We start from the raw sequence: 934,657 nt of genomic DNA on the forward strand, positions 1-934,657 counted from the left end.
AGCTCTTGGGGAAGGAGTCCAGAAGCATCGCCTCCGGAGAGGTTGAACTTGGCTTCGGAAAGCGACACGCCACCCCGCGGGGCTCCGGCGCCCTATCAACGTCGCTGCCAAGGGGTTCATATTATGCTTTGGAAGATTTTGGCTTGCCCTAATTTAAGACACACCACTCTTCTTCTAACTTTAAATATGAATATCCTTAGTCACTGTATCAGTCAAGTTCCCCATAAGAAGCAGATGGCACACTCAAATTGGGACTACTTAAGGAGATTTAATTTACAGAGGTACTATTTTCAAAGGTGTAGGCAGCCTGCAGGAAAACTGAACAGGATGTGAAAGAGCCCCAAGTGAGGAGCCGCGTAGCTGGAATCATCTCCAGGCAAGAGGGGGGAAGGGAGGGAACAGCCACGGGTTCCCAGGAGGAAGGGGGGCTGCTTAGTGAGGAGGGGTACTATGGAAGGACACTCCAGGCAGCTCAGGAAGGCGCCAGGACACAGACACGAAATGCCTTGACCTTATTTAACTTCTTCCCTCCAACCACCTGTGGGAACACCCCCTCCCCTCCCCACCCCAGGCAGGATTCAAACCTGCAACTGACATTGTCATCTATCAACTTCCTGGGAAGAGAGCAGGTGGGCACAAAAGTCAGGATAGTGCCCCCTCCATAGATGTCCACCCCCTAATCTCTGCAATCTGTGGAGAACTTGGTGAATTAATTAAGTGAACCGAGTTTGCACATTGAATTAAGGCTACTGCTGCTCAGCTGACCTGAAGATAGAAAGGATGTTCTGAATATGTGGGTGGGCTCCATGCCATCAGGAGAGTCCTCACAGGCAGGAGAGGGGGACAGAAGAGAGCCAGGAGCAGCACCGCTGGTCTGGAAGGGGGAGGAAGGGGCCACAAGTTGAGGAATATGGTTGGCCCCTAGAAGCTGGAAAAGGCAAGGGAAGGATTCACCCTAGAGCCTCCTGCGAGTCACGTAGCCCTGGGGACACCCTGAGTCTAGCCCAGTGAGGCCCGTGTTAGACCTCTGAACTATAGAACTTAGAAGGCACTAAGTTCGCAGTTATTGGTTATAGCAGCAACAGAACACTAATAGAGTGAAAAAAAGAAATGCCTTTGGAGAGACAACCGGAAGGCATCTGGCATCATCCGCCGTCAGCATCTTCTAATACTTTCGGGGGTCACGCTTTGTCCCCTCCACTGCAACCTGAGATCGAGGCTTCTCCCCAGACTAAGGGGAAGCAGCAGGATATAATTTTTAAACATAGGCTTTGGATTAGGCAGATCTGGATTTAAGTCTCAGCTGGAAAAAAAAAAAGTTCTGGCTTTGTCATTTATTAGGTGTGAGACCCAGGAGAGCTACAGTTTATCACCTAAGAAGGGGGTATGACAAATAGGAGAGTGACCTCACAGCATTAGTGTAAGGGTTCACAGATAACGGTCATAAAACACTACGATGGTGCCCAACACGGCCGCGGATGCCCTTCCAGTCCCACCATCACAGCGCTGGCGTGAAATGCGCCTATCAATCCTGGGGCAGTCTCCACCCTACCAGTGAAGTTCAACTCTCCCCTGACTGGAGGGTGGGCTGGGCTCACTCCTAACAAAAGAATAAGGCAGAAACAATGCAGTGTGGCTCTGAGAGGGGGTGCATACTGTATGCTGCCAATGACAGAATGTTCTGGAAAAGGCAAAACAGACTGACCAGGCGGTGGTGCAGTGGATAGAGCGTCGGACTGGGATGCAGAGGACCCAGGTTCGAGACCCCGAGGTTGCCAGCTTGAGCGCAGGCTCATCTGGTTTGAGCAAAGCTCACCAGCTTGGACCCAAGGATGCTGGCTTGAACAAAGGGTCACTCAGTCTGCTGAAAGCCTGCGGTCAAGGCACATATGAGAAAGCAATCAATGAACAACTAAGGTGTTGCAACAAAAAACTGATGATTGATGTTTCTCATCTCCATTCCTGTCCGTCTGTCCCTATCTATCCCTCTCTCTGACTCTCTCTCTCTGTCTCTGAAAAAAAAAATGGCAAAACAGTAAAAAGATCTGTGGTTTCCAGTGGTCAGTGGCTTGCTGGGGTCTGAGGGGGTGATAAAGCACAGGGATTTTTGTGGCAGTAGTTATCAAAATCAATGGAATTGTCACAATCGATAAAATGTAGAAGCAACTCAAGTGTCCATCCATTGATGAATGGATTAGAGTGGTACACACACACACACCATGGAATATTATCCGGCCATTTAAAAAAAAGAAAATAAATCTGACACGATACAACATGGATGAACCTTGAGGACATTCTGCTAAATGAAATAAGCCAGTCACAGAAAGGCAAACACTACAGGACTCCACTGACAAGAGGTGCACACAGCAGAGAGATTCATGGAGACGGACAGGGGCTGTGGGAGGCACAGCAGGGAGCTACTGCTTCATAGGATCCAGTTTTACATACAGCAGAGAGATTCATGGAGACGGACAGGGGCTGTGGGAGGCACAGCAGGGAGCTACTGCTTCATAGGATCCAGTTTTACATACAGCAGAGAGATTCATGGAGACGGACAGGGGCTGTGGGAGGCGGAGCGGGGAGCTACTGCTTCATAGGATCCAGTTTTACATACAGCAGAGAGATTTATGGAGATGGACAGGGGCTGTGGGAGGGGGAGCGGGGAGCTACTGTTTCATAGGGTCCAGTTTTACAAGATGAGAGGACCTAAGGGGATGGATGGTGGTGATGGCTGCACCATAGGAATGCACCTAATATTACCGAACTACACAACCCCAAATGGTTAGGACAGCAAGTTTAATGTTATGTACATCTTACCACAACTAAAAACTAGAAAAAAAAAAATCCCACAGAATTGCGCAACACAAAGAATGAAGTTTAATGTCAACCGTGGACTTCAGTTCACAAAAAATGTGCCCTCGATTGTAACAAACGTACCACATGAAGGCAAGAAGTTAATAATAGGGGAAACCAAAAACAAATTCTTTAGGAATCGCCTTCCTTCTCTCTCTCCCAACTCTTGCTCTAGGGGGAAAAGGTTGCCATGTTGTAAGAAACTCTACTGAGAAGATACATATGCCAAAATATTAAAGCCAACAGTCCCTGTCCGCTAGTCAGGGAAATAAAGCCTTCCACAAACACGTGAGTGGGCGTGGAAGCAGGTCCCTCCGCCCCAGTGGAGCCCTCAGCCAATGGCAGACCCTGCCGACATTTTGGCTAAAACCTCCTGAGAGTCCCCGAGTCAGAACCATTCAGCTAAGTCACTCCCAGATTCCCAAGCCGCAGAACCTGTATGTGACCTGCCGTGACAGTTGTTCTAAGCGGCTAAATTCTGGGTTAATCTGTTTGCAGCAACAGATAACTAATACATAAACACAAAAAGAAAAGAAAGAGACGTATAAACACTTTTAAATAGTTAGAGATGAGTGAATTTGAAAAGTGTGTAACTTTCCTCAAAATAACTGGACATGCCCGCTGTCAAACCCAGGGGCGAGGCATCATGGCTGCAGAACATGGAGGAAATAGATAATTATTCCATTGCGAAGAAAGGTTTCACTTTAAATGGGGGGTGGGGTACCCTTTCTTTGGGCTCTAAACTACCCAAATCATGTGCCCTCGTCACAGAAACTCACTCTCCAAGCTGGTGCTAACGCAGGGAAATATGGTTATTTCCTGTTCATCAGCATTTTACCCTTGGACCTTCTGTTTTGCTGGCGTGTTTTTGTTGTTGCTGCTGCTTTTAGCAAGCAGAAAAGTAGGAGCTTATCCTCAGATCTTCTGCCAGCTTCCCATCCAACTGCGATTTGTCCAAGTGTCCTATGAGCCAGACAGAGGTCTTGACATTGACGCCTCTTGTCCTGCTCAGAGCTCCAGGACCTGCCCCAACCAGGCTCTGAGGGAAGTGAAGGAGGAAATGCCCTCTCATGCAGCCCAGCTGGCTCTCTGCTGATTCAACCCACCGGCCATCTGGTCTCTTCTCCCTGCTATGCACACAGCTTGGTCTGCGAAGTGGAAACTTTCTGCAGGATTCAGCATTTTTTTTTTCTTCACATTGTTTTGCAAACCAGGATGCATGAAGAGAGTAGAGAACACTGGCTGGTGTGTGATAGTATGTTGCTGTCCACACATAGAAATTGATGCACAGAAAATTAACACGAGCGCTTGGCAAGGGTCCAGTAGAGCCTGGTTGTGCATATTGAAAATCCTAGCCGTTCAAATCTATGGGGGTTGTTGGGTGTGACTTTGACTATAGAGGATAACCAAAAATCCAACCAGAGTGGGATATAATTCTGCTGAGTTTTTTTTTGCAGAACTCATCCAAATCGAAAATCAAAGCTATAAAGCAAATGAAACGGGTTTCATTTAAACGAATTTATTTTGCTTAATAAAATAGTAGATCACAGAAATTCCTCTTCAGAGCCTCATAAATATATGTATATGTTGCTTAAAATGGACCTCTATCAAAACAGGTTGGCCGAGGAAAAGGTTCGGAAGGACCATTAAATTTCATTTAACAGCGGTATTTTAGAATTGGGACAGTTAGGGATATTGACATACACAATGACATGTATATATATAAATACAGATTTGAGTCCAACACACTCGCAAGTAAATATATCTGTGTATACTATGTCCTTATGTATGTATGTATGTATGTATGTATGTATATATGTATGTACATACGTATGTATGTATGTATGTGTGGGTGTAGCCTGTTGATAATTTATACAATTTAAAAAGTTTAAAAAATACAGATTTTAGAATCACCCTTTTGTATCGTATTTCCTCTCCTATGAAAGGAATTCCTAACTTGGGAACACCGGTGGGTTCGGATCACCCCAGTGTCTATGGGAGAGCTGCAGGATGAGGATGGCACGGGAGAGGCTCTGTGCCCACCTTCCCCAACCTCCCAGGGCAGGGGTTTATGAGGCCTCAGTATATAGACCCAGAGAGTGTTCATGACGGGCCATTGGCTGAAGCCCAGACACAAGTTTTCGCGTTAGGATGATGCATCACTGCAATGCGGTCTCCGAACTCACTTTTTAACAGAGGACCGATGAATAACCAATGGTAGCACTCTGTTCAGCACTACTGAAAAATAAACATAGGTTATTACTGGAGTTTACTAAGGACTATAATTCAAGCTCGTACAAAAAAATTCTAGCTACCAACAAACTTTACGGAAATGTGGCAAATCTCCTGCAAACACCCACCCACGGTCATGGCTGTAATTCCTGTAATTTCCAGAAAGGATTTTTTTGATTTCAAGTTATCATCAGAGCTGTTGAGTTCAGTGGCGTTCAATTCAATGTTTTATGACACTGTTATTGGGATTTGTATGGCTGGTTTTGGTTAAGACCTCAGCATTAACTGTATTTGGGGCTGATAATTTCTCAATAGTTGGACTTTAGGACATACAGGAGTTGTGGGTCAAATAAACACCATGTTACTACTGCGAAATCAGATGTATACATCCTTCTCTCCAAATACAGTTGGGCCATGACCCTTCCTCATTGCTGCGAAGCTCTCTGCCCCTTCCCAATTCCCCCACTCCAGCCATGAAGGTAAAATAAGGGAATGGAAGACTTCTTTTTTCCTGCCTGATCATATCATGGTAAAAGAATGTGACAGTTATTAGTCAATGGTGGCCTCCTAATTTTCTATGTCCCATAGCCATTGGAGAATCTAATTTAAAGGGGACAATAGAAATGGAATGTCTGCCCAGATGTTTTAAGCATCTGTTCCCATAATTTTTTATTTTTGTGACAGAGATAGAGAGAGAGACAGAGAGAGGGACAGACAGAGAGAGACAGACAGGAAGGGAGAGAGATGAGAAGCATCAATTCTTTGTTGTGGCACCTTAGTTGTTCACTGATTGCTTTCTTATACATGCCTTGACCTGGGGGGGGGGAGCTACAGCAGAGTGAGTGACCCCTTGCTCAAGCCAGCGACCTTGGGCTTCAAGCCAGTGACCTTTGAGCTGAAGCCAGCAACCATGGGGTCATGTCTATGATCCAACACTCAAGCCAGCAACCCTGTGCTCAAGCCTGATGAGCCCACGCTGAAGCCGGATGAGCCCATGCTCAAGCTGGTGACCTCGGGGTTTCAAACCTGGGTCTTCTGTGTCCCAGTCTGACACTCTATCCACTCGCCACCACCTGGTCAGGCTGTTCCTATAATTTTTAATACAAATTCAGTAAGCCTCAGGAATCCACAGGTGGCTCCCGACTTCAGAATTCCTTTCCTAGAAGAGGAAATATGAGACAATAATTTGTCTTACGTGTCTGTCTCATGGAGACAAAACCATCTGAAGGTGTCAACAGAAGGTGTCCCGACGAAGAAGACAGATGCCCTTGGACCAAAGGCTCTGCCTCCGAGATTATTTGTACCTGTTTTCCCAGGATCAGAAATAGGAAACTAGTTCAAAGCTATTTCAGTGTTGGGCATTTGCATGTAGGGTTATTCAAATTACTAAATCTATGCAATTATGAAGGAATTACCCATCTCCCCTCAAAAGCAGAGCGGACACTAAACATTATGCTACAATGGATGGTTATAAGGTATCACCTGAAGGCATTTTCCAATCTTAAACACGCTGCTCCTTTGTCAGAGCAACCTGGCCCAGTGCCTTTGTAATCAGACTCTACTTTTGGAAGTGTTGGATGGGCCAGTTCCTTTTCTCTTTAAAGCTCCCTCCCATGCCCCACGCTGAGAAGTGACACAGTTCCAGTGATACCCCACAGCTTCTGAATGTCCTTTGCTAAGGGAATTGTCTCGGTTTCCATTGTATACAAAGCATTCTGTTTCACACCCGGTTGGCTGCCTCATGGAGCGCTAAAGGGAGAGGGATTCTTTCTGGTGGGGGAGAGAAAGATGCTACAATGCCAGCAACGTTCTGCAAGAGGACAGCGTCTGCAAAACACCCGGGACGTAGATGCATTCCCAGGTGCCCAATTATTGGTATAAAATGGGATATTAATTCCAAATGCCTTAAGAATAGACATCTCTTCACATCTATCAAGTCTTTTTCTCTTGAGTAACTGAAAAATAAGCTAATAGCTCATGAAAAGACTCCCTCTTTGGAGGCGTAATCCTTCTCCTCGGCCAAAAAAAAAAAGGCACCGTGTAATAGGGGTGGCAAATAAATTTCATTTCACGTAGTCATTCCAATTGGCTGAGAGTATATGCTTAAAGTGATGCTAAGGCAGAGTCTCTGATGGGGGGTGAGGGGGATTGATTATCAATGTCTGGCACATGTACGGAGAGGGGGTGGGGTCACTTGGGCCTCCCGCTTGCCGTGCCGCTATAGAGCATTACCAAGCGCTCAATGAACATGCATGAATAGAAAGACTCCATAATACATAAGCTGGCTGTAGTGGAGAACATGATTTTTTATAAGTCTATTTTACAAGCCAATTTTTCATGGGCATTTCTAAACTGCATTTGCAAAGACAAAGTCGTGCTGGGAACAGGACTGTGATACAAACGGAGTACGGCAGTGGCTCGACCTGCCCTCGGTTTCTTCCTCCACTGGTGTCCACGGCGAGGGGCAGGCCACCTGCCCCAGCCTGGGGCCGCCCCTGAGGAGGGACACCTGAATGAAGGGTGCCCTGACCGCACCCTTAGCCTTCTCCAGTCCATGCCTCTGGTGCCGCAGGAAATACTCCGGAGCACACGTGCACCTTGTCAGAGTCAGTGGTTTCCAAATAGGGGCGACACCCACCCTGAGGACATTTGGCAATATCTGTCAACATCTTTGGTTGTCATAGCTACAGAAGGGGGATATGACAGGCATCTAGTAAGCAGAGACCAGGAATTCTGCTAAATATCCTCTAATGCAGTGGTCCCCAACCTTTTTTGGGCCACGGACCGGTTTAATGTCAGAAAATATTTTCACAGACCGGCCTTTAGGGTGGGATAGATAAATGTATCACGTGACCAAGATAAGCATCAAGAGTGAGTCTTAGACAGATGTAACAGAGGGAATCTGGTCATTTTTTAAAAAAATAAAACATTGTCAGACTTAAATATAAATAAAACGGAAATAAAGTAAGTTATTTATTCTTTCTCTGTGGACCGGTACCAAATGGCCCACGGATCGGTACCTGTCCACGGCCTAGAGTTTGGGGACCACTGCTCTAATGCACAAAAAAGCTCCCCCTCACACAATACCAGAAAATTATCTGATCCAATATGCCAATAATACACAAGTATCAGGCAGAATCCTGGTAATATGCCAACGATCTAGTCTCTGCTGTTCAAAACACATCGCAGCATTCAGATCGAAGGTTGAGCTCTGGGCTCCAAACCTGCATCCCCGCCTGACCACCAGCTATCAAGCACTTGACCTCTCTCAGCTCCCATGCTCCCATCTCTGAAACAGGGCTCCCAGCAGGGTCCGCTCTAAGGGATCAAATGTAAAAACGGAATGACGGCTCTCGGCAAAGGACCTGGCAGCCGGAAAGTGTCGGCAAAACACAAGAGTGGCAAAATCGGCAAACATTCCAGCCACACACCTGGCACCGTGGCCACCAAATCAGAACCAGAACCGTGATGTGTCTCCATCTAACCTTGGTTCACCCACCAGGACGTAAAGGTACTTTTCAGCCAAAGCATAAGGGGTGGCCTGACCGCGCACATGAAAGACGCATCTCCATTGACCCAGCAATGTCATCACTAGATTACCCTGCAGTCAAACGTCCACATGTAGCAAATGCTGGTGGCTCAGGATATGCAAAGTAGCACTTGAACAACAAAATGTTAGAGATAGAAGTCCACCAAAAGAGGATCAATTAAATAATATAAATATCTACAATGGAATATTACATATCCACTATCAAAAAAATGTATATAGACATGGAAAATTCCCTAAAATACACCTAACAAGGCAAAGGAACAGTGTGCATATCCCCTGGAACGGCATCAGCGTCGACACGGACGTGCCTCGTCGACCTGCGCAAGAACCCGGGAGAAGTCATCACAGTGGTTGTCCCAGGGAGGTGGGGGCCACGGGGGAAGATACGCTTGTCCCCACACATGCTGCATTTTTATAGTCTAGTTCCGTTTTCATCTCAACTCTTAAAATAAAGAGAAGCATCGAATACGCCCTGGCTTGAAAGGAGTCCGCTCCTTTAACACTTGACTTCTGAACACGCCGGCAAATCAATACCTCGCTTAAAATGAGTATGTTTTAAATACTGTGGTCAGATCTTTCTCTGGGCCCAATTCTTCCTCCAAATCTGATCTATCTGCAGAGGAGCCAACTAAAGCGCGCAGCGTTGTTGCGCCCAGAACAGCGAACACACGAGAGGCGCTCATGAAGACACAGGTGGCGCCCAGCCTTCCCCCATCGTCCTCTGCTACCCCCAGCTTCTGAATGAAGGGCTGTCTCACCTAGCAGAACCGGGGGTTCTCAGACACTGGGCCGGATCCTGGGCTATCATTCGTTTCTGAACAGTGGCTCAGAAAAAAAGGGGGGAGAAATAAATAAAATTTACACTGGGCTTTTGACACTGCTATTCTGGGAAAAGGAAAAAATTACTTGTATGTCTTTCCATTTCCTTCTTTGAACTTTTTAATGTTGCCAGTTTGTTTGAGTTTTTTGTTTCGTTTTGTTTTATTCTGCGGGAGAGAGAGAGAAAGACAGGAAAGGAGAGAGATGAGAAGCATCAACTTGTTTGTTGACTGCTTCTCATGTGTGCCTTGCTGGGGGAGGTGGTGAAGGTTCAGAGTTGAACCTATGACTGCTTGCTCAGGCCAGCAACCTTTGGGCTCAAGCCAGTGACCTTGGGCTTCAAGCCAGTGACCATGGAATCATATTAATGATCCTAGACTCAAGCCGGCAACCTCGGGGTTTCGAACCTGGGACCTCAGAGTCCCAGGTCGATGCCCTATTCACTGTGCCACCACTGGTCAAGCATGTTTCCAGTTTTCTACAATAAACATGTATTGCTTTTTTAACAAGAAAAAAACTATAATTTCAAAAATGGAACTAGAGGATGTTGTAAAACACTCATCACTATGATATCGGTGTGGATCAAATTTTTGTTTTTAATTCAGTTTTTTTTTTTTTTTTTTACCAAAATAGTGGATGGATGTTTCTTAATTCCATGAAGCCCCCTTCTCTCCACACTGCAGGTTCACAGGTAGAGAGCTGACTCCACCTTGACTTCCAAAGCCTGTATTTGTCCACATTCTCTGTGTGGAGGTATAACCCCAGGGAAGTCTGACCTCCTTGTCCCCAAACAGAAGTTTTCCAACCTTCAGGTACCAGCTTCTTTGCATAAAGACAACATACAAATGTAGCATCCCACGTCTGAATGGGAGAGAGCTTGGGAAGAGCACACTGGTTTCCAAAACCAGAGAGGTCAGCCCGATGGCGTCGCCATGCTGTGAGGTGACGTCCAGCCTGTAGGGTACTTTCCGACTGAAGCAGTCCTTCCCCCACTTCAAGAAGAAACTGTTGCACAGTTCAATTATTTAAAGGGTTCACCTTATGACATGAGCTCCTCCGTGCCCACTTCCCCGAAGTAGAAAAACATTACGTCACGGTCTCTTAATTGATAGTTGTGTGTGTGTGTGTGTGTGTTACTACTGAAAATAATTAATGCTGCTTTAGAAAAGTTAAAGGGAAAAAACTAAAATGGCAAGGGCACACTGACATCTGCTGGCATTGCATAAACTTTTTCTAAGACAAGCGTTCGTTCCACACAATGCCTCTATTTATTCTCACGCACCAAGGCACATGCGTGTGTCTCCCAGAATGATGATGCCCTGGATGTCCCTCCCCCCCCAAATGATGTATAGTGAGAATCACCAGGGAACAAATCCCAAGAGCCCCCTGCCTCTGGGGTGGATTCTCTCCCTTGTTTCAGTAAAGCCATCCGGAGCTCTGGGGAATGAATAATTTTACTTTCTTTCCCTAATAAGTACAAGCGTTGGGCTAGAGACAAATGAAATTCCGCGAGCTGTTTCCCCCGACCTGACTTCTGTTCGTGGTTATTGCACGAATCCTCGTCTGCGGACAGGGAACGAGGAGGAACAGGGGGGAGCACGCTCTGCCTGTGTCAGAGCAGGCAAAATAAAACCGAGCCTCCCCTTTCTGAGACTCAGAACCACAGAGGCGGCAGAACAAGCGTGTGGATAAAAGGGGAGGACACCCTAAAGTAGTGATTTCAGAGAAGAGGCAGCAGCCTCGCTGTCGTGCTAACAAAACACTTGGAAACACACTCCGAAATGCGGAAGTTCCCAAAGTGTTTCCTAAATTAAAAAAAAAAAATCTCTGATGGTGCCAGCCAGCCAGCCAATGAGGGCGGAGGGTAAGCGGCGGTCTGAAGTAAGGAAACAAACTCTGTTTTCTCTAAATTTTATGGGAATTATGCAGATATATTTGTTGAGGAGGAGTATGGTTCTACCTGCCAAGAAGTTGTTACTCCGCAAATGTGCCTCTAAGCACAAGGTCTACTCGGGTAGGAAGGACAGGAGCCTAACCAGAGTTCTGTCCTGAACACGGAATGAGCGGGATGTCCAGTGGCCGTGGCTTGTCCTTTAAGTCAGAGCAGAACGTCACACCATCATAGTGCCCTCCTCCGCTCCCTCTCTCCCTCCCGCTCACATACACACACACAGCACCTACATGCACTCACACCCACACACACACTCACGCCCATGCAAACATTCACACCCACGCACATGTGCACTCCATACACATGCATGTACTCATGCCCATGCACACACACACAGATACGCATGCACACTCATGCATGCGCACACACATACACTCGTCTTCAATACACTTATGAGTAATGGCATGAGCAAAGCTCTTAGTCATTTTAGAAAGAAAGAATATGGGGGCGGGAAGTCTCGACACCAGGCCACCCGTCTGGCCCGGGCAGCTTCTCCAGCTCCGTCAGCACACGTGACCACACTGCTCCAGGCACGGGCGCCAACCTGAAGCTCTCAGGATGTGCAGAGAGTACCCTCCTTCCTCAGGCTTCTGAGCACCACGACCTCCACCCCGCCCTCCATCTTCCTTTCTGCAGAACTTGGTTCCTCCTCATTCTCCAGGTCCCAGCTTAAATGTCACCCAAACGTCTCTCCTTAGAGAGACCTTCCCTGGTCCTTCTACCTAAGATGGCCATCAACTCTTTTATTAAGTTAGTGCCCGTTTTTGCTTTCATTTTATTACTTACCATCACAGGCCATTGGATTGTCCGTTTATTTCTTTCATGCCTGTGTGTTGGCCTCTCCCACTGGAGACCGGGTTTCATGAGGCAGAGATCCTGTTGGCCTTGGTCACCACCCAATGCATCATCCCAATGCCATGTCCCCAGTGCCTAGTGCAGCGTCTGACCCGAGGGCTTGAGCCTGAATGCGTTTACTGAACGCAGGAGGAAAGTAGTGAGTGACCCCATAAAATGGAACCCATATGTTATAAGTACTGCTCCTGGAAAAAGCAAATTTAAGAAAACAGGGGAGAATAATAAGAAAGACTGTCCAGTCAGGGCACAAAATATCAAGCACTGCACTACACGGTCCTACCGTCCGGGGGTTCCTTTAAGGCTGCAATTTTCTATGTGCACATTGCAAATTTCATGTATCTTCCATTTATGTTAGGTACCTTAAAAAGCCAAGTTCCCCCCCCCTAAAAAATGAACTAAGCAATATAAATTATAATAAAAAGTGAAAATGAATCAACTAAGGAGCTGCAACAAAGAACGGATGCTTCTCATCTCTCTCCCTTCCTGTTTGTCTGTCCCTATCTGTCCCTCTCTCTGACTCTCTGTCTCTATCTCTGTCAAAATAAATAAAGAAAGAAAGAAAAGTAAAATTGAAAATAAAGTCAGGGAGTCAAATGGAGAAGCAGTGAGGTTAGTACACTAAACCTCCAGTAGCAAATCCTGTGCATTGTCAAGATTGGACTGTCAGAGCAGCTCTGAGCTTCCCGGCAGGCTTTGTGAAAAGGGACCGTGATCAGCAGTTCCCCTTAGAGTGTCTGGTATGTGAAAACCAACCAACACCTTTTGGATCCCGACAGCAGGGATAACGCGGTGATAGCCAGCAGAGCCCTTGGCAATACCGCCGCCGCCGCCGATGCCGGCAGGAAGTGGGGCTGCCACAGCGCGCTGTCTTTCTTGGTCCCCCTCATTCGCTTTCAACAACATTTTGGTTCCTTTGCACGTCAAGTGTGAAGACTCAGCCATAACCACTCACACTTTAGTCCAAATGGTTATTCTTTTTTCTGTGTGTATATGTAATATCTATTTTTCAAAAATATGGGATCAAGTGGCTTTCTTAAAATATCATTAGAAGGTGGCCAGAGAGCAAAGCATAATTCAATAGAACTGAACTTATGGAGTTGGGGGTGAGTGATTCCTTGTCCTCCTTATGAACTTTCAAAGGTTACTCTAAAGTCACACAGACTAAAGCGATGCAAGCTTCACACGCAAAATGCACGGAATTCACTAGAAGACAAAATATCTTTCCTAGAACCATGGGCGTGTTAACTAAGCAACAAAACTGTTCTATCAAAGGGTGCTGGATGAGGAGCTCTCGTCTGAAGGTTAGAAGGTAAACAAATGGAGAAGCAGGGACATCTCTAAAAAGGGCATGTGACACCTGCTTAACATACCCCGCTCTGCAGCCTCCAGTCTTGCTGAGAGAGGCAGAATCATCTGCCCTTTGATAGATAGGGAAACAGAGGCTCAGAGAGGTATAGTCACTTGCCCAAGGTCACACAGCTAGAAAGCAACGGAATCTGGACTCCAAAGTCAGGTGGGCCTGGCTCCTCTCATACCTTCGCTCTCCAAGAGTCTGGTTTCTCAAAGCTTCTGTAGCTCCAAAATAACTCAGTTTTTTAGGTCAATGTGCCATCATCTACTTACTGAGCCAGCATCCATCCCACTTGCTGTAATTCAGAGTCACCAAACTTCCCAAATCAAAAATGAGAAATTCACCAATCAAGAGCCTGCCTCATGTTCTTCAAGAGAGAGATCAATTACCCTCTTTGTTTCTCCTTAAGGAAACCCCTGAGTTTTCCCAACCTGTGCCAACAAGAACTGTTGGCCTTCCCTGTGGGAGTTTCTCTCTCTCATCTTATCAGCCTTTGCAATCAGCAACAGCCGAAACTGGACTCACCTTTCTAAGGTTGCCGCAGGAAAAGAGGTGTCTCCCCGGGTCTATGACCATGGGCCATGACGGGGCCAGCCTTCCCTTCAGAAAGACCCGAGAAGGAGACCCCTCAATCCCAGAGCATCTGTCACAGACTCGCTCTAAACACCAGCAACGATCCCAGCACCAACATGGAGGCTTGTCCCCAGGGAAACAGACGCAGCTTGTACCCCTGGGATCTGGCCAGGGCCGCTGGTGCTGAATCAGCCTCTCGGTTCCCTGCTCTGTCACTTCTCATAACGAGTCTAATAAATTAGCGTTTCTCTCTGCCAATCAATCAGAGCCCGTGCATATGGCCGCTGTCAGCAGTCCTCTGCAGGCAGAACTCCATGGAGAGACTCGGGTCTGTCAGCTCCCTCCACTCCGCATTTGCAGCTATTATGGGTTCTTCCTCCTTCGCTCCCAATTCATCATCTTGGTTACAGTCAAGAGGAAAATGTAGGAATCACATTCCGGGGCCAATCTGCCAACTAGAGAGACTGTGAAATTCTAGCCAGCGACAACAACAACAACAACAACAACAACAATATTATTATTATTATTATTAAATAATAACAATAATTGTCATTATTACCATAGTAAATCCTACCACTGAACAACTGAGGTGCTAAATAAATTTAGATGGCAGATTAATCATCAAGCTGACCCTGCAATGTCAGAATAAGGATCATCTCCTTTTATACAGGAAGAACGGGGCTCAGAGAGGATAAATGGGAACGAAGATTGCGGAGCTAGAGTGTGACGGAGCTGGGATTTGGAGCCGGAGAGTCTGACTCTGAAATCCTAACCACCGCCCTGCACTGCCTCCTGCCTCCTGAGCGTCTCGTAAGGGCCCCTCCGCTGTTCTCCCCTCCACACGCAGACAGCCTCTCAGGGCAGAGCAGATCTGGAAGCCACTGTGGGAATGAATCTACAACTTAAGTCTCTGGGCCTCGGTCACCCTCTCTGTAAAATGGGGATAATAAAGGATCTACAATAAAGAGTCAATGAAGTGATGTGTGTAAAGCAGTCTCCCCTGGGCCCTAGCAAAGGACAGCTCTCACGGAGCTGATGATACAAAGACAGTGTCCAAAACCTTAGTCCGCACCGACATCTCTTGACTCTATTCTGAAATTCACAGAAAAGAGATATCTTAAGGAAAGACAAGGCCTACCCGACGAACAGGTGACTGTACAAATTGATCTACGATGCTGGCCGAGGTCTAGTCTTGCCCTCAAAAGAAATGAAAAGGGAGCTGGTTCAGGTGATGATGCTCCAATGAAGAGGCAGCCGTTTGCCAACTGCCCTGCGCGCGGTGAGCACAGCAGCGCTCGCCCTGCGTGTGTGACATCCGAGGACTGCCTGCGGCCAGATGGGTGGCAAGTGCACTCAGAGCGAGAGCCTGGAGTCACCGGCCCCGGAGCTCTGGGCAGCCAGGGGTGTGGGGCTCCGAGGAGAAAAACAGCAAGACCAGAGCCAGACTGCACCGCTGCGGAGACCGGTCCAGACCGGTCCAGGCCGGTCCGAGACAAGAAAGAGAGGCGTGGCATAGCCGTAGAGGAACGGTGCCCTGCTTTCTCGCTGTGCCTCTGATGGACTCCCCGCGTTATTTCTCAGAGCCGCTCAAGCTAAGCGGCGAAGCCCCTCTAACCACCCCACGGCACTGCCGCCTCCCCCCACCCCGCCCCATCATCTTACTGAGACAGAAGAGGCAGTGTGCGCGGTGATTCACACCACGGGCGCCCGACCCAGACCGCCCAAGGCCTGGCTGTACTGCTTACCTGCTGTCCTGAGACTCGCTGCTGAAGCCGCCCACACCTGGCCACCCACCGGCAGCATGGGGATGAGAGGAGTCTACCTCTCCGTGTGCCGGCAGGAGTGAACGGGACAATTTGTTATTCCCAGGCCAGGTGTTCACTCCATGCCCACCACGGCGCTAGATGCCAGGGGCACAGTGATTCCACGCCAGGTGCATCCACCGCCCACCTGAGTTTACCATCCAGGGAGTAAGAGGCAGAGAGAAGACACAGTCACTCCGCAAATGCAGAGCTGCCCTGGGACAGCTGTAAGGGAGGAGAGCCCACAGATGGCAAGAGGGCGGTTTCCTTGAGAAAGGGGCTTCTGCGTGGTGACCTGAAGGATGAGGAGGAGGCTGAACCAGGTGAACTGGGGGCGGGGGGAGAGGATCTCGTGTCAGGAGAGCTCGGCTCACTATGCAGGTAGAGTGCTTGACACAGCTTGTGTTGTGTGGAAAGTGTCAAAAAACCATATAAACTTACTATTATCATCACAGTGCATCTAACAGGCAAATGACAGAACTCCAGGGCTGTGGATCAAGAGACAGGTTTGGGGATCAAATGCGAGAGGAAAGTTGAACTACGGATGCGGCTGTCCAAGCCCTCCACCTTCCGAGGCCAGGGGGGGAGCCTCCCCAGACACACACTGCCAGGTGCACCCCGCACAGGGGACAGCTCCCTCCTTCCTGTCGGTATCCATCACCGTGCCTACCCGGGGGAGAAACACATGGCCACACTCTGACAGGGAACCTGCTGGAAGAGACGATCAATAAAGACCATCCGTGCAGGGGGGGCATGTCAGCCAAGCCACCGGAAGGAGAGTGTGTGGGTGTGGGGAGCAGGGGAGACCGGAAGTGTTGCTTCTCTGAAGGGACGCCTCTAGGGAAACAACCACTAAATAGGATATTCTACACAGATCCGTGCTCAAGGTTCCACCCACACACAGTGAGTATGACTGAGAAACTTGAGGTTCTTGTTCCCTATACACTAATCCCCCTTCTTGAACGGAAGATTTTGTTCTCAAATCCCCAAAGGTGGAAGGAAAGAACAAAGTTTAATTTCTTAGATGTTATAGGGCTTACCCTTCCAGACACCAGGAAGTCCACGGATTCAATTTGGTGACAAAGATGAATCAGAACTTGAGACCAAAGCTGGCTGGCTTGGAAGGCATGCTTGTTGATTGACTCTTCTCACAAACATCAGACAGTCTTTTCCCATAACGTTTAAGCCAAAAATATACCACGGCAACTCTCTGCATAAACCTTCCCATTGACATAGTATCCAGGCTCCTTAGCAGGCTTCAAAAGGCTTATGGGACCCAACTTCATCCACGCAATATTATCCTTGTTACCGCCTCAGGGCCTTGGCACTTGCTGTTCCCTCTCTCTGAAACTCTCCTCGGGCAGATAACCACCTTAGAATGGAAGTCCCCTCAGGGCAAAGATGCCTACCGGTAATGACCATTGTGTGTATTTCAGGTGTTTGAACACTGCTTGACACATAATAAATGCTCAATAAATACTCCCTGGACAGAATATCTATTGTAGCTTGAAACATACTGGTCGCTTTTTTTCCCCTTAGATCTCAGCTCAAATCTCTCCCCCATGGAAAGGGCTCCCAAATCATTCTCTATCATAGTATCACATTATCATTTCTTTGTAAGCCTTGTCATTGTCCTTATAAAAATATATCAATATTTCCATCCCTTGCTTAAAGTCTGGCTTCCCCCATGACATTAGAAGCTCCAAGCATAACGTCTGGGTGTGTGGTTTGCCCTAGATACACCTCTATTGCGTTATCCATTCCTTCCCCCTCCAAGGCAGACATACCCATCTGTAGTAGCAGGCAACAGTCGCCCATATTCTTCTGTCTGATGACCAGTGACAACGTCATGGGAATGATGGTGCTCAGAGCAACTACAAAGCATGAAGGTGTTTGTCTGTCCTGTTAATCCATGTGTCATTTTCATAAGAACCTGCAGTCTCTATCACCGAGTCTTAACCATGTTCTTTGCTGAAGTCCTCTGAAGGCGCTGGGTACCCCTCATTCTGAAGTTCCTTCACTGATCAATTCTTTCACTAAAGCTCTAATATTGACACTTGTGCCTTGGGGCAGCATGTTAACGAATGGGGGCGGGCACTGAGCAGAGCCTCACAGCGCCTCTAAAAACGTCATCTCCAAGTTGGAGGTCTCTGGCACAACAGAGTTCTGTCTTGTCCAATATGGGGGAAGGTGAATGTGACCAATTACTGGATGATTTTTAGAAAAGACAAGCGGTGCTGACTCGTGGAGCAGGCTTACTGTTCAGCTCCATAGTGAATGGCCAAGGTACCACTAGCTACACTGTGTCCTTCAGAGTAAACGCACTTGGATTCCAATAGCCTTCATATACGCCACTGGGAAATCTCCGCGTCCCCAAAGCACTTTCTGTGTCAGATCTGATTTCCCTCTTAGAATGTGTTCATGACTCCACACATCCGCGTAAAGCATGCAAATAAAATGGTCTAATTTTTGGAAAGGTGAACTATCAGACATATTTATACAGGGCAGATCCAATAGTCTAGATTTTTTTTTTTTTTTTTAAAAGAGAACCTACATAAAAAGAATTTTATAAATGTAATGATTTGGTGTGGCTTGAACTGAAAAGGCTAAACGTGTTTAAAAAAAAAAAAAAAAGTCATCAGAGACATGAGGATGTCTAAAATGCCTGCGCTCAGATCTGAGAGGAGCAGCTTAAAAAATAGCATCAATTATCAGGAAGAGAAAATAGGGCAGGGTGGGTCAGTTCCAGGAGGAGAGATCAAGTTTGACCTGCGTTTCGGCTCGTTGCTGAGTGGAAAACTCTGGGACCAGGGGGGTGACATTAAAGACAGTGTGTTCCGAGGAAAGTAACATTTACTAACACGACACTCTCATCCCAGGAGGCCGAGGACAAGCAGGACTTCCTGACGATTAGGAGAGAGGCACACTTGTGAAAACTTAATTTCAGGGTAAGAGTGCTTGTTGAGATGGTGTCAAATGCCACCAACCTACATTCCAGCCAGGGGGCGGCAGGCTGCTGATCCTTCTTAGAGCTGTGGAGAGGGGAAGCCGAGGGGTCAGGCCAGCCCTCAGCGGGAGAGACTGAGGTTCCTACAAGCATCCTCCCTTTTCTGTTTCCATTTCATCCGTTGGAGAAAGGGGGGGGAGGAGTGTGTGTGTGTGTGTGTGTGTGTGTGTGTATAAGGGAAACTGCCTGCCTTTCCTATTTCACTAGGTGTCATAAGGCTCAAAATAAAGATTAACCTATTTGATTTTTTTTTTTTAAGAAAACTAACATTATCCAGGTACTTACACTATGTGCCAGAACCCATTCTAGGAGTTTCTTATTTTATTTTAAACTTTTGAGCTCACTATCACCATTAAAACTCTCTCTTGACAGGTGAAGAAAGAAGCACAGAGATGTTAAAAACTTGCCCAAGGTCACACAGCTGGCAGGTGGCAGAGCCAGAGGCCCTGTGCTCTTCTCTGCCATCAAACTATTCTCTGAGCCCTTCAGGGGTCCGTGAAATTTGTAACAGGTGCTGTCCTTCTCTTCTTCCTGCCCCCAACTCAAGCAGGAGCTCATTTACGGGGAAACCCAGCGAATTCCTCTGAACCCAGTGCTTCCCAGATGAGCTCCAGAAGCAGGAAGGTCTGGAGTCAGTCCCATTGTTCGCGAATGCAGCCCCTGCCCGGCCACCTTTACCCTTCACGGACCCCAGGTCCTCTGCCGCTGAAGAAAAAAGACCTTGGCCAAAAATAAATCTGCCAATGGCTCCAGCCAGGCCCTCTGTGGTCACTTAAAAAATGAAAGGATCCAGGTCCTCTCATCTTTTTTTTTTTTTTTTCCTTTTGGAACAAAGATAACTGGGAAATGGAAGGTGAATGAACCAGGACAGGGGCAGGGCGGGACCAGCAGCCGGGGCGTGTCCTACACTTGGACCAACAAGACCACAAGGCCAAGCCTTCTTGCTGCACTGGGTTTTTTAAATATAAAATAAATAATCATCATTATTACAAAGAGAAACTCAAGGTATGTATGGTACATCGTATTCCAGCTCAGACAAAGCTATTCCAAGAAAAAATCTTCCCCCAATTTTTTCTAAGTTCAACTGAGAGGAGCTGCTGCTGGATGCCAATCGCCTGAACCGGCCTGCTATTTCCAAGTACATGAACAGCTCCACCCCAAATGCCGTTGGACAGGCAGGAGCACCCCCGGTCTTTGTGTGAGCAGTAGTGAAGAGACCCCCATTCCCTGGCGGCACCGAACGGATCTGGTGGCTCCCGGGCCCTTCCAGTGCCGGTCATCCTTCCTGCCCTCTGTTTCCTGTGGGCAGCTTCTGAGCTCTGAGTGGCATCTGGCTCCTGGAGCGGGTGTCCCTGAGGCGGCAGAAGCCTCCCAGCCAGGTGGCCTCCTCTCTCCCATCCCGGGGGCAGTGGGGAGATGGGAAGAGCAGCCCGCTAACTCCACCCCTGCCTCCATTCCTGGACAGGGGAAACTGGAGCAGACAGGAACGACCTGGCCACCGCTCCCAGGACTCCTTGCTGCGCAGAGATCTGCTGCCGCCTGGGTCTCCTCCCCCGGGGAATGCGTTTTAAAGCACAGAAGGAACCAAGGGGCTCAGCTGGAGTTTCCAAGTCCTGAGTTCCCAGGCTAGCCCCCTCTCCCTGGGGTCGAAAGCAGCATCTCAGGGCACCGATGCCAATAAACACAGCCGCTCTCCCTCCAGCTCAGCGACCGTCGGCTTTTCTTCACCCTCCTCCCACCAGGGGCTCACCCTCCCGGCCACCCGTGTCTGTGCCCCCTCCTTCAGATCTCGCAAAGGGCGGTCAGGAAGGCAGGGACCAGGGCGGCGCATGAGTGCCCGCTTCCAGCCGGCCGGGGAGACGAACCAAAGTGCGCAGGCAGGTTCCGGCTGCTCCTTGCACCTGGGACCCTCTCCCAGAGGGACGGACAAGGCAGGCCGGGTGCTCCTGAGGTGCTCTGGGACTCGCGAGGAAGAGCATGCATCTGGAAGCGACGCGGGGTTGAGGGACACATGGGGCTCAAGATCTCGGGACCCCGGGAGGACACGCAGGGAGCCCTCTCCACCACGCTGAAAAAGTTCCCAATCCAGCGTGCCCACCCTGGCATTAGGGGGAAGGCAGCCCTCAGACACCCAGCCCTGCCCTCCGTGGGACCCTACGGTCGGGGTCAGGGGAGCGCAGATGTGGTGACCCCGCTTGGACTTACCTAGAACTCCAGGCCAGACGGGCTCCAGTCGCCTTCCACTCGGCCCAACCCCGCCAAATCCCCTGCGCGTTCTGTACCCTCGGCCACACTCACCAGGAACTGGAGGCAGCGAGAGAGGGGGTGCTGGCTCCTACCACGCTGTCCTCAACTTCGCTGGCAGGTCAGCCCCGCCCTGGCGCCCCTGCCTGGGCGGCCGGCTGGGCGCAGCTGGGCGCGGCGAGGCGCGGAGCGGACCGGACCGCGCGAGCCTGACGGTCACGGCCGGGGACCCGAGCGCCAGGTGCCTGAGCCCTGGGCGCGCCGTCCGCTGGTGCGCGCTTCGCACGGCTGGAGGCTCGCAGTTCTCCTGCTCGGGATGCAGGGGCGGGGCGCACGGCTGTCCCCTCTAGACGCCTGGTGTCCTGCTCACTCTTTCCTCCTCCTGCCCCGAAGGCGGAGGCACACGCGTGGGTCCAGCTACCGCTGCCTCTGCCGTTCTGGGGCTGGCAGAGCGCCCCCACCCCGCCGCGGGCGCAGCCGGAGCTGGGGCGAAGCAGGAGGGATTCTCCTTTTGAGTTCGGGGTTCCCCACCCTGCGTGGCCCCCCGGGCTCGGTATGCGGCCGACGCTGCTGCGAGACCACTTCGGGCAGCTCAGCCTGTGCCACGGCTCCAGCTGGAGGCGGCGGCGGTGGCGCGGCTCGCACGGGGACTGGAAAGGAGGTGACCTTCAAACCCCGAGCTCGGGGAGACCGGGAGGAGGGCTGGGGTGACAGAGGGAAGCGGTGTGCGCCCGGCAGGCCCACGAGAGCACTGGCGGGCGGGCGGGAGAGAGTGAAGAGAAGATCTTCAAACAAAAATATAGATTAGAAAATAAACAAAGGAGAGCGCGAGAGAGCGAGCGCGAAAATGTGTGCATGTGTGTGCGCGCGTGTGCGCGTGTCTGTGTGTGTGTGAGGGTGTGTGCGTGCACGACAGGCGGTGAGCAGCCGGGGCTGCGGAGCCAAAAATAATCCGGTGCGCGAGGGAGCACCCCCTCCCCCTCCGCGTCGCCAGCAGCCGCCGCCACCGTCACGCAAGCAGCCCCGGATTCCAGCGGGCCGCCGCTGATGAGACCCGGAGCTCCAGCTTCTGGCCTCCAGGGTGAAGGGGCGAGAGCTGACATGGGATTAATGAGCCCCGGCCCTTCTCCTGCTGAAGACCTTGCCTCCTACAGCGGGCTGGGGGTCACTGAACACCGGCGACGCCCTCCATTCCCACCCTCACCCCCACCACTCCCCTAAGAGCAGACAAGTGCCCTGCAGAGATGGCGAGTAGAGGCCGTTCCTTGGCCCAAGCCAGCTCTGGTCTGGGGAAGTTGGCTGATGAATCTTGAAATCTACGGGAACTATATCCAAGATGCAAAAAGTTAATCCAGGCCCAGTGCGATGCTGGCAATGCTGGCAGGCCTGGGCCTCCCGGCCCTGGCCTCTGCCTGGCGCCTAATCCAGCACTGGGCCTGACTCTAGAGGGGTCCAGAGAGTGACCTCTTAATACTCGAAGTAGAGCCTGAAGCCCTGTGACTCCTGTATAAGCACGACCACTTCATAAGCACTTACTCTTCACCAGATGCTATTCAAAGCATTTACAATGAACTTTCTCAACAACTAGCTGAAGTAGGTACTGTGTGTTTCTCCAGTTCACAGATCACAAAGCGGATGCTGAGAGAGGTTAAAGCAACGTTTTTTCTTTCCCGAGTGCCCCCCCTGCCTCCCCCCCCTCACTGGGCTGGAATCTCGGCTTTCTGTCGATGACCCTGTTGCACAGGGAAGTTGGAGGTCCAGGGAGCTAAGATTTGCTCAAGGTCACACAACTGGCAAGGAACCCGGATTCCTGGGCAGGTCTTCCAAACTTACTGTGGTAGAGCGCTGCTCCACCTGCCTTCTGGGGGACAGACAGAGGCACTGGACAAGGCCGGATCAAATTACACAGTTGATCAGAGGATTATATGCCTTCTCCTGCTCTGTCCTCTTACTGTTTTCTCACTCTCTGCAGAGGTGGCAGCTCCTTGGCCCAAGCCAGCTCTGGTCCAAGGAGGACCGCTGATTTCCAAAAATAGGGAACATTGGACGTATAGGGCTTCATACCATGTGTATTGTCTGGTGTCCAACAGATAATAGGGTTTCTCCCAACATTAGAATAAAACAAAGAAAGAGAATTTCAATCAATCAACAACTGGATTTTTTTTTTTTTAATGTATGAATTTATCATCATTTCCGGAGTTTGAAAAATCCAGAAAAGCATCTTTTATCATTGGGCCCAGTAGGGGATTTTTCGATTGGGGTTGGTTTTTACCATATGCTCCCTTGGGACTCTCTTTGATAATAACATAGTTGTATGTAAACAACTTTTTTTTTTTCTTTCTACTAGTCTCTTATCCTTCAGTGATAGTACAATGAAGCCATAAATCTGGGTTAGTAACATCGTAATCATTTCCCCCAGAAACTGTTCACAATGGGGAAACCATCGAATTTAAATGTAATTGTCTAGCCGCACAGGGAGATGAGATGGGTTGTAAAAGAGGTATTCTCAATTTAAAAGCAAATTATCAATAATGAGAGAAGAAATAAATGACAGTTAATGGGAAGTTCTGTTGAAATATAATGTTTTGTGCAAATCCACCAACAGGAATTGTTTCTCTATGTTCCTTCCTTCCTTCCTTTCTATTTTTTTTTTATTCCGGAAGGGAAAAAAAATGAATGCAATTATTCAGGACAGAAACACTGGCTGTTGTTTCATTAAAATGGGTAATCTCTGGATGCTTTTACTATTTTTTTAATATATATTTTCCATTTGGAAATGAGATAAAACATATCTCAAAATCAAGGCCAGTCTGGTAGACTCTGACTTATTCTGGAATAGAAATAAACCTAGATTGATTAGCAATGAGTGTCGGGCAGGACTCACTGATACCTGTATTGCCATGTGGCTTCAGAACATTTAATATGACTGAGGGAGACATTCGTTACAATTTAAAACAGAATTAAAGGTCAATATAGCATGCTATTATGCTATTCATTTGGAAAGTATTAGTTTCATTTTCACAATAACCTTTCCGTTGTAGGCCGTTTTTCTCTTTACTTTATGCTGAGCCATTTGTAGGTAATGGGAGGTGCTGAAATAAATAGTCTCCAGGACAACCTAGGGCCCAGGAGCACCAGCGCTAGCTAGCGGTCAAGAACATGGAGACTTTGGCTCCTCCTACTGGACGGGAAAGATACTTCACAACTTGTGATTTAGGAAGATGTCAAAATGGTGTCTTCCGTCAAACTGTTAGGAAGGAATGACTTTGTGGTCTCATGCTAGGCTGAGAGTGTATGAACTCTGCTCAAAGTGCTCAAGCTCTATAGAGAGTATAAATTTTATCATCTCACTTTCCAACCAAAGATCACTCTATGGCTCCTCATTGCCCCCCAAGGTGAAGTCTAAAGTCTTCTACGTGGGTTAAGAGCTGCGGGACTAACTGGGTATCATTCTGCACTCCCCCTGTGAACCAGCGGTAATCTCCTGCTTGTCTCCCATCCTTTGCACATGTTCCTCCCACCTGGGACACTTCTACAGGCTCTTCTCCTGGATGGCTTCTCTTTATATTTTAGATCTCCATCAGGACATCACTTTCTGTCTGACAGCCCTACACAGAGATAAGGTCATTGTCTCTCTTTTGAACTCCCTGAGCACCTCAACTTAATTTGACCATATTGTTTATCTCTGCCTATAGTAAACATTGTTGTTCTCCATTAGACCAAAATGTCCTTGATGTCAAGGACTTTTCATTAGTGCATGAAGACAAACACATAATAAGTTTAATAAATGTTTGGTGACCTGTTCTTCCTTGATATCTCAATGGGCTGACCTCTTTGAGATGGATAGAGAGATCAACCCGCCCGCCTGTATTCATTTAATCTTTAATTTCTTTTCATCCATCCAACATATAACTTATTGAAGGCTAGTCTCTCATATAAACCATTGATTATAGAAACTAGGTAATCTCTGTACTGAAGAAGCTTATAGTCCAATATGATAGGTTTGCACATAAACATGTATCCCAATAATTTTGAAAGAATGGGAATGTATAGCCAAATGGGGTTGGGGGTAGAAGAAAGAAGGTTAGGCAAAGCTTTCTAGAGATCACATCTAAGCAGAGAAGCAGAAATTATCCAAAGAGTTTGGTGAAGGAAATTCCTGGAAAAGAACACAGCTTATGAGACTGTCTGAAGCTAAACACAGTATATAGCGCCTTCGAGGAATAGCAAGTCTGTTCGATAGACCATGCTGAATTCAAAGGGCTGGAAGGTGACGGGGGAGGCAGACAATGAACGCTGAGGACGTAGGCTGGGGAAGGGGCCCTGAACTGAAATGAAAGGCATGTCTGGTTTACCATAAGGCAGTTTTTGGTAGAATGACTCAATCTTGCCCAGACCCACCATCCGTAACCCAGTGCCCACAGCCCGGACATTTCTCTGCCTTCACTGATGCTTCAGTGGCCATTTTACATATTTTAAAGAACTCTTTCAGATTGTCGATGTGAATGTTTAGTGATTCTAGAGATGACTGGGCTACTCCGAAGTACTCCGGGAGTTTTAGGGACGACAGGTGGGATATTGGACAGGCTGCTAGGGGAAGGATGAAAAAAGCACGTTGAAAGGAGTTGAAGGAGTCAAGCATCCTTCTGTTTCTCTTCCCAAAGGAAACCCTTCGATAGCAGTCACTGCAGGGAGGATGCCAGTCTCAAATTTATTTATAAATGGCTCCGATTCAATAAAATTCCTCACACAAGTCCAGTGTTGTGGAAGACCTGCCTTGCCCTCACGTTCTCGTCATCAGGTTTATCTCAAAGCTTCGTCACAGTCAGGGGCAACCAATGAACTCATTAAAACTGTCTGAGGACCACGTGGGAATGGCTCACACCTTACATTCTCTGTTCCCCCCTCAGTCGCTGGGTATATGGCAGATACTCAATATATAGTTATCGATTGGTTCGACTAACTCACCATGTATCATGTACTACAGGTTTTTTTTTATATGAACCAAGGCATTTAGTATAACAATAAACCATTCAGTGTCCAGGAATGAGTTCCCTTTTCCTGAAAAGATAAACTTTCATTTTTTTTCTGTTCAAAAACGCCTTTGAAATATTGAACATGATGGTTTCTCCACTTCACCCTGGGCTCATCCCTTTTTCTCTTTTTCTCCCCTACCTCTATCTCCCAAACACTGATGGAGATAGCAATAACGTTAGCAAAACAAACAAACAAATATGCAGAAACCATTTTGAATAATTATGATAATAACAATAGCAATAAAGTCTGATCAGGAGATTGTACAGTGGATAGAGCTTTGGACTGGGACACAGAGGACCCAGGTTTGAAACCCCAAGGTCACTGGCTTGAGTGTGGGCTCACCAGCCTGAGTGCGGGGTCGCTGGCTTGAGCACAGGATCATAGACATGATCCCATGGTTGCTGGCTTCAGCTCAAAGGTCTCTGGCTTGAAGCCCAAAGTCATTGGCTTGAGCAAGGGGTTACTCACTCTGCTGTATCCCTCTGGTCAAGGCACATATAAGAAAGCAATCAATGAACAACTATGGTGCCACAACGAAGAATTGATGCTTCTCATCTCTCTCCCTTCCTGTCTGTCCCTATCTGCCCCCCCACCACAACAACAACAAAAAAAAGAATAGCAATAGAAATAACAAGCATGTGACAGTTATTGTGTAAGGGTGTTAGTTGTATTATCTCATTTAATATACCACAGTCCGACTCTAGGTGAAAGTACTAATTATCACTTTCTTTTTTAAAATGAGGAAAGCAAAGCTTAAAAGAAAGAGGAGGTTCATGACTTTCTTACCCCCACAGCACTGGTGAATGGTTAGGCCAGGACCCAGAAGTAGTCCATTTTGTGTCAGAGCTAGATTCTTGATCATGGTACATCTTGTCTTCCTGTTTACTGGAACTTATACTCCATGTAGGTAAGCTTAAGTCATATTAGTGATATGTGGTCATGGATGTATAAATTACTAATCTTTTGGTCTTAGAGTAAGAAAACTAGATGGAGGTTGTTATCTGCAGCACCAAAAGGAGCCTGCTTATATAAAAAGCATTCTGGAAACAAATAGTTTAAGTATGGTCAAAATAAGGGAACCAAGACTCTCCTGCTGTTTGGCCAATGATGAGCGGAGACTGCGCTGTATCTATGGTTTAAGATGATCTAGTTTATATGACATTTAGTATATCTTTAATAAATATACTATTGTACATCTTTAAAAAATACTTCTTTAAGAAATAAATGAATAGTACACTGGAGTAGTAGTTTTTTTTTTTTCATATCGTGAATCTACCACTTAATTGGAATGTGAGCTACACATTTTTTTAACTCAGCTAATCCTTCACTTCTCTGTGTGTAAAACGGGGATGACGGTGGTGATGATAACGTAATTAAAGTAATAATACTTACTACTAATACAGAGGACACTACTGTGGACACCATCCCAAGCATGATAACTCTAGCCTCCTTGCAAGTGATCGGTTCTGGGATTGTCACAGAGTCTCTGTTGTCTAATCCAGGGAAAGGTAGTTAACTTGCTTATAACCCAAGTGGAAATCATAGGAAAAGATTTTCTTCTTGTATCCTTCTAGGTATTTCCTTGTGTGGCTCTGGCCTCTGGACCTGCACACATACCTATGACCAGCAGGACAGGGAAGAATAAAGAACCGGTACCATCCATCTATGAAGTAATGGAGCTGCTAAGACAATCAACATTCAAAACCACCATAGCACTGCATTCCCTGGTCCCTGAGATTTACCCCTCATTGCATAAGCTGGTTTCTCAAACTTGGCACTATTGATACTGTGGGCTGGGTGATCCTTTGTTGGGGGCGGGGCGGGATTCCTGTGCCCTGTATGGTGTTAGCAGCATCCTTGGCCTCTACCCCACTTAATGCTGGTAGCACTCCCTGACTACCACCCATGTGGCGAGAACCAAAACTATATCCAGACATTGCCATATGCTCCCTGGAAGGGCAGAGTGACTCAGGTGAGAACCACTGGTCTAAAGCATCTTTTATCAATATGGTGATGACCATAGCATCAATGCTACTGGGAGTGTGGCAGAAACAGCAAGTAGCATTTATTCAGGCATTCTGTGTACCGGGCATCACGGTCTACACCTCTGCTCATATTCTCATTGATTCTTTATAACATCTCTACCAACGAAGTTTTGTGATGACCCTCATGTGACAGATAAGGAAACCGGGGTCTGGGGAAGTGAAGAAATTCGCTCACCGTCAGCAAGTTAGGAAGTAAATTGCTCACAAAAATTAGGGGATATATTTTACAACTTCATATTCATTTTTTAAATATCCCCTGATTTTTGTGAGCAGTATAGTTGGCTTAGGGCTCAAACTCAGCTCAGTAATGACTCCTCTCCAAAGCTGCCGTGAGAATTAAATGGCAGAATCCATGTGAGGTCCCTCGGCATCGTGCCTGGTACACTGACTGCCCAGATGCAGGGAGTGGTGACTTCTGCAGAGCATCTACAGAGCAGGGTCCTCATGAAGCATTGCAGTGTGGTCTTGGCAATCCTCTGGAAGCTTCCTGTTGAACTGAAGATTCCAGCCATGGCCCAGACTGCCTCAAACTGACAAAGAGGACAAAATCGCCCCAGTCCCTGCTAACCCGCCGAGGCAACCCATGCAAAGCTGACTGCCAGCTCCTTTATTCCAGCTTTGAAAGTAACGGTAAGTCCTGAGTCTGACTGGTCAGCGGCAATGAGCCTTTGCCTTTATTATTCACTCAGAACTGAATGTTGACTCAGGAGTTAGATGCCAGTTTTAGTCTCATGCTGGTGGTCATTAGGAAGTCATTACAAGCCTGCTTAGGATTTGAGGAAAATAAAAACAATTTGGAGAACTTTCCCTATGCTGAGCCTCAAGTAAGACATCTAACCTCAGAGAAGCCGAAAAGGTAAGTAGTATCATCATTCTCATCTTACAGATAAAGAAACTGAGGCTCTGAGAAAAAGAGCAAATTTTCAAAGATGACGACCTAATGAATGAGCTCTAGGTCTCATTTTTAAGTTCCTGACAGTCTGACCTCAGAGTGTGCCATGCTTTGTTGAATCTCCAAAGCCTCTCTTAGGTTTAGGGGGTCCAAGGGCCAAGGAGACAGAAACATTGTGTGCATATCCTCAAGTCCTACTAAAATATATATATTTTTTAAAAAAACCATAAATGCTACTTTCAGTGTTTCACGAAAGTCAACTGTGAAGGTTGAAAGTGCGACTTCTCAAGAAAAATAAAATAAAAGTTATGAGTCGATGAGGTGTAAATAGTTAATGAACTTATAAATATTTATAAATATAAATAGTTTTGCCTTAATGTATTAACACCCCAGGGAGGAAAAACAAATGTTCCATGTATTAGCAGCATTGAGTATTGACAATTTCCTTCAAATGCACTTACTTTATTTTAAGTCCTCGTCATTTTATTACAAATGGATAAGTAAAGATATTTAAGCCATTTAGGATGAAATATGCAACCTTCCAAGGAAGAATGTGCATTTGCAGTGGTTACTGGTGGGTTATAGATGCTCTAAGCAGTAAAATATCTGTAAATCATGGTCACAGTGTGCATTACAATGCTCTCTACTTATACATTTATTATTGCTATTTATTCCTCATACTTCTGTTAAGAGGCACAAACCTCTAAATTAAAAAGAAATCACCGGAAATATCTTTCAAGACCATGTAGTAGTTAATATGAGGAAACAGGGGTGAGTGGCTGAAATTTGGGAATATAAACAGCTAAAAAGACATTTGGGCACTTGGTCAAAAGTGACCTCTCTTCCACAAAGCACACTGGCATGCCTTCCCCGGGTCTTCCTTGTCCAAATTTCCCCCACACCATCACCTTCGGCTTGGCTCAAAACGTTCCGGGGCATTAATCTACAGACTCTCTCTTGGGTTCCCCCAGAAAAAGAGCCTGAGACAAGTATTTGAAAGCAAATACAGCTTAGGGAGGGAGGTGAGCCCACGAAACAATGGCCAGGCAGTGGGAGTCAGCTAGGAAAGGGAGAGGAGCCAACAAAAGTGTGTTGTCAAGCAAATTATCACTGTGGGTAACCACACATGCTGCCCACTAAAGAATTCTGGAAGCCAGGCTGGCACATGCCCCCCTAAATACCCCACCCAGGGTAAGGAAGCCTGAATAGGTATATACACTGATCCCCAACAGTCATTGGCTAAGGGTTAGGTTTTGTGGAGAGGGAGTGTTAATCCGAGGCCGCTTCCAGCCTTCTTCTGGCCTGGCTACAGTGGAATTTGTGATCAGAGAGTGTCCTCAGGCAATGGAACTAACAGGCGAAAGTCCAGAATGTGTCAATGGAAGGGCAAACAGGTAGGGAGAGGGGTCTGGGGGTGTGGAGCAGTGACAACATCTTTTGTGTTTGCAATGTTTCTGTGAAAAAAGAAAAGGAAGCCCTAGCCAGTGACTCAGTGGATAGAGCATTGGCCCGGCATATGACGTCCCTGATTTGATTCCTGATCAGAGCACATCTGCTTCTCCTCTTCCCTCTCCCACTACTCCCCCTCTTCGCACATCTGCTTCTCCTCTTCCCTCTCCCACTACTCCCCCTCTTCCTCTCTTGCAGCCAGTGGTTCGATGGCCCTGCATGCTGGCCCCAGGCACTGAGGATAGCTCGTTGATCCAAGCGTATCAGCTTCAGGCATTAAAAATAGCTTGGTACTTGAGCATTGGCCACAGACAGGGCTGCTGGGTGGATCCCGGTCGGGGCACATGTGTGAATCTGTTTCACTATCTCCCCTCCTCTCTCACTTAAAAAAAAGAAAAGAAAAAAGGAAATGTTGACTTTGCAGGAACAGTCTGTGATGTACCCTGTAGGAATGAAAAAGCCCAGTATCTCTCACCACCTATGACACTCCATAGATCTGTTCAAATGTCCTGTGGTTGTCAAACTGTCATATATATATATATATATATAAGTTGTCTCTAATGCTTACCAAAGCTCAGATTCTGGGCACCACCCTAGAGATTTCGATTCAGTAAGTCTGAGATGAAACCTAGGAACCTGAATTTTCAAATCCCCTACACACACACACACACACACACACACACACACACACACACACACCATGTATTCCTGTCACAGATGTTCCAAGTTCCTGGTGGAAAGAACCATGTATTTATTTAGTCCAACAGAAGAATGACTTATGGATAGGGGTGAGGTGAGGAAAGGGTGGGAGTTCAACATTTTATTATGATCTGAGGGCTTTGTGTATGGATATTTCAATTTTCTTTGAAAACACGGTGGCTTGCTGTGCTCTCCACCTGAGAGAAAGGAGATAATTGTTTGCAGAATTCTGAAGCACTGATTATGCCACGAATCTGCTACAACCCACAGGTATTTTGCAGGGAACTCAAGGGACCACTCAGGAAGTGCTGTTTTGGAGTCTCTGGAGCTGTAAGCAGGACTAAGAAACAGTGATGTAATGCATCGGTGAGAATAAACGACCCAGGCTTCGGGAGGCTCCAGTCCCCGTCCCAGGCCGGCGGCCGGCACACCTTGCTGAGCCATTGTCTTTGCATCAAAGCCCACCTGGCAACCAGGTGAAAATGCACTGGTGGTTTTAGGCAGCAGACCAAATAGAGGAGACCGTTATTCCTTTACCATATAGGTCATTTTCGGAGAGCACGACGTGGCAGTGATCCTCGAATCACTGTTGAGGAATGTTCTGGACCTGGCATTTGCACAAGACATTCTTTTATTAATGAAAAAGGCAGGGGGTGGGGGGTGGGGGGGGGAGCCAAGCATATACCGCACATGCCTCATGATAGCAGGTAGAAATTTTTTTTTTTTTTGCCTCCTTCTCTATTTTTAGCTTAAAAAGTATTTCGCAGATGTCAGCCACCATTAATAGACTGACAAAAGGAGGGGTGGCCGACGTGCGACTGTCAATGTAAAGGCCATCGGTCTATTTGATTTCTCTGCCTCTTCTTGCTTTGATTCGCCTCTGAACTCAAAAGCTCCAAGACTAGCCTGCCTGCCATTATTCCGTAAGGCAATTAAGCAACTTGGCAATAAAAGCAACCACATTTTTCTGGAGTCGTTCACAGAGAATACAGAACAGAACAGCACAGGACAGATGTTGAACCAAAATGTAAGTACTTATCTGAACACTCTCGTCGGCGCCAAGGCTAAATGCCCTGCCAGAGCGCTCTGCTTCCGTCTCCCCGCCCTGCCTCTGGGACTGTTCTCCACCCGTTCATCTCTCTGGGACTGTTCTCCACCCGTTCATCTCTCTGGGATTGTTCTCCACCCATTCATCTCTCTGGGACTGTTCTCCACCCGTTCATCTCTCTGGGATTGTTCTCCACCCATTCATCTCTCTGGGATTGTTCTCCACCCATTCATCTCTCTGGGACTGTTCTCCACCCGTTCATCTCTCTGGGACTGTTCTCCACCCGTTCATCTCTCTGGGATTGTTCTCCACCCATTCATCTCTCTGGGATTGTTCTCCACCCATTCATCTCTCTGGGATTGTTCTCCACCCATTCATCTCTCTGGGATTGTTCTCCACCCATTCATCTCTCTGGGATTGTTCTCCACCCGTTCATCTCTCTGGGATTGTTCTCCACCCGTTCATCTCTCTGGGATTGTTCTCCACCCATTCATCTCTCTGGGATTGTTCTCCACCCATTCATCTCTCTGGGATTGTTCTCCACCCGTTCATCTCTCTGGGACTGTTCTCCACCCGTTCATCTCTCTGGGATTGTTCTCCACCCATTCATCGCTCCCTCTGCTGTCCTCAGACTCCCCCAGCCGCCGGTCACTGGGATAGGAGGACACTGAGTCCCTCCTCTTAATCCCCCTCCTTCAACTCTTCTTCGACCTTCAGTGCACCACTTTGGGCTGCCATCCACCACCAAGCTTTCTGAAGACAGTAATCCAACTCCTGTTTCTCGCACCCATTTCTCCACCATCCAGTGACCTCCTGTCATTTGGTTTTCACCTTCACACCAGTCCACTTACGCTACTATCTTAGCATCTTCTTACTTGCTGACAACCCTCCTCCCCCACCCACGGCCACATTCAGTCCTTGATTTTGGTCACTGTCTCATTTGACAAGTGTTTATTGACTGCCTACTATCTGGATAAAACAAATGGGAACAAGACCCCAATTTAATAGTGATTTCTTGCTGCATAACTATTTTTTTTTAATTCAGTGACAGGAGGGGAGACTGGGAATCAGATTCCCACATGCACTCCAACTGGGATCCACCCGGCAAGCCCACAAGGGGGTGATACTCTGCCCATCTGGGGCATTGCTCCATAGCTCAGCAACCAAGCTCCTCTTAGCACACGAGGCAGAGGCCTTAGAGCCATCCTCAGCACCCAGGTACAACTTGCTCCAATCAAGCCATGGCTACAAGAGGAGAAGAGAGAAAGAAGTAAGAGGGGGAGAAATGGAGAAGCAGATGGTTGCTTCTCCTGTGTACCTTGACCAGGAATTGAACCTGGGACATCCACATGCCAGGCTGATGCTCTACCACTGAGCCAACCAGCTAGGGCCAAAGCTGCATAACTATTGACTCCAACATTTAGCAGCTCAAAACAGCAAACATTAACTCACAGTGTCTATCAGTCAGGATGCGGGCATGCCCGAGCAGGGTGCCTCTGCCTCCTGCCTCTGATGAGACTGCAATCTGACGTCTGTTGCAGCTGCAGTTTTAGCTCCAGACTCCGTGAGGGAAGGATCTGCTCCTATGCTCACTCACATGATTGTTGGAAGAAGTCGGTGCCTCACAGGCTCTTGGATTGAGGGTCTCAGTTCCTCACTGATTGTTAGCTGGTGTCCACCCTCAATTTCTTGCCACATGGACCTCTCCACTGAGCAGCTTACAACATGGCAGCTGGCTTCTCTCCCAGCAAGAAAGAAGCACCCAAAAGGGAAGCCATTGTTTTATTATGGCCTAGTCTTGGTAGCGATAGTTCATTATTTCTGCATATGCCACTCATTTGAAGTGAGTCAACAGACAAGCCCACAAGAAATTTACACAAGAGCGTGAATGCCAGGCTGCCTGACTAGGTGGTGGCACAGTGGATAGAGTGTCGACCTGGAATGCAGAGGTCCCAGGTTTGAAACCCCGAGGTCGCCAGCTTGAGTACAGGCTCATCCAGCTTGAGCACGGGGTCACCAGCTTGAACATGGGATCATAGATGTGACCATGACCCCATGGTCATTGGCTTGAGCCCAAGATCACTGGCTTGAACAAGGGGTCACTAGCTTGGCTTTAGCTCCCACTCCCAGTCAAGGCACATATGAAAAAGCAATCAATGAATGACTAAGGTGCCGCAACTATGAGCTGATGCTTCTCATCTCTCTCCCTAACTGTCTGTCTCTTGCTAAAACAAACAAACAAAAAAAGCAGGTAGATGCCCAGAGAGAGGAATTATTTAGTGCCATCTTAGAGGCTGATTGTCATTTCCCCAATCCCAGGGGGCTTGGCTCCAGTGAGCTAGAGTTCTGAATGGATGGTGGGGAGAGAGGGTGGATCGCTGGCATGGAGGGACTTGCGTGCCCTGCATGCAACTCAAGATGTCTATAAGTAACCTCTCACTCCGTTCTTCAGTTCCCGTAGTTCCCTTTATTTCCACTCAATGCATCTTATCATCGACTGTCTGCGCTGGTACAACAGCCTCTTAGCTGGTCTCCTTCTGAAAAACCTTTCCTGCCCCCGCTCCGTTCTCCAGACACCCACGAACAGTGATTTAAATACCGTGTTTGTCAGGTCTCTCTCTTCCCTTTCCCAGCGACGGAAACTCAACTCAGTTGTTATGTCAAGATGCTCCCTTACATCCACACACTTGAAGATGATATTCTACCAAACTTGTAGTCCCAGCAAAAAAGATAGTATTCTTTCTACGCCTAGAAGTTCTAGAAAATTCCCTACGCATTACCCCACTGACCCAGATGGGATCACTTGCCCACCACTGAGCCAGTCATAGGGCCAGGTGGACACAGGGCCTCAGCTGGCTAGATCTATGCCACCAGAGCATGCGTTCAACGCCGCCAGAACTACCCAGTCTCTCGAGATGATGGACAGGTAATTCCCCCAAAGGAAATTGGAGCAGTTACCAGGTCTGAAGAATCAAATACAACGTAAAATTAACACACCAATTAGCTAATCAATAACCTCATTGCCTCTCTATTGCCTCTGGGATAAAGTCCAAATGTCTTTTCTTGGCGTAACAAGAGCCCTCCAAGGACTGACCCAAGCCTGACCTTATAGCCTTACTTGCCACGCAGTCTAACTTCACCCACCAAGAACAACATACTGTGCTTGAAATAGCCTGTGTCTGTCACACCACCACATCCCTTGTGCCTGCAGTGTTGAGCTTCTATGTCAGCGCCTGTTGAACCAGAATTCTATCTTCAGACCCAGCTCAAAGGCCATAATCCTTTTGAAAAACCTACCCTACCTCCTCTGGCTGAATCCATTGCTCCTTTCCCAAGAAATTGTGTAAATATGTCTCTTTAACAGAGGGACGGTGTTGTTGACTGAGGGATGTTTGGCAATGTCTAGTGACATTTTTGGCTGTCATCATTAGAGGGGGATTCTTTTGGAATTCGATAGGTGGAAGCCAGGGATGATGTTCCACATCCGACAAGGCACAGGCAGCCCCCACAATGAAGAATGATCCAGCCCCACATGTCAACAGAGCCAATGTTCAATACCCTTGCTCTGTTGCAACATTTAATGCCTTGTGTCATAGTTATCAATGGGCATATCTCCCCAAGCTGATCACGAGCTCCTTGGGGACACGGCCACATGTGCCGATGCATCCCTTGTACTAGCAGGTGCCTGGCCCATAGCAGGTGCTCAGTAAACATTGGCAGAGCGGCTGAGGAAGGGAACGAGCGTCCAGATGGGCTTCTGAAACAGTAGCCAAGAAACTGAATTCCTGGAAGGCGTGATGGTTCCTTAAATGGCTATTGTATTAGAAAATTTCAGCTGCAGGGTGTGTGTCCTCCCCCTTTTCAAGAATAAATTGGTGACAAAGAGTTTCTGAATTCCAAGTCACATGCTCCTCTCGGTAGTGCAAGCTGTCTATTACTATCTGTCCTTTTCCTGTTACCAATTATAAAAAAAAAAAAATGAGCTCTTGGCTTTTAATAATTGCTAAAGACAGAGGAAATGGGTATTATCTCACTCAAATGTATACCTTTCCTGTATTTTAGAAGACATTTTTTTTCCCACCAAAACACAATTTCACAGTCTTTCCCCAATTGAATTTTTGTTTAAAACACAGCTGCGTGTGTGATGTCTCTATCGAAGCCGCTACATGCTTCACTCAGGGACGTGCAACGTCAGAGCTCGGCACCCTGAGAGGTCCGGCGTGTCCCTCAGAAAGGACACTCAAATGTCAGATGGAATGATTTACACCGCACGTCAATAGAAAGAACTCCAAGGTTCAGCGAGTCAATAAAGCTTATTAGAACAATCTTGGGGCTGAGTATCAGTGTACCCTGATGAGGACCTCTCAAGTCAGACGCTATCTCCAGGCAAGTGGCATTAAATAGACCGTTCTGGAGGGAGAAATGAAATTAAAAGCTTCCATTATTTTGAGAGTTCATGGTAACTTAATAATACACAAGAAGTTGGAGAAATTTGTCTTTATATTCCCGGAGTTAAAACCTTCTGGAAATTCATCTGCTGAAGCTCCCATACACTGAAAGTCTCTGATACGCCAGCATTATATCAGGCCTGTCACATTTACTCATTTTTATTTACCAACATTTACACAGTGCTGTCTGTGTACCAGTCTTCCAAACCTTGGCGAATATTAACTCCGTTAATCCCCATTACAACTCTGACATTGGTGTGACATTCTCCCTATGTTGCAGACAAAGAAACTGAGGCTCAGAGAAGGTAAGCAAAATGTCCAAGGTCACCCAGCTAGTAAGCCGCAGAGCCTTCTGTCGAAGTCAGGCAGTCAGGCGTTAGAGATGAAGTTCCTAACCATTGGGAGATATTGCCCCTTATGTATTCCCCCTAGTCAGCTCAATCAACTTTAAACCTGCATTCAGCCTGCCCAATAATTCAAAATTATTTGAATATCTAGTTGCCAATGTTTTGAAGTTAAGAGACTTCATAGAAGAGCTGGATTTCTGGATTCTCTCAACAAGACAAGACATCCGGCCACCCAGGCCTGCCTTCCTGCTTGGCCCTGGCGGGAACCGAGAGGAGGAGTCGGGCCCCACACACTCGCTGGAGACACTTGTTGGCCCCTGACACCCGAGTCTGAGACCCCGGCTCACCTCTTCCGCAGAGGAAGACACGGAGCCCCAGAGAGGTGAAGGAACTTGGCCAAGGCCCCAGATCTAGTGGATGGCCGAGGCTAGATGTGAACCTGACAGGGTCCCGGTGGAAAAGACACGGCACCCTCCAGTTGAGGTCATTCAGGGAAATATCCCTTCATCTAGAACAAACTATAGAAATGATCCCTGAAAGTATAGTCTTATCCCTTCATCTAGAAAAGGGACTAGTAACAAAGGCACGGCAGGTGTGGAACCACAGCCGGAGACCAACATCCACAAAGCCACGGTTAACCGCTGCATCTTAGAAAACAAGGGGAGGAAGTTGTTAGGACAGAAACAGAGAACTGTTCAGAGCAGGTGCTTTGAAAGAAGGGATAGTGACCTTTGGGTGAGGGGTACAGAAAATCCCATAGAAAGGGAGCCCAGGGAACAAACGCCCTGACCTCTTTCCCTCCGATCCTAGCCAGGGTGCTCCCCACTGGCCAGATCCAAAAGGCCAGCCGAGGACCCTGGACCTCACTGTTCTGGGACAGAGAGCAGGATGAGGAGGCTGGGGAGGGCGTACAACAGGCAACACACACCTAACTCACAACTCCCACTGGATCTCAAACACTTCACCTCCTCCACTTCACTCGATCTAACCATTCACTCAATTTACTATTCTAATAATACTGAAGATCACAGCAAACACCAATATGGTGCTTTAGACAGATATTCAGCTACTCTTCTAAGACCTTTATATGAATTAACTCCTTTTGCAAAATGTCTTACCATATGCTAAGAACGGTGTCCTCTCCAAAGACACAGAAAGCTATGGAAACAAAATCGTGACAGAAATCTCAGTGATCCTGTTCTCTCGAGTAGGGGGTGGATCACGCTATCACATTGCAACCTACGTCACCCTTTCATCAGACTCAAGAGCAAAGAAGGCTTCCGGTTTTAAAAGAAAGGGAACCAAAATGAGTTGAAAATGCAAAGGTGCACCCCATGCTGAATGTAAGTCCTGTTAAACTAGTACACCTATCTGTATGTTCTAGTTCTGGGCTCTGACTCTCATGTAAAGATTTCTTGCTTAGTTCTTAATGTGCCACTCCCTTAGTCTTTAATAGTGGGTTAGCCTACCAACCCAAGATGAAAGAGAAACTGCAGTGGGGGCACAGTGGATAGAGCAGCGACCTGGGGCACTGAGTTCCCTGGGTTCAAAACCCCGAGGTTGCTGACTTGAGCACAGGCTCATCTGGCTTGAGCACAGGATCATTGGCCTGAGCATGGGATTATAGACATGACTCTGTGGTTGCTGGCTTGAAGCCCAAGGTTGCTGACTAGAGGCCAAAGGTTGCCGTTGCCTTGTAGCCCAAAGGTTGCTGCTGGCTTGAGCCCAAATGTCGCTGGCTTGAGCACAGGGTCCCTGGCTCAGCTGGAGCTCCACAGTCAAGGCACATGAGAAGCAATCAATGTCTAAATAATGTGACGTAACTACAAGTTGATGCTTCTTGTCTCTCTCTCTTCCTGTCTTACCCTCTCTCTCTCCCTATTTCTCTCTCTCTCTCTTGCTTGCTTGTTCTTTAAAAGAGAGAGAGAGAGAGAAACATATAAAATGGACACAGCAGCTGACAATGGCTTAAAGGCTATGGACCGTTCACACTTGAAGGAAATCCTCAAACCTTACAAAAATGATGGCGCAAAGGATTGAGGGGAGGGCTTCCCTCTGATTCCATCGGGATAGTTCACTTGGCATATTGCAATATTTCCCAAACCTCAGTCGCCCATGGGCCACGGAGGCTTTGCCATAGTTATACCAGCTGCGCTATCGTATATTTAATATTTTTCTAAAGATTAGAATTTTCTTTATTTAAATTAATGTATTTTGAAATGTAAACATCACTATTCTAAATTCAAAACTAATATTTGTTCGGTATACATTTAAGCAGTGGTGGGATTCAAATAATTTAACAACCAGTTCTCTAACCTAATGACCATTTTAAGTATAAAAAAACGATAAACTGAAAGGTAGTTTATTATTTCGTGCATTTAATACTTAAGTAAGAATAAAAGAGGCATACAAAACTAGAGTATTATAAGAAAGAGTTTTAAAATGTTAATAAGAAATATTAAATAATACCTGACAGAAAACAATAAAACTGTTATTTAAGGTATTTCCATATTGCTTCTGGATTGGTGTCCTCATTTTCCTCATTTGCAATACTTTTCACCTATGGACGGAATGAACATTACTACGGGTGCTTAGAATACGCTGTTGCCCAGATGAATGTTAAAAAAGAGTAAGGAATGTAAAGTTCTGACTTCCACATTGGGTGGTTTCCCAGGCACCCACTTCAGGGAGAACCCTGATTACAAGTGTTATTTTTTTTAATTAAAGTTAATGCAGTGACATTGATAAATCAGGGTACATATGTTGAGAGAAAACATCTCTAGATTATTTTGACACTTGATTGTGCTGTATACCTCTCCCCCAAAGTTAAATTGTCCTCTGTCACCTTCTATCTGGTTTTCTTTGTTCCCCTCCCCTCCCCCAACCCCTGTCTCCTTCTTCACCCCATCCCCCCTCCCCCCACCTCCACCCCTGTTGCCATCACATTCTTGTTCATGTCTCTGAGTCTCATTTTTATGTCCCTTCTATGTATGGATTCATATAGTTCTTAGTTTTTTTCTGATTTACTTATTTCACTCCGTATAATGTTATCAAGGTCCATCCATGTTATTGTAAATGATCCAATGTCATCATTTCTTATGGCTGAGTAGTATTCCATAGTATATATGTACCAAAGCTTTTTAATCCACTCGTCCTCTGATGGATACAAGTGTTATTTTAACAACTGGTTCGCGAACTCAACAAAAAATTAGGTATCAGTTCTGCCAAACCAGTACAAACTGGCTGAATCTCACCATAGCACTTAAGCAAATAATAACCAGGAAAAGTAAGTCTTCTCTGTGTGGCATCTAAAACCCATATTATGTATTTTCAATAGCACACAAGTGCATATTTGGGGAAATGCCAGTGTACAGATTGAGAGCACAGACTCCAGAGTCAGAGAGAACTGGGTTTAGTCCCAATTCCATCACTCAGGACAGTTTGCCTTATACAACTTGGCCAGGGAGTAAATAAAATAACTTATACAGAGTACTTAACACCATGCCTGGCCCATGAAAGGCACTCAGAAAATATTACCTTTCAGAGCCACATCGTTGACGGCTTCCTAAATCGCTTAGACCCAAGCTTCCCTACACCAATAACAATCAAACCCTCAGAAGAAAGTGACAATCTAGAGAAAAAAGACCTCACTGTGCATTCTCAGGACTCCAGGAGCAGCTGAAGACTTTGACATCCAGGAGTCAGAGCATACCTAGATTTCCGTGACGTGCAAAGGTGGCTCAGTCAAACATTGCCGCCATTTACTCACTAACAGGAACTTCACTGATCTCTAAGAAGAGGCTAGGAGATTTCAATTACCATTGACATATTTATTCATCCATCTATCCATCACTCATCTGTCCGTCTATCGATCCAACCATCTACCCACCCAATCACCCAACAGATATTTGAGGAACTCCATTTCCAGGCACTGGGCTGAGGGGTGGGTATATAATACTGAGCAGAGTAAAACCTATGTCGTTCTAGCCCTCAGAATGCTCACAGGATAATGGAAGACACAGACGGGCGAGCCTGGGATTCCATCTGTATACTCCCCAGGTCTTTTCAGCCCCCACCCCCACCCCCAGACATGGCCCTTCTCCCAAAGGGAAGTCCTGCCGTCACTATAGTGCCCCACCTCCTCACAATCCCAGGATGCTATCGCCACCCCCAGGTGACGGTTGGACTTTGGCATGACCTTCACCATGCCTGCTACGTCTTCACAGCCCACATCCAACCCAACCGGACTCGTGAATGTTATAGTTCCTCCCACGTTCAGGTTCAGAAGAAGAATCACACTACGGAGCATGGGATCTGGCTTCCTCGGGGGCCGCCCTAGGGGCCAGGTATGACGTCTTGTAAATATAAATATATGTGTGCTCATTCTCCCATGGAGTGAATTTAACCAGTTGAAGGAGACAATGGCAGACATGTCATCTTCTCCCTTCCAACAAAATGTTCCAAGGCACGCTGGCCCCACACCAGCATGGGACCAGCCTGCCTGACTCCACACGAGGCTCATGCAGTAGAACAGCCACCGTCATTTCTCATACAGCTGTAGTCAGTTCCGTGACATACCATTTGTGTTATTTTTGCTTGGCTTCCTGCCCGGCCTCACTTTCCTTCCCCCTTTATCCGAGCTGCCCTGCTGATGTACCTACCTCTCTGCAAAAGGTTTGGCATGTGTAATCTCAGGCTCCACTTTCTAGGAAACTTGAACTTTAGAAAGTAAACCAAATAGTGACACAAATAAGTAAATATTTGATATTTGCAAGCTGCGATGAGAGCTTTCAAGGGAGAAGAGTTTGACCTGGACTAATTGTTAGGAGAAGTCTCATTTGCTGAAGTGATGCTTGAACTAAGGTAGATGAAAAGTCAAAATTGATTAGTTTGAGGAAGAGGCATGAAAGTGCATTCTAGGCAGTTAGAAAAGCATGGTCAAAGGCCCTGTGGTAGAGACAAAAATAGAAGGGAGGAGCTGAGTAGACAATGGAAGGGCAGTTCTGGCAGGAGGCGGGACAAGCCTAAGGAGTGAAGACAAAGAGGACCGTGCAGAACAATGGATCTAATGAATCGTCACTGATCACCGAGCCTCCCTCGTCACTGAAGAACTCTGTCCTGCTCCTTGGAGAGAGGGGTAGGATAGCTCGTGGCCAAATGAAAAGTGGAGATAAATCAGGGTCCATGTTTCCCATAAAATTTTGCTCAGATAGGTTTTCTGGACTGGGAACACAGACAGGCCAGCCTGTCCCATGGATAGAGAGCTATTTCATAGATCATTATGTCAGGAAAGTCTCAATGAACTCAAGGGACTGTCAACCAGAATTAGTCAAAATCTGACTACTATATGACATATGAATTTTGTGGGTACATTGTAACATCCAACATGGGTGCCAAGCAAGACACGGACAGGCTGAAAGGATTCTATGAAAAAAATATTTGCATAATAACTATGGAAAATCAGATATTTGATGAGGTTCATTGCTCTAAACCGAAAAGTCATTAGGATAAGGACATCCTTGCGCTTCAGGACAAGAAGTGGAGCAGGGTAAGAGGGGTGACTTTGTAGCCGCTCTCAGTGCTGACCCGTTTCACACGCTCAGTACCCACATCCATTGATTTCACTCAGTGAAAAAGAACTCCATCATCTCATTGAAAAGATACTTGGATAGGCTGAGGCCTGAACACTCAGAATGCAAGTTTGCCCACGTAGGTCCCCTGATAGCTACTCTCCCATCTGCTATCAAGTTTATACCATAGAGTATTTACTTTGGACAATTCCGCATTTTTTTCTCTTATTATTGACAATGCAAATGTAAATGTCAGTGAAGTCTACTTTGATCTCCCCTAAATTTAAAAAAACTACAGTGAGGTTCAACTGTTGATAATATTGGAGAGTTTCAAGGAGATCTGAGTCACTGCCGGAAGAAGCCTCCATATCAGCAAGTCCACGTCTGTGAGTTCTCAGAACAGAAGACAGCAGCAGGCTTGAGGCTGTGCCCCCTCTCCAGGGACTCAGGACTTTACAGAGACTGTATCTGCGTATACACATTCATAAGTGATGACCAGGAACAACCGAAAATGCACCAGTTAAAAACCCATTCTTGGACCTGGCTGGTTGGCTCAGTGGTAGAGTGTCGGCCTGGTGTGCAGGAGTCCCGGGTTCAATTCCAGGCCAGGGCACACAGGAGAAGCGCCCATCTGCTTCTCCACCCCTCCCCCTCTCCTTCCTCTCTGTCTCTCTCTTCCCCTCACGCAGCCAAGGCTTCATTGGAGTAAAGTTGGCCCGGGCGCTGAGGATGGCTCCGTGGCCTCTGCCTCTGGTGCTAGAATGACCCTGGTTGCAACAGAGCAACGCCCCAGATGGGCAGAGCATCGCCCCCTGGTGGGCATGCCGGGTGGATCCCAGTCGGGCGCATGCGGGAGTCTGTCTGACTGCCTCCCCATTTCCAACTTCAGAAAAATACAAAAACCAAAACAAAACAAAAAACCACTCTTGGCTTCACAATGTACGTAGAACATTGTCAAATTTTCACCTTTGTAGAAATCAGAATTCAGATCTCATATCCAATAACCAAACATTTCAAAAATTAGCAAATGATTCACAGTAAACAGAAAAAGGAAAAACAAACTAGATTAACAAACGACAACACAAAACTCTATGGGAACCCAAACAAAAGATAATATAGTTGACATTGACTCTGAGTGAGGACCCAGCACCTTCAGTTTGATTTAAGGGGGAAATGTCACGGAGATGAGGCTGATTTTGTTCTTTGGTGGCTTGCCTAGGGGTGAATGTAGAAACCATTCTGTCTTTAAATATGAAATCAATATTTTGTTTTCCTCGGCATAATTCACTTATTCTCTGGGGCCCAGGAGAATAGGATTTAGAAATGGGGCAATTCTTCCAGAAGCTCTTGAAGCAACCTAGAAGGAGTCTGTCCAAACAACCGTCCTTTCTCTACTCAGAAGCACAGCTTCCGCGGGCTCTCTATCCGACGGTGCGGTGGATGTTGTGGTGTGGTGTGGAGACAGCCCCCCCCCCTACTGCGGAGCTCCCTGAGCCCCTGGGAAAAAATCACGTTGCTGTGGTTCAGATCCTCTTTCCTTACAATGAAATGGTGAGACTGGCCAAGCCCCATTCCACTTGATTCCCACTGGGACCCTGCACAGACCACTTGGTTCTGGAAGCCCAAGGACCTCTACTGTCAGTGCAAAGACTGCCCACGCTGGAAAATCACCTGTGCTGGTAAAGAAACAAAGTTGACTTGGAACATCCAAGGGTCCTCCTACAGTGTATGTCCGTCAAGTCAGGGTGCACTTCTGACCGGTCACAGGAAAGCAACAAAAAGATGATAGAAATGTGAAATCTGCACCAAATAAAAGGAAAACCCTCCCAGTTTCTGTAGGATGATGTAGCAGCATGTGCGCATGCGCAGATGATGATGTAACACCGTGTATACAGCGGAGCAGCCCACGGCCATGTCAGTTGAGATGTGGATGGTACAGAGGAAAGTTCAGTGTGTTCTGTGGCTTGCTAAATTCAAATCCGTGACCAAAGTGCAACGTGAATATCGGCGCGTTTATAACGAAGCACCACCACATAGGAATAACATTACTCGGTGGGATAAGCAGTTGAAGGAAACCGGCAGTTTGGTGGAGAAACCCCGTTCTGGTAGGCCATCAGTCAGTGACGAGTCTGTAGAGGCTATTCGGGATAGCTCCCTAAGGAGCCCTAAAAAATCTGTGTGTGAGCCCACATCGAACTGCACTGAATAGGTATGAAACTGGAAGAGTTTTCCTTTTATTTGGTACAGATTTCACATTTCTATCGTCTTTTGTTGCTTTCCTGTGACTGGTCAAAAGTGCACCATGACTTTACGGACACACTGTATTTTAGAGAACTTCAATCTGAACTCAACACTCCAGGGCAACAGGTTTGCACAAGGATTTCTCTGTCATCCCCTCCCCTCACATTTGTGAATTCCATGTTCCACATGATCCCTAACAAGATTTTGTCTTTTTTTTTTCCTCAAATTGTCTTCTAAACTAAAAAAAAATTTTTTTTATAAAAGCAGGTACTATTATGCACTCTGATAAGAGTCTAAAACTCACGGAGAGCACTTTGTCTCAAGTTCGTATCAAAAACCTGAAAAAATGTGTCTGCCTTTCCTCAGAAAAATTTCCTATTCAGGATTTTATGATAGGACAATATGTGGATTTCGACTCTGAGCTCTATGTGCAACAATGTTTACCAGTTTGCCATTGAAACAAAGGAGACAGCAAAAATCTCTCCCCTAGATGATCATTCAATAAAGCGAAACATTTTACAATCCATAAAAACAATGGTGTAAGGAAACTTTAATAGCGTGGAAAGACGTTTTTAAAACATTGTCAAAATTTGCCTGACCTGTGGAGGCGCAGTGGATAAAGCCTCAACCTGGAATGCTGAGGTTGCCAGTTCAAAACCCTGGGCTTGCTTGGTCAAGGCACATATGGGAGTTGATGCTTCCTGCTCCTCCCCCCTTCTCTCTCTCTCTCTCTCTCTCTCTCTTTCTCTCCTCTCTATTATGAATAAAAAATAAAAATAAAAAATAAAATAAAAATAAAAAACATTGTCAAAATTCAAAAGGAGGTTATAATGCGATACGTGCAGCCATGATCCCATTTCTGTAAGTATAGAACATAGAAAGAGATGTCTAAGACCTTGAGGATAGACTTGGAACTCACATCAGCTCAACTGATGGTTGTGGAGGGGGCGTATCCTCTGCCTTCCTCTGCTCCCTGGCTCACAGCCAGGGAGAGCAGACAGGAGTCTGGGGCTTTTGGCTCTTGAATCAGTGGGTATAATTTACGCAGGGGGCCAGGCTGATGGGCTCTTGCCATCAAAGAGATGTGAAAACTGACCACTCAAATTTTTAGCTATTTTCTGCATTCTTCATCATCCACCCGGCACTTTGCTAGGCACTAAAACATAGCATAGAATAAAATATAGCCCTTCCCACATGGATCTTGTGGTTCAGAGCGGGGCCAGCGAATTCCTGCCCAAGGGCCAAATCCAGCCTGCCACCTGATTTTGTAAATAAGGTTCACAAAACACAGCCATGCCCTCTTGTACATACTGCGTAGGGCTATTTTCTCACTTTAGGGCAGAATTGAGTAGTTGTGACAGAGACCATTTGACCTGCAAAGCCAAAAATAGTTCCTTTCTGAACCTCTACAGAAAAGGGTGCTAACCCCTGCCCTAGAAATTTCCTAACTAAAATTGCGGTACCTGCACCAGCAGCCGCGACACCGCCTGGCAAAATGGCAACCATCTGTTCTCAGTCCGCCCTAAACCTTAGGAATATAATCTGTATTTGAGCACTACACCTACTACAACCGGACACATGCTCACGGGGAGCCCCCACAAAGCTCTGTTCCCACTTTGTATATTTACATGTGTGTGTCGCCATGATTTCTGGGTTAGAACAAGACCCCACAAGGTAACTTCGGGAGAATTTTCCTGCAAGGTCCAACATCCCCAGCAGCAAAGTGCTTCTGATGAACTGGCCCGAACACTGAGTCTCCCACCCAGCAGGGCCCACTTCCCTAAGTAAGAACGAGCACCCATCACCTGGCCAGACTCACCTATCCCGGATTAATTGCAAGCACGGCCTTGAACGTAAACGAGCTGTGCGGCCACGGGAGCAGCAATACCCGAGCTATCAATTTTATGGCGCTGCCTGGACAAATGCAGTGGTACATCATCCCACCCAAAATACAAAGGTCAGATGATATCAATTAATGCAGAGACACAACTCACTGCAGCTAAATGGGTCTTCTTGATTATGGCTCCTTGATTGAGAACGAATGCCTCATTAATCTTAAAGCTATCAACCTGAGCACATCAGCAAAGTCACGGAAAATAATGGCCAGCATCTACCAACACAGCCGCACGCCGGCTGGACAAGGAGGCGGCTGCCCCAGACCCGGCTGTGTTTCCTGTCTCCTCCCACCATGGGCTTCCTGAGAGCTTCATGAAGAAGTAGGCTGGAAATCCTCGCTCTCTCCCTCTCCCTCTTCTCTCTCTCTCTCTCTCTCACACACACACACACACACACACACACGCACAGCAGTTTCAGCCCGGTAGACAGACACTTTCTCTCTTGTGGTTTCCACTTACATGTTACAAAAAGAAAAAGGAATTGATGCGTTCATATGGCTCCAAGCCGGGAGAGTAATGTTCCCTCTGAGAGGTCTCTGTATCCACATACCCCTACTTATTTGTCATGTGGAAGTGGACAGGAGAAAGAGGCCAGAAGACAGAAGGTCACCGATTCAACCCTGTGGGCATGGCGGGTTCAGTCTCCATTTCAGTTCTGACAGGACAGCCCTTGTGGGTCTGAAAGTGCCTGGGGGTGAGAGGGAAGGGAACAGCCGGCTCAGACCCAGCGGTCCCTGCCTGGCACACAGTACGTCCTCGCGCTGACTCGGGTCGGGTCAGCTGAGCTCTGCGGGTGTCTGCTGCCAGCCGTCTTGAGAGTCTTCATAGTGTCACAGTGTCTCCTGAGAGTGACTTCCAGTTCCTCACTGAATTCCTAGAGAAACAACAGTAAAAACCCCAACACACACACACACACACACACACACACACACACACACGCACACTCAGTGATTCACACTAATTGCAGGAATGTCTTCAGTTGGGGGCTTCTCTTGTGTTCCAAGGCACTCAGACTTACACATTTTCATGTACACAGTCCTCAGATGATGAGGACTAAGAAAGGGTTACCCACTGGCAGGCTCACTTTAATGAACAGATAAAATCTGAGTCAATTACAGAAGTAGCTATTGTGGGAGAGCGCTGCCCAAGCCACGTGACCCTTTTCCCCCGCCCCACAGCGATCTACGCCGCTGTCCTGCTCGCAGACGCAGTCTTCTGAAATCGCTCCGTTCTTCCGAGAGGGATGTCATTCCCCTTGTTTCTCCCTCTCTCAATCTCTTCCTCTCTCTTTTACTTCTTGAAAGGGTTTTTACTGTTTTGTGTCAAGGTAAATTCCGCCTGGTCCTGTTTCCGAAGCTCACCATTGGGTGGAGAATTTTTACCCTTCATCTCTCCTTATATTTAAGCTCAGCCCTTTAGGTCTGATGTGCAGAATAGCTGTTTTGTGGATAATTCCTTTTTAGTGTTCTTTTTTTTTTAATCTCAGTATTTTTCCTCACTACCTGATTCATGCTAGCATGTGTGTGCTTGGCAAGCCATGTTAACATCTGTTTAAATCTATTTTAAATTGTGACAATAACAATGGTTGCTTTTAAATGCCTCTGGGACCTCACATGCTGAAGCTTCATATACATTGTATCTAATTTCCCAACTTGCCCCCAGATAAGCCCTAAGGCTCGAAGGCTTTAAGAGCCTTATTTACCTAATGCAACTGTTGCTTGTTGGCAGGGCTGCAATTCATCCAGCTCCTAAAATCTAAGAGTACCCTTCCCCAATAAGGTTACAGACCTTCCAAAGAAAAAGAAAAAGGAAAACCTAGAAATAACACAATAACTTCCCACACTGAACAGCAACATCTTTGGGATGACGAGAGAGGTCCCTGTGGGACAGATGCCGCGCCCAGAGCACTGAGTGCAGAACTCCCAACTCCTCTTGGGCTGTGTGTCCCTTATCAATAAATAATCCTTCAGTAAACATCTCCGGAGATATTAATCCAAACAAACTGGAGGCTAATTGCCATTCCCCAGGGCAGAGCTGCATGATGATGATTCTTTAATTCCTTCCCTGCGCTGCCAGCCCAGGGCACCCTGCCCTGCTAACTCGAGCCTCAGCTCACCAGCAGGCAGGGAGAGCGGCAGAGTGAGACTTCTCTGGAAGTCTGGGTTCATTCAAATCACGGGCATCTACATCCTGACTGTGTGGTCCTGGACCAGCTCCTTGGTACTATACTGAAATCAGAGGCATTCATGTCAACCTAGTAGGGTGATTGAGAGGGTCAACATACGACAATGCATTGTAATCCTACAGTCCAGTTCCCAATGATCCAAGCTCAGTAAGGCAGGAGAGGGATAGGTCAGTGACAAAGAGAATACTTTCAGAGTAAACTCACCATCTTCTTTCTGTTTCATGAGACGCTTGATGGAAGGCATAACCATAACCAGGACTTGTTCTACAAGCCCCCCTCCTACCCGATCCTTCATATACTATGAGTATTTCTATGCCTCTCTCCAAAAATGCTAAAGCCCACCTGCTCTCATTCTCTCTCCTCCTGATTCTGCCACCTAAAGGACCAGTCCGGCTGTAGGAGAAGTCTCTTGGGAGGGTGGGGAAAGGGATGAAGTCAAAATGGTCAAACCAGAATCAAGTGACTGGGAGTAGAAAGCTCTGATGATCCTTGATGTGGGCATGAAAGACTCCTGCCAATGCCCAACCTGTGGAGTGTATAGTATTCTGACTGTGGTCTAAGGTCAGCCGACTCCCTTCAGTGGTGGCCAGCGGGAACCTGGCACAGCTGGTCTGGGAAGATTCACCAAGGAAGAGTCAGTCACCAAATCCCACCAGCCTTCTCTGGGGTCAGCCAGGCTCATCCTGAGTGGCTCCATCTGTTCTAATGTGGGGGCATGGTGTGTGTGGGTGTGTGTGTGTGTGTGTGTGTGTGGTCACTTAGTTCCTCAGTTCTCATAAAAGAGCTGTGTCCTGTGGGTTCTAGCCTCTACTCGGATACTTAGCAACAGGATGACTATCATGACCAGCAGGAGCCCCGGATCCCAGAGCAAGGCAAGTGGATGGCATCGCTTTCTCCAGACCCAAAGAAACTGAAACCGTCTTCTATGGATTGGAGGTAAAGAGGTACAGAGAAGAATGTCTTCCGCCCATACTTCCTACCGCACCAGCACCTGCCCGAAGTCAATAAGTCTTTGTTGAACCAGAAGCCCACAGCCTCCCCTGCTTGTCCCCGAATACCACCTCTGACAGCAACAGTCGGAACAAAACCGTCCATGCGGTCTCCGTTTCCTATGACGTTCAACGTCTAGTGTTTGTTAAGCGCCATTTTTAATGCTAAATTCTTCATCTGTTTTCTCTCATTTCATGAGGGAGAAAAGAAAAGTCTGTAAGTTAAGTTTTCGTCTTCCCGTTTTAAGAAAAGTAAACTGAAAACCTGAAAGGGTGAGTAACTCACACAAGGTCACACAGCTGGTCTGAGGCAAGAGGCGGGATTTGCAAGCACAGCCCTTCAAAATCAGAGCCATGTCGTCTGGACTGGACCATGTCCTCCACCCCACTCAAGAGCTGTGCCAGACGATCGCTAAACCTCCGAGTTTTATAGAAAACACTTGGCAGAAGGCAGAGCAAGGAAACCTCTCTGAGCCACTCAGACAGCAACTCGACAAGGACGGCGCAGGACGGGGACGCCCTGAGATTCAGCGCTGTCATCTCCGCCAGGCCTCTCAGGCCAGGGTTCTGCTTGGGAAGGCGGGCAGGGAGGTGACAAAGGCTTGTGGTTCAGGGTCAAAATGACGCTGTCCTTCCTCCCAGGAGTACGGAGTGACTGGTAAACAAACCCAGGACGGGGAACCATCCCGGTCAGAGAGCACCTGCCTCCCCGAAGTAAATAAAATTACATTAAAGACAGAAATATTAGAGGCCCTGATAATGTAATCATAAAGTAATCACTTTGAATTAGGATAATGGCTGTGTCCAACTCCTTATTGCATTTATTTTGAATATCACATTCTTTCAACTCTCATTATTTTAATTATGTTCAATTACAGACATTTGCATATGTTTTATCATGGATATTAGTAGGGGGGGGAACTTCCCTGAGTTAAATGATGAACAGATAGTCCATATCATATTACACTTCCACCTCCTGAAAATTTGATGCAGCTACAGCCCAAAGACAGGTCCCGTGATAGGCACTGATTTAAAGGGAGTCCAAATTTTTTATCCTGATGCCGGGAACACAAGTGTAGAGACAGTCACTCAGACACCAAGCTAGGGGTGGTGAAGGGCTTTGTGCTGGCGTGAGGCAGAGATTTGAGGCTTGGTTCTGGCTGTGTGGTCTCCGGATAGTCAAACAACATCTCTGATGCTGTCTCTGCATTCATAAAACTTGGAATACAATTCCCACTTTGTAGGGTAATGGAGAGTGTTATATAAAATGATGTCTAAAACAATGCTTCACTCAGTGTCTCGCACACTGTAAAGATTCAGAAAAATAGCTACACTTGGCAATAAACGAGGCTAGAGCAATTGACCATCCCTAGGCAACAAACAAAGAAAAATTTCAACTTAAACATCATCATTCATATAAAAATTAACTTAAAATGAATCAGAAACTTATGTGCAAAAACTATGTTTTGGAAAATATGGTTAAAAATATCTGTGATCAGAGCAAGGCAAGGAAGTTCACAGACATGGAAACTCAGGCATGACCCACAGAAGGAAAACAGTGATATATCAGACCTCACCAGAAATAAAAACTTCTATTCTGCAAAAGACCCTGTGATGAGGATGAGAAGACAAGTTACAGACGGGGAGGAAACATCTGCAAAGCACACGGCTGACAGAGGAAGGCTAGCCAGGCATATAAAGAACCCTCAAAACTCAGCAGGAAAGAAAAAGCCAGACAGCCAGAAGATAGGCAGAAGACGCGAACAGACATTCCACCCGGGAGGTTATGAGGATGGCTAATGAGAACAGGAGAAGATGTTCACCCGCAGGAGCCACAGGGCAATGCAAGTGAAAACCATAACAAGATAGAGCCAGAACCCAGACGAACAGCAAAAAAATTTAAAGTTGTATTTGAATTAAAGGCAATACCAAATGCTGGGTTACTCCTCCATTGCCCCTGGGAACGGGCACGAGTACAAGCACGACAGAAACCAAGATGGCGTCCTCCAAACTAAACACACACCGTTACGGTACGGGCTGCAGCTGCACTCCCGGGCGTCTGTTCCAGAGAGGCCAATGTTCACACAGACAGCCTGTATGTGAACGTTCACAGCAGCTCTGCTCATAATGCCCTCCCCCCCCCACCACCAAACAGCCCCAGTGTCCTTCAACAGGTGACTGATCAAACACCTGCACCATGGAATCAAAGGGATAAACTATTCAGCAGCCAAAGGGATGAACTAATGGTACATACGACATGGGTAAGTCTGCAGGGAGTGACGCTGAGTGAAGCAGCCAATCCTGAAGGCTGCACACTACCGAACTCTGTTTACGTGACACTTTGAAATGACAGAATTTTAGAAATGGAGAACAGATGAGCGGTCAGAGGGGTTTTAGGGCGGAGTGGGGATGAGAGGGAGGTGAGTGTGGTTGTGAAAGAGATCCTTGCCTGACCTGTGGTGGCACAGTGGATAAAGCATCAATCTGGAAATGCTGAGGTCACCGGTTCAAAACCCTCGGCTTGCCTGGTCAAGGCACATATGGGAATTGATGCTTCCAGCTCTTCTGTCCTCTCTCTCTCTCTCTCCCTCTCTCTCCTCTATAAAATGAGTAAATAAAATAAAAAATAAAAAAGGAGATCCTTAAGGTGCTAGAACTGTTCCGTATCATCCCATAGTTTTGCAAAATGCTGATCATTGGAGGAAAGCGGGTCAAGTCCACACAGTACTTTCTCTCTCTCTCTCTCTCTCTCTGTCTCTCCCCCTCCATATAATATATATATATATATATATATATATATATATATATATATATATATTAAAACTGCATGAGAATCTACTACCATCTCAAAACACTTCAGTTGAAAATTGAGGGTCTTTTGGTGGGAAAAAGTTATTATTTTTATGAAAAGGAATGTCTCCCGGATTACATACTAGTAGACACCATCTTATTCTCATTTGCATGAAATTGTAGCACAGCTGGTTTGACCTCTTTCCTCCCAGAAATCAGTGCTACTGCTGAGCCATCCTGGTTCGAGGCATGGGGCATCTGGCCTTGTGAGTGTCCCCAGAGGGGGCCAGGTGTTTCCTCTCCCCAACAAACCATCACAGTGGCTGACTATGCACTGGGTTCTTGCCTTGGGGACCAGCTTGCCGTCAGGTGCCAGGTGTGCACAGCTGCCTACAAGTTACAGATAGCTTCCCCACTGGCGAGGCAGAGGGAGGGCACTAGTGAAAGTGCGGGCGAGGCAGCCCCCTCCGCTTCACCCGGGCGTTGGTGGGGTGGCCCTGCGCTCTGGCTCTGCAGCCAGGCTGCCTGGGTGACCCACCAGCCCGTGTGGCCTTGGGCACATCCCCTAACTCCACTGTGCCACATGTCCTCGGCAAGATGGGAATGACAATAGCAATGACCATACAGGATTATAGGGATATTAACTGAATGAATAGGGGCCAGGGGCTTACCCTGTGCTGATCCACCCTGAGATGATACAAGCGTGTGCTGCATTATTATCTCATAAGGTTGTCCCCAAGGGTTAAGCAAGTGATTCCTATGAATGTAGCCATTAGCACAGTGCCTACCCTGGAGTGAATGTTCAACACATACTGGGTCACTATTAACTGACGGTGGATAACACCTTGAAAAATTAATGGGCTCCTTCCTCGTCTTCCTACTGGCTTCCTTTCTTCTTTCCCTCCACTCAAACAGCTCGTTGTTCCAAGGGAGTTGAGATTACTACAAATATTTCCTTCTCTGTCTTTTGTCTCTAAAAGTATAAGGCCCAATACAGGGAGAGGCAAAGTATTGGAGGAGCAGGAAAGAAATGGGGCTTCCATTCTCTCCACAAGGAAGGTGTTCCTGCCTCGGTGTCTCTGGAGAAGGAGGAGGAGGAAGAGGGGAGGGAAGGAGGGAGGGAGGGAGGGAGAGAGGGAAGGAAGGAGGGGAGGAGTGGATAAGCCCGAGCACCCTAGAGCATCCAGACCCTGCCCCACCCCAAGACGGGCCACCCTTCAGAACATCCATGACTTCAGGAGTGCAAGAAACCATCGAATCCAACTGAATCCTGGACATTATGACCCCGTGGGGGTGAGGGAGGGAGGTTAAGGTTCCTTCGGCCCAGCAGAATGAGAGTGCAGGGCCTGAAGTGAAATTGGTTATAAAGAACAAAGAAGAAGATGTTTGCTGAGCACCTGAACTGAACCGTATCCATGCCTACGGTGCTGGCGTTCTCGCTCCAGCCGCGGAGGCCCCGCACTGGGCTGGAAATCTCGCCCCCCTCCTACCCCCTAGCCCTCCTCTCTCTACTCTAAGGCCCACGAGTCACTGCCAAGCCCCGGGCCATTCTCCCCTTCCCTTCCCCCGCCCCTTGGGAGACTGATAAAGCGCTGTTCGGTGACAAAGCCAGACACCCAGAACAAGCCTACCTCTAAGTGGATGTGCGGTAGCTGTCAAAGAACGGTTCTTCCTCCCACCCACTAAGCTTTTAAAACGACTCAAGTGCCACCCTCCCTAATTATCCAATTCAGTGGTTCGCACAATGGATCTGCCACTTTCTGAGGCTTTCTGACATCCCTAATTCCCTGAGGTCTTCAGCTCTGACAGAGGCCTCTGGGGTCCGGGGGCGGGGGCCGCTGGGAGGGTGCGTGCGGTTAACTGGGGAGACAGGGATGTGGTGGGGACCACAGTGGCACTCGCTCTGGAGTCACGCCCATAGACATCCGGGCTGGAGTGGACCTGAGGGTCATCTGCAACCTGCTCAGTGGACAGAGGAAGAAACTGAGGCAGAAAAGGAGGTGGCCTGTCTGGGACTCTAACCCAGGCACTCATTCATTCCTCCATTCATTCATTCACTCTGTTCCCTTAAAGTGTCCATCTGCCTGACGCTAACAAATAGTCAGAAAAGGCCTCAATGGGGAGATGAGGTCAGGATAAGGTCAGGGCAGAGGCTCATGTGAAGAAAATGACTGGAGCCATGTGGATGGGAGTTCTGGGCACAAGAGGGATTTAAAAAAGAAAGTCATGTGCAAAGGTCCTGCGGTGGGAACCCAGTGTGCAGGGGGGAAGGAATCACAATGTGATCAGGTTGGGGGTAGGATAGGTGGGATGCTGGGGGGCTTAGAGGCCACTGAAAGGCCCCCGGCATTTACGCTCATGAGATGAAAACTGGAGTCTTTAAAGCTAAGGTGTTTGTACCTGGCATTCCATTGATCTGAGTGCAGATATCTTGAATAACAAAAAAAATTCTTTTAGGTCAGAGATTCCCCATCCAAGGCCATATTGACATTGGAACTGGATATATCTTGTTGGGGAAAGGCTTTCCTGTGCACTGTGGGATGCTTAGCCACCTTCCTGGTCTCTATCCACGGGAGCCCAGTAGTGGCTCTCCAACAGTGATAACCAAAAATATCCTCACACACTACCAAGTGTCCCTTGCGAACCAAAGGACATTTGGACAGTTGAGACCACTGTATTAGAACAACACGTGACTTTCAGAGAGAAGAAGCAATCCTGTATTTTCATGCCATGTTGCAATTGTGGGGTAGAGGTTTCCGGGTTTTTTGTTCTAGGGGGTCTTCCCTCAAACACAGACCCAGATCCACAGACCTGATCTCTCCAGGGCACGGTGCCTCAGACTCTGTCTAGACCTCAGCTCGTCGGGTGTAGACTTCTCCAACCCCCATTTTCCCTGTTGCCCCTCCGCGTGGTTGCCGCACCTGCACTACCATTTAGTCAAATGTTTCCTTAAATGGACCCATGCCTTTTTACTGAACTGTTGATTGAAAAAGAGGAAACTGTATCAGAAGTTCTCACATGGAGATCCACGGCGCAGGACTACTGGGAGTCCTGAAACCACGTACGTCTGCAGCCCCGGAGGCGGGTCGGACTCACACCTCCAGCCGCGCCCCAGAATGCAATGCGGTGGGCTTGCCGACAGACTCGCACACCCGAAACTCACAGCACTTCCAGAAATGGGAACTCTCCTTGCTGAACATAGAAAGTAGTTTTAAAATGCAAGGACAAAGCCATGTTAAATTGCAGGGAGCTGCCGCTGCCTGCCAAGGCTCTGAGTCTGAGACCTGGCCCCTCTGGTGCTAAGAAGGGACATTAGCAAAAATTAAAGAGGCATTAAAGACACACGAGAATCCTACTGCTCTTCCCTCCTTGGGGCCAGCAGAGGAACCCAAAGGGAATGAAACTTTCTTATTATGTTCTTTAATGGGTAATCTTTGACCCATCAAAAAATATCCCAAATACCTTCTTAAAGTGCCTTGCAGACCTTCACACTCAGAAATGCTGATCTTGCCCAATTTTCCCCATTAAAGAGCAAGAACTACAGAGCGTCGCTGCTCATAGCTCCACGAGGAGCAGCTGAAAATTGTGACCAGCTCCCAAGGGTCTCCTAGCTGTCACTCCAAGACCAGAGTAGGTATGCCTCCTTCAGGATCCAGAGACCCCCTGAGGCTCCCTACCCCATCAATACTGGCTGCATTTGCAGACGCTGACAAAAGGGCCAGGTCCCTCTGGCTGGGAAGTTATTACCCGCCATCCCGCCCAGCGGAATCCTCTCTGCCAGCGGTGGCCTGGTCGCCAATCCTGCCTGAGGAAAGAAGTCAATTTTGATTTTGAGATGGCAATCACTTAGCCGGGGAGATGCAAACAGTGGTGGGAGGCATTAAAGCATTTGAACACTTGACCTTTATGTCCCAAGCTAAATAAACAGAATTGTTTACGATGGCTGAGACTGTACCTTCTCGCCTATCACAGAGGAATGTCTGTTGGAAGAAAGTGGTCACAGTTCCTAGACAGAGGGATATGGGTGGGGCTGATCAGACACTTTCCAGGAGTCCCTTGGTCAAATGCCCCATCTACAATCTGTGTTCAAGTCCCAGCTGCATCCACGACTGCTGCTGTGTCTGTGATCATGGGGTAAGCAAGCTTCACCTCCATGAAACTTCATCTCCTCATCGTGAAATTTGCCTGAAAGAAAGAGAGGGTTAAGCAGGCCCATACCTATAAGCCCCGTCGTATAGTAAGTGCTCAGTTAACCAGCTATTATGGTGTTAGCCTCTCCACAGTCACAAGCCACACTGAGTGAATGATTCCTCTCTTGGAATATAAAAAAGGAGGAAATAACAAAAGCGATGTTGACTGATGCTCTCCGGAAGGGTTACACTGAAACCCGAGGGTGGCCTGTGTCTACCTCCGCCCCCCTCGGCGGGAGGCCCTGCTGGACCCTCCGTGTCTTGGCTGGGGTGCTTTTCTCTAACTTTCTCTGCCATTCAGGACGGGCAGCCGGGACTGTTTCACAAGCAGCACCTGCTTTTCTCCTCTCCCTTGGCGTTCACCCCTCTCATAATAAAGCAGCAGCTTTGCAGTTGTTCCCAGAAGCTGGAGGCTGTTTCTAGGGCCAAAGGTGAGCTTCCAGTCACCTGGTCGCCATGGAAACCGGAGCATTGTCACGCTCTCTCCGGAGTGACTTGGCAGGGCCCTGAGTACGTGTCTCTCCATTTCAAACTAATCTCCCCCGCACACGTGTCCCCGGAGGAGCATTCCCAGCCGTCACAGGGACCAGCTCTCGCGCCCACCACCGCGGGGAATCTGGGGAAGCATCCGAACAGCGGGCTGGCCCGGGAAAGCCCCAGAGGCCTCCAAGGTTGTCCCGAGACACGGACCTTCTCCAGAGTCATGACGCCTGCTGTGGGGGGGGGGCAAGCCTGTGGGCCCAGACTCCAGATTACCGTGCAAACTGCCTGAGATCCTCGTGGCCACTCAGATTCCTGCGCTCTGCCAGGAGACACTGTGATTATAGGGCGGGGGGCGGGGGAGGGGGAGGGGGAGGGGGGGGAGGGGGCAATGGGACTCTGCACTCCTGGTCACCCCCCCAGGGGATTCTGACAGAGGTGATCACAGGTCACACTCTGAGCAGCACACGTGTAAGAGGAAGCAGCGAGGAACCTGAGCTTCAGCAGGCCGGAGTTTGGGTCCCATCCTGCTTTTTAATTTGCTTTGTCATCTTGACCATGACCTCACCAGCCTTCATAACAGAATTGGTCACATTCCATTTTCCCGATGGTGTTCAAGTGACATCAGTCGCCCTACTCTCCAAAAGGCGGTTCTGAAGCCACACAGTTTGGGAAGCCATGTTGACTCTGTCCCTCTCTAGGACACATTCAAATTGCTTGAGCCTACTAAAGGCTCTGATAAGTCCTGTAGTGGACCCAACCTTTTCCTAACTCAAGTGCCCGTACGCAGAGCACATGAGTTTACTCTTTTACACTACACTTGTTAATAACTGTCTCCGAGGATATCTAATTTGTTAAGTGGCGGGCTAGGAAATAGTAACAAAGCTAGTTCATCTTAACTGAGTTATTAGTATGGGTCATCTGCCTGACTTCCAATCCTCGACTCATATAACTGCTCTGCCCAACGCAACACAACGAGGCAATTGCAGAACCTGGACCCCCGACCTAAGCATTCTGACTGACATTGACCTGAAATCCCACTAGGAGCTGCTCGGACGCCATGGTGACGCTGGGGCTTCCTCTCCAGCGCTGGTCACAGACAGAGCAGCTTTCTGGGCTCGGGAAACAGGTGCGTACATCAGTTCGGGAAGAACAAACTTAGCAGAGGACGTAAAAACAGACTGCACGTGGGGGGAGATCCGGACGCTGAAGTTTCAAGGGCCTGAGCCTGAAACAACGAAACAAAAACCCCAACTTCGGAGCTATCAGCACGCGAGGTTTCTCCCTCCCCTATCACATTAGCTGTTGAGTAATGGAGCGGCCAGGCACCCAGCTCCGTGATGTATTACATTAATGCATTATCAGAACCAGCTGTTGCGCTAATGATATGGAAGAAGGATGAAGGGCCTGGGTGATGTATTGCCCCGGCACACCGCGGTGGAGGAACAGAGCGGATCCTGCAGGATAGCGACGCGGGGTGGAGGCGAGATTGATTTACCAGGGGCATCCCAAGCCGGCATCAGGAAAGAGGAGTCGGCGAGGCTGTTGGAATTGATCAACATAATTATGTGCCGTGATTTATTAAGTACTAAACAGCAAAGGCATCAGAGACACTGTTGTTGTTGTTGTTGTTGTTGTTTCAGCTTAACTTATTAAAGAAGAAGGAAAGAGAACTTTTTCTGTGTGGTGTCGGTTTTTCCTTTTGAATGACCCTCTACACCAGGTGTCCCCAAACTACGGCCCGCGGGCCACATGCGGCCCCCTGAGGCCATTTATCTGGCCCCTGCTGCATTTCTGGAAGGGGCACCTCTTTCATTGGTGGTCAGTGAGAGGAGCATAGTTCCCATTCAAATACTGGTCAGTTTGTTGATTTAAATTTACTTGTTCTTTATTTTAAATATTGTATTTGTTCCATTTTGTTTTTTTTACTTTAAAATAAGATATGTGTAGTGTGCATAGGGATTTGTTCATAGTTTTTTTTATAGTCCGGCCCTCCAATAGTCTGAGGGACAGTGAACTGGCCCCCTGTGTAAAAAGTTTGGGGACCCCTGCTCTATACAAACATTCGGGAATGATGGAGTCCTTTGGGTAAAGGAGGAGATGGGGGCTGAGGCGAGGCACTTTTAAATGAATCTGCCTCTCCCCGTAAACGGAAGTAAGCCCTTACCAAGTTACTCCTGACACCTACTAACACCCACCTGTGTGCTCTCTGCAGTTGCCGGTGCCTCAGGGACAAGTGATATTGTCCAGAGCCGATGGGAACTTAGCTAGCACGCCAGAGGGACAGGAACAGCCATCAAGACCAAATGAGGGAGCCATTGGAGCCACCGTCTCCTCCATTCCAGTCACTGGGCTCAGCCCTTCACGTCCAGTAACTCTGCGAGGTAGGCGCAAGTGTCAGCCCCACTTTACGAGGGAGGATGTGAGGCAGGAGAGGGTTAAACGAATTCAGGCCAAAGTTTCATAGTGAAGCTGTTGAGTTTATGATTAAAATACAAGTCCACGTGACTCCAGAGTCCATGCTCATCATTCATTCACTTGTATGTCTACTCAATAAGAATTTACTGAGCCCTACTAAGCACAAGGTATAGGAGACACATTGGGGACCGAGGCTGGGAAGGCCCTGTGTGCGTGGAACATGATTCCAGTGGGAACTCTGGCTAGAATACTTTCAGGAACTTATCCAGCGGCCTCAGCACTCCTGCGTTAGCAGCAGCGTCTGACTTATGATGCTATTTAAGTTCATTGCTCCCCTTAAAACACAATGATTCTATGTCATATTCAAGTCAACACGCAGAATGGCAGATAATTTGGCACCGGCAGGGGGGTAGGGGGTGGGTAGAACTGAGTCACATTTTTTCATCCTTGAAACGCCTGAGATGGGGGTCCCAGGCCTGTCTGTCCACCCTCATGGCTCTCTGTGAGAAGCCCAAGGCTTCCTTCTGTTGAGGACAACTTCCCAGCTGATGTCATTTCCTCTCGCAATGATGAGACCTACTGTGTGAGCCTTGACCACCTGGCTGGCTCAGAATCGGTTCAGAGATGTGTCATTGTTCTGAGGTCTCTAGCCTAGCCATTATTATGTAAATTTTTAAGAAAAGGTCTACAGTGTGCCTGACTCACTGCTCAACGCCTAGCCCATAGTAGGCCCTCAGGAAATGCGCTGACTGGTGGACAGCCGCGCAGTGGAGTCAAGAGGAACAGTACCTCAAGAGGAATGGCACATTACCCTGTCCTCTCATGCAGAGAACCTCCTTTGGCATTGACATTTAGGCCGCAAGGATAAATATGTCTCCTTGTGGGATGACAGTTTTAGGGAAAAAAAAAAACAAAAAAAGCTGGGTATAAACAAACCTGGACGAGTGAGTTAGGGTGCACTGGAAACATATACTTGGTGACAGTGCCTGTGCTCGCATGTTACAGTCCAACTAATTCTAAGAGAGAATGAAAAATGAATGGACATTGAGTTTTTGGTGCTATGGTTGTCATTTTAGTCAGTTTGGTGGGGTCCTTTCTCTACCACAAGGGAAGAGCTCTGTGAAAACCATGACTTTAAACGCATGATCCAGGTTCTAATCCTGCTTGTGTACAATCTTGTCGGTACTCATTTGACCTGGAGGGGGGGCTTCAGGTCTGTCTTCCCTGCAGGCTCTAAAATTACTCAGGGACAAGATTTCTATCTTATTTATACTTGGGCAGCTCATTGATCAAGGTTGGCATCGTGGTGAGTGGGCATAAGTGCCTGGGTTAAAGTCAAGAATGTTCATTATTCGTAGTAAGAATGTAACATGATAATTAAGCGAGCAATCTGCGTTGGTGTTAATCCCAGATGAGTGGCCACAAGCAGGCCACTTGCCCTCTAGAGTTTCAGATTCCCCGTCAGACACATGTTGACAGACATTATGTGGAATCCTGGGAGTCAGGTGACAGCACAGCAGCATAGTTTCTGACTTTCCAAATTCCCCACATTAAACATAGATGGAATAATGACTTAATGAAAGTACAACATAGGCAACCTTTGTAGCCAATAATAAAGTGGTGATGTGAATGTCAAAATGCAAGCAGGTGGGGACAGACTATCGACATCCCCAGCAGTTGTGCCCTACCAGCCTCTGTGGGGGAGGCAGCGGAAGGAAAACAAGTCATGTGACAGGTCATGTGACAGACTTGACCAAGAAGAACCCCACTGTGACCAGCAGGCTGGAGTACCAACTTGAGAACAACAGCAGACACCAGTGGGGGTGTTTCCCAGTAAAGAGTGTGTGGGTACAACACATTGCCTTGTGAACTGTACAGGGGCTGAATCGGTCTAGTCCTTGCCAACCCCCAAAAACTGATCACTCAGGGCTGTTTCTCGGACTGTCCCACCGAGGAGACATTGCTGAAAGAGAGCCAAGGAAGGGCCACAGAGATGAAGAGAAAGGAGAGTCCAGGTAAACATGAGAGAGGAGTCCTAGCCGGTTGGCTCAGTAGTAGAGCGTCGGCCTGGCGTGCAGGAGTCCTGGGTTTGATTCCTGGCCAGGGCACACAGGGGAAGTGCCCATCTGCTTCTCCACCCTTCCCCCTCTCCTTCCTCTCTGTCTCTGTCTTCCCCTCCCACAGCCAAGGCTCCATTGGAGCAAGGTTGGCCCGGGCGCTGAGGATGGCTCCATGGCCACCCCCTCAGGTGCTAGAATGGCTCTGGTTGCAATGGAGCGACACCCCAGATGGGCAGAGCATCGTCCCCTGGTGGGCGTGCTGGGTGGATCCCGGTCTGGCACATGCGGGAGTCTGTCTGACTGCCTCTCTGTTTCCAACTTCAGAAAAATACAAAAAATATAAAAACAACAACAACAAAAAAAAAAAAACAGTGAGAGAGGGGCAAACGAGGACATCACAGAGAGCAAGCCACAGTTTTTCAAAATGACATGGAGGATGAAAAAAGAAAAACAGCAGAAGAGGGAACTCAGTGAGGTTAGAAAAGCCTGAAACAGGGCTCTTTCTAAAATTTCATGAAATATAATCTCACATAAAAATGAACAACAGAAAAGAATCATAGTCATGTCACACACAAATGTACTAAAAGAAAAAAAATGGTGAGTTAAGGAGCAAAATACAATCCTTAAAGGTAACCAAAGCATTCAAGACAGATATTGTCAAAAATAAGATCAACATTGTGACATCCTATTTCAAAACATGCCCAGAGGCATTAAGAAAGTGACATCAGACACGGAAAACAACATAAATCGACGTGAGAAAAGTTCAGAAAAGAGGTGACAGAACTCAAGAATGATACAATTCATTTTCATAATGAAGAATAAGCTAGGAAAAAAAACATATTGGTAAATAAGCATGAAAATAATGCCTCGGGAAAAATAGATAAAATAAGAAAAACATGACTAGTACACCCACAGTGTGGGAATTTTATTGTGTGTAAAGAAAGAGATAGAAAAAGGGAATTCAAGAGAAAATGATGCGTTAAAGATAGGCAAAGATGATCCAAAATATGGATAATAGATCCCTGGAATAAAAAACAATCAAAAGAAAAGAGCAAATACTAAAAATCTTATTTCAAGAAAACTTTCCTAATATATATATATATATATAGTTATATATATATATATAGTTATATATAGTTATATATATATGAAGGCACACATTAAAAGAGTAAATAATGTACATGAAAATATTGTCTAGATAGCCAATATCAAGAAATAGTTTAGTAGAATTATTACACACTAAAGGAAAAGAAAAATAATCCTTTAGGCATCTATGCAGAAAGAACACATGATTTACAAGGGAAAGAAAATCAGATCAGTTTCACACAATTGATGAAATCGCTTTAGATCAGAAGAAATGGGGTAATAATACTTAAGATACTGAAGGAAGGAGACTGTGAACCAAGCCTTGTGTATCCAGCGCCAGTGACCTTCACGTAGAAAGGGGACAGGCAGACTGTGAGCTACCTGCAGTAACTCAGGGACCAGCACCCTCCCAACGGCATCTACTGGGGAGAGAGCTGCAGATCATCAGAGCCACCAGACAGATACGGACATAAGGACTGGTGGTGAGGGATAATTATAGAGTAACTTGCAGGACTAAGACTCAATGAGGGGGTTAAAGGGCAATGGTCTCATACCTAACACTACATGACCTGACAACGTAGATATGTATAGCAAAACCATGAAGAAGAGGGACAATACGGAGAGCATATACAAAACATTGTTTTAAAACCCTATTTTCAGATACCAAAATTGATGGTAGGATTAACAGTATTTTGCTCCTGAGACTGCAGTGTGTACCTTGTGGGACAAAGTAAATGGATATACTGTGGGGTCCTTTATGACCAGGACTCCTGATGAGGAGGGAAGGGTAGACAGGTGCAATGGAGACGAGATTATTTAAAATCCCTGCGGCATCCCTGCAGAATCGGGAGTATCAGTAAGGAATGAACCTATGAGGCAGTTGATCTTTCCAACTTTAAATTCTGTGTGTCACTGGCTTTATGCGCTGTAAAGACCTAGAAACAGTGGGTAACGCAGTAGCACTAACCATGCCCAGTGCTTAGATTACAGTCCTGCAATACCATTCTTCACTAAAAACAAAGCAAAACAAGGGCTTCTTGGAGAAATTGGGAAATTACTGATTCCAATAGTGAGTTAAGAAATACATACATTTAATGAGCCTGGAACGTCCTGTCCTATCAGCCAGGAAGCTATCAACGACTACCAGGGTCTTATCAAAAGGATTCAAGAGGCATGTGAATGTTATACAGTGCATACATTTTATAAAGAAATATTCACTGATTGGGATATGCTCATTTTTATGAGTTATTAAATTAAAAAAAAAAAGCTTTAAGACCTCTGGTTTAGGGCAGTAGCTGGCAAACTTTTTGTGTAAAGAGCCAAATGGTAAACATTTTTGGCTTTGTCAGCCTGACAGCCTCTGACACAGCCACCCAGCTCTGCTGTCTTAGCCTGAGGACATCACAGACAGTAAATAATGAGTGGGCAGGGCTGCGTTCCCATCGAACTTAATTCACAAACACGGGGGCAGCTGGATTGGTAGAAGGGCTGTAATTTGGCGAGTCCTGGTGTAGTGCAAGAGAAACAATTAGCCACGTAATTTCAATCAATATCACTGGAGAAAATGAAGCTTTAGTGATTAGTGTCAGAACTTTGGCTCCTTCTGGAGAGGAGATGGCGGTGGACGCATGAGCGGGGCTCCTACGCCACCTGATTATGCTCTATTTCCTGATCTGGTGGTAGTTTCATGGGCATTATTCACTTGTGAAAACTTACGGAGCTATGCACATCCAGTGCGTGCATATCTGTCACATATTAAATATCAGTAGAATAAAATAAATTTCAACAAACATAAAAATATAAATATCTTGTCAAATGTGAACTCACATATATTGCAATTAACAATCCATAATGCAATTGGAAATGAATAAAATACCATTCCTTCTTGTTAACACTTTCTAAATTGAGGAGCAGAGTGGAGACCATTACCTCCCAAGCATTAGAAGACCCACTGAGCTTGGATCCCTGGCTGGAGGCCCAAAGATAAACTCTGTGAAGTAAAGGAATTCCCAAAGGAACGTGGTCACCATCATCATTATCTGTGAAACCCTTTTGTTCTCAGATTTTAGGGTCTGGATGACTAAGAAAGAAATCACTCGATTCCTAATCTGGAAGTTAGGAAACAAGACGTGCACACCATCGCCACTTACAGTTACCGTTAGTAACAGTAGTCACCTCCTATTCTCTCTTAGCCATTATTCTGAGTGCTCTGTACATGGTGATGAATGAATGAATAAATGGATGGATGGATGAATGAATGAATGAATGAAATGGGATTTAAAAAGGGTATTAAAGGAACCATGGGATTTAGACCCATGTAGGAAAGGGTATAGACATAGCAGTCACAGGAAATGACGTAAATCGAAGAAAGGAGGTAGGAATATATATACATGCCACACAAAGGGGAAGTGAATAGGTATTTTTGGCATAAAATGGAACTCAGACTTAATCTTACAGATAGAGAGGACCCATGGGAAGCTCTGGACCAGGGCACTGGAATGACACAGCATAGTTCAAAGCAATTGTCCTAGCAGCAGAACACAATAGAAATTAGACCAGAAAGGAACTGGCCTCAGAGTTAACTATTGCGATAGCTCAGCCTTGGCAGCATGTGGGCCTCCACAAAGATGTAGGTGTGAAGCAAGGGCGAGACTAAGTCTGGCCAATGATCTATAAGTAGAAGTGTGATGTGAGACCTCTGTGAAGTCTTCTTAAAGGAGGAGGTGCATCCTTCTTTGTCCCTTTGTTCCTCTTACTACCTGGAACACAGAGGTGATGGGTGGATCCCCAGAGACTATTTTGCCCCATGAGGACAACAACCACACATAAGAGATTTTGAAGCAGAGAGCTGGACCCCAAATCATTCACAGGGCCAGCACACTAACCAAAAACTGCCTGCTTCTGCCTCTCTTTACCATCAGAGAAAAATGAAGATTTCCTTTTTTTGTTATTGTTACTCAACGTTTGTACTGGAAGTAACTAGTGCCCCCTGACCGACGTGTAGAAGACCTACATGCGAGAGGAGGTCGGAGCACAAGGGGAGATCTAACAAGCCAAGCAAACCCCGTCCGCAGTAGGAATTGAGGACCGACAGGACCTGAGTTTAGATGCTGGCTTTGCCACTCACGGACTTTGGAAACTCTGGAAGCAACAACCTTGGTTTCCACAAGGGTTTAATGTAGAATAATAATAAACAGGACCTTCCTAATGGGTTCTTGGTACCCTACCCAATGAAGAAATGCTAACGACTAGCATACAATGATCCTTGGTACAGGTTCTGTCACATGACACTAAAGAAAGCGGAATGTAACGTGCCGAAACTGAAGACACCAAACTCATGGGGGGAGAGGCGTGAGCAAGAACAGGATAACCACTTTGCCAGAAGGTTGGGAAACGAGCAAAGCCTCCTGGAAGATGCTTTCTCAAGCATCCTTGCCCCATCTCAGGACCACCCTGAGACTGTGAATGGGTAAAGCCCAGAGAAAGTGGCTTTCTCCACCCTGCTGGCTCCTGGCCACCTCGGGATGGGGCCTTTGACCACAAATCCAGTTTCACGTTCTGTTTAATGGGCTTATGGGCAACACTTTATCAACAGCCTCTCACCACCATTGATCTCCATGTTCCAGGAAACGCCGCGCTGTTGGGAAGAAGAGGCTCTTGGCTTCATTTCTGCATAAATGGGTCTGATTACATCAAAGGGATGTTTGGCTTTTCAACACATTTTGGGGTTGATGCACAGTGACAGGGCAGAGGAGGAGGTGGGGCTGGAGCTCTGTGAAGTTAAAACCTCTTTCAGGGAAACCAGGCCACTTCCACACTCCCCAAACACTTCCCGAGGAGCTTTGGAAGAATCTGAGCTGTGACTGCTCTATGCAAGCCACAAATCTCTTGATTAACACACAAAAAAATGGCAAGACCAAAAAAAAAAGGGGGGAGGGAGGGGGGAGGTTGGGAACACAAATAGTTTAATTGCAAAGGTAGTTATAGCGACATTTCAGGATGATGTTATCATCCTGAAGATGATATCATCACAGAACCATATTTGCCAAGCTGGGATGTGATGGTTGGGAGAAGGAAGAAGGGCATCTAGGAGAGGCATGGGGCTGAGGGTAATATGAACTCAGTAGAATTAAGTCACATTCCTCCACTCAGTATCAATGCATTTGCTGAAGAAAAAAAAAAAGGTGGTAGTAAAAATTAAATAAGACCATATCGATCAAAGGGCTTAGGACACCAAAGCCCGGGTCCTTCTTATCCTGAAACACATGTTGATGGCCTAAAGGAGCTGTAGAGAGAGACGAGGAGAGGAAGCTCCTGTGTCTCTCCATCTTTGCACCACATTTGCTATTCCTGGCACGTCCTTAAAGCTCAATCCAGACGCAGCTGGGCTTTCGGTTTAGGTTTTATCATGGGATTTCTGCCCCCCGTCCCCTTATCGTAAGTTTAAATAAAGAAACTCTGTTTTGGACTTTTTGAAAAACTTCCTATTTTCTTATCACCTATCCCCAAAATGAAGAATGTTTCCCTTGGAAAACATCTCTGTTATCATATCTGAGCAAAGGATGCCTGCAGAGAAATGGAAAGAGGTTTAGTTATGGACTTAAGGTTTGTGTCCCCCACCCTGCCGTTCATATGCTGAAGCCCTAACCCCCTTGGTGCTGGTGTTCGGAGATGGGCCCTTGGTAGATAACCAAGGTTAGATGAGGTCATAGGGTGGGTTGGTGGTATAAGTTCCAGTCTGAAAGCCACAGGCTTGAGACCCAAGGAGAGCTAATTTTTCAGTTCAAATTTAAAAAAAAGAAAAAAAAGACTGATGTCCCAGCTCAACCAAGCAAGCAAGAGGCATTCCCTCTTACTCAGCCTGTCTGTTCAATGCAGTCCTTCAACTGATTGAGTGAGGCCCACCCACATCAGGGAGGACAATCTGCTTCCCTCCATCCACCAATTCGAATGTTAATCTTATCCCAAAACTCCTCCCTGACCCATGCATCCAGAGGAATGTATGACTAAATGCCCAGGCCCCCAAAGGCCAGTCAAGCTATACATAAAATTACCCATGAGAGTGACCTATAAATGTATTCTAACCCTGTTTAGTAGGTAACAGGTGCTCACTTCACCTTGGTTGTTGATATTTTTATCATTATTCTCAAAAGGTTACTTCCTATTTCCTCCCCAGTTTCAATGTCTGGGAGAAGGCAGTTAGTTCTCAGGCACCAAAGAAAGACGGTTGGTCTCAGGTTGCTGCTTCATGAAGAACACACAGACCAAGTGTGTTTAGAAACAGCAAGTTCCTCCCTAAGTTGTCAAGTGAGTGAGCCCCGATCCCACCTTCCATCTGAGAACAACCTCTTCCTGCACAACTTTCTGGAAACCTTGGCTAAGAAGTGAAGAGGTCGCAGGAGGTGGACGAAGGAAGCATTTAAACTTGGCCACCGCAGATTGGCCGGGTTCCTGGTGGCGGAGATGAAATGACAGCTCACGGCTCAGTCAGGGGCTTGCCGAGAGGTAAGGGGTGCGACAGACTGCTCTGCTAACTTATCAGTCCTCATTATGTTTCTCAGAGCAGCAGAACTCTGCTTACCACCACAAAAAACCATGCCCTTTCTGGCCTGGCCTCTTGGAAGGTCATAAACCAGTTTAATTAAGAGTAGCTTTAATAATGGAAGACTCCAGATGCCACTCAAGGGCACCGCCAGCATCTATGAAATTAAGATGAAAAATCCCCCTATTTTGCACCTTCCCCAAGACCATTTTCTGCTAGGTTAAATGCTCCCCTCCCAGCCCGTCCAGCGGCGCTGAGGAGCCCTGGCGTCCCTGCTCACACCCTGCTGTTCCCTGCCACCCCCTGGCCCGTTAGACCAGATGATGCCCCACCAGAGGGAGCCCTACTCCTCTTTCTTCATGCCCGAAGGTTCAGCCCAAAGGAGGATGGGGGGGTTGTCTGTCCCAATCCCAGAAAGCCCCTTCCCTCCAATAGACCATGGCCAGAACAGGTGTGTCAAGTATTTCTCAAACAGAAGTATTCAATTAAAACAGATACACTCTGGAGTCTCACCCTTGGTGCTCCTGGCATTGGAGCGGAATGACACCTTGTTGTGAGGGGAGAGGGGGCTCTCTTGTGTGTTATAGGATATACATACAGCAGCTCCCTGGCCTCTCTCCCCACTAGAGGTTGGTAGCACTCACCACCCACTCCTGTGACAAGGAAAGAAGTTACCAGGCATTCCCAGCCATCCCCTAGGGGTATGGTTGCCAGATGTGACAAATAAAAATAGTTTGTTCAGTCAGATTTAAGTTTCAGATAAACAACAAAGCATTTTCAAGATACGCGTGCCCATGAAATCTTTAGGACGCACACTAAAAATACTATCATCTGAAACTCAGTATTCACGGGGCAGCCTGGGTTTTATCTGGTGACTCTACCTGAAGGGTAAGGGTACCCATCGGGTAAGAAACCATTGCCCCAGGCTTCTTGGTCTTAACTGCATGTTCCAGTCACCTGAAAAGCTTTTAAGATACGTCTATCCCCTGACCCATCAAACCACGATCTACATGGCCTGGGCCAGGTCACTGATCATTTCAGTTCTTCAGTCATCCTGAGACATGTTACTACGCAGCCAGGTTGAGAAGTGCTACTGCTGTTTTCCCCCAAATGCCCTGATGATGCTAATATCTAGAGCGCTTGTCAAAATAAAACCAAAGCAAACAAAGATTCCTGGTCTCCGCGCAGAAGAGTCATTCTCAGGGGCCAAGGCCTGACACCTTCTGTGTGTACTACGTGTTCCGGTTGATTCTAACCTTCAGGTAGATGCGGGAAACCTTGCCCTAGAGAGACTCTCACGCATCTAATGTCGGCCGAAGGCGACAAACAAATGTCCGTCTATGGGAAGCGGCTAAATGAAGTGTGGTCGGGTCACGCCACAGAACACTATTGTATGGCCAGTAGCCACGGCCACCATCACAGCCGCCTGGCCCGTGCAGGTTCGTATTGGATTCGGACAGACAATAATGAGACAACAGAGCCAAGAACTGATGGGCCATTAGCTTTAATCCTAGCTTGCACCCAGCGGGCAAGAAATACACACAGTGGGAAAACACTTCCCTTTCTATTCAGGGCTCCCAAAGCCATTGGCTTATCCGAGTTTCCTAGAATCAAAGGTTTCTACCTCACCAGCCTTATTCACCTCTGTTCCCCATCTCCTTCTCTCTGCACAAACTGGCTTCTCCTTCAGCACTCCACCATCTTGGCTGCCTCTCCTCTCCTCCATGTGGTCTTTCTTTGCTCTCCTTCAGCATGGGTTCCTCTGCCTCATTTTATAGTGTAGAAATCAAAACCTTTAATCCAATATACAAACAAGGAAGTCTCTGATACAAAGTCACTTATCTGAGGCATAATGGGATTCCTCATGTGAGGTCCCCACCCCACATCCTGCAACAGTCAAGGGTGTGGGGAGAAGCTTAATTTTGAGAAGATCTTCGTATTAAAAGGGCAGGAAAGGCTTAGTCTTAAAACTAAGCCTTAGGCTATAACGACCCTGCCTGCTTACAGCCTGTCCCCACACCCAATGCAAACTATAAGCGAGCAAACATTATACGTCATATTTGCAAACTTATTTGACCCACAGCTATGTCGCAGCGAGAAGGGGCCGCACACAGCTGCACGCATCCATGCCAACACCTGTAAGGAAAGTACTGCAGGAGGAAATAGAAACTGAAGAGACCTTCTTTGTAAAACTCAAAACAAGCAACTCCTGACGATATAATCCCTTGTATCCTTTAGAGATACACAAATGTGTACTCAGTCTATACGATGAGAAGGATAAAGTTAAAACCCAGGGGCACGGTGACCTGTGGAGAGTGTGGAGACAACTCTCAGGGCAGTGGGATCACGGAGGGCGGTCCAGCGGTGTTGGGAACGCCCCCTTCTTAAGTGAAATGGTGGGTTCTGGGAGGGTTATTTTAATACGAGGCGTCAAGGCTTACATATAACCAAGAAACTATTTTGTATGCACCCATATTGATCTAATTATGTTTTAATTAAGTGTGGAGTCCTCCCCTCTTCTGGCTCAAATTCTGCAGGTCTGAGCGAGGCACCGAGACTGGTTCGCTCAGCGCCGGGTGACGCTGACTCGGGTGGCCGCTGGGGGCCACCTCACCGTACACTGACGAGAAGGCAACTAGGCTGGCAGTGAGGATGCTTGAGCTACACAGCCCGCCTTACCTGTGGGGCGTGGAGTAAGTCGCTTGGTCCCTCTGACCAGTAGGATGATGGTCATTCTCCCATGGATCTGGCTTGGCTTGGATGCTCCTTCCGCCCACATCAGCCCAATCCTCTGCTTGCACTTGAAACGGGGGGGGGGGGGGGCAGGTATGTACCACATGGGAGTTTTCCTTGAGGGTGGGACCCTGTCTTAGGCACGCCTGTACCCTGAGTCCCAGCCCTGAGAGGAACTTCTGGTGGGTCACTCACAAATTGTTAGACTGAGCAGAAACACAGGTCGAAAAAGGCAAGGACAAAAAAAAAATGACCATTGAGAGGCTTCCACTGTCTAGACTTGGGACAATGTAAACATCAAAGAGAATGATGACTGCAATGACTAGAGCACATTAAATAATAAAAAAGAATCTACAAGCCCAGAGTGATTCTCAAAATTCAGGGTGTGTGTGAACAGGCTGTGTTCTGCTTGACAGAGGATGCTGGCTAACAAACACAGAAGGCAGGACAGAGTTTGAAAGCCTCCATTATGCAAGGACCAATGTTAAACTTAATTCAAGCAAGATCATCAGCGGGGGCTGAAGTCCACCCGTCAACAGAGAACAGGATGTTGAGACCGTCTCAATATCCCCATGTGGCAGGGCCAGCTTCGTGGGCGTTTAGTCTGGATGGCTGCATAGGGGGTCGTGCTCAGAAGGACTCCCTGCCCAGCCTAACGCTCTGCTGTTTTCTTGAGTTTTTTTAAAATCATTTCTGAACAAGAGGCCCACACTTATTTTACAGGTTTTGCAAATTATGTAACCACTCTTGCCCTTTACAGAAGGAAAGAACTTTACCATGGAGAGGTCTGGAGAACAGCGCCTTAACAAGGGATTAAATCTGTCATTGCTAATCACTGGAACCAACTGCAAGCATGCACCTGCAGACGTGATGTGCCAGGTGCCACCCATGTCACCAATGCAATGCTCTTGATAAAAATGTCTTAGCTGAATCTCACCGTGGGAGCCAATCAGAAGCCAGATTGTGAGACACTCTAGCTGTGGTCCTCCAGCCTTAGCCTGTGGCAGAACCCGCCAGGAAGGCCTGTTCCATCACAGAGTGCTGGTCGCCCTTCCAGGGTTTCTGATTCAGAGGGGTCTCAGGTGGGGGCCGAGAAAGCACACTTCTGCTGAGTGCCCAGGTGTCATGGTTAATTTCATGTGTCAATCTACGTAGTACCTGGTGAGCGGGGCCTGGGAAATGAGTGCCGGTGCTCATTGGCCAGAGCCCTGAGGGAGAAGGCGGGAGGCAAGTGGCCCCTGCAAATCCGTGGGCATCTTCTCAGCATCCAGGGCAGGGCTGGCCTTGGTACCCATCACCAGCACCAAGCCTTCCTCAGCGTGAAAACCCAGCCAGCCCAGCTTTGTGGGCTCAGTGTATCTTGAGAGGTGACCTCTCCCTCCCCTGTACAGCAACCCGAGGCTTCTCCCGGACGGCAGGTGCGGGAGAGAGGTGCTGCGCTGTCTGCCCACTGACGGACCCTCCCTTGGAAACGTGGGCGTTGCTGAGCCCACCCGCTCCTACCTGTCACCCTTCTACACCCTCCCCCTCCGAGTAGCAGTGGTTCTTGCCAAAGAGTTTCAGCCACGATGATGTATAAACATATGTCCTCAGTTTCATGGTCAAAAGGGAATTCAATCAAGAAATCTGGCATGTATTCGCAAATTAAAAATCCGTACCATAATGAGCAGAGCCATTCAAACTAATAATTACATAAACTCCCGTTATGGGTGGCATGGTAATTACAACAGGTACTTTCAGCAAATTTAAAAAGCAATGTAGGTTTCCATTTATTTCCTTTGCGAAAATTGAAATTAGCAGGTGCATCCCTGCACTGCCTGGTGGAGAAGGGCCTTTAGAATTGAGGGAGAAAAATGAGAGCAGAGATCCTCCTTCCCATTCTCCCAGGATGACAGGAAATTTGACATGCAGAAGAAAGATGGTGTGAGGAACAATAAAAATATCCAAAAGTGAGATGTATGGCGCATATCTGTAAGAGGGGTGTCCATGTGAGGGTATCTGACCTCAGCTTGTATCACCTTCCTCCTGGTCATGTTGCTCTGGCCTTCCTGGCCTCCCTTCTGCTTAAGAACCCCCCACATGATTTCCTGCCACAGGCCCTTTGCACTTGTTATGTCCCCCTCTTGGAATGAGCTACCCCACATCTTCCTCAGTGCAGGTGTTCCCTCCCTGGAGAGGCTCTCCGACCAACCCTGCCAGGTGCTATTCCCACACTCTGTTTCATCACCTTTCTGTCCCTTAGTACCCTCCAAACATGCCCGCTAATTCATGATTTCTTAATACTGCATTCATGGTCTGCCTCCCACATTAGCACATAAGTCCTTGGGAGTAGCGACATTGGCTGAGCTTTCATAGCTCTATCCTAAACCAAGGAGTGCATTTGGCACCTGGCTAGCACTCAATAAATGTCCACAAGTGAATAAAAACTATGAATGAAGGAGTAAGTCAATGAATACATACATCCATTATTTTTTTAATTTTTTTATTTATTTACTTTTTTAGATTTGATTTATTCATTTTTACTAGAGAGAGAGGGGAAAGAGAGAGGGAGAGATAGATAGAGAACAGGGGGAGGAGCAGGAAGCATCAACTCCCATATGTGCCTTGACCAGGCAAGCCCAGGGTTTTGAACCAGCGACCTCAGCATTCCAGGTCAACGCTTTATCCACTGTGCCACCATAGGTCAGGCCATACATCCATTATTTTACTTGGGCCTCATACAGTCCTGTGAGGTACCACTGTGACCTTCCTTTAGAGGGGAGAAAACCGAGCTATAGAGACATGCAGGCATTCACCAGAGGCACCAGTCTATGTGGCAGGTCCCAGGCCTCCAGCCTGGCTCCTCTGCGTGTGTTCCATTGCATGTGCCAGGCCAGGATTGAGGGCTGGGCTATTTCCAGTGTCTACGAAAAAGGAGGAGGGGAGCAGCTGATAACTAATTCAAACAGAGTCTGTCCCACATCCTACTGCAAACAAAACAGCTCTCTTCCTGTCCAACCCCAGTGTGGACAGTCTATTTTCCTGGGCTGAACTTGAAGCAGGATTACGGTATCTCTATCCTTATCTGACCCTCGGCACAGAGTGGCCTGCTGTCAGACACACCATCAGAGGGTCTCGGGAAGATTGAATCACAGGCTAGACTTTTCCCAGACTGGTGAGTGAGGATCTCTGACGTGTTGGAACCAGTATGTGAATGAGCCTCATTGGGTAGTCCCCTAACCCCAGCAGGATCTGGGAAAGCAGGGTGGCAGTGGGTAGCAGTGATGGCTCCACCCTTGATCTAGTGACCCAGGGGCGATCTGATCTTTCTGAACCTGTTTCTCCTCTATAAAGAGCGCAGCATAACCACACTCATTTCGAAGTGCACAGAGGACTCCTGTAAGTCAGTCAGACAAAGCTCTCAACCCAAAGCCTGGTACATGCTCAGAGCTCAACAAATGTCATCATCATGCGCTCCGGGCCAAACACAGACCTTGACGATCCCAGCCGATGCTCCACGAGGAGCAGAACTTCAGTCCTCAAAGCGCGTGGCTGTCCCATGTCCGGTGACCACCAACTCGCCCGTCATCCCCGATGTTGAAGACCCCATACACACACCAGTCACATTTGAGTCCTCGTCTCTGCTGGCCAAGGGTAAAATAAAGCCAGGACCCCTGAAAGAACCCTTTTATCTGATTCCTTTGCCTTCTGGCACGTGGTCAGCCTGCGACCATGTAACAACTCGGTCAGTACACCCCCACCCCAGAAACATCTCAGCCGAAAGGGCCAGCCGACCAGGGAGCACACCCCTCCGCAGCACTTGCATACACGTCAAGCTCGGGTCTCCCTACGCAAGAGTCCCAGAAACGGAGAGAAGTAGGGGAGGATGGCCTTCTCTCACGGGCTTTCTGGAGATGACAATGTTGGGGAAGGACGGATTTCCTCTTTGCCTCCGTCTGGCTTTACATGTGTTGACTCTGAGGCTTGGCTCACACAACCCCCAAGGGATCAATTCGAGATTTGAATCCAGATCTACCCGAATCTAAAGCCCTGCTTACTCCACTGAGAAATGCGGCTAAGGGGCACGGACATGCTTCCAAACCTGGAAAAATTGCTCTGACCTCAGATGGCTCCTCCCACCACTGCCTGGGCTGGAGCCCTGCCAACAGAGCAGGCTAACCAATGAGGGCACAAACCAAGATGGACCCCTTATTCTCTCTCTCTTTCCCCCCCAAAGTCCTCAAGCCCCAAGATTGTTCAGAACCCCCAACAGCTTCAGTCCCTGATGACCATGCATTTATTCCTACACACGAGCAAGTAACATGGAACATACAGTTCAAGGAGCACAGCCCATGCCAGCTGCTTCGTTATACATGATACTTCTGGGTCCGGTTCTTCCCTGCAGAACTCCAGCTCATAATCGTTCATGCATTGCTAGGATCATCTGATCAATAGCTATCTCGTACATCAGGATAAGGACTAAGTCTTATTTGCTATGATGTTCGTGTGTCTGGCATGGACTGGACCAATACATGCTGATGGGTAAATGGATAGAGGAAGGAAGGAAAGAAAGGAAGAAAGGAAGGAAGGAAGAGAGGGAGGGAGAGAGAGAGGGAAGAGGGAGGGAGGGAGGAGTGAAATCTGGCGATAACTGGGCCCTGTTCAGGCACAGTTTGTGATCTGTCTGGCCCACTGTTGCTGACACATTCAGCCTTACCAGGGTAACATCCTTGCAATCCTCCCCAGATTCCCGGGGATGCCTCATCAGCTCCACTTCACAGATAAATAAACCGAGATGCAGAGAAGTTAAGAGCCTTGGCCAAGGGAACCGAGAGGGTTAGTGACGGGAGAGCCAGGGACTCCCAGTGCTTGGTGTCAGCCTCTTCTTCTCTTTTCTTCTGGCCCCAGATAGCACAAGTCTCTGTGGCCAGATGGAGAAATTCTTTGTCTGTCTTTTGACAGGGAAATGTCTCCCGCCTTCTCTGTGCTCGAGCAAGCGCTGCGTTCTGCGTGCTGGGTGTGTGGACCCACGGTGAGTCCACCAGCCTCGGCACTGACCGTTTGGGGCCATAATTCCTGAACTCTGATGTGCAGAACAATCAACTTGGGCATCCATTGTGGATTCCTGGGCCAAATCCACAAACATTTTTATTTAATAGCTCTGCAGTGGGCGACAATGGGGGAAACTGTACTTTTAAATAATTATCCAGATGACTCTAAGGCAGGTGGTCCGTAAGCTCCATCCCGAAACCCTGGCTGGGGCTCACGGAGGTGCGGGTCTGGCTGTCTGTCCGAGGACAGCTGTGTTGGCACGGAGTTCCAGAGACGGCCCCCTGAGGGGAAGTGGACCTCTGACCAGGGGATAGGAATGGAGGCTGGAGAACAGGGGGCGGGGGGCGGGGGGCGGGGACCCACCCCATATTGAGCTTGTGGTCAGACCAGGGCCCTGAGGGGGAGCGGTCAAGCCCCCCAGGTGTAGAGGAACAGCGCAGTAAGGGACATTGGCTGCCGGAAGGAGCAACAGTCATGAGGGCAGCCATGGGGAATAGGGATCAGCCCCCCAAAGCTCCCCCCACGCCAGCTTCCTAGGCCCTTGGCTGGTCTAGGGTTCTCCAATAACCCGGTGGACTAGAGAAGGGAACCCTCCTAATGATTGATTTGGGGTTCTCCTCCACCCAGGTGGTTGAAGTTTCAGCATCCAATTTAATTTAGAAAAATGCCAAACTAAGGGTGTTCCTGGTTCTCTAGTATTGAGTAGAGAATGCATTCCAGTAGACTCACGACTTTCTGGAACCAGCCCAGGCCTGAATAACAGATCCTCTGTCGTTCCCAAACTAAAGCTCCTGCTCTGTCTCGTTCGGCACAAAGCGAGACCCACGGGAGACCCACTGAGAAGCTATGAGCTCCTGGTAAGGGTTCTTAGTCTCCGTGAGCTCTCGTTTCCACCCCTGGAAGGAAAGGGGGAATAATTTCTGCCTAGTTCAATTAAAATGAGTAAGCAGGAGGCCTCAGGAGGTCCTACTTCTGCCATTTTTAAATGAGTACATATTATGTGCTGGGCATTTTCCTGGAAACAATTCTGTGTATAAACACAATTTCAGGTCTCGTGGGACCGTTAGTAAATAGTCCCTTCTTAACCCAAAGCCCTTTGATTCTCTTAAACTACACTATTGTTCTGACTTTGCCCACACCACCCAGAAAGTCTTAATCAAATACCTGTTTGTTTATGCTATTTTATTGAGGATGGCCATACGCCAGGCCCTGGGCCCAAAGCTTTGCCTGCATAATCCCATTTAATTCCCACAGCAACCCACCTAGAGGTAAACATATTATTTCTCCTATTGTAAAGATAAGGAAATAGATTTGGAAGGTCACTCAGATAAATGGCAGAATTCAGAGTTAAACCCAGGCAGTATGACTCCAGATACAAACCCTTAGTCCCTTCAACAGTAAAAGCATATAAAGGCAGGGACAGGCCCCCAATCCTCTCGCTGGGATCTAAAGCTTAGCCGCCTGCCAAAGTCTGGCGCGTGCCAGCCCACCCGACTATGGCCTCAGCAAACAGTTTATTTCTCCGTCCCTCCACTTGACTGATTTCATTTTACCTCTGATTCCTGGCCTAGAAACCGCTCTGCTGAAATGTTGATTTATCACAGGGGTGCTCCCACTATGGGGCAGGCACTTTAATTGCTTCCTGAAGGGGCCTTTGGTGCTCTTCTGAGAGCCCTGATTGGAATTTTTAAAGAATTATAATTTCCCAAAGCAAGCCGTCATTAAAATTCCACAAACCTCACAGCTAGCATCTTAATCTCCCCACTGTTTTGGGCTGAGGCCGGCATCTCTCCATTGCTTTCCAAGGATTGACCTTGGAAGGGTCCCTTCAACTCTCTGAGCCCTCCCAGCTGCCCTGGAGGACTGTTAGCAGGCTCCCATGAGAAGGTGTACCCCAAGTTCTTAGGGCATGCCAGAAAAACTCGGGGCTTATGTTAAGCTAAATGAGGCCGAACACTGAATTTTAACTGCAATTCGGGAAGAGAAAGTGACTTGCCTAAGATTGCGCAACTAGAGACGACTTCTCAATGGTTATCCTGGTGTCTGCATAACTCCAATACTTCACAATGCTTCCTCCTGTTCCCCATGATCCCAGGTGACTCTAATCAGTGTGGGAAATGGGGGAGGCACGCAAAGCAGAAGAGGGAAAAAGAAAGGAATTTATGTTTAGGCAGCACACACTAGGTTCTGATATCATTGATTCAATAATCCTATGAGAAAAGGGCATCGGCCCCACTTGGCAAACAAATGAATTAAAGCTCAGAGAAGGTAGGTAACCTGCCCATGGTCACACAGCAACTAGGCTCTCAAATCAGGATTGCAAGGTAAGTCCGCCAGACTGTGAAGCCCACACTCCTTCAGCTCTCTGGAGTTGCGCCCTGTGTCCCTGGACTTGAGGTGTGGTTGGGACTCTTGAAGAAGTCTACTTAAACATCTAATTCTCAGCGAGGCTCTCTCAGCCAGTGTGGTGATTTTTAGTATCATATATATCCACAAGTTCTTTGACATTCCTTTCAAAAATAGAGCCAACCCCATACTCTCTTCTTGGAAACTGAGTAACAAACTATCTTTCTAACAGTGATTGTCTTCTGATCTGTTGGCCTTGCTATTCCTCAAATTTTCTGTGAACACACTACATTTTAACACACTTGAGTGAGTCATGGCCACACTGTAGGCCCCAGTCTCGTGATCTGGAGGTGAGTCACACCCTAGGTCAATATTTCTTGACATTCCTCTAACGCCTTTTGATTCTTGCCATACTTTCTGTCTTCCCTTAAATAGACTCGCTTTTTATTTTTTATTTCATTTTTCAATTACAGTTTACATTCAATATTATGTTATATTAGTTTCGGGTGTACAGCACAGCAGTCAGATAATTGTATACTTTACAAAGTGTTCCCCCTGATATTTCCAGTACTCACCTGGTAACATACATGGTTATTGCAATATTATTGACTATATTCTCCAGGTTCACATCCCTGGGACTATGTTGTAACTACCAATTCGTATTTCATAATCTCTTCATCTTTTTTTTACCTAGTCCCCTAACCCCCTCCCTTCTGGCAACCATTAGCCTGTTCTCTGTATTCATAGTCTGTTTCTATTTTGCTCATTTATTTTGTTCTTTAAAAGATATCACATATAAGTGAGATCATACAGTGCTTGTTTTTCGCTGACTTAGTTATCTCACTTAGCATAGTACCCTCTACATGCATCCACGTTATTGCAAATGGTAAGATATCACTCTTTTTTATGGCTGAGTAACATTCCATGGTATATATGTACCACTTCTTTATCCAATCACCTATTGATGGCTGCTTCCAAACCTTGGCTATTGTAAATAATGCTGCAGTGAACATAGGGCTGCATATAGTCTTTCATATTAGTGTTTTGAGTTTCTTCAGATATATTCCCAGAAGGGGAATCACTGGGTCATATGGCAGTTCCATTTGTAATCGTTTGAGGACCCTCTCTACTGTTTTCCATAGTGGTTGCACCAATGTGCATTCCCACCGACAGTGCACGGGGTTTCCTTTTCTCCACATTCTCCCAACACCACTGGTTCTTTGTTGATTTATTGATGATAGCCATTCTGAGAGGTCTGAGGAGATCTCTAACTGTGGTTTTGTGGGGGGGGGTTGTTGTTTTGTTTTTGTTTCTTGTTTTGAGAGAGAGAGAGAGAGAGAGAGAGAGAGAAAGGGACAGACAGGGACAGACAGACAGGAAGGGAGAGAGACGAGAAACGTCAATTATTGCAGCACCTTAGTTGTTCATTGATTGTTTTCTCATATGTGCCTTGACTGGGGGGCTACAAGCATAGCAAGTGACCCCTTGCTCAAGCCAGTGACCTTGGGCTCAAGCCAGCAACCTTGGGCTTCAAGTCAGTGACCATGGGGTCATGTCTATGATCCCACATTCAAGCCAGTGACCTCAGGGTTTCAAACCTGGGTCCTCAGAGTCACATGCTGACATTCTATCCACTGCGCCATTACCCAGTCAAGCCTAACTGTGGTTTTAATTTTCATTTCTCTGATGCTGAGCATCTTTTCATAGGTCTACTGGCCATCTATATGACCTTTTTGGAGAAGTGTCTATTGGGTCCTCTGCCCAGTTTATCATTGTTATTTGGGGGTTTTGTTTGTTTTTGTTTTTTTGGTGTTGAGTAGTGTTAGTTCTCTATAAATTTTGGATATTAACACATGCTCAGATGTATCATTGGAGAATGAATATCTTTTTCCATTCAGTAGGTTGTTTTTTCATTTTGCCAATGATTTCCTTTGCTGTGCAAAAAACATTTTAGTTTGATGTAGTCCTATTTGTTTACTTATCTTGTTTCTCTTGCCCTAAGAGCTATATCAGAAAAAATACTGCTAAGAAAAATGTCAGAGATTTTACTGCCTATGTTTTCTTCTAGGAGTTTTATGGTTTCAAGTCTTACATATAAGTCTTTAATCCATTTTGGTTTGTTTGTTTTTTTAAGCAAGAGAGAGAGAGAGAGAGAGAAAGTGAGAGCGATGAGAAGCATCATCTCATAACTGTGTCATTTTAATTGCATCTTGATTGCTTCTATACATGCCTTGACCAAGGGGCTCAAGCTGAGCCAGTGACTAGTTGCTCAAGCCAGTAATCTTGGGCTCAACCTGGTGTGACTGTACTCAAGCCATACGACCCCACACTCAAGCTCGCAACTTCAGGGTTTTGAACCTGGGACCTCAGAGTCCCAGATCAATACTCTCTCCCAGGGGTAGTCAACCTTTTTATACCTACCACCCACTTCTGTATCTCTGTTAGTAGTAAAATTTTCTAACCGCCCACCGGTTCCACAGTAATGGTGCTTTATAAAGTAGGGAAGTAACTTTACTTTATAAAATTTATAAAGCAGAGTTACAGCAAGTTAAAGCATATAATAATAATTACCAAGTACTTGATGTTGGATTTTCGCTAAGTTTGGCAGAATAAATCTTTATAAAACAACTTACTATAGTTAAATCTATCTTTTTATTTATACTTTGGTTGCTCCGTTACCGCCCACCATGAAAGCTGGAATGCCCACTAGTGGGCAGTAGGGACCAGGTTGACCACCACTGCTCTCCATTGTGTCACTACCAGTCATACATGAGTTTATTCTTGTATACGGAGTAAGAAGGTGGTGTAGTTTTATTTATTTATTTTTTTTGCATGCATTTGTCCAATTTTTCCAACATCATTTATTAAATAAACTGTCTTTACCCCATTGTATGTTCTTGCCTCCTCTGTCAAATTTTAATTCACCATATAGACATAGGTTGATTTCTAGCTCTCTACTTCATACCATTGATGTATATGTCTGCTTTTATGCCAATGTTTTGATCACTGTGGCCTTGTCGTATAGTATGATATCAGGTAATGTGATACCTCCAACTTCATTCTTCTTTTCCAAGATTTCTTTCTCTATCTGGGGTCTTTTGTGAGTTCATATAAATTTTTATTTATTTGTTCTATGCCATGGGTACTTTATAGGAATTACATTGATGCTATAGATTGTTTTGGGAAGTATGAACATTTTAATAATGTTAATTCTTCCAATCCATGAACATGGTACATGTTTCCACTTATTTGTATCTTTTTCAATTTCTTTCTTTAGTATGGTATAATCTTCTGAGTACAGGTCTTTTACCTCCTTGGTTAGATTTATTCCTAGGTATTTTTGATGCAATTGTGAATGGGACTGTTTTCTTAGTTTCCCTTTCTGATAACTCATCATTGGTGTATAGCAATACAAGTGATTTCTGAATATTTATTTTGTATCCTGCTACTTTACTGAATTTATCATTTCTAGTAGATCATTTTTTTTGTGTGTGGTAGGAATCTTTAGGGTTCTCTATATGCAGTATCATGTGATCTGCAAATAATGGCAGTTTTACTCTTTCCTTTCCAATGTATCGGATGCCTTTTATTTCTTTTTTCTTCTTGTCCGATTTCTGTGGCTAGGACTTAATGGACTCCCTTTTTAAAAAGTGAAGAAATGGTTTTAAAAGGAAGCTTTATGTAAATGCAAAATCAATATCACTTGCCATAAATAATAGGCAATCATAAAAATAAATATAGCAGATACAATAAATACAATGAGCCAGGCCTAGTTGTCTTTCCCAGGATCTGTGGCTTCTTTGTAATAAAGGGAGGTTGGTGAGCTCTGGGTGGGGGGAGGGGGAACACGGCAGCCACAGCTGCAGCAACCTGGTGCTTTCTCCCTGGTGGGGTTAGAGCCGCGGTAGGAAAATAGGATGGGAGTGTGTTGCTCACTGTGACTTCCCGTGTCATGTCAGGTCCACCTAAAACTGCTCTGTGGCCACCAGTGTTCCCAGACTTGATTCCTGGAAACACTGACCTCATGCCTCCTCTACCCACATGGCATTTCAGAAGAGGAAGGCCCAAAAGAGAACAATCAAAGCCTAACTATGCGTGTCTTAAAAATGCAAAAAAGGCAGCCCTAACACAGTGGCCTGGCCCCCTAAAGTGGTGAAGGCAATCTCTGTGAGTCTGTGTGCTTGTACCTAAGTCGTCAGCTTCTTCCCTTAGTTTGTCCATCAGAAAAATACCGGGCTCTGTTCCTGACAGCCACTGTTATCCCTCCTAACTGGCTGAGGATCAGCCTGAATTTCAGAGCTGCCCTTGCTCAGTTGCACACTCATGTAAACACACACACACACACACACACACACACACACCCTCCCCCACTGGCCTCCATTTGCCTCGGGGACAGGGAACAGGAATTGCATTTAGTAACCAGTTGACTCCCCTTGACTTGGTTTGGTGCCTTTTCTAAATAACAAGGGCCTGGCAACATCAGAACCTCGCAACAATCTTTATTAATGAAGCTCACTGGCACCGTGTGGAGAAGACACAGGCAGCATATGCAAACGTGCTAAGGAAATTATTTCCATCAGCTCCAGCTATTTGAAAGCAATTGAAAAGTTTCCATTTGAAGAAAAAGTAATTTTCCTGATGTGAGTTTTGAGAGCTGTTTGCCGGCCCCCACCTAACGCTGCCGCAGCTTCCCCAACTCCCAGCCTTCCACATTTTATTAAACCACAGCTAAGTGGCGTCATGCTGTTAAAATATTGTGTCGCTTTTTAAAGTGATATCATTACCTAATAATTTTAAGAGCTTTGCTTTTTTTTTTTTTCCTTTGTCAGTTAGGGAAATGGACCAAATGTCTTGGCAGCATCTAGGCGTCATGGAGATGAGGGTGTGTGTGTGTGGGGGGGGGTGTTTGGGGGATGGGAGCCAGAAAAGCATGAACTGAGCTTTGGGAGGTCAAGTGGGAAAGCATCAATCAATTCTTCCCTGTCTCGTGTTTATAGAGAACTGGAAAGAAACATGAAACATGGCCAAAGCCCCCCCACCCTGACCCCAAAGGAGGATTTTGCATGAAGCTAATAAAACTTAATTTCAGAACCCCCACACACGAATGGGCTCCTGTACCTAATTTCATAATCATCATTTGTCTTATTTAAAGAGCGTACTAGTTTTCTATTGCAGTGTAACAAATTACCGCAAACGTAGGTGCTAAAATCAACCCCCACGTGAGCTCACCGTCCTGTAGGCCAGGCAGGCGATTGGCCTGGTGTGACTGGGATCTCTGCTCAGGGCCTCACAGGGCTGACATCGAGGCGTCAGCCTGGCTGAGATCTTATATGGAAGCACTGGGGAGAAACTTGCTTGCAAACTCATTCTTGTTGGCAGAATGCAGTTCCTTGAGGCTGGAGGACTGAGGTCCCATTTCCTAGCTGGTTGTAAATTAGGGGTAGCTGTCAGTGCATTTCTACCATGTGGCCCTTCCATCTTCAAGCCAGTTGTGTGCATCAAATCCTTCTGGCTAAATCTGAGCTCCTCTCTTCTTCAACAAACTAGAGAAAAATTCTGCTTTTACTGGATTCAGAATTAAGTCAGATCCAGCTATATTATCTTTCTTTCTTAAGGTCAGCTGTACCATATAAAAATGTAATTATAGCAGGAAAATCCATCACAGTCGGTCCCCTGGAATACGCAGGGCATATCCTCTGTGGGCCCACTTAAATATCTGCCTACCCCAGAGAAAGGCAGCAGGCTGCATAATCTTTAGGCCCCACAGAACTTGGATCTACCTTTACCTCATCCCCTTGATCCTAGAAGCTCAGGTTGATCTTCAGACTAGTCTCTTTTTCAGATTCAGTGGCTCAAAAATTCACCATGCCCTTTCCGCCCAATAACCTACACAGAAAGTCAAGGGTGGAGTGAGCGTGCAAAGCCATACGTGGTCACCTGTTGGTTTTTCTGGAAATCACTCTCCTTCTCTGTTAATAGTCCTTGGGTTCCCTTTCCTGTCAAATTGTTCTCCCACTTGGAGCCTGTGTGGTTCAGGAAAGTGCTCATCTCCAGCTCCAACAATGAGCAAGTAATATTCATTTGGTCAATTGAAAACCACCCTTTCTTCCTTTTGATCTTAGTGCTTTGTGTCTGGATGGTTAAATGGCCGAGACAGCCCGAGGTAGATTGGTTTAAACTGCCAGAAAGCAGTTTTCATTTTTTCTTTCACACTGAGGCTATGAGGAATAAAGATGATATGCTGGGAATGAAGGGATAACCAGTGGAGCCTAATAGCAGAGACAGTCCAGTGGAGCAGCCCTGAGAGGAGAGAGAAATAGATCCTGATCGCATCCTTTGAGACTTTCGATCAGACTCAGCCTGAGGTTAGACTACCCTTGGACAAATCTATTTATTTATTTTGCAGTTAATTCATTTATTTATCCATCTACCCATCCATCCATCCATCTGTCTGTCCATCTTTTGTAGGGCCAATGTCCACTGTCATGACCATGCAGGTTCACATTGGATTCGAACAGACGGTAAAGGAACAGTGGAGCCAAAAAAGGGTGGGCCGTTCCTCTATTAAAGTCTCGCACCAGCCAATGAGCAAACACACAGGGAAGACCTCTTCCCTCTTGTTCAGTGGCTCCCTAAGCCCTTACTCATTCTCTGGTTCCACAACTAGGAGAATCTTCCCTGGTTCCTCCTAGAATCAAAGGCCCCACCAGTCTTAGTGAAGCTCGCAAAGCCCCTCAGCTCTGGTTCCCATCTGCGCACCTTCTCTCTTCTCTGCGAAACTGACTTCTTCTTCAGCACTCTGCATTCTCTGCTCTCCCTGCAAAACTGCCTGAGCCCACACAGACCCCCTCCTCCAGCAAACATTAGCAAAACAATGGCCCCTCTCAAGCAGAAATACAACCCGCAATTTGCAATCAACTGCCCTCCTCTGAGGGCAAGCACGCAGTGGCTGCCCAGCACCATTTTTTAAACAATAAAAGTGAGCAAACTCAGAAAATACAAATTTTACAAATTCATTTGCCCAACTAGTCGACCATCCGTCCATCCATCCAGGCATTCATTCATCCTTTCATTCATATATCTTTCTTTGAAGCTCTTTGGTATTTTCCTGTCCCTCATAATCAAAAGACTAATAATGTAGATGATCCCATAGCCAGTCTCGCTCTCACTCTTGCAGTAGACTCTCTCGCAAGTACAGCCCCCTCCTGCCCATTCTTCAGCTACACTGAAATACACGTCATTCCTGGCCTTTCACCTTCACTCACGATACTCCCATTCCCTGGCATATCTATCATTTTCTTCTTCTCATCCACGTGGCGCCCAGCTCAAATTACACTGTTCTTGACTTCTTACCACCCTCCCCTGCCTCAGTAAGGGTTCATTTTGTCCATCTCTTGACTCTCATGAAGACTTTGTTGGCACCCACCTACCTTCTTGTCCTACCCCCTTTTTCCTGCTTTTAGTTATTCCCATTCCTATCCCATCCCCGTGGGTGGCATACAATAAGTGACTGTGTGTGTGTGTGTGTGTGTGTGTGTGTGCGTGTGTGTGTGTGTGTGTCTGTTTGGGCGGGGGTAATCTACCATCATTTCCATTTTAAGATCAGAGAAATAGAGGTTCAGGGAGGTAAGTGAGATCAATCTGAAACCCAAATCTACACTGTTAACTGCTATAAAGTCTTTCACTTCTTTATAATATTACAATTAACATTATTAATATTAAAAATAATTAAATATTACCTTACACTAAGCTTTTGCCTGGCAATGTGGTAAGAAGTAATTTCAATAGGCCCTGGTTGGTTGCTAGTGGATAGAGCATTGGCCTGGCATGCAGATGTCCTGGGTTTGATCCCCATCCAGTCAGGGCACACATGAGAAGCAAACATCTGCTTCTCTCCCGCTCCCTCTTCCCCTTCTCTCTCTCTTTTCCTCTCACAAGCAGTGGCTCTATTGGTTTGAGCATTGACCCCAGGTGCTGAGGTCAGCTCAGTTAGTGCAAGCATCAGCCTCAGGTGTTGAGGGCAGCTTGGTTGATTCAAGCATCAGCCCCAGACTGAAGTTACCAGGTAGGTTCCAGTCGGGGAGCAGTCTGTCTATCTCCCCTCCTCTCACTTAAAAAAGAGGGAGAGAGAGAGGGAGAGAGAGAGAGAGAGAGAGAGAGAGAAGTAATTTAAATAAATTACCTCCTTTAATTTTCAAATCAATCGTCTAAGACATATGCTAATGCAATGCTGTTTTATAGGTGAGAAAACTGGGTCACAGAGAGGTTAAACGGTTGTCCAAGGTCACACAAATAGCATTTGAACCCAATTCTCCTTTCAGAAACATTGTTCTTGGCCACTACATTTGCAAATTCAGGGGGAGGGGGAGAGACACTGAACTTGAAACTTGAACATGCTGGTGAGACCTGAACGTTCAACCTCAGAGACCCCTCGGAATAATGCCAAGAAGGGCGCAGAGGGTGGGTGAAAGTGCCCAACCAGGGGCAGCACCCCTCCTCCAGCCCTTTCCCGAGAAGACCACTGTCCCTTCATCCAAAGCAATACTTGGGTCAAAAATCTTCTTTTGCAATCAACTAAGCTAGTCATTCTGTACTGTATGTTTAAACAGGACTTTCCTTTCCTTTTTTTTTTTTTTTTAATTGGAAGGAAGCTTTAAACACTTTGAAAGTGGCCTCAGGGACCAGATCACAGCAGGCTCTGCATCTCCTCCTTTTGAGGCAAGCGTTCCTGCAGCCTCGTTGCCAGCTCTGTTTTCAATTACAAAAGCTTGTTTGAACATGGGCTGTCACAGAGGCTGTTCAAACAGGCTTTTGTAATTGAAAAGGAGGAAAAACAAAAGATTCTAACCTTCCAAAGCCAGGGTGGGAAGTAGCTGGTCAGACCATTGTGGAGCCAACATGGCGAGCCTCGTGGGGGTACTGGGGCCGGCCAAGGAGGCCGCTGGGCTGTCGAGAGTGGGCTGAAGCCCAAATGGAGCAAGGGCGGAGAACCTGGTTCTGTGTCGGTTCTGATGGGAAAGTTAGACGACTGGGATCTCATAGCAACCGGGGACAGGAGTGGAGGCAGAAAAGTGCAGGGGGTCTCACCAATGGCACCTCAGGAAAGCATCATAGGATGAGATGATGTTTATAAATCGCATCAAAAGCCACCGGTGCCTAGAATAAGAAAATGACTTCATTTTTAATTGTTTTTTTTTTGTGGGGGTCAATATTTTGGAAGTCATCAAACAAAAACGTCTGTTGACTCTTAATACCTGCGCCCTGGGAACCCTCTAGGAATCTGTGTAGAGTTTCGTAACACTGTTTTGTTTTCACTGTATTTTAAGAGAAAAAAAAAAATCATAGCTTCAACTGTAAGTACTGAAATGTTAAAATTAAATCAATTTTAAAATAGGGCATGAAAAACAGAGCTATAGTATAAAAATACAGGGAGAAGTCATGCTGGTACCACCTGGATGCCACAAAAATAGAGGTTGAGGAAAAACCAAATTTGGAGATACTGGTTTGGCTGCGAAGGGTTGGAGGATGGAGCGCCGGGCACGCGGCCCCATGCCAGCTCACCGCGCATGCGTTTACCTACTTATGTTCCATCCACCTCCAATCCTCCTCTGCAAGATGGGGCTCCTGAAAAGCACCTAACTGAAGAAAGAGGTGGCTCTGAGGCTTTACAAAATAAGCAGTCACTCGGTAACTGTTTTTCTGTGATTGTTGTTAAAAATAAGATTACCATTTAGCTTAATCTTTCCCAGACTTAAATAATGCATGGACGCCCTTTAGAGAGGGGAAAAGCAATTCTCATGAATCTGCAAGATGGATGGAAATTTTTGCAGACCTCAAGCATATGGCTAAGGAAGGATCTAATCTGTAAACCAAGGACCCAGGCATTGCAAAAAATAAAAATAAATAAAGAGATAGAGGTTTAAGTGATTTTACTCAAGGTCACACAACTAAGCGGATGAATCGGAGATGTACTGGAATCCAAACCTCCTTTATGAAAGGGGCTACAGACAATTTGGGGTGGGTCCATCCTGCTCATTATAGTACTGTTAGCATCTCTATTTTCATCCCCCCTACACTAAATTCCAAAAGCAGCCCCAAGTCAAGGCAACAACCCCAAATTTCATCACATGTTCCCAAAGACCCCCCAGGGAGGGTGGCACCTTGCCCTGATTACAAATCTCCAAATGTCCTCGTCCCACTCCCAACCCTCCTCCACTCTACTGGCCATAAGTGTTCTAGAAATAAGATTTCTAGTGAAAAGTGTGGTGTTGGTGAGCCCAGGCAGCAGATCCGCATGTACCCGGGTCCTGCTGAAGTGTCCTGTGATTAATTAGACGCATATCTAATGTCAAATAGAATTAGATTTGGAAAGGATACCGGTCCTCCAGTTTTCACCTTCCCCCTTTCCCGGGGAAAGATCAGACAGTGGCTGAGAAAGACCTGCTGTTGTGTAATGGCTTTCTTCCTGCACGTCCCAGCTAGCTGAGGTAGAATACTACCCACAGTCTGAAGGCCCCTCTCCCCAGGTAAGCAGGACAACAGGTGGGAAAGGTAGACAACGCCTGATGCACATTCTCTGAATAACAAGGAAAGATGAGCTCAGGCTCATCAGACTCTTAGAATTTCGATCTGTGAAAGTGGGCACTGCCTGAGGCGGCTGACGGGGGAGGGGCAAAGAGCCACATAGGGGCCTGGGCCCCGATGCTGGGCAAAGAAAGGCCCTCTTTCAGGGAAGAGGGCATAGTAAGAGACCTGAGAGCTGATTTCATGTGCCTGGCTTCTCTCTCTCTCTCTCTCTCTCTCTCTCTCTGAATGTAAAATGCACCACTCTAACCATTTTAAAGTGTGCAATTCATTGGCATTTAGTACATGCGAACCGTTGAACATTTTCATCAGCCCAGAAGGAAACCCCATCCCACTCCCCAATCCCCCTTCTTCCCAGCCTCAGACAACCACTGATCTATTTTCTGTCTCTGTGAATTTTCCTATTCTCGACACTTTCTATACATGGAGTCATACAATCTGTGGCATTTCATGTCTGAAAGCTTTTCTACTCAGCACAATGATTTCAAGGCTCACCCACATTGTAGCAGGTGTCAGGTCTCATTCCTTTTTATGACTAAATAATATTTTACCATATGGCTAGCCCACGAGTTTGTTGATCTATCTGTTCATCAGTTGTTGGACACTTGGGCTGTTTCCCCCTGTTGGCTATTGTGAATAATGCTGCTGTGAACACTTCATGCGCGGGTGGTAGGGGCTATATGGAAACTCTGAACTCAGTGGGAGTTTGCCTCCAATGTGAGGGCTCTGGAGACGGGTACTTTGGACGGGCAAGTTTGGATGTAGAGCAGGATGGCATAACGAGCCAGCTTCAGTGGGAGTCAGCGCTGGAGGGCATCAGATAGCAGTAAGATCCCAGACTTCCAGCCGGAAGAGCCTAGAGTATGCAGGGAGAAAAGAAAAGCTTCCTGACACCAACTTCGGGTGTCAGAGCCTGAAGAAGACTCTTGTCTTTACTGTGCACCTACTCTCTGCAATGAAGACGCTTCAGCCAGACATTGCTCTGCCCGCCCCTGGGACCCATAGAACCATCGCAGTCCTGGGGAAGGAGGATAATAACTCAAGCTGTAAGCTGGGGGAAAGACCATGAAGAGAAATCCCCACGGTCAGGCTGTTCCTCGGATGGGGGAAAGCCAGGGAGGTCTCCGAGGGTCCCTGAGGGAAACACAGGAGGCTGGATGGTCAAGAACTGGCTCTGAAGGCAGGGTATCTGGGTCGGAATTCAGTCAGCCCCTTCAGGGCGGATGCTCCCGTTCCATGCGCCCCCAGCCCCATGGCCCTCTCTGCACATTGGCTGGAGCCAGGACCTATATATAGAAGGACCTTGCTAACCATCAGCAATCCATAGCTCCATTCTCACTTAACGGGGTCCCTCCCAGCCTTGTTCTGATTCCTCCAAAGCCCCCTCTTGAGCCCAACTTGAGGCTCTCAGACCAGCTTATTGACTTACAGAAGGCGAAGTTCAGGGAGGAGGACTCCCCCACCCTCGCCACACTACAGCCATAGCATTCTTCTCCTCCCTTTTTGTTAATTTAGAGGTTATTATTTTTCTTATTTAAATTGTAAATTTCCCTTCTCTGGAAGTCTCGCGGAAACTGCCCTATTACTGTAACATTAGCAGCCGTTTCCCCCCTGGTTACAGATTTTCTGATCGCTCCTATGCATCATTGGATACAGAGTGAAATTATCAGCCGCTCCAGCAATTGGCTAGAGAGGTTCATGTGGAAGCCTTCCCAGGCCTCCCCAGGGGGCCTCCAGGAAGAGGAGAAGGGGAGAGTGCTGGAGGAGCCTGTCGCTGTCCCTGCACACACACACACACACACACACCCATCCATAGAACCAGAGGAGAGAGAAGAGCCAATCTCTCCCACCCAGCCCGGGAGCACATCCAGAAGAGGAGGCAACAGTGCCGGCCGCTGCCAAGCCCAGTAGTTGCCATCTCTCAAAGGTTTGAATATTTTACACTCCCTCCTGTGGTCGGACCCACACGCAGAAGGGAGCACAATCGCCCCTGAATTCCAAAGTTACTTTAAATAATTAAACTCATTTATTTCCATCTGAATACACTATGGGGTTGGAGGTGTTTATGGCAATCTGGGTAAGGAGAATTCTGAACAGATCAATAAATTGCACAGGGGTGGGGGGGGATTACTGGCGGAAATGAGAAGAGATGGCCGAAGCCAGCAGTTGCTTTCTGTCAGGGCAAACTGATGGCTCTGTGAGGCGGACACCTCTCCCCTGGGTCCAGTGTCCAGCAAGGAGAGGGGGTGTGCTCTCAGAAGCACTTGTCAGGACTGGTGGTGGGAACCGCTCTACCCTGAGACAGGCAGAAACTTCAGGGTCATTCTCTTTGCTCAGGCAAGGCCAGGGAGTGGGCAGGGTCTCTCCTTAGCTTGAGTCCTCTCCCCCTGTTGTATCAACTTGTTTCCTTCCTTCTCTCCTTCTTTCCCTATTTCCTCATCCCCTTCAATACCCGGAATAACAGCAGCAGAAATAGCTGCCGTTATCAACAGTCTCATTGACATCAGTGATTGGCTCTATCTCAAATCCATTTCACACGGAGGCCGTCATTGGTCCTTCTAAGTCAAATAAGATTCTTTTCCCCTCAGAATGCTCTCCTTGTCCCCCTTCTCCTCTCTTCTCTCTCCCTGGATAGGCAAGTTGCTCTAAGGGCACAGGATCTGAACATCTGGGTCAGTAAAGATAGCTATTCTTCCAGGGAGAGTAGATGAGACCAGGAAAGATCCTGTCACATCAGAAGCCACCAGAAAGTCAATTAAGAACTGGACCAGGAGCAGAGCGCCTGCTTCTCAGTCGTCCCTCAACCCACTGCTTATTGTGACCTTTCCGCTCTCTGAGCTGGGTGGCACGACACCTGTATCCTAACAGGTGCTCAGCGGTATGTACAGCATCGCCTGAAACTTGGCAGGGTGAAGTTGCATTTCCTCAATCAGCATCGCAGATGGAGCATGGATCATAACGGATGATTCTTGTTATCCGTGGGGTTTCCTGCTCAACAGCACACAGGGAAAAGGACAAAGGATTCCTCGGGTACCTTCCCCCTTGCCTTGTACATGTGCACATGCACCATTACAAACACAAATATACGACTCCACTGGGCAGGAAACAGGTGTGCTTTGAAAATTCCAACGTTCAGCAGGTTTTCAAGCAAAGCTGTCCTGAAGGGCATTTTATTCCTGATCCCACAGTGACCTAATTATCCGGCATAGGTCTCTGTCTCAAGGACCAGGACCTGACCTGGGCATTGACCTGGTCTGCAGGATGACCTTATTCTCTGACAGGGGCTTTCAGTTATCCCTGGAGAGGTACTCCCAGGGCTGGGCACAGAGCCGCCTGTCTGGCCACGGTGATGAGGACAAGGGAGATAGGTCAAGGCCAGCATGGCAACCCTTTAAAAAGGCTCTGATTGGCTCCTTGAAAAGTTAAAGAATTCTATGACCCAGCAATACCCAAAAGAATTGAAATCCTGGACTCCCACACATACTGGGCACAAACGTTTCCAGCAGCAGTCTTCATGACAGCCGGAGAGCTAAGAACAAACAGCTCAAACGGCTCAAACGTTCATCCGCGGGTGAATGGATCAACAAAACGTGACCTGTCCCTATGATGGGGTATGATGTCACCATGAGCAAGGGTAAAGTGCAGGTCCACGCTACAACACGGATGACCCTGGAAAGCATGAGGCTCAGTGACAGATGCCAGACGCAAAAGGACAAATATTTTTGTGCGATTCCATTTAAAGGAGATATCCAGACTAGGGATTGACAGGGGCTGGGGGAGGGGAAAAAGGGAGCAACTCTTGAGCGGACATAGAGATTCCCTTTGGGCTGATGAGATGGATAATCTGGAACTAGAGAAAGGTGGTGGGTGAGTGTCTTAAGTACTGCTGAGTTGTGTACTTTTAACAGTTAATGTTATATTATGTGAATTTCATCTCAATTAAGAAGGAAAACTGTGCTCTTTGCCTTGGGTTTTCCTCAGGGTGACCACGTAATCTATGGTCCAGAGAGTTTTAATACTGAAACCAGGGCAACAGGCATCAACCAAATTTCACCGAAGTGTCAGCAATTTCTGTGTTATTTCTACAGATCCAGATGGCAAGTGTGGACATCTCAACTCATCTTCTAAGTACCTATGGGTATTAGATGAGAGACAATAGGTTTAAACTGCTCCAGCTCTCTGGCATTGGGAAATGAGAGGCATAGGTTTTTGCCTCCACTGTTTGCTGCCTGGAATCCCCGCCTCCCTGGGCACCTGTGGAAGCGCCATTCCTGGGCATCTGAACAAGAGAATCCCTGGGAAGTCTCCCTGATGTCCCAGGCAGGGCCAGGTGTTGCTTCTTACCTTATTCTCATTTATTACACTTCTTTATTATATGCGGCTTAACTGTCTGTTTGTCGCCGATAGCTTATTGGTTGCTTGTGTAACTGTACTAGCCAATGGGGTGAAGTTGCCACGGCATTCAAATAGTCCCGCCTTCTGGCATGCCACCTCACAAATTGAGGTTAAAGATTGGAGCAATTATTATGCTGTTAAGAAATCTTAACACCAGAAGGGGTCTTTGCAATGGTACAAGACTAGAGGTTCTCCAATTGAAAAATAATGTCATAATAGCTAAGTCTTTGGCTCTTCTAAAGGTGAAATACATGCCATTCCAAGAATTGATTTGGCTCCATCTCAAACAGGGTTGCCGTTTCAATTGAGATGTAGGCAATTTCCTGTAAAACTTGCCTTTGCTATGACCATCAATAGGTCTCAGGGCCAAACGCTTAAGCGTGTTGGCATTTTTTTACCTGAGCCTGCATTTGGACACGGTCAACTTTATGTTGCCTGTTCAAGAGTTCGTGAAAGAACAGACGTAAAATTAAAAATAATTGATGGTCCTCTGCAAGGCGAGCTTAAAAATGATGGAAAGATCTACACAAGAAATGTTGTGTACAAAGAGATCTTTGACATGTGAATTAACATTTTATTATTTAAATCACCTTTATTTATTGAGCTAGCGGTGGCTCTTAAGAAATGTACCGCCAGTGGTTTCCTTCATTGCACTCTACTTTAAGCAATTAAGCAAGTAGAAGGGGGAAACCCCGTGGGGCACTAAGCAAAGGGGCGTCCTCACCACCTGCCCTGGGTAATTCAGTTTGAATTAGCAGACACTTTTGCACAAATCATTTTAATTACAATTTATAATATCTAGAACAGTGGTCATTTCGTATGACCACCGGGCTTTCTAGTATTCCCATAAGTGCAATCTGCCGCAACCCCCCAACTGTCATCCAGGTGATGACAGAAGGGACATCTCATGTGATTTGCAGTCATCATGGCTACATTGACCCACTCAAGGAAATCCGGTAAACTGAATATATTCATCTTGGTTGAGACGCTGAGTGCACGTGGCCTGTTCATTCATTTATCTGGCTTTAGCTGACCACCTATTGTCTGCCAGGTGCCAGTTGTATTCTGTGTGGGACTAGGTGAGCATGGGCTCTGATTCAAGTTTCCCAGAGTCCTATGTTGGTGAAAAAAGGTAAGATTTCCATGTGATGACAGAGACCGAGACCCACAGCCTGCTGCTGTCTGTCCTGAGTGTGTAGGACGTGGGACTTGACCTGGCCACGGAGACAGAAGGCCTCCTTGATGGATGGTGACCAAGCTGAGCCCCGAGGCCTGAGGATGGGAACCTGGAAGGTGGGGAGTGTGATGAGCAGGAAGAATGAATCATGCAATTAACAGGGGCCTGTCTGGAAGAAGGAGGGAGAGAGAGAGAAAAGGGAAGTGTGAGGGTAGAGGGGGTGGGGGGGGGGAGGGGGAAGGGGAAGTCGGAGAGGATCAAGGGCTGGACCATGCAGGGGAGAAGTCATTTTAAATAAAGAAGTATTGCTCTAGATCAGTGGTCCCCAACCCTGGGCCATGGACCGGTACCGGTCCATGGGCCATTTGGTACCGGTCCTCAGAGAAAGAATAAATAACTTACATTATTTCCATTTTATTTATATTTAAGTCTGAACGATGTTTTATTTTTAAAAAATGACCAGATTCCCTCTGTTACATCCGTCTAAGACTCGCTCTTGACGCTTGTCTCGGTCACGTGATACATTTATCTGTCCCACCCTAAAGGCCGGTCCGTGAAAATATTTTCTGACATTAAACCTGTCCGTGGCCCAGAAAAGGTTGGGGACCACTGCTCTAGATCATTCTGGCTACACTTTCAAAACGGATTAGAAAATACATTCGAGGGGCCAGGCTGGAAAGCAAGGGGGAGGCTAGGGCAGGCGTCCAGGTGTGAAAAGATGGGGAGGTGGAGCAGGGGCACGGTTATTTCTGTCCCGACTCTACTCTCCCGCCCCCAGAAGAGCGACAGCAGGACCCACCCAACTGTGCCCCGGTGCCATCCAGAGGTTACCTTGGCCCTGCTCACCCCCTCCTGGCCCAGCGGAACCACGGCCCAGCGGGAGTTATCCAGGGGATGCTAAGCCGCCGTCCCCACCAACAGCAAGAGAGTTTTCTCTCTTGAATAAGAGGATGTCATTTCCCACCCTCTCCCGGCTAGGTCCGGGGAGCTGTGCCTTCCAGAAGTTAAGCTAATAAAGCAGCAGCCCCATGGAGGCAGCGATAAGCAGCTTAGCGCAGAGGGCTGGTGCTGACCCGGCCGTGGTCTCACCTGACAGCCACTTGTGGAGCCCCCGAGCAGGGAAAATGAGAATTATCTCCTCCTCGCGGGGGATCATCCTCGTGTTTCCACAGAAATTAGTTCCCAGGCCAGGAGGCAGCGGGGGGGGGGGGGGGATTCAGCACTTCTGAGTTATAAAGAGAAAGGGCTGGGGCGGCACCCCGGGCCCCCACAGAAGCAGAAGGCTGACGGTAAACAGTCTAATTTAGAGAGAAGTCATGGTCAAGCCGAGGCCTCTCCCCTAGGACTGTGCCCTGAGCGTATTCTTAGGAGTGAAGAGCTGGGGGGAAGGGAGGGAGAGAAAGAAAGGAGAGAGAAAATGCGCCTGGAACAGAGACACGGAGAGCCCAGCGTCCAGCACCAGTGGAAGGGGAAGGAGGCGTGATCAGGGCTGTGACAGACACAGTCACCTACCCTCCTGTGGTGACAAAGAAAAAGGGGCTCTTTCATCTGGGCTGATTGCCCCGTGATCAGAGAGCCAGTTCAGACAGGGCACAGATGATTAGACACCGCTTCCTGCTCCCAGCTGTCCCGGGGACTCCGTGTGTACTCGAGATAGAGCGTAAAACCCTTACCATGGACTGCCGGGACCTGCACAATCTAATCTCACATCTACCAGGGGCAGACGGTATCGGCTGCTCTGAAGGCTCGGGAGATAAGGAAGACAAGTCCTGCCTGGAGCGCAGTGCCCTGAACGGCTCTAAGGAAGCATTGTTCCTATTGTGGTTGGTCAGCGTGGATTTGAATATGGTGACAACTTTTAGGGCAGGGGTGTACGTGACAATAATATCTATTTGTTATCTTCCCAAAACTTCCCTGATCACTCACTAAATGTTATTATTCCTTGATTCCTGACCCACAAAAATTCTAGGATAATAAACACCCGTTGTTTCACACCACCCAACGTTGGGATAATTTGTTACAGAAGTGGACAACTAACACACATGAGAAGACATCTTCCAGCACGGCTAACGCAGAATGGAGACAGTTTCCCACATTCTTCTCGGATGTCTCAAGGCCATGACTTCCTTTCCTCCTGGCCACCGTGGCCAAGTGAGGAGACAACAGGGAGCACATTAAAATTGGGAGTTAATGAATGCCTCCGCCTCTGAGTCCTACAGACCCGCGTTTGAACCCTGCCCCTGCCAAAGCAAGGTCGGTTGCAAGGAACGACTAAATAAGTATTTTATCACCTCTTAGCCTTAGTTTCCTCATGAGCAGAGTGGGGGGAGAGAGACAGGCTCTACCTTGCTCACCTCTTTGCACTGGTGCAGAAATAGAGCTCACACACTCAGCGTGGTTAGCACAGTGCCTGACTCCTGGTAGGTGCTAACACAGCGTTAGGTGTTCTGTTTACCTTTCATCAGGCCATCAGTGAAGGTCTGATGTGGAATCCTTGGAATTTTGGCCGCGTTTTCAGAACATTAGGACAAGCCCTTGAGCAAGGACCTGAGCGCACACACCTGTGTAAATCCAGAAGGGGGTGGTGGATAACTAGCCGGATACACAGGGTGGGGAGCACAGGCACGTGTGTGCTTTTGGACGTAGCAAAGCCCGGTCCCTCTCATCCTCATCCTCCCTCCATGAAGCTCCGTCTCTCTAAGATGAAGAAAGGGAGGCCAACACACAGCGACTACATGTAGCTCAGACACGTTGAGGGACCTGAGGTCGCACACTGAGGACACCACGCAGAGCACTTTTCCTGGGGGGTTCAGTTCCTTCCCGGGGCTGGTCAGTGAGCCCGCGCCCTGCTTCCCCCTCCGTCTCGGAGTTCTGACACCGGAACTGGACAAGCCCCCTGCTGCTCTCCCCGTGGACTTTCCCTTTGTTCAACTTTTTCCTCATTAGAACTCGACTCTCCCTGCCAAGCCAGCTCTCCTGATCTCGTGTCAACTCCGCCGCCTCTAATTATTTCACTGTAATTATTTTTCCTTAACAAAGGAGATAAAACTAATCATAACATCTCTTTGTAAGCCTCCAAGTGTCATGCTTAAATTACTGTACTGATTTGAAAACCCCAGCAAGCAAATAGGAAATAATTATACTTTTATCTGGGTTGTGGCTGATATGTTGCCAGATACCTCCTAAGTTCTTGTACGGAAACAGGAGGTCACAAGCAGAAAAATGACTTTGTCATGAATATCCTTCAACTTGTGCTGAATCTTCCTCCTGCAACGTTGGAATGTGGAGGGGTCTGGAGCGAGCTAGGAGGAGCTGGAGAACCAGTGCTGTCTCCAGCATGTTCCCAAACCACACTCTTCTCAGGGCACGCTCCCGAATATGATCAGTGCAAAGCAGACGTCTGGCCAACTCCTCCCCAGGAGGGGCAAAATGTGTGGGCTTCAGTGTGGCGCAAAGAGAAAACGATGACTGATGTTGATTACGCAGGGGTCCTCAAACTACGGCCCGCGGGCCGCATGCAGCCCCCTGAGGCCATTTATCCGGCCCCCGCCGCACTTCCGGAAGGGGCACCTCTTTCATTGGTGGTCAGTGAGAGGACCTGTGCTCCTGGAGTACTGTATGTGGTGGCGCCACAAAGTGCGGCATCGCTCAGGTACAGTACTACTTCCATTGATGCAGGACGCACACTTCACAGCTCCGGAAGCACGTCATATCCCTTGTTACGGCTAGCAGTGACAAATATGGAACCAGACATTGACCATCTCATTAGCCAAAAGCAGGCCCATAGTTCCCACTGAAATACTGGTCAGTTTGTTGATTTAAATTTACTTGTTCTTTATTTTAAATATTGTATTTGTTCTTGTTTTGTTTTTTTTTTTTTTTACTTTAAAGTAAGATATGTGCAGTGTGCATAGGAATTTGTTCAAAGTATTTTTTATAGTCCGGCCCTCCAATGGTCTGAGGGACAGTGAACTGGCCCCCTGTGTAAAAAGTTTGGGGACCCCTGATCCTACCATTATGGGGCGAAAGCAGCCCATATATAAATGAATGTGCGTGACTGTGTTCCAATAAAACTTTATTTTTAAGAAAAGGGTTGAGTGCGATCTGATCCCAGGGCTGTAGTTTGCTGACCCCTGTGCTATAGGCTAAGCATTGTTCTAGGAAACTGATGTGCCCTGCCTTATTTAAACACAACAATAGCCTAAGAGGTAATTGTCAGCATGCCCATTACATAGATGAGAAAATTGAGGCTAGATAATTTTAGCCAAAGTCACAAAGTCAGCAAATGGCAGCGATGAAGCCTGGAGTTCTCACCCTAAAATGTTTATTCTTTCCACCGAACTCTACTCTAGGTGTAGCGCTTAACTGGGGATGTGAGGATGGAGGAGTCGGTGGGCCCTCACTTTAGAGGTTCTCCCTGCATTCAAGCCTCTCCCCGTGAGCATGCCTTTGTGCCTCCCTCAGAGGACCTAAGTGGGAGTAAGCACGCAGTGCAGTGACTGGTGCAGTGAAGGCTCGAGGAGCTCTCCAGCTCCCCTGCTGTCTGACCTTCTTAGGGGAGAAAATAAACACATGCTCAGGCTGTGGGCTGGAGAGGGAGAGACTAAGACGGTGCCCCAGGGAAGCCACGCTTATCGCAGCCGCAGAGGTCTCTGAAGATACGGCTGCCGCACAAGATAAGGGGAACGGGGAGCTGTAGGGCCTCAGAGCTTCCACAAGTATCCAGCAAAAATCCTCCTCACTGATAACTCTGGAGTCAACACAGAGGATGAAAGTACTTCTAGGGGGTGGAAACAGATAGCGGAGTCCAAGTGTGAGGCCTTGGAGAACAAGGAGGCTCCATCCAGTCCAAACGATAAGACCCCTTTCTGCCAACTACCTCAACACTAACCGTCAATGGAATGATCGGCTTTTTAGTTTTTGTTCTCCTAGAAGCAAATGCTGAGTCAAAGATATAAGCACAGTGGTTTATCTAGGAGGTGACTACAGGTACAGAGGTGGGGAAAGACCTGACTTGCATTCTTAGGCAGATGACCACCGTGGGTAATTGGAGCTTGACCCCCTGGGGAACTCTGGGAGTTAGAGTGATCCTACTACCCAAAGGGCAGGGGGCCTAGGATCTTTCTACATCAGCTGCTTTCATCCATCATGAGAAGGGGGGGGTGCCTACCAGAGGGAGTTAATCTGCCAGCACTTCCAGCTTGCTCTGCTCACAGAGGAACCCAAATGGCTTCAAAGGGGGAAAAAAGAAAAGAGAAAGAAAGAAAGGTCTTCTGAGGCAGAGATGTAGGTGCTGCTAGCTGAACGATGGGTCACTGTGTCCCCCCCCCCCCCTCCAGTGGCAAGGACAGGAGCAGGGCGCCGAGAGCGCGACAAGAATAGAGGCAGGCAATCCCTCTCCCCGTCGAACCAGGAAGGTACCTTGGACAGCTCCTCTCCTTCCTCTGCCAGCGCGGCCCTGATTCAAGGATGTCACCTTCCTGGATCCATCAGCCTGCCTCCAGGCCCCCTGAGCCAACCCTACAAGGTCCCTCTGCTCAGGGTGCTCAGAGAAGACTCTCCCAGTTGCCCTTCTCAAGACTTTCAATGGTCAGATTGACCCACAGTTAAGTGCTCTGAATCGGAGAGGGGGAGACTTCCAGTCAAGAAGACTTCGGCTCCTCCCCCGACCGTGTATCCTGGAGTCGGGAGGTCCTAGGTAGCCAGCCACGTAGTAAAAACGGGGCCCCACTCTATGAGTTGCTAAGTGAAACCTGGCCCTGGAGATTATTAAAGCCCAGGCTGAATGGAGGTTTCCATCACCTCTACTTCCTGTTAATTCCAAGTGCCTTTGGTGACCATTCCAGACTGCTGGTGGAAGGGGCTTCACGAATCCCCGGCGGTCAGGTTGCTTCTCAGAGAGTCAGTGGGGGATACAAACATGTCACAGATGGTTTCAACGCTCTAACATCTCACCAGGGCTGGATTTCCTCCCGACCTTTATCCCACCTTTGGTGAATGAGCCACCCTCCAGCAACTGAACTGCTACGCAGACCTCAGACAGCGGAGATGCCTGGGGTGGGGGTGGGGGGCTGCAGACCTGGGCTCCCTGGGAGTTTCACTCACGTACTAAGCAGCAGAGAAGTCCCTTCTCTTGGCAGGAAGGGACGCATCGGGCACCACCTTCCACAAACAGAGCATCTCTCCTTTTCTCTCTGTAATATTGAGCGTCTCTATGAGATTTTTTTTTTTTTTTTTTAAAGAAAGGAGCCCGCTAGTTTTCAATCATATACGCATCAAATTGAAACTAAAATTTTGCAATGTTCTGCCATCGTTTGGGGTCCTGGGAGGAAATATCATATAGTAACTAAGGATAAGTCCTCCTGAATTCAGACCTGAGTTAGGCACTTATCAGGTATGGCCTCATGCCCTTTCCCCGCTGGTAATGAGCCCCACCCTATTGCTGTGAGGACTAAATGTGTCCTCATGCACTGGACATGTGTGTGGTGCAGGATGAACACGGCAAGTTCCTATTCTCTGTGTGAGTCCTAGCTGACTGAAGGAGACAGTGTGGTCACATCCATTGTGCTATCATCGCAAACGTACAATGTACACTGAGGGGAAGCAGCGTGGCTCCCTGAGAACTGCTTCAGACCGATGGACAGAAACATGTGTCTCCTCTCCTGACACTCAGGGAGATGGAGACGTTCAATCTGGAAGATTCCGGCTCAAGGTCATGCACAGTGTGCCAGGCAGGAGGGGAACTCCTGTGTCTCAATTCCAAATCTTATCCTCTTTCAACTGTGTGCTATTTTCTCAGACAAATCCCTGGGTCTGTTCGTGTCATCCTGAAGCCACGGTAGGTCCATAATCTGCAAAGTTTCTATGTTTTGAGGGATTACAAAAGTTCTCCACCAACGACATGCAGCCCCCAGACCTTCTCACCTCCAAGATACCTCTGGGAAGCCATACAGCTTCTGTTCCAAGACCCCCAACTGATGAACTGCCCACCCTCTCCAAGTGACTCAACTCTCAAAATTGGGAAAGCATCCTTTGGCTAGCATGTAATTCAACAATGAGCCTCCCTGAATACCTATCAAGGCTTACCATTGGTAGTGGACAAAGAAGTTTTTCTTCCAGAGATCTGACCAAGATCAGACCTTATGGTGGGTGCTGGAGTGAGCCACCAGACCCGCTTCAGGAATCAAGGATTTGTCCCCCAATTCTGAGGGTGCGGGCAGCAGATGGCCCTGCCTCTCAGCCCTCTCAGGACTGCCTCGGCCGAAGGAAGGGAGCTAGCTGCCTCTCTGATGCTCATGCCTTCCTCCTGGGCAGCTCAGGTGTAAAGACCTGGCCCGTCCGCTCCCCACGTGGAGCCATTCTGAGTAGCTGTTCCACCTCCCAGCCTCCCCCTGGGCTCGGCTCAGGCTCCTGCTGGGATGGCATTGCAGCTCAACACCTCCGTCTGCCTCACTCCGGCCTCGTTCCCTTCCCTCCTGCAGGTGTCGGCCCCAGAGACCTTCTTCCTAACCCTCTCGTTTACGCCGGCCAGCTCAGAGCCCTCTTCCTCCGAAGCCCGACCTGTCACACACGCCCACCTGAGAGGCGGGGCGCAGACCAGAACCAAGGTCCCCTCTCCCAGTCCAGGGCCGCTCCCATGAGAAAGAGCGTCCAGCTTTGTGTTGGTGTCCTGCAGCTGCCCCAACACATTTCACAGACTGGAGGGCTCCAAACAACAGGCCAGATCACAGGCCTGGAGCTCAGAATGCTGAGGTTAAGATGTTGACAGGGTTGGTTCCTGAAGCTGGGAGAGAAGGGCCTGTCTGTCCCTCGGCCCGCTCCGAGATTCTATATTTGCCTGCGACCTTCAAAGCTCCTTAAGGAAGCAGCGCCCCGATCTCTGCCTTCATCATGGCGTTCTCCCGTGCGTGTCTGTATCTGTGTCCACATTTCCCCTTTTAGAAGGACATCGGCCATATTGAATTAGGGCCGACTCTACTCCAGTACCACTTTATCTTAACCAGTTACATCTGCAAAGACCCTATTCTCACACAAGGCCTTACGTTGAAGTACTGGAGGTTAGGGCTTCAACATGTGGACTTGGGTGGGACCTAATGCAACCCCTATCACTCGTCTTAAGGAAAATATTAATTTAGTGTGAGCTGCCAGTGAAGACACATCAAGCAGGGCCCATGAGCACGCTCTTTCCCCATGCAGAACTCAAGTGGGTTTGGCAGTATGCCCGGCTCTCCCCGCTGCCTGGCTTCAACCTGCGCTCATCGCAACGCGGGGCTTTGGGTGGCTACTGCCCATCAGAACAGCTGAGCCAAAGAGGAGGCATGTCTACCTTTGATTCAGGGGGTGGGGGGCTGATGAATGCCAAGCAGGAAAGCTAGGAAGGCTTCTGGAAGAAGCGTCTCAGGAACGTGTTCGTTTGCAGGGGTTGCCGTTCAAAGCGCCACACAGATGCGGAGGCTCAGACCCCGGACATTGGTTGTCTCACAGCTCTGGGGGTCTGGAGGCCCGAGATCAAAGCGCCATCAGGGTCAGTTCCCTCAGAGTCCTCTCTCCTTGGCTTGTCGATGACCATCTTATCCCTGAATCTGCACGTGGTCATCATCCCTGTGTGTGTGTGTCTGTGTCCTAATCTCCTCTTCGTATAAGGACACCAGTCATATTGGATTAGGGTCACCCTAATAGCCTTATTTTAAGTTAATTACCTCTTTAATGACCTTATCTCCAAATGCAGTTACATTCTAACATGCTGGGGTTAGAATTTCAACATAATGAGTCTGGGGGGAGGGGCACAGCTCGGTCTGCGACAGGACGGAGAGCATGCCTTCTCCACCCCCCCCCCGGACCCCCAGCATTCTGCTTGTTTCAGTCACTTCTCCGCACCATGGGCTTTCAGCTGGAGGAGTTCCCCCTAGGTCCTGCCCTGGGAACACGGTTGACAAATACACACGCCCTGAAACAAAACTAGCTCCTAAATACCTCTCCCCAAGCGGCGGAGAAGTCTCTGCTAGGAACACGCATCAAAGTCGAGGGGAATCTTTGTATTCCACTGGCCTGGCTTACAAGGTAAAGTGGCATGCAGATTTCTTATTTAATAAATTCCCCCAGAAAATTAGTTTTTCACAGTGGGAAGAATTTCAAGGCTTGCCGAGATGAGCGGGCAGGATCTAATCACTGTTGAGGCTTTGTACATACACCAGGCATTGCCGATCTCCGAATGATCCAATTACTCTGCAGAGGCCCATCTACCTTACCTGCATACTAATCGCGAGACAGGGGAGCAGGCAACACACTGGCCTTTTCGGGAAGCTCCAGATGCACATGGCTCCCTTGCTGACCTTCTGCCAATTACATCCATCTCAATTCTATTAGCTCATCTTTTGCCCGAAGGTGACATATGCCCGGCTTAGCGTGTAGCATGCCTCCCCCCAGCTACCCCCAGCGAGGGGAGAGGGTGGCAGCTCCGGGGAGCACATGAATGGCTTGCGCCACCCAAGGCCCCCCAGATCTGCTTTCCTACAGTCCCTGGCCATGAGGACTGGTGAATTCAAGAGGGTGCCTTCTTCCTGGGGGACGGAGCAATGTGTAAGCTGGCCTAGATCTGATAGGTGGTGGGTTTTCTGGGGGCTGGGAGATAAAGTGATGAAATGAGGTCAGATGCCTGAGTTTGAGAGCAAGCTTCACTAGCAGAAGGTGGCTGGGAACAGTCGGCTTTCCATTGGGAGCCTCCGAAGTCTTAGAGATGAAATGAGCAGAGATACACCTCTGGGGGAATAGACAGTGTTTAGGTCCGCCTGCCCACTGCTGCTCTCTGTCTGTTTATCCTTCACCTCCGTCCAGACGAGCTGGGGCTGTTTCACGGACTAGAGGAGACAGGATCATACCGCGCGTCTGATAAATGCCCCCTTGTGCAAAGAGCATCTCTATCCAGCCAGCCTTTGCGTGATGCAGGTTCTGAAACTCGAGGAAGGGCAGGTTAGGCAGGGGTGACTGCTCAGAGGAAGATCCAGCCATATTGGACCGTGAAGAAGGACGGGGGAGAAATAAAAGGCATCAGGAAATAATAAGAACAAAGACGTGGAGTGGAGATTATGATGTCATGTGTTGATGGGGGGAACTACTTAGGTAATATTGGATGGAGTTTGTCTATACTTTCTAGTAAAGAACCTACACACACCTCCTCCCCCCCCCCGTGCAAATACACACACTACATATATACACCCCTGATATAGGAAGTAAGTCAGCTCAGGCATGTCCAAGGGAAGGCCGGAGGCCCAAAGTCCAACCGTGGTAGGCTGGCAAAGGGTGCACACGTGTTGAGGCTGAGGACGTTTAGGATGCACCTGAGATGAGAACTCCGACAGCCAAGGGCCAGGTTCACAGTAGCATCAACCCCACAAGTTAAAAAGGTCGTGTGGGCACAACTTAAAGGTTATCACCAGGTCCCGGGGTCTCTTTGTGACTCGTAAGTTTGCCATTCAGTGTTTAAAAAGTAACAACTACATGCCAGATCGCAGGCTTGGGGTGGAAGGGAAAAGGGTAGGTAGGCAGAAGTGGGAGAGAGATTTTATGGAGACATTTTTCTCCTACAATAAAATGAAGGAAACTTGCTTCAAGAAAAGGCAGCATGTAGCATTACTCTGTGGGGAAACAGAGGGTGGACTTCGAGGAAAGGCAGCATGTAGCACTACTCTGTGGGGAAATAGAGGGTGGACTTCGAGGAAAGGCAGCATGTAGCACTACTCTGTGGGGAAACAGAGGGTGGACTTCGAGGAAAGGCAGCATGTAGCACTACTCTGTGGGGAAACAGAGGGTGGACTTCGAGGAAAGGCAGCATGTAGCATTACTCTGTGGGGAAACAGAGGGTGGACTTCGAGGAAAGGCAGCATGTAGCATTACTCTGTGGGGAGACAGAGGGTGGACTTCAAGGAAAGGCAGCATGTAGCATTACTCTGTGGGGAGACAGAGGGTGGACTTCGAGGAAAGGCAGCATGTAGCACTACTCTGTGGGGAAACAGAGGGTGGAGTCTTTCAGACTTGGGTTCACACTCTGGCTCGGCTATTTGTCAACTGTAGGCATTGGGATAGGGTGCTGAATGTCTGAGTCTCCCCTTACTCATCTGTAAAGTGGGGACATTAATACTTATTGCCTCTTTCTAAGGGTTAGTGATACTATGCACAATTTCCTAGAATGATGCCTGACTTGTGGTAGGTGAACAACAATGGGTATTTGTCAGTATTTGGAGTTTGTAGTGTAACAGAGAGAGTGTCCTTCCTTCCTTCCTTCCTTCCTTCCTTCCTTCCTTCCTTCCTTCCTTCCTTCCTTCCTTCCCTCCTTCCTTCCTTCCTTCAACAAACACCTACTGAGCCCTGCACATATCACAGCCACTGTGACATGTATAACTCTAAAGAACAATGAAAAGTTATAAGAACCATCACAAGTACTGTGGTCTATGAAAGTTCACGTGTAAGACAAGTCATTTCCAGGTGGAGAAGCAAGGCTCTTCCTAAAGGAAACTTGAAGAAGAAGAAGAAGAAGAAGAAGAAGAAGAAGAAGAAGAAGAAGAAGAGGAGGAGGAGGAGGAGGAGGAGGAGGAGGAGGAGGAGGAGGAGGAGGGGAGGAAGAAGGAAGAGGAGGAGGAGGAGAAGGAGAGGAGGAGGAAGAAGAAGAAGAAGAAGAAGAAGAAGAAGAAGAAGAAGAAGAAGAAGAAGAAGAAGAAGGAGGAGGAGGAGGAGAAGGAGGAGGAGAGGAAGAAGGAAGAGGAGGAGGAGGAGGAGGAGGAGAAGAAGAAAGAGGAGGAGGAGGAGAAGGAGAGGAAGAAGAAGAAGAAGAAGAAGAAGAAGAAGAAGAAGAAGAAGAAGAAGAAGAAGAAGAAGAAGAAGGAGAAGAAGGAGAAGAAGGAGGAGGAGAGGAAGAAGGAGGAGGAGGAGGAGAGGAAGAAGGAAGAGGAGGAGGAGGAGGAGGAGAAAAAGAAGAAGAGGAAGAAGAAGAAGAAGAAGAAGAAGAAGAAGAAGAAGAAGAAGAAGAAGAAGAAGAAGAAGAAGAAGAAGAAGAAGAAAGAGGAGGAGGAGGAAGAAGGAGAAAATGTGTGAGCATGGGGAGATGGAGGGAGGGCATTTGCAGGACAGGTGAGACCCTGAGCGGAAGCATGGAGGTGGGAAAGCCGAGGGTACGAACAAGGGCGACCACAAAGTCTCGTCTGGGTGGAGCTTGCAGTTTGTGAAATTGCTTAACAACAGTTTTTGTGATGATGGAAACACCCCACATCCTACTGTCCAACCGGCTGCCGTCAGCTCCATGTGGTCGTGGAGTCCTGGAGACGGGGCTCCTATGCCTGAGCAACTGAATTTCTAATTTAATTAAATTCTAATTAATTTAACCTTAAAGGTACGGGCCTCGGGTGGCTAATGGCTACCGTATAGGTCTGCCCAGGTGAGGTGGGTCATTAGCAATGAGCCATCTGAACAAAGAAACTGAGGTCAGGCTGTGGAGGGCCCCGAGTGCCATGCTAAGAGTCCCGTTTTGCCCTTGGACCCTAACCCATCACAGCCCGGCTCCGGCAGCCACTCCAGTGGCAGAGAACAAGAGGAATTCCAACAGGGGACCCCAGAGGGGAGAGAGCCAGATTGCCAGAGCCCAAAACTGATCAGAAGAGCCACAATCAGGAGAATGGAGAGGAGAGGACAGAGGTGAAAAACAGCCCCCATGTCCAGCCCTCAGAAGACAGCAGGTGGACAGGGTCACGGGAGACAAACATGACCGAGGAGACGCCGAGATGCGAAACTTAGTCGATGTGTGTCTCGGTGTCTTGCGACATCAGGCGCAGGAGACAGAAGGAGGCTTGTTATCTGGAATCAAGGCGAGGCGGCAGGTATTTCTGGAGCCAAAGGCAGGGATACTAAAGCTTCTCCGCATCCCCCACACCTCCCTGCAGAGCCACAGCGCTGGCCTCCTGTCCCACGGGGAAGATTCCTTGTCCCTTACTTTCCCCAGGCCATCCGAGCTACGTGGCCTTGGCTTTGGGAGTCTGGGGCCCCCAGGGGCTGGGACGGGGCTCCTGCAGCTTCCCGGAGGTCTTCCTGGTGGTTGTGACTTCTTCCAGGGAGAGGAGGCTGATTTGGCATTCCTGGCACTGCCCACGCCTCTCGTGTCCTTCTCAGAGCAGGTCCCCAAGAATCCTGCATGACTTGCTGGAGAGCGGTGATTTGTTTTTGTCTTATTAACTTCTTAAAAGGACAGAAATGGATTGCTGGGCTGGCAGGGTGGCCTGGGAAGCATACGGATGAGGAGCTGCTTTGTGAGGCCAGAGCGGGTGGGGGGGTGAGGAGGCGAAGGGGTGGGGGTGGGGGGAGAGTCTCCGTCTCCTTTCTCACACCCACCGAAACAAGTCTCTTCAGAAGGGCAGCTGCTCGGGGAGTTCTCTCTCTCTCTGCACCCAATCTCTCCCTTCCAACCTGGCACATAGGCTGTTCTCTCTGCCTGGGACACAGTCTAGCATCTCCTCCACCCTCTTCATCCATGACTGCATGCATTCCTTCACGAATCAATAGATGTATTGAACACCCACTATGCACCTATATCATTGCGGTTGAGTCGGAGTGCGCCACGCTGACAAAACAAGATAAAATTTCACCGCCATGCACAAAATCTGGAGAGCAGGGAGAAAGCTCAGATACTAATCAATGAGCTGCCCCCCCCCCAAAAAAGGGTATGATTATGAACTTAGATAATGTTGTTGAAAGAACTTTTGTCAAGCTGTAAGGACACTTAATCAGTCATTCCCATGGGATGACCTCTCTGTGCCTTAATTTATTTATCTGAAATGATGTTGAGAATAGGACCTACACGCACCGTGGAGCAGATGAAATACAGTTTAACGTGTAGGTGCCCAAAAAAGAACGTCTGCCCCTGTTGGCTGTTACTTTCGTCATTCCTTATAAAGGTCAACCAAGACAATGGACTCTGGCCCCAGGATCATTCTCTAGGCCAGTGATTTTCAACCTTTTTTGAGCCGCGGCACATTTTTTACATTTACAAAATCCTGGGGCACACCACCTACCAAAATGACACAAAATGACACTCTAACACAGTACATATTATACATAGAGTTAACAATATAGTTTCTAAATGTATTTATACTCACTTAGTGTGAAACCTGGGCCTGTTTCGATGAACACAAAAGGGATATCCTGGCAGGAATGGTAGAAAGACACACACGAAGCTCTTCCTCAACAGTTCTCAGTCTCTCTCTGTTTTTAGTTTTTATCGCAGTCAAGCTTGAGAAGCTCAGCTCACATAGATATGTGGTTGAAAACGGGAACAATGTCAAAATAGCTTTGTTGGCCAGAATGGGGAACTCCTTGGCAACAAATAACCCAAAACTGTCCAAAGGAAGATCAGCAAACTTTAGCTTTAAAGTTAGATAACATTGTGATGCATTGTATATCACCCTCTGTGGGAGCCTCTTTTAAAAAGAAAAAGGTCAAATATCTATATACACCATCAGGATAGACATAACCAGCTGAGGCTGAGGCTTCATCTAGCGGTGGCAACATTTACCTCCAGTCCTGACCAGGATTAGAAATCGGGACTATCGGGAGGAGTAGCAGCTTCAACTACTCACCTCGGCCACACAATGACAAGTGCGCGGCAGCCCGAGCGGGGACCTTCCTGGGTGTGGATGAGAGGCGGCCTACGATTGGTTCATCGCTAGTGGGCGGGATGAATCCTAGAAGGTGATTGGTCAGTGAGCGTTCCCTGTGCCTCCACTCTTCCTGTCGCTGATAGCTGGAGGGATTGTGAGGGGAATGTTTATGTTCGGATGGAGGTGGCTGGCAGCTGGCCGGATAAATAGCCTCTGTAGGCCATATTTGGCATGCAGGCCGTAGTTTGGGGACCCATGTTCAATTTCCCCACGGCACACCTGACCATGTCTCATGGCACACTGGTTGAAAAACACTGCTCTAGGCCACAGTGCATCAGTAGCTTGATTGGCTTTGTGTAGAAGCAGAAGGGATTCCAGATCTTTGAGGAACATGCCCGCCCTAAGTCCGCCTGCCCCTCCTCTCGGGTAGCGCAGTTAGTGCCTTGCTCTCTAGTACACAGACACTGTTTCCTAAATTCCTGCCCTCTGGGTAACTGTGAGAAAATCTTTGGAGCTACAAAGCTCAAGCCTGTAACATTCCCAAGCAAAACCAGTGCGCTCAAAGAGAGAGAAGGTAGACCCATTGCAATAAAGGGCATGCATGATTTATTGTCTGCCTGGTGATATGATCTCACCTGTGGCTCTACCTAGCCTGCAAAAAAAAAAAAAAAAAAAAAAAAAGTTGGGGGACACACATTGAGTCTTCCAGGCTGAACTGTTGTCTGAGAAACATGCAGGAGAAGCGGAAGGGTTTGTTCCCCATATGTCGGCCAAGAGAGGCCCACACTGAGGCTGGTCGCTTTGCTAGGGGCTGAAGCGTGTCCTTCTAACACCAAGTTTCTCCTTTAACTTAAGCAGAGCAAACCGTGAGGGTGGCAACTGTCTAATTCCCCATGTGCCCTTAGAGATTCAAGGCTGATTTTTGAGACTACCATTGATCCAACCCACATGTTTCCCAGGAGACACTAATGACAGAAATATGAAATATCATATTAACGTTCCCACATCTAAGAACCTTGAAGGAGACCAGATAAGGATGTGCAGGGAAGAAGCCAGAATGGAATAAGGGCCCTATGGTCAAAGGGGGTGGGCAGGTAGGTGTAAGTGGAGGACAAGGAGAGAAGAGACCTCAGACTTCAAGGAAAGGAGTAAGGTAGGTTGCAAAGGAGGAGAGTGGAGAGAAAGGAGACAGATTGGGGCAGCTAAGGGGAAGGACGGAAGACTGGGAACTGACAGGTGACATTTAGGAAGTGGAGTGGATGCTGTTGGTACCTTGGCCAGGCCGCCTTGACCACCCAGAGCGACAGCATCCAGCACAGAAGTTCTGGCTGACCATAACTCACGTGTCCTCCTTCTCCATATGGAAACCCCTTCACGGGGGAGTCTACACCCACTTTCCCCTGCTCCGGGAGGCAAACCTCAGCCAGTGGGGTTTGCACGGGGTACAAGAAGCTTAGCCTCCTTGCCTCAAGATGGGACAAAATTAGTGGTAAGACGCTTTAGAGTCTGTGGTGAAATTAGTCTGAGACTACATTCTGGCTGAACCCCCTGCCTGGCTTAGTCTTCCCTTTCCTTCTTCCACTCCCCTTGTCCAGGAAGCACTCTCCCAACAGTTCTCCTCACAAGAATGTCCTCTCGGGCTCTGCTTCTAGGGGCGAGACAGGAAGTTTCACTGTGCTCTATGATGCTATCCCCTTGGCCACGCCCCTTTTCCCCGTGAGCTCTCAGCAATACAGACTTAGTTCTCCCATTCTGTTTATGTAGAAATGCAACTCTTGAGCTGTGATAATATTCTGAGATTCAGCAAAACAGTGAAATCACTTTCAGTTTACAATTAAAATAGTAATATCTATAATGTCTTAAATCCCTCTGTTCTAAGCACTGTCTTAGGTACTGGACACCTGTTATAGCATTTAATGCTCCCAATCACCCAAGCAGATGCCCACTTTTACCCGATCTTAGAAATGAGGACCCCGAATGTGCAAGAAGCAAACCAGCTTGCCTCTACTCACACAGCCTGTTAGTGGCAGAAATGCCTTCAGACCAGCATGTTGTGATTCCAAGCCCTGCTTTCTATACAGTGGACTTCTCTCAAGTTCAGTAAGAATAAAGATCAAGCTGCCAGGTTCTCAGCTCAACATGGAGCTGCAGGCTCCCTGAGTCCTGGTATTTTGGGCACGTACATTTTCTGCTTCGGGCAATGGCACTGAGGCTGGCATTCACTAGAGTCCAGCCATGAGTTGACTGAAATCCAGCTCCTACTTCCAGAAGCTCATCTGAGAAATCTAATATCTGAGATAGATAATCTAATGGGCATATGAGTCATCCATTTCTTGGGATTCTCTAAGCTCTAGTGTTGAATTAAGTTAGAATGACAGGCACCTGGACCATATTATGTTATCTCCCCCCATGAAACTGCATCAACTAAGTTAAGATATAATACTATGATCTCAGCATTTATAGTAGATGAGGGGGAAAAAATCAATGTAAGCAGTCCTTTTGTAGGAGATATTGCTTGTCTATTATACCATGCCCCTTTAACAGGGATGCAGGTGACTGACTCCAGGTTCAGTGTCGGTGCCGTGTTCCTCTTGCTCATGAACTTGTGATAATATTCCTTCTCTCCATGCAGTGGGGATTCCACGACCCACTAGGTCGCTCATTCTGCCTTTGCTGCCAGGCAGCTCAGGGATCAGGGAGCGTTGGTGGCTAAGATCTATCTTGGATGTTTACTCTTACAATATGTTAAAATTACTTGTAAGTGTTTAATTTTTGTTATGTTTGGTGGTACCCATCTACCTCAAAGTTTAAATTATGTTATAATAAAAGACTAAAAGTAAATCAACGTGTTCTTACAAGAAACACCCAAACAGACTACTGAGGTTGCATTAAGATGTGGTGGCATATTTTTGAGAAATATCCCCTGTGTTCCCTACTCCACCACCACTGCACTGACTACATCCCAAGCCAATGTCACCTCCCACCCGGGGGACTGCGACGCCGCCCATCACTTCCGGACAGCCTGTTCACCAGGGCGATGGCTCCACTGGGGACCACTCGCCAGACCCTGGGCTGCATTCTACCCTGGATTGCGTCTCCTAACAAGTGTTCAGGGCCTTGCTGCTTCTCTCTCTCTTTAAAAAAATTTTTTTTTAATTTCTTCACTTCAGAGAGGAGAGACAGAGAGAGAGAGAGAGAGAAGGGGGGGAGGAGCTGGAAGCATCAACTCCCATATGTGCCTTAACCAGGCAAGCCCAGAGTTTTGAACCGGTGACCTCAGCATTCCAGGTTTACATTTAATCCACTGTGTCACCACAGGTCAGGCTCACTCTCTTCTTGATTTTCACTGGTTCATTAGTTCTTTTCTCTTCTTCCTCCTCTTCCCCTTCCTCCTCCTCCCCCTCCTCATCATCATCACCATCATCATTGCTCTCACTACAGGCCAGGCACTTTGCAAGCAGTAAATCACTTAACCATTGGAAGTACTCTCCTCCCCACTGCGGAGATGAAGACTCCGAGGAATAAAGAGGGAATTCCAACTCAGGTCTGTCCCAGCAACAGAGGCAAAGCTTTTAATCACTCCTAATCACATTTAATCACCAAGTCCTGCTTGGCTAATGCCCTCGACTCTCTCAGGTCTTTGCTCAGACCTCCCTTTCTCAGGGGAGAACCCGGGCCAGCCACGAGGACTGCAGCTGCACTCAGCATGCCCACCCCCCCCATCCTCTGATCCACTTTTTCTTTCCACGTATCAACTTTCCACCTCCCGTGTAATCCATTACTCTTCCCGTGTGCCGTCTGTTTACCCTGCTAGAATATAAGCTCCGAAGGACAGAGAACTTGTACGTTCCCTGATGTATCTAACAAGAATGCGATAAATATTTGTTGAATGGCTGCGCAAACGAACCTTGCCACGTGCCCTCTGGATCAGTTAGAACCCCTGAGCCTTGCGCATACCTAGCACAGTGGAGGAGGCAAGTACGGATCTGACGTTGGACGCTGGACGCAAGCGCCATGCATCCTCATCAGTCTCGCTGAGGGAGCGCGCTCCAGCCCTGGCGCAGCTGTCTTGCTGTTATTGTTGCTGCTGTCCTCCCAGAACCCCTCAGGACAGGGGGAGGGCCTCTGGGCTTCCACCCAACGTCAGAGGAATCATGCCCGGCTGTCTGAACTCCCTAGTCCCGTGCCGTGTCCCATTTGGCCGTGGGACCTGTGTCACCCCCACCCCCCACCCCCGTGTCCCTCCCAGGCCTCAGTCCTCCACACCCATTCGCCCCGCCACTAGTCCAGGCCTTCTCCTTCCCAGGCACACAGCCAGGGCTTGTGGGTTGCCTTGGAGCCTCACGGTGCCGCCCCCACCTGGCCGTTGGGTAGCAAAGACCCCTCTGCCATCTTGGCACCTCACACATCCAATTAGGCGGGCTCTCCGTGGTGGGAGAGCGCGCTGTCTCCTTGACAGCAAATACTCCAACTGACTGAAACAATTAGTTTGTCTATTTTAAAACTGAATTCCAACGCTTCCATGGCAACCAAAGTTATTAAAAGATGTAAATTAAAGTACTGTGCAGAAAACATGGCTTGGCATAGAAGGCGCTTGTTTTGGGGAACACGAAGAACTTCAAACCAAAGGCATCCCCGTCGCTGGAGCATGCTGCGGTCCGCCCGAGGGAGGCAGCTCTGGTGGCCCTCCCTGCCCTGGGCTCCTGTCACTGCCTCACAGGGGGCACACCCCGGTCTCTCCCACAGACAAGGGAATGAGGGACTCTGCACTTTCTGGAGCCCCTCGTGCCAACACAAAGACGCAGGACGGGCCGGAGAGAGCTGACGTGGGCACACGGCTACCATATGACACTGAGGACTGGTCCGCATGGCGTACTTTCCCGGCCCCGGCCCCGGCACTGAGCTAAGGGCTCTGCAGGCACGAACTCTCTGAGTGCTCCCACCAGATGAGAGAGAATCCCAGTTCGTCCCCAGGCTGCAGATGGGGACGTGGAAGCCCAGACCCAAGAAGCCGCAGAAAGAGTCACACAGCTAGAAAGAGATAAAACCGGGGTGACAGCCCACATCTGGTTATAACCAGATGGTGTTTCATTGAATCTGTGCCGGCCAAAACGCGCAAATCTGTGACAGGACTCCTTCCTTCATCTTCCCAATCATCTAAATTGGTGGTTTTCAACCTCCGTGCCGTGGACCGGTACTGGTCCGCCAGAAATTTTGTGCGGTGGTTGAAAAACACTGATCTAAATGGCAATATGTGTGGTGTAGGTAGAGTTTGCTGCCCCGGCTCCTGAGTCGGACAGATGTGGGGTGAACCCCAGCACCTCCACGGAGTGTGGCTCTAGGACCGCAAGGCGAGGGTGCTAACCCCGGCATCTCAGGTTGGTTGGCCGCACGAGGAGTCGAGGAGGAGTCCTGTGTGGCGAGGATAACTGAGCGGATGCAGGAGGGGCCCCCAGCCAGGTACCTAATAAACAGTGAGTATTATAAACGGTCATTGTATTATTATCATCATTATTATTTTTATTCTCTTTACAGCTGAGGAAGAGAGATTTGGAGAGGTAAAGCAGCTTGCTCGGTGACACACAGCAGGGATTTAGAGCGAGGTCTCCAAGCTTGTGTTCTCTTCCCCACAACCAAAGGGTCCACAGGGTTTTGCTCAAGAGCTCTCTGTGCGGTCTGGGCACCCAGGATCCCTGGTCCGCCGGCCTCCTGTCTCAGGTCCTGGGCAGCTAGCCTTGCTGCTTCTGAAAAGATGCGCAGAAAGGCGACGCTGGACCTGACATCATGATCATTGTATTCACCACTGTCTATCAGATCCTTGTTTTCCACCAGGTGCTCGCTGCGGGCAGTACCCAGTTCTCTGCTCCCTGCCCACTCTCAGATGGGTTCTGTTCCTATAAACCAACAAACAGCAAGTGTCGGCGGGAGTGGGGAGTAACGGGAACCCTCATGCTCGGTTGTAAATTGGTGCAGCCACTGTGGCAAGAAGTATGGGAGCTCCTCAAAAAAATTATAACTGGAACTGCCTTAGGACCCAGCAACCCCACTTCCACTTGTTTCTCTGAAGAAACGCAAATCACTAATTTGCAAAAAGGAACGCTCCCCTATGATCGTGGAAGCGTCATTTACAATAGCCGAGACTGGACATACGTCAGCTCTAACACAGGCTGCTGCTTCTGCCTTTGGCCAACACTGGTTGGTCTCTCGGGGTTCATTTGAAACATGAATTCCTCTGGGAAGCCTTCCCTCACCAGACCGGCAGGATCCCTCTAGGATCTGTCCCCTCCCCTGCGGCATCTGGGGCTCCTCTGTGGCTTTTCCTGCGCTGGCTGTCCACAGGGGCCTGCCCCTCTATGAGGACCTGCACGGAATCTGTCTGTACTGTTTCCTCTGTGCCCAGAATAGTGTCAGAGTAGGGACTTAATAAAAACTTGTGGAATGAACAAACGAATTCAAATGTGCATGATGGCATTTTTTTATTGCAGGGTGTGTGATGACCAATGTATTATTCAGCCAAATCTTGACCGATCCAAAGCCTTGGTTAGTACTCGCAGGAAATAAACATTCACAGCCCATCTAAGGACCCTCCCCTTAGACGGGAAGCATCACAACATTAGAACTCTCCACCGTGCCCAGTTTCTAGGCAAAGTTATATAAGTGCTGTGATTTTTTTTCACTTTCTATTAATTCATTTTTTAATTCAACAAAATAGTTATTAAGTGTTTACCGATGATGGGTCCAATGGTGGAGGCAGGAACACACGACATTCTCCACAGGACTTACACTTTCAGAGAACAGCTATGGAATCAAACAAGCTTGTAAGCAAATGGGAATGTAATAGTTATAAATTGTAATCAGCCAAATTTTTTTAAAGCTTCATATCTAAAATAATGGAAGGCCCTGATGTAGGAATGTAGTACTGGGAAAGGCATTTTAGAAAGGATGAGGAGAAGCTAACCAGGTAGAAGACCAGTTAGGGGTCATTCTTGGCAGAGAAAACAAACTGTGCAAAGGCCCTGAGGCAGGAAGAACTTGGTACAACAGAGGAGAGTCTAAGAAGGTCACTGAAGCTAGGAAATGAGTGAGCATGGAGTGGTCGCAGATGAGGCTGCTGAAGGCAGCAGACTTTGCAGGTATTCTGGGAGTGTGTGTGTGTGTGTGTGTGTGTGTGTGTGTGTGGTGTTTGCTCTGCTGTCCAAAAAACTAGAAATCTCAATGTCATAATTTTATTTGAGCTCATGTCACTGGACACATGCCCTCTAACTTAGCTCTAAGTAGCAGGTGTGCAAAAAAAAAAAAAATGTCTGCAGTGAGAAGAACAGGAAGCGCTGGGGCCGCACAGAATTCTGCCACAATCATTTGTTTTGGGGGTGGGGTGGACTCATTCCCTTCTCTGCCCTTATGCTCTCACATCTGCAAAAACAGGAGGTCATCTCTAAAGTCCTCTTAGGGTGCTAATGACCTATGAAGATGCTACTCACATCTGGTGGGGGAGGGGGAAGGCCCAGAATGCTGGTAAATATCCTATAATGCACAGGACAGCCCCCCAACTTCAGAATTATCTGGTTTCAAATGTCAACAGTGCCAAGGTTGAGAAACCCAGGAATAAAGAAAAGATGGATCAGATAAATGAATGAATGGATAGATGAATGGATGGTTTGAATAATGCAATACCCTGCAATTAAACCAGTGGTTTCATCAGATGAGGTGACCAAATAGTAGTAGTTTTAATTAAAACAGCCACCGGGAACCTGAACAGTCCATGGGAAAAAGGAGCTTCTCCCAAGTCCAGGAGCATATGTGATCCCAGCATCGTTTCTGGCTCTTTTTACAGAACGTCCTCCTGACAGGTAATAACCAATATGTGATAAGCCTTACTCTGCCAGGCACAGGGCTAAGAGCTTTATATGAATTAATTTGTTTAATCCTCAAAAAAACACCCGTCCTCCCAATTTTACAGAGGAGAAAAGAGATGCAGAGATATGTTAGCTCACTGAAGGTAACGCAGCCAGTACGAGGACAAGTAGGGGCTGGAACCCCGGGCACGATGGTCTGGGACCTCCACCCTTGATTGCCGCAGATGGTCCTGAGCAGGGCGGTGATATTGGGATTTATAGCAAGAAATTTATATTTGGTTTTCATCTGCATTCCTGGCACAGAGATCCTAAAATCCTTGGCATTTTCTAAGCATGGAGAGCTTAGAAAGGTGTATCTTTTGCTATGTGAATGAGGTGCCTTTCCGACTGCCCCTCTGTCATGGGAGGGTGGAGACTGGCTGTGGGTGGGTGGAGACTGGCTGTGGGTGGGTGGGGCTAACCCTGTCTTTAGAGGGTTAGAACTCAACTCCAATACCCTGACACACACTCTCTCTCTCTCTCTCTCTCTCTCCCCCCCCCCCCTCTCCTGGAGGAGAGGAGGACTGGAGACTGAATCAATCTCCAATGGCCAATGATTTTAGTCAACCGTGCCTACCTAAGGAAACTTCCACAAACACCAAAAAGGGCCGGGTTTGAAGAGCTTCCGGGTTGGTAAACATGGAAAGTTGAGGAGCACAGTTTGGAAGCTCCGCACCCCCTTACCCCACGCCTTGCCTTATGCATCTCTTCCGTCTGGCTGTTCCTGAGTTATCACCTCTCATCATCAACCTGTGATCCAGTAGGTAAAACGTTTCCCTGAATTGGGTGAGCTGCTCTAGCGAGTTCATCAAAACCAAAGAAGGGTCACGGGAACCTTTGATCTATAGTCAGCTGGTCAGAAGCACAGGGACAGCGTGAACTGGAGCCTGGCATTTGGCATTTGAATTGGGGCAGCCTTGGTGGACTGATTCCCTAACCCGTGGCATCTACTAGTTGGCAGTGTCAGAATCAAGTTGGATTGGAGGACACTCAGCCGGTATCAGAGAACTGTGCGGTGTGGGGGGAAACTTCCTGCATCGGAATCCTAGGAGCAGAACTGGAGGGTCACTCCCTCAGCTGGTGGGCTCCCAGCAGGCACTGTCCCCACAGGCGCTAGCACCTTTTCCTCCTGATTGCTTAAGCCCCACCCCCAGCAAGTGCCTTGAGAACCATGGTTCAGAGCAGAAGCCGCAGGACCCATCAGAGCACCTGGTACCAAGCAGACGCCTAGGAAATGTTTGTCAATGAGTGCATAAGTAAGAAAACCAGTTCCTGCCTCCAAATTCCATGAGAAAGTATACATTCGTGTTTTGTTTTGTTTTGTTTTGTTATTTTTATCTTAGCTTCAAAGCACAGTTCTCTGGGAAACATTAGCACCGCGGGGAAAATTCTAAAAGGGAACATAGAGTAGAGAACTCAAATCAAGCCGGGGCCTTCAGCGGACATTAGCTACATCCCAATCACTCTGTCCCTCTCTTGGAGGAGAGACAGGAGCTTCTGAAAAAGCACGATGTCTCTGTGTACCCCTCACTCCGCTCCCTAAACACAGGTTGCGAAAGTTCACATTTTTAAGCTAACATTTCGTGTGATGCTTTTCTTAACTTTTCAAGTTGCTATTTTACTAGCAGCTTCCTTTTGGGGCATCAGATGGCAGATTGAATGATTTAGGAAGAAAAAAAATGTGGTTGTATTTGAAGTTTGGTTTTTTGGTTTTTTTTTTTAAGCCTCCAGGAGTCTAATGTGACATTCTGGGTAAGAACACAGCATTATGTTGATGCATATGACATCTCTCTTAATGATGTATGAAATCTTTTTATGGCAGCAGATCACCAAGGGGGTGGAGAGGAGCTGGCAGGCGACTTACTTCAGCCTGGTAAACTGTGTCTGCCACCCCTGCCTTGGAAGAAGTGAGAAAGGTTAAGAGGTATGGAAGCATCTACATTTGGAAAATGCTCATCCACCAGGAAGCCACAGAACTTCTGGCCTCAGTGACCAGACTTTACAAAATAAGACGTCATTTCCATGCAGGCTGGCAAAGCGATGGTTCTCAGTTCCTCCCCTTCTGGGCCCAAGTGGGGAATCAGGCTCCCTGACAGAACGCCAGCTATTTGTGGGGAGGTTAAGGGACCTCTGGAGCATCGGAGCACAGGGAATGGGAGAGAGGCTTTCTCCCCAAGCCAATGCCACACTTTGCCACCCAGGCACCAAAGTCACCTCACAGAGCTTCTTGTAAGCACCATCTGGACCTCATTGAACATACACCAAGATTTGTCATGATTACTATTTGTTCTTCTGACCAAATTTATAGATCAGGCAACTGAGACCAGTGAGGTTAAGAAACTTGCCTTGTGCTCACTTCGGCAGCACATATACTAAAATTGGAACGATACAGAGAAGATTAGCATGGCCCCTGCGCAAGGATGACACGCAAATTCGTGAAGCGTTCCATATTAAAAAAAAAAAAAAAGAAAAGAAACTTGCCTTGAAGTCAGCTTCATTCAGCTCAAAGATGGAACAAGAGAGAGCACAGATGATCAATCCATGGGAAGTTTCATGGGCTGTATGTGAAAAAGTCATACATCACTACCACCCACCCTCCATTGGCCAGAACTTAGTCACATGGTCCCCTTGAACTGCAATGGAAACTGGGAAATGTAGTCTAGCAATAAACCCCAGAGGAAGAAGGAAAGTGGTTCTGATGAACTCAGAACTGCCCGTACTGCAGGTGCTAAGCCTAGAGGGCTCAAGTTAGTCTCAGAAGCCAGATTTGAAGACACACTCTATAAAACCTTTCAATTACCTACCTTGCCCACATTCAGAGTTACAAGGAAAGCTTTGGAACATATCACTGGACAGCCCTCAGTGGTTGAGGGGCAGACATGAAATTTATCTATGCTCTGGGGTCATCTGGGATGCTAATTTAATGTAAAACCGAGGCGTTATTTACTGACAACTTGTTGTGTGCCAGGCACTGAACCCCCTGCTGTCACTGTGTTGTCTTATTGAATCTTTACCCTGATAGTGTTAGCATAGGTAGCTGCATAGTAAAATGGAAGGGCGCAAAGGGAATTCAGACATAAGGAAGCCTAATCATCAAGGGAGCTGAATCATACAATAAGCCTCTTTCACTAGGAAGTGACAACTTCACACACTCCCTAGAGGATGGCTGCATGCATCCATTGCCCTGGGGACCTAATCCCCAAAGCAGGTAGGATCTGTTACTGACCATTAGCCAGGATTACCAAGGGAAAGATAAGATAAAAGGGAAACTTCTCTGCTGGGCACATGCCCACTAGAAGCCAAGTTTGCACAGAGGAAGGTAAGCACATGTGCAGGAGGAGCTAAGATGGCGACCATAAGGGGCGGAGCCTCGCCTGGGAAAATTATCAGATTGGACAAGAGACACGGAACCCTGGAAGATTCAGGAAATGGGTTGGTTAGGGGAAGGACCCAAAACAAGCCTGTGAAGGATTGGGCAGTTGATGGGTCAGTTTGGAAAAGTGTCTGGTCCTTCCCAAGACAGAGATAACATAATCCAAGTTCTCTCTCTGTCTCCCTCCGGACCAGGTAACACAGGTTTGTTCCTGCACTGGTGTGTTCTCTCTCCAGAGAAGCTGCCTGGGGCCTGGCAGTCACCCAGGCTCCAAGTGCAAGCCTAGATGTGGCAATGCAGTGCCAGCCGGAGTACAGCTGGGAACAAAGACTGTGCTAGCTGGACAGGGACAAACACTCAACCAGACTAAGCTCTGATATGCCTGAGCCAACAGCACAGAATTTTTGGACACGGGCCCTATTTCTGGGCCTGATGAAGACAAGGCTGGACTTTTTCCATAGCACGAGGGATGGAGATGAGACATTGGGAACCTGGGGGGAGGGCAGCCTTCCATTTCTATTTCAATAAATCTTACCACAACACCTCAACCTCCCATGCATGGGTCCCCAGAAACACTCTCCTCATGATTCCACAAAAGGACCCATTTCCACCGGCAACACTGGTGTTAGGTAGTGACAATGATTGTCTCCAACTCACAGGTGAGAAGTTGAAATGCGGAGCAGTGGCACGGTCATTAGAGAACTGGAAATCACACCCACGTTAGTCTGATCCCAGAGTTCAAGTGCTTCACCCAATGGGCTCTTTCCTACCCGTGCTTATTTCTCCCCATCAATAAGAGTGTGTGCTGCGTCTCAAGGGAGAAACATCAGGGTTTCTACCTTCCAGCCCTATTATTTAAACCACAGCATTAACTCACTGGGAAAGAGAAACATTTTCATAAAATATTCAGAACGTGAAATATGAAAGAAAAGAAATATGTCCACAGGAAAGTCACTAATCAAAGTGATTTTCTTATCCAGCTGCCTCACGTGACTGGTGTTCTCTACTCAGACAAGGAGGAAATGGAAAGTGGATGGCCAAAATAACAAGGCTGATTGGACAAGCTGCGTGGCATGCTCTCTGCCTCGAGGTGACGGGCTTCCGATCCCAGCAGCAGAGGGACAGGTGTGGTCAAAGCCCTCACATTGGGACCGTGGGTATCTGGCCTCCACCTCGGGGCTGCATGTCCTCTGAGGCAGTCTAGGGACCCGATGTAATAAGATGGAAGGCTACGAGTCGGATACTTATTAAGTGGCCTTGTTTCCACACTTGAAGAATGTGAAGAAGAGAATCTTCCTGCACAAAGTTATATTGTTGTTATTGTTGTTTACTGGTCTCATTTCTCCTTGGGGGTGTGGGGAGATTTTTTCCAATTTTAATATGCACAGAACTTTGTAAACATATCTGCCATTCGAATGTGTTTTTGAATCAATGGTGTATTGTTTCTATTCCTCATTGGCTTCCCTCCCTCCAGAAAAAGGACCCGTTATGAAAGTCAGGCTGCAATGTAGAAGCCATGGCATCTGAGAGTAGAGGGAACGGCCCTGTACCTCGTACTCAACGGTACAGGGCTGAAGTGTCCATTTCTCTTGCCTGCCCGGTGGGTCTGACCATGAGACAATAAACTGGCCACATGTGGAGGCTTTGAGCAGAAGATTCTAAGGGCTGGGGCTGACTCATTCAAATTAAAAACACAAACTGAACCAAAGGGGGAAAAGTTAACAACCATTTTCCTTAAAAAAATAAGACCACATTTTAAATAGTCATTTAAATGTAGAGTAATAAACTATTATACATTTTAATCTGTTTCCTATTTGACAATACTTCATTTGCAAACTCTTCATAGCTTTTAAAAATAGACCCAGAGTCCAAATCTGCACAGCATGAAAATGTGCACGTTCTCTAATTTGCAGTAATGTATTTGTATCGGATTCAGCACCGGCAGCAAGCAGGCGGAAGGTGGTCCAGGCGCCATCGGGCTGTGCACAGGCATGGGGCTCTGGCTGCACGCCGCGCCCTAATCCTGCTTCTGCTGTGGATGGCCTTCCCCTCGAGGTGTGAGCGCTCAGACTTTCCTTAGTGCCGATGGTAGAGACAGAGATGGCTCCGGGTCCAGCAAAATCCATTCCTCCCCCCCGCCCGGGCTCTCAGCTCAAGGACATTTCTCAGCCTCCTCCGCTGTTTGGTGGGACCACGTGATTGAGTCCCGACCCATGGAAGGTGGGCAGAAGTGATGTGTGACATTTCCCAAGCATAGCCCATAACAAGTTTCCTGACTTGGCACCCACCCAGGCTCTCCCTAGTTCTATTTTTAAGCTGAAGGAAGTTGACTCAAAGGCAAGTTTCTTAACCTCTCTGTTCCTTAACTGCCTGACCTATGAAATGGGGCAAACAGAACTTCCGTCTCTGGAGTGGTCCTGAAGAACGCCCGATGCGGTAACAGCAAGGCAGTAGGACTCCGTGTTTAACCTCATGGGCTGTGAGTCAGAATGTCAGAGTTGAAGGCTTTGATTCATAGTTCTGTGACTTCAGGCAAGTTTTTTTTTTTTTTTTTAACTTCTCTGCACATATTTTTCATTCTGTAAAATGGGAATAACTAATACCTACTTGATAGGAATATGATGGGATAGAATTGAAATTAAATACATCAAATGTTTAGAACATCAGAAGCCTGGTGTCCAGTGAGTGCTACATAAATCTTACCTGCTACTACATATTACTACTGCTGTCCCTGTGGCTATTGCTGCTATTTTAACAACTATTGTTGTTCTGGTATATAAAGTGTGCTCAGAAGACTACCTGGTGCTTAGGAGTATTCATAAAGGTTAATATCACTATGACTGTAAAATAAATGTAACAATAGAATCTATCAGAATTAAGTGAATTAATGGATACCAAGTCTTACCATAGTATTTTGTACTGAAAAAAAAAAAAATGTAAGCCCTGAATAGTCTCTTGTCCTATTGAATGCCACATGTGCTCTGGTGGGAAGGAAGGATCTGAGGGCTCAGGCCAGGCACTGGGGTGAACAGTATGGCAGAAGTAGAAGGAAACCAGTGGCTGAATCCACCGCAGTCTAACGTCACGTTTCCGTAACACGACGACCTTGAGCCATCCTGTCCTAGGCTCCGCCTCCGGAATCAGAAGGCAGTTCAGAGCCAGGGCCCAGCTAGACTGTTAACACTGGACCTAAGCCCCTTCCAGAATCCCTCGGTAGAAATCAGTGGGTCCGTGAACTTGGATAGGAAAAATAAAACTTCATTTCCCCTAGCTTCTAACTGTAATTGAGTACTCGGTTTAATTATAAATATAAGCAACAAATCACAGTACTATGACCGTACTTGTGCCTTTGTCACCAACAAAAATCAAAGAATTTTTAGTCACATTACATTATAGTAGTCACAGATATCTCAAAATATCCTAAGGCTTGTCGCTTTTTCCAAATAACAGTAATTACTAGGCTTGGTATTTAATGCGTTAATTAAAAAAAGCCACAATTTCACTAGATCAAATGTATTATGTTAGTAGATGCCTTTCAATATAAATGGTTTCTTAGTAATCATATTTTATGTTATGTATTTTAAGTCTTTATTCTACAAAAAGGCCCATATTTCTCCCCGAATGCCAAAAGGGCTCATGCATGCGACAGGAAAGGTAAGAGGCCCCTAGAACTGTGGTCTGGAGGACTCTCAGTCTTCTATACACAGGGGGGCCGGGGCAGGACTCCAGGAACCTGTTGGTGGTTCTGTAGGTGTCTTCTGGCAGGGGTTCTCCTGGGTCCTCTGTTGCTGCATATATAATGATGAGCTAATAGTATTCTCCCCAGATCTTTAATAGGATTATTAGGAGTCAACTGTGATGCAGAAAGAGAATCTATTGGCTAAGAGCAATAGGTTCTGCACACGCTTGCGCATCAATCATTCTGAGCCTCGAAAACCTACCAGATGCTGATCCTGACTCCTCCTGGTGCTCTGACTGCTGGTCCCAGCTCCCCCTCCTCCAATGCCGCAAAAGGAAAGTCACCAAAAACGTTGGGTGAGAAAGACCATCAGAGACTCTCCAGTCTGGATTGGGGCAGAATCCTGGCTGTGCCCTTTACTAACTCTACGACTGTGGATAAACAGGTTCACCCCTCTGAGCCTCTCTGCCTCCTCTTCTATAATGATGAAAAGAATAAGGTCAAAACAAGACAAACTATCCAAGGTGCATGATAGCGTGCCTGGCAAGTAACCACAGTGTAGGGCTCAGGGAAGCACAGTGGTCTAGATGACAACAGAGGTGAATGTCATCATCAGCATGATGTTTGTCATTCTCACACTGCAGCAGGTACTTGATGTTCACGGGATATCCTGTGCTCCTCACATTGCCCATACCCTTTGCAGTGGGTGCCATGGGACAAGTTGTAGCTGGAGGACTGTGGATGAAAGTGATGTATGTCGTTTCTGTGCCGAGACAATAAAAAACAAAAGCCAGATTCCCTGTTCTGTTTCCTCTCCCAGCATTTGGATGGCAGAGGCAGGTGTTGGTACAATGGGGATACCAGACAGAAGCACCTGTGTTGAGGGACCACTGCCGGAAGAGAACTACCCTGGAGAGTCCCCCCTTCCCATGAGATATGCAGCACGGCTAGGAAGTAAACCTCTGCCAGGTGAGCCATTGAGATGTTACGGTTAGTGTATTACTTCTGCACAGCCTACCCTCTCCTGACTGAGAAAATGCAGCAAATGTTTCTTTCTTTTAAGCCAGAGAGACACAGACAGGAAAGGAGAGAGATGAGAAGCATCAACTCATAGCTGCGACACTTGAGTTATTCATTGATTGCTTCTCATACCTGCCTTGACTAGGGGGCTCCAGCTGATCCAGTGATCCCTTGCCCAAGCTAGCGACCTTGGGTTCAAGCCGGTGAACATGGGGTTATGTCTGTGATCCCACGCTCAAGCCGGCAAACCCACACTCAAGCTGGCAAGCTGGCATTCAAGCCAGATGAGTCCGTGCTCAAGCTTGGCAACCTTAAGGTTTCGAACCTAGGTCTTCAGTGACCCAGGTCAACGCTCTATCCACTGTGCCACCACCTGGTCAGGCAACATAAGAAGACCACTAAGAAGCAGATGACTTCCCGTAATGATAACAGCTCAGTCTGTCGTGAGACACACCTAGACTTCAGCACCTTCCTCTAGGACTTGCGTGCGCAATCCACTGGCAAGATCTGCGCAGAATCTAGTCCAAACTGAATGCAGTCCAAGGAAAGACACTGGATGGTCACTCACTGCAGCTTCTACCGACCGTCTGAAAACCCTGCTGGCCGAGCGCAGCAGTAACTCACTGGAACTCGGGCGGTCTTCCTGTGATCCTGTTCGCAGTCCACAGCTACGTTAGCTGAAACCGCTAAAAGGCTATTTCCCTACCACAGTCACTCTGCTTCTCTTCGAAGGGGCGGGTCATGCCGGGGCGCGGCACAGAGCTCTCAGTATCTACGGGCTGCCAGGCTGCGAGGAAGAGGAGGAGGGGGCCGTACACGCTGCTGCAGAGGACGGTAGCAGGGCAAAGTAGAAAATGTAATTAACATGTTCCAAATCAACACATAAAACCTGTCAGATGTTTGAGTATTAATTAATATTTTCACAAACTAATTACATTAGAATGACAAGGCCAAGAAGAGACTCATAAGAGTTTACTAATTTTATTCTCCTCTTATTTAAATGGCCGCCTGGATTACCCCTTGATTCAATTTTACTTTTTTTAATTTACCAGAAACGATCTAAATACGACACTATTTCACAGTTATCATCATTTATTCATAGCTCAATAGAGGAAACTGGAAGAGCAATAACTCTCCCCCCCTCCCACCAATTGTCATTCTGGTGAGATAAGTGGGATAGCGTCCCTGAGTCAAGCTACATTAGTGCCGAGAACCAGGCACAGTCACGAAGTTTCTCCAAAGGATGTGAGCGTCATTTGTCATGAGGGGTTTGTGCTAAGCAATGCAGATTTTAACCAGAGGGTTCTCAGGCCTGCTCCCCCCCCCCCATCCTAGTTGGGCTGCTGGTTCAAAAAGCAAATGACCTAGAATCAAATATTAACTGCCTCCTAGCCCTGTGGCCTTGGATGGATCCCATCAAGTCTTCTGAGCCTTGATTTTCTCACGCATTAAATGAAGGTTATAGTAACACTCACCTGCCCAGGTCTATCAGAACGAATAAAAGAGGCAGTCCATATTAAATGCTTAACACTGTGCCTAGCATACAGTGAGCACTCAATAAATGCTGCTGCTCTCACTACCCCCCCATGACCACCACCAGCAGCAGCAGCACCACCACCACCATCACTGCCATCATCAAGAGTCACCTTCAGTGCCGTCAACTATCAGGTGCCAATCTACACTTTCCCTCCTCTTCATCCCTCACCCACACACACAGTCCAGCCAAAGCAGTCTCTTTGCTGATTGTCAGACTTGTTCCAGACTATTAAAAATGTCACGGGCCCTGGCCGGTTGGCTCAGCGGTAGAGCGTCGGCCTGGCGTGCAGGAGTCCTGGGTTCGATTCCCGGCCAGGGCACACAGGAGAAGCGCCCATCTGCTTCTCTACCCCTCCCCCCCTTCTTCCTCTCTGTCTCTCTCTTCCCCTCCCGCAGCCGAGGCTCCATTGGAGCAAAGATGGCCCAGGCACTGAGGATGGCTCTCTGGCCTCTGCCTCAGGCGCTAGAATGGCTCTGGATGCAACAGAGCAATGCCCCAGAGGGGCAGAGCATCACCCCCTGGTGGGCATGCCGGGTAGATCCCGGTTGGGCGCATGCGGGAGTCTATCTGACTGCCTCCACATTTCTAGCTTCGGAAAAATGAAAAAAAAAATGTTACAGAATGTAGTATCCAGGTATATGGCCCCCAGTGCATCCTACTGATCTTAGAGCCCGGGCACATGGGTGCCTGGGGAAAAAAGACTCACATCATCCGGGAAGCCTTGGGAGACTTCCCAGGGGACATGACCACCCCCTCTAGGTGCTCACTCTCCCCCTCAAACCCATTTCTACTTTAGAACTTGGTTAAAAGTATCTCCTCACCCTCCTGCATATTTCACTAGAATCTAGATCACAGGCTTCTTGAAAGCATGTGTCTTATGCATTTTAAGTGACCAGGATCTAAAAGAGTAGCTATTGAGTAGTAGATGCTCTTTAAGTTCATTGAATCAATTCATGCCTCCCCCCCCCCGCTCCCCCCACCCCCGCCAAAGAGTTCCATCTGCTAATATATATGTGGCTTGCTGGGTTCCTGAACCCCTGCGCCCAGCCTGGATCCCAGCCACAGCCCTCTCCTTTGCTCCTCCCTAGACCCAGTATTGCCAGGATCCTCTCTGGGGCACCACAGCTTCTTGTGCGGACCTCCTCCTCATTGTCTGACCTCTTACAAATCTTTGCCCTTGACCCTGGTTTCCACAAATCAACCAATTTATGCCCACCCCCTAGGCTGATTCTGAACATCCCAAATCTCTTCTTCAATCACCACCTCCCTGAACCTTCTCCCGTCACCTCTGTGGGAAGCCCTACCACTGTGGGGGAGTCCATTTCTCCTCTGCCATTGATAAAACATGCTGAATCCTTGTAATTATGCAACGTTACCGACTATGACAGGCTAGAGCCTCCACTGTTCTGTCTAATTTGGTGCATGGAGTCTGAGAGCTGAAGTGAAATATGAGCCCAGAGCACATCTTTTGATCTTAAACAGTCAGAAGGCTGGAATGTATAACGCTATGGAAATAAATGGTGTCAAAACTGTAGGAAATAATTTATGGTGCGGGAATGGGGTTTTGTGATCACAGAACAGTCACAAAATTTTAAAAGAGTGAGTCAATGAGGTTGGTTGAGCCGTGGCGGGGGAAGGCTGGGAAGAAGAAAGGACCTAGAGAAAAGACTAGATTTTTCCATCGAGGGTGAAAGGCCCAGCTGGGAGGTGACGCCTGGCATCACTATCTCATCACCTAAGCTGGATACGAGTCCCGATTCCCCTCCCATTACTCGTTTAATCAGCTACCTTGAGCCTCAGTTTACTCATCTGTAAAACAGGACCTTTTTAGGAAATAGTGCTTGTTTCATAGGGTTCTTGTTATGGTGAAATCAAATAAGATAAGGTATATAGAACAACTTATAGAGTGCTTGGCATATAGTCAGATGTTAATTAAACATTACCCTTTTCTGTTGTTGTTGTTTTTGGTTACTTTTAACCCCATTGCAACCTATAAATGGTGAGATTCTTCTAACATTTTCAAAGCCTCATAGTAACAGACACACATTTTTTTTTCTTATAGAAGCAGTAGAAAGAGAGATTTTTAAACTGCTCACCATTTCTGGGGACCCTTAATTAATTTCCATGGGGTGTGGAGCTTCTGGAAGACGGTAGGACCGATGCTTCTATATGGTTTAGAGGCGATGAACGGGTACTCGTTGGCATCTCTGCAGTTTCGTGCGTAGCTGTGAGTGAGTCCCCAGTGATTCTAACAATGCCTAGCATGTATTAAGGCAGGGGTCCCCAAACTTTTTACACAGGGGGCCAGTTCACTGTCCCTCAGACCATTGAAGGGCTGGACTATAATAAAAAAAGCTATGACTAAATCCCTATGAATACTGCACATACCTTATTTTAAAGTAAAAAAACAAAACAGGAACAAATACAATATTTAAAATAAAGAACAAGTAAATTTAAATCAACAAACTGACCAGTATTTCAATGGGAACTATGCTCCTCTCACTGACCGCCAATGAAAGAGGTGCCCCTTCCAGAACTGCGGCGGGGGCCGGAAAAATGGCCTCAGGGGGCCGTAGTTTAGGGACCCCTGTATTAAGGGCTATTTATGCACCAGATAATATTCTAACTGCCTTCCATACCTCCTTATATCATGCCTTTCTATTTTTGCAAAAGAAATAAAAATAAAGAAAATGTATAAGGTTCATTCTTTAATTATTCTCATTCTATGGAGGAGACAAATGCAACACACAAAGGTGAAAAGTAACTTGTCAGCATTTCAGTGCAAGAAGGGGCTGGAGACAGGAAGTGATGAGCAGAAGGCGGGCACTGGGCTCCAAGGCCGGTGCTCACGATGGTATGGTTCGTCGTGGAAGGAGTCCCAGGGCTGCAAGTCAAGCACACGGATTCATACACTGGTCCTGCTGTTTAATTCTTAAGTAAGTTTGGTCCATCTCTGTCGCCCCTCAGAGTCCTGGCTTCCTGCTCTGTAAAGTATGCACAGTGATGTTCACTCTCAAGGACTCGGTAAGGACAATATAATGCTCGGTGGTGGGAAGCACACGGTGAATGGTCGCCATGGCGTTCACTGCGGCTGCGCATCAGGCCCCTGCTCGCTTCCCTCCCCACCTGCACGCGGGTGTCAGCCTGTTGGACAGGTGTGTGATCCGCCAGCGTCCCGCCCAGATCTCAGGCCGGCGGATCCCTCTCTCTGCTGTTGCTCCCCTCTCGCCCCCAGTTCTACCTCTGCTGCCTTATCCTCAGCACCAGCTGTTCCCTCTGCTACTGGCTGGGAAGAGGAGGCCCCCCAAGCCCAACGTCTTCCAATTTCTCTTCCCTCGCTTTCCATGTTATCCACTCGCGCTCTCCACCCTTTCTTTCTCAGTGTCACAGAGGAAAAATGTCCTATCTCAGTCCAGTCAATGCCTTGGCTCTCCGGCACAGTGCCAGGCCCCGGTGACACAATGCTGGGCAGAGCACAGTCCCCGCAGGGAGGCCCTGGGCGACATTGAGAGGGTAAAGCCCATCTGCACTCCGATGCCCACTCCCACCCTCTGAGGACTGTCCTCCCCGCCCACCGCACACCCAAATTTGCCACCTGGCTAAGCCTCCCATCGCCATCTTCAAAATTTCTTCCAGCCAGGGACCAAAATCCCCGTGGCTCAACTCCGTGATAGGCTGGTCTGAGTTGTGCTTTTGTGTCTTCTCTTTCCATTTGCCCCTTAAGCCACCACATCTACCCTTGGCTTCTGTCACCTCCATTGGAAAGTCAGTTGTTGGGGACATTAATGACTGTAGACTCAATAAACCCGGTGCCATCAACACGGTGCTCACTCTCCTTGACCCAGTTGAACCATTTCATACCCTCCCCTCTCTCTCGTAACCCTCTTGCTCTTTGCGTCCTATGAGGACACGTGGCCTGGGTTTCCTTCTCCATGGTGTTCATTCGCGTTTTCTTCTGTGTTCCTCGCTGCTTCACGCCCTCATTACTTTTTCCCTGGACGTGCGAGTCGTCTCTCATCTCTGCCTCGTATCACGGTCTCCACTTTTCTTTCCTTGATGCCGACCTAACTCACCCCTCAGGGCTCCCGTCATCCTATCGCCTCCTCTGGGAAGGCGTCGCAGACACCCCACTTCAATCTTAGGCTCAGTTATATTTGAACCCGGATCCAAAACTTACTGAATATGGAGCAGGACTTGTGGAGAGGGCTTTGCTCTTAAGAGAATGCTGGCCCTCATGAAACAAATGTTATGACAGTGTTTATGATATAATTCCCCCCCAACACTGGCCCATCTAGTCTTTGAGAGTGTGATTGTTCAAACTGACATATGTATTCCAGTGCCTAGTGCTTTGCCCAGAATATAATAGCTGTCTCTTAGATGCCCATCAGATTTAAAAAATAACAACCATATCTCTAACTGAGAATTCTGGGCCCTTGAATTAAGACCTCATGATTGTTTAAGTTTCTTTAAATATTCTTTTCAGTTGGCTCCAAAGACAAAGAAGACTATCGAAGTGGGTTGGGGTGAAATAAGACAAAAGGCCAAGACTGCCCCTCAGAAAGTATTGCTGATCTTCAGGTAGATCTTGCCCTTGGGAGGATCAAAGAGGGCTATTAATTCCACGGGGCATTAGTCATGTCAGTAAACTTCTGCCTGGGTTTGGGTTCGGGTCAGCCATGCTGCAAAATTATTGGAGCAAGTGTTCAAAGCCACGGGTCTCAAAATAAGCTAATTTGGTTATGTATTGTCTTACTTTACATAAGAGACAAAGGATGAGGGTTGTTCAAGGGAAGCGAAAGAATTGTCAAACGTCTGCCCGGTACTATCCTGGGTATTGCATATCGGTCCTCAAATTTAAAATTCAAACCAATCTTTTGGGGGTCTCATCACTCCCATTTGACTGATAAGAGGCTGTACAGCAGTTAAGTGACTTGCCTGCAGGCACACGACTTGTACTGGGTGGACCCAGGAGTCACCTTGTCTATAAGACGCCAAAGCTCACCCTCTTTCCTCTGTAACCCTTCGGTGCGAGAGCTCTGCTGTGCCCTGTAGAATGTTCTGGCTTCCCAAGGGACTCAAAATGGCCAGCTCTGGTCTTTTGTTCACAGCAAAAGAAACTCAGTCCCTTCTCAAAGGCACCCGTTTCTCTCCAAATGGCCAGACTTCTAAGAGGCCCTGCAGTCCTGGATCTGCTGTTCTGAGGATCAAGCTTGAGACAGGAGGAAAAAAAATGATTGCTTGGCCTGGGATAACATTTCCTCCCGGCAGAAGAAATGGATGGGTGGGAGGGGGACTCCACCTCTGTTTCCCGAGGGCCACTGGGCTCTGCCACCTGCATGGTTTGCCACTGCAATTATTTGGGATAGCAAAACCATACAATCAATCCATCTCGGTTCGACAGCTTTGCCATGAAGTAGGAGCAGGCCAATTCATCAAAACGGAGGCTCTCCACTGGGTTTGTATCGCCATTAAACTATCAACAGGAAATCATTAAGGTGAGGCAAGAAACCAACCGGTAACTGAAAAGAAATGATTTTCTTTTTCAACATCCCGGCCTGCAACCTTCTTTTGTTTGGCTGTCAGCGTAGCCAACATGGGGCTGGGTCTCAGATCTTTGTGTTAATGGGCAGTTGGTGGCAGAGAGAACTCAGATGTCGGCATTTGCAATCCAATGGCTGTGCCCAGGTTACTTGGTTCTCTCTCAGCAGGGCAAGCGGCATGACAATAAACTGGGGTGGGGGGTGGGGAATGTGCATGTATTTGTGCGATAAAACGGGCTTAATGATTCTGAAGGGGAAACAGTCCACGAGACATACAGTAGCAACTTAGGAACAAAATGGAACCATGCAGGGCCAATTAATGTGCAAATATGTGTGTGCTGAACTTGCATTCCATTCATCATGTGGACATAGAAATTGGGCCATTTATCTGTTATATTATGTATGTGACATCTTAGTTTGGTTCTTACAGGCTGCTCGGGGACAAAGGGCCATGTGCTTTGCGGCTAGCAGAGGGAATTTAAGATAAATTCTTCAGCTGTCAGAAACATCGCTGGGCAGAATTTGGTCAAAGATAAAGCTCTCTCCTCTGCAGGATTTTAACATTTCTCAATCGTCCACATGCCATCTTATTAAAACTGTGTGTGATGCGGGGAGGTGGGGGGCGGTGGTGGCATATGCCATGAGAAATTATTGGCACAAACAGCTTGCTGTCATGTTTTCAAAGTCCAGATTTAGCACACGGTGTTCACATATTCGCTGTCAATCTGCAGAGAGAAAGGGAACTGGCGAAGCCATTCATTCTCACCGATTCTGTGGGCTTGTAATTCGTCTTGTCTTATCCCTCTCGCCAGTGTTTTCTCCACAGGTGGGTTTTGTTCTGCTTAAATTACAACTGCCTGTCTGTACTTAGGGCAAAAAAGAGAAGGAACAGGACCTCACAGAAACATTTTTCCAGAGCCACTGTCATTTACCTAACAGGACAGGCCATGAATATGGATTGCGCATTAAATAATGGTGATCGCTTGCTTTGATGGATTGCCATTAGAAATTCAATTAATAAAATGTTACCTCCCTGCAGTAGTGCAAAAAAAAATTGTGTGTGTGTATGTATGTATGTGTATGTATGTGTGTGTATATATATACATACACACATACATACATATACACACACAATATGGCCTGGCTGCAGCATTAGAAACAGTGGTTAGAGAAAGAAAAAGTTGTTTTGTTTTTAAATTTTTTCATCTGGGAAATGGGAGTCTGGAGTAAAAATGAAAGAAAGAAAGAAAGAATGAATGAATGAATATTATTATTTTTGATCTGCAGTTTTGTCTGTATATGCTGAGCATTACTACACTTCCTCATTTCCTCCTTCCCATTTCCCCTGCTGATGATCATCTTCTTTTTTTTCATTCTGTTTCATACATTTTATATTTGTGTTTTCTTTTTATGCCAAGCAGCTTCATTTTTTTCTTGTATATAAGTTGCATAATATAAAGTACACCCATCTTAAGTGAAGAGCACTATACATGTAACACATGATGGTTACTTATGTAACCACATCCAGATGAAGGTATTGCATATTCCCCGCCATCCAATAGGTTCTCTTGTGCCCTACTCAGAGGTAACCACCTCTTCCATCATCAGAGGTGAGTGTTGTTAGCATATGTATGTAAAGAAAGCCATACAGGGCGTATTCTGATATTTTTTTCACTCACATTTTATTTATTTATTTATTTATTTTTGTGGACAGATAGGGACAGACAGACAAGAAGGGAGAGAGATGAGAAACATCAATTCTTCGTTGTGGTTCCTTAGTTGTTCATTGATAGATTTCTCATATGTGCCTTGACCGGGGGAGCTACAGAAGACTGAGTGACCCCTTGCTCGAGCCAGTGACCTTGGGCTAAAGCTGGTGAGCCTTGCTCAAACCAGGTGAACTCGCGCTCAAACTGGTGATCTCGGGGTCTTGAACCTGAGTTCTCAGTGTCCCAGTCCAGTGCTCTATCCACTGCGTCACCTCCTGGTCAAGCTTCACTCCACATTTTAACTCTGAGATTCACACAGCTTGTTTCACATTTCTTTTTGATTATTGTCTTGTATTGTATGAATACACTACAATTTATTTTTCTATTATCCCCTTAATGGACATTTGGCTTATTTCTAGTTTGGGGCTGTGATAAATAAAGCTTCTATAAAAATTCTTGCATATATTTTCTTTTCCTTTCTTTTTTTTCGGTAGCTATAAGCATTCATTTCTCCTGGGCACACAAATCGGAGTGGAATTGCTAGATTATTAAGCATCATTTCACCAGTGTTTACAGTAGTTCCATTCTACAAAAGCCCATTTTAAAAAATCTGTAAAATGGTGATAGCAAATATCCTGCCATATGTGGTTTCTCTGAAATTGCTGAGGGGGAACATATGAGAAGGTGTTTAGTTGTTGATCGATTGTTTTAAACTGCCCAATGTGACACAAGTATTAGACTGTGCCTAGGGGGGAAGGAAGACCGCAGAAGCCGGCATCTGTCCATGGTGCTGACTACACGGGCCTGAGACCTATTCAGGCATGGCCTAAAAAGCACAATCAGCCTTCAAGGGGTAGCAGTGCTAACATCTATTGCACACCAACTATGCACCAGACAATGATAAGGGTGGTTTATGTGAAGCTGTACACGGACTGTTGAAATCCTAACCCCTGATGTGATGGTGTTAGGAGGCGGGGCCTTTGGGAAGTAATTAGATCAGGAGAGTGGAGCTCTGATGAATGGGACTAGTGCCTTTCATGGGAAGAAACAGGAAAGCCTGCTTTCTCTCTCTGCTTTCTTCTCAGGTAAGGACACAGTGAGAAGAAGGCTACTGATAATCTAGGAGTAGAGTCCTCACCAGACACCAGATCTGCCAGCACTTTGATCTTGGACTTCCCAACCTTCACAAAAAAAAGTTCCTGTTGCTTAACCCACCTGGTCTATGCTACTTTGTTAGAGCAACCTTAGTGAAGATATATGGGATGGCAGTTCATAGCCAGCACTTTTTGCCCAACTAGACATGGTATGAATCCCAGCTCTATCGCTCATTAGTTAGAAAAATATTGGTCTTTCTGAGCCTCAGTTTATTCTTTTGTAAAGTGAGGATTATAATAGCCCCTACATCACAAGACTTTTCTGAGACTATTATAGAATGATTCATACAAAGCCATTTATTTCATCATCAATGGTCTGTAATAGGTGTTGATGAATATATAGAAACCCATATTCTGGTTATAGCAAACCAAGAAAGTAAACACTGCCATTACCATTTTAATGTTCCCCATAGCCTCAGGTGATGGGTATTGTCATTCTCATTTTGGAAATGAGGGAACTATGTTTAGGTGGATAACTGACTGATTCAAGCAATTGGTCACTGGGAAGTAGGTGACAGCAGTGTCCACTTACCTGCACCTCATCCTTCCTCTTCCAGTCTCCCTCTCAGCCCACTGACCTCCTTCCCAAATACCTGCCTCTGTATTTAAAATAACATTGACACCATTTACACCCTTAATGCATCACAGTTCTGGAAAACTTTTGCAACAAAGCTGTTATATGTCTACCAAGCATGTAAACATTCGAACTCAAGTTTACACTTTTGATGGTGACCTCCCCTTACGTTATGTAGAAGGCTGCCTCAATCTGCCTCTATATCCTGCATTTCACGTTACCTTCCCAGCAACCAAGTGGTGGGTCAGAAAGAAAGAGGTGTAATTGAGAAAAGCGAGACTCAGCCGTGAAGACGTTGCGTGATGTCACGTGAAACCCAGGGCAGCCGAGGCCCAGGTCCGTGATCCTGGCTCCGCCCACTCATGTTGTAACTCGGGAGTAGGGCAGGGACTGGCTCCATGGCATGGGATCTATCTGGGAGAGATGCCCGTAAGTGACATCCTGTACCATTCCCAATGGATGGTCACCTTGCTGATGACCTCTGGCCAACACCTTTTTTTTTTCCTAATTCTTTCCTGGTGTTGCGAACCTGAGCCGCAGTTTCCTCCGTGCCCCAGAGGGTCGGGGAGAGGGAACGAAGAGAGGGAATGAAACGCCACAGAGACAGAGGGAGGGTCACTGCCCAAGCACAGGCTTGGCTCAGTGGGGCAGGAACCACACGTGTGTACGCAGAGGGGGACCCTGAGGTGAGCCAGTGGTCCAGCCTCAAAACCGCTCACCGTCTCTACCAGGCTACTCAGCGCCCCTTCAGGAGGACCAGCGGGGTGACCGGGTTAGCCCCAGACCCGGCACCAAAGAAGCCACCAAATGACAGCACGTCCTCCAAACTGCGGCAGGCGGTTAGACAGACATGAGCAGAGCAAGGACGATGGGCCAGGTACAGATGGTCACCAAAGCGAGGACGACAGCCCAGGCCTCAGTTGTGTTTCAGCTCCAAGCCCAGAAAAGCAGCAAAACCAGACTAGTGGCCCCACAGCTGAACATCAGGACCAGCTGTATTGACTAAGGACCCCTGGCCGGCACTGGCCAATCAGTGGAGGTCATGACCCCAAAAAGACACATCGGGAGAGCTGATGAATATTCTATTGAGATCCTCCCCTGGGGCCTCCCCTAGAGTCTACAGCTTTAAGAGCCCTAAGCCCTGAAGACCCAGTGCTCCCCCTCCTGGGAGCACACGCAGTCTTTCCTCTCCTCCTCCCCTCACCCCTAGGCAGGTCCCTCTCTTTCTCCTGAGCGCCCCTTCTTCTGCCTCTGTACCTCGTCTCTTAACACCCATTTCTTCTACCTCTATGACTTTCTAAATAAACTTTCTCTTACAGTTTGAGTCTCGGCTCTGAATCCTGTCCTAGCCAGAACTCACGTCCCGAGGTGGCGGAACCCAGGTCCAGTCTGACCCCACCGGTCTAACCTCTGGTGCCCTGTTCACTCCCACCATCGCCCACAGCACCCCAGGGGCCCACACAGAACGGAGTCGCAGCTAGACTTGATCTTACTCAGAAGGCCACCGAGTGATGGGCATCACACCTAGAATACCCAAGCCACCGCTTCGCAAAACAAACCCGTTTGCAGCTGCCCCCCCACCCCACCCCGGGGACAGTAGGCCCACACACTCCCTACCTCGGACTCGCTGGCAGCCAGGCTCCCCGAAACCTGCAAGGCAAAGAAAATAAAAAAGACGTTAGTATCGATTCAACAATAAGATAATTGGATTAATTGTCTTTTTAAAGAAACTGGCATCAATAATTTGTTTTGACCTGAGGGACGATGGGTACAACACACACACACACACACACACAAAGGCACTTTTTCTTCCACCAAGCACAGCAACACTATTTGTTTGTCCCAGGCCCACATTTAAGGTAAAGAGGATAATTAATATTTTTAACACATTATCACAATCTTGCCAGCCAAAAAAAAACAAACAAGGGGGAGGGCCGTGTGCAGTGCCCGGGCGCTGATGATGATTAAGTGAGCACAGCCGAAGCAAAGGCATTGGAGACACTGGTGGGGTTTTTTTGTCTCCTCCTGAAAGATTTGAGTCAGTGCTACGAGAAGGCAGAACCGCCGGCTACACGGACAACAGCCTTCTGTTTCGGGGCGCCTCAATATTTTGGGGCAGTAAAGGCTGTGCCAGGCATGGTGCCAAGTTGTTTACATTTATGGCCTCCTCCAGTCCGTGCAACAACTTTTAGTATCCCCGTTTCGCAGACCAGAGCATTGGCCTTAGAGAATTTAAATCATTTTTCAAAACCCACAAAGTTATTAGAGGAGCTGAGTCTTAAGCCCCTGATAAAGACATGTGGAAACTGCAGGTTCCCTCTCAGAGCCCAGCCTGTGCTGAGGGCCTGGTGTGGACACCACTCCTATCATATGCATAGAAGGGGTTGCCTGTCTGGGGGCAGGAAAGCTTTTGTCTTGCAACCTTCTATCGTATTCCTGTGGTTGACCTGGCCAACCTCAGCCACATTTTCCTACCAGACTATTATACATTGAATTCACCCCCCCCCCGAATTTATGAAACCCTACCTCCACCCATGTGTAGGTATTTAGAGATGGGACCTTTGGGAGGTAATTAGGCTCAGAAGAGGTCAAAAGTGTAGGGCCCTCATGATGGGATGACTGCCGGCAGAGGAGACACCAAAGAGCGCTTCATTGCCCTCTTGCTCTCCCTCCGGCCCTTCTTCTCTCTCCCTCTCTCCCCCTGAGCACACTGAGGAAAGGTCACATGAGGACACAGTGGGGAGAAGGCCACCCGCAACCAAGGAGAGAGCTCTCAGCAAACACCAACCCTGCGGGCCAGCTCCCTGATTTGGACTTCCAGTCCCCAGAACCAAGAGAAGCAAACTCCTTTTGTTGAATCCACCAGACCCTGGCGCTTTGCTATGGCAGCCCAAGCCGACGGCGACGCAGACCAGCACCCGCTCACCGCTGTGTACCCCACGGGGGGGCTCCCCGAACTCCCTGGCCCGCGGCGCCCACGCCCGATCTCAGCACCACCTCTGCCGTGCTCACTCCGAGGGATCAGGCCCGCCCTCCTCTATGCCATTAGCCCCAGAAGTGGCTCCGAGGGAGCTTGTCACCCAACAGGCAGCTTTCACGCACCATTAGCCTCCTAAACAGGAGGCCAGCCTTCAGACTGACCTTGGCTAAGGAAGTCTATTAGCGGTGGCCCGAGGCTGGCCAAGCCATGAATTCACAAGCCAGCCCTGGAGAAACGCTCCAAGGCAGGCGTGATGGATGGCAGAGTCCAGAGCTTCACCCCTCCTCCCTCTCTCCCTCTCTTCCCTGGAGCCCTTTCAGAGCTGGGGTGGGGAGTGCAAGCAGCTGATCCTCAAGCAATCCTTTGTGGGGGAGCACTGCCCTGCTGAGAACCTACAGGAACAGGGGAGGGACAGTGCTATTCAACAGCTACGGGTCTTAAGCAGCGGGCGACAGTTCTCAGCTGACTTCCCTGATTTCCTTCACTTCATCATCTTAGTGGACGTCTCCTAAGCCCGTGCATTTTCGATTGTGTGACCCCTTCCTTCCCCCTCTATCAAGCAAACCCAATTCTCGCATGCACCATAGATAAATGCAAACGGAGAGGCATAGACGTGGCTAGTCATTGCGGCATTGTTCACGATAACAATACATTTCTTAAAAAAAAAAAGATTTAATATCTACAGAAAAAATCAAAGAATAGCTCAAATACAGGGTTTGAACACTCACGTGCCGACAGGGGCCAGGAAAGTACTAAAAGTGTAAAAAGTAGGCTGGCTGTATGACAATACGGAGTGGCCCACCCGAGTCCCTACTCTAGCCAAAGCCCTCTGCACTCAGGTTCCAGCAGACGACATCTGGCTCTAGCCAAACAGAGCACACGCATAGTCCAGATGTGGCGGCTGGACTTTCCGTTTATGAGTCCCCAAGCCAAACAGATTATGGTAAATCATATTATAAACTTAATTAGAATGAATGGAGTGGATCTCAGTGTTCTGACATGGAAAACTCTCTAACAGATGCTGCTAATGGGAAAGAGGAGATGCAGACCAGTACTCACAGAACGGTACCAGTCTCTAAGATCCACTGGAGTATATCTACACGACACATTCCTCCTCCCTCTCTGCCCAGCACACACACGGGTACGTGTCTGAAAAGAGTCCGGGAGGACTTGCACCAAGCTTACTAATAAAAGATTGGCCTCTGAGGAAGAAATTGGAATTCTACTGGGACGTAATGGATTAAGAAAAGTCATGAGGAGCTCTCTTTTTCTGAATTATTTGAGAACATATCCATGTATTCTTAGTCAAATTAAACATACATTTTAAAATGTGATTTTTTTAAAAAAAAATGTTTATTGTATTGATTTTGAGAGGGGGGAGGGAGAGAGAGAGAGAGGGAGAGAGAGAGGGAGGAAGGGAGAGAGACAGGAACATTGATCTGCTCCTGTATGTGCCCTGACTGAGGATTGAACCAGCAACCTCTTCACTTCGGGATGATGCTCTAACCAACCAAGCTATCCAGCCACGGCTAAAATGTGATTTAAATAAAGTTTACAAGCCTCAATGTTAATAAGGGACTTTATAGAAATGTTGGCTTTTTTTTTTCTCATTGAAGAGGAGGCTGCAAATGACGCTTCCCCCTTCATCAGCATAGAATGTGCCACAGACCCTGTGATCAGTAGAGGGGGGTGGGGCTTGTGGCCAACTGGAGATAAACCGTATTTCACTTCTGCTCGACAGTTCTATGTAGTAGATAAATATATGAAAAGCAAACTGCCAAAGTTGTCGGACCTTCTATCCACTGCACTTGGGATTGATTTTATAGTCATAATTATGTTAGATCCACTTTCAATCAGCTCAGGGCTTATTCAGGAACGCGGTGCCCACAGACATCAGGGCCCACCCGTAACCCGCTGCGGCATGCCGGGCAGCTAGCGGGGACTGCAGAGGCCAGCTGCCGGAGTGAGGGCTCTTTAAGGCCTGCCAGTGCCAGGCTGAGGTGCTGGGCTTTCATCTCGTCAGCAGCGGCGGCCATCAGAGGGTTTCCAGCGGGGGCTGATATGATTAGAGCCGCGTTTGAGGTGGGCCGTTCTGTGGGCCAGTGCAAGGCACAGAGGGACGCAGGGTACTCCTGGGAGGACGTTCCTCAGTGCTTTGTTCCGGTGTGTTCCCAGCCCTTTAATCATTTCCTTCCCCTTTCTCTACCTTTGTTTGAAACGGCAAAGGCCGACATTAAGGGTTTCCTCCTCGCTTGTGCCGGGAACTTGACATACGTGATTCCCTTTCAGTTCTGGCCGCGACCCCGGAGCCGACTCTCCTGACACGTTTTCAGGTGGGGACACTGAGCTTAGAATGCTGAGTTCCTCTCCTAAGGCCACGTGAGACAGTGTGAGGCGCGGGGTGTAAACCCAGGCCGGACTCCGAAATGGCCCACCCAGAGACCTTGCCCGCGCCGCGGAGAGACGGGCTCCCTCCTGAGAGTTCCCACAAATAAATGTCCATCTGGACTGCGCTCATTGCTAGTGGGGTGATCACTGGCCAAGCCAACCCACTCGGTTTTCTCTACGTCTCCGTCGGAGACGCTTAAACACCATCTGGGGCTCTGTTGCTCTAATCCAGCCAACCTTCTGTGCTGAACATTTTGGGGGACCGCTCTATTACTTCTGCAGGGGTAGGGGTCAGACAGGTCTGTTTTTGTTCACCTGGGCTAGAAACAACTCAGAATAGCGAAAGGACACAACAGAATTTACTAGCTCATTCAATTGACAGAGCTCACTTTAAATGGATCTGGATAAGGGTCGAAGAGATTAAATTACTTCTCTGACAAGTGGGAGGGCAGGGAACTGAACCCAGGCCTCTCTGATTCGATGCAGCTCTGTGCAAGGCCCCGCAGCACTTCCAAGCAGAAGTCCAGGGACACAGCATCATTCCCTGTTCCCTGGCCGGATGTTACCCAATTCCGATCTCACTGAATGATGCATGTTCTCTACCTTCCACCAGCTCACCCCCTCCCTTTCTCCAGGATTCAGGCAGGGTGCCCCCAGGGCTGGGCTAATGAGGCCGTAGCAGCCGGCCAGGCAGGAAGGTGGAATAGTCCTATTCCTCCTGGCACACAGGTGTGTCCACATCAACAAACGGCCCCACTGTCATTTGGTGTCAGTGTGTCACTTACACAGGCATTCCAGGTAGAGAGGCCCATGAGGCTATTATTCATGAGTTCTGGAGATTTCTTCTAGTGACAGTCTTTCAAATGATGGTGTTAAATCTTCACGCCCAGTAGTCGACCATCGCATGGTCTTTGCCAGGCTGCCAGGTTGTCCGGGGTCAGGCGAAATTTTTACTGGAAATTTCCAAACCAGAAGAGCGCCAGCATGAAGACTGGCTCTTTCCGCCCACCATCCTTCCCTCTTGTCTCCGTGTTTAGGGCTCTAGGACCTCTCAGGAAGACCTGGAGCTTCCCGGTCACCCTCGGGCATGAGAATCCCGCTCTGGCTCAGTGTGAAACTTTAGTCTCATAGGCAATGTGTCCCTCTCCCCCATCCCCCACTCCTGCAACTGCGCCAGGCAGGCTTGGACCAGAGGGATTCACTGGGGAGCATGAACACCCTCTTCTCCCGCTGGTTCTCTGGTTTGAACGGCTGTCCCTGGGTCTGAGCAGAGGGATTAGAGGACAAGGGGCAAACATTCCTGTCCACTTTAACATACAACGGATGAGTTCATCTGTTGTCGAAGCTGATTATCTGGCCAATACAGATGGCCATAGGTGCCCTCTGCATGAAAGGTGTCTGAAGGCTGCTGCCTTCAGGGGGCTCAGGTGGGACTTTGAGAGCCTTGTGGGTGCAGGCCTCCTGTATTTGTCAGGAACATCGAAGCTGTGGTAACAAACAGAAGCAGATGTGTAATGGCTGAACACAATGGATATTCATCTCTTGCTCACGTAACAGTCCTAGACGAGAGAACACATCAGAGGCCAGCTCTCCTCCCCGTGATCATTCGGGGACCCAGGCTGACAGAGGCCCCACCCTCTTTAATAAGTGGCTCCCGAAGTCACCATGGCCATCTCCATCCCAGCCCACCAGGAAGAGGAGAACACATGGAGGGATGTGTGCGGGTGGTTTTTATGGACCAGAACCAGGAGCGGCATGCATCACTTCAGCTCATATTCTGTTGGCTGGAGCTTAGTCACATGGCCACGTATAATGGCAAGGGGGCTTGGACATGGAGTCAAGCTGCACATCAAAGACAAAATGGTTTCAGAGAACAGAGCTCGCAGTCCCGGCCACAGCTCCTCACAGCGGCGCTGCCTTGCCTGAGATCCTTCTCCATGGTTTCCTGATAGAATCCACTTCTCCCCCTCTTCCAGCTCCTCCCAGGAATATGATTCTGGTGGTATGATGCACCATCTCTCGATGCCAGGGTCCCCCACCTTGCATCTGGCCCTCCTGGGTGCATCAGCCGTTTGTCTTCAACCCAGCTCTTCCGTGGTATCCTCTTGGCCCTCAGGAAACTAACATGTCCTTTGGCAAGAGCAAAGCACAGACTCCATGCCCCCTCTCTCCTGTTTTCTTCCCCCCTCCCTGCTCAGATAGGCAGAAAGGACGCTCAGCAAAGACGCTGCATGAGCAGACGGAATCCTCTCCTTACTCGCTTCCCAGTGTCTACAGGAGGCCTCCTGGGAGCTCAGTCTGTCTTCAGGTTGACACTGGTAATGCTCTCTCTCCTCGAATCCTGTCTAATCTCCTGCTTATATGTCTAGTCAACATTGGTAACAGCAGTGTTGGCTTGTCCATTCTCAAAGAGCCCTGAGGAGGTATTTGAACCCCGTGGTGTTTGGCCCTGTTTCAAGTAGAAGAGATGTTCTGAATACCTTTGTCTTCAGTGTGGCTCCTGGTGATCTATTCTGGGATCACGAGAAACAGTTTACAGTCACCTTGACCCAAGGGGCCAGCAAAGCGTTGTGCACCCTTCACCAAACGGAGTCAACACTTTACCTGAACTGTCTGAATCTCTGGGTCACTCTCACGGGGACACAGCATCATAAAGACAGGTAAAGCAGGAAATGAGTTAGGGTTGTGGAATAAGACAAATGGGATTCCTGCGTCTCAGTAAGTACGGGGCTTTGGGGTCGCTTCCCTTCTCCGACAGAGTCGAATGCCCTGTAAACTGGGAATGGGGAAACCCTTCCCCAGGGTGGCGTCGATTCCATGTTATCTCCTGACTGGAAAATACCAGCACCTCCAGCGAGGTATTCCTCCCTGGGATATCTCATTCCCTTCCCACTGGGGCCTCCCAGCACAGCTGTCCAGTTATGTCCCGGGTTCAAAACCTGCTTCTGCCACTTTCTATCAATACATACATACATCATCTTGGGCACCTGTGGTCATTAAAAGTGGCCATATGTTCTTCTGGTATTTCTCCCACTGAGAGGTAAAGTCTGTGTTCCCAGCCCTTGAATCGGGGTGGGTTCTAAAGCCACCCGCCCAATGGATGACAGAAGGGACACTGTGCCAGGTTGGGGTCCAGCATTAAAACACTAGCAGCTTCCACTACTGTCCAGTGGGACCCCGTCTGGGCACCCTCAGCTGCCACATCGGGGATCCGACTATCGTGAGACCACCATGCTGGACAGGCCACACTGTGGTACTTTGTTGGATAGTCCCAACTAAACCCAAACTTCCAGCCTCTCTGGCCAGTGTGCCCTCTTCGACCCTCCAGGCGGTCCATCTGCCTGCTGAATGCCACCAAGAAACCTCACTCACCCTGTGTCCAGCACGCCCTGCCTGGATTCTTGACCCACAAAATCCTGAGCTATAATAAACGATCGCTATTTTGAGCCACTACGTTTTATGCTTGGCAATAGATAATCGCAACAAAAGGTACTTATCCTCTCTCAGCCTGGGAGTGTATAGTTATCAGATGAAAATAGAATTCATTTCTACAAGACTGTTCTAAGAATTAGAAAACAATATGTTCAAAGTGCTTGACACGGTCCCTGACACAGTGAGCAGCGCGCCTTCACAAAACCGTCGGCACACACACTGTTCTTGTGCGCGTCCGCGTGCTACGGTAGTCCTGATCTACTTGTCAGGGGACGGTTTTCAGAGCCCTGCATTTGAATTCCAGCCGGTAAAGTGTGTATGGGCTGCTCAGGAGTCCGAGACAGCCGGGCTTTACAAACTCTGCCGGACCACAAACACGCCGTGCCCACGGCCAGGGGAAAGTGACCTGGTCTCTCTGAGCCTCGGTTCCCTTGTTTGGAAAACACACAAAGACCTTCCTTGCTGCCTGTCTGGCCTGGGTTCTACAGGCGTGTCCGGCCTTGCACGGGAGCTGGAGAATGAGTCGCTGTCACTTGGTTAGCTTGGGGTGTCCTAACCAACAGTGGCAGCAGTCCTACCACCCGATATTTGGGGTTCCCCTGCATCTAATAGAGTCGCTTGTGAACAAAGCACCCACCCACAGGGCTGTTCCTGAAAGCAGGCGGCTCCCCACTCCCCACCGCCCAGCTGCTCCATTCTAGCCCAGGACTTGGCTCCAGCCGCAGAGCAGAGCAGAGCAGCCGGGACTCAGCCCAGATTTATTCATGTGAGTGTAAAAAAGGAAAGAGCCCATTCACAGAGGATATTCATCCTCACCAGCACCCCTACTCCCAAATTCCAAAGGCTCCAGACATGGCCAATACATAAATCTCTCCAAATTCTTCTAGAAAACGCACAAGGTTTTCTCTTCATAAGTCTCACTGTCAGAAACGCAATATTTATATGCACTTGCTTCAAAACCCTGGCAGCTTGTAACCTAAGAATAGTCTCAGGTCTGGCGTTGGCACAACTGCCTCAGGTCTACCTAACAGATGAGCAAAGGTAAAGCCTGCCCGTGGGAGGGGGGAGGAGGGGAGGCAGAGCAGGGAGGGGCAGACGAATCCCTGCCCTTGGCTTGCCCTTGAAGTGTGTGTATTAGGAAGGTTAAAGTAGTTACAGCCCCGGGTTGATGGGTGTCTGAGCTGTGACGAGCCCATCAGTCACCCTGACATGTGCTGGGAAACACGGCGAGATTGCAAACATTATCTGAAGCTTAATTAGGAGCCAGACAGGAGGCAGGGCTGGGGGGAGCCAGGAGCGCTAGGCGGCTGGGGGGGCCCCTCCCTCCGTGCCCTGTAATCTCTGGGAGAAGTCGCTGCCTCTCGCTAGCAGACTCCTTCCGAGGGGCCGCGTGTTGCTTTGTGAGGCCGGGCCACGAGATGAAAGGAGGCTCCCGGATGGCTGTGCTTCAGCCTTCACTCAGCAGTCCCGGGCTGTCCGTGGAGATCTTTGACAGCCCTCCTTTCCTCTGGCCCATGAATGAATTCGGCTCGGGGAAACCTCTCCTTAAGGACATATTGGACTGACGGCAAAAGCGTGCAGCACAAAACTGTTCTGTGACATGCATACACGTCATTATATACGGAAAAAATAATAATAAGTTAGAAACAACCTGGTTGTCCAACAATGAGGGATGGTCTCAGTGAGCTTGGTCACCCCTTTTCATGGACTGCTACGTGACTGGCTACTAAGCAAATGGCGGAGCCAATTGTGAAAGAACAGGAGAAATGCTAATATGAAGGGGGGGGGGAGACAGGATGTAATTGCCACAGACTACACAATCTCAGCTATGCTAAAACAGGAATAGGAGAAACCAGGGGAAAGAAACTTTAAATAGTGTTTTTCTATGGGAGGCAACCCTGGGTATCTCATTTTCTGCTGCCTTCTGTACTTTCTAAGTTTTCTCTCGTCAGCACATGTGCAGAAAGCCATTATTCAGGCAGCACCTCGTTCCTGCCAGTCCTTCTGGATAGTCCACCCACCTCCCCACTGCTACCTTCTCCCAGGACGGGACGGGGACCGGTGCGCAAAGCCCCGGAGCAACGCCATGCGGCACAGAGCAAGGGGTGAGGGGACCGAGGTCAGTTCTGCGCGCTCCCCCTGCCGACCCCGTGCTGTGCGTTTATTTGCACTGGCTCAGTCCCCAAAGCCTGCCCAGTTAGGCGTTATCATCACCATTGCATCCCTGCCGTGGGCACTGAGAGGCCCGAGAGGTTAGAGGAGTCTCTAGGACAGCACAGCAGCGAGGAGTCAAGGTGGGGATGTCGGCCCAGTCGGCCACCTCCAACCGCTGTTCCCTTCGCTCCTTCGCCATCAGCCGCGGGGGGGGGGGGGGGGAGGACGACAGACAGGGGCAGAAACCCGGCGGCGCCCTGGCTGTACCAGTCCTTCCTCTGCAAAGCCCGCGTGGTAAAACTTGAATTGCTGGGTACCGTCCCTCCTTCCCCAGTGTCTCCCCTCTTCATGGTCACAGTCCCGGGGATCCCCAATTCAAAGATGATGAGCTAGAAGCCATAACTCTGGCCTCTGCACGTGAGGCCGGGAGAGGGGACATGGAAACGAGGCCCGGTCGAGAGGAGGGCGGAGGGTCGGGAAGCACACCCGCAGGGAGGCTCTGCTTCAGCCACCACCTCTTTGCTTAGAGGCCTCCCCACGTGGTGGCAGGTCCCCCTACGCACAGGCCTTCGCCTCGGGGCTCATCTGCACAAGGGTCACATCTCATCGCTGCCAGGGAGGACTGATCTGCAGTGGGAGGGAGGGCCTTCCCGGCAGAAGGAACCAACTGCACGGGAAAAGGCTTGAGGCGCGCACTGACATGGTTTTGGAAGCTCAGGAAGCTTACTATGCAATATTATTAATAATAACAACAACAAAACAAAAGAGTTCAAATTAACTAAGGATTACCCTGCGGGCTCTGAATAAAACTCTGCTCTCAGAATCTTTAAACATCCTCACAGCTCTATGCTGTGAAGTCTCATTGCCCGCAGTGGTAAAAGCAGTCGGTCAGAGCGGTGATGTATTTATTTATCCCCGAAGGGTCTGGCTAATAAGCGGCGGAATGAGAACCTTGAATTCGGGTGGGTCTGGTTAGAGGGCCCTGCCGTCCAAACACTATTTGGAAACAGTCACAAACTTGCTACAGCTCACCCAGACACCCGCCTCCTTGACCTCCTCGACTCACCAGCCTCCCCGGCAACAGGCAGTGCCGTTGAAACACCCGCACACAGAACCCTAAGCCCGTGGTTCCTCTGTCAGCTTTGAACGCCCACGTTCCATGACCGACGAAGCCAGAATGAGAAGGACTGCCTGCTCAGAACCTCCGACGGCACGGAGATGGCATCGTCTTTGCTCTGACACAGCCAGTCTCCGGGCAGAGGGGAGACTCGGTGGTAGCCACAGCTGGGCCCCGCCTGCTGCTGACCGCCTGCCTTGCTTATCGCCCTGTCCTGCTGGGGGACGCCTGAGCACTTTCCCGGCAGGGCTGCCAGGCTTCAGGATTTCCCCTGCAGAGTGGGGAGTGCCTCCCAAAACACACAGAGAAAAACAAGGGGGGGCGAGGCCCGGGCAGCAGGGGGCAGGGGGAGTTCTCAGAAAAGGTCCGCAGGTAACATACACGTGCCAGGTGGGCGCCTCCACTGCTGGCGCTTGAAGGTTAAAGGGAAAGTGCCCACGGAGTGCCCTGGACAAGGAGCTCATTCCCAGTTAGGTGGTGATCTGTAGAACAGCTCTGAGTGGACGCTGACAGTCCCCTTGCCTGGTGTGGGACACAATCTGGAATCTTAGTAATGACTATCACGAGAGGTATCATCGTAACCTCTGGCACGGCAGTCCCTTCTCACGGAGCTAACTTCCGAAGGTAGGCCCACAAGCACAGTGTGCGACAAGGAGGGAAGCAGAGAGGGGGAGGTGGGCTGGAGTGCACCTTGCATAGGAAAACCGGAATGGACAGACACGGGAAGGTGTCGGGTGGCCACAGCTCGGCTGGGTTCAGGGGATACACCAATATCATTCTGCAGCCGGGTTGCACACCTGCTGTGCCAGTCTCTGAGAAGTCATCCTTTGCCACACTCTCTCCCACGCTGAGCTGGCTGTCTCCCGGCCTGGGGGCTCCAGTCTGCACTCGCACCTGGTCTGGGGCCCTTGGGAGGTGGTGCGTGAAGACAAAGAGAGATCGGGCATTGGACAGCCCCGCTCACGTTCAACCTCAGCCCTGCCCCTGCCCACCTGGGTGAGCTGAGGCAAGTCGCTTCTCTCCTCTGTGAGCCTCAGTTTCCCTATCAGTTAAATAACGACCACAGAGGGTTCTCTAAAAGAGGAAATGTGGTAACGCATGCAAAGCATTTAGGACAGTTCTTGGTGCCAAGTAAAGACCAGTGAGTGCTGTCTGCTGTCACCGTGTATTAGCATTACTGTGAGTATCGCTTCCTCTGCCGCCGTTTTGTTAGAGAACCTAGCACAGTACTTCGCACACAGGATACCAGCAATTGATGATTTTTGTTCATTTCTTTCTCCTCCCTTCTCTAAATAATGCCAAAGAACAGAGGGCTATGGACATGAGTGTGAAAGAGAGAGTGTGAGAGTGTGAGAGAGTGTGTGTGTGTGTGTGTGTGTACTCACGTGTTCTAATACAGTGGTTTTCAACCTTTTTACACTTGGGGACCAGTGAAAATAAGAGGATTATTTCAGGGACCACTAAGATCATCGGGTCTATACTCTTCATTGAATATCAGGGTGATTAACTCTTTCGCCGACTGGCACGAAATTTCTAGCAGACCAGCCTGCGGACCAGGTGTTGGAAAACACGGCTCTCCTAGACGCAGTATTGGCACTGTGGTTTTGGCAGGTAATTAATTCTCACTCCTGACTCTTCTCTTTCCTCCATTCCACTCATTCCCTCGAAGAGCGATCTCAGATTCACTGACTTTCCTCCGTCCCGCCCGCTCAGCCCGTGCATCACCCTCCCTGTCCGGATGAGAGGGGATAGGGCCACTTACCCAGTTAATTGGAAGTCCCCATCCCCTCGCAGCCACAGAGACCGCAGAGCAGTGGAGAGCCTCCCCCCCCCCCCCGCCTGAGTTCAGAGGAAATGGGATTACCTGAGGTGGCGGGAACTGGCGGAGACAGAAGGTGTTTCAAAACTTAATCAAAAATTAATTAGAAAAAGAAACAAGCCAAAGGACAAACATCTGTGAGCAGACGATGTGCAGAGGCGAACACGTCCGACAGACAACATTCTGTGTGAGTGAGGAGCCGGGTCCCGCTGGGCGGCGCTGGGAGGGGCTGGAAACGCTTGGAGGGGAACAGAAAGCCCCCATGTTTACTTCTCAGGAACGAATGACAGTGCCACTCCACGTTCCAAAGACACACGGGCGCAGAGGGGTCGCTGCCCCCAGAATCACACAGGAGCTGCAGGGAGGCCGCACGCTGGGAGACGCTAATAGTATTCATCTGAACCACGCTAGCCGACGCCTCCGGGTGAGGGGGCCGTGTGCACAAGAAAAGCCCCCCACAGGTCATCAGAACTGGGGACTCACCTGCCTCCCACCTCTGCCTGTCTTCCAGGCGGGGCCAGGGGACACTAGTGGTGACGGCTTTTCCAGGGCCCAGAGAAACCAAGCCCGGGAGCCATGCAGGAGGGAAAGCCGAGGGGCTGTGGGCACCGCTGTGAGTTTGGGAGGCCTTCCTGGGAGACACGGGCACCTGGAAGGGCACCGCTGTGCGTTTGGGAGGCCTTCCTGGGAGACACGGGCACCTGGAAGGGCACCGCTGTGAGTTTGGGAGGCCTTCCTGGGAGACACGGGCACCTGGAAGGGCACCGCTGTGCGTTTGGGAGGCCTTCCCAGGAGACACGGGCACCTGGAAGGGCACCGCTGTGAGTTTGGGAGGCCTTCCCGGGAGACACGGGCACCTGGAAGTGAGTTTGAATGGAAGACCGCAGCCCAGGGCGTGGGGGTCTCCCACGTGTCTCCTCGCCATTGCCGCCCCAAGGCCGTCTGCGGCAGCCCCCGTCGTGGTGTGCTTCTCCGTGCCCAGCAGGCTGGAGGACTGCTGGCACTAGCGTCCCAGGAGGGTCCCTCCACCAACGAGACGCCTGTGCCCCTGGGTGACGCAGCTCTGAGACACGCCCACAGCACCCCCACAGCTCCCGTTGGGACTGGGACCCAGCTGTCCGCCTGGCGACTTTCTCCTCAGCACCCCTGCCCTGGCCTCCCCAGCGCCTCGTCTCACCCTTCCCTTCCCGGGCTGCTTTGTGGACCAGCTCTCAAATGAGCCACGAGAGCTCAAAGCCTCCTCCCGGTGTCTGCTTCCTGGGAGTCACCTGAGGATGAGGACGGCGTTGGTGGGGAGGGGATGGGGGTCGGCGACTTGACCGAGCAAGGGGCTGCTGTGCACAGACACGTCTCCCATCTGGGTCAGCCACCCAGAGACCCGGTCACTGCCATTCCCAAGATCCACGCAACCCTAAAATCAGGACGCGGCGTTGCTCTTCAAGTCAGGAGCCTCTTCTGGGCAGGAAGTGCAAGTTCGGAAACGTAAGTGAGGTGTCGTCACATCTGTCTGACCTTCAGGGGACTAGGCTGGACCCTGCAGTCCTCTGTCTGATGGGGGACCAAGGACACAATGTTCTCACGTGAGGCTCCTGCTCCGTTCGCCTTGCCCGCTGCGGTCGCTCCTGCCTGGAGCCCCGGCCCTGCCTGCCCGCCCCCGACCAGTCTAGTCAATCTGTTCCTGCTTCTACTGTCGCCCAGCGTCACCGGCTCTGAACATTCCCCGCCCTCGCTCCCAACTCCAACAGCAACCAGTCCCTGCCTGTGACGACAGATTTCTTTTAAAAATCTATTTTGTACCTTGTCGCACAGGGTACAAACATTGCTTTATCCACCATCCCCAAACTAGACTAATCTTTTCATCTGCAAACCTGAAGTTAATGGGCTTTTGGTGGTTCCTGACTCAGAATCACGTGTGCGCGTGTGTGTGCGCGTGTGTGTAATCATGTGTGTGTGCGTGTGTGTCTGTGTCTGTGTGTCTGTGTGTGTGTGTAATCACGTGTGTGTGTGTGTGCGTGCACGTGCGTGTGTGTAATCATGTGTGTGTGCGTGTGTGTCTGTGTCTGTGTCTGTGTGTATGTGTGTGTGTAATCACGTGTGTGTGTGTGTGTGCACGTTGTGGGGTGGGGGGGGTGTTTCTGGGGAGAAGATCCATTTTATCTGATTCTCAAAAGGTTTCCCAAGCCCAGAAATTGTCACAGCCACTGAGCTGGCCTGCTAACTCCTCGCAGACAGATAACGGCCCCCTTAGTCTAGTGTCCCTGGAGGGCAGCCCGGGGCCTGGTCCATCACCGGCACATGACTGTCAATGCCAGTGGCTAACATCATTCGGTGTTTATTCTGATGTAAGCACGGACCCCATCCCCTGCCTGACAGCCCTCAGAGGTGGTGGCTGCCTCCTTGGTGGGGGGTGGGGGGACAACACAGAGAGGCAGTGACGGAGGAGCTGGCCCCAGGCCACCACTGGGAGGCTTGGGGTGGGAGCGGGAGGCCGGCCAACCAGCTTCCGAGCACCGGCCAGCCTTACTGAAAGCATCAAGTGAGAACAAGCCGCGGCGTGAGCACCGTGCAGCTCCCACTCACGTTGTCCCCCCAGCTCTTAGGCGGCACCGTGACACACCTAGCCGTGATACACCCGCCTCCACCTTCGGTGAGACCCTGAAACTCCCGCCAGCGTCTGCCTCACTTTCTTTACCAAGAGCACGGGAGCTCCTATCATCTGGAAACGGACCTGCCTTCTGTAACATCTGTGAACACACTTCAGTCCTGCGGGGCAAGCAGCATCCATCGTCAGAGCTTCTCCATCTCTCCTTCCTCCACGCAGGGATACTGGGGCCCGGCCGGTGAGGCGGCCTGCCCGAGGCCGTGCAGCACAGCGGCTGCAGAGCCGGACGCGGAATCCAGCCCCTGCCCGTCCCGGTGAAGCGCCCGCCCACCCTCCTCCCAGGGGCGCATCTGCGCCAGGACAATGCTCCTGTGTCTCCCACCTGAGAGCCGAGTGCCACGTACTCCAACGAGGCGCCCCACACCCGCAGGACATTGAATCTCACCCCTCTAATGACTTGCGGAGAACAACCTGAGCCTCGCACCGCCGCCATTTTGAGACTCCCCTATTCCAAGCTCTCGGGGGGCTCCCGAGGTCATCACTCTCCTGGAGGCCACTGTCTCTTCTCCTCTTTCTTTGGAATCTAAAGGCGCTGGGTAAGGGGATGAGACAGACTGATGACCATCTGTCCGGGCTGCTCTGTGCAGCCTGAACCCCAATGCACTGACTGATTTTTCAGCTAATAATGCAGTTCGTGTGTTCCGCTGGGCTGTTTGCAAAAAAGCATGCTTTTCCCACAGCTGCTCTGAAGGAAATTCCCAGCCCCCACCGAAGCAGACGATGAGGGGCTGGACCCTCTCAGGGACTGAGTGGCTCTTCACATCTATCCATCATTGAGGGGGGACACCCCTGGCCACCTGGCAAGGACCATCAGGGGGGACACCCCTGGTCACCTGGCAAAGACCGTCAGGGGGGACACCCCTGGCCACCTGGCAAGGACCGTGAGGGGGGACACCCCTGGCCACCTGGCAAGGACCATCAGGGGGGACACCCCTGGCCACCTGGCAAGGACCATCAGGGGGGACACCCCTAGCCACCTGGCAAGGACCATCAGGGGGGACACCCCTGGCCACCTGGCAAGGACCATCAGGGGGGACACCCCTGGCCACCTGGCAAGGACCATCAGGGGGGACACCCCTGGCCACCTGGCAAGGACCGTCAGGGGGGACACCCCTGGCCACCTGGCAAGGACCGTCAGGGGGGACACCCCTGGCCACCTGGCAAAGACCGTCAGGGGGGACACCCCTGGCCACCTGGCAAGGACCATCAAGGGGGACACCCCTGGCCACCTGGCAAGGACCATGAGGGGGTACACCCCTGGCCACCTGGGGCACTGGTACCCAGTCCTCACATTCGTAAGACCCAGCTGGAACTGTGCCGACAGAGACAGCGAAGGGGGTGGGGAGGAGGAGGCCTGCCCACCCTCAGGACAGGGCACTCCCTGCTCCGCTGTCACTGGCTCTGCAACCCAGGGCACACCGTGTCACCTGACCGAGCCCCCATTTCTGCACCCACGTGTCCAGTCAGGGATGGAAAACCTTCCTCATTAGCTTATTGTGAGAAGCCTATGAGATGGTTGACACTAAATAAAGACTTGAATGATAACACGGAGACATATACGTAATATGCTCAATGGAAGTCTCCTTCCTTTCCATCTCTCTCCCCACCCCCATTATTCTTTACATTGTGTCAAGACTCAGAAGGGAAAGGGGGTGAGTACGGGGGTGCCCCTGCTTCTGCTCCCCCCGACGCTATTACTAAGCATCTGCCTTTAGCCACAGGCGTCATGCACACGTTCTCACTATTCTCACGTCGCCCTCAAAGGGTGAGCGGGCTGGGCTCCCGTGTCACACACAGATCAGCGCTGTCCAGGAACTCTGTGACGACGGAAAGGCTCCACATCTGTGCTGTCCTCGGGTGGCTGCTGAGCCCGCGAAGCGGGCCGACTGTCACCCAGAAACTGGATTTTAAATTTCACTTTAATTAATTTACATTTAAGTAGCTCTATGTGGCCCTGGCTGGGTGGCTCAGTTGGTTGGAGCGTCGTTCCTGTATGTCAGCGTTACGGGTTCAATCCCCAGTCAGGGCACACTCACAAGGCAACCAACGGACCCATGAATGAGTGGAAGAACAAACTGAAGTTTCCCTTTCTCTCTCTCTCTCTCTCTCTCTCTCTCTCACACAAATCAATACATAAATTAAAAAAAAAAATTAAGTAGCCCCATGTGGCCATGGTCATCCAGTTGTACAGAATATTATAGATGTGGGTGAAAAAAAACAAACCAGACGGTGTCTGAGGAAGTTCACCAGCTTGCCCGTCCTGGCGGAAGGAGCCGGAGACCTGAACCTGCCCCCGCGAGTGTCCGGGGCGCAGCTCGGGGGGGGGAGGGCCCAGCTGCCCTAGGGCTCCCCCCACACGCAAACCCAGATCTGAATGAAACTCAAAAGAGACTGGGGAGAAGTCACCCCAGTCCCCGGGGAATTGGAGAATTGGCCCAGAAGTAGAAGGAAATGAATATTCAAAGCAGAGAATGGTGGTGGAAACGCTTTGTAAACTGTGAAGCGCGGTCTCAGGGTGGAGGTTATTAATAATACCCTTTGGCAGTGGCTCCCTGGCAAAGCTTCCCCGTACCTCTCCACATCCTGCTGCTCTGTTAATCGTTAATTAAAGCTTAAGGGATTTGGGAATGCAGGTCACTGAAATTTGGACTAAACCCTCCATGTTACTGGAAAAGAAAGAAAAAAAAAAAAAAAAGAAAAGAAATCTTGGATAATTAGCTTTTCTTTCCCTAAATGCTTTTTTGGGTCTCATTACAGAGGAAGTGCCGGGCTAATATACCTCGTGTTGTGCATGCCTCACAATTCCTGCTAATTGAATTAAACCCAGTTCCCCGCAAATAAACGCTTGGTGTTCCTAATGGCGAATAAGGAACAGAGCTGTTTCTTTTTGGAACGGGTCGTTGCGAGGCCCCAATTCCCAGGATCTCCATGTGTAGCGCAGACTGTCTTTGTGCCGGCTTCTGACAACGACGAGGGCTCTGTTCAGATCAAAGTTGCAGTGTGCCCTTGGAATCTTCTCCCTCTTTTTATTCCACTTCAAAATGTTTAATAATGACTAATCCAATTTCCAAGACGGCAGCGGAAGGACAAGAGCGCCAAAGTCCCGCTTTTTTTAAATTCAGGACAAATATTCCGAAACCGACGCAATGCTAACCCCCCCCTCCTCCTCCCCCTCCTCTTCTCCCTCCTCCCCATCCTCCCCCTCCTCCCCCTCCTCCTCCCCCTCCTGCTCCCCCTCCTCCCCCTCCTGCTCCCCTTTTCCCTTGGACACAGCACGTTTTGAAGTTGACAGTGAATCAAGGAATCGGTGCCGCCCGACTTGCCCGCATGCCCAAGGTGAGTGAGCGGAGGGGCCGCGTGGAGTAGCCATGTGTTGGGGAGGAAGACGATGCCGTTATTTCCGCATGGTCCGACGCCTCTATCAACGATGCAGTGCCAGTTACTCTGGGGACCAGCCTAGACTCTAGTGAGATGGGACACTTTATCCCAGGGGGCTCTTTAAACAGCACAGGAACCAGCCCCTCCAACCAGCATGTGAAATGCATCCTTTCCTACCGGCAATGCCGCCCTGACGTGCGGGCAGAGGTACCAAGTTTGAGATTCCAAGGTGAAGTTGGATGGAGAACTGTAACACTGATGGTGACTGTCCTCTGTGGACACTTAAGGTTTCAGGGCGGGTGATGGCAGAAGTTCCTGGTTCTCTAAAATTGAGGCGCTCCTCTTAGGGAGGGGCACAGACGTTCATCTATCTCTTCACCGCACCAGACAGAGCAACCCCAGGTCCTCGGGGCAGCGCAGCAATTACGCCCTCCAATGTTTCTCACTCATCTCCCCCAAGGCTCAAGCATCGCATTCTTTCAAGGTCTCCTGTTTGCCTCCCTAGGAAAGCAACCCTGGTCTTTTCCAGAGGCAGCACTCTTCCCTCCTGCCTCCAGTGCCCACCGCGGACGCCCTCATCGGTTGGAGTGTGTGGCCGGTTTCTATAGGTTCCCCAGTGCGTTGTTCTCTCTCATCTGTTCCTGAGGCAACACGGGGGAGTGGGAGCTCCGCCCTGGTTTGAACCTTGATTCTGTTCCTTAGAGCTGCGTAGTGTGGGGCAGGGTCTTTCGCCTCTCAGAACCCCTCTTTTCTCACCCACAGATCAAGGATACGAACATGTTCAAGATAATGCTTTAACACGTTCAAGAGAATAACGTGTATAAGGTGACTGCTGCACAGTAGATGCTCAATAAATGCACTCCAACCATGTTCTTACTATAAGACCAGCCCATCGTGGTTCCATTACTGGCCTAGATATCCACTTCCCCCACTGAGCAGAAGCTCTGAAGGAAAAGCATGAACCTCCTCAACTCCTTTCTTTAAATATGCCCAACACGTAGCACGGAGCTGGTCATGCACTTGACTTGAAAAATGCTTGCTTAATAAATGAATGAAGACATGGACAAATGAATGTACACCTGCAGCAAGCATTTAGGAAGTGAAACGAAACAGTGCCTGGTATGTAGAAGGTGCTCCATAAGTGTTTGTAAATGCATGCATGAATGGTGGATTCATGAATGGTGGATGCATGAATGGTGGATGAAGGAATGGTGGATGAATGAATGGTGGATGAAGGAATGATGCATGAATGAATGATGCATGAATGAATGATGCAAGAACGAATGATGCACAAATGGATGGTGGATGAATGGATGATGCATGAATGGATGATGCGTGAATGAATGATGCATAAACGAATGATGCATGAATAGATGGATGAATGAATGAGCACCTGCAACCAAACATTCAGGGATTTAAATAAAAATCAAATTGAAGGGCTTTGTGATTTCCCACAGAGAGAATAAAATACCCCCCCCAAACCCTCCCGCCAGAGGAGCTCACACCAGCTTAGGGTGGAACAACCATGTTAAATTATTTCTTAACTACTTCTCGTGTGAGGAGGATCTCCCGAATCTCGCCGGGAAAGCCATGGTCGTTCTCTTGGTGCCAGCACAGCTGCAGGGAATGGCCTGGGCGCCTTTGAAATGGGGTCCCCTCTCACAGGTCTGGGCTTGACGTCAGCGGCTGCCTCTCCCCTTCACTCTGCGAGAACCAGACCCAGGAACCGGACACGAGAGGTCCGTGGCTCAGAGAAGAGATTCACCAGCCCAAGGAAAGGAAGAGGAGGGTGGCGCCTGGGTGACTCTGGTGATGAGGGCACCTCCCGTCTCCCCAGGGGAAGGACATAGCCGTGGTTTATTGTCACATCAGACCCAAGGCCCTTGCCTCTTGGTGGAGACAGCCATGAGGATGCTGTGGTGTCTTCTAAACAGGCCCATCTAGTTCTGTTTGTTCCGTCTGTGGATAGAAGGTAGTTCTGGGTCCTGGATGAATGACAACTGGGCTGCTTCTGACCTGTTCCACTGGGGGGGGGGGGGGGCTGGGCATCAGGCCCCGAGGCCCCGAAGTCTGGGGGTTTGGGTTGCCAGATAAAATACAGGACTCCCACTTAGTTCTGATTTCCAGATAAACAATAAACATAGGCTTTTTAAAAAAAAACATGTAAGTATGTGAAAATACTGTCTGGAACATGTTTATGCTAAACAAATATTTTGTTGTTTATCTGCATTTCAAATGCTACCTGGGCATGCTGCATTTTTGCTTCCCGTGTCTGGCCACACTGTGCGGGAGGCGCAAGGGAGAAAGTCATCCTCTCAGACCCTTCCCCTCTCTCTGGAAAAGAGCACCATGGAGAGAGAGAGGAAGGAGGTAGACAGGTGAGTTACACAGTGTCCGAAGTCACTTGAGTGGCAACACAGCGCTGTGGTTGAAGGGCACAGCCTCGAGATCCAGCTCCATGGGTTCAAGTCCGGGCTCTGCTGCTTTTTAGCTGTTGAATCTGGACAAGTTACTTCACCTCCTCACGTCTCCATTTCTCCATCCATTAAATTGGACTGTGCTGTAATGTTACCTACTTTATACAGGGTATGGGGTAGTTAAGCGGGACCATCGGTGTGAAGTTCTGGATGCCATGCTTGGACATCACTCAACCCGTCGTTATCTACCACTCTTATTGTGAAGGCCCCATCCTCCAACCCAGGGGCCAGCAAACTCCAGCCACTGTCCATTTGTAAATAAAGTTTTATTAGAACACAGCCACACCCATTTATTTGCATATTCTTCGTGGCCCCTGTCATGCTAAAAGGGCAGAGCTGAGTAGCTGCCACAGAGACTGTGAGGCTAAGAGCCTAACACACTTAGTAGCTGGCCCAAGACAAAGTTTGTTGAGTTCTGGTCTAACCACTGGCTTCAGTTTCCTGTCGCTGCTGTAACACGTGACCATGAACGCAGTGGCTGAAAGCAACACGGATTTCCTCTCTTCTAGGTCTGGAGGGCAGAAGTCCAAAGTCAGTCTCGCTGAACTGAGGTCAACATGTCAGCAGGGCTGTGCTCAATCTGGGGGCTCTAGGGGGGAATCATTTTCCTCGCCTCTCCCAGCTTCTAGAAGTTGTCATCTACCTTCCCCAGCTTGTTGGCCCCACCTTCCACCTTCAAAGTACATCACTCTAATCTCTGTTCCCAACATCAGCTCACCTCCTCCCCCGACTCCTCCCGCCTTCCCTTTATAAGGACCCCTGTGATTACACTGGGTTCACCTGGATATCCCAGGAGAATCCCCCATCTCAAAATCTCTAACTTACTCCCATCTGCAAAGTCCCTTTGCCCTGTAAGGTAACATTCATAGCTTCTCAGGCCATGGACATGTTTGGAGGCATAATTATTCAAGACTGCCACACACACACACACACACATACACACACACACACACACACACACACAGCATCACAGAGAAGGACGATGCCACGCCACCACACTAACACGCTCTCCTCCCAGCCCCCGGCCTGGGAGTGAACAAAAAACCCCTCTTAACCTGCAGAGCGTGGCAGGGCTTGGGGTCCCCTCTGGGCTCTCACATCCAGCAGGTGAGAGATTCTGGGCTGGGGCATAGCAGAGGCTGCGCCCACCTGGCCTAAGCATCCACGGCACGGATCAGCCCCCCCGGGTGCACCCGGAGGCGGAGGGAGACGGGGAGGTGTGCTGCCTGTCCTCCATGCACCGAGCCTTCTGCTCTCTTCCCTCTCCTACAAGTGCTTTTGACCCAGACGGAGACGACACTCATTACAGGACACATTCTCGCCGTGCCTCACCCGCCGGTGAAGTGCTCCTGCCTGCAGCCTCGAGCAGCAGTGGGCGGCTTCAGGAGCACTCCCAAGGGCAGGGACCTCACTGCCCACAGTGGCCAAGGTGCTTGGAAGAGAGCAGGACATGTAGAAGCAGAGGGGCATAGCGTCTCGTGCACAGAGCGGCCTCTGACCGCCCAGGCTCTCCCCTGAGCAACCCCGAGAGGCGCTTCTCCAGGTTCTGCCAGCTTGTTTCCCGTGACGGGGAGCCCAGCACCTCCCCAGGCCGATGGCCTGGTCCATGCTGGAGCCCAGTCACCAGGAGAGGGTTCTTCCCCTCTGCCGTGCCCACACACACCTCCAGGTAACCTGGACCCCTGGCTGCACTTCTCACCAACCTGGGTCCTCATCCCTTCCCTCTGACATCCCCTCACCTGGGCGAGCCCACACTCATCGCGGTAGCCCTTCCTTCACCCACGCCTTTTCCTCTGGAGCTCTGTGTTTACGTAAAAACCGTGATGACTGGGGGAGAGCTGTGTTCCAGGTGTTCTGGAGGTGCAGGTGAGAGGAGATGCAAAGCCAGGTCACCTTCCGCCCAGTCTGGAGGTGGAGGTGGCTTTCCACCCAGCAGAGCGGAGCGTCATCCTGGGCCGGATGACAGCGGGGAGAGGGGGCGGCCGCTCTGGTAGCGACTTTGTTCTCCCGGGCTCTTTAGAAGAGCGGTCTGATTCACTGCTGTGCAGATGTGCTGCCTCGGGTTCAAGTGAGGACAGAGCCGCAGGGAGGGTGGGGTTGGCGAGAGGGAGCTGGGACGGAGACGCCAGAAAACTGTCCTATATTTGTCACCTGGTTCATGACACAGTGCCTAGGTTAGCTCCTGAAGTACAGCGACTCTTCGCTGACTTGGGGTGTGGGGAGGAGTTGCTGAGTTAGATATCAGATGGACTGTAGACAACGGAACACAAGTCGTTGGTTACTGTTCTTGGGGTCTAGCAGAGTCTCTGGCACATGGTAGGGGCACATGTCTCTTGTCACAGACACTGTTGGCTGTTTACCTAACAGCGCTCTTAACCACCTCTTCCTTGTCTACCTTAATTTCCCAGTCTTGATTGCCCTTAGTTAGGGGTTACCGCAAGACTGATTCTAGCCCATGAGCTGCAAGAGGACTGCCAGGGAGGGTGCCTTCTCAGAAAGTAACTCTTCAGATAAAAAGAGCCTGAAGGAGAAAACGCTTCCTATCCAGTCATCCACTTTCCTTGCCTTGAAACACAGTGGGAGGTCATGATGTCCGGAGCTGTGGCAGCCCTTTTGTGATGATGAGACCATGACCGTGAGGATCAAAGTATCCGTGGCTGAGGGCGGTGAAGCAAGATCGTAAAGCAGAGTTTGGCTTTTTTTGATGCTGTTGAACTAGACCTGAGACCACCTGACTCATCTTCTTGTTGAATGAAACAGCGCCGTATTGACAAGTTTTTGTTGGCCAGGCGTGTTGCTTACAGCCCAGAACACTCCTGTTGCTACAGCCCCTGATAAACATTTTCTGAGTTGTACTGGGGGCACTTAGAGGCAATCTTCATCTGGTGAATCAGGACCAGATACTGCCAATAGGGCACTTAATGGTTGGGCACTAAAAGAATTATGGCTATAAACTGAGAAAACGGCTTTCGACAGAAAGTGGGTCCTGCAACAAAACTCTGAGTTTCCTTCCAGGTAGAGACATTAGACTTCTGGTTCTGATTTTCTGTGGCTTCTACAAAGACTCTGCCTCTCTGGTAAGTATTGAGCTGAGGGTAGAGAAACGCACCTGGGGTCTGAGTCGGTTGAAGTGCGGCGGCCCTGGAACGGGCTAAGGTGAGGGGAAGGCGCGTCTAGTTCTAAGTCAGGGTTTTCCACCTCAGCGCCATTGACACTGGGCCAGAGAAGTCCTTGCCGTGGGGGCTCCCAGCCACTAGAGAACGTTTATCCACAGCAATATCAGATGCCAGGAGAGATTCCTCACTCTAAAGTTTGAAGCCAAAAAAAATGTTTCCAGACATTATGAAATGTTCCTTGGGGTTCACATTCCCTTGGGATTTATGCCTCTCTCACTGGTCGTTGAGTAAGGAGACTGACTCCTCTGGGCTTCCTTTCCCTTACCTGTAAAGTGGGTATAATGAGAGGATGACTTCACAGGGCTGGTAGGAGCGTTCCCTGAGGTAGACTCAGCAAAAGGTGCTAAGTCCCTGTTAACCATTATGGTGATGACTGTCCCACAGGCAGACTTGGCTGTGCCTGCTTTGTGACGTGGCACTCACCAATATTAGACCTGATTAAAAAAAAAAAAATGTTAGAAATTCATCGATCCAAGTTCCCATTTTCCAGAAGAGGAAACAGAGCCAGAGAGAGAAAAGGGTGATCTGGCCAGTGTCACATAATAAGCCTCAGCTCGGGACCCAGAGTCAGGATATCTCGGATGCTGGAACTGTGTTGCCTCTTTCTGAAACAGAGATCTGAGCCAGCTTTCTCCAAGAGCCCTCTCTCTGCCTCCAACGGGATCACCAGTCGACTGACGGGGGTGCATTGGAAACATACTTCACACCAGGCTCCACGACAGCTACCAGGGATGTGGTGATCAGTGAGATAAGCATGGTCCACCCTACCTCGTGGAGGTCTGACTGGTAGAGCCAGTGTAAATAATGACCGATAAGCCGGACTGGAAGTCACTGGGGGCCCTGAAATTTAACCAGGAATCAAAGTAGTCCCAGAAAACTCCAACTCCGCCCCCGGGTCCTTCCCAGTGAGGACCAGAAAACCTGCCAGGGCAGAGGAGGAGGCTGGCATTGCCAGCCAGCGGCTTCCCAGAAAAGAACATTCTTCCACCTCTTCCTTCCCCCAACAAGAGTGTGTGGGTGGTAGCTGATGGGGTTGGGAGCAGGGAGATGTTGCGGTGGTGATGACAGTCATTGTGGTTCTGAGGCTTGTGTGATTTCTGCGAAAGCCGTCTCCCGTCAGGTCTGAGGACAAGATATCAAACCCACGTGGACAATAAGATCACGTAGTATCCTGGTAGGAGGACAAACTCCCGTCTTAATTCACGGTGTTCCAGACCCCCCCGGGGCTACGTCTTTGAGGGTTGTTTCAGGCAGAGGAGGCCGTGTGTGTGTATTTAAAGGCCTCAGGAAAGTCGAGCCGGCCTGGAAGAGGATGATCATGAAGACTCCGTGGGAGAAGTGGGGGTGAGAGGCCGTCAAAAAAATAATAGACTCCAGAGGGGTGAAAGCAGAGTGGGTGAGGGGGACAGAGGTGGACGACGAGGCTAGACGTGAAGATGGGGCTCTTACCATGAGAGACCTCCAGGCACATTAGGTGACACAGACCCTTCTGCGGGTGCCCAAGGCCACCAGGGTGTTGTAGTAAGAGCATCGCATGGTCCAGTCTCCTTTAGGGACACATCCCTTTGGAGACGGCACTGGGGGAACCAAGGGGAGAGATGGAGACATGAAACAAGTCAGGAAGGTGCAGCGGAAATCTCTGGAGAGGGAGAGAGGGCCAGCAGCGGGCTCTCAGCCAGGTGTGTCTGTCCCTGGGGGACGCTTGGCAGTGCCTGGAGACACTGCAGGTCATCACAGCTGGGGGTAAGTGCTACTGGCACCTCGTGGTTGGAGGCCAGAGGTGCAGCTGCACAGCCTGCAGTGCACAGTACGGCCCCCACAGCAAATGTCCCAGCCCCAGATGTGCCCAAGGCTGAGAAGTCCCGGCGCAGAGCAGTGGAGAGGTGGGCTTGAGTTGTGTCGAGAAGGGGGAATTGGATGTGGAGGGTGAAGAATTAGAAAGTGTCAAGGGTGGGTCCTAGGTAACCGGGCGGATCGGGGTTCCCTCCACGGCAACGGGGAGCCCAGAGGATAAACAACTCACTTTGGGACACGCCGAGGAGGCCGCCTGGATGTGTGCAGAGGAAAACTGCCTTGGCGCTCCCCAGCGGTTGAGACAAAGGGTCTCAGTGGCCCCCTGGGCCTCCTACTGAGCTCTGAGTCCCCATGGTCCCCCTGGGCTGCCGTATCCCAGAGCCCCGGCCCTGCCCCTGCGTTCGCTTCCCGCTGACGGGCTCCCCAGGTGCGCCCGGCACTCCGGGCCCAGGCTTGCCCCGCGCAGCAGAGCTCCTGGCCCAGCCTTGCCCCGCGCTGCAGAGCTCCCGGCCCCCTTGTGGGCGGCGGCGACAGCAGATGAGCTGCCCTCCCACTCCTCGGGCTCCAGTCATCCCGCAGCCTCACGACTAATTAAACATCTGCTGCAAGCCACAATTTGCTAAATTGCCTCACACTCTAACTTCTGGCAGGGACTAATCTGAGTTCTCGACTTGGAACCCAGAGCCTTCCTCCAGACAGCCCCAGCGCCCCCCCCCCCGCAATGTCCCTTGTCTTCCCCAGATGTCTCTGTGTCCCCACCGTCCAAATGGGCATGCAGAGAGGCCAGGTGAGGGGTCCGGGATGGGGCCGAGACAGGGCCGAGACGGGGCCACAGGAGGACAGGAGCCCCCCTCCCCCGGGAGCTCGTCTTCATTGTCCCCCACAGAAAGACTCCGAGGATGAATAAGTAATCAGATGCGAAGACTTGCCAGATTGAGTTTAATCAAGGACTAAAATGGATGAGACAGGAAACAGGTTTTTATGGGGGCTGCAGATGAGACTCATTTCCTCATAAGACCTTGAGAAAGAAGGGTCCTTGGGGACCATCTCGTGCACCATTTCTCAAAGGGCCACCTGCTTCCGAATCCCCTGGGGTGCGGGGAATGCAGAGTCCTGGGCCCTGTCTCTGAAGGGGCGGATTCAGCAGATCCAAGGGTGGGGGCGGGAATCTAAACTCTTCCACAGGCTGAGTTTTCCACACCTTACAGTCTGGCCGGGCTCGGACGGAGGGACGCACATCCCCTTTTCTCTGCTAAGCTTTCTCCAATCCCCGTCGTCAGAATTAATCAGAACAAGATGCATGATGATACCATTTCCTACCAAGCCGATCGATGCATCTGAAGGTTCCTGAAGCTGCTTGCGGTGCCGGTGTGCCCCGCTCTGCCCGCCCACAGCCTTGCCCGCCTGGACTGCCACCCGCCCGCGGCCTCGCTCACTCGCAGGTACTCTCTGCACTCAGCTCCGCTGTCCTATCTTGAGGTCAGCCAAGCCCATGCCAGGAACCTGATTGCAAGAGGACGTATTTCCTGTCCCAGAGGGGACACTGGGTCCCTCACATTTTATGTGCATTTGCAGGACGGCTGGATCAATAATGTGAAGGAAAGAGAGCTTCAACCACAGGGGTTGGGACGGGAGAGGAGCATAGGCATGAATGAGTAGGTACATAACAGACAACAATCTTTCCAACATCGTAACAAAATAATTTGGACAGGGCTGGACTGAAGAAAGGGATAACTAAGCTGAAAGGCAAAAGAAAGAAAGCATCTCTCTTTTTCTCTCCCTTACCTACCTCTCTCTGAAACAGAGAGAGAGAGAAAGAGAGAGAGAGAGAGAGAGAGAGAGATTTTGCCAACATAAAATATTTTATGGACCAACACGCATGTCAGTTCTTAATTTACTGCTCACGAATAATCTTTATCTTTCAATTTAAAAAAAAAAGATCCTCTAAGAGTGTCTTAATAGGAAACATTGTATCGGCCAAGTTACCTTTATAAGGAAAGAATACAAGTGGGTGGCCTCCTTTCTTTTACCATTCTGCAAATTTCTTACAGATATTTGCTGAATTAGTAAATCATGGTGACCTTTCCCCTTCCTTTTGTCCCTCACTTGGGTGACCTGGCAAAGGCAGTGAGGCTTATTAACGACTAAAATTCTTAATGGGATTCGTACTCAGACCCCTGCTGTGCACCCCACTTGACTTGGCTTCTAGAGGTCTCTGGATGCACTGAAATTGAATGTAAAAATTATGCTTATGGTTTTGGGGCAGGTCATTCCTTTCAGAGACATTGTGGCCCAAAAGGGATAAAAGCCCCACTGGAGAAGGTTTCCCTGTTACTGGATTTTTCCAGCAGGGGGATGACCAAGATTATTACCTCTGGGAAACTTGTCCCCATATCATTTGTAACAAGTTTCCGGTTCCTCTGAGAGACACCCCCCCTCCCCAGGACCCTGTGGAGTCCACGGGAGGGATGTGTCTGGAGCGCCCACTCTTCCTGTCTTTTCCTCAGACCCAGAGCCCAGCTCTCTCCCTCTGCGGAGTCCACAATGCCCTCTCTAAGAAGCCACCGGACCTTGGCTAGGTTTGCACAGAATGCCCCATGAGCGTGCACCTGCCCTCATGGGCAGAGACCTATCGATAGGAGGGAATCACAGTGCAATCAGAAACAGAACAATGGTTGATGACATGTACTCTGTCCTTTGAAGCACTGCGTGCCAGGCTATGAGCGGAGCATTTCATACACAATAGCCCCAAGAACAGGACCTTTTAGAAAACTAAGGCACAGAGATGCCAAGAAGCCAGCCCAAGGTCACACAGCTAGGAAGTGACAGGACAGCGCGCCCCTGCCTGCGTGCCTCCATCTTCTTCCATGCAGTCACCCTTGCGGTCCATTAGCCAGTGCAGTTCAGAACTAGCCGGAGACGGGATCCAGTCTCACCGCCTTTGCCCCGGGTCCGGGAGGGCCTGGGGCAGACTCTGACCTCCCCAGCATCCACTGAGCTTCAGCCTCCCTCAGGCCGCTCAGGTTACACCTGACCCAGGGGATCTGCCTTTCTGCCCACCTGCCTAGTCCTGTTCCTCTCCCAGAGTCCAGCTCTGCCCTGTGCCCTTATCTGGGTCCTGCCTCTTCCATGCTGGGTCCTGGACCATGGCCCGTTGCTGGCTGGGGTCTTCCTTCAACCAAACAGATAGGCCTTCCCTCTAGAATTCAGATACTGAATACACAATGTTTGAAAGATGACCACGTCCTAGACCCCATTGTGGGCAGCGAAATATGGGGTGAACAAGACTGAATTCTTGACCTAGAAGAGCTTACACATTTTCTTTTATTAAAAATTCATTTAGGCCCTGGCCGGTTGGCTCAGCGGTAGAGTATCAGCCTGGCAGTTCGATTCCTGGCCGGGGCACACAGGAGAAGCGCCCATCTGCTTCTCCACCCCTCCCCCTCTCCTTCCTCTCTGTCTCTCTCTTCCCCTCCCGCAGCCAAGGCTCCATTGGAGCAAAGTTGGCCCGGGCCCTGGGGATGGCTCCGTGACCTCCACCTCAGGCACTAGAGTGCCTCTGGTTGCAACAGAGCAACAGCCCAGATGGGCAGAGCATCGCCCCCTGGTGGGCATGCGAGTGGATCTCAGATAGGCGCAATACGGAAATCTATCTGACCGCTTCACCACTTCTCACTTCGGAAAAATACAAAAAAAAAAAATTCATTTATCTCCCCAAATATTTAGTGCACAGTTACAATGTGACAATAAGTGTCATAGACATTTCTATTACATGGGGGAGGGGAACGTGTCCACCTAGCCAGCAAATACACTAGCAGATTATGTCACGTGGTGTAAGGGCCACAGTGGAACAGAGGTGGGGAGCATGACAGAGTGGTAAGTGGGAGCCTCATTTAGAGGGGACGGTCTAGTTGAGGAGGTGGCATGGGGAAGTGGCCCTCGGTGCCCAGAAGCAGTGGTCACCCTGTGCGCTGGGGGCCGAGGGGGTAGCTGGGAAGTGGCCTGAAGGCAGGACTGACCTCGGGCAGTGGAAGAAAATGGCCAGTGTTGTCAGAGCCGTGGGCATTCGTTAGAGCCACGGGCAGTGGTGGGAGACAGGCACCGTGCAGCAGCAGCAAGGATGCGGGCGTCATTCTCTGGGTGGGGGGTGGCACGCAGAGAAGACATCAGTGCGACCTGATTTGGGCTCAGGGGTCATCACAGCTGCCATTGGTCATCTTCACAGGAGCCTCCCCTCCCCTCCCAGACCAGACCCACCAACGCCCACCAGAACGGAGCCGGAAGCCACCGCCGCGCCGGCTGGGACCCGCTTCCCATCCTCCTGAGGGCCGTGCAGACCTGCCCAAGCCCCTGCGCTCCTGGCCCGTGGAACCCTCTTCCCCTCAGCTGCCAGTCTCTGACAGACACTGCACTCTCACTGAGTCCCATTCACTTCGATAGAAAAAATAATGAAGAGCAAATGATTGGAAATCCAATGATTCTTTTATGTTCCACAGTGCCCGTTAGACAGCTGGACCACCTTGGTGGGGTGGAAGCAGTGCCCACCTCCCCCATCATCATAAAGTACCCGGGGAGGCTGGACATGGACCGTGGATAATGAGCTCTTCCCGACTCCGTCCAACTGCCAAGCACACGGTCTCCAGCCCAGCACTCGGCCAGGCGACAGCAGAGCCAGAGATGCCGCTGGGTCAGGGACATTTCACAAGTGGACTTTGCAGATGTGGATGCTGGGCCAGCCTCGCCTGAGGGGGTTTGGCAGTTTGGTGTTTGTAGAAACCCTGCAATGAAATGTCAGGGTCATTGGGATACACTGAGCAGAAGAAGGAGCCAGAATCCAGAGAAAGGGGACAGCAAGCACCCTGCGGTCCTGCTCTTGAGGAGGAGGGGGTCCTCCCTGAGTCTGGCCATCCAGGCCAGTAAGTTACCCAAGGAAAACAAACAAACAAACACCTCTTTATCTATTTGTTTCCCCTTTGAACAACTTGAGGGTTTTCCCAAAAGGCTCCAGTTTCTCTTTGATCCTGTAGTTGCTGCTGTTGATAGCATTCGGAGGCCTTGGGGGTAACAGGTGCATTTCAAATGAGTGGGAATAACAAATAAATTAGATCCCGGATTTACAGCATTAGCGATGTCTTTGTTGTCTTGAGTCGTCAATGCCTGGCTTGTGGCCAGCAGACCCGCACAGCCCACAGCAGCGTGGGGCGGTGGTGCAGGCAGGGGCGCTGCTGAGGGGAGACGGAGGTGATGGAGGCAGAGGGGGACCCCTGAGTCCTCCCTCACAGGTCTTCAGAACACATTCCAGGCTCTATCTCCAAATTATGGCCGACACCCCTCCTCCTCCCCCTGCCCACACCCTGACCCGAGTCCCCATGATTTCTCCCCAGACAACCTCAGCCGCCTGCCGGGTCCCCTCACCTGTCTCTTTGCCCCTTCAGCCCACTCTCCACACAGCAGTCAAAGCGATCTTTTCAAAACACACAGCTGATCGTGGGACTCCTGGCTTAAAACCCTTCTAGAGCGCCCTGTGGTGCTCAGGACCGTCTCTGAGTTCTGGCTGAAGCCTGGAAGTCTCTGCAGGAGGCCCCCCGCCTCACCCTGCCCACTGCCCGGCTCGCTCCAGTGCGGCCGGCAGCTTCTAAGGTGGTCCCTGTGATTCCCGCTTCCCCGCACCCACGCCTTTCCGTGGTCCCCTCTCCTCGACTGTGAGCCACACCTGGGGACGTGCTCGTAATGAACAGACAGCACAGATGAGACAGCTGGAAAGCAGACCCTTCCTCGGCCGAGCCTTCAGATGGCCGTAGCCCCAGGTAACACACCCTGACCACAGCTTGTGAGACACCCTGAAACAGAGGCTCCAGGTGAGCTGCATCTGGATTTCTAGCCCAAAGAAACCGGGGGATAGTAGACATTGTTATATGAAGTCACTGAATGTTGGCATACTTTGTTGTTACACAGCAGTGCCTAGCTATCACCACCAGCCACCTTTTCCCCATGTCAGCCCGCAGACACACACTCTGCCTTGCCCTGGGCCCCCACCCCCAGCCCATTATGTGGATGGAGGTTTCTCCTCCTTTTTTTCTGGGCTTAGCTGTCACTTTCTCAGAGAAGTGACCTCATCATACCATCTAAGTAGTCATCCTGCCTACCATTATTCTTTAATACCCTGTCTATTTCTTTTGTAGTTCTTACCATGGTTAATTATTATAAATGATGTATATATGAGGTCAATAACTATGTATATGGTGGATAGATAAATGGATGGGTGGATGAATGAATGGATAGCTGAAAGAATGAGGAGAAAGGCACATGAGTGTGTGTTCAGCGAAAGGTGGCCACCACAGCAAGAGGACTTGGAAGCAGTGAGGTCTGAACTAAAGTTTGATTTGTACACGCTACACCCATTTTTTTATTTTGCATAATTTTGTGGAAGTCTATGGTGGCTTCTACACAACAGAGGAGTTAAGTAGCATGACCCAACAGCTTAAACTAGTGACTATCTGGCCCTTTGCAGAAGAAGTTCTCTGACTCTTAATTGAGGGAGGGGATTTGGGGCATATGTGAGCACTGTCTTCAGCTATTGTGTAGAAGTGAAATATAAGTTGTATTTCTATTTATACGTAGCTTCCAAAGGATAGAAAACAGGACCCGTATGTGAACAAGAGGCTGATGTGGACTCAACAGGAAGAATATTATTAGAGTCAGAGTTTCGCCTCCAAAGAAACAAGCTTCTCTGGGAAGTAGTGAGCACTCTGTCATTGGAGGTGTGCAAGGAGAAACAAGAAAACCATTTTCTGGAGCACTGGAAAGATATTCTAGCATTGCCTAGGCCCTAGGTGACTGGTCAAGGATTTAGGTCTTCTTAGCTCCTTTGTGTCATGGACCCCTTTAGAAGTGAGGGGAAACCAAACCTCCAAACACCGTTTCTCAGAATGTTGTTTGTACAAAGCACAAGTAACATATTATAGAATGACAAAGGACATGTATGTTAACATAGGGATATCAAAAGTTTGTAATAGAGCAATACGGACGTGCTTTGTAACTGACACATCAAACAACAATATCCAGTGGCGGTCTAATAACTAAAGTAGCTTGAAGTAGACGTGAGCACAAAGGAGGGGCCAGCACACGATGGCTCACAGATCAAGTCTGGCCCACCACTTGTTTTGGTAAATAAAGTTTTATTGAAACATAGCCAGTTCCACTGGTGGCTGTCTGCTTTCACGCTAACGAGCATACTCGAATAGTTGAGACCTTAACCTTGTGGGCCACAACACCAAAAACATTTGCCATCAGGCCCTTTACAGAGAAGGTCTGCCAACTCCCAACATAAAGGGCCTGCGAGATACTTGTAACATTGTAATGTGGTGTGAAAATATTTCAGTTCGGGATGGAGTCATAGGTACTGCTAATGCTATTGTGGTTTGTTTTGAAATTCACACTCGAGAGGCACAGTACATTTCAGGTAAAAGTGAGGTAAAGGGTGCTAGGAGGAGGGGGTGGGGGGTGAGGGCTTAATGGGTGTGGGGTTTCCCTGTGGGGTCACGGAGCGGTTCTGGAAGCAGACCACCATGCAAGCTGCGCGGCACTGTGAAGGCACGTAATGGCCCTGAATTGTACACTTCAAATTACTTAAAATGGTAGAGTTCGTGTTATGTGTTTTCTACCCTAAATAATGCACTCAGAGAAAGATAATGATATACTTTTTCTTTTTCCCATCCAGGTTCATGGACCTGCTGCAGTCCATCCAAGGACTCTAAGTAACAGACCAAATGCAATCCAGGAGTCTAAGCGGGCCCGTCCCCACCTCGTCTTTGGGAATCAGAGGCCGTGGACCAGAAAGTGCAGCGACGTTGCCTGCCGTGCAAGGGAGGGGATGCGAACTGGACAGCGTCCCATCCAAGTCCCTTCGGCACATGAGCCAGGACAGGGCACATCGTCATGCCACTGGGGTGCCCCGGGGAAGTACACAAAAGGAGAAATCTCCTAGCCACCCCTGGAACCCAGAGCCAGAGACGGAGGCCCCGAGGGGCCCTCTGAGTGAATCTCTGGGTTTGTCTGCTACTCCCACGCAGCTGCCCTGAGACCCGCAAAGCCGCCGGGCTCCCCGTGTGCAGGGATCCTGTGAGGAGCCGCCTCGGCGCCCCCAGCCCGGGGACACGGAGGCCTCAGATGCCCTGCTGCACCGGGATGTCTAATTGTGGAACTCAATTTTGTTTTCATAGGAATCAATTTGGAGGGATTTTCATTTTCAATTATTCAGCAACATCCAATTTTCCCTTCACACCTCGGCCAGACAGGAGGAGAGAAATTGCATATGTCAATCACCCCCCTGAAAGCCGCTGACCAGCCTGAAGTCACCCCCGCATGGAGGGAGCATTAGCAGGGGCCCTGGGAATGTGCCCTGGCTTTTCTGAGACAAATGGAAACACCAGATGGCCTTCTGCCCCAGACTCTGGGGCACTGGCTGGTACCTGCTTTCCCCGTCAAGGAGAGAGACATCTCCATGCCAGTGAAAATGACATGCTTGGGGACCAGAAGAGGGAAGCAGCCCCTGATCCCTTCCTTCTCGGCAGTCTTTCTGTCCCTATTCATCCAGCGGGCCCATCTCTAATCTTTAGAAATCTCAGGAAATATGTATCGGTTCAGACTTCAGAGCCCCTTCTCCCGCGGCCGTGACCCTGAAATAATGAATTCACTCATTCGAACGTGGGCTTCTTACTCCTTAACATGGACATGGGCCCTTCCGGCTCCCAGGAACAGACAGATGAAGCCAGTCACCCATTTCCACAACTAGTTCATGGCAGAACCTGGAGGCAAAACCAGAGTCCGGTGGCTGGACCTTAGCTCCTCTCCCACAGAGGACGGCACCTAGCACACACACGGCTCTCCTAAAACAAGACCTACTGCCACCTCTGGTGGAACTGTGTCATGCCGTGCATGATGACTCCGTGAGCCGGTTAGTCCCCTGATGCCAAAAGCTGCCTCTTACTCCGCCTACTCACCACCTGGTATTCAACTACGCATTTGTCAGTTCATCTAAACTGGCCTTCAGCTCACTCCCAACATGGTCATAAGGCGCCTGCTCTGTGCCAGGCCTGAGATATTCATCTGTGTGGAGCCCCGACTCTGATGGCCCTCCATGTGCCAGGATTCCCTCTACCCTCCCGGACCCATGGTGATAGGGGAGGCGGGCGTGCCAGACAACAGGGTGCCAGGGGTTAAGTGTGCTGAGAGGGGGGAGCTCTGAGTCCGGTGCAGTGTGGGCTTCGCTGGTAGTAATAGTAACAAAAACAATATGGTGGAGTCACCAACACTTTTTCGGATCTGTCCTCCATGCCAACTATGGCTCTAAGTCAGGGGTCGGGAACCTATGGCTCGCGAGCCAGATGTGGCTCTTTTGATGCCTGCATCTGGCTTGCAGACAAATCTTTGATAAAAAAAAAATAACGTTAAAAATATAAAACATTCTCATGTATTACAATCCGTTCATTTCCTACCACTCATGTTCATGGTTGTGAGTGGCTGGAGCCAGTCACAGCTGTCCTCCGGGACAACACTAAGTTTTTATTGGATAATGCTTAACATACACGGGTCGTTGTATGGCTTTCACGAAATTACATTTTAAAATATGGCCCTGGCCGGTTGGCTCAGTGGTAGAGCGTCGGCCTGGCGTGCAGAAGTCCTGGGTTTGATTCCTGGCCAGGGCACACAGGAGAGGTGCCCATCTGCTTCTCCACCCCTCCCCCTCTCCTTCCTCTCTGTCTCTCTCTTCCCCTCCCGCAGCCGAGGCTCCATTGGAGCAAAGATGGCCCGGGCGCTGGGGATGGCTCCTTGGCCTCTGCCCCAAGCTCTAGAGTGGCTCTGGTCGCAACAGGGTGACGCCCCGGAGGGGCAGAGCATCGCCCCTGGTGGGCAGAGCCTTGCCCCTGGTGGGTGTGCCGGGTGGATCCCGGTCAGGCGCATGCGGGAGTCTGTCTGACTGTCTCTCCCCGTTTCCAGCTTCGGAAAAATACAAAAAAAATAAAAAATAAATAAAATAAAATATGTGGCATTCATGGCTCTCTCAGCCAAAAAGCTTCCCGACCCCTGCTCTAAGTGCTTTAACGCTTTGTACCGAAACCTCGCAGCTTCTGTTGACCGGAAACCTATTTTGGGCCAAATTTTGCAGAAGAAAGTCCTGGGAACAAAGAGGCTAAGTCACTTGCCTGAGGTCTCACAAATTATAAGAGGTAGAGCCAGAATTTCCAGCCTGAGCATCTGGTTTCAGAGAACATACTCTTAACCGATTTATTATACTGTGACCTCCCTCCGCCCAGTGTCTCTGTGTTAGACTGCTTGGGCCTGGCCAGGTCTGGCCAGGAGGGCAGAGCAGTCTGGCAGCAACGAGGCCAAAAAATGATGGGGAGCCCGCACCCCATGCAGGCTGGAGTGGGTGGTGTCCAGACTGGCCGTGGCCTTGAGGTCCAGCATGTGACACGGCTCCCATGGTATCTCTCGGGCCAGGTGAGCAGGAAATGACAGCAGTCAGCTGCACGGATATTCGTCCTGTCTGAGCCATGACTTTGTCCTGATGGAGGAGGGCTGCAGTCTGGGGGGCAGAGCATCTCTGGGCAGTGGGTCTACAGGAGAGGGAGGGAGGGGAGGACCAGCCTCTGTGGAGCTAAGGGGAGACGGGCTCATGGGGGGGTGCTGTGACGATGGACCACCTTAGCCATATGGGACTTTGGTGCAAAGGTTAGGAACACCATCCAGCAGAGAGAGGACAGCACTCTGAAATTGAGATCAAGGTCCCCTGATCAGGAAATTGCCATCAAAGAGAAGGCTGGACGCAGATGGGCGTGTGTGACCGTCTGACCCACTTACAACCCCATGAGGCTGGGAAAGCCCAGAGACCCATGCTGTCACCAGGAGGCCACCAGAGCCACAGGCCACGGTTCCGAACGATGCCGCAATGGCCTTCAGAGGAAAGATATTACTTCTCTTTCTCGCAGGGAGGATACCACTCCTCACAAAGCTCATTTTCTGACCACTGCCCGACAAGCACACCATTGGAGCCAAGGGAAAAGTCTGTGGCCCGAATTAAAAAAATTTTGGGATGACTCCCAGTGGGGACATGGCTTCTGAACAAGGCATTGCAACAGAGTGGAAGGTACTGGGAGAGGCAAACAGAAAGGTCACCCTCTCTGAAGGAGGTGAACCTTGAATAAAATGTGAGGTAATCGTTAAGGGAGAGAGTCAGCTCCTCACGGCCGAGAGAACTTTGATTGGTCATCACCGTGGCCCCGGGCCTGCCTAGGGCCAGATCTAGCACCATGTGCTCCAGGAACCTGCTGACCGAGTGACGGAAGGCAGAGCTCCTGTGTTGGGTATAGATCCCCCAAGAACAGGAATCAGTCCCCACTGGTGTCTCCTGACATAGGGAACTTGAGAGCCATACGATGCGGACACTTGCAGGGCATCACTTACAAGGGATCCCAAGCTCTCTTCTTTGGGCACATCACTTGCCCTCTCGGAGCCTCAGTTTCCCCACCTGCAGAGTGACGACGGTCAGGGTTGCTTGACAGCATCCCTGAGTCCGATGTGGACACCACACGGCACAAAGCCTGGCTCGGCAGCGGTTCCATATATAATCGGCCACAATGCTAATAGTGGCGACAATCCCAATGATCTCCTGCTACTTTTGATCTGGATGGTGAGGAAGATTATTTAATACCTTCGTCCATCAGTCCCCTGCTTAAAACCCTTCCCAGATCCCACTGCTCCCATGATAAAGGCAAAGGTATTGATGTGGCCCACAGGACTCCTCCCCAGTCTGACTCCTGTCATACCCCCTGCCCCATCTTGATGAGCCCTCCTCCTCACTTCCTTCCCTCCCCACCTCCCTCCCTCCTCTCCAGCCTGGCTTCTCTCAACAAGGGGCTCGGTGACTTGCCATCCTGCCAAGTAACAGCAGGACTTTCTCTTGGACCCCGAGCTGTGAGATTTTTCTGGCTCACTCACTTGTTCTCCCATTAATTTCTCACCCTCTTACTCATTTAAAAGACATTTATCCATTACCTACTTTGTGCCAGGCACTGTAAAAATCGAAGTGCCTGATGTTCCAGCCACGAATGGGATATCACTTAGCAGTTCATTATCCATCCACACCTTCTTGTCAGCAAGCTCAGTTTAAAAAGAAATGTGAGGGCAATGAGCTAGGATAGAAGGACACAGATCCCCTAGACTCACGCTGCTCGCCACTCCTGTTTAATTATAGTAATAGAAATATGGCCGCTCCCAGAAACACCTACCCCCCCCACACACACACATGTGCACACATGTCCTAGCAAGAGGACCCCAGGAGGATTATAAATTAGGGAGGAAGTTCGGGAAAGGGATGTCCTCAGCTGAACCCCGAATGGAACTTGGAGTCTGTGTATGTGTGGGATACACTGATAGGCGGATGTAGTTCCAGCCCAGGGTGTTTACGTGCATAAGAAGAAGAGAGACCTGAAGAAGAAATATTTTTTCTTAGGTTCCCAGGAAAGAAGACAAAACAGAGAGAATGAAACGGCCTCTTTCTTAGCCTGGATCTTGGGATTAAAAAAAAATAATAGAGAAAGGAGCTTCAGACAGGAGGTGAAGGAGCTGGTTTGTCTCCAAGATCACAGAATTTGGGGTTCAGGTGGCATGTTTTAGGGATGCAGTTGACCCAGCTGCTGAAGGAGAGAAGTTGGTCTTGTTTCTTCTGCAGAAAAAAACCCATGTGGCTTCAGCCAGTGAGATTCGAAGGTATCTGCAAGGTTTTATAACTTGGAGGACCTGGAAGTCAGGGGGTCTTCCTCGATGAGGTAGGGATGGAGCTGAGAGGAAGAGGTAGCATACGGTCCAGGAGGTCCAGAGGACCCCACCTGCTTCCGACACCCTCGTGCACGGAGCCCAAGGGGCCAGCAAGGGACACACAGGCAGCACTGCGGGGCCAACGGCCGGTGCCGGCCTGCCAAGCAGAACAGCACTTCCGTCTCTCCGGAGCACCCACATCAGGAACCAGAGGCTCACACCAACCCAGGCAGTGACAGGTGGGGTGTGTAGAAACATAGAAATTTCTAGCAAGTACAGAGATACAGCTGTTCCCCAAAACACCATAGCAAGAGCTGCTGTCCCACCTGCTGGGCCCTGCCCAACCCAGAGGTACCAAGAACCACATACCTGGGACCCGTGAGACCCAGCTCACCCCAATAGATATTCACCGATTGCGATACCCACGCAATACTTGTGGCGCCGGCAGGTTTCAAGCGGGGGCCCCCTCCCGTCCCCACCCAAGTTCATTACCGAGCTCAGCATCCTGCTCACAGCAGCACGGTTTCTCCGGGCTGCACGGTTCCCGAGGAGGGATAATAAATGTGTTCGGCAGCGTGGGGTGATTTATTAAAGTGCATTGTATTGCGATGGTTTTACAAGAAGATTAATTTTTAATAAAGAAACCTATTACCTCACTCTTTGAGGACCTTCACATACCTAAGAAAAATGATTCTCTTTGCCTCTGTGGAAACTGCTGGGGCTTCCTTCCTGGAACAGGGGCCACTTTGTTCTTCTCGGCCTTGTCCCCGGCGGTGCCAACGGGCTTTCTGAGCGGGGTCCAAACAGAATGGGGCCCCTTCTTGGTCCATTAGTGACCGAATGCCCACTTTTCAGGCTCTTTCCTTAGTCGTGTTGGCTCTGGTTTCTGATCAGACGGGCTGCTCCTGTCTAGTGCTTCCGAGCGGATGAGGGACCAGACCCTTGGATGCCGGAGGCCCAGGCAGGGGCCGACTGCTGAGTCCTCCCATCAGGGGCTTGCAGGGCAGAAGGAAATTTAAAGGAGACCACCCGTGACGAAGACATCAGAAAGTCAGCCAAGAATAAAAGTCAAAAGAAGTACACATTGTTAGTGGACGAGACGGTAGGTTTGGCATGCATACACCCTACCATTCACTACAGGGGTGACCTTGCTCAAGTTACAGGACCTCTGGGCCTGAATTTCCTCATCTGTGACATGGGCCTTGATGCCACTTTTAACTACAACGAGTGAAGTGTTTGGTGCGGAACCGACGATCGTTGTCGCTGCTGCTGCTATTGATAGCACCGAGAAGGGAGAGCAAAACAGGCCAGCGAGGCCGGGATTTGGGGCGAGGGGGTGATCTTTGCATAAATTAAAAACTTTTTAGGGAATGAAACCCCTTTTTCTCTGCGTCATTAGGAATAGCATACGGGGGGGGGGGGGTGTGAGTGTACAATTTGCCAGAGACTCCAGCTAATGCCGGGAAAGAAGGTGAGTCATGAGATGAGGTCCAGGGGGCGAGGGCCCCGCCGGACAGACTCAGGCAGCTGAGGAGGGGACCAGAGTGATTCCCACCGGAGGGTTCCAAACCCAGGAAGGTGCCCGCTGGCCAAGGTAACGGCAGGTTAGTTAACTTCGAGACAGGTTATTTTGAAACTGGTTATTATTCTTATCATTACCACACCACTTTATTCAAAAATTAGCTGAGAACTTATGTACCATGTGACAATCCTGGAATTGCATCTACCATAATCCCCAGGATCCATCCCAGCAGTGGGTGCCTTTAATTATACACAGATGGCTTTGCACTAAGCTCGGGGTCAGACGACATCACTGAAATTCCCAACGGGACTCAATCCAAACACTGAAATACCAATAATAACTAATATATATTAAGCACTTGGTCGATGCCAGGCACTATACTAAGTACTTGATATATTAGCTCATTTAATCTTCAAACAACTTTGTAACCTATAGCATGGAGACACTATTTGCAAATCAGATAGCTGATAAAGGATTGATATTACATAAAAAACAGTGAAAACTCAATAATAAGGTTTGTCTGTTCTGATATTTAATAATAAATAGAGTCCTATAGTACCTGGCTTTTCATGTCTGGTTTCTGCGATTTAGCACGTGTGTTCAGAGTGTGTTCAGAGTTCACTCGTATTGTACCATGTGTCAGGATTCTATTCCTTAATATGGCTAGATAATATTCCACTGTATGAATATACCATGTAGAGACAGAAAGCAGATTAGTGCTGGTGGCTGGGGGAAGGAGTGAATGGGAGTAAGTGAGTGCTTAATGGCTACAGAGTTTCTTTTATTATTATTATTGTTATTATTATTATTAAAGTGAGAGGCAGGGAGGCAGAGACAGACTCCCACATGTGCCTCAACCAGTATCCAACCAGCAAAGCCCCTACCAGGTAATGCTCTGGTGTCTAGGCAGCTGCTCCGTTGCTCAGCAACTGAGCTATTTTAGCACCTAAGGTAAAGCCATGGAGCTGTTCTCAGCTCCTGGGGCCAATTCTGCTCCAACCATTTGAGTCATGGCTGCAGGAGGGGAAAAGAGAGAGAGAGATAGGGAGGGTGGATAGGGAGGGATGAAGAAGCAGATGGGAGCTTCTCCTGTGTGTCCTGACTGGGAATCGAACCCAGGACTTCCATATGCCAGACTGATGCTCTACCACTGAGCCAACTGGCCAGGGCCCTCAGAGTTTCTGTTTGGAGTGTGAAAAGTTCCAAAACCATAGTAGTAAATGGCTGCATCACACTGTGGATGTGCTTAATACCACTGAAGTGCATGCTTTAAAATGGTTAAAATGGTAACTTTTATATTTCATATATTTTACCACCATAAAGTACCTCAACGATAAGAAAATAAACAACCCAAATAAAAATGGGCAAAGGAGAGAGAGAGAAGATGGCAGCAGAGTAGGCGGATGCACAGACACCCAGCTCTCAACACCAAACTGGAATACAAATCAATTTAGAAAAAATCAGCATGAAAAACCAACACTGAACTGCAAGAACAGCTCTCAAAAACCAAGGAGCAAAGAGGAAGCCACAATAATCCTGGTAAGGAGTGCCTGAATCTCCTCTGCTTACAGGAAGGGAAGGAGGGGGGTGAGGCTGAGAGCCCAGAGAGGATTTCACAGAGGAAAAAGAGCAGAAACTACTGCTCACAGCCACTTACCTGGCGACCAGGGAGCAAGGTGGGTTGAAAAGACCAGCTTATCTCCCAAGTGGAAAAGACAGGGAGAGGGACAGACTGTGAGGGGCTAAGGTATGCAAGAAACAAAATAAAAAAGCTGACTCATTCGTGCTGGAGGCGGCCATAGCTGGGGGAGGGACTGAACCTTTCACAAAACAGAGCTGAAGTGCTTCCGGATCAGAGATCTCGGGACATCTATCCAGCTCCAATCAGCACAACAAGACACAGCTGAAAACAAGAAGTGGGGAGGAGGGGCAGTAACTCAGGTCTCCATGGAGATCTGAGATACACCTCCCCCTACTGAAGCTGAGAGAAAAAACCCTGCCCCCAGTGAGATTAGTTGGAGGAAGAGACCTTCAGCGTCTCAGGTTACACCCACAGCATTCCTGGATACAGTTTCAAGGAAGCCCCCTGCTGAGATCAGTTAACAAGACTATCACCTGTTAAGAAAACAAACAAATCAAGACTTCAAAGCTGCCCAAATCCGAAAGTGGATTACAAATAATAGCTGATACCAACCCACGAAGACCTAAAAATAACACAACTGAAAACTGGAGGCAGACAACACGAAGCCTAGACTCAATCAACTCTACAAATAAAAAAAAGAAGAAGAAAAAGATGAGAAAACAAAGGAGTGCAATCCAAATGAAACCACAAGAGACACTTTCGAGAGATGAACTGAGTGATATGGAAATAATCAAACTTCCAGATGCGGAGTTCAAAATAATGATTGTAAGGATGCTTAGGGATCTTAGAACAACAATGGAGGGGGAGTTTGAAAACCTAAATAAAGAAATAGCAAGTATAAAAAAGAATCAGTTGGAGACGACAAATACAATATCAGAAATAAAGACCACAATGGAAGGAATTAAAAACAGGATAGATAGAGCAGAGGATCGAATCAGCGAGTTAGAAGACAACTGGAATGAAGGCATGAAAGCAGAGAAGAAAAGAGAAAAAAGACTCAAAAAGTCAGAGGAAACTCTTAGAGAGCTCTGTGACAACATGAAGAGAAATAACATCCGCATCATAGGGGTTCCTGAAGAAGAAGAAAAAGAACAAGGGATAGAGACTTTGTTCAATCATATCATAGCTGAAAACTTCCCTAAATTAATGCAAGAGAAACTCTCACAAATCCAAGAAGCACAGAGGACTCCATTAAAGAGAAACCCAAAGAAACCTACACCAAGACACATCATAATTAAAATACCAAAGCTAAGCGATAAAGAGAAAATATTAAAAGCTGCAAGAGAAAAAAAAGTTATCACCTACAAAGGAGCCCCCATAAGGATGACATCTGACTTCTCAACAGAAACACTTGAGGCCAGAAGGGAATGGCAAGAAATATTCAAAGTAATGCAGAACAAGAACCTACAACCAAGACTACTTTATCCAGCAAGGCTATCGTTTAAAATTGAAGGAGAAATAAAAAGCTTCCCAGACAAAAAACAACTCAAGGAATTCATTACAACCAAACCAACGCTGCAGGAAATATTAAGGGGCCTGGTGTAAACAGATAAAGTGGGAAAAGAATACAGAAAAAAAAAAAGAAAAAGGAATACACCTTTAAAGAAGAAAATGGCAATAAACAACTACATATCAATAATAACCTTAAATGTAAATGGATTAAATGATCCAATCAAAAGACATAGGGTAGCTGCGTGGATAAGAAAACAGGACCCATACATATGTTGTCTACAAGAGACACACCTTAGAACAAAAGACACACACAGATTGAAGGTAAAAGGATGGAAAAAAATGTTTCATGCAAACGGAAATGAAAAAAAAGCTGGGGTAGCAATACTTATATCAGACAAATTGGACTTTAAAACAAAGGATATAGTAAGAGATAAAGAAGGCCACTACATAATGATAAAGGGAGTAATCCAACAGGAAGATATAACTATTATAAATATCTATGCACCTAATATAGGAGCACCCAAATATATAAAACAGACTTTGATGGATTTAAAGGGCAAGATCAACAGCAATACTATAATAGTAGGGGATTTCAATACCCCACTAACATCACTAGATAGATCCTCAAGAAAGAAAATTAACAAAGAAACAGCAGACTTATTGGAAACACTAGATCAACTCGATTTAATAGATATCTTCAGAACCTTTCACCCTAAAGCAGCAGAATATACATTCTTTTCAAGTGCTCATGGTACATTCTCTAGGATAGACCACATGTTAGGGCACAAAAGTGCTCTCAACAAATTTAAGAAGACTGAAATCATATCAAGCACTTTCTCCGATCACAACGGCATGAAACTAGAAATGAATCACAGCAGAAAAGCTCAAAAATTCTCAAACACATGGAAACTAAATAGCAGGGTGTTAAATAATGAATGGATTAAGAATGAGATCAAAGAAGAAATAAAGAAATTCCTAGAAACGAATGACAATGAGCATACAACAACTCAAAATTTATGGGACACAGCGAAAGCAGTGCTGAGAGGGAAGTTCATAGCACTACAGGCACACTTTCAGAAGCTAGAAAAAGCTCAAATAAACAACTTAACCCTGCATCTAAAAGAATTAGAAAAAGAACAGCAAGTAAAGCCCAAATGTAGTAGAAGGAAGGAAATAATAAAGATCAGAGCAGAAATAAATGACATAGAGGCTAAAGAAACAATACAGAGGATCAATGAAACTAGGAGCTGGTTCTTTGAAAAGGTAAACAAGATTGATGCACCTTTAAGTAGACTCACCAAGAAAAAGAGAGAGAGGACTCAAATAAATAAAATTAGAAATGAGAGAGGAGAAATAACAACTGACACAACAGAAATACAAAATATTGTAAGAAAATACTATGAAGAACTGTATGCCAAAAAACTAGACAACCTAGATGAAATGGACAAATTCCTTGAAACGTACAATCTTCCAAAAATCAATCTGGAAGAATCAGAAAACTTAAACAGACCAATTACACCAAAGGAGATCGAAACAGTTATCAAAAAACTCCCAACAAAGAAAAGTCCGGGGCCCGATGGCTTCATAACGGAATTCTACCAAATATTCAAAGAAGAACTAATTCCTATCCTTCTCAAACTATTTCAAAAAATTCAAGAGGAAGGAAGACTTCCAAACTCCTTTTATGAGGCGAGCATAATTCTGATTCCAAAACCAGGCAAAGACCACACAAAGAAAGAAAATTATAGGCCAATATCTCTGATGAATATAGATGCTAAAATCCTCAACAAAATATTAGCAAACCGGATCCAACAATATATGGAAAAAATCATACACCATGATCAAGTGGGATTTATTCTGGGGAGGCAAGGCTGGTACAATATTCGTAAATCAATCAATGTGATTCATCACATAAACAAAAAGAAGGAGAAAAACCATATGATAATTTCAATAGATGCAGAAAAAGCATTTGATAAAATCCAGCACCCATTCATGATCAAAACTCTCAGCAAAGTGGGAATACAGGGAACATACCTCAACATGATAAAAGCCATCTATGAGAAACCCACAGCCAACATCATACTCAATGGGCAAAAATTAAAAGCAATACCCTTAAGATCAGGAACAAGGCAGGGGTGCCCCCTTTCACCACTCTTATTTAACATAGTCCTGGAAGTCCTAGCCACAGCAATCAGACAAGAAGAAGAAATAAAAGGCATTCAAGTTGGAAAAGAAGAAGTAAAACTATCATTATTTGCAGATGATATGATATTGTATATAGAAAACCCTAAAGTCTCAGTCAAAAAACTACTGGACCTGATAAATAAATTCAGCAAAGTGGCAGGATATAAAATCAATACTCAGAAATCAGAAGCATTTTTATACACCAACAATGAACAGTCAGAAAGAGAAATTAAGGAAACAATCCCCTTCACAATTACAACCAAAAAAATAAAGTACCTAGGAGTAAACTTAACCAAGGAGACTAAAGACTTGTACTCGGAAAATTACAAAACATTGATAAAAGAAATCAAGGAAGATACTAACAAGTGGAAGCATATACCGTGCTCATGGTTAGGAAGAATAAACATCATTAAAATGTCTATATTACCCAAAGCAATTTATAAATTCAATGCAATACCAATTAAAATACCAATGACATACTTCAAAGATATAGAACACATATTCCAAAAATTTATATGGAACCAAAAAAGGACACGAATAGCCTCAGCAATCTTAAAAAAGAAGAATAAAGTGGGAGGTATCACACTTCCTGATATCAAGTTATACTACAAGGCCATTGTACTCAAAACAGCCTGGTACTGGCATAAGAACAGGCATATAGATGAATGGAATAGAACAGAGAACCCAGAAATAAACCCACAGTTCTATGGACAACTGATATTTGACAAAGGAGGTAAGGAAATACAATGGAGTAAAGACAGCCTCTTTAACAAATGGTGTTGGGAAAATTGGACAGCTACCTGCAAAAAAATGAAACTAGATCACCAGCTTACACCACTCACAAAAATAAACTCAAAATGGATAAAAGACTTGAATGTAGGCCGTGAAACCATAAGCATCTTAGAAGAAAACATAGGCAGTAAGCTCTCCAACATCTCTCGGAGCAATATATTTGCTGATTTATCTCCACGGGGAAGTGAAATAAAAGACAGGATAAACAAATGGGACTATATCAAACTAAAAAGCTTTTGCACAGCTAAAGACAACAAGAACAGAATAAAAAGACAAACTACACAATGAGAGAACATATTTGACAATACGTCTGATAAGGGGTTAATAACCAAAATTTATAAAGAACTTGTAAAACTCAACACCAGGAAGACAAACAACCCAATCCAAAAATGGGCAAAAGAGATGAATAGACACTTCTCCAAAGAGGACATACAGATGGCCAATAGGCATATGAAAAAATGCTCAACATCACTAATCATTAGAGAAATGCAAATTAAAACCACAATGAGATATCACCTTACACCAGTCAGAATGGCGCTTATCAACAAAACAACACAGAATAAGTGCTGGCGAGGATGTGGAGGAAAGGGGACCCTCCTGCACTGCTGGTGGGAATGCAGACTGGTGCAGCCACTGTGGAAAACAGTATGGAGATTCCTCAAAAAACTGAAAATCGAACCGCCTTTTGACCCAGCTATCCCACTTTTAGGAATATACCCCAAGGACACCATAGAACGGCTCGAAAAGGAGAAATGCACCCGCATGTTTGTGGCAGCATTGTTCACAATAGCGAAGATCTGGAAACAGCCCAAGTGTCCGTCAGAGGACGAGTGGATTAAAAAACTTTGGTACATATATACTATGGAATACTACTCAGCCATAAGAAATGATGACATCGGATCATTTACAATAACATGGATGGACCTTGATAACATTATACGGAGTGAAATAAGTAAATCAGAAAAAAAACTGAGATGAATCCATACATAGAAGGGACATAAAAATGAGACTCAGAGACATGAACAAGAATGTGATGGCAACAGGGGCGGGGGGGTTGGGGGAGGGGGGAGGGGGTGAAGAAGGAGAGAGGGGTTAGGGGAGGGGAGGGGCACAAAGAAAACCAGATAGAAGGTGACAGAAGACAATTTAACTTTGCGGGAGGGGTATACAGCACAATCAAATGTCAAAATAATCTAGAGATATTTTCTCTCAACATATGTACCCTGATTTATCAATGTCACTGCATTAAATTTAATAAAAAAATATTAATATTAAAAAAAAGGAAAAAAAAAAATGGGCAAAGGATTTGAAGAGAAACTTCACCAAAGGCAATATGCAGATGACAAGCCAATGAAAGAGGCTCAATATCATTAGTCATCAGGGAAATTAAAAACACAAAACCGCAGTGAGATCCCACCACATAACTATTAGAATGTCTCAGATGAAAAAGACTCGTCATACTGAATGTCAGCGAGGATGCGAGAAACTGCAGCCCCACGCCCGACTGGGGGCAGGTAAATGGTACAACCACTTTGGAGAATAGGTTGGCAGTTTCTAAAAAAGTGAAGCACTCTGCCCTGGCCGGTTGGCTCAGTGGTAGAGCGTCGGCCTGGTGTGTAGAAGTCTCGGGTTCGATTCCCGGCCAGGGCACACAGGTGAAGCGCCCATCCTCTTCTCCACCCCTCCCCCTCTCCTTCCTCTCTGTCTCTCTCTTCCCCTCCCACAGCCAAGGCTCCATTGGAGCAAAGATGGCCCGGGCGCTGGGGATGGCTCCTTGGCTTCTGCCCCAGGCGCTGGGGTAGCTCTGGTCGCAACAGAGTGACACCCCAGAGGGGCAGAGCATCGCCCCCCTGGTGGGCAGAGCATCGCCCCTGGTGGGCGTGCGGGGTGGATCCCGGTCGGGCGCATGCGGGAGTCTGTCTGACTGTCTCTCCCGGTTTCTAGCTTCAGAAAAATACAAAAAAATAAAATAAATAAATAAATAAGTGAAGCATTCACCTACACGCGATCCAGCCGTTTCACGTCCAGGAATTCACACCAAGAGAAACGAAAGCATATATCCACACAAAGATGTGTACACAAATGTTCGGCGTTATTCGTAATGCTCCCAGGCTGGAAACCAACCAAGCGTCTATCAGTCGGTGAACGGATAACAAACGCGGAAGAGTCAAGTACGACTCCTCAATGAAAATAAGAAAATACTGCTATTGGCGACAACATGGATGAACCCAAAAACCATGACAGTAAGTGAGAAAAGCCAGTAAGGTGCAAAACACACAACATACTTTTTATTCAATTTATATAGAAACACCCGGAGAAGGCAAAGTCGTAGAGATAGAAGTCAGACCCGGAGTCCCGTGGAGCTACCGGAGCTGCCTGGAGTTGGAGACGGGGGAACGGGGATTTGACTACAAATGCAGTATGTTGGGGGTGAAGGAGAAGCGTGAGAACTGGTTTGGGGTGATGACTGTACAGCTGTGTGGACTTACTAAAGATGGTATCCCACATGAACAAAAGGGAAATACTACAGTATGTCAATTATATTTCAATAATGCTTTAAACCAGTGTATACTATATGAGTCTATTTATAGAAAATTCTAGAAAATGCAAACCACTCTATAGATGCAGAAAGCAGACCGTGGTTTTCTGAGGAGGTCGGGGCAGAGAGTGGCAGGATGAGAGGCTATCGAGGGGCGGGAAAGCCTCGGTAGCAGGTGGATATTTTCATGGTCTTGTGACAAGGTTTTACAGGGATATGCAAATGTAAATACTCATCAAAATTTACTTTTGAAATTTATGCAGTTTCTGGGTGTCGATTATATCTTTAATTTTTTGTTTGTTTCTTTTTAAGGAGGAAAGGCTCTCAGTGGAAGGCGGCCTGGTTCGTGGTGACCGTTGCCTTTTGCGTACAAACCCACGTCTCAGAGGGAGGTGTCAGGAGTGAGGCTCGGAATTAAACAGGGTTAACTACGAACCCTCAGTTCCAAGGGGGATGGAAGCTTGGGTTCATTTTATGCAGACTCTGCCCTCGAGGTCCAGCACAGGGAAGGGAGAATAGTATAGCTTCAGGGTTTTAGAATTGAATCAGGAGCTGCACCAATGAGTGCAGGTCAACATAATTCCCTCTTTAAAGATGCTGTCTGGGCCTGGCCAGTGGTGGCGCAGTGGATAAAGCGTCGACCTGGAACGCTGAGGTCGCCAGTTTGAAACCCTGGGCTTGCCCGGTCAAGGCACATATGGGAGTTGATGCTTCCTGCTCCTCCCCCCTTCTCTCTCTCTCTCTCTCTCTAAAATGAATAAATAAAATCTTTTTTTTAATTTAAAAAAAAAAAAGATGCTGTCTGCAAATATAGTCACATTCAGAGGCATGGGGGGCTGCGATTTCCACATATGAATTTTGGGGGACACAACTCAGTCTATACCAGCCTGGGAGAATATCGATGTAGAACCAGCAAGCCTGGTAGGTATGCAGGAGCCACAGCAAGAAGGAAGGAGAACACTGAACGCGGAGGTTGAAGAAAGCGCAGACAGGGCGCCTCCATAGGTAAGGCTCATGATGTGGAATGTCCTTGACTGACTGTGCTGCCTTGGGCAGATGGAGCTCCCAGAAGTGTGGAGTGCTCTCGTTCCTCACACTGTGGGTCTGACCAGCAGCATTAGCATCACTTGGGAGTTCTTTAAAATGTAGCATCTCTAGCTCTTCCCAGACCCACTAACCCAGCCTGTGCCGTAGCAAGATTCCCAGGTGCTTTCTGGGCCCATTCGGGTTTGAGAAGTACTGGCCTAGACTCCAGACTTCTTCCAACCCCCTCCCCCCACAGAAGCCAGAATTTCCAGAACGGATTCCCCGTTCAGACAGTTCTCTGTTCAGACCGCCTACTCCGTTCCATCGCTGTGTGCACACTAGTGTGGTTACCTTGGCAATTAAGTAACGGAGAGACTCTAAGGAGTCCTATTAGCAAACTGGTTTGCAGTTGATGCCCTGGTTGCACCAACGTGCTCGGTAATGACCCATTTTAGTGGTCTGGAAATTAGCGCAGAAACCCAGCTCCACCTTTCTTCGCCAGGCAGCTTAGAGATGACCTGGGAGGGAGATGGTTTGCAAAGGGTCCTGGCCTGGTGGCCTGCTCAGGATCCTGTAAAACGGGCAAGGAAACGCCGGGACAGGTGCTCCCAACGGAGGACCAGAGGACACGCAGCTGAGGTCACACGCCCAGTGAAGGGAAAGGGGTGTCCCACAATTACTGTCCCAACATCCACAACATTGCTGGAGGTTGGTCCGTGCCCCCCCCACCACCCCACCTTTCACAGGAGGAGAAGGAGGCTCAGAACGGTTATGTCATCATGCCCTCATCACCCAGCGAATTACATGGAAGAGCCAGGATGGGAACCCAGATGTCTAACACCAATGGATGAGCACCTCACTTTGACCCTGGGCCAGTCTCAGCTGTTGGTGGTGTCAGGGGCAACCTCAGCTTCTCCCTGAGGTCTTGCATAGACATTTTTTATTTCTGCCAGGCTGTCCCATCTCTTCCTGGAGGTCCCGCCCTTCCCTTGGGTAAGGGGCTCGGAGAGGCTTGGGAAGAGCCTGTGGTAGATTAGTGGGCTGAGGAGACAGAAGCGCTCCTGATGTGTCTGCTCCCGGAGGGCTGAGCCGGGCAGAGCGTCCGTGCTCTGGCAGCCACCTCCGCTAATTAGGAAAGCTCGTCCTGGGGCAGCGTCAGGTTTGTTTCGCTTTCCGGTCCAGCCTCTCCCACGGACTGCAGTGCCTGGCAAGAACCCAGTTTTCTAATGAACTCCGAATAGTTGGTTTCACTCTAAGGGCCTGATTTTAACCCTTGGAAAGCAAAGTAGACTTGCCCCCCTGCTGACCTCTCTCTGGTGGCCAATAAAGAAGAGGAAGAATACGAGAATGCAAGGTGATGAGGACGGCAGGTCTGCTAGCCAAGACTGGGGACCATCCTGTCTTCGTTAGCTTCAGTGTCAGGCGGAAGTAAACCCGTGGGATGTTAGCGCCTCGTCCCCGTGGTCATGATTATTGGTTAACTGACTGAGAGCCCAGCTGTGCTGGTGTTTGTGCTGGATGGAAAGCCCTCCTTGGTCCCCGTGGACCCACTTTCTACCCCAGGGAGATCGGAGCATTTGTCCTCCTAACCCGCTCCGCTGGAATGTCTCCTGGCAATGGCTCGACCCTCTAGTGAAGGTCACAGACATGTCAGGCAGCCTCTCCTACAGCCTCTGGGTTCTGACAAACTCCCTCTTCCCCTGCTCCTTGAGGCCCAGGGTGGTGACAGCCCCCCACCCCTGATGCTTGTCCCAGGGTGCTGCACTTTTTCTATCTGCTGCCCTGAGCCCAGCCCACTCATCGACAAGTAATTCCGATACTAAACCCTTCTCAAATACCCCATGACTGATGTCATCTGTTCCAGGCAGAAATCCTGGCCCTCAGAGCACCGAACTTACTTGATCTCTAAACCTCAAATACAATTCTAAAGTATAGGCATTGTACACTGTATGTTGCAGATGAGGAAACTGAGGTTCAGGCTTCAGAGCTGCATAAATAGCCCCAGACCATAAACTGTTCATAGAATTTTGAACGTACGAAGTCTAATTTATATTTGTGCTGCATGAGTTGGAACTTGTTAAATAAATGGGTGGAGGGAAGGAAGGAAGGAAGGAAGGAAGGAAGGAAGGAAGGAAGGAAGGAAGGAAGGAAGGAAGGAAGGAAGGAAAAAGAAAAAAGGGTGGGTGGGTAGATAGATGGATGGATGAGCCCATCCTGTCTGACTCTCTCTAACCCAGTGTTTAAATGCAGGCTTCATCCACACGAATCTTCTCTCAGTGCCACCTATATATAACCCAGGCCTCCTGAGAGACCCCCCCGGTCAAACTGACCCCTGCCCAGCTTCCAGCCCAGCCCGACACCAGAACAGCTTCTCCGAGCAGCATCATGACTGAAGGAGCTCAGTGTTTCCCAAACTGTATTTTTCCACTCCAGAGCCTCTGAGTCACAGCAGCGCCTTGCACTTCATCTACAAAATTTTCCAATATACTGCGGTTTTAGTGGGACTATTAAAAACCTGTCACAGAAATGCTGGTAATGGCAAAAACATTCCTCGGAGGCCATCGGTTCCCCCACATATCCATCAGCGCTGCCCTGCACAACAAGGAGGTCCTCATTTAGGATATGTCAATTCTGATTATTAATGTGGGGAAAACACCTGCTAAGTATGTTTTGTCTGGGAGGTGAGCTTGGCAGGAAGCAAGGACCGAAGCGCCGTAGCTGCAGATAAAACCCTGGTGTCCAGGCCCAGCTTGCTGAAAGGCCACCATAATTAATTAGGACTTGGCCATCACGGCCCATGTGGAGAGGGCGGGAGCACGAAGCAGGTGGAGAGGGACAAGTCCGCACTCGGAGGGCAGGCACCCCCTCGGCTGCGTGGAATGCAATTCGTGCTCGGAGTCCACAGCACAGTGACATGTCCCTTTTCTCTAAGATTTGTTTGCTCAGGAAATACCTGGAAACTCCCTACAAAGTTGTCCTTGGAGTGCAAATCTTATCTGCGAACGGGAGGGCTGTGCTCTGGTGTTTCACTAACCAGAGCCCGTCTTAGATGAGAGATGAAGACGCCACCGCTGCCACCATTAAACAAGTTCACGTGGTCGCTAGTGCATTGATTCCCTCCACCCATGCACCCACGGACAAATGTTCGCACGCCTCTGACCCTCTCTCTCACTTTCTCCATCCATCCATCTAACCGTCCATCCAGTAACTCGTGCATTTATTTCTTCGCTCAACTGGCATTTACTGAACAATTTCTCAGTGTCAGACAATATGGTGGTCGTGATGAATTGGACAGAGGTCCTTGGTCACAAGTTCTCGGGATGGAAAGAAAAACAGACATACCCTTGGGTTCTGCGACCCCAGAAAGAGAGGACGAAGCCGCAGACCCCCTGCAAATCCTGGCTTGCAAAGCAGAGTAAATCTCTGTGCTGGGTTCTGGAGGACGAGCAGGAAGGTGACGCCTAGGGAACGGCCTGAGTCGGGATGAGCAAACCCATTCCAGGCAGAGAACGTTGCCTATGCGAAAGCATGGCAGTTTGATGACTGGTGGGGATCGTAAGAGGTGGGAGGCAGGAGACCGAGGGAAAAAGTAAAATAGCTTTCTGAAGTCTTAAAACAGGTAACTGAAGCAACATAACCATGGTAGAACGCAAGGTCCAGGTAAGAATTCAATAACTACTTGCAGAATTCTATCCTTGTATTAACTCAGCCCCGTTTCATCAAGTGCTGAATGAACGCCCACCACACACGCCCAAGGGTGCAGGGTGCATGGTGGGAACTCATCAACCACCGAACATCAGGGCACAGTACAGCAGTGCCTGGCCCAGAGAAGACCCTCCTCAAAGATTTGTTGAGTGAGAGAATGAATGTCAGGAACCAGCCCGTGCTTCACGTTCATGATGTCAGTGATATCAGGGGGATGCGTACTACAAACTCTCAAAGAGAGTGGTATTGTTCTCAAAGGCAGGGGAGGGAGCTGAGGTTGGGGGGAGTGACATAACTTGCTGAAGGGCCCACATCTGGTGGGGGGAACGCTGGGATCGGAGTCCAGGGCTTTTGTCTGCCCCTCTTCCAACATCCCTGCAGAAGTCAATAGAAGGAGGACCATAAAATAAGACAAAGCATCCCCTGGGTCGAGTTTGTCAGAGGAGAACCAAGCCTAGGGCCAGAAGGGTGACAGGAGCCTTGCTTGATACCAAGGTGGCCAGGGGTTGTTGCAGAGCGGAAAGGAAAGCACAGGAGATATTTTGTTGTGGTGTTGGGTGGGGGCGGGAGGGGGCACGACTGTGGACATATTCCCATCTGTTGACGCCTGCCATTGGCTGGGTTGTCATGGAAAAGAAACCCACAGGGTCTAGCTTCAATTTAGCATCTGGTCATCCACATGGGTGCTGACACGCTCCCCCCCCCCCCCGAGAGAAAGATATCGACACTTCCCATTGATTAGCACGTAGTTCTATCAGTAGTGTATATCCTGCGTGCATTGATGGTGATGGAGGCTTGGAGGATGGAGGGGCAGAGAACCGCGTTACCCTAGTGAAGACCCCCAAGCTGGGAGATCCCTGAACACCAAGGGCCCCATCCCCTGCACTTGTCTGGCATCCTACCGCTAACCATCGTTGGGGGAAGATGGTGGAAAACCAGAACCCACCATGGCTTCCATATCAGAGTAGACAAGATTGATTCCCTGAATGCAAGTAGAAGGGTTCCTTAGCCTCAAAAAGGGAAGAAAAAAAAAAAAAGAGTTAAAGGGCTTTCTAAATCTTCTCCTTGCTCAAGCTCAAGAACTGCAATTTGGGGAATTATTGTAGGCCTTCTTAGGATGGGGAGCTTAAAGGGCAAAGTTGGGGCTGCGAATAAAATTGAGTGCACTGAGCACAGGGGAGTTACACCAACCTGGGAGCGCTTTAAGGAGCTTATACGCAGCTCCAGAGAACAGCTTATTACACCTCTGCTTCTGGGGAACCTGCGGATCAGATTTAATCTGCAAAGAGGTCCCGTCGGGGTCTCCTCCGCAGCGAACACAGCCTCCAGCAGACCGGGGCGGAAAGGCGGTCATCTCCCCGGCAGACCAGCACACGCGTGGCCGACCGTTGGGGGGGGGGGGGGAGAGTGTCCGGAGCAGCCACTGGCTCTCCTTAATGCTCCTTTTCCCCACCTAATAGATAGCTGCTCTGCATATGTAAACACCCGAGCCAGCAACACCGAACGACCTGATTCTTAATAACGCTAGGCAGTCATTTCATCACCCGGATCACTCTCTCTGCCTGGCAGCGCGGGTGGGGGCGGAGGGAGCCCTGCGACGCTGGATAAACTCACCAGATGGTCCGTCTCTATCAACTGTACTCCAGGACGCCTGCCGTCGCTTCCCACTCTTTTGTAAATCTCAACTGTTTAGCGACCATCACGTCAGTATTTTTTGCCTAGTTAGCCTTTCAACCTCATTCCCCAAAGTAACCCAACCACACTCAGTGCCCCCACGGACCCTGTTCCCGCGCCTGCATCCAGACACATATGTCTTCTGTTTTATGAGTCACTGCTTGGTGCCAGCGACGTATATTACTGCCTGGAAAATTAACTCGCACACTGAGAATAATCACAGAAAAGAAATTTGTTTTCCTACAAGGTTGTTTTCCAGCTGTTTTAATGCAGACAATTTTACCCTGAAACCCAAATTGAAAAAGAGAGAGAGAGAGAGAGTGAGAGAGAGACTTTAAAATCTGCATAATTTGAAAGTGCTTAATGTAAATTAGATAGATCAGCCTAATTTTATTTCAGTACTTTTTAATTGCATTTATAATTAGTAAAATACATTAATGTGCTACACAGAAGGTCAGGAGTTCTGGTAAAGGGATCTAATTAAAATGCCCCACTGTATTTCTGTCACACGTGTGCCCGGGAACCTGGGGGCCGCCTCTGTCCGCACCCTGGACCCGGACCAGTTTTAACTGGTTTGCGTCTTCATCAGAGTGGGCGGTGCCACGTTCAGGCGGCTTCTGGTGTGGGGCCGCTGCACGCCTGTCACTCACAGGCCTTTCAGCCTCCTTCCTCCAGGATCCCACCGAGCCGACCGCAAAGCTCAAGAGCCAGATTCCACTGTTTCTCACGGGGCAGGAATTTTTCAACAATAACTCACTTTCCTCTGGACTTTCCCTCCCGTGCCCGTCCATCCGTTCCAGCAGAGAGGCCTCGTCTACACTTTCGTCTCAGGACGGGGGTGCAATGGCAGCAGTCAGCCAACAGCAGTGACAGCCAATCTCCTTGCTCGGCCTCTCCTGTGGCCCCGCACGCCATTTGAGGAGCCTCCACCGAGGACAGAAATTCTGGCCACTCCTGCCTGATGATGATGATGGTGATGATGATGATGCAGTAGTAATAGCAGTAGAATTGGTACTTTTTTCCTCCTCCAATGTGTCCCCAAAGTCACCCTGAAACTAGGGAATAAGGCCCTGACACACTGGTCACATCTATCTCACCGTCGTCTCTCCTGATTGCATGAACCATGGGTCAGGGCAGACGAGACGGCCGCTTCATTTGCTCTCTGGAAGTCTGGCCCCGCGCCGCAAAGAAGCCTGCTCCACGCCTACCAGGCCAAGGCTCAGGGGCATGTGACCAGGCTGGGAGCCACCTGCCTGCAGAGGCCCAGCCTCCACCTCCCTCTACTCCACGCCCATCAAGTCCTGGCGACAGAATGTCCTACCCCTGTCTGCTCCTTACTTCCTTCTACCTTGTTAACCTTCCGTTTCAACAGTCACTGTTAACCAGGAGAGACGGGATGAACTCTCGGAACAGCTCTCCCCTAGCTCTCTTGGCTAATGCAAAATTAAGCAACAGAGTTTTGGATTCATTAGACCACATCATTATGGGGTTAATCTGGCCCTCCTGTCCTCAGCATGCTTCTCACTATTTCTAGAACAATCCAGATTATTCTACAGTTCCCTATATCTACTCTCTGTATTTATTTATTTCTCATAGTATATAAGTGAGATATATATTTATATACTTATATATTTCTATACGCATATATATACACACACATTCATAATAGTCATACGGATATATAATACTTAATAGGAGAAATGAAACATGCATAAACATGCATATATGTCTTTGGAGAAATGTATATTCATTTTCTGAGGACAGATATATTTAGCATATGAAACAGAATGCCCACATATAGCAACACTTCCCCCACTTATTTTTAAAGTTAATTTAAAAAAATTAAACATGCCACATTATATTCTGGGAACTAACATTTGTTGAATATGTAGATGCACTGAGTTATATATATATATATATATTGATTGATTTTTTTTTTCCAATGATCCTGTCCACAGCCCAGTGGGGTAGCTCTTCCAAGAGGCTCGCCCAAGGTCTCATGGGAGGTTAAGTGGCAGAACTGGACTGGAACCCAGGTCTGTCTGAGGCAGGCAGTTGGACTGTACCCCCAGGCTGCACCCAAGCTGACCCTGAAGGCACGTAGGAAGTGCATAAAAAGAGCAAAATAGCTCGGGCCCCTGATCATGATTTTTGATTGTGGCAATACTTGAAAGTTTTCCTTCTATTTCCATCTGACAAAAGAAAATATCTAGCAAAAGTAAAAAGGGAAACAGAACAGTCATCTTTATAAGTAACTTTTGATCTGCGTACCTTTCATGGAGAAAAGCATAATGGGAGGGATAGGAGCATCCTAACCAGCTTCCAATTCCTGTTGCCTGATAATAACCTAAAGGAGGTGCCTCTGTCCTACAAGGCCAAACTATTTAAAGTTACACAAACTGCCAGCTTATTCAAACCGTTGTGCCTTTGCTTATGCTGTGCCATCTCCCTGGAAGTCTTATACCTCTCTGGTCCACTTGGAAAACAAACCATTTCAACCCCTTGAAATTGAGCTCAAACACCTACTTCTCATCAAAGACTTCTCTGACCCTAGCTAGCATTTATGTGGCTCATGGGGGGGGGGATCAACCCTGTTTGTAGGGTTTCTGTATTGTAATTTGTTGTTTGAATTCTCTGAGGGGAATATATGTCATTTATATTACTAAGGACAATCATAATCGTAGCAAAATCTATGTGCCAGCACTGTGATTAGCACGGCGCACACATCATTTCCATGACTTAGTCACAGCAACCCTGTTTCTCAGATGAGGAAATGGAGATTCAGAGAGGTTAAGGAACATGTCCACAGTCACACAGCTAAGAAGTTGTTCTGTTCAAACCAGGCCACGGACTAGCACGCAGTAGGTGCCCAATAAATAAATGCTGATTGAAAAATAAAGAAAAGGTACGCATATACCAAAAGCCACTCGTACTGTGTCCCACCTAATTAATCTCGCTCAGATGGAGCAAGGACATCCTTCTAGAACTTGTCCTGCTTGTCCTAAGGCCCCATGACTTACCTAGAAGTCAATATTTCATTATGAGCTCATCATGCAGGTCAGTGTAATAATTAATGACTATCTGCTGGTCTGACTGCTGATCGTATTTTAGCTTAATTCCAATAAAATCTAAATGGTCTATTAATTTTCCTAATAAATTTAGATATGGCCTCTGACCGCAATCTGGCTTTGATTAGCTGACAAAATATTTGAAGATGGGCCAAGCTGGCTTTTTCAAATATTTCAAGCAAATAACACTTAACTGGATTTCGGGTTTTCAGCTTATGGCTGCAGTCAGCATTGACTAAGAGGAGAGGACAGCTTCATAATTGGTCCCCAGTGACCTAGAGTTGAGCTGCCTTCAGGAGCCCTCCGGATAAGGGTTTGGAAGACAAATATAAGCAAGACAACAAGAAATAATACATCTTCAGTTATAGGAAGAGCAGAAGAGGAAGGAGCAGCAGGGAGTAACTTGCAGAATCAGTTACAGGAGGGGTCCCGCTCAGTACATGTACACAGCCACCTTGTTTAGAATGGCCATCCCCAAAGTGTCCTGAAGGTCTACATCATGGATGAAAACCCAACACATTGTTTTTAGCCCTCAAGACCCAAAAGACAATGAAGAGAGATGGGAAAATGAGAATGTTCTTCCAAAGGCATCTTGCATGATTGATTGGTTCCTCTTATCCTTCAAGTGTCAGTGTAAATGTTGCCTCTGCAGAATTCCCCTGACCTCTCCCCATAAAGATGACTCTTCTGTCCCTCTCAATCAGTGCTTTATCACAGAACCCCACTTCATTTTCTTTGTGGTAGTAATTAGGTTCTGTACCCTTATAGTTATTGTACATGTGTGTGCTAAATTGTCCCTTCTCCCTCTCCACAGGAGTATCAGCTCTAGGAGGGCAGAGAACTTGCACAGTGTCTGCACATAGTACCTACTCAATAAACATTGGTTGAATGAGTGAATAGTAGATGAATGAACAATGATGGGTGATGAGAGGGCCACACAGAGGTTAACATGGAAACAAGAAGCAAAAGATAACAGAGATGGAGTCAAACAGAGCTGGGTTTACATCTTGACATAGTCTCTTACTAGATGGACAACCACAAACGAATTCTTTAACTTCTCTGTTCTTCAGTTCATCTGCAAAATAGGGTTAATATTAGTGCCTCCCCTGTAGAGTAAGAGTATCAAATAAGAGCTGATATGTAAAACATTTAGTATAGTAGCTGGAAGATAATTAGTGCTCATTAAGGGTTAGCAGTTATTGTTATTGTCATCATCATCATCATCACCTCATCATCAATATCATCATCATCATCATCATCATCATCACCACCCACCATCATTATCATCATCACCATCACCTTCATCATCCTGACTCACTCCTTGGGTCCACCTCTTTAGCTTCATTCCAGCTCATCTTTGAAAACTAACCTGTGGGAGCATCACTCCTTCCTTCTCTTCCTGTCTCTGATTCCATGTGACACTCTCTGAGGCCACTGATCAGATCACACATCCCCCTACTGTCCCAGCACCTAAAGGGAAATGGACACGCACTCAGTGTGGGTTGACTAAGGTTCTCATGCTGGATTGACCGAGGCTACCCTAATCCCTTATACTGGGCTTGCCAAAGCCTTCTTCCCCTGACAAGTTGGTCTCGTTCACATCCCAGAATCTACTCCATGTGGGCTTCATCCACTTTCTTCCCGATCCAAAGCTTTGCATTTCAGAATCCAACTCCAGATCGTGCTGGGTTCCTTGGTGGTGAGGCACACCATTTCTGACACCAGCCTATGAGCAGATTATGACCTTCCACAATCGCTCACCAAAGCCCAACCATATCCTCACCAAGAGACAGAACACTCTTCCCTCCCAGTCGGCAAGCTGAGCTACAGTCCCTTCCTGTGACCACCTTGGAATGCATCGCTCGGCCCCATGCAAATGTGAAAAGCCAGCTGCAGCGCCAGTGTCTCTGAACAGGGGGAATTATTGATGCAAGTGGTGAGTGTTGTCAGACTTGTCACCTAGCGAGTAAACAAAATAACTAACTCATTTGAGGATGCAAGAGAGATTGTGGGGCTGTAATGGCTTTGGACAGCCACAAAAGGAAGCAGACATAAGCATAAGGGAGGAATGGAATCAGATCTCTTCCTGGCTTCAAGTCAGATGTGATGAGGAAGGTGTGGACATATAGAATAAGGGAAGCTGATCTATCGAGGAGGCCAGTAAAGGCTTTTTGAAGAAGCTGAGACTTGCAAGAGAAATGGTCAAGGGTTGAGAAGAAAGAGAATTCCAGGCCAAGGGAACAACATGTTGGAAACAGGATAGGCTGGATCTTGGCCCTTAGTAGGAACCAAGAAGCTCAGTGTAGTTGGGACTAGTGTTAAGAGACGAGGGGAACGAGTTTGAAGCAGAAGCATAACTTGCTGTTTATGCATAGCTCAGTCACTCTGGGCCGGGTGGCCTACACAGCAGCCGTTCACTAACCACCGTGCTGGAAGCTGGGAAGTCCAGGATCAAGGTGCTGGTGGATCTGGTACCATAGGGACCTGCTTCCTGGGTTCACAGACAGCCATCCTCTTGCTGTGTCCTCACGAGGGGAGAGAAGAGAGGGGTAAGGAACTCTAGTTCCTTTCTCTTCGTTTTCTCTCTCTCTCTCTCTTTTTTAAATTTATTGATTGGTTTTAGTAAGAGAGAGGAAGAAATAGGGAGAGAGAGAGAGAGAGGGAGAGAGAGAGAGAGAGAGAGAGAGAGAGAGAGAGAGAGAGAGAGAAAGAGACATTGATTTGTTTCTGTATGGTGCCTTGACCAGAAATCGAACTGGCAACCTCTGGACTTGAGGATTATGCAACCAAGCTAGCCCACCAGAGCCCCTTTCTCTTCTTATAAGGATATTAATTCCATCATCAGGGGTCTACGTTCATGATCTTTTCTAAATCCAAATGCCTCCTGAAGGTCACATCTCCTAATACTATCCCATTAGTGTTTAGAGCTTCAGTATATGAATTCGGGGAGGGGACACAAACTTGCAGTCCACAGGTCCTTTGTTATGTTTCTTAGCCATTGCCACCGATCTATGGAGACAACATGACAAGGTAGGAATCATTCTTTCCATGTTCTGGGTGAGACACCGAGATCAGATCATTTGAGGAGCTTGACCATACTCATACAAATAGGGAGAGGTAGAACTGGAAGAAAAAATTGTTGATTTGCATGTGATTCCTCTTCTCCTCCCAAGAACCAGCTAGATGATGAGAAAGGATATGTTCCCCAAGGAGTGCACAGTGAGTGTGCAGACCAGGATCCCACAGGACAGGACCTTCCCTCTTACTGTGTGTGGTCATGATGGCATGGCAGTCCCTTGTAAGAGATGCCCCCAGCCTCTGCAGAGATTTAATATTGGCTTAGCAGTCAGGAGTTAATTAAATGTTAATGTTCCATCACGTGAAATTAAACACTGGGAATCTCAGCTTTGTTTGCAAGTTTCTTAGGCCATTATTGAGGTGTGCTGCTCGGCCCCCTGCCCCGCTGGGCGCTCCTCTGGCTGGACGCCTCATCTACAGGCACACTCAGTTCTCTTACCACAAGCCTCGACACACAATGTCGGACCTGCCTGGCAGCCCTGCCCCGCCACTGAGCAAGTATAAAAGACTGAACACACACACATACATGCTGACATCGAGTTTCACACAACCGAGTCTATCCCTAAGGTCAGAGTTGTTTCAGTATTTTTAATGCTTTCAAAATGACATAGCACTTTCAGGTACGTAATTGGATTTGACCTCAGTGAGACAGTGGCAATGACAGTGATGATAATGATGTTGAAAGAGGAGGAGAAATACGTAAAGGAGAAGGAAGAAAGGAGGTGAAGGCAAAGGTGGAAGGGAAGGGAAGAAAGAAAAGAAGGAAAAGGAGAGAGCAAGGGGAAGAAGGACCATTTCTTAAGAGTTTGTACATTTCCATGCAATGTCCCAATAATTCCACAAGGTAGAGATTGTTATCATTCTCATTTTATATAGAAACTGAAGCCCAGGAAGACTAAATTATATGCCAAAGACCACATATGTGCTTAGATGTCAAGGTTGATCGTTAAAACACTCATTCCCTTAACTACAAATGATTATATATGTGAGAAAAAGTGAATGGCAGAGAAGTTGAGAGGTTTGGCCAAGAACTGAAAGCTTTATGATCTTACCCATATGCGAGGAAATAAAGCTCAGAAGTGCTAAATGGCTCAGCCAGTGTCACACAGCTTTATGGGGCATCAGGGCTAGAATCCTGGATCCCCGTCTCCTGGAAGTCTGCACGTGTACACACATGCACACACACACACAGACCCAGGCTCCCGTGTACACACATGCACACACACACACACACACACAGACCCAGGCTCCCGTGTACATACATGCACACACACACACAGACCCAGGCTCACGTGTACACACATGCACACACACACACACAGACCCAGGCTCCCGTGTACACACATGCACACACACACACAGACCCAGGCTCCCGTGTACACACATGCACACACACACACACAGACCCAGGCTCCCGTGTACACACACGCACACACACACACAGACCCAGGCTCCCGTGTACACACACGCACACACACACACAGACCCAGGCTCCCGTGTACACACACGCACACACACACACAGACCCAGACTCCCGTGTACACACACGCACACACACACACACAGACCCAGGCTCCCATGTACACACACGCACACACACACACAGACCCAGGCTCCCGTGTACACACATGCACACACACACACACACACAGACCCAGGCTCCCGTGTACATACATGCACACACACACACAACCCAGGCTCACGTGTACACACATGCACACACACACACACACAGACCCAGGCTCCCGTGTACACACATGCACACACACACACAGACCCAGGCTCCCGTGTACACACATGCACACACACACACACACAGACCCAGGCTCCCGTGTACACACATGCACACACACACACACAGACCCAGGCTCCCGTGTACACACATGCACACACACACACAGACCCAGGCTCCCATGTACACATATGCACACACACACACAGACCCAGGCTCCCGTGTACACACACGCACACACACACACAGACCCAGACTCCCGTGTACACACACGCACACACACACACAGACCCAGGCTCCTGTGTACACACATGCACACACACACACACACAGACCCAGGCTCCCATGTACACACACGCACACACACACACAGACCCAGGCTCCCGTGTACACACATGCACACACACACACACAGACCCAGGCTCCCGTGTACACACATGCACACACACACACAGACCCAGGCTCCCATGTACACATATGCACACACACGCACAGACCCAGGCTCCCGTGTACACACACGCACACACACGCACAGACCCAGACTCCCGTGTACACACACGCACACACACACAGACCCAGGCTCCCGTGTACACACATGCACACACACACACACAGACCCAGGCTCCCGTGTACACACATGTACACACACACACACACAGACCCAGGCTCCCGTGTACACACATGCACACACACACACAGACCCAGACTCCCGTGTACACACATGCACACACACACAGACCCAGGCTCCCGTGTACACACATGCACACACAGACCCAGGCTCCCGTGTACACACATGCACACACACACACACACCCAGGCTCCCTCCCCACCCAAAACTCCTCCTGCTGAGAAGGGCTGGGACCTCCAGCAGCCTGGGGAGTTTGCAGAGGTCCCTGTTACATTTCAGCCTTGAGCCCTGCTCCTGAGTAGCTGAGGAGTTGGAAATGTCGGGGTGGAGAGGGAGGGCCACCCCACCTCTTCCTTAGAAAGGCAGCACCTCAGCCCTGCATGCCACTGTCCACACTCTGGCCAGTGCCTCCTGGCTCCCAGGACCTCAGGCTGGCGGGAACCCTGTGCCCCAGCACCTACGCCAACGTGCTGAATCGGAAATCAGGGGAAATCTGCACCGAGGGAGATGTCTAATCAAGGCGCAGGTTTGCACTTCCTTCTCAATGGCATGTTGACAAAACAAGAAGAGACAGAAACAAACACGGTTAAGCTGACTTTGGGAGACCCGCCAGCAGGATGTGGGGAGCAGCAGGGCTGCCTCTGGCCCATGGCGGGGGCGGGGGGAGCCACAGGGAACAGTCGGCACCAGAGGCCTCACCCGGGCGGGGCTCTGGCCCTTCTCAGCATTCCCCAGGGGTGAACTGTAAGGTTGGAGAGAACTGAGGTCAGCCCAACAGAGAGGAGTCTGTGGGGGAAATGTGGCCTCTACAGACCCCCAGACATAGCTTACAGCTCCGAAAACAGGATGTATACACCGCCATGCTGCCCTCTCTCCAGTGTAGTCCAAAACACCTAGGAAGGGACTACAGAGGGTCAGGCAGCGAGAGTAACAACGCGGACTGTTTATGGAGAAACCACTTGGTGCCAGGAGTCCACACACGCCATTCCTTCGGAAATGGTCTTGCCTCCATGGCCTATGAGATTGGGGTCCCAAGATTTTAAATTGCTTGTCCAAGATCATCAGCTGTAAGGGGCTCAGAAGGCATCCCTCCCAAGTTGCTGGTTTTATGGAAGAGGAAACAAGTTTCAGGACAGAGCCTCACTGAGGTCATCCTGAGAGTCCCCGCCGCACTGGGAACCTCTAAGCCCCAGAGACATCTGCACGAAATGCAGGTGGTGGGCTCAGCCCTCTGGCTGGCCATTTTCAAAGTCTCCATTTGGGCCACAGGAACCATCATCCTTTTCTCCGCCTCTTCATTTCTGGAGGAAAGAGTCCCTTTTCATGAAAACCAAGCAAAGAGTATCCATAGCAATCAAACGTCACGGCGCCTTGGGATTATTCCCGTTTGAACGCAGGAGGCCCAACCTTGGCTAACTCTTTTTTATTCTGCAGATTGCAGTCTGAGGCCAGACAGACCTGGGTTGGGTCCAGCTTTCCTGGTTACTGCCACGTGACTTCGGACAAGCCACGTAATCTAGCTAAGCCTTGTTGTTCCTGCGAAATGGGAGAGTGATCAGCTCACCCACAAGTTGTCTGCAGGCACTCTCCTAGGTGCTGAACGTGGGGTCGCGAACAAGACATTTTAAAAACTCGGCGCTCTCGGCTATGTAATTTCTGAGTGGGGGTTATAATAGGACCCAGCTCGTAGGTTTGTTGTGAACATTAAAGATATATCTATCACATAGAGAAGTCTAAGAACAGTGCCTCCAGTGAGCTATCCCTTAACAAACGTCTGTTAAAATAATAGAATTATTCATTGTATCATTTTTCTCATAACATCATTCTACTGATCATTTTTTAAAAAATCAAGCTGAGCGACGTATTTTTAAAGCAATAGAAGACAAAAGAAAGAGAAGAAGAACTGGTCATATAGTTTGGGGCGAGTGTAAACATGGGCTATTCACCGATCTGGGTAACTGGGTATTGTGAGAAATTGGAAGAAAGACCCAGCACCTGCTTCCCCAGCAGTAGCGCAGGGTCCCGGGAGAAGCTCCCGAGAGTGTGGACCAGCCCGCTGCTGCTACAACGGGAAAAGTCAGGGATCTGGGAGCACAAAATGCACCAGGCTTTCCACATCCTTTCCTGTCTTCTTGCATTTGCACGGCAGTCCCTCTGTAGCAATTGTCTCCATGCCATCGAGGAGGGCAGTGAGCGAGGCACGGGCTGGGGGGGAGGGGTAAAAAGTGTCTTCTTCCGTGTGGGGCCGGGATGGGAACCATAACCCCTGACAACTTCGGGGGCTCAGTTCTTCTCACTGTGCATGCTACATTTTTAAATGTTGTGAATCGTTTAATCTTCTTTTCATCGTTTTTTAAGTACTGGGCTCACCATGTCCAGAGGGGAAGGAGATAAAGATGAAGCTATTCAGACAGTTCTGCTTGCTCTGTGCAGCCTCTGCACCTTTGACGTTGGAAAATGCAAGGGTTTCTCCCCCTTTCCAGCCTTTCCCACATACCCCACTTTCTCTCCTCCTTCCCGGGACACAGCGCACCTCCGTTTCTCCGCTCCCTTGCAGTCAGGCGTGGCCACGTGACGCAGTTACGGTGGGTGGAGTGTGAAGGGCCTGCTCGCCCCTCCCAGGTCTCCGTGCAAATTCTCCTCAGGAGACCCTCACCCTCTTCTCCACTGGCAGCCAACGGGAAGGTGGAGGAGTCACAGAGCTGCGGGGGCCTGGGTCCTGAATAACAGCAAGGGGGCAGAGTGACCACTCCCTGCACGTGGCCGCACATCCCACCAAGCAGAAATACGCTTTTCCTGCAGTAAGCCCCTGAGAAGTGGAGGTTTATCTGTGATAGCAGCAAACCTTAGCTAACCTTAGCGAGTACATCCGATTCAATGGCGGGCTCTTTTCCTTAAGGGTAGGAATCATTCTTATTAAATTCTACAACCTGGGCACCCGGCACAGGGCTGGTACCTAGCAAACTCAGGAAGGAGGTCCTGATGGCTGAAAGAAGGGGTTCTGGAACCTGGCCAGCCTGGATTTGAGGACCGGTCTGCCACCTGGGACCTGCGGGAGACTGGGAACATTAGTTAGCCCTTCTGAGCTTTTATCTCCTCACTGGTAAAAAAGAGAGCTACTAACTAGACAGATGATGGAGTCTGGCATCTTAAGATATAGCAGGGGAAATGCTTAGCCCGTAGAAAGCACATAAGGGGCTCTCAGTAGCTGGTAACATACTACTAATAATAACAATCATTAAACAGATACTGTCAAATGCCCAATCATCAGAGTTTAATACTTGACCCTGAATATACTCTCATGTCCACACACATACACACACACTCACTCCTATAAAATATACAAATATGCAGGCTTGCAAACTTCCCAGAGTGGCTTCTTATTCTAAATAAAAAGAACGATGACTCTGTCCCTTTCTCACAAGCATTAATTGTCACCATTCACAGCCTCTCCTTCTCCGCCCCTCCCTCCTCGACGCTGCTGGCTCCCTGGGTTTTTAGAAATTATAATTAATTCATACTTTGGACTCTCAGGATTATAAGGTATTATAGGATGGCAGAGCTAAGACAAATGCTTTAATTCACCAGCTGCCATGTATTTAATTAGAGATTTTGATGAATCCTCCTTACACAGATATGTCTTCCTACTTCATGTCGCGTGAGAGGGAGGGAAGGAGGGAGGGGAGAGGGGAAAGGATTTATGCACAAGGACTCCGGAACTCTCAAACTTTTTGCCAGCATGGACTGCTTGTCTGTCACAGCAGAATCGGCTGGAAGCAGAGCAATGTTGGCTGCCAGCCCTCTGCCATGTGTGGTGGGCAAGGGTCGATGTCCTGAAAGAGGCTTCTGTTTTTCTAGGACACAGGGGAAGCTCTACCCAAGGAGGTCAGGTGGGGTAGGGGAATCTTCACGGATCAGAATTGCTTCTGGGACCTCTCAGGCTCCTTCTGTATGATTTTTTTAAACATTTTTAAAATGTTTATTTTATTGATTTTAGAGAGAGGAAGGGGGGAGAGAGAGAGAGAGAGAGAGAGAGAGAGGGAGAGAAACATTGATCTGTTCCTGTATAACATTAATCTATTCCTGTATGTGCCCTTACCAGGAATCGAACTGGTGACCTCTGTGCTTTGGGATGGTGTTCTAGCCAACTGAGCTATCTCGCCAGGGCTATTTTTTCTTATAATTTGGGAGGTGGGTAATGGAACAAAAATCACTTGACTCTCATCAAAAACATCATTCCTCCCCCCCTCAGGGATACTTGTGGGGTGAGGTGGGGTTGGGGGAGGTAGGTCTCACAATCACTGATGAAGTTGGCAGTTTGGTAAATAAGGCTTTGTTTGCTTTTCTTGGGGGTGCAATTATTCTTTTAAATAATGCTTTTGTTTCACTAAATGTCTCTGATGAGGACAGGAGTTAATAAAATTAAAAGGTAAATAATGAACCAAAGGGTTGACAGACTCAGTTATTTTTTTCTTTCCAGTCAGGGCAAACACAAATTACTGGCAAACAGTGAAGACTCACGGTGCAGCCCCGGAAATGACCTCCAGGGTGGTCAAAGGCTACATTCTGGGTATCCATCCTGTTTTGAGCACCTGAGAGATGGGTTTCCGGACAATCTTGCCACATTCCTGCAAGTCAATCATCAGATGAGCCCCACACTACAGACTAAGGTAGAGTGGTCTCCTTCCCAGACCTCCTGGCAGGGAAGGAGAGAGTCTTCTCTTCAGAAGCTCGGAGTTGGCAAGTATTGGGGCTGAGCCTAGCACTGCCTCCATCTGGTCTCTGCCCAATTCGTTTAGCAAAACCCAACATCCTACCGCTGAATAGCTAAGATCCCCAGATGAACGCTCTACAATCACAGTATATTCATCCCTTCCGACATTGTTCACCGGCTCTTGCCAATGTGTATCAGATATCCTCAGGGAGCTATCTTTGCTGAGCCTTAAAGACCCCAGGCTCACTCCTCCCGCATCCTTTTGCTAGTGGCCCCCTCCTGAGCTGCCTTCCCCATTCCCTCCATTTTTGCCAAAACCCATGCGCCAAGATCCCATTCTTTGCCACCTCCTCTGCAAAGCTCTCAGGGACCTTCCTCTTCTTCAGCACAAACATATAATGACTTTATTATTTTATATTTTCTCTGCTGTGTTTCCTGCTTTCCCACCTAAACCATAAAGTCTTTGAAGATAAGTCACATTTAAGCCATGCCAGCCCCTCATGGATAAGTGAAAGGTGAGCCGACCAGAAACCCAATAACCTTATTATTGTTCTGCTGAGCAATTCATAGAAAAAATTACATTGGGACTCCTAGGGCATAAACTCCTTGTTCAGAACACTGTCCGGAAATACCATTGATCTTCCATCTCACTTGCTGTGAGAAGCTTCTGTGTGTGTTGGAGAACATCTCTGATGTTAATTAGAACCAGGTCCCCAAAGAACAGGATCCCTGAGAGCTGTGCCCTTGGTGTGGATATTTGCTTCTTTTTCCCCAACAGAGGGCCCTGTACAGTCACTATGAGGTCTTCTTCAGAAAGAGGAAGGTTGCTAGCTCCTCTTGTTTCATCATGAAGCTGGTCAGATGTGGAGCGGGTGCAATGAGGAGTCTAGTGAGGAGGAAGAGCACCATCATCAAGAATGGTGTCCACATTTGGAGCCTGGGCAATGGGCATGCTGATGAATTTCACATAAGGCCAAGATGTTTGAGGAGATCATGAAGAAAATGAAGGAATCATCCATGGGGCCCTTTGATTCTCGTGAATGGACAAAGGAACCCCTGGAATCAAGTTCTGCTCTCAATATAAGGGTAGCCCAGAGTCTTCTCAGGCCTGAAACAAGCACCAGTGTATTGCCAATCTCTTGATCACGAGGCCCATTACCCTCTCTCTCTTTTTTTTTTTTTTTTGTATTTTTCTGAAGCCGGAAATGGGGAGAGACAGTCAGACAGACTCCTGCATGTGCCCGACCAGGATCCACCCGGCACGCCCACCAGGGGCACGCTCTGCCCACCAGGGGGCGATGCTCTGCCCCTCCAGGGGGTCGCTCTGTTGTGACCAGAGCCACTCTAGTGCCTGGGGCAGAGGCCAAGGAGCCATCCCCAGCGCCCGGGCCATCTTTTGCTCCAAAGGAGCCTTGGCTGCGGGAGGGGAAGAGAGAGACAGAGAGGAAGGAGAGGGGGAGGGGTGGAGAAGCAGATGGGCACTTCTCCTGTATGCCCTGGCCGGGAATCGAACCCAGGACTTCTGCACGCCAGGCCGACGCTCTACCACTGAGCCAACTGGCCAGGGCCCCATTACCCTCTCTTGCTGTTATATAATCACACGCCTGACTTCCTCACTTGACTGTGACTTCCCCATGGGAAGGAGGTTGTCTCTCTCACCCCAAATCCTGAGCACACAACCCGGAACTGTGTAGCTTTGATGAATAACAGATAAGCAAGTGAGTGAAGTAGGTAAGGTTACTCTGAGCCTCGTCTCAGACTTCTCCTTTTTAACTTTTGGTCACCTTCTTTGAAAAGAATTTATGACTTGTTAATAAATGAATAAATGCAAATTAAAATAATCTGGAGGCGTCATTTTGGACTAATGGAATTAATGAAAGCATTTCTGAAGCAACAGCAGCCAAAGCTGTCAAGCCCACAGGTGAAATAACATCTGCATGCCACTGATGCTTAGTAAGTTGGTGCCGCTCCCTTGACATCAATAAATCCCTCATTTATTCATTTAACAACTGATTACCTACTATCTGATAGGGACTGGACTAAGTGTAAGGGATTCGGGAGGGTAAAAAGCCAGGTGCCTTCTAGTGGTAGAGACACACAATAAACAAGTGATCCTAAAAGTGCTGAATGACTAAGAGAAGTGTAGAGGTCTCAAGGGACAGCTGAAAGGGACCCCACATGTGGACTTGGGAGGTCAGAGATGGGTTTCCCTAAGAGCGTGAAGCCAAGATGAAACCTCAAGACTGAGCTTCAGTTTGCTGAGAAGGATGAGAAGAGTGGTCCATGAAGGTGAGGAAGATGATGCTTCACTTGAGAGACAGAGAGAAGGATAGAGAGGAGGCCATGTTGGGTCAGAAGGTTGAGCAATAAAAGCAGAGTCCAAATCAACAAGGGCTCTGGAAAGCCTATTAACAACTTTGGATCATCCTGAGTGGTGGGATCTTTAATGGTGAGGGAGATGATCAGGCGAACCTTTTGGCAGGACAGGAAGAGATGAGCATGAAGGGGGAAGTGAAAACTGGAGTGGGGTTCAGTAATCCCAAAGCAAGGTGAGGTGGTCACCTGGGCCATTATCTTGGTAATATATACCAGGTTATGGCAGTGGAAATGAAAGGAAGCAAGTTCATTCAATAAATTGGGGACATTATCCAGAGAACCTGATAACTTCCAGGGTGTGAGAAGTAACGGAGAAGGTTCATCACAGATGAGGAGTTAGGGGGCTTCCATCAGCTGAAAAGGGAACAGAAGTTGGACAATGCCCAGCACGGGCCCGGGGGTATCCCATCTCTTCAACTCTTCTCTTGGGCATTTATCTTAGGAAGATTCGGCGAAAGGTACAAGCTGTAAGCCCTTAAGTCACTATGACAACGTGGTCTATAAAAAAAAAACTTGACCACAGTCTAGATACCCAATAATGATAGTGCTTATTATGTGCCAGGCATTGTTCTGAACGCTTGATCTAGTGGGACTCATGGAATCCTCAGCACAACCCTGTGAAATAGATCTCATCATGATGTCTGCTTCGCAGATGAGCCACCAGGGCACGGAGCCAGGACGTGGACCAGGTCAGCCTCCTCAGAGTGCACCTGGATAGGACCACTTCTCCCCATGACACACATGAACACACCATGACACACATGAACACACCTCTGTCGTGCACCCATCTCTAGGAGGGGGGGAGGGGGATTGTTGGGTAACTCAGAGCACATCAGCCAGGCCGGAATTTTAGATAGCCGCTAAACAATCATTAAAGTAATTTCATGGAAACAAGGGAAATGTGGCTGGTGTATCATTAAATTAAAACATCAGGGGAAATGATGTGCAAAGGCTGGAAAAAAAAAAAGTTAAAATATGTGCACACATGGGTCAGAGCTGGAGGAGAATTTACCAGGATGAAAACGGAAATGCTCTTCAGGTGATGAGATTAGGTTGATTTTTACAATCAATTTTTCCTATATTATCTTTTATACCCTCCTTTTATCTAATAAAAAAGTCAAAGCCGAACACAAAAATGTATAAGCCTTGCACTCCCGATATATGAAGTACAAAAGCGGAGACAGATACCTGACCCATCAAGATAGGAATCAGAATGGTAGTCTCCTCGGCGTGGGGTCTCCTCAACTAGCCCGTGGCAGGAGGCATTTTCTGGGGGGGAGAAATAGGCCCTAGATATACAACAAGATGATGGTCACATGGGTATGTTTCTGTCAAAACTCACTGAACTGTGTTTTTGAGATCTGTGCATTTTATAAATTGTATGTATGTATTATATGTTTATTATATGTAAATGTACCTCAATTAAAAAAATATATAAGTCTAGGGCCCTGTGACAGTTAACTGTCAACTTGACTGACTCAGGGGATGCCCAACTATCTGGTTAAAGTCTATTTCTGGGTATGTGTCTTTAAGGGTGTTGTCAGATGAGATTAGCATTTGAATCAGTGGACCCAGAAGACTGCCTTCCCTGATGTGGGTGGGCATCATCCACACTGCTGGGGGCCTGCATAGAACAAAAGGAGGAAGGAGGGAGTCACCCTTTCTTTTCTGCCTCAGTTCCTTATACCAGTGGTAGTCAACCTGGTCCCTACCACCCACTAGTGAGCATTCCAGCTTTCATGGTGAGTGGTAGCAGAGCAACCAAAGTATAAATAAAAAGATGGATTTAACTATAGTAAGTTGTTTTATAAAGATTTATTCTGCCAAACTTAGCAAAAATCCAACATAAAGTATTTGGTAAGTGATTATTATTATATGCTTTAACTTGCTGTAACCCTGCTTTATAAATTTTATAAAGTAAAGTTACTTCCCTACTTTATAAATCACCATTACTGTGGAACCAGTGGGCAGTTAGAAAATTTTACTACTAACAGAGATACAAAAGTGAGCAGTAGGTATAAAAAGGTTGACTATCCCTACCTTATACTAAATCCATCTATCTGTCTGTCTGTCTGTCTAGCTATCTATCTATCGGCTGTGTTTCACAGGAAAACCCTCACTAACTCAAGGGGACAGTCAAAATAAAATCTCCCTTAATGTTATTATTAACCAATGTTACCCCAATAAATTTAACTTAATAAAAAACCTCATTTTGGTATTTCCTTCTTCTCTCTCTGCCTCTCTGAGGAAGCCATCATTTTCTAATTATCAGTGCCACACAGGTAACTGGCCCATTTCTCTGCACTGCTTTCTCCTTGCATAGAAAAAAGAATCTTGGCCCTGGCTGGTTGGCTCGTGGTAGAGTGTGGGCCCAGCGTGTGAGTGCCTTGGGTTCGATTGCCGGTCAGGGCACACAGGAGAAACACCCATCTGCTTCTCCACCCCTCTCCCTCTCGCTTCTCTCTCTCTCTCTCTCTCTCTCTCTCTCTCTCTCTCTCTCTCTCTCTCTCTCTCTCTCTCCACCCATCCTGCAGCCATGGCTTGATTGGAGTGAGTTGGCCCCAGGTGCTGAGGATGGCTTCATGGCCTCTGCCTCAGGTGCTAAGAAGAACTCGGTTACTGAGCAATAGAGCAATGCCACAGATGGACAGAGCATCGCCCCCTAGTGGGCTTGTTGGGTGGATCCCAGTCAGAGCACATGCAGGAGTCTGTCTCTCTGCTTCCCCTCCTCTCCCTGAATAAAAAATAAAAGAAAGAAAGAAAGAAAGAAAGAAAGAAAGAAAGAAAGAAAGAAAGAAAGAAAGAAAGAAAGAAAGAAAGAAAAGAGAGAAAGAAAGAAAGAAAGAAAGAAAGAAAGAAAGAAAGAAAGAAAGAAAGAAAGAAAGAAAGAGAAAAAAGGAAAGAAAAAGGAATCTAGCCTGACCTGTGGTGGTGCAGTGGGTAAAAGCATTGACCTGGAATGCTGAAAAAAAGGAATCTGAATGGGGTGACACAATCCCCCAGAACAGTGATCCTCAAAGGAAGACCACAGGCTGATTCCAGCCTTCCACCAGATCTTATAAATAAAACTTTATTGGAACACAGCCACATCCAGTGGTTGATGTGGCCCTGGCTATTTTCACACTACAAAGCAGTGTGGAGTTGTTGTGACAGAGGCCAAATGGCTGGCAAAACCCAAAATACTGGTTATCTGGATCTTTACAGGTGAAGTTTGCCAACTTCATCCCTAGAGAACATCTGGAAAAGTGTGTGTGTGTTTCGGTTTTCACAGTGACTAAGTTGGGGCATTTATTGGACATTGGTACCTCACTGCAGAATGAAGAACCGCCCTGCACAGCCCTGTAATAGTGAGAAACTCATTGTCCAAGTAGGTTGAGAACCTAGAGGAGGCAGCCACAGACCAGACCCAGGCTTCCGAGAACATGAAGACCGCACAATTCCATTTCCCCGGCTCAGAGAGGTGCACTCCCCCCACCCCTCTAGCTTTAGGCAAGAAGCATCAGAAAAGCACCCACCTTTCAGCTTCCTTAACTTTCACTTTTCAGTTATTGTTTGACAGCTTGTCTCACGAGCTCCCTTAGGATCTCACTTTAGAATCAAGGAGGAGAATTTTAAAAGTTGTCAAAGCCAAGTTGAACAGAAGGAGACAGAAATACCCACCAGGTTCTAACTGGCTTTATTACACACCCTCCACCTCTCCCGGTGGGACCCAGAGAGGGTGCTCTGCCTCTCATGTCGTCACTGTCACTTTGGAGTGACAAAGTACTTTCCAGATATAGTACAACACACTTTGTTCTGCGGGGTAGACTGTGCAGCTCATGTTAACCCCTGGTTATAAAGAGGAGACTGTGAAGAAGTGAGAAAGCTCAAGGTTAAGTGGGCAACTTGCACTTCTACTGGGCCTGTGGACTTCTAGTCTGGGGGCCCCTCTCAGGAGCTGCCTATTAATATTGTTCTCAAGCAATTTAATGGTGGAATTCCAGAAGCCAAGCAGCCTCTCGAGAGCGTGTCAGTTCACGGACTGGCATGAGGAATAGAACAGAATTCAGCATGTTTTGCCTGTAAAGCTTAAATGCCTGTCTCCACAGTAAACTCAACATTTTGGGCACTGAGGTTATGTCTTATTCATCTTTTTCTTTTCTTTTTTAGCGAGAGACACAGAGGCAGACAGAAGGACAGATAGGGACAGATAGACAGACAGACAGGGAGAGAGATGAGAAGCATCAATTATTTGTTGAGGCACCTTAGTTGTTCATTGATTACTTCTCCTATGTGCCTTGACGGGGGGCTCCAGCCGAGGCAGTGACCCTTGCTCAAACCAGCAACCTTGGGTTTCAAGCCAACGACCTTGGGATCAAGATCATACACAGTGACCATGGGTCACTGTGTATGATCCCATGCTCAAACCAGAAACCCTGTGCTCAAGCTGGTGAGCCCACGCTCAAGCCAGGGAACTCGGGGCTTTGAACCTGGGTCCTCTGAGTCCCAGGCTGACTGACACGCTATCCACTGCCACCACCTGACCAGGCTCTTATTCATATAATCTCTTTGCATCTACAGATGCCAGAGATAGTACATGATACACAGTAGGTATATAATAAATGCTGGGTGAATGAACAAATGGATAAATGCATAAAATTCACTTCATCCTATCTTTAATTCTACCCTGAAGGGATTAGAAACTGACAGTAAGTTAGGACAGAAAACAACAAATGATGGCTAATATACTTATAAGACTAATGCTCTTGCAGAGGAATGTATTCTATCTTGTTTACTCATTTTAAGAAGTCTCAAATTTGGTACTATCGTCATTGCCATTTATATTACAAATGAGGAGTCTGAAGATCAGGCAGTTTAAAAGAGCCGACCAATGTGACAGGGTGGGAAAGCGGAAGAGGTGGGATTTGAACTCGGCTCTGGCAGTCTCCTGTATCAGGACCTATAATGGATCCACCATTCTGTACCCAGCGCTGAATTCTAGGGAAACATAATCCAATCATTCCACTTGGGGAGGTCCTTTTATAAGATGCATATATTTCCTATGGAATCCACACTGAGCCCAGTGGAGCGAGAAGACTGCTTAGCTTGTCAACATTCATAAGAAGCAACTCTCTCCAGACAAGGACCTGCAGAGATGTAGGGATGTGTGAATACAAGAATATTTGATTCTGTGGTTTCAATAAAACAGAGTTTGGGCCCCACACTATGTGATAAATGGCTCAATAAGTAGGGCAATATAATGCAGTCGGAAAGAAATACATTTTTATGTGCCAAGTGAAATTGTAGGACACCAGCTACAGCTTGGGTGATCACCTAATGAAAACACTTCTGTGCTGGGTTGGAAACGCAGGGGCCAGCGAAGCTCAGGCTTGGAAGTTTAACCACTATGCATGTCTTAACTTGTCACAATTTAAATTTGAGATACATTGCATGGTTAAGAGGGAGATATTGGCAGAGATAATATATCCAGAGGGTTCTGTGCAAGGGAAGGGGGAGAAAGGAAAGCTGCAACACTGTCATGTATGTCACACAAAAAGAAGCCATGTGATTTGTTTTGCAAATTCACTCAGAATTTGTCATTAAAATATTTTGAGTTCATGTCCAGGTCGTCAATGATGATAGCATGGTCAGCTACACTCATAATTTAGCGTCTGGATTTTTCTGATAATAATTTGTTTCATCCTCATAAATCAGTGAGGTTTGAATGTACATTTGTTGAAGAAGTTAATGAATGATGAATGAATGAATAAGTTGTTGGATTTATTTTTATTAAGCAAGAGGCAGGGAGGCAGATAGACAGACTCCTGCATGCCCCCCAACCAGGATCTACCCAGAAAGCCCCCTACAGGGTGATGCTTTGCCCATCTGAGGCCACTGCTTCATTGCTCAGGCAACTGAGTTATTTCAGTGCTTGAGGTGAGGCCATGGAGCCATCCTCAGTGCCCAGGACCAACTTGCTCAAACCATTTGAGCCGTGACTATGGGAGGGGAAGAGAGAGAGAGAGAGAGAGAGAGAAAAGGGAGAGGGGTAGGGTGGAGAAGCAGATGGTCACTTCTCTTGTGTGCCCTGACCCAGAATTGAACCTGGGACTTTCACATGCCAGGCTGACACTCTACCACTGAGCCAGCTGGCCAGGGCCAGTTGTTGAATGTTGTATATGCCAGACACATAAACATTTATTTAGTTTAACTTTCCCATGAATTATGCCACATGGACACCAATAATCACCCCATTTATGAGACAAACAAACAGAGGCACTGAGAGGGCTCAAGATTGCCTAGTGACTGAGTGCATGGAGGTAGAATTCACTCAGCTCCGATCTCCTATTTACCCCCTTGTGAACAGTATGAAATGGCTGAACTCACAACACTCGACAGTGAACAGATGAGATCAACATGGCTTATCAGTCAAGTACAACATAGCCCGGAAGAGCTAAGATACCACACAGCACACAGGGCTACACAGAGTCTGCACTCAAAGCAGAGTGACCCATCAGGAGCTGGGGAGGCAGGCTTTGTAGTGAGAGGACAGCATGGCCCCTTGTTCCCAAAGGGAGATGTGATTGGTGTGTTGGAATGATTCTGAGGGCTGGCAGGAAGGTAAAGCCTGTTAGGTTGAGGACCAGGTGGGGGACACATAGTTCAACTAATAGGAAAACTGGAGCCTTTCTTGCTAAGTAGGGGGCATATCTGGTGAGAGCAGGCAACTCATGATTCAATCTATGAGGCCTTGAGAGGTTCAAAGACGTCAAGGGAGCACATGAAATTTCAGGTATCTCGGTGAATGGATGTCTCTGGACTAGTAACTCTTAATAAACATGTGATTATCATTCCTCCCCACCTTTCTTGATTCATCCTTCTATACCAGGGGTCGGGAACCTTTTTGGCTGAGAGAGCCATGAACGCCACATATTTTAAAATGTAATTCCATGAGAGCCATACAACGACCCGTGTACCTTACACATTATCCAATAAAAATTTGCTGTTGTCCCAGAGGACAGCTGTGATTGGCTCCAGCCACCCGCAACCATGAACATGAGCGGTAGGAAATGAATGGATTATAATACATGAGAATGTTTTATATTTTTAACGTTATTATTTTTATTAAAGATTTGTCTGAGAGCCAGATGCAGCCATCAAAAGAGCCAGCCACATCTGGTTCTCGAGCCATAGGTTCCCGACCCCTGTTCTATACCATGTGCAAACCCAGAGACCGGTCTCCTTCTCTATTTCACTATAGACGAGAAGGCAGGTGTGTAAAGGTGAGTGAGCAGTAACCTTGGGACCATGTAGGTACAAGTTTGGGTTCTAGCTTGGCTGTCCAGGAGCCCTAGAGTTCTGAGCAAGTACCTGCACCCTACTGAACCTTTGTTTTCCTCTATGCAGAATGAGGGTGTTACCACCTACTCCAAACAGTGGTGATAAAGATGAAAGGAAACAAAAGTCCATTAAAAAGCACTTTAAATGAAAGATTACTACTTATGATCATGATTCTCATCATCTCTATGTTTCTTTGACCCCATGAATATTTTTTTAAAAGAGCTAAGGAAAAAAGTAAGGGTGCGACATTGTATGAAATAATAGCAGAAACTAAATAAAAGGAGTAGCATTAAACAACTTGAGTGTTTATTATGTGTCTCCCTCTGAGCTAAGCATTTTTCATTTAATCTCATTTAATTTTTATAGCGACCTTACCAGGTTGGTATTAGCATTAATCCCCTTTCAAAGGACAGCTCACTGAGACGCAGAAAGGCTCTGTCACCTGCTCAAAGCCTGGCTACACAGGGAGTAACTGACAAGGGGGATTTGCCCCTAGGTCAGTTCAACTTCAGGGTCCTCAGCTTTAACTTCCAAATGATATTCCCACGCAAAAATTCCGGGTGATATTAAAAGCTTAGTAATATACCCCCAAAGATGTCCTGGTCCTAATCCCCAGAACACATGAATATGTCACACAGGTAACATAGGCAAAAAGGAGTTTGCAAATGTGATTAAGTTCTCTTGAAATGAAGAGATTATATTGAATTATCCAGGTGAGCCAATAATATCACAGGGGTCCTTATAAGAAGAAGGCAGGAGGGTCAGAATCATAGAGATATTTGAAGATGCTTAGCTGTTGACTTTGAAGATGGAGGAAGGGGCCACAAGCCAAGGAATGCAGGGGAGCTCTAGACGCTGCAAAGGACAAGGAAACAGGTTCTCTCCCAGAAGGAACACAGCCTTGCCAATACCTTGATTTTAGGAACCTCGACTTCCACAACTGTAAGGTAATAAATCTGTGGGGGTTTTTTCACCCTGGCTGGATAGCTCAGTTGGTTAGAACATCATCCTGGAGTGCAGAGGTTGCCAGCTCGATCCCCAGTCAGGGCACATATAGAAACATGTTCCCATCTCTCTCTTGCTCTCTACCCTTCCTCTCTCTAAAGTCAATAAAATAAACATTTAAAAAAAAAACATTTAAAAACTTTGTGTTTTCTCAGCCCAAAAGTTTGAGTAGTTTGTAACAGCAGCAATAGATAGGGGCAGAGTATGACTGCATAAGAGCAAGCATTTTTCTCTGTCCAGTATCTGTGTTTTGTCCAATAGGCCAGCCAGTAACCACACATGGCTCTTCAAAGATGAGGTCATTACATTTAAATTTTAAATTCAGTTCTACAGTCACACTAGCCATATTTCAGGTGCTCAGGAGCCAATCATGAGTAGCGGTCTCTATGTCAGACAAAACTAATACAGAACATTCCCCATTCCCACTATCACAGAAAGTCTCTAGAGGGGGAAGGTGCACACATCTCCACACCGGCAAATATTTCCACAGAGATGGCACGAGGTGTTGACCGGGCATCGCTGGGTGCGGGAGGCAGACCGCCAGGTGGATAGCTCCACCTCCGCCACTTCCCAGCTGGGCATAGACTGGGGAGGACCACACTCGCACCTAGCCTGTCGGTTTATTATAAAGACGGAAGGTGGACAATGCAGGCGAAATGTTTTAGCATGGTTCGTGGCACGTATTCGTGGGCATTTAATGACTATCAACCCTGGTTATTATTACTGTTGCCCTTTTAGATGGGAAGGCTGAGCCCAGCCCGGTGTCAGGAGGTCCACTGACATTCTGTCTCACTCAGGCCAGCCATTTCACACCGGGAAACGCAGGTGAAAGAGGTGGCCATTGTCCCGTGCTGCAGCATTCTGAACATGACTCTGTGCCCCAAAAGCAAGCACAGCATGCAAGCGTTGCCTGTGGGGAAACGTTACATAAGACACTTCCCCAGAATGCAGTGTCACGGCGTGCGAATGCAAATCACTGACGTGCAAACGCTCCTCAGAAATATTTATGATGGAACTTCAGCACCAGCCCCAGCAGCCTTCACAGAGTGAAACGAAACCATAAATTATTTCCAAGAACATTGTAATGCCAAGGGAACTCACTTAATTATCCATTATCCCTGAAATGTAGACATAATGTTAATTAAAACGAAGGGGGAAAGCCATTTCCATTTTTTATTAAGATTCATTGAGCTCTTGAAGAGCTCTTTGCCCCGAAGGCTGGGCCAGGTGATAGAGAGCTCATCCTGGGGAGCCAGAAACAGGAGCCCAGACAGAGCAGGAGCACCTCAAGGTCAGGAAACATCCATTCCAGAAAGGAAGAAGCATCACCCGGCCTTCCCTCCCCAAGCCTGTTCTTTCTTCCACAGCCCCAGGTTTCCGGACCGGACCACGCAGCACAATGTGTCTCCGTCTCCAGTATTTCAGTAGGCTTTAAGAACGCAGAATAGCAGACTCCTGGTTTCATCCTTTGTTTGCCGGAGCCCCGGGGCTGCACAGAGGCCACACCAAGGCCGGTTCCTGTGGCTGGCTAGCGGGGATATGTGGATGGATTGGTGGGCAACAAACAGGCCTGGTGAGAGTTGGACAAGCCCAGTGGGCGTGGTGTTAGAAAAGCTCGCCTCTGGCTCTCCAAGGCAACTTTGTTTTTTATAGCTGGCCACGCTGATGGAACATAACATCGCAACACACATCTGCTTCCAGAGTATTTTTGTTGCTTATTCTTCCCTGCCTTCTGAACGATTCCAGCCTGGCCTGCATCAGACCCTCTGACGCAGTGCCCCTCACAGCCCCATCCGCCTTCCCCTCTTCAGGAAAGACCTGAGGATGGCAGTGGGCCTGGAGAATCGAGAGAAAAGCGAGCAAAGGGCAGGGATGCAGGCCGCAGAGGGGGAGGCTTGTTGAGGACAAGCTCTGGTGAGCGAGAGGGGAGGCGGGAGCAGGGGGGAAGTGTTCTCTGCAGGGCGCTCAGAAAGGATGTGTTACTTTGAGCTGATCCGATGTGGGCTCCGTTCCTCTGCCCACACCACCACACAGAGATCAAGCCGCGGGCACCGTGACTTGTTAAGCACTTTGTACATTTTTCCAATCTCGTGGGAGACTGGGCTGGAGAAAATGGTGTGGGGGCCATTGTTATCCCTAAAATAAATTATAAATTTTCTGGCACAGGGGAAAGGACACTCCACTGGAGTTCTGAAGCCCTGACTCACGGTGGCGCTCTCGTGAATGGGTATGCAATGGTGGCCACTAAACGGACGATTAAACAAGTCAGTGGCCGAGTTTCTGATGTCTACCGCCCACCCTGGGGAAGTCAGGGACTTCTTTCTGTAGAAGGAGGTCAAAAAGAGCCAGAGAAGAGCTGACATTTGTTGAACGTTCTTGAACATTTATTGAACATTTGTAGATATTGTGTATGTTTATATTTATAATACCACCTCTATGAGAATAATTTCTAAAAAAACATCTATATGACACACCTATTAGAACAGCCAAAACGCAGAACACTGATGACACCAAATGCTGGCGAGGATGTGGAGCCACGAGAACTCTCATACCTGGCTGGTGGGAGCGCAACACGGTGCGGCCACTTTGAAAGACTGTGCAGTGGTTTCTCACACAGCTGTACACGCTCTCCCCACACCATCCAGCACACACCCCTGGGGATTTACACAGGTAATTGAAAATTAACGTTTAAACAAAAACCTGCACGTGGGTATTTTCGCAGCTCTTTCCATAACTGCCAAATGTTGGAGGCAACCCAGATGTCCTTTAGGAGGTGAACGGGTAAAGAAACTGTGGAGTTATATCCAGACAATGGAATTCTACTCTCAGCTCTAAAGAGACAGGAGTGATCAGTCGTGAAAAGAAGCCACTCTGAGGAGGCTACGCGTGGTATGATTCCACTCTGTGACATTCTGGAAAAGGTGAAACCATGGAGAGAGTAAAGTATCAGTGGTTGCCAGAGAAGGGTTTATTTTTGGGGGGAAGTGGGTTGGGGAGGGCATAGTTTGAGCTCAGAGGATTTTTTAGGGCAGTGGAAATACTCTGTGTGATACTGTAATGATGGACTTATATCATTATCCATTTGTCCAAACCCACAGAACCTGCAACACCAAGAGTGAATCCTAAAGTCACCTGTGGGCTCAGGGTGATAATGACATGTCAGTGCAGGCTCATCAGTCATACCAAAGGCACGGCTCTGGTGGGGTGTTGACAGTGGGGGAGACTAGGCATGTTGGGGGGGCAGGGTGTGGACAGCAAATCTCTGCATCTTCCTCTCAATTTGGCTGTGAACCTAAAACTCCTCCAAAACCACACAATACGTTGTTAAATCTGTAGGAAACTACAAAGCCGACTCATATACCATAGTGAATTATATACTCGAGTATTTTTAAATCAGTGATGTTGCCTGTGAGTCCGTCCGTGTGTCTGCGATGGAGCCTTTCTCCTCCCATCTCCCCGGGCACTGGCCTGGTGCCTCGGTCTCCTCATCTGCGCTATGGAGATAAGCCTACTCCTCCCCTCCCTCCTATCATCAGGTCCACTGACGACGCAGCGAAGGGGCCCTTGCAAGCTGGAACGCCACATGAAAAGCAAGCAGACCACACACTCCTGGTGGGGGTGTACATTACTGCAGCCCACTTAGAAGGCAACGTGGCAGTATCTAGTATCACTTAAAACGCATATGACCTTCAACCTAGCAATTCTATCTCTGAGAAATCATTCCACACACGCCGATGCTCAGGCGCACAAAACTAGACATTATACAAATGATCACCATCGCACTGCCCACAATGAGAAAAAAACTGAGAACATCCTAAACATTCACGTTGTGGAAAGTTATGCAACTCTTAGAAAAGGATAGGACACAGCCAAATATGACTGATATATTGAATAAAAAAAAGTAAATTATAGAGTATTGTGATAGTATGATCTCATTTATGTAAAAAAAAAATGTTGTGTGTGTGTGTGACCATAGACAGAAGCGGGGAGGCTGCTTATGAAAATGTAAGCAGCCTTGGCTGGTTGGCTCAGCGGTAGAGCGTCGGCCTGGCGTGCGAGGGACCGGGGTTCGATTCCCGGCCAGGGCACATAGGAGACGCGCCCATCTGCTTCTCCACCCCCCCCTCCTTCCTCTCTGTCTCTCTCTTCCCCTCCCGCAGCCAAGGCTCCATTGGAGCAAAGATGGCCCGGGCACTGGGGATGGCTCCTTGGCCTCTGCCCCAGGTGCTAGAGTGGCTCTGGTTGCGGCAGAGCAATGCCCCGGAGGGGCATGGTGGGCAGAGCGTCGCTCCCCCGGTGGGTGTGCCCGGTGGATCCCGGTCGGGCGCATGCGGGAGTCTGTCTGACTGTCTCTCCCCGTTTCCAGCTTCAGAAAAATACAAAAAAAAAAAAAAAAAAGAAAATGTAAGCAATACTTACCTGTGGGGAGCGAGCTATAATAGGATAAGAGAAAATGCCACTGCCTTCTTTATATGTTTTATAAGTTTATCCAGTTAATTGTTGAATAATTCTAAACTCACCCCCTGCTTCTGCTTAGAGAAGATGGAGCCATACTGCTGGAACCTAAGCCAGATCATACCCCCCCTGGGCTCAGAAGCCTCCCATGACTCCCCATGTCACTCATGGTAATGTCGAAGTCCTTGCCATGGTCCCCAGAAGGCCTATGCGTCCTGCCTCCCACTCTGACAGCATCGCCTGCTTCTACCCTTGTGCACTTCTCTCCAGCCAACTGGCTTCCTTGAACACACCAAGTATGTTCAAGCCTCAGGACCTTTGCACAGGCTGCTCCCTCTGCCTGGAACATTCTTCCTCCAGGTCTCTATAAACATAACTCCCTCCGCTAATGGCCTGCTCTTGTCCTCTTATGTAAAATGGTAGCCGACAGTCCTTTATTCTGCTCTCCCCGCCATACTCATCCCTTCTGCCATGCCACCGTTTGCTGTGTCTGCCCCAATCATTATGAAAGCTCCTTGAGGGGAGGGCACTTGTTTATCACTCCAGCTTTGCCCTTTCCGTCAGTCTCCCTTGGTCCAAAGTGTCCTTGCCCTTATCTCCTTCTTAGCTGCCTATGTCTTCCAGAATAGACCTGCAACCAGCATCCTTCCTACTCAATTGCCCATATCATCATTAATAAATATTTACAGCTATACCAATTCATAGTGTTGTATAAATCGTTCATTATTTACTCTCTCGCAAGGTTCCCCGTCATGTAATTGTGGTAAATCTTCACGCCAGCCCCATGGAGAAGTGAGCCTCAGACTCGAGGGGCATGGGAATCCCCTGAGGATGGCGCTCAGCATAAAGATTCTTGGGCCTTAAATCGCATCGTGGTTTGGGGGTGGAGCCCAGGAATCTGGATTCTTGGAAGCCCAGGAATCTGGATTCTCAGAAGCCCAGGGGGAGAGGCTGTGGAAGGTGGTCGAGGAAGCCCACTTTTAGGCGGCCTGCCAGTGAGTCCAGCTGATTTCCTCTGAGCACAGCAGAGTTCCTCCTTGTGGCACCAGGTGCGCATGTGTCTCTGCCCCACGAATTCACTCATCTTATTCTACAAACTGGACTTTCTAAAAAGCACCGTACCGATTGAACTGACACTGTGATGCATATAATACAGGAGCTAGAACAGAGAAAGAATCAAATTGGCACATTGAACATCTTCATTTGCCTGACCCCAAACTGAAGTGCTTTCTTCTGAGACGTACAACAGTTTCTGCCTATTGGGTCAATCAGGATGGGCTGTACTATTGGGTCAATCAGGATGGGCTGTACTATTGGGTCAATCAGGATGGGCTGTATTGCTCGGGCATACATAGAGCTCGCCCTGACTCCCTTCTCAGTAGGAAAATCCCTCCAGGTCAGAGCTTCTCAAACCTTATTTACCACCTGGGGATCCTAATAAAAAAAATGCAGATTCCGATTCAGTAGGTCTGGGAGGGACCCCAGATTCTGTATTTCCCCCAACCTGTTCAGCAATGCTGTCACTACTGGCCCATAGATATATCACCTTCAGTAGAAAGTGTCTTGACCAGGGACAGGAAATAGGTTTCATTTCACATGCCTGTCAGGATGATTGGTTGTGCCATGTCTGGTTCACCAGTTGGGAAAGATTTGGAGGCAAGACAGCTCAGATAGAAAAAGTACTATGATCGATTGGTGATGTCTGTCACAGGCATGGAGTAGAGTCCTATGAGCTACATGCTACTTTATTCTAGGCTGTGTGCATCCTGTCAGTTCATTGGATATTCAACGTTTAAACAGTGCCACAAGTCAGTCCAACATGAGCGCTTCTTACTTAAACTCATGTCATTACCTCAAACATTAACACACACACAAGACATGCAGGCAACAGGCTGTCTGCTGATGGAACTATTTGAGACTCCTTCATGGGGCCTAAGACACATGCACATATTCATACAACATAACTCTGGCTAAAACCTTACCTCTTGGAATTTCCAGAGACCCCAAGTTCCTGTACTTTTCCCACAGGGAATCTCTCCCACACCTCAGCTTCTTCCTGTAATCTCTGTAATCTCTCCCGCGGCCAGAGGAGAACAAATAGCCAGGACTTACATATACTTTCCTGATTTTCTTCCAAAACATCTTGTTGCTTACATCCGGCATCAGTTGGTTGGACTGCCATAATAAAGTACCACGAGTTGAGTGATTTAAACAACTGAAATTCATTGCCCACTCTGCTGGAGACTTCAAGTCCAAGATCAAGGTGTTGGCAAGGTTGGTTCCTGCCGAGGACCGTGAGGGAGGACCCGTCCCATGCCTCTCTCTCCTCGGCTTCGAGAGGGCCGTCTTCCCCTGCGTTTCCACACGGTCTTCCCACTGTTCGTGTCTGAGTCCTAACTTCCCCTTCTTACAGGGACACCAGTCATGCTGGATTAGGTCCGCTCTAATTACTCCATCTTCACTCGATTCCCTCCGCAAGTCCCTGTCTCCAAACCAGGTCAGATTCTGAGTTAGAACTTCAACACGTGAACTCGGAGGGATCCAAATTCAACCCGTAAACACATCGACAAGGTGTTTCCTCCTGAAAAGGTCCGATTTAGAATTCAGTCCTTCGTGGCTCTTCTACTTTAAGCAATATTCAATTGACTTGGATCGGTTTTTTTTGTTTTGTTTTTTGTTTTGTTTTAGCTTATGATAATTGATAGGCTCTCCAACCGGCTTCCTGCTGACATCACTATTTGAGACTCCTCCCCACAGGGCCGAAGGCACGCTGCCCTCAGTGTGTCTCAATCCCACCCTCGGCTTCTCTAACTTTCTGTTCCTTTGAAAATGGAAAATGCTCGGGTACAATAGGTTGGAACAAAGAACAGGGGTGGTCAGCGTGATTTAGCTCTTCCTCTGGGCGTCTTATACCTGGGCCCCCCTGGAGATTGGCTCCATTTGGACGCGACGAAAGTCATTTTCTGATAAAGCACCCCCCCACCCCGGAAGCAGCCGAGCTGGCCTGACCTCCTGTTTCAGCGGCGCCCGCCCGTGGGGGCTGAGCTGGGAACAGCTGCTTCCTCCGAAGCAGGCGGACTCCACACTGCACAAGAGCAAAGCACCGGGGAGCGGATTTTGGCGACAATGCACAGTTTCAGCCAAAATAAATGCCGCCACCTGGGAGCTCTCGAGCAGGACCCATGCTGATATTTCATTCGGGCTGAAAACACTAAAAACTTTGTGTTTTCCGTGTGGCGCCCATAGCCAGGGTCCCTGTCAGTCAGATATCATGTCCAAATCATACCACGAGGAAGGTGGCGAAAGTGGTATCGTCAAGGGATCTGAACAGAGAGGGCATGTTGGACTCAGAGTTTCTAATAAGAAGTGAAGGTGGAAAAACAAAAAACAAAACAGAAGGCTATAGTAGCCTAGGAAATTTTAGCAGCCATTTTTAGAGGCTTAGATAGCTTAGCAACCCCCATTGGATGTACATTGTAGCATTTCCTTTGTTCAATCAATGGTATCTCTGCCAAAAACACATTCAGTTATCTCATTACAGTTTAGCTTCTCTTGTGTTCCCAGGACTAAGCGTGTAGGTGAGTGCTCTGTGCGGCACACAGGCGCACACGCACTCATTAGGCATGCACACGCCAGAGAAGTCTGACTCAATGGAAGTTTATTTGAAGAGAATGCTTATTTAAATGCAGTCTGCTCTTGCAAATGGAAATGGGTTATTTTGGGATAATTGCAGAGCTGGGTGAGCGGCACATTTCACTCCGCTGGGCGGCCTGTTTCTTAACCTTTTCTAACTGGAAAATATATCTGTATATATGTATTTTTATCCGCAGAGAGGAACTAATGGGGCTTCATTAGGTCAAGAGTATGGTCGTGAGGCTTAAGGACTGGAGAGAAATACAAACAGGAAGGCTCGGAGAATGACGTTCGGGGAGGGGCAGGGGCGACGAAGCAGAAAGCCTCTCGTTTCGATACTGCTGAGTATGAGGTCCAGCACAGGCGACTGATGAGGGTCTTTAAACATCTAATTACAGTAAACAAGGCTTCCCCTTTCAAATAGAAAGCTTCACTTATGCCATTTCGGGAGTCCAGAGGAAGGCCACCCTATAAATATCGTGGGGACAATGTTGAGACTGCCCCCCCAGCAGTCCCTGCTGTGTCCTTGGAGGGCTGATCCCGAGACCAAGGATCTGGAGACGCGTGTGATGTGCGTGACCGTGGGAGCCCACGCAGGCTGAGACTGGGACGGTCCCCGCTCCGTGTGACGTCGGGAAGGGGTCCCCGAACTGCTGAGCCCTGTGCTCTATTCCTCTCTGTCAACAGGAGCTTCCTGTCCTCACCCACGCCTCCCCAGTTGACAGACAATTCAGGAACTCGGCTGCCAGCTCTCACTCTCATAGCAGGGCTTTTCTCGGCTTGGGGTTTCCGTGAATGGCCTCTGGGAGGCATCCCATCTGGACCTACCTAAATTGAGAGAATCCTCCTCCTTCTGGGAGTCCCAAAGCTCCAAGCAGCTCCTCACCTCATCTATCCTGAAGTCAGGGAAAAAGCACAGGCCATCAGAATACCAGATGAGCTGCTGTCTTGCAGTATCCACGTTATGTTCGGAGTCTTTCTACCAGCCTACCACCTGCCCTCCCACCGGTGGTCAGAACTGAATGCCCAGCCCTAGGCCAGAGGCTCTAGAGAAAACTGCTAAGGTGTGCAAGACACAGACCCTGTCTTAAGGCTGAGAGTCACCTTGCACAACTGTTTCTGCAACTTAAAAACAACCACCACCAGAAGCAAACAAACAAACAAACAAAACCCGACAGTAAGATCATGGCCACCAAGTGAGGAAGACTCATGATCGGCAAGACGTACTACAGACCGAACTATCAGTAGCTGTTTAAGGACTGGATGGGATCGGAGACAGTGGCTCCCTACGGAGAAATGAAAGGAAATGAGTTGGGACTTGGTGGAAAGAGACATAGAGAGTAGAGGTAGAGTCTCTAAGACAGAAGAAGGAAGGACACAGCCTGCGCTCCTGTGATTTCCCGAAGACAGAAGGGCCAGGGGGAGCTGCGGAGAGGCCGGGGGTTCGAGCTATCCTTGCATGCTGATGCACACAGCCTGGGACCCGGTGGGAAGGCCAGGCAGGGCCAGCACATAAGGCATACATCTTGGGCAAGGTGACCTGGATTTAGTACTGCCACACCTGTACACTTGGACTGGCCAAATAAAAACCTCCCTGAGCTCCAATGCCCTTCATTCCTCAAGTAAGGCACCTACCTTTCATTGTAAACACCGTCACGCTTTTACTGTTAACATGCACCGAACACTTGGTAGGTGCCAGTCACAGAAGCTAACACTCTGCATATGGAGTTCATTCGGTTCCCGCGGAGCCTCGTGAATAAACATCATGCCGCCCGTTTGGTAGATGAGGAAAGGCCAAGTCGCTCACCAGCCCATTCAGCTGCAGGTGTCAAGGCAAGATCCAGAGGGCCCTTGGTAAATATTTCGTGAGCCAGGAAGTACCAGCAAATGTTGTAGGTATCCTTCGGAAGTTGCCCAGAAGTGTTTGCCAGTGTCTTTTCTAACTATAGAGAAGCCCTGAGTGGGAGCTAAGAGGCACTTCTCAGCATGAGAGCAAAGCAGGGGGCTCAAAGAATCCGTGTCCACAGCCCAAGAACGTTCTGAGCTGCGGTCACTGGAGTGCCGACCAAACTAGGGGAGGGGCAGGGCACCTAGCATCAGAGCAGTCCCCCAACCAAAGCAGGAGAATGTGGTTTTATCAAGAGCCATGTCCAGCCAGTCCACCAGCTGTTCTCTGGGGAAGCGGGTTGGAGTCGACTGTCAATACTCATATCCTTGAAGAAGAAAAATAACATTAAAAACTTCTATCAGCATATAATAATTGTAGAGTGGTGGGGAAGGGGAAAGGGTGAGACACCAGACCCTGGAACTTGGCTAGGACCACCCACAACCAGGCGCGCCAAAAGAAACTTCCCAGGAGCCCTTTGGAAAAAAGTGACTGTCTGTCAGCCAGTGAGATTTCACCACGTCATATTAGCTCAACCACCCTTTAAATATCCCCCATGGGGTCACCCTACGTGACTTCCCTGGCCTCTGTGTCCCTGGGACCAGGGAATATCGTCGAGTGGGATGTGCTCTGTACTCAATAAAGTTTTTACTATTCCACACTTTGTGGCTAAACCCTTCCTTCTTCCTCAGTGGGGAAAAATACCTTACATTTGGTGCCGAAAACCCGGGAGGAGTCAGAAGCCCACTGGGGCCGCTCCTCACCCCTTCCCCTCTGAGAAAGAACCAGGACCTCCAACCTTCCACTCACTTATGCACACAGTGCAGTAAGTCCCCTGCCTCCAGCCTCCCCTCAGTTCTTTCTGCTGAGACTCCCTGTCCGAAACCGCAGCTGCATCAGGGACCTCTTTTCCATTCCATTCCGAGTGCATGTGTGCCCGTGGAGATGTCCCAAGCACATCCACTTTACAATCTGTCTGGTGGCCAGAAATTGAGTTGCAAGATGCCAATTCTCAACTCTGACCACTCTGAGGACTGAGGGTGGCCATGGGGGCACAGGAATCTCCCTCCCTAAAGAAGAAGAAACTGTTCTTCTTCTCCGCTGTGGCCAGGCCATAGCACCCACTGGATAATTGGACTAGGTAGCCTCCTGAAGGGAATTTCGGTTTTAACACTCTCACCAATTTAACTATTGCCAAAAGAACTGGGAACTGGTTGGAGATCCCTTTCATTCAGAGCTTCTAGTTATTTGTGCTCCCATCCTAATCTCTGTGCCACCTGTTCTACGTTTAGGCCCTTTTTTTTGGCCAGAGAAATATCACCTAAATCCTCTGCTCCTAATCTTTCCTCCTTCGCCTGACCCTGAACTCTCTCCCCCTCCTGCCTGACCCCCAGGGGCACCCCTCTCTTGGGACCCCTCTCTGGTGCCTCTGTGGACCTCTTTTGCTCGGGTCTCTTCCTTCCAAGAGCCCCCTACCCTCCCTTCGCAGGATCCTGTTTCTCATTCACCTGCAAATACCAGTCTCTCTTTCTTCTCCTCCTCTGCTGACCAGGGGCCCCTCCCTTCTCCACTGTGTTCTTAAGCCCCTCCTCCATCAGGCCATTCTCAGCCTGCCATTGGCCCTTACACTGGTTTACAGGACACCCAACCCCAATCTGCTTGCAGGAAGTTCTGGCCTTGTCCTGCCTCTGGCTCCAGTGTTTCCTGCCGGATCTGGGTGCCGGGCTCCCCAGGAGCCCCCCTCCTTTTATTCTAACCTCCAAACCCCTATCCGAGGCCTGTGAACAGGCATTTAAAGTTTTTAATGGCCACAGCTAGTAGAAAAGGCCGAGGCTGTTTGCCAGGCCCGCATGCAGCAGAAGGTAACGCTCTAAACCCAGGTTCTTGTGGCAACCCTGAGGCCAGCAGAGCAACAGGGGCAAGGCACAGGAAGTGCCCGACCCAAGTCCAAGCTGTAAAGAGGAATCCAACCAGCAGCTTGCTTAGTGTGGCAAGCAAGGTCACTGGTCCCAGTAGGGCCCCTGCCCATGGCTGCCCACTGAGCCCTGCCCTGACTGCAAGCAGCCCGGTCACTGGTGGAGCTATTGCCCCTTTGGGCAGCAGGCTCATCCTCAGCGCCTCTACGTGGAGGACGAGCCACTCAGATGGGAGGCCAAGCTAGCCAGATGGGCCCACCGCTCGAACTTCTAGACCTCATGGACGGTTGACACGGCCTGGACTCAGAGACCCCCATCATCCTCATCAAACCCAGGGTCATAGTGCAGGTAGTGGGTAAGTCCATCTCATTTCTTGTGGACATGGGAGTTGCCTTCTCTGTTTTGCCATCACACTCTGGACCTCTAGTTCCCTCACAGGTCTCTGTTATGGGAGTGGATGGGACCTCTTCTTTTCCCCTTTGTACACCACTCCTGGCATACAGTTTTGCCTCAAGTTTGCTGGCCCCTACCCATCTCTGGCTCACCAAAAGACTGGACCCTGCAGATCCCCCTATTACTCCTCCTCTTTTTTTTTTTTTTTAAATCTTTACAGAACCACATCCGCGAAGTTTCTCCAGTCACGGTCTAACAGATGTTCCTCTCAACTCCCCTCAAAGCCACCACCTTCCAATATCCCCCTCCCCACGATGCCCCTAATCAGCAGGAAGTAGCCAGACAAATAAGCGGCACCCCTAATTAACACAAAAGGTTGGAATGTAGGTGGTGGGCAAGGGGACGATCACGTGAGGAACCAGACCCAGAAACTTGGCTAGAACTGCCCACATCCAGGCGCGCTAAAAGAAACTTCTCAGGAGCCCTTTGGAAAAAAGCAACTATCCGTCAGCCAGTGAGATTTCACCACGTCATATTAGCTCGACCACCCTAGAGACCCTTTAAATATCTCCGACGTGGGTCACCGTATGCGACTTCCCTGACCTCTGTGTCCCCGGGACCAGGGAACATCGTCGGGCGGGATGCGCTCCGTACTCAATAAAGCTTTTACTATTCCACACTTCGTGGCTCTGGCCCCTTCCTTCTTCCTCGGCAGGGAAAAATACCTTACAATAATTAATTAGGTTGGCCTGACCTGTGGTGGCGCAGTGGATAAATTGTCGACCTGGAAATGCTGAGGTTGCCGGTTCGAAACCCTGGGCTTGCCTGGTCAAGGCACATATGGGAGTTGATGCTTCCAGCTTCTCCCCTCTTCTCTCTCTCTGTCTCTCCTCTCTCTCTGTCTCTCCCTCTCTCCTGTCTAAAATGAATAAATAAAAAATAAAGAAAAAATTTAAAAAAATAAAAAATAAAAAATAATTAATTAGGTCTGAAATGGACTTTTGACTCTTCTTCTTTCCCAAACTCACTCATCCACCGTCACCCTTAGGAACAGGAAGGCATTCCACGAGGAGGGCAGGGACTCTGTCTAGCTCGCGGCTGCATACCCAGTGCCTGGCACAGTGCAGGCGCTTAATGAGCGCACACACCCAAGGAGTGGCTCTCTAGCAGGTGGCTATTGTGACTGCTTTGCAAAAACATGGAGCAACATGGTACTTTCCAGCAGAACACCAAGCAGCAGGACAGGACTTGCCCCAGGGGAAGAGGAAAGCCTTGTGTTTCCAGAATCAGCCAGCGAGACAATCCAGCCTGCTGCCGGAACCCGCAGCCCCGTGTGTATAGCTCTGGCTCTGCTGCGCATCCGGGTGGCCCGCCCCCAGAGCTCCAGGTGCCAATGAGAAGGCTAAGGAAGGGAGAGGGGCTGTGTTGCAGGGAGCGGACATGCCAGCTCCTCGGCGGGCGCCTACTCTCCTCAAGGGGTCCCAGTCCCATAGGTTACTGCTGTCACTATCTTCACTTCTGGAGGTACTCAGGCTGGTCTGCAGCACCAGAGAGCTCAGCCCAGTAGGACGGTGGAAGCCAACTTGGCAGCCCATCAGTAACACGTGACCAATAGCCTAGAGAGCCCTGTCCTTCCACTCAAGGTGAATCAAGGTCAATTGGAGCCTCCTAGCATGGAGACCGGACTCCATTCTAACCGCCACCAGTGTTCTGGGAGCCAGAGGAGCTCAGGGACAGTCAGTCCCCCAGTGACACAGGGCCTGATGACATGGGTGGTCCGCTGGGGGATGTTAGAGGCCCACGCACAACTCTCCTGCCCCGTATCTTCCTGCCTGCCTACATCTTCCCGTTTGCAAAAGACTTTCCCATCCTGCTCGCCTATTCATTCCGTCAGGTGTTTATTGGACATCTACTGTGCACCTGTCCCGGTTCTAGGCACAAAGGAGACTGCAGTGAACAAGATGCCCTCTGGGCGCATGCATTCTGCTGGGGGAGATCTATAGTAAACAAGTGAGAGAGAAATAACCAAATGCCAGGGTGGGGAGAAGGGCCCAAAAAAGCCAACAAATTCAAGACAGCCATCAGAGGGGGGGGGGTGCGCTATGTTAGACAGCGGGGTCAGAGGCGTGCTCTCTCTGGAGGTAGCGTGTAAGCGGACACCTAAGGGAACGGAAGCCAGGGACTCTGACTCTCTGGGCCTGAAGTGTGGCCAAGTTTCTGCGGTCTGCCGAACCTGATCGTTAGGGGGAAATCGCTTTTCAAACCCAAGTTTTAAAAATACTCCTTTGGAGTAACTGTTCTCGGATTTGTGCTGACTTCAGGAGGCAAGCAGACTGCCTTGACAGCAATTTTTAAAAATAAAATGAAAAGCAATTATGTTCCATTGCAGCAATTTACTCAGCAAAAAATCTGGGGAGCGAAAAAGGTGACCGCATCCCCTTCATCCCGGGGCCTCCTGGGGCGGGCGGGCTGGGGGCTTTCCTCCAGGCCAGAGCCCCGCTGCTCGCTGGCTCGCTGGCTCTCCCTCCAGGACGTGGGCCCAGGGGCGGGGCGCGCTCTCTGGTTCCTGGGCACGCACCAGCCTCGCCAGCTGGGAGTGTGTCACCCCCAGCACAACCAATGAGCAGCGGAGACAAAGGAGAGGGCTGGGGTGCTTCCCAGACATGACACATCCTCAGCCAAATCGAGCCTCCCCAGGTCTTAAGAGTGTTGACCTGTAGTCAAAAAAGCTTAAAATGGCAAACGGAGGGGAGGGCCGGCTGCCCACACTGTGCTGCTGCACTTTTCACCCAGCCGGACGCCCCGCGTTCTCCCGCCTGGCGCATGCGCGTTCCACATTCTTAGCTGGATCTCCAGCCACTCGCCCTGTTTTAACAGCACATTTTAAAAAAATATGTAGAAATAGTCCACGCTCCGAAAATGCAAAAAAAAAAAAAAAAAACAACCCAAAAAAACCAAAAAATTATTCACGGGGCGCACCACTCAGCAACCACCGTGTTTCATGTTTTGCCATCTATCCTTCAAGAGTTCTTCTCTCCTGTCTTCTTTATGGATACAGATTTTTAAACAGGCTGAAACCATATACTGAGTGGTTCGACAGGATTTTTTCACTTGAGGAATCAGAACTAGCCTCCTTCCTATAGGCCTATGTCAGGGAAGAGCTAACCAAGAGGTGGATCAGATCAGTTTTAATGGCTGGAATGTAGGAATCTATTTCATGGCCAGGCCGTCATTTATTGGATTTCTTTTTCTATTGTTGAAACTGTCATTGTTATAAACAATGCAATGATGAGCGTCACTCACTCCTGTATTTAACAACTGTTTGCAAGAGTGCCTTCTGTGGCTGAGTTTGCAAGTACATCCTTAATTATTCCCGGGGGGGGGGGGGGGTAACTTTCTCGAAGTGGAATCACCAGGTACAAACAAAGATGTGCATTTGAGACTCTGAAACAAGCACATTAGCCCCATCGCCAAATCGACCTCCCCCCCCCCCTGCACACACACATTGTCCGAAACCGGACTCCTACCAGCCTGGAGTGAGAGTGTGGCTCCCACACTCATCACCAACATCTTTTCTTTCACTTCATTTTTGTTTGTTTGTTTGTTTGTTTTTTGAGGGGGGGCAGCTTTACAGAAGAAAAATAAGGTCTTGTTTCACTTTCCAATCTTTTGTTGCTACCTAGCCTGTGCATTTTCTGTGTGCATGTGCCATTTGGACTTCCCTTCCCATGAATTGTTTATTCATAGCTTCAGCGACATGTCTGAATTAAACCTAGGATGAAGAGGAAAGAATGGAGAAAATTAATAATTGCTGAGTGTTTGTTATTTGCCAGACCGTCGGCTTCACGGAGAAACACTAATCCTTGCAACGGGTCTCTTCTTTCCCCCCTTTCGTGGGGGATGATAGTCAACTCTGGGTGTCTACCTGCCTGAGGGTGCCGCGCAACGGGCTTGAGCTCTGTGTCCAAGTTCGTTTCCATCACTGCGACCCAGGGGCTGTTTAAACATCCTTTGGTTCTGGGTCACTCGGGAGAAGCTGTGCAAGGACCAGACTAAGACGCCTTGGTCCCTGCTAGGGGGTCTGCCTGGCACCAGTCACTTTGTAACAATCAGTGGCTCCCTCAGAGAACCTGCTCTGTCTGACTTTATATATATATATATATATATATATATATATATATATATATATAATCCCAAGAGCCTCTAGGAATTTGTTCCTCAGGAAATAGTTGGGAAGAATAATGACCACCTGGCGCGGACGGATCTTTCCCACGGCCGCTGAGCGGCTAAGGATGTGTTTTAGAAGCTGGGACGTCCTGTGCCAGCATCACAGCTTCCAGAGTCTGGGACGCTCCTCAAAGCAGCCACAACCTGCTCAAAGGTGCATCATTGCATCACTTCACAAACAGCATGTCCAGTGTCTCCGGATTGCCCCTCAGGGTAAGCCTTTGCCCTCGTGGTGAGAACACTGCTCCTCATCTCTCCTCCGGCCCCCTTCCTGCAGGCGGCTCACCAGCTCCCCCTCTGCTTCCGTTCTTTCTGCCCCAGCTCTCTCTGCAGGCGGCTCACCGGCTCCCCCTCTGCTTCCGTTCTGCCCCAGCTCTCTCTGCAGGCGGCTCACCAGCTCCCCCTCTGCTTCCATTCTTTCTGCCCCAGCTCTCTCTGCAGGCGGCTCACCAGCTCCCCCTCTGCTTCCGTTCTTTCTGCCCCAGCTCTCTCTGCAGGCGGCTCACCGGCTCCCCCTCTGCTTCCGTTCTGCTCCCAGCTCTTCCGTTCTGCCCCAGCTCTCTCTGCAGGCGGCTCACCAGCTCCCCCTCTGCTTCCGTTCTGCTCCCAGCTCTTCCGTTCTGCCCCCAGCTCTCTCTGCAGGCAGCTCACCAGCTCCCCCTCTGCTTCCGTTCTGCCCCCAGCTCTCCCTACGGCAGTCGTCATATCAGTGACCGCCCCTCCCTTCTCTGTTCCTTTCCATGTTCGTAAAACTCCCATAACACAAAATGAACCATTTGAAAGTGAATTCAATGGCACTTCGTACATTCACAGTGTTGGACAACCACAACCTCTATCTAATTCCAAAATAACTTCCTCAACCCGCAGGAAACCCTCCGCACCGGGTAGCAGCCGCGCCCTCCCAGGCTCTCTGCCCAGCTCCCAGCAACCACAACCCAGTTTCTGTCTCTATTGATTTATCGACTCTGAATATTTCATATACATTTATCACAACGTATGGGCTCCTTTCACTAAGCATATGTTTCCCAAGGCTATCAGTGTCGTAGCGTATGTCAGTAATTCATACATTTTTGTGGCTGAATAAAATTCTGTTCTATGGATAGACCTCACCTTGAGTATCCAGTCACCTGTTGTGAAGATCGGGTTGTTTTCATCATTTGGTTGTTGTAAATTATGTTGCTACAAACACTGGAGGACATGCATTTGTTACAGTACCTGTTTCCAGTTCCTTAGGGTGCACACCTGGTAGTGCAATTGCTGGGGTGTTTTTATTCGAGGGTTTGTTAGATGGTCAGGTCCTTGCGGATGGAGGTTTCATCTTGTTTTCCAATTTATCCCTAGTACCTAAGGCAACCGACTGTCCCATTTGCCTGGGCCTGAGGGGTTCCCCTGGACCGGGGTCTTTCAGAAATGAACACAGGAAAGCCCCAGCACATCTGGACTAGTTGGTCACTCTACCAATACCCAGTACATTATATGACATGAAACAGCTTCTCAATTAATATTTGTTAGGTAAAAAAAATTCTTGCCATCAACATGTTTCAGCATATTGAGACTCAGATCATTTTTTTAAAAAATCAATGGGGGTATTTACAGCAATTTATAAGATTATAGAAACCTGCCCCCTCAGTGTAGTGGAAGCAGTCACGGAGAAGTTCGGGCAGGGAAGCTGAGGAGGTTGCAGCGTTAAGGCCATTTGATGAAGATGTCCAAGCACATCGAAGGCTTCCTTCCCCCATGCGGTGAGAGAGAGCTGCTCTCCGCGCCAGACACCAGAATATGTCTCCCTCTTACCTGATGACATTGGGCAGATCAGAAAAACATCACCCACCCCAGAGTGGCAACTGCTCTCTTTTTAGAAAAAAGCAGAGGCCCGTGGGAGGCATTCGTCGGGGATGGAGGCAGTGTGAGCGCTCCAGGTCGACCCAAATAGAGAGCCAGTGGACACTTGGCATTCGAAGTGAAGGGAACCTTCTTCAGGTCTGTGCCGTTAAGAGCAGCAATGAGATACCACCTCACTCAGATCGGTCGTTATTTTCAAAAAGGAAGATGACATTTGTTGGTGAAGATATACAGAAAAGGAAACCGTTGTTCACCGTTGGTGGGAACGTAAATTGGTGTCGCCACCACAGAAAACAGTGGGGAGGTTGCTCAAGAAATGAAAAATAAGAGTAGCCATATGATCCGGCCATCCCACCCCTGGGTATTGATCACAAGGAGATGGAATGAGGGTCTGAAAGAGATACCTGCCCTCCCATGTACATTGCTGTGTTATTCACAAGAGCCAAAACATGGGAACAACTGACTAAACGTTTGTCCACGGGCAAATGAATGTACAAAGAACGTGTGGCAGTGCAGCCAATGGAGTATTATTCAGCCTTAGAAAAGAAAGAGGCCCTGGCTGGTTGGCTCAGTGGTAGAGCATCAGCCTGGCGTGCAGGAGTCCCAGGTTCGATTCCCAGCCAGGGCACACAGGAGAAGCACCCATCTGTTTCTCCACCCCTCCCCCTCTCCTTCCTCTCTGTCTCTCTCTTCCCCTCCCGCAGCTGAGGCTCCATTGGAGCAAAGATGGCCCGGGCACTGGGGATGGCTCTGTGGCCTCTGCCTCAGGCGCTAGAATGGCTCTGGATGCAACAGAGTGATGCCCCAGATGGGCAGAACATCGCCCCCTGGTGGGCATGCCGGGTGGATCCCGGTAGGGCGCATGCGGGAGTCTGACTGCCTCCCCGTTTCCAACTTCGGAAAAATGAAAAAAAAAAAAAAAAAAAGAAAAAGAAAAGAAGGAAATCCTGTCATGTGTGACACTATGGATAAACCTGGAGGACATTATGCTAAGTGAATAGCCAGGGAAAATACTGCATGATTCCTCTTATCTGAGGAATCTAAACTATTCAGAGCCATAGAAACAGAGCAGATGCCGGTTGCCGGGGCTGGGGGGGGGGGGGGCGGGAAATGGGGAGATATTAACTGAAGGATACTTAGTTCCAGTTAAACCAGATGAGTAAGTCCTAGACATCTACACACAGCATAGAACCTCCAGTTAATACTACTGTAATACAACGTACTTAAAATTTTGCTGAGTAAAACTTATGTAACTGTTCTTATCATCATCATCATAAAAATAATTACTGTTATTATTATTTTAAAAAGGGAACAAGGAAACCTTTGGAGGCAAGGAATACATCTATGGCGTAGATTGTAGTGAGAGTTTCACGGGGGGGGGGGGTATAATTACCCCCAAACTCATCAAGCTGTACTCATTAAATATGTACAGTCCTATCTACGTCAGTCATACTACCCTAAAGTAGTTTTAATTTTTTTTTTTAATGCAAAATGTAAGAAAGCAGAGACAGGAAGAGCTGCAGAAATTGCTGACAAGACTCTAACCTTACAGTGATTGCAGAAGGAGAGCCCGGAGTTTTCTACATTTGAATGTCCTGACAGAATTGGATGGCATTTCAGAAAACGTGTAAGAAGAGGTGGGTGGAGGGAGGCGATTATCCAGGCGCCGTGAGAGACGTCGAGTGGAGCCACGGGAGACGTGGCGGCGTCAGAACGGAGCTGCACCTGACTAGGGACCCCGCCAGTTCCTACCACGAACAGAAAGCATTTGGACTCTGAGATGGCCTTCCTGTTTCCACCCACTGTTCCGTCAGCTGTACACAGATCACGTGCCACGGGGCGGGATTTTAAACTCTACCTTGTCTGCATGCAAAGGGAGTCAGGGTGACGAACCTCGACTGGTACCGCTAAAAATAAAGACCCAGCGCCGAGTGAGGAAGGGAACTGTGTACACAGACAGACGCACAGGTACGAATGCGTCCCGTTCCCACAGCGCTGCAGAAAGGTCCACGCTGTTAGCACCCCCGTTTTACAGAAGTGAACGCAGAGGTTCAGCAAGCTGAAGGAATGTGCTCCAAGGCAGGAGACGGTAAATGGAGTCACTGGAACTTGACCCCGTTCTTTCCATGGTATCACTGCCTCCTTCGCGTCCCACTAACTTCCTCCCTCGTTGACCTCAACAGGAAAGGGAAGCCAAGGTTCCATTTCCGTGCGGGGTGCGCAGCTCCTTTCCCACCACGGGGTATGGACGAGCCTACTTCTGTCCGACAGACCACACATCACCCAGGAGAGGAGTGCATTCATTATCTTTCCCCACCAGGTCCAAAAAGTGGAAGTTATTGAATGAAGTTGTCAATTTTTTTTTATCACTCCCTATCTCTTCTGATATCCAACACCTTGTACTTGCGACATGTCGTTTCTTTTTTTTTTTTCTTTTTGAATTTTTAGGAGTATTTATTTGAGCCAAACTGATGACATATGCCAGAGAGCAAGGTCTCAAATGCTCCCAAAACATCATTTCTTTATTAGTGATCTGTGCTTATAGAAGCTTTCCTATTCTGGGTCTTAATTTTGTACATTTCCAGTTTCCATGGAGACACTACATTCTTGCACTCTAAGGGTGTCACTGTGAAACAATGTAAAAACAAAGCAACTTCAGAGAAATGGCTCACTCTGGACATTACCAAGCAATGTTCTCATCAAGTACATAGGACCACTGGACTGATTTGGGGGGTTAATTGCTGAAGCCAAGCTCCCTTCTCTCTCCCTTCTCTCCCCCTCCCCACCTAAGAGATGCTTTTCATGCCCATCCTGGGGACCAAGCTCACAGTTATGAGAGCATCTTCAGTTCTCCCTGCTTCAATTATTGCACTACTGTTATAATAAAGTCGAGGGGTAACTATGGCAACATTATTCCAAGGATAAATACCACAATCTCGCCTTCAACTTTCCCCCCCCACAAACAAATGAAAAACTGAGAACATGTCAGATTAATAGTATCACTTGTTAAAAAAAAAACAAAAACCCAATGGACAGCAGAGTTCAGAAAAGCTTTAATTAGTGCAGTCTTTTCTGGCTCAGTTTAACACTTACCCTGTGCCTCCCACAGAGAAAGCATACGTGGGTGGTCAGCCTCAGAATTCAGTAGCACTGAGCGGGAGCATCATCAGGCATCCAGTTCTGGCTTTCTGTAAGTTCACAAGATGTCCCGGTTCTGCTCTCACTAGGAGACTCGGGGCTATAGGAAAGGGTAACAGCATACCTCCGAAGCAGAGAGCTTCATGGAGGGTCACGTTCAGCAAAAGTAGTGGTGACCAGAGCATAGGAAGGGGGCAGGAGTCATCTTCAGAGCTCCCCCTGGCTTAGGATCTGATAGGAGCTGTCTAGCATAGTGGTTGAAAGCATGGACTTGGGAATCAGACAGATGACTTGAGTTGAAGACTCTGCTCCTCCACTTACTCGCTCTTGACCTTAAACAAGTTACTTAACTTCTCCAAGCCTCAGTTTCCTCATCTGTAAAGTGGGAAGGATGGCCGACCGGAGCATCATTGTTAAGGATTAAATGAAATCATGTATGTGGCCATCTGTCCAATAAGACCCATTTTCTCCTGAGTCATATCTGTATTACGTTTCCCAGTCTCCCTGTGGCTGAGTGATGGCCAAGACAATAGGAGTTGAAATGATGTGTTTTTGACCTAATCCATTAAAAAACCACCCACTTCTGCTCCTTCATGCTCTGTCCACCCTCTGCTGACTGAATGCCAAACCCAAGGGCAAATTAGAAGCTATTCTGTGATGATGGCAGAATGCCAACCAACTGGCTCTTATTTGGGAGTCCCAATCAACCGGAGTGACTTATATGGAACAAAGCTCCCCCACCCCTCCCCAAATTGTTAGTGATAAAGAAAGAAAGAAATGTCCATTGTGGTAAGCTAACCAAGTTAGAGTTTTCTCTATTTTACCATCTAACACAGCCCTTAGTTATACAGATGGAATATGCATAGCCCAGTTCCTGACACGCAGGAAACACTCAGTACCCGTTAGGTGTATTATTGAGAACGGGCCACTTTTCCTGCAAAGCTGGCCAAAGAACTCTGGCAAGTAACATTTCCGTTGATTTCGTGAAGTCTATTTGATTCATAGAGTTAGGTGCAAGCTTTTCTGCTGCAATAAGTAATGAAGTACAAATTGAGGAAATTAGTTATCAATTAGTCATTCGATGGTTGGGAAGGCAGGCAGCAGGCATAAATGGTGCCAGATTAGTTAAGCCATGATGAATTTTATTGCTCTACAAGGACTGGGTCTTTATCCATTACTTCTCAAATTTATCTTTATTATCGGCCCCAGGACACGAGATGGAGCCTAGATGTGGGAGGAAGTAAGAAACCAGCCTGGGCATTTTGGGAGATATGACAAACGTCACAGCAAAGATGGTCCCCAGTGAGGCCATTCTGAATAGCTGAAAGGGGAAGAGGTCCTATGAAAGTTATGCTCATCTTATCGCATCCCCTCTCTGTAGCGTTTCCAATTTTCCTAGGGAAGTCCTACAGTCTGCATGCCCTTCCCCTATATTTACCATAGGCTACAATCCCACAGCCTTCCACGTGTCTCTCCACTGCAGGAAGGAAAAAGGATTATTTCCAGTCACCTGGAAGATGTAAGAACTGAACTCTCAGAGATTGAATAACATCTGATACAGGAGACCCTACTAGTCTGGGAGTCCCTGTGACCACCTACATTGCTGTGTCTCTCCCAGTGCCTAGCGCAGTCAAATCCCCTGCCTAATTTGTTTCATAGCTTTCTATTACACAATATGAAATCTGAGCTTTCACCACGAGCTCTGAGGCTCTCGAGGTCCATGGCCTGCCTGTTCCCTCCCTCCATCTCCTACTGCTCTCTCCTTATTTATCATCACGCCCTCCAGCTCAGGAATGAACTAGGTGAAGTTGGTAAAACAGATAACTGGAAAAATGGTCTTCTCATTGGTTATGGTCAACCAAGGCCCTTTAGTTATAGCTTAAGTTTCAGAAAAAGCCACGGGCTTAGGCTATGGAATGCCCAACAGCCAAGTGACATCAACCATCCATTCAATAGGGGCAGGGTGGGTGAAAGCAATGGGCTCCTGACTGAGACTCCCTGAGTCTTGACCAATCCAAGTTCACCCCCGTTCTGCTGCCAGTCATCAATTAAAACACTCCCCTACTTCATAATAACAACAGCTAACATGCATCTAGCACTGACGAGGTATAAGGAATAATACTAAACATGTTTACATATATTAACACATTTAGTAAGAACTTTAGAGGTAAGGTACCATTATTATGCTCATTTCATTGATGAAGAAATTGAACCTTAGAGAGGGTAAATGGCATGTGGGTGGCAGAGCCTGAATTTAAAACCAGGTGTTCTGGCTGTTAACTACCATATTCACCAACTCCAGCAAAATACGTACTCATATGGCCCAAGCTACCCTCAGTTCCCCCTAGTGCTCCCATAAAGAGGCATACAGATGACTTTGCATTATCAGTACTTGTATGTTAACTCATATTCACTAAAGCTTGAGAACCATTAAGCTAGATGAGAAAAAGGAACAAAAAGAAAGGCTATATGCTGACGTTAGATAATTACCAAGTGCCTAGAGGTGACCGGGTAATGAGTAGAGAACCCTGGATTGGTCGACTTTCTTGCAGAGTTTAGGTCTTTGGTTTTCCTATTAAGACTGTGACCTCAACACAGTTGTCTACTTGTTCTCTGGTATAATAATTAAACGAGAATGAACGACACAGTGGAGTGGTACCTTGTATAGAGAACAGCAGCAGCGTGCTAGTAAATGCTTAACAACCAGCTCTCTGGGGGAAGCATTTTCTAGTTTCTATGATGTAAATGCCCCTACTATGGCCAGTTTCAGCTGCCAATAGAAGATCAACCAACTGGCAGATTTCCTTAAAATTTAACAGTTGGCTCTTGGCAGCTAGTACGAGCTGGTTCCGGCACAGCGTTGGAGAGGAGGTCCGGTAGGCAGGTCTTGAAAAGAGAAGCAACGCCGCTCTACACATTGGAGAGATCCACTCTGCCGTCTGGAGATAGACTTGTAGTTCTCATGTGAAAAGTGCAGTCAAAATCCTATACAATTATATTTTACCATATTTTTCGCTCCATAAAACGCACCTGACCATAAGACATGCCTAGGGTTTTAAGAAGGAAAATAAGAATAAAAATATTCTGAACCAAGCTGTGTGTTAAAATATTTAATAAAGCCCTGACCGGTTGGCTCAGCGGTAGAGCGTCGGCCTGGCGTGCGGGGGATCCGGGTTCGATTCCCAGCCAGGGCACATAGGAGAAGCACCCATTTGCTTCTCCACCCCCCCTCCTCCTTCCTCTCTGTCTCTCTCTTCCCCTCCCGCAGCGGAGGCTCCATTGGAGCAAAGATGGCCCGGGCGCTGGGGATGGCTCCTTGGCCTCTGCCCCAGGCACTAGAGTGGCTCTGGTCGCAACAGAGCGACACCCCGGAGGGGCAGAGCATCGCCCCTGGTGGGCGTGCCGGGTGGATCCCGGTCGGGTGCATGCGGGAGTCTGTCTGACTGTCTCTCCCCGTTTCCAGCTTCAGAAAAATACAAAAAAAAAATATTTAATAAAATACCATATTTTTTGCTCCATAAGACGCATGGGCATTTTCCCGTCCCCTTTTTTGGGGGGGAAAAAGTGTGTCTAATGGAGCAAAAAATATGGTCAATATTGAGAACAGTAACAAAAATAATAATAATAACTAGTATGCAAAGTATAGAATTTGTAGACAGTTGACACCAACCAAGATTTTTTCACTGAAATGTTCTACATAATGGCACAAAAATCTTCCTTTCTAGAATTATTATAAGCATGTTATGAGAACAGAGGCACACCAAAGGAGCACCATTACTAAAGTTTAACTCACACCACACAAGCGCGTACCCACACAGAGACGTGCACTCTTTATGGACAATAATCTTTGCAAGTTTTCCTTTCCTCTCAATTTACTTCTGTGTCTACTTGGAAAGACATTATACTTCTCAAAGTTGTATGGATCCAAGTAAAGGGGTGAGTAAAATTCTATATTCAGGTTTGTTTCAATGGCTCGGTATTTTTATGAAATCCAATTTTCCTCCTCCTTAGCCTCCTAAACGGAGGTTCTCACGTCACTGGTAACTCAAAGAGCTGAGGTACCAACCTTTTGTGAATCCTCTGTAAAAGCCTGCTCATCTTTGACTCATCGGATCACTCTCTGGAGGGGAAAGGAAGGATTCTGTGACCCATGAAGCAAACTACCTCCTACAAAGCACAGCGCCATGATTAGGAGGGTCTCACAGCTCTGTGGGCAATGAAAATGGAAGGGAGCCCTACAAATCATTTGAATATTCAGAGGTTCGGTGTCAAAGACACACCCTCTCAATGTTGAGTCAGTGTGGTCTTTTTCTTCTATTAGAATAGTTGCTATTATATGGAACAGGCTATTTTTCAGTTCTTCCTGCCACTACCCACACCATACATTCATCTTGAACGCTGTCCTGGGGCTGGTAGGCTCAGTGCGCCCATGTCTGTGGGGCTTTCAGTAAGCGTCTTGCTCCCTCTGATGCTCAGAGTTTACCCTGCCTGGACCGAGAACATCATGGTCCACCTTCACCCTGCGGCCCCCACCCCCTTCTCAGACCAAGGACAATTATCTGCAAAATTATTTGACTTTTAAGCAAAAGTCCATGCTGGACTTATTAATTTCTCTATTCAGTGGAGAAGCCAACTTGCTTCACAGGGTGTCAAATGACATAATGGATATGAAAGCTCTGTGGGAAAAGAGAAAGATAAGGGCTCCACAAATGTAGGGCACTATTCATGTTAATTACTTGTGAGTGATACGTGTAATGCCCAGAATTGGTGGATTTCAGAGCTGGGAAGGAACTTTGATAATCACTCAGTCTAATCCATCATCTCTCGACCAGAGCATAAAGATGACAGCCTGCAGAGAGGCTCCTTAAACTGTCTGGATCAGAGAGAAAGTGACAGTTCTTCACCTAATCCCCCCCAAATTACCACCACTTTCTGAGGCTGATTCAGATGACAAAAGCCTTTTATTTTATTTGACTTCAGAGCAGTGCGAACCGATACATGCTTAAGGACTGGCTCTCTACTTGTCACACTCCATGAAAAATCTTGATTTACATTGTTTGCCCATTTCTGTGGTGTAAATACTCCACAATGGCAAATTTCAAGTTATCAACATGAAGCTACTAAATGTAGAGGTGGGAAGACGGCCTTTTAAGTGGTTCCATTTAATCAGATTATAAACCGGCACCAGCCCACACTACCTTTCATGAACTTAAAATTACTGAGTCCCGGATCTCACGGGATTCTATGAGCAGCTACAGACAGATTTGTGGACAGATTACTTAACACACAAGGTGATCAGAGCAGTAGTAGAGAAAGCAAGTTCAAGGTGCTGTGAAAGCCCAGAGAACAGAGCAATTAAATATAGAGCAGCTACAAGAAGGAGGGAGTGTTTGAGATGGGGTTTACAGCATGAACTGGAGTTTGCCAAGTGAGCTAGGTGAGAGGGGTAACAGGAAAGAATTCCAGAGGAAGAACATGGCACAAGGAAAGGCAGAGAGGTAGAGATGATTGTTTTAGGGGACATGGTAACCAGGTAGATGTGGTTGAAAGTTTTATACTAAAGCAGCCTAGCCCAGAAGTTGGTGGCGTAATTCATCAAGAAGGAGCCCACCAGATGCCTTTCATTGGATATGTCCTTTCTACTGAAAGGAGGCAAACTCTCTAAGTAAGCACCATCTGATAAAAACAGACTGCAGCTGTTGCTGGTGGAAATGGGGTCCTTTCATGGAGTGGTGAGAAAAGCATTTCCAGGGACCCATGCATGAGAAGTTGAGGTGTTGTGGTAAGATTTATTGGGATAGAAATGGAAGGCTGTCCCCTGGTTCCCAATCTCTCATCTCTGTCTGTCCTTCTGTGGAAAAAGTCCAGCCTTATCTTCGTCAGGCCCAGAAATAGGATCGCCGTCTAGAAAGTCTGTGCCATTGGCTCAGTCTATACCAAAGCTTAGTTCGGTTCAGCAGAGGATAGCGTCATCTCTATTCCCGGCTGCCCTCAGCTGGTGCTGCTTTGCCATTCCCAGGCTCGTGCTTGAGCCTGTACTTGGAGTCCACCTGGCTGCTGGCGGTGAGGCTGCTAGGCCTGCATGGCTGCTATGGAGACAGAACAGATGCAAGTGCAGGGGGAAGTGCCTATTACAGGACAAGAGAGAGCAAAATCTTTATTACGCTTGGATTGTATTACTTTGTGTTTGGGAAGGACCAAGCACTTTTCAAACTAACCAGTCAACTTCCCAATCTTTCCTGGGCTTGCAGTTGGGCCCTTTCCCTAACCAATCTATTTCCTATATCTTCTGGGGTTCCATGTCCCTTATCCAATCCGGTCCTTTTCTCCAGGCTAGGCTCCGCCCATTATGGTCGCCATCTTAGACCCTACTGTACATGTGCTTACCTCCTGCTGTGCTATCTTGGCTCTTACTTGGGCATATGCCCAGCAGAGGAATTTCCCCTTCATTGTTTTATCTTTCCCCCAGTAATCCGGGATAATGGCTGGTTGTATCCTGGGGAGATTGGAAAGTTGGTTCTTTGTCCTTACACCAGGGGGAAGGAAGAGTGTTAATCCCCTTGGTGGGGCAATGCTGCGATCCCTTGGGGAGCCTGTGAATGCTGCGACCTTCTAGTGAAGCAGGCTTATCGTCCGTTTCGGCTCCCTAGTTGACTATGTTTAATGACGTCTGATTCCCTTTGCTCCTTCCTTTAGTAATACCTAGCTACCTATGCGAACAGAACCACACCTGTGCTTCTAAATTTTTCCAGTAGCCACATTAAAACAAGCAAAAAATAAAGAGGTAAAATTATTTTTAAATGTTTGATTTAACTTAATATGTAGCATTAAATATGTTAGCATTTTAATATGTGGCTCAAGCCATGTGTCAGGTGCTGTGTAGGCAGGTGGCTCAGGGCTCTGGTATGGGATAGCACAGTTCTAGGGCGTCAAGATCCCCCTGTGAGAACGTAAAGAACTCCTCTCTGCCCAGGCCCTGCTTTCCAGGGGAGCTATCTCGTTTAGGAGAGCTCTGCTTTGTTGGATCTCCCTGTCATTGCCTCTGACGACACTTGATGGCAAGCCACAACCTGTGGCATCAGTTGGTAAAAAGAGAACAGAAGTTACCCACTCAATACCCCCAATTAAATTGACTCCTGGAGCATGCGTATTCCAGGTTCCATTCCTTCATGTGATCAGAGACACCCTTGGAGAGAAATAGAGATTGTGTCTATAACCTGCATATCCACTCCTCCCTGTCTCCCTTCTCTCCAGCCAGAATATAGCAGAATATCCACCCTTAGGTTGGTTGTGAGAATTAAAATGAGTTCATCTGAGAAAAGCCTGCCAGGCTAACAGGAGGTGGAAATAACCCTTTGCCATCTTTACGGGCCGTCTTTGTTGTTATGCATAGCATGCATCCTGTCTGACAGAACACAGGCTCAATGAGTGTTTGCTGCCCTTGTTGTTATACAGATGGTGATGCTGAGTAAACTCAACTTCACCTTAACCCCTCCCTCAGCCAGCTGGCCCTTCTCCACAGGAAGTCCCTAAAGTTGCTCTTACTCAGCCCACCTGGTTCTTTCAGCCCAGACTACCCCTTGTCCTGCTTGTGGAGGGTCAAGTCACACCCACCTGACCCCTTCCTCTTCCGTGAACCCTTCTCAAGTTCACATAGCCCTCACTTCTCTTTCTTTGTGGTCATATGAGATATGCCCAGTTAGGCACTGACTGCCCCGTGTTTTCCACATGGATGCCTTGCCCATCAGTCCCAATGCGTTGAATGCAGGGTGTTAGTGGGTACGTGTACTGTGTGTCAGATGTTCTTAGGGCCCCCGAGGATGCAGAGCACCCCAGTATAAAGGTCCCTTCAGAACAAAAACTAGACCCTCACTTTACAAATCATCTGTAAAAACACCTCCCAAAAGCTGCCCTGATACCTTCTGGTGAAGAGAGAGAGAAAGAGAGGGGGTGGTCTCATGTTTCTCAGAAGAAGCACACAGCATCTTGGATCAAACGATGGAAAACAATAGGCCCTCAGCTTATCATCCCCTGGAAACTCTTACGGTCCAGATTCAGAAAACCTCTCACTGTATGGACACTGCAGCGTTTAGAAGTCTGATTTAATATTTGTATTTACTTCTGAAATCCTCCCAGGTCTGAGGATGCTGAAGGTCTAGGCAGGAGGAAGGATTTCTCATCCATGATAGCATGACCGTGTGATTCCCGTTAATCTCCAAATACCGGCAACAGCACAGTATTTAGCTGAAGTCTGGCTTCTTACCACACTAGATATTAGTGTAGCCATTATGTGTTTCAAAGAGCGGGAAAACCTTAGACCCCTCTCCTGCCCTACACAGTTTTTTTTTTTTCCTTTAACAAAAGTTTCTTCTCAAAGTTTCACTTTACATATAAAATATGTCCTTGTGGAAGCTGTTACAAATGTCACCACTTTAACCGGCCCAAATTTATGGTGGCATTGAATTTTAATGGAGCCATAAATGTCTGATGTAATGGTGATATATGCATCGCAATAAATTGTTATAGAGAAATATAAAAATAAGTGTAAGATAAAAGATTGTGTATAAAATATGTTTTTACATCTCCTTTAATGATTAAAAATCATACAAACTTGATATTCTAAATCACTCGGAATTGCCACTGTGGCTCAGAGAACATTCTCTCCCCCGGAAAGTCTTTCGCGGGCTGAGTCCATGATTCTGTGGTCAGAAATTACCTCTGCTTTAATGAGGACATTTAAGATGATTTTTATGTTGACATGGGGAAAAAAAAGTAATTAGCATTAAAGAAGATGGAGATGATGCTATCAGTGACCCTTTGCCTTGGGAACGGTCCTCTGGAAATGACAGGATTGATGGGCCTGTGGCCTCGTGACAACTCCTGCTGTCTTCGGGTCGACCCTAAGGCTCACCTCGTATCTTGGTAGGTTGACTTGCAGCTCCAAGGACAGACCAGGGAAGAGGGAGGGGCCGGGAGCAAGCAGCAGGAGGCGAGGTGCTGGCTGTGCGGAGAGAGGGACTGACAGTGGCCACAGAGGATGTCGGCTGCCGCTTCAGCTCTCCCACAGACTTGCCTGGACAAGGGCCTTCACCTTTCCGAGCCTCAGTTTCTCCATCTACAAAGTGGAGCTGATCATAGCACCGTGGTATGGGCATTTTTATTTTTTACCACCTGTCGTCGCTGTGTCCAAACACCACCCTTCACGCCCATTTGAGCATCCACATCAAACACTCAATTCCTTATGAGATCGTGTCCACCCCTCACTCCAGAGAAGCACATACAGGCAGAGACGTCCCTTCCGCCACTGTCACCCTGGTTTTCAAAGATGGGCGCGTGACCCCGATACAAGCCAATGGGAAGCCAAGGATGGGCTCGTGATCCTCATCTGAGCGGATGAGAAGCCATGAGACTTACTGGAACTTTGGGGACAGGAAATGATATTGTTTTCCCTGCTGGGCTTCCCCTTGAAAGAATGTGCGGCTTGAATGTGCGCTGCCGCCTGTTAGCGCCGTGACAACCTGTCCGGGCACTGTGCCGGGCAACGGGAAGACCTGTCAAGAGATCAGGACAAAGACCGGCCTCTGCGACATTGTTGCAGTCCCTGGATCCGGTCCTGCCTGGGGCCAGCGACACCTGGCTTTTTCAGCTGCCTGAGCCGACACGTTTCCTTTCTGCCTCTCACCATTTCAGGTGTGGTTTTTGGTCACTTGTTGAAAATGAGTCATAATTCACAGAATGATTCGCGGTTTCGCTGTGAGGATGAGTGGGCTCACCCGTGTGTGTGTGTGTGTGTGTGTGTGTGTGTGTGTGTTGTGCAGTGTCCGATGAGCAAGTCCTCGGCAAGCCCTGGCTACTGCTGTTCTCCTCCCAGTCGCGGTCGGTGGGGACCAGCTGCGGCGGCATCTCCGTGTCTGCACCGGTCACGCGCTTGGCAAGGCCCCCTTCTGGATCTCCAGGGACCGTGCCACGCTCGTGACCTGCTGCCTGGCTCTTCCCTCACTTCCCGTGATTGATTGCCGGGGCACCCGGTGAATATTAACTCTGGCCCTGACTCTCCGGGGAGCCCCTGGAATGTGAAGGCCGGAAAATCTGCCTCCGCCCCCTGTGTTTGCTTCCTCCCAGCCTGGCTGTCCACAGCCGGCCGCTGTGCCCTCTGCACCCTCCGGATGTGGCTCCACTGCCAACAAGCTCGGGGCTTCTGTTTGCTGTGGAAAAACACCCAGTGCAAAGAGAGCAACGGGGCGCAGAGACCCCTCCCGCACGGGCCACGAGCACTCTCCCCTCCCCCGCCCTGGGGCCTGGGGTCAGCGCGGCCTCGTCCCACCTCCTCTGTCCAGCTGCGCTTTGCGCCCATTTGTTGTTCTTTCTCTGTTTACCTTTTCATCGTGCCCAGGCTCGTGCTCACAAGCCTGGAATGCAATGAGCGCCAGTTTAGGCCCTGGCGCCCCGGCGCTGACCCTCCGATCCCACAGCAAGGAGGCGGTCCGCCCCCGCCCCTCGCACCTTCTTTCCGGCCCCTGGACCTCCCAGGGTCTTAGTGAAACACCAACGCACAGCACGGTCGCGGTATTTGTCCTGCGCAGAGTTCTGCTGTCCCCTCTCCGGGCACACGCAGCCTCCGTTCCCCTGCCGCCGTCAGCCAGGTGGAGGGGGAACAATACCTTCCTGACGGTCACAGCACTATCCTACTCTTTGTTCCTCCAAGACCTGTGTCACTTTCTCATAGACCACAGGTTACTGGCTTGTTTGTGTCACCTGTGTCTCTCCCCCGCTGGAGGGCAGGCTCCCTGACGCCCGGGGTTCTTGCCTGTGTTGTCACTGCCCGGCTCCCTGCGCCCAGTGGCGCCGTGAGGGACACCGTCTCACATTGTATGCCGGCGCTGGGCAAATACGGTCAGATGTTGAAGATTTGATCCGGATCAGCTTGATGCCCAGACTGGACACCAAGTCCCTCTTAGTTATTTGTTCATTCATCTCTTTTTCCCCTCCTTTCTTTCAGCTCCCCTTGCCCAGTTATTTCACCTACTAAGTGCAAAGCAGACCTAATTCCCATATTCAAGGAGCTGACGTAAGAAAGCCCAGTGGAGAAGGCATGGTTGTAAACGAAGGACAATACAGCATGGCAATTGAAGACAAATTTCAGGGCGTGTGGGGAGCACAGCTGAAAAAAAAAAGAAAAAAAGGATCTTTCTCTAAACTTGAGGTTCAGACGAAGGCTTTCCAGAGGGAGAGTATTTGCGCCGAGCCCCGGGGAGAAGTAGGAATTAGCCCGTCTCCATCAGAGAGAAGAAATCCCACGGAGAGCCGAGCCTACTATGAGTTCATCCATCTTCCCTTGTTTTCTGCTTCAGCTCTGACATTCACGAGACCCCTCCAGCGAGGGTTTAGATTAGCCAGCTGATTTCAGCAGAAGCGAACGCTGGTATTTCACTGGGATGCATTTACCCAGAGTCATCAATAAATGCCGGCTCCTGTGCTGTGCCCCCCCACTCCCCCACCCCTCCTCCCAGATGCAGATTTCCCGAGGTGGGGGGGGGGGGACTAAAGCTGAACCAAAAACAATGGGACGTGCTTTATACCTTCCATAGGGTTACTTTCCTAAAAAGCCCCGTTGAGAGGTAATTCACGCACCACGTGCGTCACCCCGTTAAAGCGCACAAGCCAGCGGGTTTTAGTTTATTCACAGAGTTCTGCAGCCCTCATCACAAGGTTGAGCTCTCTCTATAGTGGAAGTTGTTGACAGCAGGAAAAGCCCCCAGTGCCCTTCACTTAGCGAGATGCGCAGATTGACCGACGTACGAGGCCGGGGAGAAACAGTTCGCCGGCTTAGGGGCAGGGTGACGTGGAAATTGTAGAGCCCGGGTGGGACTCAGCAATGCGAAGCCAAAGTACTGTTTCCCCAGAGTCATTTTGTTTAATGGTACAGAGCTCGTGCGATGACACTGCTCGCTGCAAAGGGGCCTGTTCCGGAGCCCAGGTAAAATGCAAGATGCCCATTCCTGTCCGCCCGTTTCACTAGGGCAGGGGTCCCCAAACTTTTTACACAGGGGGCCAGTTCACTGTCCCTCAGACTGTTGGAGGGCCGTACTGTAAAAAAAAAAACTATGAACAAATCACTATGCACATTGCACATATCATATTTTAAAGTATCAATAAAAAAACAAAACGGGAACAAATACAATATTTAAAATAAAAACAAGTAAATTTAAATCAACAAACTGACCAGTATTTCAATGGGAACTATGCTCCTCTCACTGACCACCAATGAAAGAGGTGCCCCTTCCAGAAGTGCAGCGGGGGGCCGGATAAATGGCCTCAGGGGGCCGCATGCGGCCTGCGGGCTGTAGTTTGGGGACCCCTGCACTAGGGGGTTGCCTGAGAAAAAGAGTGGTGGTGGTGGGGGGGACTAAGACAGAGTCAGAGAAAGAAATATGGGGAGAGACAGAAATTGAGGAAGAGACAGAGGACAGAGTGGGGAAGGGTCGGGTGGGGAGAGAGGAAGACATATTCACAGACAGAAGGAGAGAAAAGCAGAGATACAAAGAGACAGACACATGCAGATGGAGAGAGGGGCGGGGCCAGAATGAGGCAGAAAGACACAGAGACAGCCCCTCCGGGAGACACTGGGACAGGAAAATGCCAAGAGATACAGAGAGAATGCTTAAAAAGATTTTTTTCAATCTCTACAGCCTCCGCGCTGGACTTTTCACAGAGGGCTAAAGTGCACCCCTGCTCCCTGCAGGGTTCTGGGTGCCACTGTCCTCTCCCTGGGAAGTGGCGAGGGGGTGTGGGAAAGGAGGAGACAGACGCTGGGACGAGGAGCGGCCCATATGGTCGTGGGAGGCTGCCTCCCACCTCCCCCCAGTGCAATGCTGGTGCGCTTTTCAGAAAGTGGAAAGGATTGCGGGGAGTGTAGCTATAGATAGTGACGTGTCTGATTCTGCAACAAAGGAGAGAGCTGAGAATTCTAAAGCCCTGTAGCCTTAACTTCCCCAAACACAGATCCCAGAGTCTCTCCAGGATGCTGAGGTCACGTCATCCCTGAGTGAAGTATGTACGGGTAGTGGGGTCCTGGGTGACCAGGCTTATGGCAAAGGGACGAGGAGCCGCTGCACTGGATTACAGGTGATCACACAACCCGTCCCCAGCATCATAACTGGTGATCAAGGGAAATGAATGAATGAGATCACGGATGTCAAAATCCCTCTACAGGCAGTACCTCTGAGCATGCTATTATCACTGTACCTTCTGTACACAGCAAAATCACCACGACATCCCAGCTGCAGAGAGTACACGCATGCATGCCCGCACTTTTCATCCATCAAGTGCACACGACGACACACGGGTGAACACAATTCCCTGAACGAGGTTCACGCACGTCCCCATTGATCTCACTGAGTCTTCCTGGACCCAAGTAGCAGGTGCTGATGTGCTCAGTAATTGCAGCAAAGGAAAGACTAAGGTTGGGAAGAAAGAAAAAGAAAAAATCACCAAAGGGCAGGCGGGAAAGATGTCCTTGGGTGGCCCTGGAGAGAGAAAGCTGCTTAAAGACAAGAAAGATGCTTCCTCAGTGCCAAGTCCGTGAGGCACCTCTGCTCTCTGCTCAAAGGGAGCGGAGATGTGTCTGAGAAAACCGGGGCCCGGGAGCAGTCCTGCTCTCCTCCGCGGTTTCAGGACTCACGTCCTGACGTTGAGTAAGAGCTATGAAAACCATGACACGTGGAGAGGTTTGAAGGCATCTTCTTATCACCTGTGGACTGTCCTGACCCTTTAGTTAAAGTGACATAGGGATGGCCCCTTAACATTTTCTAGGCAAAGCCAGTATCTCTGTGACCACAGGACCTTCAGGTGTGAAAACCCAAGAACTAAGGACAACTGGACAGGCTCGATTATTGCAAGGAATGGCCGCCGCCATTCTCACCACCATGGACCATGCCTGCTTCTCATGGTCTACCTTCTTGGGGGATGTTCTTCTTCTTTCCTCATTCTCTGTGGTCAGTTTAGTTCAACTGCACAGTGATTAGATGCCAAGCCCTACACTAAGTCCTGGGCCGGCGAGCACAGTGCATCATCCTTGCCTTGCATGAGGTCGCTGTTCAGGTGGAAGTTAGAATATAAAGTCATCTCAGCACTGCCCACATACAAGTTTGGACACTTGGCCTCAAAGAGGAAAATGTGCATGCTGGTTCTGAGCTCAGTGGTTCTGAGCTCAGTGGACGTAAGCAAGATGGTCAGTTGGGCTGAACAGCAAAAGCTGGGGCTGCCTTATTTCCTCATCGAGCATTCTCTTTGCGGTGGCGAGGCTCCGTGGGGCTCAGGAGAAGTGGGGTGTCAGTGGGGATGAAAGCAGATGCCCTTTGACTGGAGACAATACTGCCATGGCGCCCAGCAGGCAAGGAGAAGGCCACTGAATCAGGCAGGGGTGGAGGGAGCGAGCGTTCCTTCCAGCTGTAAGCAGCTGCCCCAGGGAAGTGCCGGGCCGATGAATGCAGGGAGAGGAGGGAAGGCAGGGTAGTACTGGGAAAGAGGAGAGAGGAGGGGGTAAGAGGCGGAGAGGGAGGAAGAAAAGGGGGAAGGAGGGAGCAGGAAGGAGGGAAGGGCATTTGAGAGAAGTCTATGCAGTTGGACAAGGGTAACAGCATGACAGATGACCTTGGGCATTAAGTGACCTGTTGAGTTAAAGCACCTTCTGGACACTGAAGCCCGAGGTTCTTGCCCCGGCCAAGGGGAGGTAAATGAATGAGGCAAGACCACCGCCACCTTGCTGTGCTAGTGCAGGACCAGCATTGATGTGGAAAGGCATTCCAGGGCTGGGGACAACAGACCTCATTCGTGCATTGGGGTCGATATTTAGATTAGCTGAAGATGTGAATAATTATGCCAACTGGCTTCCCCAGTGGCCTTTCTTGTCTCTATTTCCAACAGTCCAGGGTAGGGCCCACCCCCAGCCCCACTCCCACCCAGAACGCAGACTCTGAGCTCTTTGTTGGTGGCTGTGCAAATGTCTGTATGTGCTCGCTTACCGAAGTGCAAGGTTAGACCTGTTAGTCCTGGTCACCGGTTTCAAATCCAGATTTCCTGATTGGTGATATCTTTAGGTCTAGCAACCACTGCAGTATGTCATACTGCCTGTTTAATTTCTAAAAAGGGCATTTTTTTTGTTTATTTGTTTGTTTTTTGACAGAGACAGAGAGTCAGAGAGAGGGACAGACAGACAGAAAGGGAGAGAGATGAGAAGCATCAATTCTTTGTTGTGGCTCTTTAGTTGTTCAATGACTGCTTTCTCATATGAGTCTTGACTGGGGGCTGGGGGTTCACAGCAGAGCAAGTGACCCCTTATTCAAGCCAGCGACCTTGGGCTCGAGCCAGTGACCATGGAGTCATGTCTATGATCCCGTGCTCAAGCAAGTAACCCCGCACTCAAGCTAGTGAGCCCGTGCTCAAGCCAGTGACCTCGGGATTTCAAACCTGGGTCCTCCAAGTCCCAGTCCAATGCTCTATCCACTGCACCACTACCTGGTCAGGCTTGTTTGTTCATTTTAAAAGTCAGGTGTCTCAAGCTATAAATTACAAAAAGTATAATATACCCTTTCTTAAGCATATGGTTTGATGAGTTTTGACAAGCATATACAGTCATATAAATCATCATCACAATCAGAAGATGGAATAGTTTGGCCCTGGCCCACTATAGATTATCGTTCCCATATGCCAAGTTGGCGGGTTCAATCCCCGGTCAGGGCACCACATATAAGAGTCAACCAACGAATGCACAAAGAAATGGAGCAACAGGTCGATATGTCTCTCTTTCTCTCTCTCCCTCTCTCTCTCTCTATCTCTCTCTCTAAAAAATGGATTATTTCCATCATTTCAAAAAGTTCCACCCATTCGACATTTTGGGGACTAACAGCAGACAGTCATTCCCGTCAATCACCGGGAACGGTACCATTGGTTTCTTTTCCTTGCTGGACCTTCACATTTATTCAGCATCAATGACGACCTTGCTGAAGACATAAAACTCCATCTTTTGTGAATAGCATCCATGGGGTCAGAGAATAAACCTGGTTTTGCTCCCCCCCCGCTGTGCCCCCCGCCCATCCCGGCACAGAGCCTGCCCACACACCAGTGATCGGCAGTCCATTGTTCTTAAGCGAATAGACGAGCAATGTATAGACCTGGTCTTAGATTCACTTCAAGGTTAGATAGAAAGTAGGTATTCGTTGCTAAAAAGGACATTTTTTCCTTTTCAAGTCACCAGCACAGAAAAGGAGGCTCAGAGTGGCCTCCCGTCACACCCAGCTAGAGTTCCAGCCGTGATCTGCCTGACCCCAGCGCCTGTGCCTTTTACTCTGTGACTTGCTGCCATCTCTCATTTCTTGCAGATTCCGACAAGCGCCCCACAGCCAGCCAGCGCCTGTTCTGCCGGATTGAGCCTCCTGGATAATCACGTTACCAAGAGGCTTCCCCGCTCCCTCCCGGGTCGCCTGAGCCTTCATGGGCCAACAAGACAGCGCTTGGTCCCCAGTCAACGTCTTTTCCATAATCTCAGTGAGGGAGGGCTGCTCCCCGAGGCTCCAGGTCTTTACACTCCTGCATTTTAACAACCAACCCCACCAGTGATTTGCACATTTCAAGGCAGGAATTAGCAGAAAATTCCATATTTCATAGATGCTGAATTGGGCTATTATCTCCAGGCACCAGGTGCCAATTTCCTATCAAACGGTGAAATGCCGTAATTATCAGTAGAATTCCATTCAAATTCTAAAAGTAGATAAATAACCAATGGGAATATCATTTACTCATTAGAATATGAAGAGAGAGGGGGAAATATTACCCTGCTCGTGGCTGCGAGGAGGCCGCCTTGCGAGGGGCCGCCCAGATCACTGATGCGGGCTGCCGGAGCCTGGATTCATTGCGCTCCCAGGTCGGCACGAGAGAGGAGCTTCCATTAAACACCTGAACAGACGAGATAATGGGCCACTGATTGAGAGGCTAATGTGTGAGACGTGGTGATGCCTTATTATTTTTCTTGTGGTGGATAGAAAGACGTATTCGGGCACACCTTGGAGATATGGTGGGCTCGGTTCCAGACCACTGCAATACAGTGGGCATTGCGATAAAGCAAGTCACCATCTTTTTGCTGGGTGATGGTCTAGCCCTGACTTCATTTAAAAAAAAAAATGCAATAGCCATTGAGGCACAATAAAGCGAGATCTGCCTGTATTAGGAATCACTGGGAAATTACCAAAGACTTCCTAATTCCTATTCTCTATGCATCTCCACAGAAAGTACTAGTGTCTCCAACAAACTGAAACCCAGAAAGCCTAAGTCACTTGCCCAAGGACACACAGCTTGCAAGTGACAGATTTATAGGTCGGCCAGTCTCCACAGTCTGTGTTCAGTTGGTTCCCGTACTCAGCCACAGTGTGCTTTCAATCTACGCCATTGCCTCCCTCTGCCCGACAGGGGGGTCCTGAGAGTCCTGGGGTGATTTCGGGGTTCTCACCTGTCAGCGGGCAGGCTGGATATGAGCCAGGACTAGGCAGATAAGGTTCACCCTACCACTGTCTGCCACCATCAGTTTAAGGGGAAAGATAGAATCGTGTCTGGGTACCCTCAGGAAGGGGCCCTTGAGGTACAGAATTTTGGCTGGATGGGCAGACGGAAGGTGATCTTGGACCCCCACCCAGTGTGGATGCTTTCCCTTGGGCTAAAGTGCCAATGAATCCCTTCAAATATGCAAATATCCTCTTAAGGTCCCCTCGGGTCCCATTCTTTTGCTCACAGGAGTTTCCACTTAGGAATTTTAAAATGTAAGCGCTCCTAACTTGTATAAATAAAAAAAGCAAAGCCGGGCTTCACATCTAAGTCTGAATTCAAGGCTGGGGCGAGTTCCCACTCGTGGGTCCTTGGGAAAGTTATAAAACCTTTCTGAGCCTCAGTTTCCTTAACCATATTGATGGTAAAGATGGTAGAGGGTTCTCGGCAGACATAAGTGACTCAGTGCCTGGATTACTGGGACAAGTAAATAAAATCTGCAGACACCTGGAACACATACAAGGCTCCAGCATCTCATCCTCATCATTATTGTCTGCTATTGTTGCTGATGTTGTTACAATGGCACCTGAGTCACAGTTACAGAGGAGTGAGAGGCTCCGTGCATAAAGGGCACAGCTCCGTGGTGCACAGCACATGCTCTTGTTACTGTTGTGGATAATACTGAAATATTTGTAATGACTGTGCCACACAATATGAGCAATGATATTATATTATTGATCATCATACCTATAACTAATAGTATTGCTAATAATATACTGTAGTTATAAGCCTTATAATAATACAGAGATGCTAGTGTCCAGGTCAAGAGCAAAGCAGACAGGGGGGTATGATGTGGCAGTCCTTGCTCTTGGGCCTCCATTTCCTGGGGCCCAGGATGCGGACAAAGATCTGCCCAACTGACCTCACGGCCTGGGGCCGACCTGACAAGCAGGGCCATGGCAGCGGGAGGAGAGTGAGCCGAAGCAGGCCGAGGGCCTCGCGTGCTGGTGGCTTTCTAAGCAATGGGAGGGCTGTTGACTAAGGCCAGATGGGGGAAACATCCAAGGCCGCTCAGCGATATTTAGTTTAGAAAGGGCCCGTCATAGCACCGTTCCTGAACTATTTGTCAGGCCTGACAAATCTGCTCGAATTCTCTGACGATATCCCAGGATTGGGAGACAGTGGTTCCACAGCGGGCAGCTTATCTGCATTTCAGGGAGGCACTGGATCTGGCATGACAAAGCTGATTGACTCGCAAAGGCCAGTACGGCATGTTAGGGAAGAAAGATTCAACTGGGACAGGAAGAGTTCATGTCAGAGAAGCCTATTCCCTGAAAAAAAAAAAAAAAAAAAAAAAAGGTGAGGGGCTTCTTTTATTTATTTATTTATTTTTTATTTATTTATTTATTTACAGTGACAGAGAGAGAGTCAGAGAGAGGGATAGTTAGGGACAGACAGACAGGAATGGAGAGAGATGAGAAGCATCAATCATTAGTTTTTCATTGCAACACCTTAGTTGTTCATTGATTGCTTTCTCATATGTGCCTTGATCATGGGGCTTCAGCAGACCAAGTGACCCCTTGCTCGAGCCAGCGACCTTGGGTCCAAGCTGGTGAGCTTTGCTCAAACCAGATGAGCCCGCGCTCGAGCTGGTGACCTCGGGGTCTCGAACCTGGGTCCTCTGCATCCCAGTCTGACGCTCTATCCACTGTGCCACTGCCTGGTTAGGCGGTAGGGGGCTTCTTTTAAAAAAACAAGGTGGAGAAAATAAAAAGGAGGTGGGGAGAAGCAGAATGGGTTCAGGTTTGGTTAGAAGACAATGGAATGAAATGTTTCACCTGTTAAGGAGGGACCCTCTTTTGGTGACCAGCCGCAGGAATGCAGTTTTGTGCACGGATGGAGGCCGCTGAGCCGGTGCTGAGAATCAACTCCTAGCTGAAGTTAAGCTGCGAAATCCAGCAGCCTCCTCAGGCCAGGTGCCAGCCGAGAGGCCGAGGACCTCGAGCCCTGGCATCTGGACCAGCCCTGATGGGGGGAGAAAGCAGCTGGCGGTGCCACCCTTAGAAAGCACAGGCTCCAAGCCAGGTGGGAATGGCAGCCGGTCCCAGCGTTGGTCCTGACACGTGAGCATGCCGTGAGCTGCTCCGGTGGTTCTGCCACGCGCCAGCTCTATGACTCTGGACCTCACACTGCCTCTCCAAGCCTCCTCGGCTGGAAAATGGAGACCATGTGGTCATTCCTGGGGCTCAAGGGAGAGACCTACAGGTGATGGGATTTATCTTTTTTTTTTTAATTTCTCAATTACAGCTGACACACAATATTTTATGAGTTTCGGGTGTACGCCCCAGTGACTAGACATTCTATCTCTTATTAAGTGATCATCTGATAAAGCTTGTGTGCGTCTGCCCCCACACACAGTTACTAGAACATCGCTGACCACATTCCCTGGGCTGCACTTTCCATGCCCGTGACGATTCTGCAACAACCGATTTGGACTTCTCAGTCCCTTCACCCTTTCCAGCCATTCCCCCAACCCCCTCCCCTCTGGTGACTGACAACATGTTCTCTGTCCACGAGTCTGTTTCTGTTCTGCTTGTTTGTTTATTTTGTTTTTTAGATTCACTTGTGGGTAGATATGTATTTATTGCCATTTTATTATTCATTTTTTTTTTATATCTTTTTTTCCTCCTTCTTCTTAAAGAAGACCCTGTCACATTTTGTGTAATACTGGTTTGGTGGTGATCAGAGAAGCTCTTTATCTGTTCTTTGATTCTAAATGATAGCCTGGCTCGATGAAGTAATCTTGGTTGTGGGTCCTTGCTTTTCATCACTTTGAATATTTCATGCCACTCCCTGCTGGCCTGCAAAGTTTCTGATAAGAAATCAGCTGACAGTCTTCTGGGAGTTCCCTTGTAGGTAACTAACTGCTTTTCTTTTACTGCTTTTAAGATTCTCTCTTTGCCTTTCATCTTTTGCATTTTAATTATGATGTGTCTTGGTGTGGGTCTCTTTGGGTTCATCTTGTTTGGGACTCTCTATGCTTCCTGGACTTGTATGTTTATTTTTTCGCCAGGTTAGGGAAGTTTTCTGTCATATTTTTTTTTCAGATAGGTTTTTAATTTCTTGCTCTTTCTCTTTTCCTTCTGGCACCTTTGTGATGCGAATATTGTTATGTTTGAAGTTGTCCCAGAGGCTCCTTACATTATCCTCATTTTCTTGAATTCTTTTTTCTTTTTTGCTGTTCTGATTGAGTGTTTTTTGTTTCCTTATATTCCAAATTGCTGATTTGATTCTTTGCTTTATCTGCTGTTTATTCCCTGTAAATTATCCTCTGTTTCAGCTAGTGTATCATTCATTGACGACTGGTTCTATTTTATATTGATAGTTTCCATGTACGTTTTCATGCTGCTGAAGTTCTCATTAAGTTTGCGAAACCTTCTTAGAGCCAGCGTTTTGAACTCTGTATCTAGTACATCGCTCATCTCTATTTTGTTTAGTTCTTTTTCTAAGTTTTGTTCTGTTTTTCATTTGGGTCATGTTTCTTTGTCTCCTTATTTTGCCAGCCTCCCTGTGTGTGCTTCTATGTATTAGGTGGAGCTGCTACATCTTGCAGGCTTGGTAGAGTAGCCTAAGGTAGTAAATGTGTTCTGTAGGATCCAGTGACACCACCTCCCCAATCACTGAAGCTGGGCACTCCAGGTGTGCTCCTCCATGTGGGCTGTGCACACCTGCCTGTTGTGGTTGAGACTTGTTGCTGCTGATACATCGATGGGAGGGATTTGCCCTCAAGCCAATTGCTGGCAAGGACTGGCTGTGACCACTGACCGCCAACCATGGTGAAGGATCAGCAGTTCAGGGACCCACTGTAGGAAGCAGTACTTATTCTGGCAGGGTTCTGGTGCCCACTGAGTCTGCTCCTTGAGTGTGCTGCTTGAGGCAGTGGCTGGGTTGTACTTCAATGTGGTCTGAAGCTATCCACTGGGTGCACTGGCTCTGGGACCTCTTCAGAGGTACAAGCCAAGGTCAGCCATCACCTATGTTTTGTCTGGGAGCCACCCAGCATGAGCAATAAAGCAATCTGTAGATGACTGCTATTTGTGCTGGGCTTGGTGGTGCCCAGGTGAGCCAAACTACAAGCCAAGACTGGCTGTTGCTGGTGCCAGACCTGGGGCCACTTACAGTGAAGTATGAGGCAGGCTGAGGCCAGATGCTGCTTTTCTGAGAGCTTTTAAGAAAGTTTGAAGCAGGAGCCAAGATAGGCCATTTGTATGAAAAGGCCACTGGAAGCAGCTCGGGTGGGCCTGCAGGCTGGGTGGGGTGGGGTCTCCGGGAATCACCAGGGTGAGGGGAACAGTGTGAGCCTGGTTGATGGAGACTCAGATATGGCACCTGCCTGCCAGCTCGAGGGGGCCTGTCTCAGAGAAAAAGGAAGATGGCCTCTGCCAGCACTTCTGTCTGGGAGAAAGCTGCCTCCAGCTCTCATCCCGATGCCGGACAATTCAGTTCCTCCCTTTCAAGCTGCTGCCCCAGCACTGGAGCTCAGAGGGAGTGGGTCAGAGTGAGTCTGTGTGGGGGCCCTTTAGGAGGAACTGCCTGGGACGCCAGTAGCCCTCGGTCTCCCCCCGTCTCCCTGCTGGTGTGTATAGCTGGAAGCTATGGGGACTTCTCCTCCTGTTACTGGAACCCTGAGCCAGAAGGCCTGGTGTGGGGCCGGAACCCCTCACTCCCCAGGGTGACCTCCACAGCCAAGGTCACTCCTAATACAGAATATCCACCACACACGGGCATGGAACCAGTTCCCTCCTTGTCTCCGCCCCTCCTACCAGTCTCCATGTGGCTTCTTCTTTAATCCCCTGGTTGTAGACGTTTCCGTTCAGCTAGATTGCAGGTGATCCCGAGCGATGGCTGTTCTGTATCTTAGTTGTAATTTTGATGTGGTTGTGGGAGGATGCGAGTACCTTACGACGGGGATTTATCTCAAGACATCTCAGGTAAGGGAGGTGAAACACAAGGAGCTGTTTGGGCCTGCTCACTAACCAACGTACTATCCTCCCCTATCAGATTGGGCCTTGCCAATCCGATATGGAACACACTTACTGGGCAGAGTTTGAGCGAGGACACCTCCCACGCAGGGGCCTCTCCCAGACCCACCGGGTCCGTGTTTCGCTCCCCATGCCGTGTTCACTGTGCAGATTTCACCTCGTGTCCGTGGTGAAGAGCATGGTGACTCCGTGTGGAATCCGATGGACCTGACTTCCCCCAGAGAGAACCACGGGCAAGACGAGCACTTGACAACTTTTATTTCCTCCAGGAAAGGGGGTGATCTCACCCACCTCAGTGGCCTGAATATTCCACAAGGTAAAGAACACGAAGCATCCAGTAGGCTGCCATGCACTTAGTAGGTGCTCACAACTGGCCAGACCCCTTCCTCGCCCCTCGCTGTCTGTCATTTCACCCGATGCTCTGTGTGCTGGTGGGCGGGGGCAACAACCCCATCAGCTTTGCACTTGAGGGAACTGAAGCTCAGAGAATTCCAATGCCTTCCCCATCTCTCACAGCTCGGAGGGAGTAGATCCAGGATTCACACACCTGCAGTTGGCTCCGGGGTTCCTGCTTTAACCACCAGTCAACCCTGCCTCCCTGAAGATGAAGGCATGGGGGCTCAGGGAAGGTCCCAGTTTGCCCCTACAGTGACGCCCCACTCCTGCACCTCAGCATGACCTCCCCGAACTGCAATGACAGCCAGCTTTGGGCCTTAATCCCACTGGGTCCTTTCGGTGGGCAAGGACCCCAGTCCACCCTCTCTGACAACTTCTTCCTGTCTCTGGGGACTTTGCTTAGGTCATTGTTCCAAAGAATGGCTTTTATCCAAATTACACCAACCCCTTTGGAAAAGGACTTCATATGCCTAGGAACGCTATGAAAAGCAGAGATTTCTGTCCATCCACAACAGGGTGGGGGAGAGAAGTAAGTTCACGCGGTGGGCAGTCTACATGCATGCACATGCACAACACACACACACACACACACGCACACACGCCTGTGCACACATATGATTCTGCTTACATTGGGAGCAACCAACCCGCACGCCCCTCTGAATCTGGCCACTTCAGAACACTTACAGCAGCAATAATTTTTACGAATGGAAATCATTGTGAAATATCTTACATGTTTTGTTTCTCTGAAGAGGCGCCCAGGTAAAACCCGCTTTGCCTTCGAGAAACCGACGGGTCAAGGCCCCCAGTCTAGTGCCAAACTTCTTGACTTGGGCGATCTAACCGCTGCCAAAGCTACTGTCTCTTCTGTAGCTTCCTGTGGGTCACGTGTTCAGTCTCAGACCGAGGGTCTTAGAAGTCAGACCTCAGGCACCATCGAGGCCAAGTCCCTCCTATTGCAGACCCAGGAGAAAGCGGCCCTTGGTGAATGTCTGCCTGTGGTGGTCCCTGTGCCGTCTCGGGACACGCCCTGTGAGGAGGATCCCGTGTGCTGCTTCTCCCATGCAGCAGGTGAGTGAACGGAGGCAGGAAAGGGGGAGGTGAGGAGCGGCATCCAGACAGGCAGCGTGGGTGGAAACGGAGTGTAAAGAAGAGACGCGGACGGAGGCTGGCTCCCTCGCCAGCTGGGCTGTCAGAGGTTAGCCAGCCAGCCCCCGATCCGCCCCTTTAGCCATCACACCTGAGAGTCTCCATGTGTGCCGTGCGCTTGTGAAGCGGGCAGTGAGCAAACAGAGCCGCTGCCTTGCGCGGAGGGAAACATTAAACAGATAGTCAAACAAAGACGTGCAATTACACAAGGTGATGAGTTCCACACAGGAAAACACGGGGCAAAACGAGAGCAGATAACAGGAGGAGCGGATAGGGGGAGGAGGGAGAGGCGGATCCTGGGAGACTCTTCGGAAGGAGTGATATATTTAAGCTGAGATTGGATAAGTGACCAGAACTAAGCCAAGAAAGGGATACTCTAACCATGAAAACGGTGTCCATAAGCCTCAAGGTGAGGAAGAGCTAGGTGTGTTTGAGAAAGCTCACAGGTGGGGCCAGGCCACCTAAAGGCCCACTTTGGATGCTGACCCACAGACCTACTGCCATCTTGGGGACTTTCCCCAAAGAGTCCACTGACACAGATTCCTGGCTGGAACCAGACTGAGGCCCAAAGCAGGTCACATGCACCATCTGTCAGTGATTCCTCCTCAATGCCCCAGGGGCACCTGGACATAGGGATGGATGGCCATAATGAGTCTAATTGTATCTGGATTTCTCCATAGCAAGCGTGTGCAGAACAGCTCAGCAGAGCCCTTGACTAATGACTTTCAAATATAATTAAAAACATATTTCAATAGATAGCGCATTGCCAAGTCTATACCAGCAAAGTGAAATTAACCTTCAAACGATACTGAAACAACAGTGAATTGCAAAGGTTTGTAAGAGATTAGATACACTGTAGCCTAATTATGTTACAATAACTCACCTCATTAATCTCCAAGGAAACAATAAAGACAACAGTTAAATACTGTAATTAACAAACCCTATTTCAATCTTGATTTTAATTTTATAGGACTTGTTTATATTATCCAATGTAACTCTGGAAACGACAGAATGTCAGTAGAACAACCTGGTCCTATAAGGGCTCTTGGCTAACAGAGCTCAATACCCTCAGGTTTGTGAGTCCAGCAAGCTAAGCCTCTGCTTAGAACCCAACCCATGCAGAAAGAAGCCAAGATATATACTGTTAAGACCTCCTAGCTGCCCCCCTCCAAAAAGCAGGAAATCATATCTGTTTTTGTCATTCTGTATTTCAAAGCAGTCTTCTGTTTGGGACTTGTTTAGTGTTGGGTTATTCCAGCTGTAGGCCCTTTGCAAAGGTCTCATGGGCATGATTGGGACAGGTTAGATTACCAAGGGTATAACAATTAAGAGTGGACAGATAACAAGATAAAGAACAAAAATGGCATGATCATCTCCATAGATGGAAAAAATTTTTTGATAAAACCCAACAACTTTTCATGACAAAAACTCTCAACAGTCTAGGAAAAGAAGGGAAATTTCTCACACTGATAAAAAGAAATCTATGAAAATCCCACAGCTAACATTTCATGAAAGACTGAATGCCTTCTCTCTAAGGTCAGGAATAAGACAAGATATCTGTCTACTCTAGCTGCTTCTACTCAGCATACATTGTAGCTTCTAGCCAGAGCAATGAGGCAAGAAAAAAATAAAGGTATTCAGATTGGAAAGGAAGGAGTAGCACTATCTCTGTTTGCAAATGACAAGATTATATATTAATAAAGCCTGAGGAATACACACACACACACACACATTATTAGAACTAATGAGCAAGTTCGGCAAGGTTGCACGACATGAGATAAATATGCAACAAGCAATTGTATTTCTTCACAATGAACAACCTGAAAATGTTATTAAGAAATACTTCCATTTACAATAGCATCAAAAAGAATAAAACGCTTAGAAATAAACTTGAAGAGAAGGGCAAAATGTTTACACTGAAAGATGCAAAACAATATTGAAAGAAATTTGAGGACTAAATGCATGAAAAGGTATTCTACATTTATAGATTGGAAAACTGAGCACTGTGGAGACAAAACTACCCTCCACATTCATCTACAGACTCAACACAATCCCTGTTAAACTTCCAGCTGCCTTTGTCTTTTCAGAAGTTGACAAGCTGATTCTAAAACTCATAGATAAATACAAGGGACCCAGAATAGCCCAAACAATCATGAAAATAAAGAACAAAAACGCCCAATTCAAATTTTCTACAAAGCTACAGTAATTAAGACAGCGTGGTGCTGGCAGAAGGATCGACACACAGAGATCAATGGACTATAATGGAGAATCCATAAATGAACCCTTATGTTTATAATCAATTGATTCTGACAACAGTGTCAACAGCAGTCATTGGGGAGAGCATAGTGTTTTCAACCAACGATGTTAAAACAACTGGATATTCAGACACAAAAGAATAAAGTTGGACCTCATTTCACATACATAAAAATTAACTCAAAATGGGTCACTGACATAAATGTAAATGCTAAAGTTATACAAACCTTTTAGAGGAAAATTCAGGAGTAAATCTCCATGATCTCGAGTAAGGCAAAGCAGTGTTAGATGTGATAATAAAAGCACAAGCTACAAAACAAAAAATACATAAACTAAAATCCATAGAAGCGTAAAATACCATGCTGGAAATCATACCATCATGAAAGCTAAAAGACGCCCCACAGAATGGGAAAAATATTTTAAAAATTATAAGCTGATGAAGAACTGGGGTCCATAGCATAAAAAACTCTCACAACTCAATATTCAAAACATAAATAACTCAATTAAATAACTGACAAATTAATAAACATTCTTCAAAGGAGATCTACAAATGACCAACAGCACATAAAAAGATGTTAAAAATCATTAGTCATTCAGAAATGCAAATCAAAACCACAACCTGTTGTCCAGGTTGCTCAGGAAATAGAGTGTCATCCCGCACACAGAGGTCATGGATTTGATCCCCAATCAGTGCATATACGAGAAGCAGCCAGTAAGTACACAATTAAGTGGAAGAACGAGCTGATGCTTCTCTTTCTCTCTCACTCTCTCTCTCAAATTAATGGGAAACATTTTTTTTTTAATGAAAAGAAAACACAACAGGCTACTACTTCATATCCACTAGTATAGATAGAATTTTAAAACATCATAACAAATGTTGGCAAAGATGTGGAAAAACTGGAACCTCCGTTGATTGTGAGAGGGAATGAGAATGCACAGGGGTGAGCAAAGGTAGGTTTACAGTTGTGAGTGTGCAAAACACAGAGTTCATGCTTGCATTTCTATCAGCACAACCTGCATGTCCTTTTCCACACAAAGAACTGTGGACCTACTTTTGTCCACCCTTGTATAACGGTGCAGCCACTTCGGAAAGTGGTTTGGCAACTCTCGAAATTGTTAAATATATATATATATATATATATATATATATATATATATATATATATATATATTTGCCATATGACCTAGCAATTTCACTCCTAAATATAATATATACTCAAGAGGAATGAGAGCACATGTGTGAAAAACTCTGTACACAAACATTTAGAGCAGGATAATTCATAAGAGCCAAAAAGTAAAAGCAATTTAAACATGTATCAACTGGCAAATGGATAAAAACTGTCACCAATAAAAAGGAGTGAAGTGCCGATGTACGCTACAACATGGCAGAGTGCTGAAAACGTGCGCTAAGTGAAAGAAGCCAGTCATCAGAGACTACTATTATATCACTCCATTCACGTGAAATGTCCAGAACAGGCCACTCTATGGAGTCAGAGAGTAGATGAGTCATTCCCAGGGCTGAGAGGAGGTCAAAGTAAGGAGTTACTGCTTAATGGGTATGGGGTTTCTATTGGGGGTGATAATGATAAAAAGTTTCTAAAACTAATTAAAGTGATGGCTGTCTAACCATGTGGATATACTGAAAACTACTGAATTGTATACTTTAAATAGGTAAAAATATTTATTCTATCACTGAACATAATGGTTGGGGGGATTGAATAAAATACTGATAGTAGAAGGATCTTTAAGTAGAAAATGTCTTCGCAGACATGAAGAACTATTATGAGTAGTTACCAAAGACCTTCAAATTATTGGAAAGCTCATCCTGTGGACCTGTTCAAGCAGAAGTGGGTGTCATAGATAATATATAGAATGCCTAGGGTCTAGTTCGCAGAGAATCCCTTTGGAAAACAATCACATCAAGCAGTTAAGAGATATTTTAAATTATTAATATTTTGAATTTCTGCTAGACTCCCCAAAGTCCCAGAAAATTGGGTTCTTTTAATTGACTCTCTGACCTCCTCAGAGAGAATAGCATCTCTAGGAATTTCTAATTTTTAATGGCCAAACAAGAAAATGAAGGTGATGCCCTGGCCAGTTGGCTCAGTGGTAGAGCATTGGCCTGGCATGCAGGAGTCCCAGGTTCGATTCCCGGCCAGGGCACACAGGAGAAGTGCCCATCTGCTTCTCCACCCCTCCCCCTCTCCTTACTCTCTGTCTCTCTCTTCCCCTCCTGCAGCCAAGGCTCCATTGGAGCAAAGTTGGCCTGGGCGCTGTGGATGGCTCCATGGCCTCTGCCTCAGGCACTAGAATGGCTCCTGTGGCAACAGAGCAATGCCCCAGATGGGCAGAGCATCGGCCCCTGGTGGGCGTGCCGGGTGGATCCCGGTCAGGCGCATGCGGGAGTCTGTCTGACTGCCTCCCCGTTTCCAACTTCAGAAAAATACCAAAGAAAAATAAATAAAAAGAAAGAAAGAAAGAAAGAAAGAAAGAAAGAAAGAAAGAAAGAAAGAGAAAATGAAGGTGACGCCTGAGGAGTTCAGAGTTTTCTGCTGCTACTTCAGCTCCTGATGCCAGATAAGTCCCCAAGAGCCTTCTGTTGTCAAGGGAAGAGCCCTATTGGGAGCAAACCCAAGCGACAGTGCTGGGAGGCAGGGCTCCTCAGGAGTCCCTCAGGCATGGACGCCTGGGAGACAGAGAGCCCCAGGTTTGAATCCAAGATCGGCCACTTAATAGTAATACAATCTCGGACAAGTCATCAAGCCTCCTTGAGTCTCAGTTTCTTTGTATGTGTATGAACACACACACATATACACATATACATGCCCTATCATATGACCCATGTCAAAGAACCCATTTGTGCTGTGTTTAATGAAATCCCTAGTATATAATAATTGCTAAATTCATGCCCGACATTACCACTGGCAATCCAAACATACCATGATTATTCCTGCCCTGCCTACTTCATAAGATTTTTATGGGGAGCAAATGAGAGAATTATTCGAAAGCTGCTTTATAAGCTGTGAAGAACTAGACAAACACAGCTATGTTGTTACAGTTCTTAAGTGGTCGGGGCACACTGCACCACTCAAAAAATATTTGTTGAAAAGACCATGAGTCAACGAATGGAATCAAACCCCCTTCCCTGCTGTTTGCCTTCGGCCAGTGAAAGGAAGCCCTGGGAACCTGCCCCTCCTGCTCGCAGCTGAAATTTCTAAGGCAGGCACGGGCATCTCAGAGACTCTCCACCTCAGCACATCGCCTGCTTCCCTGAGAAACTCATCACAGAGGAGGCAAGGCCTTCGGCCTGCACGCTCTGACCTAGAAGAGACAGCATGGAGATTATTTCTGTGGAAAGCAAGAAAGGTCACATTTCATAACTCTGTGTTCCAACACCTGAGCACCAGCAAGAGAAAAAAAAAGAGCGATTCGTCAAGTGGGCTTTTCCACTTAGAGAAGCATAATACTCGTAAGAGTTTGCATGATGCATTGGTATCCCCTTGAAGAAGATATTCCGAGTCTGAGATGCACCATAAATCTGCTTCACTGTGGCTCATGCCAGCCAGAATGCTCCCATCCTTGAGCAGGCATGGACAACAGACAATAGGGACACAGAGGTAAGTTATGGCAGGGAACATATTTAGTAATCTAATCGCCCAGATGACACCCACAATTTACAGTTTAATCGCCCACAAGGTATAGTTTCTCTGTAATTGAATTAGATTTCGAAATAAGGCCATCCTGATTTATAGTGCTGTTAAAAAACACACCTACAACAGGTTATATTTCTTTGTTTGTAACAATCAGCCAATGGTTAGTGTTAGTGTATTACCGAGGAATGAAACAAAACGGATAAATGTTAGGTAGTTAGGGTTTACTGCACAAAGAGCTACATACGCTAAAGATTAAAGAAGCAGGAAAAGTTATCCTTCTCATTTATGTTCACTTAAGGCAGATGGACAATTCTACTTTAATCTGCTTCAGGCTTATTCAGCTAAACACAATTTGAAGTATAGTTTCTCGTTCAGCCGACAGACATTTGAGAATTGATTCTGTGCTTACTGCTGTTTGGTTCTCAAGGCACTGAAATGTGTAATAGTTCTATGACCTTGGGCTCATTACTCACCGATCTCTAAGTCTCAGTTTCCAAGCCTGTGAAGTGGAGACAATAACAGTTTCCGTCTTGTGTGGCTGCCATGATGATTGTGATAGACCACTTAGTGTGGTACATATGATATATCATCATCCTCACCATCGTCACCACCGCCATCATCATCACCGCCATCAATATATCATCAAAACCATATTCATCACCATCACCATCATCATCAACATCAGCAGCAGCAGCAGGAATTTTTTTTTTTCTCCATGTCTGCAAAGAGTTGTAGTTTTGCAGAGGTAACAAACTAAAACTGTTTCTAAACAGTGTAATAAAGGCTGACATATCTTGTGTCTGTTCTTTGTTACTATGGTAGTGCTATGCAATAAAAACCAAAACCTCAGTGGCATTCAACTGGAAGGGTTCATTGCTCACACATCTGAGGTCTACTGGGGGTTGACCAGAAGGCTTTGCCTTCTCACTTGGGTTGATTCATATGCCTGAGGTTGGTCAATTTGGGGTCAGTCTGTGCTGGCTCAGCTGGGTGTGTTCTTATTCCACACCCTTTGTATTCACTTCCTATAACCAGTCATTGGTCCAGGCATGTTTTTATGGTGGTGGCAGCATTTCAAAGAGAACAAGTGAACAGGCAGGATCTTTTGAAGTCTAGTCTAGGCTCAGAATCGGGACATTGTTACTTCTGCCTTGTGCTGTTAGCCAAAGCCAGAACGTGGCTGTGCCCAGATTCAGGGTGAGGGGGGCAGCAAGGTTAAATGGCGGAAGGCGTGGAGGCAGAGAAGGGTGACAGATTAGGTTTTTCAGTGCAATATAGTCTACATGTGCCTCTACAGAGATGCCGTGAATAAGGACGGCTTCTCACGCTGCTGTAGAGAGAGGGCTCAAGGAAGGCTGGTGGCTGAGACTCACAGCAAGCACCAGGGTTCCCAGACTACACCGGTCCATTCCAGGGCCCATAGAGAGGCATTTGGTTGTCTTTCTCTACCAAAAAGTAAGTGTCCTAAAGCTTTGAAAACGTCCACAGATCTGAGCTCTGTCAGAATATCTCCCATATCCCCCAGAAAGAAGTCACAGAAGGACACACTAATCCCTCATTGCATGGACACATTGGGCTTTCTCCTGACTTCCAACAAAAAGGTCAGCACAGATCAAGCCTCTAAAATAGATACAAATCACCCTTAGACCACAGTCCAAGGGGTTGAGCCCTCCGAGGTCTAGCCCGTAATGACTTGGGGGAAACTGCGTCATTTTCCCGGATGGCGGGATCAGAATGTACACCGAGTCTCTCTGGGATGCTCTGTCTCTGTGATGCTTGTGTCTTCAGTGACCATGAGAAACACAGCGAGGGTTTACCTATAAATTCTTACCCTGCTGAGTGGATGGCGTACTGCACAGCCCCTTATAGAATATGCCTTTAAAAAAAAAAATCAAAGATCTGGACACTTCTAGATCAGCTGATGTCAACGTTTAGAACCTTCAAAGAGGCATCCTTTAGAGAGACGGGCATTTTCCCTAGGAACACAGAGGGAGTGAGCTGGGGAGTTCAGGGGGCCAAAGCCCAAATTGTCTCAGGCAGCGAAAGGACTGTTCTATTTCAAAAATAGCAGGAGTGAAACAAGGACAAGTTCCACCAATTCCGGCAGCTTAGAGGGCACAGAGAACTCTTACACCCCCTCCATCTTGTCTGATCATAAGTTCCTGGCTCACTTCCTCCCTTCCCCGTCTTGCTCCTTTCTCTCCTCCCTCCCTCAAGGTGACTGAAGATTAATCCCAAAGGGACTGTGTGTCATTTAGGATACTTTTGGCCTCCAATAACGATAGAATTAACCCCATATGGCTTAAGTTTATTAAAAAATACCCACCACAACTTATTAAGACATGAAACAAGAAACCCAAAGACAGGCTGGTTCAGGGTTGGTTAATCCAACGAGAGACAAGCTTTTGAGTTCTTCCCTAAAACTAGGGAAGGCTTTCCCCACACTTTGCACCCAACAGACTTTTCCTAACCTCTCATTGGCCAGAATGAAGTCACACCCACCATTCTTAATAATTAATACCTGTATGTATTACAAGGATTACCCTAGAGACTAATCAATATAAATCAAGATACAACGTGTGGGGTGAGGCAAGGTCCTGCCTCCACTGAAGAATGCGCCTGCTCAATACTTTAAAACTAGAATTTTGCAGCACAGACAAGGTGGCAGGGTGGGGGGGAAGGGGCAGAGTAGCAGTTGGGTAGACAGCCAAATGCATCTGCCAAAGAGAGTAGCATTAAAGTCTAGGAATTCAGACCAGAGGGAGTCAGGGAAATTTTTTTAGATAAATAACTACTGGTTTTCTTAAAACCAGATGACCAGGGCTAAAATCCAGACTCTGAACTGTGTGACCCTGGCAATTTATCTGATCTTCCATTTCTTAATTTATGAAATGGGACCATGATGTCTAGCTTACCTGGTTGTTATGAGAATTAAATGAGATAGTAGTATGTGATGAAAAGCCCCTAGGACGTTGGCACCGGACTACTGATCATTAGTAGATGATCAGTAGATGCCCCACGTGTTCCTCCTCCTCTCTTCTCCTAGGACAAAAAGTCACTATTCTAGGTAAAAGCCAGCCATCTGGGGCCACATAGGTCTGGTTCCAATGATTGGTCCCGCCGGGTACCAGCAACATAACTCCAACCAACTGCCGAACTTCTCTAACCTTCAGAGCACCCATCTGTAAAATGGGTGTGATACTATTCCTAATCGTGTAGAAGGGGGTTCTAAGAACTGAGTGATGTATTCCTAATAAATGATGTAGCTGGTCCCTGCTCTTGGAGAAGCATTTAATAAATAATACTTACTACACTGCTCAAAAAAATTAGGGGATGTTTTATCGCTTCATATTCATTTTGAAATATCCCTAATTTTTGTGAGCAGTATATTACTATTGTTTCTATCATCCCTACCGGTATAGTCCTTGTCATTATCGTCCCTCTAAAACTCTCCAACCTGCCAGGTACTAGGACTTCTGGATTCACAGCAATATTTTGCAAAAAAACAAATCAGATTGTTTGCCACCTTTAGATGTATTCCCATTTTCCTGAGGGTAGAGACCAAAAACATCCTCAGTGTGGCCTTCAGTGCCCTGTAACGTCCAGGTCCAGCTTACCTCCTGGTCTCCTCTCCCACCAAGCTTCACTGGCCACTGCCTAGTCTCACTTGCCATTCTTCAACTAGCCACAGGGGCTCTGCCCAAGCTGTTCCTTCCACTGGAAATGCTCTTTCCCCATTCGTTCGCTAACATGTCCTCTTCCTCCTTCCAATCTCACCCCAAATGTCACTTTGCAAGGAACACCGGACAGAGACCGCTTCCTCTGGAATACAGTCTCAGCAGAGAGGGGGCACCTTCAGGGGTGAAGATAACCATCTCTGAAGCAGGACTGCACGGCTGCATACCTCAGCTGCACCCCCTCCCTGCTGTCTGACCCTGGGCCACCTCACCTCTCTGCGCCTCAGTTTCCTCATCTGTACAGAACAATACCAGTAATAGTGATGCCTACCTCCTAGGGTTTATTTGTGCAGATTAAATGGGTTATTATTATTAAAGTATTTCAAATAATGTCAGGCACCGAGTAAGTGCTATATAAGTGTTTACTAAATCAAATTAATAAACTATCCCATGCCTCCAGAGGATCTCTCTAAGTCTGCAATTATGCACTCATTACCATGATAATTTGATTACTCACTGTTTCCCCTTTCAGATCAAACGCCCCGGGGGTCCAGGGGCGTGCTCCTCACTGCCACCCTGTTCCAGGCACAAGATGGGGTGCGGCATGGCTCCTCAATAAATACTCATTAGACTAATGAAGGAGAACTTAACACATAGCATAGATCAACATTTTCCTTGCTTCTGCCAGGAGAGTGAAGCCTCTCCAACCCCTTCTGACCCCCACCCCCACCCCGTCTTATAAGCATCAGCTTTACAAGCAACCGTTGCCAATAGCCAAGCAAACACCGGGGCTCTCCAGGGACACAGAGCCGGTAATGGGCTCCATATTGTTTCAGATGTTCCGGACCACAGACCGATCATGTCTGAGATAATGTCAGCCTGGTTAACCCCAAATTCCTCCACTCACTCCATCGCACGAAGCTCTTGCAAACATCCCGCACACCCACCTTCCAACCACAGCAGACACAGGACGTGAGCCTTAATCAGAGAGGAAAAGATTAATTGGAGAACTGCTTTGAGAGCCCCCGCGTGCCTGGCCTGCCATGCTTACGATACAGGCAATCAGGGCGCTATTGTGACTTGCGTTATCACAGCGGCCGCAGCCCCGGCCACGCGGCTTCTCACGTCTTCGAGGCCCGCACCCTGGAAGGAGAGGAAGCACACAGATGAAAGGGACCTATCGAGGACGCTAGCAGCAGGAGGAGGACAGCCCCACATCCAACAGAGAAGGCAGTGGAAGCAACAGCAAAAAGCATGCTGCCGGCCCTGGCCGGTTGGCTCAGCGGTAGAGCGTCGGCCTGGCGTGCAGAGGACCTGGGTTCGATTCCCGGCCAGGGCACATAGGAGAAGCACCCATTTGCTTCTCCACCCCCCCCCTTTCCTCTCTGTCTCTCTCTTCCCCTCCTGCAGCCAAGGCTCCATTGGAGCAAAGATGGCCCGGGTGCTGGGGATGGCTCCTTGGCCTCTGCCCCAGGCGCTAGAGTGGCTCTGGTCGCAGCAGAGCAATGCCCCGGAGGGGCAGAGCATCGCCCCCTGGTAGGCAGAGCGTCGCCCTTGGTGGGCGTGCCAGGTGGATCCTGGTCGGGCGCATGCAGGAGTCTGTCTAACTGTCTCTCCCCGTTTCCAGCTTCAGAAAAATACAAAATTAAAAAAAAAAAAAGCATGCTGCCAAGCCTTGCATCCTGTCCACCGCTGGGGCCTCGGTTTCCTCATCGGTAAAGTGGCAGAGTAGGATCGTATCAGCTACGACATAACCCTTAACTCTAAACTCACGTGTCTCGGAGCAGACATTTCCTGGGAGTTTACCCTCTGTCATATGCCTCTTCAGATACCTGGACGTTCCAGCCATCTGGGACCTAGTTCCTCAAAAGCCAACCATGTGCCAGGAACTGCCCCAGGCTCTGAAAATTCACTGTTGGCCAACCAAGATCACTGCCTTCCAGCCCACGGGCTGCGGATTCAAACAGCTCCGAGTCAGAGACCAAAAGCATCTTGGACAAGTGCCTCAACCAAGTCTTGGGTGTTCCTCTGCAACACAAGACAATAACACCTACTTCACAGGGCCATTATAAGAAATAAAAGAGATGAGGTAGGTTATCTAAGGACACCAGCACAGAACTCAATGCATTGTAGGGGCTCCGTACAATGGGAGCTATCCATTTCAGGGTCTCACCGTGCGGCTGTTATATGTGTGCAGTAGGGTATCAGGTGTCAGATGAATTTCGGTTCCTGAAGAGAAGAGACAACATTTTCCTTCGGGAGAAGGCAGCAGCGAAGGTGCCTGACACACCAGCTAATGAGTCCTGCTGTTAAACAGGAAGAGTCAGGAGGAAGCCTGCAGGACGGGAGATGGATTAGCGCCGTGATCGACATGCACAGGCCCGGAGCTGCCATTTGTCTTACCGAAGACACACCCTAGGACGCTTTGGGAGGTGAGAGGGACTGAATGATAAAGCCTGCCACCGTGAGAATCTGTTTTAAATTCTCATTACTCTGCCAGTTGACCAAGCCAGGTAAGTTCGTCTCCATGAGGTCATACGCACGCACTCTCTCTCATCAAAGAACAGTGGCCCCAGTCCCGACTCTTCCCCAGAAATGACACGGCGGAACCCCTCTGCAGGGGCCTCTCGAGGACGCGCCCGTTCTCTATGCTGCCGGGGCATCCTGTGCCCTCTCTTCTCATGATGGATTCCAACAAAGCTGCAAAAATCATGTTTTCTGATCTGTCTCCCACTGGAGCCCCGAGACTGATCCACAGATGCAATATTCATCAAGGGCTATTAGGTTGTAAGTGACAGAAACTCAACTTGAACAAGGTTAAGCAATAGTCGATTGGGATGACTCCTGAAATCCATTATTGGGTTGAATATTCAAATTGTGGGCAGGGGGCAGAATTCAGCTGGGTCACAGGAAGAAATTAAACAAGAGGCTCAAAGATGGCCACGGTGCATCTGCTGTCCCCATTCTCTCTGTCTCTGTTTCTCTCTCTGTCTCTCTGTCCCTCCCTTTCTCTCTGTCTCATATCTACTCTCCTGGAAAAGCTAGACTCATTCACAATAATGAAATACTTGTTTCTTCCAAAGGTCGGAAGCGCGTTGAAGAATGCTTCTCATCTTCTTCCAGGGAGACTGGTCCTCTCTCGGGCCTGGTTTGAACACACCTCAAATCGATTCTCATTGGCCAAGCCTGTGTCATATACCCCGATGGGCCGAGCACTGGAGGGCAGTCTGTTTGTGGGTGAAATGTGTCTGTTTGTACGCTGGTAGGGTGTTCATGATATATGCCGATGCCTGGAAACTAGAAAAGATACACTTGCGAGGGGGGCGGGAGGGTCATCTTCTGAAATAAATGGGATGCTATTTCCATAGGAATGTCAGATCCAAGGAAATCAGCAAGGTACAAGATGCAGATCGGTGGGTCTGTTAATGGCCTGAGACTACAAACCGTAAGTCTGTGAAGATTCTTCTCTCCTGCCCAACTGCCTGAGATACATCCTTTTATTAGACTCTCAAAAGAATTTCTATTTATGGACGTTTAAGACATCGTTCCAGACTCGAGAGGAGGGACTGTATCCTTCTGCCTTTTATCTCCAATACCTAGGGCAGTGCCTGCCACTCCATCTGCTCAATACATATTTTTGAATGAGTGAAACTAATGAATACATGAATAAAGTCAGTTGAATAACTGAAGTCAGTCAAGTTCAAGTCCAAGAGAGAATGCGTTTCTCTCTCCACCTACCAGTTCCCACCTGATTCCTCTGGGTTTTCAGGAGAGAAAAGGATGCAGGGGAAGCCCAGAGAAGAGGAAACAAATGGTTTAGTAAACACGGACCACAACCAACCTCCTTTATCCATTCCCTCTTTGACCGACAACAAAAACAATTTTCCACGTGGCACTTTGAATATATGGCCACATTTAATCCTTAAAAATTCCTCTGAGGGGGGCATTAGTACCTCCACCCAAGACTATAAAACTAAAGCTTAGCTGTAGGGTTCCCAAGGTCACAAATTGCAGTAAGTGGCCAGGCTAGAATTTGAACCCAAGTCCTTCTGGTTCCAACAACATTATTAAATGCTACTACACCTCCTTTCTAAGACATCTTCACTGAGTGTCTTCTTATTATCAAGTATTAAGTCATGTCCTCTACATAGGCCTTCTGCACCCTCACAGGAACCCAATACATTGCAAATATTCTTTTTTTTTTTTTTTTTGACAAAGACAGAGAGAGGAACAGGTAGGAAGGGAGAGAAATGAGAAGCATCAATTCTTCGCTGCAGCTTCTTAGTTGTTCATTGATTGCTTTCTCATATGTGCCTTGACTAGGGGGCTACAGCAGAGAGAGTGACCCCTTGCTCAAGCCAGCGACCTTGGGCTCAAGCCAGTGACCTTGTTCTTTAAGACAATGACCTTTGGGCTCAAGCCAGCAACCATGGGGTCATGTCTATGATCCCACGCTCAAGCCAGTGACCCCGTGCTCAAGCTGGTGAGCCCACACTCAAGCTAGCGACCTTGGGGTATCAAACCTGGGTCCTCCGCATCCCAGTCTGACTGACTCTATCCACTGATCCACTGCCTGGTCAGGGACAAATATTGTTCTTAATAGATGAGGCTACTGACACTCATAGAAATTAAGGTTTCCACTCTAGGAAGCACTGCTACTAAACCACAGAGCTGTGCTGAATGCCTGTTGCACCTTCCCCGACTGTGTCAACACTGTGCTGGGCAAACACTGCATCTGGAGCCAGAGTGTTGAGGGGAGGCACGGTACTGCCCCTCTCACTGACCATCTGGGGTTCTTGCAGACGGCAGGCAGAGGTGCTAGCTGTCCAGGTGCAACCAGCACCTCCTGTGCTTCCTGGGCACACCCAAGGCCACTGCCTTTCTTTTCTTTTTTTTTTTTTTTTTTTAGTATTTTTCTGAAGTTGGAAACAGGTAAGCAGTCAGATAGACTCCCGCATGTGCCCGACCGGGATCCACCCGGCATGCCCACCAGGGGGCGATGCTCTGCCCATCTGGGGCATCGTTCTGTTACAACCAGAGCCATTCTAGTGCCTGAGGCAGAGGCCACAGAGCCATCCTCAGCGCCCAGGCCAACTTTGCTCCAATGGAGCCTTGGCTGCGGGAGGGGAAGAGAGAGACAGAGAGGAAGGACAGAGGGATGGGGTGGGGGAGAAGCAGATGGGCGCTTCTCCTGTGTGCCCTGGCCGGGAATCGAACCCAGGACTCCTGCATGCCAGGCCGATGCTCTACCACTGAGCCAACCGGCTAGGGCTGGCCACTGCCTTTCTGAGCAGGGCACTCACGTGCACCATTTGAGGCGGGAGATGCCCCTGCTTTGTGAGAATGCACTCCCCTCCTCGGGGCCAGTAAAGAACAACTGACTTGGAAAGCCAAACACAGCAGATGCTGCAATTACAGAAGCTATTCTTCGCCTGGAGCAGCTGCAGCAGAGCTGAGAACTTCCAATCGCACGCAGGACAGAGCTGTCTGGTTCCCTCTCCCCCCCCCCATTCCTCTTTTGGCTTAAAGGAGAATCAGCTGAAATGGAGAAATGGAGATAGTGACAGGTGTGGGTCCCACAGGTGGGGGCTGGAAGGAAAAATGCCCAGTGATGAGGTTCACGTTGCCTGGGAAGGAAAGGATCTTAAAGACCCAAATTCCGTCTCAGTATGCTGAGTCTGTTTCCCATTTCACGTCTGGACACTCGCGTATGGGCGGGCCGGTGGAGGTGGGAAGGGAAGGTCGCCCAAAGCACTCAGACAAATCAATAATTTTGTACAGGACGCCAGTCCCCTGCTCCCTGCTGAAATAGGCGGGGTGTGGAGTGAGCGAGACGAAGGAAAGATGCCGGCCACCCTCAGGGTGGGATTGGGTTGGGGTGCAGGACGCTACATCCATAGCCCCCTGAACCAAGAACACCCACAGCCCTTGGCCCTGTTTCATGATTCTTCCCCACTTTCAGGGAACAGTAAACCCTTCCAGCAAATGTAAAAGGGAGCCCTCTGGAGACAAATCAACCATCGAGGTGGAAAAAAAATAGCAAACGCGTTTCATGCGGCCACCGGTGCTTTAGGAAAGACATAAATATTAGATTTGCGACTTTATTTTCCTCCAGAGAGACACTCCGAAGAAAATTAAAACAATGCAAGATTTAATTATTAAAAGCCAAATATTCCTGTACATATTTTCTGGCCCAAAGTTTTAAAAACAAACTCCCAGAGAAAATACATTTTTAATGACCAGCTCCCTCCTGCTCAGGTTATATTTTAAATTGTCTCTGATAACACCTCGTCCAGCCCAAGGGGAAGGAGGGGCACCAGGGAATCAGAGGGTGGGTATTCTGCTCAAAGAGAGGTGTGAAGACTTGGGGAAATGGGCACCCTGACATTACCTTGGTTTGGGGTGTATTTCCACCCTCATTACTGCAGGCATACTACGTTAGGAGATATGTTTAAACTGACACTATGGCTCACCTGTATGCATTTTCTAAGCTTGATATGAATATAAAGAAAAGAGGCAAGACGATCAGTTCTTCATTCAACAAACATCTGTTGGGTGTCTACTATGTTCCCACTAAACCAGTGGCAGTGGTTCTCAGAGTATGCGCCAGGGTGCACTGGTGTGCCCTAGAAGATTTCCAGGTGCGCCCTATGGTATTCCAGAGAAATATGTGCCTTTTGGGGACCAAAAAACCAACACAGTTTTTAGAGTTTATATTTTGGGGTGACAGAGGTGTGGGAAATTGGCTGTAAGCTGACAGTCTGCCCAACCCCCCACCTCACTTGCCTGATTAGGTTGCAAAAGGCTGTTAAGCTGTGGTGCTGAATTGTTTACACTACCCTCCATGTTCCCGGGAAAGACTGGAGGCAAGTTTCTTCTATCCTTTGTTTGGTGTAAAGTTAAGATGATATGTATGGTGGGGGTTTTCTGCACTCAACAATGCAAGATTTGAGAGTAAAAAGAGAGTGAAAAGAGAGGAATTCTTCAATGTATTGACAAGGAAATGAGAGTTTGTCTTTCAGATATATGCCCAAACATTGAAGAAATCGCTAGGGGATCACAAGAATGAAAAAAACTTAACATATTTGTGCCGGGACCTGCTGAATTTACTAAATCTTACTAAGAATTTATCTATATATATATAAAGATAATTTTTTGTCGGTTTTTTTTATTTTTTAACCCCTCTTTTTTTACGAATTCTAAAAAGCATAACAAAAAATGTAACATAAAAAAATGTTTTTTTAATGTTAGAATAAATTTCATTTTGTCGTATTTATTTCATTTAATTACCATCAAAGCACGCTTGGACTTTATTTTGTTTTCTTTAATATTTGACTTAATGATTATAACATATTTCTCAGAAATTTGTATATAGTGCGCCTACAATTATTTGTAGGATCTTAAATGTGCCCTGACTTCAAAACGTCTGAGAACCACTGCACTACACTGTTCCAGGCACTTCGAATATGTTGCTTTCAAAGCAAAAGGGGACTCACTCATTGTGTTCTAGGAGAACACGAAAGTGACGATGTCTGTCCCTAAAAGCCCCCCCCCCATGCTGCTGGGGTTCCTCCACCCCTTTGTTAAGATGGCCAAGCCTCATCTTCCTCTCTCCCCATTGCTCAGTCACTTAATGACCCCGTACTGGTGATTGCTGCCTCTCCATTTGACTTTGAATGATTTCACCTGGCTGCTAGTAAAAAAAAACAAAAAACAACAACAAAAAAACAAACGTAAGTGCTGACGTCAAGTGTTTGTTAATCACGAAGGTTGTCAAGCACTGAGACATTCACTGAGACACGAAGTTCCTGGTTTGGATGATTACAGGACAGATACAATGCAATATGAAAGACAGGCTTCTTCCAGGACAAAGCTCAACAATTGCAGGAACCAAGTTCTTATTCTGTCTTATTATCTGTGCCGATGAAATTTCAGCACCTCCTCAAGGACATGTGACGTGGGTAGTGACATCTTTGGTTTGCAAAGTGGATCTAGGTTTGCAATGAGGGCAAAAAATAAACGAGCTAGGGAAGAGGTTCCCGGAGGGAGAGAGATGATGGTCCACATATGCTCCCTTTCAGACGGGAGCAGGCGCCCCCACTGCCGCACCTGGGGCCCACGCTCGAATCAACAGAGCTATCCTTAGCGCCTGAGGCTGAAGCTCAGACCAGTTGAGCCACTGGCTGTGGGAGGAGAAATGAGAGAGAAAAGAGGGAGAGGGAGGGGGAGAGAAACAGATGGCCGCTTCTCAGGTGTGCCCTGACCAGGGGGTCAAACCCGGGACATCCACAGCCTGGGCCGAGGCTCTACCCACTGAGCCGATCAGCCAGGGCCCCGTGACGTGTGGTGGAAGGAGAGTAACGGTTCTATCAAGGAGTAAGGAACTAATTAGTCTCAGTCCTGATTCAAATAACCCCAGGGTGTCAAAAGTTCCCCACCAGCTGTGTAGTTGTTCAGGGGGCCCTGGCCCCGCCCCAGCTCGCCCGCCCGGCCATTACATGTGCTTGCGCAAGCACATCTGATCACCAGGCCAGGCTGCCAAAGGAGGGGAGGGTGCCGGGGCCGGCAGGGCCCCTTGGAAATGTAGATGGAACCCAATGGAAGCCTCTCCACCGAAGGATGTCTTAAAAACTGAAGTAGTTGATAATTCCACTCAACTTGAGATGTGGTGCATTAAAGGCAACTTAAAATAACTCGAGGGAAGAAGGGTAAATAAACCAGGGATGATTTATCTCCGAGGAGTAACGGTGTGACTGCTGAATAATTACATGCACCAATCTTTATTAGTATGCAAAGCAGCTGGGCTTGGTTGGCTCCCAGCACTGCTCAAAGGACGAAAAGCCAAGAGAGCTGTGCACGTGCTAATAAATCACACCCTGCCCCCCCGTGCCCCGTGGTGACCCCAGGCCTGGGGGCCTCGCGGTGTGCCGCTCTTCTTGGGGAGATAAGCAGAGTGTTCCGTTTCTACCTTCTCGTGATGGATGAGCCTCGGGAGCTCCTCAGAGGAGCACGGGAATGACTTGGACTTCTCCTTGCACGAGTTTGATCCAAATTGTTACTGTTCTGTCCAGCAGCTTCTGTAACTAAGCACGGTTCCTGCCCTCCTCCGGCTGGAGAGCCAAACACCTTCGTCTGAGTCAGGGTTTAGCCACCTCCCTTAGCGGCTTCCATCAGATGACCTCGGGAGATGGTCCCGGCTCTTCTCTCCTCCGGACCCGAAGAGCTGTTCCAGCTGCTCATGAGAATGCACCTGCAGGGCTAGCTTCCCCCCTCCTGAAAACTCCGTCCTGGCAAACCCAAGAGCACGACTTGGCCGCTTTTTAAATCTCTGAAGTTGGGATAGATCTGAGCTCCCACATAAGGATTTCAGGGGATTTAACCTGGGCAACACAACAGCAACGATTGTCCAAATAGTGAGTTTAAATATCTGTAGAAGTTCAAGTCCGCCCGGTACATAAGCCATATGCACACGCACACGCACACGCACCGTGCACAAAATAGGAATGATTGCTGCCCTCTTGTCATAGTGCTGTTGTAGTAAGTGCACACACAAATATCTACCCAGCTGACTCTTCCACATGGCTTTGCTCTGTGGGAGTCCATTGACATGCAGATTTTTTTCAATGAAAATGGCCAGCCTGACTGGGCGGTGGCGCAGTGGATAGAGCATCGAACTGGGATGCGGAAGGACCGAGGTACGAGACCCTGAGGTCACCAGCTTGAGCGAGGGCTCATCATCTGGTTTGAGCAAAAGATCACCAGCTTGGACCCAAGGTCGCTGGCTTGAGCAAGGGGTTACTCGGTCTGCTGAAGGCCCACGGTCAAGGCATATATGAGAAGGCAATCAATGAACAATTAAGGTGTTGCAATGTGCAATGAAAAACTAATGATTGATGTTTCTCATCTCTCCATTCCTGTCTGTCTGTCCCTGTCTATCCCTCTCTCTGACTCTCTCTCTGTCTCTGTACAGAAAAAAAAAAAAATGGCCAGCCTGTCATATCCGCACGTTTCACTTCAGTGGATTCAACCAATCGCAGAAACTATTTTGCATTCCCAACAGTGGTTCCCCCAATGTGTAGATAAAAAAATACTGTTTGGGATCCACAGTTGGGTGAATCTGCAGATGCAAAGGGCTGACTGTATAGTCAAAACGTATGTGCTGGGGGTTTTTACTGCAGGACTGGGGAGAGTGCCAGGTTAGGGCCCCTAACGCCTTCATTGTGCAAGGATCAACCACACACACATATATATGGACGCCTCTCCACCTAAGGATGTCTTATATAGATCCAAACACATATATACATTCCTGTACATATTGTATAGATAGAGTATATACATTTATTTGCTACAACAACCCTATGATATAAGGACTCTAATTATCCCATTATATGAATGAAAAAACTGAGGCTCAGAGAGTTAAATATCTTACTCAGTAGCTAAGATGGAATTCAAATTCAAGCATTCTGACTTTAGAGCATATGTTCTTTTTTTTTTAAGATTTTTTATTTATTCATTATAGAAAGGGGAGAGAGAGAGAGAGAGAGAGAAGGGGGGAGGAGCAGAAAGCATCAACTCCCATATGTGCCTTGACCAGGCAAGCCCAGAGTTTTGAACCAGCAACCTCAGCGTTTCCAGGTTGACGCTTTATCCACTGCGCCACCACAGGTCAGGCAAGCATATGTTCTTAACAACGGTACTAAACTATCTGCATCGTTACTACACTTAAAATCTTTGGATAGCTTTCTAGGACTCACGGGATAAAAACCAAATTCCTGACAGGGTATATGAGGATGGCCTGGAAATCTGGCCCCTGGCTTTTCACCTCATGCATTCCCCCTCCTCCTTGTTCTCTGGGCTCCAGCCACCCTGTGCTGCTACTGACCCTCCAATGAAACACACTGTCTGGTCAGGGGTTGTGGTCCTCTCCCCGGGCAGCTCTTCACTGCCCTCTTTGCTCAGCCAACTCCTATACATCTTTCAAAAAGATCTGGCTTAATGTTACATCTTTCAGAAAGCCTTTCCCAATGTCCCCCTGTCCCCTGCTCAGCTAGTTTCTCCATCTGTCTTCAGAGCATCCTGGAATCTTCTTTCATAAGCCAAACAGTTGTAATTAAGTAATTATAGGTCTGACTATGTGTCCCTTATCTCTCCCCCACCCCAGACTGTCAGTGTCACGACGGGTGGGGGTGGGGGACAAGGACTGGGTGTATCTTTTTTATCACTGTCTCCCTAGTGCCTCGCACTGGTCCTGGTGCACAGGAAACAGAATAACTATCCCCCTGAATGACCTAACAGAAAATCAACTTTCATATACATCACGATGCATACTGAAGAGTTTGTCAAACTACAATAGACACGAGAGAATGAAAATATCCTCGCTTTTCCCATCTTTGCAACCAGCAAGGCCGCTGATGTGGACACGGGGAATGTTACCTTAAATGAGAGCATTTGCTAAGCTTCGCCCCACAAGACAGGGGCAAAGCTCACTACATGCCAGGCCCCATGCAGCATTTTCATCCATCATCTCATCCTACCCTCCAAGTCCTTATGAGGTCAACATCATTATTATCCCCATTTTTACAGATGGGTTGACTGGTCCCCCCCCCTAGTCTCACTATTAACATTAATTGAGGTTGTAGAAGTTTATTGTTAAAATAGACCTCAACAAAGTACAAAAGCAAGCAAGGAGGTTTAGAACCCTCTCCCAACCCCTGTTCCATTCCAGGAATATCAGGGCAAAATCATTCGAATGCTCAGACACCTACACACCAAGCATCCTTTTGTTTCCTCATTAGTCGAGTTAAGTGCTTAAGACTTTCTGCTAATTCCCCACATCCCTCTCATGATAGCTACTCAGGACCTTGCCAGGAACCTAGATTTCTGTTCACCGAGTCACGCATAGCTATATGACACGCCTGCTCTTTGCCAGGCATCGTTCTAGAGGAGGAAGCAACAGCCTCGAACGAGAGAGGTTTTCACTCTCCTGTAGTTTATGTTGTTTGAAGGACCTTACAGGCCTCCCTGGTACATAAAAATTAGAAAGCTGAGACTATTCAGAATTGGCATTCAGACTCAAGCTCCAGGAAAGCTTGGAATGGCCAGAGAAACCTCCAGATCACCTATTTTTCAAGGATGTTGCAGATAATAGATAGTTCTGAAAGGATGGTCATCCCGAGATTATCCACCCACTTGTCCCCGCAGGAAAGTGGGTGTCTGTGCTCTCTACAAACCTGGCTACAGAGTAGTCTTTTTGAGTCCAGCTTGAGCATGCTGATATTTCCCCCCAGGACGTCCCATACTTTGCAAACATAATAAACTTGCGCATGATCTCCTTTTGCATTGGTTTGAATGACTTGGGAGCCCAAGTTCTTTCCGTCCTATTTCAGCCCTGAGTGTGGAGAAGACCTAGTATCTGATGCTGCCAGCAGCACACGGTCTGGCAGAGGAGACAGACAATTAGCCGGTAATGCAGTGCGAGAGACAGATTACACGGAGCCAGGATGGACTCATTAGGCTCTCCTACAATAAACAGAGTTTGCTGGGCTCATTAGGAGAAATGGAGATGAGAGAGAGGCCTATTTCCAGTGAACATCTCCTATTTTCCCCCGCCCAATGGCATTCTTTTTTTTTTTTTTTTTTTTTTTGTACTTTTCTGAAGCTGGAAACGGGGAGAGACAGTCAGACAGACTCCCGCATGCGCCTGACCGGGATCCACCCGGCACGCCCACCAGGGGCGACGCTCTGCCCACCAGGGGGCGATGCTCTGCCCCTCCGGGGTGTCACTCTGCCGCGACCAGAGTCACTCTAGCGCCTGGGGCAGAGGCCAAGGAGCCATCCCCAGCACCCGGGCCATCTTTGCTCCAATGGAGCCTTGGCTGTGGGAAGGGAAGAGAGAGACAGAGAGGAAGGAGGGCGGGGGGGTGGGGGGTGGAGAAGCAAATGGGCGCTTCTCCTATGTGCCCTGGCCGGGAATCGAACCCGGGTCTCCCACACGCCAGGCCGATGCTCTACCACTGAGCCAACCGGCCAGGGCCCAATGTCATTCTTTTTAAAAAGAGTTAGCATTCTTTTATGCTTCTTTGAAGAACTATACTTCCCTGGTCTTCTCTCAGCCTCTGTGGGTTCGAGCGGACGTGTGATCTATGTCGGGCCAGCCCCTGATTGGTTTACGCGTGGGAATGGGAGCCAAACTGGGATCATAGGAAGGATAACTCTGAAGAATTTACCCAGAGTGCACTAAAGAGAGATGAGGAGATAACAAGGAAGAGATAAGAAGGACTAACTGAAAGTCTTGGAGTTCCAGAAGTGACGGAAGACAGTCGTGCAGGAGGAGCAATGGAAAAAAATCATCGTGCAGAATTTTCCGAAGTTGAAGTAACATGAATGCCCCGACAATTCTAATTAGAATAAATAAAAGGTATACTTAGATACATCATACTGACACCGCATAACATCAGAAATAAAGAAAAATCTTAGTTGACACAGAAAAAGGATTACTGCCTACAAAGAAATGACATTTAGAATTGACAGAAGACTTTGGTGAGGAGCGCACGTCAAGGGGAATGACAGGAGAAGTTACTCTGAATCTAATGTTTTAGACTCACCTGACTGTGATTCAGGAGTGAAGGTAACACATTTTCAGACGTAAATAGGCCAAGAGAGTTTACCATCCGCCAACTCTCGCCAAAATAATAGTCAAAGTGGGCTTCCGAATAAAGATTAAAGACAGAGAGGAACGGACTAAAGAAACTAAGTTGACCCCAGAAATGGGTAACACGTGTTAGCAGTCTACTTTAAATGTTAACTACAAATAACTATTTTTAAATAGATTATTTTTAAACTAAAATTTCCGTTAATATAAACAGAGTAAACAGACACTGCCCGGTCACATCCATACCATGGTACCACTGAGGGTTTCTCAGCGTTGCTTCTGCTGATATTTGGACTGGAGAATTCTGTTGGTGGAGGGTTGTCTTGTCCACTGAAGGGTGACCTAGCAGCACCCTGGGCCTCTACCTACAAGAGCCTGGTGGAACACTCCACCCCTTAGTTGACAACCAAAATGTCTCCCAGACATCACCAAATGTCCCCTTGGGGGCAAACATGCCCCCCCATTGAGAACCAGTACACTAGAACTGACACAATGTATTGTTTCTAAACCATTGTAGAGGAAGTAAAGGAAACTTGATTGATCCAAGAGAAAGAGACGAAAGAGAACAAAAGAGAAAAGTAAAGGGAAAATACAGTGAACAAAAAATAATAATAAAATAAAATGAGACAGTTTATTACAATCTAAATGGCTCTGTATCACTATATATATATATATATATATATATATATATATATATATTCACCTTTTAAAAGGATTGAAAGATGTAATATTGTTACAATATCCATACCACCCAAGTGATGTACAGAGTCAACGCAGTCCGTATCAAAATCCTCATGACATTTCTTGCTTTCGGTTTCTATGAATTTGCCTATGTTCGACATTTTATGTGAATGGAACCATATGTTATGTCTCCTTTAGTGTCTAGCTTCTTTCACTTAGCTTCATCCATTCATTTATTTTCACGGAGAAATAATTTTTTACTGTATGGATATGGCATATCTTGGCTAGTCATTTATCAATTGATGAATATTTGGGTTTTTTCCCCCACAATTTGGCTATTCTGAACAGAGCTTCTTTGAATATCTGTGTGCAAGTTTTTATTTGAATATCAGTTTTCAAATATATATACACTATATACCTGGGATCAGAATTTATGGGCCCTATTGTATTTCTGTTAGATATATATTTTTAAATCAAAAGAGTAAACTACAAGCAACTACAAACTAAAAACAAAACAAGTACATTACATGTATAGTTTTGTAGAAAAACATAAATTAACTCAAGAAAACAATACGGAAACTACGATAAGCCAATAACCAAAAAAGAAACAGAATTGGTAATCAAAATTGCCTGTCCTGTCTAAGATGCCCACTCTTTTTTTTTTTTTCTTTTTGTATTTCTCTGAAGTTGGAAACAGGGAGGCAGTCAGACAGACTCCCGCATGTGCCCGACCGGGATCCACCCAGCATGCCCACCACGGGGTGATGCTCTGACCATCTTGGGGCGTCACTCTGCCGCAATCAGAGTCATTCCAGTGCCTGAGGCAGAGGCCACAGAGCCATCCTCAGCGCCCGGGCAATCGCTGCTCCAATGGAGCCTTGGCTGAGGGAGGGGAAGAGAGAGACAGAGAGGAAGGAGAGGGGGAAGGGATGGAGAAGCAGATGGGTGCTTCTCCTGTGTGCCCTGGCCGGGAATCGAACCCGGGACTCCTGCACGCCGGGCCGACGCTCTACCGCTGAGCCAACCGGCCAGGGCCCCCACTCTGAAGGTAAAAAAGAAAATATACAGACAAAATTTATCAAATTTTCAAAAAACAAGTAGTTTTCTGCTCTACATAATTTTTTAAGAAAACATAAAAAGAAAGTAATGACTCACTTAAGGAGGGTAGTATCACCTTAGTAACAAAATCAAACAAAGACAGTAGTATAAGAAGAGAAAATTCTAAACCATTCTCACTTATCAACATAGATGTAAAAATCTCAAATACAGTGCTATATAATTGGATTCGTCAAGGTCTATAAATAATAATACATCATGATCAAATAGGGCTTATTGCAAGAATGCAATAACAATTCAAAATTGGAGCTCCTATTAAGGTAATGCACTACATTCAAAGATCAAGGAGAAAGCATATAATCATAACAACTCATGCAGAACAGGCATTTTATAATATTTAATAAAAAAATCTTAACAAACTAACTATAGTAAGGAACTTTTTTTAACCCAGTAAGGCTATTTTTTTAACGTATTGGTTCTAGAGAGACAGAGAGAGAAAGGGAGAGAGAGAAACATTCATTAGTTGTGCATTCAGGTTGCTTCACGTATGTGCCTTGACTGGGGATCGAACCCACAACTTTGGCATTTCTGGTCAATGATCTAACCAACTGAGCTAACCAGCCAGGGCCAACTTTTTTAACCTAATAAGGTTATTTATCAAAATCTGCTGCAGGCCCAGGCTGGTTTGCTCAGTGGATAGAGTGTCAGCCTGACATGCAGACGTCCTGGGTTTAATCCCCAGTCAGAGCACACGTGAGAAACGACCATCTGCTTCTCTTCCCCTACCTGACCCCCTTCTCTGTCTCCCCCACTCTCACAGCCAATGGCTTGACTGATTCAAGCATTGCCCCGGGTGCTGAGGATAGCTCGGTTGGTCTGAACATCGGCCCGAGACAGAGGTTGCTGGGTAGATCCCAGTTGGGGTGTATGCAGGAGTCTGTCACTCGATCTCCCCTCCTCTCACTTTAAAGAAGAAAAAAAAAGTCTACTGCTATGATCATGCTTAAAGGTGAAACTATAGGTGGATCCCTACTACTGCCAGGGACAGGAAAAGAATACCTGCCCTCCCTGCTTTTATTCACCGTTGCCCCCTTGGTCTTCCAGCTAACGCAATAGACAATAAGTATAGTGTCAATAAGTGAATATAAATAACACTATATTAATTAATATAATGCAATTAATTGATTATATATCAATAAATATACTTGATTAAGATATATGATTATATCCTGTCCCTTTAGAGACATATGTTTTATTTCTTTATTTATTTACCTATTTATTTAGATTGGAAAGGTAGAGACAAAACAGTCTTGGCAAATGATATGGATAATATAACTACAACCAAGTTATTCCATTAGTAAGAATTTAGCAATACTACTCGATAAAGATCAATATATAAAATTCAACAACATTATTATATTCAGAAATAAATAGTTCAAAATTATATAAGAAAAAAAAATCTCATTTGCATAGTAAAAAACTTATAAGGCACCAAGAAATAAATTTTAATATTGCTTAAGTTAAATATAAATACATATTTTATACATAATTATAGGTAGAGAGAGATTATTTATATAAAAATAATTTCATTGTAAATTATATATATTATACATGTAATATGTATAATTGACAGCTATAAAGGAAGTTCTCAAAAATGGTGAGACATACCATAAATTTTGATCGGAGAACAATATGTAAAAATGTATGGACTCTTCTCAGGTAAATCTTTAAATTTACTGCACTTCATATCAAAACGGTAAAAATTTTCATTACACTTTAACACACTGATTTTTAAATTCACATACTGGCATGAAACTTTGTGTAAACTTTGGAGCATTTGGAGATAGATTTAGAAACAGGTGGTAAACCTGTGTGTGCTCATACCCTCTGACCGTGCAATTTCGCATCCACATATTTAATCCAAGCACAAAGATGTAAATTCACAAATCTTCATTGTACCGCTGTTTTAAAAAATACGAAATAACTTCAATGTCCCTCAGTATAAAAATGGATAACAAATTGTGGTACTGTCATGCAGAAAAATATTACAGAAGACAAATTGAATAAACAAGAGTTAAATGTAAAAATGTAGATTTAAAAAATTAAAACAATGCTGAGTTGAAAAGATTCATGGTCTTCCAGATTTTGTCTGTAGGCTCAAAAATAGTTCAAGTATCTATGAGAATAAAAATTCAGGCACCAAAGGAAGACACTGGGAATGGGGAACAGATCAGGGCAACACAAAAGGGGCATCTTTACAAATTCTGAAGCAAATATAAAATAATGTTAAGATGTGAGAAAGCAAGAAGGAGGGTATTGGAGGTTCATTAGATTATGCCCTAATTTTCCGCTAGGATTTCCGCTTTCTGGATTTTGTCATTTTGTCCAAATCTAAAATCATGTTAAACATTCTCCTCTCACCCTGATATTTCTTATAACTGTCAATTAGACCCAAAAGCTTCATTGGATTCAGGGTTGATTTACGTCTTTTCTTTAGAAGAAGGCCGCATCCTGGGTGGGACTGGGCATGTCCTAGCACATCAGATAAGAAAGAAAATAACCTCTGAGATTCATTCCCACCTCTAGTGAGAAAATTCTCAGACTGAATGTTGGATTCAGGTGCTGTCATCCTGATCCATCCGTCTTTTTCGAATTCCTCGTCATCCTGTCACCTGATGGTTTTAGCAGTTATTGATCATTATTGCCTACCTTTATTATTTCACTAGGGGCCGTGAAATGGTGATTTGCCCGTGACTGCCAGGGATTTCCAGCTGACTTCCCACCCTGCCGGCTCTTACTGCTGTGCCTTTCCTTGCTGACTCACTGTTTGCCCTTTCATATGGGAACTTAATGACTGCTGGATGGGTGATGGGTGCAGGACAACTACTTTTTACACTCTCCTCTCTCCTTTTCAGTGCTTGAAAATACCTATCACAAAATTAAAAATACAATAAAAGCAGCCGGACCTGTGGTGGCGCAGTGGATAAAGCGTTGACCTGGAAACACTGAGGTCACCGGTTTGAAACCCCGGGCCTTCCTGGTCAAGGCACATAAGGGACTTGATGCTTTCTGCTCCTCCCTCCCTTCTCTCTCTCTCTCTCTCTCTCTCTCTCTCTCTGTCTCTCTTCCTCTCCTCTCTCTCTAAAAATGAATAAAATCTAGAAAATAAAATAAAAGCAAAGTAAAAAATAAAAATCTAAATGCATAGGAAAAACACTGAAGGAAATACTGCAAATATGTTATCATCATTCATGCCAAGGTGGTAGGATTACTACCGGTGACTTTTCTACACTACTGTATTTCTAAACTTAATAAAAGGCATATATTACATATAGAATTAGATCAAACACAAGAGCAAAGTGAAGCGATAATAATGGCGGGGGAGGGGCAACAGGGGAGGTGAGTGGTCTAATTTAAGTCAGGAGTCAGAACTGCCATCTCTAACAGCTATCCTTTGAAAGAATTGGTTTGGCAAGGCTCTTGGGAAAAAGTGCATCAGGCAGAGCAATCTGGAACCTCCCCGAATCCCAGAGCAGTGATGATCTTAGAGGGTTTGCAGAACAGGAAAAGTACGAGAGCAGTGAGGAGTGGATGAGTGTCATTAAGCTCTCAGTAAAAAATGGAACCCAGCCGATGCTCCAAATCACCCCCCAAATGCCTGCTGATTCCGCTCAGAAGTCTGTGCTCATGAAGTTGCAGAACCGAGGTCTCAAAGGAAATTTCAACTTCTGCCCCCGTGGAGGGGGGGTGGGAAGGCAGAAAACCTGGAAACCTAACTAATGGATCACAGTGGCTCCATAATGACAAGGCAAAATAGTGATAATTAAATGATTTTAATAGTGTGTCAAGATGAAGGATAACGGCCTTGGAAAATGAGGTTGGTAAATCATTACCCTCAGGCTTGCATGCACACCCCAGTTAGGGAGTGAAAAATGCAGAATGCAAAACCCCTGGCCACGCATTTCAGTTCGGCACAATGTGCGCCCCCACCCTTTTCAGGGTTACTTCTGAGCCAAGCACAGCTGGGCTCTGCTTCCACCTCGGAGGCAGCGTGAGAGCGGAGCTCAAATTTATCTCACTTACTGAACGCTTTACTCTGTGCCCTCAAGCTCTACGCTAGATCCTGGCAGTAGATACCAAAGATGTCAGCGCCAACTGGGGTAAACAGGCAACACCGGGTCCATAACAACATCTCGAGGCCCGGGGGAGTAGAGGCGGCACTGGGGAGGGGCCCCTATGGGAACCCCAGCCTCCTCTGGATGAGGGGACCTGTCAGAGAAGCGACAGGAGAGCCGGGCTTTCAAAGGGAGAAGCTTCTGCTCCCAGGAAGGGCAGAGAGGGCGCTCTGGGCAACGGAACTCAACCCATGGGTCTCAGCTTGGCCAGAGCAGGCAAGAGGGAGTGTCACTGAAGGTGACGTCTAAGATTCATTTCACAAAAGGTACTCCCTTTTGCGACCGCATGGACGGACCTGGAGATTATTACGCTAAAGTGAAATAAGCCAGGCAGAGAAAGACAAGCACCATAGGACTTCACTTATATGTGGAATCTAATGAACAAAATAAATTAAAAAAAAAAAAGGAACAGACTCACAGATACATAAAACAGACTGACAGCTATCGGAGGGGGGGGGTTGGGGGCTTGGGTGAAGGAGGTGAAGGGATTAGGCGAAGAAAACCCCCCGACACAGACAGACAACAGTAGGTGATCGCCAGAGGGGAGGAGGGTGAGGGGAGGTGGAGGAAGACAGAAGAGGGTCAACAGTGGTGGAGAGAGACGTAGGTCACTTCGGGTAAGGAGCCTGCACGGCAGTATGCGGACGATGCGTTCTAGAGTTGTGCTACCTGAAGCCTGTACGGTTCTGTGAACCAGTATCAGCCCAATAAATTCAATGAAAAGATCATTTAATTTCACTGGCACCAAAAGTTCTGAAACAAAATGCGTAATGGCATCCTTGTCAAACGCCTACGCTTGACTCCATTGGCACCATCGTCCACGGCCCCGAACTGAAAGTCAGGCCTGACGTCGCAGAAAGAATCTTCTCTTTTTCCCCCCAATACATAATGAGTTCTTTTAAGCTTTCGCCGTTCCGCAAGTATGTGTGCAGGACCAGAAGGAATAAGGAAAAAGGAAAAAAGTAAGTCAAATCCATGTCAACACCCTCCGCGTGGGCACCGTGCTGTAATGCTTCCGTGCAGCTTCAGATTTTGTTTTTCAGATTTTGTTTTTCCTCCCTGTGTTTAGTACATGTAGAGTTTGGAAATAAATTAGAATCACACTAATTGCAAACTGGAAATCATTTTCTTTTAATGCGAAAGTCTACCGTTTGGCTGGTTTCCAAGTCTCATTACCCACAGCTGTCATCTCCTACTTATAAAATTAGTGTCAGGAAAGAGTTAAAGTGCCCATTAACAGGAGGGGGGGGGAGATTTATCATCTAAGGGAGCTGCTAGCGAGAGAAGGTTGATGTGCTTAACAATTCACACCAGGATGCCTCACACCCACGTCTGTCCACTCAGCTCTCTTCCATGGCAACCAGAACACAGCCTTCACAGGGATCTAAAAACTTGCCGACACTTAAAACACCCTAACATGACATCCCAGGGTTGGGGCGTCTGGGAAGAGAGTGAATCACGGAGTGAATATAGACATTTGCAAAACTGAATAAACGCTTCATTCTCAGAACCTGCCTGCTTCCGTCCCCTCGGCTGATAGATAGCTTGCATTGTATCTTTCGCCTCAGCATCTCTATTGTTCACCTGGTCTGCCAGGTGCGGCCTCACTTCTTTACTTCTCAGCGGCCAGATGACCAGATCTCTGTGGCCTGGCCTCAGTTCTCTCTTGTCTTTGGTGGGCCATGTCCTGAGGGCCCCACCATCCCCGCTTGGCTTGGATCCTCTCAGCAACCAGGTAATCATACCAGAATCACTAGAAAAAGAGCAAAGCTCCAAAACTGGGGATCAATCCCCTGGTCTCCATTTAGGAATGTGTAAGTGCTCACCTCCCGCATTACCTTTCTACAAGCCCCCACAAACTCAGAGCCTTCAAACAACGCCCACGGATTAGTTTATATATAGGATCTCCGGATCCGGAGTCCAGGCACAGCCTGGCTGGGTCCTATGCTCAGGGTCTGTGCCGGGTGGCAATCCAGGTGTCTGTTGGAACTGTGACCCATCAGAGACTCCACTGGGGAAAAATCCACTCCAGGCTCCCTCAGGTCATTAGTACAACTCACCCCCGTGCACCTGTGGGATCAAGGGCCCTTTTTGTCTCGGGCTGCTGGTCAGAGACTGCTCTCAGCTCCTGGGGGCTGCCTGCAGTTCCTACCAAGTGGCCCTTTGCAGGAGGGAGAGTGTCTCAGTGCATCTACTAGTAGTAACACACAAGCACACACATACACACACACACACACCCTGAGTCAACTGTCATTATTTGTGGGTTCTGGATTTGTAACCTAGCCTACTTGTTAAAATTTATTTGTAACCCCCAAATCAATACCTGAAGCGCTTTTGGTGACATCTGTATGAAAATGCACCCAGCGGGGAGATCGGAGCAGCCAGCTGTGGTGGCACAGGTGGTGCCTTCCCTCCTGTCTCAGCTCCCCCACAGGGGTGACCAGAGGTGACCACAACGGGAGGGGGCAGGGGGCCGTGCCGGGTAGTGCAGACAGCTCTGGCTCTCAGGCCAGTTGGATGAGACTTGAATCCCAACTCAGGCACCTGTTAGTGTGGCAGCCTCAGGCAAGTCACATACTGTGTCTCAATGCCAAGCTCTCTTTTGTAAAATAGAGAAAATGAAATCAACCAGATGAGCTGTTTTTTAAAATTTAAGACTGTAGACTATGTGAGACAAAGATATTTTATATATATATTTTTTTCACTTGGGAATGCAGAAATAGTGACTGCTGGACCATTGTATGTATGTATGTATGTACATATATGTATGGATGTACATATATATTTATAAAGTATGCCAACTATACAGAACATATCTATCATAAATAATGAGAATCAAATGTATATACATCTATATGTATATATACATACACACCTGTGCATCTCTATTATCATATATATTATATATACATATATAATAATAGTATTATAAGTATATATAATACTATATATAAATATAATAGCATATATAAGTATTATATAATACATACTTGTGGTATATATTTATACATATATAAGTATAGATATAAAAATAATACATATATAAAGGCAATTTAGGGAGTGACAGCTTTTCCTATTACCTTTGTTATATTCTACTAGTTGGAATCAAATCACTGGTCGTACCCAGAGTCAAGAGGAGGAGTTTAGACAAAGACATAAATAATGTTGGTCATCTCAGAATCTTTTCATTGTAACTCCTGTTCAGCCAAAGTCTTTCTACCTCTGCACAGTGGCTAGCATGGAGAACATACCATAAATGGTTGAATTTATAGGAAATTCTGTCCAATACCAAGTGTGTCCAGATCTCAGCCTTGGAACTTCCGTCCAGAGATACCCCAGCAGGTCGGAACACCTGCTGCGAGTGCCTTTTTGAGTGTGGCCAGCCACTGCAGGCCTGTGAGGTCAATATGTTGCAATATATACCCACAGAAGCACAACTCCTGTTGAAAAAAATTTTGTGATCAGACAATTGGAGTTTCATTTTACTAGTTACAAAGAGCTTGATTTGACATGGTCATTGGAGAGCATTACATAACATCCTGCCATCTGCTGTCTATTTTAAAATTCACTAAAGCATGTTTTCCTCTTTCCAGAGACAAATTAATGTTCTCACGACCACAGTCTGCTTGGCTGGCCTCTGACTGGGGCAGAACCATTCCAATTGTGCATGTCTAATAGGCGAGAGCTGGTCTGTCAACCACACGGCCCAGCCCGGTACCCTGACACGTCCTCCACCAACACAGACCCTGAAGGGGGGATGGCCAGTGTCCCAGAGCCCGGGTGCTGCCGGCAGCGTTTCCGCTTCATGACTTGGATCCAGTCTTCTGTCATTGCTCAGAGTGCTTGGGTTGTAGGCAACACAAGCCAACTACGGAGATCATGCAAAATAAGGTGATTGATTAGTGGGATATTGGGGAGCTGAGAAAAACTGAAGGAAACGTTTAGTGCCAGCTCTGGGAATCCAGGCAGTTGGTGCTAGTGGAGGGCTTCCTCTGAAGAGCCACAGCCAGGGAAAACAGCTCATACTACTTCCCGTCATTTGTGCCGCTCCACTCAAGTTTTCTCTGGGACAAAGCACGGGATGGACCTCTATTGGGTCACTTGTTCCCTTATTTGGAAGCATGAGGCTACTTTACAGCCGCCTGTAAAGCTGCCACCTGCTGGGAACAAGTGGTGCCCCAAAGCAAAGCCAGGGGTCCCTTGCCATAAGGAAAAAGGAACCCTAGACATCCAAAAACAGAAGTGTACTGTGACAGCCAACATCATACTCAAAGGACAAAAATGAAGAGCAATCCCCTTCACATCAGGAACAAGACAGGGGTGTTCCCTTTCACCACTCTTTTTCAACATAGTCCTGGAAGTCCTAGCCACAGCACACTCAGACAACAAGAAGAAATAAAAGGCGTCCAAATTGGAAAAGAAGAAGTAAAACTGTCATTATTTGCTGACAACATGGTACTGTACATAGAAAACCCTAAAGTTTCCGCCAAAAAACTACTAGACCCGATAAATGAATTTGGCAAGGTGGCAGGATATAAAAATTAATATTCAGAAATCAGTGGCATTTTTACACACCAATAATGAACTGTCAGAAAGAAAAATTAAGGAAACAATCCCATTAACTATTACAAAAAAAATAAATAAATAAGGTGCCTAGGAATAAATTTAACCAAGGAGGTAAAAGACTTGTACTCAGAAAATTATAAGACATTGAAAAAAGAAATTGAGGAAAATACAAACAAGTGGGAGCATCTACTGTGTTTATGAATAGGAAGAGTAACATTATTATGGCCCTGGCCAGTTGGCTCAGTGGGTAGATTCTTGGCCTGGTATATGGATGTCCCTGGTTCAATTCCCAGTTGGGGCACACAGGAGAAGAGACCATCTGCTTCTCTTCTCCTCCCTCTCCCCCTTCTCTGAGGATAGCTAGTTGGTCCAAGCATCGGCCTCAGGTGCTAAGAATAACCTGGTTGATTCAAACATTGGCCCCAGATAGGGATTACAGGGGGATTCGGGTCAGGCTGCATACAGGAGTCTGTCTCACTATCTCTCCTCCTCCCACTTAAAAATAAAATAAAATAAAATAAAATAAATAAAATATCCATACTACCCAAAGCAACCTATAGAGTCAATGCAATTTTTATTAAAATATCAATGGCATACTTCACAGATCTAGAACAAATATTCCAAAAATTTATTTGGAACCAAAAAAGAACCCAAATAGCCTCAGCTATCTTGAAAATGAAGAACAAAGTGGGAGCTATCACACTTCCTGATATCAAGCTATACTACAAGGCCGCTGTAATCAAAACAACCTGGTACGGGCAGAAGAACACGCATGCAAATCAATGGAACAGAACAGAGAACACAGAAATAAACCCACGCCCTTACGTTCAATTACTACTTGACGAAGGAGACAAGAGTATTCAACGGAGTCAAGACAGTCTATTTATTATAATAAACGGTATTGGGAAAATTGGACAGGTACATGTAAAAAAATGAAATTAGACTATCAACTTATACCATTCACAATAATAAACTCAAAGTGGATAAAAGACTGAAAGGTAAGTCGTGAAACCAGAAGTATACTGTGGACCTACCAGGAAACCTCAGCCTAGACCTGGTCAGCGGCTGCTGTCAGTTCAAGGTAACAAGACTCCTGAGAGAAAGAGATGACTTTCTAAAAACCAGTTTTCTTTATCTACTTACTCATTCAAAACAGTTATTGAATAACCAGTTGTTTACTAGGCCTTCTTCTAACCTTCAGGGAAAAAAGAGAAGTATAATCAAGTCATTGCCCTCAAATTCTTCGAAGTCTAATGGAGAGGTAAAAATAAACAAAATAGAAACAGACTCGTAGATGCAGAGAACAGACTGACAGCTGTCAGAGGGGAGGGGCCGGGGGGACTGGGTGAAAAAGTGAAGGGATTGAGCAGCAGAGACCAGACAACAGTATGGTGATCACCAGAGGGAAAGGAGGGTGGGGCAGAAGAGGGTAAAATCGGCAATAAATGGGGAGGGAAGGAGACTCGACTTGGGGTGGTGAGCGCACATACAATATACACAATACACAGATGGTGTGTTATAGAACTGTACAGCTGAAACCTGTGTAAATGTGTAAATCAATGTCATCCCAATATATCAAATAAATAAAAAATAAAGCCAGTTGTCACGGCTGTAGTGATGATAGTTGTATTTACTAAGCGCATTCTTCATGTCAGGCCCTGTGCCAGGGGGTTTGCATTCGTTACATTAGCCAATTCTCACAGCCTTTTGTGACCCGCTGCCCTACTGCCCAGTGCTGGAGAGCTGTACAAGATTTGCTTGAGCCCCACCAGCTGGGCAGACAGCGCTCCAAGCCCTTCTCAGGGACGTCACTGGCTGCTGGGCGTTCTACACTGAGGAGTTCCTTCCGGCACAGTGTTCCTTCTTGAATCTAGAAGAACTTATTGGTGATGCAGTGATGGCAAAAAGATGCAGTCATTGGGTGGAGTCATTGCGTGGGCGGAGTCATTGCGTGGCTGTGTTCTATATTCGCCTGATAGCCGGTTCGATAGGTGAGACCAACAGCTGAACACTAAGTGCTTTTCAGAAACAGTCCAACCCGGGCGTAGTCTTACGGGGCAGACCCCAGTGACCACTCAGACCACGCTGCTCCCTCTCACCGCTGTCCTTCTCTCCATTCGCTCCTCTGGCTGTCACTGTCCCCTCAGCCAGGAACGGTTCAGAGAGGCCTCCCTTGACCATCCCAACCCATCGTTCCCACATCAGCCAGCTTACGTTCCTCCTTGTGGTTATAATAATACAGAACTGACTGACTGAATTTTTTCCCTCCTTTGTTTATAACCCCCACCGCAGTGATTGTTGCAAAATAAAACAGACCTTGTCTGCATTGTGAAAATGTTCCCAGGAAATGACTGTTTTATATATATATTTTAATGTAAGAATGAATGAATGAATGTGACCATCACACAGAAATTCCACAAGAAATCTTGTCCTGACAGGTCTCTGTCTGGTCTTTGCAGAGGAAAAACAGAAATATCCCAAGGCCCAAAGAACTTTCCTGATGTGTTAAACAGTCTCCTGAGAGCCCTGTTCAACTCAGCACGACATGTTCTGTGTGCCAGACCGGCTTTCAGAGCCTGCAGGAGTTTGAGTGGCAGGGAACCCTACCTCCCGCTCTCCTGTCACCAAATCTACTCTAGTGGAATCATGGTTACTATTTACCAGCTGCCTCCTGTATAGCAGGCATTAGGCGAAGCCCTGAATGTGTATTATTTAACTATTTATAACAACCTTGTAAGGCGGGTATCATGATACCCACATTACCAGTAGGTAACTGGTAAACAGGTTGCTCAAAGCCTTGCATTAGGTGGTGGCATTGAGATGAAGGACACAGAACACTGTAGTTAACACGGGCCAGAACAGCTGCCCTTCCACAATCCCAGATCCTTACATGCAAGGTGGGACCCCCAGCCTCGTGTCTATGGTACAAAATCACACCTTCCAGACCTTACAGGATTTATACAAAGTGGGGTGCTTGACCCAAGATGGTCCCAATAAAATCCTGCCTTTGAGTGTTTGGAAGAGATGGGATCCATCTTTGGTAGGCGGAACCATGAGGTTTGAGCCTCTAGAGTTGGGGGCCACATTCCCATGGCTGGTCTCTGGGAAGAGACAGTGAAACTCTTGAGAAAAAGAAAATAAAGGGAGTTCTGGAAACTGCTGAGTCTCTAGTTGTAGTTTTCTTTGAAACTCAGATGCTCCACTTCACTTCCATGGATTCCTTAGAATGTCCTAATATTTCTCCAGTCAAGTTCCCTCTTGTCCAAGTGACCTTTAATTTAGTCTTCACCAGTTTGTAGCTTAACATGTCTCACTGGTTTCATGTGAGGCAGTGGGTAGACTGTGAATTTTTACTTAGTGTCACCCACAGACACCAGTTCAGGCCACGATCCACACAGCTCGTGTTTGGGCCAGTCCAACCACAATGTCTCTGAGCAGGAGAGGAATGCACGAACCATCTGTCTGCATCTTCCCATTCGAGGAAAGTCATGGTTCAAGAAGTCAAAACGTATTCAAGAATTCTTCCTGGCAAAGCGAGGGCAACCAGCCTTCCACCCAATATAAATGATCCCTTGCTATGGAAAATGAGTAGCCTTTAAACCAAAATGGCACTTGCTGATATGAAATTCTTGTTTCAATGCAGAAAGCTTTTTTCCCCCCCTGAAGTATTCATTCCTGACAAACAAAACAAATTGTCATGCCAAACACATACGAAGATTGCAGAGATGCACCGCCATTAAATTCTACTTAGCAGCAGAGCGTCTCAGGTGTTGTCTAAATTTAGCCCTCTGAGCTCCCTTTCTTTCCAACCTAAACACCATTTCTTGCAGCTTTTGCTTTGACTTACAAGGGTTTGATAAATAGAAATATTTTACACAATGCATTAAGATTAGGTCAGCAGGGGAGGCTGACCTGGTTGGATCAAATCTTGTATTGATTCCTCAAAGTATCTTTTTATTTTTTACTAAAACTTGGACCCTTGCAGAGAAATACTGCTCCAAGTGTAAAATAAAGAAGGGAAGTCACTAGTTCCAAGGCAAAGAGAGAACAGGAAAGCATTGGACGGATGGGTTGTCCTCTTGGAAGCCTCGTGCATTCTTAGTCCGAGACACCAGAGAAAACATCAAAAGCAGCATGAGGTGCACCCTGCCCTGCAGTCTGCACACCAGCACGGGCCCCAGCAGCCCTTCATTCCACGCCTGTGAGTGAAGTCACCATCACAGCATGCCTCCTCGACCAAGCGCTGAGTAGATGTCCAGGTGCCAGAAGGAATGCCAGTTGGACTTTCTGACCCTGGAGACTAAAATCTTTATGTCACCTCATCAGGAGGAACAGCCCCTGCCTTCCCTCTCATGGCCCCGTTTCAGGAGTCGGATGTCCATCCCGGGATGACTGTGGGCTGGGGGCAGAAGAGGGAGCATGCCGAGAAGTCCAGGGAGTTGATCCAACAGCAAATGGGACCTTACTTTCAAGTGACATAGACTTTTTTTTCCTTGTTGTCACAGGTATGGTTTCATTAAAATTACTGAATTGTCTTGAGTTGATGCACCAAGTAGTTGAAACGGGGAGCTTTGAACAAATCTACATATGGACAAAAGTCAACTTATATGGCCGCTAGGAAAGGCAATCAGTCAAATACTAAGACCAAGATCCTCAGTGAATAGTCAGAAGTCAAGAAAGGAGACGCATCGTTGAGTGGAAAGCTCTCAGAAGCCTCCTGAACAGGCGCAGAGTCCAGGTTTGGCTCTGACAGCACACCCCTGCTCCTGCCCAGAGAGCCCACCCTCTAGCCTCCTTTGAGGACTTTAAAAAGTACAAAATTTCAATGGCATAAACACTCACATTCTTACTATACCAAAATACGAATATTTATATTTTGTCATAATTATTTCCAGTCTTTAAAGCAAATAAACAAACAAAATTACAGATAATACAAAGCCATGTGCCCATCACAGATAATACAAAGCCATGTGCCCAGTTCCGTTTCCCACCCCACCCCCCACCCCCACACACTCCCTCCCCTGGCAGCCACGGGCAAAAGCTTAATGTGGATCCTTTGGTCGATATGTCTCAATATCTGGTATTGTTCTGTATGTAGGGTCAAAAACTCACACCAGTAGCTTTCCCCCTCCTCTTGCTTTCTTCACTCCACGCTGTGTCTGAGCCTGTCCATATCGACACAAGGCATCAGAGAGCAGCATCACATTGAAAAGAGAACTACCGGTCTCCCTAACTGATACATTGCAGTCCCTCTCGTAAATGCACTGCGCTTTCCTCATCCGGGTCTCCACTGACAGGCATGCGGGTTATTTGCTAACATCTGCCCTTCCAGGCACTGCTGCGCTGCACATCCTTGTACCAGGCACTGCTGCACTGCACCTCCTTGTACCAGGCACTGCTGCACTGCACCTCCTTGTACCAGGCACTGCTGCACTGCACGTCCTTGTACCAGGCACTGCGCACTGCACATCCTTGTACCAGGCACTGCTGCGCTGCACGTCCTTGTACCAGGCACTGCTGCACTGCACCTCCTTGTACCAGGCACTGCTGCACTGCACCTCCTTGTACCAGGCACTGCTGCACTGCACGTCCTTGTACCAGGCACTGCTGCGCTGCACGTCCTTGTACCAGGCACTGCGCACTGCATGTCCTTGTACCAGGCACTGCTGCGCTTCACGTCCTTGTACCAGGCACTGCGCACTGCACCTCCTTGTACCAGGCACTGCTGCACTGCACCTCCTTGTACCAGGCACTGCTGCACTGCACATCCTTGTACCAGGCACTGCTGTGCTGCACGTCCTTATACCAGGCACTGCTGCACTGCACCTCCTTGTACCAGGCACTGCTGCACTGCACGTCCTTGTACCAGGCACTGCTGCACTGCACCTCCTTGTACCAGGCACTGCTGCGCTGCACGTCCTTATACCAGGCACTGCTGCGCTGCACATCCTTGTACCAGGCACTGCTGCGCTGCACGTCCTTGTACCAGGCACTGCTGCACTGCACCTCCTTGTACCAGGCACTGCTGCGCTGCACGTCCTTATACCAGGCACTGCTGCGCTGCACGTCCTTGTACCAGGCACTGCTGCGCTGCACGTCCTTGTACCAGGCACTGCTGCGCTGCACGTCCTTGTACCAGGCACTGCTGCGCTGCACCTCCTTGTACCAGGCACTGCGCACTGCACGTCCTTGTACCAGGCACTGCTGCGCTGCACATCCTTGTACCAGGCACTGCTGCGCTGCACGTCCTTGTACCAGGCACTGCTGCGCTGCACCTCCTTGTACCAGGCACTGCACACTGCACGTCCTTGTACCAGGCACTGCTGCACTGCACATCCTTGTACCAGGCACTGCTGCGCTGCACATCCTTGTACCAGGCACTGCTGCGCTGCACATCCTTGTACCAGGCACTGCGCACTGCACGTCCTTGTACCAGGCACTGCTGCACTGCACATCCTTGTACCAGGCACTGCTGCGCTGCACATCCTTGTACCAGGCACTGCGCACTGCACATCCTTGTACCAGGCACTGCGCACTGCACATCCTTGTACCAGGCACTGCTGCGCTGCACATCCTTGTACCAGGCACTGCGCACTGCACGTCCTTGTACCAGGCACTGCTGCGCTGCACGTCCTTGTACCAGGCACTGCTGCGCTGCACGTCCTTGTACCAGGCACTGCTGCGCTGCACGTCCTTGTACCAGGCACTGCTGCACTGCACGTCCTTGTACCAGGCACTGCGCACTGCACGTCCTTGTACCAGGCACTGCTGCGCTGCACCTCCTTGTACCAGGCACTGCTGCACTGCACATCTTTGTACCAGGCACTGCTGCACTGCACATCTTTGTACACATCTCTTGGCACAATTACAAAAGCGTCTGTCCAATGCACGTGCTTAAAGGTAGAATTGGTAAGTCCTAGGAATGTGTATTTTCAGGTGTTTGTAGATTCTTCCAATTTGTTTCTCGACGAGGCCGCGCCAATCTACAGTCCCCTCAGCCCTTGAGGAACATGCCGTCTCCCCAACCCTATGAGGAATATCTTTAGATTTAGGCTGAGACAGCCTCAGCTTGGGCCAAGAACTTGACCTTCCACAAAAGAGAATGGATTAACTTAAATGTAAAAAAAAAAAAAAAAAAAAAAAAAAACCCACGAAAACCTGAAGTTTAATTTAATTCTCTTTTAATCACCAGTTGCATCCTTTGAAAAGCTAATAACGCATCTGCATTCCCCCACCTTGTGATAAGTTAATGAATTAGCCACTTGCCCATCAGAAAATAACCCCTTGGGATAGTGTGTCAAAACTGAGTAAGGCGCTCAAGCTCGTATTGAGTTGATGGATTTAAGCGAGGTTTTAGGCAACAGTAATGTTGTTTAGAAGATGAATCTACTCATAAGAGCCCCTCCATGACAAATGACTTACTTGGAGGCTAACTATTTATGAGGTCCAGGTGGGAGAGGTACAAACTTAATTAAAGTTTGAAAACATAATAGAATCCAAAGCAGTGCATCAATTTCTCGGTGCCCAATCAAAAAGCCAAGGATGTCCTTAATAGGTGGGCGACATCCGCCTCTGGGTGCTGCAATATATAGTTATCTAATGTATATGGGGCCAATTGCTGCTGATCTTGCTGAAGTCACGCCCTACACACACACACACACACACACACACACACACACTTCTTCTCTCCTCTCCCCATGTCCGCTTATGAGACCAATTCATCTCAGCTGGAGAGAGAATCATGACTGTTTCTATCACACACACTTTACACTGGATTCTAATAAAATCAAGCTCAGGCGGGCTGCCCACCCTCGTCCTTTAACGACTTGTTCCCTCCATATCTGGGAAATCACTCGGACTGTCACTGCCCGATGCTCCGGAGCTCCCTGATGCCGGAATGCAAGGGCAGCGTCACATAAAAATATTTTAAAGACTCACTTGAATCACAATCCGGGGAACCCAATACTCCTGCACAATCTTAAAAATATAAATAAATATAAACAACGCAGGACAGGACCCAGATACACCAGCCAAGCATCCATTTTGCTACACTTCATTACAGCGTTGGGCGATGTATCTGAAATATAGCTTGATAGCTTCAGTGGCTCCCTGCTGAGGAAAGAGCTGATTGAAAAGACTGAATCAATCCCAACTCTGTGTCTATATAAAACACATTTGGAAGACACTTCGCTAAGCAGTGGGGTCCTTGGAAGGCTGCAGAAAACCGAGAGAAATGTCCGAGGCTAGTCCTGGAATGAGCAGACACGCGGGCAGCAATTGAGGGCAGTAAGAGAGGAACGTTGTTGTCATGTCAGAGGTATAGCCCACCGTGGGGGTCATCCATCTGTCCCAGCAAGATCAAGGCTGGCGAAGCAGACGGACGCATCCCCGGGACCTTGGGACTCCACGGGCTGCTTTATATGATGTCACTGTCCAGGGTCCAGCCCAGAGCAACTGAGTCAGAACCTCTAGGGAGGGACGCTGGTAATTTTTTTCAAAACCTCCCCAAGGGATTTAACGTTGCATCTAAGGTTGAGACACTCAGGCTCAAGGAATCTGAAACTTCAGCGATATTTTCTAGACTTTAGCAAAACCAAAACAATCATTGCCTTTGCCTCTTCCTCCAACAAAACCAGTGGCGGTTAACATTGCACTTGCAACTACGAATTTTGCTTTCTCCACATTACCTCCTTCAAATCTCCCCGGGAAGAGGAAAATAATAGGTAACTGGTAGTGAGAGCTTATTATACACCAGGTATGGTGCTAAGCAATCTCCATGCTTCATCTCGGTAAATCCTTACAATAACCCCCAGAGGTAGGCACTCTCCTTATCCCCACCTTCTAAGTGAATGCGCAGAGAGGGTAAATACTCCATCCTTTAAGCATGGGGCCGCCTCAGGGGCTCACACCCACCTCTGTGAGCTGCAAGGCTCTGTATTTTCCCTAGTGGTTTGCCTCACACAGAGACTGTACCAGTTTTTGAAATGTGAAGTTCTCACTTTTAAAGAAAGAACAGTAATAGATTTCATGTACCCGGTTGTCAGTCCTGGTGAGGAAAACTCAAGCACCTCTCCAGCTCTTCCATCAGCTCAATGTGTGGCTGCCAAGGGTATAGACATCTCTCTTTCAGTGTAGGGTTGTTAGTCACACAATCTTGGATAAAAACTTGAGCTCTTCCTGTTCCCAGCTGTGAGATTCGGGGCCAAATTTTTATCTACTATGAAACTCAGTTGCATGAGCTATTAGATGGGAATAACACCTGCCTCCCAGAGTTATCAGGATTAAAAGTAACTACATTTATGAAAGCTCGTGACACAGTCAGGGTGACCTCTTCCACCATGTGTCAGAAGTACCTAGACTGTGGCTGTCAGCTCATATCACTCTTACCTCTAGAACCACCTGATTATCTCATCTTAACAAGGTTATAGCAAATACTAGTTGCAGCAGCTGTGTGATGTTATATTTTATTCTTAGACCCTCCAAAGGGAACCAATGGTGCCCCTACAATGGTAAAGTTTTTAATGGATGCAGATTTGAAAGGCATGATGCATTTATTAATCTTTCATTGGAGTAAACAGTAACAAAGCCAGCAGGAGAGATCATTAATTTACATTAATAGCTTTCAGTATCGTATACACCAGCGCCTGACATGAAACAGTAATCTGAAACCAAACTATGACTGTGTCCTACATGAGCTAATGTATCACAACCCTCTAGACCTAGTGCTCATGCATTTCAACAAGGAGAAGATGTGTGCATGCATCTCAATGCGCACAGGAAAATAGTCCAACTCCTTACCATGGTTTTCAAGGTCCTATCTCCTCCAGACTCCTCTCAGACCACACATACTCACTCTGGTGGCCAAATTAGCCTTGCTATGGTGTATTTCTCAGACACTTAGGCTTAATGCCACCTCAGGGCCTTTGCACATGTTGATAACACTACTTGGAACATTCCCCACCCTACCCCAGCTCTTTGTAGGACTGGATCTTTTTAATACTACAGGTCTCAGCTTTCCCTATTCCTGTCTGTCTGTTCCTGTCTGTCTGTCTCTCTCATTAAAAAGTCCTAGTTCTGAAAAAAGGTCAATTCCAGTCTATAGAGGAGTCCTTCACTCAGATTTGTGCCTGTCTTAGCAGCCTCTACCATGGTTCAATGTCTGGGTCCTAGGACAGAGTGGGGGCTATAAAATTAAATAGGAGGAGAAGGCTCACTAGAATATAAAAATACGATCTTGGCTGCAAAAGGAAGATATTTTTATATGGGGCTTCTTTGTTCTTCCATCAAGCAAAACAAATAGAACTGCAGCCAACTAAGGCCCTATTTTCATTAAGCATCTCCTCCCCAAATAATAACAGTTTCCTTGATGGTGTTCTGCATCCATACCTCTCATCCATGGCTATGCCCCTTACACCTCATGTTGTTCCTGGCCAGTTTCAGGAAGTCCCTTTACGTTTTGGAGTCTTTGTGGATACATCTCTATTAAATCAATTATCTTCTTACTCTAATTTCCCCTTCAGTTCTTGGGTCTGATGCCACAAACATATGAGAGAGCTATTTCCTTATTCTTCCTTAAACAACAACAACAACAACAAACTATTTCCAGGGGAAAGATAATAGTAAGATCTGCTTTTGATTGAATACATAACCCTTACACCAGGCACTGTGCTAGAAAATTAGTTCTCATTATGAAATGTACTCTATCATGAACTGTGCTCTCATTATGAAATGTAATCCTCATTACAACATGCTTGAGATAGGTACAACTGAAACAGAGACTCAGAGGAGAGATTATCTTGTCCGATGTCACACAGGGAATCTTCGGTGGGGTCCCCCTCCAATTTGGAAGGCTCTGCTGCTGGAACCCATTACTTTTATCACCACATAAAAAAGTTCATTACCAGGTAGTAATCAGACAGAGGACTGTGTGAAACAGGATTGATGGCCAGCAGAACTATTTGGGATGTAGAAGCACAACTTCACCAGGTTCTTTAGTGTCTACTGGAGAAAAAACATGAAGCCCAGGCTAATAGGCAACTCCCGACTAGCTTAAATGGAAATGTGCACTCACAGAAAATATGACAGTGTCTTCAATAGCCTTGCCCTTTCTGGGGTACACTGTCTGGCTCCTGTTTACCAATTAGCTGAACAGCTCTGTATTATAACAAGGCATAAATGGAGTAATGAATTGAGATGCAGGTTTCATAAAAGTGATTAACTGCTAAATTCCAGTTCAGCTAACAGTTCAATTATCCCATTTTGCATCTCAGCCCTCCATCTAATTCTGCATTCACAGAGCCCCAATCACCGAGGCACCCGCATCCTTCGCATTACCATTAATTAAGCCATTGCTCTTTCCCGGGAGTCTGTCCACCCTTCCTCGCGAGCTGGACTTGCAAATAAAAATAGGAAGAGAGAGTTTTTAGAAACAGATATATCCAGGTAGACACAGGGGGCTGACCCAAAGTGGATTTTAATCATCGCCACCCTGTACATATAGCTACCACCTTCTTCTGAGAATACAAATATAGACAAATTTCACGTAGTATTTGTCCAGCGACATGGGAAATAATAGTACTGGAGGAAGAGCAGAGACCTCAGCTGAGGTTTTTACCTGTCTGTGGTGGCAAATAGGTTCCTGGGGGGAAATATGCAGCATCAGAAGGAGGCAATAATTAACAAAAGGAACGCGTTCAGGACCATGGACAGGGCTCTCTGATCGCCCTTATTTTATTATTGAGCACAATTTGACTTAAAATGTCAAAAAGATCATCAGGAGGCCCTCATCCCCATCACCTCATTCCTACCCCAGTACACACATAGACCTGTTTACTTCTTGTATTGATCAGGGCTCTTGGTTACAAATGATAAGACACTATCAGGTATTGGTTTAAATAGAAAAAGAAGTTCTTAAAAAGGATATTGGATCTCTCACCAACTTGCTGTGAAGGCTGAAGAGTAAGATCAGCTACCATAGCCAGGACAATACCACAGAACAGGTGGATTTGAACCACACAGGTGTCTCCAAAGGTCACTGACTGCCTGGTGCTGCCATTAGAACGGTTTCTAAGCTCTCCCTCCAGAGCCAACATCCCAGGAGGAAGCAGCAGATTTCTCCACACTCACAATTCCTGCAGCAAACTGCCAGGAGAGAGGAGGGATGAGCTATATGATCCTTTTAGCTTCCTGACTCCCATTAACACCCACCAACAATAATTCCCTAAATGCATGAAGGGAGCTCAGATGCTGAGCAGTCAACAGGTACACACCTATATGCCTCCACCATGCATGCCCTTCTCTCGCCCACTTCAGCGAATGGTTCTTAGGATAGAGTTCCTTGAGGACGTTGGTCTTAAAGACCTTCTGCCTCCCTTGTCCCATCTGTCACTTTGTGCCCTTCCCATCTGTAGTGCATCTTCACGGGTCCTTTCCTCCAGAACACAGCGTTCCCTTTACCACCTCCTCTGTCCAGAATGCTCCTCCCCTAGTGAGCTGCCACTCAGCCTCTGATCTCAGAGAAATGCCTGCTCCAGACTTGACTGAGAATCCATGTTACAGCTCTCTCTGCATTGCATGTTTATTCCATGAATGCTGACAATACACCAATGTGATTCTCTGCTGCGTCTACAGCAGCTAACATAGTGGCTGGCTGACGGTTGATGCTCAGCACAATTAATTTCTCAACCCTGGCTTCAAATAAAAATACCACAGAGGAAGCAGGTGAATAGTAGGTGAGTATTACGCCTTAGCCCATTTATCCATGTGGATCATTTACACTATCTCTGTCCTGGACTCCATGCCCTGCAGTGTCCCCTGTCAACATGGGCCTTTGGAAAGTCAGTTTTCCCAAGTTTGGGAAAGTGACCATTTCCCAAGAGGCTTTGGCAGCCTCTTAGTAGCCCTTACTACTCAAAAACAAAACTCAGTTTTACTAAAACCTGAACATGCAGGTGAATCTTACGCCAGACCCTTGGCTTCCTGTGTGAGAATATTCTGTGTGCGACTCTCTTCTTTCTCTTAAGAGGTGCCCATTCAACACCCTGAAAGAAATTAGCACTTCTATCCTTTCAGAATGCAGGAAGCACCAAACGCTTGACTGCTAACTTATCCAAGAGAATTTATAGTAACGTGCAAAATGCGAGGCCTGGGTTCAACATCTGACTGTCCCTCCTGCTAGCCATTTGACCCTGCTTTCAAGAGTCCCCTTAACTCTTGACAACTCATTAAATTATATGTGCAATATATGTTTAGTGACAGATACACGCTAATTGTTTAACAAATGCAATTTTTAATAAATAAGGGATGGATGGATGGGTGGATGGATGGGAGGATAGGTGGGTGGGTGGGTGAGTGAGTGGATAAATGAGTGGGTTGGTAGGAAGGCTAATACTTTTAGCCTTTAAATGATCTCCATCAAGGCCTGCATTGTAGACAAGGCTTAGCCCCTGGAGGCATCAGTTGTAGAAGATGATGTTCCCAGAAACGGGCATCTGTCTCCTAAAACTGCACCCAACAGGAGCTCTGCACCCCACCCCCTTTATTTCCAGGCAATGTCTGCACCTGCCAGGGGCTCCTCGAGCAGAAGCAAAGAGGGGCGAGTGTCTCTAAACACCCCGACGCCGAGGAGCGAGGATGTCTGGAGCGAGGACGTCTGGAGCGAGGACGTCTGGAGCAGGTGCCGTGGATCCCCCACCCATCTCTCCCTGAGGGATGAGCCTCAGCACCGTGTTGAAAAGCCCTGGGCTGGGCCCTGCAGCCGCGTGGGCTGTGAGATGACATGACACCCGGTGACATACAAGAAGGCTCAGTGTCGAGGTCCGATTGCCGTGTTTAAACATAAACAGCTCGTTTTCCCATGCCTTGTTTTCTGTGTTTCCATTATCTGGCAAAGTTGGGTCCAATTGAGAAGGAGGCAGCTGTGTTTGGGGAGCTATTGTCTTCTTCCCATTGGGCACGTGAGCTGCGTTCTCTGTTGTCCACATCTGTGGCTGCCGGCCTGGAATCCCGAGAGCGGCTCCTCTCTTCCCCGGCAGAAGCACGTTTATCTCAAAGCCCAGAAAGGATTCTGTAGCCAATGGCCTCTTACAAACAGGAGAACCTCCTGGACTGATCATACCCTCTCCTCCTTCCTTAAGACCCGGAGATGTGCTATTTTAAAATGCCTACCATGCGCCACATTACATCTTTTCATGATAAGTTTTGACCATAGGGTTGAAGAAATGGCTTGCCTGAAATTACAGATTTATAAATGTCACCATCCAGGATCTGAATTCAAAATTTTCTCCAAAGCTTAAGGTTTTGACACTGTAGTATGTTTTATGCAAACTACGAGCTGCTTCCAGTTCTCAGCCTAAGGACTGTCAGAAAGCTCCTCCCCCACCTTTGCTCTCTCAATCCCTTTGTCAAGACTCTTTGACACATGACTGACGGGAAAGCCCCAGGAGAACCAGCATCTGGTGGGAGACAGATGGATTCTAGAGTCAAACACACCTGAGCTCCAGTCCTGGATCCATCACTGTCAACATGTATCTGGGTATGATACCACATATCACTGCACTTCAGTTCTCCCCCTTGAAAAAGAGATGTGCGTATTTTATCCATTTGAGAAGGAAGTGGAAATTACACAAGAAAAACAACTTATTCGGCCCTGGCCTGTTAGCTCAGCAGTAGAGAGTCGGCCTGGCATGTGGATGTCCTGGTCAGGACACACAGAATTGACCATCTGCTTCTCCAACCCTTCCCCTTTCCCCTTTCTCTCCCCCTGCCACAGCCGTAGCTCGAATGGTTCAAGCAAGCTGGCCCCAGATGCTGAGGATGGCTCCATGGCTTCTCCTCAGGTGCTGAAATAGCTCAGTCGCTGAGCAACAGAGCAATGGCCCCACGTGGGCAGAGCACCGCCCTGTAGGCGACTGGCCAGGTGGCTCTCAGTCGGGACACATGTGGGAGTCTGTCTTTATAGGGTTCTGTCCTTGCTCACACCCTGCCTTTCACTTAATAAAAAATAAAAATTAAAAAATAAATTAAAAAAAAAAAGAAAAACATTCAAATCTGAGCATAAATATCAGTTACTCAGAAATACTTTCTCTGGTCCCTAAATCAGGTTAAAACCAGTCGCTTTTAGAGAGATTCACAAAACCTTATGCTCCTCCTCGTGTAACACTTGTTATGTTTGCAATTCCTTCTTAACCACATGCCTCCCTCCAAGGCTCAGAGCGACGATAACAGACTATATCTGCCTGGTCTTCCACTGTAGAACCACCTTACCTAGAGTGCTAGACACATGACGGACAAGCAAGAAATAATTACGGAGTCGCAACGGATCGTGTTTATAAAGCAACTAGCACAACGCCTTGCGCACGACGACAGGCCTTCAAAAAGCCCGAGTTCTTCTTCCTCTTCCCTCGGCTGCCCTGAGAGCCGCGAGCCTTCCTCGTCTTCCCTGCCCTCTCGTGACCAGCCTTGATGGCGCAGAGGAAGGCTGTCGGCTGAGGCTAACGCAGGCAACACGCTAGACGGGGCAGTGCCAGCAGGCCTCAGGCAGCACTGGCCAAGGTTGCCAGCCCTGGAACGTGGCCGTGAACGACCGTGAGTCACTTGGTCACGTTCGCATATATGGTAGAGGAGGAGCGAGCGGGGCGGAGACAGATGGCTGGCAGGCCGGCACAGCAGGGAGCGAGCGAAAGAGTAAAGAAATGTAAGTCAAAGATGGGAAAGCCCCATGGCTGGGACCTTCCACCCAGAGGTAGACGTGAACTCCGCCAGGTTGGGACAGTTGCCTCCGGGCCCCCCCCCCTTCCATTTGACAGGACAACTCGCCGTGGCCTCAGTGACAGCAGTGCCAGGATGTGCACAGCAAACGGAGGCCTCCCTGGAGCTGGGACGTGGAGACTCACTGTGCGCTGCCCTGTGCTGGGAGCCAGGGAGAGCAGGGCCCGGCTAGAAAGCAGCTCGGGATCGGGTCTTCAGGACAGGCTCACTTTGGGAGAAGGCAAGCCCCGGCACCTTCCCTGACTGATTCTCGACTTTGATATTGACCCTGTCGCCCTTCCTGCCTGGCGTCTGAGTGCCAGGCGCATGCTTCCTCCTGACCCTGTAATGTGAGCTGTTTCTCATTGACTGGCTACGTCCTTGCCCCTTCTCTGTGACTCCTGCTTGAATAATGAGCTTTAAATATATTTTCGTGTCCTAAACCATTTTTCTTTTCTAATGCTAAATTATAAGGCTTGTGTGTGTGTCAGCAGGAAAACGTGCCCTGCTTTTCCAAAGGATGCAGCTTTGCTGCCAGACATTCTTCTAAAACAACTGGAAGGGGGAGGTGGCGTTTCCACCAACGTACCAGTCCAAGAGCGGAGTCTTCGCCACGGCTAGCACATCTTCCAGCAATTACTGGCCCAACCCCAAGCTACCCAATTATTTCTGAAAAAGTTCAGGATGAAGAAGGACCTGCTATTAATTATTAAAAAACAAAACCCCCATGGACACAAATATACCGTGAAGGCCCTCTCATCATCTCTCCTTCATTTCTCACGTCCAGCTAGAACGATCAGATGCCACTGAACTTCTCCGGGCTTCTTGCAAATCACACGCAAATTACAGGCAAACCAAAAACAGCTAGACGTTTCTCATCTTGACATCATTATCTCTAGCTAATGGAGATGGTGACTATGAAAGAAAAAAAAATCATAGATGGATTATTCTCCTATGGCTGTGTTCTTTCTTGACTTACTCTTTGAGCCCTGTTTGACTTTTTTTTTTTTTTAAATCAAATGAAATTTCAGTCTTTTAAGGGACATGGCACATGTAGCCTTTCCTACAAGCTGGGTTCTTTCTAGGGACTAGAGAGGAGTACGTGTCCTTTAAGAAATAAGTATGCTGACAACCAGACTAAAGAGGTTCAGCGCAACAGACATATATCACAGAATGTGCAAAGGCCCTGGGGCATGTCCAGAAATGGCAGGAAGCAGTTGAGTGAAGTGCAGATAACACCAGGCATGGAGTCAGGAGCCCTCCTGATACTGAGCATCTAAATAACCTTGGGCAAGTTTCTTGATCTCTACAACTGAATTTCCCCATCAGGTGGTCTAAGACCTGACCAGACAGTCTTAAATAGCTATTCTAAGGCTCATAAAAGTAAGACAAGAAATTAGGATACTAAAAATGGAATCCTTACATCCCTGTGGCTCCATCTGGTCCATTCCCTGCCCCTAAGTTGATAAGACTACTCCAAAAACAAATCAAGAAACATAAACTCCTGATCAGAAACCTGAGAAAATTCAGGTAAGTAGCACCTCTTTTATTTCAGTTCTCAAAAATTCAAATCTCCCCGTCTACTTAACTGGGCTATCCAAAGAACATAGGATGGGCTTTTATTATTCATCACTTTGAGAGAAACTGATTATAGGTATGACTTTCCCTAGGAAAAGGCAGTGGCTGTGACTTAAATCTGAATATCCTGCCAGGCCAGGAAGTGGTGTCATTTACCACCACACACACACACACACACACACACACACACACACAACTTGTGTGGAGATACTAAAAAAAAAAATCCAGCAGTAATTTTAAATTATAAAAAGACAAGGGGCCTTATATTCACTAGCTGGTCTCTCTCTGGGCAGCTCTGAATTAGCAAAAGCATCAAGTCCTAAAAATAACAGGGTGGAAGAGGCACCCTTTTCACAAGGGTTTGCATTAGCACTTTGATCACTTGCCCATCAAACTGTGCATTTTTTTTTATAGGAAATGAAGAACAGCTTGTCTCCACAGTCTATTATAATTACCACTAAATGCTCCAGAAACTTGGCAGTTTTGAATTTCATAACACCCATGACTGACATTCCTAATTAATACTATTGTTTTTCTCCTCTGGCTGAATTTCCTGAATGCCAACATGCATCGCATACACTAAAAACAGACATTAAAGAAAATAACATCAGTGTTAATCTCCAGCATAAATATATCAAATGCCTCAGTGAAGTGTATAGAAAAGAGCTGGATTCCTATAAATAATGGAGCATCCCTGCCTGATCATCTCTATCCTCCTACGCTAATAAGATGATAATCTCTCTCCTCCGGTGTCCTTGCTCTCAGATTCCAGAACAGCTTTTGGGGACGTGCACTCCCAGCTCTTTTCCTCCCTTGCTTTGCTTTTAAGTTGCAGATTGAAACTGTCAAAGGAAACCTTCCAACTTAAGTCAGAAATAGTATCCACTGGGCACTCTATAAATGAGGGCTCCACAGACAAGAGCAAGATGGTCTAATATGTGCATCCTAATGGATGTTTCTCTGGTTTGCATGGAGCTAAGAGCACTCAGCATTGGCTGATGTCCTCATTTACTATGCTGGGTGGTTTAGAGTGGGAATTCTGACATCAGTGGGCTCTGTTTCGAATCCTGCTTCTTGCCACCTAGCAGCTGGACCATTTCCTTAAGTTCTCTGAGCCTCAGTCTTGTCATCTGTAAAGTGGGAATTATAACAGTACCTATCTCAAAAAGCTGTTGTGAGAACCCGAGGAGAAAATGAGTAATGTCTTTAGCAGAGACTCTGGAATGTAGGAAGCACTAATTAAACTTAACTACTAGATTTGCCATGAATACACACCCAGGTTTGGATGACATATCTCAGAAAAGCATCATAATAGGAATTCCATAAACTCGTATAGTGGTACCGATGAGAAAGACTTCCCTGTGAGGTACCCAGGACTTTAGATTACATTAAAAAAAAAAAAAAAAGGAACACATATGAGTCTAGGATCACCCTTGTAAAGAATGACAGCTGCCTCTTCTGCTGACCCCCGGGACCTCAGACAGTATCAAAAAGTACAAATGGACAAATGAAAATTAAGTCTGTGGTTTGAGAGGTATATGCATAGATGTTCTCACAATTTCCATATCTTACCCCATAACCACTTATTTAATTGGTTTTGGTTTTAATCTCCATGAGTTTCCTATGGACACGGGCTATAGAGTGATTTTGTCTACTCAGCATTCCTATCTTGCTTTCTCTAGCATTTTTTTAATTCAAGATGAATACATATTTATATAATATTTCATTGTGGTAAATACACATAACATAAAATTTTATTATTAGTGACAGTACATTCACAATGTCATACAAACATCCCATCTACCTAGTTCCAGAACATATTTATTTCTCCAAACGGAAACCCCATCTCCATTAAGCAGTCACTCCTCAACCTCCCCTCCTCCAGTCCCTAGCCACCAACATATCTGCTTTGTGTCTCTAGGAATTTGCTTATTCTAGATACTTAGCATAAGTAAAATCGTACATTTGACCTTTGGTGTCTGGCTCCTTTCATACAAGTATAACATTTTCAAGGTTCATCTATTTCATAGCATCAATACTTCATTCCTTTTCATGGCTGAGTAATATTCCACTGCATGGATGAACCCCATTCTGTTGATGGACATTCGAGTTATTTCCGTCTTTGGCGTATTGTGAGCAGCGTTGCTATGAACATTCCTGGTCTTTGTCTGGACCTATGAATTTAGAAATGGAATTGCTGGCTCCTATGGTAATTCTATGCTTAACTTCTAGCGTTGATATCCTAAGTTTCCCTTCATACTCCACCCTTCATCATGCTCTTTCCCTGTGATTTGATCTCAGAAATTCAGCTTATTCTTACCCTCTTCTTCAGGACTGGTTTAGAGATGGGTGCCTGACCCAGGTTAACCCAAGGAACAGAAAGAAGCTTGGGACTTTGTAGAAACTCAACTCCTGCTTACTGCTGGGTGGACAAAGGTGGTAAAACCCCCAAGTGTGGAGCTTCCGGGGCCACCATCCCACCAAGAGCAGACAACCTGCCCGAGAAGGGAGCCAGGACAGAGGAAAGGGGGAGGCATGGGTTTTTTGTGGCATCAGCAGAGGGTCCAGATTCCAGCATGCCGAACCAAAAAAACCTACTCTCGGAAATTTTCAGTTTTGTAAAGTAACTTTGTTTTTTTCTAACTTAGTTTTTGAGTTCAGACTTTTGTTGTTGTCGTCCAACTATCATATATGGGTGCTCAGACCATCCTGATGGGTTCAGTGGGCAAGGCCTGTTTTAATTTAAATTTTGTATTGTATCATGAATACTACTACATAGGCAGCCGTAATGGATAACTTTATGTGTCAACTTGGCTGGGCCACAGAGTGCCCAGATACTGCTTAAACATTGTTCTGGGTGTGCCTACGTGGGTGCTACTGAATGAGATACACATCTGAATCAGGAGACTGTGTAGAACAGATCGCCCTCCCCAGTGAGGACTGGCTTCCCTCCGTCAGCTGCGAACCTTGTCAAACTAAAAGGCTGAGTAAGGGAGGATGTGCTATCTCTCTACCTCAGCCTTGAAGAGTGAGTGCTCTTCTTCTTCTTTAGGACTGGAACTTGTACCATCAGCTCTCTTGGTTCTTGGGTCTTCTGACATGGACTAAAGTGACACCCTGGGGCTTTCACTTGTCAATGGCAGATCTTGGGAATTCTCAGCTTCCATAATCACATGAGCCAATTCCTTATAATAAATATGGGGGGTGGGGAGTGCGTGCGTGTGCGTGTGCGTGTGCGTGTGCGTGTGTGTGTGTGTGTGTGTGTGTGTGTGTGGAGAGAGAGAGAGAGAGAGAGAGAGAGAGAGAGAGATCTATATACCTGTATCTAAATCTATCCTACTGGTTCTGCTTTCTGCTTCCCTGGAGAACCCGGACTAGTAAGAGCATCTCAGCACAGGAATGCTTCCCCTACCCAAACCCTGGGCAACCAGTCTGAGAGCAACTGAATGAAATAAACAAGTCATAGAGAAGCTACACCACAGGACTCAGAAGTGCGTTCCATCTGCTACCAGTCCGGTGACTTCAGACTACACACACACACACACACACACACACACACAATTCCAAGTTCATGGTGAACAACCACACATGTTAAAAACAGGTACATGAGACAGAAGTGGAGGAGAGGCAGGGAGCAGCCTGCTGGCAAAAGCTTTGTCACACACCAAAGAAGAATAGTAACATCTTGATGACAGCAGAGAGGGGAGGGAGAAGCCGTTGGTTTGGTTAAGTGAAGAGTTGTTACGCACACCCAACTCCCTGTCACTTCCCCAAAGGCAACAGTTGAATCTGGAAAGGAAAGCAACATAGAGCCTGTTTATGCTGCCACAAGGGACTGTGGAGACATCTGGAACTGTGTGACTGTGTCACTGATCACTCTAGAAGTACTTCCCAGCAGCCCCGGGAGCTATTAGAACCACCTCTGGTGCTTTATGATACCAATCGAGCCTTACGTTTGAAGTGCTGTTCTCTCTCACAGATATCTGAAACTCTGTGTTAAGCTTTGGGAAAAGATACAATTTTTGCTTCAAAGTTTATTCAGTTCAGCCAAAGACCTCAAAGATGACCTTAATTCTATATGTTTGTGAGCCCTTTTTAAAAGTGTGCTGGTTGATAATATGGTTGCTAGAAGATTCCCCCACACACACCCATGGAGGAAGTGCTGTATTTTTTAAAAATGTCTCAGTAAATAAACCAACCAAAACAGCCACTGCCATCCCTTAAAAGTGGTCCAGAGGCAGACCCTTCAGTGTTTGTATAGACATTCTTGCTGTGGGAAGTTTTACCACATCAATAAGCTCAGCCTCATTTTACTATAAAGCAAGGGTCAGGAACCTCTGGCTCATGAGCCGGATGTAGCTCTTTTGAAGGCTGCATCTGGCTCGCAGACAAATCTTTAATAATAAAAATAATAATAATGTTAAAAATATAAAACATTCTCATGTATTACAGTCCATTTATTTCCTACCGCTCGCGTTCATGGTTGCGGGTGGCTGGAGCCAATCACATCTGTCCTCTGGGACAACACCAAATTTTTATTGGATAATGCGTAACATACACAGGTCGTTGTATGGCTCTCAGGGAATTACATTTTAAAATATGTGGCGTTCATGGCTCTCTCAGCCAAAAAGATTCCCGACCCCTGTTATAGAGTCTCATCAGTAGCCATTTCCCTTGACTGACTGATGAAAGACTTTTTTTCTTTTAGTTCTTGTTTCTTTGGAATTTCTGACTTGGTGCTAGAGCTAAGCAAGACAAAAAAAACAAAGAACTCTAAAATGCTCCCCCACAGAAACACCAGCTAGACAGGATAAATGAAAATAAAGCCATAGATAAAGCAGAAAAATAAGAAAAGGTATAGAGCATTTGATCAACCCAGTAATCTTCGAGTATACATTTTTTAATTGACTATGTACCAGACCACAAAGAGAATCTCAAGATTTTTGTTTGAGTTGATAATTAATGAACCACATTCTATCCTATAAAATTAGAATTAAAAAACAAAAACAAAATTGGTCCCCCAAACTATATGTATAGTTGATAATTTAAAACTATATACCTTTAAAGAGAAAATCAAAATGAAAATTACAAACTATATAGAACCAAATAACAAGGTTTGGTTGAGCAAAAGTGACAGGATAAGGCCAAAGTAGTTCTCAGAGGAAAATGAATAGCCTTAAATATATGTATTAGAAAACAAGAAAGAGTAAAAAACCAAACCAAGCTTTTAACTCAAGAATCAAGGCAAGAGTATAAAATAAACTCAAAGAAAATGTAATAAAATAACTACTTAAATTAAAAGCAACTGTTAATGAACCAAATAAGAAAAGCAAGCAACAACAACCACAAAAATAATGGGGTGTATCAATAAAGCTAAAAGCTTTTACTTTGTAAACATTACCAAAATAGGTACTGATTTGTCCTGAAAGTAGATGGAGGCATCTCTATCAACTTGAATTGAATTTGGGGTAGATTCTGAACAGCCCTCCCAAGAACAAGCTAAACCCTTAAGGCAGGGGTCCCCAAACTTCTTACACAGGGGGCCAGTTCACTGTCCCTCAGACCGTTGGAGGGCCGGACTATAAAAAAAAACTATGAACAAATCCCTATGCATACTGCGCATATCTTATTTTAAAGTAAAAAAAAAAAAAAAACAGGAACAAATACAATATTTAAAATAAAGAACAAGTAAATTTAAATCAACAAACTGACCAGTATTTCAATGGGAACTATGGGCCTGCTTTTGGCTAATGAGATGGTCAATGTGCTCCTCTCACTGACCGCCAATGAAAGAGGTGCCCATTCCGGAAGTGCGGCAGGGGCCGGATAAATGGCCTCAGGGGGCCACATGTGGCCCGCAGGCCATAGTTTGGGGACTCCTGCCTTAGAGCCACACATTTGTAGGCTTTTACCCATTTTGTCCATAGATGTTTGATTAGGAGAAAGAATGAAACATGTAGGATAGTCCACATCGCTAAGAGATGTTTACTCCATCAAACTGAGTGCTGGTGAGATTAAGACTGGTCCTCCTGGGGCTCAATAAAAAATCTTGGATTAGCTCACAAATCACACCTCTACCACCATGAAGTTTCAAATAACAATTTCTCTTTGACTCTTTGAACAGGAAAAATAGAGATCGATTCTCTTTGCAGAAAAAAGAAAAAGTGAGGGGTGGGGGGAGTATGTGATTTATAACTCATCTTCCTCCTGCAGATTTCCGGCTCCATCATTTCCTCATCTACCTAGGTAGACGCCTCCCCTCACCCCACCTTCAGGCCACTCCCTGTCACATCACCTGCTTCCTTCTTCTGTGGCATTCATCACAGTCTGTAAGCATCTTGTTTACTTGTGTCTTTAACAGCCGTCTGTGTATCTCTGTGAGAATGCAGGGGCCAAGGGGCTGGACCCGATCTGCTCTGTCTGCTACTCTCTCCCCAGACTCTGTAATACCTGGAGGTCCAGGGGAGGATATTAACTTACTGAATGGAGCAATGCACCTTGTTGTGGGCATAACCTGTGGGATCACTAAAGACTCTCCTTAGCTCTTTGTTGTGCCGAAGGACTGCAAGGCCTTCGCTTAGCTTCACGAGCACCCACGTGGAAGAAATGAGAAGGGAAACAAAAATGGGACAATGAGGCTCTATCTGGGCATTTATTTCCCACCCTGGGAACTCAACCGGACACCCCACACCCCGAATGCATTTCCGTTCCTCTGCAGCCTCCGCCTCCCGGACAGACCCACGTTGGATTTCTCCCGGTCGGAGCCTGAGAAGGCTCCGTTCGGCACCGGCCCCCGGGCCTCCCTTGTGCATCCTTTTCTCTGCCATTAGACATGTGAAGGAGCTGGCATGTCTGGACGATTTCTCTTGTAGAGTCTGACAGGCTTGAGTGCGTGGCAGTCTTGACGGCTGGGGCCCGATTATCCTATTCACCCTCTGACATTTCCTCAGCTCTTCTCTCCCCCAACACACACGCCAACAACTGCTTCCGGCAGAGGCCTCTGCGAAGCTGACACGGCCCCCACTCCCGGGGGCTCTGAGGGCATGGCAGGCCTGTGGCTGCGAGGCCTCTAAACACAGTCAGGTTGAGGACCCGCCGGAAAGATCCGAGGGGGCCAACCTGTCCTTCCTCCCGGCTCAAGTTTTCTGGGGTCTGCTCTCTGAGATCAGTGGCTCTTGGCAAATACAGGAAAAGAGGGAGAAAGTCCAGCCACGCACCCATCCATTCAGTCCTTCATTCTTCCACTGAATAGTCACTGAGTGCATGACATGCCAAACACGGAACCAGGTTCTGGGCCCACAACAATGACCCAAGGCCCCCTCCCAGGTCCTAGCTGGTTGGTGAGACAGCAAATATACAGTCCCGTATGCTTTGTCAGTTGTGGCTATCGCTAGAGATGGAAGGAAGGGGTGGCAGGTGAGGTCATGGGGGACGGGGACTGCTCCAGCTGTTAAGGGGCCAGGACGGCCTGTCTGCGGGGACAGCCTGGGCACTGACCCTGAAGGACAAGGAGCCACCTGCCCAGAAAGCAAGAGGCAGGAAGATACTGACGGCAGAGGGGACTGTTCGTGGGTGCGGAGGTTCTGAGATAGGACACAACTTGCTCAGGGAGCTGAGCGGGGGCCGATGGAGCCCAAGCAGAGTGGTGGAGGGAGGGGGCCACCCGGGAGCGCGAGAGGGGTGGGCACCGAGCTGAGCATGTCTGGGAAGGACCATGAGCATTTTATTCTGAAGACAGTGAGAAGCCAGAGCAGGATTCTAAACTGTTCTCTTTCAATGGCATCCAGGAATTAGGAAAAGAGAATAAAGACCTTGGCCCTTAAGAACCCAGGACCAGCCTTTCCAGTCGTGGGGTTCTCTTTTTCTGGCACGTACAGCACATTTCCATAGGCTTGGCACCCCGCCCGCAAGAATCCCCGGCGGGGGGGGGGGGGGGGGGCCTCTCAGCCCGATTCCTGGACCGGCAGCAGAGCGTCTGGGCGGAGCAACCGGGCTCTGGGCTTCCATCCGGATCACAGGGACGCGGTCCGCGCTGGGCTGGAGGCCCCCCGAGCCAACAGACTCCGTTCCTTGGAGGTGGTACCACTTAGAAATCAGCCACTCAAGGAAACAAAGCACGGACAAAACAGACAGGGGAGCCACAGCGAGAGGCAGCCAAGGAGATGAGGACGAGAAGGGCAGCATCCGTGGGAGAAGACGGGGTACCTTCCATACGCACCTGTCTGCTCAGTGTAAGGGGTCCCGGGGCAGCTCTGACGCCCACACACTGGGGAACTTCAGGCACTCGGACCATCTGGGTCCTGGACGGTCCCTGAACAGAGGGCTACTGTCCCATGTGTGACTATCTGCTTCGCTTTGAACAAAAATCGATGATTCCCACACAGCGTCCTCAGCACGTTTCTGCTACCAACTTTGAGACCCACGGTTGCCTCCCGAGTGTCTGTGATGAGGGAAGGTGAGTGGCCCGGACCGGGGCGCTGCCCCGTCAGTTTCCGCAGGGATCCCGCGCAGAGATCCTCCCCCATCAGTTTCCGCAGGGATCCCGCGCAGAGATCCTCCCCCATCAGTTTCCGCAGGGATCCCGCGCAGAGATCCTCCCCCATCAGTTTCCGCAGGGATCCCGCGCAGAGATCCTCCCCCATCAGTTTCCGCAGGGATCCCGCGCAGAGATCCTCCCCCATCAGTTTCCGCAGGGATCCCACGCAGAGATCCTCCCCGTCAGTTTCCGCAGGGATCCCACGCAGAGATCCTCCCCCGTCAGTTTCCGCAGGGATCCCGCGCAGAGATCCTCCCCCGTCAGTTTCCGCAGGGATCCCGCGCAGAGATCCTCCCCCGTCAGTTTTCACAGGAATCCCACGCAGAGATCCTGGGCAGCTGCATGCCCTAGAGCGCCTAGTGCTGTGCCTCGCGCTGAGTGGGGGCTTTGCAAGTGTTGGCTACAATCAGTCCCTGATCGACCTTAGGAAGAGGCTGACATTACACATTAGATTGCACCTCCTGAGCTCAACTAACGATTAACTTGATTACAGCCATTTTAGGCGGCCGTAGATGGGGATTTCTCAACCTCGGCACTATTGGCTGCATGATTTTCTGCTGTGGAGGGCTGTCCTGTGCACTGTAGGGTGTCTGACAGCATCCCTGGTATGATGGACTGAATGCTTGTGCCCCACCCACCCCAAATTCATCTGCGAAACCTAAACCCATGTGATGGGGCCTTTGGGAAGTAATTAGGTCATGAGGGTGGGGCCCCCATCAATGGGGTTAGCACCCTTATAAAAGGGACCCCACAGAGCTCCCCCACCTCTGCTGCCATGTGAGCACACAGAGAAGACAGCGTCTGTGTACCAGGAAGCAGATGCCGAATCAGCCGGCACCTTGATCTTGGACTTCCCAGCTTCCGAAACTGTGAGAAGTATGGTATTTTGTTATAAAATCCCAAATGTATGATGATATCGTTGCTGAAGCAGAAAATGGCATATGTGGTCATGTTTTCCTGCATTTTGAAAAGTTCTTAGTGTCCACTTCTAACAGTTAATACAGACAGATACAGCCTATACAAACAAAAGTTCCTCAACATTTTTATGAGTTGTAAAGAGATCTTGAAAGCAAAAATACTGAGGATGTTTGCTATAGTCTTAAAGGTTAATAGTCAGATGGAACGTGTAAATCTTGATGGGATTCTGGTTTTTAAAGGGGGATTTAAAGGAATATTTCAAGGAACAACTGGGGAAATCTATTTACTGTGTATTAGGTAGCGTTAGGGAATGGTGATTAGTCTCTTCTCAGATGCCTGGAAATTGTGATTGTGAAAGATAATGTTGTTATCCTTAGAAGATGCAGGCTGAAGGATTTTCGGGTCGATGCCTGAAATTGTACTGTGGTTCATGCACCCACACACACACACACACGTGCATGTGCACATATCTTTTTCGTATTTATTTTAATACATACTGTAATAAATGTAGACAACACAAAAGCAGCACAACATTAGCAGTTGTTGGACCTGGATGGTGGGTTTATAGCATACATTATGTGATTCATTCATAAAATTCTTTTACGTCCTACAAATGTTTCAGAACAGGTGAGAAAAATAGATTCCACTTTGAGTCACAAAGAGATAGAGTACAAATATTGATCTACTTATGACCTATGCAACTTACAACCATTCGACTTTATGACCACAATCGCTAGCCACGACTGCTCCGCGTCTGGCAGCACAAGCGTTGTCCAGCTGGGCCTACGACAATGCGGACCAGCTTCCGGCAGCACTACCATCTCCACGTGCACCATTTCAACTGTTATCCCAGACTCAGTACAGCAATTTGTGTTTTGTGTCTTGGATATTTTTCATCAAACCCCTCCCAAGATGTCTACCAAGAGGAAATTGTCTTTGCAAATATTAAACCAGTTGTACTGGTAATGCAGTGTTTTACTTAAACCTGACGCATATAAAAATAAGAAACAAAATGGTGTAGAGATGATACAAATGGCATAAAATGAATAAAGAAAATTAGGATATATACCAATAATGAAAGAAAATTATGATAAAATATGACTTAAAGATTTTTATAACATCATTTCACAGTACTGTACATATAGCCTACTCAACTTATGACCAAATCACGTTACGACCAGTCTGTCGGAACCAATTATGGTCGTAAGTCGAGCACTAGCTATAAAGCAGTGGTCCCTAACCCCCGGGCCATGGACCAGTAGCAGTCCGTGGGCCATTTGGTACCAGTTCACAGAGAAAGAATAAATAACTTACATTATTTCCATTTTATTTATGTTTAAGTCTGAACAATGTTTTATTTTTAAAAAATGACCAGCCCTGGCCGGTTGGCTCAGAGGTAGAGCGTCAGCCTGGCATGCGGGGGACGCGGGTTCGATTCCCGGCCAGGGCACATAGGAGAAGCGCCCATTTGCTTCTCCACTCCCCGCCCCTCCTTCCTCTCTGTCTCTCTCTTCCCCTCCCGCAGCCAAGGCTCCATCGGAGCAAAGATGGCCTGGGCGCTGGGGATGGCTCCTTGGCCTCTGCCCCAGGTGCTGGAGTGGCTCTGGTTGCAACAGAGTGACACCCCAGAGGGGCAGAGCATCGCCCCCTGGTGGGCAGAGTGTCGCCCCTGGTGGGCATGCCGGGTGGATCCCAGGCGGGCGCATGCAGGAGTCTGTCTGACTGTCTCTCCCCATTTCCAGCTTCAGAAAAATACAAAAAAAATAAAAATAAAAAATGACCAGATTCCCTCTGTTACATCCATCTAAGATTCACTCTTGACGCTTGTCTCGGTCACGTGATACATTTATGCGTCCCACCCTAAAGGCCAGTTCGTGAAAATATTTTCTGACATTAAACCAGTCCATGGCCCAAAAAAGGTTGGGGACCACTGCTGTAAAGGAAAACAGGAGACCTTTGAGTTTCTCCTCTCTTCTAAATCCCACAAGGAAAATGGCAGGGGCGTTGGGAGTGGATGATTGGTGGACATGCCATGGGGCCAGGGCTCCCGACCATGTCAGAATAAAGCTTGGGGGCCAATTTAACATGGCATGTGCCCCCTCAACCCTATCTCTAGCCATTCTTGGAGGGCCAGGGCCCCCTCCTGGGTACTCTGAGGCTTCGGTTTCCATCAGCACACAGAGCAGCTGCAGTCGTCACTGGCACGCCGGGCTCTCGTCCCCCTTGACCCCTGTCTCGTCTGCCACCTGGTCTGCTTCAGCTCCCCTCTCAGGCACAGCGGGTATCTTAAAGGGTCATTCGTGGCCCAATTTAGAGATCTGTTAGCTTGATCAGCTTAGCTCTGGACTAGTTATTTTAAGCACTTTACTTCCATGGAAAATTCAAAAATAAACAAATAAATAAATAAATACTTGTACAGAGGGAGGGGAGGGGAGGGGAGGGGAGGGGAAGGGGGACTGTCAAAATTATCTAACTAGAGTGAACTGCAACCATAAATTCCCTGTCTCTTTGAGAGATGATGAAAAAACTCAATCGGAATAGCATCCGGGTGATTGAATAAGCCTAAAAGAATACATCGCACCACGCACAGCATTTGTTAGGTTGAAATGATAATAAATTTGAAAGTCTGGCACAAGCACCTGGAGAGGAATTTCTCCCTCCATGTTCTAGTCATGAAATGATCAGCTGAAGTTTCTTTCCTAGTCAATGGACTTGGTCCGGGAAGCCCATCAAGGGGCAGTGAGGGAGACCTAGTGAGATTTTCTTGCTCAGACACAATCCTAGTCACCAGAACTCAACCAGGAGTCAATGGACCTGGCCCAGGAAGCCCATCAAGGGGCAGTGAGGGAAATCGGGTGAGATTTTCCTGCTCAGACACAATCCTAGTCCCAAGAACTCAGCCAGGAGTCAATGGACCTGGCCCGGGAAGCCCATCAAGGGGTAGTGAGGGAGACCTGGTGAGATTTCCTGCTCAGACACAATCCTAGTCACCAGAACTCAACCAGGAGTCAATGCACTTGGCCCGGGAAGCCCATCAAGGGGCAGTGAGGGAAACCGGGTGAGATTTTTCTGCTCAGACACAATCCTAGTCACCAGAACTCAACCAGGAGTCAATGGACTTGGTCCGGGAAGCCCATCAAGGGGCAGTGAGGGAGATCTGGTGAGATTTTCCTGCTCAGACACAATTCTAGTCACCAGAACTCAACCAGGAGTCAATGGACCTGGCCCGGGAAGCCCATCAAGGGGCAGTGAGGGAAATCAGGTGATATTTTCCTGCTCAGACACAATCCTAGTCCCAAGAACTCAACCAGGAGTCAATGGACCTGGCCCGGGAAGCCCATCAAGGGGCAGTGAGGGAGACCTGGTGAGATTTTCCTGCTCAGACACAATCCTAGTCCCAAGAACTCAACCAGGAGTCGATGGACCTGGCCCGGGAAGCCCATCAAGGGGCAGTGAGGGAGATCTGGTGAGATTTTCCTGCTCAGACACAATCCTAGTCACCAGAACTCAACCAGGAGTCAATGCACTTGGCCCGGGAAGCCCATCAAGGGGCAGTGAGGGAAACCGGGTGAGATTTTCCTGCTCAGACACAATCCTAGTCACAAAAACTCAACCAGGAGGCAGGAGCTTGCACGTAATACCCCCTCTCAATGGGGCAGTTGGGAATACCATTCAACACCAGCCAGCCAACCAAGCCACCTTGGCTCTAAACATCCTTTTTCTTCACCTCAGTCCTCTAGCACCTGCAACTGACCTGAGACTCAACTGACCTGAAACTCACTCCCTCTGAACAAAGCAGCGTTTGATTCTAAACCAGAGAGTCTAAACTTTTTGTGTGTACCTTGAACCCCTTTGGTCTAATGAGGCTTTGAAAATGTTTTTAAATTCATGTAATTGGGACGCAAAGGATTACAAAGGACACCAATGATACTGCAACAGAGTTATCAAAATGTTTTTAAATCAGACTTGTGATTTGGCAAGACATCAATTCCTTTATTAATGCATTAAATAAAAAGATCAAGCAGCAGACTTAATGACTATCATAATTTCAAACTAGTGAATGATGGGCATAAATAATATTTTGGGATATCGGCAACTGTGATGTGAAATGAAAAGATCTATAATTCGACTGATGACAGTCACTAGATTCTGTGTGTTGCCTACATTCATAATTGAAGGAAATGCTAACTTTGCAGTTAGAGTGAATGCAAATAAAGATGTCATTTTTTTTTTACATCCTAATTTACAGAATCCTTGAATTCTATCTATGGACCCCAGGTTAAAAATGCCTGGTCTAGAACCTCCAACAATCTTGGCAGCGGTTAATCTGCAAGCTACATCAGTTGGAGGAAGATGGTGTTTCTGGCCTGGGACTCACCATCTGAACTTGTCTCAGCCTTCCTAGCCCACCTGGCTTCTGGCTCTAAACTGTTCCTTCCCCCTCCCTAGCCTCAGGTCCAGCATCCCTAACTGGGCTGGGCTTTCTCTTCACCTGACTTCACATTCTTTTAACACTGTCCATGTGGTTTTCTCCCAAGATTTCCTAAAGAGGCACTTACACCAATTTTTGCATCATTAAATATTTAAATAAAAAACCGAGGTGAATTATGGGACAAAAAGGCATTTATAAAACACGTGTTTGGGCACAATGCAGCACCAAGTTTCAGACTTAGGGAGCAAGTAGAACATTTGGTCCTGGTAGACCAGAATTAGAGTAACGAACGGCTCAGAGAAGAATTTTGAAGGAAGAGAATGTTGGTTCCAAGAGAGAAAGCCATTATAGAAACCCCCAATTTTACTTTCATTCCCTTGTCCAGCAGCCACAAAGACACAGAACACCATCAGGAACCAGGAAGTTAGCAAAACCAAACAGCCGGGCCGCCAACCTCAAGTCCCAAAGCCCATGCCTGTTTTGTAACATCATGGAAAAGTTACTGAGTTCAAGTCACCCAAAATACCTGTGGTACAAAAGAAAATACGTGGTTTAAATTCAAAACACTTTATTTATAAAATCAGGTGATTTTTTAAATAATTTTTATTGGTAAACATTTATTGGACACAGAAATTATGCCAAGAGGGTGTAAATAATGTATTAAATGGTTCCAGCCCATAGAAGTTTGCATTTTCTGTAAGATGTGAACCTGGAAGTTGGGAAACCTGGAAAATACTAGATGAAAATGGATCACAGTGGTATTGGGGTGTACATGCCAAGTAGTATTCACCCATCCAGCATACATTTCTTGGATACCTTTTATGTAACATGGAGGGTTTCAAGCCTAGAAAGAAAACAAACAAACAAACAAAGAATGTAGTTACCAACAACTAGAACTACTGAAAAGAGAAGTTCTTCAGTACAGAAGAAGGAAGTTCCTCCTTCCCTTGGACTGTGAACTTTCTGAGGTGAGGGGATCATGTCTTTGATGTTCCCTCTATACTCCCAGTGCTCAGCATGGTGACTATGCATAAACACTTAATATATATTTGTTGGATGGGTGGGTATTTGTATGGAATGATGGGTAGGTGGGTGAATCAGTGAATGGGTAAATGAATGGATGATGGACAGATGGATGGATGGATGGACAGATCATTCTTTGTCTTTTTGATATTCACTATTGCAGGTGCACCTTTGCCCTTTCAGTTAAAATGCTTGGTTGACTTTCTCAGTCTGGTCCTGAGGCTCTGAATCTCCCCCCAGGCAGTCTCCATGGTAAAACTCTGTTCTGGTGAAGGAAGGGAACAGAATGAATGGTCCATGACCAGAGCCAACTGAATTGGAAACTCACTGCAATTTCCCCAAAGTCAAGAAGCACCACTCTTAGTTTCATCAAATAAATTAAGTGTCCCAATCTGATAAAGTTAGATGATGAACCTAGAAGGTAGTCATTCAAGGTCACGTTCCAGTAGTACAGCCTGGTTCCCCTGGGCCTGTTTAAGCCTCAACTTGGATGGCAATGAGAATTTTACTCTGTTTGTGTCAGGATACCATCCCAACCCTAACTGATGCCTTAGTCATGGAGTCTAGGCTTCCTAGAAGCCCATTTGCCTAAGTTCTCAAACAGCAGAAGAGAATAAACATGCCAGGTCTGCGGGAAGTTCTTCAGCCCCTCTCACCAGCCCCCTTGCTGGGTTTATCTTGGCATTGCTTCTGTGCACAGCTGACTTGTAGTCCCATAGCAGCCACCACCACCCCCAACCCTCTCATACAGTCTAGATTGTAAAACAGGATCAAAGATCTGCAAGTCTCGATCTATCCCCCCCTTTATTCAACAAGTAAATACTGAGTGCCTCTGTATAGGAGATGGACTGTAGTATACTGGCCAATATTTCAGGCTCTGGAGTCAGACTGTCTGGGTTCCTATTCTTATTCCACCACCACCTATTGGACTTGTGATTGAAAGTATTTTATTTATCCCAGTCTCAATTTCCTCTGCTATAAAATGGTGAGAGTAGGAGCCACCTCACTGTTTGCTACACAGATGAAATATGAGAAAGACTGAAATGTGTTGGCTGTATAAAGAATTTATATGTTACTTCTTATTAGTGTAGTTGTTGCTGTTTGGAAGAAAGTTTAGAGTTCTAAGACAATTAGAGTTTGCTTTGAAATTGGTAAAATCAGAGGTCTACAACTCATCTGGTTCATTCCCAAAGAACATTAGTCAACAGGTCCCCAATTAAGAGACAAAAACTATACATATTTACAGTAGGTCTACTTAAAAGAAACTTTGGGGCACTGGCCAGTTGGTCTAGTGGTAGAGTGTTGGCCTGGCATGTGGAAGTCCTGGGTTCAATTCCCAGTCAGGGCACACAGGAGAAGCAACCATCTGCTTCTCTATTCCTTTCTCTCTCTCTCTCTCTCTCTCTCTCTCTCTCTCTCTCTCTCTCTCTCTCTCTCTCATTTTCCCTCACACAGCCATCACTTGATTGGTTCAAGCTCATTGGCCCTGGGCACTTAGGATAGCTCTGTGGAGCCTCTGCCTCAGGCACTAAAAATAGTTTGACTGTGATCATGGCCCCAGATGGACAGAGCATCAGACCCAGATGGGGATTGCCAGGTGGATCCCAGTTTGGGTGTATGCCAGAGTCTGTCTCTCTATCTCCCCTCCTCTCATTTGGAAAAGAAGAAAAAAATGAAAGAAAAAAAAGAGACTTTGGGTGTAGCTATAGGAGCTATATATCTTATGTGCTCTTATCATCATCATCAAAACAAATAAGGGCAGGAGGTGATGGATAGATTGATGGTGTAGATTGTCGTGAAGGTTTCACAGTGTATACTTATCTCCCAACTTGTCAAGCTGTATACATCACATATGTACAGCTTTTCGTATGCCGATCGTACCTCAGTAAAGTGGTTTAAAACAGAATAATGCAGCCTTCTCCCAACCACCACTCTTACATCTCTTACAGAAATAAGAGAGTTTTAAGACACACTAATAATAATGATTATATTGACAACAAATAACCATTTTAACTGTATCTAGCCATTGTGCTAAGTGCTTGAGGTGCATTATTTCTTTCGGCTTTCACAACAGCCCTTGAAGGCAGGCATTATTGTTCATATTGTATATGATAAAATAAGATACTTCTGAGTCAGCGTGCTTTGCCCAAGGACATACATCTAAGAAGCAGAGAAGCAAAGATCTGAACCCATTTTTTTCCTGATCCCCAAATCATTCCTGTTATTAATATGAATATTTTTGTTATTGTAATTGATGTTGATGTTATTACTCTAGAAACTGATATTCAGATGGTCACTTGATAAACATTTATTGAACACCTACTACAAGCTTGCCACTGAAAATGCTGATGGCATAATGGTGAATGAGACAGACATGGGGACATCATCCTTCTCCTCCCAGAGCTCACAATCTAGAGATACAGAAGAGAGATGCTTAGTCAATAATTACATATACCCTTATAAATAGTCCCCAGGGTGCAAAGAAGTTCGGAGGAGGGATACGGAAAAGTATGGGGACTTCAAGCCACCTCCTGCCAGTTTAAGCTTCTTGCAAGACTGAGACTGAGGTGTATTCTCAAGTTCCTGTTAGATGTTAATTCCCAGCCCTTTCAGGGACTGTGCTGTACCAATGAGATACGGGGAAAGTACAAATGCACACCCATTTCATCTGTCTGCAAAGCTTGAACAACGAAACACAAATACTCCTCTCTGCAAAAGATGAACATGGCGGCTCCTCACCCAGTTATTCCCTCTGTGGGAATAATAAGACTCACTTTGGAAAATCCTGGGAAGAAATTGAAAGCACCATTGATTATGGAAGCTAGCCCCACTCATCCTCAGTCTTTTTCCAGCCAGCTGTGGCTACAGATGTGAGTTCCTGCCAGATGTGTTCATAAAAAGCCTCAATCAACCTCCAATCCTGAGCAGCAGGGGAACATTTGTGACTGTTGGGGTCTTTCTTCTCTGAGGCAATGGACTCATGACTAGCTTTTCCACACCAATCTTAGACAATGAAATAAGTAAAAACTATCATGAAGTCAATATTGAAAAGATTTATGGAACATGTTTTCCCATCAACTGTCCTTGACCCCACACTTGTATCACAAACAGTATTTTTTTTTACAGAGACAGAGAAAGAGTCAGAGAGAGGGATAGGGACAGACAGACAGGAATGAAGAGATATGAGAAGCATCAATCATTAGCATTTTGCTGCGACACCTTAGTTGTTCATTGATTGCTTTCTCATATGTGCCTTGACCGCGGGCCTTCAGCAGACCGAGTAACCCCTTGCTCGAGCCAGTGACCTTGGGTCCAAGCTGGTGAGCTTTTGCTTAAACCAGAAGTGCAGGCACACTACTGCACTTCTCCACTCCAAGCTGGAGACCTTGGTGTCTCGAACCTGGGTCTTCTGCATCCTAGTTCAATGCTCTATCCACTGTGCCACCGCCAGGTCAGGCGCAAATAGTAATTTTTATAATTCTAGAAGCCATACCATTTTGGTAGCACAGAGTTCTTATTAGTCATGATTTCTATCTAATTCTGGGGGCTGGAAAAATTCAAGACCTGAATTTCCCCCACTTTTTATCAAATGCAGAGCAGGCAGGCCCCAAGTTTCAAGGGCACTCAAGCCCTGTTATCTGAGGAGCACTAAAATGATTAATGAGATACATGAGTTGACATCCTGACTCAGCTGTTGTGTCCTCTTGAGTAACTCACACAGACTCTCAATGCACCGAGTTCCTCGCCTGCCAAACAGGAATCATCACACAACCTATCTCACTGAGGTCCTGGAAGGAGGAGATGAAATAACACGTACACGCACAGCGGTTAACACATCTGGAATATAGAAAGTACTTCATCTATTACCATCCTCCTCCCCCCACCACCACCACCCCTCCAAACACAAAATAACAGCTAAGGAAAGAGTCTCTCGTTAAAGATATGATTCCTGGTTCAACATACTGAAAGGACTGGCATACGGAAGAGACTGGATTTGTTCTGGGCTTCCAGAGTAGTTCTGGGAGCATTCATCATCCACAAATATTTTTTGAGCACCTGATGTGAGCCAGGCCCTGTATCAGGTGCTGGAGAAACAGTGCAGAGCAAGGCAGACATGGTGTGGTCTATTGCGGAGCTCCGAGCCTGGGAACCGGTGGACGGGGTGACAGGAGAGGCCTTGAGACACAGCCTGGGGAAGGCCTTTCTTTTTTTTTTTTTTTTTTTTTTTAATTCTTTTTTTTTTTTTTTTCCATTTTTCTGAAGCTGGAAACAGGGAGAGACAGTCAGACAGACTCCCGCATGCGCCCGACCGGGATCCACCCGGCACGCCCACCAGGGGCGACGCTCTGCCCACCAGGGGGCGATGCTCTGCCCATCCTGGGCGTCGCCATGTTGCGACCAGAGCCACTCTAGCGCCTGAGGCAGAGGCCACAGGGCCATCCCCAGCGCCCGGGCCATCTTTGCTCCAATGGAGCCTTGGCTGCGGGAGGGGAAGAGAGAGACAGAGAGGAAAGCGCGGCGGAGGGGTGGAGAAGCAAATGGGCGCTTCTCCTGTGTGCCCTGGCCGGGAATCGAACCCGGGTCCTCCGCACGCTAGGCCGACGCTCTACCGCTGAGCCAACCGGCCAGGGCAAGGGAAGGCCTTTCTAATAACTAAAGTCGTCCAAAAAAAGAAAGGAACATAGAGTTTCCCATCACACAGGTTAGCCACCTGGAGACTTTGGACCTTGCAGGGTATTCTGCATGAGACTGAGGTTTGGAATTCTGCAATCTCTTTCAACCTGACGGTGCTTTCACAAACAAGAGCCCAGCGTTCCTTTTCTGGAGTTCATGTAAACTAAATTCTCTGCCCTTCTATCCACACAGCCAGTGTTTATTAACTCACTTAAATGCCTAACCCGTGGCAGCAATTAAATACATATTCAATCCATTATACCTAGTTCCACTGATGTAATGCCTATTTGCCTATTTCACACATTATTTACCATACTGCATTTCTTTTCAAACTAGTGCATATTTTATCCCTTCCCAGGAGCAGGCAGTTTAAGAATATTCATATAAAAAAGTACAAAAAATAGTGAGAATCAACCTACGCCTTGATAAATACACTGGCTCTGACTCTCGCCAGCTATAGAATCTTGGATGAGTCACTTACACTCTAAGAGCATCTATTTTCCGCCTGGATAATGGGCAAAGTAGTCCTTAACATATAATACTGTAGGGACAATTAAATGAGACAACAGGATGTCCTAGTGCCCAGTTTGGTGCCTAGTGCACAATGTGGGTGCTCGGTTAATGTGCTTCTGCCCAGACACAGGAGTGAGGGCTGGGCAAGAACATACAGGTGGCAGTGCCGGTTAACCAGGCTGTCTACAGTTTATTGGTAATGTCTTTGAGATGCCAAGGGAAAATAAAAAGGCAAGTTATCCTAATAGTTAAACAGCCAGGCTCTCGCTTAAGGTTAAGTGTGCACAGATGTGGGCTGTTTCTCCTCAGCTAAAGGACCTTAGCTAAAGAAGCTCACTCTTCTCTGGACTTCTCTGGACCTTGGCTTCCCAAGGTGTAAAAGGGACAGGAAGGGGAGGTCTCTGAGCTCCAGAGAAAGGACTTCTTGGGGTCTTATCATTTTTTCTGAAAAATTCCATTAAAGTCTGAGTATCTGGATCTTTGTGGCTGAGCATGAGGCTGATCATAGAAAAGGAAGTCCTGGCCTGACCAGGTGGTGGCGCAGTGGATAGAGCGTCGGACTGGGATGCAGAGGACCCGGGTTCGAGACCCCAAGCTCGCTGGCTTGAGAGCGGGCTCATCTGGTTTGAGCAAAAAAGCCCGCCAGCTTGAACCCAAGGTCGCTGGCTCCAGGAAGGGGTCACTCAGTCTGCTGAAGGCCCACGGTCAAGGCGCATATGAGAAAGCAATCAATGAACAACTAAGGTGTTGCAATACGCAATGAAAAACTAATGATTGATGCTTCTCATCTCTCTCCATTCCTGTCTGTCCCTCTCTCTGACTCACTCTCTGTCTCTGTAAAAAAATAAATAAATAAATAATCTTAAAAAAAAAAAGGAAGTCCTGTGACCTACTGAAGGTTCCAGGCACACTACTGCACTTCTCCACTCCAAGTAGGGTATATTTTTGTTTTCTTTCCAAAGGTTATGATGACAAAGGAGTTACAGATTATTATTCATTAATTCAAACATTTATGAGAGCCAAACATTGTTCTAGCCATCACTCTAGGCATTGTGCTGGACCTGGAGTTAAGATGGTGTGCCGTTGCTACCCTCGTGGAATCTAAATTCCACATATTAATCAAACAGGTCCTATCTGAATATGGCACCACCTGTCAGCCCCGCCCTTAGATTGTTCTCCGAGCAGTGGAAATGGATGAGACTCGGTGAATGCATTCTCGCTTGGAACAGAAAAGTTTGGTCTGGACCCACAGTGCAGTGCAATGCAGTAGTAGGTAAGGCACAGCAGGAGAGAGGCTAGGAGCTGGGGAGAGCTGTCCGAGGTGCTGAACTGGTGCCAAGATGTGGGAGAGACCCACTGGGGGTTTATAAAGGTAGGATGTAGTAGAAGTCAGAGAGAAGGAGGAAGAGGGAGAGAAAGAAGGGGAGCAAGGGAGGGAGGGAGGAAGGAAGAGAGGGGGAGGACAACAAGAAGACAAGGACCTCAGGGGCTGCAGGAGGGAAGGGCACGTCCCATTAGGCAGCAGGATCCGTGGAGGCCCAGAGTGTCAGCCCCAGGCTGTCGTGCCAAGTTTGAGAGAGCTGTGAAAGAACCTGGCGCTCTAAAGGCTCCATGGGGCTGGGTGGGAAAGGAACAGTGTGTTTTCACATCCAGTACAGGCCAGGCTGGCCCAGAAATGTCTGTGCTTTGAGTCTTGGGGGATGGTGCTGAATTGGAAAAGAGAACATAGCCAACAGGGAGAAAGGAAAGGAACAAACATAGGCAGCAACCTCCATGTTCAGCCATGTGGGCTCCAGGGAGGGGCGGGCGGGCGAGCTCTGATCGGTAATGTTTGCTGATTTCAATGGTGTAAATAGTCCTGCTTCGCATGGCCAATTTCAAGCTTGCAAGTTTCCTAAAAATGTAACAATTGGTTCTCAGAAGCTGACATAGGCAGACTTTAGTATCTGATCACTGATTAAGAACACCCTGAAGCATGTCCATGGATCATCCCAATGAACCGCCACAGTCCTAGGAAGCTGTAATTGTGAGTCCACTTTACAGATGAGAGAGTCAAAGTCCAGGAATAAATGGACTTGTTCAGGGTGACACAGCAAGAGCAGCTAGGATCGCCTCACATGTGTCTGATTGCAAAGCATATGCACTTTCCACTGCAGGTGTCGAACTCCTGACATCAGGCTCATCAACCAAAAGCTCCTACCAGCTGGGCACCCCCCGCCCACCCTGCTGGGTGAGTGACCGACCAGATGGGATTTCAGAACATCCACGCAGTGAGAGGAAGATGGACGAGCTGACACTGGATTTATCCCCTCGTCCTTCCAGAGCCGAGAGAAGCCCCCTGCGAGCTGGCCTTGGCTGAGCGCTGCATTGTCCCCTACACTCTGCCTCCTTTCCAAGAGGGCACATATGGTCTGGATTGAGTGGCCGCAGGTGAACCACCTGGCCTTGAGCCACCCCAGCCGTGACCTGTAGAAATGAGCAGCTCTAAGCAGTTTTGGAAAATGAATAATATCTCCCATAGCCGCTGTTTGCCTCTGAAGTCCAGCATTCCAAACAGAGAAGGGCATCTCCTTCCGAGGCAGAAAAGGCTGTTCTAGTAGGAGAGGTCTAGACAAAGAAGGCAGGCAGAGGGCTGTCTCCAAGCCCAACACATGGCTCCGGACCCTCCGCCCGGCTGCCCAGGTGAGCTCGTGTGCACGCACAGGATGGGGCACAGCCCCCCGACTTGAGAAAGTATAGGGGTGATGCTTACCACCGATATGCCGGAGACCACACACGTCGTAACCCACCAGTCCTTGCAGCTAGCCTGGACTTGGAAACCTTTCGTAAATGAGGTCGTTGAGCCAGGAAAAGGAGATCTGACATCTACCCAAGGCCCTGTAGGAAGTGGCAGGTCAGGAATCCAGGTGCTGGTCTGTCTGATTCCTAATCCTATGTTCTCTCACCTCTGCCTCCCTGAAAGGGACACAGTAGCCCTCCACATCTCTGTGCTTCCACATCCCCAGTGCTCAGTTAAGGCAGGGCTGGGCGCGGGCCAGGAGCAGGACACACAAACACTTCTGGAACAGAGGTCAGGGTGGTACGGTCTTGGCAAAACACAAAAAGATTGCACGAGTATGATCTTGCCACCATTTCCGCTGAGTGAAGACTCTGCTAAAAAATAGTAACTTATTCTTAGCATTGTGTAACACCTGACTCCTGCCCGGTTCCTACAATGCCAGAGGTGGTAGGCCAGGACTCTGCCGGTAATAAGGAGCTCAGGCTTTGGGGTCAAGCAAAGCTGCACTCATCTCCCAGCTCAGGGCCTCGAGGAGACTTACTCAATCTCACTGAGCCTCGGTGTTCCCATCTGTAAAATGGGAGTTGATAGCAGCTACCTTATGAGGTTGTTGCAAAAAAAGTAAATGAGATCAAATATGTCAAGTGCTGCAATGTGTCTGATGCCTTTTAATCTCTCAGGTTATGTTAGCTCTGTAAATATCATCATCATCATCATCATCATCATCATAAAAAATATTTTGTTGTTGCCTGACCTGTGGTGGCGCAGCGGATAAAGCGTCAACCTGGAAACGCTGAGGTTGCCTGTTCAAAACCCTGGGTTTGCCTGGTCAAGGCACATATGGGAGTTGATGCTTCCTGCTCCTCCCCTGCCCTCTTTCCTCTCTATGAATAAATAAAATCTTAAAAAAATATATTTTGTTGTTATCATTACACCCTTTCACTGAAATGCAAGTGACACTTACGTTTGGGCAAGATTGGTTAGAAGAAATTATGTAACAAGCACTTTTCCCATGCATTTGCAGAGAGCAAAGCATAAAACATGGAGGAAGAGACGGGGACCAGTGTGCACACAGGTGGGCTGACTGACTCAAGGGGGAATGCTGGGAGCCTCATGCTGTAGACAGAGGACCCGGGTGCGAGTGGAGGTGAACAAGGTCACACGCAGGACAGAACAAAGGGTGCTCTTTCCCCCAAAGAAATGCTGACTCCTGACAGTCCTGGGAGGGCAGAAGTGGACACAGGTGTTAAGAGAAGCTATGCGTTGGGTGCTGCTGCAGTTCTGGGAGTGGCCAGCAGGCAGGATTCTGTGAATCCCTACCTGGGCTGAACCGCAGGGGGCTCACCTTCTGCTTCCTTCGCAGGTCGTTTGGGGATGGCTCTCAAGGTGCTAGGGTCCTCCCGGGAATGATGGGGAGAGGAAGGGAAGAGAAGGGGAGATGGAGAAGGGGTCACAAAGGAAAGCAGCGGCGGGAAGAGAAGGGAGAAACGGAGCAGAGGGAAGGGGGGAGGTAAAAAATAAGAAAGAGGCCCTGGCCGGTTGGCTCAGCAGTAGAGCGTTGGCCTAGCGTGCAGAGGACCCGGGTTCGATTCCCGGCCAGGGCACACAGGAGAAGCGCCCATTTGCTTCTCGACCCCTCCGCCGCGCTTTCCTCTCTGTCTCTCTCTTCCCCTCCCGCAGCCAAGGCTCCATTGGAACAAAGATGGCCCCGGGCGCTGGGGATGGCTCTGTGGCCTCTGCCTCAGGTGCTAGAATGGCTCTGGTCGCAACATGGCGACGCCCCGGATGGGCAGAGCATCGCCCCCTGGTGGGCAGAGCGTCGCCCCTGGTGGGCGTGCCGGGTGGATCCCGGTCGGGCGCATGCGGGAGTCTGTCTGACTGTCTCTCCCTGTTTCCAGCTTCAGAAAAATGAAAAAAAATAATAAGAAGAAAGAAGTGGAGAGGGGAGAGACGTGGATGGCACTCAACCCTGCCCGAAGGTGTTCTCGTTCTCTAAATGCCATCCACTCACTGAGTTTCCGTCTTCGCCACCACCCTCCCTGCTGCCCCACCGTCCCCGAGGACGGGGCTGTTTCTGTCTGCTGCTAAGACACATAGTGAACTCTCAGTGAATGTGGGAGGGAGGGGAGGAGGGAGGGAGAAAGATGGGAAGAAGGAAGGGAGGGAGAAAAGAAAGGAAGGAGGGAGAAGGGAGGAAAGGAGATTTCTCTGGAACCTCTGCGAGATGGAGAGAAAAGCTGTCCCTTCCCCGCTGGTGTTTATCTAAGCAGCTGGCAGAACTAAGGCAGTTTTGCTTAAAAATCATTTCCCAGGGGATTAGCATCCCCTTTCACACTTAAAAGCTTTCCCCCAAAGCCAAAGAATGAATTGATTTTCCTATAACTAATCACACTCCCGTTTAATAGCAGGAAGCCGCTGCTTTCTTTTCCCTCTCTTTCTCTAAGAAATGCAGACTGGGCAGTCACCTCCCCTCTCCCCCACCCGGCTGCAGGATGATGAAGGGGCCATTCAGCAGGGTGCCTCCCTCTCCCCAAAACCACCGTGGCCAAGGCTGCCTGTGAGGAGAATGACAAGAGTGGCCAGAAAGCCCAGAAAGGGCACTTCACGTCTCCCGGCGCTGTCTGCGTCAACCTCTCTGGCCCGAGCATTGATCTGTTTGCACAGGGGAGATGGAGAGGCTCATCTTGAGACCGCCTCAGCAGGAGCGCAGGGCTGGAGGCTGACGAGTCCCTGTCCAAACCACAGGGGTTGTTGAGAGGAAAAATGGTGTGGCAGCTCATCCTCAAGGACCCCGACTTGCCTTCAAAGCCTGTGTTTGCTTAAGCAGCCCAGACGGCTGACCCCGAACATGGGGAGAGACATGATATTTGCATGACATCCACTTCCGCCTCTGCTCACGGGCTCTCTCCCCCCCCCCCCCCACTGGGTACCGAATTAGAGACCATTCCAGGCACACGAGGGCCACAAACTCTGATGAAGCAATTCACTTTGCTCTATAATCTGCACAGCACGGAGGACTAATAAGTTCAACTTGGCCAATCAATCAGACTGAAAAGACCCAGATCAAATCCACCCCCCCGCCTGCATGTGGTCAACATGAGTAACTGTTTTGTGGAAAAGCAAGTCGCATGTAATACTCTTCCATTTGAGTTCAGTGGAAAAAAAATTAAAATATATATATATATATATATGCTTGGCATGATTTCAATCTTCTTAAATAATCTTCTTAAATTTGTTACGGCTTGTCTTGTTCCCCAACATGTAGTCTATCCTTGAGAATGTTCCCTGTATACTAGAGAAGAATGTCTAATCTGGTGTTCTGGGGTGAGAAGCTTTGTCATTGTGATTATGTCCATTTGGTCTAATGTGTCACGTTAGGCCAATATTTCCTTATTGATTTTCTGTTTAGATGATCTATCCATAGCTGTCAATGGGGTATTTAGGTCCCCAATTATAATTGTGTTTTTGTCAGTTTCTCCCTTTGGTTCTGTTAGTAGTTGCTTTACATTTTTTAGAGCTCCCCACCCTTATTCATAAAGATATATGAACCCTTATGTTCATTGCATTATTCCTGGTAGCCAAGACATGGAAACAATCAACGTGTCCTTCAGTGGAGGATTGGATGAAGAAGATGTGGTGTATATATATATATATATATATATATATATATATATATACACACACACACACACACACACACACACACACACACACACAATGGAATACTACTCAGCCATAAGGAAAGGATGAAATACTGCCATTTGTAACAACAGGGATGGATCTGGAGAAGATCATGCAAAGCAAAGAAGGTCAGATGGAAAAAGTCAAGAACCATATGATTTCACTTATATGTGTGACATAAAACTGAAAGCAACAAATGAACAAACAAGACAAACAAAGATAAACTTGTGGACACAGACACCAGGATGGTGGTTAACAGCAGGAAGGGGCAGTTGGGAGGAAATAAAAGAGTAAAAGGGGACAAATACATGAGATGGAAGATTTACTCTGGGTGGTAAACACACAATACACAGATGACGTATTATGGAATTCTACATTTGAAACCTATACAATTCTATTAACCAATATCACCCCAATAAATTTAATCAATTTTTTAGAAAGAGAAAAAATCTGGAAATCTACTCAGTGCTTTGTATGTGGATATCATTTGTAAAGTACAAAGAAATGGACCACAGAAGAGAAAAATTCATGAGTAGAGGCTGCATCTCCAGAGGATGAAAGGGAAACAAGAAAAAGAGATGATGAGGTCGCTTATCTGTGACTTTCTGTATTTTATTTAAAATATTAGGAAAGACAGACAACAGCTGCCAAGATTGAGTAGTAAGAACATAGTTCATTTGCTGTTGTTTTTTAAATGATTTTAGAGAGAAAGAGGGAGAGGGAGAGAGAGAGAAAAAAAAACATTGATTTGTTATTTCACTTATTTATTGCATTCATTTATTCATTCTTGTATGTGCCCTGACCAGGGATTGAACTTGCAGCCTCGGCATAGCAGGATGACACTCTAACTAACTGAGCTACCTGGCCAGGGTGACCTTTTTTTTTTTTTTAACATTATCTGTACTTTCCTTTACCTTTAAACTACATCTGATTCTTTGATGTGCAAAAAAGGGGTGTAGACAAAAGGAAGTCTATCTCCATGTCTGCAATCATTTCCCGTCCTGCCAGAATCCATGTATTATCTTCTCCCTTCCAGACCCAAGTTTCTCCGCGTCGGCACAGCTGACATTTTGGGCAGGATAATCACACACACGCGGGCTGCTCTGGGATGCTTGAGCAGCACCCCTGGCCTCCACCCACTAGACAGCAACGGCATGTCGCCCACAGCTGTGGCAACCACAATGCCTGTGCATGCTCCCAAGTGTCCTCTGGGGGGCAGAACTCGCCCTCAGATGACCACGGGCCCAGAGAAACCCTCCAGCTCACACCGCCTCCTCCTCTGCCAGTGTGGAAGCCGCACGGACACTGAACTTGGCTGTTTTCTGAGGGCATTTGGATTCATTTCCATTTGGGGTTCTGACCTATACCTGAACCTGTTGCCTCGATGTGGAGACTGAGGCTCAGAGAAGCCAGCCACTTGTCCCAGGCCCCATAGCTGAGTAGGAGCAGGATGCGGTCTTGAACCTGGAACTGCAGGTTCTAGCTGCTGGGCCACGGCGCGGCCCTTCTCACCCTGGCAACCAGGGCACCTGCCTGGCTCCTGGGATCTGTTACTTCCCTCTTCCTTCCTTCGTCCCCTGCAGGAGAAGTGGGGGTGGGCGGAGGGGAGCAGGACAGGGTGGCAGGGGGAGAGACTGACACTGGCTGAGTACCTACTGTGTGCCATGAGCTCCCAGCAATCCATCTCTGCTCACCTCATCGCAACTCTGCACCGTGGGCAACGGTATTCATTTGCTACAGATGAATGAATGTCGTTACAGAAATGACATGAAACCAGAGAATCCTATTTAATCATGGGAACTGCTGGGCACATTTGAGAGTAAAAGGGGACTCCTGGTATTACTAAAATCCACTTTCATCAGAGACGGTATAATACGATTACATCCTGACTGTGCGCTTACAGAGCTGAATGATCCTGGTGAATGACCTAACCCACCTACACACCCCACTGTTTTCATAAACCCAGGTGTCATACTCAGTGAAAGGAGGTACATGTCACCCATTTATAATTGAGCTGCCTTGAAGCCCAATTCTGTCCACTGATACATTACACACACACACACACACACACACACACACACACACACACACACGCAGGTCCCATAAGCATTGAAGAGCAATGAAGGTGTTCGTGGACGGGGAGCATGGGTTTACATGGTGTAGCACATGGGAACAGCATTCACGCCTGCATCCTCCCCTCAGAGCCCCGACAGCAGTGCTATATCCTTGCCCCATCTCCCCCAGGCCCCGGCCAGCCCCGCCCCTATACCATGCCACCTCCTGGAGCGCTCTGGCAAAGCAGGTCTTCTCCCCGCCCCCCACCGCATGCTTCTCTCTTATTAAACAAAGCCCGCCCTCAGAAACTAGGAACTAGGAGGTCAGGCCCTCCCATCTCCTCACTCTTATAAAGGGGACTGGTCCAGTGTCCAGCGTGTCCCAAGTACTTAATGCAATGTAACCATTGTTGTGGTCGGTGTCATTCACCAAGAGACCATGGTTGCCGGGAACCAGAGATTTCAAAATAAGGCAAACATGGAATCTGTCCCAAAAAACTCAACAACACATGACTAGGCCAACTTGTATAGCCTGTTCCTATTTCATCAATGAGGGTAAAAATCACATAACAGTAACCATTTTAAAGTGAAGAATTCAGTGACATTTAGTGATTTAAGTATGGTGTAAGCATCACCTCTATTGAATTCCAAAACATTTCCGTCATATTAAAAAGAAACCCCATACCATTGCTAGTCACTCCCCAGTGCCCCAACCCTCCAGCCCCCGGGAGCCACGAGTCTACTTCCTGTCTCTGTAGATTTGCCTGTTCTAGACATTCGCAGAAATGGAATCCTATCATATGTGACCTTTTATGTCTGGGCTCTTCAACTCAGCATAATATTTCTAAGTTTCATTCATGTAGCGGCACATATCCGTACTTCTTTATTCCTAGGTATACACACCAAACAGTTGAAAACAGGTATTCAAACTTGCTCATGAATTTTCAAAGCAGCATTAGTCACAAAAACCACAAGATAGAAGCAACCCAAATGTCCACCAGCCGATGAATGGGTAAACCAAATATGGTATAAACGCACGGTAGGGCTTTCAACCTACCTAAGTATGGGGCTTCCCATGTAAACAATTTCAGCTGACGATCAAAACGAGGATGTGGAAAGCAGAGTGCTTTACGCGTCGCCCACCAATCTTTTGTAAGAAAAGACGGAGACTCGGAAACATTGCCAGTCTCCTGTCTCCCAGCCAGCCCTTCCTGCTTCAAAATTATCTGTGTCCCGGAAAATGTATCTTGGGTTGGCTCCTTGGCTCATATCTCACAAGGATGCCCCATATGTAGTAATGGAGGGCAAGGTGAGGCTATTCCCAGCCTCACCTGCAGCCCAAGAGCCTTTTGCTGGCCTTACCAAATTCTCCCTTCCTCCACCACCACCACTACCTTGGGTGAGTCCTTCACACAGTAGCCAAAATCACTCATTCACGTGGGGTAAGGTTACTATGTCCTCAATCAAGGATCTCTGACTTCTTACGAATCACTAATTCACTTCCCTGCACATAAAACTGCGTTCTCTTTCATATATAGCTTTAACCTATTTAATTAGCATTCTAATTTACTTTTTTTAAGGAGGGGGGGGAGACACACTTTAACTCTACAATGGGCTAAAATTATACCTTATGAAAAGACGTGATTGTTTCCTGACCATGAACTTTCGCTTTTATGAATTGCTAATTTGGTTAATGGGCTCATTCTGCTCTGAAATTTGCATCATGAAAATTACTAGCTTTGAAGAGTCCTCTGTGTACAACACAGTTTGCACGTTTTGTTGTAAAGGTCACATTTGACATCGTAAAACAGCGGGCCCTTTTGAAAAGGTACAAATGTAAGAAATTAAGTGGGCCCACCGGTATAGGGCCATTGAGAAGGAGGGAGGAAAGATTTTTAAGTTAATTTTTATTCACATTGTTTACGTGCGTGCAACCTGAGCTTGGTTCCAGGTGAATCCCTTCTCGTCACTGGCACGTTAGTGGCTTAACTTGCGAATCAGGGACACTCGTGGCTGGAAAGGTTCTGCCACAGACATTGGTGGATTAGCTAGTCTCAAATCAGGGACAGAAGCAATAAAAAATAGAGGGTGCATCATCTACATCCCAGGAGACTCGGGCTGCGGACAAAGCAGGCGTGGGGATGCCAACTTTTCATTTAGGTGCTATCAGGGGACACTATACCTAAATATCGTGCTGCAATGCATCAGTGTTTGACAATAATAAATGAAGAAACATTCACTGCTCCAGTAGATGGAGGTTTTACTTCTGAGCTTCTGAGGCTGGATTTGTGAAGTCGGATTCACGGTATTTCTACACCTCCAGGCAGAGCAACCCTACTTGGTGCTTTTAGGAAGTTGGTTTGTGCTCCAGGGTGGTCACAGGGCCAAGGCCACATGCATGGAGGCATCGAGGAAACATTGACGTATAAAGCTCAGCCACCTTCCCAAGAGCCCAAGGAAATGTGCAGAGGTCCACAGCGCCCCGGCAAAAGGATGACTCCGGCGGCCAAGAAAGCACAGCCATTTTTATGAAGAGGAAGGCTAGCTTACCGACAGGGCTCCCCCACACAGGTACCCCCCACAGGTACCCCCCACATGGGTGACCCCCACAGGTACCCCCCACACACAAGTGCCCCCCCACACAGGTGCCCCCCCACACACAGGTGCCTCCACACACATAGGTACCCCACACACACAAGTGCCCCCCACACACAGGTGCCCCCACACACACAGGTGCCCCCACACACAAGTGCCCCCACACACAGGTGCCCCCACACACACAAAGGTGCCCCCCACACAGGTGCCCCCCACACATACAGGGGCCCCCCACACACAGGTGCCCCCCTCACACACAGGTGCCCCCCCACACAGGTGCCCCCACACACACAGGTGCCCCCCCACACACACAGGTGTCCCCCCACACACACAGGTGCCCCCCACACACAGGTGCCCCCCCACACACACAGGTGCCCCCACACACACAGGTGCCCCCCCACACACACAGGTGCCCCCCCACACACAGGTGCCCCCCACACACAGGTGCCCCCACACACACACAGGTGCCCCCACACACACAGGTGCCCCCCCACACACAGGTGCCCCCCACACACAGGTGCCTCCCCACACACAGGTGCCTCCCCCCACACACAGGTGCCTCCCCACACACAGGTGCCTCCCCACACACAGGTGCCCCCACACACACAGGTGCCTCCCCACACACACAGGTGCCTCCCCACACACAGGTGCCCCCACACACACAGGTGCCTCCCCACACACACAGGTGCCTCCCCATACACAGGCGCCCCCCACACACACAGGCGCCCCCCACACACAGGTGCCTCCCACACACACACAGGTGCCCCCCACACACAGGTGCCCCCCCCACACACACAGGTGCCCCCCCACACACAGGTGCCCCACACACACAGGTGCCCCCACACACACACAGGTGCCCCCCACACACAGGTGCCCCCCCACACACACAGGTGCCTCCCCACACACAGGTGCCCCCACACACACACAGGTGCCCCCCACACACAGGTGCCCCCACACACACAGGTGCCCCCACACACACAGGTGCCCCCCACACACAGGTGCCTCCCCACACACAGGTGCCTCCCCACAGACACAGGTGCCTCCCCACACACAGGTGCCTCCCCACACACAGGTGCCCCCACACACACAGGTGCCTCCCCACACACACAGGTGCCTCCCCATACACAGGCGCCCCCCACACACACAGGTGCCCCCCCACACACAGGTGCCCCCACACAGGTGCCCCCCCCACACACAGGTGCCCTCCCACACACAGGTGCCCCCCACACATGTGCCCCACACACACACAAGTGCCCCCACACACACAGGTGCCCCCACACACACAGGTGCCCCCCACACAGGTGCCCCCCACACACACAGGTGCCTCCCCATACACAGGCGCCCCCCACACACACAGGTGCCCCCACACACACAGGTGCCCCCACACAGGTGCCCCCCACACACACAGGTGCCCTCCCACACACAGGTGCCCCCCACACATGTGCCCCACACACACACAAGTGCCCCCACACACACAGGTGCCCCCACACACACAGGTGCCCCCCACACAGGTGCCCCACACACACACAAGTGCCCCCACACACACAGGTGCCCCCACACACACACAGGTGCCCCCCACACACAGGTGCCCCCACACACAGGTCTTCCCCCTACACACACAGGTGCCCCCCTTCAAGCGCCCCCCCACAGAGGTGCCATAGAACTTGAAGCAAGTTTTCTTGCTATCCTGTTCCTGGTTTCATTTGTTTCTGATTTTTGTTTTATTTGTTTGTTTGGTTTTTAGAGGTCACAGCGAGCTCCTGCCCCTGCCACATGACCTTGGAGCAGGAAACAGATCAAATGCTAATGGAAGACAGAACCTTCTCATGTCCTGCGGGGGGGGGGGGGCTCCAAGGGGGTGGTGGCTCCCTGCCCCAGAGGTCAGGTGCGGGTGGGTCCCAGCAGGTAAGAAGGAAGCCCACGGGGCAGCACAGGAACCCACCCCTGCACTTCTGTTCACATTGCTCCTGGGATTGAGACCCCAGCAGGAACTGAAAATGAAGAGCAGGTGGGCCCACGGGTGAGGGCAGGTGAGATGGGCAAACAGCCTGCGCTTCTGACGAGAGACCCCCTCCTGGGAGCCGCACTTGGCACCAAGACGTCCTTTCCCTCCAGCACATTCTCCTCCCTGAGTCCTGGGGGAACAAAGGCTCCAATAACACCATCAGGGGAAACAGTCCTTTGTGACAAGGACAAAGAAGGACCCCTCCCCTCCTGGGAACACATGGGTCCTCCCTCTCTCCCTCCTTCTGTAATTACCTCTAGTAAATTCCCCATTCATCTGCATGCGGGTTTCTATTCAGGGAAAACTCGAGGCTGTGCCGCTGGGGAGGGGGTGGCCCCGGCACATTTATACTCGCACAATCTCCAATCACCGCACCTGATGGGGACCAGCGCCTGCTTATGTGAAATGTTCATTTCAATCCTGGCCTCAGATTACACGAATTCACAGCCACGCTCCTGAGCACTCCGCAGAAGGCTTTTCATCCTCCCAGTCCCGCACAAGTGTTACCTAATTAATGTTCAACAATGTTACCAAACCACCCTCTTTTAAGATGTATCAACCTGGAAAGGTCTGGAATTAAGGATTTTGATCTCGAATGGATTGCTTTCATGTATTTTGGATAATTCACACAGCTGCTTAAAGACAGATATTCATCGACTATAAATAGCCCCAAGTTCGAGTAGCTACACAAATAAAGCTCCCCTTATCTCTCCCTGCAGCTTCCCTTTGCTTGCTTGGGCAGTGGAGGGATCAAAAATGCTCCCTCCCAGCCTGATTCGATGAGCACTTGGATTCCAAAGTGAATGATTCTTCAGCCAGGCAGAGAATAAACTACCAGTTCGTGACCCTCCAGTGACTTTCCCTAAGTCTGGGCCGGGAGCCTCCGCATCATGTGGGAGCTCATTGGGGACACAGAACAGAGAGCCCCATCTCAAGCCGACGGGACCAGGACCTGCATCTTAGCCACATCCCTACAAGATCTATGGGCAGAGTCAAGTGTGAGATGTGCTAGTCTTTAAGACCCTTCATGAACTGACTCTTGACCATATCTGTGGCACAAGACCCACCCCCAGCTCTGTGTCACCTGCCTTCTTGCTATTCATCAAACACACTGTGCATGCCCCGGTCTCCACAGGTTTGCCCTGGCTGAGCTCTCTGCCCATGGCCGTTTCCCCGGGCCAGTGCAGGGACCACCTCCAGGGTGCCAGGGACATAAATGACACTCCTTGTGGCCCCCCAAGAGTTGGGCAGCACAGCGCCCTGAGAAAGCTCCTACGTAAGTGCCACCTTGGGAGAAGCCTTCCTCACCACTGTCCCAAACAGCCTCTCGTGACTCTGGCTTCTCACCCCCTCTACTGTTCTTCATGGCGCCCATCACACCTGACATCACACCATGTATCCACCTTTTTGTTTAGTGTCTTACCTGTCTGTCCTCATTGGAATTCATTCTCCATAAAATCAGGGACTTTGTCTCCCCCCCACACACACACACACACGCTATATTTTCCACACTTAGGACAGAGCCCATCTAATAATGGGTACATGATTTGTGCATGCATGTATGTGCATTGCATGAACATGTATGTGCACATGTTCCTGTGCATGTGTGCCTGTATGAGGTGAAATAGCCTCTCACCCCTGGTTCACAATAGCATGGGACTAATGGATAAATGAAACTTTTCTGCAAAGTAACCCTTTTCTCTCTGCAGATTCTTCCGAGAGTGATGCTGCCCAGCTTAATGAGAGGAGTGGGCCTCCACACCTGGGAAGTGGCCACGTCTGCTCCCTGGCAGCTGCAGAAGCCCCCTTTTACATCCTTCCTACTTCTCTGCGGTGTGCACACTGCAAAGGTGAGCCACAGAATGGCCATCGGTGTGACCCCAGCATCACAGAAAGACATAGTCAAATGCCCAGTGAACACTACTGATTGAGAAGCAATGCACTTTGCAGGAAGGAGCAAAAGAGATGCTTCATTTGTCTGGTTAGAAAAATACTCCTTACGTTAGCAGAAAACAGCTCTCATCCAATACTGTGTGGGTTTGAAGGCAACAAGACGAAGGAATCAACAATCTTAACAAGGAGAGCAGAATGACATCAACCCAGGCAACTGAAAACCGGGCCTACACTCTGCCAAGCACCCCAGTAATTACAGTCATCTGGCTCCACTTAAGTCCTGATCAGGCCCCTGCCTCAGACGACTACAGCCTGAAGGGTCACGTGTCTGAGTGAAGCAGGGCAGTTAGAGAAAGACTGCAGCAACAGCGATGGTAAGTGAAAACTGAGCCAGAGGCCTGGTGTAGGGGAGGCAACGTGGAGGGGTGGGGACCGCAGGAAAGAGTTCATGCTCCTTCTAAAGGAAGCAGCTGCTACTCAACTCCAGTTGACTAGTGTCATGTTGGGATATAGACTTCGTGTTACCAGAACTCTGGCTTTCCAAGAGGAGCTATGAATTAAGACTCTTGTTTAAACCTCCTGATTTTGAAGCATTGACAAGGAAATCCAAAATTTTACCAACTCTACAAGCAAATAAAACACGTCTACTGGGTGAGACACATCCCTAAAGTCATACTTGTGAGACGAGCATCTAGCCTTCACACAGCTTGCAGTCCGCACAACCGTTCCTTTAATGAGGGCACTTCCCGCACGCACATGCATGAATACGCACACATACAATTCTAGGGCATCTTCTGTGATAGGAAGCTGAGGGAAGGACCCAGTGGGTACAGGAAGCCCATCCTGCCTCAGGATTACAAACACCCCGAACTCAGTCCCTAGTCTAGAGAGATATGGGGATCTCACAGATTGAGACAAGGAGCAGTAGGGGGAGAGGGAGGGGGCATACAGGTCTCCGCATCCTTAGGAGATCAAATTCTTCTAAGCAAGTAAGCTATTCCTTCCTCCTACAATGACCTGCTATAGAAGGGAATGTCATTCTCTGTAGGAATCAAGGATGGCACCATAAAGGAAGGGCCATTGGGATTGGGTTTTACAGGATATGTAGAAGTTTCTTGCAGAGGAATGATACGGCGCAGAAGAAACACAAGTACCAAAGCACCTTCCCTTCGTGCTTCCTCTGAGCCCACTCAACCCAGAGCCTCATTCTGCTCGTTACCCTCCTCAGATGCCTCTGAAGCTAGCAGTCTCCCGCTGAAGCTTTACAACCGAGAGAGCCAGTATCCACGTGACAGACAGCAAGTGGAGAATCTGTTCCCTTCTTTATCTCATTCTAAACTTCCTCATCTAGAGTCTATAGGAAATAAGAAAATTATTAATATCTAATGTTAATGGGGGGGGGGGGATGAGACACAATCCCATTCCTACAATCGCAGGTTCTCATACCTCTTGTAGATCCCAAATACTCCATTCTGGATCACTTTCAGGGGACCAGTACGTGTACCTTGAGGATTAGGGGGTGTGGCCGGGAGGTTGGTCCAGGCGGCAGCAGGTAAAGGCAAAGAAAGATGAAAGGGAAGCCCCTGGGAGCCGCAGTCTACAACATCAGGACGGCTGTGCGCCAGGCAGCCACCCCGTGCCTGGGCTGTGTGCATACAAACCACGCTGATCAAACTACCTTTATAGCATCTTTAGTGCCCAGCCATGCCATGGGGCAGGGTAGGATAGTGGCAAGAGAATCAGAACGTCTGGACTAGACTCTAGGTGCTTCCACCCCCTCCCTAGGCTTTTGGGGGCAAGTTACAGTGCTTCTCCATACCCCACACCCTTGAATTATAAAATAGGAGTAGTAATCGCACCCCTCTATAGGACTATAGTGGGTATTAAATAACCATCTACGGACCACACTTATCACTGTGTATAGGAACGATAATCCTCTGTGACCATCCCTATCGTTAATTCCTTGTTGCTTTCAGTTATTTAGAAAAGGAGCTCCCACGTGGGGGGAGGGGGAATGGGAGTGGGGGGACTGTCCATTCTACCCAAAGGATATACTAGCAGTGGGAATTCTGTCACTCTAGCACATGTTTCAGAGCAGACACATTGCAGAAGACTGGCTCCTAGATGCTTCCCCAAAGGGGCAGGTTATTTAGCCAAAGGAATGGTCGCATTTCCTCCAGGGGACAGCAGCTGGCCGTGGCGAAGGGGGAAGAGATGTCCCTGGAGTCCAGAGCGGGTCTAAACCCAGCTCCTCTCCTTCCTCGCCGCTCAGGCAGGGACAGAAGGTCCTCGCCGTGGACCCGCACCTTCTCCGCTCGCTGCCTGGGTGTGTGACCCTTCCTCCCCGCTCAGGGCTTCTTCCCCCTCACCTTCCCCAGTGAACCGATGGACTGACCAGCAGTGGACAGTGGTCACATGATGTCAGTGCCTTTGTACAGTGCAGGGCACAAAGGCATCATCACCCCCGGAACAGTTCATAAATGAATGAAAAAAAATAATATAAACTAGGATTATGGAGCACACACTAGGTGCTCAACATACTAGGTATATCATATCAAACACATTTTATAGGCCCTGGCCGGTTGGCTCAGTGGTAGAGCGTCGGCCTGGCGTGCAGAAGTCCCGGGTTCGATTCCCGGCCAGGGCACACAGGAGAAGCGCCCATCTGCTTCTCCACCCCTCCCCCTCTCCTTCCTCTCTGTCTCTCTCTTCCCCTCCCGCAGTGAGGCTCCATTTGGAGCAAAGATGGCCCAGGCGCTGGGGATGGCTCCTTGGCCTCTGCCCCAGGCGCTGGAGTGGCTCTGGTCGCGACAGAGCGACGCCCCGGAGGGGCAGAGCGTCGCCCACTGGTGGGCAGAGCGTCGCCCCCTGGTGGGCGTGCCGGGTGGATCTCTGTCAGGCGCATGCGGGAGTCTGTCTGACTGTCTATCCCTGTTTCCAGCTTCAGAAAAATACAAAAAAAAAAAAAAAAAAAAAAAACATTTTAAACACGCTCAGGCAGCCCACACAACCCTGTGGGTAGACATTGTTTTCTCATCTGAAGCTCAGAGACATTATTTCACAAGTGTCACCTATGGAAAATAGCAGAGCAGCCATGAGACCCCAGAAACATGGCTCTAGAAATCCCTTCTGCAACTACGAAGGCATGACTAAATAAATTGGGGTTGGAGGCATGGGTTGCCTGGAAACTTGCCACATTCCTCCACCCTGAATTAGGATACAAAGCTTAATTGTCGGAGACTGTTTGAAAGCCCGTTTTAGGTTGATTTGCTTCTTTCTCAGCGCGTGTCAGCTGCTGCCCGGCATGATAGCTTATTTAAAATACCGGGTAGAAATAAGATTCACTGTGAAATTAGTTGTAGACAAGCTCAGAAACTGCTAATGATGCAGAGATAATAAGGGGATTTGCAGAAAACACTGATATTGCATTATGATTAGTGAGCAGAGTGTCACCCCTTGATGCCCGGGGCCCCCCGCTCCCACAAGAACAAATGCATATGCATCAGCAGCGCACTCCAGCAGATCCGGGCTCCGGAGGCCAGCGGGCTCGGGCCTCCTGGTTGGAGGCTCAGAGCTCAGCTCTGATTTGCAAAAAATGATTAATTTGTGGGTTTTGAGAATGAGAAATGTTTACTTCCAAGATCTGGGAGAAACCAAAAGCCAGTCCTGAATCAAATTCCCATTTTAAAACGAAACAAGCAAGCCCTGGCCGGTTGGCTCAGCGGTAGAGCGTCGGCTTGGCGTGCGGGGGACCTGGGTTCGATTCCCGGCCAGGGCACATAGGAGAAGCGCCCGTTTGCTTCTCCACCTCCCCCCTCCTTCCTCTCTGTCTCTCTCTTCCCCTCCCGCAGCCAAGGCTCCATTGGAGCAAAGATGGCCCGGGTGTTGGGGATGGTTCCTTGGCCTCTGCCCTAGGCGCTAGAGTGGCTCTGGTCTCGGCATAGCGACGCCCAGGAGGGACAGAGCATCGCCCCTGGTGGGTGTGCCGGGTGGATCCCAGTCGGGTGCATGCGGGAGTCTATCTGTCTCTCCCCGTTTCCAGCTTCAGAAAAATACAAAAAAATAAAAAATATAAATAAATAAATAAATAAAACGAAACAAGCAGGAGTGGCTCTGGAAAGGCAGCCTTGCTGTCGCCCCCACCTCGCTGCCCAGGGCTCTGGGGGTGGCTCTCTCAGGGTACGAGCTCAGGTCTACCAAGAACTCGGCTGGTTCCATAGGCCCACACGTCCGCAAGAATTGGTTGTCAGCCTTATGCACGACGGTGGCAAGGCCAGTTGCTACACCGCTGACATCTTGCCGTGCTGGCTACTGAGTAATGGCCGCCACAACCTGGCTTGCCAAGTGGCCATGGGATCACCTTCCTAACCCTCTCCTTGAGCCAAGCCAGCAGCTGATGGGTCAATGCCTGGCACTGGGAAGGGCCTCAGATCCCAATTCTAGCACTTTGGCCAGCAGTCGTTCTCATCTCTGGGGTCCGTCCCTGATTGGTTGTTAAATATTTTTAATATCACCCCCCATACCTAGCCCCAGATATGCCTAGCTGAAGTATCTATATATAACATGAGGAACGGACTACATGCTAGCAATCAGATAGGATAGAATCCTCTAGAAAAGCCTAATGCTACAAATCATCAGGACCCATGTCCTACTCTACCTGGATAGAGCCCTGGGTGTTTACAAATGCGCCCAAGATGGCTGCCTGTTCGTGCACCCAGGAAGTGTAATTTGGTCAAGTTACAGTCTCTGAACTTTTGGCAAGAATGGGGCGAATGCAAATTGTCTGCATGTCAATGACTAAGTCACCTGCATAATGAGATGCCAGAAAGTTTGAGGCTAAAACTCTTATTTACATGAAAAATAAATCTGTATGGGATACATATTTCTCTCCTTCATATCTCAACACATTTGTCACTCAAAGCCAGGGAACTTGACTCAACAAAGTCCCTCCGGTCCCTGGCCCTACTTTCATTCTCTTTAGCTTTCAGCTTAACTCCTTGAGGGATGGAGGCCACCAGGTGTTCAGAACAGATGCTGCTTCTTTGCTGCCCAGAGAACCAGGTTCAGAAAGAGGAATGGGCTGGGAGGACCCAAATCCCCACCGTGCCAGAATTATTTGTATGATCCTAGTACAGAACGTAAATTATTTATTCAATTTATGCAGCAAGGTTGACATAGCTGAATAGTTCGACAGTCTATCAGATGGCTGACCACTGATAAAGTCAGAGCTTTTTTTTTCAATGTGAGAAAGCTGGGCACATAAGCCAAAAAAAAATGATATATTAAAGAAAGATGGAGAAGGAGTGTGGCTCAGTGATGGGTATGATGGCTGCTATTTGGGCTGCCCTGTATATGTCTCCTCCAATTCTTTCCTTCCAACAGACTATGGGCCTTCCTGAGTGTGTGAATAATCATGTGACCCAGTCCTGACCAATCATGTTAACTCTCTTCATCTGGACACAGGGACTGATGGGAGGGGAGGGGTATGTTGGCCAAGAAGAACCAATCAGAATCCATCCTGGGAGGGATATATAAATGTCATGAGTAGAAGATTCTCTTTCCTCTGTGGTTGCTAAATCTGAGGTCAGAAAGCCAGGGAGCTGGTAAATATTTTCCCTACTATCTGTGCCATCTGGACAGTCTGTCTGCAAAATAAAGCCAACCGGAAATGACAGATAGGTGGAGGGAGCATGGTGTCACTGACTCATGGCTCTCTACTCCCTGGGTCCTGTAATTCTTCCTTCACTCTCTGGGTGACCAGAATTCTTTCCAAATACGTAAGCCAATAGATTCCCCTTGGCTTAGACCCTCTGAACTAGGTGCTATTCCTCAAAACATCCTGACTTGGACTCACTTATACAAAAAAATAGATAAATATCTTGAATCACACTTAGGTTTTTGATAAAAAAAAATATATTTAGCACTCTGTACAAGTTCTTCAATTTTGTTTTTCCCCTTTGCAATTTAAAATGATTAATTAGTTTAAACCTAGTAAGTTGCCAATTAGAGCTAAACGGTCTCTATTTTTGTCTCAATTGCATTTGAGACCCTGATTTTTATCACTCACGTATTTTAATTGGCCTGTTTTCCACTCGTTGTAAAATATTAAGGACAAAAGTGGAATAAAATAATCAAAAAACTACAGTGTGAAAAAATTGCAGACCTTGCTAAAACCAAACCAGTAGCTAGCGGGCAACACCAACATCAAATATCCCAGAATATTAATCTGCTGAAAAGTAATGAAAGAGATATTTGAAAATTGGACCTGAGAAACTGCACAAAAACTGAGTCATTTATTTAAGCTCCAACCCGTAGGTGGCAGTAGAGGGAACACACATCATTACAATTCTGGAGGGATTTGCTAATGATAAGGAATCTGCTATCAAGAGTGCGTCGACCTATGCTTTAGGATGCAAACAGAAACCACAGCTGTACGGTTTCAGAGAGAGGAGTGGTAGTTTTGAGACATTTTAATTTACATCAGTCTACAGTTGTTAAGATTGCAGGTCCTACTGACCTGTGGTGGCGCAGTGGATAAAGCGTCGACCTGGAAATGCTGAGGTCGCCGGTTCGAAACCCTGGGCTTTCCTGGTCAAGGCACATATGGGAGTTGATGCTTCCAGCTCCTCCCCCCTTCTCTCTCTCTGTCTCTCTCTCTCCCTCTCTCTCTCCTCTCTAAAAATGAGTAAAGAAAAAAAGAAAAAAAAATCCAAGATTGCAGGTCCTAGAAGTCGGTGAATTGGGTTGGTTTTCCCACCCTGTGTTTTCCTAGATATGTTTGAGAAAGTTACTTAACTCCAATGCACTTCAATGTCCTCACCTGTTAAAGAAGGATGATAATGGCACCGACCTCACAGGGATGGAATGAAGGCTAATTCAAGATCTTCATCTCTGTCAAGTGTTAGCGGGGCGTCTGCCGTGTGGTAAGCGCTCACTAATTCACAGTTACGGTGCTTACTGTCCTCACCCCTCCCACTGCCTCCTGACAAGCTCTGAAAGCAGAGGACAAAATAAACACAGGCAGGATTAGGTGGCTTGTGGGAAGAGACAGAAGGCAGCGGTTATTTCTGGATGGATCATCACTAATATGACGTATAACGTCAAAATTCAATTTTTCCTAAAAAGACACTGCAGCCCTTGCCTTGCTGAACAACAGTAATAACAAAAGTGATGGCGCTCATTTACTGAGTCGTTACTATGCTAGGCACTTGTCATCTACTCAGTTTGACCCTCTTCACAGACTACAAGGGCAGTACAGCTATTTCCATCTCATGGGATGGGGCAGGGCTGTGGGTAAAGAAGCAATGACCGGGAAACAGCCCAGAGAGGTAAAACAACTTACCCAGGGGGTATAGTTAATGATGTAGACTATGAACCCAGGAAGTCCAGCTCCCAAATTCATCCCTGCTCTCATATACCAGACCATGGCTCGTTGAGTTAGTTGTCTCATGATGTCTTCCCTAATGTAAAATAACAGTAATCATGATGATATTAATAATGCATTGAATGTGTACATGTGACAGGTACCAAGTGAAATAGCTGATCTGCAGCTCTCTGTGACCTTTATGAAGAGACTGCTGGGTACACACAGCCTGGCCCTTCCTCGGGCACCTCCATGCCCTCTCTGGCTCCCTACCTAACTCAGGTAGGATTGGAACAAAAATCTCAGGCATCAAATTCCCCCTTTGAGACCTCTGGACAGAAGCTTACAGACAGAAGACATTGCTTAGCCCTCCTTTGCAATGAACGATGCATTTCATCTGTGTGCCGTGTTATCGTCGACCAGGCCCTGGTAGACCACCCCGGTGTCCATCCCAGGAAATGACCCTGCACCGGGAGATGCCTTGGGCAGAACTCTGGCTCCTCCAGAGAACAGCTCACCAGGCAACAGTTTCCTTTCCCCAAATGCTGAATATTTATTTCATTCAAGAAATATTCAGTAAGCCCCATACCAGGTACAAAGAATGAAAAAAGAGAAGGGAGATCATAAGTAGCTACACCCTAGGGGATGAGTAACATAAAAGCAATGGGCACAATAGTGTGTTATAAATTATATATAATAGAAATGAGGTAAAAAAAATAAATGATACATGGAAGACAGACCTTTAAATGCATCTGGAGGAATCCAACAGAGCCTCAGAAAGCCTAACCAGAATATACATCACCAACCTCATCATCGCCACCAGAGCAAATGCTGACAGACAGCGAATGACCAGTTTTCTTTTTTGCTTTTTTGTTCAAGCAGAGATGGCAGTACCTCCAAATGTCTGCAGTCACAGTTTTGGAAACTGGTTTGGCCATTTGTCATGGACAACCTCCAGATGCAAGTGTGACCTTTCCAAGGGAAATAACTTCACCACCCTATTTTCCCCTTCTTAAATGTCAGTTCTTGCCATTCTGTAGCTGTTTTGCAATAGATGGGGGGGGGGGGGATATGAGAAACCATTTAAAAAACCATATTTGATGGTTAAACATCAGCATCCAAAAAAACTTCAAAATCTCAAATTGCTCCTCCCTGAAACGACCCCCTCATCCACACACCCTATCTCCCTTGTTGTCATTATTCCAACAACGAAAGCCCCAGGTGAGGCTTGTGGGACAGATCCTGCCCCAGATCCTGCCGAGGTTTGCATGACGAGCCGGTATCCTTCATCAGGATGGAAAAAGCAATCAGAAATGGGTTTGTCTCTGGGAAATGCTGGCTGATGAGGGCACTGGCACCAACCATTGAAGACCCAAGTTTTTTCCATGAAGAATATTGTGCAAGTCACCCACCAATGCTCAGAAGTTCCCTGTGTGATCTGTGAACAGAGCCTGAAAACCTTCTGCTAACGTAAAAATTATTCATCAGAATATGGGGGAGCAATGTCTAAAGTCCCCATGCCTCCTTGCTCTCTCCTCCTTCAGAAGCACCACATCCCTGAGCCCCTGAGCCCCAAATGACCTCTGTGCAATAGATGGAGACAAATTAGAGAAAACAAGGTCCTGGGATGTATCTTCACTGATCTCCTCCAAGAGATACCCTCAGAACACAGAGAGAGATCTTATCCCAACCAAGTAGGAAGAGTTAGCAAGCGCTGAGAGCTGCTAGTAAGTGCTAGACGGGCTCATCTGGTTTGAGCAAGGCTCACCAGCTTGAGCCCAAGGTCGCTGGCTTAAGCAAGGGATCACTCAGTCTGCTGTAGCCCCCCCATCAAGGTACATATGAGAAAGCAATCAATGAACAACTAAGGAGCCACAATGAAGAACTGATGTTTCTCATCTCTCTCCCTTCCTGTCTGTCTTCCCTCTCTCGGATTCTCTCTGTCTCTGTCACCACACACACACACACACACAAAAAAAAAAAAAAAAAAAAAAAAGAGGTAAGGGCTAGATAAGCATTAGCTCATTGAATCCCCCTACAATACCATAAAAACTTGGGGAACCAGTGTCATACCAGGACCCCAGGTGGGTGCCAAGGGCAAGATCATTTGCATGAACAAGAAGGGCATCTGTGGCCTTGGCCTCACCCAGACCAGCTTCTCAGACTTGTTCTGACCTTGGCCACATTCTTCTCATTACTGAGCGTGCCAGTGCTTACATCGCCCATGCCTCTTGCTTTGGGCAGTGGCTTGGAGTCTGTGGGGACTGTCTGAGAACCTGCAGACAGAGTCTTAGAGATACAACGGAGGGTGCGGTACCACTGCTCATCTGCTGGTGCACCATGGCACAGCTAGACCGGATTTATAGCTACATCTGTTTTTGTTAGTAGCTGCATTAATTCAGACTGATTGGCTTCCGAGCCCTATGGGTTATTAAACATTGACTATCACCCTGGTATGCCCTTAAAATCTGAGAAGTGGGGACAGAGGGAGGATTTTCCAGTATCACTTTCGGGTTGAATTTAGATCCTGGTGGCACCCCTCCCCCCAGTCTAAGTCCTCTAGCCTAACTCATACCTCCAGTATGTTACGAGCGGAGAATGAAGAGTAGCATGTTCCTCTTGGAGCATCAACATGTCTTTTTTTTTTTTTTTGTATTAATTGCTGCTCCAGTGCATCTGTTCACTCTATGATGGGTGCTTGAGGCTTGGATAGCCTCATTAGAAAGATATTCAATCACACAGTTTACTCTAATGATATTTGGCATCAGCCATAACTTGCTATCCATACAAAGCTACAAGACTCCTTTGTGCATGATCTGACTTAGCTGAACACTAACTGGTCTGATGCCACAGGACTCATTACGGCACACAAAGAACAGGCATTTGGACAAAGAATGGACATGAGTCCCATGGGACCTCACTTTAGTGATAGGCTGCTTATATTTGGCATGTCTTGGGGATATGAAATGCCCTCATCAGAACTTGGCAGGTGAGAAATGGGAGACTGCTCTGCCGGCCCTGGCTGGCTATCAAAGACTATAATAGCAAGGTTTCCTCCATCACTTATCCCAGCTGTCTCAGCCGAAAGTTCTTGGAGTGTCTCCACTCTCGCCGGGGATTAAGACAGAGCAATAACACCAGGAGAATTCAGCCTCAGGTTGAGGATCTTTTCTAGAGTTAAATACTACTTAGCTGACCTCAAGGGTTCCTTCCCCAGCCCAGATCCTAGAAACCTAAACTATTCCAATGGTTCCTTGTCCCCAGAAGTCAAGAGCTCCTTCTGATTCGCTTATCAATGAAGAATGTGCTTACAATCCAGAAGGGTCAATAAAGAGCAGAAATAAAGGAGAAGAGAGGGAGGGGATGTAGTCTACAAAAAAATGTGCATGGTAGAGAGAAACTTCAGTTGTTGGGTTCCTTCATCCTTCCTAGTCATTCATTTAGACACTGGGCTGCACTACATTTCTCAATAAATTATGATGTGGCAGTTATCCGGTGTTAGATACTGAATTGTTATAAGCACTTAAACACGAACTCTGCAAAGTTCTTGCTGATTGGAATGAGGGCTGCAGAGGTAGAATGACCATCACTCTTACTCAGTACTCAAAATGTAAGGAATTCCTCTCTCAGATGACAGAAGAGATAGTAAAACCTAAAGCTATGAGAATGCCTCTAAGTACTGCTTTGGCCACTTTTCACAAGTTTTAATCATATTAATCTCTTATAGAATATTAATTGCCTTCTTAATTTTGTTATTTATAAGCTTGTTGGTTTACTCCTGAAAGTTTAGAATTCTTTGTATAAACAAAATTATTTATTTTTAGATCTATTGCTTTTTGCTGTAAAATATATAGCATTTTCTGTTCTTTACAATTCATTTTTTCCTTAGAGCTACACACATACACACAAACACTTATATGATGATCATTATAGTTAAAGGTGTAATTCCTCTCTCTGGGGTATCCAGTTGTTTTTTGTTTTACAATTCTACCTGATTCACTATGTTATTAATTACCTCTTTATTTATTTGTTTACTAAGCCTTGCATACCAATAATATGAGACAATTTTTAAGGGAAAATGCTAATTTGGTGCCACTATATGGGATGTGATAGAATCATTTTCAGCTCAAATTATTTAAAATTACAGAGCCATGGAGATGAACTTTAAAAAACTAAATTATTTCTAATAGCGGAATTTTTCAGCATCTTAATTTGAGTAAAAGAAAAGGTTTAAATAGATTTGAGGGCTTAAATACTTCTGAGGAAATCAGGTACTGCAAAGCTGGGATGTCTAATTCACCTAAAAGTAATTAACGAAAAGTAAGTTAGATCATTATTTCCTCCAAGATCATAATTTTAAAAGAAGCTGATTTATCTGAACTGATTGGGGCTTTCAATCCCAACAGAAATGCAGACACTTGGTTGTTAAGGGGAGAACAGAAATGAGATCCAATTAAGCAAAATTCTTTCTTATGAAAAATAAAACGATTGCTCAAATGTGCTCATAAGGGAGCTGAATAAAAACAGGATATCTGAGGCATTTAAAAAAAAAAAAAAAACCCAATTGAAACCTCTGTCCAATTCACAAGTAAGTTCCACCATGAGAAAATACGAAAACTCATTTCCATCTAAGCAGTTTGATGAAACCAGCTGTTTTCAAGTGGTGAGTAGGCGATGGTTCATGTCAACACTTGACATCTGATTCCCACGGGGTTGCCCAGGGGCTAAAGGCAGAAACGGTGCTGGAGGAGTCAGCGGGAGGATACTTGACCCTTTGTAGTTAGGATCTGTTGTGGGCTGAACTGTGTCACCCCCAAATTCATACGGTGAAGTTCTAACCTCCAGTCCTTTGGAATGTTACCGTACTTGGAGATAGGGCCTTTGAGGAGGTAACTGAGATAAAATGAGGTCATTAGGATGGGCCCTAACCCAGTATGACCCATGCCCTTATAAGAAAAGGAGATTAGGGCCCTGGCCGGTTGGCTCAGCGGTAGAGTGTCGGCCTGGCATGCGGGGGACCCGGGTTTGATTCCTGGCCAGGGCACATAGGAGAAGCACCCATTTGCTTCTCCACCCCCCCTCCCCCTCCTTCCTCTCTGTCTCTCTCTTCCCCTCCCGCAGCCAAGGCTCCATCGGAGCAAAGATGGCCCGGGCGCTGGGGATGGCTCCTTGGCCTCTGCCCCAGGCGCTAGAGTGGCTCTGGTTGTGGCAGAGCGACGCCCCGGAGGGGCAGAGCATGGCCCCCTGGTGGGCAGAGCGTCGCCCCTGGTGGGCGTGCCGGGTGGATCCCGGTCGGGCGCATGCGGGAGTCTGTCTGACTGTCTCTCCCCGTTTCCAGCTTCAGAAAAAAAAGAAAAGAAAAGAAAAGGAGATTAGGAAGCAGGTATGCTCAGAGTAAAGACCATGTGAGGACACGGTGAGAAGACGGCCAACCACAAGCCAGAAAGAGAAGCCTGAGAAGGAACCAGTCGACCCTGCCGACACCTTGATCTCCAAGATTGTGAGAAATTAAACTTCTGCCGTTTAAGCCACCCAATCTATGATTCTTTGTTATGGCTGCTGAGCTGACTATTACAAGGTCTTCGATATCCTGGCTCAGCTGCAGCTCTGTCTCTCCTCCTCCCGTTACACTCTAACTGCAAGGGGCCAGAGCCTCCTGGGTCAGTGGTGAGTAAAGCAGATGTCGGAACTGACTCATTCTTCACCCAGAGGGTAGATTGGAGGAAATGAGAAATTGCAAAAGTAAATCCAAACCAGTCCTGACAACTCGGCTGGTTAGGAAGGACTGCACAGCGACTAGTCTTCGGACTGCCCGGGTTCACGCCCCCAGCCAGACCGCTTGTGGTGAGCGGCGTGACCTAGGGCCAGTTCTCTGACCTCTCTGTAACGGTCTCCTCGTCTGAGAGCTGCGGTGGGGACCAGAATCGAGTGGCACCTGACACAGGGGACTGCTCAGCAAAATCATCGTCTCAGTCATTGCACGAACGTGTCCTGAGCCCACATGGTGTCCAGGAACTGCTCTCGATACGGAGGTACTGACACAACATCCTGCCTAGTAGTGGGGCTGTCGTCTGGGGGAGGTTAGTTAATAATGATAATGCGAGCCCTTTAGCAAGAAATGGAAGAACGGCTTAACTGCAAAATTCTAATGCTTGCTCCATTTCTGTGCACTGTATGGAGTGTCCCAGAATCCCCTTTTCTTTCCTTTCTTTCCTTCCTTTCTTTCTTTTCTTTTTTTTTTTTTTTTTTATCCATCTGCTGACAAGGTGCCATGTAGAAGAAAACCAGAATCTCATTTTAAAATACAACCCACAGTAGTCCGTGGCAGCTGACTGCTAATAGTTCCTCCTGCCAGGCTCTCGGGCACCACAGTCGCCCTTGTTTGCACTGCCCCAAGCCAGGGTGGGGTCCCTGCAGACAGAAGCACCTTTTACTGTTTGACTCCAGACAAACCTATCAGTTGGTCTCCAAGTCATCAGAAAGCACATCTCCTCTACTGGAGACTCCTTCTGTCTCTATCTCCCATCTGACAGTCATTCCTCTCTGCCTTGTCACCTGGCACTCAGTGCATGCGGTCCCCGAAGGGTCCCTGAGGCAAGCCCCAGGCCTGTCACCCTGCAATTGGCGGCTCTGTCCAAGCCAGCCCTCCTGATGAATATGCATGATGGCACAGAGCCGGCTCTTCGGGGAGTGGCCGGCAGCCTGAATCCCTTACCCAGGCGTCTCCACCACTGGCCTTGTGCCTCCCAGGCGGAAGGTGAGGAACAGGAGCCTCTGCTTATGAAACCCTGGGAACCCGGAGACTCTAATTCCTTGTTTTGGGGACTCCCTGGCACCTGCTAGTGCCTTAAAGGACCTGAACTTATACCCTAAGCTTCCTTTGCAAATCTCTAAACTCTCCAAGCCTTCATTTGCCCCCCTGTACAAATGGGGCGAAGCAGTCTGGCCTCCTCTTTTCATGGGGGTCTACGCAAGAACCTTTGTGTGGGCTTTCTCTGTGGAGATGACGAAAATGTTCTGGAGTTAACTGTGGTGATGATTACGTAACTCTATAAATGCACTAATAAAGCCCTGCACTGCACACACGGCATAGGTGCAGTGTGTAATGTGTGCGCTGCGTTCCGACAAGGCTGGCTGGAGAGCCGTTACACTGAAGGGGCGCACCGTCATCCCTCCACTTCAGTCGGAAGCCCCCCCACTGTGGAGCGTCGAGGCCAGAAGAAATTAGTGAGCTAGAAAAGGCTGAACTTTGGTGGAGAAAACTGGTTTTGCATATAGTACTATTTTTTTTTTTAGAAATATATTTTTCAGGAATAAAAAAAAAATTATGTGAGAAATTGGGATCTGTGTGTTTCTGGAAATAGTCTCAGATAACCCAGATAATTCTCTTGCCCCACAGCCATCTTACCCTTGAACATGTGGCCAGTCTTAGCTGTTTGCAAGAACCCCACCCTTCCCAGGAGACACGAGGCGGGGGGTGCCGGCAGCCACTGTGAGTCCTGAGAGAACCGTCAATGGTATGCACCTCTCTACCTGACCCATAGCACTAAGACTAGACCCCTTGGGTGCATTGCTATGCACCTGGATATAGTCACGTCTGCATAAAATCCTAACACAATAACCTGGACGGTAGCCTCACTGAGGTCTTAGGGTTAGTGACCAAACCTTTTGGGGTGGTGGGGGTGGTTGGAGAATGCCCTTCGCCTGGAGAGAAGCCTCCATCCCGACGTTTTTCAGATCCTCTTCTGGCTCAGTCGCCCTGGGTCACACTGGGCTGAATGGGCTGGCACTGAGAATGTCACATTCAGCACTGGAACAGGGGAAGTCAGCACTGTGCCCACCTGAAGCCTATGCACCCTCTTCTTTGTCAACGTGCAGCTTCCTTAACAATGTTATCTAGTCCACAAGGTGTTGTCAGAATTAAACACGCGCAAAGTCCTTCCTAAGGACTGAACTGTGTCCCTCCAGAATGCATCCTGAAGCCCTAACCCCCCAGGCCCTCAGAAGGTGACTGCATTTGGAGATAGTGTCTTTGAAGAAATAAGCTAAAACAAGGTCTTTCGGGTGGACCTAATCCAATCTGAATGGTGCCCTGGGACAGACTAGGACACAGACAGGACAGAGGGCAGGTGATGTGGTGATGCAGGGAGGAGGTGGGCATGTACAGGGGCCTGGGAAGACAGCGGCCTTGCAGACACCTTGACCTCAGACTTCCGCCTTCTGGCACTGAGAGAGAATAAACTGTCTGTGGTTGCAGCCGCTCAGGCTGTGGTACTGGTTATGGCCACCCTAGCAAACTAACACAGCTCTCGGAAGCCGGAGTCCTCCGTAGATGTTAGCGATCGCCATCCTGCAGAAAAGGAACACCGTGAAGGGAATTAAGGAAACACGTTGAGAAATCAGGCAGACCTGAATACAGGTGGGGCACGTCAGATCTCTCTGGGGCTCACCCTCTGCAGCCACCCAATGGTGGTAATACGGAGACTGGCGGTCCGAGGATAAGGGGAGAGAGATCACACAGGAAAGAGCACAGAGGACCCCCAGCCCCTGGCCTGGGCCACGGTGACTGCTCAGGAAACGCAAGTCTTGGCAGAACGTGCGGGCTGCGTGGCCAGACCATCTGGGCGCATAAAATCCAGCTGGGATCTCCCTGAGTCCGCGAGGTCCAAGAGGCGGATCCTGAGCCTCGTGCCCTGGACTGAGCCGTTGCTACTTTTCACTAGCCCGGAAGAGCAGACCAGGCCAGGGAGAGCATGGGCACCAACCCAGGGGTTGTCATCAGCTCCAGTCTGGGCGGAGTTTAGGGGATTCCTGTACTTCAGGAATCCGCGACCCTGCACAGAGACTTGGTCAAGAGCAGAATGAGCACAGTGAACATGTGGCTGCGGCAGAGCAGGCGTCCTTTCCCCTTTCCTGCCGGCCCTGCGGCAGCTGGAGGGGGGTGTGAACCTCGTGGCCCCAGCTGACTTGCCCAGGTATGACTGTCTTCAAAGAGACCCTGTTAAGATAGACACACCTGTAACAGGTGATTCCAGACAAAGAGAGGGGAAGCGACTTGCCCAGGTCCGGCCGTGGGTCTGGCAGCAAGCACCCTGGTGGGGACTCCTCTCCCAGAGTTCCGGACAGCGGCCAGGTAGACGAGGACAGCCCCGCCCTCTGCCACCTGCAAATGGTGTGTCAGGGAGAGAAGCTCTCCCCGCCGGAGGGTCATTCACAGCCGATGGAACGCTCTGTCCGGCGGCAGTCTGGCAAGATTTTCAATCCAATTTCTCTCGAGCGAGAGGCTAACAGGATAAGATCTCTCCGTGTTAACAAGTCGGATTGTGAGTGAAGTCTCAGGGCTGGGGTGAGAGATGAGGTCACGAAATCAAGAGCTCACCTCGCAAAGCAATCTAGTCCAAACCCCGGGCCCCGAGCCCCCCCCCCCCCCCCCCCCCCGCCCAGAGCCTGCTAATCTTGTGTTGAACGTGGCCCTCCATGGGCACTTCTGTCCCGAAATTCAGGCCACCTGTCCCAGGGTGGCAGTCTCACCCCGGTGCTTGCAGCGGGAGTCCAGAAGGCCTGTCACTGGGCACCCTGCAGACTCCTCAGTGGGGACAGGGTGGGGCCAACACTCTTTACCAGGAACAAACGCAGCCTCAGAAATGGGGCCTCAAGGGGACCCCTTGGGGCGGCTAGTAAACCTGCCCACTGCCTTGTGAGGCTCCAGCGCTAATGCCGACGAGCCCCGGACGACAGCAGCTGAGTTCCTCAGACTTTGTGTCCTGGGCTCCCTGAAACCACGTGGAGCAAACATCTGGGAGGAGTCTGTGTCCACCAGTGACTCGATGTCTCACACCCGACATGGGGTCCCTCTGATCCTAGGAACCTGCCTGAGCACAGGGGCCACCGGGCCACAGAGCCGACACACACAGGTGTGGGCGCTCAGCGAAGGCCACAGTACAGGCAAGGAGGAACAAAAGCACTTGAACTGAAAGTCACCCAGGGCCCTGGCTGGTTGGCTCAGTGGTAGAGCGTCGGCCTGGTGTGTGGGAGACCTGGGTTCGATTCCCGGCCAGGGCACGTAGGAGAAGCGCCCATTTGCTTCTCCACCCCCCCCCCTCCTTCCTCTCTGTCTCTCTCTTCCCCTCCCGCAGCGAGGCTCCATTGGAGCAAGGATGGCCCGGGCACTGGGGATGGCTCCTTGGCCTCTGCCCCAGGCGCTGGAGTGGCTCTGGTCGCGGCGGAGTGACGCCCCGGAGGGGCAGAACATCGCCCCTGGTGGGCGTGCGGGTGGATCCCGGTTGGGCGCATGCGGGAGTCTGTCTGACTGTCTCTTCCCGTTTCCAGCTTCAGAAAAATACAAAAAAAAAAGAAAGTCACCCAGGCTCCTGAGCTGGCTTCCCCTCTGCCCAACATGAGACGTCCGAAGTGCAGGCATTAATCAGCAAGCGAGTTCACAGCCATTGGCAACACGGGTGGGTGGTGCCCGCGGCCATAGTGTTGAGTAAAATGAGGCAGGGCTGTACTCATAGGAAGCTCAAAAGCAGACAAAACTGCTCCAAAGAGGAAGTGAGTGGAGTAGTGGGGCTCGGGGTGGGGGCTCGGAGGTGGTCTGACTGGGAGGGGCCCAGGGAACCTTCCAGGTGAGAAAGTGTTTTATTTTTTTACGTAGGTAGGGTGTTTCAGGGGAAGGCATATGCAAAAATTCACAAAGCTGTGCTTTGTGGTATGTAACTTTCACCTCAATGTTTTAAATTGCCAACCCTTATGGAGTGTGTGCGGATAGCAGCCCTTCAACACTGGAAGTTTGGACATTTGTTTTTCAGGTGAGGGCGGTATCTCTCACGAGGCCACAGATGAACCTGCGAGATGTGGCCGAGGGGACGTGCAGACCCTCTCATCAGGCCTCCCCTCACGTTTTATAATTTATACCTAACCCGTGCGCTGTGATAAATAACAAATATAACTGCACACCGACTCTCCCCAATTCCTGCATGGACTGGAAATACAGAGGAAGAGAAAAAAGCTAAACCAAAACAGGACAGAAGATAAAAGTCCTCAGAAACAACTCATTTTCACTAAGACCCTAGAAATAAAACCAACCAACAAGCAACAGAACAAACCCAGGCAAGATTGGCAAACGCCCGAGGCTGCAGAAGACATTCCCTCTGCCTGCCCACACTCGGTGCCGAGATTCGGGGCTTCTTAGGGGTGCTGTCCTGTCCAGAGTGCCCTTGGGATGAGGAAGCAGCATCACCACTAGAGAGCACAGAGTCTTGGGCAGACCAAAACCAGGTTTGGGGAGTTCAGACTAAACGCGAGACTGGCTCTGGCTGCTGCACCCCTGACCTGGGTTCAGAAGCAAGAACTCCAAACCCAGAGGCAGAAAACCCTCCGGAGACCTCAGGGCTAGTGGGGGGGGGGGCGGGGGGACGGAGTGCTCAGAGCTTGTCTGTAGGGTGATGTCTGACCAGGTCCTGAGAGTGAGCGGGAGCTCTTCAGGCAGAGAAGAGAGAGGAACGGCTTGTGCCCAAGACCCAGGGGGTCAAAGCCAAAGAGTGGGGTCAGAGTCCAGCACCATGCCTGACACATTGTTGGCCTCAAAATGTATTCACTGAGCCTGTGCGGTGCTCGTGAGTTAAGTGAATGCTTCAGGCATGCACAAGTGAAGAATGAATGAATTAATGAATGAATGAACGAGGGAAATCTCAGTTCCTCAGCAGTCACAGCTGGGGCTTGTGGCCTAGCCTCTAACTCAGTGACTGATCCCCCCCCCCATTCCATATGGGCCAAATAACAGAAATGCCAAGAATACCTATTTAGTTACAGGAAGACTGACTGAGCCATGAAGAGGGGGAGGAAGAAGAAAGGAGGAGAAAGAGTCAGAGGACAGGACAGGGAAGACTAGAAACGAGAGGACAGGGTCAGGGAGGATGAGGCCTGGGGCTCGGGGAAGGGGGAGAATGGGCCGGGGAACCAGGTAGGTTGGAGCAGAAGGAAGAGGGAAGAAGGAGGGAATGGGGAGGGAGAGGGGAGGAGGACCAGAGGACCAAGGTGCTGAAGGGAGAACAGGGAGGGAGGTAGCACTTCTCTGGGAGCCCATGTTCACAGTGGCAGAGTCTCCATGGGAGAATCATGGAAAATCTGACACAAGTCACTCCTGCTTTAATGCAACAAGGTATTAATCTGAGCCACGCCTTCTCAAACAGCAGCATCAGGACCTTGGTGACCAGCATCCTTCCCCCTGATTCATCCTTGCCAGGAGTTAAGTAAGAGTCCTCCCAGAGGTCGTGCAGGGAGTGGCAGCTACTGGAAATGGTCACTAGGTGGCGTGTGTTCCTCACCGTCCCTTCCCCAGGTTCTCAGCTGCAGGGAAACTGAAGCTCTGACCTCCGGAAAGTCGGAGGTCCCTGTCACTGATGGATGCCTAAAGCCAGCCCCACGGACTGCAGAGCAGCCCGCAGTGGCAAGGACCGACACCCAGGGCTGCCCGTCAAGTGGGTCCACATTGCCCCTCTCAAGGCCGGCTTTGTCTTAGCGATGCTCTCAAGCAAAACATTCTAAATGGGGACCGGAGAGGAGGGCTGAGCTCAGAGCCTAACTCTGCCCGAAGAGCAGTCACAGGAGATGTTTCTCCAAGTCACCTCAGAGCCTCGTCTCGGGGGGGGGGGGGGGGGGGGGGGGGGGGGGGGGGGGGGGGGAGAAAGAACTCCCCATCACAGAAGCTCCGTCACTATCTGCTGTACGCACCAGGTATCCAAGGAGTAAACAGTTCCGGAGGAGAACGAGTCAGTGCTTAAAGAGCATAGGAGACCCGAGTGCTGACCCAGGTGGGCTCCAGCATGGGGCAGAAACCCAGCCAGACACGTAATTGGAGGTTCTTTTTCTTAAAGACTCCCCCCCCCCCCAAAAAAAAAAACCAACTAAGCTTCAGGACCGACAAAACGAGGATCTACCAGTCTGGCACAATCCACGTGGTAAGTGCTCAGTGCTAAGCGCTCAGTCCACAGTGGCTAGCCAACAAGACAGGATGTGCTCCATTTTACAGATAAGAACGCGAAGGCTCAGAAACGTCAAGCGGCAAGCTCGAGACCCGTGAGAAGGGAACTCAGTGGAGACTCCTACCGCATCAGGACCACAGCCAGCTGCCTTGTCAAATGAACCATCACTGCAGAGATCTGAACACAAAACTCTGACCCCACCCATCTCTTACCCGTCTCCTCTTCCAAGTATCCTTTGCAGCTCAGGAAGCAAAGCCCCCACCACGGGCTCCCTGTGTTCTGTCTCCCCTGCCGTGTCCCATGGGTCTGTGTGCCTGTGTTAACCTTTTGTCTGGGTGAAAAGAATGCCATTAGAAGCCATGTGTTTGTTGAATTTAATCTGTGTATCTCTTGAGTCTGTATCACTCCGCCAGAGTGTCTAGGACCTGGATGAGCCTTCAGGGAGCACTCCGCACACGTGTCTCCTCCTTGTCAGCACGGAAGTGCGTGCTGGGGGTAGCGGCGGCGTGGTGACAACTGGAAAATGAGTAGTGCAGAAGTATGGAGCAAATGAACGGGGAAATGTATCGTCTATGATAAATATATCTCCGAAGAGCCTTAAAAGAAATCAATGAAGCACAACATCAAAGTCTCGGGGACTTATAAATCAGCAGACGGATAGACAAAAGTGCATCTGAAATCATTCAAAGTGCACCAGAAATCATTTATGTCTGAGTAATTAGAACACATTGGAACAACTCCGTGCCATTGAACTGAAATTGAGCAACATAATGTTTATGAAATCCCTGTGGACTCGGGGAGGAACACAAGAAAGATGGAAGCTGCATTGAAAATCCCCCCCACCGGCCCAGGGCCCTCCTGCACCAACCCCAGAGGAGCGCAGCTGGGGGGGGGGGGGGGAGGAGATGGGGTTTGTTTTGATCTATGCCCAAATTCGCTTTGTTCTTCCAGTTTAAAAATGTCTGCAGTCCCGGTCACTGAAAGAAACATGCAAATCCCAGGCTGCAAGTAGCAAAACAGGATCCCCTATTCAAGCCCCACTTTCCAACCTAGAGGGGGTATTAGATTAGACAGAAAAGAGACATGGGAGCGTGAGGACACACGAGAGTTTCCCAAAAGAGGCGGTCAGTCTCTAATTTAAAAAAAAAAAAAATAGGGTAGACTTGCTTCTCAGGGCTCCTACAGGATCTGACCTTCCCTCCTGTAGCCCCCGTTGAGAGGAGAGGTGATGGGACATTGAGACCCTGGAGAAGGAGAAAGGAAGGTGACGTAGAACGGAAACAGAAACTGCAGACCCCCATCTGCAATCCCATGCATTCTGACTCTGGCTGCAAAAATGACCCCACCCATCCCCTTTGATTTGGGGACTAAAATAAGGACCAGGCTAGAATTCAAACATGGAGGCGCACAAAGGCGCACCGGGGTATCCAGTACTCAACTCAACAGTAGAACCGGCCCCGTAAACACGGCCCCAGTGTGGCCCCGGTACCAGATGGCTTCCTCCCCCACAGCGATCTGAACTTGTCCTGTGAGCTGGACCTGACATATTCTGGCTATCACCCGGCTCCATGTTGGGCAGATATGGTGGAAGCAGAAGAGCCCTGTGTGCATGGGGTGGGGGGCGGGGGGCACACGCTGCAGCCTACATACAGAGATGTCTTCTTATGCTCCCTCTGCCGAGAACCAGAAGGTTTCTGTTTGGAAATCCATCTTCAGCTGTGCAAATGCAAACAGACTGCAGGCACACGTGTGTTCTGAGACCCCTGAAGGAGGCCCACCGGGACAGCAGGTGGGCATCCTGCTCACGCCTGAAGGAGACCAACGACTGCTGTCCACCGGCGGTTCTCCATCTCGTGGGCTCTGTGACTCGCCCCCATTCCAGCTAAGGCCCCTCAAAGGAGTCAGACAGGATCTTCACAAAATGCAAACTGGATCACTTCCTGCAAAAACTTGCAAGACATTTCATTGTTTTGGGACAAAGGCCACTGTCCTCCCATGACCTGGGAGCCCTGTGTGGGCTGGCCCCTGTCCTGTCAATTCCTTTGTCGTCATTGAGGATGCAGTCACTCGAGCTGACCTCTGACAGTGCCTGGAAGTGACCACACCCCTCTGGCCTCAGGGCCTTTGCACATATTGTCTCCCTGTCTAAAATACTCTCCTCCCTGACTTTGCCCTGAGCCTGAACTCTTTTTTTTTTTTAAGTGAGAAAACAGGAGATAGACAGACAGACTCCCATGTGTACCCCGGCCAGGATCCACCCAGCTACGCCCATCTGGGGCCAATGCACAAATCAATCAAGCTATTTTTAGCACCTGAGGCTGACATGCTCAGACCAGCTGAGCTATCCTCAGCACCCAGGGCCAACACTTGAACCAATGGAGCCACTGGCTGCAGGAGGAGAATAGGGAAAGAAGAGGGGGCAGGAGGAGAAGCAGATGATCACTTCCCCTATGTGCCCTGACCAGGAATCAAACCTGGGATGTCCATATGCTGGGCCAATACTCTATCCACTGAACCAGCCAGCCAGGGCCCTGTACTCTTTCTTGAGAGCTCAGCTCATGCGTCCCCTAGTGGGGAATCCCAGACATACCCCACTTCTGGGCCAGGTGTCATTGCAATAGGCCATCCTACAGCCACGTTCCTCCTTTGGAGCATTTGTTTCTGTAGATCCTCTTCAGTGAGATCATCTGCTTAACGTGTCTCTGGCACTGGACTGCAGTCTCAGATGTGTCATGGCTCACCTCTAAAACCTCGGCGGCCACACAGGGCCTGACACATGGCTGGTGCCCACTGCTGGGTGGATGGAAGGCTGGGCAAATGGATGGGTAGGTAGGTGGTAGGGTAGGTAGATAAATGGATGAAAGAATAAACTTTTGTTGACATTGGTTTCTGAGATCAATTATTTTTATCAGAAGAAGTTGAGGACATCAAAATACAAAGCAAAAGACTACGAAGGTTAAGAAAAGCCAACGTCAGAGCTTAAGGAGACAGCAGCAATGATGCTAATGGGGAGACAGGCCCCCGAATTAGAACATGCTGTGCTCCGACCCGGCGCAGGACCTGGGTGGTGTGGGGCTTGCAGCGAGCCGCTGGGGGGGATGCCGGGTGGGTGAGGGTTTGGATTCAGGTCGTGAGGACTCACTTGATTTGTCCAAGCTCTGGCCTGGAGTAGTCCACCTGGGCCAAACATCTCTAAATGGCTGTCACCTGCCAGTATTCCAGGATTATCCCGCCCGTTGTCCCCACATGAGGAAAATAAAACCTTGGTGGACAGAAGCCTGGAGAACGGCCTCCCCTTGGCCTCCAGCAGGATGACGTGCCTCTAACGCAGGGAACGCAGGCACCCACAGTCCTCTGCCATCTCAGACAAGCCAGCGAGGACAGGCCTTGGCTCAGTGTGGTTTGCTGGTAATAGTAGAGACTGATGGCATATTGCAAATTCACATTTAGAATACATCTGTCCCCTCTGTAAAATGAGATGGCATCTAGCAATCCAGGTAATGAGCATCCAACGTAGATCCAAGCCTCGGGCTGGGAGCCAGGGGCCAGGCATGGTCCAGCATGTCCAGGTGGTCTGGCCCATTTCGATGCACATCACAGAGCCCTCTCCCCTCCCTCCAGTCATTTTATTTCTTAGCAAAATCATTACCGAGAATATTGAACTCCCTTACAGAGACGTATTTACTCCCCTATCTTCCCTCCGTCTCTCTTGATTAAAAGCTATGTGTGATATTTGTAGTTATCAAACATCAATATTTGGCATGGATTTGTGGAATGGAGATGCGGGGGAGTGAAAGGAATCCGGCCATTTCTATAAAGGGTGAAACCTTGAGCAAACAGACTGCATTTCTTATTAGGGGCACCAAAGAGCAGAGGCTCATTTCAGAAGGGACGAGCCGGACTGCACCCCAGCGGGCTCTGAGAAACCAGCGCTCAGGGCTCAAAATTAGATTCCTGATTTCATCAGGGAAGGCAGCTAGCTACCTTCGGAGGGGACACCAGGGGGTGAGACTTACGCTGCCTGCCCGACAATGGTGAGAGCCGGCTGAGGCTGCAGCCCGTGTCCGGAGGAGCAGAGATAACGCCAGCACTCAAATGGGGCGCAGCTGAAACAATAGTAATAGGAAGAGTTTCGCTTCCCGGTACCCACCCTCAAACCTTCACCCGTATGGACTCATTTAATCCCCACAACGGCCTGATCTATCCACTCCGTTTCACAGGCATGAAAAGTGCGCACAGGGTGCTCAACCAGCTGCCTGCCCAGGCTCCCACAAGGTGTAACCGGCAGAGCTGGGCGTCAGTGTCTGCAGATGTGCCCAGGGCGGTGCGTGTGACCACTGCACCACACTGCTCTCCATCATGAGGTCGCTCCCGGACACCGGCGTCTGCGCAGCAGGGCTGGGTGCTCAGGATCCACGGGACACTGTGGTGGCTTCAGACCTGCTGTCACGCTGATGGCAGCCCACCGTCACAAGCGAGTTAATGGCCTTCACCGGGTTGACAGAGACTCGGTGTGCCCCTCTGTGAACGGGCGTGGGGATAACCACCCCTGCCCCTCTGGGCTGCTGTGCCAATTCACAACCTACGCTCTCAGGTGGCACTGACTGTCGTTGCCGCTTTGTACAACCACTTTGGAAGACTTTCGGGCAGTATCTGTGAAAACAACACACGGGTCTATTCCATGACCAATCAGATCCATCCCTCAGTATCTGCCTAAGAGAAATGGGTGCACCTGTCCACCAAATAACAGGTGCCTGAGCGTGCACAGCCCCAAACTAAAAAACAACGCAAATGCTCATCGGGTGGGAGAGAATGGATGAATCAATCATGGTACAATGACACAATGAAATACCACTGGACAATTTAAAGTAGAACAACACTCCCACAGTCAGTACCAGGGCTGACTCCCTTAGGGACGCTGTTAAGAGGAAAGAGAACGGGGCATGTGTGCTGTAAGGGGCCCGCCCGCATGTTCACGAACAAGCAGAATCAATCTCTGGTGGTAAGAATTCGGAGAGCAGTCAGAAAGAGGTCGTATCGACAGGGAAGAGACATGGGGGAGCTTTGTGGGGTGCCCCGAAATCAATAAGACGGCTTCTTTCACCACCTCATTCATTTCAGCAATAAGCATGTACTGAGCGCCCCCTCCCCACAGGAGATGGGGAGAAGACGAGACCTTCCCACCACCCAAGTTCAGCGCTAACATTGGAAACCTGTCAGTGTCACCGTGTCCCCAGGGGGCCCAATCACCCTTAGGGATTTGGGGGAAATCACTAAAAAGAGTCCCCCTTTGTCAGGCAGAGAGCAGTGGGGACAAGCGGCAGGGATGCTCGTCAGAGCAGCAGACCTCTGCCCTCGCTGTGCCCGAGGTCACGGGGGCCACTCAGCATTTCATCCTGGCGAGCCCGGCTTGCTTTGATCAGGATCACGTGGGCAGAACCATGTGCAACACTTTGAAGGGAAAGAATTTAAGCCTCCGTGTCTCACTGCCCCGAGTATCAGCTTTGTCCTTCTGCTCCTAATGCTGTTATCTCGTCCGCACACTCGGTTTTCTGCCGAGCAGACGCTATAGAAAGGCGTATTAGCAAGGAGAAGCCGAGCGTGCAGAGAAACCTGGGTGTTGAGCCGGTGACCCTGCTGCTCCCGAGGCCTGCTCCAGGGCGGCGGCGACCTGAAAAGCGCCCGAGAGGAACTGAGGCTTCCTCCGGTCGCTCAGCCTCCCGAGTCAGGTCCCAGGGAGCTCTTTCTAAAATGCAAATCGGATCAAGATAATCACTAGCTTAAAACCCTCCAGTGGTCCCACACCGATCTCTCGAGCATAAACCCCACTCCTTGCCTCTCCTGCCCATCTCCCATCTCCCCTCCTCCAGAACCTCAGCCATGGCCATGCTGCTCCTTCTACCTGGACCCCCAGCCCTCACAAGCAGTGTGAACACTCCCCTCCTTGTCCTTTAAGTCTCTAAGTGTCACCTCCTCCATGAAGCCTTCTCTGACCACCTATTTGTGTCACCACCAAATTTTCCCTTCTGTCTCCACTACCAAGCAGTCGGTCTTGCGCCTCAGTGACAGGTGTCCTTTTACTCATTTTTTTGTCTTTCCCCGTAGACTGTAAGGCCTTTGAAGGCAGGGTCTGGGTCTAACTCATCTTTGTACGTTCTAATCCTTAGTAGGGAAGACAACACGGTTTGAATAATGGGCCGAGGGCGAGAGGGAGGGGTAGGTGAGAAAGGGAAGTGAGGAAGGAAGGAAGGGAGGGACGGAAGGCAGAGGGTATCTAGTGGCCAGGGAAACTCATGCAACCAGTGGGATTGAGGAAGAATTTTTGCACAAGGCTTTTCTGATGGATCTTGATGGGCAATTAGGAATCTGGACGGTTAGATCTGAGGGGAGAACTCGAGCAGAGGTCCCGGTCAGAGAGCATGGCTCATGGGGTCTGGAGGACGAGGGTTGGTGGACCGGCGAGGTGGGGACTGGGACCATTTGCCAACATGGGATCAGAGGACAGCACACTGTGCTCTCACCACTAGTGATATGTGCTCGAAAGGAGAGAGTCAGCTCAAGCAGGTGAGAGGGGCCAACTGCTAGAGGTGGATGACTGGTTAGAGCCGGTTAGATAATCCAGAAGCCCTGTAATGAGAACACGGACCAGCGAGGGAATTGCAAAGGGACATGTGAGGACAGCAGTGCCCTTGGCCACAAAGAGAGGGAAGTAACAGAAGAGGTGGGCTTGCCAGGCAGTTCTGTGTTGGCTGCCATGAGTCTCCATGAGACACCTGGCGTTGGGATGGCACCTGCCCACCCTGGCCCCCTCTGTGCCCAGGTAGACGTTACTAATCAATGGTGCCACTCCTTCCTGCTAAGGACAGCAATGGCCAGAGCACTGCACCTATTTGACTGGCATCTCCAAAGGGTGTCACCTGTTTCCCGTGCCTGGTCACAGGCGTCATAGCCTGGGGTCAGGGGGTGGAGAGCTAAAAGAGCCCGGCTGACCTTCATTTTCCAGATGCGGAAGCTGAGGTCACTGGAGAGCTGGTGGCAGAGGCGGGGACGGACCCCCACTGCCCCGCAGCTCCCGCTCACACGCTCTGCCACCTCTTGGGCTGTCAATCAGGGCACTGCAGCACCCACAGTAATTAGGAGCCTGTAAAAAAGACCAACGGACCTGCCTCAAAAAGAACCTGGCTCCTTCTGTTTTTTCTTTTAGCAGCTGGCAGCAGATCTTCATCAGTTCCCAGCGGAAGTGAAGGCTGGGTGAGTGGTGCGGGGTGTGCGTGCGCAGGGGTGTGCAGGAGGGAACGGGACCACACTTCCTTCCTCAGGCTTCACATCCCTCCCTCTAAACAGCATGGACCACTTTCGCTCCATTCCAAAAGGTGGCAGCATTCCATTAAATATTCATTTGCTGCTGAGGCTGCTGCAGGGAGCGTCCCACAGAACTGACATGGGGAGGAAGTTAAGACGCCCAGATGGTGGGAGGTCAGGACGGCTGGACAGCCCGTCCTGATGGGGGCGCTGTGAGCGCGGTGAGCCCTCTGCTGGGGGATGAAGGGAGGGTGCTGGATGGAAGACGCTGGAGAGGTGCCTGCGGCCCCAAGACGCACCTCAGTACTGTGCCGGCACAGCAGCTGGGGGGCACGTCTCCACCCGACGCCAGGTATCAGCCCCTCCTCCAGCGTGTAAGACCTGTGACCCGCTTCTCCCCTCCAGAGAAGGGGACGAGGATGCCACCCCATGATTATGTTAGAACGTAAACACAGAAGACACCGTCTGGCTAGCGTGCCCTCGGGAGACCCTGGGACTGGCCCTGAGGAAGTAAGCTGCCATCATGGGAACTGCCCCTAAGGGGGCCACGTAGCAGGGAGCTGTGGGCCGCCTCTGGGAGCCAAGGGCCTCTGTCCTACAACTGCAAGAAACTGAAATCATCCAACAACCAGTGAGCTCAGAAGGGGACCCCATGCTGCAGAGGAGCCCCCCAAACCCCGCTGGTCCTTGATCACAGCCTGTTAGACACCGGGCAGAGGGCCGGCGCCTGCACGCGTGGGTGATCAATGGGTGTTGTTTTAAGCGACATTTCTGGTGATTTTTTATTCGGCAAAAGAAAATGAATACAGTCAATTTCTGTTACAGAAGAGCGTGGAGGTTATAAAATACGGCTCTGAAATGAGGCAGAGCAGAATGGAAATCTGGGCTCGGCCACTTAACTGCACTATGTCTCCAGGATAATTGAGGAGGAGAAGAAATGAGAGCGGTAATGTTCTTCCGGCTGGGGCAGCGAGCGGCCCCTCCGCCCGGTGTAGGACGCGTCCGCTCCAGAGCCAAGGCCAGGACGGAGGGGACCTCTGCACGCTCGGGCCTCACTTCCCAAACGCCTCTCATCATGTGAACATCTGACCCCCGATGACCCCAACATTTAAAGACAGTTGTATATCATGTGTCCAGGAGATCACCTCCACACAACCACCGCTTCGTCTGGTACCTAAGCAAAACTCCGGCCCGTTCTAATATCCGAGGAGTGCGTGGCTGCCTTGGCTGAATCGAGGAGCAGAAAGGTTGGTCTGCAGCCTGGCACCCTCCGGGGGGGGGGGGGTGTCTTTAACAGGTACCTGACCAGCTGTGATTTTTCACCTCACCTGCTGACTCCAGAATCAGTCCCACATCTACGGTGTTCCCAGAAATGTCGCTAGCACCACGGAACAGAACCAGGTGGCTGCACCCTCCGCTGAGCTCAGCTCAGGAGACGGTCTAATCCGGGTGGAGTCCCAGACCCACCACCGACCAGCTGGAAGACTCCGAACTGGCCGCTCTCCCTAGAGCATGCTCCCTTACCTGTGAAAACGGGGGAGGGGGAGTTCCCCCCTCATCGGGCTGCTCCACGGCACAGGAAGAGCGTGCATTTGGGAACACTGAGCACGGGCCAGGTCCTTCCTAGATGTCCAGTAATGCTAGCCGTCGTCCTTATTATCACGTCCGTATTCTGGACGCAAGTGCATGGCCCCTGCGGTATCCGGGGAAGGACCTTCCCAGGAGGGGCCACTAAAGTGGGACACTGGCGGTCAGAAAGTGCAGAGCTGGCTGGCACCACAGGCCAGTGCAGAGAAAGGGTGGTGAGGTGCCAAGGCCGGAGGCATCCTGCCTCCTAGGGCAGCCAAGGCCCAAAGTGTGTCTCCAGGCCCTGCTTCAGGGTTGTAAGCCTCCTTTCCCTCCCCTAAAAGGACCACAGCATCTCTGTAACAACTGAGAAGGAAACTCTAACTAATGCCATCAGGTGTCCTGGAAACCTCCCTTTCATCTTATAAATAATCATTGTAAATATTATTATTATTACTACTTTTACTAATGAAGAAGATAACCAATCATATATATATTTATATATATATATTTATATATATATAAATATATATATATATACTAAAATCAGAAGAGTCAAAAGAAAAAATGCAAAACCCAACAATTTAGCTTAATTTCCCATCTGCCTTTGGGACATCTCTGCGCATTCCGAGAAAGGGAGACGTCTGAAGGGAACTGCACGAATTGGGATCGTATGATATATGCTGTATTTCTCACTCAACATTATGTCACGAGCATCTTTCCAAGTCAATAAACAGAAGTCCTCGCCATGGAAGTCAAGCAGCACCTTGCCATTGGACCTCACAGATGTACAGAATTTATTTAAATAATCCCTTATTGATGGATCCAGAGGGTGTATACCTTTTAGGTCATTATTTTTGCTAATGCAATCATCCTTCCAAAACTACACAAACACTGCGCTCACGTGTGTACACTTTCACATGGGTAAACACCTCCAAGTGTGATTACTGGGTCAAATAGTGAGCTCCTTTTATGCTGCAAACACAGGAGATACACTGCCATCCAGAACGGTTGGTCACATACATGACTGCTACTCCGCTGACCCCTGGATTCCAGCCAGGAGGACCCAGAGCAGCAGGCCCTGGGAGGATCAGGGCTGGGGAAAAAGAAGAGGGTTATTCACAGCATGGATCTTAAAATTCTGCAGCCTCCAGTGATGAAACAAGCAGAACAGAATCTTGGTTTCCAGTCGAGAGAACCCATCAGTCAGCCTTACTGAAGTGGCGCTGGGAGCCAGGAAGACCTGCCCAGAAAATCTAAAACTCCAGGGGGCGCTCTTCTAAACTCCTGGAAAATGCAGCTCCCAGCCACCTTCAGTCCTATTGGGGGCAGCCACATTTAAAGTGGGGAAGTCCTCTCCCTACTTTTCAGTTATTTTTCCCTTTAAAAGCTTCTTCACGGCGCCTCCAACTTCAAGACTCTCTGGTGAGTCACGTTCCTGTTCCAGGCTTCATTTTTCCATCTGCAAAATGGGTTTAGTATCTTTAGGCTTTCTTTTCACAGACTGGGTATGAGGTTACAAGAGTCTTGTATGGAATTATAACACATAGCTATTTTAAGACTGTGGAAAGTATGGTAGGCAACCTCCAAAGTGGCCCCAGTGGTCCTCGGGGTATTTACGTCAGTGCGTGGTCCCCTTCCACACTTTCATCAGGGTTGGTTGGCCTGAGGGATAGAATGTAGCAGAGTTGGCAGCAGGTGACTTCTGAGGACAGGTCATAAAAGGTTCTGCCTCCCTCTCTCTCCCCCTCCTGCTCTGCTTTCTTACCCCAGAGGAAGCGAGCTGCCAAGTCATTAGGACATTGAAGCAACTTTATGTCCACACCTGCATGGGAGGAGCTGAAGCCACCCGACAGTAACATTACCCATGAGCCATCCTGGAAGTACATCCTGTAGCCCCAGTCCAGCCTTCAGGTGACAGCAGCCCCAGCTCATGAGGGACCTGGAGCCACAACCATCCATCCGAGCCACTCCCAGATTCCTGACCCACAGAAACTGTGAGATCATGTTTGTCCTTTTAAAAAACCACTAAGGTCCAGGGTACGTCTTGATGTTGTAAGAGATAACTGAGACAGTTTCTTGCTCCATGGATCATTTTGACTCTACAAAGTAGGGAGAGTGTCTCACAGAACTGGCGTGAAGCTGCAAGACCGTTCTCCGAAGACAGACAGGGCCAGAGGGTGCGCCCAGCCTGTGTGACTCTGGGCTCATTACCTCACCCCCCACCCCCGGAGTCTTGGTTTCCCCATCCATCAGACGAACATGAAAACAGCACTAATGGGGCCACTGAGGGAACTTAATGAGATCAGAGATGAAATATTTAGTCAACCTCAAAGTGGGACAAAAAAACTCAGTTGTACGGCTGTCATTTGTGGTCCTCTTTCCTCCTCCTCCTCCCCCTCCTTCCCTCAGCATCACAGATGAACGCTTCCTTCAGGCGAGCCAGCAATCCGTTTATCATAGAAACCCAGCCCCAGAAGTCACTTTGGGGAAACACAGGCCAAGAGATGTGTTCTCAGAGAGTCCGGTTTGCACCACGTATCAGCACAGATGGGGCAGGGAGTAGGGAGTGCGCCAGATAGGGAGCTCACGCGCGCGCGCGCGCACACACACACACACACCCACACACGACCACGGCCCACGGCCGTGCCAGCGTCTTTGGATGAAGGACTTGACTCTCTGCCATTCACTCATCATCATCACGGTGTCTTTCCAGATCTACGTTATTATCAGTTCCAAACTCGCCTTCCCATACTCTTTCTTTCTTTAAATCATCTCACTGTCTTTCCTTAAATATTTTCAAAAGAAGTTTCGTATCACCACTCTACAGGGAAAGCCCGTATCACTTGCTGTGGAGACCATCATAAAACCAAGGGCATAATGATTAGCACAGACCTACAACACCGGAAGTCTGCCTGCCCTTGCAAATCTCCGCACGGCCACCAGCAATGCACACACACACCGCCCTTTGGGAACGGATCACACAGTCGCCACACCTGACGGCCCGGGGCAGGGAGCACCTCTGGGGCTGTCATCTCTGCCTGGATGACAGATGGAAACACCCAGTATCCGCATCTAGCACCACCCAGCCACGTGCCCCTGAGGACCTCCAGTCCAAGGCCACGATGTGGGGCCCCAACACCCTCAGGAAGCATCCCTGTCTTTTCCGTGGGGACACTCAAATGATGTTAAACTTCCTCCCCATTTCCCAGCAGCTGGGGGTTCATCCCCACATCCGAGAAGTACAGAGACTAGCCCGTGGCCCCCGCCAAACCCATCACTGCTCCCCCAGGTCTGTTCCCAAACGACCTGGCCTTCCTGGAAAGGGTGGTGCTGGGCTTTCCTGTCAGACACCACCCGGGCTGAGACTCCAGCCGGCCGGGGTGTCTCCTAATAGAAATTCTGTGAGCACGCGGGAGCCTTGATTCCCCTCAAACCCGGTTTCTGCTCCAGCAAGATTGGTTTCAGGTAGAAACCGCTCCCGGTGATTGATGATGGAGACCGAGGAGGCTGAAAACGATGCAAAGGCAAGTCTCAAAATCTAATGTGGTCAGCGAAACGCCTCTACTTACCAAGTCCTGCGGGCTGTCCCCGGCGCTGCAGAGGGGGGCTGGATTTTCAGAGGTGTAGTCCTGGCAAAAACAAAGCAGACACAAATAGGTGGGGGAACCGAAGTTGGGAAAGTAGTTCCAATTCGAAGTAACCCTGAGTCTCTCGCCACCTTTAGCCACAATACATTCATTAGTAGTCTCCCTTTCTCTCTCCCTCCCTCCTTCTCTCTCTCTCTCTCTCTCTCTCTCCCCACCCCTTACACCTGTACCACCCAATGTCCAATACAGCAGCCAGTGGCCACACACGGCTTGTCTAAATTCAAATGTGCGAGAAGTATAAATTACACACTGAATGCTGAAGACGGTATGGGAGGAAGAAAAGGAATGTAAAATACCTCATTAATATTAATATCTCATTAATATTTTTATATCAATTACGTTAGAATGATAATATTTAATAATATATAAAAATAAAGTGTGTTATTATATTTAAATATATAAAAATATTATGAATATTTTAAATAAAATGTATTGTTACAATTAATTTTATCCGTTTCTCTTTACTTTTTAATGTGGCGACTAGAAAAATTGTAAATTGCCTCTGTGGCTCCGGTGACGTTTCTGGTAGGCAGCACTGGTCTAGACTTTCCTCTGAACGTGGGCAGCCCCCAGCCTGGGGACACAGCGGTCCTCAGAGAGCCACACACATGCCACCCGCTTCCTGGGTGTGGGGGCTGACGTTCTGCTGTTTAACCCCAGCGGCAGCTGGTGTGCACCGGGCGCTTCTGATGCTGTCTGCTCGGTACCCTGGGCATCTTCTTCTCTGACCCTCGCTGGGAGGTGAGAAGGAGGTCTAGTCCCATTTTACAGGCAGGGAAGCACAGAGAGGCTGAGACCTCGGCCACAGTAACTCAGCAGAGCTGCAGCAGAGCCAGAGCCTGGGCCAACAAGATGCTAACGGGGCCCTGGCCGGTTGGCTCAGCGGTAGAGCATCGGCCTGGCGTGCAGGGGACCCGGGTTCGATTCCCGGCCAGGGCACATAGGAGAAGCACCCATTTGCTTCTCCACCACCCCCTCCTTTCTCTCTGTCTCTCTCTTCCCCTCCCGCAGCCAAGGCTCTATTGGAGCAAAGATGGCCCGGGCGCTGGGGATGGCTCCTTGGCCTCTGCCCCAGGCGCTAGAGTGGCTCTGGTTGCTGCAGAGTGACGCCCCGGAGGGGCAGAGCATCGCCCCCTGGTGGGCAGAGCGTTGTACCCTGGTGGGCGTGCCGGGTGGATCCTGGTCCGGCGCATGCGGGAGTCTGTCTGACTGTCTCTCCTGTTTCCAGCTTCAGGAAAAAAAAAAAAGATGCTAACGGGTAGATGTCAATCATCGGGATCACGTTCCCCGTCGGGGGCCTCCTCTGCCTCTCCGTGAAGCACAGGACACAGGACCCTGTTACAGTCAGTCACCATCCAGCTTGGGGAGGCGGCCCCTGCCTCTAAAGGGCCAGCAGTGCCGAAGTTCTGAATTTCTTTCCTCTCTCTGGCCGGGGGCCTCCCCTCTCTGCATCCCCGAGCCGAAGGTCCCCAGAAGCCCGCTCTCCTGCTTAGCCAGCTGTCCCTCGTGGTGCCACACTTCCATGTCATGTTAGTGAGGAGGGACAAGGACAGCCTTCACCCCTAGGGACGGAGATGGCACAACTCAGTTTGCGCTCCTGGGAAGACTTTCTCCGCCCTCCCCGTCACCTTTCCACCTTTCCGTGCCCTGAATTCTGCATGCACCCACCTGGGTTGGCCGCCCCCCACCCCGTTAGCGCAGTCCCTGTGTTATCCTGAACAGAGCAGCTGACTCTGCGCCCAATCGCCGGTGCCCACTTCCCTTCTTACCCCGAACACAGCAAGCAGCACATAGGTTCTCAGTCAGATTTGGGGAGGACACCAACGAGACAAGAGATGATGTCTCTCAAAGAGAAACTGTCACCCATCACCCTCTGAGGGTTTGTCACCAACTGGTGTGAGCTCCCAGAGAGCAGTGGCAGGTGGCATTGGAATGTGGCATTCTTCGCATAAAGATGATCTTTAAAGGGTTTATCTTTCAGGTTAATGGAAGGCCAAGACCAGGCTAATTAAAGCCTCCTGAGCAATGGGCAGAAGGGGAGTGGGTCTGGGGCTAGAGCCAGTGAGACCTGCCGGGACCCGGCCTGTGAAAGACAGGTGGGATCAGCACTCTAAAGGTCTGCCAGGCCACCGGGGCCCACTGCACTCCACAATGTCCTCACCACACGGGTGTGAGGCCCCTCACACAGTCTAGATTCTGAGAGGAGGGCAGGCTGAGGAGCCCACAAGGCCAGATCAGGGCCCCGAGGTGACCCCAGAAGACATGCATTTCCACCCCGCCACGGAGAGTCCATTTTCCAAAGCCAATAACCAAACTAACTCCTTGATGCATGGATCGGTTAGGATGCAATAGAGTCAATCAGGTCATGTAGAGCAGTGGTCCCCAACCTTTTTTGGGCCACGGACCAGTTTAATGTCAGAAAATATTTTCACGAACCGGCCTTTAGGGTGGGACAGATAAATGTATCACGTGACCGAGACAAGCCTCAGGAGTGAGTCTTAGACAGATGTAACAGAGGGAATCTGGTCATTTTTTAAAAATAAAACATCGTTCAGACCTAAATATAAATAAAACAGAAATAATGTAAGTTATTATTTATTTTTTCTCTGCGGATAGGTACCAAATGGCCCACGGACCGGTACCAGTCCGCGGCCCCGGGGTTGGGGACCACTGATGTAGATGACAAGTCAGCTCAGAGTAGCGGTGATGAAGACCTTTCTAATTTTGACCCAAAGCCCATACAGCAAGTGATTCAAATTTTTTGAATAATAATGTTTTCTGCACAAAAAAAATAAAACCTTAAACAAAGTATGACACAAGAAAATATGAAAAAAATTATAACTTACTGAACAAAGGGTAATTTCCTACATTTATAAAGAGCTCCCCAAGTCAATAAGAAAAATGTCAATGGAAATCAAATAGGAAAAATAAGCCAAGGAGACACACAATTCACAAAGGAGACACATTAAGAGATCCTCTACTCCACCCATAATAAGAAAAATGCAAATTAAGATAATATATACTTTATTTTATTTTATTATTTTTTTTACTGAGACTGGCAAAGAGGAAAGTTAGGCAAAGCACTGAGGTGGTAGGAGCACAGAGGAACATGCATTCTGACCCAGAGTGGAATCATGCCTTGGCCAACGTTGGAGAAGTTGATAACATTCGAACTAAGCAAGTTCATTTCTTGAAATGTCTGCTATAGGTTTGCACATGTGGAAAATGATCGATGCCAAAGATAGTCATTAAAGAGTTTTTCTTTTTAATCACAAAATACGGGGAGAAACACATATTTCCATTACTCAGAGACCGTGTAAATAAGTTAGGGTGCATCCAGACACCCTCGGTAAAATAACAAGGCAGCTCAGTATGAAAAGAAAGGGACAAACAGCAAAATGCAGAGTGGTATGTCTAGCATGCCACAATCTGTTTGCTGTTTTAGGGGAATGTTCATATATAGCATATGCACTGACATCTCCAGAAGATTGTTGTTTTTTTTCATGCTTTTAAAAATAGCATATTTGGGAGAGAGGAACTGGCTGAGCAGGATAAGGTAGTAAGAAAATTCATTTCATTCTTCTGACTCTTAATTGTGCACTCTGGGTATGTATTTTCAATTGAAAATATTTTTTTCAGGCCCTGGCCAGTTTGCTCACTGGATAGAGCCTGGCATATGGACATCTCAGGGCACATAAGAGAAGTAACCATCTGCTTCTCTCCCCTTCTGTCTCTCCCTTCTCTTTCTCCTCCCCTCCTGCAGCCAGTGGCTTGATTGTTTCAAGCGTTGGCCCAGGTGCTGAGGATAGCATGGTTGGTCCAAGCATCAGCTTCAGGTGCTAAAAATAGCTTGGTTGATTCAAGCATAACACCAAAAATGGGGGTGGCTGGGTGGATCCTGGTTGGGGCACATGTAGGATTCTGTCTCACTATCTTCTCATTTAAGAAAGAAAGAAAGAAAGAAAGAAAGAAAGAAAGAAAGAAAGAAAGAAAGAAAGAAAGAAGGAAGGAAGGAAGGAAGGAAGGAAGGAAGGAAGGAAGGAAGGAAGGAAGGAAGGAAGGAAGGAAGGAAAGAAAGAAGGAAGGAAGGGGAAAAAAGAAAGATTTATTTCCCTGGTTGGGGCACATGTAGGATTCTGTCTCACTATCTTTCATTTAAGAAAGAAAGAAAGAAAGAAAGAAAGAAAGAAAGAAAGAAAGAAAGAAAGAAAGAAAGAAAGAAAGAAGGAAGGGAAAAAAAAGAAAGATTTATTTTACCTTAAAATTTTTTTATTTTAAAAAGAAAACTAATTTAAGAAAATAACACATTAGCAATACTAGCAGAGAGCCCTTTGGGTATGAAATTCATTTCTTAACATTTTACAGAAAAAAATTGAGCTCACACAATGTGGCAAATGATTTGAGATTTCTTTGAAGGGCAAAAGCCCTGTCACTGTGGTCTGAATACAGAAACATTACCATTAATGGTTTTTACCCAGAAACGGAAATATGTGGCATACAAGCTATATTTGCCTTTTCAGTTCCCAGGGCAGACAGCACTAATCAAGTGCTGAGCCCAGATGCAATAAACAGGATCCAATCCAACATACTCAGATATACCACCCATCCACACACATTGACAAGTCAGCTGAAATCAAATCCTGCCCCTAGGTAGGGTGAGGAAGCCACAGGGCAAATCCAGGAAGATGGTCTCCATTCACACAATCCCTCAGCAACCCAACCAGGGCCTGGGCACAGGTTTCTGTCACCAGCTTCTCACTGCCCCCACCAGAGCCTACTTTCTCACAGCAGCCTACTTCCCAAGGCCCAGCTTCTGAAAATGTCAGCGGGGCCCCACCTGCCATCCCCAGATCAAACCACCCAGAGCCCTTCTGAGGAAACGCCAGTTAACCTTCAGCAACGAATTCAGGCTCCCTCGTTTCCCCCAACTTAGAAAATTCTGTGTAAATGTCAGATTAAGCTCTTCATTCCTCTGCTTTTAAAATGAGAGATAAAATTTAGCTCCCTATTCCCAGATGTTAAAAATCTCTGCTTCTCCCCAGGGCAAAGAAATCAATGTGAGTAAGCTCTGTATTTTTTTTTCTTTTTTTTTTTTTTGCCTTGGAACACGACCACTTCCAGCAATTTATTTGACTGACTATGCCTTCTATTACCATGTAAATTGTTTCAGACTGCAGGGGAAAAAAAAAAGTATTAATCTCCTCTCAGTAAGTCATAAAATAAAGAAATCAATTTCAAGGTCAATTTAGCCCAAATAACACCTGCTGCCCTTTTTTGTAACATGCAGACTCCTCTGAAATGCTAGGCTGTTGTCTAAGGCGTCAATATGCAGCTACAGAAAAACGCGTTTCGCATCAGTCAGGGAAGCCGCAGGGGAGGCTCTGCCCTGTGGCCCAATGGCTCTGGGCGTGAGTTTGGGGAGGACAGGATTAACAGGACTCAGCACTGACCCTCTGCAGACCGGGTCAGGGAAGTAGAAGGAGAACAGCAACAGGGTCCGAGTTGGGTTCCAGAAAGGAGTCTGGCTGACTTGCTGTGTGACTCTGGGAAAGTTACTTAACCTCTCTCTGAACTTCAGAGTATGTAGCTGTAAAATTACTTAAAATTAGATGAGGGGTAGGTGATCTTACAGGACCCTTTCAGCTCAGTCCTTTGTGGATTTTGTCAAAGGTTAGACACCCAGGAGAACTAGTCTAGACGGCCACGTTCATGCAGTTACCCTTCATCAAGAGGCGGGTAGTGAGCTGGTTAAGGGAACAGGCTCTGGAGTCTGACTGCTGGTATCTAAACCGTCTTTCTGCTACTTGTGAGCTGCATGACTTTGGACAAAATACTTACCTCCTAGTCCCTGAGTTTATTTTTCTGGAAAATGGAAGTAAAGACATGACCTGTTTCTTCAAAGAGAGAACTATCATACTCACTCAGTTGGGTGAGTAAACTGGACTCAGGGAAGTGGCGTGACTTGCCAAGGTTTCATAACGTAGGCAGCTCCAGGTCTGAACCCTGGTACCTATGCATCCAAAGCCATTGTGCCATCCCCTAGGCAACGCTGTTTTCCGGTTTCCCAGGTCCCGTGGTGGAGAGGGTGCCACAAACCCCAGAACCCCAGGCAGGTGATCATAGCACACACAGGACTTACTCCTGCAAACCCTATGGGTAAGCAAGATATTTCCATAGCACACTCCTATTTCCTCCGCCAACATCCCACAAACCCACCTGTGAGAGGTCGCAGAATGGGGCCAGCATCTCCCCATGGGTGGAACCTCTCCCATCAGGAGATGCTTTCTCCCTAACTCACTCCACACACACCACCCCAACCCTGGCCGTAGATAGCCTCACATAATATTTGATTTTTTCCCCCTTCTTTGCCAAGTGAGAGGAGGGGCAATAGAGAGACAGACTCCCACATGCACCCTGACCGGGATCCAGCTGGCAACCCCCATCTGGGACCAATGCTTTGCATATCTGGGGCCATGCTTGCAACAAAGCTATTTTTAGCACCTGAGGTGGAGGCTCCATGGAGCCATCCTCAGCACCCAGAGCTGATGTGCTCAAACCAATCGAGCCATGGCTGCAAGACAGAGAGAGCAGATGGGTGCTTCTCCTGTGTGCCCTCACCAGGAATTGAACCTGGGACACTCATATGCAGGGCTGATGCTCTACCACTGACCCAACCGACCAGGACAGTATTTGATTTTTCAACCATCTAGCAGATTGGCCAGGTGCCCCTTGGAGCCACAATATCCAGGTGGTCCCAAACCATCCTCTCTTCATTTCAGCAAAAGCCAGCCCTGTATTTCTGCCTGCCCATCCAATCCGTTACCAAGACTTACTGCCCCACCAGTGAAATGTCTCCACCTGCAAACTGCCTGTCCCACTTTGGCATCCCAGTGCTCCTGCTCAACCTCAGATCACTCTCACTGCGGTGGTTTCCGCCCAGGGCTCCCTGACCCCGCCCTCTCTCCCCCACAGTTCATTCTCTACTCTACAGCCAGAGGAGTCATCTTCCAGTATGAATTGGTTCATGTCATTCCCACTTAAACACCTTTCCACTCCCCGCCCCCATGTCCCTGGAACTTTGCAGTGCTGCCCATCATTTATGCGGGGGCTGCAACGAGGACTGCAGTCCTTGAATATGTCACTCGGTCATGGAGACACTGCACAGACCGCATCTGACGATGCTCACTCTGACGCAGCAACAGTGGAAGCGCCCAGCCCTCCTGGGATGCGATGTTAGAAAAGCAAAGCCACAATTAACTGAGCACGTACTAAGTGCTCTAATGTACGATCACACAGCGAGGTCAGTGGCAGAAGCTGGAAGGGGGACTGGGCTCTGGGCCACAGTTGTCAGTCACTTTCTCTAAAAACAGCTTTATTGAGATAAAATTTGCGTAACATGCAATCCACTCATTTAAAGTGTATAATTCAGTGGTCTTTAATATATTCACAGATGCATCCAACTACTACCACCCTCATTTTTAGACTATTTCATCACCTCCAAAAGAAACCCTCTACGTTTTCATTGGCACCCCCTTTCTCTTCAGACCCCCACCCTCACTACCCAATAATCTACTGCAGGGGTCCCCAAACTTTTTACACAGGGGCCAGTTCACTGTCCCTCAGACCGTTGGAGGACCAGACTATAAAAAAACTATGAACAAATCCCTATGCACACTGCACATATCTTATTTTAAAGTAAAAAAACAAAACGGGAACAAATACAATATTTAAAATAAAGAACAAGTAAATTTAAATCAACAAACTGACCAGTATTTCAATGGGAACTATGCTCCTCTCACTGACCACCAATAAAAGAGGTGCCCCTTCCGGAAGTGTGGCGGGGCCGAATAAATGGCCTCAGGGGGCCGCATGTGGCCCACGGGCCCTAATTTGGGGACCCCTGATCTACTGTCTGTCGATTTGCCTATTGTGGGTCTTCATACAAATGGAGTCACGTGACATGTTGTGTTTTGTGACTGGCGTAATGTCGCTAAGGTTTAGTCAAGCTGTAGCATGATCAGAACTGCATTCCTTTTTTTAATGGCTGAAGAACATTCCATTTTATGGATAGACCACATTTTGTTTATCTACTAATCTGTTGATAGGCATTTGAGTTGTTTCCTCCACTTTTTAGCTGTTATGAATAATGCTGCAGAAAACATTTGTGTAGATGTTTTAACGTGGACATATGTTTTCAATTCTTTTGGGTGCACACGGAGGAGTGGGGTGGCTGGGTCATATGGTAACCCTGTTTAATTGTTTGAGGAACTGCCACACTGTTTTCCAAAGTGGCTGCATCATTTCACGAGCCCTCTCGAGAGTACGAAGGCTCCAGTTTCTCTATGCTCTCATCAACACTTGTTATTAGCTGTGGTCTTGATTCTAGCCATCCGTGTGGGTGTGAAGTGATATCTGGCTGTGGCTTTGATTTGCATTTCCCTGATGGCTAATGATGTTGATCATCTTTTCATGCGCTCGTTGGCTGTTTGTGTATCTTCTTTGGAGAATTGTCTATTCAGACCCTTTGCCCATTTTTAAATTGAGTTGTCTTTTTACAAGTGAGTTTTAAGAGTTCCTTATATATTCTAGATACAAGTCCCTTATCAGATGTATCATTTGCAATTATTTTCACCTGTTCTTTGGGCTGTACGGTTACTTTTAAACAATGCATTATATGAACGCAGCCTAGTTATGCCTGTTGCCTATAAACAATCAATGTGGCATGCCACAGCACTTCTTCGGAGCTTTCTATGCTGGTACCCCCTGGGGGTTAGGACTTGGAATGTTTTGGGGGTCACTATTCATCCCACTCAACACACAAATAAAAAATGCCAAGACTTGACCCCACATATATCAAGTCAGATTCTGGTGGTGATGCAAGAGTTTGGGGAATTTTTTTTTAAGTGAGAGGAGGGGAGATAGTGAAACAGACTCCTGCATGCATCCCAACTAGGATCCACCTAGCAACCCCCATCTGGGGCTGATGCTTGAGTCAATCAAGCTATTTTTAGTGTCTGAGACTGATGCTCAGAGCAAATGAGCTATCCTCAGCTCCTGGACTGATGCTTGAAACAATCAAGCCACCGGCTGTGGGAGAGGAAGAGGGAGAGAAGGGGGCGTGGGAAAGGGAGAGAAGCATATGGCGGCTTCTCCTGTGTGCCCTAACCAGGAAATTGATCCCGGGACATCCATAAGCTAGGCTGATGCTCTATCCACTGAGCCAGCCAACCAAGGCCAGTTTGGGTAAATCTTAGATCTCCCCAGGTGACAACAGTGTGCAGCCAGGTTGTGAATCACTATTCTAAGCCCCAAGTAAATGCTGTGGTGGTCCGGGAAGGGGCTGTCTTTTGAGGAGTCAAGGTCACCCCATGGGTGGCAGGACACTGGCCAGTAACAGTGCCAGATTTTCCATTGTATGATCCTATGATTCTCACTTACCATGGCAGCTCCTAACCATGCTCTCTCTGCTCTCTCCAAAGAGAGGCGAGCTGAGATACAGGATATTCACAAATTAAAAATAGCCAAGTGCTGAGGGTGGCCATGGATCTGGGACAAAGTCTGCCAAATTTAAAAAGCCAACCAATTCGAAAGGTGGAGACAACCCAAGTACCCACCGACCAATGACTGGATAAACTATAAATGTGGTTTAGTCATTCAGTGGAAGGATATTATTCAGCCATAAAAAGGAATAGAGTTCTGATAGATGCTACCTTGGGTGAACCTTGCAAACATTGTGCTGAGGGAAATAAGCCAGACACAAAAGGCCACATACTATATGACTCCGCTGGTGTGAAATACCCAGACTGGACAAATCTGTAGAGGCGGAAAGATTACTAGTGGTTTCAAGTGGTCGAGGGAGAGAGGGGAAGATGGGATAAAACTGCTTCATGGCCCACAGGGTTTTATTTTGGGAAGATGAGTATGTTTGGAACTAGGCAGAGGTGATGGTTACACTATACCAGGGGTCCCCAAACTACGCCCCGCGGGCCACATGCGGCCCCCTGAAGCCATTTATCTGGCCCCCGCTGCACTTCTGGAAGGGGCACCTCTTTCATTGGTGGATGCATCCTGTGCTCCGGAGTACTGTATGTGGTGGCACCGCAAAGCGGCATCGCTCACGTACAGTACTACTTCCAGTGACGCGAGACGCACCAGTCACGGCTCCGGAAGTGCGTCATATCACTTGTTATGGCTAGTAGTGACAAATATGGAACCGGACATTGACCATCTCATTAGCCAAAAGCAGGCCCATAGTTCCCATTGAAATACTGGTCAGTTTGTTGATTTAAATTTACTTGTTCTTTATTTTAAATATTGTATTTGTTCCCGTTTTGTTTTTTTACTTTAAAATAAGATGTGCAGTGTGCATAGGGATTTGTTCATAGTTTTTTTATAGTCTGGCCCTCCAACGGTCTGAGGGACAGTGAACTAGCCCCCTATGTAAAAAGTTTGGGGACCCCTGCACTATACTATGAATGCACTAAATGCACTAGATTGTTACCTTCCAAATAGCTCTGGTTATGTTATGTTAATTTTACCTCAATTTAAAAGTGAAAAAAAAAAAATCCCAAGAGACCCAGACTACTATCGCTCTTTTGGTGACCCAATCGTATTTTTTTTTTAAATAAAAAGAAATATATAAAACCACAGGCTTCTACATATATCTGTACAATTAAGAGAAGTTTCTTTTTTTTTCTCTCTCTCCTATTCATCTCAAAAGCCATTAAAATGAATAGGGACTGTATCAGTAATGCCTAATAGAGTTACCGATTCACTGAATCAAGAAACAGGCATGAGCGACAGCAGAACTGCTGTCCTCCCAACACCAAGAGAATTTCAATGTCCTGTCAGTGGGTGAGGTGCGGGTAACCATGCCCCCCTGGTCCCTCCACGGTGCGCGAACAGCATCCGACACCTGGGAGGGTGAGGGACACTCAGGAGGTAAGAGCCCCCTTCTTGTGCTGCCAGGCAAGGGGAGATGTTTGAGAAGACAAGCTGGAGAGGGAGGATAAAAGCCAGTCTGGGACAAAACACTTTGCGGCCACGCCCTTGCAAGGCAGCTCGGGGCGTGAACAATGTCCGTGTGCACGTGGGCAGCAACGTCTGAAACGGACGTAATGAGTCGAGGGAAGACGGGGCACACAGGATGCTGGGAGACGCCGCCCGGAGAATGAAGGAGGGCATTAGTGATGCAAGATGAAGCTCGGACATATTTCTGGCTGAACATAGCCGTTGAGTTTTCCCAAAGATGGGGACAGCAGGGGGGCTGGGGAAGAAGCCAGGGGTTATTACCGAGGCTTTTTGCAAAATGAAGTCGGGAGAATGGCAAAACAAGTGAAGTGTTAAATAAATACTTCCTGAATGGGCTCACAAGGGAGAACACTAAAATTAGGATGTCTGACAAGGGCTTTTTATCCAATCTGCCCAGGATTTCTTCAGGGTTCCTGGGAGAGAAGTTGTCTGTAACCCGTGTGACATCACGGGCCATTTGTGCAGAAATGGGCTAGTTGGAGCACGGGGTACTGAGCTGGCTCATTAGAGGGACAAGGACCGGGCTCCGTGGAACCAGGAATGCCTGGGGCAGCCTTGAGCTTCCTGGGTCAATCTGGAGAGAAGTATTTGCAAGGAAGAGGCCACCGGCCAGAGAGTGACTACACCGCAGGGTTAAGAGCACGGGCTCTGAATTCAGGCTGGCCAGTGCTGGAGATCCTGCTCTCTCTCGCTCTACACATGACCTTGAACAACTCGCTCCTTTTCCCCAAGCCTCAACTTTCCCATCTGTAGAATGAGGATAACAGCCTTCATCATAGGAGACTATTAAATGAGCCGATTATAAACATTCAATAAATTCAAGCTGTTATCCCAGTTTACAGAGGTAACTGAAGCTTATCCGAGGGTTTCTCTGACCTATGGCTTTTGCTGTGTGTGTGGCATTCTGTGGGAAGATTTTCATATGAACCATATCATTTGATCTCTATCCATGAGGCTCAAGAGCCAGACTGGATCTCTCCCGAGTTGTGAGACCTTGGGCAGGTTATTAACCTCTCTGTGCCTCAGTTTCCTCCTCTGGTTAAATGGAGAGAGTAACAGTACCTTTCCCACAGGGCTGTTATGAAGCTAAATGAGTTAGGATGTGTGAAGGTCTGAGAATAGAGCCTGGTCCTGGCTCAATAAATGTGACTATCAGTGTCACCACTGACATTAGCTCATCTTACAAGCAGGGCCCAGGGAGGGCAAGCAAGCTGCCCAAGGACACAAAGCGGGTGATCGAGTCTGTCTCACTGTAGCTCCCACTCTCCTCTCCTGTGCGCCACTCAGTAGGCACTCAGGGCTTAACAACAACCTCGTCTTCCGGGAAATTCCCAGGCCCGGCTGAGACCCAGCACAGTGCTTTGGAATCAGAGGAGTCTGGGTACGAGTCCCAGCTCTGCTCTCACTTTGACCCGTGACTGTGGAGGGCTGTGTAACCTCTCTGCCTTGAAAGAGGCAAATCATAATAGCGCATCCGTTCCTCAGTACATGGTCAGGAATCCTTGCTCTCGAGGTTTTCTGCTGGCCCCAGGCCAGTGCCCAGTGTGGAAGGTGAGACCCTGACATTGCCCTCTGTCACTCAGCTGCTCCAGGGGTCCTTGATGAGCTACCCTTCCTCCTCTTCAGCCCATCTCTACCCCGTGCCCCGTGCCCCATCTGTCTCCACGCCCACCAACAGAACAGCTCCCTGGGAATGTGGTTGGATACTCACAGGCCCCGGGTGTAAGCCAAGTCCCAGTGATTAGGGCTCCCTGGAGACTGCCTCCCTGCAGAAGAGCGAGCTGTCAGCTATTTTAACAGTGAAATAATTGCAAGTTTGAATGTGGATTCGATGCCGAACAACTGCAATTAGAAGCCACCTTCTGTTCGGAACAACTGCTGCTCAAGTGTAATCCCTGCGTCGCGCATAAGCCCCAAATGAGTTTCTCAGCTTTGCTTTCAACTACACTGATTTGGCTATGTCACAGTGTCCTCCACTGCTTTCCTAGAGCTCATGCTGCTCCCAGCGTCTCGGTGGCTTCCCTCTGTTCCTAGCTAGCCTCCAAAGGGCTGATGGGGCCAACAAAACAAGGCTTTGCATATGGTCACACACACCCCACTCACTTCCCCACTCTCTTATTTTGCCCTCTCACTCTCTGAGCTCTAGTTGTACCTGCTGTCACCCTGGCTTGGAAAACTCTCTAGGTCTATTCTGCTGTTGAACTCCTATACATCCTGTAGGTCACAATGCAAACATCACCTCCTCCAGGAAGCCTCCTGTAATGCATCACAGTAGATATAAAACCCCATTGACATACCCTTGCCATCTCACATACATTGTGGCACTTCTTAAAGCTTGCAATTAATTTACATTAGGTATTTGCACTATTTGCATAACAGTCCTGGGTGTTCCATCCGTGTCCCTTGGATGCGGCTTTGTTCCAACCCCCAGCACAGCCCCCACCGGCACACCGCAGGTCCTCGTTACATGTGTGTTAAATGAAGGAATGTTTAATCATGCGAACAGCTCTTCTTCCTAATGAATGCAACCTGCCGAGGTGGGGCCCGTTCCTTAGCCAGATTTGCTCCTTCAGAGAGCCTAGCAGAGTCTCTGGAACATGAACGTGCCTGGGCTAAAATGGCAGAGTTCTAGAGCACACTCAGGCTTGGGCTTCTACTCTTCTTCTGTCAGAAAAATGCAAATACGGGTCCAGGGCAGCCCTTCCCTGTCCTCCTCTGGGTCCAGTCAAGCACAGCCTCTGAGGGTTGCTGATGTGGGTGTTTGCACTTACCAGGGAGACAGGCAGCCCCTCCCACCTCTCTAAGACTCACGCAGACATCCCTTGAATCATGGGCACAGCCTGCCGACCTCCTCCTTGGAAATGCCCGTGGCTTGGCCTGTCCCCGAAGAGCTCTGGCCTTTTCTCACCCGCTGAGAGACTGGAAAGGGACAGGGAAGGTCCTGCCCTGATGTATATACTGTACCAGGCTCCGCCGTTCGAGGACTGGGATCAAGACAGGTTATGACAGAAGTGTAATGCCATCTGCCGAACAGTCGCCTGCATCTGGGTTGCCCTAGGCTGGAATCCCACCGGCTTGCCTTTAATTAAACCTGATTGTAGGAGCCCCCACCCCCTGGCTGGCAGTGGGATCAGGAGGCACCACCCCATAAGCAAAGCCAGGGCAGCATCAGGCACCAAGATGGCCCGCGCGGGGAGCTCAAAATCTACACAGAGCAGATGTTTGGAAGCTGGAAGCCTCCAGAGGACAATGACAGTGTTGAAGCAGGACCAGCTGGAGGTGGCAAACCAGCCAAGCTGCCCTGGCCTTGGTCTAACGACCGCCGTGCAGACGGCCCGGTGCTGGGCAGCCTCCGAGTCACTGGTGGTGGAGTGGGGTGGTCTGTACCTCCACGGGGTGGGTGGGGACCACTCCTCCGAGTCCTCGGGAAGATCTGCAAGCTCAGTCAGTCGGCACTCGTCCCAAGGGACCAGAGCCGTGAGAGGCTGAAACCCACACAGCTGGGGATGTTCTCCCACAGCTCCAACACCAATCAGTCTCTGCAGCTGCTTCCGGATCAGAACCGGTGCTCCCGGAGACCCGGAAGAGCAAGACGCCATTCACCGCCACCTCTGCAGGTGCAGCCCTCGTCCACCGGCTCCACGCTGGGGTCCTGGCACGCCCATCACTGTGCTGGTTCCACGCTGGGGTCCTGACACGCCCGTCACTGTGCTGGGCCCAGGGAGCCCTCGGGGGCAGCTCCGGAAAGAGAGGCAGGCTCGCTGCCCTCGGGGCTTGCGCGCTGTGGGAGGTGCTAAGCAGGAACGCGCAGAACTAATGGCTAGCCAGGTGGGGTAAGCGCCATGAGAGGAGTCAGGGTGCTGTGAGATCTCCCTGGTGCAACCAGACCCAAAGAAGGACAGGAGTAGGCAGCAGAAGCGGGGCTAGCAGCAGCGCTGGCGAGGGCCGCCGGGCCAAGGCCCTGGGCTGGTATTTTACAGACCAACCTACTGTCGCCGGAGGACGGCAGCAGGGAGGGCGGGAAACGGGCAGGACAGCGGATTTGAGGTCTGGAAGGCTGTGTGTTTGAAAAGATCGCTCTGGCTTTAGGGGGGGGGGGGGGGGTGCAGGAGTAAATGGGAGGAACACAGCAGAAAGCGGCAAGGGGAACCGGAGAATCCAAGATGCAAGGGAGGTGGGTGTTAGGAAGGAGCTGGGGGCGGGGAGGTGTTTGGGGCGTGGCTTTCCCAGGACGGGAGAATTCAAAGGGGCGTGGGGGAGTGCGGGAGGGGAGGACAGGGTAACTCTGGGTCTCTGTGTGAGCACCTGGGTGGCCTCTTGTGCTCTCCTAAACCCGAGTCCCCATGGAAATGCCAGTTGGGGAGAAGATGGCGGGCTCGATTTTGACCTGGTTGCAGCATCAGGGGTGTGCATGCTGCATGCACTCGGACCTCTGGGGTAAAGGGGTGGAAACCACTCTGCCCTGTGGAGATTTCATCCTCACTTGACCTCCTTTTCCTACATGGTTCATTATTGGTACTTCACAGAGGGGTTCCTGAGGATTCTTTTAATGTCTGCTGAGAACCTCGAAGGCTTCAGCACCAACAGCTGTCAGAACTAAATTAATAAAACAACAAGGCAGCTTTTCTTTCTTTTTTTCCCCGTGCCAGGAGTCACTGGGCAAGAATATTTGCAGAAAGCACCTGATCTCCCTGTGGCTTTTCACATTCTGAAATTGACAATTCTTTCATTCCAGTCAATAAACTTCTAAATGTCAGACCATGGATGGGGTGTTCCTAGCGGAGTTTGGGGTCTAAGGTCCTTTTTGAAATTGAGGAAGGATGAAGGAAAGGAAACATCTCTCTCTCGCCCATCTTTTACACTTACACACACATGCACACACATGCATGCACACACACACACACACACCATCCATCCATCAAGTAAAACTGGGTTACCAGAAAGATATACCTTCTGACAAAAGAGGGCAAGTAAGCAGAACGCCAGGTCACCCACCAGAAATTCCGGAACCCGGAATCTCTCCATAAACTGAAGGTTTCTGCTTAAATCTAACTTAGATTTATCTGGTGGCAAAGTCGCCCCAGGCCTCCCATGAGACTCGTTATATATACTGGGGAGCAAAAGCAGGCTTCCAGTTGCATTGTGACATTCTTTTGAGTTAATAAAGGGATAATCATAAACTGCTTGTCTTTTTCCATATGAACCACTCCACTATAAGCCTACTTTTACCCACCCCTCTATTAGGTTGAACAAAAACAAATCTCCAACATTCATTCGACTGGACTCTTTTTGACCTAAAAAATAACCATTTGTCAGCCTAATGATATTAATTTATCCCACTTAGTGTGATAGTGGCTTTTTTGCAGAAATATGAATGCGTTTGATTACAGCGTGGTGCCCAGAACCCCGCTCCAAGCCCCGGAGGCATGATGTCACGTACAACACAGGAACCTCGGAGCCTTTCTGAAACCTGAAAAATGATAAATTCCAAATCACACCTGGCCACAGGGGTGTGCAAACCTGCAGTCCTGGAACCGTCCTCAAAATCACATGTGGGGCCCTTTCCATGTACAAGATTCTGTTCATCAGATGATTCACTTGGGAGGGAGGATGGGGAAGGGGTCCATGCATGCCGATTACGTGAGTACATACAAGGCACCATTTCCCCCATTACAATTCTAATTGATGAGGTCGCTTCCTGTTTAACATAGCAATGTTGGGGTGAGCCTACCCCTGAAACCTGTTCATGCCTGCCTGACACCCCCAATCTAAAGGAAAACCCTGACTTATCCACAAAGAGGGGAAGCTGTTCGTTACAGAGCCAATCGGCCTAAGAGGATTCTCATTACACCCCAAATCTGCTTGTTCTCAGATCCACACGACATAATGACAATGTCCTTTTCTCTTGGAAAATGGTTTGCGTGAACTTGGGTAAATGTGTGTGTGATTCAATAAAGACATCCCACGCAGGGCTCCCAGAGGTGTTCAATTAAGAGCGATAAACCAACTTGGAAAGCGTCCTGACAGCACCGTCTATCCAAACAACCTGGAGGGGGGAGGAAGCGGGAGATTGGGGGGAGAGGAGCGAGATGGGCACGGACAGGGCATCAGCAGAGGACTCTAAACTGTAGAAATGGCTCCCGATGGATATCTGTGGCTTAACTCCTCTTAATCTTGGCCCAAGTGGTGTAATAAGCCATTCTTAGAACTTAATAACTCCTCAGCACCCAATCAATACCAGCTCTGAAAAATCCTGCCCTGTATTTATTTAGCTCTACGGCACTCAGACACTTCAGCTTCTTAGTCCCCATGATACCCGCGGCTGCACCTCACTTCCTTTATGATCGGGGCGGCTTATTGACGTATCAACCCAGAAGGTGTGCGTTTAAGAACTGGGCTTTGATGGCGGCTCCCCAAGGTGGGCACTCAGGAGGGGCCAGAGAGATAAATGAGTCAGCGTGTGTGCCATCTCTCCAAAAGCAGCCCCAGATTGACTTTGGCACTTCCCCTAGTACCTGTTAATGCAAAATATCATCTGGATGTCTGGGAGAAAGGGGCCGGGATGCAATCCTCAAAGTGTTCATCTGGGAAATGCTCACTCCTCAGTTAAGCAACTTGCAGTTACTGACGGATGAACAAAATTTTGAGTTCCTCTCTTAGGTGGGTGAGTGGGAGCTATTTGTTTTGAATTTTTCAATGACTTTTCTTGGTGGAGCTGGACGTAGGAACCCACAAGAAAGATGAGCAGAGAAGGAGCAAAGGAGAGGTGGAAGGAAGCAAGTGAAGTCCCTATTGACTCCATCATGAGGAAACATGGCTGCAAAGCCTCCAGCCCCAGGAGATCAGCCCAAATAAGCAAGCAGCTCATTTGGTGGCTCATTTGCTGCAAACTTCATATAAAGCCAGGCTTTGTTTTTTTTTTTTTAAATGAGGGAAAATTGGGCATACTGGCACCAGACCCTCTGGGCGTGAATTCCAGCTCCAGAAGAGGTGACCTGCCGTAACCAATAGAGATGGAGTCATATTTTCTTCCTATTTTGACAGGGAGGTGGTCGGCCCAATTCTATCCATCAAGATTAACTAACTACTTATTGGTTAGAATCTACACAAGGTAGCACTTCTGACTGTTCTATGTGCCTCTGGAAGCTTTATCTCTGCGATGGATCGCTCCAGCCCTGACATGAGACGTGTGCTCCACCCCCATCAGACAGGAGTAGTTGCCAGGAATCTGGTGCCAGATGTTGCCATGTTCTAGAGATACTTTTTTTTTTTTTTTGACAGAGACAGAGAGAGAGTCAGACAGAGAGAGAGATAGGGACATACAGGAAGGGAGAGAGATGAGAAGCATCAACTCATAGTTGCAGCACCTGAGTTGTTTGTTCATTGATTGCTTTCTCATATGTGCCTTGACCAGGGGGTTACAGCAGAGTGAGTGACCCCTTGCTCAAGCCAGCAACCTAGGACTTCAAGTTGGTGACCTTTGGGCTCAAGCTAGCGACCATGGGGTCATGTCTATGATCCCACACTCAAGCCAACAACCCCGCAGTCAAGCTGGTGAACCCACGGTCAAGCCGATGAGCCTGCACTCAAGCCAGCAATCTCGGGGTTTCGAACCTGGATCCTCCAAGTCCGCAGTTCGATGCTCTATCCACTGCTCCACCGCCTGATCAGGCCTCGAGAGACTTTGATGGTTTGGTACAAGAAAGTCCACTTTATCGAGCTCTGGGTATATCAGCCATCAAATGAGAAAAGTCAGACCTGACCTAACACTTTCAGGATGGTCATCTGGGTTAGACAACATGAAGGACACGTTAGCTCAATAAACAGTAGCTGAGCTGATGATGACAATGATGTGGTGACAGTGAGGGTCATGTAATCGTGATGATGATCCTGATGATGGTGACGACAATGATAAAACCAATGATGTGACGATGATGGCAGTGAGGATGCTGACGGTGATGCTAAGGCTGGTGATGATGACAGTGAAGTCCAGGGGTCCCCAAACTACGGCCCGCGGGCCGCATGCGGCCCCCGGAGGCCATTTATCCGGCCCCCGTCGCACTTCCGGAAGGGGCACCTCTTTCATTGGTGGTCAGTGAGAGGAGCACATTGACCATCTCATTAGCCAAAAGCAGGCCCATAGTTCCTATTGAAATACTGGTCAGTTTGTTGATTTAAATTTACTTGTTCTTTATTTTAAATATTGTATTTGTTCCCATTTTGTTTTTTTACTTTAAAATAAGATACGTGTAGTGTGCACAGGGATTTGTTCATAGTTTTTTTTATAGTCCAGCCCTCCAATGATCTGAGGAACAGCGAACTGGCCCCCTGTGTAAAAAGTTTGGGGACCCCTGGTGAAGACGGTGACAACGCCAACAGTGCTGATGACAAATGACTTACTTTGCCTTTATTTCACCCATTCCGCGGTACTTGACTTCTCAGAATTAGAGTGAAGAGGCTGACTATTCAGAGGGAGCAAGTGGGATGTTTCTAAGGGTAAAGGTAGCTTCACCATTGTGGTAAAAATATGTTCTCTTTGTAAAGCTAATGGGCTTCCGTGGTAATGAAATAATCCCAACGTGAAAGCCCTCAGCAGAGGCTGTAGTAACACAAGGTGAGTGCCCCTTATTATCACAAAGTTATTAACGTATCCATTTGTTATCTGGTTAGTCAGGGGGGCAGGGCCAAAGCCCACTGCGCACAGTATTTATCAAGCAGCGGGATTTGAAAAGCCAGTCAAGCCGCTCCGCAGTGGGGCTGCTCCCACCCCTGCCGCTCACCACCCTGCGCCTTTGTGACGCTTCCCCTTCCGGGGCTGACGCTCTGTTGCAAAATGAGAAAACAAAATAATGACTTTCAAGAGTTTCCTTAAACCTCCCCCCACCCCCCTCCCCCGATTTCCCTAAAACAGAGCTCAGAGGGGCAGGGACCAAAACAAAATACGTTTATCGAAGTCTCGTCACACCCGATACAAAAGCACACCACAATTTCCTTAAGTTAAAAACCAAAAGTAGCTATTACGATGTGGCGAGCCAGGCTGGCGGGGGCCCGGCAGCCTTCAGAGAGGGCTGGGAGGCTGGAGATTCGGCTGCAACACGACCAGATCTTCCGCTTTCCAGGCAGCGGCACCTCACAGCGTTACTGTTGGGTCAAAACGCACGAAATGACTTCCTCCTGAGCCTTCGTTTCCTCACCTGGAAAAAATGGACCTGATGCCCTCGCAGGTCCCTTGGGGGTGCAAAATTCTACCGCTCGAAGAGGATCAATCTGCCTGTTGTTCAAGTCACTCAGCTTGCCACCAGAAACAATAGCTTAAAACCTGCAGATCTCATTAAAAAGGATGTCACCGGGCTGAGGGAGGGGAGAGACAATGTGATGAAGAAGCTAAAAGATAAACACAAGATGGCCTAGGGCAGGCCTAATCCGCCTCTGGAGGCCAGACAGGGAAGGACAAACACAGGGGCCAGCGGCTGGGCCCAGGGAGACAGCCCGACAGAGGCGACCTCCTCTAGAGGAGGTGAAGAGCTACACGTCCCCTGAGCTGGCGCTATCAAAGCGAGCAGCAGCGTAGGAATCACCAGAGCAGGGCTTTCCAACCTGTTGACACCTGGGGACCAGTGAAAATAGGAGAACTGTTTCGGGGACCGCTAAGGCAGAAGTCACCCTGAGCGTAAGTGAATTCGGCTAAGATCCTTGGGCCTATGCTCATCTCCAGACAACATCAGGGCGGACCAACATGAAATTTCTACCCTAGAGCTTATCCTAAAATGCAGTTTCCCCAGCTTCACCCAGTAACTGATTCAGTATACGTAGGTGGGGCCCAGGAATCTGCATTTTAGCGAGCACCCCCGAGTGATCACGATACAGGTGGAGGAAGGGGGTGGAACAGCGCAGGCCAGAGCAGTGATGAGAAAGCCAGAGAGGAACCACATTACTGGCCTCCACCGCCTCACCTGAGGCTGGCCACAAGGGCCAGCATCTCCAACAGCAGTCTGGGAAACCCTGACACCCCTTTCTTCCACTGCTCACTGCAAATGCCCCAGAGTCACCCCGATGCCTCCCTTCCTATCCCACCCCACTGCCAACCCCTTAGTCAACCGGCCAGCTTGACTCTTAGAGCGTGACCAGCACACCCACACGCTGCCCTCGTCATCTCCACCACTCCGGTCTGGACCGCCACCATTATGAATACCTCCTAAACAATCTCCCCCCACTCCGCCGGCACCTGCCCTTGCCCCGTGGAGCCGGGCACCCTTCACCAAAGGAAGTCAGGTCATGCTCCTCTTCTTCATAAAGGCTTCAGTGTTCCCCGTCTCCCTCAGAAGAAGAGCCTCCCACGGTCATCTGCCCCCCAGCCCTGCCACTACCGCCTGCCTGGCCTCACACCCAGAGCCCTGTCCCCTCGCTCACTCCGTTCCAGACACGTTCTCCTGCACTTGTCCTCCTCCTGTCCCCCTCCCCCGCTGGGGGTCCACAGGCTCAGATGTCTCCTCAGTGAAGCTTTGCTTTGCACCGTCTGTAAAACAGCCCACCCCACCCCACCCCAGGGATCCATCTCTCTCCCCTGAGTAGTTTTTCTCAATGGCACTGTTTGACAGGTCACTACTCTCCCCCATGGAAGAATGATTCTCAGTCACGGGTGGCTGCCCCCCCCCACCACAGGGCATTTGGCAATGCCTACAGAGGTTTGGGTTGTCAGGACTGAGGAAGGAGGCCATACTAGTGGCGCCTCATGGGTAGAAAGCAAAGACGCTGTCAACACCCTCAGATGCTCAAGACTGTTTCCCGTCGCAGAAAATTATCTGGCCCAAATATTAAAACTGCCTGGAGTGAGCAACCCCGCGGGGAAGCTCAGGAAAGCCTGGAGGAGCCCTCGACCATGTTTGGGTCTCCCGCATCTGGTGCAGGACGGACGGACGGACGGGATAGAACTCTAGGCTCCATGGACCACCTGGAGCATGTCCTTTCATTCCCAATCGGTTATTTAAGTTACCTCCTGGGAAGGAGCGCACATCTGGGGTGTGCGGAAAGGCTTGCTCTGCACCAGGAGAGGTGCATGGTTTGCTCTGTAACAGATCTGCATTTCTATGAGACACAGAAAGACAAAAGGGTCTACAATCTTCGTTATAAAAGTTAAAAGATGCATCAGCTCACCCTCGGGCCACAAAGAATAAAACACCCTCCTAGATATCTCGGAGTTCTGGGCTCAATGTGTTATTTTTTAAAAGGTCTCCGTGTATAATAAATGAAATGCTCTTAATGTCCAACATTAGTTGCCCACCAGGGGCTAGCCTAGCCTGCCAGTGATTAAGCGCTCAGAATGGTCACATGGCAGACGTTGTTCCTGGGGACCAGGAAGTCTTCTCAGGCCTTGGCATGTACTAACTCATGCTTAGCCCTGGCTGGACGGTTCAGTTGGTTAGAGCATCATCCCGAAGCACAGAGGTTGCCAGTTCAATATCCAATCAGGGCACATACAGGAGCAGATCGATGTTCCTGTCTCTCTCTCCCTTCCTTTCTCTCTAAAAGCAATACAATAAACATTAAAAAAAAGAAAACCTCATGACAATGATTATTATTCCCATGTCACAGATAAAAAGAAACGGATGTTCAGCCTGACCTGTGGTGGCACAGTGGGTAAGGTGTTGACCTGAAATGCTGAGGTTGCCGGTTCAAGACCCCAGGCTTGCCTGGTCAAGGCACACATGAGAAGCAACTGCAAGTTGGTGCTTCCCGTTCCTCCCTCTCCCCTGCCTTTCTCTTTCTTTCTCTCTCTCTCTCTCTCTCTCTCTCTCTTCTCTCTAAAATAAAAAAATAAAGTCTAAGAAAAGAAATGGAGTTCAAAGCCAACAGCCAGTAAGGGACAAAGTCAGGATTGGAACCCAGACTATCGGTTCAAGCCCATCATGTATGCTGTACACGAACCCAGCTGGTAGAAGAAAGGGTTGGGAGGAAGGAAAGAGAACAGATGTGGGGGGGGAGGGGGGAGGCAAACAACACAGTGGAAGCCTCCTGTGCTGGCTCATGAAGTCTGGCAGGTAAGGAGCACACGCCCAGTGCCTGGCCATGTGTTGTGTTCCGTGCCCAATCACATGCCCCTCTGTCAAAACCACTGTGTGTTGGAGCTATGAAAAGACTGGTAAAGTTTAAGCCCCACTCCTAATGTGGAAGTTTGTGCTTAGCTGCTGAGTTTCCCCTCACTCTGAGTTTTTAATCTTTATGATATCTGCAATATGACTGAAATGATGTCTTTTTCTCTTACTAGGATACTCTTATGTAGGAGACAGAACAGGATGAACCCCAAACTGCTCTATCAGAAAGACCCATGTCAAGAAAGGAAGAGGAAAAAAATAATCCTTATTACTCAACCTCACGGCAATGGGCGTAGAAAAGGTCACACAGAGGGGATATCATGAAGGAATAAAGGAGACTCATTAATTGTATACCTGACCCACTCTGTCATGCTGAGCAGTTAGGAGAAGTGGCTTTGGAGTCATACAGACTCCCAGTCCCATCATTTTATTGACTGTGGGAGGTTAATTTAATCTCTCCAAACCTCAGTTTCCTCATATGTGAAATAGGGATGATAAAGTACCTGCTCCTTGGAGCTGTTCTGAGCATCCAACCAGATAGTGAATGTAAGTTCCTAGCACAGTAGCTGGAATATAGACAGTACTCAAACAAAAGTCAAACTCTTATCATGAACCCTTACCAATATTTTCTGAAGAGAGCATCATTCATTCCATTGTCCAGAGAATCAGACAGTAACTCTGAACTATGTTCAGAGAGTCGGAACCAAGTTTCAAATGTATCTGATTTAAAAGCTCATTCCAAGGACACCCCCACTGGGGCAGTCAATCCTCATCATATATTCTATGCCTGACCAATGCCTTAATCAGGAGAGAGGTTTCAACCTCTCGTGAGGACACATGAAGAAGAGTTGTTATGACTTTCCAAACTCGGCTGAGTTATTTGGAAGGACGTGTAAAATACAGACATCTTAAGTATTGACCTCAAAATATGAGTCCTAAGGTTATCACTGGGCGAAGCTGACAACACAAGAAGAGTCTGGATGAGAGAGAAAGAACAGGAGAGGAGACATTCATACTGAAGGTGGGCAGAGAAAAAACTATAGGAAAACATAAAATTTATCCAAATTATGCCAACTCACTGCGGTTGACAAAAGTTGACAAAATGCCAACCCTTACCCATTCCTATATCACTATGTGCCTCGCTCTCAAATTCCAAAGTACTACGTATGCACTTATCCCCATGAACTCTGAGCTGCTATGTGTCCCATCTCACCAACACTGATGATGAATTTACCGACAACGTATAGCAATAGTATCGGGCCTGATGGTGGTGGTGGTTTTTAATGGAGATTTCACCTAAATGTCCACAGAGCCCTTCCATCCAGAGGCTCTCTCGCTGTCCATCTGAATATTCCACTGCTATGGTTTGAACTGGTTTCCCCTCCACCCATAGAAATAGATCTTAGCCCCATTCTTTATAGAAAGCCTCGTATTGAAGCCTCGATCCACGATGACCTCACTGAAACCATGGGCAGATGACTTCCTCTCTGGTGACTCATTTTCCCTGTGTCTAACGTGGAGACTATAGCGCTACCTACCTTATGGGGTGGTTATAAAGATGAACAGAGTTACTAACTGTAATGCGCTTAGAAGAATGCTTCACACATCTGAAGGCTCAGTGTATGTTAGCTATTAATATCAGTATTTAACCTGACAACTGTGCTATAACTCACAACTGCTCCAAAGGATTGCACCCTGGGGTCTGGACATACGTGTGGATATATACAGACAGCCCTGGAAGTATTTCTGCCCATATACCCACAAGGTACAGGACAGACGTCCCAGCCTTTCTCTCCCGGGTAAGGGTTCCATCCAATTTCCCCCAGGAGACTCACAAGGCCTTTCTGTTCTGGGGGAGCCAATCCATCTGAGGGACCTTTGTTTGGCATTTCCAGTCCCACTAATTGTGAAGTTTACCATCTGAGGCAGAAAACCAAATGTCTTTTGCTGGTTAAAGTGAAAGCGAGAACAGAAACGTGTTAGAGAATTTGGACTCCCAGCTGTGAAGCCACTTCCTTCTGATGAATTGCGACATGTGGAAATCAATCCAGGTCACTTTGGAGAACAACTTGGTATTTGGTGTCCAAACGAATTGCTGTTAATTTATTACGCGGCTATTTGATTAAATACACGAGAAGGGTGTGAGTCGATGTGGAGTGTCTGCAGGTGAATTGTCTTGTGGCTCATTTGTGACTGTCTCCCTGTCTAATACTCAACAAAAAATAAACAGTTTTAAAGCGCTCTAAAGGTATCCAGGCCGTTTATCCACACTGTAGTTGATTTTTGTTTTATTCTTGCATTTCTGCCATCTTTAGGAAATGGAGCAAGTTACAAAAAAAAAAAAATCAGCCAAATTCAGGAAGTCAGCCAGAAACAAAATATAATATCCAGAAGGCATAGGTCAGTGCATATGAAATTCTATCTCCAAAAATCTTCATTTTTAACCACTCCATCTAAAGTAAATGCCACCATACGCCTGACACTTAAATATTCTTGACATACTGCACAATTATTTGGAAGTAGATATTTATGTGTTTGATTGTTTGTCTACTACTGTCTATCTTCCTGATGTTTGGAAGACAACTGGAGAGCCGAAAAAGTCAGTCTACATAGGCCGACATCTATTAACCTTCATATAAAAACTAAGCCTGACCAGGCGGTGGCGCAGTGAATAGAGCATTGGACTGGGATGCAGAAGACCCAGGTTCAAGACCCCGAGGTCACCAGCTTGAGCACGGGCTCATCTGGTTTGAGCAAGGTTCACCAGCTTGGACCCAGGTTGCTGGCTTGAGCAAGGGGTTACTTGGTCTGCCGTAGCCCCAAGGTCAAGGCACATATGAGAAAGCAATCAATGAACAACTAAGGTGTTGCAACGAAAAACTAATGATTGATGCTTCTCATCTCTCTCCATTCCTGTCTGTCCCTATCTATCCCTCTCTCTGACTCTCTCTGTCTCTGTAAAAAAACAAACAAACAAACAAAGAACAACTGGGGAGGATTCAAGACTATGTTTGGTGGGAGTAAGACCCCCACCCCAAGGAGCCTCTCCTAGCTCCATTTTTACACAACGCCAGCCCAAGCAGACTAGCTGTTGGAAAATATCACAGGACAGCTTACAGAAAAGATTCCAGGCTACTTCTATTCTACTGTCTTTACAGATTGTCATGAAGAAGGAAAAGTCACTTCCAAATTCTAATGCCGAGTGCTTGATACACACACACACACACTTTTCCTTCCGAGTCCCAGAATATCATGGAGGTAGCTCAGCAAAATATCAGGAAGTTCCTGTTTGTTCTGAGCCCTGTTTATTTGATAAAGTTGCAGCCCTGTAACGAACCCCAGAGGTGCCTGTGTTGGTGACAAGTGGAATGAGGGCCTGGGAAGAATAAAATGGGGTGGGCTCACCTTCCTCAACAGATGTGACACACGTGGGAGACAGGGATTCTCATCAACCCGAGACTCGTAACTCTACACTTCAGCGATAAAAGAAATGAAGACCATGGTCCTCAAGTAATTTCCATTAAAACACGTGCGAGTAGAACAAGTGACCCTCCCACCCCCAAAGCAGGGAGCAGACAGTCCAACAGAGACGACTGAGGACCCTCACAGAGATGCAAGGATCAAGAGCATCCTTAGGGCAAAGAGCGTGGAGGCATATTCTCGGCCATCATAATCACACAAAGGTCTCACATTAAAGTAGAACTGGAAATACTTTCGGAAGCTTAAATTGTCACCCTTTCCCTGGTGCCTCACAGGGCCTGACATTTGCATAATGGTGTTCTTTTGTACTTTTTCTTCCCAACTAATTAATTTAAACTACCTCTGTTAAACAGATTTGCTTCCAGAAATGTCTATATGGCAGGAAGGGAGGAAAATGTCTGTTTCCCACTCTCTGGGATTCAAAACACACAATTAAGAATTTTTGAGATTTGACCGCCGGCCAGAGAGGAGAATGCTCATGACCTCTCGGGAATATTAATGTGGACATCCCTTCCCCAGCCAAGGATCAGGCAGCTAACCGCTCCTGCTCGGGTCCCCGCCCTTCCCGCCCTGCGGATGTGGACGGTTACAGGGTTGTATCGAAAGGAGGACAGAATTAATAGAAGTAATATAATTGATATAATTTATAAACCCCCAACCTATAATAAAGGCTTTATAAAAAGCCCTTTCTCTGCAGGAGGTGAAGTCTCCATATTACCCAGTTCTCCTGCGACAGGGGTTTGTCAGTCAGCCACGGGAATCTCTTGGGACCTGCAAGCCAAGATGCCGCATGGTGCACAGCGCACGGCAGCAGGACCTGGCGCCATGGCGCCCAGTACAGGCAGAAAGAAGGTCCAGGAGGACTGGTGGGCGTGTTCAATGCCACAGGGACGACCAATCAGGTAAGGGCTAGGGAGTGTCTGCTGGGTTTGGCAGCATGTATTATAATTCACAAGAGTCTTGCTCACAAAAGTCCAACAGCAGGTCCAAGAGTCAACTTGCAATAGATTGACACTGAGCACAGACAACTCTTGAGATGTTGGTTTATTTATTTATTGATTTGTATTTTTCCGAAGTGAGAAGTGGGGGGGGGGGGGCGAGCAAACAGACAGACTCCCTCATGCACCCGACCATTACCCACCCGGCATGCCCACCAGGGGGTGATGTTCGGCTCAACTGCAATCGGAGCCATACTAGCGCCTGAGGCAGAGGCCATGGAGCCATCCTCAGCGCCCAGGACAACTTTGCTCCAATGGAGCCTTGGCTGTGGGAGGGGAAGAGAGAAACAGAGAGAAAGGAGAGAGGGAGGGGTGGAGAAGCAGATGGGTGCTTCTCCTGTGAGCCCTGGCGGGTAATCGAACCCAGGACTTTCACACGCCGGGCCGACGCTCTACAGCTGAGCCAACCAGCCAGGGCCCTCTTGAGATGTTTAGACACAAATTAGAGAAGAGGGACAGAGGGATAAAAACCTGTTATTCAATAAATATTCACTGCATATATCCACCAGGCACAGCCACAATATTAGCACTTGTGGGAGGGAGGCTAAGATTCAAAGGTACACACAGTCCAGGACCCCTGCACCCCTAAAGTGTACAGTCTACCAAAGAATAAAACAAACAAACAGGAAGTTGTACTGAAGTGGGATAAGGACTCTGGGAGCAAACAGGAGAAATCCATCCCAAACTAAAGAAGTCAGGTCATCCTCTCTGGAGGAAGTGACAGGGTGCTGCTTCCTGGGAAACGTGACATTTGAGCTGAGAATTTAAGGATGTGCAAGAGTTAGCAGGCACAGTGCGTGTACAGGGAGGGGGAGAAGTGGGAGACTCCCAAGCAAATGAAACGACACAGTCCAAGACCCGGAAGAGAATGAATGTATTCATTTAAATAATAAATATTTATCGCTCATTTAAATAAGTGCTGTTTTAGACACTTGAAATAGAGCAGGGAACCAGGACAGACAAGATTCCTAAACTCACTAGTCTCTCACTCTAGTTAGGAAGAGGCAGACAATAAACAAACATGATCATCCAGACACAAATAGATCCTGCTGAGAAAATCATGGCGGAGGTGGGGGTTGGGTGGGTAGAACGGAAGGATTTCAGGACATCTGGTGCACAGCAAGCAGGGGAGCTAGGGGTGAAATGCCAGCTTGGAGGGGCAGGCAGCCCTGGAAACCGTATTCAGGAGCCGGGCCTAACGCTAACAGCAATAGGAGGAGGGTGGCCGTCCCTGAAGAGTTTTAGATTTGTGCGAGGAAGCGTGATCAGTAGCAAGAAAGACAGTCAGGGACAAGGGAGAATTTTCCTTCCTCAGATGAGAAAGGCTGGAGTTTATATCCTAAAAGGAGGGCAAAAGGACAAAGCTGATAGAGAAACATCTGAGAGAAGAGAGGGGGTCCCTGTAGAACAGGGAATCAGACCGGGTTTAAGGACAGGGCTGTGGGCCACCCTCCTCAGTCCCCAGTGACCGAGCCCCAAGCCTGATGGGTGTGGGTTTCATTTACCTGTGGAAACTCTACAGCCTTGTTTTTCTCATTTTAAGAGAACATAAATAAGTCTGTTTCCTGACTTACTATTCCACCAACTGTCCTATTTCAGACTTGGGGACCACAGCCACGCTGGATTGCAAAGGAATGGCTTCTAAATCAAGGTTTACGGTGGCCTGTAAGATGTCCCTGAGAGTTGATAGATCAGAACATACACAAACGGTGGCTAAGCAAGCCCAGAGCCAGAACCGGGTGTGTGCCGCGGGCCTACTCAGCAAGTCTTGGGTCGGGTGGGTGAAGCATCCCGGACGGGTCCGAGGGGGAAGGGGAGGGGCCAAGGGAGGGGCCTGTGGACCGTGCGTTCTACAAAGCCTCCAGGTGACTCTTCCGCACACTGGTGCTTGAGAACCCCCGAGCTCGGTTTCTAACCCCTTTGCACTCTCACTGTTGTACCTCGAATGAGCCCAAAATGCAAAACTTGACATGAAATGGGGGCTTTGGCCAGAGAGCTACAAAGACACAGCCCCCCCACTCTGGGGGGGCTAACAGTCTCAGAGCCCCACCCCACACACCGCTGAGCAGGTCTGAGATGAGGCAGGAACAGAGTCACGGGGCTTGTCCAAGGCCAAGACCTTTCCTGATGGCCATGGTCAAAATCCCCTTCACAAGGGAAGGAAGGGCACTGATTCTTTTTTTTTAAGTGAGAAGAGGGGAGATAGAGACAATCCCACATATGCCCCAACCAGGTTCCACCCAGCAACCCCCATCTGGGGCCGATGCTCAAATCAACTGAGCTATCCTCAGCACCCAGAGTCATCACTCGAACCAACTGAGCCACTGGCTGAGAGAGGGGAAGAGAGAGAGAAGGGGGACAGGGAGAGGGAGAGGGAGAGAGGCAGATGGTTGCTTCTCATATGTGCCCTAACTAGGAATCCAACCCAGGATGTCCGTATGCCAGGCTGATGCTCTATCCACTGAGCCAACCAGCAAGGGCCAAAGGGACCAATACTATTCAGATTGCATACTTTGTACCAAGCCCTTTGTAAATATCTTAGGAGCTGCTCTGGTCACAGGGCAGTTTACACAGGCTTCAGAGCTTCACATGGTGTTTCTTAGACCCAGGATACCTCAGGGCCTTTGCACATGCTTCCCCATCTCTTTCTCCCATATTTCACATGACTACCTCCTTTACATGCTTTATCTCTCAGCTACAAGGTGCCTTCTTGGAGTGCCCCTCCCTGTCCTCCAATAGATCTACCCCTTCTATTATTTCTTACTGATGCACCTGCTTGTTTACTCACATCATGTATCACCAGGGTAGTTATTTATTGTTTTGTCTGTTTATTTGTGTATTCTCTATCGATAAGCTCCAGAAAGCCACATTAGGTCCACCTGCCTTATTCACCATTGAATCTCTCATCTCAGTGCCTTATAAAGTGCCAGACACATAACAGAAACTAAAAAGTCTCCTTTTTTTTTTTAATTAAAAAAATTCAAATAAATTTGGGAAATTCTACCTTAAGCAAAGCTTAACAAGTCTCTTGCCTATAGGAATCCTCAGAGTCTTAAAATACTAACATGAACTGTGTGTCAACAGAAGGGAGATCAAGAGAGCGTGCAGTCTTTCCTTGGACTCATTTAGCCACAGAAACACTTTCATTTTTTTTCACGGCATCTTCCTTTCCTTGGAGCATCGTGTATAACTAATGTCCCAAGGAACACCCTTCGGGAAGCATTGCTTTAAAGACGGCCAGTATGCGACTTGCTTATTAAGGGCTGATGCTTGGAACATGGTGCCCGGTACTCAGCTGGCATCTCCGAACTCCCACCAGCCAGCCTGCTAAACGTCTCCCCTCAAACATGCAGGAAGCTGTCCTGGAGACCTGTCACTTCCGACTTACCAATAAGCAGAAAACATTTTTTTCCCCCTAAGTTTTAGGGAAAAAAAAAAAAGATAAATACTTTCCTATCCTCTGATCTAAAGTCAAGTGACCTGGAAACGTTGCCTCTGGGAGCTCAAGCCATAGAACAAAGTAACATTTCATCTTCCTCGTCTGACAGCTCAATTTCAGCAGCTGCTGGGGAGGGTGGGCAAGCCCCCACTGCAGCCAATCCCGAATGTCACCATTTACGCTGAGATCCCTTTGATAACCCGCTCTGTAGATGGCAGGATCAGAATTATTCTTTAGGCAAAGCAAAACCAGCATTAATATGACAAGGACCCTCTGTAGACTCTCCCAACATAACCACAAGAGGGAAATGTGCTCTTTAACTAGCGTGTGTTCATATTTCCCCAACATAAATTCTAACAGTATGGCTTAAGCATAAATCATAATAGCAGAATAAAGGGAGGAGCGTTTCTAAGGAATATGTCCACACTTTGTCAAAAATTTCCTGACCCTCAACTTTCACTTCAAAAGAGTTACAACCAGGAGCTTATCTCCATAGCACTAAAAAAAATGCAAAGTTTTAAAATAATAATTTCTTATAAAAATTTAATGCATTAACTGTTTTAGCTTAATGTGCAGCTTTAAAATATTCAGACATATGGCATGCACATTGCCTATGAGCTCCTGCTCCAAGCTGAGGATGGAGATGAAAATGGAAAGGTCTTGACCTTCCCTCCTTTCCTTTGTTTACAAACCCCTGCAATGACTCTAAGGCCTGGGGGGGGGGGTTGTTTGTTTAGCAGCATTAACTTCATTGTCTGGCCATTACATCCAGCCACAGAATCCACCTGCTTGGAAGCACTGTGGAAGGAAGACTGGCATTTTAGGGGGGGGGGTGAGTAAATTTCCAGTTTTTTTTAATAGTCAACCTCTCTGTGATTAAATAATATGTAGCACACCCTGATCTGAGCTCTCTGAGAGTTTGCAATGCAACGTTTGGGTGGAGAGAAGAGTCTGGCTTCTAACCACTGCTCTGCACTTAACTAGCTGTGTGGCTTTGGGCAAGTTACTCAGCTTCCCTGATCTGCAGTTTCCTTATTTGGAAAATGGAATAATAATGCCCTACCTCTTTGAATTGATGTAAGGATTAAACACAGTAACATTTGGAGAGTATCTGGTTCAACATCTGTCATTGCAGAGCTCAATAAACTGACAGCAAATATTATGGGGAAATCAGGCACTTCACCATGAATGCTAAACTCCATAGGAGGCAACGTATGATTAAATGCCCAAGGAGAGATGGATAATAAACTGTTCCAGCCCAGAGGGAGAGACTCATTGTCATGGGCTGGCAGTCACCAAGAGAGGTATCTCAGAGGAGCTGCAATAAATTGTTGGCAGAAGCTGTGGGTGCCAAGTTCTTACCATGTGCTAGAGTGTGCTAATTACACCATCTTATTTAGGCTTAACCCTAACACTATGCTGTCTGTTCTATCGTTATCCTTATCCTTAGATGAGAAAACCCAAGCTTAGAGAAGCTACTGATGCAACGATAGCTGACAGGACAAGGAGCTGAGCCTTGAACCCAGACCCAGTGAGCCCTGAGACATGCAGGCTTCATCACCCTGCTGACAGCAAACTGCCCGAGGGCCACATGGCATAGACCAGGGTCCCAAAGCAGGCTGTGCGGGGAGGAATTTTTGGTTCTCAATATCATAAGAAAACTGGAACTTTCTGGCCCTGGCTGGTTGGCTCAGTGGTAGAGCGTCGGCCTGGCGTGCAGGAGTCCTGGGTTCGATTCCCAGCCAGGGCACACAGGAGAAGCGCCCATCTGCTTCTCCACCCCTCCCCCTCTCCTTCCTCTCTGTCTCTCTCTTCCCCTCCCGCAGCCAGGGCTCCATTGGAGCAGAATTGGCCCGGGTGCTGGGGATGGCTCTGTGGTCTCTGCCTCGGGCTCTGGAGTGGTTCTGGATGCAACAGAGCAATGCCCCAGATGGGCAGAGCATCGCCCCCTGGTGGGCATGCCGGGTGGATCCCGGTTGGGCGCATGTGGGAGTCTGTCTGACTGCTTCCCCGTTTCCAGCTTCAGAAAAAAAAAAAAAGAAAAAGAAAACACAGATGACTTCTTTTTTCTTTTTTTTTCTTTTTTTAGTGAAAGCGTGAGTTTTTAATGCTATTGCTAATTTTTTAATTATTTATGTTCTTATTGGGAAAACAATGAGCATCATTCATCTGACTCTCCTACCAGGATATAAACTCTAGAAGGGCACGTATTTTTTATCTGTATCTGAAGTGCCTGGAATGCTACCTGGCGCATTGTAGGTGCTCAGTAAGTCAACAAATATTTGTTGATTGAATTGTCAACATTAGACCAGTGACTTCTGCTTTTCGTTTTGTTTTTTAAATGTTACAGTTCTAGAGCACATCTGGGAACCATGTTTGTGCACAACTCTCTCAGTTTTCAGTCAAAAAGCTCCCATTGCTCTGGGTAGCCTTCATCCTCTCTGGCGGCAAACGGGGCCGACAGACCAGTAACTAAAACCCGGGTCAACTCACAACAGCCACCGGCAGACTGAGCTGCCCCTCCTGCCCCTCCCGTGTAGCAGCAGTGGCAGGGCACAGGCTCGTGGACTCCCGGCTTAATACCAGTAACAAAAGAAAGGGCAGGGGTCCCTATTCAGTTCTCTTGAGATCTTACAGCTAGAGCCTTCCCACAGTACCTCAGCCACTGTCCCTACTAACGCTCCATTCCAGTGCTCCTGCAAACGGCCCCTCTCTCTCTATGACACAGTTTCTGCAGTAACGCTTGTTTTGAACATGTGAATTTGTTCCAATACGCCTGATACATTAGGGAACAATTTGAGCATAACACATATTTTGCGTTTGTTTATGCATGAGTTTGTCTGCCAGAAACACAAAGTGAATGTGGAATGCTATATATAACCCAGGGATGGGGAAAATTTGGGGCTGAGAGAGCCATGAACGCCACATATTTTAAAATGTAATTCCATGAGAGCCATACAACGACCCGTGTACATTACGCATTATCCAGTAAAAATTTGGTGTTGTCCCGGAGGACAGCTGGGATTGGCTCCAGCCACCCGCAACCATGAACATGAGCGGTAGGAAATGAATGGCTTGTAATACATAAGAATGTTTTATATTTTTAACGTTTTTTTTTTTTTATTGAAGATTTGTCTGCGAGCCAGATGCAGCCATCAAAAGAGCCACATCTGGCTCGTGAGCCATAGGTTCCCGACCCCTGCTATAACCAGCTGAACTGAGGCACTTAGAAGTGTGCAAAACACAAGCGTGAGTACACATACACATCCTCCATAGTTATTCACAAACTATATTCCTTCCTATACTCACTTTCACACAGACCTTCATGTTTTTTCTAAGGTTAAATGTGATACTTATTGTAGTATGTGTGTATTGCTTAACCATTTAAGTATAAAACTGTACTATCATTTTTTATTAGATTTCTTTTTTTAATATTTATTAATTTTAATTTATTGTGTTAACATGGATTCAAGTGCCCCACTCAATATAACACCCTCACCCCCCTCCCGTGTTCCCCATTATACCTCCTTTGCCCCCCTCTGTTTTTTTAGCAAGACAGAGACAGAGACAGGAAGGGAGACAGATGAGAAGCATGAACTTGTAGTTGCATCACTTTAGTTGTTCATTGATTGCTTCTCATATGCACCTTGGTGGGAGTGGGGGGTTAGGGAGGCTAGAGCTGAGCCAGTGACCCCTTGCTCAAGCCAACAACCTTTGGGCTCAAGCCAGTGACCATGGGGTCATGTCTATGATCCCAAGCTCAAGCCAGCAACCCCGTGCTCAAGCTGGTGAGCGCACACTCAAGCCAGTGACCTCGGGGTTTTGAACCTGGGTCCTCAGCGTCCCAGGTTGACGCTCTATCCACTGCACCACTGCCAGTCAAGCGAGGTTTCTACCTCTTTTGAATGTCTCACTGATGAAGTTTTTGAACAATGTGCTCCAATCCATGCAGTTTCACTGTGCCACTCTGCACAGAGCAGTGACTCTTAGGGGCACACATGCCTCGTCATAGCAGAACTGATTCTCTCATCTCCCCTTTTACATTTGCATCTCTAAGCCTCGTGCTGGCTAAGCCGTTCCTTTTACCAAACTGTTTCCCAGAACTTGTAACCAACAAGGAAAACTTTAACAAACAGAATCACCTACAAGATACATTTCCTACACCCATTACCTACCTGAATGCTAATAGAGTGAAATTCCTTCTGATCAGCATCGCCCCTCACACTGTGGTTTTCGGTGGCAACCCTATGCCGACCCATCGCCGGTAGGGAACGCGGCGGGGAGCCCAGAGTCCACCCCAGAATGGTCAAGCTCAGGCAGTGGGATAGTGAGATAAAGGGGCCAGCGGGCTGGAAAGAGGGGGCTCCCCGGCTTTCCCAAATGCTGATTGCATTTCAGGTCCTTCTCCATTTTCCCAGTTGCTTACCTCAGGGACAATCGCCTGGGTGGCGGCGGCGAGGGGCTGCTGGGGACCTAACCCTCAAATTCTGGCTCCTCCAGGAGCACCTCCCTTTGCAAGACAGAGTCTGCAGTCTGCACCCCTCTGCTTTGAAGCCAGCCTCTATTGTTAGGAGCCGTTTCAGAACCCGGTTTTAGTGGAATCACCCTCCAATCAAAGAACATTTTCAGAAAGAGCAAAGAGAAATGTGCAATGTGGGGGGCGTTTCATTTGGCAGAAGCTCCCGTGTGGTCCCTCCGTCTTCTTCCTGGACGGGTCTTTCCTGACCCGCGTTTTCCACAGATCCGGTGTTTTCCCTGAGAAGGTTAAATTTAGTGCTCAGGGGTACGGCTTGATAAGTAGCCATGATGTAGATTATATACCCATGAAGCTACCAACACACTGAAGCCAGTGAAATATCACATCTAGCAGCCCCAAAGGTTTCCTTGTGGGCCATTGTAGCCCCTCCCCCACCCTTCCCCTCTCCCTCCCCCTACTTCTGTCTCCAGGCAACCCGTGACCACTTTCTGTCACTATAGATTAGTTTGCATTTTTTAAAAATTCATATAAATAGGATCAGATAGTACATGGCATTTTCACTCAGTATAAAGCTTTTGAGATTCATCAGTGTCACTGTACACATAAATAGTTCATTCCTCTTTATTGTGGAACAGTATTCCAGAAGGTGCAAGTGCACACATGGTTTCTTCATCCACCTGTTGTTTTCAGACTCGGGCACTTACAAGCAAAATCACCACAAACATGCATGTCTACGTCTTTGAGCTTTATGCTTTCCTTTCTCTCAGGTAAAAACCTAGGAGTGGAACGGCTAGATCACAACACAGGTGTGTGCTTAACCACCTAAGAAACTGCCAAACATCTTAAAAAGCAGTTTCAAGAGCGGTTACACCACTTCACGCCCCTACCAGCAGCATACGTCAGTTCCAGGTCCTTCCCGTCCTTGTCAACACTTGGTGTGGTTAATCTTAATCTTATTAATTTTAGTCATTCTAGATGTTTGGTATCACATGGTGGTTTTAATTTGTTATTTTCCTAATGACTGGTGATGTTGAATATCTTTTCATGTGATTATTTGCCATGTATATCCAACTTGGAGAAGTGCCTGTTTAAATATTTTTCAGTTTTATTACATGTTTTCTTTTTTTTTTTTTTTCTGAAGTTGGAAATGGGGAGGCAGTCAGACAGACTCCCACATGTGCCCGACCGGGATCCACCCGGCACGCCCACCAGGGGGCGATGCTCTGCCCATCTGGGGCATTGCTCCGTTGCATCCAGAGCCATTCTAGCGCCTGAGGCAGAGGCCATAGAGCCATCCTCAGCTCCCGGGCTATCTTTGCTCCAATGGAGCCTTGGCTGCAGGAGGGGAAGAGAGAGACAGAGAGGAAGGAGAGGGGGAGGGGTGGAGAAGCAGATGGGCACTTCTCCTGTGTGCCCTGGCCGGGAATTGAACCCGGTACTTCTGCACGCCAGGCCCATGCTCTACCACTGAGCCAACCAGCCAGGGCCCATGTTTTCTTATTACTGAGTTCTGAGAGTCCTTCATAGATTCTAGATGAAAGTTATTAGATATGCAATTTGCCAAACATTTCCTCCCAGTTTGTGGCTTTTCATTTTCTAAACACTATTTTTCAAAGTGCAGAATGTTCTCTTTGAAAACTATATAGTTTTTAGTTTTGGTGAAGTTAAATTTATCAATCTTTATGGCTCATATATTTTTGTGTCATATCTGAGATATGTTTGCCTAACCCAAAGTCATAGAGATTTTTCTCTTTATGATGTTTTCTAGAAGATTTATAGATTTGGATTTCACATGTGACTATGTGATATGTTGTCAGTTAATTTTTTTTATATGCTACAAGGTATATATAGTTTGGACTTCATTTATTTGGATATGGATATCCAATTTTTCAGCACCATTTACTGAGAAGACTATTCCCCACTGAACTCTCTTTAGTATTACATCGATATAACTATCTATCTTGGTGCCAATATTACACTGTCTTGATTACCATAGCTTCACAATAAATCTTGAAATCAGGTCGTGTTAGCCCTCCTACCTTATGCCTCTTTCTCAAAGTTATTTTGGCTATTCCATCATTCTATGATACATCTGATTTCATAACCAGCTTGTTGAATGTTACCCAAAAAAAGCCCCGTTAAAATTGCGATGAGCCCAGTTCTGTAACACATCATCTGTATATTGTATTGTGTGTTCACCACCCCAAGTGAAGTCTCATCCATCACCATGTATCCCCTTTCTCCTCTTCTGTCTTCTCCCACCCCACCGTCCCTCTTGTGATCACCATACTGCTGTCTGTGTCTATGAGTCTTTTTCTTTGCTTAATCCCTTTACGTTTTCCACCCAGCCCCCAACCCTCTTCCCCTCCAATACATTCAATTAAGAAGAAAGAAAAAAAAAAAAAAGACTGTGATTTGTATACTGCATCGAATCGGTAGATTAATGTGGGAGAAATGACATCTCAACAATATTCAGTCCCCTCTGATTTGTAAACATCCCTTCATTTATTTAGGTCTTCATCGATTTCTCTCCTCAATGTTTTATTGTTTTCAGTGTACAGATCTTGTACAACTTTAGTCAAATCTATAACTAAGTAGTCCATATTCTTTGATGCTATTGTAGATGGTATTTTTTTTTCTTCAATTTCCAATTTTCCGTTGCTAGTATATAGAAACACAATTGCTTTTAATATAACGATCTCGTCGTGAAACCTTGCTAAACTCTACACGTTCTGGTAGATCTTTTTGTAGTTCTCATAGGATTTTCAACATAGATCACCATTTCATCTGCAAATAACGACAGGTTTATTTCTTCCTTTCCAATATATGTGTTTTTTATTTATATCTATTGGCTTATTAGAGTGATTTATTCCACCATAGTGTTGAAAAGAAATGAAAACAGGCATCCTTATTTTGTTCCTGATCTTAAGGGAAAAGCATTCAGTTTTTTGCTATTAAGCATGATGTTAACTGACTATTTCTCATAGATGCCTTTTATCAGGTTGAAGAAATTGCCTTCTAGTCCTCATTTGTTGAGAATTTATAAAGTCTGAAAAGGATGTTAGATCCTGGTAAATATATTTTCTGTGTCCACTGAGATATGTTTTTAACTTTTTGTTTTTTAATATTGTAAATTATATTGATTGACGATTTTTTAATATTAAACCAACCTAGCATAAATGACTCTTGAATATCATGCATTCTTTTTTATATACTATTGGACTCTTTTTTATATACTGTTGGTAAAATTTTGTTTAGAATATTTACATCTATATTCATATGGGACATTAGTTTTTAGTTTTCATTTCTGTCAGTCTTGGTATCAGGGTAATGACCTCATTAAACAAATTAGAAAGTATTCTATCCTCTCCAGTTTTCTGAAAGAGTTTGTATCAAACTGGTGTTATTTCTGCCTTAAATATTTGTTAGAATTAATAGAAAAGCGATCTGAAGGGTTTTTTTTGTGTGTGGGAAAATTTTTAACTACAAATTCAATTTTTAAAAAATAGACATAGGATTATTCAGGTTACCTAGTTCTTCCTGAGTGAGCTTTGGTAGTCTGTGTCTTTCAAAGAAATTGTCCATTTTATCTAGATTGTCAAATATATGAGCATAATGTTGTTAATAATATTCCCTTATTATTCTTTTAATATCTATAGACTCTATAGTAATGTCACCTCTCTCATTCTGATATTAATTGAGGTTCTTTTGTTCTGACCACTGTGGCTGATTGTGTCTTTAATTGCCCATTTCATCAAAGAACCAGCTTCTGATTTCATTAATTTTCTCTACTGTTCTTCTTATTTTCCATTTCATTGATTTCTGCTCTGATCTTTCTTCTTTCTTTGGGTTTAATTTGCTCTTCTCTTTCTAGTTTCTTATGGTGGAATTTGACAAAGGCATTTAGTATGATAAATTCAGTTGTCTTGCTTTTTAATCTAATTTTAGAAACTGCCTTTTAATTGGGGTGTTTGGTCATTTACATTTATTGTGGTTATTGATACAGCTAAGTATCAGTTTGCCACTTGTTTTCTAGTTATCGTATCTGCTTTTTGCTCTCTTTTCCTTCTTTTTCTGCCTTCTTTTGGATTAGTTGAATATTTTTAATGATTCTAGTTTATCTTCTTTGTTGGTCTATCTACTATAACTCTTTGATTTTTTTTTTTATTTTACCGGTTGAGAGTTCATGATATACTTCTTTATTGATACACCTTCAAGTGACATTATAGCACTTCATATAGACTATGAAAACTTTACACTAGCATATGTCCATTTCTGTCTTCTCCGTCTTTGTGTTATTGTTGCTATATATTTATATTACACTATTACATATATTATAATCACCACACCACCTTGTTGTTATGTTTATAAAACAGTGGCCCTGGCCGGTTGGCTCAGCGGTAGAGCATCGGCCTGGCGTGCAGGAGTCCCAGGTTTGATTCCCGGCCAGGGCACACAGGAGAAGCACCCATCTGCTTCTCCACCCCTCCTCCTCTCCTTCCTCTCTGTCTCTCTCTTCCCCTCCTGCAGCCGAGGCTCCATTGGAGCAAAGATGGCCCGGGCGCTGGGGATGGCTCTGTGGCCTCTGCCTCAGGCGCTAGAATGGCTCTGGATGCAACAGAGTGACGCCCCAGAGGGGCAGAACATCGCCCCCTGGTGGGCATGCCGGGTGGATCCCGGTCGGGCACATGTGGGAGTCTGTCTGACTGCCTCCCCATTTCCAGCTTCGAAAAAATGAAAAAAAATAAATAAATAAAATAAAAAATAAAAAATAAAAAAATAAAAGTCTATCATTTTTTAAGTGGTTTGTGTATGATCCACATAGTTGCCAATTCTGGTGTTTTCATTTATTTGTGTAGATTCTCTATTTCCATCTGGTATCATTTTCCTTCTGCCCAAAGGACTTCAACATCTCTTATAGTGTGTGTGTGCTGGTGATAAATCCTTTCAGCATTCTTACGAGCAAAAAAAAATATTTGTTTTGCTTCATTCAAAGAAGATGTGGGGGGCGGGGGGAGGGAAGGAGGGAGAAGGGGAGGGGGGGAGGAAAACTAGATAGAAGAAAACTAGATAGAAGGTGATGGAGGACAATCTGACTTTGGGTGATGGGTATGCAACAGAATTGAATGACAAGATAACCCGGACATGTTTTCTTTGAATATATGTACCCTGATTTATTGATGTCACCCCATTAAAATTAATAAAAAGTTATTTATTAAAAAAATAAAAATTAAAAAAATAATAAAAAAAAGAAGATGTGTTTGCTAGGTATAAGATTTTATATTGGCAGCTGATTTTTTATTTTGTTTTTGTTTTCACTTCAGCACTTTAAATATTTTGCTCTAGTGTCTTTTTCATTTTCATTGTTTCAAACAAAAAAAAAAAGATTGTATCTTTTTTTCATATCTTTGGTCCTCTGTAAGTAAACCATCCTTTTTTCCTATGGGTCCTTTTAAATCTTGATGTTGATGAATGGGTTTGAGCCCTTGATCCTGATGTGTCTTAGTGTAGTTTTCTTAATGTTTCTTCTGGCTGGTATTCACTGAACTTCTTTGCATATGGGTTTATGGTTTCCATCAAACTTAAAAAAAATTTGGCCACTGTCTCCAAATACATTTTTCTCTATCCCTTCCTCTCATTGATTCTCTTTAAGATTCCAATTACACATAAATTAGATTGCTTGAAGTTGTCCCAGAGGCCACTGGTTCTGTGCTCATTTTTTTCCCATTATTATTCCTGTTTTTCCTCTATATCATCATGTTCACTAATCTCTGTGTGTGTGTGTGTGTGTGTGCAATGTTAACCTGCTGTTGATCCCATCCAGTGTATTTTTTACATATCAGATATTATAGATTTCTATCTCTGGAGTTTTGATTTAGGTCTTCTTTATGTCTTCCAAGTCTCTCCTTAATTTTTTAACACATTCTTCTCTACTAATTCTAACATCTGTGTCAGTTCTGTATTATTTTCAATCGGTTGTTTTTTCTCTATATTTAATTTATATTTTCAATATTCTTTTTTTTTTTGTCTTAATGATTTTGAATCATTTTCAATTGTGTCTTTTTTTTTTTTTTTTTTTGTATTTTTTCTGAAGCTGGAAATGGGATAGACAGTCAGACAGACTCCCACATGCGCCCGACCGGGATCCACTCGGCACGCCCACCAGGGGGCGACGCTCTGCCCCTCCGGGGCGTCGCGACCAGAGCCACTCTAGCGCCTGGGGCAGAGGCCAAGGAGCCATCCCCAGCGCCCGGGCCATCTTTGCTCCAATGGAGCCTCGCTGTGGGAGGGGAAGAGAGAGATAGAGAGGAAGGAGTGGGGGGTGGAGAAGCAGATAGGCGCTTCTCCTGTGTGCCCTGGCCGGGAATCAAACCCAGGACTTCTGCACACCAGGCCGACGCTCTACCGCTGAGCCAACCAGCCAGGGCCTATATTTTCAATATTCTTTACAACTTGGTTGGGCTGGGTGTTTTTGTATTCTTATAAATATTCTTGAGCTTTGTTCTGAGATGCAGGTAAGTTACTTGGAAATGGTTTGATCCTCCAGATAACGCTTTCAAGAGTTGTTAGACAGAACGAGAGCCATGTTTAGTCCAGAGGTAATTATTCGCTACGGTGGGGGCAAGAATCATCTGAGCACCCAATGTCTCATGAAATATGAGGTTTTCTATTCTGGCTGGTGGAATGGGCATTGCTCTCAGCCATGGGTGAACCAGGCATAGTTCCCTGTAATCCTTATGGATGGCTATTTCAATAATTTTTAACTGCTAAATTATGTTTCCTAGAATGGGTCACTGAGCAGACACTGAACCTTCTTGGACCCTGCCTTATCATTGATTAATATGAAGGGTCAAGTATCAAATCATAGAACCTACAAAGAAATAAAGCATAACTGTGGCCTGCTTACTCTAAACCTCACGAAACTCCTATTTCAAATGGACAGTTTGGCCCTTCTTGCTAAAAAATCAATGCAACAGTGGAAGTGTTGGGTGGTCTTTCTGTCCACTCAAAATTTGTTCTTTCATTGTTTTCCAAGACTGAAATGCAAGGCAGTCAGTAAAATCAATATCTAGGTTATTAAACTGAGATGACTACAAGCATTTCATGGATGGTACAGAAGGGGGGGGGGTAGAATTAAGCTGTGCAGAGTCAATTACTCCTGACAGATATTCCACACTCTAGATCTGACAGTTATCATCATGTCCATAAATTTGGAATAAGATCAGCCTTTCAGAAGGCTATTTTCTTCCAGCAGTTTGAATAAAGTCATTATACACTGATAGCAACTGAACAATGGTTTATTAAATAGGTCCCTAATCTGAACATCAATGCTTGCTTGCCACAGTAAACTGACAAGAGAGCTCACCAAGGCTACCCCTTCAATCATGATTTTGTTTAAAACTAAAATAGAACTTTTTATTCAAATCGCTTTTTAAACAGAATACATCATTAGATCAAGATATAATGAATATAAAACACCTAAGTAAAATGATATGCTTTCTTCCCTAACCCACAGCATTTTACTTTCAACGTACAAACCCGGTCACCTAAGGATCGTCTTGAAAATGCGGATTCAGGTTCAATAGGATGGGGATGCATTTGAGATTCTGCCTTCTAACAAGATTCCAGGCAGTGAAGACCTAGGGTGTTTTTTACATTTTTCAGAGCCCAGGACATGAGCCCGAGAGAGTTTCATACAGTAGAGCTAGCTGGCACCAGACCCAGGCCTCTGAATCTTTAATAAACCCTTCAGGCGATTCCGATCCAGGTGGTTCCTGAGTCACAATGTGGAAAAATGCTGCCCCAGCACAATTTGGATTTCTCCAGTTTTTACTTAAGGATTCCTTTCAACTTCAACCAAATTTCTCCACAGAGAAATGTGTTGTATTCCTTCAACTTAGATTTGGAACACTAAGCGTAAACCAACGCTGCATACAGACAAATAAATAAAAACCAACAGACAAATAAATAAAAGTTGGTGGTCAACTAAGGTTGGGAAATTTTGCCTACTTTGTCCTGCTCTTGACGTTTCATAAGGCACATCCTCTCTGAAAAGTTTTGTATTATAAAATCAGTTTAACTGATTTATGCCAATTTTTCCCAAACTTGTTTGAACAAGGGCTCTTCAACCTGCTTCTCCTGTGCTTGAGTGTTAACAGCCTGTGGCCTACAGACAGTTGCTTGGAGAATCCTAGGCTCAGGGACATAAACAAACTGATATTTCAGCAGTTCCAAATGGTGCCTAAGGCTCTCAGCCCTTTTCACTTAAAAAAAAAAAATAAGCCTTCTGTAATGCAAATTAAAACTACATTGAGATATGGCCTCATTCTTGTTAAAATGGCTGACATCAATAAATCAACAAATAAGTGTTGGTGAGGATGTAGAAAAAAGGAAATCCTATTACACTGTAGGTGGGACTGTAAATTACTGCAGACACAATGGAAAACAATATAGAGATTCCTCAAAAAAAAATGTAAAAATCGAACTACTTATGACCTAGCAATTCCACTTCTGGAAATATTATCTGAAGAAATCTAACACACTAATTCAAAAGACACATGCACCCTTATCTCCACTGCAGCATTATTTACAACAGCTGAGATATGGGATCAACTTAAATGTCCATAGACAGATGACTACATAAAGAAGAGGTGACATATATTGAAGTGGAATAGTATTCAGTCATAAAAAAAATGAAATGTTGCTATTTGTCACAACATGGATGGACTTGGAGGGTAAGGCACTAAGTGAAATAAGTCAGACAGAGAAAGACAAATGCCACATGATTTCACTTATATGTGGAATCTTAAAAACAAAACAAGCAAGCAAAACAGAAACAACCTCAAAGATACAGAGAACAAATTGGTGGTCACCGATGGGAGGGGGGTTGGGAAGGTGGTGAAAAAGGTGAAAGATATTAAGAAGTACAAATTTCCAGTTATTAAAACAATTCCAGGGATGTAAAGTACAGCACAGGGATTATAGTTAATAACACTGTAATAACTGTGAATGGTGCCAGGTAGGGATTAGACTTACTGTAGTGATCACTTCATAAGATATATAAATGTCTCATCACTGTGTCATACACTTGAAACTAATACAATAATGTATGTCAACTCGAATTGAAAAATAAAAAAAGGTAAAATTAAAAAGAAAACATTAAAGGCTTCTACTTCCTTTGTTTTCCTGCTCACCACCTTGCTTTTCATCTTTATCTGTTTCTTAGCTTTGGAAAAAGAACTGTCCTCCATTCAAGAAAATTGGCAGGAAACAGAACAGAAAAAATATCTGTGAAAGAATGTAACATGCTGATCTTGGTTAAATGCTAAATTGTACTTTTCCTAGACAAAAATAATTGTACCCTATTAAGTAAAAATTCTTCTTAAAATATGCAGAAAATGTATGTTTAGCTCTCTTTCTAAATTTTTCCATTGATTTCAGAGAGAGAGGGAGGGGGAGAGAGAGAGAGAAGCATCTCTCGGTGTTTCACTTAGTTGTACACTTATTGATTGCTTCCTGTATGTGCCCTGACTGGAGATGCAACAGCAACCTCGGTGCACCCAGATGATACTTTATCCACTGAGCCACCCAGCCAGGGCTACATGCTTAGCTCTTCAGTGTTAATTTCCTAAATTCCCTTGTCATCAAAAATAAAGTCCATGTAAAGATTTTATATCATTTGTCCAATTATAAATCCAACTTGCAAGATCATAATGCTTAAAATGTGCATCTAAGCAAAGTTCAAAGTTTGGTTTTGGTTTCTTTATTATTGCCCAACATAAGAGCATAATTTGGAGGAGAAAATGGGGGAAAAAATATATTTCATAATAGCCTCATGCTTGCAAATCAATTGTTTCCACCACTCCCTTAGAACAAGATTTAAAAACAAGTAGAGACATAAAGTGATTCCTCCACATTCTCCCTGGGAAATAAAGCCCAGATCCCTGTGCACTTTGCAGCATCCCCGAGGCCTCTCCTAGATGCCTTCTCTCCCATCATTCCCTGCTGTCCCTCTGAGCCAAGGGCCTAGAACTACAATGGTGTTTTAGGGTTATGACCTCACCCCCTCAGTCAGGGCCAAGGAAGGCTGAAAGGCGTCATCTTATCTGTCCTAGGAGCATTTAAAAAATCAGCATATACAGTGTGTCCGTAAAGTCATGGTGCACTTTTGACCGGTCACAGGAAAGCAACAAAAGACGATAGAAATGTGAAATCTGCACCAAGTAAAAGGAAAACCCTCCCAGTTTCTGTAGGATGATGTGGCAGCACGAGCGCATGCGCAGATGATGACGTAACACCGCATATACAGCGGAGCAGCCCACGGCCATGTCAGTCGAGATGTGGATGGTACAGAGGAAAGTTCACTGTGTTCTGTGGCTTGCTAAATTCGAATCCGTGACCAAAGTGCAACGTGAATATCGGCACATTTATAACGAAGCGCCACCACATAGGAATAACATTACTGGGTGGGATAAGCAGTTGAAGGAAACCGGCAGTTTGGTGGAGAAACCCCGTTCTGGTAGGCCATCAGTCAGTGATGAGTCTGTAGAGGCTATACGGGATAGCTACCTAAGGAGCCCTAAAAACTCTGTGCGTGAGCCCACATCGAACTGCACTGAATAGGTATGAAACTGGGAGAGTTTTCCTTTTATTTGGTGCAGATTTCACATTTCTATCGTCTTTTGTTGCTTTCCTGTGACCGGTCAAAAGTGCACCATGACTTTACGGACACACTGTATAGCTCCCAAATTCTTTTTGAAGGCCCTTGAGAAAGACATGTGTGTACAGTAGATGGGTAGTGAGGGCTTTATATGGCTTGCTCAGCTGAATCCTCTTCCAACATTTACCCTTGATATACATATTTGCATCATCCCCATTTTACAGATTAGAAGGGCTCAAAGTTAATTCAAAGTCAAGTGGACAAATTGGCATTTGAATCCAGACCTATCTGACAAGTTCAGGCTCTTTGTCTCTATGCTTTATACCTTTATCCCCTCCTAGAGCATAGACTTTCTGATCATTGATGTCTCCATAAACGACCCTGCCCCAGTCAACCACTGCTTTGTGTCTGTGGGGTCAGGATGTGCCTGCCTCAGAGCCCTTGGAGACTGATTAAATCAAGCCCAGTTAAGACTAAGGGCTGATTAGATTAAGGGCTGATTAGCTCAAGTGCCAATTAGATTAAGGGGTGATTAGATCAAGTTTTGGCTATCAGTGGTAGTCAACCTGGTCCCTACCGCCCTGGGAAAGCGTTCCAGCTTTCATGGTGGGCGGTAGCGGAGCAACCAAAGTATAAATAAAAAGATAGATTTAACTATAGTAAGTTGTTTTATAAAGATTTATTCTACCAAAGTTAGTGAAAATCCAACATAAAGTACTTGGTAAGTAATTATTATTATATGCTTTAACTTGCTGTATCTCTGCTTTATAAATTTTATAAAGTAAAGTTACTTCCTTACTTTATAAATCACCATTACTGTGGAACCAGTGGGCGGTTAGAAAATTTTACTACTAACAGATAAAAAAAAAAGTGGGCGGTAGGTATAAAAAGGTTGACTACCCCTGGGCTAGATCAGATTCTGATTAAATCAGAGATTGGTTAAATCAGAAAATGATTTGATTAACAGATGATTAGATGAGATGCTGATTGGATCAACCTCTGATTCTAGATCAAGTGCTGATCTAATCAGATTTTGCTGATCTGCTCTGTGCTTGATCTAATCACCTTTCTTGGTGTAACGCAGAGGTCCCCAAACTTTTTACACAGGGGGTCAGTTCACTGTACCTCAGACCGTTAGAGGGCTGGACTATAAAAAAAAACTATGAACAAATCCCTATGCATACTGCACATATCTTATTTTAAAGTAAAAAAAAAAACAAGAACAAATACAATATTTAAAATAAAGAACAAGAAAATTTAAATCAACAAACTGACCAGTATTTCAATGGGAACTATGGGCCTGCTTTTGGCTAATGAGGTGGTCAATGTCCGGTTCTATATTTGTCACTGCTAGCTGTAACAAGTGATATGACGCACTTTCGGAGCCGTGATGCGTGCATCCCATGTCACCGGAAGTAGTACTGTAGGTGAGCAACGCTGTGCTTTGCGACGCCTCTCACTGATTACCAATGAAAGAGGTGCCCCTTCCGGAAGTGCGGTGAGGGCCGGATAAATGGCCTCAGGGGGCCGCATGCGGCCCGCGGGCCGTAGTTTGGGGACCCCTGGTGTAACGGCACTTGACCTAATCAGCCCTTGATCTAATAGGCCTTGAACCAATCATTTTTTATCTAAATCAGGGATCTAATCAACATTTTGATCTCATCAGGCTCTGATCAAAATCAGTCTCTGATATAATCAACCTAATTTTTGCTCCTTTTGCTTGATCTAATCAGTCTCTGATCTAATTAGTCTCCAGAAAGCTCTTAAAATGGAAAGGATCTGTGGGCATATTTTTGATGGCAACAAAGAAAAGAGCAATGAGGTGACTATTCTTGCTAAGTTGGAGAGGAACCTAAGAGTGGACAGTGGGGCTGTAGCATCCTGCAGGCCACGTCTCCGGAGTCAAGAGCCGATTCTATCATGGTGGGTATAGTTCTCAGTGAGTGTGGGAAAATTCTGGACACCTCATGGCAGGCAGAATAACAATCCTGAAAGATGACCACACAAATGCCCAGAACTTGTGAATGCATTACCTTATGTGGCAAAACGACTGTAAAGCCAGGAGCCAAGGCCAGGGCCACTATCAGAGGAGCCCAGCCCATGCAGGTTTGCATTGGATTCGGACAGTCGGTAAAGAAACCATGGAGCCAAAAACTGGTGGGCCATAGTCTTTAATCTAGCTTGCACTTGGCGGGCAAGTAAAAATACACACTGGGCTCCAAAACCCAGTCACATTCAGTGCTCACAAAGCTACTGATTTATCCGAGTTTCCTAGAATCAAAGGTTTCTAGCTCAACAGCCTTATTCTCCTCAGTTCCCCATTTCCTTCCTTATCCCAGATACAAACTCTGTACAAACTGGCATCTCACTCAGTACTCCGCCATCTTGGCCTTCTCCACGTGGCCTTCTCCACGTGGCCTCCTCCCGCTGCTGGCTCTATTCTCTCTGCTCTCTCATGCTAACCTCAGGAACCAAGAGAGCAAACTCCCGCTCCGTTCCCATTTTATAGTGTAGAAATCCAAACCCTTAATCCAATATACATAATGGGGAAGTCTCTAATACAAAATCACTTCTATGAGGCATGATAGGATTGTACCACCTCACACCAAAAAGGGTGGGACAGGCTTAATCCCAAAACCAAGCCTCAGGCTACAACAATTCTCAACACACATTAATATCACCTGGGCAACGGCCTCTTTAACAAAGTGAGCATAATACATTTTATCTGCCCAACAACGACTTTGCAAATGTCATTCATAGCATGGAGTTTGAGAGAAAGAGATTATCCTGGATTACCCAAGTGACCTCAGTCTAGTCACACAAATCCTTAAAAGCAGAGAACATCTTTCCCAGCCGGGCCTGAGAACAGTTAGGCAGGTAGAAAATGAGAAGGGCTCAACCCAACCCACCATTGTCGGCTCTGAAGAAAGGAGGAGGCCACAGACCATGAAATGTGGTGGCTTCTAGAGTCTGGGAACAAGCTTTGGTACAGCAATCAAGAAAATAAGGACCTCAGTCTTACAACCACAAGAGACTACATTTTACAAACAACAAAATGAGCAAAGAAAGAGATACCTACCCAGGAGTCACCGCTATGAAAGGAAGTCCTGTCACCACCTTGATTTCAACCCAGTAAGACCCAAGCCAGACTTCTGACCTACAGAATTGTAATATTAAAAAAAAAAAGTGGCCCTGGCCAGTTGGCTCAGTGGTAGAGTGTTGGCCTGGCGTGCAGAAGTCCTGGGTTTGATTCCCGGCCAGGGCACACAGGAGAAGCGCCCATTTGCTTCTCCACCCCTCCCCCCTCCTTCCTCTCTGTCTCTCTCTTCCCCTCCCGCAGCCGAGGCTCCATTGGAGCAAAGATGGCCCGGACGCTGGGGATGGCTCCTTGGCCTTTGCCCCAGGTGCTAGAGTGGCTCTGGTTGCAACAGAGCGACAGCCCAGAGGGGTAGAGCATCGCCCCCTGGTGGGCAGAGTGTCACCCCTGGTGGGCGTGCCGGGTGGATCCCGGTCGGGCGCATGCGGGAGTCTGTCTGACTGTCTCTCCCTGTTTCCAGCTTCAGAAAAAATACAAAAAAAAAAAAAAAAGTGTGTTTACTATGCTAATCTACTAAATGTGAGGTAATTTGTTACAGTAGCAATAGACAAATATGTGTAATACAGACTTTGGTACCTTGATGTGAAGTGTTACTGTGATTGTCGGGGACAGAACAGAGACATAGTCCTAACACATTAGTCTTACACTCTGTACTGTAGAATTGTCTTGAGTAGTTTTTTTCTCAGGCAGAGGGATGCCAGCTGGACTGCTTCCCTAGCCCGATATCAGGCCTTGAAAACAATACCAGATCCAGAAGTCCAAAGCCCGGACCACGGAGTTCTCAGACCCGATCCACATCCTTGAGAAAAACTACAAAGCCAGAAACCTCTTCCCAAGGATGAGAGCATACCAAGGCCTAATGAAGAACGGGGTCAGAATCTGAGAAAGGACATGCAGCCACCTTCCTTTCCTATCCCTGACTAGCCCTGATCACCCTATATAAGAGGCCTGCAAACTGAGGTTGTGAAGGCAGGCTCTGGAGGCATAGATGCCCTCTGTCTTCTCATTTGGCTGACCCTCTGAATAAAGTGCGTTTAAAGAGTCAGTCTTGGCCCTGGCCGGTTGGCTCACAGGACAGAGCGTCGGCCCGAGATGCGAACATTCTGGGTTCAGTCCCCAGTCAGGGCACACAGGAGAAGTGACCATCTGCTTCTCTTCCCCTTCCTCTCTCCTTCTCTCTCTCTTCTTCTCCTGCAGCCAGTGGCTTGGCTCAAGTATGGCCCTGGGCACTGGGGATAGCTCAGTTGGTTGGAGCATTGGCCTCAGGCATTGAGGATAGCTTGGTTGATTCGAGCATCGGCCCCAGATGGGGGTTGCTGGGTGGATCTTGGTCTTGGCACATGTCGAAGTCTGTCTCTCCATCTCCTCTCCTCTCACTTTAAAAAAAAAAAAAATGGAAAAGAGTCTATCTCTCTCTGCTTTATTGGAAGTGCTGGTGACAGGCAGCACAAGCCACATTTTTGGTTATCTAACAAGTATTTAAACATGAATGTGGCTTTGGAATTGGGCAATGAGTACAGTCTGGAAGAATTATGAGGAGCATGATAGAAGTAACTTAGACCACCTTGAACAGACTGTAGCACAATATGGATGTTAAGATTCCACTGGTGAGGGCTCAGAACGAAATGAAAAGCATTACAGAGAAACCTATTGCCTTACAGAATACAGAAATCAACAGGAACAGACTGTTAATAGAAACACGGGCATTAAGGACCCTGCCAGTGAGGACTCAGAAGGAAGTGTGAATAGGATACTGAAAACCGGGCTAAGACGACCCTTGCTATACGTTGACAGAAAGTTTAGCATAATGTATTCTGCAATTCGGTGGAAAGTAGAACTTGTAGGTGATGACCTTGGATATTTAACTTTGAATATTTCCAAGAAAATATTGAGAGTACAACTATTTTTTTTTCTTGATAGTTATTGTAAAATATGAAAGGAAGAAGAATAAATTGAGGAAAGAACTCTTAAGCAAAAAAAAATAAAATAAAAATAAGTAAAATAAATCAAGACTGGATACTCTGGGACTATAAGCCCACCCAAGCGGCAAAAGATGCCAAAATGAAGAGATTTACCGTTAGGAAAGGGCGCTCTGCAGAAAATCCAAGGGTGTGGTTATATGACCTTTTCTTATTTATCAGGAAGATCAAAATTTCAGATTATTCAATCATTAGAAATGTTCTTCACAGAGATTAAAGTATGGTGTATGGACCCCTTCCTCAGCGATCTCAGCAGAAGCCCAAATTAAAGATGATCTCAAATATCTACGGACAATCCTCCTGTCTAAGGTAGTGAATCCTGGTGATGTGCATGAGAGAGCCACACTATTCTTGAGAAACTTACATCAGCAAAACGCTGCCAGCTTGGACTTAAAGAAAGAGCACACAGTGAAAGAAGGCTGTCCGCCCCTCACATTCTCTAGTCAGGGAACAGACTGGGGAAGCTACTCAACTGCAAAACACGGGCTTCCTTTCATGAAGGGCTAGAGAGCCCAGAAGGCAGAGCTGTGAATCCAGAGGGTGGAGCTACAAAGCAGAGGATTATTCCCAGGGCTTGAAACTTGATGGAATTTTCTTCGCTGGTTTTATAAATTGTTTAGGACTGGTGACACCTTTTGACCTTCCATTTTTCTCCTGTTTTGAACCAGGATAACTACAGCTGTAATTCCATGCCTGTGCCACCGCGGTATTTTGAGAGAGAGAATTTTCTCACTTTTATAGGTCCAAAGATGGAAAGGAATTGTGCACCAGGATAGTTCATACTCATAGCCTCCCCTGTACTGAATTTGAATAATTTAGACAAGCTAATGAGATTTAGACAAGATTTTGGACTTCGAGTTCATGAGTTGTTCAATACGGTAGCCACTAGTCACATGTGGCTATTGAGCATTTAAAATGTGGCTCTTGTGAAGAAGGAACTGGGTGTTTAATTTTATTTAATTTCAATTAATAGTTTAAATTTTAGTTGTATAGGGCTAGTGGCTACCATAGTGGTCAACACAGCCCTATAATATTTCTAATTTTGTCTCTTCCCAACAGAATATAAGTCCAATGAAGGTAATTATTTTGGCCTGTTTTGTTCATCATGAGTTGCCAGGCACAGAGAGAGTATTGGCACATAGTAAACCCCCACAAATATATATTTTCTGAGTGAATGAATGTCTATTCTACTATACTGAAAGTGTGTCATTTCCTGTGGCCTCCTTCTTGTGTTTAAGAAATTCCCTTCTGTGTGTGACTAGTTCAATGGTGTGACTTCGGAGCAACCATCCTAGCTATAGCGCCTCTGATTGTGTGGCTTCCTCATGGCCAGCTCAGGGACTCCTGTTTTCCTTAAACCACCCGAGTCACCTTCTGTCACTTGCCTCTCAGGGCTCTGATGAAAATCCCAGCCTACCTACTGCACCTTGGGAGCAGGTAACTCAGCTCCCTCTCCAAGCCACCCTGGAAACCAAATCAGACACACCAGCAGCACAGACCACAACACGCTCCGTGTTCTGACGGGCTCAGAATCTTCCCCAGTCACCTTGAAACACATTCCACACTGTCGTTTTACAAGGCCGATTAATCTAATTGATTTCCAGAATAAGGATCTTCGAGAACCCAGTTATTTTAAAATCAATCTTCATCACGAGTTGATAATACTTCATCCATGCTGAGATGACGGCTGGGGCCCAGGAGGGATTTCTGCCAAGCCCCTATTTGAAGTTGTCAGGAGTCTGCTCAGACTGTAAATGCGCGTGCCTCTCCGGACACACACGCATTCCGCCCACGTTTTTAAACAGGGAGTCTCTCTCGGTCTACCTGCAGCTCATCACCTCTTCCCCCATTATTATCCACACCGCAGGCTAATTCTCATCGCTACCATCAAAAGTATTTATTAAGGCACATTTCCTTTTGCAATTGGCTCAGCAGATTTCATAAACACCATTAAAACCTGATGCTTGTTTCTCAAAGCATTATGTCTAATCTCTGCAATTTGGCTTGACATTTCAGACTGCAGGCTTGCAAAGAGGGCTGTGTGGATTGCCTTTCAGCACCAATTCACAGTCGCCAGCACCCTGGCCCGTGTTGCAGAGTATTTCCCAACATTCTAAAGGCATCCATTCTGCTCTTAGACTCCCTCTCCTCTCTGCCATTAGAAGCACTGCCTTCCCTTGCTCCCTTCACCTTGACGGCACTTGTAGGAGCAAAACAAGAAAAATTCTGAAGCTACTGTACTGGAAACTTCTTTTAATGTTCTCTTACAAACTCACTGCAGCACAAACTTCAAAAACGTTACAGGATATAATGTATCACATTTATATGCCTTCTCTCCTCACTGTCATGACCTGAGAAGCGTTTGAAAGCACTGCTTCCAGGTGCCCAACCCAGATGTCGGTATCCAGGTTTCCACATGGAGCAGGAGTGGACAGACCCCACTCAGAGGCTGGGAGCATGTCGTAAAGACTTCCCAGCTCTGCCCACAGCTGCTTCTGCCTGCTCCACTCCCCCCCCCCCACTCTAATTCCCCTTCATCTGGGAGGGCCTGGATGAATTGAGATTCCTAGATAAAGCCACTTTTGATAAAGTATTGATCTCAGGCCTGTGTCTGAGCCAGCAAGCTCAGAGCATGGCAGTGGAAATGTGGGTGACTGTTAGAATCTTAAGAGAACAACTTTTATCTTTGCCACCATTTACTTACCCGTTAATTCTTGCAACTAACCCAGTGCCAGCTCTGGGCCATACCCAGAATGCCTGCTCCCTAAAGCCCTGCGCCTTGAGCCTCCCTATGCACCTGACTCGCCTGGGGATCTGGCTGAAATGCATGTTCTGACCAGTTAGCTTGGGTCAGAGCCTGAGAATCTGAATTTCTAACAAGCTCCCAGGTAATGCCGATACTGAGTAGGGAAGTCTAAAGCAGCATATAAACTAGAAAAGTGGTTTTCACTAAGGATGATTTTGCCCCCAAGAATATTTGGCAATGTCCAGAGACATCTTTGGTTGTCACAACTAGAGGAAGTGCAAAACAGCTCAACTGTGACTCAGCAGGACTGTGATACAGCACAGCTGCAAGGCAGCCCTGGGGCCAGGCCCCTGGCCGGCTCTGCTTCTCAGTCAGGGAAACACGTTCTCTGGTCCTCCACTGAAAAGGAAGGCGTGATCTCAGAGTCAGAGGGGAGCTGACTTATATACACAGAAGTCCCCACCTCTGGTCCCTGATTGGCCTGGCCTCATGTAAATCAGGACTCTAAATCCTCACAGTTTGATTGGTCCAAAAGGCACTGTCCTGACTGATTTGAATAGAGCCACTGGGATTGGTCAGTGAAGAAGCTGATGGAGATATAACTCTGCAATATCAGGTGAATAGGGAAAGCCTCAGCCCTATTGGTTGAAATAGGATCCCAGGAACTTCTTTATAAGGGCTGGCTCAGGTGGCAGAAACACAGTGCAGGCATGCAGTTCAACGCCGGCTTCTTCTGATGTCCGATTTTCTTGAGAGGCCGATTTCTGTGAAACAGCCACTTCATATAGAAATGGCTGCTAAACTGTGGTGGTGGTGGGGGGGGGGGCAGTTTGTTTTGTTTTATTTTTCATTTGAGCCCCGTTAGCCACCAGGATCCCTTTTTAGTAGGTATCTTCTTTCCCAGGGTCCACACCTATTAGTAACAGAGCCAGGACTCAAGCACAGCTCTTAAAGATCCTCGTCCTTGTCCCACTTCAAAAGTTACTTAAGAGGTAAATAGTGAGCTAAAGAAATTCATTCTATTTCCCATTCCTGGGTCTACATGAGTTCCCAAGTCTCCCCCTCCACAATTTACAGCATGGACAAAAGGGTCACAAAGGTTGGCCATCACCTCCAGCCTTCCCCTCCTCTGCCTCTTTACTGGAGCCACAACTTGCCCCTGAAGGCCCACAGTGTGCAGACGAACAGGCTTCTGCCCACCCGACGGACCGCAAGTGTTACGCACAGAGGGGAAGCCCTCCTCCGAGACATTCTGAAATGCCCAATGCACCTAATAGCCCTTTTCCTGGACCACTAAGCCTCTGATCTAAAAAAAAAATACATCCCTTACAACCAAGGTTCTCAATCCAGGCACTGTTTCCCCTCAAGGGACATTTAGCATCGCTTAGAGACATTTTTGGTTGTCACAGTTGGGCACAAGAGGGTTTGTCATTGGCATCTAGTAGCTAGAGGCCAAGGATGCTGCTAAACATTCTACAATGCACAGGGCAGCCACCCCCGCCCCCAACGCAAAGAATTATTGGGACTGAAATATCAAGAGTGTTGGTGTTAAGAAACTCTGCCTTAGAGAGTAATGCCTACTGAATACCAATAGTTACAGTAGAGTGTGGAGGCTTAATAAGGTAGTGATTAAAGCCATGCCTTAGAGTCAGGTAATCTGGGCTCACATCCTGATTCTCCTGCTTATTAGCTGCTTGACCTTGAGCAAGTCACGTCATGACTCTGAACCTCAATTCCAGACCATTGAAATGGGACTCTCAAGGCTTACTTCCCAGGGTCAATAAGACAGTAAGTAAGAGAAGCACCAGGCACAGTAAAAGCAGTCAATAAATGGTGAGTGGGTATCATAACCATCTTCATCTTCTCTTCATCAAGCTATAGACCTTTTGCTATAGACCTCAGTATGGTGTTATTTTGCTATAGACCTCAACACAGGGCCCGTCCCTTCGACGGCTGGGAATAAGGCCCTTACAACTGTGCTCAAGAATCAGCGACCTCAGGTTCAAAGGGGGTTGATGTGGCAAAGTGCCACAAACTGGGTGCCCTAACATATTTATTGTCTCACAGTTTGGAAGCCAGAAGCCTGTTATTAAGGTGTCAGGAGAGTTAGTTCCTTCCATAGGCTGAGAAGGAGGGGTCTATATTCCACACCTCTCTCCTAGCTTCTCTGCTGGCAGTCTTTGCTGCTTCTTGGCTTGTGGCCAGAGAACTCCAAGCTTTTTTTTCCTTCCTTCCTTCCTTCCTTCCTTCCTTCCTTCCTTCCTTCCTTCCTTCCTTCCTTCCTTCCTTCCTCCCTCCCTCCCTCCCTCCCTCCCTCCCTCCCCCCATTCCCACCCTCCCTCCCTCCCTCTCTCCCTTCCTTCCTTCCTTTCAATTTTTAAAGAAGTTTATCTGAGCCTGACCAGGCGGTGGCGCAGTGGATAGAGCGTTGGACTGGGATGCAGAGGACCCAGGTTTGGGACCTCAAGGTCACCAGCTTGAGTGTGAGCTCATGTGGTTTGAGCAAGGCTCACCAGCTTGGATCCAAGATTGCTGGCTCGAGCAAGGGGTTACTCTGTCTGCTGTAACCCCATGGTCAAGGCACATATGAGAAAGCAATCAATGAACAACTAAGATGTTGCAACGAAAAACTAATGCTTGATGCTTCCCATCTCTCTCCGTTCCTGTCTGTTTGTTCCTATCTATCCCTCTCTCTGACTCTCTCTGTCTCTGTAAAAAAAAGAAAAAAGAAAAAATGTTTATCTGAGGCCCTGGCTGGTTAGTGCAGTAGGTTAAGAGCATCATCCCAAAACAACAAGTTTGTGAGTTCGATCCCCAGTCAAAGCACACGTGGGAAGCAACCAAAAAATGCACGACTGAGTGGAGCAACAAATGAATGCTTCCCTTCCTCCTCCTCATCTTTCTAAAAGTCAATAAAAACTAAGCCCTGGCTGGATAGCTCAGTTGGTTGGAGCATCGTCCCAGAGCACAGAGGTTGCCAGTTCAGTTCCCCAGTCAGGGCACATACAGGAGCAGCTCAGTGTTCCTGGCTCTCTCCATGTCTCTCGAAAGAAAGAAAGAAAGAAAGAAAGAAAGAAAGAAAGAAAGAAAGAAAGAAAGAAAGAAAGAAAGAAAGAAAGAGAGAGAGAGGGGGGGGGAGGGAGGGAGGGAGGGGGGGAGGGAGGGAGGGAGGGGGGGAGGGAGGGAGGGAGGGAAAGTTTATCTGAGCTGAACTGACAATACATGCCAGGGAGTAAGATCTCAAACACTCTGGCTGATAACTCCAATCTTCACATGGCTTTTTCCCTGTGCCTCTGTGTTCGAATCTTCCTCAAAGACACAGTCAGACTGGACTGGGGGTCCACCCTGCCCCAGCACAGCCCCTTTTAATTAATTATCTCTGAAATGACCCTATTTACAAATAAGATCATGTTCTGAGGTTCTAGGGATTAAAACTTCAACATACAACATACAAACATGGGGGGTAGAATTCCAACCATATCAAAGGGTGTCTTGAGGTCACCCTTGGGCAAGTAAGTTATGATCATCTCCATTTCAAAGATAAGCCAAGTGAGGCTTCAAAAGAGTAAACACTTTGCACCTAGCAGCACAGCCTAAGGGAGTCTTCTGTCCACGTGACTGGCTCTAAGGAGGAAAATTCTGCAAGGACTGATGGGAGAGAAAGGGAGTCTTTGGCACAAGCAAGCCATCGAAAGCAGGAGGAAGGGAGCCACAGCTACTCTGCAGCATGCTACTAGACTGCAAAGGGTTTCAGGGTAACTGTTGGAAAATGAGAGAATTAGGGATCAGGCAGGGTAAAGCCAAAGAAGAAACAAAGAACTTTGTGGGGAATATGCAAGACCACAAATTGCTTTGCCCTCTAATTCCACCGCCTTTAGACAGTAAACTCCATGCAGACAGCAATCTGGTCTGCTCTGTTCTCAGTTGCAGTTCTGGTTCTGAGCACAGAACCTGACACGAGGTGAGGTAAGCATACCATAAATATTTATGGAGTGAATGAATCACCTTTTCTTTTTTTTTTTAGTGAGAGGAGAGGAGATAGAGAGACAGACTTCCACATGCACCCAGACGATATCCACTTGGCAACCCCCATCTGGGGCTGATGCTTGAATCAAACAAGCTATTTTTAGCACCTAAGGGTAATGCTTGGACCAACCGAACTATCCTCAGCACCTGGCCTGATGCTTGAACCAATTAAGCCACTGGCTGTGGGAGGAGGAGAGGGATAGAAGGGGGAGAAAAGCAGATGGTCACTTCTCTTATGTGCCCCAACCAGGAATAGAACCTAGACATCCATGCACCAGGCTGATGCTCTATCCAATGAGCCAACCAGCCAGGGCTGGTTATGCTTCTTAAAAATGCAGACTCCACATCCTATACTTACTTAGACTCTCTAGGGTAGGGCCCAGACCTCTGCTGTTCCTACACTCCCGCAAGGAAAACTGATAGACACTGCAGCTTCCAGCCCTGGCAAAGAGGAAGCTCTCTGTGGGTCCCCGTCAAGGAAGCTCAGGAGAACGTCTGTAGCTGGAGAACCTTAGGACCCAGAAGCGCAGCCCTGGGCACATACACTGTACTCAGACACTTTGAAGTCATGTATTATTTAATCAGAAGTAAGTCCGCCAGGAGGACTAAATCCACACAGTAAATAGGTGTTTAGAAAGCTCAGCACCCATTAGTGGTGTGTAATGACTATGAGGGCACTATTAGACGCTCTGAGGGGCTGTTTAAACATCCTGACGGGCAATTCAAAGCCATAAAATTTCTCATAAAGGTAGAAGTCGCTGTGCAGGCTCTCAGGGGAGCCTCTATGCGTTACAATTAAACTGATACCTAATATTTTCTTAGATGATCCCACTTTGTTTCCTGCGGTATCAGAGACAAAACCCAAAGGCTCATTCATGGTGACGGGTTGTCATTTGGGGGCCCCCTTGAAGCTCTCTTGAACACAGAGTGTGAGGATTCCAGGAGAGGCCAGAAGCTACTGAGAGGACCAAGTCTTCCACGGCCCTCTCCAACTCTGCCACTCAGACACAGGTCCTAAGAAACTCCCTAACCTCCGCCCGGCCCTCTGGCGGGAAGAAGCGGGAAAGGGAGGTGAGGAGGCACTGTGTTCACTAGCTGCTGAGACAAACAAGCCCCTACACAGACAATGGCTCAAGCATAAGAGGAAAAATGTCTTGCTCACATAAAGTCCAAAACAACCTTTCCAGATCAGAGAGAAGCCCTCCTCCAGCAATGATCTGGGGGCCTGGCTTCTTACCATCTTGTTTCCATCTTCCTATCACCACTTCCAACATGTGGCTCCTAAGAGCACCATACTCATCTGCATCCAGCCAGCAGAAGAGAAAAGAGCAGGGAGGATGCTGTGTGGGAGGGTTTCATGGACTCCAGTTCCCAGCTTCCCTTGCAGTTAGGTATGATCATGTGACTAAGTCCTAGCCAATGGGATGTGAACAATGGATTTGATAAATAATGACTGTTTTCTTCCACACTCAATCACGGGGCTATTTAACCCAACCCAGGTTATCATGGGGAGCTGAACAACAAAGGTGATGATAATAATAACAGCAATAATGATGAACGGGTGTGGGGGTGTCAAGTGGACAGTCTCAACCCCTCACCCAGTATCCATTCATCCTGATTTGGGGGTTAATCCTCCCTTTTCTCCACCAATTGGTTCCGAAGTGGTTGTCTCCCCTTGGACTCAGTAGATGGAGTCATGTGACCCATACCTGAACAAAGTGCCCAGCTTCCCTGACAGGTAACGGTTCAGAAACGGGCACGCCATCTGAAGTAGGATGATCAGAAATAACGAGCCCCAGCGCAGGGCCTCCGTCTGGCCACCCCGACAGCATGGCCCGCACTGCCCAGGACCCACCGTGGGCTGACGGTTGGGTTAACCTGACAGAACTCCGAGTGAGAAGAGGAAGGAAGTTCTGAGCCCAGCCAAGCCTCGAGCCTTAGCTCACCACAGGCCTTTCCAGGGAACGGGACACCTAATTCTTTTTAAAAACTGATGAGAGCCAATTTCTTTGTCCCAGTTACTGAAAGAGCCCCCACTGGCAAGATGGCAGTGTCCCAGGTGCTGTGTGAGGTATTCATGAACTCCTCTAACCCTCCCAGGAGCCCTATGAACGACTACTGCTGTTATTATTCCCATTTCTCAGATGGGAAAAGCAAGGCTGGGGAGACCAGCAAACACGCCCAAATGGTAAAGCCAATCAGCTTTGAGTTCCCATCCATGCAGTCTGACTTCAAAGTCCACACTCTTACACACGCCTGCTGCATGGATGCTTAGCACACACCAAGCACTTGGCCATGTGCTATATAAAATACAGGTTCATCCTGAGAGACAGAGGCTGCAGAAGGGGTGAGGTATTCAGACTCTGCGAGTAAAATGACACAGATTGGATGACAGCTCTCCTCCATGGTCTTGGGGAAATTACTTAACCTCTCTGAGCTCATAAAAGGAAGAGGACACAAGTCCTATTTTTTAAGGTTGATACCAGGGCATGGGAAACACTGGAAACTAAGGGAAACAAAAGCTTCCTTCTGTAAGTTTAATTCTAGAGCTCACTACACAAATATCAGGACAGAAAGACAGACAAAGTCACCCCTGAGACAGAGCAGCTTCCAAACCATGTGGCTTAGTTGGATCCAGATGGAGGCTTCAGCCCCCTGAAGGTAGAAAGTGACCTGAGCGGCTAAGGAGGTTGAGAAGGTGGAAACTGAGGGGCTCACAGTGTCCGCCCACATGCTGTCCAGGGGTCAGTGTGCTTCACCTGGGACTCACCCACATCTCACATCACATCTCACATCTCATCTTGAGACTGTCACAATCATACGGTCCCCAAATATCAGTCTTGACACAAGCGGTCCTTTGTGGTCACACTCCCTAAGCAGTTTCCGCATGGCAGCGTGGTTCACAATGAGGCTTGCCTTCAAGGGAAGAAGCACTAGCCTTGAACCTTTTATGGCTTATTGTAGATTAGTATTAAAAAGTTGGCCCTGGTGTACGCATCAGGCAGGGGGCTCTGTAGCATGAGTCGCCGTGTTGAGAGCGTGGGCCGTGGAGCCGGCCCGTGTGGGGCGTGAACCTGAGCTCCGCTCTTCCTGCGTCGCCCCTCTGTGCCGTTTCCTCCGCTGTCAAGTCAGCGCCATAACAGCACCCATCTCCTAGGGCTGCCGGCGAAGGAAGTGATATAGTCCAGGTAAAGGGCTCGGAAGTGTGCTTGATAAACGTTAGATTTAGTTATTCATCCCCATGTCTGCTCAACTGGAGGACAGTGATCAAATCAGGTGCCTGACCCCGCAAGGAGAAGGTCAAGTCCTGGGCTACCTTGAGGGTTTTTCCCAACAAGCCATTCTTCCCCCGGGAGCCTTCCAACCCTCTTTCTGCTTACCCAGCCAGCCCATCTATTGAGGCACCGGGGCAGCTGTGTTGAGAAAAAACAAATGTCTTGCCCTGATTAATGTTCAGCATTGTTGAGGAAAACAGCCATTAATCAAATAATCACACAAACAAATGTAAAATTACGACTAAGATAAGTTTCCTGATAGAAATGCACCTGCTGGGCAGGAGGAGCTATGGTCAGGCAGAGAAAGCAGAGAACGCTTCCCTGAGGAAATGACGAAAGGGAGGAAATCAGAACTCTGAACCGGAATTAATGAAGTAAAAAGGAGGAAGGATGATTATGCCAAGCAAGTGGAACCATACGTGCAAAGATCCTGGGGTATAAGGAAGGATGGCAAGTATAATGGACCAAAAGAAGAGCAGTTTCAAGCAAGCAAATTTTTATGGACGGAGAAGAAGCTTTGCTGAAGTGAGAACATCCTTTGTTCCCTTTAGCCCCCTCCAAGGCTCCTGAACCCCCAGATACCCCAAGAATTCCTAGCAGGCCACCACTTCAATTAAAAAAGAAATTCACAGGTTTTTAAGGGACTTCCTAGGGTTGACCTAGAGAATTTTAAAAGAAGAGCTTATTGAGCATGTCGGAAGTTCCAGCATGTGGCTCCCTCCAATCGCACCCTTGGGAGAGGTCCACTCTCTGCTCGGGTAATCCCATGCGGACGGGACTCAGATGCCCAATAAGCTGGAAAGCTCGGCTTTGTTTCGGCTCTTAAGCATTGCCCACCTCACATTTAGCGTTCTTTAAATAGCTTCTCCCAGAGTGTGTCTTTGCTGCATCCTGTGTGCTGGCAGAATGAATTTGGCATTTTTTTCAACCACAAACCCTTTAAACTACAGACAAAACAGTTTATAAGGTTTCTGTGGATCATCTAGCTTTAAATAGGCAGCACACTCAAAAGACCACTTGTCTTGTCCTGGGCCAGCAGGAGGCAAGGGGGTGCTGATAACTTTACCCCTCTCTTGGTTTGCTGCTCAGTGGGGCCAGGGTGGCTGCAGTAGCCCCTCAGTGAGACTCCAAGGGACCCTCTGTTCTGTCTTCCCAGGAGCTCTGCAGCCTGCCCCTCCGCCCACCACCAAGAAAGGAAAGCACTATGTCTTGAGAGCATTCTGTGTTTGTAAAGTGCATTGTGCACATTATGACGTTGAAATAGGATCTAATATGAGCCCCATTTTATAGATGAACAAACAGAGACTCGCAGAGATATATCAACCTCCTCAAGGTCACACACCAAAAAAGTAGAGGAGTCAAGATTTGAACTCCTTCAAAGACAGAGAGGAGCTGGGGGGATGAAGCAGGATGATCACTCCCGAGTTTGGCTGCCTGCGGCACGTATACATACATTCACTCAACAAACATTTCCTGAACCACCCGCTAAAGCCTGGGTGCCAGGAACACAGAGGTGAGTAAGTCACTGCCCTTGTGTGTCTTACAACCTAGACAGTGTTTCCTCTCTCCAGCCTCTCCACTGCCTGACACCTCCAACAAGTCACCATCTCCATTCAGCCATCTCAGCATGCACTGGGCACTGCTCTCTGCCAGGGTGGATGAGTTCTGGGGACAGAGCAGGATGTGAACTTCCTAGAGTGACAGACACATTAGTACATGATAGATGGAGGTCCAGTATGAAATCTGATGGGCTCCGGTGGGTAGTGTGAGAACAGGGACAGATGCCCCTAACTCACCTCAGAGCCAGAACTGGCCCCCAGCTGAAACCTGTAGCAGACAATTGCTTGTCCGTCCAGAGTCCACGCTGGCAGAGCCCACAACTGTTTTCTGATTCCACTTGTCCCCGGGGAACTCTGCAAAACTCTAATCTGCATGGACCAATCATGGCGGTCTCACTTACCAACCTAAGCGATAGGTTTAGGGATGGGCATGTCAACCTGTCCAGGTCAATGAGATATTGTGGTAGAAGGGGGCTGGGAGGGAGGGAGATGTCTTCTGGGAGCTTCTAAGAAATGATTTTGGATAATAAAAACAGATGCGCGTGGCCAGGATGATCTTTTCTTTTCTCCAGCAGAATGATGACTAGGGATTAATGAAGTCGAAGGAGGAGGGATGATCATGCCAGGCGGGCAGAACATACGTGCAAAGGTCCTGCAGTCTAAGGAAGGATGCTGAGTATCATGGACCAAAAGAAGAGCAGCTTCAAGCAAGCACATTTTTAGGGAGGGATGAAAGGCTGCGTGGATTTGTGAGTCTGCGTGGATTTTCTGGACCTGAGGCAGTAACTGCACAGATTCACAGCCTCAGATGGGCTTAGCTGGAGAACGCACTGGGCACGGCAGACGGAAAGACGGAAGGAGCTTGAGGCTCTGGTGATTCCGCTGACCTTTGAGTCAACCAACCCTGAAACTCATCTCAGTTGGAAATGCTCTCAGCTGCTAGAGTCAGAACACCCAACGACAGCAGCTTAAACAAATAAGGGGTTCTCTCAATAAATACGAATTCCAGAAATCAGAGGCCACTTAGTGTATTCATCCCCATGGCCTCTACTAATCAGCTCTGTTAAAGGGACAGATGACCCCCAAAATCTCAGTGGCCTTCAAAAACAATAGGCATGACTCACTCAGGGGACATACAGGTTGCAATTGGCCCCCCGTGACTTCATTCCAGGACCCAGACTGAAGGACCATATCCCACGTGTGCAATCCCCCTTCTTCTGACAGAAGGGATCAGAGAGGCTGAGTCTGACTCATTGAGGGCGTCTGTTCAGACCATCAGCTGTCACATCTGCACACGGGCTTCTGCCCAGAGTTCCACGGCCATGTCTGACAATGAAGAGTGGATATGTGTGTCTCCTCGAGGGAGACTTTACAAGCCACACAGCAAGAACAGGGGTTATAATATTCTTATAGGGGATGGAGCAAACAGATGTGATCAGGAACATAATCTGTCACGTGGCTTTTTTCCCTCAAGACCACAAGATGGCTGCTGTACTCTGGCCATCATGTCCCTATCCACACAAACAGAAACAGGAAGGGAGAGAGTCGTACAGTTTTCCCAGGAACTCCAAAGCAGTTTCATTTTTAGCTCATTGACCAGAACTGGATCACATGACCACTCCTGTCTGGAAGGTAGCGAAGAGAATGGTGGTTGAGTTAGCCATCCAACGGAGTTAGCTGACTGCCCTGCCTCCAAATTGCTTGTTATTGAGAAAGTATTCATCACCTTAATTGTTTAAGACAGTGGTCCCCAACCCCCGGGCCACGGACCGGTACCGGTTTGTGGGCCATTTGGTACCGGTCTGCAGAGAAAGAATAAATAACTTACATTATTTCCATTTTATTTATATTTAAGTCTGAATGATGTTTTATTTTTTAAAAATGACCAGATTCCCTCTGTTACATCCGTCTAAGACTCACTCTTGATGCTTGTCTCGGTCACGTGATACATTTATCCGTCCCACTCTAAAGGCTGGTTCGTGAAAATATTTTCTGACATTAAACTGGTTCGTGGCCCAAAATAGGTTGGGGACCACTGGTTTAAGACATTTAAAGTTAAGATTTCTGCTACTTTAAGCTGAAAAAAAAAATCTAATGGATAAGAAATCCAAAATCTTTAGCCCAGCCTACAAGATCTCAGGTGAATCCGTCTCATACCTGCCTTTCCTACCGACTCCCCTTCACACCCCACTCTCCAGCCACATGGACCACCACTCCTCCTTGTACACAGGCTTGGTCCAAAACGCTGCCCTCCACATTCCTCAATGCCTGTATCATAGCCTCTACCCTTGCCTCAGGGCACAGCCCACACTGTGTGATTGTTTCTTCCTTTACCCTTTAATGTCTGCTTCCAGTAGAGCGCAGGTTCCGTGCAGACAGGAGCTATATCTACCACTATAACTCCAGCTCGTATTCATTGCAGTGCCCGGCGCAGAGGAGGCAGGAGACAATGAAGTATATATGAATGAGCACACCTCCTTCTACTGCACATGCCCATAACGATGAGAGAGAGAGAGAGCACCTATCGAGCTCCACGTCTCAGAGAGAGTAAACCAGGGTAAGAAAGTAACTGCCCCCAGCATGGAAAACACCACGTTAGCTCCAGAACCCGGGTAATCTGCTCACCCACGTGCCAGCACTTCCTACCAGCCAGCTTTGCCTCTGTCTGCGTTTCCTAAGACCGCCACAACGGAGCCCCACACGCTGGGGGGCTTGAACAGCCCGACTTCATTTTCTCACAGCTCCGAAGGCTGGAAATCTGAGATCAAAGTGTCAGCAGCACTGATTTCCTTTGAAGCTTCTCTTCCCGGCTTGTCTTCTCCTCCCTGTGTCTTCGCGTGGCTTTCCCTCCAAGCGTGTCTATGTCCTTAATCTCTTCTGATGAAGACATCAGTCCTACTGAATCGGTCCGTATGACTTCAGATGACCTTAATTACCTCTTTAAAGGGCCTATCTATAAATACACCCACACTCTGAGGCATGAGGGGTTAGGACTTCAATAGATAAATTTGGGGGACGGGGAGAACACAGCTCAACCCCATGACCACCACCACTTGAATTTGTGATTTTTTCAATGCAATTTCAGATACTCCATTTTGTGTTTTCCTGATATCAGGCTTGTGCCTCATGCAGGCCAGGAAGCCTCGCGTCCAGGCGAGTCAATCAGAAGGAAAACAGACTCTCCCCCTCCCCCCCGGGGCTGTATCCCTGGTTGAACCCACTAGTCTAAACCCTAATTCCAAGTCCTGTCCTGGAGTCCTAGCAGGGACACATCCTGGTGGATTTAATGAGTTTTCTCCGATGTTTTAAACTTTCATTATCTTAAAATTTAAATCCCAGGATAATCTAATCAGACTGGACAGGTGCAGTTTCGGTATCACCTGCTTGGCTCCCTTAGTCAGCAAATCCTACCACATGCACGAGCACTTGTGGTTTGTCTTTACGAGGCCCTGGGCGCCAGCTCGTACGACTTGAACTGGCTGGTGCTGATGAGAGAGAGGAGAGGTGACCTTAACGCCTCCACGCTGAAGGTCGACTAGTCGAGGTCAAACACTGTCATTCTGGAGAGAGCAGTGGCGAAGAGTCGTTAGTCCAGGCACTTCTAACCCAAAAGAAAGCTGCACACCAGCCATCAGTCCCCAATGCGCCCTGTGAGAAGTAATTTAGTTTCAGCCTGGGAACATCATCTATCACATTTAAATTAATGCTGCTAATTTGGATTTTATTGGTTTTGTAGTTTGTTTGTGTTTCATTTATAAATTTGTTTTAGCTTTACAGCTATCTAAGAGCCGTAACCATCAGGCATTTATAGGTATTTTTATGTTTGTACTATCTAAAAAATGTTCATTTAACTTTAGCAGGAATAGAAGATAATTTATGTTGACACTGGGGCTCCCTGAGGAAAATATTCCCATTCCAGGCCAAGTCTCTAACGCCCGAGCCTGAGGACTGCTGCAGCGCACGGCCCTGTCCCCCCGGCGAGCCCTGGGAGGGAACTGCCCAGTGAGCTGAATGCAAGTCAGCGGGAGAGGGCAGTCCTTCCTGCTCTGCTTCTGATCTGGTTGGGGCCTCGTCCCCTTGATAGTTTTCTGAAAGTCCAACACACTGGAGATGCCTGATGTGACCTCCCCAGTCACACGTCTTAAAGAGTTCACCTCGTCCAAACCCTGATAGAGGCAGAACCATCATCCACAGCTCACTGGGCCAGGGTTGGACAACTGTTCAGATATGGACCCATCAGATTCTCTCTTCTGGGGTCACTGGACTCAGTATATTGAGAGATTGGGAGAATGAGTTATTAGAAGCCAAGCTGAAGGGTCCTGCAGACTCAGAGCAGAGGCCACCATTTGGGAAAGCTACCAGGGGCTGGGCACAGATGGATAAAAGAGTGGAGGACGCTGGTCCATGGTGAGACAGAAATGACACAGACAGATAAAGGAGGGGAGGACACCCGTCCATGGTGAGACAACCATGCAGTGGGTGGGAAGAGAGAGGCAGGCATGGCAGCCCACACAGCCTCTGAGAAGGGCCCGGGGTGACCTGAGCACCCTGCTGACCTCCCAGATCCCAGCTCAGGCCAGGCTACGTGTTGTGATGTGCACCAATCCCCTTCCCACAAACTCCTCTGACTTGAGCTGGCCTGAGTGGGTTTCTGTCCCTGGCGACCAAAGTGTCCTTTCTGTGGCCGTCGGCTTGTCTCACAGATCTTCATTTCATTCCCTGCCCCTCCACACCAGCTTTCCCAGGAGACTTTTGAGGGCAAGAGCCACAAAAGAGGAAGGTCGGGAGAGGAATCGATATTCCTGAGTGCTTGAAAGGTAATCACCATCTTGAGTATTCAGTTCAATAACATGGTGTTATTACATTTATTAAACAGTCCAAGAACCAGGACTCAGGGTGATCAAGGAACTTATCCAAAGCCAATAGCAAGGAAGGGGCAGGAGATAAGAAATGATGGATGATAGGAAGTGATAGGAGGTAAGAAGTGATGGGAGACAGGAAGTGATGGGAACTAGGAGGTGATGGGAGACAGGAAGTGATGGGAACTAGGAGGTGATGGGAGACAGGAAGTGATGAGAGACAGGAAGTGATGAGAACTAGGAGGTGATGGGAGTCGGGAAGTGATGGGAGACAGGAAGTGATGGGAGACAGGAAGTGATGGGAGACGGGAAGTGATGGGAGACGGGAAGTGATGGGAACTAGGAGGTGATGGGAGACAGAAAGTGATGAGAGATAGGAAGTGATAGGAACTAGGAGGTGATGGGAGACAGGAAGTGATGAGAACTAGGAGGTGATGGGAGACGGGAAGTGATGGGAGACGGGAAGTGATGGGAGATGGGAAGTGATGGGAGATGGGAAGTGATGGGAGACGGGAAGTGATGGGAGACGGGAAGTGATGGGAGATAGGAAGTCACAGGAAACAGAAAGTAATGGGAGACTGGAAATGATGGGAGACAGTCTATCTGATCTCACAGATTATTCATTTACCATAACATTTAACTTCCTTTAGAGGGGAGGAATTAGGGGCCAGATACAAAACTCTGAATGCCACCCATGCTTAATCAGTGTTCTTTGCTGACCATCCCCGGACAGAGGTGGGAATGTGCCCTCAACTGGCACCAGCCACCTTGGGAAATAGTTAAGACGGAGGCAATAGAGTGGTAAAGATCCTGGGCTCAAATCCTGACTCTATTACTTACTGTTTCAGCGACACTATCCTGGGCCCCAGTTTCTTCATATATAAACTGGAACTAAGAATAGACTATTGCCCTGGGCTGTTGGGAAGAGTAAGTAAGGGGATGTGTGCAGAAGTGCCGGACCTGTGTCTGAGAAGCCAGTAAGGAGTGCCCAGAGCTCCTCACCGACTTCTCAGAAGGCTGACACTGGCACTGAACGTGAATCTGAGGTCCCTCCAGTCTCACTCGTTCCCAAAACTTCTCCTGCAGCAGAATTTCCCCAAATTATCAGAGACTGGTTTTTAACATGAATAACCTGAGATGAACTTTCTTTACAGCAGCAACTGCTTCAAACCGGCCCAAACTGACCAGGCCTGAGGATTTTCCATTAGCCAGAAGTTAAGGCAGTGCATCTTCCAATATCTCAATGAAAAGGGCATCTGTTTTGCAAAAGTAGGAGCTGTTGACTTGATTCTAGTGAACAAGTCCATAAGACAGAGCGTCCCTGGGGGACAGCACCCCTCTCTGCATATCTGCTGGGGTCTGGTTCCTTCCCTGGACTTGAGCCTGCCACCCAAAGCTGGCAGTGAAGCGGGCACTCTGCACCCCTCAAGGTGCTGACTGCCACAGAGGACAGCATGGCAAACCACTCACAAGTCCACGTGGAGCTGATGGCCTCCATGGGCCTGAGAGACAGGGAACTCGCCTGCCCATCCTCATCACCGTCATCGCTGTCATCACCTCCACTACCGCATGGAGCTCCAAAGGGCAGAGACTTGGGTCTGTCCACCGATGCCTTCCCAGCACCTACGACAGTGCCTGGCGGGTAGACTGATGCATGGATGGTCCCATTCATTGCCCCACCCTGTACCCACACCGTATCCTTTGTCACACAACTAAAGAGGCAGATCTCACTGCCCCTTCCCCGGGAACCTGGGCCTGCTTGGTGCCGTGCTTGTTTCAGCAGGATGGAGCAGAAAGGACGGTGCTCCATTCTGAATCTGGACCTCAAAGGGCTTTACGTGTTTCCATTTCTCTTCCTCTCTGCCGTCACCATGACAAGGACGCGTGTCTGCTTATCTCAGAATAAAGATGAGAGCTGTGGGGGCAATGCCCAGCTGCCTTGGCTCGTCCAGCTGAGGTCATTCAAGGTCAGCCAACAGACTGACAGTTGACCCAGAGACACACACGTGAACCCAGGCATGCTGCATGACCCCCAGCCGACCCACAGGCCCGGGAGCCACACTACTACCGCTGACTGTTTTAAGCCACCAAGTTTCGGGGTCATTTGTTACACAACATTAAGAAAGAAATCACTGATATACTGGGATATCCGCATAAATTGATGGAAATAATCCATCAAGTGCTATTAAATATGGAATAAATACTAAGCACCTGGTTAAATAATTTACATACATTATGGCTCCTGGCTCGATTTGAAATGTTGATATTTTGTTCATTATGAAGTTTGTTTTATGAATTTTTATTTGTTTTAAGTATTGCATTAATATATAAATATTATTTATCTTGATTACTGAGTGGTTGTTTTTGGGGGTTGGTTTTTTTTTTTTGGTGCCTTCTTAAATTTTGTGCCACTCAATCACCTCACCATATTCTCAGCCCTGATTATCCCATTTATTGTTTATAAAAATAAATCTATAAAAAAAATGTGCGGGCCAGATGAAGCTGGAATAATTTGAACAACACAATAAATAATGCAGAATTGGATTATAACTCAAAGCACAAAGTAAATACCCATGAGTCCATAATGATGTGAATAAATAATTGAATAAATAAATAGCATGGGAAATGGACAGATACCCCATACAGAAGAACTCCACATAATTTATTTAGAGACTCCCCATCAAGGAAGGGGCACATCAACCCCCACTCCTTAAATGTGCGCTGACAAAGTGACTTCCTTCCGCAGACTACAGCAGAGAGGAAGGGAGGAAGAAACGGAATTTAAACAATGGAGAAGCCTGAGACAAACACACCTCGGCCAGATGATGAAGGTCAACATGAGCAGTGACAGTCATGCTGATAGCTGGCACCCCGGATGTGATGAGAACAAGGCTCCTCCCCAAACCCCGACCTCAGTCTAACCACAAGAAACACATCGGACAAACCCCAGCTGAGGGACAGTCTGTGAGATACCTGACCAGCCCCCCCCACCCCCAGAACTGTCCAGGTCATGAAAAACAAGGAGAGTCTGAAAAAACATCACGGTGAGGACTAAGGGGACACGAGGAGTAAGTGCAATGCGGCGTCCTGGCAGGAATCCTGGAACAGAAAATGGGCACGCAGTAAAAAGGAAGGAAACTCTAACAAAGCACGGGCTTTCGTCGGGAACACGCATCGATATCGGTACATTAACTGTGACAAATGGGCCGCAGGGATGCAAAATGTCCACATCGGGGAAAGCTGGGTGCAGGGTGAATGGGAGCTCGCTGTACCGTCTTTGCAACTTTTCCGTAAATCTAAAAATTAGTCTAAATAAAACAAATGGTTTGCTAAAAGCGAGTCAATAAATAATCCGAGGCCTTAGAGAGATTAAGTCAACTGCCAGAGGTCATGGAGCTAATAAATGACAAAGCTGAGATTCCAATCCAGGACCCCGTTTAAACCAGCACCCTACAGCTCACCTACTCACACCGTGACGCCGGTCCACAGGACAGAACTAACAAAGGGAGGGACAGAGAGGGAAGGAAGGGAGGAAGAAGGGAGGAAGAAATGAGAAGAGAAGAAATGCGGGAAGGACAGCGAGAGTGGAGAGGGGGGGGGAGAGAGAGACCAGTGCCGTATATTTGCCAGCGTTTCGCCTTTGACGAGACTGGCCATCCGACATGCCTCTTCTCCTCTCCTCCTAGATGCATATTCAGCAGCTTTCAGCCTCGCTGCGGGCTCCTCCGCCAGCTGTGCTCGCCCTCCCGCACACCACCGTGAAATCAATAGCACACATCCATCATTCTATCCCCACCACTTAGCAGGAGCGAAAAAAATAAACTTTGCCAAAGTACCCTCCGCCGGACGAGACGCGTCACCCCATTGCCCCCCGCACATCCATCTCACATACGATTGTTTAAGTGGTTTGGGGTCCTGTGAAATTGGAGATTTATTCCTGCCTCCCTTACGTTTTATTAGGGAAGGTTTATCATCAATATGAAACTTTAATTCCCCCAAAGCCGTGGATTAATAGACTCATAAACTCTAATACCTGGTGCTTTGTGCCCTTCATGCAAGACGTAGTCCACACAGTTGGGGGGAGGGACAACTCGGTTCAGTGTTCTGGTCTCCCCCACCCTGCAGCTCTGAGGCCTCTGGGGACACCATTACATTCACCTTGATAAAGCATCATAATGTAGTTAGGAAGATCAACACTGGAATCAGACCAATAAGGGTTCGAATCCTAGCTGCCTCCCTTACTAGCTGTGCAACTCTAGGCTCGTCGCTTTACCTCTCTGAGCTTCAGCTTCTTCATCTATAAAATGGGGATAAAATTGGAACCTATCTCACGTGCTTAAGGTGTGTGGGTGCATGTGCATGTGTGCGTGTGCATGTGTGTGTGTGTGTAAGTGAGAGACAGAGAGAATGAGAGAGGACCAAATGAAAACAAAAACCTTTTACATGGCAAGGAAAATAAAGGTTCTCCGCAGAGAAAACAGAGCGAAGAGACCAGAAGCCCCCCCCTCCTCTCCGCTTCACACACGTCCTCAAGCCGGAGGGCCGAAGCTACAACAGCGTGTTTGTGTTCAGTCTGTGCCATCGTTTAAAATGCCGCTCCTGCTGCTTCTGGTGACAAGAACTGCCTGTCTTTTCTTCCCAAGAAAACTTAGGAGGCCAGGGCTTAGTCTGAGCTCTCTGTGACTTTCTAATTCCCTGGAGGACAATTCGGGACACCGACCCGCACTGTTTTTCCCACTGCAGACTGCGGCGTGCGGAGGCTCTCTCGCCTTCCACAGACCTCCTCTTTTATAGCAATGACTTAAGTGAGACCGCCAAGGAAAGTCGTATGGATCATACAACCTGCGTGGCTCAGACAGCAGTAATGACAACTAACCTTCTCAACCAGGGGCATGGCAATGTCTGGAGACATTTTTGGTTGTCAAGACTAGGGGTGCTACTGCCACCTAGTGGGTGGAGGCCATAAATGCTGTGCAGCTTCCTGCAGAATGCAGGATAGACACCCCCCCACACACACACACACACACACACACAAGAAAGAATTATTTAGCCAGAGATGTCAGTAGTGCCGAGGTTGATAGACTCTGATTTACGTAGATTATGTATTATGGGCCAGGCTGGGTTCTAAGAGCTTTGCATGTAGTAGCTCCTTGCCCACTGTATTAAGGTTCTCCAGAGAAACAGAACCAATGAGAGCTAGACAGACAGACAGACAGACACAGACAGGGAGACAGAGAAAGAGAGAGGGATTTATAAGAGTTGGCGCCATGTAATTATGGAGGCTGCTAAGTCCAAAATCTGCAGGTTGGCGTGTAGCACAGGAGACCCAGGGAGAGCTGAGCTGATGCTCCCGTCCAGAGGCCAGCAGGCAGGGGGAGCCACCTGCTGCAGATTAAGTTACTCAAGGAAGGCTGGGCTTTTGTTCTATTCAGGCCTTCAGCTGATTGGGTGAGGCCCACCACCAATGGAGGGCAACCTGCTTTACTCGAGTCTGCCGACTTAAATGTCAATCTCATTCCAAGACACCCTTGCCAAAAAACGCAGAATAGTGTTTGACTGACTGTATAGGAACCGGATGGCCCAGCCAAGCTGACACATAAAATTAACCACCACACTCACCTGCGAAGGAGATCACCACTATCATCAACTTCAGCAGCTTGAATTGCCCGCCCCAATTATTCACCTTCACCCTGGCTTCACTTTGGGCAGACTGTTATTCACTGTCCCGTGAGTCTGGACTTAACCACAGCACTGGTTTGGGCTAATGGCACCTGGTCCAGAGTGACAACACGCTGGTTCCAAGGCTAGACCCTGAGAGGCCCCACAGGTTTCTGCTTCCCCTTAGCCCCCTGCCAGCTCCATAAGAACTAGGAGGCCCCGTCTATCCCACTGACCCCAGAAGAATGAGACACAAGGCACGGGTCCATCCCGCTGACTCAGACCTGCAGTACGAGGCAGTCATCCCAGCCAAACCTAGCCAAGATCAGCTGAGCCCCAGGAAACCCACAGCTGTGTGCAACAGTGAGTAACTGTCATGTAAATACACCGAGCTCTGGGACGGTCTGTTCTGCTGCAACCCCTGAACAACGGGACTCACTTTGGCAATGAGGAAACTGAGGAACAGAGGGTTTCACAGCCCGTTGGTTCCCCCTCCACCCACTCTGTGCCAGACCATGATCTGGGCACTTCCATTCGTTTGGTTATCATGCAACTTTACAATGATCCTGACAAGCGGGTATTTTAGGCCCATTCTGCAGAGAAGACAATGGAACATCAGAAGTTTCAAGGGGTCCACCCTGGAAAGTGTGGAGCTGAGCTTTGAACACAGGTGTACCTGTGCCCTGACACCATGTGGCCACCTGCTAACAGAAAAGGAACTAAATGACTGACAACCTTCTGATTCAAGAGACACTCGACGAGGCTATGACCCAGGCTTCTGGGTGCACCAGGGACACCTCCCGCCCACTCACTTACCCCCTCTGCCGAGCCCCGTCAACCTTCCCCTAAAACCCTCTCTCGGGTTTTCCATCCCGAGATGCAGGCATCCACCTGGCCCTGAACTCACAGCAGCTACCGTGTCTGCCCTCCTGGCATCCCCACTTGCCCCTTCAACACATGGAGTGGGCAAGAGTGACAGCCACAGTGATTATTGAAGGCACGGTGATTATTAGTGATGCCCGTCCCCTGGAGACTGGGAGAACTCCCGAGGGCCCCACTGGTCTTACAGCCACTGGAGTGGAATCCTGCCCAGCCGTGCCTCAGATGAGACCTCCGTCGTAACCAATACCGTGCTGACAGTCTGTTCCATTCAGAAGCAGAGGACCCAGCTAAGCCCCGCCCAGACTCGGGACCCACAGACACTGTAAGATGCTAAATGTGTATGTATTAAGGTGCTAAGTTTGTGCACTGTTATTATGTAGCAACAGGGCTACATACTGAGCCGGGCTGCCACCCCCACTTCTCTCCCACCCTGGTGGGAGCCGTGCTCATAGAAATACGTTGTTACTTTCCTGGCGCTGCATGACAAAAACGCCGCAAACCAGATGGCCTAAAACGTCAGAAGTTCACGCTCTTACAGTTCTGCGTGGCAGAAGGTGTCGGCAAGGCCACACCTTCTCCAGGAAAGACTCTTTCTCGCCTCTCCTGTCTCCTGGCGGCTCCCAGCAACCCTTAGAGTTCCTTGGCTTGTGGATGCGTCACTCCGCTCTCTGCCTTCATTTCCATGTGGCTCTTTCCTGTGTGTGTGTCTGGGTCCAAATTTCCTCTTCTTCTAAGGACACCGGTCATGGGCTGAGGGCCCACTCTAAGGCTGTATGACTTCATCTGAAGTTGATTATACCGGCAGTGACCTTATTTCCAGATAAGTCACATTCACAGATATCGAGGATTAGGACTTCAATATATCATTTGGGGGGGGGGATGGGAGGACAAAACTCAACCCACAGCGGATGCTGTCTTCACACCTGGCACACACCATTGTGTGGCTCTCTCTGCCAGCTCCTACACATGCTGTTCACTCTGATTCCTGCCCATTCTAGGCTCAGCCACACGTTTGCTGAGCACCCACAGATGCTGCCACCGATAGACAAACTGAGGGGACCAGAACCAGGAAAACCGCTGCTGGGACAGAGCTCATGTTCTGCCTGGGGCGGGGGAGGGGAGCCACGACAGTCAATGCCAGCATTGTCAAAGCGACCATTTCTAACCACGGCAAACAGTACGAATAACAACACAGCTGCTGTGGTACCAACGGTCACAGGGACAGTGGCGGCAGCCGACGGTGCTTCCTGTGTGCCCGGAGTCATTCTAAACACTGCGTGTGAATCCACACTCTCCATCCTCACTGCGACCTTATGGCATCGCCGCTTAAAAATCTCATTTCAGAGGTGGGAAAACTGAGGCACAGAGAATTTGCACACAACAAAAGGCAAAGCCAGGATCTAAACCCAGGTGGTTGAGCTTCAGGGACCCAAACAAAGAAAACGAGCAGGAGAAGAAACGCACAGGACTTCAGACGGGGCCGTCTCTGAGAGGGGACTCTGGAGTCAGGGTGGATGCCAGGTGGCTGTGGCAGGTCACGGGGGGTGGGGGGGGGCTGTAAATGGAAGATGTGATGATGGTAAAGTGATCCTTCGTGGGGGAAGGGCTTAGAGCTGCCCCCCTCCCGAGGCCAGCAGCTCTGGAATACCCAGTGGCCAGCACACTAAGAAAGAGGGGTCCTAGCGCTCAGCGCTGCCTCGGCCCAGGGACGCTGAACGCACCCCAGCTTCCTTCTGCAGCAGCTTCTCCGTCCTATAGCACACCCGCCCCGTGCACGCTCAGGCCGGCCCCACTGCCCGGGGTGATTAATAGTTTTAATTTATCATTAACTTCCAGGGAGCTGCGCGGGGCTGGCGACGCCTCCGGAGCAGCGTGTGAGTAATCAGTGGCGGAGCAGAAGCCTCTGCAGACTTATTTATATTCATGTTGCACTGGGGACACTCCTAATTTGTTTGTTTTTCTCTGGTCTGGCTTCACCTACTTGGACTTGGATGACTGGACTTGGATGGTTCAGGGACCGGAGGGGGAGGGAGGAAAAGCAGAGTCCAGGGGGGCAGAGGACAGACTGGATATGCTGGACAGGGGCTCTGTGAGAAGCGTGTGTCCACTCTAACTCCCCCTGCCTACCGACCGCCGGCATCTTATCCACCTGCATACGCCCCAAGTGCATCGTCGATGTAGGCGCCATGCTGAGCTATGGGGGCTCTGTGAGAAGCGTGTGTCCACTCTAACTCCCCCTGCCTACCGACCGCCGGCATCTTATCCACCTGGATACGCCCCAAGTGCATCGTCGATGTAGGCGCCATGCTGAGCCCTGGGCGCTGGAGCCAAGAGGGCTTCGGGGGCCCCTGCCTTCAGAGGGTCCCCAGCACGCTGGGGGACATGGTGCATTAATGGTTCAAAGCCAGGTCGACAGACAAGTGGCACATGAAACCGTCTGGGCTCAAAGACAAGGCAGGGCTCCTCCTTCTCATTCTTCTTGGGGGTTTCGGGATTCGGGACTCCCAGAGCCAGTCTGAAGTTCAGTCAACATCTCCCCCCTTCCCCAGCTGGAACAGGGGAGGGTTCAGAGCTGGGAGGGTAGGAAGAGGTCTCCAGCACACAGAAGGTGATGCCGTGCTTGGGTGTACTGGCAGAGTGAGGCTCCTGCCCTTCCAGATACATACTCAGACCCTGGACTGCATTCCGAGAAGAACGCACCAGACGCCTCCATAAGGAACCTCCACCTGGTCCCCTAGAAGCTGGGCCTTCAAACGTGTGCTAGGGTGGGTTTTTCTTCCCTTTCACGCTTCCTATAAGAAGGCCTTTTGTCCTTAAACACAGGGCTGTAAAGGAGGCAGGTACCATTCCTGCAGAAGTAGATGCAGGAGCCTGTGCCAGGGGGGTGACGTGTAGCACAGTCCCTAGGTCCTGTTGTGTGTTGACTTTTCCCAAAAGCTAGACCACTGTGAGGGCCAGAGGGGCGGCAGGAGACCTCTCTCCCAGGTCAGGGTCTGCCCACCCACAGAGATTACCCCGACAATCTGAAATGAGAGACAGAACATTCCCTGAATCCTATGAGTGGCAATGCAGGGGGGAAAGACCCCAGGCTCTGAACAAGGCACAACAAGGCTAAGGTCAACGGCTTCTGCCACTGAGAGTCAGAATTATTCCAATGACCCCTGGCTTAAATGTGAAGCTGATAAATTCCAGGTTCTTATTACGGGATGGTGAAGGGTGAAGGGGGACACAATGTTTATACAATCTACAAGGTCAATTCCTCATTTCTTCTCTATCTGTAACAGCTTGGTTGAGACATAATTCACACACCACGCAATCTACCCATTTACATGTATGCCTCAATGGTTTTTAGTATATTCATAGAGTTGTGGAACCAACAACACAAATCAATCTTAGATCACTGTCATCATCCCCAAAAGAAACCCTGTACCCTTAGCTGTCACCTCCCCCGTGCCCCATCATCCCCAGCCCCTGGCAGCCACTAATTTACTTGCTGTCTCTATTGATTTGTCCAGCCTGGACATTTCATAGAAATGGCCTCCATTCTCCTCTGCTGGGGGGTCAGCGTGAGCCCTGCAGCCAGAACGTGGGCTGTGCCCCAGCTCCAACCTTGTCGTCAATCCTTCCTCCTAAGCGTCAGCATCCTCGTTGGACCATGGGGCCAATCATTGTTCTTTACCCACGTAACAGGGAGGGTAAAACAAGTTAACACCTCCCACGACGTCTGCACTCAGGAACACTCAGCATTGGGAGATGGTGCACCCGCTGTGTTCACACGCCTGGCGCACCCGCCCTGTGCGCGCCTGGCGCACCCACCATGAGCGCATGTGCGCGCCTGGCGCACCCGCCCTGTGCGCGCCTGGTGCACCCGCCATGAGCGCATGTGCGCGCCTGACGCACCCGCCCTGTGCGCGCTTGGCTGGCCTGGCGGAGGCTGCGCAGCGCCCTCCCTCTCGAAGATAACAGATACGACTCTGGGGTTCCGGGCAGATAAACGGTGACCATGCACATGGAGGGCTTAACCCAGACTCTGTTCAACAAATGGGAGCATCTACAGGATCACTGAGGTGAACAGTGAGTCTGGCCAAACTTGCAGTCATAATGGTCAGGACCGTTGGCCTCGCAGCAGGAAACTGGCTCTCAGTGTCCCGAAGACAAAAGCCGAGGGCGACCCGTCCTCTGGGAGCTGGGGCCAGGCGGGGCGGGCACTTCTGAGCAGAGTCAGAGGCCTCGCAGGCAGGCTGGTGACAGGCTGGGTGGCTGTCAATCCTGGGAGGCTTCACGCTGTGTGCTCCAGGCTTCGGCCCCGGGCCCCGGGCCAGGATGGGAGTAATCTGGTTCCATGCTCCAGGGATGCTGCTGCTCTTGGCAGGGCCGCAAATTGAGTTTGAGATGAGTTATCCAGAGCCAAGCCGCTTGTGCTGTGAGCGCGAGGCCTGCTGGCAGGGCTGCTCCAACGCCGCCCCCTCTGGACCGGAGGGAGGGACAGGGGAGGCAGCTCCAACCCAGCCCCCGGGGGGAAGGAGCAAGCCAGCTTCTCACGCCATGACGGGGAGGGGACATGGCTGACCCCCTCCAGAAAAGGAAGGAGGTCATTTCTATGGCCATCCAGAAGCGGCAAACCCAGAGACAGAAAGCAGATTATTATTCTTACGAATGTACGCGATAACACTAAGCAGACTCACGTGCACCGTGTAGGGATTGGGGGGTTGATAGCCACAAGGTACGTGTTTCTTCAGGGGGTGATGGTCACACAGCTTGAATATACTTCAAGCCATTGACTTGTCCACTTTAAGTGGGTGAATTGTATGGTATGTGAATTATATCTCAACAAAGTTGTTACCGAAAAAAAGAGAGGGGGGGGGGGGGAGTTGGTGGGGAAACAGTGACTTCGCATGGGCATGACTCTCCACAGAGCCAGAGGTCTTCTCAGATCCCCGTGTAAGAACAGAAAGCAGGTAAGATGTAGGAGAGGAAACTGCAGCGCAGAGAGATTAATTCTCCTGCCCAAAATCACACAGCGGCAAACGGCAGCCCTCCCCAGCCTGTCTGGGTCCACGGCCTGCCCTCTTCACCGCTGGGCTGCATCCTCCCCAACTAATAAGCCACTTGTACACTTGCTTCGGGCACCAGGAAAGAAGGAGAAACATTTTAGGAGAGATGTGTGTATTTGGCGCCACTAAATGGAACCATCGAAGCCAGCGTCGTGGGCAAGAACAGAACTTCGGGGCCCGCTCCGTGGCGGGGACTCCATCTTTCCCGGGTCCAGGTTTCTCCAGGCCTTACTCCGGCTCAGCATCTGTGCCCTGGTTTCTCGAGGTCCCCCTCGAGGCAGGAGAGTCTGGAGCTGACAGAAGGGTGTCTGATAAAGATCGGGCCCGCAGGGACAGGCTCTGGCGCGCTGCCGTCCCCACGACGTCTGCAGAAAGGCTATAACTCAATAGAGAATTCTCTTAATGTGGTTGCTGCCTGCTCGGGCCGCCTCAGCTCCCCGTCTAACCGTCTAACCGCTGTGGAAATAACCAGGGGCTGGAGGCTACTGGGTCTGATTGCATTCTCTCCCCTCCCGCTGCCCGGGAGACGTGGGCTTCGCCCGGCCTCTGCTGCCACCTACAGCAGCTGCGACAAAAGGCAGGTCTCCAGCCAGCCCTGGAGAAACAGAGCGGGGTGCTTCGGGGGAGAAACGGGGCTCCAGGGGCCAGAGTGCAGCTTCTCCCCAGCCCCTCAGGGCCGGCTGGGGACGAATACTCAGGGCCTCCTCCCCACGCACCCCCCCATGGAGTGGCCCCATCTACTGGGACACCCCAAAGGGAAGGGAGGACCAGCTCTTATTCCCATGGGCTGAAGGGCACCCAGACCTGTCCTCTTGCCCTGAGGATGTCTGACCCCTCTGCCCACACCTGCTGCCTTTTATGTAGCATCTCCTTCACCCCCCCTGCCCCCCTAGAGGCCCCCCTCCATGCCCTCCCCGGGCTTACCTAAGCCCACAGCCCACTCTGCTGACCTCACGGCTCAGCCTGCACTGCAGCTGCTCGCCGGCCTGTCTCCCCCGGTAACAACAGCAACCAGACTCCCGTGCACTGGGTGCACTGTGTTCAGAGCCCTGCGTGCACTGTCTCAGTTGCTATCTCAGCAACGTGGGAGGGCGGCGCTACGGTCGCCCTCCGTTCACAGATGAGAAACTGAGGCTCTGAGGGGTTAGGGGCTCAGCCAAAGCCAGCTGCAGCTTGGATTCAGCCCCATCTGCCTCCAGAGAGAAATCTCTAAACCCAGGATTCGCCTTGCCTCCCCTCCACCCCTCGCTTGATAAATGGGGTGACCCTATAGTTCATGGGCTATTGACTGATTTAGAAACTTGGGGCCCTTTACGGCCGGGAAATGGATAATCATGTTTTCTCTTATGAGGCTCATGAAAGGTTGAAAGCGATTGTTGCAAACAACATTAAAAATTATGATGTCTGGTCATGGACAAACACCGCCGGGCTGTAATTCCTCTTAGTCATCCACTCCTTGTCCTTACCATCTGTTTCTCGGGGAGCCGGGGAGAATGAGGGGTAAAGTGGGCACACATCACAATCCTAAGGGCAGCTTCTAAGCACAGAGTGAAGGTTGACAGTAGGGAGACCAGGAAGCCTGTAAGTCACCTGCGTGAGGAAGCCACCATCCCGGGAGCGTGTGGAGGCAGAGGCAACAGGGTCAGATGCTGGCAGGACCAGCCTGCCCTGCTGGGACCGGGCCCAAGGTGCCCAGAACCGAGGCCCACATGTGAAAGACGCGAGCCAAGGAGATTGTGTCTGGGGCGAGGGTCGGAAGAACCAGGGGGAAGCTGCAGATCCGCCTACAAACATCTGCAGAGTGGATACTAGCGATAGAGCAGACCTAGTCTTTCTCCCGGAGGGCGGATTCAGGATGAATTTGAGCAAGGGTCGGGAACCTATGGCTCGCGAGCCAGATGTGGCTCTTTTGATGGCTGCCTCTGGCTCGCAGACAAATCTTTAATAAAAAAAAAATAACATTAAAAATATAAAACATTCTCACGTATTACAATCCATTCATTTCCTACCGCTCATGTTCATGGTTGCGGGTGGCTGGAGACAATCACAGCTGTCCTCCGGGACAACACCAAATTTTTATTGGATAATGCCTAACGTACACGGGTCGTTGTATGGCTCTCGCGGAATTACGTTTTAAAATATGTGGTGTTCATGGCTCTCTCAGCCAAAAAGGTTCCCGACCCCTGAATTGGAGGATAGGAAGAGGAATAAGGGAGACAGCAAAAGAAGGAGGCCTGGCACGATGTAGGCACACAATATTTTCTGAATGAAGGGATGAAATGGTGAGTGGCCATTTGGAGCACAGATTTTGAAGTCAGAAACCCTGGTTCAAATCTTTGTCTCGCCTTTTATAACTATGGAGCCTTGGTCAAGTGATCTAGTCTCTCTTAGCCTCCGTGTGTCCCTCTGTAAAATGGGGGCGAAAGGGACAATGAAGAGTTAACTTTCTAATCGGGGCCTGAATGAGTGGCAGGTTACGTTAGCGAGCAATGTGGGGTGAGAATCCGAGACCTGGGCAGGGAGAGTCCAGCAAGGGGGCAGCAGGGCGCTGCCATTGGTGACCGAGGCTGGCCACTTCTCTGGGGTTTTCTACCAAAGTAGGGTGAAGATTTGAGCCTCTCCTCCATGCACAGCACTGGACCCAGGCCCTGGGGGGTTACATACAAACATGAAACGTGGCCTGATTCTGCCCTCGGAGGGCATATGGTCCTAGAACAGAAGCTGAAACAAAACCGCAGTGGCAGGAGACAGAACAGACTGGGCTGCCAGCATCAGGACCAGTTGGGATGCTGTGGCAAGTCCGAGCCCCGGGCCCCCGCAAAGACCCCATGAACCAGGGGGTCAGAACTCAGAAGGTGAGTTCTGAAAACTGCATTACATCAAGATGCCCAGGAGCCAATTACACACACCGCCACTGGGAACCACTGACACAGCACTTCTGAGAAAGACGCATCAGCAGACCCACAGTGGCCAGAGGCTTCGTGGAAGAGGGACTCTGGAGCCAAGCTTACGAACACATAGGTGACAACAGGTGGTAGAAAGCAATGAACAACGCAGAGGGTGAGGAACATGAGACCCAGAGGCAAAGTCCCATCTCCCGCTAGAATAAAGTGCATCACACATGGGATCACTTGTCAGAGATTACTGTTGGCGGGAAAGAGAATACTAGGTTGAATGTGTGACTGCCCACCTCCCACATGCACCCACTTCTCCCCAGCCCCACCGCCGACAGCCTGGACCAAGGTACCATCATCTCTGGCTTGAACAACAGTCCCCGTTCCTAAACAATCTCCCGGCCCTTTTGTGTCCTCACAACAGCCACTGTGATCTCTAAAAACACACGTTAAACAAACTGAGCAATGACCAACACTCACCCATTACCACCACCGATTAAATTTTCCCGACCTCTGTTCTTAGAATGAAATCCAATCCCCCCAACAAGACCTTTAGCGTCCTCCAGGGCCTGGCCCTTGTCCGTGCTCACTCACTCCAGCTACTCTGCGCTCCTCTCTAGTCTTCAAAAATGTCACCTCCCCAGGGACATCTTCCTCAATAACCAGCCTACCTAAGGCACCTTCCCCCCTGACCTTCTGTTACATCACCCTATTGCTCTTGGGGCAATTATCAGAATCCGTCAACTCTCTCTCTCGCCTACAGTTGCTTCTTTACGTCTCCCCATCCATATTGTAAGTCCTGGGAGAGCGGGAGGACAGGCAATGTCTCGGTCACCAGTAAACTCCAGGCACCTGGAGTACACGGTGCATCGGTGAGGCTCAACAAACACTTTTTGAATCCATTAAAAAAAAACTGCATCAGTTGCAGGAAGCCTTGAATGCCGAGCAAAAGTGTAGGAAGATTTGCCGAGAACTTCACAGCGAGGGCAAAGCCCGGCGCACGGTGAAGGAGGCGTCTGTGTTATCTGAGAAAAGTCCCCGGAAGGACTTCAAAGATAATAATAGCAAAGTAAATTTCAAGAGTGGCTCTAAATTCACCAACCCCCCGTGCAAGCTGAAAATTACCATCCCAGCTGGTGGAAATGTCAATTCAAACCTCATTTATAAAACCATTTCAGGCTCTGATTGCCAAATTATTATTTCATATGAGAAAGAGCATTGTCTGGATAAAAAGTGATGGCAAAAGTGAAAAATTCAATTTACTCAACATCCCGCTCCACCTCCCCCCCAAAAAAAATATAATTTAACATTAAAAGTTACTCCAGATAATTGCAGATATAAATATCACTTAGTGCAGATGTTGTGTATAAAATGTAATTATTACTCATGGAAAATCAATGGTGGCAAATGATAAAATCCATGATCTGGGTCTTTCTACTGAGCAGAAATGTCTGAACTCCTCGCTGTGGTTTATGCACTTTTTAATTGAAAATGATCTCCGACTAAAAATGAGTCACAATGTGGGGATGGAGCGGCCAGTTGCAAATACAGATGTAATAACCACCAAACTCTCTGGCAACGCAGAGAGCTCCAAGCAGGAACCATTCCTCCTCCCGAAAAAGTCATCCCCTGTTACCTCCCACCCGATTACTGAACGCCTGCCCTGCGCAGACCCTGCGCTCAACAGCTGTAAACGTGAGAGACACGGTTCTTCCTGACCAACACGGGCGAAGGAACGAGTCAACGAGATAATGACAGATCGATCGTGACACCTAAGATGACGGAAGTAAACATGATGCTGGAGTGCAGTGTGAACAGAGAGGCCACGTAGGTGGGGAGACCTTGCAAAGGCAGGGACATCGAAGACCAGGCCGGACGGTGAGAAGGAGCTGAACATGGGGAGGCGGGGAAAACTGAGTGAGCAAAGGCAACTGAGGGAGCCAGGAGACGATCAGGACGGTTGGGGCAGAACGAACAAGGGGTGGACACAGCAGGCATCAGTCTGGGATCACAGTTGTTATCTGGGGTTTTCCATCACCTTGAGTCGCCATCTTCATCTGTGGGGCTCCTCAGTTGGTCTGCCCAAGACGCCCACTGAGCCAAAGCTACTGGGTACCCACAATGAAATGAATGTTTGTGGTCCCCCAAAATTCGTGTGTTGGAAACCTAACCCCGATGGTGATGGTATTAGGAGGCGGGGCCTTCGAGAAGTGACTAGGTCATGTAGGTGGAGCCCTCAGGAACGGGATTGGAGCCCCACTGACAGAGAGACCCAGAGAGCTCCCTTGCCCCTTCCTCCCTGTGAGGACACAGCAAGAAGACGCCGTCTGGGGACCAGGAAGTGGGGCCTCACCAGACACTGAAGCCGCCAGCGCCATGGTCTTGGACTTCCCAGCCTCCAGAACTGTGAGAAGGAATCTTCTGCTGGTTAAACTATCCAATCTCTGCTATTTTTTGCTGTGACAACCCAAAGACTAAGAAAATATGACCCCAAAGGAACCACCAGGGAAGTCACCTTTCCTCTTGTTCCTTCTCCGTCCCATTCCCACTATTCAGTACCCCATAACACAAATCCTAGCATGCCCAGTGACTGCCAAGTGGGCATGGCTCTCCTGCCATCGGCCCATGGGCCCAGGAACACAGTGCCTCCGAGGGACCCTAGGGGAGCAGAGGGACACGTGGGAACACCTCCCGACTTCCGCTTCCCTCGCGTCACCGACCGCAGCACGTGGCGCCAGCTCTCCTGTGCCCTCCACAGCCTGGCACCCTCTACAGGCTCTCAGGTCAGATCTTGGGCACCTACCCAAGACCCCTCGATGCCCCCAGAGTCACTTGTCCCTGTCACATTCTGTGTATGCGCTAGAAAGCGATGGCACATCCAGAACTCAGTTCTCTCGCACGTTCCTGGACACAGTCTGATGAGCGCCTTTGACACACAAGTCAAGCGTCTGCTCAAGGTCACACGTCCTGCAGATTCTAGTGGCAAGACTGGAGTCTAAACGTCTGGATTCAGGGAACACGGTATTCCGTTAGGACGGGGTCCACCAGTGCGATGGCGTAGAACCGTTTGGGAAGAAAGCGTATGGAGTTCAGCCTCCGCTTCCTTTCGGAGCTCTGACAAGGACTCGGCACCCAGGCTTAGGACAGCAAAGCACAGGAGCAAGAATAAAAGGCAACAGAATGCACGGTCATTGCCGGAGGGCCCCCTCTCCTGCGTCAGGAAGCCGATCGCCTCACTCGAAAGTCTTCACAGAGCCCCGTGCGAAGGCTGTTCGTCTCTGCCTCCCCCCCAAGTCCCCTCCTATTTTCTTCCCTTTGTCTCTCTTTCCTCTTCCCCTATCGCTTTCGGGACAGTCGCAAAATAAGACAGGTTGATTAATTTCACATTTTGGCTGTAGTTGCAGAAACACCTTCCCTCAAACGCCGGTGGAAAAAAGTAAAGCTTTAATCAGTCTCTGGCGTCGTTCCCTCGCACGCTCGAGAACATCTCTGATGGGAGGCGAAGGAGAAGTTTTCCAACAGTAAACTTTAATGAGCAGAGCAGGCAAACATATTGCTGCATCAACACCGGGCTCGGCCTCACTAGGGAGAAGCCCCGGCTAGTCCATCAATCTCCCCAGATCGGTAGTGTCATCCCTTCCGGCTCTTATTTCATTTGCCCAACCTGGGTGTGCAGGGAAAATATTATGTTAAATCAATCAGCACCGAGGAAGCCAGTGAGGGTGGGAGCTTGGTAAGGTTTTGCTAGGCTGACGGAGGCAACGGGGTTGTTGTGCTTAAAGAGGGAAGTTCATTCTCCCTACTTCTAAGTCATCACCCCTGAGACTGCAGATAGTTCTTATTTCAGGAGGAGAAAAACACCCCAGACGGAGGAGACAGTTTGTCTTGTGGAAGACGATCAGGTCACAGTGAAAGCCAGACCTTACGGGTCTGAGCTTCAGGAATCGGATGGGCTGGGAGTCAGCACACTTTTTCTGAAAAGAGCTATGCAGTCCTGGTCACATCTTTCAGTTCTGCTACTGTACCATGAAAGCTGTACCACAGACAATATATCATTGAATGGGCCTGGTGGGATTGCAGCAAAACTTTATCTTCAAAAGCAGGGAGTCGATCAGATTTGGCCCTTGGGCCGTAGTTTACCAATCCCTGATCTAGGCTCCAGGGTCAAAACAAGTAAACAGGATCCCACAGGAAATGGAGAAAGTCAAGATCAGCTCTCTCCTCCCACACAGGTCAGTGCTGGGCAAGCAGAAGACCTCATTTTAATGGCTGATGATTTAGTGGGAGAAGGTTCAGTCATTTCATCCAAACGGCTCACCCATTAGACCAAAAAAGCATAAGTGTGTATCAGTGGCTACAGGACCTTTGCACATGCTCTGCTCTCTTTGCTTAAAATGTTCTTTGTTTCACTTTTATTCAATTAAATCCTCTTCATCTCCTGGTCTCAGCTGAGATTGCACCCTTCAGAGAAGACCTGCCTGGTGCGGCCCACTCCTGCCAAGCACTCCTGGCATAGGTGCTTAGCTCTTACTGCAGGTGTGTTGCAATGTGATGGTCTCTCTTCCCTCACGAGACCGCAAACTCCACGAGGCCACACCTGCCCACCTGCCACTGAGCACACAGCAGGGGAGCCGGCGTGAAGGACGTTCTCGGTGAACAGGTATTAAATAAGTGGGCACTGAAGACTCTAGTCAGAATTGGAAAACATGGTTAACCTGTGACCTTTGAGTTTCCGCTCAGCCAACAGAGCCATACAGAAGCCTTACCTGCAGTGGTTCTCCCGCCAGCCCACATGCGCAAGGGCCCTCGCGGAGGGCTTGCTGAGGCCGGGTCAGGCCCTACACCCTACAGCGTTTGTTAGTCAGTGGGTCTGGGATGGAGCCTAGAATTTGTCATTCCAACCAACTCCCAGTGATGCTGTTCTGTTGCTGCTGGTCCAGGGACCACACTTTGCAAACCTCAGCTCTGATGTGGGTAAAACTGCACGGGAGAATCACCCGGGAAGCTTCAAAAGCATACCAGGGTCAGGACTCTATCCCAGACCAATTCGATCAGAATCTCAGAGGCTGGGATGTGGACGTTGTGGTTTGTTTTTGTTTTGTTTCTAAAAAGCCCCGTGGTGATTCCAATGTGCAGCTAAGCTTAAGAACAGCCGGCTACGGGATGTTTATAGTACAAGAGCTGTCCTCGGGGGCTGGGCTCCCACACTGGCTGTGGCCGGGCTGCAGCGGCAGTTTGAGACACTGCTGGGGCGTTCCCCTCAGGGTCCAGCTCACGGCTGCCTGCCGGGACAGCTCCTGGGGCACATCTGAAAGCCACATGCATGCAAGCAAAACTCAGAGAAGGTCCCTCAGAGCTTCTGTGCCTAGTGGCTGTTTACCTACTTCTATTACCATAAGAATTCTATTGTATAAAAATACTACGATGTTTTTATTTACTCACTGTCGAGGATTTGGGGACTATTACCAATAGCACTGCTATACACATTCTAGTACATATCATTTGGTGAACGTACGTATGCATTTCTTGTGGGGGGGGGGGGGAAGAAGCCAGATACAAAACAATGAATACTGTGTGAATCTGTTTATACGAAGTTCAAGACAGGCAGAGTTAACCTACGTTCAGGTAGCCAGGCAGTGCTGAGGAGGGTGGGTGTTGGGCAGACGGTGGCACTGGGGTCCTGATGTCCCAGATACATTAACTCTGTGATAACTCAGCACGCTGCATTCTTAATACCAGTTGTTTTTCTGTATATATATTATATTCCAAATTTTTGAATATTTCTTTAAAATAAAGTCACAGTGCAGAGGTGTGTGCACCGCCTGCCTGTGGCCTGCAGGGGGCGCGGGAGTCTCATGAACTCTGTTCTCCCAACTCCAGCTCCGTGTGCAATCTGGCTGGCCAGGTCTCCTTGAAGTTTCAGGGTTGCCTGGAGAGCAGCAGATGCTCCGAGCTCACAGGAGAGAGTGCCCGGAGGAGCCAGGGCAAAGCCGGGCCGCACTCTCCTTCCCTGGCCCTGAGCTCTGCACCACAGCTGGCTGGAGCTTCCATCCTCAAAGCTCACAGCATCCCCAAGCAAGTAACCTGAAAGAGCTCTCAGGATAGCAACGCTGTACTCCTGGGGCCCTTCTCACCCCTGCCTCCCCAAGTCCCTGCACACACAGAGACAGGGCATGTGGCTAAGAGTCTGGGAGACCTGGGTTCAAGTCCTGGTGCTGTCATTGCCCGCAGGGTAGCCTTGAACAAAACACTGAACCTCTGTTTCTTGCTCTATGAAAGGAGGGGATAGCACCCACCTCATGGGGCTGTGCTGTCTGGCTCAGAATGTAATCAGCAGCTACTATTTCTACCAAACTGAAGTAGACAATGCTGGCTCAGAGGGCCCCTCCCCTAGGCAGTACTAATGCTGGCTCAGAGTACTCCCTCCCCTAGGCAGTACTAAGTGATCACAGAGGGGCATTAGGAGTCATCTCCTTACATCCAGCCAGCTCTGCCACACAAGGAAGCTGAGGACAAGTTCATGCCAGACCAGTGGTACAGTTCGTGGCCCTCTGCTCCGTGAGAGGGTGGCCGAGGTCAGCCTGCTGGCAGCACCGTAGTCGACAGCAGCTGGAAACAGCAGTCCAGGCCTGGGTCTGATCTCCTTCCAGATGCTCTGGGCTGTGCGATGTCCTAGGATTCAGCATTTATGGTGCCAAGAAGGTTGGCAGCTACTCGGAACAGCCGGGTCTGGCAGAGGGAAGAAGATGGCTGAAGAACTAAGACTGGGTTCCACATCCCAGCTCTGGCACCCAATCTGACCCTGAAAAAGCCACTTGCCCTCTCAGAGCCATCTGTTTCATAGGGAAGTCACCTGTCTTATAAGGGATAAGAGCCACGTGAGGTCATTGCATCAGGCACCTCGCATATAGCAGCTCAGAGTGGCTCCGAGCTCATGAAAAATAATGATAGCAACAATAATAATACCAGCTACTAAGTGAGGACGTACTAGATGGCATGACAGCCCTGTGGGTGAGCACCATGGTCTCTATTTTACAGACAAAGAAAATTACTCCTAAAATAAGTAAAGGCAAGAACTCATCTTGCCCAAGGTCACACAGCCAGTTAGGGCTAAAAGTTGGATTTGAACCCAAGCCTGTCTAGTTTTAGAACTGTGCTTTTAACCTACCTGGCTGTATTAGAACTTAAGTCACTGTCTCAGATTTCAGACCTCAGGGGCAAACCCTGGACATTAAGGTTGTTTATGTCCAATTCCTTGTCCTCTATTTTCCCTCCAAGAAGACTAACAACTCTCAACTCAGCCCCTGGTCCCTGACTCTTTATTTTAAGCACAGAGTTGAGCACAGTCAAGAGAGAGAAGAAAGGAGGTCAGAGAGGAACACTGGACGAAGCTGCCAGTGACCCAGGACTCCTATAATGCAGAAATGTCTGCCCACAGAGTCAGCCAGAGCTGGAGACCAGGCCTGACTCTGCCACTTGGTAGCAGTGTGACATCAGGAGAATTAAGTGACCCCCTGGAATGTGGTATCTTCATTGATGAAAAGACAAATAATGCCAGAAAATGTTCTTGCATGGACTAAATGAGATAGTGTGTTTGACATGCTTGGGCAAGTACTGACATGCAAACCAGCACTCCACATTTAGCTATTATAGCATCACCACCAGCATCCACCATCACCACCACCATCTGCCATCACCACCACATCCGCCATCACCACCACCATCCGCCATCATCACCACCATCATCACCACCATCCGCCATCACCATCACATCCACCATCACCACCACCATCCGCCATCACCACCACCGTCCGCCATCACCACCACCGTCCGCCATCATCACCACCATCCGCCATCACCATCACATCCGCCATCACCACCACCATCTGCCATCACCACCACATCAGCCATCACCACCACCATCCGCCATCACCATCACATCCACCATCACCACCAGCATCCGCCATCACCACCACATCTGCCATCACCACCACCGTCCGCCATCACCACCACCGTCCGCCATCATCACCACCATCATCACCACCATCCGCCATCACCATCACATCCGCCATCACCACCACCATCTGCCATCACCACCACCGTCCGTCATCACCACCACCATCCGCCATCATCACCATCATCATCACCACCATCATCACCACCATCCGCCATCACCACCATCCGCCATCACCATCACATCCGCCATCACCACCACCATCCGCCATCACCACCACATCCGCCATCACCACCACCATCCGCCATCACCATCACATCCACCATCACCACCACCGTCCACCATCATCACCACCGTCCGCCATCACCACCACATCCACCATCACCACCACCGTCCACCATCACCACCACCACCCGCCATCACCACCACATCCACCATCACCACCACCGTCCACCATCACCACCACCACCCGCCATCACCACCACATCCACCATCACCACCACCGTCCGCCATCACCACCACCGTCCGCCATCACCACCACCACCCGCCATCACCACCACATCCACCATCACCACCACCGTCCACCATCATCACCACCGTCCGCCATCACCATCACATCCACCATCACCACCACCATCCGCCATCACCACCACCATCCACCATCACCACCACCATCCGCCATCACCACCACATCCGCCATCACCACCACCATCCGCCATCATCACCACCATCCGCCATCACCACCATCATCCGCCATCACCACAACCATCCGCCATCATCACCATCCGCCATCACCACCACCATCTGCCATCACCACCACATCCGACATCATCACCATCCGCCATCACCACCAGCATCTGCCATCATCACCACCATCCACCATCACCACCACCATTTGCCACCATCACCATCATCACCACCATCTGCCACTACCACCATCATCCCCGTCACCCTCCATTAGCACCACCAACACCATCCATTATCATCAACAACACGATCATGATTCCGAGGAGATAGTGTCTACCAAAGGTGCAGTGCATGAAAGACAAGGAGATGTTTGGTAAAGCGGCCCTTCCCTGCAAGGCAGACATGAGCTCCAGCACTTCAGGAGACAATATTATCCCTGTCTTGCTCCTTAGACTCTATATGCCATTGTCTTAAGCACACAAGTGAATCCCAGGGGTAGTAACAAAGGTTCTAGTGCCTCCATTTCCCCCAGAACACAGCCTCTGGACCTCCCAGGACCAGGCCCAGTCCCCCCAGACCTGAGTGCCCAGGAGAGGGAAAAGGGGCCAAAGGCACCTCACCCATAAGTCCCACCCCACAATCGAGAGCAGCCCAGAGCCACCCATACTGCCAGCTCCTGCAGGGTGACCCTCGTACCATCTTTGGTGCCTTCCTCTCTCCTGTTTCTCCACATCATTCTCTTGTTCATTAAAAATTTTAATAAATGGCCTGACCTGTGGTGGCGCAGTGGATAAAGCGTCAACCTGGAAACACTGAGGTTGCTGGTTCAAAAACCCTGGCTTGCCTGGTCAAGGCACATATGGGAGTTGATGCTTCCTGCTCCTCCCCCTTTTCTCTCTCTCTCTCTCTCTCTCTCTCCTCTCCTCTCCTCTCCTCTCTAAAATAAAAAATAAAAAAAAAGCTAAAGAACAACCACATTTAAGAACAGAAATGATCAAAAAAAAAAAATTTAATAAATGAGCATCTTCTCATTCCCAGGCACTGTGCTAGCAACTCAAGAAACAGTATAGAACAAGATGGTCCTTATCCTTACCCTCAATAAGCTTTTAGTGAATGGGACAGTTGGACACTTGACAGGTCATTAGAGCTATACTGACAGCTACAATGGGTTCCGGGCGGTGGCGGGGGGGGGGGGGGGGGGGGGGGGGACAGGGACACAGGGAGCTTTTCTAGCATGTAATGCGAAGTCTGACCTACTTGGGGAACTCCAGAAAGGCTTTCCTGAGGAAGCGGCACATGAGCTGAGCCCTGAACACTGAGTACGAACTGTCACAGTGAAGGGAGGGTAGAGCTAGGGAAAGGCACTGTGAGAACAAGCTTGTACAAGGCCTGGAGGTCTTGGGGGGGGGGGGGGCGTGAATCTCCACCCAGGCAGGAAGTGTTTGAGGAATAAAGAGAGAGAGACCAGGCTGACAACATAAAGGGGGCTCTGACTTTGCTGGGTCTATTTTAAGCCACGTAAAGGAGACAGGGATTTTACTCTTAAATCCCTGGAAGCCATGAAAGAAATTTTAAGTTAAAAGAAAAACAAAGACGCCTGAGTCTTACCAGTGCTTGCTTTGTGCTCTGAAATGAGAAGGGCACTGAGTCTTGATCAGCGTCCTCTATCCCCCGGCACTGATCCAAGCAGAGCCAAAAGCGGACTCGGAACGGGAGACAGGGAGAGACTGACTGGTCAAGCTGACCAGGGGACACAGGGACACTCCGGGCACTTCCCTGAGAAAGCGTTGTTTCCTCCAAATCCAGAGTCTTGACACATAAGGGACAGTCTGGCGTTCCAAGCACCTGCTGCCACCTGCCCAGACCTGCTTTCCCCAGCTTCCCCGTCTGCCCGTGCCAGGGCGTCCACTTAACACGGGTCACTCCAAACAGTGAGGGAGTTTAATACTGGTGTCTGCAGGCAACGGCCCCTCGGCCCCTGTCACCTGGCTCAGAAAGCAGGAAATCCAGGATAGAGGTCCGATGGAGAACGAGACATTTCACAGGGCCCCGTTGGTCCATCTCTCTGGATGCTCTCTCCATCCCGGGGTCGGTTCAGGGAGTCAGCTGACCCTGGGCGGGCGGAGGTCAAAGTTAGCCTCAATCACTCTGCCAGCCCCACCCTCACGGCTCATCATCGCTGAGACCTCCTAGGGGAGGCGGTTTGCATTGCAGAACATTTTTATAGGGTCTTAAGTGTTATTACTTTAGAGAATGGCTGGAATAAAGCAATTCTTGGAGGAAGCACTTCAGGGGAGAGAGAAGAATTGTCAAAATTAGAATAAATTATTGGGAAACCAGCTCAGATTGAACTCCTGCTTTGAGCCGGGAACTTCGCCTGTGCTGCTGCCTTCAATGCTCACAGTCATCCTACAACGTAACTACCATCACCTCCGTTCTGCAGATGAAAACATGTAGGTCCAAGATGAAAATATCCTTGAGGTCACAGTGTTGTTAAGTGAGAGAGAAGGAACCAGAACACAAATTCGAACTCTGTCCCCAACCCACGCTCATCCTTGTGTTCCCACGCACCTCTGACATTGTTGACAGTGTTTAAAACAACTGTTGGGCAGATAAAATGTATTATGCTCACTTTGTTAAAGATGGCGCTGCCCACACAGAGGCCATCGCCCAGGTGATATTAATGTGTGTTGGGGGTGGGCTAAAGGCAGGCAGAATCCTTGTAGCCTGGGGCTTGGTTTTAGAATTAAGCCTTTCCCACCCGTTTTGATGTAGGGAGGTACAATCCTATCATGCCTCAGAAAGTGACTTTGTATTAGAGACTTCCCTATTCTGTATATTGGATTAAAGGTTGTGAAGCTACACTATAAAGTGGGGGCAGAACGGGAACTTGCGCTCTTGGTTCCTGAGATTAGCATTAGAGGAGAGAGCAGAGCAGAGAGCAGAAGAAGGGCCACGTGGAGGAGGCCAGAAGAGGCAGCCAAGATGGCAGAGTGTTGAGTGAGAGGCCAGTTTATACAGAGTTCGTGCGGGGAGAAGGAAGGAGATGGGGAACAGAGGTGAATAAGTCTGGTGAGCTAGAAACCTTTGATTCTAGAAAACTCGGATAAAGTCAGTAGCTTTGTGAGCACTGAATGTGAGTGTGTGTTTTTACTTGCCCGTCGGTTGCAAGCTAGAATTAAAGATGACAGCCCATCAGTTTTTGGCTCCGTTGTTTCTTTACCGACTGTCCGAATCCAATGTGAACCTGCATGGGCCAGGCGGCTGCTACGATAGTGGCCCTGGCTGCTGGCTTTACAACAACTTCTTAAAGTAGTTCAAGTGTCATGGAGACCCATGGTTAAAATCCTGGGCTCCGGAGTCGGATGCCTGGGCAAGCGCCACAGCCTCTGCATGTCTTCATCTCTTCAGTCTGTACAATGGGGACAGTGGCATCTCTCTCTTTGACTTACAATGAGGAATACATGTTTAAATCCATGTAAGTCCTTGACATTTGGCAAGTGCTTACTATCTGTAGTATTGCCATTATTACTAAGCACATCACCATGTGCTTTAACTGTGGTCAGCAGCCTCCACGATGGTCCCGATGATCCCCACCTCCTGCTACCCACACGTTTGTCTAATCCCCTCCACGTAAGTGTGGGCAGAAGGTATGGATTTGCTTTGAATGAAGGGAATAAAGCGGAAGCAATGGGATGTCACTTCCAAGATTAGGTTACAAAAAACCGCAGCTTCTCTTGGGGGGGGGGTGCCCCCTCTCACTTATTTGCTTTCACTAAGGGAAGCCAGTACCCTATGAACTGCCCAATGGAGAGGCCAGTGAAGACCTGAGGCTCCCGGTCCAACCAGCGTCCTGCGTGTGTTCAGAAATGGCTCCTCCCCAGGCAAACGACTGGGACTGCAGGTCCGGCTGAGTTCTCGGTCGCAGTCTGGGAGGGGTCTCGAGACAGATCGCCTGCTGAGCCGCTGCACAGAAATCGTGGCATAATAAATGGTTGTTGTTTTAAGCTGCAAAGTTCTGGGGTAATTTGTTACACGGCCATAGATAACTGATTCGCTCATTCGTATCTGTATTCACTCAACAAGCCTCTGCTTTATCAGCAGACCAGACGGCGAATTTCAGCCCTGATCCCGTCTGGAGCTTGATGGGGGACAAATTGGCACAGCCAGAGGTGGTGAGGTTCCCACAGTTCCCACTTCCAAACTTGGGCCTGAGAGCCAGGATAGCCATACATCTGTCTGTCTACAAGATGAAATCGGAAGGGTGTGGAAACTGGAGACAAGCAGATCTGAAGGAGCCCTAAAATCTGAAACAACTCCACTGTGTTCCCAGTGGGGGGGGCTTAGGATTACTCAAGCAAGGCTTCCTCTCCGGGCGACGTGGGCCCAGACCTGGGAAAGAGCGGTGGTCACACATCAGCAGAGACCAAGTGCGTCCTGATGGACTAATGACGTCTGCCAAGAGCATCTGGTGGCACGTACCTCACATTTGCCACTCGACTTCTGGTGCTTCTAGAATGACTCCAGCAGAAAAGGTGACTCTACCCCATTATCAAGCACCAGGTCATAAAGGATTCCTCCGGCCGGTCTCAGACAGTGAGAATATTCACATCGCTGCCCCCAGTTCACGCAGGACGCCCCCAGTTCACGCAGGACGCCCCCAGTTCACGCAGGATGCCCCCAGTTCATGCAGGATGCCCCCAGTTCATGCAGGACGCCCCCAGTTCATGCAGGACGCCCCCAGTTCACGCAGGACACCCCCTGCAGTCATGACTCCAGGCAGGATGCTGTGGACACGGGCTAGCAACACAAGGGCTCCTCCTGGAGTCGGAACTGTGGGACGCTGGTGTGGGACCGGTCTCGTGGACCGTGATGGACGATAGGTTGTATCTGCCTTACGGGGCCACCTCTCTGAGAAAATTCAAAAGCAAGGGATTGGAAAAGGGTCTTCCGACCCACATGCTGCCTCCAGTCTCCAGAGAACAATGATTCTCGCCTTACTGTTCGCCCTTCAGGACCTGGAGGATGTCCCTTGTCCAGGGGGCAAACTAAACCCAAAGGTACACTCCTTGCTCCCCACACAAGCCGTTTGTCCAGAGGCCTCCCGGAGGGTAGTAAGTGCTGGGGTGGCCTGCTTTCTACACAACGGTGGCACACGTAGAAGCAAGAATGGCACAAATGCCCACATACTCTGCCCCGTACCCTGGACAGACACCCTTCACTGAGCAGAACATTCTTTCTCAATGGGCCTGGGAGTGGTTTCAGAATCTGGGTATAAGCGGAACTTAAGCACTGCCTATGATCCCTCCGCGTTAGCACAGAAAATTAGATTGGAATCAAGTGCCCACTTTGTCTTCCTTCCCGGCTCGCACACCGCCTCCTGCCAGCAGCCCTGGCTCTCTTCCTGTGCGGGCTTTGCCTGCAGAAAGTTGCACCTCCCCAGCCAGCCCTGGCTGGGCTCCAAGAGGCAGGAGAAACAGCCAGCACACATCTGCCCATCTCCGTCTCGGCCTGGGAGGCAAACTCCTCGCTTCTAAGTAGAGAACGGCAGGTCAGACTCCTTCCGCGAGCAGGAGTGAGGGCATAGGAAAGTCATCCGTGTCCACAGCCTGAGAACTAATCAGGCCCCAGGTCCCCCAGGCCCAGACACTGGGTAGCTCTCCTGGACCAAGGGGTGTACAAGTCCTAGGTATCCGAACGAGACTGGAAAAGGCATCGTCATGGTGGAAGGGGATGTCCCATGGGTTTATCATGTGACTCAGCACAGTGAAAGTTGCTAATGTAGGATCCTTACTGGGACAAGGGTCCCTGTCATTGCTATCTAAGAGGATGGCTACGATGAGCTGAGTTGTGCCCCTCCAAAAACCATCCACTGAAGCCTTAGACCCTAGTATCTTGGGATGTGACAGTATTGGGCAATAGGGTTTTTAAAGAGGTAATTAAGGTAAAATTAGATCATTAGAGTGAGCCCTAATCCAATGTGCCTGGTGTCCTGATAAGAAAAGAAGATTAGGCCACCAGTAACCCAGAGGGAAGACCATGTCCAGGACACAGGGAGAAGGCGGCCATCTACAAGCCAAGGAGAGAGTCGCAGTCGGGACCAACCCTGCTATACTGTGATCTGGAACTTCCAGCCTCCAGAACTGTGAGATGCATTTCTGTTATTTAAACCACCCACCCGGCCTGTGGCTAATTGGTTACGGCAGCCTGAGCAAAGTAGTACGAAGGCTGAAGGAGAAATTTTAGCCGAGGTGAGACACACAGTGTCTCCTTTTCCAGGACCCTGCAAATGGCCTTGATCGAGAAGACAGGCGCACAGCTGGGTGGCAATCGCAGCCCCGAGAGTTGAGACCATGTTTCCATGGCGTTGTCATCCGGAACAGAGCAGCTGAGAGATTCAAGCCAGCACGCGTGGACGTCAGCTGGAAGGTAGCTGCTGGGTTGAGTAAGAATGCTGAACTGAAGACCCCCATCCTGCCTGAGACGACGACATCAGTGTAGGGCAAGGGGGCAGACATGATGAGAAAAGTCAACTCCATGTGAAACATGCCGCCACAGAGGTTGTACGGACCAACGTGAATGTAAAGAAAAAGCACAGACTGCCCTGGCCGGTTGGCTCAGTGGTAGAGCATCGGCCTGGCATGCAGGAGTCCCAGGTTCGACTCCTGGCCAGGGCACAAAGGAGAGGCGCCCATCTGCTTCTCCACCCCTCCCTCTCCTTCCTCTCTGTCTCTCTCTTCCCCTCCCGCAGCCAAGGCTCCATTGGAGCAAAGCTGGCCCGGGCACTGAGGATGGCTCTGTTGCCTCTGCCTCAGGCACTAGAATGGCTCTGGTTGCGACAGAGCGACGCCCCAGATGGGCAGAGCATCGCCCCCTGATGGGCATGCCAGGCGGATCCCGGTCGGGCACATGCAGGAGTCTGTCTGACTGCCTCCCCGTTTCCAGCTTCAGAAAAAATAAAAGAAAAAGAAAAAGCACAAACTAACTCCTTTACTTCCAGTAGTGGGTGTGTGAGTTCTTTTAGAATTAACATACTTGTGTGGAATACAGACACTCGTGTTAAATGACATGACCACGTATGTGGCTGTAACCAGCAGGAAAGGTAAGTTAGCCATATCGACTGAAGTTCAAACTGCTCTGACCTATGACTGGGCAGTCCTCACCTGCAGGGATGTATCCTGCATTGCAAAATCTGCGTAGGTAGATGCATGAGGATGCTCACTGACATACTGTTTCCAAGAGAAAACTGGTGGAAACAACTCGTCAAGATCAAACAAGTCACGTGCATCCATATGATAATAATGTATTATGCAGTCACGGCAAGAAAAAGAAAACCAGAACTGTTTGTGCCACGTGGACAGAAGTCCAAGGTACAAGAAGAAAAGGGTCAAGTCACAAAAGAGTGCATTACACGTGACCACATTGGTACCGATATTTAAGGCTGCATACGCACATTCATGTATACATTAGCTTAGCCGTAGATGATTTTTCTAGAAGAAATTCAGGAAGCCACAAAACAGGAGGACAGGCTGGGCTGGGGGCTCGGGAGACAGGGCATTTGGTACCTCTCTGTCTCACCTGAATTGCCTAACCACGTGCATTGTTAATGTCAGCAGGGGTTACTAGGTGATGGATCAGGAAACACATCTTGGTTTTCTTCTTTATACATGTCTACGGTTTAGAGAAACAAAACCACAGAAGCCGCTTTTCATCTGCAGATGATGTATAGATGGGTGAGGTGTTTCTGGACGTGTAACAGGCATGCATGTGCTTTTATCTCAGCCTCCTTGGGTCCTTTGAGGAAGATTAGATGAGCCCTCCCCCCCCCCCTTCTCCATCAGCTTTCATTTGTGGTCAGACATTTTAACACGTATCTTTAGATTCTACAGGGAATGTCTGGGATTTCCTTTGCGTGTCTCCCATTGAAAGGAAGCCCAGATCACAAGTCTCTCTGAGAACCTGAGACAGCTCCCATCTCCTGGGAGAACCCTGCCACCTGAGCCTCTGAGCGCCCCGCGTTCCCAAAGGCCTGGGCATGAAAACCACCTCCTGACTGGAGGAGGAAGGGCCTGAGGACAGGGGTCCAGCTCCTGACCTCCCGGAGACTGGGCAGGAGGATGGGGAGAGGGACACAGAGGAAGGGAAGGACCCTCAATACTGAGAACCAGTCACTGCCTCTGCATGGTGGCAAACGCCTGGTAGAAAAGAGGAGGCAACTTCAGGCTCAAGGAGTGTTTTAGGAAACCCACACTTTCTTTGTTCACCATGACTACAGATAACAGAGGTGGAGTGATTCTAAGGAACGGGTGCCCCAGCTGCAGCTAGGTGTTCTGGGCGTGGCTATGGGTGTGGCTATGGGCGAGGCTGTGAGCGTGGCTATGGGAGGAGCGGGCTTTGTAATTAGAGAGCATCTCCACCTCCTCCTGGCTGTGTGGCCTTGGACAAGTCATTTTACTTCTTTGTGCTGATCGTCCTTGGTCTAAGGGAGGAGATAAGCAACAAACACCCCAACAAGCCAGTCCAATGACAGCACCAAGATGGGATGAGGGCCATAAAGGAAATCAAACGGATGCTGTCCTAGAGAGTGATGGGGCTCAGGGAGGTCTCTCGGAAAAGCTGGCATTTAAACTGTGACCCATTTTGATTTAGTGGAATAAGCCATGTCTGGTCCATTATATGAGCCTGGGTCCCAGGAGGGAAGAGACAGCACACTCAAATTAGGATAATCTGAGAGGAATTTAATAAAGGGACTATTTATCAAGGTGGTGGCTGGGGGTAGGGAAACCACACAGGATAATAAGACAGTGCTCTGGTCTAGTAACGGTGGGGCTGCAGGCTCTGCCGTCGTCCTTGAGCCTGAATCCAGACAGAGAGGGATGCCTGAGGTCTTAGGTTCGGAATGCAGCAGCCCGCTGCAGGGAGCAATGTCTATAAACAGCCTGCCCGCCCTGGCCGGTTGGCTCAGTGGTAGAGCGTCGGCCTAGCGTGTGGAGGACCCGGGTTCGATTCCCGGCCAGGGCACATAGGAGAAGCGCCCATTTGCTTCTCCACCCCTCCTCCGTGCCTTCCTCTCTGTCTCTCTCTTCCCCTCCCGCAGCCGAGGCTCCATTGGAGCAAAGATGGCCCGGGCACTGGGGATGGCTCCTTGGCCTCTGCCCCAGGCGCTAGAGTGGCTCTGGTCGCAACATGGCGACGCCCAGGATGGGCAGAGCATCACCCCCTGGTGGGCAGAGCATCGCCCCTGGTGGGCGTGCCGGGTGGATCCCGGTCGGGCGCATGCGGGAGTCTGTCTGACTGTCTCTCCCTGTTTCCAGCTTCAGAAAAATGAAAAAAAATAATAATAATAAAATATAAATAGCCTGCCCACTTCTGCCTTCCCCTAAACCCTGCTGTGGCTCCCTACTGCTGCTCAAACTCAACCAGCAACCAGTGGACAAGGGAGCCTGGCACTGTGGTCTGCAGAGAGAAGCCTCCCAAGGCACGGCGCAGGGTAGAGAAGGGCAGAAAGTGGATCTGGAGACACGAGCAGAAGTTATCCACCCATCCATCCATCTTTCTGCATATCTGCATGCTGGGCTGGTATCTCAGAGTTCACCAGCAATGCTAATCCCACTCTCATGAGGCCAATGAGAATGACCTCATGTATGTTTTATCAGTGTGTGTTTAATTTTAAATGCTCAATGATTTGCTACAGACGCGCCTCACGCAAGGAGATTTCACCGTCCAGAGCGCGAGAGGTCCAGACAATCCATAATGCCGCCGCGCTGACTCCAAATTAAATAACTGCACATTTATTACCCATTACTGGAAGGCACCCCGGGAACTCCGCCGCCAGCCTCCGCTCTCTCCGGGGGCCCCCTCTCGCTCTCTGTCTGCTTGGATCAGGCGGTGTGAGTCCTGTCCCACTTTTAGAAATCAAACTCCCTTTGCTGGTCTAACCTCAATTGGGATGAAAAATGCCAAGGCTCTGAAATTTACTTCACCAAGCTGAGCCCCCAGGGAGGAGGTAACATTTGGCTGTGGAATAAGGAATGTTTGGTTGCTTTTTCTGTCACCTGCCTCTGCAGGGGAGGTGTAGGGGGGGGGGGCGCAGACTTTCAGTTCTGTGGTTTGTGGATTTCTTCCTCCCTCTCTCCTGAGCTGCTGAAGAAGAAAAGAATGGTCGCCTACGAGTGGGGTGCGTCTGGGTGGCCCCCAGGATGGGAAAGGAGAACCGCCTTCTATCTCGTTCCTTCTGCCGGAGCTGATGAAAAATGTCACACTAAGTGGCTGAGGAAGAACAATAGTGCCCGAGCCAGGAATTTCCTTCAGTGACACAGCACACCTTCAGGAGGCTGGCTCTCTAGGGGACCCTTTGTGCAATCAGAAAGCTGTGGTGCATCCACATAAGAGAAGTAGCCATCAGGGACCCACCCTGACGTCCAGGCCCGTCAAAAGAGGGGAGGGTTCGGTATCACACGCACCCAAGCGCCCAATATGGAGTTTGCAATTAGGCTGAGCAATAAGGCAGTGACTGCGGATCAAAACCAATCTAGAGAAAATCAGAATTAACACCATTAGCCGCCCCATCCCTACTCAGCATCTTGCAGATTAAGAGAAGCAGCCAGTGCAATTATTTCAATCACTTATGCAAAATAAGACTGTTTCCCAAATTGGAAATGACAGTCCGGGCCACCTGGAAGGGAAGACAGCCTGTCCCGGAGCAGGGGAGGAGATGGTGGGCACTGAGCCTTTGGCTCCTGGTCCTTTGAGTCTTTGCGGGGTCATGAGACAATCATAATCAAAATCACTTCCTCCTTCACCAGTACTGTCATCACCATCACATCCACCGATGGAAAGGTCTCGGTGGAAACTGGCCTTAGGGCCCTCAGCTAAAGAGCAGGCACCAAGTACGCACGTGATGGTAAGAGATATCCCTCAGAATGATGGAGTGGTCGAGGATACCATCAGTGTATTAAAGGTGCTGGTAAAGCCCTGGCCGGTTGGCTCAGCGGTAGAGCATCGGCCTGGCGTGCGGGGGACCCAGGTTCGATTCCTGGCCAGGGCACATAGGAGAAGTGCCCATTTGCTTCTCCACCCCCCCCTCCTTCCTCTCTGTCTCTCTCTTCCCCTCCCGCAGCCAAGGCTCCATTGGAGCAAAGATGGCCCGGGTCCTGGGGATGGCTCCTTGGCCTCTGCCCCAGGCGCTAGAGTGGCTCTGGTCGCGGCAGAGCGACGCCCCGGAGGGGCAGAGCATCGCCCCCTGGTGGGCAGAGCATCGCCCCCTGGTGGGCGTGCCGGGTGGATCCCGGTCGGGTGCATGCGGGAGTCTGTCTGACTGTCTCTCCCCGTTTCCAGCTTCAGAAAAATACAAAAAAAATAAAATAAAATAAAATAAATAAAGGTGCTGGTAAGCCCTGCAGTGAAGAAACCTAAGGAGCTTTGTTTCCCAAACTCACCTGACCACAGAAACAAGACCACCTCCATTTTGAAAAGTTTCTCTTGGGAACTTAACACTATGAACACCCTACACAACAGATGTGGGGGTACATGGCTCGAAGACCCCAACCTTAGCTGGATACCAGAATCATCTGGGGAAGTTTCCCAAAATACTAACACCTGAGTCCCACCTAACTGTGGACGAGCTGACAATGTGTCAGCTTGACCCCGGCCGTGCCCCCACCTTGAGACCGCGCCTAGCATTTCATCATCATCCCCCCAAAAAAGAACCAACACCACAAAACACTGACAGGAAAGGGACATTTTGCTGAACAGTTCATGGGTCGAACTTCCCAACAATTCCCTTTAAAAATCTCTGATCTGTCTCCACAAAGTTTCCTTCCACATGGTAGCTGCTTCTCATCTCTTTCTCCTCTGCTTCCATTGCTCACCCCGCCCACTAGGCTCACACCTCTATTATCCTGATCAGTTCCCTTTCGAGTCTGAGCTTGTAAAACTGATGCGGGAAGAGCCGTCCTGCAGTAGTTCCACAGCACTCCGTTCTTACTCAGCTAGTGTCCTGAGGCCTTACCCCTGGTCCAGACAGCTTGTCCAAGTGTGTTTTCCCAAATTGGCACACACAGAAATGCCAGTTACCAAAGCTCAATATGTACTCTTGGCAGCTAGATGGAGAGGTAGACATCGTTATAAGACTAACTGGAGAACTAGACTGAGAAAGGTTCACCAGAGGGCTGCATGGAAGAGGTGATGAAAGGATTCATGGAGAGGAAGCAGGGAGGACCTGGGGGCGAAGGGCAGGGTGAGCCCAAAGGCTGGGAACGGAGCTGAGAGAAGCAGCGAAGGTTCGCGTAATAAAAAATTGGAGGGCTTCGATGGAGCAAATAACAGCACCCAGCACGTGCCTTGCCCTCGGCATGTGCCAGACACCATTCTAAACACTTCGTTTCTCTTCCTTTGCCTAAAGCCACAACAGCCAGTGAGATGGGTGCTGTCATCCTAGCAAGTGAGAAGCAGAGCTTGGATTTGAATCCAAGCAGTTGTCTTCAGGGTCCGTTTGCTTAACCGCGGCATTAAAGAGCAATGCGCTACAGCACCAAGTGAAACGAGGTTCCGGAGCCGGCCAGACTCCCGCGGTCGCAGAAAGGCATCCGGACCAGCAGCAGCAGCAGCAGCGCTGGCCTGGAGCTTCTGAGAAAGGCAGGGTCTCAGGCCTCCTGCACACCTGCTGGACCAGATTCTGCATTTTAACAAGAGCCCCAGAGGGGGTGGCTTCTGCCACACACTGAAATGTGAGTGAAGCTGCTCCAGAGGTCCGGGGTCGATGGCAAATCTAATCCACGAAGGGAGCCGGGTGGGTGGGGACAGAGCAGGTGAGAGCCACAGTGAGCTGCTCAGTGGGAACACATTTCCAGAGCCACGGCTGGCAGCAGCCATTTCTCAGAGTGAACATAACCATCGTGGTTAGAAACGGGAGCCAGGTCCAGGTAGTAATATAGTGGCTCTGCCACCACCTCAAATGTGTGAGCTCAGGCAAGTTACCAAACCTCCAGAGACTCGCGCTATTTAAAAGTGGAGGTGAAGGATAGTTCCTCATTGGGCTGTTGTGAAGATTGGGTGAGAAATTTATTTTGGGGGACTTAGCACAGTGGCTGTTACATATTAACCCCTCCACAAGCACCGCTATTACTATGACTGTGTCCGAATCATAGCTGGTGGACAATAAGCTGGCCCTGCAGGTCCCGACTGTAGTAACAAAGCCTGCAAAGAGGGAAGAAGGCGTAAAGAAATGCAAAGTGCGGGTGAATTCAATTTCCCCATCTTGCCTGGACGGAGTTCAAAGATGCCATTTCTTTCTTGACTTTGGCTATTAGAGGAGCGAGCGTTACAGCATCCTTTTCAAAGAAGTGGAAGGCAACCACGTGTGGAATTAATAACAGGATGCCTACCTTCCAAATCAGCAGGTAATATATCATAAAAGCAAATCAAACAATCTACAGAGTCCAGAAGAGAGAAGACAAATGAAGCAGCGAGAAAGTTCTTTCACAGAAATAACTTTTTAAATGACAGGTGAGCAAACACACCTATTGTTATGAAGGTACTTATAGTGAACTCCTTTATTAAAAGGCAAGGATTCCAAGACTAAGTGAATACAAGACTCATCCATAGGCCACTTCCAAGAGACATGGGCAACAAAAGGAAATGAAAAAAGAAGAATAACAATGAGAGGGTGTGTGCAGGCTCATAGGAACCAGAGAAAGAGGGAAAGCAACATTGATTTCAGAAAAATCCTGAGCAGAAAGCATCATCCGAGCTCAAGATGGTTATTTGATATTAATGAAACGGTCGATCCATACCAGTGCTAGCTGATAAATAGCCTTTGCGAATCAATTGACATCAACTGAAAAAATATATATAAAGCACAAATTTTGACCAAAAACCCCACAAAATTGACAGACATATAGTAACTCTTGGAGACCCTAAACAACTCATTTTAGATAAAATGAAATAAATGACCCGGGGCTCCCGAAGTGTAAAATTAATAAAGTTTGTCAGATAGAGAGCATACCTTTACAAGGGCCCTAGGGGTATTTCAGGAAAATTCAGCCACATTTGCCCATTTAACCATCCACCCACTCACCCATTCATCCATCCATTCATCCACCCCTCCACCCTTCCACCCATCCACCCACCCAGCCCTCCACTCATCCACCCACCCATCTACCCACTCATCCACCCACTCATCCATCCACCCACTCATCCAGCCAGCCAGCCAGCCAGCCAGCCATCCAATACATGTTAAGAATCTTCTCCACACAAACTACCACATAAAGGTGCTGGGGGAGATGGAATAATACCAAGGTAAAGTGCCCCTTATTAGATATTTTGTAGATTTCCTCCACACACAAAAAGGGGGTAGGTAACTAGACAAAGTAATTATAAACAGAGGCATGATGATGAACAATAGGACGTGATAGAGTGTGACAGGAATAATAAGGTGCAGCTGAGGTCTCAGGTTTTCATTCAACAAGACATGTGAAGACAAGTGAACAAGAAATGGTTCTCTTACATGTTTGAGGAAGAGCGTCAGTCAATAAACATGAGAATGGAAAAGAATGTCATTGCAGATAGTGCAGTACAGTGGCAAGAGCATGGAGGGGCAGGAGGGATGCTGACACTTGCGGCCAGTCATCACAGACTCCCAAAGCAGGTGGCCCTGGCTCCAAGGGCCTCCGGGATCCAGGGGGTGGTAGAGGCAAGGTCGGCAAGGGGCCTGGGAGCCATGCATGCCAGGGTGTCTGGGCATTTCCCTGAGAACCACGAGAAACCTCTGGGTCTGCCTGGGTACCTACAGCAGGTAATTCCGCTTGGTCCTGCCAAGGCCCTGAGGATACTATGGGCTCCTTGGGGAGCCAGACACCCTTCTAAGCCAGAGCCACCTAGACAGGCAGTCTGGTGGCATCCACAGAGGCTCAGATGGTAAATCCTGCTCTAATTACACTGGTAATTATGAACCGACACTTGCTGAGTAGGAAAGAACCCCCCTTCTGCTAGAAAATGATCTCTGGAAAGCCAGTGCCAGCTTCTGAGAGGGTGCTATGCATTTACAAACAGCTGATGAAAGCAGGTGAGCCCCAGCCCCGAGGCATCTGAGAACTAAGTGAGGAGCCCAGACCTCGGGCAGGAGACTCCCTGGAGCGTCCACACACCTCTCCCTGTTCTTCAGGCAACAGCAGAAAGGGCACATCCTCCGACGACGTCAGGATTTTAATTTCCATCCTGCCTCCAGTGAGCTGGGGGAACTGGGCTAGTTATCTGCCTCTCTTGAGCAGGAGATTCCGGACCTGCAAACGGTTTAATACTAACCTTTCTGGAGGGGTCCACCTGGCACACAGTAGGTGCCTAAGAAATGTCAGACCCTTCTCCCTGGGTTCTTCCACACCTCTTGGTCAGAAGAAGGTCTGAAACAAGGAGGAAGGGAAGGAGAATAAAAGGAAGGGGACCGCCCACCATGCAGTTACTATGCTCCATGGAGCTGCTGGAGGGGAGTTTAAGAACCGGTGATAATAAGATTCTCTCCCTGTGTTCCCTGCGAATAACAGAGACAGGAGAACAGAGCATCCATCAGCGCTCGGAGAGGAGGCAGACGAAGGCAGGTGATCAAAGGAATAAATCCGTTGAAATCTGAAAAACAGCCTGACTGCTTTCATCCATCCGGAAGGTGACGCAAGGACTCCCACTCCAGCCAAAACATACTTTTTTTTTTTTTCTACCCAAACCAGGCTGACTGGGGTCGTAGGCGTGGCGGGGTTCCGGGGTTCATCAATCTCCGCCTCGGTGTGGCCGTATCTCCCAGGGCCTCGGCTAAGCACGCCGAGCTCAGCTTGAGAAATAGGCCCCTGTCGAGGAGAGTTATCCATTTTAAAAGGTCAGAGAATTACTGCCATTGAAACTGGTGCACAGAGCGGGTGTAAATATGCTCCCACTCCCCTATGCGCTTTGTCATGCTCAGGAGAGGGGACCCAGAGAAGTGCAGCCTCCCAGAACTCACTCTCGACAACACAAAGCATTTGCATTTAACTGATGGCACCTGGAGAACCAGGGACTCCCTGGGGGAAGGACCTACCTGTTCCTGTCACCTGTATCACCCTCTTCTCCCTCAACTGAGACGCATCCTGCCTCCAGCTACCTGGGCTGTCAGCAGCAATAGGGACCCAGACCCCACCCCCCACCCCCAGTCCAGTTTTGTGGAGCTGCCCCGCAGGAGAAGAAGGATGAATAGCTCCCAACCCCAGTTACCAAGGTAATGAGAGGCAGGATGCAAAGTCAGTCAAACAATAACAATCGCCTTGACCGCAGACACCAGATCATCTGTTCTGCAATACGCTGGTCACTAAACCACCAGGAGGAGGGAAGAATTGAATGCCATCCCCCTCCCCCCCCCAGTGGGAATTCTCATATCTTCACCACCGACTTGGAACTTTGTATCATCTCAGGATGGGAGGATGGGGAGGTCCAGGAAAACCAAAACTGTAATGAGGTTTAAAAGTAATAATAAACCACACTCGTGTGGAAAACGCTGATGCCCGGGGGGAGTCTGGAGAAGCTGCAGACACAGCGGGAAGAATCGAGACTGCGGAGATGCACAGACCTGGGTCAAATCTCAGTCCTACCGCTTATAAGCTGTGTGACTGTGGGCAAGTTACTTCGCCTCTCTGGGCTTCTGCCCCCCCCCATCATGGAAAAAGGTGGAGGATGAGACCTAGTCGGCCTATGTGCTGTGGAGATTTAGGCAAATGCAAGTGTTATCTGATGGCTCACAGCTGATACCAAGTGAATTGTTATTATTTTATCACATTGACTTTGTCAGCCCTGAGACAAAGGAAGTGAGAAAGAGGTTGAGTAACTGGGTCAACCAACCTATCAACAAACCAACTCAACCAAGTGATCCCCAGCAACCTCGTAGACTCCCCTAAGTTTAGAGGTCACGATGCCAACGGGGAAAAGAGGGCAGTTCAGGGGCCAGGAAGCCCCTGGAGAGGACGGCCAGAGTCAGGCACTGGGTCCCCTTAGAGGAGGAAAGCTTGTCCCTTCTCCGCTCTGCTCCCCACCCCTGTGTTCCCCGGTACAGCACAAAGACTAGAGCACGTTAACCAAGACTGACACCCCCCGAATACAGGCCAGAACGGCTGGGAACCCGGGCCCCAGAGCCAGGATGCCAGGCTGCCAACCCCAGCAGGCATCGCAGAGGCGGTGCTGAGGCCCAGTTTCCTCGCGTGATGGGAGGGAACCGTTCGGCTGTCCCTCCGAAAGTTAAACCCAGCGTTGCTGTCCATCTGACCCTGCCGTTCCGCTCCTCACCGTGTCCTCAGAAGACGGGTGTTCGAACAAGTATTTGTACACATGTGTCCACAGCAGCACTATTATCCAAGAGATTAATGGATATAGAAATGTCATCTATTCACACGATGGAATATTACTCAGCTATCGAAGGAATGAAGGACTGATGCCTGCTACAACTTCGGGTGAAACTCACAAACATGACGTAAAGGAGAGGAACCGGTCACAAAAGGCCACATATTGTACGATTGCATTTCTGAGAAATGTCCAGCGCGGGTAAATCCACAGAGACAGACAGAGGTTAGCGGTTGCCGTGGGAAGGGAGAAGGGAGAGGGGAAAGGGGAAGTGACTACTAGTTGGTTTACCTTTTGGGGTGATGGCAATGTCTAGAGCTGGTGGTAGCACGACATTGTGAGTGTACTAAAAACCACTCAGTCACTTTAAAACGGCTAATTTTGTTATGTGAATTGCACCTTAATTAATTAGTTTTTTTAAAAAAAAATGTAGTTGCTCAAATTTCTTCTGCCCATCACCGGCAGCAAACAGCAGAAGCGGGGAGGGGAGTTCTCCAAGGCGCAGGGACACCCACAGGAAGAGAGGGTCCCCGGGAGCACAGAGCACTCTAATCCCCACTCCGGTGACAGAGGCATAGATCCGGCCTCCCCGCAAAGCTGCCTCTGCCACTTAAACCACCTCCCGGCCGCTCAAGGGCCGACCACGTGCCCCTGCAATCCCATCACACAGGAAATTTACATGTGTAATAAAAGGCTTTGGCCTTGACACTAATCTTAGAAAAAAGAATTTTCTTACATTTGTATTAATTCTCCTTCCCGGGTTTTAATTGAAGAGAGGATACAGCATCACGAGGGAAATAAAACCTTACTTCATCTATCCGAGGGCCATGTGGCTTCATTAGAAATTACATTAGTTCCTCATTAAGCAATAATAATCATGTGGAGCTGGAATCAATAAAAAAAAAAATGCATTGCCCCAAGGTATAGATCCGTTTGGTGCAATTATATTCTTACACGGCCAAGCTCTGGTGGCTTCAACACTAATGTAAATATGACATAATGCTAGAAGGTGTGGGCTCCCTTCATTCGCCTCCAAAGCTGATGGATGGACTGGCGGCGAGGGCATAATTTGCATCCTCCCAGCCACTTTCGTCATTCCTAATAAGAAGCCGTGTAACCACCCACCCACACACCCAAACACTGGCAAAACTGACTTCTCACATCAACGGTGCCAAGTAGGTGTCTCTCACCAGTCTTCCCTGATCAATTAGTAGTGACTATTTTTGTGTAAGGGTTGAATGGTGCTGTGGTTGATTGTAGATGTCTGCCTCGGGCACGGGATTGGAGTGCTGTACTTGGTGGTGAGTATGTGCCTGCTCTGCTCAGTGCCCCTCCATCTGAGAAAGCAGGTTAAAAAAAGGAACTATCGGTTATTAGCACCGGTGATGTTCACCCCTCTCCTTACTCACGCCCCTAAGTGGACAGGCTGGGTTTGCATAGCAATCGAGTACATGAGATTATTTTAACTCCTTCATTTCCACCAGACTTAACAAAAATCCTAAATTAGGACACAGTGAGTATTTACCTGACCCTTGACCAGGCTGTATGTCAGGAACAGTAGATCCTGCATGAAAGAATGAACAAAGACAAGAAATGTTGAGTTTCACATTGAAACAACTGCTTGTCCTTTGTTTTTTCTCTTAGACAAAACAGCTATGTGCCTTAGAAAGAAGTGTTAGACACATTCATTCCAAATATGTTCACTGAGTGTCTAACACGTGACGGGGGGTAGTCAGACACCAGGGAGGTGGTCAGGGACCAGAGCAGGTTTCTCCTTGAAGGTCAACATTTAGAGTTTGGCTGTTTCTCTAAGCAGGTTGGAAGGACACAGGAAGATTTTTTTTTTAGCGTGTTTTCACAGAACCATAAGCCACACCCTGTCCAGCTCAATAACCGCAGCTGGCCCCACGCTCCTGCGCCCCTCGTTCTCAGAGCACCCAGCACAGACAGGGACCTGCTGAGTTGCACAGACACCTGGGGAAATGCGACTCTCAGAGGCAGCCTGCCTCGGAGCCCAGGACATCATTCTCCAAGCCAAGAAAACCTTCTCTTCCTTCCTCTCTCTCTCTCTCTTTCTCTCTCTCTCTCTCTCTCTCTCTCTCTCTCTGGCTGTACTTCTACCGTATTTCCTATTGGCCAAGATGGTTTCCCACCTAAAGCAAGAAAAGATGCCATAAGCTCCCCCTTTTTCCTTCCAGAAGCTCAGATCGAGCCGCTTTATCATGTTCCTTTGGGATCCACCAGCTCCTCAGACTCCAAGGCAGAGAAGCATAGGCTAGGGCCAGCCAGCACAGTCCGTCCACCTGAAGAGAAATCATATGACGCTGACAACCCGCCAGGTAGATGCTGGGTAAACACCGGATGGCTAAGCCGCTGCTCCTCCTACCCTGGCCCAAAAGCTGTTACACCGGGCAGGCGCCCTCAGCATTTCTCTCCAGTTCGCAAGGTGTGAACAAGAGAGCCTGCCCTGCCTGCCTGTGTTGAAATGCACAGAGAGGGTAAAGCGCCTGTCTTCTCCTCCCATGTCAGCTTCCAGAACACTGTGCTGCTGGCCCAGGTGGGCCAGTGGCCTCGGGCTTGAAAGGGAGGCACACACCGAGAGTGAGTGCACAACACAGAGCCCGGGGGTCTCCATGCGGGGCAGGGGGTGAACCTGTTCTTTTCGCCCACGGTCTTAGAACCAAGGCCTGTGCCTCCCGGCCTCTCCTCCAGCCATCACTCTTCCCTTCCTTACCTTCAACCCCTGCTCCTGGGCCCAGAAACCTCTTTCCCTGGGCCCAGAAGCCTAGCTCCTCTCTGTCTTGCTCCTTCACCCCATTTAGCAACTGTAGCCACCCTGTTCTCTTTGCTTCTTCCATCCACCCTGCAGAACCGTGCTTACCATGGGGGACACGAGGAGGAGCTCAGGGTCCCTGGTGGCACTTACAGTCTGGGGCGGGGAGCAGGCCGTGAGGAGGGAATCACAGAGCGCGTGTAAGGCTACAGCTCAGGAGAAGAGGGGTGCGGGCCCTTCACCTCTCTCATTTGCTCTCAACGCCCGGGGCTCCACCAGCCCAGACAGCGTCACAGCACAACCAGGACCCCTTCTCTCTTCTCACCTTTCCTGGAGCCCTCTGCAGGGACTCTCCACTCCCTTCTGAGAGTTCTGTCTGTCCCCTTTCTGGCTTTTTTTTCCAAAGCACTTCCTGCTTTGGGGTCCTTTTCCTAGGCCTATTGCAGGACACCAGCCTCCTTTAGGAACCTGCCTCTGTGTGCATCTAATTCACCCTTCGAACCACTGACTGCCCCAGCCCGACCTCCACACACCACCTCCTTTAGGACCCTGACGGTGTGCATCCAGTCCTGATGACCTTGTCCTGCTGATATTTCAACTCCACATGGCCCCCCGCCGCCCCTCTGTCCTCTTTCTGTCCTCTTTCCACCGGCCGCCCCTCCTCCATCTCCTGGGCCAGGGAAAAGCCTCCCAGAGCTCCCAGCCCCGGAGCCTGCAGCCCGGGCAGCACCTCTCACTGCTCCCGTGTCCAGTCCCTGTTGATCCCCCCTCAGCCCTGTCTCCTACACTGGGCTCTCCTCCCCGGCCTGGGGCCTGGTTTAGCATAAGAATTGCATAGCACCAGACTCTTCAAAGGCTTCTGGACGGGTCTTCTTTCTGCCGCTGAAAACACTTTGGCTAAAAGCAAGAGGACCCAGAACAATTTGGTCAAAATGAATATTCCACGGTGATTATTTTTCAGAGCGTTGGTCATCTTGATGTGCCGTGACGTGGTTTTTAAAGAATTTTCACGCACCTTTCACCACTTGGATCCATTTTTCACCCAGGGTAGAAGTTTCATTTTATTTCTTAAAGGGATCAAGACCTGGTATTACCAGGCTCTACTATAATCAAAGGCAGACACAGAACAACAAGTAGTCTCCTATAGAAATCTGGTTTACTGCCCCAGCTGGGTAGCTCAGTTGGTTAGAGCATTGTCCCCATAAGCCAAGATTGAGGGTTCAATCCCCAGTTAGGGCACATACTAGAATGAGTGCATAAATACATAGAACTACTAATCTCTCTCTCTCTCCTTTACTCTCTCTAAAATGAATCATTTTTTTTAATCTGGTTTACAGCATCCATCTAGATAGTGTCACACAACTGTCCCTTGGAAAGCAATGCATATGCTTTATGCCAATGTGCTGCCCTGTGAAAATCCATTTTGTAATATCTGCGATCCTGGAAAGGTAGGTTGTCAACTGAATTTATATAAATCAAAAGTTCTGAATTTTGAATGAAGAAAGTCCTTACTATTCACCAAATTCACCCACGAAAACAACATCAACATACGAGTTTGACATGTATTCTTCTAGCCTTCTTCCTAAACATACCTGCCTGTATATTCATACATATATACAAATATACTTTACATTTTAAGAAATGGATCAGAGCTGGCCCTGGCCGGTTGGCTCAGCGGTAGAGCATCGGCCTGGCGTGCGGGGGACCCAGGTTCGATTCCCGGCCGGGGCACATAGGAGAAGCACCCATTTGCTTCTCCACCACCCCCCTCCTTCCTCTCTGTCTCTCTCTTCCCCTCCCGCAGCCAAGGCTCCATTGGAACAAAAGATGGCCCGGGCGCTGGGGATGGCTCCTTGGCCTCTGCCCCAGGCACTGGCGTGGCTCTGGTCGCGGCAGAGCGACACCCCGGAGGGGCAGAGCATCGCCCCCTGGTGGGCAGAGCATCGCCCCTGGTGGGCGCGCCGGGTGGATCCCGGTCAGGCGCATGCGGGAGTCTGTCTGACTGTCTCTCCCTGTTTCCAGCTTCAGAAAAATACAAAAAAAAATAAATAAATAAAAGGAAAAAATAAAAAGAAATGGATCAGAGCTATAGCTATTGATCTGCACCCTTGGATTTTATAAACTTTTCAATGGAGTGTAAATACCTTTTCCAGGTAATTCAACTCTCAATGCTAGCACTGTAGAACATTTGGATAAGCCTTTGTTGTGGGGGCTGTCCTGTGCATGTAGGACATTTAATAGCATCTCTGGCCTCTACTCAGCAGATGCTAGCAGCATATCCCCTCCCCAAATTGTGACAACCAAAATTGGCTTCAGACATGGCCAAAGGTCCCCCGAGAGGATCCCTCAATGGGAACCACTGAGGTGGAGCCATCTTTTTCTAACAGCTGCTGAGAATTCCATACTATGGATGTACCATCATTTATTTAACTATTCCCCTACTCAGCAATACTCAAAATCTATTTTAAGTGCATCTGAGGAATTCAACGGTTAAACATACACACAATAGATATATATATTTTTTTACTTTATCCTTCTTGTAAAATTTGAATTACTGTGCTCCTCATTTGATTAAAACAGATACTCTTGTGTGCATTAGGCAGTGCTATGCGCTTTTTGGTGTTTGTTTATATGGCGCGGGCATTGACAGAATTTCACCTTGTGCCAAGAAGAGGTGGGTGATCTTTAGCACTGGTGACCGCGTAGAACAGTGGCACTCTCCTGTGCTGCTGATGGGGCGGCAGTGGGGCAGCCTTTCTGGCGGGCGGGGAGGCCCATCGCCCTATGTAATGCTCTGCTTCTTGTTCAGTAAAATGAGCTAGACCAGAGAGCTCCATTTGTCCCTTCCCTTCTCCTTAATCTGCATGAAATCAGTGCGACTAGATGGCTGTCCAAGATAAATGCCTGGCCCTTCTCAGAAAGACAATTAATGTGCTCAGAGACTGCTTAAACACAGATGAATGTGAGATTAACAGACACAGGGCCATCTATCCACCCTGCCAACGAGCCAGCTCCTCCTTGCCTGCTTTCTCATTAGACACCACCAAGGAAACCCGCACCGTGCAACGCGGCTGTCGGCTCTATTTTTTGAGATAATTACAAGGCTCACGCTTGGATCCACGTAAAGACAGAAACAGGGGACAGAGAAGGTTTAAGACGAACTCCACCCCTTTCTCCTCTGCTGAAACTATCCCGACGGGCTTTAAAGGGAAGAGAAAGCCGCATGAAACTTTCATCAGAGCCGGAACGGCTGCTGCAGGAGCTGCGGAGCCCGAAGTTCTAATTCTGGACAGTGCCCAGTACAATAATTACTCACCTTCCCTCCCGGCGGCTGCTGCTCTCCTCCCCGCCCCCTCTGCTCTCCGTATCTGGGAAAACGAGTGCCTTAAGGGGAAGGAATGAGGGGCGAGAAAGGAAGAGAAGGCGGGAGACAGTTCAGAGCAGAACCCATCGTGTCTCTAACTGCAAACTAATTACCAAACCACTGCACTCCGTGGAAGTTCAGATGGTACTACTACTCCATACCCCAGTCTTGAAAACGGACTTTCTGCTCAGGTAAACTTGCAAATAGGAAGACCGCCACGGGGTGGGGTTCAGTCACCTCCAGGATGACTCTCTCTGTTCCTTCCCAGCAATGCAATCACCAAGAGCGCAAAACTGCAGGAGTCCCCGGGAAATGGCTGGGCTTGCCAGCAGCTTCTCTGCTGTCCGTCTTCCTGGTAGAGAAAGGGTGGCAAAGGTAGCGTTTCACAGATACACCTGCCCTTGACATTCATTTCATGAGCAGAAGGTCGCCCTTGGTATCTGAACCTGTCCCTCCACCCCCACCCTGATGACAAGTACAAAAACTACAATAACGTTGGGAGATGAAGCAACAATATTCACAACAGAGGCTGCGTGCTGCCCCAGCAGGTGACACGCTCTGCTCTTGTGATGGGATTGGAACTTGGACTCGTTGTGGCGCTTTTCCTTGGTGCCCCTGCTTATATAAGACTTTTAATCGGTCAGAGGCCTCCTGCTGGCTTCCAGGAGGATGAGGATTACTAAAAAGTACAGTGCTCAGTCTTTTCAATATCCAAAGGCAGCTGTCAACCCAACGCCGACAGAGCATCGTCACCCTTGGAGGGAGATCGTGTCACCCAGGGCAAGGAGCCCAGTCAGTTGTGTCCCACCACTGCATGGAAGGAATCATTACCTGCCCCATCACCAAGCTGCCTGGTTTGTTCATTCAGCCGCTCCCCTACTATTTTCTGGGGGCTGCTGTGTCTCAGCGCTGCACTTGGTGAACTGGCATTACAGGCTGAGCCCAGAGTGGCCCATACCCCCTGAGGCTTGCATTCCAGCTGAGGGGACAGAGCAAGCTAGAAGGTGACCATAAAGTGAGGATCGAGGGACGGGGGGGGGGGATAGAATCAGAGGAGCCTTAGTATTCAGGACAAGTCGGGAGCCTGTAGTATTTCCAAGTACATAGGGGAGTCAATGTGCATGATAGCAGAAAGGGACTGAATTCCTCTCATTCGCACATGGAGAATGATTTGGATGGAGAAGCAGCAAACCATAACCCTTCAGCACCACGCCCCGTCCTGCTCTTCAGACATGGGATGCAGGGTACACTAGTGGTTTTCAACCTTTTTACATTTGGAGACCAGTGAAAATAGGAGAATTATTACCGGGACCACTAAGGCAGAAATCACCCTGTGCATAAATGAATTCGACTAAGATCATTGGGTCTATAATCTTCATGAAAGATCAGGGTGGTTACCTCTTTCAAAGGCTGGCACAAAATTTTTAGAGGAGTGGTCTACAGACCAATTATATGAATAAATTATATGAGATACACCATAATTTATGAGATACACACATAATTTATGAATAAATTACATGAGACACACCAGATTATGTGAGATACACCATATAGACAAAGAGTGGCTCACTACAGAAGCATCTCAGTGGAGGAGAAAGAGCCTAGGATGTTAAAAGCCAGGTGGTCCTGGCTTCTGCCACTAGACAACAAAATCCATTAGCATAGGGATTATATTTTGTTCTCCACTATATTCCCAAACCTGGCCATTCCTGGTACCTGTCAGGAGCTCAACAACCAGTAGGCTGGATGAATGGATGGGTGGGTGGATGGGTGGATGGGTGGGTGAATGGGTAAATAGGTCTAAATTCTACTATGTTCCCCTGTTATTAAGAATAAAAATAATCAAAATTTAAAATTCCTTACAACCTATGTGTCCATTTCTAATCATAGCAACCTTAAAGCACCTCCTTCAAGAAGCAATAGCTAATCCTAGCTCTGAATGTGAGTCCGACTGCCTGCAATAATAGTCTCCAGGCTCTGACACCTTGCTCACATCTCCTAACCTCTTTGAAACTCAGTTTTCACCTTTGTAAGGCAGAAAAATAACCACTCCGGTTTCACTGGTCTCTAATGAGAATTAAATGAGATATTCCTGGTAAATTGCTTAGGACAGCGTATATGGCAAATATAATAAGTGCACGGTAAATTATATACTCCCCCTCCTCCTCTCCTTTCCAGTTTTCCCGACCTCTGACATTAGCTCTGACCGTGCTGGGCGGCCCTCCAGGCCACACCACCCATCTCCAGGGCCCCACAGCCTCTTACCTTTTCCCTCATTCCCGGGGGGCTCTAATCAGTCATCAATGACAGAACAACCAACCGTACACAGTTAGCACATGCTGGGCTGAATGTGCTGAAGTCTTCATAACCCAACGCCGAGGAAGAGAATCTAGTAATTAATTTTTTAAATGTAATATATATTTAATGCAATATGAATATTTAACTCACTCGATGCAATATTTAATTTGTTATCTAATGCAAATAAAAGCAGTAAACAGATTTATTAATGATTTACACAAGCACTCGCCTATTCTGTTTTAAAGAGTTTCTCTGCCTAGACGATGATTTTCTACCCCACAGAGAGCAAATATAGGCAGGCTGTGAGCCGGTTCTTGTCAGTGGATCAGAGTTATTATCTTGTGAGTGGACTGGGCCAGGAAGCAGCGGCCACGATTTCATTTATTCAGATAGTTAATGAGGGCACACTATGTGCTGGCCACTAGGCTGAGACCTGGTGGAAGGAGAGGAGGGGTCCTGTTCTCACAGAGCTCACGATCTGGTGGGAAGTAACATAAAACACTGGGACAGCTAAAGGAAGTACTAGGAAGGGAACCCTGCAGATAGTCACACACCGAGCACTCACAGGACACCTAACCCACACGTGGGAGTGGTCGGGGGAGTACGGACAAGGAAGGCTTCCTGGAGGAAGCAATATCTGAACTCACATCCTTGGGGGAAAAGCTAGAGTGCTCCAAGCAGAGGGAAGAGTTGGGTCAAAGGCTGCCAGTGACTGAATGTTTGTGTGCCCCCAAAATTCACATTAGGTGAAAATCCTAACCCTCAGTGTGATGGTATTAGGAGGTGGGTCCTTTGGAAGGTAATTAGGTAATAAAAGTAGAGCTCTCCTGTGTGAGATTTGTGCCCTTATAAGAAGAGACACAGGGCCCTGGCCGGTTGGCTCAGTGTTAGAGCATTGGCCTGGCATGTGGATGTCCCAGGTTCCTGAAGATTTGACTTGCCATACTCCATAATTATGTGAGCCAATTCCTTACAATAAATGTCTTTCTACATGCACACACATTGGATTGGTTGTGTGCAGTTCAAGCCCAAAGGTCTTCTGCTACGGAATTCTCTCTTGCCCGGGAAAGGCCTTTTGTTCTATTTAGGTCTTCAACTGATTAGATGGGGCCCACCCACATTATGGAGGGCAGTCTGCTTTACTCCAAGTCCACAATTCAAATACAAGTATCATCCAAAAACAGCCGCACAAGAACACTCAGAGTGCTCTCAGAAAATGAAAAGCAAATGCATAGATGATGAGAATGCCCCTTCCTGCCTGCCTGCTCTTCAGAAGCCAGATGCTTTTTTTAAAAACATTTGTCATGTTAACTAAGAAATAGAAGAACCAGAGACAAACAAATGGAGGCTCCTCTTAGTGACCCATGGACAAGGTAGAACATCTCAGTGGTCATTTATTCCACTTAGTTGAATAGCTCACATTCTACATTTGTCTTTGGGTTGATGACTTTCGCATTTACATTTTCATTCTGACTGCTCACCAGAGTTTTAGTCCGATTGTACCACTTGGTACGTCCCAATGTCACATGGAACTCAACAGACTTAGAATTAAACTCAGTTTCATTTCCCCATGTCAAAAAAAAAAACAAAAACAAAACACTCAGAGTAATGTTTGACCACATATCTGGGCACTGTGTGGGTCAGCCAAGTAGACACAAAATTTACCATCACACCAGTCCAAAATTCTAACTCAAATAATTAAAGGGTTGTTGTTTTATGCCTTTAATTTAAGAGTGGATTGTTATGCAGTGATACGACATTAGGACACGCTTGACAGAGACTCCTGCAAAAAAAGATGTGGAGGACTCGGGCCAGGCGCCCCCACATCTGAGTCACCGCGAGTGCTGTTCCCTCAGTGAGAAACTGCGTTTCACCTTGAGACAGCAAGGACAAGAATTAAAGTCCAAACTTCAAATAAAACCCCAGTTCCTCACCTGGGCGGGCATCACTTGGCCTCAGCACCCCCTCCGGCCTACCTCCGATGGCTCTCCCTAATGCTCCCGTTCCTTCACTCACCCTCGTGGGTCACACCGAACTCCTACTCTCTCCCCCTACAATCCCCTTCTCCCCTCTTTTCCCTCGCTTGGTAACTAAGCTTTAACATTATTTTTCCCGACCACCACTCTATCTAAGGAAACCCCAAATGGGCAAAGGGGTAACTAACCCCTTCTCGCTCCTGCCTGAGAACTGAGCCACCAGTCAACATCCTAGCACTGTCTCCCCGGTAACCTCAGTAGAGAGGATGTCTATTGTATCGCTAGGCAACATTGCCCAGGGTGTAAGTGATCTCTCACGGGCACTTTGCACCCAGCCTGGGAAGAACTGCAAATGGACTATAAGTACCTGACAGAACGCCACACTTCGGACCTCATTACTCAGTAATAAGATGCTCCACGCAGAGACCCTGAGAGCTCTGCCTGTAGGGTTGTGACAAGAGAGACTGGCCGATGCTAAGCCAGGGCAGACAGACCCACGCCTGCCCAGTGTGGGGCCATCTCCTCGTCCCGGAGCTACACTGTGTGGACCTCTGATGAGGAGGGACACCTGGCACTGCCCTGGTGGCCAGTTGGGTTCCCCATCCTCTATCCTCCCCAAGCTTATGATGCCGAGAGTGAACTATGGCGTTCTGGAGAGCCTGAATGCTTAGTTGAGTCGAGAAAGAATCTTCGTGCACCTGCCTAGTTCCACTGTCTCTCGCTTCACCCTGGCTTCCCCTCGGGGCACCTTACACACTTAGCTTATTCGCTACCTGTGTGTTTACTGTTGGTCTGTCCCCTCGACTGTGACCTTGAGGAAGACAAGAGCCGCGTCTGTTCTGTTCACCCCTGTAAACACAGAACTTATCCTGGTGCCTGTCATAGAGCAGGAGCTTGATAAATATCAGATGGATGGAAGGATGGACAAATAAGATTAGAGGAAGAAGTTGCAAGAGACAAAGTAAGAGGCGGACAGAATCCAGATTGCAGAAGGCCTTATTGAAATGCACATCAGCAGAGAGTCACCTAAGGACCTTGAAGAGATACCCGAGAGTGTCGAGGAAAAGAGGTGCGAGCAGCCATTTTGTGGTTCAGAAAGGTCGTGCAGGCTGCAGTCGGGAGAGGGGGGACTGGGGCAGGAGAGATGAGAGGCAGGGGAACGATTAGAGGACCATCTAATCACCCCGCTGGAAGGCAGTGGGGATGCAGAAGATAAAACAGTCCTAAGAGATGTTTCAAGAGCAACATCTTTGCACTCAGTGACCAATTTAGACCCGGGCGGCGGATAAAGGGAGGAGCCCAGAGTGACCGCAGACGGCAGATAAAGGGAGGAGCCTAGAGTGACCGCAGAATTGGCACTTGGGGGACTGGGCGGACGGTGGGGATGTTCACCTGGGGAGAGTGAGTTTGATTTTGGGCCTCCCGGAGGAGGTGTCAACCAGAGGGCTGGAGCCTGGAGATGGGGAGGCAGGGTGTTGGCACACCTAGGGGGTAGTCAGGAGCCGCGGATATGACTGAGCCCGTGTGGAGAGTAAGTACGCAGAGTGAGAGGAAAGGGGCCAAAGAGAAAACTCAGCCAGTCCGGTGCAGAAAGTAGAGCTGGCGAGAGGCCCTGAGAGGGACCCTACACAAGCCGAAACCTCAGGACACTGCTGCTGGTACCTCGGTGGGGGAACCGGTTTCTCTTTTAAATAACAGTCATTTCAATTTGCATTTAATCTCTCTCAGGTAGAGTAAGATTACTTCCCACCTTTGAGTCCTCTGAAGCCCTGCACGTAGTAGGTCCTTAATAACCTCCCCCTAATCTGAACCATCTGAGGACGGGGCAGAAAATCACTAATTAGTTTCAATCCAGACTAATTGCTTTTTTTAAACTCCCACCTTAAATCTGACTCTTAATAAGTTCTGAGAATCGATGTTTCATTATTTTCTGCCACAGCGGAGTTTATCCCTGTTGCTGGGTCATTACAAGTCACTCTCCGAGAGGTCCCCTTACTGTCTCTCATTTCCGGATCTCTCCGCAGGATATCTTGGTTCTTGAAAGCGAAAGAAAAAATATATATATTAAATGGATCTTTGAAATTAACCAGCGGGACCCACCAGACCAGGGGAAGAGGTGTTCTGGTTCTCTCCGAGCCCACTGCAGGCAGAATCCATACTGCTCAAGAGGAATAAATGGAAGGCTTTATTCGGGCCTCGATCAAATGGGGTATTTTTCGTGTATCACGGCCATTCATTGAGCGCCCACTGTACGCCAGGCACCAGCCAAGCAGCCTCCGCGTGACCCCATTTAATCATCACAGCCACGCTGAGAGGTTTGGACGATGATCAGCCCTGTTTTCCAGGTGGAGAGTCCTGAGCCTGAGAGAGGTGAAGGAGCCTGCTCAGCTCATGGAGCTATTAGGACGCATCGGTCTGCTTTGAAACCTATTCACGTTTCCCCGGAGCAGCCTGACACGCATACCTGGTCTGAGTGTCCAGCTCCGAGTCACTCGGGCCCCAGAGGAGCCCGCTTAGGAGGCACAGAGCTGCCCGGGTCTGAAGCCCCAAAGTCACCGCGGAGGGACAACAGGGGCGAGTTTCCTCCTGCCTCCGGCTGCCCGCAGGCAGCGATCCCTCCCTTCCGCCCCCGCACGGAGATTCCTGCACAGAAGGCTTTGTGTACAGCTGAGCAGAGCAGCACAGGCCCTGAGAGCAAAGAAGGAAAGCGCCGTGGCCCAGGCTCTCCAAGCAGTGTCTTTGTCTTCTGATGACACAGAGCACCGCCCACCCGGCCCCTCTGGTCCCCCCCCCCCCCCCCGCAGTGGGTCTGAGCATGAAGGAAGCCCATCTGAAGGGGCTCTCCAAGCCAGCTCACGATCTCTCAGCAGGAGAAATCCAAGAACAACACACTTGTGAATCATCCACCCCCTGCCCCCGCCCTGCACCACCAGATCCCTTTGTAAATCTCGGGAGCTGTTGAGCTTACCCCTTCATCACCCCACTTCCATTCTCATCCAGGAGTGAGAGTGTCCAAAGGGAGACAGCGAGGAGCTGCTACAGCTGGGAGCCCAGCAGGATGGGCTGCAGACCCTGCCTGTGAGACCCTGAGTGTATCCGGTCCTCTCCCCAAGCCTTACTTTCCTCGTCTGTGCAATGGGATTAATTACATTTCCTGCCTCCTCAGACACAAGGAGGGCACTTATTTACCCCAGAACCAAGCGAACAGTGAGACCTTAGCAAATGTTAAATGTTAGCTCTTCTTATTATCTGTACACAGCCGACTGCAAGTGAAGAGCTCTGCAGAGGTGCAGGTGACTTGAGAGGGCAGATGTTCGAAAGCCCGGGGTGGCGCAAGTACCTCCATGTTGCCAGTTCGGTGTGAGACCGGGGAAGGAGTGTGGAGCAGGGTGGGCTCAAAGCCTGGCCACATCCTTTTGGATCTTGGGCCAGTTATTCAACCTCTCTGAGCCTCGTGTAGTTTAGGGTCTAATGTGAGAGAAAGGGAGTCAAATAAACGCATAAACAGAAACTGCTACTTGTCTTTCTATATAAAAGAAAGAAGAATGGTTCCAAGAGAGCAAAACAACAAAGCAGCCTACAGCATACGGCAGGGGAGAAGGTAGCCTGGGGGATGTCTCTCCGAGGACGCTAAGAGGAGCAGGGGTCAGTCAGTAAGGAGGGCAGTGGAGCGTCCTAGAGAGAGGAACAGAAGGAACAGCACGTGCAGAGGCCCCGTAATGGGAAGGAAGCGGTCTAGTGAAGACAGCCAGGGGGCTGCAGCAAGAGACGGAGGAGACGAGGACTCCAAACTGGAGGGGCAGGCGGCAGGCAGACCCCGCCTTCTTCGGGAATAAACGTCTTAGCTAGAGGACAGAGCTTTCCATCGGCTCTGCTCCTTGATTTATCCCAGATGCCCGGAGCAATGCTAGGCTCATAGTTGGTGCTCAAAATATATTTGCTGAACTTATAAAAGGTGAGCTCGTATAACTTATTAGCAAGGCAGTCACTTAGGGGTGAATGCACCTTGCACTGAGCTCTGGTCCTTGGTGAGCAACGCCAGAGGGGGAGTCCAGGGTTCTAGACTGTCAACAGCTATGAGAGGCTGCTGTCCTCAAGCACCTGCCCGCAGCACTTCCCCAGGGTCTGAAACCCACCCACCCACCCCCCACCCCACCACCCCAGAAGTACACAGAAAACTTGGGTGTGCTACCGCAGGGCTTGGAAAGTGAGTGGTTTTATCTGCGCAGCAATTTTTAGGGAAATTCTATGCTTAACAGCCCACATAGGAGAGGTTTATTTCCCAGCTGTTCATTTTATTTCAATAAACAGCCCCATTTTGTGGTGAAGTGTCCCAAACACACAACACACCTAATTCAGGTTCTTTGTCTCTGGAACGCACACAGCACCTCCCTCCTTTCTGCTCCCCAGGTAGGAGAGTGGGGTTCAGGCGGGACTTGAGACCCTAAATGGGGGTGCGGTGAAGGTGGAAGGCATGGGGTTTGTGCCTAATACAATAATGCTAAAAGGTGAAGAAACGGAGGTATTGTTCTCAGATTCTCAAAAAAAAAAAAAAAAATGGGCTGCCCCCTCCTGGCAACCTGAACACCTCCGAACTGAGGAACCTGATGTCAAAAGGCATATCCAGTCCAGTGTCTAGGAACTGACCTCCACCACACAATCACTTCCCGCCCTGCCATGTGGTCCCCTGTGACCTCACCACCAACCTCAACTGATTGGATGGAGGTGATCCGACCCAGAGGGAACCGATCCATTGGCTGATGGGCAACCAGTCAGATTCACTCTGCACAGAGTAAGTGGGAAGAGGCCATCGTCGGAGCCACAGGCACATGAACTGAGAAGTCCCCTAGCGAAAGGTGGTGGCAGCCACCTGAGCCTGTGTGCCCAGGCAGTTCCAGACGAAAGAGACTGAGCAGTGATGTTGGGCAAATGAATTTGTAAAATTTGTGTTTTTTGAGTTTGCTCACTTTTATCGTTACAAAATGGCGCTGGGCAGCGCCAAGTATATGTGGTCTGTGAGATTGCAAATTACCTTCCTGCTTGGGAAGGGCCGTTGTTTTGCTGACGTTTGCTGGGGGAGAGGTTTTCCGTGCCCGAGAGTTTTGAAAAGGAGAGAAGAAGGAGAAGAGGCAGGAAAGAAGCCGTGTTGGCCGAATGAGAGAGAGGAGAGAATGCAGGGTGCTGAGGAAGAAGCCATGTTGGCAGGGAGGGAGACGGTGTGCAGATGGGGAACCGGAGGTGAGGGGCTTTTGTGAGCTCCCCTGAGACTGGTGGGCTTTTGTTTCCAGGAAGAACTGGAGAAGATTCTCCCGGTTGTGGAACCAGGTAATGTGTCAGGGCTTTGGGAGCTCTGAGTGAAAGGAAAGCATTTTCCCTGTGTGTTTGCTGGTCGGCCCCGGTGTGAGACTTTAATAAAAGGATGGCCCACTATTTTTTGGCTCCACTGTTTTTTTTACCATCTACCTGAATCCAACAAGAACCTGCATGTGCATGACCGTGACTACGGTGACACCTGGCTCTACAAGTGAGCAAAGCCAGGTCACCATGGGCTGCAGAGAGATCGGGGAGGGAGACGATACTTACTGAGAGAGTGTGCTGGGAGGCTGCACGGCCCAGAGAGAGAAAGCAGGCCAGACGCAGGGTAAGTAACAGAGCGAAGGCCACGCAGCTTGTAAGAGCCTGAGCCAGGATTTGAGCCCCAGCCTAACTCCAGGCTCTGAGTTCTTGGGACAGCGCACGCTGCTTTTTGCAGGAGGGTGACAGGTAGAATGCTTTGCGGGGAAGATATTCAAAGGAGGAGAGGGGTCTGCAGAGTAAGAGCAGAAGACGCTGGCAGCAGAGACCAGCCCCGGGGCTGGTGTTGCAGTTCTGGCGTGGTCTTCTGTTGCTGAGGTCAGGTTAGGGAGTGGGAGTGGAGGGGAGGCGTTTAGCCTTTATTGAGTGCTTATATGTACCAGAAGCTCATATCACTTATCCCACGGACCACACCACAAGAGGTCTATGCAGGAGTTTTTATTAATCCACATTACGGATGATAAAGTCAACTTTTTGGTGGAGCCAGGTCTATGTGCCACCCAAGGCCACATGGCTGTGTGGCATGTGACTTTTCCACCATGCTGAGCACAGCAGAGAGAGAGGCCAGAGAAGCATCTTGGTCATGGGGGATGGAGAGTAGGGCCCAAAGGATATTTCAGGGGATGAAGTGTCAGCCAGACGACACCCAGGGAAAAGTCAGTAGGGACACCCAACAGCTAAAAAGGTGGAACCTTCCACAATTCTTAAGAGAGATGCAGACAAAAAAGGAAGTCACACTTCCAGGATCGCTGCTGATTCCGAGCCTGTCCTGGATTTCTGCGCAGTGGTGACCGCTGCCTCTGCTTCCATCCACGCTCCCTTTAAGGTTTTCTGAGTGCCCCGAGGCCGCCGGATTCTCTCTGATCCCTTGCCAGCAAAAACCAGCCACCAGATCATTGTCGCTTTTACCTGACAAATATCTCCACTCAAGTGTCAGTTACTCAACTTCTATTGTCCCCCTGACGCAATTCATCAATTGGAATTGTTACTTCCGTGGCGAAATTTGTCTTCCTTCATTTCCCATTAATGTCTTATAAGGGCACACAGTACAATCTGGGCATATCCACGTGGGTCTTGCCCAGGGTAAGAAATTCACTTTCAGAACCCTTTATATCCATCAGCAAAAATCAATGTGATTGTTAAAGGGTCTTTTACTTGTTAGGGCAATAAAGATTCTTCAATCTAAGGGTTCTTTTTATTCTGCACCCTACTCAAAGCATACTTGGTTTAAAATAAAAAAAATTAAAAAAAAAAAAAAAAAGAAATCAGAGGAAAGACGTTTTATTGTGCAGGTGATAAAACTTCCCCTATTTAAAAGCAATTCAGCATTCAGTACTGGTCAGACTGTTCCTTATTAAATAGTCCAGAAAAAAAAAATTTAATGGAAATGGTCCAAACTAGCTGAGTGACATGGATAAAGGCATGTCGCCCTGTAGATGCGGACACTGAAGAGCCGGCTGTGGACCTCAGCGCAGTCCCACCTGGGTGGCGGAGACGATGCCGCAGAAATCACAGAGGAGAGCAGAAATCACAGGGAAGATCGCAGACAGTGTTTCTCCGGCCCCGACAGCCTCCTGTCAGGGAACCCAGGATTCGAGGAAATGGAGAGTGACAGCTGCAGGAAGGATTCGAGATGGTTGGAATTGATTGCTTGCTCTGAATTCTTTCATTTAATCCAACAAATACTGATTGCCTACTAAGTATTAGACAAGATGATGGGTCTAGGGACAGCCATAAATAAGAGACAGGATTGCCACCCTCGGGGAGCTTACATCCGTGGAGATCCCTGTAGCAAAGGGAAGGTATGAGATGTTACCAACACAGGTAACGCAGAGACCCAGGAGCTGGGAGAGGAGGGGCCAGAGGGATGGGGCACAGCCGTCAATCACCATGTCCTGTTGACTGTCACTCCTCAGTATTCCTCAGGTGAGTCTCCTTCTCCCCACCTCCCCTGCTGTCGCTTTAGCCTAAGCCACCAAGTGACTCTGCAAGGACTATTTTTAAAGAGATTCCAGGAATCCATCCTGGTCCCCTGCCGCACACACCCCACACGCTGCCAGAGTGGCCCAGAGCGGTGTTTGAAGTCTAACCACCCACCTCCCTGATAAAGCCCCCCGCCCAGAAGAGAAAGGGGAGGAGGGGTAAGACAGGAGGGGAGGGAGGTGGAGGGGGGAAGAGGAGGAGAGAGAGGAGGGGAAGGAGCTGTGGCTTCCCTGAGAAGCCGTGACTTTCCTAGCAAGTTGACCTTGGGCAATTGTCTTCAACATCTCCTTTCCTCGGCTACAAATGGGAGCTGATCATGGCACAGGCTGAACGAAACGTAACTGCCGATATTCAGCTCTTTTTGGCCTACAAGAACGGCGATTCCATATGGTTCAACTCGATGCCTTCCTCACGAGGCTGTCGTAAGATGAGATGGGATTAGCACAGCGCCGGGCATGCGGGGACGCTCCATGAATGGTGGCTGTTGTTCACCTGACTCCTCCCTCTGCTCGTCCTACCTCTGTCTTTGTACAAACCCACTCAGGCCATTCTGTGCGTCCAGGCTGTGAGTCCCAGGGGCGTTTGCCCTGAGACCCTGAAATATCTGGGTTGGGAAGGAGGCACCCTCTTTTTCCCTGTGGTACATACAGTCCATCACTGGAGCCATCTTTATTTCCGGCCACCTCTGCAGAGCTGATGTCTGCCTAGCACAGAGGAAAATTGCTTCTGCCACATCCTCCAATAAGAATGATTTTCTTCATGCTCCGTTTGTCTACAACTGTCTTCCCGATCATTCTTGCTGTTAGCACATGGTCTACACGCTTGAAATTCAGCCAGAGGAACTGGGTGAAATTTATGACCCGCTGACTACTGAAGCTCTGAGCTATCAGATTTGAATATAAATGTGGGAATGAGGTCATCAGACGCAACAGGTAGCCAGACAGTCAATCTGCAAATCCGCCATGCTGGAAATCCATTCTTTAATCTGCTACCGATTAAAAACATTGATCAGACAACCTACGTTAATTAATAGAACACAGGAATTTTCCCAGCCTTTTATTTTGAGATTATAATTTTTGATGGAGTTTCAACTGCCTCCGTGTCATTATTAATGTCAGCGTTTTGCCAATAATGCTCTGCTCAAACAGAACAGTTCATTAGTGCTAAAACCAATTTACTGGAAGGGGCTGAAAATCGCCTCGGTTTTCTCTATTAATGTATTACAAGATGAAATATTTCATGAGCTGCTGGTTGACATGCTAGACACTTTGTCTCATACTGCTTAGCTCGCTCAAGATGGAAAAAAAAATCTCCATTTGGCAAATGAGATGCCAGGGACAAGCTAAAAAGTAAATCCGGGGTCCTTAAAAAATGGTTTACTGCCCTTCAAATATAGACAAGCCTCATCTATATTTTCCTAAGGAACTTATCTCTTACAAGATGACCTTCAAGATGACTGAAATCATCAAAGCACAATGCTTAAGATGGTACCTGGTGCAGAGTCAGCACTAAATAAATATTAGCTCTTATGAGAGGGGGAGGGGAGCACAAAGACTAGAGAGGTTAGGATCACGGACTGCAAGTCACAAGATGAAGTCAAAATCCATCTCTGCCATTTCTTAGTTTGGGTGACCGCAAGCTTACAGCCAACCTCTCTGAGCATTAGTTTGCTTTTTTCCCCAGCTCTAAAAAGGGCATTACTATATTAGTTTCCTGGGGCTGCCCTGAAAAGTAACCCCAGACTTGGAGGTTTATAACAATAGGTTACTCTTGCACAGTTCTGGAGGCCAGAGATCCAAATCAGGGCTTCGGCAGAGCCACGCTTCCTCCAGAGTTCTAGGGGAGAACCCTTTCTGCCTCTTCCAGTTTCTGGGGGCTCCCGGTATCCCTTGGCTTGTGGCAGCATCCCTCCAATCTCTGCCTCTCTGTGTATGTCCTCTCCTCGTCTAGGATTTGGGTAATTCATAAATCCAGGATGATTTCATCTCAAAGTCCTTAACTAACATCTTCCAAATAAGGTCACATTGTAAGGTGCCAAGTGGATATGAATTGGGGGCAGTGCTATTCAACCCACTACAGGGGGTAATGATAGAACCTGCTTCCTAGGATGTTGAGTGAGGTCAAGTGGGAAAATTGCACATAAGCTGCTTGGTCAAGAGCTGGCACCTAGTAGGGCTCGGTAGGAGCTATAGGTAGAAACAACTATGCTAATTTACACTCCCCAAAGCCAGCTGGTTTTAAAGAGCTGCACGTTTCCCTGGAAGCACAGCTGTCCTCACTTCCCTTGGTTACCTGGTTTTTCTGTCCGCATTGCCATGCCCAGTCTGGGTTATTAAATTACATCAACAGTTTGTTGAGTCATCACCTCTGAGTGCCCTTCGATTCTCCCCACAGCCACCAGAGGGGGCTTTCTTACATACAGAAAAGACAAAGAGCTCCGTAGAGCCTCTATTCTTCTTGACTTCCCAGACCTCTCGGGACAGAGTCCAAACTCTCCTGACCCCATGGTCTGGCCCTGCTTCCTTGTCCAGCTCCAGCTTCGACTCCGACTCCAACTCGAGCTCCAGCTGTGGCTTTAACCATGCAGAATGGCTTGCAGTTCCTTTAACATGCTGCATTCTTTTGCAATGTTAAACGGGCTGGACAGAACATCCTTTCACACCATCCTTCTTGAATGTGACCCCATGAAGTCATGCTCTACTTTCAAGTCTCAGATAAGTCACTGACTCCTCCAGGAAGCCTTCCTAGTTTGAGCCGCCAGTTCTGAGGTAAGTGCCTTATTGTTTATTCCCTGACTACCTTGATCAAAGTACTTCTCTCTCTCTCTGCAGTATAGGTGCTAATCACCTGTCTATCTCCTTGGCCATGTGAAGAGTTTTTTTTAGGTCAAGGATGGTGTCTTACTCACCACTGTATCCCCAACACCAAACCTAGAGCCTGGCCCGTGTAGAAAACCCAATGAACAAAGGAATCAATGAATGAATCCTCACAGCTCTCCCAACAGGAATCTGATAAATATGAGATCGAAATTGCGCATGTCATTTAACTAGAGTCCCCCTACCAGAATAATCCAAACAACAATATTCTAGGCCAGAACAATGGCCTTAATCAAGACACCATGGTCTTGGAGACAAACCTTAATTTACACATCAATTTGTCCTTGGAAATCTACATCCATATATGTGCACACGCCTACATGAGGAGTGAAGAGGAGCCTGGTACTTGGGCGGCATATGACAAGGTAAGTCAGAGAAATGTGGCTCAACCAGCTTTGTGACCTTTGAAAAATCTCTGAACTTCTTCGGGGCCCCAGCAGCTTCCACTATTTAACAAGTGAGTGAGTCTGGAAGACCAACTCATGAGAATCTCATTTTTGTTTCTTTGAAATTCAAATAACTGCCCTTGAATTCATCACCCCCCCCCCCCTGCCGCGACAACCCCCAACCAACTAAATTTTATCAAACGTACACTCACCTCCTTGAAAGGAGATCCTTTGTCATGTGATTCCTGGCCAGGTAGAGCACAGCCTCCCGCCAGTCCTGCTGTGAAACCATGACCTCCAGCACTTCGCAGGAATAACATATTGACTGTTTACCCAGAGCCACGGAGAGGTCCCTGGCCTCAGCCAAAAGGCCCCTGGAAAAACTGAACATTGTACATTTCTCTAAACTCCCGTGCGAGTCAAAATACCCTAGACACCCTAGTCCGTTTAGATTGAGGCTAAAATAACTCAGTGGAAATTTTCAACTAAACAAAAGATAATTTTATCTCCATGGCTTTATCTCTGTTCTCCAATACTCCCAATATTTAGCAAGAATTCCTTCTAAAGCACTGGCCTAGGCTGAAGGGCAGGCGCCCTCTAAGGAACATGGGTGGGGTATACAGTGGAGAAGGGATTTTGTGCCTGAAACAGTAGAGCGCCAAAGACCCCAGAATTGCGAGGGCTGTGCAGGGCCGGAGTACTACGTACGGCCGTGGGAGGAGGTGTTACGATTGCACTGCACTTCATAGTCTCCACGTGGTCTTATACATTATTCCACTGATGGGATTAAAACATATCTAACATGACATTTGTTCTAGAAGGATAAATCAGTCTAATTTTTTTTTATCATCTCCCCATATTATTCAACCAATTTAAATACTATCAAATGGCGGTAATAGCCACACTAATATCTTTGCCTCTGGCATTTACCCTGAGCTACATAATAGTACTTCCCGCTGCCAGCCTCATGTCGCCACATGAATACTTACTTGGACAGAACAAAATCTAAATCAGGCTTTCAATACCAACTGACCCTGTTCCGAGTTCATCTTCTCCCCGCCTTCCTCATCTCGTCAACGGCATCACGACCCACCCACCCACCCACCCACTCAAACCGAAAACCTCAGAGACATCCTCCTGTCCGTTTCCTCGTTCCCTCCACGTCCAACACATCGGCAGGATTCACGGGTCCCCACCTCCAGGGCCTGTAGCCTGATTCTGTCCATTCTCTCTGTCCCCCTGACCCAAAACCACTGTCATCTCTCTCTCCCACTGCGGTGACGACGTGGTCTTCTTGCTTCCTCACCATCCATTTTCTACCCAGCTTCCAAAATAACCCTTTAAAACAAACACCATATCACATCCCTTCCCTGCTTAAAAGACTTCAGTGATGGCCTATGACATGGAAAATCGAGCCCAATTCCTTCAAGGTTTCTGAAGCCACGCATGTCTGGTCAAATCACATCAGATCACTCTCCTCCGGACAAGCGAGGAGCTGGCCACACTGGTCAAGACCTAGCCCACCTTGTTTGCTGACCCCTGCCTGTCCCCAAGGCTGGCTCCTTCTCACCTGCAAGTTGAGTTCAATGTTATCTCCTCCTGCTCACCTACCCAGAGCGGAATTACCCCGTGTCCCCATCATTCTCTACCACATCACGCCGTGACTTTCTTGGTATTAGGAGAATTGGAAATCCACACACTCATTTATTCACTACTTTCTCATGATCTCCCATTCCATACCCCGAGAAGAGTAGCCGCTCCGAAGCAAGGAGACCTTGCCTCTCTTGCTATTCTGATCACCTGCTACTCACCCCTTTGGTGAAGGAGAGGTCCTGACCCTCAACAGGAGGAGATGGTCGAGCTCATGACACCCGGCACTGGGCAGATGAGATCAACATCAATCATGAGCCACATGTACCCACAGTCTGAGGAGAGGACACTGCACACCAGGCCAGACCGCACAGCATGGCGCTTGGGAATGCAGTGAACCAGCAGGGACTGTGAGCAGCAGGTTTTCTCATGACAAGAGGGTGAGGTGCCCTCTGGTTCCCATGGGAAGGTGTGATTGGCTTATTTGAATAATTTCACCTCTCTGTTAAGCACCAGGTGGAGTGCAGCTGGTCTGGCTGGGTGGGGGCCACTCCAATGAGAGTAAGGGGGCTCATGGCTAGGCCTTTAGGGCCCTGTGAGGCCCACAGCTGTCAGGGCAATCAAACCTGTAGGCCCTGCCATACACTTGTCCACTGGTTTATGTCCAGTGCCTGCAACATAGCAGATCCTCAATAAACACTTACTGCCCGGAGGAATGAGACCAAGTAATAGATCCCCCCCCTCTTTCTACCTTCAGTCTGACCATCTAGACACTTCCAGAACTTGGGGTAACCCGGGTGACCTGGTGGGGAATGAGTGCGGCTCAGAGTTCCCGAGGGTTGCTGCTGTACGGGGGTCTCCCCTCAGTTTCACCCCCTAACCAGCTTTGTTTCATCGGTACGGTACTGTCCCTTTATCCACAGCCTTGCTCTCTGTGGTTTCAGCTCCATGAGCCAAAAAATACTAAATGAAATCTTCCAGAAATAAACAATTCATACGTTTTGTATGGTGCGGCGTTCTGAGCCACGTGATGAAACCTGGTGCCGTCCCCCCTCCCCCGTCCTGCTCGGGATGTGAATCGCCCCTTTGTCCACACTGCGTCCATCTGTCACTTAGTAGCCAGATCATCAGAAGGTCAGTAAGTAGCCTGACCGTGTCACAACACCTACCTCATTCACCTCACTTCCTCTCACCACGTGGGCTTTGGATCACCTCACGTCATCACAAGAAGAAGGGAGAGTGCGCGACAGTAAGATATTTTGAGAGAGAAAGACCACCTTCACGCAGCTTTTATTACAGAATAGTATTAAAATTGTTCCAGTTTATTAGTTGTTGTTCCTCTCTTACTGCACCTAATTTATTAAACTTTACCATAGGCAAGCATGTATAGGAAAAAATCGTAATGTCTATAGGAGGCAGTACTATCTGGGGTTTCAGGCATCCACGGGGGTCTTGGGACAATATCTCCCATGGAAAAGGGGGCCCCACATGTGGAGTGGAAATGTAACATTCACCGAGAAGATCAATGCAACGTTTTGTTTCAGCTCCAAAAGAACAAATGTTATGGATAAAGAATGGTCTTCTAGGCCCTGGCCGGTTGGCTCAGCAGTAGAGTGTCGGCCTGGCATGCGGGGGACCCAGGTTCGATTCCCGGCCAGGGCACATAGGAGAAGCGCCTATTTGCTTCTCCACCCCTCCCCCTCCTTCCTCTCTGTCTCTCTCTTCCCCTCCCGCAGCCAAGGCTCCATTGGAGCAAAGATGGGCCGGGCGCTGGGGATGGCTCCTTGGCCTCTGCCCCAGGCGCTAGAGTGGCTCTGGTTGCAACAGAGCGATGCCCCGAAGGGGCAGAGCATCGGCCCCTGGTGGGCAGGGCGTCGCCCCTGGTGGGCGTGCCGGGTGGATCCCGGTCGGGTGCATGCGGGAGTCTGTCTGATTGTCTCTCCCCGTTTCCAGCTTCAGAAAAAAATTTAAAAAAAGAATAAAATAAAATAAAAATTAAAAAAAAAAGAATGGTCTTCTATACTAGTACCTGTCAGCTCCTTCATTTACTCTTTTATCCAGACTGTTGGACTCAGAGGGGTCTCTTTACCACATGGTGACATGGTCAGAGCCTTTCTTTCTGAATAGTCACCATTTGCACTAGAAGGAAAATGAAAATGTCATATTCAACAGCCAATGAACAATGACATGCCTTAATTAGAGCTACTAATGGATATTACAATGGCTCTCCTAATATTTATTTTTAATATGAAAGAGGGGTGTTCTCATTAAAAAAGATCTGAAATAGACAGAGCATGAGAAAGAACAGAATAATTACTCATAGCCCCATCATCCAAACACAGCCATTGGGGGATTCTGACATCTTTTTCTGGGTCCAACTGTTTTTTAACAGAGCTAGATTTATGCTACGTAAATACTACAACAGAGTGCCTTATGGTTTGGTTAACATCATAGTACCGCTCTTTCTGCTCTTATATCATAATCCTTAAAAACAGAATTGTTAACAACTACATAAAATTACATCAACTGGATGAACCTTAAGTTTCTCAGCTGTTCACCTACAGTCAGATAGTTAGGTTGCTTGCAACATTTTAACAGCACTGAGCACATTTTTATCCTTAAAGCTTTTATGGCACTTAGGGTGATTTTCTTAGAAGAAATGTTCAAAATCTCTGGACTCATGTTAAAGATATGTTTAAGGTTTTTTATCTATATTATCAAATTGTTTCCCAAAAGAGACACGGCAAATTACCTTTTTTTTAGAAAAAAAGAAAAATGGTTTGCTTTTAAGCAGAGTGACTTTGACTTTGGCTTTCTCTCTTCTGTGCCTAAGTATTTCCTGACATAATTCAAGAGTGCCTCTCAGCGCTTGCCTTTCATTTCTTTCCTATGATATTCCCACCCATGAATTTCCATTAGTCACCGCAGAACTCTAAGTCAATGCATTTTCCCACAACCATCTCTAAAAAAGTTCACCGTCTGGTCATACAATATGGCCATAGTTCAGTCCACAACTCTGGATATCAGTATTAACCGATCAGAAGGCCAATCCCCTCAGCCTCTGGACACGTCACGGTAAGTCACGGCCCTTCCTGCCCGCACAGGGGCCGGTATACGTCAAGGGCAAGAAAGTCAACGTGGAAGAAATGACTCTGAGGGTTGACTTGCACGGGGATAAAATTAAAAACTCAGTTCAAAGAATGTAAGTGATCTGAAAGAACGATCGTCTCCTGGCACGTCAAATAGAGCCCTGTCTCGATGCAAAAAGGATGAGTTCTAAGGATCTTTCATCTCCTCAAAAGAAGCACTGCTTAATAACGTGGCCTGAAAGCGATGAGCTTAGAGAAGAACTCCGCATGAGTGTAACTCACTCAGCTACGCAGAGTGATGGGGATTTCTGTCGCTGGGTCCTCGGTGGTCCCTGATCCAATCCACCGAAACCAGTGGTTTCTGCCTGCGTTTCAAAACCAAGGTCACTAAATGGCTTCATTGTTGAAGAAAAATGGCACGTGTCAGCCTAAGTCACCAGCCACTGCCTGAGCGGTCCCAGGCAGGACCCGGAGGCTTAAGCAGCCCCCTCCCCTCCAGATAAAGGAGTGAGGGAAACGGCAGGGTCTCCTCATACTCTGCTCATCCTGACCCTGGCCCTCCCCCCCCACCCTCCCATGACTGCTTCTACTGGGACACTGAGTCTGAAAATGAGCTTTTACAGTTTGTTTCTCCACTTAGATGTGAGCCTTTAAAAGCTTCCCTAAGAAGGGCAGGCTAGAGCTGGGTGCCAAATATCTTTAAAGAGCTCAAATTTCTAAGGAACTGAGGCAGGTACCCAGTTTGAAGCATCAGGGCTAGGGCTATTCATGGCAACGCTACTCAGAGTGGAAAACCACAGGGTCAACCAGAAGTGGGGAGCTGATGGAATAAATTATGTACATCCATATTGCAGTAGAATGCCCCGTGATCTCTAAAATTCAGGTGACAGAGAATATGTAGTGATATTTTTGAAAAGCAGCTCACAAAGCAATTATGTAACTGCTTTGCCCATAGAAAAAGACAACATTCAATATGGCGGCTTGGGGGACACAGGTTTACCTTCACTCGGCCCCCAGATCTTATAGAAATGATAACAAACATGATGATACTGCCAAGACTGGAAAGAGTAAGTGGCCCTCCTGCATCCTACCTGTGTGCCAACTGTTAGCAACGGAGATCACCTGAACGTGGAACTAGGCAGGTATTTGCTAAGGAAATGGATCCACCCTTCTAAGGGAGCTCAAGCACTTCTAGGACAGTGTCCCTGTCCCTCAAGATGGCACTAGTTGTGTTGGCACTGGGGAAAGCATGACCAGTCTACCTGCCAGCTTCATCCACTCCCTCACTCCCCAAAACAAAGCCTACCAAATCTCTCTCTCTCTCTCTCTTTCTCTCTCTATCACACACACACACACACACTCTCTCTCTCTCTCTCTCTCACACACACACACACACAATCAGCACTCCAGTTCGGAGGTGAGGCCTGATGGGAAAACAGATCCACACTCAACAGAGGAAACCCACCCCAGTATCTGTAAAGAGACCTTTCCTTGTCATGAAATCAATCGTGTTATCTGTTCTATAATGAATATCAATAACTGCTTTTACATCTTTATTTAAAAAAAAAAATCCATCAACAGACAAAGCCTGGATGACAAGGACAGTTACCGAGGAAAACGGAAATGTTATAGACCTTGACAATGTAAAACGAATGGCAGGAGCAGAGATGGAGCTAAGTGCCAGGGCCCTAATCACTTTTTCATCTTCTTTAATGGGCTATCAAGAGACACTATGTAAAGGAGATAAAAAATAGAGGCTTAAGATCATTATTGAAAGGTGTAAAGGGAACCAGCAAAATAACTAGAACCACCGAATTTCAGGAGAAGGGGAGAAGGCAGTGCCAATGAGCTGAATTCCTTTTATGTCAATAAGTAGATATTTCTCTATTAGAATCCATATTGAGGCCCTGGCCGGTTGGCTCAGTGGTAGAGCGTTGGCCTGGCATACAGGAGTCCCGGGTTCGATTCCCGACCAGGGCACACAGGAGAAGTGCCCACCTGCTTCTCCACCCCTCCCCCTCTCCTTCCTCTCTGTCTCTCTCTTCCCCTCCCGCAGCCAAGGCTCCATTGGAGCAAAGTTGGCCTGGCCGCAGAGGATGGCTCTGTGGCCTCTGCCTCAGGCACTAGAATGGCTCTGGTTGCAACAGAGCGACACCCCAGATGGGAAGAGCATCGCCCCCTGGTGGGTGTGCCAGGTGGATCCTGGTCGGGCACATGCGGGAGTCTGTCTGACTGCCTCCTCGTTTCCAACTTCAGAAAAATACCAAAAAAAAAAAGAATCCATATTGATAGAGTTGATATATATGGCATTTAAAATTGATAACCAAGAAATAAGGATACTGGCACACCATTTGGAGGTTGGGGAGGGGAGTCATTGGAAGAGCTTAACACACAAATGGCTCCAAGTTCTTGCCTCTGATGTGTGGGTTTGAGAATGGGGGCGCAAAAAAGTTTTGATTCTCTATTCCCTGATTTGCATAGCACATGCATGTTTTAGTTATGCAATAATAACACCATTTTAAAACAAAATGGAGTGCCCTAGCCAGGTGGCTCAGTTGGTTAGAGCGTCACCCCAATACACCAAGGTTGTGGGTTCAATTCCCAGTCAGGGCACATGCAAGAGGCAAACAATGGATGCATGAATAACTAGAATGACAAATTGATGTTTCTTTCTCTCTCTGTCTCTCTCTTCTCTCTCTCTCTCTTCCCCCACCCACCCCCCACCCATCTCTAAAATCAATAAGTAAAAAAAATTTTTAATGGAACTATGGCAGGATATACATCAGAAGTTCTCTGCCTGCCTACAAATTGGAGTCAGCTGGGAGTTTTTCAACGTTCTGGTATCCGAACCGTACCCTCCAGCTCAGATTTCATACGGATCGGTCTGGCGCGGGCTCAGGAACGGTTAGATGAAGGCACCCCTGGTAACTTCAATGCGCTGCGAGGACCGAGAAGCACCGGCTCCCTCTGCATGGTGGACGTGCAGAGTATGATCTTTCTAACGGCTTCTGTCTCCTAAACTTCCCCCAGCTATTTACTGAGCACCTACTGTGCTTGATGCGAGGCATCGGGTGGTGAACAAGACAGCTCGACACACGGGGGAACTCACTGTGGGGAGAGTGGGGAGAGGCAGTTATTCAGCAAACAACTCATTCGTTAATTCATTGCAACGACTCATTCAATAATCACTGCAAATGCTAAACAAAAAAGGAAGGGGTGCTGTCAAACTATGCGCTATTTTTGTAATTGGGAGGAAATAAATAGATGATATTTTTAAAATCCATTCTCTCTCTTTTTTTTTTAATCACTCTGCCCCTCCCTTTTCCCAGAGACTGGAGGTCAGCAACGTTGTCCTTCCCGAAGACACCAGCCATTAGGAGCTATAATTCTATCTCCAAGGAAGGGCTGGAAACCTGCCCCTCAAGCCATCATAAGCTACAACCATAAAATCTGTGTCCTGAGACCCTGGCAAGTGGCCAGAATGATTGCATACAGCAGGCACGCGGCTTAAAACTGTCACTGCCAGCAAGGAGTGGGAAGGGTGGGCAGAGGGCATGGAGGAGGAGACCTTCCAAACACGCGTGCAGCGTGGTTCTGACGGGGCCCGGGCCTGCAGTCAGGGGTTCTTTTTGATGTTTCCATGGACTCCTTTCCGACCGTAACTATCCAAGAGAACTAAGAAAGCAATGAAAAATATAGGTCCTGCCCTGGCCAGGCAGCTCAGTAGGTTAGAGCATTGTCCCGATTCACCAAGGATGCGGGTTTGATTCCCAGTCAGGGCACATACAAGAATCAACCAATGAATGCTTAAATTAAGTGGAACAACAAATCGATGTTTCTCTCCCTTTCAAATCAATTAATAAATAAAAAATTTTTAATATATAGATGTCATTAACCCAGGATGGCAGAGGTCGTCGCCTGATAGCCGAGAGGGGCTGCCCATAAACATGGGCTCTTGGCATCCACAGTCACCACCCTCTGAGCTTTTGTGCTCTCTCTGATAACAGAAAAAAAAAAAAAAGTGATTCTTCTCGTTTTGCCAGTTCATGTTTGCTAGAGGGGGAAAAGAGCGAAAACAAACAAAAAAAGATCTTCCTAGTTGTAAGCTAAGGCTATAAAATGAAAAATTATAGAAAATCAGAGCCCTTAACTTAATCCCGCACCAATAAAGACCAATAGACAAGGCTAAGGGTGGACAGTAAACACAGGTGCGTCCTGTAGTTAAATCACAGGGGCCGGCAGAGGCCTGCGGCTGAGAGCCTCGCGCCGGGGCCATTACAGACGCCTAATCTGATTAGCGGCCACCAGGGCTCCGTGCAGAGAGCGCCCGCCTTTCCCCGGCTCATCTCACTGTTGCTGTAACCACGTTTTCATTTTTATAGGCCAATGTGATGCTGTCCCACGCTTGCAGAATTGAGTTTTTCAGATTGATGGCACAAAGGCTTTCAAATGGTAGGGACAACCAGGCCTCCCCATGCAAATTCGCACTGCCCTCCTCTCTGCTCGGGACCCCAAGGGCCTACGCGGGGGGGGGGGGGGGGGGGGGGGGGGGGGGGGGGGGGGGCTCCAGGCCACTCAGTCTCCAAAAGAGACATCTTCGTTACCTCCAAGAAGGAAAGAACTGTAAGCCACAACTTACCTCATTCTCTGCCCACTCAGTCAACCAACTGTGTCTGAAAACTTCCCCCAAAGTCCTTTTATATCTAATACATCCAGGGCATGAGTGAGCCCTGTTGGAGCAATGGTTCTCCATGGGGAACGTGCTTCCCCCCAGAGGGAGCTCTGAGAATTTGTGGGCATGGTTGGGGGTTGTCAGGTTGATTCTGGGGGCACAACTGGCATGTGGTGAGCAGAAAGGGTCGGCGTCCTGCCTTGGGAAGGACAGACTACACACTTTCCCGGGTGCCACATGGCTCTGAATTGGCCTGCCAGACGTTCTCAGCAGCAAACAATACGAATAAATAAGCCAATTTAGAATGATCTCACCCTTACCGTCCACTTCACATGTAAATACAAAGTGTGTTTGCACGGTTGAAATAAACAGTGTTTGGACATATAAAAATGGAAGAAAGATTATACCTGGTGCCATTCGAACTTGACTAAGACCGGTTTAGCATTTTGGGAAGTTGAGTCACCAAGAACAGCACACCTCATGGTTTTCAAGTCAGCAGGACAACAGACCAGCCTCAGTAGATGTCACACTCAGAGCCACTCTGCTGCATACCTATGCATTTTTAAATGCCTACAAGCATCCTGAAGTGGCCCCCATCCCCAAATGTCACTCTAAAAAAAAGAGCATCAGTAACACCCAGCAGGATGCTGACATCCTTCTCTAAAAATCCCAAAATCCATTAGCATTAGATTCGAGAGCTGTTACTTCATATCATGTACTCCAGCATAATTGAGCATTTACATACTGAAGTACGTATTATTATAAATTGCCTCCTTTTATTTCTCCTTTATATATTTGGAAAAGATTTCTCCTGATGCCGTGGGTAAATGTGGGTTGTGTTATCTGTAGGTTTGTTGAAAAGGGGCTGTTGCAAAGTATCTGTCAGGCCATTCGGTCTGATTGTGTCTGCCTCACACGTAGGCTCTAGGGTGTTGCTCATGTGTCAACAGCAGGCGGGGCTGGCCCTGAGCTCCCACTTGTGGGTGCCTGGAGTTCCGCTACCCGACAGTCCGTATTTCACAGCCTCGGCCACCGGGTTGGCCTTAGAGCTCTGGGCAGGACCTTGGCATCCCCGCCCACTCCTGGATGCTCTGCTGCCTCCAGCCCCTGCCCAGCCCACCCCTCCAACCTCACTTTGCCTCCTGGTGTCACGGCCACCTCTTCTTCTCACTGCCGCTCAAACACCGCGCTCCTCCCTACCTCAGAACCTGTGCTGTGCACACCTCCTCCTGGACTGTTCCTGCCCCCCTCCCTCTGTTTATTCTCCAGGTGACATATTCTCGGAGAAGCTCCCCTGACTCCCAAGACCCGGTCAGGCCTCGCCACCTGCTACTGTTTCCCACACAACAGTGGTCAAAATTGTAATAGACTACGTGATTATCTGCTGGGCATCTGCCTTCCTTGCTAACTCAATGGTCCATAAGGAGAGGGGGCTTCTTCCTCTGTCCTTCCTCACTATATCCCCCCACCTAAAAGGTGACAACTCCAGAGCTGCTGCTTAATTAATACTTACTGATGAGCGAGTGAATGTGAACAGAAAACCCACGCTCGTGTTGCAAAGTTCTTGAGACAGTTAACAGCCTTCCCTGCGCCTCCCTGTGTGATCAGCACAGTGGGAATCGGCACCAGACGTCCTCGGGGGAAGCATTTCTAGGAAAATCTTCACCAGGTATGTCGGCTTCCTGGGGCACGGATGTGGGTCTGTTTCATTCACCGATGTCGCCCCAGCACCTGACACAGCACGTGGCCCAATAGATGCTCAGTGAACCAACCCACCAGTCCACCACAGCCGGCCAGACACTGGCACTGGTTTCTTATTGCTAACAGCAGAATGATGGTGCAGTGACACTGGCACTGGTTTCTTATTGCTAACAGCAGAATGATGGTGCAGTGGCACTGGCACTGGTTTCTTATTGCTAACAGCAGAATGATGGTGCAGTGGCACTGGCACTGGTTTCTTATTGCTAACAGCAGAATGATGGTGCAGTGGCCCATTCGGGATGGTTTGGAAGGGGGGGAAACGGTCCAGCCGGGGGAGAGTGAATTTTCCAGGCCTTTGCGGCCACCCATACCTCATCCCAGCGGGCCCAGTGTCGACCCACGCACTGCACACACCCTCATCAGAGGCTGTACCTGCCTCAGCCACACTTCAAATCACCCTCCCAGGACCCCATGCCACACACCCACCCACCCCAATTCTCCTGGAAATCCCCAGGTGGCTGAGATTAATGTACTTTACCACTTCAGAGCTATGCCTTCAGTAAATGTCAAGTCAATGAGAAACTGGCTATCCACCAAGTCCAGCCCGGGACCAGAGCATCTGAGCAGCCCCGAGACTCATGGGGCAAAGTGACCCCCGCACCGATGAACCTCAGCAAACCACTCAACACAGACTCACCGGGGACCAGGAGCCGCAGAGGCTCCATACCAACCCACCCCTGCTTCCAGACTCATTGCCCTGAGCGAAGAGATCCCTGTGGGGAAAGCGTTATGGAAGGGCTCCTGCTGGGGAGGATGAGAGGAGATGGGGCTCCAGCGGCGAGTCGGCCAGACGGGCAGCAGGGACACAGCCCCGTGCAGGCTGCTTCTACGGCTCCCTCTCCACTCGGAAAGCCAGGCAAGCTAACACCTTCAAGGTTGAGTAAAACCCTTCCCAAGGCTTCTTTCTCATTTAAAATCCTCAGACTGGAGGGCTGTCCTGGAGCCCAGGAAACTCAGGTCCTCACAGAGACAGCCATCCAAGTGACCTTGTCAAATGACTACAGGGGGGTCCTCGGGTTACGACACAGTTCCGTTCCTATGACAGTGACGCAACCTGAATTTTGGTGTAAGTCAAAAATCACTTACCTAGCCTAACACAGTTGTAAATTCGTAATCTAGAACATAAAAACACAACTAAGCCACAGATAAAGGAAAAGGACCTAAATACACTGTACTGTAGTAACAGGAAAAAGTGAGTGTAAAACAAAATCCCTTACCTTGATTCCTGTGGTTGGCTTGCACACTGGATGAGGCATTGCCAGGCGGGAGAGAGCGACCTATTGGGAGGAGGAAGCTGGAGAGGCAGGGGAACCTGCAGCAGGTGCTGGAGATACTGGGTCAGGAACATGCAGGAGACACTAGAGATGATTCTACCTGTACTACAGGTATTTCATCTCCAGAAGGGTACAGGACCTGTTGCAGGCCTCTCTAGCTTCTTAAAGAATTGTTCCAGGCTAGTCTGGAAGGTTGATGACTTCTTCTCTTCAAAAATCTACCTATAGCATTGCTAGGCCTCCATAAGAGCTCTGTAGACCTTATTGAATCTGTTATCACTGGGGTCTTCAGCCTGAACCTTGCAAACCCATCCTCTTACCAGAGAAAAACCTGTCAAACCCTTGGTAGTAAATCTCTTGGATTCTGAGGTTTCTCTCTTTTCCTCTTCAATCAGCTCCTTCTCCAGCTGAATGAGGTCCTTAGCAGACAGCATCTCTCCATGGGATGCCAGTAGCTCTGACTTTCATTTAGGAGCCATGATAAGGGCCAAAAAGTCACTAAAGAAAGCAATACAAACGGAACACTTGTGCTTTTAACAGTCCAAAATGGCATAGGTAAGCGTCTGGGGGACGTCAACTCCCTCACTCATACACCGCGTTACTGTGTATTCTTCTGCCGCGGCCAAACTAGTCGCCCACGTCGTCCGTAAGTACGTTACTAACAGCGTAAGTACGTTACTAACAGTGTAAGTCAAAACATCACGTCAGTTTTTTTAAGTTTTTATGGCAGAGTGTCGTAAACTCGAAACATTGTATGTCAAGACTGTCATAAGCCAAGGACCCCCCCTGTACATGAACAAAACAGTAACTGTCCAGCAAGAGAGGCTTCCATGGGACTCTGGGCACCTAGTCCCTGTGGACAAAAAAGAAAAAAGACAGGGCCACACACTAAACCTGACAAGCTCAGGTGAGCCCTGCATGGTGGCCTTGAAGACTCCGAATCCTAAAGTAAACACACAGGATGGTCTGAAATGAAAACTTTCTAATTACAAGCAGTTCATGGTGGGTGGTCCTGTCCTAGGGAGGTTTTTCACTCTAACAAAGGTCAGTACTTACCTTAATCAAGCCTGTCTGTTGTCTTTTGTATGGGGAATAACCTACTTGATGACATGCCTTTGAAATGTAAGGTCTTTTCCTGCCCCCCTCAGGGCAGGCACCCCCACCAGAGCAAGAACCAACAAACCACTGCAATTTGTATCTGGTTCATTGTTAACTATCTTATTCTTGCTTAGGTAAAAGAAGTTTCAGTATACAGCTAGTGCTCGACTTACAACCACGATTGGTCCCAACAAACAGGTCGTAACACGATTTGGTTGTAAGTTGAGTAGCCTATCTGTACAGTACTGTGAAATGATGTTATAAAAATCTTAAGTCATATTTTATCATAATTTTCTTTCATTATTGTTATATATCATAATTTTCTTTGTCATTTGTTATCATCTCTACACCATTTTGTTTCTTATTTTTACATTCGTCGGATTTAAGTAAAACACTGCATTACCAGTACAACTGGTTTAATATTTGCAAAACATACAAAATTACAAAATACAGGTGCATACAAAAATACAAAATACAGGTGTAAAAAATACCATAGGAAACATTTTCCCAATTGCAAAACATATCAAAATATATAAACATGTACGAAACATTTTATTGGCCAGCACTGTTGTACGCCCAGCTGGGCAACGCTTGCGCTGCCAGACGCAGAGCAGTGGTGGCTAGCGATTGTGGTCGTTAAGTTGAATGGTCATAAGTTGCATAGGTCGTACGTAAGTCGATAGATACCTGTATACATTTTTTTATCCAATGCCAGAGATGCCTGCCTTTTGGTGCTCCCGTCTCCTTAATCCATCACCAATCAATTTCATGTAACCCCCCCTGTCTTTCCCTTTGATTCTGATGTATAAAGTACCTGGTAAAACCTCTATTTTCCAGACCATTTTCTCAATCTGTTGAGACTTTGCTTCCCAGAAACTGTGGACACTTTGGCTCAAATAAACTCATAATAAATTCTTACCAGTTTAGAAGTTTCTTACGTTGACATTCCCGACTTTGCCTGCGTGCCCCAAAATATCATGTCATTACAAATTGTTACACATTGAAATTACAGTATATTCAATTTCTTGAATCCACCAAGCTCTTGGTTTCCTCTGCACCTGATCTCCCATCTGTCTAGAGCAGTGGTTCTCAACCTATGGGTCGCGACCCTGGCGGGGGTCGAACGACCAAAACACAGGGGTCGCCTAAAGCCCCGCCAGGGTCGTGACCCACAGATTGAGAACCGCTGGTCTAGAGCACTCTTCTCCAGGTTTCAGCTTAAAAGTCACCTCCTCCGAGAAGCCTTCCCTGGCAAAGTTCAGACGCTCCTGGCCCCTCATGTTTGTTTGTTTGTTAACGGTGTTCATGATAATGTGAAAGTTTATTACTTATTTGCCTGACGACTTCTTTTGCTGCATTTTTCCCATAGAATGCAGCCAGCACAAGGGCAGAAACCACGTTTCTCGGTCCCTGCGGAGTCTCCCTGCTTAGCTCAGCTCAGCACTTGGCACTCGGCAGGTGCCCACTCAATTGTTGTTGAACAGATGACTGAAACTCTGTTGGGGACACTTGCTACTGAACCAACCATCCACTCACTCAACCATATATGAGTAACCACTACATGCCAGGACTGTACTGGATGCTTGAGATGCATCGTGTACCGTTCCATAAAGCAAACAATGGCAGGCTTGCATCTCTCTGGCTTTGCGAGGCATGGCTGGGGTGTATTTCTGAAATGGGGAAGGTTCAGGGAAGGTCTCCCACTGCGTGTACCATGCACCAGGCATGCAGACATGCACGCACGCACACACAGAAAGCCTCTTGTAGTCCCTAGGGCTTCCCTGCTCTCTATCGCTCTGGGAGACAGGTTCTGCATGGCAAAGCCACCCATGCAGCATAGCAATCCACACTGCAGCCTCCAAACTTCACAGTGTTGGCATGGATGGCAGCAGCTTCAGGGTCAAGCATTTCCAGCTTGACCTGACTCTACTTAAGATGGCTAATTTTTGTATCCACTTGGCTGGGTCACAGTGCACAGATATTTGGACAGATGTTATTCTTGTTGTTTCCTTGACAATGTTTTTGAGTGAGATCAATATTTAAATTGTTCAACTTGGAGGAAAGCAGATTGCTCTCCCTTGTATGGAGGGGCCTCACTCAATCAGTTGAAGGTCTGAGTAGCACATAAGGCTGACCTCCCCAGAGCAAGAGAAAATTCTGCAACAGGTGACCTTTGGACCTGAGCTGCAGCATTGGCCCTCTGGGGCTCCAGCCTGAAAGTCTACCCTGCAGATTTTGGACTTGTCAGCCTCCATATTCATTGAGCTGGCTCCTTAAAATCAATCTCTTTCTGTATACAGAGATAGCAGCATGGAGAAAGAGAAGGGAGCAGCGGCACACACCCACACGTCTTACTGGTTCTGCTTCTCTGGAGAAGCCTCAGACACCACTAAAGGCTCTCATCCTCCAGGTCACAGCCAGCCCCAGGCACATCAGAAAGACCAGCCCCAGTGCTCTAGACCAGCTGGTTCTCAACCTGTGGGTCGTGACCCCAGTGGGGGTCGAAACTCTGTGGAAAGGGGAGAGAAGATGGCTGGGGCCCCAGGTCTGCTGTCGGGGAGACACCCTGAGGTTAGAGCCAAGAAAACACAGGTTGCACCGTGAACAGAGTTGGGGTACTGAGGGGCCCTGGGATGGACTGAGCCAGACAGCAACGTGGATTTGAATCCACTTACTCAGGCGTAATTTTGGGCAAGTGGCCATTCTTCTCCGAGCGCCGGTTTTCTCGTTTGTAAAACTGGAATGGTTGCTGCTTCTAGGTCATCGAGTCATTTGTTCACCACCTGGCGGGGTCCTCACCCGACCCTCCAACAAGACCGTTTAACGGGAACCCAGCCAGAGTGGACAGGTCTGCGCAAACAAGGAACAGTTAGCTAGTGAGCAGCCGCTCCCCTGGGGTCAGTCAAAAGCCTCCCTGCCTTCCTCCCTGGAGCAAGAGCAGGAAGAAGTCTCCAGGGGCAGCTCTTTGCTCTCCAGAGAGTCCATTTTAGTAGCAAACAGGTTTGGTGAGAAGCCATCTCAGGACTCAGTGCTGAGCAGGTAACAGCCACTTCCTCCAGCAAAGAATTCAATAACACGAAAGGGAGGGGGGGGGAGTGTTTTTGCACCATCTGCAGCGTCCCTGGAGAGAAGCCAGCAGGAGACTCTGTGCTGACCCCAGGAGCACCTCCTCCAGCCTTTCCATTATTGACAGCTACCCTGGCAGCGGCTGTAAACACTGGGTACCGTGTGGGTCTTTCAGGTTCAATGGAACTGGTACTTTTATCTGCTGGTTTTAAATTATTCATTCCTTTCGAAAATAAAAATAAAAATCAGCCGCCCTCTCGCTTAGAGATGTCCCGAGTCAGATCAGGAATGAAGGCATGCTGCACACGCCCCGTGGAGGGGCGGGTCCCTGCACGTTCCCGCCGACACACAGCCATCCAACTCGGGTGGGGCCAGGTCCACGCAGGCCCAGCAATGGAATGGGTGGGTTTGCAGTTATTATTTCTTCATCTGTTACGAGCGAATTCACTTTAGGGAAAACCATGTCTTTGAATTCCACTTGAATGTTAAACCGGCTTTAAGGCAGCACGAAGGCTCCAAGGGCTTTACTTTGGACGTTTGTTTTAGGTTTCAGACTTCCGCCAGCACCACCTCCGCTCCAGCCTCAACTCGACTCCCGCTTGCCCTCTTCTTCCGGGGGTGAGACGGACCCAGGTGGCCGTGTGGTGAGCGACAGGGGTGAACGCCAGACCCGGGGTGGGGGGGGGGGGCACACACTGCTGAGCCAGGGACAGGCTGTCGACACAGTTGCAGGGTTTAGGATTCTACTGGCAGCGAAAAGCAGAGTTCTAGGAGCTGGGGGAAGCTGACAAGACTTCCCAAGTCCCCCTTTAGGCACACAGGAGGGTCCCGACCAGCTGGGCGGGGCGAGCACCTGACGGTGTCAGCGTGTGCGTGTGTGCGAGCGTGCACATGCTTGCGAGCACGCCCCGTTTGGCTCTGTTCTGCACGGATGTGCTGCGGGCGCCCTCCCCTCTCCTGCCCTGCCCCGCCTAGCCAGGTCCACTTCCCATGGAGAAAGGAAATGGCCTCTCATTCTGCGGTGTGGGGACCACAGTGAAGGAGGGGAAACCTCACAGTTGACTTTGTATCGTGCCCATTTTGAGAAGACATCATTTAATAGGAGGTTAAGTCACTGTATCCTCTTCTCTTTCCTGAGAGGTCTTCAGTGCAAAGAGAGATTTGGGGGCTCTGGCCAGGAAAGGACCCCCCATCACTCAGCAGGTTTGGGGGCCCCGTGTAGTAAACATAGAGGCTGTGGCCCTGGCCCCCTCTCCTCTGGGAGCCCAGCTGCAGATCCTGACGGGGACAGGCAGCCCAATTGCAGCCATGAGAAAGAAGAATGGCGTTCTGTGAAAGTATCAACTCCACCCCCAGAAAAGCTTGCAACTGGAAGCGCTTTCTGTCAAGAGCCAAGGGAGAGAACATTTTGCTTGATATTCTGAGAGGCAACTTCGGAAAGACACGTGCAATCCAACCACAGCATCTTTTGAAAGACTCTGATGACCCTTTGCTCATAAACAATACGTCATCCTGCACGCACAGATCTGGTGACTGCAGGAGGAAGTATGCAAGACAAAATGCATACAAAGAGAGACTTAATTTCTTTACCCACTCGACCACGACTCGCAGAGCGTGTCCTGTGCGCACGACCCTGTGTGAGGAATCAGGGTGGATCAGATGGATCCTCACGGAAGTGACACTCTCTCCGCAGACAGAGGACATGAATAGATCATTTCAAAACATCCTTTCATAGGAGGCGAAGTCACCGGAAGGGAGAACAAGATGTTTCATGCCATCTTCTCACGGGAGGAAAAGGCACAAAAGCCCGATCTGGGGAAAGTCTGTCCAAACCCTCACCTGCTTGACATGGGCACCAGCAAACCCAACGACATCCTGAACCTCCGTGAAATGGCATTGCGCACAGTCTGTATTTTTAGAAACTTCTCATTGCTTTTGGCAGTCCCGATTTTGCACAGAGAGATGGACACCTCTTACTCTCAGGATGAAAAAAAAAGCACAATCAGAACTTTAAATATATAGTCGGTGCCCGAGTCAGGGACCACAGAGACTTCCTGTGACCATGGGCCTTAAATGCAAAATGTAATGTACACACACACCAGGAAGAGAAGGGCAGTCCAGGGCATGACCATTCCCATCACCCCCAGAATTGCTGACAGTGGTCCTCGGCGTACGCCTGGGGACATGGCTGGCCCACGCTTGCAGCCAAGGCTGCCCCTCGACAAAGGTACATTTTCACTGCAGGTCACTTTCGGAGGGATCTCTCCAAGGTTCTTTCAGCTCTGTTCTTGGGAAGTGGGTATAATCAGGGATGATCACCCCACTCTCTGTCCTCATTTCCTACATGGCAGAGAGTAACGTGCATTGGTTGGAAGGGCATACTCTGTCCTGACACTGCCTGAGTTCAACTCCCAGCCCCACCACTTACTAGCTGGGGGGTACTGGGCAGGTTGCGTGACCTACCCCCCCCTTCCTGACCCATAGAATTGCTAAAACAGTAAACGTCTGGCAATGGTGAAGGCTCTGCGTAAATGTCAGCTATTTCTACCTACCAAATAGGTTGAAGGGGCTTTCCAAAACCACGCAACCAGTGCGTGGCAGGCTTAGAAAACAGTCCAAGTTTCATAGCAACTGATTAATTCTCTGGACTTTTGACTAAATTTTGTTGCTTCTTTTCCATCCTTTTTTAAAAGAATTTGGTAACCCTCCTTCTCTCCCAGGCACGAGATCAGCCATACTTGTACAACATAAAACCACTTTCCTGGCCATGGTTGTTCAGTCACCTGAGCCAACCAGAGTCCTTGCCTAGGAATTGAAACGAGAGTCCAGTTTTTCCGGCTGGTGTGTCGAGCAGAGACCATGTGAACGTGAGAGCTGTCAGAGGCTGCCATGTCCTGTCACGTAGACAGGGAAATACAGCGAGGCAGCCTCCAATGGGAGAGGAAAAGGTGCCCAACGAGCAGAGAGGCAGAGCGGAGGAAGAGAGCAGCTCCACTGGTCCCAGGAGCTCCGAGGCCCCAGTACTCCCTGACCTCAGAGCTCCTGAGACGCCCCTGCGGTCACAGCAAATCCTGATCTTGCTTTAGGCTACATGATCTGGCATTTATAACAACCAAAGAGTCCTGAGGCATCAAGGAGATGCCTGATCACCTATTGCGTAGGCACAGCTCAGACACAAGGATCAGGAAATGAGAATTTGGACATCAAATAGTAGCATTTGCTGGGGAACTTCTCTGGATATCCGTCTCTTATTCCCCTTCCTTGTGGAGTAATTAGAAAAACCCTAAGAATCCTGGAAGGTATGTTAGCATAGTTAAAGAACATGAAAATAAAAAAGTCTGAGAGGCCCCAAGGAGGCAGTGTGACCTAGTACAAAGGCCATGACCACTGGAATAAAAAAAAACATCTGCTGTGTGAGCTCCAGAAGGTTGCCTAACCTCTCTGGGCTTCAATTTTCCCTTTTGGTAAATGAGATAAGGTGTTATGAGTTAAGGGATATAAATTGTCTGCATGTATTAGGCATATATTAATTAGTAACTATTATTACAGGCTATAACTATTTATTAATTATCTTAATAGATCATAAATAAAATGAACACCGCCAAATGTTATTTCATTATGTAAAACATACCACTGCATAATGAGTCATTGTTGCTGATATAGTGTGGAACACTCAACTAACATTTAGGAAAAGCAAAAGCATTGCTCAGGGAGTATTTTCACCGTCTGTGGAAAAATTAAGCAGCAGGACACTGGTAGCCTGAGCAGGCGCCAAGTGCTACTGAATCTCCTTGAATAACATTCAAAGATTTCGGAGCCTTGGATGGAGAAGAAGAGAGGAAAATAGATTGGAAAGTATAAAACCCCCTTCTCCAGCAGCTTTCTGTAGAGCTGCTTTGAGGTTCCTAAAAAATGTGGTGATTCAAGAAGCACTAGCCCAGGGTAGCATGCCTACTAGCTCTTCCGAGTCCTGCGCTTTGGCAGACATTACTAATCAACCATGATGCCTTTCCTGCTAAACCCAGACAGTAGCACAGAATCCTTCACACCGCGATTCGTGCAACTATGAGCAATTGGCTTGAACTGGCGAGCTCTATTAAACTGACTTGCTATCCCTCCCCAGAGAGTCAAGAACCATCCTGAAGCCATCTGCCTTCAGGAGCCAGGAAATCAGCGCAGAGGTCAAAAGGCTATTTTTCTGTCACCCTGAGGCTCTATAACCAAAACCTAGATAGAGTCCTACCTAAAGCACCCTTTTATGTCAGCAATTCTGTCTTCACCAAAAACAGCTTCAGAAGCACCCTGCAAATTGCCTCACTGACAGCCTAAGGAATCAGTGCCTCCCCCTCTCTCACCGCCAAAGTCTGGTGGATGTTGGGATGCACCCCCAGATCGAGCATCTTACTCCCAGAGCTGCTGGCAGAGATGCCAGCAGAAGCCCCTTACCGTCACCCTGCCAGGGATCGCCTCAGCAGGGGGACCTGGCTTGCTGTAGGTCTGGGCAGCCCGCCATCCAGTGACTGAGGTTACAGGTTATAAGCACCAGGCTTCCGGCGCCCCTGGGGGACGCCTCTCAAGCGCCATCCCCGCTTCAGAACACCCCACAGAAGCCATGGTCCAGACTGCATTGCAGCCCACCCGCTCCATCTGCCCAGATGGGTGTGGGCTCCCCCTCCACAGGTGTTGATCCTAATAACAAGAATCTCCTCCACCTGCAACAGGACCGGCACCAGGAGGCAAAAGAAGTAACAGGACAGCCGAATGCCCAAATCCTCCCTGAGTGCTGGGTACTTGGTTAATCTTACCCTTTGCCCTACAGACCGGTAGCATCCTCATTCCACAGATGGGCTCAGAAGGATGAAGTAAATTGCCCGAGGCTACACAGCCAGCCCAGTCTTGTTCCAACACCCAACACTGAGAAACGACACAGCGGACAAGTCATAATACATATAATTTGGCCAAAATTAAGTGGTGCTTTTGATACAATTCAGCAGGTATTCATTGAGCCCGTATCAGTGTGCTAAGAAATTCAACAAACTAGAAAGAGAGAGAGAGAAAGAGAGAGGGGTCCTAGTTGTTTGAAAATTCATTGAGTACCTACTTAAGTAAGAGGCTCACAGGAAGGGAAGTGAGACCAAAGGACAAGAAATAGCATAAAGCTGAACAGTGACCAGTGGACCAGGGCCAGAGAAAGGGCAAGGAGGCATAGGGGTCCCCAGGAGACTGAGGGTTAGTTGATTTCTCCTTTTTCCCTAAATTGCCTGAGTAATGGGAGCTATAAAGCCCTGAGTTCTGAGTAATGACACCCAGGACACTTCTCAGGGTTGTCAGGGAAAGGCATTGTATTCTCTAAACAACTGTGAGATGCTTGAACAAAAGACGCTGCCCCGTCTGCAGGAGCCAGGCCATTGTAGTTGCAGAAGAGGACAAGAGCCCTTCCTGCTGGAGTCAGGCCAGACCCCACCTGGAGCAAGGCAGGGACCATTTATGAAAAGAGTCAATTTCACAGGATGAGTCTAGGAGCTGCTCAAAGCCACCCTCGTCGAGGAAAAGGGGCAGAGCAAACAGCAGAATGGACTTGTAGAAGAAGGTATCATATCAAAAGGACAGCAGCACAGAGCAGGATGAGCCACCTCTGGGCACAGAGAGGCAGCAAAGCCACAAGGATGGGCACAGAAGGGACATGGAGCCAGCGCCCATAGTGTGCCCGGTGCCCGGGAAACCTTCACTAGGGGAAAGTGGGGAAAGCTGGGGGCTCTGCTCCCATGATGCTCCCTCTGGGACATGTGAGGACAAGAATAAGGGGCAGCCCCTTTGTAGTGAGAAGGATGGAGGGGAAGGAAGAAGAGAGAGAGGGATGGATGATAGATAGATAGATGATAGATAGATAGATAGATAGATAGATAGATAGATAGATAGATAGATAGATAGATGATGGATAGATGATAGAACGTGAAGGAAGAAAACAAGGTAATGATCACTTATAAGGGAATGGTTGAATTAAAGAATTACATACTTAGGGAAACTTTCCTGCCATTGAAAGGAATGAATTGGAGCAATAGCAGCTGTGTTGGAGGGATATCTGTGAAGTGTTGTTGAGTCAAGTAAGATGCTGAGAGGTACATGCACGTACAGTCTCACTCACTCTGTCTCCCTTCTTCTCTCCCTCTCTCTCCCTCCCTGCCGTCCTCCTTCTCTGCCTCTACAAACAAAGCCACATCAAACATCCTTTCTCATCTATTCTTGCTTCTTCATGCTTTCGGTTCCAAGGGCTAGAGCTGTTTCCAGAAGCTAGACAACTCAGCTGAGAGATTTGTGTATTTTAATTTTAATGGATAACTGCCACCTGATTCCTTTCCAAGAAAACCCTTCCCTTCCTACCAGCAGTGTGTGGACAACTCCCCCGTATTCCCACCAGCAGCAGCAGCCATTAGGAGGATTCTTTTTATATTCCGGACATTTGGAAAACTAAAAACTGATACAGGGTTTGGGGTTTCACGCCACTAATGCAAACGTGTTTTCCTGAGTTTGCCAGCCATCTGAACTGCTCATCTGTCGACTGCCTCTGCCCAAACCATTTTTCTGTTCGGTTTCTTCAGCTCATCTGGATGACTCGTAAGATTTCTTCACATATTTATTGCATAATATTTTTTTTGAGTCTATCATTCATCTATTGACATTATGATAGTTTGCCATTCAAACATCATTTTTAATAAAGAGCCAATTCTGTCTGGTTCTTCTTTTATGCTGTGGCTTTGCTGCCTCTCTGTGCCCAGAGGTGGCTCATCCTGCTCTGTGCTGCTGTCCTTTTGATACGATACCTTCTTCTACAAGTCCATTCTGCTGTTTGCTCTGCCCCTTTTCCTCGACGAGGGTGGCTTTGAGCAGCTCCTAGACTCATCCTGTGAAATTGACTCTTTTCATAAATGGTCCCTGCCTTGCTCCAGGTGGGGTCTGGCCTGACTCCGGCAGGAAGGGCTCTTGTCCTCTTCTGCAACTACAATGGCCTGGCTCCTGCAGACGGGGCAGCGTCTTTTGTTCAAGCATCTCACAGTTGTTTAGAGAATACAATGCCTTTCCCTGACAACCCTGAGAAGTGTTCTGCATCCCCAGGCTCTCTTAGATGGGTGGGTGTTTTCCTTCTGAGACCACAGAGGCAAAGACCTCACTTGGCTTTCCCCTCAGGACTTCGCTCCACCCACAGGGCCCACTCTGTTCTGCAACCCCTCCTGGGACTCACGGCCGGCTGGCCGAGGTCCACACTTGCATCTGCCATCCCGGCCCAGCTGATTGCATCTGCCATCCCGGCCCAGCTGAGGGACTAGAGTCGATAGTGCAGAAGTGAGAAGCCCAATCCAGGCTGCCCTCTATGCCGAATTCTATTCTTTTTAATATAAGAAAGTAGACACAGCATCTGTTTGAGCTAGGTGTGCATATAAAATGATTTTATATTCATAAAAATCTTCAGTGTCATTTTTAAACGTCTCAACAGAATGGAAACGTGCATATGGAGTTGTTTCTATTTCTCTTACTATTCCCTGGTTACCTAAGGCAACCAAGCCATGCTAACCAGAGGCAGAACATAAACCCACCTTGTTATTTAAACCTACCTTGTCAGCCCTCTGTATGATGCAGCCTTAGAATGACCCTGGCCAAATAAGACCCAGTGTATTAGTTTGCTATTAGTGCGTAACAAATTACCCCAATCTTGGCAGCTTAAGTAGCACTCATTTATCACCCCCCCCCCCCAGTCTGGCAGTGTAGGACACTCCGCTGGGCTCTCTGCTCAGGGCCTCCCAGGCCAAAGTCACAATGTCAGCTGACCTGGGCTCCTGTCTGGAGGAACTGGAAAAGATTCTGCCCCCCAGCGCATGCAGGCTGTTACCGCTTGTGGCTGTAAACCGAGGTCCCCACTTCCATGGTAGCTGTTGGCCAGAGGTCCCTCTCTGTTCCCAGAGGCCGCTCATTAATTCTGGGGGCCCCTCTCCATCTTCAAACCAACAGCAGCAGCCTTGAGCCCTTCTCCTGCTCAGTCTCTCTCACTTCCCTTCCCGCCCCTAGCCAGAGAGAGTGCTCGGCCTCTAAGGGCTCACTGGATTTGCTTAGACCCACTGGGAACTGTGTCACAGAACAGAACACAGTCACGGGAGTTGACAAATCAGCACATTGGCGGGTTCCAGGGATCAGGGGTGTGGAGTCCTGAGGCCGCTGCCTACCACACCCAGAATGTGACACACCCTGAGCAATCCGCGGGGCTCTGCTGAGCTGGTTCTTCAGGACCCCGGGCTGGTCTCTCCGCGAGGTGTCTTCCCTAAACCTCGCTCGCTCGCTCTGGCCCAGGCTGGCCCTGCAGTGCACCGGGCCTGACTCAGACCTCAGCCAGACGCGCCCGTCCGCCGCACCCATTCTGTCTGCTCAGGATGCTGTGTAACCAACAGTGGTGCATCTCTTCCCCAGACGGGGCTCTTTCTTTTTGCTAAAGACACAGCGCTACTGTGAGTTCTCCATAAATATATAGTGTGTGAGGAGGGAAACAGGCATGCTGGGAGAAAGGGTGGAAGGAAAGGCCAAAAGAAAGGGAGAGGAAAAAGAGATGGGGGGGGGTAGAAACCCATCCTTATCCTATACGATCTGATGCAGATTCCTACGCACAGGCAAGGCCGAAGCACCTTCTGATGGTCTCTCTCGCTCCCACCCTCCGCCGCCTCCTCCAAGCCCCCTCTTCCCCTCTCTCTCCATTTCAACAGAAGCAGAAATTCCTGAGTTCATCTCCTGGCCCCTGTTCTGCCCCCAGGGATTTGGTGTTTCCTGGCCTCACTTAGTCATTACCTTTTTGGCTTGACCACATTGGACCTGATGCTCACACTGAGCCCCTGGGTCCCCAGCTTCTGGTTTGGTTCCTTGCTTTGTGCCACACCGATACCTGAGAGCCCACCTGCCCTTCTCCCAGACATCATCAGGGGCCAGGGCCCACCCACCCACATACCCCACGCCACCTGCCTTCCCATAATCTCCCAATCAGCACCATAAACAGATAACACCTAATATGTTTGCCCATAAATCAACTAGTGACCATTATCTCTCTTTGCATTTTTAAATAGGCCTAAGGAACTATGGTTTCAATACAGTGAGAACATGTGACACATTTGAGGGCACTTCTGCAGATTTTACTTATCGCAGTGAAGGGAAACCTAATACTCTCTGAAGGCACATTCATCTCTGTGGACCTATCCACTCCACAGACGTTTATTAAGTGCCCGCTGCACGGCCAACCAGGCGGACCTCCTGCAAACGGCAGTCCTCACCAGACCCAACCTGAAAACACCTTGCCAACGAGCATCCCACCACTACCGGCCCACGCGCGTCCACCTCTGCTCTGTCCTGCTCGTTTTCCTTGTCTCGAGCCAGGAGTGCAAATTCCACGATAGACGAGCCTTGTCCGGACGCCACACACAAGGTGGTGAGTGGGCACTTCATCAGCTCCTTTCTTAATTCTCACCGTGTTCTTTCACCACCAAAATCTTAATGCACTGTCATAAATGTGCTTTCTCCCCCTTGGTGGAAGAAATAATGACTTTGTCAATCACTCCCCTTTCGCCGGACTTACTGAATTACCTAAAATGTCAAGATAATGTCTCCCCAGCCTGTTTTCACTCCGGTACCAGCTTCTTATTAAATTACGTTGGGATACATTGATTTCCTTCAACGGGGAGTAATGGAACCCTGCCAAGAGTTAACACTAATCTTCTAATTCAGTAAGAATAAAATATGCGACTGATTAAATCTTAATTAACAGTTCACAAAAGGCTGCTTAATGTCAGGTGGCATATGCATCTTAATTACCCAGCAGTGCTATTGCTGTTTGCAAGATGAGGTGGGGGTCTGCGGGATTTCTATAGGATGGGCTGTGTGGGGTTCTTTTTCTTCTGTTCTACGGGATCTTCCTCCTGGCTTCTCCCTCCATCTTTGTGGTTGTCAGGGGGTGGGGGTTAGAAATGAGAACTTTTTTATTACTGGGTTCTCTCCCACAAACCATCCCCTTGATTTCATCTGAAGGAAACCTGATGTAGTCTGTCAGACAGGGTAGGCTGGCTTCTGCCGCAATAACAAACATTCCTCAAACCTTAGCGGCCGTAAAAATTTATTTACTGCATGCTACACGTTCACGGTGGGTCAGCTGGAGGCATCAGTCCACTCTGTCCTCGCAGCAGAGGCGGATCTGCAGAGCCACAGCTATGGCACACATGGCTGCCGCTTGCCACGGCATCGGGAAAGAGAAGACCGTGAACTAGGTAAAGTCTCTTGAACTTTCTGTTTGTATTCCATTGGCCAAAGCACGTTTCTTAGCCCTACCTACCTGCTAATGGGAGGAGGGGAGTTCAAGCCCACCATGGCTCAGAGGAGAAGAAAAAAATAAAATCTTGAAGCCAACAAGAAGAAACTGACACATTACATGCAGGAGAGCAATGATAAGCATTACAGGAGACTTCTTATAAAAAAAAAAAAAAAAAAAAAAACAAAAAAAAAAACAAGCAATCCAGAAGACAATGAAGTGACATTCATTTAAAAGTGCTGAAAGAAAAAAGAACTGTCAACTCAAAATTCTATGCCCCGTGAAAATATTGTTCAAAAATGAAGGTTTCGCCTGACCTGTGGTGGCGCAGTGGATAAAGCGTTGACCTGGAAATGCTAAGGTCGCCGGTTCGAAACCCTGGGCTTGCCTGGTCAAGGCACATACGGGAGTTGATGCTTCCAGCTCCTCCCCCCGTCTCTGTCTCTCTCTCCCTCTCTCTCTCCTCTCTAAAATGAATAAATAAAATAAAAATTAAAAAAAAATAAATAAAATTTTTAAAAAATTAAAAAAAAAAAAAATGAAGGTTTCTATCTAGTCCAGCATGGAGGGAGCTTAGAAGGCTTCACACCAATCCAAATAAGGGGGGGGGGGAATAAATTAAAAATCAATAACTCTTCTTCAATCCATCAGAGAACTGAGGTCAAAAGAAGAGAAACGAAGTATGTCTACGTAGCTTGCATGATTAACCATCACACAGAGGTTAAGGGCAGGGGCTCTGGAGTCAGGTTCCCTGAGTGTTAATCCTGGCTCCATCACCCATAATTGTGTGACTTAGCCTCATGACTCACCTTTCCAGAGCCTCGGAGTTCTCATCTGCAAAACAGGAGCCCCAAGGGTCCAGGGGATTGTTTCAAGGGTCCAATGAGATGATGAACACGAAGTGGCTGGCACAGAGTGAAGGCCTCATGTCAACTCTCCTTAAAGGAAGTGTACAAGTGCTTCCCAGCAAGAGGTCAAATTCAGCCCTGCCCTGCTTTGCCACAATCAAGCCTCCCTTTTATAAGATGTTTCAGAGAAACCCCCTGTCTGCCACCATCAAATGCATTCCAACTCTCAGCTCTGCCTCAGTGGTCTCTACACACAGACAGACAGACACACACACACACACACACAGGAGCACTTAGCATTGTGCTTTCTGAATGTCCAGAAGGCCCCTCTATGACGCCCTTCGCCCTTGTGACGAACGATGACCCCGTGACTCAGCCCTAATGAAAGGCGTGGACATGCTCGTGCCGCTGTCACTGCTTTTGCCACATTTACAATTACTTCATATTTTTATTTAAATGGGATCACTCTTTTTTTTTTTACATAAAATACATTGACATTTAGAGGAAATTTTTATCACTGCTGTACCTAGGAAACCAATGTCGTTTCAAGTAAAAATAAAAGCAATAAAAACAGTGATATTAAATTCTGGCTAGGTGCGACCGTCTGCCAATACTTTGAGCTAAAGCCTCGGTGCTTAAGTGTTTTCTGTTGAAGACATTCCGCCCCAGTTAGGGAGCTGGTTCCGGAGCTGGATTCCAAGATGGGAATTCCAGCTCTGTGGCTCAGTCACTGGGTAGAGTGGACATTATCTCAAACGGCTGACCTTTGGTTCACTCGTTTGTATAACAGGTGTGGTGAATGGGGCCAACCTGACAGGGTTGTTACGAAGATTGAGACATACCACCTGCCATATGGTCAACACAAAACCGAACAATGTTATGAGATGTAGAGAATAAAACTTTCCCCCCAAGGATGAAGAACAGGCATGAATTATTAGCCTAGACCCGTATTCTTTGGCTGACCCATACATCCTCAGCCCCCACTGGCTCTGTAATTCCCTCCAGCCGAATGCTACCCTGGATTACGATTGCAACAGGCTACCCCAAACTTCTCCTGCTGCATTATATCCAGGCCTTTGCCCGTTCCATCCTTGAGATCCAAGCAGGAACTCTCCATCTGGACCAGTGGTGAATAAGCAGCTAGAGGCTCTTTCAAATTTCAGTATTCTTAGACTGAGACACAATCAAATGGACTCTAATGGAAGTACTGGGTGAAGCTGGGGGGGGGGGGAGTCCACCTGTCACCTCTCACCAACATCTCTGGAAGTTGGGCACCAATCCATGAAACAATCAATGGTGGGAGACACCATGCCTGGAGCGGCCCCAATAATTGCCCAGGACCCTACCCGTAGCGGATGCCAACAGATTTTCACCATAGCCCAGCTCTCTGTTGGTTAGAGGTAACAAATCTTCTCTCATCTAGACAAGTCACTAGTATCACCACTTTTTGCTTAAGGCAAGCCCACAAAGATGAAAACATCAATCCTCAGTGTCAGAGGGTTGTAAGTAGGTCAAGTATGAAGCTGGACCCTAATTCCTTAGCAACTGAGTAGTAACTGAGAGAGGAGCCTGTGCTTTGGAATAGAGATCCCTTCATGGCAACAATATCTCTTCCCTCCACCCCAAGGTAAAAAGCCTGACACCCTGCCTTTCCCAGCCTGTCGTCAGTCAAACGATCGTCCTTGTTTGCTCCACAGTGCGTCTGCATTGGGGAGTGCAGCAGGAAGTTCTCCTTATCTCATCACAAGACATTGCCCAACCCCACACGGAGAAGAGACAGCCATTCTGGGGGTGCCTTTTTACACTCCCCTGCATCTGAACAGGCACCATCCAGCTGAAGGATTCGGAGTGAGCTGAAGTAATGAGCTCATAGGGACCTGGGGCAGAAGGGGAGTGGAGAGCCAATACCAACACTCACCTCGTGTTTGCCTTCCCCCGTGACTATCTGACCCTCCCACTCACCATCACCCTCCATCAGTTCACTTTTTCTGGTCTCCTTCTGGACTCTTTCCACATCCTGCAACTATTTTCCTGATGACTGTCTCACCCACCACGTAAGTCACTCCAGAAGGGCGGACATTTGCTTTTCTAGTTGACTGCTTCTTTTCCAGAATCTGGAATGGTGTCTGGCACATAGCAGGTGCTCAGTCAATAAGAGCTGAATGAGTGAATAAACGAATGCCTTAGACCAGGGCTACCCGACAGAACTTACTGCAAGGATGGACATGTTCTGTATCTGTGCGATCCAACATGGTGGCCACAAGCTATGTGTGCTGCGTTTAGCTGCAGTGCCAAATGACTATCTGAGATGTGGCTCCTGCAACAGAGAAGCTGAATTTTTATTTTATTTTATTTTCATTAATTTAAATTTAAATAGCCTCACAGATGTTGTGGATACTATATTGGATGCCTCAGCACCCCTACCAATGCTGAAAGCCAAGAAGATAATGTCCCCTTGATAGTCAGGAAAGAGGCAAGGAAGAACAAAGCCCTTTCTGGGAAAGGAAAGAAAGAAAAAGAAGCATGTTGTTCTCTGGGGAATGCTGTGGAAGCCTTGTTAATATTATAAGAAGCTGTAACAGTTGGAGCTGTTGGTAGAAAATGCCTGTTTTTTTTTCCCCTTATTTAAAAGGCACCCCACTTTCTGGAGCATGAAGCAATTTGGCAGCTGCACTGAGGAGTCCTGAGGCTCAGGGACCAGAGATGGAGAAACTGTAAGTGTCGTGATGGGAAACATCAATAACGCAGCCTTTCTTCTCCACCCCCCCCCCCAGGGCAGCCTCTCCTCAAAACACGCCTGAGTGGCTTTATCCAGAGCGTCGCCAGGAAGCCACTGCCGGTGCCACTCCACCTTCCTGCTCAGCCAGTGGGCTGTGTTACTTCAACTGCAAAGCTCTTGGAAATTTGTTCTGTATGGGTCACACCGCTCCTTAGGGCAATCCAGCCTCTATGGGCTCATGGTGGGGCTGTAGGACTCCGAGCTCCCTCCCAGGAACGTGAAGCTCAGGAGACGAGGCTGGGTAGGTATGGGTTAGGAGCTACACCTGGTCGGGCTGCTTGGCTTCCTTGGTCTGGAATCTCTTCTCTCTCACGTGAAGTCAGTCATCAATTCCCACGCTCTGAACTGTCAGAAGCAGTGAATCCGCAAATCCACGTGAAGCCCTTAGCAAGCGGCAGCACATGGTAAGGACTCCGTGTTAAGCAGTACATCTGACCGCCTTACTGTCCTACTCTAAAATCTCTTGGGCATCATCTTACCCATCCCGCTGTAATTGCTTTAGCAGCACACAAGCTAAAATTGGGATCTCTTCCTCCATAACAAATCCACCCGCATACGTGCTCAGTCATCCATGAGCAGCGGTGTTTGGGATTCTTAAGACTACAGCATCCACAGCCCCTAGACACCCAGGAATTACCCTATAACACTCCCAAGCCCATAACACATACGAGTTAACAATAATGATTAATGGCAATAATAACACTAACCACTAATATATTGTTGAGTATTTACAAAGTGCCACTCATGGTGCTGAGAGTTTTACATCATTTCCTACGCTCTTAGGATAGCGCTGAGTTCGTGTCGCTATTTCATAGATGGGTACACTAAAGACTAGAGAACGGGAGTCACTTCCCTCAGTTATCATAGCAGTTGCCCAGGATTCGGACCCAGGTCTAGGTGGACCCAGAGCTCAGTCCTTGACCTCGGGGCTGTATCAGGTTGTCAGGATGTGACAACCCTATAGTGAATGCAGACTACCTTCAATATAGGGTGAAAAAAAAAATCCCGTGCATGCAGGTGGCAGACGGTGCCTAAGGAAAGTGTCTGTGGCTTTCCTGCTAACCAGAAATATTGAACGGATAGTAATAACCTCAGCGGACTCTTTCAAGTGTACCAAAGGAAGAGCATGAATCACTGAAGATGGCTGCGTATTAGTTTTCTATTACTGCTGTAACAAATTACCACAAACTCGGTGTCTTTAAACAGTACAAGTTGCCTACAGCATATTCACACTTTCCAAGAATTAGGATGTTGACATCTTTGGGGCAATTATTCTACCTATCACTGTCTGCCCTTTGGCCCCAAAAGGTTCATATTCACCTCACATGCAAAATATATTCACCCCAAAAGTCTTAACCCATCACAGGGGTAAATAATGACCATTCAGCCCTGGCTGGATACTCAGTTGGTTAGAGCATCATCCCAATAGGCAAAGACTTTGAGTTAGTCCCTAGTCAGTGCAGATACAGGAACAGATGGATGTTTCTGTCTCTCTCTAAAATCAATCAATAAATTAAAAATAAATAAATAAAAATACATTAAAAATAAATAATGAGTCCCTTAGCCAGTTGGTTCAGCAGTAGAGCATCAGCCCGGCATGTGGAAGTCCCGGGTTTGATTCCCGGCCAGGGCACACAGGAGAAGCACCCATCTGCTTCTCCACCCTCCCCCTCTCCTTCCTCTCTGTCTCTCTCTTCCCCTCCCGCAGCTAAGGCTCCATTGGAGCAAAGTTGGCTCGGGCACTGAGGATGGCTCCATAGCCTCCGCCTCAGGCACTAGAATGGCTCTAGCCGCATCAGAGCAATGCCCCAGATGGGCAGAGCATCACCCTCTGGTGGGCGTGCAGGGTGAATTCCAGTCAGGCGCATGTGGAAGTCAGTCTGTCTGACCCCGCCCCCCACTTCTTACTTTGGAAAAACACATAAATAAATAAATAAATAAATAAATAAACAAATAATGACCATTCACATTGAATGAGTGCTTGCCATTTGATAAGTAAGCACTTTGCTGTGTTAGCTCACTTACTCTTCATACCAACCCAGTTTTTTGTTTTGTTTTGTTTTTTGAGAGAAAGAGGAAGAGAGAGGGAGAAGCACTGACTTGCTGTGTCACATATTTGTGCCATTGATTGCTTCTCATAAGTGCCCTGACCAGGGCTCAAACCGGAGACCTCTGGATCAAGCTGGCCTCCTCAGGATCAAGCCAGTGCCCTAACCGGAGACCCTGGGCTGCAGCTGGTGACCCCAGAGTCAAACCAATGACCTCGGCACTCTGAAATGACGCTCCACCCACTGCACCACCAGCCGGGGCCCGACCCAGTTGAGAGATAAGAAAATCAAGGTTCCGAGGGGTCGAGTGATTGTCCCGTGCTTGTGGCTGAGCCAGGAGTTGAAATCAGGTGTATCTAACTCATTCTGCACTAGGTTCAAGTACTTCCAATAGGGTTTTGAAAAGTGGAGTGAATTTAGAACGTCTAAAAAGAGAGCAGAGGGCATTCTGGACAGGGAGATGGCTGGAGCCAAGGCCCAGAGGAAGGAAGGCATGCTCCACAGGCAGAGGTCCGTGGACAGGCTGGACTGACAGGGACACAGAGCTCGTGACGGGAAGGAGTGGGGAAGAGGCTTGGACATGCAAGTGGAAGTGATACCGAAGACCATGAGTGACAAGAGTCAGAAACTGACCTTTCTTTCTCCTGGAGGAACGTGCAAGAAGTGGATTTCAGACCAGGCCATTCCAGTTGCTTTCCAAGAAATACTCCACTAGAGTGAAGGGAGATGGTATCACGGACCAGTCCTATCTGTACCTTTCTTTCTTTTTTTTTTTTTTTTTTTTTTTTTTTTTGTATTTTTCTGAAGTTGGAAACGGGGAGGCAGTCAGACAGACTCCCGCATGTGCCCGACCGGGATCCACCTGGCATGCCCACCAGGGGGCGATGCTCTGCCACAATCAGAGCCACTCTAGCGCCTGGGGCAGAGGCCAAGGAGCCATTCCCAGTGCCCGGGCAAACTTTGCTCCAATGGAGCCTTGGCTGCGGGAGGGGAAGAGAGAGACAGAGAGGAAGGAGGGGAGGGGGTGGAGAAGCAAATGGGCGCTTTTCCTGTGTGCCCTGGCCGGGAATCGAACCCGGGACTCCTGCACGCCAGGCCGATGCTCTACCACTGAGCTAACCGGCCAGGGCCATATCTGTGCCTTTCTGTCCCACCTCTCCTCGCTGGGGGACCTTGCCCTGGTCGGGGGACCACGCACGCTTTCCTTCCACCTCTGATGGGAAGGTGAGCTTGACAAGGACAGAGGGGTCTGTTTTGTTTCCTGCTGTGTCCCTGGCAGCTAGAACACGCCTGACACATAATAAGCGCTCAATAAATATTTGTTGGATGACTACAGGGAGGGAAAAAAAAAAGTTCTTTTTTTTTTTTTAACTTTTAAAGAATGCTCCTGATGCTACATCAGAATCAATCATTTGGAAGCTCCAAACTTGATTTGTAAGAGAGCTTTTATTTTATTTTGAGAAAGGTAAAGCCTCTTGAGTCATGAAAGTCCATAGAAACAAATCGGAGAGGGTCACTAAGGTCAGAAGAGATGAGAGGGGATGAGACATCGCCTAGAAAGAGGTCAGTGAGGTGTCTGAGGGGACCAGACCTGGGTGAGGGGCCACATGAAGAGACGTCTGTGTGATGAGGCAGCCGAACTCTGTCCCTCTGGCCCGAACGATGCACAGAAAGGCCAGGGCGGTGCTTCCTGTCCAGCAGTAGCCGCTTAAATGGGCTGGCCACACTTCTCAATGCTGAAACCCCTCCAGCTGTCGCACACACTGTGCAGAGGGCACTCTTCCTGCTGCCTCCTGCTGGCTGCCTGTGGACTGACTGCCCAGACGCAATGTGGTCCACCCCACCTCGACACTTGGCACAGCTCTATCCAAGGTCCCCACAGTGCAGGGCATTCACAGGGTTCACCTGCCCACCTCAAGCGGTAAGCAGAGTCCTGGATGCCCAGAGGAGCGGTCCATGAGGGAGAGAAATCCCTGAGAAGCCAGACTTGAGTGGGATGGGACGGGACCTAACCTGTTCCCATCACAGAGTGCAGGCTGCAATTTTAAGGCTTTGGAATATTCTGGATTCTCCCACACCTCACACTGCCCACGGCCCACCTTACTGTCAGAACATGCGTTCAAACACGGAGCAGCAGAAAAGATGCCCTGCTCTCCTTGGACGGAAGCTGTGGCGGCGAAGCCAGGAGAGAGAGAGGAGCCTGTGTCAAACCCAACGTGATTCACTGCAGCCGAGTGAGGCACACCTGCCCCCGGAGCTGCAGTCACCGCCACGCGGGGGAGAGAAAAGGGCTCGGCCCCCAGCTGTGATTTCAGAACGGTCACCACTCTGCAAAACTGGTGACAGCTTTTCCACCCAAATGGAGTCCAGTGCAGTGATCTTCCCCAAACACAAATCTCCTCCCATTGTCCGCTGCTTAAACGACCACCACAGGTCCTGGGATAAAGACCAAAGGCCTTGTTATGGCACCCAGGACCCCCCGGGGGCCAGCCCAGGCTGACCTCCCCTCCACTGTCCCTCTGGGATGGTTGATTTTATGTGTCAATTTGATGGGCTAAAGCCAGGGGTCGGGAACCTTTTTGGCTGAGACAGCCATGAAAGCCACATATTTTAAAATGTAATTCTGTGAGAGCCATACAACAACCCGTGTACGTTAAGCATTATCCAATAAAAATTTGGTGTTGTCCCGGAGGACAGCTGTGATTGGCTCCAGCCACCCGCAACCATGAACATGAGTGGTAGGAAATGAATGGATTATAATACATGAGAATGTTTTATATTTTTAATGTTATTATTTTTTTTATTTGTCTGCAAGCCAGATGCAGCCATCTAAAGAGCCACATCTGGCTCGCGAGCCATAGGTTCCCGACCCCTGGGCTAAACAATGCCCAGATACCTGGTCAAACGCTTCTGGGTGTGTCTGCAAGGGAGACAGCATTTGAATCAGTAGACTGTGTAAAGAAGTTCACCCTCAACAATGCGTGTGGGCATCATCAATCCACTGAGGACCCAAGTGAAACAAACAGGGAAAGGCAAGCGAATTCACTCTTTTACTTCAACCGGGACACCCATCAGCTCCTGTCCTCAGTCATCAGTGAGCCTGAGACCCATCCCCTCCTCCCCTCCCTATTGAACAAACACCTCCTCTTCTCTCAGCCCTCACCTCAGAGCTGACTTCCTTGGGGAAACCCGTCTGATCTCCTCATGAGACCCATCCCCCCACATCACGCAGCTTGAAGGTATCCTCCCCCTTCACAGCAGTATCACGGTGGTGACTACCGTTGATACTGGATTCTCACCTGCCTCCCACCACAGGAAGCTCTATTTCTCCTACTCACGACTGAATTCAGTATGGAATCGCCATCCCTTAGTGCAGGACCCATCATGTATTATGTGCACAATAAATTGTTCCTGGATGCATAGTGAATGAATAGGAGGAAATGAATTTCAAATACAAGTTCTAAGTTAGAATGCTTTTAGTTGCAAGTAAAAGGATTCCCAAATTATCCGATAAGATTCCGTGCCCCCAGAGAGGGCTCACTCACTCTAAGTCCTATGATAGATGGGGTTGCTTTTGGAATAACAGCCTCGATGACCTCATCACTTTGGGGTTCCTGATCTTCTGCCCTGACCATTTGTGGTGGGCAGAATCCTCGGAAGGCCTCCAAGATTCTGGCCATCCCTGAGTGTATATGCCCTTATATAATCCTCTCCCCTTGAGGTTATTAATCAGTTGACTCTGAGTTCATCAAAAGAGAGATCATCCTGGTTGTGTCTGAACTGATCAGGTGAAGACTTTAAAATAAGAAGTCAGGGTTCATCAAAAAGGAGAGCATCCTGGGTGGGCCCTACCTAATCAGGTTAATGTTTAAAAGCAAGGAAGTCAGCTGGATTCCCCCCCCACTGGCCCAGAAGAGAGCAAACAGCTAAGTGTGAATTATGTGGCAGCTATGTGGCAAGGAGCCGTGGGTTACCCGAGGAGCTGAGCAGTATCTCCAACCAATACCAAACAAGGAAATTAGATCCTCAGTCTAATTGGCCCACAAAGAATTGAGTTCCGCCAGCAACCTGGAGGAGCTTCGAAGAGGACTCAGAGTCCCCCATGAGAATCATAACCCAGGCCGACACAAAGACTTCAGCCCAGTGAGACCCTGAGCAGACCACCCACTTGACTCATACTCAGACTTCCGACCCATAGGAGATACTGTGACACCACAATGAAGTACTTAATCTGTGATGTTTCAAGCTGCTAAGTTTGTGGTAATGTGTCATGCAGCCATAGAAAACTAATACATCATTTGTTGAGAGTTTATAAATGCAAGCAACATCTACATATGTATATACAGACTCCTCGCCCCTCCCACCAAAGCCCTCTGCCCCACCAGCTTCACCTCTCCTCGGGTCCCTCTCCCTCTCTCCGTCTCCACAGTAACGCCCCAGCCTCTCTGGCCATCTGCCTGTTACCCAAGCCAGACCAGCGCGTTTCCGTCTGCTCTTTCCCCTGTGCGACCCACCCCACACCCAACCCTAATCATCACACAGTTAGGCTGCCTTGTTATTAGGGGTCCTTCCTCGGAGGTATCCTCCCAGCCCACCCGACTGAAGCCGCCACCCTGTTCCTCCCTCCCCGTTTACTTCTCCGTTTACTTCCCTACATTTCATTGACCCAGTGTTCCTGAAACTGCACGCCAGCAGCGAGCAACGGGGCATGAAATCGTTTGAGTGAAAACCAAACCAGCAGGCTTTTTTCTCTTTCCTTTCTTTCTCTATAAATAAAGTGAATTGGAATAGAAAACATCACAGTACATTTAATGCATTGCATTGCATGTAATAGGGCTCAATGAAACTTTTGTTCCAGTGCATGCATGCTCATGTGCATGCGTGTGCATGTGCGTGTGCGTATGCGTGTGTGTGTGCGTATATGCTGGGACACAATGTCACATTAAACTCTTACTGGGGGATGAGTTCAGAAAGTTTGAGAAATGCTGCTCTGTTATTTTTATTGTTCATTTTGTTTATCTGCTTACTGTCTCTCTGAATTGCCCGCTGCTTGAATGTGGTTAGCACTTTATATATATATATATTGGACAAAAGGTTGGAGAAAGAGGGACAGGGGGAAGAGGAAGTAGAGAGACTAACCCACAGATTTCTCATGACTCTCAAGAGCTGATATTAAGGCTTTTAAAAGGGCCTCTTAAAAACCACATAGAGTTTTATGGCAGGCTTGGCTCCTGCAATAGGAACAGGAAATAAAATAAGAGACACAACCATTGGAAGCAGGAAGACAAAATAATTACTTGATCATATGTCTATACACTTGAAATATCCAAGGGAATCAACTGGAAAATTCTTAGAAAATCCTTAGCAAAAGAACAAGTATTCAGAAAAACGTTTGGAAAGTAGAATAGAGACATAAGCATCAATTGTCCCTGGACTGTTGACAAATACCAGATGGCATTACAATGGGGAAGAAGACAGTGAGACAGGGTCGCTGGGTGAGTATCTTCTGTCTGTCTCCCCCGCCTCCTCTCCCGTCTGCTCCGCCCATCCACAAGGCTGATCTGTGAGGATGGCATCTGGGCCCCCTGGCTCTCAGCTTCCACGTGGGTTTAGCTGAGGAAGAACACCAGCAGGATACCAGGGAGGAAGGAGAGCCTGGGGCGTTTATTCCCCAACTCCCTTCCCTCCCATTCCTCTGGTAGGCGAGGGTCGCAAACAAAGATTCCACTTCCTGCCCAGGAGGCCCTCTCTGCACCCCTCTTCTGGGTTCTGGTCTCTGCTCCCTGTTCTTGCCTCTTCAGCCTTGGGGTGCTGACTGGCCCCCCGTTATTAGCACAGGAGGGCTCTGCAATGCCTTATGATTTTCCTACAGTCTCCCTCTCCCTCTTCTTAGTAAATAGTCCAGTTATAGGCTCTCTTTAAATAACCCAATTTGAGTATATCTTTTGTATCCAGCCAGAACATGAACCTATATTGGGTGTATAAGGATTCCATTCCCAAGAGCAACCAAAATGGGGGGAGGGAGAGAGAGAGAGAGAGAGGGAGGAACAAAACCCCAACAAAAACTGATGGGGCCTATACCAGCTTGCCTGAATGGGAAGATCATTCCTTTCCAAATTAGCTTATAAGTTTAAAGAGAGTCCCAATCAAAATTCCAAGTGTTTTTAGGGGAGGAGCGACAAAATTATTCCCAACCTCCCTGGATGAAGAAATAGCCAAGAAGGCTTAATAAACACACTGTGAAATGGGACTAATAGCAGGAAGAGATGTTCTGTCATCAGCTGCTGCCATCCAAGCACAGAAGAGTGAGTTCAAGACTTGATGGATAGAGTCACAGAGCGGACATCCGAACCACCCCAGATCGTACATAGAAACATTTACCATAAGCTGAAGGAGGCCTCCTAAACCAGTGGAATAAGAAAAACTGCTCCCAGACTGGTTTCTAGAAAATTGTTTATTTGTAGGACTATAATCAAGTTAGAGCCTCACACATACATACATCAGCATGAGTCTCGCGTGTATTTAGCATTTAAAGTGTAAAAAAAACTGACCATAAAAGTTTGCACAAAGTCTAGATAAACTGTTAGCTGATGTTAAGATGGGGAAGGCTTTTCCAAGCACAAAATCAATGGGGAGCAAATCACCAAGAAGAAGACTGAGTAAACTGATTACCTAAAAGTGAAAAAGAAAAAAATCTCTATTTTAAAATCATCATAAACCAAATTGAAAGGCAAATGGCCAACCTGGAAAATATCTTCAACAACTAGGACAGATCAGGACTGCTTGCTTCAATGTGCAGAGAGCTCTTTCGAAATCAGTAAGAAGAGCATTAATGTCCCAATTATAAAAAAAAAAATGGGCTATGAATCTAAATGGAGAATCCACAGAAAAAAATATATAAGTAGGCAATAAACACATGAAAATATGTTTAATACCACTTTACCCATATCAAATTGGCAACATTTTTTAAAAGACTTGTTGAGGGTGAGGAACCGAGGGGTAGGCAGGGAGTAAATTTTTTTACATCTTTCTTAAAAGCAATTTAATAAAGTACCCTGAGAATCCTTCATAAGTTGATACAGCATTATTTGCAATAAAAAAAAAACAATCAAAAACGCCCAACTGGAAGGGAAAATTATAAATAAATCATGGTCCAGGCAAAATATGGAATATTATGCAAGCAATACATTTTATATTTCCAGAGACTTATTTTATTTAAATTTTTTTTTATTTTTCAATTACAGTTGACATGAAATATTATATTAATTTCAGGTGTACACCCTAAACATTATATAATTTACTAAGTGATCATCCCGATAAATCTCACACCCATCTGACACCATATGAAGTTATTAGAATATTACTGACTACATTCCCTATGCTGTACTTTACATCCTCGTGACTACTGCGTAACAACCCATTTGTACTTATTAATCCCTTCACCTGTTTCACCCAGTCCTCCCAAGCCCCCTCCCATCTGCCAACCATCAAAATGTCCTCTGTATCCGGGTCTGTTCCTGTTCAGCTTGTTCATTTAGGGGATATGTTCAAGAGATAATATTTTTTCATCAGGACAAAAAAAGCTATATATGGCATGATTGCAATTTTGTTTTTGAAGAGAATTATATATGTGCATAGATAAAACTGAGAAAAATATATATGCTTTATAGAAATAATATAGATCTTTAAAAAATAAAATAAAATAAAATAAAGCCATAGAATGGTGAACATTAGGTCCCAGGTGACAAGTACCTGGTCAGGAAGGGCACAGAAGATGGGATGGGGGGAGAGTCACATATAATTAAATAGAGGTTGTTGTCAAGGACATGGCTTTTGTTCGGGGGGTGGGTGGGTTCACGGTTCTTATTACCTAATCAAAAATAAAATAAATATGATGATAAATCATGTACAATTGCTAATAATCAACTTCTTTTGATCCTTAAAAATAGCGATTTCAATAGTTCGCTTTAATAAATAGCGACAGATGACAGATGGACAAGACTGGCCACGACTGAAGCAGTGCTAAAATCATGTCATGACTAAGGGTTGTGTTTAATTCAGTGTTAAAAAGAGAAAGATTCGGGAGTCAATTTGCTACAATGTTCGTGCGGCTCGTCTCCTGGTGAGATGATTAAGCACAATTATTCTTTCCCCCTCTGTCTTCTACTTCCCAGATTTTCTACAAGGAAAATGGCATGTTTTATAGGCTTCAAAAGGCACATCAGTTTCCTTGCCTTCCTATCCTACTCTAATATCTGGTCGGCTCGAGACATAACTCAAGATCAAGCCCTTGACCCCACCTATGGCTGAGATCCATGTTGGATAACGACTATTAGTAATAACAGAGTATTACTGGCAATAAAAAGTCTTGATTACTGGGCACATCATGTGCCCTGTTCATCTCATCAACTCCTCCCAACCACAAATGAGGAAAGCCAGGCTCCAAATGGTCAGATAACCTGTCCAAGGTCGCCGAGGGAGTAAAAGGCAGAGCTGGGAGCTGAACCCCCTGCCTCCGGAAACCAATCTCCTCTGGCAGAGATCTGCTAGTCCTCTGGGATGAAATAAAACCCAAGAGAAGTTGACTCTCACACACTAAAGTAAGAAGAGGCTTTGAGGAAGGGGCCTACCTCCACCACCACCACCACCCCCCGGATTACAGCCGTCGCTGAGCCCAGAACACCGCGGAGAAGGAGAAAGCGGGAACCGAGGGGTGGTCGCCGCGTCCAGCACCGAGCCGGCTGCCTTTCTGGTTCAGAACCTCGGCGGCTCAAATGAAGCGTATAATAGGGTCTCTGGGCAGTGTGACTCATGCCTGAAACATTTAACTTACATCAGACTCAAATTCAATTGCTCGGAAATATGCCCAGCCTTCCCAAGGTGCTGCTAGTCGCCGGAGCTGTCCCTGGTACCTTCCCCCTGACCCTGGTGCCATGACTCATGCCACTCAGCAGGCTCAGAGCCCTCAGCCCCCTCCCCCACCACCTCCTGCGCCCCTTCTCCTGATCGCCCCAGCTCTGGGTGTGCCTCCCACCTTTGCACAGCTGTTACTCTGTCTCCTCCTCCTTCCCAACACATCAAGCGCACATGTACACATGTGTGCACACACACTCACACACATGCATGGACATTCACATATGTACACGCACCAACATCCACATACACTTGTCCAAGCCACCACCCGTCAAGTCTCAGTTTAAATGTCATGGAAAACAGGGAAGCCTTTGTGACACTATTTGTCCAGCTCTGGGGTCCAATCTCCCCAGTATAAGCTCTCCCAGCATGCTGTGGCTTTCCTTTACAATACTGACCACACTTGAATTAAATGCATTTCTGGGCCAATGTCTATTTAACATCTGCCTCTCCCATCAGTCCATGAGCTCCGTGGGGGCGGGGACTTTCAGACTTGTGTACAAGCACACAGCACACAGAGTAATGGTACATGGAAGTCAATGAATAGCTCTTGGGAGGGAAGGAGTCACTGCAACCATTTTAAAGATTGATCCCACCATGGACCAGCAGTCACCAGGACCTAAGAGGTGACAGACGTTGAATATGTTAACATTTATTATAGGCATTTTCAAATACACACACTGAAGAGTAAACATGACCAGACCAGCAGGCAGCCACCATCCAGCCTCCACTGCCACCAGGCCTGCATCCTTATTTCATCTGCCCGGGCTTCCCACTTTGACTGGTTGGTCGGGTGGTTGGGGGCTTGGTTTTCTCTGAGTATTATAAAGCAAATCCCAAACATTATGTTCTTTACCCATAAATACTTCAATGTGTAATCCTAACAAATAAGGGCTTCCCCCCACCCTTTTCTGAAGTTGGAAACGGGGAGGCAGACAGACTCCCGCATGCGCCCGACCGGGATCCACCCGGCATGCCCACCAGGGGGCGATGCTCTGCCCATCTGGGGCGTCGCTCTGTTGCAAACAGAGCCATTCTAGCGCCTGAGGCAGAGGCCACAGAGCCCTCCTCAGCGCCCGGGCAAACTGCTCCAATGGAGCCTTGGCTGTGGGAGAGGAAGAGAGAGACAGAGAGGAAGGAGAGGGGGAGAGGTGGAGAAGCAGATGGGTGCTTCTCCTGTGTGCCCTGGCTGGGAATCGAACCCGGGACTCCCGCACGCCAGGCCGACACTCTACCACTGAGCCAACTGGCCAGGGCCAAATAAGGGCTTTTGAAAACAACTATGATACCATTGTCACCCCAATATTATCAACAATGATTCTTTTTTTTTTTTTTTTTTTTCTGAAGCTGGAAACAGGGAGAGACAGTCAGACAGACTCCCGCATGCGCCCGACCGGGATCCACCCGGCACGCCCACCAGGGGAGACGCTCTGCCCACCAGGGGGCGATGCTCTGCCCATCCTGGGCGTCGCCATGTTGCGACCAGAGCCACTCTAGTGCCTGGGGCAGAGGCCACAGAGCCATCCCCAGCGCCCGGGCCATCTTTGCTCCAATGGAGCCTTGGCTGCGGGAGGGGAAGAGAGAGACAGAGAGGAAAGCGCAGCGGAGGGGTGGAGAAGCAAATGGGCGCTTCTCCTGTGTGCCCTGGCCGGGAATTGAACCCGGGTCCTCCGCACGCTAGGCCGACGCTCTACCGCTGAGCCAACCGGCCAGGGCCAACAATGATTCTTAATAAAATCAAATGCCAGACGACCTTCAATGAGTTCAGACCTTGGAAACATCCTTTGATAGTTGTTTTGTATAAATCAAGATCCTAGAAAAGTCCACGCATTACATTTGGGTGAGGTGCCCTTTAAGTCTCTTTTAAACCGTAACAGAGTTTCTCCTTCTCTTCACGCCTCTATTTTGTTGGAGGATTTCGTCCTTTGTCCTCCTGTACTTAATTTTCAGGAAGGACTCCCTGTCTTGTCCCCAGCGATGTCTCTAGCAGGGCTCTGTGACGGGGGTTAATGACGTGGCATGCTCCCTGTGCCAGGACTCCCAGCATGACACCCTGTCCTCTAGACTGCAGGCATCACAGACTTCATATCCGCTCATCGCAGGGGACACTGGACAGATGCCTGCTGGGTCCTGTTCTGGTAAAATGGATCCCAACACCAACACTCAGAGCTGGGGAACTGTCCAGAGCTGGGGACCAGGAGGGGCTGCTGCTCCAGAAGGAGGCAGTGTGGAGCACCTGGGTTATATAGGACACCATAAAACCAGAGGGGGTACAGCGCCTCAAGAAGTCCTTGAGAATTCTCCCCCTTTCTCTGCTACGGATTGGAGAGGTTCCTCCAGGGAGGTCTAAGTGACCAGACAGCTGCAGTTTGACTTTGTCCTCACACCTGTCTTTGAATGAGCAGACTGTTCTCGGACATTCCTACGCATCCTCAAGATGCTCTTGCCTAGAGCCTGTTGTGGCCGTTGGGATGGATGACCCAGAAAAGCCAGACAACTTGAGATCTTCAAAGGCAAGAAGCTGGTACTGGCTACAGAAAGGCCGGGAAGTGGGCCCTTACCCAGAGGTGATGGACAGGTCTCTGGACAAGAAGCTACCCAAACTCCCTTCTAGCAGAGAATCTCTGCAAATCATGGTAGTTTACCTCTTTGCAAAGGCACATTTAAGAAATCAATCTGCTCTCTCCACTGCAGTCTCCCGACTTCAAGGAGATAATAAAATGTTCCAGCTAAATAGAAATCACATTTATCTTTGGTTTTTCCAAGATCCAGATGAGCCCTTGACTACAGGGCTGGGTTCCTGAATCTAGCACTGGGTGGGGGATATTTATTCATTCATCCATTCAGCCAGCTGCCAGTTCTTCCGGTTGTGTACCAGTTCTTCTGGTTGGGTTAAGGTCTGGTGGATGTAAGGATAATGGCAATCACAATAACACTAACATTTACCATGTGGTATTATTGTTCTAGATGCTTTGTTTCATTCACCCATCATGATGAGGGTTGTCCACTTAGGGCAGATACTGAAAAATGCCCATTGTATTAGTTATCTATTGCCACCTAACAGATTCTCATAAACTTGGACACGGAAAACAACACACATTATTATATTACAGTTTCTATTGACCAGGAGTCTGGGCACAGCTTAGCTGGGTTCTCTTCTCTGGGGTCTCACCAGGCTGCAATGCAGATGTTGGTGGGGTTGGGGTCTCATCAGAGATTTGACTAGGAAAAGATCTTCTCCCCAGTCTCTCAGGTTGTGCACAGGATATATTTCCATATGACTTCAGGACCAAGGACTTCTCGCTGGCGGCCACCATCAGCTCCCTACCCATCCTCGAGGCTGCCCGCAGTTCCTGGCCACGTGGGCTTCTCCAACCTGGCCACCGACTCCATAGCAACCTGCTTCTTCCAGGCCAGCCATGGAGAGAGAGCAAGTTCGCTGGCCAGATGGAGTTTTACAGAACAGAGAATATCAAGGGAGTGGTACCCCATCATCTTTGTTACAGTCTACTAGTGTAACTACCCAGGTGAGTCCTGGGTCCCACCCACATTCAAGAGGAGATCATCTCACAGTCGTGAACCAGGAGGCAGGAATCATAAGGGCCACCTCAAAGTTTAACCAGCACATGCATTAGACAGATAAAAAAAAAAAATTAAGGCTTGAACCACCAACCACCCCCCCACGCCCCCACGCCAGCATACAGCCAGGTGGAGGACCTGGAATTTGAGGTCGAGAATGAAGAACTCCACGGCCCATGATGTCACCCGTAAGTGCACTACTCGGAGAAGCCCCGCTGCCCTCACGTCATCATAGTCTCCCTTACCTACCGCAGAGACAGCAACAAGTCAATTGACCTCCTGGTCAATCCGTCAAGAATCCAATAGACGAGTAAACACGTAGCCTGGGCTGGGAGGTGGGTGTGCCCTGCTGGGGGCCCTTGGTGCCTGGCCTGAGGGTGAGTTCGCTAGATGGAGAAAAGAAAAGAAGCCAAAGAATGCCAAGGGGGTGTGGCTACAAATACAGATGTGGAGCCCCCAGGATGCTGGTACGTTCCAGCATCAGCAGGTGGTTTCATGCGGCTGAAGCCTGAAGGCAACGAGGGAGGCTCGGTGGGGCGCAGCCTGGAAACAGGCTGTGAAGGGTGTCGAACACTTGGCTTGGGACCTGGAGCTAGTGAGCAAGGGGAGCCAATGAGAGGGTGGACCAGGTCAGCACCATCGGATGACAGACAAGCCTGAGTGGACACAAAGGGGCCAGTTAGGACATTATGACATTGGTCCAAGCAAGAGATGAAGTAGAGATGCGGTGACCAGAAGGAAAGACAGATTGGAGATAGGTTTCAGGGGGAAAAAAAATCAGAAAGGGATCATTTTAATAGAAATTGAGAGCCAGGTCCCATGACAGGAGGGGAGCCCAGTGGTTTGCATGGGGGCAGGGGTGTCAGGGAGTCAAAGGAGGGCAGGGAATAGAGTGGCACGGGCTCTCTGGGAAAGACATTGTTCAACTCCTATGCGAACGGACTAAGCCTGAGCCAAAAAGACAAATACTGCAAGATTCTGTTTAGACGAAGCCCGAGAGTGGGCGGCACACAGAGACAGAAAGCAGAGCTGGGGGAGGGGGTGGGGATTAGTGTTTGATGGGGACACGTTCTCTGTTTGGGAAGCTGAGAGAGTTCTGGAAATGGATGGCGACGGTGGTTGCACAACACTGTGGATGGCATGAATGCCCCTGAATTGGACATTTATAAAAGATGGTTAAAATGATAAGTTTTATGTTATGCATATATTACCAAAACTATTAGAAAAGAAGCTTTCTTTGGAAAAGGCGTCAGGGAGCCACCGGAAGTCGCGGCACCACTGAGCACGGTCCAGACACCGGCCCCTGGGCTGCTCCTCTCCCGCGGAAGCCATGTTTGCTAGAAGAAACCCCCAGATGCCAACCCTCAGAAAGAGCCATTTATCAAAAGTGACAGTCTAATGAATGTCCCTGTTCATCAGCTCCCTACCCCATCCTCTTTAACTTGCTCAAAATCAAAATTGAGATTTGCTTAATGACTTAAGGGGCAGGAAGAAAAGCAGAGGGGGAGATTAGCTCCTCACAGGCTGTTCTAGCAGGGCTCCCGGGTCCCAGCAGCTCCTGGGTCCCATCAGACACTCCCAGGTGGCCATATAACAGCCCCGCTCTTTGAGGGAGTCAGGCCTTGCTCCTCAGTATTCATCTGATTCATTCATTCATTCATTCATTCAGCGAATCTCTCTGGGGTTTCCAGGTGGCACCTGTATCCAATGTTGGGGGCCAAGAACTCAGAAGAGCCATGACCCAGGGGTGGGAAGACAGGAGCAGAGCTAGAGGCCATCTGCACCCCTCTGGGAGCCATCTCCACGCTGAGGCCTCGGGCCCAGGGCCCCTCCATGACCACCCTCCTGGATCCTGGGCTCACACTCTCAGCCGACTTTCTGCCATCTCTCCTGGAAGGTCTAACCTGCACCTCAGGGTTACAGTATCCCACTTGGCACTGAGGGTGTGGCAAGTGACCATTTGATAAGGAGATCAGTGCAGAGCAGACATCTCAATAGAAATCAGGAGCTACTGCTCAAGACAATGGAAAGACGACCCCAAAGGCAATTAAAATGTCATCAGAACTGCCATCACCATCACCATCACAAGCCCAAAGTGCAAGGGCAGTAGGAGGAGGCAACGGGTGGGGTGTTTCAAAGGGTAGGCCCTCCTCTCTGGTTTGAGTGGGCCAGGAAGCCCCTGCCCATACCTCAGGGGTGGGACCCCCACAGAGAGCTGCAGCTCGGCTTCACCCAGCAGCGCCATGGGGGTCTTTGAGAGGCAATCAGGTCAGGAGAGTGGGGCCCACGTGAATGAAGTTAGTGCCCTCACAAGAGACTCCAGAGAGTTCCTTCATCCCTTCCGCCATGTGCGGACACAGTGAGAAGACTGACATCTGTGAACCAGGAAGTGGCTCCTCACAGACACTGAATCTTCTAGCATCTTGATCTTGGACTGCCCAGCCTGCAGAACTGTGAGAAATAAATTCCAGTTGTCTATAAGCCACCTGAATAGACTAAGACTCTCCCTTAAAACCTCCAAAGAAAAACACAGTCCTGCCAATGCCTGGACTGATTTTAGTTCCCATGACACCCATTATGAACTCTTGACTTCCAGAGATTAAATTTGTGTTGGTTTAAGCCACTACGTTTGAGGTCATTTGCAACAGCAGCAACCCAAAACTAATGCACTAAGTTTCTTTAAAACTTCAAGCAAAGTGGTTTTCCTAAGGGGAAAAAAAAAACCCAAACAATAAAAAAAAGTGTGTGTGTTTCATTGTAACTCTAGGAAAAGTTCCTGCAGCCTGATTGGGAAAGCATAATGTATGAAAGAATGAAAAATAAAAAGACATCACACCGTTGGCTGAGCGTCTCACCTGCCAGGATGCTAGATTGATCACCGCAGGGCAAGTCTAGCTTCAGGTATGGCTTAATTAGGCCTCAAAAGATGTCACCCAGGATCCAGTCTTCGCTCTCCATGTCTTGCTTCTGTTTCCTCCAGGTGGGCCCTAGTGTGCCCTTATAGTGACAAGTTGGCTGCCTAAGCTCCAGCATCACATGTACTCTCCTTTAAGCCCAGTGAGAAAGAGTAAGCACCTCTTTCCTGACTCTCTGGCTTTGTTTGAGACATGGGTCTATTCTGGAACAAATTATTTGGTCTGAGGAGTGCAGTGTGGTGATTGGCTTCTGCTCAGGTCGTCCCTAGGGGAGTGGAGAGGGGACCCCACTCCAGCCATCTTGAAGCAAAGATGAGGGAGATTTACACATGGTGATATACAAAGGCAGCCACCATATAGCGTTACACTTTTGTATATAAATAATATATAAAATACATATTTTGTAATATTTACAATCATATCTTATATACATCTATATTTTATTAAATAATGTTATACCCATAAAAATACATGATAAATAAAGTTGATGAGAGGTAACTTTTTAAAATCTGAGTGCTAGCTCATACATGTAACTAGGTTGTTAAAATTCATAACCCACCCCCTTTTCTGTGCACTTTTATGTATATATCTGTGTCAAACTTCAATGGGGTTTTTTTTTTAAGTAAGTTGCAGAATAAAACTGTAGAGTAGGGTGTTATTTTTAAAAAGAAGGGGAGGAGAAGGAGAAAAAGGATGAGGATGGGAGGGAATGTAGAAGGAATTATAACTAAACAAAGAGACAGAGTCAGAAAGAGAGATGCCCAAAAGGATAGTTCTGACTGCTAGACGGAGGCAGGGTGGCTCTGCACTGGGGTGATGCTGCCTTCTAGGGAGATACTTCAGGTCGTCGCAACTCAGGTGGCAGGAAAGTGCTCCTGACACCCAGTGGGTGGAGCCCAGGGAGTGCTGCTAAATGTCCCACAGCACACAGGACAGCCCCACAACAAAGACTGACCCAGCCCAACGTGCCAACACTGCTGAGGCTGAGACTCCTGTTACACAGGTAAAATGTGAGGGAGGCGAGTCGTAAGAGGGGATTTCCACTTTTTTCTCCTCTTTTATATTTCATTCTTTGAAATTTTTACCAAAAGAAATCTTACCTTTATAGATAGATAGATAGATAGATAGATAGATAGATAGATAGATGATAGATAGATAGATAAGTAGAAACATCCCTCATGGGGACGACATAGGCCAGGGGCCAGAAAACCACAGCCCACCAGCCCCATCCGGGCCACCGCTGAGTTTTGGGCAGCCCGTCATCTGAACGGGGTCTTTACATGCTGAAATGCTTGCATTTCTATTTTTTTTATTTTTTTTTAATTTATTTATTATTATTATTTTTTTTTAGAGAAGAGAGGGAGAGACAGAGAGAGAGAGAGAGGAGAGACAGAGAGAGAGAAGGGGGGGAGGAGCTGGAAGCATCAACTCCCATATGTGCCTTGACCAGGCAAGGCCAGGGTTTCGAACCGGCAACCTCAGCATTTCCAGGTCGACGCTTTATTCACTGCGCCACCACAGGTCAGGCTGCTTGCATTTTTTAACTGCTTCTCGAAGCACCTGCACAACAGCCTTGGTGTTGCCTGTGGGCCCACAAAGCCTAAAATATTTACTCTCCGGACTTTGACAGAAAAAGCTGGCTGACATAAATCATCGTTTGTTTTCTAAAGTCTCCCACTGAAAAGCTCCCCTCCACCCCACCCCCTGCCCAAACTAACCAAAGTCCCACCTTCTCTGACGCGCCCTGGAAAGAGAGGGGTGCAGCGGAAACCACCGACCGCCTAGGCACATGCGTGAGGTGGGGGGGGGGGGATGATGAGACACTCAGTGAGTCAATAGTCCAATGGACAGAGTGCTGAAAACAGGGGAGGTCATTTGGGGGCGGGGGCAGTAGAAAAGGTGAGCTGTGTGAAACTGAAGAAGTGCGCTTACATGCTGGGGCCGCCAGGAGAAGCCAGCCGGGTGGTTGAGCAGGGGCAGAGACAGATGTCAAGTGCCTGAGCCTCTTCTCCTGTTCCCATGAGCGGTGTGATGCAGATGCCCTCGGAACCCTTCCCCACGCTTCTCTCCCCACGCAGATCGCTGGATGAAGCAGGAAGACACAACTAGCCTCGGGCTTCCAGAACCTAATTCCTGTCTCCACCTTCCACATTACAGCTGCTAATTTCATTTCCTATTTAACTTTCCTGTTGTTAGCTTTGACCCCTCAGCTGCCGACTGTTAATAAAGCTGGATGAAGTAAACCCCCCTCATCCACCCTCAAAAAAGTGGCAAAAATCTCAAAGTTCAAACTGGGATCTATAAATTATCCTGGCTTGGCAAACTCTGTCCCTCCCCTAGGCAACGTGAGCTGTTGGCAGGAGCTTGAAAATAAGCATTCATTTCCTCCTTTCTATACATCTGTGGTTTAGATGTGCAAAAATATGGTTCAGCATTTTTACTCTAATGTGGATCTATGCAGCCTCCAGCCCCTCCTGCCTCCCCAGAACAGAACAAGACCCATCAGGCATTGTATCAGTTGGGCTTGCCTCTTGACAATTTCAATAGTGGCAGTGATTGAAGGATTCACAGAAAACAATCAAAGTCACTGCTAAAGTACAGGGTCAAGGGTGGCCCTACAATAGCCCATTAAATCCGACAGCGCTCACCTCTCCTCCCTGAGCAGAGGATGCAAAACCCAGAGAGAGCTGCAGCCACACAGATAATGAGATGGAGTGGGGAAGGACCTCCAGCAAATTCTGTCATGTCTGTGTCCTTTTGCTTACACAGGACACTGGCAGCCCATTAGGCAGCTGGTCCAGGTAATTTAAAGGGGAAACAGCAGTGAGCCCTTTGAGGGGAATGTTCTCTGAATTACTCTTTCTTCTTTCTTCACGTCACTTTATCAACCAAGACCTTCTTCTCATCACTACTTGCCATTGTGATTGTTTAGGCACTCTCTATTCAGAGGCTGTTTTCAGATCTCAGAACATACGCTGGGGCTGGGAGAGGTTTTATTCAATATCCTTGGGATACATTGTATATTCTCTCCACCTGGAAACTGGAAATTTTCAGGGCACAGGTAAACATAAAGGCTCTGAGAAGGCCTGCAGAAAAGCAATCAGTGTAGCATCAGGAGTAAGAGCTCCGTCTCTGGAGTGAGACTTTTAATTCCAGCCTTACCACTTCCTATGGTGTAACCCTGGAGGGTAGTTGTGAGAATTAAATTAAGAGGGGGAAAAAATGCAAAGTACAGTGTGTATGTAATACATGGTAAGCACTTAAAACTTATTTTACAAAATAATAATTATTAATCTTGAGCAAAGTTTTTTTTAAAACACATTAAACTATTCCACCCTTCTTTTCGTACCAACATCTGTTATAGCCTATGAAGCTGGTTTCCCTCCAAACACTATTTGTGAAAGACTTCAGTAAATGGTTTTGCTCTAGTTCAATAGTTGTTTACGCCACCTTACGAGCCAAGGACAGATATAACTGCTTTACAGGAATGAATTCACTTAATCCTCACAACCACCCCATATGGCGGGGGGCAGGTATGATAAATATGCACATTTATAGATGAGGCCCAGAGAGATTAAGCATCTTGCCCAAGGTCACACAGCTAGTGAGTGACTCACCTCAAAGTCTTAACCCGTGTGTTTTCTGTGGAGGCCAAACAGGCTCACCCCCCCCCCCCCCCCGGGAAGCTCCTGAAGCTATTTCCCTGGGACCCATCTTCTCTTCTCCCCCAAGTGTCCTAAAACCTCACTTTTATCAAGTCCCTCTTCTGCTCCAAAGCCTGAATGCCTCTCATCACCTCTAGCACAAAATTGAAATTCATTCTAATTCCAGGTTCTCAGTCTGCCCTTCCTTGATTATCCCTCTGCATGGCCCACCCTTTCTCTTCTGGGAAAATTCAAATTCACCCTTCAAATCCCAGCGTAAAACCCACTGCCTCGGGAGGAACTCTCTGAATACCTCTACCTGGGACAGAGTGATGCCCCAACCTTACACCCCCTCTCACCTTTGAAAAAAATCTCTATTGGTTGGCATTTGCCAGATTTTATTGCCTGTTGTACCCACTGTAGTAGACAGAGACACCCCCTCCTTCTTCTAGCATGAGCCCTGAACTTTCCTCCCCACAGTCCTTGCAGTGGGTGAACTGATTCCACCCCAACCCCTGGAATGAGCCTGTGACCCATGTGTCGCCAGTCAGAGCAATACACCATCCCAGGCGATAGGGATTCCTTAGCGGCAATAATGTGACCCAGTCAAAGCCAATGAGACTGAATCCCAAGACGCCTGATGCACACATGCACTTGCTTACCTGAGAGCAGATTCAGAGCCGGGAAACTAAAGCCTGGTGCCAGCAGACCACCTCGGGGAGAGGTACTTTCTGAGCACGGAGCCAGAGTGGAGGAGAATGAAGAACAGGAGAGGAAGGGAATCGAACACAAACCTGAGTCATTGCTCAAGCTCCTGGATCAAGCCTTACCTGACGTAGTTCTATTCTTTGACTTCTCAATTATATGAACCAATAAATTTCCTTTTTGAATAAAGAGAGTTAGAATCGAGGTTCCATCACTTGTAACCTAAGGAGCCGTGACCAGAACAATCTCCAGACCTTGACTGAGGTCCTCTAAGACCAACGTAATCTAACTCATCTTCCCGGGGCCTGACTCATGGTCTGAAACATCCTTCCATCCTGTGCTGCAATAGAATTCGAGTTGGAAGCCTCCAATGTCTCCTTGAACAGCAGCTCAGTTGATTCTGGAGACTGCGTATGCAGTCCTATCCCCATTTCACAGATGGGAAAGTGAGGCTCAGAAAGTTTAAGAAACTTGTTCCGAATAAGCAGAGCGGCCATCTAGTCTAAGTATTTGTTCATTCTCCCAACGTTTTTCACAGTTCACACACAGTGGTGCTTAATCAGTGCCAGCTGACCAGGCCTGACTGGCCTGAAGCCCCTGAGCTGGCATCCTGAGCCCTGGGATGGAGGAGACTGTCTGAGACCAGGCAGGGAAAAAAGCTAATGGCCCCGGTCTGAACGGCCGTCATCTGTCAGCCTGAGCACCTCTTCCTTCCATCTCACCCTCCTGGCAGGCCTATAACCTGACTGCTTCAACACAGTTCACTTTTACCCCCAAGACATCGCCGCCACCCCCCACCCCCCACCCCCGCTCCTCAGCCCACTTGAGAAAGATTCACATCCACGTTAGACGGGTGCCGCTTACATATTCATGAATTTCAGATTCCACCAGGCCCTCAGGGGTGCCTTGCGATCCCTCCATCCCTCCGTTTCCCTGAGAATGAATGAAGACTCGTTGACGTGTCTCCATGGCTTTGGAAATCCAGCTATTTCTCAGCAGCTGGAGTGTGAAATTGGGCAGACGGCACATCCAGATAACGGGCTACGCTACATCTGGAAACCGTGGCACCTACCAGACAGGCGGAGCTGGGTGCTTTACAGCGTGGGGGCAAAGAAAGCCTTAATTCCAGTCCTTCTTGATCGGTAAATGCACCCTAGCAAAGCAGGAAAAGACGTGAGCCCTGTGGTCTCTGGGTTCAAATACCACCCCCTTCCACTTACTCTCCGTGTCATCCTACCTGGAGATTTAAGATCTGAGTTTTCCAATCGATATGCTGGACATAAAATACCTCCAAGAAATGTTTGGGGGATTCAGAGAAATAAACCGCAGAAGCACATCAGAAGCACCCAATAAATTATCTGATGCTTGCTCTTTAATTTCCTTAAACATAAAAAAAGACACCCACAACCTTGCCAAGTGAATTGGAACATGGGTTTTACAAATAATTAAATGAGGTCAATGCAATTTCATTGAGGCTGCTCAGGCAGCGCCAGTGATAAATAAGGGAACTTTTCACAAGCGCCTCTATTAGCACCTTCAATTAGTCAGACGTAAGGAAGCACACAAGAAAAACACCAACTAGGGGGTGAATCCTGTTTGCAAATCAGAACGCCACAGAAATGTCCACAGATTGCAAATCATAAGTTCCACTTTCCAGAAGCTCTGGTACATGTAGATACCAGAAGGCAAAGAAAAGGATACTTAAAGACAGAGTTGGCAATGTCTATCTCAAAAGAGAGAGATGAAAATGGCATGATTTCACAGCAACATATTCAGACAAGGGGTAATATGTAATATCAGACCCAAAGTGTTTCAGAGCTGAATAATGGTTTAATAACAACTCAATTGGAGCTTTCCACGCATTTAAAAAAAAAAAAAGACCTGACCTCTGACTTCTTCAGTCACTGCATTACTGCATTAGAGATCATTCTCTCAAATACTTGGGTCTCAGTTAACTCTTAGATGGCCGGAAGGACAACACTATGTCTCAACTATGCCTTTGGAACAGCCTGAACCTTCAGAGGGCCACCATTCACGGTCCAGAGCAGGCGTTCCCGAGTGAGGCTGAATTTGCCATCCCAGGGACATTGGCAATATCAGGAGACATTTTTGGTTGTCACTAACTGGGGAGATGACAATGCCACTGGCAAGAAACCAAGGATGAGGCTAAACTTCCAACAGGCACAAGACAGTCCCCACAACCGAAAATGATCGGCCCCGAATGTCTGTCATGCCAAGGTGGGGAAACCCTGCCCAGGAGTTAGCCAGGCTGCTGTTAACTGCATGGAACTGAGGGGTCAGCTCCCCTTCCCGAGCCTCAATTCCCTCGTTTGTCAAGGAAGGGATATCATAAGAACTGCGTTTCAGGGTTGTTGAAGAATTTGATGAGATATTAATAATAATAATAATAGCTGCTATTCAGCAAGCTCTCTCTCTGCACCAGGCATGCTGCCAAGAGCCTGAATGTACATTATTGGATTCCATATTTATAACAACCCTTTGAAATAAGTAACGGGCGCGGTTTTCAAATCCTACCGGCCGATGTCTTGACCTCTTCATTCTTTATACTCACACTGTGGTCCAAGCATCGCCAGGAATTTGCTCGAGAGGCAGAATCCCAGTCCCGCCTCTGACCAGCTGACTCTGAGCCTGCATTTTAGCCATTTCCCCAAGGGATTCATGTGCACATTAAAATTTGAGAAACAACAAGCGAAGGACAGGGCCTGGCCCCTAAGTAAATAGTAAATAAATATTAATTATTGTCATCACTGTCTGTAGCCTACAGAGAGATTCCCTAGAGTAAAATTCGGACTCTGAGACATTACACGCATGGATCTGGCAAAGATCTCATGAAGGAATGAAAGAACCTTGTCCATACCAAACACCCTAAGGGTATCAGGTCTGCCCTGATTTTTAGGAAGTCTCAATATGGATAAAGACGAGCTGTCAAAAGGGGAAGAGCTGTCAGTCCAGCCCAGTTCTGATTCCTCAGCTCCTATTCCTCCTTCAACATCCTGAGCCTTCTCTCCCTGGCTTATCTATTTCACACTATGGCGTGAATGACTTAGGGCCGGGCTGCCTCTCCCAGAGATATTTGCAAGCTGCCGCCATCTTTTCTACCTCTGATAGAAGAACCCAGATCTATGCTGCCAAACCTCAAGTCCTGGGCAGTGTTCTCTTCACATTAGCGACTCCAGGGGCGCATGAGGGTGATGTCGCAAAGCATACACTGTCTCTCTAGTGTTTCCTACTTTTTATATGTAAATAACGCACGAATACATCCTCAACATGAACTACTGAAATTCTACACAGGTGTACAGAGTGCAAAGAGAACGCCCCTACCGCAGAGAAACCGCTGAGGATTCAAATCAGGCTCTAGCCCCAGACTGCCCAGGTTTGAATCCCAGCTCCACTCCTTACCAGCCGGGTGTTCTTGGACAACTTCCTAATCTTCCTGTGACTCAGTTTCCTGTCTGGGTCTCAAGGGTCTGCCTGAGAAATGCTCAGTTCATATGAAGTGTTAGTGTTTCCTGTCACTCCTATTTTTTTCCTCAAAGATAAATAAGCAAGTTAGCCTCCTAGACCCTCTGCTATGTGTTGACCAATATGTGCCCCCCACAAACACAAGTGCACCTTCAGCATAAAGATGGCCACACCGGACCTGGGTTCTGAACCTGCTGTACAGCTGACCCAGCCCTGGGGATAGTTTAATACTAGGGGCACAGACATCGCCCGCATTGTTTTTTAACAGCTCTGTGTGTGGGTCCTTTGGATGAATGCACCAGGGTGTGGGAAGCAGTCCCTCGCGAGTGGGCACTGAGATTGGTCCCGCTTTCTCCCCACTAGAAGTGAATTGGACGTGCAGAGGCAGCTGAGCGCCAAGCATCTCGGGCTGGGGAAGCGGAGCAGCCAGGAAGCGGAGCCAGGCGGAAGACGGTCTCGTCCAAGTCTCTGCCAAGGACGGGAAGGATGACGACATTCTGGGGCACGCTCAAAATAAATAGCTGTCCTTAACCCTCTCAAAATTGGGAAGCACATCATTAGTCACTACTTCCGGCCGCCGCTGGCTGCCATGCCCGGCGCCCTCATACCGCCTGGCCCCGTGCGTGCGAGGCCACGCCCAGACTCCCAGGTTCACAATAAACAGAGGCACCTGCTCCGCGATCACTTCTCCCTCCTACGGCGCCCCAAGTGCTCATTCTCCTTCCACCAGGCCAAGTATGATAAAAGGAGCTTCCTCTGGCCAGCAGAGACGGGAAAGATGACCAGTACAGTGATTTTATGATTTAGTAGCCAAACCCTGAAATCCTATTCAGAATCCTGATTTACAAAGCAGATAAAAGGTTGAACAAAGCTAGGTGGTTAAAGGGGTACAGCCTCATCTCCCCTGAGACACCCACTGTCCTCTACAGTTTATAGATCACTCATCTGGTCCAGTTTGTTTTTTCAGATGTGATGGCTAGAGCCCATGGAGGGGAAGTCATTCACCCAAAGCCACACAAAAGTAAGTAGCAGAGTCCAGGTCTCCCGACACCCAGACCACCATGCTTTCTACCAACTTCTGCAATGCCTGTGCTTGTTTAGACTAAAGTGTGAACGTTTATCTCATTCAGAGATTATGCTCCTTCCAGGGACGTTTTCCATTAGAGCCAGACTTCTCAACCCTATAGCCCAAGTCTAACCCACAAAATAAAAAAGCAGGACTCTCGCATCAGAGATTTCACTTAAGAGGCCTGGGTGTGGACAAGTTAAATAACAACTAACAAAAAATTATAAACACTGCTTTTATGTTTAAAAATTTGACAGAAATCAGAACAAAATGTGAAATTCACCTAAACTTTTATAATTAAACTAGAGACTTCAAATCAAGGTTGCCCCTGCAGTCAGTGCCTTCAGACGAATCCACCGTATCACCCTCCAGCCCTGGCTCCAAAATGAACTCACTCTCCTCTGCCTCGAAGATACTTTGGTGGAGGCCCTGGCCGGTTGGCTCAGCGGTAGAGCGTCGGCCTGGCGTGCGGGGGACCCGGGTTTGATTCCCGGCCAGGGCACATAGGAGAAGCGCCCATTTGCTTCTCCACCCCACCCCCCTCCTTCCTTCCTCTCTGTCTCTCTCTTCCCCTCCCGCAGCCAAGGCTCCATTGGAGCAAAGATGGCCCGGGCGCTGGGGATGGCTCCTTGGCCTCTGCCCCAGGCGCTAGAGTGGCTCTGGTCGCAGCAGAGCGACCCCCCAGAGGGGCAGAGCATCGCCCCCTGGTGGGCAGAGCGTCGCCCCTGGTGGGCATGCCGGGTGGATCCCGGTCGGGCGCATGCGGGAGTCTGTCTGACTGTCTCTCCCCATTTCCAGCTTCAGAAAAATACAAAAAAAAAAAAAAGATACTTTGGTGGAAAAATCTGAGAAGTCCAGAGCTAAAGGAATGACTCTGTGATGGCAAAGTTACAGGCAACAGAGTAACAAAAAGATTTTCAATGGAGAAAGTTCATCTCAGGCTCCTGAAATCTCTCCCATGTATAAAGTCTGCTCTGCCTAACCCACAATTATTATAGCAGCACACATTTATTGAGCACTTACCGTAAGCCCAGCACGACACTAAACACTTTATAAGGATGAGACCCATTTTTACAGATGACAAAACTTAGACTCTAGAAACATAAGTCACCCAAATCTCACAGTTCAACTCTGTGGTAGGAAGGGGATCCAGAAACTCTTCCTTCCCGACAGGGTGACAGACTGTCCCAATTGACCTAGGACAGTTCAGGTTTTAGCACTGAAAGCCTCCATGTCCCAGAAACCTGCATTCCTGGGCAAAACTGGGATGACTGGGCACCCTAGTGGAGAGTCCGCTGAGGCTACTCAGAGAGCAGAAATATTTCATATGAATGTTTACGTTCTTGGCAGTGGGGGTGCCGTTAGCAAAGTCACATGGTTAACTAGAACTTAGAGGAGGTGCTGAGTCCTGCCTTGGCCTAGGGGGCGGGGAGATAAAAATAAAGACAGCAAATGTAGATGTGAGTGTTGGAGAACGAGCATCCAGCCAGGAGACCTGCACAGAGGGCGCCACCTGATGCATTCCTCCGCGCTGCTTTCCTGGGGTGACCAGCTAGTCTGTTCTGCCAGGGGCTTCCCTGGTTTAAGCTCTGAACGTCCCAGGGACTCCCTGAGTCCCAGGTAACCAGGACAAGTGGTCACCTTACTTCCCTATAGAAGCTGTGGCTGAATATTCTAGAAAGCGCACACCATATCAGCAACAGCATGCTCTATGTCTCTGTCGACTTAACTTTATTTTTTTTTCTTTTAGATATCTTTTTTTATTTTTTCCACTCAAACTGGCAGGCGACGTGACACTGTGTCCTGTTGCCTCCCTCTCACTGGGAACGACTATAGAAAGAAAAAAACATAAAGGTCCTTGTACTTTACAACGAGTCTTTAAAAATAAATGAAAGACAGAAAAGAAAATTGCCTGAATGGGTTCCTAATAGTGGGAAGTAAGAAAACATTCCAAGTGGATAATGTTCTCAAGAGAAAGAATGTTGACCCTGCTATTGTGTTTCCAACTTGTGTTTAAATGTTCCCTGAATGTTTCAAAAGTCTTTCTGCTGTATTTCTTTTCCTTCCTCTGCTAAGAATCAGAGGGAGGAGCACTTGTTGACACGTGGAGAAACAGAAGGCTGGAGCACTGAGTCCTCCCTGGGGCTGCAAGCCTCGCCTGGGCCCCCGGCCTGGAGAGACCTCACCACTAAGAGCTCCCTCTCTGTTCCTATTCCACCCAGGCATCTCCCTCCCGCCTCTCTCCCTTCTTCTTCTCAGTCTCTTCTCCTCTCACTCTGCTTCTCCCTCTGCCACCCCTCTCCCTCTCTCTTCCTCCCTCCCTCCCTCAACACTCTGCAGCTTCCTTTGGGCTTCACTCCTTGTAGCTGGATCGTGGGTGTGACGTGCAGTCTCCATCGCGCCCACTGTTCTGTGGTTCCCACGAGAATGTTTGCTCGGTGAAGGCAGGCGTCCTGTCCCTCTGTTCCCGCTCATATCTCCGGGGCCTCTCCCGGGGCCTGGCAGGTGCAATAGGTGCTCAGTTCATATTCGTGCCTGCAGGATCAAGTGGTTGATCCCAGCCTCTTTACTGACCTGCTCCCTGGACCGTTAGTGGTTCCTTGGGGTGGGCTCCCCCACGAGCAGACCTCTAGACAAAGATACAAGTGCAGGGAGTTTATTTAGGAGGTGATCCCGGAGTGCGGACGGGTGTCAGGGGAGGGAGGGGGAGCCAGTACAGGGTGTGCTATCAGGCAGGCGACCAGTGTGGGCAACTAGAGTTCAACTGGGGGATTCAGGGAGAGAATGAAGAACATGCCACGGAGTTCCCCGTCCCCTGCTGAGGTGCTCGTCACCGTCTGAGGGCTGCCGCCGGGGGGCATTGTCCCTGACACTGCTGGTCTACCGGGCTTGCGATGAAAGAAGGCCCCTTGGCAGAGTCCTCAGCGCCACCAGAGAACCCCATTAGAATGGCAAAAGTGGTGGGTACCAAGGGGATAAGAGTGGGTGCCTGCAGCACCTGCCACAACTGGAGACCCAGTCAGCACACGCCCCCCCCCCCCAGTGTCTCAGAGAGCCTCGTCGTGCTGAAAATGCATTTCTGCAGCATTTGGCGGGGGGGGGGGGGGGGGGGTTCCTTTCCTTCTTAGAACTCCTGCTCCCTTTGCCTTCCCAATTCCCAATTCTCCCATCACCACCCACCTGCACAGCGGAGGTCTCCATCCCGACTCCTCTCCTACCACCGTCATCAACGGAGATGGCCCCGCCCCCGGCCCCATCCTCTGAGAAAGGCAGCAAATTGTGCAGCCAGGCAGGTCACTCCCGAGCCCGGACTTCTTCCCCTGAGCTTCAGCAGCAGCAGTGGGGCAGATCTGGGGGAGGTGTGGGGCAGCGCAGCGTGTGCGTGCGGAGAACGCTCTCGGGATAACCCTGCCCGGGCTCAAACGCTGCCTGCACTCCTCGCCTGCTCTGACCTTGGTCAGTCCACCAACCCTCTCTAAAAGGCTGGTAAAGTTCCACCCCCAGGGCTGTTGAGTTCAGCGGTAGCACATTAAAGTGCTCAGCACCATGCAAGGGTGGGCGAACTCCAGCTGGCAGAGTCGATGCGGCCACTGCCTGCTTCTGTAAATCAGGTTTTATAACAACAGCCATGCCCCTTGGGTTAGCTTGTCTGCGGTCGCCTCCAAGTTGCAATGACAGACTTGAGTAGCTACAACAGAGACCATTTGGCCCTCAAAGCCAAAGATATTTACTATCTCGGCCTTTACAGGAAAAGTTTGCCAACTCCTAGCACAGTGCCTGGCACGTGGTGGGTGCTTAATAAATGTTGGATGTCACAGTATCAGTAGTTGCCAGACGCATTAAACACGTCACACGTGCTCTCTTATTTCTAGCCCTCCCTGTCTGTTGGTAACTCCTGTTATCCCATTTTACAGGTGAGTACAGAGGCCAGGAGTCCCTGCACACGTGCCTCACACTGTCCTCTCCCCCTCCCTCCCCCTGGCTCTCCTTCAAGAGCACCCCGTCCCCATCCCTGTCACTGTCAGCAGCCCCTGAACCTCAGGCTGGAAGCTTGGGGTCCTTCTGGCCTTCCTCTCCTCCCGCCAATCCTGGGGATGCATCCCCCACACTCCTCTGCCACATCCCCCCTTTTTGTCATTCTCCTTTCCTCTTCACTCTCCGTCCCTAGACCAACATTTCTCAAGGTGGGTTCCCAAGAACACTGGTCCTCGGAAAGGGAGGGCGTTGCACAGTTCATTGATGTTGGGAAATGCTGCATGTCATGTGATCTTCTCAAAGAGTCACAATGAACATGAACGTGGTAAAGGTTCTGAGAAGTCCTGCAAAAAGATCTGTTTAATTCTATGTAACTCAGTACTTAGCAAACACATATGGCTACAAAACCCTTTCTTCCCACCTAATAGCTGTTTCCACCACGAAACAGATTGAGAGCCACTGTCCGGGTCTCTCACGTGGCCATGCCTCCGAGATTCCTGATCCAGGTCCCTCCCCTGCCCACTGTCCCACGAAGTCACAAACTTCTGCAAAGGCCAGGCAGTAAATATTGTAGGTTCTCACAGGCATTGCAAGGGTATTTATGTAACAAGAGAGAAAACATATTTCTATAACCATTTATTGGCAGAACTCAGAATTCATTTATGGGCACCAAGATTTGAATTTCATTATGATTTTCACATGTCGCGAAGTATTAACTCTTCTTTCGTATTTTTACTCAACTCTTTAAAAATGTAGAAGTTCTTCGCTTGCACACTGAGCACAGACAAACAGGCGGTGGGCGGCTCTGAAGGGCAGACTGCAGTTGCCAAGCCCTGTTCTCCTGCAAGGCACCCGTCCCCCACAGCTCCTAGAATCCAGCTCCTACCATCCCTGTGTTAAAACGCATTCAGAGACTCCCCTTTTCCTTCTAGAGCAAACACTAGCTTATCGCCCCCGCATTCAAAACCTCTTAGCCTGGCACCAAACTCAGAACAAACTCTTAGATACAGAGAACAGGCTGGTGTTTGCCAGGCGATGGGAGTCGGGGCTGGGGAGATGGGTGGAAAGGGTGAAGGGGTTATGAAGTACAAACTGCCAGCTATAAAATTAGTCACGGGCATGTCAAGTACAGCAGTGGTCCCCAACCTTTTCTGGGCCACGGACCGGTTTAAAAGTCAGAAAATATTTTCACAGACCGGCCTTTAGGGTTGGGACGGATAAATGCACAAAATAAAATTATGTAACTGGCGTAAAAACTGTGGTATTTTTAAATATAATTGTCGAACTTACGAAACGAGCGTCAAGAGTGAGTCTTAGGCCCTGGCCGGTTGGCTCAGCGGTAGAGCATCGGCCTGGCATGCGGAAGTCCCAGGTTCGATTTCCGGCCAGGGCACACAGGAGAAGCACCCATCTGCTTCTCCACCCCTCCCCCTCTCCTTCCTCTCTGTCTCTCTCTTCCCCTCCCGCAGCCCAGGCTCCATTGGAGCAAAAGATGGCCCGGGTGCTGGGGATGGCTCCTTGGCCTCTGCCCCAGGCGCTAGAGTGGCTCTGGTCACGACAGAGCGATGCCCGGGATGGGCAGAGCATCGCCCCCTGGTGGGCGTGCCAGGTGGATCCCGGTCGGGCGCATGCGGGAGTCTGTCTGACTGCCTCCCCGTTTCCAGCTTCAGAAAAATACAAAAAAAAAAAAAAAAGAGTGAGTCTTAGATGGATGTGACAGAGGGAATCTGGTCATTTTTTAAAAATAAAACATCGTTCAGACTTAAATGTAAATAAAACGGAAATAATGTAAGTTATTTATTCTTTCTCTGCAGACTGGTACCAAATGGCCCATGGACCAGTACCGGGTCCACGGCCCGGGGGGTTGGGGACCACTAAAGTACAGCATAGGGAACACAGTCAATAATACTGTAATACCTACGTAAGGTGTGTCGTGAGTACCAAACTTATTAGGGTGATTACTTCATAAGGTACACAAATGTCTAATCACTGTGTTAAACACCTGAAACTAATATAATGCCATATGTCAACTGTAATTGAAAAATAAAAAATTATTTTTTAAAAAAAACAGAGGCCTGGCATGAAGCATTTCAGTACGGTGCCTGGCACAAAGTGGGTCCTCTGTAAAGGCTAGTGATCCGGGGAGGCGCGTCCGTCAGCTGCCTGTCCCTGGTCATTCCAAGGGTCCTAACCTCATGAGAATGAGGAAGGCTGGAAGAGCAGGGGGAGCATTGTTGGAAAATCTTTAAGCCCTGTGTTCTTTTCCTCTTCAATGCTCTTGAGAATAATGCAAGGAAAGCGAGCTCAAGCAACAGCAGCCAGACTCGAGGGAGGAAGCCAAGCACACCCACGTGTCTCCTATTCTGTAAAAACCGAAAGGTAGTAGCAAAGGCTGGCCTTTTTGGACGAGAGGCTGTGTGCTTGCCGGTCTAGGAATGGTCAAGAAGATCCTGGATTAGATTTAAAAGAATCAACTAAGACCTCCTGCTTACAGAGGTCACAGCCATGGCACCCAGGGTCCACCTCTTCCTGCTCCCTGGCAGGGCCAGGTATTTAAAGGATGGCATTTGGGGTTTTGTTTCTCGAACAGAGTTCAGAAAATGTGCATGAATGGTGGTGAGACTCGTTAAAAAACGCGTACATACTGCAGCTTATTAAATCATTGGAAGTAAAAGCTACGTGAGAGTTACTCAATTAGATTACCCAATATGAAACAAGCATATTTTCATCTAAAGTTCCTCTAAACAGATGTTATTTCCCCTTGCTATAAAGGTAGGCCATTTTCTTTATTACTCTTTACTCAAGAAAAATAAACAAGGGAGGAGGGTGATGCAAACCTACCCGGGTCAGCTGCCTGGGCATTGCGAAGCAATTCTCATCAGCATTAATACGGCAATACACAAGGAAAAGAAATGCGAGCTTTTCCTGGTACCAGAATAGAACTGATGGATGAAAATGCAGTCGCAAGCGCAGAAAAAGGTATTATGAAATCTGCTCAAGCCTCGTGTTTCTCCAGTGATTCAAGATAATCACATTAGCAGCTTCAAACATTATGCAGTGACATCATTCAAACAGATAGCTCCCAGAGGTTGGATATGAGACCAGGGAATGAGCATCCATCACACTTTTATGACAAATCTAATGGTCTGACCTGATTTGTTACTAGTTGGAGCTGATGTGGGTCTCTCTGACTGTGGCCACCTTTCTCACTTAATGATCCTCCCTGCTTCATAGGACCCACATGGAGTGCAGAGCATCTCATTGGAATAGAAAATGGAAAACTCTTGATAACTCCAGGTCAAATGAGCAAAGCCTGGATCTTCCATTGTCCAGGGTTCTGTCAAAGAGTGAGTGAAAAAAAAGAAAATCTCTCCTTGTTTTAAAGATTGGTTTAAACCTCACTAGCCTGGAAGTCAAGTATTGCAACTTTGGAAACGAACCGATCCAGGTTTCAGAGCCTACTCCGCCACATTCTGGAGGCGGGACCCTGCTCATCTGCAACGGCAAGATAATAACGGTCTCTGAGTCTTGGGGTGGTTGTGAGAATTCAGTGAAATAAATACATACTGGGTGGGGCAAAAGTAGGTTGACCGCTGTTCACATGGAAAATAATACAATAATTAATAAATAATTATATAAAAACAAGCTCTATGCTTCTTGTACTCACAACTGTGAACCTCCTCTTGCCCCACCCTGTAGATAAAGTATTAAGCACAATGTTTGGCACAGAGCTAGCATTTAAGAAATGGTAGCTAGGGCTGTGATTATTTCTAGGATGGGCAGGATTTGAAATATTGCCAGAGTATCCATCAGGCAGGGTTTGTAAGAATCTAACACTCCAGTGACATTATGGATGTGACTTCAGTTCTTTCTTCCCTATGGTCCCTGTAGCGGATGCCCATACGCTCTCAGGCCAAGTCGGTGGCCACCAGCAACTTCAGGAGACAGTCGCATCCAGACTGAGGGGTCTCTACCCCACGCGCCCGCATCTCTGCCTAGGAGCGCCCTCCCTCCACAGGAGCCTGTGTTCTGGGCAGGCTGGAGGCTTCAGAGAGTGATGACCCCTGGAATGACATGCAACCGGGGGAGGGGGGTAAGAATCGGTGGGCCTCGGCTGGGAAAACCCTAAGCAGGGTGTGCGCCCTCCCCAGAGCGCCCCCGCAGGATGGAACGCCGGCTGCCCACGGTAAGCTGCTCGCTGGCTCACGCGCCACTGGCTTCCTTCTTTCTGTCTCTCTCCTCCACACCCCATGATGGGGTCACCCCCAAATAAACCTTTGCATTCAGATTGTCATCTCAGGGTCCGCTTTGGGGGGAAACCCAAATTAAGACCGTCTAAAGGAGGTTCCTTCCTCCTCGGCATCTCCCCCGGCTTCCCGTGCAACCCCCTCGGTCAGCGTGCCAGAACGGAGGGAGCTCAGGCAGTGGCCCTGGATGGACTGGGTTCAAGTCCCAACTCTGCTACTATTCGTGTGAACAAGTTAATTCCCCCTCTCTGGACCTCCACTCCCCGGCTGAAGAGCAATCCCTACCTCATCAGGTTTTTAGGGAGGATCCTGGGACAGAGTGAGCTCAATCTTTGGGGCTTTCTATTAGCCCATTGGGGCTTGCTAAAAAAGCAGTAGGTACCCAAGGTTTCCAGTGGTGCCGGGAGAGAACTTGAGCCATCAACACAAAGAAATGAGCTCAAAAGAGTTAGATTTCAAGAGTTATTGGGGAGATGTTTTTACATAGAGCAATTATGATCAAGGGGAGTAAAACCTCTAGGAACATAAAAAGCTGGTTCTGTGACCAGACCATGGGCACTGGGGGCCAATGAAGCTGGCTCCCTGGCCCAGGTCATACTTGCCATTGGCAACCTCTAATTGGAGCCTGGGTATTGCCAAGGTGATTAGGGCCTGGCTTATGTTTCTAGAAAAATGAGTGACAGCTGCATAACTACTTTTAAATTGTCAAGAGATTCGATTCCCGGCCAGGGCACATAGGAGAAGCGCCCATTTGCTTCTCCACCCCTCCGCCGCGCTTTCCTCTCTGTCTCTCTCTTCCCCTCCCGCAGCCAAGGCTCCATTGGAGCCAAGATGGCCCGGGCGCTGGGCATGGCTCTGTGGCCTCTGCCTCAGGCGCTAGAGTGGCTCTGGTCGCAATATGGCGACGCCCAGGATGGGCAGAGCATCGCCCCCTGGGGGGCAGAGCACCGCCCCTGGTGGGCGTGCCGGGTGGATCCCGGTCGGGCGCATGCGGGAGTCTTCTGACTGTCTCTCCCTGTTTCCAGCTTCAGAAAAATGAAAAAAAATAAATAAATAATAAATAAATAAATAAATAAATAAATTGTCAAGAGAGGGGAGTGGGAGAGCTCAGCCCAGGACAGAGCTCTCCCTGTCCCCCGCCCCTCAGGAGACTGCTGCTGCAGTCCCATCTCAAACCAGCACGGATCCAAGTGAGAACCTCGCACCTGGCTGGAACTTCTAGTTGTTCCTGGCTGGAACAACTTATGTGGAGTTGTCCCACAGAAATGTGAAGGCGACTTAAAAATTAATGAAGTGATGGGCAACCTGAGCTGTGACATTTTTCAAAACATCCTCCAACGCTTTCCTCATTAGGGGACCCGGCGCCGGTCTCTGTTTCTGGTGGCCCGCAGGGGGAATTCCTCAGGGAGGGAAGGGAGAGTGACCCGCGTGAAGTCGGCTTTTCCTTCTCTTGGAAAAACCAACAATTCGATTGTGAAGTGAGCTGCGGACGCTCTGAAGCTCTGCCCCGGATGACAACGGAGACGGGCGGGAGCTGTGATTCAGGGGAGAGCTCTGCCGGCGTGTCTGGCTCACCTGGGCACAAGTATTGGCAGAAAGATGAGCGGACAGAATCATCCAAGCAACCCAGAAATGAAGTCCCCTGGAAGCCCCTAGCGGCCCAAGGTGGACACCTCTGCCTCTTCCGGTCCCCACAAAACAACAATTACACAGGCAGGGTCCCTGCCCCCAAGACACAGACACGAGAGGGAGAAGGACCAGCAAATAATTCCACACGTGATCTCCTGTTATGTACAAGATGAGCCACCATTCTGAAGTCTAAGGTGCTTCCCAATCTTGAGGGTTGGGGCAGCTCCGAGCACCTGAGACCTATAGGGGGGAGGAGTTCTCCAGACAACAGAGAACAGCAAAGAATGTTCCCAACGGAGGAAAGAGCCTAAATCAGGGGTCCCCAAACTACGGCCCTCGGGCCACATGCGGCCCCCTGAGGCCATTTATCCGGCCCCCGCTGCACTTCCAGAAGGGGCACCTCTTTCATTGGTGGTCAATGAAAGGAGCACATTGACCATCTCATTAGCCAAAAGCAGGCCCATAGTTCCCATTGAAATACTGGTCAGTTTCTTGATTTAAATTTACTTGTTTTTTATTTTAAATATTGTATTTGTTCCCGTTTTGTTTTTTTACTTTAAAATAAGATATGTGCAGTGTGCATAGGGATTTGTTCATAGTTTTTTTTATAGTCCGGCCCTCCAATGGTCTGAGGGACAGTGAATTGGCCCCCTGTGTAAAAAGTTTGGGGACCCCTGGCCTACATGGAGCCCTGAAGTCCAGGGCACTTAGAGGAACTGAAAGAAAGCTCTCATGACTGAAGCGAGAGAGGGGAGAGCGACATTAAACACGGTAACTCATGCAATGCGCCTGGCACATAGTAGGTGTTCATTCATTGAGATGTTGATTGCGGCACTGTCTTTCCTAGCTGTGTGAATGAAGTGCTATTTTGGCGTTATCCTGCTGTCAGAACTGTTCTCAGAACGGACAGACGATTTCTGTGGTCACCCATCGCCTGTGTTGTCAAGAGGCCTCGCCCTGCAGCCCCAGAAGTGTCCTCCCTGCACTGTCAGCCTCCCAGGCCTCACGTGGGGCATGCGGGCTCACCTGCGTGTGGCTCACCTGTGCTGGGCCAAGCAAGAAGCCTGGCCCAAAGCAGGGAGGCCCTGAAGGTAATGAGGATCACACTTCCCAGTCGAGATTCAGCAACCATCTACTTCATTCCGAGCCCAGGGCTGCCTCACGGGCGTGCAGGGAGCACGGGCTGTGCGGGGTGCGCGGGGTGCGCAGGCAGGCACACGGGACCCCACACGCCAGGCTCTGCTGACGCCATCTTAAAATCCTTCATTTTTTTAAACCGGGGGCCTCACGATTTTATTCTGCACTGGACCCTGCAAATTAATGCAACTGCCTCTCTGTCTCCCCACCCAGCTGACCAGAGCACACCTGTTCTAGTCCCTGACGGCCCCTTTTACAAGCAGAATAATGGTCAAAAGAACAAAGCTGCTTCCTTCTAACAAAAACCCCCGCAGCTCTTTTTGAACCTGGCCCTCTGGGCAGCTACCCAGTTGGCCCACTCCTTCACCTATTTCCGGGGCCAAAAACTGCTGGGATCCCTGGGCAGCAATTGTACCAATGTTTACAGTTCTTCCCTTCACCATGGGGGACAAGTTGGCAGCGACAGGAGACAGGAGCACATCACCAGTAAGAGCAGTAATGCCGGACCCAAACAGACTTGGGTTCAAATCCCAACTCTGCCTTTGACCCACTGGGTGACCCTGGGTAAAACACTAAACCTCTCCCGAGCCCCTATTTCCTCTAACTCTCTAAACCTGAAAAGTAAATAGAATGGCAGGATTGTCATGGAGATTAAGTGAGTCTGTGGATGTAGAGTATGCTGCACCTGGTAAGCACTCTATGTTAGCAACCAGCCTTTCTGGAGCCGCCGTCTCTGTGGATGTAGAGTGTGCTGCACCTGGTAAGCACTCTATGTTAGCAACCAGCCTTTCTGGAGCCGCCATCTCTGTGGATGTAGAGTGTGCTGCCCATGGTAAGCACTCTATGTTAGCAACCAGCCTTTCTGCAGCCGCCGTCTCTGTGGATGTAGAGTGTGCTGCTCATGGTAAGCACTCTATGTTAGCAACCAGCCTCTCTGGAGCCGCCGTCTCTGTGGATGTAGAGTGTGCTGCCCATGGTAAGCACTCTATGTTAGCAACCAGCCTTTCTGCAGCCGCCGTCTCTGTGGATGTAGAGTGTGCTGCACACGGTAAGCACTCTATGTTAGCAACCAGCCTCTCTGGAGCCGCCGTCTCTGTGGATGTAGAGTGTGCTGCACATGGTAAGCACTCTATGTTAGCAACCAGCCTTTCTGGAGCCGCCGTCTCTGTGGATGTAGAGTGTGCTGCACACGGTAAGCACTCTATGTTAGCAACCAGCCTCTCTGGAGCCGCCGTCTCTGTGGATGTAGAGTGTGCTGCACACGGTAAGCACTCTATGTTAGCAACCAGCCTTTCTGGAGCCGCCGTCTCTGTGGATGTAGAAGAGTGTGCTGCACATGGTAAGCACTCTATGTTAGCAACCAGCCTTTCTGGAGCCGCCGTCTCTGTGGATGTAGAAGAGTGTGCTGCACATGGTAAGCACTCTATGTTAGCAACCAGCCTTTCTGGAGCCGCCGTCTCTGTGGATGTAGAGTGTGCTGCACATGGTAAGCACTCTATGTTAGCAACCAGCCTTTCTGGAGCCGCCGTCTCTGTGGATGTAGAAGAGTGTGCTGCACATGGTAAGCACTCTATGTTAGCAACCAGCCTCTCTGGAGCCGCCGTCTCTGTGGATGTAGAAGAGTGTGCTGCACATGGTAAGCACTCTATGTTAGCAACCAGCCTTTCTGCAGCCGCCGTCTCTGTGGATGTAGAGTGTGCTGCCCATGGTAAGCACTCTATGTTAGCAACCAGCCTTTCTGCAGCCGCCGTCTCTGTGGATGTAGAGTGTGCTGCACACGGTAAGCACTCTATGTTAGCAACCAGCCTCTCTGGAGCCGCCGTCTCTGTGGATGTAGAGTGTGCTGCACATGGTAAGCACTCTATGTTAGCAACCAGCCTTTCTGGAGCCGCCGTCTCTGTGGATGTAGAGTGTGCTGCACACGGTAAGCACTCTATGTTAGCAACCAGCCTCTCTGGAGCCGCCGTCTCTGTGGATGTAGAGTGTGCTGCACACGGTAAGCACTCTATGTTAGCAACCAGCCTTTCTGGAGCCGCCGTCTCTGTGGATGTAGAAGAGTGTGCTGCACATGGTAAGCACTCTATGTTAGCAACCAGCCTTTCTGGAGCCGCCGTCTCTGTGGATGTAGAAGAGTGTGCTGCACATGGTAAGCACTCTATGTTAGCAACCAGCCTTTCTGGAGCCACCGTCTCTGTGGATGTAGAGTGTGCTGCACATGGTAAGCACTCTATGTTAGCAACCAGCCTTTCTGGAGCCGCCGTCTCTGTGGATGTAGAAGAGTGTGCTGCACATGGTAAGCACTCTATGTTAGCAACCAGCCTCTCTGGAGCCGCCGTCTCTGTGGATGTAGAAGAGTGTGCTGCACATGGTAAGCACTCTATGTTAGCAACCAGCCTTTCTGCAGCCGCCGTCTCTGTGGATGTAGAGTGTGCTGCACACGGTAAGCACTCTATGTTAGCAACCAGCCTTTCTGCAGCCGCCGTCTCTGTGGATGTAGAAGAGTGTGCTGCACATGGTAAGCACTCTATGTTAGCAACCAGCCTCTCTGGAGCCGCCGTCTCTGTGGATGTAGAAGAGTGTGCTGCACATGGTAAGCACTCTATGTTAGCAACCAGCCTTTCTGCAGCCGCCGTCTCTGTGGATGTAGAGTGTGCTGCACACGGTAAGCACTCTATGTTAGCAACCAGCCTTTCTGGAGCCGCCGTCTCTGTGGATGTAGAAGAGTGTGCTGCACATGGTAAGCACTCTATGTTAGCAACCAGCCTCTCTGGAGCCGCCGTCTCTGTGGATGTAGAGTGTGCTGCACATGGTAAGCACTCTATGTTAGCAACCAGCCTTTCTGGAGCCGCCGTCTCTGTGGATGTAGAAGAGTGTGCTGCACATGGTAAGCACTCTATGTTAGCAACCAGCCTTTCTGGAGCCGCCGTCTCTGTGGATGTAGAAGAGTGTGCTGCACACGGTAAGCACTCTATGTTAGCAACCAGCCTCTCTGGAGCCGCCGTCCTCTCTCCCTGCCCCGGGCACAGTCCTGGTGCGGACTCCAGTCAGGGCACTCGGCTCCTCACCACAGAAGACAAAGATGGGTGCTCTTCCCACTAGAGCCACCTCTTCTGGTGCTTGTGCTGCTGGTGAAACAAGCTCATAATATTAACTCCATCATCATACTCTTCCCTAAACTGAACTGGAGCACCAAAGATGCCAAACCCTGTGCCATGTGTTCAGTGATTCCTCCGTCGATGGTCCAGACAGTACCAGTGGGCAATGCCAGCTGTAGAGACTCTCTGGAGCTGTCTAGCTGTCCAACCTTCCATTCAACACCGGAAGTTTCCCACGCCCTTCCCACAAGCGCCCCTTCTTGCTTACATTAGTCACAGTGGTTTCTGTTGTTTGCCACCCAAGGTTCTAACTTAGACACCATTCTGAGGGAGCGTGGGCTGACACCCAGATTTTTAACTCACTGGGTCTGGGCTAGCATAAAGCTGATCACTATGAGAAAGTGGGGTGCAGTCTCTCCTAGTAGCTGTGAAGGTGGGGGACATGCCTATGCCCCCAGGAAGCCTCCAAGCAAGCAGCCAGCCCAGCATCTTTCCTCCCACTTGCACATTCAGTCTCAAGCTACAGAACACAGAAAGCATCCAGCTCCGATATGCTGACATGCTCCAAAGCAGAGAGGCCCGGAGCACTTATCTCAGAAGGAGCCTGCCCGTTAATTATCCCTCGCCCTCCAGCCTTCCCACAGCAGGTCAGCAGTGCACGGAGCTGGCCAGGCGCCCCTCCCTAGCCTGCCACATCTGCAGATGGAGAAGGTGGCTGCAGGTATGGGATGATTAGCAGACAATAGAGCAATGTCCACAATGGCCTGTGCCCTAAAAGGAGTGGTTTCATCTGCAGGACAACAGTGACTCTGCCCTTACAGTCTGAACAAGCAGACGCCCACGAGGGATCATTTTACTAAACTTGACTGTGAAATTATTTTTTAGAGTGCTTTCCCACTGGAACAACGCCTCTGGAATGAGAACAGGGAAAAAGAATCACCGAGAAACATCAGATGGGAGGACTGGAAAGTCCCCTAGGGACCATTCGGTCCAGCATCCCCACTTTATAAGTGAGAACACTGAGGCCCATAGAGGAAGCTATTCACTCAAAATCTGTTCTAAGTTGAATTGTGTCCCCACCAAAAAAAAAAAAAATCATGTGTTGAAGTCCTAATCCCCAAGACCTCAGGATGTGACCTTATTTGAAAATAGGGTCATCCACGGCCAGTTGGCTTAGTGGACACAGCATCGGCTCAGCATGCGGACGGACATCCCGGTTTCAACTCCCACTCAGGGCACACATGAGAAGCAACCATCTGCTTCTCATCCCCTCCCACTCCCCCTTTTCTCTCTCTTCCCCTCTCATAGCCAGTGGCTCAAATGGTTCAAGAGTCAGGTACTGAGAATAGCTCGGCTGATTTGAACATCAGCCCCAGACAGGGGTTGCCAGGCGCATGCAGGATTCTCACTCTCTCCCCTCCTCTCACTTAAAAAAAAAAGAGAGAGAGAGAGAGGAAAAGAATAGAAAATAGGGTCATTGCAGACATATTTACATTTACGTTAAATTTAGGTAAGGTTATCATGGAGTAGGGTGAGCCCTAATCCAATAGGAGAAACTTAGCCTAACCTGTGGTGACACAGGAGATATAGCGTCAACTTGGAGTGTTGAGGTCACCAGTTCAAAACCCTGGGCTTGCCCAGTCAAGGCACATACGAGAAGCAACTATGAGTTGATGCTCCCTGCTCTTTCCCCCACTTCTCTCTCTCTCTCCTCTTTCTGAAAAGGAAAAACTTGAAGACAGACATGCACACAGGGAAAACGCCACATGAAGATGAAGGTAGAGATCAGGGTGATACACCTACAAGCCAAAGAATGTCAAAGAATGCCAGCAAACAGCCAGAAGCTGGGGGAAAGACATGGAACAGACTTTCCCTCACAGGGCTCAGAGGAAACCAACCCTGCCAGCGTCTTGATCTTGGATTTCCAGCCTCCAGAACTCTGAAACAACAAACTTCTGGCGACTAAGCCCCGCACTGTGTGGTACTTTGTCTGACAGTCTTATGGAACTAATAAAGTCACCTAGCAGTTTTTAATGTATTCAAACTCATTGTTATTATTATTATTACTTGTTTTTACTTTACATGGTTTATATCCCATTTCAGTATATCAAGGATTTTGAACAGCACTTAAAGAACAGATGAAAAATATACATATGTAAATAACAAGCACCAGGAAAAATTAAACAATAAAATAAGTTAAGAATAGAGGGTAAAATGTGACCCATGAATTCCTACTCAATTACTGATTAAACGACAAATTGGTCTGTAAGCTTCCCATTAGGCAAAGCCAAAATAGAAATGTGATCAAGCAAAAAAAAGATTTAAAAATCTTTCTCAGTGCTTAACAATAAAACAATAGAATGCTGAGAAAATTCACAGGTGATCGTTTCAACAGCACACCTACAGCAAACGGAATAACAATTTTATAAAGTAAGAGATTTAACCAGAAAGTCATTGCTAGAACTTGGGACTTCTGCATCCCATGTGATAGTCTTTCTTTCATTCATTCAACAAACGTTCCTTGAAAGCCACCTATGTGCCAGGAGAAGGGGACAGATGATGAACAAAATACAAAGTGCCAGCAAGAAGCCTATTAGCCGGTTTACGGAATCTAGTGGAGGAGGCAGACATGTAAACATTTCTCAGGCCCTGACACAGGGACACTGGCAGACCTTAGGGCTGGGCTGGAACCAAAGCCTGGGCTACAGTCCATGGACGGACAACATCAGCATCACCTGGGAGCTTGTTGGAAATGCAGGTTCTCAGGCCCACCCCAGACCTACTGAATCAGACCTGCATTTTTATAAGATCTCAGGGGTTCGTATGCACATTAAAGCTTCAGATGCACAGTTCTAAGAAATCCAGAGTATTCTCCTTTCCTTCTCCCCCTCCTGCTCCTCCTCATCCTTTCCTCCTCTTTCTTCTCTCTCTCTCTCTCTCTCTCTCTCTCTCTTTCTCTCTCTCTCTCTCTCCCTGTCTCTCTCTCACATCTGAGCATGTGCCTCATTCTTCTTTCCCTGTGGACTGATTCTCCCCTCATCTAGAAGCCAGAACCCATGGCTACTTTGCACCTGCCTACATCCCAGGGTGAGCGATGGCTCCCTGTTCCTCAGTCCCAATTGTAAATTCTAAGCAGAGGGCTCTGATTGGTGCAGACTTGGTCATGTGCTCATCCCCGGCCCAATCAGCTACAGCCAAGGAGCCTGACCACACAGAACAGACCGGCTGCAGTGTATCATACCGCTGGGGGTAGGAGGTGCAGTTCCCAAAACAGGGACAGGCTCCGACAGCCAACCCAAGAGGTGCACTCAGTAAATGCTCATGGGACTCCGGCTTGAGTGGTGGCAGAACATGGTGTGAAGAGCACAGGCTCTGATCAGGCTACCTGTGTGCCACTCTGAGCACCACGGCTTTGAATTGGATGGCTGTGGGCATGCTGCTTAAACTGTAGTCTCAGTTTCCTCATATATCTGATGGAAAAAGTAATAGGACATAACTTCCTTGGGTACCTGTGAAGCTTGAACAAAATAACGTATGTCTAGCCCTTAACTTAATGCCTCGTAACAAAGCAAATGCTCAGTAAAGATCAGCTATCACCATTAGTACTGCTAATGAAGATGACAATAATGACATCAGACAATATCAGTGTAATCAAACCAACCAATTTGCCCCTCAAGTCTAGTGACGTCTAAGGAAATCCAGACCACAGTCTCTGAATTCACCTTATAGTACTTGTTAAATTTATTATTTTCAGCGTATCTGTTTTAAAATTTTTTGCATGTAAAAATTATGATAGCCTGACCAGGCGGTGGCACAGTAGATAGAGCGTCAGACTGGGATGTAAAGAACCCAGGTTCAAGACCCCGAGGTCGCCAGTTTAAGCGGGGGCTCATCTGGTTTGAGCAAAAGCTCACCAGCTTGGACCCAAGGTTGCTGGCTCGAGCAAGGGGTTACTCGGTCTGCTGAAGGCCCATGGTCAAGGCACATATGAGAAAGCAATCAATGAACAACTAAGGTCTCGCAACGAAAAAACTGATGATTGATGCTTCTCATCTCTCTCCGTTTCTGTCTGTCTGTCCCTGTCTATCCCTCTCTCTGACTCTCTCTCTCTGTCTCTGTAAAAAAAAAAAAATTATGATAAAGATTCGTGCTATTTTGTTTTTTATTGAATTTATTGGAGTGACATTGGTTAATAAAATTATATAGGCTTCTGGCATATAGTTCTTTAAAAAATTTTTTTTGTCACAAACTCATTGACTTGAAACAACAGAAATATAGCCTCTCACAAATGTGGAGGTCAGAAGTCCAAGATCAAGGTGTTGAAAGGGTTGGTTCCTCTTGCAGGATCTGAGGGAGACTCCACCTCATGCCTCCCCTCCAGCTGCTGGCAATTCTTGGCGTCCTTGGCTGGCGGACACCTCCCTCCAGTCTCTGCCTCCAGCCTCTCCATGGCCTTTCTCTCTGTGTGACCCTGCTCTCAAATCTCCCTCTCCTTTCTGAGGACACCAATCATCAGATTCAAGCCCCACTCTAAATCCAAGATGATCTCATCCTGATATCTTTAACTTAATTACATCTACAAAGACCTTATTTCCAAGTCAAGTCACATTCCCAGGTGCTGGGGAGGGGGGGAGCTGGGACTTGAACATAACTTTTGGGGGACACTATTTAATCTAGTATAGTCCCATTCCAACTCTCCTTCAGTTTTTCGTTCCATCAAGGAGAAAGTCTGCCTGTGAATGCAATGTCCTCAATACCTCTTCAAAGCTGGCTCTGAGCCTCAAGATAGCAAGGCAGCCAGGCAGGATTACATACAGCTTTGTAATCCTAACAGGGTACCTTTGCCAGCTCATGTGCACACTGCTGTAGCTCCACCACACAGGAGAACACGGGACCTTGGCAAGGTGAAACAACTTAGCCTAAGGTCACACGGCCCCCAAGCGACACAGGCAGGGCTGCCCCGTACACACCCTCATTTTCAGCACTTATCTCTGTGCTCTGGGATGTGGCATCCTGCCGCCCCTCCCTCCAGACACCAGCCCTTGTAGAGCGAAGACTCTGTCCATCCTTTTGCCTTAGTGCCCCAGCTTTCTGTGCAGCCACGCAGGAGCGGGCAGAGCAAGTGCACGGCACCCCTGAATGTCCTAAAGGGGGCGCTCAGCGGTCCACAGGACAGAGCACGGCATCTTGTTCCAGTCGGGGTGTCAAGCAGGAGGTGACTCTTCTTCTCATCAAAGTGACTTTAAACTGTGTCTCCGTTTACATCACCAATGTCGGCACGTGATGACATCATGTGCCTCCTGACATGATGCACCGAGAAGGATGCAGCATCATTTACGCAGTAAGCCTGCCAGAATGGCTCACCTCAATATAATCAGGAGGCAGCAATCAGATAAATTCATCCTGCACTTGCAAATGGGATGTTCTGCCAACGTCTGACCCAAAGTGTTTAAAAACATGGATAGTTGCCTGACCTGTGGTGGCGCAGTGGACAAAGCGTCGACCTGGAAATGCTGAGGTCGCCGGTTCAAAACCCTGGGCTTGCCTGGTCAAGGCACATATGGGAGTTGATGCTTCCAGCTCCTCCCCCCTTCTCTCTCTCTATCTCTCTCTCCTCTCTCTCCCTCTCTGTCTCTCTCTCCTCTCTAAAAATGAATAAATAAATAAATAAATAAATAAAGTAAAAACATGGATAGCATCACATGCACACACATACATATACACACATATACACCTACACATGCAAACACATACTACATGCCTACCCACACATGCATACATGCATACATGCATACACAGGTGCATTCACACAGTCAGACAAATACACAAGTATATATACACCCACTCAGACACATACATGCACACTCACACATACATACAGGCATACACACATACACACTCACAAGCAAAAGCTAGGGAATTTCTCCAGAGCAAAGAATTTTTAAAAATGTGCAAACTAAATGCAATGTATTGTCCTTGACTGGGTGCTAGAATGTTTTAAAAGCAGCCATAAAGAATATTATTAGGACTTGACTATGGAATATATATTAAGTAAGGGTATTATATCATCATTAAATTTCTCGAGTGTGATCATTGCATTGTAGTCATGTAGAAGAATGCCCTTGATCTCAGGTCATACGTGATCAAGTGTTTAAAAGTGAAGTGTCATAATATCTACTTACCCTTGATTGAGTCTAATAAAAAGTATATATGTGTGTGTACGAAGAGAGAGAAAGGAACAGAGAGAGAAAGATTCAATGAAGGAAAATACTTAACAACTGGCAAAAGGTATGTAGATATTCAGTGTACTGTGTTTGCCTCTTTTCCTTAGAGTTGAAATTTTTTGAGCTATAAAGTTCGGAGAAAGATATCTAAGAATGGGACTGCTGGGTTATATGATGCATGTACGCCAAACTTGTTTTCAAAACACCAAACTGTTTTCCACAGCAACTGTGCTGTTTTCCATTCCCACAAGCCACGTATGAGGGTTTCAATTTCTCCAAATCCCACCCAGAACGTGTTCCTGTCTGTCTTCATCACAGTACCCTGGTAGTGTCTCAGTGTGCTTTGGATTTGCATTTGCCTAACAGACTAATGGTGTTGAGCATCTTTCTTCTTTTTTTTTTTTTTTTTTTTTTGTATTTTTCTGAAGCTGGAAACGGGGAGAGACAGTCAGACAGACTCCCGCATGCGCCCGACCGGGATCCACCCGGCACGCCCACCAGGGGCAACGCTCTGCCCACCAGGGGGCGATGCTCTGCCCATCCGGGGCGTCGCTCTGCCGCGACCAGAGCCACTCTAGCGCCTGGGGCAGAGGCCAAGGAGCCATCCCCAGCGCCTGGGCCATCTTTGCTCCAATGGAGCCTTGGCGGTGGGAGGGGAAGAGAGAGACAGAGAGGAAGGAGGGGGGGGTAGAGAAGCAAATGGGCGCTTCTCCTATGTGCCCTGGCTGGGAATCAAACCCGGGTCCCCCACATGCCAGGCCAACGCTCTACCGCTGAGCCAACTGGCCAGGGCCTGAGCATCTTTTCATGTGCTTGTTGGCCATCTTGATGGAAGTGTTTCAAAACAAGTTCACGGTAATGGGCACAAAACTCTGTAAATTTACTAAACATCATTTAATTGTGTGAGTACATCAAGCGGGTTTTGTGGTATGTAAAGTATACTTCGATAAACCTGCAGGGGGGTTTTAAGGAGAGGGAAATAAATCAGTCAACACCATGCCCATCTTGGGAGAAGACAGAGCACTAGTGACGTGTGATCATGGCCAAGTTCTCACAGACACCATCGATGCCACCAAGAGAAACAGTGAGAGTCGCACAGCAGTGTCCCCAGGCCTCCCACATAAAGGGGTCCTAGCTGACTTCCTCCCTCAGCCACATTAGAGGGTCTTATCAGTTCCTAAGGTCACAGGCCTACAGTACATTGCACACAAGTCTCCATGGAAGGGGAAGGCTCAACCATTTTCAACAAAACCTTTTATCATCATCTTAACACCTGAACTGTGCTATTACAGGTAAATCCAGGGACTCTGAGACCTGCCCTGAGCACCATCGTGGACAGCAGTTTGGCAAGATGGTTAAAACTCCGGTGTCAGAGAGCCCAATTTCCAGTCCTGCCTCTCCCTCCCACTAGCCATGTGACCCTCATCTCTTAACTTCCCTAAACCTCACTCTCCTTATCTCTCAGGGGGTAGCTACCTTATGGGGTAGTTGGAAGATGAAATGACATCACGCATATGAAAGGTCTGGCACGGGGCTCAACAGATAACACTTACCACTAATTTAACTAGTACCATAAAGGGCTTGGAGCAGGGCCTGGACACAGTCAGGTGAACTAAATCAATAAAATTAGAGACGCAGTCAGGATCCTGACTCCAATTGTGGGCAGACTCGGGGCAGCAGGCTCCCCTTAGGGACTCTCGTCTTAACAAAGCTTAGACCTCTCTGAAAGCACCCTGTGCCACCGACTTGGTACCTGGCTCATGGCTGTCGTTTAATCAATGCTGGGCGGGTGAGCAATGGCTTTGCTACACACATGAGCAGCAGCTAATGTTTCTGTGACACTTGCTAAGTTCATTTCTTTCCCAACCACCGCCTTGCCAGGTGGTATGTTTTCCACACATAGCACTGAGGTTCCAGGAGACAGAGCACCGTGCAGAAAGACATGCACGTCTAGCAAACAGCAAAGGTGACACAGGAACCAGAGCGTTCGGGATCAAAACCACATCCTGAACCATCACCCGGTCCCGGGGACCCCTCATCTGCCAGCCCTAGAGTGGGTCAGCCCGACACACCCCATGTGTCACCAGGACATCCCCACGGAGGAAAGAGCCCACGTTCTGGCCACCAGGCAGTCCACAGTGTGCTTCATGCCCCATTTGTCTCCAAAGTTATGAGCTTCCTGTCAACACTCGGAGTTGGTCGGAGTTCCTCGTTACAGAAGGGTTCCCAAGGTATTCTCCTTACCAGACAGCTGCTGTTTCCCAGTTAATTCTGTCAGCAAGTGCATACATTATGCACATGCAGGGAACCGAACCCCCTCCCCCGAAAAAGTAATTTTTCTTGAAAGTTAAAAGATCCACTTTTACCCGGGGCTTTCTTTTTTCTTTTTTCTTTTCTTTTTTTCCGCGCGCAAGCAGCAGTTCTATTAAAGCCAAATTACACCACAGAAACGACTGTGGAGTGTACATCAGCAGATCAATTTATTTAATTAGTCTGGGTAATTATAGAGGAGTGAAAAATGGCTGGTGGTGGGGACGCACACGGGCGAGTGGGGCCTGGAGGACGGCGCAAGGGTGCTCCTGGCCAGGCGGAGGCTCCGTGGGGGCGGGGCTGGGCCCCCTGCAGCCTCCCAGCCTTCCGCACAGCGCTGCGGGGCACGGGCCACCATAGTCCTGGCCCAGCTCCGCTTCCTCCCGGGCTCCCTCCCTCTTCTCAGGTCGACAGCAGTCGTTTCCAAGCCATTCAGAGGCAGGGAGGTTTTCTTTCTGTATGTGTGTGATAAGCATTCTACATAACATGAGCTCTACCCTTTTAAAATTTTAAGTGTGCTATGCAGTATTGTTTACTGTAGGCACAGTGTTATACCTCTCTAGAACATTCGTCTTGCATAACTGAAACTTGATGCCCATTACACAGCAGCTCCCCCTTTTCTCCTCCCCTCCGCCCTGGCAACCACCCTTCCAGCCTTCCTTGTCCATGAGATTGCCGATTTTAGATTCCACATATAAGTGAGCTCTGCACCTTTGTCCTTCTGTGACTGACTTATTTCAGTGAGCACAACGGCTCCTGGTTTCATCCATGTTGATGCAAACGGCAGGAATCCCTTCTTTTTTTAGGGCTGAAGAATATTCCATTGTAACTATGAAGTGTCACCAAGGATGTGGAGAAATTGGAACCCTTGTACACTACTAGTGGGACTATAAAACGGTCCAGCCACTTGGAGGTTGGGGTATATAGCCAAAAGAATTGAAATAAGGATCTCAGAAAGAGCTATCTGCTCTCCCATGCTCATTGCAGGACTACTCATAATAGCCAAGACATGGGATCTGCCGAAGTGTCCGTGCACAAATGACGGGAGAAAGAAAGGTTAAGAGGTTTTCAAATCAGCACCGGGGGTGGGAATTTCCACAAACTGGCCCTCTCCCTAGGAAAGGAATCCTCATTCTTAACTAACATACAAAGAGCGCATATCCACTAAATACATTTATTGAGTGCCTACTGTTTGCGTAATTACTTGTTCCACGCCTATCTTTATAGTCAGACTGTGAAGTCCTTGAGGGGGTTCAGGATAACTGTGATGGAGCCAGCCAACTGAATTTGAAGCCAAACTCTACCACTTCGCGGACGTGAAATCTCGGGCAAGTCGCTTAACCTTTCAATGCCTTAGTTTCTTCATCTATAAACAGGAGGTGTGATACTAGTGCCTGCTTCATATGGCTACTGAAATAAAATCTTCTTTGCAAAATGAATCACACAGGGTGTGGCATGTATTAAGTTCTCAGCAAATTTTACCTAGTAATATTAGTCATTAATGTTATTCCAATGCTTAATAATCAATACACATCCAATAAATATTTGTTGGATGTATAGATGGATGGATGGGGGGGTGGGATGAGATGAGATGGAATGAAATAGATGGGTGAGCCAATGGACAGGTGAATGAATGGATGGACGGATGGGTGACTGGAAGATGGGTGGATGGATGAATGAATAGTAATTTTCTAGATATATGGTGTCAATAGAAGACATATGACATAATCCTTGCCTTCAATGATAATTATTACTTCTTCTATATATCTAGTGCTTTGTTGTTTATAAAGAGGCATCTTGTACTCTCTCTGACATAGGCTAATATTTCCATTTTACGGAGGATGAAAGGATGGATCAAAAAGCTGAGTTCATTCATTCATTCAACTAGCCTTTGTTGAGCACCTACTATGTATCAGATACAGCACCAGACAAAACAAACAGAAATCTCTGCCTCCGTGAAGCTTATACTCCAGTTGGGAAAGACAGACAATAACAGGCAAATAGGGAACATATATTTGAAGAGACATGGAGCAGGAAGAGGGCATAAATAGTTGCCTGGAGGTGGACAGAATTGCAATTTTTAATAGGTTAGCCAGGTAAGGTCTCACTGCAAATGTGTTGCTATTGCAAAAGCCTGAAGGAGTTGAGAGCCAACTGGGGTCCAGGAGAAGAGCTTTCTGGGGAGAGGGAGCAGCTAGTATTAAAAAACAGTTATCTACCTAAAGTGACAGGTACTACCATGTGCCAGGTCCTGTTTTATTAAACCCTCACATCAGCTCCTGAGGGAGGTGCTGTTATCCCCACTGTGCAGATGGGAAAACTGAGGAGCAGAAAGACAAAGTCACTTGAGGAATGGGGCTGAGCTAAGGCAACTCAACTCGAGGCCACACTCCTAACTGGCCATGCCTTAGACAACAGCAAAGCCAGGACCTGCTCTAACTCCTCTCCCAGGTCACGTTCTGCCCCGCTATGCTGCAGTTAAAACCCCTTAGAGAAGGTAAGACGTGCACACAGCAGGAAGCAGATGACTTAATGCAAGGGCCAAGCAGGAACTCCAGACGAAGCATGAGGTCGGGCGCACTTTGGTGCAGAAACGGGAGGAGTCTGCTCCTGCTCTCGCCTCTTTGCAGAGCACCCTCTCCTTGGCCGTCGTGCAAAACGCGAGGCATCCCTTAAGACGTGGTGAAAATATCACCACTTCTCCATAGTTTCTACAAAGTATTGAAATAATTCCTTCCTCACTTTTACTCCCATGACAATTTATCCAACAATAATGACTGAAATCAGACAGCTGAGTGCCCACGATGTGCCAGACGCGTGCGTTCTGACTCTCCTCAGGGCACTATCGGAGGGGCGGTGTCTGCTCTCATCTGCTGGCTGGTTACACTGAGAGCAGAGGCACGGGCCGCACCAGCCCATACAGATAGGAGGGTCCCAATGCAGGATGTGAACCTCCGGAGCCCAGGAGCTCCGCAGAGCGACCGCAGTTGGTCAGGGTTGTCCCTGGGCTTGTCTGTTTCCTGTATGCTGCCGGCTACTGGAAGGCAAAGAGCCTTTGAGTTTCCAAGTCCCAGCACAGATCTGGAAAGGCACGAAGCAAGCATTTGGGGACTGTCCTCTACACCATGCTGTTCCACAGGTCTCCAGGGAAGCAAGGTAGATTCACACGGGCATAATTAGCAGGTTTCTGCACGCAGCATGGCTGGGGAGCTTCTGGAAGGTCAACCAATCCTGAAACATCTCCCCCACCAAAGTGCCATTAGCATCGTTCCTTGAAGTCTGGACATCGTGTCCGGAAGGCCCCTTGTTAAAATGGAAACCCGGAGGGAAGGGGTGTATGCACTACATTAGCCCATCGGCTCCCATCACGCCCTCCGTGGATTAGCAGGAAACTCCCAGGCTGAGCGAGAGGCACCTGGGTGCCCAGGAAGCCCCACAGGCAGGGCCAAATGCAGACTCGGTAATTAAATCTTAACGCTGCCGCGTCACATGAACAGAGCTCGTCTGCTGAGAGGCAGCGGTTGGGGAGCCACTGAACCCGAGCTCACAGTTCGGCTGTTGGTGGAAGTGGAGGGTGGCTGATCCCACGGGCACGGGTCGGCACACAGGATCGAAGCGGAGCTTCACCTAACGTCTAGATGGGGTGTTTTGTGCTTTCTTGTTTCAAGGGGCACCTTGGGGAGGGAGGAAATGAGACTAGAGGAGCCTGGCCTGGTCTTGGGGAGACTCCGGGCCCCAGGGGAGCCACTGCGGGGTCCGGGTGACACAGTGCAACAGGAACTGGAGACGAACTAGCCCCTCTCGCTACAGAACACAGCCCTGCCTCTCACTTCAAGGGCGGGACGTCTGAGGAGGGCCAAGAGGCAGCCCCCATGGGCGTGGACAGAACTGTCTTCGTGATGGTGACTGCAACACGTATAGAGGTGAATGGGCATTTATAAAGCTCAGGTACTGGGAGAAAGACGGGTGTTACAGAGTTGGACCTGGATGACCCGTATATATAGATCGAGGCAAAAACATGAACATGGGCTCCTGATATTAACATGCCTCCCTCGGTATCATCGGAGGCAAGGCCCGGAGGTACTAGGATGACACCCCTATCCCCTTAAAGCCTGAGCACGCATGTGCTTTTTAAATAAAGTTGGATAATTTTAGTAAAGCTATATTTCACTAACCAAAAAACAAAAACAAAAAGTCTGTGAAGTTTTAATGGATATAATCTGGAACGCAGATAAAATCCATGTTGAAGGTGAGAGTTCCAACCAGGTGTCCCTAACATGGACGGCTGTCGGGGTGTCCTCGTGGCCAAGAAAAGCTCCCCAGGAGGGAATACAGCCTTTTGAGTGCGAGATCTGCAAACCGTCGTGGAGAAAGAAACATCACAGGACGGTGAACGGGTGAGTTCTGAACTGGAAAGGGCTGGAGGCAGTTAAGGGGGAGCCACGCGGGCAACAGCCAGGGACCGTGACTCAGTTGGGCACGCGCAGCATTACGGGAAGAGACTGTTTTTAGCTTGCCCTCCAATCAGGTCACTCTGGCTGCCAAAAGGAATCGGCCTACAGCTCCCTACCAATGACACGGACGATGGAGAACACGGAACCGACCAAAGGCCGGAGGCACGTGGGTGACCGAGGGAGGAAGCTACGGGCAAGGACACAGAGAACCCAGACCCCGTTAACGAGGTGAAAGCAGCAGGTGTTCACAGAGGGCGCTAGGGGGAATTCCCACAGAAATACTGAAGGTGAGAGCTCAGCTCTTCATATGAACCTTTGGACAACCAAGAACAGTAATAGACAGGTGATAGAAACGTGAGCACTCCACCCCAGCATAGACCAGCAAGGGAGAGAGGGGGCTGGACTGTACAAGGCGTCAGTCAGCAGGGAGAGCCAGACCAGCAAATGAGAGAGGGGGCCGGACTGTACAAGGCATCAGTCAGCAGGGAGAGCCAGACCAGCAAGGTAGAGAGGGGGCCGGACTGTACAGGGCGTCAGTCAGCAGGGAGAGCCAGTCCAGCAAGGTAGAGAGGGGGCCGGACTGTACAGGGCGTCAGTCAGCAGGGAGAGCCAGACCAGCAAGGGACAGAGGGGGCTGGACTGTACAAGGCGTCAGTCAGCAGGGAGAGCCAGACCAGCAAATGAGAGAGGGGGCTGGACTGTACAAGGTGTTAGTCAGCAGGGAGAGCCAGACCAGCAAGGGAGAGAGGGGGCTGGACTGTACAAGGTGTCAGTCAGCAGGGAGAGCCAGACCAGCAAATGAGAGAGGGGGCTGGACTGTACAAGGTGTTAGTCAGCAGGGAGAGCCAGACCAGCAAGGGAGAGAGGGGGCTGGACTGTACAAGGTGTCAGTCAGCAGGGAGAGCCAGACCAGCAAGGGAGAGAGGGGGCTGGACTGTACAAGGCGTCAGTCAGCAGGGAGAGCCAGACCAGCAAGGGAGAGAGGGGGCTGGGCTGGACTGTACAAGGCGTCAGTCAGCAGGGAGAGCCAGACCAGCAAGGGAGAGAGGGGGCTGGGCTGGACTGTACAAGGCGTCAGTCAGCAGGGAGAGCCAGACCAGCAAGGGAGAGAGGGGGCCGGACTGTACGAGGTGTCAGTCAGCAGGGAGAGCCAGACCAGCAAGGGACAGAGGGGGCCGGACTGTACAAGGTGTCAGTCAGCAGGGAGAGCCAGACCAGCAAGGGAGAGAGGGGGCTGGACTGTACAAGGCGTCAGTCAGCAGGGAGAGCCAGACCAGCAAGGGACAGAGGGGGCCGGACTGTACAAGGCGTCAGTCAGCAGGGAGAGCCAGACCAGCAAGGGAGAGAGGGGGCCGGACTGTACAAGGCGTCAGTCAGCAGGGAGAGCCAGACCAGCAAGGGAAAGAGGGGGCTGGACTGTACAAAGCGTCAGTCAGCAGGGAGAGCCAGACCAGCAAGGGAAAGAGGGGGCTGGACTGTACAAGGTATCAGTCAGCAGGGAGAGCCAGACCAGCAAGGGACAGAGGGGGCTGGACTGTACAAGGTGTCAGCAGGGAGAGCCAGACCAGCAAGGGAGAGAGGGGGCCGGACTGTACAAGGCGTCAGTCAGCAGGGAGAGCCAGACCAGCAAGGGAGAGAGGGGGCTGGACTGTACAAGGTGTCAGTCAGCAGGGAGAGCCAGACCAGCAAGGGAGAGAGGGGGCTGGACTGTACAAGGCGTCAGTCAGCAGGGAGAGCCAGACCAGCAAGGGAAAGAGGGGGCCGGACTGTACAAGGTGTCAGTCAGCAGGGAGAGCCAGACCAGCAAGGGACAGAGGGGGCCGGACTGTACAAGGTGTCAGTCAGCAGGGAGAGCCAGACCAGCAAGGGACAGGGGGGCCGGACTGTACAAGGCGTCAGTCAGCAGGGAGAGCCAGACCAGCAAGGGAGAGAGGGGGCCGGACTGTACAAGGTGTCAGTCAGCAGGGAGAGCCAGACCAGCAAGGGACAGAGGGGGCCGGACTGTACAAGGCGTCAGTCAGCAGGGAGAGCCAGACCAGCAAGGGAGAGAGGGGGCCGGACTGTACAAGGCGTCAGTCAGCAGGGAGAGCCAGACCAGCAAGGGAGAGAGGGGGCCGGACTGTACAAGGCGTCAGTCAGCAGGGAGAGCCAGACCAGCAAGGGAGAGAGGGGGCCGGACTGTACAAGGCGTCAGTCAGCAGGGAGAGCCAGACCAGCAAGGGAGAAAGGGGGCTGGACTGTACAAGGCGTCAGTCAGCAGGGAGAGCCAGACCAGCAAGGGAGAGAGGGGGCCGGACTGTACAAGGTGTCAGTCAGCAGGGAGAGCCAGACCAGCAAGGGACAGAGGGGGCCGGACTGTACAAGGTGTCAGTCAGCAGGGAGAGCCAGACCAGCAAGGGAGAGAGGGGGCTGGACTGTACAAGGCGTCAGTCAGCAGGGAGAGCCAGACCAGCAAGGGAGAGAGGGGGCTGGACTCTACAAGGCGTCAGTCAGCAGGGAGAGCCAGACCAGCAAGGGACAGAGGGGGCTGGACTGTACAAGGTGTCAGTCAGCAGGGAGAGCCAGACCAGCAAGGCAGAGAGGGGGCTGGACTGTACAAGGTGTCAGTCAGCAGGGAGAGCCAGACCAGCAAGGGAGAGAGGGGGCCGGACTGTACAAGGTGTCAGTCAGCAGGGAGAGCCAGACCAGCAAGGGAGAGAGGGGGCTGGACTGTACAAGGTGTCAGTCAGCAGGGAGAGCCAGACCAGCAAGGGACAGAGGGGGCCGGACTATACAAGGCGTCAGTCAGCAGGGAGAGCCAGACCAGCAAGGGACAGAGGGGGCCGGACTGTACAAGGTGTCAGTCAGCAGGGAGAGCCAGACCAGCAAGGGAGAGAGGGGGCTGGACTGTACAAGGCGTCAGTCAGCAGGGAGAGCCAGACCAGCAAGGGAGAGAGGGGGCTGGACTGTACAAGGCGTCAGTCAGCAGGGAGAGCCAGACCAGCAAGGGACAGAGGGGGCTGGACTGTACAAGGTGTCAGTCAGCAGGGAGAGCCAGACCAGCAAGGCAGAGAGGGGGCTGGACTGTACAAGGTGTCAGTCAGCAGGGAGAGCCAGACCAGCAAGGGAGAGAGGGGGCCGGACTGTACAAGGTGTCAGTCAGCAGGGAGAGCCAGACCAGCAAGGGACAGAGGGGGCCGGACTGTACAAGGCGTCAGTCAGCAGGGAGAGCCAGACCAGCAAGGGACAGAGGGGGCCGGACTGTACAAGTGACAGTCAGCAGGGAGAGCCAGACCAGCAAGGGACAGAGGGGGCTGGACTGTACAAGGTGTCAGTCAGCAGGGAGAGCCAGACCAGCAAGGGACAGAGGGGGCTGGACTGTACAAGGCGTCAGTCAGCAGGGAGAGCCAGACCAGCAAGGGAGAGAGGGGGCTGGACTGTACAAGGCGTCAGTCAGCAGGGAGAGCCCGACCAGCAAGGGAGAGAGGGGGCCGGACTGTACAAGGCGTCAGTCAGCAGGGAGAGCCAGACCAGCAAGGGAGAGAGGGGGCCGGACTGTACAAGGCGTCAGTCAGCAGGGAGAGCCAGACCAGCAAGGGAGAGAGGGGGCTGGACTGTACAAGGCGTCAGTCAGCAGGGAGAGCCCGACCAGCAAGGGAGAGAGGGGGCCGGACTGTACAAGGCGTCAGTCAGCAGGGAGAGCCAGACCAGCAAGGGAGAGAGGGGGCTGGACTGTACAAGTGACAGTCAGCAGGGAGAGCCAGACCAGCAAGGGACAGAGGGGGCTGGACTGTACAAGTGACAGTCAGCAGGGAGAGCGAGACCAGCAAGGGAGAGAGGGGGCTGGACTGTACAAGGCGTCAGTCAGCAGGGAGAGCCAGACCAGCAAGGGAGAGAGGGGGCTGGACTGTACAAGGTGTCAGTCAGCAGGGAGAGCCAGACCAGCAAGGGAGAGAGGGGGCTGGACTGTACAAGGCGTCAGTCAGCAGGGAGAGCCAGACCAGCAAGGGAGAGAGGGGGCCGGACTGTACAAGGTGTCAGTCAGCAGGGAGAGCCAGACCAGCAAAGGAGAGAGGGGGCTGGACTGTACAAGGTGTCAGTCAGCAGGGAGAGCCAGACCAGCAAGGGAGAGAGGGGGCTGACTGTACAAGGTGTGAGTCAGCAGGGAGAGCCAGACCAGACCCAGAGAGAGACTAGTCTCTCCGGAACATGTGCCCAAGGGATTTACCATTTCCTTAGAGAGAAACAAGCACATATTTATACCAGAAATCCCCTGCATAGACTGCATTCTACCAAAATCAGTACCTCTAAGGAAAATGTTTAGTAAAATATGTAGGTTATCACTCCAAAATGTGAGTGTCATTGTTCTCAAATAATCCTTTGCTGTATTCGAAAGTCCTGAGTTGAATAATCCTCCATAAATTCTTAGATACAAATATAGGAACCATGTAAACCTTGTCTCGCTATTTGAGGAATTGGCACCCGATCATTGAGAAACAAAAGTCTTGAGCCTCGGTCTTATTGGAACATTCACTCTTGATCAATCAATGTGGTCATGCAATGCCAGTCAGTGGTATGCTTAACCCTGAATGAATCACTGGGGGATAGGAGGAGGGATTACCTGTATTTCTTTGATCAAATCAGGACCCTTCACTGGATATGGGGTTGAGGTCACTCCCCACCCCTCACACACACACACACACACACACACACACACACACACACACACAAACTGCATGGCTCTGCTTCATGATAGGGGAGTAGTAGGTGTTGGAAAAACAGCGACATGCTCATAATAAGGAAAACCAAATAAGTGCTTCCTGCACTGGCAGTTGCTTCACCAATCCTAACTAGGGTCTGGTGTGTCAAGGGGGCCCCAAAGAGAAGAAAGAAGCTTTGAGATGCAAGTTAGTGACTGTCCAAGTCCTTCATGATGCAATCGAGGAGCAGCTCTGCTTCCCCAGAGCAGAAAGAAGAACTGTTTCCAGAGAGGTAGGAGCATCTAGCATCTTCGAGTCATTTTCCTGTTCCTGGGTCTGCATTGCCTCATTCATACCTTACAAGAATGTAATAAAGCAGGAAATGTTATTATCGTCCCTTTACACATAGAGAGAAAGGTCCATGGAGGGTGGATGAAGTTCCCAAGCTCTGGGAGCAGGAAGGGAGGAAGGCCCCCTGCATGAAGAGACTGAAGTGTTAGCCACAAACCCCACTGCCTGCAGGGACCCTCCTTGGTAGCCCTTCATTTTTTTTTTTTTTTCTGAAGCTGGAAACGGGGAGAGACAGTCAGACAGACTCCCGCATGCACCTGACCGGGATCCACCCGGCACGTCCACCAGGGGGCGACGCTCTGTTGCGACCAGAGCCACTCTAGCGCCTGGGGCAGAGGCCAAGGAGCCATCCCCAGCGCCCGGGCCATCTTTGCTCCAATGGAGCCTCGCTGCGGGAGGGGAAGAGAGAGACAGAGAGGAAGGAGAGGGGAAGGGGTGGAGAGGCAGATGGGCGCCTCTGCTGTGTGCCCTGGCCGGCAATCGAACCCGGGACTTCTTCATGCCAGGCTGACGCTCTACCACTGAGCCAACTGGCCAGGGCCGGTAGCCCTTGATTTTTGACAGAGTCACTCAGCCCCTTGACTTTGACAGGGTCACTCAAAGCCTGGGACTTGTCACCATGATGGATCCAAATTTCTAAAGCCAAGGTTGCTGAGTCTCCTCAAAACTCAACAGATGGCTGAAGAGTTCTCCTTTGGAGCTGGCGGTCACCCCAGACCCTGTGTGAGGGGAAGGGGGAAATATTAACATAGCAATCAGGAGGTGAAAAATTATGGCTGTCCAGTTAGTCAACATGTACCATCTATCTGGCCCAAGCTCTGGAATAAAAATTAAGACAAAGGCAGCACTGAATGACATAACCAGCACCGTGCCCACCACCGAACCCTGTTCCATGTGGCGGGGGGGGGGGGGGCAGGACTTGGCACCTGCTCTCCCTAAAAGGCCAGTTCAAACCTCACCTCCTTCGAAACGTCCTCCGGAACTCCAATCCCCCCCACTTTGAAAATTCTGTTAGAGAACTCACCCAGCAGCTCCCCTGGGGTGTCAAACAGGCCTCTCAAACAGAACATGGTCCAAAGAGAACTCTCCCAAAAAATGACCCTCTTCCAATCTCTTCCATTTCCACAAATGGGGCGACCATTCGCCCAATAACTCAGGCAAGGTCAGCTGCATAATGTGCGGGACCCAGTGAAAAATGAAAGGCAGGGGCCCCTGTCCCAAAGTTATTATGAATTTCAAAATGTCAACAACAGAGCGTGACCCCAAGCACTGGGCCCTTCAGAGTGCTGGGTGCCGTCCCCCTGCATGGGTGGCATGTCTATGGGGCATGAGATATCCCTGAAACCTATGAGATATCTCTACATCGAATCTATCAGCAAGTCCTGTCAGCTCCAACTCTAAACACATCCTGAGTCCAACCACTTTTCACTAGCCCCATCCTGGCCCCCTCATTCTAACCACCCTAATCTCTCTTTTAGACTGTGTTGAAACAGCCTCCTAAAAGGGCATGTGTGATCTGGCCCTTTCCCATCTCACCAACCTCACTCCCTCTGCTCTTCTTTTACTCCTGCTGCTCCAGCTACACTGGCCTCTTTGTTGGACCTCAAACACACTGAGCTTGTTCCTGCCTCAGGGCCTTTGCACTTGAGGTTCCCTATGTGTGGAACACTCTTTCCTCAGAGATTCACATGTATTTTAATTATCTGGCTCCCTTGTATCACATAGGTCTCTGCTCAACCATAATCTCCTCAGAGAAGATTCTCTAAAACCTTTTCTAAAATAGCCACATGCCTCCCTCACTTTCTTCCCACCTCCTCAGTTTTGTTTTTCTCCTGAATACTTATCACCACCTGGAACGCTGTGGCTGTTTGTTGTGCTGGTTTGCTCTTTTGTCTCCCGTGCTAGAGCAGGTATTTGATCAGCCTTGCATATCCAGCCCTTGTGCAGAACTGTAGAGAGTGCTTGGTATATGAATTCATTGAATTAATTATGTACTGCTTTAAATCATCCGTTGCTGATCCATGTCTATATGTCTTGATTTATATTAACTGTAGTGAAAGTTTCTTAGGGGCAAGGGCCAATTCATATTTCTAAAATCTTCAAAATGCTAAACTCAATTCCCATAAACCAAGTGCTTCATGAATAGGTTCATTAACTATCACCGAAAAATACTCTGCTAGTTCAGAATGACAGATGTCACCAGGCCTCATTATATGCCTATGCCAGGCATTACTAATAAAACAGAATTCTTTCCCACTAAGACAGGACACAGTCTCCGAATCAGTCTCAAAATACCCTTCCAGGAAACCATAACTAATGATGAAAGTTACACTTGAAGCAATATCATTTTTGGCATCTCTATACTAACTTAACAATATGATGAAACATCTCAAAATCACTGCCTCTCCCAACCATTTTTAATACATGATCTTATTAATAGGCAGAGAACATTACATTAATGCATCCACAACAGCCCCAGAATGTGGAAAATGGCCTTTTATCATACTTCAACTTCTGTGAAGAACTTCACTTAAAATAAAATGTCAGGAAAACAATGAGTGGATGGATTACAAAGCTCAGATTCCTTACCCTAAGGTAATTCAAATCTAATTTCACCTTGATTTTACTGGCACTGCTTACTGGGAAAACAGACCACTTACCTTTCTTTACTTATTTCTAAACAGCTCTGCATATAAACAGGGCACCAATCTAAGGTCTAATGGGATTCCCAGAGTCATTTGAAATATTGGATGTAGGTCCTTGCCTTCAGCCTCCTGTCATCCTGCAGCTACCTGGGGTCCTGTAGCTCCTCAGTCCCCAAGCGAGAAAAGCTCTTCCACTTAGTTCCCAAACCACCCTTGCCAGTCAGTTCTCAGTGCCCCATCCTGGAAGGTTTGTGTTCCCTGACCCAGCCACCCCATCTGTTTTTTTCTCTGAGGACTCACTGTCAAGGCTGGCTCTAACTTTTGGTGAACTCTAAAACCTTCACCATAAACTAACACGATCCTGGTCTCTTAATGACCACTGCCTTTGTTAGGAACATTTTAGTTGAAATTAACAAATCTACCTTAACTGCTTTAAATTAGCATTTTGTAATAATAGCACAATTAAAACACACTAAATATTACAGCAACAGTAAGATCCATGCGCCCTGAGGACAAGAGAGGCAGACTGATTCCCAGGAGGACCTGGAAGAAGAAGCTGGAAAGCAATCACGTTATCTCTCTGGGATCAGATGATCTTAGTGTCTGCTTCTTTCTCCAGGTCTCCTTCATTTTCTTTCTTCAAATCATCTGTCCTGCCTTCTCCTTCGCAAGAAATGGCCAACTCACAGATCTCAAGTTCACATGGAGAAGCAATGGCAGAAATTAACAAGCATCTCTACTTCCCAACTATAAATTCCCAGGACAGCCAATGTGATTGGTCCAGCTTGCGTCATGTGCCCATGTCTTGACCAATCATCTATGGCCATGAAATAAAAACATGGTTAGCCAGGCATATCATGGGAGGATTTGTTCTCATAGAAAAGGAGCTACGGCCTGAGCAGACTCTTCAAAAAGAATTAGTAACAACCACCGTGGCCAGCATCATCGTTCCAGGACCCTCTCTTCCTTGTGTCACCCTCTATTCTTAGAAGAAGGCTATAAATTATATTCCAAAATTCCAGTCCCCTTCTTGCCTTATCAAAGTTTCTATATTAAGTCAGCAGCAGGCCATTTTTTTTCTAGTTTCAACTACTTGGTCAGCTACAGACCTCATGAGCCTGGAGAAGAATCCATCTCTTCCATAATAATGTTTTAAATTCATTCCATTAACTTACATAGCCCAGAGGTAAGATGATCATGGTTTCCAAACCATACATTCAACAATATTTATTAAGAAGATATTTATTGAGCACCTACTCTTCTTCTAGGAACTATAAAACTAAGAGAAATATTAGGTCACTTGGTATGATGAAGGGCTATTTTTAATTTCTGCATTTACTTATGCAAAAAAAAAAAAAACCCTTTAAAGGATCTATAAATTAATTCATTCTCTTAGCAAATCACCTTGTCTGAATATATATTATGAAATCAGAATGAATTGGTTAAATTTGACACATGTGCTCACCAATACCCAGGTGATGCCCCCCAATAAAGGAAAATGGTCTTTGAGAAGACTCACCATTACACGTCTACAAAATCAAAAATGCCTTAGATACGTTCCAACAGGCCACCCTGCCTGCATGGTAAAAGGAGTTTGTCATGGACCCGGTTGACAGCCCAAAAGACCACCCTCCCTGCATGGTAAAAGGAGTCTGTCATGGGCCCAGCCGACAGCCCAACAGGCCGAAGCCCCAGTTAAAGGAAGTCCGCTCGTCACCTGGACCATATGCACAGGCTTAGCCCAGGCTGTTGAGCCCACTGTTCGTGGGCTGGCCATCTCCTCGGCTCCACAAAGTGCTCCTCTGCTCTCCACCCACTTGGAGAGCAAATACCAAGAGTTTGGTTTCTTTTCTCCAGCTGGGCTTGGAAAGCAATTAATTTGGTGCCTCTTAAATCTCCCTGAGCTCCAGTAAGGAAGGTACTTATGGCTGTAGGATGCAGCCAGTGAGAAAAGAGAAGGCATCTCGTATGTCCCCAATGGCAGGAGGAATCCATAAATCCATTAGCTCTGGCATCTGGGAAGATGAAGAAGTCTTTTAAAAAGCCATGAACACCATTTAAAGTCCACCTGAGAGTCGTGAACTGAGCACGAGGCAGAAGGAGAGGGGGCCAGCTCCCCCCCCCAGGCCCTCGGCTTCTGGAGGCAGCTATGCCCAGAGGAGGGTTATGCTCCTCTTTCAGCTTCCTGAGTGAGCCATCACTACCCGTCTCCCAAGGCAGCCAAGCAGACATGCTTCACAGAGGAAGGGAGAGAGGGAGGTTGCCTGGCACAGGCCAGGAGGGAAGTCCAAGTGGGCACAGAGGTAAGCTACCCTCTGCCCCTACCCAAGAGGGTGCATGCCCAGGATCAAGCTGTCCGCAGTCTTGACCACTGACAAGGCTAACTCTGAGCCTGGGGGAGGGGCAGCACCGCGTGGATGCTCCCCTGCAATCCCCGGAACAAGCTCGCACAAGAAGTCCTGTATAATCCCCAGAACTCAGAGAGGGGCGCTAGCTTGCCCAACGCCGTATGGATAATAGGGAATAGACTCCAGAGCCTGTCTGAATTGAGAACCTGTGCCCTGAATCACTATCACCAAAGAGGGAAAAGACCCAGCCTCCACTCTCCCTAGTCCTTGCTCATTTCTCTAAGGTCTCTGTGCTGCCCCCTTCCGTTAGAAAGCAACAGGACAGGCATTCTGTTGGTCTTTCCAGCCCCCAAGATGGGAAAAAGGCCATGTATCTTAAGGAACAGGTGATTTGCAACCCACAAAAGTGCAGCAATGAAGATTTCAGATTCTGGGACCTCACCTCCTAGGGTTAAATCCTCACTGTGGTGCCTTGGGAAAGTCACTTAACCTCTCTGAATCTCAGTCTTCTCACCTGTAGAACTGGGCTAAATGATAACGTGTACATCAAGTCTGGCTGGGAAGATTAAATAAAACAAGGAATGCCAAGGCAGAGTGCCTGGCTCAAAGAAAGAGTCCAAAGATGGCAGATAATATCACCTTCACCGTGACCGTGACCAACACCCAAAGTTTCAACAGTCTCAGAACAGCCTAGGGTGGGCTCCATTCACTCACGCGTGCAACAGGTATTTCCTAAACAGTACTAAGTGCCAGGCAGCATTCTCATGGACACAGCAGTGAGTAGAAACAGATGCGGTCCCCACCCTCATCAAGCTAGTGAAAGAGACAAAAAAAAAAGCCACTAATATTTTTCCATTTTGTCTCCTAATTTGGTCACTCATGAGCAATAAAGAAATTGGAGTAGACAACAAAGCCACTGCCCCCCAAGGCCTGGAAGGAGGGGAAACCGCCAGCCCCCACCTCTCTCCCTCCCAATGTGAACCCCCAATACCCAGGACCCCCATAGCTTCCCCTCTGTCCCACACCAGCAAGCCTCAGGGTGCCCTCAATCCATTCAGTACACAATTTACCCAACAAATAAACCAAAAGGCTAATATCTGTCATAAATCATGAATTCCTTTGGACCTGTGCGAAAAAGACAAAGAATCCAATCTGTTTAAATTGCAAAAAAAAAAAAAAAAAGTGTGAATCGGCCATTCAAGAAGAAAAACACAACCAAAGCAGTAAGAAATTTATATTACCTGCTCTTGGCAAGGTTGTGAGGGAGGAGACACCCCGAAAACAGAGAGAGCAGAAGCGGAAACAATGATTTGGGGAGGGCGCTCTGGCAGGGTTTGTCAGCGCTGAAACTGTGCAAACCCACTGAGTCAGCGAAGGAAGTCCAGTGGCATCTGTCCTATAGGAACACGCAGACAAACAAGTGAACAAAACTATCCTGTCAGCGCTATTCATTAGAACATCATTTACAGTAGCAACGAGAAAATGGGGAGCAGGCTAAGTATCCACCAACAGAGAACTGGGAAAAGAAACTTGAATACGGTGGTTCATACAATGCGATGCGATGCAGCTGTTTTCACAAAGGAGTTAACTGTATGGAAGGAAGTCTACAATGTACTGTAAAGTGGGGAGAGCAATCGTCAAAACAATCTCGGTATTAGCCCGCTTTCGTAATTGTGTGCCGGGGCATTCTGCTGGCAAAGAAAAAAAATCTAGACGTTCCACACTGACTTGTTAGAAATGGCTACCCTTGAGGAGTGGAACTTGGTGTAAAACAGAGAAAGCTTCAAGTTTTTACCTTCTAGATTGATGATTTCCTTTTTAATTTTAAATTTTTGCAGAGCTCCTATAGTTTGAAAACATTATGTGTTAAATCGACTAAAAAAAAACCATTGAATTGAACTTAAAATGGGTGAATTTTATGGTATATAAATTATGCCTCAGTAAAGATGTTTAAAAGAAAAAGAAGTTAAGCCTTCGCCAGGTGGCTCAGTGGATAAAGTGTTGTCCTGGTATGCCAAGATCACAGGTTAGATATCTGGTCAAGGCACATGCAAGAAGCAATCAATAAGTGCACAACTAAGTGGAACAACTAAGTAGAACTAGTTGATGCATCTCTCTCTCTCTCTCTCTCTCTTTCTCTCTCTCTCTCTCTCTCTCTCTCTCTCTTTGCCTCTCCCACCCCCTCCCTCTGTCTCACTCTCAAATCAATAAAAGAAAAAAAAGTTACATATTTGCTCAATATTCAACAGTATTTGTTGAGCAACGACTATATGCTACCCATTCTTCAAGGCATCGAGGGAAGAATAATAAACAAGACACAATTCTGGTCCTCATGAAGCTTACATTCTAATAGGAAATTTTTTTTCAATTATGTTATATTTGAATTATCCTGAAAAGAAATCCTGTGCCCCTTAGCCATCAACCCTTTTCTCCCTTTCCCCGGGACCCTGGCAACCACTGCTCTCCTTTCTGCCACTGGATAATAGAAAACATTTTATTGTGGTAAAATTATGTTTATCTGCGGTCTCAGATACATAAGCTATATAATAGAAAATAAATACATATGTTTAAGCATATGACCATGCTTGGCATACCAGGACATAAGAAGACAAAAAGAATAACAATAATAATATCTTAATCCTGAAAAGGAGTTCTCAGTGTCCCAGTGTTCTCCTGTCCAGCCCCTGACCACCTCAGTGAGAACCCAGCAAGACCTCACCCTGCTCCCGGCCTGAGGAGACAGATGCATCAAAGGTCATGCAGCTGAGACATGAATAAAACCTTGTTCTAATTAGATGTCACCAGCACCACGGGGTGAAATACCAAGTGTGTAATCCAGAAAGTAGGCCTCAGAAAGGTCACCATGGATGGGAATGTCCCGGGAAGCTACAGAGGAAGGTGGTCAGGGGCTGAGAGGGGTCTGTCCCAGAGGGAGCCAAAAAGGACATCTGCCCTGAGCTAAAACACATGAAGGGCCTCACTTTTCAACGTTTGTTACTATCTCCAAGTTAGATGACAGGGGAGCGCGACGACCCTCAGGCAGAATGGAGACAAAGCGTGTTTACTGTCCAACTCTAGCTCGTTCTGGATAGCCAGACCTCATTGCTCACGGCACACTATGCCCTTATTCCTGTAAGTCCAATGTGATAAACAGAACAGCTGGATCACACTTAGTGTGTGTGAGTGTGACAGAAGTTTAATTTGTCAAACATACACTTATAAATCTTACCATTGCTTTTTAATCCTATTTTTTCTCCTCCCCCCTTCCTTCTTTCTTCCCTCCCTCCCTTCTTCCCTTCTTCTCTACCTCTCTTCCTTCCTTTCTTCCTTCTTTCCTTCCTTCCTTCCTTCCTTCCTTCCTTCCTTCCTTCCTCCCTTACTTCTTCCCTCCCTCCTTCTCTCCCTCCCTCCCTTTCTTTCTTCCTTCCTTCCTTCCTTCCTTCCTCCCTTACTTCTTCCCTCCCTCCTTCTCTCCCTCCCTCCCTTTCTTTCTTCCTTCCTTCCTTCCTTCCTTCCTTCCTTCCTTCCTTCCTTCCTCCCTTACTTCTTCCCTCCCTCCTTCTCTCCCTCCCTCCCTTTCTTTCTTCCTTCCTTCTTTCCTTCCATTTTTTCTTCCTTCCTTCCTTTTCCCTCCCTCCTTCCTTCTCTCCCTCCCTCCTTCTTTCCCTCCCTTTCTTCCTTCCTTCCTTCCCTCTTTCCTTCCTTCCTTCCTTTCTTCCCTCTTTCCTTCCTTCCTTCCTTCCTTCATCCCTTACTTCTTCCCTCCCTCCTCCCTCTCTTTCTCCCTTCCTTCATTCCTTCCTTTCTTCCTTCCTTTTCCCTCCCTCCTTTCCTCTCTCCCTCCATCCCTCCCTTTCTTCCTTCTTTCCTTCCTTCCTTCCTTCCTTTTCCCTTCCTCCCTCCTTCTCTCCCTCCCTCCCTCTCTTTATCTTTCTAATGTAGTTTGATTAAAGTAAACTTGTTCCTACCTGACGACTTAGAAACTAGAAATAATGGGGCCAGTTTCTTACATATCATAAGATATGTCAGGCCATACCTGCAAAGAAGGTGATACTCATAATAGAGTGAAAATCTGGATGGTCTTGGTGGTACAGTAATGGCATCTGACATCAGTTTGATTAAATTGTTACAGTTTAATGCTTCCTCCTGTTGATAGTCTTAATTGTTGAATTTCATTACAACTAAGATACCATCAGTTCTAAAATACAGCATTATTTTAGGAACCCCTAAGAAAGATAAGACATATGATATGTCACCCTAATTTGAGATATATGTATATCGTATTTGAGGGGAAAAGGGGAGAGTATATCTTAGAACCACTGAAATATGGTGGGTTCTCCTTTGACTAACACAAATTTAGTGACCTAGGATTATATTTCCTTTTGAAAACAGCTTTACTGAAATATTTATACAATGCACATACCAGAAAATTCACCCATTTAAAGTGTACAATACAATGGCTTTTAGTAGTCACAGATTTATACAACCATCACCACAATTAGTTTTAGGATATTTTCATTACCCCCAAAAGAAACTCCACACCCCCACCCTCACCCTCCAATCCCATGGGCCCCCAGCTGTAAGCAACCACTAATATACTTTCTATCTCCCAACTGACGAGTGAGTAAATAAATGTGGTATATCAAGATGATGGAATATTATTCAGGACTGAAAAGACATAAAATACTGACACATGCTATAGCATGAGTGAACCTTGAAAACTTAATTGCAAATGAAAGAAGCCAGACACAAAAAGTCACATAACAGGCCTTGGCCAGTTGGCTCAGAGGTAGAGTGTCCACCCAGCTTGTGAAAGTCCCGGGTTTGATTCCTGGCCAGGGCACATGGGAGAAGTGCCCGCCTGCTTCTCTACCCTTCCCCCTCTCCTTCCTCTCTGTCTCTCTCTTCTCCTCCTGCAGCCAAGGCTCCACTGGAGCAAAGTTGACCCGGGCGCTGAGGATGGCTCCATGGCCTCTGCCTCAGGTGCTAGAATGGCTCTTAATGCAGTGAAGCACCACCTCCAGAGGGGCCGAGCATCGCCCCCGGGTGGGCATGCCAGGTGGATCCTGGTTGGGCGCATGCAGGAGTCTGTCTGTCTGCCTCCCTGCTGCTTCTCACTTCAGAAAAATAAACACACAAAAAAAGTCACATAATGTACTATTTCATTTACATAAAATGTCCAGAATGCATTGTCTTTTTATGGCCCCGATCCCAACTCAATTCTGCAGTGAATAATAGTTGTAGAGTTATAATATTCTGTATGCCAGTTACTGGTGTTCAATGTTCAGAATCAATCTATAGACAGAAAAGAGAGAAGACAAATGCTACAAGAAACCTTGACAACGTGAAAGTAATAGGAAGCAGGCTGGGGAGGCGCAAGTGGGATGGAAGGAAATGTAGAAATAATTTCCTAGTGTTGTCTATGACAGAGTCAAGAAATACTGCCTCACATTGATTAATACAGAGTGCATTCTCTCAAGCTATAAAATTAATCATTAGAAGAGAGAGGGGTAAAAGTGGGGATGGGAGAAAAAGAATAGGAAGACAGCATGAGCTAAAGTCTACACCTTTCATTCATTTATTTCTATTCATTTCTTTCATTCCACAAGGTCACGGGGGTCGATAGCTCCTCCCTGCCAAGTGGATGTCTCTTGAGAGACTCCAGACAGGCTGCTCTGCTGACAGCCTGTGGTGGATTGCAGTAGCAGCCCCACCTCTCCGTCCCACCCTGCAGCCTGACCCTTTGGCCAGATGACTTTGTCCTTTCTCCCACTAAAGAGGTGGAGCCTGTTTCCCCACCCCTTGACTTGTGTTTGGCCACGTGACTGACTTCGCTGTTACCAAAGGCTGGAAAAGAGTTTATGTGGCTAGGCTCTGCCATTGCCTTAACGACATACCCAGGCTAGCCCACCAGTCTCAAAATAGATGGGGAGATAGACAAAAGGTGTCGAACAAAACCAACCACCCAGCCGAGACACACCTAAATTATCCCACCATGTTTTGATCCTTGGACACGTGAAAGAAGAACTGGGTGGAACCCGGAATCCAGACAGGGTCTGGTTCTTTCTCTTTCTGAAACCACGGGGTCTCATCTCCATGTGGATTTCACACCTCCTTCTCTGATCCCTGGATGTGAAAAATCTGATTGGCCCAGGTTGAATTCGGTGGCCACCCTTGAGCCAATCAGCTGTGGCCAAGGGGTGGGCGTAAGTGACAAGCTGGCAGCTCAGCATGAGCATGAGAACAGCCAGGACTGGGCAAAGATGGATATTTCTGCATTACTGTATATCTATCATGTGTAGACCTGGGCTTGGTGAACCTCAAAAACTGTGTGTTTAGTTGAATAAAATAGCCTAGGAAGAGCTCTCTGGTCTGGGTTTGAGGGTATTAGCAATTCTTTGCCACCAAGACTGCATTTTCCTTGAAGGCATTGTATTAATTTGCTGGGGCTGCCACAACAAAACTCCACAGGCTGGGCGGCTTAAACAACAGAAGCGCTTGTTTTTTTCCCTCACAGTTTCGGAGGCTGGAAGTCCAGGACCAGGGTGCCAGCAAAGCTGGTTTCTGGTGAGGCCTCTCTCCTTGGCTTGCAGATCCCTGCTTCTTGCTGTGTCCTCACACGGTCTTCCCTCTGTGTGTGTCCCCATGTGTGTCCAATTCCCTCTTCTAAGAAGGACACCAGTCAGATTGAACTAGTCACCTAACAACCTCATTCTAACTTAATCGCCCCTGTAAAGGTCCTATCCCCAAATTCAGACACATTGGGACTCTGGCGCAGGGTTCCGAGCTTAAACATCAAAATTGGGGGAAGCGCACAATTAAACCTGCACGGGCACAAGGGGCTTTGCGTGAACCCGAGCAATCACCGGCCCCGGTGCCTGCCTCCTGAGCAGCACGGGGCCCCGTGGGGTTTAGATCTTCCTGGTCCCCTTAACGGGACCTTCAACTCTCCTGTGATCTCTCTCCCTCTCCCGGAAGACGGGCCTCATTCTTAGAAATAACCACGATCAGAAAGACGTAAAAGCGGAGACAGATGAAACCATTTCTAAGCTTTACCTCTGAGCATTCCCAGACCAAAGACCCCAAAAGCTGGATAATATGAGATGCTTTAACTATGGATGAGGCTGCCGGTGGCTTTATGAGGGGTGCCAAGAAGAAAATTATCTTCTTGGATTTCATTTTCATTTTGGCTTAATGAGGTGAGAGACTCTCGTTTTGCAAAGTAGGGCAGCTGGCTGCCGAGACCGGGGACTTGGGTGGTGGGGACATACGGCTCCTCCGCTGTTTCCAAAGTGAGGAAGTGGGGAGGTGGGGGGAGGGTGCTTGCCAATCAAGGGCCCGGGAACCGATTTGGAAGTCTGGGGCCTTTCCCTCTCAGAAGGCTAAAATTAAGCGGTGGCAGCTGCAAGGTTAAAATTTGCGAATTTCAAAGGCAGGCAGTGTCAAGATTTGAATTAATCCAGTGAATGCTCTTTTAATTGGACCCAGCTTGAGATGATTGTGATCATTTCTCGGGATGAGAGGATTATGTCCTATTTTAATCTTGGATTCTTCAGAGAGCGGTCCTCACACTTTGAGGTGCTTGGGAATGCCCGCGGAGCTGTGGGGCACGCAGACTCCCCAGGGCCTCCCCCCCCCATGTGTGCAGATTCTGCAGACTGGGGCAGGGTCCAGGGCACGGTCCGATCAGCGATGCACGAAGGGTCGGGCTCACTGCACACGTCCCAGAGCATTTTGATACGGGGTGTCTATAACCCAGACTTTTTGGAATCTGTGGGTGGAAATTTATTCCATGATCCCTCGGAAACCGCTGTTCCCGGTTCTTTCCTCTGTAACGGTAAACACTCGTCTCCTGGATCTGCACTCTGGCTCCTTGCCCCAGTCTACCTGTCCCAAAGCACTTCTTCACTTTTTAACTCCAACCACCAATACCTCCCCAAACCAGAACAGCAGCCCCTGCAAGGCAGGGATTTTCCTGTCTGTTCACTGCGATATCCCCAGGTCCTAGCCCGGGGCCTGGTGTGCAGTACGTAATACATATTACAGAATTAATTCGTTACTATCTGGAGCCCGTGCTGTGCTTTCTGTTGAGATGTTATATTACTTATTTGGATGTCTGATGTTAAAATGGAATTAGCAGATAGTGTCTAACGGGCAGAAAACTTTTGTATATTTTTCCCTCCCCCATTCACGGCCAGACACAATCATCAGGGCTGCCCAGAGTCAAATTAACAGTCTTTGCTTCAAAATGTTTCTCTTGTTTTCAGAAACCGATTACCTCTGCTAAACAAACATGCTACGGCCCTCGGAGGAGTCACAGCCGTCTACAGTCTAGCTAGGAAGAGTGAAGACTGTCTGCTGTCCATGTGCTGTGATAGAAAGTCTAGAATGAGATACAGGACGTGGACATCAGGGGCTCTGTCTGCTCACAGCCCATCAGGAATGTCAGAGGATGAGGAAGTCCTTGTTGGACAAATAATTACAACAGAAAAGCTGAGCTCCTAAGTAGTTTCTTCCTGTAACTTCCTGTGTCCTTCATATAATTTCTCCATATCCTCAAGTATGTGGGTGGGGCCAAAGCGGTGAGAAGGACTTGGTTGTTAATTGGTGCTAAACTGTGGATATCTCTGAGTCTCTTTGGTGGGAGAATGATGTCTGTGCTAGGGCTGATAAAGTTTGAGACTCTGCTAGTCACATTCTCTCTCTGAATCTTCTTTACTGCAGGAGCCCAGGAGCCCAGCCACAACATCAGGGTGAGTCTTGGAAATAGAAAAAGGTTAAAGGGGTTCAGAGATGCTATTACACACCTATTAGAATAGCTAAAACAAAAAATACTGACAAAACCAAGTGTTGACAAGGATGCAGAGCAACTAGAATGCTCATACATTGTGATGAAAATGTAAAATGACACAGCCACTCTGGAAAACACTTTAGCATTTCTCATAAAGTCAAAAACTGGAAACAAACCCAATGACCCTCACGGGGTGAATGGATAAACAAACTGTGGTACATCCGTACAATGGACTATGACTCCGCAGTAAAAAGGAACTATTGATAACCACACAACTTGTATGATTCTCGAATGCCTTATGGTAAGGGAAAGAAGCTCTTCTGAAAAGGTTCACAGATTGCATAATTTCATTTATAGGGCATTCTTGAAAAGACGACTACAGGGACAAAGAAGAGGTCACTTGTTGCCAGAGGTCGGGGTGGCAGGAGGATGTGATTCGAAAGGTTTGAGGGTGGTAGACTGTTTTGTATCCTGACTGTAGTAGTGGGTACATGAATCTATGCATAGAGCTGTACACCTCCCAAAAAGTCCATCTTACTGTCCATTTAACTTAAAAATTAAATAAAAAATAAACATCATAGAAAATCTGCTGGATTGGGCTAAATTTAGTTTTCACACTACTGTGCAGGAATAGGAGCCTGTCAAATAAAAGTAAGTGCAGATACAAAGAACCAAGTGAGTCCTGTGTTCCCACATGTCAGAGCCATGATCCTAACTTGTACCTTTTACAAGGAGTTGGGGAAAGGCGACAGAGGGGAGAGAGGGGTGAGAGAGAAGGGGAAAGGTATGAGGGAGGAAGAAAAAGAGATGATATGTAGAAACTCAGTGCTCCTCAGACTCCAGGGATCCTGAAAGCCACCTGAGGGTGTTGCTAAGATGTGGGTTCTGATAAGAAAGTCTGGGGGGCCTGACCAGGAGGTGGCGCAGTGGATAGAGCATCAGACTGGGATGTGGAGGACCCAGGTTCGAGACCCCGAGGTCGCCAGCTTGAGCGTGGGCTCATCTGGTTTGAGCAAAAGCTCACCAGCTTGGACCCAAGGTCGCTGGCTCGAGCAAGGGGTTACTCAGTCTGCTGAAGGCCCGTGGTCAAGGCACATATGAGAAAGCAATCAGTGAACTAAGATGTCGCAATGAAAAACTGATGATTGATGCTTCTCATCTCTCTTCATTCCTATCTGTCCCTGTCTATCCCTCTCTCTGACTCTCTCTCTCTGTCCCTGTAAAAAAAAAAAAAAAAAAAAAAAAAAAAGAAGGTCTGGGGGGATGCGGAAAGTCTGACTTCCTAAGGACCTCCCACATGAGGCTGCTGCCACTGGTTCATGACCCTGGGGTGAGGAGCGAGGCACTGGCCAGAGGAACTTTGCACTTAGAAATGGGACTCAACAATAAAAGCGGTATGCATGTGTGGGTCTGCCTGGGTTCATCTCACCTGAGAGTATAAGAAAGCACTTTAAAAACTGTTGGCCTTGGCCAGTTGGCTCAGTAATAGAGCATTAGCCCAGCATGTGGATGTCCCAGGTTCAATTCCCAATCAGGGCACACATGAGAAGTGCTCATTTGCTTCTCCACCCTCCCCTTCTTGCTCTTCTCTCTCTCTCTCTCTCTCTCTCCCTCTCCTGCATCCATGGCTCGATTGGAATGAGATGGCCCCAGGCACCGAGGATGGCTCTATGACCTCCACTTCAGGCGCTAAGAAGAGTTCTGTTACTGAGCAATAGAGCAACACCCCAGATGAGCAGAGCATCACCCCCTAGTGGACTTGCCAGGTGTATCCCAGTTGGGGCACATGTGGGAGTCTGTCTCTCTCTGCCTCCCTCCTCTCACTAAATTTAAAAAAAGAAAAAGAAAACTGTTGAGTGGCGTACAAATGTAATATGACAAGGTCCATAAAAATAACACCGTTATCTATCAGCATCCCAAAAACAAACTCAGTGCCTAATGAAGGGGTGAAAACTAAACCCAGCCCAAGCTCAGATCCCAGGTGCCTGAGATAAACTACAGGTTTATCCCCAATTGATGTCATAGGGACCCTGGTGATAGGCAGATTTTCACAGCTCTATCAGCAAGGCTGAGCGTGAGTCGCTAAGCCAGGTGAGGTCCCTGGAGGAAAGTCGAAGCTTATCCACTGGCATTGGAAGCCGGGTTGGCTTATTAACATACAGAGAACTGAGTTTCACTTTTCAGAGCTTCCAGCACAGCAATGCTAATGAAGCTATTGCTTTAAAAGTCCATCTCCTCTAAAATGTCTAATTAATCTGAGGCTTGCGAAGGTGCGCAGAACAAAGCGTCTGCCGAGCTGCGGGGCGTAGAGAAGGAGGCAAGGCTGCAGATGTGGGGCAGATGGCTGGGATGCCGGGGACCCAGATAATCAGCGTGAGCGAGCTGAGAGGGCAAAGCCGGTCTGGTGGTGTTTTGTGAACTGCCGGCCATGACCCATTTGTGGGTCATGAAATCAATTCAGTGGGTCATGACTGGCAGCTTTTTTAACCAAATGGGGGGAAAAAAAGAAGGGGAAAAGAAAGGAAGGGAAGACCGTGCATTGCAGATAGTAAAGGCAAGTCTATGTGAAGTCATGTACATACAGTGTGTCCATAAAGTCATGGTGCACTTTTGACCGGTCACAGGAAAGCAACAAAGATGATAGAAATGTGAAATCTGCACCAAATAAAAGGAAAACTCTCCCATACCTATTCACTGCAGTTCGACGTGGGCTCACACACAGATTTTTTAGGGCTCCTTAGGTAGCTATCCCGTATAGCCTCTACAGACTCATCACTGACTGATGGCCTACCAGAACGGGGTTTCTCCACCAAACTGCTGGTTTCCTTCAACTGCTTATCCCACCGAGTAATGTTATTCTTATGTGGTAGTGCTTCGTTATCAACGCGCCCATATTCACGTTGCACTTTGGTCACAGATAAGAATTTAGCGAGCCACAGAACACACTGAACTTTCCTCTGTACCGTCCACATCTCGACTGGCATGGCCGTGGGCTGCTCTGCTGTATACACGGTGTTACGTCATCATCTGCGCATGCGCACATGCTGCCACATCATCCTACAGAAACTGGGAGGGTTTTCCTTTTATTTGGTGCAGATTTCACATTTCTATCATCTTTAGTTGCTTTCCTGTGACCGGTCAAAAGTGCACCATGACTTTACGGACACACTGTATATATTTCACATATGTCTATAGGCTGAGTCACCAAGAAAATACAGCAAGCACATATATCACATTGTGTCACGTGCCAAGTTTGCTCTAAGTGTTTTGAGAACATTAAACCCTTTGATCCTTATAAGGTATATATTCCTATTGCTTTTATGGTGGAGGAAACTGAGGCACCGAGAGGTAGAGAAGCTTGCCCAAGGGCACAGCTAGCTGATGGGGAGTCAAGTGGTCTGACTTGAGAGCCCACAATTTCAACCAAACTCTAGGTCCCAAGGACTTCAGACTCCAAGGACAAAGGTTCAGGAGAGAGAGGCACCATGAGTGTTAGCATAATGAAAGCTGCTAACCACCACTGCCATGGGGGCGTGAGCCCTACTCTGCTGAGTGCTCTACGTTCATTATCACATCTAACCCTCAAACGAAATAAAGTGAGGCAGGCACTATGACCATCCTCGTTGTTCAGATCACAAAATGAGGGTCAGAGAAAGAAAGCAGTTCAGGCTCTGACCGGTTGGTTCAGTGGTAGAGCGTCGGCCTGGCGTGCAGGAGTCCCGGGTTCGATTCCCGGCCAGGGCACACAGGAGAAATGCCCACCTGCTTCTCCACCCCTCCCCCTCTCCTTCCTCTCTGTCTCTCTCTTCCCCTCCCGCAGCCAAGGCTCCATTGGAGCAAAGTTGGCCTGGATGCTGGGACGGCTCCATGGCCTCTGCCCCAGGCACTAGAATGGCTCCAGCCACAACAGAGCAACGCCCCAGACAGATGGGCAGAGCATCGCCCCCTGGTGGGCATGACGGGGGGGGGGGGGGGATCCCAGTCAGGCACATATGGGAGTCTGTCTGACTGCCTCCTGCCTCCCTGCTTCTAACTTCGGGGAAAAAAATACAAAAAAAAAAAAAAAAGAAAAGAAAGAAAGCAGTTCACCCAAGGCCACCGAGCTAGTAAGTGGAACAGTCAGGGAAGGTGGCGCCACAGACAGGATCTGAGCTGATCCCTGAAGGATGAGGAAGATCTGGAGGCTCAAGTGTCCCACTGCACATAAATAAGCTCTAAGAGGACAAAAGGCCTTGAGCAAGGGGGTTTCCGACCACTGGGAGCCCTTTGGCCCGAGAGGGACAGATCAGTTTAGGCTGCCTTCCAGACTAGCCTCCCTGGGGGTGCACAGGGTGCCTCCCAGGCCAGGAGTGATGCCGTGGTGAGAACCGCTCAGCACAGGTTCTGAAAGTGAGCGTCTCCCCACTCTCAGGGAGCCCAGCCCAGCACCCAGATTGTGCGTGCAGTTAGGTTGCATTTGTATCCGCTGGGCAATCTGAGAGATCCTTCAACCATCTACCTTTCCAGGGCCACTTCCTGACAACCCGTCACTCCAGGAGAGTCCCTGACTATATCTGCCCGGGAACATCACTCCTACAGCCCCGCCAGTCAGACCCTACATTCAGGAGTGTTAAGATCACCTCTCTCTCGCTCTCTCAAGGCACATTTTGCAGACTCTGCAGCAAAAAAACAAACAAAAAAAAAACCCAGTAGCTCTGATGTCTGAGATGGAATGATTTTAGGGAACCCTTGAGCTCTCTAACAGACATAGAAGAAAAAGAAAAGAGAGTCTTTGGAGGGCGTTGTTCTGGACCTATTGTTTTCTGTTCCAGGCTTTCTGTAAACTAGCAAACCACTAAACTTGCTCAACATAATTCCTCCTGCTCTCTACCTAAACAGTGGAAGTTCCCTTTTACGCCAATACACTTCCCAGCTCTGTCTTTCCCTAGAATGACATCCCCACCCAGTTTTAGCTCACTAAGGCGTACGTATTCTTCGAGACACAGTTCAGGCACAATCTTCTCCAGAACCCTTCTCTGACCCACCAGAATGAGCTAAATGATTTTTCTTCTGTGATCCCAGAACCCCTGTGTACATTGGTGGCAGAGAGAAAACACAGCCATATGTTCACCAAGCCCCGGTTCCTTTTCCTCCTGGGCACAGAGCTAAACTACATTTCCCAGCCACCCTTGCAGTAAAGCCAGGTGACCATATTATGGCCAAAGGAAGGTGGTGAAAAGAACTGATGTCAACCCTTGCAGAGGTGACCTAGGTAAACCTCCTGTGATATCTTCCAGGCTTTCTCTTTCCTTATCTGCTGGGTGGATACAGAGAATTCAGCAGAGAACACCAAAGCCCAAAGGATGATTGAAGCACAGAATGAAAGAAACCTAGATCCCTGAGTGACTGTGTGGAAAGCTGTCCGCCAACATCACCATGAACTGCCATGTGGGCAACAGACTTCCATTGCGCAAGGTGCCGAGATTTTAGAGTGATTCCAGCAGCTAGTGTGACTTTCCCTAGCTAATACAATACCTCTCTCTCTCTCTTTGAACTTAATATATGACACTGAAATGGTCGTTCTCCCCCACTAGAGTGGGAACTCACTAAGGACAAGGTTCACCTAGCTTTGATTCTCCTTCTGTCGCCAGCACCCAGAGAAGGAAGATAAAGCAGACATCCAGCAAGAGGCAGAGAGGAGAGACAGAAGAGGAAGATGCCAAGACCCCGAGCACTTTCTAAGCCTCAGTTTAGTCTCTTCCAGAGGCCCAGCTGCATTCCTGCCCTGGATTCCAGGAGTGTGTGCTTTCATTGCCGCATAACAAGTTACCACAAATGCAGCGGCTCAAAACAACACCCGGGTATTAGCTCTCAGTCCCATAGGCCAGAAGGCTGGCATAGTACGACGGGGCTCTCTGCTCTAGGCTAAAATCAAGGTGTCTGCCAGGCTGAATTCTTGTCTAGAAGCTCTAAGGGAAAAATCCACTGCTGAGCTCATTCTTGTTTACAAAGTTCAGTTTCCTGTTCACTGTCATCCAGGGGCCACTCTGAGCTCCTGTAGGTCACTCTCATTCCTTGCCATGGGGCCACCTCCATCTCAAGCCAGCAACAGGGAGCCAAGTCCTTGTCATGCTGCAAACCTCTGGCTGCCCTTCTGCAAGCAGAGGACACTCTCTGCCTCGAAGGCTCCGTGTAGGTCAGGCCCACCTGGAGAACCTCTCTAGCTTAAGGTCAGCTGACTTGGGACCTTTGATGCGTCTGCAAAGCCTCTCTGCCGCAGCGGCTGGCTTCATGTTTGGGTAACGGGGAGAAGGTGCCCGTACAGCAGGGGCCGGAATCCTGAGGGACCACCTTGGAATTCTACCACACTGAGGAACCTCAGTCTCCCCAGGATAAAGTCTCCTTTTTGGCTGAAGTCAACAAAAAAGAGGTTTCTATTACTTCCAACTAAATAATCTCAAACGATCCACAAAGTAATGGGGGGTGGGAGAGGGGAGGGCTTGCTCACTCTGAGTGGGAACGTGTCAGAGACCAAATCGAGGAGTGCCGGCTAGGTTTAATATCAGTCAGTGCGAACGACCTACTTCAAACATCTTAGCCCGAATCCAGACCTGCAGAGATCCACGAGCATTTCCCAGAACACGACTCTGCTCTTTATATCAGAGGCCCAGGGCGGCCTTCATTGACCAGCTTTCTCCTGCCTCTTCAAAAGCAGTTTCTAGAGACAGAAAGTCGGAGTGCGGGTTACCGAGCCCTGAGGGGAGAACGGAAAGGACAGTTATTGCTTAACGGGGAGAGAGCTTCCATTTGAGATTATAAAATCAAAGTTGGGAATAAATAAATAAATAGTGCCAATGTTCGCACAACAGTGTAAACGCACCTCGTGCTACTGGACACTTAAAATGGTGCAAATGGCACATTTTATATGATATATCTTTTAACTTTTTTGAAGTTTTTATTTTTTTAAAGAAAAAAGCAATACGATGCCTGAAAAAAAGAGGAGAGGTGGAGAAAGCGTCCTGAAGGAAGTTATCCCTGACCTGAGAGGAAAGAACGCATAGGAGTTGACGGGAAGGGAGGGCATTCTTTGCAAAGGGCAGCGTGTGCCAGGGGGCTGGGGGAGGGGCGGCACTTTCAGTCTGGGAGCGGGTGACAGCCAGTGAGGGTGGAACAGAGAGGGCAAGGACAACAGTGGGGCATCTCTGGTGGCTAGAGAACATGAAGAGGGTGGGGCTAGAGAACGTAGGGGCCACATGGCAACTGTCACAAAATTCTGCCTTGTCCAACAGAATCTCCAAATCCAGACCCGTAACTATGCATGAAGGGTCTTCTTCCTGCTCTGGCTTCAGGGTGCTTCTGAAGGTCCTAGACGGTGTGAGGGCGTAGACTGTCGGACACCCCAGTGTGGCCACCCTATGCGGTCTCAGGGGGAAGGCAGAAGGTCCGCCCTCTGCCCAGCTACCAGAAAAAAACAATGCAGGTCTGCAGTCATGCAGTTACCTCCTTGGTGTGCTTGAAGAACGAGCTCTCCCCAGCAAAGCAAATTTAAAAGGCCTTAAATGAACTGCAAAAGCACTCGCTGCACTTAACAAATGAAGTTCCTGCTAAACAGATATCAGGCTTAATTGGGACCCTTGCCCCCTGTCACCCACCACCCAGCCCCCGAAGTGTAGGGAAACTATTCCGGCACAAAACACCTGCAGAGGCAGCGCTGGGCCCAGCATCACACCGCCACCCCCAGCACTGCTCGAGACCCGTCATTTCACCTGCAGGAACTGAGAAGAATCAGGACAGGGCCCTTTAACGCTGCTGATGTAGACCCTGGCCGACAGGAATTCTAGGCACACCCCTCTGTCTCCATTCAGTCACCAGTGATTATGCAACCCATGGGGTGATAATGGTGAAATTAAACATGGAAATGACTTAAGACATTTCACCTGGACAGATGGGTGGCCTTCATCCTCTTCCCTTAGCCGATGGGCCACAGTGAGAGTTCATATCAAGAACCTCCCCATGCCTCTCGCACCATCAGCCCCCGCTCCACAGACAGACAGCTCGATCTGTACGCTGCGTTTTACACATGTTCCAAGTGCTTCCATCATGACTCACGAGGCTCAAGAGCCCAAATAAATTTCTCCAGCCGATAAGCCAGCTTCTGATACAAGCTGGCCCGCCCCTCGGAATGGCTGGCAGGCAGGCACGAGAGAGGGCATACAGCAGTGTATCCACCCAGGGCTGCTCTCCTCCGGGGCCGGCAGGACCCACATTCTGCAGTCAGAGCGCCTGAGCTTGCAGCCCAGCCGCGTCGAGCACCTGCCGCGCCACCTCGGCCAGTGACCTTGCTTCTCCAGCCACCATGTCCCCACGTGTAAGTGGGGAGGGTACAGCACCTGCCTCACTGACTGCCAGGAGGATTTATTTGATGAGATAAAACATGGAAGGTGCTCCATCAGTGGCAGATGGCTTTGTGTAATTGTGGTGGTGGTGATGTCCCCAGGTCACAGACCCCTCTTGAGAATCTGATGGGAGTTATTACCTTACCCAGAGAAAGAAAGTCCAAAATGTCCCATCCATTTCCGGGGAGCTGAGACCCTCACCACCTACTCCCAGTGTCTAAAACCTACTTACCCAACCTTGGGTCACCTTGGAAACTATGGGCCCATATTTAGACAACTCTGTTGGTTCTGTAAGGAAAGCCCTGGTGAGTAAGATGAGGACAGACTAACCTCCCCCCCAAACAAGAATGGTGCTAATGCTAAGATTCCCAGTGCTGTGGGGACACAGCCATCCCTAGGGCAGCCTTGTCACCTGGTTCTTGCTCCCCCTGTCAACTGCCACAACTTGGGGCCACCCAGGAAAACTTCAGGGAGGAGAAGGCAGTCTCATGCATTGAGTGGATGGAGTAAGAGGCCCATGTCCGAATCATGCCACTTGGCAGGGCATGGTTTGGAGCAGTCGGCATCACCACCCCCGCCTTCATTCCCTCGTCTCTAAAGCAGCGGCAACAGCATCTGCCTTCCAGGGTGGCTTCCCAGCTCAGCGCCTGGCACAACACAGAGGCGGACACATCTCCTCCCGGGGCCGGCCACGCTCCCTGACGCGCTTGGGGGAAAGGTCACTAAACATCATTAAGCAAATAAATGCCTGCTGCTCCTCCTGCTGGAGCAGGCTAACTGGAGTTGCTCATGTGAGCAGTGGCAGGATTGCAAAGGCGATCCTGCAATCAGCCGCGTCTGTTCTTATACCGCCCTGCTCTGGCCTTGTACCTGGAAATACTCTTTCGTTTGCTGTGTCCGGAGGATAGTTCAAAACATCTTAGCTGGCCCATACGGGTTCCTCCTTGAAGCTCAGTGTTAGCCACTGTCACAGACGACAGGTTTCTCTATGGGGAACCCCCAGAGCCTTCTATATCAATCTAATGTATCCCATGCCATTTACAATTTAAGGCAGGTCTTTCCAATCTGGAGAAAATCCACCCTACGTTTCAACAGCCCTGGAAGATGACTGCCTATATGTTCTGAAATGTGCCTCAGAGAACTTCTCCCACCCAAAGTAAGTTCCACTTAGAATATACGGCCTATACTATTTAACAGAATATCCTAAACGTGCTTTCCATGTTGGTAAAATGTACCTGGCTTTTTTTTTTTTTTTTTTATGAAATGAAATAACAAACTGACCCTTTCTGTGATTCATATGGGGTTTCATTCACGTAGCTCCTCAAACACTTACTGTGTGTCTTCCAGAAGGCCACGATATGGCCCCAGCCCTTACAGGGCTCCTGGTTTCCTGGGGGGACAGACCCATCCACAAGTCATTACAGCACTATGGTAAGGAGCACGTGACTATGGGAGTCTAGAGAGGGAACCGCATCGGAACGACTTCCCGTGAACAATGGCGGCTTGCTGAAGCTGGACTGACAACAAGGAGGGACCAGGGTCTCTATAATAACCCCCCCCCCCCCCCAGCGGTGTAGTTTTTCTGTGTAAGCTCCTTCTGAAAAATAATGCAACACCAAAGAGTATACAGAAATGGTTTTCACAGTCCCATCGCCGTGCAGGAAAGTTCCAACTGCTCCACGTCCTCACCAACACTTGGTCTCGGCACTATTTTTCTTTGCTCCACTGTGGCGTACGCGGGGTAGCAACTCGTGGTGGTTTTCCTTCGCCTTTTCCTAATGAGGAATCACGAGGAGCACCTTTTCATACACACTGATTTTGATGTGGTTATCTTTTCTGCGAAGCACCTCCTCAAACCTGTGCCAGTCTTTTTCCTCTGGATTAGCCATCTTTTTTGCAAATGATTTATGGGAGTTAGTTACATATCTTAAATGTAAGTCTTCTGTCAGATATTAGACAGGGCAAATGCTTATCCTCTCTCTGTGCCTGCCTTTTTTTTACTCTCTTAAAGGTATCTTTTGATAAACTGAACTTCTTTCATTCCAGTAAGACCCTAGTGGTCAATATTTTTTTGATGGTTACTATACTTTGTTCTAAGAAATCTTTGCCTACCCCAAGGCCATGAACATATTCTGTGTTATCTATTAGCAATGTTACTGGTTTAAACTTTCACATTTAACTCTAAAATCCAGCTGGAACTTGTCTTTGGTTTCTGGTGTGAGATAGAGTCAAGATGAGTATTTTTCCAACATTAATCAGTGGACCTCAGGTATTTACTGAAAAGTATCCTCTCCCACTGCTCTAAACAATACTTCTTCAATATAAATAAAATGTTTGTGTGTAGAAAAATAATAATAATACGAACCCTGGATATTAAAAAAAGAAAGAAAAGATTGGTGATGGCATGAGAAATTAATTTCTCAGGTCTAGTAATATTCTATTGTACACAGTGTCACCTCAACTGAGCACCAACCCCTGTTCAAGTTTCTCAAAAATTGAGGATTGATTCTAACCTCTGTGGGCAACAAATTTCTAGCCCAGCTAAATGACAGTGACAGGTACAATTTGCCCCCCTTGTTATACTCTAAGGCCGGGGTCTCCAAACTTTTTACACAGGGGGCCAGTTCACTGTCCCTCAGACCATTGGAGGGCTGCCAAATACAGTGGTCCTCTCACTGACCACCAATGAAAGAGGTGCCCCTTCCAGAAGTGCAGTAGGGGCTGGATAAATGGCCTCAGGGGGCCGCATTGCAGCCCGCAGGCCGTAGTTTGGGGACGCCTGCGTCTAAGGAAACAGAGACCTGAAGATGCTGAATGATGTTCACTGTCCCTGGAAAGTGTTGACCTGGAGGTTCTAACACAAGTCTGTCTAACCCCAAAGTCCACACCTTCACCTCTACGCTCTGCTACCTAGGCCTGGGCAGGCCGGAAAAGATCTGGAGAGGAGCCGAATCGTAAGAGAAAAATAGGAACAGCACACCTATGGCTCAGGCTCCCTCTCTGCTCAAAGTAAGCAGAGAGGAACCAGCAGCTCACCTGAAACCACAGGACCAGGAGAAGCTCTGGTTCCGGTATAAATTCAGAAATGGCTCAAAGACAGATGCCCATGACACATCTAAAAAGGTCAGGCAGGTAAACAAAGTCTTTAGGAATCAGATGAACTGTAGTTGTATGTCTGTGAATATCTAGGCAGATATCATATCATTTAATAAAATTGATCTTCTTATATTTCATCACATGACAAAGTCTCGCTCCTAGAGATAGTCATTAAAAAATACTGAATGTCATTACCAAGTTTTAGATGGCTCAGACACATGACAAAGCAATAAGAACCCCTAGGTAAATTTCAGGATGAATTAACTTTGATGTCACTCACTGGAGTGCAAGCACTCAGTTCTGTCTAGTTCTGTCTGAGAGTATTGTCATCAGTCATTACATATACAGTATCCTACTGCAAATAATAACAGAGAGAGAGAGACAGAGAAACAAGTTGAGAGAGACTTTTCTATGAAACCCTAAGTGGGACTTCTGGTTCAAATTCAAGACTGTGTATGTACATTTCTCTTCTAAAAACCCATTACAATGATGTAAAGGAATTTTTTTTTTTATTTTATTTTATTTATTCATTTTAGAGAGGAGAGAGAGAGAGGAGAGAGAGAGAGAGAAGGGGGGAGGAGCTGGAAGCATTAACTCCCATATGTGCCTTGACCAGGCAAGTCCAGGGTTTCGAACTGGCAACCTCAGCATTTCCAGGTCGACACTTTATCCACTGTGCCACCACAGGTCAGGCGTAAAGGAATTTTTAAAGCCTTGAAGAGACATGCAAGATTTACAAGAAAAGGTGGGAAATCGTCTGTTAAAACAGATTTTTAATAAATCCCTGGATCATAGTTGAGGGAGGGGTAACAGGAAGCTGGACAGAGGAAACTCCAGCCAAGACAATCTGAAAAAGGAGAAGGGTCGGCCAAGGAAGAAGCCAGTTTGCCTTTAAGAAGAGAGCCTGGAGACCCGGAAATAACCTGGAGAAACCCCTGCCACCAGCAGGGAGGTCCCAGGATTACAGCCGGGCCATGTAGATGGGGTCAGCGAGGATCGAGAGGGTGTCTCCAGAAAAAAATAAAAGAGGAAAGTGTTAACCATCAACATAACATAAGGAAAATCCTGAAAAAAATTAAGACACAAGAAAAGCAAATAGTTCAAAGGAGAGACAAAGAGGCAACTCTATACTCCAGAATAATAAGAAAGAAAATAAAACAAACAAGAGCTAAAATGTCATCTTAGTACTATTGACTCTGAAAAGAACATTATTCACATAGCCCAAACAATGTAAGTGCTATTTATTTAATATCCTAAATACAGTAAAATAATAATAATAATAATAATAATAATAATAATAAATCTGTTGAGGTTGAGGTTGAGGTGAGGGAAGGGGGAGTATAGGATGGAAATAAAGTTAAATCTTGCTCATCACAGCCAGAAATGTGAATTAATAATGACTGAAGTTGATCAATTAAAAACCACTGAGATATACCTTTTTTTTTTTTTTTTTTAGCTACGGTGGTAACCACCACCAGGAACTTAAAGCTGATAGAATTTAAAGTTGAATTTCCTGTCAAGATGGTGGCATAGGTAAACATGGTACCGGAATGCTCCCATAACCATAACCACATCAAAATTTCAACTAACAGACCAAAAATTACAGCTACACAGAACAACCATCATTCAAAACCACCTGAAACCTGGCTGATTGGAAGCCAGCAACTAGGGATTTAAAGAAGCCACATCGAGATGGGTAGGAAGGGTGGAGATGCAGAACAGCTGGCCCCACACCCAGGTGTGGTGGTTTAAAATCAGGAGGGGTGTCTTGGCCATGGAGGGTCCCCCTAAGGAGCAAGGGGTCCCGGCCCCACCTCAGGCCTTCCAGCCCAGGATTGCAGTGCTAGGAAGAGAAGTCCCCATAACTTCTGACTATAAAAACCAGCAGGGATTAAGGACGACAGACCCAGGGCTGCCTGAATCCCAGGCATACGAGAGGAACTGAATTGTCTGGCATCAGAGCAAGAAATACAGGGGCGGCGGGGGCAGCTTTCTGACAGACAAGAGTGCTGGCAGAGGCCACTGTTCCTTTTCTGACACCACACACACTCACACACACACACACACACACACAGCCAGCAGGCTGGTGCCATATCACAGTTGCCATCAATCTGGCTCACACTGTTTGCCCTGCTTAGGTGATTCCCTGAGACCCTGCCTGTAAGGAAAACAGCTGTGCTAGGCTAGCTCTCTTGCACTTTACATGATTAGTGCGGGAGCACGTGGCAGAATGCCACATGAGCGTAGCCTATATAAGGCTACAGGTATTTTCCCTTTGGGCAGTTTTGTGGATCACTTGCCCGCCACCACGAGGGGCGTTATTTCTGTTTGCTTGCCCACCACTGTGAGAAGAGGTTTTCCCTGCCTGTTTGCTCACCCACTGTTGCAAGAATCTAATAAACAGAAATGGCCCAACGCTTTCTGGCTCTGCCGTTCCTCTACCATCTGTCCGAATCCAGCATGAACCCGCCTGGCCTCGGCCACAGCATTGCACCACCCCACCAACTTGCAGGCCCACCCAACACATTTCCAGTGGCTTCTCCATACGAATGGCTTCTCTTGCCTCATGCTTTGGACTTTCCTAAAATCTCTCAAACAAGTAGTCTGTGGCCCCTGTATACCTTGTTCCTTTTGCTAAGGGGCCCCAGGCCTGACACTAGCAGCAGCCAAACTTGGTTCACAACTGGGTCATTTCTGGGCACCTCCAAGCCGAGCAGAAGTAGCAGCCATCCGCACATCACTCTGTAGCTCATGCCAGGTAGTCCCAGGCAGGGCACAGGTGGTGGCTGACCTTGCACCTCCTGGGAGGCCCCAAAGCCAGGGCACCCAGGAGACAGCTTCAGACCAAGCGGGATTACAACCCCACCACCTCCGCACACCACACTCTCAAGGAGCAAACTCTGTGAGCACCTAAGCCCACTGAAGCAAGTCCTGTTCCACAGGGTTGATTGCTGCACAGCAGCTCCACTGCTCTAGTCACAGCTGGTCCGCACAGCTGGATGGCCTGGGGGTCAACCCCTCCCAGTGCTGCCAACAGCAATCGAAGCTCAACTACAACAGGATGGTGCACATAGTCCACACAGGAGGCACACCTGGTGCACCCAGCTCAGGTGACTGTGGAGGCTATGCCACTGGCCCCTACAGAACACCTACTACATGAGGGCACTCTACCAAGTCTGGGAAATGTAACAGCTCTACCTAATATATAGAAACAAACAAAGGGAATCAACCAAAATGCAGAGACAAAGAAACAGGTCCCAAATGAAAGAACAAGAGAAATCTCCAGAAAAAGAGCTAAACAAAAAGGAGGCCATCAAAATACTGGATACGAAGTTCAAAACAGTGGTTGTAAGGACGCTCAAGGAACTTAGATTTCAAAAGCATGAAAAAAGGACATAGAAACCATAAAAAGGAACCAGTCAAAAAATGAAGGATACACTAACTGAAATGAAGAATAATTTTCAGGGAATCAACAGTAGCATAGATGATGCCAAGGATCAAACCAGTAACCTGGAATATAAGAAAGCAAAAACACCCACCCAGAACAGGAAAAAAAAAAAAAAGAATCCCAAAGAATGAAGCTAGTGTAAGGAGCCTCTGGGACAATCTCAAATGTACCAACATTCACATCGTGGGGGTGCCACGAGGAGAAGAGACAGAGCAAGAAATTGAAAATGTATCTGAAAAAAAAAAAATGACAGAAAACTTCCCTAACCTGATGAAGGAAATAGATATACAAGTCCAGGAAGCACAGAGTCTCAAACAAGATAAACTCAAAAAGACACATCATAATGAAAATGCAAAAGGTTAAAGACAAAGAGAGAATCTTAAAAGCATTAAGAGAAAAGCAGTCAGTTACTTACAAGGGAGCTCCCATAAGACGGTCAGGTGATTTCTCAACAGAAACTTTTCAGGCCAGAAGGGAATGGCAAGAAATATGCAAAGTGATAAAAAGCAAGGATGGTGCCTGACCTGTGGTGGCGCAGTGGATAAAGCGTCGACCTGGAAATGCTGAGGTCGCCGGTTTGAAACCCTGGGCTTGCCTGGTCAAGGCACATATGGGAGTTGATGCTTCCAGCTCCTCCCCCTTTTCTCTCTCTCTGTCTCTCTCTTCTCTCTCTCCCTCTCTGTCTCTCTCTTCCCCTCTCTCTCTCTCCTCTCTAAAAATGAATAAATAAAATTTAAAAAATTTAAAAAAAAAGCAAGGACGCGCAAGAAGATGACTCCACCCTGCCAAGCTATCACTTAGAATGGAAAGACATATAGAGATTTTCCCAGACAAGGAAAAGTTAAAGGAGTTCATCACCACCAAACCAGTGTTACATAAAATGTACAAAGGTCTCCTTTAAGAAGAAAAAGAAAATGAACAATAACATAGCAATAAATACATGTCTATCAACAATTGAATCTAAAAAACAAAATAAACAAACAAGCAGAACAGAAAGAGAATCATAGACACAGAGAACATATGGACGGTTGCCGGATGGGAGGGGGGTTAGAGGGAGGGATGAAACAGGTGGAGGGATTAAGAAGTATGAGTTGGTGGTTACAGAACAGCCATGGGGATGTAAAGTATGGCACAGGGAATACAGTCAACAATATTCTAATGACTATGTATGGCGTCAGATGGATGTGAGACTTATCAGGATGATCACTTAGTAAGTTATATAATGTCTAATCCAGGGGTTCCCAAACTACGGCCCACGGGCCGCATGCGGCCCCCTGAGGCCATTTATCCGGCCCCCGCCGCACTTCCGGAAGGGGCACCTCTTTCTTTGGTGGTCAGTGAGAGGAGCATAGTTCCCATTGAAATACTGGTCAGTTTGTTGATTTAAATTTACTTGTTCTTTATTTTAAATATTGTATTTGTTCCCGTTTTGTTTTTTTACTTTAAGATATGTGCAGTGTGCATAGGGATTTATTCATAGTTGTTTTTTTTTGTAGTCCGGCCCTCCAACGGTCTGAGGGACAGTGAACTGGCCCCTTGTGTAAAAAGTTTGGGGACCCCTGGTCTAATCTCTGAGTTGTACACATAAAAGTAATATAATATTGTACGTCAACTGTAATTGCAAATAAAAAATATTTTAAAAAAATAAAAGAATTCAAAGTTATGGCCTCTGGGGAGTGAACAAATGTAGAAAGTGATTTTTTTTTCCATTACATGCTTTTCCATACTACTTTATTTTTAACTACAAGAATCATCATTTTAAATTAAATGTATTTTAAGACTCGCAAGCACATGTGTATGTGTACACGTACGCATGACTCTCTGGGTCTGAGATCAGATACGTATTAGTAGTAAAAGCATCAAAAAGCCTGGAATAAAACACTCCCCTCTATGAACAGGGGCAAGGAGGAAGCGCCCTCAGAGAAAGTGGGCCAAGGAGATATGGGAGCATTCATCTTCTTTCACAAACTTCTCTGCTGTTCGGTTTTACCACCAGCGTGTGTTACTTCTGTGATTGTTTTAAAATGTGCGGTGGGGAGGGTGGCAGGGAGAGAACCCAGGGTGTGGACCATGCTGGGAGGGGACGTGGACAGAGTAAACACAGAGAGGAACGGCCTGCACACCTGAGTGCCCAGAAACATCTCCCGATCTGAGAGCGGAAGGCGACCCGCCAAATGCCACACTCACCCCTGCCGGGCAGGGAACGCAAGCGCAGTAATGGCATGCCTGGGGACCCAGCAACTGAAATTTAATAAGCGAGTCACCATTATGACTCGCCAAGCCCCAGAAAGAGCCTTTTTTTTTTTTTTTCACTGAGAAGCTTAAGTGGAAGTGAAAATACTAATTTCATATTTTCGCCCAACCAGCCAATCGAAATTACCGAAGTTTTTGCTGAGATGCCAACCGCGGGAGAGGCCAAATAAGCCTCCCCCCTCCCCACCCCCCCACCCCCGTGGCTGCTGCTTCTAGAAACGAGTCTTCCCTCTTTACACCAAATTATTCCTGCAAACCCTGATAATAACAAAGAACATGGAGGGGATGAAACTAGTCGTGTCGTTGTGTCACTCGTCCGTCTGTCCCCATCCCCCACCCCCACCCCCATCCCCAGCAGTATCTGATACTTTGCCCCGAGGTCCTGCAGAGAGCAGAGCAGACAGGTGAGGGTTGCAGCGGATACAGAGCACAGAGCGTAAAAGAATCCCCGTGGCGCAAGGCGGTGCATCTAACTTAATCTTTTATGATAAATCTCTGATGGTCAGAATTCTACAAGATCCCTGCCCTTAAAGAGGGAGTGTCTGGGACACTGGTAGGAGCTGCTATCCACGTCAGCAAAAGTTCTAAATCTCCTTTACATTCATCATCCTAAAATGTAAGTATAACTCTCTGTTTAAAACCTCAGATGGATGCCCATCACCAAAACGTAGCTCCTGAGCCGGAGTTGTACATACAGTAACAGCAGCAGCAGCAGCAGCGAACATTCACTGCGTGCCAGGGGTCTTTCTAGGCACTCTGCATACCCTGAATCAATTATACTTCCTAAGAGCCCTACGCGGGGACTATCATTTCATTTTATAGATGAATTTAGGTCACACAGCTAAAAAGCGGAAGGGCCAGGATGCAAAACCAAGCAGTTTGACTTCAGAGTCTGCCTCTCAACACCTCCTCCCCACTCGCGTGTTTAATCGGCACCTCAAACTTCACGTGTCATGGATGAATTCTTCACATCCTCCCAATCCTATCCTCTCCCTCCACAGCCCAGAAAACAAAAAACGTACTTCTTCCCTAAATTTTCCTTAATTCCTCAGCGCCGGTAATAACAACTGTGTCCTCAATTGCTCAGGCCGAAACCCCGCAGGCACCTGTGATGCCTCTGTTATTAACATACTATTTCACAACCACTCTGTCAGGAAACCCCACGTCCAACATACATTCAGCACTCCACAGCTGCTCACCATCCCCACCGGCCTACGACCCTCACCTTTTTTCCTGGATTGCCGCAATAGCTTCCTCGCTGAGTTACCTGTCAACCCTGCTACCTCTGAACCCTTCTGAACCCTCAAGCGGAAGTCGAATCATGCCGCTTCTGTGTTCAAACCCACCAAGCCGAAGTTTGTTCAATGGCTTACAAGCCCCTCTACAGCAGGGGTCTCAAACTCGCAGCCCGCGGGCCGCATGCGGCCCGCCCACCAATTTTGTGTGGCCTGCAGACTAGTCAAACTTCATGGATTAGTCTGCGGGCCAGTCTGCGGGCCGCACAAAATTGGTGGGCCCGAGTTTGAGACCCCTGCTCTACAGCCTTCCAACCCTCCTCACCTACCGGCATACTCTCCCCTACCCTATTCTTTCCGCTGAAGCCACACTAGCCCCGTTGCTCTTCTTGAACCCAACCAAACTGCTCCTGTCTCAGGGCTTTTGCACCTGCCATCCTCTCTGTGCAGCATGTCTTTCCGTGTTATCAACATATCTCACTCCCTCATATCCTCCGTGTTCGGACATCGTTCTTTCATCCCTGTCCACCTTACTGACATTGAAACACCCCCCCCCCCGGCAACCTACTATCCACCTTCTCTGCTTTGTTCTTTTCTAAAGTACCTATCATCTAGAAGATTTAGCACAGAGTAAGTACCCAATAAATATCTCTTTAATTGGTGAATAAATAGAACACCATTTCTGATAGCAAACTCCATGTTTCTTAGGATGGCGATGGGCACTATTTTTTTCCATTGATTTGAGAGAGAGAGAGAAAGAAAGTAAGAGAAGGGGAGAAGAGAAAGAAAGACAGAGAAGCATCAACTCATTGTTCCACTTAGTTGTTCCATTTAGTTGTGCATTCATTGGTTGTTTCTCATATGTTCCCTGACTGGGTATCAAACCTGTGACCTTGGCTCATGGGGATGACACTGTATTCACTAAACCACCTGGCCAGGGCCAGTAGGCGCTATGTTTTAAAGATTAACCAAATTATGCACTCTGCTTCTCTCCAGTGATGTAGAGATCCTTCACTGATCTCAGTGTGTAGCATTTCCCAAATTTATTTGACCTCAAAACTCTTTTGTCAGATTAGTGTTTCTTGGAAAATTCTAGACTAAAGAGATTCAAGGGGATCTAGCTGTAGTGGGAAAGTGCCAGAGAAAGAATTCTAGTGAGGGAAAGCCAGGATATTTCCATTTACGTGCCAGCTCCAGCTCATCGACAGTGACTTCCTGGAGTGCAGCATAGACAAGGATCCTGACGATTTCACCACACGGGGGCTGGGCTCAATTAGTGATGTCTGCACGGTGCCCAGTGGTGGGGGGTAGAGAGCATCACAGGTGTTTGCCTTTCCTGCACAGAGTGTTTCTTACAAATCCAGGAGAAATGATGAAATGGGTTTTCCATTTCTTTCTTCTCTGGCCTTTATTCTCACAAGAAGTTTCCTACAAGGACAAGCAATATGAGGAAGAGAAATGTAATAAAAATTCAGATTCAACACCGGGCTTCTGAGAGCTGCTTTGTCTTGCTAATTAAGGGAATAAAGCATGGTCTTTAAAGAATACACAGGAAACAGAGTTGAGGAGAAAAGCAGCACCCTAGTGTTTACTACCAGCCACCCACTAGTTACCCTCCCAGAAGTAAGGAGGGTAACTATGAAAGACAGAAGTCAGGTATTGCAGGGACTCCGTGGGAAGAATCCCCACCAGGCTTTTGCTGATCACAATAGAAGTCCATGCAGTGCAGGCCTCAGAATAGGGAAGCTTGACTTCTTTTCAATACAAGTCCCAGCTTCTGTAATTCAGTGTAGCAGGAAAAGCAAGCCCCAAAAAGCAGACTCCAAAACACATCGCTCTCACTTGGTCCCAGACAGATCCGACCAAACCAGCATTCTGTGAGGCCACCTGCTCAGACTTCTCCACGCAGGGCACTTATCGCTGAGCCCCAGCCCCCTTGCGAGCCCACCTGGAGAACAGCACACACACTGCATGTGGATTAAAACCTCCCTGTGAAAAGCAAGTCCTCCAAATCAATAAGCAAAAGGCAAAAGAACATGAAGAGGCCGATTTCATGAAACCAGATCCAAGCTTCCAAGAACCCATGAAGAGATTAAAAATAAAAAATAAGTAAACAAATAATCATTGGGACTAGAGACAATACAAATAAAAAAAATCCTTGGTCTGGCTAACTTCCACTCATCCTCTGAGTCTAAGCTGAAATCTATCTTCCACAGAGGTGCTAATTTCTTCCTAGCTCTCATCACCAGTTACAATGGATTTATGTGCTTTTAATTTCTGCGTTCCCTGCTCGCCCATGTGCTCCATGAGAGATCAATAATGTCTGATTTACTCTCCACTATGTCCCCAAGACTTAGAAGAGTGTCTGGCAATAGTAGGCGCTTAACCAATATTGGTTTGATGAATGAATGAATAAATAATGAATGAATGAATGAATGAATGAATGAACCAACGAAGCACAATTAAATCTCTGCAGCAGCCCCGGGATGGGGTTTTGCACTCATGTTTACATCACCAAGGCAGTCTGCTCTCCCTTGGGAAAGCACATTGGACAGAAGGGCACAGCGGCTGCCTTCCACTCACCCAATCCGGTTAAAAGAGTGAGAAAAAGAAGGGCTGTTCTAAGCCCCACAAACCTATCTAGAGATAAATGCCAGAGGATTCCCTAGCCTAACACCTTTCCATGGGCGTATCACTGGGGAGCCCACTGATTTAATGTTCCTAAAAGGTGTAGTGGAGGATGCTCCCAATGTGTAAATTCTCCCAAAACCTAAGCCTTTAAATTCTACTGCACAGGGACTGTCAGAAAGCAATATTTCGTGAGCTACGGATTCCAATAAAACTCACTCTGAGAGGACGAAGCCTTCGTTGGTCGCCGAAGGGCTAAGATATGAATAATCTGCCAGCATTATGCCGTGCCACTTAAACATTCCTTTGGAGATTTGTCAGGAGAAAATTTAAGTAAAATTAAAGTTCAAAGGGAAAGGGAAAAATTAAGTTATGATCAAATCTCTAATCTCATATTGGATTTTTTTTTAAACTGTAGAGAAAAATCCCATTTAAGTTTTCCTGTTTTATATTTATGGATCCAAACTGAAGTGTCCCCACTGTGCCTTGTTTAAAAGGCTAATATGCAGGGTTTGGACTCCCCTCCTTATTTAGATGCTGAACCTAGCTCCGGGGGAAAAACGGCATCTCAGTTTCTATGAGCAATCCAATTTTAATCATTTTTGCTTTATTGGAATTTTCATAGGCATCCAGGTACAAGAGATTCAGAATTAATTTAAGTCATAAACAAAGCAAAAATGAAAAAAAAATGGAATGAATGATAATTCAATACCTGTAAGGCATAGCTCCTTTTTCGTAAAATATGCACCATGGTGTGGGATAGGGGAGGAGACTAAAGCATTGTTTGGAATCAAATCCCTCAAAATCAGAAGCATGTCTAAAGTTTATCGAAAAAGTGCTAGTATCTGTGACTGCCACAAACAGCTTTTCTCCGAGGTTTCAGAATGTTCCCTGTCACTTATCAAAGTGAGAGAAGCAGCTGTGATGGAGAGAGAGGTGACAGCAGGCCAAAGTCTAGAGGCCTCCAAAGAGAAACATAGCTTAACCGTGGAACTGAAATGCACATTCCACCAGACTAGCATTTACCACACAGACTGAGCCCTGTGCGTGGCCTGTCTGCATATAATCCTCTGCCAGTCTGGCTTATGTACTGCAGCCTGACAGCAAATCCCAGAGAGAGCAAGAATGATATCCAACGTGCCATGTGCTATGGGGATCCATCAACACCATGATGCTTGGATTAATGAAACTAGTGAAGCATTCTCTCTGGTCTAGATCAGCCATGTCTCTGAGTCTAAGTTATTTTTTTCCTGAAACAAAAATAATAAAGATTATTATCTTAAGTTAAAGTTTTCTATATCAACCACAAGAACAGTTCAAAAAGCACACATAGAGCCTGACCTGTGGTGGTACAGTGGATAAAGTGTCAACCTGGAATTCTGAGGTTGCTGGTTTGAAACCCCAGGCTTGCTCAGTCAAGGCACATAAGAGAAGCAATTACTATGAGTTGATGCTTCCTACTCCTGACCCTGCCTTTGTCTCTCTCTCTCTCTATGCTCTCTCTAAAATCAATAAAATCTTTAAAAGAAAAAAAAAGAATACTTAAAAAATTTTATTAAGCCAATAGAAAGGTGAGAAAGAAGAAATTGAGGAACAAAATACAGAGACTACAAATAGAAAATAAAACCTAAGATGGTAGACTTAAACCCAACTATACCAGTAATTACATTAACTGTAAATGTCCTAAACACTCCATGTAAAAGGCACAGATTGATAGTTTAAACAAAAATGCAAGATTAAACTACATGCTATTTATAAGAAATATCAATATAAGCAAGGGAGAAAAAAAGAATGTGCAAGATAAAATCTAGGGTTGTTTTGTAACATCCCCTCATTTTTTTCATATTCTAGTCATTAAAAGCGATTCACTCAAGTGGAGGGAATTACACAAGGGTGTGAACATCAAGAAGCAGAGAAAATTGGAAGCCATATTAGAGACTGTCTCCCACAGACAAATCTAACAAAAATAATCAAGAAAAAGAGAAGAAAAAAAACACAAATTACTAATATCAGAAATTAAAGAGGCCATATCAGTACAGATCATATAGAACAGATACTATAAAAATAATGAGATAAAATGACCAACATTGTGTCAATAAATTCAACAACTAGATGAAATGGATATATTCCTTGAAAGTTATAAATACCAAAACTAAAAAAAAAAAAAGATAAAAAATATAAATAACTCTATAGCTGTTAAACAAATTGAATCCATAATTTAATATTTTCCCACAAAGAAAAGCCCAGTCCCAGATGTCTTCACTGTTGAAGTCTGTCAAACATTTAAGAGAGAAATAATATAAATATTATACACTCTTTCAGAAAATATTATAGAAATAATACTTTCAACTCATTTTATAAGGCTAGCCACACATCACACAAAAATAGTTGCACACCAATATTCTTCATGAATATTGATGCAAAAATACTAAATAAAATATTTGCAAATTAAATTCAGCATTATATAAAAAGGATAGATAATACAACATGACCAAATGAGGTTTACCTGAGGAATGCAAAATTAGTTCAACATTCAAAAAGCAATTAGTGTAATTCATCCTCACATTTAAAAAAACCTGAGAATAATCATATGAATACAAGCATCATGGTGTTGATAGATCCCCACAGCACGTAAAAATCATGATTGCTCTCAAAGGATGAAGAAAAACATTTGACAAAATTTAACACCCATTCATGATTATTTTAAAAACTCTCATCCATCTAGAAATAGAAGGAAACCTCTTCAATTTGATAAAAAGCATCTTTTTTTTTCTTTTTTTCTTTTTTTTTTGGTATTTTTCTGAAGTTGGAAACGGGGAGGCAGTCAGACAGACTCCCGCATGCGCCCAACCGGGATCCACCCCGCATACCCACCAGGGGGCGATGCTCTGCCGATCTGGGGCATCGCTCTGTTGCAACCAGAGCCATTCTAGCGCCTGAGGCAGAGACCACAGAGCCATCCCCAGCGCCCAGGCCAACTTTGCTCCAATGGAGCCTCGGCTATGGGAGGGCAAGAGAGAGACAGAGAGGAAGGAGAGGGGGAGGGGTGGAGAAGCAGATGGGCGCTACTCCTGTGTGCCCTGGCAGGGAATAGAACCCGGGACTCCTGCACGCCAGACCGATGCTCTACCACTGAGCCAACCGGCCAGGGCCAAAAAGCATCTATTTATATTTAAAAACCTCCAACCAACGTCATATTTAATGGTAAAATAGTAAATACTTGTCTTTTATGATAAGGAATAAGGCAAAAATGTCCACTATCACCATTTCTATTCAATATTTTACTAGAAGTCCTAGTTAGTTCTATAAGGCAAGAAAAATAAAGTCATAAAGATGATAAGGAAAAGAAGTAAAACTGTCATTATTTGCAAATGACATGATTGTGTGTACACAGTAAAACCTCTAAAAGCCATAGAAAGCTAACCAGAATTAATGAGTTTAGCAATATTTCTAGATACCAGGTTAATAAATAGAAGTCAAACTTTATATACTAGCAGTAAACAACTGGAAAATACACTTTTAAATATATATTATTTAAAATAGTATGAAAAGACATTAAATAACTAGGAATAAATCTGAAAGATTTATAAAACTTCTATACTGAAAGTTACTTAAAGAAGACCCAAATAAATGGGTTTCAATGGGAGAACATAAAGTGTTTATGATATATTAGCACCTGTTAGAGTTAGTTCTTAACATAGTCATAAAGATAAGAGGGAACCAAAAATGGGGATGACTTTATCACATTGTAACTGAACTATTCGTTAATGCTAACTCTGTGTATCACCAACAGTCAGGTGCTTGATACACCTAAATTCTCTTTGCACGCAGCCAGCAATATTCTGTCTCAAAGTGAGAAACACTGGCCTCAAGTCCAGATATCTCCACTTGAGCTCCCTGAAGACCAGGGAATGTGCATTATTGCTTTTTTTTTTTTTGTATTTTTCTGAAGCTGGAAACAAGGAGAGACAGTCAGACAGACTCCCGCATGCGCCCGACCGGGATCCACCTGGCACGCCCACCAGGGGCAACGCTCTGCCCACCAGGGGGTGATGCTCTGCCCCTCCGGGGAGTCGTTCTGCCGCGACCAGAGCCACTCTAGCGCCTGGGGCAGAGGTCAAGGAGCCATCCCCAGCGCCCAGGCCATCTTTGCTCCAATGGAGCCTTGGCTGCGGGAGGGGAAGAGAGAGACAGAGAGGAAGGAGGGGGGGTGGAGAAGCAAATGGGCACTTCTCCTGTGTGCCCTGGCCGAGAATCGAACCCAGGTCCCCAGCATGACAGCCCAACGCTCTGCTCTACCACTGAGCCAACTGGCCAGGGCGCATTATTGCTTTCTACATCATTCCTGAAACCAAAAACAATATCGGGATGAAAGCATTAACATGTTTTTCATTAAATGGACTTGATGTGTACTGGAAATACAAACATCTCTCAAGTGGGAGACTGGGATGCAGTGAAGGTGCAGACTTTTTAAACAGGAAGGGAAGCTGTCTCTTCTGGTAAAGAACTCTAAGAGACCAAAGTTAACAGAGGCCACCAGGAACATAGTCCCTCAAGGATATCACAAACTTGGGTAAAAACACTGTTTGTGTTTTTTTTAATGTCCCACCCAACTTTAACACCCAGCTGATTTAGTGCATGCTTCAGGTGAGTCAAACTAGAAAAGGACACAGAGCCTAGGTAGGGTTAGATCTTCCAGGTGGGGTGAAGCAGGTGTCTGTGAGATAGTATTGGAAGATCTTAGGAGGGACTCTGGGACCATAGAGGGGGGTGCCTGTCATAGCCAGGAGACCAACGGCCCGTGGTGACCTGATAATAATATTGGCAATGGTAATAGTGATGATAATAATAAGTGACAATGAAATTAATATTTATTAAGTTTTTGCTGTACCATGTGCCTTTCATGCATCCCCTTATATAATGTTTACCATAATTTTATAAGGTAGGAAACAGTTACCTCCATTTTATAGATGAAAAACTATGGTAGACTCCCACCTGCTGGTGTTCATGCATTTTGTATAATCCCCCACCACAAGTGTGATGAGACCAGTGACTCATTCCTAACCAATAGAATATGGCAAAGGGGATGGGGTGTTTGTGATTGTTAGACAAGACTGGAAACCTGCCTTACTAAGAGACTCTTTCTCTGGCTGCTTTGAAGAAGCCAGCTGCCATCCTGTGAGCTACCATAATGGAGAGGCCCCTGTGACAAGGAGCTGTGAAAAGCCTCCAGCCAACAGCCACCAGGAAACCAAGGCCCTGAGTCTGGAAGCATACAGGAACCGAACGCATACAAGGAACCGAACACTGCCAACAGCCACCTGAGCTCAGAAACAGGCCCATCACCACTTGAGCCTCAGAATGAGAACACAGCCCAGCCAATACCTTGAATGGCAGCCTCGTGAAACCATGAGCAGAGGACCCAGTGAAGCCGTGCATGGAGTCCTGACCCACAAAAACTATGACCTAATGAAAGTGTGTCATTCCCTAAGTCTGTGATAATATTGATACAAAACAATAGACAGGCCTTGGCCAGTTGGCTCAGTGGTAGAGCGTCGGCCTGACATGCAGGAGTCCCAGGTTCGATTCCCGGCCAGGGCACACAGGAGAAGTAACATCTGCTTCTCCACCCCTCCCCCTCTCCTTCCTCTCGTCTCTCTCTTCCCGTCCTGCAGCCAAGGCTCCATTGGAGCAAAGATGGCCCAGGCGCTGAGGATGGCTCCATGGCTTCTGCCTCAGGCGCTGGAATGGCTCTGGTTGCAACAGAGCAACGCCCCAGATGGGCAGAGCATCGCCCCCTGGTGGGCGTGCCGGGTGGATCCTGGTCGGGCACATGCGGGAGTCTGTCTGACTGCCTCCCCGTTTCCAACTTCAGAAAAATACGAAAAAAAATAGACAATTCGTGTCAAAACTGAGGCTTCCATAACTGACATACCTAAGGAAGATATAAAACTGGAATTTTAACTTGATTTCAGGGGAAGCACGTCCCGAGAAAGTGGTATGCAGGGCTGTGATGACTCTCCCCTTTCTGCCTAGGAGTCTCCTATACATACGCCAAACACGTGACCCTCACTACATGTGCCAAGTGCATTTCTGAGGAATGAAGGAACATCGTGTGCTCTCCCCCTTCCCTGAGAGCTTACGGAAAGAACCCTTTCTGTCTCCTTCATGCTACATGCGCAGGGCAACAGCTTAGTGCCTAATACAGGGAGGGGCCTAACCGTGAAACAAAAGACAGGGCAAGCAGTGGGAAACCTAAGAGTTGGTGGAAGTTCTCAGATCGTTGTGCACTTCATAATCACCTGGGATGATTATTACATATGCACAGTCCCGCACCCGACCCATGGGATTCTGAGTTGCAGATAGAGACGCCACACAGTTAACAGGAATCCCAGAGCATCTGATGTAGCTGATCCTTAGATTGCATTATAGGTATTACCCCCAAAAAAATGTGAAGAAAAAAGGAAAGGCAGAGCCATGCTAGAGGCTAGAAGTGAACACAAGCAAAACATGGAAGGGTCACTTCCAGGAGGAGAGTCTTAGGCAGGAGTGCTCAGCCCCGCTGCACTTAGAATCACCTGAGAACTCGCCCTGGCCAGTGGCTCAGTGGTTGAGTGTCGGCCCGGCATGTGGATGTCCCAGGTTCGATTCCCAATTGGGGCACACAGAAGAAGCAACCATTTGCTTCTCCATTCCTCCCCCTCCCTTCTCTCTCTCTCTTTCTCTCTCTCTCTCTCTCTCTCTCTCTCCCCCTGCTCTCCCCCCACCCCCTACAGTCACAGCTTGATTGATTTGAGTGTGTTGGCCCCAGGTGCTGAGGATGGTTCTGTGGAGCCTCCACCTCAGGTGCTAAAAATAGCTTCTTTGCAAGCATGGCCCCAGATGGACAGAGCATCGCCCCCTAGTGGGCTTGCCGGGTGGATCCTGGTCAGGATGCATGCAGGAGTCTGTCTCTCTATCTCCCCTCCTCTCACTTGGAAAAAAAAGAAGAAGAAAAAAAAAAAAAGAATCACCTGAGAGCTTTTAAAGCCCCAGGATCTGAGCTCCACCCCCAAATTACTTCAGAATCTCTAGGGATGAACACGGACATCCATATTTTTTATTAATTTAGGTGAAAGGCACATAACATAAGTCACCATTTTAGAGTGTACATACAATTCAGTATTATTTAGTATATGCACACTCAATATAGCTCCAAGACATCTGCCCCATGCCGAACGGAAACCTCACATCCATGAAGCAGTCACACCCACTCCGGCCAACCACTGAGCCGCTTTCTGTCTCATTGGAGCTGCCTACACTGGATATTTCATATGGATGGAATCCTATCACACAAGATACACAATAACCAAAAGGTGGAAACAACCCCAATGCCCATCCATGGATGAAAGGGTAAACAGAATGTTACCTCTGCCTATGATGAAATACTATGCAGCCTCGAACAGGAATGAAGTACCAATGCATGCTGTGACCTGGGTGAGCCACAGAAACACTACCGGGTGAAAGAGACATCGGTATTTTTTACTCTCCTGGGGGATTCCAGGGTGCAGCAAAGGTCGAGACCCACTGATCTAAGCAACGGATATAGTTCAGGCTGAATGAAATAGGTCAGTCAGGGGAGGCAGGGACGTTTCATTGAGGAGGACCATGCGTGGAACACCCAACAGCTAAATAGATGGGGGTGAGGTGTCACCACGGCAACCCCCGTCTCAGAGCATGGGTACACATTTCAGCTCCTCCTGGTCCTCAGACAGTTGACATGGTTCATGGGTTCGCCAGGTCCAGGCTACAAGGAGGCCAAGGAAACCAGTGAGGGGTCATTTGCAAAGAAAAATTGTGCCATTTTTTTTCCTTGAGGTATAAAGAGATCAGCCTTGATCTCAGCCATAACCCAACCTGACTTTCCAAATTCCTTCTGAAACTTGAATCGCCACTTCTAGAAAACAAAGCTCTGCCCTCAAGTCAGAGTGGGACACCCCCGAGTTCACTTAAGAGGAATGAGCTTTCGCAAACAACTCTGGTGAGCGTACCAAACTAGAATCACCCCGGCTGACTTCTCTTCCCAATCGGGGGCAGTGACAGTGTCGGCCTCCCAGAGTCTGTCTGCATCAGGCTTTAATGGAAAACATGGTCCCGTCACTCACAGGGAAACAAATCACAGCCCACGCTGGACCTGAGGCTTAATCACAGGGACTCGTGTGCGTGCAGGCTTGCCACGGAGATCTTAAACCAGAGAAAATCAGCGGTGAAGCTCCCAGCGACATTTCTGCCACATGATTTGGGGGGAAACCAACAGAGGACCTTCACGTTGCTGTGCACAACAACGGGGTTCGGCCGCAACGCCCAACGTGCTCACTGACTGCAGGGGTCTCGCAAGGCAGAGCCAGCGGAGCGCTGACTGTCCTTCCACTGCTGGCCAGAGCGGATTTAAACCAAAATAATAACAACTGGCACAAATCTGAATGAATGTGACTCCCCCACGGCAATCAGATTATTTTAATATGCTTTCTCAGTAGCGTTCTGTATTTCTCACAAAAGCAAATGAACATCCCTCTGCGATAAATTAAAACAAAGAATTAATAAGTTCGGGACATGGGTGGGGGTGGAAGCTGCTGTCTGCACAAGAACATACTGCAAATGGCATTTTGAAGTCTAGACAGCTTCATCATCCACGCCAACACTCCTGTTCACAGAGAGACCTCGAGCGTCTCAGACTGGGGGACCCACCTGGCAGTTGGCTTCAAGCTTTTGGTTCCTGTCTGCCTCTCCAGACCTCCAGCCCCACCCCACCCACATTCGATGGCCAAGTCCTATTCATTTTACCTCCTGAATCTCTCCGGAATCCATTCACTGCCCTGCTGCGCTTCTGACACCATTATTAACCGGTTGTTTGTGAACATCTCTACCGAGCATGAATTATTCCATTTCATCCTTTACTTCACCGCTGGGCGGTTAAGTGGGATGCCCACAGTGACACAGCTAGCGTGAAGTTTCCGCACCTTGACGCAAGACTTCGGGGGCCCCACACCTCCCTTCTCCAGCCTCCCTTCCTGACTTGCCCCTGCCTTCCAGGCTCCAGCCACCAGACCTCTTTGAAGCCCCTCAAATCTACTACATTCCTTTCAACCTCAGGACCCTCACGTGTGCTGTCCTTTGCCCTGGAAAGCTGTTCTGACAGTTCTTCAGTGTCATTTCATCAAGGAAGACTTTATTGTTTAGCATCTGTTAAAATATAATGCACAAAGCAGTTTACCTGTTTAAAGTATACAATTCAATGGTCTTTAGTACACGCACCGAGTTGGGTAACCACCACCACAATCAATTTTAGCACGTATTTATCATCTCCACCACCCCCAAAAGAAACCCATATGCACTAGCAGGCACCTCCCATTTTCTTCCCCTGGCCCCTGGCAATGACTCATCTTTCTGTCCCCAAGCATTTGCCTATTATGGACATTACACATAAATGGAACCATACAACACGTGGCCCTTTGTGTCTGGCTCCTTTCACTAACCATAATGTTATTAAGGTTTTTCCACGTTGTTGCATGTACCAATGTTTCGTTCCTTTCTATGAAATGGGTAATATCCCATTGTATGGATAGACCTCCTTCTATTATCCACTCATCAGCTGACAAACATTTGGGCTGCTTCCACTTTTTGACTATTATGAATTGTGCTGATATAGCATGTGCTTAAATATTTTGTATAGACACATTTTCATTTCTCTTAAGAGTGGAATTTCTGGATCATATGTCAATGCGATATTTAACCTTTTAAGGAACTGCCAGCCTATTTAAGGAAGCCCTTCCTGGCCCTCTGACACTGAGGTTCCCTCTCCTCATCGGTATCTTTTCTTTACACCCTGTACTTCTCTTTTGGAGCAGTTGTGACAAACATATAACGACCTGGATAACTCTCAATGTATGCCCATACCCTCTCTCGACTATCCACATCCAATAGAAATATGACGCCCTCACATTCAATTTTATATCTTATAGTATTCACATTTCTGTAGATAGTCAAAACAAAGCAGGTGAGCCTGACCAGGCGGTGGCACAGTGGATAGAGCGTCGGACTGGGATGCCAAGGACTCACATTCGAGACCCCAAGGTTGCCAGCTTGAGTGCGGGCTCGTCTGGCTTGAGCAAAAAGCTCGCCAGCTTAGACCCAAGGTCACTGGTTCGAGCAAGGGGTTACTCCTTCTGCTGAAGGCCCGCAGTCAAGGCACATATGAGAAAGCAATCAATGAACAACTAAGGTGTCACAAAGAAAAACTGATGATTGATGCTTCTCATCTCTCTCCGTTTCTGTCTGTCTGTCCCTATCTATCCCTCTCTCTGACTCTCTCTCTGTCCTTGTTAAAAAAAAAAAAAAAGAAAAGAAAAGAAAAGCAGGTGAAAGTAATTTTAAGAACATCATTTATTTAAGCAAATAATTTCAGCATGTGTTATTTTTTAAATATTAATGAAACATTTTACATTCTTTTTTTATATTAAGTGTTCAAAATCCAGTGTGGACCACCCGTCAAGATGGAGGCATTGGTGAACACAGTACTCACTTCTAAACTACGGAACAACCATCATTCACAACTGCCTGAAATCTAGCTGAACAGAAGTCCTACAGCTAGGGAATTAAAGAAGCCACACCGAGACTGGTAGGAAAAGCAGAGATGCAGATCGGGCTGGTCCCATACCCACATGTGGCAGTTTAAAATCGGGAGGGATAGCTCCGCTGCAGAGGTGCCCCCTGAGAAGCGAGGGGTCACAGCGCACACCAGGCCCCCCAGCCCAGGGTTCCAATGCCAGGAAGAGAAGTCTCCATAACTCTGGCTGTAAAAACCGGTGGGGGTGGAGGCTGAGTGAGACAGGGGGCTGAGGGAGTCCCGGGTGTTCCTCTCAAAGGGTCTGCACACAGACTTAACCAGACTTACTCACTCTGAGCTCCAGCATTGGGGCAGCAGTTTAAAAGGAACTGAGGACATATGGGGAGGAACTAAACCAGGGGTCTCAAACTCAACTCAGCATGTGGGCCGCAGAGCAAGATCACAGCCGTTCGGCGGGCCGCACTAGGTCTACAAAAGGCAACTGTTACGCAACACTTTTCTCACTGCAGTTGAAAACAAAAAAAAAAGTCAGTACAACAAGCACAATCGGCCCTGGCCGGTTGGCTCAGCGGTAGAGCGTCGGCCTAGCGTGCGGAGGACCCGGGTTCGATTCCTGGCCAGGGCACACAGGAGAAGCGCCCATTTGCTTCTCCACCCCTCCGCCGCGCTTTCCTCTCTGTCTCTCTCTTCCCCTCCCGCAGCCAAGGCTCCATTGGAGCAAAGATGGCCCGGGCGCTGGGGATGGCTCTGTGGCCTCTGCCTCAGGCGCTAGAGTGGCTCTGATCGCAATATGGCGACGCCCAGGATGGGCAGAGCATCGCCCCCTGGTGGGCAGAGCGTGGCCCCTGGTGGGCGTGCCGGGTGGATCCCGGTCGGGCGCATGCGGGAGTCTGTCTGACTGTCTCTCCCTGTTTCCAGCTTCAGGAAAATGGAAAAAAAAAAAAGAAAAAAAACAAAAAAAAACAAGCACAATCGTACATGCAGTTTACTCAGTGTCACAAAACGACCAGAAACTGTAGTTCACATCACAACTGCTGTTAACTAAGCTAATATCTAGCTAGGATGCTAGAGAAATGAAAAATACAAGTAGGCCCCTAGGCTTACTTAATTTTATCCAAAATATTTTGAACTTCGTGGATTAGTCTGCGGGCTGCACAAAATTGTTCGGCGGGCTGCAAGTTTGAGACCCCTGAACTAAATTGTCTGGCATCAGGACAAGAGTTGGGGGGTCAGCTTTCTGCCAGACAAAAGTACTGGCAGAAGCCATTGTTCTTTTTCTGAGACACCCCCTCAGAGCCAACAGGTGGGTGCCATATCAGAGTCTCCATCAAACTGGCTCAGACTGTCTGCACTGCCCTCTTGATTCCCTGAGACCCCACCCCACTCAAATGGCAGGCCCATTCAATCTTTTCCAGTGGCTTTTCCATACAATTGGCTTCTCTTGCTTCATGCATTGGACTTTCCTAAAATCCCTCAAACAAGCAGCATCTGGCCTCTGTATAACCCATAACACTTGCTAAGTGGCCCCACGCCAAGCACTAGCAGCAACCCACCTTGGTTTACAGCTTGGCCTTTCCTGGATACCCCCAAGCCCAGCACAAGTAGCAGCCATCTGCACATCACCCCATAGCTCATGCCAGATGGCCCCAGGCAGGGTACAATCACTGGCTGACCTTATACCTCCCAGAAGGCTCTAAAATCAGTATACCCAGAGGACAACTTCAGACCAAGCCAGATTACAACCCCACCACTTCCATAAAAGACACACTCAAGGGGCAAACTCGGTGAGCACCAAAGCTCCACAGAAGCAAGTCCTGCTCCATAGGGTTGATCCCTGCACAGCAGCTGCTCTGCTGTCTTCCTAGCTGGTCCTCACAGCCAGTTCCTGGGGGCCAAACCCTCCCAGTGATGCCAACAGCAATCAATGCTCAACTACAACAGGACAGTGCACACAGCCCACACAGGGGTGCACCTGGAGCATGCAGCACTGGTGACTGCAGAAACTGTGCCACTGGGCCCTATAGGACACGTCTACAAGGCCACTCTACCAAATCTGGGAGATACAGCAGCTCTACCCAGCATATAGAAATAAACATAGGGAAGCAGCCAAAATGCAGTGATAAAGCAACATGTCCCAAGTGAAAGTACAGGAGAAATCAACAGAAAAAGAACTAAATGAAATGGAGGCAAGCAAACTACCAGATACAGAATTCAAAACAATGGTTATAAGGATGCTCAAAGAACTTGGTAAGAACTAACAGCATGAAAAACTACATAGAAACCATGAAAAGAAAAAGTCAGTCAGAAATGAAAGATACACTAACTGAAATGAAGAAGGAATCAAGAGCAGAGTAGATGACACTAAGAATCAAATCAGTGATCGGAATATAAGGAAGCAAAAACACCCAATCCGAACAGCAAGAAGAAAGAAGAATCCAAAACAAATGAGGATCGTGTAGGACGGAGTCTCTGTGACAACTTCAAGTGTGCCAACATTTGCATCATGGGGGTGCCAGAAGGAGAAGAGAGGAAGCAAGACATTTAACACTTATTTGAAAAAAAATAATGACAGAAATTTCCTTAACCTGGTGAAGAAAATACACATACAAGTCCAGGCAGCACAGAGAGTCCCAAACAAGATGAACCCAAAAAGGTCCATACCAAGACACATCATAATTAAAATGCAAAAGGTTAAAGACAGAGAGAGAATCTTAAAAGTATCAAGAGAATCAAAGGAGGTGGTGGGTGATGCATTGGATAAAGCATCAACCTCAAATGCTGAGGTCACTGGTTCAAAGAGTATCAAGAGAAAAGCAGTTAGTTACCTAGAAGGGAGCTCCCATAAGACTGTCAGCTGATTTCTCAACAGAAACTTTGCAGGCCAGAAGGGAGTGGCAAGAAATACTCAGAGTAATGAAAACCAAGATTACTCTGCACAGCAAAGCTATCATTAGAATCAAAGGACATATAAAGATTTTTCCAAACAAGAAAAAGCTAAAGAAGTTCATCATCACCAAACCAATATTACATGAAATGTTCAAGGGTCTTCTTTAAGAAGAAGGAGGAAAAATAGATCAAAAAGATGAACAATAACATGGCAATAAATACACGTCTATCAACAGTTGAATCTAAAAATTTTAAAAAGCCTGACCAGGTGGTGGCGCAGTGGATAGAAACTGGGACACTGAGGACCCGGGTTCGAAACCCTGAGGCTTGAGCGCAGGCTCACCAGCTTGAGCACAGAGTGGACGGCTTCAGCATGGGATCATAAACATGACTCCATGGTGTCTGGCTAGAGCCCAAGGTTGCTGGCTTGAGCAGGTGGTCACTGGCCCAGCTGGAGGCTCCCCTACCCCATCAAGGCACATATGAGAAAGCAATCAATGAACAACTAGAGCACTGTAATGACTAGTTGATGCTTCTCATCTCTCTTCCTTCCTGTCTGTCTGGTCTCTCTCTCTCTTTTTTTCTCTCTCAAATAAAGAAATAAAAATTAAAATAAACGAACAAGCAGAACAGAAACAAACTCATGGATACAGAGAACATTTTGACAGTTGCCAGATGGAAGGAAGCAGGGTTGGAAGGGTGGGTGAGAAAGGTGACAGGATTAAGAAGCACAAATTGGTTTTCCAGAACAGTCGTGGGGAGGTAAAGTACAGCATAGGGAATAGAGTCAACAATATTCTAATAACTATGTGTGGTGTCAGATGGGTATGAAATTTATTGAGATGATCACTTAGTAAGTTAGATCATGTCTAATCACTGGGGTGTACACCTGAAACTAATATAATATTGTACATCAACTATAATTGAAAAATAAAAAATGATTTAAAAAAAAATCTAGTGTGTACTGTACATTTCCAGCAAATCTCGATTCATACGCACCACAATTCACATGCCCAACAACTACCGTGTTTAGTTGCCACCTTATTGCAAGGGGCAGCTCTGAACTGCTCACTCCCTGAGGACAGGAACCCCGCTTGCTTCTGCTCATTATCTACTGTCTTCTCAGCCCCTAGTACAGCGCCCAGGACACAACAGGCATCCCCTGAATGTTTGCTGAAAACGGATCAATGAATCTATTCCAACCTCCACTCCAAAAATAATTTCAAAACTTGAACAGTCACATACATCCAGCCGGTCTTTTCAGCAACTTGAATTCATTAAGAAAAGGGAACAGAATAAAACCACATATATATAGTCAAATAATTTTTGATAAAGGGGCCAACAACACACAATGGAGAAAAGAAAGCCTCTTCAATAAATGGTGCTGGGAAAACTGGAAAGCCACATGCAAAAGAATGAAACTGGACTACAGTCCCTCCCCCTGTACAAAAATTAACTCAAAATGGATCAAAGATCTAAACATAAGACCTGAAACAATTAAGTACATAGAAGAAGACATAGGTACTCAACTCATGGACCTGGGTTTTAAAGAGCATTTTATGAATTTGACTCCACAGGCAAGAGAAGTGAAGGCAAAAATTAATGAATGGGACTACATCAGACTAAGAAGTTTTTGCTCAGCAAGAGAAACTGATAACAAAATAAACAGAAAGCCAACTAAATGGGAAATGATATTTTCAAACAACAGCTCAGATAAGGGCCTAATATCCAAAATATACAAAGAACTCATAAAACTCAACAACAAACAAACAAACAATCCAATAAAAAAATGGGAAGAGGATATGAATAGACACTTCTCCCAGGAAGAAATACAAATGGCCAACAGATATATGAAAAGATGCTCATCTTCTTTAGCTATTAGAGAAATGCAAATCAAAACGGCAATGAGATACCACCTCACACCTGTTCGATTAGCTGTCATTAGCAAGACAGGTAATAGCAAATATTGGAGAGGCTGTGGAGAAAAAGGAACCCTCATACACTGTTGGTGGGACTGTAAAGTAGTACAACCATTATGGAAGAAAGTATGGTGGTTCCTCAAAAAACTGAAAATAGAACTACCTTATGACCCAGCAATCCCTCTACTGGGTATATACCCCAAAAACTCAGAAACATTGATACGTAAAGACACATGCAGCCCCATGTTTATTGCAGCATTGTTCACAGTGGCCAGGACATGGAAACAACCAAAAAGCCCATCAATAGATGACTGGATAAAGAAGATGTGGCACATATACACTATGGAATACTACTCAGCCATAAGAAATGATGACATCGGAACATTTACAGCAAAATGGTGGGATCTTGATAACATGATACGAAGCGAAATAAGTAAATCAGAAAAAACCAGGAACTGTATTATTCCATAGGTAGGTGGGACATAAAAGTGAAACTAAGAGACATTGATAAGAGTGTGGTGGTTACAGGGGGGGAGGGGGAAATGGAAGAGGGAAAGGGGGTGGGGAGGGGCACAAAGAAAACAAGATAGAAGGTGACAGAGGACAATCTGACTTTGGGTGGTGGGTATGCAACATAATTGAATGACAAGATAACCTGGACTTGTTATCTTTGAATATATGTATCCTGATTTATTGATGTCACCCCATTAAAAAAATAAAATTATTAAAAGAAAAAAAAAGAAAAGGGAACAGAGTGTGGGACTGCTGTATGCAATAATGTAGGGTTACAAGGAACTTCCACTGTTCAGGCAAATAGTGTCTTTGTTGAAGCTAGAACCAATTTAACACAGAGTCTTTTAAAATGTGACTGTGTTTTATGTTATTATGGGTGATCCACTTTGACAGGGCAGAGTGTCTGTGGAAGAAGCCTATTTCATTTTCTCCCTTTATTTAGATGTTGGTACATGCTATTATAAAAGGAAGTAGCTCCAACAAGTGGGTGTTCACACACACACACACACACACACACATGCATATACACCCAGAGAGAGCTCATGGGGCAAATGAATCTAACAGCAGCTTCCTAATAACCAGCCTTCTTTGTGGTGAGGAAACAATTACCAGCGTGTAAAAGCCTGTATATAATTCAACCATTCTCACTCCCTGCAAAATTCAATTGATTTACTTCCTGCGCTCTTGAAACCAACTTTGTCAAAATTACTCAGGAATGAATTGAAGCCAAGCATTACCCCTCGGGGACTCAGGACAAGGCCAGTCAGCCATGGTCAGTGCAGAGATAGCCGTGCCCGATTCTACCCAGACTCTGAAATAGGAGTACCTCTGCTATGGTCTCTCCCCCGCCAGGTCCCCATTGCCTGGGCTGCAGCCAGGAGCATTCAGACACAGATGCATTAGAAAAATATTTCTTAAATTTTGCTGGTGGTTAGGGAGTTATAGTTGATGATGGTGTATTAATGGACCAAATTCCTCACAATGCCCTATATCCAGGCCCTCTGCCATATGTCTTTGCCATTCTTCCCAGTAAAGAGAAAGAGTGTATTTCTCTAGCCCTTGATGATGGGTTTAATCATGTGTCTTGCTTTGGCCAATGGAATGTTGGTCTATGTTTTATGACCTAAAGCTTGAAGAGTAGATACTCAATCCTTTTCTTTCTCCCTATGCTTATGCCAGGCTAACCCGCTGGTCCCAGGGGAAGATAAGAGACACTAGAGCACAGCTTCTCAGATGTGAGTACCCTAGATCAACCAACCACCAGCTGACGTGCAGAGCCAAGACAGCTGTTGTGTTAAGCCACTGATTTGGAGTGGCATGCTATGCAGCACTTTTGTGACGATAGATAACTGATACAAGGGTCACTATCCCTTACCTCTATATGTTTCAACCAAATTTTAACAAGCGGCTGGACAAGGGCCCTCTAATGGCCTTTATTTTAACAAGGTGGGTTTGAGAGCTAGTTTGGCCCTGACATTCTCAGTTGCCTATCCAGAAACTGGCTATTCCTTTCTTGTTAGCAGAACTCCTATTTTACTTAGGTACTGGCTGTCCTATTTCCTAGGAAATGTTGACCCAGCCCCAGGGAATAAATAATAATTGACTTAAGCAGGGTTTGGCAAACTACAGCCCAAGGGCAAAATCTGGCCCACTATTTTTGTAAATAAACTTATATTGGCACAAAGCCATGCCTATTCGTTTATGCATTGTCTATGGTTCTGATGGCAGAGTTGAGTAGTTGCAACAGAGGTTGTCTGGACCAAAAAGCCTAAAATATTACCACTTTTTACAGAAAAGTTTGCTGTCCCCTAATCTAAGGCTTACATTCTAGAGCAGTGGTGTCAACCTGGTCCTTACCGCCCACTAGTGGGTGTTCCAGCTTTCATGGTGGGTGGTAGTGGAGCAACCAAAGTATAAATAAAAAGATAAATTTAACTATAGTAAATTGTGTTATAAAGATTTATTCTGCCAAACTTAGCAAACATTTGACATAAAGCACTTGGTAAGTAATTATTATTATATGCTTTAACTTGCTGTAACTCTGCTTTATAAATTTTATAAAGTCAAGTTACTTCCCTACTTTATAAATCACCATTACTGTGGAACCAGTGGGCAGTTAGAAAATGTTATTACTAACAGAGATACAAAAGTGGGCGGTAGGTATAAAAAAGTTGACTACCTCTGTTCTAGATTAACCATGCTAATCAAACCCTCCTTTGCCTGTAATTGGTTTGGGACTGGTCCCAAGATCCCATTCTGGTCTTTCTATTGAGAGACTCCACACTTCCTGTCAGCCCAGCATGATGTAGCTGGGGTATGGGAAGTCTGCTGGGGTTTTTCCGGGTGGGACTTTAATATAGAAATACACAGGGAGATACTGTGCCCCTTCCTTCTTGCCTTTTTGTGATGTCATGTGTGGGCCTCATATTCAGATTGAGGCAGCCTCTGTGACCACAAGGAGAAAGGCAAGAGCATCGTGAAAAAGTCAAACCAGCAACTCGTTGTCTCAAGCTCTTCATTTAGCAAAACCTGAAATCGGCGCCTGACCTGTGGTGGCGCAGTGGGATAAAGCGTCGACCTGGAACACTGAGGTCGCCGGTTCGAAACCTTGGGCTTGCCTGGTCAAGGCACATATGGGAGTTGATGCTTCCTGCTCCTCCCCCTTCTCTCTCTCTCTCTCTGTCTCTCTCTCTCACTCCTGTCTCTCTAAAAAAAAATCAATAAATAAAATATTTAAAAAAAAAAAAACCTGAAATCGGCTATCTCTGGTCTTAATACATGAAACTATGATAAATCCCCATTGTTCAAAATGAGTGGTAGGTCCCTGGCTGGCTGGCTCTGCCAGAGATGGCTCTTACACGTCCCACTTGACCCAAAAAGCCTGGGTCCTGTGCAAGGGAACAAGGTGGGGATCCCACCGCCACAGTTTCGACAAACCAACCCATCCACTAATAAACAAACGTGGCTTGATGGAATTAGCATTTCCTCAACCTGGCCAACCAGATCAACTTGTCCTTTCACAAAAACATACAGAAAAACATGGAGACTCCCGCCCCAGCTCAGCCCTGAGGGGACAGAAGTGATGCCTGTACTTCCTTCCTCTATGGCAGTGGTCCCCAACCTTTTTTGGACCACGGACTGGTTTAATGTCAGAAAATATTTTCACAGACCCGTCCTTTAGGGTGGGACGGATAAATGTATCACGTGGCCAAGACAAGCGTCAAGAGTGAGTCTTAGATGGATGTAACAGAGGGAATCTGGTCATTTTTAAAAAATAAAACATCGTTCAGACTTAAATATAAATAAAACGGAAATAATGTAAGTTATTTATTCTTTCTCTGCGAACCGGTACCAAATGGGCCACGGATCAGTACTGGTCCGCAGCCCAGGGGTTGGGGACCACTGCTCTATGGGACAGATAGGGGAAGCTGGGGACAGGGCCAGGTGCAGACATGCAGCCCTGGCTGTGGTGCTTCTGGAGCTTTGGTCTGTGGACCCAGTAGAAGCTGCATGTCTAGACGTTCAGCTTAAGGATGGAAACTTGAGTTGTGTCTCCTAGCGTTCTTCCCTCCAAACCAGAGGGAGTACATTCCGTTCCGCCACATCCAGGTGTAAGAAATGTCACATTCCTATTTCTGTAACTGCAGTTAAATCTGTCGCAAGCCCCCGTACGCCTGGCAGGTGGGGAATTCGATCTTGTGACGATCGGGGCTTCTTTCTCTTCTCCGTGAGTTTACAGCAGAACTGTGGGCTCAATGTTGCTGGGAAGCCAGGCAGGAATTAGGTCCTTGGAGGTCACCACTATTGCAGCTGCTCCCAACTGTTAACCTTGTGGAGCTGTCTGCTACAGGAAGACCCTCATGTGATCCTTCCATTGCCACAGGCCACAGGTTTAGCCACAAGAGCCCTCCATTATGTAACAGGTCTTCACTATACCTGAAAATTCCAGACAGCCTTCTCTTACTCTCAGCTTCCTCTCAGACCACAACCCTCCTGCTTCCCACCTCTAAACACAGGTGCCAGCTCCTGCCATCAGTCCAAACCTTGGCGATGACCCAGCTAAACCTTCCCCAGTGGGCCTCAGACCGCAAAGCTCTTCCCTTTCCCTCTTGAGGGAGACAATGCAGGGGTGTCTTCAGAAGACCCATGATGGCCTCTCTTTTTCTGAGAGGCTGAGAGTGGGAACTACACTCTCCTGTTCGAGGGCTGTGTGTATCTTGCTCACCACGGTATCCCCAGTGCCTGGCACATGGGAGGCACTATTAAGTCAGCACATCGTAGGTGCTGTTAGTGTCTGTTAAACTGAACTCTTAAGGTTAAAGTTATTCACAGAAACGTGCCATGCAACAGGATGGAAAACCAACCAAAGGAAAAATAATTCAAGCAACTATGGCTGTGAGCTCTGAACACACCGGCATCAGCTCACATCTGGGCAACGTTAATACAAAAAACCATTTGCCTCCAAACAACCTGGCATCAGCTCTGGAAGCCTTCCTCTGCCTTAAAGAGAGCCCGTTTCCCTCTCTCTAAGTACGCAGCATTCCTTCCCAGGTCACAGAGGAAGATTATCCACTCCAGCACCGCCAGCCAAGGACAGCAGCCAGGTGCCATGGCTTGATCACTAACTAGTACATTTTATAGGGGAAACAAAATAACCCCCACATCAGTCTGTAACTACTACCACTTTCCAGAGGGCGGAGCTCGTGCGGAATCCTTTGCACATTGAGCGTTGACGTGGGCTCGACTACACCCTTTTGGGATTCATTGCAGAGAAGAGTAAAGGGCATCTGCAAGATAGAGGGACAAGAATCAGAATTCCCAGAGCAATCCAGAAGGGAGGAGGTGAGTAGAAAATGGAGGGGTGATGCAAAGTGAGAGAAGTCAAGATATTAGCCAAGATCAAGTGGGGGGTGACGTGACCCTCCTCATGGCCCCCAATCTCAACAAGTCAACAAAATCCATCAGTGCTTGGTGTCCATGGCTTCTGCTTGTGGAAATCAAAGCAGGGACCGAATTTCTGGTCATCAGCGTGTGGGATAGAGGCAGCAGACATTGACTGAAGTGCCCAGGAGGCGGGGGTGGTTCTGAGATATTGAGCCTCCGACTCAGTCTCAGCAGAAACCTCAGTCAGGACATCAGATATTTACGGATCGTGAAAGTTGTGGGCTTGAGGGCACTGGCTCCCAAGCAAATGTCTCCATGATATCTTCCAACTCCACCAGTTCCTACTGGGGCTTTGAACGAGTTACTTAAACTCCTCTATGACCCCAGTTCCTCCCCTCTAAAGCAGAACCCCATAAGGAAGTTACTGTGAAAATAACAGAAGATGATGAGAGGAAGGTGATGGGCACATCGACGAAAATACGATGAGCTGTCCCCAAACATGAGCAGTCATCCACCGTGACTCTAGACTTCAGAGGAAAGAGGGTTCCCTAAGAACGCAATGGGCCCCAAACCAGGCCAAACAGCAGAATCCCTCAGGATACCCAAGCCCTTCCCCAGACCCAATGGGTCAGAATCACTGCAGGTGGGTCTCAAAAATCTGCATTCCGTCAAAAGGACCAACAGAATTGCAGCTTGGGCTCCTTTCCTATTTTCACACGTCACTATTTTTTAATATAGTCACCAATATGTAAAACCATTACCACAGTCGATTTTAGAACACCTCAAACAAAAATCCTATACCCACCTTCCTGCCCTCACCAGCACTAGGCAACCACTAATTTCTATCTGTATAGACTTCCCTGTTATTGACTTTCATATGAATGAAATCCTCTATGTGACTTCTTGTGTCTGGCTTCTTTCACTCAGCACCCTGTTCTCAAGTTTCATCCATGGAGAAGCAGGTATCAGAACGTCACTCCTTTTTCTATCCATTCTGTGGATATGCCACATTGGGTTTATCTCGTCATCCGTTGCTATTGGGGTTACTCCCACCTTTTGGCTTTGACTATTATGAATGATGCTACTATAAGTGTTCATATATAAGTTTTTTGTGTGGACCTATGTTTTTATCTCTGGAGAGACATATCTCCATGAAAGATATACCAAGTGGCCAATAAGTACCTAAAAAGATGCTCAACATCATTGCCCATGGAAGAAATGCAAGTCTATACCACAAGGAGATACCACGTCACACCCACTAGGCCAACTATAATAAAAAAGACAGACAGTATCAAGTGTTGGTGAGAATGTGGAGAAATCCGAACCCTCATACGCTGCTGCTGGGGATGTAAAATGGTGCAGCCTCTTTGAAAAAACAGTCTGGCAGTTCTTCAAACGTTTCAATACAGAGTTACCATATGACGCAGCAAATTCACTCCTCAGCATAGACCAACATGGGCTCTTTTAATCAGTAGAAAATGAACTGTCAGTACTTGGCAAGAACAAAGAGAAGGGGAGAGAGAGAAAGGGGAGTTGCAAACAACAGGCGCTTGTCACTATTTGCCTTTCCCAGTATGAACATCTCACTTTGATGAATGATTCTCGGGTTGAAGACAAGTCTTCATAAATCGTGGCCCCCTCGATGACTTCATCAGCTACCCACGGAAGGAACCACGCTTTATTCCAGCCCTGTAGGAGGACATGCTGGGTTGGACCTGGTGAGTGTGGACTTTATGAAAGATGGAGAGAATTTAATGTTGACTGTACTAAATTTATTTTTGCTTTACCCAGAGACTTTAGAACCTGCTGCATAAGGCCTGACTTTCCTGTACCTTTTATTGGTTCTGAGTAAATTTCCAGTGTAACGTATCCTAGGGACGATTTGCAGAGAAACAAACCTCTCTTAAAACCAAATGGTAAGAATATGGGCATCGTCCCACTGTAGAGTTAACACAGATTTGCATTTGTATATATGAACCATGATACATTTTTATGTGTAATGAAAAAAAAAAGCATCCTTTACTCTTAAATGGGCTACAGGATGAGGTCTATCAAAGCGCTTGCCCAGCAAGACCTTGTGTTTTATCTCATCTGTCTTAGGATAGAGGCACCTCTGATGGCTTCCGTTTCACAACTATCTTTTTAACCACCTATCCTGGCAAGTTCTAGGAACACAGTGGTTCCAGACATGTTTTTTTTAAAGATTTTATTTATTGAGTTTACAGAGAGAGGAGGAGATGGAGCAAGAAGTATTATATCAACTCATGATTGCCTCGCTTCAGCTGTTCACGGATTGCTTGCTGTGTGTGCCTTGACCGGGCAAGCCCAGAGCTTCAAACTGGTGACCTCAGTGTTCCGGGTCAACACTTTATCCACTGTGCCAGCACAGGCCAGGCCATAAATGTTTCTGATTCCAGAAACTGTGGATATCTCCAAGAAACCGTGGCCAAATTCCCCAGTCTCGCTGTGCTTTCTCCATCTCCACTCAGACCCCGCGCGTGGCCCGGGCTGCAGAACTCCTGTTTATATGGACTCCAGGATGGGGCTGGAAGCCCGTGCTGCATGCAAGCTCTTAGCAGGTCCATCGAGGAAGCTCTGTGCTTTGGTTTTTCACTTGTGTCACTGCTCTGGCCTCAAGAGGAGGTCTCATCCTTCTGTGTACCTAGCGGACCCGGTCACGTGGGCCCGTACAAGTGCACACACACCCCTCCCTCCCCTTGGCCAACCCTCTGACCGGCTCATCTGGGCGGCCCCCCATGTTCATAGGACAGCAGTTCAAATTAAGGTGATCGGCCTTCCTGCCAATCATTTGAGTTTGCAAATCATTCCTCTATGGCTGATTGGTTAGAAATGCTTTGCTGAATTACAGCCTACGTGTGGAAATGAACACACACAAGAGGCCGACTCAACAGATTTCCTACAAACTGGACACACTCGTATAACCGGCGCCTAAATCCAGAAACGGAGCACTCCAGCCCCCTTCCAGTGGGGTAGGGGTACCCCACTTTCAGTTGCTACTCAACCTTCACCGCCAACCTCAACTCCTTACACCTGATTCTGTGCTTTATGTTAAACAGTAGTTCTCAGTCAGGGGCAATTCTGCTCCCCGGGAACCATTCGCCAAGGTCTGGAGATATTTCTGGTTGTCAGAACTTGGGGGGAAGGACGTTCCTGGAAGCTGCTGGGTAGACTCCAGAGATGTTGCTGAACATCCCACAGTGCCCAGGGCAGCCCCACAACGGGGGGGGGGAGGGTGCCAACCTAAGATGTCAACGGTTTCTCGGTTGAAAAGCCCTGATGCAAAGAGAATCATACACTAGCTACACTTTTGTGCTTGTGATCAATTTCAACCCTGTGATGTGATCACTTCATAGGAAGCAGACGTATCATTTGGAGGCAGGTAAAATCCCAAACAAAGAAATCCTAGTGCTGCCCATAAGCCTTGTGCCTTTAGAGCTGGGATTTTTATTTCAATTCTGTCTCGTTTTTCAAGCAATTTTTCTTGACCCCCATCCCCTGGGGTCAAGGCCCTAAGATTCCCTACAGAGCTGAGGCCCACCTGGGAATTCCTCCAACACCCACTCAGGTATACACTGTTGTTTATACCCAGACATCCACCCACAGACACACACACACACACCATCAAAGGCGGAGAGCAAACTTCATAATAGCAATTTTCTCTTAGTTGAACTGGGGAAAAATATGATCTAATTACGTCCTTAGTTGGGAACCTGTCGCACTAAATCCAACTGGGTGTGTTTGGGTGATTGAGCTGTTTAATTTAGGGGGACCACGAAACACAGAGGCTTTGGCCGTGCTTGAATGTAATTCGTACAGAACAAACACCTCTGAAGGGTTGAGACAGACGCCACAGCAGCACAAAGCTCCCTCTAAGGCGAGAGAGGCACCGCGGAAGAACTCAGTCGGAGTGCTGGGGCTGCGTGCGCCCCCTCCGCCGCAGCGCTTTGGCAACGGCCCCTCCAGATCCATGGAGTGGGGACTGGGGGAGGATGAAATACTCCAAGCCTTGGCCAAGCCTCTGGAACGGGAAATAGCCTGACCTTGTAAACATCGCACGCTGCGGTTCTTTAAGCTGCTGATTCCGGGGTTTTCCTATTCCTTAAACCAATTTTGCATGCAGTGGGGGGGACACCGATGAGTTGTGTGGAGGGTGTTATATTAAATGGGACACTTGAAACCGTGTCAACACAATAAATTTAAATATATATATATTTTTTTTCTTTTTCTTTTTTTTTTTTCTGAAGTTGGAAACGGGGAAGCAGTCAGACTCCCGCATGCGCCCGACGGGGATCCACCCGGCATGCCCACCAGGGGGCGATGCTCTGCCCATCCGGGGCGTCGCTCTGTTGCAACCAGAGCCACTCTAGCGCCTGAGGCAGAGGCCACAGAGCCATCCTCAGCGCCCAGGCCAACTTTGCTCCAATGGAGCCTTGGCTACGGGAGGGGAAGAGAGAGACAGAGAGGAAGGAGAGGGGGAGGGGTGGAGAAGCAGATGGGCGCTTCTCCTGTGTGCCCTGGCTGGGAATCAAACCCGGGACTCCTGCACGCCAGGCCGACGCTCTACCGCTGAGCCAACCAGCCAGGGCCTAAAAATATTTTTTTAATTAAAATATTTTTTAAAAAACACCTTTTGGGGAATGTGGTAAGAAAGAACTTCCTTAAATGACCTATTTCACCCTCAGTCCATAAAAAGGAAAAAAAAAAACTGTCAAACTAGATCAGGTTTTGCCACTACGTCTACCAAAGCCTAAGTCCCAGGGACTTAAAACAGCAGGACTTGTTTTCCTCACTCGTGCTACATGTCACCGCAGGTCAAGGAGCAGAGGCGCGGGGGGGAGCTCCGTTTCCACATTGTCCTTACCCTGGGGCTCAGGCTAGGCGAGGTTCTGTCAGCTGTCAGGGCAGTGAGGGAAGGTGCTGGAAGACCAGGTACTAGGAATTCAGTGCTCCAGCCCAGAAGTGACACACCTCACTTCCGTCCCTGTGGGTCCAATGCCCCCGCTGGCCATTGGCCAGGATGTCCCATCCCCCACCACTGAATTGGGGGGGGGGGGTCCTCCCACTGCCAACAAGAGGAGGAGCACTGCATATAAATATTAGACATTCCTACCCTGTAGCGTTTTATAAAAGAAGACAATCTGAATATACCCCCCCCCAAAATAATAAAATAGAAAAGAGGTGATTTCAGAGTAAAGAACAACCCGCAAAGAAGAACAACCAGCAAGCTTTCCTTCAGCACTGTGCGCATTCCCACCACATCTTCCCGGTTTGGGTTTGGGGTTTTTCATGTCACCCTTGACCCGTGAACATTTTATAGAAAACGGCCATGGTACAAGGAACGTGCAGAAGGCCCAGGCACAGGGCACAGAGTCCTCCACAGCAAAGGTCAGGCGGGGCCAGGATGCCCACCCCCTCGCCCCTACGCATGGACTGCGTGGCGAGCGTCTACACACCCCAGCCTTGCACAGGGGGCCTTGACAGCTTTGTCCTAAAGCCCTCTCTTCACCTTTATCGTCGCTGGGACACGAGAGGGACTCAGGCATGGTTTGAGAGGTGAGGACCTAAAAGGAGGCTCTCCTCTCAGATGCCAAGTCCCCCCTCACTCACGGGGGGTCATCGAGGTTGACACCTATTCTTCCAGCTTCAGTGTCCCAAACTTTCTGTTCAGTCCAAGTGCCTCCGTCCCCAAACCCAGGCCCCAGGCACCTTCACACGCTTTTCCAGTGGGTACTCTGCTAGGAGCCACTCTGCCGGAGAAATCAGAATGGGTTCCACGCAGTGTGTACAGTAAGCGAAACCTTGAGTTCAGCGAGCTGAGGATGACACTGGAGTGTTGCCCAGGAAAGCCCTCGGCAGCTCTGCCCGCCCACAACCCACCCCATTGCGAGGCGAGACCTCCGCTCAAGCCGCGCTGGCTCCCCCTGGAGTGAATCGCACTGACTCACGGCAAACGCAGAGATTCGCTTTCAACAAAGATTCTTTTAACACAGATTCTTTTAACAAAGAACCATGCCTCTGACACACACGTGTGCGCACGCGCGCCTCCCTAGAGCCTGACCCCACTCGGCGAGCGAATCCGCTCCGTCGAGCAGCCAGGTCAAGCTTGGTGCACTGAGGCCAACGTGAGTGGGCGGTGACCCTGACGTCCAGGAGCTCACCTTCCCGAGGGGGAAGCTGACTTGAGCACAAGTAGTGGCCGTACGAGAAGGAGTAGAAGAGCCAAACTTGAAATTTAAGCAAAGCCGCACTGAGGACTGGCTCCCAAACTGGTTCCCCAGCCAGAGCCAGGCCAGCTCCATGAGACTCACCTGGGAGCTTTTTGTAAACAGATTCAAACAGAACCCCTGAGCCTCGGGATTTCTGGAAGCAAGCCCCAGGAATTGGTATATTTAATAAAAACCCTCCCTACACATGATTCTGATGTTCTTAAGGGCTGGAGAAATATGGAACTATGCAAACCACCAAAGAAGGCACTAAAATAAACCTGTAGGCCCTGGCCGGTTGGCTCAGTGGTAGAGCATCGGCCTGGCGTGCGGGAGTCCCGGGTTCGATTCCCGGCCAGGGCACACAGGAGAAAGCGCCCATCTGCTTCTCCACCCCTCCCCCTCTCCTTCCTCTCTGTCTCTCTCTTTCCTCTCCTGCAGCCAAGGGTCCACTGGAGCAAAGTTGGCCCCCGGGCGCTGAGGATGGCTCTGTGGCCTCTGCCTCAGGCGCTAGAATGGCTCTGGTTGCAACAGAGCGACGCCCCAGATGGGCAGAGCATCGCCCCCTGGTGGGCATGCCGGGTGGATCCCGGTCAGGCACATGCAGGAATCTGTCTGACTGCCTCCCCATTTCCAACCTTAGAAAAAAATAAAAAATAATAAAATAAATAAATAAAATAAAATAAACCTGTACATGGTGACTACTGTGCCAGACATTGTCAACATCTTGTGTGCATGATCCCCAGTACAAGAAGAACCCCGCAAGGGAAGCAGCTGTGGGAACGACCACGGCTCTGTTAACACCAGAGCCAGCACCAGAGACACCTGAACTCTGCCAGGTGGGAGTTCCGCTACAAGCTATGGTACAACGTGTCCTATCTTCCAAGGTCACCGGGGCCCAGAGATGTTAAACAACCTACCTCAGTTCTCAAAGGTTATAACTGTAAAAATCTGGGGTTCAGACCCAAATCTGTGACTCCAAAGATGTTTCCATTTGCTCCAACCCGGAGCCGTCCTGGTTGTAGAAATGACTGAATCCACCCAACATCTGCTTTTGTCTGTAGATACTAAGATCCCGCTGTGAATATTAGAGGAGGACTGTTTCCTACAGAGCAAACTGGCAGGGAGACCTCCAAGTGGTTCCCCTGTAGACCCTATGTAGCCAGAGAGTCGGGGCCCGGGGTCCCAGCCCTGCCTTTGCTCCTTCCTTAGATCCTCTGTGTATAAAACAACAATCTTTGACAAAGTCCCTCCTCCAGCAGAGACATGGGGAATAGGTCAACTCCATTCACTTTGTTGTACAGACTGTTTCAGGGTCTACAATGATTTCACAGGATAGAAAAATATCACAGGTCCTGGCTGGTTGGCTCAGCAGTAGAGCATCGGCCCGGTGAGTGGAAGTCCCAGATTCGATTCCCGGCCAGGGCACATAGGAGAAGCGCCCATCTGCTTCTCCACCCTCCCCATCTCCTTCCTCTTTGTCTCTCTCTTCCCCTCCCACAGCCAAAGCTCCATTGGAGCAAAGTTGGCCCCGGGCTCTGAGGATGGCTCCATGGCCTTGGCCTCAGGCGCTAGAATGGCTCCGGTTGCAACAGAGCAACGCCCCAGATGGGCAGAGCATCGCCCCCTGGTGGGCATGCCAGGTGGATCCCAGTTGGGCGCATGCAGGAGTCTGTCTACAGCCCTCTGCTTCTCTTCTGGAAAAAGACAAAAATAAATAAATAAACAAACAAAAGAAAAATATCACAGTCACAAAACACTTTGCATTCAAATAGAATGTTTTCATTTTCAAAGGACCCTCACTTGTCATCTAATCTTCTCTTCTCAGCTGTCCTGGGAGAGCAGCAGGCTTGGCATTCCTAAACCCAGGCTCCAGGCAGGAGACGGAGGCACAGACTTGCCAGATGCCACATGGGGAGGGTGTTGACAGGTGACAGCCATCACCATTGCCAGCCCCCTAAGCCCAACTAGCCAGATCCAACTCTGGTAGACCTCCAGCCAAGGGGATGGGGGGAGGCTGTCGTCCACCTCTGCCAGTGAGGACCAGAGCCCCAGCCTGCAAGGCCGTGGTTCCTCGACACCCCCTGTCTGGGATCTCCAAGGGAGATGCCAACCGCTACCCCACCCTGCACGTCTCAGCGGATGCAACATAGAGGAGTTGCAAAGAAACTGAGACCCTCTCGGTAAGGAGTTCAGCAAGTGACGAAGTAGTCATTTCTCCTAACAACACAGGACCAGCTTCCGGAGTGGCATTTCCCATGAAGCCCTTGTCATGGGCACTGAGCCCAAGTTCAATGTCTTCCCTGACTGCCACCCAGGCAGCTGGACACAAAAGTCCCCTGGAGCTTGGGATCCTTGGGCCAGGGCCCCGGATGATCTGAGTGATGATCAAATATCAAGAGCCACAGAGAACCTGCCAGAGAGAAAGAAGCAGCTTTCTTCCAAACCTGTGGCTGGTTGCAGCTGGGGTTCTTTCAGATGGAAATTAAGCAGGTCCTCACAGGGTCTGGGAATAGAGCCTCTCACCCACAGGAGCGGGAGCAGTTGAGCCAGGCACTCCGGTGGGTCAAGCTCATGTGTGCCCGAACAAGTTCATGGTGGAAATAAAGGACTTCGTTTGTCTGGCAAAGCACAGGGTGGTTTAATCGCTGGGAGGGAAGTGTCCAAAGCAGCAACATGGTGGCTGTTGGCCCAGGTTCTCTGGAGGGAGTGTGGGTGAGGACAAGGGCTTCCTTTCCATCCGCGGGCCCCTTGCAGAGGGAGCAGGGGAAGCTTTGCAACCATCTGCGTGCTATTTGCATCTCGTGTGCCTGGGCGGCTCTGCTCCAACCAAGGGCAGATGGGGCAGCTCTTGCCCCTGTGATTGGAGAGAGACAGGAGGGAAGCCAAGGAAGGTGGTGGGAGAGGCAGAGCTGGGAGCACAGCCCAGGCCGGGGAGCATGGCCCAGGCCGGGGGATGAAGCATCCAATCCCGCAGCCTCTGAGCCGCTAAAGCAGCCCAGGAGGGTCTTCCCAATCCATCCCCATCCTGGCACCTACAGACACACAGAGCGGCCCTCGTGTACAGAACACCAGCACACTGCCAGCCCCCGCACAGGATTGCCAGATACAGCAGGGAGGAAGCACAGGGTGACAGTTACACCGAAGTTTCAGACAAATGACAAATCATTGTGACTGCAGGTCCCAAATACTGCACTGGGATATACTTATACTAAAAACGCTTGTTAACTTGAAAGTCAAGTTTTAACTGCACTCCTTCCTGTATTGAATCTGGCAGCCCTGATCCCACACAAACACAACCTAATCTGGAAAACTCACAGAGAAAGCACACCCACACAAGAACACAAACATACACGAGCACATGTACACACACACACACACACACACACACACACACACTGCCTTGCAGTGTCGAAAGCAAGAGCCCAAATGAGGGTCCCACCCCTCCATGTTTCGCTGTCTGCTGTCTCTGGACTCAGAAGAAGCCGAGCCCCTGCCCCCTGGGGGCCACTCTGCATCCAAGTCCCAGATGGAGAGGGAGTCGCCCCAATTCAGCAGGAGAGTGAGTGGCCAGCTCCTGCCCGGACACAGCTTCTTGCGCTCCCGCCTGGAAGACACTGCAGAGCCCTGGGGACCTTGGCATGTGCCACCAAGGCACAGGGGCTCTAGGGCTGGAGGTTCGTCCTGGAGCCCACCAGCAGGGGACCCACGGAGGACCTGTTTCCTTTCATCTGCTGCCCCTGCCTCAGCCCCAATCTCCCTCTCACTGGGCACTTACTGGGCAGCACTCAGGGCCTGGTGCTCAGCTCGGTACCAAAGACACAGCTCCTGTCAAAGCCACAGCCCAGCACGCCGAAAACTCAGCAATGACCTGCCCGGCACTTGCTGAAGGTGCATGAGCCACGCGCGTGGAAGTGGTGGTGGTTTCGTTGAATCCTCCCTGCAACCCCAGGAGGCGGTCGTTATCGCTATTATTATATGTATTATGGCATTGCTCAAGGACACACATGTGGGAAGCGGCCAGGCCCGAAGGAGGCAAATGCCAACCTTGGAACTTGCAGTCACATCACCAAGGATGTTTGGGAAAGCAAACTTTCCCTGTGGGGCGAGGCCCCCTGCCAGAGTCCGAAGCCAGGGTCCTGCCAGGAGGGAGTGGTGGGGGTGGCGGGGGGCCCAGGGCACAAGGGTGTGCACGGATCTAAGTGGAAGCCAGGTGGGCAACAGCATGCTGAACGGTGCCCTTGGGGAGGGTGACCCTTGCAGAGGAGGGTGCCACCCAGAGCCTGACGGGGCGAGGAGGCAGGGGGATATTTAACCTGCACATGAATTCAGCACAGACCGCCCTCTGATCCGGCTGTCCTGCTGCTAGGAACACCTTACAGAAACGCAGGCATGGAGCACACCGTCTGTATTAGGGGAAGAGCAGAGACCACTCAACAACCTACAGGTATCGGGCTGGCTAAACAAAGCGCAGTGCAGAATAACTCCCTTAAGAGGAAGGCGGAGCAGGTTCCAGTGTGAGATGATGTCAGACATACATCATTGGGTGAAAAGGGGGCTTTTCCAAACAACAACGATAGCATTACCCTATTGTTATTTTTAAAAGATTAAAACCAAACTATGCATGTACAAATAAGAGTGCTTGCGCACACACAGAGAAAGGGCCAGAAGACTATATCTCCACCCTCCCCGGTGTCACCTCTGAGAAGCAAGATTGAGGAGAACCAGATTCAGGAGGACTTTAGCTTTTTGTTTTATATATACAGCGCTGTTTAAATTCTTCACAATGAGCAAATCATAACTTGTATTGCTAATAAGCAGAACAAAAGCAAGAAATTCTTCTCAGACCTTGTAGACTCTCACCCAGCCCAACTCCTAGCGACTGCGGCTTACAAGTCCGCCAGGACAACACAGAACACGGGGTCAAGAAGGACACTGAAGAGGGCGGTGGTTGCTCCTTCTCAGGCACCGTGCGTCTCCCAACTTAAGCTAACAAGTGTCCAGGTCGCAGTCTTCCTCTTCCAGACACGCAAGACACAAACCCCAGAGCAAAGAAACCTCGCCCGGGTTTCACCAGGACGCAGGTCTGAGAGGAGACCCGGCAAGGGCAGTCCCCGCATGGGCAGGGCTGGAGGGACTGGACAGGAGGGGCACAGAGGTGAGGAAGCCCCAGGGGCGGCCCCTGCAGTCCATGGGAATGCAAAGCGGCCCGGAGCCCCCGCCACGCTGTTTCTGTGCCCCCCTGAACACAGCAAGAGAAGCCAGGGAGAAGGAGAACCGGCAGATTCATCACGCCCGGCCGCAGCCAGAGCACACTGACGGAGTCTGCCCTGCTCTGTCCTTTTTTTTTTTTTTTTGTATTTTTCTGAAGTTGGAAACAGGCAGTCAGACAGACTCCCGCATGCGCCCAACCGGGATCCACCTGGCACGCCCACCAGGGGGCGATGCTCTGCCCATCTGGGGTGTTGCTCTGTCGCAACCAGGGCCATTCTAGCGCCTGAGGCAGAGGCCATGGAGCCATCCTCAGCGCCCGGGCCAACTTTGCTCCAATGGAGCCTTGGCTGCGGGAGGGGAAGAGAGAGACAGAGAGGAAGGAGAGGGGGAGGGGTGAAGAAGCAGATGGGCATTTCTCCTGTGTGCCCTGGCCAGGAATCAAACCCGGGACTCCTGCACTCCAGGCCGATGCTCTACCACTGAGCCAACCGGCCAGGGCCTGCCCTGCTCTGTTCTTGAAATTCCCTCTTCTTCCTTTGGGTCTTCGAGGTCCTTGCTCTGCGTGCCCGTTCTGCCTTCCCCCACTCTGCTTCTACCTTCCTGCTGGAACGCCCTCGCCAGCAGCTTCTCCCAGGCCCCCGCCCGTGTAGGTCTGCCCTCTCAGACCCCAGCCTGCCTGGGATCCCGGCTTCCCAGCTGGTGAGGTCCAGGGGGTCAGATGCAGCCAAGACTCTTTGGAGAAGCAAAGGAGGAGCCCTGTGGGCTGTGAGTAACCTGCCAACTCCCGGCTGGGGCTGAAAGGAAGGGAACAGGCCTGCTCCTCAGCAGAACAGCCCCACAAAGACAGGGCTCTCCCGTGGCCTCCCACGGATCTGTGCTGGTGGTCAGAAGTCCTGTCACCTCCACACGCAGTTGTCTGCAAGGAGGGTCACGCAGGAAGCCTTGTGTTGCTCAGAGAACAAAAAGAGGAAATTAAATGTACCATCTGCTTATTAGCGAGAGGTTTTGAGGCAGATGCTTAAATATGCATGCCCAGACATTATAAAACTTCGGGGGGAAATGCTAATTTCAATTACCCGAGTACTTGTGCTTGCAAAAACCATCTTTCTTTTCTCTTTCTTCTTTGATGTTTTGGTGCCTCAGAGTCGCAGCACCCTGAAGGGTGATCTCACCAGATTTCGGTAACTCTCCACACTAGAACCCCAGTCCCATCTTAGGAAGATGCTTCGGAAGGGGTCAGCGAGTCACCCTTCGTTTCCTCCTTTCTATCCCCCCATCCAGAAACCGATGGCGCTAGTCTGAGGCCCTGCCGCAGGGGTGAGAAGAGACCAGTCAGAGTCCCTTGACACCCAAGAACCACGAAGTTGAGAGTAGGATACCTGTCACCCTCTCTTCCGCGCAGTCCTGCAATTAAGCACTTGCTACAACCCCGCCCCAGAGCTGTATGCATTTCGAAAGCAGCTGTCCTCCTGCCCCCACCCCCGTGGGACCCCATGGGTGCAAAGCCCCTTAACCTGAGACTCTGAGAGTAAGTACTTTTGGCATTGTGGGCCATACAGTCTCTGTCCCAAGTACTCAGTTCTCTCATTGCAGCAGTCAAGCAACCACAGACAATACAATATGAGTGGGTGGGGGAGGGGAGGGGCACAAAGAAAACCAGATAGAGCAGTGGTTCTCAACCTTTCTAATGCCGTGACCCCGCAATACAGTTCCTCATGTTGCGGTGACCCCAAACCAAAAAATAATTTTGGTGGCTACTTCATAACTGTAATTTTGCTACAGTTATGATTCGGAATGTAAATACCTGATATGCATTATGTATTTTTCCGATGGCTTTAGGCGACCCCGCCGGGGTTGCGACCCACAGGTTGAGAACCGCTGAGATAGAAGGTGACGGAAGACAATTTGATTTTGGGTGATGGGTATGCAACATAATCAAATGTCAAAATAACCTGGAGGTGTTTTCTCTGAACATATGTACCCCGATTTATCAAGGTCACCCCATTAAAATTAATAATAATAAAAAATCTTCTTTAAAAAAAGTATTAAACTAATACTATGCAGCAAAGTGTATAAGGTAAAATCAGAGCAGAGTAGTGCTGGGAGTGAGAACATGATTTCAGGTCCTGTTTTGCAACCAAGTGACTAGTGATTCTGGGTCAGTCATGGAAATATTTTGCATCTCAAGTTCTTTATAGATGGAACAGGATTAAAATCTGCATTTCCCAATTACAAGATGACCCAGGAACATAAGTGAAATAAATATGTATTAGTCTATACTGACATAAAGGACTTATTATACAAATAATTCAAAGGAAAAAAAATGCATATCAGAACTATTCCTACTAAGAGACATGGACAAGAGTGTGGTGGTTACGGGGGGGCGGGGGGAAGGAAGGAAGGAGAAGGGGAGGGGGAGAGGGAGGGGTACAAAGAAAACTAGATAGAAGGTGACGGAGGACAATCTCTCTTTGGGTGATGGGTATGCAACAGAACTGAATAACAAGATAACCTGAACATGTTTTCTTTGAATATATGTACCCTGATTTATTGATGTCACCCCATTAAAATAAAAATTTATTTATAAAAATAAAAATAAAAAAAGAACTATTCCTAAAATAAATGAATTAGGCAAATAAAATTGTCACTAGATAAATATTGCAGGCAAAGATCCATAGGTAAATGCTAAAAGCAGTGTTTGAAACTTGAAGAAGAAAGACTATTTGCACACCCTCAAAATATCTCCCCCAAATAGGAATTAAATATGGCAGTGCAGCCACAGCCAGGGCTTCTGTTGCCAGGACATGTCTAAGTGCTAGTACGTCGTCATGGAGGTGTTGGGCTCCAGCTGGCCTCCCATGTTGTCTGTGACTCCACAGCACCCTGGCCTCGCTTCTGCTCTCTCCTTCCGGACAGGCCCCTTCAGCAGGCCACCCTGAGAACTCAGCAGGGGAGGCCAAGGAATGAGCCTAAAATTGGTCCTAGACCAGTATTACTTCTTAGGTGACTGACGTAAACAAAGTAAAAATGACCCCACGGGGAAATATCCTCAGTTCACATCACAGAGGAGCTCTACAGAAAAATACCCGCTGAAACAGGCTTAAATTTCCTTTTACAGAGTTGGAGGCTCTCCTCCAACAAGCTTTCAAAGTAAGTAAATCACAGTGCAGTTTTCTAACACAGTGTTAATAGCTAGGCTAAGATAGCATTTCCTTGTGTGCTCTTCTTCCCAGATGTTTTCTAAAGATTCTGGCTTTGCTTTGAACATCTGCTGTTGAAGACAAGTCTCAGACAACATAAACATAGGATTAGGGCTTCTACTCCTGCCTCCATCTATGACATATGTTCAGAGGCATATCTGGCCAGTTTTTCTAGTCTATTGGCTTCTTTCATTACTGTGATAAATGGCCAGATCAATCACGATGACCTTCTGGTCAGTACTGGGCTCATTCTAAACGCCTCAATAAGTTGGATGCAGGACGAAAGGATGTGATAACCAGTAGTTACCAGTGAAAGTGCTTACCCAAAACCCCCACAGCTCTATGAAATCTTTTCTAATGGTAAGAAAGAGGAAGAGGACAAAAAAGATCAACTTCAGAATAGCCATTTGTGAAGCAATAAAAGACGGATTTGGCAACAACAACAACAACAAAAACACAACTTTATTCATAGACACAGGCAGGGGGCCAGCACTGGCCCTTAGACCAGAGTCTGTCTCCTCCACGAGAGCAAGGTCTCCAGTAAAACAGAGACTCGTCCACCTTGTAGCCCAGCCCCTAGCATGTTGGAGCTGCTTAATTACTTGGAGAAGGAAAGAGAAGGGCAAGCGGCCCTCAGTGTAGAGAGGTGAGGGTCTCCCGTGGGCATCATCTTGTGGGAAGAAACACAGCCAGGGCAGGGCTCTCCACCAAGGCCGGATCCAAGGTAATACGGAAGAGTGACAGCCAAGCATTGTGGAGAGCACAGAGGCTTTGGAGTCATACATACAAACTACAGTTTTGCAAGAAAGTCAAGACCGTGAGCATTGCACACACCCTGGTTGGGTGCTGGGGTGCCCAGACTCAAGGTGAATCTTTGTACCTCTCACGGTTGACCTCCATTAAAATTCCAACAATAGCTAATGAGCATGATATAGTAAACCAGCAGGCTCTCTTCAATACAAGTGACCTCAGTCCTCCTCCCTCCCCCGTCTGTGGAGCCACATGTCCTCTGCCTACTGCTCCTCTGACCCTTCTCACGGAGTCTTCTCCTCTCATCATTAAGACTCCCCTAGGTTCATATCAAAACCCCCGCTTACGCCATTCTACTCTCTCCCCAGACAATCTCGGGTGTTCCCATCACCGAACTACATCTACACTCATGACTCCGGCCCCAGACTCATCTACAAGGTTAGACACTGTCACGTGGGTCTCAGAGCGACCTCGGCCAGAGTCCAAAATCAAAGTCGTGGTCTCCCCTGCCATTCTGGGTATCAACTGGATGCCATCTCCTTCTCACTCCCAATACCCAGTAGATGCTTACATCCTTAAGTATCTCACAGGCTTTCCTCGGCTCAGGCACACAACTGCACCACCACCACCATCACCATTGTCCAAGCTCCCAGCAAGCCCAGCAGAGACCCCTGTCCCAGGCCCCAGATTGGTCTCCTTCCTGCTCCTTGAGCACCAAGTCCTATTCCAGAGGACACAGAGGGACAACAAACATCTTACTGAAATTTTAAGAATTAGAAGGGCATCGGCCAGCAGTTCAAGTCTTTCTAGCTGAAGAGCCCAAATCGATCTCCAGTATACTGCTGCAGGCACGGACACGCTCACCTCCCCGAAGAGGTCGGAACCGTCCAGTATGCGACCCGTGCCTCTTTGTTCTAACTGCCTTCTCCCTCCTCCAAGGACCCCACCACCAACCTGCACCTCATTCTTGGCCCTTGGAGGATGAGGAAACCCTCTCCTGCACCCCACTCACGCACTGCCGTCCTCAGAAGCTAGCCTCACCAATTACAGGAGCGCCGAGGCAGACACTCCACATTCCAGTGGGCGGCCCTGTCTTCGTGTCAGTTTGAGAGATGGTTGCCAGGGAAATATCTGTGTCTTGGCAGAGAAGAGCTTCAGCCCTGTGGAGTCCAGCTGTGCTCAAATGGGAATCCTCAAATGCAGATGTTGCTCCAGAAGCCCTGTCTCTGTGAGCCAGCCCTGGCATTCTCCAACGTGAGAGTGAACCTCGAGGGTGCACTGCCTGCCCACACCCCTGCCCCCTGGAGTCCTGGGCCTGAGCAGGGCGAGGAAACTGGGTGGGGGGAGATCAGTGAGTTCCACGGGGGAATCTGAGGCGCTACCCGAATCCAATCTGCCTTTCAGCTGGGCTGAACGCTCTCTTCCCCTCGCACTTGACCAGTGGATAGGCAATGAAGAATGGAATCTGATTCACCCAAATTATTAAAAAACTAAATTGGCCATTCGTTTTATGCTTTTTCAGTATCTAAATGCTATAAGCATATTCCAGTTACAATCTTGTCATTTTACTGAGTGCCCGCATCAACCTGAATTGAGATTGTATCTTATTATCTCCATTTTACAGATGAGGAAACTGAGGCCCATTGAAGTGGTACAAATTCCCCGAGGCCTCACAGCTTATAAGTGGTACAGCGGAGACCCAAACTCAACTATTCTCTGAAACATTTTTACAAGTGTGGACAAGTGGCTCTCCGCCCAGGTGATTTCACTTGCCTTTTCCCCCAGCCCCAGACATTGGGCGTGTCTGGGGACATTGTGGTCACCACACTGGCGCGGAGGGACACCGCTACCAGCATCCATGCAGTGCGCAGAGTCCGCAGATGTTGCTAAGTATTCTATAGTGCAGTAGTCCCCAGCCCCGGGGCTGCGGACCGGTACCGGTTCGTGGGCCATTTGGTACCGGTCCGCAGAGAAAGAATAAATAACTTACATTATTTCTGTTTTATTTATACTTAAGTCTGAACAATGTTTTATTTTTTTTAAATGACCAGATTCTCTCTGTTACATCGTCTAAGACTCACTCTTGACGCTTGTCTCGGTCACGTGATACATTTATCCGTCCCACCCTAAAGGCCGGTCTGTGAAAATATTTTCCGACATTAAACCGGTCTGTGGCCCAAAAAAGGTTGAGGACCACTGCTATAGTGCGCAGGACAGGCCCACAACAGAATTATCTGGCCCAAATGTCAGCAGTGCCGAAGCGGAGCAGCCAGGTACGGACCGTCACCAGCAAGAAGGGAGAGACCTGCAGTCTGGACCCACCCCTCCCGGGACCCACCCCCCAGGGAACCCCCCTGCAGTCTGGACCCACCCTCCCAGGACCCACCCCCCCGGGAATCCCCTGCAGTCTGGACCCACCCCTCCCGGGACCCACCCTCCCGGGACCCACCCCCCCGGGGGCCCCCCTGCAGTCTGGACCCACCCCTCCCGGGACCCACCCTCCCGGGAACCCCCCTGCAGTCTGGACCCACCCCTCCCGGGACCCACCCCCCCGGGACCCACCCCCCCGGGGGCCCCCCTGCAGTCTGGACCCACCCCTCCCGGGACCCACCCCTCCCGGGACCCACCCACCCCCGGGAACCCCCCTGCAGTCTGGACCCACCCCTCCCGGGACCCACCCTCCCGGGAACCCCCCTGCAGTCTGGACCCACCCCTCCCAGGACCCACCCCCCCGGGAATTCCCCTGCAGTCTGGACCCACCCCTCCCGGGACCCACCCCCCCCCCGGGACCCACCCTCTCGGGACCCACCCCCCCCTCCGGGACCCACCCCCGCGGGACCCACCCCTCCCGGGACCCACCCACCCCCGGGAACCCCCCTGCAGTCTGGACCCACCCCTCCCGGGACCCACCCCCCCCCCCCGGGGGCCCCATGCGGAGGGTAACCTCCCACTCCGGACTCAACCCCAGGGACTCTTGAGTGGAGAGTCCTTCTGGGCAGATCAGGAATTCCGATGAGTTGCTACCCTTGAAAACTCTGTTCTGCCCAACACAACCCAGAAATCTATGCCAAGCTGCCTGGTCTTGGGTCAAACTGCACAATGACTGAGGTTGGTAACCAGTTAGCTGGGAGAAAGTCTTCTCTCCTTCTGGGAAGAGCTGGGGGTAGAACTCCCCCTGACCTTGCTCTAAAAGAACCAATAAAGGCTTTGGGAGGACCAGTTTTTCATACCAGCTCAACAGCAGTGGTCCTGAGGGGGTTGAAGGAATCTGTGAAACTTCTGACTCCTGCTGGAGGATCAGCCCTCACCAGACACGCCTCTCCTCCCACCGCACTTCCAGCAGGACTCGGCCCAAGAGGGCTCCTGGGCTCCAGGTGACGGCCTACAGGCATCCCCTAGCAATCACCAGAAAAGGTGGTCCCCTCCTTAAAGACGAGAGATGAGCCCAGGAGCTACTCTGAGGGACACCTGTCCCATGGAAACCTCTGCCATCCAGAGTGACAGATCTGGTGATGCAAGAGGGTGTTTTATCCTTAAAATCATCCGCAGAGAAAAGCCCAAAATGATCCACATCTAAAAATAAGCACTTATTAAAGAACAAGGATGTTTTTGACATTTCAGCCGAGTAATGGTCCACACAGAAAACAAAACCTCATGAGAAAGCCTGCTGTTCTTGTGGGTCCATTTGGATGTGGTCTGTGAGTGAAGAAATGGGCTCTGCTCAGAGCAATAGCTGCTGTTCCTGGCTCCAGCCTGAAACCACTTCCTCGTTCCTTAAAGAAAATATTCCTACAGAAACTAGAAAGGGGGGGGGGAATCTATCTGATGGGCTTTGTGGGCAGCCCAGCCTGTAGCCAACCTTTAAACTTGAAAACGAAGATGCCATGTCCATGAGGTGCCACTGCCCCCCCCCCCCAGGACAGCCAAGTGTCCCCAGAGAGAGAGAGTTATATTTCAGGCTCGGGAAGCAAGAACTGTTACTGTCCAGGTATGACATAATCCCTCAAACTATGGGATCCCCGTTTCCAGATGCAAACCAAAATTTCAATGGGGTTTCTGCCTTTTAAAAATGTTATCCTCAAAGTGTCGACCTGGAAATGCTGAGGTCGCCGGTTCGAAACCCTGGGCTTGCCTGGTCAAGGCACATATGGGAGTTGATGCTTCTAGCTCCTCCCCCACCTTCTCTCTCTATCTCTCTCTCCTCTGTCTCCCTCTCTCCCTTTCTCTCTCCTCTCTAAAATGAATAAATAAAATTTAAAAAAAATGTTATCCTCCACCCATGGTTCCTTTGACCTCCAGAAAGCATTTCACGCGGAGATTCTGGCCTAAGACCCTTGTCTCTTGTCATGAGTCCCAGAGCCAAACACGGCAGCCAGCAAGCCGCCCAGAGTGGATTTCAGAACTGCATCAGTTATCGAGTACATGCTACGTGTCAGATGCCATGCTAAGTGGTTAATCTTTATTTAATAACCCTATGAAACGAGGCCTGTTAACATATCCAGGTCACCAAGGAGGACACTAAGGCTCAGAGAGGTTAAATAACTGGTACCAGGTAACCCAGCTAAGGAGAGCCAGAGCTGGGATTCAAACACGAGTGGTCTGGCTCCAGATCCCCACCGCTAAGCATGCCCCTGCGCTTGGTCACTTCATGCTGGTATCCTGGTCTTTGGCAAAATTCCATGTAAAAGAGGGAGGTGACAGCAGGAGGGAGAGGCTACTAACAGTGAAGGTGTCATAGCATTGCATCGCCCCCCCCCCAAAAAAAAAGATTGTGTTTCAGACACAGGACCTCTCTTCCCATCACACTGTGACACTACTCCCTTCTCAGCTTTTCCGTGATGGGTCCCAGGAAGCTTTCCAAAAGCACCATCCTTCTCCTGGGATCTCAGAGAGAAAGCCATCTGATTTGGGTGTCCAGGTGGCCCAGGACCTGGACACAATGACAGCCACCGGGAGGCACGCGGGGTCAGCCTGGCTGTGATGCAGCCTAACCTTCAGGAGGAGGCTGCTGCTACCTGCAGGGACTGGGGAGAAAGAAGGAGAACTCTCGCTGAGGTCCACCGGTCACTAAGCTAATGTTTCAGACATGCTTAGCCAAGCAAATGGTCAAAAATAAAAACATGTGGAAAAAAACAAAAAGGTCAATCCCATTATCTATTAAAACCTCTCAAGGTGGCAGCCCTCACTGTGGGGACAGCTTGTTCAGCCAACCCTCGTCTGTCCTCCAGACACTTGTGCTCCCCAAAGTAAGGTCAGCCGGGTCACAAAGGGAAGATTCAGGAGAGAAAGCCGAAAGCGGGGGCTGGAGGTGGGGTGGGGTCAAGCTGGCCACGGAGACCCGTCCCACACACGTCCAGTGACTCATATACCCACGAACACACGCACAAATCACCCTCACATAAACCCTCAGCCAGCAGGGACCTGAGGCAGGCAGCAGTGGGGTTTGCCCAGAACTTTGCCTCTGTCCCTTCTGAAGGGAGGGGGAGAGGGGAGTGATTTGGGGGGTGGAAGACACCTGCCTTCCCCCTGAACTCTCACTGTCCAGCCAGGACGGGAGCAGTGACAGGAAGACGCGGGGCAGGGAGGCTGGGTGAGCGGCGGTGCACAGGCTGACAGGGCTGGGTTCGGCATAGCTGGTGCCCAGGCACTCCCCACCCCAGCCCTCGCCGGGGGAGAGGCACACACAGCCAGCGAAGTCCCACGGAGACGCCCTGCGGACGGGCTGTCCGGGACAGGGCGCAGGGTGAGAGCCGCTCAGAGCAACCCCCTCCCCGGGGGGTGGGGGGGCAGAACGCGGAGATCCCCCTCCCCTTCCATCCAACCGCACATCCCAGGTGTCCCCCAGCAGCAGCGACGGCAGGGAGAACCAGCAAGTCCGGGCTACATAAACAAGAAGGGAGTTGCCATCAACACGGAACGTCTAGTTTCCCAGAAGGTCCCCCCGAGCTGTCACGCCGCGCCCGCCCGCAGGAGTTGCTGCCCAGTGACCAACTTGGACCCGGCGGCGGACAGAAGGGAAGCGCCCCTGCCACCCCCTCCCCAGCCACGTCCCTTCCGCGCCCCTGCTCACTTACTCCTCTGCCGTCAACACCCGTCTGGGTGCCCGTCTCCTCCCTGCCCGGGCGCGCAGCGTCTTCGCTCTCCTCCTGCGCGGCGCTTCCTCCGGGCAGCCCCAGCCTCAACCTCTTCTCCTCCGGAGGGGCGTCCTCCTCCTCCCGCCTCTGCCGGCCGTCCCTGCCTCGGAGCCGGCCCGCGTCCTCGGGGCTGCCGCAAGGGCTGGCCATGGCTCCCGGGGGCTCTGCCCGCACTTGAGGAAGAGCAAGGACCCAGCAGCCTCCCGAGCCCGGCGGCCTGTCTGTGGGAGACGGGGCTTCTGAGCGCGGCCTCGGCGGGTTCGCACCGCGCCGCTCAGAGCTGGACTCCTCCGTGGCCCACTCCTGTCTCTCTGCCGCCCCCTGCTGGCCACTCGCGGGCACCGCGGGCACGCCTGGAAGAGGCCTGCGCGGGTCTCACCTGCCGGGACAGTCCGCGCGCTGTCCCCTGCCTGGGGCCAGGGCCAGGCCCACTCTAGCAAAGCCCTGCCCCCCCCAGATGCACCTAGTGGTCTCCCTGCCCACGGAAGGGACGAATGAAGGGACAGATAGACGTCTGCTTCTCCAACGCCCTGCCAGGATGGACGTTGTGCATTGTGAATGATTTGGAGGTGACCGGGAAAAGGAGGCTGTTTAAAACGCATTGAGAATTTGGCCTGAAGGGTGACATGCTTAATGTACAGGCATCATCCATCAAAGATGTTTATCAAGCGTCTATGGGCCCAGCATGGCCATGCAGGAGGGGGTTATAAGGATGATCGTGACAGGTATTTCCTCTGCTCCTGTGGAGCCCAGTGCCTGGTGGGGACGGTGGTGATTGATTGACATTGTCAACAGGGCGAAGGGCTGCAGAGAAGTGCTGGGAACTGGGAACCGAAAAGAAGAGGGACTTTTCACAGGTCTGGGCCAGCAGAGGGGCAGAGGACTGACCACTGAACGGTGATTCTAAGATGAGTAGTTCTCAGCTCCGTGAAGAGTGTTCAGGCCGAGGGGATAACACGGGCCACAGCCCAGAGGCCGGGGGGAAGGCTTCCGCTGCGGGGCTGCAGCAAGGTGGTGGAGGGGTAAGCAGCGAGGTGGGCGGAGCGGTGACGGGAGACCAGGCCTGTGAGACCAGACCAGCTAGAGCACCACTGCAGGGCTCAGCACAGCAGCAGTGCCGATGGACAGACGTGAACCGGGAGTTGTTTGGACACGGAGACATTTTGCCCAGTGCCCAGTGCAGGCTGAGTGAGCGCCAGGCTCCTCTGTTCCCTAAGCTTCCCCAACCAAGCGTTCAGACCGTATTATTACTTGTTTCATTGTTGCCCCTACCTCTCCAACTGCATCTGCCTTGTCCATGATTTTACTTTTAAAAGTAGGTGGCACATAGTAGGTGCTCAAGGAACATTTGCTGGGTGAGTAAATGGATCCACTCCCCGCAAGGGTTCTCCGCATCCCACAGCTTCCCCTCCTTGCTCCAGCCCCTTCCTCCCTCCTCCATCTCTTCCTCCCCTATAACAAACAATTCTAATAACCACAGAGAGGCTTTGAGACTTTCGTCTATTACTTTCCACAAATTAATTCATCTAAATGCCACAATAATCCTGTTATTACCCCCACTATACAGAGAAAGAGACTGAGGCATAAAAAGGGTGACAGGCCCAAGGCACACTATAGGGGGGACTGCTGCCCCTGAACTGGAAACCGAAATGCAACAAGAGTCACTGGGACCCAGGGGGACAGGGGCCACGTGGAGGCACTCAGGCACCAAAGGCGAGTTGGTGTGGTTATTGTACAAAATGGCAGAGTCAACGTGGCAATCAGACGAGTCTGGCTCTTGCTGACCTATGGCGTTGGTTAGTCGATCACGATGTTCCTAGAAGTGAAATAGATAGGAAGCCTACTATATTCTCACTTGATCTGTATAAGCAGAAGTGTTCTGGGTCAAGTGAACAAAATGTCCAAATGTAATCACAAACAATAGACAGTCATGGCTCCCCCGGTAAGTTCCAAGACTTGAGCCAGTTTACAGACCCTGAACCCCCGAAGGAAGAGGTGTCCGGGTCTCCTTGAGGGAAGACCCTAGCACGCTGCCAGAATGTGTACCGTGAATCTTCCTCCCAGCATTGCCTAAAGGAATCCACAGCCTTTCACCAGAGAGTCTGCAGTGGAGGAAAGCAAATCAGACCTTTCCAAGGTCAATGGACACCGGCCACAATCTGTACTGACACCAATTCTGGGAGACCCAAAAGGTCACTGGGGATCCGCCAGTCAGAGTAGAGCTGATGGAGGTGACCAGTGGAGTTTTAGCTCAAGTCCATTTCCCAATGTGTGCAGGGGGTCTCCACCCCCATCCTATGGCTATTACACAGCAGCCGAGCTGGGTCTAAACCCAGGGTCTCCAACTTCGAGCCTACTATGCTCTTAACCATGACAAAGCCTGACATCACTAGGAAGAAAGTATAATTCAGGGTTCCAGTCCCCACACCCCCAGTCTGGCTGAAAGTCAAAGTGTCAACCACATTTCTGCAGAATTTGAAACTAGGCAGAGAAATCTGAGATAACCAGTCATAGGGTCTGACGTCAAAAGAAAGGGCACACGTTTACCTAGCCAGTAGGACTAGATGCCCTAGAGACCACTCCTCAGCTTCCCAGAAGCATGACTGGGAAGGTGAGGGGAAGGTCAGACCAGGTAAGCCCTGTTACCCTCACCTTGGAAAATGTCAATAAATTCTTCAGGATGCTACCTCAGGTATAGAAAAAAAAATAAGTAAAACAACAAGCTAAAGTGATGGAAACAGTGAAAGAGGTTATGGGCTGTTTGAAAAAACACATACCGTCTGCATGGGCAGGGTCTCTGGACTGCCATCCTAACCCACACAGCCACTGAGAAGGTGCACTTGACCCCAAAGACAGCCTTGGGCCCCCCCAAAGTATTCAAATGTAAGCAGTTTATTTTGGAAGTGGTTTTGGGAAACTCGGGTGATAGACTGGGGACATGGGATGGAGAAGGGAGGGCAGCTTACAAAGGGTTTGTTGTTAACCAAGTAGCCCCTGTGAACACCTAGAGCTAAGCCAACGGGGAGAAAGTGTAGACAGTGCCCCTCGGAGTCATGCCACCTCAGGTCCAGGAGCTGGGGTGTTCATCCACCAAGTATCAACATCTAGACTGGCAGCTTACTCTCTAGAGGGTCTTTTTTTATTGATTTTAGAGAAAAAGAGAAAGAGAGAGAGAGAGAGAGAAACATCATTTTGTTCTTTTACTTATTTGTGTATTTATTGGTTGATTCTTGTATGTGCCATGACCAGGGATTGAACCCACAACCTTGGGATGACACTCTAGCCAACTGAGCTACCTGGCCAGAGCATCCTAGAGGGTCTTAATTCCCAAGTACTTGCGGCAAGTGGGAGTTGGTAGCCATAGAGAGCCTCAGGCAAAGGTAAGTTAGCATGTGCAGAAGTGGTGAGAGCAAGTGGGTAAAGGTGGGTAAAGGTCCCAACAACATCTGCTACGGAGCCCGACCCGGCAGCGGCCAGGCTGGCTCCAGGCAGAAAGAGGTAAGCAGAGCGGAATCAGGAGAACTTGGGAGGGGAGCTCCTTTGCCCGGTCATCCTTCCACAGTGGGCTTAGAGAGCAGGTTAGCTCAGCTGGGGACAGAGCGCGACTGGGCTTCCAGCTTCACGCTGAGCTCCATAACCTCAAATGGGGAACCTGAACTTGGGCAGCTTCAGTTCCCTCTTTGGAAAATGGCGCCACAGTACCTCGTGGGATTATTGTGAGAACTGAACAAAATTCTGCACAGAAAGCTCTTAGCCTGGCATACCATAAAGGCTCAAAAAGAAAGTGTATCTATTTTTTTTAAATAACATTAACCCATGTTTTCTTATCAGGAAAGCGTGTCTGGTCCTGAAATTAGAGTCCTAAGGCTTCCAGATGTGAGGGGAGAAGGAGGGAGACTGAATAAAGATGAGACTGACAGCCAAAGGCAGGAAGTCAGAGGCCAGGGCTGGGGGCGGGGCGGGGGGCGGGGCAGGCAGCTGCGTCCTTCGCTGGAGCCAGGTCTGCCACAAGACCCTGAGTCTGACATCGTGAGCTGGTCGTGAATTAGGGCATGCTGAGTGGAAAACCCACAGCTTCCCCCCTGAAATCCCTCTTGCAAACTTCTAGCCATTTGGGAGGTAGAGGGAGGAATTCAGCAGTTAGGACAACCCTCTTCCCACTAATGCCCACCTTAGGGTGTTGGCTGAGGGCCAGGGCACCATCAAGATGAGACGAGCACTCTCCCCGTCCCCGCTATCTGGGCACTGGCCCCCATAAGGGAAGACCCCCAGTCCCAAGGTATTGATGCTTCCTCTCCAAAGAGAAATCACAACACAGAGTACTGACCCTTCCAAACCCATAACTTCTTCGGGCAACTGCCCTGCAAGTCATGTAGCATCTGGTGCCTACACACCACATACAGCATCTTCATCGGCTGTCAGCCATGACTCCCAAGGCCAGCTATAATCTTCAAGGTCAGCCAAGACTTCCAATGACAACCATGACTCCCAATGTCGGCCATGACCCCCAATATACTGAACAGGAAAAATAGGATTTGTGTTGCTCTATATTGCTGAGAGAACTCCATAAATCCTACCATACTTTCCATCTGTGGTCACTGGGGACAGGGTGGCTGTCTCCCCCCCAAACTATCTGCCCAAGTGTCATGTAGCCCTGCTGATAGTCTCCCTGCTTCACTTCATTTGGAACACATGTGTATCAGTATGTCCTGAACCTGCACATTTCTTGGGGACCCCATAGTTCCTACCAGGGCCATCACAAGCTTTCCATCAGCCCTACTATAAGGACATAAACCTGTGGGTGGCTTATTCCTAATTTAAATTTTTCTTGTTATATTATCAAGATGCAAATGACATTCCAACAAATCATCAGATTCCAGGTTCAAACATGTCACTTTTTCCCTCTTGTCTTTAATTCTGGGATGTGACTAGATCCTTGTGTTTTTCTCCTTCTCCTCCCAAGTATCATTCAATCCAGCTCTTCATCTACTTACCCAATTCATGAACAGAGTGTCTGAGGGCCTCTTCCATGCCCCCCCCCCAGCACCCAAAGTTTTCTCTCCTTGGCTCCGAACCAAGTTGATGAGATAGCATCTGCCAGGACAAGAACACAAACATCAGACATTCGTATTTGCCTAACCCATTCCTGCCAGCCCTCCCTAGAGGCATCCTGGGTGCGTGGATATTTATCTTGACTATCCAGATCTCCCCCCCTCTTGCTCTTACTAAATGGGTATGTGCTGTGTCCCAGTGTTTTCTGCCATGGGATGTTGATTGCTCCAATTGCCTTTTAATACAAGTACAACACTCACAACGAAGATGAATCCCTGCCTTCACCCTGGCACAACTGCACCATAAATTGCAGTTTATTGAAGAGAGAGTAAAAGGCAGCGCCCACGCAGCCTGCGTGCACGAGAGACAGCACCGGGGGAGAAGGAAGACAGCACCCCTCCAATACCCAACGCCATCATCTTGAGCCGTGAGATGGCCCCAGACAGGGGTGTGGGGCGGACTCATTGATCGCAATGGGTCCCGAAGCAGGCAGGGGTCCTGAGCTCAGAAGCCTCTCCACAGACTCACAGCCAAGCCTCCTGGGGCCCTCAGACCCCTAACATCTCACCATCACCAGAGCTGGACGCTTAAAGGCAGGTTTTTATGCATCACATTCTTTTTTTTCTAGGCAAGTCTATGTAATTCATTGTGTGAAGGGGAGATTAAAATTATTTTGGGGGCCATAAGATAAAAACCCGTAATAATAATAACTCGTGAACGACTGGACCACTGAAATGATATGTGCATATTTCTTTTTTTTCTCAAAAGATCTGACTCTGCATTTAAATTTGCAACAAGTTCTGTGACCCCCCAAAAAAGGAAGAAACAGCAAACTGCGTTCACTCCAATATTTACTACACCTTGATTTTGAACATGACCAAGGAAAGAAGGAAGTGCCTTTGGGTACCACCACTGCCTGAGGCACTTTAAATTTTATTTTTATTTTATTTATTCATTTTTAGAGAGGAGAGAGAGAGACAGAGACAGAGAGGGAGAGAGAGGAGAGAGAGACAGAGAGAGAGAAGGGGGGAGGAGCTGGAAGCATCAACTCCCATATGTGCCTTGACCAGGCAAGCCCAGGGTTTCGAACCGGCAACCTCAGCATTTCCAGGTCAACGCTTTATCCACTGCGCCACCACAGGTCAGGCAGCCTGAGGCACTTTATATGATCCCGTTGCTTTCTCATCTTAACTCTGTGAGGTAGTTATTACCAACAGCCCCATTTTTCAGATAAAGAAACTGAGGACAGAGTACAAGTTATTCCACATGCCATCCGGTTGATAAGAAAAATGGTAATAATATTAGCCAAAAAAAAATAGCTGGTGTTTCTGAGAGCTTAGTATTATATGTGCCATGCACTGTTCTAAACACTTTATGTGTGTTCGCTCATTAGATCTTCACTACAACCCATTGGGGCGATATTATTGTTGTTGTTGTCACTAATATCCTCATTTTACAGATGAGGAAGCTGGGACTCTGAGAAGTTAACTGATCCAAGGTCTCCCAACTCGTAAGGGGTGGAGCTTGGACTTGAAACTCATATGTCTGCATCGAGCCAAGACTCTTAACCTCTCAGACCTTTCTGGCGATCACTTTAATATCAGATTGACTTGACTGTTTAGGACCAGCAAAGATCACAGTATGTTCTATTCTAATTCCAGGGTTCACATTTGCAAGAGCCTCATCTTTATCTCTTTCTTGTGTTCAACCACAACTCACCACCCAAGAGCCTCTGCATCCATATTTGTAACAAAATAAGAGGTGAACAAAGCTCACGCAGACCTCAGGAAGTGAAGGGAATCAGGTCTGAACCCAAGTACAGCTGTCTGCCAAGTCTGAGCGCTGGGCCATGATGCAGCCACCTGCCCAACATCTCATCCTCCTGCATGGAAAGCCCTGGGCTTAGTGGGGAGCAGCGAGTCCCCGGAGGGTTCGTGTGAGGCACAGAGGGCAGACGGCTAGCCCTGGTTACCTCCAGAAGATTGCTCCAGAGACAACCAAAAATCAACCACATGGGTTGAGAGAGGCCCTTGGTTATCCAGATAGAGTAGGAGATTCCCCATCCCTCTGGCCAAGCAAGGAGTCAAAGATTCCTAAGACAAAACAGAAGTATCTTTCATCTCTCCTCCCACAGAGCTGCCAGTCCTCAGCAAGTCCCAGTGGGCAAGGGCACCTGTGTTTGTGCCCCAGCTCTGCTACTATACTGTTTCATGAGCATGAGTAAAATAGTTCTCCGAGCAATGGCTCCAATGCTGAGCAGCATTCATATAGTAATAATAACTCCTGTTCTTACACACATGCTCTTGCTCGCTCTCTCCCCCCCCCACCCCTCAGGGAGGTGAATGAAAATGCTTACCAAAAAAAAAAAAAAAAGTATGTGTTGTCTTCCGATTGTGAGTCTGTGACATTTGACCCCTTATCCAGGCAGAAGCCTTCCCACTACTATCTCTTGGCAAACATCTTTTTCCTCTCTTAACTCTCTTATCTCTTTTTCTTTATCTCTCTCTCTCTCTCTCTCTCTCTCTCTCACTTTCTCTGTTCTTTCTGGGCTTTCTCCTCTTTTGTCAATACATAATCCCTGATGACCCTCACCACACATCCCTTTTCTTGCTGGTTGGCTCACTTCTTTAAGGTTCCTAGCAGCTAGACTTGTACTTCAGCACCACGGCCAGAGCAAATCTCCCCCTTTCCTTAGGACAGTGGATGACTGGATTTCTGAGTCCTCCTCTCTCCTCGTCCATCCCTCTCACACCCCTTCTTTCTCCCCCTCCTCCTCTCCTTCTCTTATCCTTCCTCTTTCCCTTTCCTTTTCTTCCCCTCTACCTAATCCTATTTGAGCACACCTGTGGTGATGTCAAAATTGTGCCCATGGAGGGAAGTGTCTATGACAGATACAGGGACACAGTCCAGCTGGCCAAGAAAACATAGTTTGTGTGGGTACCAGGCACAAGCACCACCTGGAGATGCCTTGTCTTGGCTCTGACATCTGATTGATTTGGGCACTGAGCCCCTGTAGAAGGGATAAGGGATCAAAGGGGTTAAATACTGGGTGGACATTGCACTTACTGGTCCCAGGATGCACTAACTCCAAATGTGACATTTTCCATCCCAGTCCAGGGCAAGGAAAATCTTGGGGACTAAATGGGCTAAGAAGTAAGGACTCACCCTTTCTTACCACCCACCCACACGTGCTACCATCTCTTACTTTAAGCCCAGAAAAGAGAGTCCATGTTGTGCACATCCAGGTGTGCATATAATGGGCTCGGTGTGTACAGAGATGCGTGGGGGAGACAGGGAGGGCTAGGCCGAGAGGGACGTGTTCGTGAACAGCCCTAGCAATAGGATGAGATGCTGGTCAAATCAGCTTTAGAACAGGAAAAACCAACAGATACGATCCACCTGGGAAGAGGTTTATTACCTTGAGCAAAGAATTCTAAAAGAGTTAACATTTTTGAACAATTGATAAAGCCAAGCACTGCTAACTGCTTTATATGCATTGTGTCATCTAATTATGACAACAACTCTGTGAGGCGGGCACTATTTCCATCAGGTAGCTGAGAATATTGAAGCTCAGAGAGGTTGAGTAACTTGATCAGAGTCACACAGCTAGTCAGTGACAGACGCAGGCATAAGTGTTTAAACGACAAGAACAACGTGGTTGAAAGGGTTGAAAACTAGTTCTATGCAGGGAAGATCAATTAATTGGGCTTTAGCAAGCTTAGAAATTATTTTTCCTCCTGTCTTCAATCTCAACAAGAAATATTTATAAAAGCAATGACGATGAGTTTTTCTCTATGTATACAGGGTAGCAAAGAAAAGGAAATTGACTTAAATCAAAACATAGCTGTTTTTAACTGGATAAATGATAATAGACCTTACTGACAGGGTGTATTTTTCAAGCCAGGACACTGATGTCGCGATGCAAACAGCGCCAGACAAGGTTGCCGGGAGACCTGAGTTTGAATTCCGGCTCCCTCGCTAACTTGGCAAGGTGCTGCAGTTCTCTAGGCCTCCACCTCCCTCCAGGACGCCGGCCTTCCGGCTGCCAACAAGGAGGGGCTCCACCCGGGTTATCTGATTGTTCTTCCAGCTACAGCAGCTTGCATTCCCAAAAGGTGCTTCGTAACAAGGCTTCCTGCCCCACAAGAGCCACAGAAGAAGAAGCACTGGACCCTCTCCCCACCCGGGAGCTTAAGAAGCACGGCATCCCCAGCCACCGGTGGGGGCCACCTCCAACGTCAGTCCCCCAGGAAAAAGCTCACTGAATCTGCCTGGAGTGCCAGTTGATCCCCAGTCCTCTCTGGAACCAGTCACAGGCCTACCTGCTTCAGGTGCTAATACATCAATCAGGTGGGTTTCCTCGGGACAACTGAACTCATTCTTAAGCTCTCTTTTATGGCTTTTACTCAGAATTGATTTGAATAAATCAGTCGAATGCTGTCTCTACAATGGAACCAATTGTAAAAGAGCTTTATCTGCTCAGCTTTCAAAGCAAGTTGGAACTACCTCTTCCTGTTCCAGGGCTGATGGGGGCTGGGGCGGGGAAAGGCCAGGGGAGGAAACAGGCACAGTGAACTCAGCAAAAGAGGATTCCCCGAAAGGTGGGGACCCAAAGCCCCTCCAGGATTCCCCAGCAAGAAAGTCCCCCACAGGACCCACAACTGGCGAAGGAGACCAGATGGGATGTCCTGTATCTGCTCCTGATGCGAATGCCTTGAGATGGTACCTCCTTTTCTCACGTACAGGCTTGGGGCAGCAAGCTTTCCCTGAAATCTGTTTCCCTGGCTCGTCTGATTTCTCATCTCTTCTAAAGGACACAGCAAACACCAACTTCCATTGAGCTCTGCCAGTGTGCCAGGCACTGCAGCAAGTCTCAAAGGCACCTTCAATTCAACAATCCCAGCTGCCCAAGCTTTCTTGCTATACTGCAATTGCCCCCAAAGCCTTGCCTACCTCAGGATCTTTGCATGTGCCATTCCCTCTGCCTCTTTTTAATTCACACACATACACACACACACACCCAGCCTTGCAAGTCTGGCTCCTTTTCTTTCTTAACATCTCTTCTCCAATGCGACCTCCTTCCAGGAGTCTTCTGCAAAGCCCCAATCTAAATCAGACCCTCAGCTATTATTCCCTCATGGATGATCCAATTCTTTTTCTCCATATCACTTTATAGCATAGGAGCAAGATGGTGTCCTGTTGAGGGATACAGGTATGGGAATTGGGGACTTGTGGGTAAATCCTCATTTCTCCTTCTATTATATGTGACTTTGAGCATGTTACTTAATCACTCTGTGCCTCAGTCTGCTCACCTAAAAAGTGGGGGGCTATAAAAGCACCCACCTCTTAGAGCTGCTATAAAGATGGACAGAGCTGACGTCAGTAGTGTGCTTAGAAATAAGTAAGCTAAGTAAGTGCTGGCAGGTAGTGAGCACTCCATAAACACCTGCTGTTACTTGTGCTGGGACAGTTTGATTCACGTCTGTCTCCCCACAAGCCTGGGTGCTCCACGAATGTGGAGCTTGGTCATCCTGCCCTAGTGCCTAGTTCAGTGCCTGGCACCTTTGAGGACTAAACAATTACCTGTTGAAGGAATGGAAATTTTGTTTGTTTGTTGTATTGTGTTTACTTTATGCAGGCTTTCAATACACAAAGCAAAAATGGTACTGATTTTTGCCACTTTACAGATGGGAAAATTAAGTCTAGAAACTTTGATTTATCCAAGCCTGGCCAATCAGGTGTCCAAGCAAAGTGAGAGCCCATGTGGCCAGCACTTTCCTCACCAGAGGACAGGAAGCAGAAACTCAAGACTGTCCCCTTTCCCTCTGGGACCAGAGGCTACCACACCCTAACAATAAGGACGTCATATGTCACAGCTCAGTGCAGGGACCAGACTTCGGCACGGCCTGCACACTTGCCCACCTTCCCCTCCCAGGGGGTTCTGACGAGCTACAAGATCAGGCCTCAGGCCCTGGCTGATGGCGCAAGAAGGGGACCAGGACAGCAATACTGTGGCTGAAGTCCTGGGGGCTCAGAGGGCTTCACTCTTGAATGAACTCATCAATCAGAATGTCTGGCACCCAGGGGAGGGCATTCATGTAGTGATTTGACCTTCACAATAAATCAGAGGTCAAGACACATACTTTCGCTCACTGTTATCCCCAGCACTCGTGGCAAAGAGCAGCCCTGGATAATTATTTGTTGAATGGGTGAGTGAATAAATGAGTGGCTGAATGAATACAAGGCTGAATAAATCAATCACAGTAATACTGATAATCTTATTTGTCTACCTTCCCCCCTTCCTCTCCCTAACTCCTGATTTGGGGGGGGGGGAGCAGGACATTATAATCGCGAAGAGAGCAGACTTTGAAACCAAACTGCCTTGGTTCAAATCCCAGCTCCACCACTAACTAACTGTGTGACACTGAACAAGTGATCTAGCCCCTCTGGGCCTCAGTTTCCCCATCTATAACATAAGGGTGTCAATCCTTTTCTAGTGAGACTGTGAGAATTAGATGGGTTCATACGTACACAGCACTGGGAACAGTGTCGGGCACAGAGCAGGTTCTCAAAATAAGCGTTAGCAGTTACTATTACCGTGCCGGCTTTTCGCTGTCTGTTTATTATTTTCAGCCTTATTTGTTTTGCCTCCTGCGAAAAGCTTCCTTGAGCCCTTTTGGAGAAGAGGCAGAACACAAATCGATTTAATAAATGAACTACTCAACTATAACATTTACAAGGTGGACCTAAGCTAACAGGTTTTTGTTCTAACAAAACACTCTTGCAAATGAAACTGTCTACGTTGGTCACATCTTTTGAAATGTTAAATGCTCATACCCTCTGCCCCGGAAACCTCACTTCTAGGGACTGATCCTAGAGCGATGCTTACATGCCTGAGCCAAGATGGTGTACAAGGAAATTCACTGCAGCATCATTTAGGAAAGCAAATCACCAGAAACAGGATACATGTCCACACTTGGAAGAGGGGCTAAATAAGTGGCCATGAAGCAGAATATACGCAGCTGCTAAGAAATGGAGCAAAGTTGTACATGTTGACATGGAGAGATCTGCAAGACATACGTATGGCTTATGAAAAAAAGGAAGTTGCAGAATGCTGTTTCGAGTGTGGTTTCATTCATGCATCTAAATACACACACACACATATATCTACACACTTACCACAGTCATTATCCACATCTTACAGGTGAAGAAACTGAGGCTCAGAACCCTAATGGCTCGGGGCTAGGAAATGACAGCCCACGCCCCTCCCACTCTGCCTGTGACAGGGTCTCAGCACAGAGAGACAGACACTGGAGATCACAGCACGCGGAGTTCAAGGAGCCATCCTGGACACAGATAAAGAGAAACTAAAGCAGCTGCAGATGCTGACAGTGAGCAGAGCCTTGGGCTACACACTGGCTTTTCTTTTTTATTTTAATTTGGGGGGGAGGGGGTTAGTCCTAATGTCTTACTGTATCTCTCTTTCTGAACTCACCATTTGGAATAACAATTTCTAAAAAATGTGCAATTCCGCAAAAATAAATAAAAAAGATTTTTTAACAAAATATAACATGTTACAACCTTGAAGACATGCTCACTGAAATAAGCCAGACACAAAAAGACACATCTTGCCTCCCTGCTTCCCAGAGGCTGGTGCTGCGGTTCCCAGGCGCCCCCCACAGGCCGCATTGACAGGCCTGCCCAGGGGCGGATGGGCACAGGGGACCTGACCTGGACATCCACTGGTGTCCCCGCAGCGATGAAGTCATCGCCCGCAGCTCAGAGGACTGGACAGTCATGGTGTGGCAGGTCCCAGAGGACCAGCTAGCTCCCCACTGACAGAGCCCGCGCAGGTGCTGGAGGGGCACACCAAGTGAGTGGGCATCCTTACCTGGCACCACGGCCGCATGTGCTGTTCAACACAGGCTGCGACAACGTGGCGCTCACGTGGAACGCGGGCACAGCCGAGGAGCTTGTACCGCCTGGCCAGCCTGCACCCCGACCTCATTACAATGTCAGCTGGACCTACAAGGGCAGCCCCTTCTGGTCTGTGTGAAAGGACAGGAGAGTGTGCGTCGTCGACCCTGGGGCACCCTGGTGGCAGAGCAGGAGAAGGCTCATGAGGGGACGGACGAAGGGAAGCAGGGCATCTTCCTGGCGGATGGCACGGTGTTCACCCCAGGCTTCAGCCACGTGAGCACGTGGTGCTGGCACTCTGGGAAAACCTCCAAGAACCCCTGGCCCTGCAGGAGCTGGACTCAAGCAGCAGGACCCTGGTGCCCTTTTACGACCCCAACTCCAGTGTGATCTTTATCTGCCACCAGGGCAACTCCAGCATCCGGCACTCTGAGTCACAGAGGAGCCCCGCCACACCCAGTTCCTGAACACGCCCACCAGGGGCGGCGTGCCCAAGAGAGGCCCGGGAGTCCGCCAGTGGGAGCTGGCCGGGTTCCACCGACTGCGTGAACGCAAGTGCTAGTCCATTGCCATGACTGCGCTGGAAAGGATGAGCCGTGGCCTGACCCAGCAGGACCCCAGGCGGCCCTGGAGGCAGAGGAGTGGGTGAGCAGGGGGGGCACCCATCCCGTCCTCATCGCCCTGTGGAAGGCCTCTGTGCCCAGCCAACAGCGGGACCTGCAGGTCAGCCGGGACAAGGCGCTGACAGCCAGCCTGGCGTGGCCCTTGGCTCCACTCACCTGGGGACCCCCACACCTGCCACCTCCACCGGTCCAACCACCCCCGGTAGCAGCCTGGCTGGGGCTGGGGAGGCCGGGGAGTCGGAGGGGGCTATGCCGGAGCTGTGGGCACTAAGAGCGTTTGTCAAGGAGCGAGGGGAGGGAATTGGCAGCCTGGAGGAGCAGCTGGGCCACGTGGGGAGTGGGGACACATGGGACCATGGCCGAGGGGTGCTATTCCACCCGCACCTTCTCCTCCTCTACCCTCTGCTCACTCAGCCTCTGCCGGCAGGTCACACTGCTGGCTGACTGCCCCGCCCCCGCCCCCTGCCCCTGCCGACAACCTCTGGGGCAGGTCCAGGGGCCAGTCCGCACCGACCCATCCTACGGGCCCAGGTCAGAGCCACGGCCTGCTTTCGTCATTGTTACTGGGGGGGGGGGGGGGCGGTACCAAGGCGAGCTTAGACTCTGAGAGAGCATCTCCCACCCCCACCTGGACCCCTGCTCCCTTCTTGAAGGAGTGGGAGGGGTGGGCTCTGTATTCTCTTTCTTAAAAAAACAACAATATATCTTGTATGAGTTCACTCACGTACGGTACCTAGAATCATCAGACTCACAGGCAGGAAGCAGAATGGTCGTGGGGGAGAGGAGGGTGCAAGTGCATGTCTAATGCCTGCAGAGTTTCAGTGTGGGGGCCGGAAAGTTCTGGAGAGGGTGGTGGTGATGGTTGCACGACAATGTGAATGTACTTAACGCCTCTAAATGCTACACTTTAAATGGTTAACATGGTAACTTTTATTATGTATACTCTCGACCAAAAAATAAAATGTTTTAAACAGAACAAAAGCTTTACAAACGTGCTGTTGTCCTGAGCCACCTGGATGAAGCCTGAGGGCGATGGCTGGGGTCAGGGTCAAAGACGAAAGAGGCTCCTCTGTGAGGACCGCCACCCACGCCTCACCCTAGGTCCCCATCCTGCCCCTGCCTGCAGCCTGAAGCAGTTGGTCAAAACTCCTGTATCTTCACTTTCTTTGAGAAAACATTTTTTTTCCTAAATCAATGGATCCATAACAATTATAAATTACTTCCAAATTTAGTCAAAAGACCAAATAATAACCTTATGATAAACACTGTTGGGTCCCAAATTCATACTCTCCTGCTCTGAGTCCATTTTCCACATAATAGGAATTTCCACTCTGGCATATGATCCTGTTCTGAAGAATGTATGATATCACCCTCCGAAATTTAAGGTGTGTCCCCAAACTACTCAGGTTCACTCAGTGACCAATGATCCAGATTCATTCAAATCTATTTGAACACTGTCCTGGTTAGAATGCTCTTAAAATCAAGTAATGAAATCCGTACTCAAGCTGGCTCACTCAATAAGGAAATCTGTATGGCCTACTTGCATGAATAGCTGGCCTGTGGTAAGGCAGGGTCTGAGTGCCTTATGTACCTGGATAATCCCATCGAGATCCCAGACTCTTTCCATCTCTCTCCTCTGCCAGCTTCAATCTGCACTCCACCCTGAGGCTGGTCCCCTGCCTGCTCACAGCATCGCTGTGATGTCATGTGGGGCACCATGTTCCACTTTCATTCCCAGGAGGAAGCAGAGAAGCCCTCTCTCTCATACATGAGATATAAGTTCCTTTCAGCATTACTAGGTCAACTTTAGGACATGTCGACCAGTCAGATAACAGTCACCAGGGTAACGACATGTACCAATTAGTCTAACTCTGGGGTCAGCAAACTAGAGTCTGCAGGTCAAATCTGGCCCACCAGCTGGTTTTGCAAATAAAGTTTTATTGGCAACATAGCTATATCCATCCATTCACTCATATATTGTCCATGGCTACTTTCTCTCCACAATGGCAGAGTTGAGTGGTTGCAACAGAGATATTCTTAGATATGTCCGTTCCCAAGCCAATCAATGTGTCCAGCAGGATCAAGCCATCTGATTGGACAAACTGGAGTCACATGACCACTGGGGACTACATGAACTAAACAACATTACTCTGAATATGAAAGAGAGTTGCTCACAAAGGGAGAAGTGCTGACCCGCCCTTTGTACCCAGTAGTCAGCAAGCCCATCTAAAGAACATAGGAATGTATAGGGCCAGGTGTGTGCTTGAAATGTTGTTTGTGATTACCCTGTAAAATATTAATACATGATTGCCTACCCACTATGCTACACATCTGTAACTAATACAGACTAATAGTAAACACAAGCTGGAATTAAACAAAAAAGAATATAGGAAATCACAAAGGGTTCGAAACTCCAAACCTTGTAGGGGAGTGAAAAGTAAAAAGTACCGTGGTGCCTTGGGCACCCTCTCCTTAGCTTTTCTCTGCCCACGCTTACAGAACTGTAGCCATTCCCAAATTCCAGAATGACAGCTAGGTGAGCTGCTTGTGTTTGTTGGTTTTGATTTAGCCAAGAAAGACGTGAGCTCCGAGATCTCCTGGGAGGCTGCCAGATAAAGAACCATGTGGTTGAAATTCACTCTTAGATCCCAACCTCACAACAAACGGAATCATGCTTCATCCACCCGGCACTGAGAAGCAGTCATCTTTCAGCAAGTCTGAATTCTCACTTGGTGTATTTTTCTCATCCTTGTCACCAGAATTTAAAATTTAACCTGAAGATTCTCCTGAGTTATTAGGAAGCTCAACAATATTTCTGCCCTGACTAATCCTTGTCCTTTAGCTCCAGCGAGGTCTGGGATGTACTGTGACTCCTTGTTGGAAAAATACTGCATTTGTCCCTTGCTCACCTTATATAATGAGGTATTTACAAACAAGAAAGAAATATGTCCCCTTTTACTCCATAACCCAAGAAAAAAAATGAAACAAGGTTCTCACAAATAGAAGGTTGAATTGCGCTTGTTCTTCAAGGCTGCATTGATTACTTCTAGACAAAAATAAATAAATAAATAAATAAAGTTGTATTTCTAATATGCAGTCATTCCACATCAGATTTATGTTCTTGAGTTTAAGGGAAGCCAAGTAAGTCAAGTTATCTGTTCTTCTTGAAGCTGATTAACCTCAATACACAATCCTACAAATCAATAGTTAATTAAAAATGTGACACCGTCTATGTAGTTAAGTGACCTCATCCCTCTGCAAACACTGCCCACCTTGTATATTATTAAGTTAAAAGCTATGCAGGCCAGCCTCTAGGACAATGTAGAATTTTACAGACAAGAAAATAAATATGTTTCCAAAATATGTCTACATAAAAACCTCAAATGTAATATTTTAGCTGTATTTACAACTCAACTCATCTCTTAGAAGCTACCTTGTTTGGTCTGCAGAGCTTCCCAAGTCTTGGAATTATTTCCCTCTCTGGCCACAGCCCCTATCTTCTGCATAGTCAAGATTTGTGAAGATGCTCCCATGGTAACTGGAAGTACTGGGTTTCTATTTTTTAATTGTCTCCAGGCTGAGAGCCTAAGAACTCACCTTTACCCTGATCTCCTATTCACCCATGCCTTCAAAACTACAAATAATCAAGAACAATAAGGCAGAACTAATTTATTTGTCATTTCCTGGTTACTGATAACCCTCTGGGGGTTTCTTTGTTTTAACTTCATCCTCATTTCTGCCATAACAAAATCGTATTTCTTATTGATAAATGTATCAGTGGCCTGCCTTATTCCAAAAAGAAGCAGAAGTGGCTAAGAAATAGGGCATTGCAAGTAGCTTTGTCAGAATCATCTATTGTGGGAGACCCAATTCACAGTGCTATCTCCTGGTGGCCTTGTCTGTGCCACCAATCCCCTATCTATGTTCAACTGGTAACAGGAGCACCCAATCTAACCCTGCACTCATGTTGGGCCAATCATACTACCCTAACCCCTTTGGCCTGCCTGTCGACAAATGGCCCAGGAGGGCCCATGACAACCTTTCCCCTGAGAATTTTCACATTGGAGCTAGGAAAGGGAAGTCACTATTTCTCCCGACAACTAAACCATAAAGAGGAATGCCAAAGACACTTCTGCCAAGATCCCCACCATGTATAAAATTTCATCTAAAGTAGGAACAAAAACAAGATATAGAGGTGAGAGGAAGGGAGAAAATGGGCAAGAGAGAGCTACTCTATGCTCTGGTTGTATAAACTAATACGTTCCCTTTTCTGTTTCAGTGAGTTAGGTGCAGAACTCTGGAAGAATACCCCATGAAGAGATGAAAGCACTCATCCTTCTGGCCTTTACTGAACTCAGTGTTCACACTGTCTTAACTAATTCTTGACATCCAACTTAGCTGATAGAAACCAAAAGACCAAGGACTTCAACAGCCAAAAGCAAAGGCCATTGGTTCCTGCCCCTCCATCCTCCTCCATTGCAGGAGCTGGGGAAGACTCCACTCCTACTTTTAAACCAACCTCTACCCAAGAAACCAGGTAACCAGGAGTACCAGATCACTGCTCTTGAACTACTTGAACTACCTGGGACTGGGTGTCTGGAAACTTGGTGCCTTCCATCAGCCAGTGGACTACCTAAAGAGAAGAGCATCATGGGAGACAGGAAAGCAAGATGGCTATCCAAATAGTCTAGGCAGAGAGAAAGGATCTGAGGATCTCAGGGGTCAGGAGTTTCAAAGAAGAAAGAATGGGGAGAATCTGAGGGGGCTGCTTATGGAGATGAGATAGTGTCTGCAGTCATTTTAGAGGGAGCCTGCAGCCTCTGACATAAGCATTAAAGATGTCAACCCAGTTTGGCCAAGCAAACTCAGGTGCACCAGTCATGGTTCCTGGAGGCCACCTTGCTGCTATAAAATTATTTGTAGTGGTCTTGGGATAAGCTTGGGGGATCCACGTGCATGCTCAGCAAACCACAGACTCCCAATCTTTATTAACAATAGCTAACAAGTTCTGAGTACTTTCTAGGTGCCAGGAACTCTAATGAGAGCTTACCAGGCATCATATCAACTAATTCTAGCAGTAACCCTTTGAAGTGTGGATTCCATTTTATCTCCATATTGTAGATAAGAAGACTAGGATTCAGAGAAAGTAAGTCACTTTCCCCAAGTCAGTGTCACAGCCAGGATTCCAGGTGAGTTCTCTCTGAGTCCAAAGCTACTACGCCAAGGTGCAGCTCTGCCCAGACCCTCCAGCTTCCCCCAAGAGACTAGACTCTATTGCCCATACTTCAGGAATGGGATGGCACCATTTTCCCAATTCTCAGACCACCAGATTGGATTAAGGATCAGCACTGATTCAAAATCACAGCTAGTAGCTCAACCCCCATAGCTAGACCACTTTTAGATAGAATCACCAGCCCAAAGCCTACCTATCGTCTCCATTCCCCTGTGTCCGTGGTCATCGAGAATGCTGAGATTCACCACCCACTCCTTAAGGCGTTTCTTCAGCCCCACTCTGCTCAGTCTCCCTGCCCCTCCCCACCAACCCACCCCAGGGAAGCCCAGAATGCCTCATGGTCAAATCTACTCACTTATCGACAAAGGCTCCCAATTTTCCATCTCAAGTTCAGAGCCAAGGTCTGCACTGGGCACAAATGAGAGGATGCTTTGTCTTATTTCCAATAAAACGAAAGTACAGAGCAGAGGAGAAATGAGGAAGACCAACCCTGAGGCTGCACCATGTCCCATAAATGACAAATGCTGTATACTCGTGTCAGAAAGCCAAGGCTATAAAAGCCACAAGTGAATTAGGAATCACTCCAAAGCGGTGATGTCATGTGAGAACATCTTTCTGTAGCACGGCTGCCCTGCAATGAGGCTGGTGCCTGCCTCCTGGTCGGACAAAGTTCTCAGACCCTGGTGATGCTTCCCAGCAGGAGAAGCAGGTGGAGAAAAGGCAGAATGAATTCTGGAGTCACGACTTCTCTCAAAGAAGCCAGGGTGGACAGGGAACACAGCCATCCTTACACTCTGCGTGAAAAGCATTCCAAGAAAGATGGGAGAGTGGACATTTGTGGGTCTGTGGCTGACATTCCCATTAGCATCCAAATCTGTCTTTGGGGTGTCAACAAAAGTTTGCTGTCACCAATCTGATGCCAACAGAAGTCCCCGAACTGGATCGCAGTAATAGGAGAAATTTTATTCAGGCAAACAGTTTGCAAGCCAGGGAAACACACCCTTGGGTAGAAAATGAAAGCACACTTGCTGGAGGCAAAGAGGAGGTCTGCTTATATAGAGATAATGCCAACTCCTTCTCACCCCTTCCCACCCCCCACATACACCCCCTCCTGATTGCTCCATTTTTATGCAAATGAAAATCCCGGTCCTAAATGGTCAGAATTGTGCATCCTGATTTGTCATTATGGAGCTGTTCTGATTGGTCAGTAAAGATGCAAATGAGGATAAAGCTGCCCAGCTACAATTAGACAGGGCAGGTTTTAGTCCATTGGTTGAAGTTCAATGCCAGGAACTCCTTTATAAGGTTCAGTTAAGACAGCAGGAACACAGTGCAGGAGACAGAAGGTTTAGTCTTCTGCTTTTCCCTGATATATGTTGTGCATGACAGGACAGGCCTCTGTAAACAATGGCTCCTAGACTTTGATTATGAATCTAGGCCCTGTTAATCACAAGGAGTTCATTTTGGTAGGTACATTCCTTCTCCAGGTCAACAGGGAGAAGTCTTCATTGTGTACAACCTTTCAGGGGGCAAATCCTAAAATCCTTGTCTCACTGTCGCAACCCCCATACCCAACACCCATGATGCTTGCCACCAGGGCTCTGACTCTTGAAAAGAAGAAAGAGGTCAGTTTTATCCTTATGGATAGCTCTAGCTAGCTGGCTCTAAACCCCCTTTTCCCCAACACACACACACACACACACACACACACTCCTGCCCATTCCCCAAGCCTGGTCTCACAGGTGCCTGTGTGTCCTCTGAGCCCCCAGAAAAACGTGCAGTGCACTCCCTTCTTGCTTCATCAACGAGGTGAGTTGCTGTTGCTTGCAGCCAAGAATCCTGACTGATCCACACTTCATTGTGTTCATTGTGTTTTGTTTTCAGAGCCAGCAGCCCCGAGGATATTTCAAATGATGGGCATTGGTGCAATTCTACGCAAAGGAAACAGAAACCATTTAGAGGTTTGCCAGCAAGAAGTACTTACAGACGCTTGAGGAAAGGTGCTCGGTTGTGATACACTGAGTGAGGACCAGATTGGAGGTCTGAGTCCTCTCTTTTATACCTCACATGCTTTTCCCTCGGCTTTCCATCCGGCCAACACCCAGCCCTCGCCCACGTCTCAGCCTCAGTGTCACTCCCTCAGAACCCATCATCATATGTTGACTTATTGGTTACTTATAGACCCATGTGCCCCACTAGGCTATAAGTTTCAGGTTGCAGGGACCAGGACCATTTTTCTCATCACTCTCTTCCCAATGCCTATCATAGCCTGGCACATAATAGGCATGCCAAACACATGTGTGAAGGGATTCACACTCATGGGACAGAATCACCCATCCAATATTACTAGTGGTAGTTGTGCAGTAAGTAGTAGTTAACCCTCACAACAACTAGGAGGTAGAGATTATTATCCCTGTTTTACAGGTGGGGACCTGAGAAACACGGAGGTTAACGAATTTGCCATAAGTCACCTAGACTAGAGGATGCGGGGGGTGGAAAGGGGAATTGAGACCAAGTGTTCTCACTCCAGAGGCCTCTTAATTGCAGGGGCTTTATGCAAAGTAGATGTTCTGATTCTTGCTGTACAACGAGCAACCCCAAAATTGAGTGGCTTAAAAAATATTATTTATATATATATATTACTTGTTCCGCTAACAAGTCTGTGACTTGGTCAGGGCTCCACAGGAAAGGCCCGTTTCTGCTCTTTGCAGTATCAGCCGGGGTGTCTTGCGTAGGAGCTGAAGGAACCTCTCTCAAGACGATGGCTCATTCCATGGCTACAGAGTTGATGCCAGTGTCAGCTGAGAGCCGCCGGGGCTGTGGCAGGAGGGGTCCTCTGCAGGGGGGGGGGGCGCCTTTCCATGGGCTTCTTCGTAGCCTGGTGGCTGAATTCAAACATGAGCTTATAAAGAGAACCAGGAGGAAGCTACAACAGGCTTTCCTTTCAGCCTCCAAAGCCACCAGATCCTATTTGTAGAAACAGTCAGATTCAGAGGGAGAGAAACAGTACTCCGCTTCTCCATTGGGGTGTGACAAGCTTCTAGAAGAATCCACAGGATAGGAAATATTATTGTGGCCACCTTCTCAGGGAATACAGTCTGCCACGGCAAACTGTGTACTGCATGACTTCATCAAGCTGTCCTAATTTACAAACTTAAAAAACAACCGCCTCCAACAAGCCACCTCCAGGGACCCTCCCTGAAAGTTTAGAAAAATGGCTGGACTCAAAGAAAGAAGCTCGGATAAGTAAAAGCCACTCATGGGGCAGGCAGACGGGAAAGAGCCTTCCCTCACAATGTTTAGATATTGCACTTCATTTCCTTACAATGCCTGAAGCTCTGCTAATTAGAAACTCATTTGAGATAACTAGTAACCAATTTAAAAATGCAAACACCTTGGGGCCTAACCAGAGTCCTCCAAACAGTCCTGTGATTGATTTCATCAAGGATTTCCACCTTGCCCCTGCGGAAAGGCAGTTGCAGGAAGAGATTGGGAGAGGGCAGGGGTCACTCTGTTGCTAAAAGCACTTCTGGAAGAGAGGTAAACAAAGAGCAGGGGGGTTCAGCAGAGAAGGCAGGAAGGTAAGCTTATTTATGCGTCTGAACAAGCGTCCTGGTTTGGGACTCTGCAAATATAGCCCCAATCAGGCTACAAGATGTTGTGGCAGCAACATTTACACTCAGTCACTCCTGATGGGTCCAACCACTTTTCAAAACACCCCTGCACAGCCGCGCAGAGCGCAGGCTCCATCGGCAGCCAGCCGGCGGAGCCATAACTCACGCTGTCACCACTCCCCTCAAACCTCTTCTGTAAGCACTTTTAATCAGTGCAACGGGAATAAACAGTTGCTGCGGACTGGCAATGTGCAGCGAGACACATGGTTCCCCTTAGCTCAGAAAGCAAAACCTCCCGACTGCTTGCGCTTAGGAGAGCCCGCAGGAAAAGCCCTCCGTGCCGGCGTGGCTGCCAGCCCACGCACATTTCCCCCAACGGGGCGAGTTTTTCTGTCGGAGTTCATTTGCACTCTGCGGTGCCATCCATCAAGAACACGATTCTCAGCTGACTTTTCAAAGCATCGCTGCTCTCTAAGTGGTCACCAGCCCTGCCCCAACAGCCCCCGCCCCCCCGTGATGGGTGATGTTGAACTTGGATGAGAAAGCAGGATGTGTCAGGGGGAATTTTGGTTCGGCATCTTAGAGTCGCTGTGTGGGGATGAAATATTTTTTCCCAAGCTGTGGGCTAACCCCTTATTTGTTACCCGGTTTGGTCGTTGGGAACTTGGAAACTGATTTCCAGTGGAATCAGCAAGTGCACTGCTGGTGGACGTGGGTCTCGTAACTTGTTAATTTAACATTAACAAGGGCTGGAAGCTGTGCTGAGAATTAGCTTGTTTCATCCTCCTGGGAGCCCTGGGAGTTGGGCACCATTGCAATTCCCACTTTATAGCAGCAAAACAGAACCTCAAAGAGGTTAAGTAACGAGTCTGAGGTCACACAGCTAATGAGTCCTGGAATTGGGACTCAACATCATGCTTTCTTCCCCCAAAGCCTGTGCTTGAAATTACTGTTAGTAGGATGCAGAGAGAAGTCACCCAGTCTGGGTGGGGGACGAGGGGATCCAGGCTGGTGGCCTTAGGGGGAAAATCAAACAGGTGAGAGACCAAAATCCAGTGTGGGAGAGGAGAGGTGCGTGGGGGCCACGTGTCCGGGAGAAGAACGTGGCTCTTCCTCCCAAGACAGACAGTGTCGATAGAAACCCAAGGATTCAGATCAAGGCACAACTGGAGAGAGTATCAGTGTGAAAGCTGAGGGGAATCACACAGGTGCCCAAGGCAGCTCTCAGAGACAGCGACAGAAACAGAGACAGAGAGACAGAGAGGTGGGAGGAGGTCTGAGGTGCTCAGCTCATTTGCATTAGAATCTCTAGGCTTCTTAAAAATGCAGCTTCCGCCTGATTAGGCGGTGGCGCAGTGGATAGAGCGTCGGACTGGGATGCAGAGGACCGGGGTTCAAGACCACGAGGTCGCCAGCGAGGTCGCCAGCTTGAGCACGGGCTCATCTGGTTTGAGCAAAAGCCCACCAGCTTGAACCCAAGGTCACTGGCTCCAGCAAGGGGTTACTCGGTCTGCTGAAGGCCCGCGGTCAAGGCACATATGAGAAAGCAATCAATGAACAACTAAGGTGTTGCAACACACAATGAAAAACTAATGATTGATGCTTCTCATCTCTCTCTGTTCCTGTCTGTCTGTCCCTGTCTATCCCTCTCTCTGACTCACTCTCTGTCTCTGTAAAAAATAAATAAATAAATAAAATTTTTTAAAAAAAATGCAGCTTCCTGCCTGACCAGGCTGTGGCGCAGTGGATAGAGCGTCGGACAGGGACGCGGAGAACCCAGGTTCAAAACCCTGAGGTCGCCAGCTTGAGCACAGGCTCATCTGGTTTGAGCACAGGCTCACCAGCTTGGACCCAAGGTCGCTGACTCAAGTAAGGGATTTCTCGGTCTGCTGAAGGCCCACGGTCAAGGCACATATGAGAAAGCAATCAATGAATAACTAAGGTGCCACAACAAAGAATTGATGCTTCTCGTCTTTCTCCCTTCCTGTCTGTCTGTTCCTTTCTCTAACTCTCTCTCTCTCTGTCTGTCAAATAAATAAATAAATAATGCAGCTTCCTGTGTATTGGTGAACCTCAAAAACATTTTGCTAAGTTAGAGAAGTCAGGCACAAAAGGCCACCTATTCTGTGATTCCATACATGAAATATCCAGAAGAGGCAGCTCCACAGAGACAGCAAGCCGAGTGGTGTTGCCAGGCGCTGGGAGGGCAGTGAGAGTGACAGTGATGGTTGCGGGGTTTCTTTCTGTAGGTGGAGAAGCTCTGGGAAAACATAAAAGCTGCAGTGACAGTCACACGACCTAGTGAACGTATTAAATTGTACACTTCACCTTCAAATGGTCGAAATGATCAATTTCATGGTATGTGTATTTACCACAGGGAAAAAAAACACGCAGATTCTAATTTCACCATTCAGTTAACAGAACTTATTGGAGGCTCACTGTGTGCCAAACACTGGCCTGGGTGCTGGGGATACAGCAGTGAACAAAACCAAGAAAAAAATCTGCTCTCGTAGAGCTGACATTTAGTGGGAGGAACCGAAAATAAGTAAGTACTTTAGATGTGTATGCCTCAGAGATGAACGTGAAGGAGAAAACAAAGGAGGGAGGGGGCAGGAAGTGTTGGAGGAAGTGTGGGTGTTGCTAATTTAGACAGTGAGGCTGGGAAAGGCTCACTGAGAGGTGAGAGAGCTGGAGGGAGAAACAGAGCCAGCAACCTGGGTGTCGGGGGGGACTGTGCTCCAGGCACAGGGAACAGCAAGTGCAAAGGCCCCGAGGCAGGGGGCAGGCCTGGCATGCTCACGGATCAGAGAAGAGGTCATTGTGGCTGGGACAGAGGCAGTGACAGGGAGAGAGGTAGCAGAAGAGAATGGAGAGGAGGCAATTAGGGGCCAAGTCATGCGGGGCCGTGGGTTATAGTTGGAACTTCAACTCTAAGTGAGATGGAAGGCGGGGACACCAAAGGGTTCCGAGCAGAGAACTGATGCCACCTGAATTCTGTGTTAAAAGGATCACGCCGGCTCCAGAAGAACAGACTTGGGGAGGACAAGGGCAGAGCCAGAGGCCAGCGAGGAGATACTGCAGCGGCGCAGGTGGGAGTGGACTGAGGCTCGGTCCGGACCGGCGCTGAGGAGAGGCTGGATTCTGGATTTATTTTGAAGAGGGAGCAGCTTGTTGACTCCTTAAAAGTGGGCCACAGTAGTCAGCATTTGTAACAAGCTTCCCAGGAGATTCCGATTCAGCCAGGACTTGAAGAACTTTAGGGTTAGGTTAACCTTTTGTTTCGAGTTTTGGGAAGTGCTACTGGATTTTCTCCGAGCCAGCTCGGCACGGATGCTAGGAAGAACTCGTGTGCATGCCCTGAAGCAGACCACGTGGTAGCTGGGAAACAACATCGGCTTTCTCAAGTGTCAGGTGCTGGGGTACGACAGCGAACCACCAGGGCTCTTGCATTTCGTGAGGGAAATAAACAGTTTACACCTTTTGTGACTCAGAGTGGAAAGTGCTATGACGAGTGTTCGCACAGAGCACATGAGAGGAGCACCTAGTCCAAGGTGGCTGGCTTGAGCAAGGGGTCACTCGATCTGCTGTTGCCCCCGGTCAAGACACATATGAGAAAGCAATCAATGAACAACTAAGGTTTCGCAATGAAGAATTGATGTTTCTTATCTCTCTCCCTTCCTGTCTAAATAAATAAATAAATAAATAAATAAAAGATTGAGAGCTGACAGAGCTTTTGAGGAGATGAAAGTAGTTCATACAATTCTAAGGGTATGAGCTGAAGGATGGAGAAATAACTTGGAACCAAATCATAATGGTTCTTGACAGCCATGTTTATCTTGTATACCAGTGGTTCTCAAAGTGTGCGCCAGGGCACATTGGTGCACCCTAGAAGATTTCCAGGTGTGCCCTATGGTGTTTCAGAGAAATATGTGCCTGTTGGGGACCAAAAAACCAACACGGTTTTTGGAGTTTAGATTTTTAAGGGACAGAGGTGTGGGGAATTGGCTGTAAGCTGACAGTCTGCCCAACCTCTCACCTCACTTGCCTGATTAGGTTGCAAAAGGCTCTTAAGCTGTGGTGCTGGATTGTTTACACTACCCCCCAAGTTGCCTGGAAAGACTGGAGGCAAGTTTCTTCCGTCCTTTGTTTGGTGTAAAGTTAAGATGATATGTATGGTGGGGGCTTTCTGCACCCAACACAATTAAGAGTAAAAAGAGAGGAATTCTTCAATGTATTGATGAGGAAATGAGAGTTTGCCTTTCAAATATATGCCCAAACATTGAAGAAATCACTAGGACACATCAGGCTCATGTTTCTCAGAAACACAAGAATGAAAAAACTTAACACATTCGTGCCGGGACCTGCCGAATTTACTAAATCTTACTAAGAATGTATCTATATATATAAAAATATAATTTTGTCATTTTTTATTTTTTAATTCCTCTTTTTTATGAATTCTAAGAAGCATAACTCAAAAAATGTAACATAAAAATGTTTTTTAATGTCAGAATAAATTTAATTTTGTCATATTTGTTTAATTACCATAAAATCACGCTTGGACTTTATATTTTTTCTTTAATATTTGACTTAATCATTATAACATATTTCTCAGAAATGTGTATATAGTGCACCTACAATTATTTGTAGGATTTTAAATGCGCCCCGACATCAAAAAGTTTGAGAACCACCGCTGTAGACAAAGGAAGCCAAAAGATCTCTTTAAGTAGAGGAGTAATGATCATCCTTGTGCTATAAAAAGAGAAGTCTGTCTGGAGGATAAATAGAGAGAGAGCTAGGAGACCAGGTGGGAGGTTGCAATAACCAAAGCGAGACCAGATGGTCAACTGGACCAAGGTTGTGGTGCTGTAGAAGGACAGGAGTGGCGGACTAACTTGCCTGAGGAAGGAGGAGGAATACAGGATGGCATCTCAGTTTTTTGGAAGCTTGGTGGATCATGGGGTGAGTTGGGGCCCGATGAACCCAGGAAGAAGAGGAAATCAGGAGAGGAAGGGTAAGCTGCGGTCAAGTTCAAACGGGACAGCCAAGTGGATATGACCAGTGGGTAGTTAGAGATGCCAGAGCAGCGTCATACAGAGAGTTCTGGAATGTAAATAAGAGGATGTGAGGATCTTGAGATTAGGTGATACCCCCAATCCCACAAAAAACAGTGTGAAGGAATAAGAATAGAACCTAGAGGGAAGCAGAAGAGGAGATGTTGATGATTAAAGCCAACCAACCATCAACCATCAGACATCTTCTTCAAAAATCACTGACTGGAGGTCTTCTTAGTATGAGTTATTCAGGACCATATCTAAAGATCGTATCTAAAAATAACTGCTGGAAGATCTCAAAACATGTAATGCTGCTTTTTTAAAAAATATAAATTAATTTTTTTTTTTTATTTTTTATAAATTTTTATTAATGGTAATGGGATGACATTAATAAATCAGGGTACATATATTCAAAGAAAACATGTCTAGGTTATTTTGTCATCAAATTATGTTGCAACCCCCTCGCCCAAAGTCAGATTGTCCTCCGTCACCCTCTAGCTAGTTTTCTGTGCCCCTCTCCCTCCCCCTAACTCTCTCCCTCCCTCCCTCCCATGTCCTCCCTCCCCCCCACCCTTGGTAATCACCACACTCTTGTCCATGTCTCTTAGTCTCATTTTTATGTTCCACCAAAGTATGGAATCATGTAATTCTTGTTTTTTTCTGATTTACTTATTTCACTTCTTATAATATTATCAAGATCCCACCATTTTGCTGTAAATGATCTGATGTCATCATTTCTTATGGCTGAGTAGTATTCCATAGTGTATATGTGCCACATCTTCTTAATCCAGTCTTCTATTGAAGGGCTTTTTGGCTGTTTCCATGTCTTGGCCACTGTGAACAGTGCTGCAATGAACATGGGGCTACATGTGTCTTCACGTATCAATGTTTCTGAGTTTTTGGGGTATATACCCAGTAGAGGGATTGCTGGGTCATAAGGTAGTTCTATTTGCAGTTTTTTGAGGAACCACCATACTTTCCTCCATAATGGTTGTACTACTTTACAATCCCACCAACAGTGAATGAGGGTTCCTTTTTCTCCACAGCCTCTCCAACATTTGCTATTACCCGTCTTATAAATAAAAAAAACAGCTCAGCTATTGCACAGACACTGGAGCAATCTTCCAGCAAGCATCTATCAGACAAGAATCTGAACTGACTCAAGAGGGTGTCACATCAAGTGTAAGAATCCAATTTCATTGTTGGTGAGTGCCTTTCTACCAGGTATAAGATCCTAATCCAGTTGAAGTGATTTTCTTTTGATTAACAGCCTGGGAATACACAGGTTGTTGGGTTTTTTTGAGATTCCCTTCTCTAGGTCCTCATGCCAACTGTGAATAATTTTCACAGAGTCAAAAACTCCCAACTATCAAAATAAAAATGACACTCAGTCATGGAGGAGGCAAATTATAGGTCAATCACCTTGATTATTTTTTAACTGTGAGGAGCCATTAATGTTACTGAATAAGCAAATCTGTTTGCACAACCAGATTTTTATAGGCTACTGGGAATAAAGGTTTTCCTAAGTGGATGATTTGTACAATGATAGCCTTTGGGTCTTCGATGGAACAGCTCTGATGAGGAAATGTTCCTTTAATTATGTGGAAGGCCAATTACCACGTTATAGCCACATTGTTTTGCAGATTGCATATAATTTCGCCATTTCCATAGCTTCAGCACTATAATTCTGGAGAAAACACAGGCACCAAGAAGACACTTGAGGCACATTATGCTGGAGATGAAGATGTTTTAGCGAATTCAATTTAAGCTACAACATTAAAGTTATTTTGTTGAATAAAACATAATGCAATAATGAGCTTGTATATGTCAACTCTATAGTGGAGGTAATAATAGCTAGAAAGAGAGTGTCCCCTCTCTTCTTTTTTGTGCTCATTAGGGTAATAGATAATGCTATGAAGAGAGCCTTTCTCTAATATGTGCTTCATCTCAGGTTAATGTGTTTCCTGCAACTATGCTTCTAGAAGGAAAAAAAAAAAAAAAGGTAAGGGACTAATTTGAAAGCCATTCACAGAAGTACTACTACTTGATGTTTTTTATCCACTGAGATTTTTTTGTTCCCAAAGCCAACCTGGAAAGGAGTTTCTTGAGACATTCAGATTAATCACTATCTTTACACATTTAGTGCTAGGAGACTGTGAGGAGAAACGGAGAGAGTGAAGATATAGAAGAACAGGATGTCAGAAAGGCAAATCTACTTACTTCAATGTTGGTCTCAATTCTGCCTCTAATTAGTGTGACCAATGGCTTCCCCTTTCTAGGACTCCAAGTTGTTCTTATCTGTAAAATGGAGAAGTAGGAGGGTCTTCAAGGTCCCTGAAAGTACTTCCATTTCATGACCCCACCTATCTACAAAATACTTTTCATTTATACTAATAAAAATTGTTACTACTTTGCCAAAAAGACATAATAATCATCAAGCTGAATATACCAATGAACGCAACCTGGAACTATGAAAGCAGAAACTGAGAAGGGTACACGGAAAGACAGACAAATCCCCAATTAGAGTAAGAAATGTTTAGCATACTCTCGGTGTGCCAGGCACAATACTGTTTTCACCACACCATTCCTCTTCCTGGACGAGCTGGAAGATGTTTCCCAGCATCCCTTGTGTTTACATTGGGACCACAGGAGCACATTTCCACCAATAAAAATGTAAGAAATCACATGTAACTTCTGGTCCAAGATAATTAAAAGCAAGTGTGAGTTCTCCATTTTTTCTCTTTTTCCCATCCATGTGGCTACAAAGAAAAAACTCTGAGATGACAGAATTACAAGGTAGAAACCTCCCAGCTCTCTGAAACACTGTTGGAGGAGAGCCACCAATGAGCCCCTGAATGACACTGGACTGTGACATCGGTGATGAATAAATGGTTGTTTTTGCAAAACCTCGGCATTTTCAGTTTATTAGTCACAACAGCATTGTCTTGTGTTACCCTAACATATAAGGTTCAGAAAGCTCTAGCAGACAGAAAAAGTAGACTTCAATTACACTGCTAACCTTGATTATTGATTGTGAAAATGAATAAAGGAAACCTCATTTAAAATGGAGTCAGGAGGCCTGAAAGGAGGGGTACCTATGCACTAACCACTCCGCATGAATTACATACTCCAACAGGAAGAAACATCACCCAACAGGAAGTGACATACCTTTCATTCCCAATAAGAAGTGTCTCCACTTTACTACCACAGCAGGGGGAAGATTTTCTCCTTGCCCAGCAACAAGCCAAGCCAATGAGAACCACTGCAAGTCAATGAGAAGCCCTCGCCACCCTGAACTCTCACTTTCCTCCAATGGACTTTCTGTTCAAACCACCTCTACCCACTTCCTTCTTTTTTTAATAAAGCAACTGTTCTCTCTTTTGTTTGCTAGACTTGCCTATAATTTTTGCCAAACCATGCTGATCCCAAATTGCAGTTCTTTGCTATTCTTGAATATACCCATGTTTTGCTGGTAAAAATAACTTGCTGTTTTATTTTTAAGGTCAATAATATTTAAAAATGAAAACTCTCTCCGCAGACAATAAACAAACCAAAGTCATCCATATTGCTTTTAAGCATATGTGGCATGTTTGTAAACAAAAAAAAAATGATCACTTATTTGTCCATAAAGGAAATCTCAACAAAATCCCCTACCTAATTGACATTCTACCAACATAGTTTCTGACCATAATGTAGCAAAATTAGAAATCAACAGTAAAAAAAAAAGGCAGCTAAACACAACATACATGTGGAAAATTTTAAATATACTGCTGAATAATTTAAATATTAAATTATAATTTAAATAAGTTAAATGGGAAATCACAATAAAAAATACCAAATATTTATAACTTAATAACAATAAAACTTTATATATATATATGCTTTTTTTCATATTCACTACTTCGCTTTTGCTTTTACCCTGTGATTCTCCAAGGCACCAGCTGGTTATTCCAACCCTACTTTTATTGCACCCTGTAATTGATAAGAATATGCCTCTTTCTTCTGGAGAGCTAAACACAGCTGAACTATTCCACAAAACACCAGGGAAGCCTGACCAGGTGGTGGCGCAGTGGATAGAGCGTCGGACTGGGATGCGGAAGGACCCAGGTTCGAGACCCTGAGGTCGCCAGCTTGAGCGCGGGCTCATCTGGCTTAAGCAAAAGAGCTCACCAGCTTAGACCCTAGGCCCCTGGCTCTAGCAGGGGGTTACTCGGTCTGCTGAAGGCCCGCGGTCAAGGCACATGTGAGAAAGCAATCAATGAACAACTAAGAAGTCGCAACGCACAACGAGAAACTGATGATTGATGCTTCTCATCTCTCTCCGTTCCTGTCTGTCTGTCCCTGTCTATCTCTGCCTCTGTAAAAAAAAAAAAAAAAAAAAAAAACACCAGGGAAGATGCAACTCTGCATCGCTGGGGTGGAGGCGGGCACGGTGAGCATGCCCACACTGGCATAGCCGTCCACAGACAGACATAAGCAATCACTTGGGTAGCTCTTTCCATATGCTGAGCATCCAGACGGAAACTAAACATTAATCACTGAGTCATTTAAATACTTTTATTTTATTTTTATTTTCTTAAAGATTTGATTTCTTGATTTTAGAGAGAGGAGAGAGAAAGAGAGATAGGCATGGGGGAGGAGCAGGAAGTATCAACTCATAGTTGTTTCTCATATGTGCTTTGACCGGACAAAGCCAGGGTTTCGAACCGGCGACCTCAGCGTTCCAGATGGACACTTCATCCACTGCGCCACCACAGGCCAGGCAATACTTTCCTTTTATTTTAACTTTTGGCAGCAGGTTGCTATTGAGAGGAAGAAAAATAAAGTGATGAGAATGTACACACATGTGTAAAACAAAATAATGAGATCAGATTGTGTATTTATCTGTCTGTAGCTCTTCGGGCCATTTATCTTATTGTATACCAAAGGACAAAGTACGCCCTGGTTCCCGGGGTAGTGCCCCAGACATACAGGCCCTTTCTGAGAAGTGCACCAAGGGTTCGTTCAGGGAATCGTGTGCAGGAAGGAGTTTTGGACAGTAGTTCCTGGTTTCGGGCCGGGCAGGGCAGGAGCTGGTCACACCCTCCCCATGCAGCTCAGGGGCTTGAGGGAAAGAATAGAAACAAAATGTATGGCTGAGGCCACTACTATGCCCCAGATACAACAACCAGGAAAATCATGTTAACCAAGAATTAAAATCCCTCTACATTCAGAGATACTACAGTCTTTCTTTAAAAAAAAAAAAAAAAAAAAAAAAATATTGATTGATTTGAGTGAGAGAGGAAGGTAAAGAGAGACAGGAACATTGAGCTGTTCCTCTATGTGCCCTGACCGGGGATCAAACCAGCAACCTCTGCACTTTAGGATGAAGCTCTAACCAACCAAGCCAGCCAGCCAGAGCTATAAGCTTTCTTTTTTGATGCTACACTCTTAAAAACTCAAATAAACAAAAATAAGATGCCTAAGCCACTGCTTTCAGGAAAACAACAGCCTATCCCCTCTAGGATAATTCCTATAGTTGGAGTTCCTTGACCAACCCTGGACCCAGTCATCACTCAAAAACATGACTGAAGCCCTGGCCAGTGGCTCAGTGGATAGAGCGTCGGCCTGGCATATGGACATCCTGGGTTCGATTTCCAGTCAGGGCACACAGGAGAAGCAACCATCTGCTACTCCCCCTCCCATCTGACCCCTCTCCCCCTTCTCCCACTTTTCCCCTCCCACAGGGCCCAGGTGCTGAGGATAACTTCATTGGAGTGCATCAGCCTAAGATGATAAAAATACCTTGGTACTCAAGCATCAGCCCCAGATGGAATTGGTTGAGTACCTACTATGTACCAGGTACCACTTCAGGCACTGAGGATACAGCAGTGAGCAAGAGAGGCAGAAATCATGGGTCTCATGGATCCTACAGTCTAGTTCAGAAAGACACAGACAATAAACAAGTTAATATATTAATGTATTATTAATACATCATGTTTGAAATGTCTTAATATATAGTTATATCTACTTAAGATATAGTAATATAATAATAATGCATATAACTATATTTTAAGACATTACATATGCACATATTTTATAGTCAGAGATGGTTGGTTAGTTAGTTTTAAGTGTTAAGGAGAAGGTGAAGCAGGAAAGGGGGTGAGGAGTGCCGGGCGTGGGCTGCAGTCTTAGCTGGGTGGCCAGGGAAGGCCTACTTCAAGTAGGCCCTGAAGGTCAGGGTCAAGCCTTGCAGCATTCTTAGGGGAAGAGCATTCCAGGTGGTGGGAACAGCAATAGTGAGTGCCCTGAGGCTTTCTGGGAGCAGGTGAGGGAGGGTAGAGCAGCAGCAGGTGGTAGGAGACTTTGTTTTTGCCCCAATGAGATGAAGCCACTGTGCTGCTGTGAGCCCGGGACTGACATATTCTGACAGCTGCGTGGGGGTGAGTGAGGGGGTTGTTACCAAGCAGAAGGACCGGTCAGAGGTGCTGTAATAACTCAGAGGAGAGGTGAGGAAGGCCTGGAGCAGGGTGCTGGCCGTGGAGGCGAAGGCAGGGAGAAGCCCTCAACCTCTGGTGACTTAACCTCAACCTCTGCTCGGATGTGACGGGGATGTGGATCTCAGGAGTGATTTTTGTTCCTGTCCTTTCGCATTTCTGTGCCTTCTTTTTCCCTATCTTGACATTGGTCACATCACCTGGCCTTCTTCCCTGGGATGTTTTGTTTGATTCAGAGAGGAAGAAGTTCTCGAGGTTCAAAAGTGCTAACACTCACAGCTTTGATGGGAGAAGGACTTACCATCCCAATTACACCGTCACAAATGCCACGCCCTCCAATTCGCTAAGAGAAAGTCCATCCTCTGTCCGGATATGAGCGGTGGAGGAAACCTCCTATCTGCAGAGCCAGTTTCCCCAAAGCCCGCCCCCACCTGGATCCTTTTCTGTTATTCTGGGGAAAGTGGTGTGAAAACTTGATAAGGCACCATATCAAAGTTCTGGTATTGCCATAGAAAAGGCTCTCACTTATTGATAATGATCAGATATGGCAGGTCAAAAGTACTTTTTTATTGCTTTAGGCTCTTGCTCAGTATCAGAGTTTCAAAGCAGCTGGCTGAGTCAGCAAATTCCTAACCACTCAACTTCCAGAACATTATCTCCGAAAATCTGCAAAGCAATGCTGGTTTCTGGGATCATCCTCTGGTTACAAAGGAATGGCCTGGGGTTGGGGGAGAGGTAGGTAGGCAGATGGCAGATGGGAGACACCCTGGCCCTCCCAGGTGAAGGGTCACTTTCTGAGGGACACAGGTCTTCCAAATCTAACATCTGTAAAGGATTCTCCTCTCAGTTCTGTCCTGCCACAAGAATCTCATTAATAAATGCAGCCATGTTTAAAGCTGTTAAATCTCAGTCCTGGCCAGTTGGCTCAGCGGTAGAGCATTGACCCGGCGTGTAGAAGTCTCTGGTTCAATTCCCAGTCAGGGCACACAGGAGAAGCACCCATCTGCTTCTCCACCCCTCCCCCTCTCCTTCCTCTCTGTCTCTCTCTTCCCCTCCTGCAGCCAAGGCTCCATTGGAGCAAAATTGGCCTGGGTGCTGAGGATGGTTCCATAGCCTCTGCCTCAGGTACTAGAATGGCTTGGATTGCAGCAGAGCAGCGCCCCAGATGGGCTGAGCATCGCCCCCTGGTGGGCATGCCAGGTGGATCCCTGCCCAGGCACCTGTGGGGGTCTGTCTGTCTGCCTTCCCCCATCCCCTTGCTTCTCACTTAGGAAAAATACAAATAAATAAATAAATAAATAAATAAATAAATAAATAAATAAATATAAAGCTGTTAAATCTCTCCTTTAGAATATATGGGTCTGGGTTTTGCTTCTAATCAACCTAGCTGCTTGGTGGGGGAAGGAGCATATGGGAAGGGGAGGCTGTAGACAAAATAAGATTGGCCATGAGTTGGTAAGTGTTATTGTTGAAATGTGTGGGGAGTGCAAACCATGCACAAACTGTGCGTGAAACTACTCTCTCTATTTTTTATATATTTGAAACTTTCTATAATAAATCTTAAGCACCCTTGGAGCAACTTGACTATCTAATAAGATTACAGACATACCGGTGCACACTCTTTGACTCAGCAATTCCACCTCTTGAAGTTAATCAGCTGTACTGGCAACAGTGCCCAGTCAAGTATTACTCCCTGCAGCGCTGGTTGTGAGAGCAAGAGGCTGGAAACAAGCTAAGCGTTCTGCACGAGGGGATTGGCTAAGTGAACCATCGCACATCCACATACTAGTATCTATGCCGCTGATAAAAGAAAAGGAACACCCTGTACCCTAACATGGGGCGATCTCCAAGATAAACTGTAACAGGCAGGATAATGCTCCCCCCCCCCAAAGATGTTCATGTTCTTATCCCTGGAATTTAAGACTACGTTATCTTACACAACAAAAGGGACTTTGCAGGTGTGATTAAGTTAAGGATTTTGAAATTAGATTATCCAGTTGAGTCCAATGCAATCACAAGAGTTCTTATGATAACAGAGTGGGGAAGGGGGGCAAAGAGGGGTAGATGGGGGTGGAAAGAGACTGCGTGGGGTGTGGGGGGCACAATGCAATGTGTAGAGCAGTGGTTCTCAACCTTTCTAATGCCGTGACCCCGCAATACAGTTCCTCATGTTGCAGTGACCCCAAACCAAAAAATAATTTTGGTGGCTACTTCATAACTGTAATTTTGCTACAGTTATGATTCGGAATGTAAATACCTGATATGCATTATGTATTTTCCGATGGCTTTAGGTGACCCCGCTAGGGTCGCGACCCACAGGTTGAGAACCACTGGTGTAGAGGGTGTTACATGGAGTGGGACACTTGAATCCATGTCAACACAATAAAATAAAAATAAAAAAGTAAAATAACAGAGTCAAAAAGGTATTTCAAGATGTTATGCTGCTGGCTTTGAAAAGCGAGGAAGAGGCCATGAGCCTAGGGGTGCAGGCAGTCTCTAGAAGCTAGAGACTAGATTTTTAGCTCAATGACACCCATCTGGGGTTTCTGGCCTCCAGACTGTACAAAAAAGTAAGTTAGCAGTGTTTTAAGTACTAAATTTGTGCTAATTTGTTATAGCAGCAATTGGACACCAGCATGTAATTTAAGTGGAAAAAGCAAGGTGCAAAAACGGTGTTTATAGCAAGCTCTCATTTATAGGAGATGGATAGGTCTAGGAATAGAAATAAGTGTAGATATAGAGAGAGATATCTGTATAAATAAAGATATACTTTCTGGAAGGAGACTAGAAACCAGTAACACAATTTGCCTGTAGTGAGAACTAGTCGCAAAGAAAAGGGGATGGAGGCCCTGGCCGGTTGGCTCAGCGGTAGAGCGTCGGCCTGGAGTGCAGGAGTCCTGGGTTCGATTCCCGGCCAGGGCACACAAGAGAAGTGCCCATCTGCTTCTCCACCCCTCCCCCTCTCCTTCCTCTCTGTCTCTCTCTTCCCCTCCCGTAGCCAAGGCTCCACTGGAGCAAAGTTGGCCCGGGCGCTGAGGATGGCTCCATGATCTCTGCCTCAGGCACTAGAATGGCTCTGGTTGCAACAGAGCAACGCCCCAGATGGGCAGAGCATTGCCCCCTGGTGGGCAGAGCATCACCCCCTGGTGGGCATGCCGGGTGGATCCCAGTCGGGCGCATGCGGGAGTCTGTCTGACTGTTTCCCTGGTTCCAACTTCAGAAAAATACAGAAAAAAAAGAAAAGAAAAAAAAAAAAGAAAAGGGGATGGAAGGGTGACTTTTCAATGTGTCCCCCTGTTTCAGCCCATTCAGGCTCCTGTAACAAAATACCATAGACTGTGTGGCCTGTGAACAGCAGAAGTTCATTCCTTGCCGTTCTGGAGGCTGAGATGCACATATTAAGCTGCTGGCGGACTCTGTGCCTGGTGAGAACCCGCTTCCTGATTCACAGACGTCAGTCTCTCTGTGTCCTCACATGATAGAAGGGGCCAGGGGGCTCTCTGGGGTCTCTTTTATAAGGTTATTAATGAGGGGTACACTCTCATGACCTAATCGTCTCCCAAATGTCCCACCTCCCAATACCATCACATTGGGGGTTCTGATTTCAAAACATGATTTGGAGTGTGGAGGGCACAAACATTTAGTCTATAGCACACACACCCTTTGTACCTTTTAAATGTACCATTAGAATGTATTAAATAGCGAAAACATAAAATTTTAGTTAAAATAAACTTCCCTCCACTACTATAACACATAGATTTTTTTTTTATATATAGAGACAGAGAGAGAGTCAGAGAGAGGGATAGACAGGGACAGACAGGAATGGAGAGAGATGAGAAGCATCAATCATCAGCTTTTCATTGTGGCACTTTAGTTGTTTACTGATTGCTCTCTCATATGTGCCCTGACCATGGGGCCACAGCACACCGAGTAACCCCTTGCTTGAGCCAGCAGCCTTGGGTCCAAGCCGGTGAGCTTTTGCTCAAACCAGATGAGCCCATGCCCAAGCTGGCGACCTCGGGGTCTCAAACTTGGGTCCTCCACATCCCAGTCTGACACTCTATCCACTGCGCCACCGCCTGCCTGGTCAGACAACACATAGATTTTTAAGGTTCAGATTATTCAAATTGTATAAACTCGAGAAGCACAGAAACAGAGTGATCACTACCCAGTGGTTGGGGCTTATGAAAGACCTGGGGTATCTGGGAAAGAGAGACGAGATAGAAGGAGAAAAATCTCACCAGGTTTCACTGGCTACCTGGCACTCACCGACTCACAGGGAGTCAGCCAGTGGCCCCTTCGAAGACGGACTCAGAGAGCAAATTTCTCCCAAATAATAGACAAAGCCCATATTATGGACCTTTGCCAGCCTCCTCTGGAATCTGCTCCCTCCCTAACCCACCCAGGAAGGGCAAGTGGAACAAGTTCTGATGTCACCTAGAGCATGTCCTGGAGCCTGGTCCGTCCTTCAGTGCTCCAGTGGCCCCAGCTAGACTCTCCAACACCCCTCGCTCTAACTAAAAAACCCTCACCGCTTCTGATTTTATATATCAGCTAGGGAGACAGTGAGACTCTAATAGCCCCAGGCAAAAATAGCTTCCAGACCTAAAGTGATTAGCTTTATGGAAGCCATTATGCAAATTTACGGCCATTTCAAAGCTATTCAGCCTTGAGAAGACCTAGCAGAGAATGGGGAGGAGAATTGAAAAGTTTTGATTATCTGAGTTCACCCAAATTCTAATTTCAATATTAAAACTTGCTATGATTACTATGTGGCCCCTCTACCATCAGATCTTTTTAAACTTTACTTATATGGTGCTAAAAAGCAGGGCTGTGCAGAACTGAAAATAGTGATGATTCAAGGAACAAAGGTTGATGCTGGTGTCATCCATCCCTGGGGGGTTTCTCCTCTCACCTTTGTACCTGGACCACAGCATGGGCCTGATATTAACCCGTATCTCTGGGACAGTCAGGATGGGACAGCTGCAGACACACCCAAGCTCAAAGACTATGAACCAGGGTCCAGACTGAGATCCCTGACAGCTCAGAAAGAGGCAGGGAAACATTCACTGACACTGACACCAGCCAGACACACTGCCACCAGCCAGACACACTGCCACATAGCTCACTTGTCTTAGCTCATTTCTTCCTTTCAGCAACCCTATGAGATCAGTACTGTTATTATCAATCAGATTCGCCAGATGGGGAAACTGAGGCACAGCTAGTGAGCGGCAAAGATTCCATCCAGTGATTCAACCACTGCCACACCATCTCCTAGATCAGGGGTCCCCAAACTTTTTACACAGGGGGCCAGTTCACTGTCCCTCAGACCATTGGAGGGCCAGACTATAAAAAAAAACTATGAACAAATCCCTATGCACACTGCACATATCTTATTTTAAAGTAAAAAAACAAAACGGGAACAAATACAATATTTAAAATAAAGAACAAGTACATTTAAATCAACAAACTGACCAGTATTTCAATGGGAACTATGGGCCTGCTTTTGGCTAATGAGATGGTCAATGTGCTCCTCTCACTGACCACCAATGAAAGAGGTGCCTTTTCCGGAAGTGCAGCAGGGGCCGGATAAATGGTTTCAGGGGGCCACATGCGGCCTGCGGGCCGTAGTTTGGGGACTCCTGTCCTAGATCAATGTATGCTTCTCTTTCAAAGCATATAAAACCAGTAATTTGGGATTTCTTAGGTATGACATGGACTATCTTACTTGGATGTACATGTTCTGGATAGGATGCGATCAGGCTTGGGCTCTGGAAGTAGGCAATTTGGGTTCAACCTTAACCCTGACAATCTTGTGTTATCGCAAATAAAAGCCTTTTATTATTGTTTTTATTATTATTATTAAGATATGATTCACATACTATAATATTCACCATCTTAAAGTGCACTGTTTAGTGTTTTTTAATATATTCACAAAGTTGTGCAATAACTACCATTCATCAGTTGATGGAAATTTGGGGATGTTTCCACTTTTTGGTTATTTTGAGTAATGTTGCTTTGAACATTCCTGTACAAGTTTCTGTGTGACCTTGCAGCTCCAAGGCATGTCTCAGAAATGAACAAGAATGGTCAGCACTTTCTTGAGAACTTTGTGGGAGAATATAATCTTTGATGAGTCTTGGACCCCACACCCATCTAAGGACTTGAATGTGATGGTCTCAAACTGGCCTGAAATTGCCATTCCCTTTCTTAAGAACTTCGGAGGCCCTGGCCAGGTAGCTCAGTTGGTTAGAGCATCATCCTGATATACCAAGGTTGCAGGTTCAATCTCCAGTGAGGGCACAAACAAGAATCAACCAATGAATGCATGAAGAAGTGGAACAACAAATCAATATTTCTCTCTCTCTCTCTCTCTCTTTCTCCCTTCCTCTCTCTAAAATCAATAATTTAAAAAAAAAATTTTAAGGAAACTTGTGTCTCCCCATTGCACAAAGATGAGCATGCAGGCAATGGCTTTCCACACTCGGGCCTCAACCTACTTCCTCAGATGATCACTAATCGCTGGGAAGATTCTAGTTCCTCTGGATAAGCTCCTTTGAACCGAAACAGCCTCCTTGTGCTGTCTGTGTGGCTTTGGAAAGCTCCTTCACCTCTGAGTCTTAGGGTCCTATCTTTATAGTGGGGGAAACAATGGCTCCCTTTCGGCGCTGCTGTGGTTCTTAAATGGGAGTATAATTGAAGAGTGCCTGGCACAGCTCCTGGCATACAGTAGGCCAGGGGTCACCTAAATTTTTAAAGAGTGGATAGTAAATATCTTAGGTTTTGTGAACCATACAACCTCTATCACAATTACTTAAGGCAAAGGCAACCATACATATGTAAACTAATGCACATGGTTGTGTTCCAATAAAACTTTATTTACAAAAGCAGGTGGAAGGCCAGTTTATGTCCTGAGGGCTGTAGTTGGCCAATCCTTGCACTAGTTGATAAATGTCTACTATGTTCGCCCACAATGTGTTAGACCTGAGCTACCCCGTGTTCTTCACAGTTCCCAGCATGCAACCCTGCACCCTCACTCAATGCCTCTGCTCAAGCTGGTCCACCACCCCAGAATGTCCAGCATGAGCATCCTGCCTCTCTTGTGGAGACTCACCTGGCTTCCCCATGCTCTGCAGGCTCCCAAAGTCCATACATACCCTTATCCACACATGTCCACACCATCTCCTGATGAGTGGTTTAAATTCTCCCTTCCAAACTGGGCAGGGAACCCCTAGAGCACTTACATTCTCAGGGCCTACTCAGCACACAGCACATCACAGGTGGTCAGTGAATGACTGCAGAAAAACCCAGTACTAATCTGCACATACAACACAATGAAGGAGTCTCCCAGATATGATGTTGTGTGAAAGCCAGACAAAGACTTCCTACCAGATGGTCTCTGTTGTAGGAGGCTGGATAGAACAGGCAGAGTGCCTCAGTGATGATAGCGACCGGCACAGATGATAACTGTGGGTGGAGGAAGAGGTGATGATCAGGAAGCGACCAAAGGAAACTTCTGGGTGTTGAAAAGGTCCTGTATCCTCATCTCAGTGGTACTTACAAGTGACATCAGCTTGCTATAACGTGGGTGGCATAAGACAACCAAAACTTGTGGTCTCACAGTTCTGGAGGCCAGAGGCCTGAGGCAAAGGGGTCAGCAGGGCCACATTTTCTCTCTCTCTCTCTCTCTCTCTCTCTCTCTCTCTGATGGCCCTAAGGGGGGAAACCCTGCACTCAACTTCCAGCTTCCAGTGGTTGCCAACAACCCCTGACCCTTTAGCCTGTAGGGGCCGCCTTTCTGTCTGCACCGGTCCTTCGTGCCTCTCTCCACGTGTGTGTGCCTGTGTCCAAATTTCCGTCTCCTTACAAGGACACCAGTCCCTTTGGATGAAGGGCCCCCTCCAATCCAGTATGATCTCATCCTAACAAATTACAACTACGACAACCTTGTTTTAAAATCAGGTCTCATTCAAAGGTTCTGGGCGTTAGGACCTCAACATAACGTTCTTGAGGACACAATTCAACTCACAACAATAGGTGTATTCATGCATAAAATATCATCAAATTGCACAGTTAACATGAGTGCACGTTATCGTACAAGTATGATGTCTCCATAAATCAAAACGGAAGGAAAAAATAAGCAATAACCAACACATTGCACGGCCCTGCCAGCATCTGAGAAACAAAGCCAGAAATAACACCATCTGCTCACGGAGAAGGTAGCTGTTCTTTAAGAAATCATTTCCCCCCTCACTTACGGCATTGGACATGCGCTCCCTCCCCATATTATCTCCCAGGGCTCCTGGGATTGCCTTTTCCAGCGGTCGGTTTGGGGAGAGAAGGATGGCCAAGCAGACGTCCTTTTCCCAGTGGAGCTGCCTTAAAATTAGCAGGACCGCCAGCTGCTCGCTTTCCACCCTCATGTGCCGCCCTTGGCAGTCGAGAAGGAATTTTTAAAGACTGATTACACATTCTTTTTTATTGGTGCCATGTTTGTAGTATTTGCTGTCCCCAGCTGGTGCCACAGTAGGTGATATAAGAAGATGTATGAATAATGTATATACAACAGCTCCAGAATCATCAGCGAACCTTGCTGCCAAAACCGGGAAGGCACAGCAGGCCGAGATAACGGATTCGGAGGGGAAGCGAGAGAAACGCACGCTACCGCCCAGTTCTCCCTGAACACTGTGGGCTACGGCTGGCTTGAAGATGAGCAAGTGGGATCTTCAGCTGGCCCTAGAAAAAGCTCCCGATGAGAAATGTATGGGGTATTCAAACGCAGCAAACCCTCATCCATAAATCTAACCTACCAAAATGCAGTTCCAGATGGACCAATATTTATGGACAAAGAGGGTGATTTCAGCACTGTCCTAATTGTAGGGAGAAAAAAAAACTAATGCTACTGAATTAAGAGTGTTCCTCCAGAAAGTCCCCCTCTTGGGGCATGAGCCTTCCAAACAACAGCTGCCCAAGACAGTCCGGGATACGAGCTGGTGCACGAAGGTCTCGAGCGATAAACAAAATGATGTGGCTCGCTGCAGTGGGGCACGCTGAATGGAGCGGGATAGACGAGCATAATGGATCAGTTAGGGATTTGTCTGGAAAAGTTGGAGGGCTGTTTGTCCATGGGGAGAGGCCCCTCTCCAGCCCTTCCTTTCTTGTCTCTGTCTCTAGAGACTGAATAAAAGAAATGCTTCCATTCCCAGCCTCCTTTGCAGTTAGGGGTGGCCATGTGACTCAGTCCTGAGCAATGAGACATAAAGGGAGATCTCCTAGGAGGGATATCTCCACCTTCATAGGAAGACCCTCTCACCATCTCGCTCCTTTTCTCCTCCTCCTCCTCTTCTTCCTCTTCCTCCTCTTCCTCTTCCTCCTTCTTCTCTCTCTCTCTCTCTCTCTCTCTTTCTCTCTCTCTCTCTCTCTCTCTCTCTCACACACACACACACACACACACACCTTGGTCCCAGGTCCCCTTAATCACATTTCATATCTTTGGATGGAACTGTGTAAAGATTTCCAACTTTGGCCACAGCGGCCATCTTGCAACCATGAGGGAAAAGCCAAGAAAATTGCAAAACCCCTCAATCCAGAACCCTGATATCATAGAGCTGTTGGAACCATTCCCAGATATACCAACCATAAGTCCCTGGCCAAATGGCTTAATGGATCTTGGCACACTGAGGTCATGGATTTGAGCCTGGGTCAGGGCACATATGAGAAGCAGCCAGTGAGTGCACCACTAAGTGGAACAAGTTGATGCTTCTCTCTCTCTCTCTCTCTCTCTCTCTCTCTCTCTCTCTTTCTCTTTCTCCCTCCCTACCTCTCTCACTCTCTCTCAAATCAATAGACAAAGAAGAAAGGAAAAAGGAAGGAAGGAAGGAAGGAAGGAAGGGGAGAAGGAAGGAAGGAAGGAAGGAAGGAAGGAAGGAAGGAAGGAAGGAAGGAAGGATAGAAGGAAGGAAGGAAGGAAGAAAGGAAGAAAGGAAGGAAAGAAAAGAGAGATAAAGACCTTCAGGTTTCTTGTGGATCTTCCTGCGCACCTACCAGGAGTTGAGTTCTTAGTCGCTTGCAAGTGAATGTTCCCAAACTGCTCAGTGGCCTAGCCTATGACTGCCCGAATGCCACAGTGACACCTATTAAGCCTCCAAAAGTCCTGGCCTTTTGCCTGGTTCAACTGAAAGTACCAGGACGCTCCCTGTAGTGAGCCAAAATGTATCCCCCGAAAAAATCATGTCTAGCCCAAACATCAGAATAGGACCTTAAGATGTATCTAAGGCAGGGGTCAGGAACCTATGGCTCGCAAGCCAGATGTGGCTCTTTTGATGGCTGCAGCTGGCTCGCAGACAAATCTTTAATAAAAATAATAATAACGTTAAAAATATAAAACATTTTTATGTATTACAATCCATTCATTTCCTACCGCTCATGTTCATGGTAGTGGGTGACTAGAGCCAATCACAGCTCTCCTCCTGGACAACACCAAATTTTTATTGGGTAATGCGTAAAGTACACGGGTCGTTGTGAGGTCAGGAAGTAAACCTCCTTCCTTTTAATCAAGTAGTCAGCTAGCTAATTGCAGAAACCCTTTTGACAAAGAAGATGGCTAAAAGAAAAAAAGATGAGGAGTATTGTACTTTTCAGCAGGAATGGACAGAAGAATTCGCCTTTGTGGAGAGAGCAAGTTCTGCAGTGTGTTTAATATGCAATGATAAAATTGCATCTATGGCCCTGGCCGGTTGGCTCAGCGGTAGAGCGTCGGCCTGGCGTGCGGGGGACCCGGGTTCGATTCCCGGCCAGGGCACATGGGAGAAGCACCCATTTGCTTCTCCACATCCCCCCTTCCTTTCTGTCTCTCTCTTCCCCTCCTGCAGCCAAGGCTCCATTAGAGCAAAGATGGCCCGGGCGCTGGGGATGGCTCCTTGGCCTCTGCCCCAGGCGCTAGAGTGGCTCTGGTCACGGCAGAGCGACGCCCCGGAGGGGCAGAGCATCGCCCCCTGGTGGGCAGAGCGTCGCCCCTGGTGGGCGTGCCGGGTGGATCCCGGTCGGGCGCATGCGGGAGTCTGTCTGACTGTCTCTCCCCGTTTCCAGCTTCAGAGAAATACAAAAAAAAAAAAAATTGCATCTATGAAACAGTCAAATATAAAGTGGCACTTCAACACACGCCATACTACATTTGCATCGAAATATCCAGCAGGGGACAGCAGGAAGAAAGCATGTCAAGAGCTACTGTGCAGAGTGCAAGCTAGTCAGCAGCAACTCCATGTTTGGACCCAACAAGGTGTCTGGAATTCGGCTAGCTTTGCTGGTACCTTAGCAATTGTGAGAAATGGAAAGCCATTCACAGATGGGGAGTATGCCAAAACATTCATGCTTGATGTTGCCAATGAACTTTTTGACGACTTTTCAGATAAAGACAAGATAATCAAACAAATAAAAGACATGCCTCTGTCGGCAAGAACTGTTCATGATCATACCATCATGATGGCAAATCAGATTGAGGCAACACAAGTGAAGGACATAAATGCAGCACCATTCTTTTCTCTCGCTTTGGATGAGTCAACAGATGTTTATCCCATTTATCCCAGTTCAGCATGATTGCAAGGTATGCTGTCAGTGACACACTACGTGAGGAAAGTCTTGCTGTTTTGCCTATGAAAGAGACAACAAGAGGGGAGGATTTATTCAAGTCTTTCACTGAGTTTGCTAAAGAAAAAAATCTACCGATGGATAAACTTATTTCAGTGTGTGCTAATGGTGCTTCGTGCATGGTGGGGAAAAACAGAGGATTTGTAGCACTTCTTCATGAACATGAAAAGAGACCCATCCTAAGTTTTCACTGCATCCTACATCAGGAGGCACTTTGTGCTCAGATGTGAGGCGAGCAGCTTGGTGAGGTGATGTTGCTGGTCATTTGGGTGGTCAAGTTTATTGTTGCCTGAGCTTTAAATGATCACCAGTTTAAAACACTGCTGGATGAAGTTGGGAATAATTATCCTGGTCTGCTTCTGCACAGCAATGTGCGTTGGTTGTCAAGAGGGAAGGTGCTCAGCCATTTCATGCCTTGTCTGAGCAAAATCCGGATTTTTCTTAAAATGAAAAATCTCAAGCATCCTGCGTTAGCTAACACTGAGTGGCTCCTGAAGTTCTACTATCTCACGGACATGACTGAACATCTGAACCAGCTCAATGTGAAAATAAAGGCATTGGAAATACAGTCTTATCCCTTCAACAAGCAGTGTTTGCAACAAGCTGGAACTCTTCATTGCCGACATTGAAACAGGTCATTTACTACACTTTGAAAAACTGGGAGAGTTTAAAGATGCATGCACAGCAAGTGACCCTGCTCAACATCTTGATCTCCAGCAGCTAGCGGGCTTCACATCTAATCTCCTGTAGTCATTCAAAGAGCACTTTGGAGAATTTCGTGAGCTCACTCGTCTTTTTAAGTTCATCACCCATCCACATGAGTGCAGTGGACAGTGCCGACCTGAGTTACATCCCCGGTGTCTCTGTCAGAGATTTTGAGCTACAAGCTGCTGACCTGAAGGCCTCAGACATGTGGGTGAATAAGTTCAAGTTACTGAATGAAGATTTGGAAAGACTTGCACGACAGCAAGCAGAGTTGGTGAGCAAACACAAGTGAGGAGAAATGAAAAAACTTTAACCTGCGGACCAGCTAATTGTCAAAACTTGGAACGCGCTTCCCGTCACATACCACACACTACAGCAGGGGTCCCCAAACTACGGCCCGCTGGCCACATGCAGCCCCCTGAGGCCATTTATCCAGCCCCCGCCGCACTTCAGGAAGGGGTACCTCTTTCATTGGTGGTCAGTGAGAGAAGCAAAGCATGGCATCGCTCACATACAGTACTACTTCCAGTGACGTGGGATGCACGCCTCATGGCTCTGGAAGCACATCACATCACTTGTTACATCTAGCAGTGACAAATATGGAACCGGACATTGACCATCTCATTAGCCAAAAGCAGGCCCGTAGTTCCCATTGAAATACTGGTCAGTTTATTGATTTAAATTTACTTGTTCTTTACTTTAAATATTGTATTTGTTCCTGTTTTGTTTTTTTTACTTTAAAATAAGATATGTGCAGTGTGCATAGGGATTTGTTCATAGTTTTTTTTTATAGTCTGGCCCTCCAATGGTCTGAGGGACAGTGAACTGGCCCCCTGTGTAAAAAGTTTGGGGACCCTTGCACCACAGCGTGTGAATATTGCTGTACTGACAATGTTTGGCTCTGTGTATGCATGTGAGCAGTCTTTCTCACATCTAAAGAACATTAAAACAAACCTACGATCACGTTTAACAGATAGAAGTCTCAACGCCTGCATGAAGCTTAACTTCACCACGTATCAACCAGACTACAAAGCCATCAGCAAAACCATGCAGCACCAGAAGTCTCATTAATGGTAAGAAGTACTTTATTTATCATTGGTTAGCAACAGCATAACAACATTATTAAAAAGAATTCAGAGACTTAGTGTACTTTAAAAATTCAGACACTTGGTCTTACATAAAATACACACATTTACTTGTATTTAGTGTTAAATACAAGTATGGCTCTCATGGAATTACATTCTAAAATATGTGGCGTTCATGGCTCTCTCAGCCAAAAAGTTTCCCGACCCCTGATCTAAGGTAAGAACTGAGATGAGATCATTAGGGTGGGCCCTAAATCCAATGAAAGAAAGTGTCCTTATAAGAGACAGAAAAGGACATACAAGTGTTCAAGGAAGAAGGCCATGTAAAGACAGAAGCAGAGATTGGGGGGGGGAGAGGGCCACAAGCCAAGGAACACCAGAAGCCACCAAAATCCAGAAGAGGCAGGGAAAGAGTCTCCCCTACAGCCTTCCAAGGGAGTATTCCCCTGTCAACACCTTAATCTCAGTCTTCTGGCCTCCAGAACTGTGGGAGAATAAACTTATGCTGTGGTTAAGCCCCCCGGTGGTGATTTGTTGCGGCAGCCCCAGGAGAGGGCAATACTCACTCACTCGGGTCTGTTCTGTGGCCCCAACAGTTGCTGGGACCCATTGGCGACACCGCTGTGTCTCCTGAACCCAGTGGCCTGACTCACACCCTCTTGGGCCCTCTCAGGCCATGGGGATGACCACCTGCCCCCACCCCCTGGCAGGCACGCCTCATCCCGTCCTGCCTGGCTCAGGAACCAGTCTCTCCCCCACCCCACTGGGTCTGGAGGGGGCAGGGGGCAGCAAAGGGCCATGCTTCCATCTTACTCACGTCTAGAGAGTCTGCGTCCTCAGTGGAAGGGTCCCTTCAGAGGAGGGGAAACCTTTCATTTACTTCCACACTTACAACTAGAACAGGTAGTTTTACCTAGATTAAACACCACTGAGTTGCCCTTTAATAGGAAATGGGCTAAATAAATTATGGTCTATGTATCAATGTAGTATCACGTAGCAGTTAAAAAAGAATGAGGTATACTGATACATTTATTAATGTAGTGATATGATGTTTGGGATTGTCTTCAAAACAATGTGGAGAGGAGGAAATAGATGGGAAGGGGCTTCAACCCAAAATAAGTGTGGGCAAGCGTTAGTAATTACTGAAGCTGGCTGGGGGGGGGGGGCTCATTTTACTATTCTCCCTACTTTCGTATGTTTTTGAAAGTTTCTGTCATAAAGAGGCATACAGATGGCCAATAGACATATGAAAAGATGCTCAGTGTCACCAATCATCAGAGAAATGCAAATTAAAGCCACACTGAGATGTCATCTCACACCTGTCAGAATGGCTATCATCAATAAATCAACAAAGAACGAATGTTGGTAAAGATGTGGAGAAAAGGAATCCTTGCGCACTGTTGGTGGGAACGAGATCAGTGCAGCCACTGTGGAAAGCAGTGTGGACTTCCCCCAACAATGGAACTGCCTTATGACCCAGAAATTCCACCCCTGGGAATATACCCTAAGAAACCCGAGAGACTGGTTCCAAAGAATATATGCACCCCCCTATGTTCACTACAGCATTATCTATAACAGTAAAGGTTTGGAAGCAGCCCAAGTGTCCATCAGTAGATGAGTGGATAAAAAAGCTGTGGTACATTGACACATTGGAATACTACACAGCCAGAAAAAAGAAGGAAATCTTACCTTATGGGACAGCACAGATGAACCTGGAGAACATTATGCTGAGTGAAATAAGTCAGTCAGAGAGAGACAAACACCATATGATTTCACCTCTCTGTGGAATCTAATGAACAAAATAGACAAACAGAATAGAAACAGACGCATGGATACAGAGAACAGCATGGTGATCACCAGGGAGATGAGGTGGGGGAGGAGGAAGAGGGTAAAGGGGGTACGTGGTGATGGGAGGAGACTTGACTTGGGGTGGTGAACACACAATACAATAGACAGATGATGTGTTACAGAATTGTACACCTGACACCTGTACACTTTATTAACCAGTGTCACCCCAATAAATTCAATAAAAGGGTTTTTTTTTTAATGTTTGTTAAAATAAGGTCATCTTTATGTATTCTCTTGGAAAGAAGTCCATGCTATATTCTAAAGTAAAAGAAACAGCGAGTTGAAAACTAATGTATATGGTATAATCCCATTGATGTCTGGTGTGTATTTTATATGAAGGTGAGTATGGAGAATAACCTACCATTGTTAACTACAGGTGATAAGTATAAGATATATAATTATATATTTAATTGTGAGATCTATAAATTATATAATAATCTATACAACAAACCCAATAATGGTTATAGAATTGGGCCTGCTGTCATTCTCTCTCATATATCACCATTTCTATTCCATAACTGCATCTCTTGCGTTTGCAGATACACAGTCACCGGCCTGTGCATGTTAATCACTCCACAGACATGTAACCAGTGGGTGTCTGCCTTCCCTTCTTTGTACCTGTGGAGCTCAAGAACTTGCTGAATTCATCAAATGAACAAGTGAGAGCCTGGACCTAAGGAGGCTCTGGAAGTTATTACCATTCCAGAGCAGTTTATTATTTATTCTTTTAAAACAGAAATTCTACTCTTGGCAGAATAGCCTGTGGGCTCAAGTGCAAAATTATAACATGAAGGCAGACCTTGGGAACAACCAAGGGGTGGCTGCAAACATGATCACAGACTTGAAATCAATCAACACAAAAACCCTGGAAGGCTTTCCCACCAGGAAAAGTCCATTTTGAAAGAAGCATTTCGCTGGGACCCAGAGGTTGGCTCACAGTGGGGGAATGGGGAGGGGGGGTTTCTAAGGCCAGGAGCAGCGAGGAGAGGGGGCAGGCACTCTACCAGAAAGGATCTGTCTTGGCTGGGGTTCACTCTGACAAGTGCAGCTCGAGTTGTCCAAAAGGCTTGTGTGAGCCAGGCCTGTGTGGGCACACTGGCTCTCCATGGGGCAACAGCAGCACATCTGAGATCAGAGTTCTTGCTTTCTCTACCCATCTTGCAAATTTAAAGAGGTGAACCGTGAATACCCCTGTCAGTTGGGATGGGAGGATCAAGAAAAGAAGGAAAGTTCGCCCAACCCCAACACACATCACCTACCACCCGCCACGCATCACCTACCACCCACCACGTATCCAGAAACTTGGCAGTGTAAGATACAGGCTGAGAGCTTGGGCGTCGGTGCCAACAGGGCTGGATTCCAGTCCTGGCTCAGAAACGAAGCTTGGCCAAACGGCTTCCATTCTCCAAGTCTCAGTTTCCTCATCTGTAAAATGGAGCTGCCGATGGTTCCTCCTGGACAAGGCTGAGGTGAAGATGAAGTGAGATGATATGCCTACGGTGGTTGAAGCACAAGATGGCCCAGAAGCAGACCCCCTCTGACAGGGGTTTGCGCACAAGAAGTTGATTTGGAAGGTGATCCTAAGAAGCACTGGTAGGGAAGCGGAGATGTCAGACGGTGACAGGAAGAAGCCAATACTGGAGGTCCGATGAGCAGATCCTGCTGTGGGCCTCGGGGGCTCAATTGCACTGGGAAACTCAGAAAGAGAAAGACTGCATGCAGCATGTCCCAGGGGCTTCTCTCCGGAAGGGGAAGGGAGCTGGGGGGTTATCCACGAAGCCTGTGGTTGGCTGGGGACTGCTTCCAATGTGGCAACTTCCTGATACATCTGGTCTACCCCATGCACCGTCTGTGCAGGCAGGTGGTCACGGCTGCAAGGAGAAATTCAGTGCACAAAGGAAAGTGAGTACTGAAAGCAGGGGCCCAGCAGTCTGCAACAGCTGCAAACTACAGTGGATAAAAGAGCCAGCCTGGAAGCCAGACTTCCTGGGGTTGAATCCTGACTCCACCACCTACCAGCTGTAGGGCCTTGAGGCTAGGGTTTCCAATTACAACCAAAGCTGTTGACAGAACAGGAGGAAATGAAGGCAAGCAGCAAACGGCACTGCACTGGGCCATGGTGATCATTTAACAAGGTCAACCCAGTGATCCCTGAGAAACACGAGCGCTTTGTAAAAGAAAACACAAGCATGTCGCACAAGCCAGACGCTCACTCAGCGATAGGCGGAATGACCTGGCCCACGTGCAGAAGGAACCCTGTGAGTCGCATCAAACAGCAGGGATCCTCCAGAGTCCTGTGCATCAGGGTCGCCAGGGAGAGTTGATAAAGATGCAGACTCCTGGTCTCCAACACCAGAGATTCTAATACAGCAGGTCCCTGGCATGGCCCAGGAAACGGCATTTTCCAAGTCCCAGGTGATTTGATGCAGGTGGGCAAAGGACAACGTTTAGAGACAGATGGTGCTAACAGACCCAAGGCACTGGTTTTCCAGATCTCCTGGCAACACCAAGTAGGTAAGAGACACCTTCAGGGAGAAGTCACTAGTCAGCATTTAAAACAAGTGCGCACGCATGAACACTCACACAGTACACGTACACACACATCAACAATCCCGACAAATAGGGCTTGGAACACCAACTGTGTTTACTCAACAAAATAAATGACTCTGCTCCCAACCTAACCCAGAAATTATCAAAGAATAATTCATAAGCTCTATGACCACCACAACCACCACCGGCTCCCCCCACCCCACCAAAAACCCTCTCGAGAACAGCCAAGGTTGATGAGGCTGTGGTTAACTGCTGAGTAAGTGCTGGCCACGCCAGTTAAACTGCCTGAAGGCGGATTCAATGTATGGGTCCAATTCTTCCAGGAGCTAAAAGAAAAATGTCTGCAGGAGACGCGAGGCCAGACACCACCGGCCTGGGTAGACGAGCGGGTTCCACCAGGGTGCCCTTGGAACGTGGCCCAGGGCGGGCAGCTGGCTCTCCAAGTGCCGTGTTTCCTCTCTGCCATGCTTGCCCTTTCCCGCTCCATCCACTGCGCCAAAGGCAGTGGCAGGAACCTCTCCAAACCTTTCTGCCACATGGAGCAAAGCTCCCCACTCCATTTCTACAGGTGAAGGTGTAGCTATGGCTCCCCCCTGTCCTGCTGAGCTCCCCAGCCACCCCCAGACCGGGGGCAGACAGGCTAGGCTCAGTGAGTGTCAGGGATGGGGAGCCTCTCTTCTGGTGCGCACGGTGGTAGCACAGACCCTGGAAACCTTGACTGTGGGGAGCGAGGTCCTCAGACCGGCAGCATGGACAGTGGCACCCACTCGGTCAGAACAGCAGAACCTCAGGCCCCGCCTCCGGCCCACTAACTCAGATTTTTTTTTTTAATTTGTATTTATTGATTTTAGCCAGAGAGGAATAGAGAGAGAAGAGAGACAGGAACATCAATCTGTTCCTGTAAGTGCCCTGACCAGGAGTCAAACTAGCAACCTCTGTGCTTCAGGCTGATGCTCTAACCCAGTGGTCCCCAACCCCCAGGCCGCAGACCGGTACTGGTCCGTGGGCCATTTGGTACCAGTCTGCAGAGAAAGAATAAATAACTTACATTATTTCCGTTTTATTTATATTTAAGTCTGAACGATGTTTTATTTTTTAAAAATGACCAGATTCCCTCTATTACATCCGTCTAAGACTCATTCTTTACTCTTGTCTCAGTCATGTGATACATTTATCCATCCCAGCCTAAAGGCCAGTACGTGAAAATATTTTCTGACATTAAACTGGTCCGTGGCCCAGAAAAGGTTGGGGACCACTGCTCTAACCAACGGAACTATCTGGCCAGAGCAGAATCTGCATTTTAATAAGATCCCTAGACGACTTGTCTGTACACATTAAAGGTCCCCAGTGTCCTCCAAATAGAACATGACAGGCTCTCTATGTGTAGGGACACCTGCCTTCGAAAATTTGGGGCGGGGGTTTACAGAACTTAGCCTTCTCTGTGACAGTCATTCTAGGTCTCTCTGGAGACAGCAGACCTGTCTCCCTGGCCCGCACCTCCTACCCACACACCCCTCAGTCTCACCCCAGCCACCACTTCTCCTGGGAAGCCTTCTCCTAACCCAGTCCCTCACTAAAGGGCCCTCGTCTCTGCCCAGGTCACACCCCATACCTTGAAAGTGCCTTTGAAAGCATCTCTCCTTCCACTGTAAGTAAACTCCAAGAGAGCAAACAACTGTGTCCGTTTGTCCATCATCTGACGTCGAGTACCTGCACTTTGGAGGTGGGTAGCAAGCACTCCAATATCTGCTAAACGAATGAATGAATGAATAAGCAACAGAATGACTGAGAGGGAGAGAGCAGGGAAGAGGAGGAGGAGACCATAACATATATCACACCTCAGATTTACAAGGATATCTGCTGTGGCAAGAGATATCTTAAACCAGCGGTCCCCAACCCCGGGGCCACGGACTGGTACCGGTCCTTGGGCCATTTGGTACCGGTCCACAGAGAAAGAATAAATAACTTACATTATTTCCATTTTATTTATATTTAAGTCTGAACGATGTTTTATTTTTTTTAAATGACCAGATTCCCTCTATTACATCCATCTAAGACTCACTCTTGACGCTTGTCTCGGTCACGTGATACATTTATCCGTCCCACCCTAAAGGTGGGTCCGTGAAAATATTTGCTGATAGTAAACCGGTCCATGGCCCAAAAAAGGTTGGGGACCACTGTCTTAAACAAAACGCCTTAGATAGTCAAGAACTGGTCAGTGCATTTCATTTCCTCTCTCAGTCAATTCTACCCACTCTGGGGGCTGGCTCCCGTCTCACTGACACTTATCAACAATGCTCAATGATATGTGGTCTTCTGCGACTGTTTACCGACCGAGCTTTAGTTCATCTCGCAGGCAGCACATTTAGCATCGGGCGAGGACAGAGGCTGCTTCTAATCCGTATCCCACTGAGCGACGCCGGCTTTATCAATGTCAATCCAAACCTGGGCCGGCTGGGGCTCTCCCTCCCCTTTTGGAATTATATCAATTTAAGAATCCTTCATAAGCCAAGCTGATGCTCCATCTTATTCTATCATGCCGCCTTTTTTGTGGACAGAGGAGGGTCCTTCTTCGTCCTGCCTGGCGGTGATGTGCAGGCGAGGGATTTCCGTCCATCCTGTGGGGCAGATGTAGACAGGTACTGAACGCAATGTCAAAGTGCAGAATGGAGCCTCACCTGCAGAGAGGGGAGCAAGCTCTCAGGCGGGCTCAAGACCCCCTGCGGATTTCCTCCACTGCAGTCCCATCAGGGAGCTGTGGGCATCTGTCACAGGCCTCTGAAAGGGGTCTCAGAATGACCCTCTCAGTCGCTCCCTGGGAATGACCATGTTATACACAAAGCTTTGCTTGGAGGAGCCTAGAGTCTTCTGGGTTAGCAGCTTTCTGTCTCTCGCCAATGATGACTTCTATCTTGCTTGTTAGCAAGCACAGCCCGTGGCCCTGTAAGCAAGAAGAGGCTGTTTTCCTGCACAGGTGGTTGGCAATTTGGTTCTCGGCACAGCACACCAGCTTCTCTGGACCTCCTTCTGCAGAACCGAGACGGCATTTGTTTTGCTTCAAAGAGCCTCTAACATCTGGCAGATTCCAGGAAAAAAAAAATCACCACTTAAAATTCATCTTCTCTCTGGGTTTTATTTCATTTAAGGTTTGTTTTCCTGTGCCTGGGCTTTATGAAGCCATTGGGACACACTATCTTGACTATTTCTTTGTTCCCATGATTCTGTCTATTGCTCATCGGCATCTCTGATCACGGCACCTGGTGATTCCAGCTCACACCTGGTGGGCCTCAGGGTGGGAGAGAGAAAAATGCCCTGGTATTACCTTGGTCTTGGCTGGTTGGGAGACGACAGCCCCATCAAAGCACAGAATGGAAGAAGTTTTTCACACTTGCCTCTCAGCCTCCTCCATCCTAGCCTAACACATGGCTCTCTCGACCTCTGGGCTGTGCTCATCTGTGTTAACCACCCCTGCCATCTGCTCCTCCTGGGGAAAATAAGTTGTCTGAGAGTTCTAAGATGGACCCCAAGATCCGCACTCCCCAAGTGTTCATGCCTCTATCATCTCCTCTCCTTGAATGTGGGCAGAATCTGCAACTGGGTGACATAACACAGGGGAAGGAGTTTCTAAATGCAATTAAGATTCCTAATCAGTTGACTTGGAGTTAATCAAAAGGGAGACCATCCTAAGTAGGCCTATCCTCATCAAGTGAGTCCTTTAAAAAAGGTGAAGCTTCAGAGATTCAGTCCTTGGCCTCCAAGGAAATGCTGACAGCATTCTGGGAGTTGCATGTGGAGAAGGGAAGCCTCTTGGAACAAAGAACCTCAGTCCAACAACCACAAGGAACTAAATTCTGCCAACAACCCAAACAAGCCTAGATGTGGACCCTGGGCCTCAAATGACACTCTCCAGACAACACCCTGATTTCAGCCTCGTGAGACCCAGTTAAGCCCTGCCCAGACTCTTGACTATGGAAACCATAAAATGATGAGTGGAAAATATTTAAGCCATTAAGTTTGTGGTAATTTGTTACACAACAATAAAATATTAATATAGAAGTAAACTAAGACTTTTGACTATCAATGAAAGTTAGCTATTTCTTCTTTGTGTATGTGTGTGTGTATGTGTGTGTGTGTGTGAGAGAGAGAGAGAGAGAGAGAGACCAGAAGGGAAAGAGATGAGCAGCATCAACTCTTAGTTGTGTCACTTTAATTGTTCATTGATTGCTTTATGGGAGCGGGGGGTGTCAAGCTGAGCCAGTGACCCCCCTTGCTCAAGCCAGCGACCTTGGGCTCAAGTCAGATAAGCTGGCGCTCAAGCGAACAACCTAGGGGTTTCAAACCTGAGACCTTAGTATCCCAAGTCAATACTCTATCCACTGCACCATCACTGATCAGGCACTACCATTCCTTCTTAATCAGCTTTACCTTGGTCCTGAAAAAAGTGGCTGCTATTAACTCCATTTGTTACAGATGAGGTTGAGGCCCAAGGAAGTGATGGAATTTAGTAAAGACTGCCTTGCTATATGGTGCTTAACCTAGAAGTCAGCCCCAAGGCTACAATCTTTAAAATACCCACTAAATTTTTCCCCCTTTCTCAGCCTTGCTCTTCAGAAAATCTGTTCCTTCAATAAAACATCCCAACCAAATGTTAAAAGTTATTAAACTCTTGACTTCAATAAAATTAAGAAAAATAAATCATATTTTCAATCCGTATGTTTTAAACACTGGGCTATCCCCACTGGAATGGATCTTATTATTATTATTAATACTATTACTTTTATTATTGTGAAAACTACAGCATGAAAAACTAAAGAAAATTGTCAAAGATCACACAGTCAAAAAGCAACAGAGATAGCCTTGCTTTTAACCATCACACCATATTTCCCTCTCACAAAACTCTTAAGTCTGACATTCTGAAACAAAATGATGCCCAATAATAGCCTGGAAATGCACATCTTCTGCGTGTTAACAGGTTACAATCTACTTCAGGGGAATTACAACCAGGTAGCTACATTAGATGAGGTCTTCTGTATAACCGATGGGAGTAGTCCACAAGGCTGTTTATAAACATTTTGGTTGGCCTTCCAGGCACATGCAAGTTGAGAATGAGCATGTGATCTATTTTGGCCAATGAAACATGAGCAAAAGTAATTAGTATCATTTTCAGGTGGAAGAGGTAAGAGACTGACTTACCTCATTCCCTACCCCCTGCAATATTGATAAAGGATATGTTTACAGATGCTTTCAACAGCCTGGGTTCCTGAATGTCTAGAATGGAAAGACTACCCCCACAATGCCCAGACACACATTGGACATAGAACATGACCAAGAATAAACCTTGAAGAGTTGAACCACTGAGACCAGATATTGTTGTTACAATAGCATAACTCAAACCATCCTGACTAATACATTATCCTAACTAGGGCTTCTTACCAAAAGCTAATGCATTTTAAAAAGTAATGACATAAATAAAAGAGTAAATGCTAATATCATTTGCCACTCAATCAGGCTAATAAACCCAAACAAAGCCAACAGCCATAACTTCAAAGAAACAAATAATTAGATTGAGAACAGAACTGTCCAAAAGGCACAACTGACTAAGCTAGTGATTGGTGATGAACATCAGGCAAGACACAGATGTTGTCGTCATCATCCTCATTTATTGTGTGTCTGTTTATTGCACATAATGTCTGACTAAGAAAAACACAGTGTTTAAGTTCATTGTCTGTAGTTCAGAGAAGTTACTCTCCATTTATTTATCCCTTCATTCTGGATTTATTTACTAAGCAACCGTTATGAGTCAAGCACTGTGCTGGGTGCTGGTGATACCATGATGAACAAGGTAGGCATGCTCCACCCTCATAGAGCTTATGGGCTCTTGGGAAGACAAGAATAAAAAATTATAAAAATATATATATATATATATATATATATATATAGAATTAGAAAAAGAAAGTCCAGGAAGGGAGTAGCTAGAAACTGAAATGGAAAACCAAGACAGTCAGGAGAGACCTCTCTGTGTAGACATTTAAGATAAGACTTAAAAAGGGTTAAGAGGTTACTCTGGGGAAAAGCAAAGGAAAGTCAATCCCAGGGAACAATCGGTCCTAAAATAAAAAGAGGTTGTTGGGTTCAAAGAACTAAAATGGGGCCAGTGTGACTGAAGGAGGTGGAAAGGTGGGCAGGAGCCACCAGGAGACTCAAGGTCTTCCACTCTCTCTGCAATGGGAAACCAATGCAGGGACCCTAAGATCACGTTAGCTGCCCTGTGGGAAATGTTCTGCTAAGGGTCGGGAGCGGGAGCAGAAAACCAGCCAGAAGGCTGCCGCCACATGCGCCTAAAATATGGTTGGTGTCCTGGGCTAAGACAGTGACAGTCAAGATGGAGGGAATGGACAACCTGAGATGAAGTTCAGAATCCCAGGACTTACTGATGGCAAAAGAGGGCACAGAGGGAAATGCCTGGCTTACTGCCTGCCCTGAAAAGCTGGGCAGATGGTGGCGCCATTTAAAGAATGGGGAAGGTGTGGATGGATGGGACATAAGGAGGGAAGGGGACAAAAAGCAAGAGTGGCTATAGCAGCTTTGGGCATATTAAGAGTTAGAGGTCAACTTTGTTGGACACGTGAAAAAAACAAGAAAAATGTTGGCTGTGTAAATCTGGTGTTCAAAGGAGAAGTCTGAGCTAGAGACAGACATTCAGGGGTCAACAGCCAAGAAATGGCAGCTAAGCCAAGGGAAATGGATGGGCTCGTGTAGTGAGCAAGTCTAGAGAGCAAGAAGGAAGTCTGGGCTAGGCTGGGAGAACAACCGACATGTCAAGGTGATTGTGTTGGCCAAGCAAAGACCTGACTGTGTGCTGTCCTCTGCCCTTCAGTCTCTGCGTTATGCCAAGAGGGGGCTCAGCCCCTGGTGACTTCCAATGAACCCCTGCAGGTGACTCATTCTTCGGCGACCTTTCCCAGAATCCTCCTTCCGTACTTAGTGAAATAGGATTCTCAACATACTTGCCTTGTCCTCCCCCATTGAGTGTAAGGAAAACATTTCTGACTATGAGAGAATAAGAAGGCCTTTAGTATCAGTTCTACACTGCTAATTCCCATCAGTGATTTCTCGCTCTTCCTGCCTGGCAATCTAGTTTTCTTATTTTGCCTCACTCAATGTAGTCATAGACTTAAATACTGACCTTTTCACTCTCCTAACACTATCTTTTGTCCCTCACCTCAATTCACAGGAAGCTCTGCTCACAAGAGTCTCTTCTGGACTCCCCCCTGGGGATAGACATTGTTTATGTGGACGCCACCCCTTCTACTCTCTACCAAACAAGCCCAAGACCTCTGTGCATCAAATATTAAACTCAAGCTTGACAGGTCACACTTCTGGTTTCTGTCCTTCCGGCCTGTGAATTAACAGGTTTACAACCTTTGCGGAGAAGTCTCACCAAATTTGCACGAGGTTGGAGTTTCCAAGGGTGATGGTCACTCCTGCTCTCTTTCTCCTGCCCAAAATGTGTCATGAGAGAGTGTTACGTTGTTACATTTGCAGAATGAGGCATCTTGTTCTGGGGACCACATTTTAAGAGATGGACAAATTACCAGGCATTCAGAAAATGGTTACCACCGTAGGAAAGAAAATCAAAGCCACACCAAAACACAACGGTCCAAAGAGTTAGAGATGATCAAACTGGAGAGAATTTTTTGAAGCAGCAAGGGATTAGAAAGCCGTGGCCCCTGGGCCAAATCCAACCTACCGCCATGTTTCTGTAAATAAAGTTTGATTGGAACACAGCCACAGTTGTTACTATGTGAAACAGAGTTTATTCTTGCATCATTATTTATTAATCATTGAATTATTTTCCATATGAACAACTGTAAACAGACTTTTTCCCTCAACCTGTATTTATTGACAATTATCTATGAATTTTTTTCATGGAACACTGGCACAGTTGAGTAGTTATGAAAGAGACCGCATGGCCTGCAAGGACTAAAATATTTACTATCTGGCCAACCCAACTTTAGAAAAGGAAGGGAAAGGGAAGGGAGAGAGAAAGAAGAGGTGGAAATGTGGCTAAATGCAAACATTTGTTGCAATAAAGAGGGATTTGACTTGTTCAGCGTGGCCCAAAATATCAAACAAAGAGCAATAAACTGAAATTACAAAAGACGGAGGTTTTGCCCTGTGGCGTGAGACATAATCTCTTCTTCTACATTCTCCTGAAATCTTCCGTAAAATTATTTTACTGGATATTTATTTTCTCAGTGCTCCTGAGGTTGTATTAGTGGAGATTTATAGGAGAGGATGTGACATGGGTGGCATTTGTCTTAATGAAATAGCATATTACCTCAAAGAGATCTGGGTCCCTTCCAGCTGAACTCACCTTTCCAGGTATGTCACCGATGTTGGGAGGCCACTCCCATCCTGCCAACCCCAAGGCTGTCTGAGTGTTTGGAAACATGATCTGACTTAACACAGCTCCTTAATCGAACAACATTATTACTAATCTAATTAACACTTTTACTTACTGTAACACTCAACGTGAATCTTGCTGACATGAAGCCAGAGGAATACGTTCTTTAAACTTCTCTTTCATTTCAGATCCTTCTCAGAAATCCCTAAGGCTCAATCATATGTGGAATATTCCAAGAGGAAAAATAACTTCTGAGCTCTGGAATTTCCCTGAGATGGTCCCAATCTGTGAAAATTTCATACAAGTTGTCCAAATTTTGGGTACAACATCAAGAGTGAACTGTAATATAAACTATAGACTTTGGGTGACCGTGCTGTGTCGGTGTGAGTTCCTCAGTTGTAACAAATAAACAGTTTTTTGGGAGATGCTAATAACAGAGGGAGAGTATGTGTGTGCAGGTGTTCGATCAGGTAGCTAGTTAGACGTGAGCTGGGACAGGCAAAGGGGGAAAAGCATAAATTTCCCCCACGTACTCCTACATGATTGCAGGATCTACATGAATTGTTAAGCCAGAACAGCCCTCAGCACACCCAGACTGGTGGGCCCAAGCTCCCCATACAGGATCAGCCACATAGCAGTACAATGAATACAGATAAACAAGAGGGAGAAGCTTGGGGTGGGGGTGGACAGGAATGAGAACGTCTAGGAGGTAAAAGCCCATCAATACCTAAGCTCTGTAACTGAGCGGGGCACTCAGTCTCAGGAGCGAGCTGCCCACTCAGCCCCTTCTGAGTGTACCCCTGCACAGCCAATAAACCCTCGCTTTGCTTGCTGCAGTATGTCTCTTGATTGAATTCTTTCTCTCAGAAGACAAGAGTCGAGGTCTCGTCATTTCACCGGTAACCTCTTTTTGACACCATGACTCCGCTCTCGTTACTGGTAAGATAGGTCGTCTCCGCCACCATGGCTTGAAGACTTGACATGGTTTTCATTCCTCCTTTCACCTTTTCCTCCAGCCGTGGGGTTTTCTCTCAGCTCGTCACTGCACCACAGCAGGCACAGGCACAGGTGGAGCACTTCAGAGCCATTAGGGCACTCGCTGCTAGAAAGCCCGTGACGAGACAAGCTGGTCACGGACCCGGGAAGGTTGCTCTAGGAGCCCTACCAGCCACAAGAGAATGTCTATGCAACGAGGCACACTGTGTAACCCACCAAGTCCCACCCCTGCGGCATTTCCCAAGCTAGGAAATAAATAGAGTGACCGGAAATGACCTCTCAGAGATACAACCCTGCCTCCTTGCCAACTCCGAATTGCTTACGCTCTGCATGCAACATTTTCTTGATGTTTGGTGCCATGCTCTTCTGTCCCATCTCCCCTGTCTCCGTGAACCTTACTGTGTTTGTTCCTCTGCCAAGCAGCGCATCCCAGGAATGCCAGCCCTTACTCCCCTGGGGAAAAGGACACTGGTCCAACCCCATTAACAGGTACTTATTCATGTCTTCCCATTAGCATCTCCAGTCTGCTACACTAAGAAATCACGTCTTTAAATAAATAAACACTTTTGTCTAATTCAGGCATCTCATTTGACTGCTACTAGAACAAGCAGATGGGAAAAGTCCATATAAAACCTGTTGCTAGGGCCCTGGCCGGTTGGCTCAGCGGTAGAGCGTCGGCCTAGCATGCGGAGGACTCGGGTTCGATTCCCGGCCAGGGCACATAGGAGAAGCGCCCATTTGCTTCTCCACCCCTCCGCCGCGCCTTCCTCTCTGTCTCTCTCTTCCCCTCCCGCAGCCAAGGCTCCATTGGAGCAAAGATGGCCCGGGCGCTGGGGATAGCTCTGTGGCCTCTGCCCCAGGCGCTAGAGTGGCTCTGGTCGCAACATGGCGACACCCAGGAGGGTCGCAACATGGCGACGCCCAGGATGGGCAGAGCATCGCCCCCTGGTGGGCAGAGCATCGCCCCCTGGTGGGCGTGCCGGGTGGATCCCGGTCGGGCGCATGCGGGAGTCTGTCTGACTGTCTCTCCCTGTTTCCAGCTTCAGAAAAATGCAAAAAAAAAAAAACAAAAAAAAAAACCTGTTGCTTGTGCCTCCTGTTAGCTCGCAATCTATGGGACCGAACCCCAGCCTCGCCCCCTCCCATGTCACCATGGTTACTGACCTCGCAGGGCCTCCCGTTCCTCCTGAAGGAGGCCTCAGGATCCAAGGGAACTGGACATGAGAGAGCCTCGGGGCAGGGAGGGAAAGGCGGCAGAACTTCCTGTGCATCGGTGGTCCTGTCTACTAGGCCTGCTGCTGCTTCTTCTAGAAATTCTGGCAAGAAATGGAACAACTAGAAGTGAAGTCCTTATCCCTGAGGTCAGGTGCTGCTCTGCTAAAGGCATCTTGGGGAGCGGGAATGGGAATGACGAGGTACACACTGTGGAGCGCAGCTGCTCAAGACCATGAGTCGGACAGGAAGGAGGTCCCGTCGGTGAGTTTAGAGACAAAGGACGGTCTGCAGCAGAGCGAGACCAGGGGCGGGTTGCACGGTAAGGCTAGCTGACCCTGGGAACCCAGGAACAAAGCGGGGGATGCTCTCTTGGGGCCCACGACACACTAGGGCAAACAGGGGACACCTGTTCTCTCCCACACTTCCCTCTATTCTCTTCCATGTGGGAAACCGCTCCTCCATTCCGCAGGACTCACCCCTAGGATGTAGCCTCAAGAACCGATTAAATTCCCAAACCTTAAGGAAGAAAAGCCTAACGTTCTTTGGCACCACTACTTGGCCACAACGTCAGTGAGGGGATCAGGAGGCTTGGCCAGAAGATGGCAGCGTAAATTACAGTGCCATTCTCCAATTAGATCTTTTCTGTCGCCATCAGGGCAAATGGACTGACATACCATATGGACACGTCTTTATGGCTTTAAGCGACAACCCAGACCTTTGTAAGATCTGGGCAGACTAAATCCAGCTGTTCTAGCTATAATCAGCCCGCCACCTCGGGAACAACAGAGCCCAGTGAAGATAGAGTCGCTGGAGGAGCCAGGCACCATGCAGAAAGAGAATAAAAAAGGAAGCTCTAGCTATCCCAACACCCAGCGCCAGCACAGGCACCTCCACACCCCGGGACCTAGCCTCCTGCTACCTGCCCAGAGCTGGCTCGGCCACGCCCACTCCAAGAAGCAGTGGTCCTGGAGGCCCCATCAGAGTGCAGGTTCCCTTTTCAATGCAGGGTCTCCTTCAAATCAAAAACAAGCTAGGGAAGTTCTCAGATAACCCCGATTAATTCATAACAGGGTTCCGAAAGGTCTGTGTAACCTTTGACCTGACCTGGAAGGGTATTGCCCTCCCCTTTAATACAATTCTCACCCATGGGGAATGCCAATCCATAGCCGAGGCGGCCTCACACTCTGCCAACAGCTTACATATCACCAATCAACAATTTCCACAGGGTACCGCCGCCACGCCCCAACATGCCCCAAAGTCAGATCACAACTCCCCAGCCGACCTCTGGGCGAGATCACATCTTGAGTGGCATACTTGAAGGTATGAGGGCCAGCAAGACTAAGTCAGTGAACTTTTAATAAATTAGACACCGTCGACCAAGGGCCAGACGAGAAGCCCAACGCCTTTCTAGAAAGGCTGCGGGAGGCCCCCCCTGAAATACACACATCTTGATTGTGATTCACCTGAAGGGGGTCTGATCGTGAAGGGTCAGTGCTTAATACAAGCTGCCCCGAACATTCGAAGGAAACTCCAAAAATTAGGAATGGGGCCAGGCACCCCTCACCTGACATCCTAAAGGTGGCCACTCGGTCTTTTCTCATCGAGATGGGATAAGAAAAAAACCCAAGGAGAAATGGCAGGCACGGCTCACAGCTGCCCTACAAGGTCATCTGCCCCCAAGGAGCCCAACGCGGGGCCCCTTCTGGTAACTGCCACCGCTGTGAGAAGCCTGGCCATTGGGCTAGAGAACGCTCAGGCAGGGGAAGGTCTCCCTGTGCGCCCTGCCCCCTCTGCCAGAAGTTCGGCCATTGGAAGCGGGACTGCCCCAATGGCAAGAGGGCTCCCAGGCCTGAATCTCAGTCTGTGTCGGCCTGGAACTGAGGGGGCCCTATGCTCTGGCCAGCCCCCAAATCAACTACCATCAAAGGGTACCCTGGGTGTGGGAAGTAGGGCCGTACCTCTTCTTTTGGATACGGGGACTGCCTGCTCTGTGCTGACGGTCCACTCCGGACCGCTCTCCTCCAGGATAGCCAGCTGACGGGCACGAACGAGGTGCCTACCCACGGAAGATTCACTCCACCTCTGCGTTGTCTCTGGGCCGGATGACGTTCTCACTTCAGGTCCTAGTAATGGCGGAATGCCCCTCTCCTCTCCCCGGGAAAGATGTTTTAAGCAAATTAGGCACCCAAATAACTTTGTCCTCAGTTCTGGGGTCAATGTTTCCCCTATTGGCTTTATGCCTTGAGGAGGGTCCCAACACCTTCAAAGACAATATAAACCTTAAATTAGATAGACTCCCTCTAGGATACCTGGATGAGCCCAAACAGCACATCCTATCATTATTAAACTTAAAGACACCCCCCACCACCAGTTTCTATTGCAGACGATACCTCACTAAACCAGAAGCCAGAGAGGGACTATGCCCCTTAATCACAAAATTCCTTCAGCGTGGATTATTAATTCCCTGCAACTCATCTTGTAACACACCAGTTTTTATAGTCAAAAAGAAAAATGAAGAATATAGATTAGTTCAAGACTTATGCGCCATAAACGAGGTCATAAGACCCATTCAATCCATGGTGCCCAATCCATATACAATTCTTCGGAAAATTCTCCCAGAGACGCAATGGTTTCTGGTCTTGGGCCTTAAGGATGCTTTCTTTTGCATTCCATTAGACCTGTCTTGTCAATTTTTATTTGCTTTTGAACAGAAAGATGAACATTCAAAACAACTTACCCGGACTGGACTGTGCCAAGGCTTTCTGGACAGTCCTTACCTATCTGAACAGACCTTAGCAAGGGACCTGAAGGACCTGTCTCCTGAGGGGCATGGCCAGGTCAGTCAATATGTTGATGACTTGCTCATCTGCTTACCCACCCAAGAGCTAGGTCTCTAGCATATTTCCAAGACTCTAAATTATCTTGATGAACAGGATACCAGGTAACTAGAAAGAAGACACAAATATTACAGCAACAGGTAAATTATCTAGGACTCATCCTCACCCCCAGAGAATGAAGGTTATTCCCAGAAAGTTAAGTCATACAACAGATCCTGGTTCCCATTACAGTACCCAAAAGCAGCTCTGAGCCTTCCTCAGATTAATGGAATACTTTTGACTGTGAATCCTAGGATACGGGAGATAGCAAAATCCTTATAAGAGGCTCTCAGATCAGAGTCTGAACAGAACCCTTGGCCTGGGGACAGGGAACAAGAACAAGCATTCACTCAACAACAGGCAGCTCTAGTAGAGGCACCTGCTCTCGGGCTGCCAAACCCAGAGAAACCCTTTCCACCTGTATGTAACTGAAAAATGGGGAAAACCTTAGGGATTTTAACCCAAACTCTAGGACTTGCCCAACAACCTATTGGATACTTCTCTAGGTAACTAGACCCATAGCACAGGGAGGGAACCCCCTGCCTTAAGTGGCAGCGGCAGCCCTGCTGGCTGAGGAAGCGTCCAGATCACTCTTGGACAAGAAATCCCTCTTTATACTTCCCATCAAATAAACTGTCTCCTAGAGCATAAGGGGCCCCACTGGCTTGCTGACAGCAGAATACTAAAGTACCAGGTGTTAATGTTAGAAAACCCCCAGATCAAGATAGAGTGCTTTCCAATTCTATGTCCAGCTACCTTAATGCCCCTTCCAGGGGATAAGAAGCCCCTCTACTCTTGCAATGAAATCAATGATCAAACCTATGCTAGCATCCTAGCTGGTTGTCTCGGCGGTAGAGCATCAGCCTGGCGTGTGGAAGTCCCGGGTTCGATTCCCAGCCAGGACACACAGGAGAAGCGCCCATCTGCTTCTACACCCCTCCCCCTCTCCTTCCTCTCTGTCTCTCTCTTCCCCTCCTGCAGCCAAGGCTCCACCAGAGCAAAGTTGGCCCGGGCACTGATGAAGGCTCCATGGCCTCTGCCTCAGGTGCTAGAATGGCTCCCACCACAATAGAGCAATGCCCCAGATGGGCAGAGCATCGTCCTCTGGTGGGCATGCCGGGTGGATCTGGGTCGGGCGCATGTGGAAGTCTGTCTGACTGCCTCCCTGCTTCTAACTTCAGAAAAATAGCAAAAACAAAACAAACAAACAAAAAACCTATGCTAGCAGGAGAGATTTGAAGGACGGGCCGCCAGACAATGCAGATGAGGTCTGGTTCACCAGTGGGAGTAGCTTCGATGGGCATGAAGTGGGCTATGCTGGGTATGCAATTGTCACATCTCAATAGGTCATTGAGGCCCTAGCCTTGCCTCCCAGGACTTCTGCCCAGTTAGCTGAACTAATAGGCTTAACAGGGGCCCTTGAACTAGGGGAAGGGAAAAGAATCAATATTTACACTGCCTCTAAACACGCATTTCTAGTACTTCGTGCTCATGCCGCTATCTGGAAAGAAAGGGGATATCTCACAGCCAGAGGTAACCCTATCAAGCATGGGCCTCAGATCCTTGATTACTCCAAGCTGTAAACTTACCCAAGGAAAGAGCAGTTATTCTCTGCAAGGGGCATCAAAAAGGAGCGTATGAAATAAGTTTGCTGACGTCTCTGCTAGAAAAGAAGCTTCTGCTCAAAGTTCCCTTTTAGGGCCTTTAATTCCAACAGGCCCAGAGGAGACCCTCACTCCTTGGTACACCCAGGAGGAAATTAACTGGGCCAAACAACATTGATAGACCAAAAACACTGAGGGCTGGACCCAGCAGGAAGGTCTCACTCACCTCTCACAAGCCCTACAATGGAAGGTTATTAAAGGACTAGTGACTCTTGCTATTTTGGAAGAGACAAATTAGGAGTCTGTCAACATCTCTTTACTGGGAAGGGTCTAACAAAAACCATCTGTCAGGCTTGTCAGAATTGTGTCCTGTGTGCTAGAAATAACCAGGGATCAAGGCCTCCTCCCTTAATAAAACCAGCTCAAAGGAGGGGACCCTACCCAGGGGAAGATTGGCAAATTGACTTTACTCAAATGCCCTCATGTCAAGGTCACAAATATCTACTTGCCTTTAGTGATACTTTTACTGGCTGGATACAAGCCTATCCAACCAGAATAGAAAGGGCCCAGGAGGTTGCCAGGCTTCTCCTAAAAAGAAATTATCCCCCAGTTTGGACTCTTCCAGGTCACTACAAAATGACAGTGGGCCTTCCTTTACCTCTCAGATTGCACGGGGAGTCTGTAAGGCTGTCGGGGACCACTGGCACTTACACTCAGCCTGGAGACCTCAATCCTCAGGGAAGAGGAAAGGGCTAACTGGACTATTATGAGAAACATGAACAAACTCCACCAAGACTCCAAACAAAATGGCTGCAAGTTCTCCCTATTGCTCTTTGAAGGCCTAGCGCCAGCCCAACTACTCAACTCCACTGAAGCCCTTCTGAAGCCCTAAATGGAAGACACTTCTTTACGCTCATCTACTGTTCGATGAAGAAGCAGCTCAAGTCACCCGCTATTTCACATCGCTAGCCAAATTTCAACAAGCTTTACGAGATTATGGTCACCAAATAAACCTCCCAACTGCTAATACTCCTTCTTTATATGAGCCGGGTTCCAGGTTCTCATTAAAACCTGAAGAGACAGCCTGACCAGGAGGTGACGCAGTGGATAGAGCATCGGACTAGGATGCGGAGGACCCAGGTTCGAGACTCCGAGGTCGCCAGCTTGAGCGCAGGCTCATCTGGTTTGAGCAAAGCTCACCAGCTTGGACCCAAGGTCACTGGCTCGAGCAAGGGGTTACTGGGTCTGCCGAAGGCCTGAGGTCAAGGCACATATGAGAAAGCAATCAATGAACAACTAAGGTGTCACAATAAAACCTGGGGAGATGGCTCTCCCTGTTCTCGGCTCACACCCTTGTGGAAGGGGCTGTACCCTGTCCTGCCTTCCACCCCTACAGCAAAGTACTGGGATTGCCAGCTGGATACACCATTCCGGAGTAAAGCCCGACCGTCACACCAAGCCAGGAAAAAAGGAAAATGAAAAGAAAAAAAAAATTAAATGGATCAGTAAACCCTTGGAGGACCTTAAGTTTCTTTTTAAGAAAAAGGAAAACAAACCAGCAACGCAAGATAATTCAGTGTGATAGTCTTCTGTTTATTGGGGTTATTTTATATATCATGTTCATGCTGTTATGCAAATACTCCAAAGTCCCAGGAAAGGAATATTTCTGTCCCCAGTGGGTTAAAGAAGGGGACAAGTCAACATGTATATGTTTTTGCTAGTTATTATTTACTACTATCCATCCCTACCTATAATCCTGCAGAATAACTCTCTCTTCCTAACTAGCCAAGGGATACTGTCACAGGCGTCTAAGCCAATAGTCGGACAGGCTACCAACAACCCACTCCAGGAGCAGAAGATATTATATTGGGCCGACCCGCTGATCCTACTGATGTACTTCTATATTGCCCTTACCGGCTCCTCTGTCTACCCCGGATGCAGCTGTTTGAGGTTCTGCAGTTCCAATTAACACCACTCAGCACTGCTGCTTTGAACCCATAACCACCCTTCTTTACACTAATCTATATGCTAACTTTCCCCCACTGGAGTTTGCAATTGTGTTGAGACTCACTGTGGTATGCCATAACTGCAGAGAATATAACTGTATCCATGCTGTCATTGCACATGAAGCAGGGAAGGATTCCCAGCTGCTTTCAAAGTCTTTAGACTCACTTGCCAAAATGATATTAGATAACCACTCAGCGCTAGACTACCTACTGGCATCACAAGGCGAAGTTTGCGCTATAGCAAATATGTATACTTCTTGCTGCTTTTTACATAAGTACCAAATCGAAGAGAGCACCAAGAAATTTATGGAACATGCTAATTGCTTGCAGAACTACAGCCAACAGGGCATTGAAAATACCATTTGGGACTCTATCCAAAATATGCTTCCCAAACTGACTTGGTTTCTTCCACCCGCAGGTCCCTGAACGTCAATTCTCTTCCTTTTACTTTTTGCTCTGTGTATACTTAATTGTCTCATTCGCTTTGTCTCTTCCAGGATTCAGGCAATCCAGCTTCAGACGATGGCCATGAAGGGATTTCAGCCCATTCCTTCAATAGAAGACTCAGCCCCCTAGATCTTGCAGGAATCCGCTTCCATCCTACCTAATCCTGTCCCTGACAGTTAGCAAGAGGCTGGGACCCACCAGTCTACACCCACTAACAGCAGGAAGAAGTTACTGAAGCCAGACCTTTGCCCTTCAGCTTCCCAAACGCTTTGGGAATGTTAGGTTAGGTAGCTAATTAGACATGAACCAGGACAGGTAAAGAGGAGAAGGGATGAAATGACCCCATGCATTCGTGCACATCTGCAGGGTCTAGAGCAGTGGTAGTCAACCTGGTCCCTACCGCCCCCTAGTAGGCGTTCCAGCTTTCATGGTGGGCGGTAGCAGAGCAACCAAAGTAGAAATAAAAAGATAAATTTAACTATAGTAAGTTATTTTATAAAGATTTATTCTGCCAAACTTAGCGAAAATCCAACATAAAGTACTTGGTAAGTAATTATTATATGCTTTAACTTGCTGTAACTCTGCTTTATAAATTTTATAAAGTAAATTACTTCCCTACTTTATAAATCACCATTACTGTGGAACCGGTGGGCGGTGAGAAAATTTTACTACTGACAGAGATACAGAAGTGGGCGGTAGGTATAAAACCGTTGACTACCCCTGGTCTAGATGAATCTTTAAGCCAGAACAGCCCTCAGCACACCCAGACTGGTGGGCCCAAGCTCCCCATACAGGATCAGCCACATAGCAGTACAATGAATACAGATAAGCAAGAGAGAAGCTTGAAAAAGAAAAAACAGGAATGAGAAAGCCTAGGAAGTAAAAGCCCATCAATACCTAAGCTCTGTAACTGAGCGAGGCACTCAGTCTCAGGAGCGAGCTGCCCACTCAGCCCCTTCTGAGTGTACCCCTCACGGCCAATAAACCCTTGCCTTGCTTGCTGCGGTACATCTCTTGATTGAATTCTTTCTCTCAAGAAGACAAGAAGCAAGGTCTTGTCATTTCACTGGTAACACAGGGGTTGGGGGTATGTGGGAAATCTCTTAATTTTGCTATGAAACTAAAGTTGTTCTAAAAAAAATTATGTCTTCAGGCCCTGGCAGGTTGGCTCAGAGGTAGAGTATAGATAGGCCTGACATGTGGAAGTCCTGGGTTTGATTACCAGTCAGGGCTCACAGGAGAAGCGACCATATTCTTCTTCACCCCCTCCTCCTTCCCTCTCTCTCTCTTTCTCTCTCTCTCTCTTCCTCCTTTCTCTCTTTCCCCGTCTCTTCCCTCCCCCTCTCACAGCCAGGCTCAAATGATTTGAGCAAGGTTGGCCCCAGCGCTGAGGATAGCTCCATGGCCTCGCCTAGGCACTAAAATAGCTCAGTTGCTAAACAACAAAGCAGCAGCCACAGATGGGCAGAGCACTGCCCCAGTAGAGAGCTTGCTGAGTGTTCCTAGTTGGGCACATGTGGGAGTCTGTCTCTCTGCCTCCCTGCCTCTCACTTAATTAAAAACTATATAAAATTAAAAAATAAATAATTATGTCTTGCCCTGGCAAGTGGCACTGTGGATAGAAAGTTGTCCCAGAGCGTCAAGATTTCCAGCTCAATCCCAGGGTCACCGGCTCAATCCCAAATTCACTGGCTCAATCTTGAGGGCACCAGCTTGACCCCAAAGTCACCAATCTAAGCCTTGGTCAGGGCACATATGAGAAGCAATCAATGAGTGCACAACTAAGTGGAACGAGTTGATGACTTCTCTCTCTCTCTTTTCCTCCCTTCTCTCTCAAAAAAATAAAATAAAAATAAATAAGTCTTGAAACATTTTTTCATGAACGTTTAAAACAAGAAAGACATTGAGAAGATGTGAGCTCTGGGTTGGATCCTGGGAACTCATGGATCTTCAGCAGAGGGGATATATGCACCCCCCTATGTCCTACCCTCATGGGGTACATCTATTGTACCCAAAACTTAATAGCTTTACCCCACAACAATGTGTTACTTCTCATGATTCTGTGAGTTGGTTGGGCATTTGCTCTGCTGGTCTCACCCGGGCACGCTTATACAGCTCCGTGCAGCTGGAGGCACAGCTGGGCGGGAAGCTCAATGGTGTCTCTCGCACATGCCTGGCAGCTGGTGCTGGCTGTCAGCTGGGAAACCTGGGTTTCCTCCACATGGCCTCTTGCCCTCCAGGGCCTCCATGTCCACACGGTCCCTTGAGAAGGGGTTATTGGCCGTGTAAGGGTACACTCAGAAGGGTGTGAGTGAGCAGCTTGCTCCTGAGAATGAGTTAACCTCGATCAGTTACAGAGCCTAGGTATTGATGGCTAATAATCAAGGGAATTATTTGGTGCTAGCTTCCAAAAGAGCATAAATAAGAAAAGCTACAAGGGCTCTCAAGGCCTAGGACCAAAAGTTGAGCAACATCTCTTTGGCCACATCCATTGGTCAAAGCAGGTCATAGGCCAGCCCCGATATGAGGGGCGGGAAATAAACTCCACCTCTCAATGAAATGACTCACAATCACATTGCAAAGGGCATTTGTGGGATGTTTCACTTATCTTGGAGACTAAAACACACACACACACACACACACACACACACACACACACACACACGTATAAGCAACCCTCCCTTGAGGTGCATCCACTGCCAACCAGAACCTAAACTTGACAGTACTCAATAGAAGAAAGAAATTAGACTGTCCTACATACCAGTTCTCTTCCTGCTTAACCCCAGCCTCATCATAAGCAACCCCATCAGAGTTATGTTGCTTGCAAAGCATTATAATTGATCTTTGGATCAATCCATAAGTCTCTGAATTCACAGCAACAGCTTGTGCATAGGAGATGTTTGGCTCATAGCAGTTTTTTCCCTTCTGTTAACAGGGGCTTAAACTTGTTATCGGTTTTACAGGCTGCATCTCCTAATCCTTTCATCACAGCCATCTATTATTTTTTCAGCCTACTCTTTCTCCCTTCTACTGAAACATGTACCTTTTCCTACGCCAGTCACGCGGCTCTAGTGGGCACTACCATATTCCCACATGCTCCCCCCACCCCACCCCAGCCACGCTTGATTGCTCCGAGGATGGGCATCCAACCCATTAAGGCCAAACAAAGCTCTTTCTTCCCTCGGATTTTTTGTCCTAAGTGGAACTGGAAAAGTATAATCTTTCTCTGTGATGACAGGAACTATGAAGTGAGAAAAATAGGAGCTTTTGTAATCACATTCCTCACCATATGGAGAAAACCAGTCCTAAGTGAGAGCAAATTAAGGTGATGTGCAAAAAAAAGGCGACACAGAAGCAGAGAGAGATAGAGCTGGTGGCGTGTGAGTCCCGCCCCGGAGCCCAGCCACAGCCCCGCCTTCCTGCAGAATGACTGCAGATGCCCCGCCCACAGCCTGTCGGGACCCAGCATTCCAGTCGCATGTACCCAAGACTGAAGCACCTCGTGATGCTCTTCCCCCCTCCTCTACGGGGGCTCCATGGGGTCATCTCTTACATAAACCACCTGCACTCTCACCCTTGTTGCAGGGTCTGCCCTCAAGCCTGCATGCTCCGGAGCTGAGTACTAGGACCCCTTGAAAACAGAGTGGCAGGAAGAGATGTAGTCTCCTTCATATGTTATTCTCTGAGCTGTCCGAAGTGCTCAATAAATATTTGCTAAACAAATAAGAGATCTATGCCTCCTAACCCAGAACTCACCAGAGAGAAACCAAGACACACCAGGACGCCGTGACCACAAGGATCACAGTGACTATAATGAGAATTCTCTCTGGCCACCCACCAATGGGTGATCAGGCCTTGCTGATTACACCAAACGTGGCACTTTAGGGAAGTTTCAGTGGACTTGGTGGATTGTTGCCTGACTGCCGGCTGTTTTTACTCTGTTTCCAGAATAAAGAGATTATAGTATGTGCTGATTGCCGCAAAAGGGCCATTAGTATACAATTAGTATACGATTAGTATACAATTCCCAAAGAGCCTAACCACTTAGTACAAGTATTTATATTCTCTTGGAAAATTAACACGCGTGGGACTCAAGGTTCTCTCCAGACCAAAGAATTCTTGGCCTTGGAAAGTCCTAATCCAGATATCAACAGCAACTCTCCTCTGGGCCTGGCTATCTCAGAGTAGCATACGCTGTTCATTATCACCAAGGTTATCCAGGGATTCAAACCAAAGATAATGATAGTAATTTATTGGCCCTTGATCGTTTGTTCCTCCCACATGCTGGAAGGAGTGCCAAGTCCAATTCGTCCATCACTGGCCTCATCAGATCAGGTAATTTATTGTTATACTAAAAGTAACTAATATCTGTTGGGGACTTACTAGGGACCAATGTAAGTGCTTGACATGTCGCATTAGCCAGGATTGACTAGGTTATGCCACAGTAACAAATCAACCCCAAAATATGAGTGGCTTGGCAACAGAGGTTGACTTTCTCACATTCCATGTCCACCACGAATTGGCTGGGGACTATGCTCCACATGGTCACTCAGAGAGCTAGAATGATGGAAATTCTCCATCTCAGCACAAGGCTCTCACAGTTCCTGCAGAGGGGATGAGAGAGTGGGATGGCAATGCCCCGGCCTTGGAAGTGATGCGTGTGGCTTCTATTCACAGCACGTTGGCCATGAATTATGAGGGGGTCTGGGGAAGGAGGGGAGCACATGCATATTCCAGGAGCAGTACACGTTCCTGCCAACACTCATTAACATACGGGAGCCTCACAGCCTCCGGACCTACATCGCCATTCCTCCTTCCAGAGCAGGAAACAGAGGGGTTATGGGACTTGCTCCCAGGTGTCATAGATAGTAAGTGGCAGAGCCGAGATGTAAACCCAGGCCCAGCAAGCGTCAAAACACTCTCAACCATGGTGCTGCATACTCATCACAAAACTCTGTGAAAATCCCTCATTTAGCAAAACACCGTGCTAACAAGCCAAGTTATGCAAATACATCATGGAGCTCCCCTGACACACCACCTCCGCACTCCAGAGATTCAACCTAAGTAAATGGCCTGGAACAGAACTCTCAAGCAATTCTGCAAAAGGGAGATGGATCATCTCACCTAAATCTGAAATCCAGCCTTCAGCCCACCATGTCAAAAGAAAACCCTTCCAAAAGCTTAAACTGAAAACCCAGACAGATTGTCACCAGAAAACCCAGTGGTGACATTTTTATACAATTCACAGAACTTTCTCTTTTGGTACTGGCTGAAGTAATTTATTTTTGCATTTCTTTCTTTATTTTTTGTACTTCTTTTACTTTTTTAGTTGAATTTATTGGCGTGACACTGATTTCAAAACTTATACAGGTTTCAGGTGCACGATTCTATAACACTTCACCGTACATTGTGTTGTATGTTCACCAGCCCTGGTCAAGTCCCTGCCAGTCACCATTTATTCCCTCTATAGCCTTCTCCTCCTCTCCCTGCCTCCCCGACACAACTTTCTAAAAGTGCGAAGACAGGTGTCATCTATGCACCCGCAGGAAAAGGCCAGATCCAGGGGGATCCATCAGGAGACTTGTCATATCCAAACGGGGGGCTGCGTGAAGATGTTTCCAAGAGACTAGCTCCTCCCAGCGTGTAAAACTGAAGGCTAGCGCTCCCCGCTGCAGGAAGCCCTCCTCTGTCCCACTTCTCAGGGTGAGGACCTGCTCCTATATCATTTCCCACACGTACCTCCTCTGGCAGGGCCTTCCACTGCATGTGAAGCTTCACTGGTCCCCTAGACTCTCAGCCACACACAGGCAACCTCTGCATCTGTGCCTCTGTGTCTCCACACGATAAATGTGGAGTGGATGGGGAGACGCTTAAGCTGGCTCAAAGTCATTTGATCCCTTGGGGAATTTAACCCCCCTGTGCTCAGCAAACATGTAGCCAAGTATTAACCCTGTAGTCCTGACTTCACTTGTGCTGTGTGACCTTGGAGTGACCCCATAGCCTCCATGAGCTGCTTACTCAGCGACAAAGTAAAACACCAAATCATACATTATAAAAATTAAATGGATAGCAAGGATTATTCAAACCAAAGCCTGTACACAAATATCCACAGCAGCACTATTCACAATAGCCAAAGGTAGAAACAACCCAAATGTCCACCAGCTGGTCACTATATATATATAAAATGTAATATATATATATATATATCCATCCAATGGAATATATAATATATATATATATATATATATCCATCCAATGGAATATTATTTAGCCATAAAAAAGAATAAAGTACTGATTCATGCTCCAGTGTGGATGAGCCTTGAAAACATGCTGCTCATTGACAGCAGCCAGACACAAAAGACCACGTACTGTATGATTCCACTTACATGAAATGTCCAGGCGAGGCAAATCCTGAACAGAGAGAAAGCAGATTGTCGGTTGCTGGGGGCAAGGGGAGAGAGGAATGAAGAATGACTATGAATGGATATGAGGTTGCATTTTGAAACAATGAGAATATTCTGCAACTCTCAATAGAGAGTGGTGATGGCTGCACAATGTTGTGACTGTACTCAATGTCACTGAATTTGTACATTTGCAACTGGTTAAAGTGGTAACTTCAATCTAATGTCTGTATGACCACAATAATTTTTTTTTTAATTCTTATGGGGAATTTTCAACTAATAACCTTCCTAAGATTTGAAAAAATACTCATAAAATAGGATAGAGAATGTATAGACAGTCCCCAGCCCCCCCATGGGCACTTAAATCATGCTGGCTGTCTTCATAATTATAATGCAAAGTCCTCCCTATACAAACAGGATCTACTAAGCAAAGGAAAGCCCCAGTCTAACTTGTCTCCCAAATCTTTACAACAGTAAAATGAGTATAAGAGTCCAAAATATTTCACGCGACTTGGCTTTTCTCATCGGGGTAAAATACATATAACATAAAATTGACCATTTTTACCATTTTAAAGTGTATGATTCTGTGGCAGTAAGTGCATTCACAATGCTGTGCCAACATCGTCACTACCCATTTCCAGAACTTTTTCGCCGTGGAAAACGTGCCATCTTGTTAACACTCTGGGTATTCTGATCCTCAGCAGAGCTAGAGCCGAATTATCAGTTTGGACTTTGTTCAACCACAGATACAAAAGGGAGAAGACGGGAGCAGGCCCGTGAACTCTGTGACGTGTCCCTGCGAGGCGCTCGCAGCACGATGGGGCTCAGGGTCCTCGGGCTGCTGCTGCCCGTTCTACTGGGTTGGGCCAGCGGCCACCCCGTCCCCGGGAGGAAGAGCTTCAACAAGCTGCTGCTGATCTCGTTTGACGGCTTCCGCTGGGACTACGACCAGGATGTGGACACCCCCAACATGGACCGCCTGGCCCGGGAGGGAGTGAAGGCCAAGTACCTCACCCCGCCCTTCGTGACAATGACCTCCCCTTCTCACTTCACCACAATCTCAGGTGAGTCCCACTCTGCAGTCAGTCCACACGTGCTGGTGCAAGGCCCCGACATCTGTCGTTCCCTGAGGCCGAGCCCATTCTGTCTCAGTTCTGGGGGGACCGAGGCAGCTCATGTCGCTTGGGGTCACCCCCTGGAAGAAGCACTAACTTAGAATACCCTGGGATCTCAGGGCTGTTTCTAGAACCCCGTGGGCTACGGGGCGCTGAGCTACAGACAGAATCAGGATTAGGGCTGCAGTCTCCTGAGGGACCCCGTGCCCCCCAGACCCAGCCCACCCTCCACCCCGCATCTCACACAGTGGCTGGTGGTCTTTTTAAAAAGTAAGTCATTAAAGAATTTTATAAAAATAATAAAACCTTAAAGTTTAAAGAACTCAGTTAGATCAGGCAACTCCCCCTGCTTAACGCTGGCAGGTTAAAGGGACAGGGATGCTCTTTGAAGAGAATGCAAATTTTGTCCTTCAAGGGCCAAGAAGGTCCTCACGGGCAGGCCCCTGGTCTCTCCTGACCTCTCTCATCTCTCTTCCCCTCGAGTGTTTCCCACCATATGACAAAGGCCTCCTACCTGTACCTCCTGGCAGCCCCACCTGCCTCAGGGCCCTTGCCTGGGCTGCTTCCCCCAGCTCCCCTGGAGCAGGTAGTCCACGGGGCGGGCGGACATTAGACAAGCACACACACTACTAGATCTCGTTACAACTCGGAGAGGCACCAGGGAGGAAGAGGAGAGCTTCTCCAGGAGAAGACGGCCAGGGTGAGCGGATATGAAATTGAAGAGGCAGGAAAGGGTCCTAGGATGGGGACAATTGAGCTGCAAGTGAAAGAGACCTTGAGGGACAAGAGAAAGGAAAAGTGTTCTAGGCAGAGGGAACAGCATGAGTGAGGTCTCTGTGACAAGAAGGATCATGGTTGTCCCAGAATCCCCACTATAATAAGAATAACATTTGCTTCCGTTTCCCACATGGGCTTGACGTCAGCACCGTGGTAGGTGCTCTGCCTCCGTTAACTCTGATACAATACTGCAAAGCACTGTCCCCATTGCGCAGATGAGAACTCTAAAGCTGAAGAGCTGCCCAGTGGCTCGGCCAGGAAGTGGGGAAGGGAGGGGCCAGGCCTGGAAGCAGGGTGCCCCTGGCCACAGGGAACTGGGAATCCGCCGACCCCTCTCACAGGGCGTGAAGAGGTGCCACTTTCTGGAGGTTCCAGGGCAGCTCAAGTCACCTCTGAGATGACATGCAAACTGCCAGCGCCATTTTTCAGGGAGAGGGTTTTATCTCTTCCACCAGACTCTCCAAGGGGCCCTCTAATCAGAAACTTCAAAAATAAAGCTGAACGACCACTCAGAGGGAGATTTGCTGAGAGATTTTCCTATATGTAAACTCTTTGAGAGGCTAGTCATTTGGGAACTATTAGCACCAGGAAGCAGGGACTAAATAGCCCTTTTCTGGAAAAAGCAAACACCACTTCCCAGTGGCTCTAACTTCATAACACTTCAAAGATCTCCTGTGGGCAGGTGCTGGGTCCCTGGCCACGGAGAATATATATGGGCATGAAATTTTATAAGGCTTGCCCACTCTTTATTTCTTCCCAAAAGGGTTTTGATGAGAAGATATAAACAGTGAGAGCAAATTTTTAAAATTACAAAATCCCCCCGACTCCTCTCCTAGCTCACTGCCCGCGGGGGATGGGGACAGAACAGCTCCAGTGGAGGGCAATCTGACAGCTTCCACACGATCACGAGCGCAGGAACTTTATTATTTGGCAATAGCACTTGTAGGACTTTATCCTACAGATATATATCTGTGCGGGGGAGGGGGGGAGCCATGTACTTACAAAGTTACTCATTGCATTAGTGTTTGTAACCACAAAAGAAAAGACCCACCCAGAGGAGAGTGGCTAAGTAAAATATATCCACAGAATGGCATACTCTGTCATCTTTCCAAGAAAAAAAAACGAGGAAGGCCTTGGTGCCCCTTAAGAAGCTATCTCCAAGATGCGTTAAGTAACAAAAGTGAGATGCGAAGAATGTGTGCAGTATGGGTGTATATGTGCAAATTCTATACATGTGGATATACACGCATACAATTGCTTCTAGAAGCAGAGAGGACCTCTGGATATGTAAACAGGAAATTGGTAACACTGGGTCCTCCAGGGAAAGGGGTGGGGTGCGAGAGAGACTCAGATTGTGTGCCCCGTATGTGGTTTTAGGTCTTGGACCATGTGAACATATTGACTAGAAGAAACAAAGTGTTATAACACACAAAGTAAAAATATTTTTAACTCACCCGTGTGGAAAAGGCAAGTTCTGTGTCCCCCTTATTTAAAACAAGACCGGCTCCGTCTCCGTGGCGGGGCCATCCTGCGCACGGGGTTTCCCTGCTGACATGAGGGACCGGCTCCGTCTCTGTGGCGGGGCCATCCTGCGCGCAGTGTTTCCCTGCTGACACGAGGGACCGGCTCTGGCTCTGTGGCTAATCCATCCTGTGCGCGGTGTTTCCCTGCTGACACGAGGGACTGGCTCTGGCTCTGTGGCGGGGCCATCCTGCGCGCAGTGTTTCCCTGCTGACACGAGGGACCGGCTCTGGCTCTGTGGCTAATCCATCCTGTGCGCGGTGTTTCCCTGCTGACACGAGGGACCGGCTCCGTCCCCGTGGCGGGGCCATCCTGCACGTGGTGTTTCCCTGCTGACACGAGGGACTGGCTCTGGCTCTGTGGCGGGGCCATCCTGCGCGCAGTGTTTCCCTGCTGACACGAGGGACCGGCTCTGGCTCTGTGGCAGGGCCATCCTGCGCACGGGGTTTCCCTGCTGACACGAGGGACCGGCTCCGTCCCCGTGGCGGGGCCATCCTGCACGTGGTGTTTCCCTGCTGACACGAGGGACTGGCTCTGGCTCTGTGGCGGGGCCATCCTGCGCGCAGTGTTTCCCTGCTGACACGAGGGACCGGCTCTGGCTCTGTGGCGGGGCCATCCTGTGCGCGGTGTTTCCCTGCTGACACGAGGGACCAGCTCTGGCTCTGTGGCGGGGCCATCCTGTGCGCGTTGTTTCCCTGCTGACACGAGGGACTGGCTCTGTCTCCGTGGCGGGGCCATCCTGCGCGCAGTGTTTCCCTGCTGACACGAGGGACTGGCTCTGTCTCCGTGGCGGGGCCATCCTGCGCGCAGTGTTTCCCTGCTGACACGAGGGACTGGCTCTGTCTCTGTGGCAGGGCCATCCTGCGCACGGGGTTTCCCTGCTGACACGAGGGACCGGCTCCGTCTCCGTGGCGGGGCCATCCTGCGCGCAGTGTTTCCCTGCTGACACGAGGGACCGGCTCTGGCTCTGTGGCGGGGCCATCCTGTGCGCGGTGTTTCCCTGCTGACACGAGGGACTGGCTCTGTCTCCGTGGCGGGGCCATCCTGCGCGCAGTGTTTCCCTGCTGACACGAGGGACCGGCTCCGTCTCCGTGGCGGGGCCATCCTGTGCGCGGTGGGATGGGGAGCAGCCTCCATCCACCCACTGTGACAACCAAAAACGTCTCCAGACATTGCCCAATGCCCCTGGCTGAAAAACCACTGCCCTGAGAGCTTGAGCCCAGAACCTGGCTTATGAAGATGCCCGGCAAGTACCACGATCATCTTGTCCTTCAATTCTCATTAACAGTGATATGAGGTCAGGACAGTTACTCTCTCTATGGTCACAGAACACACAAATCTTCCCTGGGGCAGGAGCAGGATTCGAACTCAGCCTTGAACAGTTAATGAAGTCTTTAGCCCCTGTCCTCCAGATGACTACAGCCCTCTGATATCTTTGCTTTAAGTAATCATTCCCAACCCCCTTGAATGTTGCCTGTCCTCAGAGCTTCCAGGCAATGAGTATATATGCTGAATAGCTGTATTAATGAGAGAGAGGCCACCCTGGACCCAGCAAAACCACTGGTATTTGTCTTCATGAGCTGAGCTCACGCTGACCTCTGCCTGACTCCAATGTGGAAAAGAATCATCTGTAATAGGAAAAATAATGAATACAAATTGGTGCTGCTGGCACCCAAAGACCTCATCAGATTCCAGGGGGTCGGCCTGACACAAACTATGATAAAAGAGGCTCTCTTGGCCCCACAGCTAATTCACCGATGTTCTTACAAACACCTCTGGGCAATTTAACATGGGAGAGAGGGGGTGACGGGGCATGCTGCCACACTGCCCCACATCTCAGCTGCGAAGTAGGATGGCACAGCACCACCCCTCCGAGAACCCTAGATGGACTCCAAGGATGCAGGGCCAGGTGGTCCCAAGGTTGGAGAAGCCAGGCCCCAGGCCCAGGGCCTAAGAGTAGGCCCTCCTAAAGCATAGCTGACTTGGCTGCCCAGGTCAGAACCCTGGGCCACCCAGGACACAGTCCACATCTGGGCAGCAGGCCCTCCTTGTGCTTTGGGACTGCCAGGTGTGCGAATACCTCAGCCTCCCCCCAGAGCCAGGATCTCAGGAGTCTCATCAGCTTTCCCTGTTGCCAGGGAAGAAGGTCTTCCTGGAGAGATTTTTTTAGGATGCTCTGCTATATGCATTCTTTCATTCGATTATTGTTTGAGCATCTCCATTGGGCCAGGCAGTGAGGATAGTGATAACTAGACACTTACGTGTCTCCAGGGCCTTGCCATCCTCCCACAGCCTGTCCTACAACACATGCCCATGTCCCCTGTCCTCCCAGGTCCCGCAGTCCTTTGGCGGGGCTTGCTTCTGTTTCTCTGTAGTCCTACCAGGGAGAAGGACAAAAAGCCACTGTCCTCGGAACCCTTCCACCTCCGCTCCTTTCTCTGACAGTTTAGGGCATCAGACAGGGGAGTTTTGTTCTTACTCACCTGTGTCCCCCCGAAAACTTGATCTGCACCCCAACTCCCCTGTGGCTCCCACAAGGAACCCAGCTTGTGAAACTCAAAGCCAGGGGCGTCCCTGCTTTCTCCACTTTTCCCCTTCCTTGAAGCATGGGCAGAAGTCCTGGCTGTCTGAATGAGGGAAAGGCTATGGGAGAGAGCATTTTAACTGGCTGTTAATTCAAAATAGCCCAACTTATCATTTCTCCACTCAAGAAAATCTTTGCCCCCCTAAGAAGGGCATAGGTTTTCCCTGTCCAGGTCTCTCAGTGGGTAAGCAACAGGCTGTCTCTGTTCCCCAGAGATCTCAGGTTCAACCCTGGTCAGGGCACATAGGAGAAGCAATCCATGAGTACACAACTAAATGAACAACTAAGTGACACAAGTTGATACTCCTTTCGCTCTCTCTCCCTTCCCCTCCCTCTCCCTTCCTCTCTCAAATCAATGGGGGGAAAAAAAAGAGCGTATATTTTTCCTTCAAGTATTTGCCCACCAGCACCACCTGCAAGAAGGGGAAGTGAGGCCTCTGTCTAGGATCAAGGCTTCCAAGTGCAGCAAGACCTGGCTGTGAAGTGACGTTCTCCCTCCAGCTCCCCAAAGGGGAGCACTGGGCAGGCCTGCAGATTCATCAAGCTCCTCCCCTCCCTCAACAGATGGGACATGACTTCCACCAAGATAGTTTTCTGTCTCCTCCCCGCCCCCATCCATCCTCCCAGCTCCATGCCCCCGCCCCACACGGAGGGGAGCTGGCCACAGCACCTGAAAGTTCCCTAAGCTGGAAGCTGGATGAGTTTTCAATGGCTGCGTTACCACGAACTCAGTAGCTTAAAACAATACCCACTTTGTATCTCTTGGTTTCCGTAGATCAGGATTTTGAGCGTGACCGAGTTTGGTCCTCTGCTCAGGGACTCACAAGGCTGCAATCAAGGTGTCGGCCAGGCTGGGGTCTTCTCCCAGCTCATGTGGCTTTGGAAGAAGTCATTTCTTTGCAGCTTAGAACTCATGGCAACTTGTTTCGCCAAGGTCAGCAGGAGAGTGTCTCTCTCCTCTAGACCAGTGGTTTTCAACCTTTTTATACTTGGGGACAAGTGACCTAGCCAGCCAGCAACAGAAACATGCAACAAATAAAGTTTTATCTTACTGCGCATAACAGTGCAATAGGATACAAGCTGGTGCTTGATTTCCAAACTCCACATGTATGATGCATTGAATACTACGTAAGTTTGTCCAAATGCTTTTTTGCCTATTGCACGTGATTTGTTAATGTTCTGCATGGTGCAGAAGGTTGTATGAACAAGGCTACAAGTTCCAAAAATACCTAAGACAACTTCAATAGTATTTTCATCAGTGATACAGGCTGATAAGTGGCAATCACTCTGAGCATAAGCAAATTCAACTGAGATCATTGGGTCTATAATCTTCATACACTATCCCGGTAGTGAACTCTTTTGCAGACTGGCATGGATTTCCGGTGACTGGCACCAGACCATGGGCCAGTGGTTGAAAGACACTGCTCTAGACCCTCTTTTAAGAGCTCACCTGATTAGGTCAGGGCTACCCTAGATAATTTCCCTTTTGATTAACTCAAAGTGAACTGATTAGAGGTCTCATTCAGTAACATCTGCAGAATCCCTTCAACTTCTCCGTGTATTATTGGTTAGAAGCAAGCCACTGGCAACGTCCATGTCCAAGAGGAGAGAACTAAACAAGGTGTGTATATGAGGAGGCAGGGATCTCGGAGGCCATGCTGGAATTCTGCCTACATCAATAGGTCCTTGATGGGGGCTCAGATAACCAGGAGGTGAGCATCAGTTTTTGTTTAAAGGCAACCGGAAATAGGGATTGGTACCCCAGAAAAGCTTCCAGAATTAGGGTCTAACCTCTGAGCCCCAGGGGTTGGTACAAGAGGGGCAAGGAGCGGCCATAGAGGGTGGACCGCCCACATCACCATGTGTCACCTCATCAGTATTAGACCCTTTCTGTTGCTGAGATTAAACTGATGAAGATGAGGATGAGAACTAAGATGGTTGTGATGATTTTGAAGAAGAGGAAGAGAGAGGAGAAGAAGGAGGAGAAAGAGGAGGAGGAGATGGAGGATCAGGAGAAAGAGGATTATTAATCTGTAACTGCTCACATGCTTTTTCTAGGGCTTCCATAACAAATACTGCAAACTGGGTGGCTTAAAACAGCAGAAATTTGTTGTCTAGCAGTTCTGAAGGACAGAAGTGTGAAATCAAAGTGTCATTAGAGCCATGCTCCCTGTGAACCCTATAGGGCAGGGGTTAGGAAACTTTTTGGCTGAGAGAGCCATGAACGCCACACATTTTAAAATGTAATTTCATGAAAGCCATACAACGAGCCGTATACGTTATGCATTATCCAATAAAAATTTGGTGTTGTCCCGGAGGACAGCTGTGATTGGCTCCAGCCACCCGCAACCATGAACATAAGCGGTAGGAAATGAATGGATTGTATTACATGAGAATGTTTTATATTTTTAACATTATTTTTATTAAAGATTTGTCTGCGAGCCAGATGCAGCCATCAAAAGAGCCACATCTGGCTCACAAGCCATAGGTTCCTGACCCCTGCTATAGGGAATCCTTCTTTGTCTCTTCTTCGCTTCCTGTGATTCACAGGCAATCCTTGGTGTTCTTTGGCTTGTAGATGCATCACTACAATCCCCTGTGCAATCCATGGAGCTCTCCCTGTGTCTCTGTCTTCTCGTGCCATCTTCTTACAAGGACACTAGTCATTTGGATTAAGGGTCCATCCTACTTTGGTATGACCTTATTTCTGCAATGGTCCTATTTCCACATAAGGTCACTTTCTGAGGACCTGGGGCTTAGGCCTCCACATATCTTTTCACAGAAACACAATTCAACTCATAATTCATTGATAGCTTCAGGTGTGGCTACATCCTGGTCCTCAAATTATGTCATCAAAATGATCTCTCTGTCCCTCTCTCTCCCTCCCTCTCTCTCCTACTCTCTCTCCTTTTTTTCCTAAGAGTGACCACAGAATTCCCAAGATGACTCTCCTTGCGCTAATATCCTTCTCAGAACCAGTTGCTGTGGTCAGGGTGATGGAATGGTGCTGACCACCCCAGCTGGGACCACATGCCCACCCCCAGGTTAGCCCTGCACAAAGGGTGTGAACTGGGAATGGTGGGCTGGTGGGTCCCCAGTGGAAAGTCGGGGACTATTATCAGAGGGAGGAGCAAGGGAAGAAGGCCTGGCAGAACTGAGAGAAGCCCACCACCCCAGCCTGAGTGCAACCTTGCAGGGCAGGGATGGCAGTCTGCAGACCAGAATCCAGTACTCAGTCCCCTGAAATCACACCTCTCTCTGTGGGGCCACCCACAGAGCAGGGAACTAGTGATCACACCTGCAAACAGCCACCTCCCAGCACTGTCCCTCCACCTCTCTGAACTCTATTGTAGTTCCCCTCAGATCTCACCAGAATGAAAAGCCATGCTCTGAGGCTTAGCAGCTCACTCTGATAGGCAAAATCACCCAATTCCCTCTCTCTCTCTCTCTCTTGAGAAGCCTGTACTTACTGTACCATCACTAGTAATGACAATGAGCATTTTTTGCAATCTCAGTTTTTATTACAAAATGATTGAGAACCCGTAAAAGTTATGTTGTTGAAACTAAGGAAATCCTGCCAAGCAAATGGGGGGTGGGGGCGGATAGGAATTCTTATGGTAGCAGCATAAATATATTTTCTCCCCCCAAGGAACCAACTAAAATTAAGAAGCTATCACCACTGTGTTTCAGATAAAATCTATCAAAAGCATAGCCATGATATTATAATTTGACAGTTTTAGATCTAGTCAAATGGATATGGCCCTGGGGTATAAAGGAGACATTCCATAACTAGATACTGGTCAAGAATAATAAAAGTAAGTTTCTCTCTGTTCAACATTTTCTCCTTCTTTGACAGGACACTTGATGGCAGCGTAGGGGCCCCTGCTGGCCAAAAATTAAGTCTCTAGTTCTAGAACCGCCCCCAGGGCAACCCCAAAACCAGAGCAACCACTTACAGCCATGTAGATTGTGAACAGCACAATCCTGAGGGTCTGTTTTCATGAATAACATATGAGTGGTGCCCCCTGGAGGTGTGCAGTGCACAACTTGCACAGATGATTCGTTGTTTATCATCGATCCCAAAATCAACCTGCAGGAGGTAAAAAACTTCCCATAGATGTAAACCAGTCATGAGTCCACCTCCCCTTCTCCATGAGAACAGGAGCAAAGGACAGGTGGCCAAAAGTACTTGGATGAGCTTTAGGACAAAATTAGTTTCTCAGCCTTGGTACTATCAACATCTTGAGCCAGATCATTCATTCTTTGTCTTGGGGGGGATGGGCATCCTGTGCACATAGAGTGTTTAACAGAATCCCTGGCCTCTGCCTGCTAGAGGCCAGCAGCATTCTCCCCCAGTTATGACAACCAAAATTGGCTCCAGGCATTGCCAGATCTTTCTTATGGGGCCAAATCACTACCTAGTTGAAAACCCCTGAACAAGATGTACAATATTCAAATCACATGTAAATCAGAGAGCCAAAGGTCATGCAGATGACAACCTAGCCATTGGGGGTGGGGGAGTCTGCAAGAGGTAAGAGAAGTAGAGAAAAAGAAAGGAAATTAAATTCCTGCTGCTGGTAACAAGACAAGCCCAGCAGATGTTGGAAACCTAGTTGGAAGATCCTGTCAAAATTAATCAGCTCCCATCCTGTTCCCCCAGCAACAGCCCCCGGCTAAAAAAGTCCTGGAAGTCAACAAAGGCCAAAACACAGGCAAGCAGAACTAAGAAACAACAGATTTGGAACAAAAACATGACCCTATAACACCTGTCATTTCCACAAAGGGAAAAAAAATGGAATCATGGGAAAAAAATTGAAAATAATAAAAGCTGGAAAACCAAGGTCTGTCCTAACATTTCATTATGGAAATTTCTGCAGAAAAAGCAGAGAAAGTTTCATGATGAACCACTGCGCACCCAGCACCCAGCTGCAAGAATTTGTCCATACTTTGCCACTCTAGTTCCATTGTCCCCACACAATGCCCTTTGCTTTCTTCTTTCCTTTCTGTCCTTCCTTCCTTCCTTCCTTCCTTCCTTCCTTCCTTCCTTCCTTCCTTTCTGGAATCTTTTAAAGCAAATGCCAGATGTCATGTCATCCCATCCATAATACATCAGTATGCATTTCTAAGAGTTTGGTTCGGTTTGGTTTCTACATAACCTCCATGCCAGATTTAACTGATGTACTTGAAGAAACTATTAATAGAATTCTTGCAAGTGTGTAAAAGATCTACTTGCCACCACAGAGCCTCTCCTACTAGCACTGCTCAAATTTGAATGTGTATATGGACAATCGGGGCATCTGGTTAAAATGCAGATTCGGGTTCAGGGAATGTGGGTTGGGGCCTGAAGGTCCACATTTTACCAAGCTCCCAAGTGAGGTTGACACCAAGGGTCCATGGAGCACACAATAGGAAGGGTCAGCCCAAAACATCATAGCAAACAAGCAAAACATCGTGACTGCTCTGGCTTCCAAGGCCTTGAGTGAGAGGAGAAGCTGGAATCACTGGAGACGGACAGCACAAGTGTATTAGTTTCCCGTGGCTGCTGTCACAAAGCAACACAAGCTGGTGGCTTAAAACAACAAAATGCCTAGAGGCCAGAAATCCAAAATCAAGGTGCCAGCAGGGCTGTGCTCCCTCTGGAGGTTCTAGGAGAGAATCCTTACCTACCTTGCTTCTTTGGTGGCTGCCAGCATCCCTTGGCTTGTGGCAGCATCAATCCGGTCTCCATTTTCCTGGTCACATTGTCTCCTCTTCTATTGCCTGTGTTCTCTTCTATTCTGCTTCTTATATAAGGAAATGCGTCTTTGGATTTAGAGCCCACACAGATAATCCAAGATAATCTCCTCATCTCAAAATCTTTACTTCTGTAAAGTGAGGTAACATTGTTTCCAAATAAGGCTGCATTCACAGGTTCTAAGGATAAGAATATTGTCCTATCTTTGGAGGGAAAGGGGGTACCATCAGCCCATTACCGTGGTAAGAGAAATGGTAAAGTGAAAAAAAATATGCAGAAGCAAGGACAGATCCTGTCTCGGTGACAATGGCCAGTAAATCGAGCCAAAGGTAGAACTGTGTGTCAGTAAGGATCCCAGATGCAGCCCAAGGACAGCACCTCTGCCTCCAGCTCCTTGAAGAAAGAGCGTTTCTGTTTCTGACAGCAGCTCGAAGGAAGAGGTGCGGGTGAGGAAGCCCATTCTCTGCTGGCCTCGTTCCTAAGGGACCACGCCTCTGCCTTAGAGCCATTCTCAAGTCTTGTTCAAGGATGCAATGATTTATTGATGGCTATAATTAAAAAGTAATGTCAAAAAGAAGCAGCGTCAGCACTTGTCATTTGCATATACACATGAGCAAGAGCAGCTTAGTAAAATGGGTGCACTAGGGTTTTATTTTCTCTATCCCGAGAAGGGCTGCCATCATCTGGTGCTAAGGTGGAGGTCAGGCCTCATTTCTAGAGCAGGAGTTGGTAAGGTGTCACATTTCAGTTGGTGCACTGAAACACCTGTTCTTATTTCCATATTTTTATGTTATCAGTGGGTGGCACTCAGGGTTATAGACTTGGGGTGAGTGTGGTTTTGAGCCCTGGAAGGGATTCCTTTAGTGGGAATTTGGCTGTGGTTCTGCATTAATTTGTCTGCTCAAGATTGGAGCACTGGGTTGATTTCAGGTGATTGGTTGACTTGATTTGGCAGCTGTACTTGCTGATTTCATACTGGCTGGTTATTAAGACATTTTCTTCTTTAGTTTTGGGAATGTGAGTTTAATGAAGCACTGGACCTCACAAATCAGAAGGAAAATGAAGGTACATTTAAAGCTTATATGCTAGATTAGTTCAAAGGAATTAGTAAGTGACTCACAGTAGGTCCTCAAATTATTGTTAAATAAGTGGATGCATGAAACCATGTCAGTGCCCAAGTGCACTATTTGCAAATATATAGACCAGTGGTGGTCAACCTGGTCCCTGCCGCCCCCTAGTGGGTGTTCCAGCTTTCATGGGGGGCGGTAGTGGAGCAACCAAAGTATATATAAATAAAAAGATAGATTTAACTATAGTAAGCTGTTTTATAAAGATTTATTCTGCCAAACAGCAAAAATTCGACATAAAGTACTTGGTAAGTAATTATTATTATATGCTTTAACTTGCTGTAATTCTGCTTTATAAATTTTATAAAGTAAAGTTACTTTCCTACTTTATAAATCACCATTACTGTGGAACCAGTGGGCAGTTAGAAAATTTTACTACTAACAGAGATACAAAAGTGGGCGGTAGGTGTAAAAAGGTTGACTACCCCTGATAGATACTGTTGCACCTGAAAATTAGTAGGTAGAAGCTGAGAAAATGTTGGATGGAGGGAGTGCTTTTATTGTGTCTTTAAATTATAGCATGGTTTATTTTAATTCCACTAAAGTATTTTTTCCCAAATTGACTTCAGACTAAATCAAGTTCTGCTTTCTAGTTGTTCGATCATACCTGGCCAACTGCAAATGAGATGTAGGGTGGGAGGGAATTTATTCAATTCAGCAAACATTTATTGAATGCTTACTAAAGGAACAGCCCCATGCTTTGTGCCAGGGAGATTCCAACATAAATATGTCACCACCCTACTCTCAGCATGTCAGAGAAAAACGGTTATAAGAAACAGAAATCCATTCACACTAGCTCAAGGGGAAGGACCACACTGCAAAGCTCTAGCGAGCAAACTCATGAATGTGAGAACCACATTAGAGGCCATTAAAGGATGGAAACTTCCTCTTTCTGGCGCTCAGAAGTCCAGCAGTCTTTCTTATCAGCACCATGGACTTTCCTATCTCTGCTTCTCTCACTCTCAACCATCTTTCTCTTTCTGCCCATGGTCAGCCACGGTAGACAGCAGAGCCCACCACCAGCTGATTAGCTACTGTGTCTCTTGGTTCAAGTCTTGAGAGAGAGAGAGAATTGGGTTTCCAGCCAACCAATTGAATATAGGGAGGAGACATCACGTGGTACAAACATGGTGCCTAGACCCACCTTTCATCAGGATTTATGAGTAGGGGATTCGAAGAGAAGGTACCTGTGAGCACTGCAGGCACTCTAGAATGTGCTTTTGCTGTTTTTAACTCTCTCTCCTGCCCCCTCTCTGTAAATACCCTGAGACAATCCAGGATAATACTTGGCTCAAAATATTTGAGAAGGGGAAGGAGACAGAAAAAGTTGGACCACACTCTGGACATCGTGGTTTCCTAAACTCACTCTGTATGTTTGAGAAAGAAATGTCAGTCCCTGAGAACCAAGAGAAGGAGCTGAATCTCTCTGGGTTTGTTCCCAGACCTGAAATGCTCGGCTGGGTACATTTGCCCACACCTTGCCATAAGTGATATGGCGTGGGAGTCGGCATTGTACCCTGATTAGAGCTTTATTAGCAAGCAGCAGAAATCTCATTCACAAGGAGAACTCATCCTACTTCCGGTTTAGCTTGCATAATTGCCCACATCACCAGGCATTGAAATGACATGGATGACAGACGCTTAGTATAACAGAGAAGGAAAGAGCCCTTGGAAATGGTTAACGTGGCTTGCTTCACAAAGAGGGAAACTGAGGCCCAGAGAGAGAGAGAGTAAGGGGCTCATGAGAGGCAAGACCGACCCTCTCCTCCAGTCCAGCCCGCCTTGCACAGCATCGAGCGGGACTCGCCCCTTCGCGGCCTCTGGAACTCCAAGCCCAGGCCACAGTGCACCCTTCACCTCGGCTTTCTAGCCAGGTCCCTGGTTGTGGCCAAAGTAGAAAACGCAATTGAAGTAAAATATGAATGCCGCTCCCTACAGCTAGCTGTTCCTTTCTCCGCTTTTCTTCTCCTCTGTCGTGTTGCGCCCACATTCCAGAACGGGCCCTCGACCAGGATAAAGAGGCTTGAGCAGCGGGAAGGAGGAATCAAAGGGGCCGCGGAAACCCCTGCCGGGTCATTAGCGGCTGGATTTAGAACATGCCTTTAAGTGTCAGGGTAGAAATAACCCAAGCCCCACGGAGATGGTTCCCCGTGTGCAATTACTGAGACTAGCTGTGTGCCGAATGGAAGGGTCATGCTCCCTGAGCTCATTTTAGCTTAGTTGTTTGAAACTTGGGTAACATCGCTTTGAGGAGAAAATGGATTCTATGATTGGTTCCCAGGCTAGTCTACTTAGCTGGAATTATAATTGACCTGTGGCTGACACAGGGCATGCAATCAGCATCCTTAAGGTGCAGGAGGGGGAAGTTTCCATGTCCACGGCACCCTTTGCTTTCTCCCATCTCTTCTCCCAAGTCCTCCCAGGGGCTCTGGACCCCAGGCCTTCCCAGATACTGGAGGGAGCCAGGTGTTGATGCCTGCCTGCCCTCCCCCTGGTTCTCGATGGTGGGCCACCTGCCGGAATTAAGGCGTGGATGTTAATGACTCATATGCATGTGTGCATGACTAAAGCCCCTGAGCCAGTGAAGCTGACAGTCCATGGGCACTAACACCACCTTAGGAGCTCGTTAAAACTCAGGCTCCCAGGCCCCACGCCAGAGGAGAGGCTTCAGCAAGGGCTAGAAGCAACTCAAGTCTAAGACTGATGGTAGAAACTACCATGGAGAAACCCTACACTAGGCAAAATGGCAGGTGTTTGTAATCCCAGGGTGAGTTGCTTTTTACTGAGCAGGAAGACAGAACAGAATCCAGGATATTTCAGGTTAAAAAAAAAAAAATAGAAGGCAAAGTCGAGCAGCTCCCTGGGTGAATTATCTGTGTGCTTCCGCTTCGTCTGCCAGAACGTGGCACGGCCCAGCCGTGAGAAGGCTCAGGCACTGTAACAAGAGGAGGGCTCAGGGTAGATTGCAGAGGGCTTCCATGATTAATTGGTGAGGCTTGAACGGTTCTTGCCCATTACAGCCTCTACCAACCAGTAACAAAGTACTCCCACTGGCGGTGTCCAGCCGACTCCTGAGAGACAGTATAGCACAGAGATTAAAAGCACTGGCTGTGGAGTTCAACATCATCAGGCATGGAGAAATGCAAGTCAAAAGCACAACGACACACCCCTTCATACCCACGCGGTTGGCCACGATTCGAAAAAGGAAAATAACAAGTGTTGGTGAGGACATGGAGAAATTGTCATCCTTGTACATTGCTGATGGGCGTGTAAAATGGTGCAGCCACTGTGGAAAATAGTTTAGCAATTCCTCAAAAATGCAAACAGTTACCATATGACTCAGCAATTTTACCCCTAAAAGAATTAAAAGCACAGATTCAAACAGATACCTCTACACGAGTGTTCATAGCAGCATTATTCACAGTAGACAAAAAAAAAAATGGAGCCCTGGCCGGTTGGCTCAGTGGTAGAGCGTCGGCCTGGCGTGCGGGGGACCCGGGTTCGATTCCGGCCAGGGCACATAGGAGAAGCGCCCATTTGCTTCTCCACACCCCCCCTTCCTCTCTGTCTCTCTCTTCCCCTCCCACAGCCAAGGCTCCATTGGAGCAGAGATGGCCCGGGCGCTGGGGATGGCTCCTTGGCCTCTGCCCCAGGCGCTAGAGTGGCTCTGGTCGCGGCAGAGCGACGCCCCGGAGGGGCAGAGCATCGCCCCCTGGTGGGCAGAGCATCGCCCCTGGTGGGCGTGCCGGGTGGATCCTGGTCCGGCACATGCGGGAGTCTGCCTGACTGTCTCTCCCCGTTTCCAGCTTCAGAAAAATACAAAAAAAAAAAAAAAAAAAAAAAAAAAAAAAATGGAAATAACCCAAATTTCTATCAACTAATGAATGGATTAAAAAAAACTCTAGTCTATTCAGATATGGAATATTATTCAGCCATGAAAAAGAATGAAATAGAGATACATGCTACAGAATGGATGAACCTGGAAAACTTTATGTTCAGTAAAAGAAACCAGAGACAAAAAGTCAATATTGTATGATTTCATTTCTATGAAATGTCCAGAGTAGACAAATCCATAGAGACAGAAAGTAGATTAATGGCCAACAGGAAATGGAGGAAGCAGAGGCGGGGTGACTGCTAATGATACAGGTCTCCTTTTGGGGTGATTAAAAGTCTTGGAACTAGAGATAGGTGATTATTTCACTATGATTGCACAAACTGCCACTGACTTGTACACTTTAAAATGTTTATGGTAATTTTAAGTTATGTAAATTTTACATGAATAACAAAAAAGCATGGGCTATAACCAAACCTCCCATGTTGAAAGCCTAGCTCTGCTGCACGACCTTAAGCAAACTCTGTGCCTCAATTTCCTGTAAAGGGAGAAATCTCTGAAGGGGCCTATAGTAATGCCCACTTGCAGGGCTTTGGGGCGGGTTACATGAATTGATGTCCCTATAGCAGTGGTCCCCAACCCCTGGGCTGTAGACCGGTATCGGTCCGTGGGCCATTTGGTACCGGTCCGCAGAGAAAAAATAAATAACTTACATTACTTTAATTTTATTTATATTTAAGTCTGAACGATGTTTTATTTTTTTTGTTTTGTTTTGTTTTGTTTCTGAAGCTGGAAACGGGGAGAGACAGTCAGACAGACTCCCGCATGCGCCCGACCGGGATCCACCCGGCACGCCCACCAGGGGCGACGCTCTGCCCACCAGGGGGCGATGCTCTTCCCCTCTGGGGCGTTGCTTTGTCGCGACCAGAGCCACTCTAGCGCCTGGGGCAGAGGCCGAGGAGCCATCCCCAGCACCCGGGCCATCTTTGCTCCAATGGAGCCTTGGCTGCGGGAGGGGAAGAGAGAGACAGAGAGGAAGGAGGGGAGGGGGTGGAGAAGCAAATGGGCGCTTCTCCTATGTGCCCTGGCCGGAATCGAACCCAGGTCCCCCGCACGCCAGGCCGACGCTCTACCGCTGAGCCAACCGGCCAGGGCCTGTTTCATTTTTTTAAATGACCCGATTCCCTCTGTTACATCCGTCTAAGACTCACTCTTGATGCTTGTCTCGTAAGTTCGACAATTATATTTAAGAATACCACAGTTTTTACGCCGGTCACATAATTTTATTTTGTGCATTTATCCATCCCACCCTAAAGGCCGGTCTGTGAAAATATTTTCTGACATTAAACCAGTCCGTGGTCCAAAAAAGGTTGGGGACCACTGCCCTACAGGACTTGGCGTGGTTAACGTGTGCCATGGTTTCATCACAAACCTATCGCTGTTTCACAGGCAAACCAAGGCCAGGAGAGCCAGGAGCTTGTTCAAGTTCACACAGCAACTTCAGAAGTCATGTCAGGGTTGGCACCCAGTTCTTGTACATTCTAGGTCGCTGCTCTTCCTCTGCTGACAGTCTGATCTGCTCCCTGACCAAGCATCTTGACACTCCAAGGCCCCCAAGCCCGGGCAGCAATACAAATTCTTTCCAGTAACCCCACGTGTGGTTGGCTCTGTGGCCTACCTACAGGGTGGAAACAATTCTTTAAAGCTTTACAGCAACAACTCTTTTTGTGTCTTGGGCCACCATGGGGGACTTTCCCCACCAGCAGCCTGGTGGTGACGGACCTTGCAGAGCGCTTTCCCATTCACTGTTCCCATGACCATGAATGTCCTGCCTCATTTTACCTTGGACATGAGAGAAATCATCTCCATCTTATTACAGTCAGTAGGGTCATCCAGACTCTTTCTCCTCCAGGAGGCAGGGGAGCGGGAGCTCAGTGCCCCCTAGACTGGCCCCCACGTGGCCTCTCCTTTTCCCTGGTTGGATGTACGAGCACAGGGATTTTTCGTACTCGGTTCAATTCCAGCGTCTTCAGGAACAATCTAGCTTGCTCACATTCCCCATTCTACCTTCCTCCCTCAAGTAGAGAAAAACAAGTCTCTATGTCTGGAAATCCTCCCTGAGTCCTCTGGTTCCCTCAAACAGCATACATAGCCCATGGGAGTCCTAGGAGAAACCGTAAAAGGTTTGCTGAATTGGGCTGAGTGGATGTTCAGTATGGAATCAGACCATCGTAAGCAGAAGATAAGAAAAATAACCCCACAGGAAGTGTCCAAATCCCAGGCTCTTAGTTTCTAGACATAGAATAACCCGAAAAACCTGGCCTCCCTACACCTTGCCTCCCTTCCACCTTCATCAGCTTCCACAGCCGACACGGCTTCCCCCTGGGCTGTGAGGCCTGTCCCGGGAGCAGATCCGATCTGGCAGGTGTGAGGTGCGATTAGCCCTTCCTTTGTGGCTACCAATGTTCACACCTCCAGAAAAGCAGTCTGAAGCCTCTGGGTAGCCACCTGGAGCCATAGTCCACCAGAAGACACAGGCCAACCCAAAGGATGCTGGGGGAGGTGGTCTTAAGACCACATTATATCCCGAGCAGCATCTGTTCATAGAACTTATACCTTCCATCCTTATCCCCAAGGTCGCTGGATTGAAGATCACGGAGTCATTCACAACATGATGTTTAACACTGAGACAGGTTGGAAGTACTCCTTCAAGACCACACAGAACAAGACTGAGTGGTGGGACAATGGCGTGCTCCCCCTCTGGATCACAGCCCAGAGACAGGTACCATCAGAAACCCTAGGCTTGCTTCTCATTTTAAGGCATGTGGGATGGAGATTAGAAGCTGTGTGACCTTGGGAAAGTGATTTAACCTCTCTGAGCATCCGTTTCCCTAACTGTGCAATAGGGATCATGATGATGCGCTTATTTAACAGAGTTGGTATAAGGATTAAATGAGATATGTGTGAAAAGCAGCGGGCATGGAGCAAATGCTCTGTAAGTTTTAGCTGTTATGGATGGACAAGTCAGGGCAGAGACTGGCTTAATCACGATTGTACCTCCGGGGCTCACCATAGCGTCTGGCCCCAGCAGCTCTTCAATAAATATCTGTTTATAAACTTGCCTCAGACTTAGGCATAAAAGCCCTTAGGAACAAAGCTGACTATTTAATGAATCTTTGGATCATAAAAAGCCCTGATGAGAACACGCACTTGAAAGGATTCCAATGGCCATTCATTACTGCTTTGAAAAGGCAGAAATCAGAGCTGTGTGTTCAACTCCTGGCCCCAAAACCTGTTTCCAGCTTTGCATTTTCTCAATGAGCGTCCAGTCATCACTCTAGAATAGAACCTCTTCCTTCTTCCCCAAGACACCAGCCCTTCCTCCAAAGCTATCCTGGTGCTAGGGCTTCATCTCTGTTTCCCAAGCCCACACTAAGCGTGTCACATTGCAAGGCGGCATAAGGCAGCGGCTCAGAATGGAGTCTGTGGACTCAGACACCCGTAGCAGGCACCCAGCTGCCTCCACCCTTCCGCAGCTGCATGACCTTGGACAGTGACTTCCTCTCTGCGTTTGAGTTGCCCCATCTGTAAAGTAAAGACCGTCAGAGTCCCTCCTTCATAGGGACACTGGGAGGATTAACTGAGATAATGCCTGTAAGGTACTTAGATCTAAGTGCTCAAAAATATCAGTCATGCTTTTGAATGGAGGCTGAATCATTCTAGCACTTGGTCAGCTGGTCACTACCGCTCTAGGCCAGAACTATCCAATGGGACATTCCATGACAACAAACAGGTTCTATCACACACTGTTCAATATGGGAGCCACTAGCTGCGTGTGGTTATTGAGCCCTTGAAATATGGCTAGTGAGCCTGGGGAACTGAATTTTAATTGTATTTAAGTTGAATTAATTTCTGTTTAAATCTAAATACCACCTGTAGCTAGGGGCTACCATATTGGACAGTGCAGCTCTAGAAGAATCACAGTGGGTGGTCAATAATCCCATCCTACCTCAAGTTCATTTTTTTTTTTCTCTAACTGTTGGGCCTTAATTCCTTCCTCTCCTGTCATGTTTTTAAACTTTGAGGCATAGACCACGCAAATAAATTCTGTCCTCCCAAGAAAATAATGCTCATAACACTATAAGTCAGGCCCTGATTTAAGTGCTTTACATATATATAACAACATTATATATATACATATATTAATGCATAACAACATCTGTGGTGGGTGCTGTGATTATACCCATTTAACAGATGAGTAAGTTGAGACAGAGAGCAGTGCCATAGCTTCTCAAAGTCACAACGCTAGTGAGAGGCAGAGCTGAAATGTATTGCCCTGAGTTTGGCAATTCTTAACAGTTAACCATGACATAACATTACTTCTGTGGCCAAAACATTAAGCTGTGGATTTCATACTACATCTTCTATTTGCTTAGCTGCAGGGGAGGGCTAGACAATTTCCTCCTCCGCCTCCTCCTCCTCTTCTTTCTTCTTCTTCTTCTCGTTATCTTCCTCCTCCTCCTCTTCCTACCTCTCCTCCTCCTCTTCCTCCTCCTCCTCTTCTTCTTCTTCTTCTCTTCTTCCTCTTTCTCCTCCTCCTTCTCCTCCTCTTCCTTCTTCCTTCTTCTTCTTCATGTTCTTCTTCCTCCAGTCTTCTTTAATTCACTATTCAAACCCCAGGGCCTCTCTTGCCAGGGTATCTGTTCACTGGCATGGGCCTCAGGCAATTTTCTCCTTTCCTATCATTTTTCTTATTTATGGTTCTTATCTCGTTGCCATTTATTTGCAGGATTTGCTTCCTTCTGCTCAATTCATAATCAGAGTGTTTTTGCTCTTTGCTGAATTCATAAGTGATTGTGCAAAAAAGGGATCTGATGCATGGCCAGGCAACTGACAACACGCCACTCATTCGGCAAATGAATGTCTAACTGGTATATCTCGTTCTGCCACCGGCAGCTCCTGCCCTGAGACAGGGCTGACAGCCAGCAACCTGAGGTGCTGATAGAAAAGCTGCTGCAATCAGATCAAATTCCTGCAGCCGGCTAGTGCCCCATAACAGCACTCCAGCTGGCCCTAAATGCCGTTCAGGGGCACATCTGTATTGCCAGGCAGGGCTGGAGGAAGGGGGCCTGCCCTGTATCTGTCATTTGGAAAATACATCTCTTTCCCAAGTCTCTTTGCGGTGAGCTTTGTGCAGATTGATACATGAACCTTTGATAGGACTAAAATGCTTTCCTTCGGTGACACTAATGCTGCTGGAGTCCATCAAGGTGCACGAGAACTGACACACCCTGGTGGATGGTGCCTAAAAGATAGGATTCCCGTCCACCTTTACATTCATTCGTCACAGCCCGCAAGCATGCTCACATCCCAGCAGGACTTCCCTGAAGGTCAGGGGATAAACCGAGAGGCCCCAGGCAGAGCAGGCTCGGAGTGTCAGTGAGCACCCCAAATAACTGAATATGAACCATGGCCAAGGTTCACAAACCCTAACGCTCTGAGAAAGGCAGGCAGCCATGACTGTGAGACCCAGAAAAACCGTGAAAATCTGCCTGGCAATACAGATGTGCCCCTGAACGGCATTTAGGGCCAGCTGGAGTGCTGTTATGGGGCACTAGCCGGGGCTGCAGGAATTTGATCTGATAGCAGCAGCTTTTCTATCAGCACCTTCTTCGCCTCTCCCTGAAGAAGCTATAGAGCACGTTCAGGCGTGTGACGGCAAAGGACCAGCTGAGTGAGACCTCACGGGTGCCGAGAGTTTGTAACAGGACCACAGTGGGCGACTACCAGGAGGGGACTTGGGCAGAGGGTGTGGGAGGGCAGCTACCGCGCTGGGTGCTCAGGGCAAGCCCCGTCTCCATTAGCCTCGAAATTTGGAAGAGCTGTGAGCAAGATCCGCCTAACACAGTAAGGTAACGCATCCCAATATTGGCCCAACCTGTGTCTTTATTACACATCATAAAGGCTCTAAGAATAAGTTTCTCCTCCAAACGCGGGGGGAGGGGGAGAACACAGAACCCTGACCATCTAGCTGCCTTCTGCCCAGCGGCCCCTCCTAAGCACAGAAAAGCGGTTGAACACTCCCAGCACCAATTTCGACTTCTGAATTGCCAACACGTGAGGCCCATCTCCCCCCCCCCCCATCATTCCCTGAAACACAGAAGGAACTCCTTTCCCTGAGCCACACGTACCCCCCACCAAAGCACAGGGGCCTTCATAAAACGCGTGCCTTGTGGCATTCATCTGTCGCCTCCAGGAAGAGATGAGACCAAGTGCAAGGCCAAACTGAAACGTTTCCTCCAGAACGACTGGTTCTGAAGAGTTTTGTGAGTCTACTCAGAACCCAACAGTCAGGATTTCCCCATAGGACAGGGGTCGGGAACCTATGGCTCGTGAGCCAGATGTGGCTCTTTTGATGGCTGCAGCTGGCTCGCAGACAAATCTTTAATAAAAATTAAAAAAAAAAAACAAAAAACGTTAAAAATATAAAACATTCTCATGTATTACAATCCACTCATTTCCTACCGCTCATGTTCATGGTTGCGGGTGGCTGGAGCCAATCACAGCTGTCCTCCGGGACAACACCACATTTTTATTGGATAATGCGTAATGTACACGGGTCGTTGTATGGCTCTCACGGAATTACATTTTAAAATATGTGGCGTTCATGGCTCTCCCAGCCAAAAAGTTTCCCGACCCCTGCCGTAGGAAGTACCGACTCTTGTTTTTAAAAAGCATCTTGAAAGCAATGGCCACACTGATGCCACACTACGCTAAAGGAGAATAATGAACCTAATAAAACTAGCGATTTTCCAATTGCTATTGCCAGTGAAACGGTGATTATGCTAATTAAAGGGTAGAATAGTAAATACCAACTCTCTTGCATCCAATTAAGTGCTCAGATTATTTCTCAGAAGTATTGGTTGAATGTGGCACTTTTGATTATCACGGGTCCCAAATAAACAGAGCCGTGTGTTTGTGTGCATACACGCTCTACACACACATTTCTCTCTGGAGCTGATTTCATGGAGCAGCACAGCTAAAATTCCTATGGGACCAAGTGAGAAAAATCATAGCTTCCTAAGATATAGCTTGAAAGATCGTTAAAGAAGGTAGGTGTTGAGAATACAGCACAAGAAAACAGTTCCACTTCAAGTTGGGAACCTCTGAGATTTAACATGCAAACATCAGAAATTCAACTGGATATGCAGAGCTGCCTAAGTTCCTCAGAAAGGCAATGTCAATTATTCTAAGTAATAAAATAGCCAGTCAAACTTCCACCTACAAAATGTTAGAAGTGTCACCCTTCTTCCAGCCAAGTCCATACTTCAGAGTCAAGTCAATTCACATGTAAGTTAAACAAAGCCTCGTCTAAAACGGAGAATTATGTTGATTGCCAATCAGAAATGCGATAAATAAATACTAGAGGATTTGCAAGTTAAAGCAACCACAGAAATTGTATCAGAAAGGAAATGTGTTACCTGTGGAGGTTGTAAATAAGACACTAGGACCCAGAAGAGAAAGTTTCTGTGACTATTTCCATAAGTCACCCACAAAAAGATATAATTCATGTATTCATTCAACATGCATTTAATCAACAGTTAGGACTTGCTCTGAGCCAGGCCTGTCCTAGGTCCCAGGAGAAGTGTGGTCAACAAGATAGACACAGCCCCTGATCTCCTTGAGCTCACTCTCTAGAGGAGACAGAGTAAGTAAGTAAACAAATCAAGATAATTATGGGTTGGGGAAAGCACTTTAGAGAAAATAAGACTGCATCACCTAATAGAAAATGAATGCTGGAGGACAGAGGGGATAGTATTTCGCCCATAGCTATGAACAGCAAAGTTCCCAGACTCTTGCAAATACTATTTAGTATTCAGAGGCTGTCTTAGGTCAAGTTTTCTAAAAGCGGAGCCTGAGGCAGGGATTCAGTGCATGCAGAGCGCTGAGGGAGAGGTCTCAGGACATGGGGGTAAGGAAGACTGGCAGCGCAGAGGACAGCCTAAGTGAGATGTGGTCCCCGCTGGAGACAGCTTCAGCCTGACCTCATGAGGAGCGCTGGAGCATGAATGAACCCTAATGTTAACCCATCCTAAGGCCAGGGAGTTGGCCTTCTGTCCTCCACCAGTCAGTCGCTGCTCACAGGCAAGTGGAGGTGGAGGAGAAGCAGTGTGGGGTGCCTTCCCAGGTGATACAGGACTTGGCTACTCAGTGAGGGTAATTTTCCAGAGAATGAGGCAGCTGAGAGTCATTAGCAGCCACCCTCAAATAAGTGGGTGTGGGTGCATTGATCCAGGAAGGGGATCTGGGTGGGGCACCAATAGCATTCCCTTCAACTTCCAAATTCCTTTCCTACTTCTCAAACAGATATGGGAAGTTTGGGCAATAGTCTTGGTTATACTTTTCCACTCATTTGTTGACTAAATAACCACAACCGAGGGGCCATTATCCCAAAAGTCTTCCCAGTCATTTATTCTCCATACCAAATCAACATAGTCACACCACCACCATCCTTTGGTGCTCCTGAAGCCAATGAACTTGTCAAGATATCCAAATCTTGGGTGATCCAGGCAGTGTCACAGAGCAGCCCTCAAAGTAACAGCTTAGCTGAGATGAAGGGAAGTATTTACTCCCCAGATAAGCAGGCCATTTCTTCACTGAATCAAAAATCTATATTTGAGTAGCTACTCTGTGCCCATTCCTGGTTGAGGAGCTGCTTTGCAAAAACAGAACCTACTTAGTGAAAAGTGTCCATCTCGTTGTTAACACATCGGTGAGCATACAGAAAAGTATTTTCTTTTCCTAACTATTTTACCAAGCTTTGTCCAAAACCACCTTTCTCTCAGTGGTAGAGCGTCGGCCTAGCGTGCGGAGGACCCGGGTTCGATTCCCGGCCAGGGCACACAGAAGAAGCGCCCATTTGCTTCTCCACCCCTCCGCCGCACCTTCCTCTCTGTCTCTCTCTTCCCCTCCTGCAGCCAAGGCTCCATTGGAGCAAAGATGGCCCGGGCGCTGGGGATGGCTCCTTGGCCTCTGCCCCAGGCGCTAGAATGGCTCTGGTCGCAATATGGCGACGCCCAGGATGGGCAGAGCATCGCCCCCTGGTGGGCAGAGCGTCGCCCCATGGTGGGCGTGCCGGATGGATCCCGGCCGGGCGCGTGCGGGAGTCTGTCTGACTGTCTCTCCCTGTTTCCAGCTTCAGAAAAATGCAAAAAAAAAAAAAACAAAACAAAACAAAACCACCTTTCTCCTGAGGGTCACTGGTGCAGATCACTTGAGAATATTTTCACGACTTTGCAGTCACTTGTGTTGTTAAAACAGCCCCATTGCTGAAAATTCAGTTCTGCTCATGGTAGACCCTTCATCTCCAATCCAAGTCAAAGCTCTCCTCCCCAGATGCCCCCTACCCTCTCTCTCCACAGACCCCCTGGTGGCCCCAGCAGCCTGAAGGAGAAGGAGTGTGGTCTGTGCTCTTCCAGACACACACACACACACACCCTTTCCCGGTTTACTCTCTGCGAACAGGGAGAAGAAGAGACATCAGCTCCTCCATGACAGATTGTAAGGAGGCCATGACCCTCTTCCTATTGGCTGTAACTTGCTGCCCTGCCGAGTTGCGCATGGCCTGACATAGAGGGAAGGTCACCAGGCCCCACTAACAAGGGTCTCAGTGTCAAGCAGCAATCCCAGGCTCTCTAAGGCCTTGCAAGACTCAGCCACATTCCCTCGCTGACTCACCCCACTCCTCTGATATAAGGAACCCTATACCCCTTTCTGCAGCCATTTCTGCCATTACTGAAGCCCTCGGTCTCATCTTCCCTCTGCAGAGCCCTAGCCTGGGGTGTACATGCCAGGATACAGATTCGCCTCCAGTGCCCCGCAGGAGGCAGAACCCGGAGGAAATCATCATTTCCCCTCTTCACCTGACCATTCTGCCTTGCCCAGTGCTCCTTGTCCTTCTCCAGGGAAAATAAAAGCTACGCTCACCGAACACTTACTAATGTGCTCTGCATGCATTTGGTTCTCGCAACTACCCCATGAAGTGGCATAATCATCTCCAGTTTGCAGATATGGAAACTGAGGTAGAGGGCATGAGGAGCATGCATCCAAGTGGGGGAAAAGGATGTAACCGGGCAATCCAGCCTCAGAGCACACTTTTAACTGCCATATTGTTCTGCCTCTGGGCAGGTCATCGGGCCCAGTGGTTGAGCAAAGATCGGCACAGGGAACAAGAGAGCAGTCCCCACTTCTTGCAAACACCCCCATATTTTGCAAGCATTATCTAGGGAATCAGGGCAGCTTCTCCCCTCTTCAATGACCCCAGAGGAAGTCCCAAGATCATATCTCATTAGTTCTGACTGGGACATGGGCCCAAGACTAGACCAAATACAGTGGCCAGAGAATGAGTGTCCTCTGTAACCAAGCTAGAGCCACATCCCCCATCTGCAGCCTGATGTGGAGCCACCACATCCCAAACCTGGCATGGAGCGAGGGCACAGAGGGGAGTCTCCAGGGGAATCAGGGGCTCTGAACCAGCAGACAGGGGAGTGGGTGCCGGGCAGGCAAATATATCAACTGTCTACTACACACACTGGGCACTTTATACACAAGGCCTGGGGTAGCTTGTTATACCTGGAGGCAAAGAGCGCCTACTAGGTGCCAAAACATGATGCCCAACACTTTATCTTAAAGTTATCTGGCGCAAACCTCTAAAACCCCATCAACAACTTTTTGGCATTTCACATGTAGAAACACTAAAGCATAAGAGATTAAAGAACTCAGCAGCACCAACTTAGAAAGCCGCATTTCTTCCATTCTAAGGAACTTTTTGTTCTCATTTTGCCCCCTCTGAAGTTAGAGCACATCTTCCAATCACTGGCGTGTAGTGGTTCAATTGGCAGCTTCTTGTTAGTCCATAAAATAAGGGCATGTCTTTCAGCTAACAAAATTTTATATTCAATGAAATCCTGGGGAAGCCAAGAATGAAATCCAACCCCTCCTAACTCCAAAGCCCATGTGTTTTCTAAACCTCTGCAGGAAGGCGGGGGGTGTCAACATGTTGAGCTTTGCTTGTGATGAGGAAGGTACCTGAAAAGGCCCTGATGGGATTTTCCTCTTGTGTTTGCAGGGGAGGAAGACTGCATCGTTCCACTATCCTGGCGGAGGTGCTAAATACCAAGGGGAAGCCGTCCAGCGGTCCCTGGTGGAGTCTTACACTCACCCAGACAGTGACGAGGCAGAGTGGAGGGAGAACATTGATATTGTCATGAACTGGTTCACTGAGGAAGACTTTGACTTCGTGACTCTGTACTACGGAGAGCCAGATAACGTGGGACATAAATTCGGGCCCGAGACAGAAAACAGAAGGGTCATTATTCAGCAAATCGACAGAACACTCGGGTACCTGGTAAAAGCCATTGAGAGGCACAGGCTGACTGAGCATCTCAATGTCATCATCACGTCGGACCACGGCATGACCACAGTAAAAAAGAAGCCCAATGTCACTGAGATCCTCTTGACCAAATACATCAGGTACAGGGACTTGGTCAAGTTTGATATCGTGGACTACGGAGGCTTTGGGATGATCCTGCCCAAACCAGGGCAAGAGGAAGCCCTTTACCAAGCGCTGAAGAATGCACACCCGCACCTCCATGTCTATAAGAAGGAGGAGTTTCCAGAACGCTTCCATCTGGCTAAGCATGAGAGGATCCTGCCCATCATGATGTATGCTGACTCTGGTTATAACATCAACGGGGTGAGTTGATTCTAAAATAAATAAAGTCATCTTGGATCTGGGAGAGCGCCACTGGATAGGGACAGTTCTAGAAAACAGTAAGATATAAATGCACGCACAATGAGTGATAACCCACTGTTTTCCACATGTTCCCCACCCACTCCCTTACCCCCCCATCCCACCCAACCACCCTGCCCCATGTTACCATAATGCAATAATAATGATAAATATTCCTGACCAAGGCTAAGTGTCCAATGCTGTGCTAAAAAACATGAGTTATTTCATTTCTGTCTTCACAACAACCCTAGAAATACTCTTATCTCCCTCATTCTAATGAGGAAGAAACCAGAGCTAGAGAAAAGTGGTGTGGGATCAGAAGTGGAAGGCTGAGGTCTGAACCCAAGCCTGCATGCTTGATTATTATGCACAGATCACCAGAAGATTCACACAAAAAAACCCTCCTGGTTCCCCTTTGCATATATAAAAAAAACAATCTACACACAAATGCTCACAGCAGCATTATTCACAGTAACCAAAAGGTGAAAACAATGCAAATGCCTATCAACTGATAAATGGATAAACAAATACGGTATAGCCATACAGTGGAATATTATGTAGCCATGAAAAGGAGCAAAGAATTGAAACATGCTACAACTTTTTTTCCCTTTGATTTTGATAGAAAGGAAGGGAGGCAGGGAGGAGAGAGAAGAGAAAGAGAGAGAGAGAGAGAGAGAGAGAAGCATCAACTTGTTGTTCCACTTAGTTGTGCAACTATTGATTGTTTCTTGTCTGCACCCTGACTGGGGCTTGAACCAGAAACCTCAGGGTTGACCCAGTGCCCTTGGGATCAAGTCAGTGACCCCAGGATTGAGCCAAGGACCTCGGGATCGAGCCAATGGCCCTAGGACCACACCAGCAACTTCGATGCTCTGGGACAATAGTCTGTCCACTGATGTGAAAACATTTAATGGGACACATGTTCCCAACATGACCAACAACATAGTTTGAGGGAATAGGATGCTGGGGTCAATTTAATCTCCTGGCAAAGTGACAATTAGATAGAAAATCCTTTGGTCTCAGTACATCTCACTGAGTACAGTTCTCAGACTCCCATCCGCCTGCCTGCCTTGAGGTACAGAGTAGAGTGGACACTAACCTTCTCTCTGCAGGGACTGAGGAGCTGACAAACCACATGAGGCCAACACTTGGGCACTTGCTCTTGGTGGGCTGCCCCATGGCCTCAAAGGTCATTAGGCTGGTTTCTTTAGCAAGGGTGAGGGAGCCTAAGCTGAATTAACACAGGAACTTTCTGTATTCACCAAGCCAAACACGAGACCAACTTACCAAAGTACATAGCATCACATTTCTTACATACTAGACTATCTATCGGTCCTAAGAAAATACAGGCTGTGATTGATGTTACTACGTCGTTTGAAAAAGAGCACTCGTTACACAATTACCTACAGTCCTTATTCCCTCCTTTCCAAACAGCCCCCAGAGTCAGCATACATCATGATTAGCAGGACCCTCTCATGCTTAGTATATATACACACTTTTGTGCCATAAAAAAATATACCTGGCTCTGGAACCAGACAGTCTGAGTTCAGATACCTGCTCCAAACCTTGCTACTACATGACTCAGTTTTCTTATCTTCAAAATAGGAACGAGGCCCTGGCCGGTTGGCTCAGTGGTAGAGTGTCAGCCTGGCGTGCAGGAGTCCCGGGTTCGATTCCTGGCCAGGGCACACAGGAGAAGCGCCCATCTGCTTCTCCACCCCTCCCCCTCTCCTTCCTCTCTGTCTCTCTCTTCCCCTCCTGCAGCCAAGGCTCCATTGGAGCAAAGTTGGCCCGGGCGCTGAGGATGTCTCTATGGCCTCTGCCTCAGGCACTAGAATGGCTCTGGTTGCAACAGAGCAATGCCCCAGATGGGCAGAGCATCGCCCCCTGGTGGGCATGCAGGGTGGATCCTGGTCAGGCGCGTGTAGGAGTCTGTCTAACTGCCTTCCCATTTCCAACTTCAGAAAAATACAAAAAAAACAACAACAAACAAACAAAAAACAATAGGGACAATAATAGTAGTGGCTTTGTTGGGCCACTAGAAAAGCAAAAAGAGTTAACATATTTATAAAGCATTCACAATTCATGGTACACTGCATGCTCTGTGCTTGAGCTTATTGTCATTGTCAGTGTTGTTATCTTCTTGCTGTTTCTAATGGATATGCTTTCTTTATTCTCTCTCAGAGATCTTTCAATTCCTTGCTCTTCTCTCTGTCACCGAAGAAAGCAGTATCCTCCCTTGTCATTTAAAATTTCAAAGGTTTGATGGATCCGACAAGCATAATATTAACTAAGGGGCAGTTTTCTTTCAGTGAACTGGAATCTAAAATGGCTTTTTGGTTATTATTCTTTTTCAGCGACTCATAATATATTTCAACAAAGGAGATCATGGCTTTGATAATGTCCTCATGGACATGAAGACCATATTCAGAGCTTTCGGGCCAAATTTCAAGAAGAATCACCTGGCTGAGCCTTTTGACAGCATCCATATCTACCCACTCATGTGTAAGCTCCTGGGGGTTACCCCCGAGCCCCACAACGGCTCCCTGGCAGTCACCCAGGCAATGCTCGTGGACTCGCACGACCAACAGCAGCCAGGTGAGATACAAAAGCGCCCACCAGAAAATTGGCAGTGTGATCTGTCCCGTCCTGAGAGAGAACAGGTTCACACCGTGGCCTCCTGGAGAAGGGAGAAATCGAGCAGAATAATCCTGTCTCCCGGTAGCATCAGCACCCCCAGCCCAAGGTGTCGGCAGCTCGAAAAAGATAGCAGAGGAAGTAGGGAACCCTGGACATGCTGGTGACATTTTACAGTGCCTCTGGGACAAAGGGAAGTCTCTCCACAGAGGAAGTCAGAGGGTAATCCTCCTGAGCCTCAGAAATTGTCTGCACTCTGCCTCCAGATGCCCCTCGTAGATATGAAAAACTAGCCTTCCTTCCCCAACTCCGTGATGCTGGCGCCCGGGAGAAAGCTGTCTGCCATTCCAGTCGTTGCTGAAAAATAAAGGGGGAGACAGGGGTTCCTGTAAATGAGGTGCTAATTCCTAAATCTGGGCAACATAAAGGAAGAAATGAATCATCTCTGGGAATTCAGTTGTTTACATACACTAGCCAGCTTTTCTTCTGCCGGGAGAGACTTAGCTACTGCCTGGTGATTTATCGAGTGCTTAGGGCAACTACATTCAATGAAAGCCGAGCATAAACAACATCACCCTTCTCCCTTCTTCCAAGCCACTGCCCATGATCTCCCTGTGAATTTACAGAAAGAAGGCCGTTTTGCAGAAAACTAATGAAATAAATGACCACTTCAGCAAATTATTCAGGCTAGTTTTTTTTTTAACTTTAGAGCTCTGTTCAACTATTTGGACCCTACCTCTGTCCAATAGCTCATTGCGAGCCAGGGTAAGGTGTGTTTGACCATCAGTTACTGAGAAGCAGGACATCCTCGCCGCTGATTCTCAGTGAATTGGCTTTTAAGCAAAATGGTCATTTGGCAAAGTGGTCATTAGGCAAATGGGTCACTCAGCGAATAGGTCATTTAGTAAATCGTCTTTCAACGACTTGCCCTGTGAGATTTCTCTGCAGTGAGCACATTCTTGGGTTAAATATACATTTCATTTCCATAATTAATATTCACTAGCGCATGGATGGGAAACTTCCTAGGGACCCAGGAGCAGCTGGAACAGCCTCTTAATAATCAGACAATTAAAAACCATCTGATTTTTTTTTAACAGGAGCAGAGATGCAGAGGGCGTCTGCTCTCCAAAAAACCGGGATTGGTCTTGGGGTTGTCACAGGAGTCCTTGCAGTTCTGTTTGTCACTATGGTGACATACACAGCGATTCGTCGGAAAAAGAAGTGAGTGGCCTTTGGGTTCCCTGCGGTATGGGCCCAGCGCTCAGAAGAGCCCCGGCTGCGTCTCCTCATCTACTGTCAGAGTCTCCAAATTCTTGATTTTTAACAAGGACCCTGCATTTTCACTTTGTGCTGCCCTCCCCCGCCCCCAAATTATGCGCTGATTGTATTAGTTTCCTAGAGCTTCCAGAACAGAGTACCGCAAACCGCGTGGCTTGAAACAACAGAAATGTATTGTTTCACAGATCTGGAGACTAGAAGTCCAAATTCAAGATGTCAGCAGGGCCAGGGTCTCTCTGAAACGTGTAGGGGAGGGTCCTTCCTTGCCTCTTCTAGCTTCTGGTGGTTGCCAGCAACCCTCGATGTTCTTTCTCTAATCTCTGCCCCCTCTGTCACACAGCCACCTTCTCCCTGTGTCTCTGTCTTCTAAGGACACTAGTCATGGGATTTAGAGCTCCGTGTAATCCAGTATGACCTCATCTTAATTTAATTATATCTACAAATAAGGTCACATACCTAGGTAGCAGGAGTTAGTGCCTTTTTTTTTTTTTTTTTTTTTTTTTTGTATTTTTCTGAAGCTGGAAACGGGGAGAGACAGTCAGACAGACTCCCGCATGCGCCCGACCGGGATCCACCCGGCACGCCCACCAGGGGCGAAGCTCTGCCCACCAGGGGGCGATGCTCTGCCCCTCCGGGGCGTCGCTCTGCCGTGACCATCCCACTCTAGCGCCGGGGGCAGAGGCCAAGGAGCCATCCCCAGCGCCCGGGCCATCTTTGCTCCAATGGAGCCTTGGCTGCTGGAGGGGAAGAGAGAGACAGAGAGGAAGTAGGGGAGGGGGATGGAGAAGCAAATGGGTGCTTCTCCTATGTGCCCTGGCTGGGAATCGAACCCGGGTCCCCCCGCATGCCAGGCCGACGCTCTACCGCTGAGCCAACCGGCCAGGGCCGGAGTTAGTGCTTTTAACATATCTTTTGAGGGGACACAATTCAACCTTCAACCCATAATATTGGTCCTACCACCAATCAAAGCATTCTATGAACCTAGTTCACCACTTTCTACCTCTCAATGGTTTATCATTAGACTGTACCTCTCGTATTATTACACCCAATCCTGACCATTCCTCTACTTTAACATAGCATGGGGTCTTCCAAAACACTATAAACTAAGGGAAGTTGGAACCGTACTTAACCTTAACTCCATTTCAAAGCCCACATTTAACATAATTGATACTTAAACTATAAAATGTTCCTGTAAGTTGAAACATGACCTATAAAGGTCTCTACACCCTGAAGCAACATTTTAGAAAGAAATCAATTGGTCCTTTTTTATAGAAACCATTAGCCATAGGAGAGATACAGGAAAAACTGCAATGTACTAACCAAATCGCCATGCCCACAGCATAATTTCTAAAAGGAAACCCTTCAATATAGTTAAAACGCACTAGGTTTTTCTTATTACTGTTAAAGGAGGCCTCAAATCCAGAAGCTGAAGCTTTACTATATAATGTGCACATACACATCCCTCTGGCCACTAGGAGGACCACTGGGACATGTCCAAATGCTTCTCGCCATATCAACACCACCTGGAATTTTTACTTGTCACGTTAAACAGCAGTCCTCACTTCACCTACTCCTGAACAGTACCATACCTTTGAGGGCCAAAGAATGTTAACCATCCCTTCAGTGCCTTGATCCTTCCAGATTCAGACCTGAAATGCATCACCTTTGTCCCTCCTGAGAGCCCACACTCAAAGATAAAGGTTTCTTTCAAGTGGACATCAATACTGTGGCCCACTCAGGGTCCTTCTCCAATCTGTTTCCCATCTGTGGCGTTAGAAAAGGTTGGACCAGCAGCCTGGGTTGATTAATACTTTAGTATAACGTCATACGGTGTTACTGTGGCATTGACTATACGTGTGCTTTTGCTCTTCAGAGGAAAGGCAATTAATAGTTATCTTGTGTTTTCATAGCCCTGTATTTATGAGTTTAATTGACTGGTTCTCATTGTTTTTTCTACTGCAGGCAGAGAGCTGATCAAAACAGCAGAAGTGAACCGGCTCACCAGACCCAGCTTCCAAGCGTCAGTCCTACACAACGAAGCATCAAATTATAGTTAAGACTCATTGTTGTATCACAGGTGATTCTATCTCAGAACACCAGGACTAAGAGGATTTATGCATGAATTCCATGTGAAAACACAGCAATAACCACAGCACACCTTCTTTATTTAAATCAACAGTGTTGAGCCCTAGCTGGATAGCTCAGTTTTTAGAGCATCATCCGGAAGCACAGAGGTTGCTGGTTCGATCCCCGGTCAGGGCTCATGCAGGAACGGATCGATGTTCCTCTCTCTCCCTCTCTCTCTCCCTTCCTCTCTGGCTAAATAAATTCTAAAAATAAGTAAAATTTTAAAAATATTTTAAATAAAAATTTGTTTTTAAAAAAAACAGTATTGAGATAAGAAAAGATGAACAATTTTTGTGTCAGGTTCTGTGCTCCCTTGGTTGTGGAAGAAGCACAACAGATATGAGAGAATAAATACATTCAATTGGAATTAATTCTCACTTGTGCTCACCACTGAGCAGTGCTCCAGTGCTCCTCACCCGAAAGGGGTAATGAGATCTAATCAGTCCTCTCATCTACCTTCTGCAAGTAGAGTTAACAAATTAGCTCTCAAGAAGCTTCTCAATGGCGCTTTACAAGAGATTTGTCAAGGTAATCGTGTAGACTTTGAGCACGAAGGCAGCACTGGTGAGTTGTGAACTGTTTGCCCTGCCTTTCACTCAAGACATAATAATGTCAAACAAGTAATTATCTTTCTCTTTTCCTCCCCCTCCCCACCTCTGTACCACCTCTTGGTACCCAAGAGGCCCCTTCCAGAGTTCTTCTTCCTGCAAAATGAAAACCCATGTGCTCGCCCACCTGGTGTACAATAACATCATACTTCTGCATGTATCTGTGCGTAATTAGTTCAATGTCTCTTTCCCCCAAGAGTCCCTGAGTCCCTAGGGAGCAGGAACCAGTCTGGGTTTTTCTCCCTGCTGCAGCCCCAGTTCCTGACAGAGCCAAGCACAGAATAAGTGCTTAGTAAGAACTTGGTGCACAAAAGTCCCCACGGGTTAAGGATGGACTCAAAGGCTGGGGAAGCCAGAGCTCCTGCCTCTGCTGGAGGAGATCTTCGAGAGGACTTGACTGCGGGTTGACCTGCGAACTGGCCCAGGGCAGTTGGAGCCCTCCCCTGCCCACCATTCCCACGGTGGAAGCCAATACTCGGACACAGACTTCAGAGAACTGTGGTGACGAGACCACCTGGACTGGGTACGTGGCTGAACCCGCGCGGACATCTGCAGAAACGTGCACAACACGTGTAAGCTTCTGGCCGGTAGCTACTCCCCCTGAGACACCCAAGACAAGACATCTGGAGCGGCCTGACTCGCTTCCATTTCTCTTTGCCTTCCGTGTAGCAGCCAGTGTGGAATCCAACACCTTGACCTAACTGCCCTTTCCCGAGGAGAGAAAAGGCGGCCATGGCCTGAGCCCACGGGTACGGGCCTGGCTAGACAACCCCGCACCCTCGAGGGGCATGAGGGCAGTGAGGGTCCCTCCTGCCCATCCACACAGACGGGTGGCACTGAAGGTGACAGGGCTAGGATAGGGCCGCAGGGCAGCCCCTGACAATGAGAACCTCAGAAAGGTGCAGGAACAGCAAGCATGATTACCAGAATCTCAGCCTCACGGGACGATCGAAAGGAACGCTAGCTGCGGTGAGAAACTCTGGCCACAAACCCTGACTCCGCCCCGAGGTGCCCTGACCACGCCCCCCGCCTCTGGCCCCACCTCCCAAGCCTCAAACCTCGCCTCTGAGAACCTCCTCCAGGACCCGCCTCAAACCTTCCCCCCCAAGTCCCGCCTCCCAGGGCCTCGGAAGACTTTGATTCGCTCCCCAACACCACACCTGAGGTCAGAGCACCGCCCGGCCCCGCCTAGACACCTCAAGCCCCGCCTCCCAAGCCTGAGTAGCGCCTGGTCCCGCCCCTGGTCCCGCCCCCGGTCCCGCCCCGGCCCTCCTGCCGGCTCTGGCTCTCCTCCTCTGGGCGCCTCCTCGCTTCCGTCCGGTCTCCCGAGCGAGGCCGCGGCTCCGCCCCGCCATGGCGCCGGAGGAGAGCGCGGAGGCCACGCGCCTGCTGCAGAGTTTTGAGCGCCGCTTCCTGGCGGCGCGGGCGCTGCGCTCCTTCCCTTGGCAGGTGGGCGGCTGGGCGCGCTGAGGGCAAGCGGTGGGTGGCGAAGGACTGGGGAGGGAGGCGCTGCGGGCTCCCTCCCCGCCACGTGACGGCCTCGACTTCCTCGGATGTCAGGCGGCACCTCGGGTCCTCGTCCCGGGGCTGCGCCGTGGCCTGCGCGGGCTGGCGACGGGGAACAGCGGTGCTCCTGCGCGCCCCGGGAACCCCCACACCCGGCCATCAGCTCCCTCCTCCCCGGGGCCCTTCCGCCATCGACTGTCCTTAATACTTGAGTCTCACGAACTGAAGGGGGAGAACTGTTTTACTAATAAGAAATCTAAGGCCCAGAGGGGTGCAGTCACTTGCCCAAGGTCACACAGCGGTCTCCCAGTTCCCTTTTCACTTGGGTTTTTTAGGGTCATGGACAGTTCCCAATAATTTTAATGACTATTTTATCCAGTTACCATCCTGGCCATTGAGTACCAGCTGCTGTTGCCCATTTAAACAACGGCCTCAAGACAGCTGGAGTTCACGTTTCAATGAGTGCAGTGACCAGATCGGTCACAAACTCCTTACACACACAAACAGGCACGCACACATGCCTGGGTGTTCTCTTCTGTATCATCAGCATTGGACAAAATCATTTCGGAGGCAGCTTGAGGCTCCTAAGCCTCTGATGGGAGAGACAGGGAGGTACAAGGCTGGCCAGAAAACAGATGCAAAAGGCTTCACCTCCCCTGCCATGGGGATCTGTCATTGTCAATGGTGTGACAGCAGCTTCCTTCTGCCAAGGGGGGCTTCTAATGACACTGCCTCCTTTATAATTCATGTGCGGGCGGTGAGCTCACTGGGGTGACTCAGTTTGGATATGTATCCTTCCCGTCTTCCCCATCTTAAGTCTTGTGTCACGTGTATTTCATTGACATAAACTATTTAGCATTCTGAGACCTCATATCTGGTCAGAAAGGAATATGTACATTTTTTAACCCAAAACTTAAACCTTCATACAGCACTTATGGAACCCAATTCAATATCAACTAGAATTATTCACAAGAAATGAGTGCATATTCTGTACCGGGGCCAACTGAATGTCTACTTAGGCTGGCCCACAACACCCATGTGGTGGGTACTACTACTATCATTGTGTCTGACCACGAAGGTTGTTCATATAGAAAAGAAGCAGGGTGCATCTGTGGAGAGCTCAGACCTGGGAGACAGCCTGCCTCCTTGGAATCATGGCCCAATCCCATAGAAGCTGTGTGACCTTGGGCAAGTGACTGCACCCCTCTGGGCCTTAGATTTCTTATTAGTAAAACAGGAGATATAATAATGCTTATTTCATAAGGCTGTTGTCAGGAGCACATGAGAAGTACCTGAGGCAGTGCCTGGCTCGTGGTAAGTGGATATAAGTGTCAGCTAGTATTTTTATTTCATCACCGAATGTTTACTGAATGACTTTCATGAGCCAGACACCAGGATCAGCAGCATACAGATGAGGCCCTGCTCAGGAGGGAGAGCCAGAGAATAAACACATATATGAATAAGCAAGAAAAGGCCAGGGGTGACAGGGGCTATAAAGTCAATAAAACAAGGAAATGTATCACAAAGTATGGGAGTCAAGGAAGGCCTCCTAGACTGGGAACATGTGGACTGGGACCTGAACAGCAAAGCAGTGGGCTGTGGGAAGTCTTGGGGAGCAGGGAGTAGACAGGTTCTGCTAGGGAGAGCCAGCTGCTGCAAGGAGGCCGGTGTGGCTGGAGTGGGGTGAGCAGGGATGGGATGGGGTGGGGGGGGGTGGCAGATGAGGTGAGAGGCCAGGGCCAGGTCTTCTAGGCCTTTCAGGGTGTGGTAAGTTGCTCTGGAGAAATGAAGTAATTTGCTCATTGTCACACACCAGCCAGGCAGCCTGCCTGAGCTCACCACCAGGCTGGAGAAGAGAGTACTTAGCTGGGCCTGGCGCTACACGTTTTATATGTTCACCTTAGCTCGGATGTCAAGTCCAAAGCAAGCCCATCAAACACGGATGTCTTGGCTAACTGTAATTCCTGGAAGACCAGTTAGTTCAGCCACTGAACTGGTCTGTGACCCAGGTGAGGCTTAGCAGCCAGGGCTAATGCAAACCAAGGCTGTCTCTCGATATTCTTTCTCCAACTCATCCAGGTGTAACCTGGGACTTGTCAAGGTCAGGCTTTCAGCCGCCTGTGTCTTCCACTTCCAGTTGGCCCCAGGTCCCTGGGGAGAAATCACTTAGCAAGCACTTTGCCAACATGTCCTCTTGCATGTTTAATGTTCCTGTGAAAATGCCCTTGAGATTTCTCTCTCTCTCTCTCTCCCCTTCTGTCTCCAAATAGAGCCTAGAAGAGAAAGTAAGGGACTCGGGTTCTGAGCTGCTGCTGGATGTTTTGCAGAAGGTAAGAATTACAGAGTCACTGGGACACGTCACCAGCCCCCTGACTTGCCCATGAGGACGTGACGGAAAGTGCAGTGAGTACGTTTGTATCCTGTAAAAAGAAAGTGTGTCTGGGTTGTAGCACTTCAGAGCACGCCGGCTGCTTGTTTTCTTAGGTGAACATAGCAGAATATAGAGAAGTCGACTTGAAAGGGGGGATCTGGAGGGTGTTTCTTTAAACTGTCCACAGAGAAAACAGTTGACAGCGGTGGGAACATCTAGCATTTGCTAGCTGTTCAGAGACCTTCTTCTTTACATTTAAGGAAAAAATAAGGATGCAAGTCTTGCCCATTTGTGTCTCTTTTCTAGATGTAGATGGGCCCCTGCTTTTTGTGGGCGAATTTTTGATTCTAAGATGCATGCGGGTGAGGGTATATATGGAACCACCACTCTGCCTGGCTGGCCCCAGCCTGCCCCTGGCCGTGTGGATTAAGTGCAGATCACACAGCATCCTGGCTGTCAACCCCCTGAAGGGCCATGAACCCTTCTCAAAACCCAGAGCTATGGACTCTTCCCCTTGAAAAAATGCACCAGAATATGTTTTGCATACAAATTCAAAGGAATCACAGACTTTCCTCTAAACCCATCCAAGCATCGCAGATTAAGAATTCCTGTGTGGAGGGTGAACTAGGAATATCCATCTGACTGCCAGGTGAAGATGGAGCTGTAGGCTTGTGAGACTTCCAGGGCAATCCAGTATTCAGGCTGTGAGCTCTGAGATGCCCAAGGTCATTGTTCATTGCCTTGTGGCCTGCTCTGGCTCTCACCCCACCTAACAGCAGCCATCTAGAGAGCCTCTGAGCAGTGTATGGATATTTTGTTGCCCTTGGGTAAAATCATGTCCCTCCAGCCAACAGGCCGCCTCATGACCTGGCCCCTACTCTCATTGCTCCTGTCACCCTGCCCTCCTTCCCAAAAAGCCAGGCTGCGGCCACCTTGGAACCTGCGTGAGCTGGTTCCCTCTGCCTGGATCTTGCTCCCGCCTGTTCTTTGATTCTTTAGGTTTCCACTGAACTATCGCCCCTGAGAGCCCCCTCCCCCCCCCACGTCCCAGACAGAGCCCCCATCTTCCTCTGTCCTGACCATCATAGCTCTCATCGCCATCTGGCTCCGCTCGCCTCCGTGGCCGGGATGTGAGCTCCAGGACAGGTGCCAGGCTGCCTTACTCCCACCATTTGGACTCTTGCCTCTTCCACGGAGCCAGACCACCCCACACTTGTCCTTACTACAAACTCTAATTCCTGCTGGCTGCCCTCGGAAGGGATGTGTCCTCGTCCATTCCAGCTGCTGTAACAGAAGGCCAGAGACTGACTGGGTGGCTGAGAAACAACAGGAATTTCTCTCTCACAGTTTGGGAGAATGGGAAGTCCAAGATCAACGTGCCAGCAGATTCAGTGTCTGTGAGGGTCTGCTACCTGGTTCACAGAGAGCCATCTTCTCATTGTGTCCCCATATGGTGGAAGGCGCAAGGGAGGTCTATGGGGTCTCACTTAAAAGGGCACTAATCCCATTCATGCGGTCTCCACCTTCATGAGCTAATCACCTCCCAAAGGCCTCACCTCATAATACCGTTGCATTGGGTGGTAGATTTAACATATGAATTTGGGGAAATATAGACATTCAGTCAATGGCAGGGTATTAGCTTGGATCCATATACCCAGAACGTGTTGCTGTGATAGAGAATTTCTTTAGGAAAGGGCTTATTCTTAAAACTCAGATGTGTGAGGAACACCTGGAGCCAGACCCCTTGTGTCCATACATGTCTTTGCTAGGGATGGGGTAACTGGGCTTTGCCCTGTGCTCAGTTTAAAGCTCATAGGAGACTTAAGGCCAGGTCTCTCCAGCATCTCACATGTGTCCTTTGTCACAGACCGTGAAACATCCTCTGTGTGTGAAGCATCCACCGTCGGTGAAGTATGCCCGGGGCTTTCTCTCGGAGCTCATCAGAAGGGTCAGTACTGGGCACTGTCTGTCCGGTAGCCAAACAGCAACTGGAACTTGGCTGGCTCTCCAGAAGTGGGCCCTCTGCCCAGCTTTGTCTTTTGGAGCTCAGCTCTATCCCATACCCTTTGCCCGCTCTGCAAACCCCGCTATGGCAGGTACTTGGTGGGCAACTGTCCCCTGCTGGTTTCGACCAATGAAAGGCCATGGAGGGTGGCAGGAAAGGGAAAGCCAGGGCATTGTTCCCTCTCTGCTTCGAGGGGTCCCCTGTAGTCCTGCACAAGTTCTCGTTCCTACCAGGCAGCCTGAGCACCGGAATCCCCACGTTCTCCTTCTGTTCCGCCACCTGAGAGGTCTGGACACTTCCCTGCTGTTGCCAATCGCTAGAGTTCTGCCCTGTCCTCATTGGAGAACATACGTCCTGCAGTGCCTTTAGAACTGGTTCTCCTCACGACCTTCTCCCCAGTGAACTACCGGGAATGGCTCTTTTCCTGACTGATACAGGATGGATTTTAAGCATGAGCCCAAATTTGCTCAGTTTCACATTAGACTGCACTTCAGAAAGGCAATTCTTCCGGGGCAGACCCCCCGTTGTGTTCAGCCTCTGAATGCAGAGGCCGCTCCACACCCAGGCTTAGCACATGGACTGATCCCAGCTTCTCCGTTACCTCCATCCCCGGTTCTCTCCAGGAGGAGCATGGCCACCCGATGCTGCCCCATCCACCCTGGGGGCACAGCACAGGGGTTGCCCCCCCCCCAAGCCACACATTGAAATGTGGAGTGCTGTTCGGTGCTTGTGCCTGGGCCTACTTAAAAGCACCATTTGTTTTCTGCACCCAGGACATCATGGTCGAAGGGCAGAGCTTTCTGTCCCTGCCCCATGGCAGCTGTCCGGCAATTCCGTGTCTGCTGCCCTAGACGACACCTTACTCACCCTCACCCTCTCTGCCACTATTTGAGATACCCCCAGTCCCCCCACCAAGTGGATTTTTTTCCTACGTCAGACGTCCTATATTATGTCAGTCCATCCCAAACTTCCCCTCCAGATTTGGTGAAAATCTTCCAGCCGCTTTTAAAATCAGTAAAAGCCAGTAGCCAGGATCTTTGTTTGATTCATGATGGTCAATGTAACACTCTTGCTGAAGCTCTCGCTCCACCCACCCCAGCACGAGGCCGTCCACGAGGAGCCCTTGGACGAGCTGTACGAGGCGATGGCAGAGGCCCTGACGGCCGAGGAGCCCACCCGCTGCCACCGGAGCTATCTGCTGGTAGGAGCCACACGCCTTCCTCACCTGTGAGGCCCCCACCTGATCTATCCGCCTCCCAGCTCTTGATCCCTACAAAAGTAACCACCATCTCCCTTTCAGATTAAACTCTGCGGGTCTGTCGCTGCCCTGTCCAACTCTGGGCACTAGCATTTTGTCTTTTTTTTTTCCAGAAACAGAGAGAGAGTCAGATGGAGGGATAGACAGGGATAGACAGACAGGAACGGAGAGATGAGAAGCATCAATCATTAGTTTTTCATTGTGTGTTGCAACACCTTAGTTGTTCATTGATTGCTTTCTCATATGTGCCTTGACCGCGGGCCTTCAGTAGACCAAGTAACCCCTTGCTCGAGCCAGCGACCTTGGGTCCAAGCTGGTGAGCTTTGCTCAAACCAGATGAGCCCACGCTAAAGCTGGTAACCTCAGGGAATCTCGAACCTGGGTCTTCCGCATCCCAGTCCAATACTCTATCCACTGCACCACTGCCTGGTCAGGCTAACATTTTGTCTTAACTAACTGGGTGTGGCTTGAAGTCTCCCTTCACCCGCGGGAACCCTGCCCCCATCCCAGCTCTTTCTTTTCCTGGCAGGGCCTCCTTGGAACAGTCCTGGGGGTTTGGCCTCGACAGCTTTCCACAGGCTGGCTTTTGGTTGCACACATGCGGTGCTGTTCACCTTGTTCCTCCATTCTGTTTCCAGAAGATTGGTGTCTGAATTCAGAGGCCCACTCAGATTCATGTCTGTTTCATTGCTTTGGTGAGCACACAGTACGGGGTCCCAGGAGGCACATCATGTATGTTTTTCATCCTCTTGATGATAGTGGTTAGGGATGCTCAAAGCTTAGACTCATTCATTCACTGGAGGATGCAAAAGGGTGACTTCCTGATTCTATCATTTTGTTTTCATTGATTAGCTGGAGAAATTTTATAAGGAGGTGCTTCCCTTTACCCACTATTTGGTCACCCACGAGTACAGCTTGTAAAAAAAGCAAGATACAGGCTTGATCTTTTCTTTTCAAGATGGTGAATTGGTTTCCTATCATCCCCAAAAGGAGTTCAGCCCACGCAAATTATGTCCTTATTGAAGCTCAAAATGTGCTGTTTTGAATCACTTCAAATAAGCTTTTAAGCCCTTTTGACATTACCCTAATCTTTTTTTTTTCCTTTATTTTTTTATCAAGCTTTTTCCAGACACATCTTGCGTATTTACTGTCCCAGAGCTGGAATCAGCCAGGTCTTCAACAAGCCCTGGTTTCTTTTAGCAGGAAATGGTATTTAGAGGTCACACAGTCTGGGCCTTTGGATGCTCATTGCTGCAGTGTAGGCCTTTCAGTGGACAGACTGAGATATCAGTGGTGATCTATACAGTGGTCCCTCGTCTATCACGGGGTTTAGGTTCCAGAACCCCCCACGATAGGTGAAAATCTGCGAAGTAGCAACCTTATATTTATTCTATTATTTATATATTTTTAAGGCTTTATAAACCTGCCCCACACTCTTAAAAACCTTTCCCACACTTATTAACCTTTCCCACACTCTTATAAACACTTCCTATGCTCTTAAACACTTTCTACACCAGGGGTCGTGGCTCTTTTGATGGCTGCATCTGGCTCGCAGACAAATCTTTAATAAAAAAAAATAACATTAAAAATATAAAACATTCTCATGTATTACAATCCATTCATTTCCTAACGCTCATGTTCATGGTTGTGGGTGGCTGGAGCCAATCACAGCTGTCCTCCGGGACAACACCAAATTTGTATTGGATAATGCATAATGTACACGGGTCGTTGTATGGCTCTCATGGAATTACATTTTAAAATATGTGGCGTTCATGGCTCTCTCAGCCAAAAAGTTTCCCGACCCCTGTTCTACACTCTTAAACCTACATAATTTTAACAATATATTAAATTCTATATAGGTACTCACCAGTGAATACTAGTATGTTTAATTAATATTTTTATATTTTCAATTTTTTAGGCTAGAAAATGCTGTTTTACCACAAAAATAGTTAAAGTAATAAATATATAAAAATACCTATATACTACAAAATCCCACGATATAGGCAAAAATCCGCAATACAAAATTAGATATACTATGTATACTTTTTAAGATAGAATACTTTGAGTCCATATTGATGTTTCTGTGTCAAAATCAGAACTGCAGTGTTTCACTGAACCTCTTTACAATGCATGTTTCTCCTTTCTCCTACACTGGAAATTCTGGTTCTCAAAACACAGGGGACAGTGTTAGGATAGCCCCCAACCACATGTTTGCTTTATCCCATAATACTCATGCAGCTGCCTCAGAACAATAGTGCTAATCCTAACCACCAATTATGGTTACTGAAACAATGTAAATTTTTTACATATACTATCCCCATTCTCCCTCGTTTTGTTTGTTGCCATAGCATAACTACATTGTTATCATAAAGGCATTACATAGTATTACCACAAACTGAGCAGTTTAAAGCAACATAAATTGTTGTATCACCTTCCAGTTCTGTAGCTCAGAAGTCTGGTGGGCTCAGAGGGTTTCTCTTCCTTGAGTCTCACAGGCCTGAAGTCGAGGTGTCAGCAGGGCTGGGCCCTAGAGGAGAACCTGCTTCCAGGCTCATGCACGTCTTGGGCACAATTTCATTTCCTGCGGCTGTTTCCTTTCTAGCTCTTGGCTGGGGGCTGGTCTCAGTTTCCCAAGGCCGCCCCCTGTTCCCTGACTCATGGGCCCTTCATGTTCAAAGCCAGCAACAGTGGGTCAAGTTCCTCTTGCAATTCAAATCTCTCTTGCCCCTTCTCTTCTATGTATCTCTGTCTTCAGCCAGGGGAAAATGCTCTCCTTTTAAGGGCTCAGATGATGAAATTGCTCCACCCTGATAATCCAGGATAATTTCTCCATCTCACATTCTGCAACCTTAAGCATATCTGCAGAACCCCTTTGCCGTGTAACAAAACACAGTCACGGGGTCCAGGGGTTAGGCCATAGGCATTATTGACCTAGCACACATTCCACAGTCTCTTCCTTTCCAATCTGTATGTTCTTAGAGCTCAATCTACCTGTTGATATCTCTCTAGCCATTTTGGTTGTCTGAAGTTCATTCCTTAGTAGACTCTTTAAGAAGGGTTCTGGGATTGATCTGGAGTTCTGGAGTTCTTATGTGTTGACGACATTCATACTTGAATTCTGGCTCACATTTTCTCTCCTGGAGTCTCTTAAATATGTTTCTCCATTTTCTTTGGCATAAAGCATTGTTGTGGAAAAGCCTGATGATACTTTAATTTTCTCTCCCTTTTATGCTGCAGGCCCTTTTCCTTAGATGGCCAAAGGGTTTTCTTTCTTTGAAGTTCAGTGATTTTGCCAGACTGTGTCTCGAGGTTGATTGTTCTCCGCCAGTGCAGTGTAGGTAGGTACTCCTTCAGTAGTATTTCAAATCTTTTTTTGTTTCTTCGTGAATACTTTCTAGAATTATAATTTATAGCATTTGTTCTTTGCTTTTGTTTTTCATTTAAAAGTACCTTAGAAAATGGGTGACTTTAACAAAATTAATTCATCATTCTGACAGTTTTGGAAGCGATACCTCCAAAACCAAGGTGTCAGCGGGGCTGCAAGGGGCGGCGTGTTCCAGGCCTTGCTTGCAGACGGCCGTCTCCTCCCTGCGTGTCTCCACGTCACTGTCCCTCTGCAGTGTTCCCGGGGCCCAGGTCCCTCTCCTCATTCAGGTGCAGTCATATTGGATTAGGGTCCACCCAATGGCATTATGTTAACTTCATTCCCTCTGTGATGACCCCATCTCCAAATAAGGTCACACTCAGAGGTACAGTACTAGGGGTTAAGACTTCAGCATATGAATTTGGGGGGATAGCAGGGGTTGTGTCTTCATTTCTTTTCTATTTTTATTTTTTCTTTTTTTTTTTTCCTTTTTTCTTTTTTCTGAAGCTGGAAACGGGGAGAGACAGTCAGACAGACTCCCGCATGCACCCGACCGGGATCCACCCAGCACGCCCACCAGGGGGTGACGCTCTGCCCACCAGGGGTGTCGCTCCGCCGTGACCAGAGCCACTCTAGCGCCTGGGACAGAGGCCAAGGAGCCATCCCCAGCGCCTGGGCCATCTTTGCTCCAATGGAGCCTTGGCTGCGGGAGGGAAAGAGAGAGACAGAGAGGAAGGGGGGAGTGGAGAAGCAGATGGGCGCTTCTCCTATGTGCCCTGGCCGGGAATCGAACCTGGGTCCCCGGCATGCCAGGCCGACGCTCTACCGCCGAGCCAACCGGCCAGGGCCTCTTTTCTATTTTTAAAAATCACTTCACCTTCTATTTCTCTTTACTTTATATTTTGTTTTGTTTTGTTTTCCTTCTCATGGTCCTTCTGGTAGTCTTTATTTCTGAAATGCCATCTTCTATTATTGTCACACGTATCTGAGTGTTTCTGGTCGCCATCAGGCCTCCTCCTGGGTTCATCACACCCCCCGTGACTCGGGGTCAAGTTCCCTCCTAGGTGTTCTCGCTGTTCTGGGCCGGCCCCTGCATTCCCGGTGAAGCCTGTCTGCTCTGTGTTCTGCTGTGCTTGGGTCTGCCACGTGCCCCACTGTGTCCCTCTTCTGTCTCCAGACACGTTGAGCCTGACGGTTGTCTGTTTGTGGTTTTCCCTGACCTGTTGATACTTTCAGGTTCACAGATACTGTGCTGTCAGTGTTGCCCCTATCTCGCTGCTCTGTCTCTTCTTATGTGGGATTCAGGAAGATCCAAAACTACACTGCAGCCATCGTCCCCAGATTCCCCTGGGTGATGCCCCTGATGTAAGAGATCAGATCAGATCATGCTGCTCACCTGCTCAGAAGCCACCAGTGGCTACTCTTTGCACTGACTCACTCCTCATTCCTTTTGTGGTCTGTGAGACCCTACGTGCCCCAGTCTTTCTCTCTTGTCTGGTTCCTCCTACTCTCCAGGTGCTCCAGACCCCTGGTCTTCTTTCTCTTCCTTAAACTCACTAACTGCAGTGCTGCCTCAGAGCCTTTGCACTTGCTATGCCTAGAATGCTCTCCCCCCAAACCTGCACATGCCTCACTTCTCCTTTTCACCCAGATCTCAGCTCGTGTGTCACCTCCTCAAAAAGGCTGTCCCTGACCAATCCATCTGAAACCTCCCCTTCCCAACCCTAGTCTCTGTTACTGTATGGTCTCTTTCTGTCTTCTTCATGGCACTGGATAACTGTGTGAAATTATCTTATTTGTTTATTATAGTTTGTATCCCTTTCTGGCACATAAGTTCCATAAGAACAGAAAATGAGTTCTTCTTTTTTTTCTTTAAGATTTTATTAATTCATTATAGAGAGGGAAGAGAGAGAGAGAAGGGGGGAGGAGCAGGAAGCATCAACTCCCATATGTGCCTTGACCAGGCAAGCCCAGGGTTTTGAACCAGCAACCTCAGCATTTCCAGGTTGACGCTTTATCCACTGCGCCACCACAGTTCAGGCATAAATGAGTTCTTCTTATCACGGCTGAATCCCCAGTACCCATAGTAGTTGCTCGGGGAAAATGTGATGATGAATGAATAGACAGATGAGCGAATGACTGCTCACAAACTCCAGAGACCTGGACCCTCTGCATGAGTCTTGTAAGCTCAGAGCCAGCCAGGACACCGCCCCTGGGTGATTTATGTTGGGGGTGGCATTCTCAGCAGCTCCGGGTTGGACAGCACATTTCAGGACTGGATGTTTCAGGAAGCACATTCCAGCAAGCCATCCCTGCCTCTGGCAACCGCTGATCTCTGTCTCCCCACAATTCTGTAATATTGAGAATGGTAGATACATGGAATCACAGCGTATGCAACCTTCTGAGACTGGCTCTTTTTGCTCAACATAACACCCCTGTACTCCGTCCAGGGTGGTGCGTGCATCAATAGCGTGTTCTTTTTTTACTGGTGTGTAGTATTCCATGGCACAGACGTACCAGTTTGTTTAGCCAGCCACCTGTTGTGATTCTTTTCTCTTTAACGCCAGCTCCTTGTCCTCTGGTGGCTGGGCTATTCTCTCCCCCTGTCCCCATCCAGCCTTCCGGGGACTCCGTCACACTCTCTGAGAGCCCAGCCATCATCTCCTACGGCACCACCGGCCTGGTCACATGGAATGCAGCGCTCTACCTTGCAGAATGGGCCATAGAGAACCCAGAGGCCTTCACCCACAGGTGACCTCGGGGCGCAGGGCAGGGCACCGAGGCGGGTGTGCCCCGGCACAGTGGCGGACACACGTCCCCTTCGCTCTCTCAGAACTGTCTTAGAGCTCGGCAGTGGAGCTGGCCTCACAGGCCTGGCCATTTGCAAGGTGTGCCATCCTAGAGCGTATGTCTTCAGTGACTGCCACAGCCATGTCCTCGAGCAACTTAGAGGGAACGTCCTTCTCAACGGCCTCTTGTTGGAGCCAGATGCCACCAGCACTGCGCAGCACCCAGGACACAACACCCAGAACTCAGAGAGCCCCAGGGTGACAGTGGCACGGCTGGACTGGGACACTGTGACGGCCCCTCAGCTCGCCGCCTTCCAGCCAGATGTTGTCATCGCCGCAGGTACCGCTCAGCCCCAGCCACCGGGGCCGTAGCTTCCCCGTGGCTCCACCCAGCTCTCGGTTCGAGGAAGGGGACCAGGGGACCGTGCACCCTGGGGAATAGTGATGAGACTTCTAGAAGGGTCACTGTGAGCACAGAGTGTACCCCTTGGGTGTCCTAAAGCCACAGTCCTCCCATGTGAGAAAATGGCCACACGCACCCACTGCAGTGGTTCCATCAGACAAATGAACCCGGCTCTGCCCAGCAGGGCCCGCGCCCCACGCTGCAGAGCCCGGCCCTGCCCAGCAGGGCCCGCGCCCCATGCTGCAGAGAGCCAAGCGGCAGCACCAGAACCCGGAAGGCTGACGCAGACTCGGTTTGCTTTATTAAAGCATCTTCTAAATAGGCCATAGGCAAAGAATTGATTTGTTTTAAAGGAAAAAGATTTTCCATTGTTACATTTCAGCTGCTTTTATTCTCTCCAAAGGACTTTCTTTTTTGCCCACGTAATTTTCTCTCCATCTTCCAGACCTGCTACTGTCCCGGCCCTCGCCCCGCTGCCGAGGTTGGCACCTCGGCCCTCCATCCTGGGGCCTCGGTCGGTAACCTGGGTCTCTCCCCTGCAGACGTGCTGTATGGCCCAGAAACCACCCTCTCCCTGGTCCGAGCCCTGCAGCGGCTCTCTGACTGCCACGAGGACCAGCGGGCCCCCGACGCCTACATTGCCTTCACCGTCCGCAACCCCGAGACGTGCCAGCTATTCACCACCAAGCTGGGTGAGTCCCGGGACCCCGGGCTGGGCTGTCGTTTGAGGGGCCATCCAGGCCTGCAGGACCCCTGTGCTGGCCCCACACAGGACGCCAGTGCAACAGACATCAGAGAAGGAAAACGGGGCCCCCGAAGATAAATCAGGAAGCCTCAGGGCTGGGCTGCTGACTCCCGCCCTGAAGGTCAGCGGAGGGGGCAGGGCGGAGCGTGGGCTCTGCCGAATGGAGGCAGCTCACATCGTGATCCTGGAGGGCTGAGGCCAGCAGCCCCACGTGTATGTGCGGAGCAGGCTTCAAGAGCCTTTTGGCCTGTGTCATTGTGAAGTGGAAGGGGTGGCGGGTGCCAGTGTGTGTGGGAGGAGGTTCAGGCCACATGGAGGCAGGCACAGGCTCTGGAGGTGGGTCCCAGCACCAGCCCTGCTGGGGCAGGGCTGACCCGCCTCCGGGTCTCCAGTACAGCGGAACCATCACAGGAAACGGCAGCTGCTGTTCCTGGCTTAGGCACCCAGGAAATGGAAGAACAGGGGTGAGATGGAAGAAATAGAGGAGGAGGAGGACTGCCATTTACAGCCTGAACTGGCGTTGCTGCGGCCAGGCACTGTCCTCAGACCTGACAAAGGCCAGCCCCTCTAGCAGCTGGGAGGGCTGTGGCGTCATCCTGGGTCACTCAGGGAACCACTGGGGTGTAGGAAGGCCAAGGACTGGAGGCAGCGGCCAGCTCCTGCTCTCCATCCCAGCCCCCTCCCCACGACCGCTGCGCTGCAGTCCCCACATGCCAGGCCCAACCGGGGTTTCCAAACCTGGCAGCAGTGTAGAACCCGTTGGCCCCACAACCACCCCCAGTAAAGCCCCACCTGCCGCAGCCCCCGCTAACACACAGACCACCCAACGCCCGCCCACGTGCCCACGCCCCATCTCAGAGTGCTGTGCGGCCTCCGACAAGACAGAAGTCCTTCAGATGGGGGGAAATATCTATGATATACTTTTTAACTTAGTTAATATAAAGTATATTCGTTTTAGGTGTACACCCTGTGGTTAGACATTTGTGTAAGTTATGATCGCCCTGGTAAGTCTCACACCCACCTGACAGCATACTAGTTATTACAGTGAGTGCCCGTGTCCCCCACGCTGCACCTGGCATCCCCGCGACCGTTTGGTGCCCAGCACTGTGTACTTCTCACTCCCTTCGCCGCTTCACCCAGCCTCCCTCCCAGCTGGCAACTGTCAAAATCCACAATATAGTTTAAGTGAAGAAAGCAAAGTGTCAAACAGCATATATAGTATAAGCCAATTTTAATTTTGAAAAATAATCACCTTTATGTTTATATTCATCTGAGGGGAAATCTGGAAGAATATACACTAGTTAACAGTGCTTATACTTGAACAGCAGGATTATAGATGCTCCTACACTTCTATGTCCCATATTTCCTTTATAATGTTAATTTTTCCTTCGTAAAAAGCTAATGATAAAATGGGCCTTGCCAAGGGCTCTTCAGACATCCGCGCTTACAAAGAGGACAGGAGCCCCTTCGGATGCGTGGAGCCTGTGAGGAGGCTCCGGGCTGAGCAGTCAGGCAGAACAGGCTCACGTCTTAGCTCCACCCAAGCTACATCTGGTGACAGGGTGGGGGACAGGTGCAGAGAGCCACAGGGAACCAAGACAGGCCGTGACCTTCCTGGGATGGGCATGTCCCAACGGACAGAGGCAGCAAACCTGCCTGTCAGAGCTGTTTAAAAACATGATAGCTGGTCCTGCCCCTGGAGGCCGATTCCAGGTGTCTGGATGGGGCCTGCTTTGTCCAGCCACCCCCCAGGCCTGTCCTGCAGCCCTGCCCCGGAGGGTGAGGCCCTGCCCCCAAGCCCCACTGTCCTGAGACACAAATGCTCTGTTTCCAGGCCAGGCTGGGATCTCATGGGAAGCGGTGCCTCGTCACAACCAGAAACTATTTCCCTATGAAGAGAACTCGGAGATGGCAATTCTGAGACTAATGCTGTAGGTTTACATTTTTGAAAACGACCATGAAAATTAAAATCACCTGGAAAGGAACTTTTAAGTGGGAAAGGTGATAAAACTTTCATTGGGCTTAAATGTTTGAAGAATGTTAAATCCTGAATCAGGAATCACAGATGATGTTCTGATAAAATATAAACTGCTCAGGTGTGGGGTGCCCGTTCCTATCAGCATTTCCTGGTTCTTAAGCAAACCACAAATCAGAAATGTACATTCTGGCTCAGAGATGAGCATTCCATATGTGCAAAAGCATGTACCGAGCTTGTCTTCCCCCGTCCCGGGCACACATCCCTCATAAAGCCAACCCCGAGATGCACATGACATGTCTCCGCTTCCAGCATGGTGGCTGCAGTGCCTGTTTCAAGGCAGGAATGAAAATATTAGAGACACGACAGAGCAGACCCTAAGAAAGGCGGACACTGGAAGACAAAAACAGGGAGGAGATGTTGAATAGGCCACAGGCAAATAACGGAAAAGTAATGACCTGGGGGAAGGAAAAGACACAAAGAAGAGGAGAGAAGAGAGGAGTAACTGGGCTTCCAAAGAAGAAACCAGGCTGGGCCACAAATCCCTGGGCATTACAACAACGTCATTCCAATCCCAGCACTGCCACTTCTGCCCGTCTGGGGAGCCCATCGCTGGCTGTCTACTTGTGCCGGACCACCACACCCCCTGTACTACAAAGGTCACGTGAGCCTCACGGGCGGAGCGACGGAAGCTCCCTCATGAAGTGTGGGGTGCGAGGCAGACACCGCCTCCGGCTGCAGTGCTCTGTAAAATCCATCACAGAATCTCTCCCCCGCCGAGTGGCCCAACACCCAAACCCTTCCGCCCTCGAGACCACATGAAGAGCAGTGAAATGGTTTTTCAGAGATTTCCTTTGACAGTGGACACTGGGAGCTAGCACATCCCTTGGTGAACAAGCTCCTCCGTCTTACTGAAAATTCCATGTGTGGCCCTCTGGTTTGAGATTCCTCCTCCATTTCTGACACGTGTTAATACTGGTGACTGTAATTGCCCGATGCTTACAACGCCCCGCGAGAGATGGGCTGTCTGGGGGTGTTTAGATCGTTCTCCAAAAAAACTGGCTACAGGAAGTGATGGGACTTCCACCAGATTGTGTGTGGAGCGGACCTCCCACACGGGAGGGAGGCCGAGAGAGAGAGCAGCCCGCCTGGGCAAAGCACATCCCCCGTGTCACGGGAGCAAGGGAGCAGTCCAGTGGTGGGAAGCCACCGCACCGGCACGGAGGAGATGGAAACTTCCTTGCTGCCCTCCCCTCTCTGTCCTGAACTGAGACTGTGTTTGGAAACTTAGAAATGACCATAGGATATTTTTTATTGACCAAAAAGGTCATGAAACTGCCAGAATTTGCCTCTTGAATTAAAGTTTAAAGAAAAGTGAAGGAAAAAAACCATTCCACAGAAAGGCATCTGCTGCTGTCCTTCCAACTGCCAGCCACTGGGTGGCGCTGCTCTAAACAGTTTGCCCAGGGACGGGGCAGCGGCTGGGAGATCCTGGGGGAGGGAAGTTTCAGGTTCCAGCGGGAAGGATAGGAGAGCAGGGAGGGGTTCGCATCAGCGCCAGAGTCTCCCTGTTCCTGACGTCCAGGACCGGGACACGCTCAAAAGGATTCAGTCTTCGGCCCAACGAGTCACGTGTCCATAAGCAAAGGAAGAACTGTCTGTTTCCAGCTTTCATCCCAACGAAGCAGCTCGGACTCCCGGAGGGTCTTCCGGAACTGGTGCAGTTTGCCACCAGAATCAGGAAACTTTGAGAAGAGCGTCTAGAAGAAAAATGAAGACCAAAACTTCCCTCATCTCTGCTTCCCTCCCCTCGTCTTCCCAGCAGCCTGGACCCGTACCACAGTACAAATACCAGTTGCCAGGCGAGTGACTCTGACACCCGCCCTCTGTGGCCAAACTGCCGCCACCAGTGTCCCGGAGCCTCCAGTACCAGCCGGCCCAGCTTCCAGTCAGCCTGTTGGACTAGTCTCTAACATCTCTGAGCCCCACACCCGACCCAGCAGGCCCCTCCCTCAGCGGGCATACGAGAGCCCTCACACCAGGGCCAGGCCCCATCTACTCTGTTCCTACTTGGCAGCTCAGCCATGCTGTGGTGTTCACCGTCCTCACACTGTGACCTGCAGTAGCCCCAGCCTCTGCCGTGCTGTCCCTCCCCCAAGAACACCCCCAGCCCCCCGGCCTCTGCCGTGCTGTCCCTCCCCCCAAGAGCACCCCCATCCCGGCCTCTGCCGTGCTGTCCCTCCCCCAAGAGCACCCACCCCCTGGCCTCTGCCGTGCTGTCCCTCCCCCCAAGAACACCCCCATCCTGCCCTCTGCCGTGCTGTCCCTCCCCCCAAGAACACCCCCATCCTGCCCTCTGCCGTGCTGTCCCTCCCCCAAGAACACCCCCAGCCCGGCCTCTGCCGTGCTGTCCCTCCCCCCAAGAGCACCCCCATCCCGGCCTCTGCCGTGCTGTCCCTCCCCCCAAGAACACCCCCATCCCGGCCTCTGCTGTGCTGTCCCTCCCCCCAAGAGCACCCCCATCCTGCCCTCTGCACTGCTGTCCCTCCCCCCAAGAACACCCCCATCCTGCCCTCTGCCGTGCTGTCCCTCCCCCAAGAACACCCCCAGCCCGGCCTCTGCCGTGCTGTCCCTCCCCCCAAGAGCACCCCCAGCCCGGCCTCTGCCGTGCTGTCCCTCCCCCCAAGAACACCCCCATCCTGCCCTCTGCCGTGCTGTCCCTCCCCCAAGAACACCCCCAGCCCGGCCTCTGCCGTGCTGTCCCTCCCCCCCAAGAGCACCCCCAGCCCGGCCTCTGCCGTGCTGTCCCTCCCCCCAAGAACACCCACCCCTCAGCCTCTGCACTGCTGTCCCTCCCCCAAGAACACCCCCAGCCCGGCCTCTGCTGTGCTGTCCCTCCCCCCAAGAGCACCCCCATCCTGCCCTCTGCCGTGCTGTCCCTCCCCCCAAGAACACCCCCATCCTGGCCTCTGCCGTGCTGTCCCTCCCCCAAGAACACCTACCCCTCAGCCTCTGCCATGCTGTCCCTCCCCCAAGAACACCCCCCCCCCCGCCTCTGCCGTGCTGTCCCTCCCCCAAGAACACCCACCCCTCAGCCTCTGCCGTGCTGTCCCTCCCCCAAGAGCACCCACCCCCTGGCCTCTGCCCAGCACCATCCAGCCCATGGGCTGGGAACAAGGCAACGTCCGTGTTCTTCCCAGTTTTGCTAAACTAGGTCAGGTATCCAAACTACATCCTGTGGGCTGAATTCGATCTTCCAACTGTTTTTGTAAATAAAGTTTTATTGGAACAGTCACGCCACAGACTTTTCTACCTGAGCCTTTCCAGAAAGTTTGCCACGCATGGTCTGACTGTCAAAAACCATGCTGTATTTCTTTTTGTACCAGGAAATAAGTGTACTTATAAGGCCCCTGCCCATCTTGTAAGGGTGGTCTAGGAAGCTCCCTTCACTCCCCCCCTCCCTCCTAATACCCAGTCGTTCCCTAAGTGCCACACAGTCCACCTGTGCGACATCATCTGTGTTGTGTCCTCCGCAAACCCTGACAGCAGGTGGAGTGCGCCTTAACTCCCCCGGCCCACTGAGGCCCAGCCTCTGGGCCTGCTGCTCCCTCCCGCTTTTCACTCGGACCAGGCACAGGGCCACTGGGCGGCAGGAGCAAGGCCCCTGGGAGTGTGGCTCAGTGCCAGCCTGCAAACTCTGCAGGCCCTGGCATGGGGGCACTCACAGCTACCTGCAGCTGGGCCGCCAGCTCCTCCGAGTCCTCGAAGACCAGGCCGTTGTCCTCGTGTTTCACAAGCTCGTGTAAGCTGCAGAGAGAATCGAGGGAGGCCTGAGAGCTGCCTGGAGGAGAAACCAGAGCCCCACGGTGCCCACCCGGACCCCCCACGCCACCACTCCCCTCCCACAGGCTAAGCGAGGGGTCAGCATCAGTCAGGCTGGTTCCAATGAATCTGTTTTGAGAAAACAGACCTGGGAATATACACATCAGAAACCCACACCGATTCAGGGACAGAGGGGCAGTGACGGGGACCTGGGCCTCTTCACGCTCTGCTCTTTTCAGTGAGAACACGCTCAGTGGGTTCTGCCTTTTTTTCTTAATCACATGGCACAGAAACAAGTAAGACACAACCCCACTGGAGGCAGGCACAGCACATTAAGGGTTACGTTTCAGGGGGATGACTTTCCTGGGGAAGCCCGTGTGCAGAGCTCAGCTCACACAGGGTCTAGCATCCCGACTTCCCACTCAGAGGCCGCCTTCCGAGCCCACGGAAGGGCACTGTTTCTAGAGCCTCTTCGAACCCTGCCCTCTCCAAACACCCGTCTTTGCCAGGAAGTGTGGAGACTGAGAATTACACTCATTTAACTGATTTGAATCCAAGTAAATCAGCTTAGCCCAAAGGGACAGAGAGGGAAATAAGATCATGTAAACTGTGCAGGCAATTCTAGCCACATTATCCTCTGAACGCAAGCCCCCAGTTGAGAATTTAGGACATGTAGTTTTCATTCAACATGGGCTTTCAGGGGAAGCCAAATGCCTGCAGTAACACTCGGCCCATCAGGAGGACTCCTGCTCCCAAGAGCCACCTGGCTGAGCTGCAGAGATCAGAAGGTGGCGCCTTCGGGGGGGGGGGGGGGCAGCTCTGACAGCACTGGATCCCCCAGCTGCTGATTTGAAAGCCTAACTCCTAACTCCAGGAAGATTCAGTTTCCGCTCCTACCACCGGAAGTTCAAGGCACACACGGGCAGGCAGCATCCAAACATGTCCACCACCTTCATGGGCAGGTCCAGGCCGCTGGAGGACTTGTGCAGGCAGACACCCAGATCCGCTGACCCTGCAGGTTGAGAGGGCCGTCAGAGCACGGGCCACACTCCCTTTGACCACACATCCTGAAAGGATTGTGGATTGACATCCTGGGTGGGGAGTGGAAAGTGGAAAACACTCCCAACTCCACATACCACTGGCTAGAGTTGGCCAAGCGGCCCGGTGCAGGGCAGGGACACAGCAGCGTCCTTTCCTGGCCACTCAGCCCTATCGCAAAACAACCTATCACTAACCTTTGTGTGTGTGTGTGTGTGTGTGTGTGTGTGTGTGTGTGTGTGTGCGAGAGAGACAGAGAGAGGGACAGATAGAGACAAACAGGAAGGGAGAGAGATGAGAAGCATCAACTCTTTGTTGCAGCTCCTTAGTAGTTCATTGATTGCTTTCTCGTATGTGCCTTGACCAGGGGGCTACAGCAGACCGAGTAACCCCTTGCTCAAGCCAGCGACCTTGGGCTCAAGCCAGCGACCTTGGGCTCAAGCCAGCGACCATGGGGTCATGTCTATGATCCCACACTCAAGCCAGCGACCCCCTGCTCAAGCTGGTGAACCTGTGCTCAAGCCACATGAGCCTGCACTCAAGCTGGTGACCTCGGGGTTTCAAACCTGGGTCCTCGAGTCCCAGTCCAACACTCTTTCCACAATGCCACCGCCTGGCCAGGCACTAACATTTTTATTTAAGTTGACTCCCTTTTTCTCTTTTTAAATTTTTTATTTATTTATTGGTTTTTAGCAAGAGAGGACGGGAAGGAGAAAGAGCACCAGGAACACTGAGCTGCTCCTCTGTGCGCCCTGACTGGGGCCAAACCGGCAGCCTCTGCGCTTCAGAACCACGCTCTGTAACCCACCGAGCCATCTGGCCAGGGCAACTGACTCCATTTTTCTACTTAACCACAATTTATTTTGGAAGAACCCAAGGCAGCTATGCTCACTGGGTTCAGAGTCTGCGAGGGGTGAGGAGGCTGCTTTGGAAACAGACAGCGATGCCGCTTGCACAGCGCTGTGCATGTAATTCCTGCCACTGAGCCGCACGTGCACTTAAAAACGGAACAACGGTTAGATTGGCAAACTTTGCTATATATATTTTATCACAATTAGGAAAAGAGTCCACAGCAGACAACAGAAAAGCAGCTGTCACTGTGAAAGTCAAGCCAAATAAGCCACCTCACATCACTAAATGGCTGGAAGTGCCCGCCTACCAACAGCGCTCAGCGCGACTGCTTACCGGCTGCTGGGAGATGGGGCTGAGTGAGGCTTCGGAACCACACCAGCCCCGTCCCTCCCCAGAGTAATGGAGGCGGGCAGAGGAGGAGGGGAGGGCACTCTCTCTGGGAGAGCTAACACCGTTTAATGCACGTCTGTGCCCTACCCTCCCACGCTCTGGGAACAGTGGGGCCCCACCCCAAGCCCTAGCCCCCATTCTGCCTGAACAAAAGAGCAGGTCTGAATGGAGGGCGTGGAGGCTACAAGGACACACCCTCTTAGAACCCCTTGGCAAACAGCTCCCAGCCCACCAGGCAGGGAAGAGCTGGCACACCAGGAAACAGCCTCACTTCCTGGAGTTCAGACAAAAGCTCCTGGGCAGGTTCCTGGCAGAACCTGGCAGGTGGCATCTCTCCAGCCCAGGTGGCCCCTGGAGCAAGGCCCAAGGCAGGGACCAACCCAGCCTGAGGCCTGTGTGTGAATGGCCCTTGAGCTGAGAATGGCTTTAAATTTTTACAGGGTTGTCAAAACAAAGAATATATAACAGAGGCCAGTCAAAAATGTACACAATCTGGCCATTTTCAGAGACAGTCTGTCCCCCAGCCCTGAAGTATTCCCGTTTAAACCTCGGCCCTCTCCCTGCAGGCACCCGCCAGGCGTTCTCACCTAGAAGCAGGGGGTAATCCTCAGCCTCCAGCCATGGCGTGCAGACCTGGATGTGCTGGAAACGCTTCTGGCCGATGAGGCGGCTGTAATACTCCTTCAGAGGCCCTTTGCCTTGCAGAGAAAACCGGAGTCTCTGCACCAGGCCCATCTCTGGCCCCATCCCCTGGCCCCATCCCAACCCCATGCCCCCGGCCCCAGGTCTGAGAAGCCTCTGCGAAGCTGTGAGCAGGAGGCCCACACTCCGCAGCTCAATCAGCCTCCATTCGACCCCTTCCAGAAACCACGCCCCAGGATGCTCACCCTGACCGCTGAGGCCAGCGCCCGCGTGGCGTGGCGTGTGCACGGGCTCCTGCCACCCCGGAGCCCAGCGGCCAGAAGGAGGGCAGTGTGCAAGGTGGGGCAGCTGGCCCAAACCCCTCCTCCGACCACAGCTCTCTCCCCACTGGGCTACTTTGGAAGCAATTTTATGTCAGACAGTGGCCTCTTTGTTTAAAAAAAAGACAAAAAAAGCCTGCAAAGCACTGCAGAGGGGGAAGCCCAGTGTCTCTGAAGCTGTGCTATCTGAGATTCAACTCTGAATGCCACGCCCTGCCAGGAGGGCCTTCTGAGCCTCAGTTTCCCCCTCTGTCAAGCAGGTGGAGAAAACCCCAAGTCAGAGAGCTGCCACAGGACTGGGAAACCAGGAGCATTCTGTGCCCGACTAGGGAAGACAACAGACAAGCAGGTGGCATCCCCCACTCCACTGCCCCTAAGCTACATACAGGAAGGTGGAGGGGCCCGGGCGGTACCTGTTATCACACAGACCAGAGGAGGCAAGCTTTCTCCCTTCAGGATCCGCTGTTCGAATTCTGTTTAAAGAAATAAATACATGATAACCAGGACCATGTAGTTAGGGGAGGGGGGTGGGGGAGGGGAGCGGGGAAGAACAGCTGCCAAACACAGGATCACTCTCCCAGAGGTGGCACTTCGGGTCTAGGGCCTGGTCACTCAGTGACCCAAACGGGGACTCAGAGCTGCCCCCTCCACCGCTCAAGTGCTCAGGCTGGCCCACCCTGCAGCCCTGGGGGCGGGAACACTGCAGAGAACACCATGCAAGGCTTGGTGAGCACCTCGCAGCTCAACAGCCCCTGACAAGCCAGCTCCTGACCACAGCCACACACCTACTTTCTAATGCTGCCAGCAGGATGGAGAAGTCTTCATCCTCTACGGGAAAAGAGAGCAAAGTGTCACGGCTGGTTTCTAGATGCCTCCCTGCCCAGCTAATACCCTCCCCTTTCTCCTCAGGGCTTCGGGGCACCCCAAATACATGGGGCACAGGCCTGGCAGGGATGAGAACGCAGGCCAGACAGGTGCCCGTATAAACCCAAGTGCCCAGGAGGGTCCCGACACCTGTCCAGCTCGTGCTGCTGACCAACAGGGCTGGCCGCCCACAAAGACGTGTCACCGACCCGCTCCTAGCATCCTGCTCCGTGAAGGCTGACCTCTCCGTGGCCGGGTCCAAGGGTTCTGACCTGAAGGAGCAGAGACAGAGCCTATGGCATGTCACAGAGTCGGCCCACAGGACCCAGGGTGGCCATCTCCCGCCAGAGCAAGGCCCAGAGGCTCCTGAAGACCACAGTATGGCCATGTCAGAGACACCGAGCCGACCCTGCCACCCTAGGCTTGGGCACAGACATGCATCTTGCTTTCTTCATCAATACTTCTTTGTTGCTAGGTCCCAACAGCAGACAAGGCCATTCAACCCCTGCTTCACCATCTTACTATTCTCATCACTCCCTCAACTTAGGCTGGGGATGCTGTGAGCTCCCAACGGCTCCCAGGTTACTAAAAGGGGCAAACAGCTGGTGTGTGAGGGGCTGCTCGGAGGGCCTTCCCTTAGCCCTGTGAGACAGCCCACAGAACACACAGGTCCACAGACCCTGTCACAGGGTCAGGACCTGTAGGCAGGAGGGAAAGATGCCCACAGCTTTGCACAGGACAAACACTTCCTTAAATGGCCAGAGAATAAATACTTCAGGCTTTGGGAGCCATTCAATCTCTTTTGCAAAACTCAGCTCCACTGCTGCAGTGTGAAAACAGCCATGGACAATGCATACATGAATGAATATGCTGCATCCCAATAAAACTTTATTTATAAACAGGTAGTGAGCCTGCAGCCATAGTTAGCCAGCCTGTGTATTAGGGGGTTCCCAGGTCCGCAGGGAAGAGGGGGGTGGAGGAGAGCCAGGACAGCAGCGAACACGAGAGAAGACGGAAGACAGGAGACCTACCTGGCCCTGAACACTGAGTAGGTGTGGCTCAGCTTCATAAAGAGCCGGTGCTGCGCGTCCAAGGGCGTCTCTTTAAAGAAGGACGCGGGCTTGTCGTAGACAGTCACAGCTCTGCAATGAGATCATTGGGGGGCTCTAGGAGGAGTGGAGAATGGCCTAAGGAACAGAAGACCCAGGAGGATTTAGAAAATGAAGGGCATTTGGGGGATCCAGGTCTCAGACAATGACAATAGGAAGCTGTAAATGACTTGGGGAAGCCCAGAGAAAAGTTCTGGCTGGCTGGGAATGAAACTCCAGTCTCCCCTCCCTCAGCTTCCCAAAGACAACAGCCATCTCCCAGGCCCGGGGATATTTCCAGAGGCCTCACCCATATGACAAAGCAGGCACTGCAGCTGGGACCAAGCTGCTGGGACCCCGCACACCCCTCCCCCAAGGTCCCTACTTGATGCCCCAGTTCTCTGCCAGGTCTTCCCGCATCTCATTGGTCACACACAGGTTCAGGTGAGCGAGGCGCCCGCAAAGCTTCTCGTACCTGAAAAGACATATCATTGGTCAACCCAGAGCCCTGGGCCAGGCCCCAGGAAGGCAACCACCATGTAACTTGAAACTCCCATACAGAACAGGCTGCAGAGCTGGGGTCCCAGGATTAGTACTATCTGAGTTCCACCTGTGCTATTATTTTCTTCACACCTTTCTTTACATCCTATCGCTTTTCTTTTCTTTTTTCTTTTCTTTTTTAAATTATTTTTATTTATTCATTTCAGAGAAGAGAGACACAGAGAAAGAGAAGGGAGGGAGGAGCAGGAAACAACTCCCATATGTGCCTTGACCAGGCAAGCCCAGGGCTTTGAACCGGCGACCTCAGCATTCCAGGTCAATGCTTGATCCACTGCGCCACCACAGGTCAGGCATCCTATCACTTTTCAGCTTAAATTACTTTCAAAGGAAAACAGCTATCACTACAGAAGGGAAAATCCAGTCTCTCTTGCCGTAAAAAGAAATACAGTAAGATCTGTTATTAAATTTTAGCCACACTGCTCTGTTCCTTGCAAGGGCTGCGGGGCGGAGGATGCTCCCAATGTGTTACAAAGGGAGTCTAGCAAATGATAGGGAGGCATTAACCACAGGTTAGCTCCAAACTGAGCGATGACAGGGCGGACCTGAAAGAGAAGCGGAAGGGGGGAAAGCACGCCTCCAGGCTGGCGCCACTGTTGTATCATGGCTTCTTCCTAACTCGGGAGGAGAGGAGGCTCCAGCATCGGAGATCCTGGGACCCAGTCTTAGTCCTCACACTTCTTAGCTGTGTGGCTTGTAAAAGGGGGGCCGCGTAGACTGAATGGGGTAACGGACTTGGCCTGAGTCTGGCATGCAGCAAGTGCTCGATCACGGCCGCTGTTGCCACCATCAAGGCATGACCCATCAGGGGAAAGGCCGCAGCGATGGCTGGGCGCTGCGAGTCCCCGCTGAGGCAGGTGTTGTATACTGGGGCTCCGAACAGACCGACTCTTCCTGCTGCAGGTCAAACCTGCTCCCACAGGCCCTGCGTCCCTCTCCCTGACTCATCAGCTGCTGCAAACTGTGGCCTATGTCCCTATCCTCCAGCAGCAGTCCCAGTTTTTATCTGGGGACCTGGTCGGGGTGCACCTGGAACCCCAGCTCTCACAGTGGGGCACTTGCCCCAAGCTGAGACAACGGGGTGCTGACGGCAGGTGCCAGTCAGGGCTCACTCTCTCCTCTGGGCCTGCTGCGGTGAGGCTGAAAGCAAGAGGCGCTCCCGCCCTGAGAAATGCCTCCATTTCTTCCCATCCCCCAAGGGGGAGGTGGGAGGAGGGGCGAGGGGGGCCTGGTAACACACTTTTTGAGCTCAAAGCCAGCCATTTCTCTGGACTCTTCTGTTTCCTGAGCCAACAGATGCCCTCCTTTGCTCAGGCCTTTGTCCATCGCTTTTAACGAGCATTATTCCAACTCCCCAGCCTAGCCCTTCCCCCACAGAGCATACAGGGAACCAGCTTCACTGCATCTCTGCACAGGCCCTCCTTTCTAGCACAGTATAGGGAAGGGGTCTGCTCCATCCTCCCAGACCCTCACCACTTGGCCAGCAGAACGAGGCAGTGCCTGGGGCCATGCACCAGACCCATAATGGAGTAGCCATAGTTGTGCCAGTCAATGACGAGCTTGCTCCCACAGAGGCAGCACACGAACCAGCAGACGGCAATGGCAGGCAGGCCCGGGGGGTTCTGGGAGAAAGAGAGGCTTGAGTGAAAAGGAGGAAACCAGACCACCATTCACAATAAACTAAATGCAACATACATGATCAGTAAGCAGAAGACCCTCTTCTCACTAGAGAAGGTATAAAAAGAAACAAAACTGACCAACCTGAAAAGTCCAAGATCATCAATAATCCAGGAGACAAAAAATGGAACAATGAGGTGCATTTACATAACTCACAAAACTTAGGGGATATTTCAAAATGAATATTAAGCGATAAAAAACAAAGCATTCGATTTTTTTTTATTAAACAAGAACATCAGAAAAGCAAAGTCAAAGAAAGTTGTTTGATTATGCAAATGAGGTGCAAACCCAACTTATTTCATTGGTGAAAATGCACTACACAAAAAGCTGAAAGTCCTGGAGTATCTTTCTGCATGTTCCCTGATCCCCTAATTTTAGTTAGGTGGAAATGAAAACACCACAGCTAGTGGTGGTGCAGATGTGGGAGAAGAGGCATCCCCTCCTATGGGGGATAAATTGGCCCAGCCTTACTCTAGAACTTTTTAGTAGCACACCGCAACATTTTAACAACTGAACTTGACATGAAGGAACTGCTGAGCTAAAGCCAGCCTGCACACTGCAACATTTTTTTTTGTATTTTTCTGAAGTTGGAAAAGGGGAGGCAGTCAGACAGACTCCCGCAAGTGCCGGACAGGGATCCACCCGGCACGCCGACCAGGGGGCGATGCTCTGCCCGTCTGGGCCGTTGCTCTGTTGCAACCAGAGCCATTCCAGTGCCTGAGGCAGAGGCCACAGAGCCATCCTCAGTGCCCGGGCCAACTTTGCTCCAATGGAGCCTTGGCTGCGGGAGGGGAAGAGAGAGACAGAGAGGAAGGAAAGGGGAAAGGGTGGAGAAGCAGATGGGCACTTCTCCTGTGTGCCCTGGCCAGGAATAGAACCCGGGACTCCTACATGCCAGGCCGACGCTCTACCACTGAGCTAACCGGCCAGGGCCATACCGCAACATTTTAACAACTGAACTTGACTTGAAGGAATGCTGAGCTAAAGCCAGCCTGCACACCGCAACATTTTAACAACTGAACTTGACTTGAAGGAATGCTGAGCTAAAGCCAGCCTGCACACTGCAACATTTTAACAACTGAACTTGACTTGAAGGAACGCTGAGCTAAAGCCAGCCTGCAAACCGCAACATTTTAAAGTGCATGAGTTCTGACCAAGCACTTCCAGCCCTATGAATTTATCCCAAGAAAGAGACTGGATCTGTGCAAAGAATCATATGTTCGCTGATGCTCTTTACCACAATATTTGTAAGAGTAAAACAAATTATGAAGAACCTGAGTGTCTATCAAGATGAGTCTAAACAAACACATTAAGGTACATCCGCCAATTAAAAGAAGGTGCTTTCTATATGTTAAAAAGTGAAAGGAAGAAGTTAAGAGCATAACTCCAGACCCTGACAGACTATCTCATTCAAATCCTGCCTCCAGCACTTCCTAGCTGTGTGACGATGGCCTACTTACTGAACTTCTCTGTGTCTAGGTCTCCTCATCTCAAAAATGGACATAATATAAGAACCTACTTCTTAGGATTGTTGTGAGTGATTAAATGAGTTAATACATGTAAAAAACTTAGAGATGTAATAAGTTCAATGTAAGACTTATCTGTAATGACACAGAAAAACAGACTGGATGGGTGCCATAAATAGAATGGACACATAGCATAGACTCCTGTTCATGTTCTTAAAAGTTTATACACACACACGTGCAATTTACTTACCAAGTTATGCATTTTTAACGGCTGGAAAGTAAAGAAAATTGCTAACAGTGATTCTCGCAGAAAGAAGCAGAGTTGACACATACCTGCAGAAAGATGTAGGCCGCTGACTCCACGCACATCAACTTCCACAGCAAATGCACTGCCTGAAATACAACTTTGACTCCATACTGAACAATGTGCGGCCCAACTGCAAGTCAGAAAACACCTGTCACTACAAAAGGATTTCTTGGCAATTTGCAGAACCATGCCTTCCCCGCAACACACATCAATTCAAAGGAATCTGGAGCTGACTGCATCCTACCTGCAAGTCTCTGAAGTTCTGTCAAAGGCACAATCTGAATTCTGTCGCTGTGCAAGAGCTCATCGTGGGGTTTCGAATCTGAAAAGAATGTCCCCTTTAATGAACTAGCCAGGACAAACTCATTTAAAGTCAGATGGTCTGACATCTCAGGTTAAACAATGGAGAGTATTTTGGAAAATAGGACTTTGGCAAACAGTCCTCTGTTCCTCAATAGCCAGAACAAAGGGGCAGATTACTGTCCAGATTCTACTAGACTGCCCATTGGAGAAGGGACCGAATCTCATCCAGCTTTGCGAAGCACCTAGTAGGACCTCAAACTGATCTAGATTCCCTGGATGGTGGATTATCCCACCACAGGGAGACCTCTCTGAAGTCCCACGCCACCTCCTCACCCTGGGATAGCAGACTCTAAACAGGGACCAAAGGCATCATCCAGTGCCATTACTTCTTTTCCCCGAGAAGGAACTGAGCTACCCTTTATCTGAAGATGTCAACATGGAGGAAGATGGAGGAACAGAAGTCTGACCCCGCACACGGTGGGAAAAAGCGGGACCTGCTGCGCAAATGAAAAACACCCTCTGCCTGCAGAGGAATGCAGAGGAGCTTGTCTCCTCAGACACAGACTGACAAGAGCAGCCTGAGCGATGCGGGCACCGGTACCTGGGTTCCAGTCCCTCTTTCCACTTACTAGGAGGAATAAGTGAGAACTGTGCCACGAGTTCACTCAGCTTAGCGCTGTCCTGGTACATGGCAGACACTCTTTTAGGCTGTTCCTAGAGACCCACCCAGCAAAGCCGAGACAGAAACCTGGCAGCAGCTGTCCAGGCCAGAAGTGGGCTCGTCCAATCTCGGAGAGCTGCCCGAGAGAGGAGAGAGAAAAGGGGCGTCCTCGCCCCGGCCCCTCTACGGAGATTAAAGCCGCGGGTCAACGACTGAGAGAATGCCTTCTTCCCAGATGCCCGGCACTCACTGCAGAACCCCAGGAGGGTCACGGAGAAGCCACGCTTGGCCAATGACAGCGCGTGGTACTGCATTCGGGGGCTGCGGCCCACATCGCCGAGCACCACGACGACCACATGCCGGGCCGTGCGCCCCCGCTGCCAGCGCTTCCAGGTGACCAGCAGCAGCAGCGGCAAGAGTATGGACAGCGCCAGCTCTGCCACCCAGGAGGCCGCCATCTTGGCCGGCCGGCCGCAGTCACGTGACCACGCTCCTGCCGGCGGGTGCTCTGTGCGCAGCCGCAGGTCGAGCCCCCCCCGCCCCCCCCAGGTGGGCGGAGAGAAGGTACATGAAGGCGTCCTTCCGTAGGTGGCGGTCTAGGGAACCCATGAAGAGCCCCTGAGGTCCGAGAATCAGTCGCAGTAAGGTTAAGTAAGCTTTTACCAAGTAGCAGTCTAGTAACATTTATTTAAAAGTTCTAAGATAACTTCAAAATATAGTGAGACAACAATTTGGATGAATCTCATAAGCGTAATGTTGAGGAGAGAGGCCAGACGCCAAAGAGTAAATGCTGGCTGGATCCATTTGTATAAAATGAAATGTAATCTCCGATCTTTCCAGCTCTCAGACCAACCTGAAATGCTTCTGGAAGTAACATCCCGATAGTTGCCGAAGGAGAGCCAAAGTTCAGTGCAAGCCTGTATTGGTTGAAGGTGGGACTGGGAACACTACATTCATGAATCTGGTGAATCTGAGAAGTACGCAGCCACCTTGGGTGTTGAAGTCCATCTCCTGGTGTTTCACAGCAACCGAGTGCCTGTTAAGTTCACTGTGTGGAACCCAGTGGGCCAGCAGGAGTTCATGGACTGAGGGACGGCTGTTACATCCAAGCCCAGTGTGCCATTATAATGTCTGATGTAACTTTGAGTTACAAGAATGTGCCTGACATAGAGATCTGGTACGGGTGTATGAAAACATCCCCACTGTGTTGTGGTGCGACAAAGTGAATATTAAGGACAAGAGAACTAAAGCAAAAACAATTGTCTTCCACCAAAAGACTTTTCATTGCTACATTTCTGCCAAAAGTGTCTACAACTTTGAGAAGCCCTTCCTCTGGCTTGCTAGAAAACTAATTGGAGACCCTAACTAGGAGTTTGTCTCCATGCGTGCTCTCGCCCCACTGGGGGTTGTCATGTGTTTCCCCAGTGACCCTAGCTCAGAACTTTCCTGTTTGATTTCACAATAACTTGTCACTCCTCTTTTTACAGAAAAGTACATTTAAAGTCACACCATTAATGAGTATGTAGCAGAGGCAGGGCTTGAAACCTGAGCTGAAGAAAGAAAGGAGTAAATACGTACAGATGGGAGGGATGGGCAGACAGACACCAGGCCCAGCCCCATCATTGCTTCGGTTACCAGTGAGGCCCCTGCTTTTAGCTGCATGTGCTCCGCCCACCGCGTCCACCCTCTGTGGTGGGACGGCGCTGGGGGCTGGAGACCTCAGCCTCATGGGTTCCTTGATCTTGAGCAAGTCACTTTTGATCTATTGGCTTTCCTGGCCTGTTAATTAAGGGAGGGATCTTCACATCTCCTATCCTCTTGCTCTGATGATTTAAGATGTTAAGGACCAGGCACCATGGTTGTGACAAACTGAGAGTAAAGCCTAGCTATCGAAGATGAAACTTCAATTAGAAAATAAGTTGGGGACATTTCTCTAGAGGAGCAAGATGCATCACCAGCAAGCCCTGCTTATCCTGCCTGCCCCGTCGATACCTACCACACGTGAAATTCAGTCCTTTCCAACGTCAGGAGGATATTGTTCCCCCTCCCAGAGATGGGAAGTAAACACTGGCAAGATCACCTGATGCTGAAGATGTCAACTCAGGAACTGGCATCCCTTTACCACCTGATACAGCTTTGAGCCAGTGGGTCACAATAAGTCACCCCACTCCGAGCCAAAGATTTTTGGTTCAAGTATAAAAGGGAATAAGAATAGTACCCACTTCGGCATCTCTGTAAGGATTAAAAGAAGTGATGACTGTGTCAAGTTTCGCCTGGGACATTCATTCACAATGGAACACTCAAAAAGGTAAAAAAAAAAAAAATGGTTCTTAAGGAGCAAAGAAAAACATATTCTTCTATGTATAAATCCCAGGTACATACTGCGCATAAACAGTATATCTTCAGTATTAAAATTTCATGGGAGTTCTGCACAAAAGCTTGTGCATGAGGAGCCCTCATACATCACTGGTGGGAATGTAAAATGGTGCAGCCACTGTGGGAAACAATTTGGTAGCTCCTCAATAGTTAAACATAGAACATACCACATGACCCAGCAATTACATCCTAGGTATATATTCAAGAGAATTGAAGACAGATTTCCAAACAAAAACTTATAAATGAATGTTTGTATCGGCATTATTCACAACATCAGAAAGGTGGAAACAACTCAAATGTCCATCAACAGATGGCTGGGTAAAATGTGATTCATCCACACAATTCAGCCATAAAAAGGAATGAAGTACTGACTCATGCTGCAACATGGATGAACCTTGAAAACGTTATGCTGACAAGGCCCTGGCTGGTTGTCACAGTGGTAGAGCGTCAGCCTGGCGTGCGGGAGTCCCAGGTTCGATTCCCGGCCAGGGCACACAGGAGAAGCGCCCATCTGCTTCTCCACCCCTCCCCCTCTCCTTCCTCTCTGTCTCTCTCTTCCACTCCTGTAGCCAAGGCTCCATTGGAGCAAAATTGGCCCAGGCACTGAGGATGGCTTTGTGGCCTCTGCCTCAGGCACTAGAATGGTTATGGTTGCAACTGAGCAACGCCCCAGATGGGCAGAGCATCGCCCCCTGGTGGGCGTGCCGGGTGGATCCCAGTCAGGCACATGTGGGAGTCTGTCTGACTGCCTCCCCGTTTCCAACTTCAGAAAAATGCAAAAAAGAAAAAAGAAAATGTTATGCTGACAATACCTTGTGCTCTTTCTTTCCAATTTGGGCCCAACAGAGTGACTCCCACAAAGCAGGGTTATGAGAAGAAGGTTTTTTCTGCCATCAACAAGGTAGTGACTAGAGAATATACCAACATTTACAAACGCATCCATGGAGTGGGTTTCAAGAAGCATGCCCCTCGGCACTCAAAGAGATCTGGAAATTTGCCATGAAGGAGATGGGAATCCCAATGTGTACATTGACACAGGCTCAACAAAGCAGTATGGGCCAAAGGAATAGGAACATCCCATACCATATCTGGGTGTGGTTGTCCTGAAAAGGTAATGACGATTAAGTTTCACCAAACAAGCTCTATACATTAGTCACCTATGTACCTGTCACCAATTTTTTTTTTAAGCAAGAGAGATAGACCGATAGGAAGGGAGGAAGATGAGAAGCATCAACTCATAGTTGCATTTCTTTAGTTCATTGATTTCTTTCCATATGTGCCTTGACCACGGAGCACCCACTGAGCCAGTGACCCTTTGCTCAAGCCAGTGACCTTGGGCTCAAGCCAGCGATCATGGGATCATGTTGATGATCCCATGTTCAAGCCAGGGACCCCATGCTCAAGCTGGTGAGCCTGCACTCAAGCTGGATGAGCCCGCACTCAAGCTGGCGACCTCAGGGTTTCGAACTTAGGTTCTCTGCGTCTCAGGTCGGAGCTCTATCCACTGCTCTACCACTGGTCAGGCATCCTTTTTTATTTGAATTTTTATTGATTGGTTTTAGTGAGAGAGGAAGGGAGGGAGGAGGTAGAGAGAGAGAGAGGAACATTAATCTATTCCTAATCAGGAATAGAACTGGCAACTTCTGCACTTCAGGACGATGCTCTAACCAACTGAGCATCTGGCCGGAGCCCTGTCACTAGTTTCAAAAATCTACAAACAGTTTATGTGTCTATCTCCTTGCCTCTCTCTTTCAAAAAAAAGAAAGAAAGAAAGAAAGAAAGAAAGAAAGAAAGAAAGAAAGAAGAGAAAGAGGAAGGAAATGTCCAGAATAGGCAAAGCCATAAGTGGAAAGTAGATGAGTGGTTGTCAGGGGTTGGAAGGCTGAGGAGGTGGGGGCGGTGGGGAGTGGCTGCTACTGAGAATGGGGTTTCCTTTTGAGGTGATGAAATGTTCGAGAATAAGACAGTGGTGGTTGTCACACAATTTTGTGAATATACTTTAAAAGATACTGCCTGTACACTTTAAAAGGGTGAATTGTATGGTATGTGAATTATATCTCAACTAGAAAGCCTGGTGGTCATATGAAATGACCGCTGTTCTAGATATTATAAATTCTAATTAAAATGATTTGTGCAAAGGTGTCTGCTAATTCAAACTGAATTACCCAGGGCAGGCGGCGAGGACGCCCCTTTGCTTAGTGCCCCACGGGGTTTCCCCCTTCTACTTGCTTAGTTGCTTAAAGTAGAGTGCAATGAAGGAAACCACTGGCGGTACATTTCTTAAGAGCCATGGCTAGCTCAATAAATAAAGGTGATTTAAATAATAAAATGTTAATTCACATGTCAAAGATCTCTTTGTACACAACATTTCTTGTGTAGATCTTTCCATCATTTTTAAGCTCGCCTTGCAGAGGACCATCAATTATTTTTAATTTTACGTCCGTTCTTTCACGGACTCTTGAACAGTCAACATAAAGTTGACCGTGTCCAAATGCAGGCTCAGGTAAAAAAAATGCCAACACGCTTAAGCGTTTGGCCTTGAGACTTATTGATGGTCATAGCAAAGGCAAGTTTTACAGGAAATTGTCTACGTGGATAATTCTCAATTAGTGGAACTACAATGTTTCCATACTTGCAACATTGAGAAAATCCTTTCTTGCCACGGTCAAATTGATTAGTTTCTAACTTGAAGTCTAAGGACTGACAGTGTTCACATTTAATATTCATGTCACCAGAGGAATGCTCAAAAATTAAAGTTTCTCCATTTGAAACTGTTTTAATCCTTTTTGCGTTTCGGTCAGCATTACTCTGTCATTGTTTTTGCATTTCTCTCCTGCCTTTGTTCAAGGGACTCATTTTGTTGAGACAGGCTTTTTTGTCTTGCATCTGAGGCAAGCCTTGTTTCTCTATGCTCATCAGTCTCATTTTGCCGAGAAAGACGCATTTGCTCTGCGACTGAAGCAAGCCTTGTCTTTCTCTGCTCAGTGGTTTCTTTTTGTCGAGAAAGCCGTTTTTGTGCAGCTGTAGCTTCTTTTCTCTCCTCTTAAGTGCTGTATTTTCTAGGAGGCAGTCTTAAAAGAAATTACGTTAAGACGTAGTTTTTATGTAAAACAGATGAGTGCCAATGCAAACAAATGTTCACCTTCCCCCTGACACGCTCAATTTGCGTTCAGCCTTAAATTGTTTCAAAAGCAGATGATTGCCAATGCAAACAAATGTTCACCTTCCCCCTGACCCGCTCAATTTGCATTCAGCAGTGGCAACTTCACCCCATTAGCTAGTACAGTTACGCAAGCAACCAATAAGCTATCGGCAACAAACAGACACTTAAGCCACATATAATAAAGATAAATCTGCTACTCTTTTTTTTTTTTTTTTTTTTTTTTTTACAGAGACAGAGAGAGAGACAGATAGCGACAGAGAGACAGGAAGGGAGAAAGATGAGAAGCATCAATTATTCGTTGCAGCTCCTTAGTTGTTCAGTGATTGATTTCTCATATGTGCCTTGATGGGGGGGGCTACAGCAGAGCAAGCGACCCCTTGCTCAAGCCAGCGACCATTGAGTCATGTCTATGACCCCACGCTCAAGCTGGTGAGCCCACGCTCAAGCCAGATGAGCCCACACTCAAGCTGGCAACTTTGGGGTTTCAAACCTGGGTCCTCTGTGTCCCAGTCCAGCATTCTATCCCCTGTGCCACTGCCTGGTCAGAAAAATCTGTTATTCTTCGATGTTCAGGAAAAAATGCCTAAAAAGGCTGGAAGTCAGAGATGTGGGGAAGGGCGAGAATGAAATGAAAAGGTTGAGAAACCCTGATCTAGAGCCTGCCCACAAGGAGCGCCAGATGCACATTGGTATGGTAATAATTCTATTATATGTACATATCTGTAATCTCTTAACTGGTATGGTAATAATTCTATTATATATACATATCTGTAATGTCTTAACGGAGCTTTGGAGCTAGGTATGTTTCTGAATTCACAGTTCTTTGACTTTTAGAAAGAGAATATGGCACGCATACACATTACAGTCGGGTTGGGATAGCACCCAATAAGCCAGCGGTTCTCAACCTGTGGGTCGCAACCCCGGCGGGGGTCGAACGACCAAAACACAGGGGTCGCCTAAAGCCATCAGAAAATCCGCTGCAATAAGCCAACATCAAAACTTCCCCAGGGAAATGGTGGTGCTTTCACACTGAGTGAGCTACCTCCAGGCTCTAAGTTCTCATGGTCCAGAAGCACATGTGGCAATAGGGCTCTTGAAATGTGGTTAGCCCGAGTTGAAATGCACCCTGAGTGTAAAAACACCCCTAGATTTCAAAGACTTTGTATGACAAAAATAATATTTTAAAAAGAATGTAAAAATGAATCATTTATAAATTACAAGTTGAAAAGGTAGTAGTTTGGACCTACTGGGTTAAAGAAAATATATTGCTAGAATTCATTCCACCTGCTTCTCAGCTTTTTTTAATGTGGCTACTAGGAAGTTGGTGAGTGGCCATGCGGCTTGCTTTTGTGGCTCATGTTTTGTTTCTCCTGGACAGGTGCTGCTGTAGGAATCTTCTGTCGGTTTGGGGCAAGTGTGCCCTCAAATGAGTTTGTTCCAAACTCATTTAAAAAAAAAAAAAAAACAACTTTGCACCCTGGCTGATTGGCTCAGTGATTAGAGCATCATCCCGGCATGTGGACGTCCCAGGTTTGATCCCCAGTCAGGGCACACATGAGAAGTGACCACCTGCTTCTCCACCACCCTCTCCCCCTCCTCTTCTATTTCCCTCTCACAGCCAGTGGCTCGACTGAGCATTGGCCCCTGATGCTGAGGATAGCTCTGTTGATCCAAACGTGAAGCATCAGCCCCAGACAGAGGTTGACAGCTGGATTCCAGTTGGGGCACAAGCGGGAGCCTGTCTTCCCTCTTCTCACTTAAAAAAACAAACAAAAAAGAAACTTTGCATTTCAGTGTTTCAGGGGATTTCTGCACTGTAAGTGCAATTGCTGCATCAAAGCTGCAGCCTGTGGGCCTGGAGAATCAGTCAGAAGGGTGGGGGCCCCTCTCCCCAGTCTGGCCAGCGGGCTTCACATCCAGGCCTCACCCGACTGGTGGACTCTGGCAGTCAGTCCCCTCTAGCTGCCCTTCCCAGAGCCCTCTGCCCAGGCCACCTGGGCTGCCGGGTCAGTCCTGCCCAGCCACTTCTCTGCAGGGGGAAGGGGAGGAGGAGGCAGGAGGAGGCGCGTGGGGGCGGGCTGGCCTGGCTGGAACTCTCCACCAGCTTCAAGCAGAAGCCAGCCATGTCCAGCCTCAGGCTCCTGCTCCTGCCCTTGCTGCTGGCAGTGCCAGCGTGGTCCTCCTCTTTGCCACCACCGGACACCCCGGAGGGCCAGGCCACCATCACTGGCCTCATCCTCTCGGCACTGGAGAGAGCCACCTCCTTCTTGGAGAAAAGGCTGCCCGAGATCAACCTGGATGGCGTGGTGGGGTTCCGGGTGCTGGAAGGTGAGTGTGCTCTCGGCCCGCGGACTGGCCCCCAGGAAAACCAGTGCTCGGTCTTGGCCTGCCTGCTCTGCACCTCTGGGACCCGGCCACCTTCTGGTTTGACTGTAAGGAAAGGGGGGCAGGGGGGCTTCCTTCTTTGGGGTGTTTGGGGGCTCTGTTGTGATCACATGTTTTAGAAGCAGGAAGGATTCAAAGACCACATGAGAAAAGATGAAGAAATTATGATTTTCCTGGTAGGAAATGATCCATTTGACAGTCCCTCCCTCCTGACATGTCACGGACAAGGTGGGCAGACAGAATGTGCCCTTTGAAGGGGTATTTGGGGAGTGGCCATGGACCAAACCAGGAACCCCCAAGGTCAGCTTTAGCCCCAGCTCCCCCTACTGCCTGCCACAGCCACACAGAGGCTCTGAGAAAAGAGCCAAGTGTTTGTTCCGCTTTGAGAAATGCAAGATGCCCAAGGCGGGGCCTGGAGACAGGCCAAGGCAAACAGGGAGCCACCCCAGGCGCACACAGTGAGTTGCAGTAAGCCACCTAAGTGACAAAGAGCAGCCTGGGCGTCAGCCTGGGGCTCTGGCGCCCCCCGCCTCATCCCGCATCACCCCCTCTGTGTGGCCCGTGCAGCTTTCAGTTGCGGGACCCCGGGTCCCAGCAGGAGGAGGGGCTCTGGGACTCTGACATCTCCTTTCCTTCCAGCCACCAGCATGTGCTCCCACCCCTGCAGGGCCACTGCTAGTCCACCCACAGGGCACCTTTGTGAGAATTAGAAAAAGGCACCCCTTCCTCAAGTCACTTGACTGCCATCTGCTGGAAAATCGCCCTAGTACACATACACCCCGTGATAGGAACGCAGGTGGTCCCTGGGCGGAGTACAGCTTGCTCAGTGGACATGGGGGTTCTGCACCCTGAACTCGGAGTCCCCCCCCCATTGTTCTCTCCTGCCTAGCAACCCTAAGTCTCCTGAATCAATACTAAGAGCTAAACTCTATTAAGTGCTTACTTTGCACTAGGGACAATGTTAAGTCTTCTCATGCATCAGCTCAACTGATCCTTATAACCCCCTCTTCCAAGAAGTAAGGACTGTCATTATCCCCATTTTACAGATGGAGAAAGTGAAGTGGAGAGAAATCAAATGACTCTCTGGTCACCCAACAACAACAAAAAAGCATTAGATTCAGGATTCAAACCCAGGCCCAGCTCCAGGTGTCTTGGCCACCCACAACCTTCTGTCACTCTATCTGGCCCCACGCCCATGGCCCAGCTGAGCTCCACAGTGGCCTGATTTCCAGTGAGCTCAGCGAATTCTTCCCCCTCAGGAGCTGGAGGAGGCAGAGAGGCTCAGTAAGCCTTATATATATTAGGCTATTTTTGTTCTATCCACGTGGCACGTCAAGCGATGGAGTGAGCGTGCTCTGTTCCCTCCCAGCGCAGCTGACGGGCGTTCAGGAGGAGTGGGCCCGGGACCCCCGGCTGCGGCCGCAGAGCCTGCGCGTGGGGAGGCTGGTGCAAGAGCTGGAGCCTCTCCTCCAGAGATCCATCTCCTACCTCAAGCAGAGTGACCCCCAGTACCTGAGAGGTAATGGCATGGGGGGTGTCCCATTTCTTCAGGAACACAGCCTCCGGGGACATTTTCTGAAACAACCCAGTGTGGCTCCCCAGGTGCAGAGGGGGGTCCAGATGGCTCGTAGCCTAGTGTCCTGTCAGCCAAGCACCAGCACGGCTAACCCTGGGGAATGTCACTTCTTCTGTGACTTCAGATTGCGACGACCTCTCTGACCCACGTAGAGGGGTGGAAAGTAGGGAACATGTCGCCCCCTGTTGGTTCAGCTTGTATCCAAGCTTTGGGACCTCATCCTAGACCAGAGGGCAAGAGAGGAGGGAATTTAATGGTACAGCCCTTGGCACAGCAAATATCAGCATCTTGCTAGCATCTCTCTTGTGCCTTATAAAGCTAAGAGTTTCCTCTCCTTGTCAGCCTTGAGTCACCCTGCTGAGGGCCCCATCCTATAAGCCTGGTCTGAGCTGTTCGAAGGGCAGGGAGGGGTGATTATAAAACCAGCTCCTCAAGCTCGTCTGACTCTGTCCCAGGCTCACCGCTCCTGCCAGCGCTCGATGCACGTGACCACAGTCCAGCCCTCCCAAGCCCTGGCCTCCCTCTCTGCAGGGGAGGTCCTCCGCCCGCCCCCAGGCCTGGTCCCTACACCCTCCCAGCTCCTATTATCTCAAAGAAGCCTCCTGGCTGGGTAGCTCAATTCTAAGAGCTTCACTTTCTAATTGAAGGAATCATACAACCTTTTAGATAAGTCTCAAATTTCCAGGTGCAGTGGATTTAGCCAAAGCCAGACTAACATTGTTCTAGTGATATTTTCATGGTGTGTGTGTGTGTGTGTGTGTGTGTGTGTGTGTTGGGGGGTTGATGTTGTTGTGGTTTGGGGGCAGGGTTAGGGAAAGAGCCTTCTAACTGTTTCAAACGCAATGCCCAACCAGCAGGCAAGGCTGAGAGCCCTGAGCAGACCCGTGTGTGGTCAGGGATGCCCAGGGAGGTTCGCCCGGTCCCTTGGCTCTGAGCCACAGAAGCCTGGGGGGCAGTTAAGCATCACATAGCCCACTGCTCCTGGGTCTGTTACTGCTCCTGGGTCTGTTCCCCCCTCTTTCTGCCAGAGTTCCAGCCAACCATCCAGCCGGGATTTTGGAAGCTGCCACACATCTGGACGCACACCAACAGCTCCATGGTGTACTCCACTACAGAGCCCCTGGACTCCTTCTCAGAGGAGGACAGTGACTCCTGCCTGGTGCAGCTGCTGGGAACCGGGTGGGCCCCCTGTACTCGCCTGCCTCCCCCAAACCCCAAAGTCCAACAGTTCCACTAGCTTCCAAGTCCCCAAGGGTTTACCCCAAGCCAGGAGCAGCTTCCTCAGGGCTGCCCTGCCCCGCCCTCTCTCCCCCACCACATGTGAGTGGGCCCCACTTCCCACCCAGGCTGCCAGCCTGTCCGGCCAACCCCCACCTCTGCACTCCCGCCCTCTCCTGGCTGTCTCCCCACACCAGAGGGCTCTTGTCAAAAACCACACCTGCACACCCACCCCCAGTGCAAAGCTTCCTGTTGTTCTCAGGACAAAGCCCTGCCTCTTACTGCCTTCCAGGTCCCCAAGCCCCGCCCACTCTAAGCCTGTCCTTTTGCCAAGAACTTGCCTCTGCGGGGCCTCCTCCCACACCGCTCCAGCCCACCCCTGTGCCTAACGAGTCATGGTTGTGGACCAGCTCCAGCACCCTTCCTCCAGAACCCTCCCTGACCCCAATGCGCAAGGCTGAGCTCTCACAATGGGCTGCCTCTCCTAGCACCACTGGTAGCCATGGCCTTAGAGCACGTCCCCCAGGGCAGCTCTAGATGCAGGGACCCGTGGACAGAGAGGCCCCATCCTCTCAACATCCTTCAGAGAGGTGTCTGGGCCAGGGCACATCTGGGTTCACAGAGGGTCTGCACTCCATCCAGCGAGGCACCCACCCCTGTTGCCCTATCCCTTTCATGGGGCAGGCCTGGCACAGGGGGGAATGGGCATGCTAGGCCCAGACCCCAAGCTGTCTGGGCTCTGAGTTCCCATGAAGCAATGGGAGGTTGCAGTCCTGAGTAGCTCCTCCAATCCAAGAGAGCTCCAGGTCACCTCCCTGTGCAGGGGGGGGGGGGGGATCAATTTAGCCAATCAAAACGCAGACACCTGTGTGGTTTTTTTGTGGTTTTTTTCTTTCTTTTTTTTTTTTTTTTCCTTTTTTTTGTACTTTTCTGAAGCTGGAAACGGGGAGAGACAGTCAGACAGACTCCCGCATCCGCCCCACTGGGATCCACCCGGCACACCCACCAGGGGCGCCGCTCCACCCCAACCAGAGCCACTCCAACGCCTGGGGCAGAGGCCAAGGAGCCATCCCCAGCACCCGGGCCATCCCCACTCCAATGGAGCCTTGGCTGCGGGAGGGGAAGAGAGAGACAGAGAGGAAGGGGGGGTGGAGAAGCAAATGGGCACCTCTCCCATGTGCCCTGGCCGGGAATCGAACCGGGTCCCCCGCACGCCAGGCCGACACTCCCACCACTGAGCCAACCGGCCAGGGCCGACACCTGTGTTTTATCTTGCGGCCCCTTGTGCCCAGCTGGGTGCCTGGAACCTACAGGGTTCTAATAACTAGTAGGGGAGTCAGGACCAGGGAAGGGTTCTAATGACTGATAACCAGGACCAGGAGAGGCTCCAGAGCTCTGGGCTACCTTTAGGATACCCTGAACAGCCTGGAACCATCTCTCTCCCAGGACGGACGGCAGCCAGCCCTGCAGGCTCTCAGACTTCTGCAGGACCCTCATGACCAAGCCTGGCTGCTCGGGCTACTGCCTGTCCCACCAGCTGCTCTTCTTCCTCGCAGCCAGAATGGTGAGCGCCCAGCGTGGCTCCGGCCGCGCCCCGAGGAGGTGCAGGAGGAAGAGAAGGGGCATGGTGGTGTGGTTCTGTAGGCTGCACGCTGGGAAAATAAGCAGGTTGTTGGACTTGTGCTTCGGACATCGGGAAGGAAAAGTGAGAGTAGTCTGCCACCCACTGGCTATTAATCGAACCAAACTGGGGCGGGAGTGTGGGGGCAGGGGTTCTGTTGGACAGAGAGCTTTGCATGCTGAAGTGGGTCGTAAGGCATCAGAAAACCAAAAAGAGAGTCAAGAGAAGCAGCAGAAATAACTCAGCAAATACCAACACTGAGGAAAAGGACTTAGACTGAAGTTGATAGAGGCTTCCAGAGACCAAATCAAGACCAAACCAGTCCCACCCGGCCTCTCCGGCTCCCAACACTCTTCCAAGCCCAAGAGCTCAAACTTCCCTAAGTAATAATAATGATCATTTTTTAAATCTGTGTTTATTTACTTAGAAAGGTAAGGCTTATTATCTCTATTCAAAATGTTATTAAATGGCCCTAGCCGGCTGGCTCAGTGGATAGAGCGTCAGCCCAGCATGTGGACGTCCTGGGTTCAATTCCCGGTCAGGACACATAGGAGAAGCAACCACCTGCTTCTCTCCCTCCCATCTCCCTTTCTTTCCCTCTTCTTCTTCCACAGCTGGTGGTTCTATTGGTTCGAACATTGTCCCCGGGCGCTAAGGATAGCTCATTGGTCCAAGCGGCAGTCTAGGCGCTAAAAATAGCTTGGCTGATTCAAGCATCATCCCCAGACAGGGGTTGCAGGGTGGATCCTGGTTGGGGTGCATGCAGAGCCTGTCTCACTATCTCCCCTCCTCTCACTTAAAAAGAAAAGAAAAAAAGTTATTAAATATCCAGAAATTTTAGCTGAAAAGGAACCTGATGGTTCTGTTTAACAGATTCTTTTATTATTATTTATTTGCAAATCATCATGGACCGGTATTTTTGTAAATACAATAAAAACCAAATTACAAGGAGGATTATTTTGACTATTAGATTCGACAGGTAGAAAGTTACCCTGACACATTGCTATGGAGAGGTTTCTAAAGCCGGTTCTCACCTCCTGTCTTCTCTCAGCAACAATGGCCCACCCTGTCAGTAGCGCTGAAGCCTCCGGCCCAGTCAGTCTGGGATCAGAATGTAGAACAGCAGCTAACGGCTACAGAGAGCCCTCTAGCGCTGGGCATCCTGTCGGGCACTTTCTAGTACTGTATTGCCACCCTGTGTGAGCACCCCTCCACTGCAGCTCCCAGCAGCATTGCCGGATCCCTGTGAGGACCCTGGAGGCTCCAGAAGGTTAACTTAGCGGGGCCAAGTTCACACAGCTCCTAAGTGGCAGAGCCAGGACTCGAACCCGGTTTTCTCTGACCCTCAGTGACTGAGCGTCCAGGCAGCTGGGAGTGTAAGGTGGGGGGGAAATTCTGGGAAAGGGGGAAAGATCTGACCCAAAGGTAGCTACTTGCAGGACCATCTCAGAATTGCAAGACTCTTCCCATAACGGAGCGCACATCTGTCACCCGTACCACCACCTTCCTTTGTCCCCGCAGAAGGGATGCGTAGAGGGGCTGTTCCGCCAGAGCCGGCACTACATGAACCTGTTCTGCGCCAACATGATGGACCGGAACCAGAGAGCTGAAGCCATTGGATATGCCTACCCCACCCGGGACATCTTCATGGAAAACAGTGGGCATTCCTCTCTGGGGACACAGCAGCAGGGCGTCCCTGGACAGGGGCAGACACGCACACAGTGGGCTGCCGGATACAGGAAGTAAAAATACAGGAAGCCTAGGAGAATTTGAGCTTCACATAAACAATGAATAATGTTTACTATAAATGTACCCAATCATGGCATGAGCTATACTCATACTTAAATTTTTTAATTTGTTGGTTAGTAAAAGCTCAAATTTAACGGGGCACCCTGTATTTTATCTGCCGCTGGTTTGACTGTTTCCTGCCCCCAAAGGCTGACCCAGTGACAGAGGTCTGAGCAAACTAACTGACTGGCCTACAGACACTTAGAGCCTCAGAGATGAGGCAGAAAGGGAGTCCCTGGGCAGCTGCTCCTTGGCCTTGGGGCCCACATCTCTCTCCTGATCCTGACTATTGAGCCAATTCGAACGAGGCCCTGAGTGGGAGGCAGGACCGAGGCCTGGGAAAGCTGCTCGCCAACGCAGAGCCTCAGGGCTGCCTCCCCCAGCCACGGCATTCAGCGCCCACCTCCTGGCACTGCCCAGCGCTGGCAGGAGGAGGCAGATGGCACTGTAGTGGCCTTGGGGAGTAGAGGAGGGCCTGCAGAGCAGGGCTGCAGAGGGTCCCCTGTGTTTGCTTCTAGTCATGTTCTGTGGAACTGGTGGCTTCTCTGACTTCTACAAACTTCACTGGCTGGAGGCCATTCTCAGCTGGCAGAAGCCGCAGGCAGGCTGCTTTGGGAAGCCCGGTGAGCTGCCCTTCGGCCCTGGCTGGGAGCAGAGGGTGGTGGGGACAAGGTGCAGTGGTGCTAGCGACACAGAGAGAGATTGGAACACACACAAACGCACACACACGGGTGGAAATGGGCTCAGAACTTGGGAAGCCTGCCCTGGCCAGGTAGCTCAACTGGTTAGAGCATCGTTCTGAAGAGCAGAGATTGCTGGTTCCATCCCCGGTCAGGGCATCTACAGGAACAGAGCTAGGTTCCTGTTTCTCTCTCTCTCTCTCTCTCTCTCTCTCTCTCTCTCTTCCTCCATTCCTCCCTCTCTCTCTAAAATCAATCAAATAAACATTAAAAAATAAATTTTGTAAGCCAAAACTTTGCAGGGCAGGAGGCAGCCATGTTGGAAGATGCTGGTCCCCTGCACCTGCATTCACAAATCCATTCCTTCAACGAGTGTCCCCTGAGCACCTACTGTGTACCAGACCCTGTTCTGGGCTCCAGACAAACTAGGGCACTGAGAAAGAGGCAGAATCCACCCAAATATGTCCGTGAGAAATAACTGTGAGTTCTGAAAGGCCTGGAAGAAATCACAGGCAGAGAAGGGAAAGAACACCTGGGGTGTCCTTCAGCCTGAGTGGTCAGGGTAGATGTCTGCAAGGGGGTGACTCAGGAGCAAAGGGTGGAAGGTGCAGCCACGTGACACTGGACAGCTGGGCCTCGTCGGTGTAAGTTAAGTTACTCTGCCTCTCTGAGCCTCAGATTACCAATCTGTAAATAAATGGGCATGTAATACTCTGCTTTTGAAACTGCGAGGAGCAGACATAACACACGTGAGCCAACCAGCCTGTCCTGGGTGCAGAGGAGGAGCCCAATAAATACTGGTCTCCTAAATGATAAGCTTGTGATGCTCCAAAAGGCAGTGCTTTTGCAATAAGAGAGTCTATTTTTGAAACAGAGAGGTTTGTGAAATAAAGATTATAAGGCCTGACCAGGCGTTGACGCAATGGATGGAGCGTCGGACTGGGATGCGGAGGACCCAGGTTCGAGACCTCGAGGTCGCCAGCTTGAGCGCAGGCTCATCTGGTTTGAGCAAAGCTCACCAGCTTGGACCCAAGGTCACTGGCTTGAGCAAGGGGTTACTCGGTCTGCTGTAGCCCCATGGTCAAGGTACCTATGAGAAAGCAATCAATGAACAACTAAGGTGTCGCAACGAAAAACTAATGATTGATGCTTCTCATCTCTCTCCGTTCCTATCTGTCTGTCCCTGTCTATCCCTCTCTCTGACTCTCTCTCTGTCTCTGAAAAAAAAAAATTATAAGGCCCCTAGACCTTCAGATTCAGCAGGCGGGGGGAGGGGGGCTGTGAACCTGCTTTTTAAATTTTTTTTATTTTTCAATTACAGTTGACAAATAATATCATATTAGGTTCATGAACCTGAATTTTTTAATTTTTTACTTTTTTTCTTTAAGAGACAGGAGAGAGATGGGGGGGGGCGGTTGTGGGAAGCATCAACTCGTAGTAGTTGTTTCTCACACGTGCCTTGACCAGGCTGCCCAGGGTTTCAAACCAGCAACCTCAGCGTCCCAGCTCGACCCTTTACCCACTGTGCCACCACAGGTCAGGTGACCCTGCATTTTAATGAGCTCTTCTGGACATTCAGATGTGGGTGGTTGGGGGCCACAAGGTGAAGAAATACCAGTAGATGACAAAGTTGGGCCATGTGGAAGGGTTTTCAGACAGGTGTTCAAGGAGACTTCCGGAAGAGCCTCCAGATCCAAGGGAGGACCTGAGTTGCTCAAGGTGCTGTGAGGGGAGGAAGGGATGGCAAGTCATGTTTAAAACTCCATCCTGAGAAGTTCCCCTTTCCCTCTTCTCTCAGATGCTGAAGTCACTCCACACCAAGAGCATTATTTGAGAAGAGTCAAGAGGCGAGAAAAACAATTTGCAGGTATTAAGAATACTCAAGGGACCCCCCACAAAGGCTACACACAGGTGGCCCTCAGTGGAAAACAGACCCGGCATCCAGGAAGGGGCCGGATCCGGGGGCCCTTGTGTTTGGGAGGGAAGAGAAGGGTAGAAGTCCCGATACCCTCCCTTTGGAAAGTGGGGAGTCCGGAAACAGTGTCTCAGTGAAAGGAACAAAAAGAGAAGTTTCCGTGTACGACTGAGAATCACAGAGATGACGCCTCTCCATCAAAGTCTAGTCAGGAGAATAGAATCCACACATCGAACTTGCCAAGAGGGAACTGAACACAGGGAACTTGCCTCAAAGGTGTTGTAAGAGATGAGAACAGAAGAGGTGAGGAAGCCCAGAGATGAACCAGCGGAGGGTCCCACTGGCCTCCCTGGAGGCAGAGCAGCAGGAGGGGCAGGGAGAGGCGTTAGCAGAACCTTCAGAGGCCGGCACAGACAGAGGGGCGGGAGAAACACCTGAGCTTCTCCCCTAGCCCCACCTGGGCCTGCTGCTGGTGGGCAAGGCAGTCTGGGAAATGTAGTTTGAAGAGATCCGTACACTGGCATTTGGAGCAAAGAAGGGCACGGAGGGAGTCTGAGAGCCAACAGGTGAGTAGCCAGCACAATCCCAGGGGCCACGCATCCTGCTGTCCCCAGCTTACACCAGCTGTCCTGGTGCCGTTATGAATAGTGCCCCTTTTCCTCCTCAAAGTGTCCCGGTTAAAGTAGTAAGTTATGTGGCCAGCCCACCAGTGCAGAGAGACTGAGGATAGGCTATCACTCTATTGGAAAGGAAAAAAAGGTAAGACAGAATATGGAATAAAGGGATGGAGAGGAGAGAGGCAGGGCGGGAGGAAGAAGAGAGAGAGGACTTGATTTCAGTCTTTTTATTAACAAAAATCAATAACTGCAAGGCAAAAGTGGGGAGGGGAGTGGAACAGCCAGCACAGGGCAGGTGTCCAGCATACGCTGGGGGATGATTTCAGTAACTGAACATCTCACCATCAGCCCTCCAACAGCCTGATCCCCTACCTGCAGCTAGACAAGGGGGGGTGGTCACAAATCCATTGGGTCCACTTTGTAGCTGCCCCCAGGGGTTGGGCCGAGCAAGGGGGAAACCTTCGCAGGAGGCCCCTAAAGGCCCCCCGCCCCACCCCGGTCTGGTCTGCGTGACACGGAGGGGCTGGGGCTGCCTATGGTGGGTGGTAGGGCGCCTCCTGTGGGCACTCTGGGAGCTGCCTGCTCCCTCAACACTGACAGTTGGAGAGGAGCTGTAGAGATTCAGAAGCCCGAGGCCCTTCTTGGGGCCCCTTATAGTTGGCCAGCAGCCTAGAAAACGCGCCGGGAGGCAGCCAGGTTCATCAAACAGTGCGTCCTTCATAGGGCTGTAAAGGTTAATAAGCAGACCACTGTGCAAAGACTTTGGTGCATGGTGGGTCACTGATAAGTGTGGACTGCCAGGGTGAGTAATTAGACTTCTTGAAACAGGAATTCTCCCTCGCTCCAGGGGGGCCTGGCTGGGGTTTTCTCCAAGTTAGTGAGGGGAGAGCAAAGTCCTGGCTTCCTGCCCCTGCCCAGAGACTCAAGGTGGGCAGCCCACTTTTGATTTCAGAGAACTAAAGAACATCGAAGGGCCTCCTGTTTCAGACAGGTGCTCACGTGGGTCCCGCAGGCCTGAGGCAGCAATAAGGGAAGCTGTCATGGTCAAGAAATGAACTGTGGGCTCACCAGGGCTGGGAGCTCAGCTCTGTTACCTGAGCCTCAGCGTCTCCAGCTATAAACCACGGCCATGAGGGCCTGAGAGCAGGGGAGACAGGAAGGAGCTGGACAAGGAGTGGGCTCAGGTCAGCTCCCACAGGATGGGGTCTGAGCGTGAATTGCATCAGAGAGTCACACCCCAGGACAGGGAATTGCACCAGAGAGTCACACCCCAGGACAGGGGCCTGGCTTTTGTGTCCCTGTGTTACTAAGTCATGGGGAAGAGGTATAGCCTCCCAGATGGCTGAAGACATTTCTCTGGAGAAGGGGGCCCATTAGCAGCCCACGCACTCGCAGCAGCTGGCAGACGGGTGCCCAAGCAGCAAGGTGGAGCTGTGGCAGCAAGCTGGCTGGGGAGTATCTGAAAAGCACTGCTGATGGGTCTGTGCCCCCCCCCACCCAGCACTCAGAGCAGGGACCCTGTCTCTCTCCCCAGATGGCTGCTCCTCCCACAACACAGCCACGGCCGTGGCGGCGCTGGGAGGCTTCCTCTACCTGCTGGCACAACACGCCCCGGCACACGCAGAGCTGTGGCGAGCCACCCTGGTGCCACCAGTGGCCACTGATGCAGATGGCTCCACTCCTGCTCCCCCAGGAGGAGGAAACCCGTGACGTTAGTCCCTCTTCCCTGAAGTCCTGGGTCACACCCTGGGAAGGAGGCAGCTGAGAGCAAAGCACCCCAGCTCTGTCCCCTGAGGCCAGGGCTGCGGGGGGGGGGGGGGCTGGGGGGGATGCAGGCACCACAACAGATGAATAAACTCAGAGCGCAGTTGAGTGGGGAGGTGAGCCTTGTTTCTCAGCCTTCCAGACAACTTCCATGGCTGTGTTCTGAGTCTTCAACCCCACTCGACACAATTCTAAAGACCTGTAAACTTGCGTCTTAAAGACAATTTGTTTAGACGTCAATTGTTGCAGCTTTCCCAGTGGGAGAAGTAGGGGTCTTGAAAAATAAGTTAAGGCGTGACCTAGACCTTGAGAGAGGGGCCTAAGAGACAGCCTACAAAATCTTCATATCTTGTGCAGAAATCTCTGTGGTGTCATGAAGTCACATCCTGTCACAGGCACGTCATTTTACAGAAGGCAACGAAGCCAATGGTGACCTGTGTGTTCTGTACCCTGACTGCCTAATGCCTGAGTCCAAGTGCCAGTTGTCCCCCTAATTAGCTCAGTGTCCCTGGGAAAAGTCAGTTAGTGTCTGTGACTGTGTTTCCTCCTCCCTACAATCGGGATAACCGGAGCACTCACCCCAAGGTGAGCTCCAGCGCTGACAGTTATGTTTGTAGAGGACTGAGAATGGAGCCCGTGACAGAGCAGGTGCCCAGTAAGTATTGTCTGCTACCACAACTCTGGTGATGTCAGGTTACGTAGGGGCTGGTCCCCAAGCAGTGGGAAGGAAGGCTGACTTGTCAACATTTCTCTTATCCCAATCTGTGGGTCTCCCCTGTGTTCAGCCTCAGTGTCAGCATACCTAGACGTGTCCGCTGGAGCTCTGACAATACCCCAGGGCTTGAGAAAAGTCCTTCTGGAACTTTATTATGGGCCCAGGCCCTGTCTGTGGTGCTGATTTCAGAGCGTCATCAGACGGACATCAAAATTAGATTCCAGGGTAGAAAAAAAGAAACAGCTAAAAATCCAGTCCTTGGGCTGGAAAGCTCTTTGAGCCATCACCTTGCTTTTCCTCAAAGTGGGAAATCACTGCTGATCATCCTTATGTGGCAATTTAGTCACCAGGTGTGCCGTGGCCAGGTAGCTCAGTTGGTTAGCACTGTCCCTACACGCCAAGGGTGCAGGTTTGATCCCCATTCAGCACATACAAGGAACAACCAACAAATGCATAAATAAGTGGAACAAATTAGTGTTTCTCTTTCTCTCTAAAATCAATAATATCAATAAAAAGAAAATGCCCAGGGTGGGGGGGAGTTCTTCTAAATCTCTCCTTTGAAAGTTGGTCTGCTCCACTGTAAAGCCAGCAGCCTGGGCTACCACTATCAAAGCAGCCTGGCCAATGCAGGTTCGCATTGGATTCGGACAGTCGGTAAAGAAACAACGGAGCCAAAAACTGATGGGCTGTCATCTTTAATTCTAGCTTGCACCCGGCAGGCAAGTAAAAACACACACTGGGCTCCAAAACCCACTCACATTCAGTGCTCACAAAGCTACTGACTTACCCGAGTTTTCTAGAATCAAAGGTTTCTAGCTCACCAGACTTATTCACCTCTGTTCCCCATCTCCTTCCTTCTCTCTGCACAAACTCTGCACTAACTGGCTTCTCACTCAACACTCTGCCATCTTGGCTGCTTCTCCTGGCCTCCTGGCCTCTTTCTGCTCTCCTCTCTGCTCTCTCCTCTAATGATAATCTCAGGAACCAAGAGAGCAAGATCTCGTTCTGCCCCCATTTTATAGTGTAGAAATCCAGACCTTTAATCCAATATACAAAATAGGGAAGTCTCTAATATAGTCACTTTCTGAGGCATGATGATAGGATTGTACCACCCCACATCAAAAAGGGTGGGAAAGGCTTAGTCCTAAAACCAAGCCCCAGGCCAGAAGGATTCTGCCTGCCCACAGCCTGCCCCCAATACACATTAATATCACCTAGGCGATGGCTTCCATGTGGGCAGCACCATTTTTAACAAAGTGAGCATAATATATTTTATCCGCCCAACATCCACCTACTCCTCTTTGCCGCTGCCCCGGATGCTTTCCAGAAATTGCTCTTCAGTCGTCAGGCCCACAGGAATGTTCCTGGATTCTGCTGTTGAGTTTGACATGCTTTTGAGGCTGTGGTTTTCCCAGGAACCAGGGCCAGAATTTAATATGCACTCGCTGTCTTGCACGTCAGGATGCCTTTCACGTGCCTTGCAGACAGAAGGCTGCCTAGACAGGCGCATGGCCGGATTAGCGGAGAGCCGAGCCTTGGTCCTTCCTGACCTCGGGGCAGATGAGTCACTGGAGCCTGACACTGACTCTTTTCAGAAGGCTCCAGTTACCAAACCAGGGGTGACTCTGGGAGAAACCGGACCGTACAAGTCACCCGCAGGAAGAGGGAAGCCTAATGCAAAATGGGAAAAATCACGAGTTAAGACTCTCTGTGGAGCCACCTTAGTGTGAATCAGTTTGTGGGAACCATTTCTGCAGTTGCCCGAAACCAGACCTGAGAGGAGAACAAAGGGAAGAAAAATCGGTCAGCGAGAGCCGAGAGGGGAGCGCAGCGTCTGCTCTGCCCCGTCCTCTCTCCCAGCGACGTGGCCTCCTGCCTCCCACACCCCACCAGCCCGGGAGACTGCGTCAGGCGTTTCCCAGGCCTCGGCTTCTTCTCCACCTTCCATCTGGATTGCCCGTTCTGCTCCCAGTCCCCAGTTCAGTTAAGATTGTATTTGACCTTTAAGATTTAACTGGAAGGTCACTTGTCCTGTAAAATCTCTCCCCACCCTCCTGCCTCCCTCCCTGCTTCTCCTATAGACAGCTCTTCCAGCTCTTGGTTCTGGCGTTTGTGTACTTGTCGATTCTATCATCAAGTGGTAAACCACTTAAGGGCACGGACGATATCCCGTGCCCAGCTCCTACTAAGCTGCCTGGCAGCAGAAGTGTTTAATACTTGTCTGTGGAATTAAATGGTGAGGGAGAGAAAACCAGACTCTTTGGATTGTGTCCAAGTCTTAGCTAATGGAAGAGACTGGGCTATGAGCATTGCTGAGTCTGATCTGGCCAGCCGGCAGCCCCCCGCCCCCCGTCCACACAGAATGAGGGGCCCCTAACGTCACCCCCACCCCAAGACACGGAGCATATGACAGAATCTCCTGCCTCTCAAAACCTCAAAGCTGGTTCTAGGATGTTATAAATACCCTCGTAGCACTTTATATAATAGATACAGAACACAATGCAAACATAAGAAAATGATCTTACTTTATTATTCTTAACAAGGTTTTATAAAAAGCAACAATGGTTTCCCAGACTCCAAAGCAAACATGCATCCCCACTTGAGGAAGAAGTTGCTTCTAGACAGGAGAGCAGTGGCGAGGGATGGGCTCACGCTTCAGAACCAGCTGCCTCATCTTCCTATAGCTGTGTGACCACAGGCCAGAGAGTGCCCTCTCTGTGCCTCCGTTTCCTTTTCTTTCTTTTTTTTAATTAATTATTTTATTTATTCAATTAGAGAGAGGGGACAGAGAGAGGGGGTGGGGGAGGAGCAGGAAGCATCAACTCCCATATGTGCCTTGACCAGGGAAGCCCAGGGTTTTGAACCGGCAACCTCAGCGTCCCAGGTCGACGCTTTAACCACTGTGCCACCGCAGGTCAGGCCGTTTCCTTTTCTGTATAAAGGAAAACTTAGTAACACCCACCTTCTAGGATTCATGAGGGCACCCAGTAAAATGATGCAGCATAAGCCCTTGCACAGTGGCCAAGCTTTAGATGACCTCCCGTGGCTGTGAGCTGTGAGTCTTACCAAACCCAAGATCCATACCACCTCTGGAGTTCAATCAGTCACCTAGTACTTACTGGCAAATGAGGTCATACCCATCCATTTGTTCAATAAACATTGAGAGTCTGCTGTGTGCCAAGCTGTGCTCTGAGCACGGGAAATGCAGCTGTGAACACAAACAATGACCCTGTTCCCATCCATTTATTCAAGAAATACCTGTGAAGTTCCTACTGTATGCCAGGCACTGTGCAGTGCTGGGGGAAAGCAGTGGTCTCTGCCCTCACAGGGTGGCACTCAAGGCGGGAGACAGACATTAGTAAACAGGGTTTGTTTTTTATCTATTTATTGATTTTTGGAGAAAGAGAGAAACAAAGAGAAACATAGATTTGTTGCTCACTTTTTTATACATTCATTGGCTGATTCTTGTATGTGCCCTGACCGGGGCTCGAACCTATAACTTTGTCAGCAACCTTGGCATATCTGGACAACACTCTAACCAACTGAACCAGGGTTAGAAAACAGTTTAATCAAGCAGACCGAGCTTATGATAGGGAAAGACGAGGTGCACTGCTTAAACATTTTTGTCTTCCCCTCAATTCATAACCATATACCAATACATAAATGTTGTTCACGTTCTAGGTTAGTGCAGGAATCACAACGATACTTTCTATATCCTATGCTCAGTCAGAAAGCCCTCAAATGCATGAAAAAGGCCAACAGCAACAGATGAGGCCTGTTCAGGAAACATGTGCCCCACAGCTGAGCAGGGTGGATACACAGGGGTCTGAGAGGAGGAGCCCACCGCCCTCAGTGCCATGCTATCAGCCTCAGGTTAAAGCCCTCCCCACGGTTCGCAGTCGCTCCTGTTCCCATCTCCAGGCCACCACTAACCCGCTTTCTGTCTGCATATTTGCCTTCTTCAGACATTTAATACAAATAAAATCTCTTGACAAGACTTTGAGGAAGGAAGTGATTAAAAAGTCCTAAGCCCTGGCCAGTTGGCTCAGTGGTAGAGCAATGACCCAGCGTGTAGAAGTCCTGGGTTTGATTCCCAGCCAGGGCACACAGGAGAAGCACCCATCTGCTTCTCCACCCCTCCCCCTCTCCTTCCTCCTATCTCTTCCCCTCCCGCAGGCAGCCAAGGCTCCATTGGAGCAAAGTTGGCCCAAGCGCTGAGGATGGCTCCATGGCCTCTGCTTCAGGTGCTAAAATGGCCCCAATTGCAACAGAGCAATGGCCCCAGATGGGCAGAGCATCGCCCCCTAGTAGGCTTGCCAAGTGGATCTCAGTCAGGCACATGCAGGAAGAATCTGTCTCTCTGCCTCCCCACTTCTCATTTCAGAAAAAAATTTAAGAAAAAAGTGCACTGGAGTGATGTTGAGATATCTCCATACATTTAAGTGTATACTTAAAACAGATAAATTTTGTGATATGCAAATTATACCTCAATTAAGCTGTTAAAAATCCTGACTAGTGGTAGTGCAGTGGATAGAGCATTGACCTGGGATGCTGAGGACCCAGGTTCAAAACTCCAAGGTTGCTGGCTTGAGCGCAGGCTCATCTGGCTTGAGAACAGGCTCACCAGCTTGAGTGCAGGGTCACTGGCTTGAGCACGGAATCATCAACATGATCCCATGGTTGCTGGCTTGAGCCCAAAGGTTACTGGCATGAAGCCCAAGGTTGCTAGCTTGAGCCCAAGGTCGCTGGTTTGAGCAAGCAGTCACTGGCTCGGCTGGAGCCCCCCAGCGAAGGCATGTATGAGAAAGCAATCAATGAACAACTAAGAAGCCACAACAAAGAACTGATGCTTCTCATCTCTCCCTTCCTGTCTGTCTATCCCTGTCTGTCCCTTTCCCTCTCTCTCTTGCTGGATTTCAATAGAATATTCATCAGCTTTTCCAGATATGCCCTCTCAGGGTTGTGATCTCTACAGACTGGTCAGCCCAGGACAGGGGGTCTGTAAGGCCAGTATCCACGGTCACCATCACAGCCGCCCAGTCCATGCAGGTTCGCATTGGTTTCGGACAGACAGTAATGAAACAACAGAGCCATGAACTGTTGTAGGGCCATTATCTTTAATCCTAACTTGCACCCGGCGGGCAAGTAAAAACACACTCTGGGCTCCAAAACCCAATCATTCAGTGCTCACAAAGCTACTGACTTATCCGAGTTTCTTTTTTTTTTTTTTTTTTTTTTTTTACAGAGACAGAGAGAGAGTTAGAGAGAGGGATAGATAGGAACAGACAGACAGGAACAGAGAGATGAGAAGCATCAATTATTAGTATTTTGTTGTGGCACTTTAGTTGTTCATTGATTGCTTTCTCATATGTGCCTTGACCGCGGGCCTTCAGCAAACCAAGTAACCCCTTGCTCGAGCCAGCGACCCTGGGTCCAAGATGGTGAGCTTTTTGCTCAAGCCAGATGAGACCGCGCTCAAGCTGGCGACCTCGGGGTCTTGAACCTGGGTCCTCAGCATCCCAATCCGATGCTCTATCCATTGCACCACCACCTGGTCAGGCTGAGTTTCCTAGAATCAAAGGTTTCTATCTCACTAGCCTTATTCTCCTTTGTTCCCCATCTCCTTCTCTCTGCACAAACTGGCTTCTCCTTCAGCACCCACCATCTTGGCTGCTTCTCCTGGCCTCCTCCACGTGGTCTCTCTCTGCTCTCTCCTCTAATGCTAATCTCAGGAACCAATTAAGAATCTGTGATCAGATTATCCTGTGAGGTTACTTTCCATGGAACCACTTTTTTGTCTACACACATTACCTCTATAGCAGTGGTCCCCAACCTTTTTTGGGCCACAGACGGGTTTAATGTCAGAAAATATTTTCATGGACCAGCTTTTAGGGTGGGACAGATAAATGTATCACGTGACCGAGACAAGCATCAAGAGTGAGTCTTAGACGGATGTAACAGAGGGAATCTGGTCATTTTTTAAAAATAAAACATCGTTCAGACTTAAATATAAATAAAATGGAAATAATGTAAGTTATTTATTCTTCCTCTGTGGACCAGTACCAAATGGCTCACGGACGGATACCGTTCCACGGCCCAGGGATTGGGGACCACTGCTCTATAGTGCTGGCCAGGAAAATTCAGACTGACTGGTTGAGATTACCTTCCTGAGAGGGGCTGAAATTGCAATTAGGTTAGGTATTCAGTCTCTATTGGTGATGTGGGGTTTAGCATAAATCAGGGGTCCTCAAACTTTTTTCACAGGGGCCAGTTCACTGTGCCTCAGACCATTGGAGGGCCGGACTATAAAAAAAACTATGAACAAATCCCTATGCACACTGCATATATCTTATTTTAAAGTAAAAAGACAAAACTGAAATAAATACAATATTTAAAATAAAGAACAAGTAAATTTAAATCAACAAACTGACCAGTATTTCAATGGGAACTATGCTCCTCTCACTGACCACCAATGAAAGAGGTGCCCCTTCCAGAAGTGCGGCAGGGGCCAGATAAATGGCCTCAGGGGGCCGCATGTGGCCCGCGGGCTGTAGTTTGGGGACCCCTGGCATAAATAATTCCACTTGGGGCCTCTTGCTTCTTTTTTGATGGGACATTATACGGACAACTGGCAAAATTTAAATGTGAGCTGTGGATTAGTTCATAGAACTTCACCAGTATGAAAGGTCCTGATTTTACTTTGCCTGTAGTTATGCAAGAAAATGTTCTTGTAGAAAGAAGAACATAGTGAATTTTCTTCTTAATTGATTTTAGAGAAAGAGGAGGGGGAGAGAGAAAGTGAGATGGGAACACCAATATGTTCCTGTATGTGCCCTAACCAGGGATGAAACCGGCAACCTCTGCGCTGTGGGACAGGCTCTAACCAACGGAGCCAACAGGCCAGGGCAAGTGACTTTTTGAAGTGAAGGATCACGATGTCTGCCCTGGCTGCAAATGGTTCAGGGGAAACAATGCATATGAATAAGGTACAAATACTGAAGCAAATGGAGCAAACATTAACAACTGATAAAGTAAAAAGTAAAAAGTTGCTCTTGCAACTTCCGTAGGATTCAAACTACATACATCAAAAGTTGCCGCCGCCACCCCAGTGCCACGTCCCCTCCCAAAAAAAGCACAGTTTACAAGATAAGGTCCCGCCTCACCCACATCCGAAGTTAAGAACCAATTCCGTCGGAGCTGAAAGCAGCCACCAGAGGTCTGGAGTAACGTGGGCCGAGCACACGTGACCGGAGGCCCGAGTTCAACATGGCGGCCCCCATGGGTCGCCGGCCTCTCGTCTTCCTTACTCTGCTCAGCTTCCGCTGGGAGGCGTTGGGCGGCTTCGGAGCGGGGTGAGTACAGCTCCCAGGGGCAGTGCGGGCTGAGCCAGGTTCGGGGGGCCCCCGCGCGGGCCGCCGCCCGCCAAGCTCACGGCCGCCCCTGCCCCGCAGGGCCTCGCTGGACGACGACTTGCTGCTGCCCTACCCCACCGCGCGCGCGCGCTCCGCCCGGGACTGCGCGAGGGTGCGCGCCGGCGCCCGCGAGCACGAGAGCTGGCCGCCTTCCCCCGCGACCCCCGGCGCCCGCGGCCCCGCGGTGCGCGCCTTCGTTTCGCATTTCGCCGGCCGCGCCGTGGCTGGCCACCTGACACGGGCCGCCGAGCCCCTGCGCACCTTGTCGGTGCTGGAGCCCGGGGGACCCGGCGGCTGCGCGTCCAGGCGCCGCGCCACCGTGGAAGAGACGGCGCGGGCGGCCGGCTGCAGCGTCGCCCAGAACGGCGGCTTCTTCCGCATGAACACCGGCGAGTGCCTGGGGAACGTGGTGAGCGACGGGCGGCGGGTGAGCAGCGCCGGGGGGCTGCAGAACGCGCAGTTCGGGATCCGCCGCGACGGGACCCTGGTCACCGGGTGAGGAGGCGGGGAGCCCCGGGACTGCCGGGGGCGGGGGGCCTGCGAGTTGGGTTGTAGCCGTACTACCGTGTTCAAATCACCTAACCCAGCGGAGCCTCCGATTCCTCATCTGCAGATGGGAGAAGGAATACCCTCCTTGCAGGGTTTATTCGTCATCAGCCGTCATTGAGCCCTTGCTTTGTGTCCGGCAGTGTGCTGTGTGCAGGGGATACATATACAGCAGTAAACAAGCACGCTCAGCCTTTGCTTTCACGGACCTCTCCCATTACTTGGAAAAGTAAACAAAAGCCAGGGAAATAATTAGGGTTAATTCAGGTTGTGTATGTGCAATGAAGCAGTGAACACAGTGAACCTATTGTAAATAGTGTTGGTTTTAGGGAGGGTAGTCAGGAAAGACTTGTTTGAGAAGGTGACTTTTGCGCTGAGGCCTGAAGATTAATCACAACTCTGCCAGGGTCAGAACTGGAGGAAGAGCACTGCAGTAGAAGGAACAGCAAGTGCTAAGGCTCAGAGTGCATAGGGGCTTGGTGTGTATAAAGGACTGAAAGAAGGAGCCGAGTATCAGAGGATGACAGGACTGACTTTGAGTATTTAAAAGCTTGCTGTAGTCTGACCAGGCGGTGGCACAGTGGATGGAGCATCTGACTGGGACACAGAGGACCCAGGCTCCTAGCCCCAAGGTCTCAGGCTTGAACTCAGTACGGGGTTGCTGGCTTGGGTGTGGGATCATAGACATGACTCTGTGGTCACTGGCCTGAGCCTAAAGGTCTCTGGCTTCAGCAAGAGGTCACTAGCTCTGCTGTAGTCCCTGCCCCCCCCCCCAGGACATGTGAGAAAACAATCAATGAACAACTAAGGTGCAGCAACAAAGAATTTGTGCTTCTCATCTCTCCCCCTTTCTGTCTGTCTGTCCCTCTGTCTCTTTGTCACAAAAATAATAAATAAATTAATTAATTAATAAATAAATTAAAAGCTTGCTCTAGCCCTGGCCAGATAGCTTAGTTTTTTAGAGCATCCTCCTGAAGTGCAGAAGTTGCTAGTTCGATCCCCAGACAGGGCACATACAGGAGCTGATCAATGTTGCAGACTCTCTCGCCCTCTCTCCCTTTTCCTCTTTATCTAAAATCAATACAATACAATAAATATTTAAAAATAATAATAATAGCCTGACCAGGCAGTGGCTCAGTGGAAAGAGCGTCAGATTGGGATGCAGAAGGACCCAGGTTCAAGACCCCAGGGTTGCCAGCTTGAGTGTGGGCTCATCCGGCTTGAGCAAAAAGCTCACTAGCATGGACCCAAGGTCACTGGCTTGAGTGGGGGGTTACTCAGTCTGCTGAAGGCCTGCGGTCAAGGCACATATGAGAAAGCAATCAATGAACAACTACGGTGTCGCAACGAAAAACTGATGATTGATGCTTCTCATCTCTCTCTGTTCCTGTCTATCTGTCCCTGTCTATCCCTCTATCTGACTCTCTCTCTGTCCCTGTAAAAAAATAAAAATAAAAATAAAAAATAAATAATAATAAAATAATAAAAGCTTGTTCTTGGCCTGACCTGTGGTGGCGCAATGGATGAAGCATCGACCTGGAACACTAAGGTCTCTGTTTCGAAACCCTGGACTTGCCTGGTCAAGGCACATATGGCAGTTGATGCTTCTTGCTCTCCTCCCCCGCCTAAAATGAATAAGTAAAATCTAAAGATAAGTTAATTAAAAAAAAAAAAAGCTTGCTCTAACCCTGGCTGGAGACTAGGCTGGAGGACCCCATAGTAGAAGCAAGGAGGCTAGCAACAGCTGGACAGCCATCCAGTGGTAGTGACGCCAGGATGAGAGCCTGGGAAATTGAAGTCTGTTTCTATTAAATGGTGTGAAGCCTGGACTGTGTAGACTGGTTATAAGGCTGCTTTCGGGATCAGGACCAGGCAGGTTCCTGGGGCAGGAGAAGAAATCCAGCAGCCAGGCTGTCCGGGGTGGAGTGGGGAAGGAGCCCCACTCTCCACAGCTGCCCCTGCTGGTAAGTGAACCTCACACCTTCCCTGTGTCCAGGTACCTGTCTGAAGAGGAGGTGCTGGACACTGAGAATCCATTTGTGCAGCTGCTGAGTGGGGTCGTGTGGCTGATTCGAAATGGAAGCATCTACATCAATGAGAGCCAGGCCACTGAGTGCGATGAGACACAGGAGACAGGTGGGGTGGGGGTGGCTCCTCCCGAGAACCAGGACCTGTGGGTCGTGGGGGAAGTCTTTCAATACGTGCTGTCCCAGGTGCTGGGGAGCAGAGACTAAGACGGATAGGTGCCTGCTCAATAGATAAAAGAAAAGAGACATATAATTTGCTAAAAAGAAATGGTAAGTTCTAAGAAAGAAAATAAAGTTGGGGGGAAGGGGCTAGGTGGGGGAAAAGGCTACTGGCAAGGGAACAGAGAAGTGCTGCTAATATGTTTGTGGACCAGCAGCATCTAGGTCACCGAGGAGCTTGTTACCAATGCAGAACTTCAGGCCTCCCTCATACCTACGAGATCACCCGAAGGGTGAGGCCCAAGCTTGTGTGTTTTAAAAAGCCCATCGGGTGGTTTTGATGGATACTCAAGGTTTAAAACCACTGCGATATGGCATGCTGGGCCAGTGAAGGGATACCATGGGCTTAATGTGGAAATGGGCTATTTTAGACTGAGCAGTCAGGGATGGCCTCATGGAGGAGGTGACTTAGATCAGAAAAAGCAAGCCGTGGGAAGAGCTAGGGAAAGGCACAGTCCAGCCAGAGGGGACAGAAAGTGACTACTGGGAGATGAGGCAGAAGAGCAGGCCAGGATGGTCATGCTGGGCTTTGGAAAGGTGTTTGGATTTTGTTCGAAGAACAGTGGGAGCCATAAGAGGGTTTTCACCTGGAGGCCGGCATTTCTCGGTTTACACTTAAGAAGAGCCCTTTGGCTCCTACACGGGACTGAGTGGAATGGAGCAGTGGAGAGACAGGGAGACGCTGGACGTCGTGGACTGGGAGGTAGTGTTGAACTGGCAGGAAGTGGCAGACAGAGCCCAGATGGCCTCCCGAAGGGCCGGTGATCAGCCGGCTGCTTCTCTTTCAGGTTCCTTCAGCAAGTTTGTGAATGTGATATCGGCCAGGACAGCTGTCGGCCATGACCGGAAGGGGCAGCTGGTGCTCTTCCATGCAGACGGACAGACGGAGCAGCGTGGGTAAGTTCCAGGAACCAGAGCCTCTGGGCCTGGGCTGAGTGCTGCTTTCAGGAACTTGCACCCCCAAGGGCTGCGCTCTGACCTCCCAACTGTTCCCTGGGGATGTTCACGCCCATCTGTCCCCTGCCTTTCCGTAATCTGTACCACTTCCAAGATCTCACGTCCCCCACACACTTCCTGCCAGTCCCCCCAGTTTAGGCCTCCTCCCTCCTGAGCCTCATTTGGGGTGAAAGGAAATGACCACAAAGTTGGCAGAGAGAAGACCTCAATTCCAGCCCCAGCTGAGCTGTCTGCTAGCTCTCTTGTCACTGATCTCCTCTGAGCCAGTTTCCTGCTCTGTAAAGAGTGTATTATGCTGTATCTGTGTCACAAGTAAGCACCCATTTACATCACAGTTCTGTGGGTCAGAAGTCACTGGGCTCTGTTCAGAGCATCCCACAGACAGAGTCAAGCTGTTGGCCGGGCAGGGCATTTATCCAGAGCTTCTGGGAAAGAACCTTCTTCCCCGCTCATTGAGGTTGCTGGCGCAATGCAGTTCTTCGCAGTTACAGGACTGAGGCCTTGGTGTCCCTGTTGGCTGCCAGCCGGGGCCCTGGCTCCTGTGGCTGCCTACACTCCTCCTCAGTGTGAGCCCTCCTCGTCATCATGCTAGCGGAGACGTGTCAAACCCCTCTGACTCCCTCGTGCTTCCAGTCTCTCACTTGATCTTCCGCCACCAGCCAGAGAAAGTTCTCTGTTTTTAAGGGCTCTTGTGAGTCCATTGGGCCCACCCAGATAATCCAGGCCAGTGTCCCATTGGTGGAAAACTGTGCCCGGTAGTGTAACACAACCATGGGAGTGATCTCATTCTGTTCACGGCTTCTGTGGACTGTGATGGGGCATCTTTGGGGGGACCGTTAGAAGTGTGCCTGCCGCTGTGGACTGATACCACCCACCGTGGGAAGTGAGAATTAAACCGGAAGTGGTGGTAGGGCACTGAACCGCACTGCTCTTGTGCTGCAGCATTAACCTGTGGGAGATGGCGGAGTTTCTGCTGAAACAGGATGTGGTCAACGCCATCAACCTGGATGGAGGGGGTTCTGCTACCTTCGTGCTCAATGGTACCCTGGCCAGTTACCCATCAGACCACTGGTAAACACACCAGAGCCCCTTCCTGACATCTGAGTTCAGGCCTTTCCCTGATTATTTCATTCAATAAATACTGAGTACCTGCTAGGTGCCAGGCCCTGGGCATTCAGCAGTGAACAGGAAGCGTCAGGTTCCCTGCCTCTCATTGCTTATAGGAAATACACATAGCGTACCAATACTACCCAAGCTGGTGGAAGGGGATTGATTGGTCAGGAAAAACCTCCCAGAATAATGAAGTGTGAGCTGAGATCTGAAGGAAGAAGAGGTGGGTAGACAGGGTGGTAAGAAAGCCTTCTGGGCAGAGAGAACAGCATGTGCAAAGGCCCTGGGGTGAGAGGGCCTGGGGGTTGGTAAGAACCTGTAAAAGTCTGGAGATGGGACAGTGAAGAAAGGCAGCGCTTGTGGGTTACAGAGGAGGTTTGGAGGGGCTGGCTAGGGATGGCCAGCACCACAGTCTCTCTTGAAACACTGTCCTCTTGCAGCCAGGACAACATGTGGCGCTGTCCTCGAAGTGTGTCCACTGTGGTGTGTGTGCACAAGCCCCGCTGCCAGCCACCTGACTGCAGCGGCCATGGGACCTGTGTGGAGGGGCACTGCCAGTGCACAGGGCCCTTCTGGCGAGGTGCAGCCTGCGACGAGCTGGACTGCGGGCCCTCCAACTGCAGCCGGCACGGGCTCTGCACGGAGGGTGAGTGGGGGCCCTGAGGAGGCACCTCTGACCCGGGCGCTTGGCGCTCTCCCCCAGCTCTGCCTGGGCCCTCACCGACCTTCTCGGTCTTGTCTTGGCAGCTGGCTGCCGCTGTGAAGCCGGATGGACAGGGTCCAACTGCAGTGAAGGTAAAAGCCAGCAGGCCAGCCCCTCCCAGGCCCCCGGGCACATGGGGAGAGGGTGAGCGCGGTGGCTGCCTTCATCCTCACCCCTTAGTCTGCACGTCGCTTGCCTCTTGTCTCGCTCTTTCTTCACATGTAAATCACTGCATTGGTGTCCTGGGGCTGTCCTGTTGCAACAATCCTACAAACTGGGCAGCTTAAAACAACAGAAATTATTCTTTCACACCTCTGGAGGCCAGAACTCCAAAATCCAGGTGTCCTCAGAGGCATCCTCCCTCTGAAAGGTTAGGGGAAGATCCTTCCTGTCTTTTCCAGCTCCTGGTGGCTTCCAGCATGCCTTGGCTTGTGGCCACACCACTCGAATCTCTTTCTCCGTCTTCACATGGCCCACCTGTGTGTTCAACACTTTTTCTTTATCTTACCAAGGACCCCTGGTCACTGGGTTAAGGCTCACCCTAAATATAAAATGATCTGATTTCAAGATCCTTAACTTAAGTGTATCTGCCAAGACCCTATTTCCAAATAAGTCCCCATTTACAAGGTCTAAGAATTAGGATGTATCTTTGGGAGAGGGAGGACACAAGTCAACACACTATAGCTATCCACAGCTTAAACCCTTCAGTGTTTCTTTGACAGGTAGTGAAAACCCTGAGGTGCTCAGTGTGACCTGCCAGGCCCTGGGTGGTCCAGCCCCTCCCCGCTCACTGTGTCCATCTGCTTCTCCTAAGTCTCAGCCTAATGTCGTGTCCTCAGACGCCTCCCCGCCACCCCACCCACTCAGTGGTTTGCTGCTGCCAAGAGGTCCTGTCCCTGCGGTATTTGCCCTCACTTGTACTTTGACATTTGCTTTTCTAGCTTGCTGGCCGCCCGCCCTCCTAGACTGGAAGCTCCGTGAGGGCACAGCCTCGGGCCCCGGCGTGTTCTCAGTGACTGTCTGGGAGAATATGTGAGCCTGGCGGTCACTGGGGTGCCTGAGGTCCATTACAGCCCCGCTGGCCCCAGCCTGGGAGGGTCAGGGCCAGGTTTTGCAAAGACCTCCCTTCCCCCACCCCAGCTTGCAGCAGTGGCTTTTTCGGGGAGGACTGTGCCAAGAAGTGTCAGTGCCAGAATGGGGCTGCCTGTGACCCGGCTCGGGGGACCTGCACCTGTCCCCCTGGCTTCACTGGAGACAGCTGCGTTCAGGGTAAGCTGGATGGGCTCCCGAGTCAACCAGGAGGGAGCGCCCCCCGGGGCACCTCCAGGGTCTGGCGTGGGGGCGTGTGCGGAGGCAGGTGCACCTCTCCTTCAGCTGGGCTCTGCACACCTGGGGCCTAGCCTGTCAGTGCAGAGAGGCCCCGCCATTGGCACCTCCACTTCGATCTTCCCGTCTCCTCGCTGCAGAGTGTCCCCTTGGCTGGCACGGGCCAGGCTGCCAGAGGCCTTGTGAGTGTGAGCACCAGTGTCCCTGCGACCCCCAGACCGGCAGCTGCAACCTCACCCAGGCACCCACCCTGAACAGCACTCTCTCCCGAGGTACGGCCCCTCCCGAGCCGCCTGGGGGCAGCCGAGGGCAGGCCTGGACCCTCCGGACCCCTCAGCTCACTGCTCTCTTACAGTGAAGCAGTGTGTCCAGCCGTCTGAGGTCACCGTGCAGACAAGAGAATTCTCCCTTCTCACTGGGTAGGTGCTGTGGTGGGACCTGGGGCGGGGGTGAGAGGAGACCCCTCCCTCTTCCTTCGAGGGACTGGGCAAGGCTTGCAGGTGGCAGCTGGCCACCCAGGGGACATTTCTCTGACATGAGTACAGGGATAGTCACAGCTGATGCTCAGAGGGATATGCTGAGAAGGACCCTGGTCACCATGGTGGAAGTCGATGGGGCCAGGCGTGGGTTTACTGTCCTTGACATTCAGGACTTGTTCTCAGCTCCCGATCCAGAAGCACCAGGCCCCAAAGGACTTGCAGGACTTCTCAGGCACCTGTATGCACTCCGGGCCCCACCCCTGGAGTTTCTGCCTCAGTAGGTCTAGGGAGGAGCCCAAGCATCTGCATTCCCGGTGGTGCCAACACTGATGGCCCGGGGACATGCTTTGAGCACCCTTCTCGTGGTTCTCACCTCCCATAGCCCAGGCCTGGGTGCCCAGCCTGACCAGTACGGAGACGCCCGGGCCCTCCTGGGGATCCTGCCCCAGTGAGTCTGGGTAGGGCGAGGCCCGGGTGGCAGAAACGGAAAATGTGCTTTCAGAGCGCACCAGAGGAGGAGCAGAGGCTCCCGGGGCCTCCAGGGCCCTGGCCGTCAGCCCACGTTCCTCGGGTGTGAGAGGTGAGGGCCCCTCTCCAGCCCTGACTTAGAGCCACTGGCAGCCACAGGGGAGGGGAGGGGAGCCAGCCAGGAGGCTGGCAGACATGGCCGCAGGTCCCGCACCCAGCAGTCTGCCCGGGTCGCTCTGGCCTCGCGGGCTTCGGCTGAAGATTCATAGGAAGGAGAAAGATCACTGAAGACCCCGCCCCATGCCTGCCATTCCCTGCGTTGGAGGAAGGGGTGTCCGTTTGTGCGTCGTCCCCCACCCCACCCCCACTCTGCCTGCTGTGAGGACCCTGGAGTGGAGTCCAGTCCCCTGTCAGCAAATGCCCATGGAGCACAGGAGGCAAAATGATGCCTTCCGGGCCTGGATTAGGTTACTAACAACATCTGGAAATCAGTAGCATTCACATAGAGCCCTCTTTTTCATGGTTTCTCTTGAAATATCGGGAGATGTGGCAGCACCAGCTGCATCCCGTATAGCAGCTGTCCCCACTGCCCCTGAACATGCATCTGGGGTGTGCCTCAGCCCCACAGGCCCACTTGCTCCTCCACTGTCCCTGTGTGGGACTGGAGGCCCCAACCCTGCCCCTGTTCTGGGTGGAAGAGCCCCGTGAGAGGGAGAACGTCCCTTCAGTGCTCCCACAGCCCTGAGTCCGCCCAGCAGCCCCACTCAGGATTTCTCTCCTGCCCCCAGGACCACCTGGCTGGCCCTCACCCTGGCGCTGGCTTTCCTCCTGCTGATCAGCACGATGGCAAACGTGTCCCTGCTCCTCAGCTGCCGAGCGCAGCGGAGCCGAGACCTGGATGGGTCCTACGTCTACCACCCGCTGCAGGAGATGAACGGGGAGCTCTCAGCCACCGACAAGGAGCAGCCAGGTGATGCCCGCAACCCCTTCAAGGACTGAAGCCTCCAGCTGTCCGTCAGAGCCTGTTACGGAGGCTCATTTCCATGTGGTCTGGCTTCTGCGGGGGAAAGTCCGAGGCCACCGACTCTGGGTGGTCTCAGCCTCTGTGCCTCAGCCCTCCCCTGAATGTCTGCCATGGCACACGTAACCTGAGCAATACCTGTGTCCCCGGGGAGAGACTGCCTCCCGCCTGCCTGCCTGCCTGCGTCTGCTGCCTGAGAGACCTGTCCTCCGAGAGTCCCTGCCAGAGAGCCTCCAGCCTTCTGGGGCAGGGGCCACCAGCAAGTGCAGCTCACCGTGACCAGGGTCCAGGCAGCCCCTTGGACCGGAGTGGATCAAAGAGTGGCCGCATCACAGGACCCTTTTTAGAGACCTCATCACCACATTTGCCAACCAGAATTCTATTTCCTATCAAAGGAAGCTCCTTAGAAGGGACAGGGCGAAATCATGTTTACAAGCTTTCTATTTTATTGTCCTACTGCTGAGAGGGTTTTTATGCCAATGGAATAAATTAATATAATTAACCCATTTTGCAGGAGGTTGAAATTTTTGAAATTCAGTTCTTCAAAAATTTTCCGAAAATTCACACCCCCCCTTTGACAAGTTCCTAGCACGCCAGTGTCTGCAGCAGCGACTCACTGTGCACCACCACGTGACACCACGTACCCTCAGGAGGCAGACGTGTGAAGTCAGACCTCGGCATTGCCCTTGAGCAGTAGGGTATCAATAACTTGCACGGTGCAGTTCCAATAATGTAACATGAGGCATAAGTGGGTAAAAGGAGCCCCTGGGCAGTGGCTGAATTCTGAGCCATGGACTCAGGGCACTCAGAGGTCTTAACAGGTGGGGCTGCTTCACCTGAGTCAGGAGCCCCTTCCAGCTCCCTGATGTATTGTGGGTAATTCGGGGCTTCTCACTTTAGTGTGTACGTGAGACACCTGGAGATCTCGTTAAGATGCAGATTCTGGCCCGAGGCTGAGAGTTGACGTCTAACAAGCTCCCAGGTGGTGCCGAGGCTGACCCTGGGCACGCTGAACGGAAAAGGTTCAGCGCACTGTATTTCAGTAGCATTTAAATTAGTTACCAATGTTCAGAAGTCAAGAGGAACAGCTCCAGGTCTCTGGTTTCTGTTTAAGAGAGTGGTAGTGGCCCCAGCGGATGCCCTCAGGAGGCAGGGGCTCCCAGGGTGGGGGTCTGCAGCCCTGCAGGCAACTCCAGGGGCTCCCAGCCTTGTGAGCATTCATTCATAACTTGTGGCCCTGCAGGGTCTTTAGGAAGTGCCCGACAGCCCCCTGCACCGTGGACAGGTGTCACACTGTGTGCATCACACTGTGTGCTTAGCAGCTGTTCCGGAAGGGGCATGCGGAGGGCCACAGCTCCCAGGAGCTCTTCAAACATGCCCGTGCACGTGATGGGGTGCGTGTTTGCGGCCCCCTTAAATCCATATGTTGAAGCCTTAACACCCAGTGTGACTGTATGAGGAGCCTGGGCTTTTGATCTAAGTAAATTAGATGAAGTCGTGAGGGTGGTGGCCTCCTGATGCGATTAGCACTCACAAGAGGAAGAGACCAGGAAGCCCCCTCGCCACATGCCCACACACAGTGAGGTGACAAGCCAGGCCCTCACCAGGACCACATGTGTCAGCACCTTGCCCTTGGGTTCCCAGCCTCCAGAACTGTGAGGACTACGTGTTTCTAAGCCTCCCAGTCTGGCATGTGTCACAGCAGCCCGAGCCGGCTGGGAGAGGTGGCACACCTGGAGTCGTCACCTCGTGCTGCCCAGGAAACCAGTCCCAAACTTGGTGGCTTATCATGAAAAAATAACTATTTCTCACAATTCTCGGGTCGACCGGGTGATTCTGTTCATGTGGGCTGGGATCAGTGACTTCGGCAGAGCTCACTGTGTGCCTCCCACCAGCGAGTGGGCCAGCTCGGGCTGGCATGGAGGGCCACCACTGCGGAGGTAGTTCTGTTTTCCTCTGGCGTCTTGTCCTCCAGGAGGCAGGCTTGGGCTTGGGTCAAAGAGGAGGGAGACAGATTCCAGAAAAGAAGCAAGGGAGGCCTTTGGAAGCCTCTGCTCAGACTTGTTTGCCCACATCCTATCGGTCCCCAGGCCTGCTGGCTTTCCCGGGAAAGGAGACAGACTCCACCCCTTCCAGAGCCCAGCTGCTGAGGAACATGAATATAGGAAACCAGCCCATTGTGAGGAAAACAGCTGTGTTAGGCTTGCTCGCTGGCTTCCCAGCTGCACGCACTTTGCATGATTAGTGCATGAGCACGTGGCAGAAAGCCACGCGTGTGTCTATAAAAAGCTATGGTGCTTGCCCTCAGTGGCGATTGTCCCAGGTTGCTCTCCTGCTGCTGCAAGGTGAGGTTTTCTGGTTCCCTTAGCTGCCACCACGAGAGGTGGTTTTCCTGATCCCTTGCCCTCCACTGCGAAAAGCAGTTTCCTTTCCTTATCTACTCACCCCGTCTCTGTGAGCCTCCAATAAACGGGCCTGGCCCCACGCTTTCTAGCCCCGCGGTTCCTCTACTGTCTGCCCGAATCCAGTGCGAACCCGCCTGGCCTCGGCCACAGCATTGCACCCGTCGCTGCAGTTGAGTTACTATAAAGCGGCTGTAGTTTCGCGTTAGAAAAGAGGAATGCAGAAGAGTGATCAGCCCTCAGCCTCCCAAGGTCCTGTAAGGAAGTGTCTGTGGGTCTGTGTGTCTTTCTGTCTGTCCCCTGAAGATGGGCAGAGGTAAGTGGAAGCCACTGATGTTCCCGTACAGGATGCTGTGTTTCAGTCCTCTGGCCAGTGCCACCCAGCCTGCCAGTCACTAAAGGGTCCACCTCCTCACTTAGCACCTCTCCTGCTTTGTGTCCCAGGTGGGAGGGGGAAGAGGGATTACAGGAGAGCATTCTCAGCCTGTCCGGGGCTCGAGGACAGCCACTTGTTCAAGGAACCAAGTGAAGGCTGCAAGTTGTAATTCCTCCCTCAGGAAATGTATGCAAACAAGTTCACGTGTTCCTCCATCTGGAAGGTGCATTTTGTATTTTGCTTTCTTTTGATGCACCAAGCGGCCCCGGGTTGCTCTGATATTCAAGGGTAGGACATAGTGGCAAGAGCTCGAGCAAGTTCCCGGACACCTTGGGATGGTTTCGGCGTATTCCTGAGGGTACAGTTCCTGAGCCTGGCTGCGGGTCAGAATGCGTTCCCCAGGGATGTTCTAGGACCTCCCTGCAGACTTCCGGACCCCACCGCAGACCCACTGAACCAGAATGCCAGGAGCAGAGGGGCCCGGGAACCTGCAGGGAGCACCCGCAGAGGCTGAGGCAGCAGACTGTGGAAAGCCTTGTCATGACAGCTCCACGCCTGCAGAGGGCTCCTCTCCGTGTCCTTGGCTGTGCTGGCAGCTGCGCTGCAGGTCACAGTTCTGTGCACAGGCTTGCTGGGTTCCAGCTCCGGGGAGGGCCTGAAGGGGGCGCAGCACGGCATGCCCGAGGGGTCCCTGGTTCGGCGACTGGGACATGTCCGCCTTCCCTTTGGCCCCAAGGAATTTTTTTTATTTTTTAGTTTGTCACAGGGGTATCTATTCTCTTTGCCTGACATCCAGTTCCTCTTCAACTGCCCCGTCTGAGTCTGGATCCTCCCCGCAGCAGAACCTGATGTGAGGGCAAGTAGTATATTTGGGAGGTGACCCCAAGAATCCCTGGGTGGGAGCCCTGGCTGGGTAGCTCAATTGGTTAGTGTGTCGTCCCCATACACCAAGGTTGCAGGTTCAATCCTGGTCCAGGCACATATAGGAATCAGTCAATAAAAGAAATGGATTCTAAATCTTAAAAGAAAAAATAAAAAGACTCCCTGGATGGAGAGACAGGGAAGTGAGGAGAGAAGGGCAGGCAGCTTGTACATCTGTGCATGGCACATGAGTGGGCAGCTCCCCACTGGGGGCAGCCAGGCTTGCCCACGGGGCCCTCTGGGAGAGAACTAAACACCTGTGCCACCCACAGGCAGGGTGGGAGGCAGGCAGCACTCACCGTGGGTGAGGGCTGCTCCTGGGGGTTAACTCCCTGGCACTGCCAGCCTGCTTCACAGGGGCCAAGCGTGCTTCAGGTAGCCATTGGGGAGAAAATGGAAGTTTCTTGCATCTATACGCCCTTTGCGGTCATGAGAATGTCCAGGGAAGGTGGGCAGGGCGTCACAGGTTGTGGTGGGTTGAGCCACAACCACAAGCCTTCGTCAAGTTGCTTTGGGGTACTACCCCTTCCCCCTTCTCCATCCTTGTGATTCAGCTGGCAGCATCCCCTACCTCCAAGCCCAGGTGACATCAGCACATGGCTCAGAGATAGCCAGATGTCCCAGCTGGCCAGCCAGGGCTCCCCTCCCTCTCGGGACCTCTGATGGAACGAAACTCCACAGGGATTATCCAGTGTCCAGGGCCACGTGGAGGAGGAAAGTGAAGCCAACATGGAGAATTGAACCAAGAGAAAGGGAATAGATGTCACCTGAGCCCCTGGATCCAGCTGTGCCTGTAGCCACTGTCATTCTTGGAGTTCCCAATTATGTGGGCCAGTAAATCCCCATTTTTGCTTGAGGCAGATTGTGTTAGATTCTTGGGTCTCTGGCAACCCAAAAAGTCTGACACTCATAATGTGCCGTTCCAGGAGAGGCATAGTTTGGACACGGGCATTTGCAGAGCTTAGATGGGCCATGGAACAAGAGGCAGGAGTATGTTCTAGATTCCAATACCTACCTTTGGTGTGGGGTGGGGGGACTGTGACACAAATATGCAAGAGCTAAAGTCTTCAAGCTTCAGGATTGCGGGCTGGAGCTTAATGTGACCTAGTTATGGCAGTGCGAGGGTGCCCTCCATGGTTCTGGTGGAATGTGGGAGTCCTGATGGCATGACACGGAACCCTAAGAACTCTGTGTGCTAGGCTGTTGCCATGGTGACACAGCTCAGCTGTTGGGATCTCTTTATAAAACTTTAGCATCAAGAAAGAGTCCAGAAAAAAGTTCCGATTTCGGAACCAACAGGTGGACAATGGAAACAATTCAAGTGCAATGCCACAGCTTTCAATGGAGAAATCTTGGCACCAGAAACCTCCCAAGTCAGAGGTTTCAAATTGTGTTTTCTGGGGACCCACATTGCTCAGACACACCCTGTGTGGCGGAGGCACTGAGTGGGAGAGGAAACGGGCTGGGGAGGAGCGTGCAAGCAGCAGACGCCTCTGACATCCCTGAGGGCCCCCAACTCCACTCCTTCCAGCTCTTCCCAGCTCCTCCAGGTCTGCCCAAGCTCCCACACCAGTGCCCTGAAAGCTCCCTCCGCAGAGGCCCTAGGGGTCCGCCTTGGATGCCAGCCCTGGCCCGGAGGAAGAACTGGTACCAGAGGCAGTCCCTAGGGGACCCAGCATGTTCTGTTCTCTCCAGACCCAAACCCCCGGGGGCTTCGGGGGCAGCACTTCTGTGGAAACAGACGTCAGCAGTGGCCTGCCTTCCTGCCTACCTGCCCCAGGGAGCTCTGTCCTTCTCAACACCTGCCACACCCATGAGTCCGCTGGCTGTTCTTGGAGCACCCTCACACACAGTTCCACGGAGAGCTCGCAGGGCGGGAGTGAACGCGCTGTGACGCCGCACGCGGGGCTGCTTCCTCTCGCTCCATTACATGTGTTGGGCAGGGCTGGGTAACAGAGGCGGGTGGAGACAGTGGCCCTAATGCTGTCACACAAAGGAACCCACCTCCTCTGCTCCCCAAGTGACAGTCCTTGGCTTCCTGCTTCAAAACAAGGGAGAGTTTTCAGAATCCCACTCATGTGGCAGCCAGCATGCCTGCTGTATCCCAAGGGAGCTCCTGGGATGAACAGGTGTTGCCCGGGAAAGGGCCCCACCCTCTCCTGACATCAGGACTTGAGTAAAACCCCAGAACACAAGGCAGGGCAGCCCAGGAAGATGGGCGGCAGGCCTCGCACCTCCACCTGGATACCTGGTCAGTAGAACCCAGGAACCGACCCCCCGAGATCCCAAGTCAGCAGTGCTGAGTGGGCCCCGGGAACCTGCATTTAATACCATGGATAAACTGCACATATCTGGTATGTGCTGTATGCATACACGGAGGGTTGTACGGTGTCCTCCAAAATTCACGTCTACCCAGAACCTCCTTATTTGGAAGTAGGGTCTTTACAGATATAATTAGTTAAGGACCTTGAGATGAAACCCTGGATTAGGGTGGGCCCTACATCTGATGAAGCATATCCTAACAAGAAGAGGAGACACAAGAGATAGGAGCCATGTAACCACCAGCCCGGCAACAACAGGAACCACTGGATCTGGAAGAGGCAGGCAGAATCCTCCCCTAGAGCCTGCTGACACTGATTTCAGACTTCTGGCCTCCAGAACTGGGAGAGAATCAATTTCTTTTGTTTTTAAGCCATCTAGTTTGTGATCATTTGTAACTGCATCCCCAGGAAACTAATACATCTGTGCTTTCTATATTAAAAATGTGCCCCCTGTCCTCTAGAACCAACTTACAACCCCTGAGGGTGATATAACCCTTGTTAAGGCTCTATAGGCCCTGGCCGGTTGGCTCAGTGGTAGAGCGTCGGCCTGGCGTGCAGGAGTCCTGGGTTCGATTCCCAGCCAGGGCACACAGGAGAAGCGCCCATCTGCTTCTCCACCCCTCCCCCTCTCCTTCCTCTCTGTCTCTCTCTTCCCCTCCCGCAGTGAGGCTCCATTGGAGCTAAGCTGGGGATGGCTCCTTGGCCTCTGCCCCAGGCGCTGGAGTGGCTCTGGTCTCGACAGAGCGACGCCCCGGAGGGGCAGAGCATCGCCCCCTGGTGGGCAGAGCGTTGTCCCCTGGTGGGCGTGCCAGGTGGATCCCAGTCAGGCACATGAGGGAGTCTGTCTGTCTGTCTCTCCCCGTTTCCAGCTTCAGAAAAATACAAAAAAAAAAAAAAGGCTCTATAGTCTTAGACAACAGTTGGGCAATTCTTTTTTTTATATTTTTCATTGACTTTTTTCCTTTTTAGAGAGAGAGAAGAGAAATATCAGTTTGTTGTCCCACTTATTTATGCACTCATTGGTTGATTCTTGTAAGTGCCCTGACTGGGGCTCAAACCCATAATCTTGGCGTATAGGGATGGTGCTCTCAGCAAATGAGCTACCCGACCAGGGTGGGTAATTCTTGAACAAGCCAAGGGAAACCTCCAGGGTTTCAGGAAGTAGACAGTAGAGGTATGTCCACATCTGAAACATTTAATGCTTCTGGTTGGAGCAAATGATCAGGCCAAGAAACAGACTGTGTGGAAAAGAATTACACTTTTCTCATTAACAATTCATGTTCCAGGCGGGAAAATCCCAGGGAGTCCAGCATAGGAAAAAAGTCTCACACTCCCCTTATTTCAACCTGCGGAGAGCACAGTCCCTGGCCGGTTGAGGGAGACACCACTCCGAGGGGCGGTTCCACCTGAGTGGATCTGCCCAGGAAACACAAGCAACAACTGAAAGGGAATGTCAGAGGGAAATAATATCCGACACCTACTTTTCTCCAGATGCCTCCGGCGCTGAGCCTTCTGTCCCATGAAAAATAGTGGCAGGCATCCTCGGAAGGAGTCCACTGTCTTTGAATGAGAAGCATTTAATAACCAGAATAACCACTGACTTTTTGGTGAACTCGCTGGTGGGCTGTGGACGTCACAGTCACTCCTTCATCCCAGTACAACCCAATGGATGAGGTAGGCACTGCTGCCCCCATTTCACAGATGAGGGAACTGAGGCACAGAGAGGTTAAGTCACCTGCTGGAGGTTACAGCTAGGTTTGAATCCCACTTTGTCTAAATTTCAAGACCCAGGCTCCTAAACTCAGGGTCTAGGCAGGTCCTATTATGAGTGTGTTTCTGTCCTGGTCGCATCAGGTGAATGAATAAACTGGAGAAAAAACCAAGCCAAGGAACTTCCAGCCTTGAGGCCGGGGAAATTTAGAAGCCAAGATCTTGGCAGCCCTTCCTGGAATTTTTCATTCCAAGCTTCTCAAAGGTCAGAAGATGGCGTATTGATGGCCGATGTTCCCATGTGGGCCCCAGAGACCTTCAACACAAGAGAATTGTAGGAGACAGTGCTGCGGCCACCTGCTGCTTCTCTGGACAGCTCCCCTTGTGCTTGGGTGACTGGTACTCCCTTATCCCACTGTCACTTCTGGAGGGAACGTCCATCACAGAGCCTCAACCCCCGTGGCCAGTGCACGCACAGAGTGAGCATGCAGCTCATGCAGGGCCCATCCGAGCCCTCTGTGGGGTCTGAAATGGAATGAGCATCTGGACCTTAGAGATGGTGAGCCCTGTGGTTGGTAGGTTAGGGGATGCTGGTAGCCACTTCCCACCGGAGAGAGGAGAGACAAGGCCAGTATGCAAAGAGAGGGAGAGCCAAGAGGCCTGGGTGAAGCTGGGGTGGGGGCGTTCTGAAGGGGAGAGCTGAGTGGGCCTGAGGCCCCTTATTTCTCCTGTAAAACATCTGGACTGCTGACAGAAGACCCTCACCTCTGGAATCGGCAGACTCAGTTTCCAGTTATCAAAAGCCATTTCTAACCCTAAGTCAAGGAAAGGCTTCTCCCCCTTCGCTGGGTGCTAGTCTTAGACAATAAGCATGCAGGGAGTGCTAGCGCAGCTTACCCCAAAATGCTTGTAGGGTAACACGTAGTTTTTTTTTTTTTTTTTTTCATTTTTTCATTTTTCTGAAGCTGGAAACGGGGAGAGACAGTCAGACAGACTCCCGCATGCGCCTGACCGGGATCCACCCGGCACGCCCACCAGGGGCGACGCTCTGCCCACCAGGGGGCGATGCTCTGCCCATCCTGGGCGTCGCCATATTGCGACCAGAGCCACTCTAGCGCCTGAGGCAGAGGCCACAGAGCCATCCCCAGCGCCCGGGCCATCTCTGCTCCAATGGAGCCTTGGCTGCGGGAGGGGAAGAGAGAGACAGAGAGGAAAGCGCGGCAGAGGGGTGGAGAAGCAAACGGGCGCTTCTCCTGTGTGCCCTGGCCGGGAATCGAACCCAGGTCCTCCGCACGCTAGGCCGACGCTCTACCGCTGAGCCAACCGGCCAGGGCGGTAACACGTAGTTTTAAGAGGCAAGCTAGAAATTCATCTAAAGGTGGTTGACAGTATCACAAATGGCTCTCAGCAAGAAGTGCGTGGTAGCCCTGGCCGGTTGGCTCAGTGGTAGAGTGTCAGCCTGGCGTGCAGGAGTCCCGGGTTCGATTCCCGGTCAGGGCAAACAGGAGAAGCGCCCATCTGCTTCTCCACCCCTCCCCCTCTCCTTCCTCTCTGTCTCTCTCTTCCCCTCCTGCAGCCAAAGCTCCATTGGAGCAAAGTTGGCCCGGGCACTGAGAATGGCTCCATGGCCTCTGCCTCAGGCGCTAGAATGGCTCTGGTTGCAACAGAGTGGCGCCCCAGATGGGCAGAGCATCGCCCCCTGGTGGGTATGCCGCGTATATCCCGGTCGGGCGCATGCGGGAGTCTGTCTGACTCCCTGTTTCCATCTTCAGAAAAATACAAAAAAAAAAAAAAAAGAAGTGCGTGGTCACACGGGGCATTTTTTTTTTTTTTTAAGTAAAATGCATGATATGGTAGACCCGTAGGAATTTCAGGATACGACTACTCCCTTTTAAATTGGTTTTTTTTTTAATTAATTTTTATTTTATTTATTCATTTTAGAAAGGAAAGAGAGAGAGAGTAGACAGAGAGAGAGAAGGGGGAGGAGCAGGAAGCATCAACTCCCATATGTGCCTTGACCAGGCAAGCCCAGAGTTTTGAACCAGCAACCTCAGCATTTCCAGGTTGACGCTTTATCCACTGTGCCACCACAGGTCAGGCCACGGGGCAATTCATTTTGAGAATGTCTCCAGTCTCCCTCATTCCCTCTCCTTCACATGCACGCACACACCTTGATGCAGGATGCGGGTTTAGATTTTGTTTCTATACCTGAGAAGCAAACGGAAACCTACAGAGGTAGACCAGTCTCCCTCTATGCAAGAAGAAGGGTGTCTCCTTCCCTCGGCTCTAGGTTTGGGGTTGGGGTTCGCATGGAAGTAAGCTTGTTCTTCTTGTCCCATCATGCCAAGCCTGCAGGGAAGTGACGATCCCCACAGTTATAAGCCCACCCCTTGGGCAAGGCCCAGTGACTCTGGATGATGGCCCAAGACCACCCCCAACTGTAAGTAAGGTTATGAGATAGAAGTAGCATGAGCGTCTCGGCTGCAGACAGGAGCCCTGGCTGCCTGCCAAGCCATTTCAGTGAGGTGGCTTGCCCGCAGACAAGGCAAGTGAGGTGACCTGGGCTAGGGGTGGATCTAATAGAGAGGGGTGGGACTGGCGTGGCCTTTGTGTGTCTGTTGCCTTTATGTGGCAATGGTGGCCCTGTTTTGCCAACACTACCAAATGCCTAAGGGAAGCCAGAAATTCCCAATTTTTAAATTGCTCTATAGGCAAAAAAAAAGAACACTAAAGGCAGGCCAGATCAGACTGCAGGCTGCCACCTGGCAACTTATGACCTGTCGTCTTTTTGGAGGCCCAGGAAAAAAAAAAAGAGATAAATGTCCTCAGGCCCCAAGGATGTACACATCTCTCCCATGCGGGAACTCGGGGAAAGTCTGTCTGTCCTGGAGTTGGTTCCAGGAGTCACATTTGACCCAGGGCAAAGTCAGAGCCTCCGTCCCACAGGAAAGTCCTGATGCCAGGCTGAGCTCCTGTACCAGATATGCAGGCCCTCCCGGACTGGCCAGTTACCTGTGCCCGTGGATGGTGATCCTTTTTACGTGGGTCTCTATAGCTTACAACCAAAAAAAGTCATAATGAGCGAGCTCCCAGGAGAGAAAGGGACCTCCAGAGGAGTATCAAGAGCCTGAACCGCGTCATCACTGCCTGACACTTAGCAGAAACATGCGCCTTCCCATCCTCTTCAAGTTAGGGGTGGTCAGGGTGAGGCCCTCCCAGCCAAGTGCTAGGAAAATGGATTTCAAATCCAGGGTGGGCTGCTCCCCACAGAAAGCAAAGCCTGTAGTGCATCTATCTGCTCACCGTACCTGCCTCGGTGAATATCTGCCATTTCTGCTTGCCCAGTAGTCTTTCCCTCTTCTCCTTAGAGGACCTCAATATGAGAGGCCCCTTGTGCTTTTTAGGCCTGGTTGTTGGCTCCAGGGACAAGCATGTGGTCCAGGCTGGCCAATCACAGCACCCTCCTCCCCACACAGTGATTGGTCCAGATTGGGCATAGGACCTTGCTGGCCAATCAGTGTTGTCCATTTCCCTGGCAACTGTAATTGGTTCCGGGACTAGCATGGAGCCCAGGCAGGCTGATTAAACTCAGTTCAGAGAGTTTGGAGAAACTTTGGGAGAAGGAAGTGCTCTTCTGGAGCTGAGCTGGGAGGAAAGAGGGGTGGAGCCTCATGGCAATGGGGAAGGTACCTGAGAAGGAGGCCATCCCAGAAAAAGCAGAGGCAGAAAGAAAGAGGGGGGCTGAGCCTCATGACATCCCTGAGCTCCCAGACCAGGCAGACCTGAAAGTGGTCCACCCACTCCTTGGCTTTTCGTTGCCCAAAGCCCAAAGGACATGGTTCTGACTTAGAGGCTCCCACACGCAAGCCAGGAGCTGAATCATTGCTGTCAGCTTCAGACACCCCAACTTTGGCAGTGTCCAGACCCAAGCTGCAGCCCACGTGGTCCTGGGTCGCAGTGCAAGTTGGCTTCTAGTTGCAGACCCCTGACACGGTAGGCGAGTAGACGGCCCTGCAGGGCTCAGTCCTGGCTATCTGGAGACCAGGGAGCTGCTGTGGGACTGGCCGGAGGAGGCGGAGGAGGAGGTGGCAGCGCTGAGATGGGAGAAACGGCTGGTGCAGGACTCCAGGCTGGACATGGAGCCCCTGGGGAGGAAAGGCATAGCACAAATATGACCTTGCGGTGGAGACACAGACCTGGGGCTCACCCTCAGCAGTGGAAAGGCTGGGGCTGCTGCCAGTGAGCCCCCAGGGCTCTTTCCCCAGGGATGGTGAACACCCAGGTGCAGAGGGCAAGTGCAGAGAGCAAAGCAAGTGAGGCCAAGATGAGAAATGAAGCTCCACCCATTTCCCTGCCCTTGCACCCACAAGCAGAGCCCAACCTGCTACAAACCATTCCGGGCTTTTATTGAACGGGGTGGGGGGTGGCTAGCCTAGCCCAGCGTGGTCCCACAGCCTAGGGAGTCCCCAGCCCCTATCCCCACTCTCACCCCCTCCTTTCAGCTCCTCCAACACTCCTGTCTTGGGACATTTGTATGTCTGTGCCTCCTGCCAGAAGCCTTTCGCTCCGGCCCACTTTGTCTAGTTAACTCCCACTCCAAACCTCAGAGTAGAACCGTCCAGAACTTTCTGTGATGACAGACGTATATCTGTTCTATCACAGCAGCCTTTGGCCACGTGGGGCTACTAGGCACTCCAAATATGGCTATGGAGACCGAGGAATTGAATTTTTAATTTTATTTCATTCTAATAGCCAAGTTTAAAGTGCTGTGTGGTGGCGCAGTGTGATAAAGCGTCGACTTGGAACACTTAGGCTGCCGGTTTGAAACCCTGGGCTTGCCTGGTCAAGGCACATAAAGGAGTTGATGCTTCCTGCTCCTCCCCCTTGTCTCTCTCTCTCTCTCTCTCTCTCTCTTTCTTTCTCTCTCTCTCTGAAAATTGAATATATAAAGCCTTAAAAAATAAAATAAAGTGCTGCCTGTGGCTAGTAGCTTTTGGTTGAACAGTGCAGCTTTAGGGACTGGCTACTCAGTGTGGACTGGGGGCCAGCCCCAACCTGTCTTCTAGACCTTGTTAGAGCACACACTCTTGGGCTGCATTTTGACAAGCCCCGGAGGTGACTTGTGGGCACCAATGTCACTTCCCAGACACCTCCCCACACCCCTTGCCCACCCTGTGCCAGGCCCCTTGCTGTGCATTCTGACAGCATCCTATGTTAAGACCTCCAGCACCTCCTGGCTGTGTGACCTCAGGATAAAGACCCCGGGCTGGAATACCTTCAGGGCACACATCTGTGAATTATGTGGCCTCCTGCTCCACGACAGCAGACCCTGTCTGTCTGGCTCCCCCACCCCTCAGGGCCCAGCCAGGTGCCTGCCCACTGAGTGTGGCCAGCAAACAGCCTGTGAACTGGTTCTCCATGAGGCTGATGAAGGACAGGGCATGCAGGTTCCCCAACTGACCAGACAGGCTGGGGAGCAGTGTCTAGCCCATTCCTCTGTGCCCACCCGCCATCCTCTGATGCCTATGTCTGCATGTCTGAGTCCCTCTGGCCAAAACAGGCCACCTCCCAAAAAGGGAAACACTAGCCCCCTGCCACACCATGGGACCCTACTTAGAGAAAAGATGGTGTCCCAGTGCTTCTCACGCTGGGCTGCTCGTGCCCTGAGGATCCTTGCAGCAATGCCTGGAGGTGGGTCCAGATGCAACACCTTTCTGGAGCCTCCCTTTAATGCCATGGTGAGGAATTTAAAGCGTTATTTTTAGTTTGATGTAGTCCCATTCATTTCTTTTTGCTTTTGTTTCCCTTGATGGAGGTGGCATATCCAAAAAGATATTGCTAAGACCAATCAATGTCAAAAAGTTTACTAAGACTATAGCCTGACCAGGCGGTGGCGCAGTGGATAGAGCGTCGGACTGGGATGCAGAGGACCCAGGTTCGAGACCCCGAGGTCGCCAGCTTGAGCACAGGCTCATCTGCTTTGAGCAAAAGCCCACCAACTTGAACCCAAGGTCTCTGGCTCCAGCAAGGGGCTACTCGGTCTGCTGAAGGCCCGCGATCAAGGCACATATGAGAAAGCAATCAATGAACAACTAAGGTGTTGCAACGCGCAATGAAAAACTAATGATTGATGCTTCTCATCTCTCTCCGTTCCTGTCTGTCTGTCCCTGTCTATCCCTCTCTCTGACTCACTCTCTGTCTCTGTAAAAAATAAAAAAATAAAAAAAATAAGAGTTTACTAAAAATATAAAGTTTTTTTAAAAGGGTTTACTATGTTTTCTTCTAATTTTATGGTTTCAGGTCTTACAGTTAAATCTTTCATCCATTTTGAGTTTTTGTACATAGTGTAAGAGCGGCCATTTCACCTTTTTGCAGGTCTGTCCAGTATTCCCAATATCACTCATTAAAGGGACTGGCATTGCTCCATTGTATATTCTTACCTCCTTTGTCATAGATTAATTGACCATATAAGCAAAGGCTTATTTCTGGGCTCTATATTCCATTCCATTGTTCTATGTGTCTATTTTTATGCCAGTACCATGCTGTTTTGAATTGTACAGCCTTTAGTATAGTTTGAAATTAGACAGCATGGTACCTCCAACTTTGTTCTTCTTTCTCAAGATTGTGTTGGCTATTTTGAGGTCTTTTGTGGTTCCATATAAATTTTAGGATTATTTGCTCTAATTATGAGAAGAATGCCATTGGTACTTTGACGGGGTTTGCATTGGATCTATAGATTACTATAGTTAGTATGGATGTTTTAACAATATTAATCCCCAGTCCATGAGCATGGTATATCCTTCCATTTATTTGTGTTCTCTTTAATTTTTTTTAAATGTTCTACAGTGTTTAGAGTATAAGTATTTCACCTCATTAGTTAAATTTATTCCTAGTAGGTCTTTAATGTTCTTTGGGTGCAATTGTAAGTAGGGTTGTTTTCTTAACTACTTCTGACTGTTCATTATTGTGTATAGAAACACAATAGATTTTTGCATATTGATTTTGTATCCTGCAACTTTACTGAATTCATTTATCCTAATAATTTTTTAGTGGAATCTTTAGGGTTTTTATATATAGTATCATGTCATCTGCAAATAGTGACAGTTTTACTTCTTCCTTTTTAATTCAGATGCCTTTTATTTCTCTGTCTTATCTGATTGCTATGGCTAGGACTTACAATACTATACTGATTAAAAGTGGTAAGAGTAGGTAGGCATCCTTGTCTTATCTCTGATCTTAGGGGAAAGGCTTTCTGCTTTTCACAACTGGATATGATGTTAACTGTGGGTTTGTCATTTATAGCCTTTATTATGTTGGGGTATGTTCCCTCTATATTCACTTTGTTGAGTTTTTATCATAAATAGAAGTTGAATTTTCACAAATGTTTTTTCTTCATTTATTGTGGTGATCATATGATTTTTATCCTGGTTTCATTTTTTAATGTTTATTTTATTGATTTTAGAAAGAGAGGAAGGAGGAGGGATAGGAACATCTATCCATTCCCATATGTGCTCTGACCAGGGATTGAACCAGTAACTTATGCACTTAAGGATAGTCCTCTAACCAACTAAGCCATCCAGCCAGGGCTATCCTTGGTTCATTGATGTAGTGTATCAGATTGATTGTTTTGTGAACCATCCTTGTGTGCCTGGAATAAATCCCACTTGATCATGGTGTATGATCCTTTGAATTTGGTTTGCTAATATTCTGTTAAGAATTTTTGCATATATGTTCATCAGGAATATTGTCATATAGTTTTATTTTTATTTATTTGTGTTGGTTTCTTTTTGTAGTGTCTTTGTCTGGTTTTGGTATCAAGGTAATGTTGGCTTTGTAGAATGAGCTTAGAAGTGTTCCTTCCTCTTTAATTTTAAAAAAAAAAAATTGAGAAAGATAGGTATTACTTCTTCTGTAAATGTTTGATAGAATTCACCGTTTGGTCCTGGACTTTCATTTGTTGAGGGTTTGTTGTTGTTGTTATTGCTTATATTTTGTTGCTAGTAATTGGTCTATTCAGATTTTCTGTTTCTTCCTGGTTCAGTCTTGGAAGATTGCATGTTTCTATCCATTTCTTCTAAGTTGTGTAGTTTGTTGGCATATAATTGTTCATAATATTCTTGAATGATTCTTTGTATTTCGTGGGGTTGGTTTTAACTTCTCATTCATTTCTGAATTTATTTTTGGGGGCTCTCATTTTTCTTCTTGCTGAATCTGGCTAAAGTTTTGTCAATTTTATATATCTTTTCATATTTTTGTCTCTATTTTGTTTATTCCTGCTCTGATCTTTATTCTTTTCTTCTATTTATTTTGGGTTTTGTTTGTACTTTTTCTAGTTCCCATTTGCACTTGAAAAGAATGTATATTCTGCAGTATTGGAATGAAATGTTCTATAATTATCAATTAAGTCAATCTGGTCAAATGTGATATTTAAGGCCATTGTTTCCTTATTGATTTTCTGTCTGAATGACCCATTGATGTAAGTGGGATATTAAATCCCTTACTATTATTGTATTACTGTCAATTTCTCCCTTAATGTCTATTAATATTTGCTTTATATATTTAGGTGCCCCTATGTTGGGTGAGTAAATATTTATGATTTTTATATCCACTTCTTTGACCCCTTTATCATTATGTAATGTGCTTCTTTGTCTCTTTTAGGTCTTTGTGTTTTCTTTGTTGTTTTTGTCTTTTTTGTTTGTTTGTTTTTTGTATTTTTCCAAAGTTAGAAGCGGGGAGACAGTCAGACAGCCTCCTGCATGCGCCCAACCCGGACCCACCCAGCATGCCCACCAGGGGGCGATGCTCTGCCCATCTGGGGCATTGCTATGTTGCAATCAGAGCCATTCTAGCTCCTGAGGCAGAGGCCATGGAGCCGTCCTCAGCGCCCAGTCCAACTCTGCTCCAGTGGAACCTTGGCTGTGGGAGGGGAAGAGAAAGATAGAGAGGAAGGAGAGGGGGAAGGGTGGAGAAGCAGATGGGCGCTTCTCTCGTGTGCCCTGACCAGGAATTGAACCCAGGACTTCCACATGCCAGGCTGACGCTCTACCGCTAGCCAATTGGCCAGGGCCTAGTCTTTGTTTTTAAGTCTACTTTGTCTGATACGAGTATTGCTGCCCCAGCATTCTTTTCATTTCTATTTGTATGGAATATCTTTTTCTATCCCTTCACTTTTAGTCTGTGTGTGTCTTTTAACTGAAGTGAGTCCCTTGTAGGCAGCATACAAATAGGTCTTGTTTTTTTATTCATTCTGCTACCCTATGTCTTTTAAAAAAATTTTTTTAATGTTTATTTCATTGATTTTAGAGAGAGAAAGGAAGGGAGAGAAAGAGAAACAGGAACATCAATCTGTTCCTCTATGTGCCCTGACCAGGAATTGAACTGGCAACCTCGGTGCTTTGGGACAATGCTCTACCAACTGAGCTATCCAGCCAGGGCCATACTATGTCTTTTGATTCAAGTATTTAGTCCATGTACATTTAAAGTAATTGTTTATAGATATGTATTTATTGCTATTTTGTTCAACTTTTGTTGTTTTTGTAATTTTTCTCTGTTCCTTTCTTCTTCTCTTGATCATTTTCCTTTTGGTTGGCTGGTTTTCTTAAATCTTTTGTTTGGATTCATTTCTGTTTAATTTTTGTGTATTTTTATTAGGTTTTGGGTTTGTGGTTACCATATGGTTATATAAATCAAATCCATTTATATCCATCTAAAAGTACTACATTTTTAGTCTCCACTCTCCACTTTGTTTTTGATGTCATATTTGAGATCTTTCTCTTTTGTGTGTTCCCAACTATTTATCGTAGTTATAATTAATTTTGCTACTTTTGTCTTTTAACCTTCATACTAACCTTTTTTTTTCATACTAACCTTTTAAGTGGTTGATATGCTTTGTTTATTATATATCTGCCATTACCTGTAACATTTCTTTTTCATGTATTTTCTTATTTCTGGTCATAGCCTTTTATTTTCTGCTTAAAGACACTTGAATATTTCTTGTAAAGCTTTAGTTTTTTGTCTAGGAAACTATCTCTTCTTCAGTTCTGAATGGTAACCTGCTGGGTAGAGTATTCTAGGTGATAGGTTCCTTTATTTCAGCAATTTAAAATTATCCTGCCAGTTCCTTGTGGCCTGTAAGGTTTCTGCTGAGAAATCGGCTAATAGCCTTACCGGGTTTCCCTTGTATGTGAATAGTTGTTTACCCCTTCCTGCCTTCAAGACTGTCTCTTATCTTTAACTTTTGCCGTTTTAATTACAATACGTCTTTGGTGTGGGCCTCGTTGGGTTCATCTTGTTTGGAACTTTCTGTGCTTCCTGGACCTAGATGTCTGTTTCCTTCTCCAGATTAGGAAAGTTTTCAACCTTTATTTCTTCAGATAGACTTCCTGCCCCTTTCTCTCTCTTCTCCTCTGGGATTCCCTATAATATGAATTTTAATATGTTAGAGATTGTGCCAGAGGTCCCACAAGTCACCTTTGTTTCTCTTATTCTTTTTTTATTTTTTTTTTCTGCCTTTCTGATTGGATTATTTCTACTATTCTATCTTCTAAGTCAGTGGTCCCCAACCTTTTTTGGGCCACGGACCAGTTTAATGTCAGAAAATATTTTCACGGACCGGCCTTTAGGGTGGGACAGATAAATGTATCACGTGACCGAGACAAGCATCAAGAGTGAGTCTTAGTCGGATGTAACAGAGGGCATCTGGTCATTTTTTAAAAATAAAACATCGTTCAGACTTAAATATAAATAAAACAGAAATAATGTAAGTTATTTATTCTTCCTCTGCTGACCTGTACCAAATGGCCCACGGACCGGTACCGTTCTGTGGCCCAGGGGTTGGGGACCACTGTTCTAGGTCACTAAATCATTTTTTTTTTCATGATCTAATCTGATGTTGATTCATTACAATAGATTTTAAATTTCAGTTATTGTGTTCTTCGACTCTGATTGGTTCTTTATTATACTTTCTTTCTCTTTATTGAACTTCTGAGTTCCTCCGTTCTACTCTCAAGTTGGGTGAGAATCCTTATGACCATTTCCTTGAATTATCAGGCAAATTACTTATCTCTGCTTCATTAGGGTTTTTTTCCATTTTTTTCTTGTTTGTTCATTTGTAACATATTCCTCTGTCTTCTCATTGTGTTTGAATTTTTGTGTTTGTTCCTGTGAATTGGATGAGATAGCTATCTCTCCCCATCTTGAAAAAGTGACCTCTGTGCAGATTGTGTGCTGGGTAGGTTTGGCAGGCCAGTTGGAGTTGGGATAGGTGCATGCAGTGCCTGTAGTGCTTGATTGGTGGGAGGAGCAGGCTGGACAAAGTGGCCCATTGTGCACATGCGTGTGTGGTGGCTCCCTGTTGGTCTGGCTATCTGCAGCTAGAGTAGGAGGTCCAAGTGGGGCAGCCCTGTGCATATGCTGCTGTGCCCTGCAGCCCCACAGGAGCAAGCTCCAGAGAGGGTGGTGCCCTACTGTTCCATTTGTCCATGGCAGGAGCAGGGCTCGGGCTGGGCAGCCCAATGCACGTGCACCAGAGTACCCTGAGGGAACTACCAGAACAAGTTCCCCAGATGGGGCTCCCAGTGTGCACATGTGTGCATGGTAGCACCCTGCTGAACCAGGTCCCTATGGCTGGAGTGGGGTCTGGGCTGGGAAGCCCAGTGGATGCACAATACAGCATCCTGCATGAACTGGCTCCAGGCAGGACAGCTGGTGTGTGTGGCAGGGCCATGCTGATCTTCCGCACGTGGGCCACAGCACCCTGTTGGCCCTGCATGAGCTGGCTCCAGGCAGGACAGCCGGTGTGTGTGTGGCAGGGCCATGCTGATCTTCCGCATGTGGGCCTCAGCACCCTGTCGGCCCTGCATGAGCTGGCTCCAGGCAGGACAGCCGGTGTGTGTGTGGCAGGGCCATGCTGATCTTCCGCATGTGGGCCTCAGCACCCTGTCGGCCCTGCATGAGCTGGCTCCAGGCAGGACAGCCGGTGTGTGTGTGGCAGGGCCATGCTGATCTTCCGCACGTGGGCCACAGCACCCTGTCGGCCCTGCATGAACTGTCTCCAGGCAGGACAGCCGGTGTGTGTGTGGCAGGGCCATGCTGATCTTCCACGTGTGGGCCACAGCACCCTGTTGGCCCTACTGAAGGAAGCTCCAGGGCAGGATGGCCTGAAATGCTCAGCAGCGCCTTTGCCTCGTGGCTTAACCAGAACACCTGGAGAGAGCTCCCTCCTGGGCTATCCAGGTGGAGGGGAAATGTAAACAATGGCGCACACCAGCACCTCCAATCTGGAAGAGTTCCCTCCGACCTTGTGGTTCCCCAACCTCCATGCGGTCTCTCTTCCTTTCTTCTGCTGTGCAAGCAGCCCTCAGTTGTCTGTCAGGAGACATTGCTCTAAAAGTAGGTGCTTTTCCAGGGTGTCATGGGAGGTGGCGAGTTCAGCATCCTCCTACGCCATCATCTTGGACCCACCTCTAAAGCGTTATTTTTAGACAGAGACTTACAGCTATTTCATGAAGCAGAATGCAAAGTCACACTCACTTCTGAAAGATACAACGCAAGGCCTTGGAGAAGCCTCCTGCTCTAGCTCCTCACCCTCTGCTTTATTTCTGCTACGTTGTGCTTTCTGAATGCCCCAGTGAAGGGTAGGCTTCTTCCACCATTCCATCCTCGTGACAGCCCACAATGCTGGGGCTCCAGTGGTCCCATTTAACAGAGAGGAAGTCTGAGGCTGAAAGAGGTGAAATGTCTCCCCCAAGGTCACACAGCAACCAGAAAGTGCACGTGGTCTTAACCACTAGATTCCCTGTCTCTCTGAAAGTACCACTTGGGAGGCTCTAGTCTAGACGGTTCTAGAACATTCCCAATCCTGTCTTCTGGAATGCTAGGCGTGAGGGGAGGTCCAGCGAGCAGGACCTCAGGCTCCCCCATCGGTTCTGCAGCTGAGGCAGAGTTTAGATAGAGTGTCCATTTCTCACACTAAGGGGCTGAACCACTAGAAATTTTTAACAGGGCCAGTGCCCCACCCCTGGAGAAGCCCAGAGGCAAGTAGGAGAGGTGAATGCAGCGCCCCCGCCTGGCCTGGAGGGGAGCAAGGCAGGCCCTCTCCCAGCCCCTCCTACCTGAAGTCCTCCGACGCCAGCACCTCATAGTAGTAGAGGAGTTTGCACCTGGGGCCAGGACTGTGCAGAGCTGTCAGGACGTCCTCCACCACACCACCAGGGGGCGCGTGCATGTGCCACTGGAGCAGGTAGATGCCAGGCCACCGGGTCACGTGGGAGCCCTGAAATGGCAGCCACACCTGAGGCGCTAGTTCTCCTGGGGACAGAGCCCCCTTCTAAACCAGCCCACCTGTAAGTCCTTCCTCCAAGAGCCTCCCGAAGCCATCCTTGCTCCCCGCCCACTGTTACCCCCCATCCCTGGCAGCTGAGCATCTCTCTCTGAACCTGGGGGAGGGGGTCAAGGCCCGGCAGGTGCGGCAGTGGGACAGCAGAGGTGTGGTTGGCTAACAGCCTGGATTTTGTTGTGCTTTTGTTCTGTGGAGCAGGCTTTACACACTGAGTTCTGGAGAGGGGTTTGGGAGGGGTGCTCGCAGGTAGTTAGTTTGCTGAGAACCCGGAGAGAATGAGAAAGGGGTGTTGGCTGTTATAAGAAGAGCAGCTTAGGGACACTTGAAACCACATTAACACAATAAATTAAAAATTAAAAAGATAAAAATAAATAAATAAAAACGAAATAATAAGAGCAGCTTCAGGGAAGGGCTGGGATGTTCAATGGCACCCCAACGGGGTGCTGGTGCCCTATACTTCTCCAAGGAGCCTCAGTCAGGGAGTGCTCGCCAGTGCTGTGTGCATGTGTGGATGTGTGTGAGAGAGAGAAAGCAAGTGTATGTGTGCATGCGTGTGTTTGTAGGTGCACGGATGTGTGAATGTGTGTGGACATGCATGTGTGAATGCATGTGTGAGCACTGTACATGTTTGCGTTGTGTGGGGCACATGTATGTGGGTGTGGGTGTGTGAGAGCACATGTGTACATGTGTGTGCATGTGTGTGTGTGCACATATGAATGGGTATGTGTTTGGGGCCTGTGATGCCTGACCGGCAAGCACTGGCTCCTGGAAGATGTGAGGTCAGCAGGGTGGCCGCGTTTGGCGCCATGTCTGCGCTGTGTTCCCAGACCTGCAGTGTCTGTGCAAGACCGGCTCTGGAACTTGACTGTGCATCAGAGACCACTGGGGGAGGGGGAGGGGGAGGGGAGGGGAGGGGGAGGAGGAGGGGGAGGGGAAGGGGAGAGGAGGGGGAGGGGGAGGGGAGTGGGAGGGGAGGGGAGGGGGAGTGGGAGGGAGGGGGAGGGGGAGGAGAGGGGAGGGGGAGGGGGAGGGGAGAGGAGGGGGAGGGGGAGGGGGAGAGGAGGGGGAGGGGGAGGGGGAGGGGAGGGGGAGGGGAGGGGAGGGGGAGGGGGAGGGAGGGGGAGGGGAGGGGAGGGGGAGGGGGAGGGGAGAGGAGGGGGAGGGGAGGGGGAGGGGGAGGGGGAGGGGAGGGGGAGGGGAGGGGAGGGGGTGTGGGAGGGAGGGGGAGGGGAGGGGAGGGGGAGGGGGAGGGGAGAGGAGGGGGAGGGGAGGAGAGGGAGGAGGAGGAGGAGAGGAGGAGGGAGGGGAGGGAGAGGGGGAGGGGAGAGGAGGGGAGGGGAAAGGGGAGGGAGGGGAGGGGGAGGGGGAGAGGGAGGGGAGAGGAGGGGAGGGGAAAGGGGAGGGAGGGGAGGGGGAGGGGGAGAGGAGGAGGGAGGGGAGGGGAAAGGGGAGGGAGGGGAGGGGGAAGGGGAGAGGAGGAGGGAGGGGAGGGAGAGGGGGAGGGGAGAGGAGGGGAGGGGAAAGGGGAGGGAGGGGAGGGGAAGGGGGAGGGGAGAGGAGGGGGAGGGGGAGGGGAGGGGAAAGGGGAGGGAGGGGGAGGGAGGGGAGGGGGAGGGGGAGAGGGATGGGGAGAGGGACGGGGAGGGTGCAGACCCTAGGCCCCACATCCAGCGGTGCTGAGTCACCCTGCCAGGCTTAGGGCCTGGACAGCCTCATCTCTGACACAAGTCTCAGAGGATCCTGAAGGTCTGGGGCCTGGATCTGCCTGGATCTGTCCTCGTCCTCCACTGTCACACAGGCTCCCTGAGGCCGAGCCCGGTCCTGTCTGTCCACTGCGGTGCCCCCAGAACCTGGGCACACAGTCAGCACTCAGTCCTGAGTGATGAGTGAATCAATGAACCGAGGAAGCCGCACCTGGATGCTTTCCCCCTCCCGGCAGACGAGGGGGGCCTCCACGCGGCTGTAATCCGTGCCCAGGGCCCAGCCTTTGTCCATCAGTTGCCCGCTGGCCCTGGCCCCAGGCTCCTGGGATCCCGGCTTGGGTGCCTGCTTGGTGTAGCATAGGCTGAACACCACGTCCCCTCGCAGGATGTCAAAGTCCCAGGTGATGACTGACTCCCCCTCCAAAATCTCCACCATGACCTGCAGGGGGACAGGTGAGGTCTGAGAATGGACCCCCCATCTATCTAAAATGCCTGAGGTCCCCCCTGCCTTGGGGGCCGGCCCACAGCCACTGACTGGCAGACAAGAGGGTACGAGAGGCTTTGGGCTACTCTAAGGGGCTCTGCAGGCCCAGCGCTCCCCACAGGTCAGCCTGGCTCAGACAGCCTCTCGCCTGAGATTCGTGCCTGTGTCCATCTTGCCCACACCCCTCACACAGGTTCCTCCTGAGAGCTTGCCCTCAGCACATCGCGAGCACGAGAACCCTTGTTTCAGTCTCTGCTCTGGGGGACCCTGACCTACAATGACACCCCAGCCCAGGGGGCCCTCCCAGGCTGCGGCCCCAGCACCTCATGGGGGGCCCCGCGGAGCACGCTGGCCGACTGGTAGGTCTCTCTCCATTGGCGCAGCTGGTCTGCATGCTCCTGTTCCTCTTCCATCAGATAGAGGGACTTGGGGACCAGCCCTCCTTCGGGGACATTACACTACGGGACGAAGATAAAGGTGGCAGGTCAGGGCCCAGCCAGGCCTGGCTGACCCACAGAAGCATGCTCTGTGACCCCTGAAACCACACGTATCACAGTGATCTCTTAGTGAGCTGGGCACTGGGCTTCCTTAACCCCACTTACCCCCAGAACCACACCAGTGCAGTAGGAACGACTGTTCCCATTTCACAGAGGAGGAAAACGGAGGCTTGAAGAAGTAAGGCAGGAGAAGTGGCTGAGCCAGGGCACAGACCCATGTTCTCAGGCTCTCAGGAGCGTGTTCCTTACTACTGTGCTGGCCATGCAGGCCCGTTTGCTAAATATAAGCTGTGCATATGTCTCATGACAAATGGATACAGCGGGCAAGCTTGGCAAAATTCCTAGGAAATCTGTTTGTTTGTTTGTTTTTATCAGGAAATCCTGTAAGCATGCTGTTTGGTACAGTATTTCTGTTAGGGAAGGGAGAGGAGCCTGCCCTCCCACAGCCAGATGACCAGCTGTGACCAGGGTCCCCCCTGCCTGTCATCTCACCCCCCCCCGAGGGGCAACTGGAGGGGGCGAGGGCTACGTCCCCTGGAAGCAGTCGCCCAATCATCCCACGCCCAGTGGTTGTGAGTTGGGGATAAATCCCGCGGGTACACTGACTCTGGGGTGCAGACCTCTAGGACGATTGAGTCACATCCCCCTGTAGCAGAGGGTGCAAACTCTGGCTGTATCCTAGCAACCTAGACTGGGTTGGCGAACACAGGATGGGTTAGAATCAAAGGACTGGCCTGGTCTCTGGACTTCTGGAAACTCTGCCTCACTCACTTCGTTTGAAAGAACCAAGGTAAGGCTGCCCTCCTCCAGAGGAGAGTCACCTTTCTTTGGCGAAGCTTCTAAAACAAGCCCTGAACCCTGGCCGGGTAGCCCAGTTGGTGAAAGCATTGTCTTGATACACCAAGATTATGGGTTCAATCCCTAGTCAGGGAACATAGAAGAATCAACCAATGACATCATGAATAAGTGGAGCAACAAATCAATGTTTCTCTCTCTCTCTCTAAAAATCAGTCAATCAAACCAGCCCCGCCCCAGCACTCCCTGGGTGCCCCAAGGCCACAAACTACCCCCTCCTCGAGCCCCCCTCCTCGAGCCCCCCCGGTAGCCTCACCAGGCACTCTCCCCCGAGGAAGTCGGGGATCACTTCTTTATCCAGGTAGTCGACCAGGCCTCCGGGGCCCTGGTAATTGCTGCCACTGTAGATGAGGAACTTCTGCCTGGTGTTCTCGTTGATGAAGGGGCTGATCTGAAATGCGGGAGGTGAGGCAAGATGGACAGTTGTTTCGTTATTGCGGTAGAATTCACATCCCTTAGAATTAACCGTATTAAAGGGGACGATTCAGTGGCTCTTAGCTCATTCATTGTGTTGTGCAACCATCACCTATATCTAATTCCAAGACATCTTCATCTCCCCAAAAGGACATCCCACACCCATTAGCAGTTACTCCCCCTCTGCAGCCAGACCCCAGAAACCACCAATCTGCTTTCCGTCTCGATAGTTTTGCCTGTTCTGGACATTTTGTATAAACGGGTGGTATGATCCAAGGCCTTCTGTGACTGGCTTCTTGCATTTAGCATAATGTTTGCGTGATGCATCCATGTTTAGCGTTATCGGGGCTTCCCTTTTATGACTGAAGACTGTTCACTGTCTGGATGACCATGTTTTGATTATCCCAGATGGATTTCAACATCGAGCTCTAAGCTGCATGTTGATTGGGGTTTCACAACATCCTCGTGCTGTTGTGGTGTCTGATTCAGTGACTAGGTGGGGAGGGAGGGAGGGATGGGGGGGAGGGAGGGAGGGAAGTGGGGAGGGAGGAGGCACTCAGCGTGGCAGGACACAAGCCAATTCAGCAAGGAATGCTACAGGCAAAAAACCAGTTGGGAAGTAGGATCCCACCTCTGTGGCCACTCCTTCAGCCACGCCTCCCAGGAGGCAGTCCCCTGGTCCACCTAGTGAGGTCAGGGGACAGGAGCAGCAGCAGGAGATGGGAGGTAGTGCTTCCGGGGCACTGACGTGAGAAGGAGATTTCACTGGCATCCCCCGCCCTCACTCCTGTTCTAGCTCTTACGGCTCTGGTAGCAAGCCTGTCCCCTCCTCTTGTCCGTCTGGTGCTGGGGTGGTTAGAGCTCACTGCCGTGGCTGGTCTCCATCCTGCCCACACCTCTGCAAGGGCTTCTTCACTTCATCCTACCCCTGCATTCGCACCATCTGGGTGAACCCTCCTTCCAGCCAGGAACCCACTGACTGGCTTCCACCCCCACCCAACGTACACCCTCTTAGGAAATCTCCAGATAGCAAAAGGAACACAGTGTCTAAAAAGATCAGGATATTTTGGGGTAGAAAGCTTCAGTACCAGGTCCTGCCTGTCCCTCCCACAGCTCCTGTTCCCCGGGCCAGCTCTGACTTAGTCGCAGAAGCCAGAGAACTTTCTGCCCCAGAAGTCTGCTTACACCCACTCCTGCTGACAGTGCTCCAGGGCTCCCTGCTGCCCCGGTACAAGGTTCCATCATCGCCACATCCTGGACTCGACAGATAGGCGCTGGTCCCTGAGTATCTATCATCCCAGCCTCCTCAGGCCACCGGCCGTTTTGCTCCTTTTTGCTCCAGCCCATGGGCTGGTTTTTCAGTTCCTCCAAAGCGCAGTCCTGCCTCCAGGCCCTTGCCTGTGCTGCGCAGGTGGCCTGCCACACCCTCCCCTCTGCCCTTCCCTGCATGACTCCTGCTCCTTCCTGGGGTCTCAGCCTCACACTGCCTTCTCAGTGGAGCCACCCTCAGTTTCCCAATCTGAATTATCCTCCTGTATCAACCCCTACTTGGCTTAGTCTCCCCAAGAACCCCGAACGTCCTGAAGCACTTACCTGTGTGGGGTTCTCTGGTTTCTCTCTCCCCACCCCATGACAGTGGGCAGGAGATAGTGGCTGGCTGGTGCACTCTGAATCCCCAGGGCCTAGAAACAGGCCTGGCACATAGTAGGTGCTTAGTAAAACATTGAGTCCATTTAACTTCCAACTCTTGAATCTCTATCCTGATCAAACGTCTACTCACAGCTCAGGCTTTTGTGGGCACTGAAAACACGCATGCGCGCGTGCACACACACACACACACACACACACACACACCGGCACTAGGTAAATGCTAATCCTGACTCTAGGATTGAAGGAGCCTGGTACTGCCCTGGCCCACGGCCCAGCAGCAAGGCCCGGGGGCTGTGGTTCTCAACTGCAAGTGACAGCCTGTCAGGGGTTGTGAGATCAACTTAGTACATTGTGCCTAGCCTATCTGTGTGTGCGTGTATGAATTGTGCATGTGTGGGGTTGCAAGATAAAGTGTATTTCTGTGGGTTGAGGGGAAAATGTTTCACTATCCCTATAGCACAGGGTGCCAGCACTCCTCGGAACCAGCTCCTGGGAGTCCCGGGAAGCCTGTACAGCTGAGTGTGACTCTAGTGCCCACGGAGCAGGACAAAGGATACATAAAATGTGCTCTGTCCTACAGTGGACTGTTATTCAGACATAAAAAGAAAGAAAGGACTGAGATGCACTCCAGTGTGGATGAACCTGAAATCATGATGTGAAAGAAATCAGACGCAAAACACTGCATCTTGTTTGAGTCCATTTATATGAAATATCTAGAATATGTAAATCCACAGAGACAGAAGGTAGGCTCACAGTTGCCAGGAGCTGGGGGGAAGGAGGAGAGGAGTGACTGCTAACGGGTACAGTGTTTCCTTTTGGGATGACGAGAATGTTCTAGAATTAGGTAGCGGTGATGGTTGCACAACCGGAGAGTGTACTAAAAACCCCTGAATTGTGCACTTTATTTTATTTTTTTATTTTTTTTTATTTTTATTTTTTAAAGATTTTATTTATTGATTTTACAAAGAGAGGAAGGGGTCAGGGGATAGAGTGAGAAATATTAACTCATAGTTGCTCACTTTAGTTGCTTGCTCGAGTATGTCTTTTTTTTTTTTTTTTCATTTTTCTGAAGCTGGAAACAGGGAGAGACAGTCAGACAGACTCCCGCATGCGCCCGACCGGGATCCACCCGGCACGCCCACCAGGGGCGATGCTCTGCCCATCCTGGGCGTCGCCATGTTGCGACCAGAGCCACTCCAGCGCCTGAGGCAGAGGCCACAGAGCCATCCCCCAGCGCCGGGCCATCTCCGCTCCAATGGAGCCCTGGCTGCGGGAGGGGAAGAGAGAGACAGAGAGGAAAGCGCGGCGGAGGGGTGGAGAAGCAAATGGGCGCTTCTCCTGTGTGCCCTGGCCGGGAATCGAACCTGGGTCCTCCGCATGCTAGGCCGACGCTCTACCGCTGAGCCAACCGGCCAGGGCCGAATTGTGCACTTTAAACGTCACGGGTATGAGTTAGAAGAAGTGACAGAGGACAAGCAAGCAGGGCAGCTCGCAGAGGGACTCCTCGCATCTCAGGCCCCTGCTCTTACCAGCGTCCAGAGCACCGGGAAGACGCGGGGGGCGCGCACAATGAGCAGCCGGCCCAGGGTCTCCGGGTAGTTGTCCTCGACCACCTCAATCATCCGCAACAGGGCCTTCACCCCTGGTCGCCACAGGTGCCGCATGTTGAGCCCCTCCAGGTCCACCAGGCAGGTCCAGGAGCTGCAGCAGACACGAGTCCCCTCACTCCACCTTGCTCTGCCACCTTGGAGGGCCCCCGGCACCCTCCACAGGGCCCCAGGGGCTGACGGGCAGGGAAGGATGGAGAGGTTCCATGAAGCAGGCTGGTCACAGAAGGGGCAGGGGACATAGGAGACACCCCTGGGTCCTTCCATCATGGTGAGGCAAAGGGGCTCAGAGTGTGGACTCTGAGGCTGAGCACCCAAGTTCAAGGGTCCCCTGCATCCCCAGGGGCTGTGTGACATGGGCAACTTCTTCCACATCAGGACAGTGGTGATAACAGTAGCAGTCCCCAGCTCAAGCAACTGTTACTAGGATTAAATGAGAGGGACTATGTAGAAGTCTTCACAAGGACAGAGACCTAGTGCCCACGCAGTAAAAGCTAGTTGTTACTACTGATGACAAAATGGAGCATAAATGCTACGAGCACACATTCCTGGGCTCAAATCCCAGCTTTGCCATCTGCTGTGTGGCCTTGACCGAGTTACTCAACCTCTCTGTGCCTCCATTTCATTAGTACTAATTCATTAGGAAAATGACCGTCTTACTGCTGTGTTAGTCCCTGGGAGCCCCTCCATCCCAGCTTCGTTCCCTTTACCCCACCATAGCTCTGTGAGGAGCCCCTTTGTGACACCCTGTCATCTGAGCCATCTGGGATGAATTCTGCTTCTGGCCAGGACCCTGACTGATTGATTTCCCACCTCCACCTTAGTATTGTTCCCTTAGGAAAGCACCACCCCAGCAAAGGAACAAAACTTTCATAAAGCTCAGGATAGTTTGGGATAAAAGCTTCAGTAGAAAACGATCTTCTTTCCCGGGTCTGCGGTAAGGATAACCGGGGTCAAGGTGCTCAGAAGCACGCCTACTATGTAGTAAGTTCTATATGCACGTTTGTATTATATCTTGACGGTTACTGTTTTTTGATAATCCATAGAGAAACCCTAGAACTAGTGGTACTATTCCTACTTCACAGACGGGGAAAGATGCAGTGCCTTTGCTGGCGATGCCACTGTGAGCACGGGCGTGGGAAACCAGGCGCAGGCGCAGACGTTCGGGGAGTCAGAGAAGAGCGGTGGGTCCCCGGATGTGCCAGGATGGCTGCGAGTCTGCATGCCACATGCCGGGGAAACAGAGTCAAGGCGGAGCTTGGGGTGAGGAGGTGGCCCCAAAGACCACGAGGAGGAGGGACGGCATGAGCCTGAGCCAGACAGGAATGGGTTCGAATCCCAGCTCTGCCACTCGCCCGCTGAGCCACCTTGGAGGAGCGTCACTACTCCGGGCCTCAGTTTCCCCTTCCATAGAGAACAGGGACAATACAGGCCCTGCCTCACGGGATCATTATGAGAATTAAGCGCAGACAGGGCTGTGAAGCTCCAGGCTTAGCGGACCTTGGCTGTTTTTACTACTCGGGGGCGTTTGTCCCTGGCGGGGTTCTTGCCTGATGGGACGGCCAAACTGTTTGGTGTTCCCTTCACACCTCTTCTGTCCTTCCTCATTGACAGAAAGAACCTGGAGGGGAGAGCGTGCGCTGGTGAACATTCACTTGGCTCCTCCCCCACAGGGACCGCCCCACCCTCCACCCCGGGGGGTCCTGGAAGGGGGCTGACTCACATGCTGCAGCAGTGCCTCCTCCCCCACAGCCTTCATCAGGCCTTTGGTGTCCATGTGGCCCAGGCGCAAGATGTACAGGGGGCGGCCATCTTTGCAAAGAGAGGAGAGGGAACACCGGTCAGAGGGCAGGTCAGGGCCCTGATGAGAACTTACCCTCGTCGGGGAAGAAGGCGCCAGGCTGTGGCTCAGCGGGGCCCAGGCCACCCATTACTTACTAATGCCCTGCCTGTTCCTAAGAGGGGCTGACACCACTTACGGTGGAAGAAACAACACACAGGTGAAAACCCATGGGTTAACCCCATAAAGGAAACTGGGTGAGGGGCACATGGGGATTTGCCCTATGATCTTAGCAACTATTCTGAAAACCCAAAGCTGTTCTAACATTAAACATTTAGTTAAAAACTTTTTTAGAAAGAGGCTATGACCGATGTGATGAAGGACGATTGAGAGAGTAGATGAACGTGGGCTACTTGCTTCCTGTCAGCCAAAGCAAACAGAACAATGAGGAACGATACACTAACACAGTCGATTCTTGTTCCTTGCCTTAGCTGTTCCGTAAAATGACCTTGAACACTGACTGAATTAGCGAACATGGGACCACTGCAAGCCTCGAGGCAGATCATTTCTGTCAACTGATCAAAACACATCTTGTTTTCTGTTTCTATTTAAGGACGCCTTATTTAGTATGTATGGTTGATTCAGTGACATTGAGCCCCAGCAGCGCTATATAACGCGTATCTGAAAAAAATCTGATCTAACACATGCCTTTTCTCCGCAAGGCACATCACAGCCTTCCTGTACTTAGAAACACGGGACAGCACTTCTGCACCATGCTGGGGGACTGTTGTAGGCAGCAAAATCACCCACCAAAAGCACAAAAATGAAAAAAAAAATATATGGCAGTAGGGTAGACTGCAAAAAGAACACCTGTTCGCAGTATGAGAGCTGAAACAGGAGGCAGGAAGACATCTCGTTCCACCTCAGCCGCGGACACGCAGGGCAGGACATTCAGATTTTTTTGCCACTCTGCATATGTCCATGAGTAACCACGAAAGCTTCCTGAGTATTGACTTGGGGACTACAAATAAATTGTAGTGGGGAGGCGAATTCACAACTGTGTAATACACAGATAATGAGGACGACCCTCTAGCCAAAGAAAGTGTCCTGGCCAGTTCAGGAGGGTCAAGCTTTGGCTCTGATCAACACACAGCTGACTCTTGAACAGCACGGGTTTGAACTGCGCGGGTTCATTTATGTGGATTGTTTTCAATAAATACACAGTCAGCCCTCCATATCTCTGGGTTTTACACCCATGGATTCAACCAACAGCAGATCAGCGGTCCGCTATTGGGAATCTGTGATGCAGAGGGCCGCCTGTATGCATTGTTCTACTCCATTTTATGTAAGGGACATGAGCATCTGCGGATTTGGGTACCCTCAGGGGGATCCCGGAACCAATCCCCGGCGGATTCAAAAGGATAACTGTAGTTAAGTTTTTAGGAAGTCAAAAGTTATATGAGGATTTTCAACTGTGTGCGGGGGGTTGGCACCCCTAATACCCACATTGTTCAAGAGTCAACTATGAGCCTGACCAGGTGGTGGCACAGTGGATAGAGTGTTGGACTGGATGCAGTTAGGACCCAGGTTTGAGACCTGAGGTCTCCAGTTTGAGCGCGGGCTCATCTGGTTTGAGCAAAGCTCACCAGCTTGGACCCAAGGTCGCTGGCTCGAGCAAGGGTTACTCAGTCTGCTGAAGGCCTGGGGTCAAGGCACATATGAGAAAGCAATCAATGAACAACTAAGGTGTCACAACGAAAAACTGATGATTGATGCTTCTCATCTCTCCATTCCCACCTGTCTATCCCTCTCTCTGACTCTCTCTCTCTCTCTCTCTGTCTTTGTAAATAAATAAATAAAAATTTTTTAAAAAGCGTCAACTCTGAATTTTTATATAAAGGACATTGAAAATCATAATAGGCACTGGCTTTAACGTCAGTTTAATTTTTAAAAATCTAAAGATATTTATCGTGGGTTGAATAATATCCGCCCCCCCAAAAAAAATTCATGTCCACCCCATACGTTCAGAGTGTGGCCTTATTTGGAAACAGGGTCTTTGCAGTTGTAACTAGTTAAGGATCGAGATGTGATCACACCGGATCAGTGCGGGCCCCACATCCGAAGACCGGAGGGGTCTTTATAAGAAGAGGAGAGGACAGAGATGCACAGAGAAGAAGGCCACGGGAAGACAGAGGCAGGGACTGCAGTGATGCTGCCTAGCCCAGGAACCCCTGGGGCCACCAGAAGCTCTGAAGATAGGGAAGGAGTCGCCTATCTTCCCTAATGCCCGTAGAGGGAGCACAGCCCTGCTGCCACCTTGACTTTAGACTCCTGGCCTCCAGACCTGGGAGAGATGAGGCTTTAAGCCACCCAGTTTGAGGTCATTGGCTAGGGCAGTCCCAGGACACCATTCGCCTCAAGCCCAGCTCTGCCATCTTCCTGGCTGGGTCATCCGTCACCTCCGGAAGCCCAGCAGAGTCAAAAGGAAAAATAAGAAGCATGAAAAGTGCTATTCAAAGTGCATCCGGCAGTGACCACGTGTGCCCTCTATGTTATGTAGGTCAGGGAACGCACCTAAGTCCTGGTAGTGCCAGCCCCCCGCATAGAACTCCTCCAGGAGGGCAGGGGGGCGCCAGGTCTGAAGGAGGAGGTCCACCTGGTGCTGCTTTCTCCAGCTCAAGGACTGGCACAGCATCTCCCGGGCCTTGTCCAGGTGGAAGTCACGAGCCCGCAGGAACCGAAGGATGTGCTGATCTTTGGGAATCTGAGAGAAGAAGGGGGAGCAGCCCATAGAATGGTAGTCCCTAACCCCGGAGATGAATTTGTGGAAAATGAATCTCCTGTCTTATCTGAAGAGACTGAGCTGGGGAAAGGGCCATGTGCATCCACAAGCCAAGGACTGCTAGCAGCTACCAGAAACCAGGAGAGAGACATAGAAGAGATTCTCCCCCAGAGTCTCCTGAAGCAACCAACCCCGCTCTCACCTTGATCTCACCTGTCTGGCCTCCAGAACTAGAAGAGAATAAGTTTCTGTTGTCTTAAGCCACCCAATTTGTGGCAGTTTGTTTCAGCAGTCCCAGGAAATTAATACACCCCTCTTAACAGTTTGTTATTTGAGCCAATAAATAATCCCCCCTTGCCCTGGCCGGTTGGCTCAGTGGTGGAGTGTCGGCCTGGCGTGCGGGGGACCCGGGTTCGATTCCCGGCCGGGGCACATGGGAGAGGCGCCCATTTGCTTCTCTGCCCCCACCCCCCTCCTTCCTCTCTGTCTCTCTCTTCCCCTCCCGCAGCTAAGGCTCCATTGGAGCGGGGGATGGCCCGGGCGCTGGGGATGGCTCCTTGGCCTCTGCCCCGGGCACTGGAGTGGCTCTGGTTGGGGCGGAGCGGGGCCCCGGGGGGGGGGGCAGAGCGTCGCCCCCGGTGGGCAGAGCGTCGCCCCTGGTGGGCGTGCCGGGTGGATCCCGGTCGGGCGCATGCGGGAGTCTGTCTGGCTGTCTCTCCCCGTTTCCAGCTTCAGAGAAAATGCAAAAAAAAAAAAAAAAAATTAAAAAATAATCCCCCCTTTTGGCCCTGGCTGGCTGGCTCAGTGGTAGAGCATTGGTCCGGCATGTGGAAGTCCCAGGTTCAATTCCCAGCCAGGGCACACTGGAGAAGCACCCATCTGCTTCTCCACCCTTCCCTCTCTCCTCTATCTCTGTCTCTCTCTTCCCCTCCTACAGCCAAGGCTCCATTGGAGCAAAGTTGGCCCAGGCGCTGAAGATGGCTCTGTGGCCTCTGCCTCAGGCACTAGAATGGCTCTGGTTGCAACAGAGCATCGCCCCAGATGGGCTGAGCATCTCCCCCTGGTGGGCATGCCTGGTGGATCCCAGTCAGGCGCATGCAGGAGTCTGTCTGACTGCCTCCCCAGTTCTCATTTCAGAAAAATACTAAATAAATAAATAAATAATCCCCCCTTTTTTGCCTTATTGTTCAAGCGGCATTCCTGCCACATATAGCCCAAAGAGTCTAATAGCTGGGGTGACAAACCAAGACCCCACCAGCTCTCCTTCCTGCCCGAGGGCAAATATCAACGATCAAGAGAAAGCCAGCCCCAATTACTTGCTGCTCATTCTGAACCAGGCATGGCTCCAAGCACTTGACGTGAATTCCCTTTAATTCACTCTGGGAGGTGAATGCTAATGTTATCCCCATTTTACAGATGAGGAAACAGGCAGACAGGTTACATCACAGCCCAACACTCACTCCCTTGTCTGACATCCAAAGTGGGGAGGGGGTCTTGAGGAGGAAGGGCCAGCAACTCATGACTAAACAGAAAGTTCTTATTCAACAGAGTTGAAAGTCAAGTGCACACTTGGGACCTTCATGTGATGGAGCTCAGAGTCCAAAGACAAAATCTACATACAGTCAAAAATCAACCCTCGCAAGTCACTAAATTCCTCTTAAAAAGAACAGTATACCTGGCATGGTGAACAGCAGTGGTTGTCAATTGGAGGTGTGCCCCACAGGGGACATTTGGTGATGTCTGGAGCCATTTTTGGTTGTCACAACTAGGGGAAAAGAGCTTGTGGCATCTAAGTGGGTGGAGGTCAGGGATGCTGCTCAAAACCCTACAGTGCACAGGATGGTCCCCACCATAAAGAATTGTCCAGCCTCAAACGTCAACAGTGTCAAAGCGGTGATAACGCACAGCATGTGTTATAGATACACGATACAATGAAAAGAAGACAAAATCTAAATATCCAGCATGGCCAATTACACAAACTTTTCTCCCTGGCCCTTCCTGCCCAGGACGTGAGTCTGGGCCGCTATGACCGAGTACACAGCTGCTCCAGCGGGTCCCAGCCCTGCACCGACCTTGCCTTTGTGCACGTCCTGCAGCCAGTGCCGAAGCTGAATCAGGCAGCTCTCCTGCATGGGCGTGAGCTGGCCCAGGCACCTCTCAATGTAGTCTGCGTCCAGCTTGTCCCCTGCGAGAGAAGAAGGGGGCTTCAGGACAAGAGGGAGATGCTCTGTCTCACCTCCTTGTCTACCCTTCCTGGAACCTGTGCCTGACTGGCCACCTTGGGTCTGAAATGTAGTCCCAAGGGGCACAGTAGCCCTTTCGCCAGACGACAGCCACGTGGGCTCCAGGCCCTTTAGTCTTTTTGATCCATTTCCAGGACGGTTCTGAAAACTCGTGCTGGGACAAGCCTGGATCTCATAATGGCAAGTGATATGTCCCCTTGGTCCTTCAGGAATGGAAATAATCCCCACCCTCTGGAGCTGACCCCCCTCCTCGAATATTTTCTTCCATCCTCCCACCTTCCCCTCTGGCAGACATCAGCTTATTCTCTACATCAATGGGTCTGTTTCTATTTTGTGTTGTTTATTCATTTGTTTTATTTTTTTTTCTTAGATTTCACATAGAAATGAAATCCTATTTGTCTTTTTGACTTATTTCACTTAGCATAATACCTTCTAGGTCCATCTTGTTGCCGCCAATGGCAAGATCTTGTTCCCTTTCATTGCTGAGTAATATTCCATTGTATATATGTACCAGGTCTTCTTCATCTATTTGCCTGTTTTCCTTATCAATAGACACTTAAGTTGCTTCCACATCTTGGCTATTACTAGTAATGCTGCAATAAACACAGGGGTGCATCTATCTTTTCAAATTAGTGGGGGGTTTTCCTTCAGATAAATACTCAGAAGTGGAATTGCTAGATCATATGGCTGCTTTATTTTTAATTTTTTGAGGCACTTCCATACTGATTTCTATAGTAGCTGCACCAAACCAACAGGGCACAAGGGTTCCCTTTTCTCCACATCCTCGCCAGCACTTGTTATTTGTGAATTTATTGATGATAGACATTCTGACAGGTATGAGATGCTATCTCATTGTGGGGGGTTTTTTGTTTTTGTTTTTTTTTAGATTTTATTTCTTCTTTTTAGAGAGCAGAGAGAGAGAAAGGGGGGGCGCAGAGGAGCAGGAAGCGTCAACTCACATATATGCCTTGAACAGGTAAGCCTGGGGTTTCAAACCAGCAACCTCAGCATTCCAGGTCAATGCCTTACCCACTGCGCCATCACAGGTCAGGCCCATAGTGGGGTTTTGTTGTTGTTGTTGTTGTTTTAGAGAGAGAGAGGGATAGACAGGGACAGATAGGAACGGAGAGAGATGAGAAGCATCAATCATTAGTTTTTCGTTGCGCGTTGCAACACCTTAGTTGTTCATTGATTGCTTTCTCATATGTGCCTTGACTGCGGGCCTTCAGCAGACCGAGTAACCCCTTGCTGGAGCCAGCAACCTTGGGTTCAAGCTGGTGGGCTTTTTGCTCAAACCAGATGAGCCAGCGCTCAATCTGGCGACCTCGGGGTCTCGAACCTGGGTCCTCTGCATCCCAGTCCGACGCTCTATCCACTGCGCTACCGCCTGGTCAGGCCCAACACCACTTATTGAAGATACTGTCTACCCCATTGTATAATTTTCCTTCCTTCGTTGTATATTAACTGAGCATATAAATAAAATGTAAAGTACAGGTTTTTCACCTCTTTGGTTAAATTTCTAGGTATTTTATGCTTTTTGATGCAATTGTAAATGGGACTGTTTTCTTAATTTCTCCTTCTGATGGTTCACTTTTTTTTTTTTACAGAAACAGAGAGAGAGTCAGAGAGAGGGATAGACAGGGACAGACAGACAAGAATGGAGAGATGAAAAGCATCAATCATTAGTTTTTCATTGCGCATTGCGACACCTTAGTTGTTCATTGATTGCTTTCTCATATGTGCCTTGACTGCAGGCCTTCAGCAGACTGAGTAACCCCTTGCTCGAACTAGCGACCTTGGGTCCAAGCTGGTGAGCTGTTTGCTCAAACCAGATGAGCCCGCACTCAAGCTGGCGACTTCGGGGTTTCAAACCTGGGTCCTCGGCATCCCAGTCCGATGCTCTATCCACTGCGCCACTGCCTGGTCAGGCCTGATGGTTCACTATTGATTAAAGACTATTAACAATATGACACGCATTATCTCAGTGAGTTCTCCCAACACACCTGTGAGGCAGGCATCACTGTTGTTCCCACTTGAGAAAACACAAAGCTGACACTGAGAGAGGTTAAGTAAACTCAAATGAACAAATGCATGTAGTGCGCCCAGCATAACAGGTAGTTGATGAATACCCGTTTCTTTTCCCTCTCCACCGCCCCAGGCCCACTGTGGGGTGCAAGGCTTTTGACAGACAGAGCCCTGACCCCAAACTACAGACCATAGCTGCACAGATCATTTCCACTATTCAACCCCGTTTCACACAGTTGAACTGTGTGGGGTCAACATGTACTAGCATTCAGAGGCTGGGCTCCAACCTGAGGCCCTGTCGCCCGCTCTTAACTTTGGGAGCAGCAGAGGCTGGCATGGCAAGCCATCTTGGTGTGTTGGCCGCTCAGTGGGTGGGGACCCTCTACAAAGAGCAGCCCCTCAGGCATAGCTTGCTTTTAGTGTGCTGATGGCACAATAAGAAACAAATGGGATTTCTTCACATCTAGCAGCAGGACCTAACTGGTTCCTTTGAAAACAAAGCCCAGGGCTGGGGGTCACACCATCTGCTCTAGGCAGCACCTGGGTCACCAGAGGCAGGAAGGATGCTGTGGGGGCGGCGGACTCTCCAGACCCGAAACACCCAGCGAGATCAGAAGCAGAGCGGCTGGAGGCTGGAGACCAAGAAGGCCAGGGAGAAAGACAAGGGAGGCAGGAGATCCCAGCACTCTTCCGGCCCCAAGCGCAGTGTGAAGGCCCCTTTCTCCTGAACACAAAGGCTCAGTGATTCCGAGCGGGGTGGAAGGGGCATGACTGTGCCTCCTCCCGGCCATTCCGCCTGCCAGTCCCACTGTGGGCAGCACAGGCAGAGAAGGAAGGAAGTCCTGTGTGAAACGAAGAGGGCACAGGACCTGACCCATGTTGTAAAAAAATGTGTCTTCATACTTTTAAAATGCATGTACAATAGCAGCCCTGAGTGCACACAGTTGGCACAGGATAGGTATCTGTTAAGCAAATGAATGTCGTTCTTCCTAAACACAGCCCAGGTGTGCTTTTGGTTCCAAGGACTCTAAGTCAGGCAAGCCCTACAGCTCCGTGTCCCCTTGGAGAAGCTGAGGTGTGGTGAGCACAATTACACACGGTGAACACTGGAGTCAGGGGCATGCGCATGTGCAGTTCTGTATCCCAGGGTTTTTTCCCTTTGACATCATATTGTGAGCACTCTCCATGTCAATAAAAGACTGAACTATGACAAAGAGTTCATTACCTTAATATGCAAAGAGCTCTCACAAAGCAGTAAGAAATTAATGGGCAAATAGGAAAATGAACAAAGAACGAGAACGGGGAATTCACAAAAAAAGGTAAAGAGAGTCGCTCAACATGAAAAAAGAATACTTGAGCTCACTCATAGGAAAGAAATGATCACTAATCTACTAGTGGTCACTCTTTGCCTTTCAGAGTTTAAAATGTCTAATGACAATCTGTAGGGAGCCAGGATGAAGTCGGGAACAGCCACTGCTACACACTGTTGGTGGAATCATTGCCTAGTACAACCTGTTTGCAGGCCTAACTGGTAAATCTACCAGAACTTTAGCTGCATATAAGCTTGACTCATCAATTCAACTTTTCTAATTATATGTTATGTATATACTCGTGCAAATATTTTTTAAAAACAAAGATATACCACATTATTTGTATTTTTTAAAATAGAAACAAACCCTAGCCAGTGGCTCAGTGGATAGAGAATTGGCCTGGCATATGGAGGTCCCAGGTTCGATTCCCAGTCAGGGCACACAAGAGAAGCGACTATCTGCTTCTCTCCCCTTCCCTCTCCCCCTTCTCTCCCTCTTCTCCTCCCACAGCCAGTGGCTCAATTGGTTCAAGTGTCAGCCCAGGCACTGAGGATAGCTTGGTTGGTCAGTCTCAGGTGATAAAAATATCTTGGATGATTTGAGCACGGTCCCCAGATGGGGGTTGCTGGGTGGTTGCTGGGCACATGCAGGGGTCTATCTCACTATTCCCCTCCTCTCACTTAAAAAAAAAAAAAGAAGGCCCTGGCCGGTTGGCTCAGCGGGAGAGCGTCGGCCTGGCATGCGGGGGACCCGGGTTCAATTCCCAGCCAGGGCACATAGGAGAGGCACCCATTTGCTTCTCCACCCCCCACTCCTTCCTCTCTGTCTCTCTCTTCCCCTCCCACAGCCAAGGCTCCATTGGAGCAAAGATGGCTCGGGCGCTGGGGATGGCTCCTTGGCCTCTGCCCCAGGCGCTAGAGTGGCTCTAGTTGCAGCAGACGCCCCGGAGGGGCAGAGCATCGCCCACTGGTGGGCAGAGCGTCGCCCCTGGTGGGCGTGCCGGGTGGATCCCGGTCGGGCGCATGCGGGAGTCTGTCTGACTGTCTCTCCCCGTTTCCAGCTTCAGAAAAGAAAAGAAGAAAAAAGAAAAGAAAAGAAAAGAAACAACCTAAATATTCATCAGTAGAGGACTAGCTAAATAACTAATTTTAAAAAATCAGTAAATGTTTATTAATAAGTAAGTTGCATTGTAACCACACTATGTAATACTGCAAAGTGCTCAGACACAGGCACTGACACAGAAAGCTGCGCAAGAAACATTAGTAAGTGAAAAAAACAAAGTATCGAATAGAGTGTATAATATCCCCTCATTTGTTCAATGTAGGTTATACGTGTATGTATGTATGTATGTATGTATGTATTAAGTATGTATAGATGCCTAGATAGTTTCATAAACACAAAACTATTGTTGCCTCCACGGAGGACAAAGGAGTCTTACTTCCTACTTGACATCTTCTGAGCAATTTGAGTTTTTTCCCACTGTGAGCGTGCATTACTCATATAATTTAAAGTAGTAATAAAACCAGAGGAAGAGGGATCCCTAAGGCACCAGATCAGGTCAATTCCTGGTCTAGAAATAAACCAGTCCTGGCTCCTGGGCAGGAAGAGAGAGCGGGCAGAGCACCCGTGAGAGGGAGGAGGCTGAGTCATTCCAGGACCCGGCCCCATCCCTGAGGGGCTTCAAGGCCAGGCTCCCCCCACACACTGAGCACACCTGACGCAGACTTCCTAGGACTTTGGGCCTCAGCCACAGTCACCTACCGTCGCTACCAACCATCTCTGGAGCAGAGTCCTGGGTGCTTCTGGGCCCGCTGGCCTCCAGGGAGCAGGGATCTCCCAGCCCGGCCTGGGAGCAGGCGTCCTCCTCTCGGACCGGGGCAGGTGTCCAGCGGGGAATGTGTGAGATGCCCTGGGAGATGAGCTCGTGCAGGTAATGCTCGATCACCTCCTTCCCCTGGAAGCCGGAGAGAACCAAGACATGTCAGCCCCGGGGCAGGACAGTTGAGGTAACCGCGGCCAGCTTGGGAGTCACCCCCACCTGGCTCTGGGCCCAGCCCTGAAACATGGCTACTGAGCAGCAGAAATGTGGTCAGGCCAAATGGAACCATGCTGGGAATGTTAAATAAAATAGCCCCCAAATATGTTTTATATTGATAACGCATTGGACAAAATATATTATTAAAATGGATTTCATCCATTTTATTACACTAAAAAGCTTCCACTCAGTGAAGGGTCTGATATCTTTTTTTTTTTTTTCTTTTTTTTTTCTGAAGCTGGAAACGGGGAGAGACAGACAGACTCCCGCATGCGCCCGACCGGGATCCACCCGGCACGCCCACCAGGGGCGACGCTCTGCCCACCAGTGGGCGATGCTCTGCCCCTCCGGGGCGTCTGCTGCAACTAGAGCCACTCTAGCGCCTGGGGCAGAGGCCAAGGAGCCATCCCCAGCGCCCGAGCCATCTTTGCTCCAATGGAGCCTTGGCTGTGGGAGGGGAAGAGAGAGACAGAGAGGAAGGAGAGGGGGAAGGGTGGAGAAGCAGATGGGCGCCTCTTCTGTGTGCCCTGGCCGGGAATCGAACCTGGGACTTCTGCACGCCAGGCCGACACTCTACCACTGAGCCAACCGGCCAGGGCAGGGTCTGATATCTTTAAACCAAGCAGGAACAATTTTACCAGAAGAAAGCACCACATAACGTCCCCTCCTGTGTCCACAGAGTTCACACTCAATCCTGGGAACAATCAGGACAGTGATTATAAGGCCCCCATTATGGGCTAGTTGTCCATCTCCTGTGATATGGCCATTGGTAGAATCCCCATTCTAAGGATGGGGAAGGTTAAGGATCATGCTGGATGTCACATGGGTTGTCAGGTGGCAAGGCAGGGTTGGAACCAGAACTGGTAGCTCCCAAGGTCTGTGCCTTTTCTCCCTGTGACCAGCAGAGCCCCCTCTCACCCTCTTGACGTTGGCTGTGTACTGCTTCATGGCGATCTTCTCCAAGGCACTTTCAAAGCCGAAGAATGACCGGATGTCCAGTGAGGCGGACTGCTCAAAGCAAGTCCACTCTTCATTCTCAGGGTGGACCTAAAAGCAAGGCAGGGACAACAACACGGTCTGAGGGTGGGGGACACCATGCCCTCCCCCAGGGCTCTCTTGGTGACCTGGGCTTAGCTAGAGCATGCGGTGGACAGCACCATCACAGCTGGCAACACCTGAGGGGCCCGTCCAGAGCACAACACAGATTCTAAAGTGTCAGAGAAAAAAGGACCTTCTCAGGACGGGCCGGAAGTAAGGGGATCTGAGGTCTACATTCCTGTCCCTTAAAAATTATATGCATATAGCTTTATACACACACACACACACACACACACACATATTTAGGTAATGTATTTAATGTAATAAATCAAGCCAGTGACCAGAGCTCAAGCCCAGGAGCTCACCCTCAAGCCTGAGTTCTCGGGGTTTCCAACCTCGCCATCACCTGTCAGGTGAGGAGTAATATTTTAGTATGTCTCAAGCAATATTTGAGACTACTTAAACTTTAAAAAAGAAGAAGTGCCCTGGCTGGGTAGCTCCCTTGGTTAGAGCATCGGGATACACCACGGCTGCGGGCTCCATCCGGGGTCAGAGCACATGGAGTCAACCAGTGAACCCAGGGATGGGTGGGGCAACAGGTGGGGTTTTTTTCTCCCTCTCTCGCAAATCAATCAATCAATCAATCAAGAATCCCTGAATGTATAAATAAGTGGAGCAACAGATCAATGTTTCTCTCCCTTCCTCTCTCAGAAAAACAATAATAATCAATGAAATAAAAAGGTATCAGCTGTGTATCCAAACTGCAGACATGCCGCATCTTATCCGACAAGGCCCTGGGAGGGAGGGAGTTGGCGGGACGCGGGTTCTCAGGGCGCAGGCGCGGGGGGGGGGGGGGGGGGGGGGGGGGGTGAGATGGGAGGACGTCTAGCGGATGCTCACCGTGTAGCTGCAGTTCTCGTGGACCACCACGCGGCTAGCGAAGGTCTCATTGTGCGCTTCGATGTGGAGGGTCCTCTCCTTCCAGTTCAAGACGTTTCTCTGCACGAAGACCACGTGCTCCACACCCGCGATCTGCAAGGAAGGGGCAGCGGGGGCGTGGAGGTGAGGGGTTGCGGCACAAACCCCGCGGGCTGGCCGCGGTCACTCTGGGACCCGGGACCCCAGCCCCACGCCTGCCCTCCTGCCTAGGCCGGGATCCCTGACTCCATGCCCCTAACTCAATCTTCCCAGCCCCCATTCCCGGACCCCTGTTCGCCCCGTTGTCCTCCGCCAGTCCCAGTCCAGACTCCCAGCCCTTGTCCCTCTGGACTCATCCGGCCCTCTGACCTAGACCACACCGCATAACCCTCCTTTGGCACCAACATTCACACATTTGCCCACGGCCTGGCCCTGGCCCTGGCCCTAAGTACCTCTTTCTGCTGTCCCCCACCCGCCTGTCTGTTCTCCTCCTCTGCTCCCCGGCCCCCTGGACTCCCACCTTCCGCAGCAGCCGCGGGGCCTCCACGCGCAGCCGGCAGCTGCGCTCCACCACGTGCACCGCGCCATCGGGACTGCGGGACTCGCACAGGACCTCGCTGCCCAGGAAAACCGGGATCTGCGGGCAGGTGGGGAAGCGCTTCTCGTAGGCCTGGGGGTGGAGGGGAGTGCGAAGGGCTGGCCAAGGTCCACTGGGTACAGTCCTCCTCCTGCCTTGGCTGGAGTGTCCTCTCATTTCTCACTTAACAGAGAGGTCCGGAGAGTGAGACGAGCCTGCCCGGCCCCTGGGAAGTGCAGTGACCACTGCTGTTGAACCAACAAGACCGCCGTGTGCCTGCGCAGTGACCTGGCAGATCAATTTCTGGCTTTACATTTGAGCTTTCACCCTCAGATGGAAGAGTGGACTTGCCTGGGACATTTTAAAAGAAAGCATATCTCAGGGGGAAAGCTTTTGGACAAAATCCAACACCTCTTCGTGATAAAAACTCAACAAGCGAGGAGAGACCTGAAAAAGGGCATCTACAGAAAAGCACCGCAAACCCACTGAGTGGTGACAGACAGAACCCTTTCTCCACTCAGAGCAGGAACGAGGCAAGGCCGTGTGCTCTGGCCGCTTCCCCCCCAGAGCAAGCACGTAGGCAACTAAAAGGAAGAAAGGGCACCCAGACTGGAAGGCTCGAGTATGTGCCCGGTTCCAGAAGTGCCGGAGTCAGAGCCACTAGGGGGCGTGCCGGCATCTAGAGGCATTCAAGCAGGGTCTGCCGCAAGCGCCTGTCACAGCCCACGTGCCCCGGAATCAGGATCAAAGCGAGCTCCAAATATAGTGCCGGCATCTGAGGACACACACTTCCACCCCCATCCCTCCCAGCGGAGAGGCGGCACCCACCCAAGCTCCGACTGGCAGAGGCGGGGAGGGGGAAGGAAGAAATGAAACCGTGCCTGGTGCCCTTGGTGTTATCCCAGGCCCCGCAAGGCCAACCCAGCGCGTCCTCCGCCAGGGTCAGGAGGATAGGGCTGCCTCCTGCCATAAGTCAGAGCTGGTCGCTTTGTACAAACACACTAGCGTTAGTGCTGGTCCTCCGGATAAAAGTGCACCAGGGGGCTCCCAAACAGGAGTCTGGGCTCTGCGGGCTGGCAAGGGAGCCACCCCCCCCCCAACCCTCTTTCAAAGGAAGGCATCCCCCAGCCCCCGCCTTCCTGGGCTTAGGAGGAAGCCTCACAGCGGAGTGGATGAGAGCTGGGTGGAGCGCCACCTCCTCCTAACAGAGAAGCAAGTTCCTTTCTCTAAGTCTTTTATTATCTGGAGAAGGGGTGTGTATACCAAGCTTGTCTCCCAGAAAACAAAACCAGGTTGACAATCTCATGCAAAGCCTGGCACATTGCAGGCACCCAGCGTTTTCTTTCTCCAGGAGCAGGACAAAGTGGTGGCACAGTACAGGATTGGAAGAACAGCACACGTTCCCTCCCAGCTGCTTGGGAGCACTCTGCTGGCATGAATCGCAGGAGGGAGGCAGAGGAGCCAGCCCCGCCTGCCTCTGTGTTTGGAAAGTATAAGGAGGGAAAGGGCTGCATGTTTCAGAACCCGTCCAGCTCAGTTCAGGTCTCTGCTACTTTCTCACTGGGTGGCCTTGGGCAAGTCACTTGCCCTCTCTGAGACTCCATTTCCTCATCTGTAATGGGAGGATGTCATCAGATTGTGTCTCAGAGTAGTTGGTACTCCTCAAGCCTTGACTCTGACCTTCCAGCTGTGTGTGTTCCTTCATTTAATTCTCTGCACGGCATCCTCATTCAACAGTGAGGAAATTGGAGCCCAGAGAGGCTAAGAAACTTACCCAAGGTCACACAGCACGAAAACAGTGAACCTGGAATTGAATGCCAGGCTGGCTCAGGAACCCCTTGCTCAGCAGCAGGCCTGTTCTCCCAGGCAGCTGGGGAACAGCCAGGCTCTGTCCGCCGGGGCTGTGTGGTCATGATTTCTCCTTTCTCCACCCTCAGTCCCTCATCGCTTGCCAGGCAGTGGCCACACTGCCCCTGAGCTTCTCCACTTCTACTGACTGTTCAGTCTCTCTCCTGCTCCCCAGATGAAAGGACATACTTAGAACAGGCCTGGATGCTCAAAACAAACCCCACACTCCATTCGTGCCTGCCAGGCCCTGGGCGATCTGTCCCACCAGCCGACCTCCCACCCCAGCCTCCCTCCTCTGCCCTCGCCATGCCAGCCTTGCTGTTTCCACCACACACTGTTATGAGTTGAATTGCGGCCCCCCCCACCTCCAATAAAACTCATGTATTGAAGCCCTAACCCTCAGGACCTCTAAATCTGACCTATTTGGAAACAGGGTGGCTGTGGGTGTGATTAGTTAGGATGAGCTCATACTGGAATAAGGTGGGCCCTAATCCAGTATGACTGGTGTCCTTATAAAAGGGGAAATGTGGACACAGACGCATGCACACGGGGACACTACGTGAAGATGAAGGCACTGATCAGGATGATTCCTCTACCAGCCAAGAAACACCAGGGATACGACAACACCAGAAGCTAGGAGAGAGGCCTGGAAGAGCTTGTCCCCGCCAGCCCTCTGAAGGAACCAACTCTACCGACACCTTGATCTCGGACTTCTAGCCTCCAGACTGTGAGATTAAACATTTCTGCTATGTAAGCCCCCCAATTTGTGGTACTTCGCTATGTCAACCACAGGAAACAGGACATCCACCCACTAAGCTTGTTCCTGCCCAGGGCCTTTGCACTAGCTGTTTCCTCTGCTTGGAACACTGATCAATTCACTTGACAGTGAAGGGGGCGGGGGACGTAGGAGTCCTTGGAACTCCCAGTCAGTAGGAGGCCAGGATAGGGGCTGAGGAGACACTAGGCTTCAGGGACTTGTCTGTCTTGGCTGCTCCCTCTTCCTGGGACACCCTCCCCCACCTCCCCTGCAAAGCTGCATCTCCCCTGTTCTCTGTCCTTTACCCTGTTCATTTACCAGATAGCACTTGTGGCACATTTTAACCACAGGTACGTACTTGCCTGCATGTGGTGCGCCCAAGGCCTGGGCTGCGTGCTTCTCAGCAACACTGGCCTCACATCTGCATCGATCTCAGCTCTTGGCACTCACTGGGAGCTCATAGAGAAATGCCAACGAGCAGAGAACAAAATAATGTAAACTTCTTACCGAAGTCCCAAATAGCCCCAAGTAAGGGCCATGGCTCAGCAAACGCAGCCAGCTGAGGGCACTGAATTTTATTGGCCAACTTCCTGCTCTAACAATGCTCTTGTTAGAAGAGCCCCATCTGGAGCCCCCAGATAACAGAGGGGAGGCAGGCATAGGGGCTGAACAGCGGCAGACAGGCGCTTGGGCAAGCATACCCTGTCTGTGTGAGGGAAGGCGCTGCCTTCTCTGAGTAAACAGTGGCTGCTCCGAGGACAGAGACACCCCAGGCATTGTGGGGCCCAGAACTCAGGCTTCATCTCGAAGGCAGGGGCCCCAATACAAGGGGTCCATCCCGAACCCATTCTCCAGTGTCAGGACGGTCAGCTGGAGATTCCCTGGGCTTGTGAGACCTCGTGTCTGACACTGTTGTCACTGATGTTTACAAAGTGACACTGATGTGTACAAAATGCTAACTGCGTCGTTTCTTCCTATGATGCCCTGATGAGACGGGAACTAATGTTTCCCCACTTTACAGCCAAGCAAGTTGACGCTTGGGAAGACGCTACACGACCACTGTAGGTAGTAAGATCAGAGCCAGGCTCTGCTGACCCAAACCCCAGCCCTGAACCACCCTGTCCTACCTCTATGGGGACGCTGACCATATCACAAGTGTCTGTGGTTTGGAGATGCTGAGTTCCCCTGGCCTAAACCCACAAATCAAAGACCCTTTGCCTTCAACACATCACAGGATTTTACAGGAGCAAAGAATTCACAGGCCCCAAGCTGTGTTGGAAACCAGCTCACACAGCTGGTTTAGTCCCTGCCTAAAGAGCCTAGATGCTGATTGCTGTCCCACAAATTAGGCCTGAGCCTCTCCCTGATGGACAAACACGTGGTTTGGCCTCCTGAGGGACACAAGGCAGCAGAAGGATTCAGTTACAACCCTTCTGCCAGGCAGTTGGGAAGGGACACTCAAGCCTGCTGGCTCAGAAAGGAAGCCGGTCCAAAGCCGAGAACCCACCTTCCAGGGCCTTGGCCAGGGCAGACAGAGGCTGATGGAAACTTCCACTAAATGCTTCCCATATTCCCTCCATTCTGCAAAAATCCACAGACATACTTGACATATGGAAATGGGGAGCTGGAGGTAGATAGCCCTGGGCTCCTAGCTAAGCTGGGGAACCGTGAGCACTGCATGTCCCCTCTCCCCCTTCACTCCCGTATGTAGAGTGGACCTTCCCCACGTGTACTCACTTGTACCTGCTTCCTTCCTTTCTGAATCATAACTGCTAAAGAAATCATCAGACCCCGGCAGTGGGTTTGCTCACCTCCAAATCCCTGGTGCTTTGAAAAATGCCTAACTCATAGTTGACACTCAGTAGACACCGACATGATGAATGAGTGAATGACAGCATAGCACAGTTGTTGAGGGCATGGGCTCTGGTGCTTGGCTTCAGATCTCTGCTCAGCCTCTGAACAACTCTGTGGCCGTGCAAACAAGTCATCAAGCTCCCAGTTCCTTAATCCATTCATTTGTTAAAAGGAGAATAAGAGACTAGCTAGCAGCTACCGCTACCTACTGCGCTGAGTTTTGGTCAAAGGAGTCTGTTTTGGTAAAGTGCTGAGGACAGAGCCCTACACATGGTTCATTCCACAGAAGCATTTGTTAAATAAATTTAAATTTTTAAAAAGGGTGAGATTCTATAAAGTACAGGAAAGCTATTTCTGCTAATCACTTGACAGCTGCTCCCTCCTCCTCTCCCTCCTTCCTTCCTGCTCTTCCTCATGCAAATTCAAACCACAAATGTGGAAGGAATATCCAAACCGCACTAAGATCATCTGGCCCAGTGTGCCGCCTTTCCTTGCCACGCTCCAGGCTGGCTTGGGGGACTGACCACCTCAGAGCCTTCCCTGTCTACCTGCCAGCTCAGCCCTGCCAGCCTGGGCGACTCCGGGACAGACAGATGTCAGTACTCTAGCTCCCCCAAGGCTTCTTTATAATTGAGATGTAATTATCATACCATAAAACGCCCCCTTTTAAAGTGTACAACGCCATGGGTTTAGAACATCCACGAAGTTATGCAACAATCGTTCCTATCTAATTCCAGAACATTTGATCACCCAAAAAGGAACTCCATACCCAATGACAGTCACTACCCAATACCCAATGACAGTCACTACCCAATCCCCTCACCCTAGCCCTAACTGTGAAGCCAGTAGCCGCGGCCACCATCACAGCAGCCTGGCCCATGCAGGTTCGCATTGGATTTGGACAGACGGTAATGAAACAACAGAGCCAAGAACTGGTGGACCATTATCTTTAATCCTAGCTTGCACCCAGTGGGCAAGTAAAACACACACTGGGCTCCAAAACCCACTCATTCAGTGCTCACAAAGCTACTGACTTATCCGAGTTTCCTAGAATCAAAGGTTTCTAGCTCACCAGACTTATTCACCTCTGTTCCCCATCTCCTTCCTTCTCTCTGCACAAACTCTGCACTAACTGGCTTTTCCTTCAGCACTCCGCCATCTTGGCTGCTTCTCCTGGCCTCCTCCACGTGGCCTTTCTCTGCTCTACTCTCTGCTTTCCTCTCTAATGCTAATCTCAGGAACTAAGAGAGCAAGCTCCCGGTCTGCCCCCATTTTATAGTGTAGAAATGAAAACCTTTAATCCAATATACAAAATAGAGAAGTCTCTGATACAAAGTCCACCCCACATCAAAAAGAGTGGGAAAGGCTTAGTCCTAAAACCAAGCTCCAGGCTATAAGGATCCTGCCTGCAAACAGCCCGCCCCCAACACACATTAATATCACCTGGGCAGCGCCATCTTTAACAAAGTGAGCATAATATATGATATTTTATCTGCCCAACACTAAGCAACAACTGATCTACATTCTGTCTCTATGGATTTGCTTTCTCTGGACAGTTGATATCATTGGAATCATACAGCATGTTGTCTTTTGTGACTTTTGCACTGAGCATTGTTTTCAAGGTTCATTCCTATTACTGCAGGTATGAGTGCTTCATTCTTTTTTATTATTATTGATTTGAATTTATTGTGTTTACCTAGATTCTAGTGTTGCCCCAAATGCATCCCCCCTCCCCGTATTCCCCTCAACATCTCCCTTGCCCTCTCCCCATTGTACCCTCCTTCCTTCCCTTCAGCTTTATCCCATCCTATCATCCCCTTTCCCTCTGTCCTCTTTTCCTCTGGTGCCTTTGATCTCTCCTCAGTCTCAGTTCCGTTCCTCAGTTCACATTGTTCATTGAATTCCTCAAATGAGTGAGGTCATATGTTATGTTTATTTTTCTGTCTGGCTTATTTCACTTAACATAATAGTTTCCAGATCCATCCATGTTGTCGCAAAAGGCAAGATTTCCTTCTTTTTCATGGCCCCATAGTATTCCATTGTATATATGTACCACAGCTTTTTAATCCATTTGTCCACTGACAGACACTTGGGCTGTTTCCAGATCTTCACTATTGTGAACAATGCTGCCATAAACATAGGGGTGCATTTCTCCTTTTGAAACAGTGCTATGGGGTATACACCTTCTTGGGGTATATTCCTAAAAGTGGGATAGCTGGGTCAAAAGGCAGTTTGATTTTTAATTTTTTGAGGAATCTCCATACTGTTTTCCACAGTGGCTGCACCAGTCTGCATTCCCACCAGCAGACCACATCCTCGCCAGCACTTATTCTGTGTTTGTTTTGTTGATGAGCACCATTCTGACTAGTGTGAGGTGATATCTCATTGTGGTTTTAATTTGCATTTCTCTAATGATTAGTGATGTTGAGCACTTTTTCATATGCCTGTTGGCCATACGTATGTCCTCTTTGGAGAATGCTTCGTTCTTTTTCATGGCTGAGTAATATGCCATTGTCTGGATCCCCAACACTTGGCCAAGCTGCTTAATCAGAGCTTGGGAAGTGAGCCATCAGACACCCAATGGCAGCACTGTCATCCCAGCTGATGAAGGGAAGTGGGCATGGCAGAACCACAGTGGCATTGTTTTGGAAGCCTTCTGAAATCACTGCCTTATATACCCTTTATAAACAGCTATACCCAGCCTGACCTGTGGTGGCACAGTAGATAAAGCATCAACCTGGAACGCTGAGGTTCAAAACCCTGGGCTTGTCTGGTCAAGGTACATATGGGAGTTGATGCTTCCTACTCCTCCCCCCTTTCTCTCTCTTCTCTAAAATGAATAAAGTCTTGCCCTGGCCGGTTGGCTCAGCGGTAGAGCGTCGGCCTGGCGTGCGGGGGACCCGGGTTTGATTCCCGGCCAGGGCACATAGGAGAAGCGCCCATTTGCTTCTCTACCCCCACCCCCCTCCTTCCTCTCTGTCTCTCTCTTCCCCTCCCGCAGCCAAGGCTCCATTGGAGCAAAGATGGCCCGGGCGCTGGGGATGGCTCCTTGGCCTTTGCCCCAGGCGCTAGAGTGGCTCTGGTCGCGGCAGAGCTATGCCCGGAGGGGCAGAGCATCGCTCCCTGGTGGGCAGAGCGTGCCGGGTGGATCCCGGTCGGGCACATGCGGGAGTCTGTCTGACTGTCTCTCCCCGTTTCCAGCTTCAGAAAAATACAAAAATAAAATAAAATAAAATAAAATAAAATGAATAAAGTCTTAAAAAAAAAAGCTGTTGCTATCCTAGCCAAAGTCTGCCTGCTCAGGAGACAGTAAAGACAGAGGGTCAGAAGGGCCTGTAGGCAGGGCACCCAGACCCAGTGAGGGGTACGGTAGAGCACCAGAGACAGCACAGGGTTTGGACTCAGCCTCTGCCACTTGCCAGCTGGGTGACCTCAACCTCTCTGAGACACGATTTCCTCAGAAAAAAGGATAATGAGGATGATAATACCTATTTCTTAAGGGTTGCTATAAAGATTGATGGGAGGTAATATGTATAAGGCATTTAGTTGTGTCAAATACCACATAGTAGATTTTTAAATGGACATAGTAGAGTTTATAGGGCTATAAATCAACATGGACTTGAATAGGTATTTGTATACCTGTGTTCATAGCAGCATTATTCAAAATAAGCAAAAAGTAAAAACAAACCAAAAGTCCATTGATGGATGTAAAGCCAGGAGCCAGGGCCAGAGCCACTATCACAGCAGCCTTCTGGTCCATGCAGGTTCGCATTGGATTCGGACAGTCGGTAAAGAAACAGCGGAGCCAAAAACTGGTGGGCCATAGTCTTTAATCCTACCTTGCACCCGGCGGGCAAGTAAAAATACACACTGGGCTCCAAAACCCAGTCACATTCAGTGCTCACAAAGCCACTGACTTATCCGAGTTTCCTAGAATCAAAGGTTTCTAGCTCACCAGACTTATTCACCTCTGTTCCCCGTCTCCTTCCTTATCCCAAATACAAACTCTACACAAACTGGCATCTCACTCAGCACTCCGCCATCTTGGCTGCTTTTCCTGGCCTCCTCCACGTGGCCTCCTTCCGCTGCTGGCTCTACTTTCTCTGCTCTCTCATGCTAACCTCAGGAACCAAGAGACCAAACTCTCATTCCGTCCCCATTTTATAGTGTAGAAATCCAAACCCTTAATCCAATATACAAAACAGGGAAGTCTCTAATACAAAGTCACCCTCTGAGGCATGATAGGATTGTACCGCCCTACATCAAAAAGGGTAGGAAAGGCTTAATCCCAAAACCAAGCCCCAGGCTACAAGGATTCTGCCTGCCTTTAGCCCACCCCAACACACATTAATATCACCTGGGCGACGGCCTCCTCCTGTTATCTTTAACAAAGTGAGCATAATACATTTTATCTGCCCAACAATGGATGAGTGGATAAACACAATGTGGTCTATCCATACAGTGGGATATTATTCAGCTATCAAAAGGAATGAAGTGGATAGAGCGTCGGACTGGGATGTGGAGGACCCAGGTTCAAGACCCCCGAGGTCACCAGCTTGAGTGCGGGCTCATCTGGCTTGAGCAAAAAGCTCACCAGCTTGGACCGCAAGGGGTTACTCAGTCTGCTGAAGGCCCACAGTCAAGGCACATACGAGAAAGCAATCAATGAACAACTAAGGTGTCGCAACAAAAAACTGATGATTGATGCTTCTCATCTCTCTCCGTTCCTGTCTGTCTGTCCCTATCTATCCCTCTCTCTGACTCTCTCTCTGTCCCTGTAAAAAAAAAAAAAAAAAAAAAAAAAAAGGAAGTTCTGCCTGACCGGTGGTGGTGCAGTGGATAGAGCATCAACCTGGAATGCTGAGGACCCAGTTTCAGAACCCCAAGGTCACCGGCTTGAGCACGGGCTCATCCAGCTTGAATGCAAGGTTGCCAGCTTGAGTGCAGGGTCGCCAGCTTGAGCACTGGATCATAGTCGTGATCCCATGGTCGCTGACTTGAGCCCATGGGCGTTGGCTTGAGCCCAAAGTAGCTGGCTTGAGCAAGGGCTCAGCTGGAGGCCCATGGTCAAGGCACTATGAGAAGTAATCAATGAGCAACTAAAGTGCCACAACTATGAGTTGATGCTTCTCATTTCTCTCCTTTCCTGTCTGTCCATCTGTGTCTGTCTCTCTCCCTTGCTAAAAAAGAAAATAAAAAGAAAAACAAAGAATGTTCTGATCCATGCTACAACCTGGATGAACATCAAAAACACGATGCTCAGTGAAAGAACCAGACACGAAAGGACAAATACTTGTATGATCGTGTATGATCTCACTTACATGAGGTAGGTAGAGTAGTCAGAGTTATAGAGACAGAAAGTAGAATGGCCGGTACCAGGAGTTGGGAAGTGAGAAGGAACAGGGAGTTAGTGTTTAATGGGTGCAGAATTTTATTTGGGGGAGACAAAAAAATTTGTGGAGATGGATAGAGGTAATGATTGCACAACACTGTGAATGTACTTAATACCACTAAATTGTACACTTAAAAATGGTTAAAATAGGAAAGTTTATATTATATATATTTCACCACATTTTTTTTTTCATTTTTCTGAAGCTGGAAACAGGGAGAGACAGTCAGACAGACTCCCGCATGCGCCCGACCGGGATCCACCCGGCACGCCCACCATGGGGCGACGCTCTGCCCACCAGGAGGCGATGCTCTGCCCATCCTGGGTGTCGCCATGTTGCGACCAGAGCCACTCCAGCGCCTGAGGCAGAGGCCACAGAGCCATCCCCAGTGCCCGGGCCATCTTTGCTCCAATGGAACCTTGGCTGCGGGAGGGGAAGAGAGAGACAGAGAGGAAAGCGCGGTGGAGGGGTGGAGAAGCAAATGGGCGCTTCTCCTGTGTGCCCTGGCTGGGAATCGAACCCGGGTCCTCCGCACGCTAGGCCGACGCTCTACCGCTGAGCCAACCGGCCAGGGCCTCACCACAATTTTTTACAAAGAAACAAACCATCTCCTCCTAGGTGGTTTATAGCCCTACCAGAAGCATCAGTCATGATTTGGGATAGGATATCATATTCTGTGTTTGTTTATAGTCAAACACCTCTGTTTTTTGGGGGTTCCTTTGTTTTTGATTTTGTTTTTGTTTTTGTTTTTACAGGGACAGAGAGAGAATCAGAGAGAGGCATAGACAGGGACAGAAAGACAGGAACAGAGAGAGATGAGAAGCATCAATCATCAGTTTTTCGTTGGGAGACCTATCAGGGGGTCGTCAAACTTTTTATAAAAACCGCCCACTTTTGCAGTGCTGGTCAACCTAGTCCCTACCAGGCAACCAAATGGCACTGTGATTGGCCCACCATGAAAGCTGGACTGCCCACTAGTGGGCAGGAGGGACCAGGTTGTTCATTGGGACCAGGCTTAGTTGTTCATTGATTGCTTTCTGATATGTGCCTTGACCGCGGACCTTCAGCAGACTGAGTAACCCCTTGCTCGAGCCAGCGACCTTGACTCCAAGCTGGTGAGCTTTTGCTTAAACCAGATGAGCCCACGCTCAAGCTGGCGACCTCAGGGTCTCAAACCTGGGTCCTCCGCATCCCAGTCCGACGCTCTATCCACTGCGCCACCGCCTGGTCAGACAATGCCTCTGTTTTATATCTGTTTTCTTCACTACTGGATTCTCCAGCATCCTCGTACAACCTGGGACACTGCAGACACCCAGCCAATGTTTGTGGATGGATGCATGGAAAGAAGGAAGGAAGAAAAGGAGGGAGGAGGGAGGGAGGCACAGGTACTGGGGCAAAGAGCAGGAAGCTGGAGCTCTCATCACATCACATATACAGTGCCTAGAAGAGCAGACTGAGTGGCACAGTACCCCCAGTTCAGCACGGGGGGTTCTGCCTCCCTGCGGCAGGCGCACTGCCCAGAGAGTAACCTGTGTGTGCGTATTGCTGTTCACTGTCCACCTATAAAGACCGAAGTTCTGGAAGGCACTTCCTGCACAGGTGAATAAATGCCTGAATAGTTCCCCTCTGGTCATGATAGTGCATCTCTAGCTATTGACCAAGAAATTATCCTGAACAAGGTACAGATGAACAGTTCTGCCTGTTTTTCACTGGGTCCTGATCTCAAGGCTGCAACATGGGGCAGAGTTAGCACAGTGTAGTGATTACTCGTTTCTGCTTCTGACGGCTCTTCTCAGGGTGGGTCCCCGCTTTGCCTGGCTGAGACCTTGTCTCCTTCTGAGATCACGCCATCACACCACCTGGGCTCTCCAGCTCGGGGTGGGGGTGGGGGTCACCAGCCTCCCTGCCCAGCCCAGCAGCTGCACAAAACCCTGCTGTGCTACTCGCCCAGGGGTAAGGAGCAGGGCAGACCCTCCTCCTCTGAACACTCTCCCTGCCCACGGACTTCCCAGATCAGCTGGGACCCCTGATAGTTCCTGGAGGGACGAGGCTGCAGCAAGGCCAGCCTAGTGAGTCTTGACATTTAGCCACCGCTAAATGTCAGGATCTTTTTTTTTTTTTTTTTTAATTTATTTTTATTTTTTTAGCGAGAGAGAGAGAGAGAGAGAGACAGACAGGAACAGAGAGAGATGAGAAGCATCAGTTTTTCATTGTGACACCTTAGTTGTTCATTGATTGCTTTCTCATATGTGCCTTGACCACGGGCCTTCAGCAGACCGAGTAACCCCTTGCTCAAGCCAGTGACCCTGGGTTCAAGCTGGTGAGCTTTTTACTCAAAACAGATGAGCTCTTGTTCAAACTGGCGACCTCGGGGTCTCGAACCTGGGTTCTCCGCATCCCAGTCTGATGCTCTATCCACCGCCTGGTCAGGCAATGTCAGGATCTTGATGGGAGGGAAATGGTATTCTAGATCTTCCAAGCGTCTCAGGAATGCACCAGAACTCCGTCGCCTCTGTTTCCCCAGGCTCCGGACAGAAAGCCCGCTGACCCACTTTTTGGCAGCCGGGGAACCCTCCTAACCCCCAAATCTGACCATGTCTCCCCCACCCCCCCGCTTAAAACTTTTCAAACTCCCGAAGTCCTTGGAGAGATAAAGTGACCCACCAGTCACTTTCTGACTGTCACTGGGGCCCAACCCTGCCACATTCATTTCTGCAGAGAGAGCTCTGCCCGGAGTGGCCTGCACATGGCTGGCCCGCCTCCCCTTAGCTGGGTTCCACCTGGCTGCCCTGAGACCCTGGGCTGGACTTGTTCTTCCCCCATTACAAATCATCCTTCATGCCTTCTCATTCTCTCTCTCTCTCTCTCTTTTTCTCTATCTCACACACACACACACACACACACACACACACACTAAACACAGTCCAGGAAAAAAGGGATCATGTCAAGAAAACCAGTTCAAGACAGAACTAGAAGGCAGACATGGTCCCCACTTTCCTGAAGCTTATTGTTATGAAAAAGACCCATATAAATAAGCAAACAAGCAAATTCCATATACAATTAACAGAATAATGATGCATTCAAAAAAGTACTACTAGGCCCTGGCCGGTTGGCTCAGCGGTAGAGAGTCGGCCTGGTGTGCAGGGGACCCGGGTTTGAGTCCCGGCCAGGGCACATAGGAGAAGCGCCCATTTGCTTCTCCACCCTTTCCCCCTCCTTCCTCTCTGTCTCTCTCTTCCCCTCCCGCAGCCAAGGCTCCATTGGAGCAAAGATGGCCCAGGCGCTGGGGATGGCTCCTTGGCCTCTGCCCCAGGCGCTAAAGTGGCTCTGGTGGCGGCAAAGCAACGCCCCGGAGGGGCAGAGCATCACCCCTCGTGGGCGTGCCGGGTGGATCCTGGTCAGGCGCATGCGGGAGTCTGTCTGACTGTCTCTCCCTGTTTCCAGCTTCAGAAAAATACAAAAAAAAAAAAAAAAAAGTACGTACTAGGAATCAACTCTTTCATAGCCCCTGCACTTAGCTCAGGGCTTGGCACTCAGGGGAAATTCAGTAAATATTTGCATGCATGAATTAATGCACGTGTAAACTAATGAATGAGGACCTTGTTTATTTTAGGGCCCCCTGAAATCAGAAGATCACCTTTCTGGGCAGCGGATCACCTCTGTTCTCCCAGCTCAAATCAGAGCGTCTCAGAGCCCTGCAGGCAATCCAGGGCGGAAAACATTGCTTCTCTTAATCTGTTAGCAACAGATCAGATAACAACAGGCTCCAGGGAACTAATTTAAACTCATTTAAATAAGGCCCCTGCTGTTTTATTAAAACTACATCCATAACAACAATTTCAACTGTAACTGCCCTTGGCTTGGACTGCAAGGATACACCGTCAGAGGTCGCTCCTTATTAATAACCCATCTGCTAAATTACAAACTGTTTATCAATACAAAAAGCCAGGTCTTTAAATATTTTAACACTTAATTGCTGACGACAGCCCTCACCTCGGTAACCCTTCCTCCGCAATGAAGGCTTATTGCTTAGGAAATTCTACTCCGTGCTGCCTTCCTCCTGTAGGTTTGCAGAATCTGAGATGACTTGAAGCCATGGAGTTTTTGAACCTGACAGGACAGGGGGGAAAAAAAGGCGTCCAGGTCACTGAAGCCGTAGAGGTCACTGTGCACAGAGAAGTTTACTGAACATCAGGCCGGAACCCAGAGTGTCTGGCTGTGAGCTCAGGTTGTGGGGTCCAGTCCTCTAAGTTCAAACCTCTGCCATTTACTGAGCATTGTGGGCTGAATTGTATCCCCTCCAGAAAAGGTCCCCCCCAAGTACCTCAGAATGGGGTCTTCTTTGGATGTAGAGCAGGGGTCCCCAAACTTTTTACACAGGGGGCCAGTTCACTGTCCCTCAGACCATTGGAGGGCCGGACTATAAAAAAAACTATGAACAGCCTGACCTGTGGTGGCGCAGTGGATAAAGCGTCGACCTAGAAATGCTGAGGTCGCCGGTTTGAAACCCTGGGCTTGCCTAGTCAAGGCACATATGGGAGTTGATGCTTCCAGCTCCTCCCCCACTTCTCTCTCTCTGTCTCTCCTCTCTCTCTCCTCTCTAAAAAAATGAGTAAATAAAAAAAAAAAAATTTTTTTAAAAAACTATGAACAAATCCCTATGCACACTGCACATATCTTATTTTAAAGTAAAAAAACAAAATGGGAACAAATTCAATATTTAAAATAAAGAGCAAGTAAATTTAAATCAACAAACTGACCAGTATTTCAATGGGAACTATGGGCCTGCTTTTGGCTAATGAGATGATGGTCAATGTCCAGTTCCATATTTGTCACTGCTAGCCGTAACAAGTGATATGACGCGCTTCCAGAGCCGTGACGCATGCGTCCTGTGTCACCGGAAGGAAGTACTGTATGTGAGCGATGCCCTGCTTTGCAGCACCACCACATACAGTACTCCAGGAGCACAGGATGCATCCGCCACTGACCACCAATGAAAGAGGTGCCCCTTCCGGAAGTGCGGTGGGGACCAGATAAATGGCCTTAGGGGGCCGCATGTGGCCCGCGGGCCGTAGTTTGGGGACCCCTGACGTAGAGTCTTTAATAGAGGTAATCAAGTTAAAACGAGGTCGCAAGGGTTTCCTTGTGAATCCAGTATGACTGGTATCCTAGTGAGGGGGAAATGTGGACCCAGGTGCACACAGGCAGAATGCCCCGTGTGAAGGTCGGAGTTAGACTGCCACCACTGAGAAACTACCAGAAGCCAGGAGAGAAGCCTTCCCAGCGCCTTCAGAGGGAGCACGGCCTCCTGGCACCTTGATCTTGGACTTCCGTCCTCTAGGACTGTGTGACACTAATCTTCTGTTGTTCTAAGCTATCCGGTTGTAGTACTTTGTTACACAGCGCAGCAAATGAGGACACTGACTAAGGGACGGCCTCTTTAACCTCCCTAAGCCTCAGTGTCCTCTTCTGCTGCAGCCAAGGCTGCTGTCAGAGGACCTGCCTCTGAGCTGGCCGGAAGGGCTGGGCTTCAGGGGGGTCAAAAAGCATCCCCAGGCTCTGTAAGCGTCAGCTGCCCACCGAGAGGCAGGTTCTGCAGGCTTCGGCTGCGCTCCCCTTTGCAGGGTCTTACGGGGTACAGGCATTCTGGACACAGTCCTGATGGTAACTGCCCCTGTGGGACCACTCCCTCAGGCCAGAGGTCACCCCCATAATTTCAGATCCTCAGCTTTGAGAAATAGCAGAGCTCATGGTTGGGAATATTAGTTCTGGAGCCGACTGCCTGCAGTTAAATCCTGACCTGCCATTTGTTCCCTTTGTGGCTTTGGGTCATTCATTCATTCCTTTTGTGCCTCAGTTTCCTCATCTGTAGCATGAGGCTACCTACCAAACCTGTATCATGGAGTGGTATGAGAAGTACATGAATTAATATTTGAATGGGCTCACAACAGTGCCTGGGACCTAGGAAGCACTGTGTGCAAGTCTGTTAAATAAAATTTAAAATAGAATCTTCTTTTTTTTCTTTTTCCTTTCAAGTCAGAGGAGAGGAGATAATGAGACAGACTCCCACCTGTGCCTCCACCAGGACCTACCCAGCAACTCCCATCTGGGGCCATCCATGCTCAAATCAACCAAGTTCAGTGCCCGGGGCCAACGTTCAAACCAGTGGAGCCACTGGCTGTTAGAGGGGAAGAGAGAGAGAGGAAGAGAAGCAGCTGGTCACTTCTTCATGTGTGCCCTGACAGGTAATCAAACCCAGGACATCTACACCCAGGCCAACGCTCCACCACTGTGCCAACTGGCCAGGGCCTAAAACAGAATCTTCACCCTGGCCTGATAGCTCCGCTGCTTGGAGTATCATTTCGATATGTAAAGATTGCCAGTTCAATCCCTGGTCAGGGCACAAACAGAAACAGATCAATGTTTCTCTTTCTCTCTCTCTCCTTTCCCCTTCTCTCTAAAATCCTCTCTGTCTGCCTGACCAGGCGGTGGCGCAGTAGATAGAGCGTCGGACTGGGATGCAGAGGACCCAGGTTCAAGACCCCGAGGTCGCCAGCTTGAGTGCGGGCTCATCTGGTTTGAGCAAAAAGCCCACCAGCTTGGACCCAAGGTCGCTGGCTCCAGCAAGGGGTTACTAGGTCTGCTGAAGGCCCGTGGTCAAGGCACATATGAGAAAGCAATCAATGAACAACTAAGGTGCTGCAACGCACAATGAAAAACTAATGATTGATGCTTCTCATCTCTCTCCGTTCCTGTCTGTCTGTCCCTCTCTCTGACTCACTCTCTGTCTCTGTAAAAAAATAAACAAATTAAAAAAAATTAAAATCCTCTCTGTCTGATATATATCTATATCTATATCTATATCTACTAATAAAGAATCTTCTTAAGCCCACTAAATAACTACCATCATTCACACCAGAGATTTCTTTGGGAGAAATGTGTCCACACAAAAACTTGTACATAAATGTTTGTAACAATGTAATTCTTAGTCGCCCAAAACTGGAAACAATCTAAATGTGCATTAACTGATGAACAGATAAATAAATGTGTCCATCCATAAGATGGAATATCATTCGGCCATAAAAAGGAATAAAGTTCTGAATCATGCCACAATGTGGATGGACCTTTAAAATATCATGCCAGTCACAAAAAGTCAACTATTTTATGATTCCATTTATATGAAATGTCCAAAATAGGCAAATTTATAGAGACAGAAAGTAGATTAGCAGTTATCTGGGGCTAAGCAGAACGGGGGAGGTTAGGGGATGATGACTAAAGAGTACAGCGTTTCACCCTGGGTGGATAGCTCGGTTGGTCGGAGCATCATCCCAATACACAGGGTTGCCAGTTCAATCCCCAGCCAGGGCACATACAGAAACAGATGATGTTTCTGTCTCTCTTTCCCTTCTTCTCTCTCTAAAATCAGTAACTCAGTTTGGGGGGGGGGGTTTAATAGTACAGTGTTTCTTTTGGGGGAATGAAAATGTTCTAAAACTGACAGTGATGATGGTTGCACAACTTTCTGAATATACTAAGAACCACTCACTTCACCCTTTAAATGGGTGAATGCTATGTGAGTTTATATATAGCTCAAGAAAGCTGTTGAAACAATAAATAATAATAACAAACCTAAGCACTGTTTCACGAGCATGAACAATGTGCCAGGCCCTGTCTGGGCACCCACATCTCTTCACTGAATCATCACTTCAGCTCTCTGAAGGGCCAGACCTTTATTATCTCCCTTTCCCAGGTGAGACACTGGAGCAGGGACCCAGCTGTTGGAAAGCCATTTGGGCAGAGAGCCCAGATAGTCCAGAATACATTCACAACAGGCTGTGGGCTGACCAGAGCGCCCTCCCGGACCTAAGTGACCACAATCTACAGTCCAAGACAAGGCCTCCGTGTTCTATACACAGGGATCTCCGCAAAGACCCACACGCACCGCCTTCTGGTACTCATATGCAAAGGGAACAAGGACCCTCCCCAGCCTTGGATAAGGCAGCTGCCTTTGTTGTCTTAATTACTTCCCTCTGTCTACCAATATGATCCAAGCTTGTTGTTTTGAACCAAACAATACAGAGTGCTACCAAGAGAAAAGAAAGAAAATTCCCCTGGAATCTCACCCCTCAGAAAAAGAATTCATGTCAAGGGATTTGGCCCAAGGAGAGAGATGGCCATTTATTGGATTAGTTAAATTTTTGAAAACAAAGAGAAAAATATTTTTAAAACAAAATTTTTGTAAGGCTGGGTCTTGACAGATTTCCTCAGTGCTCTGTTATAACCAATTCCACCAGCCCAGTTGTAGTCTTTTCTGTTAACCCTGGGGGACTTTCGAAGACATGAGAGAGGCTTTGATTCTCCAGTCAGTTTTGTTAAAACCAAAGGCCAGCTGGTCTGGTCAGTCGGATGTGGTGGAAACAGCTGAGTTCATCCAAAACTTCCCTGGCATCTGACCCCAGCGGAGGGCGAGGGTTTAGCTGAGAAACAAAGGCGGATGTCAAGTGCAGAAAACCCCTTTTGTGTCCACACAGCGTGCAAGTTATGTTGAGTTATGCAGCTATTTTGGGGACAATGATGTTTTGTAAACAGTCGGCAAAGTGGCTTTGTCAGGGATGTCACAGCGGTTTGGAGCCCTTTCACTGACAAAAACTGTAAGGAAGATAAGGGTGGCATGGTATTTGAAAAATATACGTGACTTAAATTAAAGCAGCTAGATGACAAATATCTGAAAACCTTTGTTCCCTGCTGTACTCACAAGCGTCTACACACCAACACCTATAGACTGTTAACAGTTTGGGGAGCAAGCTGAGACCAGCCTTCATTTATGGACCAGGAAGCCTCCAGAACAGGCTTCACACAGCCCAGAAACACAGGTACACGTGTGCATCACCAGTCCTGCTAATGTGGTCTGAAGCGCTACAGACATGTTTTATCTTAAAGTGCAATGATTGGAAATATTTCTGAGAATCCTAAACTTGCTAAATTAAATGTATATTTATTAAGTCCATGCAATAGTAAAAAATTTTTAGTTTTCCATCCGATTATTATTTTGTATCCACTTCATGGCAGAGAACCACAGTCCCCTGCACTGTCCCAGAGGGATAGGGGTGACGGCGTCTCTTTCCTATTGAGCAAATGAATGAATGAACAAATGAGTAGGGTCTTAGAATAGGTGAGCTGCCTGGAGCCTTAGAGGACAATTCTTTATATTTAGCTGCCATTTATTGTCTGCTTGGTATAGACCAGGCCCTGCACTAGATCATACACACACACACACACACACACACACTAGTCATCTTTAATCCTCACGACAACATATGAAGTGTGTATAACTATCCTCATTTCACAAATGAAGGAACCAAGGCTCTAAGAAATTCAGCGACTTCCCAAAGACACAAAGCCAGGCACTCCAGAGCAGCAACAAGGACCCAGAGCTTCTGACTACTTGTCCCCTAGTCTCTTCATCACCTGCTGGTGTCCCACCCCCATTACAAATGAAGAAAACTCACAGCCACAGGCAACAACAATAATAGTAACAACAATACAATAATAACAGCATTTGATCTGTGCCAGACCCTGCATGGTAAGCTTTACATATATTGACTCATTTAATTCTCAGCACGATGCCCAGATTTAGAAACTATGTAATCCTCATTCCAGAGATGGGGAGTGACGGCTCAGAGAAGCTGCGTAACTTGCCCAAGAGCACCCAGCTAGTCAGTATGGCCCCTGCTTCTTTCCTGACCTGGAACCATCTACACATAACAGCACAATGTGTACGAAAGACTCAGGTGATAATTTTTCATCATTTGTGTGACTACAAACACATATGTAGGTAGAATCATAGAATAAGATCAGGCAGGACACACACAGGGTATGTGAAACGATCGAGGATCAAATCCTGGCTCTGGAGTCCCCACTGCATAGATCTGAGCCCCAGCTCGACCTCTTCCTAGCCACAGAACTTGAGGCCACCCTGCCACCTGTCCAAGCTTCGGTTTAGTGGTGGCAAATGAGAATAATAGGAGCTATTAGGAATTAAATGAAGGAATAGATGTAAAGACTTTCATAGATTCTTTGTACTTACTGTACACCCTCAGTGAATGGCTGCCATCATCACCATCATTAGTGTGTTTACTATTATTACTATTCCTATCCTTACACAACAGTGGCTTAGCCCCTGATGTCCTTGTTTTCTGACAGAGGGTCCTGAGACAAGAGAACAGGTAAACTTCAACAAGGAAAAGAAAAATAGACCTTGTGTGTTAGTCAGTGAGCAAGGATTCCAGGAGTTGTAGTAAGAGGTAGGATGGCCAGGCTGAGGGGTCACTGGTTGGAAGCTGGATCCACCATGTCAACAAAGTAGCTCGATAACGCCTTCCAATCCAGGGACTGGGGGGCTCCCTTTCCTCACAATCATAGCTGACCTCCTATATCCCTTCAACCATCACACAGAGTCAGGAGAATCAGGGATCACTCACCGCCATGACCAGCTCGAATGGGTACTTGTAGACGCGGACAGGAGACTGGTACTTCTGCACCATGTTCTCGCAGAAGCGTCAGGGGAAGCCACTCAGGTAGAAGTGAGCAGGAGCCTGGGTGACAGGTGACTGGTGAGGTAGCAGCTCCCTCCCCATGAAGCAAGAATGTACCTACTGCTTCCCTGTCGCATGGGGTAGGGCCACCCCCCATGGCCCCACCCACAAATCTCCCCAGCCTTCAAAGCAAGGGACCTGGTTTAATTTCCAAGTTACTCTCAGCCAGGCCGCAACACCCGCTACCAGCCCGGTCCCCTACAGACTGCCCCAGACCACACTCACCCTCCAAAAGCAATCAGTACCCCCAAACTTTCTTTGGTCCTCACCACTTCACATGAAGGCCCCCAAGAAGCACCTCTCACTGCCACTCACAAGGAAACACACACATTGGTAATTTTTACACTCCCACAATTTACCACCCACGCACCCTACAGCTCGCTACAGATGCCCACAAGAATCACTCCCATTTCCTTCAAGATACCTTGATCCACACAGTCTTTACCAAATTTCACATGCACTGTCTCTGTTACACACACACACACACACACACACACGCACATACACGACTCTCCTCCCACATGGGACCACTCTTGCACACGCACATAACTTTGCACACACTCGGCTCCCTGCAACATGCATCTACCCAAATCCATGCTCACACACTGGTGCACACACAGACGTCCACACGCACACTAATGCGCACGTGGACACACGAACAGGCAGGCACACACGCGTGCACGCACGGGTCAGCTCACCCTCGCCCTTGGAGTCTCTGGGGACGCAGCCCTGGGACACTGAAGAGCTCAGCCAGCCAGAGACCCCCGTAGCCGCCTGGCTCAGAGCGCAGCGCCTGGGACAAGGCCCGACCACAGTCGCCTCGCCTGGGGAGTCCGGTCCTGCTCACCCTGGGACCTGGCCAGCCAGGGAGGGGCCTGCAGGTCGGGAGAGAGACCTGCCCCGCGGGAGCTCTCCAGGACCGGGGACAGCAGAGATCCTGGTCTGGCCCCGCCCCGGGACTGGCCCTACCCCTAAATGACCCCTCCCATTTTTCTGCCACGGCTCCGCCCAATCTCAGCCCCTCCCTTTGTTTTATGTTTCTTGTTTGGCCACGCCCTCAGCCCGGCTCTTCCTCCAGATTGGCCATGTCTCGATGGGCTCCGTCCCCACACTGGTCTTGTTCTTAAAGCACTCAACGGCGGGAACGGCCCAACCCCAGGAAAACCCCGGCCCAAGACTCCGCCCCCAGCGTAGCTCTGCCCCTAAGCGTACCCTCGCCCACCCAACCCCGCCCCTCCTAGTACAATTTACACTTGGCCTCTACGGTAATTCAGATCAACCTCCTGCTTGAGCTCTGAGCCCTTCCCCTTCCACGGGCCTAGCCCCAGGGTCCTCATGGCCCTGTCCCCAGTTCCCGCCCATGCATCACTCATTCACTCTGCAAACATTTACAGAATACCTAATAAGTGTCAGGCACTTCCAGACACTGCAGCACCATCAGTGAACAAAATAGACAAAACTTCTTGCTATCGTGGAGTTTACATTCTGGGTTGTGTGGAGACAGAGGTTAAATAAATAAGGTAAATATATAGTACGTGAGATGGCGAAAAATGCCAAAGTGAAAAAAACAGGCTAGGAAGGGGTTCAAGAAGCAAGCTGAGTACGGATACAATTTAAACCAGGGTGGACTGGGGCCTCCGTGAGAAGGTAACAATTGTCCATCATCCTTACAGCCCTCCCAGGACCCTAGGGGACTCAGCCTCCCTTCCATAAGCCCCCCTATCCTCTCCCCATCTGTTTGGCCTGGAGGAGCCAAGAAGCTGGCTCTGGACAAAGTTGTCCTGAATTTACTCATTCAACATTTACTGAGCACCTACTATGTGCCAGCACTGGATGACTTTACCCATTCACAAGGGGGAGTCTGACAGACACACATGCCCTTGAATGGTCCACAGTCCTGGGCAGGGAAGTGGGTGTGCAGGGAGACAGATACTCGGTTTTTCAAACATATCTTTTCACTCTGTGATAACCAGCCCATTTTCTTTCTAGCTTGTATCACACTCTGTAATCATCTTATTTACTCATTCATTTTATTTTTTTGTGGGTTACTGACTGTCTCTTCTGGGAGGCTGTGAGCTTCACAATGTCAGAAACCATGTCTGTCTTGTTATATGACTCCAGGTTCACAGGATTTTTAAAAAATTACATTTGAAAGTCAATATTGTTTTATATTAGTTTCAAGTGTGCTGCATAGCTGTTAGACAATTATATAATTTACAAAGTGATCCCCCAATAATTCTAGCACCCACCTGGCAGCATGCATAGTTATTACAATATTATTGACTATATTCCCTATGCTGTACTTTACATCTCCGTGACTTTTTTTTTTTTTTTCTCCTGTGTGCCCTGGCCGGGAATCAAACCTGGGACTCCTGCACGCCAGGCCGACGCCAACCGGCCAGGGCCATCTCCGTGACTATTTTTTAACTACCATTTGTACTTCTTAATTTCTTCACCTTTTTCACCCAGCCTCCAGAACCCCTCTTACCTAGCAACCCTCAGTTTGTTCTCTATTTATGAGTCTTTTTCTGTTTTGTTTGTTCATTTATTTCTTTCTTTAGATTCCACATATAACTGAAATCATATGGTATTTATCTTTCTCTGCCTGACTTAGGTCCGCAGGATCCTACGGGGGATCTGGCACACAGTAGGTGTTCAGTGTGTTTTCTTAATTAGAGTGATCAAGGATGGAAATTAAGAGCGCAAATTCCCGAGTCTGCCATCAGGTGGCAGCAAGTGACAGTCCATGGCTTCTGGATTTTCACATGTTGGGAAATTGGGTCTAGGGATGTTTTGCTGTACCCCAGGATTATCAAGGAAATTCACACGCTTCTCCTGGGTGTCAGTACAATTGTATAGTGAGCAGTAACACTTCGCTATTTATACAGCACAAAATGAAATGTGTTCAATTAGCACAAAGTAACCACAGAGTGAGAATGTTTACACTGGAAGGATGGGGCAGTAGTCTGTCCCAAATTTTCCAGCTCCCTCGTACTTCAGCAGGATGCATGTTAATATGCAGATTCCCAGGGATCTGCAGGATGCAGGGTATCCCAGGATGCTCGGAGTAAATGGGGGAGGTCTGCTTGTAAGAGCTCCTCCCAGATGCGGGCATCCTTCCACTCCCATTCATTCTCTTCACCCAGACTGGATCTTCCTGGCCACTCCACCGCACACATGTATCCGTAACCACACAAGGTGACAGCTTGGGAAGCAGCAGCAGCCGTGGGAGTGGGCCAAGAAGATCCAGGGGTGGCTGAGGAGAGTCCCTGAGACAGCGGAAGAGGCTAGGGTTTCCTGGCTCCATCAGCCCCTGCCTTCCAACAGGTGAGGACATGACTTAGGGTGAGGGGAGGGGTGTGACAGTGGACGGGTACAGAGTGTGTGGAAAATGGGGCCCAGAGGGAAGTGATAACCTAACTCTTCCTTAATCATTCCTGCCATTCATTGAGCACATGCACCTAGGCTCTTGATGTACCAAGCATTACTTTAAGGCTTTGCAAACATTCACACACTGAATTCTCAAAAACAATGCGTGATGAAAATGGTTTGGAACTCCATACAGGTGCTGGTGGCACAACATTTTGAATGTACTAAATGCCACCAAATTGTACACATCAAAGTGGTTAAAATTTTTATTTTATGTTATGTGACTATTACTTAAATTTTAAAAAAACTTCTTCAGGTCTCAACTATTTTAATCTTCATTTTATTTATTTTAATTTTTTTTTAAACTTACTTATTCATTTTTGAGAGAAAAAGTAGGAGACTAAAACATCTATCAGTTCCTGTATGTGCCCTGACCAGGGACCAAACCGGCAATCTTCTTTTTTCTTTTTTTTTTTTGTGTGTGTGTGTGTGTATTTTTCCGAAGCCAGAAACGGGGAGGCAGTCAGACAGACTCCCGCATGCGCCCTACCAGGATCCACCTGGCACGCCCACCAGGGGGCGATGCTCTGCCCATCTGGGGCGTCGCTCTGTTGCGACCAGAGCCATTCTAGTGCCTGAGGCAGAGGCCACAGAGCTATCCCCAGCTCCCAGGCCATCTTTGCTGCAGTGGAGCCTTGGCTGCGGGAGGGGAAGAGAGAGACAGAGAGGAAAGAGAGGGGGAGGGGTGGAGAAGCAGATGGGCGCTTCTCCTGTGTGCTCTGGCCGGGAATCGAACCCAGGACTCCTGCACGCCAGGCCGATGCTCTACCACTGAGCCAACCGGCCAGGGCCTTCTTTTTTCTTTTTTTTTTACAGAGACAGTGAGAGTCAGAGAGAGAGATAGACAGGGACAGACAGACATGAGAAGCATCAATCATCAGTTTTTTGTTGCGCCACCTTAGTTGTTCATTGATTGCTTTCTCATATGTGCCTTGACTGTGAGGTTACAGCCGACCAAGTAACCCCTTGCTCGAACCAGCGACCTTGGGTCCACACTGGTGAGCTTTGCTCAAGCCAGATGAGCCTGCATTCAAGCTGGAGACCTCGGGGTCTCGAACTTGGGTCTTCCACATCCCAGTCCGACACTCTATCCACTGCGCCACCGCCTAGTCAGGCACCATGTAACCATTTTTAAGTATACAATTAAGTGGCTGTTAATACAGTCACAAGATTGTGCACCCAGCACCACTATCTAATTCCAGAACATTTTCATCACCCCGAGAGGAAATTTGGTGCCACCAGTCACTCCTTCCCCCTCCCCCAGCCCTGGGAACCCTAATCTGCTTTCTGCACTAATCTCATTTGTCCCAGGGCTGCCTCAACCTTCCTTCTTCTCCCTCCTCAGAGCAGAGCTCAGAGGCCTCTTGGGCTTGGGAATGGAGGGTCTTAGGGGTCATTGGCAGGGCAGCTGTGTGCAGGGGTGCAGCCCGCACACTCAATGCAGAGGTCCTGGTCATTGGGCGACTCGGATTGAGCAAGAGGCAGAATTGAGAGATGCCTGACCCAAGGGGCTGCTCGGCCAGCCCCCCCCCCCCCCGCACCTCGACCCCTAACCCACCTCTAATTCCTGTCACTTCCACAAATGCTGCTTCATTGCCTCTGGGCTCCACCTGGAGCTGCATGTGCACTCCGGGTCCACAGGTGAGAGGAAGGCACTCCCAGCCCCAGGAGCTGTCAGTGGGGAGGAAGGGGGCAGAAACAAGGCGAGGGGGGCGCGGGGAGTTCTGGGTGCTCAGAGAGGAGAGCATGGGGTTGCAGTGTTGAGCAGTGGGTGCCCGAGTCAGGCTGGCCTGGGTGTGCGCTCTGGCCCTGCCCCCTTCCAGCTTCTCTACAGGATTTTGGTGGCAATGTCTCCTTTAAAAGGAGGGTAATGTGGAAAATATTCAGCCTTTAAAAGGTAATAAATTCTAACAGATGGGACAAGCCAGACGAACCTTAAGGACATTATGCTAAGTGAAAGGAGCCAGACACAAAAGGGCAATTATTGTACGGTTTCATTTACATGAGATCCCTAAGGTTGTCAGTCATGGAGATGGAAACTAGAACGGTGGTTGTCAGGAGCTGAAGGAGGGGCGTGGGGAGTTAATATTTAATGGGTGCAGAGTTTCCGTTTTGCCAGGGAAGAAAGTTGTGGAGATGGTTGATGATGATGGTTGTACACGTGAATGTACTTAACGCCACTGAGCTGTGCACTTAAAATGGTAAGTTTTATGTTATGTATATTTTTCCACAATAATATTTAAAAAAAATAGGGCTAAATAGTGCCAGCTTGGAGGGAGGGACCATCTCCCATGGGACTTGGCTAAGGGGGTGGCGAGTTAGAAAGTGATAACTCTGTTCTAGTGAAACATAACTCTCACACCATACAGTCCACTCATTTCTAGGGTGCAAGCCCGCGGTTTTCAGTAGTTTCACAGAATGCTGCAACTATAACCACCATCCATTTTATTTATTCATTTTACAGAGGAGAGGGAGAGACAGAGAGAAAGAGAGAGAGAGAGGAGAGACAGAGAGAGAGAAGGGGGGAGAAGCTGGAAGCATCAACTCCCATATGTGCCTTGACCAGGCAAGCAGGGTTTCGAACCAGCGACCTCAGCATTTCCAGGTCGACGCTTTATCCACTGCACCACCACAGGTCAGGCGCCACCATCCATTTTAGAACATCTCATCCACCAGCAGAAATCCCAAACCCGAAACAGTCCCGCCCACTGGCCCTTCCGCCAGCCCCCAGCCACCGCTAATCTGCTGTCTGTCTCAGATTTGCCGGTGCTGGGCATTTCGCGTGAGTGGGATCGCACACTGCGTGTCCTTTGTGGCTGGCTGGCTTCTTTCCCTGTGCGTCATGTGTTCAAGGATCAGGCATGTCATAGCAGGTATCCAAACTTCATTCCTTTTCACGGCCGAACTGTTTTTATTCACAACACATCTGGCCCCAAATGTGTGAGTTTTTCCACCTCAGCAACCAATTCTCTAACCCTCTGGACAGCAACTGGGAATCCTACAGTTCCATTCAGACCCTTACCATCTGCAGTTAGTACAGACCCCACGGAATCATGGAGTGTCACGCAAGGATCTCTGCCTTTGAGGGAACCACCAACATGCTGCTCACCCCCCTTTGGGTAACTAAAGGGGAGGTGTCCTGGGTGGACACACCTGGGCAGACTCCAGGGAACTGGCAGGGGAGGGGGCAGAGGGTGGAAAGAGACACCCACCCTATCGCCCTGCTCTCTCCCCTTCACCCATGACTTGCTTCCAGCCCCTTGATGAGGGCAGAGACAGGGTTCCCCTGTGAGGCAGGGAAGAAGGAACATTTGTCAGTGTCCTATGATGCCTATAATAAATTTCTACACACTTAGTGACTAAAAAACAACAAAAAAATGTATTCTCTACAATTCTGCAGGTGAGAAATCTGAAATCAGTCTCACTAGGCTGAAGGCCAGGTGTCAGCAGGGCTAGGTCCCGCGGGAGTCTCTGAAGGGGGAAGCACTTCCTGGCCTTTTCCAGTGTCTGGTGGGGACAGTTGCACAAGGACGGCAGTGTGCTTGCTGCCACTGAGCTGCGTGCTTAAAGCGGTGAGCTTCTTGTTATGTATGTTACCACAATAACACTAAAAGAAATCACATTGTAAAAAAATTTTTCAATAAGGGTAAAGAGTGCCAGCTTGGAGGGAGGGGCCGTCTCCCATGGGACTTGGCTGAGGGGGGTGGCATTTGAGATGGTGCAGTGTTGGGAAGTGATAACTCTGCTTTATTAGAAACATAACCCTCGCCTGACCAGGCGGTGGCGCAGTGGATAGAGCGTCGGACTGGGATGCGGAAGTACCCAGGTTCGAGACCCCAGAGGTCGCGCGCGGGCTCATCTGGCTTGAGCAAAGAGCTGGCCAGCTTGGACCCAAGGTCGCTGGCTCCAGCAGGGGGTTACTCGGTCTGCTGAAGGCCCGCGGTCAAGGCACGTGTGAGAAAGCAATCAATGAACAACTAAGAAGTCGCAAGGCGCAACGAGAAACTGATGATTGATGCTTCTCATCTCTCTCTGTTCCTGTCTGTCTGTCCCTGTCTATCTCTGCCTCTGTAAAAAAAAAAAAAAAAAAAAAAAAAGAAACATAACCCTCACACCGTACAATCCACTCATTTCTAGGGTGCAAGCCCGTGGTTGTCAGTATTTTCACAGAAGCTGCCGACATCCTTGGCAACGGCCTCTTCCTCCATCCCCAAATCGCGTCACTCCAATCTCTGCCTCAGTCAGTGGTCGCATGGCTTTCTTCACTTCTCCATGTGTCTCTGTGTCTCCAACACCCCCCGCCCCTGCCTTTCTCTTATAAGGACACCTGTCATTGGACGCAGGGCCCATCCTAAATTGAGGATGATCTCTTCTTGAGATCCTTAACTTAATTATGTCTGCAGAAAGATCCTTTTCCCAAATAAGATCCCATTCTCAGGTTGCAGGGGGTTAGGTCTTGCACTTAGCAGTATCTTCTGGGGGCCACCATTAGCCCACTGCACCCTGGGCTGGTCAGCTTCCTACCTCACCCCCCTCCCACACTCATCACCCCCTCCACCGCCGCCCCACAAGATTTTCCTCCTGCCCTGATCCTGTGCCCTGGGTTTACTTCAAAATCAAAGTCTTTATACCCAAGCTCATTGTGAGGGCTGAGTCAGGGCAATGGCAGACTGAGTCCCCCTGCTGGAAGGAGTATGTGTCCCGTTGCTTTTTAGCAGATTAGATATGACACCAACCCCCCATCCTCAGGTCCTCTGGAAGCTGCTTGGAGTGGGGACAGAGACAGGAACCAGCAGAAGGAGAGGCAGGGCTGTGATGTGTTCAGTCAGAGGTCTGGGAGAACGAAGAAAGCTAGACATGGTGCTGGGGCCAGGCAGCCCAATGGTAAGAGGTCAGCTCAGCTCATGATCATGCCCATCAAGCCGGAGTCAGACCAAGGGGCCAGGCAGGTAGAGGGGAGTCCACAGGCACCCGAAGCTCAGCTCAGCCCTGTCAATAGAGCCAGACCCCAAGGGGATCCCCCCAGTCAGTCCCTGAGGCCCCAGCTGTCCAACCATCCCCCAAGCTGACTACTAGGCAGAAGCCACAGTCCCAGGATGCCCATCTCCCCACACCTGGACCCTGGCTGACTCTGGATCCTCCTGGCAACCAGCCACATGCGGCTGTTAACATTAACTAAATGGATATGAACGTATCATACATGTATATGAATGATAGCAAATATAGTATAAACAATAAAATGTTAAATTCAGTTGCATAGCCACATTTCAAGAGCTCAATAGCCATATGTGGGAACACTTCCATCACTGCAGGAAGTTCCTCCCAATGGACAGGGCAGCTGTGGAGTGGCCCAGACCGGCAGAGGTTGGGTGCTTTCTGGGGAACAGGGTGGACTGGGCAGGGCGGGGGCGGAGGAGGGGCCCGGGGTCAGGAAGAGGGGTGATTGTTCAGAGCTGGCTGTGTTGACTCATCAGTCCTGGAGGCCTGGGCCCCGGGCGAGGGATTAAGCCTGAGCCAGGGAGGAGAGTGGACAGGGAGGGCAGCTTGTGGGGGCTTGGCCACCCCGGTCCCGGGCAGGAATGTTTGACCTCAGCACACAGAGTGGGCAAAGGGCCCAGGCAGACCCAGACCAAGGCAGGCAGGCAGAGGGGCAGAGGTATGGAGGCAGCTCTAGCTCTATTTTTTTTTTTTTTTTGTATTTTTCCGAAGTTGGAAACCGGGAGGCAGTCAGACAGACTCCCACATGTGCTGACCGGGATCCACCCGTCATGCCCACCAGGGGGCAATGCTCTGCCTATTGGCGCATCGCTCTGCCACAATCAGAGTCATTCTAGCACCTGAGGCAGAGCCATCCTCAGCGCCTGGGCCAACTTTGCTCCAATGGAGCCTTGGCTGTGGGAGGGGAAGAGAGAGAGAGAGAGAGGAAGGAGAGGGGGAGGGGTGGAGAAGCAGATGGGTGCTTCTCCTGTGTGCCCTGGCCGGGAATCGAACCCGGGACTCCCACACGCCAGGCCGATGCTCTACCACTGAGCCAACCGGCCAGGGCCTCTAGCTCTATCTTAAATTACAAACGGCAAAAATACAACACCCCACGGTAGCCCGTTTCCTTTTCTCACTTACTCTCCCCAGGCTTCCTTCCTGGCGAGGCCGCCATGCCCACCACATTCCTGGCCCCTGTTGGACGGGCACCCAGGTTGTTTCATTTCTTCAAAACGTGGTTGCCCGCTTGCTTTCCTTGCCCTTTTTCCTCCCAGGCTAGGCGAGTCTCTGCTGCCCGTATCTTGTTAGCTGCTGTATCCCCAGGGCTAGGCATGCAGCAGGTGCTTCATGAGTGGATAGGCATGGGGGGGGGGGGGGTGGCTAGGCAGTGTGAGGACAGGAAGTGGAGATCCTCCCCTAGGGTGGGCCAGGAGCCTGGCCCCGTGGAGATGTCAGTGATGTGCGGGAGGGAGTGTGATGAGGGAACCAGGGTCCCTCCTTCCTCCCCAGGGCTCTGACTGCTCTCAGCCTGTGGGCTAGAGGCATTTCTCCCCTGCTCTACAACTTTGTCTGCCTGGGGTGCTCTGTCATTGAGGACATGGGACAGGTGCCATCTTCCACCCACAGGTGGCTTCAAACTTATACTGTCCCCCCACCCCTAGCCCGGTCCTGGGCCTCTGTAGTAAGCTCTCCAAGGGCAGGGACCTGTGTCTATTGTGCTGAGCTGTATCTTGAGTGCCTAGCCCAGGACTTGTCACAAAGCAAGGGCTCGATCGATATTGAATGAACAAATGGATGAACCTTTTCTCCTCTACCGTAGTCCCGACTCAGGACCTACTAACTCTTGGTCGGTTCTCCATCGGGGACCTTCCCTATACCCACCACTGTACACTGACTCTCCCCTTCATTCATGTATGCGTTCATTCACTTAACAATGGCACTGAGCACCTACTCCGTGCCAGGCACCCTGCTGAACGGTGGTGAAGGTGGGGATGAGGGTGCTGGCTCAGACTGTAGGGTTTAAATCCTCAGTCTCCTCCTGATTGCCTTGAGCAGCTGTGTAATGCCTTGGACCTCCGGTTTCCCTGTCTGAAAAGGGGAGAGAGGAAGAGGCCCAGACCATCATCTCCATCACGGTGATGGCTTCACTGTTGGATGCTTATGTCAAAACCCATCTGATGGTACACTTTAAATATGTGCACTTTATTGCACGTCCATCGTAACTCAATACAGCTGGAAAACATAGCGCCAACCCCCCAAGACAAGCACTTGGCACAGGGCCTGGCACATAGTAAGCACTCAACAAAAGTGGCTGAAGTCATTATTGCATGTCTGATTTCACTGAATCCTTTCAAGACCCTATGGAGCAGGTGCCCAGTATCCCCATTCTGCGGCTGGAAAAACTGAGGTTCAGAGAGGTGAAGACATTTCCCCAGAGTGACACAGCTAGAAAATAGAGAAGCTGGGACTTGACATCTAAGCTCCTTGGCTCTCCTGCTTTTACAGAAGGAGCAACTGAGTTTTAGAGAGGTTAAGCCACCTGCCTACGGTCAGATTAGAACTGGAATCCTGACCTCCTGACCTGGGCCATCCCCCCTGGGCCTTCCCTTCCAGGGTGGCCCCAGAAATGCAGCCCCACCGGTCCGGGCAGACGGGAGCCCTGGCAGAGCCCTGTGAGGCAGATGGGCTGGGAAGAAGCAGGCTTGAGGAGGAAGTAGGCTTAGGCGTAGTAGAGGGGAGGACCCGAGTATTGGGGCTGGGCAGCCTGTTCTGCGGGGATCCCAGGCCTGGAAGAGCCGGTCTGGCTCCACCCAGCTCCCTCCACTCTCTGCCCTGACAGCATGACCTCTTTACTGTGGGGCCCTCCCAGCCTGGTCTGAGAGGCCCAGGGATGGGCGGGAAATGAGGTGTCCAGAGATGTGGGACTGGTTGTGCGGGAAAGCGGACCAGGGTTCACGAGGAAGCCTGGGTCTGCAAGACGGCCTGATGGGGTAGTAAGGCTGGGTCAGGACTGGGTGCCAGCCTGTGGGAGAGGCAGGGTTGGAGAGGCCCCCTGCTGAGCTGAAAGCTAATCCCACAGGGCTGGGTCCTGGGGGAAGGGCCCAGGTGACCAGGGGCACGAGGCTCAGAGCAGCTGCTGTTTAACCACTGGTGGGGAACTGTTTCAATATTTTGGTAACAGGCATTGCTGGCAGGTGCACACCTGCATTCCTGGGAGGGCTAGCAGGGGTTCACTGGAGCCGGGGCTCCCTGGGGGCACAGGAGGGCGTGGCTGCCTGGCACATTGTTGGGGAATGACTCGGGGCAGGCAGAACGGTGACTCATCATGGACCCTCTCCTGCCCCTGTTGCCAGGGCCCAGCTTCCCATCTGGCCCCAGCAGGGAGTGTGGGGAGTTCACCAGGTCCCCAGGACCGAATGTGAGTCAGCCCTTCTTGGCTGGAGGGCCAGCATGATTTTCCATCCCTCATATTGTTCTGCTAGGAAAGTAAATATGTGTTACAAAACACTGGGTGAAGCTAGGCCAGCCCCCTCCTGTCCCTTTGGTGAGCGGGGAAGAGGGGGGAAGCACAGAGCCTGGATGCCAGGCACACTGGCCCTTCCCCATTTTACAAGTAGGAAAACCGAGGTATGAAGAGGTTAAGCCACCTACCGAAGGTCACACAGCTGGATGCGTGGCAGAGCCGGGATTTAAGCCCAAGTCAGCTTCAAGCTGCAGCTTGTGGGCTCTTCCCAGGGGGAGCAGACCAGGCCTGCACTGTGTGGCAGCTCTTCCTGCTCCCTGTGCTTCTCAGGGGGTCCCAGAGACCACCTGCTTCAGCCTGCGGTGGGGGTGTCTGTTAATGTGCAGATTCCCGGGCCCTACCTAGCCCCGCCCATTATGCCCATCATAACCTCAGATGGAGGACTCTGGAATCTCCATTTGCAAATGTCCCCGGGTTGGAGATGGGAGAATGGCTGCCCAGGGGAGGGTGAGGAGGCCTCCGCCCTGGGAGAAGGCTCTTCTGGTAAGGAACAGGCTGCTGGTCCTCCACACTCCCCTCTCTCCGGGCCTGGGGGAATGCTGCCCTGCTTGTTTCAAACTGGTTCACAGAAACACCCCAAGCCAGCCAGTGAGTGAGCAACTCTCCTGGCTGCTGGGGAAACGATGACAGCAAACAAGGAGTGTTTCCTGACCCTTCAGGAAAGCGGTGGCCACCTGGGAGCCAGCAGCCTGGCCCAGCTACAGAGAGCGGACAGGGTTCAGGCGCTTAGGGCGGCCTGGTTGCCAGGGAACGCCATGGCCCTGCAGGTGCCATCTCCGTGGGGTTAACCATCAAGCAAGTGCCAGGAAAACTAACACCCTCCCCGAACCCCCACCCCACATGGCAGAGGGATGAGTCACTTGGCATAAGAGGAGAACCAAACAAATCCCATCTGCCCAGAGGAGGATGCATGGGGCCGGGGCGCAGTTTCCACCCCATCCGGTCTGTCCAGAGACCCGCTGTGCACGCATGTGTTCACATGTGCAGACGGCACCAGCTCAGAGCTCAGCCTTTAGAGAATGAGAGGAGGGGTGGTGAGGCACCACTCAAATTCCTCCCTAAACCTGCTCGTCCTCCCTGCAGCTGGGGGGTGGGGAGCTGGGGGGGGGGGGTATACAGGGCAGCAGAGTCAGCAGGAGCCAGGGAGGGCGGAGGGGGTCGGGGTCCAAGAGCTCCAGCCCTTGAGCAGGCTGCCCTGGGAACCATCCAGTCTGGCACAGAATTCCAGGACCTCAGTGCCCTTCCCTGGAACATGAGATAAGAGGAAAGGCTCGCCTGACCAGGCGGTGGCGCAGTGGATAGAGCGTCGGACTGGGATGCGGAGGACCCAGGTTCGAGACCCTGAGGTCTCCAGCTTGAGCGCGGGCTCATCTGGCTTGAGCAAAAAGCTCACCAGCTTGGACCCAAGGTCGCTGGCTTGAGCAAGGGATTACTCGGTCTGCTGAAGGCCCACAGTCAAGGCACATGTGAGAAAGCAATCAATGAACAACTAAGGTGTCGCAAGGAAAAACTGATGATTGATGCTTCTCATCTCTCTCCGTTCCTGTCTGTCTGTCCCTATCTATCTCTCTATCTGACTCCCTCTCTCTGTCCCTGTAAAAAAATAAAATAAATAAATAAATAAATAAAAAAGAGGGAAGGCTCTAGGAAGAGGGAATAACAGATTTCGGTCATTTAAAAATAAAAATTTTTTTTAAGTAACTGGAAAAAGCAATTTAAACACATACAGCCCTGACTAAAGTAACTCAGTTGGTTACAGCATTGTCCCAATTTCCCAAGGCTGCAGGTTCAATCCACAGTCAGGACGCATACAAGAAACAATGCACAAATAAATAAAACAACATATCAATGTTTGTCTCTCTCAAATCAATAAATTAAAAAATTTAATGTATCATATCAAAAAACACACAAAAAAAATCAAAACATTTTTTAAAAATTAAAAAATTCTGGCCCCAGCCAGTGGCTCAGTACATAGAGCATTGGCCCGGCATATGAACATCCCAGGTTTGATTTCCGGTCAGGGCACACATGCGAAGCAACCGTCTGCTTCTCCTCCCCTCTCCCTACTCTCCCTCTTCCCTTCCTGCAGTCAGTGGCTCGATTGGCATTGGTTTGAATGTGGCCCCAGGTGCTGAGGACAGGTCCTTGAGGATAGCTCTGGTGGAGTGCATCAGCCTCAGGCACTAAAAATAGTCCAGTACTGGAGCATTGGCCCCAGATGGGGTTGCCTGGTGGATCCTGGTCAGGGCGCATGCAAGAATCTGCCTCACTATCTCCTCTCACCTAAAAAGGAAAGAAAAGAAGGGATTCTTTAATTTCAAATATTTTTATATAAAAGGGTATACAATGAAGATTCAGATTTCTCTCTTGTCTTTCTTTCCTGAAGGGATCATGGCTAAGTTTCTTGTGGATCCTTCTAGAAGTTTTCTGTGCGCGCGCGCACACACACACACACACACACACACGTGTGTATTTTTTTTTTTTTTTTTTTTTTTTTTTTTTTTACAGAGACAGTGGGAGTCAGAGAGAGGGATAGATAGGAACAGACAGAAACGGAGAGAGATGAGAAGCATCAATCATTAGTTTTTTGTTGTGACACCTTAGTTGTTCTTTGATTGCTTTCTCATATGTGCCTTGATTGCAGGCCTTCAGCAGGCCAAGAAACCCCTTGCTCGAGCCAGCAACCTTGGGTCCAAGCTGGTGAGCTTTTGCTCAAATCAGATGAGCCCGCGCTCAAGCTGGTGACCTCAGGGTCTCGAACCTGGGTCCTCCTCATCCCAGTCCGACGCTCTATCCACTGCGCCACCGTCTGGTCAGGCCACATGTGTATTCTTTCCCACACCCTTCCCTTGCACTTTGCTTCTGTCTCCTGCCTCTCCACAGGTCTCAGCAGCACTCCACATCGCTTCTCATTCTGTTCCAGAGGCAAGATCTTTCCTGGTGTGGATGCCTCCTAGGTTACTTAACCCCGCCTCCTAATGGCCTTCTGATGGCTTCCTCCCAGCAACAGTGCTGCCCCCAACGGATTTCCCTGAGGCAAGTTTAGAGTCCATGTGAGGGCCTCCTCAGGGAAAAATAATGCAAGGTGGGGGGTTAAGGAAAGGGTTTCCAGGCAGAATTATGCCATGGGCAAAGCAGGGGGACCAACAAGATTTCCTCCTGAGCCCCTGTCTGTGGTCCACTTGGGGTGTGGGAAAGGGGTCCTGGGTGACCAAGTGCTGTGCTGAGTTGAGGCTTCGACAGGTCCCAGGTGGGTCCCCACCTGTGTTCTGAGCCTTGACTCCTCCCTGGCACATGCTCAAGCAGGCTGGCTGGAGGCGAGATCCCTCGGTGCCTGCCCTCCAGGCTCCGTCCTAACCTCAGACCCTGGAAGGAATTCACTTCAGGACAGAAGGAATGGCTGAAGCCCTTAGCTGCCCAATGAGGAACTCCCCGCGGAGTGGGGGCAGGGGTGCTGAGAGAGGAGCCAAGCAGAAGCGTGTTCACAAGGGGAATGTGGCAGGGAGGTCCACTCCTGAGAAGCTGGGGGGCTGCAGGCAAGAGCCCTCGCTCCTGGCTTCTCACAGGGGACCTTGACAAAAGTTCAAATTCCTGGGCCCCTCCCCACGCTCCCCTCAGGAGCACAGGGGCTCAAAGCCCTGGAAACTGCATTTTTACACACTCCCCTGGGGATCCTGACGCACACCTGCAGAGCCATATGTCTTGCAGGGCCTTTTATCCCTGTCATGTCCCCAGACCCTTTTGAAAAGTTCATTTAAGGGTCATCAATTTAAAAAAATTATTAGTATGAATGTATCTTCTCCCCTCTCTCAAGAGAAAGTCCTTTTGCTGTATTTTGTTGTTATTATTGTTTGTTTTTTCCCTTTTCTCATCGATGTGGCAGAACCAGGCCGTCAAGGTTGGGAGAGTGTTAGTATCTGTTGCATGAGTGAATGAATGAACCTATTGAGAGTGATAGACCATCCCTCAGAAAAATGCACATATGCATATGGACACGCATTTTGAAAGCAAGTGCGGAGGAATTCACAGACCCCCTTAAGCTCACTCACAGTTGCCCCATTAAGAATAAGGTTTTCTACAGTCTCCACAACACTGAAACACCACAGTCCTTTGGTGGCAGAAACAAAAGAAGCCTCAAAGGACACTAGGTATTCTCAAAGGCTGCTGGGTGTGGGGCAGGGTAAACCCTTGGGAATCCACTTGCCCATCAACCTCCTTATTTGATCAGTAAAAAACAGGTGGGGAAGGGACTAGCCTGAGGAATCTGAATGCCCTGTGTGGGTTCCTGCATCCCTTCCCAGCAAGCCCCATTGCTCCCGTCTAAGCGATAATAGCCCTTTGGCCTTAATTTATCTTGCTGTCTTCTGTAATCTCCCCTGGAGACTCAGTGCTCCTCCTTCCCAGCTGGGCCCAGAGCCCTCAGTGCCCTCCAAAGTGGCGCTGAACTCTCCTAGCAGTCGGGGCCTCCTTTGGGTTCACCCCCTGGACTGAGTTTACTGACTGTTAAGCTGCAGTCTTCTCTGCTGTTCACAGTATAACGGCGCACATGCTGGCAGAACTGTGCGATGTGGCTGTTCTGAATAGGAATCCAGAAGCTTTTATGACCAGCTATGAAGGAGTTTTGTTCTGCCAGAGCCTGGAGTTATCAAGTTTCAAAGGATTTTTTGTCCACCCTAAATGGCACGATGACAATGATGGCCGAGCTTCCTGTGTATTTGGGCCAGGCACTGTGCTAACTGCCTTGTGTGAATTATCTACAAGAATCTCTTCATAACCCTTTGGGACGGGGTGCTTACCGCTGTTTGACAAATAAGGAAACTGAGGCTGGGAGTGGTGCGAAACTTTGCCTAGGAGTCAGCTGACCATTTGTGGCTGCGGGATCTGAACTGCGGCAGGCGCGCTCTTGAACCCCCTTTTCTCAATTGCCGTCGACACTGCTACCACTTGAGTGGAATTCACTAGCTATCTAGGGCACAGAGACCCGGCCGCCCCGGTCTGTGCCACACCTGTCTGGAGGGCCCACCTGGGTCCTAGCCAACAAGAGACGCAGCAGAGAGCCTGGTGAGAGAGAGCCCTCAGC

At 48.8% G+C, this 934,657-nt stretch overlaps 6 protein-coding genes, 1 long non-coding RNA gene, 1 other non-coding gene and 3 pseudogenes across 12 annotated transcripts; 7 read left to right on the plus strand and 4 right to left on the minus strand.

Moving 5' to 3' along the window:
* Positions 1-37,671: 37,671 nt before the first annotated feature.
* On the minus strand, positions 37,672-37,751 carry LOC136336849 (small nucleolar RNA U3; annotated as a pseudogene).
* Positions 37,752-119,796: 82,045 nt separating this feature from the next.
* On the plus strand, positions 119,797-119,903 carry LOC136336911 (U6 spliceosomal RNA). Its single transcript, XR_010731645.1, has one exon. It is a non-coding gene; the product is annotated as a U6 spliceosomal RNA (small nuclear RNA).
* A 17,747-nt stretch (positions 119,904-137,650) lies between these two features.
* On the minus strand, positions 137,651-676,914 carry LOC136333430 (uncharacterized). Its single transcript, XR_010731033.1, has 3 exons — positions 676,782-676,914; positions 381,222-381,281; positions 137,651-137,684 (listed from the first exon to the last, which is right to left on the minus strand). It is a non-coding gene; the product is annotated as an uncharacterized lncRNA (long non-coding RNA).
* A 3,317-nt stretch (positions 676,915-680,231) lies between these two features.
* On the plus strand, positions 680,232-690,877 carry LOC136335725 (coronin-1B pseudogene; annotated as a pseudogene).
* Positions 690,878-753,363: 62,486 nt separating this feature from the next.
* Positions 753,364-787,868, plus strand: LOC136336520 (ectonucleotide pyrophosphatase/phosphodiesterase family member 7-like). Its single transcript, XM_066278275.1, has 6 exons — positions 753,364-753,657; positions 771,920-772,065; positions 780,412-781,038; positions 783,432-783,672; positions 784,809-784,932; positions 786,952-787,868. The coding sequence occupies exons 1-6, from the start codon at positions 753,411-753,413 to the stop codon at positions 787,040-787,042; spliced, it is 1,476 nt and encodes a 491-aa protein (XP_066134372.1). The 5' UTR covers positions 753,364-753,410; the 3' UTR covers positions 787,043-787,868.
* Positions 787,869-789,053: 1,185 nt separating this feature from the next.
* Positions 789,054-810,116, plus strand: EEF2KMT (eukaryotic elongation factor 2 lysine methyltransferase). Of its 4 annotated transcripts, none has more exons than XM_066274951.1 (9): positions 789,054-789,173; positions 791,501-791,560; positions 793,469-793,549; positions 794,706-794,807; positions 800,846-800,979; positions 801,062-801,357; positions 801,963-802,112; positions 803,124-803,169; positions 804,000-804,121. In XM_066274951.1, exons 1-8 carry the CDS (start codon positions 789,078-789,080, stop codon positions 803,159-803,161), a joined length of 957 nt encoding a protein of 318 aa, XP_066131048.1. In that variant the 5' UTR covers positions 789,054-789,077; the 3' UTR covers positions 803,162-803,169; positions 804,000-804,121. The 4 variants fall into 4 exon arrangements, with proteins under 4 accessions (XP_066131048.1, XP_066131045.1, XP_066131047.1 ...); XM_066274948.1 differs by having other exon boundaries at positions 803,124-803,150; positions 804,000-804,100; XM_066274950.1 differs by lacking the exons at positions 803,124-803,169; positions 804,000-804,121 and adding an exon at positions 809,694-810,116.
* Positions 803,195-818,601, minus strand: ALG1 (ALG1 chitobiosyldiphosphodolichol beta-mannosyltransferase). The gene is made up of 13 exons (XM_066274947.1): positions 818,379-818,601; positions 817,409-817,486; positions 817,191-817,294; positions 815,188-815,336; positions 813,542-813,631; positions 813,100-813,210; positions 812,219-812,340; positions 811,994-812,032; positions 811,618-811,677; positions 810,830-810,940; positions 808,860-808,974; positions 807,872-807,947; positions 803,195-805,900 (listed from the first exon to the last, which is right to left on the minus strand). Exons 1-13 carry the CDS (start codon positions 818,584-818,586, stop codon positions 805,769-805,771), a joined length of 1,395 nt encoding a protein of 464 aa, XP_066131044.1. The 5' UTR covers positions 818,587-818,601; the 3' UTR covers positions 803,195-805,768.
* Positions 818,602-819,002: 401 nt separating this feature from the next.
* Positions 819,003-819,593, plus strand: LOC136335726 (GTP-binding nuclear protein Ran-like; annotated as a pseudogene).
* A 6,158-nt stretch (positions 819,594-825,751) lies between these two features.
* Positions 825,752-837,277, plus strand: C4H16orf89 (chromosome 4 C16orf89 homolog). Its single transcript, XM_066278276.1, has 8 exons — positions 825,752-825,995; positions 827,422-827,571; positions 828,657-828,807; positions 830,293-830,410; positions 831,989-832,124; positions 832,774-832,878; positions 834,734-834,802; positions 837,002-837,277. Exons 1-8 carry the CDS (start codon positions 825,791-825,793, stop codon positions 837,175-837,177), a joined length of 1,110 nt encoding a protein of 369 aa, XP_066134373.1. The 5' UTR covers positions 825,752-825,790; the 3' UTR covers positions 837,178-837,277.
* Positions 837,278-845,180: 7,903 nt separating this feature from the next.
* On the plus strand, positions 845,181-854,720 carry NAGPA (N-acetylglucosamine-1-phosphodiester alpha-N-acetylglucosaminidase). The gene is made up of 11 exons (XM_066274955.1): positions 845,181-845,298; positions 845,398-845,853; positions 847,901-848,040; positions 848,939-849,047; positions 850,050-850,178; positions 850,658-850,863; positions 850,965-851,012; positions 852,061-852,189; positions 852,387-852,518; positions 852,602-852,665; positions 853,982-854,720. The coding sequence occupies exons 1-11, from the start codon at positions 845,213-845,215 to the stop codon at positions 854,190-854,192; spliced, it is 1,710 nt and encodes a 569-aa protein (XP_066131052.1). The 5' UTR covers positions 845,181-845,212; the 3' UTR covers positions 854,193-854,720.
* Positions 854,721-863,929: 9,209 nt separating this feature from the next.
* Positions 863,930-918,587, minus strand: SEC14L5 (SEC14 like lipid binding 5). 2 transcript variants are annotated; one of them, XM_066274957.1, is made up of 16 exons: positions 918,344-918,587; positions 917,532-917,645; positions 897,145-897,294; positions 896,607-896,738; positions 895,587-895,715; positions 894,395-894,587; positions 889,128-889,240; positions 886,848-887,037; positions 884,217-884,305; positions 884,044-884,114; positions 882,416-882,587; positions 879,079-879,213; positions 877,794-877,928; positions 877,198-877,425; positions 875,057-875,217; positions 863,930-866,089 (listed from the first exon to the last, which is right to left on the minus strand). In XM_066274957.1, the coding sequence occupies exons 2-16, from the start codon at positions 917,592-917,594 to the stop codon at positions 865,975-865,977; spliced, it is 2,076 nt and encodes a 691-aa protein (XP_066131054.1). In that variant the 5' UTR covers positions 917,595-917,645; positions 918,344-918,587; the 3' UTR covers positions 863,930-865,974. The 2 variants fall into 2 exon arrangements, with proteins under 2 accessions (XP_066131054.1, XP_066131053.1); XM_066274956.1 differs by lacking the exon at positions 918,344-918,587 and having other exon boundaries at positions 897,145-897,384; positions 917,532-917,643.
* Between the last annotated feature and the right edge of the window lie 16,070 nt (positions 918,588-934,657).

The sequence above is a fragment of the Saccopteryx bilineata genome, chromosome 4, assembly GCF_036850765.1.
Source record: "Saccopteryx bilineata isolate mSacBil1 chromosome 4, mSacBil1_pri_phased_curated, whole genome shotgun sequence".
NCBI classification, from domain to species: domain Eukaryota; kingdom Metazoa; phylum Chordata; class Mammalia; order Chiroptera; family Emballonuridae; genus Saccopteryx; species Saccopteryx bilineata.

Excerpts from the sequence above, each read along its gene's own strand:
- LOC136336520 (XM_066278275.1), top strand. The coding sequence starts at position 753,411 with ATGGGGCTCAGGGTCCTCGGGCTGCTGCTGCCCGTTCTACTGGGTTGG. Across the intron at positions 753,658-771,919 it reads TCACTTCACCACAATCTCAG|GTCGCTGGATTGAAGATCAC; the intron begins GTGAGTCCCACT and ends CTTATCCCCAAG. Across the intron at positions 781,039-783,431 it reads CTGGTTATAACATCAACGGG|CGACTCATAATATATTTCAA; the intron begins GTGAGTTGATTC and ends ATTCTTTTTCAG.
- EEF2KMT (XM_066274948.1), top strand. The coding sequence starts at position 789,078 with ATGGCGCCGGAGGAGAGCGCGGAGGCCACGCGCCTGCTGCAGAGTTTT. Across the intron at positions 801,358-801,962 it reads AGATGTTGTCATCGCCGCAG|ACGTGCTGTATGGCCCAGAA; the intron begins GTACCGCTCAGC and ends TCTCCCCTGCAG. Across the intron at positions 802,113-803,123 it reads GCTATTCACCACCAAGCTGG|GTGTACACCCTGTGGTTAGA; the intron begins GTGAGTCCCGGG and ends TATTCGTTTTAG.
- ALG1 (XM_066274947.1), bottom strand. The coding sequence starts at position 818,586 with ATGGCGGCCTCCTGGGTGGCAGAGCTGGCGCTGTCCATACTCTTGCCG. Across the intron at positions 811,678-811,993 it reads CCTGCTGGCAGCATTAGAAA|AATTCGAACAGCGGATCCTG; the intron begins GTAGGTGTGTGG and ends TTCTTTAAACAG. Across the intron at positions 807,948-808,859 it reads TGTGCCTTGAACTTCCGGTG|CTTACACGAGCTTGTGAAAC; the intron begins GTAGGAGCGGAA and ends TTCTCTCTGCAG.
- C4H16orf89 (XM_066278276.1), top strand. The coding sequence starts at position 825,791 with ATGTCCAGCCTCAGGCTCCTGCTCCTGCCCTTGCTGCTGGCAGTGCCA. Across the intron at positions 828,808-830,292 it reads GTGCAGCTGCTGGGAACCGG|GACGGACGGCAGCCAGCCCT; the intron begins GTGGGCCCCCTG and ends TCTCTCTCCCAG. Across the intron at positions 832,879-834,733 it reads AGGCTGCTTTGGGAAGCCCG|ATGCTGAAGTCACTCCACAC; the intron begins GTGAGCTGCCCT and ends CTCTTCTCTCAG.
- NAGPA (XM_066274955.1), top strand. The coding sequence starts at position 845,213 with ATGGCGGCCCCCATGGGTCGCCGGCCTCTCGTCTTCCTTACTCTGCTC. Across the intron at positions 845,299-845,397 it reads TTGGGCGGCTTCGGAGCGGG|GGCCTCGCTGGACGACGACT; the intron begins GTGAGTACAGCT and ends CCTGCCCCGCAG. Across the intron at positions 850,179-850,657 it reads AGTTACCCATCAGACCACTG|CCAGGACAACATGTGGCGCT; the intron begins GTAAACACACCA and ends GTCCTCTTGCAG.
- SEC14L5 (XM_066274956.1), bottom strand. The coding sequence starts at position 897,378 with ATGAGAGGACACTCCAGCCAAGGCAGGAGGAGGACTGTACCCAGTGGA. Across the intron at positions 882,588-884,043 it reads CAGTTTGGCCGTCCCATCAG|CTCCTGGACCTGCCTGGTGG; the intron begins GCAAGAACCCCG and ends TGTCTGCTGCAG. Across the intron at positions 866,090-875,056 it reads CTGGCGTCGGAGGACTTCAG|GGGCTCCATGTCCAGCCTGG; the intron begins GTAGGAGGGGCT and ends TTTCCTCCCCAG.